General features: G+C 39.6%; 2 protein-coding genes and 3 pseudogenes across 2 annotated transcripts; 3 read left to right on the top strand and 2 right to left on the bottom strand.

The window, feature by feature from the left end:
- Nucleotides 1-107,512: 107,512 nt before the first annotated feature.
- On the top strand, nucleotides 107,513-108,037 carry LOC137208557 (mitochondrial import inner membrane translocase subunit Tim8 A pseudogene; annotated as a pseudogene).
- Nucleotides 108,038-115,284: 7,247 nt separating this feature from the next.
- Nucleotides 115,285-836,882, top strand: RYR2 (ryanodine receptor 2). Its single transcript, XM_067710999.1, has 104 exons — nucleotides 115,285-115,407; nucleotides 320,595-320,714; nucleotides 372,018-372,126; nucleotides 395,623-395,639; nucleotides 404,048-404,062; nucleotides 411,110-411,184; nucleotides 414,271-414,349; nucleotides 417,186-417,298; nucleotides 425,661-425,760; nucleotides 426,469-426,565; nucleotides 448,685-448,759; nucleotides 453,601-453,757; nucleotides 465,848-466,012; nucleotides 470,806-470,927; nucleotides 479,845-480,028; nucleotides 482,377-482,512; nucleotides 492,508-492,603; nucleotides 510,682-510,800; nucleotides 511,143-511,276; nucleotides 512,776-513,017; nucleotides 516,959-517,151; nucleotides 518,214-518,430; nucleotides 520,275-520,379; nucleotides 524,458-524,561; nucleotides 532,182-532,265; nucleotides 548,012-548,171; nucleotides 551,664-551,811; nucleotides 569,983-570,191; nucleotides 577,368-577,542; nucleotides 591,581-591,789; nucleotides 592,416-592,768; nucleotides 594,946-595,060; nucleotides 596,592-596,752; nucleotides 598,801-598,960; nucleotides 599,334-599,420; nucleotides 603,063-603,289; nucleotides 608,310-609,114; nucleotides 611,802-612,002; nucleotides 617,098-617,203; nucleotides 618,139-618,282; nucleotides 620,015-620,288; nucleotides 624,502-624,616; nucleotides 626,283-626,415; nucleotides 626,625-626,728; nucleotides 629,507-629,642; nucleotides 630,189-630,375; nucleotides 632,127-632,232; nucleotides 634,923-635,043; nucleotides 640,360-640,529; nucleotides 642,056-642,276; nucleotides 643,605-643,695; nucleotides 645,769-645,909; nucleotides 647,533-647,696; nucleotides 649,894-649,972; nucleotides 652,066-652,155; nucleotides 652,952-653,089; nucleotides 661,028-661,105; nucleotides 662,248-662,323; nucleotides 672,590-672,713; nucleotides 673,271-673,386; nucleotides 676,696-676,760; nucleotides 679,163-679,284; nucleotides 685,924-685,973; nucleotides 697,596-697,656; nucleotides 698,904-699,142; nucleotides 700,644-700,725; nucleotides 704,770-704,900; nucleotides 707,728-708,048; nucleotides 709,632-709,872; nucleotides 710,272-710,359; nucleotides 711,514-711,606; nucleotides 717,803-717,973; nucleotides 719,088-719,147; nucleotides 721,946-722,080; nucleotides 725,616-725,728; nucleotides 728,855-728,951; nucleotides 730,539-730,642; nucleotides 732,178-732,229; nucleotides 741,528-741,581; nucleotides 751,462-751,561; nucleotides 752,833-752,912; nucleotides 757,206-757,282; nucleotides 758,091-758,164; nucleotides 768,270-768,350; nucleotides 769,531-769,619; nucleotides 771,034-771,162; nucleotides 782,936-783,040; nucleotides 785,508-785,589; nucleotides 788,345-789,642; nucleotides 790,461-790,525; nucleotides 792,990-793,137; nucleotides 796,090-796,176; nucleotides 796,860-797,075; nucleotides 798,548-798,678; nucleotides 799,986-800,028; nucleotides 802,684-802,817; nucleotides 806,242-806,302; nucleotides 808,107-808,253; nucleotides 810,501-810,635; nucleotides 820,519-820,675; nucleotides 822,105-822,169; nucleotides 824,278-824,378; nucleotides 825,283-825,334; nucleotides 835,417-836,882. The coding sequence occupies exons 1-104, from the start codon at nucleotides 115,360-115,362 to the stop codon at nucleotides 835,510-835,512; spliced, it is 14,862 nt and encodes a 4,953-aa protein (XP_067567100.1). The 5' UTR covers nucleotides 115,285-115,359; the 3' UTR covers nucleotides 835,513-836,882.
- On the top strand, nucleotides 329,887-331,705 carry LOC137208554 (non-selective voltage-gated ion channel VDAC1-like; annotated as a pseudogene).
- A 65,693-nt stretch (nucleotides 836,883-902,575) lies between the features above and the next one.
- Nucleotides 902,576-910,486, bottom strand: ZP4 (zona pellucida glycoprotein 4). Its single transcript, XM_067708929.1, has 12 exons — nucleotides 910,311-910,486; nucleotides 909,908-910,029; nucleotides 909,726-909,828; nucleotides 908,011-908,163; nucleotides 907,058-907,245; nucleotides 906,420-906,517; nucleotides 905,008-905,138; nucleotides 904,637-904,826; nucleotides 904,413-904,560; nucleotides 904,039-904,114; nucleotides 902,932-903,048; nucleotides 902,576-902,717 (listed from the first exon to the last, which is right to left on the bottom strand). Exons 1-12 carry the CDS (start codon nucleotides 910,483-910,485, stop codon nucleotides 902,614-902,616), a joined length of 1,605 nt encoding a protein of 534 aa, XP_067565030.1. The 5' UTR covers nucleotide 910,486; the 3' UTR covers nucleotides 902,576-902,613.
- A 146,315-nt stretch (nucleotides 910,487-1,056,801) lies between these two features.
- Nucleotides 1,056,802-1,057,737, bottom strand: LOC137208482 (dystrobrevin beta pseudogene; annotated as a pseudogene).
- Between the last annotated feature and the right edge of the window lie 21,506 nt (nucleotides 1,057,738-1,079,243).

Here is a 1,079,243-nt window from a genome sequence, read left to right as displayed (position 1 = left end):
CTGAATACCGGCAGTTGGACACCTGACTTTGGGATTTTGGAAGAATGGCGTTAGAACTGGGAGACTTCCACGTGGAGGTGGAGGTGCAGACGAGATCGCATCTGGAGAATCTGAAAAGAAGATGGAACTTGATTCTAGGACCAGGGACCAGGGAGGTGGGGAAGCCAATGGAGGAGCCGCCGTGTGGGGTAAAGGAGACCGGGAGAGGGGGCCACGTCAGGCAAAGCAAAAGAAGAGAGAGTTGAAGGCCTGGCCACGGAGCTCTGGGAACTCGACCCCTCTCACAGGTGACCCTCGCTAGAGCAGTTTCAGGGGCATTGTGGGGACTAGCTGTGCTGGGTTGAAGACGGGGAGGAGAGGCAGGTTACTTGGTTATCTTAAGAGGGTGGGATGGGAAGGTAGAATTGAGTGGTTATTTATTTAGCTTTTATGTTTATTTATTTATTTATTTTTGGCTACGTTGGGTCTTCGTTGCTTGGAGCGGGCTTTCCCTAGTTGCGGTGAACAGGGGCTACACGTTGCGGTGGCTTCTTTTGTTGTGGCGCACGGGCAATAGGCACACAGGCTTCAGTAGTTGTGGCTCACGGGCTCTAGAGCGCAGGCTCAGTAGTTGTGGCACGCGGGCTTAGTTGCTCTATGTCATGTGGGATCTTCCTGGACCAGGGCTCGAACCCATGTCCCCTGCATTGGCTAGCAGATTCTTAAGCACTGCGCCACCAGGGAAGTCCCTTTTTAAATATTTATTTTTTTATTTATATTTTATTTTTGGCTGTGTTGGGTCTTCGTTGCTGCACACAGGCTTTCGCTAGTTGCAGCAAGTGTGGGCTACTCTTGGTTGTGGTGCGTGGGCTTCTCATTGCGGTGGCTTCTCTTGTGGAGCACGGGCTCTAGGTGCGTGGGCTTCAGTAGTTGTGGTACACGGGCTCAGTAGTTGTGGCTCATGGGCTCTAGAGCACAGGCTCAGTAGTTGTGGCACACGGGCTTTGTTGCTCTGCAGCATGTGGGATCTTCCCGGACCAGGGCTCGAACCTGAGTCCCCTGCATTGGCAGGCGGATTCTTAACCACAGTGCCACCAGGGAAGTCCCAGAAACCTGCCCATTGTTTTCAAACTTCACATCCAGTTTGTTCTCACACCCAGATAGTTTTACCCACTAAATACCCCTGCCTGGCTTAGGGTCTCATCATTTCTCCTCTGGACCCCTCTGCCACAGTCTCTGGGTTAGTTTCCCAGCCTCCTACAGCTGTAAGAGTGAGCTCTGTGATTCTTTAAGCCCACCCCAATCCTTCTGCCTAAACAAGCCCCCCTTCCTCCCATTGCCTTGGATACACCCGAAGTCCTCAGACGTGTGCAAAGCTCTCCACATTCTGACCCCGCTCCACACGCTCCAGCAGCCCTAAAATGCTGCCGTTTCCCCACATGTCCTGACAGAGGTGTCTGCTTGCCTTGTCCCCTCCACCTGAAATTACCTCACCCCAACTCCACCCTGGGGCTTCAGGAAAGCTTCCCAGCCCTCCCCTCCCCTCCCCCCCCTCAGGGCTAAGTGAAGTCACACCTCATCCTACCTCCTTAATAGCATCATGCGTATTTCACAGTGCTCTTGTCATAACAGTAATCTATCTCTCCCTTAGACTGTGATCCTGAAGGGTAGGTTTGGAACCTTGTTCATCTTTGTCGTGTCTAAAATAGCACTTGGTTCATGATAGGTGCTCAGTAAAGGTTGGCTTGAAAGAGTTGATGAGCAGATGCTTTCCTGGGAACAGTGGTTTGTAAGGAGAGCAGACTGAGAGCCCCACGAGGGCAAGGGCCGTGCTTCTCTGACTGGGCTCAGAGTCCCCAGAGCCTAACTCAGCCCCTGCCATGTAGTTCGGTACATGGGTTTTTTAAGTGAGCAGAGGGGAAGCCATGATGATTTTCTCTTGCTCAGAAAGAGGCTCTGGGGCATCAAAGCCCTAGCACCCTCCACACCCATCTTCACAATTTTTTTTTTTACTGCCCATGAAGGCAACACACTGGCAGCCCTGCAGAAAAACCACCTCACTACAATAGCTTATCAATGGCTTACTTGCTATTGATCAGCTCTGTGTATTGTCAGATTACAGAACAGAGAGTATGTTATGATTCTGTGTGTGTGTGTGTGTGTGTGTGTGTGTGTGAAGGAAATACATGCAGTGAAAATTTCTACAAAGATACACAAAATATCTTTTTTTAAAAATTTATTTATTTATTTTTGGCTGCATTGGGTCTTCGTTGCTGTGTGCTGGCTTTCTCTAGTTGCAGCAAGTGGGGGCTACTCTTCATTGCGGTGTACAGGTTTCTCATTGTGGTGGCTTCTCGTTGCGGAGCATGGGCTCTAGGCTTCAGTAGTTGTGGCACGTGGGCTCAGTAGCTGTGGCTCGTGGGCTCTAGAGCACAGGCTCAGTAGTTGTGGCACATGGGCTTAGTTGCTCCTTGGCATGTGGGATCTTTCCAGACCAGGGCTCGAACCCATGTCCCCTGCATTGGCAGGCGGATTCTTAACCACTGCACCGCCAGGGAAGCCCCACAAAATATCTTAAGTGGGAATCCCTCTGGGCAATAGGACTGGGGAACCAGGGGTGAGGGCCTCATGGTTTGGATATTTCTCACTCTTTCTGCACTGTTTTGAATTTTTACAACAAAGATATAAACATTACTGTACTTTTAAAAAGGTTAGCTCGTCAACAAATCCAACTTGAAATAGATATTATTTTGAATAATCTGAGTGAAAAGTTAGCACTTAAGTGAACTAACGCCTAAATTTGGTCACATCTCTCAACACTTGGAGTAGCTAATTCCATTTACATTCTCCCTTCTTCAAATGTAATTTTCAAAGATATCTTTTGCCTCCTCCCTTGCTTTTAAGTATTATTATAGCCTTTTGGAGACTCATAAAACAAGCAATCTCTGGAACTGTTGTCTAGGAAAGGATCTTGGATTAAATGATTTTTGAGAACCTTGAGAGCAGATATGCCATGAAATGGAAGAAACAAAAACCAGACAGACTCATGAATGATGTTTATCACAGTCTCTGCCTTCCGTAACGCAAATACATATGGCAACCTACAGAGTATGAAGCTTGCAGCAGCTGAGAAAAGAACTTTGAACTTTTTACAGTTCTGTTTGTTCTTTCACCCAGAGAGAAACCAGAATAGAGAAAAGTGACATTTCATTCCAGATTATCTGAAAGAAATTCAGTGGTTACCTGTCTTTAATCATGAGACATAATCCTCTTTGAGGAAAGAAGAGGCATTTATTTTGTGCATGTTTTCAGTGCAAATATGTGAAATCCAGTTGTCTTGGCGAATAGTGTTAAATATCATTAATTAAAAATACTTCAGGTCTCGGGAGATACAGGGACCAAGTGGCAGCGACAAAGACGTGTGAACTGCCCCTGCCGAAAATGAGCGCACGAGACAGATAATAAGTGTTTCCAAGGCTTTTGGCTACGTTTGCATCTTCTTATCTCAATTTATGCAGAATTTATGGATGATGGTGTTTGAGATGAAAGACTGAGGAAAATTCAGAAGAGACTGATGTTAACGAAGGTGAACTCTCCTCGGAGATTAAATATAAAACACCTCAACCTAGAGGATAAATATGTTTTACACAAACATTTGTTGGTGGAAGATTGGCTGGGTGGATCTTAGCAAAAGCAAAGGAAGATGATACAGATGCAGAGATTTCTATATATGACAGCCTCTCCTGGAGTATGATGAAAGGATTTCTTCCTCCCCCTAGTGTAAAGCTAGCCTCCTCAATTGTTATAACCAAGATCAGCTTCTTCTCAAGGAAGATGGCAAACAGAAGAATTGAAAGAAATCTAAGTACCTGGCAACAGAGGACCAGTATTGAAATCTAGACCAAAGCATTGTCTGCTGTATTTGAAAAACTCTTTATTTTCACTGATAAACCTTTAATAGCTCAGTAAGATACTTTTTCTGAAATTTGTATTTCATGTAATTTGGCTTATTAATATAGGTTATATTTGAATAATGAGTATAAAATCCAGATTTTCAGTTTCACTTACTTGAATGCAGAATGCATGAATACACATAAACACCCTGAGGTTCTGAGTGAAAAGCACATTAATTTAAAAATCTTATAATACATACTGTAATATATAAAATTCAGCCACCATAAAATATATAGTACACACTAAAGTCATCATCTTTAGCTGTTTCTTAGAATTACTTGCTATTGAGATACTAAACAATATATTTAGAATGAAATCATAGATATTGCTGTTAAACCAGTGACAAGATTCAAAAGCAGCAAATTTATTTTAAAAGGAAATGCATATGTAGATCAGTGTCTTTCAAGCCTGGACCCCTTTAAAAGAGTACATGTTCTCACAGACAATCCCCCCTCCCCTGCAGCATGACTTAAAATAGTTTTATTATGACATTGCTTGCATGTGTACTGTCATAAAATCAGGGATAAATTCCTCAAGCTTATTTTACCTATACTGATATAAAACCAGAATAGAGTTATACAAATACAATTACAAAACCAATAAAATTTAAACTCAGTGATCAGTGATACTCATAATGATGAGCCAAAAGTATTCCAGTATTCCCACAAGAGCCTTCATCATCCAAGACTCATGAAAATTCAGTATAGCTTCAGTATTAGGTACATTTTACCATGCGAATTACGGTATTTGAAGGCTGGCCACCCAAGGATGATAAGGGTGATTCCTTTCCTTTAACCAGAAAATAGAAAACAAATTCTTCCCCCGTTGTCAGATAACAGTGTCTTCTGCTCTCATCTGTGGCAAAAGAGCCAAGCCTGACATGGTTTAAACTAGAGAGAGAGAGAGAGAGAGGGAGAGGGAGGGATTGCTTTGGGTAGTATAGTCATTTTCACAATATTGGTTCTTCCAATCCAAGAACATGGTATATCTCTCCATCTGTTGGTATCATCTTTTTTTTTTTTTTTTTTGCAGTACACGGGTCTCTCACTGCCGTGGCCTCTCCCGCCGCGGAGCACAGGCTCCGGACGCGCAGGCTCAGCGGCCACAGCCCACGGGCGCAGCCGCTCCGCGGCATGTGGGATCCTCCCAGACTGGGGCACGAACCCGCGTCCCCTGCATTGGCAGGCGGACTCCCAACCACTGCGCCACCAGGGAAGCCCTGTTGGTATCATCTTTAATTTCTTTCATCAGTGTCTTATAGTTTTCTGCATACAGATCTTTTGTCTCCCTAGGTAGGTTTATTCCTAGGTATTTTATCCTTTTTGTTGCAATGGTACATGGGAGTGTTTCCTTAATTTCTCTTTCAGATTTTTCATCATTAGTGTATAGGAATGCAAGAGATTTCTGGGCATTAATTTTGTATCCTGCAACTTTACCAAATTCATTGATTAGCTCTAGTAGTTTTCTGGTGGCATCTTTAGGATTCTCTATGTATAGTATCATGTCATCTGCAAACAGTGACAGTTTTACTTCTTCTTTTCCAATTTGTATTCCTTTTATTTCTTTTTCTTCTCTGATTGCTGTGGCTAGGACTTCCAAAACTATGTTGAATAATAGTGGAGAGAGTGGACATCCTTGTCTTGTTCCTGATCTTAGAGGAAATGCTTCCAGTTTTTCACCATTGAGAATGATGTTTGTTGTGGGTTTGTTGTATATGGCCTTTATTATGTTGAGGTAGGTTCCCTCTATGCCCACTTTCTGGAGAGTTTTTATCATAAATGGGTGTTGAATTTTGTCAAAAACTTTTTCTGCATCTATTGAGATGATCATATGGTTTTTATTCTTCAATTTGTTAACATGGTTTATCACATTGATTGATTTATGTATATTGAAGAATCCTTGCATCCCTGGGATAAATCCTACTTGATCATGGTGTATGATCCTTTTAATGTGTTGTTGGATTCTCTTTGCTAGTATTTTGTTGAGGATATTTGCATCTACATTCATGAGTGATATTGGTCTGTAATTTTCTTTTTTTGTAGTATCTTTGTCTGATTTTGATATCAGGATGATGATGGCCTCATAGAATGAGTTTGGGAGTGTTCCTTGCTCCCCAAGTTTTTGGAAGAGTTTGAGAAGGATGGGTGTTAGCTCTTCTCTAAATGTTTGATAGAATTCACTTGTGAAGCCTTCTGGTCCTGGACTTTTGTTTGTTGGAAGATTTTTTTTTTTCAGTACGTGGGCCTCTCACTGTTGTGGCTCCTCCCGTTGCGGAGCACAGGCCCTGGATGCCGAGGCTCAGTGGCCATGTCTCACGGGCCCAGCCACTCTGCGGCGTGTGGGATCTTCCCAGACCGGGGCACGAACCCATGTCCTCTGCATCAGCAGGTGGACTCTCAACCACTGCGCCACCAGGGAAGCCCTGTTGGAAGATTTTTAATCACAGTTTCAATTTCATTACTTGTGATTGTTCTGTTCATATTTTTTGTTTCTTCCTGGTTCAGTCTTGGAAGGTTATACATCTCTAAGAGTTTGTCCATGTCTTCCAAGTTGTCCATTTAATTGGCATAGAGTTGCTTGTAGTAGTCTCTTAGGATGATTTGTATTTCTGCGGTGTTTGTTGTAACGTCTCCTTTTTCATTTCTAATTTTATTGATCTGAGTCCTCTCCCTCTTTTTCTTGATGAGTCTGGCCAGTGGTTTATCAATTTTGTTTATCTGCTCAGACGACCAGCTTTTAGTTTTGTTGATCTTTTCTATTGTTTTCTTTGTTTCTATTTCATTTATTTCTGCTCTGATCTTTATGATTTCTTTCCTTCTCGTAACTTTGGGTTTTGTTTGTTCTTCTTTCTCTGGTTCCTTTAGGTGGAACGTTAGATTGTTTATTTGAGATTTTTCTTGTTTCTTCAGGTGGGCTTGTATAGCTATAAACTTCCCTCTTAGAACTGCTTTTGCTGCATCCCATAAGTTTTGGATCGTCATGTTTTCATTGTCATTTGTCTCTAGATATTTTTTGATTTCCTCTTTGTTTTCTTCAGTGATCTCTTGGTTATTTAGTAACGTATTGTTTAGCCTCCATGTGTTTGTGTTTTTTACGTTTTTTTCTTTAATTCATTTCTAATCTCATAGGGTTTTGGTCAGAAAAGATGCTTGATATGATTTCAGTTTTCTTAAATTTACTGAGGCTTGATTTGTGACTCAAGATGTAATCTATCCTGGAGAATGTTCCGTGCGCACTTGAGAAGAAAGTGTAATCTGCTGGTTTTGGATGGAATGTCCTATAAATATCAATTAAATCTATCTGGTCTGTTGTGTCATTTAAGGCTTCCGTTTCCTTATTTATTTTCATTTTGGGTGATCTGTACGTTGGTGTAAGTGAGGTGTTTAAGTCCCCCACTATTATTGTGTTACTGTCGATTTCCTCTTTTATAGCTGTTAGCAGTTGCCTTATGTATTGAGGTGCTCCTATGTTGAGTGCATATATATTTATAATTGTTATATCTTCTTCTTGGATTGATCCCTTGATCATTGTGTAGTGTCCTTCCTTGTCTCTTATAACATTTTTTTTCTCATTCTAGTTTTTTTTTTAACATCTTTATTGGGGTATAATTGCTTTACAATGGTGTGTTAGTTTCTGCTTTATAACAAAGTGAATCAGTTATACATATATATATGTTCCCATATCTCTTCCCTCTTGTAACATTCTTTATTTTAAAGTCTGTTTTATCTGATATGAGTATTGCTACTCCAGCTTTCTTTTGATTTCCATTTGCATGGAATGTCTTTTTCCATCCCCTCACTTTCAGTCTGTTTGTGTCCCTAGGTCTGAAGTGGGTCTCTTGTAGACAGCATCTAGATGGGTCTTGTTTTTGTATCCATTCAGCAAGCCTGTGTCTTTTGGTTGGAGCATTTAATCCATATACATTTAAGGTAATTATTGATATGCATGTTCTTATGGGCATTTTCTTAATTGTTTTGGGGTTTTTTTTTTGTAGGTCCTTTTCTTCTCTTGTGTTTCCTGCCTAGGGAAGTTCCTTTAGCATTTGTTGTAGAGCTGGTTTGGTGGTGCTGAATTCTCTTAGCTTTTGCTATAACAAAATTGGTATAGAGGACACATATCTCAACGTAAGAAAAGCCATTTATGACAGAGCTGCAGCCAACATCATACTCAATGGTAAAAAACTGAAAGCTTTTCCTCTAAAACCAGGAACAAGCCAAGGATGACCACTCTTGCCATTTGTATTTAACATAGTAATGGAAGTCCTAGCCGTAACAATCAAACAAGAAAAAGAAAGAAAATGCATCCAAATAGGAACAGAAGTAAAACTATTACTATTTGCAGATACTATATACAGAAAACCCTGAAGTTTCTACCAAAAAAACTATTAGAACTAATGAATTCAGTAAAGTTGCAGGATACAAGATCAGTGTACAGAAATCTGCTGCTTTTCTATACACTAATAATGAACTTATCAGAAAGAGAAAACAATCCCATTTATAATTGCATCAAAAATAATAAAATACCTAGGAATAAAGTTAACCAAGGAAGTGAAAGACCAATATTCTGAAAACTATAAGATGCTGATGAAGGAAATTGAAGACAGTACAAATAAATGGAAAGATATCCCATGTTCATGGATTAGAGGAATTAATATTATTAAAATTTCTATACTTCCCAAAGCAATCTACAGATTTAATGCAATTCGTATCAAGGTGCCCATGACATTTTTCACAGAACTTGAACAAATAATCCTAAAATTTGTACAGACCACAGAAGACTTGAAATAACCAAAGCAATCTTGAGAAAAAGGAAGGAAGCTGGAAGTATCATAATTCCTGATTTCAATCTATACTACAAAGCTACAGTTATCAAAACAGTATGGTACTGGCACAAAAACAAATAAAAAACAAACACATAGATTAATGGAACGAAATTAATTAAAGAGCACCCAGAAATAACTTCATGTACATATGGTCAATTAATCTACAACAAAGGAGACAAAAATATACAATGGGGAAATGACAGTTTTTTCAATAAGTGGTGTTGGGAAAACTGGACAGCCACATGTAAAAGAATGAAATATGTAAATTTTCTCACATTACATACAACAATAAATTCAAAATGGACTAAATACCAAATTGTAAACCAGAAAGCCTAAAACTCCTAGAAGTAGACATGGCCAGTACAGTCTTTTACATAAGTTTTAGCAATATTTTTTTTGGCTCTGTCTCCTCAGGCAGGGGAAATGGAACCTGAAACTTAAAAGCTTTGCACAGTGTAGGAAACCATCAATAAAATGAAAGACAACATACTAAATGGGAAAAGATATTTGCAAATGATATGTCTGATAAGGGGTTAATAATATCCAAAATATATAAACAGCTCAAACAGCTCAATATCAAAAACCAAATAAACCAATTAAAAAATGGGCAGAAGACCTGAATAGACATTTTCCAAAGAAGACATACAGATGGACAATAGGCACATAAAAAGGTGCTTAACGTCATGAATCATCAGGGAAATGCAAATCAAAACCACAATGAGATATCACTTCATACCTGTCAGAATGGCTATCATCAAAAAGACAATAAATGTTGGCAAGGATGTGGTGAAAAGGGAACCCTAGTAAACTATTGGAGGGAATGTAAATTGGTAGAGCCACTGTGGAAAACAGTATGGAGGTTCCTCAAAAAGTTAAAAATAGATCTAATATGTGATCCAACAATCTCATTTCTGGGTATTTAGCCAAAGGAAATAAAATCATTATCTTGAAGAAATATCTGTACCTCCAAGTCCTTATATTCAATGTAGCATTATTTGCAATAGCTAAGGTATGGAAACAACATAAGTGTCTGTTGACAGAAGAATGAATAAAGAAAGTTTGAGATACACACACACACAGGAATTTTATTGAGTCATAAAAAAGGAAATCCTGCCATTTGCAGCAACATAGACAAAACTTGAGGGCTAAGTTAAATAAGCCAGACAGAAATAGACAAATACTGCATGGTATCACTTATTAGTGGAATCTTTAAAAAAAAAGATCAAACTTATAGAAACAGAGAGTGGAATGGTGGTTGCCAAGGGCTCAGAAGTGGGTAAATGGGGATAAAGGGTACAAACTTCCAGTTAAAAGATGAATAATGTGTGAGGATCTAATGTATAAAATGGTGACTATTGTTATAATACTATAGTGTACAACTGAAATTTGCTAAGAGAGTAGAACTTAAGTGTTCTCACACACACACAAAAAGGTAACTGTATGAGGTGATGGATGTGTTAATTAACTTGATTATGGGCATCGTTTCACAATGTATTGGCTTGGCCAAAAAGTTCGTTTGGATTTTTCAGCACAAACTTTTTGGCCAACCCAATATATGTACATCAAATTGTCACATGTAGACTTTTTATATATTACAATTTTATATGTCAATTATACTGCAATAAAGCTGAAACAAACACTACTTTCGTTAGTAAAACATATGTTTTTCACTGTTGGAGAAAACAGTTACAGGTATGGAAAGGAGGCATGACTATTGCCAAAGCTGGCACTCTCTGGTAACTCTTTTTAATCTGAATTTTTTTAAATATCCAGGAATTTAGATACACTTTTGATAAATAGGAATTTATTGTAAAATAAATCAGAATTTTGATAGTGACATCTTTTTTCACTCTTTTTTTTTTTTTTTTTTTTTTGTGGTACGCGGGCCTCTCACTGCTGTGGCCTCTCCCATTGCGGAGCACAGGCTCCGGATGTGCAGGCTCAGCGTCCATGGCTCACGGGCCCAGCCGCTCTGTGGCATGTGGGATCCTCCTGGACCGGGGCACGAACCTGCGTCCCCTGCATCAGCAGGCGGACTCTCAACCACCGCGCCATCAGGGAAGCCCTGATAGTGACATCTTTTGACATATGTTGATTCTTGCTTAGGATTATTCTAAGACCATATCCCAGGTATTTAATAGATTTTGCTTTGCTTTGGAGTTTTCAAAGAAAATACACCTTAAAAATTCTTTCTTACAGAAAGGAAAAGTGATTTTCAAAATATATGCATGGAACAAGAGGAATTTTCTGTCAGAAATAAGTAGGCATAGTCCTCGGTGAAGGCTGAATTGTCTGGTGTTTCCACTTTAAGCCTCTTAGCTACATTTCTGTTTCTGTAGAACAAGAGAAGATCCCAGAGAAGTAATTTTTCTTCCTTTGTAGAAACTTCCTTATCTGGCAGAAAATGATAACTCATCAAACCTGCAGCAGAAGGCAACTTTTCAACTCAGTCAATATGATCAACATTAAGCAACCATCAAATGAAGGATTGAGAGTGATAACCTTAAAAATCCTGCTAGGCACCTAGTTATTGATTCTCTGTTCAGCCTGATGCATGAAGGTGCAAAGGCAACGAGTGATTGGAGAAAACACAAACCTGCCTGCCTGCCTGCCTGCCTGCATCGGGCTGAGTCAGGCAGGACTTCCAGCCAGAAAGCATCATCTTTGGTTTTACCCAAAACATAGTTCTTTCATCCCAATCCATCAGAATCTGATTCTAGCAGGAGGTCTGCTCTTCCTTGCCTTTCCTTGGGATTCTCAGAAAAGCCCAAAGAACAATTTACAATAAAACTTAATTACTTTTAGCCTGGCTGTTCATATGCTTGGGACTGTTTGGAGGATGAAGCTTGTGACTTATACCAAGAAAAAAAAATTGGTGTGTTTAATAGTATGAAGGAGCTTGTAGAAAGGGCTTAAATTATTTTGGAGATTAAATTCTTTTCAGGGGCTTTAGAAGCACTGATTCATATTAAAATAATAAATGTGCTAATTATATTTTAATCATTTCACCTCATTAAGCCAATACCACAAAACCTCTCATTAGCCACACCACCACCTTCACAGGTGAGAATGATTATAGCTCTTGTGCAGAGACTCCTGGAGTCCATCAGCTGGCAACAGGCTGAGCTACCCTTGACCAGAATCAGAAAGGAAGAGATCTTCCTGGCAGCATCCTTCTCCCACTGCTACAGGTGTTCAGTGCCCTTAGGTTTTCTGCATTAACATTTCTGAAAGCTTTCCTTGCCCAGTTACCTTAAAAAGGATCAAGTAAATAAGTGATGCTTTATTATAGCCCTTGTAACTTCCTGTTACAATGACTTATTCATGTTTCTCTCCCTACTAGACTGTCACTTCTAGTCAATAAATTTTCATTGAATAAATTAATGTGTGATTGATGAAAGTTATAAATGACCGGTACTGTTTTGCCTATTTCAGAGTAATTAAAATGTAATGAACTAGACTCTAAGCCCCTGGTGGACCAAGAATAGGTCTTACTGAAGTTGCGTCCTGGAGGATAACACAATGGCTGGCACAAAATGTTTGCTCAATAAATAATAATGAAAAGATCATGACAATCTCTTAACCTCAAAGGAGCAAGCTCTAATTGGAGAATTCTGACCTTGGACGAGTACAGACTTGGATGGGCGTCTTTCGAGTTGCTCCTTGGAGTCACATGTCCCCACTGGGATCCCCAAAGGGGGAAATACCTGTGTGAATAACTGCCTTTGACTCCGACCCAGCTGAACTACAGCAAACAGCTACCCAACAGTTGTGAATTGGCTCTCACTGGACGTGTCCAGGGAGAGTCAGGATGCGTTGAAGTCATTGGACCAGAGTCCCTCCATCCAGAGGATCACATGAGCACCGAGCCTCTGTGGGTCATGTTCTAATTTACTCCGTTATTCACAGAGTGACAACAGAGGACTGTCGTTATCATCCAACGAGGGCTCTGCATTACCAAAGAAGCAATGAGAATGTCTTCCAACGCAGAGTTTGAAATGCTTGTTGCAGCTGGGTGGGATGCCCAAGCACATAAATCAATTCCCGTCTTAATTAGTCAGGGTCTGCTGAACACCTTGAAATTGGAAAGAGACATGTAACAAAAGTTACATAACAGACCTCCAGCTGCAGCCGGTCCCCTGCCAGCCCCTGAAAATCCTTTCAGTAACTCTGTTCTGATGAGCCACCTTTTCTGTCTCAGATGAAGGTAAACAATTAACAAGAAAACATCTCAAAACCTATCCTCCTGCTAGTGGATGTGATTTGGCTGAGTGTTGTGTATTTACTTGAGTTGATTTAAAGAAGGGAAAAGACACTCATCTGGTAGCAGGCAAATCTGCGAAGTGTTGAGAGGGTGTGATCATTTTACAAAACAGTCCAGCCGGTTTACACTCTTGGTTTAGAAAAAAAATATTCTTTCCTCTTCATTCCAAAGTTAAAGGTTTGTTTTGGAAATGGAAGGAAACTTCATGACTCACTCTTGTTCCTGTCGAATACTGACATGGAGATGAAGGAATAAAGAGAGAAACGAACGGGTGATGAAGGAAAATCAAAAGACTGGTGTCTTGTGGGTGGGGGAGGGAGTTAGTCCTCCCGTCTTCCCACCTGTGTAAACTTCATGCTTTGACAGTGGGCACCAAGTCTTCCTCAAAGCCTTGAGGCTTAGAAACCTGTCTGGAAGGTTTGGGGGAGGGACTTTTGCACAGGGAAGAGCAGCGTTCACATCAAGGATGTTTCAAGCTCGACCTTTTGTATTTCACCAGAGAGAGGAAATTTGCTTTAAGCGCCTGTGAAGACACCACAGAAGGCGCCCTGCGGGGTCAGATGGGGACACAGGTGTGTTCCTAGGGGAACTTGTGCCACAGGGAGACGGAGAAATGCGTGTGGGGGTAAGAGAGCGAGCACAGCAAGAGCTAGTGAAGACCGATGAAGGATGAAGGAAGAGGAACTGGTGCAGAATGGGGAGAAGAGAGGGGAGAGACACGGATATAATCCTCTCTGTCTCTCTCTGCCCTTGGATGCTCAGTGACCTTCGTTGGAGACACCACAGCCCCCCAGCCCATCCCCGCGTCAGCCAGGTACCCCTCCACACTCAGGCCCCCAATCTTGCCCCTCTCTTTCTCTCACACCCACACCCAATCCATCAGTACGTGCAGTTGCCTCTCTCAGCAAATGTACCCCCGTTGAGAAGCCCAGCTCCTTCTCATGCCCCTCTGGCTCCCTGGACCCATCTCCTGAGTCACGGCCATGGTCTCCTAATGGCACTTGTGCTCCCACTCTTGCCCCTGCATCCTGCGCTCTGCTTGGCGTTCACTACAAGCCTTGTGGCTCAAAACCCTTCCATGACTTCTCTCCCCCAGAATCAGGTCTAAACCCTGTGGGACCCAGCCCCTGGGTCTGTCCTCATCTTCCAGCGTGCTCTCAGCCCCAGCCTCCCTGGTCCTGCTCTCTCCTGCTGGAATGTTCTCCACACAGAGGGTCTCGTGGCTCCCTCCCCAGCGAGATTCAGGTCCCTGCTCAAATATCACCACTTGGAGAGATGTTACTGGCCGCCTCATAAAAGGGCAGCTCCTCTCTCCTCCACCCCATCACGGTCTAGCCTGCTGATCGACTTTCTTCTAACACACGTCGCTACTTGGTATTCTAGTCCGTGTCGGCTACTGTCTGTCTCCTATATTAGAGCATCAGCTCCACGAGGGCAAGCATACCGCTTTGTCTGCTGCTGTACCAGCACACGACCAGTGTCCAATCAATGCATGTCGAATGGACATAAGAATGAACCACTGCACCGTGCACAGCTGCTTCTCTTTTCTTCAGGTTTTGGGTCTGAACATCTGCGTGTCACCCTTCCCTCCTGTGCCCCCGCACACTGCCTCCCACTTGGGGAGACCCAAATGCCCGGAAGAAAAGCAACTGTTGTCTTGTGTGCTCCTTCTGCGTGCCAGTCACTGAGAACTGCCTTTTGGCCTGTTAGTATTTACTAGGTAACTACCTGGGCAATGACCATGTCTACTGGCTGCCTTTATTAATATGAAGTGGGACTGGGTGATGCAGCTCTGTTTAGGGCAAGGTCTCTGTTAAGAGCTGGGATTCTCAGGGCTCTTGAAGACAGCCACCCATCTGTCAGTCATGCTGTTCACTTTGGTGTCATATCTAAAAAACTGTTCTGTTTCTTTACAATGAACGTTTCATCTTCATCAAAGACTCACCTCCTCTACCTGAAAACGCCTTGGGCTAGTGGACTTCCCTCTTGGGAGGGATTTCTTCATCCCAAGCAGGAAGTGCACCGGGGCTCCCGGCTATGCCCAGATGAAAAGGGCAGCCTCCACACCTTGCACACCCCCAGCTCATGCTTCACTAGCCCTTCACAGCTCTGCCAACTTCAGTTTCGGCCCTGACAGCTTTTCACTTACAGTTCAGTACCGCTCCTGAGCGTCCAATGTGGCTGACAGACCAGGGCGTGCCTTTGTTTATTGGGGGTGTGGTGGCAGGTTAGCAGAGCTGATATTGACTTTAATTAGCACCCTGCAGGCTGTGAAACTCCACGACTTGAAGCTAGTGACACCAAAACAGTTTGAGAATCTTCGGAATCCATCCAGCCCATTCTCGAAACCACAAGAGAAGCCACTATGACCATCCCCCGGAGGGAGTTTCTAAAATTGTTTTGTTGAAATAGTGACCTTGATGTTAAATGGTCCCACTTTACTTCTCCCACTGCCCCCAAGTCCTCTGATCATGAAGCATTTTGTGTATATGCTGTAGGATTTAAACTCAGAATACAACTTGGTAGGGTGGGACCAAAAATAATTAAATGTCCATCCCAGCTTGAAGTTTAGTCTGATCTGATCATTTGGTTTTGTCCAGCGCCTGACTAAAAATGCTCCATCTCTCAGATATGTTTTCTGCACCCTTCTCTCTCTAGGATGGTATATGGAGCGGGTGAGGCTTAACACACATCTCGTGTGGCGGGGGGGATCGGGGTGCTTAGCGGTGCTCTGGTCTTTGGGGGTGATGTTTCTTGTCCATCGGGGAGCTGCTCACTTTGCTAGCATTTGCAGCTGAAACCTACAGCCACATAACTTGTGAATTGGTCTCTCTCTCCCTGGTGAGGGTCCAGCCAGGACGTAGCCCTTCTGAAGTGTATATATGTCAATGCCACTCTCTCACTTCGTCCCAGCTTACCCTTCCCCCTCCCCGTGTCCTGAAGTGCATTCTCTACGTTTGCGTCTTTATTCCTCTCCTGCCCCTAGGTTCTTCAGAACCAGTTTTTTTTTTTTTAGATTCCATATATATGTTAGCATATGGTATTTGTTTTTCTCTTTCTGACTTACTTCACTCTGTATGACAGACTCTAGGTCCAACCACCTCACTCCAAATAACTCAATTTCGTTTCTTTTTATGGCTGAGTAATATTCCATTGTATATATGTGCCACATCTTCTTTATCCATTCATCCATTGATGAACATTTAGGTTGGTTCCATGTCCTGGCTATTGTAAATAGTGCTGCAATGAACATTGTGGTACATGTCTCTTTTTGAATTATGGTTTTCTCAGGGTATATGCCCAGTAGTGGGATTGCTGGGTCATATGTTAGTTCTGTTTTTAGTTTTCTTAAGGAACCTCCATACTGTTCTCAATAGTGGCTGTATCAATTTACATCCCCACCAACACTGCAAGAGGGTTCCCTTTTCTCCACACCCTCTCCAGCATTTATTGTTTGTAGATTTTTTGATGATGGCCATTCTGACTGGTGTGAGGTGATACCTCATTGTAGTTTTGATTTGCATTTCTCTAATGATTAGTGATGTTGAGCATCCTTTCATGTGTTTGTTGGCAGTCTGTATATCTTCTTTGGAGAAATGTCTATTTAGGTCTTCTGCCCATTTTTGGATTGGATTGCTTGGTTTTTTTTGATATTGAGTTGTGTGAGCTTGTAAATTTTGGCGATTAATCCTTTGTCAGTTGCTTCGTTTGCAAATATTTTCTCCCATTCTGAGGGTTCTTTTTTGTCTTGTTTATGGTTTCCTTTGTTGTGCAAAAGCTTTTAAGTTTCATTAGGTCCCATTTGTTTATTTCTGTTTTTATTTCCATTTCTCTAGGAGGTGGGTCAAAAAGGATCTTGCTGAGATTTATGTCATAGAGTGTTCTGCCTATGTTTTCCTCTAAGAGTTTGATGGTGTCTGGCCTTACATTTAGGTCTTTAATCCATTTTGAGTTTATTTTTGTGTATGGTGTTCGGGAGTGTTCTAACTTCATTTTTTCCCATATAGCTGTCCAGTTTTCCCAGCACCACTTTTTGAAGAGGCTGTCTCTTCTCCATTGTATACTCTTGCCTCCTTTATCAAAGATAGGGTGACCATATGTGCACGGGTTTATCTTTGGGCTTTCTATCCTGTTCCATTGATCTATATTTCTGTTTTTGTGCCGGTACCATACTGTCTTGATTACTGTAGCTTTGTAGTATAATATAGTCTGAAGTCAGGGAGCCTGGTTTCTCCAGCTCCATTTTTCTTTCTCAAGACTGCTTTGGCTATTTGGGGTCTTTTGTGGTTCCATACAAATTGTGCAACTTTTTTGTTCTAGTTCTGTGAAAAATGCCATTGGTAATTTGATAGGGATTGCATTGAATCTGTATATTGCTTTGGGTAGTATAGTCATCTTCACAATGTTGATTCTTCCAATCCAAGAACATGGTATATCTCTACATATGTTTGTATCATCTATAATTTCTTTCATCAGTGTCTTATAGTTTTCTGCATACAGGTCTTTTGTCTCCTTAGGTAGGTTTATTCCTAGCTATTTTATTCTTTTTGTTGCAACGGTAAATGGGAGTGTTTCCTTAATTTCTGTTTCAGATTTTTCATCATTAGTGTATAGGAATGCAAGAGATTTCTGTGCATTAATTTTGTATCCTGCTGCTTTACCAAATTCATTGATTAGCTCTAGTAGTTTTCTGGTGGCATCTTTAGGATTCTCTATGTATAGTATCATGTCATCTGAAAACAGTGACAGATTTACTTCTTCTTTTCCAATTTGTATTCCTTTTATTTCTTTTTCTTCTCTGATTGCTGTGGCTAAAACTTCCAAAACTATGTTAAATAATAGTGGTGACAGTGGGCAACCTTGTCTTGTTCCTGATCTTAGTGGAAATGGTTTCAGTTTTTCACCATTGAGGACAATGTTGGCTGTGGGTTTGTCATATATGGCCTGTATTATGTTGAGGTAAATTCCCTCTATGCCCACTTTCTGTAGAGTTTTTATCATAAAACGGTATTGAATTTGTCAAAAGCTTTTTCTGCATGTATTGAGATGATCATATGGTTTTTATCCTTTGATTTGTTAATATGGTGTATCACATTGATTGATTTGCATATATTGAAGAATCCTTGCATTGCTGGGATAAACCCCACTTGATCGTGGTGTATGATCCTTTTAATGTGCTGTTGGATTCTGTTTGCTACTATTTTGTTGAGGATTTTTGCATCTCTGTTCATCAGTGATATTGGCCTGTAGTTTTCTTTCTTTGTGACATCTTTGTCTGGTTTTGCTATCAGGGTGATGGTGGCCTCATAGAATGAGTTTGGGAGTGCTCCTCCCTCTGCTATATTTTGGAAGAGTTTCAGAAGGATAGGTGGTAGCTCTTCTCTAAATGTTTGATAGAATTCGCCTGTGAAGCCATCTGGTCCTGGGCTTTTGTTTGTTGGAGGAGTTTTAATCACAGTTTCAATTTCAGTGCTTGTGATTGGTCTGTTTATATTTTCTATTTCTTCCTGGTTCAGTCTCGGAAGGTTGTGCATTTCTAAGAATTTGTCCATTTCTTCCAGGTTGTCCATTTTATTGGCATGTAGTTGCTTGTAGGAATGTCTCATGATCCTTTGTATTTCTGCAGTGTCAGTTGTTACTTCTTTTTCATTTCTAATTCTATTGATTTGAGTCTTCTCCCTTTTTTTCTTGATGAGTCTGGCTAATGGTTTATCAATTTTGTTTATCTTCTCAAAGAACCAGCTTTTAGTTTTATTGATCTTTGCTATTGTTTCCTTCATTTCCTTTTCATTTATTTCTGATCTGATCTTTATGATTTCCTTCCTTCTGCTAACTTTGGGGGTTTTTGTCCTTCTTTCTCTAATTGCTTTAAGTGTAAGGTTAGGTTGTTTATTCGAGATGTTTCCTGTTTCTTTTTTTTTTTTTTCCCTTTTTTTTTTTCCTGTTTCTTAAGGTAGGATTATATTGCTATAAACTTCCCTCTTAGAGCTGCTTTTGATGCATCCCATAGGTTTTGGGTTGTCGTGTTTTCATTGTCATTTGTTTCTAGGTATTTTTTGATGTCCTCTTTGATTTCTTCAGTGATCTCTTGGTTATTTAATAGCATATTGTTTAGCCTCCATGTGTTTGTATTTTTTACAGTTTTTTTCCTGTAATTGATATCTAGTCTCATAGCATTGTAGTCAGAAAAGATACCTGATATGATTTCAATTTTCTTAAATTTACCAAGCCTTCATTTGTGACCCAAGATATGGTCTATCCTGGAGAATGTTCCATGAGCACTTGAGAAGAAAGTGTATTCTGTTGTTTTGGGGTGTAATGTCCTATAAATATCAATTAAGTCCATCTTGTCTAATGTGTCATTTAAAGCTTGTGTTTCCTTATTTTCATTTTGGATGATCTGTCCATTGGTGAAAGTGTGGTGTTAACGTCCCCCACTATTATTGTGCTACTGTTCGATTTCCCCTTTTATGGCTGTTAGCATTTGCCTTATGTATTGAGGTGCTCCTATGCTGGGTGCATAAGTATTTACGATTGTTATATCTTCTTCTTGGATTGATATCTTGATCATCATGTAGTGTCCTTCTTTGTCTCTTGTAATATAGTCTTTATTTTAAAGTCTATTTTGTCCGATATGAGAATTGCTACTCCAGCTTTCTTTTGATTTCCATTTGCATGGAATATGTTTTTCCATCCCCTCACTTTCAGTCTGTATGTGTCCCTAGGTCTGAAGTGGGTCTCTTGTAGACAACGTATATACGGGTCTTGTTTTTGTATCCATTCAGCCAGTCTGTGTCTTTTGGTGGGAGCATTTAATCCATTTATATTTAAGGTAATTATCGATATGCATGTTCCTATTTCCATTTTCTTAATTGTTTTCGGTTTGTTATTGTAGGTCTTTTCCTTCTCTTGTGTTTCCTTCCTGGAGAAGTTCCTTTAGAATTTGTTTTAAAGCTGGTTTGGTGGTGCTGAATTTTCTTAGCTTTTGCTTATCTGTAAAGGTTTACATTTCTCCATCGAATCTGAATGAGATCCTCACTGGGTAGAGTAATCTTGGTTGTAGGTTTTTCTTTTTCATCACTTTAAATACATCCTGCCACTCCCTTGCAGAGTTTCTGCTGAAAGATCAGCTGTTAACCTTATGGGGATTCCCTTGTGTGTTATTTGTTGTTTTTCCCTTGCTGCTTTTAATATGCTTTCTTTGTATTTAATTTTTTTTTTTCTCTTTTGCGGTATGCGGGCCTCTCACTATTGTGGCCTCTCCCGTTGCGGAGCACAGGCTCCAGACGCGCAGGCTCAGTGGCCATGGCTCACGGGCCCAGCCGCTCCGCGGCATGTGGGATCTTCCCAGACCGGGGCACGAACCCGTGTCTGCTGCATCGACAGGCAGACTCTCAACCACTGCGCCACCAGGGAAGCCCTGTATTTAATTTTTAATAGTTTGATTAATATGTGTTTTGGCGTGTTTCTCCTTGGATTTATCCTGTATGGGACTCTCTGTGCTTCCTGGACTTGACTGACTATTTCCTTTCCCATATTAGGGAGGTTTTCAACTATAATCTCTTCAAATACTTTCTCAGTCCCTTTTTTTTTCTCTTCTTCTTCTGGGACCCCTATAGTTCGAACGTTGGTGTGTTTAATGTTGTCCCAGAGGTCTCTGAGACTGTCCTAAATTCTTTTCATTCTTTTTTCTTTATCTGCTCTGTGGTAGTTATTTCCACTATTTTATCTTCCAAGTTATTTATCTGTTCTTCTGCCTCAGTTAGTCTGCTATTGATCCCTTCTAGAGAATTTTTAATTTCATTTACTGTGTTGTTCATCATTGTTTGTTTGCTCTTTAGTTCTTCTAGGTCCTTGTTAAATGTTTCTTGTATTGTCTCCATTCTATTTCCAGTTTTTTGGATCATCTTTACTATCATTACTCTGAATTCTTTTTCAGGTAGACTGTCTATTTCCTCTTCACTTGTTTGGTCTGGTGGGTTTTTACCTTGCTCCTTCATTTGCTGCGTATTTCTCTGTCTTCTCATTTTGCTTAACTTACTGTGCTTTGGGGTCTCCTCTTCGCAGGCACTGTCTATGGTGTCTGCCCCCAGTGGGTAAGTTTGGTTCAGTGGGTTGTGTAGGCTTCCTGGTGGAGGGTACTGGTGCCTGTGTTCTGGTGGATGAGGCTGGATCTTGTCTTTCTGGTGGGCAGGGCCACTTCTGGTGGTGTGTTTTGGGGTGTCTGTGAACTTATTATGATTTTAGTCAGCCTCTCTGCTAATGGATGGGGTTGTGTTCCTGTCTTGCTAGTTGTTTGGCATAGGGTGTCCAGCACTGTAGCTTGCTGGTCGTTGAGTGGAGCTGGGTCTTAGCGTTGAGATGGAGATCTCTGGGAGAGCCATCGCCAATTGATATTTCATGGGGCCGGGACGTGTCTGGTGGTCCAATGTCCTGAACTCGGCTCTCTCACCTCAGAGGTTCAGGCCTGACACATGGCTGGAGCACCAAGACCCTGTCAGCCACGTGGCCAGGTACATGGGGATTTTTTTGTCTTTTAGGAAGTCTGAGGTCTTCTGCCAGCGTTCAGTAGGTGTTCTGTAGGAATTCTTCCACATGTAGATGTATTTGTGATGTATTTGTGGAAGAAGGTGATCTCCACGTCTCACTCCTCCGCCATCTTGAAGGTCCTCCGGGATGTTTATATTTACAAGGGAAATCTCCATTCGTAAGGTTGTACCAGGAAGAGGATAATGACTCAATCATTGGAAATGCTTATCAATGGAGAAAACAGCAAGTTAAACCTGCATAACAACCACACGCTTGTTTTCTGTGCTTTGCTTGATAACCTCCCATGACTGGCCCCCCCAACCCCCCTGCCAATATCTCCTTTTGTCTTTAGGTGGAGGTGGTATTTAAGGTGGTGGCTTGGGCCATTTCGGGGAACTATTCAGTTACGTGTTACTAAGTTTCTATTTTTCTTCTACTAATCTGTCTTTTATTATGGGGGCATCTCAGCCTAGAACCTAGAAGGTTAGAGGGAAAATTATTTTTCCTCCCCTACAATGTACTTCACTTGAACTGAGGAAAGCCCAGCCAACATGTGCCCAAGGGCTGCTCACCTGACCATCCTGTGCGGCAGGTTTGCTCTGCTGTGGTGGCATCGAGGTTGGTCCAGGGAAGCCTCCTACTGGGCCTTTTTCCAGAGCCCCAAATGAGGAGAGGGGAAGAGCGTCCTTTTGTTCTTCTTCCCATTGCCTCCCAGAGTGGAAAGCAGGGATTTTCTTTTTATCTTCCTTTGGGCACTGTATTAGTTTGCTAGGTCTGCTGTAACAAGTACCACAAACCAAGTAGCCTAAAAACAGAATATTTATTGTCTCCCAATTCTGGAGGCCAGAAGTCTGAGATCAAGGTGTTGGCAGGAGTGGTTCCTTCTGAGCGCTGTGAGGGAAGGGTCTGTCTCCAGCCTCTCTCTTGGCCTATAGATAACCATCTTCATTTTCATATGTCAGTCTCCCTGTATAGCTGTCTGTGTGCAAATTTCCCCCTATAAAAGGACACCAGTCGTGTTAGATTAGGGTCTACCCTATTACCTCATTTTAATTTGATTACTTCTGCAGTGCGTCAGTTTAAGACATGTTCTGAGTCATAAACTGGGGTTTAAGGACTTCAAAATATACATTTGGAAGGAGGACACAGTTCAACTTCTAACTATTCCGCTTCTACCGTAGAGGAACACAAGTTGTAGGGTTATCCCCACCCTCTAGTTGTTACGGACAAATGGATTTGCCTTTTCTTCATTCAATGGATGACTCCATGACCCGAGTCATCCAGACTTGATGGTTAATATTCCAGTGGAGGAGAGAAAGATATCTTAAAAATCCTCTATTAAAGCTGTAGCCTGGTTGCAACACTATTGCCTTAGTAGTTAATCCTACTTTACCTGTGGAAAGCTGAATATGAAACTAAGTCTTTCTCTCTGCACTTTTTCTGTGACATTTTTAATCTTCCCCCAAACATCCCCTTCTTCCAATTTGTGCCTGGATGCTCTGGACTGGCTGGGAGAAGGTCATGCAATTAGGAAGGTAAGAAATCAAGTATTACCAGGTTTTAAAATATTATCTCTATTGCAGTAAACTGTTGGGTGAAGGCAGTAGTCTTCGAAAAGAAGACAATCTTCTTGCTCTTTCATTTGCCAGGCTGATTTTTAACCAAGTAGTTATTAAAACCCATAGATCTTGGTTTACGCTGATATTAATTAAAGAGAGAATCTGATATTCAGGTTGGAGAGAGAGAGAGATGAAATCAGAAAAAAAAAAGTAATTCGGGGGAGGAATTGATTGAGGAAGTTAAAGAAATAAGTTCAGCTTAAGACAAAACTTTAAAAGCAAATAGAGACCAAAGATGAGGTGGTTGGACATCTTGACTTACGTTTTCTCCTCTGCCTCCCCTCCTTCCTCAGTTCTGTCTTCTCTCCCCACCCCTTCCCTCTCTTTAATTTTCCTTCTGCAGAGCCTGTCTTTAGGCCCTAGAACTGAGGACGGAAATGATTAGTACTTAGATGAACTACCTGTAAGTTAAAAGGGTTATTATGCATTGATGCACAGAGCTAACTAAAATTTGCATTGCTTTTTCTTTCCATTTGTATTTAAAAACGGCCCATCAAAAGAAAACTTTTTTTTTTCTGTTTTCTGTTTTGTTTTTTTTGGCCTCGAGGCATGTGAGAATCTTAGCTCCCTGACCAGGGATCGAACCTGCACCCCCTGCATTGGAAGGTAAAGTCTTAACCACTGCACCACCAGGGAAGTCCCCAAAGAAAAGTTTTGCTCATATTCTTACTACTTTAAAACAACTAATTTCATTTTTCTGTAACACCCTCTTGGCAAGTCCATATACAGAAAAAAAAAAAAAAATATATATATATATATATATATATATATATTTTTTTTTGCGGTGCGCGGGCCTCTCACTGTTGTGGCCTCTCCCGTTGTGGAGCACAGCCTCTGGACGCACAGGCTCAGCGGCCATGGCTAACGGGCCTAGTCGCTCCGTGGCACGTGGGATCTTCCCGGACTGGGGCACGAACCCGTGTCCCCTGCATCGGCAGGCGGACTCCCAACCACTGCGCCACCAGGGAAGCCCCCATGTACAGAAATATTGCTGTGAAATTGTGAGCTTGGGCCACATACCAGCTATATCTTCTGATTATTTCACTGAACATTATATCACAAATATTTCCCATGTGATACCATAATAATCACAATTGACATCCCATAACATCATAACAAATCATAATCATTTAAAATATTTACATGTCACAACACGCCGATTTCTCTTTTTTTCGAATTTTATTTATTTATTTATTTTTATACAGCAGGTTCTTATTAGTTCTCTATTTTATGCATATTAGTGTATACATGTCAATCCCAATTCATCCTACCACCCCCACCACCCCCTATGCTGATTTATCTTAGTTAACCATTTTTCTCTGTGGCAAATGACAGTATCTAGTTCTGCAGTTTAACAATAGGAACAGTCATTGAGCATCTGGGCTCTTTTTTCCCATTGAGTTGGTGGCCTTAGGGCACATTCCTTGCAGTGGAGTTGCAGGGTTAATGATTATAAACACTTCCTTGGCTTTTGGTATGTATTTATAGCATGTATTTAATTGTAAAATGAATGCTGAATTTTCCAAACAAACTGCCACACAAATAAAATTGTATCACATTGCTGGTTTTAAAATATAAACTGGCTCTTCTGTATTACATTCATAATATGGAAATGTATACTTCTGTTTACAGATAGGCCAACTTTATCAGTCTTCTTATGAAGAGTGTATTCTCAGCATTGGGGAGCTATAATATTATGCATGAGGGCAACATTTCTGTTCCCCCTCTGTCCCCTTCCAGCCTGCTGAGAACACTAGTAACTGCGTCTAGCTAGGTTCTGGCTGCATGACATGGAGCAGGGGAGGAGAGGTGATGTCTCAAGTGCACTAATGTCTTTTTTCAGAATATTCCTGTAGGCGGAAGGAGTGGGAAGTGTTGTCAAGGCCTGAGAAACAGGACCCAGCTGCTTCTCAGAGTTCTGTAAGGAGCGGGGAGGTTGCCTTGTGGGCTGCTGTCTTTCCTCTTTCAGGTGAAGCCACAGTTTAAATATCTCGCTAATGGAGTTCTCTGGAGGAGCAGAGATTTGATTTCCTCACTGTAGCCCTCTGCCAACTCTCAAATACTTTTAACAGCTGGCAGGGCTGCCACCGAATATGTCCAGAGATGGATTTAAAGGAGAAGGGAAATGGAAATGGCTCTTCCTTGCCTGCCTTCTTTCCTTTCTTTTTTATCTTTCTGTTTCCTTTTTGAAGCATTAAAAAATTCAGAACATTTTCCTTTCAAAGAAGAGTCAACTTTAAACAGCATGCTTCAGAACAAGACGTATAGCTTTACAGGAGCAACGGGAAAGGTCCAGGTTCCAGGCCCCTCCCCAGAGCTGCATGCTGGCAGCTACCCCCCATCCCCGCCCCCCAGCCTTTACCAGCTAAGATTCACTAACCTGGAAGCTAGCACAGGAGCCAGTGAGCCATGGAGAGAGGGGCTTGGACTCACAGGACGACACCTGCTTTCTAACCAGCTGTGGAAGGAAAATACTATTGTTCATCTTGAAGTGGTAGGTGATGAGGTTGGGCTTGGCTCTGTTAAAGAAGTGACCATGTCTTTTTTTTTTTTTTTTCCATTATGGTTTATCACAGGATATTGAATATAATTCCCTGTGCTCTACAGTAGGACATTGTTGTTTATCCATTCAATATATACTAGTTTGCATCTGCTAATCCCAAACTCCCAATCTATCCTTCCTCTTTCCCCGCTCCATCTTGGCAACCACAAATCTGTTCTCTATGTCTGTGAGTCTGTTTCTGTTTCGTAGGTAAGTTCATTTGTGTCCTAATTTAGATTCCACATGTAAGAGATAGTGTACGGTATTTGTCTTTCTCTTTCTGACTTACTTCACTTAGTATGATAATCTCTAGGTTCATTCATGTTGCTGCAAATGGCATTTTCATTCTTTTTTATGGCTGAGTAATATTCCATTGTGTATAGGTACCACATCTTCTTTATTTGTTCATCTGTCGATGGACATTTAGGTTGTTTCCATGTCTTGGCTATTGTGAATAGTGCTTCTATGAACATAGTGGTGCATGTATCTTTTTGAATTATAGTTTTATCTGGATATATGCCCAGAGGTGGCATTGCTAGATCATATAGCAACTCTATTTTTAGCTTTTTAAGGAACCTTTATACTGTTTTCCATAGTGGCTGCACCAACTTACATTACCACCAACAGTGTAGGAGGGTTCTATTTTCTCCACACGCCCTCCAGCATTTGTTATTTGTAGACTTTTTAATGATCGCCCTCTGACCTGGGTGAGGTGGTACCTCATTGTAGTTTTGATTTGCATCTCTCCAATAATTAGCGATATTGAGCATCTTTTCATGTGCCTGCTGGCCATCTGTATGTCTTCCTTGGAGAAATGGAAATGACCATGTCTTCCTCCAGAAATGGCTCCAGATTAGATGGTCATGGCTGTATCCCCCATGCAGACTATAAACCACGTTGAATGAGGCTTAGAACAGTGCACATAGGAAGCCCTGGATAAAAATGTAGCACAATGGAATCCTATTCAACAATATAAATAAAGAACTACTGATGCATGCTTACATGGATAAACCTCCAAAACATTATGCTAAGAGGAAAAAAGCCAGACACAAAAAGCCATGTGTTATATGATACCATTTATATAAAATTTCCAAAAGAGGAAAAAAAAAATACAGAGATAGGAAGTAGATCAGTGATTCCCTCAGGCTGGAGGCAATTGAAGATTGAACATAAACGCTACGGCAGAACTTGTTCAAGTGATGGGAAAGTTCTAGAACTCGACAGCAGTGATGTTGTACAACTCTGCACACTTATTAAAAATAACTGTATTGTGCACTTATAATGAATGTCTTTTTATGGAATGTAAACTATACTTCAGTAAAGCTATTACAAATGACACCTAAAAACAAATAAAATTCTCAAAGAAATAAAGGGAAGGTGTCACATCCCTAAAGCTGGTGATTATGAAATAAGAGCATGTAGCTTTGAAAAAAGACTATTTGGACATCTTGAAAACAGAAAATACAATTTTGCAAAAGCAACAGATTCTTCATTGGCAACGCTGGAAGTCAGGACATGAGGGAGGAATATCTTTAAGGTGCCGTGGGAAAAAGTGTAAACTGTGCTTCTATATCTAGGCAAATAACCATTTACAAGTGGGAGCAAAATAAAGGCATTTTAAGTTATACGAAGTGTTTAAGAAGTTACCACCCATAGATTCCACCGAAAAACTACAAGAGGTTGTGTTCCCGTTAGAAGATGCTAGAATGCAGTGGCAAGAAGGGTCATACAAGAGGTAACAATGAGAAAAAGTAAGTAAAATGTATCCTTGCTTCAAAAACAGCCATTTATTAGAAATATGGACCTAAATTTGCAGAGAATATTGAGGCAGAAGACAGATGAGCCCCAGGGCAAACGGTTTGAGTTCTTCCTTGTGGACCAATACCCTGAGAATGAGAATAACAGGACAATTGAGAGAGGAGGCTGGGCTCTGCCCAGATAGAAGATAAGAGACCACATAGTCCTCATTCTTGAAGTCAGGAGACCTCCCTGACCACACATTCGCAGAAAGGCTCCTTGGAGGTCAAAAGGGGAGTGATGCTAAGTGGCTAAGTCTACCATAGCCTCTTCGGTAGAATCCACCTTGGCTAAGAGATGCACTTGCACACATGGGAAAATCCTGAGATACACCAAATATGGACTCTGAATCAGACAAATCAAAATGATTGGTCAAAGGAAACATGGAAGAAACGCCCCATATAAGTGATTTAAATTGCCACGAGGGTGCGACCGTCTCTCTGAGCCCGCCCGTGTGTCTATCCACACGTACTGTACTCTTTTTCTCCTAATAAATACTTTACTTGTTTCACTACTTTCTGTCTTTGTGAGAATTCTTTTTCTGCAAAGCAATAGGGCCAGGGCCTTGTCACTGACCACTGGTCTAGTGGCTAGGATTCGGTGCTCTCACTGCCGCGACCTGACCTCAATCACTGGCCAGGAACCGAAACCCTGCTTCAAGCCACTGCAGGCCGAGGCCACCCGAGATTGGTATCAGTGTAAGATGTTGAGATGAAGGAAGTGGGGCTTGAAAGTCTGTGTACCTGAAGGAGATAAAACGTGTCTTATGAATCCTGCTGTATGCTGGGGGAACCTGTCAGACCACATGAAATTACATTTTTGTAAATAAAAAATGTCCCAATATTGGCAGTTTCACTTGGTTCAACTGAATCGATACTGCTTTACTCTATAGATGAGAAGAATAGAAATAGAATGGATGACTTTCAAATCAATACAGGGCGAAATGGGGTATTTCGCAGAGAAGGAAACAAAGATATTTAAGTTGCTTTGGAAGGAGCCCTGGCCCAGCTGACTTCCAGGATTCACACTCTCGCTGGGACTCAGGCCTTTGGTGCCAAGAACCACCACTCCCTGCCCCCCTCACAGTGGTCCACACGGATGCTGCAAACCCCTCCCTTGGCGACCAGACATGTATGAGTGGTACAGACTGAGAAGCTGGTCACACACCCTAACCCCTGGGGGACCTCCAGGTTCCCTCCCCTCTGCTCTCCACGGGGCAGAAGCTCAGGGAATTCCCTGGCAGTCCAGTGGTTAGGACTCTGTGCTTTCACTGCCGAGGGCCCGGGTTCCATCCCTGGTCCGGGAACTAAGATCCCACAGGCCACAGCGGCCAAGAAATAAAATAAAATAAAATATAAAAACAGGGGGGCAGAAGCTCAAATCCGCGGGAGGGGTAAAATGGAATCTTTGGTTACAAAGCACCCCCACTCCCTTCCCCCCTCATACAAAGGGGTGGAGCTTCTTGTGGCAGGAGCTGAGGGATGGTCAGCCTCGTCCTGTGCTCTCAGGTGCTCTCAACAGGCAGGGACAGGCTCTGGTTTGGGAGGAGGTGGCCCTCCAACCCCCTACCTCTCACAGGGCAAATGGAGGTCAGGGTGTGGGCCCCAAGAGGAGGGGCCTGGGTGGGGGGTGCCGAGAAGGCTTCTGCTGGAGACCTAAAGGTGCCCAAGGGGGCCCGCCCCATGTGCATCAGTCAGGGTTCTGCAGAGGAACAGAACTGGTAGGACGGAGAGAGAGCTGACTTTAAGGAACCGGCCCACAAGATTATGGAGGCTGTCAAGTCTGAAATCTTCAGGGTGGGCTGGGAAGCTGTATCAAAGGAAAAGGTAACATATGGAATTGTTAACTCAGGTGATGCAAACACCGATCTTTGGGAATGAATTAAATTTCTTTGGATATTTTCTTTCTAATAGTCTATCCCTCTTTCCATGGAAAATGTGTAACTCTGGGATGTGTATACTGGACAGCAGAAAGACTTAGAATGGAGATTCCCAGGTATATGGGCAAGCTTTGCCTGTAACCAGCAGTGTGGCCTCGGCTAAGCCCTTTCACCTTTTGGGGACATCTGTAAAGAGAGGGGCTTGGGCCATGGTCTTTAACTTCTTCTCCAGCTGTAATATCCCATGATTCTACATACAGGTGTTTGTGTACTAAGATATACAACAAAGCATGCCATTTGATAGTTGGCATCAAGCTATATTTAGGTGAGAGCTACAGTGCAATGTAACTCGGCAATGGCACTGCACAGTCTGCAGCTGGAACATTAATCATTCCTGAGAGCAGATGCCTGGTTTTTAATGAATTTTGCCTCTTAGTGCTTCTTTGGGTGTATTGGTGCCCCCCTTCTCTCCCCACCTACTTTTAGTCTGTACATAAGCAGAGTCTAAATTCTATTGACATAAAATATGTATTTTGAATTCTCCAGAAATTTCAGCTTATTTGGAAGTTCTGAATTCTACAACTTTAAAAAAATTTTATTTTATTTGTTTATTATTTTTGGTTGAGTTGGGTCTCATTGCTGCATGCAGGCTTTCTCTAGTTGCGGTGAGCGGGGGCTACTCTTCATTGCGGTGCATGGCCTTCTCATTTCAGTGGCTTCTTTTGTTGTGGAGCACGGACTCTAGGCGCATGAACTTCAGTAGTTGTGGTGCGCAGGCTTCAGTAGTTGTGGTGCGCAGGCTTCAGTAGTTGTGGCTCACAGGCTCTAGAGTGCAGGCTCAGTAGTTGTGGCACACGGGCTTAGTTTCTCCGTGGCATGTGGGATCTTCCCGGACCAGGGCTTGAACCTGTGTTCCCTGCATTGGCAGGCAGATTCTTAACCACTTCACCACCAGGGAAGTCCCATCTACAACTTTTTTTGAATATTGCAGAATAATCCCCCTTCCCATCCACCAAGAATTCTTTTCAATGTTTCCATTTCAAATTTGAAATCATAAACTCAACACTATAAAGAAGAGGCTATTCCCCCAGGGAGCATACCATGCACCTCATCTTATTTTGTAAGAGTTTAAAATTCCTGGGAATTTGTTTGAGATGTCTCTGCTTCTAAAGTAGCCCAGGACTCAGCCTTGCCATCCTGTGGTCCGGGCAGGCTCCATCTGGCAATTCCAGGTTGGGACAGATGGTCTGAGAGGAGGTTGTGCCCATGGTTTGAAGGAGCAACTCCTCCCCTAGGTCATTGCTGCTCACATGCTGTGTTTCAGAGACACAGTCCCCAGGCCACAGAATGAGGAGAATGAGCATTTAAATCCATGGGTAAATGGGCCATAGACTTACAACTGGATCTTTTCCAAACTCTAGTCTCTCCGAAAAGGAAAAGAAAAAAGAAAACACTGAACTAGTTTCCAGAACATCTGACCTCCTGCAGTTTATACCCTGCTTCTAACTAACTCTCTGGCCTTGAGTATGGCACCCAGCTTCTCTGGACATTAGTTTCCTCATGTGCAAATGAGAGCGATGGACTAAATTGGGAAAGGTAAATACACTACATGCACATTACTAACTGTCCAACCTGTGCAAGGAGCAGACATCATTAATCCATTGTAGCACTGCCAGCACTCAAGAAAGCCATTATTAATTGATTAGAGTCAGCACATAAAAGGGCATCTATTTGTTATCCTTGCATGAAATAATCTCTGAGGTCTCCTTCATTTCATTTAAAGTAAAAGAAAGTGGAATAGGTTGCCAATGGGCCAGATTCTCATCTACCCAGAAGTAGGAAAGTCCTACCTGAAGCAGGGGAATAGGTAAAATGACCTTACAATTTCTCAGCATATCTATAATCATGTAGCAATCAAACTCAACTAAGCCAACATGTACTATGGTCAAAGCTCATTATTAGCTGACCCACTAGAATGCAAAGATAAATGACAGTCCCCACACCATTGTAAAGCAATTATACTCCAATAAAGATGTTAAAAAAATAAAATAAAATACTCTTTTCTCAGCCTCACAAAAAAAAAAAATAAAAATGACAGTCCCTGGCCTCAAGAAACTAAAAATCAACTAGAGGAAGCAGATACAAAGGGAAGGCAGAATGATCTGAGGGTAAATAGCAATAAAAGCAATGTTTGGGAGCCAAGATTCTAGAAATAATTTCGTACCCAGTTTTCAATGCTTTAAGAAAAAAATCTCATTTGTACTCACTGTGACATATTCCTCTCAACATCTATGTGAGGAAGTATTTTTTATTATTGCAATTTTTCAGGATGAGGAAACTGAGACTCAGTGAGATTTTAAAAATTTCCCAGAGTCACACACCTAGTTAGTAGCAAATTAGGACTAAAACCCAGGTACTCAGGCTCCAGGAGGGAATTTCAAGGGGATTAGGGTCAATGTCACAGAGAGTAGACACCTGACTTGGAAGATGAGAATGATTTTAATAGGCAAGAAAGAGAACAGAGGGAACAGAGCCAGCATTGGACAGAGTCGCAGGAGGGCACAGGGGCTGTAGGACCAGGACAGATCACAGGCTCACATCCCATTGCCAGAGTGCCCTACCAGGTGCAGAGTTGCTGGCTTTAGCAGAGGCTCAATAAATGTTGGTTCTCAACACAGTTGGTGGGATGAATTTTAAGGTGATAAGGTTGGGGGGTAAATCTGGAGACAGATTTTGCAGGACTCAGGATGCGATGCTACTGCGTGTTGACCAGGGAACCAGTCCTGTGGGATTCGGAGGCCTGTCACATGGCTGACCTTATTTCTGGGTGATGACTCAGCATTAATATGATGAAGGAAGATAGGGCAGGAGACTGCTAGAGTTGTCTGGGGCCAGAGGAAAGGAGGAGACCCCCAAAAGGACACCTGGGGGACTGAGGGAAGGATGCAGGCTGTGGGTGTGTGTGTCCAGGCAAACTGAAGATGACCCCAGTTTGTAGTTTGGGTGACAGGGAAGATGGGGTGGGCAGGACACACACACATGCACACACACACACACACACACACACACACACGCACACACACACACACTCACTGGTCTGACACTATTCTCAAAACCGTTTAATAGCCAAATGGAATACGTTTTAAGGCAATGGGATCTGATTCCACAATATATTGCTTCATCAGATTTACAAACTAGAAAGTAGATCTAGCTAAACATAACCCTCCAGAGTTTGAGTTGTTGAAGCAGATACCATGTAACGGTGGGTAGGTCCATGCCGAGCCAGAGCCAGGGGATAATGACAACTGGGCATTCCCTTCTAGAAGATGCAGACCATTGCCTCTGATTCAATGATCTCAAGCAGCACATTTCCAAAGAGGTCAGGGAAATCTGCCTGAGCACACAGCCAAGGCCAGGAAGCAGTGACACGGTGCAGAGATAACGGTAAGATAAGCTGTCAGAATCCACGTCAGGAGCAGAGAAAACCTATGAGCTCAGCAGCTCCAGGCCCAGTTACCATGACTAGGTCTAAACGCTTGTCCTGGGAGAGCTACAACAGGGGCTTAGGAGCGGGACCTTCCTGGCACTGATTGCCTCTGAACCCACATCCTGTTGAGATGCTCAGACAGGTGTGACTTGGGCATCAAGTCCTGGCTCCCCCACTAACTAGCTGTGTGAGTTTGACAAGTCCTTCAAGCTCTCAGAGCCTCGATTTCTTCATTCATAAAACAGGGATGTTAAGGAACATTCCTACCAGGTTCTTGTGAGGATAATGCGATTGTATAGTTGGCACTGTACCTGATACCCAGTTAGCGCTCAAAACACATGAGCCGTGGTCAAATTACGAGACTCAGTCATTCACAGTTCACATGTGTCTACATTGACTACATGCTTTAGCTCTCAGACAATTTTCAGGGAGATTTTTATCAATCAGATTTTGGTTTATTTATAATAGATTCTGGCAGGAATCTTAGAGATCATGTAGTTCAGCCTCCAGAAAAAATTCAGAATATAAGGCACGTGTTTCCATTTGTATTCCTTACGCAAAGCCAAGCCGCTGCTTGAGGAGTGGATATGTGACACATATGGACGTGAAATGGTTAAATAGCAAGTCCCAACGAGGGTAAGAGGGTAAGACAGTTTTCAAGTCAGCTGCTAGAGCCATGGCCCGGTGGTTGTGGTGAGCACAGGATACTCTGTGAACACAGCCCTCGTGAGTCAGGAGATTTTCCAGTACCCTTCAGACTACTTTCATTACCAACAAGATCTGGGGCAGGGAGAGAAAGGGAGGTGGAGATAAAGAGGGAGGGGGGGGAGAGAGAGATTGATTTTACTCCCCTAGGAAGAGAAGTTTGCAATACAAACGTTGAAGATGACCATACTTTCTTAAATTCTAGGATTTTGACCAACGTTTGCAGCAAATAAGAGCAGATACTGCCAAAGCTATGGAGATGCTGTTGATAGAAATTCGAGATTTAGCATAAAGACCTTCACCTGTTGGCTGGGCTCTATCACTGGGCTTTCCCTGCATGTTTCCACTGTAACAGGTTTGAGTCCTTCCGCACTGGCCGCCAGAGGGAGCTAGTTAACCCGGGATGTTAGATCCTTGCCCGGCAGATCCTAAGGGGCCCACGAGACCCTCCCCTCTCCCTTCCTGAGTTTCCAGCTACCAGTTTTCTTACATTTCCCAGCTGGGAGGGAGTCGGGCCCCTAAACCCAACCCGGTGGTCCTGAACTCCTCGGGCAGTTTTGGGCAGCTCCTGCCCTGCAGGGTCTGTGCCCTCCTCCCAGGCGTCCTGCAGCAGTTTTGGACCGAACTTCCTGGCTTCTGACCTTGGCACTCCTGTGACGCTGAGAATCCCTGCGGCTGCCGGCCAGGTTTGTTCCCAGACCCTACTCGGGTCACGTCTCGGTGTTGACCGTGGCCTTGAGTGTGATTCCAGATTAGCTACCGCGTTGGATGCAGCGATGGCAACTACGGGCCCTGCTTGACTAGGAGGCATCTGTGTTCAGGTTAGTGCCCCCCCACCCCGAGAAATCCCCATCTGCGCTTCTGAATTACAGACCCAGAACCTGAGAATTCTCTGCAATTTACATATTAACTCTGACACAGAAAAGTGATGAGGCCTCTCTCAGAACCAGGGATGTAATTTGTGACTCCCCGTGCAAAAGGAAAGGATGGAGTCCTTGTTCAAAAATTATAAAACGTTTCAAATGGAGAGAATAGAGCATTAAACCAAGCACGGGGCCTTGGGAGCCAGTCCTGGCCTTACTGAAGGGGTGAGACACAGCCACATACAGCGACTGATTCAGAACTGGATCCAAAACCACCCTGTGGTCACCTGCTCTTTAGCGTTGCATGTTGTGTGCGTGACTATACACTTACGATAAATTTATTAAATGGTATACTAAAGGACCCTGCCTTTAGTCGGTAGCTCTGTTGCTGTCACTAGAAGCCCTGTACTGAAGAACCTCTTCAGGTATTGTTACAGTGAAGGGCCTACAAGGGGTGGCTCTGAACGCCGCTGTGGCTGAGTTTCTGTTGCAGACGGGCCGGCTTAGCAGCCACCCTAATTCTTGACTAACACAGAAGGAGACTGGCCAGCGGGGAGGCCAGGTCACTGATGATCTTCAGGCTGTAGTTTGAAGGATATTTGGAATAAGTCCTTGAATGTGCTTTGGATTAATTCAGACCTCACTTTGGCAAGAAATAAAGCGGGGTCATATTGACTCAATCAGCAGATATTCTGCTCATCTGGGGAAGGCTCTATATCAGGTGTTACAAGGACTAAAAAGAGCGTTACTGAACCGAACTTGGGTCTGCAGTAAAGACAATCTACTGACACCTGGTGGTAGTGACGGGAAGTGCAGCGTTTATTGCAGGCCCGAGCAAGGAGTCCAGATAATCTAGTGCTCAAAAGGCCCCAGTTCCCCGATGGGTTTCAGGGAAGGGTTTTTAAACGCAAGGTGAGGGAGAGGGTCTCAGGGTGTGTGATCAAGTCGTGCACAATTCTCTGATTGGCTGATGGTGAGGTAGCAGGGCCGTGTCACAGGGGTTCACATCATCAATCCTCAGGCTCCAGGAGGCCTGGGGGCTACATGCCCATGGTCATCATGTAGTTAACTTCTTCCATCTTCTGGGGGTGTTAGTATCTGTAAAACAACTCAGGAATGTGCATCACACACTTATCTATGTCCTTCAGGGAGGGACGAAAGACCTTGTGACTCTACTATATGGCTGATGTATTGTTTTACTTGTTACCAGTTCTCCTGGCCCAATGCCATCTTTTGATATTACACATTCACATTCTTCCAATCATTAAGGCTTTTGTGGCTCAGGGGAGGCCTGGGAGACAAAAGACTTTCTACAAACAAGAGGTGGGTGGAGGACATGGCGGGGGTTGGGGGGGTCCTGCTTGGTTACAGGAGGACTAAGACACAGCCCTGGCTCTGAGGGGGGCCCAGTTACGGTCAGTAGGCTGCAATGTAAACCTGATGGGTTGGAGGGTAGTTTGGCCCTTTGTTCCTGGGAAAGTGCAGATCACACAGGCCAGTGCAGGCTGCAGAGTGGGGGAGCCATAGGGTTGGTCGCAGCAAACTTGGGAAGACAAAGAGGTTTGTCTTCAGTGGGACTCGATGGTATTAGGTTTGAGTCCAAGCTCCAGGGGTGACGCTTTCTCTCTTCCTTCCAGTCCAGCACATCAGCCTCCCATGTGCTCAACTCCTTTACAATTCTTTGCAAATCTTCTCCAGACCTTCCCTTCTTGGGAAGAACCTATTTCCCATTTCTACTCCAAACCTTAATGAGTTAGCAAAGAGCAGAGGATTAGGGATTTTATAAACAATGTATTATATTGAAATATAGTTGATTTACAATGTTGTGTTAATTTCTGCTGTACAGCAAAGTGTTTCAGTTATACATATGTATATTCTTTTTCATATTCTTTTCCATTATGGTTTGTCAAAGGATATTGAATATAGTTCCCTGTGCTATACAGTCTACAGTAGGACCTTGTTGTTTATCCATCATGTATATAATAGTTTGCATCTGCTAACCCCAAACTCCCAATCCATCCCTCCCCTACCCCCTCTCCCCCTTGGCAACCACAAGTCTGTTTTCTATGCCTGCGAGTCTGTTTCTGTGGATAAACTAATTTACATTAAGGACTGTATTCATTTGCTAGGGCTGCCATAATAACATACGACAGACAGAGTGACTTAAACAACAGAAATTTATTTTCTCATAGCTCTGGGGGTGGGAAGTCCAAGATCAAGGTGCTGACAGGGTAGGTTTCCTCTGAGGACTCTCTCCTTGGCTTGCAGATGGCCGCCCACTTGCTGCTTCTTCACACGGTTTTTCCTCTGTGCACGCACATCCCTGGCATCTCTCTGTATGTCCAAATGTCCTCTTCTTATGAGGACACCAGTCAGAATGGATTAGGGCCCACCCACATGACCTCATTTGACCTTCATTACCTCTCTGAAAGCCCATTCTCGAAATACCATCACATTCTCAGATTCTGGGAGTTAGAGCTTCAATATAAGAATTTGGGGGGGGTGGGGGGACACAGTTCAGTCCAGTCCGTAACAGAGTTAATGATAAAGGATCATCTCCTTCCAAAATGCCTTGCGTTTGTAAAGGGGATGCGGGAGGAGGGAACACTGTAAAGGAGAGGATTCCTGGGTGAAGGATGGTAGATTTTAGCATCCCAGGACCAGTTGGGTGCAGGAGGGTGGAGAGTGTTGGCTGGGTATCTTCTTGGCATCCTTCACAGACCAACATATAGGCAGCCACCTGTTTCTGCCCACGAACACGGCTGGTGCTGGGTAGACAGACTGCATTTCATTTTCTTCCTGGATTCCAAAGAAATCAGCCAGTCTCACCTCCCTGCCTCTAAGGAACACCAGTATTTTTTAAATAGTTCCTCGAGTTGCAGCTGTTTCATTTCTGCCTGGAGAATTGAGCCATCGGCCTCACCAACTGTTGAGTCCTACAGGGAGAGGCATGACTTGGCCCCGAGAAGATAAGAAGTCCAGGGTGTTCGCCAGAGCAGGGCACAGTCTGAAACAGCTGCCACTCCTCAGGCAGAAGCCCATCCCTGCTCCAGCGGCGGCAAGTGTGGAGATAAATTGCTACGGCGTCTGTGTGGGCAAGAGAGACAGAAAAGGCCTTCTGAACTTTCTGTAAAAAGAGCAGGGTTCCTGCGGTGGGGCATTCAGAGACTCAGCGCTGGGATATGGAATATAGAACTGTTGGCAGGAAACAGAAAGCCGAGCCCCGTGGGGATCAGTTCCCTTCAAGGGAGGGTGTCAGGAGCTCCACCTGTCCCCCGAGGAGACTGGACTTCTTCAAACGCTATCTGTGATTCATCCTTCTGTGCCTGGAAAGGACAGAAACTTTTCATTATCCCCTTGTTGGTGGAAAATAGGTGTGTGTGTGTTGGTACCACGCAGATATTTTAGCAACTGTAAACATGTGAATTCAGAGACCCCGCTGGAACTTTTAAAAGCAAAATACTTGCAAATCTCTTGCAAGTCAGAGGGGATTTCCTCGGCCCTTGCTGATCTGAGAGGAATGCCCTTTCAAGTCTAGACACACCTACAGGCAGCTAATTGGGGGCGTCAAGAAAGAGATGAAACCTTTTGCTTCAGCCGCTGTCCTTGGTCACAGAACATGATGCTCGTCACACAACCAGGCCATCGTAAGAAGGATAGCTTTCTTCTTAGTTTTCCTACAGCTCTCAAGCTATCATCCGGAGCCTGTGGTTTGTTTGTTTACATTTGCCACATGCCAGCAGCCTGCTAGGTGATGTCCCAGAATCCATAACTGACTGCAGCCTTTGCCAGTAGGATTCACCGGCTGAATTCCCCAGGGAGATGAAACCCAGAGAAGCTTCTCTCCATCTGCTGGCTGTGGCAGTCAGAACTGTGCTGTGGAATGGTTTAAGTTCCGGGAAGGCTGGGCTTCAGACAGTCAGAGAGATGAGGGAGGTAGATTTTTCCCTGGGACACGATTTTTAGTCATTTGCGTGAGAAACTTCCACTGCTGCGTAGAGCTGCAGCTGTCTGTAACAAAGGAAGTGATACAAGGTGCATTCTTGGGAATGAAAGCGATCCCCACCTTCAGCAAAGAGGAATAGGGAATAAGAATAGACGTAGAAAAGATCCTAAGGGGAAAGCAAGATTCTGTGGTCCGAATTAAGGAAAGCAAAGGTCTCCTGGTGGCTTGGATTGAAAGAGGAGGGAAATGGTGAGAACGGGATGGAAGAGGCAAGTAAAAGGGACCTATGTCTGGATAGGCTATGTTGTACTGTGGTAACAACCCCAATGTTTCAGTGGCTTCAAACAACACAGGTTCGTTTCTTACGTGCACTAATTGTCCCTCTCAGATCGACAGGAAGCTCTGCCTCTGTGATCATCAGGAAACTGGGCTGGTGGAGGCTCCACCTTGACACTGAGGCAGGGAGACAGTAACATACCTTAAACTGTTGTTGAGAACTGGCTCTTAAAGCTTCTACACAAAATGGACACATGCGGCTGTGACATGTCATTGCCAAGGCAAGGCACCTGCTCATACCTGACTTCCAGGGGATGGGGAAGTGCAATCCTACTGTGCTTAGAAGGAGAGCCAGAAATTCTGGTGAAGAGCACTAAGGACTCCCATAGCAAACACCACAGATTGAGAGAAGGATGGGAGGGAGACAAGGGTGGGAGTGATGACCAGGCTGGAGTTGGGATAGGGGGCTAAAATCTTGAGGTCATTCTAGCCTTGCTCCTGTAGGCTGTTGCATGGCCATAAGAATTCTCTCTCTCTCTCCCATGCACACACACAGCCATGGAGTCTCATCAGCTAAGTAATATCTCCTTAATTAATATCTCCTACTTTTGCCCCATTCCCTGTCTCTTTCCCATCTGGGACACCGGCTCAACTATGTTAAAACTTTTCACAATGTCCTGGTTTTTTGTTTGTTTGTTTTTGTTTTTGTTTTGTTTTTTATTTTATGTATTCTCCATCTTTTTTGTCTCTTTCATTCTAGACGTATATTTTCCTGGCCTAGCTTTTACTTTATAAATTCTCTCTTCTGCTACGTCAAATCCAATGTTAAACCCATACAGTCTTAGTTTCAGTCATAGTAGTTTTCCATATTAGAATTTCTGTTTGGTTCATCTTTTATAGTTTTGGACCATGATTTACAGTTATTCATCAAAATTCTTAATCCTGTCTTTTATATTCTTAAACATATTTATCATGGTTATTTTAAAATCTGTGTCTGTTTTATTATCTGGACCTGTTGTGGGTCTGTTTCTATTCTCTGTTTGTTCCTTTATTTTTGGTTATGCTTTATCTGCCTACATGCCTAATTATGTATACATATGGATTTAATTGAGGTAGCGTTGGTTTATAACATTGTATAAGTTTCCCATGTACAACATTGTATTTCTACTTCTGTGTGCACTATACGGTATGCTTACCACCAAAAATTTAGTTTCCATCCATCACCATACAGTCTAATGTTTTAATAAGTGCCAGATATTATACATGAAAATCTATAGTGTTAATTTGAGGCTTTTAATGCTGTTACAGTCTTCCAGAGAGGATGCACTTCTGCTTCTGGCAGGCATCTAAATTACAAACACTCATAATTCCAGGTTGCCTTAATTCAATCAAGTATTTAAATGATTTGAAGCTGAGCTTCAGACCCTGTGAAGGCTGGTCTCTTGGTTTACACTTATTCCCAAGGTAACTGATAGCTTTCCTGAGCCCCTCCTCCTCAGCAGTCTCTGAAGCCGGTAGTTTTTCTTTCTTTAAAAAAAAAAAAACTATTCGTAAAGTAATAATGTATGTTTTTAAGGAAGAAGCATAAAAAGACTGATTTGTTGGTACATCCTGCTCATCACTGTGGATTGTTAGAAATTATGTTTTATTAAAAATTTTTTTAATAAAAATTTTTTATTTATTATTTTTTAATTGAATGAAAGAAGCCCATAGTTTCTTTTATTTATTTTTTAATTGAAGTACAGTTGATTTACAATGTTGTGTTAGTTTCACATGTACAGCAAAGTGATTCAGTTATACATACATTTTATATATATATATATTCTTATATATATATATTTATATATCTTATTATATATATTATATATATCTTTATATAATATATTATATCTTATAATATATAATATATATAAGAGATTTATATATCTTATATATCTTATATATATCTTATATATCTTATATATAATATATTATATCTTATAATATATATATATTTATATATCTTACATATATATTATATATATATCTTATATATATATTTTATATATATATATATTCACATATATATGTATATATTCTTTTTCAGATTCTCTTTCCTTATAGGTTATTACAAAATATTGAGTATAGTTCCCTGGGCTATAGAGTAGGTCCTTGTTGGTTATCTATTTTATATATAGTAGTCTGTATATGCTAATCCCAAACTCCCAATTTATCCCTCCTCCCCCTTTCCCCTTTGGTAACCATAAGTTTGTTTTCTGTCTGTGGGTCTACTTCTGTTTTGTAAATAAATTCATTTGTATCATTTTTTTAGATTCCACATATAAGTGATATCACATGATGTTTGTCTTTGTCTGGCTTACTTCACTTAGTATGGTAATCTCTAGGTGCATCCATGTTGCTGCAAATGGCATTATTTCATCCTTTTTTATGGCTGAGTAGTATTCCCTTCTTTATCCATTCATCTGTCGATGGACATTTAGGTTGCCTTCATGTCTTGACTATTCACATGGTGCTGCAGTGAACATTGGGGTGCCTGTAGAAGAATACAGTCTTAAATGATCGTTAGTTTCTCGATGTGTGGAGACCTCTGCTCAGCTCGTCAGGCTCTCAGCTTCCACCTTCAGAAATCGCCTGTGCCTCTGAGGAACAGTGGTCCCAGGGGCTAGGCTCACCTCTAGCCTGCTTTCCCTCTTAGACCTGCAGTTCTCACTGCCTTGGTAGCTGTCTGCTGCCTCCACAGAGATGCAGTTCTATCTTTACCAGTCTTCCCAGCTGCTCTCAGAGGAAGAACCATTTCCAGAAATGGGAATTCAGGAAGGGACATTGGGACTGAGACCCGAGTGGGGAAATTATCAAAGTCTGGGGAAGAATGTCCACGGCAGGGGAAGTAAAGAAAAGTGTCTTATGGTGAGTGAACATGTGGTGATGTTCAAGGAGCAGCCCGCCATGGTGGGTTGAGATGAGTGGGCAAGGAGGAGCACGGTGGGACCAGAGGGCAGCAAGGGCTCAGGGCCAGATCCGGGAGCTACTGGAGGCCATGGAAAGGAACGTGGATCTTGTCTTAAAGAAGATTCACAGGAAAGTAGACACAGTGCTCCACAAGCATTTGTTGGACCGGTCCTTGCCTTCCTGGAGCTCTCATTGTAGAGTGGCTCATGGATTGTGCTCAGGTCATAGGAACTTAAAATACAGGATCCAAAGGATCATTTCCAGATCCTGCTTGTGGATCTGAAAATGAACCAGGAGTCCTCAGTTTTTGGTGTATCCACAAGCTAGGCAGCTTACTGCATCAGTGCCCATTGATATTGCTGAGCAGCCTCAGCAAATGGGAACCAACTCAGAAATGTCGTTCATCTGTACACGGCCGCTGCCGAGGCGCTAGGAAGGTGGCCGTTGACTGGGTGCTTCTGCGCTCTCCTCTTGTCTCCTACTCCTTCCTCCTTCTTCCTCTCCACTGCCTGTTGCTTTCATGCCATCCAGTGTGCCATCCGAACTCCCCACCATATCCAGGCCTTCCAGGAAGCCCAAGCCAAGCCTCCCAGTCCCTGAGCACTATGACCCGCATTTACTTATGGATCTCTGCCTCGGAAGGTGATAAATACACAGTGAATGAATGAATGACTGAACGTCTAGGCAAAGCAATTCACAAAAAGTCTACTAGACTCTACTCTCTGGAGAGAAGGTTCTTGCCCCGATGAATTTATCAGCCCTAGATGATATGTGGGAGCTAATTTTGAGCAGGATTTTCAATTGCTTGTCTTTTTCTCAAGAAGCCTTTCAGGGAATAGAGGGCTTCCCTGGTGGCGCAGTGGTTGAGAGTCCGCCTGCCGATGCAGGGGACACAGGTTCGTGCCCCGGTCCGGGAAGATCCCACATGCTGCGGAGTGGCTGGGCCCGTGAGCCATGGCCGCTGAGCCTGCGCGTCCGGAGCCTGTGCTCCACAACGGGAGAGGCCACAGCAGTGAGAGGCCCGTGTACCGCAAAAAGAAAAAAAAAAAAAGAGAAGGAAGAAGGATTTCAGGGAATAGAAGGCCTGTCCTCAGCACAAAACCCCAAGGTTATTTTAACTGCCCCCTCACCTTTTGGAAGTGCCTCAATGGCTCCCAAAGCTTAGTAAACAGAGGTTACTGCTTCTGGGGAGAGGCTTCTGTGTGGGAAGGTAGGAACTAAGCATTCACAAGTGGAAATCATGTCTCCATGAACACAAGGGGCTCACACATTGTATTCAGTTCATAGGGACTTGAAATCAGCGATCCAGAAGTCCTACTTGTAGAGTGAAGACCTTATTCATGATTCCTGAGTTTTTGGCCTATCCACAAACAAGGCAGCTTAACTCCATCTGAACATACTGATATACAGAGCAGCAGAAGGCACACCTGTTAGGCCAGACATCCAAGAAAGAACCTGCCTGTAATCTTAAAGTTCCTGCTGATACTTATCAAGTGATGCTTAGCTGGGCTGATCTTCTTTTACATACTTGAGGATCTCCGTTTCCTACAGTCAGAGCGATGGGTCTAAATACAGGAACAAATAGCTGCAGGATTATGCCACCAAGAGATGCCTCTGAAAGAAAAACAAAAAAATAAGGAAAAAATATTTTCATTAACATTTTCCCAAATGAACTTTTCTAACGCTGGCTCCATGAGGCAAATCCCACCCATAGTGGAGATTTTCTGCGCTTGCAAATCCATTTTCTGCAGGAAATGTAACCCATCCATCTAAGGGGTCCAGCATGCCTTGTCATGCCAGCTGGGGGTTTCTTGCCTCTCCTTTCATGACAATGTGCCTTCGATGTGACCATGTGTGCCATCCACTGTCCTTTCTTGAAGTACTAACTCGTTCTCGCCCCAGAGCCCTTCATTGAAGACACGTCCACCTATTTTGTTGTTTCCTGTGACATGTTTGATGAGCCATGCAGCATCCTGACCATGTCGTTCCAAATTTACCAAGAATGTGTCTCAACACTGAGCTCTTTGACAAGGGAATTCAGCGGCAGAAATTTTCAAGGACAAACAGATCTGGGCTCTAGAAATGATGCCGTTTTCCTTCCCCGCAGCTCCAACTCAGGCAGTTGAGCTCCCAGATGGCAGCAGAACACAGGGCCCTCCTGGGAGCATTCTTAAATCTAATTCTAGATTCTAGAATAAATACAGTCATTGCACAAGAAGCACCTGCAAGCAAACATCTTGTGTCCGTGAGGCTGAGGCTCTGTTGACTGCCAGCCCTGCTTCATGGGCATGTAATCCGTCCAACTGAGGACAGGTAGGTAAGAAACATCTCATGGGAAACAAGTGGATGGTGAGAGAGGTAAAGATGAGTGACTTACTCAAGATCACTTGACAAGTCAGTCCCAAATTTTTCTGGAAGAGCCTAACTTCCTATTCCCCACGGTCAGGATACGGAAGCCTACCGTCAGCCAGCATGAGGGGGCTGATTCATCGATTAATTCAACAAGTTTTGTGTGTGCGGTGAGGGAAATTTCTCATGCCGGGCACTGAGCATACAGCTGTGAACAAGCTGATGTGGCGCCTGCTTTCACAGAACTTTCATTCTAGAGGGAGAGACGGACAATAAATAGGAAAATGAACAAGCAGCACAGGGAGCAATGCTATGAAAACACCACAAAAGATCGGGAGCTGGAGCATTTTGCAGAGTGGTCAGAGGGGCGTCTCCGGGGCAGGGCCATCCAGAACGCCAAGGTGGAAGGAAGAATGGAGCCGGCAAAGCACAGGCTGGGCAAGGGTGTGGGAGTGAGAAGGGGAAGAACACTTGGCATATTCTAGGAACAATGACAGTATCAGAGGCCTGGAGTGTGGTGAGCAAGGGGCAGAGTGGCAAAGATGAACCAGAGGCGAGGGGGACAGCCAGACAGGGCAGGACTCTGGAAAACAGGTTAGGGACTTGGCCCTTACTCTGAGCACCGAGGGAAGGTGGTGAAGCTTGAGAAGCAGAGGTGGCCACAATTTGAGTTGCACTTTTATTTATTTATTAAAAAAATTTTTTTTTTTTTTTTTTTGCGGTACGCAGGCCTCTCACTGCTGTGGCCTCTCCCGTTGCGGAGCACAGGCTCCGGACGCACAGGCTCAGTGGCCATGGCTCACGGGCCCAGCCACTCCGCGGCATGTGGGATCTTCCCGAACCGGGGTGTGAACCCGTGTCCCCTGCATTGGCAGGCAGACTCTCAACCACTGTGCCACCAGGGAAGCCCTATTTTTTAAATTTTTAAAATAAATTTTAAATTTGTTTCTTTATTGAAGTATAGTTGATTTATAATGTGTTCATTTCTGCTGTACAGCAAAGTGATTCAGTTATACATATATATATACACACACATTCTTTTTTATATTCTTTTCCATTATGGTTTAACTCAGGATACTGAACATAATTCCCTGTGCTATACAGTAGGACCTTGGTGTTTATCCATTCTATATGCAATTGTATCTACTAACCCCAAACTCCCATTCCATCCCTCCTCCAAGCCCCTTGCCCTTGGCAACCACAGGTCTGTTCTCTATGCCTGTGAGTCTGTTTCTGTTTCATATATAAGTTCATTTGTGTCCTAGTTTAGATTCCACATAGGAGTGATATCCTATGATATTTGTCTTTCTCTTTGTGACTTACTTCACTTATTATGATCATCTCTAGTTGCACCCATGTTGCTGCAAATGGCATTATTCTTTTTTTATGGCTGAGTAGTATTCCATTGTATATATGTACCACATCTTCTTTATCCATTCGTTTGTCAATGGACACTTAGGTTGTTTCCATGTCTTGGCTATTGTGAATAGTGCGAGTTGTACTCTTAAAAGATCATTTTGGATCGTATGTGGAAAACGTAGGCTTTGAGGGACAGAGTGGTGACGGGAGCTATTGCATCATTGAGGGATAATGGAGACGTGGGCAAGAGTGGGCAGAACCTCATTATATTTTGGGTATAGAATTGGCAGGACCTACAAACGGTAGGATACTGGGGTGGGCAGGATGAAAGCAGGGAGGAATCAAGAATGTAACTTGTAAAGTTCTTGGCTTTATCAACTAAGCTGAGAGAGGAATCTTGCTGAGATGGGGAAGGCAAAGGGAGGAACTGGTTTGCAGGGTAGGAAATCCAAGAGTTCTGCTTTGCATTTTCCATCCAAATAGAGAAGTAAAGAAAGCTGTCAGATACAGACATCTGGCACTTAGAGGAGCGGTCTGGGTTGGAGACAAGAATTTGGGAGTCATCAAGATATAAATGCTATTTAAGGAAACAGGAACAAACTTGACCACCAGGGAGGAAAGTGGAACTAAAAGAGTAGTGGGAAAGGAGATGTCAGCTCAGGGCTGAGCCTTGTAGCACTTAGGAATTTAAAGGTCTTACAGGGGAAGAGAAGGCCACAGAGCGACTATGTGAGTATATTGGTTTCCTATTGCACTGTAACCAATTACTATAGACACGGTGTTTACAGTAACACACAGCTATTCTCTTACAGTTCTGCAGGTCAGAAGTCCCAAATCAGTTTCACTGAGCTGAAACCACACTGTCTGCTGGATCGTACTCCTTGGATGGAGAGGCTCTATGGGAGAATCATTTCCTTGTTTTTTCTAGTTCCTAGAGCTGCACTCCTGGGCTCATCGTCCCCTTTTCCGTCTTCGAAGCCAACAGTGTAGCATCCTGCTCAGATGTGACTTTGCCTTTTTCTTCTGGAGTCATATCCTCTTTTCCCTCCCTCCCATAAGGCCTCTTGTGATTGCGTTTAGGGCTTATTCAGATAATCCAGGAAAATCCCCTTTATCACAAGATCTTTAGCATAATCACACCTGTGAAATCACTTTTGCCACATAAGGTAACATACAGACTCTGGGGATTAGGACACAGATATCTTTGGGGGACTATTTTCAGGCTACCACTTACTGTCCCCAACAAAGTATGAACCAAACAAAACAACACCCTAGGAGAACAGAACATCATAGAAGCTGAAAGGATAAGTTTTCAAGAAGGAGAAAGGGTCCTCTGAGTTTGGAGCTGCTGTGAGACTAAACAAGATGGGGGTAGAAAAGTGTTCAGTTGCTCTAGCATGAAAGAGACTGTTGGTGATTTTTGGTAAGCTCCTTGACATGGGTTTTGGCAATGATTTTTTTTGTATGTGACACCAAAGCAAAGGTAAACTAAAGCAAAAATAAACAAGTGGGACTACATCAAACTAAAAAGCTTCTGTACAGCAAAGGAAACCATCAACAAAATGGAAAGGTAACCTACTGAATGGGAGAAAATATTTGCAAACCACATATCCAATAATGGAGTAATATGCAAAATATATAAGGACACATACAACTCAATAGCAAAAAAACAAACTATCTGATTAAAAAATGGGCAGAGGAAATGAATAGACATTTTTCCAAAGAAGACATACAAATGGCCAACAGGTACATGAAAAGATGCTCAACATCACTAATCATCAGGGAAATGCAAATCAAAACCACAATGGGATAGCACCTCTCACCTATTAGAATGGCTGTCATTAAGGAGACAAGAGATGAGTGTTGGCGAGGATGTAGAGAAAAGGGACCCCCTGTGCACTGTTAGTGGGATTGTAAATGGGTGCATCCACTAGGAAAAGCAGTATAGAGGTTCCTCAAAAAATTAAAAACAGAACTGTCATATGATCCAGCAATCCCAGTTCTGGTGTATATCCAAAGGAAATGAAACCACAATGTCAAAGAGTTATCTTCACTGCCATGTTTATTGTAGCATTACTCACAATAACCAAGGTACAGAAACAACCTAAGTGTCCATCAGGGGATGAATGGATAAAGAAAACACACACACACACACACACACACACGCACACACACACACAATGGAATATTATTCAACCATTAGAAAGAAGGAAATCCCGCTGTTCACGAGAACATGGATGGGCCCTGAGGGCATTATGCTAAATGAAATAAACCAGACAAAGAAAGGCGAATACTGCATGGTAACATATAAGTGGAATCTAAAAGAAAAAAAAAAGTCGAACTCATGGTGATCTTGATAAACAGCAATTCCAGTGGAGTAGTGGTGACGGAACCGGATGAGAGTGAGTTGAAGAGTGAATGTAGACCCTTCTGGTCAAGATGGTGGTATTTCACATGTTAAACCCCTCTTCTCTGCTCCAGCTCGCAGGCATGATAGGTGGAAGTGGTAGGCAGATTCCCTCTCTTATTGCTGGGAGGCAGCTGCCCAGCCAGACTGCACTTCCCAGGCCCCTTGCTTCTAGATGGAGCCGTGTGGTTAGTTCTTGCCATTGGACTTCAGTAGCGGAGTCCATGTGCTGTAAATAGAGGAGACACAAGATGGAAGTTGCTTATATCTTCCCCAGATTACCACTAGGAGATAATTATCATTCAGGTGAGAAACGCATTTCCATCGTGTTTAAGCCTTTACATACTTTTGCATTTGTTTGTTAATAAAGTTAACTAAGACACAAAACATAAAAGCAATGTTAAAATGATATAGGTGCAGGGCTTCCCTGGTGGCGCAGTGGTTGAGAGTCCGCCTGCCGATGCTGGGGACACGGGTTCGTGCCCCGGTCCGGGAAGATCCCACATGCCGCGGAGCGGCTGGGCCCGTGAGCCATGGCCGCTGAGCTTGCACGTCCGGAGCCTGTGCTCCTCAACGGGAGAGGCCACAACAGTGAGAGGTCCGCGTACCGCAAAAAAAAAAAAAAAAAAAAAAAAAAAAGATATAAGTGCAGCCCCAAGTTGGCCAAATAGAAAATATCTTTGTGGTCTTTACACACAGACAAAGTGAGTCTAAGGCTGCAGGCTCAAGGATCCAGGCTCTGAACCCATCACTTGGCCAAGGCAGCCTCAAGTTCAATTCTTTACAGAACCAGGAGCTGCGACTTCTCCAGAGTGACTTTTCCTGTGTCAAGCTGTGTTCTGGGGACAGCAGAGGGACTTGAGACAACCAGGAGTGAGCTCCTGGGCCAATCCTCCTGCTGTTGGATCAGCAGTATCACCAAAAACAAGAGTATAGCTACCCATCTAAGGCTTGCTTTGAACTGGAGAGCCTGGTGGATTGGGTGGATGCAGTTAAAAATAACCAGGCAAGGGCCTCCCTTGTGGCACGGTGGTTAAGAATCCATCTGCCAATGCAGGGGACACCGGTTCAAGCCCTGGTCTGGGAAGATCCCACATGCCACAGAGCAACTAAGCCCATGCGCCACAGCTACTGAGCCCCTGTGCCACAACTACTGAAGCCTGCGCTCCTAGAGCCCGTGCTCTGCAACAAGAGAAGCCAGGACAATGAGAAGCCCGCACACCACACGAAGAGTAGCCCCTGCTCGCCACAACTAGAGAAAGCCCGCGTACAGCAATGAAGACCCAACACAGCCAAAAAATAAATAAAAAATTTTTAAAAATCCTCATATTTAAAAAAGAACAAAAACAGGCATGAGCACTCTATCATTCTATCTTTATCATCTCTATCTCTGTCTCTATCATCTCTGTCTTTACCTTTATCTCTATCTCCCTCTCTCTCTGTAGCTCTCTTTTTTTTCTGTAACTCTCTTTTGTTCTGTCTCTGTCTCTCTCACCCCTCCTACTGAAGATGAGTCTGTATATTAAAATTCCAGAGCACAGAAGTGAACAACATCATGAAAAAATAACCAACAAACTGAACAGATAGGAAAATTAATTCCCGAAGCACTTCAAACAGTAAAGTAACTTAAGTATATTTGTTTCCCCCAAAGAGATAAAGGAAAGAATAACACCCATAAAGCCAGCATAAGAAATTATGAATGAAAAGCAAGAGTTAAGAAGCCATCTCAGAATTCGGAGTGCTCTTCCTGACCGGAGAGTTCTCCAGGCCTGGCCCGCTTGTCCCTGATTTCTTGCTGCCCTTGGCCTGTGCTTCTCCACCAGTGGAAGTGAGGAAGGAAACCCAGAGTTGTGTGCTCCTGGCAAGACACCCACCTCTCCCTCCCAGCGTACCCCTCTAACACTCCTGTCTTTTTCAGCATTACTGAGGCTCATTATGCCTTGGGACCCTGTTGACCTCAATCCCATAATAATCCCGGGTCATATAGGTTTCTCTTTCCCTTGATGAATAAGGCAACCCCCTCACTCCCTAGCCCACTCCCCTGATTTATTTTTTCTTCATAGCACTTACCACCAACAGGTACAGTCTGTGTTTTACTTTGTTTTATTTACATATTTTACTCATTTACTCATTTTACTTCAGAGACACGTAAGCCTGTGTATTTTATTACTGCCGAGTCTGCAGAGCTCAGGATGGTGCTGGGCACACTGTAGATGCTTAAATAAATGTTCTTCAGTGAATGAATTGAAAGCAGATGGAGATTTTAAAAACTAATTTAAAAGGAGCAATTATGAATTAAGGGAAGAAAACATTGAGTCACTGAAATAATAATTAAAAATGTAGAGTGGGTAAATGCAAGACTAGATCCAACAGAAGAGAGAATTGATGAGTTGGAAGATAGTGTGAGGAAAGTGACCCAGAACATAGCTTAAAAATACAAAGACGTTGACATTACGAAAATAGATTGATAGGCTCCAAGACATGCCCAGTAGGAGTCAGAGAAGTAGAGAATGGAAGAGGCTCAGTATTCAGAGAGAATTTCCCTGATTTGCAGAAAGACATGAATCCTTAAATCTTCAGATGAAAATGCACAGTAGGTCTCTAGCAAGATAAATACAAATAAACCCATCCCTAGACACATTATAGTAGAATTGCAGAGTATCAAGGATAAAGGGAAAAATCTAAAAGGCTACCAGGGGGAAAAGAATGGCAGGCTGACAGCAGACTTCTGTGAGTAATAAAAGGTGCCAGAAATCAGGGCTGAGGTGAAATAACTCACCAAAGTGCTCAGGAAAAATAACTGCAATCTATTCACAATTAAACTTTCAAGAAAGGGGTCTATAACTAAGACACCTTCAGACATACACAGGCTAAGAGTTTATCACCCGCAAAACCTTGCCGAAAGAATTGCTACTGAATCTACTTTAGTGAGAAGAAAAGTGAACCCAGATTAGGAGTGGAGTATAGCAAGAAGGGTAAGCACCAATGTCAGTAAAATGTGCTGGTAAAACAAACTAACTGTTGACCATTTCTAACAAGAATACCTAGTATTTTGTGCGAAAACAGGAGTGAAGTGAGGAAGTGATGGCAGCATGTCAAGATAGTTCTTTGACAAATTCATGTCGTGAAGAACCCCAGAAATGGGGTCACAGTAGGACTAGATGTGGGTCATTATCACATACTTATGCATTTCACATCCCCCATTCTTTTAGAATAATCGTGATTAGATTAATGTTCAGTAGAACAATATTCTGAATGTGTGTACTGTTTAGAGCTGAAACATGCAGGAAATGTGACTGTTTTTCCTTTTCTACAAAACCTTTCCCTGCAGGTAACCCTTGTTTTGAGTACTTTTTGTTCACTTGCTTATTTTTCTAAGTATTTTTAGTAATCCAATCTCACAGTCCATGAACACTTTTCTAAATCTCCTCTTAAAACATTTACCCACATCAAAGAGTCTATCAGTTTCTCCTTCTTGAAAATGTCCCTCCTGTAGACTTCTTTCAGTTTGGGTGGGCCGCCTAGCTGCCATGCTGGGATCTCCATTTACCGTCGTTCTGAGGATCCCCGTTGGCCTTCCTCACCTTGGGTCTCCTGGTTCCTGTATCCCACGTTTGGTTTTCTCCATCCTCTTTCTTGGGCCATGCTCCTGTTTTCCTCTGTATTTCTTTGCTTTGTTTATTGCCTTGTTTTGATTGAACCTATCCTCTGAGAGTAGCTGACTGAGAAAAGCTGAATGGGAGTTTATGACATTATATATATATATTTTTAGATGTTGGGGGTAGGAGTTTATTAATTTATTTATTTTTGCTATGCTGGGTCTTCATTTCTGTGCGAGGGCTTTCTCTAGTTGTGGCAAGCGGGGGCCACTCTTCATTGCGGTGCGCGGGCCTCTCACTATCGCAGCCTCTCTTGTTGCGGAGCACAGGCTCCAGACGCGCAGGCTCAGTAGTTGTGGCTCACGGGCCTAGTCGCTCGTGGCATGTGGGATCCTCCCAGATCAGGGCTCGAACCCGTGTCCCCTGCATTAGCAGGCAGATTCTCAACCACTGCGCAATGAGGGAAGCCCTATGACATTACATTTTAATCACTGTAGTGGTATAATGTCTGGATATCTTATAGGGCGAGTCTACCAGCCCAGCCCAAACTTCCTCTTCTTCAAAGATACTATGGCCATTCCTGGCACTATATTTTCCCATAAGTTTCCATTCTTTTGCTTATTAGTCAACAAATATTTATGCAACAGCTGTTCTACAGGGACGTTTCTAGGCTCTGGGCACAGCAAAGAAGACAGACACATTTCCTTCTTTAATGGAGCTTAAGTCACATGGAGAAGACAGACAATGAACAACCACAATATATAAAAATATACCATAATGTCATTAAAAAATGAAGCAGAATTGAGGGATTCAGAGTGATAGGGATTGGAGGGGTGTTATTTTACCTAGGGAAGGCCTTTCCGTGGGGGTGATGTTTGAACAGAAACCCAAAGGAAGCAATGAGACCAGCCATGTGAAGATTGTGAGTATACCAGGTGGAAGGAACCTACATGACAAGGACTCTGAGATTTGAGAAACAGTAAGAAGGCCAGTGAATGGAGGGAGTTAGTAAGAAGGAGAGAATTAGGAGATAAGATCAAAAAGAGAGGTAGGTCAGGTCATAGAGAATCATGTAGGTACGATAAGGACTTTGGATTTTATCCAGGGTGCACTGTGCATCCAATTGGGGATCTTAGCAGTTGAAGGACACTTTTGATTTTTTAATGAAAAAAATTTTTGTTTGAAATAATTTTAGATTTACAGAAGAGTTGTATAGGTAGTAGAGAGAATTCCTGTCTACTCTTGGCCCACTCTGCTGCCCAGTTTTCCTCTCACATTTGGGTAATTCACAGGCACACAGGGGTTAATGTGTGGTTAGGACATGGTGACCTATGGAGTTCAGTGTAAGAATCTGGATTAAACACAGGTCGGGGGCTTCCCTGGTGGCGCAGTGGTTACGAATCCGCCTGCCAATGCAGGGGACACGGGTTCGAGCTCTGATCTGGGAAGATCCCACATGCTGAGGAGCAACTAAGCCCACGCGCCACAACTACTGAGCCTGCGCTCTAGAGCTTGTGAGCCACAACTACTGAGCCCACGTGCCACAACTACTGAAGCCCGCATGCCTAGAGCCTGTGCTCCACAACAAGAGAAGTCACCACAATGAGAAGCCCGTGCACCCCAACGAAGAGTAACTCCTGCTCGCCGCAACTAGAGAAAGCCTGTGCGCAGCAACAGACCCAACTCAGCCAAAAAATAAATAAACAAAATAATTAATTTAAAAAAATAGTAGGTCAGGATCTGCAGGTAGATCTCAAAGCCCTACCTACCTCTCCAGCCGATTTTTAATTTGCACACTTTCCCAACAGGAAGGGGCACATCCCTCAGCAGCATCCGCCCCATCTGCTTTGCTCAGGGGCTCTCTTCCTGCAGCCCCAGGATGTCAAGGTTTCAGAAAAAGAAAAGTTCCTCATCACAAACCATCAGGATTTTCATAATTGTAAAACTATGTTATTCTACCCTGCAGTTTTTCTCTCCGGGCTCAATGCCTCCCTAGGATTCTGGACTCACTTCCTTCCTTCTTTCCTCCCTCCCTTCTCCTCTCCCCTCCCATCCTATCTTTCTCCCTCCCTCCTTCCCTTCCCCTTTCCCTTCCTTCCTTCCTGGGATTCACATGCTCAGTGATGGATTCTCTCTGCCATCTGCTGTTGTGGGTGAGAAGGTGGGAGGGCCCCACAAGTCATTGCCAGACCAGCTGCCTCACCTCGCTGGCAAAGTGAGGCCCGTCTGTGGCACCCTGGTGAGGAGTGTTCACGGTGATGATAGGAGAAATTTCATTTTCTAGTGTCACTCCACAGCTCACAGCTCACATCAATGGAGTTCTTTGCTTTCCTGGGTTTTGTCAGTCACAAACTCTGGGGGTTCTCTTCTCCCTCGTTCTGGTAGAAGAGGGGTAGGCATCCAAAGCTGGGAGAAGGGAGCTCTGTATTCTACAAATATAAAGACATAAAAAATGCCTCTCATCAAGATGAAGTGATGAGAAAATATGCAAAACCTGGGGGCAGAATTCCTTTTCAGGGAGGAAACATTATTTAGCAAAACCGCCTGATAAACCATTTGACCTGTGAAATGATAGATCACAGAGTATGGCTTGAATAGTCTAAGAGAGAGATAAAGACACTTTGAAAGTCTCTGAATAACATACACTACTATATATAAAATAGATAAATGACAGGGACCTACTGTACAGCACAGGGAACTCTACTCAATCTTTTGTAATAACCTATAGGGGAAAAGAATCTGAAAAAGAATATTATATATATATGGAACTGAATCACTCTGCTATACACCTGAAACTAACACAACGTAAATTAACTATACCCCAATAGGAAAAAAAGAGAAATTAAAAGAAAAAAGAAAAAAAAAAGAATTTCAGAGAGCTAGTGGGAGGTATTTAAGAAGGAGATAGAGGAGGTCTGAAGAGAAAGAGGTGGTCCAGAAACATGGCAGAATGCTGGAGCCTGGGTAGAAGAGGTCACTAATGGGAAGAGCTGAAGAGCTCTGAAGAAAGGGGTCTAAAAATTCTACTCTAAATCATTAGCTAAACTGGATTACAGTGTAAACCCCTGTCCTAGCCTGCTGAATCCTCAACAAGATCTACTGTGCACCGTTATCATGTATAAATGGTATTTGTTGCCAATCAAGAAAAGGAGCTGCTTTTGCTCTCTGCTTCCTTTGCAAAGGTCTCCACGTGCAACCTTCCTGGTCACGAGGAAGACAGGGAATGGGAAGGGGCACACTGGTTTGTATCAAGCCCCATCTTCCCATCCCCATATTAATTTTTTCCATATTCGTTTTAAGAGCTTTGCATTTAGAAGGAAAATCATATCAGCTCCAGCTGCCGTTGTTTATATCACTGGGTAGGGAAGGAGTGAAAGCTCTATCAATGAGTATAAATTGATAAGATTTCTGATCCCCTAGTAGGAGCTACCAAAAAGCTCCAAAGAGAAAGAAGGGCTTAGACTTTAATGATGATTTTCCCATCAGGAAAAAGCCAGTTAGATATGAGAAATGAGGGGGCAGTCATTGGGTGCAAGGAATGAAAATGAGAAATGGATTTTGAGCTGAGTTTTATGAGGCTGCTAGCTTAGGTCTGAGCTAACTTGGCATTTTAAGAAAAATATCTGGGAAGAGGATCAGCAGCAGAGCAGACGTAGGTGGTACTAAATTCAATGGAGCTCCCATCACCGGAGAGATCAAAGACAGACTACAAAAGATTAGGGTGTATGGTGGTCATTAGGCAGGAAATAACGAGAGGAGGAAACCATAAAAACTAATCTAATTATAAACTTTGTGCAGAATACATTAGTGCTGAAAAGATCACTGGGTCGGGTTGTGGGTGGGATGGTGATAAATTAGTAAACAAGGAAGGTTTTGCGCAGACTTTGCATCATAGCACAAACACCTAAACTCCTGGATCTCTCCCTCGACCCTATTGGGTTGGAGAGGGAAGTGCTAGTGAGATTAATTTCTTGGAGAATTTAGAACCAAGATGAGATGAAGATACCTTCCTGACATGTATGCCTCCAGTGGCTCCATAGAAAAGCCTTGTCCTTCGTGGGGAGGAGCTATTCTTCTTGAGACATGGGGTCCCGTGGGAATGGGGTATGCTCCCTTACGGTTCCAGGGAAGGGGTGATTGCTCCTACTTCCATTCTCCCTGGAACTTCCTGCAGCCATAGAGACAGGGACAATGACGGGAGGGAAGGAGAAGCCTAGTGACAGGAACTTGTTTGTAGCACCCCGAGATGCAGCAGGAAAGGATTTATTCTGCAATAATTAGGTGCAAGAAAAGGCACTTAGATTTACTTTTTAAACAATTGCATTTAGGTTTAGCTCCAACTCCTATTTATCAGGATTTTGAGTAATTCAATCTCAGTCATGTATTTCGGGGGCAGGGGAGGTTGGGGGAGGCTACCACTTCCTAAAATCATTCAGGAGTTCTTGGGGGTTAAGACATATGCTTCCCAGGACGTTGGAAGGAAGGCTGTATCAGTTTCCTGCAGCTACTGTAACAAATTAACACAAACTTGGTGGCTTAAGGCAAAAGAACAGCTTTTCTCACAGCTCTCGTAGCCAGAAGTCCTAAAGCAAAGTTGTTAGCAGGGCCATGTTTCCTCTGAAGGCTGTAAGGGAGGATCCTTTCTGGCCTCTTCCAGCTTCTGGTGGCTGTTGACATTCCTTGACATCTGTTGGCTTGTAGCCACATCACTCCAGTCTCTCCCTCCATCTTTCCATCACCTTCTCCTCTGTGTCTTCTCTTTTCTGTCTTATCCCCTCTTTCTCTTATAAGCATACCTGTGATGGCATTTAGGGCTCACCAAGATAATCTAGGGTCTCAAGATCCTTAACCACATCTACAAAGATCCTTTTTCCAATTAAGGTAACATTCACAGGCTCCAGGGACTTGACATGGATATGTTTTGGGGAGCCATTTTTAAGCCTACCACAAGGACCTTCTCGTTTTCAGTCTGCTTTTGCACTATTGAGATGCAACCCTGTCCCAGAGCACATGGTCCTTTTCAAAGCTAGCACACAGAGATCTCCCAAGCCTTTGTGTTAATATCCTGTCATCCCAGGTCTCTGCTATTCAAGAAAACTCCACTCCCTCTCCCCTCTTCAGTCTCAGAGATCTTTCTCCAGGACCTTGATGTCTCATTGCAAGCCCTGTCTCCATTCTCCACTGTTTACTCCTCCAAAAGAACTAGACTCCAGAGCAGACTGACCCTTGCTGGCGGCAGAGCGCAGCCTAGAGGGCTTGTGTGGGTTACTGGGGTCAGCCAAGAAAGATGCGAGCTGAGAAGTGATAGAAAAAGACTGAGCTCTAGAAAGACTAAAAGACACGGCAGTAAGGTGCTAGCCTATTTATCCTTGAAGGTGCTGGAAAACAAGCCCGCATGGATGACAGTTGCTTAGGATGGAAGAATAGGAACAAAGACAGGAAGATGATAATAATAATAGTGATAATAAATAATCTAGTAATAATAGCAGCATCTACCAGATATTGACTATTAATTATTACTATACACTATGTTAAATACTTCTATAGACATGTCCTTAGTTCATCATCAGAACTTCCCGTTTTACAGAAGAGAAAACTAAGACTCAGACAGATTGGGTAAGTTAGTCAAGGTCTCCCAGTTAATAAGGCAGAACCAGGACTGATACTAAGATTTGTGTTTTTTCATAGGCTGTACTTCTTGGCTAATTATGAAGAATATTGCTTTCCTATGAAAGCCATTGTTTTGTTTAGCACATATAGCTAACCGATCCAAATATTTTCCTCACCGTCTTGATGGGTTCCAGGAACGTAGGAAGCCCTTTAATAATGTGATACGGGTACAACTCATCCAGTATTCCCACTGAATCTCTGAACTTACTGCTTTTGCATCCTGAGAGTTTAAGCTCCTCTAGTCAAACAATGAAATTCCACAAATCACTGAGGAAAGTAGAAGCCCACATCTACAGAGCTTCTAGAAAACACTATTGGCTCTGCAAACATCATTTTTCCTTATCAGTAAGGGAGTATAAAATTCTTCCTATGTAAGAATAAAATGATGCTGCTAAGACTAATACTAATAAAGATATACATTTATTGGGAAATTCCTCACCGGCATCCTATGGTTGAGGTTCTGGAATGTACCTTTGTGGTTTTGTTTCTAGCTCTGCCTCTGACCCGCTCATGCAAAAGGCCATATGACAGAGCTGAGCATTGGGCTCCTATTAGCTTTAGTTGTTAGAAAAGGCTTCTATTATGGAGTAAAGGGAGGAGGTGAAGAACCCAAGTGACCTCAAGTCTAAGTGCTGTGAGACTGGAGAAGTTAGGCTGTTAGGCTTTTTACAGCTTCTCAGAATATTGTTTTTTTAAAAATCCTTCCTTTATTTCTCATTTTAAAGATAAGTGCTTTTTATGTGAGTTTGTGATTTAGAGAGAAAAGGGAGAGGCCAAATTTGGGTCTGTTTTAAAACATGATTCTTGTGTCTGAAAATCACATAGTGGAAGAGTCTGAGCACCAAAGGCACTTTTGAGAGCCCTGGTCCAGTTCCCCCATCTGATGATTGAATGCCCTCCCTCCCTTTCAGGACTAAAGTGGAGAATAATGTTAATCTGTTAGATCAGTTTCATATTTTAGAGAGATCAATGAGAGTGAAATAATCTCCTAATTCATATTTGCTTTAAAAATTGTAAGAATACTTTTGGGTAGGAGACAAGTTGAAGCAAAACTGCAATGGATCGATGACAAAATAAAGATGATGTTGGGAATTTCCTGACGGTCCAGTGTTTAGGACTCCATGCTTCCACTGCAGGGGGCATGGGTTCAGTCCCTGGTCAGGGAACTAGGATCCCGAAAGCTGCATGGCGTGGCCAAAAAAAAAAAAAAAGAATCTAAATAAAGATGATGTCCCCTTGCTAAAAAGAAAAAAATTACAAAGGAGTATGATCCTAATGTCATTTTCTTTTAATGTGGTCATATATGTGAGTACATATTTGCAAAGCCTGGAGGAACCTACATTGAATGTCATTACGGCTTTACACTTGCTCAGTGGTGGGAAGATGGTTTTTTAAATTTTTCTTCTTTCTTCTTTCTCTATTTTCCAAAATTTCTTAAATAAACATAGGCACTTCTAAACGCTTCTGACATGGACATTGACAACAAGAAATACAGAAAATAAGTAAGTTGCTGTCTCCTCTGGGGTGCTTCCTGTTTCCACTCAGATGCTCTGACCCCCTCTGGGGCCTATACAGGTGGAGTTGGTTGGGGAAAACCCACTTCCTGGCTTTAGGTGTTGACTGTTTAAGTGCCAGGGACCCCAGGGGTGACCCTGTCGGTCGTAAATGGATCTCCATCTCTCAAACCTTACATCCAGCCCATTTGCAAATCCTGCATCCTCTACACTGAACAATATCCCCAGTCCTGTCTCTCCTCACCTCTCTCTACCTATAGCAATTCAGCCACCGCTTCCCTGGACTGCACAACAGCCTCCTACCCGGTCTGCCTGCTCCTCCTTTCGCCCCCTCACTTCACTGACCACATGTGTAAAGGCAGGCAAAGTGAGCCTTTAAAGATGGGAATCAGATCACTTCACTCTCTTGCTCAGAACCCTCCAGGGGTCCTCGCCAAGCCCGACAAGACCCCAGCGTTCACTCCGTCTCCTCCTCATGCCTTCCCACAACTTCCACTTCCGGCCTCCTTGTTTTCTTCAGAGCCCCAGGGATGCTCCTATCCTTGTGCTTGTCTTTTTCTACCTCGAAATATTTTCCTCCAGATACCCACCTCTTTTATCCTTTAGGTCTACATGTGCTCCAATGTCACTTCTAAGAGAAGCTGTCCCTGACCACTCCATACAAAACAGGACCTCCATCCCTGTCTCCCTTTTTCTGCTCTATTTTTCTTCAGAACACGTCTTTCTTCTGTGCCTGTAACAGTGCCTGGCACACAGCACTGAATATATCTTGTTGATTAAATAAATGAATGAATGAATAATTAATATATATTCACACTTAATGCTAAAATGGATCGAAGTTGTGCTTTTTGTTTCCTTCAGAGGAAAACCAATATGTACTTATCTTCTATCATAGAAAACAGTGAAATGAAGTAATTACTGAGTCTTTTACTCCCAGGGACAACTTTTACCTAAATGACCTAGAAAATTGAGATCAAACTATACTTTGACCCAAATATAACACGAACTGCTTCAATTTCCTTCCTCATTTTGTCCATGACAGCCACGTCCTAGTTTGCTAAGATAAATTAGATTTCAGTCATGAAATACAGTCATGGATCATCGACCTAACTAATGATAAGTAAATGGAGTTTTCATTTTATCTCTTTTTAAAATGAAACCTTAGATTTATACTCATAGCTGTTCGTGTACTTGAGACAAACATTTATACGCACCAAATTATTTAAACAGAGAGCTTTTAATTCTTAAGTAATCCTATTTATATAGTAAATGCTTTGCCTATCTATCCAAAGAGCTCCTGGTTCTTTGTTTATTCATTGTGTACATGACCGAGGTCTGCCTCTTCCCTATTATGAGGGTATTTTTCTCAATTGTGCTTAAAAACATGGAATTTGTCTCATGCCCTCACCTGAGTCACATCCTTAGTGGCTATTGCTTTTCACCTCATGCTCTATTCCTTCAGTTCAAGACAAAAATAAAAAATAAAAAATTAAATACTTAACTGGAGAGAGATTTCATGTTCATGAATCAGAAGAATCGATCTTGTGAAGACATCAGTTCTTCCACCTTGAGTTTTGGATTCCACTCAATCTTAATCTAGATCCCAGACAGTTATTTTGTGGATATTGACAAATTGATTCTAAAGTTTACATGAAAAGGCGAAAGAACAGAATAACCAACACAATCCTGAAGAAGAAGGCAAGTTGAAAGGCTGACACTATTCAAGACTTACTATAAAGCTACAGTAATTAAGACAGTGTGGTACTGGTGAAAGAATAGACAACTAGATCAATGGAACAGGATGGAGAGCCCAGAAACAGACCCACACAAATATAGTCAACTGATCTTTGACATAGGAGCAAAGGCAATACAACAGAGAAGATTTTTTTTCAACAAATGGTGTTGGAATAACTGCACGTCCATATGCAAATAACAACAACAACAGAGCAACCTAGACACAGACCATACAACTATCACACAGATTAACTCAAAATACATCTTAAACCTATGTACAAAATGCAAAACTGAGTAAGTTCAAGAAGAAAACAGGAGACAAGTCTAGTGACCTTGAATTTGGCATTGAGGTTTGTTTTGTTTTGTTTTATAACCACTGGACTCTCATCATTTATTGATCATCCAACAAATAACTAGTTGTACCAGGCCTGTATGGGAAGAATTGAGGACTCAGTGGAGATGCACAGAGCCGAAGTCCCTGCACTGGTGGATCTGCAGTGCAGAGGAGCATGTATTCTGGTGGATTTCATCTTTAGAAGGTGCTTGTTAGGAGTTTTAACCCCAAATCTCAAAGCTGGAAGAAACCTGAAGAGCTCAAGCTTAAATGACCCTCTATTTCACCTTCATCCCATTTAATGGGGGAATTCCCTCTGCAGCATCCCCTCCTCTTCCCTGGGGCCTTACAGCCTCTGTGTGGCATTGAGTTTTTAGATCCACAAAAGAAAAAACTTGATAAGTTGGACTTTATTAAAATGAAAAACTTCTGCTCTGTAAGAGATACTGCCAAGGGAATTAAAAGACAAACCACAGAGTGGGAGAAAATATTTGCAAAACTCATATCTGATAATGACTTGTACCCCAAATATACAAAGAAATCTTAAAACTCAACAATAAGACAAAGGACCCATCTTTAAAAAAAAAAAGGCAAAATATCTGAACAGATGCCTCTTCAAAGAAGACATACAGATGGCAAATAAGTATATGAAGTGATGCTCAAGATTGTCATTAGGGAATTGCAAATTAAACAATGGTGAGATACTTATTAAAATGGCCAAAATCCAAAAAAGTGATGGTAACAAATGTTGAAATCTTTCTTAACGTGCATTTAGAATATATTGCATGTATTATGTATCCTTGTGAGAGCTGAGAAAGAGGATATTTACACCACAAAAATAACTAATAAGATTACTCAAGAATGATAAAGAATTTCTACATATCAACAGGAAAAAGAAAAATAACCCAATATAGAAAAATGAGCAAAAAGTATAAAAATGTATTTCACCTAGTACAAACACAAATACATAAAAAGAGGTTAAGTGCTGGGGGATTGCATAGCATGTAAACAATTGGACACTTTTATACCAATGTGATTATAAAAATTAAGAAGTCTGACAATGCCAAGTATTAGAGGCAAAAATGGTCATTGGAATCTCCTGTATATTGCCACTGGGAAGTTAAAATAGCACAACGACTTGGAGACTAATTTGGCATTACCCTGTCCATTTGAACGTTTGCATATTTGCAATTCCACATATAGGTAAATACCCAAGAGAATCCAGCACTTGTGCATCAAGACACATACACAAGACTGTTCATAGAATTCCTGTTCTAGATAGTTAAAAAAAGAAAAGAAAAGAAAACAACTCAATGTCTTTTGACAAGACAATAGGTAAATAAATTGTGGTATAGCCACACAATGGAACATCATACCACAGAAAAAATAGCTGAACTCCAACCAAATGCCACAACTTGGGTGAATCTTAGATATGTAACATTAAATAACCAACAAAATTAAACAATCTATTGGTTAGACATACATATATATGGGATAAAACAAAATGAAAAAAGAAAAATGGGTAGGGGTTTCCCTGGCGGTGCAGTGGTTAAGAATCAGCCTGCCAGTGCAGGGGACACGGGTTCGAGCCCTGGTTGGGGAAGATCCCACATGCCGTGGAGCAACTAAGCCCGTGCACCACAACTACTGAGCCTGCACTCCAGCCCGCGAGCCACAACTACTGAAGCCTGCGAGCCACAACTACTGAAGCCCGCGTGCCTAGAGCACGTGCTCTGTAACAAGAGAAGCCACCACAGTGAGAAGCCCACGCACTGCAGCGAAGAGTAGCCCCTGCTCACCGCAACTAGAGAAAGCCCGTGCACAGCAACGAAGACCCAACACAGCCACAGAAAAAAAAGAAAGAAGAAAAAAGAAAAAAGGATATGAATGATAAACACAAATTCAAGGTATTAGCTTCCTGTAGGAGGCAAGCAGGGAAATGGGATAGTGGGTGAGCACACAGATAGGTATGTATCACTGGTAAATTTTTAACTCTTGGGTGAGATTAGCTTTGCAATGTTTGCTGTGTAATAAAAATAAATAATGCAAGTAAAACGGGCTATGTAAGGACCAATGGTGATTACATGTTGTAAGCCAAGGAGTATATGTGGTTCAGTTCTATGCACTTAAGGTGCAACATTAAACAAAACAAAAGGTTACATTGAATTTTTTATGATAATGGAGACAAAATATCCAGCCTAGTCATGGGAATAAGAGTTGCATTTGGGGAAAGCACTGAGGCATTCGCCCAGCCGGAGGTGTGGGCGACAGCATTCCAGGTGGAAGCCTTCCTCTTCCTCAGAGTTTCTCCTCAAGCCCCAGGCTCCCCTTAACTCACACCCCCGCACCCAGTGCCTGTGGGGGAAGACCTCCCGGCCCATTGCTTGTCCTCAGTGCCCACGGTTCATTCATTTCTCATATCACCATGTTAGTTCCCTGTAGCCACTTACTTCTAAGTTCATATATGATTTTGGTGTTGCCTCAGAGCTTTATTAACTATTGTAATTTTCTGAGTGACCAACAATAAAGCAAAGTGGGCAAAGGCAAGAAGGCCAGGAAGCAAACTTTCTGGCCAAGACTCGCTCACCCTGACCATGTTTCTCATCGTTGTGCCTTTCGGTAAGAGAATATCTGATTTTTTTTTTCAACAAATGGAACCTAACAGGGAATCTGGAGGCTGGCATTTCCAGGGGTGGTTAAGGCACTGGTTTCACCAAGTCAGGACCCTGGATCAGCCCCTCTGTGCTGCTCTTGGCTTTCCATTTTGGGTTCCAGAAGGTGGCTGCAGTGCCCAGCACCAGGTCCTTTGCTTGGCAACACCGGAGCAAGAAGAAGGAGGAGGGGTTTTTCTCCTAAGGCTCTCTCCTTACATCAGGGAGGAATATCCCATCAGAAAGGACGGCCACCATTCATGGCAGTGCTTCCCTTCAGGTGTCATAAGTGTGAATCAGTTCACATGCTTTTCTCAAGGCAGCAAAGAAGGGACAGGATTTCCATAACTCCTTTAGATCAGTCGTGATCACTCCTGGGTACCAGCCCAAGTCACCTGCTCCCTGACTACAACTGGGATTCAGTGAGCAAGGAAGGGGCAGGGCACGGTTGTGGGGAGAGCAAACAACAGCCTCTGCCTCCCAAGAGCTCTCTTGTGTACTTCAAGGTCGGCATCATAGTGGTAATAACAATGCTGTGTATCTCATAGCACTTCACAGTTTGCAAAGCGTTCACATACACGGTTTCATGCGATTCTGGCCCAACCAGGAGAGATGCAAGATTGTCTCTGAAAGTGATGTGACAGAAAGGGAGGCTGAGGATGGTAGGTGGTAAGTGATTCACCCGTGGTCTTGCAGCCTCTCAGAGCTGGAAATAGAACAAGCGTTCCTCACACGAATGTCCACTCTCTTTCCCACTATTTCTTCCAATGGGCCCGTTGCAGAATAACTGGCAACTCATAGATGGAGCCGGACTGTAAGTTCTCTATGAATTTCCTCTACAAGCCGATGCCCTGCGTGCTCCCAGCAAATGTAAGTGATGGGTGATTTGACTGAGCATAGGCACAGCTGCAGGGAAGGAGTGGGTGGCGAAGCAAAATTTTTACACAGACACGTCTTGTGCACAGTAAGTGATGCCCGCACAGAGGACGATATCCCGTAACAGAGGAGCAGATGGAGGTTGCAGATGTGTGAAGGCTGAGTTCAGCCCACGTGGAATCCAAGAGCTCCAAAAGGCGTCTGGGCAGTCCAACTATCTGTCAGGTTCGTCTTCTTGATGGGATCCAGCTTCTAACTTACTCTTAGTGATTTAAACCAAATAAGATAGAGGTGATGGCTTTAAGGAAGCACTTGGGAACCCACAGATAACAAGGTAAGCATTTGATGACTTTTTAAAACAGAGGACTGAAGGCCGCGAGAGCTCCCAGGATTTATAACCAGCAAATCTCTTGTCATCACTTCCCATCTGGTCCTCAGGTCTGGTCCTCACCCCTAGGGATCAGCTGGAAAACTATCTGATAACGCACCCAGGCACTGCTAGTGGCAGTCTACGCTGGAAAATTCTTTTTCATATCAAGAAGCATAAAAATGTTAAAGCCACTTCAACCATGGACCCCACTCTTAAGACTTCACATGAAGGAAATAACTAAAGTGAAAGGAAAAAGCTATAGGTCTGGTGATGGCTGGTATTTTATTATTCATGTGGGAGTTAAGAGCTGGAAGCCACCTGAACATTTGACAGCAGGAAGTAACCACGTGATCTACTCAATGAGATCTAAGCAACTGTTAAAAAAGTATAATCGTAAAGATGATGATTCATTCAAAAAATATTTATTGAATGCCTACAATATGCCAAGCACTATTTTAGACACTGAAACAGTGAACAAAAAGACCCTGCTGGGCTTCCCTGGTGGCGCAGTGGTTGGGAGTCCGCCTGCCGATGCAGGGGGCACGGGTTCGTGCCCCGGTCCGGGAAGATCCCACATGCCGCGGAGCAGCTGGGCCCGTGAGCCATGGCCGCTGAGCCTGCGCGTCCGGAGCCTGTGCTCTGCAGCGGGAGAGGCCACAACAGTGAGAGGCCCGTGTACCGCTAAAAAAAAAAAAAAAAAGAAAAGAAAAAGAGACCCTGCTTTCTCTGTTTATTCTCTAGTGTGTATGCCAAAGGGGAGCTGATGCAACAAGAAAAAAAGTGACGATTCAGAAGGAAGTGAAAAATGCAGAAGAGAAAAATTGTATGTATAATATCATTCTTCCTACTGTATAGCACAGGGAACTCTACTCAATACTCTGTAACGACCTATATGGGAACAGAATCTAAAAAAGAGTGGATATATGTATACATATAACTGATTCACTTTGCTGTACACCTGAAACTAACACAACACTGTAAATCAACTATACTCCAATAAAAAAAACATGATTCTAGCTGTGCCATGCATTCAATTCTATGAACAACGATGGAAGGAAGGAAGGAAAAAAGCTGATGGGATGATGCAATTATGAAGCATTTCTTTCCTTTATTGTTGTTCCAAATGCATTTTTTTTTTTTAAATCAAAGCGGGGACAAAAATCATCTGATTTTTTTTTTTTTTTTTTAAGCATTCACTCCTCTTTCAAGAGGTGTGTCTAACTCTGTAGAAGTCAAAGAAAAAATATAACGAAAACATGCTTGAGGAAGGAAGAAAGGAAGGAAAAAAGGGAACTGGAGGGAGGGAGAGGAGAAAGAGAGGGAGAGAGATGAACAGATGCAGGTTTTATGCTTCCTTCTGACTTTCATCAGACCCCCTTTGGTTCACCCTGTCTCTCGAGGCTCCTGGTGAAAGAAGTCAAAGATCTAAAATGTCATTCTGACTTAAATTCTGATTTGTTTGGGTTAATACGAACGCTTATGTTGTCACTACCATAGTGGACTAGTGCAATCCAGTAAAAGCAAGTTTTCCAAACAACTGCAAACTTAGCCAGCACTTGGTTATGACCTGCAACCAAATTCAGTCACAACCTTTATTTATTTTTAAAATTTAATTAATTAATGGCTGTGTTGGGTCTTCGTTGCTGTGCGCCGGCTTTCTCTAGTTGCGTCGTGCGGGGGCTACTCTTCGTTGCGGTGTGCGGCTTCTCATTGCGGTGGCTTCTCTTCTTGCAGAGCACGGGCTCTAGGCACGCAGGCTTCAGTAGTTGTGGCACGCGGGCTCAGTAGTTGTGGCACGTGGGCTCAGTAGTTGTGGTGCATAGGCTTAGCTGCTCCTCGGCACGTGGGATCTTCCCGGACCAGGACTCGAACCCATGTCCCCTGCATTAGCATGTGGATTCTTAACCACCTCACCACCAGGGAAACCCAGTCACAACCTTTAAATTGCAAGTCTAACCGTAACTGTGGAAGCTGTGTTTGTTTTCACGAATGCTCATGGTCCAAGTCTCAGCCACCAGCCACCTTGACACAGATGACCCCATGTAGATTTGACTGTTGGTATTGGATGGCTGGGATGTGTGTTTCTTTAAAATATCTTTTTTTAACTTTAAAAATTTTTATTGAAATATAGTTGATTTACAATGTTGTGTTAGTTTCAGATGTATAGCAAAGTGATTATGTATATTCATATATATACATGCAGACAATATCCTTTTTTATTTTCCATTGTAGGTTATTACAAGATGTGGAGTATAGTTCCCTGTGCTATACAGTAGGTCCTTGTTGGTTATCTAGTTTATATATACTAGTGTATATATTTTAAGAATTTGGGATTAAAATATCTTTCTGCTTGTTTTCTATATCCAGCAGTCATCTGTTCCAGGTTTTAGGCATTTCAGGTCATGAAGGAATCCAAAGCTTTTTGGGTAAAGAGTTAAGACTCTGAAGCCCCTTTCCCACTGCTCATCTTCTATCATCTGCTCCTTCTGTTCCGGCTACTTAGAATTCCTCCTGCTGCTTCACCTGCTAGGTCATTTGTCTTTAGGTCCTGCCCGAGCTCCCCTGTGGCATCGCCCTGCACTGCCGAACAGCTGCTGTTTCCGAGCTGGCTGCCTTTCTGTGAGCTACAAGATGGTCCTTGCAGGTGGCTGGTGCAGGAATTTTCAGCTTGCCAAATGCTTTGAGATAGGAAGCTAAAAATACATGTGTGCGTGTGTGTGTATATGATTATTCTCTGTGATTATGAGCAGCAAGTAAAAAGTGACAAAGGAAATGTATGCTGTTGAGGGTTGCTGCATCATTATCATCATCAAATAATATTTATTAAGCTGCTTCTCTATGGCTCGTGTTGAGGGCTTGCAGGTTCCCATGAGATGAAGACTGGGCTTCAGTTTTCTTCCTCTCCTTGCATCCAGCCTCCCACAGTGCTTCCCCCTCCACAAGCTCTTAGCTTAGGCGTTTTGTCTTGGTTTCTGTCCTGGGACTTGAACCACCAATGTTTTGAAGGAGAAAAGGAGTGCTATGGTCAGAGAGGGGTGGCTTCCCATGCAGAAGCACCCATCCTCATGAAACTGCACTCCTCCTCGGATAGGACGCGAACCCAGCTGCACCTCAGTTTGGGACTTGAGCCTACGATCCCTGACTTAGGAGGGGACTCACACCCACTGTCTTTTAATTAAAACCGCTCACCTGGTCGCAGGACTTGCTAAAGCTCTGGTTCTTTGTCTCAATGCAGAAAGAATTCAGCAAGAGGCAAAGTGATAGGCAAAGACTGAGTTTATTAGCATAGGAAGCTTGGGAGAGATACGAGTGGGCAGGCACGGGAGCATCGCCCTGAGAACGAGGGCTACATTTTTATAATCCAAGGAAAAGTGGGGAAAGGAGGAGAGCACCTGCTTCCTCATTCTTTAGTATTCATCAAGGTTTACATCATTAGTTCCTCCTTTAACCCTATATGGTCTAACCGGAATTGTCACGGTGCTATTAAAATCATATGTATATTAGCAAAAGGGTGGTAACACATACTAACATATGGTAATTCATCTCAGGTTTCAGTATACTGTTCCCTTTCACCTAGTTTCTTTCCCTTTTCATCTGTATTCCTGTCTTGGCTACATGCAGAAATGCTGTTCAAGGATTATTAACTCTCTGACTTCATGTAACAAGATTCAAACTCCATATCTGTTGTCTTGTGTTTTAACTATCAGACCTTGTGGCTTGAGTGTGCCTGGCACTGGCTTTTACCTGGTCTTCCTTCAAAGTAGAGTAGATTGTTGCTAGGTTACTGGATTCTTTTCTTACGGGATCATTAGCTTACAGTAGTCTCCCAAACTCCCTTAAAAATTCCCTTCCTGTCTTTAATCTCCTAGTGGGATTTTAAAAAATAAATTTATTTATATTTTATTTTTGGCTGCATTGGGTCTTCGTTGCTGCATGCGGGCTTTCTCTAGTCGTGGCGAGCGGGGACTACTCTTCATTGCAGTGCATAGGCTTCTCATTGCAGTGGCTTCTTTTGTTGTGGAGCACAGGCTCTAGGCACACGGGCTTCAGTACTTGCAGCATGTGGGCTTAGTAGTTGTGGCACACAGGCTTAGTTGCTCCACAGCATATGGGATCTTCCCGGACCGGGGCTCGAACCCATGTCCCCTGCATTGGCAGGCGGATTCTTTTTTTTTTTTTTTTTAACATCTTTATTGGGGTATAATTGCTTTACAATGGTGTGTTAGTTTCTGCTTTATAACAAAGTGAATCCCAAAGTGAATATGGGAACATATGTTCTCATATCTCTTCCTTCTTGCATCTCCCTCCCCCCCACCCTCCCTATCTCACCCCTCTAGGTGGTCACAAAGCACTGAACTGATCTCCCTGTGCCATGTGGCTGCTTCCCACTACCTATCTGTTTTACGTTTGGTAGTGTATATATGTCCATGCCACTCTCTCACCTTGTCACAGCTTACCATTCCCCCTCCCCATATCCTCAAGTCCATTCTCTAGTATGTCTGTGTCTTTATTCCCGTCTTACCCCTAAGTTCTTCATGACATTTTTTTTCTTAGATTCCATATATATGTGTGAGCATATGGTATTTCTCTTTCTCTTTCTGACTTACTTCACTCTGTATGACAGACTCTAGGTCCATCCACCTCAGTACAAATAACTCAATTTCATTTCTTTTTATGGCTGAGTAATATTCCATTGTATATATGTGCCACATCTTCTTTATCCATTCACCTGATGATGGACACTTAGGTTGTCTCCATCTCCAGGCTATTGTAAATAGAGCTGCAATGAACATTTTGGTACATGGCTCTTTTTTCAATTATGGTTATCTCAGGGTCTATGCCCAGTAGTGGGATTGCTGGGTCATATGGTAGTTCTATTTGTAGTTGTTTAAGGAAGCTCCATACTGTTCTCCATAGTAGCTGTACCAATTCACATTCCCACCAGCAGTGCAAGAGTGTTCCCTTTTCTCCACACCCTCTCTAGCATTTATTGTTTCTAGATTTTTTGATGATGGCCATTCTGACTGGTGTGAGATGATATCTCATTGTAGTTTTGATTTGCATTTCTCTAATGATTAATGATGTTGAGCATTCTTTCATGTGTTTGTTGGCAGTCTGTATATCTTCTTTGGAGAAATGTCTATTTAGGTCTTCTGCCCATTTTTGGATTGGGTTGTTTGCTTTTTTGTTATTGAGCTGCATGCGTTGCTTGTAAATTTTGGAGATTAATCCTTTGTCAGTTGCTTCATTTGCAAATATTTTCTCCCGTTCTGAGGGTTGTCTTTTGGTCTTGTTTATGGTTTCCTTTGCTGTGCAAAAGTTTTGAAGTTTCATTAGATCCCATTTGTTTACTTTTGTTTTTATTTCCATTACTCTAGGAGGTGGGTCAAAAAGGATCTTGCTGTGATTTATGTGATAGAGTGTTCTGCCTATGTTTTCCTCTAAGAGTTTTATAGTGTCTGGTCTTACATTTAGGTCTTTAATCCATCTGGAGTTTATTTTTGTGTATGGTATTAGGGAGTGTCCTAATTTCATTCTTTTACATGTAGCTTTCCAGTTTTCCCAGCACCACTTATTGAAGAGGCTGTCTTTTCTCCACTGTATGTTCTTGCTTCCTTTGTCATAAATTAGGTGCCCATATGTGCGTGGGTTTATCTCTGGGCATTCTATCCTGTTCCACTGATCTATATTTGTTTTTGTGCCAGTACCATACTGTCTCCATTACTGTAGCTTTGTGGTATAGTTTGAAGTCTTGGAGCCTGATTCCTCCAACTCCATTTTTCTTTCTCAAGGTTGCTTTGGCTATTCAGGGTCTTTTGTGTTTCCATATGAATTGTAAAATTTTTTGTCTAATTCTGTGAAGAACACCATTGATAGCTTGATAGGGATTCCATTGAATCTGGAGATTGCTTTGGATAGTATAGTCATTTTCACAATATTGATTTTTCCAATCCAAGAACATGGTATATTTCTGCATCTGTTTATGTCATCTTTGATTTCTTTCATCAGTGTTTTATAGTTTTCTGAGTACAAGTCTTTCACCTCCTTAGGCAGGTTTATTCCTTGGTATTTTATTCTTTTTGTTGCGAAGGAAATGGGATTGTTTCCTTAATTTCTCTTTCTGATTTTTCGTTGTTGGTGTATAGGAATGCCAGAGATTTCTGTGCATTAATTTTGTACCCTGAAACCTTACCAGATTCATTGATTAGTTCTAGTAGTTTTCTGCTGGCATCTTTAGAATTTTCTATGTAGTATCATGTCATCCACAAACAGTGACAGTTTTACTTCTTCTTTTCCAATTTGGATTCCTTTTATTTCTTTTTCTTCTCTGATTGCCATGGCTAGAACTTCCAAAACTATATTGAATAAGAGTGGTGAGAGTGGACATCCTTGTCTTTTTCCTGATCATAGTGGAAAGGCTTTCAGTTTTTCACCATTGAGTATGATGCTTGCTGTGGGTTTGTCATATATGGCCTTTATTATGTTGAGGTAGTTTCCCTCTATGCCCATTTTCCAGAAAGTTTTTATCATAAATGGTATTGAATTTTGTCAAAAGATTTTTCTGCATCTATTGAGATGATCATATGGTTTTTATTCCTTAATTTGTTAATGTGGTGTATCACATTGATTGATTTGCGTGTATTGAAGAATCCTTGCATACCTGGGATAAATCCTACTTGATCATGTTGTATGATCCTTTTAATGTTTTGTTGGATTCTGTTTGTTAGTATTTTGTTAAGGATTTTTCATCTATGTTCATCAGTAATATTGGTCTATAATTTTCTTTTTTTGTGATATCTTTTTCTGGTTTTGGTATCAGGGTGATGGTGGCTTCATAGAATGAATTTGGGAGTATTTCTCCCTCTGCAATTTTTTGGAAGAATTTGAGAAGGATTGGTATTAGCTCTTCTCTAAATGTTTGATAGAATTCACCTGTGAAACCATCTCGTCCTGGACTTTCGTTGGAAGAGTTTTAATTATGGTCTCAATTTCATTACTTGTCATAGGTCTGTTTATATTTTCTAATTCTTCTTGGTTCAGTCTTGGAAAATTGTACCTTTCCAAGAATTTATCCTTCGTGGTTGTCCCTTTTATTGGCACATAGTTGTTTGTAGGATTCTCTTATAATCCTCTGTATTTCTGCAGTGTCAGTTGTCACTTCTCCTTTTTCATTTCTAATTCTATTGATTTGAGTCTTCTTCCTTTTTTTCTTGATGAGTCTGGCTAAGGGTTTATCAATTTTGTTTATCTTCCCAAAGAAACAGCTTTTAGTTTTATTGATCTATGCTATTGTTTTCTTCGTTTGTATTTCATTTATTTCTGCTCTGATTTTTATGATTTCTTTCCTTCTAGTGACTTTTGGTTAGATTGTTTATTTGAGATTTTTCTTGTTTCTTGAGGTGAGATTGAATTGCTATGAACTTCCCTCTTAGAACTGCTTTTGCTGCATCCCATAGGTTTTGGTTCATCGTGTTTTCATTGTCATTTGTTTCTATGTATTCTTTTATTTCTTCTTTGATTTCTTCAGTGATCTCTTGGTTATTTAGTAGTGCACTGCTTAGCTTCCATGTGTTTGTGTTTTTTCCTGTAATTGATTTCCAATCTCATAGCATTGTGGTCAGAAAAGATGCTTGATATGATTTCAGTTTTCTTAAGTTTTCCACGGCTTGATTTGTGACCCAAGATGTGATCTGTCCTCGAGAATGTTCCTTGTGCACTTGAGAAGAAAGTGTATTCTGCCACTTTTGGGTGGAATGTTCTATAAGTATCAATTAACTCTATGTGGTCTGTTGTGTCATTTAAAGCTTGGGTTTCCTTATTTATTTTCATTTTGCATGATCTGTCCATTGGTGTAAGTGGCGTGTTAAAGTCCCCTGCTATTATTGTGTTACTGTCAGTTTCTCCTTTCATGGTTGTTAGCATTTGCCTTATGTGTTGAGGTGCTCTTATGTTGGGTGCATAAACATTTATAATTGTTATACCTTCTTCTTGGATTGATCCTTTGACCATTATGTAGTGTCCCTCCTCATCTCTTATAACAGTCTTTATTTTAAAGTCTATTTTATCTGATACAAGTATTGCTACTCCAGCTTTCTTTTGATTTCCATTTGCATGGAATATCTTTTTCCATCCATTCACCTTCAGTCTCTATATGCCCCTAGGTCTGAAGCAGGTCTCTTGTAGACAGCACATATATGGGTCTTGTTTTTGTAGCCATTCAGCCAGTCTGTGTCTTTTGGTTGGGGCATTTAATCCATTTACATTCAAGGTTATTATCAATATGTATGTTCCTATTACCATTTTCTTAATTGTTTTGGGTTTGTTTTTGTGGGTCTTTTTCTTCTCTTGTGTTTCCCGCCTAGAGAAGTTTCTTTAGCATTTGTTGTAAAGCTGGTTTGGTGGTGCTGAACTCTCTCAGCTTTTGCTTGTCTGTAAAGGTTTTAATTCCTCCATCAAATCTGAATCAGATCCTTGCTGGGTAGAGTAATCTTGGTTGTAGGTTTTTCTCCTTCATCACTTTAAATATGTCCTGCCAGTCCCTTCTGGCTTGAAGAGTTTCTGCTGAAAGATCAGCTGTTAACCTTATGGGGATTCCCTTGTGTGTTATTTGTTGTTTTCCCTTGCTGCTTTTAATATTTTTTTCTTTGTATTTAATTTTTGATAGTTTGATTAATATATGTCTTGGCATGCTTATCCTTGGATTTATCCTGTATGGGACTCTCTGTGCTTCCTGGACTTGGTTAACTATTTCCTTTCCCATATTAGGGAAGTTTTCAACTATAATCTCTTCAAATATTTTCTCAGTCCCTTTCTTTTTCTCTTCTTCTTCTGGGACCCCTATAATTCGAATGTTGGTGTGTTTAATATTATCCCAGAGGTCTCTAAGACTATCCTCAATTCTTTTCATTCTTTTTTCTTTATTCTCCTCTGCAGTAGTTATTTCCAGTATTTTATCTTCCAGGTCACTTATCTGTTCTTCTGCCTCAGTTAGTCTGCTATTGATCCCTTCTAGAGAATTTTTAATTTCATTTATTGTGTTGTTCATAATTGTTTGTTTGCTCTTTAGTTCTTCTAGGTCCTTGTTAAATGTTTCTTGCATTTTCTCATTCTATTTCCAAGATTTTGGATCATCTTTACTATCATTATTCTGAATTCTTTTTCAGGTAGACTGCCTATTTCCTCTTCATTTGTTAGGTCTGGTGGGTTTTTGTCTTGCTCTGCTGTGTGTTTCTCTGTCTTCTCATTTTGCTTAACTTAACTGTGTTTGGCGTCTCCTTTTCGCAGGCTGCAGGTTTGTAGTTCCCTTTGTTTTTGGTGTCTGTCCCCAGTGGCTAAGGTTAGTTCAGTGGGTTGTGTAGGCTTCCTGGTGGAGGGGACTAGTGCCTGTGTTCTGGTGGATGAGGCTGGATCTTGTCTTTCTGGTGGGTAGGTCCACGTCTGGTGGTGTGTTTTGGGGTGTTTTTGGCCTTATTATGATTTTAGGCAGCCTCTCTGCTAATGGATGGGGTTGTGTTCGTGTTTGCTAGTTGTTTGGCATAGGGTGGCCAGCACTGTAGCTTGCTGGTCGTTGAGTGGAGCTGTGTCTTGGCGTTGAGATGGAGATCTCTGGGAGATTTTTGCCATTTGATATTACGTGGAGCTGGGAGGTCTCTGGTGGACCAGTGTCCTGAACTTGGCTCTCCCACCTCAGAGGCACAGCCCTGATGCCTGGCTGGAGTACCAAGCACCTGTCATCCACACGGCTCAGAATAAAAGGGAGAAAAGAAAGAAAGAAAGAAGGAAAGAAAGAAAGGAAGGAAGGAAGGAAGGAAGAAGGTAAAATAAAATAATGTTAAATAAAATAATGAAAATAAAAAATAATTTAAAAAATTTTTAAGTAATAAAAAAAGAAAGAGAGCAACCAAACCAAAAAAGAAATCCACCAATGATAACGAGTGCTAAAAACTATACTAAAAAAACAACCAAACAAAAAAAACGGACAGACAGAACCCTAGGACAAATGGTAAAAGCAAAGCTATACAGACAAAATCACACACAGAAGCATACACATACACACTCACAAAAAGAGAAAAAGGGAAAAAAATATATATGTATCATTGCTCCCAAAGTCCACCTCCTCAGTTTGGGACGATTCGTTGTCTATTCAGGTATTCCACAGATGCAGGGCACATCAGGTTGATTGTGGAGATTTAATCTGCTGCTCCTGAGGCTGCTGGGAGAGATTTCCCTTTCTCTTCTTTGTTTTCACAGCTCCGGGGGTTCAGCTTTGCATTTGGCCCCGCCTCTGCGTGTAGGTTGCCTGAGGGCGTTTGTTCTTGGCTCAGACAGGACCGGGTTAAAGGAGCCGCTGATTGGGGGCTCTGGCTCACTCAGGCCGGGGCGGGGGGGTGGGGGGAGGGCGGGGTTAGGAGTGCAGGGCGAGCCTGCGGGGGGGGGGGGGGGGGGGCAGAGGCCGTTGTGACGTTGCAACAGCCTGAGGCGTGCCGTGTGTTCTCTCGGGGAGGTTGTCCCTGGATCCCGGGACCCTGGCAGTGGCGGGCTGCACAAGCTCCCCGGAAGGGCGGTGTGGATAGTGACCTGTGCTCGCACACAGGCTTCTTGGTGGCGGCAGCAGCAGCCTTAGCGTCTCATGCCCGTCTCTGGGGTGTGCGCTGTTAGCCGCAGCTCGCGCCCGTCGTCTCTGGAGCTCCTTTAAGCGGCGCTCTTAATCCCCTCTCCTTACACACCAGGAAACAAAGAGGGAAGAAAAAGTCTCTTGCGGGTCCAGACTTTTCCCGGACTCCCTCCCGGCTAGCTGTGGTGCACTAGCCCCTTCAGGCTGTATTCACGCCACCAACCCCAGTCCTCTCCCTGCGCTCCGACCGAAGGCCGAGCCTCAGCTCCCAGGCCCGCCCGCCCTGGCGGGTGAGCAGACAAGCCTCTTGGGCTGGTGAGTGCCGGTCGGCACCGATCCTCTGTGCGGGAATCTCTCCACTTTGCCCTCCGCACCCCTGTGGCTGCTCTCTCTTCCGTGTCTCCAAAGCTTCCCCCCCTCCGCCACCCGCAGTCTCTGCCCGCGAAGGGGCTCCTAGTGTGTGGAAACCTTTCCTCCTTCACAGCTCCCTCCCACTGGTGCAGGTCCCGTCCCTATTCTTTTGTCTCTGTTTATTCTTTTTTCTTTTGCGCTACCCAGGTACGTGGGGGAGATTCTTGCATTTTGGGAGGTCTGAGGTCTTCTGCCAGCGTTCAGTAGGTGTTCTGTAGGGGTTGTTCCACGTGTAGATGTATTTCTGATGTATTTGTGGGGAGGAAGGTGATCTCCACATCTTACTCTTCCGCCATCTTGAAGCTCCTCTCTCTTCTCCTTTCAGATATCTGGAATTGGGTTCAAAAATGCATCCTTTACTGTTTACAGTGGCTCCAGCTGACAGCAGAAAAATCTAGGCTGAGATCAAAGGGACACTGGAATTTTATGACTTTTACAAAGTTATGTTTTTCTTTTCATTATGAAAGAAAAAACAATTTCTGTCACTTTAAGCACTTAAGTATCAACTATGGAATGGAAAAAAAAAGACCCCTCTTTTTTCTGCCTCTGCATCCTAAGCCCTTATACAAACAGAACATTCTATGATGCTAAGGCAATGCCGTCCCATTCTCTCTGTTGAGAATGTCCTGCCCTAGCACTCTCTTTTACCTTTACTTTTGTTGTTATTTCATCAGATTATTTTACAACATAGTTTAAAAGCAAGCATTTTAAAAGGCTTGTTGCTAGAGGAAGAGGTCCCCTGTTCCTTCTTTCTCAGAGGACAACACTTTCAACTCTTTTAGATGATTCTTTGGATATAATACGCCTTCATATCTCTAAATAACATTTTTAGACAGACTTCTTGATTTTTCAGTTTTAGATAATATCAGTTTATAGCCCACTGTGGAGGATAAGGATGTGTTTCTCCTTCACCCTTTCCTCCACTGCAATAATCCGCCTATTTGGTCCCTCTACCCACACTTCCAAAAATATTTACTTATAACTTTGGTAAGAGTTTACTTTAACGTGACCTTTTAAATGCTATTCCAAGCTGAGCCATGGAGTAAACTGTAATTATTTAAACTTTCTTCCAAAGTATTTTGCTTTCCTTAGAGTAAATAATCGTCTTGTTTGCTTAGTTCCTATCTCTAATCCAACACTAATCACTAATTCAACCAGAAACTCTGTCAAATGTCTCAAGTTTTTCCCAACACATTCATTTTTTAATTTTATTTAATTTTAATTTTTTAAAATTTTGTTTTCTTTTCATGGCTTTATAGCTCATTTTATTTTTTTAAAAAAATTTTATTGGAGTATAGTTGATTTACAGTGTTGTGTTAGTTTCAGGTGTACCGCAAAGTGAATCAGTTATACATATACATATATCCACTCTTTTTTAGATTCTTTTCCCATATAGGCCATTACAGAGTATTGAGTAGAGTTCCGTGTGCTATACAGTAGGTCCTTATTAGTTATCTATTTTATATGTAGTAGTGAGCATATGTCAATCGCAGTCTCCCAGTTTATCCCTCCCCCCACCCCCTTACCCCCTGGTAAACATGAGTTTGTTTTCTCCATCTGTTACTCTGTTTCTGTTTACTCAATAGGTTTAGATGCAACAGGTATTCTATCAATTTCATCTTCTTTCTGAAGGTAACCAGTGACACTAGCTCCTGAGCCTTTGAAGATGCTCTGATGTAAACTGGACTGATTTTTTTTACTTTCTCCAAAACTGGTTTAAGATTCAGCTTTCTCAGGTCTTCTGGGTAGTTATCACCCTTCCAACAGCTTTCCAGTTACCTCTTTTCTCTCACCTTCTTTTTTCATGGGAGTTTTTGTCTTCAACATTTTTTTCCCCTTTATTATCATTATAGATGGCAGCAAAGTAAATGTATGGGTTCAAAGTGCCATCCTGATTTTTTACACTGTCGTAGAGTTGATTTACAGCATTGTGTTAGTATCTGCTGTACAGCAAAGTGATTCATATGTTATACATATGTATACATTCTTTTTTATATTGTTTTCCATTATGGTTTATCTCAGGGTATTGAATATAGTTCCCTGTGCTATACATTAGGACCTTGCTGTTTATCCATTCTATATATAGTAGTTTGCATCTGCTAACCCCAAACTCCCAGTCCGTCCGTTCCCCCACTTACCTCCCCCTTGGCAACCACAAGTCTGTCCTCTATGTCTGTGAGTCCATTTCTGTTTCACAGATAAGTTCATTTGTGTCCTGTTTTAGATTCCACATATAAGTGATATCATACAGTATTTGTCTTTCTCTTTCTGACTTACTTGGCTTGGTATGATAATCTCTAGTTGCACCCATGTTGCTGCAAATGGCGTTCTTTCTTTCTTTTTTGTGGCTGAGTAGTATTCCATTGTTTATATGTATCACATCTTCTCTATCCGTTCATCTGTTGATGAACACTTAGATTGTTTCCATGTCTTGGCTATTGTAAATAGTGCTACTAGGAACATAGGGGTGCATGTATCTTTTTGAATTATAGTTTTCTCCAGATATACCCAGGAGTGGGATTACTGGATCATATGGCAACTCTATTTGTAGTTTTTTGAGGAACCTCCATACTGTTCTCCATAGTGGCTGCACCAACTTACAGTCCCACCAACAGTGTAGGAGGGTCCCTTTCCTCCACACCCTCTCCAGCCTTTGTTATTTGTAGATTTTTTAATCAAACTGCCATCGTGACAGAGTCTCCAGCCACCTGTCTTTACTGGGGTGACTTCCACCAGCTCGTCCCTCGAGCCTTCTCTGATTCTTCTCCAGAAGCCCTTTCCTGCCGTTCTGGGTTATGTGCTTCCATACATCCTCCTATGACATCACTGTGAACTCTGAGGGGGGCGGGGCTGAGGGGCCTGGTGGGGTAGTACCGACGGCCTTTTTACTGGAAGGTGAGGCACATATCCAGGCTGGAGCCCAGGGTATTTGGCCATCATGGTGTCTCTGGCCTTGGTTCTCTCTTGTAGGATGAGCAAGGTCCCCAGAGCAGACATACAGGTGTTCTGGGCTCGCCAGTCTCCTCTGGAGCTGCCAGCTTCCTCAAGGTGCTCTGAGGAGAGGACACAGGGGGCGTCACCGTCGTTCATTATGATTGGCCATGAGGTCTTTGCTAGGCAGAGGTTTGGGGGTAGAATATTATGAGAAGCCCAGCGCTGAGAAAGCATCTGTGACCCACGGATGTCCTTCTGTCCTCGTGATTGTTTTTCTGGCCCATTCAGTCACACCCGTTCGGTGACCCCATGCCCAGCTTCCCTGCATGGAGATGCAGAGCTGTCAGTGTCAGGAGCGCCCAGCCCCTCGCGTGGTTGTCACCTGCTCTACGTCCTTTGTCACCCTCCCCGCTGCTGACAGGAGTGTGCTCACGAGCTTTGGCAAAGCTAACGCGGAGAGAAGAGCTTCCTGTCACTCAGCCACCTCTGTGCGGTGGCCTCTGTCTCCTCCCTGGCTTCGGCCCTTATGATATGCCAGTGTCCTCATTTCTCCCACGAACCTGAGGGTGACTGGCGTTCCGTGTCACTCGGTGACCTCACACGGCGCCAGGAGGGAAACGAGGTCCATTGTGCTGTGTTCTCTCTGACTTCGGGGCTGTCCTTTTTCCACCAGAACACTTTGGGGAAGAAAGCAGTTTTCCCCCAAACTCAGGGAAGAAAACACTGCCGGTTCAATAAAAAGCCTCAAAAAAAGCACCTTCAACAGAGCACCAGGAGTGAACCCTAACGTAAATAAACTCTGGACTCTGGGTGATGGTGATGTGTCAGTGTAGGTCCATCCACTGAACAAATGTCCCACCTGGGGGTGGTTGTTGACAGTGCAGCGGGGACTGTGCACGGGCGGGGGCAGGGGGCATATGGGAACTCTCTGTATCCTCCTCTCAATTTTGTTGTGAACCTAAAACTGTTCTAAAAAGTAAAATCTGAAGGAATTTTTAAAAGCACTGTCAATTCCCAAAGCAAGATTAAAAAAAAAAAAAAAACCGGTTTAAATTATAGGACTAAGTAAGGCTACTTGACTCCGTGCCTGGAAAACTCAACTGGCTCAGAAGAGCTCTGTCATTATTACCTCATTTGTGAGCGAATTAACCCAGACAGGCCGCAGACGTGCCCTGCTGCCCAGAACACTCACTGGGCTTAAGGCAGGCCCGGGGCGCCCTGGCTGTGCCTCGCAGGCTCTCCCGGCCACCACCCCTGAGCAGGGTTCCAGGTCTGTTGTTTCTGTTTACTCCCAAGGTGCAGAGGACACCAGTGTGCCCAGGAGTCCAGGCAGGGTCAAGGCAGTGGTGAGCCTGGATTAGCTTCTTTTCTCTCTATTCCCGCTTGGGGCTTTTCTTCGAGGGAAAAGGAGCTGAGGTTTCTTGGCCACATGTCACTCCTTGACCTGCCTCCCCATGGCTTTGTGAGGCCGATGGGCTTCCTGGTCCTGACTCTGTGTGGTCAGAGCCCATCCAGAGGGGTGGGTCTGAACCGAGAGTCTGCCACTCACTCTGCGGTGCTGGAGCCTACGTCACTGAAACTGTGAGCATCCGTTTCCCTCTCTGCACAACTGGGGGACCTTGGGGGGCCTTCCAGCTCCAAATAATCTGTAGTTCTAATGGCTCTCTGACCGTCCAGGGGTAATGCACACTTCTATCCTGCCCTTTATTGGCAGGAGCGGAGACTTTTATTGATTAGGTTTGGTCTGAGGAGAAAGGATTCTCCTCATTAATGTTTCATGTTCCTCAGGCAGCCGTCCCTCCCATGACGGGAGAGGCCGGGCAACTGACTCTCTGATGCTTCTGAGCATCAGATATCAGCAGAGCTCCCCTACCTACTGGTCACTGGGTCCCAGGGGGCATCTGGGGTGGGGACGCCGTGGTCCCTCTGTCTTCCCAGAGGCAGCGTGGCTGAGACGAATTGGGGAGGGAGACGGGGTGTCGGGGGCTGGCGAGGGGGGCAGAGAAAATGGCTGGAATCATTGAATTGCCATTGTGCTCCCTGAGGTGAAGCCCCACCTACCTCCCTAGGCCCAGAGCTTGATGATCCTTTCCCAGCAGAGAATTTCTAAAGCCCAGGGTGGCCCAAGGCTTCTTCCAGGTAACAAATGGCCCCTTTGCCACTTGGATTCCTATTGGTTCCCTTCACTGGGTAGAGCTGCCTTCTGCCACGCGGGTAAGTTTTGACCTTTCCAAATCGTCACTAGAGATATGGATGTGCGTCACCGTTTGCTATAAGCGGACTGTTTTCCCTTATCAAGAAGTCCTGTGGTCCTTGTTCCCCCGGGGCTGGGGTGCGAAGGGGCACACTCGCAATGGTGACCGCGACACCCTCTTCGTGCTTTGTCAAAGCACCTGTCACCCTGTTGCGAAAGTGCTGGTGTTAAATTCCCCGCACTGGACTGTGAGTGCTCTAAAGGGAGAAATCTGCCTCCTTTGATTCCCAGGATCACCCTCCAGAGCCTGGCACACAGGAGGTGCCCATTAAATAGTCGTCCAAAGGGTGGGAGATGAAGGGCAATAAATGTGAGCCTTGCTGGCGTCTTCACTGGGGGTCCTGAGCTCCGGCACGTAGACTGAATTGTTACAGGTCACAGGCATGGATCCTGTAGGACTGTGGCATCTGAGCACAGGGTAAAGGGGGGCGGGGCATTGGCCACATGGTGGTCCTTCCATGGGCTTCATTTGCGGCCTCTTGGATGCAGCGGGGAAAGGCCACAGTGAATTTCAAAATGATCTCCTTAGAGATCAGCTCGTACAATTCCCTCATTGTCTCAAACCAGGAGGCCCAGAAAAATAATTTATCAAGTTCCCCACTTGTAAGAGCGCCCAACAACTGCTTATGAGAAATCGTGCTTTGCAGTCCTATACCCCTTTCGCCGTGTTACCCTGACTCCCTGTTGACTTGCTTCTTTTGAGAATAGAAATGGCATAGAATTTAAAGACTAGACATTGAAAAACAAGTACAGCGAGCGGGTAGTCAGGAGACGTCTAAGGGACCTGCTTCAGAACGCGGGTACTCACCTTTGCCCCATCCACGGGCTATTCAGGTGATACAGCTGAAATTTTTCTAGGTAAAGACAAAGGAGACATAGGTCTATATTCCAGTATCTCCTCATTTCTTTCTCTTACACTTCTGATTTCCTGGTGAGTTTTTGTTTGTTTGCTTTGTTAAGTTTGCTATGTCCATTTTTTTCCAGTTTTTTAAAATTTATTTTTTATTGAAGTCTAGTTGACTTACAGTGTTGTGTTCATCTCCGCTGTACAGCAAAGTGGCTCAGTTATACACATATGTACATTCCTTTTCACATTCGTCTCCATCATGGTTTATCACAGGATATTGAGTCTAGTTCCCTGTGCTGTACAGTAGGACCTTGTTGTTTAGCCCTTCTATAGATACTGGTTTGCAACTGCTAACCCCGAATTCCCAATCCATTCCTCTCCCACCCCCCTCCCCCTTGGCAACCACAAATCTGTTCTCTCATGTTAGGTCCATTTTGAAAGAAAGTAAACTAATCCTCTCTCTCTCTCTCTTCTCCATTCTTCCCCGGGCCGGGTCTCTGCTCCCAGGGGAAGGCTGGCCCTTGAGCTGCATCCTTCCCTTCTTGCTGTGATTGCCAGTGAGGCCACTGAGGAAGGGGGAGGAGAGGGAAGATGAGGAAAAGGAGGAGAAAGAGAAGCAAACCAAGCACCATCCAGTCACCAAATGAGCGGGCCGGGCTGCCATGCTGCACAGCTCCTGGGAGCGCCATTGTCATTGTGGTGAACATGGACGGAGCCCCCTGGAGGTGTGCAGTGACAGCCACGTGCTCTGGGCAGCCCTGAGGTTAATAACATTGGAACAAAGGGCATTCTTTTCTGGTAAAGGGCCACCTTCCACAGACACCCACCAAATTGCCTTGCTTTTCCTCCTTCCATGAAGACTAGCGGGGGCCTCATCACGGACCTACATCTGGAGACAGCACCCTCAGAAGCGACTGAGTTCCTTCCTGTTCAGACATTTAGAATCTATGAGAACTTGACAGATGAACTCTCAAGGGAGTTTGGGGATCTTGACTGCCCGATACTCAGGCCCCGGGAAGGGGCCGAGGCTCCTTGTGCTTGGTATAACAATTGCCTTGTGTGGCTCTCAGCCTACAGGCAGAAGTGCTGTCAGCTGGGAATGCCTGAGGGACTCGCCTGGGACTGTGCGACCCACATTGAGCCCACAGACATTTCCAGAGCCAAGGTTGTGGCTGGACTGGCCCTTGGGGTTCTTAGTATAATTGCATGGCGTACCTCAGCAACCATCAGGGAGCTTCGAGGATCAAGATCTATAATTCACAGGTCTTGGAAGGTACACGGCACACCCAGGACCCACACAGTGAGGTCACGGGTAGAGAGAAAGAGTGTGGACCTGGGACTCTGCCTTTGTGAGGATCCAAGGGTAGTGTGTCCAGGGTTAAAGGGCTTCACTCTTTATTGGCTAACGTGAGGCCTAAGAGTGCAAATTAGGATGCAGGCAGGGAGCAGTGGTCCCTCTAATAGTTATCTGGGTTCCCAGGCTTTCTGAGAGGGGGCTTCCTGGGTGGCAGTGGCCTAACTCCCCCTCTGCTTGTTTAGCTGGTAGCTGTATCACATGGCTGGCAGGGTGTTTGTTCGAGATGGATGTCCTGGGAAAGGGATGCCTCCACAATCAGAAGCTTAATGTCAGGCACTTACACTACTGTTCAATGCTGCCTTGCACATGGGACCTGACACAAGGTAACACGTACGGTGGCTTTTTGTGATGCATAAAGAGGAAGCTTGGGAGGGGCTGCAGAGGGGGAAGCAGGGAAGTGGGGAGGGGGGCAGGGCTCTGTGAAAGCCTCCTGTCTGCCCATCTGGGGCTCTCCTCTTCCAGGGACAGACTGAGGTCCTGCAGGGAAGCCTCGGATTGCCTCTGAGCAGAACCTAAGGGGAGCGTGGAGGCAGCTCTGAGAGTTTCCCACCTGCCACCCCCCTTGGCAGGAGGGTGAATTATATTTTTTACCTACACTGGATGATTGGTCTTAGTTTCTACTGTTTAATCTCTTGATAGTTTATGAATATTCCTTTTTCTCTTGCAACTCTGAAACGACATACCATTCTTTTAAAAAATTTTTATATTGGAGGATAGTTGATGTGTAATGTTGTGATAGTTTCAGGTGTATAGCAAAGTGAATCAGTTATACATATACATGTATCCATTCTTTTTCAGATTCTTTTCCCATGTAGGTTTTTACAGACTATTGAGTAGAGTTCCTTGTGCTATACAGTAGGTTCTTATTGGTTATCTATTTTATATATAGTAGTGTATATATGTTAATCCCAATCTCCTAATTTATCCCTTCCCCCATTTCCCCTTTGGTAATTGTAAATTTGTTTTCCGTGTCTGCATCTATTTCTGTTTCGTAAATAAGTTTATTTGTATCATTTTTTAAAATTAGATTCCATGTATAAGTGATATTAGATGATATTTGTCTTTCTCTGACTTACTTCACTTAGTTTGATCATCCATGTTGCTGCAAATGGCATTATTTCATTCTTTTTAATGGCTGAGTAACACTCTATTGTATATATGTACCACATCTTTATTCATTCATGTCTTGATGGACACTTAGGTTGCTTCCACGTCCTGGCTATTGTAAATAGTGCTGCTATGAATATTGGGGTGCATGTCTTTTCAAATTATGGTTTTCTCCGGATATACGCCCAGGAGTGGGATTGCTGGGTCCTATGGTAGTTCTATTTTTAGTTTTTTAAGGAACCTCCATACTGTTCTCCATAGTGGTTATACCAACGTACATTCCCACCAACAGTGTAGGAGGGTCCCCTTTTCTCCTCACCCTCTTCAGCATTTATTGTTCATACCATTCTTCAAGGAATGTCAACTCACATTTTACCCAAAAGAGTATTTCTCACTATTTTGACACACATAAGCTCCCCTGTATCATTCTGTGGCTATGCTTTCTGACCAGATATGAGGAATATTCTGAAGTGAAGAGCATACCAGAGAGTTGTTACCATTGAGAGGCTAAATATGTATAAACACTTTTAGAATCAAGTGATTTTTGTCAGGCTTTCAGGAATTCTTGCCTCTTTCCATTACAGTGTAACTGAAGGATAAATCTGCAATTACACAAGAACGCCCCAAGGAGTGCCCTGAGTTTATTTTATCCTCGTTTTGTTTGTTTTTTTTTTTTTTTGCGGTATGCGGGCCTCTCACTGCTGTGGCCTCTCCCGTTGAGGAGCACAGGCTCCGGACGCGCAGGCTCAGCGGCCATGGCTCACGGCCCAGCTGCTTCGCAGCACGCAGGATCCTCCCAGACCGGGGCACGAACCCGCGTCCCCTGAATCGGCAGGCGGACTCCCAACCACTGCACCACCAGGGAAGCCCTATCCTCGTTTTTGAATACTGTTAAGCACTCTTATCATGTGGATTCTAATTTATTTTACAATTAAGTTTCCAGGAACCGAACATACTTAATTGTTAGTCTTTTCTTTAGTTCAAATCTTTATTTCATGTTTTTATTTTAAATACTAGAACTCTAAAATGAAACACAACACACCATATTTCACACATAGAATACTGGTTAGTTCATCTCTGAAAATGGAGTAGAATGGTATCCTGTGTACAGCTCTATCCCAGGGCCTGCTTATAAAATATATTCAGTGACTGTTGAATGATTAAATAAATAAATGAATAAGTGAATGAATACAATGATGGTGATATAAAACATTAGATAAGTCACTTAACTATGATGCTTATTCTTAACTCCCTGTCTCCCTTCACTAGGATGAGGCCAGCATTTTTGTCTGATTTGTTCAGAGGTATATGCAAATTGCCTAGCACAATGCCTGGCACACAGAAGATACAGTAAATGTTTCTTGAACGATTAATGAGTCTGAGGCTATAGACATAGATTATACTCACTCATCTCAGCCAGATGATTCTTCTTTCAAAATTTATTTTACTGAAGTATAGTTGATTTACAATGTTGTGTTAGTTTCTGGTGTACAGCAAAGTGATTCAATTATACAGATATGTAATAGTTTGCATCTGCTAATCCCAAACTCCCAATCCTTCCATTCCCGTCCCACACTCACCTCCCCCTTGGCAACCACAAGTCTGTTCTCTATGTCTGTGAGTCCGTTTCTGTTTCACAGATAAGTTCATTTGTGTCCTATTTTAGATTCCACATATGAGTGATCTCATACGGCATTTGTCTTTCTCTTTCTGACGTTCTTCACTGAGTATGATCATCTCTAGGTCCATCCATGTTGCTACAAATGGCATTATTTCATTCCTTTTTATGGCTGAGAAGTATTCCATTGTATATATGTACCACATCTTCTTTATCCATTCATCTGTTGGTGGACATTTAGGTTGCGTCCACGCACTGGCTATTGTAAATGGTTCAGCCAGATGATTCTTAAATTTGTATCTTTGGTCACAAAGGGAGTTGGGAGAAATATTTTAGATGTGTTAAAGGATGAGAACAGATTGCTAACTGTTCCTGGTCCCTTTACACAACTGCAGTCTGCCTACAAGAGCCCTCACTGGGCATGTGTGAAAAGCAGCAGCAGTCATCAGTATATGTATATACAGTTGTCAGAAACTCTTCCATATCACCTCTAACTTATTTGTTTTACAGTTTCTCACCTTGGATTTTTCACTTTTTGATTCCTCAAAACCGTGACTTCTAGTGAAAGCAGACACTTGAAGAGATATTTGCACACCCAAGTTCATAGCAGCATTATTCACAATAACCAAAAGAGAGAAGCAACCCAAGTGTCCATAGATGATGAATGGATAAACAAATGTGGTCTACATATATACAATGGAGTATTATTCAGCCTTAAAAAGGAAGGTAACTTTGACACAGGCTACAACATGGATGAAGCTTGAGAACACGATGCTAAGTGAAATAAGCCAGATACAGAGGACAAATATTGTATGATTCTACTTTTATGAGGTGCCCAGAATAATCAAATTCATCCAGACAGAACGCAGAATGGTGGTTGCCAGGGACTGGGGGAGGAGACAGAATGGGGAGTTAGTGTTTAGTGGGTAGATTCCCTAAGCTGAAAGGGTTGGGGAGATGAAAAAGTTCTGGAGCTGGATGGTGGTGATGGTTGCACAGAAATGTGAATGTGTGAGCTGCGACTGAACCCTACCCTTAAGAATGGTTTAAATGGCAAATTTTGTTATGACTATTTTACCACACTAAAAATCCACTCACTTCTATCCATTTTGGCTCTGTGGTTAAACTCATGACCTTTACCTACCTGGTTTGAGGTCCTATTTTCGATAAATCTCCAGACACGGATCTCACCCTATGATCACTTTATCTCAGGTGTGAGTGGCAGGTTCTCATGGAGTTCTGAGCTACGAAATGTCAATGGCTTAATGCACACGACAATATTATTTCTCACTCCCCAGAATCCGATGCAGTTATTCCCATTTGAGCAGCTCTTCAGGGAAACTCTTCTCCAGGTGGTGACTCAAGGTTTCTGGGTCCTTCCGTCTTTTAGCCCTATCAGTCTCTAAGGGCGTAGAGTCCTTCACTTCCAGCTGCGCAGAGGGAAGAGAAAGTTTAAGAATGGAAGACCATGAAGGATGCTTTATGGACAAGCCTAGAAATGGTAAATCACTTTCATTGGCCAGAACTCTGTCACATGGGCCCACGTAAATGCAATGGGGGAGGAGTTTGCAGCTAGAAAATGTAGTTTAGCTGTATATTCAGGAAGGAGAATAAAATATTATTCAGCCATGAGAAAGAAGGAAACCCTGCCATTTGCAACAACCTGGATGGACCTTGAGGGCATTATGCTAAGTGAAGTGTCAGAGAAAGGCAAATACTGTATGATCTCACTTGTACGTAGAATCTAAAAACATCAAATTCATAGAAACAGAAAGTAGAATAGTGATTACCAGGGTCTGAGAGGTGGGGGAAATGGGGAGATGCTGGTCAAAGGGTACAAACTTCCAGTTATAATGTAAGATGAATAAGCTCTGAGGATCTAATATTCAGCTTAGGGACTGTAGTTAATGATACTGTATTGTGTACTTGTGAAGCCATCTAATCTCAGACTCTTCTTTGTTGGGAGGTCTTTGGTTACTGATTAAATCCCCTTACTTGTTACTGGTCTGTCAAGACTTTCTATTTCTTCATGATTCAGATTTGGTAGGTTATATGTTTCTAGATATTTATCCATTTCTTCTAGGTTATCCAGTTCGTTGGCATATAATGTTTCACGGTAGTCTCATAATCCTTTGTATTTCTGTAGTATCAGTTTTCATTTCTCCTCTTTCATTTATAATGGGGGGCTAGTTACAGGTGAGCCCAGTGGTGCAGGCCAATGACAGGAGATGGGGTTGAATCCTGGCCCACACGTGCTTTCATTCGTCCTTGATGCAAGTTCTGGACTGTAGCTTCCTCTGCTTCATTTTTTTCTGTTCAAATATTCCACACATTTTCCACATTCCAGAATTCATCAACAATACTGCTTTACTGATAGCTAACTTTTTCCATTTGTTGTACTACTTTGGGTTTGTTCCATTTGTGTCTCTTTCTTTTGCTCTCACATGAGTGGGATTCTGGGAGGGAAGGGCAGTAGTCCTTCCATTCCATTTATTCTCCATCTTGAACCTAAAGCCAGGAATTCACTTTTTTTTTTTTTTTTTTTTTTTACGGAACGCGGGCCTCTCACTGTTGTGGCCTCTCCCATTGCGGAGCACAGGCTCCGGACACGCAGGCTCAGCAGCCATGGCTCACGGGCCCAGCCGCTCCGCGGCATGTGGGATCTTCCCGGACCGGGGCACGAACCCGTGTTCCCTGCATCTGCAGGCGGACTCTCAACCACTGTGCCACCACGGAAGCCCAGGAATTCACTTTTAAATGTTGTCTTGGTTTAACTCAAGGTCCAGCAATATTAGAGCTTTTTTTTTTCCTGGGTTTTGATTAACCATTCAGCATTATTCAGGTACCCACCAAGGAGAGGTTGAAAAGGTTCGTTGAAGCAGAAAACAACTAGGAACATAGATTATAATTATTGTATTATTAAGCTCTTGCTGCAAATAGGAAGGAAATAAATATTTTAACAGAATCCATATGTCTATGTACACATATACCTTTGAGCCTATGTATAAATAATTAGGTGACTTGTACATTTGCATATGTATTATCCTCTAGCATATAAATATTATGAAGGCAGGGATTTTTGTCTGTTTTGTTCATTATTCTATCCCCAGTGCCTGTTATAAACTAAGTGGTCAATCAACATTAAGTGAACGAATGAGTAAATTTTACACACACACACACACACACACACACACACACGCACGCACACAGTCTCTCTCTTTCCCTCTCTGCTCTGCTTCTGGCTTATTGCCAAAAAGTGTTCTATGCAGAGACACTCAAACCCGTTAGGACATGTAGCTTTGGACAGGCTTTTCTTCTTCTAGCCAAACCATAATTGTATCTGTTGTAAAAGGCATTTTCTCTCATTCTTTGGAAGGTTGTCTTCATTCTTAACTGTTTTATAGTCCAAGTTAATTCCCCCTTTCCATACCACGTGTAGGTTTTCAATTTTATAAGCAGGTTGAAAGATGATTTTTCAGGATGTTAATAACTCTGTGTTGAGTATATAAAGAAGGAAAGCACTAGAAATTTTCCTTGTACATTTCTTAATGCTTTAGAATCCTCCTGGCAATTTAACAACTGTTATTTAAGCAGGTAGGAAAAGTTATGTAGACTTTTTGGATGTATTTAAGACATATGTATCTCAATAATTACTGGTGTTAGTAATGCCAGTTTGTACGCAGCACCCAGTATAACATTGTGTTAGTTCACTTTAGGTCATTCCTCTCAGGAATACACGTGACCATGTATTGATGATCCTCATAACATTCTTGGGCACTAAATATTGTAGCTTGAAGGTAATAAACGTCTCATATAGTAAATGATTTGCCATAAAAGAGAAGGACTAAAAATTCAGGAAAATGGAAGATTATAGCGCAAATATTATGAATTGCTATGACAATCTTTGAATTTCCACCCCATGCATTATCTTTTCTATGATTTTAGCTCTTCTTTCAAGATGAGGTTGAGCTGGATTTTTTTTACCCCTCAAGCAGTGACTGTCAGCCTCTTTAAGACCAGGGCACCCAAACTAGGATTTAAACTCCACAGAGGTCTGGGGCTTCCTGAATGCCAAGGGAACAGAGGGAAGGGTGAGAGTGAGTTTAGTTTTTGAATTCCTGCTTGAACTCCACAGCACCAGAGGGGTCAGAGAAGTTGCCTTCTAAGGGCTTAAGCAACTGAGCGAAAGATAAAACTTAATTGGAAATGGTATGGGGAGAGAGCAGAAGTGGGATGAGCAGGAAGGCATTAGGGGGGTGCCACTGATCTCTTTGGTTTCCCTGAAACCTCTTAGCACGTTACCTTTCCATCTTCTCATTCCCTCTCTCCGTCACCTTGTTCTTTCCAGGCTCTGTGTCAGTAACAGGAAAGGAAAGTTGGGGCGGGAGAGCTGCTGAGGGTTGAAATACGAAACTAGAGGCAGGAGGGGAAGGCGTGGTTCTTACTCAATCTATTCAGTACTGTCTCTCTTTCTCTGCTCTCTTTACTCGGCTCCCCCCACCCCCCCGCATTGCCAGCCTTTGCAAGTACAACCACAGAGGCTCTTTAATATAACGTTAAAAATCCAATTACTGGGGCTTCCCTGATGGCGCAGTGGTTGAGAGTCCGCCTGCCGATGCAGGGGACACGGGTTCGTGCCCCGGTCCGGGAAGATCCCACATGCCGCGGAGCGGCTGGGCCCGTGAGCCATGGCCGCTGAGCCTGCGCGTCCGGAGCCCGTGCTCCGCAACGGGAGAGGCCACAACAGTGAGAGGCCCGCGTACTGAACAAAAAAAAAATCCAATTACTGGAAGTCAGTTTGTCTACACAAAATAATTACGCGAGGTAAACAGGACATTCAGTCTCTAACCATCTGAGGGCTATAGGCAGGGAAGGCAGAAATGCTACAGGGCCGCACTGACAACCAACGTCCATCATGTGGCTGTCCTTGTCCCACAGGTAAGCAGTAGGATTAGACTAAGCAACCTGACCTAGCTAATCGGGGCTAGAGAAGCCCCTGTTGAGATTAGGAACCCCCAGGGCAAAGCGATGAAGCTACAAATAGAAAGGTCTTCACACACAGTGACTGTGGCCACGGCTCAGAGAAGAGTCTCAGCACATAAGCAGTAGGGCTGTGACTGAAGTGTCGGCATATATTGTTCATGTTCCTAAAAAGGGTGTCATCTGGAGTCACAAAACAACTATGTATGTCTGAAATGAATAATAGAGAAACGAAGTCACAACTAAAAGGACAGCAGCCCACTAATCAGCAAACTAAGTAAAACGCTGTCTGATTCTATGTCAGATGTGTTGGGTTTTTTTTAACATCTTTATTGGAGTATAATTGCTTTACAATGGTGTGTTAGTTTCTGCTGTATAACAAAGTGAATCAGCTATACGTATACATATACCCCCATATCTCCTCGCTCTTGCGTCTCCCTCCCACCCTCCCTATCCCACTCCTCTAGGTGGTCACAAAGCACCGAGCTGATCTCCCTGTGCTATGCGGCTGCTTCCCACTAGCTATCTATTTTACATTTGGTTGTGTATGTATGTCCATGCCACTCTCTTACTTCGTCCCAGCTTCCCCTTCCCCCCCTCTGCGTGTCCTCAAGTCCATTCTCTACTTCTGTGTCTTTATTCCTGTCCTGCCTCTAGGTTCATCAGAACCTTTTTTTTTTTTTAAGATTCCATATATATGTGTTAGCATATGGTATTTGTCTTTCTCTTTCTGACTTACTTCATTCTGTATGACAGACTCTAGGTCCATCCACCTCACTACAAATGACTCAATTTCGTTTCTTTTTATGGCTGAGTAATAGTCCATTGTATATATGGGCCACATCTTCTTTATCCATTCATGTCAGATGTGTTTTAAAAAATGTTTTAAACAATTTCTCACATCATCTCAGAACACTCCTATAAAGTAGGAGGGAAATTATTCCCACCCTCATTTGTCCGGTGGATCCACTAAGGGCCCTGCCCAGGTCACCTGGCAACCACCTCCATCTTTGGGACTAAGGACCACCTGCTCACCCAGGTTGGGAACCTGCTCATTCCTGAGTCATTTAAATGTTGTGCCTCCCATTTCTCCGAATCGTCTATCAACATGGAACCTCACTGCAAACTGTCTTACTGGGCACCCCTGGACCTTTGGTTTTAATTTTGTGACACCAACTAGATGCTAAGTCACCTGAAGGAAAGGACCAACCTTCTCTTCTCCCAGACCCCTTATTTACTCGTAACTGTGCTCTGGTGAACGCTCAACACATTTTAAGTGACTTGTCCAGAGCAGGAGACTGGAACACAGGTCTCCAGTCCTCTCACCACAAAGCCACTGTTCTAGAAGTGACAGCACTTATGTCCTCATTCAACGATATTTTCTATGTTTAACCAGACAACATGACAATTCTATTAGTCAAGGAAGGTCAGAATTATGTCTTCTCACTGGAAACTCAAGGAAACTCGTTTGACTTAGTTGTTCTTATAACCAATTTGACCACATTTGGAGAAAGGGATTATTTGTATTCAAAGTCACTTCTTATACTTACAATATATTTGAGGCTTTTTTTTAAAAAAGGAGATTGACAGGGACTTCCCTGGCAACCCAGTGGTTAAGACTTCGCCTTTCAATGCAGGGGGTGCGGGTTCCATCCCTGGTCAGGGAGCTAAGACCCCACACGCCTCCAGGCCCCAAACCCAAAACATAAAACAGAAGCAATATTGTAACAAATTCAATAAAGACTTTAAAAGTGGTCCACATCAAAAAATCTTAAAAAAAGAAAAGGGATTGACAAATGGAAACATTTTTCTCTGGTTCTGACCGTGATTAAAAGCCATCTAAATGTCAATATTGTCTACTGTCTAGATACGATCATCTGAAAATTGAGGTAAGCTGGTCTGGCTTCATTTATCATTTATGTTTTCGTTTTAGTCTGTGTGGTATAACTTTGAGTACTGGTGGAGTCACACAGTTCCATACTTAGCTGTTTGGTGTATAAATAGAACACTATCTTCAAAATAATTTGAACTGGGTGACTAACCCAACAGAGAGGTGAAACAACTTCTCATTAGCCCAAGTGGATTCTGCTGTGTTACTGAGACGGTGACAAGCTTCCTCGCCTCATCTCTGGTCACCCCACTTTTCTTCTGCCCAGCTTCCTGCAGCTGGGCGCTGGACCATTCTCCTGAAGCCCCAACACACCTTCTGTTTCTCAGCTAAGCCACACCTGAGGCAGGAAGGTGTGAATAGTTCTCCTCCTCTTCTAGCAGTTTTCAGGATGAAGACAGTGAGGTGGGGTCCTGAGTGACAGCAGGGTCCCCAGGGGAAACCAACCAGCTTCCTTGGGTAGTAACTCCTCCTTGGACTCACCACTTTTCCTTGCAATGTTGGAAAATGCTCTGGAGTAGGTTTTGGCTGACCCTGCCCAGGCCCGTTCTCTGCCCTCTGGATCAGGAATTCGGTACAGTAGTTGGAACCTTAGTGAATCCCAGATGAAGTGATTGGAGCCAGGCATCCCATCGAATGGTTTCCAACTGATGACTGAATGTTTAGGCTGTTCCTGCCCTTGATGCTAAGACCACTGTGCCTCCTCTGTCCCTAGGTTCCAGTGTCCCTTGGATGCTATACCTTGCCAGGAGGGCTGGACCTTAGAAGTCACCTTCCATAGCCTCTCCATGATCCTGGCTCCTGGTTATCCCTGCCAGCTCCATATTGCTGGAAGCAGTTCACCATGCCTAGTGCCCATACACCAGTCATGACAAAGGTAAGACTGCATGTGTGAATGATAGCAGTAGTGACAATTACCATTTATTGAGGACCAGTGGTATGCCAGACATTGTACTAGTGCTTGTCATACGTTTTCTCACTTAATTCTCACAACAAACTCATGAGGTAAGAATTTCCCCTCCTTTTGACAATTGCAGAATCCAAGTCAGTAAGTATAGGTACCTGGCAAGGATCTATAACAAGTAAATAAAAGTTGGAATTCAAATCCAGGGCCAACACTCTTAACTATTAAGATGTGTTGACTTCCAACAGGATTTTTGGACTTTCTTTCCTTCCCACGACTACCTTTTTTTTTAAGACTTAGGAGTTAAAATGTGTGGGTCACATAAGTATGAGTTTATTTGCCTCATTTGCTTCATATCTTTGGCAAGGGTAGGGTAGGTCTTTTTATTTATTTATTTATTTTTAATATTTCCAAAGTCCTTGGTTCAGTGCTGTGCACAGTTGGTCCACAGTAGAGGCTGACTACATAATGATGGAGCCATGTTTCATAAACATAGAGGTAGCAGAGATAGTAGGACCCAGCTCAGACTCTGCCCCAGAATCTGGTCCCACTGGCAAAATCAAGTCCTTGACAGCACATCATTCTCTGTGGATGTGGCCATGCCTGCACCTATTGTCTACAAATAGTGGTTCAACCAACAACTGCCCTTCCTAGGCTGACATCTAGCCCTATATAAACATTTCTTTTTTAAAACCAGTTCTTAATTCCTACACCCTCTTGGTTTATTGCTAGTTCCTTGAGAAAATAATCTGTCGACATTCTCCAGTCATGGGATAATGACTCAGGCTAGGGATCCGGGCCATTTTCTGGGCAGTAGCTGGACTTCTGGCCCTGTCCTGTTAGGCCCCAAGCCAGCACGCCACAGAGAGGTGCTCCTTCTACCTCCCCACCACTGATGCCAGCCCTTCTGCTCCTTTCCTCCTGCCCACTCTTGCCTCTGCGGTTACCAGAGAAACCATAAAAATATTGCTCCACAAGCTCTAGGAACAAAATGTCAGTGCACTGTACTATTGTTTTAATTTAAAAACTTAAGTGTTTAATATAACTCCAGCCTGGAAGAAATCCCCTTACTGGCAGACAACTCCCTTGGAAAAGGAGAGCTACAAAATCAGGAAGAACTCAGGAGTAGCAGTGAAACTTAGGCTTATTAAGAGCGCCTAAACTCCCATGTCTAGCCGTGAAATTGTCTCACGTCTTCCTTGATTTTTTTTTCTAGGAGTAAAAAAATCTCAAGTTTATTTTGACCTGCAACTCTTTGAGGAACTACAAGGATGGTCATTTCATGGGTTCTCCTATTGTATATAAAAGAAAATTCCAATTTTGGCTTAAGGCAAGTCTACATAGTTATAACTTAAAAGAATAAAGTGTTAGAATTTACCAGGTTTTGTTAAATATTTTAATAATTTAAAAAATTCCATAAGTTTAAGTGATAAGTTACACTATGCTAAAGTTTTCTCTTATCCTTCTCAAAATTCAAAGATATATTTATAGTTTTAATCAGTGTACCCATTGCTGTGTTCTTGAATCCCTTGATTACTGTATTGGTTTTTCTTTCTCTCTCTTTTTTTTTTTTGCTTTTTAGCTCTACCTCCATTTTATTAGTGTTACTTTTTGTGGTTGCTCTAGGATTGAAAAGATATATCTTTAACGTATCACAGTTCAAATCTTCAAATAGAATCCTAGCATTTCATACTTAGAATAAGACCCTTGTAACGGTAACTTCCAACCCGCCTCCCCGCCATTCATAGTCTATTGTTGTCAAACATTTTATATAACATCGTAACGTTATAAACTCCACAATACCGTATTCTTAATTTTGCTTTAAACAGTCAGCTAACACTTAAAGAAATTTAAAAATGAGAAAAATAAGAAAAAATGTTTCTTATTACTCAAAAAAATCAGATCATGACACTTCCTTGCGTGAAACCTTTCAACACATTCCTGTTGCCCTTGGAATTTAATCCAAATTCAACATGCCCCGCAACTGAAATCTAATCAGGGGGAGGGAACACGTTTCAGTATCTAGTTCCATGCCCATTTCATGCAAAGTTCTCAGGAAATGGTACCTAGTTTCATCATTAACTTAATTTTTCTCTGTGTAATTTACATACCCTAAGGAGGAGTAATTAACCTAAATTGAGTGCCAAAAAACAAAATCCCTTCCTTCCTTCTTTCTTCTTTTTCCTTCTTTTCTGCTCCCCTCCCCCACCTCTTTGCTGTAGTCTTCCAGAAAACGAAACAAAACACTCTGCCACATACTCGTGTAGGATTCTTGTTAGAGAATATGACCTTTTGGACTTGGGATGTACCTCATTTGTCTTGTTTTTAATAAGGTGTTTGGGAAAAGGTAGAGATTTTCTGCAAGTCGTTTTCTATCTTTTTTTCAAAGCTACTTTCTTCACTTCAGGGCTCTGTTTTCTGGTGGGAGGGATTGGTTTGTTCCCTTCCTCAGAACACTGAATTTAATTGTCCTGTGATAGCTGTTGCACAGAACTACTCAGCACCCGCTTCTCTTACCAGTTCAGTGAACAACCCAGTATCTTTCCTTTCCTTGTGGGCTCTAAAATGACTGCTTCTAATCCCAAACCTCATCTACCTCCGCCAATCCATGTGTGGGCTGTTGAAATTCTCCCTCCCTCCGAACTCACTGACCTAGTTTGACGTTTCCCCAGGGCTGCTAACTTTCCCTGCTCTGTCTGGAGGCTGTGCTCCTGGGAGTGGCATTACCCCTTGGGGTGCTCTGTCTCTGTCCCTGTCCTTGTTTCTCTGTCCAACCTTTCCAACTATCCACTGAATTGTAAGAGCACAAACATCCTCAACCTTCATAACGTGATCCTCCTTCCAAACAGTCCCCCATACTACCCATTCCAGGAGAGTTATTCATTTCCTTAGTCACTCATTCATTCTTTCGTTCAATCAATGTCCATTGACTCCCTCCTACGTGTACCCAAAACTGGGATGCTTTGGGTACAAAGAAGTAGATCCCTCCCAAAAACCTGTTGGCCTTTCAGGGGTTATCATTGTCATTCTAACTTGGTTCTGCCTGTTCTACTTATGAGAAGTGGATAAAAAGGTTTCGGCTAGGTCCTCTCCTTTCCCTATATTGATGATACCACATGGTAAGGATGCTACCGCTCAATGGTTTCGCAACTCTCATATCAATCTGTAGATTGGTCCTGCTTGGTCTGCTTGGACCCCTGGTTTTCCCCAATACTCTCTGTCCCCTGGGACCTATGCTACTTAATCAGCACATTTCATTAAACAGCAGACACTTTCTTCTCGCAGAAGCTCAACTAGAGTCCGAACATAGAGTGGAGCAAACATTCCTCATGCCATCTCAGACTTTCTACTTAGAGGCTTCAACTCTATTATTGTTTGATAATTTGCCCCCTTTATCTTCTCTGTTCTCTCTTTTTAATCAATATTTTTTATTGAGGTATACCATGTTGTGTTTATTGAGGTTTACAATGTTGTGTTAATTTCTGCTGTACAGCAAAGTGATTCAGTTATACATATATACGTACCTATATATATATTCACTTTAATATTCTTTTCCATTATAGTTTATCATAGGCTATTGAATATAGTTCTCTGTGCTATGTAGTAGGACCTTGTTTATCTCTCTTTCTTGCCTAATCTCTTGGATTGAGCCCCCAGGTAATTCATCTTTCTCTCCTATTTTCCATCTCTTTTTGTTGTACTTCTAGGAAACCTCTTCAATTTTTCACTTACAACATTTCTATTGAAATTTTTATTTTGGTTAACATTTTGAATTTCTAAGAACTCTTACTTGTTTTCTTGTTATTCCTTTTGCAGAGGTAACTGTTTTTGTTTTAGCGGTGCAGCATCTTATCATTTCTGGGGTGATATTCATTGTTGCTGTTGTTGTCATTATTTAGCTTAATTCTGCACCCTGTATTTTCTCTCCTTCTTGAAGTCCTTTTTTTTTTCTCTGTTTGTTCTGGTTTCTCTTTTTCATGGTCGTGGCTTTCCTAAAAGTATCTGCTTATCCCTAGCTTTGAATTCTTATTTAGGAATAAGGTTAGGGTGATTTAGGGGCCAAGCTCAGACTTCTGTGACACAGAGGCCCCCAAACTTCAACTGCCTGAATAAAATAGAAGTTGATTTATCTCTCTCATAGGCAGACTGGAGGTGAATGGTTCCAGCTCTTCTCTGCAAGGGCATTAGAGTCCAGCCAGAGTCGATTGTGGCAATCAGTCAGTGCCAAGAGTTGGAGGTGGCTCAGTGGAGAGAGGAGATAGAGAATGGAGAGACCCAACACATAACAAGAAGTTCCAACAGAGGAGAGAGGAGAAAATGAGTAGGGCTGGTGGCAAATGGAAGCATAGGTAGGGAGACAGCCAGCCACACCCAGCCAGCTGGAGGCTCGGGGCAGACCTCCAGTGTTGGGGTGGAGCCTGACAAAGGAGAGGTACCATATCAGTCTAGAAAGAGACAAAGGGTCAGAACAGGACTCAGGCGCAGAGCCCAAGGTGCTGAACCCAGAATGACCTAGAACCTTAGTGACTGGAGGTTTGCTCTGTGAGGCCATAGCTGCTGAGTGCTTCTTGTCTTAGGCTCTGTGATGGACTGAATGTTTTCCTCTCAAAGTTCATATGCTGAAATCCTAACCCCCAGTGTGATGGTATTAGGAGGAGGGTCCTTTGGGAGGTGATTAGGTCATGAGGGTGGAGCCCTCTTGGATGGGATTAGTGCCCTTTACTGAGATCCACCCACAGAGCTCCGTCATTCTGTCCACCATGTGAGGACACAGTGAGAAGGCAGCCATCTGCCAATGAGGAAGAGGGCACTCAGAGATATGGGATCTGTCGGTACCTTGGTCTTGGACTTCCAGCATCCAGAACTGTGAGAAGCAAATGTTTATTGTTTAAGTACTCCAGTCCATGGTATTTCTGTGATAGCAGCCTGAACGGACTAAGACAGGCTCAGATTGATTTAGGGAAGCAGGGAAGGGACCCAGCATCTGTGAGGGGTTTAAATGACTCCTACTATGGGGCTGTGGTTCCCTAAATAATAAGCTGTTGTTGTTGTTGTTGTTGCCCATTGTTGGAAACAAGGAGGACTTTTTTTTTTCTATCTAAAGATATTTTATACTGAATAGATTAAGATTGATGAGCAAATAATTAAAATGCATTTTAAGGATACGCAAATTGGATTAGTATAAACTGAAAAAGGAATAAAAGATGGAGCTAGAGCAAGAAGACTGGACATTTTTACATATGCTTTATTAAGAACAAGATGGTAATTTCCATACATGGAAATAGAAGAATGTAAAATGAAAAACTAATTGACTAAGCAAAACACTTTCTAGGACATGGAATGTAAATGAGAATCTTGCAGGAATGAAAGTGGGGCAATTTACCAGGAGAAACATGCAGAATGCTGAAAGTTAGTAGGTAAAATGAGAAAACTAAAGCAAAGTTCCTAAAGGAAAATTGAAAGACTAAATATCTTAGTAGTGACATATATAAAGGAAAGTATTTTTACGTATTTGGTAAATTTTAAATGATGCCTATGGGACGGAGACATTAAGAAACCAATCTAGTTATCTATCCATTCATCTATGTTCTGTATTGGAACAGAGCTATGTGGTTTTACTTTGTAGGTATAAATTGAATCTAAAATAAGGAAAAAATCTGAGTCATATGTATCCAAAATTTTGGTTATTTACAGTTTAAAGTACTGAGCAAGCACTGGTTCCATTTTAGAGAATCTGTGGAGGAGAAGTTTGGACATTACCAAAAGTAATGTCACATATTTATGAAAAGAATAATCTAGATGTTTTTGGACTGATAAACACAACCTCCATATCTGGAAAGAGGCTGAAAGAAAATAATTGTGAAACTATTTTATAAATATTTTAGTAAGAGCAGTAGTAAACAGCATGGCTTTGTAAAGAACAAATCCCGTCAGACTAAAATAATCTCCTCCTGTGACAGAATGACAAGTCTTCTGGATTGAGGGGGAGGGAATAGATATTAACTATCATGACTTCAGCAAGGATTTTGATTTCTGTTTGGGAAGCAAATACATAAGATAATTTCAGGTAGTGATAACCAGTTATGAAGGAAATACAGCAGAAGAATGAGGAGAGAAGTGATGGGTGAAGGCTAGTGCCTTAGAAATGGTCATCGGGGAGGATTCTTGGAGAAGATGCTTGAGCTGAGATCCGAATAGTGATAAGTAGCCAATCATGTATCAATCCAGGGGAGAGTGCCCCATGGATGGAGCAGCTAGTGGGTGACCTTGGCCTGCCTGATGGGTGGAGAGAAGGCCAGTGGGGTTGAAATGCAGTGAAAAAAGAGGGGGGTAAACATGACAAGAGAATGAGTGACCTTGAGGGTATGTGACAAAGGATATGGATTTTCTTCAAGGGCAATGGGAAGAGGGCTGAGGGTTTTGGGCAGGGGAATGACGTGGTCCAATTTACGTTGTAAAAGGTTCCACGGCTGTGGTGCAGGGTGGAGTAGATTGAGCGAGAGGGGAAGCAGAGAGAGGATGTTGACGTAGAGGAGAGGGTCGAGGCCTGGACGAGGATGCTGCCAGTGGGCATTGTTAGGAGTGCTGGATCTGGAATATCTTTAGAGGTAGGACTTGGCATTGGATTAGATGTGGGGAATAAGGAAAGAGAGTTAACCCAAGGATGATGCCTGGGTCTTTGGTCTGATCAACTGTGCATCGTAAACTGAGATGGGAGAAGACTCAAGAAGGAGGGGTTTGGGGAAGAAATTTGGGAGTCGCCATCTCTGTGTGAGATATGTAGAATTTGACTGCCTGCTATCCATCTGTATGGAGGGATTGAGTAGGTAGTTGGATATAATTCCAGAGTTTAGGCGGAGAGGTTGGCAATTGGCGAGAAACCATTTAGAAATCACAGCATAGAGAAGATATTGAGATGACCTCATTGGGATCCTCACAATTTCTCTGTGAAGTAGTTATAAATGTAACAGTAGATGAGTGGTGGGTATGATGTGGTCCAGGTGTGACAGGCATGTGTATAGAACCCAGCATCCAGGATGGACAAGAGCAACGAGGAGAACAGGGTACATCAATAAGAGGGATCCCTTGGGGCTTCCCTGGTGGCGCAGTGGTTGAGAGTCCATCTGCCATTGCAGGGGACGCGGGTTCGTGCCCCGATCCGGGAAGATCCCACATGCCGCGGAGCGGCTGGGCCCGTGAGCCATGGCCACAGAGCCTGCGCGTCCAGAGCCTGTGCTCCGCAACGGGAGAGGCCACAGCAGTGAGAGGCCCGCATACCACACACACACACACAAAATAAATAAATAAAATAAGAGGAATCCCAGGGCCAATCTCTGTCCCATGAGCATAGCCTCACCAGATTTAGCAAATAAAAATATTGCATGGGACATAACTTATACTAAAAAAACTTATTCATTGTTTACCTAAAATTCACGTTTAACCAGAGGGCCTGTATTTTGTCTGACAACCCTACTTCAACATCTACAAAATATTGAAACCTTCCTTATATCTTCCTTTTTTTCTCCATTCCATATGTCCCACGATCGTAGCTCTAACTTTAGCCTGTTGGGTTATAATTGCTTTAAACCTCTTTCTCCTGTTGGACATTGTGTGCTTCCTGAAGGCAAGGCTGTGTGTCATGCATCTTTGTGCAACTGTTATGTTGAAAGGCCAGAGCTGACTAGGGACCCATGGAAAGCAGCTTTATTCTTTTCTCTCACTATCTCTTTAAAACCATGTGAAGGCTTGCTTTGGGCCCAGTTCCCTGAATGAAACCTCAGATCCATAATTTAGAAGACACTTGTGTCCCTTTCAGTTGCAGGATAGTCTAGGGTTAATACTAGAATGTTTCCTAAGGGTGGTGGGCCGTGAGGTTAGCTTCACTTTTTCCTACTTGGTTCCTCTCCTCCTCCGTCCTCCCCACAGGCAGCTTCTCCCCCTCCAGGTTGGAGGGTGTCGCTGAGAGTGAGGAAGAACAGAAGAAAGGATGGGGCTGAGTTACTTGCACTTGGCAAGTAACTTAATGGATGTCTCTCCTCCCCTCCCTGCTCTCCCCCCATCCCCCACCTCTTTGTGCTGGGCAGGAAGCCCCTGTTGGGCAGCCTCCTTTATTTTATTTTATTTTATTTTACTTTTATTTTTTATTTGAAGTATAGTTAATTTACAATGTCATGTTAGTTTCAGGTGTACAGCACAGTGATTCAGTAACCTATATTATAATCTATTCTTTGTTCAGATACTTTTCCCTTATAGGTTATTACAAAATACTGAGTATAGTTCTCTGTGCTACATAGTAAGTCCTTGTTGCTTATCTATTTTGTATATACTAGTATGTATATGTTAATCCCAAACTCCTAATTTATCCCTGTCCCTTTGGTAACCGTAAGTTTGTTTTCTATGTCTGTGAGTCTATTTCTGTTTTGTAAATAAGTTCATTTGTATCTTTTTTTTTTTAGATTCCACATATAAGCGATATCATATGATAGCTTTCTCTGCCAGGCTTACTTCATTTTGTGTGATAATCTCTAGGTCCATCCATGTTGTTGCAAATAACATTATTTCATTCTTTTTTATGGCTGAGTAATATTCCACTGTATATATGTGTATGTGTGTGTGTGCATATATATATATACACCACATATTCTTTATCCATTCCTCTGTTGATGGACATTTAGGTTGCTTCCATATCTTGTTTGTTGTAAATAGTGCTGCAATGAACATTTGGGTGCATGTATCTTTTCGAATTATAGTTTTCTCCAGATATATGCCCAGGAATGGGATTGCAGGATCATATGGTAGTTCTATTTTTAGTTTTTTAAGGAACCTCCATACTGTTCTCCACAGTGGCTACACCAACTTACATTCCCACCAACAGCGTAGAAGGGTTCCTTTTTCTCCACACCTTCTCCAGCATTTATTATTTGTAGTCTTTTTGATGATGGCCATTCTGACCAGGGTGGGGTGATACTACCTCATTGTAGTGTTGATTTGCATTTCTCCAGGCTCCTTTTATGAAGGATGCTAAGTTGCAGGAAGATAGACCTGTGGTCTGTGGACATGCAGTTAAGTCCTGGTGTGACTGTGTCTTCCCCGGGGAAAGCCTCTCACTATTTGCCTTTCTCAGGCAGGGATCAGACAGGAATCTCCAGGGAACCTACTTCACACTTTCTGAGCAGTGTCCTCCAGACACTCTCACTGACTTGAGGTGAGGGGGTCACCCTTGTCTTTCCTCCCCGCCTCTCCTCCCCCCAGACTGTGTGGATTTCTGGTGGTTCAGAAATATGACAGTCCTCCAGTTTTCTCCAAAGAAATTGTCTCTCTCAGCCCCTTCAACCTCTACCCTTTTATATCCTCAAGGACTAAGGGCTTCCAAATCAGTTTCCAGGGGCTTCCCTGGTGGTCCAGTGGTTAAGACTTCGCCTTCCAGTGCAGGGGGTGTGAGTTCCATCCCTGGCTGGGGAGCTAAGATCCCACATGCCTCGCGGCCAGAAAACCAAAACATAAAACAGAAGCAATATTGTAACAAATTCAATAAAGACTTTAACATTGGTCTACATCGAAAACAAAATCTTAAAAAAAAATGTTTCCAGCACCTTCCTCTGCAATTCTTACGTAGGTCTTCTAGAATTTTTTTCAGAATACGGGAGTCTTTGTCATTTCTTTTGTTGATTTTGGCTTTGGTGCCTTAGCAGAAGCTGAGGCAAAAGAGTACCATCTTACCATCTTTTGTTATATTTGTATTTTTAGCACCTAGCTCAGTGCCTGGTGTATGGCAGACTCTTGATAACTGTTTTTTGAGCAACTTAATTATTAACAAGAACATACAGTAAGGTCTTTCCTATCCTCCTTAATCACGAGGATCACTGTTCTTCCTATGCTCACCCCGCCTACAAATCTGGATGGCACCTCTTTATTATTCAGCTTACAAGTCACTTCCTCCTTATGGCCCTCATTGGCTTAACCCCCCAGTAGCCTCTGTCCTAAGTACCTGACACAGCACTGGATATCCCTGTAAGCTCCAGGAAGGCTGGCACTGCCTTGCTCACTCTGTATTCTGAGAAGAGAGCACAGTGCCAGGCAGTAAGTAATAATGAATGAATAAATGAATGGATGGATTGGCACCAGTTGTAAAGCCTCCTAGATTGGGTTTCAGGAGTGGGTCTGTTCTGGACCACTGGCTTTCAGCCCTCATTAGAGCCCACCTATATCAAGGGGAGGTGCTGGTTTGGGCAACCTCACCCTTCATGGCTGAATTAAGCTCCCATTAATTGGTCAGTACATCTGCTACCTGAAGTGTAACTATAGAATTGTGCCCAAGTACCACAGCACAGAAGTTGACAGATCACTTTGGTCATGAGGTTTCTAGCTCCTTTTCTCAAACTCACATTCTTTAGTCCATCAGCTTTAGAAATTTCACTGTGATCATGATATCCAATGACAAATTTAAAAACACTTCTGTTTGCATCATAGCGCCATATTCAGTTTGTGTCCAGTTAAGTGCTGTAGAAGTCAGTGTTAAATTTCTCCTGAATTTTATACTCTTCCAAAAGTATTACAACGTTGGATGCGTGTGTAACCCACTCTTCTCCCCAAAACCTCTACCCCAGACAAGCGGATCTCTTACAGTCAAATCAAATTGAAGCTAGAGTGTGGTATGAACTTGTGGTACAAAAAACAAATCCAATACATTATATGTAAAAGAAGTTCAGTATATGTGACAGGAAAATCTGAATAAACTGAAGATGAAAATAGGGAAAAGGCTATTTTAGTAAATTACATAACTTTTTAAAAGGCTTTTGAGAAACACTTAAAGTAATGTCTATTTGGGGATTTAAGCAAATGATGTCCTGATTTGATGACATAAAATATATTTCTTTTCTTAAGGGATTGTAGACATTCTTGAGACCACCCTCTTAACCAAAGAATTGTAAAATTATGTACATATATCATATTAAAAAACAATTGTATGGAGGTTGAGGCCAAATCTGCTGGTTGCCTACCCAATGTTCACCTTCATTTTGTTTTTTTCCTTACCAAGGAGCCCTGATTTTCTTGAGGGCTGCAATGTAACCAGCTCAAACCTGTATTTCATAGCCTCTCATATAAAGAGAGGTGACTAAATTCTGGCTAATGAAATAGAAGTGAAAGTTTTTGGTGGGGATTCCAGGAAAGCTTCTTAAATGGTGGATTAACTCATATGGCTTTTGTCCTACTCTACACCCTCATTCCCATCTGGAACTTGGACCTGATGGCTGGTACTGAGCAGCCATTTTGCAACAATGAGACTTGATTTAATGAACTAAGGATAATGGAGCTGAAAGATAGAAGGAGGATGGCACATTAATAACATCATGGAGCCACTGTGCCAGTTTTGGACTGCCTAATTTTAGACAGTGTTACACAAGAGAAATGATCCCCGTGTGTCTAAGCCCTTGCTTTTTAGGTCTTTATTACTTATAACCAAAATAATTCTAAAAGATATTGGGGAAAGTTCAGTGCATTTGTGTTCTAGATGAGAACTTCCCAAAGAAACTCTTTATATTAATAACCATCATGGAAAAATTAGAAAAACCCTTACCTCTGAAGTTGTTGCACTGAACATACCATCTGACTGATTTTATTTTAGAGAATAGAAATAATTTCAGTTTTATTTAATTAATTAATTAATTAAAATTTTTTTTATTTTTTAAATTTATTTATTTTTAATGAACTAATTAATTAATATTTGGCTGCATTGGGTCTTCGTTGCTGCATGTGGGCTTTCTCTAGTTGCAGTGAGTGGGAGCTACTCTTCGTTGCAGTGAGCAGGCCTCTCATTGTGGTGGCTTCTCTTGTTGCAGAGCATGGGCTCTAGGCACGCAGGCTTCAGTAGTCGGGGCACACGGGCTTTAGTAGTTGTGGCTTGTGCGCTCTAGAGTGCAGGCTCAGTAGTTGTGGCTCACGGGCTTAGTTGCTCTGTGGCATGTGGGATCTTCCCAGATCAGGGCTCAAACCCGTGTCCTCTGCATTGGCAGGTGAATTCTTAACCACCAGGGAAGTCCCTAATTTCAGTTTTAAATTTAGCAGTTTTAAATGTAAATTACATACACACATACTCACAGTTTAATAAGTGTGTCCATATTCCAGGCATTGTGCTCCGTAAGTTATATTCATTATCTCATGTAATGTTCATAGCAATCTTGTGAGGTATTGTTATTACCCTCATCTTCTACATGGAGAAACAGAGGTTTAGACAATCAGGTAACTTCACAGTAAATGACAAAGAAGGGATTAGAAATGAGTCTGTTTAGCTCCAAAGCCCACATTTATGATGACTACCTTGCCCTGTTTCCTGGCAGAGGACCAGATAAGCACGGGTCTGTTCGTTTTAGCCATTTACCAAGGGTGGTGTAACAAGAAATAAATATAATCCATCCAGTTGGACTTCCTAGAAAAACTCAACAGACAAAGAGAATTGATACTCATATGGAAGACTCCCAGTAGCCAGGAATTTGAAATGTACAGAGCAGGGAGATTCAGGTTAGATGTTAAAATGGGTAGCCACCTGGCCTCGTTGAAACCAGACTGAGTACACTAGATCCTTTTCCTGAAAAAAGTGATGGCTGTTCCCACTCGGAATGGGGCAGGATAGGTACTGTGTTTACTGGCCCCTTGACCTCATTGCCCACCATCCTCTCACTCCCTTGCTCTGCTCATTACGCTGCCCCTTCAATCATGCCATTGACCTCACAGATCTCGCACATACCAGTCTCTCTGCGTGAAATGCTCTTCCTCTAGATCCTATGAGGTTCATTACCTCACTTGATTAAAGTCACTGCTGCCATGGGGCTTCATCAGAGATGCCTTCCTTGACCATTTTATCTACAAAACAGTCTCTTCTATTATTCTCAGTTCCCTTATCCTGCTTTATATTTCTTCATAGCACTGAATGCTCCCGATGTATATATTTATCTGTATGTATCTACCTCCTGCCCTAGAATAAGCCCCATGGACATGGGGCCTGTGCTTTATTCACTAGGACAAGGTCTGGTACATAGTATATGCTCAATAAATATTTGCTGAATGAATGAATGAAGAGTGAGTTCTAAGAACCTGCTTCTGTCCTATGTTATTACATGAAAACCTGGAAGACACTAAATGGATTGGTCCTATTCTGGGACAGACTCTATATTCACAAAGGTTTTGGGGGTTACTTCTGCAATGTGAGCAACTAATGAATGATCTCCATGCAGGGGAAGTGATAGACAGAAGAGTGTTTTAACATGGAATCTTCTTAAAAGGAAAATGAAACTGGAGAGTCATGTGCAAAGTGGTAGCAGTGACTAGCAGCCACTTTGCACCTAAGAAGAAATTGATTCTTAATTATTACCTATGAAGAATGAACATGATAAAGGAGATACACTGTCTCTGCCTCTTGGTGGTTGTTAGTGCCTTTGTGGGTATACTATCCTTAGACACATAACTGTAATCCTGGACGATACAGGATGAAGAGTTGTGATTCCCAGGAGAGAGAATCTCTGGCAAGAGTAACCCAAATCCCAGAAGTAGGTTTTGAATTACTCTTTGGAGGGTGGAACAGATTTTGACAGGATTTTCTGGCCCTAGCCGGCAGAAGAAACAGCATAAGAAAAGGCATGGCCGATTAATGCATACATATTATCTGGGAAACAGTGATTTGCTTTGGAGCCAGAACAAGGGAGTCCTTGGAAATAAATATTGAAAAGGTTTGCAGGGGGCTCTGTCTCAGTGGGCCTCTAATGCCAGGCTGAGGGGTTTGAATGCAATATGGTAAGTGTCTGGGAACCATTCTTCAATGGCTCCAGTTCTTACCCAGCGGGGAAGTGACAAGATGGAAACATTATTATATGAGGTTATTCTGGTGGGAGTCTGGAAGATGACTCACGGTGGTAAAGAACAAAAGCCAGGAAGACTGGTTGCAAAGTTAGTGAAATAATTTGGGATGTAAAGACAAGAATCAGGAAGGCATCTTTTTACCCATAAAAAGACACTGATGTTGGGTGATGAAGGTAAGGGAATACCTTAGTCTGCTCGAGCTGCCTTAATAAAAATCCTAGAGGGCCGCGGAGACACGTGAAGGCCGGTGAGTCGGTGCAGAGTTCGTCTCGGCACGCGTGGCCGCATTGGGATGGAGTCCTCCTTGTCTTCCTCCGCAGTGGGTTTGGGCTCGGTCGACCCTCAGCTGCAGCATTTCACCGAGGTAGAGACTCAGAAGCAGCGCTTCCAGCAGCTGGTGCACCAGATGACGGAACTTTGTTGGGAAAAGTGCATGGACAAGCCTGAGCCAAAGTTGGACAGTCGGGCTGAGGCCTGTTTCGTGAACTGCGTTGAGCGCTTCATTGATACAAGCCAATTCATCTTGAATCGACTGGAACAGACCCAGAAATCCAAGGCAGTCTTCTCAGAAAGCCTTTCTGACTGACTTGAGTATGACCTCTTTGGAAAAGGAAGGTAGTTCAAGAAATGAAGAGCAGTTGATGGGATGGTTGAAGAAAAGGCTGTGGGGGGATCGGCTCCCACCTTTGTCACTCTTGGGACATCCTGTCATCTGAGAATGAACAAAGACCGATTTTTGTGGGGGGGTGGTTTGAGGGTCAAATGTGTTTGGGGTTGTGTTTTTTAATGCTAATCTTGGGAAAACAATTGACAGATGAATGGAAGACTCTACTAGATGTGTATTACTGTATGTGGGACGATGCTTTCCTCATAGTCTCATTAACTGCTCCCTACAATTTTTTTTTTTTAACATCTTTATTGGGGTATAATTGCTTTACAATGGTGTGTTAGTTTCTGCTTTATAACAAAGTGAATCAGTCATACATAAACATATGTTCCCATATGTCTTCCCTCTTGCATCTCCCTCCCTCCCACCCTCCCTATCCCACCCCTCCAGGCTGTCACAAAGCACCGAGCCAATATCCCTGTGCCATGCGGCTGCTTCCCACTAGCTATCTACCTTACTACGTTTGTTAGTGTGTATATGTCCATGACTCTCTCTCACCCTGTCACAGCTTACCCTTCCCTCTCCCCATAACCTCAAGTCCGTTCTCTAGGAGGTCTGCATCTTTATTCCTGCCTTACCCCTAGGTTCTTCATGACATTTTTTTTTCCCTTAAATTCCATATATATGTGTTAGCATACGGTATTTGTCTTTTTCTTTGTGACTTACTTCACTCTGTATGAGAGACTCTAGGTCTATCCACCTCATTACAAATAGCTCAATTTCATTTCTTTTTATGGCTGAGTAATATTCCATTGTATATATGTGCCACATCTTCTTTATCAGTTTATCTGATCATGGGCACTTAGGTTGCTTCCATGTCCTGGCTATTGTAAATAGAGCTGCAATGAACATTTTGGTACATGACTCTTTTTGAATTTTGGTTTTCTCAGGGTATATGCCCAGTAGTGGGATTGCTGGGTCATATGGTAGTTCTATTTGTAGTTTTTTAAGGAACCTGCATACTGTTCTCCATAGTGGCTGAGGCAATTCACATTCCCACCAGCAGTGCAAGAGTGTTCCCTTTTCTCCACACCCTCTCCAGCATTTATTGTTTCTAGATTTTTTGATGATGGCCATTCTGACTGGTGTGAGATGATATCTCATTGTAGTTTTGATTTGCATTAATGATTAATGCAAATCAAATTGAATGATTAATGATGTTGAGCATTCTTTCATGTGTTTGTTGGCAGTCTGTATATCTTCTTTGGAGAAATGTCTATTTAGGTCTTCTGCCCATTTTTGGCCTACAATTTTAATAGTGGAACTGCTCTATAGTTTGATAGTGGGACCACATAGGTAATAATCTGTTATTTGTTGGATTCCTTTCAGATTTCTGGAGAGATCGATAGACATCTTTGTGTCTCTCAGAAAGGGCAGCAGTGGGGGAAAGAGTAATTTGGTACTTCACTGTAGGCCTCCTTATCTGGTGTTTGATTATCAGTGCTGGAAAAAAATGTATGGATTATTCATACAGTACATTTCACCTTTCTAGGTTATCTCCCTCCCTTATACTGTGATTCACTTAAATATCTATATGTAAAGTACAGTCTTGGGCTAGTACAGGTAGCCTGAGAGTCTAGAGGCCTTTAGTTAAAGGAATCTAGCCAGCGAACATAATTCTCATACTAAACTGCCACAAGGAAGAAGTTAACTTACCCTGTATGTCAGGGTCCAAAAAGATTTAAAGATGTGCCTAAATGAAAAAATAAGTTATAAAGATTTAGGCCAGTCAAAAACTAACAGCAGTTTCAGGTAGAGGTGCATGCCTAATGTAAATCAGCATAGTTTCCATTTACTGCGTTCTTTTAATCACTGAAATAAAAGCTTCTACAAGAAAAAAAAAAAAATCCCATAGACTGGATAGTTTAAACAGTAGAAAATTATTTCTTGCAGTTCTGGAGGCTGGGAAGTCCAGGATCAAGGTGCTTGAAAAGTAGTTTCCATTCTGAGTGTACTCATCTTTTGGCTTGTAGATGGCTGCCATCTCACTGTGTAATTGCATGACCTTTTCTTTTTTCCCCCTCTTCCTTTTTTCTTTTTGTAAAAAATAAATTTATTTATTTATTTTTGGCTGCGTTGGGTCTCCTTTGCTGCACAAGGGCTTTCTCTAGTTGCAGCGAGGGAGGGCTACTCTTCGTTGTGGTGCACAGGCCTCTCACCAAGGTGGCTTCTCTTGTTGCGGAACATGGGCTCTAGGTGCGCAGGCTTCAGTAGTTGTGGCACATGGGCTCAGTAGTTGTGGCTCGAGGGCTCTACAGTGCAGGCTCAGTAGTTGTGGCACACGGGCTTAGTTGCTCCACGGCATGTGGGATCTTCCCGGACCAGGGCTTGAACCTGTGTCCCCTGCGTTGGCAGGTGGATTCTTAACCACTGCGCCACCAGGGAAGCCCCTCTTCCTTTTCTTATAAGAGCACTAATCACATCATGGGCACATGATCCATCCATCCGTCATGATCCATCTAAACTTAATTACTTCCCAAAGGCCCTACCTCCAAATATCATCATTTGGGGGTTAGGTGTCAGTGTATGAATTTTGGGGACCCACAGACATTCAGCCCATACTAGGAGGGAATCAAAGAGGATGATTAGGTTTTGGATCTGAGCTGTGGTACAATATGAATAGTCAAACCAGGAGGAGGATCTGCCTTAGGGGGTATGTGATAGTCACAGTGACCTACTTGTGAAGACACTGAGGTGATTTGGGTTAGGAATGTCTTTGGGGAGCCCACACCTCCTCAGGCACACTTCTTTCAGTAGAGAAGGTGATTAATTAGCAAACTTTTTGTTATGTAGGGTCAACGCTCTCTGTGAAGTCAAGGGCTCTGTTGACCCCCAAAGATAGATCGCCTTCACTTTTGTCATCTATATTCAGTTCAGTCCTGACCCTGGATATCAGAAGACTAATTATAGTTTGGCGCTTCATAATTTTTAGATTGTAATTTTAAGATCAATCTAGGGAATTGATGAGGTAGTGATGAATAACGTTCAAGTCTGCAAAAATGGATTTCCCCTAAGAATCCAAACTATGGAGGAGGGCATGAGTTGGATTTTAATTTTTTTTTAATTTTTAAAGCTTTTAAATGTTTTGGCCATGCCAGGCAACCTGTGGGAATCTTAGTTCGCCGACCAGGCATCAAACCCGTGCCCCCTGCATTGGAAGCGCACAGCCTTAACGACTGGACCGCCAGGGAAATCCCATGAGTTAGATTTTATTTCTGAGCTATAGTAATCCTTGTCTCCTTCTCCAGAACTCACTTGGCACTCCAAGAGCTAGCAGGACTCCTAAGGTTGGCTTGAAACCAGCAATCAATCTCCTGCGGCTGCCAGAGCCTTGTTTTTAGTTCCTGCTAGTCTAGACTCTTCTTGTGTTTTTCTTGCTGGGGTCTGGGAGGAGTAATAGCACAAAACGGTGATAAAGAGCTCAGGTTTGGCATCTTCAGACCCAGGCCTCACCACTCAGCAGCTGAGTAATCTTGTGTAAGTCTTGGTCTCTTTTTTTCTAAAATGGCATTTGCTGTGGAGATGAAAAGAAATAATAAAAATAAAGTGCCTGGAGTGCAATAAATAGTCAATGAGCCTTTATCATCATCATCATCATCATCATCATCGTGACCCTTGACGTTATTTCCAGCCCTGTTGTCCTGGGGGCCAGCTTGCGGTGAGTACCTGGGATCTACCGGTGTTTATTTTTAGTTCAGGTGTGCATTGTAACTACAGTATTTTAGAATACATACAATAAAAGATGTAAACAAGACGGCGATTTTCTGAAATTTTGGTCTGTTAAGTTCTGAAATGCAATAAGAAGAAATGCTATGAAACCTTCCCTGGAAATACTGAAACTGGAAATCTGAGTTAACGCGGAAAGGGCTTAATCTCTAGATGCGAGGGCTTCTCCAATAGTAATTTTATAATGACCCACTGACAATCCCAGAGGCTCTCACTTCCGCATTAAGGTCTTTAACTTATGTGATCTTAATGGAAAGAAGCTGAATTAAAATAACACTGAGTATTTTAGCTGACTTTCATAGAAACCTTGAAGAAGAAGTTAATTTTCTAATGCTTGTGTACATCACCGGTGAACTTAGTTAAATTGGAAGGCAAAATGAAAAATTTTACATTTGTCTCAAATTTCTTCTCCTTTAAGGATGTCTAAAGTTCTGCCAAGTGAACAGTGGGCTCTGCTGGCCCATTCTTGATTAGGTGACTGTAGAAAAAATATCTTAATTAAAAAAATTAAAAAAAATATGATTTTTTCCCCTCTCTTGCATGACATAAAATGGATCATAAAGAAAAACACTTCACAAACTTGGACTAAAAGTATGGAAATATCATCCTCTAAACTGTTTTATATTCTGATTAGTAAAGTCCTGAAATGGAGTGTTATGGGAAACACAACACCTATTCCAATAAAGCAATATTAAGATGATAAATTTCAGTAACAAAAAGCAAAGTAGACTATTATACATAATATGCATTTAGAAAAAAGAAATATTTTGTAAAAGTTACAAACCTCATAGATATCAAGTATTGGATGCTTATGAAAGTTCTAAATAAACAAAATATTTTTTCTATTTTGTGAACCAGAGTTCTGTGTCTGTGAAAATGTGTACTTGCTAATCCCTTATAATTTAAGACTATAATAAGAACTAAAGACTTGAAACAGAAACTTTAAGCTGTATCCAAATTATATTTGTTTCTCTCAATTAAAATTATATTTAAAATTGAGATTAGTTCTCATTTTATCATTCTATGATCTTTTCAGTCAAAACCAATTTTTCTTGCTACAGTTGTTCATCAGAAGAAGAGACTAGGAAATCAGACATAAATGACACCAGCCAGAACAAATCTTAAAAAATACTGTGAGTAAAAAATTTCCATAGTTTTTAATAGCTTTAGTAGTTTTCTCATAAAAATTATTTCAATTTTTATAATCATTAAATATATGAAAAAATCAGAGTACCCCCAATAATATTACACCCATATACTCACCACCAGTGTTAAACCACTTGCTATACTTGCTTTAGTTCTCCTTTTAAAAATAAATACGTATCATTCTCAAACATGTTTTTATATATTTAGTACAGATTGGAGGTCCATAAACCTCACAGTATTCTATTTTTGTGTGTTTTTATTTTTCGGTACGCGGGCCTCTCACTGTTGTGGTCTCTCCCATTGCGGAGCACAGGCTCCGGATGCGCAGGCTCAGCGGCCATGGCTCATGGGCCCAGCCGCTCCGCGGCATGTGGGATCTTCCCGGACCGGGGCACGAACCCGTGTCCCCTGCATCGGCAGGCAGACTCTCAACCACTGCGCCACCAGGGAAGACCTATTTTTGTGTTTTAAAGTCCATAAAAAGGGTATGTTTTGTAACCATCCTCTTCTCTGTTTGCTGTCGAAGACTCTATATGGTGAATAATAATCATTGGGTACTTAGGCCATTTAGAATTATATATCACTTCTGTTGAGAGAATTAATAAAATACCAAATATAGCTCTTGTTAGAAAAGTTTACAGCCTAGTTAAAATGCCAAAACGAAAATCTGGTGAGTTAGAGTTTTTATAATAGTTTACCTAACATATGTGTAGGAGGGAGTAGTTCCACATACAGTACAGATGTTTGTTTTAATTAAGAATAAAATACTTGGAAAGGGGACAATTTGATATGTCATAAATTTGGAAGATCAAATTATTTAACATAAAATGAAGAATCAATTTCAGAATAAAGCCCTTCCTCATGGGGGACTTTGAGATCCCTGATTGCTCATTTAGTGGTTCCTAGGAGTAAAAATTCATGTAAACTATGCCTTAAGAGTTGGTTAGTCATTATGGATCAATATACAAGAATATGTCAAGTACTTTGGTAAGATGATTACTATCATAAGATAGAGCAGACCATTACTAGTCTCACCAGGAGGGACAGTATTTATAGGCATATTCTTTATGTTATTCATTCGGCTGGAAATATGCAAAACTAGCTCGGTAAGTATAAAGTTCATGAAAGTTGAAAATAAGACGTTAAGGTGCATAGAACTTACAGGCAGATTTTAATAACTAATTATATGCTGCAAAATGTGCAGTGTAGGTAAATTGATGAAAAACCTTCACAGTGTCTGCATCTTCGGAGGATTGACATTTGCAACTTTTGTTTTGCATATCCTTATTTTTAAGTATCTTAAATGAACGAGTCGTGCACTAGGAGCAAGAGATAAGTGCTTTCTTATCCAAATTGTCTCAGACCCTGTATTTTCTTAGTCACAGCCGTTTGTTACACGGCAACTTGGAGGGTAACTGCACGGAGGATTGCGGGAACTAGATATTGATACCAGTGGTGAAACGCTCGAGTTTATTCAGAAATAAATGGCTTTATAGTGAGGACAGCAGATACCATAGTCCGAGTTTAGACCGCCTCAGTGATTCATACTGATATCATCCCATCCTTTATCGCAAGTCCTTGTTAAGGTTTGCATTTCTAATCTAGAGTATAAACTCCGGTCTGTTTATACTGCAGTGTCTGGCATAGGCATTCGCCATGTATTTGTTGAATGAATTTGTTAAAGTTCTGCGTACCATGCATTTTGCTTGGTTGATCTGTGAGAAGCATGGTGCACCGGCACTAGGTACTGAAGAATTCTCATGCTGATTAGGAACAGAGGTAATCCAAGTTTAAAATACCATGTGTTGTGTCACCTTTACTTGGAGGTGACTCACTCCAGGCATCCGGGTGAAAGATGATTCTTGCCTGCGATCCGAAATGCTGTGGAAGTTACCACGGTAGCCCTTTCCAGGAGAAAGGAATGCCGAGCCCAGGTTTCGAAGGTCAGAAGGGGCAGGTGCAGCAGCCCAGGGGAACAGAAGGGCGCAGGTGGAAGGCTGCCGGCTCGTCGGGTGCGCTTCGGCCGCGATACCCGGCGCGGCCAGTAAGCGGCGCTGGGCCTCGAGTTTGGAGGCCCCGAGGAGCCGGCTGCGGATTACCTGCAGCAGAGGGGAGCCGGCGAGCTCCTCCCCGCCCGCCCGCCCCCAGTCCCCGCCCCCAACGCGGCACTCAGCGCGGCTCCGCGGGCTCCACGCACTCGCTCGGAGGAGCCGGGGCAGAGCAGTCTGCCTGCTGCAGGCCGGACGCGCGAAGCAGGCGCGGCGGGGTTGCGGGGCCGCCTGCCCTCGTCCTCCGGGCCGGGTCGCTCTCCTCCCGCACAGTGCGGCGCAGGGAGGCTCCCGCCTCGGCTGCCCCCACCCGCGCCTCCTCCTCCGCTCTGCAGGCGGGGACCGCCTGGCGCTCGGCGCCCAGCAGCCGCGGCCCCCTCCCGCCCCCGGCTCCGGGCAGCAGCAGCAGCAACAGCCGCCGCCGCCGCCGCAGCAGCAGCAGCAGGAGACAGCGCGAGGGGCTGCCGCCGCCAGCGCCGCCGGGCTCCGCGGGGCTCGGGAGCCTGCCCCGGCCAGAAGGCGCGGAGCCATGGCCGATGGGGGCGAGGGAGAGGATGAGATCCAGTTCCTGCGAACTGTAAGTGCCGCGCGTCTCGGCTTCCCCGGGGATCAGGGGGAGCCAGGGCATCCACCGACTGGGTCCGGGCAGTGGGACACGCGGGCGGGCCGGCGGCTGCCCCCGGGGATACGGGAGGAGCCGGGCACCCCTCGGGGGGCGCAGGTGTGCGTGCTGGGGCGAGGGAAGGGAGGGTGCGTGTCCGTGCGCGCGTGTGTAAAGCCCGGGGACCGAGCGCGGCCGGAGCGTGGCGAGCGGGCGGGCGGCGCACGGGCTGGGTCCCGGGGCGCCTCGGAGCTGCGGGAGTCGGGGGACGCGGGGGCGGCCGGTCGGGCCTGTCCGGTCGGTGGGGCTGGGATCTTCCGGGCAGCCAGGGGCAGGGTGCAGACCCGGTGGCCCGTGGGGCGCGGGGGCCGGCGGGGACGCGGGCAGTCGCCCGGAATTCCGCCGCGGCGCGGTTTCTCGGGCTTGACCCGCGCGCCATCACGCAACCCAGGGATTCGCCTACTTGGCGTGGCCGGGGCCGGGGAGGCGGGGCAGGATGTGCCCCCAAGTCGAGGTGCTGTGCAGGGGAGGGGGAGTCGCCTCCGTGGACACCGCGGTGCCTGGGGTTGGGGCCATTGGTGGTGCTGTGATTGCTCGCAGAACGTGGAAGGGATGGGAAGCGAGTGTGTGTGTGCGTGCACGCGCGCGCGGGGGTGGCGGGGGACAACGCGAACGTGTCGTTCTCTAAATGTTGGCTTATTGAACGCTGAGTGCAGCGAAGTGTGTGCGTGTGTGTGGGTAAGGGCAGGGTGGCTGCCCGGAATTTCCACACTGGGTGGCAGCAGGGGAAGGTTGGCTCCACTCTAATACAGTTTTTTTCTCCGTAAGTACCTATTGGCACTGCTCCTTCCTGTCGCTGATTTGTTCGAACGCTGCAGGTACTTCTCAGGCTAAGGCTTTGCTCACCTCGAAGCTGGGACTGGAGAGCCCCTTGGCAAAAGAAAATGCCATAACTTCTTGTCAAGAGCACCTGGTTAGCGTTTGCAGCATCCTTTTGGTCTTTCCTTTCCTTGCACTTGTATCCTTCTCTCTGAAGGATATTCCCTTACAGGATTCCCCATCATCATCCCCCCCACCCCCAGGACTGCAGCTTCTCCTGGCTCTTCTTTCCCCAGCAGTGAAAAAGCTGCCACTGCCCAGTTACAGTTACCTCCACAATCACAGAAAGTAAGAGAGATATTTACGTTTTGAGATATTAACCAGATAGCAACTTTTAGGTGTGAAAGTAGCCTAGATGACGCATTTGGGGGCTGAACAAGTGAAAACAGTACACTTGTCCAAGAACATTTGTAAGTGGCCAGTTTTTCCATTTTGCTCTTCTAATTTTTTTTTTTTTTGGCACTCCGTTTTGCTTTGCGGGGGTAGGGCGGGGAGCCTTTCGAAAGGATAAAATCCAGGGTACGCATCAGATGGCGACTGATTTGACCTAACAGCTGGGCATCATGCACCATTACATGTGCTGTTGGTGGTACTACCGGTCCACCACCCAACTCTGAAGAGCCAGTTCACCAAAACCTTGCTCATGGGGAATATTGTAAGCCTACTAGGAATACAGTTTACTTTTTTTTTTAAGTGGAAAACTGTGTATATGGTTTTTAAATAACTAATAAAAAGCCCTATGAAAAGATGTTTCTCAGTACCATGACATTTTTTGTTTGGGTGGATAAAATATTTAGTTGCTGTGTAATTCTTAAATTCATTTTTTTTTCAAATGCCATAGGGTTAAAATTAGCTAGAAAATTTTGGAAGGCTCTGTGCACTCAAGGGCTTCCTGCAGGCTTAAATGTTAAGCCGAGCTCATGGAGGTGGTGTTATCAGAATACTTAATGGGGGCCGAGCTCATGTGCTTGCTGATGGGGTTCTGTACATATAAAGTAATGTTAAGTCTGTGCCCCTGGACAGCTGCCTGTCAGCCCCAGTGACACCTTTGATAAGTGGCTGCTGGGTAGAGATCTGGCAGCCCTGGGCTGGGATTTTTCTTTTAATAAAACATCCGTAGGTTGTTGTGCTGATGATAAATGACCTTGAAGGAAGTAGCATGGTGGAGCAGGGGAGTTTTTTTTTGGTGTGGCAAGAACATCTAAGAGGAAAACATGCCTTCCCCTCTGTATTTTACAGTTTTAGTGCAGAAATTCTCAAACCCTTTACTATTCCTCTGTCTGCTGCCTTTGCTCCTTTCCATTTTATTCTCTTAACCGGAGAATGTTGTTGGTTCAGAAATGTTAATGGAGTTAGGAATGGAGAGGATGTAGTTTTTAGCGGTAAATCCATCTGTGTTTTTTTTCCTGGAGCATTTTTTTTTCCTCTGTTGCGTCCAGTCTTGTCAGTATGAGGTTCTTCTTCTAATTCTTTTTTTTTTTTTTTTAAGTAGCCCAGGGAGTATTAACAACCTGTACCTCTACGTAAAACGGTTACAGATTATGGATAAAGCTGTTGTGCTTAAAAAAAGTGTTAGTCATTAAGAGGCCATAATGGTGAATTTCACTGGCCATTTCATATATTCTGAGTAGAGCACCTTAAGTAGTCTCTTGGATTTTTATTCAAGCATCGCAGCTCACTGAAGAATCTTTGGAATCTTTCTGTCCACAGGAAGTTTTCTTCTTCATTCTTCTGGAAGAGGTTTGTAATCACTGTCAAGGGAAGCAGAGGTGAAATCTTTAATGGACTGTGTCCGTGAGTTATGTCTGCTGCTGTGACTTAATTCTTCATTTGTGAATGAGGGTCTTTTCACTGTATTTAGCCGCTACTGGTCCCTCTCCCAGCTCTTTTCCATTATGTAATTGTGAGTTTGCTAACATTCCTTTCAAATGGTTACATAGATGAAAGATCATCTTCCATTCAGTGGCTTTTCCACCAGCTAGAAGCAGGCCCACTCTGATGTGTTTATCTTTTTTTTTTTTAATCTATCTATTTATTTATTTTGGCTGCGTTGGGCCTTCATTGCTGCGCGCAGACTTTCTCTAGTTGCGGCAAGCGGGGGCTACTCTTCGTTGCGGTGCGTGGGCTCTAGGCGTGCGGGCTTCAGTAGTTGTGGCTCGTGGGCTCTAGAGCACAGGCTCAGTAGTTGCGGTGCACAGGCTTAGTTGCTCCATGGCATGTCGGATCTTTCCGGACCAGGGCTCGAACCCGTGTCCCCTGCATTGGCAGGTGGATTCTTAACCACTGCACCACCAGGGAAGTCCCTGATGTGTTTATCTTTGAGAGAAATTAAGAATACATATGTGTAAACTCTGGACGTGCTGGGACACTTAGAAGAATCCTATCATAAAATATGTCTTCAGCCCATAACGGATTTATTCACTGTCATTTCCAAACATATCCATGATTTGGAATGTGTTGTTTATTTTATTTTAAAAAATGTCCTTAACTTACCAATATAGCAATGAACTGGAATTCCTTGACTTTAAGAAAACCATGATGTAAAATAACCTTTGTCTGGAGTTGATTTTTCTAAGTACTTTGCCTTTCTTTTGTGTAAGCACAGTGAAGTTACTCTGGCGATATACTGTGTCATGTAATTTTGCGTTTATGCATAGGTTGAGACTTCAAACTTAGTCCTGGCTGCAAAAATTATTCTGATAGGAATGCTTTGAGCTTTCCTCTGGCCTTCCTTTGCAGAGTGAGCTGTTTCACCGTACATTTCTTCCCAGTGCTTCCACATCTTGCTTGCTATTGATAGGAAGCATCTTAGAAAGGATTTAGCAGTTAATGGTAATAATCATAAAGTATAAATGCCACTGCACAACACGGTGAAATAGATCAGGCTGGAATGTGTAACCCCAGTTTGTAGAGGTCCAGGAAGGTTAATTGTACCAAGTCAGTTGCTCAGCAGTGCAGAACCAAGACTAAAACTCAGATCTTAGGATGATGTCCTTTCCAGGAGAGAAAGCCTGCTTTATCAGCTGCTGAAGCATGTTTTTGGTTCACAGGAGACAAACGGGACACAATCACAGAGTACAAACGAAAAGATTCTGGGTGAGCCCTTTCTGCTCCCCTGATACTGAAGGCATGAGGATCTTTTGATAGATAGGCACTGTGGTATTTTTTCAAGGAACTGATGGAAAGCCCACCCAGGCTTATTTTTTCATGTATTTTTCTTAATCTAGAAATTAGTGTGTACACATTGGCAGGAAGGGCAGGATCTGAAACACTTAGGGCGCTAATTTATTTGACATTCCATCTTGTTTGTCCTTTGGCTTTAGATAAGTGTTTTTATCAAGGCTGAATTACCAGAGAAAGGATTACAACTTCTGGGTGACTGTGATTCTGTAAATAGCCCTTGGGGAAGAAGAAGATGTGATGAGGCACACATTTGTCTCCTGAAACCCTGACATTATGGAGATATTTTGTTAATTTAGAAAAACATTTGTCAAACACTTTCTATGTGCATGGTGTGATAGTAGGTGTTAGGGAAGCATTCGAAATAAGGAAAAAAGTGGTCTGCAATTATAATTGCAAAGAAAAGATTTAGAGCCTGGTGTGGAACAGCTAGAAGGAAAAAGCACATGTAGAAACTCTAGGATATTTGGGTAGGAAGAGACCTTTGGAAAATGTTATCTGAGACCTTCGGAAAATGTTATCTTGTCTACTCCTGCGTCTCCCTCCCCTGTCATCTTGCAGATAAGGAAAAGCTCAGAGAGGTGAAATGATTTGGCCCAGTGTCACACTCCAGGTTAGTGGCTGTCTTGGTTTGGGCCGCTATAACAGAATACCACAGACTGGGTGGCTTAAACAGCAAACGTATATTTCTCATGGTTCTGGAGGTTGGGGAGGCCAAGATCAAGGTGTCAGCAGATCCAGTGTGTGATGAGGGCTCCTTCCTGGTTTGCAGATGGCTGTCTTCTTGTCGTATCCTCATTTGGCCAAAAGAGAAATCATCTCTCTTGTGTTTCTTCTTATAAGGGCACTAATCCCTTTCATGGGGGTCCCACTCTCATGACCTAATTACCTCCCCCACTTCCCGATACCCCACCTTGGGAGTTAGGATTTCAATATAGGAAACATGGGGGGACGCAAACATTCAGCCCATAATAGCAGCAGTAGAGTAATGCAAAGGGTGTGAAAAATCTCTGAAGAATTGCCAAAAAGCTAGTTCATCAGCACACCATTCTTCTTTGTAGAGTAGATCTAAACCCACCTGTCCCATTTCATGCTTATCGTCACCTTCACAGGGTTCACTGTCTAAATCTACCCTCTTGTCCTTCTAGCTGCTGACAAGGATGTTTTGTCCCTCCTTTCTAAAGCTGCAGTCCCTCGTGTGTCCTAGATCTCAGCACAGTACTTGCTCGCTGGTCCAGGACTGGAATCTTGCATGAATTCCATCCTTTCTCTGCCTCCTTCTCCACTTGTTCCTTCTGGTTGATCTTGAAGCATGCTAATTTCTCCCATCTTAACATTTCTTTGTTTGACTCCGAGACCATTATCTAGCTGCTCAACTCCTCCAGATGTGGTCTCCACCCACTGCTTGTCTCCAAGCTGCCTGGTAATTGTTACCTAGCTTCTCTTGTTAAAATCACTTTAGTAGGTGATATTACCAGTGATCGCCTCGCTTCTGTGCCAAATCTAAACATTCCTCTCTACCCCTATTCCTTTAGCCCTCAGAAACTCTACTAATCTTGCTCTCCTTTTTGAAGCTCCTCTGTTTGGCTTTGGAGCTAGGATATATTGAGTTATTTTTATACATTTACGATCATGCTTTTTGGGGGTTCTTTTCACTCCGTCTACTCTTAGTCTTTGGTTGTCCCAAAAAATACTGTCCTATTTCTAGTTCTTGCTCTTCTGCCTTCGTGAGCTTATCTGTGCCACAAAGTCTGGGATCCTTGGAATAACAGAGTTTGAAAAGCCTTAACAATCGCTTCATCCAGCTCTGGGAGCCAGAGGAATGCCAGGAACTTTCCCAAAGCCATTTCTTCCTGTAGAAGAAAGCCACCCAGATCTGACAGCCTTTGGGCTCTCATTTCCAGCTGCCACGGCCTCTGTGTTAACTCCCCTCCTACTTCTGGACACACTGTCCTGAGCACACATGTATTCTGTCCCCCGAGTGGCTCTTCCTCCTGGTGGCTCTGCGCTGGCCATGGCTTGGAAGCACCAGTGTGATCCACATCTCCAGAAGACCTAGGTCTGAGGCCTGAATCCACCAGGACCTAGCTTATGGACTTGAGAAAATGTTAAAAAATTCCTTAAAACCTAAAGATAATATTAGGCATCTCAGAGGGATTGTTTAAGATCATATGATAGAATTTATGTGCAAAAACCTGTTACAGAGCTCGGCTCATGGTACGTGCTCAGTGCATTTGTTTAGTTCTTTCTGATCCCTTCGTATCTAATTTGTCATCATCTCCTATCGTGATTTCCCTGGCAACCTAGCTCAGGTTTAGATTTCTTTCGTACCCCAGTACTTGTTCTAGCCTTCATCCTTCCCCTCTCCTCCAGCCACTGAAGCCTCCCTTGAATTCTCTTGCCATTTGCATCCCCCTAATACCCTTGTGTGCTCGCCACCACTCCTCAGTTCCAGGTTCCTGTCACACCCAGTCTGACTTCTCTCCCAGGTTCAGGACCTTCTATAATCTGATTCTTGACACCTTACTTGGGTTCCCCATCCTGCAAAATGTCAGCCTTGTGAGGAGATACTGAGAGGAAGGTGACTGAGACAAGTGACTAAGGCGAGAAAGAGGATAAAGGAAGGATGAAGTGAGTCTGAGTGATTGGGGCTGCCCGGGAGAGACCCTGGGTTCCTGTCAGAATCCGTACTCTTTTTCTTTTTTTTTTTCAGTTTATTTATGCTTGTGCTGGGTCTTCGTTTCTGTGCAAGGGCTTTCTCTAGTTGTGGCAAGCGGGGGCCACTCTTCATCGTGGTGCGCGGGCCTCTCACTATCGCGGCCTCTCTTGTTGCGGAGCACAGGCTCCAGACGCGCAGGCTCAGTAGTTGTGGCTCACGGGCCCAGTTGCTCCGCGGCATGTGGGATCTTCCCAGACCAGGGCTCGAACCCGTGTCCCCTGCATTGGCAGGCAGATTTTCAACCACTGTGCCACCAGGGAAGCCTATCAGAATCCGTACTCTTCACGTGAGAAGCTTCTAGGTGGTGAGGTGACTTCCAGGGCATCACAGGGGCATCCAGTGCAGTGGTTTTATCCACTTACTTTCATCTTTATTTTTTAATTTAATTTAATTTTATTATTACTTTTTTTTTTACTTTCATCTTTATTAATCATGGGAAGAACATTGGAACGGGGACTCTGCCAGTCAGTGGTTGTGTGACCTCGGGATTGGCGGGGTCCCATAAGAATCCTTTCAGGAACCGTACAGTGGGGACTTAGTTACCTCTGAGGGGCTCTCTGCCATGTTAAGAGTCCTGGGGTCAGCCGGACTCAAACTATTTAGAAGAATGAGTGTAATAAAAACCTTGCCCTGGAACTGGACATGCGTACTTTGTTTTTTTTTTGTTTTACAATATCATCCATTGTCATTTATTTGTAATAAGCAATCAAACAAATACATTAGATTCAGAATCTAGAAGCTGAAAGCTTATTTTACATATTATCTTTTTTCCCTTATTCTTTCAACACATACATATTTTGTACCTACGATGTGCTGTGCGTAACAAGAGCCTAAGCTATTACTGTGGATTAAAAAAATTACATGTAAATAATTGGCTGCTTAGAAGTTCACAGACAAATAAATGGCCCGTAGCACAGTGTAGAACATCACGTAATACATTCTGTGAACGCATGTTGGACGTGCACACTGTGAATGATGCTGGCGTCCGTGGATATTCTCATCCTGGTGGGTCACAGCATCGGCAGCTAAACTGTGATCGTCTTCCTCTCCATGGTGTCAGCTTTGAAGTGCTTCTCTGGCTTCCCGTTATTACTTGGGCCGGTGAAGACTTGACCCATATTTCTGGGGCTTCCTAAAATGTGATAGATAGTTGACCCAGATAAAAGGTGTTCTTCCTGCTTCCTGTGGCCCAGTAAAAGTCCTCTAGTGATGTTTCTGTAGTGAAGCGGAAACCTGAAGCTCTCCCTGTTGCTGACCTGGAGTGTTCAGAAGGACCGGCACGTGGTTACCTCCACGCCCGTTATCCAAACAGAGTTCTGTCCAGAGAGTGGGAGCCACTGACACGTGTGCCCAGGTGAGACCTCCACTAGGTGGCTATGCCCAGGCACCTACTGTCACCAAGCGATCATCAGTATTTGCCAGTTTCCTGAAGAAAACCTCAAATCTCGCTGGGGACCTAAGGCAGTTGCAGGGCAAAGTGAGTGGAACAGCAGAAAGTGCTGTAGGAGCTCAGAGGATGATGGAGCCTTGCTGGGTCTGGGGAGGGTGGAGGCAGGAGTTTCCTGATCAGTGCTGTGGGCGACACTTGTCCACGGGGATAAACACTTCTTAGTGTGATTGTTGAGCCAGGGACACAGGCCCACCATCGCCATCACCCTGGGAGGAAGGACGAGTCTATGTGGTCAATTTATTTTTTTCTACTACGGTAAGTACTTTTTTTTTTCCTTAAAGAAGTTTGTTATTTTAAAAGCTTTTTGGCACACTGGTTCCACTTCTAATGAAATTTTTAATTGTCTTATTTCCCTCTGAATTTAGAACCAGACTCATAAAGTTCACATGAATCTGAATTTCACTCGTATTTAATACATAACCAAAGACGTAAAGTAAAAGATACATTTTGAGAGCACAAAGAAAAAGAGATTAGAGAAAAGGAAAAATTCCAGGAAATAAATCAAATCCTTAGTGTTGAGTAAACTGGGCCCCTATTAAAATAGGTACTGAGGGCTTCCCTGGTGGCGCAGTGGTTGAGAGTCCGCCTGCCGATGCAGGAGACACGGGTTCGTGCCCCGGTAAGGGAGGATCCCACATACCGCGGAGTGGCTGGGCCCGTGAGCCATGGCCGCTGAGCCTGCGCGTCCGGAGCCTGTTCTCCGCAATGGGAGAGGCCACAACAGTGAGAGGTCCGCGTACCGCAAAAAAAAAAAAAAAAAAAATAGGTACTGAGCGTCACACTGAGCTTCTAGCCGTTAAAAGTTGTGCTCACTTATTTTCCACAGTGGGTTTATGGTGATCAGAATATGACTTCTTTTAAATTTCACTAGAGTCTGTATTTATTTCACATTAAAAGAAATTTTGGACACACACACACACAAAAGAAAGATAGTAAGATAATACTCCATATTTCTTTTTACCAAATTTTGACCGTAAAGTACTTCAGGGACACGTACAATTATGAACCCATCGGGTAGAACCCAGTTTCTTTCCCTGCCTTTCAGAGAAGAACAGCATATTGAAGGATGATTGGGGTACTTGAAACATTTAGCAGAGACACACGGTCGCCCACACTCACTGGATTGAATCCTCGGTGCTCTTCTACCTCTGGACACATCTGACATGATTTGAAATGTCCATAAAGCAGTGCCCACAGTTGGGAGTTACGATCAGCTTACAAGTTCTGGCTTATAGGTTCAGTGACACATGAGGAGAACATTTGCTCTTGAGTTACAGACAAATGAAAAAGCTGGGATGAATTGTTTCAGATTGATGGCTGTCAAAGAAGTTTAAGGCATCCAGTTCCACCGCTGTCCTCTTTGTGACAGTAAAGGGGGCCATCATTTCCTGAAGATGGGGTATTATTATTGAGTTCAAAGGTCTTGCTGCTGCTACAGAGAACAGCATCACTCAGAAAAGCCTGCAAAATCAGCCTAGCTTGAGTCCTACTCACGCAAAAGAGGACGCATGAACGAGGAAAGAAGAGGGAATTGTGGTCTCACCCCTTCCCTCTTCAGCGCCCTGTTTTCTTTCTTTTCTCCCCGTGGGACTGCTTTAGTACCTCTCTCTCTATCTATCTGATTGAGGTACAGTTCATATACACAGTTATGTTAGTTTCAGGTGTACAACATAATGATATATTTGTATTGCAAAATGATCACCACAATGTCTAGTTAACATCCATTACCACATGTGATGAGACCCTGTAAGATCTTCTCTTGTAGCAACTTTCAAATACACAATACAGTAGTGTTAACTATAGTCACCATGCTGTAAGTTACGTCCCCAGGACTTAATTTATTTTATAACTAGAGGTTCGTACCTTTTGACCCCCTTCACCCATTTCACCACACCCCCCATTGCCCCTAGTAACCACCAGTCTTTTCGCTGTGAGTGTGGTTGTTTTGTTTTTAGCTTCTATATATAAATGAGGTCATACTGTATTTGTCTTTGTCTGACTTATTTCACTTAGCATATACCCTCAAGGTCTGTCTGCGTTGTTGCAAATGACGAGATTTGATTCTTTTTATGGCAGAGTAATATTCCATTGTGTGTGTGTGTATACATATATATAATACCACATTTTCTTTATCCATTCATTCATCGATGGACACTTAGGTTGTTTCCATGTCTTGGATATTGTAGATAACGCTGCAGTGAACATGGGGGTGCAGATAACTTTTTGAGTTAGTGCTATTGTTCCATTCAGATAAATACCCAGAAGTGGGGTTTTTAGATCATATGTTAGTTCTATTTTCATTTTTTGAGGAGCCTCCATACGGTTTTCTGTAGTGGCTGCATCAGTTTACATTCACACCAGCAGTGCACAACGTTTTCTTTTCTCTGCATCCTCACCAACACTTGTTATTTCTTGTCTTTCTGATAATAGCCATTCCAACAGGTGTGACATGATATCTCAGTGTAGTTTTTTCTTGTGTGTGTGTAGTAATCTTGCTTTTATTTATTTTTTAAATGAATGGTTAATTTTATCTTTTCCAGTTTTATTGAAATATAGTTGACTTACAGTACTGTGTAAGTTCAAAGTGTACAGCATAATGATTTCACTACATACATCATGAAATGATTATCACAATAAGTTTAGTGAACATCCATCATCTTATACAGATAGAAAAATCAAAGACATAGAAAAAAAGTTTTTTACCGTGGGATGAAAACTCAGGATTTACTCTTAACAACTTTCATATATAACATACATCGCTGTAGTTTTGATCCATCATTTCTTTGGGTTCGTTTTGAAATATTCATTGACTACCTACTATGTGCCAAGCACCAGGCTGGGTGCTGGGACCCAAGTATCTCTGAGCTTGTTCCTGAGTTTCTTATGTCTCTGGTGGGTGGGATGGGGAATGTGGAGAGAGTGAACATGAGGTGGAGAACTGGTGTGGGAGAGGATGCTGAAGAGGGAGGGATCCGTGCCTGGTAATTAGGACGGTCCAAGGCTTCATGGAAGGGGGCAGCATTTACAGGTGCAGAATTTTCAGACTGTAAAGGGACTTCTGGTCTACCTCCATGATTTGTGGTGATGGAAAATGAAAGGGCCTCAGGTCTGCTGACTGTCATTTATTTGGCTCGGGATAGCCACCATGCAAATGATTCTGGGAGCAATTCATTTAGTCCATAAAGCAGTTGACTGCTGTTGTACAGACCAAGAAACTGAGCTGCAGACAGTGAAATTACTTACTCAAGGGTAGTTCGTGAGTAAGCGATGTTGGCGGTGAGCCCAAGGTCTTTCTGATGCCCAAACCCTCTTCTTCCCTTCCCTCCTTCCTTGTTTCCTTCCAGTCGTCAGGGAAAATTATGAGAGACTGAATTTGGCCAGTAGAAAAAAAGAATTGAGGGTGCCCCGTCTACCTCACTCGCTCATTTGAGTTATCTCTGCCTTGCGTTTATCTTTGAGCCGTTTTACAACTCTGTAAGTTGTAGAGAACTGATGGTAATGGTTCCTGGATGTTGGATTCTTGATCAGAGAAAATGCAGATTGTATCTGGTGGAATGCAGGTGGGGATATGGAGCAGTTTGGCACTTAGCGAGCAAATTCGTTTCAGTTTTCCTGATGGGTGCATGTATTTGTATGCTCTTTGGATTTTCCTTTGAACGTGTGGTAACATCATACTGGTTCTTGCATTTAATGATGAATTCAGTAAAATCTTAGACACGTGTTCATTTTACATTCGTTTGAGTGTTGTTTTTACCTGTAAAAAAATACCTTTAATGTCACTCATATGCCCTTTAAAGATGGATAGGATTTTGATGAATTGGGCTGAGGAGGTGGGCAGACAGGGTCCCAGGGGAGAAGGGGTGTGAGTAGAGGCATTGGGTCGGTACTCTCTGTTTTCTCATCCCTGACGCTTGTTTTCACTTGTCTCTGCCCTGCTGTGTGTCCAGCAGGCTCCTGTTTCCGCTGGGCGCTGGGAGATGTCCCCTCCCCTTGTCCCCTCAGATTGAGGGCTGGTACCAGCTTCCCACTGGGGCTGGTCACTAGGTGTCTCTCCGCCTCTGTCGGGCCCTATCACCCTCCACGCCCACTCCTTGGTCCCTGCCTTAAATGCCTTTCAAAGAAGCCCTTTGAGATTTCTGTTTCCTTTCTTGGCAAGACTCTGATGGAAACATCCAGAAACACACGGAGCCATGTTTGGGAAAGAGACTCTGAGAGTGTGTGCTGGGGTAATCCCGGGAGGGTGGGAACCTTGAGGCCACCAGGGACAGGGATTTATGCTTAATTCACAAGGTAAGAAGAGGCCTTGAAGTGATTTTTTTTTCCCCTCCTCTCTAGGGAGGGAAATGGGTCAGAGCTGTCTGTTAGGAAGATTGATGTGGTAGCAATTTATAAGATAAATTGAGATATAGAGAGATTAGAGAGAGACCGGAGCTGAGATGCCTGTTAGGGACAGTCACCGTGGAGTTGGCGCAAGATGATTCAGTCTGAGTTTGCATGGTGTTTGTGGGAATGAAAAGGAGGGGGAGGTTTAGAGATGCCATGGGGGAGGGATGTACAGGACTGACTGGTAACTGATTCGATGTGAGGAGAAGAAAAAGACAAGGATGAGCTTAGGAGACTCGAAGAAATGTGGCCCAAATGCAGGTTTTAAGGGAAGGCAGTGGGATTCGTTTGGGACATCCTGATTTTGAGGTACATTATGGACAGACGTGCATCCCCCTCCAAATGATACAGTAGGAGTCTTAACCCTCAGGACCTCAGAATGTGGTCTCCTGTGGAGACAGGGTCTTTACAGAGATAGTGAAGTTAAAATGAGGGCATAAGGGTGGGCCCTAATCCAATACGACCTGATGTCTTTATAAAAAAGGGGAAATTGGGACTCAGACACGTGAAGAGGAAAGCTGATGTGAAGACACACATGGAGCAGGCCACGTGAGGACAGATGCCTTGGAGCCGTGCATCTCCGAGTCAGGAGATGCCGACGGCCTCCAGAAGCCAAGAGGGAGGCCTGGAACAGATTCTCCCTCACAGCCTCAGAAGGAAGCAGCCCTGCTGACACCCCGATCTCACACTTCTGGCCTCCAGAGCTGGGAGGCCATGCATTTCTGTGAAGCTGTCCAGCTGTGGTGCTTTGTTAGAGCAGTCCTAGGAAACAATACAACGGGCAAAGCTGCAAACGTGGATGTCGTGTTTGTAAGAGAGGATGGGCCTCGAGAGACCTAAGCCCATCCTCTTAGGTCGCCATTGGTGTGATAGCAAAGCCACGAAAATGGGTAGGATCTCAGACAAGGAGCACGTAGAAACAGAGGTGGATGATGCAGGAGAGCTCTTTCCCCACCCACCCATCGGTGAGAAGGAGGAAGAGCAGAGGTGGTAGCTTGAGGGGGGAGCAAGGTTGACAGAAAGTTACTGATTATTTCCCTATAAAAAAATTTTTTTTAAACTTTATTTTTATTGGAATACAGTTGCTTTACAACGTTGTGTTAGTTTCTGCTGTACAGCAAAGTGAATCAGTTATAGGTATACATATATCCACTTTTTTGTTTCACGTGGGAGAGACCACAGTCTAGGTTATGGTGGAAAAGGTATAATTGTTGGAGCAAGAGCCTAGGTACAGGCCAGGCTAGAGACTGCCCCGTCCTCCACCTGCCACCATAATTGGGCACACAAATAAACAGATGCATCCCCTCTTTTAGCGGATAATTACTTACTGCTTTACCTAATCTGAGAGCACACGCTATTTTGGTTTGGTTTTCAGTTAGCTTTGCAAAATTTCATTTTCTGCTGGGGACCTTGCAGCAAGCAATCAGAATTAGAGCTTCGCTGGTTCTAAGCTGGGCGCATTCTGTTTGGTGTTGCACAGTGTCGGTGATTAAATAATCCAGCTAGCATATCTCACTAGGACGAATGGGAGAAGTTCATCTTGCTAGTGGTTTTATTTTTTTCCCGTAGCTACTGATTCGGAAAGATTGCGGGGTTTGTATACGTATTTACAAATAACTTTTAGCAAATGGAATATATGAGAACAATTTTCTGACAGCTCAATCAGGGGAACATGTCAAAATATCTTAGGAAACAAAATGATTCTGCTCATAGCAGCTGCCCTTGGCTGTCCTACTGTGATACATAGTTTAGCTGGCTAAGTAAATTTCTGTAATGTTTCAGAAAATTAAGCAATTTGCATTTTTCTGAGATATTTTAATTCCCATAAGACTTACATTTTAATGTAATTGGCAGTATAACACATATACAATTTATAGCTTGCAAAGCTCTGTTTTTTAAAAAAATTTGAACAGTACAGGTACATAGCATTTAAATGTGCAAATCCCAGTCGGTTTCTTACTTAACACCAGTGATAGAAAAGTAAAAGCTTTCAACATATCTGTGCTTAACAACAAAGAATTATCTTAATCTCTTCAGTACCTCAGTCATTGCCCACCACGCTTTATTAAAAGGAAACTCCTTTTGAGATGATGGTTATGATAGGGTCTTCTCAGCTAGCCAGACCACATGCTGACCATGCATCCGGCAGAATTAAAAGTACGTCACCTTTTGCCCCTGTCAAATTAGATACATTTTACTTTCCCTAATGTATATAGATATGTAATATATATATGTATACGACAAATGTCAATTAAATTTCTATAATCTGTAACTTTTTAAGACCTTTCTTCAATCAGTAATGTACTAGGTGAAGTGTTCAGTCATGTTCTTGGCTTCTCAGTCTCTTCTTGCCCACCTGTGCCCAGGGCTGCCAGGATTTGCTGGGCGTGAGAGGTCCTCATAGTTTGAAGGTCAAGGAGTCTACCTTTCTACTGTTCCACGTGCCAGAATTAAATTTTAGAATGGGCCCTTACTCAGACTTACCCAATCACACATATTCAGTTCTCACCCCTTTCTTAGGGAATGAAATCACTCTAGTGCAAATGTAAAAGAGGGTTTGGGAAACTAAGGGAGGGAAAAGAGGGGTGGGACCGAATAATCTGGAGGCTTCTTCCTCTCTAACCCCTGGGACTCTACCATCTTTCCACCTGGTTACACTGCTTATGGGTACTGGTCCAGAGAAGGGGAGATGAGGCAGTAACACTCAAGCACAAATTAGATGATGGGGAAATAGGTTCCCAACATTTTCATTATAGAATGATAAAGAAACGGCCCTATCTACTGTCGGTGGAACATCTTCTAGTTTTGGTCCTGCCAAGGACATTTTCTACAGAACAAAATTTTGAGAATTTCATATGATTGGCAGAACAAGAAATAGGGCATAAGTTCTAACAAACAAAAATATTGCTCTGGAAAGGCCCGAAGCAAGGCCATGTATGTCAGTAGAAAATGGTGCCAGTGATTCCGTAACGATACCAGTTTCCTGCAGTCACGCAGTGGGGATGGAGCAGAGAGATCACTTCTCCATTTCTCTCTACATGTGGGCAGACTGAAGCCCAGAGTTTTGTAGGAGGGGGTGCTATGTATATAGATAACCCAGATGACTGAGGATAAAGATACAGAAGTGGATTTTAAGATCTCAGCACTAGAGATGGTTTATGGTGTTGCCCTCTAATATGAATCATGGAGCAAACTAAAATCTGACCAAAAGAGCCTGCTAAATAAATCAAGGAGAAGGCCTTGCAAGTCTTTGTGGAAGGGAGAAAATGAGTAATGGCACCTTCTTCCGCTTGTTCAGACCATCAGGAGTCAAGAACTCTGCTTAACATAGCGGGACAGCTTCCAAGCAGGGGGGCCCAATACTGTGGCTAAATGGAGTCTTTTTTTTTTTTTTTTTGACACGGTAAGTTTGTTTGTTTATTTATTTATTTATGGCTGCGTTGGGTCTTCCTTGCTGCATGCGGGCTTTGTCTAGATGTGGCGAGCAGGGGCTACTCTTCATTGTGGTGCGTGGGCTCCTCAGTGCGGTGGCTTCTCTTGTTGTGGAGCATGGGCTCTAGGCACGCGGGTTTCAGTAGTTGCAGCACGCGGGCTCAGTAGTTGTGGCTCGCGGGCTCTAGAGCACAGGCTCAGTAGTTGTGGTGCGTGGGCTTAGTTGCTCCGTGGCATGTGGGATCCTCCTGGACCAGGGCTCGAACCCGTGTCCCCTGCATTGGCAGGGGGATTCTTAACCACTGCGCCACCAGGGAAACCCAGTGGAGTCTATTTTTAAGGTTAGATAAATTCAGCCAATTTTTATGGGCAGGGGAAAATTATTGCTCAACTGTTTTTGATAAGATTCTGTTATGCCATGAACTGAAATACTGAGAGCAGAACAGGTTTTCATATGAGTGAGGAAGAGAGAAGAAAAACTACTACAAATTATAGGAGACGGAGGCTATATTTTTGGGGGTAGGTGATGAATTAATAAGTTTTCAGGCTTTCATTTTTATTTACTTCCACAGTTGGCTTGTGGTTTCTCCAATTCATCATAAAGGCTATAAATATTGGATTGACCGTATGTTAGGCTGATGTTTTCATTGAATGATGATATTATGAAGGTACTGGATGGGACCATGATTATCTATGTATGCATATTCCTGCATTCAACAAAGATGTATTCACTACCGCCTGTGCGTCAGGTGTTTGTGGGGTGCTCTGAGCTTGTCTTTTTTTTGCGGTACGCGGGCCTCCCACCGCTGCGGCCTCTCCTGTCGCGGAGCACAGGCTCCGGACGCGCAGGCTCAGCGGCCATGGCTCACGGGCCCAGCCGCTCCGCAGCATGCGGAATCCTCCCAGACTGGGGCACGAACCCGCGTCCCCTGCATTGGCAGGCGGACTGCCAACCACTGTGCCACCAGGGAAGCCCTGAGCTTGTCTTAAAGGTTCCTTCTTTTGTATTTTAAAATAATTTCCATAGAGTCACTAATAAGTCTGCTAGACTGGAAAGAGCTGAGGCTAGAACCCAAGGGCTAACCTAAGATTTCCATCTTAGTCTCTGTCAAATAAGTTCTATGTTGTCTATAATCAGCCAGCCCACAGTTTTCCATTTTATCCAAGGGGAAATTAATGAGGATGATCAAATGCTGGCTGAAAGCTCTTGTATTTGCATCTGTAGAAATAGAATTTATACATAAATTTATGTATTATTTTTACCATGCTGATGTTCTTAGCATTTCTAAATAATGTATGTAAGGCGTTCTACTTGACTCCATGGAAATAATGAGATATATAAGACATAGTCCTTGCCTGCAAGCAACTCTTCCTAAGATTCATTTATTTGCCTTTTGCAGACTCTTTTCCTATTAATTTTTTAAGTAAATAAAAAAAACTTTTAAAATAAAAAATGTAGTATGTAGCATTCACATACAGTAAGGTACACGAATCTTAGGTATACGGCTTGATGAACTTCTGCAACGTGAACACTCGTGTGTAGCCATCACTCAGATCAGACCTAGAAGCCTCCCTCAGATCCACCCCCAGTAGTCACCTGCCTCTCCAGAGGTAGCTGGTATTCTGACTTCTAGCAAAATAGACTTGTTCTGCCTGTTTCTGCGCTTTACGTAAATGGAATAGTGTGATATGTGCTCTTTTGTGGTTTCTTCTGCTTAATGTTGTATCTGTGAGATGCATCTCACGGTGCTCATTAATGTCATTGCTCAGTGCCACACCTTGTGGGTAGACATTGAGTCGTTTCCAGTTTTCATGATTATGAATAAAGCTGGTATTGATATTCTCAAACATTAAATATTTAAGTGAATGCCTGAAATTCAGGTATGTGTACATTCTGTTGGATATGTACCCGTGAGTGGAATTGCTGACTGGAGTGTACTTAATGCTCAGTTTTTTTTAAAAACCATTTTCTTAAGTTGAAGTATAGTTAATTTACAATGTTGTGTTAGTTTCAGCTGTACAGCAAGGTGATTCAGTTATATATATATATATTCTTTTTCAGATTCTTTTCCATTATAGGTTATTACAAGATATTGAATATAGTTCCCTGTGCTATACAGTAGGTCCTTGTTGTTTATCGATTTTATGTATAGTAACGTGTATATGTTAATCCCAAATTCCTAATTTATCTCCCCTCCTCACACTATCCCCTTTGGTTACCATAAGTTTGTTTTCTGTGTCTGTGAGTCTATTTCTATTTTGTAAATAAGTTCATTTGTATCATTCTTTAAGATTCTACACATAAGTGATATCATGTGATATTTGTCTTTCTCTGACTTACTTCACTTAGTATGATAACCTCTAGGTCCATCCATATTGCTTCAAATGGCATTATTTCATTCTGTTTTATGGCTGAGTAATATTCCCTTGTATATATGTACCACATCTTCCTTATGCATTCATCTGTCACTGGACACTTAGGTTGCTTCCATGTCTTGGCTATTGTAAATAGCGCTGTTATGAACATTGGGGCACATGTACCTTTTCGAATTATAGTTTTCTCTGGATGTATGCCCAGGAATGGGATTGCAGGATCATATGGTAGGTCTATTTTTATTTTTTTAAGGAACCTCCATACTGTTCTCCATAGTGGCTGTATCGATTTACATTCCCACCAACAGTGTAGGAGGGTTCCGTTTTCTCCACACACTCTCCGGCATTTATTATTCGTAGACTTTTTAATGAACACTTAGCTTTCTAAACAGTTTTTTTTCCTACAAAGTGGTTGTACCAATTAATGCTCCCACCAGCAGTACTTAGTAAATGTTAGTTTCCAGAAAAATTAATCATTACGGTGTATTTCATTGTGGTCTTAATTTGCATTTCATGATGACTCATGATATTGAAAATGTTTTCATCTCTGTCATGGACATTTGGATGTACTCCTGCGAAGCACCCGTTCAAGTGAGAGCCTATTTTAAAAATAAAGTTGTCTTTTATTAATTTCTTGAGAGCTTTTATATATTCTACCTATGAGCCTCTGGTCATGTATGTCTCTTGCAGATATCTTGTCTGATACTGTTGCTTTTTCACTCTTTTTAGTGGTGTTGAGCTGCAGCTTTTATTTTAGTGAATTTCAGTTTATCAGTTTTTTTGTTCGTGGTTTGTGCTTTTTGTATCCTGTTTAAGAAATCTTGGCTTACCTGCCCAAAGGCCATGAGGATAGTCTCCCATGTTATCTTCTAGAGCTTTTTATTAAATCAACTTTGACATTTAAGTCTATGACCCAAATAGAATTGACTTTTTTGTTTGTGATTTGAGGTAGAGATCCCCTTGGATGTCCGACTGATCCAGCACCAGTTACTAAAAAAGACCACCGGCTTACCCACTGCATTGCAGTAGTGTGTTTGTAGTAAATTAGGCAGGACTGTCTATTTCTGCACTCCCTATTCTGCTTCACGGGTCTCTCTGGCTTTTCTTGCTCCAATGTTATAAACTTTAAAGTGTTCTGGTTTTATATTGGCTTGTTATATGTTGGTGTTGGTCCTCTAACTTTAATCCTTCAAAATTTTCTTGAATCTTTCATTTGTTTAAATTTTGGAATTACGTAGCTTGTACGTTTCCACAAAATAAACTGCTGGAATTTTTAATGAGATAGTATTGAATCTATGTATTGTTTTGGGAAGAATTGACATCTTCCCAATGTTACTTTTTTTTATTTTTATTTTTTGCGGTATGCAGGCCTCTCACTGTTGTGGCCTCTCCCGCCGCGGAGCACAGGCTCCGGACGCACAGGCTCAGCGGCCACGGCTCACGGGCCCAGCCGCTCCGCGGCATGTGGGATCCTCCCAAACCGGGACACAAACCCGCGTCCCCTGCATCGGCAGGCGGACTCTCAACCACTGCGCCACCAGGGAAGCCCCCATTGTTACTTATTATTCACAATCTATGAATATGAGTTAACCTTCTATTTATATTTATGTATTAAATTTCTCTCAGTAATTACACTTAGTTTTCTAGTGTTTTCTGTACAGTTTTGGGATCAGTTTATTCCTAGGTGTATGATGTTTATTGATGGTAATGTAAATGGTATCATTTAATAATTGTTACCTAGAATACAAAAATATACTCGACTTTATGTATTGACCTTGTATCTAGCAACTTTGCTAAGTTCATTTATTAATTCTTATAGTTTATCTGTGGATTCTTTTAGATCTTCTGTGTGTCCAGTCATGTCATCTGTGCATCATGACCATTTTATTCTTTGCTTCCCGATTTTTATTTTTTATTCTTGACTCATTGCACCGACCAGGACCTTAATAAATTTGAACTAAAAGATGTGACAGATCTTTGATCCTTTCCCTCAGATTAAGGGAAAGCTTAGAGAATTTCATCAAGTATGATGTTTGCTGTGGTTTTCTAAGAGGTTTTGTTTTGCTGCTTTAAGCATCTGAACTCTGCTTGGTTTGGGAGTCTAACCCTGTGCACATACAGCTTAAAAATATGTGGGTTTAAATCTGTCGTCTTACTGTTGTTCCATTAGTTCTTTGTACTTCTTTATTTTTTCATTTTTGAGTTCTTTTAGATTAATCATTTATTAATAAGCCTCTATTAGCTTGTGAGTTATACATTCTTTTATTATTCTTTTCGTGCTTATACTAGAGATTATAACATGTATCCTTAATTCATTAGCATCCACTTTAAATGAGTACTTTTATAGTTTTCTGGACAATGCACGGACCTCAAAGAAGTTTAATTTCATTCACCCCCCTCCTGCTTTTTGTGCTGTTGTGTTGGTGTATTTTATTTTAATTCTCTCTATATCTTTAAACTCCACAAGACATTATTATTGTTTTTAAAACAGTCATTATTCATTTAGAGTTACCAGTATGTTATACTGGCTTGTACCTTTCATTCCTTCCTGCATTACCATGCTTACATGTGAGATCATTTTTCTCCCGTCTGAAGAACTCCCTTAGGATTTCTTTTATCCTGGGTCTACTAACAATAAATCTGCTCAGTGTTTGTTTGAAAACATCTCTATTTCTCCTCATCTGAGTATAGAATTGACAGTTGCTGGTGGTTTTTCTTTCAGCCCTTCCGGCTTTCATTGTTCCTATTTGAAAGGTCAGCTGTAAGTCTTATTGTTTTTTTAATTTTTTTTTTTTTTTTTTTTGTGGTACGCGGGCCTCCCACTGCTGTGGCCTCTCCCGTTGCGGAGCACAGGCTCCGGACGCGCAGGCTCAGCGGCCATGGCTCACGGGCCCAGCCACTCCGCGGCATGTGGGATCTTCCCGGACCGGGGCACGAACCCGTGTCCCCTGCATCGGCAGGCGGACTCTCAACCACTGCGCCACCAGGGAAGCCCTTTAATTTTTAAAGGAGATATTTTCATTCTTTTTATTCTGTTTGGTATTTGTATTTGTGGCTTGATATTCTTCATTCATTTTGGAAAATTCTTGGCCAGTATTTCTTCAAACATTCCTTCTGTCTCATTCTCTCTCTCTCTTGTCCCTCTTTTTGGGACTCCAATTATACGTATTTTGCTCCTTTTCCCCATGTCTTTTTTGCATTCTCATCTGTATTTTCACTCCTTTTTCTCTTTGTACTTCAATCTGGATATTTCCTTCTCACCTTTCCACCAGTTCACAAATCTCTCTGCTTTGTCCAGTCAGCTGGTGAACCCATCTACTGAATTCTTAAATTTTTAGTTATTTTATTTTTCAGTCATAAAATTTGCATTTGATTCATTTTCTAGATTTAAATTCACTTGTGACATTCTTTCTGTTTTCGCCTGTCTTTAAAGATATTTATTATAGTATTTTTGTAATATCTATCTTGTCCCTCTCCTCTTCCCTCTCCACACTGGTATCCACTAGGTTGTTTTCTACATTGGTGAGTCTGTTTTACTACATATATTTATTTGTTTTATTTTTTATATTCCACATATAAGTGATAACGCAGTATTTGTCTTTTTCTGTCTGACTTATTTCACTAGCATAATATGCTCTAGGTCCATACACATCGTTGTAAATGGCAGAGTTTAAAAGACTACCATTCTTATACTGAATTGCTTTTGCAAAAAATTGGTTGGCCATACTTGTGTGGGACTATTTCTGGGTTCTGTAGTCTGCTCCATTCATCTATGTGTCTGTGTGTCCATCAGTACCACACAGTCTTGAATCCTGTAGCCACCTACTAAGTATTGAAATCAGGTAAAATGTTTCCTTCCACTTTATTCCTGTTTTCGAACATTGCTTTACCATTGTAGTTCCTTTGCCAATCCATGTACATTTTAGAATAGTCTTGTCTGTATCTACCAAAATATCTCACTGGGATTTTGATAAGAATTGCATTAAACCTGTATATAACTTTGGGGTGAACAGGCATCTTGACTATATTGGGTCTTCCAATCTGTGACCACTATACCAGGTGTGTGTTTTTTTTTAATTAATTAATTAATTTTTGGCTGTGTTAGGTCTTCGCTGCTGCCTGCGGGCTTTCTCTAGTTGCGGCGAGTGGGGGTGGAGCTTCTCTTGTTGCGGAGCACAGACTCTGGGTGCGTGGGCTTCAGTAGTTGTGGCACGTGGGCTCAGCAGTTGTGGCTCGAGGGCTCTAGAGCGCAGCCTCAGTAGTTGTAGAGCATGGGCTTAGTTGCTCCGCAGCATGTGGGACCTTTCCGGACCAGGGCTTGAACCCGTGTCTCCTGCATTGGCAGGAGGATTCTTAACCACTGTGCCACCCGGGAAGTCCAATACCAGGTGGTTTTGATTTGGCTTACTGTGCCATTGTGGAAGGTTCTTCCTGCCTGACTCTCTTCTGTTAACATTCCACGCTTTATTCAGTGCGTTATATTTCTTTATTTCTTTTAGCTGAGTTTTTTTTTAACGGGCAAACGTTAATTTCACATCCTTTCTCCTTGATGATGACGGTGAGCCTCCATTGCCTTGTTCTACATAGAGTTTGTGGTGTCATCAGTCACAGCATACAACTAAGTCACTAACAAATTCAGCATTCTATGCCTTAATATATCCAAAACTTTGAACTTTTTGGTTAAGAATTATATATATATTTTAAAGACCTCTTCACAGCAATCTCAGTCAGTGGCACTAGTACTTGGCTTTCTTTCTGGGGCCATTTTCCTCAGAGGAGACAAAGTTTTTCTTTTTTTAATGCTTCTTGAAAATAAGCATATAAAGTATGGTGATTACAGCAAAGCCACACTGACACACAGAGGCTGGGTGACTCACTGGGTCTGACTTACCAGTCAGCAAAATTTGTGCCTTGGCAAACATACTAGTTTTATAGGTCATGAACTGTTGACATGGCTTAAGAACAGTTGAAGTTGCTATTGTTCCATATGTGTTATTGAAATTTTATTATGACAGATAAGATTTTGTTGGCTGTCTATTGGTCCCCTGCCAATGTGGCTGTCTGTGTAAATAGATTCTCTGTTTCAGTCTGCACTTCCATGTATTGCTGGTGGTTGGATGTCCTCTATTCTTAGGGATTGAAAAAAAGACTTCCCATTTGTTAATTTGGTGTCATCTACCTTGTTTTCCTATCATGATTACATTTGCCCTGACTTTTGCAAAAGCGGTTTTGGGTATGGGAATTTCTGTAGGAAAGTTCTTCCTCCGCCATTATGATTGAAGCCAATAATTAAATGAATTCTTACTCACCAAAATCCATTTTTACTTTGAGCATAAGTGGTTTCCCTGACTGTTCTCTGGCTTTTGATGTATAAAATGAACTTTCTGTTACTGTTATTAGAATCTCCTTGTCCTGTGACCTTTAACTGACATTTTTCTTCTGACCTGCTCCTAGGTGAGGCAGTTGAGAAAAAATACATACAATGGAGACAAAATCTCTTGTGCCTCTTAGAGTTTAGCATAATTGTAGCCGCTCCAGGAGAACTATCTTTTTCTGAGAAGAGCTTATTAAAGAAAGAAAAGTTTAATGATGGATGGGGAAAGATGGCTCCTTAGGACGTTGTGGTCTTGAGCTGCGATTTTTTTTTTTAACGGAGTGTTGGTGAATGTATGCTAGGTCCTAGAAAAATCCATGCAATAAATTGCAGCCTATCCCACTTACGCATCTTTTCCTGATAACCTGGCTGTATTTTGTGATGATAAAGAGAAAGCGGGTGAAGAATAAAGAGAGCCACTCAAATGTTTAGCCATAGAATTTACAGGGAGTGATTTTATTAACAGGGCAATTTAAAAAATGTGTACATATATATAAATTTACTTCTTTAGGAATTTAATAATTTAAGAAATTATTTACGTCTATATGTGTAATACATTTCAAAATAGGCACAACAACTTGCACATTTATAGCTCGTGTGATGGGTACAGAGCGCACTTTTGTACTGGACTTAATTATTAATGTCTGTCATCCAAATGGCTAAAAGTAGTCCAAAAAAATCAGGAATGTTTATATAATACTTAAGAGTGAAATATTTCCCAAGGAAAGTCCTTGATGATGCTTTTTTTCTACAGTAACCTTTGGAAATTTTTATTATGCAGTCTTTCTTTTTTTAAAATTAATTAATTAATTTTTAAAACATCTTTATTGGGGTATAATTGCTTTACAATAGTGCGTTAGTTTCTGCTTTATAACAAAGTGAATCAGTTATACATATACATATGTTCCCGTATCTCTTCCCTCTTGTGTCTCCCTCCCTCCCTCCCACCCTCCCTATCCCACCCCTCCAGGCGGTCACAAAGCACTTAGCTGATCTCCCTGTGCTATGCGGCTGCTTCCCACTAGCTATCTACCTTACGTTGGTTAGTGTATATATGTCCATGCCTCTCTCTCGCTTTGTCACAGCTCACCCTTCCCCCTCCCCATATCCTCAAATCCGTTCTCCAGTAGGTCTGTGTCTTTATTCCTGTCTTACCCCTAGGTTCTTCATGACATTTTTTTATCAGTCAATACTTTTGCCTTTCACATTTTTTAAAAACCTAAGTGAAGTACTGAATTATCAGGACTGAATAATTTCATTTCCTTCAATGTTTTGGCAAAGTCCATTTTTTTCTTCTAACTCTTGTCAGGCAAGATTTTAGACAATGTTTATGTTTTATTTTCAAAATTATTTATTTCAGTTTATTTTATTAGGCCATTGCTCCAGGAATATGTTTTACTTTATGATTTTTCACTGTACTGGTTTCCCCTAACTTTTATTAGGGGAAGTTTTGCTTCTATTAGGAAGTTTTTCTTAAAAACTTACATTCAACATTGAAACGAACATAGAGTATGGCGTGATGTTAATAAACATTTTCCTTTGCTCGCCTCACCCTAAATTTTTAACTGTTTTGCATTGCTCATCATATTATTATAAACTTGTCACCCACAAGTAAGAAAAACGTGTTTGCCCAATGAAGTCATTCGGGGAAGACTTTACATACTCAAGTTTGTGTTTAACTTTTCACTTTTCCATGTTTTTGTGTTTCTCTCCTGCTCGCTGGGTGACCTGAAGCAGAATTGGCTGCACTTTCTGTTCATCCACCCGTCAGCAGGAAGTCACTCCGGGGAATTAGAAGCTGTAGGAGATAGAGTCCCTGCTCTTAAGGATTCTCTGTTATAGGAGCAGAGAGAAAGCTGGCCACCTAACCATGTTAAGTGGGTATAATTTATGCCAGGAGAATTATACCACTTTTAAGGTCAGGTGCAGTTTAGGAAATTCTACTTCCCACCAGTCAGGGTGGTCTTCCCGGCATCTGAGATGGGAGAGAGGGTGCGGGAGAGACAGGTGAAGGGAGTCCTGATGGAGTAGAGATAAGCAGGCATGTGGTGTGACCAGATGGCCCCGGGCAGCCAGAGATTTTGGGGAGTATTTTTATCAGTGTGCCGACCGGCAAGAGGGGAGCAAAAGCCCATGGGAGTGGTTGGAGGTTTTCTGCAGCATCAGCTTTAAAGCTGCTTGCTGTGCGCTCAGAATGTATTTGGAGACTTGTGTTTAATCTTAACAGCTGATAGGGGTCCCGCCTTCCCGGTCAGGATGTATCAGAGCATTTTAACACAAAAGTATTTGAAAATCCTCCCCAGGTAGTATAACTGGTGCTCCAGAAGACACAGCCTGTTCACTTTCTACCTTCACTGGAATTTTGGAAATGGGTGGAGGGTTTACAAAGAGGAAGGAGGGAGAGTTAAAGGCTCAACCTGAATGTCATTTTAAGGAACGTGGGTTTCGTCCTGGTGCATTTAATCGATCGACTATTTAACAAACATTTATTGAACATTTAGTTTGTGGTAGGTTTTTAATTTAATTTTATTTTATTTTTGGCTGCGTTGGGCCTTCGTTGCTGCGTGCGGGCTTTCTCTAGTTGCGGCGGGTGGGGGCTATTCTTCGTTGCGGTGCGCGGGCTTCTCATTGCGGTGGCTTCTCTTGTTGCGGAGCACGGGCTCTAGGCGCGCGGGCTTCAGTTGTGGCTCGCAGGCTCAGTAGCTGTGGCTCGCGGGCTCTAGAGCGCAGGCTTAGTAGTTGTGGCGCACGGGCTTAGTTGCTCCGCGGCATGTGGGATCTTCCCGGACCAGTGCTTGAACCTGTGTCCCCTGCATTAGCAGGCGGATTCTTGACCACTGTGCCACCGGGGAAGTCCCTGTGGTAGATGTTGACAATACAGATATGGCCCCTACTTTGGGCAAGCGAATCTGATTGTTTTGGGTAGATTAGTCCAGCTTCACTGTGGAACGTGGGTGGGGAGAGAGAGCAAGGGCCAGAGGAGAACCTCAGAGACAGAAGGGGCATATGTAGCAGGTTAGTGCTGGGGCTGTATTTTAAGTAATCATTATTTAGAGGGATTTGTGTGGTAGCCACTTGCCACACCTGGCTCTTGAACACCTGAAACACGGCTAGTGGGAAATGAGATGTGCTCTGAGTATAAAATACACAGCAGATCTCAAAGACTTTGTGTGGCCAAAAGAATGTAAAATATCTCATTAGTAGTTGTTTGATATTGATTACATGTTGAAATGATACTACTTTGGACATATTAGATGATGTCAAATATATGGTTAAAATTAATTTCCCCATTTTCCTTCTACCTTAAAATTTTTTTTTAATTGAAATATAGTTGATTTACAATGTTGTGTTAGTTTCAGGCATACAGCAAAGTGATTCAGTTAGACATATATATATTCTTTTTTAGATTCTTTTCCGTTATAGGTTATTTCGAGGTAATGAGTAGAGTTCCTTGTGCCATACAGTAGGTCCTTGTTGGTTATCTATTTTATATATAGTAGCGTGTATATGTCAGTCCGAATTTCCCAGTTGATCCTTCCCCCCCTCTCCCCTTTGGTAACGTGGGTACCAGAAGACTTAAAATTACACGTGTGGCTCGTGTTATATTTTATCAGATGGTGCTGCCCTAAACTCTGTGACAGCTGTGGGAATGGGAAGAACAGGGTGGGTCCTTGGGGAGGAAGATGTGGCCTTAGTGGGAGATGGGCAGAGGCTGCCGTAAACTGTAGAGACCTCAAGCAGGATTCACCATGACAGCATTTGCATTCATCCAAAGTCACCTGCTTCAGTCTTTTTACGTAACCTGTTTACGTGGTCTGTCCTGGCCACAATCTCTTCCTGCTCAGACAGATTTACGGTGTTAGTTATCACTGGTTTTATGAAATAGCCATGAGTCCAGTGAACGTTCTGCTGCCATCTCAGCCATGACTGTTGTTAACCCAAGGCAGCTGCCTTCTCTGCCCTTGTAGAGTCTGGCCTGTTCCTGGTTACTTGAGGGTCAGGGGAAACCAGTCCATCGGAGATGACTCAAGAAGTTTTACATTTGTGTGGCTGGAACTATGGTTGTATTAGTAACAGAGGGACGTCAGTGGGAGGAGGTGATTTGCAGGTCAGGATGATGTCGTTGATTTTGAGGCTGGTATATGTGTAAGTAGAGATACTGAACATGCAGCTGCAATTGCATGGCAGGCCCTAGACACGGGGTCAGGGCAAATGCTGCGCTGGGGAGCCGTGATTGTAGAGTGGCATGTGGGAGTCTACCCTCCCCCCTCCCCCGGCCCTGTCATCATGAGCCTAGAGACCTAGGAATCAAGCCTGCTCTGATTGAGATTTCATGCTTGGACGTCAGTGCTGTGATTTTAAAATCTGAGGCTCTAGGCAAAAGTTTGCAAAGTTTGTTTTATAATTCTGCTTATTCAGGGTTTCCCACCCTTTCTGCCCCTGTATTTTTTTTTCTACCAAGTGTGGGAAGCGAGTCTGTGGGAAAGAATGTCAGCAGAGGCTCTGAGCCATAGATGTGATGATCTACCTTTGCTTCAGTCCAGGATGCCCCACGTTTGTTGCCCCTCAGTTCCCTCATGTGGACACCCAAGGCCCACACTTCAGGGAGGGACTGCAGATTATATGTAGACCTGTGAGAGATCCCTCCCTTTATATATATGCACATGCATATACATGTATGCACACCACCCCTACACATACATATATACACACACAAATGCTTCAAGTTGCTTACTAAATAAAATTCCTCATGACAGCTTAAAAATTTCTGAATTAATTTATGTGCAAGATGTCTATTACACCCGTGTCGTGCACGTATCATATATATGTCCCACACATCTTGCATTATGGGACCCTGCCCCAATGACCCATCCAAACTGAAAGATGTTTTTACTGGCTCTTATCAGGAATCTTGTACTCCCCAGAGGCTTCTCTTATTTATGTTGCAGGAGATAGCTATCTAAGGGCTAAAGACATAAAACCTTTACTCCTGAAAAATGGGCAGCTTCTTCTCACAGAGCAGCTATTCTTCCCCTGGCTGCCGTCACTGAGCTCTTCTTTCTTTTAAAGGTAAACTCCACCAGGCACTACTTAGACATAATCCCTGGAAGGCAGGCGTTATCAGGACCTTTGGCGGAGGGGGGCAGGGGGAGGGAATTAACAGCTCTGAGATCACTGTGAATTTTTGATGAGGAGAGAGAAATGGGGGCAAAGACTTCTCTAGAGGTGAAACTTTCAGTCCTGGTCTGTGAAGTCCCCACCTGGGATCTTGGTTTGCTATGATCAAGGTGCTGATAAGCATTAATTGATTAAAATAGTAGATGGCAATATTGAGCACTTAGTAGGGGTCAGGTGGTATTGTAAAGCAGTGTTTGAGTTCCGAGTCCAAGCTCGGACTGCTTGCCACACGACAGGCCAATAAATCGGGAGGTGTTGGGACAAGGAATAGCAACTCAATTCAGAAAGCCAGCAGACCGAGAAGAAGGGGGACTAGTGTCCCCAAGAACCATCTCCCCTGAGTTAGGATTCAGGCTTCTTTTATACTGAAAGGGGAGGGGGTGTGGTTGGCTGCTGCAAACTCGTTGGTGTCAGAATCCTTTGTTCTTGCAGCTGTCCCCGTAGGTCAGGTCATCATGTTCCCGTAAACCTCCAACCACACAAAGGTTATTCTCTGTTCTGCAACTTTTTAAAAAAAATTTTATTTTATATTGGAGCATAGTTGATGAATAATGTTGTGATAGTTTCAGGTGTACAGCAAAGTGATTCAGTTATACATATACATGTATCTATTCTTTTTCAAATTCTTTTCCCTTTTAGGTTATTACAGAATATTGAGCAGCGTTCCCTGTGCTCTACAGTAGGTCCTTGTTGGTTATCCGTTTTATGTATAGCAGCGTGTACATGTCAATCCCAAGCTCTCAGTCTATCCCTGCAATTTTTAATCTCTATAAGAATGGAAAAATGTTATATCTTTAAAGGTCAGAGCCTTCAGAAATGGGCTTTCGTGTATCTTTCAGGCCATAGGCAACATTCTGAACTTGTAGGAAAAGCAATAGAATGCAAAGATTAAAGTAAAAGAAACAGATCTAATGTGGAGTCAGATCTGTTCTTCCCTGTTGCATTTGTGCATTAACTCATTTTCTCTTCACAGGACGTGTGAAGTCTATACTATTTCTATCTGCAGTTTAACTGAGGCACTGGGAGGTTAAACCGCACAGCTCTTCTCTTGGATCCAGGAATCCAACCTGCGCCAGAGCCTGTCTGTTAACAACTACACTACTCTGCTTTAAAACAAAAGTCTTTGGTAGGAGCCATCAGTGAACTATGATGCTGACTATTTCCTGTGGCCTGGAAATGAGATATTAACATTGTTATTGTCAGTGTGCCTCTGTTTTAATTTGTTGGTAGTGCTTTCATGCACTGCCCCGTTACCTTGTGGAATTAAATCCCTGGTATTGAGTTCCTTCAATTAGGGAAAAAAATTGCACAGGTATTATACCAAAGAGAGGATTGCCATTTACAGCTAGCTCTCATGCAGGCTTGTAGTGTTTCCAAGTTCTTAGTACCATAAGGTCACCACCAAGTGCTTGGGTAGGCAGATGTGTGTCAACCGCGTGCTTGCTAGTTTCTCTGTAAATTTCTTCTATATGGAAAGAGTGTCAAATTGGACCCTGCTGTTTGTTTGTTTATTTATATTTATTTATTTATTTCTAAGTTGGGTCTTCCTTGCTGTGCGTGGGCTTTCTCAAGTTGCGGTGAGCCGGGACTACTCTTCGTTGCTGTGCGTGGGCTTCTCATTGCGATGGCTTCTCTTGTTGTGGAGCACAGGCCCTAGGCACACGGGCTTCAGTAGTTGTGGCTTGCGGGCTGTAGAGCGCAGGCTCAGTAGTTGGGGTGCACGGGCTTAGTTGCTCCGTGGCACGTGGGATCCTCCCGGACCAGGGCTCGAACCCGTGTCCCCTACATTGGTAGGCGGCTTCTTAACCACGGCGCCACCAGGAAAGTCACCCCTGCTATTGTTATACTTCAGTATTTGAGGAATTTAATAGGTCAAGTTTGTGACACAATATGCATGTGAAATGTTTCCATCCACACCTGCAGTGTCAGGTAACCTTAATTCTTACATCTCCTTGCAGCAGGAGAGAAGTCACAAAAGCTTGAATAACATCTAGTTGTTTATGAAACGAAGACTGGATGTTTTAACAATTTGCCAGAGGACTTACTTTCTGTAACCACTTCCATCTTTTTTTTTTGGCCGCATGGCACGTGGGATCTTCCCCGTGCCCACCTGCAGTGGAAGCTCAGAGTCTTAACCACTGGACCGCCAGGGAAGTCCCCGCATCTTTTCTTTTTTTGTGAGTGTTTACAGTGACTTGTAGCCCATCCAGAATTATAGCCTGATGCTGGATCAAGCGTGCCGGCAGGGCCTCTTTTTTCCATTAGTCTCCATTCAGAAGTTACAGATAGCTATCAACAGTTACACTTTTCAAAGTTAATTTATTTAGGGGCTGGGGAATAAGAGAAAAAGCAGCCTGAAGGCTCTGTGGCATTTAGGTACATGCTTGAAGTTAGGTAGTAAAAAAATTTCTCACAACCGTGGAGAAATTTCTTGATGAATGTATGTTCAGTTGTCGACTGAAAAAAAATGCACAGCCTAAAAGTTGAGAGTTATGTTTTATTCAGCGGACAAAACTGAGGACTTAAGCCCGGGACACAGCATCTCAGATAACTCTGAGACACTGCCCTGAAGAGGTGAGGGAGGAGCCAGGATATAGAGGAGTTTTTGCAACAAAGACCAGGTAGTCAGAACATCAGATGATTATTGTTAATTAAAGAAAACCAGACATCTCAAGTTAAGGTATTTAGAGCTTTTCTATGTATGAGAAGATGCAAGAGTCTGAGCTCACTGAAATCATTCCTTCGATATGACCTTAGCTGTCTGGGGCCAGCGTCCTGTGCTTTCTCATCCTGAGTCTCTTCTGGGTGCACTGTTCGGGATGGCTGTGGTATCTGATGGTTTCATGGGAGAGCATCCTGTCTCCATCCTGAGTTCCCTCAGGGCTCACCGTCAGGGTGGCTGTAATGTGACGGCTTGGTGGCTGCAACATCTCTTGTTTTCTGATGTGGCAGGCAGGATTTTTTATTCACACAAGCAGTGGCCATTGCCCAGCCAACAGCCAGGTGACATGGCCTTGGAATCCCAGGATTCAGAATGTGCTCGGTGGTGCCGCCCCATGCTGTCCTCAGGCCCGGCAGCTAACCCTCTGTCGGCCCTTTCAGCCTTGTTCGTGATCTCATCCAGGATTTAAAACAAAAACCCAAACACGGAAGGCCTGAGCTCCTTTCTAGATAAATCACAGCATTCCTACCCATCCCCCTCCCTTCCCCATCTCTGCTGGTATTGGTGTGTGTGCTCTTCCCAGATGGTTCTGTGGGGATGAGAATGTGAATTTGGGAGGCCACGTGTCCCTGTCTTGCTGGAATAAAAAGGGGGCTAGCACGCTGCTTACAAACATTCACAAGTCTTCTCTTTCAGAATCAACAAAACAAAACGTCTCTTCATTCTACTGTTTCTCTGCTCAAAATGTGTCGACACAGCGATGGTTTACTTACTGTCATCGGGCTCACCGCTCTCCAACAGGGCTGTCGAGAGATCACCAGTGGGCCGTCAGATACTTTCCCATGGTGTAAGTTCTCTGAACTTCCCTAGGAGACATGGGACTTTTGTCCATTTAGGCCTCAAAATCCAGTGTGTGTTTTACTTCTTTTTTTAAAAAAAATTAATTTTATTGAAGTATAGTTGATTTACAATGTTGTGTTAGTTTCTACTGTACAGCAAAGTGATTCCGTTATACATATATATATATATATATATATATATATATATATATATATATATACACATTCTTTGTCTTATTCTTTTCCATTATGGTTTATCACAGGACATTGAATCTAGTTCCCTGTGCTATACAGTATACAGTAGGACCTTACTGTTTATCCATCCTATATATACTGGTTTGCATCTGCTAGTCCCAAGCTCCCAATGCATCCTTCCCCCACCCCCTCTCCTCCTTGGTGACCAGAAGTCTGTTCTCCACGTCTGTGAGTCTGCTTCTGTGGCATAGATAAGTTCATCTGTGTCAGGTGTGTGTTTTATACTTGGAGCACATCTCAGTGTGGACCGGCCCCAGGCGCCCAGTAGGCACACAGAACGGGCCAGAGTGGACAGCAGGCTCTAAGTGGTGGTTATTTCACTAGCCTCCCTGGTTTCCCTCTGCTTCCCACGCTTCTCCCACTGCCTGTATGTGGATGCCTGAGAGTCTGGTCCTCCATCCTCCTCATCGGCCCACACATCCTCCCCTTTGAAGATCTCGTTCACAGTCAGTCACCAGCACACTGGGCTGAGGGCTCTACCCAGCGTCCCTTCACTATTTTCACTAGATGCCCCGTTATTACCTCACCCTCAGCTTGTCCCAGGTCAGACTCATCCGCGTGAAGCTGGCTTCTCGGCTTTCGTCTGTGCTCTTTTAGTTTCCCAGCAGCTGATGTTCCTATTAATCTTATCAGTAACGGAACGATCGTGCTGTGTCAGCCAAAAGCTGTGACTACTAAGAACCCAGGAGCTGAGGGTGTGGTGGAAACTGAACGGCAGTCCCAGAGGGATGGCCAGCAGCTTTAATGATGTGCATAATTGTTCCAGGCAGCAAGGTGGCTGGGCGTATAGAGCTACTCACGAACGTGAAGGTGGTGGTTGCTTTTTATTCACCGCCAAGCCTTTCTGAGAGCCAAAAGGGAAGGGGGAGGGGGTCCTTCAAGGCCCCCATTCCTCTCCCTGAGGCCAGGAGGGGCTGTGCTCTGCTTTCATCACCTCTTAGGCCAGTTTTCTTCCCGGGAGCTGGTCTTGCAGTTTTGGGGGCCTTCACTGTGCTCAGTCTTACTGCTTGGGGACCTCGCTTATAGTCAGGCATTTCCTGAAGGTAATCAGCCCTTTTCAGTTCTCAGGAAAGAAAATTAAATTAAGCTGATTTGGGCTTATTATCAGGGGAAGTTAACTGCTGAGTTCACCTGCTGCAGCTAAGCAGGAAGCGTGAAAAGCGCCTGCCTGGAGGGGCAGGGCTGGCTGCCTCGTGACGTGTGGCCTCTGTGAGCTCGGAGCAGCCTTGTCGCCAGAGCTGTGCCCGCCAGATGCTGGAAAATGGTAGGAAACCACAGAACTCACGTTGCCTTTCTATAGTCATTAAGCTGGATTTTAAAAGTAGGTATTGCATTGGTTTATCTTTCCATAAACACTGTTCAAGGGTGTTAATTGTCATTTATGTTCATGATTTGTGAAATTTGAAATTTGAAATTTTAGTTGTTCCACAGGCTTCGATAGCAAGCAGCATCTAATGAATACCAATTTAAGATTAAATCTCTAGGGATATTAGGAGAGTGTTTACAGTGGCTTTTTTCCCCCAATAGAACTATTTTATAAAACATTTGGCCATCTTGGCTGCAGGAAAGAAACTGGCTTCGTGGGAAAGATAAGGGGTTTTTCTTTCTTTTTGCCTCGCCGTGTGGCATGTGGGATCTTAGTTCCCTGACCAGAGATCGAACTGCTGCTCTCTGTGTTAGGAGCACGGAGTCTTAACCACTGGACCACCAGGGAAGTCCCAAGGGCTTATGATTCAGAAATATCTGGGTTCAGTTTCTGGTTCTCCTCTTGGAAAAGTTACTTTAACCTCTCTGAGTCCCTTCCCTTCTGCATAAAATAAAATCTACCCAGTAAGATAAAACTCTTAATGTCAGTAAATGTTCAGTTTCTTCTCTGCTGTTCCTGGAAGCTGGAAGGGGGAGAAGGGAAGCAAAGAGAAAGAACAGTAGACTGAAGCCATAGGATGTACAATAGTTGTATCTTTGGAGTAGTGTAATTGTGTGTGTGCATTTTTAATCAGATTGCTTTCCTAGTATCTGGAGCCGGGAGCATTTGCAGTGAAATGCTCTGTTCCTTAACTTCAGTTGCAGGTCAGTATGAGGATCCTGAGCTCCTGGGGGCTTGAGGAGAGAGATCCCCAGGGGGAAGACCACTGTGTGGAAATGGATAGGAGGCAACTTCTGACATTTTACTCTTCAGGATGCTCTGCTCCTTCCTTTATTAGTTTGCTAGGGCTGCCGTAACAGAATACCTCAGGCTGGGTGTCTTAAACAACAGAGCTTTACTTTCTGGAGGTTGGAAGTCCGAGATCAAGGTGTTGGGAAGTTTGGTTTCCCCAGAGGTCTCTCTCCTTGGCTTGTAGATGGCTGTCTACTCACTGCCTCTTCACATGGTCTTTCCTCTGTGTGTGTCTACGCCCTACTTTTCTCTTCTTGTAAGGACACAAGTCAGATTGGATTAAGGGCCCACCCTCATGACCTCATTTAATCTTAATTACTTCTTTAAAGGTCCTGTTTCCAAATAAGGTCACATTTTGAAGTACTGGGGGGTTAAGGCTTCGCCATGTGAATTTTGGGGAGATAGTTCAGTCCATAACACCCATCTCAGCGACCAAGCATTTTTAACTCTTTTATTCTGGATTCTTCCTCTCCTCCATCCCCATCTGTTACCTTCCTCTTACTAAGGTATCTTGGTGGGAAAGAAAGGAGGAATGCTGACCTCAAGAGGGAGCTTAAGCATGTTGGTTAACTAATCCAAGCTAGGGCTTGCTTAGGGGAATTTTATCTCCTGCAAATCATTGGTCCCCTCTGCAGGGCAGTGATGATTGTGGGGTGGCAAGAGGTGCCGGGTAGGACCACATTGCTTCATCTTGTGATGCTGGGAGCGTCGGAGCTTTGGGAGGAGAGGTCACGGGCAGTGTTGCGGTTTGAGGGTGTAAAGATACAGGGCCTTCATTCTGCAGCTGCAGTGGAACCAGGCTGGCTGAAAGCAGTAGAATTTCTGCCGTTTTAATTAAGATAGGGTTGGTAACAATGGACAAGTTAATTCTAAAGCGAGGAGAGTATGAATTGCCTGTATTTGTGTGTAAATATACCTAGAACACTCAAATTATAGTGTCTGTGGCTTGTTGTGGCATGTGAGTTCTTTTCTTATCAGGCTGCAGAGTGTATTTTCATGGCCACCGGCCATGGAAACACTATTCTCACCTTGCACTGGAGAAAGATAGGAGGGCTGCTTTCACATTAACGCTTGGATTCCCTGCAAGAGGAATGGCTTTAGGGAAAACTTTTTGCCGGATTTCTCTTCTTCCCTGACATGTTACTGTGGCTTCCCAAACAGCAGCTGAACCAGCTGGGATAAGAGACTAATGCACTAACCAGTCTTCATTCTTTGGGCTTGATTTTTATTCAGTGTATTTATAGTAGCATCTCTGTCACCTGCTATTCTGCTTCCAGGTTCAATCCCAGGTTTAAGATCTGCTGGCTTTCCTTTGCTGAGGCTGCTTCTTTGTGAACCTGGTTACCTACCTGTGATGAATCATCTGATTTTATAGTCTAGCAGTATCAGGATAAAAAATGTAAATGTTTGGCCTTCCCTGGTGGCGCAGTGGTTGAGAGTCCGCCTGCCGATGCAGGGGACATGGGTTCGTGCCCCGGTCCGGGAAGATCCCACATGCCGCGGAGCGGCTGGGCCCGTGAGCCATGGCCGCTGAGCCTGCGCGTCCGGAGCCTGTGCTCCGCAACGGGAGAGGCCACAACAGTGGGGGGCCCACGTACCACAAAAAACAAACAAAATGTAAATGTTTTTGTTTAAATGGAGATGCACAATGTGAGAAGTGTAATGAGTGATGATTCACCCTTCAAGTACCAGTTGTGGATGTAGATTTATGCCTAATATCAGATGCGCGAGGATGCATTTGTTCTTTTCAGCCCATGAAGATGTCAGTAAAGCAGAAAACGGCGTTCACGCATTTTGTCAGAAACCCAGCGCACAGAAGGGAAACTTCCTGCGTCTCCCACATTTCTCAGATTTGAGATGTTGACAGGATTGATGCCCCTCTCTGCCTCTGGGTGGCCGTCTTGGGTTTCTCTTCTCACATTCCTTTTAACACAGTGGGCTTGGATGTGCTTTTAAAATGAGCCTCAGTGAAAATCTGAGGTTCCCACGTAGCTTTAGGGGGTTTTCATCGCAGAAATTCTTCTTATTTTTTTTAATACATTTTATTTATTTATTTAGTTTTGGCTGTGTTGGGTCTTTGTTGATGTGCGTGGGCTTTCTTTAGTTGTGGAGAGCGGGGACTACTCTTGATTGTGGTGTGTGGGCTCCTCATTGTGGTGGCTTCTCTTGTGGAGCATGGGCTCTAGGCACATGGGCTTCAGTAGTTGTGGCATGCAGGCTCAGTAGTTGTGGCTCACGGGCTCTAGAGCACAGGCTCAGTAGTTGTGGCACACGGGCATAGTTGCTCCACGGCATGTGGGATCTTCCTGGACCAGGGCTAGAACCCGTGTCCCCTGCATTGGCAGACGGATTCTTAACCACTGCGCCACCAGGGAAGCCCCAGAAATTCTTCTTATTATTTAGAATAGAGAAAGCATTCTAGACCACTTTATGTTTTGTTTTTTAAAATTTTTATTGGAGTATAGTTGATTTACAATGCTGTGTTAGTTTCTGCTGTACAGCAAAGTTAATCAGTTATACGTGTACATATATCCACTCTTTTTAAGGTTCTTTTCCCATATAGGTCGTAACAGAGTACTGAGTAGAGTTCCCTGTGCTATGCAGTAGGTCCTTATTAGTTATCTATTTTATATATAGTAGTGTGTATATGTCAATCCCAATCTCCTAATTTATCCCTCCTCCCCTTTCCCCCTTGGTAACCATCAGTTTGTTTTCTACATCTGTGACTCTATTTCTGTTTTGTAAATAAGTTCATTTGTACCATTTTTTTAGATTCCACATATAAACGATATTATACGATATTGGTCCTCCTCTGTCTGACTTACTTCATCAGTATGACAACTTCTAGGTCCATCCATGTTTAGACCACTTTAAAAGACAGTGTTCACCGCCGTTATTTCTCTGTGAATTCTGGCTGGAGTCATCTGTGTACGTCCCACCCATTTGGTATCTGTTGGCACCAGCTGAGAAGTGTGCCCCTTGACATTTAGAAACGGGACGATGGCTGCACTTGTTATTTCAGTCTTCCAGAGAGAGCTGGAAATCGATATAAAGAGATGGGAGACATGCTGCTCACTGAATTTACTCCTCGCAATCCCAAGGTGCTTGGGAGTAGCCACGTCCAACGTCATGCCTGGCATGTGTGCATTCATGAATTGGTGGCCTTTGATATTTGGGCAAAATGCAGATGGCTAGTGAGGTCCTCCTGGCCATCGCCTCACCCTTTGTGACCATCGCTTCTAAGTGTCAGTGCCTGATAAGGAGAGAAGGGAAGCAGGTACTTGTCTTGTCCCTTCCTTTTTGAACTTTCCTTGCAAGAGTGGACCCTATTCATAGGCTCCTTCAACAGATGTGTCGATGAGTATTGGATGGCTGCTGGAATAAATGCTTTTCACAACTTGTCACCCCAAGCTCCTGTGCCATAGGAGACAAAACCAAGCCAAAACCCAAACCAGGGGCATTGGTTGACTTTTCTGAGGTTGCTAATCAATGATTTCACATTCTTTCATGTTTTGGGGTTCCATTACTTGGCAAAAGATGACACTACAGCCTCACGAATTAGCCTGCATTGGTTTTATGTGGCTGTAGAAAATATTGAAGGGGTAAAGTAAGTTTTCTATCCTTCAAGTTAATTGTCTCCAGCCTTGATTCCGTGGTAGGTAGTATTTTTCCCATGGTACTTAGATGTGTTTAGATTAAGCTGTCATGTCATGGTACAAGATAGGGCTCATAAAATCTTGCCTTTGCAAGAGGTAACAGGACAGTATTCTGAGAGACAGCTTTTCATTGAATTTCATGAAAGTGTTTGTATTATTTATAAAGCCAAAATAACTCTTTCTTGACTGAATTTAGACTATAACAGGAAAAACCTTTTTTGCTCCCACCTAGCAAAACCAAACCTGTATGGATCCCACGAAGTGAACCACTCATCCTTCAGTTAACAATAGCCCCAAACTCATGGGGAGGCACCCTCTAGTTTTTTTTGCCCTTTTTACCTGCTGAGTCTTCCTTATAAGTACTTCAGACCTCTCAGGAGATCGCTGCTTATTCTGTTCATTTCATCTGCCTCCAGCTTAACCCGTTCCTAATGGGGGAGCTCTATTCCATAAAGGATCTCAGACTAATTTTTCTTAGATATAAATGAAGAAAACGAACATCTTGGTAGGCATGTTTGAAAATAAACACAGCCTTTTCCTCCCATCCCTTTAATTGTCGGATTTTTAGATCTATTTCCAAATAAGATAGCAGTGTGAAAAAGAATAACCATTTCTTTCCATATATGGTTTCATTCCCTTTGAATATATTTAAATTGGAAATAATTTTTTTTTGTACAGTCTAGTATTGGTTCAAATTTGTCACTAAGACAAGGATGTCCAGTCTCACTACTATTATTCAACGTGGTTTTGGAAGTCCTAGCCATGGCAATCAGAGAAGAAAAAGAAATAAGAGGAATACAAATTGGATAAGAAGAAGTAAAACTGTCACTGTTTGCAGATGACATGATACTATACATAGAGAATCCTAAAGATGCCACCAGAAAAACTACTAGAGCTAGTCAATGAATTTGGTAAAGTAGCAGGATACAAAATTAATGCACAGAAATCTCTTGCATTCCTATACACTAATGATGAAAAATCTGAAAGAGAAATTAAGGAAACACTCCCATTTACCATTTCAACAAAAAGAATAAAATACCTAGGAATAAACCTACCTAGGGAGACAAAAGACCTGTATGCAGGAAACTATAAGACACTGATGAAAGAAATTAAAGATGGTACCATCAGATGGAGAGATATACCATGTTCTTGGATTGGAAGAATCAATATTATGAAAATGACTATACTACCCAGAGCAATCTACAGATCCAATGTAATCCCTGTCTAATTACCAATGGCATTTTTTATGCAACTAGAACAAAAAATCTTAAAATTTGTATGGAGACACAGAAGACCCCAAATAGCCAAAGCAGTCTTGAGGGAAAAAAACGGAGCTGGAGGAATCAGACTTCCTGACTTCAGACTATACTACAAAGCTACAGTAATCAAGACAATATGGTACTGGCACAAAAACAGAAACATAGATCAGTGGAACAAGATAGAAAGCCCAGAGATAAACCCACGCACCTATGGTCAACTAATCTATGACAAAGGAGGCAAGGATATACAATGGAGAAAAGACAGTCTCTTCAATAAGTGGTGCTGGGAAAACTGGACAGCTACATGTAAAAGAATGAAATTAGAACACTCCCTACACCATACACAAAAATAAACTCAAAATGGATTCGAGACCTAAATGTAAGACCAGACACTATAAAACTCTTAGAGGAAAACATAGGAAGAACACTCTTTGACATAAATCACAGCAAGATCTTTTTTGATCCATCTCCTAGAGTAATGGAAATAAAAACAAAAATAAACAAATGGGACCTAATGAAACTTCAAAACTTTTGCACAGCAAAGGAAACCATAAGCAAGACAAAAAGACAACCCTCAGAATGGGAGAAAATATTTGCAAATGAATCAACGGACAAAGGATTAATCTCCAAAATATATAAACAGCTCATGCAGCTCAATATTAAAAAACAGCCCAATCCAAAAATGGGCAGAAGCCCTAAATAGATGTTTCTCCAAAGAAGATATACAGATGGCCAAGAAGCACATGAAAAGCTGCTCAACATCACTAATTATTAGAGAAATGCAAGTCAAAACTACAATGAGGTATCACCTCACACCAGTTAGAATGGGCATCATCAGAAAATCTACAAACAACAAATGCTGGAGAGAGTGCGGAGAAAAGGGAGCCCTCTTGCACTGTTGTTGGGAATGTAAATTGGTACAGCCACTATGGAGAACAGTATGGAGGTTCCTTAAAAAACTAAAAATAGAATTACCGTATGATCCAGCAATCCCACTACTGGGCATATACCCTGAGAAAACCGTAATTCAAAAAGACACATGCACCCCAGTGTTCATTCCAGCACTGTTTACAATAGCCAGGTCATGGAAGCAACCTAAATGCCCATCAACAGATGAATGGATAAAGAAGATGTGGTACATATATACAATGGAATATCACTCAGCTATAAAAAGGAACAAAATTGGGTCATTTGTAGAGATGTGGATGGATCTAGAGACTGTCATACAGAATGAAGTAAGTCAGAAAGAGAAAAACAAATATCGTATATTAATGCATATATGTGGAACCTAGAAAAATGGTACAGATGAACCGGTTTGCAGGGCAGAAATTGAGACACAGATGTAGAGAACAAACGTATGGACACCAAGAGGGGAAAGTGGCGGGGGTTGGGGGTGGTGTTGTGATGAATTGGTAGATTGGCACTGACATGTATACACTGATGTGTATAAAATTGATGACTAATAAGGGCCTGCTGTGTAAAAAAAATTAAATAAAATTCAAAAAAAAAAAAAAAAAGATCCACATTGATCTCTAGCAGATGTGTGGTTATAAGTCCAGTGTGAAAAATAAAGATACCTTGAAAATGATGAATTAAATTAAAAAATTATTTCATAAAAAAATTTGTTACCAAGAGGTAATGAATCAGTAAAAAGTAACAAAAAAACACATGATTTTAAAGGAATAAGCTACTGAGATTGAATTAAAATATCTCATGTCAAGTTTATATATGACCTCACTTTTTTATCACCAAAGTCCCTTAGAGGATACGGTGAAATCCACACTAGTTCTTGCAGATTATAATTGCATACTGTCTTATTAAGAAATATAAAAAGGTGACTAGTCAATAGTTTAGAAAAATAATTCACATTCCTTAACTATTCCCAGTGAATCCTACCTGATATTCAAGTACATAATGCAAATATAGGACTTCCCTGGTGGTCCAGTGGTTACGACCCTGCACTTCCAATGCTGGGTGTGCGGGTTCGATCCTGGTCAGGGAACTAAGATCCCACATGTTGTGTGGCACGGCCAAAAAAAAAAAAAAAAAACCAAATACAAATATAAAACTTCAGTTGGTGAGACTATATATAATGAATTTTTAATTAACCCATGGTACTTTAGAAGGTCGCTTTTAATTAAGTAGCGTGTAGAAATGAGTTTATAAGGTTGGTATGTTAGACAGAGTAATACTCTCCCCCCACATATCTATGTCCTAGTCTGTGGAACCTGTGAATATTACCTGATCAGCCAAAGAGATTTTGCAGATGTGATTAAGTTAAGGATTTTACAACGGGAAGATTATCCTGGATTATTTGGATGGGTTCAGTGTAATCACAAGATTCCTCGTAAGAGGGAGGCAGGAGGGTCAGAGTTAGAAAAGAAGATGTGATGAGGTGGGCAGAAGTCGGAGAGAGAGATTTGAAGATGACACACTGCTGGCTTTGAAGATGGAGGAACCAAAATCTGTTGGACCATGAGCCAACAGACGTTCCCTTGGAGTCTCGAGAAGGAACGCAGCCCTGCCAACCCATTTCAGACTTCCCACCTCCAGAGTTGTAAGATAATCCATTTTCATTGTTTTAAGTGACGACGTTTGTGGTGATTTGTTACAGTAGCAATAGGAACCTACAGTTGGGTATAGAAGTAGGATATTGTGACAGGCACAGTCAGTACAACCTGGTTGAATGGCTGAGACCCTGGGTACCTTTGGTTACACTTTCCCGTCTGATCTCCAAGTGAAGTGCAGTCTGTGATTTGCTTTTTAAGTGTGAGACATTTTCAGTTGCAGCAAGCTTACTGAGAGAGCGTGTCACTTGGCTTGGTGTTCCTAGGGGAGAGTTCAGTTTTAAGAAGGGATTGGTGGAATTGCTGGGTCAAATGATGATTCTATTTTTAGTTTTTCGAGAAACCTTCACAACATACTGATTTTAAAAGATACATGCACCCCAGTGTTCATAGTAGGATTATTTACAGTTGCCAAGACACGGAAGCAACCTAAATGTCCATCGACAAATGAATGGATAAAGACGATATTGTGTGTGTGTATATATATACACACCATATATATATATATATTTATATATATATAAAATATATACAGTGGAATATTACTCAGGCACAAAAACAAGAATGAAATTTTGCCATTTGCAGCAACATGGATGGACTTGGAGGGCATTATGTTAAGTGAAATAAGTCAGACAGAGAAAGACAAATACTGCATAATATCACTTATATGTGGAATCTAAAAAATACAGCAATCTGTAAATATAACAAAAAAGAAGCAGACTCACAGATACAAGGAACAACTAGTGGTGACCCATGGGGAGAGGGAAGAGGGAGGGGCAATATAGGGGTAGGGGATTAAGAGGCACAAATTATTAGGTATAAAATAAGCTATTGATACAAGGATATATTGTATAACACAGGGAATATAGCCAATATTATACAATAACTATAAATGGAGTATAACCTTTAAAAATTGTGAATCACTATATTGTATACCTGTAACTTATATAATATTGTTTATCAGCTATACTTCAATAAAATATAAGTAAAGCAGGGGTTGGTGATAAAACCTAAAGGGTCTAGAGCTGCGTGTCACAATGACAACTGATTTGACTTGAGAGCACATGCTGAGTTACTAGTTGAATGAAGGTTATGAACTCATGTTTGATTTTATACGTTTATTCTTAGAAAAATCTTCACATAATATTTTTTATAGAGAAAGAGTTTTGGTTGGTGAAGGAGTATTGTTCTGGAGGGAGGTATTAATAGATACGTATTGTGTTAAATGGTTACCTTTGAGAATGTGGCATGGCAAACGGAATGGAAAGAAGTCTGGGATAAACCGTCCCTGTTAACTGTTGGGGGCTCAGTGGACATCTAGACGCACCACTGGCAGCTGCTGTAGTGTGAGCTTTGCCATCAGGCAGGTTGTTTCTGGGGGCTGATTGGAGGATAGAAATGTGCTTTTGTACTCTGTAGGGTGAGCTTGGGCTCCTGTAGGAAACAGCTCACCCTAAGAAGGGTGCCCTTCCCAAATCCTCAGTGATATGGACTTGAAAATATAGACACACCAGGGAGTGTTCTTCTAAGATCTGTTCTTCAAATCCTAAACCATGGCCAAACCTGAGTTCCTACTTTCCCTACCTCTGAGCCCCACCCTAGCCCTTTAAATTCCAGACTGTGCTGCTGGATATGTTAGCTACGAGCCAGAGTGTTGCTAAATCAGACATCTTGCAAGCAGAAAGCATAGCTTTTGATGCCAGGGTTCTTGGCTAAGAGGATGGGAATATAGAGAGAGGAGCAGAGTCAACAGGGGATGGGTTAACAACGTAGGTGTGTTTTTGATATCCATATGTTCTTTTTTCTTTTTCTTTTTGTCCTGTTCTTTCCCTTGCCCTCTGTGGTCCTGATTTGGCATACGAGTACATCTAGAATGACAGCTGCATGATTAAAATGCACTGAAGCACCTTTATAATACTGATATCAGGGGAAGGGAGTCTTTATAGAAAAGATGGACCATGAGGACTTGTTGCGTAATGGGGTCTGGTCTGTCCATGTCTGGGTTGGTAATGGGTTAGTGTTTCCTGGTAGCACCATAGAGTGTTGTTAAGGTCAAATTAAGAAATGTAACAGCAGGTTGAAATATCTGTAGACAGAATCTGATTGGCTTTTTTGAAACCTTAAAAGCCCCGCAAATTGAAGAATGTTTGTTTTCTTGAGAGAGAAGGTCTGCTGACTTCTCAGGCTTTGCCTTTTCTCTTGTGTGTCTTTGCATATGAGATTGTGCCATAGAAAATGTTACCCCATTTGAAATCATGTTTTTTAAAAATATATGAAAAAAGTCCTTGTATATGCAAGTTATTCTCCAGACACAAGATAGTGTCATCATGATTTCAAAACCTAGTTCAAAACTCCCTTCATGACATTTTTTGGATAAATCCCACTGTAGCCAAATTGGACCCTGCCCTGCACGTGACTATGGCCAGAGCAGTGGTATATGGGTGTATTCCAGTGCTCTGTGATAATGGGCATGTCCTTTATCTGTACCGTCCAGTACTGTAGCCACTAGCCTCCTGTGGTATTAAGTCCTTGACATGTGGCAAATGCCACTGAGGAACTGAATTTTTAAATTTTATTTAATTTGAATCAGTTTGGAGTTAAATAGCCGCATGAGGCTAGTGGCTCCCATGTTGGACTGTCCCAGCTCTCTAAGATCATTGGAATAGAAAGAACAGCCAACAGCTGAGACTGGAGGCTCCTTAAGGAACATGTAGTGACTTTGGATCGCATGTTAGTGTTACCGCAGGCAAGTGCGTGTGCCCGACGCACAGTGAGGCCAAACAGTACGGAAATGTCAAAGTTTGGAGCAGAGAAAGGTTTATTGCAGGGTCATACAAGGAATACGGGTGGCTTGTGCCCCCCCAAACTCCCCAAAGGGTTTCAGCAGAGCAAAAAAGTCAACTTCTGAAGACAAGGTGAGGGAGAGCCATGGTTGGTTGTTCAGACTTCTTGGTGGGGGAATCCTTTGTTCTTGCAGCTGTCCACATAGGTCAGGTCGTGATGTTCCCGTAAACCTCCAACAAGACAAATGTTATTCTCTGTTCTGCACCTTTGAATCTCTATAGAATGGAAAAGTGTTATATCTGTAAAGGTCAGAGCCTTGAGAATGGGCCATCCTGTATATTTCAGGCCATAGGCAACATTCTTAACTGGAAGCAAAAGCATTAGAATACAAAGGTTAGGGACTTGCCTGGTGGCGCAGTGATTAAGAATCCACCTGCCAGTGCAGGGGACACAGGTTCAAGCCCTGGTCTGGGAAGATCCCATATGCCGTGGAGCAACTAAGCCCGTGCGCCACAACTACTGAGCCTGTGCTCTAGAGCCCGTGAGCCACAACTACTGAAGCCTGTGTGCCTAGAGCCCATGCTCCACAACAAGAGAAGCCACTGCAATGAGAAGCCCGTGCACCGCAACGAAGGGTAGCCCCCGCTTGCTGCAACTAGAGAAAGCCTGCACGCAGCAACGAAGACCCAACGCAGCCAAAAATAATAAATAAATAAATTGATAAAATAAAGGTTAAAGTAAAAGAAACAGATCCAGTAGGGAGTCAGATTTGTTTTTCTCTATTACAGTTGGAGCCCATGATGATGGTGCCCTGGGGAGAGAGCTAAGAAGAAACTGAGACTTTTAGAAAGACTTCAGAACATAAAAAGAGGGCATATGATTCATTCATGACATGGAGCTGCCTGGGCAGTCAATCAGGAAAGAGATGAAGGATATGGGAGATCAAAGGCAGCTCAGAGAGACGTGATGGAGTGGTGACCCCAGGGAGCTTTTGTAGGGAGTCTGGGCTGACACCTAGCTGCGCTCCGATGATTGGAGAGAGCAGTGTCAGCCCTGAGGACAGGGGCCATACAGAAACATCAGCTTGCTTCACCAGGACCGTGGGCTCTGGGGGAAGTGCTCAGTCTTGGACTGAGGGCGGAGGTGGAAATTAGTGTTGGGATTTGGAGCTTCCAGCGCATCCAGAGTCTTGGCAGGCAGTGGCCAAAGAGATGCTTCAGTTCTTTTGTTGAGCAAAATTGATGGTGATGACTTCTCTGTAAGTGAGATCATTTGTGTGTGGCTTGTGTTTCCTGAGATTCTCCTCACACCACAGCAGAATAGTTCACCTTAAGCAGGTGACAAAGTGTGTTGTACCCGAGTGGGGGCAGAACAGGGTGTGGACATAGAAGCAGTGGGGGAAGCAGGAGTCCTGGATATTTGGAGGATGAATCTGTGAACTCCAGGCAGTGACAGTGGTAGCGTTTTGGTCGGGAGCAGGGAGGGCAGCTAGGGAGCCTGTGTCTGGAGGGGTTTGGTGGGGCAGGGGAGCTGGGCGACCCTCTTCTGTGATTCCTCTGCTTCCACCTCTGTGCCTTTGCAGGGATATGGATACATCCGGCTTTATGGAGAGGGTGTTCCTGAAAGGGTGAATTGAATGAAAAAAGAAAATCAACATACAGCTTAAATGCACTAAGGGGGAAGCTTGCGACATACAGGCACCCGGTGGAAAGTTCTTTTGTTATTGCAAGTGATCACCACCTAATATTGGTTCTGTGGGTGCTCAGCTGTACAGTATTTGTGCTTTAACTTCCTCCCTATGTATGATCTCTAAATGCTCTTGTGCACTGTTTAAAGTGTGTTCTGTGTATCACTGACCTACTAGGTAATGAATTCCTTATGAGCAAGGAATGTAGGTAACCTTTCTTTTTTTGAGGGCAGGTCAGGGGGTGCTGTTTCTTGATACAATCCTTGAATGTAAAAATCTGTCCATTCTGGCTGCTATAACGGAATACCACTGACTGGGTGGATTATAAACAACAGAAATTTGTTTCTCACAGTTTTGGAGCCTGGGGAGTCCACAATCAAGGCTCCTGCAGGTTTGGTGTCTGGTGTAGGACCTGCTTTCTAGTTCATAGATAGCACCTAGTTGCTGTGTTGTCACAGGGGCGAGGGAGCTTCTGGGGTCTCTTTTATAAGGGCACTAATCCCATTCATAAGGGCTCCACCCTCATGACCTGATCACCTTCCAAAGGCTCCACCTCCTAATACCATCACTTTTGGGGGTTGGATTTCAGCGTATGAATTGAAGGGAACACAAACATCAGACCATAGCAGTGAAGGTGCCCAATAAATATTGGCTAACAGAGTGATTTAATTTTTATCAAATGTTTTACAAACACGTCATTTGTTTTGTCTTTGTGTATTGAGGGCTTCCTGGGTACCTTGCACTGTGCTAAGCATGTTGCAGGGTTTATGTCGCATAAACCTGGGGCAACGTCATCAGGTTAAGTGTTATCCTAGTTTTATAGGTGGGACTTCTGCTTGGGTTAAGTACCTTCTTCAGGCTCTAGTTGCAAACGAAAATGTTGGAGATACTGCCAACATTTCTTCCTTTGCTAAATACCCCCCCACCCCACATTCTAGAGAAAGGATGGGACAGGTGGAGAGTTGTAGGTTGTAAATTTCCCTTCCGGCTTGTCTTACTCCACAGCCCTTGTTTTTCCTCCCCACCTTGTGGATTCAGGGACTGGACAGGTGGTTTTAGTGGGCTGGCAGTGGAGAAAGGAAGCAGAGTGATGGTCCAGCTCTCCTTAGGTTGGAGAGCAGCAGTGCAGAGTGGGTTAGGGGCTCACCTGATGGGGGCCATCTGAGGGCATTAGATAAAGGAGGATGTGGGGGAGTAGGAGGGACCCCGCCATGAGGCTGGGGCTTAGAGAAGAAACAGAGAGGACCAGAAAGAGAACTATGTACACCAAGTCAAGATGGCGAGTTACCTGGCGTTGCCTCTAGACCATGCCTCTAGGACGTTACAGTGTTAAAAATAACACCATAAAGGTAGTGAGCTTTTTCTGCCAGTATTTTTTCCTTAATATTTTAGAGACAGGAAAGGGGATAGGGGGTATCAAGAGTATCTAAGATCAAGTTTATATATTTAATCATTTTGTCTTGTCAAGGGAAGCCTTGGCTTCAACTACGAAACTTGGGATTATGTAAGCCAGAGTTGGACACTGCCTATTTCTCTAAGTATGTACCACATACTTCCATGGCAGCTTCCGTGGAGCCATGCAGCACTCTTCCAACAGAGATACCCTAGAAGTTATGGGTCGATCTTTCTCCCATACATGTAGGAAAAGTGTGACATTTTCCTGGGACCATGCTTGAAATCACTCTGTAGCCAAAAAGTGTTATCCAAAATAAAAGGGTTATTTATCATATTATATTTTTAGCTGACAGCAGGACCACTGAAATCTCTTTCTCACTAAAGGGAAATGCCCACTAGGCAAACTGTAGTGCATCCTGCTCGCCTGGTACCTGGAGATCAAGGAGCTAGCCTTTTGTGTTCCATCTGCAGAACGCTTTGGGAAAATTTAACAACTAACCGTTGCCACACAGTGTTCCCAGCTGGGGAGACGTTACACGTCAAGGAGACCAATCAGAAACAAGATGGGCATGTAATAGGTGTGAAATAAGCTACTCATCGCATGGCTCAGCCTGGCTCAGGCAACAACTCAGGCAAAGAGGGACCAGCCACAAGAGATAAAGGTGTCAGCTAGATAGATACAGGGAAGCAGACCTGGGGCTGACCTTGAACCCTGAGCATTGCAGGCAGGAGGGACGGCATGTGCTCTGGGAAAACGAGGTTTCACTTGAATTGTTCTATTAGAATAGTTTTCCTTTTTCATGTAGAGGTCTGAGTCTTCAAATAAGTTATTGTGAAGAATGGGACTTATAAACTGTCACAGGAAAATGGTGAAGGTCATGGCTCCTGGGATCTTGAAAATTATTTTGTGTTTTCATAGACTTTCACAGTCCTGGGTTTATGGGATGGAGGAATAAAAAAAAACCAGATTGACAGTCTTCTTCCTTCAACAGAAGGGACATGCCTTTTGGTTTATGACATTAAGCAATGCCATGTTTAAATACTTTCCATTGAAGAAAAGGTGTTGTCCAATTGCCAGTCTGGGAAATCTCTTCCTGGACTTGTTTTGTTTGGGATTAAATCACATGGAACTCTTTTCTGCAGCTCTTGTCATTATACTTGAGGTACTCCTGCTTCTTCCCTGTCATTTCTAAACTGTGAACCCTTTCTTCTGTTTTTTTTTTTTTTTTAAAAAAAAACCAGAAACGAACACTTCAAGTTTATGGTTTCTATGGGAATGGATTTCTTTACAACCCCTAAAACTGAAGTATTTGGGACCACCTTGTTTTCAATTCTAATTTCCCTGAGCAGCTTTGCCTTTGGCAAGGGAAGACAGATTGGCATCTTATTTTTCTAACCCCAGTGATGGTGTCTGGGAGTAGTTTGACTTTTGTGCTAGTCGTTCTACCATCTGTAACCTGCTTCAGAAAAAAAATCGAAGATACTCAACTATAGAATAAAGGCTCTTCAAGAGTTCACCACTTGGACAGGAGATAGTTCCAGAAGGGCACAAAATGAGCTCTCCAGCCTGTTTGGAGCTTGTCTTCTGTGACCTAGCCACTAGAGGGCAGTGTCTCATGCCCCCTTTAAATCTGTGGGGTGTATTCCAGAAAGCCTTTCTCCTAAACTGTATTGAACCAGAAGTCTTCCACCCTGAAGGAGTTGGGATTGAAGGTCTGTCCTGCAGTCTGCTGTGGGGATAGAGTCCCAAGTGAAAGCTCTTCGCTCGCCCTGTGATTTTATTCTATTTTAGTCCAGCCTGTTTGTTCAAAACTTTCCTAAAATTGGGGTTGACTAATGGCCTTCTTAAAACTGGATCAATTTTAGCTTGAATATATATTTTCTTTTTTTCTCAACTTCTGGATGGCTCGTATTCCAACTCGTATGATTCAAGTATTCCAGTGCATAAAGGATCCAAACTGTGTCCCTTAGGTAGATAAATAAATAAAGTGGAATTCTTCAGAGCTGCCAGACTGCCCTTTTCCATCAGCGCTAAACTTTGAAAAATGGTGCAGGCCTTGAGTTAACTGGGGGAAGAGGCCGAGCTTTTTGAGTTACGGGATCTGGCGGAATCCATCCTGTTCGGTTCTTCATTCTGTGTCTTAATTGTTAATAAGGAAATGAACCCCAGATGACAGAACTAATGTTCTCTGATTGGGTGACTGTTGAAATCTATTCCGTTATTTAAATCAGGTTAAGTAAGAAGGAATTATGTTTTGGAAGTCTGGCCTCTGGGTCTCTGGTATATTTACATAGATTTCTACTTAATACTTACTTCTGTTTCTCAGGGATTCTCATGACACTCCACTATACAAGATCGCAAAGGATAAGACAAAAGGAAAATGTCTTTTATAATACAACTGAAGCAACTTTAATTTCTTTTGGCAAGGAGCATATGGGCTTTAAGTAAAAGACTTCAGTTTACTCCTAATGGGAATTTATTTTTTTATACCAAGTATGATAATATTCCATGTACGTATATGACCAGTAATGTTAGTAATCATTAGTGGGGCTGCAGACCTGGAGAGGGAGAAACCAAGCTTTGTATTCTGTGATCTCTTGGCTAGCGGACGCCCCCATCCTGTTGGCCTTTATGTTGCGTTGCTTTTGTTGATGCATATTTGTGTGTTAGAGAAATATCTTGGATTATGATTTGAATTTCCAGTCGACTTTCCTTTACCATTTTCTTTATTCAAATGCATGCATTACAGTTTTTGTACTTGAAGATAAAAATCGAGATTGAGTTAAGGAATCTAGGAGAGTTGATGGTCTCTTTTACTCCCAACTCATTTCCCAGGCAATGGGAAACATTCAGCTATTCATGTATGAAAGGAGTATTTAAGACCTTGAAAATGTAGAAAATTTGGAAGGGAAAGTCACTGTGCCGTCAAATTCCTGAACACAGAAGAAGGGCCAGTGACTCGGTCTTGACTGAAAGAGAAGTTCATGAGGGTTAGAGCTGCAGACCCTGATAAATACTCCACGAGGACCCAAGGCAGTCTCTCCCTGAGGCAGCCTCTCCCCAAGACACATCTCAGCCGTCTCAGCTCCCGAATATCAAGAACGTGTGCCCCGTTACATCCGATGCAGAAGGAATCCAAAAACCACCTGAGTTCTTCGTGTGCGCGGACTCTGAGTCACATAACCCCCCTGATAAATGAATGGTTCTTAACTATCATCTTTTAACAATGGGAAAATAGTGTGACCATTAAGGAAAAAGGCCCAGAAAATGCGATATGAATGTAAGTATAGTATAAAACCAGAAAATGCAATATCAATAAATGTACTATTTAGATCCATTCAGCTGAGCTGGTCAGCAGAGGTGGTGGTTCTCTTCATGTTTCAGGAGCGCAGATGGCCAGCCAGCCTCAGTAATTAGTTATAAGATGAATCCAAGGACAGGGCACAGATACATAAGGATGAGTTATAAACTAAAAATCCTACTCTATACTAGGAAATTGTTTAGTACCACGTGCCCTAGGGTGGATCAATGGAACCTTCTTTTGAAAAACACTTAGGTATTTATTTGGGAGAACAAAACAAGGAAGGAAGCGGTGGGTATTCAGTGCCAGTGTCTGTTCTAAGTACTTATTTAATTTTCCCCCAGGGGCTTCCCTGGTGGCGCAGTGGTTGAGAGTCTGCCTGCCGATGCAGGGGACGCGGGTTCGTACCCTGGTCCGGGAAGATCCCACATGCCGCGGAGCGGCTGGGCCCGTGAGCCAAAAAAAGTAATTTCCCCCCAAATATTATAAAGTAAGCACTCTTATTTTTTTCCATTTTACAAATATGGAAACTGAGGTAGAGAGGAATTTTGAAACTTCCCCAGGCCAAGCAGCCCATTACAAGAGGACCTGGGATGTGGACCCAGGCGCCCTGGCCTCAGAGCCGTGCTCAGCTCTGGGGGGCACCCGCCCCAGTTCTGCCTGCTGTCGGCCCCATGTCTGGGGTGAAGGTCACTGCCACCTCCATACCTTCCTTCCTGGGCCCTTCTGCTCTTGCTCACGATTTAGGTTAAAAATGGGTTTGTTTCCATTCTTATTGGGTCCCCATTGGGACTAGTTGGAGCTTTCCAACGAATGCTTGCGAAAGAGTAAGGGGTGGGAAGATAGCATGAAAGTAGAAAAAAGAAAGTGGAAAAGCAGAGAAGGTAGCAGATGAGGTAAAAGAGCATGAGTTTCTTTCCTTCATCCTTACATTATTCACTGAGCCTCTCCTGGCGTGTCTGGGCCTTTGAGGAGTTCCTGATCCAGAACTGAAATGGACAGTTGCTGAGTGAGCAGAAGCCGGGGCAAGAACGGCTTATGTACCTGGAATTCTTGGGGTTTTGGAGTCAGCCACTGATTCTTTTTTTTTTTTTGTATGGGATCCTCGGGGTCCCTCTGAGGTTAACCTGGCCCCTGAATACAGAGATGCACCCTCCTGTGGCCCCATCCCACCTCTTCCTTCCCTGCTGCGTGGCCCACGCAGTCCCCCCTTGCATCCCATCTGTCCAGCCCCAGAGTCCCCCCTCACCACAGTGTGATTCCGTCTGCCCTGCTTGGTCTGTCCAGAGGTGATCGTTCAGATGGCTTGTTGGCCCCCTCACTTCCTAAGCTGACATTGGGGTCTCACAAGGGCTGCATGACAGCCCTTCCTTTCAAGGTCTGGAAGCTCCCCTTTCGGTACCTGCCTATCTCCTAATGGCCCTGTTGCCTGCCTGAGGGACAGCTCCCCCATTTAGCTGGTTGGCAGAGCTGGCATGACTTGTGAGTCCCAGGCTTAATGAATAAGCATGTTTAGACACTTGGCTCTGGGCCATTTTTAAATTATTTAGTTAGTTAGTTAGTTTTAATTGGAGTATAATTGCTTTACAATGGTGTGTTAGTTTCTGATTTATAACAAAGTGAATCAGCTATACATATACATATGTCCCCATATCTCTTCCCTCTTGCGTCTCCCTCCCTCCCACCCTCCCTGTCCCACCCCTCTAGCTGGTCACAAAGCTCCGAGCTGATCTCTTCCTGTGCTATGCGGCTGCTTCCGACTAGCTATCTGTTTTACATTTGGTAGTGTATATATGTCCACACCACTCTCTCACTTTGTCCCAGCTTACCCTTCCCCTCCTCGTGTCCCCAAGTCCCTTCTCTAGTAGGTCTGCGTCTTTATTCCCGTCCTGCCCCTAGGTTCTTCATGACCACTTTTTTTTTTTTTTTTTAGAGTCCATATATATGTGTTAGCATACGGTATTTGTTTTTGTCTTTCTGACTTACTTCACTCTATGACAGACTCTAGGTCCATCCATCCAGCTCTGGCCATTTTTGTTCTCTTAGACTCATCCCTTTGATACCTCCGAGGAAATTACCTGTCAGATTCCAGCCATTACCTTTTTTTTTTTTTTTTAAAGAACTAACCATATTATTTATGTATATTTTTTGGCCGTGCTGTGCGGCATGCAGGATCTTCCCTGACCAGGGATAGAACCCGTGCCACCTGCAGTGGAAGTGGAGTTTTAACCACTGGACCGCCAGGGAAATCCCCGGCCACTACTTTTTATAAGTTAAAAAAAAATTCACAACATCTTTTTCTTTTGGTACAGATTCAATAATATGTGGTCTAACCATTAGTAAGGGAAGCTATCTCAGAGCAGTGATAGATTTTTTTAAAATTATACAGGAAGCAAACTTCATATGTATTTTATTTTTTATCCTTTTAGTTAGTCAGATAATTTTTATTTTTATTTTTTAAAATTTATTTATTTTTTGCGGTATGCGGGCCTCTCACCGTTGTGGCCTCTCCCGTTGCGGAGCACAGGCTCCGGACGCGCAGGCTCAGCGGCCATGGCTCACGGGCCCAGCCGCTCTGCGGCATGTGGTATCTTCCCGGACCGGGGCACGAACCCGTGTCCCCTGCATCGGCAGGCGGACTTTCAGCCACTGCGCCACCAGGGAAGCCCTAAAAATTTATTTTATTGAAGTATAGTTGATTTACAATGTTGGGTTAATTTCTGCTGTAAAGCAAAGTGATTCAGTAATACTTATATACACATTCTTTTTCATATTTTTTCCATTATTGTTTATCACAGGATATTTTCCCTGTGCTATACAGTAGGACCTTGCTGTTTATCCATCTATATATACTAGTTTGCATCTGCTAACCCCAAACTCCCAGTCCGTCCGTTCCCCCACTCACCTCCCCCTTGGCAACCACAAGTCTGTTCTCTATGTCTGCGAGTCCATTTCTGTTTCACAGATAAGTTCATTTGCATCCTATTTTAGATTCCACATATAAGTGATCTCATATGGTATTTGTCTTTCTCTCTCTGACTTATTTCACTTAGTGTGATCATCTCTAGGTCCATCCATGTTGCTGCGAATGACAGTATTTCTTTCTTTCGTATGGCTGAGTAATATTCCATTGTGTGTGTGGGGTGTGTATAACATATTAAAAAAATATTTATTTATTTATCTGGCTGCATTGGGTCTAAGTTGCGGCACACGGGATCTTTGTTGAGGCATGCGGTATCCTTCATTGTGGTGTGCAGGCTTCTCTCTAGTTGTGGCACATGGGCTTCTCTCCAGCTGTGGAGTGCGGGTTTTCTCTTCTCTAGCTGTGGAGTGTGGGTTTTCTCTTCTCTAGTTGTGGCACTCAGGCTCCAGGGCGCGTGGGCTCTGTAGTTGTGGGGTGTGGGCTCCAGGGTGCATGGGTTCTGTAGTTTGCAGCACGCACGTTCTCTAGTTGAGGCACGTGAGCTCAGTAGTTGTGGACTGCTGGCTTAGTTGGTCCGCGGCATGTGGGATCCTAGTTCCCCAACCAGGGATCGAACCTGTGTCGCCTGCACTGGAAGGCAGATTCTTTACCACTGGACCACCAGGGAAGTCCCTGTATATCACATCTTTAACCATTCACCTGCTGATGGACATTTAGGTTGTTTCCATGTATGGCTATCGTTAATAGTAATGTGTCGTCTTTCTAAATGAAGACGCATCCAGGAAGTTTACACTTAACTGCTCATATAGGAAAGTAGTTAAATAACAGTGAGAGGCTGACTGCCCAGCCTCTCACTGTTTTCAGACTGTGTTTGAGTACAACCAGTTAGACTCTGGCCAGGGGGTGGGTCAGAGCTAACTCAGGTATTGGTGCTGGGGTGTCCTAACTGCTCCTGTGTGGGCCTTGGCCATGGGCCTTGTTCGGGCAGCCAGCTTCTTTTGGTTCCCGTCCACTTTTCAAGACACATCCTCCCTTCTCCCTGTCGTTTCTGTGAGCACTCATCAGCATTCCAACTCAGTGGTTTTCCGTTATTTGCAAGCACGAACTTTGACTGGCTCCCTTTGGTCTGGCTGTCCCTCTGTGGTCACCCAGGTGTTTCTTGCTTCCATCATTCTGGGCTGGAGTTCCTTGAGGGGCCCTTAATCTCCTGTGGTGTAACTGCATCTTCACTGCAAACGCCTTAGGTCGGCCCCTTGGCGTGCCTCCCCTGGACCAGGAAGGGGATCTCCTCTCTCCAGTCCATCTCCCACCCTTTTTGTTTGTAGTACGACCTGGAGGGAACAACCCATTATCTGTCATCCCTGGAAGGTGCCTGCTTGTGGCTCATACCTGGGGGGATCTGGCCGAGTCCTTGCATCACGCTCGGTTTTCAGACACAGCCTCTGCAGTCACCAGCTGTCCCGGCTCTCCGGGAGCTTTGTGCCACGCTCTGGGCTGTTTTGTCCTCTTTCAGCAAACTGTACCTTTTCATCAAGGCCTCTGGCAGTGAGGTCTCTTCCCTCCAGCACCTCTGCTACCTGCCCCAAGGGCTGTCTTCCTGGAAATCTGCCCTGTTCTCATTCCCTGCCACCTCTAAGACAGAACATCATCCTAGTGTGCCCCTTTCTCCCTCCGCCTCATCTGCTCCTTGCCTGTGATACTCCCGCCCAGTGAGTTTAGCAACGCTGTTGTTTACGTGTGCTGTGCCTTTTACGGTTTTGTGGCTTTGCAGGCGCTGTTCCCTCTTCCTCTTTTCTTTGCCAGGCCATCTCTCCTCTCTGATTCTTCAGGGTGCCGTGCACACCCTCCCTGCAGCTTTGAGAACACGGCTGTCTGTGTACGCACTTGTCTCCCTGCCGAGACCCCTGCGTCCTTGATGGTGGGGATGGGGCCTCCCTCTAACTTAGCCCTGAGTTTCTAAGCACAGCGCTGGGGCATGGCAGGCCCCCTCTGTATGTTTGCTGTTGGGGGATGGCTATTTGAGTGGACTGATTCGTGCCCAGATGCTAATGGCTGTGAAGGTCTTACCACGTTCTCTCCTCCCTCGAGGCCCTCTCCTGAGGTCTGGGGATTTCAGGCACCCTGGCTGACTGTCTGGGGAGGCATTTCGGTGCAGAAGCTCCTTCCGGAACCTTGTAAATAAGATCTCGAATAAGGGTGGCTGCCGTCTGCTTACAAGTCATCCCTCCTCCAGACAGAAAATTCTCTGTTCCGGCAAACACGTTCAGGGAGGTGGGGCAGGATGCTAAGCTAGCCCAGCTGCCTTGTTCACTGCGTTCCAGGCACTGTTCCAGTATTTGGGTCGAACAGGTACTCTGACGTCATGGAGCTTAGGTTCCGGTGGGGGAGACATAATCAAAAATCAACATACTAAGTGAAATGCGTGGTAGGTGCTATGGGTAGAAAAGTGAGACGTAGAACAGGATGAGGATTCAAAGGAGGGTCAAAGGATGGACCAGGGATGATTTTAAAGACAGGCATCGGGAAGGGTCTTCTTCAGGTGATGCCATCTGAGCAGATTTGAAGGAGGCGACCAGTCCAGGGGCCTCCAGGTAGAAGGAACAGCCAGTGGGAAGACCTCGGTGGAGTGTATGCCTGGAGAATTCTGGTAGAATAGGAGGAAAGGGGTCAGGGGGGCTGCGGCAGAGGCAGCAGCGCCCTGCGGGCTGTTGAAAGGACTTGCCTTCTTGCGAAGTAGCGACCAGGGAATCGTTGCTGGGCATTGAGCAGAGGTGGTAACTTGCTCCTGTTCATTTGAAGAGGCCCACTCTGGCCGCTGTGCTGAGACCAGGCGGTGGCCAGGCAAGGAGGGAGCAGGGATACCCTCAGACAGGCTCCCCGGTGGCTTGTGCGCAGCGGCAGGACTCCACATGCATTTTGCGCCTGGAACTGGCGGGATCTCCTGGTGGTTCCCATAGGGTCGCTGAGGGCAAAGGAGTTTTCCAGGGTCGCGAGGAGCTTCTTGCAGGGGGAGGGCGTGGCTCTCAGCTGTGATGGGGGAGCTGCAGGTGGAGCAGGCGGGCAGCAGTGGGTCCAGGGGGTTGGGCTGGACACGTGGAGGTTTTCCACCTTTGCTGGAGAGTCAAGTGCAGCTGTCGGGAGGTGGTCAGGATGGGGTTCAGGAGAGAGGTCAGAACTGGAGATATAAACTCGTCCGTGGGGAAGTGGGTTTCACAGTGCGGGGGATATACAGTATCCCTTCCCCAACGTAGGAGGTTAATTTGGATTAAGAAACCTAAGACTGGGGCTTCCCTGGTGGCGCAGTGGTTAAGAATCCGCCTGCCAATCAGGGAACACGGGTTCGAGCCCTGGTCCGGGAAGATCTCACATGCCATGGAGCAGCTAAGCCTGTGCACCACAACTACTGAGCCCGTGTGCCACAACTGCTGAAGCCCACACACCTAGAGCCCGTGCTCCGCAACAAGAGAAGCCACGGCAATGAGAGGCCTGCACACCGCAACAAAGACCCAATGTAGCCATAAATAAATAAATAGGTAGATAAATTCATTCATTCATTCATTCATGCCCCACCCCCCCGCCGAAAAGAAAAAGACACATAAGACTGCATGGGAAAAATAGGGTTGGAGGACTGAAGTCAGGAGTGAACCCATGAGGTCTCATAAACGCTACCATGTTTGTGAGACTGAAACAGACCAGCACCTCACATGATGACATCCAAATGTCAGTGACAGTATACGCTTTCTGCTTCTTAGCTTACAAGCCATGGGTGCTGTACCATGAGTTCCAATTATGGTTCCTTGCTTATTAGGACACGTGACAGGATCTCATGTCTCTGCAATTTGAGTTGTTCTGAGATGCTCATCAACGTACGTTGCCCTGTCGTGGGTGACCGATGCCAAGCACTTCTGGTGGCTGGCTCAGAGCAGGTGGAGAGAAGTCGGGTAGCTGCGAGGGGAGACAGTGTGGGGAGCACCCTTCCCCGTGCACAGTGCCAAGCAGTCTTCGTTCTGCAGAGAAGCCCTTCCCACCAAAGCAGGGCGCGGCCGCCCCTCCCTCACAGTGTCAGCCCCCCCTCCTTCCCCACAGCCCCCCCACCCCGCCCGAACCCCCTACTCTCAAGGCTTTGCTTTCCCTAATCTTCCTTTATTTTTCTGGAGACATCGTTGGGAAGCCTCTACTCCTTGGCCGGGCTGCTTAACCTTCTGATAAAACGTTCCAGTCTCGAGTTCATGGTCTCTAGTTTTCCCCTGTGGGTGTGATGAGAGCGAAACTTCTAGATAGTGCTGCAAACCTCTGCAGAAACTGGCCCCCATACAGCTTAAGTTTGCATAACAGGGAACTCAGTTCTAGAAACTCTTTCAGACAGTAGTATTTCCTTCGTTTTCCAGATAACGAGGGTCTCCTGGGCTCCTCGCAGAAGCACCAGGCTCCGATTTAGCCTTGAGGAGCCAGCACCTCGGGCGGGCGTGGGCGGGGCTGGAATCTGCATAATTAAACACACCTGCGCAGGTGTCCGAGGTGCGGGTCCCAGCGGACCGCAGTCCTCGTTCCTGCCCAGGTTCTGAGCAAACCGAGAAGAAGAGCAATGACTAGGACAAAGAGGAGCTCAGAACGTCACTTATTCCCTAACAGAGGCCGGGCTGGAGGCTGTTAAGTCGGCCAGCCGGGGAGGCCTGCTCTTTGCATTCCAGGGTGGAGGCTCGTCCGCCCCGAGTCCAGAGCAGATCCCTCCCTCGGGGCCGAGCTCCCCAGGCAGCACCAGAGCCTGCAGCCTGCAGAGAAGCTCACTTCCAGAGCGAGAAGGGGGCTCCGCTGAGCCGAGCGGGGACCCCGTGATTCTCCCAGGTATGTCAGTCTGAGAAGCTGCTTCTCCCCCCAGAAGCAGAGGGAAGGGGGACACTGAGGGGGGGCACCTCCTCCTGGCGAGCATGTTCCCTTCAGTGCACCAGGTGATTTGCATGATCAAGAAGATCTGGGAAGCCAGTCTTCGAGTCCTGCAGTATTCTCTCTCGTTTCCTGTGGTTTTTCACTGGGAGGCCCCACTTCTACACTTTGAGCATCTCTGAGCTAAGTCAGCTTCTGTGTTTTGGGGTGCTGGCTCCGGAGGGCGGCTGGCGTGTGCGCCTTGATGGTGGTGACAAAGATCTGCTCACTAGTTCATCCCTGTGGTGACCACACTGACGATGCCACTGTTCTCCACAGGCCTGAGCAAGTGGGTTTAATGCTGAAATGACCCAAAATTTTAGCTCGTGGTCTCTTGCCTTTGAGGCCGATCTGCCCCAGGGTCCTGAGCCGAGCCCTCCCTCAGGGCCTGTGGCGTGTATGTGTGTGTAACAAAATAACCAGGGGAAAAACCTAACTAGCTATATTATTTTGGAATAATTATAGATTCTCAGATGTTGCAAAGAAATGTACAGGGGAGTGTCATGTGCACCTCTATGTTTTTTAAAATTAAAAGCTATCTTTTTTTTTTTTTTTTTTAAGCTGGCAAATGACGTGCAGTTAAATTCAGGCAAAGATTTGCTCGGAGAGAAAATTGCCTTGAAACGGGAGATATTTTTGCATTGATTGTTGCCTGTGGTGGTAGCTGTATGTTTTGGAAAATGGAAAAGCAGTATCTGATTATCTATGCTTTGAGACCCTAAAACCAGCAACACGCCGAGACCATGGATCGCACAGAAGGGCCTCTGTGTGGGCCTGTTGGTGGGAGGACTTGCAGCCTGCGGTGACGCGGCGTCTCTGCTCTGCAGCAGGCCTGCCGTTCGATTGATTTTGGAAATTTAAAAAATATGTGCTAAGGCAGGTGGGGGAAATAGAGTTAGATGATTGCTGGTATTTTCCAGGGAAGATTACCTCTGTGGAGGCTTTTTGCTTTAAAAAGCAAAAATCGTATCCTCTGTGCTGTGCAGTGATGTTTATTGAGCATGTGACCCAGCTCTGAGCTCCGAGAGCATTGCCCCCTATAACAGGTTCCAGAGTTTGGCCACAAGACACACACAAGGCCGACTGCACCCTCTTGTGCTAAGCTTGGAAAGCCTAATCCCCCGGCTCTGCTTTCCAAGGGTAGAAATGTTGGAATGTGCCAGGTCTTCTATCAATTTTCCTTCTAGAACTACAGAACCATAGAACTCAATGTTGTGTGCGCTTGGCTTTCTTTGCTGGCGGTTCTCAAATGTAAGCCTGCCTCAGAATCCCCTGGAAGGCTTGGGAAAACCCAGATTGCTGACCCCCTCCCCCACCAGCGTTTCTAATCAGGTGGGTCTGGGGCGGGGCCTGAGGGTTCCCTACAAGTTCCCAGCTGACGCTGATGCTACAGCTCCGGACCGCAGGTTGAAAACCGCTGCTCTCGGCAAAGCTGGCAGATTCAGTTCGTCTCAGGTTCACACCTCTGCCTTCCCAGGTAAGCTCTGCTCCTTCGTCACTCCGTGTCATCACAACTTCGTTCCTCCTTCTGGGGGCCAGTGCTCTGGAACCTCCTGTCGGGGACTCCAACTTTCGGCTTCATTAGTTGGAGCAAAGATGCCGAGTCAGCGTCCACTAACGCTCGCCTACTTTCTGCTGAGTCATTGGCTCTGCTGCAGGGTCCTTCTGTTTGTTACCTGCTTTTCACCATCCCCTGAGCTAACTTGTGTAACCTCCCTTCATGGAGACTAGGGAGTTAAATGACTTTATCGAGGCCCAACGTGATGACGGGGTCTCAAACTCTCAGCCTCGGGTGCTGGGCCCAGTCTTTTTCCCTTTGGCTGTGAAGTCCTTTGCAGGAACGTTTGCATCCTGGATGAGGAAGCTTGGAGGGTGGAGTGTGAGATGAAATAAATGAATGTCTACTTGGTGAGATTTCTGACACTGGTCAGGCTGCTAAAGGAGGGGAAAAGTCTAGTTAGAAGGACGTTTGCAGCCCTATCCTTGTTGAATTCCTTGTAGGATGGCCCATTCCAACGGTTGTATTTTGCTTTCCTTGTTTTCTCTCGAAAGTCGCAGAGGACGGAGGAGAGGTCATTCTCTTTGTTTCTGCGAGGAAATGATAGTTCTCTCTTTTCCTCTCCCGACTTCCCATGGAGCCTTCCATGTGTGACAGAGAATTTGGCGTCCAAGGCAGTAGCCCTTGCTTTGAGGGTGTGGCCTGCGGTGTAGGTCTTGAGGGAACTGAAGGTTTGCAGCCCTGGGTGTGAAGTGTGCTTTAGGGTAGGAAATGGGGACACGTGGGAACTGTCACGTGGAGGATGCTGCTATCCTTGGGGTGCTCTTTCAGATTTTGCTCATTTTTGCCCATCTTGTTGGGGACCGTTTGGGGTAGTAGAAAGCTTATGATTTTGAGGCCAGATAACCCTGCCTGTCTGCATCCTGATTCTGCTCTACACGAGCTCTAGCACTGGCTCTTGGGGGAGTTGGAGTGTTGGGTGTCTCAGAGCCTGTACAACTGGGATGACAAAATGTAATTCACCCCACAGTGAGCTCCATGAAAGCAGGCGCTGTGTCAGGAACGCTTGTGGCATCCCCGTGTCCCACCCAGCCACTGTCAGACAGACACACAGTTGGGGATTCAGTTGGGGGTGGGGCTGACTCCCAGTGGATTCTCAGGAAGCGATACACAGATGGGAGGCAGGAAGGGCCTCCTGTGAATCAGTTCTTTCCAACCTTACCACCCCCCTTATTTTTTTTTTTTTTACACTTTAATGATTCTTTTTAAAATTTACCCTTTTCCATTATTTTATTTATTTATTTTTTTTGCCCAGCCAGGGAGAACTCCAACCCACCTCTTTTTAAACTACAGCATTCAAACAAAAAAACAAATTAGCTCATGGCTCACCCCTTTCGGGCCAGTTTAGAGGATTAAGTGAGGTCAGGTTTTCTTCCTTTGATGGCAGGGCTCACCTTTCCAACCTACATTGAGTAACAATTAGTTTCACGTTTCTGGGGATCCACGTTCATTTGATTTATCTCCCTAGGAGAATGTAAGCCTCTTAGGGATGGGGGCCGTGATTCCTTCATGACCTGCAGCCGACCTTTAAAATAACAGCCGAGTTTCTGGCTCCGACTTCGTTTATGCTTCGTTGTGTAATTTGCTGTCATTCTTGTGTTTAGCTGGTTTTTCCTTAATTCCATGTCTTGGTGGTTTGCTTTTTTATCCCTAAGTGCCCAACCTCAGAGAGCCTTGGTGTTATATAAATATTTATTAAATAAGCTTTGCAAAGTCTTACTAAGGGCTGTAGTCGCATATCCCAGCAGTATGTGCTACCCCTTTCCTGGGTCCAAGACACAGTACTCTGTAGGAGTCCAGAATAAACTCCCCGCTCTTTAGGTACTAACCATTTCTGAGGTTTGGTGTTTATAAGCTTGGAAAGGGACCGTTCCCCTTCCTCCTGACCATAGGGCATTGCTGCCCGCCGCCCTCCCCCGCCCCCGGGGTATAGAACTCTGTCCCATGGTCATTTAAGGCTGTGCCCATCCTTGCAGGTCAGGAGTCATGCTGAACGAATGCATCACCCAGCACCTCACACGGTTCCTGGTTCAGAGGGCACGTCTTAAATGTTTGTGGAATGAATTGAAACTGCCATGAACTAGGGTAGAGGAGCCGTGTAGCACGCTTGTGAGAAAACAGAAGAACCAGAATTTTTCAGGCAAAGGAGTAGAGAGAGCTAGAAGGTGGAATTCAGTAGGCCAACGAGCATCTGTTGGGTGGTAGAGATGAATTTCCATCACTCGGTTTCAACATTTCTGAGGGCATTATTTTTAAAGATCATGTGAGAGTTAATACTTCTTAAAGCTATAACGTTGATATGCTAGTTAACTCTCCCTTATTGCAGTGAAATCAAAACTCAGTGTGGGCCCTCAGCTCAGCCAGAACAGGTGGCCTGGGCGTGATGCCCACTCGGGGTCTTCATTGATCCACGTATGCACACAGCTTGCATCTTCCTCTCTCACCTATTTGCCCAACTTACACACGGTTAACCAGACATTTCCTTAAAAGGGATTATTTTATTGTTATAAATGGAAGTATAGTTGATTTACAATGTTATGTTAGTTTCTGATATACAGCAAAGTGACTCATTTATATATATATAAAATATTCTTTTTTATATCCTTTCCCATTATGGATTTTTTCAACATCTTTATTGGAGTATAATTGCTTTACAGTGGTGTATTAGTTTCGGCTTTATAACAAAGTGAATCAGCTATACACATATCCCCATATCTCCTGTTTATTACAAGATATTGGATATAGTTCCCTGTGTTATACAGTAGGTCCTTGTTGATTATATGTATAGTAGTGTGTATCTGCTAATCCCATACTTCTAATTTCCACCCCACCCCGCCCCCTTTGGTAATCATAAGATTGTTTTCTATGTCTGTAAGTCTTTTCCTGTTTTGTAAATAAGTTCATTTGTATCATTTTTTAGATTCCACATATGCGTGATATCATATATTTGCCTTTCTCTGTCTGACTCACTTCACTTAGTATGATAATCTCTGGGTCCATCCATGTCGCTGCAAATGGCATTATTTCATTTTTTTTTGTGGCTAGGTAGTATTCCATTGTGTATATATACACCACATTTATTCATCTTTTGATGGACATTTAGGTTGTTTCCATGTCTTGGCTATTGTAGATAGTGCTGCAATGAACATAGGGGTGCATGTAGCTTTTCGAATGATAGTTTTCTCTGAATATATGCCCAGGAGTGGCTTTGCTGGATCATATGGTAAACAGACAGAGTATTTTACAAATGCAGATGTCCCTGGGAAAAGTAATAATCCAACTGATATCAATTCATATCAAATTTTACGGAAGTAATTCTTTTTGGTTAAACATTTTCATGGGGTGTGGAGAGAGGGGAAAGGTCAAAGGGTCAGGGACCCCCACGTCAGACCTGATCTGGTCAATATGACCAGGAATGTCCTGGATGCTAACAATTCTTTTTTCTTCATTTTGTTTAAATTTTCTTATTGATCAAAAACTCTGTTAAATTTTTATGTAAGATATCTTTTCTCCTTAGAACTTTAGCCACTACAGCTAACATTTACGTAAAAAGTCTTTGATTAACAAGATGTTCTACCACATGGAAGCTTTCAAAAATGATGAAATTGAAATGCCATCTTCAGGGACTTTCCTGGTGGTGCAGTGGTTAAGAATCCGCCTGCCGATGCAGGGGACACGAGTTCGAGCCCTGGTCCAGGAAGATCCCACATGCCGCGGAGCAACTAAGCCCGTGCGCCACAACTACTGAGCTTGCGCTCTAGGGCCCACGAGCCAGAACTGCTGAAGCCCGCACGCCTAGAGCCGGTGCTCTGCAACAAGAAAACTCACTGCAATGAGAAGCCCACGCACCACAATGAAGAGTGGCCCCTGCTCACCACAACTAGAGATAGCCCGCGTGCAGCAATGAAGACCCAACGCAGCCAAAAAGGAAGGGAGGGAGGGAGGAAGGACAGAAAGGGAGGGAGGAAGGACAGAAAGGGAGGGAGGAAGGACAGAAAGGGAGGGAGGAAGGACAGAAAGGAAGAAAGAAAGGAAGAAAGAAATGGCATCTTCACCTTTAGCAAGTGATGCTGAATTATAGAAGTTCCTATTATAGAATGTAAGAGTGTAAGACACTTCAGCTGTCAGAATTTTGTAAATATTTAGATTTAAAAGCTGCTACTCTTCCATCTACATCACTCTGGAAAATCCTCTTAGAAATCATATTCTTGAGGGAAGAAGACCGAGGATAGATAGAACGTTACTCCACTAAGAAATGTTAATTTAGGAAAATATAACAATAGGGGCGAGGGTCAGTCTAGCCTAGAGGGTGAAAACGCATGCACTGAAGCCAGACTGCCTGGCTTCCCACCCAGCCCGCCACCTTCTAACCAGCACCATGACCTTCGTTGAGTTGCGCAACCTCTCTGAGCCTTGGTAGCTTCTTACTCTGTAAAATGGGAATAGTAATAGTATTTGCTTTCAAGCGTTGTTGGGAGGACTACTTGCATTAATATAGGCAAAGGTACTTGGTAAGGAGAGTGTATCTGCATCTTACTGAGGGCTCTGTTGTCATAAAGAGGATCCAGGAAACTAAAAGAGTAAGGTCATCACCAGCAAGTGATGGGACGTGGGGAGGGTTCCCAGACATGGAGATCCAAGTTCATGGGGGAGAGAGACAAGGGAGGGCCAGGCAGCGGTCAGGAGGGAAGTGAAATGAAGACTTTGTTCCCCTCTCCTCCTCAGGGTGGGCACCAAGGCTGCCTGCTGAGGGGCTGCAGCTGGCCCCGGGTGGGGTGGTGGCCCTCTGCTTCATTGCTCGCACCGTCCATTCTTTTTTTTTTTTTTTAGTCTGTTTTATTGACGTATAGTTGATTTACAATGTTAATTTCTACTATACAGCAAAGTGACTCAGTTATACGTATATATACGTTCTGTTTCATATTATTTTCTGTTATGGTTTTTCACAGGATATTGAATACAGTTCCCTGTGCTGTACAGTAGGACCTTGTTGTTTATCCATTCTCTGTATAATGGTTTGCATCTGCTAATCCCAGACTCCCAATCCATCCCTCCCCCACTCCCCTCCCCATTGGCAACCACAGGTCTGTTCTCTGTCTGTGAGTCTGTTTCGTAGATAAGTTCATTTGTGTCCTATTTTAGATTCCACATATAAGTGATATCATATAGTATCTGTCTTTCTCTGTCTGACTTACTTCACTTAGTTTGATAATCTCTAGGTCCCTCCATGTTGCTGCAAATGGCATTATTTCATTCTTTTTTATGCCTGTTAGTAGTCTATTGTATGTGTGTATGCACACACACACGACATCTTCTTTATCCATTCATCTGGACATGTGGTTGTTTCCATGTCTTGGCTGTTGTGAATGGGCTGGCACTGTCTGTTCTGCGGGAGGCATGGTTCTTTGACGGACTTGGAGGAGAACCTCTTCCCTCCCCAGATGCCCAGGGAACAGCAGAGAGCAGCCCTTGCACCACAAGGCTATTTCTGGAAACCCTTAAGAGCCCCCAGCTCAGCTTGACTGCAACACAAAGAAGTACCCCATGTGGTTAAAAAGAAAAAAGTGTTGTGTTAATAAGCCCTTTTTATTTTTTTAAATTTTTTTTAAAGAAAGTGTGACAGAACTTTCTTGTGAGGAAGAAAGTGTTCTCCTTCTTGGAAATGAAATCAATTTTGTGGTAAATACCACCAAAAACAAATGTGCATTTAAAAAAAATTTGAAGTATAGTTGATTTACAATGTTGTGTTAGTCTGTGCGGCACAGTGATTCAGTTTTATATGTATATATGTATATAAATAAATCTGAAGAGTGTATATATATATTCTTTTCAGACTTTTTCCATTATGATTTTTTTTTTAACAGGATATTGAATATAGTTCCCTGTACTGTACAGTGGGACTTTGTTAGTTATCTATTTTATATACAGCAGTTTGTATCTGCTAATCCCGAACTCCTAATTTACCCCTCTCCTCCCCCTTTCCCCTTTGGTAGCCATACGTTTGTCATCTGTGTCTGTGTTCTCCCTTTGATTGCTCAGCTGGTAGAGTGGAGGACTGTAGTACGTCCCTGTTTCAGTCCATTTTCAACCTTAGTGGTTTTGCAGCAAACACACAAATACCTTCTCAGTTTTCAAAAGAACTTAGAGGAATATGCATGTATGTAGGTACATTTTAAATGGGAATTGATTTAAATTTATTTACTTTTTTTTTTGAGAATTAGATTTTCCCAGGTGCATCTGAAACTAGGGCTGGGAATGACCGCCATGGGGGATTGTAGTCCTTCCTTTCCACTTAACACAAAGTGTTTTCCTCCCTCCCTCCCTCCCACCCTCTTCTTTCCTTCCTTCCTTCCTTCCTTCCTTCCTTCCTTCCTTCCTTCCTTCCTCCCTCCCTCCCTCCCTCCCTCCCTCCCTTTCTTTCCTTTCCAGCTGCGAGGCATGCGGGATCTTAGTTCCCCGACCAGGGATCAAACCTGAACCCCCTGCAGTGGAAGTGCGGAGCTCCTAGTCAAAAATCCTTACTCCATAGTCAAATTTGTGTGAATGTCCTTCACATGCTGAACTGTACACTTGGAAATGGTTAAGATGGCAGATTTTATATTATGTGGATTTTATCATGGTTAGAAAAAAATACTTCGTGTGTGTGTCTTTGTGTGCATGTAACTTAATTATTTTCAGAGTATGTTTTGAATACACTGTAAATACTTCAGAAGCCCTCACTATCTTTACCTTATAGATGAGGAAACTGAGGCTCAGAGACTTGGATGCCAAGCGAAGAACACACAGCCTTTTTTCTCAAAGGAGAAAAGATTAAGATTTTTTTTCTCTTTATCAAAAAACTTTTTTAATGCTAATGCAAGCAATAAATATTTCCTAACCCTCTTTGAGATAAATTTGGCATGTATCCCTCTGCCTATGTATGAATGTTCTTTTTTTTTTTTTTTTGCGGTACGTAGGCCTCTCACTGCTGTGGCCTCTCCCGTCGCGGAGCACAGGCTCCGGACGCGCAGGCTCAGCGGCCATGGCTCACGGGCCCAGCCGCTCCGCGGCATGTGGGATCATCCCGGACCAGGGTGCAAACCCGTGTTCCCTGCATCGGCAGGCGGACTCTCAACCACTGCGCCACCAGGGAAGCCCTACTGCATGATTTTTAATGGCTGTATAAGATGCCATAACATAATTTATTTAATCAGTTCTTTAAATGTGGGGCATTTAGGATGTTTCTACATTTGCTAATATAAAGCATGATATGATGAACTTCCTTTTATATAAACGTTCAGAGTAAGGGATTACATGTTTTTAAGGATTTTTCCTTTCTTCTTGTATTTTAAAAGTGTTAATTCTCTGTTGGAGTCACTTCCACCAGATCTAAAGAGTTGCTCTATCTCTGTCACACATCTCCATTAAGAGCTCTGTGGTGAAAAGGATATGATGCTTTTACTGAACTTTCTTATCCTAGCACGTGCTTCAGTCGTTCAAGGAACTTGAAAGAATACTTTTCTTCCTTTCCCTTACTCCACCCCATCTTTACTCCCCACACTTACTGTAAAGTGGTAGTAAAATGAGAATTAAAAGTCACATAAATCCCACCAACAAAAAAACCCGAAACAAAAAAGTATTTTATCGAATTATATTTGATATACAATGTTGTGTTAATTACTGCTATACAGCAAAGTGATGCAGATATACATATTTTTCATATTCTTTTTCATTATAGGCTATTAAAATATATTTAAAATAGTTCCTTGTGCTATTCAGTAGGACCTTGTTGTTTATCCATCCTATACATAATAGTTTGTATCTGCTGATCTCAAACTCCCAATCCATCCCTTCCCCCCTCCCCCTTGGCAACCACAAGTCTGTTCTCTATGTCTTTGCGTCTGTTTCTGTTTTGTAGATAACTTCATTAGTGTCATATTTTAGATTCCACATATAAGTGGTATGACATTTGTCTTTGTCTGGCTTTCTTCACTTAGTATGATAATCTCTAGGTCCACCCATGTTGCTGCAAGTGGCATTATTAAATTTTCTACTTATTAACAATATTATTCAATTGGTTATGGTTAAGTATTTAAAGGAGCCTAAGTTTACTGCATTTTTTGGACCTAATTCATGTGAAAAAGAAAAAAATTGTAAAAATGGATTTAGAATGAAATTGTTCTGACAAGTTGAAAAGAAGTCTGTTTACAGTGTGAGTGTTACAGGCTGAATTGTGTCCCCCCAAATTCATATGTTGAAGTGCTAACCCCCAACACCTCAGAAAGGGACTGTGTTTGGAGACTGGGTCTCTAAAAGAGGCAGTTAGTTTAAAATGATATCATTAGCGTTGGCTCTGCTCCAGTCTGGCTGGTGTCCATGTAAGAAGAGGCGACTAACATACAGACAGAGAGAAGACCGTGTGAGGATGCAGGGCGAAGGGGGCCGTTGACAAGCCAGGGAGAGAGGCCTCTCACAGCCTGTGACTCCTTCTAGCCTCCAGAACTTAAATAATTGCTGTTGTGTAAGCCAGCCAGTCTGTAGTCCTCTGTTCTGGCCACCCTGGCAAACCAAGATGGGGGGTACTTGTTAAAACCACGTGTGGGCCTGCACCCTCATCTTGAGTCTCATCCCGATGCCCCCCGTGGGCATCTGGACGCTGGCGCTGGTCGGGACAGACTGGATCCAGGTGTCCAGAGGCAGACCTCCAGGTGCAGCGTCCGATGGGCCATCCCGGCTCCCTTGGGCCCCTCTCTCTCAGGGTGGTCGGTTTGGGTGACTCGCACACGTAAGACGAATGGACCGGAAGGCTGGGTCGTCCTCCGTGGGCCTGGCGCTGTTCTGCTGTTTGTGTTTTATGGGTTGAAGTCAGGGCTGGAAAGAGAATGTTCCTGCAGTGAAGCACTGCTTTCCTCCGTCTGATCACTGGGTCCCTAAGGTCTGTTTCTAGGAGCCACGTCTCCTCGCTGGATCTCATCTGTGATCACTTTCATTCATATTTTGGGCTCAGTCGACACCACATATGCTAGCAGGTGATAAGTTATTTATCATAACATGTTTTATTAAAGGACAGAGCATCACCTTCTCTCCAAGAGCACAAGTGGATGTGTTAGGCCATACGTGTTCTTAAAAGCAGAGGCCGTGCGGTGTAATGTTTATTTTTATGGTCCCTGAGTCCTGTCTCCCCAGTTTGCTTTATATCCTTCAGCAAATTTATCAGCTTCTCTGACCCTCAAGTTTCTCACCTATAAAATGGTTTAATAGTAGTTTTCTTATCACAGGGGCATTGGGAGGATTCATGAAGTAATTTCTTTATGGCCCTTGTCACACTGCCTGACACGTAGTAAGTCCTTTTATTATGTTACTTAAACATCACATCCAAAAGTACCTGAGGAAATACAGTGGTTGGGAAATGCACTTTAAATTCCAACAACCCCGAACTGTTTAGCTCCACTTAAATTTGTGTCAGAAATGGTAGCTGACTCATCTTTGAAATGCAGAGTTGTTATGAGTCTGACAAGAGGCAGTGCATGTGAAGTGTTTAACCCGTGCGTGGAATCTTGTAAGTGCTCGTGAATGGTGGCTCTAAATGTACAACGTCAAGGTGGGTCTGAGCTTGGTTTGGGTCCGGCTCCTCCACTGAGAGGCTCTGTGACCTTAGGTGAGTCTCTGAAGCTCTTAAAGCCGCCCTTTCTTCACTGGTAAAAGGTAAGCAATAGTAGAACTTACTTAGGTTTGTTGTGAAGCTAAGTGCGCTCTGTGGAGCTTTGTATCATCACTGTTGCCATTGCTGTAGTTGTTGCTTTTCCCCTGATTGGCTCTCTAGAATATATAGTGGCTAATGAGGGATGAAGGCTTTTCAGAATGGAGTTCGGAGTGGCTGTGAGAACAATCCGTGTGGTACCTATGTGGCCCCACTGATTGCCAGGCGACCTGGAGCTCTGTGTGGCTTTCTCTCCCCTCGCGCTGTGCACATCCCTCCTCATGCTGTGGGCTACAGCCAAGCAGGTGACCGTCCTAGATAGAAGGCCAGTTCGGCAGGCCAAAAGAGGAAAAAGGAGCTTCCTTTTTCCGTTAGAACCTACAACTACAGATTTAAACTGGGGTGTGTGTGTGTGCGCGCACGCGCGTGCGCTCATGTTTAGTTAGTGAGACCACTGTAACGTGTATAGGTGGTGTGTAGGAGACGTGGTACTGACTTGTAAGGGCGGCAACAGAAAGGATGAATAACCCAGAGAGGTGAGGCTCGTGCAGTTTGCAAAATGCAGACAGAGCAACAAACAGCATCTTTTGGGGGGTGTATTTAGGTCAAGGAGAAAAATGAAAAGGGATTTTTTAGCTTCTGGTGCAATAGGAAAAGGAAGAAAGCAGATGTTTTTGAGTACCAGCTTAGAGCCAGACACTGTGGCTGGCATTTTACAAAAATTCTCTCATTCAGAAATAACGCCATTTGCAGCCCCATGGGTGGACCTGGAGGTTATCATGCCACGTGAAGTAAGTCAGACGGAGAAAGACAAATACCGTATGATATCACTTATATGTGGATTCTAAAAAAAAAAAATGATACAGTTGAACTTATTTACAAAACAGAAACAGACTCACAGACTTAGAGAACAACTTACGGTTACGGGGGGAAAGGCTGAGGGGGGAAGGATAGGTTGGGAGTTTGGGATTGGCGTGCACACACTGCTGTATTTAAAATGGATAACCAACAAGGACCTACTGTAGAGCACAGGGAACTCTGATCAATAATCTGTAATAACCTAGATGGGAAAAGAATCTGAAAAAGAATAGATACATGTATATGATGACCGAATCACTTTGCTATACACCTCAAACTAACCCGACATTGTAAATCAGTTATACTCCAATATAAAATAAAAATTAAAATTCTCTCATTCAGTTTAAGAGTCACTGAAGGTGGAAAGAGAAAACACCCAACTCCTGTTTTGCTCGTGTTTTTTCTTGCTCGGAGAAGGCTGTAAAAAAGCTTACTTGTAAGAGATTTGAAGCCCAGGAAAAGTATGGAGAAAGTAAACTTTCCTGATGTGGACAAATTAATTCCTAAGATGTTTTCAGAATTTGTAGTGGAGATTGCCAAACCATTGTCCTGAGTCATTGAGGAGCTACAGCAAAAGGAGAGGTAGCAGAGGACAGAGAACTGAATCCCACAGACTTTCGATTGGGGTTTTTGATTTTAGTCTCAGATGAAATTCTGGACTGTTAATCAAATGTTTGTTCTGTGGGAAGGGGCAGCAGTAATCACCAGAGTCCAGCATGGGGTCACTGAGACAAGCGTGGCAGGAGACCTTGTTGGTTTTGTAAGCAGCATCATTACACTGGGAACATGAGCAGAATGTTGGAGCCGTGGGATAGATGGATTCAAACAGGGTGTACTTGATAAAGTCTCTTGGTTTCCTCGTGGGCAAAAAAGGAGCGAGCTATCGGGGAAAGTATAATGGATGATGGTTCATTAATATGGAGACAAAACGAGTTCAGTGGCTGTTTCCTCAAAGCACTGGTTGGTGGGTCACCCTCCAGGGGGAAGCCTGCCTTAGCCCATTTTGGGGGGGGTCAGCATTTTCATCAGAGCCCTGAATGAGGCACTGAAAAGCTGATCAGATTTGTGGAGCATTTAGGGTTCATTCATGTTAGATGCCAGAAATGGAGGGTTGCATTTGACCGTCAGGGATGCTGATGGCGATGATCCGGTCAGGAGGGAAGAAAGTGAGAGGTGAGGGTCACTTTAGCAGTGAAGTCCCTTCATGTAAACTGCTGATTTGCAGTGAACATTGGGTTTCTAAATAAGGAAAGAACAGGATTATGATCTTTCCGTTTCAAAAGATGAAAGCTAAAACGGAACATGCACAAAAATGATGGCATATGTAGGATGAATAAAGACTTATTCAGCAAATTCTATGATCCTAATTAAACGATAGGAGAAGCAGTTAGCTAAGTTTCTTTTAGGGCTGCTGCCTGATTTTTGTTAGGGATTACAGAAGTACTGATTTCTGAGATTGCAAACAGGTTTAAGCTATCTGTAAATGTGTCATCACCTTCTCGAATAATTTTTATTGAAAGTTAACAGGTTTTCTCTTCACATATTTTTTACAGTGAAAACCTTATGTATATAAGGGCTAAACTAAAATTTCTAGACTCTGAGATGAAAAGACATTTGTATCTTCCTTGAAGTTTCTTCATGAACAAGTGTCAGTGTTATAGTAGTTGTATATAACACAGTTTGTGTGTGTGCCTTTTGTATTAAACAGTGTGCTTCTATCCGCTGTAGTTCAGTGACTTTCAAACTTTTGGGGCTGTGACCCAAAGTGAGAACGACATTTTGCATGGTGATTCAGTCTGCGTGTGCATGTGCGCGCGCGCGCGCACACACACACACACACACACACACACCCCCCACACAGAACTGAAACAAAAACTTGTGAAAGAATTCTCATACTTTCTGCTGTATTTGATTCTATTCTGTTATTATTTATAAATACTGATGGAAGAAGACCCCCTCTATTGATTTTTTGTTGTTGTTGTATGCGGGCCTCTCACTGTTGCGGCCCCTCCTGCTGCGGAGCACAGGCTCTGGACGCACAGGCTCAGTGGCCATGGCTCATGGACCCAGCCACTCTGCGGCATGTGGGATCTTCCTGGACCGGGGCACGAACCCATGTCCCCTGCATCGGCAGGCGGACTCTCAACCACTGCGCCACCAGGGAAGCCCCCCTCTATTGATTTTTATCACTATTTTTAAAGCGCTGCTCTAGCAGAGCTTCAAAACATGTTTTAATGCTGTTGTTCCTTTCTTCCAAGGAGAAACTGTTTTATGTTACCGTCTCATACTGCATCATTATAAATGATGTCAAGTGAAATACTTCTAGAGAGCAAGGATTTTACAGATGGAGAGCAGTTACAGCAAGTGGTGGTGCATGGCCAGGAAACAAGCTGGAGTCTGGCCACTGGCTTATGGTTCATTTGTGATGACTTGCCCCAAAGCTGTCAGGCACCTTATGTCTGGAAATTAGGAGAAAATATTTACTTACACTGTGTTCGAGTTGGAAGGAGTTGTAGACGTCACCTGTTACAACTTCTCTTTCAGTGCAGGGTTCACTTTTGTGGTATCCTCACAATTGACTAGTCAGCTTCTGCTTGATTACCTTCAAAAATGGGGAGCTCACTGCCTTAGGTTTCTATTGCTGCTACAATGAATGACCACAAATTGAGTGGCTTAAAACAACACAAAGTTGTTACCTTACAGGTCTGTAATTCTGTAGTTTGAAATGGGTCTTACTGGGCTAAAATCAAGGTGATGGCAGGGCTGCATTCCTGAAGGCTCTAGGAGAGAATCTGTTTTCAAGCCTTGTCCAGCTTGTATAGGCTGCCTGCATTCCTTGGCCCTGGTCCATCTTCAAAGCCAGCAATGGCCAGTTGAGTCTTTTTCACATCCCGTTACTGACTCTTAAACCTTCAGCTTGCGTCTTCCTCTTCAGAAGGACCTTTGTGATTATATTTGGGTCCACTTAGATAATCCAGGATAATTTCTTTATTTTCAGGTCAGCTGATAAGCAACCTTAATTCCACCTGGAACCTTAATTCCCCCTTGCCAGGGAAAGTCACTCATTCACAGCTTCTGAGGATCAGAACGTGGGCATTTTGGGGGCCATTGCTATGCCTACCACACTCACTGTCTCCTGAGTCTAGTCCCTTCTGTTGTCTGACGGCTTTAAGTTTGGGTAACACATGTCACTCAATGACTTCTATTCATGCAGCAGGTGAGTTTTTAAAAGTCGCATAAGGAAACCTGGAGATTTTTAACTTGGCGAAAACCAGCAGTGTTGAATGCTGAGACTGAGAGAAAACTGTGGTAGAAACTAACTCATAGGAAGTAAGGTCTCTCTCTACTGGCTGTGACTTTAACATTTGTAGACAGAAGTATTTACCAGGAAGAGGAGAAACGATGAATCTTGAATAAAGAGTCCGGAGAATCTGTAAGACATTGGGCTGGTTCACATCCTAGTTGCACTGTTTGACTTGGTTGATGTGGGGAAGGTATTTTAAAGGTGGCTGCCACCAGGCCCAGAGGTTTGGTTGGTTTTGAGTACTTAGAGATTCTTGGACCATTCTGGTTATATTAGAGATTCTGCTGCTGAGCCCTGTGAGCTCAGTCTGCTGTCTGTAACTCTCAGCCACAGAGGAGAAAAGTGATGACTTAATAAAAGCTGTTTAAAAAACAGAAGACGTTGCAGGTTTTGGGATTTAAGAGATTTTCACTCTGTTAACATTGAAACTACAACAGCTGAGTAACCCTTTGAGATCATCTACTAGTATGGGAATGCCTTCATTTTTGAAAGATGAAAATTTAATTATAGACTGGAAACAGTGATATAAAAGTATTAGCAATACTGTCCCTATGCTAAATTCCTTAAGCGAATTTAGAAAAATTATCAAACTGAGTGAAAAGTCAGTTTAGACACAGGCTTTCAAATTAAGGTTTTTCACATTTGTGAGAAGGAAAATACACATATGAAAGGAATTTGACTTTTTGCTCTGCTGTCTATTTTGGTTTTAATTTAATGGGCAAGAGGAAACCTTTGTTGCTTACAAATGAAAATAGCCCTTTTAAAAATGTCACTTTCTCTAATGTACAACATAAAGTACATATTGCCCAAAAAAACCCCCAAACAAACGAGAAAAACATGTGGCCACCATGGAGGTGCCCCTCAGCTCTCCCTTCTGGAGAACCTGCTATGAGAGAGTAGTTGGTGAAAACTTCAGCTGTTGGACCTTCAGGTACGCTGTAGGGTTCATGCCATCCCACCTTGCCCTGGGCTGCTCCCATCCAGTGACTGTCTGGTGGAGGGATTAGAGCTGGGCTGTTCGAGCCTGTGCAGGACTCCTCTGATCGACAGCCTTTGCTTTCCCTTCCCCTCCCCCATCAGCCTTGCCAAGACTTGCTCTGAGGCTCCTCTTCCCTGGATCCTCCTTCCTTCCCTCCGTCTTTCACAGGTGTCAGACTTGCATTTGGGTGTGCATGTTCTCCCTGCCTACTCCTGCTTCGTTTCCCTTTCATCCTTCATGGATGTCTCCCCAGAAAACTGCGTTCATGTCTATTTCTGTCTTGGTGTCAGCTCCTTGGAGGACCTGAACTGGTATAGGTGTGAAGAATGATGGAATGAATTTTCAGATCCCTCAGGAAGTTGTTCCATTTTCCCTTGTGCTATGGTTGACCAACTTACCCAGGTCTGCCTGAGACCTTCCAGGTTTTAGCACTGAATGTTCCATGTCCCAGCACACTCAATCCTGGGCAAACCAGGACAGTTGTTCACCCTAGTTGTGGTACATCTATATGTATCTAGTAATTGACATTTCCAGTCTTTCTCCCATAGAATTTGGAGTAGCTCTCAACTGGGGACTCACATAAGTTAATGCCAATAAAATTGAATCAGAATCAAGCAAAGGAGGAAGCAAGTATGCTAACCATAAGCACTGATCTATTTGGGGGAAACATTGTTTTTCTTGGCTTTAAATTCGTGAAGGAATTTCTCATGGGACTTCGTTTAAGGACGGTGAGTAATATAAACAGTGTCCTTGGCAGGAGTTCTTCAGTTAATGCAAAAATGTTTTTCCTGTGGCCCTTTCTTTTAGAGATCTTTGATAAAAACCAAGGGTATGATATCTAGGTGTGCCTTGGCGTTGTTGATTTTATGAGGTTCTCAGTTAATGAAATACAAATATATAGTGTTCTGCTCATCAAGAGTTACCCAAGGAAAATGCTTTGAGCATCCGGAGGAGTGGATGCATATACATTCTTATCCCTTAGAAAAGCAGATCTCAGAGAAGAAGAAATAGGCTCAAAATTTGCTCCTGTTAAAGCTGTCTAATTACTTCATGCCCTTGAAATTTTCCATAAGTGACTTCATGCCCTTGAAATTTTCCAAAAGTGACAAATGTAATAGCAGAATGGTGGAAAACATACAAATATCTGTTTTTAGGTGTAAATTTTGTTGTTTTGTGTCTGTCAAACCCCAAACTTTGAGAGGATGATGTGTGGAATGCACGAGAAAAGATATGGAAGTTTAAAGACCACAGCATTCATTTATTCAACAAATATCGATTTGTTGGATTCTGGTCAGGGTGCTGGAGACAGACCAATGAATAAATTTTCTTCTCCTATGGACCCTGTATCCTGGTGGGAGGAGATAGGCATGAATAAATAAGTTAACTAGTAAAACAGATGTAAGATGGCAAAACGTGCTGTGGAGAAAAATAAGGCAAGGAGGGAAATGTTCGATAGGATCCTTGGGGAAAGGCCTCCTGAGAACGTACCTTGAACAGATGAGGGAGTAGGCCAGGTGACCATATGGGCGAAAGGCTTTCCAGGTGGAGGAATTAACTAGAGTGAGGTTCTTGAGGCAGGTGCTGGCCTGGCATGTTGGAGTGATAACAGAGAGGACAGTGAAGCTGGAACAGAGTGAATATAAGGGGGTGGGGGGGGAGTAGGAGTTGAGATCAAAGAGGGGCAACAGGGCAGACCATGTAGGACCTCCTAGGCCGTTATCTGTGAATTTGAACTATTATTCTGAGTGAGATGGGAACCATCAGAAGTCTTGAGCAGAGGAGTGATGGATCTGACTTACATTTTAGCAAGATCACTGTGGCTGCCGGAAGGGACTAGATGAGAGGGGTTGAGGGTCAGAATGGGAAGGGCCCAGGTAGAACCACAGAGGACAATTGAGAGGCTATTGCAGTAATCCAGGTGAGAATTGGTAGTGGCTTGCATCTGGGTGGTAGCAGGGGCAGTGGGAGAAGAGGTTGGATTTGGCATATATCTTGAGTATAGCGATAACAGGACTGGATGTTAGATACAAGTAAAAAGGTATTAAATACGACTTCAAGGTTCTTGGCCTAAGCAATTTGAAGGATGGAGTTACCATTTTCTGGAGTGAAGAAGAGTAAAGGAATAGTAGCTTTCAGTGGGAAAAGAAAGATTGCATTTGGACTTGTTAAGTTTGAAATATTGTTTAGACATCCAAGTGCAGATGTAGAACAGGTCATTGGATGTCTGACTACTTCTCACCTCCATTGCAACCCTTTTGGTCCAAGGCTCTGTATTCTCTCATCTGAATTACTTTGGTAGCATCCTAGCTGGTCTTCTTGCTTTTGTCCTTTCCCTGCTTTTATCTTCCACACAGAAGCCAGAGTTATTCCATTAAAACTTAAGTTAGAAAACTTTTGCTTCAGGTATTGGTAGACAAGGTAATTTGGGCCCTCTCTTCTGCTGAGAACAACCAAGGAAATCGGATGAAGTATTTAGAAAACATACTTGAAGGCATGAAATAGCTAATAAGGTGGCAAAGAAGTACTGGCCATGATTTGGGAAATCTAGAGAGATGAGCCTGACATTTGGAGCTGTATCTTCTGGGGTTGTTCACTTAGTCTAGAAAATAGTGCTGAGATACTAAGAAGCAGTTTTGAGTGATTTAACAGAGTATGAGAGAAAAGTTGGAATCCATAGCTTGCTAAAGGGATATCAGTTGTGCTTGAGGTTGGTTCCCTAGAGGACTAAGCAGGGAAAAGAATGAACTGGAAATAGACCAAATAGACTGGCTACCATAGGGTCTTAAGGGCTCACTAAAAGTCACCTCTGTACCTGATATTAGATTAAGATGATCCTGGATTATGATCAAGTATCTGCAGAAGCAGATGTTAGTCTTCTCTGGAAAAACGTAACATCATAAGCCTCAAATTTTTTATGCAAATAAATTTTTGGGTACAATTTTCCTGTCAGACAGAAATCTAAAATAGCCCAGCTTATCACTGGTAGATGGGGAAGGAAGTATTGAGAAAGCCCCACCCCTGAGACACATACACAGGGAAAAGACTGGGGCTGGAGTAGAGAAATGAATAAGTCTCTTGTTTCCACTTTGAGCTTCTACGAAGTGAAAAGCCACAGTATCATATCACTTGGGGAGAAGCAGAAGAATGGAGAAACATGGCCTCTGGCACAGCCACAAGTGAAGGTGGAGAGGTAAAACTGCGAAAAGACACTCCAGGCCTCACACTAAGCACAGGTACTAACAGCTCTCCACTGGAGGAATTTGAAGTCTGTGGAGCATTGAAGGTAACTACAGGAACAACAGAAGCCAAACCCAGTTTAACTATAGACTAGATTGACTCCCTACACTAATGGCCCTGATAGAAGAAAAGGTGTGTGCATTTCTGATGTTAATAGTATTCAGTTTGGTTCTTTTTTTTTTTTTTTTTTTTTGCGGTACGTGGGCCTCTCACTGTTGTGGCCTCTCCCCGTTGCGGAGCACAGGCTCCGGAAGCGCAGGCTCAGCGGCCATGGCTCATGGGCCCAGCCGCTCCGCGGCACGTGGGATCCTCCCAGACCGGGGCACGAATCTGTGTCCCCCGCATCGGCAGGTGGACTCTCAACCACTGTGCAACCAGGGAAGCCCCAGTTTGGTTCTTTTAAGCAGAGTGGCACTCAATAAAAAAAAAATTACAAGAGAAACAGAAGAGGCTGGGGGAGGGGAGAGGAAAAGACCCATTGTCAAGAAGTAAAACAGTCAATAGAAGCAGATAAAGAGATGGCCCAACTATAGGAACTATTGGACAGGGACTTTAAAAATAACTATGATTGGGCTTCCCTGGTGGCGCAGTGGTTGAGAGTCCACCTGCCGATGCAGGGGACACGGGTTCGTGCCCCGGTCCGGGAAGATCCCACATGCCGCGGAGCGGCTGGGCCCGTGAGCCATGGCCACTGAGCCTGCACGTCTGGAGCCTGTGCTCTGCAACGGGAGAGGCCACGGCGGTGAGAGGCCCATGTACCGCAAAACAAAAAACAAACAAAAAAACCTATGATTAATATGTTAAAGGATCTAAGTGGAAAAGGTAAATTATAGTGATGGGGAATTTTATGAGAGAGATAGAAACCTTAAGAATGAATCAACTAGAATCGCTGAAAATGCAAACATAGTATCAGAGATGAAGAATTTTTTTTTCACAGGATGGTAGGCAGCCTCCAAGGTGACCCATAATCCCTGTTTCCTAGTGTTCATACCTTTGTGTATTGTCTTTACATACTGACCAGGGATAATCTGTTACCAATGGAATGTTGTAGAAATAAGTGTGTAACTTTTGAGGTGACATCAGAAAATATATTGTGGCTTCAGCCTTGCGCTCCGCTTGGTCCCATGTTCTGGGGGAAGCCATCCCACCTTGTGATGAAGACCTATTAAAGCAATCTGTAGAAGGGCCCATGTAAAGAGGAAAGCTGGTCTTCTACCAACAACTGGTACTATGTGAGTGAGTCATCTTGGAAGCATATCTTCCAGCTCTGGCCAGTCCTTCAGATGATGACAGTCCTGGATGTCATATTGATAGCAACCTCATGAGAACTCTTGAGGCAGAATCATCACCTATGGTGTTTTTTGAATTCCTGATCCACAGAAATTGTGCATTAAGCCATTGAATTTTGGGTTGATTTATTATACAGCAATGGATAACTAATGCAGATGGGCTTATCAACAGACTGGACACTCCAGAGGACAGAAACAGTGAACTTGAAGATAGATTTGATAAAAGTCAAACTAGAGCACAAAGAATGAAAAGTATGGAAAAATGAAACAAAAGAGAACAGCACATCTGAGACAGCTGGGACAGATATCAAACATACACAGTTGAACTCATAGAGGGAAAAGAGAGATAAAGGTGCAAAAAATATGTTTAAAAATAATGGGTAAGACCTTTCCAAAATTAATGAAAGACAGCAACCTACAGATCCAAGAAGTTTGGAGAACCCCAAGCAAGATAAATACATAAGAAAATACACCTAGGCCATAATAGTGAAACTGTTGGGAATCAAAGATGAAGAGAAAATCTTGAGAGCATACAGAAAAAAAAAACTATTACAAACAGAGGAATAAAGGTAATAACATCTACCTTCTCATAAACTGTCCAAACCAGAAGACAGTGGAGTGATAACTTTAAAGTAATGAAAGAAAAAAACCCTGTCAAGCCAGATGCTTTACCTAGATAAAATGTCTTTCAAAAATGAAGATGAAATGAAGACATTTTCAGGCAAACAAAAGCTGAGGAAACTCATTACTAACAGACCAGGAGTATAAGAAATTTTAAATGAAGTTCAACAGGCAGATGGAAAATGATTAACAGATGGAAGTTTGGATTTACACGGCAGAATGAAGAGTGCTGGAAATGGTAACAATGTGGGCAAATAAAAACAGACATTTCCCTCTAATTTTTGATCTTGAAAAATAATTGGTTGTCTAAAGAAAAATAACAGTCTATTGTGGGGTTTTTAGCATATGTAGAAGTGAAGTATGTGACAGCAATAGCACAAAGGGCAGGAGGTTGCAGAGGGGAGTGTACTGTACCTTATGTGAAGCAGAATAATATAAGCATCCTCCTTTTCTAATCCATAATGTTTTCTCCATTTTGCTCACTGTCTCCCTAATTTATCCAATAGCTGCATGAAGGCAGGGTTTGTTTTTTTTTTTTTTTTTTTTAACCTCTGCTGTACCTTCAGTGCCTGTGCCTGGCCTAAAATACCTGCTTAAAAATACTATTGAATGAAAATGTAGATGAGACGAATGAATCTGGAGATCAGAGGAGCAGTCTGGGCCAGGGATGTATGGTAGGGCATTAGACTTGATGGTGAGCACCGAGGTAAAAATGATGACAGGAGGAAGGGTGGAATCCCGGAGATGAAGAGGACTCAGCAGAGGACTGGAGGAAAAGCAGGAGATTGTGGTGGTCTGAAAACCTACCGAAGAAAATCCTTCGAGGAAGATGCGACTGAAATTAGTCACATAGTTCCAGCCAGTTTTCCTAAGCCCTTTACATATAATAACGAATATCATCCTGACGACAATTTCTATGAGATACTATTATTATCACCCTCATTTTACAGATGAGACATTAACAGCTTCACCCAGGGTCACCCAAGATGTAAGTGGAAGAGCCAAGATTTGAACTCAGGTAGTGTGGCTTGAGTCTATACTCCTAGCCACTTTGTCGTGCTACCTCCCATCTAGGTTAAGTGCTGCTGCTGAAGTAACATGGCGATTGAGAATTGGGTTTATCACTGTGGAGCTTATGGGTGAGCTTGACCTAGGGTGATGGGGTGAACTTCTGATTACAGTGGTACAAAAGCAAATGGAAGGAGAAGAATTGGGTATGGACAGCTCTTAACAATTTTGGCTTTAAAGGAAAGGAGAAACATGGGATGGTAACTGGATTGGGAAGCAGGGTCAAGAGAATTTTAAGATGGGAGGAATCCAAGCATACAGGTATGCTAACGTGAAGGTTCTAATTGATAGAGGACATTTGATGATGCAGGAGAGAGAGGGGAGTAATGTCCTTGAATAGGACAAAGAAGGCATAGGTGTTTCTAGCTGAGGGTTGGCCATAGCCAGGAGCGAGGACAGTCATGCATATAAAAGGAAGGCAGAGAATATGGGCACAGATGCAGTTAGGTGAGTGAGTGTGGTGAGAGCTTGTGCACTTTTTCTGATCGCTTCTATTTTCTTAATGAAATAGTAGGCCTTGTCTTCCATTGAGAGTAAGGCTTGGGAAGATGTTGGAGTTCTAAGGAGAGAGGAAAAATGAAATAGCTTAGGATGGTGTGAGATTGAACAGGGAAAAATCCAAGGATTCCCTCTGGTCCCACTTAGTGTTCGGGTCCATTTGGGCTGTTAGCAGGGATGGTTTTGTCAGGCAGGTAGAGGGAAGGTAGGGAGGACAGGGAACTGAGGGTATATACCAGGTCGGGATGTGATCACGGCTTATGGGCTGAAGCCGGGGGATGAGGGGAGTGAGGATTTTGGAGGAGTGGGGATGGGCTTGGGACACAGTGGGCTGGTGGCAGGATCAGGGATTGTAGATTTCGGGGGTGGGACAAGTCCTGCAGACAAAGTACTAGCAGAGATGCCAGTGGGATGCTTGAAAGTGAGGTTCTGGAGGAGTTACACTTAGTAGGGTCTGAGGAGTGACCCTAGGTATGAGGGATGGAGATCTGGTGGAGAACAAGATCACTGGAAGAGAAGAAATCAAGAAAGTGATGGGCCATTTTCTCAGACGTGATAGTCTGTGATTTAGACCATTGGTTTAAAATGTGTTTGCAGACCACTTTTCTTACTTGAGATTTGATAGGAGGTAGTAAATGATTCGTCTAATCTGATAAAGACTGGAGTATTTTGCTCACGACCAGTTGAAACAGGAGGTTGGTTGAATGAACTCTCTTAGGGAATGTGAGAAGTCTTCTATTCCCACTCGGAATGCCTTTATTATAATTTAGGCGCAAGAAGAAAATGTAGATCAGTGTGTATTTGAGCCTTTTAATACTGCCTGTTCAGGGTTGGATTACCCCTCGCAGGGCAAGTAGGCATTCCCCCAGTTGTTTGTGGAATGAGTGGGGGGTGCACCTGTGTGGGTGGTGGCCATCCTTTAGTTAGGAAAGGTAAGAAAGCACACGCCCCATTGGTTGCCCACGTTTCTGTTTGCAGCTATTAAACGTGTTTTCTTGGATTTGAAGTACCGAGCTCACTAGGATGACTTCTGTGTGATTTTTTAACTGGTTTTTCTGAGATTCTCTTTAATTATCGTATGTGTAAAGATGAGCAGGATAAAATAGAATTTAATACTTCCTTTCAAAGCAAGTGGTCAAAGGAACTCTCAAAAAATTTTTAAAATAAATTTATTTTAGTTATTATTTTTGGCTGTGTCGGGTCTTCGTTGCTGCACGGGGGCTACTCTTCGTTGTGGTGCGCGGGCTTCTCATTGTGGTGGCTTGTTGCGGAGCACGGGCTCTAGGTGCATGAGCTCAGTAGTTGTGGCACGTGGGCTCAGTAGCTGTGGCATGTGGGCTCAGTAGTTGTGGCGCACGGGCTTAGTTGCTCCATGGCATGTGAGATCTTCCCGGGCCAGGGCTCAAACCCGTGTCCCCTGCATTGGCAGGTGCATTCTTAACCACTGCGCCACCAGGGAAGCCCAGAACTATCAAAGTTTTTGATTCTATAAAAATGATATGCTGATAAATAGCTGTAGAAAGTGCCAGGGACTGTCGTAAGTACTCCACATTCATTAACGTCGTCAGTCCTCAGGACACTTTGTGATGGTTTTATCATCCCTGTTCTGCAGATGGGGAAACTGAGTCATAAGGCTGGAAAGAGGCAGTCTGGGATTCAAACCCAGAGTTTGGCTCTGAACACTTTGCCCTGCTCACTGTGCTACACTGTCTCACTGTGGCAGGGAAAATGGAAATAGTGGAGCAGAGCCTGAAAAAGTGGAGGCAGAGTCCGGAAAACAGAAACCTTAGATCACTTTTCGTTGACAAGTAAGCTGTGTGCAGCATAGTTAGCATGCAAGCTCCCCGCGGTGGATGACTCATGCGCTCAATGCCTTATGTAAGGTTACTGAGTTACATTTAGTTTATTTTCAGGTATCTTCAAGAAATCTTAGCAACAGCAACCAAGGATGGCGTAGCATCACTTCTCAATTATCTTTGTGATATAATACCACGAGGCAACTAAGAAAAAAGTTCCTGTAATAGAATTTCATGGGGAACTGGGGTATCCTGTTGTTCTTCCGGCTGACACATTCCAAAGTCACACTCTTGGCCTCTCCCAGGTTCATTCTGCTGCTTGTGTTTTACATCGAGTTTGGATTTATGGCTTATGGAGGGTCCTTAATTTTGATGGATCTGTCTTTTGTACAGCCTTTGCTTTCATACCGTAGACCTGTGTGGCTCCGTCTAGAGGATCTTGCCTAAGCTGAATGCACTCTTGCGTTCAGCGTTGGCAACGTGAAGCAGACAGAGAGCAGAGCCTCTGCCCTGGAGGTGGGACCTGCAGGCGTACTGGCTTGTTACCGCCCCTCTACTTGGTCATCGGGTCCTGTGGGGGCCAGGGGAGCTGCCCTGGCCGGAGGTGGGCAGAAGCCCCACTCAGTTCATGCCGCTGTGGTCCTCCTGGTTCTTGGGAAGGAGGGATGCAAACAAGTAACTTACTAACATAACCGGAGTGGCCACGACAGACCACCGTTCTACCCCGACCCAAACCACCAGCTTTGCTGAATGAATTTAATTAATGCTCTTTGATGCAGTAATAATTAAGCAGAAGCAATACTCTGCTACGTGCCTAGAATGCAGTTGCCGTGTAAAAAAGTGATGTGGATTGTAGTATCGCTATAACACCGAGAGGTTCTTGGAAAAATATCTAGTGCTGGGCAGAGTTGTGTAAGGTGCTCAATAACCTTGGATTATCCCTGCTGTCACCTGTTTCCTGCAGGTACCTGGGCTGTGTGACAAGGGGCATGCTGGTCAGGTGGGCCTCTGTGAGCTCCAGGTGATAAAGGGCCAGATGAAACCTTTCCCTCTTTCCCTCCTCTTGCCTTTCCCTACCATATGGGTTGTCAGACTCCCAAGTAGCTTATAACGAGCACACCCTGCTTCCTCCGGCAGGTCCCGGGCAGGCTTGGCATCTTGCAGAGTGATGGTTATTTAGGATGTGTGCTCAATGCATTGGATCTTTCTAGAGCAGACTGTATGTGGGAGGAAGAAGTCCTTGGGGGGAGACAGAGGGTTTGCCTCTTCAAATATACTGCAATGTGAAAGCAAAGTTATGGTTCTCAGTGCATCAAAGGTTATAGATTGGTGGTTAAAAAAGGATGCTGCGTAGAATGTTCTAGACCTCTCTAGAATATTTTAGATCCTGGTAGCCAGTGGTCATAATCTTAATGCTTATGGTCTATACTAGGGACCTTGCAAATTTTTACTTTGCTTTGTGAATCACCAGGTAACATAATTTTGTGTGTGTTTGTGTGTGTGTGTGTGGTCTCTGTTGTAACCACTAATTTCACTTTCCTTAAAGCACGCTTCTTTGCCCATAGGAGGTAGTAGGCATCTGAGTCAGCGAGGCTGGGGAGCATTCTTTCTGCCTGCCCGTTTTCTTTAGCACTTTGTTGCCTAAGTTTGTTTTGCTAGGCTGACCTTTAGTTAGGTTCGGACTCTAAAATAATTGACTAGAGAGCAGGCTCTGGGCTGCTAAGCAGTGTAAATAGTAAGGCTTTTAGTGGCTAATGTGAGATGTCGTTTATGCTGCTAATGATTTTTCCGTGAGGAGAAAGAACAGGTGTGACCCTGGGGTTGTGCTCAGTTTAGAGTTGACAAGGATGTCAAGGAATTTATGATCTTGCAATTCATGATATTTTCAGTAAATTGGCAACAAATGATGTCTACCAAAGGGGGGTTACTTGGAAAAATGGGTTATGTTCGAAAGCAATGATCTGTTTGTACAGAATAAATTAAGATGTACAGTGTGGTCTCCATTCAGATAAGTATGGAGGATCAAAGGAAGATAATTCTCTGTCAGCTTTGAATGGATTTTAAGCGATTTCTTTTCTAAAGCAAAATCTCTTACTTAATTACCAGTAAGTTTGCATGGCTAAAAATGTAATTTTTAACTTTTTTTATTGTGAAGTATAAAGTCTATAAAACAGCTATAAACAGTTAAATAAATAAGAAGTGGTAATAAATAATAAATAGTTAAGAACTGAATGCTTGTTTAATCACTACCCAAAATAGGACATTGGCAGCACCACAGAAACTCGTGTGTGATGCCCTTCCTGGAAAAGCACTGTCCTGGCTTTTGTGATAATCATTTATTTGCTTTGCTTTCTAGTTTTACCACTTTTGTGCTATGTACGATGTACATATCCCTGAGGTGTTTTTAAATTAATTTTGTTGTTCTTATTCATCTAATTCTGCTAGAAAGGGTAGGTAGTCTGGGAGACAAGATACTATGATTATTATTATTTCTCCACCCCAATCTAGTTTTGTCATTTAGAGTCTCTGGGCTTCTTTTCTTATATGTGGAAATAAGTGATGAGAGTTTTGATTAGGTTAGTGTTTTCAATTTTTTTTAAGTTAAAATGAAGTTGTTTATGAAACACATACAAAAAATTAGTATTTATTTTGTAAGTTCAAATTTATAAAATTTACTCATTATGAAATCAAGAAATGAGAACACATTAGCACATTGGCAGTATTCGGTATGTTAAAATTCATAATCTGGAGGTTCCCTATTTTGAATGTAATTTTATTTTAAAGGTGTATAAAAATGGAATGTGAAGTAGCCAGTGAGCACATGAAAAGATACTCAACATCCTTAATTATTAAGGAAATGCACATCAAAACCACAGTGAGATACTATTTCATACCCACTAGGATGACTGGAATAAAAAAAACACATGTTGGCAAGGATGGGAAGAAACTGGAACCCTTGTACACACTGGTGACAATGTAAGGTGATGAAGCTGCTTTGGAAACAGGCTGGCAGTTCCTAAAAGGTTAAGCATAGACTTAACATATGACCCAGCAATTCCACTCCCAGTTATATACCCAAGGGAAATGAAAACCTGTATCCATACACAAACTTGTACATAAATGTTCAGAGCAGCATTATTCATAATAGCCAAAAAGTAGAAGAAGCCCAAGTATTCATCCATTAATGGACGGATAAACAAAATGTGGTATATCCACACAATGGAGTATTATTTGGTTGTAAAAAGGAATGAAGTACTGATCCATGCTACAATGCGGATGAACCTTGAAAACACAATACTCAGTGAAAGAAGCCAGACACGCAAGAACCCCGTATTGTATGATTTCATTTATATGAAATGTCTAGGCACATCTGTTGAGAGAGAAAAAGTAGATTGTGGCTGCCGGGGGCTGAGGGTGATGGGAAGATTGAAGGGTGGCAGCTAAGAGGTACAGTATTTATTTTGGGGGTGGGAAAAATCTTCTGAAATGGGAGAAAGGTGATGGTTGCACAACTCTGTGAATGTGCTACAAACCAGTCACTTGTACACTTTAAATGTGAGCTGTATGGCATATGCCTGTTGCCTGATGACCTTCTCTGTCGCACTTCTCAGTAGCTGTTGTGTTTTCAAAGTATTTCTATTTCTATTCATTTTTTATAAATGAGAGCAAAAGGTACTAACAGTTTCAAATAATTTCACAAATACTATCATACTTCGTTTGTAAGTAAGGAGGCCTTGACAGATGGACTTGCCGGCTGGCAGGTGGCGCTTGGTGATGTGATAGCTCAAAAATGTGTGTACAGAGATGCACACGAGTTCAGACTCGGGGAGAAGAAGGTGATGTTTGTGTTTTGTTAGGTTTGTTTGAAAGCTGGACATGAAAACGTTGATGACTGCTTGGGTACAACATATATTTGAATGGGTGTGTTTCTTTAATGAGTTTAATAAGTTTGAAATTTACTAGAATAAGAAATCAGAACCAAATGTTCATGGAAGCCTGAAGCACTGTTGTAGAATGTAATTTGTAAACACTGGATTAGATCATGGTTTTCATCTTTCATCTTTTATTATTTAGTGTAAAGCTACACACGAGTATGTATTTCTTTACCTCCATCCAGAAGACTTGATGGATTAATTTTTTTTTTTTTTTTTTGCGGTACGCGGGCCTCTCACTGCTGTGGCCTCTCCCGTTGCGGAGCACAGGCTCCAGATGCGCAGGCTCAGCGGCCATGGCTCACGGGCCCAGCCGCTCTGCGGCATGTGGGATCCCCCCGGACCGGGGAGTGAACCCATGTCCCCTGCATCGGCAGGCGGACCCCCAACCACTGTGCCACCAGGGAAGCCCAATGGATTGATTTTTGTGCCAACTAAGTAGAGTAGCCATTTGTGCTTGATTATTTGCATGGGACAGTTTAAATTTATCTTTAGAGGTGATGCATAGCACAGACTTTTAAAATAAGCATATGCAAATTTATTATTAAACCAATTATCACAGATTAGGTTGTGATTAATTTTTCTCCACAGTGCTCTGTGAACCTGAATTTCCTCTCAAAAAATGTACAACACTGATGTTCCATCTGAGGGTGTCTGAAACCCCACTGCAGAATCCAGTCACCCACAGGTTTATTTGTATTCTTCTTGAGGAGACAGAGGACGCTGTTGGAGATGGTCTTGTTCGAATTTCTTATTTCCAAATAAACAGTTTGAAATTAGGGCCTCGTAGTTGGAATTTCTTGGTGAAGTCTGTAGGATGATTTTATGGATTTGGATTTAAGGTATATATATGTTATACTTTATATATTTAGTTTAAATAGAAAGGCTGTGGAAACCCATAGAATTTGAGTCTAGGCCGTATTTGTTCCTATGGAAGTGGATTAATTATTATAAGGTGGCTCTGAACTGTTAGAGCTGGGCTGGCTCACTTTGGCCCATAGAACATCATCTCTGGATTATCTGCAAAACATCCTTTTTAATACCAGGACTTCACCTTTCCCAGCCTCTCAGTGTCCCCTGGATATGCGGAGCTAGGCTGAGTCTGTCTCTTCTTTCTTAGCAGCTGCATGTGGAGTGCCTGTGCTACCTTCCATTCCCTTGTGGAGATAGATTGCAAGTTTTAAATATCCTCCTGTTGATGGACATTTAGATTGTTGCCTTTTAAAAAACCTTCCTCTTAGCAAACAGTTCTGCAGTGCACAGTCTTGTTCACGTCTCCTTGTGCACAGCGTGGGAACATCTCCCAGACAGCGCTTCGGAATGGCTGAGTAATAAAGCTTGCTCATATTTTATTTCTTTTTATTGTCTGACTGTACCTTCTAGAATTTCTAGCACCATGGTGAATGAAACAGTGTTGCTGAGTACCGTTATCTTATTTTTGACTTTAAAGGGTGGCAGGTTCTGATGTTTCACCGTTAATTAAGATGTTTGTTGTTGGTTTTGGTAGAATGTTTTGGTCAGGTAAAGGAAATTCTCTTATTCCTTGTTTGGTAAGAAGTTTCTAAAACTAAGAATGGTGCTTGAATCTTGTCAAATGCCTTTTTAGCCGATTTTGTTTTAATCCAGTCCTCCGAGATGTTTAAAATGGAGGCATCCCCGAGTCCCTACTGCCTCATAGTTATGGGATGGCCTGGTGGCCTCTAGTGACTTAAGTCTAACCTTTATATCCTGGGGAGGAGTCATGTAACTTTAGCTTAACCACAGTCTCCCTGAGCACTTGTGGGATCAGATCCCTCCTTAAAGGAGGCCAATCAGATATATTCTTAACTAAGAAGCTCCTCACTGGAGACACCTTCTGACCGCCCCGCCCCCAGCATCACACTGACTGATCCTCTGAGCCCTGTCCTCCGTCTCTGGGCATGCAGGATGACTCCAGCACCCTACAGGGGGGGTGTGCACACCTGAGGGCTCCAAGCTCCCTTCTGTCTTCTGTTTCTTACACTCCTGTGTAGTCAGGCAGTTATTCCGGCACTTGTATGAAACCCTAGTGTTGGACGCTTACTCATGGACACAAAGTGGAATGCTGTATTTTTTGTACTATTTCATGTCTCAGTGTCCTGTACTCCAAAAGAAAGCACACAAAGGCTAAACAATGAATGAAGGAAATGGCCTCATGCTCCAGGTATCTCAGGTGAGTTTAAATAGTATTTCTGGGAGTGAACCCCAGGGAAGGAACCAACGTGGTAAGATAAGAGATACACTCAGTAATCTGGGGTATACCACAGAGGCATGGAGGAAAGGGGACCTTATCAGCCACACTGGTAGAGTCCCTGCTGCCCTGTGATGGCGGGTCAGCTCGGGGGAGCATGCTGATCTTTGGGGTAAAGAGGTTTCCCACGCTGCGGTCTTTGATCTCATCTGCTCTGTTGTTACAGAGTCCAGGCTTGTACTGCTTGCCACACGACAGTCCAGTAAATTGAGAGATGAGGTGTTGGGGTAAGGAATAGCGACCTGATTCAGAAAGCTGGTGGACAGAGAAGATGGGGGACTCGTGTGCCAAAGAACCATCTTGCCTGAGTTAGAATCCAAGCTTCTTTTATACTAAAAGGGGAGGGAGTAAAGTCAAACCAATTTCCTCGTTCTGATCAGCCTCTGGAGGGGATGTGTTAATTTCTTCAGTCCCTCAGTCATTCACAGGTGGGCCTGGTCAGGATGTTTCCTGTGAGCTACACAAAGGTGTTTTAGCTTTACGCCCATTACCTGGGAGGCACGGTTCCCAGAGATGGGCCATTATGTATAATTTAAGCTTACGGGCAATATCCCTTTAGTGATTAACTTGTAATAGAATACAAAGGCTCTTCCCTAATATACAACTGAGCTCAAGGTCAGACACACAGAAGAGGCTCTGATCCCCAGAGCTCCCTACTGACAGTTTATTTTATTTTATGCTCTCCCTGTTTCACTGGAAGCTGTGAATGGGGAGAGGATGTTGTAGGCATTCCACCTCTCAGTTATCTGCCACACAGATGAGGACCAGTGGTACCTTTGATTTCTGTCTGCCTCTCCCTCTCAACGGCTCCCTGCGGGTGAAGACACCCGCCAGCTCCAAGTAGATTGAGACTGTCTTCTGGATTCTTTCTTCCTTGAAGAGGGAAGGTTCTGTAGCTCCTTGGTGTGCTTAAATTGAACATTCATGGTCTGTCTCAGGTGAGTAACTCCTAGTTCTGTGACAAGACATTTGGAAATTTGCTGAGGCACGAAAGTACCCACATTTCCCTATCATTTTGTTGTTTTGATTTGATGGTTCAGAAATGGAAATCGTTATGTAAAACATAAATCAACTCATTCCTTTCAGGGTTTCCAGTGGCTTCTCACTGCATTTAGGATAAAACCCAAGCTCCCTCACATGAGCTACCATAACCTGCCCGTGTCTGTGATCTCATTCGGTTGTGCCTTGGCGCACTACGTTTCTCTAAAGCTTACCCGTCCTCAGCTCTGGGGGGCTTTTCTTTCCAGTGTGGACTCCTGCAGCTCTTCTTTGGAAGAGATTCCTTTAGCAACCATAGCGGCTTTGCCTACGCAGCCAGTGCCTGCAAGTTGAGGTCCCTGTCTGCTGCCCACAACCCCGGTAAACTGTCCAGTATGTGGGCGTGAAAGACAGCGCCCTTCTGAGGCAGAACTTACTCTCCAGAGTTCCGCTGTGGAATCAGGGACGTTGGCTGCCACGCCCCTTTGTTTGGCTTCCTCCACGCCACCCCCCATCCCTGTTTTGTTATCCACCACCTTACCTGCTTCCTGGGCATTTCCTTACTAATCCTCTTGCACGACGACTTCTCCTTCTAGGATCTGCTCCAGATTGGGTCTGCTCCAATCCGACCTAAGACCCAATTTCAATAGCCCCTTTCCAGCCACTGTCGGGGAAATAGAATGAACTCAAATCTTTCAGTGCAGAAGCCCTCTGCACAAAGGGAATAGCGAAAACAGTTCTATTATTGAATAAGCATGAAACCAGAATGTGATGAGCTTCACAGGCAATCTGCTAAGAGATTGCAAAGACAAAGAAATCTCACCCTTTTCTGTAGCCAAGTAGACACAACCCATCGCAGACATGTGCTCAAGGCAGACAGTGACTTGTCCTCTGGTAAGAAGATTTGAGGACACCATGTATTACACGTAGTTCATCCTGAGTTCACCTGGTTGTTGGGGGTGACCATCACTGTTAGTTAATTGGTTTATACACAGGAAAAATGAACTTTTTTCTGTCTTTATGATAGGAGATAGTTTTGCAACTAGGAGCCCGGTGCACCCCAGCAAAGTGTGGCTCTTACCCTCCACAGAAACTGGGAGATGTTTCCATTACAAAGAGATGGTTCTTAGGTCCTTGAGAAAGACACTCCTGGGTCATGAAGCTGGCAGAAGCCTTAGTTAGCTTTAAAATAATTTACGTATGTTTCAAAAGAGGCAAGAGAGATCCTACAATTACAAATTTTCCAAAGTAAATACTCGAAGAAAAGGGAAAGAGGACATCACTTCCCTTACTTTTAACAGTGAGAATTAAACTTATTCTTAATTTTTATTTGCCCTTAAACCACAGTTCAGTCCTAGCTGCCCTAGAGATGCCATCTTATCCCTTGTGTTATTTCCTTCATAGCTTTTTTTTTTTTTTTTTTTTTTTTTTGCTATACACGGGCCTCTCACTGTTGTGGCCTCTCCCGTTGCAGAGCACAGGCTCCGGATGCGCAGGCTCAGTGGCCATGGCTCACGGGCCCAGCTGCTCCGCGGCATGTGGGATCCTCCCGGACCGGGGCACGAACCCGTGTCTCCTGCATCGGCAGGCGGACTCTCAACCGCTGCGCCACCAGGGAAGCCCTCCTTCATAGCTTTTTGAATGTAATATTTGATACATACACAGTAATGTATGTAACACATGCCTAAGTTATAAAGTTATTAAAGTCTAGTAATAAAGTAAATACTTGTGAACCTAGAGTCCAGCTTGAGAACTAAACCTTGCGTTTCCTCTATTAAACCCCCTGACTCTATCACAGAGGAATTTTCCCTCTCACCTGAATTTTCTATTTATTACTTCCTTGCATGTACCACATATGCATGTTTTCTTAAGGAATATTTCTAAACTAAACCAGTAGTTTAGCTCTGCTTAGTTTTGGACTTAAAAAAAAAGGTGCACTCTAGTCCTTTGGGACTAGCCTTTTCCAATTAGCATTAATTTTCTTTTTTTTTTAAATTTACATCATCATTTATTTTTTTTGAATTTTTATTGAAGTGTAGTTCATTTACAATGTTGTGTTAGTTTCAAGTATACAGCAAAGTGAATCAGTTTTTTATATATATATATGTTTGCGTGTGTATATATATTCATTATTTTTCATATTCTTTTTCCATATAGGTTATTACAGAATATTGCATTCCCTGTGCTATATAGTAGGTCCTTGTTAGTTACCTATTTTATATATAGTAGTGTGTATCTGTCAATCCCAATCTCCTATTTTATCACTTACCCTCACGTTTCCCCTTTGGTAACCATAAGTTTGATTTCAAGATCTGTGAGTCTGTTTCTGTTTTGTAAATAAGTTCATTTGTATCCTTTTTTTTTAATTAGAGTGTTACATTTCTAAGACTAGCCTATTGTTGCCTGCAGCTGTACACATTGATTTTTGCCAGTAGCTAATAATCTGTTAGGTGTACCGAGAAGCATGTATTTTTTTTATGTGAGGTTCATTTTTATTGATATTTCTCTTAAAGAAAAAAAAAGTAATACACTTACCAGAAAGTAGCCAAATAATTAAGCCTAAAAAAACAGAAGGCAAATTTCTTTTTGCCATTAACAACACACACATATATATATATATATTTACATCTTTATTGGAGTATAATTGCTCTACAATGGTGTGCTAGTTTCTGCTGTATAACAAAGTGAATCAGTTATACATATACATATGTCCCCATATCTCTTCCCTCTTGTGTCTCCCTCCCTCCCACCCTCCCTATCCCACCCCTCTAGGTGGTCACAAAGCACCGAGCTGATCTCCCTGTGCTATGCGGCTGCTTCCCACTAGCTATCTGTTTTACGTTTGGTAGTGTATATATGTCCATGCCACTCTCTCGCTTTGTCCCAGCTTACCCTTCCCCCTCCACATATCCTCAAGTCCATTCTCTAGTAGGTCTGTGTCTTTATTCCTGTCTTACCCCTAGGTTCTTCATGACATTTTTTTTTTCTTAAATTCCATATATATGTGTTAGCATGCGGTATTTGTCTTTCTCTTTCCCCTGCACCCCTGTTGCTGTGCTCTCCTCTGCGGCTCTGAAGCTTCCCCCCTCCGCCACCCACAGTCTGCACCCACGAAGGGGCTCCTAGTGTGTGGAAACCTTTCCTCCTTCACGGCTCCCTCCCACTGGTGCGGGTCCCGTCCCTATTCTTTTGTCTCTGTTTATTCTTTTTTCTTTTGCCCTACCTAGGTATGTGTGGAGATTCTTGCCTTTTGGGAGGTCTGAGGTCTTCTCCCAGCGTTCAGTAGGTGTTCTGTAGGAGTTGTTCCACGTGTAGATGTATTTCTGGTGTATCTGTGGGGAGGAAGGTGGTCTCTGCGTCTTACTCTTCCGCCATCTTCCTGATTCCCCTCCTAGAAGCACGTATTTATTATCTACCCTCCTGCCTGTCGATATCCCGCCTTGTGATAATCTGTGAATATTCTGGTTCTGTCTCCTGGCGCCAAACGCAGGCATCTCTCTGGTGTGTACCAGGAGTGGAATTGCTGGGCACCATGTTTTGAGATTTTCCTTAGAGCACTTCAGTGTCTGCCAATACCTTGTTCCTCTGTGTGTTGCCTTGCTGATGGTCGGCCTCCTCCCCTCCTGCACCAGTGTGAGCTCTGCAAGCCCCGGCCCTTGGTTCCACCTGCTCTGTGTACACACTGGGTCTAGACCTGCTCCACATGTGAACAGCAGTGACCCAAATCTTGATGAGTGGTTTTTCTAAGTAGACCAGAGAACACCAGCATGCCATTCTGGTGAAGGGGAGGAAGGGAAGAACAGTACGCACTGATGGTTGCTAGGCTGAAAATAGAAGTTTTAAAGGGAGAAATTCTATGCCACGGCTGTAATTTTAAATGTAGGGGGTTTGATTGTCATGATCTGTTATTAAAGTGGAAGGGGTTTTCTCTTCCAGCTGCCACTGTGTTTGAGTAAAAAAGATCCTGTTTGAGGCTTTGAAGTCTCAGTGAACAGGGCATGTCAGCATGGATAAGAACGGGAGAGTGAAGTTTGCCCAGATCGGTTTGCTGGTAATAGATCACGACTGAAGAGGGATCAAAGATTAGCATCCATTTGGATCACAAATTTGATACGTGGTGTTGTCTCTGGTCCAGTGAAAATGCAATCAATTGTTGAATTTTTCCGAAAAAGCCATCTCTTTTAGAAGGAGTGGAAAAATATGTCAGATGACAGGGTTTGGAAATTTTAGGGAGATGTCCAAGTATGATTTAAACTCCAAGACTTCATGGATTCCACTGTTGTGAATCTCATGTGTTTATTTGGTGTGTGGTATGTAGGCTATCAGTAATCTGTCTAAAGAACACACCAATATTGATTGGAAAGGGGTACTGCTGAATTTAGTGTGTGGTTTGTGTCCTCAAGAAGGTTGTTCAGTTGACCTGGAGAGGAATGCGTGGGAAAGTTCCAAGAATCACTGACATTGTTCTCCTGGGAACCCACTTCAAATATGTAGATAACGTAGCATCTGGCATTCCTGGAGCGAACAATTCCCACTGTTTATAAGATACATTTCTTCTTACAGCAGTTTGCCGTATCGCCAGCTGTTTTCCTTGACTAGCTCGATTGAGACAGTTTAAATCCTTTTAAAATGCATTTTTTACCAGTTTGTGTCCACCAGTAAAAACACTGCTGAGCCCCACTGGAGTTGGGCTTGTCTGAATTATCACTGTGCCAATTTTTTCTTTCACTTGGAGAATATGTTATTCTATTTCCAGAATACATCTTAAGTAGTACCTTCATCTATTCCAGTAGTTTAATTTCTGAGCTTTAAATGACAGATACATGATCTTGTTAAATCTTTGAAAACAGAGACGATAGCTTGGAGACGTACCTTCTTTTGGAGTTTTTTTCCCTCTTCAAATGTAGAATAATCACCCATATACAATTTGTTTAGCATCAAACCTAATACCTTTTAAAATCTAAATTTGCCCTTCATTTTATACCAGCTTTAAATGGGGGGCTGTAAATGCCCCTTGTTCTAGGGTGGGGATGATTAATGCCTAAACAAAACTCTTAGTAAGAAGTCTTTGGGGTCAACCAGATAACTTGAAAATATACATTTGCAGTTCCAGGAAACGCTATGTACGTAAAAATATTATGTGCCAGAAAAGATCAAGGATGCCATGCTGAATTATATATTTACATAAGGGGCCTGAGAAATCTTTCTTTCTGAGAGAGAAAAAGACTTCTAGAGCATTTTAAATGTAGTGTAATAATTGAACAAACAAGTGAGCACCTTGTTGATCTTGCTAATTTTGATAAATTTCTCTGTTCCTGTTACTTTAAGAGGAAAGGGGTCTGCAGCTATTCTGGTAACATTAACAGTAACCAACCAAATACAACATTAATTACCAGGGCATGGGGGCAGGGGTGGGACAGACACACAAATCATCTGTTGTTTACGGTGTTCTTTCATCCATCTTTTCATTTGAATTTTAGCTCCTCATGAATCCATCTTCCTTTTGCTCAAACGATGACCATCTTACACCTTCAACAACTTGGATTTGTCTAGGGGCAGTCGTGCAACTTTGAGATTTCATTGGGGAATCACATTCTTACACTTCAGTGTGAGTGACTTCACTAAGAGGTTGTTGCCTCGCACATAATACATCGTGTAAAATAAGCTCCTCGATTAGAGGAGCCACTTTAAATCACTTGGACCTTGTTCTCAAGGCATATCTGGCATATAGTCCTTGTGTCCTGAATATTCGAACGTTTGGAATCCTGGAACCCTGTGGCTATCAGAGAATCAGTTTTAACTGAGTAGAGCAAAGACACGTAGGTAGCTATTGCAAAGCTTTCTTCTGTTAGGATAATCACCAAGCAAGTGATGCTGGCCAATTTTAACGATGTTTTCTTGAAAACACTTCTACTTCTCACCTTGGCTTGACCTTGGCCTTCTTATGGCACCTCTATCTGGCTTTATTCAGGACAGACTTAATTATAGTTAGCAAGCCCTGTGGTTGGGTCATCTGACAATTTGATGTAACAGGACGGTTCTCTTCTGAACTGTGCTCTACCATGTGTTGGGTCACGCGTAGATTATAGTGGAAATGACGTGGGTGTGTACGTGTGATTTGGCTGAAGTGTCTAGAGTCTAATAATAATCGGGCAGCGGGATAAGTAGATAGTTAATAAAAAGAAATTGCTTCTCCCTTCTGATTTCCCTTTTTTTGGGAGATTGGTTTTCATCGAAATATGTATACGTGGATGACTGGTATGCTTATTGCAAATGGGAGTTTATTGGAAAATGGATGGTCCATTTCTATCATGGAAGAGTGGAAAGAATATGGGTTTTGAAGCCAGCTGGGCCTGTGTTTGAAACCTGGTTCTGGCTGTGTGATCTTGGACAAGTCATTCCGGATCTCCATGTGCTCATGCAAACATGATCATTATACCTACTTTGTAGGATTGTTACAAAGATGGAAATGATGAATATAAAGAACCCAGTACACAGTAAGTATTAAATGATAGAAGTTATTTTTATTGTCATTGGAATTGCCTTACTTTTTAAGATCTAGATAAGGTTGTCTTGGACTGCCGTTTTTCAGAATTTGGAGGAATCCAGTACCCTACCCGAAATGTTATAAATTCTTCAAGTTCTTCCATTTCTGTCTACAGTTCTGGCTCCAAGCTTTAGCTTCTTCCAGATTGGCTTTTCCTTTAGAGGGAGCAAATCAAGTAGGAAGCATTGTTCAAAGCGTTGATGGGGTGTTCAGAGGGTCAAACCTACTAGGAGATAGAACCTTCTAAGACAATAATTGCTACCAGATGTGATAGAGGATCCATTTTTAGATCTGGAGAGTTTGTTGGAAACATGCCAATTATACCATTTTCTGTGCCTGTCTGTGTTCTTGAAGTATTTGAAAATTAAAAGCAAATTTTAAAGGAGCTAGAATAGGGGATGTGAGAAGTACTTGATATAGATAGTTTATGAGGATATGTTGGTGAGATTTAGCAGTTAGGGCCCCCAAACATACTTGCCAATGAAGTACCATAAAGAAAATAATAACGATTCACTTAAGATTAACCCTAGGCAGCTTTCTGACTGTGAGGGGAAGAGTACAAGACAGTAGCAGAATAATATTGTTAGATCTCATTACAAGGGAGATGAGGGACTTTTTATTCTCCTGTGAAATGGAATGAAGGTTTTCCCCACCTCAGTTGTAGGCCACCATCATATATTGAATTGGTTTAACTTTCGTTTTGGCTTCTGCAGGACCTTAATTGGAAATTCAAGCTACTTCATGGCTGGCCTTTGGTTATCATATTACCTTGTTTTCACGTAAAAGGAAGCCTGGGCTACCTCAATGGTATCTTGAAATGGTGCCCTTCAGGGAATTTTGAGGTGAGGAAGCCAGACACCAATATTTCCAGTACAAGAGATATTTGCCATTTTGATTCACACGTTGGCCTCTTTTCCACCCAAGAAAGCTCATTCGTGGGACTTTGTGTTATGTAAATATTTTGAAGGCTTGGTTTACAACAAGAACTACTACTGTTATGCTACTACCATGTCCAGAAGTAACATCTACTGAGAACTTGCGAACGCTGGGTGTGGCTTGCCCCTCAAATTAGCAATGCTTTTGATGGAGCGAGGTCATAGGATGGAAGGTTCTTGGAAAGCCAGCTTCTGCAAGGGGCTGGGACCAATCCTTTTATTTTTGTATCCTCAGTACTTACCACAATACCAGCATGTGGAAAGCCCCTGAGTATAGGTAAGGCAGGTACTTTTCTTGGATTAACAGTTGGAAGGTTTTTTTGTTCTTTTTTTTAAACAGCATAGTTTACACAACCATCTCCTTTATTCTATGAAAGAAAAACATTACCGGTAGAAAGTGGAAATATTGAACCTATGATACATTTTACAGATTTTCAATAATAGATTTGGGCAATTTAAGAATGCAGGGATGAGACTCCTGAGTCTTTCAACTGGAGGATTCTGGAAATCCTCCTGGATTTCATGTCTGAAGGAATTAATACAGAATCCCATAGATCTTGGCTTCAAAGTCTTTAATTTTGCTTTTGATTGTCAGGGGTTTACTTAACTCCATATGCTGCTGGAAGAAGAGAATTCTAATTTGCTAACATGAGGGGCAAGGGTTTAGCTCAGTGGTTTTAGTATTACTTGATCACCTCTCTTCTTTTAGAGCCGAGGGTCATGGTTTTGCAGGTGAGATTTAAAGAAATAAACAGGAATCACAGGAGAGAATAGACTGGGTTGGTTAATTTTCATCTTGATTTTTATTTCTGATTAATTTTAGATCTAGGAATAATGTGCCGTCAGGAAAATAGTTTTCACGGCTCTTGAATTTTGCATTGGGATTGTACCCCGCCTGATTTTTAATTTTAAGCTTAGTATCAAGACATTAGTATGCAGATGCAATGCTGCAGTTGCCAGAACTGTCCAGAGACCAAAGCGTGCTTCTTCTGAAAGACATTATTACTTACTTAAGAACTGGGCATATGACTGCTCCAATGATGGATATGACAGAGTGGAATAATTATCCTAAAAGAGGCAGCCACCCAGACTTTGGTGTTTTGACTCTAATGAAAATGACTTTCAGTAATGCATAAGACACCTCTCAAAATCAGCTCTTTGATTATTTCTACATGTTATTTAGAAATAGTAAATTAAATGGTTTTACAGTTATAACCAAGCTTTCAGCAGGATAACGATAGGACTGTAGAGTTCAGTTAGAAAGACCTAAATTCTAATTTTATTACTTATAGTCTCTCTGTCTCTCCTCATAAACCGCTGCTTTTCTCATCTGCTAAGTAAAGGTATATCAATAAATACTTTAAAAAATTTTCAAGATGTGTGATATTTTGTGCAACGTGTGTGATCACTATTATTATGGCTGTTGTTATTTTTGCGTGTAATAATGAGAATGACAAGGTGACTGGTGATGGAGCAGGGCAGTGCCCTTATAATCGATGCCCTTTAGGAAATGGAGGTGGGCAGGGGAGGAGGCAAAGGTTCTTAAGAAATAGCACATGACATGGCCATTGGTCCAGCAGATATTTACTAAGGACCTTTATAATGGTCATTGTGGTAGGTGCTGGATCACGTTTGCATTTCCAAAAGGTAATTTAGGGTGAATGTAGAGAGACTGGAAACAGGATGAACAATTAGGATGCTCTTACAGGAGATGAAGGTCTGGACAAAGAGTAGACATGTGAGAGACTATTGGATTGAAGAAATGTTGGGGGAGGGAAAAATGAATTGTGAATGAGATATAGGTTTCTAGCATTGGCAGTTGGGTAAATGATGACTTCGTAAGTGGGACAGGACACATAGGAGGAAAGGAACAAGTTGATAGGGGATATGAAAAGGGGCAGTGTTTTTCCTAGGAATTCTTGAATTGGAAACTACATTGTTCTGTGTTTTTTTGTTTTTTATTTTTAAATAGCTATGGGCCTTTATTGCCTATCCTTATTCTAGTAGTTCAAATTAGTTGATAATATGTACGTGAAGTAATTCTAGTGTGCCGATGCAATACATTTGAATAATGACTTAATGTTGAGTCAGCTGGCGTGGAACAGTTACAGATGGTATGAGGGGGATGTGTATGCAGAACCTTTTTTTTTTGTTTTTGGTGGTGGTGGTGGTTCTGGAAGGTTATAAACCACAACTCAATAAATATCTTTTAGTTTTTCCAATAAGTTTGCAAACAACCTGCAAAACATTTTTTAGGCTATGGGTAGAAAATGAACATCATAAATTTAGATTATGCTTCTATGAGTTGTTACTTATTTTTCATTTAAATCAGCCCAAGGCTATGTTTGTACTGGAAATATAGAAGTAGTCTTCTATAGAAATACTGTTTCACCACTGGGCAAAGAGTGTTTTTCTGAAAAAAAACAGATTAAAATAATGATGTCTTTAAAATTTTCTTGTTTGGTACTTATTGCTTTCAAAAATTTCCATTCTGCAGGACAGTAGATTTAATGCGTGGATGACCTTGGGGAGATAAACACCATTTATTTTTATTTTTTAAAAATTTATTTTTATTTATTTATTTATTTGCGGTACGCGGGCCTCTCACCGTTGTGGCCTCTCCCATTGCGGAGCACAGGCTCCGGACGTGCAGGCTCAGTGGCCATGGCTCACGGGCCCAGCCGCTCCGCGGCATGTGGGATCTTCCCGGACCGGGGCATGAACCCGTGTCCCCTGCATCGGCAGGCGGACTCTCAACCACTGCGCCACCAGGGAACACCATGTAAAAAGAGGAGGAGTAGGAATAAAAACTGCAGCCTGAGAGAGGGTCTTTAGGCTGCCTCGGCTGCTCCAAGAGAACATTGCTAGCCCCCAATTATAGCCCTGAAGGGAAACAATCACAGGAATTGTAGATTGTGAATTCTGCAGTTTTGTGTGCAAATACAAAACTTCTCCTCAATTTAGCTTTGTATTTCTGAACACTCCTAGCTGGTTTGTTGCTTCGTTGTTACTTTACAGTGATATAAATAAGAGACCTCACCCTGTGCTAAGTGAGTGATTCATTGCTTTTCTGAAGATCCATGAGTAAAGTGTTGCTGGTGGGGCAGCCTGAGATCTACTGAGACCTGCAGTGATTCGGTGATGAAGTTATCCAGCTATTCCAGGATGGATGACGTTATCCCCTGTGTGAGGTTGAAGATCTATGGGCTGAGGAAAGTTAGTTGCAGCTTTTCACTTTTTTTCCCTAGAGAAAAATAGGTAAGTTTCATTTTTGCACAAGTTTTTAGAGTGTTTAATATGCACAGCATGAATCTACAACTGGGAAATATAGTGTATGACTTTCTGTGAAGTTATTTGACTTTTTATTCTTTTTTTGGATTTAGGATTTTATTTTAATTTTTTGGTTGAGGTATAATTGACATACATTATATTAGTTTCAGGTGTCCAATATACATTATATAGTTTCAGGTGTCCAACATATGTAATTCAATGTTTATATATATTGCAAAATAATCACTACTATAAGTCTAGGTAGCATCTATCACCACACAGTTACAGGATGTTTTTTCGTGTGCTGAGAACTTTTAAGATCTACTCTCATCAACTTTCAGTTAGCAATATGGTGTTATTAACTATACTCACCATGCTGTTGCATTATAGCCTCCTGCCTCTGTTCTCTGTGTCTATGAGCTTATTTTTATTTAAAGTATTTTTTATTAAACTTTTTTAAGATTCTACATTTATTTTCAGTTTTTGATTGGCCAATGAAACGCTCCAAAACTGCTTACCCAGTTTTCTCAAAACAATGTAGAGTTCACATGAAAGAATTTAGTAATGACCTGTGTGGATCTGGACCTTCTTTCTCTGTCAAGAGGTTTTATAGACTTCAGTGTACATAACACACACGGTTTAAAGTATATTATGCTTGTATACGTTTTCCCATACTTTCTTCCTTTTGGTTTTAAGAATGAACTTGGAGTTTTTCAACATTTTTGTAAGTCCCTTAATAGCAAGCTAGCATTCTTGGCAGTAATAAAGATGAAGAATGCTCTGTTACCAAGAAGGAAAGAATAGTTCATCACTGTTCAGACTTTTCTACTGCTTTTACGAAGTCTCAGGTGTCGTGGTGGGTTGGGGAGGCAGTTGCATTTCAAGTCTCAGGGTCTTTACATCTTTTGGGATTTACTCTGGCAACTCTTGCCTCATTCTCTCAAATTAAATTCCCCAAATAAAACAGGGGAAGTGAAGGAAATGAACACATTAAAGAAACTAACACCCATTATTAGACGGTGGTATATTAAACTACAAAAAGGGACATTCGGTTTGATTTCAGAATTTTAAGGGAAAGAGTAAATGGCTTGATCTGAAACTGAAGGTAGATATTTCTAGTTTTGTATTGGAAGAAAGTTTATTAAATTTTTACTTATAATGTAAATGTTCACCTAAATGTTCCTGTGGTTCATTTCTAAATGCTTTGGTGATATATGCATGGCCAACTATTTAATGGTCTTTTATGAAGTCATAGATCTGATTGGGATGAATGCAAATGGTTGGTACTGGGGCTGTTCCTTCCCCCGAGAACAGACGTTGAATTCTCAGCCTCCAGAAGTTATAAAAGTTTACCATCACTGCAGCATTGAGGAGAGTAACACAGGCATAAAGTTGTCTTCTCCTTGGCCGATCTCCTTGTCTCCTTGACATTTAACCAGCCATTTGCTTATATGATGCTCCTCTGTCTCTGGGGGCCCATGAGTAATTTTCATAGGCCTGAGGATGCAGTGTCTCTTTCAAACTGGGCCTTTACCCTGCTGCTCACGTCTGTCATTTCTGGCTAACTCTTGCCCTGCAGGTGTCTGGTTAGACATTTAGGCCTTTCTGTGTTGGAAAGACCTGCCCTTGGGTCCTGTGTTCTCACAGCATCCTGTGTATCCCCTGCCATAGTCCTGATACCATGTCACACAGTTCTTAAAATGTATTCTTTGGGACCCCACACTGGTAGTAGTATTCTCCACAAAACATATGGTCAGAAAGTTCTGGAATGGATCGCAGTGATGGTTGTACATGGTGAGTGTACTTAAGGCCACTGAATTGTCCACTGAAAAATGGTTAGCATGGTAAATTTTATGCTAAGTATATTTTAACTACAATAAAAAAAACAAAAAAGAAGTCTGGGAAATACTCATATTCACCTCCTGGAGATCTTACATTAAAGAATCTGAGAAGCCTTAAAGACCTGTTTGACTTTCTTGACTCAGAGTTCCCCATGCTGAGGCTTTAAAAATGGCAAAATTTCCTGTTAATGTTCAGCTAATTAATATTCTCTGGGATGTTAAATTGCAAATGCCTCCTTACTTCCGCACTAAATGGTGATCTTGAAGGCATGGAAAGGACCCCTCTGTAGTCCTAGAATAGAGGTCAGAGTAAGTCTTCAGTAAATATGTGTTGAGTGAAATACTTAAATCAATATAATATATTATACTGATATAAGTATATAATGTAATACTTAAATAAGTATAATAACATGGATAGCACAATGGAGTATTGTGAAAGGGACGTGGAGCTGTAGAGACCATGGGCTGACCTTTGATTTCTTCAGGTATGTAATGGAAATAGAAAACACCCTGTGAGAATAAAAGGGTTAATGCTTTTAAAGTATCTGTCATAGAAGGTCACAAATATATAAATGATAGTTCCTTTCTCTTCCCCTAAAAAATTCAATAATCATAAAATATATGATAGAAACATAAATTTATGATAAAAAATTTATCATAAATTATGGGTGTTTAGGATGAGATTACTTCCAGCCGTGGGGATCAGGGAAGGATTTGAAGTCACATGACTTAAAAGATTGACAGGATTTGGACATGTGGGGATAAAAGAAAGGACATTAACGAGAGAGAAGGAGATGCATAAACATCTGGAGTCGAGAGAGTATTGTATACATACTCTTAAGAAAAATATCATGTTCACTTGTACAGTTTATCCTTTCCACACACTCTTTTTCCCTGACTTTGGAGGAGGAAATTGGCTATGTTTTTTCTGTAGACCTCTATCTATTAGGATCAGACAATTTTGCCTTATTTTCCCCTCCTGTTTTCTTATCTTCCTATAAATACCTCGAATTTAGCTTTCTCACTTTCAGCTTGTAGCATTTTGATATGCTGTATCTTTTCTACAAAACATGCTTATCTTTTTTTTCCTTAACATTTTTATTGGACTATAATTGCTTTACAATGATGTGTTAGTTTCTGCTTTATAACAAAGTGAATCAGCTATACATATACATATTCCCCATATCTCTTCCCTCTTGCATCTCCCTCTCTCCCACCCTCCCTATCCCACCCCTTTAGCTGGTCACAAAGCACCGAGCTGATCTCCCTGTGCTATGTGACTGCTTCCCACTAGCTATCTGTTTTACATTTGGTAGTGTATATATATCCATATATATACTACCACTCTCTCACTTTGTCCCAGCTTACACTTCCCCCTCCCTATGTCCTCAGGTCCATTCTCTAGTAGGTCTGCGTCTTTATTCCCGTCTTGCCCCTAGGTTCTTCATGATCTTTTTTGTTTCTTTTAAGATTACATATATACGTGTTAGCATACGGCATTTGTTTTTCTCTTTCTGACTTACTTCACTCTGTATGACAGACTCTAGATCCATCCACCTCACTACAAATAACTCAGTTTCATTTCTTTTTATGGCTGAGTAATATTCCATTGTATATATGTGCCACATCTTCTTTATCCATTCATCTCTTGATGGACACTTAGGTTGCTTCCATGTCCTGGCTATTGTAAATAGAGCTGCAATGAACACTTTGGTACATGACTCATTTTGAATTATGGTTTTCTCAGGGTATATGCCCAGTAGTGGGATTGCTGGGTCACATGGTAGTTCTGTTTTTAGTTTTTTTAACGAACCTCCATACTGTTCTCCATAGTGGCTGTATCAATTTACATTCCCACCAACAGTGTATGAGGGTTCCCTTTTCTCCACACCCTCTCCAGCATTTATTGTTTATAAATTTTTTGATGATGGCCTTTCTGACCAGTGTGAGATGATATCTCATTGTAATTTTGATTTGCATTTCTCTAATGATAAATGGTGTTGAGCATTCTTTCATGTGTTTGTTGGCAATCTGTATATCTTCTTTGGAGAAATGTCTATTTAGGTCTTCTGCCCATTTTTTGATTGGGTTGTTTGTTTTTTTGATATTGAGCTGCGTGAGTTGCTTGTATGTTTTCGAGATTAATCCTTTGTCAGTTGCTTCATTTGCAAATATTTTCTCCCGTTCTGAGGGTTGTCTTTTGGTCTTGTTTATGGTTTCCTTTGCTGTGCAAAAGCTTTGAAGTTTCATTAGGTCCCATCTGTTTATTTTTGTTTTTATTTCCATTTCTCTAAGAGGTGGGTCAAAAAGGATCTTGCTGTGATTTATGTCATAGAGTGTTCTGCCTATGTTTTCCTCTAAGAGTTTTATAGTGTCTGCCTTACATTTAAGTCTTTAATCCATTCTGAGTTTATTTTTGTGTATGGTGTTAGGGAGTGTTCTAATTTCATTCTTTTACATGTAGCTGTCCAGTTTTCCCAGCACGACTTATTGAAGAGGCTGTCTTTTCTCCACTGTATATTCTTGCCTCCTTTATCAAAGATAAGGTGACCATATGTGTGTGGGTTTATCTCTGGGCTTTCTATGCTGTTCCATTGGTCTGTATTTCTGTTTTTATGCCAGTACCATACTGTCTTGATTACTGTAGCTTTGTAGTATAGTTTGAAGTCAGGGTGCCTGATTCCTCCAGCTCCACTGTTCTTTCTCAAGATTGCTTTGGCTATTCAGGGTCTTTGGTGTTTCCATACAAATTGTGAAATTTTTTCTCCTAGTTCTGTGAAAAATGCCAGTGGTAGTTTGATAGGGATTATGTTAAATCTGTAGATTGCTTTGGGTAGTATAGTCATTTTCACAGTGTTGATTCTTCCAATCCAAGAACATGGTATATCTCTCCATCTAATTGTATCATCTTTAATTTCTTTCATCAGTGTCTTATAATTTTCTGCATACAGGTCTTTTGTTACCTTAGGTAGGTTTATTCCTAGGTAGTTTATCCTTTTTGTTGCAGTGGTAAATGGGAGTGTTTCCTTCACTTCACTTTCAGATTTTTCATCATTAGTGTATAGGAATGCAAAAGATTTCTGTGCATTAATTCTGTATCCTGATCCTTTACCAAATTCATTGATTAACTCTAGTAGTTTTCTCATGGCATCTTTAGGATTCTCTATGTATAGTATCATGTCATCTGCAAAAAGAGACAGCTTTACTTCTTGTTTTCTGATTTGGATTCCTTCTTTTTCTTTTTCTTCTCTGATTGCTGTGGCTAAAACTTCCAAAAATATGTTGAATAATAGTGGTGAGAGTGGGCAACCTTGTCTTGCTCCTGATCTTAGTGGAAATGGCTTCAGTTTTGCACCATTGAGGATGATGTTGCCTGTGGGATTGTCATATATGGCCTTTATTATGTTGAGGAAAGTTCCCTCTATGCCTACTTTCTGGAGGGTTTTTTTTATCATAAATGGGTGTTGAATTTTGTCGAAAGCTTTCTCTGCATCTATTGAGATGATCATATGGTTCTACTCCTTCAATTTGTTAATATGGTGTATCACGTTCATTGATTTGCATATATTGAAGAATCCTTGCATTCCTGGAATAAACCCCACTTGATCATGGTGTATGATCCTTTTCATGTGCTGTTGGATTCTGTTTGCTAGTATTTTGTTGAGGATTTTTGCATGTTTGTTCACCAATGATATTGGTCTGTAGTTTCCTTTTTTTGTGACATCTTTGTCTGATTTTGGTAACAGGGTGATGGTGGCCTCGTAGAATGAGTTTGGGAGTGTTCCTCCCTCTGCTATATTTTGGAAGAGTTTCAGAAGGATAGGTGTTAGCTCTTCTCTAAGTGTTTGATAGCATTCGCCTGTGAAGCCATCTGGTCCTGGGCTTTTGTTTTTTGGAACATTTTCAATCACAGTTTCAATTTCATTACTTGTGATTGGTTTGTTCATATTTTCTATTTCTTCCTGGTTCAGTCTCGGAAGGTTGTGCATTTCTAAGAATTCGTCCATTTCTTGCAGGTTGTCTATTTTATTGGCGTATAGTTGCTTGTTGTAATCTCTCATGATCCTTTGTATTTCTGCAGTGTTAGTTGTTACTTCTCCGTTTTCATTTTTAATTCTATTGATTTGAGCCTTCTCCCTTTTTTTCTTGATGAGTCTGGCTAATGGTTTATCAATTTTGTTTATCTTCTCAAAGAACCAGCTTTTAGTTTTATTGATCATTGCTATCATTTCCTTTATTTCTTTTTCATTTATTTCTGATCTGATCTTTATGATTTCTTTCCTTCTAACTTCGGAGTTTTTTTGGTTTTCTTTCTCTGATTGCTTTAGGTGTAAGGTTAGGTTGTTTATTTGAGATGTTTCTTGTTTCTTGAGGTTGGATTGTATTGCTATAAACTTCCCTCTTAGAACTGCTTTTGCTGCATCCCATAGGTTTTGGGTCATCGTGTTTTCCTTGTCATTTGTTTCTAGGTATTTTTTAATTTCCTCTTTGATTTCTTCAGTGATCTCTTGGTTATTAATAGTGTATTGCTTTGCCTCCATGTGTTTGTATTTTTTTTTTTACAGATTTTTTCCTGTGATTGATATCTAGTTTCATAGCGTTGTGGCCGGAAAAAATGCTTGATATGATTTCAGTTTTCTTAAATTTACCAAGGCTTCATTTGTGACCCAAGGTATGATCTATCCTGGAGAATGTTCCATGAGCACTTGAGAAGAAAGTGTATTCTGTTGTTTTTGGATGGAATGTCCTATAAATATCAATTAAGTCCATCTTGTTTAATGTATCATTTAAAGCTTGTGTTTCCGTATTTATTTTCATTTTGGATGATCTGTATATTGGTGAAAGTGGGGTGGTAACATCCCCTACTATGATTGTGTTACTGTTGATTTCCCCTTTTGTGGCTGGTAGTATTTGCCTTATGTATTGAGGTACTTCTATATTGGGTGCATAAATGTTTACAATTGTTATATCTTCTTCTTGGATTGATCCCTTGATTATTATGTAGTGTCCTTCTTTGTCTCTTGTTTTAAAGTCTATTTTGTCTTCTTTTTCTCTTTGTTTTAAAGTCTATTTTGTCTGATATGAGAATTGCTACTCCAGCTTTCTTTTGATTTCCATTGGCATAGAATATCTTTTTCCATCCTCTCACTTTCAGTCTGTATGTGTCCCTAGGTCTGAAGTGGGTCTCTTGTAGACAGCATATATATGGGTCTTGTTTTGGTATCCATTCAGCCAGTCTGTGTCTTTTGGTTGGAGCATTTAATCCATTTACATTTAAGGTAATTATCGATATGTATGTTCCTATTCCCATTTTCTTAGTTGTTTTGGGTGTGTTATTGTAGGTTTTGTCCTTATCTTGTGTTTCCTGCCTAGATAAGTTCCTTTAGCATTTGTTGTAAAGTTGGTTTGGTTGTGCTGAATTCTCTTAACTTTTGCTTGTCTGTAAAGGTTTAAATGTCTCCATCAAATCGGAATGAGATCCTTGCTGGGTAGAGTAATCTTGGTTGTAGGTTTTTCTCCTTCATCACTTTAAATCTGTCCTGCCACTCCCTTCTGGCTTGCAGAGTTTCTGCTGAAAGATCAGCTGTTAACCTTATAGGGATTTCCTTGTGTGTTATTTGTTGTTTTTCCCTTGCTGCTTTTAATATTTTTTCCTTGTATGTAATTTTTGATAGTTTGATTCATATGTGTCTTGGTGTGTTTCTCCTTGGATTTGTCCAAGGAGATACTTATTGTTATTTGTTTATTTATTATATGGGACTCTCTGTGCTTCCTGGACTTGATTAACTATTTCCTTTCCCACATTATGGAACTTTTCAACCGCAGTCTCTTCAAATATTTTCTCAGTCCCTTTCTTTTTCTCTTATTCTCCTGGGAATCCTATAATTCTAATGTTGGTGCATTTAATATTGTCCCAGACGTCTCTGAGACTGTCCTAAGTTCTTTTCATTCTTTTTTCTTTATTCTGCTCTGCAGTATTTATTTCCACTATTTTATCTTCCAGGTCACTTATCCGTTCTTCTGCATCAGTTATTCTGCTGTTGATCCCTCTGGAGAATTTTTAATTTCGTTTATTGTGTTGTTCATGATTGTTTGTTTGCTATTTCTTTCTCCTAGGTCCTTGTTAAATGTTTCTTGTGTTTTCTCCATTCTGTTTCCAAGATTTTGGATCATCTTTACTATCATTACTCTGAATTGTTTTCTAGGTAGACTGCCTATTTCCTCTTCGTTTGTTAGGTCTGGTGGGTTTTTACCTTGCTCCTTCATCTGCTGTGTCTTTCTTTTTTTTCCCATTTTGCTTAACTTACTGTGTTTGGCGTCTCCCTTTCAGAGGCTGCAGGTTCGTAGTTCCCGTTGTTTTTGGTGTCTGTCCCCAGTGGCTGAGGTTGGTTCAGTGGGTTGTGTAGGCTTCCTGGTGGAGGGGACTAGTGCCTGTGTTCTGGTGGATGAGGCTGGATCTTGTCTTTCTGGTGGGTAGGTCCACGTCTGGTGGTATGTTTTGGGGTGTCTGTGACCTTATTATGATTTTAGGCAGCCTCTGTGCTAATGGGTGGGGTTGTGTTCCTGTCTTGGTAGTTGTTTGGCATAGGGTGTCCAGCACTGTAGCTTGCTGGTCGTTGAGTGGAGCTGGGTCTTGGCGTTGAGATGGAGATCTCTGGGAGATTTTCACCGTTTGATGTTACGTGGAACTGGAAGGTCTCTGGTGGACCAATGTCTTGAACTTGGCTCTCCCACATGAGAGGCACAGCCTTGATGCCTGGCTGGAGCCACAAGAGCCTGTCATCCACATGGCTCAGAGTAAAAGGGAGAAAGAAAGAAAGAAAGAAACAGATGAACTAAACTAAGCTAAAATTAAAAAGGTATTAAAATAAAAAACAAAAAATAATTATTAAAAAAATGTTTTAAGTAATTTTAAAAAGAAAGAACAATGAAACCAAAAAACAAATCCACCAATGATAAGAAGTGCTGAAAAGTATATTAAAACAAAAAAACAAAAAATAAACGGACAGACAGAACCCTAGGACAAATGGTAAAAGCAAATCTATACTGTGACAAAATCACACAGAAGCGCATACACATACACACTCACAAAAAGAGGAAAAGGGGAAAAAATAATAAATCTTGCTACCAAAGTCCACCTCCTTAATTTGGGACGATTCGTTGTCTATTCATGCATTCCACAGATGCAGGGCACATCAGGTTGATTGTGGAGATTTAATCCGCTGCTCCTGAGGCTGCTGGGAGAAATTTCCCTTTCTTTTCTTTGTTTTCACAGCTCCTGGGGTTCAGCTTTGGATTTGGCCCTGCCTCTTCGTGTAGGTCGCCTGAAGTCGTCTGTTCTTTGCTCAGACAGGACGGGGTTAAACGAGCAGCTGATTCGGGGGCTCTGGCTCACTCAGGCCGGGGGGAGGGAGGGGTGTGGATGTGGGGCGAGCCTGCGGCGGCAGAGGCCAGCGTGACGTTGCACCAGCCTGAGGCGTGCCGTGTGTTCTCCCGGGGAGGTTGTCCCTGGATCACGGGACCCTGGCAGTGGCGGAATGCACAGGCTTCCCGGAAGGGGGGTATGGCGAGTGAGCTGTGCTCGCACACAGGCTTCCTGGTGGCGGCAGCAGCAGCCTTAGTGTCTCATGTCCACCTCTGGAGCTCCTTTAAGCAGCAGTCTTAATTCCCTCTCCTCGCGCACCAGGAAACAAACAGGGAAGAAAAAGTCTCTTGCCTCATCGGCAGGTCCAGACTTTTTTCCCGACTCCCTCCCGGCTAGCTGTGGCGCACTAGTTCCTTCATGCTGTGTTCACGCCGCCAACCCCAGTCCTGTCCCTGCGCTCCGACCGAAGCCTGAGCCTCAGCTCCCAGCCCCGCCCGCCCCGGCGGGTGAGCAGACAAGCCTCTCGGGCTGGTGAGTGCCGGTCGGCACCGATGCCCTGTGCGGGAATCTCTCCGCTTTGCCTTCCGCACCCCTGTCGCTGCGCTCTTCTCCATGGCTCTGAAGCTTCCCCCCTCCACCCACCGCAGTCTCTGCCCGCGAAGGGGCTTCTAGTGTGTGGAAACCTTTCCTCCTTCACAGTTCCCCGCCAGTGGTGCAGGTTCTGTCCCTATCTTTTGTCTGTTTTTTCATTTTTCTTTTGCCCTATCCAGGTACGTGGGGCGTTTCTTGCGTTTTGGGAGGTCTGAGGTCTTCTGCCAGCATTCAGTAGGTGTTCTGTAGGAGTTGTTCCCCATGTAGATGTGTTTCTGATGTATTTGTGGGAAGGAAGGTGATGTGCACGTCTTACTCTTCCGCCAGCTTGAAGCTCCTCTCCTTATCCTTTTGATGAACCCTTGCACTAAGAGGCCATGAGCCCTTGTGGGGCAAGAATCATACTCAGTTTTGTCCACTCAGTACTTAACATTGTGCTCAGCACACGGGAGTGATGTACTGAATGATTGCCAGCTGAATGAGGGAATGGATGGATGGATGAATGAATGAATAAAAACATAGATCTAGTGCTGTGTGTCTACGATTGAGGCCAGGGAGCTCTAATGAGTTTATGTGAAGTGCCAGGTGGTAGCCAATGTTAATACACAAGTGCTTTCCCTGAGATGTGGTGTGATCTGGTGGAGAGCAGCATCCTCACTGTATATACAGTAATCCAGGTTATCCACGGGTTGTAGAAAGGGCTGAGAAAAAGCCAGGCAGCGAAGTGGGAACTAATTTGTAGATGATCATGTTTGCTCCAGGGCAAAGTGTGGTCTGAGGGCAGTGTACCTAGGGAGAAAAGTGGGAGCCAGTGGACAGGAGAGTTCTGTTAAATGTGTGAAGATAGAGGTTCCATATCATTGCTTTGTTGGGAAGAACAGTTATATTTTCATAGCAGTTGTGATTCAGTTCATTAAATACTTAATTTGATTGTGTACTAGCAAGGGCAGGGAATTAGAGGGATGCGAAGAGCTGATAGTGTCAACAGATTGATCCTTTGGGAAATTTTCAATCTTATAGAGAAATAAAACATAGAAATCCGAGCTTTTTTTTTTTAAATCCCACATTTGTTTATTTATTTATTTTTGGCTGTGGTGGGTCTTCGTTTCTGCGCGAGGGCTTTCTCTAGTTGTGGCAAGCGTGGGCCACTCTTCATCGCGGTGTGCGGGCCTCTCACTATCGCGGCCTCTCTTGTTGTGGAACACAGGCTCCAGACGCGCAGGCTCAGTAGTTGTGGCTCACGGGCCTAGTTGCTCCATGGCATATGGGATCTTCCCAGACCAGGGCTCGAACCCGTGTCCCCTGCATTAGCAGGCAGATTCTCAACCACTGCACCACCAGGGAAGCCCTGAGCTATGTTTTAAGACCCATATCAGTCACTATCTCCTCCATGAAATCCTCCCCAGTGAAGACAGAATCCTATGAAATTATTTTTGTGCAGTTGGAAACTTAATTTTGTTTCATCTTATAGTATTTACTGATTGCTTGCTACGTGGGTATGAGTTTTATTTTCCCCTCCAGATTAAATATTTGAGGTCAGGGCCCATGCCTTACTAATGGAATGATGAATATGACAGGTTAATAGTATAATCTTACATGATTCCTGAAGTCGCTAACAATCAGTATGTGACAAAGAAATATAAACAGTGGAATCTTTGGATTACTTGTCCTAACGCTGAAGAAGTATACCTTAATACTGCTTTAAAGCAGTCCAATTTATAAGACAAGTTTATATGTATTATTCATATTAATTTCATGAGGATCTGGAGTGTACACATTAACAATATATTTTAGAAATAAAAAATTGTCCATTTTTAGAGAAATGTTTTTCAAAGGTGTCAGTCTATCTCAACAAGTTTTTTATGGTCTTCAGTTACATTTCTTCCTTATGTCTTTAATATTGTTTCTACATTCTTAAGTTCTATTTGTCAGTAATACCAAGTGATTCTCTTTTCTACTAGGTTATCCAGATTTTGCCATCCTGGAAGACATTGAAATTTAATTTTTTTTCTGTTGTCTGAGTGCTTGTTTTGGACTTGGAAGAAGTGTCTGTGGATTTTTTTTTTTTTTAATGCGGAAGGGATGTTTGAGAGTATAGTCCTGAGTATCTGGATGTACATTCATTCTGCTGTTAATTGAGTTGCTGTTCTGCTAACATCTACTGACAACCTCTCATTCATGTTTATAGTTCTCGTATAGGAAGGTGAGATGTTACAAGCTTAAGGTGATGGGCTTAAACTTGGCTTTCCTTCCCTCCTTCCCTCCTTCCCCCATAGATGGTAAAGAAAGCAAAACAAGAAACTAAGAGTTGATTCTGAAAATTGATAAAAGAATTATTCTTTGTAATTTAATTCTAAACCATTATATTAAAGCATATTGTTTATACTTTATTATTAATTGTTTGTAGATGTAGAAACATGAGGTTCTGTAAGGGCTTATCACCTTCCTGGATGTTAGACCCATGATAGGATTTTGTTTAGTTAGAGTTTTATTGTCCACAGAAGTTGTTTTCTTTAAAGCAATTTAAGAAATCATATATTTTAAACTTGCTTACTAGATAACTAAGTTATACGTTGAAGGGAGTGCTATATTAGGAGATTCTAATACTTATGGATTAGGAATCATTTGTTTGAACTGTAGGCTATGCATGCAAATATTGTGGATAAAAAGAATCATTTAAGCATTTGAAAAATTAGATGTGACCAGATGAAGTTGTGGTTATAAAGTGTATTTGACTAGGACTTGACTTTTTGTTAAAAACAGGATGAATTTGAAGCACATTTTTCTCATGATAATCCCAAATGATTTCACTGCCTTTTTAGATTTTTGTACCTTTCACAATGTGTAAGACATATCTGTCTTCCCTGTTAGTCAGCAAAATTTTTGAGGAAAAAAAAGAAAAAGAAACATTGTATACAGAGTTGATAATTAGTTTAAATATAACTACAGGAAGTACTTTATATCAGCTGGGAGTTTATGGATCAATGCAGTATTTTTAATTAAAAAAATCATGACCCCAATAATGTTGTCTACTTGAATTGAATTGGAAGCAAAATGTATAATTTGTTAGATATCTTTTCCATGTAAATATCCACCGGAATATTTTAAATTGAGAAACTGCAAATCTCTCTCTTTGCATACTAGAGGCATAGTTGTTTTGGATGACAAGAATACTCTTTTCATATGTTTAGCCCTTCACTCATTCACAGATACATGTAAATACCCTTGTTAAAGAGATGCTTTTTTTTGGTGGGGGGTGGTGGGGTGGGGGTGGGGGTGTGCCAGGCAGGTTGTGGGATCTTAGTTCCCCGACCAGGGATCGAACCCAGGCAGTGAGAGCACAGAGTCCTAACCACTGGACGCCAGGGAATTCCAGAGAGAGATTCTTTTTCTAGTGTAAACATTGACACTAGGTGCTGGTGATACAGTGATACCAAGTTTCAAATGAGAATCTGTTGGTTCCAAAAGCCACATCCTTTCACTCTCACAAGGATGGCAGATAGGTTTGTTCACTTGTGGAGCATCTATCATGTACCGAGATCTGTTTTTCTGTAGTGTCCATAGGGTAATCCCCAGTATCATGCTGAGTTTGGCTTGTATTCTGAACTGGTACAGAGCTTCCTCTGGGGAGAGGAGGTTTGGAAGCAGGTTACCAGCTTACTCTTCTTGTGGATCATGTGAGTCAGGCATTTGTAAGTTTATATAGTACGTTAATATAGAATAATCATGCCATCATGTAATCACATAATTCACCCATCAAATCTTTACTGGACTTTTGTGTGTCAGGTTAACCCCCTTCCCCACCGCCCCTGCTCAATCATCTTATCCTCTATCATCAGGGAGCTTAAAAAGGCTAAATAGAGATAATTAGGGATGTGATGACCAAAAGCCACTTTAAAGTTAACAAACGTAAATTATTTATTTATTTTTAATTTTTTTTTTTTTTTTTGTGATACGCGGGCCTCTCACTGTTGCGGCCTCTCCCATTGCAGAGCACAGGCTCCGGACGCGCAGGCTCAGCGGCCATGGCTCACGGGCCCAGCCGCTCCGCGGCATGTGGGATCTTCCCAGACCAGGGCACGAACCTGTGTCCCCCTGCATCGGCAGGCGGACTCTCAACCATTGCACCACCAGGGAAGCCCTATTTATTTATTTTTATACATCTTTATTGGAGTGTAATTGCTTCACAATGTTGTTAGTTTCTGCTGTACAATAAAGTGAATCAGCTGTACACACACACATATCCCCATATCCCCTCCCTCTTTTTTTTTCTTTAAATTTATTTTGTTTTTTTGGGTGCGTTGGGTCTTCGTTGCTGCGCAGGGACTTTCTCTAGTTGCAGCAAGTAGGGGCCACTCTTCATTGCGGTGCACAGTCTTCTCATTATGGTGGCTTCTCTTGACACGGAGCACATGCTCTAGGCGCACAGGCTTCAGTAGTTGTGGCACACACGGGCTCAGTAATTGTGGCTCGTGGGCTTTAGAGCGCAGGCTCAGTAGTTGTGGTGCACGGGCTTAGTTGCTCCACAGCATGTGGGATCTTCCCAGACCAGGGCTTGAACCTGTGTCCCCTGCATTGGCAGGCAGATTCTTAACCACTGCGTCACCAGGGAAGTCTCTCCCCTCCCTCTTGAGCCTCCTTCCCACCCTCCCTATCCCACCCCTCTAGGTGGTCACAAAGCACAGAGCTGATCTCACCATGCTGTGCAACAGCTTCCCACCAGCCATCTGTTTTACATTTTGTAGTGTATGTATGTTAATGCTACTCTCTCACTACGTCCCAGCCTCCCCTTTCCCCCTGTGTCCTCCAGTCTGTTCTCAGCATCTGCGTCTTTATTCCTGCCCTACCACTAGGTTCTTCAGTACCGTTTTTCTAGATTCCATGTGTATGCGTTAGCATATGGTATTTGTTTTTCTCTTTCTGACTTACTTCACTCTGTATGACAGATTCTAGGTCCATCCACCTCACTAGAAATAGCTCAATTTCGTTCCTTTTTATGGCTGAGTAATATTCCATTGTATATGTGCCACATCTTCTTTATTGTCTGTTGATGGACACTTAGGTTGTTTTCATGTCCTGGTTATTGTAAATAGAGCTGCAATGAACATTGTGGTACATGACTCTTTTTGAATTATGGTTTTCTCAGGGTATATGCCCAGTAGTGGGATTGCTGGGTCATATGATAGATCTATTTGTAGTTTTTTAAGGAACCTCCATACTGTTCTCCATAGTGGCTGTATCAATTTACATTCCCACCAACAGTGCAGGAGGGTTCCCTTTTCTCCACACCCTGTCCCAACATTTATTGTTTCTGGAGTTTTTGATGATGGCCATTCTAAAGCCAGCAGTTTCTGATTATAAGTGGCTATTGTTTTAATGTTTGGGTTGTATGAAAAAAACAATTTTGTGGAGTGGTAGAATTTTGATAGGAAATGAAATCACAAGTTGTAGGAACATGGCAAAATAACCATTCCCATAGCCCACAGCTCTCCTCACAAATTTTGCCTGTAAAAACTCTTCCCTGAAAACCATCGGGGAGTTTGGGCGTTTAGAGCGTGAGCTGCCCATTCTCCTTGCTTGGCCCTTGCAATAAACATTTCTGTGCTCCAAACTCCTATGTTTTGGTTTGTTTGGCCTCAGTGTGTGTTGGACACATGAACTTGAGTGTGACCACAGGGGTTGGCACATTGGTCTTTCCTTTTGAAAAGTAGAGACAAAAGGCGGAAGCTGGAAGACACAGCCGCTTTTTATTAGCTCCAGGGAGTGTTAGTGTGCCACAAAGATTTGACTCGCCTTTGAGAGGTCTAGAATTTGGCAAATGCTTCAGCCACTGGATGTAAAACACAGACAAAACAGAGGAGGGGAGCTAAGGGACAGAGGGACGGTCTCAGCCAATCTCCTGCCCCCCTAGGTTGTTGATGGAGGGAGCCAGAGGTGAAGCTGGCCTCTGTTTCTGCACCACCTGAAAAGTAATTTCATTCATGTCCTGGATTGAATCAGATTCCCTGCCTTGAGTTCAGAAAACTCACAAAACCAAGGAGTAACACCAGAGTGCTGATTTGTTAACTGATGCTGAAACACGCTGGCTCAGCTGGGCTGGAGTTTGCAGTTGCCCGGCTGTAGTCTTGGTGAGCCACGTTACTTACTCATTCATCAAACAGTATTTTTAGGCTCTTGGGGTACAGTGTGAACAGGACAAGTGTTCTAGGGTGTTCTGAGAGGGAGGCAGGGTGAGGGAGCAGAGGCAGGCAGAAATGAAGAATGGGAAGACTATCAGATAACGATGAGCGATGATGTACGGAAGGTGCCAGTGGGAAGCTGTGAGAGCGAGTGGCCGGCTTGCTGGCTTACACGGGCTGGCATCCCGAAACCTTGCCGACTGTTCAACCAAGGGGGGCTTGATGAGCTTGGAATCAAGGACCCACCCCATGACTCCCTGCCTTTTTGACAGGCATAAGCTTTTTGTAGTTATGCGTGTGAATGCGATCTGGTTCAGGCCAGAGCTCTCCAAGTTGATTTTGCTTATCTTTGTTTACAGTTTTGTTTCTGCTCCTTTCTTATTTATTTACTTTTATTATTTTATTTTTTAATTGAAGTGTTGTTGATTTACAATATCATGTTTCAGGTGTATAACACAGCAATTCAGTTATACGTATATATATTTTATATCTCTGTATATCTATTCTTCTTCAGATTCTTTTCCCTTATAGGTTATTATGAAACATTGAGTAGAGTTCCCTGTGCTATACAGTAGGTTCTTGTTGGTTATCTATTTTATATATAATAGTGTGTATATGTTATGCTAACTCTCAAAAGGCAGTCCCCTTCCTTTTTCCCAGAATCGTTGGGGCTCTCTCTAGCTCCTGTCCATACCCCATGTGCCTGCTATGATGTATTTAAAATCATGAAATAAGCCGGCCCCACGTGGGAATATATTTCAGAGAAATATTTGCAATGTTCGTGCTTTTAGGCCTCATGTTATTTATTATTCATTTTGTTTTTTACGCCTGGAAAGAGAGCGCTGATGGAGGAGGCAGGTGAAGTGGTGGATGGTTGAAAAATCAGTAACAGGAAAGAAATGAAACTGATTTTCAGGAGAAAAGCTTAAGTATTTTTGACAAATTCATGTGCAAATTTCTGCTGAACTCATAAGGGATGAAATTTCTTAAAAAGGATCATAATCTCCTTGCATTTGACTTGCTTCATCTGAAAGCACTGGAGAAACAGATGGGTGAATTACAAATTTTTGAGACTGTCAAAAATTGGGCCCTAGCTTTCGTAAGGTTGGGGTTAATTATGAACTGCCTATCCCCAGATTACATAATGTTCTTGAATTTATTTTAAATAATATTTTTTCATCTATTATTAAAACTTCAAAATAAACAGTGTGAGGGTGATCTTAGTGCTGCACCCACCACGGTGCCATGGGCATTTGGCCAAATTGAACCTGGGAATGTTGCTTTTTTTAAAAAAATAAATCTATTTTATTTATTTATTTTATTTTTGGCTGTGTTGGGTCTTCGTTGCTGCGTGCGGCCTTTCTCTAGTTCCTGTGAGCGGGGGCTACTCTTCTTGCGGTGCGCGGGCTTCTCATTGCGGTGGCTTTTCTCGCTGCAGAGCGTGGGCTCTAGGGCACGTGGGCTTCAGTAGTTGTGACGCACAGGCTTAGTTGCTCTGGAGCATGTGAGATCTTCGCGGATCAGGGCTCAAACCCGTGTCCCTTGCATTGGCAGGTGTTTTCTTAACCACTGCGCCACCAGCGAAGTCCTGGAATTTTGCTCCTTAAGGAGAGTTTCCCATCATCTGACATAGAGCACCTGGGGTTTGCCAGCTTTCCCCGCTTCTCCGATAGTATTTGTGAGCAGTATCCCGGACGTAATATTAGGCAACACCAGCAATAAAACAGATGCTTTCTGCATGAATGTTTTTGGAGGCAGAAAGATGAGCCAATTAAACATTTTGTTTCCTGATGCATATGTAACATTTGTACACATGGATGATCTTTTTGAAATTTGTGATTTGCTACTGTTGACAGTGATATTTAGACTGAAGTCTCTCGGGGCTGGAGCCCAGATATTTAAATTATTTGCAAAAAGTGTTTTAGTAAGTGAAATTAGCCCTGTATTTTAAAATGAATGAACGTAACAGATCACTGTTGGAAAGCAGGTAAAATCTACCTCATATTTTATTTATTCTTTAGACATGTTACATGATTGAGTCATGTCATGAGTATTTAAGGAAACAAAATAATTCTCTGGCACGCCTAAATTTCATGTTGGCAATTGGACACCATAGAGCATTTGCAATTCTAGTTACAAATTGTACTGCTGTCCAGAAGGTCTCGTTGAGCTCAGGGCATTTGCTGCCTCCTGTACCAGTTTTGAGGAAATAAAAACATCTGGGTGTACTTGTTAGGTTCTAGGGTTTCAGGTTCAATCTCTGTACAGCACGACCTAACAAGAAAATCAGTAGTCACCGGAGAGTATGCTTGGCATTAAATTACGCGAGGTAAATGTTTTTGTTTGGGTTTGAACAAAAACTAAAGCAACAAATACGCTAACCAACAGAACCCACGTCTTCACTGCAGATTGGCTGTTAACACTTTGCATTCTAAGATCGTCTCCCACATGCTATCACCAAAGCTGCTTTATTTGATTTCCAAAGCTGTGCTGTGTTGAATATTTGATGAAACAGACTGCAGATGTCTGCAGTGGCGTTTTTGGTGAATCCCTGCTCACAGCTGAGAAGTCTCTCCTCTTGGAGATTTCCAGGGCTTGGTTCTCAGTCTGGAGAACAGAGGAGAGAAGCATGATTATTCCTTTCAGTGGGTAGGCACGAGAATGATACGTGAACACTCAGAACTTCCTACCTTCCAATAAAAATTCCACATACAGTTAATGATCCTCACGTCAAATGGTAGTGGTCCAGCTTTTCTTAGAGGAACAAAGACTGTTCAGCAGTTTGTCTCCAGGGAGGGCAATTTTGCTGAGTAATATCTGTGGCCATGATGGTGAGGACATTCTTTTGTTTGCTGTAAATTTTCGACTGGATGAGTATGATAGTGTGAGCATTCCTGTTCATAAGGCAGAGAGTAAGCAATGCAGTCTGTCATTAGTAGTTTTCTCTAAATGAGGGAATCAGTGTGGTTCTCTGATGTCTGGTTGCATGTCAGGAGCCCATAGGTGAAAGCTGTGATTCTAAGTCTAGGCTGACTTTCTTTTTCTTAAAACAAAAAACGAAACAACAATAACAACCCCTTCTTTTCCTGGATACCCACCCAGCCAAAGGGAAACGGATTTATTGGGGTACTGATGTCAGGAGACCAGTAGTCCTGGGGGTTAGGGCAGGCTGGAACCTACAGCTGTCACAGTGTGTCTTAGAAATGGCCTGGATCTCACTCCATTCGCCTATAAATGTTCTTTGTAGATCCCACGTGGGGTTGGTAGGCTTGGCCAGCTTCCAGTAAAGAGACTGTTAGCCCCATTGCCAGTAATGGCCTTCTCTTCCTGGGCATCACTTGTTAGAAGTTTTATTAGGGACGAAGCTTTAAGAATAATGCGTTTGGGCTTCCCCGGTGGCACAGTGGTTAAGAATCTGCCTGCCAATGCAGGGGATTCGGGTTTGAGCCCTGGTCTGGGAAGATCCCACATGCTGCGGAGCAACTAAGCCCGCGCGCCACAATTACTGAGCCCACGCGCCTAGAGCCTGTGCTCCGCAGCAAAGAGAAGCCACTGCAACGAGAAGCCCGTGCACCTCAAGGAAGAAGAGTAGCCCCCTCTTGCCACAACTAGAGAAAGGCTGCGCGCAGCAACGAAGACCCAACGCAGCCAAAAATAAACAAATTTATAAAAAAGAAGAAAAGAATAATGGGTTTGATCTGTGTGCAGAGGAGAGCCTGGCTTAGGAAATTCATTGCTGCATTTTGACATCCTGTTTTTCCTGGAGGTCAGTTATTTGAGGGTTAGGAACTTTGGTGTCATCTGTCTTCTGAACGCCCTGCCTGTTAAAGGTAGGGTCTGTTATTTCTTGAGAGACGGATGATCAAGTTGATAGATTGCCAAGGCTTCTGCTCCTCTTTGCCATGTCTTCTCCAGCCCTCTCTGAGAGGATCGTCCATGCCTTTGGAGAATGGAGGTGAAAAAACATGTAGCCCATAATACTTGAATTATAGTTTGGGGGGAAATTTAAGGATGGGGGTAATTAACATGTTTGAGTTTTCAGTGATCTCTTTTTGCGAGTGTTTTTTGCCACCGCGAAGAACAGCGGTACTGTCTGCCATCAGATGTGCCCTACTTTCAGATGTTAAATGCTCTATACCAGCTATAGCTTTAATTTAGTGGTCAGGAGCAGTGTTGGCTTTTGATCTTTTAGGATGTTGATCTAAATGTGCTAGGAATATTTAAGTCTATACTCTTAATTTCATCCGCATGGGGTGTATGGCATTGGAAACAATTTGGTTATTGATTTTTTGGGTCTTGTTTTTTTCTTTGTAGCCAGCCAAAAAGAACAGAATTAAATGTTTCATTTGAGATACCTCATCCTATGACTTTTTTCCTTCATCTTTGGGTTTTCCATAATAATAGGAAACTTTGATATGCCATGGTGATTTCTTTTTTTTTTTTTTTTGCGGTATGCAGGCCTCTCACCGTTGTGGCCTCTCCCGTCGCAGAGCACAGGCTCCGGACGTGCAGGCTCAGCGGCCACGGCTCACGGGCCCAGCCGCTCCGCGGCATGTGGGATCCTCCCGGGCCGCGGCATGAACCCGTGTCCCCTGCATCGGCAGGCGGACTCTCAACCACTGCGCCACCAGGGAAGCCCTGGTGATTTCTTTTTTTCTTTTGATAGTGACCGAATGAGATGTGTGTGATTGCATCAAATATTAAATTGTTACTAAATTGTAGTTAGTGTGAACATGCATTCATCATATCTAAATGTCATCTAATTATTTAGAAATTACTTGCCCCCCCCAAACACCAAAATCTCATTTGTTGTTGTCTTCGCTTATGGTATGAATGGGCTGCTCTGTGTAATTACCTTTTTGCTAGGTGAAATATGCTTCTCATATCTTGCCCTGTTTTAAAAAAAATATGACTGAAATTTTACCTTCACATTTGTAAATGTATAACATAATTGGAATATTTTAAGCAAAACATGATAAAGCAAGCAGATCTGCTTAGAGCCCTAGAAGTAATTGTACCATTTGTACCTTAGTAGGTTTTTGTTGTATGGATAATTCATAAACTGTAGGCATGATATGTTGTTTAGTGAAAATTCTAAGAATGAGAAACACTTAAACTCCTACCTTTTATGAACTGTTAGAAAGCACATAAAAGTTCATATCTAAAAATTCCCCTCAAATTAACAGTTTAATATTGATTTAGCTATAGTTGGGACATCATCCCCCCTCTCCCCTTCATTTCATTTGTTGAGTGCTTGTTGTGTAAAGTCATTATTCTAGGTGCTGGGGATTCAGTGGTGACAAAACAAACATCCTCCTCTCGTGAAATGTACTTTGGAAGATGGAGAGATTCTGACAATAAGCAAAGTAAGCGAGGTGATGGCAGACAGGGATATTGTTCTGAAGAAGAAAACAACCGCACAGCAATGGGAAAGAGAGCAACATGGGGGTTGAGAGTAAGAGGGCATTTTAGGCAGGTTCGGTCTGATTATCCTTCTGTGGATGTGCTGCTTGGGTCGAGTCATGAATGACGAAGAGGAGCCAGCTCTGGAAAGAGCCAGAGGAAAAGCCTTCCATGCAGAGAAGGAGCCAGTGCCAGGCTCTTAGGCAGGGGAAGCTGGACAGGTTGGAGGGCATCGTGGCAGGAGTACAGCCAGCACGTAGAGCCGAGGGAGGCGGGAGACGCAGGGTTCAAATGAGGACTCGAACTCTCATAACGCCTGGAGCAGTGACTCTCTTCCGTCTCAGCCCGGTGGCCCAAGGGTGCCAGTGACTCACAGAAGCTGGCGGACTAATTATAAAGGGAGACTAAAGAGAAGCAAGATGGTAGTTAATTGAAGTGAAGGTTTCATTTCATTTCACGCGCATCACAAGCCTGTGTTTTAAATGTTTACAATAAACGTTTGTTAAGGTGCTTTGTAAGGATACAAGGAGTCATTAGCAAATAAAAGAGGTTGTTATCCTACAAATATAGAAAATCTTTCAAGAAAGCATTGAGAAAGTTACCTGTGACTTACGGTCAGATGTTGAACTACTGTGTTATAGAGCTGGATGAAGATACAGCTGATGCAAAACACAGAACCTGCCTTAAAAGTCATTCTAGGAACCAGAATAGGTGTAGGTATTACGTGCATGTGTAGGTGTAGCAGTTGGTGCAGGGGCACATGTAGAAGTAGGTACAGGTATATTTGTAGATACAGGAGCAGGTGTAGGTGTAGGCATACGTGTAGGTGTAGGAGGATGGGTATAGGAGCAGGAGTGGGGTCTGGTGGGGGAGGCAGGGGTGTTTGTGTATGCAGGACCCCTGTGGTTGTAATCTGTGTTCTAGGTAGTTCTAGGATTTCTTAGAGGTTTCTGAAGGGTATTGGTTATGGTAAAGAGAGAGAGGCCAAATGGGTGGACTTTTCTTGAAAATAGGTCCTCCCGTTAAAAATGTTTTAAAATATAGTGCTTTAAAATGTCAATTACAATATGTAATTGTATATATGGAATGAATATGTGGAATGAAGCACTTTCCAAACAAGTGAAACCCATCATCAAGTCTATGGGGGTAGAGGACTTTCCGGTTTTACCCCTTCTGGCCACGCAGTTACAACCCCCCGAGCCTGTCCCGTTGGTGACTACCTGCAGAGAAAATACAGCAGTGATATTAATATCTGGATCAGGGTGCCTGTGACTTATATTATCTCACTTCCATATACTCATTTTCTTACTAGGTTTTAGAAACCTTTGCAGCTCAGTGCATTAGGTAATCTGCCTGTTGATATATTGGCTATTAACTATTGCACTATCAAGATATTATCAGTGATTCTCTAGGGACAAGCAGAAATCTCCGAGACTCCTCTGGAAGTTGTTATTCAAAAACCTGCTTTCATCAGAGTTTCTCTAATTATGCAGTGCAGTGATGTAGAAAAAGGCTGCAATAGATTCATCTGCACTTGCCTCGTTGCTTCAGATTTCTGTGTTCACAATGAGTAATGTACTTATGCTTCCCAAACAGGTGGACGATCAGAGAGCTCTGTGCAAACACAAGTAGGTTGCTAGCTGGAATATCAACGCTTTGACTCAGGAGTTTCTCTGCTTTGCACCCAAAAGGTTAAAAGCACTTTTCATTCTTGTCCCCATCGTGTTTCCTGAAGCAGGCTCTCTTTGCCTTGACATCAGTGTCTGCTAAGCAGCAACCTGGCTTGGCTGTGCCCTTGAACGTGTGCAGACCTTTGAGAAGAGAGTAGCAAGTTCATCAGTCTGGCTTAAATGGTCTCCATTCTCACCACTGCTATTTGGGCATAATTAAATCGCTAATTCATTCTTCCCATCACAGAGCTGTTAATTCCTCTTTAACCAAGTACTTAATGTATGGTCACAGAAGATAAATTTCATCAGTAGGTCCTCTCCCTAGACTTTGAATTTTGTTTGCTCTTGGGTGGGTGAAGCTCCTTACGCTTCCCAGGTATGGATTCAGACAGACTAACTTTTTATGCATAATTTTTCATTTCCTGTGTAGGCATTAGAAAATTGGCCAGACGCATTAAGAGTTTGACCTTCCATGGTAAAAGATTAGTGTACTGAATTTTATTTAATTTAAAAGAGGTAATTCCAAGGGTGTACTTGATTGTGGTATATTCATCATTAGGAGAATTAAAAATGTTTCATTTTTCTTCATTCACTCTAGTTTAATATTTAAACAAGGTATTAAATGAGTTTAGAGAGCAGTGCATTTATAATAAATTCTGAGTGTGGCTCAGAGTTTTCCTCAAGGATTTTGAGTTTTAATCTGTTCTCAGATTAGTGGCAATGTTAAAAAAAAAATTGTAAACAACCAGTGTGTTCTTGTTACTGTCCAATTGGCCTCCCTTTTGTGAGCTGGTTTCTTGCCCAGCTCCAAGGCACCATCTTTACTTACTGTCTCCTAGTTTCCAGCAAGGGAACAACGTGCCAATTAGGTACCACCTGTGAGGAGCATTATTAAGAGGTTAGAGGTGAGATCCGGAAAATTAATGTCACCTAGTTCATCGACCAGTGTGCAGAGGAAAAAAACAGAGATGATAATTTAAAAGATATTCTTCCATCCTCGATACCTATTTTGTTTAAAGAGGAAAGCCGGTGCTCTAATGAGTACCACATCCTCATAAAGCCAGTAACAAAATAGAATACCTTCATTAGGAGGTGTAAAAATAGATGTGAAAGGCAAGAAAATATTTTGAGAAATTTACCAAATTTTCTTTTGCCCTGGGATGCTTCTGGCAAAACCAGGTTTATTGCCTGATTTTCTTTAAGTTCACTGTGCATACAGCGTTGGGATAGGAGGAACTGCTGGCATCATCTGGGTATGGTGTGACTGGGGAGCCCCAAGGAGGTTCCCGAGGACCCCAGACGTTCCCCTTTCGGGGACAGTGGTTTACCTATGCCATGCCCTATCCACAGAATGATGGGTGTTAGATCCTCGGTAAGGTTGCTTGCTGTATTTAAGTACTTGGGATATCAAATGCCAGAAGGCTGCTAGTGTGAGCTCCTGGCTGGTGTGCACCTGGGTAATCCTATCGCCCGTTTCAGCTTCATAGTAACATGTTAAGGTTATTATTATTACTATTAAGGTATTGTTTACCTGACTTTTCGGATGAGGAAAAAAGAGATGCAGAAAGATTGGAAACTAGGTGCCTTGCTGTAGCTGCTGCAGATGCAACGAATGACCCTTTCACTTAGCTTCTCAGTGTATCCAGATAGCGTTAGAGGCAGCTCTGAGAATAAAAAAAAAGGAAGCACCCACATAATTTGTGTGTGCATCTTGCTCTGTAGCTAACTGCTTCTACTGGGCTTCGGGACTGCAGACAATTCGTTTGAGGCCTGGCACTGTTGCTTATTAGCTATGTGCCTTGGGCACATTACTTAATCTGTCCAAACCTGAATCTCCTCATTTGTAAAACAGAGACAGTCATAAAATAGAACGCATCTCACTGGGTTGTGGGAGAGTTACAAGAGATATGTGTTAGTGTCGTGCCTGTCAGTTCTCCGTGACTGTTAGCTAGTGATACTCTGATGGTTCCTTCTTTGTAAAAAAATTTATTTTATTGAAGTACAGCTGATTTACAATGTTGTGTTAATTTCTGCTGTACAGCACAGTGATTCAGTCATTTATATATATATATATACACACACAACCATATATATATACACATTCTTTTTCATATTCTTTTCCATTATGGTTTATCACAGGATATTGAATATAGTTCCCTGTGCTCTACAGTAGGACCTTGTTGTTTATCCATTCTATATATAATAGTTTGCATCTGCTAATTGTGATGGTTACTTCTTGGAGAAGACACACTGACCACCAGCTCAGAAGAGCTGCAGGAGAGAGTAGTGAGGTCACGTGACAGTCTTTCACCTCAGGAGTGATTGGCCTCTTTTTCTGCATCTTAAATTTTCCACATAGACGGGCTGGGAAATCCACACGCTGTAAATATCTGTCTGTATCATGTGCAAAGGCAGTTTTTATGCATGGTTTTTCATTTCCTGTGTAGGCATTAGAAAATTGGTCAGATGCATTAAAAGAGTTTGACCTTCCATGGTAAAAGATGAGTGTACTTAATTTTATTTAATTTAAAAGAGATAATTCCAAGGGTACTTGATTATGGTTTTCAACATTAGGAGCATTAAAAATGTTTCATTTTTCTTCATTCACTCTAGTTTAATATTTAAGCCAGGTATTAAATGAGTTTAGAGAGCAGTGCATTTATAATAAATTCTGAGTGTGGCTCAGAGTTTTCCTCAAGGATTTTGAGTTTTAATCTGTCCCCAGATTAGTGGCGATGTTAAAAAAAAAAAAAATTGTAAACAACCTGTGTGTTCTTGTTACTATACACTTGGCCTCCCTTTTTTTTTTTTTTTTTTTTTTGCGGTACGCGGGCCTCTCACTGTTGTGGCCTCTCCCGCTGTGGAGCACAGGCTCCGGACGCGCAGGCTCAGCGGCCATGGCTCACGGGCCCAGCCGCTCCGCGGCATGTGGGATCCTCCCGGACCGGGGCACGAACCTGTATCCCCTGCATCGGCAGGTGGACTCTCAACCACTGCGCCGCCAGGGAAGCCTGGCCTCCCTTTTGTGATCTGGTTTCTTGCCCAGCTCCAAGGCACCATCTTTAGTTACTGTCTCCTAAACTGCGCTCCCTTAGAACTGAACTTTGACTTCAGATACTCCTACTCTCTCTAGATGATCTTTCCCATCTATGAACCTTCCCTCCTCCACTGCCCACCTGCTGCCCCCTACCCTTAACCTCAGCCTTCACTGACCCCAGTGTCCCGTTGGAGGTGCACCATCCTCCCTTGCGCTATAGCACCTTCTTGTGGTAGTGCTCAAGACAGTGACGTGCAGTTGTGTGTTTAGTTCTTTATTTTCCCCTTCGACCCTATCTGAAAATTTCCCGTCTTGTGTTCTTTCTAGTATACCTGTTGCCTTTTCAAATAACAGCGAAGTTGGGGGGGATACGTTTAAATTGTGCTAAGTATTTAGGAATAATTTCATAATGGGACTCTTTTGGACTCTGCTGTTATAAATACTCGAACAATGACCCAGGATCAGGAGTCAGTCATATTTGTAAAGCATTTCAATTACTAGTGAGGGCAAGGTGATCGATGTCACAGACTCCACATTTAAAAAAAACCAAGTCCCTGAGTTATGTAAGTTGATCAACGAAGGTTAAAAAACACTCTGTGAATAAGTTTTCTATTTGCAGCATTTCTTAACATTTTTCTCCAGATTTTAAGTGTGTTATCGTGAGTCAGCCTTTATGATTGCAAAGCCTTGGTCTTGTTAATAATGTATAACTTCCAAATGAGTCATGAGCTTATGCATAGCTTTTGAGTATGCAAATTTTATAATACTCATACTCTGAAGGCTTATATTTTTCTGTTTATTTAAAAGTGTTAGGTCTCATTTGCATTGCATTGTACAGCTATATTATGTCCTATTTATTTATTTATTTATTTATGGCTGTGTTGGGTCTTCGTTGCTGCGCGTGGGCTTTCTCTAGTTGTGGCGAGCGGGGGCTACTCTTCGTTGCGGAGCGTGGGCTTCTCATTGCAGTGGCTTCTCTTGTTGTGGAGCACGGGCGGTAGGTGCATGGGCTTCAGTAGTTGTGGCATGCGGGCTCAGTAGTTGTGGCTCACAGGCTCTAGAGCGCAGGCTCAGTAGTTGTGGCGCACGGGCTTTGTTCCTCCACAGCATGTGGGATCTTCCCAGACCAGGGCTCGAACCTGGGTCCCCTGCATTGGCAGGTGGATTCTTAACCACTGCGCCACCAGGGAAGTCCCTTATGGCCTATATAATCTCTACATGTCACATTCAATCTAGATAGTGTCCCCTGAGGGCTTTAATTATATGCTGTAGTTCTTGAATTCTTTTATGTACTTTTCAGAAATAATCTCTTCTCTTTATTTTTATTATGGTGGATCTTAAAAATGGTTGCTCTGTAACCTGGTGTCATAGACACCAGTCAGTCTTCTGGAAGAGTTTTCAGATTTATTTTCTTTTATGGCCTTTAGGACATGTTGTATTACTTTAGAGTCATGCCCATAACCCCATGTGTGATTTTTTTTCTTTCAGTGTGTGTCTCTCTATACATACCTACATACTTATATACCCATGCTTTCATGTGCGTGTGTGCGTTTGTAATATATTTGAAAATCGGTTGTGTTGTGCTTGTTTTAGTAGAGATCATTGAACCATTGATGTGGTTTATATATACCATTGTTTTGATATATAAAGCACCATTTCTTAATGCCTGTGGCCTATCTTGTATATAATTTTGAATGACTTTGAAACTACAAACATCTCTGACTGCAGTCAGCGTGCCCCAAGATAGTCCCAGCTAGCACAGCCTCTGTTGGGTCCCAGGTTCACCCTGCATTCCTCATTTACAGAAGAAGGACCTGGAAGAAGGTCCTTCCCTATATTGACAGCCGTAATTTGGGAAGCCCATAGCAGGCCTTCTCCTTTCCTACCCAGTAGCATTGGCACTGTCAGTGTTGGGCACATTGTAGATGTGATGGGTTGGAAAGTTAATTTTAAAATTATAATAATTTCCTATTAGCTCAGACAGATGGCCAGGGTTCTATTACTCACATTGCCATTGTAAAATTTTCTCATTACAGTTGACAATGATGCCTTCTTTACTGTAAAATACACTATCAAATATAAACGTCCATGGTTATGAAATCACAAAAAATGGTCGAAAGGTGATTCTGTTGGGCTCTGTCACTTAGTTGTATTGAGTATTGTTTGAAATAAGTACACCTGGTCTTGACTTGGAAATCTTGCTGGTTAAAAGAAACCCCAAACGTTAGTATCACTGGTTTTGTTAGTACTACATGAGCTTTATTATTTTTATTGGCTTTCCTGAATTTGATCAAATTGTCAGTACTTTCTGTACCTTGGGAACTATGTGTTCTTAAAAAAAGTAAAAAAATCTTTAACACTGCAGGTGTTAACATTTTGCTTGGGATCACAATGAAAATATTGACACTTTATTTGATAGAGTTGATAGAAAATCCTTCATTTGCATTTTACTACTGTGTGTCTGGTGAAGATGTTCTTTTTTTTTGCGGTATGCGGGCCTCCCACTGCTGTGGCCTCTCCCGCCACGGAGCAGAGGCTCCAGACGCGCAGGCCTAGCGGCCATGGCTCATGGGCCCAGCTGCTCCGCGGCATGTGGGATCCTCCTGGACCGGGGCACGAACCCGTGCCCCCTGCATCAGCAGGCACACTCCCAACCACTGCGCCACCAGGGAAGCCCGTGGTGAAGATGTTCTTTAACTTTGTAGGAAAGCTTATTAGAAAGTTCAGGAATACACAGTACTTCCATAAAACTGTGTACCTGAAACAAGTTAATATGGGGAACAGGTACATGTGTCAGATGTTTCATTATGGGGGAGGAAATGATATCTTGATATTTACTGAGATTACCAGTGCTTTTGCGTATAGAATAACTGATCTTTTTGTAAATAAAAAGATAGTCTTTAGTGTATGTTAGGTTGTCCTTCAAAATAGTACCTCCTTATCAGTCTCACAAAGCATGGAGATTGCCTTTGGCTTTGACTGTATTTCTCTGCTCTCTTGCTGGCAGTATCTTTGCCCAGCTCCTTCTGAATTGGTTAATACATGATAAAGTCAGCTGTCTGCTTCGGAATTGCTCTGTGATTTTAGGACATGATGCAACATACATAACAAATTTGATCTTAAAATTCTTTTCAAAGTTATTAAACTTTAGATATTTAAAATCATGTTACAGTTATGTAAATTATAAAAGCTAGGAATAAACTGAAAGTATGTGAGTACACCCCCCAGTGTAAGGAGCATTTTCAACTTCACTAGATCCCTGTGAGCATTTTCCTGATTGGAATTCCTAGTGTTAGTGAGTCCAAGGTTGTAGTGCTTGCTACACGACAGGCCAATAAATTGAGAGACAGGTTGTTGGGACAAGGAACAGTGACTTTATTTGGAAAGCTAGAAGACTGAGAAGATGGTGGACTAGTGTCCCAAAGAACCATCTTCCCTGAGTTAGAATTCAGGCTTCTTTTATATGAAAAGGGGGAGGAGATATGGTTGGTTGTTGCTCACTTCTTGGTGTCAGAATCCTTTGTTCTTGCAGCTGTCCATGTAGGTCACATCATGATGTTCCTGTAAACCTCCAACAAGACAAATGTTATTCTCTGTTTTGCAACTTTTAATCTCTGTATGAATGGAAAAGTGTTATATCTGTAAAGGTCAGAGCCTTGAGAATAGGCTATTCTGTTTATTTCAGGCTATAGGCAACATTATTAACTTGTAGCAAAAGTAATAGAATAGAAAGGTTAAAGTAAAAGAAAGATCTAATATGGAGTCAGATTTGTTCTTCTCTGTTACAGTAGTTTGCAGTCAATAATCTCTGTCTTGACTTTTGTTCTTGTTCTCTTGCTTTCTTGTTTTTAAAAGCTCCATATGACTTACTTGCTTGTTTTTGAAATTTAAAAATGATTTCACATGCTATAAGTGTAATCTATTGCAACTTGCTGTTTTCACTTAACATTATGTTTCTGATTGATCCACATTGATGCTCGTAGCTACAGATCAGTTATTTTCACAAGTGTATAGTATTCCATTTCATAAATATATATATGTATATATATGTATCACGATTTATTTATACACACTACTTGCTGATGGTGATTGGATTGCTTCTTCTTTTTTTTTTTTTAACTATAGCTGCTACAAACCATCCTGTATATGTCTTCTAATGTACAGGTGCAAGAAATTTTTAGGATTTACACCTAGAAGGGGAATTACTGGGTTGTAGGGTATGGGCATGTTTAAGTTCACAATATAAAGCCAAATTGTTTTCCAGAGTTTTCAAAGAAATATATATAATGTTTATACGTGGGAAAAAATACGTTTTCCAGGGTAACAAATGAACATTATATTATATGACAGAGCCAGATTGTTTTCCAGAGTTTTACGACATGTAGTCGCACCAGAGAAATGTAAGAATTCTGCATGTTCAACGTCCTTGCCCTACTTGATACTGTCAGACATTAATTTTTGCCAGTTAGGGTTGTAAAATAAAATCTCACTGTGGTTTTAATTAGTATTTCTCTGATTCCTGATGTGCTCATATATCTTTTCATATGGTTATTGGCTATTTTTCTTCTTCTGGAAATACTTTGTCTATTCAGTTGTCATTTTTCTTATTTTCTTTGTATTTTCAAGATGCTGCTTCTTTGTCCATGATGTGCTGCGAACATCTTTCTTCCTTCAATTATTGGCTTGCCTTTTTCACACTCTTTATAAAGCTCTATGGTAAACAGGCTTTCTTAGTTCTTATAGTAGGAGAATTTGTGTATTATTTTTCTTTATAGTTAGGACTTTTTTTTTTTTTTTTTTTTTGCGTTACGCGGGCGTCTCACTGTTGTGGCCTCTCCCGTTGCAGAGCACAGGCTCCGGACGCGCAGGCTCAGCGGCCATGGCTCACGGGCCCCGCCGCTCCGCGGCATGTGGGATCTTCCCGGACCGGGGCATGAACCCATGTCCCCTGCATCGGCAGGCGGACTCTCAACCACTGCACCATCATGGGAGCCCTAGTTAGGACTTTTTTGTGTTTGGTTTCAGAAATCCTCTCCTCCAAGGTTATAGAGATTCCGAAAAAAATTTTCTTCTCAGAATTTCAGAGTTTTACTTTCAACCTTTAGGTCCTTAATAACCATCAGTTCTACTAGTGTGTACTCTATGGTGTGAGGTAGATATCTAATATTATTTTTCCATATTATTATGCTGTTGCCCTAGTGCTATTTATTGAATTAGACCATTTTTGCTCATTGCCACCTTTGTCCCCTGTGTGTTTCTGACCTCTCTATTCTGTTAAGGTTCTCTTTTCCTGTGCTAACACTATCCTGCCTGAATTACAATAGCTACTGTGGTGTGAGATATCTTTTAGGGCGACCCTTGCTTTCCTTCAAGAGTGTCCTGATGAGCAAGTGTTATCTCTGCCATATGGCAGGTCACAGAGGAACAGAAATTGCTTTCACCCATCCTCTCGAGTATTTCAGGTAGATTCACTAAAACAACTAACCGCTGATGAGGTTAACCACATTGTATTTAACCCAGTCTTTCTCGTTGTATTTTTTATAGGCAAGTTTGAAGATTTAGCAGTAAATTTAGATGCTGGTGTTAGAGTCTATTTGTAATCTTCCAGGAAATTCTCTAAATTTAGGAGGCTAGGAATGCCTTCAGAAGCCCTTGCAATGGTCCTGCAGAAGAGGGGAGGAAGAAGCAGCAGAGAGGAAGAGGCACTATTTATCAGAACTTATGGATTCTAACTATTAAACTCTTTGTCGTGTCATTTCAGTTAACTTCTAACATCTCGGCGATAGGATTATTCCTCTTGTCCTGTAGCTGAGGAAACTGACTCGAGGGGGAGGTAACTCAGCGGAGGTCACACGGCTCCCAGGTGTCTGATCAGGGCTCCACGCCCATCTATGTCCAGAGCCCCCATGCTTCGCACTCACACCAGCTGCCCCAGCCACTGTGTCCTGTCAGATGGGCTCTGGGCTGGGCATAGAGGGAGGCACGCAGAGGTAGGGCAGCCCTTCCCATCGGTCTGGGCCTCGTGCTTCCCGTTATCCTCGCAGAGCTCCATCCTGGGCCTGAATTCTGCTTGACTGACCAAGAGGATGAACATGCCCTTTGTGAACAGGAGGACAGGGCAAGGTGCCAGAGTGGCCCTGGCTTTCTGACCACATTTCAGGTCTGTGACAGTGTTAAGCGATAAGACTTTGATTCTAGGTGGTCTGTTGATGGGGGATCTAGCTAACTGAACGGCATCTTTGTCATCCACGATGGGCCACCGTGAGATGCTAAGGGCAGTTCAAGATCCCCAGTGGTGGAGGCTGGTTGGGAGATAGAGCCTTGGATGATGGCCTGGTAAGTGAATGCTGCATTTCAGTCCCCTGGTCTAGAAAGCAAGACTCTTAGGGGGCTGAGAGGAGGGGGAAAGGGCGTGAGAACAGGGCAGGTGATGACTGACAGTGGAGGATTCCAGGCTGCCCACCCCAAGCTCTTATAGCCCTCGTCTGTTCTCCCTCCCCGAGCTGCTCTGTGTGGCCTGCGTTTCGCATTTCTCTCTCTTTTGGACCTTGGTTTCTCTTTTGATTGCTGTCTGGTAACTGACCTTGTGGCCCCTTTGTTTCTAATACATAGTTCGACTTTATGTCTTCTGAGACTTACTTGCCCAACTTTTGATCTTTTAGTGTAAGTCCTCTTTTTCTGCTCTGTCTTTCTGGTCAGCTCAGATCATCATCATCATCTGTCATCTCAGATGATGATTACAATAAATACAACAACAACAGCAATAACAATAATAGTAATTATTATTGCTGACCCTCACCGAGTAGATTGAGCTCCTGCTCTAGGTGCTTTTTCATGAATTATCTCATCTAATGCTCACCGTAGTGGAAGAGAGAGGGTCCAATGATTATTCCCACATTAAGTCCTTTACTCCAGGTCAGGCTTGTTGGTGGGCGGTGGAGGCAAGATTTGAACTCAGGCGGGGAGCTCCAGAGGACTTTCACATCCAGGCATCCCTCACCAGGGATGTCCGAGCTGCGTAGGATGTGTCAATGATTTGGTTTAGATGCTGTGGCAGAGATGGGCCTGCTGGGACTTCTGTTTGCATAGTTGGCTCTGGTTTACCTCAACTGGAAACAATGTGGTACAGAGGGTATCAAAGCAGCTAGCCCTCCAGCCTCAGTGTCCTAGAAAAACCACCACTGCACGATGGCTGCTTAAGATCATTCAGGTCTTGTATACATGCTGAACGGTTGCAAACTAGGTTCTGTATGCAAAGGCTTAAGAAAGTAGATGATACAGTTTTCAAAAAGACAAGGATTAGTGGTGACATAATTTTATTCAAATCTGTAATTCCTGTAACAGCTGACTTGTCATATAGCGGTTGATTCAGAAGGACTAGAGTCAGGATCTTGCCAGCAAAGAGCAGTGGCTTCTTGTCACCAGACCTGGTACATGGTAAGTTGTAGTTTGGTTGCAGGCAGCTGTGGCCTGGAACTGCAAACTTGGTCTTCAGTTTCTTTTTGAATTATGAAACATCTGGCACAGACAGAAGAACGCATGCTGTATACATGCAGGTCATGTGGCTTAAACATAAAAGGAAGCTCCCTGTTCTTCCTGATCCCATTCCAGGGCTCACCTCCCTTCCCTGGAAACTACCACTCTCTTGGTCTTATTTTTTCATTCTCTTGCTTTCCTTTATTTTTACTGGAAGAATCACAGATATACTTCTAAACAATATATTTTTAGAGTTTTTCACTTTTGAACTTTATAAAAATAATATTACCTACTATAATATGTATATATATATTATTTGGTGATTTGATTATATTATTACATGGTGTGAACATACAGAATTATAAAAAAATCTATTTTTTTTTGTTTTCAGAGTTTGGATTCAGGGCACTATATTTGAGGGACCCACAAAGAAGGCCAGGAAGATTTTAAAAGTAGGAAGGAGCAGAACATTTAGGCATTCCAGAGCAGCATAAGGAGGGTAGATTTTATTCCAAATCCAGTAATACTTCATCAGGGGATTCTAAATAGGGACCTGATATGGTGGAATTTATAAGCAATTACCTCATCTTTATCTTTTACAATACCCTGCTTATCTGAGGAAGCAACCATGAAAGCTGATAACTCTGGTATAGCATGATAAGTGAAAAACATTAGTGGGTCAACCAGACTGCAGGTCAATTTACTGTGCGTTGATTCAGGCAATGGCAAGTAGCTGTTCTTTGACGGAAAAATCCTGACTTTGGTCCTGAATCAATCACCACATAACAAGTTGGCTATTACAGGAATTACAGATTTGAACAAGTTATAAATCACAAAAGCCTTTTTTTTTTTTTGGCGGTACGCGGGCCTCTCACTGTTGTGGCCTCTCCCGCTGTGGAGCACAGGCTCCGGACGCGCAGGTTCAGCGGCCATAACTCACGGGCCCAGCCGCTCCGCGGCATGTGGGATCCTCCTGGACCGGGGCACGAACCCGTGTCCCCTGCATCGGCAGGCGGACTCTCAACCACTGCGCCACCAGGGAAGCCCACAAAAACCTTCTCTTTTTCAAAAATGTATCATCCCATTTTCTTAACCCTTTGCATGCAGAATCTACTTTGCATACATCTGCTCTATTTGTTAGTGAAATCCTAGACAAGCCGTAGTTAAAAGTTCGGTGGAGGAAGAGAACCTGTGAAAAAGGTCTGGAAAAGGTGAGTTAGAAGAAAAGCACTGGAACCAGGAAAGAAGAATTTAGAGGAAGGCATATTTACACTCGGTTTATTAAAAAGGTGGCGACCGGCAGGCCCAATTGAAGCCTGCTGGGTTGAGAACCACAAATAGCCCTTTGGATTTGCCAGTGGGGAGGCCATTGATGACCTTTCGAATGGCAGTTCTAGGGAAGACCGGGGGCGGGGGCGGGGAGCGGTGTGTGGAAATCACCGGGTACCTAATGAAGGAACATGTATTTAAATGTTAATATGACATATTCAGATGAGGAGAAAGAATTTCCAGAGGGTGCAGGTAAGGACTGTACATAGAAACGAGCTGAGGAGACACTGTTCAGGTAACCTTAGAAAGAAAGTAAAATGTTACAGTTGAGATTAGGGCTGATGGACAGACGGGGGATGGGCTGGGTGACCTTTCAGTGCCCTTCTCGAACTCAGATCCAGTATTATGTCTCATGCTTTGTTCCCTTTGCTAAAAGACCAGTGACATGGGACAGGGGTGGGAGAGAAGGGACGGCTTTTCTCTGTAAAAGAGGGCAGCTGGTACTGTGATTCCTTTGAGTTTATCTGACAACTGAAGGCAAAGCTTCATGCGGCATGTCAGTTTTCTGGGTGAGTCAGCAACTAGAACTGCGCAACTCCAGGTACTTAAGGAGGTTCTAAAACACTGTAGGACTGTGCCGTTAAATGGATCAGGGCTTACGATGCAATCCTTTGCACATAATTTGTTGCTTTAGGAAGCTGCCTGGGTCACTTTCCCTTTCTGGGAGTGCCTGTCCTAGTGACAATGTGGAACCTTGAAGGGGGTGTGCTGGGTGGGGTGTGGTGGGCCTTCAGGGAGGCAGCAGCAACCTGGCCTGGCACAGTGCGTGGGGCCTCTGGGAGCATCCTGCCTCCCCCGGAAAGCCTGTGTTCCAAGACTCCATGGCTGTGAAGAAGGGTATTGGGTGCAAAGGGGCAGGCGGGGCTGGAGTGAGGACTGAAGGCTGATTCCTCTTGCTGCAGTCTTGGGAGGCCACGAGGCTCCTGTTCTTTCTTTCAGTTATGAGATGGAAAGATGCCGACTCAGCTTTGTCTACTTGAGATGATGCAAGTTTTCTCAAATTATGGAATACAATTTACAAGAAAAGAACAACTTTCCAGAAACCATTAATTTCATCAAGGATGTATTTTTTTTTTTTTTCCCGGAGGCTTACGTAATTTATTTTCTGTTAAGTTATAGGCGTAATTGCAGAATAGTCTTTGATGAAAATAATACTTACGTTGTCCGCTTTTATTTAAAAATTAGGTAATGATTGACTTCAGCTATTACTGAAGTGCCATTGGGGTACGATGGTTGTCTATAAGTGATCTCTGATGTTCACAGTCTTGTTTTTGTGCATTATTATTGTTTATCATATGGTACTGCTGTTTTTCCAGAATCATACATTTCTTTGTAGCTTTTTATTTTAAAAATGTTTTGCTTAAAAGTATATAGAACCTACTGTATTCCCATCTGAAAAAGTCTTTATACAAAAAAGTTCTGACCATCACTATTTTACAGGTATAGTTGGCATAACATATTTCAATTTCAGCGTGTTTCTCCAAATTTACTTTAGTTAGGTTTTGTGCCCTGTTATGGACTGAATGTGTCCTCCTCAAAATTCATGTGTTGAAACCTTATCCCTAAGGTGATGATGTTAGGAGGTGATTAGGTCATGAGGGTGGAGACCTCATGAATGGGATTAGTGCCCTTATAAAAGAGGCTCCAGAGAGCTCCCTCTACTGTCTGCCATGTGAGGGTACAGTGAGAAGTCAGCAGTCTGTGACCTGAAGAGGGTTCTCATCAGAACCCAACTATGCTGTCACCTGACCTTGGACTTGCAGCCTTTAGAACCATGAGAAATAAATGTCTGTTGTTACAAGCCACTCAGTCTGTGGTACTTTGTTATAGTGGCCTGAATGGACTAAGACATGCTCCTTCTATCTAAAGCAGAGCTTGTTATCTTTCCTGGGAGCACTCCTTTACTCCACAGATCCCCTATCACCAGCTCCTTCACCTGTGGTTCGTCTTTAGATTGGCACCCCTTGGATTCAAAAGAAGTGTCTCAGACTCTCTCTCAGTCCAGTAACAAACAAAGAGCACACCCCTGAGTACTTACTGTGTGCCCTGGGGATGCAGCCACGCAGAAGACACAGTTACCTGCCTCCATAACTCACGGTCCATTTGGGAAGGTGAATGAAGGTTAAAGTGAGTGGACATTCTCAGGCAGTGGTCACAAGATTTGCCTTTCGGGAACAGTTAGACTTCTGTACATAACACGTGACACCAAGGATTCTAAGGAAGCATCAGCATCTGGCTCTTCTTTTGCTGCTCTGTGCATCACAGTCAGTTGCTGCAGAGCTTCTGGCAGCTGTGTCATGCAGGCTTCAGTTCACCTGAAGTTTGAACAGCTTGGAAAACAACAGTGCTTGCTCCTTAGGTGCCTGGCCAAAAGGTTTCATTGCCAGGATTGTCCTGACACGAAAGGTTTCGTTGCCAGGATTGTCCTGACATGAATCTATTTCTGGGTCTCCGGTCCTTGATTTCTTAGGTTTCAGGGGGTCTGAGGGCTATTCTCCAGAACCTCACAGGTCTGTAACCTGGGAGCTGCTTCCCCCCTGGTAATCCAAAGCCCTCTTGTGGGTAAATGATGCATCCCGTGTCATGAGAGATGAGCTCTTGTCTTATAGGACTTTATCGTTGTGAATTAGAAAAATATTTTTCTGTCTATTACATTTCTCTGTATGTAGTTTCCAGACATAATTACGACCTGTGGCAAAGTCTCCCTATTATAATGCTCGGGTAGTACGTTTAGAACTATTTTAATGCAAGCATTATGGTTATGTTTGCCTCTTTTATAACATACGGTTACATATGTAAAAACAAATACATGGTTCTATGAGATCCTTAGTATATATATGAGGGGAAATCTGGATCCCACTGTCAGACTGTTGCAGTGGTGTTGATTTCAGTTTAACTGGACCACATGAAGCACATGGCTCTGAATATTGACATTGTTTTGATTTTTTGACTTGTAAGGTGACAGTGATCCCCAGTGTTTGGTTAGATAGTTTGATTTACAGTTGTCTGATTTCAACTTTGATTACCGAATTCAAGGCTAAATTCTGGATGATTATTCTGGGCGTTTCCTCCGGTGGAACAACAGAAACAGAATAAGGTCCACTTGCATAATAGGCCTGCGTCACTGCGTCCTTTCCCATATGTCCCCAGAAATCGCATCATCTTGATTTGCTGTTGAAAACAGAGAGAAAACCCTTAAAAAAAAAAAGTAACTATTCACTTTTCCCTGTGGTTATGAGTGTCACTGAAACCCGCAGTAAGTTTTCAGACTCTGGACATACTTGTGTCAAATGACTGCAGAGCTGATAGGCTGCAGAGGACGCAGCCAGCATCTCGAGGCCCCCGCCAGCATCTCGAGGCCCCCAGAGAGCCTGGCTCTGATAGCTGCGTCTGTGCTACTGCAGCATTTTGGGTAGCTCTGGGGCCTGCACCGACCAGTGAGGGTAACCCGGGGAAAGGAGATCAGCTTTCCACCACCTCCAAAAGCCAGAGCTAGAGCTCACTGCAGCCTTGCCAAAGCCTGGCTCTGTGCTAAGTTCACAAAGTCAATCGATGGGACCCTTCAGAGCCCCATCCCCCAGTTCAGATTAGAGTTGTAATAGAAATGCAATGATGAGAATGTTACAGACTTTCATTATGAAATTGCTCCCTTGGTGCAAGGCAGACGACAAAATTGCAGAATCTCGTATGGACTGACAGATTTGGGGGATTATTTTAAGAACCCAAGGTCCTCCCCAAACTGTATCTGTGAAGGCTTGGATTTCTTAAATTTGAGTTTTCAGTTGCAATTTGCTTTTTAGTGGTTCTGTCCATGAAAAATCTTAAAGCTCTTTTCTGTCTGTCACGTTATGCATACTTTTAAAGGATCTTTTCTTTTCATACTTGGATTTAACTTCTTCTCTTTGCCCAGATCACTAAAGCCATGTGGCCGAGCCAGCAGCACCAGCCAGGTCTCAGGGTCCCCAGTCCTTAAGCAGCTAGTTTGAGATGAGAGAGCTGAAATTGATCAGGGCCCACTGACTGCTGTTCTGGTGAAGGAATGTCATGGTATATACCTGCTGTGATGTGTCTGTGAAAGGTCGCTGAATGAGTATGCTTCTGCTGTAAATATATTTCCACAAAGGTGCTTTTCTGTCATTTACTTAGAAGTTTAGGTCAACAGTGATACAAATGAACTTATTTACAAAACAGAAACAGACTCACAGACTTAGAGAAGGAACCGCGGTGGGAGTGGGAGGAAGGGTGGGAGAGAGGAATAGGTTGGGAGTTTGGGAGTGACATGTACACATTACTGTATTTAAAATAGATAACCAATAAGGACCTACTGTATAGCACAGGGAACTCTGCTCAATATTCTGTAATAACTTAAATGGGAAAAGAATTTGAAAAAGAATAGATACATGTATATAACTGAATCACTTTGCTGTACACCTGAAACTAACACAACATTGTTAATGAGCTATACTCCAGAATAAAATAAACATTTTAAAAAAAGGAAGGATAAGAGTGAGAGAATCCTCATCTGGGGTAGGTATTGTAAGCTCTCTCTATAATAAAAATGGGGAATCCACAGGGGGCACCATGCTTCAGTTTTCTAAAGCTCAGCATTGCTTTTTTGTCTGTTCATTTCTGTTTAATTAGGAAAAGATGGCATCCTTCATGGGTTTTATTCTCTGGTCTAGGTGAGTGTTCAGGGACGGTATTAGGTCATGTGACATATAACACAGCACTCAGCAGGACAGGCTGGGAGTCATGCGATTCTTATCAGAGTGTGACCTCTCTAAGCCTCAGTATTTTGTATGAAATGGAGACAGTAATTCTCATCTAACACTGTTGGGATTATTATATCAGAAAATACATGTAAAGCTCCTAGCCCGGCACCTGGTATATATGCTCACTAAGTGTTAGCACTTACCATTATGCCATTTAAAATTTATTCTTAGGTGACTTCATCTGTGGAGTCTAGTGTTGCAATGTTATTTTGTAGTCTCAATATCAACTGCCTCAGATTTTTTAACAGAGTTTTTGTTTTGCATCTTGTTTTTTTTTATTTTTTAATTATGGCAATAAACATATAACGTTAAAATTCCATCTTCATCATTTTTAAGTATACAGTTCACTAGCATTCAGTATTATTACATTGTCGTAACACATCTCCAGGACTTTTTCATCTTGCGGAACTGAAACGCTATACCCATTAAAAATGAGTTCCTTCACCTCCTCCCTGCCTTGGCAACCACCTTTCCGTTTTCAGTTTTTATGATTTTGATGACATTAGGTATATGATGGAATCACATAGTATTTACCGTCTTGGGACTGGCTTATTTTGCTTAGCATAATGTCTTCCAGGCTTACCTATGTTGTATCATGTGACAGGATTTACTTTTTTAAGGCTGCGTAATATTCCACTGTATGTATACATCACATTTTCTTTATCTGTTCATCTTTTGGTGGACCTTTGGGTTGCTTCCACCTCTTGTAGTGTGAATAGTGCTGCAATGAACATAGGTGTGCAAGTATCTCTTCAAGATCCTGCTTTGAATTGTTTTGGATAAATGCCTAGAAGGGGGATTGCTTGATCATATAGTAATTCTATTTTTAAATTTCTGAGGAACTCACATATGGTTTTTTCCATAATGGCTGCACCATTTCACATTCCTGCCAACAGCGCACAAAGGTTCTAGCTTCTCCGCGTCCTTGCCAACATCTGTTATTTTATGTTCTTTTGTTAACGGCCATCCTAAGCAGTGTGATGTGGTATCTCATTGTGGTTTTGATTTGTATTTCTTTTGCAATTAGTGACGCTGAGCATCTTCTTATATGCCTGCTGACCATTTGTATATCTTCTTTGGAGAATTGTTTATTTAAGTCCTTTGCCTATTATAAATTTTTTTTTATGTTGTTGAGTTGTAGAAATTCTTTACATATTCTGGATATTACCCCCTTAACCAATATATTATTTACACATATTTTATCCCATTGTATAGGTTGCCTTTCCACTCTGTTGATTGTTTCCTTTGATGTACAGAAGTTTTTAAGTTTGATATAGTCCAATTTATTATTTTTTCTTTCGTTGCCTGTGCTTTTGATGACATATCCAGGAACTCATTGCCAGATCCAGTGTGCTGAAACTTTCATCCTGTGTTTTCCTCTAGGACTTTTTTAGTTTTAGGTCTTAGGTCTTTAATCCATTTTAGTTTATGTATTTATTAAAAATTTTTTTAATTGAAGTATATTTGATTTACAGTATTGCATTAGTTTCAGGTGTATAGCATAGTGATTCAGTTTTTATTTTTGGCAAATTATATTCCATTATATATTATTAAAAGATGTTGGATATAATTCCCTGTGGTATACAGTAAATCCTTGTTGCTTATCTTTTTTATGTAGAGTAGTTGTATCTCTTACTCCCATACTCCTGATTTGTCCCTCCCCCCTTCCTTTTCCCCTTTGGTAACCAGAAGATCGTTTTCTATGTCTGTGAGTCTGTTTCTGTCTTGTATGTAAATTCATATATATTATTTTTTAGCTATTTGTAGTTAATTTTGTATATGGTGTAAGGTAGAGGTCCAGCTTTATTCTTTTGCATGTGGATATCCAGTTTTTCCAACACGATTTGTTGAAGAGACTGTCTTTTTCCCATTGTGTACTCTTTTAACACTCTTGTTGCAAATCATTTGACCGTATACCCAAAGGTTTTTTTCTGAACTCTGTTCTGTTTAATCACTCTGTATATCTGTCTTTATGGCAGTATCACACAGTCTTTATGACTTCTGCATTGTAGTATGTTTTGAAATCAGGAAATGTAAGGCCTCCAACTTTGTTCTTCTTTTTCAGAATTGTTTTGGCTATTCAAGGTCCCTTGAGATTCTGTATGAATTTTAGGATTTTTTTTTTCTCTTTCTGCAAAGAATACCATTGGGATTTTGACAGGGCTTGCATTGAATCTTGACTGCCTTAGATTTTATCAGACAAAACTGTTCGTCATTTTTAACAAGAAAAGTGAGCTGTTGGCTATAAAACATTTCTTTTGCTGCAGTGTGGCTTGTGTTGCCAAGTTTGTGTTCTGATCGAGGCCAGATAGAGGGCAACACAATCAAACCACGCAATGCAGTCGGTAGGCAAGTAATCTCTAGCTCTATATGATGAAAAGAAGATTTTAGCCACTTTTGATCTGATTTAATGATAGAACCACGGAGCATTTATTATTCTTGCTGACAGATATCAGTGTTGTGTGAAAAACTCTCAAATGACTATTGAAAATATCAAATGACTGATAGAAATTTTTTCCAAAGGAAGAAGTGGGTGATAGGAGTTTTCTGTTGTTGCTGCCCTTGTGATTATTACTTACTAATATCTGCTCCAGTTTTAGGTCAGGTGCCTTCAGTAAGACTAAGTGGATTTGGCGTATGCAAGTCCCTGATTACCCATGACCAGACCTTTTCGAATTTCTTCCAGGCCCTCATCGCCAAACCACAGTGACATAGTTGGGGTAGGAGTTTCTGTAGAATGCTCAGTTCCAGGAGACTAAACTCACAGGGATGGGGTGACTTGTCCAAGGCCTGGTGGCTCTGGGGGACAGAGCCAAGACTCGACGGAACAAAGTCATTTCAGATGGCATTTAATGCATTGATTAGTCGTTCCAAATTCTGTGAACTCAACTTACGTAACAGAAGCTGCACATTCAACTGCTCAGCCAGTGAATTAGCCTTTGGACGGTGCTTTGCACAGGAGTCAAAAGATCATGGGAGACAGTAAGCATCTGAAAATTCAAGAGAGGGAGGAAGGCGGAGGGCAGTTATTTTCAGCTAGAACAGAGCAATGTAAAGTACGTTAAGTATAACTTACTAAAAGCCGATTGTTTTGATTTTCTTGATTTTTTATTTTGCTCTACTTAAGTGTACTTTTTCAAGTTAAGAATAACTGTACAAAACAGAAACAGATGCACAGATTTCGAAAACAAACTTACGGTTATCAAAGGGGAGGAGGGATAAATTACGACGTTGGGATTAATATATACACACTACTGTATACAAAATAGATAATCAACAAGGACCTACTGTATAGCACAGGGACCTCTATGCAGTGCTCTGCAATAACCTTTATGGGAAAAGAATCTGAAAAAGAACAGACATATGTATATATATATAACTGAATCACTTTGCTCTGCACCTGAAACTAACACAACATTGAAAATCAACTATACTCCAATATAAAATGAAGAATAAAAAAAAAGAATAACAGAACAAATTGTCATCAAATATACATTAGCTGTGATAGTAGTATGGATATTATATGTACAATACTTAAGTTATTTGGTGTTATTTAGAACCCAAACCTAATGACATAGATGAAGCAGACATTGTTCAGTATTCTCCCAAATCCAAACATCTGTGGGTAAGATGATACCTGTTTGGAGTTTCTCTGACAATTTACCTTCCTCTGCCTTTGAAAAAGATCTTGCACATTTTTGAATAACTTCTTGTAACTTGGCACAGTGATGATGTTAATCGATTAAAATGATTAATCCTGGGGGAATCCATTGCCCTCCACAGATCAACAGCCTCACTTCCTTCAGCACTAGATGCTGAATATTGCTCTTCAGGGGAGAAGCTGTTGTAAAATTGCTGATGTATTCGGTACTTATTTTTACGTAATTCAGATTTCTTACTTTCCAGAAACTCTGAAAACCTTGAGGAAATGAAATGCTTGTTTTCTACTAATGTCAAAAGTGACAAGTACTTTTAAAAAGGCACAAATACAAAACACTGTAAAACAAAATCATAGACATTAAGACTTTGACCACATTCAAGAAGAATGTATTTATTACCTGTCACTTTTTTTCCCTCACTGCATCTCTAGTAGTTTAATAAAAAAACTCTGATGAAGAGAAGACCGTCTTTCTCTTGAGCCAAACATTGTTTCATAACTGTCGTTCCATCTTTAACTTCTCTTTTTTTCTCCAAAACTTTGAGCAAGCAGAATCCTTTTAATGTCTCTGAGCACTTGCCGTGGTTTGGAGCACTTGAAAAGAAATTTTGCCTGCAAAGTGTCTTTCTTCCGCATTCTTAGATGTGTCCTTTGCATAAGTGCATTTAGTTTCTTCTTCTCTTGCCCTTGATGGAGTTGCTGGCAGCATACAGATATGACTTCATGGTTCCTTGCATCTGCTGATTTCCCTTTCTTATCCTGGGCACTGACAGGGCGGGCTGAGAGGGACCTGGAATAGAAACCCAGAGAAGAAAAAAGGTTTGGTGGCAATGATGGTTGTCAGGCACAAAGTCAAGATGTTAATGAATTAATGATTCATAAGCCCTTTGAACCTCACTATGTACTCTACGTGAATGAGACATAGCCCTCAAGGTGCCCGTGGGCCAGTCCCTGAGATTACTGTGCAGGGCAGAGAAGTCTGGAAGCATCTGGAGTTGATGGCAAGTCCTGGAGAAGAAGGGATGGTTGGTTGAAACAGCAGGATACCGGCGGGGCCCATGACATTGGGCAGACAGGTGCTGAGGTTGGAGAGTTAAGGAAATGAATACTGACCATTCATGTAGACTCCGACCCTGACCCAGAGGCTGCCCACACTCATCTTGTATGCAGAATTAGAGAGAGTGAGCAGGGCCTACAGAACTAAGTTGTTGGAGAGAATGATGAGAGAGCATCTCTGCTACTCCTTGAGCCTGACTAGGAGAGCCAGGAGTTTGAAGCTGCTGGTTTCTAATCATCACGTTGTCCCCATTTGAAGCTTTCCTTGTTATAATTGGAGGCAGCCGAGGAGCACAGGGCTGGAATCCTACTTCCTCTGAGAATCCTCTGAACCCCAGTTTCTTCATAGGTACAGGTGTTTGCAAAGGTAGGTGCCTCACGCAGAGCCTGGCACCTATCACGTTATCCCGCACGTGTGAATTGAATCTGATCCGTGAATAGATATTTTAAAATTTCTCCAAACTCTTTGCACTCTTTTAAGTTATTACTCAAGCTGTTAAGTTCATGCATATAAACTATTTTCTTGTTATTTTTCCGATACATTTACTTTTACTATAAAAGTTGAACGTGCTCCATTGTATAAATTTTGGAAAATACAGAAAACTAAATTTAAAACTTCAATGATTAAAATTAACTTAAAATAAAAATTAGATCACTCGACATTCTGACACTTAGAAAGAACCAGTATTAGAATTCGATGTCTCCTTCAATCTTGACATTAATTGGGGAGTGCACTCTATTCTGCCTTTTATACATTTGTATTTATGTACCGAGGCACTGTGAAATAGTGGTTAAAAATACCAGATTTGGTTCCGGACGGACCTGTGTTCTGGTTCCAAATTTACTATTAGTAATTATATAATCTTCAGTTAGCTATCTGACCTCTTTATGCCTGTTTCCTCACCTGTGAAAGGACATAATATTTCCCACTTCTTTGTGTGGATGTGAGGAATAAATGAGCTAATACATGTGAAGGGCTTCGCGTAATATCCCAAAAGTGGTGAACAGTCATCACGTGTTAACTCTTCTTCTTCTTATTGAATGGTGAATATTAATGAAGAAACAAAAACAATTCTTTGGGGAAAGTTCTTTATAATTTCAGTCTTCAAATAGCTAATTATCTACTAGTGCCTCTTGTCTGGCAGGTTGTTTAAAGCATTGGGTACCTAAAGGAATGTGTTCATTTCTTTTCCAATCCCAAGGCTAACTTTTCAAGGACATCAGAGCAGTGCTTTCCTTTCTCATAAGCAAAGGTCAGGATAAGGTAAGAAATCATCAATTGCAAGTGTTAAATAAATGGCAGCTTAAGAAACAACTGAATATGTTATGATCTAAGAATACTTAGTGAAACCTACTTTTGGTAGGCTTTTAATGTTCTAATAACAAATTATTTTTGCTTGCATTTTAACTGTATTAAATATATTGATTGAGACAAGGAAAAATGAAAACAAAATTTTTTTTTAGTTGGATAACCTGGGTAGAATAATAACGCATGGAAACATACTTAGCATGTTTCCCTTCCATCCATCCATCCATACATAAGCAATATATATAGCATTCTTTTGTGTGTTTTAAAACATGATAAAGCGATACATTTTTGTATTCTTTAGTTCTTCAGCATTGTTTTGAGATGTCTCTAGATTGATCACTGATTCACTGATATGTGTCACTGTATAACAGTCCATTGTAAGCATATTGCATATACCACAGTTTATTAATTTGTTCCTGTCTTTAGGTATTTATACTGTTTTCAGGTGGTGTTGTTTGTTTGTTTCCTATTTGAGACACTGCTCTGGTGAGACACTGTCTCGTTGAGCACATGTACAGGATTCTCTAGGGCATAAACCTAGTGCAGGAATTGCTAAATCTGAGGGCTTGTTCTTTTTCAGCTTTTCCAACTATTGACAAAGTGCAATTCTGAATGATTGTGCCATTTATTCTTCCATCTATAGTGAATGAGTTCCTGACTCTCCACAGTTGGGATTTATCAGACTTTTAATTAAAAAAAATTTGAGACTTCCCTGGTGGTCCAGTGGTTAAGACTCTGTGCTTGCTTCTGCTGCAGGGGGCGCAGGTTCCATCCCTGGTCGGGGAAGTAAGATCCTACATGCTGTGAGGACAAAAAAAAAAATTTTTTTTTGCCAATCTGAAGGATGTAACAAAGTTTTAAAACTGCATTTTCCTGATGATTAGCAAGGTTGAACATCTTTTTGTGTATTTATTGGGCATTTGGGTTTCCACTTCTGTGAATTACCTATTTAAATTCTCTGTCCATTTTATCACTGAGCTGTTTTCCTTGGTTCATTTTATACTATAGATATAAGTATTATTTTTCTGTATGGTAAATATTTTCTCCCAGTCTTGGTTTGCCTTTTACCATTATGATGCCTTTTGATACACAGAATTTTAAGATTTTAATAAAGTCAGAATTTTCAGCCTTTTCTTTTTATGGGTGGTGTTCTTTTTCTCTTAATTAAGAATTTATTTTTTTATCTTAAAGTCATAAAATTTTTCTCCTGCACCATCTTTTAAGAATTTCTAGGTTTTGCTTTTCACAGTTACTTACTGAATTCACCTGGAATTTCGCTTGGAATTTTATATTTTCCGAATGAATACTGATTTATCATTGTTCATCTTTACCCCAATTATTTATATGTCAGCTCTGACATATTTCAAATTCCTAATATACTTGTGGTTCTCATTTGGTCCTTCCAAGTCTGCTCAAATTCTGTGTCATTATCATATTGTCTTAACTATGGCTTTATAGTAAGTTTTGATAATAAGTCCTCTACCTGGTCTTTATTTTAACATGTTCTTAGCTATTTTAGGCACTTTGGATTTTGATGTAGATTTAAGAGTTAGCTCATCAAGGTATATGAAGTACACTGTTGGTATTTTAATTAGAATGACATTGAATTTATGAATCGTTTTGGGGACAGTTGATATCTTTAAATATTGAGCCTTCCCATCTATGAATATGGTATCTCTTTCCATTTATTTTGCTCCGCATTAATGTATATATTTGAAGTTTTATAATTCTCTTCAGAAAGATGTAGGTATCTTTTGTTACTTAGTGCTAGGTACTTCTTATTTTTTTCTTGTTGTAGTAAATGGAATCTTTTCAAAAATTACATGCTCTGTTTGTTCTTGGTGTATATGAAGTAAATTACTTTTTTTGTAGACTGTTCTTATATCAGCCACTTTGCTGAACTCATTCACATAATTTGCCTGAAGATTCTATAGCCAATCATATTGTCTGTGAGTAATGTCTTTTGTAATCTTCATGTCTTTTATTTCTTTTTCTTGTCCCATTGCAGAAACTCAGATTTTTAGCATAAGGTTAAATAGAAGTGATATAACTGGGCATTAACTATGATGTTTGATATACTTTCTCAAATTAAGGAAGTAATTCATCTTGATTTTGCTAAGAGTTGTTTTTTTTTAATTGGTCTTGAATTTTATTATTCTTCTGCTTTTATTGCTCAACCATAGTTTTCTGTCTCTAAATCTCTTTGTATATTCCTTAATTATATAACCACCTAACAGTATTGAGGCAAAGACTATTTCAGATGAAAAGGGCTTGAATATTTTTATCGCAGTGAGGAAGATGAGCAAACATAATAAATCAAGCAAATTTCTGAAAGGTATATTTGTGAGAATGTGGAAATGTGGGCGTATTGTGGAGTTGATGAGGAGATGGGAGGTAATGTCATCTTGTGGAAATGGCAATAGTTAAGGTACTACATAGCTGAGTCTTGTGACTTTTATGCAGTAAAGCTCCATCACTTGAGTTCGGGGGTAGAGTACAAGAATTCAAGTAGCTAGATTGATCTAAGGATGTGAGTATGCAAGGTGGTTGAAGCATAAGGGTTAGGGAAGTGTGGAGTTACTGGGGGAGTTGGTTTTAAGATGTAGTTGACTTGATCAGTCGTGTATGAGTGCGATTGCTGCTTACAGGAGGAAAAGAAGTCAGGAACAGGTCTGATACACCTGGACAAATTTTTGGTGACGAGGCAATGGGAAAGAGAAGCAAGAAGGTTGTGATCCAACGCAGAAAGTAGAGTATACGATTTCAAAAGAGAATTGTCTTGGGGTAATGACAAAATCTAGGTTATGGCCACATATTTCAGAGTTTTTGATAGAGTGGTTTCCAGAAAGTACTGTAGATGAGTCATTTCTCATCAGATTGCCTGGAAATGAAATGACCCAATTGTTCCCATCTGTAATGAATACGATTTTATTCTAACAGGACTATCTAGTTGATGTGTTGAGTCTACAAAAATGTTAATCTTTTTTCTGTCATTATACAGATGTATTACCATCTGAAGTGCTGCATTTTCATGAAAAGTGGTGTGTTTAATCCTTGCATTTTAAGGGAATTAGATTTTTTTTAATACCTTTTTTTTTCTTTGGCTGCGCAACGAGGCTTGCGGGATCTTAGTTCCCTGACCAGGAATTGAACCCATGCCCCCTGCAGTGGAAGTGTGGAATTCTATCCACTGGACCGCCAGGGAATTCCCGGGAATTAGATTTTTAATGATATTTATTAAATATGTTTGAATATAGCATTGACATTTTTTTGAGGGTGGGATCTTTTTCTTAGAATTCTTTGTTCTGTGCTAGTTTCTGTCTCTTTAGCATTTATAAATAAGGAGCAGATCTGTTTTCTTAAATAGGCTTCCCTCTGAGAAGTATTGAAAAATGTGGAAAGAGTAGGTTTTCAACTTGGAGGATTGTTTTGTTTGTTCCTGGTGTTTTGGAACGGACCAGTGTTCACAGTATATTTTGTAATCCACAATTTTTAGGACCTTGGAAAACTGGAAGAAGATTCAGAAAATCACTAGAAGAAATGAGTTTTGGAAATATATTTGCTTTTTTCTTTCTTTCTGGAGAAATGGTAGTCCATGTATGACCTAAGAAAGTTTTCAACAACTTGAAGGATTATAGTATAACTAAATTGGCCAAGTTTTCTGTATTTACACTAAGAATTTAATAAACTTAATTAAATTCCAGGTCCTTGCCATAAAAATTGTCAGATTAATCCAGTTAACTTCACGAGTGCAAACTTCATGTGTACTAGTTTGCAGGGTCCTGCCGAGTATATAAGATGAAAATCTGATGTGGTCTTTGTCTTCAAGGAAATTTTACTTGCGTGATAGAGGCAAGACATTCTTGGACTGAGAAATAACAATACAGAACAGCATAGGGTCGCAACAATTCTGTGGATTCTCTCAACTCTGTAGATCATGAAAAATAATTTCATGTCTGCAGATATCTCCGATGCATGGGGAAAATGCAATATAAAATAGTTTTCTAACAAAAATTCAATGATATATCAATATCTACATTTCTAATTGAATTTAAAATTATGCTAATTTGAATTTACTCCAGAAACTTTTGTTAATGAGCTGATTTTTGTTGACTGTAATAAATATTTCTATACCACTTGCTCTATATCTGTATTAAGTATTTTGCCACTGATAACTCCTTTAACTGGTCTTAGGAACCCTATGAAATAGGCCTGTTATTATCACCTCTCTTTTAAAGATAAGGAAAACAGAGAGGTTAATTAATTTGCCCAAAGTCAAACAGCTCATGAGTGGTAGAGCTAGGATTTGAATCCTGGCAGTCCAGCTCCACTCTGCCTCTTTATTTTTGGTTTATTCTGTTTTATTCATTATCACCTATTCTCAGTGTTCCTTTATGAATGAAGTAGAAATAGATTTTCATCAGAAAGTAAGTGGAAAATTTGCACATTTTTAGGGTATTACTTTTGCCTTTCCGGGGCATATTTTAAATATTTGTCAGTATGTTGATACTTTGGGTTTATAACTGCTCCCCTCCCCTGCTCCTCTCCAAAAGAAACCAGAAATAAACTATAGAAAACAGCAAGTCCATTTTGTTATATGTTAATATAGTTTTGAGTCCTAATTTCTCTGAATTTGGTTCAAAGGAACCTCAGTTTTCCCATCAACTGCTAAAGTTCTATGCCTGCCTCTTTTAATTTTTACTTCCTGAACTAATTGCAGTTTGGAATGTGGTGATTGGGCTGGGATATCAACCATTCAGGAATCTGGCTCTATCAGTGTGTCAATCATAAAAGTAATCAATGTAGGGTTTCCAACTCTGATTCTTCTTGTGCCTTTTGCCACGCCTTCCCAGGTGGATTTTAATGATACAGGATACCATTTATGGAAAGATGGTAATTTTAATGATAAGAAATATCAGAGTAGCATTTTCTTGAGTTGTTTTTAAAATAAGCCTCTTTTAGCCAAGAATTGCAAACGACTGGACCAAGACATGTTTGACCTCTGTCTGTCATTGCGTTTGTTGCCAGGAACCAAATGAAAGAAATCAGCCTGACTGGACGCCTGTTTACTTTTGTAGTCTATTAGTGTCTCTCTGAGGTCCTGACACTGCCCTTGCTATTATTCAAGGTCTGTTTTACTGGCAGAACTTGGTCTGGACAGCCGGTTTTTTCCCTAATAGTTCTGGACAGATACGTTGATTTGTAGCTTCAGATGAGAGGCACACTTGTCAGTTTGGACAAAAATAGCTTTGTGATTCTTGCTGTGAAATCTCATTTGTGTTTTTCTGACTACTAGAGGGAAATTGCAAACAGACATCAGTAGGATGTCGTTTTCCTAAAAGCTGATGCACTAGAAATGAAATAAGGATTAGTCCATAGGTTCAGTTTTTACAATAACTTAGGCAAGTCCCTTTCCACACACAGGTATTATCAGTATCCTCCTGGTCCCTCCCTCCCCATTATCCTCACTGAGGTTTACAGGAAGGTCCAACTTTCTTTCCATGTGAAATTCTCATTGGATGACAGGCTCTGGAGGCTCTGATGTCTAAATCCTCCCTTGGCTGCATGATGACTCTGGCATTGAACTGTGGGAAAGGTTTATGACAGGCCTGTTATGTGCTAACGTTATCTGTCAGGTGATGGACAGGAAGAGAGATTATATTCAGAATTAGTGTGATAAACACCATTGGATCTATGTGAGTTATTTCATCATTATCTATTGATTTGTTGCATGAACTACCAGATGACCAAAAGATAGCTTATCACAGTTTGGCTGGATTTTCTCAAAGAAGGACGCTCTGGATGAGCTTGGGTGCAAGATATATTGATAATCGAGAGGTCGGAGAGATAAGGTTGGGGCAGACCAAAAACCTTAGTGTAAGGCCTAGAAGTTACTGTTGGCAATTGTGAATTTCATCTACGTAAGAAAAGGTTTTTGTCCTAACATCATCATAATCTTATATTTACTTATAAATTTTGAGTTAAATTTTCAGTCAAGGTAGACGTGTGTGATCTGATGGATCTATTTTTTTGTGTCTGATGATAGTGTGCTCTCATATCTTTGTCACTCATTTCTATTTGCAAAACTTTCTGCCACCTGGTTTTGCTTATAAAGTCTTCAGTATTGGGAACAGATTTGAGGATCTCTTTGTATAATCTAAATTTTCCTCTAGTCCATTTCCTTTACAAAATATACACAGAGTTTCCTTTAAAAATCTGTGTTCTTTAAAAAATAACTTGTTGACTGAAAACTTGTTCTGAACAGTACTCATTCAGAAATATTGAGGACGGCTTTCTACATCTTTTGAACGTCATTCCTACTCCAAGGTTTTCTCTCTGCTCTGATGTCTTAGCTCCTGTGATGGGGAAATGTAGAGAAGGGAGAAGGCAGGTAGGATGGCGGGTAGGCAAGGAGGGCAATATTGTGAGTGCGAAACTCTTCTAAATGAAATAGTCACTATGGGAACAACTTTATAAAACAACATAATGAATATTTTCTTAAAAGATGAAGTTTTTCGCAATCCTATCACCCTAATAGATCAACTACATTTTGCATGTGTGTTTAATTATAGCCCATGTCGATATAAATAATAATACAGACACTTGCATATGTTGACTTTATAGTTAACATTGTGTCATGTTTCATTTGTCCCATAATTTAAATCCTAGATAACACTGTGTCAAGTAAGGTACCTTATTTTATGAAATTATGCCTCTGTTGTGAGTTATTTAGGTGATGTCCATTCTTCTTCTGTTACAAATAAGGCACATTAGTTTATTTAGAAAACCTTTGAGCACCCATCAAACCACTGTTGGATGCTTTCCTGGGTATTGTATTTTCATGCATGAAGTCAAACATTTGAAAGACCAGTGGTGACGAATTCTGTGGGAATAGCTTTTATGGGAAAAGCAGTTTTTATAAAGCGTTTTATGTTATTTTACCCAACTGCATGACTGTCTTTTCAAAATTTTTCTACGATGAGCTATAGAAAAAAAAAATCCATTTATCCACTGGTAGGATTCCAGCACTCTCAATATTCCCATCCTTTTTGGCTTTGTACATAATTACAAACCTATTGTAGCATATTAATTTTTTTCTTATTTTTCACCTTGGGATCCTTGAAAATAGTTGAGGAGCATTAGGTTTTAGAAAGATACAAGGATTCAGGTTTGCTCTAAGTGAGACCCATGTGGCCTTCGCCAACTGTACCGCCCAGGATGAACTGATGTTAGGTTGACCAGTGAATGTCATGGGCAGAAGCTCACACGTTAGGGCACATAGGCACCAGTGCATGCAGCGCTAGTGCACAAAAATCATTGCGTCTTGGCAATGATTTTTGTCTTGCTGTATTGCAGTATGTGTGAAGTAGCTAATGGTGTCAAAGCTTTCGCTAGTAACCATTGAGCCGGTGACAGAAACAGGTGCCATCGTTATGGAGTTTGCTGACTCCACTGTTTGCTTTTACAATAGTGACAATTTTGAAGGTCCAAGACTATGGTAACGTGAGGAGCTGTGTGATTTCCTTCTGTAGGGGTGTCTGTGTGTTTTGTTCAATTGAAGCACACTCTCTATTCTATTACATAAAATAAGATGTGTTGAGATGCATGCGTAATGTGATTTCTTTTGAAAAATGTTTGAATAATACAGTGGTTGGACTAGAAGTGCTGAGTAGTACTTGCTTTTTGAGATGCTGCACACACACACAGACACACACACACACACAACATTTTGTTGGACGTGATTTTGGAAATATGTATATATGTTTACATATATTAAAGCTTGTTCTAATCCTCTAATTTTGCTACTTATATATTTTTTCCTTTGGGAAATATGAGTCCAAGTGAATTAAAAATGCCAGAGGGGGGAGTGTGATACACCTGAAATGTCTTTGGATTTTAGAAAGATTCTACTTCTCTTTTTCTTAATTTATAATAATTTTTATTAGAAATATAATAGTAATATATAGGAAAACTTGTAGGAAAATATAAAGAAATAAAGAAATGTAACAAAATAAAAATTACTTGTAATCCTGCTACCCAGAGCTAAGCTGCTGTTAATATTTAATATATTTTATTTTTTTCTATATATTTATGTGTATATTCTTCTTTCCTTTCATGTTTAACAATAAGTTTGGAATCATTCATATCATGCATGTCCTGTTTTTCTTTGCTTTTTATATCATTAGCATTTCTGTGCCAATAAACTCTTCGTAAAAATGATTTTATAATACCATGACTGCCCCATATTCCAGCTATATAGTATGTTTTCCTTCTGAAATGTTGGGGATTCTCTATTGCATGTCACAGAGTCTTAGGTACGATTTTTCCCTGTGTGCCCATCCTTGAAATAAAAGAGCTCATCTTTTACCAATATTCTCTTTGTTCTCAAGTGCTCCTAAAACCACCCCTCAGATCTGAAGGTGCAATTGACATGTGTAGGCCTGGCTGGTGTCTGGTGTCCAGCATGAGTGGCTGTAGCGGAGGGTGTGGGAGTTGGTGGGTGTTGACCTTGTTTGAGTCAGCATTTTCCCCTGCTCCTCTGGTGAAGGTCTTCTCCCTGTTTTTTTTCCTGTCTCCACCATACTGTGTCCTAAGGCACATCAACTCTCTCAGTCTCAGTTCCCCCTGACAGTTGGCATTCCTGGGAGCGATGGTCTTGTGAGACTCTGTGCGGAGAGGTTCTGATGCCTGCCTGGGGCTGTCGGATGGAGGAAGCTTCTCCCACCATCTCCAAAAGCAGGCTCTGGGGTCAGCAGTCCAGCCTGAGTGAGGCAGGACTAGGACCACCTGGGCCAAAGTTTGGGATAATTCCTCAGAGACTGAAAACTACGTAATTGATTTTCTGGTGCTGTTATTGTTGCAGCCTTCATGTGCTGTCATGGATATTTCTGTTGGAAAATGGTGGGAGAGCAAATGGAGTTGATTGAGTTGGTTTTCATCACACAGAGAAATCTACATGCTACTGAGGGAATGGGTCTCATGCAGTGCCATGTTCGAGTTCAGCCTTGGCCTTGGATACTACTGAGGTTATCGAATGGCATTCCTGGATGCATTTGTGCAGTTCTTCCCTGTGGAAATAGGGCATAGAAACTTTTAAACTTTATCTGGTCCAGAGATCACTGAGTTCTAGGCTCACCGTGGCCCATTTCAAGTGCAGTGTGATCCCATGGCACGGACTCAGAGAGCTGGGGCCATGCTGGCCCTCCCTCGTATTTGACTGTATGTGTACAGCTAATTAGTTTACTCTGCAGTGATGCTAGAGAGGCTAGGAATTGGTTGTGCTCTTTGAGTCAGCCCGTGTAGCCTGATAATTTTGCATTTGTACCGTGAGTAACCCTCTGACATTTTTTCAGAGTTAATTTTCAGATGAGGAAACCTTTAGCTTAGACTTGCTAGAGTTTTCATAGCTAGTAAGTGGTACAGCTGGGATGAAAATTTGGTTTCCCCTATACCAAGTCTAGGACTTTTTCTACCATTGTATCAGTTCTCAATGCAAACTCACGAATCATTTATTTTCCAGGAGGCAATTTTATTGCAGTGGATTTATTTTTTGGTTTATTTATCCATTTGACAGGTCTCTGAACCATGATTTCCCCACTTTTAAGAAATATCAACAATGCCATGCTTGATTTGCCTGAATGCCCAAGTGCTTTCCGTGTGTACTGAATAATTGCGGTGTGTGTTTAAGGATTATTCTTAGTGACTCACCCCACTTAATTTCACTCCAACTAGCATGACTTATTACTCCTGAGGATGGTTGATAAGTAGGGTATCCATCTGAGGAAAGTGTCACCTTTTATGTGGGACATACTTAAGAGAAAATTGATGATGGAAACAAATGAAGTTAATTAGTTGAGGGAAATTAAATAGATAAATAAGATATTTGAAGTCAGATTTGCACAGAGCAACAAAGATACTGGGCAGTTTTATGACAGTGCCATCTTAAATCTGTTTGGTAGATGACTAAGCATTACAAAAATTGCAGACATCTGTCCTGTTTTTGACTGTTTCTTGCAGTGTTTTTTTGTCTGGTTGTTTACAAAGGATGTTCTTTGGGGAAAAGTTCAGGAAATACTAAACACAATGCAGAAAAAAATTAGGTTCACTCTTAATCCTATAATCTGGAGACGGGTACCCCCATACTTCTTTTCTTATACTATATATTTATAAAATTCTTTTTTAATACTATAGATTTATAAAAAAGCAAGCTTTCAACCTGGATGTAACAGGTTCGTCACCTTCCTAAGGGGAGCGGGTGGGAGGTGTTGGGAGATGGCCAGGCTACCAAGACTTGGGGCTGGAAAGAGGAAACGAAAAGTGAGTCCTAAAATCTTTTAGTACTTTTGCTCTGGGCCAAACAGAGCTGCCTTTGGTGTTTTTAATGTCCCCTTAAGTTCCATTCTGCCGATAAATATGATCTGTCAATGAACTTAAAAAATTATTAATGAACATCTAAGAGGTCCCGATTTTTCAACATAATGAATAATACTACAGGGAAAATCCTTTTACATGCACCTTCGTGAACATAATAAATTCTTTTCTTAAGAAACATCCCTAGGAACAGCATTGCTGGATCAAAGACATGCATCTTTTTTTTTTTTTTTTGCGGTACGTGGGCCTCTCACTGCTGTGGCCTCTCTCGTTGCGGAGCACAGGCTCCGGACACACAGGCCCAGTGGCCATGGCTCACAGGCCCAGCCGCTCTGTGGCATGTGGGATCTTCCCGGACCGGGGCATGAACCCGTGTCTCCTGCATCGGCAGGCAGACTCTCAACCACTGCGCCACCAGGGAAGCCCCAGACATGCATCTTTTAAAGTCTTTTGAAACAAGTGTACCAAGGAGTTTGACATTAGAAATTTTACAAGGAATTGCAGTTCTTGAGCAGTAGGAAAAAAATGGTCCAAGAAGCATGTTCCACACATCAGATGCAGTCAACTCAGAGAAGGTAAGGGTATATATGGTTTAAGTTCATTCTGTTCTATAAACAAGACTGGCATCTTAGTTCTGGCACTCGTTATACTTTCACTGGGCCTGGGAATTGAGCCAGCAATACCAGGGTAAAGCAACCTTGAAAAGAATTTTTTTTTCTTCCCAGAATCATTTGAAAAACTTTCCAGGAGGAAAATCTGTAGCACTGGCAAGATTTGAGAGAAATACTTTCTCCTTGTAAAGCACAGTGCCTCTGGTTCATCAACCTTCAGTGTCTGAGATCTGATTGGTTTCCTAGGCACCTATAACTCAGTGCTTAAAAAAGAACATCACTCTTAAAGTATGACATACTGACTAACTAAAAGTAAACTAACGTCTCTAGTATGTTACCATCTTGCCAGCTCTTCCCACCGGCACTTTCTTTAACCTGTTAGGTCCTAGTGTTTGTAAGTCATTATTTAATACTATACTTATAAACACTTTACTATTTTTCAGTTGCCCTCTCTGAGCATTTAACATTTTCAGTTTTAAAATATCCTCCAGGGTTTTTTTCATTTATTTTGTAACAATTTAACTAGAAGTCAAGATTAGATGAATAGATAGCGTTTCCCACTGACATTCTTTTTCCTTTAGGATTTCCATACTGTTGCCTTTTAAAATCCTTTTCATGTGAAAATCAAAGGCTGATAGAGAAAATATACTAGATTTGAAATCTAGAAAATGAAATAGCCAGGGCTCATCTCACCTCCAAACCCACAATCATTTTTGAGAATTCATAAGCCTACAAGTCAGAAGCATATTTTGTATGGAAAACCAGTATATGTTTTAGAATATTGCAGAAGGCTGTATTTGTGAGTTCTAAGCCCCTTAAATATTGATAAATATTGATTAGCACTGGTATGACTCTCTAGGTAGTTGTCTCTGGTTTTCAGGGGCATATATTTATTATTTATCGGTCTTCTTTTCTAAAACAAATTAAGATGCTGTAAATGAAGATTCCTGTTCACTGGCACTCCTTAAATCGTATGGGGTAGTTTTTATGTATTTATGTTGCTGTGTTTCCCTTCTGTATTGGCGAGTTCTGCATCTGCAGATTCAACCAACTCAGGGTGGATCCGGGGTTGTTTGGATCTGCAGATGCAGCACCTGCGGATGCAGAACCTGCGGATACGGCGTGTGGGCTGTAAGGGACTTGAGCATCTGCAGAGTTTGGTACCTGGGAGGGGGAGGGTTCTGGAACCAATCTCTCTGTGATACCAAGGGCCGACTGTATTTTAAGTGGGCGTTTTTGATCTATAGTAATCACTGTAAACATACTCAAATACTTTTTATTATATTCATACACAAATGAAGAGGGTGTTTTCCCTCTAGGTTTTGAAGACTAGAAGATACGGGTTTCCTAGTTTTGGAACCCTGGGAAATTACTATATCCTCATCTTTAAAATGGGGGTTATACAGGATATAGATGAAAACTATTCAGCTCAGTTCTTGGGATACTGCAGGTGCATTCCATGATAATTAAAGAGCTTCTCTATTAATTCATAACAAATAGTTTGAGGGGTTAATACTGTCTACTTGCAGTCTCATGTTGCCAGAGTTTCATATTTTAATGGAGTAACATTTTATTTTATTTTTTAAAATTGAGGTATACTTTACGTCATGTTAGTTTCAAGTGTACAGCAAAGTACACATTCAGTTACACATGTATATTCTTTTTCACATTCTTTTCCATTATAGGTTATTATAAGATATTGAGTATAGTTCCCTGTGCTATGCAGTAGGTCCTTGTTGTTTACCGATTTTATATACAGTAGCATGTATATGTTAATCCCAACCTCCTAATTTATCCCCTCCCCCCTGTGCCCCCCCCACTGTCTTCTTTGGTAACCATAAGTTTGTTTTCTATGTCTGTGGGTCTATTTCTGTTTTGTAAATAAGTTCATTTGAATCATTTTTAAATATTCCACATATAAGTGATATCATATGATATTTGTCTTTGACTTACTTCACTTAGTATGGTAATCTCTAACTGAGCTAAATAGTTTACATATACATCCCGTATAAGTCCCATTTTAAAGATGTGGATATAGCAATTTCCCAGGGTTACAAAACTAGGAAACCCATATCTGCTGGTCTTCAAAACCTAGTCTGTTTTCCATGTTGCTGCAAATGGCATTACTTCATTCTTTTTTTATGGCTGAGTAATATTCTACTGTATATATATATATACCACACCTTCTTTATCCATTCATCTGTCAGTGGACATTTAGGTTACTTCCATGTCTTGGCTATTGTAAATAGTGCTGCTATGAATATTGGGGTGCATGTATCTTTTTGAGTTAAAGTTTTGTCTGGGTATATGCCCAGGAGTTGGATTGCAGGATCATACGGGAATTCTATTTTTAGTTTTTTAAGGAATCTCCAAATATGTTCCATTATATTCTAGTAATTATATTATTCAGATTGTGTTAGGTCACAACATTTAAGGAATTAAAAATATGGAACTGTCAAAGTGTTATCTCATGCCATAATAAGCCAGTATTTTAGTTTAGAAAGTATAAATTAAAAATATTTAAGGAAAGAACATGTTATATCATTCTCAGTGTAAGTCCTATAACAACATATGGGATGAAAAATATTAGTCCAGTAAGATCATGTATATATGAGGACCTCTTGCTTTCAACTTAAATTCACTTGTGATTTTTGAAGACTTTTCTGGTTCATAGATGAAATTCAGGTTCTGTATAACATCTGAATCACTATGAATTTAGTCTTTTCCACCTATATTCCTGTTTTAATAGGTATTGGTACATAATAATGCAACACTTAGCCTTGAATATTGGGCTTTAAAGCAAAAATTTCTTTGCTTTTTTCAAAAAGTCAATAAAATGATAAAATATGTTGGGGACCTACGATACAACCTAGAAAAATGACGATTCTAAGCCTTATTTTGGGGTTAAATTGATTGTAGGTTTTAAAAGCTGTAATATATTCAATGCATTATTTAAATATTGCAATTTGAAGCATTTACTATAGGGCCTGGTGTAGCCCATGCTCATTGAATGGTAGCACAATGCCTTGTGCACAGTGGGTATTTAATTAATGTTTGTCCAAGTGGAAGACTGCGCCCCACACCTCTCCTGCCCCTCCAGGGGACCTGAAATTCTAACTACTAAACAGTGTAGTATTTAGTCTCTAATAGGAAGTACGGTTCTTACACAATGGGTGCAGGGCTGGTGGGATAAAGCCTTTTGGACCTCTGCCCAAGGAGGCTGCCCACTCTGGAGGAGGCTTCCCCAATGGGCACCGTGACTGGCGGGTCACTGAGCATCCTGGGTGGAGAAGTGACCTTCAAAAGGGAAGTGATGTTGCCTCATCTTCAGTCACAGCTCTGACATGTCTTATTTACTTGATTTTCCTTTCAAAGAAATCTTTTGTGATCTTTTGCTCTCATTCTCTGCTCTGTGTGTTGCTAGTTCCCGGTGACATAATCTTGATAATAAAACCTTTTTGATGCAAACTATAATATATAGGATGGATAAACAACAAGGTCCTACTGTATAGCACAGGAAACTATGTTCAATATCCTGTGACAAACTATAATGGGAAAGAATATAAAAAAGAATGTGGACTTCCCTAGTGGTGCAGTGGTTGAGAGTCCGCCTGCCGATGCAGGGGACACGGGTTCGTGCCCCGGTCCGGGAAGATCCCACATGCCGCGGAGCGGCTGGGCCCGTGACCCATGGCGGCTGAGCCTGCGCGTCTGGAGCCTGTGCTCCGCGGCGGGAGAGGCCACAGCAGTGAGAGGCCCGTGTACCGCAAAAAAAAAAAAAAAAAGAATGTATATGTATGTATAACTGAATCACTTTGCTCTGAAGCAGAAATTAACATAACATTGTAAATCACCTATACTTCAGTAAAAACAAAAACCCAAAAAAGACCTTTTCCTTCTTGGCGACTCAGGCTTCAGGTGACTTGTTGAGCTACTTATCTTCTTGATGTTAGAGTCTAAAAGATATATTTTTTAAGACAGTGGATGGAAAGTGAGATGTACCTAAAGTGACCATGGGAGTATTTGGGAAGGTTTAGTTTGGGATACCAACTAGTTGTTACCAAGGGCTTCAGGCAGTGGTTAAAAGAAGAGGCTTTGGTGACAGTTGGCCTGGCTTTGAATGCTGGCTGCACACTACATACTAACCCTGGGCTTCTTACTTCTCTGTGCCTCTGTCTTCTCCTCTGTCAAATGGGGATAATAATAGCACCTAGCTGACAGGATTGCAAAGTACTTAAGCAATGTCTAGTGCATAGTAAAAACTAGCTCAGGAAATGTTAGTTGTGGTGATGCAAATTCCAAGGTCCAGGCACGGGAGGATGGAATTGGGAACTGTGATTATATGGGAACAGTGACTGCTGACTCCTGTTCCCCTGTGCCCACCAGAGGGGACCTCTCTTTTCTCCGAGGCACCTTGAGTACCCGCTGAGAGAGAGCAGGGATCTGTACCTCGAGTTTGTGGTCTGCCTACAGAGGCTTTGCTCTGTTGGTTGGGCTCAGAGAGCTTATTACTGTGGCATTCAGAATGTGAAATAATAGTTAATGGGGACAAGGGAATTTATGGCAAAATTTAAAATCACTTAGTGACTAATAACTTAGTGCTCTATGAAATCTGTATCTTGATATGCAGGGTGGCTGTGCTATTAACATTTCTGAGCTATTTAGAAGCTGGTTGGATGCCTTCTGTTACACATTCATTTTTCATTTTGCTCTTCCATTGAGGAAACATCAGTAGGATTTAATAATTGCCTGTCATCTCTGGAAAGATAAGTAAGATAATAGATTATTAAGGGTTATTTTTCATTTTGATGGTGGATAAACATTAAGAGGAATCCTTGCTGAATGAAAACTGTGATTTATTGATTATGATTACAGGATTAATATGAAACCACTCAAATGTTTCTCTGCTCATAGATTCTTTTCCAGTGCTACTGTAGGTACGATTCAGGAGGACTATTAGCTATGAGTATTTATTAAGTATTGAATACCTGCTGTCTCACAGGAGCTTCTCCCAGTAGGTGATTTGTAATTGAGCAAATGCAGGCTAGGGGAGGTTGAACAACTACCCAAGATGTTACAGGTTTCACCTCCTAAGCACATTGTCTTTCTCCCGTACTTTGCAAATCAAGACTTTTGATACAACTGATTGCTTCTTAAGAAAAACTTATTTTTCAGCTTTAGTAAAATCCAGCCATCTTCAGGAGGCAGTTCACTATGGTGAATTTGGCATTTGGGTCCTAGGGTCAAAGGCTGGGTTATGGGGAAGAAATTACATAATGTATATGAAGTATCTAGAAGGGACCTGTCACACAGTCAGGGCTTTCTCTTCACATGGCCTCTGGCTTTGGGTGGGGTGCCCACCGTCCAGTGAAATACAGCAATCAAGAGAACAAGCCAGGGGACTTCCCCGGCAGTCCAGTGGTTAAGATTTTGCCTTCCAGTGCAGGGGGCATGGGATCGATCCCTGGTTGGGGAACTCGGGTCACGTGTGCCATGGAGTGTGGCCAAAAAAAAAAAAAAGAACAAGCCAGGGCATCAGATATATCTGAGTCTCACTCTCTCACTTTGGGCAGGAGACCACTTGGGGTGCTTTTGGCTGCAAATAAGAGACTCTTATTTTCAAATGCCTTATACCAAAGGGAATTGCTCAGTGAAGTCTAGAGGTCGAGCCCATTGAGAGGTGGCTGATGGAGGCGATCCATCTCTCTTCTCTGTTACACTTGATGTTTGTCTGTTAACTCACAGCAAGTTGGCCACGGGACTACCGGGCATCACATCTGGACGTGACAATGACTAGAGGAAGAAAAAAGACCATTTCTTATTATGGTCCTTGACTACTAGAGAGGAACATTTTCCCAGAATCCTTTTCCCCAAGAGACTTCTCTCAGGTCTCATTAACCAGAGAATGGTCAAATGCCCACTCCTGAAATAATTACTAACAAAGTGAGAATAACCTCTGCAGCTCAGAGGGGGGTGGCCCCTTGAGGCACATGAATACCTGCACAAAACTGAGATCCTGTAGAGAGTCAGAAGGAGGGAAGGGATGTTAACTCTTCTCTCTCAGCCTTTATTTCCTCACGTATAAATGGGGGAGCACAACACTTACCTCACATGACTGTCAAATGAGACAGGCACCAAAGGCCAGCATCAGAACAAGGGCTCACCGTGAATTTGAAGGAGCATGAGACCAGGGCCACGAGTTCCGGCTTCTACTCGTGCTTAGTTACTTAAAGCTGTGCAATTTTTTTTTTTTTTTTTTTTTTGCGTTATGCGGGCCTCTCACTGTTGTGGCCTCTCCCGTTGTGGAGCACAGGCTCCGGATGCGCAGGCTTAGCAGCCATGGCTCACGGGCCCAGCCGCTCCGCGGATGTGGGATCTTCCCGGACTGGGGCACGAACCCATGTCCCCTGCATCGGCAGGCGGACTCTCAATCACTGCGCCACCAGGGAAGCCCAAAGCTGTGCAATTTTAAACAATCTCAGAATCTCCTTTTTCCACTTGCTCAACAGCTATCTTTTGAGACCTGCCATGTGGCAGGCGTTGTTCTGAGCAGCAGATACAGGACATACCTTCCCCATATGTATGTCTGTGCTAATAACTATGATTATAACGTTGCATAGCATGTATGATTGATTAGGTACTCACCGTTGAACACCTGTTGTGTCCCACACTGTAGTGTTCACTCTATGCCATTATCTTGGATGCTCACAATAGCTTCTTTGAGCAGGTATTTTGTAGTTGAGGAAATACATATAGGAATGTCAGGAGAATAATATCAAGAAGTAGTGGTTGGGGAAACCACCTCCGAGAACAAAACTATCCTCAGCGTTTGGAAGGAGTCCAGCAAGGCAAAGTCTGCTTGTCTCTTTCATTCGCTAACATTGGAGATATGCCTCCTGGCCTTGGAAGTTGCTAGCTAAAGTATCTTACACATTTATATTCTTTAAATCCATTACTTTTCTGGAAGAATGTTCATTTATTATTATTTTGATTAGTAAAAGACTTGAATGAAAGTATTGATTTGATGAAACACCAAAACAGGAGCTCACGTCTGCTTATTTAGGACATTAAATTTAGTTGATGAAATGTGCAAGAGGAAGTGTGACTTTCCTGAATAAAACTGTCAGTAGTAGAAATAATTTGATTAACTTTGTTTGGGTCACAACCATGACCTTTTTGTGGGTTTTTTTTGGTATATAGCTGTTTTTATTTAGAACTTATTTAATTTCTCTCATTATTATAATTTTTAGCATATAGATCTTATATTTATTTTATTAAAATTTCCATAATGATTTCATATGATTGGTATTTTTTAAGGCATTTTATTTTAAATATAGGAGTGTGTACATGTCAATACTTTATAGGTCTTCCAATGATAGGGAAAGATGTGATTTATTTTATCTTTTTTTAAATTTGTAATTTAATTTTTATTTTTGAGGTAATTTTAGATTCATATGTAATGTTAAGAAATAATAGAGCTCTTCTGTACTGGAAAGATGTGATTCAAAAAGAGAAGGGCATGGAAATCCTGGGAAATTTCAGGCCATCTCAGACATTTTGCTGATAACACCTATAGTGACTTAGACACGTATGCTATCAATTGTTTTAAAAGAAAAATCTTTTAGTGTTTTAGTACTTACATATTCTCAAGTAGAATTAGTAGCTGGTTTCTTACCTATTTCTTGATTTAAATGCGTATAGAGCAACTGTGTGATTTAACAAGGAAGGAGATGCTTTTATGTCTTTTTCAGGTGGCTCATTGAAGTGACCTTTTCCGGGTGGTGGTCAGCGTCAGCACAGACATGGGTAATCTTTTCCATGTCAGCAGAGCAGTGCCACAGCCCTTTCAGCCTGGACCCCGGGGGAATGATGTGTTCCATTTTGTAAATGACATCACAATCTTTCAACTGAACAATGAGTCACCCTGCTCGTGTTTTGTCTTATTATGTTTTGTTTTTTGTTAAGACAAATATTTGAAATGTAAGCAACAGCATGTTCCAGGGCAGACGGTGTGAGAAGTTTGGGAGTGACCGTTGGCAGGGACTATGGAAAGGAGAGGCTAGTGGCTACAGGAGGACCTGTGTGCCTGTTTTATCCTGGGACTGTTGCATTAGTGTAACATTTTCTATCACCTTTCGGAATGTATCAAAATGGACGTTTAGGGCCAGTGGATATGTTGGTTCAAAAATAAGCCAGAGAGAATCTCTGAATGTTACAGCTCTTCAAAGATACTCAAACCTCTTAATTTTGTTCACCCGGAGTCCTGTCTTTTGCTGCGTCTGTCGTCTTTTTCCTCACATTTTTGGTAGTACTCTGGAAAGAAATGTCTTTCTTCTTCCTTGAGGTTTTCAGTCTGCATTGAAGGTCTTGATGGTACCTGTGAGGTAGATAGAGATGCACTCTGCTTTTAGCCTTGGGGAGATTTTTCCTAATAGTCCAGTAGTAATAGCATTTTCCAACCTCAACCTTATGTTTCTTCCTCAAATTATTGTTTTCAGGATAAATATGAGGCAGGCTCGCCCTGCGTTACTTGGGGTCAGCATTTTACTTAAGATCTTCTTCCTTTTTAACAATACAAGTCGGTTTAAAATGATGCAAGTTTGGTGAGCACTAAGAAATCTATAGCCTGTAGTTGAATAATAGAAAAAAAGTTAAGACAATGAAAAGATCTATAGCATCCAGCGTTTTGCTTAATTCCCTGTTTATAGCACCTGTTTCTCTAGGTTAGAAGATGAGAATTCTAGAACCTGTGGCACCTGCCTTGTCCCACCAAGACAGAGTGGACTTACTTTTCCAGCAGTAACTTAAGGTACTCTGTGCTTTTCTAAAAACGAGGCATCTCTGTGCTGCCGGTCTGCAAGCTTCCATCTGAGCTGTGGTCCTGCATGCTTGCTGTCAGAGCAAGTTGACCCCTTAAGAAAAGACGCGTCCTCAAGAGTAGTGCTGGTGATTCATCTGAGCCTGTTAACAGGACTCTGTATGTCTCTGTGATAGGCAGAGAGGCATGTGTGTTCCTGAACAATGCTAAGTTAAGGCATAAAGTCGATTTTGGTTCCTTTAATAAGAGGAAAGGTCTCTGATAACCTAACTTTATTCCCAGAGTTGGTATTTTAGCTGTAGGCATATTTGGTCAGTTAATATGTACTCTGGTGAGTCAAATAACAGAACTTTCTTTTCTCCTCCTATTTTTTTAAGGTATGTAATACAGGGAGAGAAGTAACTTCTCTCCCTGTATTACATACCTTAAAAAAATTACATACCTGGGTCATAGAAACCCTGAGCAAAGGACGCATAACTTTTCTTCTGTCATCCAGAAAAATATTTGTCCACACCACAGGTTTGCCCTGATCAGTCTATCATCAGGCAGATTCACGCACATCACATATTTGGGGAGCAGCCGAAGAGCAAGTACTGACATGAAAAACAAGAGCCGAAACAAAAGAAAACAGAAACAGAAACAAAGAATTTTTGTGTGTGTGCCAAATGGTGTACCCTTGTATTTCCTCTTGTGTTGTAAGACAAAACTGTCTTTTCAGGTGACATCACCCATAGTGGACCAATTTGATTCATTTTCCTACAACTTTTCCATTATAGGTCATTTTTCTTGGAGTCCTACTATAGACATGAACTTATAAAATGTAATCTAACCTATCATGGACGAGTATTTCTTTTCAAGTCTTGTGATGCAAAATAGTAATAGTAATAACGGTAATAAAAAGAAATAAGAAAAATGGTAATATTAGTAATAGCTAACATTTACTTAGCTTATTATATCTAGGCGTTGTTCTATATGTTTACATATATTAATAATCGTAAGTTACTATTATTATCCCCATTTGACAGGTGAGGAAACAGAGGCCCAGAGAAATTAAGAAATTTGCCCCCAGTTTTATAGTTGGCAGAGAGGGGTTCAGATATTGCATTCCAGCTGTAGATATTTTGCCATTAACCACTATGCTGTGTTTCCAGAGGTCCTGATTATTTTAGAACATTTGTTTGTTCCCTGTTGCATCATCAGTGAGAGTTTTGCTTTTGTTTGCATCTTCTCAGGTGGTCTTGGTGTTTTGTTCTTTGAGTAGACCCAGTCAACAGCATCTCGTTTCTTGCCTAGGTTCTGAAGAATGTGCGAAATATCAATACAAGAGTAAAGCAGATGAAAGATTAGAACATCACGTTTATTACTGATGGGGGAACCTATCCTTGTGTGCAGCATGTTCCCAAGAGGAAGAAAGGGCAGAGCTGAGCCAGGCGTGCCTACTTTTCCCCAAGTTTCCCAGTCAGCTGGTTCAGGTTGGCTCCTGGGGGTGGCGAGAGTGATGGGGCAGAGGGAGGCCTGGAGTGGGTGGTCAGGGAGAATCCTTCCCAACAGAAGCCAGGAATGGTGAGCAAGGGCTGTTCTTTAATGTTAGAGATGTGAGTTGATCAAGTCTGAAATCTAGCGAAAAGTTAACATTACTGTTAGAATTAGGAAATGGGACAGGTGGCTATGATGTTTGGGAATAGTTTTGTGGTTTGGTGGGAAAATTGCGTGTTGGTATAAATATAGTTGGAATCCTGAGTTTGTATTAAATTGCTGCATGTCTCACCTCTCACCGATTTCTAGGATTTAAAAGCGTATCCCTCTGGACCTAGGTCCTGTTGTTTCCTTTCTGTGTCTTTGAAGCGTTTTGTCTTTTCCCTTATGTTTTCAATGGTGTTGCTTACGTATTTTGTTTATTACTGCCAGTGTGACCTATTCTTATGCTTTAGAAGGCATTGTTGTCTTAGGGAATGTTATATGATACGAGTAGCTATTCTGTTTATTTAGAAAAACACCTCAGATCTCAAAGCAATTTAGAGACCTCAGAATACAGCCTCTGTATAGGCGTTTTTGACAGAGAACTTAGTAGATTTAGAGAGAACTTGTTCCCTATTGTAATCACCATTTAAGAGTGTTTGAAACAGCGTTGCTACTTTTGGGGCATAGACCAGAAGTGATTATTGGTGAAATGCATTGTGCTTAAAAGTGACAAGACAGTGTAGGAGGCCAGGTTTTAATTTCTAGAGGTGTCATCTAGAATAGAGTGGGGAGGGCATTTGTGTCGCGTAGTGGTTTAATAACAATTACGTGCAAACGGTAAGGACTTGTACTGTCTAAAGCTTCCATAAAATGTTGTCTAAAACATGTTGCCAAATTCTCTTCCTTTTTCATGGTTTTGGAATGCTATTTGGTGTGTAGCTTGAATGAGAAGCCTTTGGTGACAAGAAGGCAACAGAAGAAAAATAGTGATAGCTAACGTCTATTTGCACTCAACAGTGTGCCCAGAACTGTGCCAGCCACTCTAATTCTTGCTTCTTTCAGTTCTGTGAAGTATTCTGCAGGTATGGAATCACAGGCTTTCAAGGGTGAAGTTACTCCCCCAGGGTCACGCAGCTCATTGGTGATAAAAAGCTGTAAACCCAGCTCCGCTGACATGTTATAACATGTGTCCCTGAAAGGGAGAGTGATGGGTGGTGCTTTATCTACCTGATTTTAATTTGGTTGAGAAGAGAAAGCTGGAAAATCCTTAAATATCCATATGTTAACTGAAAAATAATCTAATACTAGAAATGTAGTACTTTATGGACTTTTATGCATGTTGGAGGTGGATGGTTTTTGTTTGTTTGTTTGTTTTAACCCAAAGTGTGTTTATTGGGACGGTTTCCCATCCATCTTGATTCAGGCTGCTTCCATCTGAAGGAGCATCCTCTGCAAGCCTTGCTTTTCCTCCTGTAGGCTGGCAGAGGACAGTAGAGCAGCCAACACCCAAAACTACTGTTTGTGCACGGCTGAAGACGGTGGTGATCTCAGCATCCTGGGCATTTCACATCCATGCGATGGGAATTGGGGCTCTGCACCAGGCGCTTCTTGTGTTTCCTCTTCTCTTCTGGAGAGGGATGAAGGAGATCCTTTGCGAGAGGCATGTTCTCCTGGGGAGGTCATCACTGCCGGAAAGGGACGTGGATGGTTTGATGTTAGTGCTTTTGTTCCTTTTGAATTTCACTGTGTTTGCTGTAGTAAGATTTGTCTGTTAATACTTCCTGAATGACGGACTTTGGTTGAAGGCCTGTGTTCAAGGGCTCAATGGGCAGAGGCATCCTAGATCTCTGTCAGGGAGTTGAAGTAGCTCCTATCCTGGTGGTCCAGCCGACTGGGTGGAAAGAGGCTGGGTCGGGGCACGGAGGCGGCATTTAATGTTAGTGCAGCATTCTTAGGATTCATATGCTGAGCGGTTCTTATTCTGTCTTGAGCCACAAAACACAGTGAAATAAAAACCAGACGGCTTTGGATTGAAGCTTTTTTTCCCCCTCTCTCTCTATATTGGTTTGGCCAAAAAGTTCGTTTGGGTTTTTCCATAAGATGTTACAAAAAACCCGAACGGACTTTATGGCCAAACCACTCTTTTTCCTGAAGTATTGTTGATTTACAGTGTTGTGTTCATCTTAGATCTACAGCACAGTGATTCAGTTATATATTCTTTTTCAGATTCTTTTCCTTTTTTAGGTTCTTATAAAATATTGAGTAGAGTTCCCTGTGCTATATGTAGGTCCTTGTTGGTGATCTATTTTATATATAGTAGTGTGTATGTGTTAATCCCAAACCCCTAATTTATTCCTTCCCCTCCCCGCTTTCCCCTTTGGTAACCATAAATTCGTTTTCTATGTCTGTGGGTCTATTTCTGTCTTGCAAATAAGTTCATTTGTATCTTTTTTTAAAAAAGATTCCACATGTGAGTGATACCATATGATATTTGTCTTTCTCCGTCTGGCTTTGTTCACTTAGTATGATAATCTCTAGGTCCACCCATGTTGCTGCAAATTGTATTATTTCATTCTTTTTTATGGCTGAAGCTTATCACATAAACTGAAGTGCCTCAGTGAACCTCCATGGGCTTCAAATCTAATCACCATCCCTGTATCGCACACACTGGGCCAGCGATGAACTTGCTGGGTGTCACAGAGCATTTTCCCCAGCACCATCCTGTTTGCTCATGTATAAGAATTGTAGCCTGGCAAAATCCCCTTCCTTTTTTTTTAGAGCTCTGCCCTCTGCCTGTACAATGCAATCTAGATGCTTTCTTTAGTGTCATAATATATGTTGTTAATTTTAAAGGTGAATAAAATGTTGAAATATTACATTGCTCTAAGAAAAATAACTGAAACTAATCATGAAAAGAGACCATCTTTTATTTATGCTGGTTGACAAACTGAACTGGAAAACGTCAGACTTAAATTGTGGCTAGCATAAACAGAGAGAGGGAAAATGTAACCTTAGTGATGGGTTCAAAACCTTTTAAAATAAATATTTCCAATAATATCCCTAATACAACCTGATTTATTTAAGAGGGAGTGTTGAATTTAATCTCTCCTCTACATATCACAATTATAGTAGTTTTAGACTTGTTATCCGATCATGTAATGGCAAATAGCTTTAGAAAAAATACAGTAAACACCAAGGGGGGAAAGCGGGGGTTGGGAGGGGTGGTGGTGGGATGAATTGGGAGATTGGAATTAACATATATACATTAATATGTATAAAATAGCTAACTAATAAGAACCTGCTGTATAAAAAATAAACTAAAAATCAAATTAAAAAAAGAAAAATACAGTAAAAGCAACACCCAGCAATCACTTGAATAAGTAAGCCTCTTAAAATTATACCTTTTTTTTCCAAATGGAGGTACTTTCAAGGACTCGTCTTTGAAAGTAGAGACATACTCAGTTTTTTAAAAAAACAAGCTTATCTCTTTACCAAATGTAGGTTTAGTCCTACCCATGATAGTTGGCTTAATAGAAGTCAGTTGCACACTGGGATGTTTTTATTTTTTAAATGATACCCTAAAACTTTGACTGCTTATAATTTGGAGCATACTTGCTTTTCATTGTATACCAGTTAAATCTGTGGTAATTTTAAGATGAACGTGATTTTAGTGTGATGATTGGGGATTATGAGATTTGTTTATGTAGCTGATTGAATTGTTTTCCCTCTAAGCCGCTTTATACAAAAAAAATCAAAGAGCTGTATATTTCGCTCATTTAAAAAATCTGCTTTTCCCTGTTTATTTTTTAAGCCAGTTAAATGCCTTTCTGAACAAGAGTGGGTAAAGCAAGTGAATAAGTGCTTTTCAAAACTTCCTGAACACATTTAATTCGTATTGATGAGATGTATGTGAATCCACGATGGAGAGCCCATCATTAGGTTTAGGGGGCGGACGTGGTTAATTAATTAATATCATACCTTTTTGTTTTACCCACATAAATTCCCCCTGAGGCCGGAAGTTTGTTAATCTCTACAGAATGCAGTATATGGCGATAAATACAGAAAGTGCATTTTCGTGTTTCCCAATGAAGGGGGATTTATGTGGCATTAGAGTGGCCCTGAATGTCCTGTATGAGGCTTGTGTCCATAGCATCGTAGTCATTGCCTAAGTAAGTAGTTATGTGTTGTCAAGCCTTTCTCGCTCCCCACGCCCTCCTACCAGTCTTGTTTCACTTGGCTTTTTCAAAGGAGACACCATGAATACCTATTTCCTTTGCCATGAGTCAGGGTGGTGGTGGACCAATCTCTTAGCATCTCTGGGACTCCTGTGGGCTAATGCTGTGAGGCGATAGGAAGCCTGTTAACTCCAGGAGGTGCGAAACAAGGGGAGGTCTTTTCACTGCTGACCCAGTGTTCTGTAGCTTGTTTCTAACTAATTAATTTTAGGTAGCAACTTCTGTATTCCATATGATGTCTTAGTCCGTTTGGGCTGCCATAATGAAATAGCACACATTGGGTAGCTTATAAGTACAGAAATTTATTTCTCACAGTTTTGGAGACTGGAAGTCTGAGATCAGGGTGCCAGCATAGTTGGGTGAGGGCCCTCTTCTGGGTCACAGCTTCTCATTGTGTCCTCATATGGCAGGAGGGGCTGGCTCTGAGTTCCATGGGATCTTTTTGGATAAGGGTGCTAATTCCATTCATGAGGGCTCCACCCTCATGACCTACTCACCTCCCAAAGCCCCCACCTCCTAACACCATCACATTGGGCTTTAGGGTTCTAACATGTGAATTTGAGGGGGGACACAGACATTCAGACCATAGCATATGAAAAATTGTGAACAGAGGAGAGAAAATTTTGAATGCTAGAAATTACGCTTGAATGTGTTTCAACACTGAAGGCGTTTTTGTTTACTGCATCATCCGTAGGGTGTTTGGTATAAGCCGTGCATCACTGCTATTTTTATTAGCTTTCACAGTAGGATAGGATATTGAAGGAGAAAGCAGGAAATCTACAGGAGAAGAGTGTGAAGAGTGAAGAAACACCATCTTGCAGTAGGGCAGGTGTATGTGTTAAGAAGAAATAGCCTGAGATAATTCCTATATTTCCATGAATACTGTAAATTACTGTTTGATGAGTGTCTGTGTTCCAATTCATTTTAATACCCAAAATGTATTTAACTATATTGTAAGAACACATTGGTAGATTGGAACTTAGACTTTTTTAGAGGTTCATACATGGCTTTAATCCTTCTTGAAATTCCCCCTTGTGCGAGCATAACTCCATTGGTTGAACATAACTTATTGTTATTTTGGGGAGAGAAGTTTATGACATAAATGATCATTTTAGGTATGTAAGTAGCTTTTACTTTTTCTCATGATCTTATTCAGTAATTTGGTATTAGTTACTGATGGCTTCTTATTAGGTGACTTTCTATACCCTCCTTCCATTGGGTGAATTTCTGATGAATGTTTACTGGATTTTTATTCATATTGCATGGCTAGAACTTAGCATGTGTGTCGTGCATGAGTCAAGTGTGATGGCTTTTAGTCTCACCATTCTTAGCTTGGTAGTCTTATACTTCTTTTTAAAAAAATTTCTATAGTAAAGATATATGTATATATTTTTATTGAGGTATATAGTTAATTTACATTGTGTTAGTTTCAAGTGCACAGCAAAGTGATTCAGTTATACATATATTCTTTTTCAGATTCTTTTCCATTATAGGTTATGACAAGATACTGAGTATAGTTCTCTGTGTTATACAGTACGCCCTTGTTGTTTGCCTGTTTTATATACAATAGTGTGTATCTGTTAATCCCAAACTCCTCATTTATCCCCCACCCCACCCCATCCGCTTTAGTAACCATAAGTTTTCTGTGTCTGTGAATCTGTTTCTGTTTTGTAAATAAGTTCATTTGTATCATTTTAAAGATTCCACAAATAACTGATATTATATGGTATTTGTCTTTTTTGTCTGACTTCCCTTAGTATGATAATCTCTAGGTCTCTCCATGTTGCTGCAAATGGCATTACTTCATTCTTTTTTGTGGCAGAGTAGTATTCCATTCTCTGTCTTTATACCACATCTTCTTATTTATATATATATTTTTGGAGTGTCCCTTGGAATGATCAGTCCAAAGGAATGATATGCCCTTTTAGATATAACTTGTATAGAAATTCTGCAAATCCAAACTTTAATTTAAATGTGACTCAACCATTAACAGTGCCAACTGTAGATACGTAGGTCGATAAGCACATGAACTGCCAATCAAACAAAGCTGGAGGTTTCCCTGGTGGCGCAGTGGTTGAGAATCTGCCTGCTAATGCAGGGGACACGGGTTCAAGCCCTGGTGTAGGAAGATCCTACATGCCGCAGAGCAACTAGGCCCGTGAGCCACAACTACTGAGTCTGCGCGTCTGGAGCCTGTGCTCTGCATCAAGAGAGGCCACGACAGTGAGAGGCTCGCGCACCACGATGAAGAGTGGCCCCCGCTTGCCACAACTAGAGAAAGCCCTCGCACAGAAACGAAGACCCAACACAGCCAAAAACATAAATAAATAAATTAATTAAAAGAAGGCTCAACATTAAAAAAAAAAAAAAAAAGTTGGATTTTCAGCTCTGTCAGAGGTAACAATATTACCCTAAAGGTTCAGTAGTCCTTTGCTTTAACCCCCTACCTGGAAACCTGGATCGTACATCCTGCTTGACAGTTCTGTGTGATGTTTTGCCACTTAGATAATTACCAGCAAAGTACCAAAAACTGAGAAGCATTTTGAAGTTCTAGGTAAGCTGTCTGAAATTTGCAGGAATAATAGCTTTCTGCTCCTACCCTCAAGATCCCCAGAGCCTTCCAGCTTCTAGGAGGAAGGCGCTCTCATATTGATCCCACTGAATTTTGCAGTTCCTTCTTTTAACAAGAAAATCCACCTCCCACCATTGATGGAAGCTGATTTTATAATCTCCTGCATCTTTGCTTTCTTCAAGACAGTAAATAACCGAAGCCCTACCAGCTAGAGAAAAGAGAACACATAATTTAAATGGAAGAAAAAATGGTACCCAGTTTTTCTTGAATGATTGCAATGCATTCCACTTCAAGTCTGTGTCCTTGCCTCATTTTGTTGGGTTTTTTTTTTGTTTGCAAAAGATTTGGTGTGAATTCTGCATTTAAATTATTTTATAAATCATTTCATTTGCTGAGAATGACAGTGTCTTGAATTTAGTCAGTAAACGTTTATTGAGGACGCACAAAAGATGGGCCTACTGGTCAGTGCTGGGCATAGGTACATGAAGTCCTAAGTAGCTGACCTTCAGGGACTCATGGGGAACGCACTGAGTATGCATTTTCCTTGATTATTAGAGCTGCCAACATTTAGTTTTTAGAATATTCTGAAGTAACCTTATCCTTAGAGAAAAACCTTTATTTTTCAGCAAAAGCAAGTCTCCTTTCTGCGTCTGTGACTTTCCTGACAGACACAGATTCTTAGGTAGTAAAGTCATGGAATCATAAGTGCCAGATGGAACTTTCAAAATGGATCTTTGAATTTTCTTCTGTCGCTCACCACATCTCCTTCATCTACCCTTTGACTCTATCTGGACAGAATCCACAATACTTGGCAGAAAGCGGCAAGTATTTTATATCTGAAATATCTGTTCAGTGGGAATTGGCTTGTCATTGAATCTCAGGTGTCAAAATAATTTTTTATGTATTCTCTATTGGCATGATCTCAAAGTTCTTAACTGAGAAAATGAATTGAAATATGTAAATTGAAATGTTAATGTAAACATACTCATGATTGTAAATTACTTTTCTTTTTTCTGTGAATATTAAACAGGTTGTGGATTCAAGGGTAATATTCTAGAGACTGGAAAACATTTCCAGGTAGTCTGTAAATGCAGAAATTAAGAACACATTTTATTCAGTCGCTTTTTCATTCAGTAACAGTTAGTGATGGCTTCTCATCTCTAGACATTGCAGTGAATGTAGGGGAATCAAAGTTGGCGTACGTGGCCACTGTCATGAGGAAGCTTAGAGTTTTGTGTTTTTTTTTTTTTTGCTGTGCCATGTGGCTTGCGGGATCTTAGTTCCCCAACCAGGGATCGAACACATGTTCTTGGCAGTGAAGGCACGGAGTCATAACCACTGGACCGCCAGAAAATTCCCTTGTGTTGTGTTTTTTAATGCCCAAGAGTCTATTTAATTTTTAAAGTAGCTTATGGGTGCTGTAAAAATGTATCCTCTCTACTCTAAATGATACAGGTGGTTGAAAGCTCTAACTTACCCCTCCGTGAGATTTGGGGTCCACTTGGTATCTTCTTTGAGGGATCTTGATTCAGAAGCCCATGCATCCTCTCCACAATTCTGACTGGTTGGTAAAGGATTAGGTTTTACTGTTAGATCTCTTTCTCTCCACCCCAGTCCATATGCATTGACTTTTCCTCTTTGTATAGTGTTTGCAAAAAAAGCAGAATAAACAATTCCAGAGAGTTGTCATTTAAATAAGAGGCGCTTTCCTGCTTTTAGTCAAAGGCCCTGCCCAGTGTACGGAGGTCACTGTCTAGGCCTTCCTGATTCACCTTCTCCTGGTCATTGATAAGCAGTTGTTTCTGATCTGACATCCAGCCTCCTGAGAGCAGCCCCCAAAGAGAAATTGCGGGGTAGTCTGATAAGATCAGATGTTGGGGGGGGGGTCCATGCAATTTCTGATCTTGGCGTTAGCAGTCAGATTCTTTGTCTTGCTTGGTTTTATGGTTTCTATCCACTGTAGGGTTGCTTCTCAAAGTGGTTCCTGGATATTCACCCTGAATAATCTGAATTGGGGCACAGTTCCTTCCAAGTAGAGATTGTGGAGTGAACTACTTATTGTCTGGTTTTTCAAACAGTTGGAAAAGTTTGGGTTTGGCTACCGCAGTTGGAACACTGATGCTCTCTAAGCAGATGTGAAGATAACAGAGTTACGATTATTGATATCATCGACGTAACAAGGGGTCTAAGAGAATGATAGAGCATTGAGCTACTTCCCCTTCATCCTTTAAGGCTGAGCACCAGGTTCATTAAAATAGTCTTTAGGGCAAAAGGTAGGGTATAGATGTGCCACCACTTGAACAGGCAGGTGCTAACTTTTCGTGTGTCATGTGTATGTGTATTTGAGGTGGGAATGTGAAGTAAGCCTTGATGTTCAACACATACTTACCTTTACCCCAGTGTTCTTTTGTATTCTATGTCTAGGAATTTTCTCAACCCTCCATTCATTCCAGCATCTTCTGAGGGACTCAGATGAGCCCATGTGCAAAAAGTTCTTCCTTCTTCTCCACAGCATCCTATCCTACAACCGTTTTCAAACACAACAACAATAAAACACCTAAAACTTCATTTACGAAATGGAGAGATTTTATTTCTAAAGACAAAGGGATGGCTATTATTACCCCTGATACAAGCAGGAAAAGAAAGGATATACCTGCTGTGTTTCAGACACTTGCTAGTTGCTGTATTAGCTCACCTCACGTTTGCCAGCGGTGGTTACTGTGACAGAGTGGATCAGTGAATAGCATTGAAGTTTCCTTGTTTTGGTCTCTTTTTGCTTTATTATTATTTTTTTTCTTGGGACGTGGCAAAAAAGGTCTAGGAGTTTAGGAAAAATGCAGATGGAGCATGTATTTAAGAGGTAGAACAGAGTCTAAGGAACAATAACCAATCTAGAGTTACAAAATGAACTTTAACTTAGGAAAAGCCTTAGGAATCCACAAATTTGTCCTTATATTTTATTTTGTAGAGGAAGAAATTTAGATGTAGGAAAATTCAGTGGTTCATCCAAGGTTGCACGCGGAGTTACTGGTAGAGAAAGGAAGTCTGAGGTTCTCTTCAGTATAAAAGTAACAAAAAGTAATGAAGATGGCAGGCAGCAGATTCTTTATCCTTTGAGCAGTCAACAAGAGAGAAAGAACTTAGCTTGAGTTTAAGTAATTTAAGATAGTTTTGATGGTAGAAACTCTTAATAGTGGAATGGGGTGCTTTGAGATATTATTTTGAGGACATCTGCAATCTAAGATGTTTTTGGTTTGGTCCTTTCCTGAAAAGTGTCTGGGGAATGGTTGGAGGCCCTGTGAGTATCCTTTATTTACTATGGTATTCTGTGATGGTCCCGTAGTTCAGAGAATGGTAATGTTGGTAATGAAATAGTGATGATGTTAATCTCTCTCTTGACCCCCTGGTCTTGACCTTCTCCAGTATGAGGAGCCACGATGAGGACTGTGGAACCACCAGCTAGATGGGCTGTACTGGAATTGTGTTCTTTTGATCTGTACGTGCCCAGGATGTGCAGGTTGATAACAGACCTGCGATTCACGTATTACTATAATTGTTAAAGACCTGATAAAGTCAGCAGTTTTGTATTTATTGATGAAAACTTCTAATGTAGAAATATTATAGGATCTGTAGTAGATTTGCAGTCGACCTTTGTAGTTAATGTTCTACTTTGTTTTGAGTTGGATAATGAGACATATTCTCTAGCATATTTCCTAGCATCTGTAAGTCAATTGGGAAAAACAACAGTGAAGGAATCTAAACCAATCAGGAAGAGGGGGATCCAGGAGAACGATCATTCTACATGGGTCAACGTCAGCCTAATACACTTTTCCCAGTCAGACTTCTCGCCTCCTCTTTCAAGTAGACATATATAAATGCAAAAAAATTATGATGCAAAAGATGGGGAAACTGTTGCCGATATATGGAAATATGTATATGTTTGTTGTTATTCCTTAGAAAAATGTTTCTGAACAGACCCAGTTGGGGGTGCCCAGCCTTCAGTGATCAGGCAGCAGTGCACTTGAACAAGGCTCTTAATTTTTCTTTCTGAGCCGTTACTCCACGATGTAGGATATATACCAAGAGAACATCTCACTTTTTCATCAGCAGTATACTCTGCATGAGTGCAAGGACTCTGAGGAATAGTTAAGATTTAAATAGTCCCAGCGGGGAAGGAGGGAGTTTGGATAAAAGAATATCTTTCTCTTTCTCTCAAGATTTTATCATTAGAGAAGATCATTTGGCTTGCTCGTGAAAGCTGTCGTTAGTGCTTCAGCACAGAAGGTCGCAAGTTTTTTGCCTCATCGAGTCTGTTAATTAAGTTAACAGACTTAAATTAAAGTAACAGACTTAAAGTCTGATACTTAATTCCCTGGTATCATAAAATGAATTTGAATCCTAGATTTTTTCAGAAGTTTAGGAGTTCTCCTGCTAGTGTGAGGTCACCATTTGTCCTGTTACTCTGAAGTAAGGGATTGAGAAGATAAATACCATGAATTCTTGCAGATGAGCAGTAACCTCATGGAAATCACTTTAGCACAAGGTCCCCATGGCAATTTCCTACAGAAAATGACTTCCTTTCATTGAAAAGGCATTAGGTTTGAGGTTCCGTGAATTTCAAGTTCTAATATTGCTAATGCTCTGTTGATTTACTTAGGGTACCGGTAGAAATCTTCCGGATGTATGTGCAGAAATCCAACTCCAACTGGTTCAAGCCACAATAAAGGAGAGATGTGTTGTCTCATGTAATTGAAAGGTCCAGGGTAGGTTTAAATACAATCATGGCTCTTTCCAGGGATCCAAATGATGCCATTTAGACTGATCCCATTGTTTCTTGGCTCTGTTTTCCTCTTGGTTGGCTACATATGCAGATAGGATTTTTGCTGTGAGGTGACAAGATGGTCACCTGCAGCTCCAGGCTCACATTCTACTAGCTTTGAGACTGGCAGAAAGAGATTTCTCCTTCCTAAGAGTTCCACTGCTGGGATCGAGTCTCATTGTGCCAGCGGGGGTCATGTTGCTAGGAAGATGGAAGGTCCTGGTCATATGTGTGACCCCTGCCCCTGAGAGGGGAGGAAGGGCGGAATCACCCCTACCCAAATCACCTGGACTGAGAGTCTGGGAGGAGAAAGTCCCTCCAAAGAGGAATATCAAGATGTCTCACCAGAAGGGGCAGTGATGACTGGGCTGTCCAAACAACAGATTGCCACTCCCTTCAGCTTAAATGTTACTATCCATTTACATTCATGCACAAGGTGGTATTTAGAAATTTAGAAAAAATCGTCTTTCCGCATTTAGTGCTTCCAGTCTGATCCCACAAGTTCCAATGGAGACTCCCTTTTTCAAAGACATTTATAGCAAAGGCTTTAAAGTATGTTTCTCTCATAAAAACCAGTGGATTCATGGTTTTATTTAAAAGTTTTAAAATTTTATTTATTTTATTTAAAAATAAATGATTTTTAATCATTTATTTTTAAAAAATTTATTGAAGTATAGTTGATTTACAGTGTGCCTATTTCTGTTGTACAGCTCAGTGATTCAGCTATACATATATATATTCTTTTCCTATTATGGTTTATCACAGGATATTGAATATAGTTCCCTGTGCTGTACAGTAGGGCCTTGTTGTTTATCCATTCCATATATATAGTAGTTTGTGTCTGCTAATCCCAAACTCCCAATCCTTCCCTTGCCCGTGCCCCTCCTCCCAACCATAAGTCTGTTCTCTGTATCTGTGGATCTGTTTCTGTTGCGTAGATATGTTCATTTTTGTCGTATTTTAGATAACACAGGTAAGTGATGTCGTATGGTGTTTGTCTTTCTCTTTCTGACTTTGCTTCGTATGATAATCTCTAGGTCCTTCCGTGTTGCTGCAAATGGCATTATTTCATTCTTTTTAATGGCTAAGTAATATTCCACTGTATATGTGTACCACATCTACTTTATCCATTTATCTGTCAGTGGTCATTTAGGTTGTTTCCGTGTCTTGGCTATTGTAAATAGTGCTGCTGTGAATATTGGGGTGCGTGTATCTTTGGAGTATATGTATTGGGGTGTGAATTATAGTTTTGTCTGGGTATATGCCCAGGAGTGGGATTGCTGGATCATATAATCATTCATTGTTTCATGTTTTATCAGTTCTTGTGAAAGGTAACTTGTTTGTATTACAATTGGCCTCTTTAGAGGTTCTGTTGGTTCTGTTGGAATGCCTCTCTTTGGACTTTGGAGATTGTCAGTGCAGAGCTCACCATGCGCTGAGCAGCTGCATGAGACAATTTCTACATGAGCTTCCACAGGCAAGCATGTACCTGTTAATGTGGAAATAAAATTCAGCTCTATTTCCCTATTTGTCAGGGCCCTGGAACAGTAAGGATGTAGGGTTAGCATGTGTACGGAAAAGTTCATTTCCATTCAAACCTAAAAATAGATGGAGATCACAGAGCTGTCAAAAACAAGGCTTCTATAAATTTAGACTCAAGTTTGATGTCAGTTGAGGAGTTTTAAATAATGTATCAAAGTGGGAAGAGAAACTCAACAGAGATAATGTTGTGAAAGGGCAGCAGTGATGAGAAAATCTAGATGAATTTTAGTTTGGGAAATCTCTGTCTCTTCATAGACTCTAAACAGGTTTATCAGTCCACAGTTGTTGAACATTTCCTTTGACTGCAGAAGTGGCTTTAGTCTGAAGTCACCCTGTGCCATGAGTGCTTTAATCTGTTTTCTTTCTTTGTCCTACTGCTTTGTCACTCTAGTTGACCCCCTCTGTGCCAGCAGCATTGTAGCATTGCCAGTCCTATTCATTTTTAGGCAGGCATATTTGCTTTTTGGACAACAGCATCGTTTCTGAAATATTTGAATCCTCAAGTAACAATGATAACTTCTTACTCATTTTGAAGGTAACTGAAACTTCAATTACTTTCATATTTTTTTGACTTGGTGGTTTGCACCCTTTGTCTTCTTACTCTCTTTGATTTGGTTTTTACTCAGAAATAGGAGTACACGTGGTGATTTTTTACTTTTTAAATACTGTTTGTTTTTAACAGTTTGATGGTGATTCAGTGACCATTAGCTTAATTTATAAATTCAGCCAAGCAATGGGTAATCTAAAACATTTGGTTGTCAATTTTAATGGGAGGTGAATAAAAAGTTTTGTCCTTGTTATTACCCTATTTCTTGCGGGCCTATATATTATTGTGCAAGTGATTATTGGTACTAATTGAAAGATATCTTTTCAAATTTTGTCGAGTACTGGCACTGGTTTAATTGTTGCTCTTATCTCTTTTTTATTTCAATTTGGAAGAAAAGATCTTTCAATGATTCATAATTTATTATAAACAGTTCTACAACCATTGTCTTTCCTGATTTTTTCTGAGATTGTTTCAGAAGAAGGGAGGAGAGAAAGCCCTCAAAATGATTAAATAGCCCAGGAAGAGTAAGTATTTGAGCTCCTGAAAAAAATAATTGTTTCTGTAAAATCAGCTTTTGAGGTACAGCTCCACTTTTCTTGTCATTTCCTTTGGCTGTGGCGTTTGAAATTACACAGACTTCCATGTTCAGAGCGCCACCCTCCCTCTCTGGCCCATTCATTGCGGAAGGGCTCCTGTCAGGGGTAATTTTTAATAAAAGACATACTTATGGTAACTACAGCGTGAAGGAAACGTTAGGAAAGGACCCCACTCAGATGCCATGGAACCTTGGAGGTGCTTCTGGTAGCTTGGAAGTTTCTTTATGTTCAACAGCACAAGAGACTTTCTGGGGTTGATTCGAAAAGGAGCTCCGAACACAGTTTAATAAGCTGGCTCTTGCTGGCCGTTGTAGATGAGTCTGAAGTGCTCTGCACCCTGGGTGGAACACACAAAAGAGAGACATTCTACGGAACAATGACCCCTCCACAGGGTATTGCCATAACTGGACAAAGGTGGGTGGAACCTATGGCAGTTGTGGGGTGGGGGAATGATTGTTTTGAAAGGGAAGCTACTGCTGGTTATGCTAAAAGCAAAGATAGAAAATAGAAAGCGTCCAAGGTATCTTAGCTGAGTTTTAAAGTTGCAAGTTACACTGTAAACTAACCTATGGAAAGGCTGAGCAAAGAATTCGCAGGTTTACATAATGTTCCCCAAATCTTGACTATAATCAATGATGCTTATGGGTCTTTGCAGAATCTGATTAGAATCACACAAAGGTGATACATAGTTTGGGAAAGTCCATTTATTTCAAAAGAGAAATAACTGTTTGGGGTTGTGTTTCAGTCAGTATTTCACTAAATCATCTTTTGCCAAGATATCTTCAATATGAACTGGGGTGATATTTTCATGGTTTTTACTTCCCCTCATCAGTAATCACCCAGAGAATCCCAGGCAGGAAATTCCTTCTTTCTTTATTCATAAGAAATCTAGTTTTTGCTCGTAATACAGTCTTTTTATTCTTTTTTAAAAACATCTTTATTGGAGTATAATTGCTTTACAATGGTGTGTCAGTTTCTGCTTTATAACAAAGTGAATCAGTTACACATATACATATGTCCCCATATCTCTTCCCTCTTGTGTCTCCCTCCCTCCCTATCCCACCCCTCTAGGTGGTCACAAAGCACCTCGTTGATCTCCCTGTGCTATGCGGCTGCTTCCCACTAGCTATCTATTTTACGTTTGGTAGTGTATATATGTCCATGCCACTCTCTCACTTTGCCCCAGCTCACCCTTCCCCCTCCCCATATCCTCAAGTCCATTCTCTAGTAGGTCTGCATCTTTATTCCTGTCTTGCCCCTAGGTTCTTCTGACCATTTTTTCTTTGCTTTTTTTTTTTTTTAGATTCCATATATGTATTAGCATATGGTATTTTTCTTTCTGACTTACTTCACTCTGTATGACACACTCTAAGTCCATCCACCTCACTACAAATAACTCAGTTTCGTTCGTTTTTATGGCTGAGTAGTATTCCATTGTGTGTGTATATATATATATATATATATATACGCCACATCTTCTTTATCCATTCATCTGTTGAAGGACACTTAGGTTGCTTCCATGTCCTGGCGGTTGTAAATAGAGCTGCAATGAATATTTTGGTACATGACTCTTTCTGAATTATGGTTTTCTCAGGATATATGCCCAGTAGTGGGATTGCTGGGTCGTATTGTAGTTCTATTTTCAGTTTTTTAAGGAACCTCCATACTGTTCTCCATAGTGACTGTACCAATTCACATTCCCACCAACAGTGCAGAGGGTTCCCTTTTCTCTACACCTTCTCCAGCATTTATTGTTTGTAGATTTTTTGATGATGGCCATTCTGACAGGTGTGAGGTGATACCTCATTGGACTTCTGATTTGCATTTCTCTAACGATTAGAGATGTTGAGCATCCTTTCATGTGTTTGTTGGCAATCTGTATATCTTCTTTGGAGAAATGTCTATTGAGGTCTTCTGCCCAGTTTTGGATTGGGTTGTTTGTCTTTTTGATACTGAGCTGCATGAGTTGCTTGTATGTTTTGGAGATTAATCCTTTGTCAGTTGCTTCACTTGCAAATATTTTCTCCCATTCTCAGGGTTGTCTTTTGGTCTTGTTTATGGTTTCCTTTGCTGTGCAAAAGCTTTGAAGTTTCATTAGGTCCCATCTGTTTATTTTTGTTTTTATTTCCATTTCTCTAGGAGGTGGGTCAAAAAGTATCTTGCTGTGAGTTATGTCATAGAGTGTTCTGCCTATGTTTTCCTCTAAGAGTTTGATGGTGTCTGGCATTATATTTAGGTCTTTAATCCATTTTGAGTTTATTTTTGTGTATGGTGTTAGGGAGTGTTCTAATTTCATACTTTTACATGTATCTGTCCAGTTTTCCCAGCACCACTTATTGAAGAGGCTGTCTTTTCTCCACTGTATATTCTTGCTTCCTTTATCAAAGATAAGGTGACCATATGTGCGTGGGTTTATCTCTGGGCTTTCTATCCTGTTACATTGATCTATATTTCTGTTTTTGTGCCAGTACCATACTGTCTTGATGACTGTAGCTTTGTAGTAATATCTGAAGTCAGGGAGCCTCATTCCTCCAGCTCTGTTTTTCGTTTTCAAGATTGCTTTGGCTATTCGGGGTCTTTTGTGTTTCCATACAAATCGTGAAATTTTTTGTTCTAGTTCTGTGAAAAATGCCAGTGGTTGTTTCATAGGGATTGCATTGAATCTGTAGATTGCTTTGGGTAGTAGAGTCATTTTGACAATGTAATTCTTCCAATCCAAGAACATGGTATATCTCTCCATCTCTTTGTATCATCTTTAATTTCTTTCATCAGTGTCTTATCATTTTCTGCATAGAGGTCTTTTGTCTCCTTAGGTAGGTTTATTCCTAGGTATGTTATTTTTTTTGTTGCAGTGGTAAATGGGAGTGTTTTCTTAATTTCACTTTCAGATTTTTCATCATTAGTATATAGGAATGCAAGAGATTTCTGCACCTTAATTTTGTATCCTGCTACTTTACCAAATTCATTGATGAGCTCTAGTAGTTTTCTGGTAGCATCTTTAGGATTCTCTATGTATAGTATCATGTCATCTGCAAACAGTGACAGCTTTACTTCTTTTCCAATTTGGTTTCATTTTATTTCTTTTTCTTCTTTGATTGCTGTGGATAAAACTTCCAAAGTATGTTGAATAAGAGTGGTGAGAATGGGCAACCTTGTCTTGGTCCTGATCTTAGTGGAAATGCTTTCAGTTTTTCACCATTGAGGACGATGTTGGCTGTGGGTTTGTCATATATGGCCTTTATTATGTTGAGGAAAGTTCCCTCTATGTTACTTTCTGGAGGTTTTTTTAATCATAAATGGGTGTTGAATTTTGTCAAAAGCTGTCTCTGCATCTATTGAGATGATCATATGGTTTTCTTCCTTCAATTTGTGAATATGGTGTATCACATATATTAATTTGCATATATTGAAGAATCCTTGCATTCCTGGGGTAAATCCCACTTGATCATGGTGTATGATCCTTTTAATGTGCTATTGGATTCTGTTTGCTAGTATTTGGTTGAGGATTTTTGCATCTGTGTTCATCAGTGATATTGGCTTGTAGTTTTCATTCTTTGTGACATCTTTGTCTGGTTTTGGTATCAGAGTGATGATGGTGGCCTCGTAGAATGAATTTGGGAGTGTTCCTCCCTCTGCTATTTTTGGAAGAGTTTGAGAAGGATAGGTGTTAGCTCTTCTCTAAATGTTTGATAGCATTCACCTGTGAAGCCATCTGGTCCTGGACTTTTGTTTGTTGGAAGATTATTAATCAAAGTTTCAATTTCAGTGCTTGTGATTGGTCTGTTCATATTTTCTATTTCTTCCTGATTCAGTCTCAGAAGGTTGTGCATTTCTAAGAATTCGTCCATTTCTTCCAGGTTGTCCATTGTATTGGCATAGAGTTGCTTGTAGTAATCTCTCATGATCCTTTGTATTTCTCCAGTGTCAGTTGTTACTTCTTCTTTTTCATTTCTAATTCTATTGATTTGAGCCTTCTCCCTTTTTTTCTTGATGAGTCTGGCTAATGGTTTATCAATTTTGTTTGTCAAAGAACCAGCTTTTAGTTTTATTGATCTTTGCTATCGTTTCCTTCATTTCTTTTTCGTTTATTTGTGATCTGATCTTTATGATTTCCTTCCTTCTGCTAACTTCGGAGTTTTTTTGTTTTTCTTTCTCTGATTGCTTTAGGTGTAAGGTTAGGTTGTTTATTTGAGATGTTTCTTGTTTCTTGAGGTAGGATTGTATTGCTCTAAACTTCCCTCTTAGAACTGCTTTTGCTGCATCCCATAGGTTTTGGGTCACTGTGTTTTCATTGTCATTTGTTTCTAGGTATTTTTTGATTTCCTCTTTGATTTCTTCAGTGATCTCTTGGTTATTAAGTAGTGTGCTGTTTAGCCTCCATGTGTTTGTTATTTCTTATAGATTTTTTCCTGTGATTGATATCTAGTTTCATAGCATTGTGGTCGGAAAAAATATTTGATACGATTTCAGTTTTCTTAAATTTACCAAGGCTTGATTTGTGACCCAAGATATGATCTACCCTGGAAAATGTTCCATGAGCACTTGAGAAGAAAGTGTATTCTGTTGTTTTTGGATGGAATGTCCTATAAATATCAATTAAGTCCATTTTGTTTAATGTATCATTTAAAGCTTGTGTTTCCTTTTTAATTTTCATTTTGGATGATCTGTCCATTGGTGAAAGTGGGGTGTTAAAGTCCCCTATTATGAATGTGTTACTGTCGATTTCCCCTTTTCTGGCTGTTACTATTTGCCTTACGTATTGAGGTGCTCCTATGTTGGGTGCGTAAATATTTACAGTTGTTATATCTTCTTCTTGGATTGATCCCTTGATCATTATGTAGTGTCCTTCTTTGTCTCTTGTAATAGTCTTTGTTTTAAAGTCTATTTTGTCTGATATGAGAATTGTTACTCCAGCTTTGTTTTGATTTCCATTTGCATGGAATATCTTTTTCCATCCCCTCACTTTCAATCTGTATATGTTCCTAGGTCTGAAGTGGGTCTCTTGTAGATAGCATATATACAGGTCTTGTTTTTGTATCCACTCAGCCAGTCTGTGTGTTTTGGTTGGAGCATTTAATCCATTTACATTTAAGGTAATTATCGATATGTAAGTTCCTATTACCATTTTGTTAATTGTTTTGGGTTTGTTATTGTAGGTCTTTTCCTTGTCTTGTGTTTCCTGCCTAGAGAAGTTCCTTTAGCATTTGTTGTAAAGCTGGTTTGGTGGTGCTGAATTCTGTTAGCTTTTGCTTCTCTGTAAAGCTTTTAATTTCTCCGTGAAATCGGAATGGGATCCTTGCTGGATAGAGTAATCTTGGTTATAGGTTGTTCTCCTTCTTCACTTTAAATATGTACTGCCACTCCCTTCTGGCTTGCAGAGTTTCTGCCGCAAGATCAGCTGTTAACCTTATAGGGATTCCCTTATGTGTCATTTGTTCTTTTTCCCTTGCTGCTTTTAATATTTGTTCTTTGTATTTAATTTTTGATAGTTTGATTAATATGTGTCCTGGCGTGTTTCTCCTTGCATTTATCTTATATAGGATCCTTGGATTTATCCTGTATGGGACTCTCTGTGCTTCCTGGACTTAACTATTTCCTTTCCCATATTAGGGAAGTTTTCAACTATAGTCTCTTCAAATATTTTCTCAGTCCCTTTCTTTTTCTCTTCTTCTTGTGGGACCCCTGTAATTTGAATGTTGGTGCTTTTAATGTTGTCCCAGAGGTCTCTGAGACTGTCCTCAGTTCTTTCCATTCTTTTTTCTTTATTCTGCTCTGCAGTAGTTATTTCCACTATTTTATCTTCCAGGTCACTTATCCGTTCTTCTGCGTCAGTTATTCTGCTATTGATCCTTTCTAGAGAATTTTTAATTTCATTTATTGTTGTTCATCACTGTTTGTGTGCTCTTTGGTTCTTCTAGGTCTCTGTTAAACATTTCTTGTATTTTCTCCATTCTATTTCCAGGATTTTGGATCATCTTTAGTATCATTATTCTGAATTCTTTTTCAGGTAGACTGCCTATTTCCTCTTCATTTGTTTGGTCTAGTGGGTTTTTACCTGCTCCTTCATCTGCTGCATATTTCTGTCTTCTCATTTTGCTCAACTTACTGTGTTTGCGGTCTCCTTTTTGCAGGCTGCAGGCTCGTAGTTCCTGTTGTTTTTGGTGTCTGCCCCCAGTGGCTGAGGTTGGTTCAGTGGGTTGTGTAGACTTCCTGGTGGAGGGGACTACTGCCTGTATTCTGATGGATGAGCCCTGATCGTGTCTTTCTGGTGGGCAGGTCCACGTCTGGTGGTGTTTTTTGGTGTGTCTGTGACCTTATTATGATTTTAGGCAGCCTCCCTGCTAATGGGTGGGGTTGTGTTCCTGTCTTGCTAGTTGTTTGGCATGGGGTGTTCAGCAATGTAGCTTGCTGGTCGTTGAGTGGAGCTGGGTCTTGGCGTTGAGATGGAGATATCTGGGGGATTTTCACCGTTTGACATTACGTAGTTCTGGGAGGTCTCTTCTGGACCAGTGTCCTGAACTTGGCTCTCCCACCTCAGTGGCACAGCCCTGATGCCTGGTTGGAGCACCAAGAGCCTGTCCTCCACATGTCTCAGAATAAAATGGAGGAAAAAAAGGAAGAGAAAGTAAAATAAAATAAAGTTATTAAAATAAAAAATAATTGTTAAGAAAAAAACTTTAAAAAACCCTAAAAGAACGGATAGACAGAACCCTAGGACAAATGGTAAAAGCAAAGCTATACAGACAAAATCACACACAGAAGCATACACATACACACTCACAAAAAGAGAAAAAGGGGAAAAAAAAATATATATATATATATATTATTGCTCCGAAAGTCCACCTCTTCAATTTGGGATGATTCATTGTCTGTTCAGGTATTCCACAGATGCAGGGCACATCAAGTTGACTGTGGAGATTTAATCCGCTGCTCCTGAGGCTGCTGGGAGGGATTTCCCTTTGTCTTCTTTGTTCGCACAGCTCCTGGGGCTCAGCTTTGGATTTGGCCCCGCCTCTGCGGGTAGGTCGCCTGAAGGCGTCTGTTCTTTGCTCAGACACGACGGGGTTAAAGGAGCAGCTGATTCGGGGGCTCTGGCTCACTCAGGCCGGGGGGAGGGAGGGGTATGGATGCGAGGAGAGCCTGTGGCAGCAGAGGCCAGCGTGACGTTGCACCAGCCTGAGGCGCACCGTGTGTTCTCCGGGGAGGTTGTCCTTCGGTCACGGGACCCTGGCAGTGGCGGGATGCACAGGCTCCCCGGAAGGGAGGTGTGGACAGTGACCTGTGCTCGCACACAGGCTTCTTGGTGGCGGCAGCAGCAGCCTTAGCGTCTCATGCCCGTGTCTGGGGTCCGCGCTTTTAGCCGCGGCTGGTGCCCATCTCTGGAGCTCCTTTAAGAAGTTCTCTTAATCCCTTCTCGCGCACCAGGAAACAGAGGCAAGAAAAAGTCTCTTGCGTCTTCGGCAGCTCCCGACCTTTTCCCGGACTTCCTCCCGGCTATAGCTGTGGCGCACTCGTTCCTTCAGGCTGTGTTCATGCCGCCAGTCGTCTCCTTGGGATCTGACGGAAGCCGGAGCCTCAGCTTCCAGCCCCGCCCGCCCCAACGGGTGAGCAGACAAGCCCCTCGGGCTGGTGAGTGCCGGTTGGCACCGATCCTCTGTGCGGGAATCTCTCCACTTTGCCCTCCGCACCCCTGTGGCTGCTCTCTCTTCCGTGTCTCCAAAGCTTCCCCCCCTCCGCCACCCGCAGTCTCCGCCCGCGAAGGGGCTTCCTAGTGTGTGGAAACCTTTCCTCCTTCACAGCTCCCTCCCACTGGTGCAGGTCCCGTCCCTATTCTTTTGTCTCTGTTTATTCTTTTTTCTTTTGCGCTACCCAGGTACGTGGGGGAGAGTCTTGCGTTTTGGGAGGTCTGAGGTCTTCTGCCAGCTCCAGTAGGTGTTCTGTAGGAGTTGTTCCACGTGTAGATGTATTTCTGATGTATTTGTGGGGAGGAGGGTGATCTCTGTGTCTTACTCTTCCGCCGTCTTGAAGCTCCTTCTGTAATATAGTCTTTTCACCTTTTGATTGCTAGGAAAGGATAGAAAAGGATGTTTTTTATGTAACTGCATATTTGCCCTGAGAGGCATGTAAAGCAATAAAGGAATGAACTGAATTTTCATGATAATAAGACTTAGTAAGATTGAGTTGTGATACTATTTTAACATTGAGAGATTTCTAAAAAATCCCTTTTGGATTTTTAAAAGACATACAAAGATGGCTTGACATTGAATGTCCTCTTAGGTAATTTTTCTTTAATATGAAGATTTAAAAAGTTGTTGAATTAAACATCCTTCAAAGGGTATCAGAAACCAGTGGAATTTAAAGTGTCAGTCTGTGGACAAAATTTTTGATGGGTACTTTTGGAAGGTTAATACTTTCTTTGTCCAAATCAAATGTGTTTTATGTATTTCTCATAGTGAATACCTTTTTACAATTTGTTTTATCCTTTGTGTCGCTTAATACCAGTGTCTGTTTTTTCTGGATAATATTGACCAGTGCAAAGTTCTTACAGGTGATGAGGTCTTTCATTGGTTCTCCATGCTGCTGAAACCGGGTATGACCTTGTTCATGACCTCTGTTCCCAGTCCAAGTTACCAGTTACGTGGATGTTAGTAATAGCCAACTATTATATGGTACTTCACAGTTTGCAAAGGCCTAGATTATTTCATCTAATTAGTCTTTATAATAATAGTATGACATAGGTAAGGGTAATTTTTTAATGAATAAGATAATTGAATCTCGTTGAAGTGGATTATTCCAAGGTTAACCAGCTAAAAAGTGGGAAAGCTGCTCTTTTAACTCATGTTGGCTAGAGCTTTGTTGTTGTTTTTAAATTTGTACCTTCTAATTCATCCATTCATCTATCACACATTTATGGAGCATCTATTATATTCTGGGTATGATGGCTGTCACAAGTGCAGCAAGAATGAGACATGGTCCTTGTCTTTGAAGAATGTAATCTAGGAAAAGAAAGGTGTAAGCAGGAAGTGTGATGAATTTGTGAATCGTGGTCCCGATGAGGAATTCCATCCATCTACTTTATGATTTGCAGAGTAATTTATACTTTGACCCTGTGGAAGTACATTTTTTTTTAGGCGACTGTAACAGCCTTTCCTAATATGCCTCAAGTTGTACTGGGATAAATTGAACTGGATAGCAGACAGGGAACAGCTCTAGAGAAGTCTGTTACATTAAAAGGTAGATTTGACAGATATACACTATAATATATAAAATAGATAAACAACAAGAACCTTCTGTATAGCACAGGGAAGTATGTTCAGTATCTTGTGATAACCTATAATGGAAAAGAAATCTGAAAAAGAACATATATCTCTCTCTCTCTGTATATATATAACTGAATCACTTTGCTGTACACCTGAAACATTGTAAATAACTATACTTCAATTAAACAGTTTTTTAAAAAAAGGTAGAGAGACAAAGGCACAGCAGGAGGCCATGACAGTGCTCCCAGTGTGACTCATCCAGCCTTGTCTCTGCTCCTTTGGCATCCTGAGCTTTTTTCGGTCATGGTGCTGTAGTACACGTTTACTCTAGGACAGTCAGTTATCTACTTGTTCTTTCTTCCTGGTAGACTCTTAAGTGCTTTGAGGGTACTTGTCCAAGCATTTTCATAATACTTGACTTGCCATGTCCAGCCTGTGTCCATACTTGTAGTGCACGTTATCCTCTCAGCCATTATCTTTCTTTTCCCATTTAAAAAAAAAAATAGTATCACATGATTCCATAGTGTTTTAGAGTTTGTAGACATTCTCTCATTTAAATGTGTAGCATCTAATGTTTAGGGCTCTAACCTCAAGTGGATCCTGGCAGCCCTCCTCTGTTTCCCTAGGCAGCGTACTGTCCTGCATTCCTCAAATCCTGTCTTCCTTTCTCACTCCCAGCTGCTACTTTACTTCTTATTCCACTGAGAAAACAGAAGCCCTTGGAAGAGAACTTCTGCATCCTCCCACCACTGAATCAGTCACCTTCCAGGAACCCCACCCTTGCTCCTACCTGAGGCCACTGCCTCCACCTGTGCTCTCAACCCCGGGCGGAGATGCACTGACCCCATCTCTCCCTGCATTACAAGCCTTTTTTCTTTATTGGGTATTTTCAGGATTATTCCTATCAGTATATAAACATATGATAATATATTTCCCAAGCACATCAAGAACATCTTCTCTTAGATATCTTCATGGCTTGCCCTCTCACTTCATTCAGACAAATAGCATTTTATCAGAGAGGTCTTCCCTGTATAGCCATTTACAATATCGACTCCCATCATTTCTTCGCCCTAGCCTGCTTTCCTGAAATATTACAGAAGCCCCCAGATATTTCCTTCCTTAACTCTATGTCCCCATCCAGCTACTGTACCATTTCTCTGCTCCTCTTTTTAGCACAATTCAAGGGTTGTCTACTCCTGCTGGTCCACATCCTCTCCTCTCATTCTCTCCTAAATCCCCTCTGTTCTGGGTCTGATCCCCACTACTCCACTGAAATGAACTTTGGCAAGACCCCCAGTGAACACCACGTTGCCAACCGTGATGGTAATTCTAAGCCTTCATCTCACTCAGCTTCTGCATAGCGCTCTGCTCAGAAAACAGTTAGGAGTCTTTTTTCCTTTGTAGCTCGTTTATCTGACTTGGCTCCTGGTTTTCCTTCTCCCTTACAGCCCATTCACTATAATTCACTATAATTCTTCTTTATTGAATTCTCTCATCTGAACCTTCTGATGTCGGTGTGCACTAGGTTTAGGGTTCACTTTTAGATTCCCTAGTTGTTGTTTACCCATTCATTCCCCTCGACTAGTATCATGGTCTTTAAATACATTTTCATACTGTGGACTCCTAAGTATTTATCTTCAGCCATGGCATTTTTCCTCAATTCCAGAGTTATATATCCAGCTGCCTACTTGAGACCTCATTTGGATGAAAGTCATCACAGACCTAATATGTCCAAACTTGCCTTCACAAGCCCCTCCCCTGCTGCAAACTGTTTTCCCCCAGTGCCCCCCATTTCAGGACATGGTACCAGCATTTAACCAGGTGTTCAAGCCTGAAACCTTAACATATTCTTTTTCTTCTCTATCTCCATCCCATATACTGTAAGCTCTACTTTTAAATTATATTCAAATTCTGACCACTTCCCAACACTTCCACAGGCAACACTCTAATACAAACCACCATCTTCTTTTGCTTTGGCTACAGTGAGAACCTTTCAAATAGTGTTTGTGTTCTCAACATGGCAGACAGTGTGATTCTTTTAACATGGAAATAAGTTACCTCTCTCCTCTGCTCACAACCGTCTCTGGTTTTCATCTTTCTTACTTACTTATTATTGAACTATAGTTGATTTATAATATTGTATTAGTTTCATGTGTACAGCACAGTGATTCAGTTTTTGCTTATTATATTCCATATTGGTTATTACAAGATATTGGGTATAATTTCCTGTTCTATACAGTAAATCCTTGTTGCTTATCTATTTTGTGTATAGTAGTTGGTATCTGTTAATTCCATACTCCTAATTTGTGCCTCCCCCACTCTCTCTCCCCTTTGGTAACCATAAGTTTGCTTTCTATGTCTGTGAGTCTGTTTTTGTATATAGATTTATTTGTATTATTTTTTAGATTCCACATATAAGTGATATCATATAGTATTTGTCTTTCTCTGACTTATTTCACTAAGCATAATATTTTCTTGGTCCATCCATGTTGCTGTAAATGACAATATTTCATTCTTTTTTAAAAAATTTATTTATTTATTTTTGGCTGCATTGGGTCTTCGTTGCTGTGCATGGGCTTTATTTGTGGCGAGCGGGGGCTACTCTTTGTTGTGGTGTGCAGGCTTCTCATTGCAGTGGCTTCTCTCGTTGTGGAGCACGGGCTCTAGGCACGTGGGCTTCAGTAGTTGTGGCACACGGGCTTAGTAGTTGGGGCTCGCAGACTCTAGAGCGCAGGCTTAGTAGTTGTGGCGCACAGGCTTAGTTGCTCTGTGGCATGTGGGATCTTCCCGGACCAGGGCTTGAACCCATGTCCCTTGCATTGTCAGGCGGATGCTTAACCATTGCGCCATCAGGGAAATCCTTCATTCTTTTTTATGGCTAATATTCCAGTGTGTGTGTGTGTGTGTGTGTGCGCGCGCGCACGTACGTGTGTGTGTGTGTGTGTGTGTGTATGTGTGTATACATATTGTATGTAAATATGTGTATATATGTGTATATATATACATACACACACACACAACACCTTCTTAAGCCAGTTGTCTGTTGATGAGCGCTTGGGTTGTTTCCATGTCTTGGCTACTGTAAATACTACTGCTGTGCACATTGGGGTGCAGATATCTTTTTGAATTAGAGTTTTCATTTATTTCTTTATAGATACCCAGGAGTGGAATTGCTGGATCATATAGTAGTTCTATTTTTAGTTTTTTAAGGAACCTCCATACTGTTCTCCATAGTGCCTGTATCAAGTTACATTCTCACGAACAGTGCAAGAAGGTTCCCTTTCCTCCACACCCTCTCCAGCATTTATTTTTTGTAGACTTTTTGATGGTAGCCATTCTGACTGGTGTGTGTTGATACCTCATTGTAGTTTTTATTTGCATTATTTTCTCTAATAATTAGTGATGTTGAGCACTTTTTCATATGCGTGTTAGCTATCTGTATGTCTTCTTTGGAAAAGTTTTTTTTAGGTCTTCTGCCCATTTATGATGGGGTTGTTTGTTTCTTTGATATTGAGTTGTATAAGCTGCTTGTATATTTTGGGTAGTAACCCCTTGTAGGTCTCATCATTTGCAAATATTTTCTCCCATTCCGTAGATTGTCTTTTCATTTTGTTGATGGTTTCCTTTACTGTGGAACATCATTTAAGTTTGATTAGGTCCCATTTTTTATTTTTGCTTTTATTTCTTGAGATAGTGATCTAAGAAAATACTGCTACGATTTATATCAAAGAATTTTTTGCTTATGTTTTCTTCTAGGAGTTTTATGATGTCTTGTCTTACATTTAGATCACTAATCCATTTTGAGTTTATTTTTGTATATGGTATTAGAGAATCTTGTAATTTCATTCTTTTACATGTAGTTGTTCAGCTTTTCCAGCACCACTTGTTGAAGGCTGTCTTTTCTCCGTTGTATATTCTTGCCTCCTTTGTCTTTGAGGTTAATTGACTATAGGTGTGTGGATTTATTTCTGGGCTCTCTGTTCTGTTCCATTGACCTATTTGTCTGTTTTTGTGCCAGTACACGCTGTTTTGATTACTATAGCTTTGTAGTGTAGTCTGAAGTCTGCAAGGGTTATACTTCCAGCTTTGTTCTTTTTTCCCAGGATTGCTGTGGTAATTCTGAGTGTTTTGTGGTTCCACATAAATTCTAGGATTATTTGTTCTAGTTCTGTGAAAAATGTCATGGGTATTTTGATACGGATTGCATTAAAGCTGTAGATTGCTAGTATCATACTTGGACCAAACTCCAGAGTCCTTCCCATGACCTGCAAGCCCCTCTGGATCCAGCCCTGCTAAGTTTCTGTCATTGTTTCTTCTACTCATCCCCCCAGCCCCTCACTCACCAGACCCCTTCCTAGTGCAGGGTTGCTGTGTTTGCTGCCCTTCTCTGCCTGGAATATTCCATGTGCTCACTCCCAAATTTATTCTGATCTTTGTTCATTGTCTTCTCGTCAGAGAGACTGATTCTGACCAGCCTCTAATATAATCCCCTTCATTACTCTTGATATCTTTGACCTTGTCCTTTCGTATTCTTGGCTCTTATCACTATCTGATGCTAAATTTTATAAACTATTCATTTACTTATTATTTATCTCTTCCTTGAGTATAAGCTCCATGGGTGCAAGAACTTGTTCTGCTATGTTGGTGGTCATGACTTGAATAAGTGAATTTACTTCTTACAAAAATAGGAATGATGAAATAACAATTATTAATCATCTTTTATATTCTGGGCACCCTTTCCTGTGCACTTTGTAAATATTAGATTCTTGATTAATTTAATCCCTTGCATGCAACAACCGTGTAAAGTAGGTGTTTTCTCATTTCATAGATGAAAATACTGACAGTCATAGTGACTAGTAAAAGGAGAGCTGGAGAGCTGGGATTTAAACTCTGAGTGAGTCTGGTCCAAAAGTAATGTTTTCTACTTAATTCATATTATTTAGTATTACAAATGATTAAATAATAGTTATGTATAGTGGGCAAGTTATTATTAATTATTATATAACTTACTATATTCTTACTCTGTAACTTATTATACTAACTCTTATAAAACTTGTTATTACATAACATTATTATATAACTTCCACCTAACAGATAAAGACACTGAGTTTCTAATTGGGCTCTAGGGGACTCTTTTTGCACAAACACAAGATTTCTGTAACAGATACTTTGTGTGTCTCACTTTATCTGGGTAACTTTTGTATTTTCCATCCATTATATTTGACCCCTTGAACTGGCACTTGTGAGTTCACCAAGCTTTTCAAAAGCCGGTCCTAATATTTGTATCATGATTTTGCTTCGAGTACAAAGTAACCTTTTGCTAATCTTTATAATACTTGGCTTAAGCTGAGGGAAAACAACAGAAAGGCTGAAAATTGCTGTTTTGCTTGTGCTCACTTTCTGGAGTGCATATGTACAACCTGACTCTTATCAGAAATAGCTTAATGCTCAGGTATAGTTTGGTGGTTCGTTGATTCTTTCCCAGGTCAGAGAAAAGCCTTCAGCTGAAATATTCACAGATTGCAAGAAAAGTGAGGAAATTTATTGAAAGCCTATAAAAATATGGAGGTTCTGGTGCACTGCATGGTAACCTCCGTTTTCATTAAAGAATTACATTTATAATTAGCAAGAACAGAATTAAATATTTATAATTAGCAAGAACAGAATTTAATAAGTTTGCCAATTACAGCAGTAAATCGGAGGCCGAAATTGCAAGCTCATGTTTCCCTGTGTTTTTCAAAAGCAAGCCTCTGAATCCATAGCTAAATGTTATGTCCATACAGTTTGAGCCATGAAACCCTTGCATAAAAATGCAGGTGGGGAGGTACGTATCAAAACATATCCCAGAAACAAGAGTAAAATAGTTCCTATGAATAATATTATTTCGTGCTCTGTGTTTTTGCTAAAAACTCTTTGGTGTTTATTCTCCAGTGGGTGGTATAATATGTATATGTCCAGTTGGCTGTTATTTATTTATTTTTGTGATCAGTCTTGAAAATTTGTCCTTGTGTTGTGCGGTAACAAGAGAATTACAGTTACTGGAGGTCACAGACTTGTATATATGAGAGAGAGAGAGAGAGAGAGAGAGAGGGAGAGAGTCTGTGTATATGTAATACAAGAAAGCATAGTGTCCTCAAGAGTCAGAAATTGCCTGTCTTGAAATAAAGAGTTATTGATATATAGATTCAGATCTTGAAAATTGCCTCTAAACCTCTCCATCTTTTTTTGTCTTTTCAGCATTCTTCCTTTACATAAAATCTTTTCATTATCCTTCCTTAAAATGTTGCAATAATTTGTACACAGTTGTCTGCTCTTCAGGACTTTAATGTGGTTTATGCATTCACGTCTGGTGTGGATCTTTGAGAAGCTCTACAGCTTTCTCCCTGGGTCTCTGCCATTCTGCAGACAGGAGGAGCAGAACTTTGAATATTCTAAAATATGCATATGCAAAATCTCAAGCAATATATTATGTATAACATACACATATTTTTATAGTTAAATATGGGTCTCATCTGTTCTGCATAGCTACTAAGTATTTCAGAGTAATATGAATAAATACACTTAATTTTTCATAGAAGCATCATATGTAAGTGATACTTTGTACAATAGGTACACTCTCTGGTGTAATTGCAGAAGGACTCCTAAGGGGCCAGCCCATCCGGCACTCTCTTTTGTCTCTTAATACTTGCTTGAGCATCAACCAGGTGACAGGGAGACATTATTGAGTGATCAGTTAGTTACTCTGCTTGTCTTAGTGTGTGATGTCAATGCTTTATGTGCAAGTAAGAGCACTGATTTTCTTTACTAGCTCTTTCTGTGGGTGTATTCCATGTATAGGTGTGAGAAAGTCAGGGTAACAATCTCATACTCAGCACATATATTAAGGTGAATTTCATCTTTACATGTGAGGCAATCTTCAGTGCCAAGTAGGAAATTCAGATCATTTTCAGAGCTAGGAACACAGATTTTATGCATGCTATTTTCCAAGTGGAAAAGGGGAAAAGGTACATTTCTGTTGATGTTATTGTTGGTGACTCTGTCAACTTTAATCTATCTCACGTGAAACAAATACTGAGTTAGAATGTCTGCAATATGTTCAGTCTTTCTAGATCTGATTTTTCACTTGCATGTCAATTCTCTTATGAAAAAGGTCAACTTAAATGCTTAATTTTTGTAACTGCTTCTATTTTTATGATTATGACCTCATATGTTGTCCAAGCTATTTTAGGCTTTTTATTTTCCTGTATCTTTTAAAATTCTAATTTAAAAGTTATTTAAAATATTTCAGAAATGTACTTATTTTCAAGGATTTAAAACCTAAGAGCAGGGACTTCCCTGGTGGTCCAATGGTTAAGACTTCGCCTTCCAGTGCAGGGGTGTGTGGGTTCGATCCCTGATCAGGGAGCTAAGATCCCACATGTCTCGAAGCCAGAAAACCAAAACATAAAACTGAAGCAATATTGTAACAAGTTCAATAAAGACTTTAAAAATAGTCCACATCAAAAAAATCTTTAAAAGAGAAATTAAAAAATAAAACCTAAGAACAAAGAAATTTCCTTTACCTAGTGGTCTCTGGGAAACTTTTTTACTTCTTCCTTACTTTCTACTAAGAAATATAGTTCGCCATCACTGTCTTGGGTGATATTCATGAGGGCAGTTTCAAAGTTTTTTCACGCATTTTGAAATAAAATTTCACAAGAGAGTAGATGGGATACAACATGTCGTAATGCTGAAATGGCTTCCTCATGTGGTCTTATGGGTGCATCAGTCCTGATCTACGTCCGTTCTTCTGTAGTTGGGATCAGATTACAGGATTGTATCTTCATCTATAAATTATTTGTGCTGTTTAATGTACCAGTTGCTGTGTGTGTGTGTGTGTGTGTGTGTGTGTGTGTGCGTGTGTGTGCATGCGTGTGCGTAGCTTTCTGCTGGTGCTTTAGCAGCTCGGATATGTGGTCTATGTGAAGAGGCGGCAGGCAGCCAGGTGGGTAGAACTGTATTTTCTGACAGAGTTTAGAATCGCCTGTACATGGTGATACTGAAAATCAGGCCAGCTTTTTGTGGGCTTCATTTCAGTTTGGAAGCTCCCTGTAGAGAGTGCCACCTCCTTTGCCTGCCCTGGGGGCATCCTCTGCCATCCTGGTTCACCACCACTCCTATTTCCTAGGTTTTAGGGTAATAAGAAAAGTGGAAAAGCAGTTAATTGCAGAGGAAGATGCTCTGCTGAGTTCAGAGCCAACAACTTAATTTTATCAAGTATTTTCATGAGTTCCGAAGGATATGGAAGATGTTAATACATTCATTCTTTCTACAGTAGCCCAGAAAAATAGGTATTTTTCCATCTCTGAAATGGAAGTTAAAAAGGTCCCTTCCTCCTCTTCTGTCTGTATTGATCTCTGTCTTCTGCTTTGCCTTTCTGTCTCCTTTCCTAAAAATCCAGTAAGTAGCACTACCTTGGACAGCCGTTTCTCAGTCGAAAATTTAATCATTGACTAAATTTTAATTACCTACTAATGATAGACAACCTTTTTTGTCACCTCACCATTGCCTGCTGCTCCTTGATTCAAAGAAGTTTCCTTGTTATTTTATGTAAGTTTGTTTTTCATGTGATTTTGTTTTTCATTTGGTTTTGTTTTCAACACAGTTAAATCTGGATATAGTAACTTTATTCACTTTACCTATAGCCACATCGCTAAAACATATTTGATGAATGGAAACCAGGGGATTATACTAGGGTTAGTTTCTGGGTAGATTTCTAGCCAGACTGTTAGTGCAGTGATTTTATATCATTGTAGGAGGTAGTACAGCACAGAGGTTAGGGGTCTAGGTTATAGAGTCAGGTGGACCCAGATTTGAATCCTGTTCAACCACTTTGCTGGGTAATAGGAATTTACTCTCACAATGCCTCTTCTCATCTGTTACTACTCAAAAGCATAATAATAATACTTAACTCTTCATTTATTTATGGCATAGACTCCCTGTCCCTCAGTAAAAGCCAAAGGCTTTTGGCTTTTAGGCTGGGCTCGGGGCCTGTCTTGATCAGGCTCTGTTGTCTCTGACTTCATCTCCCACCATCCTCTTCCCCCTGGGTTAATCCACTCCAGCTGCGCTGACATCCTCCCTGTTTCTTGAACGTGCCAGATACTCTTCTGCCTGAGAGGCTTTCACTGGCCTTGCTTCTGCCTGGACTGCCCATTCTGCAGATACTCACATAGCTAATGCCCCTTCCCTGCTTCAAGTCTTTGTCTCAATGAAACCTGTTAATTTTATTCATAATTTCAATCTTCCGCACCACAGCAGCACTATGAGCCCCTTAACCTGTTCCAATTTTTTTTTAACATAGACTTTTCACCTTTAACATAATTTGAGATGAATGATGGGTTAATTAATAGGCGGGTGTTTGCGAATTGGTGTTTGGTCCATCAGTGCTCAGTATATTTCACTTTCAGTCAAAAAGGAACTCTTCATTTACTGGAATGTAAAATAGAAACAGCTCCCAGATAAACTGGAAAAAGCCTTATAAGTGTGTCAGGCTAGAATCCATCAAAGTTGGATCATAGTTGAAAGCTGTGGCCATGGCTCTCTTGTTAGTGGCGTGGCAGAGCTCCCTGAACTCGGTGCTGCTTCGTGGCCAGGCGCTTCATCACACGATGCCTAGGCACTGAATTGTAAGGAAACTGCACAAGTGAGTTGGTTTTATTAATTTAATAGAGTAGGTCAGTACATTGTTGGTTCCTTTCCCTTATATAGTTGGTTTGTGTCACATATTAATGAGCATCTCCAGAAATGTGCTCTCATTTCTGGTTCTGTCCAAAGTCCACAGACTTATTTTAATATTCATCTGTTACTGACTGCCTCCAAACTCTTATAAAAGACTTCTCACATCTTTTCTGGGATCCATATCCTTTCTGGGACCCATTCTGAATCCCCCTCGTACTTGAGCACTTGTTAGAAATGCAAAATCTACCCAAGACCTTGTATTTTAGCAAGACCTACAGGTGAAAGGATGCATGTTAAAGACTGAGAAGTACTTCTCTAGATAACAAGTGTCTTAAAAAATCAACTGAGCCTCTGGAAGCAGTGTGGGGTTGAGGACTTTTACATTCAAATAAGTTAGGTCTAATGACCAGTTCTTAGAAATAAGAATGTTCAGCCCTCTGTGAGTAACAAGTTACTTTGAGCCTTATTTTCCTCATGTGTATATCTGTGGATAATCTGTATATTACTGGGATATTGTGAGGATTAAATAAATTAATGCCAGGACTGGCATGCACTGTATTTTTGGTAAATATGGTACACCTTCTCTTCTTTCGGGCTTACTGGGCAGCACTGTTATTCTCACCTGCCTTATACCTTGCTGTATTTTCTTATTCTCATTCCTAAAACGTCTTTCATTAGTACATTACAGTAATTATTTACTAACTGTGTTTAGATAGCCTCCAGTATCCAAAGGAACCTATCTTACCCAAGAGTGTAGTTTACTCGCTAGAGTTAGTTCCATAGGGTGAGACAAGATAGCAAAAGGCTGTGGCGGTTTGGGAAGGCATTGAGCACATCAGGACAATTCAGTTCTTTGTTACTATACCACCTATTTGGAAAACATGATGTATCTTTGATCTTGCAGATTATATAAGCAACAGAGGTATTTCATTATTTTTATTATAGCCATGCTGAACATGAATTAATATTCAGATGTACTCATTATATGAAAATAGTGCTTTTTTTTTTAGCAGTTGACTTTTAAAATGTAACAATTGAATGCTCACTGGAAATCACTGAGCACTGTGGGGAGAGTTGGGAGCTAATTATTAAGAGATTGGGCTTGGCTGTGACCGGTACTATGAGCCAGCTATTAGGTATTGCTGCTACCGCGTAGGAAATAAAGCAAATTTATAGCATGATAAGGGTTTTTATTAAATTACAGCTGCACTTTTCCCGTTGATATAGCATATTCTTTAGGTTAACCAAAAAGGCTTGTTTTCTGCTTTTGAATATTTGCTGTATCTTATCACCTCCACTCTACTATTCTACCCTGGTGAGCATCTTCTAGCATGTACTCATATTCCTTTTTCGCTTTGATTTTAATTAAAAGGGTTGATGAGTATATTTGTTTTTTTTTTTTCCTCTGTTAAGTATCCTGTTTCTTTGAGGTTGAAATGTCAAAATATAAATGGCTAGACTTTTTAGGCATTTGCCACTTAGAATCTGTTAAATAATGATATCTTGCATTTCTTGTTGATTTAGGGCCTTTTGTATGTCAGTCACTGTGTAAGTTAGTTGATCTCACTTCCCTCCTCATTTTGTAGACGGCAGAACTGGGGTAAGAACCCAGCTATTGCTAATTCTAAAGCCCGTGCGTCTTGTCGTGTTCATGCTGCCTGTACTGAGTCATCGCATGGATCATCTTTCCCTTGTACAGTTTTTCCTGTAACCCTGCAATTGATTGGAAACCAAGTGTTGGATTGCAGAGGACTGAACTAGCAGATCACCTCTCTGTACATTTTTAAGCAATCCAGGATCATTTCAAAGATGAGCAAGTTGCCAATGTGTGGTTGAACTAAGATGACTTTTCACGTTGATTTGAACCCAGAAGCTCTGTTATTGACCTGTTTTCCTGTGTCAGTTTTGGAACTATGTGTGTGTGCTTGCTAGTAGAATCTGTTCCATTCTTGATAATACTTGATGTCCTAGGAATATGTCAGACCATTTTTTGATAGTTTTGATGATTTAAAGCAGTGTGTAAGAGCGCTAACATGGAAATCCTGTATTTTACTTTTCTCCATGCAGGTTGCCTTTGGGGATCAGTAATGACAGTTAAAAAAAAAAGCTGTTGATTGCCTTGAATGGCAATAACTTCTCCCGCCTCCCCCTACCCATTTATCTTTTTTTGCAAATAAAAGTACACTAGGAATTGATTCTTTGGCTTTTTTGGGGACAGTTGTTCATATATTTATTTTTCTCTGATTTTATTTTTAAAATTTGTTAAATAATTTTTTAAGATTTTATTTATTTATTTATTTTTGGCTGCATTGGGTCTTCGTTGCTGCGCGTGGGCTTTCTCTAGTTGCGGCGAGCGGGGGCTACCCTTCCTTGCGGTGTGCGGGCTTCTCATTGTGGTGGCTTCTCTTGTTGTGGAGCACGGGCTCTAGGCGTGCTGGCTTCGGTAGTTGTGGCACGTGGGCTCGGTAGTTGTGGCTCGCGGGCTCTAGAGTGAAGGCTCAGTAGTTGTGGCTCATTGGCTTAGTTGTTTCGTGGCATGAGGGATCTTCCTGGACCAGGGATTGAACCCGTGTCCTCTGCATTGGCAGGTGGATCCTTAACCACTGAGCCACCAGGGAAGTCCCTATTTTCTCTGATTTTAAAAAAGCATTAAATAATAACCTTGTGGATCTGATTTAGACTAAGTGATGCCAGATCTCACTTTTTTCTCTTCTCCTCCCCTCTGCAGGATGATGAAGTGGTTCTGCAGTGTACTGCAACCATCCACAAAGAACAGCAGAAACTGTGTTTGGCCGCAGAAGGGTTTGGCAACAGACTTTGCTTCTTGGAGTCCACTTCGAATTCCAAGGTGGGATAAAGCCTTTTCAGGCTACTCAAATGTTGGGGTTTTAATAGGGGCATTGAAGTTATTTATGGGCACTCTGCTCTTTTCTATGGAACAGAAACTAAAGGAAATTGAACAGTCTTTTCCCTATTCATTAAGCAAAGTTTCAGTTGAGCCCCTACTCTTTGCAAATAACTCAGATGCGATTGTTAACAGGAATAGCCAAAGTCCTTGCCCCGTGCTGTTTATATATAGTAGGGGAAAAGTTAACAATGTAAATAAGTGATATAATTTCAGACCCGATAAGGGCTGTGAGGAGAAGCAGAGTAGTAACAGGGTGGAGAGCGATAAGGCAAGGACTCACCCTTTCACAAAGGGTGTTTAGGGAAGGCCTTTCTGAGGCAGTGATATTTGAGCAGAATGAAGTGAGGGAGGGAGAAGTACTAAGTTCTTGACCATTCTGGAAAGAACCAGGCAATGCAAGGGCCCCTCGTTAGGAATGTGCTTGCAGAGTGTTTAAGGAAAAACAGGTAAGCCACTGCAGCTCTAGTACCACGAATGGGGCCACTGGTGAGGAGAGGTGAAGGGCCTGTCAGCCCTTGGTTAGCAATTGAGGTTCCTTCCTAATATAAAGGGAGGCCATTGGATCAGGTGAGCAATGCAATTTGATATAATATTTAAGTAAATATTTGATTTAGCTCTTCTGTGGATTAGAGGCTTTTGTGGGTTTTTTTTTTTTTTTTTTGGCTTAAACAACAGAAATTTATTGCTCACAGTTTTGGAAGATAGAAGTCCAAGATCAAGTTGCCAGCATGGTTGGGTTCTGGTGAGAGATTAGAAGCTTTTGGAAGAGTAAGATTAGAAGCAGTGAGAGCAGGTGGAAGGTGCCTGCGGAAGTCTGCAGGGCAGCTGCTGGGTCTTCACATGAGAAGCAATGGTGGTGGGAAACTTGGGGGGGTTGAGAATAGACTTGCAGGATTTAGAGGATGTGCTGATAGATGACTGTGTAGAATAAAGGAAAGAGAGGAAATGAAGATGTTTCTGGGGGTAGAAAATCAACCAGAAAACAGTCAATTTAATAATGTTTTGTGTAGCACTTTTTAGTTTACAGAGTCCTTTGACCTGCATGATTTCATGTAGTTGTCACAATAGGAGAATGTGTGCATGGTTATTGCTGTTATAGTCACTGTACACATGAGGACATGGGGGCTAGTAGAGGGCAGGTACTAGGCCAAAGGCTTCCTGTGACTCAAAGCAAGTGTCGTCAATAGCTTTTCACACTTAACACCTCGGTCTTTTGGCTTCGAGTCCCTGATTCTTCCCTTTATATCACAGTACCCCTTTCATTACTCTGTGGAATAACATTGAGCAATGTATACATATGATTTATTTATTATAGTAATTTAATGCCAAGTCACATTATTAATATTGTAATGGTGAGTGACAAAACATTATGCATTTTATAGCCCTGCCTAGATTTAGTTTTAATTTGACAAGTGTTATTGAGCATTCTCTTTGTGAAAATTACCACAATAGGTATCAGTTGTGAAAAATATTCTTCTTAAAAAGAACTTATTAAGAATTTTAATGTTTAGTATTTTCCCTGTGGTTTCTGGAATTTTGTCGTGCCTAGAACGAGGCAGCCCAATTAGTTAGCTGGGTTTTTATTTTTCACTGTACTGGCTATGGTTCTCTTGGTCCTTTAATGTAAGAGCTGGTTTCCAGTACTAAAAATGAACTCTCCTCATGCTCTAGTTAGGTATGTCATGTAGCAGTCAAGGCACTGAAATAGGCTAGGCATTCATTTAAACTGGTTAATCTTGAAATAGATCAAGATGGAGGAGTAGGAGGAGGTGGAGCTCACCTCTCCCCACAAACACATCAAAAATACATCTACATGTGCAACAGTTCTCACTGAAAACTAATTGGAGACTGGCAGAAAGACTCCTGTACAGCCAAGGCTATAGGAAAGATCCTCATGGAATCGGGTAGGAAGGGAAGAGAAGTGATCAGGTTGGGACCTTGTGCCTTTGGGAGGGGACTCAGAGGAAAAGAGAGATACACGGGTGGAGATTTGCCCTGGGGAGTCAGCTGTTCCTGTCACATATTAGATGCCCCAGCCCTGGGGTCTGACACAGGGAAAATGAGCCCCTTTGGCTGGTGGGAGGGCTGGTGGGACTCAAAAGAGGGCTATGGGAAGCCTGAATTTTGCCTGTGAGCAGTGTGCTTGTGCTGGCTTGCTCCCGAAGCAGGGTGGAGAGGGCAGGTTGAAAACTGCTGAGATGGCTGCCTGTGACTGCCCCAGTGCACGCCACAGCCTGAGCCCAGCAAACACTCCAACCCCACTTACTATATATTAACAATGGACTCTCAGAAAGAGGAAACAAAAAACAATCCTGTTTAAAATTGCATCAAAAAGAATAAAATACCCAGGAATAAACTTAACTAAGGCAGTGAAAGACCTATACTATGAAAACTATAAAACACTGTTGAAGGAAATTGAAGATGGTACAAAGAAATGGAAAGATATTCCATTCATGGATTGGAAGAAATAATATTCGTAAAATGTCTGCTACCCAAAGCAATCTACAGATTTAATTCAATCCCTATCAAAATACCCATAAGATTTTCACAGAGCTAGAGCAAATAATCCTAAAATGTATATGGAACTCAAAAAGACCTGAATTGCCAAAGCAATTTTGAAGAAAAAGAACAAAGCTGGAGGTGTCATGCTCTTTGACCTCAGACTATACTACAAAGCTACAGTAATCAAAACAGCATGGTACTGACATAAAAAGAGACACATAGATCAATGGAGCAGCATAGAGAGCCCAGAAATAAATAAACCCAGGCACCTACAGTCAATTAATCTATGACAAATGAGGCAAGAATATACAGTGGAGAAAAAACAGTCTCTTTAGTGAGTGGTGCTGGGAATACTGGACAGCTACCTATAAAAGAATGAGAGTAGAACATTTCCTCACACTGTATACAAAATAAGCTCAAAATGGATTAAAGACCTAAATGTCAGACCTTAAACCATAGAATCCTAGAAGTGAATATACGTGGAACACTCTAGTATACTCCATGTTAGTATACCTGAAACTAATATAATATTGTAAATCAACTATACTTCAGTAAAAGCTTACACAGTGATGCATGTCAATTATATCTCAAAAAAAACTGAAAAAAATTTTTGGAAAAAAAATAAACTGGTTAATTCTTCGCAGGGATACTTGGCTATCTAGCTGTGACTGTTGACATAGTGAACTGACCATTTCAACCATTTTTGTTGTTGTCATGCTCTGTTATTCTTTTTCGGCTTATCTGAAAATTTGTATTTAAGATGAGATACTGAAATTGTTTATCAAGCATAGAATAAAATAGTAACTGAAGTCCAGTAAACCAATCTGAACTTTTTTTAAAAGTTCTTACAACATAAATACTCTTTTCTTTCCCCTACTCAGATTACTTGATGATTCCCTACTGTGTCAGTTTTTTTCATATCTCCGTTTTACTTTGTTCTCCCTGACTTGTATATCCTTCCTTTACGTTTCCTGCTGGTGAAATACTGCTTGTCCTTCAAAGCCTATCTCAAATAGTCCCTCCTCTGGGCTGTTTTTCTCTCTGTTTTTCTTAAGTGATTTATTTATATTTCTATTACATTGTTAGTTGGGCTTAATTCTGTGTAACATCCACAACATCTTCTCTCCCTGAATATGTAAGTATGTATACTCCCAGGTACCATACACCAGCTTCTAAATTCCCTGAGGACCTGGGTATAGCTCATTTATTTTCTTATTTTTTAGCATGAAGCACTAGTGAGTGATTCATAAGATTTAATGGATTATTAAATTTGAAAGGCAACCACTAGTCTTAGGGCAATTTATTTTATAAAATAGACTTTTAATTTTCTGTAATAGCAAAGAGTCAAAACTGTGGATTTCAGTTGATGTTTAAACTATCTAAGCCTGGGTGCAGATGTGTTTCATGCAGATATATCTGGATTTGACATTCATTGGTAGAAAGTGAGAGATGGCCTTTTTTTTTTTAACCTCTCAAATTGGTGTCTCCTGCATTTATTATAAAGGTTGGGAGAACAGAATTATTGTTGGCATTGAGTAGTCAGTCACTGTAAATTATATACATATTCCTGGAAATGATCCCAGAAAAACCTTAAGCACAGAACCTTCTAATCAAATGCAAGAGTTACTTTTTCAGAAGACTGTTTCATTTTCCTAGGATATTTATTCAGGCTGATCTGTGCCTGAAAGAGAATGTTTCATAATTCCAGCATAGATTTTCTTGCAGAAAATGTAAGCATTAAATCTGATGATATGTTTAAATAGTTATTCATAATTCATAATTATGGATATTTACTGCACACTCCTTATATGAATGACATTTTTGTTTCTATATTTTAGAATTGAAAAGTTGGGCTTTTGTTCTTTGGACCTAGTCATTTTCAGAGATACCCACCTTGTTATTATTAAAAAGTTTATGGAGAAATGAGAAGTTATTAGGGAGGCATAGTTTTTAATCTCCTTGAATCTCCACATAAAAACAGACCTATGACGATGGCAAAACCTGAAACCCACAGACAATATAATATCTAAAGCAAACTAGGTGACAAGTTATCCCCTCCTCTGGTATCAGTAAGTGTAGGGGAGGAAGTGTAGGGGAGGTGACGTGGTTTCTGCTGTCTCTGAAAACTGGTAACAGGTACTCGCTAGAAAACATGGTGGGCCAATGTGAAACTAGAAGCTAAAACTAGGAAGGAACAAAGGAACTATGGTAAGGATGGATGTTTCTAGAGCAATCTTGGCTTATGGACTTGTGAAACTAACCAAATAAGGCTCTTTTCTTGACAAAGCCCTGCTCTGAGGGAAATTGTTGGGAATCCAGTTCAGATTGAGCAGGGTGGATAAGGGCAAAGGATAGAGAAGGACCAGGTGAAAGTGGGGCAGGGAAACAGCCAATAGATCTCATAATCACAAAGCCTGGTTTTGAACACTAGATGAAAACAGCAGAACAAGTTGCTGCAGGACCCTGAAGCTACAAAAAGTATGCTGACCCACCCTCCTTTCCCAAGCGTACAAGGAAGCTCATCTCAATTTTTATCTGTTTATTTGGTGTGCTTTTGTTGCCTGTAGACATAATTCTGCTCCTTATTTGTCTCTTTTATATAACTATATATATAATTATATATATAGTTATATGTAATTATATATAATCATATATAATTTATATATAATTGTGTATAATTTATAAATAATCACGTATAATTTATGTATACTGTATAAGTGGAGTAATTAATTTACATTTATTTATATAATTATTTACATTTTTCCATTATGTATGTAGATGTAATTTTATATGTCACAGAGAAGAAGGAGCAGAATAGTATCTATAGGTAATCCAGGCCCACCAGACTTTCAACTGCAAACCAGGAATCTAAAACAACCATGATTAATATGCTAAAGGTTCCAATGGATAAGGTAGACTGCCTGTAAGAACAGATGGGCAATGTAAGCAGAGAGGTGGAAATTCTAGGAAGGAAGGAGAAAGAAATGCTGGAGATCAAAGACACTGTAACAGAAATTAAGAATGCCTTTGATGGGCTTATTAGTAAATGGGACGTCGCTGAGCAAACAGTTTCTGAGCTTGAGAGTATCTCAAGAGCAGCCTGCAAAAGAGAAAAGCAAAGAGAAAAATGACTGAAAGAAAAACCATAACAGAATTGAGTATCTAAGAGCTGTAGGACACCTACAGAAGTTCTCTAGAATCATGATGAAAGGAATAGAAGAAATATTCGAAACAGTAAAGACTGATAATTTCTGCAAAGTAATGTCAGACACTTAACCACCGATCCAGGAAGTTCAGAGAACACCAAGCAGAATAAATGCAAAAAACCCCTACACATAGGCGTATCATTTTCAAGGTACAGAAAATTAAAAAGTCCAGAGGGAAGCCAGAGGGAAAAAACTTACCAATGGAGGAGCAAAGATAAGAAGTACATCCAATGTCTCAAAACACCACTGGAAACAAGAAGAAACTGGAGTGAAATATTTAGTGTTGAGAGAAAAAAAAAGCTCGATACCAACCCAGAATTCAATATCCTGCAAAATTACCCTTCAGAAGTGAAGAATAAAGGCTTTCTCAGACAAACAAACATTCAGGATATTTTTTGCCAGTAGACCTGCTTTGCAAGAAATGTTAAAAGAAGTTTTGCAGTAATAAGGAAAATATATAGGTCAAGAACTCTAATCTTTAGCAAGGAAGGAAGAGCATCAGAGAATGAGTGGTTAAAATAAAATTTTTTTTTCTTATTCTTAATTGACCTACCAGATTGTTGAAAGTAGTCATAGCAATACTGTATTTAAATATATATATGTATTCATTTAATAATTTTCCCAACAGAAAGCACCAGGCCCAATGGATTATTCACTTATTATTTTTTTCTCCCTTCCTTCTTTCCTTCCTTCCTTCTTTCCTTTCTTCTTTCCTTCCTTTTTCTTTCATTTATGGCTGTGTTGGGTCTTCGTTGCTGTGTGTGGGCTTTCTCTAGTTGCCGCGAGCGGGGGGCTACTCTTTGTTGCAGCACGCGGGCTTCTCATTGCAGTGGCTTCTCGTTGCAGAGCATGGGCTCTAGGTGCGTGGGCTTCAGTAGTTGTGGCATGAGGGCTCAGTAGTTGTGGCTCACGGGTTTTAGAGTACAGGCTCAGTAGTTGTGGCACGTGGGCTTAGGTGGTCCATGGCATGTGGGATCTTCCTGGACCAGGGCTCGAACCCGTATCCCCTGCATTGGCAGGTGGATTCTTAACCACTGCGCCACCGGGGGATTCCCTCACTTATTATTCTTAAGGAAGACACTATACCAATTCTTTATAATCTTTTTCAGATGATTGATGCAGAAAGAATACTTCCTAACTCATTTATGAAACCGTTACCCTTATATCAAAATATGATAATGACATTACAAGAAAAAAAAACTACAGACAATATCTCTTTATACGTAGATATAAAAATCCTCAAGAAAATATTAGTAAATAGAATGCAATAATGTATAAGAAGAATTATACACCTTGACCACATAGGATTTATTCGAGGTATACAAGTCTAGTTCAACATTCAAAAATCAATTAATGTATCCATCACATCAACAGAAAAAGAAAAATCACATGATCATATTAATAGATACAGAAATTGTGTTGGAAAAAATAACATGCATTCATGATAAAAAACCCCACAAAACTCTTAGTTCCCATGTAGTCTTAGTTTACTTTCTCAACTTGATAAAGATTATCTACAGAAAACCTACAGCTAATATACTGAATGGTGAGAATCTTGAACCTTTCTCGCAAAGATCAGGAACAAGCCAAGAACATACCCTCTCATCACTTCTTTTCAACATTGTACTGGAAGTCCTAGCTAATGCATTGAGACAAGAAAAGGGAATAAAAGGCCTACAGATGGGAAAGAGAGAAATAAAACTGTCTTTGTTCATAGATGACGTTATAAATCTATGTAGAAAATCTGAAAGAATCAACCAAAAACTCCTAAAATTAATAAGCAGTTATTGCAAGATACAAATTTAGTATACAAAAGTCAATTGCTTCCCACTATACTGACAATAAACAAGTGGAATTTGAAATTAAACACACAATACCATTTATATTAACATGCCAAAATGGAATACTTAGGTATAAATCTAATAAAATATTATAATATCTCTATGAGAAAAACTACAGAACTTTGAAAGATATCTAAGAAAAATTAAATAGGTATTTTGTGTTCATGGATAGGAAGACTCAATACTGTCAAAATGTCAGTTCTTCCTGACTTGATCTGCAGATTCAGTGCAATCCCTGTAAAAATCCCAGCAAGTTATTCTGTGAATATTGACAAGCTCATTCTAAAGTTTAGTTGGAGAGGGAAAAATAACCAGAATAGCCAGCAGTGTTGACGGAGAAGAACAAAGTTGGGGAACTGACACTATCCAACTTAAAGTCTTGCTGTAAATCTACCGTAATCAAGACAATGTGATAATGGTAAGAGATTGGACCAGTAGATCAATGGAACAGAATCGAGAGCCCAGAAATAGACCCACAGATGAAGTCAGGTGTTCTTTGACAAAGGAGCAAAGGCAGTCCAATGGAGCCAAGATAGTCTTTTTAACAAACGGTGCTGGAACCACTGGCCCCCCCCCGCCCCATGCAAACAAATGAATCTAGACACAGACCTTACACCCTTGACAAAAATTAATTCAAAATGCATCACAGACTTAAACGTAAAATGCAAAACTATAAAATCCCAGAAGATAACGTAGTTAGAAAAACCTAGATGATCTAGGGTGTGTTGATGAGTTTTTAATTACAACAGCAAAGGCATGATCTGTGAAAGAATGGATAAGCTGGACTTCATTAAAATTAAAAACTTCTGCTCTGAGAAAGACAGTGTGAAAAGAATGAGAAGATAAGTCTCAGACTGAGAGAAAATACTTGGAAAAGGCCCGTCCCAAAATATAGAAAGAACTCTTAAAACTCAGAAATAAGGAAACAACCTGATTTTAAAAAATGGGCCAGAGGCCTTAAGACACCTCATTTAAGGAGATAACAGGTTTCCCCTGCCATCTGAAAGTAGAGCATTCCTATGAAACTTTTCATATGGCAAAATGGCTTAAAGCAAACAAGCAGTTACCTTAGGACACATCTTGCTAACAGACGCACAAATTAAACTGAGATAAAGCACAGATGCTCACAGACACAGTCAGAGCTGTGGCTGCCTGATGCCGAGATGCCGAGTGTAGCTTCTGAGGAAGGACTGCGTGAAGACAGTTTGGAGGCTTCTTACAAAACTAAGCGTACTCTGACTGTATGACCCAGCCATCATGCTCCTTGGTGCCACTCTTGTTGCTGATAGTATGGGCTGGATCTGTAATGCCTTGCTGCAAGACGAAAGCTGAACGCTGTTTCTGCTTCTTGCCTTTGTTCGTAAAAGCAAAAATCCTCTTCTGATTTCTTTTGATTAGCAAACAGGTACTAATGTAGATCTTCCCTAAAAGCAAACTGGCATAAAAATAGACTTTTGAAAAGCAGGGGATACCTGTATATAGATCACAAATAAGCACATGAAAAGTTGTTCCACGTCTTACGTCATTAGAGAAGTGCAAATTAAAACAGTGAGATAGGCCCTCTGCCCCGCCGCTCGCTCTGTTCCTCATGCCGCAGCCCCCGCCGTAGCCGCTGCGGAGCCCACAGCCACTGCTTCTGAGCAGAAGATGCCTGTGCCTCCCACGTATGCTGATCTTGGCAAATCTGCCAGGGATGTCATCACCAAGGCTATGCATTTGGCTTAATAAAACTTGATTTGCAAACAAAATCTGAGAATGGACTGGAATTTACAAGCTCAAGTTCAGCCAACACTGAGACCACCAGAGTGACGGGCAGTCTGGAAACCAAGTTACAGGTGGACCGAATATGGTCTGACGTTTACGGAGAAATGGAACACTGACAGCACACTAGGCACGGAGATTACTGTGGACGATCAGCTTGCACGTGGCCTGACGCTGACCTTCGATTCATCCTTCTCACCAAACACTGGGGGAAAAAAATGCTAAAATGAAGACAGGGTACAAGCGGGAACATTATCAACCTGGGCTGTGACGTGGATTTCGACATTGCCGGGCCTTCCACCCGGGTGCTCTCGTGCTGGGTTATGAGGGCTGGCTGGCTGGCTGACTACCAGATGAATTTTGAGACCACAAAGTCTCGAGTGATCCAGAGCAACTTTGCGGTTGGCTACAAGACCAATGAATATGAATTCCAGCTTCACACTAATGTAAATGATGGGACGGAGTTTGACGGCTCCATTTATCAGAAGGTGAACAAGAAGTTGGAGACTGCTGTTAATCTGGCCTGGACAGCGGGAAACAGTAACACTCGCTTCGGAATAGCAGCCAAGTACCAGATCGACCCTGACGCCTGCTTCTCGGCTAAAGTGAACAACTCCAGCCCGATAGGGTTAGAATATACTCAGACCCTAAAGCCAGGTATCAAACTGACACTGTCAGTTCTGCTGGATGGCAGGAATGTCAGTGCTGGTGGCCACAGGCTTGGTCTAGGGCTGGAGTTCCAAGCATAAATGAATACTGTACAGTCGTTTAATTTTAAACTACTTTGCAGCATAGCTACCTTCAGAATTTAGTGTACCTTTTAATGTTGTATGTCTGGGATGCAGGTATCGCTAAATATCATGTTAGACTTCCAGGTTAAAGGTGATTCAGCTTCAGGGTGTTACCCTTTCAGAGGTACAGAAGAAACCCAATTTCATAGCAGGTCCTTTCAGCTGTAGACTAGAGGGGGAGCTTGCTGGCCCCTCTAGAGATGTCAGGTTTCTTTTTTACCTAGAAACGGCTGCAAGTGGATGTTGGTAGTTTGCAGGCACTTTGTAATTCGTAAATTCGTATTAAGTAAATGAATGAAATTGTGATTTCCTGAGAACGGAACCTTGGGCTCCTACCCTGATTGAGGAGAGGCTCTTTGCTGGTGTATACAAACTCATCTGAAAGGGACTTTTTAAGGCAGGGACTTTTCCCACCCCAATCCATCACCTCTTTTACACCAAAAGTAGTCTGCAGGGAGTGGTAGCTGTTTCTTCTGTGCCATTATGGGGTGGAGAAGGTGGATGTGATGAAGCCAATAATTCAGGACTTAATTGTGTTTTTTCTCATGTTGTGTTTTTTGGCCCTTGCACCAGAGTATGAAATAGCTTCTAAGAGCTCCAGCTGCAAGCTGGGAAGAGTCTCTGTGACTGTAATCGCATGGCGACAACACTCAGCATCTAAATTGAACTTCTCTTGTATTTTCGCCACTCAGTTTATTTTTTAGGAGTTTAATGGGTACATTTTAGAGTCTTTCATTTTGTGTGGAATTAGTTCCTCCCCTTCAAATGCTGTCATTAACATCACTTAAAATCAAACTTGAATAAAATATTGAAACCTTAAAAAACAACAACAACAACAAAACAATGAGATTCCACTGTGCCTGTTAGTGACCAAAATCCAGAACATTGACAATACCAGATGATGAAAAGGTTGTGAAGCAACAGAAATTCTTACTCGTCATTGGTGGGAATGCGTAATAGTTCAGCCACTTTGGAAGACAGTTTGGAGGCTTCTTACAAAACTAAACATACTCTGACCATATGATCCAGCCGTCATGCTCCTGGGTATTTACCCAAAGGAGTTGAAAGGTTAAATGTTCACACAAAAAGTTGCACATGGATGTTTATAGCAGCTTTATTCATAATTGTCAAAACTTGGAAGCAACCAGCATGTCCTTCAGTAGGTGAATGGATAAATAAACTGTTACATATAGATAGTGGAATATGACTCAGTACTCAAAAGAAATAAGCTATCAACCCATGAAAAGACACGGAAGAAACTTAAATGCATATTATTGAGTAAAAGAAGCCAGTTCAAAAAGGCTGCATACTGTAGGATTCCACCTATATAACATTCTGGAAAAGTCAAAACTATGAAGACAGTAAAAAGATCAGTGGTTGCCAGGCGTTAGGGAGGAGGGATGAATAAGAGGATTTTTAGGGCAGTGAAACTCTTCCGTATGATATTCTCATGATGGATACATGCCATTATACACTGGTTAAAATCCATAGAATGTACAGAACCAAGAGTGAAAACTGTGGACTTTGGGTGATTAGATATGTCAATGAAGGTTCATTTCTTATAACAAATGTACCAGCTGGTGAGGGATGTTAATAATGGCAGAGGCTTATTTAGCACGTCTGTGGGCAGAGAGTGATGGGAAAATCTTCGTGTTTTCCATTCAAATTTGCTGTGAACCTAAATATGGTATAAAATAATGCATTGAAATAAAAAGGACAACAGAAAATGTTAGGTATAAGAGAATGCACTTATAATAAATGACCCTGGGAAGAAAACCAAAGCTCGAGAACACTTGCCTGAAACCACACATTGAAAATGCATAGTGCCTACGTAGAAAATCATCTTCTTAGTTGGCCCAGACAGATAATCACAGTAAAGCTATTGGAGTTTAAAGGTAAAGAAAAAAAACCTTTTGAATCCAGGCAAAAAGACCAAGTCACTTGTAAAGGAAGGAAAGTCAGATTGTCATGATAACTTATTTTTAAGACCAACGCTTTATGCCAAATGAAAATGGAGTAACATATTAAGAAACTTAGGGAAAGAAAATATGTGTCAAAGATTCTAGCCAACCTGACTTTGCATACAAAGACCATAAACTATTAAGAAACTATTTCTATCTGAAATTTACAAAGCACACTATTAAGTAAATGTTAGGTCAAAGGAGAAGTGTCAAGTAAAATGGAAGAATTTCTTAAACGTAATGAAAATGAATACATGATGTTTTAGAATATGTGGGCATATCTAAGGAAGTTATCAGGAGAAAATTTTTAGCATTAAATGCATGTATTAATAAAAATTAAAAAGAAAATAAATGGATTAAACAAGCAGATAAAAAACTAGAAGAATAACAAAGTAAACAAAAGAAAGCAACAGGATAGAATTAATAAAGATAAAAAGGAAATTGATGAGTTAATTTAAAAATTGGTTCTTTGAAAAAATTCAACAAACTAAGAAAAAGGGATAAAGTACAAATATTCTTGTGTATGAGAAGTTACATAAAGGTACAAAAGGGAAAACAGTCACAGCACAGTAAATTAAATCCTAAGGGACCATTTGCTCAATTATATGCAGGTAGATTTGGAAATCTTCATGAAATGAATCATTCTGTAGAAAAACTAAGTATACTCCAGAAAGTCTAAACAGACTAATTGTCATAAAATAAAGTAATAAAAGAATTTTCTGACAAGAATTGTACCAGGGTCAAATAAACCCCTACTTAACTATGAAGCTTAAGTTATTCCAAAGATAGGAAAAGAAGGAAAACCTCCAAATTTGTTTCATTGAGTAAGTATAACATGGATTCCAAAATCTTAAAAAATTATTTTGGAAAATTATAGAACAATTTTACTTAGGATTATTGATACACAATTCCAAAATAAAATATGTTTTAACAGAAAACAATGTTGCATTAAAATATACCTCATGACCAAGTGGGGTTTATTCCAGGAATCCAAGAGGGGCTCAGTACCAAAAAATCCGTTAGTATAATTCTTCATATTAGTAGAGCTAAAGAGAAAAATTCTTTAGACATCCCTGAAGGTAGGGAAAAGTCTCTTGACAAAATTTAAAATCTATCTATGTTTCAAAAAATAATAAAATAAGAATTGATGGATAGCTCCTTAACATTTATTTTACAAACGCACATACGCATACACACACACACTTGCACTCTTCAGTTCAAAAGTCAGCACCTTATTTACCGGGGGTGGAACACTAGTGGTTTGTTTGTTTATTTTCACATATTGTATGGTTTTTATTTATATGAAATATCCAGCTTAGGCAAATCCATAGAGACATAAAGCGGATTAGCGGTTGCCAGGGGTTTAACGGAGGGTGATTGCTTAATGGGTCCATGATTTCCTTTCGGGATGATGAAAATTTTTTGTAGCTAGTTAGTGGTGATGGTCGCACAACATTGTGAATGTGCTGAATGTCACTGAATTACACACTTTAAAATAGTTAACATGGTGAAATTTATCTGGAGTAAACATTAATTCCTTTTACGTTTTAACTGAAGTATAGTTGATTTACAATGTTTCAGGTGTACAGCAAAATGATTCTGTTATACCTCCTATATATATGTACGTATATATGTGTGTGAATATGTATATACATATTCTTTTTCAGATTCTTTTCCATTACAGGTTATTATAAGATAGTGAATGTAGTTCTCTATGCTATATAGTAGGCCCTTGTTTTTTACCAATTTAAAATATAGTAGTATGTATCTGTATCTGTTTTTTTTTTTAAATAAATTCATTTTATTTATTTATTTTTGGCTGCGTTGGGTCTTCGTTGCTGCACTGGGCTTTCTCTAGTTGCTGCGAGTGGGGGCTACTCTTCGTCGCGGTGCGTGGGCTTCTCATTGCGGTGGCTTCTCGTTGTGGAGCATGGGCTCTAGGCGTGTGGGCTTCAGTAGTTGTGGCTCGCGGGCTCTAGAGCACAGGCTCAGTAGTTGTGGCACATGGGCTGAGTCACTTAAGGCGGATTCTTAACCACTGCGCCACCAGGGAAGCCCCAGCATGTATCTGTTAATTCCAAATTCCTAATTTATCCATCCCCCACCCTTTCGCCTTTGGTAACCATAAGTTTGTTTTCTGTGTCTTTGAGTCTGTTTCTGTTTTGAAGATACGTTTATTTGTATAATTTTTTTATTCCACATATAAGTGACATCATATGATATTTGTCTTTCTCTGTCTGACATACTTCATTTAGTATGATCATCTCTAGGTCCATCTGTGTGTTTTATTGGAGTATAATTGCTTTACAATGTTGTATTAGTTTCTGCTGTACAACAACGTGAATCAGCTATATGTATACCTATATCCCTATACGCTAGTTGCTTGAATTGGACATAAGTTAAAGATGGACGTTCAGTATCTCTGCTGTGCATGTGTGTTGGAGGGACAAGCCAGTGTTATTAGACATAGAGACTTAAGTTTGGATGTGAAGAGGTAAAGCATCTCTAGTTGCATATGATCTGATTATATGTCTAAGGCTACTAAATGAGTCAGTGGAAAAACTACCAAAAATGGACTTATGAGAGACATCTATAGAACAGTGAGTTATAAAATCAGTGTACCAACAGCCTTCATATATGCAGACCAGTTAGAATGTACACTGAAAGATACACATATATGGAATGATGCTTCTGCACACATACATACCTACACAGATACAAACTCAAGTTTACATTAAGTTCAAAAGGGGACCAATGATTGTCTTAGGCGAATCATTTATCAATAGTAATGGAGTGGTCCCTCAAAAAAGAAAATTCGTTAAAAAAAATAGGATTCTTGTTTAATGATCTTATTGCTACACATATAATTTTCTGGTACTACTCTTTCTGTGGACTCAGGACGGATATAGTAAGAGGATCTTTAAGATTTGTTTCAGCCCAACACTCCAATGATTCTATATTTCTAAGACTGGTCCATACTACCCGTACCTATAAAACAATACTATTGATTTTTATTAGGCCTCCAAAAAGGAAGTTGAGCCTTTTAGGTAGAACAATATCAAGAACTCTTTCTTCCAATTCCTATGGCATCACTTTAATTAAAAGTATATCTTCCCATAATGGAACATGATAGAGCAATCTTTTATCTTCAGTGACTTCTCATTTCAGGATATTATTCACCATCATAAATAATGCATTAGTATATTAATGATGCATAATAGTTGTGATATTCCAGATGAACTGCTGCTCTTATTCAAGTGAGAATTTTTGAATAATAAAAATGTCAGTATAAGATAAATGCTGGATGATGTAAGAAAGATTCACTTTAAAAATCAAGTTTATAAAACATTTTAAATATCAGATGCTTTCTCAGTGTTTTTCATAAAAATTAATTGAGGTAATAAAACATAATTATAGGAAAATAAATATTAACATTATTGCCATTTTGTTCTATTTATTCATTGTGACTTTCACAGAATTTTGGGCAAAAGGGAGGTAAAAGACCAATGTGTTTGGGAAAGAACATAAATTATTAATAGCATTGTTTGTTTCTCAGAATCCTTGTGTTTTAGTTATATAATTATTTTTTCCCCAATACATTAAGAGGAAAACAAAGTACGTGGTAGGTGTGGCAGAAAGGAAGTACCCTAATAATGTATGACTATCTAGTCTGTAAGGAATAAATGATTGCTTACTTAAAGTTCTGATAAAACAGAAAAGTTATAAGAAAATGTCTAACAATTTTTGGCAGATCATTCTATTGGCCAGAATGGAACTGTTTGTTAAATTATAATTTATAAGTTGTGTGGAAATAATTCTTCAGTGTTTGAAACACATATTGATGCTGCTTACTAGGAAAGGGTGGTGACTTGAAAGGATAAAGATGATGACATAATTGAAATCCCCAAAGGAGGAAGCATTTTATGGAATACTTGAATAATAACAGCATCAATAAATTGTCTTAGGAGCTAAAGACTCATTCTTGGAATATTTTAAAGATTTTAAAGAAATTCTCATTGTAGTCAAAGATGAGCTTCTGGTCAGTGTGTCTCAAAATGAAATGAAAACTTAAGAAAACGCTGAAATCTTAGACTGAAAAACAATTGAATCTAAAATCTGGGAGACATACCCACTAATTATAAGGTACATGGAACCAGTTGGAGAAAAACCTACCTGGAATTCACCTCTGATACACACAGGTTTACCTCAAACACTAAGGAAAGATTGGCAGGCACTCAGTCCGTCGAACCTCTCTGCCTCTGACCCACAGGCTGTGCTAACAAGCATAGTGTGAACAAGCAGTTCTCTGTACCCTCCACCCCTCTGTCCCTCAACTCAGATTCCCACCAAATGGCATGGGCATTGGTAGGCAGGAAGCTGGCGATGACCCAGTGCATTTTGGAAGCGTTAGTCCTCTCAAAGTAGTAAAGGCATATGCGGAGACAGGAACAGGATTGTGGAAGTATAGGCTCGGGAAGGAGAAGCTGCTAAGTCAGAAGATCAGAGCTGTATTGAGCGAGAATGCCTGTTTACAAAAAAAAAAAGGTCTTGCACACCATCTTTTTTTCTGGATCTGAGTGTATGATTTAACCATCACTGGAGTGAATACACTGCAGCAAATTGTTACCTAATACAGGGGTTGGCACACTTTTTTCTATAAATACTTTCTGCTTTGTGAATCAAATGTTTTTTTTTCTTTTTGTTAGAAGTACTCAGTTCTTGGAACATCGTGGCATGAAAACAGCCATAGGCAGTATGTAAACAAATGAGCATGGCTGTGTCACAAAAAACACCTGTATTTATAGACACTGAAATTTGAATTTCTTATGATTTTTATGTTTATAAAATATTACTTCTTGTGATTTTTTTAACCATTAAAAAGGTTAAAGGCAGTCTTAGTTCATGGGCTGTACAGAAACAGTGGACCAGATTTGGCCCATGGACTATAGAGTGTCTCTCCCTCATATAACATGTGGAAAATATTATATTCCTAAAGGAGAAGCTAGAACAAATACTATAGGAGCAATAATCAAAGATATTATAGAAGAAAAATGTTCTGCCTGCAGGTTACATGTACTCACCCTGTTCTCTAGTTGGGAAAGAATACTCTGGGTGGAGCTAATAGTGAAGTTGTAGGAATGTAGAGGCGTGGCATTTGAGTGGGACTCCTTGACAGATGGTAATTAATAAGTTAATGAATGTGTTTGACATATGAATGAATGAAAGAATAAATGAGTATAATATAAATGTAGATAAATAGAGTGTGATGTGGAAGGATGCATATCAGAAGGAGGACAAGGACAGAGGACGGAGAAGAAGAGGCATTTGTCAGTGACTGGGAATTCCCAAGTGTTCTTCTGGGTTTGGGGCAGGGCTTCAAATGCCATGCAACCAGCACAACTATATTTGAAAGATAAGGAGAGCTACTGAATGCTTTAGAATGGTGGATTGTGTTATTTCATCCTCTGTTACTACTAAAGATGAGCAAAGCCAGACACTAGTTAAAATGGTCAGGACAGATTGTAATCAGTAATATACTATTGCAGTAGAGAAGAGAGCCCAGCACGAACTGAACTCAACGTCAATTCGTACAGACTTTACTGGGTATTTTAAGAGGAGAATGAGAGAATAGGGAGGGGGGCACATGGGCACTCAGTAGGGTCAGGGAAGGGAAAAATTGCAAAGGGTTGGTCGACATAAATATTGATTAGGCCAACTGTGTCTGCTAGCTGGCAAGTATTGAAGTTTGGATTCTGTTCTCCCGGGGAGACTGGGAGACAGGGGTGCCATCCTTCCTGATGATGACATTTCAAAGGAGTAGCTTTCAGGTACTTGAGGAAGACACCCTTGAGTTGTAGGAGATATTAGTATATAGGAAAGGGACAGAGGAAGGCCTTTTAGTAAATGCTCTAAGAGAGGTTGGTGGGGCCTGTTGTCAGGTGTTTTTTGGTGGCCTTGAGCTTTCTCATGGAGGCCCTTTCATCGGGCTAGAGTCACACTAGGGTTGTGGCCTTGAGCCATTAGAAACTATGTTCGTGCTTATCTCTTAATGTGAGTTTGGCAGGGGGCGGGGTTGGACAAAATCATCTTTGTTGAGTCTTTGGTTTTTATAGGCCAAGGTTGAGGCCTAGTTGAAAAGAGGATTTAGAGGCGCCTGGGGAGAGTTTGGTCAAAGAGCGAATCTTTGTCACTTTGTACTGATCTGTACGTTTAGACACACATAAACTTCCCCGGAGGTGTAATCCGTCCAGCCTGATTCAGTTTGCTGGAGGACAGCTTGCCTTTGATTATGCTCTGTTCTCTTTCTCCCTGGAACATCCTTGAGTAATTCTTCACCTAAAGGAAGCCTGTTCATCCTTTAGGCAGCTGTCAAATTTGCCTTCCTTTGTGAAGCCCTCCTGCATTTATTTCCATCCCCTCCTCCCTGAAAAGATACTTCGTTCTTTTATCCTCCCTTCCTTTCTCTTTCCTTCCCTCCCTCCTCCTTTCTCTTCCTATCCAGCTCTCCTCTCCCCTCTCCTCCCTCCCTCTCTCTCTCATTCAGCCATAGTGAATTCCTTCTACTGTACCTCTTGCTGCAAAATCACATGACCCTTTACATTTTGAAACTATTATGAAATAATTACCAGGAAAACACCTACAGGCAGAGGCAACATCTCATTCATCTTATATCTCAAGTGCATAGTACATTTTTTTTTTTTTTTTTTTTTTTGCGGTACGCGGGTGTCTCACTGTTGTGGCCTCTCCCGTTGCAGAGCACAGGCTCCAGATGCACAGGCTCAGCGGCCATGGCTCACGGGCCCAGCTGCTCCGCGGCACGTGGGATCTTCCCGGACCGGGGCACGAACCCGTGTCCCTTGCATCGTCAGGCGGTCTCTCAACCACTGCGCCACCAGGGAAGCCCCATTTGGCTTTTTTTTTTTATATTACTGTATCTTCCAAAGAATGCACAGACATAGTCTTCCTGCTTCAAGGAAGTTAATTTAATGTTTTTCATGTTACCAGAGTAAATATTCGTATTTGTGACCGTAATGATGCTTAATCTTAACACCGATTGACAATGGAATTGGTACCATGCACTTTCATTAGTAATTTACTATTTTCTGTAAAGGATAAAGCTAATCTGAAAGGGCTGCCTACTGTAGGATTCCAACTATATGACACTCTGGAAAAGGCAAAACTATGGAGACAGTAAAAAGATCAGTGTTTGCCAGGTGTTATGGGAAGGGTGGGATGCATAGGTGGAGCACAGAGGATTTTTAGGGCAGGGAAACTGTTACAGGAAGGGGGACCCCTTCCAGGGCCCGAGAGTGGGCTCTTGTCTAACACTCAGAAATGTGTCTGAGGAGACACACATGCTGACAAAGCAAAAGACATTGTTGGAAAGGGGCACCTGGGCAGAGAGCAGGAGGGTAAAGGAACCCAGGAGAACTGCTCTGCCACGTGGCTCACAGTCTCAGGTTTTCTGGGAATAGGGTGAGTTTCCGGGTGGTTTCTGGCCAGTCCTCTTGCTTGGCCCATATTTGGTCTGACTCAGGGTCTTTCCTGGTGATGCACGCATCTCTCAGCCAACGTGGACTCCAGAGCAAAGGATTCTAGGAGGTTGGCAGGACATATTATGGGCTGGCGTCTCCTCCCTCCTTTTGGCCCCTCCTGAATTCTTCCAATTAGTTTTCGGTGGCAGCACCATGTTTCTCATTGGGACCTGCAGTTGTGAGACAACTCATGTAAGTGGGTATCATTGTGCTGGCCGAGGCGGGCAGTTTTGGTCAACAGTTCCCTAACAAAACTGTTCTGTGTGACACCATAATGGTGGATACAAATCATTGTACATTTGTCAAAACCCATAGAATGTACAGCATCAAGAGTCAACTCTAATGTGCAGACTGTGGGCTTTGGGTGATAATCTAATGTTTCAGTGTAGGTTCCCTGATTGTAACAAGTGTACTACTCTGGTCAGGGACGGCTGTGTGTGTTGGGGGGTAATATGGAAACTGTGCCTTCTCCGTTTTGCTCTCTGAACCTAAAACTGTTCTAAAAAATAAAAAACTCTCAATTTTGTCAGTAGGGAAGTTGATACTTAAACTGGGTCAATTTCAAACAAGGTAGTTATACTGCATACAGTGAAACTATAACCATACTTATCAACAAAAATAAATCCCAGGAATATAATGTTGGGCAAAAATAAAAAATTACGGATGACATATACAGTATGATACCATTTATATCATGTTACAGTATGAAAAACAGTTCTGGAATTAGTATTACAATGTAGACATCGGTAGTAAAATTCTGAAAAAATGCCCTTGAATGATAAATATTAAATTCAGCAGAATGGTTATAACTCCTTCAGGGGAACAAACAATCAAATCAGGTCTGGGTACCTGGTTCACTTCACCTGTGTGTGTAATAATTTACTTTTTAGCTGGCTGTTGAAACATGGGTGTTTATTATAATCCTTTCATACCATTTTGTATTTCTGAAGTTCTTCATTAGAAAATAGCTTATGGAAAACGATGCTTGATTCGTAGCCAGAACATTTTGAAAATGATCAGTAAACACTCAAGTAATGAATCTGGGACTTGATGTCGTGAATGATAATATTTTGTCTTGTTAGATTTACGTTCTCAAGGTTATGCCTTAAAAGCCTGCAGCAGAAATTGCTTGGCTGGAAATGATCGTAGTTCAGGGTTTAGTGTAGGGGTAAGATAGTCAACTTGGTGAACAGGAATATAGGAATGGAGAAGAGCTGAGGGTGTTTGTACTAGAGAAATATACTGCAGCTATGAGAAGTAACCAGCTGCGGTTTGGACTTACTTTTTCAAGCCACTAATAACTGAAGTTTACCACCAGTCTTTTCGTTCATAAGCCTCAATTTGCATAAAACATATGACCTAAGTCGGGGTTCACGATTCACCCAGTCTCCCACACTTATGGAGCTATTGACTGTGCATGGCATTCCTTTCTAATTTTCCCAAAGTTTCTCAATATTTTTTTCAATTCCAGGAAGCTACTACCAATCAATCTGCACCTGAAATGAAACTGATTTGCCATCCTGGGTTAGTCAGGAGAAGCTAAGTTATGCTTTTGTAAGAAAAAACTATGAACCCCGAAGTCTCAGTGATTTAATTTGTGTACATGTCACATGTCTACCACTGGTTAGGGGGTCCTACTCCAGGTGGTGACTCAGGAGCCCCAGGTAACTAACATTCCGTGTCTAGAATGACTTTAAGTACCATGGCAGGGGAAGAAAAGAGTATGGAGAACTAACTTCCTTTTCTGGGTGCTTTGTTCCCAAGGAGACACATCATCTCTGCTTACAGCTAATTGCTCAGAGCTAATGGTCTGATCTGACTGTAAGGGAGCTGGGAAATTTGAGGGATCACATGTCTGTTGAGTAAGTAGTATGTGCTTTTGCCACTTGGGCTGAAACTCTAGATTAGACTTACTGCTGTTCAGAGGATTACAGTCAAAAGGAACTGGGTTGGGTACAGGGTGGGACAGAATATAACATGGTATTCTAAGTGTATATAGTGTAATATAATTTAGGAAATTTAGAATATTGAAGGTTTTTGTTTAAAGATCTCCTGACTCAATCATTTAATTTTATAAATGAACAAAGTGAATCCTAGTGACTTGCTCTAAGTTATAGAGATAGTTCATGGCAGTATTGGGGCTCGACTGAAAAAGAAACCGACCTGTCAATATATAGAGAGAATAATATGACTGTCTACAGGGAAAATCTAAGAGAATCTGCAGATTAATTATTAGGAGTAATAAGATCATTCAGCAAAGTTTCTGGATATAGGATTGATACACACTAATATCACTATATTCTTGCAAAACCAAGTAGAAAATTTAATAGAAGAAAGTTATTCACAATAGTATCAGAAGTGATAAGACATGTGGACCAAATGTAAAATGGACGCATGAAACCTCTGGTGAAAACGTCAGTCTTATTGACAAGACATGAGGGAAGAACAGAGTAAAAAGCTTGTATTCTTTGGCCAAACACATACGTAATAATAGAAACTGTAGCAAAACTGGTTAATACATAAACATGTACAAAGATGTAGATTTGTAGAGAATGATAGCCTCCTCACTGAATATGTATTGTCAGTGTTTGGCTAATATTTTGAAAAGGGAAACAACACTTTAGGATGTGTTAACCTGAATATAATATTTTAGAACTGTGTAATTTTTATACGTACTCCCCATTTGCTAGCATTATATCTGTCAAAAAAATACCAGAGGATATTAAAGTGATAAAAAGAGTAGAAAATAGATTTTATAAATAGTTACCGTAAAAAACAGATTAAAGGTTTGTGTTTGCCTTGTTTGGCAAAGAGAATCAATTTGATAGCGTCAAAAAATGCCATAATGGTATTTATACCCACGTGACATTTATACGGGATGTGCCCATGGACCATTATTAGCATAATGCCTGTTTCTCAGTATCTTTAGCTGTCGAATGTGTGAGATAATTGTACTTACCTTATGCTGTCATTACAATGAGAGTATGAGATAAATAAAAAGTTCTTTGAACAGCGTCCATTGTAAATGCACAGTAAATGCAACCAGTGGTTTTTACTGTTTCCTATTATTATTTCTGTTATTACTAATTAGGATGCCATTCAGTTACTTTCCATCACTACAGAAAATTCAATGTGAATAGATTCTAAAACTGAGTTTGGATAGGTTTACAGAAGAGTTTCTTTCTCCTAAAATTAATTGAGTCAGCATAACCTATAAACGGTGTTGTAGATTTTATATTTTCAGAAGTAACAGAGTTTGACTCATTTTGGATATTTACTAGTTTTCAGTTAGAAAGAAGGACCACCCCCCCTCTTTCAAATTTCATGTGTTCTGTGAGTTTTTGAACAGTTTGTTAATTAATCAATTCAACAAATATTAATTGAGCATTTGGTAAGTTTTAGGCTCTTGGGAACAAGTGATGAATAATGCATGATCCCTGCTGCTGTTGAGCTTTCAACAGGTGGGTTATTTGCATTTTAATTAATTATTGAAAATGCAAGCTGGTGTGGAGATAGGAAGGCAGTCTTTATTTACATGTCATAAGCACTATTTAAGGTCCAGTACAAGATGCTGATGGAACCTACGGGAAGGTTACCTTGCTCAATCTTAGGGTTTTGGGTAAAGTGATGCCTAAGTCAGACCCTGAAGGATAAGTGTAGTTATTTTGGGGAAGAACTTAGAGATTAGTAGCCCATGGCTATACAGAAAGCATATTTATTAGAGCTACCTAGAGGGTAGTTCACCCCTTAGAAGGAAATATTACTTACATGTGTTTGAGTTATCTTTGGCTTTGTTCTTCGGACAAACACAGAACTGTTCTAATAGACTGATTTCTCATAAATACCCAGCTTACCTACAGCGTGAGATACGTTTTTAAGGTTTAAGTCAGTTTTCTAAGGATAATTGAACACATTTGGAATGGTTTTTGAATGGAACCAACTTCTGAGATACGGCTTTTAAAATATTGACACCTTCTATCCATTGACTATATTACCTTTCATTATTATTTACTCAAGGAGTTCACTGCATTGACTCTCCCATTTTTATTTCTGTTGAATAAACTGAAATAGGTAATATTGGTAAGCGATAAGTTAAATAGTTTAAAATCAAGAAGTTAAGGTAGTAAACTTACTAGTACGGTATGGTGATGGGTCTCCTTATATATCTAATCATACGAAATGATCCCTGTGTGCTAAAATTTCGTTTCAATTCATGTTTAAAAATTGTTTTGTTCAGTTTTGGTTAAGAGGTACTCTCCAGTAATTTTCCATCCGTGCTAAAGAGTGTAGTGTTAGCAACTTTCAGACCCATGAGAGTAAAGTAATAGAGGCTTTTAGGAAGAACTTTAATACTTCTTTCTTACTATTTGATGAGTAAACAGTGACTTGAATTAAAATATACATGTTATTTACCTTAGTTGGTTGCAATTGATGGCATATTAATGTTTCAGGTGTGTAGGGGCTGATCATGAGAAAAGCTTACTTTATTAAGGAGACTTATAAGGCAGTGTGTGTTGGTCTTGCTTTGGTGTAGCAGGCACACGGCTTGTCAGCAGAGTGTTTGTACTGAGTTTAATTAATGAAATAGACTAGAGGAGAACTTAAAATATGGAGCCCCCTTTAAAGTTCAAAAACCTTTCAGGACTTTAACATCATAGTAGTTGTATGTTTGGTGTCTGTTGCGAAAATGGAACATGACTAAAAATACTACTGTGAGTTCAGAAACACTATTGAATATTTAAATAAAACGTTGTCTTTGATTAATCAGATTTTAAAATAGTTTATGCAATTCATATACACACACATATAAGCATTAACTTTCAAGATGTGTAATTATTCAGTATCAGACATGCTTTAGGAATGTGTGGTGGTTTCATTTTTTTTAATCATCCCTAATTGCCTGCCCACAGATTGGCAATCACTGAATTATGTGTTGGAGATTTCAAGAAGCGTTGATTAACCTAGGGCATAACGTCTTTGTGAGAAGAGTTAGTGAAATAGAGTTAAAGTGTAGGGGTTTGGTTGTTTTTTTTTTTTTGAGGGGGACATGGAAATGACTTAAATAAAATGTTCTTTTAAAAATTGTACTTATAGTGTTTGGGATAAAGATGGAGGCAGAAAAGCCAGAAGAAGGGCAGGAGTATTGCTTTGTACAGTCATCTTAAGTGTCATGTAATGAAAAATCTAATCTGTATTGGTGCAAGAGGGATGGGGTCCAGAAAATTTGGGAAAAACCCATAGCAGATCTTGGTGGTATATTTCACACTGCCAGCAAAATTCACATAAAGTTGAGATTCAACTCCTTAAACAGAAAATGTGATGTTTTAGATAACGTGAAGAGACATTGAAGTATGGGTTATTTGCATTTTAATTAATTATTGAAAATGCAATAATTTCTCATGTATAATTACCACCATGTAGGTTTTGGAGGTACTATAATTTCTGGAGTATTCTAAACATTGTAATGTAATATTTTAACATTCTTTATTGCCTAACATTTCCATGAAAATTGTCTAAAATGAATGTTTACTTGATCTTTTAGGAAATGTGGTAACTTTCTGTAAAAAGGGAAGAAAATCAGTGCCATGAAATTCATAGAGTTTTTTTGTGTTTAAAATAAATTCTTTAACTTAATTCATTTAATAAACACTTTATTGAGTGCCTACTATGTGCTAAGCAATGTCCAAAATCATGGTGATAGACAGTGATTGAGATGGAGTTCATCATCTTGTGATCTTTCATTCTAGTGAATGAAGATAGAAGATAAATAATTTGGTTAACAATTAGTGATGCATACTGTGGAGGATAAGATGGTGGTAAATGATAGGGTGACCCCATTCGATTGCTTTGGTCATAGAAGGCTCTCTGCCAAATAACCAGAAGGAACCAGATGTTGGACGTGTAGAGGAAGGAGAATTGTAGGCAGATAAAAGAGATGGTGTGAGGACTTTAAGGTGGGAATGAGCATGGATTGTTCTGAGGACAGAAAGAGGCTAGCATGGTTGGAATCTAACAGGTGAAGTGGGTAAGTGACATGAGATGAGGTCAAAGAGATAGGCAAGGGCCAAATCATCAAGGGCTTTGCAAGCTAGGGAATGAGATTTGGGTTTTAAGTTCAGTAGAAAGCTACTGGATGGTTGTAAGCAAGTGTGTTCCATGATTTATGCTTCTAATTTTTGTACTGATTGCACGTGGAGAAAGGATTAGAGAAAACAAATGACAGAAGCTTAAGCTGGGGTGGTAAAGGCAATAGGAGTAATTGGATTCAGAATCTTTATTGCATTGGGTTTGAGAGGTAAGGGAAAAAGAGGAATCACAAGATTCTGGGATTTGAGTATATTGTTGAGATAAGAAAGATGGGTGGAAGGCATAGAGAAAGGAAGACATTAATATTGAGTCCTATCTTGACTGTGCTGGGTTTATGACATCAAGTAGAGACATCAAATAAGCAGCTTAATATCAGCCTGGAGTCCTAAGGAGAGGTCAGGTCTAACGACATAGATTTGAGAGTCATTGGGTTATATTATGGTACAGTAAGTCCCTTACGTATGAACGAACTCTGTTCCGAGAGCACGTTTGTAAGGCCAATTTGTTCGTTAAGTCCAACAAAGTTAGCCTGTATAGTACTGTACTGTAATAGGTCTATAATACTTTTCACACAGAGAATACATAATAGACAAACACAAAAAATAAGGAAAACATTTTTAATCTTACAGTATAGTACCTTGAAAAGTACGGTAGTACAGTACAACAGCTGGCACACAGGGGTTGGCATCGAGTGAACAGGCAAGAAATAAAGATACTGTTCTACTGTACTCTATTCAGTACTGTACAGTAAAGTGCACAAAAGCACAGCCACTTATAGAGTATGCGTGCGCCTGACAACGTACACCAGACATGTGAACTAACTTACCTGATTGGACCTGCAAACACAGGTTTGCATCTTTGAAAGTTCACAACTTGAAGGTCCGTACGCAGGGGATATACTGTATTCAAAACCATGGGTTCGGGTGAGAATCCTCTGGGGGAAATTTGTGAATACAGAAGAGCAGGGGGCTCAGGGCAAGTACTTCCAACATTAAGAATAGATCTGAAAAGAATGGCTCAGCAAAGGAGACAGCTTTTTGTCTTCTAAGAATACAAAAATCTTTCTTGGAATCTTTATTGTCTAAATAAACTAGGAGAATGGTCTGTGAGTTTAATAATGCACAAAGTCACAGGGGACTAAAATGTAAATGCCGTATACAGTTGACTTTTAGTGGTAGGTCTGTTTTGTTGCTGCAAAAGTTGAAAAGTGCATGATGAACACAAAACTAAAATCACGCCTTTGGAAATTAAAAAAAAGTCATATTTGGAAAAAGTAAGGAATATAAAAGGAACAAAGCAGTTGTCAAAAAATGATAAAAGATATAATTATAGTCCTATTTCCTATGTGGGAGAAGAGAGAGAAAAGAAACTAATAGAAAACTCCATCCCAGAAGTAGAAATACTTGAGAGGGGGAAGAAGATTGATGTGTAAAGAAAAGGAGGGAAACGAATAAAAGAAGACAAAGCCATGAGGCTGGTCTGTAGATTTAAATAACTGAAGGGGGGCTGGAGGTAATCTTTGTGCTCTGCCCTAACAAACTGCAGGAACAGGTAAGGCATAAAGTCTTCGGTGTGTTTTAATGCTGAGTAATGACTTCCATAGAAGTTAAAATCACCGTCCACCATTTTTGTAATAGCCTCCCCACAGAAAAGTATGATAAACATGGGTGTTAGGCTTAAAGACTTGGGTGCACTTCTAAAACCCAGGAAGAGTACGTATTTCAAACAATTCTAAAGCATTTTTAGAAGAATCACATCAACTGGGCGTATGTAGTAATGGCTTGATTCAGAATAAGTTTGAAGCACTGTAGCCACCCTGAATACCTTCAGTTTTGAAGTTTCTTAGTTTTAATAAAGGTATTCTGGAACTCATGTTGAGAATTTCACTGTGAAAGAGTATTCATCATGTATTGGAAGCACTCAAATAGAAGTTTAGTATTTGGATTCCTTTAAAAGGCCAGGCTTTTTGTTTATGTGTGTGTGTGTGCATGTGTGTATAGATGTATACACACACATATATACATATATATGTACAAATACATATACGCACACATACTTATATATATATAAACAGTGATGCTTCTGATGCATTTGAATCATTTATTCCTTCAGAAGCAAGTGCTTCATTCCCATAACCAGTCAAATTATTCCTTGTGGTCACTTGACTACGGACACACATTCTCATTCGTCAGCTCTGCTGCCTGATGGACGAAGGCGCAGTGCTGCGTGCCGGTATAGAAAGATGAAAGTGAGGTCCCTGGCCTCAGGAATACATGGTTTCCAACATCCAGGGCTGACCTGTGAGGACTCACAATCCTTGGAAGTTGTAGCCACAGTTATGAATATATCCATTTTTCAACAGGTTAACAATGAGGTCTATGACCAGGAACAAAAAAAAAAGACTAAGAACCATTGGCCTAGGCTTTGCAGATGTAATATGTGACTGGATGACACAGTGTTATTTTTAGTTTTGTTTTCAGATTCTCCTAATCTTCTTAGGGAATCAGAATTCTTAATCATGGCTTGATTGGCTTCATTCTGTTTTCGTTGGGGCTTCCATCAGCCCCAAGAGACCAGTGCCACTGCAGCAATATAACAGGGTGAATGAGGATAATTTCACATGTATGTGAAAGGAAAAAGTATTTTTGTAAGAGTCACTTTTATCTTGTTTTTGTGTCTTATATGTGTGTCTCTGATACACTATTTAGCATTTGTATGAATGTGCTGAGATACTTCTGTTGCTCAAAACCGTGAACACTTAAAGTACAGTTCTTAGAGTTTTGTTTTTTATTGCATGGATCTACATAGATTTTGCTCCAAACTCAGAGTTAGTCTTAGCTTAAATTCTTAAAATGCTATCGACTTTTCTATTTCCTCCTCTCTATTCTTCTGGTGGAATTGTTATCATTGATCAGAATGTTTTTATTCCAGTGTGGCTTTCAGAAGGTGACCTTTGACTGGAGGAAAGGAGCTGGGGATGAAACTTACCCGATTTGAGTATAGAAGAAGAAAAGTGTAAGATTTGAGTCAGGAAAGGTTAATAATAAAGAGAAAGAATGATACGAAATAACATGATGAGGTTAGGGTGGGTCTTTGAACATGCAGCTTCTTTCGGGACTCTGCAATAGAAAATTCTCAGCGCTGTAATGACACTTCTGAGCCAGGAAAGGTTTTCTGAGGCCCCCCAGATACTTTTCCCATCACTAATAGCTCAAAGTCATAAGATAGTACTGGCTGAACCTAAGTATAGTATTCCTGAGTGGTGAGTTACAACATCTGCTAATAAAAAGTTTTATACTTTGACATGTTCTGCTAAGTTTTTATTGACGGTTGTGAATATTTAATGTCCTCCTAGGAGCTTTTAGGTAAATATGTTTTCACAGCACACGTGGTGAACCAAACTAATGATTATACTGTGAACCAAACTAATGGGTTTTAATTATGCTAAGGGCTTAGAGCTGCGGACAAATTCATAATGTGTTTTAAATTGCTAGAATGGAAAGCACAAACCAAAGGTCTAACCTGGAATAATGTTTGGAAAATAATTTCCTTTGCTGAGATGCCAGCTCTCGCTTTTATTTCTCAAGTTGAAGAATACAGTTGACTTGCAGCATTCACATCTGCAAGGTGGAGGAGAGGAAGTGTTGCGCTTGACTTTGGGAGACCCAGATTTGAGGTGAGGGTTTTCACTTCCTCTCTCTTTGGATTTGAACAAGTCACCTGACAAGAAGCACTTCCTCTGCCTTGGCTGTAACATAGGGAAGTGCTATCACATAGGGGAGGCTTACTGAAGATTGCTGAGAGATTGTAACAAAATGATATATAGACAGTGGATATTTAAGAGGTTTCTTCCCTGTTGTTTCGGTTAAGGGAGGTTTGAGTCATCACTAACAGAGCCATTAGAATTTCTCTGCCTGACTGGCAATCTGGTTACCTTAGTGTTTTTCCCCTTTGATTATTGTATTCCTTTAATTTTCTGCAATCTCTTAGTCTATTAAACACGGCTGTTTGGGAAAGGGGGTCAGCTGTACTTCCTTTTATATCCCAGTTGACATGTAGGTATATTTTGCTTTTTTTTTTAAGATGTTGGGGGTAGGAGTTTATTAATTAATTAATTAATTTTGCTGTGTTGGGTCTTCATTTCTGTGCGAGGGCTTTCTCTAGTTGAGGCAAGCGGGGGCCACTCTTCGTCACGGTGCGCGGGCCTCTCACTGTTGTGGCCTCTCTTGTTGCGGAGCACAGGCTCCAGACACGCAGGCTCGGTAGTTGTGGCTCACGGGCCTAGTAGCTCCACGGCTTGTGGGATCTTCCCAGAACAGGGCTCGAACCCGTGTCCCCTGCATTAGCAGGCAGACTCTCAACCACTGCGCCACCAGGGAAGCCCAAGGTATATGTTAATTTTAGTATTTGATCTCTTATTTCTAAAAATGGGTGAGGCTTAAATGATACCCTTGTTGGTAACATATTGAGTGTAGCCCTGCTGCACTGTAAACTTCTCAGTGATCCTGACTGTTCACTGACTGTTATGAGTTATTGGCAATTCACAAAAGAAAATGAGATCTTCAGTGCTGTGTTAGACAAAGTGCTTCTCTCCTAATTTTTCAGATAATGCCCTTAACAGTTAGTCATCAGCTGGTAGTTATAGGGATGGTAGAGAATTAATTGATGACAGCAGGAATACATGTGACTTTTCCACATTTTTGATAAAATAAACACTTAACGAGCTTATTGGAGAGTTTCAGCTTTATTCTCTCAACGCTGAGGACATCATGGCACCAGTGAAATCTGTTGAGTTTTCTGCCAATCAGTCCAAGTTGTAACCAAGTCTTTATAACTGTCTTATAATAATAGAAGTAAATTTAATGGAAAACTAGAGTTCCTGGTACATAGTAATTACTCACTAAATGTTTGTGGAATTGAATTGGTAAGAACCTCTGTTCCCCCAATGGAACATGTAATGAACCTATAAATGTTACAGGGAATGAGAATGTAGCTTGTGACACATGGCTTTGATTTAAATATAAACTAACTTTGTAGTGACCACTGAATTGTCATATAGTCTTTAAACACTGATAAATTGAATTGAATAATTAATAGCGTTTTAAAATCATAATGTCATAATTAAAATTCTACTTGGAGACTGAAAAAAAAATACCTATGCTATTCTCTACCTTATATTCCCCTGAGATCTTCCTTAACTAAATACACACCTCTTATCCTTGTAAAACTCAAGGTTGCAAATATTAGAATATTTAGTTTCTTCTGTTTTCATGAGAGTTAGAAATATTGTTTGTAGCATACAAACAATATTGTACATGTTTTGTACAATTGTACAATATTTGTAGCATGTTTTTTTGCGGTACGTGGGCCTCTCACTGTTGTGACCTCTCCTGTTGCGGAGCACAGGCTCCGGATGCACAGGCTTAGTGGCCATGGCTCACGGGCCCAGCCGCTCCGCAGCATGTGGGATCTTCCCGGACTGGGGCGCGAACCTGTGTCCCCTACATCGGCAGGCGGACTCTCAACCACTGCGCCACCAGGGAAGCCCTATGAAAATGTATTTTAACAACAAAGTAAAAAGTATAGACCCTCAAAGGAAAACCTAAGTTTTATTATTCGGTTTGTTGCATACCAAAACACAAAATTTGAGACCTAGAACAGAATCCGGGATACATAGATTATTCCTATCTATGTGAATGATGACCAGAGGAAAAAAGAGATACAAGTGAACGGGCATTTCACAGAAAAGGAAATACAAATGGACCATTACAATATGAAAACATTATCAGCCCTCATTATTAATTGGGGAAATACAAATTAGAAGCACAATGAAGGATCATTTCACAGATTGGGAGTATTATTGTTGGTGAAAATCTGGAGCAATAGGAATTTCCACCCAACTCTGGTAGGAATGTATACTGGAAAACTGTGGCTATTTAATAAAATTGAAGGTGTGCGCACACTAATTTAAGATATTCACTCCTAGGTACATATCCTAGTGAGATTTTTACACATGTGCACAAGGAAACTAAATATTTAGATCATGAGGTTTGAGTTTCATGACTTGCAGTGTCCCTGAAAAATATCTAGCAGCTTCTTATTGTGTCTTCTTTAAAAGTGGAAGACAAAAAGTCACATTCTGGGGGGGGGAACACTATCTTAAAACTGGCCGAAATATCAGTAATACTAGGAAACCATGTCACACACAAAGATGCATATTTGTGCTAGGAAATATTGCTGGAAGACATATAGAAAGCATTGCTGAATAAAAAGTGAAAGAAGGGCTTCCCTGGTGGCGCAGTGGTTGGGAGTCCGCCTGCCGATGCAGGGGACATGGGTTCGTGCCCCGGTCCAGGAAGATCCCACGTGCCGCGGAGCGGCTGTGCCCGTGAGCCATGGCCGCTGAGCCTGCGCGTCCGGGGCCTGTTGCTCCGCAGCGGGAGAGGCCACAACAGTGAGAGGCCCGCGTACCGCAAAAAAAAAAAAAAAAAAAAGTGAAAGAAGTAGGACAGTTGTTATGCAGCATGGGAGATGGGCCATAGAATTGCATTGATTTTGTTTCAATAATGAAAATCCTTAAGAGCTACTTTTAAAAAACATTTTGAAATATTACGGAGAAGATTGTGTTCTCAATAGTGAAAAAGTCTCTTGCAAAAGCAAGGATTGGGGGAGGATGAGGATGGTGTTGATGAAGGAAAATGGGCAGATATAACCACTAATGGAGTGGCTGCTTGACCAGAAATAAAATGAGAATCTTGGGTAAGTTCACAGAATTAGCTCCTTACATGGAATTCACACTTTCTTTCTTAGGCAAGCTATTGAAACAAAGAAGTTGGAGCCAGAATATAAAATCTTAATAGTACTTTATTTATTTATTTTTGAATTTTATTTAATTTATTTTTTATATAGCACGTTCTTTAATAGTACTTTAAAATGAGATGTGCAGTGGCTACACCATGGACAGTCTTCTTGTAATTTTGTGGCCAAGTACTTAATTTGAAGGTTTAATTTTACAAAAATTTAACTGTTCCAGACTTGTAGTGATTGATGATTGGGAGCTTTTCATAGCATATTCCCTTGAAGATATTTCCAGGGTGAAGATGACATTTTTTACAATGAAAAAGCACCTGTTCTCCAAGTAATTTTACCATGGAGAGAACATTTTGAAAATGGATGTTTGAGTATGTTTTTTTAATTACATCGGTATATCGCTCAAAATGGTCTAAATGTGTCATGTATGTAATCTCTGACATAAGCAGACTTTAAAAAACGTGAATGTCAAATTTTCTAATTGTTTAAATAATGAGGTAAAGTGAAATTTGAATCCATTTGTTAAAAATAAAACATTGTGTGATTAGTTTAAGAACTGACTGACAACAGGCAAAATGGAGAGTTAGTAGTTGAATTTCAACAAAATCCTTTTATAATTGGTGGATTAGAATGAATCTTTTTCCATTTGGATCTGTGCGTTGTTTGTGACATTTCTTTTGCAGTTTCAAAAGCCATTAAAACAAATTTTTGAGAGACTGAACTTGAAACCAGCCTTCCTATTATTGTATCACAAAGTTTAAATCTTAAGGTTTTAAAAATAATGAAGCATATTTAGTCACATTATATTCATAACCCAAGCAAAAAATGATTATATTACAATTATAATAAAATTTATAGAAAATATTGTTTATCATTAATTTTCATTTTAAATCTTTTGTAATATATGTTAAGTACTGGCATACAGATCTGTGATGAAAATAACATTTTAATATGCTCCTTTTTGCAAATAAATGTTCAAAATATTTGCTTATAGAGTATATGGTAGGCTGAATTGCTGCCACCAATATCCAGTTCCTAGTCCCTGCAAGCTGTGAATGCGTTATATGGGAAAAGAGACTTTTCAGATGCAAGTTAAGGATCTTGACAATAGGAGATTGTCCTGGATTATGTTGGTAAATTCTAACTGTATTCACAAGTGTCCTCATAAGAGGGAGGCTCAGAGAGATTTGACTACAAAAGAGGAGAAGGGGGTGTGAAAACTGAAGCGGATATTAGAGTCACGTGCTTTGGAAATGGAGGAAGGGGCCACAAGTCGAGGAATGTAGGTGGCCGCTAGAAGCTGGAAAAGGCAGGGTACCAGATTCTCCCTTCAGAGCCTCCAGAAAGAATCATCCTTGCTCTCATCTTGAGTTTAGCCCAGTGGTTTCAGATATCTGACCTCTAGGGCTGTAAGAGAATAAATTTGTATTGCCTTAAATGTGTGGTAATTTGTTACAGCGGCATTAAGAAAGTAATATACAGTGTACAGGGAAAGAGGTTTGGAGACTACTGATATCTACTCCAGTTTCTAACTTAATGAAATGCTTCTGCTCGAGGTCCCTGAAATTAACCTTAGATGTTTCACAGCATCGTGTTTTATTTCATTTTTTTTCTTTCAGTGGCTCTCTACCATCATATTGCTGATTTCCTGATGAGTTTCTGAACCAGATCCCAACATTCCACTTTGAATAAAATTTTCAAAAATTCTTTTGAAAGATTGTATAAATAAGTTAGTGGTAAAATCAAATTTAGAAGTCAAATTCAGAAAAGCAAAAAGTATTTCGTATTTCAACATGAATTTTTAAAGGCCAGAATACATTTACATATCCCAATTAGGCATCTTTGAAGATAAAGCTTTACTTAAGAAGTTGAGTTTTTATATTGTCCTTTAAAAATGTGTTTCTAGCTAAAGGTTTAAAGTTACATAGGTAAAACGTGGTAGTAGCCTTACAGGTACTCAGACTGCTAATCTGAATTTGAGCATACTATGACAACTAAATTGCTAGTTTTATTGAGCATATATCAATTCACTGTGAACTGTTTAAGCTGGTTAGTGTTACAGGTGTAACCTGTAAAAGTGTGAGCAAGTTAATGCTTAATGATGGGAATGTTTCACTGAACAGATATGGAGGTTTTCCTGAAGTCCCTGGTACTTTATGTTGCTTGCTTTTCACTTGCCCTTCTGGCCTGGTGCTCTGTCATAAAGGAAATGAAATTGGTTTCCGCAGGAAATGAGATCAGTCTAACAAAGATGCATTTCAGCAGACACCAAAACTTAAATAACTAGGTCATTCATTCTTCAACCACTTATGGGTATAAACATAAACTGGTTAATGTGGATGAAATTAATATAAACTTGATTAGCTTGTAGAAAATAGATGGTTACTTTAATGGGTGATTTTATCATTAAATCTCTTTACTAGGATTAAACCTGGCATGAGACATTCAAGTCTATTGTGGTACTTGCCAAATAAAAGATTTAGAAGTGTGTAATTTTTTTTTTTTTTTTTTTTTTGCGGTACACGGGCCTCTCACTGCTATGGCCTCTCCCGTTGCGGAGCACAGGCTCCGGACGCGCAGGCTCAGCGGCCATGGCTCACGGGCCCAGCCGCTCCGCGGCATGTGGGATCTTCCCGGACCAGGGCACAAACCCGTGTCCCCTGCATCGGCAGGCGGACTCTCAACAACTGCGCCACCAGGGAAGCCCTAGAAGTGTGTAATTTTTATCACCAAAGAATTTATTCCTGTAAAGATCCAATGAATCTTTCAGGTTGGTAACCTACATGTGAGTGGATTGGGTGTGTATGAATCTTACTTCATTTCCTACAGTAGAGGGTCCTGAAATAATGCATTTAAATTCTGTGTATGATGATTTTGATTGCTTAATGTTCGGCCCTATGAAGATATTTTTTCCAATCAGCGTAAATTAGAAATTTTAGACCATCATCAGAATATTACAGTTAGTATTTGCATTATTTTAACATATGTTTATCTTTGACAAATCATAGCTACATTATTGAAAACTCATCAGTTAATATTTTTTAAATAACTTAAAAATATTTCTAGGGCTTATTTACAAATATTTTTTCAGTGGTCTATTTGCAATGAGACGGTACAGGTGTCATGTCACAAAAATGGTTTCTCTTTAATGGACTCTTCTATGAGGCACAGGTAGCACTATTCAACGAAGTACATAAGAAGTAAGGCATTATGGAGATAACACTGTCTCATTAGCTTACAAAGGAGTATGAAAGATACGTTGCATACAAATTGGTGTAATATGTGGCAGTTTGGGTCATCACGAGATGCTTCATGGATGTGGTTGTATTTGAGCTTGGAGTTGAAGGATGAGTAGAAATTGGACAAAGGCCAAAGATGGGAAAATGTATTTGTGAAAAGTAGAGAATTATCTAATTTAGTCTATTGTAGGAAGCATTTAACGTAGGCTGGAAAATTAGGTTGGATCCAGAATATGAATACCAGATAGTGGAGCTTGGTCTTAATTTATTAGGCAATGGGATTTCCCCCCCAGCTTTATTGAGGTTGTAATTGACAGACCAACACTGTATATGTTTAAGGTGTAAATTGTGGTGTTTTGATATATGTATACATTGTGAAATGATTATCACAATCAAGCCAATTAACATATCCATCACTTCACATGTTACAATAGTTTTTTATGTGGTGAGGGCACTTAAGATCAACTCTTTTAGCAAATTTCAAGTATGCAGTACAGTATTATGAACTGTCGTTACCATGCTGTACATTAGATCTGCAGAATTACTCATTTTGCGTAATTGAAACTTACTACTCCTTGATTAACATCTATTTCCCCCAACCCTCAACCCCTAGCAACAACCATTTTCTCTGCTTCGATGAGTTTGACCATTTTTGATTCCACATATAAGTGAGATCATGAAGTATTTGTCTTTCTGGGTCCAACTTATTTCCTTCCATGTTCATCAACGTTGTCGCAAATGTCAGAATTTCCTTCTTCTTTAAAGGCTAAATAGTATTCCGTTCTATATATTTATCACATTTTCTTTTTAAAATAAGAAGGAAATGGTTGGATTTACATTTGCCATTTTGTTTAGTTTTTATATTCCTCCTTTGTTGTTATTGTTCCTCTGTTTCTCTGTTATTTCCTTATTTTGTGTAAATGGTTAGTGTGCCATGTTGAAACCTTTTTTTTCTATATATCTTTTCAGTTGCGTTCTTAATAGTTACTCTAAGGATTATAATATGCATTATTTTATTTTGTTTTAACTCATCAATGTAACTTCACAGTCTACTTCGGATTAATACTAATTTAATTCCAGCAAAATATAGAAACTTTATTCCACATAGCTTCATTCTCTTTGTATTATTCTTATCATATATATGTATATTTATTATATATGTTTATATGATATACATATATATATGGTGTGTGTATATGTGTGTATATGTATATGGGTGGTGTATATACATTATATATACATATATACATATATAGTGCATTACATCATGTAATTACCATTCTTTTTTAATAGCAAAAACATTTAAGATCTACTCTCTTAGCAACTTTGAACTATATAATATAGTGTTATTAACTGTAACTGCTGTGCTGTAGACTGATCCTCAAAATTTACTCATCCTAAACTGGAAGTTTGTACTCTTTGACCAATATCTCCCCTTTTCCCCACCTCTCAGCCCCTGGTAACCACCGTTGTAGTCTCTGTTTCTGAGTTTGGCTTTTCAAAATTCCATATCATATAGCATTTGTCTTTCTCTGTCTGATGTCTCATTTAGCATAAGACCCTCAAGTGCCATGTTTGTTGTTGCAAATGGCAGTATTTCTTTCTTTCTCAGGGCTGAATAATTCTCCATGGTTTGTGTGTGTATAAATATATACATATATATTTATATATATATATGTTTCACATCTTCTTTTTCCACTTACCATTTATTCATTGATGGACAATTAGATTGTTCCCTTATCTTGGCTGTTTTGAAAAATGCTGCAGTGAACCTGGGAGTGCAGATATCTCCTTGAGATCCTTTGGATCTATATCCAGATAGATATAGATATAGATATAGATATGGATCATATGTTAGATTTATTTTTAATTTTTCTTTATACTGTTTTCCGTAGTGTCTGCACCAATTTAAGTTCCTACCAACAGTGTTAAAGGGTTCCCTTTTCTCCATATCTTTGCGAGTATTTGTTATTTCTTGTCTTTTTGATAATAGCCATTCTAACACGTGTGAGGTGATATCTCATCGTGATTTTGATTTGCATTTTCCTGATGATTAGTGATGTAGAACATTTTTTCTTGTACCTGTTGCCCATTTTTATGTTTTCTTTGGGAAAATGTCTATTCACTTCCTTTGCCCATTTTTAAATCGTATTGTTTGCAGTTGAGTTATATACATTCTTTATACACTTTGGATGTTAATCCCTTGTCAGAGATATGATTTGCCTTTTCATTTTGTTGATGGTCTTATTTACTGTGTAGAAGCTTTTTACTTTGATGTAATCCCACTTGTTTATTTTAACTTTTGTTGCCTTTGCTTTGGTGTCAAATTCAAAAAATTATTGCCAAGACTAATGTCAAGAAGCTTACCCCCTATGTTTTCTTCTAAGAGTATTAATGATTTCAGGTCTTACCTTCAAGTCTTAAAACCATCTCAAGTTGATTATTTTTGTGTGTGGTGTGTAAGATAGTGGTTCAGTTTCATTTTTTTTACATGTGACCATCCTGTTTTCCCAGCACCATTTATTGAAGAGATTATCCTTTCCCTATTAAATATTCTTGGCTTCATTGCTGTAGATGAATTGACTATGTATGCATGGATTTATTTCTGGGTTTCTATAATGTTCAATTAGTCTATGTGTCTTTTTATGCCAATACCATACTGTTTTGATTACTATAGCTTTGTAATGTACTTTGAAAGCAGGAATCGTGCTGCCTCCAGCTTTCTTCTTTCTCAAGATAGCTTTGGCTATTTGGGGTCTTTTGTAGTTCCATATGAGTTTTAGGATTGTTTGCTCTATTTGTATGAAAAATGAATTGGAATTTTGATAGTGATTGCATTGAATCTGTAGATCACTTTAGGTAGTGTAGATATTTCTACAATATCCTTCTTCCAGTCTTTGAGCACAGAATGTCTTTGCATTTATTTGTGTCTTCTTCAGTTTCCTTCAATAATGTTCTATAGTTTTCACTGTACAGATCTTTCACCTTCTTGGTTAAATTTATTCCTTAGTATTTTATTTTATTTTTGCTGCAGTTGTAAACTGGGATTTTTAAAAAAAATTTCTCTCTAATAGTTTGTTGTTAATATGTAGAAACACAACTGATTTTTATGTATTGAAATTGTATCCTGAAACTTTATTTATTTATTAGTTCTAATGAAATTTTGGTGGAGTCTTTAGGATTTTTGATATATAATATTAGTCATCTGCAAATAGAGAGAATTTTACTTTTCCTTTCCAATTTGGATGCCTTTTATTTCTTTTTCTGGACTAATTGCTGTGGTTAGGACTTCCAGTCCTATGATGAATAAAAGTTGTTGAGAGTGGGCATTCTTGTAAGGCAACTGTGGTAGCAATAAATTCTCCATCCTTGTTTATCTTGGAATGTATTTATTTTACATGTTTGAAAAAAAGTTTAGCTCGATATTGAATTTTTGGTTGACAGTTTTTTTCTTTCAGCTCTTTGATAAGTTGTCAACTGCCTTCTGTTCTCTCTTGATTCAGATGAGAAGTCAGCAATTAATCATGTTGTGATGAGTAAATTTTTGTCTTGCTGCTTTAAATATTTCCTCTTTTTTTTGTCTTTGACTCTCAATAGTTTGAGTATGATGTGTCTAGGTGTGAATCCCTTTGTGTTTATCCTACTTCGGTATTTTTATGCTTCTTGGATGTTTAAACTAATGTTTTTCTTTAAATTTTGGAAGTTTTTGGCCATTATTTCTTCAAATATATTTTCTGTCCTTTGTCTCCTGTTGTTCTGGGACTCCCATTACCTGTATATTATTCCACAGGTTTTTGAGGCTCATTTAATTTTTTTTTCCTGTTTTTTTTTTTCTCTGTGTATTTCTGATTGAATAATTTCTATTAAATGATCTTTGAGTTCACTGATTCTTTGTCCTTTCATTTTAAATCTGCCGTTGGACCCCTCTAGCATATTTATTATTTTAGTTATTATACTCAAATCCATTTGGTTCTCTTTGTGTAATTCCTGTATCTTTATTGAGCATTTCTATTCATTGACTAATTGTTATCATACTTTTCTTTATTTCTCTAAACATTTTTCCTGTAGTTCTTTAAATATATTTGTATGGTTTTTTTTACTTTATTTTAGGCTGCGTTGGGTCTCCGTTGCTGTGCACGGGCTTTCTTTAGTTGCGGCAAGTGGGGTCTACTCTTCGTTGCGGTGCACGGGCTTCTCACTGTGGGGGCTTCTCTTGTTGCAGAACATGGGCTCTAGGTGCGCAGGCTCAGTAGTTGTGGCACTCGGGCTTAGTTGCTCCATGGCATGTGAGATCTTCTTGGACCAGGGATCAAACCCATGTCCCCTGCATTGGCAGGTGGATTCTTAACCACTGCACCACGAAGGAAGTCCCTATTTGTATGTCTAAAGTTTTCTTTGAAGCCTTTATCTGCTAATTTCAACATCTGGGGATACTCACTGACAGTTTCTCTTGACTGTTTTTCTCTCAGTATAGGTTACACTTTCCTGTTTTTTTGTTTCTTTGCCTGTGCCACTTTTCTTTTTGTTAAAACTGGACTCTAAATTCTGGTATTTCTCCACTGAACGTTGTTGTTCTGGTTTTTGTTTGTTTTTTTGTTGTTTAGTAACTTGCCTGGGCTAAGAAAGTGGTTGTTCCTGTTTTTGTTGGTTTGTTTATTGTTTAGTAACTTGCCTGTGAGATGTCTCCCCTATGATGTGTTGTCATTGATGTCACTGCTCCATTTTATTTTTTCATTCTTTTATTTTAGCCTGGTTCTTAAAAGTTACCCTGTTTCTGCATAGCTTAGAGTTAAGGCAGTGATTGTACAGAGGTTGCACTCAGGTACTTCAAACAGTAAGAGTTCTGTTCTCTGCATATGGACCTGTGTATGGGTAGAGAAGCACATGAGAAGTTCAGGTTATGTAAAATCTGTTCCAGATTTGCTTTCTGCGAGTTCTTTGTGTCTTTCTTATGTACATGCTACTTCAGAGTTAGCCAGGAGTGTGTGAATAGTTTGGAACTACTCTGCATGCTTCAACTTCAGTCAGGAATATACTGAGTGAGGCTAGAAGAGCTGTTGAGTTTCTCTGGAAAGTGTCACTTTCACATACAATGCATTGTGCATGGCATCTGCTCCCAGTCAAGCGAGCCCCCTTTCATAAGGTGGCACAGCTTCTGGTCCTCCCAGCCTACCCCACACCACATTCCTGCAGGAGCTGCCCATCAGCTGAGCTGTGGGGAGATGGGAGCAGGCTTCAGAAATAGCACCACAGACTCTTCCTGTTCTTACCCGAAGTTCAGCAGTTTTCAAGCATAAAAGTTTGTCATATTTTTTTATGCCTCTGGTTATGTCCCACGGCTCTAAAAGGTTATTCTTGTCAGTTTTATCCAGCTTGCTTTTTAGGGGGAGGATTTGCCAACCTCCTCACTCAGCCATAAGGGGAAGTCCCCATAATTTCTTTTAAAAATGTAGCTCATTAAAGTCTTTTTATCTTTCCTGAATTGATCCTTGAACATAAATAGTGTCACACTGTGGCTTCATACATCATGTACACAGCTGCTAGAGTTATCTTCCTTAAAATACCCTTTGTGTTACTTCTTTGTGTTACAGATAGCTCCCTTCTGAACTAAATTATGTGTTAGGTGAGATGGAATTTTTGGTCACCCAAACTGTATTTGTATTCTGTTGCCTTAAGCTATATGTTTATAGATTATATGGATTAATAGGACTCTGGAGTATGTCCAGATCACCTAACATTATTTCAGGGTTAAGTCTCACAGATACAGTTCTATATAACATACCTGAAGTACCTCTCCTGACTTAGTTTTCTAATTCTACTATATACCTCTCTCGTCAAGATTCTTCAACCAGAAAATATCATATTTTCCTTTGACATGATGACTCATATCTTCAGATAACAAGGGAAAGATCCCTGTATCCAGATATACCCACAAGGCATCATCTAGGAAGGATCACTATGTTAATGCCTTATTACACTTTTGCTTTTGCTAATACATTGCCAGAGGGGCTCATACCAGGTTATGAACTTATGAGATGTCTCTCAAGCGAAAGTCATGGAGTTTGTGGTATTCATGGCTCTGATTCTATGTGTGAGTTCTTTTAGAGCATGTACACTGTCGCATTGAAGTTTAATTTATCAATAATAAAACTATTACCACAAATGTACAGGAAAACGAAAAGAAAAAAAGAACAGCTGATAATCAGGCTAATATTACCTTGAGGGGGACAAGGTGATATATGGGTTTTAGGCTCAGCAGATATGCCTCTTAATAGTTTCTGGTTTAGATCGAGTCATTTAATTTTGTCACTCACCATTTACTCATTTCTAAAGTGAAGATAATAATAATACTTCTTTTATAGAGTTGTGGTGAGAATTAAGACCTAGCACACAGAGGATGCTTTAAAAGTCATGTAGCCATTATTATTTACATAATTGTGTCTACACAGTTACTTCTTAATTCTTGAAAGTGTGTGGGAATCGCGTGTGAGCAAAATCCTAGTAAGAATTCCAAGGTGTTGACTGTCTCCATCTGAGTCTGCTTGGAGTTTCAGTTTTGAGGTTCCAAGTAATATTACTGAGTTGATTCTAGCTTAATTTGTTCAGACTGATACTGAGTAATTAATTTAGCTCTTGCCATTTTAAATTAATTTCGATGGAATTATCCAGCACACTTCCATGGAATGAGATACCCACGAAGAGCGAGATGGTTGTATGTTATGCCTGAATAAATCGGCACTGTATTACACTGTTAATTAAATTTGAAGATATCATTTTTGCCTGCATAACTGGACGTGGACGCCATAATTCTCGTTTTCTTCTGCTCCTTTTGACTTTCCGTAGTTCTCTAGGTGAGGCAGAAGCTGTTGATTGCCCGTGTCCACACGTTTGTGTGAATTGTTCCCTTTCTTTAAGCAGATTATGAGACAAGGCGGTATAGATGTTGTGACAGAGGTCCTATGTCAGATGATTAGGTTGACCTGGTTATGGTAAAAAGTATTTTTTTCCCGAATACTTCTAGGCAACGAACTTATGAATTGATTCTACCTGAATCTCCTTTACACAGAACTCCCCGAAGACACCTCTATGGTTCACTGGAAATTTTCACTGGGGGATCCACCAAGTTTGATCACTGTCTGTGGTTCACTGGGATCTTGCAGGGAGGCAAGGCTGAGATGTCACAGACTCTGATATCTGACAAATACTTGGACCATACATTATTTTTGCCAAAACTATTTTTGTGTACTCAATATCATGACACTGCCAATTGCTTACAACATATGTAATGAATATGTATATATTTTGCTAATTCTTTTTTTTTAAACTATTTATTTATTTGGCTGTGCCGGGTCTTAGCTGCGGCACGCAGGATCTTTTAGTTGAGGCATGCAGGCTCTTAGTTGTAGCATGCGGGATCTAGTTCCCAGACCAGGGATCAAACCTGGGCCCTCTGCATAGGGAGCGCAGAGTCTTAACCACTGGACCACCAGGGAAGTCCCTATTTTGCTAATACTTAGAAAAAGACCCGAGCAGAGTGAAACTTTGCTCCAAAGTAATTGGTGGGTAGTTGAACTATAGCGGTGGTTCCACTATTTCCACCGATTTATTTCTTCTTGTGGTTTGCTTATTCATGCGTTTATTCAGATGTTTACTGAGCTCTGAGCTCTGAATTTAGTGGTGAAGCGCCATAGCTTTTTTCACAGCAGGTTTCTTAATTTGAGCCCAACTTCCTGGAACATCATGGTGACATATGAATAGAAATTATGAGCTTCACATGCAAATTAGGTAAGTGGGCCATCACCTAGAGTGTGGAGGGTTGGTTTGTTAAGCTTTTATGGAGATTGTGACAGATAGATGGGTTTGACTTAGCAATGTTCAGAGGCAGGAGGCTACATCCAATGAATCATTAGTAGCACATGTGATTTTTAACATACCTGCATATCATCTTCAGGCTCAGTTCATAGCAGAAGCCTTTCCTTTGGTTGCCTTTTGAGTGTCTTGCTTTCAAAATACTAAATATGTGTGTTCTCACCAACAGTGGCTCCCAGTTAAGATACGTGTGAACAGAGTTGACCTAATACACTATTCCTGTTAGGATATTAGCAGGAGAGAGGTCATGCAGGGTGAATGTCAAACTGGTATACCTCCAGATTTGCACTGGCACATTTGAGTCAGCTGAATAGTAAAATAATTAGAAAAATAAGGCAGACTGGCATATCTACTTAATATGGTGTTTAAAGGAGATTGTATTAGAGAAGATGTATGCCAAGGAGAAACATGAACACTGAGCAAATCGTATGAAACCCTATTAATTCACTAAGGATTTTCATAATTAATTTTCATAATTAACTGCTAATTGGCAGAGCTGTGGCTCTTTGTAGCGGAGATGTACTGCTAATTACCACTGGTTTAGTGGGCTAACAGGTCCTTTCTGACTTGGACCTGTGTTGTTAAGAAAGGCACATGGGGGGCTTCTCTGGTGGCGCAGTGGTTGGGAGTCCGCCTGCCGATGCGGGGGATGTGGGTTCATGCCCCGGTCTGGGAGGATCCCGCATGCCGCGGAGCGGCTGGGCCCGTGAGCCGTGGCCGCTGAGCCTGCGCGTCCGGAGCCTGTGCTCCGCGGCAGGAGGGGCCACAACGGTGAGAGGCCCGCGTACCACAGAAAAAAAAAAAATAAAAAGAAAGGCACATGGAATGACTTGAGCTTTTCTGAAGAGATTCAAAGGCTTGAGACGTGGGGAAACCCAGGCATATCCGTTGCATCTGCTGTGATCACATTTAACTTGTCTTTCAAAAAGCTGATCTCTGAAAGAAGAAAGAATTTATCCTGTGATTGATGCAGGATACATATTTCCTTCTCTAAGACAATGTTCTGTTAATCTTTGGTGCAAAGTGGGATGAGGAGAACAAGAATATGACAAGCAACACTACCTGGAACTATGAACTCTCACAGAAAAGTGTGAAAGTCTGGCAACAACCCCATTTCCAGGCTGGGGAAATGTTATGATTGGAATTTTGAAGACGTATAAAGAGAAAAAAGTGAACTAAGATTTTCCTTTTATCCAGCTTGGTATTTCTTCTCTAAAGTAGTTCATGTAAGTCCGTGGGATACAGCCTCATAATGACATTGGAACTGTAGGACACACAAACATTTTAAAGGATGCCGCGCCCTGTATGGTAGGTGTGATTTTGCCTGTTTCATGTCTTCACTTGGCAACTTCAACAACAACAACATCTTTATTTTTTGGAGAAGTTTGATGTCTCCATAGCTCGTGGGCACGTTGACCCTCAGTGGATATGGTGTCTTGCCCAAGGCCACTCAGCAGATGGGTGGCTGAGAGAAAACAAACCTGCATCAACTTCAGACCATCTGTTCCACTCCAAAGGATCCTGTCTTCACATTTCTTGGTAGAAGACAAGCTTTTCTCTTAATTTATATCTCTGTGATTCTGGCTTTCAATGTAAGCTAGACTATTTTTTTAATTAGGCAGAGAAAATGATAGTTTGTTGGGATTTTCTAGTTTGTAATGCTTTGCTTTTCTTATTTGGACTTCAGAAATCTTCTGTGAAGTGTGACAGGTATGTTGCCACTTAATGGATGGGGAAGCTCAGACCGATTTACCTGGGATCCCTTGGCTGGTTATGCACTGACTCGGAATACCGTGTCCTTTGGTACAGTGACCTGCCCATTTGCTTATGCTGTCAAGCTATCAAGATTTAATACCTCATGAATTTTCAAAATACATTTTGAGATATCTCTGTGTTACTCTGAAGGTTATTTGGTGCACAACTGAAAGGCAGTGTAAAAAGGTAAATTACTTGTCTTCATATTAGAAACTTAGGATTGTGAAAACAAAAACCAAAGTAAAGATCCGCCGTTAGGGCTGTTACTACCGTGTCCCTATAGGCGCATTTGTTTAATCTTCCAGAAATAGGTGAAATCGTAGTTTGAGGTCAACTCTTCAAACACTGAGCACTTTCTTCTGCAAATCATCGTTTCAGACTGGTCGTGGTGGGGTGGGAGAGTGAGGGTCCACGTTGAGTAACAATGTTTCATAGTATTAAACTTGAACCAGTCTTCAGGAGGCGTATGGCTTGTCTAGATCCTTTAGCTGTCATGAAGAATGAAGTAGATAGAGATCTATTAACAGAAAATGATCTTCAATACATATTAATAAATTAAAATATGGAATATATACAAAGTGAGCCCGTTAATGGGAAAAGCCAATCTATACAAAGTGAGCCCGTTAATGGGAAAAGCCAATCTATATACTTCGATGTGAGCTTACATATGTATGCAAATGCATTAAAAAAGGCCTGGAGAGATGTACATCCGAAAGCTTATCCAGCTCCCGTGTGGTTATGCCTGGGACGGAGAGTATGTATAATTAAATTTGGAAAGAGAGAATTCAATTTTTCAGTATTGTTTGAATTTTCACCAAGGAAAATGTTTTTCTATGTGATTTTATTTATGTGTGATTTAAAAATATGAAATAGTTTTCCACTGGTGGAGACCTGGAGATGGATACGTCACGCTGAGGGAGAAAAAAGTATGAGCAAAGGCATCGAGACCTTAAAATGGAGTGGTATGTTAGTGTGCAGTTTGTACACAGTGGTAACAAGAGAGGTGGTCTGCTGTAGCGTAAATAGCCCCGATTATTGTTTGCAGTTCAGTTAAGTCAACGACATGTTTCAATAGGTTTGTAAGTGAGTTAGGCATATGCGTCTGTGTATGCCAAATGGTTCGATGGATCGCTCGGTTGGAAACCTAATCGATTTCACACAGACTCTCCAGTGCCAACAAAGCCAGAGGCTATGTTGTGGTTATTCTTGAGAATTTCTTTACCTGTAAGATGAGGTAATGTTTGTCAGGCAGGGAATAACGGGGACCAGTTTGTATTTTAAAAGAAGAGAAGACGCGCAGCCATGCTGCTTACTTAAGGTTTGTTACCTTTGCCAAAGCACACCTGTCCTTATCAAATTGGTCTTGTCTCCATATGAAAAGCATTATGAACCTCCTACCTGCCTGCTTCGGGTTCCGGGCAGCCTAGATACACATTTAGCCAGACCGAAGTGTATACTTTCTCTGGTTTAATTTTGTATGAAAACTAAGTGTAATGTTTAAGAGGCAGGTAGGTGTACAGGCTGAGCAGTAGTTCTTTGTTTCATGTTCTGATGTGGTCTATTTTGAAGCACCTGTAAGGTAAAACATATATTACATAAGGGTTTATTTCATGGTTTGGGAGCACACTCATTGTAAGGGCACGTAAAGTTCTTTCAAGTTGAAGTTCTAAAAATTAAAATTCTCAGTAATAGTACTTGAGTAAAGAAAAAGACTAAGGAAAAGATGGTAACATGCAAATGCTTGTGAATTGAAGTTCCCACTACAGCTGTATAGACTCTACCTCTTGTGCCTGGTGTTAGGGGCCATTTAGTTGATCTTTAATTAATGAATGAGACCCTTTTTTTTCCACTGACAACTTTATTTTGGGGAAGTGGGAACTAAGCCTTAACATAAATGCTGCAGTGTGGTTTAACTCTAAAAATGTGAGGGTTATTTGAAGAAATATACATCTAAATTGAGAAATACTTTTAGTAGTTTACTTTAAAAAGTGACAAGTAGTTACTTTTAAAAAGTAACAAGTTTTGGTAATGATTCTGTTGCCTAGAACAACCAGACGTTTCTCTTTCCAGTAAAAGAAACTAACAGGGCAAGGCTCTGATTTGTATTGTTTCAAGTTTTACTGGAAGGGGTAAAACATTTTTCTTTTTTTAACTGCTCAGCTTTTCTATTACATTTATGTGTGTTTTGAGGGGGGAGGGGGCAAAGAGAGAGCGATAAAGGTCCAAAAAAAGATGGGTAGGGCTTCTCTGGTGGCGCAGTGGTTGAGAGTCCGCCTGCCAATGCAGGGGACGCAGGTTCGTGCCCCGGTCCGGGAGGATCCCACGTGCCGCGGAGCGGCTGGGCCGTGAGCCATGGCCGCTGAGCTTGCGCGTCCGGAGCCTGTGCTCCGCAACGGGAGAGGACACAACAGTGAGAGGCCTGCATACTGCAAAAAAAAAAAAAAAAAAAAAAAAGATGGGTAGAGTCTCTGAGAGAGAATTGCCTTTGCTGATTGTTCATTTATTCCTGTTAAACCCCACTATCTGTAACAAGTATGTCGCTCTGTGAAAAAATGGAATTTGTTTGGCAGGATTAATTCATTTCAGATCCATGTGGTTTTCAAGGATCTTTAAAATAAATGTAAGATATTCCAGTGATTCATACTTTAACATTTTGATGAAAGTGAAGTAGGAAACAATTTAAATATACCCAGTATGTAAACTTTTCAGTATTACCAGAAAGTGCCTTTTTCTTGAAAATAACTAGAACATTTTAGATGTTATGAACAGCTGCATAGTTAATGCTTTGACTTTTCAAACGTGATTTCTGTAAAACAATCCATTTAAGAACCAATTTTAAGACATGAGTGGTGCTTCATAAATGCCATAGATGGAGAGAAATGACAATATGCAAAACTAACTAATGACATCCCTTATTTTGAATTCTTGTTATGGTCTTGACACTGTGATAAGCTCTTTACTTAGATAATCTCATTTATTTTTTCACAGCAACCCTATGAGGATGGTATAATTATTATCCCATTTTTCAGGGAAGGAAACTGAAGACTAGAAAAGTTAATAGCTTGTACGTAGTGAGGCCAGGATTCTTGCTTGCTTAGGTGATCTGTTTATAGAATCCAATCTCTTAACTATTATAATACACTGATTCTAAAGCAATTCATGAAATCAGTTCAGTGGTGTGTTGGCAATGGCTCTTAGTTTCCTGAGAGCTAATTGTTGCATATTTAGCAGTTTTGTGAGCTGATTTGTCAACTTTTACACTTTGAAACCAGCCGTCATTGGAGTATTTACACTACAGAAATGGGCAAGTCATGGCTTTTTATTTTTAGAAATTGGTTCACTAGCACACCCTTTCTTAACATAGTTCTCTACTAGTGCTATTTGTCAAAGTGTAGCTTCCAAACTCTCACAGTTTAAATGGATATGAATGGAATAAACACTTACCTTAATCAATTTTTTTCCCAGTAGCATTTGTCTTAGTGTGATAAATTGTTATTAATATAGTTAGAACTGAGAATATTAAATTTAAAAGAGCTCATCCTGAATTTCACAGTAGAAGAGAGTCCCTGTCCAAGCTTCCAGTCTTTTATCTGAGGATTTTGGAAAGAAAGCCCTTGTCTGGCTGACTGCTGTCAGTGGAAACAATCAATAAACATTCTATAATCGGAATAGAAAAGAGTTTTATTTGAGCCAGGCTGAGGACTATAGCCCAGGAGACAGATTCAAGAAACACTTGAAATGTGTTCTTCTAGACTACAGAATGGGGGGACGCTTTATATAGGCAAAATCCACAAAGTTACATAAGTGGTTTGCCAATTATAATTGGAGTTGGCAAGAAGTAAGGGCGCTTGTTAAGCCAGGATTGGTTGAGGTCCGAAATGGTTGAATAGTTACAAGGGGAGAACTTGAGACTATAAGGGTGCAGCTGGCGGCTGCTAACAGATCTTGTTTTGAGAATGGCTGGTGAAGTCTCTGAGTCTGATACAGTTCAGAAAATTCAAGTTCTCAGTAGTACAGGAATGTGTCTGAAACCACGTGCACAAGGGCTATCTGGCTCCGTTTTGAATGCCTGAACCACAGTTTTATATCTTGTGAGAACAGAAGACAAATATTAAACAGGGGTGCATCCCTTCAAGGTCTCAAAAGAGAAGGATTAGCACACACACAGCAACTCAGCATGACCCTGCTGTCTGGGAAGGGAAACTCATCTTTGAAGGAGTACTAGCATTGGCATTGTAGGGGTAACATGCCCCCATTTCCTATCTTCGAAGTGGACATTCTGAACAACCTGGTAAATGCATTTTAAAAAAATGGTCAGAGCGGATTGCATGTTTGACAGACCAATGCATGCATTGCTAACTGTTCCATTTAGCATGAAGTTCAAGCCAAATCATGTATAAGCCAGAATGACCTCCCCATACCTCAATGTGTGAAAATTCCTTGCATTACCGCAGAGTATAAAAGTAGTAGCTGCACCCAGATTTGAGAGATTCCTTTGACTACTAGCTGAGATAGTTTGAGGAGGAATGGAAAGAAATTGGGCTGGGGACCACAGAAGCCCATGATAAGAGGATAGAGGAATTCAGAAAGTGAAAGTTCATTAAAAAATAAAACAAAGCAAAGCAAAACATGGGTGCCAGGAAGGTTTGTGGGGTATGAGTAACTAGTGATTATATGCTTCTTTTATCCATAAAATAATCTTAACTTTAATTTTAGAACCCTGGTACCTAATCTTTCCTAGAAACCATAAAGCATCATTCTCTGCTGATAAGGATCTTTTCATTGGTAGTGGCTCCATTTAGTAAGTACTTTAACACTGTAAATTGTAATTCTGAGGCACTGCATCAAGTTATCAATTTATCCTTCTAATGTTCTTTTTAAGAAGACATATTCTCGCTTGTGTTTTGTGTTTAATGTATTTATAATGTTCTTCTGTTGTGAAAATGCTCCTTTGAACATCTTCCCATACCCAGCTGGATTGCCTCCTGGATCCTGCTTTATCTAAAGTAAAAGCATGCATGCACGATAATGCATTTGTTCCTAATTGGGGTAGTTCTCTGTAACTTGACAGTCGGTTCTTATCCTGTTTCCTTCACCTCCTTGGTAGTTACTTGTTGGGATTTTCAGAATTTATGGGGTTATTACTTGATTGGAATGGAAGTTGATGGGAGGAAATAGAAAGGAAAAGGAATGAGTGAGAAAATAAAGCAGTACGCGGACACCGAATAGAAGTCAAATTATCGCATCTGAAGTTCGAGGCCGGATATGATACCCAACTTGAGGAAGACAAGCTAATCGTTGTCTTTGTGGATAAGGACAAGCCTGTGTAAATCAATATTTTATACCAATCAATTTTATGTTTGCTTAACTTCACTGTTAATTTGAGTAAAGTATTCTTCTGTCCTTTTCATTTTTTATCAGCGAAGTACTTGATAGACTAGAAATGAATGCTCTAGAGTCAGAGAAGTCTGGCTTTTTAGTCCTGGCTTGAAAAATTTAGTAATTGTGACTTTGGAAAAGTAACCTAACTTCTCTATATTCTTGTCCACACAATAATAGTAATAATCCTTACCGTAGATGACCACAGGAGTTATTGATAAAGCTCCGAGTGCAGTGCCTAATCAGAGTAGGCGCTCAGTAAATGGTAGCTTATAGTTATCCGTAAATTAAAATGCGGGTTAAGTGTGAGAGGTGTAGACAATGTATTTGGATGATTTGGGAGCTCATATTAGAGAATTGACAAGTACTCTTTATTCTTTCTGTGAAAGAAACTGAAGTATAAAAAGGTAAATTAGGTCTAGATGCTTGATGATGGTGGTGGTGGTGGTGGTGATGATGATGACGACGAGGATGATGATGATGGCGGCTGTCCTTCTTTCTGCACAGAATGTCCCCCCAGACCTCTCCATCTGCACCTTTGTGCTGGAACAGTCCCTCTCTGTCCGGGCCCTGCAGGAGATGCTGGCTAACACTGTGGAGAAGTCACAAGGGGCAAGTACTTAATTTATGTTGTCTTGCAGTATTTTAATGAACTCAGCTACGCTATGAATGATTTCTTTCACAGGTTTTGGAGATTTTCTTTTGACCAAAATATGTAAATGCCTTTTAGTTGTGATTTTCTTAAGTCTGCCTTTCTGCTTCATCCAGCAGATCTGTTGACATCTTAAAGAACTTAAAAAAATCCATCCTCAGGGTGATCTGTGTCCTTGAACCTCATGCTTATGTCAATGGTTACAATAGAATCTTCTCCTTGAGCATTTGTGTTTCTAACGTTTTTGGAGCTGTTATTTTGACTCTTTCAATTAATTGCTTTATGCATGGCTGTCATTAATCTTTATTTCATTCTCAAATGCCTCTAACCATGTGACTGTGTCCTAAGCTTCTTTATGGCAAGTAAAATTTCATGGCACTCATATATTTGAAGTAACAAAATTATGGTGTTACAGCTTTAGTCAGTTGTAATTTTGCAAATAGCTAATCGTTTTCTTCTGAAAATTGAAATTTTTATTCTGTCCCCTAATGCAAACATTTTTCTTTGAAAGCTTATTTGGTAATTTAAATTATGTTCCATTCTATGCTGTGAGTGATTTCTGGGCTACTGCCCATTCTTAGCCAATTCATTAAATTTTAGAATTAAGCAGGAGGATGAATGGTCAAATTTTTGTTTCCTGTTTATTTGTTTGCTTGTTGCTATAATTACTGCAGTGTATGGTTTAATAAGCTATACTATTTCCAGGAATAAAACTGAAAATTTTTATTTGCCATTATTAGTCCATGTGTTGCTGTTTTTGTTGTTAATCATTGCTCCGGTTTGGATAAGTAAAGAGATTAAAAAATGATAATATATGGTTTAACAGAAAATGAGTGATCAATTCTGATGTAATGTATTTTCATTAGCCTTGTAGTTTTTTAAATTTTAGTGTCACACAGCTTAGGACTTTAATTGGTTTATACATTAATTTTAAATTAATTTGAAATTTTAATTCTATACGACATATGTATGTATGTATGGAGGAGAAAAGTACGTTTGTAAGTATGGAGGAGAAACTTTAGTGATCTTTATTTGATATTAGACTAACGGCTTATTTTTAAAAAGATCCAAATATGTTATGCGTGCTTTAATTTTTCAAGTTCATTTTTGGTTACAACAGTTTGAAATTAAGGTATTAAACTACATAAAGTTAAAAAAATGTTTTTTCTGGGTTTTAATGCAGTGCTTTTGGATTAGGCTTGAATCAAAGAGGAATAAAACATTTCTCAGTTTAACTAGTTTTCTTTCTACCTGGAATAACCCCTCCTGATTTTTAAACATCACATATCAACTTGGAAATTCAAATCTGTTTTTACAAAGGAAAATCCTTTTTTCTTTTGCATGAGCATCTAGAAAAGTGTGTATTGCCATTTCACTTATCTTTGTAGATACCAACTTACGATTAAGTTCCCATAAATTTAATTTTTATATTGCTAAGCTGCTTTTTCTAAATTTAAACTTCTGAGATGTTTTACCTCCCTAGAATCATGGCGTTGGATTAGGCAAACTCTCAGTTTTCTGTGTATATATGAAGTGTTGAAAATACTATTTTTGGACTTACGTTTTGAAGATACTTATTAGAATTTCTGCCTCCCCCCATATATTTATTTAGCTGAATTTTATTTTGAGTTGTACTCTATCTAGAAAGTTTCTATGAGAGGTAAAGTGGTAATTTATGTGATATGTGGAATACCATTTAAAAAGACGAGCGTAGATACCGTAAGACATTAATTAGAAAAGAAAACTTGAGAAAAACCTGCTACAGGAAAGGAACATATTTCATTGAGCCAAATCTCACTTTCAAGCTAGTAACTTTTAGGAAGACACCACTGTCAAATAGCTCCAGAGGAAACTGTTTCTGGGGGAAAGAAGGATTCTTAGACTGCAGAGGAGTTTTGATTATACCCGGTAGTGATGTTCAAAATACTTCGTAACTAGTTTGACACAGGCATCGATTACTCAGAGTGGACCTCAGTCAAAATGCTAGAGTCAAGGTCCTGGGGAGATTTGGGGGGTGGTCTGACCAGTTTGGGGGTATCGTGGAGGAGTTGTGGGCTGATCAGAGTTAGGGCTGAGGTAATTTACCAGGAGGGCTAGTTTTCCACTGTAACAACCATCTTCATCATAATAGTGCAACCCGGCTGAAGAGCACGTTTGATTACATGGGATCAGTGGATGCTGTTGGCACTTGCAGGAGTCAGTCTTTGGACTCCATAGGTATCCACATCCTCTTTACGAGCACCTCATATGTCTCCTTTGAATTCATTATGGGAATCTGTGGCAAATGTCAATACTTTTGTCAAGCAAATTGTCATCTCTAACAATAAATTATATGCAGTAGATTTGCTTAAAGAAAGATCCACTTTGGGATGAAGTGTGTCAGGAAAGGGATGCTAATTTTCTTGAAATCATTTCTTTCCCTACCAGTTAACAGCGTATCAGAAAGAACCTGTGTATTACCTGATTCTCCCACTCTCTCGTGATCAACTTTCTCTAAGAAGCCTTGTTCTTTTTTTAAAAAAATAATTCTTCTTAAACTCTTTGTGTAATTCAATACACTTAATACTGATACTATTTAATGTCCAAAATGCTGTCATAGGCATGGTAGCAATACAACAAACACACTTGATGATGATAAGGAAAAACATTTCTCATCTAGAACCATGACTTTTCTTCTTGTGGTTTTGTACCATTTTGCTTGGATTCTTGGGTCCCACAGGATAAATGCATGGTTTTATTAAAGCTGCAGGAAATCCAGCAGGAAATTCCCGACATCACTTGTGCCAAAACAAATCACGAAGATTATCGATAACAAAAGGAGATGCGTAAAATGCAACAGAAATATTACCTAATTTATGAAGTTTTGATTCCACAGCGTTGCTTATTGTGGCTGTTAGTAAAATAACTAACATATAAGTGGCACAAGAAGCCTTCTGAAAGGTTTTATTGGGAGGGATTTTTAAAAAATATCACTTTTTTATTAAGCAGATAAGACAGATCTAGATCTGATGTATATAATTCCACTAAACATCATTTAGCTTTTATTCTTAAAGCATATCAGTCATAAATAGGCCAAGACCTGTTTAGCTTTATCTGAATGGCCGTTCACAGAGCCTTTAAAATCCTGAGGGTGGAGACAGTGCACATAAAACAAGGAAAAAATGACTGCGGGAGCATTGCCCGTCCGTTTGGCCGGATTTTGCCTGGGCTTCTGTACATGCACATCCTTGCTTGTGTTAATTTTTCTCTTCTCCCTCTGGGTTTTATGTGGTTCTGGATAACTTGTCTGCTTCTGAATGCACTTCTATCTCCTCTCTCTCTTCAGATTTTTTTTTTTGGCATACCCGGTGATATAGCATAGGCCTAAGCAGGGTTTTGTAGAATTCGTGAACAGTTTTAAGAATACGAGCTGTGCCACATATTCACTCTGTGGCTTTGGAGAAGGTCAGTCTTTATCATCAGGTTGAGTAATTATTAAATGATGAGGTATGTGGAATATTCGGCATACATTTAACAGTGGCTATTTTTATTGTTTTACTTATTCTTCTTCTCATACCTGTAAGAAATGGCTGGACTGCTACAATCCCTTGCAGTTTCCTTCTCTGTGACCTTGGCTGGTCCAGAGTCCCCCTTCTCCCTCCTCCAGTATCCCAGCCAGTTGGTTCTGAGACGTAGTCGTGCCAGTTCAATGATGGCATAATTAGGTGAAAATATAGTCAGTGATAGTATTTGCTTATTTCTGTGTGTGTTCTAGTTAATAAAGTTTAATAATTTAGGTGATCCTATGCTTTTGTGTATTTGTTTCATTATACCTTAATTCAGAAACATTTTTGATGAACACTTTCTCCATTAATTTTTATTTTTGTGTTGCCTAGTTTAATTTAAGGATTGCATTTCATAGAAGCACAGATATGAAGTGAAAAGTGAGACAGTATTGTGGAAGGAGCTTTGGTTTTACAGTCTGAAATTTATTGATAATTCTTACTTTTTCAAATACTATTTTTAATAGTTATCATTTGTTGACAGGCATTGCTTTTGTTTAACCCCACGAGTATATTAAGTGGCTTATTATTTGTATTACTATTTAGGAGACTATATACAAAGATAACCTGGACTGTCCTGTCTGTCTTTTGGTTTAGCTGTTTCTGGGAGAATTGTAGAACCCTGTCCCTTTTGACTTTGGCTTGTAACCACTTGACTATCGGTGCCTTGTTGTTAGACAATTAGTAGCTTGAACCAAGAAACAAAAAGTAAAATTAAACCAATATTTGTCCCTTATATCCTGCTTTTTGGAGGAAATTCGTAATTTTGGTAATTCTGATTGGTATCATTCATTCACTTTACGTCATATATTTTCCTCATTATTATAGGTAATTGGTAGTTTTCTATAATTTCGATTACAACTGATGCTTTAAATATCTATAAAATTTACAGTGTAATATTATAAATATTACTTATTATGAACGTCAGTCAGTTGTAATCATTCATTTATTTAATGCAGACTTTGAACATTTATAAGATATACTTTATAAGTCTCTGTGGATAGAAAGATGAATAATAGGTGATTTTTGTCATCAATGCATTCACAGTCTAATGCAGGAATAGAAGGAAAATTACAGTGCAGTGTGATGTGTGTTATCATGGAAGTGTAGATATAGTGTTAGCACAAGGAAGGGACTGGGTTTGTGGAACTTGGCATTCCTTTGACTGTTCTTTGGACTTGCTACGTCATTTCTAAGACAAGAAGAAATAATATTAAAACTATTAATATAAAAATCACTTAAAATTTTTCTCCAAGGAACAACTTGGTCTCATTAGACTGTTCTTTAGAATTCTATTAGAAACTAGTACTTGCCAGGAGGACTATGCATAATATGTCCAGAGATATTCCTAATATGATTTTTATGTTTCAATTTACTGAAATGGTTTATTATTTTATAGGAAATCCTAAGAGTGTTTCATATTTCTAAATTATATACTGTCTTGTAATTACAGAATACCATTGTGACTTAATTATTAATAGAGAGGTACATCAGACTCAGACATGTTCAGTTTTTATGAAAAATGAAGTTATAGAATATAGAGTATTATTATACAGTGTACCATTCTTCTAATAAAACCTCTGCTTTTTTAAAGCATGTACTCTGAGAGTATTCAAAAATGCATCAAGAAGTAACCAGCTAAATTTACTGGTAAATGAGGTGTTTTTTTAAAAGAAAAAATACATTTTTTAAACATTGAAGCACCACAGATGAGTTTTTAAAAAATACATTTATCAAACATTGAAGTACCAATTTCAGGCAAGTAATTGCATTTAAGATCATTTTGTATAAATGCAAGAATAGAAGTCGTAGTTCAAGAAGTTGTGTGCTGTTTTCCATGGTGGTTAAGCATACAGATTCTAGAGCAAACTCCTTGAGTTAAATTCTTGGTAATCTTAGGAAAGCTGCTTAATGTTTCTGTACCTCAGTTTTCTCGTCTATAAAGTGGGGGAAAAAATAGTGTCCCCTTCATAGTGTTGTTGTGAGAATCTAATAAGTCCATATAATTAATGTGTATAGAACATTCATGGCACACAGGAAGCACTATAGCTACGCTGTTATCTTATTATCGTGTTTGCTTTGGGAATGCACATGTTTGCTCCAGACCAAATATTTGGTCCAAATATTAAAATCATATTTGGCCCAAGTATTAAAAAACATATTTGGTCCAAATATTAAAAGCAAAACAAACAAACAGCAATAAAATCCCCAGTTACCTCAAGGCTCCAGAGAGTTGACCAAAAGCAGACGTATTCTGGAGAGGAGCCAGACTTGGAAAATGGAATTGGTTCCAATGACTTTTATATTTTTTAAGGCTTTTAGCCTGGAGGCTGACAGAAGTCAGTGCTGTGTGGTAGCGAAAACTCTAAAAGAACATGCACGGTCTCTCTGAAGACAGAAAGTCAAGGAGTGATCCTGGAAAAGAGAAATCCAGAGAGAGGGAGCCCCACATTCTGTGCATACACTCAAGTGTCTGGCTGACGCTTAGCCACGTGTATGGGGGGCAGGTGTGAATTCAGTTACCACTGCTAAGGGCAGCACTGCACTGAGGTTTGCACTGCCACCAAGCATGTTGCAGTTGGTGGTTTGAGTCCCACCAAGTTGATTGCTTGTTAAAGCAAATACAATCCACGTTCTTCAGTGGTATATAGCAGAATCCAGAATCTCAACAATATAAAAGGACAGGATACAATTCACAATTGCTTAAAATATATAGAAACATGCAAATGTGACCCAATCTCAAGAGAGACGACTACCAAGAACAACCTGGATATGATCTCACCAGACAAGGATTTAAAGCAGCCATTATGGCTGTGTTCAATGAAATCAAGGAAAATATGTCTACTGTGAACAAAAAGATTAAAAAAACTCAATGTATAAAAATTATTCAAAGAAACAAAATGGAATTTCTAAGACCTGAAAACTACAGTATCTGAAAAGTTCACATAGCTAGTAAGTGGTAGAACTAGGGTACGAATTTATCTCCATTGGGCTCTGAAGTCTATGCTTTTAAGCTCTTTACTGTGGAGTATCCATGTAATAAGAGGAGAGCAGTGGGAGGGCCTAAGGGGATGTCACTAATAAAGCAGTGGGAAGAAGAGGAGGACTCCATGGGAGGCTGTGGGAAGATGCAATCGGGGAGATAAGAGGAAAACTAGCAGAAAATAGTTACAGAAGCCATGTGTATTAGTTTCTATTCTATGGCTGCTCTAATAAATTACTCCAAGCCTGATGGCTTAAAACACCATGAACTTATTATCTTAAAGTTCTTGAGGTAAGAATTCTAAAACTTGGGCTTCCCTGGTGGCGCAGTGGTTGAGAGTCCGCCTGCCGATGCAGGGGACACGGGTTCGTGCCTCCGTCCGGGAGGATCCCGCATGCTGCAGAGCGGCTGGACCCGTGAGCCATGGCCGCTGAGCCTGCGCATCCGGAGCCTGTGCTCCGCAACGGGAGAGGTCACAGCAGTGAGAGACCCGCGTACTGCAAAAAAAAAAAAAAAAAAAAAGAATTCTAAAACTTAGTCTCAATGGGCTAAAATCAGGGTTTTGGCAGGACTGCATTAATTATGGTGGCTCTAGGGAGGAATCTATTTCCTTGCCTTTTCTGGCTTATATTTTTGGCTGGTGGCCCATGTTCCATCTTCAAAGCCAGCAACATTCTATCATGTTACATATTCACAGGCTCTGTGGAATAGGATGTGGATGGTTTTGGGGTGCCACTATTTGGCCTACTACATCATGGAAGTATAGAGTTTCAATCAGATGTTGTTGACAACGTCAGATGAAAATCAGAGAAATCTAGTTGAATAAGGACTGAAAAGTGTACTTTGGTTTGACAGGAGCCTGGTTTTTCTGCAAACCAATCAATATTATTTTCAATCTATCTTATATATACATACTAATCCAGAGATTCACACATATTTTACCTTGAAAAGACTTTATTCTCTAAGGAGTTTTCGGTATTTATTCGTTACTCCAAAAGTGGTGCTCAGTATTTCTTTTATACTTATATTTAAATATATTTAATATTCTTTTATATTCTTATTCTTCTGGTATTTTGGTTCATGTTCACTACATCTAAAAGACTTATTTGTTCATGCTTTTGGGCGGATAGGCCAAGGATCGAAAATTAAGAGTGAATGTTGCATCCTCCCTGGTTGAGTTTTATTTTCATACTGATATTTTTCCATTTGCTTTCCCTTCATTAAAGTGAATTGGGGTAGTGTGGAGGAAAAAGGAAGGGTTGGCAAACCTTGCTGTGAAGCATATAATATAGGTTGTATTCTGTACATTATTAAAAATAAGTTTCTCAGATGGCTGGGCGAATGATTCACTGGGGAAAACATTGAAGCTTACTTAAACACTTGATACTGTTCATCCGTTTTCAAATATGTTACTGCTCTACGCAGTCTAAGTCTCCATTGAAATACAGAATCAAACAATTAGGATATAAAATTGTGATTACACTTTTAAATACTCTTGGGGCAGTAGATATCTGCCTCTGAAGAGACCAGGGCCAAAGACTGAATGGGGCTACTTTTTAATAAAGAAAAATAATACCACACTCACAATTTTTGTTTTTGTGTCAGCAGGATTCCTGCCTAGACTATAGTAAGGAATCAATAAATTTTATGTATTGATAATGTTAAAAGTCATTAGTGACACGTAAAGCACAAGCAACAAAATAAAAACAGGTGGGACTACAACAAACTAAACAGCTTCTGCACAGCAATAGAAACAACAAAGTGAAAAGACAACCTGTGGGATGGGAAAAATGTTTGCAAACCATATTATGTGATAAGGGGTTAATATCCCAAATATATAAAGAGCTCATGCAACTCAATAGCAAAAACCAAATCATCAGATTAAAAAGGGACTAAAGACCTGAATAGACATTTTTCCAAAGAAGATGTATGAAAGGCCAACAGGTACGTGAAAAGATGCTCAACATCACTAGTCATTAGGGAAATGCAAGTCAAAACCACAGTGAAATATCACCTCATACCTGTAATGGCCATCACCAAAAAGACAAAATATAACAAATACTGGCGAGGTTGTGGAGAAAAGGGAATCCTTGTGCACTGTTGGTGGGATTGTAAACTGTATGGGAAACAGTATGGGGAACAGTATGGGAAACAGTATGCGGATCTTCAAAAATTAAATACAGGACTACCGCATGATCCAGCAATTTCACTTCTGGGAGTATATCCAAAGGAAATGAAAACACTAACTTGAAAAGATATCTGCACCTCCATGTTCATAGCAGAATTGTGATAGCCAAGACACAGAAACTGCCTAAGTGTCCATTGATGGATGAATGGATAAAGAAATTGTGGAATATCTGTATAGTGGAATATTATACAGCCATAAAAAATGAGTAAATCCTGACATTTGTGACAACGTGGATGGACCTTGAGCATATAATGTTAGGTGAAGTAAGACAGAGAAAGACAAAAACCATATGATCTTACTTATTTGTGGAATCTAAAACAACAACAACAACAAAAACAAACTCATAGAAAAAGAGATCAGATTTGTGGTTACCAGAGGTGGAGAGAGGAGGAATTGGAGGAAAGCAGTCAGAAGGTACAGACTTCCAGTTGTAAGATAAATAAGTACTACGGATATAATATACAGTATGATGACTATAGTTAGCACTGCTGTATGATATACAGGAAAGTTGTAAAGAGAGTAGATCCTAAGAGTTCTCATCACAAAGAAAAAATGTTTTCTTTCCCCTTTTTAAAAATTAATTAATTTATTTGTTTTTATTTTTGACTGTGTTGGGTCTTCGTTGCTGTGCGTGAGCTTTCTCTAGTTGTGGCGAGCAGGGGCTACTCTTCGTTGCAGTGCGCGGGCTTCTCATTGTCATGGCTTCTCTTGTTGTGGAGCACGGGCTCTAGGTGCGCAGGCTCAGTAGTTGTGGCTCATGGGCTTAGTTGCTCCGCAGCATGTGGAATCCTCCCGGTCCAGGGCTCGAACCTGTGTCCCCTGCGTTGGCAAGCAGATTCTTAACCATTGCGCCACCAGGGAAGCCCTTTTTCCCTTTTTTTGCTTTCTCTTTTTATTTTATCTACATGAGAGGATGGATGCTAACTAAAATTATTGTGGTAATCATTTCACAATATACATACGTAAGTCAAATCATTATGCCGTACACCCTAAACTTACACCATGATATATGTCAATTATATCTCAGTAAAACTGGGAAGAAGTAATTAGGGCCTATCATGCAAGCAATATAAAAATACACTTAAATTCCCCTTGAAGTTTAAATTCCAGAACCATGTCAATCTTCTATTTTCATAACAGTAATAGAATATAAAATGAAAGTACCTTCTTCATAATCCTTTTTTTCCCCTGAAGATAACGACAGCTAAGATTGGCTTATATCCATCTAGAACATCATGTATAAAAAAATATTTTTCCATAAACAGGATCATATTACAGACTATTGTATCATCTTCTACAATTTAATCATATATGGTTAAAAAATATAAGGACACAGAAAGTCCAAAGGAAGAGAATCCAGGTTTAATTGAGCAGGGCTCCGGCTCAGCTTTTCTATAATTCTCTTGACTCTGTTCTCTCTGTTTGGTTCTTAGGCTAGTTTCCCTCATGATTACAGCAGGGCTGTATCATCATATCATTTGATGATATCCAAATTCAGTGGCATCTCTAGGCCCACAAAGCAGCTGACTTTCTTTGCTTTTGTTCATGAGCGTAAGGAGATTTTCCTAGAAACCTCCTGGTAGACTTCCCCTATGCCCACTGTCACATACTCATTGCCCAGATTATTTACCAGCAAGGGAAAATGTGGCTAACACAACTGGCTCAGAGCATGGGGAGGGAGGGAAGAAAGGCTACCTCTACAAAACTGGATTTTTGGGGGGAGAAAGAAGAGGGTTATATTTGTAAATGAACGTTGGACGATTCCTAACGTTCTTTGCTACGATATATAGCAGACGTGGAGTTGGTACCCTTAAGCCTTATTTGGAAGTATTTATTTAGATTTGAGATCCTCCAGGTTCTTAAGCCAAACTAGATCTAGCAAGTTAAATCCTTACCTAGGAATAGAAATCAAAGTCTATGCTCAGTGGTCTTTGAAGCTGGGAAATGGAAAACCCATGTCTCTTCTCCACCCAACTGATTCATGCAGTATTCATTCCACAAAAGTGTATTGAGTTGCTATTGTGAATTCTGGGCTGGTGATACAGGGATAAATAAGAAGGCATCCTTCCTCTTGAGGAATTTAGTGATCTAATAGTGGAAAGAAAAGGTAGACATATCAATGAATGTGGGTGAAGTGTGCTTTTGATAGTAAACAGTCCAGTGAGAGTACAGAGTATTTTCCTACCACTACCTCCCCTATATGAAGGCACACATCCTATCATAAATGGCTGAGGTCCTCTACAGATAAAAACAGTGGAAAGTTTAATGGATTAGTCTGTTTATATTGTAGGCGAGATTATGTTACTAGCTATTTATGTCGAAACTGAAATCCCCAATTATCTACTAATAACTTAACATTTTAGTTCAAGAGGCTGGGTGCTATTTGCCTTGCTGTTCACGAACATCCCTAGTAAAGCACAAATACTGCTTTTTGGGAATGGGGCTCTGAAGCTAATAAATTAACACATTTACTGACTGGGTGTGTTCGTTAGCCAGCATCTTGTCTAAAGCCTGTGTACATAATCACATACCTGTCTTTAGTCTGTGAAACTGGTGCAGTGATTTAGAAGGTGAATGGGATTATTATCTCCTAAAGGGCATATAGCTAAAAATATTCACTGAGCAACAACTGTTTATCTACCACTTAGGTGAATGTGGACGTTTGTCTGTGGTTGAGATATGCATCCTCTATTTGTAGACCTTTTTCTGTTTTATTGTCTTTCTCTCTAGAAAGACTACTTCCTACTCTGAAGCTAAGTATACTACATATTGCTATGTATTTGAAAGATGTGGTTTCCAGAGACACCAGCACCAAACTCAATAAGGAGGTCAATTTAATCAACATGTAATTTAATCACCATGCCACCAGCATTATGCACTGTTTTAGATTATGACTCTTGAATGTGTAGATTATTTTATTCTATTAGTATCATTCAATTTGAACATCTTCTTCAGATTTTTTGCTATTTAAAATAAAAAATATTTTTCACTTGTAAATGTTTGATAGCAAATGAGTCAGATAGTAAATTTATGTGCTAGATTGTTCCTGAATTTACCAGTGATTTAAAGATATTCGTAACCTATTGAGCCAAACAGCCTCTAATTTTTATTCTCTTAAAGTAAACTGTATTTTTTTAAAAGTCTAATTTGACAGAATACATCCTCTTTCACTACTTTTTATCAAATACCAGTTCCCCTTATTTCCTCGACCCCATCACTAGCACTGTTTCTTACCTTGCTTGAGTTCTCTCCAAAGCATTTCTTTCCTTCTGACATACTATATATTTCTGTTTTTATTTTTATTTTTAAATAAGCTGTCTATCCGCATTAGAGTGTAAATCCCATGAGTGCAAAGTTTTTGATCTGTTGTGTTCACTGGCTTTACCAGTAACACCTAGGACAAAGCATGAGATGAGCTAGATACTGAGGAAATACTTGCTGACTTGAGGGATTGCAAAATAGAATATATAAACCAAAAATTAAGGGGCTGAAAAGTGCCCCAAATTCTGTGTCTACTACTATGTTGACAGTTTTGAACCTAAGTAGAACATTGACTGTTCAGTGCAGCTGTTTTTCACCTTTCCCTTCTCTATTGCGAGAGAAAAGAAACATATTCAGAAGGGAAAATGAGAAAATAACCTTTTGGGGTTAGATAACCATGCATCCTTGTTTGTCTGGCATAGTTCAGGTTAACACCTGTCACAGCTTAATTCCTATTATCCACCTTTCACTGTCCGTAGTGCCCCAGTCTGGGTGAGAAGCTAAATGGCCATCCCCAGTCATGGTACCTTGGCGAATCATATAAAAGTTTCAGACGTGTTCCCCAGAAAAAATACAGGTAATTTCTACATGTACAAAATCTTTCATATACTTTGAGATTTGAGGCCTTAAAAGGAATTCAAGCCACTCTTTTGACTTGTAGCCATCACTCTCAGAATCTATACTTTTTTGCAACTAATCTCAGAGAAAGACGAAGTCCACTGGGATCTGTATAACTTCGAGACCAGATGGAACATTCTGACAGCGTGAGGTCAGTACTGGAGGTATGACCGGATGTGACTTCTCTGACTTCTGAGATAATGGTGATGCCATTAGCTCTAAGACCCCAACAGAGCTGTGGTCGAGTTCTTTACTGGAACAAGAAACCTTAGAACTGTCCTTAGACCACTGACAGAGTAGTACAGAGAGCACCACACCCAGGGCACACAGAATGGGCTCCATATTGTAGTGCACTGATTTCCATAGTTCTGGAGACAGTGAGCCTGGTGTGAGATAAAAAGAACCTATTGAAATGGTTACGTGATCTGACATGAGAGAAAAGTGTCCCAATGAGATTAGACAGTGCAGACAGATTGAGAGAGAGAGAGAGAGAGAGAGAGAGAGAGGAGAGAGAGAGAGAGAGAGAGAGAGAGAGAGAGAGAAGTGATAAATCACAACAGAGACAACAAAAGAAGCAACGTTAGGCCAGCAAAATTTAATACTTCATAAGCTGGAGTCACTTGCATTTGTTCACTCTACAGATGTACCATGAGTAACTTATGTTCCAACCTCTGTGTAGGAGAAATGGTGAGGGAGAGCCTGAGGGGCTAGGGATGTTTCTTCCAGGACAGGACATAAGTGGAATCTGTGCATTATAATATAAACTATAAATTTTGGGGGGAAGTGAAGGATTAAAAATAAGATTCTAGGGGCAAAGGTAAAAACTGAGATTCTCTTTATACACCCATGGACTGGAGATTTTGTTTTGTTTTCTTTCTAATGGTATTAGTGTGTATAACAGTTATGAGTAGGAAAATGGTTTGTATCATGTATTTGATCATGAGATATAGTCTCTATACTTCCAAAATGGATCTGAGGTGAATGCTACATAGTTATTTCAATTCAGTAAATTTGTAGTGAGTTTCACCATAAGGAGTTTTTGGTTCTTTGGAAAACTATTCAAGAATTGCTTAGGAAGAAATCTGTGCACCAGGGGATTCAGCCAATAATTAGATCTCGCCCTTATGGTGTTTTCTCAAGGACTGTTTTGATAATGGCTTCTTTCTAGGTTGAACTGTTGAACAACTGTTCCCTGAGCAGACTGTTCCTAATTTAATTGTTGCTAAGTGAACAATCAGTTGTCATGAAGGAATTTAAGCTTTAGTTTTTCTTCATGTCTAGCTTTAGTTAGTTTTTCATTCTGTCCATTCTCTATCCAAATTGGACTCACTCCCTGAATATGCTCTATTTTCCCCAGATACATTACTCATATTCTTAACCACACTAATTCCTCAACTTAGAATTCTGAGCCATTCAAAAGTTTACCCTTTCCTTCTATGCTTATGTCCAAGAAGGTATGCTCCTTGAATTTTTTCATAATCCTCTCTGCCAGAAATAATATTTCTACTCGTGGATCCGTATCACTGGGTTTTTAAGTTTTTCTACATTTCTCTCATTTTATAATAATTATTTGGTATGTATTATATATAATTTATTTACATTAGAATATGTTTTTTTAGAGCAGTTTGAGATTTACAGAAAACTGTCTGAAAAAGTCCCATAACCTTTCCCCTCCCCTACATCCTTTATTATTATAATACCTTGCATTAGTGTGATATATTTGTTATAATTGACATTATCACATTATATCATTATAATTGACATTATCACATTATCACATTATCACTCAGAGCTCATAGTTTACATTAGGACAGATATTGACAAATCATTATCATTCAGATTTCATAGTTTACGTTAGGGTTCACTCTTTGTGCTCTACATTCTAAAAGTTTTGACAAATACATGATGTCATGTATCCACCATTACTGGTATTGTACAGAATAGTTTCACTGCCCTAAAAGTCCCGTGTGCTTCACCTCTTCATGCCTCCCTCCCTTCTAACCACGGATCTTTTTACTGTCTCTCCATAGTTTTGCATTTTCCATAATGGCATATACTTAGAATCATACAGTATGCAGCCTTCTTATTCTGGCTTTTTTCACATAGTGATATGCATTTAAGCTTTCTCTATGCCTTTTCCTAGCTTGATAGCTTGTTTCTTTTTATTACTGAGTAATATTCCATTGCCCAGTTGTACAGCAGTTTGTTTATCCATTTACCTATTGAAGAATATCTTGGTGACTTCTAAGCTTTGGCAATTATGAATAAAGCTGTTATAAACGCACGTGCAGGTTTTCATGTAGACATAAGCTCCCAGCTCCTTTGGGTAAATACCAAGGAAAGCGATTGCTTGGTCGTATGTTAAGAGTATGTTTACTTTTGTAAGAGACTGCCAAACCGACTTTGAAAGTGTCTGTAGCATGTGGCATTCCAAGAATGAATGAGAGTTCCAGTTGCTCCACATCCTCATCAGCATTTGGTGGTGTCAGTTTTTGGATTTTAGCCATTCTCACAGTTGTGTAAATGGTAACTTACTGTTATTTTAATTTGCAATCTCCTGATGACATATGATGTAGACCATCTTTACATATGCTTATTTGCCATAGTGTCTTTTTTTGTGAGGTGTCTATTGAGATCTTTTGCCAAATTTTAAATTGCGTTGTTTATGTTCATATTGTTAAGTTTTTAAAATTGAAGTATAGCTGATTTACAATGTATTAATTTCTGCTGTACAGCAAAGTGATTCAGTTACATACATATATATATATGTATTCTTTATCATATTCTTTTCCATTATGGTTTATCTCAGGATATTGAATATAGTTTCCTGTGCTATACAGTGGCACATTGTTATTTATCCATTCTGTATATAATAGTTTGCATCTGCTCATCCCAAGCTCCCAGGTTATCCCTCCTCCATCCTCCCTCCCCCTTGGCAACCACAAGGCTGTTCTCTATGTCCGTGAGTCTGTTTAGTAGATAAGTTCATTAGTGTCATGTTTTAGGTTCCACACATAAGTGATATCATATGGTATCTGTCTTTCTCTTTCTGACTTGACTTTACTTAGTATGATATTCTCTAGGTCCATCTATGTTGTTGCAAATGGCATTAGGTCATTCTTTTTTGTGGGTGAGTAGTAGTCCGTTGTATATCATATTGTTGAGAGTTAAGAGTTCTTTGTATATTCTGACTACCAGTATTTTATCATATATGTGTTTTACAAAGATTTTCTCCCAGTTGTGGGTTGACTTTTAATTCAGCTAACAGTGTTTTTCACAGAGCAGAAGACTTAATTTTCATGAAGTTCAACTTAACAATTTTCCTTTTATGGATCATGCTTTTGGTGTTGTACCTAAAAAGTCATTGCTAAACCCAAGATCACCCAGATTTTCTCCTATGTTATCTTCTAGGAGTTTTATAGATTTGTGTGTTATATTTAGGTCTGTGATCCATTTTGAACTCATTTTTGTGGCAGGTTTAAGATCTGTCTAGATTCTTTTTTTTTTTTTTTAACATCTTTACTGAAGTATAATCGCTTTACAATGTTTTGTTAGTTTCTGCTCTGTAACAAAGTGAATCAGCTACATGTATACATATATCCCCATATCTCCTCCCTCTTGCCTCTCCCTCCCACCCTCCCTATCCGATCCCTCTAGGTGGTCACAAAGCACCGAGCTGATCTCCCTGTGTATGCAGCTGCTTCCCACTAGCTATCTATTTTACATTTGGTAGAGTATATATGTCAGTGCTACTGTCTCACTTCGTTCCAGCTTACCCATCCCCCTCCCCGTGTCCTTAAGTGCATTCTGTACATCTGCATCTTTATTCCTGTCCCATCCCTAAGTTCATTAGAACCATTTTTAAAAAATATTTTAGACTCCATATATATGTGTTGGTGTACGATATTTGTTTTTATCTTTCTGACTTCACTCTGTACGACAGACTCTAGGTCCATCCAGCTCACTACAAATAATTCAATTCCGTTACTTTTTATGGCCGAGTAATATTCCGTTGTATATATGTGCCGCATCTTCTTTATCCATTCTTCTGTCAACGGAAACCTAGGTTGCTTCCATGTCCAGGCTATTGCAAATAGCGCTGCAGTGAACTTTGTGGTACATGACTCTTTTTGAATTATGGTTTTCTCAGGGTATACGCCCAGTAGTGGGATTGCTGGGTCGTATGATAGTTCTTTTTTTAGTTTTTTAAGGAACCTCCATACTGTTCTCCATAGTGGCTGTATCAATTTACATTCCCACTAACAGTGCAAGAAGGTTCCCTTTTCTCCACACCCTCTCCAGCATTTATTGTTTCTAAATTTTTTTGATGATGGCCATTCTGACCGGTAAGTGGTGATATTTCATTGTAGTTCTGATTTGCATTTCTCTAATGCTGTTGAGCATCTTTCATGTGTTTGTTGGCAATTTGTATATCTTCTTTGGAGAAATGTCTGTTTAGGTCTTCTGGCCATTTTTGGATTGGGTTGTTTGTCTTTTTGTTATTGAGCTGCATGAGCTGCTTATAAATTTCGGAGATTAATCCTTGTAAATTTCGGACATTAAACTAAAATTGAAGTATCATATGATCCAGCAATTCCAGTTCCAGCTATTTATCCAAAGGACATGAAAGCACTAACTTGGAAAGATATATGCCCCCCCCATATTTATCACAGCATTATTTTCAGTAGTCAAGATGTGGAAGCAACCTAAGTGTATATCAGTGGATGCATGGGTAAAAAAATGTGGTATATACATACAATGGAATATTGTACAGCCGTTAAAGGAATAAATCGGGCTTCCCTGGTGGCGCAGTGGTTGAGAGTCCGCCTGCTGATGCAGAGGACATGGGTTTGTGCCCCGGTCCAGGAGGATCCCACATGCCGCGGAGTGGCTAGGCCCGTGATCTGTGGCCACTGAGCCTGTGCATCCGGAACCTGTGCTCCGCAACGGGAGAGGCCACAACAGTAAGAGGCCCGCGTACCTCAAAAATAAATAAATAAAAATAAATAAATAAATAAATAAATCTTACCATTTATGACAACATGGATGGACCTTGAAGGGATTATGCTAGGTGAGACAAGTGAAAGACAAATACTATATAATTTCACTTTTATGTGGAATCTGAAAAACAAACAAACAAACTGAACCTATAGTTACAGATAACAGATTGGTGGTTGCAGAGGCAGGGTGTAGGAGAGGCAAAACGGGTGAAGGTGGTCAAAAGATACAGTCTTCCAGTTAGGAAATTAAGAAGCCCTGGCGATATAATATACAGCATGATTACTGTAGTTAATAACACTGTATTGTATATTTGAAAGTTGCTAAGATAGTAGATCTTAAAAGTTCTCATCACAAAAAAAATTGAAAGTATGTCTGTTATGGTTGTTAACTTGACTTAATGTAATGATCATTTCACAATATATGGAAATATCAAATCATTCATCTAATATAAAGTTATATGTCAATTATATCTGTTTAAAAATATTTTAAAAAATTAAGTGCTGACTATTAAAAAAAGAAGCATTACCACAAAGAAGTACAGGCCCAGATGGCTTCTCTGGTCAATTCCAGCAAACATTTGAGAAAGCAGTAATACCAATCTTAACCTCTTACAGAATCCTTCTAAACTTATTTTATGATGTCAACATAACCATGGTCCTAAACCATTAGAAAGGCCTTGCTAGAAAAAATGTTATACACTAATATTCGTCAAGGTCATAGATGCAGAAATCCTCTACAAAATACTAGCAAACCAAATTTATGGATATATAAAATCAAGCATATTATAACTAAGCATACTATAACTATAGCATATTATAACTAAGGTGGGATTCAACAGTAGTTAATGTATTCATGAAAGTGATTAATGTCTTTCTCCATATTAAAAGACATAAAGGGAAAGATTACATATTTTAATTGATACATTTAAAACATTTAAAAAATAAATCATTTATTGTAAATTTGTAATGTAGGGAACTCTTTAATTGGATAGATGCTCTCTGTAAAATGGAAAACCAGTGAAATATTGAATTATTTTAGTGTGATGTTAAATAAAGGGGTGAAGGTGGGCACTGTTAGAATTAAAAAGTGAATTTAGGGGCTTCCCTGGTGGCGCAGTGGTTGAGAGTCCGCCTGACGATGCAGGGGACACGGGTTCGTGCCCTGGTCCGGGAAGATCCCACATGCCGCGGAGCGGCTGGGCCCATGAGCCATGGCCGCTGAGCCTGCGTGTCTGGAGCCTGTGCTCCGCAACGGGAGAGGCCACAACAGTGAGAGTCCCGTGTACCGCAAAAACAAACAAACAAACAAACAAAAAAACTAAAAAGTGAATTTAGTAAAGTTAGAACTCAGTATAAATTGTCAGTTACATTTCTATATATTAGCAAAAAGCAAACATAAAATTAAAATTTCTAAGTGAGTCTACTTATATTGGTACAATACAACATCATGTACCTAGGAATAATTGTCATGAAAGATATATAAACCTTTCCATAGAACATCGAAAAGCATTTTGAAGGAAATTAAAGGTGACCTAAAAAAAAGAGGGATATACAGTGTTGGAAGCCTGAATATTATGAAGATGGCAGCTATCTCCAAATTGATCTGTCGATCAATGCAATCTCAATCAAGATGCCAGCAGGTTTTCTTTTTGTGTGCATGAAAATTTATGTCTATTCTGAACATTATGGGAAATAGAGAGGGTCAATATTAACAAATATAATATTGAAGAAAAGAACAAAGTTGGGGCCTTTGGCTACCAGATATCAAAACTTATTTTGATGGAACAGTGGTTAGGATAGTATGTTATTAGCACAGGCGTAGAAAAATAGGCCAAAATAGAAGAGAGTTCATAAATACCTCCACATGTTAGTAACTTGATTTATGACGGAGGTGGCAATGCAGTACAGTGGAGGCAAGAATTATCTTTTTGTAAATGGTGCAAGGTCAGCTGAACAGCTGAATGAGGGGGAAAATGAATCTGAATTCCCTCCCTAGCACCATATACCCAGAAAACCAATACCAAACAGATTGAGGTCTCAGGTAAGAGTTAAGATAATACATTTTCTCAGAAATAATGTAGGAGGATCTTTTCAGGGCAAAAAGCACCAGCAATGAAGGAAAAGATGGAGAAATTGTACCAAAACTAAGAATGTCTGTCATCAGAGTTACCATTAAGAGATGGAAAAGACAGGACACAGACTGGGAGAGAATACTTGAAAAATATAAACAATTCTGGGAAATCAGTACGAACAAAAATAGACAACCTAATAGTAAAAAATGGGTAAAAGACTTGACCAAATGCTTCTTAACAGCAGATATATTCAAAATATCCAAAGCATACGGAAAAATGCTTCATCACAGTAGGCTTCAGAGAAATGCAGATGAAAACTGTGAGGAGGTATTACTACACACCCACCAGAAGATCTGAAATTTAAAAGACTAGAAGTATTGTCAAGATGTGAAGCAAGTGAAACTCCTGATGAGAGTTAAATGTGCACCACTGCTTTAGATATATTTTTCTGAATTTGTATTTATTAAACATGTGGGCCCTCCAAATCATAGTTTTACTTTTAGGAAATTGAAACGACTTCATTATGTTTTGAATCCTGGAACACAGTGTGCAGATTTTTCAAGTTTTCCCCCCTAATCTTAATAATAAACAACATGTGTGGTGGAGAATTACTTTTAGGGTAGAGTAGATTTCGTTTTTCACTTTTCTCTAATTTATTATTTTAAAAACTTAGCAGGGTAATGGATTGTAGGTATGTATTAAATATTTCAGTTACTTTTCTTATGTTATGCCTTGATATTAAAAACGTTATATTTACGTTGGATGTTTTATTGTTGTGTTGTAATTATCTAGAAATTTATCTATGTGAAAAACCAGACATGCTATTTGAATAACTGAGACTAAATAACATGTTCGATATCATAAGAATCTCTAGGTTCATTTTACATTCTCTTATCTTGATGTTAACACATTGTATTAGGTGGCACTTACCATGAGAAATAGGCTGGTGAATAATTCCAAATTAAATAGAGACTAAAAATCTGAAACAAAAGAGAAAAAAGATGACGTATCTTGTTTTTGGCATACATGGGAGAGCTTAGGAGAGTGGAGATTTCAAGTTAAAGACCCAGTTTCAAGATGAAGCTCCATCCTTTATTTCCAAGAACTTTGTTGTTGTTGTTGAGGAAAGTGTGTAACACATTTATATGTCGTTTGTTTCCTCATGTATAAAATGCAGTCAGTAAGATTACATGTAAAGTGTTCAGCTCAAAGCCTGGCACATAGTAACTTCTTACTATATGGCCTATAGGTTTAATAATAATAACATTCTTTACCTTAAACAGTAAAATAAGCAACTTGGAAGAAGCAACCAAACTCATTTTTATAGGTATGGAATAGTTCATGTTTTGTGCCCTAATTTATAACTTCTATATTAATTAAATATATTTACAATTATTAAAATATACTAATTAAATGTACATATTAAAACATGAATACAAAAATGGAGATGTCATGTCATATGATATAATTTATAATTAATTACTTTTGTATTATGTTCTTAACTTCTGTCCTCTCTGCTTAGTCAAGTTGCTATTTAAATGACTGTTTTATTTTCCTTAATGGAAATTGTGTTTTTATTTGAAAATAAATTTGCTCATTTGTTGGTCTTAAAATATTTAATGCTGTTTCCTACAGATGGTAAAATATTTATCTTCTGTAAATTAATGGAATCAGTATGTTTTTTAAAAATCCCACATACTTGGATAAAAAATTATTGGAATAAGTACTCATTTGTCTTATGCTTTATGGATTTGGTAACTGTTTAAACTGTAAAATTGGTCAAGTTCATTGTGAGCTTTATATTTCCTTTCCTTGATTAGCTTCATATAAATCATTCTCTTCTTCACTGTTTGTAGGCATTTAATTAAATAATTCTTGATAACATTCATGAGAGATGTGTCATGAAATTGCTCTGCATCGCTTATGCATAATTACAGCTTTATTGTACTTTATCAGTCTTTTAACTCTGTGGACCATTTGTCTTGTCTTCTGTGTTTAGCTGAAAATTCACTCCCAGCACATGCTGTTGCTAAGCCTTTCTTTGGGTATTTGGATACTGAATCTGTTATATTATTGCTAATTCTTGCTGCTTAAAAAAGTTTCACTTTTGTAATATAGATCATTGAAGAGCTTCTGTTACTAATACTAGGAACTATGACTCTTGATTACAATTTCTCTTTCTTCCAGGAAAATCCCACAACACTTTATCTTTGCACTGATGCAAGTATGTGTGTGTGTGTACGTGTGTGTGTGGGTATATTTAACATTTTGATGTGAAAATAATGATGGGATAATAGAATGTCTTTGTTGATCATTGAAAAAGCATGGCATATCCTGATTTCCTGATAAACATGAAAGGGAAATCATTTCACATTTCCTTAAGTTATTTTTCATGGAAGAGAATAAATATAAGAATTTGTCCTTTTAAAGGTAGAAAAGTGAATGATAATTATATTATACTGGACATGACTAAATTGTTTCCCTGTGCCCCAGGATCTAAAGAAATAGATTCATCACTTTAATAGGTTCATGCTTAAAATGAGGACTTGAGCTTTGGGTAACAGCTAAATATCTTGAAAACTTATAGTGAAAACCAGGGCTTTCCATTCATTAAAGTATTCTTTCTTAAATAACAATGTGTTTGTAAATTCAGAGGTTGGGGGTAGGCTTAGAAGAGATTTTTCTGAAGACTAAATAAATTGTTGACGAAGCCAAAATGCTCTGTTGTAAGTAATCTGTTGAATCTATTGAATCTCACTGGGCCTTCAGAACAATCCCACCTGTGTATTTAGGTTGATATTTTTATATCACTTCATAGCATTTAAAAAGTAATCACAATGTATATGCATCTTACGCACATTTCCTTCTTGAAGCTTGTTAATAAGGAGTGGAGATTCTTAGTTATGGCGAAGTAGCATGAGCTTTGGACCTGATTAATGAATTTTCTAAAGAAAAAAGAATTGCAAGTAAACGTAAATGCATGAAGAGTCTGAAGCAGACCTCAAGTTTCACTGATCCCCAATCATATGTGCTAAAGAAGGGAGGTTGATTATGGAAACTTACCTTTGAGAGAGAGTATATCCCTCAGTGTCGAGATTTTTAAATTCTGATTGATTTGCTAGGAATCTTAGGGCCTTGTAGAGGCAGTCGTTGACATATGGCTTTTTATTCTGTTTTACGCTTTGGATATAATTATATTCACTTAATTTTTAAAGAGTCGTATGAGACTAACATGCATTCATTAATAACTACATTTTAAACAATACTTGGATTCTGATGCAGTTTCAGAATTATTTGACAAAGCATGCCTTTTGTTATACTGTGAACATTTATATAATGCTAGAAAGATTGGGCTAAGAGAAATTTTACTGCTATTTCATCAGAGATTTATTCTTAGATGCTGTATTTCTAAACTGATCTTTTTTGTTAAATACATTTTTATAGTTAGAGGAGAATAGTGGTTCCTAAATCAAAGGCCTGTAGGTTTGAGAATTAGGTAAATGTTCACATTTGCTTTTGAATATACTAGATTATTGTTATTTCATGTACCTGGTACATATTCAGCCTAATGCCTTTTGAAGTTCTGATTACTAAATTAATTGAAAACGTTTGTTTGTTTGAGGAGATTAAATGTTATTACTTAAAAGCTTGGATACCGTTTCGGATCCTTCAGAATTGGAAGTAGGTTTTGGTGCAGGGACCACATTTCAGTTTATTTAAATGACAGTAATTAAAACCTTGCTAGCTACTTATTTGTGTGCCTGTTACTATTTTGACTTTTTCTTTCCACAGAAAGTTGATGTGAAAAAATGGGTATGTGTTTCCACGTATTTACAAAGGGATCGTGATATAAATGGGTGCATGTTTGCTGTTGCCTCTAATCTTTTTGTTTTGCTTCCTAGTGTGGCTGGTACTTTGAGTATTCAAAATAACTGCTCTGTTGTAGTCAACACGTATTTTACCAGTCTCCAGTTAGAACCTTTAGAAGTTTCTAGTTTTCTTCTTCTGAAATGGAATCTATTAAAATATTCTCTATCCCTGGAACATTATAGTCTCTGTGTAATCGGCTTTATCGTTATGATAGGCTTCTGGTCCATGAGAAGGCTTTTATTATTAATACTGTGTATCTTTTACCGAAAAATCTCGACTGTTTAATCTTAGAATCCTACTGCTTAGCTCTCGAATTTTCCCATGTGCTATAGAAAAAGGCTTTATACATATTCATACAATCTTAAAAAGTGAAGGTGAATGAGAAAATATCACGAAGAAAGTTAACCGCTGCAGGATTCTGGAGGCTAATTTGGAGACCAACAGTGTGACAAAGTGATATGGCCAAAGTATGTTACTATTCTTGGTCTCAGTTTCTTCAACTATTGAGGGGGGGGGGAGGGAGGGAGGGAGGGGGACAGAGGGAAAGGCAAAGATCCTTCCAATTCTGAACTCCTTTTAATGCTGAATGGAAATTAGAGTTTCACCAACATTGGTATTCCTGATCCACTTTGTGTGCAAAACAGTGAGGCCCTTCATGTTGTGTTGTTTTGTTCGTATTTGCCCTGTGACTTACTACGGTGAATCAGCTAATACTGGCTTACATGATGACTTCATTTTACTTTCATTATATTCTCTCATTCTGGGATGCAGTTACCCTGAGGCAACATCTTGAGACTTTTGCTGTCTTTTCAGTAGCCTTTCACTTGTGTTTCCCAAACAACTGCCCTGTTTCCTAAACTTCTTTCAGCCCTTTATACTTAAAGAAAGTTTTGTTTATTAAATTTACCATTTCCATTATGATGACACCCATGTATGGATTTTTTTTTTTTTTAAAGAAGATGTTGGGGGTAGGAGTTTATTAATTAATTTATTTTTGCTGTGTTGGGTCTTCGTTTCTGTGCAAGGGCTTTCTCTAGTTGTGGCAAGCAGGGACCGCTCTTCATCGCGGCGCGCGGGCCTGTCACTGTCACGGCCTCTCTTGTTGCGGAGCACAGGCTCCGGACGCGCAGGCTCAGTAGTTGTGGCTCACGGGCCTAGTTGCTCCATGGCATGTGGGATCCTCCCGGACCGGGGCCCAAACCCGTGTCCCCTGCATTGGCAGGCGGACTCTCAACCACTGCGGCACCAGGGAAGCCCCCCATGTATGGATTTTTGAGAACTACTACTTCTATGTTATAACTCTGGAAATAATTTTAATTCATCATCTGTTTCTTCATAACTAAGCTATTAATTTTGTTCAGCTCTTTCTTTTTGAAATTTCCTCTCTTCTCTGCCTCTAGTTAAAATTCTGATCCGAATTCTTGTCTTGGGGATGGAAACCTGTTTATAAGAACATGTGTTTCACCTTTTTGTGCTCCTTCCCCAAGATTAGCCATCCTCAAAGAAGTCCCTGCCTCATCTTTTTATCCCTTCACTTCCGTTCCAGTATCCCTGTGCTGTATCCAAATCAGTAGTTCTTGAGCCAGTCACTCAAGCCACTTAAATTCCTTTGGAAATAGAATATTTAAATGAATGAACCCCCTTTCTCCCGCTGTCTAGAAGTATCCCCATTCTTTCCTCTGCATTTGGTTGCTTTTTTGAAGTGCCTTGCTATGTGGATTTTCTCCCTCTCATTTTCATAGGGATTTCTCATCTCAAAATTTATTCTTAGTAGGTTTATTTGCAAACCTTTACCTTAGAGATTGCTTTCTAGTTCTGAGAAAGTATTGGCAGTAACATTGAGCTGACAGTCATGCCGTTTAGCTCTGTGACTCACTTCATAACCTATGTCAGCTATTTGTGGGCATTCGTCTCGTCTCCTTGTTTATAGGATTAGAATCTGGGCTAGCCCTTTCTGGTTCTAAAATATTACTGTTATGTTAATGATAAGACGTATCAATGCTGAAATATACCTTCATTGAGATATCATATAATGAAAATATCCAGCTGGATTTGCTCTGGGTAACTGATAATCACTGTATGTATAGGTCTCAGTAAATTTTAGATTTGAGCTGTTTCTTTCTTTGAAGACCCATATACGTCAAATCTTACGCGCTTGCCATAGGGAGCTTGAATGTCTACTGTCACAGGTAGAATTTGTTACCTTTTTCTGTTACTTGAAGGGTAACAGAAAACAGTTGAATCCCCTGCCTACCTACCTGCTCTGGGGGCTCATTCTCCTGTGTGCCCTGGGTTAAGTTAGGACAGGTTCTATGTTTTCTCATAGACAATGAGACACCCCCCCAGCCATTTCAAGTCACATAAGTCTCATTTCAGTAATTAAAATGCCCAGTCCTGTGTAGTGGAACACTCTTGATGTTAATTCTAGTTACAGCTCAGGCCTCTCCCGGCAGGAGCCTGGAGCGGGCGGGGAGTAGGGAGGAGTCTGCATCTCACTTCCCTCTGCCAGTTCCCACAAACGCCTGTGCATTGCCTGCGGCTTCTGACCCTCTCAGGGTGTCCTGGCAAGGAGAAGAGGAAAGTTGGCAGGCAGGTCTTCTTTGATGAGCCTGTCATTCATGGGGCTGGTCAGGTGTTTTCAGCTGACTTTCTCTCTGGATAGTTGGGCGGTGACCAGTGGAGATGCTGTCACCGGAAACCTCTGAGCTGGGGTTCTCTTGCTGCCTCCATGTGCCCCATCCTCTAGCTGATCAGTGGTGATGACCTCCTCATCCCTGGTCTCTTGGTGGCATTGAAGACAGTCCCAGGCTGGCTCCGTCTAGCGTGGCCCCCATTTGCTCTTGGCAGTGCGGTCACTGGCCAGTTGTAACGTGACTCTGCTGGGACACAAGTATCCCTGAAGCCACCCTCTCTAGGCTTGAGCTGAGGGCAAGCTCTGGGGAAACAGGACTCCAAGCCAATCAACACCTCTCTCTAAGAAACCATCTCTTTGCTCTCCAGCCTCTCCGGAGAGACTGGAGCTGGGGGCCAGCTTAGGGCAGCAGTTGGATTTTCAGCCACCTGCTTTGGTGTCCCTGTTTGGGTGGTATCCCAGTGTGGTTTGGAATATGAGAGTATTTGCCACTACTTTGTTCTGAAACAGGTGTCCTATTTTAAGACCCCGTTATATTTGCTTGTCTACAGAACATAGGTGACAACCCCAGATTGAGACTTTTAGAAGCCTTATAAAACTTAAATATATTGAAAATTAGACTTGCTTCTTTATAAATTTTCTCATAGCATCATTCTGGAAACTTCATCACACGTCAGTCAACCTATCTCTCTCTCCCCCCTCCTCCTCCCTTCCTTCCACCCTCTAGCTGTTTTCCCGCGTCTCTTTGAGCACCTTTGGGCATTTGTGTTTAATCAAGAGCTCATTGAGTAATCAGATGCTGCTCTTCATACTTCAAGAGGGAATAACATTTGTGAGTTCTGCATTAAAACGTGATGAATTGTTATTTCCATCTACTCCACCCTCAGCCCTCTAGCCCCCTAACCTCTAGCATTGGTTTCTAACATGGAGGCCTGGGATCGCAGTCATGGATGGAGCTGGGGACAATAAAGGGATGGAAAACATTGTCATATTGTTGTATGTGAAGCATTGTCTGTAGACCAAATGATGTCTCATACATATTAAAAAATATGTTGATGCTGTTGGAATTATTAAAATACAAAATCCTTTCAAATGTTTCTGAGAGTAGTTTTAATAATGCATTTTTTCGTGCAGCTACTATGATGTGAGGGTCTATGAAGTGCTCTCATGTTATCAAGATTCAATCATGTTTGAAATGGTTTTGAAAAAAATATACGGAATCTTCTATATCCTGATAAAGACAATTTTTTCTAGGTAGGTGGTGCTCTGAGTGTAGGGCAGGCTTTATAGGTCCTCAGGTCATTATGATCCACATACTCTCCGTAGAGATCAGTTTGTTGGGTTTTGATTGAGAGAAAGGTGGGAAAGGAAGAAGCCCTCGGGCTTCCCTGGTGGCGCAGTGGTTGAGAGTCCGCCTGTCGATGCAGGGGACACGGGTTCGTGCCCCGGTCCGGGAAGATCCCACATGCCGCGGAGTGGCTGGGCCCGTGAGCCATGGCCGCTGAGCCTGCGCGTCCGGAGCCTGTGCTCCGCAATGGCAGAGGCCACAGCAGTGAGAGGCCCACATACTGCCAAAAAAAAAAAAAAAGCCCTCAATAGCTTTTCTACTTCATATTTTAGACATTCATGCAGCTCAGTGATTTATAAATGTGTCACAGAGATAAAAGATGAGAATTTATAGTAGCTTATCAGAATTATTTTCCTTTATTCTTCTAAAGAAGAACTGGATAATTATATATACATATATATGTCAGACCCTTACACATGAGAGAAAAGACAGTCCATTTAGACACTGTCTATAAAGAGTTGTTGATAGGTTGAAACAGACAGCAGTTGCTCCCAATCTGCCCCCAAATTATACTGAATTCTTATTAAAAAATACCAGCATACACATATCACTAGCTGCCAGTGATGGTCATTAATATGAGTAATGCAAGAGCATTGCCACGGGCTGTATCATAATATGTATAATTGCTTTTTCATGGGCTAAAAGCAGAACCCTCTTTTAGACGCTTTCTGGGCCCACCATCAACATGTCTGTCAATCAGTGCAGTCTTGAGGATTTTCAGTGGGGAAGTCTTAGAAAGTTAAGCATTTACATAGGATATCTTCATCATAAGAGAAATTGTTGAGATTTTTCACAAAGATACACCCACATATGCTATTAGATAGTATATATTGATATATGTTTGGAACTTGGAATTGTTAATCTTAAATTTCTTTTGCCCTCTAAAATTCTGGGGGAGCATGGTTAATTATAAAAAAGCCACCAACAAACCCACGTCTTTAGTGGTGAAATATTTTTTCCTTTTCTCAACATAATGAAATTTACCACATGTATCCTCATTCACAGAGGAGAGAAGACCAGCTGGAGGATTATGGAGAATCCTAGCATCTTGATACAAGGAGAAAAAAGATGACAGAAGAGGCTTAAGTCTGATGGATATTTGGTGTGCAGAGTAGGACATTTCGCTGCCTCAGTGGAAACTTCATGTTAGGACTCCAGAGGCAAAATTTTGCCCTAGTCTCTCAGATTGTCCTATTTGATAAATTTTTTTTTTTTTTTTTTGCGGTACGCGGACCTCTCACTGTTGTGGCCTCTCCCATTGCGGCGCACAGGCTGCGGACGCGCAGGCTCAGCGGCCATGGCCCACGGGTGCAACCGCTCCGCGGCATGTGGGATCTTCCCGGACCGGGGCACGAACCCGTGTCCCCTGCATCGGCAGGCGGACTCCCAACCACTGCGCCACCACGGAAGCCCGATAATTCTTTTTTAGTAGCCCCAAACTGTTTATTTTGTTGCTTTGTTACTATTTCCTCATCTATATAATTTTTAAGAAGACATTTTAGCAAAGGTTCTTTTAAAACTTCTAAGAAAGGCCCGTTTATAGAGGAATTAATTTTTGTAATCAGTTGTCATTTCACAAACCTGAAATAACAGTGAAAAAAAATCCAAGTTTGAACTGAAAGGCAAAATTATGGTAGAGGAAGTTTGTACATCACCTCAATTTCTGTTTCTTTCTTTGTACCAGTAACAGATGGAATATAATTATGCAGTCTCTTGATGTCTGATGTTTGATTACAATTTTCAGACTAAAGTATTGCTATTTGATTTGTTTTTCTACTCATAATTATTTGCATATGCTAAGAAAATCCCTTAGGGTTTTTAGATCTACTAGATCAAGTGACATATAGAGCAAAGACTTCTGCTTCTTTTTATCATCCATCAGACTCCCAGGGCCATCTTTGTTTGAGTTAGAACATAAGGATTGCTGTTTCTCTTCCTGGTTTTCATGTTAGTCTAGCATAATGGGGGGGGGGTGCTTATGTCCCCAGCTCTTGGTCACATTTGAAGCTTCATCTGAGTTGTCCATTCTGAAGTAATTAAACTAAACTTGGGACACTGAATTACTGCCACTCGTAGTTTTGCCCTAAAGAACTGAAATTTCCCACTTTGTGTTTCTGTGTCAATTGATTTTCATCCCCAAATTTCTTCTAAGACAGAAAGCACCATGCCTGGACTCTGTCTTTATAATTATCCACCTCTGTATCTTGTCTAATGAAATTTTAGCTCTTAAATAATTGATTTCCGGGCTTCCCTGGTGGCGCAGTGGTTGAGAGTCCGCCTGCCAATGCAGAGGACGCGGGTTCGTGCCCCGGTCCGGGAAGATCCCACATGCCGCGGAGCGGCTGGGCCCGTGAGCCATGGCTGCTAAGCCTGCGCGTCCGGAGCCTGTGCTCCGCAACGGGAGAGGCCACAACAGTGAGAGGCCCGCGTACCGCAAAATAAATAAATAAAATAAATAATTGATTTCCTTATTAAACTTACTGTAAGCATAAAAATGATAATGCTTTACACCTAAATTGAGGCTGTTTCAATATTTATCTTCATGCATGAGTTTCTTTTCTCTTTCTATCACATCATCAACTTGTAAAGGATTTTAATTTTCATTCTTCTTCTGTTGCTCTTTACCATACTTAAGCAGTGTTTACATTGAGATTAAAATAATATGTTTTTCCTTTATATATTAATGTATTTTGACTTCTTCTTTGCCCTTGAATGATCCCTTTTGAATATCTTCTAATGTAATAAGTCAAATAGATGGACCAATAGATGATTTGCACAAAAAGTTCATGTCAGTACTGCCACAGATAATCTTTCATGTTCCTGATTGTCTTGAAAATAATGCGTGTCTGATCCATCTGCTCTTCTTTCTCGTTCTGTAGATGGCCGTCTTAGTCTTTCCTAATTTACAGCATTCATTTTATTTTATCCTGTGTCCAGATCACTCTTCTCTGTGACTTGCGCATCCTGTGTTCACACACAACTAAAAATTACGAAGAGCAGACCTCAGTACCTAGATGACTCTCTTTTCTATTTTCTACAATTCTAAAGTAGGTCCACCTGCGTAGCTGACAAAGTCAGACTGAAGACATTTCTGAACGGAAAATCTCTAAAACCTAAATGAGTTAAAAACCCAAAAATCTCATGAAGAAAGTGTCTATTATAAACCATTTTCTGTAGCAAAATTTTGGATTTTTGTTTTTCTTTGAATTAAGGCTTAAATGATTTTCCCTAATTCCTCAGTGATATCTGCATCACTGCTGATCACAGGTAGGCATGCGATTAGTCAGTATCAACGTGGAGTAAATAAAGTTCCTTGTATCATTTACCACGGATATTAGCTACAAAACTGTAACTACACAGCCTATATTTTCTAAGCTGAGAATGAAATGGTTCTTGACAATTTTTCCTTAACATTATAATATTGAAAATGAAAAAAATCAGTCATAATAGAATTGCCATTTAGTAATATACATATATGACTATGTATGTATGTTTCAGGGAAACAAGTGTGGTATTTAACATCTATGTTAGAAAACTTTCCCTTGCTGTTTTCTTTAAGACTAATGTGGATGTGTGTATTTTTTCCTCTGTAGGACTTACATGCATCTGACAGCTAAACGTAGCCCTAAGTTTGGAAACATACTATCATTTTTCCTTCTTTGCTCTTTTTCATCTGTTTACCTCTCCCAGGAGTAAGAAGTCAAAGAAACTTTATGGGTCTAAAGAAAAAGGAAGGAATATATCGATATGTACATATTATGTTTTGTAGAAGAAAAAAAGAGCTGTTATAATGTAAATCATGAGAAATGGCCGAGTCAAGAGAAAAGTTCTGTGGTTTTTCTTTGAAATTCACATATCACAATATGTAGTATCTAAAGAATTGCTTTTTGTCATTTTTGCATGAAATATGGGCAGCTCATCACAGCATATTAATTGATGGTCTACCGTACCTGTTTCTAATCCACTATTTTTACTTAAGTTACTTGGGTTGCTGTTTATATTACTGCATTTTTATGCAACAGATGAGATGAAAAATTTTTTAAAGCATTGTCAGAACATAATTTTAGGATTATACTTTTTTTTGGGTGCTTAAATATGCTGTAAATTAAATCACGCATTAAAGTCAAGTAGCATGTTTTCACAGAAAAGAAAGAACTAATGTAGAAGCATTCTAAAAAGAGTTTGGCTTGCGACACCTTTTCTCTAGCATGTAGTTGATATTAAGTTTTGTTGTGACAACACAGTGAATGTTTTTTTGTTTATTGTTCATGTAACTCCATTTAGAACAGTGGAGTCTAAAAATAAGATATTTTAAAATGTCTTTGAAATAATGTATATTTAATATTTTCTCTTTTCCTTATGCCCCTACAGAAATTCATGATGAAGGTAAGGCATTGGATCATCTGCTGTATATGTAATACTTTGTATGTTTTGTGTTTGGTTACTCATATTTAATTTTTGAATTCATGGCACTTTTCTTCACATTTTAAAGTTTTCAAAAATTAAATCAAAACTTTTAAACTTCAGTAAATACATCCCATGTTTACATTTATTGACATTTGACATCTTTGGGTCATATTGTGACATACTAAGTCTTACTTAGCCAACGTTAGGAATTTCTCCCATTGAAACAGATTTTTTTTCTGTCGTTCTCCGTCTAGAATTTTCACTGTGGGAATTATATTGGCTGTTTTGTGTTTATGCACTGTTGCATGAATACAATAGCAAATTCATACACTGGAAAATTAGAAGAGGCTAAATTAGGAGAGGCACCAAGAAGCTCCTAGTGAACTACTTACTCCAGGAGATGTGAAAATAATTTGACTTCTTTTTATTCCTCAATCAAATTAGAAAAACCAAAAGGTTTTAAGAGAGACAAACTAAAAGAGAAGAGTAATATCCATGGTCATATCATTGAAGGACACGTGTAGGGAAAAGAGAGGAACAGCAGAATGTCATTATTTGAGAGAAAAAGTAGAAATATGTTGTTTCATTTTTATATACCTGCTACATTTCTCATGTAACATTCATGAAATTTAATTTTTATCCTAAAAGCTGAGGAAAATTGTGTAGAGAAATTGATTGTGTTCAGGTAATGAAGGCTTAATATATTCAAAAATTTCACAAGATATAAACTCTGAAAAGTGTGAAATCAAAATTCTGGATGTAGATTTAAAAGGTTGCTTAGAAGAAAAGGAAGCAAAGGATTCATTTTCTGTGGAGTTACATTCTTATTTGACAAAACTCTGAACCAGGAGCGTTGTGTTGACACATGGACCTATTCGTTAACATTAAGAATTTGACAGTTTGGATAGGGTGACAGAGCAGAACACTTACTTGAAGTCCCTATCAACAAGGACCCAAAACATTTTCCAAAATTTCAAATAATTCCAGCCATTATTTTTCAGTGGAAACTATTGTTATTACCTTGGGAAGCGAGGACATGAACTGCTCAATGAGGCAGATCACGAAACAAGGGATCTGGTTGGGAAAATGTTATCAACCGCAGAAAACAAGAATATGTTCCCTCTTTGCAAATATTAATAAATAATGAAGGGGACTTCCCTGGCGGTCCAGTGGTTAAGACTCTGCCGGGGGCACAGGGGGCACACGTTCGATCCCTGGTAGGGGAACTAAGATACTGCATGCCGCGCGACAAGGCTAAATAAATAAATAATGAAATTGGGTTTGATTTTTTAAAAATTAGCAGTTTTGCTTGCTAAATCTGCATTTACTGTACTCATTTCATCATCTCACTGCTATTCAAATCCTTTGTCTATGCCGTTTCTGTGATTCCTTGGAGAACAGTAAATGGCTTAGTTCCTGAAGCATGTACCTCAAGCTCTTTCATGAGAGCTGATTCATATAAAAATCAATGCAAATAGAAAAATGACGTCCATTTGGCTGAAACCAGGTGGTGTACCTGATGTAATTTAATTAAGCTCTGACTTCTTTTAACCGCAAGGCCAGAAACCCAATGACTTATTTTCATACCTGCATTGGATCATCTGGAAAGGTTAGAATTTGACTAAGCGAGGGCCTATGCATTAAACTATAGTAATTTAAACCAATTACAAGGAAAAGGATGCTAAATTTTATGCAGCTTTTTCACTTTTCAGTCGTGACTTGCTTTGGTTTTCAGACCTGGACACACATCGTTAGAACCTCCTAGAACCAGCCAGATGCTTCCTTGTCACAGGTGCTCATTTCTGCTGGTGGCACTGAGCAGTGATCAGGTAGTCCTGTCCTAGTCCTGGTCTGTTCCCTCTGGAGACCTTTGGTTAAGACACCCTCCCTCACAAGTTAGCCATCTAATGCCAAGTGGCTGTCTCGACAGTGGTCAGCTGGTTTGTCAAACATATTTATTTTGCACTGAAGCCAGATTTCTCATTAATTATTATAATCATCCTTTGAACCTGTTATATGATTCACTACTGAAGATGGCAGGCCTGTTTGCATGGCTCCTGCTGCTGGGGACCCCAGGTGGACCAGATGCCAGGCCAGCAGTTCTGTGCTCCTCCTCTGTCTAGTGCTGTTTACATTTGCGTTGGAAAGTCACGTTCAGATGATGTGAAGGCTTACGCACAGAGATTTTTTTTTTTTTTTCTCCCTGAAACAACTCATTACCCGAGTATCACTCTTTGTATTTGAAGGTAAACTTAAAAGCTTCCCTGCTTAAATATCTGAGCACTAGGAAAGAAGTTCTCCAAGGCAAATTCCTTTTCGTTGTTGTCTATCGTTTTAAACGTTGGTTGTGTAGCTTAGTATTACCTAAGCAGTAAACTCTTTTTAAGATTTCATCGTTTTTCTTCTGAAATGGCGTGTTATAATGATCAAGGGATATAGAAAAGTTCTCCTGTAGAGTCTGATTTATTTTTTATTTATTTATTTTTTTGCGGTACGCGGGCCTCTCACTGTTGTGGCCTCTCCCGTTGCGGAACACAGGCTCCGGACGCGCAGGCTCAGCAGCGATGGCTCACGGGCCCAGCCGCTCTGTGGCATGTGGGATCTTCCCGGACCGGGGCATAAACCCGTGTCCCTTGCATCGGCAGGCGGACTCTCAACCACTGAGCCACCAGGGAAGCTCTGATTTATTTAAAAAAAAAAAAAAAAAAAAACTCTCGAATAATAAGGGCCTGGAATTATGAGAAATGTCCTACATTGATTAGCATAGCATTTTTGTACAGAAAAAATGATTAGTAAAACAGAAAACCTTATAATATTTAGGTGTTATATAGTTAATAAATTAAATGGTTTTAAATAGCAATGACACTAAAGACGCATTAAGCAAATATGTGGTACGAACATATTTTATTAAACACAGAGGAGGAAAAACACCCCAAACAACAGAAACACATAGCTAGTAATGTTTATGCATGTTTAAACCTCTTGAGTTGATCTCAGTCATTACTATTCTGGTTTTATGTACTATGCTTTTCTGCTGTTGTATTTTAAGCTTGTAACAGTGGTACCTCAAAGGTAGCTACAATGATCCAATTTTCCCCTCCCCACAGAGGAGGATAACAGATTAATAAATGATACCTTATGACTGCATCTTATTCTGAATAAATGTAAATGTAGAAGTATTTCCATCAGAGCTTCTGCTTACAATATGGGTACCCTGATTGCACATTTTGGGCCAAGATGCTGCAAAGCTCAAGGCATAGGAATACCTAATAATACCAAATTGGTATTAAAATAATCTGTGGAAAAATTGAAGTGTGGTTTGTTTAGAATACATACAGCTTTGTTGCTTAGATTTTGTTTGAACGTACTCTGAACTTTTTTTATCCACTTACAGTTCACCAGTTCAACTTTTTTACACTATCGTTTAATATTAGCCCTGTCAGTCATCTCAGGGGTCCTGGGACCAAACCGACGCACAGAACTGAAAAAACTTTTTTAACTGATATTTTCAGAAAGTTCAATTTTACCCTTTATTAAATGATTCTTGGCTCTCTGACACCAGAAATATTTAGAGGGAGGAGTTTGGAAATGGTAGTTGTTACCTTGGGTTGGTGGTGTTTTTCCCTGAAAGAACAACAGCCCCTTAGCGTAAACCCCCTTCACCTATGGGAGGCTACAGCAGTCTAGCAGAAGCCAACTTCAGGATCTGCAGAGGGGCCATAGCGGGCTGTTCACAGCTCACCAACCATACCACAGGCCCAGCCAATCACAGGGGAGAGCTGGGGTGTGAGGGACAGACCGTTGCATTTTCAGAAACAGGTAGGGCCCAAGTCACACTCGGAAATGTATGTCAAGGACGTGTAAGTTCCAGGTAATACTTTTACTAAAAAGACCTGATAATCCGACATGTAGTTGGAGGTGGTTAGAAATGCAGAGAGAATTAGTTCTTAAACTTCTGTTTTCTTTGCTGTTCGTGTGCAAGTCTTTGGTAGGGAAACGCATGGGTTCAGTTTATAGTTGTTGAATGAATGAATAATTAGAGAAAACTCGCATTTTGAAGGCAGAGGAAAACAAGCTGTGAGCCTATTATGCCTAATACCCTTGACATCAGATAGTGTACCTCTCAGATACAGTATTTGAAGATACCCGATAAATATCTTTTGAATGAATAGAAAAAAGTGTTTCTTTTGTATAATGTTTACTGGAGAATCAGTAGGACTAAAGTATAGGTGACATGAATGTGAACACAAGGTTTGTTACATAAAATTTAACTTTCTACTTTTTCTCTTAACTGGTGCAATGGAAAGCACCGCTTACTTTGCCTGTGTTTTAGAGTCCAAGGAACAGTGAACATGTTAACTTCAGAAAGCACCAAGGTATTTTTCTAAAGTGCGATTTTGAGGGGTGGGCTGGCCTTGAACTTGTTGGTCCATTAGCTTGATTGGTTCTATCTAGTTGGTCCTGGCTGGATTCCCAAAGGTTATGATGGTTATAGCACTGTGAGCTTGTAAGGTTCTGGTTTGGGTGGCCGGAGGAGAAATGGACCCCTTGTTCCAGAGTACTGAATTACTACTGCTTGTGATGTTATTAGCCAGCAGTGATGAACTTTTTCTCATGGAAATTGCCCTGGGGGATTACCCAGTCCACTTTGAGGCAGCATGCTGTAGAGTCTTGAAGGAATAACCCTGGAGGTGGCTAAGCCAGTGTAACCGGTACTTTAACAGGTGTAACCATCCTCTTAAAGTACCGGTAGTTCCCTACATCAGAGGAAGTCCATAAATATTTGTTCCCTTAAATTAAAGCAAGGACCAGGCCAAATTTACCAAGAAAATCGATATGATTGATTGACCAAATCAGAAAGCACAAATAAAGAACCAAGGTACGTCTTTGGATGCATCCCACAAACACAATTCTTTTGATAAATGTTTGTTGAATAAGTTATCCAGCCTGCCCAAGAGTGGAAATTATACATTTGATTTGTCCTGAATCACAGTAGTATTATTTAAAATGACAAGTTAGAGGAAAAGGACTGCAGACCATGTGACAGAAATTATATTCACTTGTGTTAACAGTGCTCTCTTAATTAACAAAGTTAATTTAGTGTGGATTATTTGCATACTTTTACAGGAATTGTATTAAAACTAAATTCGTGACATAAATTAGCATTTGAGTAGTGAGGAAATCTGTACTGTTAAATCCATAATAGACAACTGTGTAAAATCTTTATATATAAGATCTTTGAAAGAAAATCCAGATACTAAAATATCTCCTCTTAACCAATTTGACCATTTATGTATATATGTACATATGAACACATGAAATGCACAGGCAAAGCTTTACAGAAAAAACAGCACTCTGGTTAAATCTAAAGCTTGTTCTTCATCTAAAAACACCTTGTTTTGGTTGGTATGACTGTCTAGTGTCATTAAAGTTCAGCTGGATCTTGTAGCGTTGGCACTTATATCTGGTAGGGAAAGGTAAGCTCCTACCAAACTAGTCCCAATCAGACAAGGTAAATAAGTTGTTCTTGGCCACAGTAAATCAAATATATTATAGAAAATAAAAGTACTCTCTAAACAGGGCCTCATTCTTAGGAGGAATATAGTTTTGCAGAGTAGATTTTTCCCTTCTTCACTCTGGAGGTGAAAAAGTAGCTTTCCTTTCTTGTAAAGCAGTTTTTTCCTCATAATTTTTGTACCTTTTAATACCTCTTTTTAAATGGTTTGGAAGTCTTTTAAGCATAACATGTAAAGTTATTTTAAGAAATTATGTGGAACAGTAGGAAGGGGATATATTTTTAGTAAAAAAGCTATACTAATAATGAATATTAAAGTACTTTCTCCTGTACTTCTTAGAGTATGTATAAGTCAGTAACATCACAGTCATCCTTAAAGACCTCTTTTTCCTACAGAAAAAAAGGGCAGCCTCCTTGGCATAATGTTCTGTACCTCCCGTGATGTTACCCTGATCTACTTTTATGACTCCTGTTTAGTTTCTCTGCGACCCAGCACTGCAATCCCATGGTCCCTTCCTCTTTCTTAATACCCTGGAGTTGTTTCCTATGACACCTTTACTCACCTGGATCGGGGAACCCATCTGGCTTCTCAAATTTAGCTCAGGTTGTAGCTTCATAGAAGAGGGAGCCCTTAACCTGAGTTTAAAGCAGTCGACGAGGTGGAAAAGACTACAGAGGGAAGGAGTATTGTGTTCTAAGACAGAGCAGTAAGAAAGGTCGGGGCAGGGAAAGTGTGTCTGTCTGGAGCACAAGGGATTTGGGGGCGAGGCTAGAAAGGGCTGAGACTAAAGTCCTCTATGTGTGTACTACTCACTGTTGTCCGCAAAACAGCAGCACCTCGGTCATCTGGAAAATTTTTGAAATGAAACATCTCTGTGTTTACTCCAGACCTACTGGATCGGAATCTTGGGGGTAGGCTCAGGGTTCTGTGTTTTAACAAGCTCTCCAGGTGATTTGTAAGCCTGCTAGAATTTGAGAAGCGTTCCGCTCTCTCGTATAAAGGAATTTGGACGCTTTTTCTGTAAACAGTTGGAAGATATGAAAGGTTTTTAAGCCTGAAGATGATTTGATGAATTTTGTGTTTTAAGAAGACTCATTCACTGAAGAAGTATTTATCTAGTCCTTACTATGTGCCAGGCATTTTGGAAGGAATCTGGTATACCACGATGCCCAAAGTACCATAGCCCCTGCTCGACGCGGACCACAGTGTAATGGGAAATACAGACAACAAATAACTGGGAATCAAAAATTACAAATTATGGTATTTACTGAACTCGAGTTCATTCTTTAAGAACTAGATCAACTGCTAGCCCCCTCCCCCCACAGGAGAAGGTTTTCTTGGTAGCTTTGTCCCAATTTAAGCATTCTTTCCACAGCACTTTGCTCATCTGCAATAGCTCTTCTTTTATTTTTTCCCATTAAACTTTTCCATGAGAACAAGAGAGAATTTTTATGGACTTAGTTAAATTTACTCTTTTTTTCCTTGTCGACCCTTTCTCTGCTCTCTGCAGACCGCTCAAGGTGGTGGCCACCGAACGCTCCTCTATGGACATGCCATATTGCTGCGCCATTCCTACAGCGGCATGGTGAGTACACGTGTAGACTGCATCTCCCCTGTGGTCATGCTGATCCATTTGTGCATATGTGGTCAGGAAATATTTGGTAATCCCACTTCATTGATGGCTTTAACAAGCTTGGTTGTATGTATTTTTTAATATCTTTATATCCTGCTTAGTTTTCTCATTTATAAGATGACAGCTTAGAGGACCTTTAAGGTCCTTCAGTTCTATCATTATGTGACTTCTATTTTTTGTATCTTACTTTTGAAAGAGTAGGTTTAGGAGGAGAGAGGTGTTAAGAGTCAAGTAAGAAATAGTTCTCATTTCTGATTTTATTTCAAACCGTTTATTTATTAGAGAATTAAAGCATCCTTACTGAAAAATAGTATAAAAAACGGACTGCGAGTCCCACCTTCAACTCTCCACTAACTTCTTTTCCTTCTTAACTAGTTGTTCTCTTTGTTTTTCCATATCAGCTCCTCTTGCACCCAGTTATCCATTTATCCACTGGGTTCCTCTCAGGCACAATTTACTCATTCTCATTTATATATGCGTGTGTGTGTGTGTGTGTGTGTGTATAAAATATGTATAAAATAAAATATATAAATATTCCATTCTTTTAAAAGCTTTATTAAGTTATAAAAACACTACATATTCATTCTGTAAGATTTGGAAATTACAGAAGAAAAAAATCTTCATGATCACACCAATGAGAGAAAACTGTTGGGGACTTTTTAAAAATTTTCAATCTTTGCTGTCGTTAAAATTTTTTTAATATAATTGAGATCTTGTTATATAACCAAATTTATATCCAGATTTTTTTTTTACATATTATCACAGTATAAGTATTATCCATATTACTTAAATTTTTCATCAAGTTTATTTTAGTAACTACACAATAGTCCAATACCTGGAAGTATAAAATAATCATTTCTTTTAAGAAGGAGATAATTCCCAAAATGTGTAAACTGTTCCTGAGCAAAAGCTTAAACATAGCCTCAATATCAATACCAAAAAAAACAAAAAAAATCATCAATCTTCATCATCATGAATATTGACGTGAAAAATCTGGTTAATGGAATTGAAAATTATAGGAAGAGAAGTAGAGGAGAAGTATAGATGTGATTTTAATAATGACTTAATATCATTTATGTTAATATGCTACATCACATTAGTAGGTCAAATGAGAAAAACTGTGATCATCTTAACAGGTGCTGAAACAGGTTTTTAATAAAAATACCAATTCCTAATAAAAACTAAGCATTGATGATTATTTTCTCAATGATAAAGAAAATATTTATGTCAAATCAATGACCTCATACTTAATTGTCAAACACTGAATCCATTCTTGACAAAGCTAAAAGAAAAAAACCTCCCAAGAATATGCTAGCATCTAACATTGTTCTGGAAATCTTGGCTGACCTAGTAAGGTATGAAATAAAATAAAGGAGAACGCTTTAAGTGGCTGGATAGAAGACAAATATATAAAAACAACCTTTTTGCATATAGCACTCACACATTAGAACTTCCTGGAAGGAATTCCACTTTCAATAGCAATGAAAACACATAAAATAATACATAGGAGAGTCAGTTTTCAGAAAAATACCCTTGATACATATAGATGGGTAAGCGCCTGAACTTGCTTGGTAGATCTGTGTTCAGGCTCACTTTCCTGTATGCTGTACAGCCTTGGATACCTTGGCAAACTTCTTGAAGCCTGTAATTGCTTAAATTTTATCCATTCAGTCAATACATATTATTTAGCACCTCCTGTGTGCTAGATATAGTAGTAAATAAGACCAAGTCTTTACCCTTAACAGAATTTAATTAACATTTAGTGAAATAATTAGAGTGTGTGCCTCACAGTTGCTGTGAACGTTAGAAGAGGAGAGAATGTACGCTAACAGTTGCAGTGCCTGGTACTGTAATATTGTTGAGAAATACTGCAGAAGACTTTAATAGAGATCACTAAGTTTTTACCTGGGAAATCAGTATTATAACACTGTTACTTTTTCTCAAATAAAGGCAGATATTTAATATGCTTAGATCTAAGGTCTGTAACCCTCAGGGGCCACCATGGGCTGCCTGTCTTGAGGTCAGACTCATACTCCTGACTAGCTAGGAAAATGTCTGGGGACCCTTGAAGCCTTGTTTCTATAACTTGGGAGGTCAGTGGTTTGCAGTCAAGAGACAGAGGCTCCAGGTCAGTTGATTTTTACATCCTCACGGCACCGAATTCCATGTAACGTGCCAGCACATCTGTCCCCAATCCGTGTTTCACCTGCCTCCTTATGCTCACAGACATTCCATGAGCTGGGTGAACCCTGTTCCGTCATAGGGGTTTTCTAGGCTTCTCATTACTTGTTGCATGATTCTGGGACGTCTGTGCTTGCTCAGTCCCCAGCATTGTCCCTGAGTCCTGTTTGCAGGACTCCTGTTCTTTCCGGCACTGCACTTGGTTGGTGTAGATGGCAGTGTATCTTGAGCTCATACCACATTCATCTTTGTGTTCTCATTCTTGCAACACTTAATGAGGATTTTGAGGTTGGGGTGGGGATAGAGGAGTTGCCCTGAATAATTATCCTAAATTTTATGTCCAAGAATATATAGTTAGGAAAACTTAAGAGGGAGAGAAAAAAATCAGGAGATGGTGGTGTTGGGAGAGTTCCATTCCTCCTAGGGAAACACACATTGGTATACACGTGACAAACCCTCACTGCAGTGAAGCGACAGGCTACACACACACACCGTCTGAAATTCAATTCTGGATAAATTTCGGAGAGTTAAAATTTTTAAAATGAAAACAAAACTAGAAGCTAGAAGTGAATAGTGTTCAAATTTCTGCTTGGGAGAAAGATTTCCAACTGACAGATCAGGTTGTCCTTTTGCTTATGATTGTGAATATCAGATGAAGTGAGAGATGTACAGACATATCCCCAATTACTTGTCTTCTTTTACCGACAGGACATATTTCTGCAGTCTTTCTGTGAGGGGGAAGAAAACCACATTTCCTCTACAGCATTGTTCCTCATTTAGGCTGTGTAAGTGCTCAGAATTAGACTTGGAATGGACAATAAATGTTTAGTGACAGCTACTGATTCTGTGTCTTTTAGTATCTGTGCTGCCTGTCCACCTCTCGGTCTTCAACTGATAAACTGGCCTTTGATGTTGGCTTGCAAGAGGACACAACAGGTGAGCACCTTGGTCCGTGATGAAGCTGCGCTCAGATCATGGCAGGGATTGGATTGGGAGACGTATTGAGACACGATGGAAGATAAACTGGTTGAATATTCTGGAAGATAAACTGGTTGAATATTCTTAGGGACGAATTCAGGAAAAAAATAAATGACTAACTAGGAAAGGTTTTAATAGAAGGAGGAAATGTACATTGTTTCTACTGGTGGGTCATCCCCACATAATTAGCTTGATGTGCAAACTAGACTTCAAACCTTATTCTTTTGTTGGAGTTGGGTAGGAAAACAGTACTTATGCTCTGCTGATAGTTAACCATATTACTGTGTTCTGATTAGTTTGTAAAGTATTATTAATGCATATCTTTTCTACCTTTCAGCTTGCATCTTAAAATATTTTTAAGTGTACACATGTAACATTGTCAATGTCAACATTCAAACAAAAAAGTAGCAAATGAAAGCCTCCTTCATTCCCCTGTCCACAGGTCATCATATGCGCCATATGTATGTATTTACATATTTTTGAAACAAAAAACATATTAACACATTTATACTTTTGGAGACTCCAGATAGGAAAGTATAGGCTTTATTTGTGTTTTTATTCTCAATGCTTTGAGAACTTTACACTTTATACACCTCTGTACAATTTGATGGCTTTATCTTTTACAATGAGCATGCCCGATTTTGGAATTAAAAATAAATAAGAGACCAACTAGAAAAAAGAATGGAAGGAAATAGAAATTAAAAATAAATAAAAGACCAACTAGAAAAAAGAATGGAAGGAAATAGACTGACTCATTAAGTTGTTGCTTTTATGGGTGGGATCAAGTTCACACATGCCCTCCTTTTTAAAATACTTTCCCATACTCTAAAATTTTCACTCTTAACAAATGGATAAAAATAAATTTCTGTTTACCAACCTAATTAACTTTTTAATGGACCAACACATCACCTCGTACAAGAAATTCCAAGAATCCCAGACACCAAAAAGATAAATGTGTTCTTCTCATGTTTATTTCATTTTCTATAGGCTCCATCATTCCTCTGTATTTTGGCTAGTAGTTTTAGTTTTCTCATTGTAATTAATTTACTTCAGCACATAGTTGCATGAAAAAAAATCTTCAGTCCTCTCTCTCAAGAGGAGTAAAAGACATGCACGATCTATAACTTGTTTTCATACATTGAGATGATTATATAATAGTGAAACCCACCAAACTAGGCAGTCTTTCACCCTACACCCATATGCTGCTCTCTTTTCCCCATTGGTCTCTACTTCTTCTGAATTACTGAACTATTTACTATATTTATCATTTGTTGTGTGCCTGCCTTGATCAGAATGAAACTCACAAGGCAGATAACTTTTTCTTCCTTATTTGTTGAGGTATCCCCAGCTACTAAAGCAATGATTGACAAATAGTGTGTGCTTTATCAATATTAGAGTGAATGAATGAAAAACTCCCTACAACTCTAAAAATGTGAGTTGAGTGGATGAAGATAAGGAATTCTGCAACATGACGTTCAAGTAAGAATATGGTTTGTGTAAGAAAAGCAGCTCAGGACATAGATTACATATTGCCTGTTAAATATGCTTAAGAAGTGTTATCTGCTGACTCATTTACTCATTTATGCAAAATGAATTGTTATTGAATGCCTACAGAATGCTAGTAGGAGCTGGGGAAACCCCAGTAAACAAAACATACAAATGCCCTGCTATCATGGAGTTTACATTTTGGCATTGGGCAATTAGTAAAGAAGCAAAAAAAAAAAAAGCTTTATGGAGAAATAATAAAGCTGGGCACAGAGAATGATAATTGTTAGATGACAGATATCACTAAAACGATTCCCATTTTGCAGTAGAACTTAAAGGTTTCAAAAGGAACTGTGAACAGATTGAAAAGTTGTGTGCTTATGTTTATATCCTAGGTGATGAGACTGAAGTATGGTTATATGGTTCATGAGGCGTATGCTTGACTTGTTCTACAAGAAATTATTTGATTTTATGTATACCCAGATATTTTCATAATGTATCCCAGAAAATTCTGTAGGATTCTCTACTATTTTACTCCTAGATTAATAGAAACTACCACATTTTAAAATAACACAATATTGTAAAATAAGGCACAGGATAGTAAAGCTTAGGGGACAATATTTTGTACCTATTTTGCATCAGCATCCCCCCAAAAGTAGAGGTTTTTTAAATTGTTATAATGCAACTGTCATGTCACAAAAACCCAAATCCTTTTGAAAATCAAGTGGCAAACTAGATGTTAATAGGAGAGAGCAGTGTGAGCAGTGTAACAACATGTGACTGTGTAAGGAGCGAAGTTGGATCAGCGTGGCTGGTGAAATTGGCCTTGTCTTAGCATAAATAAACATCCTTTTAAAGCAATTCTTAGTGGGGGAAAGAGACACCAAACTTCCCCTAATGTCACAGCCCGTTTCTATGAGAATAGTCTTTTCATGTCAGTATGTCTTCCTCCCTCCCTCTCTCCCTCTTTCTTTCTTCCCCTTTTTTTCTAATTTTTATTGGGGTATAGTTGATTCACAATGTTCTGTTAGTTTCTGCTGTACAGCAAAGTGAATCAGTTATACATATACCCACTATTTTTTTAGATTCTAAGCTAATTTGGCCTAATTCTTTTTGATTTTCATGGTCTAAGAGATGAATTTGCGTTCTATTTCAAATTTCTGACGTTTGTGTGAATAGGACAGTTTCATTTTAAGAAGACTGATTTTGAGGACTTCATTTCCCTCTTGTATGTTGGAGTCTCTGGCAAAGAATATCGAGTTTGAAACTGAGGCATTTCTCTGTGTTTCACATTTCAATCATTGTGCAGGTGAAGCTTGTTGGTGGACCATCCATCCTGCCTCCAAGCAGCGCTCAGAAGGAGAAAAAGTACGGGTTGGAGATGACCTCATCTTAGTTAGTGTGTCCTCCGAAAGGTACTTGGTAAGTGTGCAAAGGCGGATCATGTAGTTGGTGATATGATAAGTGACAGGTCAATAGAATGATCTTTTTAAAGCTGAAATTGCAAATTATCTAGGAAAATTGCTTAGAAACAAGCCTGTATCTCTATTTGATGAATTATACATAACTCCCTAAGTAGAAGAATAATGTGACAGGTGTGGAAGTGTGGCTTACCAGGATTATTTAGACAGGCTTCCCTCATGCCCTTGATATGTAAGTTCGTGACATCGATAGTGCCTGTTCTTCGATTATTTTATTAACAGCATGTAAATGCAGTCCAATCAGGAATTTGAAATTCCATGGACTTTATTTTGCGCCCAATAGAAGGCTATATTAATGAGGCTGTGATTACCTATTTTGATATTTATGAAAGCAGATTATTATGTGAGGAACACTTGTCATGCTAAGAAAGGAGAAATAAAATAAAAAAATGGTTTAATTCCCTCACTGACATTGCATTGTTTCAAAGAGAAAGGGCTAGAAATGGGAGATTGAAGAAAGAAGTTTATGCTTAATCATTGAAGGTATTTTTTACTTTTGTGGTGAGGCCAATATCTAACTTCTGTAGTAAATTATATTTTTGCTAAAGAATAATCATATGCAGAATTTCGCAGAATATTGAAATCAGTGGAAGTGTGAAGGGTGTCAGTGAAAGTATTCTTTCTATTTTAAGGTTGAGAAAGCAAAGAAATATAAAATATGGTATTATAAACTTTACATGAATATCCACATTAAAAAATCCCAGACATCATAGTGGATGATGATTGAAACAAAAGTCAGAACTAGAGCATCATTGCAGTTAAGCTCATGCTAGTTTATAGAAAGTGTATTCCTACTGCCTTAAATCAACATATTGTGTGTAGTTGTTTTAGAATTAAGTAAGTAGTTGGTACCCTTGGGCTCTGTGAACGTGGAAATAAGGTGGGTCTGGGGGTGCTTTGAGTCAGTTTTTGCTTACCAACACAGTTCCAATTTTGAAACATTTCTAGGAAGAAGGGTGTGGTTTTACTTGCTTTGAGGGAAGAGGTAATGATGAAGACAGGAAAGTGGTGAAACAGGGCCTTGTGTAACTGACAGGAACTATTAAATTAAATGGAACATCTAATGGTGCAGAGCTAAAGGGAGGCTTGGAGCATCTCTCCCCTCTTGTCTCTTAAGCATTGTAGGTGGAATCAGGCACCACGCACATTTCTAGGACAATCCAAGGTGTCAGCTCATCAAATAAGCATTTATTGAGCCCTTGCTGTGTGCCTGTGCTGTATATGTGAAGGTGATGTATTTTGATCGGGAGATAAACATTTCGAGTTGTAGTTTTACTTGGAAACCAATAGCAGTAATAAAAATAATTCATGCATGCTTCTTAGTATATAAATTCTACACATATCTTATTTTGATTTGGACAGAAGTATGCATGTTTTTGCTGTATCACTTGTTCTTTCCACTACACAGCAGAGTTTATTTGACAGGATGGTATCATTATGCACAGAAGAAGGAGAAAATTCAGAATCTCACTGAGGCCAGAGCTTATAGCATCAGTTCTACCAGCAAATTCCTGAGTCACTTAATTCCCTGAATTCTGGCTTCCGCACTTGCAAAATGGTGCTGATTCTCCCTAGCACCACAGTTACCGTGATGAAGCAATGAGATGATGGATTTTAAAGATGCTTTGAATTAAAGAACACTGTACAAACATTGGCAGTAATTGTAATGCCTGAGGTGCCCCTTCTGTTACTTAGGGAAATAAGTAAACCTCATGATTAATTACATTCACAGATAATTTTCAAGCTACATTTTTTTTTTTTTTTTTTTTGCGATACATGGGCCTCTCACTGTTGTGGCCTCTCCCGTTGCAGAGCACAGGCTCCGGATGTGCAGGCTCAGCGGCCATGGCTCACGGGCCCAGCCGCTCTGCGGCATGTGGGATCTTCCCAGACCGGAGCACGAACCCGCGTCCCCTGCATCGGCAGGCGGACTCTCAACCACTGCGCCACCAGGGAAGCCCTCAAGCTACATTTTAGCCAACTTATTTAAGTTCCTTTTCTGATACCCTTTTATATAGAGCTCCAGATAGTAAGCCAACCAGATTGTTAAAATTTCACTTTTATTTGATGATGAAGTCAGTGAGTTTAGTGATCATCTGTATAGACCTAGCATATAGTAGAAACCACAGGAATGACCAAGGACAGATTACACATGGCTTCCAGCCTCAAAAAAAATAGTGGAAAAACCAAACCAAACCCATGGAACTGCAGGAGAGTATCGTGAGACAGTAACTAAGTGTTAGGGTTTAGGTTAGAGATGCTGAAGGATGTTTCTGTGGGTGTAGGGATAGTTAATTATTACCTCACATTTCCACTGTGAGTCATTAGTAGTGAGAATACAGAGTATTATGTTCACGGATTCAAGGACCTACATGGTACTTAGTGAGAAGGATCTGGAGGAAGTGAGAGGGCAAAAAGCGAGGCAGTAAAAGACATTGGACTAAACAGCAGCAGCTGGAATAATCCTCGTACTGAAGCTGAATAACTGAAAATTGGGCATATATATATATATATATATATTGTTTATTGGTACGGAGCCTGCTAAGCATGAGCCTGGGCCAATCATATAACCTCTTCAAACCCTCAGTTTCTTCATCTGCAGTATGGGGGTAATAGCCTAGTTCACAGGGATATTAAGAGGATTGAATGCTTAATCCAGACAACACTCTTAGCTCTATGAATGGCACATATAAAAATTGCTTAGTGAATTGTTATCACAATTTACCCAGGAGATTTGTGCCTCTTAAGAACTGTAGATATTTAACCAGAAGAGGAGAAAGTTGGGAAGTGAGAAGTGAAGAGACCGTTACAGTTGATTTTAAATAAAGGGCTATCATGTGAAAGCCAGATTCATATTCTGAGAAGATGCTGACATGGTTAAAAATGAGTAAGAAATACGGCTGAAAACACATCCGTTAAAACTAACTACTAAAAGTAAACACGTCCTGTCATTGACTTTGTAACTTTTCATTTGTTAGTGTCTGTTGGCCTTTGATCTAATATCTCTTCAGGAACAGTGATGGTTAAGCTACGTTTGAACTATCTAATTGTGCATTTGCTGCTCTAATCAAGCTTACAACTATTGGGATGCTAAATTGATTAAAACGGATTGAAGGATTGATTTTCACTCTGTCCTCTGCGGAGGTGTCCTGTGGACTGTGCTGGGCTCCCGGAGCCCAGGCCCCACCTAGGATGCTCTGCCTTTTTCTGCTTTATGTGATGAACCGTGTACATGATTTCTCAGGAATAAAGGGTTTTATCTCCAGAAAAGGTTGTAAGCCACTCATCCAAATAATGTCTTTTCTAATCTTGCTGTTTCATATTCTAATATGAAATGATATTCTAATCCTCTTTTCAGGAATATCTAAGAGGAAGAAAAAATCCTTTGACCCATTGGAACGACTTATTTTTTTCTTTTAAAGGAGGCTTTATCAAAGCAGCTTAAATATAAGAGAAAGATACAATTTAAAAGAGAGGAAATTTGGTCAAATAGATATTACTGTGAATCTCTTTCAGACTAAACGAAATAAGGTAAAGCACGCAAAATAATTTTTACTTGTGTTAGAAAGATATAAAAATCACCATGGTATGCACAAGAGTTTTCAACACGTGGATTGGATTTCTCTCATTTGAAACATTGATTTTTGAATAATTTTCTCTGTCACCTATAGAAACGGACAGATTTTTAAAAAAAATTTTATTGGAGTATAGTTAGTTTACAATGTTGTGTTAGTTTCAGGTGTATACCATAGTGAATCAGTTATACATATACATATATCCACTCTTTTTTAGATTCTTTTCCCATATAGGTTATTACAGAGTATTGAGTAGAGGTCCCTGTGCTATACAGTAGCAGACAGATTTTTAAAATCCATGAAAATATTACCAAACAACTGTCTAAAAGTAAATTAGGAAAAGCAAAACCCCACAATCTAAAAAGTGATGAAAAAATGCTTAAAAGAAAGCTATTCTAGGGCTCAGAAAAATTTACTTCTCTCATACCCACCTCTGAATTTCCAATAAATGCTAGGTGTTCTGATTGCATAGTAAGTTACCGAACTCCCTCAAGTTGCTTAAAAATACTGATAGCTAAAAAGACAGTGATCATAAATATTTTCAAGCTCTTCATCGTATCAACCAATTTGTTTATTTATTTAAACATCTTTATTGGAGTATAATCGCTTTACAATGGTGTGTTAGTTTCTCCTTTATAACAAAGTGAATCAGCTATACATATACATATGTTCCCATATCTCTTCCCTCTTGCGTCTCCCTCCCTCCCAGCCTCCCTATCCCACCCCTCTAGGTGGTCACAAAGCACCGAGCTGGTCTCCCTCTGCTATGCGGCTGCTTCCCACTAGCTATCTGTTTTACGTTTGGTAGTGTACATATGTCCATGCCACTCTCTCACTTTGTCACAGCTTACCCTTCCCCCTCCCCGTGTCCTCAAGTCCATGCTCTATAGTAGGTCTGTGTCTTTATTCCCGTCTTACCCCTAGGTTCTTCATGACCTTTTTCTTTTCTTTTTTTTTTTTCTCTTAGATTCCATCCAATTTATTTTTTATTTATTTACCTTGAGCCTTTTTTTTTTCCTCTCTGTGGCTCAGGTGATGGAATCATAGACTGTTCCATTTGGAAAGAACATCTTGTCCCTCGTTTCTTTCTCAGAATAAAAAAGTGAAGTCTGAGGGGTGATGTATCTTGTTTACTTGTGTTCCCTGTCACTGGAGGATCATTTTTCTCGTGTGTTGCATCACCAGGGCCAAGTGCCTGACACTTAATATAAGAGAAATAAATGAGTGAATAGATGCATCAGATAAGGGTTGAATTCGGATATTCTTAGAAATTCTTGTGCCTTGGACCTTTCGGACAGTCGGAGAAAGCTTACTGACTCTGTTTCATTATCTTTTAAAATGTATGAAATATATACACTGGATTACAAAGGAAACTAAAAGTATCAAAGTGGAGTCCAGGTTGAGAACTCCTGGGAGGTGATTTATAATAATATCTTTTCTATTCCTGAGATTTCGTACTTCTATCATATAAAGCCTTGTTACTCAAAATATGCTTCTTGGACCAGTGGCCTTGGTTGGCCCCCCTTCACACCTCCTGAATTCAAATTTGCCTTTTTTTGACAAGATCCTCAGATGATTTGTGTGTCCATGAGAACTTGAGAGTCACTAACATGAGAATCAAGGTGATAGGAGAGAGCAGATCACTCCCCAAAGTGCCTGCAGTGCTCCTGGTGGGTGTGTAAATTTTAGAGCAGTTACATATTTCAGCCTAAGGCCAGCTTTGCTTTCAACCTCTGACAACATCTGTTTGGGCTTTAAGGATAACCCATCTTAGTTAGTGTCAGTAACTGAAATTGTTACTGCATTCTGAATATTTACCATCACAAGCCTGTGTGGTTCTTACTCAGATTTCCCTTTGTTGCTTAAGTGGCAAAATTAAATAGAAGCGTCCAAAATAGTTATGCCTAGAGAATATTTTCTTGAGAAGAGTGGACATGATTTAGATAACTTTAAATGATGTAATATGATCTTAAGGACTTTTTTTTTTACTTTCTCCAACAGACTGAAATTTTCCTTTTTTTATGGTTATATTTATTGTGTACCTTTAGGCTTAGATATGATTTGAAGATTGCATTTTCGTCCTCCCCCCTCTTCCCATTGTTTTTTCACTGCAGTAGCTCCTTATTGCTTATAAGGTCCTTGATCTGACACCTGCTTTGTCTGCAGGCCTATCTTTCACTCTCTTTCTAAGTATATGCTGTAAGCCCCAAAGATGAAACTCTCTGCTGTGCTGTATGTTCCCGTATCTCTGCCCCTTTGGGTACCATTTCCCTTATTAGAGCCTACAGCACCAAAAAAGCCCAGGTCACTTACAATTACAAGGTTTCTGGTGTATTAAGAATGAAAATCTCCAAAGTACTTTAAAAAAGTTTTGGTATTTTTAAAAAAAATCTACACTTAGCGCATTAACATTATTAATACACATATGCAAATTCAGTGTATGTACAAACTTTTGGAGACAGCATCTCTAAGTATATAAATGTGACGCTCAGGCCAAATGATCCTACTGGCTCTTCAAATGCCTCGTCCCCCGTGGAACCCTGTCTCTCCTGTGGAAATAGCACCTGTCCTGAAGCCCAGGACAATGAACTGTGTTCCAGTTAGGCTGGTCCAAGTGTTCTTTTCTCTCAATTCCTGTAGCAGTTTGATTACAATTCAGCTAATATTTTCAAAACACTGACTCACAGCATTTTGTGGATATATTTTACTTACCTTTCTAGCTTACGAGCACCCTCATGGTGGGGAATGTGTTCTATTAATGTTTAGCACAATGCTTTATACGTAGTATATTCAATGAACAAGGATGAATGAACAAATCTATTTATCGTAATATGGCATGAGCTTTCACTTGAATTCAAAAGTAAAAATATAAGCATTGGTATTTTGAATCGTCTTCTGATGGTTTGATAAAATCCATATGGTTTTACAGGTTTCTTTTTTTTTTTTTGGTGTGTTTGTGCTGTTATTTTGGCTCAGGTCATTGAAATAGGAACATTTAAGGAATAACTTAAAATATTTTTTTAAAGTTTATCCTACTTTGATTTTAAAGGTTTGGTTCACTTCTGCACATACTTCTTTATTGAGTAACCTTGCTAGATGCTAGGGATACAGTTGTGAGCCTGTGTCAGCTTACAAGAGGGAGAATAAAAAATACACTAAATGATCCCATTGTGATAAGGGCTATGAAGAAAAATATATTTTTCTTGTTTGTGGAAGCAGATGGCATATGATTTATTTGTAAATAGTTAAAGAGTTTTAATATATTAGGGAAGAAATTAATTCAATAAAGACATCTTAGCCAGATTTTTGCATAAGAATGACAAGTCCAGGTAGAAAGGAGGTCGTAAAAAAGACAGACAGCTGGTTGAGATGGGAGAGGGGTAAGCAGGTTATTGCTAAACCTGAAGCATCCACTTTCAATCTTATCGATTGGAAAGTTGCTGATAAGATAATTACATATATGTCAAATGTCACAAATGTCTTGGGTTTTGTTTGTAAGAGAAAGAAAACGAAATGCCTCCCTATGCTGGTGACATGAGATTGGTATATTTAGGCAGAAGAGACCTTTGGATGTTGAAAGGCTTGTGGCATATACCAGTGTGCTTCTGCATGCCGTGACTGCTGTTTGTCTAACTAGGAAGGTCAGATATCTGGGAAAGTTCTAGTGCAATTGAAGTCTTTAAAAGCTTAGGCTGGGGCTTCCCTGGTGGCGCAGTGGTTGAGAGTCCGCCTGCCAATGCAGGGGACGCGGATTCATGCCCCGGTCCGGGAGGATCCCGCATGGCGTGGAGCAGCTGGGCCCGTGAGCCATGGCCGCTGAGCCTGCGCGTCCAGAGCCCGTGCTCCGCAATGGGAGAGGCCACAGCAGTGAGAGGCCCGCGTACCGCAAAAAAAAAAAAAAAAAAAAGCTTAGGCCGTCATCAGCGTTGGAAAGTGTTGCAGGAACATTCTAGGAATATTGGTGATGTTTACTCAGATGACTGCAAGAAAAAAGGTGGTTGTTCTTTGCATGTTTGAAATTCTAGCAGCAGCCAGGTAATGGTTAGTGAAATAAGCAAGTCATTTGTCTGTACTCATAATTTTGTTTTTCTTTACTTATCATTTCAGAACTCATCAATGATGGCTCTCAAAGGTGTGAAATATGATGTTCTTTTAATACATTTGACTTAAGAAGGAACATCTGAGATTTGTAATGTCTGAATTTTGAAGGACATGTATTGTCTTGGTTTTTGATACCTATTAGGGAATATCGCCATCTAATAGCTATTACATCAGATTGTAGATAAAAGTTCCTAAAGGACCCCATGAAACTAACACATTTGTCCAGTAGGTTTAACCTACTTCATTGTCAACACACTGTCACAGTGTGATAGGTAAAAACTTAATTATAATTTTAATGATAAGGGCCTACTATCTGTACAAATTTGCCCATCAATAAGCCTTTAAAACGAAATAGTCTGTTTTCACAAATAAATCTATTTTATTTGTGTTTTCGGATTAGTGGCTTAAGTTGTAACTCTTAGAAGGAAGCTGAAAAATACCTAAAGTCAAATATAAACTCCAATTTTTTTCCTACTAGTCTCTTCATTTTTGAGTGACGGGATTGCAATGGAGGCTCTCTGTGGACAGTCCCACGTTGGCAGCATTCAGTTTGAGTTTCCAGAAGCACTTCTGTGTTGAGACTTACCCAGAGCCTGTAGTGATGGCCTTCTTTTGCTTCTGATGCAGCACTTGTCTTATGGCAACGGCAGCCTGCACGTGGACGCCGCTTTCCAGCAGACCCTCTGGAGCGTGGCCCCAATCAGCTCAGGAAGTGAAGCAGCCCAAGGTGAGAACTCCACTTCCATTAGGGGGCTGGTCCCCCATGCAGAGTTGGCAGTCATCTTTGGGATTGTGATAATGAGTAAATTCATTAGAGCTGTTGGTGTCAAAATATTCTGTAATGCAGATACATAACATTTAAGAAACTCATTTGAATTGCTATTTAAAAGTGAAGTTTGTGTGAAGGTTTATCTCCTCTTATTTTTATGCTGCCGTCAGCTTTAGTTTATTTTTGTGTGTGTTTTACATGCTAGCTTTCTAGGGGTGATTTTCTCCAGTGTTTTGGCCTCAGGGTATTGCTTAGGCAGGCTACTGTCAAGATTTCTCATCTTCCAGGGTGTGTGACTTAGAACTGGATCACAGCAGTGCTTGTACATCAGGGCTTTCCCAGGAAATATCTGTGTGTTCTGGTTGTTCTCACTTATGTAAGTTCAAATCTGAGCCTATCCAGGCTTGCATGTTTAGTGGAGGGTTTTATGAGGCTGAGGTCATGTATAATCGTGGGAACATCACTAACTGTGGGACTTGGGAACCCAGGGCTCAGAGGTGGCAGGCAGGTGGCACCATCCGTCTCTGTGATTTTGGCCAGGTACTTAAGCCTTGCTGGACTCCTGTGTCTCTGTCTAGGAACATAGGAGATTGGAGCCAATGATCTGTTCAGCTGTCAACATCTGATGATGACAGTTCAAATGTGACTGCGTTTCAATCCTTCTAGGGTATCTGATTGGTGGTGACGTCCTCAGGTTGCTTCATGGACACATGGATGAATGCCTCACGGTCCCTTCAGGAGAACACGGTGAAGAGCAGCGAAGGTTGGTACCTGAGCCCAGCGCCTTGAGCCTTGCATTTTCTTGTTTTGATATAAGTTTTGTAAATTAAGGATTTGTCTGTTCAGGCCATTAGCGTAAGAGAAAGTGGGCCACTGTCATTCATCTGTCCACTGAAGTGATCCATTGCTGGCCTCCTCTGTAGTTTTTTTCTCATGTATGGTTTTGACTACCTATGAATAGAGTTGCAGAAAATTCTTGTATAATTAAAACATGGTGAGAAGCAGTGAATACAGTAAACTGAGTGGGAGGAATGAACACATTCACTTACTTAAACCTTTGTGAAATGTTCGTTCGTTTTGATGAATCCTCTTTCTGGAATGTTTAGTCTCCAGTTCAGTTTCAGACTTCTCAGATTGCCCAGAGGTTTAGGACCTTTTCCTGTTACCTCCCATTTACTGAGATAGATAATAAAATGGAGCACTTTCCCTAATATTTTATGTGATTTTAATCTCTCTTATGTTAATATTATTTGGCATTGGGCCAAGATGGCAGTAGCCTGGATCATGGGGAAAAGTGCACAAATAATCCAAAACCATAAAAATATTGAGGGTGATTTGAATGTTCCATTTTGCCTCACCAATTAATGGATGAATATGGTAAGTGCAATGCATAAATAAGCGATTATTGGGACAGAACGCATGACCCGGGTGATTTATTACGTGGCTTTAAGTCTTTTAGTGGAGGTTTCTCGTCATATTAGCGTATCACTTAGATAACTATTCTTGATAAATATTTATTTTTGTAGTTTAAAGAAAGATACAGAGAACATTTAGAAAGTTAGTACTTCTTTAATTAGCTGTTTAACCTTGGGAAGAGTCACTCTGAGACCTGGGTACTAGTCTTACCTCTCCCCAGGTAGACCTAGCTTATGGTGAAGCATGAAATGCAGAGCCTCAAAAAATGCCCTAAACGAAAAGTGCTGCTTTTAGTAGGTTAGGAAGAAGATGTTAATGGTGTGTTGATAGGGTTTATAGAAAAGATGAGACGGAATTCAAAAGACGGTTTATCTGAGGAATTAATTCCAAACAGAAGACTCAGAGGGATGCAGTGCATACTGGGAATTGCAGTTATTCCCCACTGATGAGGGGCAGGGTGGAGGAAGCATGGAAACTAGACATGGAAACTTGGTCAGCTTTTTTTTTTTTTTTCATCTTTATTGGAGTATAATTGCTTTACAATGGTATGTTAGTTTCTGCTTTATAACAAAGTGAATGAGTTATACATATACATATATCTCCATATCTCTTCCCTCTTGCGTCTCCCTCCCTACCTATCCCACCCCTCTAGGTGGTCACAAAGCACCGAGCTGGTCTCCCTCTGCTATGCGGCTGCTTCCCACTAGCTATCTATTTTACGTTTGGTAGTGTATATATGTCCATGCCACTCTCTCACTTTGTCACAGCTTACCCTTCCCCCTCCCCGTATCCTCAAGTCCATTCTCTAGTAGGTCTGAGTCTTTATTCCCGTCTTACCCCTAGGTTCTTCATGACATTTTTTTTCCTTAAATTCCATATATATGTGTTAGCATATGGTATTTGTCTTTCTTTTTCTGACTTACTTCACTCTGTATGACAGACTCTAGGTCCATCCACCTCACTACAAATAACTCAATTTTGTTTCTTTTTATGGCTGAGTAATATTCCATTGTATATATGTGCCACATCTTCTTTATCCATTCATCTGATGATGGATACTTAGGTTGCTTCCATGTCCTGGCTATTGTAAATAGAGCTGCAGTGAACATTTTGGTACATGACTCTTTTTGAATCATGGTTTTCTCAGGGTGTGTGCCCAGTAGCGGGATTGCTGGGTCATATGGTAGTTCTGTTTGTAGTTTCTGAAGGCTCATTAGTGCCATTCCCACGGGTTGGCTGTTACCCTGAGATGGTTGGGAAGGAGTGTGTGGGGAGGGGGTGACGTGGTCAGGTCTCTTTGAAAAGAGTGTCTCTGACGAACAAGAAGAACTTAGATCGGAGGTGGAGAGATTCTGGAGCAGGGAAGCCAACTCGGAGAAGGCCGATGAAGTCATTTATGTGAGAGCAAAGGAGAAGCTTATCCTGGAGAGTGGCCGTTAGAATAGGACAGCCTGGCCCAGAAACATTTCAGGTCAGATTGACTCGTTAAAGGATGAACTCTATGTGGTCGGTGAGAGAATGTATCAGATTTAAGGGCAAGAAACTCCCTAGAGTTTCTGACTCTAGGGAAGAGAGATGGTGTTAAAGATTGTAGGAGATGGACAGATTTGATACAAAGGACTGAGTGAGATTTTGGACACTGGTGAGTACAGAGGGTCTATGGGAAGTGAAATAAAGGGTCGATGGGAAATTGGAATTTTTGAGTCTTTAACTTACACAAAGCTTGGGTTGGATTTAAATCACAAGTGCACAGGGGGTAGTTGAAAGAAGGGGAGCCCTAGGTAGAGAGGGAGGAACAGTGACTAGAGTGTTATGTTTAGCAAGTTGGGCATTGCTTTACAGGGCTGCAAAGCCTTGGAATAGACTAACTAGAGAGGAAGCTGAGGATGGAATCCTAGATAAGGCTGATATTTAGGAAGCTGACAGGTGAAGAAAAGGCACAAGAGAGGCAGAATGGTAGTTAAGTGGAGAGCCAGGGAAGTTCGTTATGGAACCCAAAGGCTTGGGGTGTAGGTGCGTTCAGTGATATAATATCATCATCGAGACTTAGGAGCAGAACGAGGTTGTGCCATAGTCTTTTGAATCTTTAGTCTCTGACTTGTTAAACGAAACACTTGCAACGAAGTGATTCTTTGAGCCCACGTGCTCTTTCTACAGACACTGTAGAGATTTGTAATTAAGAGAATGGGCTGTAGACCTGGGTTTGGGCCTCGCCTCTGCCACTAACAGTTGTGTGACTTAATTTCTTTAAACATGATTTTTCTCCTCTGTGAAATGCAGCTTAAATGTTAGCTGTTACTTCATGGGATTGTGGTGAAGGTTCAGTAGGAAAATGCATGTAAAACCTTGATGCATATGAAGAGATCAACAAATGTATTATTGTTGTTGTTATCTTATCACTATCGTTTAGACAGAAGAGCAGCGTTTAGTCAGATATGGGAACGTTTGAGGGACCCTGGGCATGCGGGTGAAAGTATGGTAGAGCGTAGGTTTTAGGGGAAGAGACGCTAAACTGTATCAAAGAAAACCCTCTTCTGTTTTGAAATGAATGTGGTAGGTGAGAGGTGGGGAAGGGCTCCTCCTTCTTGCTAAGCTCTAGAAGCCAGGAATGGATGAGCATAGTTTTTAACAGTTGGGTTTTTTCATTTCCAAATGAGAATATTCAGCGTCGGATAGATGCCGGATTTCTTAGACTAAGCTCGCGGGCAATGACTGCAGTTTTCCACCTCTCCTGCACATTAGAGAGCCTGTATGTTAAAGACGGGTTTTATTAAAAATGGTACTTACAGAGCAGATTTCCTGCTAATTGGTTGTTTTGGGGGGATGGCTTTTATTTGTTTTATTAATTTTAATTTTATATTGGAGTATAGTTGATTTACAATGTTGTGTTAGTTTCAGGTGTACAGCAAAGTGAATCAGTTATACATATACATACATCTATTCTTTTTCAGATTCTTTTCCCATATAGGTTATTACAGGATGTTGAGTAGAGTTCCCTGTGCTATACAGTAGGCCCTTGTTGGTTATCTATGTTATATACAGTAGTGTATATATATTAAGCTTAACCTCCTAATTTATCCTTCCCTGCCGTCTTTCCCCTTTGGTAACCATAAGTTTGTTTCCTAAGTCTGTGAGTCTCTTTCTGTTTTGTAATAAGTTCATTTGTGTCATTTTTGTAGATTCCACATGTAAGTGATAGCGTACAGTATTTGCCTTTCTCTGTCTGACTTACTTCGCTTAATATGATCATCTCTCCTGCTGGTTGTTATTACATTGCTGTAATTCTTTACATTGCTGGTTATTACAGAGAAAACTAGGGGAAATGTCAAAGACAGTTTGGTATTGGTCTGGGTCCGCTTTCCCATTGCATGCATACTGAAGGCTGCCCTGTCCCGCGTCCTGTATTATTCTTGATTTAATGTTACTCATTTCTGTGTCAAATTAATCTCAATATGTATTCAGATCAACACATTGCAGCTCTTTCTAGGTAGTGATGTCAGTAAGAACACATCCTTAGTGCCCCTTGTACGGCGTGTTTACACGGGTGAAATTAGATTAAAATGGATGTCAGACTTGACATGCCTCATGACATCCCTTTCTCCCTCATGACTTGAGGGAGAAAATGAGTCAGAAATAGGCAACAGGAGCCTGAGGGATGTTGCTTAAGACTGAAAGTTATCTATGTCTTGATTACACAGTGAGATTGAACAATTTTTTGCATGTAATGATAAAAGTAATTCCTTAAATTTTACATTTATAGAGCCCTTTATTCCTTCAAGTCTTCTTAATATCAGTGTGTAGAAATTTCTTTATCTTCCCCTGTCCTCACGCTAAGTCCCTTCAGTGTCTTACAGAATGAGGGGAAGGCAAAGGACGGTACAGCCAGGAGGCAGCCTTTCTTTAATTGATGTGAATCTGTATTGGGGGAAAAACGCATAGTGATAACCTTAAAAATGTATTTTGATTCATTTTTTAAAAAGAAGTAAAAATAATTTGACTTTCTGAGAGCTGGAGAAGTTCCAGGGAAATATATAAAGATTTCTTTTAACTCATAATTCTTCACACTAATTATGATCTGGCTACACTCAATTATATTCTGTTATTAAAGCTAAATAACTAAAGTCAAATCAGGTTTGTTACAAGAAGTAGTGGAATTGATTAAGGAGATGGCCAGAAGTGACAGTTGCTTCTGAGTAATTTAGGACCATTTTGGTCGTAAATGCTGGGTTAGTAAGTGGATTTGTCAATCTGCTCATGCCTCCTTCCCATGACAGGTTTTGAATATACATAATAGAACTATAATTGTAGCAGGTGAAAATGCAGTTCAGTGATGGGTACTGTAGTTCTAGATACCGATGCAGTGATCTTCTATTAGTATTATTTTATAATCTGTTTTACGGAAGTATAGTTGATTTACAATGTTGTGTTCGTTTCTGCTGTACAGCACAGTGATTCCGTTATACATATATACACATTCCTTTTCATATTCTTTTCCATTATGGTTTATCGCAGGATATTGAATATAGTTCCCTGTGCTCTACAGTAGGACCTTGTTGTTTATCCATTGTATATGTAATAGTTTGCATCTGCTAACCCCAAACTCCCACTCCATCCCTTCCCACCATCCCCACCCACCCTTGGCAACCACAAGTCTGTTCTCTCTCTGATGAAGTGATCTTTAACTACCTCTTCACACTTAGATCTGGATATGTATGTGGTCTCCTGTGCATTGTCATGGGAGTGTTAACCAGACCCCCAGAATGAAGAGCATATATTGTCCCATTCAGTTAAGTGGAACTGAATTGGAGAATGAAGCCTACCAAAGTTAAATTAAACATATATTTTCCCCACACTTCCTGCTCATGTTGCTTTTACGGATTGAACTCTGACATGTTCGTGACGGAAAGCATCACTGTGGTTTTATTTTAAATTTCTTGAGATTTTTCCAGAAAGATGTGTGACTCTAAAATTGCCAGTATACAACTGGTCTAAACAACAATAAAAGTCGTAAAATTATCATCTATAGACGTTGTGAGCAGGCGGGGGAAAGGGAGAAATGCACGGAACGTTAACTGTAGAATTGTAATTTCTTTGTTCTTTTTCAAACTTTTCAAATAGTGAGATGGGATAAATTAAGGAGAAACAAGTTCTGCTACTTGGCAAGAGATCTGTCGGATGCCACACAGCTTTTAAATTATTGCTTTAAAAAAAGATTTCATTCTGGAGCCTTGAAATTTGATTATCAGTTTTCATTTCAAGCATGAAGTCTTTTCTGTGGGGAATGTTTTCTGTTCTAGATTCCTTAAGATTGCACCTTATTACTTCCATCCGTTTTTACGGAATACAATAAAATGTCAACAAAGGCATTTACTTTATGTGCACACACGCTTACTAATGGATTAACTATGCACTACCTGAATTAAGTATGTCATACTTTTAAATTAATAAGTTTTAAGAAAGATGAGTTAGGGGAGTGTTATTCAGAATTATTATGTGAGATCTCTGATGTGGAAACCGGTATTAGGGGAACGTTTTTTGAAAAGCATCATTTGTATGTTAAAACAGTTTTTACCACATAGCTCATAGGTAATTTTATTCATTTAATAAAAATCTGTGGAATGACCACCATGTTCTGAGTGCTGGGGTTGTTAGTATCTAAAAAGATACAAAGTCTCTTTTCTCAAGGAGTTTACATTCTAGTGGGGATATGTAACAATAAAAACTTAAATATGCTTGTTTATAAGTGCACACACATACCCATGCATGCATAGATAAAATACACCTGATGGTGTGTGTGTGTGTTTGTGTGTGCGCGTGTGTGTATGAGAGAGAGAGAGAGAGAGAGGGAGAGAGAGCGCAGGCAGGCTTGAGTGTGGATAGAGAAGTTGTCCTGTTTCCATCTTACCAGGCATTACTCTTGGCATATACTTGCTCTGTCTTGTTCCTTTCAAACTCAGGACCATTAAGTCATTGTTTCTGACAGTGTCTGGAAATAAATGCTACATTTGCTTTCCAGAATGTGACTCAGCAGGCGAAAGCCATGCCGTATGTATGCATGACGATAGTTTTGCCTTCACGCCCCTTTTAATATTATGATTCAATGAGCTTTACTTGTGAATAATTGATAAGGCATGAGATGGGTTTGATCTAATGAATTAAGTGTCTCTGTCTGGCTTAGAAGGAGAGGCGTGGTTTATGTCTACGTACACAATCGGATGACTAATACCCCGCAGGGTTTGTATGCCCTCAGTCACCTACCTCGGCGCAAGCTTCTGAGCCTGCGCTGTTTTACTCCAAAACGGTCAAGTTACCATATAAGAACTTTTCTTCCTTCTCTTCGTGTCCTGTGTATACCTCTTTAGCCTGCATCTGGGGCTAGGACAGGTTTCCCAAATAGTTTTGCTACAAGAGTAGGCACATGAAGGAGAGCTATTTTTTTCTTCTTTGCCTCTTCTCCCTGGAGAGAGATGCAGTCTTTCCCCTAAACTTAACCTCCCTGCTGATTGCAGAGAGCACCCTGGCCTTGCTTCAGCCTGTCATCATTTAGCAGCCTGACTTGGTCTAGAGCCGCTCTCTCAAGGAACGACTGGGCTAGAAGGCACTGTTTTCCAAAATACAAGCTTTGAAGGCAAAGGATTAAACATATTCACAGAAATTGGAGCCCCCGGATAAGAGTAAAAATGAAAAAAAAGCCAATTGAGGTGTTGGATGCACTGAAAATGAGTGACTGGCAAGAGACAATAGATTAAAAATCAACACTGAGAAAGAGAAATCTCCCAGTTATTTTCTCAGTGAAAATTTAAGACCGTTTTTACTGGTCCACGTTTAGTTTCTTAACTTAATCTAGGTGTAAGCAATATCTTTCAGGAAGAAAAGAAAAGCTTCCTCTTTTTTAAATTTCCAGATTCCTTTGTGGCTGTGTTATATTCCCTATGGAGTGAAAAGTAAAAGTAGCAAATGTTTGTTGTTGTTTCTCTGCTCTAGTCCTAGTTATATGACTCTTTAATATGGATTCGGAGTGTAAGGATGTTACTGTTTTTAATCCACGATTATTCGTTTATATTTTATGCAGACATGACATCTCAAAACATACTGATCTTGGGTGGCCTCGGCCTGCGAGGCTTGAAGCGGGATTTCAGTTCCCGGCCAGAGATTGAGGTTGGGCAGCGGCAGTGAGAGCGCCGAATCCTAATCTCTAGACCCCCAGGGACCAGTGGCCAGTGACAAGGCCCTGGCCCATCAGCTGCGTAGAAATGAATTTCCACATAGAGGTGGAAAGCAGGGAAGCAAGTACAGTGTTTATTAGGAGGAAAAAGAGTACAGTACGTGTGGATAGCCACACGGGTGGCTCAGAGAGAGAGAGTCGCACCCTTGTGGTAGTTTGAATCACTGTTATGGGGCATTTCTTCCGGATTTCCTTTGACCAGTCATCTTGCTTCGCCTGGTTCTGAGTCCGTATTTGGTCTACCTCAGGGTCCTCCTCTGTGTGCGTGCACATCTCTTAGCCAAGATGGATTCTAGCAAAGAGGCTTGTGGGTAGTTGGCATCACTTACTGTGGGGTGGCGCCGCCTCCGTTTTTGACCTCCAAGGAGCCTTTTTGTGCGTGTGTAGTCAGGAAGGTCTCCTTGGCTTCGAGGATGAGGAATATGTGGTCTTTTATCTGGGCAGGGCCCAGCCTCCTCTATCATCCTGCTTTTATGGAGTTTCTGCTGTTACGGAGTTTCTGTCCACAGGGGAGAAACTGCTCAGCCTGAGGCCCATCCGTGTCCTGTCTCAATACCTGTTTCCCCTTGTGCAGCAACTTGAATAGAAATATCACAGACTCAGTCCTGAGTAAATATGTGATGCTCCTCCAAGTGTTGCACAGGCATATACTTTTGATTTCTCTGATACTATGAAGAGGTTCCTGGGAGCTTGCCTGGGGCTTAGCTGCTCAGCCACTCTCTTAGGCCCTTACGTAGTAGACTGGTGTGCAAGCAGAAATCCTACTGAGAAAATGTGTAAACTGAAACACTTATAATTTCTCTCGGCAATAATCTTTTAATCCTGGGTCTATTTTTCAATTCCTTTAATGCTTATTGAGGGCTTGTATGTTCTAGGCATTTCGATGTGTGCTGGCTATAAAAAAATGAGATCGTAGAAAATGTATCTTACTATTCTACTCGTTGAGGAGGATTAGACAAGGAGGAATCTGTGCTGACCTTTGATTTTGAGGTGATACTTCCGCCAGCCTGTAAGTTAGTAGAACAAACTTCTCTTCCCCAGAATTGTTTGGAACCTGCCATTCAGTATCAACTCTCAATGGAAATGGTGTGTGAGTAATTTTTCTGTTTTTCAAAGGATTCATAGGTGAATCCTCAACATCCAGGGTCTGGTAACACATTACCACACGGAACTTAATTTGGTTGAGGACGTGTTGGTAGTAGAATTGTCTGTGTCTTTAACTGCCCCAGGGAAATGGCATATATCACATACTGCCATTTATTATCTTTACTGGTGTGTGTGTTCATCTCTTCTGTTTAGTTTTCAGCCAGGATTGTATCATTCATTTCTGTACCCCTTTCATAGAGTGACAAATATATGGGAATCTGCACACAAATGCTGATTGTTTTGTGTTTGTGAAAGAAATTAATGGAGGAAAAAAGTCATGCACTTCCTTGTAGGTTGTTTAAGGAGAGCAGTGGGATGCATGCATTGAGAACCGCTGTGGTTAATTCAGAGGGGTTTGAGGTCCCCGTTTGTAGGATTTCAGTGACTCCTAAAAGATTATTGTCTGCTTGCGATTCCAGGAGGGGCAGAAACCAGCCGACCAACCTGAATGAACAGAACACTATTTTGAGGCCTATGAGTCCCACATCCCTGGCTAAGAGCCTTCTCTATTGGAAGCATCTTGACTTCACGTCACTCCACAGGGAAGAATCCCTATTCCTACAGCAGGAGCCTGAGCCTTGAAGACAGTGATTTAAACAAACTGGTGGGGTGGTTTGTGGGTATTTTGACAGTATGATGTATGTTATGGATTTTTTCAGAGAAAACTCACATACTTGCCAACATGCCAAACTTTTGCCTGCGAGGGAATTTTTGTGATGTTAACGTATGTTTTCTCCCAGTATTTTTCCTATTATTTTTCTCCACTTAAGCAGCTAGCAGTCCCAGTGCACTTTTCTCCTCAGGGGAGGTTTGAGAGTTGGCAGAAAGCTGAACTTTTCTAGAAGGCACTTCCCTTCCTGACTTTTATTCCCTAAAGACTAAATCCAAGGAGGTTGTTATGCTTAGTGTCTTGCACACAGGGAGAGAGAGGTTCCCTCTGACAGAAAAAGAAGAGAAGAAAGGATTTTGCCACAGACTCAGAACACACTCACATGGAGCAAATGGACGCCCATACGCCAAAAATATACGAACCACAGCCCAGACCTCACACTTTACATGAAATCTAATTCAGATGGATCATGGGCTTAAATGTAAAACATAAAACTATAAAGCATTTAGGAAAAAATCTTTGAGATCATAGAGTTTATAACTTGACATCAGAAACATGTCCATGAAGGGAGAACATTAATAAATTGATCTCATCAAAATGAGAAAATTTTATTCTGTGAAAGTCCCTGTGAAGAGGATGAAAAGATAAGTTATAGACTGGCCAAAGATATTTGCAAATCATATGTCCAACTAGGGACAAATAATCTGAAAATACAGAAAGAACTCTCAAAGCTCAACAGTAGCAAACAACCTAATTAGAAAATGGGTGCAAAACATGGACGGTGGTTTCACTGAAAGGGCATACAGATTGCAAGTAAGCACAGGGAAAGATGTTCAGCGTCAATAGCGATGGTGGAAATACAAGGCCACCAGGTGCTATCACTACACACTTATCAGAATGGCTAAAACAAAACAAAATACTGATAACCAAATGTTGGTGAGGATGCAGGGAAACTGGATCGCTCATAAATTGCTTGTAAATGGTATAGCCGCTCTGGGGAACATTTTGACAGTTGCTTAAAAAACTAAACATGCACTGCCATACGACGTAGCAATTGCATTTCTGGGTGTTTATCTCAAAGAAACAAAAACTGTGTTCACAAAAATACGTCTTCACAAATACTTAGTGTAAAGCAGCTTTATTTGTAATAGCCGAAAACTGGAATCAGCCCAGGTGTCCTTCATCCAGGGAATGGTTATCCAATCTGCAGTACAACCATAGCATGGGATGCTGCTTGGCAATAGAAAGGAACGGCCTATTGATACATAACAGTTGCGATGGATCTCCCGGCGGTTATGCTGAGTGAAAATTGTCAATCCCAGAAGATCACATACTGTGTGAGTCCATGTTTATAACATTTTTGAAATGAATCTTAGAACTGGAGGACGGATTAGTGGTTATCCAGGGTGAGGGAAGCAAGAGAGGGGAGCGAGAGGGAGGTAGGTTTAGTTAGAAAAGGGCAATGTGAGGCATCCTTGTGGTGTAGGACCTTTACAATGATGGGGTTCCAGGAAGTTACCCAGTTAATAAAATGGTGTAGAATTTAACACGCACACACAGACACATACTCAAATGAATATAAGCAAAACTGGAGAAATTTAATAAGATCAGGGGATTGTATCAAAGTCAATATCTTCCTTGAAAAACCGTTTTATATATATATATTCAATTACATATGTATGTAACTTGAATATATGTGTAGTTACATATATGTGTAACTATTATACTATAGTTTTAAAATATAGTTACATATATAATAGTACATATATAGGTAACAGTTACATATATATGTAATACATAGTTACATGTATATGTAATAGTTACATTACATATATAACTATTAGTTACATATATATTACATATATAATAGTTACACGTGTAACTATTAAGGTTATGTATATATGTAACTATTATATTAGGGTTGAAAAATATTACTATTAAGGGAAACCAGACAGATGTTCAAGGGATTTTTCTATATTCTCACAACAGCATGTGAATCTATGGTTATCTTAAAAAAATTGTTTTTAAAGCATTCATAGAGACTGGGGAGGGAGCAGAGTTTTCTGAGTTCCACTTTCAGGCTGACCAGTACTCTGCTCCCTGAGAACTTGCTACTCCCCATTTCATCCTGGCTTATCAGGAGGTGGCAAGACTCAGAGGGCAGTGGCTGTGGGGTTTTTCACTTGAGCAAAATGTTCTGAGCCTCTCAAGTAAATGGAAAGCATCAGCCCTCAGACTGGACAGGAGCATGTGAGTAGAGCCCTGCGCTTAGAAGATCTAACAAATGAACTGGGCTGACTCCCCAAGGTCCGAGATTACTGTACTACTCCAGCAACAATAATAAGTGCTTGAGGGCTTCCCTGGTGGCGCAGTGGTTGAGAGTCCGCCTGCCGATGCAGGGGACATGGGTTCGTGCCCCGGTCCGGGAAGATCCCACATGCCACGGAGTGGCTAGGCCCATGAGCCATGGCCGCTGAGCCTGCGCGTCTGGAGCCTGTGCTCCGCAACGGGAGAGGCCACAACAGTGAGCGGCCTGCGTACCACAAAAACCAAACCAAAACAAAAACAAAACAAAACAAAATAAGTGCTTGAATTCCACACTAGCTTGATGGACTGAAAGTTGAAAATAATTGTATTTTAAAGAGAATTTTTTTAAGTGATGGTGATAACAATAGTAGATGAGTTATTCCAAGCCATGTTTCCCTCTGAGAAAAACCAAAAATCTGTTCAAAGATAATTGAGAGCTAAAAAAGTAGTGAAAATGTGTGGAGCCAGGTTCCCAAAATAGGAGACGGAGGAGTGAGTTCGGCATCTGAGGAAGCTGCTTCTCTCCAGGGGATTGCAGTGGCTGAGTGGCTCAGAAGTGGGGCAGAGCTGTTGGAAGCATCAGAGTGCAAGTGGATCAAAAGTGGTAGTACAAGACCCAGCAAAGAAGAGGCACTTTAGGAGGGAACTCAAAGAACTATACCCTTGAAGCAGTGAGGAACTGGAAATAGAGCAGCCCTTGCAAGTATTGAAACTCAGCCTCAAATAATATTAATTACCATTTGGATTAAGATGATGTGGGATTGCTGGTGCCCCTAGATTGCTTTACCTGCGAGAAGCAAAAGTACATCTTTGGGGGCTGGGGGACTAACACAAAGAACTCAAGTGATTTCTGTGTTTTACACATACTGTATCTAATAATCAAAATTAAACACGCTATTTTGTTTCAATCCTGACTGATGTACTGCAGCACGGTTCTGGCACCAACTCCCCAGAATTAATAGATCATACAGATTACGGGCTTTGTTCCCTACAAAACTGCCCTTATCTCAGACAACAGCCACAAGGAGAGGGGTGGTCCTCAGACCATCTGTACTGCTGTACAACTGGCTACAAATTTGGGGGTTCCCATAACCCCTTTAGATTTAAGAACTCAGGAAAGTGCTGTACTTACGATTACAATTTTATTATAAAGGATTACAAATCGGGCCAGATGTAGCTATGTATAGGGCGAGGTCTGGGAGGGTTTCAAATGTAGAGTTTCTTTTCCCTGTACCTGTGGATCAAGACCTCTTACCCTCCTGGCACATCATCGTGTCCATCATCCAGGAAGTTCAGTCAAGCTTGTGTCCTAGAGTGTTTTTCTTGGGGTTTTGTTATGTAGGAGTGTTTGAGCTCAATCATGTACTCAATTATTTAATTAATCTCTACCACACTTTCACTCCTCAGAGGTCAGGCTGGATCAAACTTCCAACCCTCTGGTCATCTGATTTGTCTTTCCAGCATGGCCAACCCTCTTACTGAAGCTATCTGGGGGCCCACGACGAGTGCCCCCATTACCGTAAATGAAGGTGTGATCTAAGAGGCTCATGAAAAACATAGTCTCTTACATCACTTGGGAAATTCAAGGGTTTAGAATCTCCCTTCTAGGAACCAGGGGCATGGGTCAGCCAGATTCTTTGTTATACAGCACAGGCATATAAGATAAGACCCACCTGAAAAGCAAAGGCAAACACACTATAGAAAAAGGCATACAGGTCATGGATACACAGATAATAGTGTTATCACAAGTAGAATTTAAAATATTTATGATTATTATCTAAGAATTAAAAGACCAGGTGAATAAATTTGGTGGAGAACTGGTAACTATAAGAAGGGGTCATACAGACATTCTAAAACTGAAAATTAAAATAACTGATATTAGAACAGATAGATTTAATATCAGCTTCGACATAGCTGAAAAGAGAATTATTGAACTGGAAATAATGTCAGAAGAAATATTCTGCCCTAATACTGAAACACTGATAGTCAAAAGATTGGGAAATATGAAAAAGAGCATACGAAATACATGGTAAGTAATGAATCGTCTATCATACATGTATTGGAGGTCCAAAATAAAAGGATAGAGAAGAGAAGGAGGCAGCAGGAGAAGGAAAGCAGGAGGGAGACAGAGAACAAGAAAAAGAGTGCTTGCAAGTACACAAGGCACAGGCAATGTTTAATACAGTTGCTTAAGAATTCTCCACAACTGACTAAGTATATCAAGCCACAGATTCAAGAACTATGAACCTTAAGTAAGACAAATGAAAAGAAACCACACTTACATCAGACTAAAAGTACTGAAAAGTAAACACAAAATTAAACACTTAAAAACGGATAGAAAAAAGACGTGATATCTTTAAGGGGACAACAGTAAGATTTACAGCTCACTTCAAGTAAGAGACAATTGGAGACATTGGATGTAAGCTTAAAAGTGCTTAAAGAAAGTAACTGCCAACCTGCCGATCTAGTAAAATGTGACATTTTTCAAAACAAAAGAAAAGCATAAAAGTGGCTAAATTTTATAATCATCCTCTTCATTTTCTTCCTAGTATATTTTCTCCTAATATATAAATATTTAAAAAAAAACATTAAATAAGTGATTTTTAAAAATTAAGACTTTTGAAATTGAAGCATAGTTGATTTATAATATTGTGTTAGTTTCAGGTGTACAACATAGTGGTTCAGTTATTTTTTTATTATGTTCCATTATAGGTTATTACAAGATATTGAATATAATTCCTTGTACTATACAGTAAATCCTTGTTGCTTATCTATTTTATGTATAATAGTTTGTATCTGTTAAATGCCATATCCCTAATTTGTCCCTCCCCACTTTTCCCTTTTGGTAACCATAAGTTTGTTTTCTGTGTCTGTGAGTCTGTTTCTGTTTTGTATATAGGTTCATTTGCATTATATTTTAGATTCCCCATAAAAGTGATAACATGTAGTATTTGTCTTTCTCTGTCTGACCTGTTTCACTAAGCATAATATTCTTTGGCCCATCCATGTTGCTGCAAATGGCAATACTTCATTCTTTTTATGGCTGAGTGGTATTCCATTGTATACATATACCACACCTTCTTAAGCCAGTCGTCTGTTGATGGGCACTTGGTTGTTTCCATGTTTTGGCTCTTGTAAATAGTGTTGCTGTGAACATTGAGGTGCATGCATCTTTTCGAATTAGAGTTTTTATTTTCTCAGGATATATACGCAGGAGTTGGATTGCTGCATCACATGTTAGCTTTATTTTTAGTTTTTTAAGGAACCTTTATACTGTTTTCCATGGTGGCTGCATCAATTTAGATTCCCACCAACAGTGTAGGAGGGTTCCCTTTTCTCCACACCCTCTCCAGCATTTATTATTTGTAGACTTTTTGATGATACCCATTCTGACACGTGTGAGTTGATATCTCATTGTGGTTTTGATTTGCATTTTTCTAATAATTACTGATGTTGAACATATTTTTATGTGCCTTTTGACCATCTATAACTCTTCTTTGGAAAAATGTCTCTTTAGGTCTTCTGCCCATTTTTTGATTGGGTTTGTTTTTTCCATATTGAGTTGTATGGAGCCCTTTGCGTATTTTGGATATTAACCCCTTGTTGGTCACATTGTTTACAAGTATTTTCTCCCATTCCGTATGTTGTCTTTTTGTTTTGTTGATGGTTTCCTTTGCTGTGCAAAAGCTTTTAAGTTTGATTAGGTCCCATTTGTTTATTTTTGTTTTTATTTCTTTTGCCTTGGGAAACTGCTGTAAGAAGACATTGGTACGATTTATGTCAGAGAATGTTGTTCCTATGTTCTCTTCTAGGAGTTTTTTGGTGTCATGTCATATATTTAGATCTTTAAACCATTTGGGGCTTATTTTTGTATATGGTGTGAGGGAGTGTTCTAATTTCTTTGATTTACATGTAGCTGTCCAGCTTTCCCAGTACCACTTGTTGAAGAGATTGTCTTTTCTCCATTGTATATTCCTGCCTCCTTTGTCATAGATTAATTGACCATAGATGCATTGGTTTATTTCTGGGCTCCCTATTCTCTTCCATTGATCTATATATCTGTTTTTGTGCTAATAACATGCTATTTTGATTACTGTGGCTTTAATAAGCATTATTTTTTAGAGGAGTTTCAGATTTACAAAGAAATTGAGCAGAAAGTACAGATACGTCCCACATAATCCCTTCCAGACCTTCCTCTGCAGTTTTCCTATTATTAAAATGTTGCTTTAGTGTGGTACTTCCTTTACAACTGATGAGTCAATATGGACACATTAGTATTAATTAAAGTCCGTTATTTACATTAGGATTCACTTTTAGTTTTGTATATTTTCTGGGTTTTGAGAAATGTATAATGACATATATCCACCCTTGTAATGCACACAGAATAGTTGCAGTGCCTTAAAAATCTCCTGTACTCTACCTATTTAAGACTATCCTTTTTTCATTGGAAGGAGTGGAGCACCTTTGTGCCTTTGTCAAAGGTCAATTGACTATATTCGTATGAGCCTATTTTAGGGATCTCTATTTTGTTCCGTTTATGTATTTGTCTGCTCTTTCACCAGGACCACACCATCTTGATTAGTGTAGCTTTATAGTAAGTCTTGAAGTTTGGTAGTGTCATTCTTCCAACTTTGTTCTCCTTTAATATTGTGTTGGGTATTCTGGGTCTTTGGCCTTTCTGTGTAAACTTTAGAATTGCTTTGAAGATAACTGATTAGTTTCCTAGGGTTATCGATTGGGTTTGAGTTGAATCTATGGATCAGGTTGAGAAGAACTGATATCTTGACCGTATTGAGTCTTCCTGTTTGTATATGTTGAATGTTTCTCCAGTTATTTACTCTTTGATTTCTTTCATCAGACTTTTGTAGTTTTTCTCATATAGATCTTGTACATATTTTGTAAGAAATATACCTTTCTTTTCCTTTTGGTGGTAATATAAATAGTATTGTGTTTTAATTTCAAAGTTTTGTTGTTCATCACTGGTATATAAGAAAGTTGAGCTTGTCCATTAATCTTTCCATTCATCTTCTATCCTGTAACCTTCCTGTAATTGCTTCTTAGTTTCAGGAGTTTTATTTTTGTTGTTGATTCTTTGGGATTTTCTACATAGACCGTCATGTCATCTGCAAAAGAAAACAGTTGTTTTTTTTTTCTCTCCTCAATTCACATACCTTTTTTTCCTTGTTTTATTGCATTAGCTAATACTTCTAGTACAATGTTGAAAAGGATTGGTGAGAGGGGAAATTCTTGCCTTTTTCTGTATCTTGGGGGAAATTATTTAGTTTCGCACTATTAAGAACGATGTTGATTGTAGATGATCTTCATGAAGTTGAGGACGTTCCCTCCTATTCCTAGTTTTCTAAGAGTTTTCACTGTGAATGGATGTGGGATTCTGAAAAATGCTTTTTGCATTTATTGATATGATAACATGGTTTTTATTCTTTAGCCTGTGCATGTGATGGATTTTATGAATGTTCAGTGATACTTTAAATTAATAAACTTATGTGTACAAAAGGAGAAAAGTAATCATTTTTGCTACATGGATTAAAGCAGCACATTTCTTTTGAGGTAAAAAGTAGTGATAGTTCCTATGGATACCAATTATGACTTTTAAAGTCTATCTCGTTAGGATTTAAAAAAACATTTTTCAAAAGAGAATTTAGTTCTCTGGTCAGTCATTCATTTATTGAACATCAAGTTTGGAAAAATGAAGAATTCTGATATTACTGCTCTTCATTGCAGTAACTAAAATACAGTGATTTGACTTTTTTGTCCCTACTGAATTCTACATAAGCATGTCAATCTTTAGAAGCCAGTAAACTACTCTTCTTTATTTTTAACTTGTGTAATTGATTCATCATCAAAATTGGATGCGACTGATTACATTTCCTTGTATTATTTTTGTTCCCTCTTTTGTTGTTCAGCGTTTGTTACACGCTCTAGCCTCTCTCTGGACAAGAAAGAAACCAGTATGTGTTCAAAAAGTAGAACACTAATGACAACATCCCTTATCCCCATTGCTTTAAGGTCATATGGTAAATGTTAAAAGAAATAGTTCACTTGAAGGAAAAAAAAAGGTGGTGTCTGTGGTACTGCAGTAATAATTGACTATGAGCTGTCCAGTGTTAAAATAATATACTAAATTTAAGGCTTCCTTATGTTGAAGAAACAAAAGTAAATTGAAAATGACCTAATTGTTATTTTTGTAATTCATGTATAAGACAATTCTTTTGCTCATGCTTCACTGATCAAACTAACGTTTTTGGGATGATCCAAGTGTTCGGAAACACTCTGAATTTATCTGTAGTTATCGTGGGGAGAAAAAAAAAGGAATCACTCACAATGTAGATATTAATTCCAGATTTAGAAATATAAATAGATAAGTTGGACTTTCTCTCAGTTATTATGGTGTTTAATTTTATGTGTCAACTTGACTGGGCCACACAGTATCCAGATATTTGATCAGATTATTTGATCAAATTATTCTAGGTGTTTCTGTGAGGGTGTTTTTAGATGGGTTTACCATTTAAATCTATAGACTGAGTAAAGCAGATTGCTCTCCCTCCTGTGGGTGGGCCTCATATAATCAGTTAAAGGCCTGAATAGAACAGAAAGGCTGACTCTTCGTGAATCAGAGGGACCTCTTTCTGCCTAACTGCCTTTGAGCTGAGACATCAATTATTTCTTACCTTTGAACTGAAACCAAAACATCAGTTCCTCTTGAATCTTGAACCTGTCAGTCTTTGGACTGGGACTATACCATTGGCTCTCCTGGTTTTCAGGTATTTCGGCTTGGACCGGAACTTGTATCATCAGCTCTCCTGGGTCTCCAGCAGATTTTGGGACTTGTCAGCCTCCATGATTGCATGAGCAGACTCCTTATAGTAAATTCTTTCTGTAAAATTATATATATATACACACACACACACACACATTCACACATATATATGAATGTATTTTTATATAACATATATTCTATATATTAAGATTTATACATATATATATCTCTCCACAACTTGGATCACAGCTTAGATGGCTACTGTTGGTATGTAGTGGGTAGAGGCCAGGGATGTGAAAAATATCCTACAGTGCACAGGACAGCCCCCCACAGCAAAGAACTACCTGGACCAAAGTGTCAGTAGTGCTACTGTTTAGAGACAGGTAGGCCATAGTTTCCTAACTTTGGCTCCCCCTTACGACCAGCTGGGGAGCTTTTAAAACACCTGACTCCAAATTTGGCTTAATTGGCCAGTGGTGAGGGCAAGGTTTCAGGATTCTAAAAGCTATCCACATGATTATATTCACAACCACCATTAAAAGCCCCTACTGAGGACCCTGGTCATTGATGTACCTAAAATTCTTAGGTTATAATGGATGGATCAGGGTGATCCTGAATCAAGTTTAATGTCAAAAGATAAACAAGTAGTCATTATTACCTCCTGATGTGATGTCATAGGAAGGCAAACACCAATTTCTGAAATGTCCTTGCCAAAGAATCACAAACTTGAACCTGAGTAAGTTTCTAGATTTCTAGATCTATCACGTAGAGGCAGATGTTAAAAAACACTGTGAGGATGTTATCAGCAAAATTCAGAATGTAGAAAATACTCCAGGACAAATGATACAGTTTTTTTGTGAACAAATGGCAAGAAGGAAAAAAGAAGAGGAAGGGAGAACTGTTCTAGAATAAAATAAAGACACCAAACCAATTTATGCATCTCATTTGGATCTTGATTTGAAAAAGCAACAGAAAGAAAAAGACATTTTTTTCTTGAAGAACAATTTATTCAGATTTTTCCCATCCTGTGACATGATGGATAAAAGTAGATTCATTATTAAAAAAGAATAAAATTTGAAAGCAAGTTAACCTGAGAATGATTACCTCATGTTTCTCGGTAGGATGCCTGATCATTCTGTTTTCTATGACTTTTGCTACATTAAAAAATTTTTTATTTTATATTGGAGTATAGTTGATTAACAATGTTGTGTTAGTTTCAGGTGTACAGCAAAGTGATTCAGTTATACATATACATGTATCTATTCTTTTTCAAATTCTTTTCCCATTTAGGTTATTACAAAGTATTGAGCAGAGTTTCCTGTGCTATACAGTAGGTCCTTGTTGGTTATTTTATTTTATTTTATTTTATTTATTTATTTTTTGCGGTACGTGGGCCTCTCACTGTCGTGGCCCCTCCCGTTGCGGAGCACAGGCTCCGGACGCGCAGGCTTAGCGGCCATGGCTCACGGGCCCAGCTGCTCCACTGCATGTGGGATCTTCCCGGACCGGGGCACGAACCCGTGTCCCCTGCATCGGCAGGCAGACTCTCAACCACTGCGCCACCAGGGAAGCCTCTGGTTATCTATTTTAAATATAGTAGTGTGTATATGTCAATCCCATACTCCCTAACTATCCCTACCCCCAGCCCTTCCCTCCTGGTAACCATAAGTTCCTTCTCCAAGTCTCTGAGTCTGTTTGTGTTGCGTAAATAAGTTCATTTGTATCTTTTTTTTTAGATTCTGCATATAAGCGATATAATGATTTTTGTCTTTCTCTGTCTGACTTACTTCACATAGTATGATAATCTCCTGGTCCATCCTTGTTGCTGCAAATGACATTAGTTCAATCTGAAAAAGACATTTTTGAGACAATTGGGAAAATTTGAACAGTGAATGGGTATTTCATAAAAACAAATTTTTTTTTTTTTTTTTTTTTTTTTGCGGTACGCGGGCCTCTCACTGTTGTGGCCTCTCCTGTTGCGGAGCACAGGCTCCGGACGCGCAGGCTCAGCGGCCATGGCTCACGGGCCCAGCCGCTCCGCGGCACGTGGGATCCTCCCGGACCGGGGCACGAACCCGTGTCCCCTGCATCGGCAGGCGGACCCTCAACCACTGCGCCACCGGGGAAGCCCAGTAAAAACAAATTTTATATATATGTATATCAAGTATAGAAAAATACTTTTGTATTATTTTATGTGGAGGTTGTATGTTGAAGGATAACTTGTGGTTATAGGTAAAACAAGGTTGGCCCTATATTGATCACTGTTGAAACTATGTGCTGGGTGTATTGGGGTTTATTATAATATTCTCTCTCCTTTTGTGTGTCTTTGAAAAGTTCCACAATAAAAATAGAATGAGAAGGAATATCTGAGTAGGTAAGAGGAATGCAGGCGAGAATGGTGTTAGGAAAACTGTCAAAGCAGTAGGGTTTTCCAAAGTGTTTAAAATAAATAAGTCCACTGGATTTGGTAACATGAAGGTCATTTGATGGCCTCAGCTAAATCTGTCTCAGTGGAGAAGTGGGTCTGCAGACAAGATTGAGTGCACTGAGGATTAAGAGGAGGTGGTAATGAGGCAGAAAAGCAAGGGAAGCAGGGGAGGAGGAAAATATGGTCACATGTTATTATGTTTGTGACTGGACAGGGTTGTGTGTGTTTGGATGATTAAGAGACCCAGTGGAGAGGGAGATGGTGAGCACTTGGGAAAGAAACAGGAAACAAGTTTTGTTTTCCTTAAACCAATCTCAAGGGGATGGTATAGAGACCAATTTGGATAATGTATACACATTACTTTGCATCACGTCTGACATATTAACAAATTGTTATTACGAGAGCTTTGGAATTTTGGTATGTGTGATGTACATCCAAAGAAATTTCTGTGTGTGTGTGAGACTTTTTTGTTGATATTTACATTTTATTGATGTTTACATTTTCCTATCTCTTATCATTTAACAGATTGTCATGGAAACATTAAAATTAATGTGTTTTCACATTTCTTTAAAATGTTTTAAATGTCTAGAAAGAATTTAGAATCGCAAATAATTATATGCATGTGTTGAAATATATTAAACTACACCTAAACTCAAACTCGTAGTGGAGTACGTTTATGGACTTAAGTTTAATGGTGAGAGTATTCACTGGGATAAAGAGAGAAAAATGGCCAGGGTGAGGGAGAGGGGATGAATGGGATGAGAGGGAGTAAAAGACGAAGGAATGTGTTTAAATCAAATGTTTGTTCAGGTCACTGTTGTTATTTTTATTTCCAGTTATATTGTCTCCTACCAAAAAGTAGCTTTTACTGTTTCTCCAAAGCCTTCCCATTTACTTTTCTCTTTGAATTGGCTCGGAAAATTGAGTCCAAGGATGCAACGTTAAAATTGGGCTCTTTATTTCTTTTAACAGAACTGTTCATTACGAAGGTGGTGCTGTATCTGTTCACGCACGTTCCCTGTGGAGACTAGAGACGCTAAGAGTTGCGTAAGTAGAACTTCTAAATACAGCCTGACGCTCCGGGTACAAAGTACCTCGAGTGCTCTTGTGCTAACAACCAGCAAGCAAATGAAACCCTGAGAAAGTGGAGAGTCTCTCCTCTTTTACCTTCCGCCTTTATTTATCTTTCACTAGCCTACATTCACCAGGTAGTAAGCACCAATTTTATACCATCTGCTTTTGCGTTTAGCCTCATTTGATTTTATAATATTGTCTTGTCCCAGTCTGTGCATCTCCTGGCAGGAAGAGTTCCCAGAGCAGAGTGATGTAAGGTTTGGAGACAGGACAAGTTGTTTGCAACCCTGTCGCACATTTCAGGTCTGGGTTTAACCTTGTAAAGTCACATGTAAAACAGTGGAAACTTGAACCTGAGTGAGATGTGACAGCCGTAACTGGCAGTCACTATCTTTACTTACAAATAGCTTGATAGCTGAGTGAGAAATGTGGATTGCAAACAAGTCACTGTGTATTCATTATAGAAACAATGACCTTTTTTTTTCTGGTGACTTCAAAAAGCTGTCCAGAGATTGACTTTTAGTTCCTTTATGTAAATGCAATACTGATGGTAAAGGTGTCATTTTGAACTATTTTAAATAGAATTTAAGTATCAGTTAAATTAAAAATAAAAGGTTGGAAGTTTTAGTCCTTTACCTAAAAATCAGTAAGTTTTCAATGTATGTTCCCTGTTATATGACACTTTAAAAAATTATTGATTTAGGGTAACAGACTTCATGGATGGCTGTAGGGAACTATCTTATTATGGAATAGCTGTCTTTGTCAACCTGATATTTTGAGATTAATGCTTATCTAATGATGATTAAAATGGTTCAGTGGTCTTCAGTTTTTTGTCTTTTTGTTTGTTTTGCTTACATATCCCATACAATGATTTCGAAAAACTTTGTATTTCTTTGATCATTGTTAGGCTTGACATAGAAATTTTTTCATTATCAGTTTAAATAGATGCATAGAATATAACTTACAGTGTATTATAAGTAGTGACATTTTAAGAAAAAATGGTTACACCACTCTTATAAAAATATCCCATTGTCTCTAAGTTCTGCTGTGATTTAATACCCATCTTTGTTTATTTAAAAATACTTGAACATGGTCTCTTTAACAGTAAAAAAATTATGTTACTCATCTTTCTCATTGAAATCATATTTCCTTTATTCTCCCATGACAGAATAGTACCCCAATTGGAATTTTTTTATGATTGAAAGACTTTTCTGCTCACTGTGTTATACTCCTGTTCAACAAAAAAAAATGCATGTAAATTAATCTTTTATATTTTCTGTGATTATAAGTCTGTGACTTTAAAAAAGTGCTTCTATATTAACCCCATTAATTCTTAATTAATTGATGATATTAAATTTCTTCTGTATAAAGTCATAGTTGATCAAATGCACTGAAATATTAAAACTTTTGATAAACATTGAACTTAAAAGTAGAATTTTATGAGAAGTGCACCTCTTAATGTGATGGACAAAGAAGAGATGACATAAAGGAAAGGGAAGACAAGTCGTAGCTTTTGTGTGCTTCATAAGTTATTCAGAGAATTTAGGGAAAAGAATTTCAAATATATACATGTATTTTTATAATTTGCCTTGTGTATTATAAAAATGACAGCTTAATCAGAGAAATGAAATAGTCCAAAAAAGTGAAATTTAGAGAAGTTTTGTTGCCTTTAAAAAACAGACTCCAGATGTGTTTTCACATTTATAGATCTACCTACCCTTCACAATTGTATGCTTAAAGAAATGATTTTTTGTTTTTTTTTTGAGGAAACCAGGACCTAAATCTGTCTCAATTTATAGGTTTAAAAAAAAAAAGGATGAGATCTCCTGAAAGCCCAACAAGAGTTCCTTTTTATTGTCAACAATGTTGTTGATGAACTGCAATTACATAAATCCCATTATTCAGCACGTGTTTCTATCCCGTGGTCTTAATTCTGTTCCCCTGCTGTTGACTAATGTTTGAAGTTTGAAAGGGGGAAGTTTGGAGTTTGTTTTAACTTTGAATTTGGTTGACTGATATATAGAAAGGGCCTGGGCCTTCTTCAAATAATGGAGATGAAAGAGGGTACTTTATCACCGTGTGTTTGTAGCTGTGCCTCTCAGAATCCAGATGACAGCAAGGGGGCTTGACAGCCAAGGCAGATCAGGGACTTTTTCAGCCATTTAAAAAATTAAAGAGAGGTGTTTTGATTCTACTCTATGACCCTTGATGTATATCTGCAGTAGGAAAGCAGGAGGTTCATATGTAAGAGATGTAATTATTTAAAAAAAAATTTTTTTTTAGATTTTGTTGCATCTTTGACCTACTTTGGCCTCACTGTAAATTTACAAATTAGATTGCATTTAATTTGCATGTGTTATTATATGCAATGGCCACATAATTAATTTTTCTTTTTACTTAGGAAGTAATAGTCAGAGATCCTGCTTATGTTCATGACAGAACTTTATTTCCAAAGGTCAATGTTTGTATTATAATTTTTGGGATACCATATGTTTTTTTTCCGTCCAATGAGGCCCCAAACTATGTATTTGTTATAATTTATGTAGTTCAGTAATTATATATTTTATATTGCTTACTTATATAACATTAGTGTTGTCAAAAGTTTTTCAGTATTATGAACATTTTAACAAGGTAAGTTTTAATTTTGGGAGTCAAATATAATAGAAAACACATTCCTGTATTGTACCCCAGTACAAAGTTGTCAGAACACTGTAAGTAGGATATATGTTCGTTTCTGTAATGGGCATGATCACTGCAATTATAAATAATGCATTTTGTATTTTAAGTAAAATTCCACTTTCTTATGTGTTACGAATTTAAAAAAAATTAACATATCATGACAGGTGACCAAATGCTCCTCATTTCTTTGAGATAATTACAAGTAAATATAGATAATACATATGGAACAGTTTTCTAATAACATGGGAAGCTGCTTTATATAACTTCTTTACTATAACTATTTTCAGTTTTTACTGAAATATTATTTTCTTGCCCTTGATTCTCCTGGGCTTTTCCTCTTTTCTTTTGGACCTGTGAGCTAAAGAAAATGTGTTTAGACTTCACAAAGTTTGGCTGACGATTGGCCAGATTCATTCCATTTCTAACAGTGGCTTGAGAGGAGTGCTTATGTGTATGAGCCCTATTAAATAGATTTGAACATGGTATCCAGAATACCGTATAGAAATTCTGGTAAAAAGTAGACACTATTACCAGACTAGAAATGCTTTAACATGCTGTTGTCGGTAAATGAACTTTAATTTCATTTTTAATTTCATTACTGTGTTATTATCAGGGTTTATTGGTACATGATTATTAATTTAGTAGGAGGACTTTTCCAAAGTAATTGTCTTTATAAACAAATCCATGTAAAAATGAACTTATTACAATATCATTCTACTGTTAATTTTCCAGGCTAATAGTTCAGGTCAAAAATCCAGGTTGGGAAAACAGCATAAAATTGACTTAGAGTTCACTAAGATTGGTGAATTCTTTTTAAAGTGTTCTTGATTTGTAGAATATAAAAGTTTAAAATGCTTCTTTATTAAAACTGGTTTATTAATTAATAAAGTCATATTGAAATCCTCCATACCTTTACTTTTTATTTATTTGATTCCTTACATAGTGGTAAAGCTTCCACTATAATTGTCTTTTAAAAAATTATCCTTGTGTTTCTTTTGTTTCATTTTCTGTTTGCCATTGACATGTGAAGCTTCGTAACATAGGACATTCTTTTTAGAGTATATCTTTCTCATTATAAAAGACCCGACAGTGTCCCCTTTATACTTTTTTGCCTTGAATTCTAATTTCTCTACTATCAACTTTACCATCACTGTTTTCTTTTGATTTTGTATGCATGGTCAATCCTTTTTATTTGTATTTTTTAAATTTGATTTTACATCATTGATAAGAGGCTGTCCTCGTTTTGCACACTAGCATGATAACTGAAAGTCACCATTATCAGAACCTTGTTTCCACTCTGTACTGTAGTAAGGGCAAGGCTCTGATAATGACAGCTTTCAGTTAACACAGTACTGTGCAAAGCAAGGATGGTCTGTATCTTAATTTTTCTTTTCTACCCTATCTGAAAGTCATTATTTTTAAAAGCAGACTTTAATGATCACAACTTTGCTTTTTATCTTTTTTCTGCAATCTTAGTTTATATTTTCTCTGTGTTGCATTCAATTTTGCTTTCCCATTTTTCCTCTTGACTGTATTAGAATTTATATTCTTGGTTTGTCTTTCTTGTTCATTGGTTTCTAATGACATAATTGTTCCACATTATTAAAATTTAAAGCATAGGAAGAGGTTTCTTTTTTCAGATAAATACATACTTCAGTTTATATATATGAGTTCCAGTTTATCATAATTAGGCATTGACTCTGATATCACTAGTTTTCAAGTCTGTGCAAATCCAAAAATAACTAGTAAATGGTAAGGTATCATTTAAACTCATAGTGTCTGTATCTGTGACTAGCGATTAGAGGTTAACCTGGAACACAAGTTCTTGGTCATCTTTGCATGGAGTAGCGTTTGGTGTGGATGGTATTACATTTAATGTCGGAAGATCTTGAGTTAAACTTCGCTTCTACTTACTGTTAGCTCTATGACATGGAATATTACCTAATCATTCTGAATAACCATTTTGTTATTTGTGATACAAAATTAATAACACCAACGTCATAAGGTTTGGGGGATCATTAAAGAAGACAGTGTATGCAGAGCACCTTTGTTCATTGTCTGACACATACATTTTAATTGCTGTTTCTCCTGTCATTGTGTTTGCTATTGGATCAAGTCTTAACTGTTTTTGCTAGGTGGAGTGGAAGCCACATAAGGTGGGGCCAGCCTTTCCGACTACGCCATGTCACAACAGGAAAATACTTGAGCCTCATGGAAGACAAAAGCCTTCTACTCATGGACAAAGAAAAAGCTGATGTCAAATCAACAGCATTTACCTTCCGATCTTCCAAGGTAAGACAGAAATGTATAATTTTCGATTTCCTTTAAGGACATCCCTACTGCATTTCCTTTGATGTTAGAAATGCAAAAAGAAATGATGTATGTTTTACATGTATTTCCAAATTCCCATTTTCTCTTCGATGCCTTCCTCTTCAGTAAAGCCTATTTCCTAAACCACTAACACCTTCCCAGGTGTTGCACCTGGCTTATAGTTCTTTGGTTATTTACGTGTAGCACATCCATCCAGCCCCTTTTAGTTTTCTTAGGTGTTGACCGTGCAGTAAGCACAGACCTTGTGCTGTTGTCGTATAGCAATGTGATGGGCACACCAGAGCGTTCACACAGATGCTCTTATATGCAGACCTTTCTTCTTACGTTCTTGAATCATTTGTAAGAACAGAACCTCTAAGAGAATACTTAATATCTTTCATGAGAATCCCTCTGAACTAGATGATGAGTAGAATAGAAAAAGAAAAAATGCACATCAAAGTCAAGTTGGAATGCTGGTGCTGTAGCACAGCTAGGCCCACGCAGTACCTCATGAAAGATTCGTAACTCACCAACCCCGCAGTGCGATGGATTGCTAACCATGCCTCAGGAAAACAGTAGATGTCCTGAATAGTGAAGTATCTCAGGGACAGTTGAAAATCACTTGTTCATTTGACACATTCCAAGCATCGATTATGTGCATTTTTGTGATAATTGTGTATTTCTGTCCTTAATTAAATGAAGAATGTGAAACTTGGGCATCATGATAGGAATGGTATTAACTTACTGGTTAGCTTTTTTTGTCTCAGAGATGCAAAACTTTACACCCCTGTTACAGATAAAGGTAAGTTTGAGCAAGACCAGAAGTAACTCTAAAAAGACAGCAGCCTCAGTTTACATCCCTAGTGCCACGCTCTCAGTTTTCTTGCTTTGGAGGACACAGAATGGTAGAAGATGCTTCTGATTTGATGTATTCTCCCGAGATCTCCTGGAAAGACAGCCAGTGTAGGTCCCCATCCTTTATGGTGAAAACAGACGAAGCTGGTCAACTCCAGTGGATAATCTGAGACAGGATTGGCATCTATAATTTGTTGTAGGGACCTATAGCGGGGCTCTGGAGAGGGTACCTGGGTGGACCTCAGGTGGACAGTTAGTTGCTCCTTGTGTCTGTAGCTGGAAAGCACAGTTGATCACACTGTGAACAAACTTGACGCTGTTGGGCTTCTTCCTCAAGACTTTAACCAGGGTGGTGGGAATTTGCTAGTTTGTCCACTGATAACACCTCAGTCCAGAAAGAAGAAAAAATTCAACCCACCAAAGACGCATCAGTTATCTGATGGTGGAAGCCCTTTTCAAGTAAAGAAGATAGCGTAAAATGACATACAGCTTAATGGTAGGAAATCGGAAAAGTGAAAAGAAATGCACGACATCCCAGCAAAATATAATCTACGAAAATAAAATCCCAAAGAAGTAGAAAAAGCTGAACAGCCATATCACAATGAAAGATGTTAGAAAAAATTTCAATATGTGGCATTTAAAAAGGAAAAATACGTCTAACAAAAACTGGAGGAGAAAGAGGAAAAATGAAAGGTGCTCTGATTGCTTCCAGTGAAGCAGTGAAAAGTCAAATAATATTTTCTTAAAACTCCAAAATCAAGTAACAAATAAGATATTTATCAGTAAAAAGCCAAACACTAAACAATATTTTTATTGTAGTAAAATTTACTAAAGTACGGTGGTGGAAGAGAAGGGAGGTTTGTGAAAGAAGGGAAGTGGACATTTATTCACCCAGGAATATTTAAGGGCTGACTTGACCTTGACTCGGAGCTGGGAACATGCTGACAGTGCGTGCCCTCCTAAAGCTTGTTGACAGCACTGGGAAGCAGGGCCCTTTCTTCCCTAATTTCTTGGCCTTTTAAAGATGATAATTGCTACCATGCTGTGTTTCTTGTAAGTCTGCCAATGAGCTGAATATTCTCCGTAACTGATCTCTCTGAGAATCAGGATCCCCATTTTACAGATGGAAAAACTAAAGGCAGGAGAGATGAGCCACTTGCCCATGTCACTTGGCTGAGCACAGAAGAAGATCCAGTGAACATGAGGTTACCTCTGCTCCAAACCACTAGCCAGGGTGGGTTTCAGTAACCAGGCCTGACTTCCAGGCCTGGAACCCTGGACTGGCTAGTCATTTATTCACCCCCAGGCTGTCAGGGCTGCCCCAGGGGCCTGGAGGTACACCAGGGCCTCATGTAGGGCCTCCCGGGCAGGTGCCTGACAACATTGTCTAACTGTAGTCTCCCTAGTTCCTGCTGTTGCTGGAGAAATCTGAATACTGAGTTCATCTTTCTCTTTTCATTATTTCTGTAACAATCATATTCCCATGGTCTCCAAAAATCCTATTTTGCTATAGAAAGATGAATACATGATCTTTCTCTTTTCATTCACTCTTTGACAATCCTTATTCTCCAGGAGGTAAATGGATGCCTCTAGCAAAATGGGCTAGATCATTCCAATGGAAATGTAAGTGCAAAAGAGACAAGTATGAACATATTTCAAAAATGTCTTTCTTGCATACATGCAGCCACTGATCTAGCAGTCTTCTATATAAATGTATTTTTAATAAGAGGAGTTTTCTTACAGAAATAAAATTAAACTGTGCACATTATCATTCTTTGTCATGGCAAAAAATTGGTAGACTCAAATGTTTAACGAATAGACTTGATAGCTAAGTGGTATTAGCTATCAGAATATATTGATCTGGAAAGATACCCATCATAATATTGTTGAGTGAAGAAAAAAAATTGTAATGCAATTTAAAAATCTTATTTTTTTACTTAAGAGAAAGATCCATGTGTGTGTGTTTATATATGATTATATATTAGATGTGGAAGAATCTACACTAATCTTTTAACTTTGGCTGCTTTAGAAAGATGAAAATGGGGGTGGGGGGTGGGAGAGGGAAGGATTGGGAGTTTGGGATTAGCAGATGCAAACTATTATATAGAGAATGGATAAACAACAAGGTCCTACTGTATAGCACAGGGAACTATATTCAATATCCTGTGATAAACCATAATGGAAAAGAACATGAAAAAGAATGTGTGTGTGTGTGTGTGTATGTATAACTGAATCATTTTGCTATACAGCAGAAATTAACAACATTGTAAATCAACTATACTTCAATAAAATATAAAAAAATAAAATAAAACTAATAAAAAGAAAGATCAAAATGGAAGGTGTATGAGTGCAAGGGGAAAGCATTTTCTTTAACTTTAAAAAAAAAATCTCTGGATTATTTTGCCTATTATTATAGCCATTTTTCCTTTGTAACAAAAAAATCAGTTAAAAAATTCATCCATTGTACTGATATACTTGGACATAAGTTTTGTGCACAGTTTATATTTATTTCTTAGGGCTAGACCTAGAAACGGAAATACTGACTCAAAAGCTATGACTATTTTCAAAATCTCTTGATAACGGTTCTTGCCCAAAGCATTAGTTTTTGAAACATTTCCCCCCAAATATCTCTGCTTATGTTCTGTCAGTATTAGAGTATAGTTTGCATTTGAAGAATTTTTACTGACCAGCTCCTTCTGTGGTCTCTGCTCAGAGGTTCTGTTTCTGGCTTTTGGTGATTGTGTAATGTCATAGGTTACACTGGAAGTACAGAGACCTAGGATTCCAACATTGCCTTTTTTAAAAAAAATAAATGTATTTATTTTTGGCTTCGTTGGGTCTTCGTTGCTGCGTTAAGTATTTCTCTAGTTGCATCGAGCAGGGCTACTCTTCGTTGTGGTGCGCGGCCTTCTCATTGCAGTGGCTTCTCGTTGCGGAGCATGGGCTCTAGGCACGAGGGCTTCAGTAGCTGTGGAGCACAGGCTCAGTAGTTGTGGTGCACGGGCTTAGTTGCTCCGTGGCATGTGGGATCTTCCGGACCAGGGCTCGAACCTGTGTCCCCTGCGTTGGCAGGAGGGTTCTTAACCACTGCGCCACCAGGGAAGCTCTCCAACATTGCCTTTTAATGAACTGTTTGGTTTCTCTAAAACTAGTCTACATGGACCTCATGTTTATGGAACCACTGTAATACACAGCTTGTTAATAACCCACTGTCAGTTACCACTGTGATAATTGTGTATAACATGGTTGAGAGTCGTGAAGGTGGAAGTGAAATCCAGGAAAACATTTTATTTTTAGTTTTTATTTTCTTTAATTTATTTTATTGAAGTATAGTTGATCCCTTCCCCATCCCCTCCCCCTTGGCAACCACAAGTCTGTTCTCTATGTCTGTAAGTCTGTTTCTGTTTCATAAATAAGTTCATTTGTGTCAGATTTTAGATTCCATATATAAGTGATATCATATGGTATTTGTCTTTCTCTTTCTGACTTACTTCACTTAGTATGATAATCTCTATGTCCATCCATGTTGCTGCAAATAGCATGTATTCTTTTTTATGGCTGAGTAGTATTCCATTGTATATATGTACCACATCCTCTTTATCCATTCATCTGTTGATGGACATTTAGGTTGTTTCCATGTCTTGACTATTTTGAATATTACTACTGTGAACATAGGGGTGCATGTATTTTTCTGAATTAGAGTTTTTTCTGGATATATGCCCAGGAGTGGGAGTGCTGGATCATGACAACTATATTTTTAGATTTTGGAGGGCATCTTAATTTTAAAATCAAAGAATTTTCATTTTAAAATCACTGACAGAGTAGGTAATAAAGTGTTTCCTATGAAGTCAAGATAGTAACTCTATACTTTCTTTCTAAAATTACTTTTTCATTATATGTAATGTATAGTCATTTTAGAGGATTTTAAAAGGGAATACTGCAAAAATGAGTTAAGGGGAAAATTAAAATCATGTACTATCCATCACTCAGAAACAACTGTATTGTGTGTGTATTTCAGTTTTTAACAAATATATACATATTTTGATACTAATAGGGCTAATTATTAAAATTAAAAATTATGAAAAGTACAATTATGTAATAAAAAAGCATTGAACTTAGAACTAACTAAACTAGAATAAAAGTGCAGTCCTTAATTATAGATGAAATTGTATGTTTTAAAAATAAAATAGTTTTTATACTGTCAACATTTTGGAGAAGATAGTATAGCTCAACAGTTTCTTTCATCCTTTTGTTAATCATCACATTTGGTCATGGCCCCTGGTCTTTGAAATAAATAATCAGATTTACATAAAGGTATATTTGATTCTTTTTTTTTTCCCCTTAGTGCCACTGACAAGTTGAAAATGCTTGCCATATCTTTATGTATCTTTGCTATACTGTTTCCAGTGAAAATAATGAGTACTTATATTTCTGGAAGGCAAAGACTTGTGTGTGTAAGATATTTCTTCAATTTTGGTATATTTTGAGTATACAATTAATAAATGACTATTGATTGACATAATTACTGTGTTGCAAATCAAGTTCTCATTACTGATGAAAAGTTTAACTTTTAAAATTGGGATTGACATATTAGTGTATAAAATGGATAACTAATAAGAACCTGCTGTATACAAAAATAAATACAAAAATAAATAAAATAAAATTCAAAAATTCAACCTAAAAAAAAGTCAAACTCAAAAAAAAAAAAGAACTCTTACATTTACAGTAGCATTCCCTTACCTATGATTGTGTGAGACTGTTTTGAAAATATATTCTTGAAACATACCTTTTTTTTTTTTTTACAAATCATTAAGATCATTCTTACTTAAAATTATGAGAATGGCTTTAAAAACCTGTTCTACTAGTTAATATAAGGAGCAATTGTTTTGATTGTCATTGGGATATCTTTGCACTAACATGAACACTCACTAGCCAATCTCATCTCAAATTCAGGATTTGCAGAATAATCAACAGCTGTTGATGACTGTATATATTCAGAATAAACAGAATAAAGTGGAAGACAGTTTATAAGATCACTGATGTTGGTCCTCTTTTTTCCCCTAGCTTTATTGTGATATAATTGACATTTAATAATGTATGAAATTAAGGTGTACTATGTGATGATTTGATGCACATATATATTGCAAAATGCTTATGCTGGTCTTTTCTTGAAAAAACATTTTGTATCATGAAGAATTCGATTCATGCAGATTTTCTTAGACCTATTCTTCACTTTCTCTACTCCTAGAATTTTTAACCATTACGTTAGTGTGTTGAAATGTCAGTTTTCATCATAAGGTAGGTCTTGCCAATCACCCACGTATTATACTACCCCCAAGATGTCATTTTTTTAAACTTAAAATGCCCTAAAAATATTCCTCTGTGGGTGACTTCCTCCAGTTTTTTCCCTCTCACGCCCCATGAATAGAAACCTTTTGCTGCTGAAATGATGGAATACCAACCTCAAATAAGACTGCCAATGAGATTACAAGGATTATGGAGCACATGGCAAAAATAGAAAGAACAAAATATTTTTAGGACATAGTTTTAGTATGTTGTTTTACTTGAGATTTTTATTCTTGGCTCAAAAAATGTTTAAGATACAAGTTAGGGAGACTAAGAGGTAAAAACTTACAGTTACAAATAAATAAGTCACGGGGATGATATGTGCAGCATGGGGAATATAGCTAATAATATTGTAGTATCTTTGGTGACAGATGGTAGCTAGACATCATGGTGACGGTTTTGTAATGTATAGCAATATTGAATCACTGTGTGGTATACCTGGACTAACATAGTGTTGTAGGCCAATTATACTTCAATTTTTTAGAAAATGGAGATACTGGGAGGAAATGCATCAAGATGCTAATGATGGGTATCTCTGGGAGGGATGGGCTATGGGTGATCATTAATTTTTACTTTATACTTTTAGGTATCTTTCGTTGTCTGCAGTGAACATGTATTGCTTGTAAAATTAGAAAGCCATGAGTGTCCTTAAAAATGAAAAAAAAAACCAACAAAAAACAAAAATGAAAAAAAGATGAGGTGTATGGGTCAGAGTTTAATGAGAGGTAGAGCCAGCATGGGATACATATACACGAAGGGATGTGTTACCTGGACCCGCTTTCTGAGATTATGAAGCTGGCTGAGTAAGCCTGGAGTCCATAGTGCAAGTGGCCTGGAAAGGAAGATTGTAAGCAGAATGGAACCCATGGGATGGACTGTTTGTAGTCGCTGAGCTCAGGGAGAGCCTAAACCCTCCTTAAAGACCTCACCTGATGAAGTATGACTCACCCAGGAGAAACTCCCATTTTATTTGCTCAAAGTCAATTGCATAGGGACCTTAATTACATCTCCAAGATCTTCTCACCTTTGCCATATAACATAACCTCATTGCAGGAGTGATGTCCCAACATATTCGTTGGCTCTGCCCACACTCCAGAGGAGGGAAGGTTAGTACAAGATATGAGAGGGCTTCACCTAAGGCTCTGTGACCTTGTTTCACTGCCCCATGGAAGCCCCTCAAAGACCCTCCATTACTGAATCAGGTCCAGCTGCTCGCTGCTTACAAAATCGATACTCACAAATGCTGATAGAAAGGAAACTTGCCTTTAATCAGAATGCTGACAGTCTGGGGAGATGGTGGACTCAGTGTCCCCCAAAAACTACCTCTGAAGATTCTGCTCAACCATGGAAGCGTTTAAAGGGAAACAGGGAAGTCATCTCAGTGAATCATTGAGATAGGGGGTCAGAGTCGTCGCCATGCCCCACTGCGTGCAGGCGTGTGTGCAGGCTTGTTGATTCCTCGTGGTCTTTCTTGGGATACTGTCTTGTTCACACAGTTTGTTGGCGAGGTTACTGACGCGGAAGCTAGGGAAGAGATCTGGTCATCTGTTAATTACTTATTCTTCATTTCTACTTCTTTGATCTATGGAAAGAACCAACGGATTAGGCAAGGTATTGTGTGGTCAAACGATGTGAAAGGGGTGCTAGGGCCGGAGATGAGTAGAGCGTGGGGGGTACCTGGTGTAAGGTTAGTGACAAGACAGAGGGGCCCCCTGTAGAGAGCTCTTTCCTGCAAAGAGCTTTTCCCTGGCAAAAGCTGCTGGCACCTTCCAATACAAGAAAAGTTTTAAAGCCCTTCTGGCCACAAACTCACCCACCAGAGTGTCTCCTCATGAGGTTTCTGAACACCAGGGCTAAAGCAAGCTGTCTGTTTTTTTTGCAGCTCTGCCCTGGATGGGCTAAGCTTGGCCTGGTCTGTCAGTCCCAGCAATTTCTCTGACCCTGTAGCATTTTTAGACTCATATTTCACAGTGACCAACTATTCTGTGCCAAAGTGTGGCCCCATAAAGAAGCAAATAAATAAAAATGTTTTGACCTTTTAACTCTCCTGACTTCAGCCATTATTTGTCTTAAGGAGAACTGGCTATTACCCAAAGAAACACTCCATCATCTAAGGATAAAGGCCTTTGTTTTCTTCCTATCAGCCACTTGACAGAACAATTTGGAGACATTGAAGGAAGATTTCAATGAATGCTAGAAGACTCTTTGAACCACCCTGTCCATATAATAAACACATAATCCTATGGGACTAGTTTAAATTTCTTCATGAGTCTACTTTATCCAACGCGTATGCATCATTTAACGAAGACAGTTGTTCAGAAGTAGTTTTGACTTAGTCACGAGCCAGTTTGGTGTACCCAATGCCAAAATATCACTTATTATTTTTCAGGCTGATCTTTTTTACTTCTGGAAGCATTTTGATGCTCGGTTGAAAATTAGATTTGCCAAGCATTCGTGAGTAGGATTGTTTGAAGGCTAGGATTGGGAGTAGTTTTGTGTTTTGTTTTGTTTTTTTCTCTGAAGAGTGACTGTGGTTTTGGCAGGCAGTAAACCTTGCTCGAGTGAGACTCTGGTTTCTTTCTCTCTTTGGCAGTAGGCTGTTGCTTGTACTACTTATTTGTACTCAGTTATTTCGGTTCCTAGCTGCTGCCATTAACTGGGCCTCCCCTGAGCATGCATAGTATAGTGGTCAGCAATTTTTTTTTTAATTTTATTTATTTTTGGCTGCATTGGATCTTCGTTGCTGCACGCAGGCTTTCTCTAGTTGCGGCGATCGGGGGCTACTCTTCTTTGTAGTGCATGGGCTTCTTGTTGCGGTGGCTTCTCATTGCGGTGGCTTCTTGTTGCGGAGCACGAGCTCTAGGCGCTCAGGCTTCAGTAGTTGCAGCACGCGGGCTCTAGAGTGCATGCTCGGTAGCTGCGGCGCACGGGCTTAGTTACTCCTCAGCATGTGGAATCTTCCCGGACCAGGGCTCGAACCCGTGTCCTGTGCATTGGCAGGCGGATTCTTAGCCACTGCGCCACCAGGGAAGTCCCTGGGGCAAATTTTATGAACAGATTTTGTGGCTACTTTTCTTATCCAGGATTTAGCTTATCTAATTTTCTGTCTGCCTGTGAGCCCCAAACTGTGTCCTCTGATGCCTCAAGTATCAAAAGGGCAGCAGCTTTTATCTGCCTGAGCTCCAGGCAGATTGGGCGGGCCATGCCCCAAGGCAAAGGCTGCTTTTTACAAATCACTTGGGTGCTCTGTCTTTGGAGAGAAGTCTGCTGTTCACTTTCTCTCTGCTTTTGGTCCCTCTTAAGTGCCTTCCAGTAGATTCTGAAAAATATTTTTTCCAAATTTTCTGTTATCTGTGGGAGGATTAGCCCAACTAAACCACGCTGTCATTTCCCAAAGCCAGAATAACTCAAAAGAAAAACAAATCTAGATGATTTATAAAATAAATCAAAGCGATGCTGAAATTAAAGGCCACTAATTTAGATATAGGGTAGCTAAGATAGGGTTTTAGAAAGATCACTATTCGCCTAAGCTGGACACTTTATTTCTAGTAATACAGACTAATTATCTGTTAGAAGCTTCTACCTGCTGTCACGTTTTCTTGACTTGGTGGTTGGTCACAGCATCTAGATGATTTTCACCTGAATTTCTCCTAAGCCTGAGCTACAGAAAATGATAGGAAATAAAAGAGGGAAAGAGCATGACTGGCCTTTATTCGTGTTTCTTCAGCAAATAATCACACTTCTTTTGTTCTTCTCTAATGTCATTTTAGCAGCTCTTCCCTGAGTTGAGGATCAGAGTAGTTATGAAAACCTGGTCATCATGAAGTTTCACAATTAAAATTTCTAATCCAGAGAGAGATGTGAACTACTTCAGTAAAAAGCAAACACAGCATACCTTTGCACTTAGTAACTGAGGCTTCTCAGAGCACAGTCCACAAGCCTATAAATAGACTACGTACTCATTTCCTGGGATAAAAGACAAACAGAAAGAATGTTTCAGGCCCCTTGTTTTATTTTGAGGAGATAATTGCATTGTTCTATATTTTCCCTAGAATTTAATTTTCCTATTTATAGGGTTGGTATAAGTAGATTAGTAGTTTGTCTGGTTTGATAGAATGAAATTGGCATGGTTTGGTATCTGTTTTATTGCAGATTCTTAGAATAGTGTTTCAAGTTATTTGCTTAATGGTCAAATCAGCTTAACTCATAATTGCATTTACTTTCTTATATGACCTTGACCCTTTTTGCATTAAGAATTGCAACTCATTTCAATTTTAATTTTCAATTGTTGGCAGAGTGTCCGTAATTATTTTGGAGTTGCAAACTATTAGTATGGTGCAATAATACCATGAGAAATAAAAAAAGCTGTTTTACTTGAATTGTTCCTTTTTGTGTAACAGACATAAAATTTATTCCAACCTAATCTTCAGAAACATTTGTGTAACTGGTACTAACTTCACACGACAGTCAAATAGCCAAAGAAATAGACAAAACTTAGTAAATTTAACAAGGAGAAGAATAAGAAACCACAAAAGGAGGTATTGTAACCAAAAGAACATTAGGGTTTTTTTTTTTTTTTTGCTGTTATTTTAAGAACTCTACAGAAATTCAAGACATAATGAGTTCTTAAAGATCAGAATGAAGCATGGAGGGAAAATTGAAGGAAGAAGCATTAAAATAAATGGGGATTTAGGGGCTTCCCTGGCGGCGCAATGGTTAAGAATCCGCCTGCCAATGCAGGCGACACGGGTTCGAGCCCTGGTCTGCGAAGACCCCACAAGCTGCAGAGCAGCTAAGCCCATGCACCACAACTACTGAGCCTGCACTCTAGAGCCTGTGAGCCACAACTACTGAGCCCACGTGCCACAACTGCTGAGACTCGTGCGCCTAGAGCCCGTGCTCTGCAACAAGAGAAGCCACCGCAATGAGAAGCCTGTGCACCGCAACGAAGAGTAGCCCCCGCTCGCCGCAACTAGAGAAAGCCCGCATGCAGCAACAAAGACCCAACACAGCCAAAAATAAATAAATAATTTTATAAAAAATAAATAGGGATTTAAAAGAAACATTTAGTTGGTATCAGAGGACTGATTGCTTCTTCATAGCATAGGGAGCTTAGCATGGCAGCCCTTTAGGAGTGAATACCTCTGTGGTCCGAGTTAGAAACTGCAAGTAGTTGAAACTGAATTATAGCCTTGATTAGTTTGCAAGAAATCATCATTATGTCTGACATCCTTATTAAGAAGGAAATCATCATCACCATTATCAATACCATTTTCATGGTCAAAATCATTAGAATTTATTGAAGTGTTTATTTTATCTCAGGCACTGTGCTGAGAACTTTGCATTCATTATCTCATGTTTTCCGATACTCTGGGGGAGAGTCTCTTGTTAGCTGTATTTACAGATGAGAAAACGGAGGCTTAAAACGTTTAATTAACTTATCCTAAGGTCACAGACGGAATAAGTGGCAGAGATTGGACTCAAAATTGACTTTTCTGTCCCTCAATCCTATGCTCTTAGTCATCAATCACAAAAATAATAATCTGGAAAGAATATGAAGCCTAAATTACTGATTTTAAGATCTCTGGTTTGGAGTTTGCCATGAAGCAATATAAAATTTTGTGTTATGGCCAAAATAATTTTCTGCCAGTATGAATAATTCAGGAATATGTTATTTATCTCTGCAATCTCCTACTTCAGTTTCCAGTAGAGGTTGAACTGCTAGCATGGAACATTTGACCATTATTATTTCAGAGGATGGCAGAGAGTTGCATTTTTCAAAGAACATTATTTACAACAAGGCAACGTTTTTTCGATATAAGCTGTATTTTTAAAATCTTTTCTTATCTTTTTTTTTTCTCTCTCTCTTAGGAAAAATTGGATGTAGGGGTGAGGAAAGAAGTTGATGGCATGGGAACCTCTGAAATAAAATATGGAGACTCAGTGTGCTATATACAGCATATCAACACGGGCTTGTGGCTAACTTACCAGTCTGTGGATGTGAAATCTGTGAGAATGGGTTCCATACAACGTAAGGTAAGAGTATTGCAAAACAGTATTTATGGCAGTCGTTATTAATGAACGAAAAACACAAATGCACGACAAAAAGAAGCAGCTAACCCTGTCTGCCACCTGCTAATGTTTGTAATTTACATGCTAGAGGTCCAGTCCCACCCTAATAAACTCTCTGGTTTTTGTAAGTGAACAGCGCTGGCTGTTATATCACTGATTTAAATACTAGGTGAAGAAATACGCTACTCTTTTCTGGATCCTAGCTTGGTCTGCCTAATTCACTGTGTCCTCTGTGATGCTGCTGGGATTGTGTGTACAGTATCTTTTTTACAATGCTCAATAATGCTCATGCGTATAAATGTTTAGTGTTTGTGAGTTTCGTTTCTTTTATTCCCCAAACTCATTTGCAGACGTGCTCATACACTCATCTCTGAGTCCTTCACTGATATCCCATCGCTTACAAGACGACAGTTAATGCCTTTTGATAGTATGTGACGCCCTCTCTGACCTGCCTCCCATCTGTCTCTGCCCCATTCTCCTATTCTTTGTCCAGTCTCTGGGTGTCTTCAGGTTCCCCAGCACACCAGCCACTTACAGCACATTCCTTCCAATGCCTCAAAGAAACGTGGCTTTTCCACATCTGCGCCTTTGCACATACCATCTCCTCTGTTTGGAATGCCCTTTTAAATTTCTTTTTTTCCTCCACCCAGTTCCTATCTATCCCCCAGGGGTTAAGTTTAAAGATGATCTTAGATGTTCTTCCTATCTAAGTTCATCTAGTACACCCTCCTTTGCGTTCTCATAATATTTGTATATTATTAAATTTTATATACACTCTCTGTGCTATTTTATTTACTAGGCTACATCTCTCTCTCCCTCTCTAATTTGTGAGCTTCTTTATGGCAAGTACATAGCATTGATACTAGATTGTTCACATTTCATGTTTTTACACCGCCATGTAACAGTACACAGAATCAGATAATGGGATAACTGTTATTTCTATAATAGACCTTGGAAGGGAAGTAGTGGGGAAGAAATGTTTATTTTCAGTAGATTTCCTCATCGTAACGTATACACATTCCAGTATGGATTGTTCAAGGTTATTGCTATCTTTTTAGAGTGACCAGTGCTGATATTAGTGGAGTGGGAAGCTAATCCTGCTTTGATGGAGTTGGGCTTAAGTGCATCCCTGTACCACCTTCCTCAGAGCTTCGGATGGAGAGCCTGGGACAACTCTGCCACAGACCCTTATAATCGTTATAATATGATTGCTTGTCTTTGGGGTCTTTGATCTAGGCTCATAAATTTAAATGTGTTTGTATTCAGTATTTGTATAGCGTTCATTCTGTCCCACGACTGAGCCTCGCTGTTTTTAACTTTTTATCATGGAAATTCAAATATATGCAAAAAGGGTACAATGGACCCTGTGTATCCATCCATCGGTCACCTTCAACATTTTCAGTGCTCTCCACTCATTTCATTTATCCCTCACCCTGTTGTCATTATTATTACTCCACTCTCTTATTCCTTAACCATGGATTAAAGTCAGAGTGGGACTTACATTCTGCATCATAGGCTAACAAAGAGCTTGCTTTATAGAAGAATTTGACAGGGGTGTTGAGAAGCTAACCAGTCTTATTTCCATTAGTAAAGTAACATGTGAAACAGACTTTATAGGCCATAGAAGAGATAATCTAACACAATCTCTACTGTAAATGTATTACTACTTCTAGAACCATCTGTTATATTAAATCTTTATCGAGAGACCTCAGTGTGGTCATGACAGGTGAGGACTTCTCAGTCTAGATCTCCTAATGTTTATACACTTCCCAGTTAGCTAGTATCTTCAAATCATTTTATTTTTCGAGAAAAGCATGTGTGGTATATTCGCCAAATCGTTACATATTTGAAACTGACTTTCTGTTGTTGTTTCATATGAGTAAAACCTTGGTTAGCTAAAAAAATGTCTGAATCACTTTTCATAGGTTTTATGTATCCTGCTTAGTGTGGGTATTCATGTTTTGCTGCAGAAATATAAATTCATTGATTATGCAATGATGCACGTACCATACTGGGTGTTCCACATGTACAGTTTATACATTGTATTACATTAAAAAAAAACCCTGAAAACTCTGAATTATGAAATGCATCTGTCACCTAGGATTTTCTAAAATTTATTTTATTGAAGTATAGTTGATTTACAATTTTGTGTTTGTTTCTGGTGTACAGCCAAGTGATTCAGTTATACATATACATACATTTTTCTTTAAGGTTATTGAATATAGTTCCCTGTGCTCAACAGTAGGACCTTGTTGTTTATCCATTCTCTGTATAGTAGTTTGCATCTGCTAACCCCAAACTCCCAATCAATCCCTTCCCCACCCCCTCTCCCCCTTGGCAACCACAAGTCTGTTCTCTATGTCTGTGTCACCAAGGATTTTTAATCAGCACACGTAGGTCTTTTAAAACTGACAGGAGAATTGTGCAGCGTATCTTTGGCCTCCTTTTCTTACAGTTGTAATTTCTTTCTCAGGAGCACAGCTAGTCTGTCTCCTCCAGGTCAGCTGTCTTCCCCTTTGGCATTCCTGTTGTTCTTACCCAGTCTCTGCATTTTGCTTCTCAAATGTGTCCCCCAAATCACTCACTTTGTTTTCTTTGATGCGGTTCTGTTCCTTAATGTCTTTCCATGTCTTTGAAATTTTAGTTTTCTTGTCTTTTTCGTTATCTCACCCAGGTCACTTTTTATCTCAGCTTGCTGTCTTTTCATCTATTCTGGTTGTTCATCCCAGTATGACTTCTTATTGCGAATTTTCACAGAAGTTATGCCTTCTTGCATCCTGTGGACAATTGAAATAGTTTATATATTTAAATAATATCCTGCTATTTCTATTTTATCTGACTTTTTAAAAAATTAGCAATGATTGCTAAATTTTATCCGTTGAAGAGAGAAAAAAATCATGTTTTAGTGTCTTTTACTTTGTTGATAAATAGGTTAATAGACATCATGATATTGAAGAATCCTTACATTCCTAGACTAAACCCAGTTTGACCTAGTTTATTATTCTTTTGAAATCTTATTAGATTCTATTTATGTTTCATTTAGAATTTATCTAGAATTATCATATATATTCACTTTATATATGAAATTTATATATTAATTTTTCTTTGTTTATGGGTACTGAAATTTGAATTTCATACAGTTTTCAGGTTTCATGAAATATTCTTTTCTTGGTCTTTTTTCAGCCATTAAAATTGTAGACCATTCATAGCTCACAGGCTATATAAAAATAGGCAGTGGTCGTAGTTCACTGACTAGTCTACCATGAAGAGTATCATTTCTTTGAAGGTTCATTAGAGCTCACTTGTAAAACTGTCTAGTCCTATAATCTTTTAAAAATTGGATCTTAAATTTCCTTTCCAATCTCTGTTTAATAAATTGGTATCCTCAAATTTTCTACTTCGTTGGGCGGATTGCTTTCGATGATTTTTAACTTGCTGGGAAGCCATCCTTGTCCTCTGGAGTAGTCAGTTTTGTTCTTAAATTAAAAAAATTTTTGGCCATTAAGTTCCATATAGCATTGTCTTATTATCATTTTATAATTTTAATGTCTTCTTTTGTATCTTACATTCTTTTCTCCCTGTTTTTTTCTTTCCATTTTATCCTTAGCCTGGTTTGTGAGAGGTTTAACTATTTTATTTATCTTCTCAAAAAATAAACATTTCGTGTTTATTCATCCTTTTCTCATATTTTATTTGATTTCTAGTTCATTAAATTCTCTTTTTATCTTCATTAATTCCCCTTTTCTATTCAATTTGTTTTTCTTTTTTAGAGTCTTAAAGTGAGTAATACGTTCCTTCACTTTAGTCATTTTTTTCTTTGTCAATGAAGGCATTTAAGGCTACAAAATTGACTTTGAATACAGACGTATCTGTCTCATTGATTTTGGTATTAGGAGTTCCTCTTTACATTGCTTTCTAGGTAGTTTATGATTTTAGTTCTAGTTGCTAATTTTAGTTCAGTATACCTGATTAAATGTCCTAGAAACATCTTGCTGTTCGTGTTGAGTGAAGGAAGTTAGGCACAAATGGTTCCATTTACATATAGTACACAAGTGACCTTTGCTGTTGAAAGTCATGAAGATGGGGAACATTGTGGTGGATGGGGCAGGAAGGGAGCTCCAGGGCAGGTTTTAAGGTGCCATATTATTCTTTCTTGATCTGGGTGTTAGTTACGTGGTTTGTTCACTTTGTGAAATTGATTCCGCTGTTCACTTAATATTTTGCACTTATCTCTTCATGTTGTTCTTTCTTAGAATGTTCAAAAAGATAAAGCTAACAAAAGAACTCATAAAATAAAAACACATTTTTTTTTAAAGAACTGAGGTGCCTTAGAAGCATTGCTCAGTACTTATTAATGAACCCAGCTATGTTCAGAACTACCGAATAACTGGTATCCCATGTAATGTTTTCCTTTGCTTCTTTGTTCAGAGTTTGCTTAGACTGTGGATGAATCATTGAACACAGATAGGTGAAAACATTCTAGTGATTGTTTTTCAAATCAATATATTTATTGATTGGTTCTTTAAAACAACAACTGATTCATCTTTCAAACAATAGCTGAATAAATATATTGAATGACTAATTTGTACAGGGACCTGTGCATATTATTTCACCTGAATCTGACAGCTTACAGTTCCCTTCACCTGTCTTTTGACTCTGTTTACTGTCATGGCTCACCTTTTTGAGTTGCCTACTTCTTAACACCCATCTGAAAAGGAGGTATTGGCGGTAATGGTGTTATTTCTGCTTTCGTGCAGGCTATTATGCATCATGAAGGTCACATGGATGACGGCCTGAATTTGTCCAGATCTCAGCATGAAGAATCACGGACAGCACGTGTCATCCGGAGCACAGTCTTCCTTTTCAATAGATTTATTAGGTACATTGTCCTTTGTTGTGGTGGTGGTTTAATATTTTATTTTAATTTTCTTATCAGATTTACAAGTAAACAATTCTAAAATATACTGTGGTGGTAAATCTCATACAATTTGGCAGTTCTGCAGAGCCCGTTAGAAAATGCTAGTTAGATGATTTTATGTCTTTCTTTGAAATGAATTTTTTAAAAAAGACTGGTTTTAAAAATTATATGCGTAACTTATAATTGATAGCTGTATGTCAGAATTATTCTGTAACATATCCCTATGCTAGCCCTTTCACACTGGAGGTAGTACAGCCTACCTACTTCGTGAGTTTTGAACTCAAAAAAATGATTCTTGCAATAAGTAACCTTTCCCACCTTAATAATGGAAACAATTGCATATCTACAAAACTAAATCAAACTTGTGTCCATTGTGTTCTCTGGGAACATATACCAATATATACTCTGGTTGGTGATAGGTATTTTGTATCTCTTTAAGCTTACCAATTTGATGGGAAAAAGTGATGTATATGTGTATATGTATTTATTTATAGTAGGTACATATTTACATATAATTATTTAAAAAATTTGTATTTATGTGAGAGTTGTGAAAAATGGGTGTTGACCAATTTTCTTCATTTATTTTTTTCTTTGTGATTTACCGTATTATTTGATAATATTTCTATTAGGCTGTTACGAGCTTTTGTTATGTTAGCGATACTAATTTCCTATAATCATATATAAATTGCAAATATTTTCTCAACTTACTGGTTTGGAAAGATTTTAAAGTGTTTTTTCATCATAGTTTGCTCTATAAATCAGCATATGAAAGACCTTTGCCACCCAAGATTATATAAATATTCACTTAATTATTCTCTGCTTCTTTTATAAACCATCCCACTGTGTGTGTGTGCATTTGTGTGCATGCTTTCATGAAATCAAAGAATGTGCACAGCATTCGGCTTCATCATATCTTTAGTATTCATCTCACCTCTCTGCCTCATCTAAACCCTAACCCTTTTTAGAGGGAGTAAGGCTTAGAGATGGGGTAAGCATCAGATTCTTATCATTTTTTATGGTACTTCTTGTAATAAATAAATTTTTGACTTTGAAATTATAACTTATTTTAGGATCAGTTCAACTTAGATTTTTTTCCATCTTGTTCTTTCCATGGTTCTTTCTGACTACAGCCTAATCAGTTCTATAAGGATTGAGGAAAATAGTCATAAATCCTTAAAATAGTCTGTTTTCTATGTAATTATATACATCAGTACTGACTTCTTCAACTACAAAAAGACAAATTTTTATTACATTGTGACTTGTGTGGTATTTTCAGAGGCACTATGGAGATTCCATTTGGCAAGCAAGAGCTAAATTAATACTAGAGAAAAAACGGATTATTTGTTTTAAAATATATTTTGTCAGAAAGATACTATATCCGTGTTTAGACTTAATGTAGTGGCGGTATGTCTTAAATGGCATTTTGTATGTTGGTCGAGATACGATAATTCATCATGGATGTGATTTGCTTTTGCACATTTGTTCTTTGCTCGAGACCAATCATATTTTTTTTTAAAAAAAGTAATGTCTGTGATTTGGAAGCTTAATTTTAGAATCTAACACTTGCTTAATTGATTAGATAGAGAACCAAACATGGGAAATTTGGATTCTGTGGTAAAAGTACTTTCTGAATTATATATTTGCTGCTTCATATTGAAATTCAGTTTTTGTTTGGGTTATTTGAATGCAATTCATTTATTATACTTATCTTGATAAAACAGGTTAGTTCTATAACCTATATTTAGCTATAGTTAGCTCTCTGTATCCAAGGAGTTTGCATCTGTGGCTTCAACCAACCATGGATCAAAAATATTAGGAAAGAAATTCCAGAATGTTTCAAAAAGCAAAACTTGAATTTGAACCATGATGACAACTATTTACATAGCATTTACATTGTATTATGTAGGTTAGCGAGAGATGATATAAAGTATACAGGAGAGTATGTGTAGGTTATATGTAAATACTACATCATTTTATATAAGGGACTTGAGCATCCACAGATTTTGATATCTGAGAGAGGTCCTGGAGCCAACCCCCAGTAGATACTGAGGGAGGGATGATCATTTAAAAAGATTATCTGATTCCCATTCTGATCTTTAATCTTTTTTTCTGTTTGCCTTGGGTCTAAATTTACTCTTCTTTTTTTTGGTTTCAGAGGATGAAGGCTGACATCTCATTGATTTGAGACCTTTCTTATGTCACTTAGTGCTAAAATATCTGTCCTTAGTGGCATCTCTCACTCTTTGTTGTGCTGTGTTTCAGTTTCCCTTTTAATTGCTTCTTTGACCAATAGGTTGTTCAGTTTCCAAATATTTGGGGTTCTCCAAGGATCTTTCTGTTACTGATTTCTAATTTAATATCACTGTGGTCAGAGAATATACTTTGTAAAACTGAATGCTTTTAAATTTATTGAGACATGTTTTATGGCCCAGGAAGATCCAAAAAGCAAAACCTGAATTTGCTGCATTCTGGGAACTGTTTATATACATAACATTTCCATTGTATTTACCACTATTTACATAGTATTTACATTGTATTGTGTCCTATAAGTAATCTAGAGATGGTTTAAGGTGCACAGGAGGAGGTATGTAGGTTGCATGGAGAGACAGGCATGGCTACTCAGAGGCAGCCTGAACAAATTATAGCCCTTACTCTGTCGCTGAACCAGGAACAGTGTTACAACTCAGTCTAAGCACCGGTCCCTTTTCTGTTACCTTCATAGCCAAGGTCATACTAATCAACTCAATTACAAGTCCTCTCAGACATTTTCATAATGTTTTCTGTTAGTTGCTCTACCAGAATATGTTCTATCTTGGTAAATGTTCTGTGTGCACTGGAAAATAAATGTTCCATGTGCCCATTCTCCTTTCATTGGGTGGAGTGCTAAAGAATGTCAATTTGATCTAGACGGGTGATAGTGTTGTTTAGATCTTCTGCTTCCTTACTGATTTTCAGTCCGTATGTTTTATTCATTATTGAGAGAAGGGTATTGAAATCTGACTATAATTGGATTTTTCTGTTTCTCCTTGGCAGTTCTGTCATTTTTTTCTTCATGTATTTTGAAGCTCTGTTATTAGATTCATCAAAAAATTTAGGATATAATAAACTGACCCCTTTATTATGAAATCGCCTGTTTAAAATCCCTAGTGATATTCGCTATGACATCAACTTTGTATGATGTTAATACAGCATTTCTGCTCTCTTGTTTTCCTTGGTGTTAGCATTGTATATTAAAAAAAAACTTTTACTTTTGACTTACTATTGTCTTTAGAGTCAAAGAGCATTTCTTTTAGGCAGTATGTACTTGGGTTTTGATTTTTTATCCAATTTGGCAATCACCACCTTTTAATTGTGAAGTTTAGTCCATTTATATTCATATGATTATTGATATATAAGTTTGCCTGCCATCTTATTATTTGTTCAGTATTTGTCCCTTCTCATCTTTGTCCCTTTTCCTACTTTTTCTACCTTCTTTTGGGTTGAGAATTTTCTGCAATTCCATCTTCTTTTTTTGTTGGCTTGTTAGTTATAATTCCTTTTTTGGTTATTTTAGTTGTTGCTTAAGATGTTTAGCATACAACTTTAACTTACCACAGCCTACTTTCAGGTCAGTCTTTGTGATTTTTTGTCATACGTTTTGCTTTTATAGATGTTATAAACCCCACAGTACATTTTTATCATTTTTATTTAAGGTCAATTAGATTTCAAAGAGATTTAAATAATAACAAATGCACCTAATATTTTGTGCATATATTTACCATTTCAGGTGTTTTAATCTTTATTATTTTTTTGAGGATTTGCATTTCCTGTGGGTAGTTTATCTTTATTCCCAAAGTGCTTCTTTTAACATTTCTTATGGTGTAGGTCTCCTGGAGATGGAAACTTTGGCGACTGTATATCTGAAAATGTCCTATTTTACCTTCATTTTAAGTGATTTTTTTTCTGGGTTTAACATTCTAAGCTGACTTTTTTTTTTCTTTTGGTTCATTGATTTTTCTTCTTATTGATGATTATATTTTATTCTTCTTTACCTATCTGGTCATTTTTGTTTAGTTGTCAGACATTGTAAATTTGTTGGGTACTGGATATTTTTGTCTTCCTGTCAATATTTTTGAGTTTTTCTGGGAGGCGGTTAAGTTACTTGGTTAAGTTTGATTCTTCTGGAATTTGCTTTTAGGATTTTTGGGGTGGGTGCAGATCCGTGTTAAATCTAGGGGTAATTATTCCCCACTCTTGAGGCAAGACCATCTGGTTACTCAACGTGATGCCCCATGAATTACAAGGGTTCCCAATCTGACTGATGGGAAGAGGCACCATTTCACATCCCGTGTGAGTATTGGTTACTATTTTCTCTAATTATTTCAGAAGGCTTTGTTCCCTGCCCTGGGTAGTTTTCTCACGTGTATGTGTTGATCAACCTTCTGCTGAATATTTGAGGGGGACCCTCTGTATTTCTCTAGAGTCCACTCCTGTGTAGCGGTCTCCTCTCTGGTACTGTGTCCTGCAAACTCTAGCAACCTTGGTCTCCCAGACTCTCAGCAATGTCTCCTCAACTCAGGGAGTCTTCTTTGCCTCGCCTGGGTTCCCATACCTGTGTCATAGCCTAGAAATTCTCCTAAAGCAAAGTGGAGCCATTGTAGGACTCACCTTGGTTGTTACCATATCTGTCCTTTATCTCTTGATGTCCAGTGTCTTGAAATGTGTTCTTCTCCAAATATTTTGTCTTGTGTTTTTTTTGGAGGGGGAGGAGGGTTGTTTCACTTTATCTTGGCTGAAAGCAACTCAGATGTAGTTGACACATGAAATTCGTATTTTGAGATGCGATTCCATGTTTCCCCTGGCAAATGTAGTCTAATCTTTGCTAGTTCTATTTTGGTATTTTTTTTCTCCTTCAGATTTCTAATCACAAGCCCATCATCAAACTACCATCTTTTCCTGGTTATCCAGCATCTCCTTTTAAAAGTGTGTCTCTTTCCTGTGATCATGTAACAGATGCTATGGATGAAGATAATGAGTCTGTTTCTCTTTTTTACATTTAACTGACCTTAGTTATGTATTAGTTTTTCAAAAATTAAATTTTAATTTAGCTTTATTTTTTTCTCTTTTCTTTCTAGAATACTCACCCGCTGGTTATATTATTTAATTCATCATTTTTATATATATATTTCTATATATATGGATTTTACTTATGTGCTTGTTAATATTACTGAATTATTTGAATTCCTGAATTTATATAGCTTTAATATAGCTTAATGTAATTTAATCTAGCTTCTTTAATATAGCTTAGAAACTTTGAAAAGTTTTACATAATTACAGAACATTGTAAAGGGTATGTTATTTTAAGTAACATAGTTTGATCCTTCTATCACATTCATAAAAGCACTAAAAGTATTTAAAACCTCAATATCTTTATAATATTTTAAAATATCCATATATTCTTCAAAGTAAAATTTTTTAGGTATTCATTTTATTAATGTAGATTTATATACTATTAAGAGACTCATTTAAAAAATGTAAACTCAGACCTTTCTTTTCTACTTCTTAGAGTGGAAGTTGAGATCGGTTTTGTTTTTGTTCGTTTGTATTTTTCTTACGCAGTTTATTTTCTGTGACCCTTCTGGTCTCTCTCCCCAAGGTTAGGGTAGTGGTGGTGGTGGGGTGTGTGTGAGGGTGTGTGTGTGTTTGCATTTGTTTTCATGTATAGGGGAAAGGGTTCTATTTTTCTGCACTGTTAAAAAAAAAAAAAGGTCTAGCTTTTTTTCCTCCAGGTATATTAATAAATGTATTCTTTAAAAAAATTTTTTTTAGTTTTTGAATTTATTTTTTATACAGCAGGTTCTTATTAGTTATCCATTTTATACACATTAGTGAATAAATGTATTCTTGAAGTAAATGGGATAAGGGAGGAATGTATGTTTGTAATGTGATTTAATCTTCAGATTATAAAATGTAGAGCTGGAATTCATGGCTTTAAGTTTTGTTGTGACATAGCACGCTTCTACCACCTTTGATTTCCCCTAATTATTTTTTTTCATTTTTTTGTCCTTGATAAATTAAGATGAAAAATGTCTCTTTATTGGAGAGTCCTAAAACTTAGAATCATTAACATTTTTTTAAACTTTTTATTTTATATTGGAATATAGCCAATTAACAATGTTGTGATAGTTTCAGGTGCACAGCAAAGTGACCCAACCACACATATACATGTATCCATTCTCCCTCAATCTCCCCTCCCATCCAGGCTGCCACATAACATTGAGCAGAGTTCCCTGTGCTGTACAGTAGGTCCTTGCTGGTTTTCCGTTTTAAATATAGCAGTGTGTACATGTCAATCCCAAACTCCCTAACTATCCCTTCCCCTCTGGTAACCATAAGTTCGTTCTCTAAGTCTGTGAATCTGTTTCTGTTTTGTAAATAAGTTCATCTGTATCATTTCTTTTTTAGATTCCACATATAAGGGATATCATATATTTCTCTTTCTCTGTCTTATTTCACTCAGTATGACAATCTCTAGGTCTATCCATGTTGCTGGAAATGACATTATTTCATTCTTTTTAATGGCTGAGTAATATTCCATTGCATATATGTACCACATCTTCTTTATCCATTCCTCTGTCGATGGACATTTAGGTTGCCTCCATGTCTTGGCTATTGTAAACTGTGCTGCAATGAACACTGGGGTGCATGTATCCTTTTGGACCATGTTTTTCTCTAGATATATGCCCAGGAGTGGGATTGCAGGGTCATATGGTAGTTCTACTTTTAGATTTTTAAGGAACCTCCATACTGTTCTCCATAGTGGCTGTACCAATTTACATTCCCACCAACAGTGTAGGAGGGTGCCCTTCTCTCCACACCCTTTCCAGCATTCATTGTGTGTGGATTTTTTCATGATAGCCATTTTGGCCGGTGTGAGGTGATATCTCATTGTAGTTTTGACTTGCATTTCTCTAATAATTAGCAATATTGAACATCTTTTCAGTATGCCTCTTGGCCATCTGTATGTCTTCTTTGGAGAAATATCTATTTCGGTCTTCTGCCCATTTTTTGATTGGGTTGTTTGTTTTGACGATATTAAGTCTCATGAGCTGTTGGTAAATTTTGGAGACTAATCCCTTGTCGGTCATATCATTTACAAATATTTTCTCCCAATCTGTGGGTTGTCTTTTCATTTTGCTTATGATTTCCTTAGCTGTGCAAAAGGTTTTGAGTTTAATTAGGTCCCATTTGTTTATTTTTTAAAATTTCCATTATGCTGGGAGACGGATTGAAAAAGATATGGCTGCAATATCATTAACATTTTTAAGAGTCTTGGATAGCATTTTTCTGACAAGAGGCTTCTCCTGGAAAGCAATTGAATGGTTACATTTCTGATAGCAGATATATTCAACCTAATAACCTAAAAACTGACATTTGCTATTATTTCTCTTTAGGTTTGAAAATGTAGATACTATATTTGAATTACTTTTGAATTTTATTTACTTTTGCATGATGGGATTTGAATTTGACTTTGTTATATTTATTATTCAACTAGAATTAATGGGTTAAAATGTTTAGAACAGCAATGTTACATTGCATATGAGTATTCATTTTAGAAAGGGAGAAATAATTTTCTTCTGACAAGTCCTTTCTGTTGCTTTTTGGGCATAGAAGGCCTTGTAGAGATGGCAAGACAAGGTAATCGATGAATTTCATTGATGTACTTGATTTGGAATTACAGGTAGAAACTTTAAGATAGTCATGCAGTTTTACTATTTGAACAGTTTATAAAGCTGAAGTATAATATTCCAAAATTATTAGTAATATTTATGTAAATGATATATTTTAATAGCATCATAAAGTTCAAAGATAAGCTAATTTTTCATTTATAAGGTTTTTATTGTTTTTTAAAATAAAAATCGTAATGCAGTCAGATAACTAGAAAGAAATATTTCCTTGGAATAAAATATTGCCATATAACTTTGCCAATGCAGAGGGCAGAAAAGGAAGTATAATATTTATGCATCAAATTTTGTCATGACTAATAGGAATGTTACTATATCAACTATAGTATAGGCATTTTCCCATTCTTTTATGGTATCTGTTGGGTAGTTTTTTACTGAGCTTTTTATTTTGGAATAATTTTGATTTACAAACATTATGCTTTAAAGTGTTTTTTTCCAGATACATACAAAGCTATGAGTTTTAAAATTCAGAGTCTCAGAAGACCAACAAATTAACACATTTACATGCCAGTCATATGCTTTTCTTTAAAGGTTAGAAAATGCAACTCGATGCTGTTTCTTAATCTACTTCTTAAATACATCTCTTTCAGACAATGGAAAAACATGTTAATATATTGTTTTCTGATTAATAAGTGAATTTTCTAAATTATTATCATTGGGATATATCTTTAAATTGGCAGGAATTAGGCAGGATGGCAGTGAGTGTCAGTGATAGCATAGCAGTTAACGGTGTTTATGCCAAAAACAAAACAAAACAGAACAAGTAAATGTCAGAATTATGAGCCTGGGAAATTGCATCTCAAATGGTGAAGTATATAGTGTTTTATAGTAAAATGAAAATCAGTTGGTTTCTAAATATTTAGACCATTGGTTTTGTAGGCATTGGTTCTCCAGATCCTTTAGATTTTCTTCTAGATGAGTTTCTCTTGATACTGGTGTTTTAAATATAGAATTATATATACTTAACAGAATAGAACATTTCTCATTTGAATATATTCATTGTTTTTGTTTGAGGAAAATTAGGGCCTTTCTTATATGTTCCTTTTACAGGCATATAGGGAGAGAGAGTAAAGCGTTCTATCATCTATAGACTAAAAAAGAATAAACAAAATTGTGAATCACTGATGTGGAGAAACATTTGTTATTTATTTTAGGGGCCTTGATGCTCTCAGCAAAAAAGCAAAGGCTTCCACTGTAGACTTACCGATAGAGTCTGTAAGTCTAAGTCTGCAGGACCTGATTGGCTACTTCCACCCACCAGATGAGCACTTAGAGCATGAAGATAAGCAGAACAGATTACGAGCTCTAAAAAATCGGCAGAATCTCTTCCAGGAAGAGGTGAGTTTCTACCAATGATCATTTCTTTTCTGTCGTTGTCTTGGGGAAACAACTTCTTGGTGGGGAAGATTCTCTATCTATTTGACATCTGCATTTTGAGATATACATGAGCAGGTGTACTACTGTACAAGGGAACGAGGGAACCAGGCCTTGGGGGAATCCTGCAACGGTTTTTATTTCTCTCTCAGTAAGTATTAATTTTAAAAGATGACACTCTTTGCTTCTCTGGCAAAAGACGTTTTATTTTACTCTCTGCTCAGCTTCCACTCTGATCATTGTTGCACAGTAGTTTGCTTCATGCTCGTTATATAAAAACAGACTCTCAAAAGCGTCTAAATGGATACAGGCTTTGGAAAGTACAAGGGTTTTCGAAGTGTTCAGCAGGTTCCTTGGGGCTCCTTGGAAATGCTTCAGGATACACTGGAGCTTTGGGTTGGGGATGGAAGTTGCCTGGGAGAGGGCCACCTGGGAGGCAGGCTGCAGACTCCCTGCTTGGACAGAGCACCCTCATTTTTTCTTTTTGCATATGTTAAGATTCTGTGTATGATTTTATTTTCCGGAAGTTCCCCTGCTAAAAAGAGCTCAAGTGCATATTTTATAGGCAGAATAACAGAAGGACCAAGTGACACATCTAATGGTCCTGATGCTAGTGTCCAAACTAGTACCATGTATTCAAGAATTTCCGTGGGAGGATGTCAGAGTTGAGCTGGCACATCAGGCCAGATCAGCAAGTCTTCCCATTCTTCTCAGTGCCCCCTGTATGTGGCTTAATGCATTTTTCTGAGTGAAAGTATCTTTGTAAAAAGTATTTAAGAAAATAGGTTAGTGGACATGGTTGAGTTCCCATAGTTCCTAAATCTATGTTCTTCTAGTTTTAAAACTGTTTCCTAATTTTCCATCAAAAGCTGTTGAAACGTACATTAATTTTTGAGGATTTTTTTTCACTGTGTAGAAAAGAAATGACCTCTCTAGAGCTCACAATGGCATGAAAGCACAGGAAATGTCAACGTAAACCTATAATAGCAACATGGAATCGTTTATTGGGATCATTTCTTTTTTGTACATGCCAAACTGTTAGGTATACTACACTTATTTAATATCTAGAAAAATAAAATGAAATATCGGGCTGTGAAATTTTGAAATATTGACTTGGATTAGTGTTTTTCTCAATTTCTCATATAAGACAATCTGAATGGGAACCTAGAAATGTTCTTCGGGTCATAATGCCTCTTACATTCTTTGTGTGAATAAGTTAATTTGTCAACTCTTTATAGCTCTTCCTTTCATGGGCTTTGCCTCATTTTGACAACCTTGATCTAGAAAGCATAATTTGAAAAGTAAAAGCATAATTAAAAGCATAATTTGAAAAGTAGACAGCTTCTTACAAAGTTCTATAATGAATTTTTGATTTGCTTTGAAGATACGTTTTCTTGAGCTTTTCTTTATTAATTTAGTATATCTTCAGTTTACTGTTAAAAAGGAATGATTGATGATGATGATGATGGTGTCCTCCCTAAAAGTAAGGATCTGCTCTTACGCTTTTGCAGGGTAGGGGAAAAAATCATTTTCCTCTACTCAGGTTCATTGGTTGGGGCCCTGCAGTTTAGACCGACCAAAGACAGATGTACAAGAGAACAACAAATAGATTATTAATGTGTGCACCGTGTGTGTACATGGGAGTACTCAGTGATGGGTAACTCCAAGAAGTGGTTAGAACTCAGGTTTACATAGCATCTTAACACAAAGAATAATACATTTGTAGGGAAGTGATAAGACGAAAGGAATTTTCAGCTTGGAGGGGCAACACATTGTGGGAAGGAGATATATGGGAGAAACTAGTGGACAGTAAGGGCTAGTTTGATGTGTAGATCAAACATCGTCTCAAGCATCCTCCTGCCCTTCCTGGTGGAACAGAGAAGGGTAGGGAATTTTTCATGTCCGCTTTTTCTCAGCTGCCTTCAGCCCAAAATAATCCTTGTGCCAAAGTGGCATATTTTGGGGTGGCACACTCTGAACCCTTTCACTTACGGTAGAATACTGTTATGATGGATTCATCATTCTACTATTAAGCCTGGCAAATGTAAGTATGAAGTACATATTTTTATATTGTTCTGCTTCTATTTGAGAATAGCACTCAGGATTTAAAAACCACTCGAATCATTTCAAGAACATTTTATTTCACATGCAAGTGTGTTTCTTCCTGTCCTTTGAGTAAATGAGCTCAATGTTCTTTATGATTAACAGACTGACTTTGTGCCAGGCTTTTTTAAAAAAAAAAACAACTTAGCATTTTTTTTTCCCTGTGAGCAGAATCGCAGTTTCTGATGGGGACTTTTCTACCCTTCCAGGGAATGATCAACCTTGTGCTCGAGTGTATAGACAGGCTGCACGTGTACAGCAGCGCTGCACACTTTGCGGATGTCGCTGGGAGAGAAGCAGGGGAATCTTGGAAATCGATTCTGAATTCTCTGTATGAGTTGCTGGGTAAGAAGTATGATTGGGCTTTCAAGGCACCCGACTTATGTCTATTTAACATGATCGTGTAACAGTTACAGCAGCTTTATAACATGCTTCTTAATTGAGGCTTTCAAGTTTTACTTTAGTTGCACTGAAGTCAATGATGTTTAGTATTTAAACCCATCTCTGAGCGTGACAGGTGACCAGAGCAGTAGTTTTGCCTTTGGTTAAAGGGGGCGAGTCATCTAGGGTGGAGATCTGTATCTGCAACTTCTAGGTAACTTGGCATATGCTCAGCAAAAATTGCAGTGGTATGATGCATTCCTGTTCACGCTTTGCAGACATTCATAAGGTTGTTGGATGGCTTCAGTGTGATGATGTACGTCAGAGGCTTAACATTAGCATATTATTGTTCTTCTTATCATATATGCCCACTTCTTTTGGATACTTACGTTGTCATCTTCTCCCTCGTTAATACAGTCATGCTTTCTTCTTCCACTTCTGTTTTTGTTCTTGTTGTTTCTGCCTTTTAAATATGTCTTAGAAAAGGAACTTTAGTTGGAACTGTTGGATATAGGAAGGAAAGTTCTGGATGAGCTGATAGAAGGCCGTAGCATCATGATTATTGCAGATACACCCTCCTCTTGGTTTCCTCATCAGGAAATGGAGGAACAAAGTTTCTTTCGTAGTTGCCTCCGGGCTGAAATGCTACATTCTGTTACTTCACCCATTCTTTGAACCCAGCATCACACACCTCATACATTGGTAGCCTCCATCTCTGGTGCATAGACGGTGCTCAGCAGATGTTTGAGATGTAAACACCTGAGACCGTGTTGCTAGCTGGCTATTGTGAGGTTTCTGGTTAATCTCTGTGCTTCCACTTCTTTTCTCCACCAATCTTTATTTTAGACTCTGGGAAGCCCTCACACACTTCCTCATGCACTTTCATTGACTCTCTGATACTTGGTGTATAACTTGTTCTAGTCTTCGGAGTAGTCAAGCCCCACGGCTGGTCTGTCCCTTCTTTTTCACCTGTGACTTCAGCCAATTTATCTCTAGTCATTCGGCATTATGTCCTGCCTGTCCTTACCTCCAATCCAGTACTTTCCCTCCAGACTGTCTAGAATTACTTTATATCAGAGACTTGATATACAGAAAATACATATTTCTATTGAAAATATATATTCTATATTAAGTATGTATGTATGTATACAGCATATATTTCTTAAGTATATGCATTTATTGCCTTAATTCTTTACATCCCATTTGATTAAGGAAGGATTTAAGGGAGCTATTACTTAAAATTGACATAATTAGGACCCCCTAGAACTCACACCATAATGGAAGATAGCATAATAACCATATATGTCACTAAGAGAGCACACAGTGATTTCAGGCAATGAATGCTTTGTGGCTTTTAAACTAATTTTTTCATGCAACGAAAGACATAAATTCTGAATGTACTTTCCACATGTATACACACACACACACACACGCTTAACCTTAACTTCTATAGTTTCACACTGCTATTCCTCAGAGGGTTTTTGTTAATCCTCTATCCCCGTGTATGTGTGTGTGCATGCGAGTATGTATGTGTGTGTTTATATATGTATTATATATATATATATATGAGGCAAAACACTTGAGATATATATATACATACATATATATATATATCTCTTCAGAAAAGCTTCCTTTTCTCTTTTATCTGTTTTCTCAAATATCTTTCCTCTTAATTGCTTGTATAGTCTCCTGAAGGGGCATCCTTGGTAACAGAGACTGCTTGGAGTCCAATGGACCTGGGTTTTGATAGAAACTTTATCCATTCATCAAAGATTAATTGAGTGTCTGCTAGGGGATATGCCGTAATCTGGGCAATGAGGTGCAGTTGTTAGCAGGATGTAGTCCCTGCTCTCATGAAGCTTATGGTTGAGTAAGAAAGACAGGTGGTGTAAATAGCAAAGCTAGCCACAGTGCTGTACAGTTATTGCCTCAACCATCTCAGTACATGTTACTGTTAAATCATGTTAGTAAGTGATTAGTAAAAGACTGATAAATTTGACTACATGAAAATTAAAACTTTTAGGATAAATAATATCATTATAAAATAAAAAGCAGATGGGAATTTTGTAAAATATTCAATCTATATGAAAGACAAAGGCCTAGTTTGTGTAATATACAGAGTTTTCATAAATGTATAAGAAAAGGGAATATCGCCTAATAGAAAAACAGACAACAGATGGCAATGGGTAGTTCACAGAACAATTAATAAAATAATAAAAGATTCTCAACATGGCAAATAAAGAAATGGAAATTAAACTAATAAGTAGAGATCATATTTCACTTATTAGATTGGCACAGACAAAAAAATGGTAATACCCATCATTGGTGAAAACGTTGCGAAGCATCTTCTTGGTGGGAGTATAAACTGATGAAATTCAAGAAAACCAAACAAACCTTGGTCAACAATACACGTAAAACTTTAAATGTATATATCCTTTTACTCTCAGAATTTCTACTTTAAGAAGTGTATTCTAGGGATATATTTGTGCAACTGTGGAAAGGATGTCCACTGAAAAATTGTTTATAAGTAGCATAAAATTGAAAACAATTTTTCTGTCAACAGGGGATTGGTTACATAAGTAATAGTATACCTATAGAGTGTAAAACTGTGTTTTTGAAAATTGAGATAAGTATACCATTGGAAAACTGTATGAAACAGGCTCGGTTTCTGGTCTTTTTAGTATGACAATCTAGGATATGGGGTTAAGGGGAAAAAAAAAAGCAAGATGCTTACTGTATGCATAGATAGATTCCAGCTGCATAAAATTAAAAGTATTCAGAGACATATACATTCTTGTATATATACTGGACATTTCTGAAAGGATGCACAGAAAGCTGTTAGGTGGCTGCTTCTTGGGGGAGAGATCTTTTATTTTTCTGTGTGTTCTAATGAACATTTACTCTTAACCTATTTACATGTATTACTTTTAGAATTAAAAAAATAGGTAACAGAAATGTGTAATGCTAGATAATTGATAATGAAAGGAAAAGTTAATATAGTCATTCCAGTTGAGTTAAAAAATAGAAAGTGTCAGCACATATAAAGAGAATCTTTTTCAATATATACATGGTAGTTTTAATAATGGTTGTTTCAGGTGAATAGAATTATGAGAGATTTTGTGGCTGAAATGTTCCTTTGACCACTCTTGATAATCTGTTTTTATTGTAGTGAGCACTGATTTCATGCTCAGGAAAAAAACAGAGAATAAAATCTTATGTTGACTGAAGAACCATTTAACACCAGTAGTTTTTATTGAAGTGGGTGTAATCATAAGATAGGTAGGCATGTATACGTAAGTGTATATTTCACCTTGGCTGGAGAAGTCTCAGATCGGCAGTACTTGGAGTTCAATGTGATATTTATATCTCATTGTCCCTCTTTACTCACCTATCAGAAAGTTTGCTCCAAGTATCATTAACTTCAAATTTATTAAGCCTCCTCCCGATTCTTGCAAAAAGGTAGACAGTAGGTTCTTTCATGAGGTTATGTGTGAAATAAACCTTCTTCTTTTGCTTCAGCAGGTTTATTTAGCATGGAGAGAAAAGGGAGAAGGTGGGAATGATAATCTGTAACAATTTAAAAATTTGACATGGATATAGTTAATATGTGTTTAAGTGGAGAATGACAAAGGCAGACTTACGAGCCTGCCATCTGGAAGACCTAAGGATCTCATAGACACCGATGTTCATAGTTTGAAACGCATCGCTGAGGCATGCTTTCATACATCTTTTCTGACAGCCACACAATTAATCTACAGGAGGCTTGCGAGCCAGGATGATTTTCTAAAGATGTCCCGAGAAATGCTCTTTGGCAAATTCTCCCTATGATTACTCATGTTGTGAAAATTCGAAGTATGAAACAAACAGGATAGACCGCTACTCTTTTAGGATGGGAGAAGTTACCAGTTTCTGAGTCCTTAATAGAATTGGCACGAGACAGATTAACAGGAGAAAAAGAAATAGATTTTAATTCATGCCCGTGGAGGTCATAGAAATGAGACCTAAGAAGTGGCCAGAGCAGGCAGCTTCTATACCTTTTAGACAAAGAAACAATAAATTTGTGAGGAATTGACAGGACAAAGAAACTTGGGTTTTGAGTGCCCAACTAATGAAGAATCTAAGCAGAGTTTGGGCTTTGGGTTGTCAATTAGAGAAGTAACAGGGTTTGTTTACAAAGGTTTCTTGACCCAGACTCCCTGTTTCTGGTGGTAAACTTGTCCTTATACCTCCAGATGCAGGAAGTGTAAATGAATCTTTCATGTGAGAGATTTATTTCCTGCTTTCAGGGAGACAGAAAGGAGGGTCAGAGTGTCCCTCTTGCTTTGGCCATTTCTTAAGTAGCTTTAATTCAAAATACTCGATATGCTATAGAGGCACATTTTGGGGCAGCCTACTCTGGGAACCCACAGACTACACTCTTAAATTCTTCAACAACATTCTGAGGGTTTTTTTTTTGTTTTTGTTTTTTATGGTTTTCAAGATTTAGAAGTGTTCACTTGTCCATCTGAATATTATAAATACCTTTCTGGATTATAGTTCTGTTGCCTCCTCATTTGTCTGTGCTGTTTAAGGCCTATTCACTTAGTATCTCTAGGCTTTGAAAGTAAACTCCAACAAGAAACATAGTTTTATTTCCTGTGTGTCTCCAGCACCTAGAACAGTGCCTGATACAAAGCAGGTAATCAGTATTTGTTGAATAAATTTTAAAAGTGAGCGTTATCTTGGAAGTCCTTCTATCTCAGTCCATCTGTAATTTTCTGATTCTGGTAGTATTTTGAGAAATTTTGAGTCAGAGTTTAAAAGACAAAAGCATGAAGACATGGGGATGTTATACTAGTAAGAAATACAGAATAGACAATTTTTAACAGTAATGATTTTTCAATTAAGTGCCTATATTACTTGCATTTCGTATTCTGATAGATAAAAGTTTAAGGATTTAATGAGTTACTCAACACCAAAAGAAGTTTGGTTCACTGAACTAGCACTTCCATCATATATGCGCTTAGTTCAAAATTTGTTTATAGTATTTAAATTGGGACTTGCCTGGTGGTGCAGTGGTTAAGAATCCGCCTGCCAACGCAGGAGACACGGGTTCGAGTCCTGGTCCGGGAAGATCCCACATGCTGTAGAGCAACTAAGCCTGTGCGCGACAACCACGGAGCCTGTGCTCTAGAGCCTGCGAGCCACAACTACTGAGCCCACGCACCACAACTACTGAAGCCCATGCGCCTAGAACCTGTGCTCCACAACAAGAGAAGCCACCGCAACGAGAAGACCGCGCACCACATTGAAGAGTAGCCCCTGCTCACCACAACTAAAGAAAGCCCTGCATGCAGCAGTGAAGACCCAATGCGGCCATAAATAAATAAGTTTATTTAAAAAGTATATAAATAAATTTTGCACTTAAGACCGATGTTATTCCGTAAGAGACTGGATACTATTTATTAAGAAATAACATACCTTCTAAGTTTCAGGCAATGTGCAAAAGTGTAATAAGACAGAGCGTCAGTTCTAAAGGAGCTTAGAATATGCTAGAAAAAGACCTGCAAACCATTGTGTTATATTCACACTTTATTCAAGCTTATATTTGCAGGGCCAACCATAGTGCCTGATGCATTAACGTTAATATTTCTTAAATAAATGAGGAAAAATAGTATGGCGGGTGAAAGGTCTTAACTTTCTTCCAGGCCAATTAGGCAGCAATAACAGAGTATTTTAAGGTATAGCATGCATGAAACAACATTGGTCTTGAGTTTGTTTCTGTACATTGAGGTACAATGTAAAGTTGCCATTGTTCTTTGGCCATGAGAGTGGCGCTCCGAGCCATCTGATAGCTACTACCACTGTCAGTATTAATGGCATTGTTTTCCTTTCTCTTTTTAAAAAGAAAGTAACTTTATTGTGTCCTTTAACTTAAAAATGAATACATCTTCATGATAAAAAAAACTTAGATAATTGACCCAAAAAAGAAGGTAGAAACGACTTTTAAATGTAACCACCCATTTTGGTGTATAACCTTTAAAAAATATTTCTTTGACTCTAAATATAACATTAAGTACACGTAAAACATTTCACACACCCATGTACATACATAAACAATAGCAAATCCCTGCTAGTGGACATTAGCTGTGGCCTGATCCCCTGAAGGTTTGGTTGACTTTGGTCCACGTTCCAGTTTCATGGACTGGGGCGGACTTAAGATTTCCCTTTGATGTCTGTACACTTAGGGGCATTATTTGGTTACACTGTCTCCCACTTGCATGCTTCTTCCTTATTATCTGATGTTTCTCTGAGGTTACATAATATCTTGCTGCAGACCGTCACCTCCTCACTGGTTCGTGCAAACTTCCATTCTTATCCAGACTTTGTGAGTTATTTGTTTGCTTGTTTATTTATTTTACAGAATTTATTGTGGCTTCAGAGGGTCCCTGTGCAGAATCGTATCACAGAGGGTTACCCTTTTTCCTCCCAGCTCCATTCATTCCTTCCCCCCACCCCCCATTTTAGAATAAGAAAATTTCCCCTTTTGACCTGGGGAGAGCTCTCCCACCCTTATCAATGTTCCTCAAGGTCTGTTTCTATCCCAGCAACTTATCATGATCTATTTCTCAAAAAGTCAGCTCTCATTCTCTAAGAAATATTCTGAAAAACTCAACTTCTCCATTCTGTGCACATGCATGTCGAGTATATCCATTTACTTCACCAAAATGGGATCGCAGTCTCAGTATTCTTTTATAGCATTTGTTTCCACTGACTTCTGTACTGTGGACATCTTTCCTCGGCAGTGACTGTAAACCTTCATCAGGCTTTAGTGGATGTACTCCACCCTACTGAAGGGATGTGGCATCATTTATTTAGCCCACACTCAAGCTGTTTCCAGTGCTTTGCTATTATAAATAGTGTTAGAATGAGCTTTCTTGTGTTTCTCTGTATATTTTTCCATTACTTTAGAAACTCAGCTGATTTTTTCATGGGTAACTTGCTGAATTATAATAAGTCACACACTCTGTTTATTTGGGAAACATACTCTGCACGTGCACACACATGCGCACACATATTCATAATGCTCAGGAGGCATTCTGTTTGACTGAGTTCAATTTTCTTTTGATTAGAAGTACATACAGAGTCTATTGAGATCATCTGTTTCATGTGACTTATGAACAGATTTCCTAATACACTTCTGTCTCACTGGAGTATTGAAGCCCCACTTGAGTTAATGCCAATGCACTGCTGAATATGGTTTATAAATACCATCCTTGTTTAAGACTTTGGGATCTGCTTTCATAGGTAAGAAAGAGTTCCCTCTAGTTTTCCTTTTGTTAAAAATTTTTTATTGGAGTCTCGTTGATTTCAAATGTTGTGTTAGTTTCTGCTGTACAGCAAAGTGAATCAGTTATACATATACGTATATCCCCTCTTTTTAAGAGTCTTTTCCCATTCCCTCTAGTTTTCTTATATGCATACTGTCTTTGGTAGGCACTGATATCAAAGTTATACTGTCTTTGTAAAAAAGTAGGGAGGTTTTCTTTCTTTACTTTGGAACAGTTTATTATAGAAATGACTTAATTCTTGAATGTCAAAAAAAAGTTTTTGGTCTTTGACATACTTCTCAATATTACTGGTGGTTTGTTACTCTGTTTAGATTTTCTTCTTTGGTCAATTCTGGAGAAAAAAGATATATTTGGAGGCCATCCTCTTTCCTAAATGTTCAAAAATTCCAGTACAGAGATATATAAAGTGGCTGTGTTTATAATTCCTTTTTCTTCTTAACTTTGTTCTTTTTCTCTTTTCTTCTTGATTAATGTCGTTGGTATTTAGCTTATATTTAAAAAAAGAATCCTTGACCATATTGATCAATCATATTTCAATTTATTACATAGATCACTTCTACTATTTCTAACATATTAATTTCTGCTTTTATTTCTCTCTGTTTTTCCTATTCTAATATTTTTGATATTCTTTTTGTATATTTTGAAAGGAGTGTTCAGTTAACATTTTTCACCCTGTTACTTAGTGATTAAAGTGTTTAGTTTATTTTTCCTTAAGTACAGTTTTGACCATCGACCATTGATTGTATAAGGTAGCATTGCTATTTTTGATGTTTACTAGATATTCTAAAATTGTGGTATTGATATCCTCATTGACTAAAAAATTATTTAGGAGAGAGTTTAAATTCTTATGTAGGTTTTATTTTTGTTTCTGCTTTTCTTACTAATTTCATATTTCGTTACATTGTTGTCAGAGAACATAGTCTGTACACCATTTCTGTTTGTAGTAAGTTTAATGAAGTTTTCTTTGTGGCTTACTGTATGATTTTCTTAAACGTTCCATGGTTTATTAAAAGGGTTTATTTGTGTGTTATTAGTTTCTTCAAGAATTACCTTATCTCTAACATTTGACCTCTAGAAAATAGTTAATATCTTTAATTTTAAAAACCAGAAGTCAAAATTAAAGGAGTGGGTTAAATTTTAAGCAAATGAAACTCTACAAAGGTTCAAAAACTTCACCGTATACTTTCCCCCAGTTGCTGCTTGTTCTACAGATGTTCCTACAGGTTAAAATTAGAAGTCCCACTGAGCATATAGGACTCCTCATTCCTTTACTACACCTCATCCTTGACACACTTGTCCCTCTCTCTGTGTGTGTGTGTGTGTGTGTGTGTGTGTGTGTAGCTGGTTCTTCTTGGTCCCAGAGCTGGAAGAGAGCCTAAGTAATTGAATACATCACGTTGTAATATTTGTACAAATGTTATGGGGGCTCCATTCACAAAAGAGCTTTTCTTATGCAGTTGCAAGAACTGAAGCCTTCCTGTCTTTTCTGTCATTATTTCTTTTCTTACTTTCAGGCCAGGTAACAACTTTTTGGGGGAGGAAAGAGGAAATGTGAAGGAAGTCTTTAAGTTTAATTGAACTCTGTTGCTACAGGGTCTCCTTTGTTTTGCTCTTAACAAGGAGATGAACAGGTGGTATTCTCAAACTTCAGTCCTTCAGACTGTTTCCTAGCACTACCAGATTTTAAATAGTGATTTTTCTTATAGCAACATCTTTTTCACATTAAACATATATTTTATATAAAAATCTCATCAGCCCTTTATAAACAGTTATACAGTTTCTGAACAATCTTATGGGTATAAGAGTAGAATTTACATAAAATATTTACCACATTTGCTTTGAAAGAAGTGAATGATTTAGAAACAATAAAAGTTTTAAATTGAGTATATCAGTTGGGTTGAAAGAGATCCTAAGGGTCACATAGGAATTTCATGTAAGATGGGTTATTTGGTCAAAGAAGTGTAGAAAAACACTAGGTCGAGCAAAGTTAGAATAGATGACTTTATTGCAGGGGTTAGTTCTTAGAGTCTTTAATGTGCATTGTGAATCTCTAAATGGAAAGAAGAGATACAGGGGGAAAAATGGTTTTCAAACTTACTAGCCCTCTGCCCTCCCACCCTCTTTTTCCTGTAACATTTAATGATATCTCTTTGCATGTCTGTTATAGTTACCAGTTCTATCTCCTAGTATTTTGTGCCACATTTTCTGGTAAACTGATGTTATCTTAACTTCTTCATTATATAGGTGAGAAAATTGAGCTCTAGGGAAATTAAATAATTTAGTCTTACAGCTAATTAAAAGAAAGGAGTATTAGAATCCAAGTGAGGAAACTCCCAGGACACTGGTTTTTCCATTACCCTTCATTATGACTTTCCAATATGAAATGTTACTTTCTCAAAATATAGTCCTTCTAATAAGCAGTGTTTTTTTCAGTCTCCATGAATAAATATCGATTCTTTTTTTAATGTCTCAATTTTTGTGTATGTATATATGTGTGTATTTGTATGCGTTTTAGGTATAAAATAAAGGTATTTTGTCTTCGAGCCAACATTTTATGACTACTATTAGCTTACTTTGGTTTTGAACTAGAAAATCACGTAACTGTGAAATCTGCTTTCTGTTTTGCAGCGGCTCTAATTAGAGGAAATCGTAAAAACTGTGCTCAATTTTCTGGCTCCCTCGACTGGTTAATCAGCCGATTGGAAAGACTGGAAGCTTCTTCTGGTATGTTTTCCACTATCTCCTTTTTATGATATATTTTTCCTGGTTTTTTTTTTCTATTTTATGTCCCTTAAGACAATAAAAACTGAGATTCAGTGCAATGTAAACGTTTTCCTTTTACTAGGTTAGAAAGTTTTCTGATTGCTAAAATCATTGGTATTTTCATTAGTTATTTCTGAAAAGCAGTCTAACCGTATCTTCATTTACATTTAAAAAAGAATGAAGTTCGGAAAGCCACTGAAGAGCCAGAATTCCCATTACTTTTCAAATCAGTCATTCCTGATGTACTAATACATTAGTACATTACAGTACCACACAGGTAAAAGGATTGGTTTGGGTGAATTGTTTTTGTTCTTTAAGTGAATTGAATTTGAAAAAAAAGGATTGGCTTGGAATTCACATTTTTAACTTGTCTTCAAATGATTATGTGGACAGGTTTGGAAAACAAATTAGTTTTCCAAATCATGGAGCACAATAGTTTATTTTAAAGGGATTTAATAAATACCAATAAACAGTCTGCATCATTGTAAAATAGCTAAAGGCAATAAATCTGATACGTCTGTCTCTAACAAGTATGTTACTTCTACGTCGTTGTGGAGATGTACCTGTGCTTACCAGGCCTGCCTGAACTCCAGCACCGCAGATTGCCTCAGGGACACCCCAAACTGAATCTGTTGCTCCTCCATCTGTTTGCCTAGTGTTCCGTTAGCTGCCCTTCTTTAGCACTACTGCCCATTTCTGTTATTTATTTTTCCTCTCCGTCTCCTACCTTAGTAGTGAACTCCTTGAAGGTAGGGCCTCGGTTTTATTGATCTTTGTATTCTCTGGACCTGCCATACCATCTGGCAGTTAGTAGGGGCTTAATAGTATTTGTTGATGGAATGAATGACAGTTTGAATTCACTTAATTATATACCTGTCAAGACAGAAATAATGCCATGACTTTTCATGATGAAGACCCATTCAGGGACAGGTTTGTTGGAATTAAATGGATAGAGAGGTAGAAGAACAGATAGCTATGGTCAAAGGAGGTTACTTTTAAGTCACAGAGTGAAATTTCAAAGTTTAAGATTCAGGAACTTAAATCTAGGTTAAGAGAAATTTGAGTAACAATGAGTTCTGAGGCATTCCTGGATTGTTGGGTGGCAAAAATAGAAAAGGAGATGGTTGAGGTAAAAAAGGTGCAAGAATTATGAGACAAGGGTTTTCAGGGTATCACAGCACGAATGAGGTGACTGTGAGTCAATATGGAATATATTCAGTAAGGAAAAACTGAATGGCTACTAGGAGGAAGTGATCAAATAGTAGTAAGATGATGGCGGGGATTGCAAAATGGATAAATTCTTGGTTCAAAGCATCTAGAATTGTTGGAAGGCTCCAGCAGATACAAAAAGTATGCTGGTCTCTTTCCCTGGCCCAGGGAGTATCTGGAAAGAGAAAGGAACAGAGCAACCTTCAGGATGCAATATGAATTCTGGACAAATCAGCTGCTTCACTTTTTAAAAAATGCACAGCAAAAAAAGCTCAAAGGAAAAGAGGAGAGAGAGAGAAGGAAAGAACAGAGCAGAGCATCCTTTAAGCTTGTTACAGGACCAAACTTGGGTTCGTTCACTGGGGTGCAGTAAAGCCAGTCTACCGACACTGGGCTGTGGTGAAGGAAAGTGCGGCGTTTATTGCAGGACACCAAGCCAGGAGAACGGGCAGCTCACTCTCAAAAGACCCAAGCTTCCCAGTGGCTTTCAGGGAAGGCATTGTGAGGGAGAGGGCTGCAGGGTGTGTGATCAGCTCATGCACGGGTCTCGGATTGGTTGGCATCAAGGTGAAGTTTCAAGCATCATCAGCCTTCTGGTTTCAAACACTGTTGAGTGTATGCACTTGCGGTCAGCAATGTTCATCTAGTTGGGGTCCGCTTCCTATAAAAACAATCTAGGAATGTGTGTTGGGCCTTTATCTGTATCTTTCAGGGAACTGGGAGTTCTGTGATTCTGTGTGGCAGATTTATAGTCTACATTGTTACTAGTTTCTGGGCCCAAGGCTGTTCTTTGTTTCTGCATCTTCACATTTCCTAATCTTGAACTCTTGAGCCAGCCTTTTGAGACTTAAGGGAGGCCTGGGAGACTAAAGCAAAAGGCTTTCACTTCAGAGGACAGGGACACAGAGGCTTGCATATGGTTTCAGGCTCAGCCACACAGAGTCCAATGTTCACAGTCTTCAGTTCAGTCAGTTATACGCACAGTTCCAGTGGCTACACATCGCTACTTGCTATGATCGTTTCCCAATCCAGGTGTTGGTCGCAGGCATTTCTACTTAAAATAGAGAACTTGTGCTCTGAGAGAGCAGGGTGAAAGTCAAGAGTAGGAAGGACCCTTAGAGAATGCTTCACCTAACATTCTCACTTTGGAGGAAGAAAATCGAGGCATAGAACCTTGAAACGACTGCTTTGAGATGCTAGAATTAATTTTTACAGCCAAGATGAAAACCAACTCTCTCACAGTCAGGCTTGAAATATGTTCACTATACCTTGTAGCCTCCTAGCTTTTAAGTATCTAAAATTTTTTTCACTGAACAGGTTTCTCTGCTGTAGCTACATTCTTTTAGTGACCTGCGTTTTTTCCCTAGAGGAAATAGAATGTTGCTTAGTTTTTAAAAGAGACAGTAACAATAAGGACATGCATATATATGTATATGCACACACAGAAATAATATATATGTATTTCAATCATGCTGTATTGTTTACTGAGTGCTTCCGTATGCAGCATCTTCGTTTCTCTCTATCTGGGATTGCTGAATACACACTCTCCTCTGCTTGTCAATCTCCCAGCTGTACGAGTACCTTCTGTGTCTGTATGTGAGCAGCAGAGCAGAGCTGGGGGTCTACGAGCTCTCAGTTGCCTTCAGAAAAGGGCAATGGACAAAACTCAAAATAAACTGGTGCAAACTTAAGTAGAAATCTGATGAAGACATGAAAAGAGTCAGCAAAAAGATGTGTTAGGGAAAAAGCTTACCTTAGTTTGGGTTCCACCAGAAGTAGAGCTTGAGACAAGGGTCGAAGGGCAAGTTTATCTGGGGCGTGAGTGGACATGAGCCAAGGTAGAGAAGGGGCCAGAGAGGGTGCGTTGATAAGCAGGTTACCGCCGTGGGAATCTGGCGCTACTTGGGGGCGGGGTGATTCTGCGGACCCGTGCCTTAGAGCTATCCCACCTGAGCGGCGAGGGGGGTGGAGTGTTAATAACCAGCTTCTCATTGGTTGGTGCTGCCCTCTGGAGGCGTTAGTTCTGGGGCTCCTCCGGCTACCACTGTGGTCACAACAAATCTCGAAGCAAGGAAATGCAGATGCTGGCAGCTGGAAATCAGGCAGTGTTCACTGAATGGAGAGGATGAGAGTCTGACCAGGGCCCCGGCAGCATCTGCTACCCAGCCAACTGCTCTTTCACTATATGATATAAAGAGGCAGCTGAGTTTTTGGTTCACATTTTGCATTATCTAAAGTTGACCAGTATCGCTGCTGCATAAAGCCTTCTTAGAATATCTGATCAGTTTTTAAGAACAGCCACTATGAATTTCTTGCGGGGCAGGGGAGATAAATCGGACATTGGCCCAGACTTCATGTGTGACTGTGTCTCTGGGCCAAATTTAATTGAAAAGACAAAAGACTTGTATGAGCAAGTACACTGATTGAGTTGATGTATTTCTGAAGGCTGGGTGTTTCTTTAGGATGTTCTTAACCCTTGAAATACTTTTCGAGCATTTCAAGACATGGCTAAGAACAGTCCGCTGGTCAGGAGGCTGCGTATTTTTTCTAAGTCTTATTTTTTACACAGTCTATTCCCCTGGATAGTTTTGCAGGGATCAAAATGGCCTTCTTAGGGATTCCTGCCAATTCCTCCCACTCTTAGCCAGTGCCATGAATGAAGTCCCTCTGGGGCTAAGCAGGATGAGGGGCTTTGAGTGGTCGTGAGTTGCCAGAGCTTTGCGCTCATGTCCAATCCAGCTTTTGCTACCTGGAAACATGATAGTTTAAAGCTTCCAAAGATGGCACAGCTATTTCTTGCAAAGCATCAGGTCATCATTTTTCAAAGGGAAAAATTTGTAACCAGTGGAATAATTGGTCCCAGAATCTTGTGTGTAGGAAACTCTTCCACCTTAGTATCTACTTAGGTGTGAGCAGTTGAGTTAGAAAGAATATGAGTTCACAGGATATTATATGCGATCCACTGTTAGGGATGCAGAAATCACAGCTAACCTTTTTAAGTGATACCAGCAATTCGTACAACACTAATGCTAACGGAGAAAGGGACAGTGTTCTAGGAGATAGCCATGGAGAAGGCAACTTTAGCTCTTGATTGAAAGCTTTTGATTTTGCAGAATGTCAGCTATGTTAAGCCCAGGAGTTTATGTACCTGAACCTTGTAAGAAGCACTCAATCAGAATCGTGATGATACTGGAGACCTTTTAAAGAAAATCTTTTATGATAGCTGTTGGGATCAATGTGTGTTTGACTCTGTAACCCCACACCATAACCATCCATTTGCATCCAGAGATTCACCTAGAGCACATTACAGTGATGGGTGTTTTTAATAATGATCTTGGGTCGTCAGGATATATAAATTATGTTTAATGCTGCTGGGTCACTTAAGACAGGGAAGCAGAGAATACATTTTTCAAAGATATCCCCTCTAAATGTTTGAAATCATGTATTAGAAATTAAAGGTTACTAATTTAATAGTTAGCTAAGGGGCTTCCCTGGTGGCACAGTGGTTAAGAATCCACCTGCCAATATAGGGATCATGGGTCCAGCGCTGGTCCGGGGAGATCCCACATGCCGCAGAGCAACTAAGCCCGTGCACCACAACTACTGAGCCTGCTCTCTAGAGCCCGCGAGCCACAACTACTGAGCCCGCATGCCACAACTACTGAAGCCCACGCGCCTAGAGCCCGTGCTCCGCAACAAGAGAAGCCACTGCAACGAGGAGCCCGCACACAGCAACAGAGAGTAGCCCCCGCTCGCGGCAACTGGAGAAAGCCCGCGCACTGCGATGAAGACCCAGTGCAACCAAAAAAAAAAAAAAGAATAAAATAAATTAAAAAAAATAATAGTTAGCTACGACCCTTGTCAAAATTACTCACTTTTGAATGATGCTAGAAAACTTAGTATACAGCCATACTTCTTCCTTTCTCAGTAAAGTTTTAAGTTGTAGTTGGAAAGAAAAAAGAGGGGACAGAGGTCCGGATTTGGAGGGCTTCCTGTATTTTGAAATATCTCACCAGCAATGTGAAAAATGAAGAAAGAATTCCCCCAAGGTAAAGTCCAAATAAATGAGAACATTCTTTTCTGAATGCAAACATGATCCAAGTCACTAGGTTATCCAAAATCTGTGTCCTTTTCAGAATGCTTTTCTAAAAATCCGTGTGTGGGATTGATGGCAAATTACATTTCTAGAAAATGGTTCTTGAAAAAAATCTTCGACTGTCTCATATTTGAGAAAAAAAATTTAGTGCTTTGCAACATAGAATTGATTTTATAATCATTTTCCACAGTTACCATTTAACCACGTTACTAATTTCTAGCAGTAGACATTAAAGTGTGAAGGCTACCGGAAGTGACCAGGCTGAGAGCATCCCTGGCTTTTATAGAGAGATGGCTTTGTAGGCCAGGGCTTTAAACCCCAGAAAGGAGCATGATATACAGAGGTGGTCTCCCTAGGCTTTAACTAACCAGCCACCTGAATATTTAGATGAGAAACATGCGAAAGGTTGATTGCCCAAGGGCAGGGGTCAGTTGGCACCTGTTTTGGTCACTTCCCTGACCTTGGAGGGCTGTAGTGCTCTCCTGACATTACTCCACACTGGCCCCAGCGGCCTGGGCTGCTGCTGCCGGTTTTGCAGCCAAGGGCAAGCCCTTGTTTTATGGCAGCCTTACTCTTGTCTCGCCTGTCCTGGGTGCCTGGTCTCCATCCATGCTGCAGTTGCCACCTCCCACCAATTGAAGAGAGCCTTTGTCTCCCAGGGGTTTTCTTGGGTGGTTCCTGGAATTCACGTTTCCATCCTGCTTCCTTAGACTCTCCACGGTTGGTTTGGAGATGAGAGTGTTCCCCACTTTTACTTATTGTATTTTTCTCAGCGCACGGCCCTTTAGGGTGGCAGTCTACAAAATCCTGGTTAGCGAGAGGAATAAGAGAGGAAGTCTTGTCTCAGAGAAACTATATTATCCAGGGAGGGCTCACTTGAGAAAAACTGCTTATTAAAAACAAAACCACAACCACAGTGATCTCTGCATTTCACCTGGTCGGTTTCTAGTCCTCTTCAGATACTGAACTTGTGTCTCATTGTCATGGACAGAACTGACGTTTCAGTGCTTTTTCGTTTTTTTCAAAAATTTTATCGGAGTATAATTGATTTTCATCAGCTCTTCTGCTTTGCTGCTGATAGATGACTGTTTAATGCCAGTGTCTCGTCTGTTTGAGTTTTGCTCATGCCATTCTGGTTATTAAATATTCTTTAGCGTCATCTTTGGTGAAATAATTACACTGTGTCGCTTGCAGTATGGCTCTATTTCATGCTCTTTCCCTTCATGATAGATGCCCCTCTGGTGGGGGGAAGCAAATGATTATGTGCAATTGTATTCTTCTAATACCATGAGAGGGAATAATAACCCTTTCATATAAATAGACCAGCTCAGTTGACAGAGATTCGTAGAATTTCTGAGGTGGAAGTGATTTTGGGGGGTATCTTAAGCCGGCTAGCCTTCTTGGGCATCACTGCACTGTGTCCCCTCTTTCTTTGGCTCTCTTGAATCACATTACAAAATGAAGTTTAGAAGTGAATGATCTAAAATACTACTCTCCATCATGTGACTATTTTGAAGGTCTCTGCCAGTACTTTCTGCTATTCTCTGGTCGGAAGCACTTGCTCACCCTCCTAAAACTATATCCACTTTTAAATGCATTTTTAAGCTGTTCTTTGCTCCGTGCATATTGATATATCTCAGGACTGCATACCATTCTGCACTTAACACCGTATCTGAAATTGTGGTTTTTCATTAAATAATGTATCGTGTAGCTTTTCTCCTTCCCCTTTTTTCACACTTGCCAAGTAGCAGAATTAGTTTATTCTATCCCTTTGTATTGGTTTCTTTTGTGCTTATCGGAAAGAATGCCCCTGACTTGTCCTCATGCTGCAAGAGAACTTTCAAAATTGACATGAAGCTCAGGCAGATGCTATGATCATTTTACATTTCTGCCCAAAATAATTTTCTCAATAAATATTTGCTGCTTTGAGGCAAGCATCTTTTTGAAGAGTTGATTAATCTGTATTTCTCTTGTCCTGGAGAAATCCATCTTGAAGATGCCAAAATGTGTGTAGATGTTCTAAATATTTATTTAAAAGGCATTAGAGCACTTAACTGCATCTGCCAGAATTTCTATAGATACTCATGTTTCACAGAGAGACACAGTTGTTGGATTTGTATACATTTTAATGACTGTATCGTGTGGCCAAGGAAATCTTAATTTAGGGCACTGTGCTGAGAACGTCGTATGTATTATTTCACTGGATTCCCCCAGTAACCCTATAAGGTATGTTCCATTATAATTTCCATTTTATAAATGAAGAATCTGAGGATAAGAAGCTCAGAGGTAATTTTTTTAAGATCAAAGAAAGTAATGGAGTTAGAATTGAACTTGCATGGTCTGTAAACTTGACAAGAGCAGGGCTTGTATCAATTTTTGCTCTGCACTTTACTCATACCCAGGACCTAACACTGAGAATGGCCCATTTTATGTACTCAGTGATAAATGAACAAATAAATGAAAAAAAATAAATAGCAAGGTAAGATTGCCTTAAGGTATTGATGGTGTCTTGTCTGGTACTCAGCACTTCATAGGCCTTGAGACATGACAATTCATACAAACATATTTATATAGCATAAAATTTCTAACATTATTATTTAACTCTGTTGTATCATAAACTGCCTTTAATTGACATTTTCTTTTCTTCTTTTGGCTGTCCTTTAACTTCTCTAGTTTGTCTATCTTTTATAAATCATTGCTCCCTAAACGGAAGGCAGCAAACCATCAGAGGCCTAACTAAGGCAGGAAGGTACATTATAATTACATTACTCATTTTATGTGTTTTATTTCAGCTTTTTTACCATGGGAAACTTTGGATTCATGTTCATCTTATCTTCCAAGAGAATGCCCTAGGTCCAACTTTTTTGTTTTTCTTGCTAAGGCATTGCTAATATTCTACCTTTCTGTATATGAATAACAGTGCAACAATACCTTTACCTTGACTAACTTCCAGTTTTATTAATTTTCCTCTCATTTTCCTATTTTTGTCAAGTTCTGTTATATTTTAATCTCATTCCTGTCACTTTTCTCTCCCTCTCAGCTTTATGTTAGCTCAGGATTTAATGAGACCATTTTCTTCTCTAGCTTCAAAACCATTATTATAAATTATAAGTATATGCCATTATGTGTTTTCCCAATTTGGCTTGTGACCATAACTCTTAAGATCATTATTTTTAAGCCTTTATATATTTTAATACTGATGTCAATTTAAATCATTTTTCTTTCTCTATTTGAGTGAGATACAGAAACTCTATTTAGGGTGACTTCTTTTTATTTCACAAGTTAGCCCTCTGTTACGGAAAGAAAGCAAAATTTGTATTACTTTTTTTTTTTTCTTTTCTCCCTCTCTATTTGTTTTAAAAAGTGAAAAAAATAAATTTAGCAGTTCATCTCACACTGAAACTGAAATGGTTCCTTGAATTCAAATTTATACCCATAAAACGGTAAAATAACAAGTTATTCCTTTCTCAGCGCTTCAATCTGTAACCTGCAAAATTCACTGTAAATGTTAAAAAAGATGTGTTGTAATTATGCTAAATACTGGTTCATTATTCAACTCCTTCTGTTTGTTCTGGGTGAGGGCCAACTGAGCTCCCAACCAGTTCAAACTAGAATCTTCTGCCATTTCTAGTTCCATGTTCGTGCCCACCCATGAAAGAAGGATGGCTTGGATGGGATATGTGAGTTGTGACTCATTGGCAGTTTAGTTTAAATTAGTGGAACAAAACAACAGATGTGTGTCTCTACAGAGCCCTCTCACATGCACAGGCCCAGGTACAAATGCATCCCTTTACACCTGTCATATTCTTTCTTTCATGGCTTCACATTTGGTGTGTACCCCCAAAACCTCCCAGACTCCTCGGACGTTTAGTCAACATGGCGCTAGCTGGACTTGTCTTCTGCTCTCTCTAACCAGTGATTATTTGCATATTTTTCTTTTCTCATAATGGTAATAATATCATGAGAAGGGATTCCTGTCCACCAGGAGTGCTTTATGTCTTATTTTAGCATTCGTAAGGTTGTAAGGCTACTTGGTTAACCTTCCACGGTATTTTTGGCCCAACAGTCCTGCTGTCTCAAGAAAGAAAAATTTTCTGCCGTTGAGTCTACTTGCCCTTCTTGCTCTCTTACCGCAGTCCCAGATATACTACCTTAACTAATTTTATTTTAATAACTAACCTTTATTTCATTTCTTCCTGCTGATCAATAAATATTTTCCCTGAATTTTTCTTCTAATCAGTGTTGTCCATTCGGCATTTCCCTACCTTTTCCTATTTTTTAATTTTTAGCCTCTGTTTGAAAAGAAGCATATTTATAATGTTTCCCTGTTGATCCTTTTTATTTCACTTTATTTGTCTTTTGTGTTATTTTGTTACAACCATAAAATAATAGCAGGTGATCATATAGCACTGCTCGGATCCGGGCCCTGTTCTAAATGCTTTCCACATATTCTCACAACAGACCCCCAGGGTGGGCACCATTATTGTGCCCGTGTTAGAGACGAGGACACCGGAGCATAGAGAGGTTAAGTAATGAGCCTAAAATCTGCCAGGACTAAAATCTGGGCACGTTGGCTTTAGACTGTGTTTGTAACCAGTACATAAAACAGCAGAATACTAACGGTATCTCATTATTATATTTCCTCATGAAGCCTTGTAAATATTGAGTAGACCAGTCCCTCTGTTAAAAGCATGACAGTCTTACTGCATCCGGAAACAATCTCCCATAACCTCTATAGATAGCTTTGGTCTGCTTGCTTCACATTTGTGCGTTTTCATGTTTTTTTTTCCTGTCATTTCCCAGTGTCTTTCCCCCAATCTTTTTACTTGTTGTGTCACTTTGTTTAAATTTCATTACCCAGGGCGAAAATAGAAATTTCCTTATTTCCTTTTGCCTTCAGTGAGCCCTGGGGACACTAATAATAAGATCTGACCAAAACGTTGCAAAAAATCTTAACTCCTAGAAAGGGAGAAAAGAAAAAAGCAGGCTGTGGTTGGAATAATTTGGAATTCATGGTTTCTCTCATTATAACTGTCACCGATCCTGCAGTGGATACCACCCTTCTGTGTGTTTTGCATGTGCCCTGTCCCCAGTGTTTCCTTAACTAGGGAGCAGTGTGATTCACACCAGTTAGCGCCCAGGTTGAAGCCTCCCTGTTTGCTCACCACTAGCTTAGCCCAAGGGGTTTCCATGCTGAAATCTTCAGCTGAGGCCATGGACTCCTTCTGGAGTTGCTTGCAGTAGAGATGTGAGTGATAATTCCTTTCTCTCAAATCTGAATCACACCCATGTTACCCCTAATGCGTTGAGAACTAGGTTCCATGTAAACCTACATCTACCTCGGTGTTCTGGGATTATTTTAATTTTGTTTTATTTTGCAAAACTCTTGTGACCATAGGTGAGAAAATAATGTCCTGGGGGGATTGACGTTGTGCTTTCCAGGTCAATTGGTTCTCCTTGTTGTCCTGTGACGACACTGGGAGCACAGGTACCATGGCTTTGCTCTAGCTTCTCATTGGCCTTCTATGCTGGAGTGGGTCCAAGTCTGATTCTATTCACTCCTTCTCTCAAGTGGACAAGGTTCACCAGGGAGCTTGTGCCTACTTGGTCTGAGGTGAAATCCCCAGACTAGATTCCTCCTGGTAGGTAAAGTCAGACCAAATACAGCACTTCTGCTCTGTGGCTTGTTTCCAGTTTTTCCATACAGACCCTCGACAAATTTTGTCCAACCATGGACAGCCCTGGGCATGACCCGTGAATAGAAAATAGCACAGTCAACTTTGACCCCAGATGGAGAGCTTCTCCAGTTTGGGAAGCCAGGTAACAAACGTGTAAGTCTATCGATAAAAAGCAAACTGGGCCATTGTACTTCGATTACAGAAAACAAGGTGAGGAACATTCTCTGCCATCCCAGCACTTGGGTGCTCCCATTACCTACCATTAAGTTCTTTCCAGCCATTTTGTTATATCCTCAGAGATTTTTCTTGCTCATGAGAATATAAATGATTCAGAAAGTTACAGCCATAAAAGTTTTAAGATAAATAGCTGAATGTTGCTTGTATTATACGTATAATGCCTTGCCCCGCAGTTCTGCATTAGGCACAGTTAAACCAGTCCCTGCCCTTAAGGGCTCATTGTCTCATGGGAGATTGAAATGAAAGTAAATAATTTTAATAAAACGTGATCAATACTGCAAAGAAGGAATAATTCATCCCCGGACGTTAGTAACGACTCACCAAGTGAGGTGACTTTTTGCCTTTGCAAGGTGGTTCAGATTTTGCAGTCTCAGAAAAGGAAAGTGTGTTGAAATCTGAGATTAATATGCACGAAGGGGGGCTTCCCTGGTGGCGCGGTGGTTGAGAGTCCGCCTGACGATGCAGGGGACACGGGTTCGTGCCCCGGTCCGGGAAGATCCCACATGCCGCGGAGCGGCTGAGCCCGTGAGCCATGGCCGCTGAGCCTGCGCGTCCGGAGCCTGTGCTCCACAATGGGAGAGGCCACGACAGTGAGAGGCCTGCGTACCACAAAAATATATATATATATATGCGTGAAGGGTTGAAGGTGAGAAAGATCCTACAAGCTCCACCAGGGTTTTGCAGGCCTTGTTTACTGCTCATCCCCGTTGCTTGAAACAGTGCCTGGTAGGTACTTAATAAATATTTATGATTAATATTTAAGTAAAAGTATGTATTAATCATTCTTTGTAGGAGGAAGTGGTGGGAATTGAGGCAATAAAGGAAGGTTAAACCATCTAGAAGAGGGACTGACATGCTTTTAATGTATGGTTGAATTTGTTTCGGTTATATTTTGTTGAGGATTTTTACATCTGTGTTCATCAGGGATATTGACCTGCAATTTTCTTTTCATGTGGTGTCCTTGTCTGTTTTTGGTATCATAGTAATGCTGTCCTTCTAAAATGAGTTCGGAAGTGTTCCCTTCTCTTCTGTTTTTTGGAAGAGATTGAGAAGGATTATATTAATTCTTCTTTAAATGTTAAGTAGAATTCATCAATGAAACCAACTGGTCCTGGACTTGTGTTTGTTGGGAGGTGTTTGGTTACTAATTCAATCTTCTTACTATTAATCAGTCTACTCACAATTTCTGTTTCTTCGTAATTCAGTTTTGGTGTACTTTATGTTTCTAAGAATTCATTTTTTTAACATATTTCCCAATTTGTTTCTGTGGTATCAGTTGTACATCTCCTCTTTCATTTATTTGTTTGAGTCCCTTCTCTTTTGTCTTGGTGAGTCTAGCTAAAGGTTTGTCTGTTTTGTTCATCTTTTCCAAAAGCCAGCTTTTAGTTAAATTGACCTTCTCTGTTGTCTTTTAGTCTCTATTTCATTGATTTCCACTTTGATCTTTGTTATTTTCTTCCTTGTACTGACTTGGGCTTTGTTTCTTCTTTTTCTAGTTTGTTGAAGTGTAAAGTTAAGTGGTTTATTTGAGAATTTTCTCATTATAGGCATTTATCACTGTGAAATTCTCTCTTAGAACTGCCTTTGCTGCGTCCCATAAGTTTTGGTATGTTGTATTTCCATTTTCATTTGCTGCTCTGTTTTTTGCTTTTTCTTTTGATTTCCTCTTTGACCCACTGGTTGTTGAGTAACCTGTTGTTTGGTCTCCACATATTTGTGACTATCCCAGTTTTCTTCTTGTAACTAATTTCTAATTTCATACCATTGTGGTCAGAAATGATGCTTGATGTGATTTTAATCTTCTTAAATTTATTAAGACTTGTTTTGTGGCCCAGCATATTATCTATCCTGGAGAATGCTCCACGTGTGCTTGAGAAGAATGTGTTTTCTGTTTCTTTTTGTTGGAATGTTCTGTATATGTTAGTTCAGTTCATCTGGTCTAGTGTGTCATTTAAGGGCAATTTTCCTTACTGCTTTTCTGTCTGGATGATCTATCCATTGATGAAATTGGGCCATTGAAGTCTCCTACTATTATTATACTACTATCTGTTTCTCCCTTTAGGTCTTTTTATATTTGCTTTATATATTCCGTTGCTTCTATGTTGGGTGCATAAATATGTACAAACATTATATCCTCTTGTTGGATTGACCCCTTTATCATTATATAATGACCTTCTTTGTCTCTTATTACAGTCTTTGTCTGAAAGTGTATTTTGTCTGATACAGGTGTAGCTATCCCAGCTTTCTTTGGTTTCCGTTTGTCTGAAATTTCTTTTTCCATCTGTTCTCTTTCAGTCTGTGTGTGTCCTTACATGTGAAGTGAGTCTCTTGTAGGCAGCATATAGATAGGTTGGTTTCTTTATTTTTAGAGAGTATGCCAAGACCTGTCAGCATCTAAAAGAGGAGGATCTCAGAACCTAGATTCAGGCTGATTGAAAGCCAGACCCTCAGGCAGCAACCTTTAAAATATGCAAATATACCTCATTCAGGGGAAGACTGGGAGATGGGCATTTCTGTCTGCTCTCTGTGCCAAATCCTGGGGTGATAGCTAGGTAAGAACTGTTTTTTTCTTTGCTACTGTCCCATTGAAGCCTTGAACATAAGCCCCACTGGCACCAGAGCCAAGCTGTCAAGGGATGTGTCCTTTGGTTCACAGCCATAAGAGCCGGTGCGTCAGACATGTACACAAGCTCCTTTCTCAGAGACACTGATGATCTGGGGTCTCGAGATGTGTGGGCCAGACCAGAAACCTTCCTCTCCAGCCAAAGCTCCAAGACAGCAAATAAGCCTTTTTACAGAAAATTGGGGGTGGGTTTCAGTTGGCTCTGTTTGTTCTGTGCCCGGGGTAGGGTGTTATGCTTTCGTGGAACACACGAGCACAGGCCCTGCTGGCCATCACAGCCAGGTGATGAAGGGGCGTCCCTGTGCATCAGGGCACTAGGTGTAAAAAACTGGGGCACCAGTCATGCACAGAAGCTCCCTCCAGGACATACCCACGAGCTGAAGCAAGTCAGTTGGGGAGCACAAAGGTGGTGCCCGCCAACCTCCATCTCTGGAGAGAATTTCAGTTGGTCCCCAGATTTGTGTTAAATTAGATGCCTGCCCCTCAGGCCAAAGCTTTCAGGTAAGCAAATAAGCCTTTTACAGAAAGACTGGGTACTTTTGGCTGCCTCTGTGCTGGGCCCTGGGGTAGGTGAGTTCCTGCTGCCCCTTTAGGGACTTTTTCTCAATTTGCTATAGCTTCATGGGTCTTGTGGACACAAGCCCCATTGGCTTTCAAAGCTAGATGTTTTGGGCGCTTGCTCTCAGGTGCAGGTCTTAAAGTAGGGGTGCCAGATATGGGGTTCCAAGCCCTTTGCTACTCAGGGAGAAGCTTGGGGTTGTGAGTTACTTGCCGATTGTGGGTTGCTGCTTGGGAGTGGGGTTTATAGCGAGATTGTGTCTCAGCCTCTCCTACCTGATTCAATGTGGGGTTTTTTGTTGTGTTTGCCTGATGTATAGGATTCACTCAGTAAAGTTTTGAGTTTCTTTCAGAGGAAATTGTTCCATATATAAATGTAGATGTGATGTATTCTTGGGAGGAGTTGAGTTTAGAATCCTCCGATGTCACTACCTTGAACCAGGACCTAGAAATGTTTCTTACTTTAAGAGTTAGGTGTGCTCTTATCATAGAGTGTGTGTAGTAGTGTAATAGAAGTACAGTTGACCCTTGAACAACACGGGGTTTGGGGGTGCCGACTCTCTGGGCTGTTGAAAATCCATGTATATCTTTACAGTTGGCTCTGTATCCACAGTTGCACATCCACGGATTGAACAACTGTGGATCACGTAGCACTCTGGTGTGTATTTAGTGAAAAGAAAAATCCGTGCGTACGTGGACTTGTGCAGTTCAAACCCATGTTGTTCAAGGGTCTCCCTCATAGTCGAGCAATAACTAGCACTGACATTCTGAGATAATAACTTCTGGTGTTTTTATTAGTACTGCAACTATGTTAATAAGTATACTTTACATAGTTGCAGTCCTAATATATATCCAATTTTGTATTTACTCTTAAAAGTTTACATTATACGTTATGCATTTCTGTGTTATTAAAATTTCATGAATCATTTCTATAAGTTTATTAAACTTATCAAAATGTTTTGTCTTACTAGTTTGGGTGGGTTTTTATTTTACACTTTGTAGCATGTTCATAATTCTTTCATTCCGGTAATTCTGTTATGATCTACCAAGTTATACAATTTTTCTTTGAGACTCTGACCATAAGTGTTCTGTACTGTTGCCATTCCTGGGTCTCACTCAGTGAATTTAAATTTTAAATGTCAAATCATCTTTAGTCAACTATTGCCACTTAATATCAAGCACTGTTTCTCTGTCTCATTTTTTTTACCTAAGTGTTTGAGGCATATATCAGTATGATTTAAATATATACATAAAGCAGTCTAGCTAGTTTTTATTTTTGAAAATGCCTCTTTTGGTGTTTCCAATTGTTTTCCTTTAGGAATTTCTTGCTATAAAAAGTAAAAGCAGTTTATTTGCAGTTTATTCCAACAGTTAAAATTAAAAATAGTTTTCTCTGACTTTTTATTGTCGGCATTAGAGGCAGTAGTCTTTTCATCCAGGTGTTTACTTGTTGGCTCTGACCTGGTCCCACTGAAAAAAAAAATTAATGTCAAACCCAAAACTCTGAAACCCTTCCATTAGAATAGGCTGAATATGAGAAAAATCAGAGATTTATTTTCACATTGCCATTCTTGCATTTTGTGATACGTGCTGTTATTTCCAAAAATCTAGTCTTTAATCTTTTCTGATATATTTAGGTTTATGAATGCTGTGGGCTTTCGTGAATGTTTATTTACATGAAAGATTTATTTTTCTTGATCTTCTACTTGTTTTTTTCTTAATGATTATGTTTTATAGCAGAGATTGGCGCACTCTTTCTGTAAAAGGCCAGATAGTAAATATTTTAGGTTGTGGGACTATAGGACTTTGTTGTTGCAGCCACTCAGCTCTGCCTTTTTAATGCGAGATCACCATTTGTATTATTTTGTATATTTCTCTTGTTTTGGAGACTAAGAAACATTTTCTACTATAAACCTCCAGGAAAGTGAAATGAGCTCTATTAGTTAGAATGCACTGCTGCAGGGTCATACTTTTAGTTCCAAGAAGATATGTGAACAAACGTGCGTGTAAACACGGTACAACTTTATTTATAAACATAGGCAGCCACGTGCTCTATAGTAATAAGTAATAGGGAGAAAACAAAAAACCAAAAACATCAGGATGACATATGACGAATCTATTAAAATGCTTTTCCCAGGACTTCCCTGGCGGTCCAATGGTTAAGACTGCTCTTCCACTACAGGGAGCGTGGGTTCCACCCCTGGTCAGGGAACTAAGATCCCACATGCTGCACGGTACAGCCAAAAAAAAAAAAAAAAAAAAAAATGCTGTTCCCTTTCTGTTATTTTAATTTCTTATAGCTTGGAATGATGGGGTTTATTTTATTGCTTACCTTTTTAATAATAGCAGAAATAGTTTCCATACCCTTATATAAAAATCTTCTTTAACTTATCCATCAGCCTGTTGTATTATTATTTTCTGCTCTCGTTGATTTTTAACAGGCACGGATTGTTGGAATACAGCAACAGATTTTGAACCACACCAAAAATTAACTTACCTTTTGGGGTATTTTTTCATTGAATGTGCATTTATATTTCAAAACATTAAGTCATTGGTGAAGAAACTAGTATTAACAGCCCTTGTCCTGGTTTGAATCAAGTGTCAACTGTGACAGTAATAGTGAATTACTTCTGTACCTTACCATGTGTAAACCTGAGCACTTTACATTTCTTTTCCAAGAAAGTGATCTCCATTTGAAATGAATAAACCTTTCTACAAGGTTCCTCTGGGACCCTTCTCAATACGCTAAGAGATGTCAGACAGTAGCTCTCAGACAGAGATCACACTTTCTAAGTGTTATGTCTAATTGCTACTAATGAACTACATTCTCATTGTTGACAAGGCAGGCTTGCTCTGAAAAAATAAATATACGTGTACCCATTCAGCTTTCCAGGTTCACACTAAAAATTCTGATAATGAGACTTATTTTCTAATTTCTGTTTTAGACTTTAAGAAAAGATGTATTCCATTTTATCTTCTCTGATAGCTAATACCTAAAAATATTACCCTTCTTTTTCAGGTTTTGTATATTGTATATTTCTGTTTATTTTTGTGTTAACTTGTATATTTCTCTTGTTGTGCAAACCAAGAAACATTTTCTGCTATAAACCTCTAGGAGAATGTAATGATCTCCATGGGTTAGGATGCATTATTGCAGGGTTATGCTTCCAGTGTCTAGAAGCTTCGTAAGCTGGCCCTAACCTACCTGTCCCATCCCCTATTGGCTTTGTACCCCAGGTGCATGAGGTATGCCCCCCATTCAAGACTTCATTCAGCACTTTACCGCCATCTTTTCCTGTCTGGAAAATGGCCATGAATGAGTTCTCTGTGGCCCCACTTAAATGTTGCTTTCTTTCATTTCTCTGCAGGCAGAATTACCTGCTTACTCAGCTGAACACTGTATCTTTGCCTTGTCCTCACTCGACATCATCTTTGGTTATCGGCCCTGTGTTCCAGACACCACCTGTCCCCTATCACAGGTGCCCTGTGATATTATGCATGATGCCCAAATGCATTGAGCACATAATAATTATATTGTATTCAGTCAACACCTGAATAAACACATAGAGAAGAGGAAAGCCACTGATCATTGTAGATTGGTTAATCATATTTCCCCCCTTTCTTTGTTTTCTCTTTAGGTATTCTTGAAGTTTTACACTGTGTGTTAGTAGAAAGTCCAGAAGCTCTAAATATTATTAAAGAAGGCCATATTAAATCCATTATCTCACTTTTAGACAAGCATGGAAGAAATCACAAGGTAAGTGAACCATTTTATTGCCAGAAATAAATTCTGGAATAACTTTAAAACTATTTTTTTAAAAGATAGTTTTTAAAAGGTGTGTCAAATTTTTCGTGAGTGTTTTTCACCTTTTCATTCCAATCAGGTAATATTGCTTAGTGCTTATGCATAGCCTCAATGGGAGGTTGGAGCAGTTCTCAATTTGTGTATGAAGGAAAGTTGGAAAATAAGTGGACACATGGCTGTAATGTTTAAAGTGACTGGGTCAGAGGTAACTGGAGGAAGTGTGTTTGTGGAAATTGCTGCTGACACTTGAACCTGAGAAGGGAATGAGAGTCTGAAGGTGGCTTCTCTTTTCAGGTTCTGGACGTCTTATGCTCCCTGTGTGTTTGCCATGGGGTAGCAGTCCGTTCTAACCAGCATCTCATCTGTGACAATCTTCTGCCAGGAAGAGACCTGTTACTGCAGACACGCCTTGTGAACCACGTCAGCAGGTAGGTTCAGCGAGCCCGCGTCACCAGATTGGTAGCATAACAAAAAATGCACGTTCTAGCTTTGTCGCTAAAACATCGTATAGTCTGTTTGTTTGATTCGAATCTTTTACATATTTCCCCAGGGAAGAGTGTAGGAATTTTTTCTACCCATCAGATGAGATAACAACAATAGATGACCCAAGCAAAATACACATTTATTACAAAAAAAAGTATAAGAGCTCTCATTCACGTTCATATGTAGCCGAATTGTCATTGTCATCCTCAGGAGCAGGCTGACAATGATACAGGGATATAATTATATACAATTATGTTTTACATCTTCTTAGAACATAACTAAAAACACTGTATCCTTCACTACCAATGGTGAAGTGCCTGCTGTGTATAATAAAGACATTGAATTCAAATGTCCAAAATATAATAAATTCTACAAATAAGCAATAAAACTACATTTTCAGTTAGGTGTACCTTCCAAGGTATCAGACATCCATTGGGTACTTTTCCCAGCCACAGTGCCAGGTGCTTCACAAGTATTCTACGCTGCTTGTGTTTGCACAAAGTGTTATTGTTATCTACATTTTATAGATTAAATCGTTGGAACTGGAAATGGAACTCAGGTCTAACTCCAGAGACTGAGCTCTTCACCACCATGTCATAGTGCCTTCCATATACAAAATAATAATAATAATTACAACAACAATAATAAATACAGCTTATAATTAAGGAAATGTTATATGTGATAGTGATAACTTCAATACACTGTGTTTAGCAGCTGTCCAGGAAATACTTGCTACTTCACTCTGGTTCAAACAAAAATGTAGGGTTTAGTGTATATTTCTACGTTGTGATGTTTTAAAAAAGATTGATTTAAGACTTCCTTTGTGGTTCTTTATGTAATAGACCTGTCGTTAATGAGCAGTGTTTTCTGAGACTTTCACTAATCCCTAGTATTAACTTAGGGTAAAAGTTCTTCCGTAAAACGCAATTAAATACAACTAACTGGAAATTATTCTTCTCACAGCAAAGCATAGAGAACAACAAAGATGATTCATCACCTTGGTTCCTTCACTAACACTATGACTTGCTTCAGCCTCAAACTCTGTATGACACAAAGCTTAGCTTAGGAAAGTGTCTCTATGTCCTGGATTAATAGTAACTCCATTAGGTCCGAGGGCCTGCTGTGCTATCCTGAGTGCCTCCCCTTCAATATGATTAATGATATAAAACATGCTGAAGAGCAATTAAGAAAAAACAATAGACCCTTAAGTGACCTTGCCAAGTTATCCCAGAAGCAAACATCAGTGTCTGACTGTTAACTGTAAGGTTGGCGGTCACTGCAGACTTCAGTGATTGCTTCAATAATTTGTTGTACTTAAGGAAACATATTTAATATGTAATATATGTCTTTGAGAAGCAGGACTAATTCAAAATAGCACGATGTAAGTTAAGACAACGAAAGGTTTATTCAGATTTTCTCACATGCTATTCCTCTCTCTTTAAAGCATGAGACCCAATATTTTTCTGGGTGTCAGCGAAGGGTCTGCGCAATATCGGAAATGGTACTATGAGTTGATGGTGGACCACACCGAGCCATTTGTGACCGCCGAAGCCACTCACCTGCGAGTGGGCTGGGCTTCAACGGAGGGGTACTCTCCCTACCCTGGAGGGGGCGAGGAGTGGGGTGGAAATGGTGTCGGAGATGACCTCTTCTCCTATGGATTTGATGGCCTTCACCTGTGGTCAGGTACGTAGTATCCATTTTCTTTCACAGTGTTTTTGAAGGAAATCTTTTGCCCTCACTGGACATTTCTAAAAGCTATTGGTATTGGTGCTGTTCATATCAGGTACATTTATTTCAGAAATGTAACACTGAAATGATAAGAGTGTTAAGTAAAAAGCAGAATTTCACTAGTGGAAAAAGAAAACTCTTACAGTTATGGTACCTCTCCAAAAAACTTCTTTGCCTTTGAACGGTATACTTCAGAAGTGGCTTTCTGATTCATGAATCAAGTGCAAAAACTTAAACGTTTCCTACCTGTTTTAATTGGTATGTGTGAAGCTTTAGCTTCCAATATAAAAAAGAACCAAAACCAAATCCTGGAAAATAATTGGAATAAGTAGACTAAGTTCCATCTTCTGGTGGGTAATGTAATGTCAGGAATTGGTAATTTGTCAAGTGTATTGTGAGGAGTCAGCTCATAATAAAATGATGCTTTGTTTCAGAAGTGTGGAATGGTTTAAAAATGAATGAATAGTTCATTTCACTAGCTACCACCGCTAAACTTTGATGGTTGAAAGTATATTAAACATGAGTAATATATAAAAATAGTACTCTTTTTTCAGATTTATTAAAACATGTATTTTGATTGGCTCTATTTAAAAGTTTACTTTTTGATTATGTAGATATTGGAATTCATTTGGATTCTGCAGACATACGCTTGTATTCATAAAGCGGCATTTAGAATGAACCTGATATATTTTATAGCACATTTAACATACAGAAAATAGAGAGAGGCTCCTTACATTACAGAAAGCCGCACTTTGCCTCTCATGGGCAAATCAAGCGGTATTCATTTATTAATGCTTTATAGGCTTCATAAATTATGAAGAGAACATTTTAAATTCAATTTAATTAAACCTAAGAGTTTATGGTAAGGAATTTATAAAGAAAAGCACTCCATGTGGTTGTATCGAACAATAATACTTACTAAATTTTTCCTTTATTCGGTGCCAATAGCTCAGTAGCCTGGAGGAGATGAAGCTGTATGTTGGATATTTCATCTAACCTGTGGGGCACTGGTTGGGACCCAGGCTGTAGTGTGGTGTGTCTTATACACAGGTGTACGGTGCTGGTCAGAAGAGAGTCACAATGTTTGTTCCAGAATTTTTCTACCCACCAAACAAAGGCAAAGAGCCCTGCCTTCAGAAGACCTGACAAAGATGAAATAGGGTTAATGTCTGTTTGATAAAACATAATATATAATATAACTATTATCTTCAGATATTATCCCCTCTCTCTACCTTTGAGTATCACTCCACACAACATGGGTCCTCAGGTGAATGAATGAAGCGTGTTCACTTGTTTTCCCATTACACAGAGATTAGGGGAAAAACGAAACAAAACATTACACTGGTAAAAAAAAAAAAATGCTGAATTGCATCTCATTATTTTAGCCATATAACGCCACTTCACCATTTTCATGTTTGCATTTAGTTTGAAGCTTTTTCTGTCAACACAGAGGAAGAACCCAGAGCTCCTGGAGTTGAAAGTGTATGCAGTATGCCTTTCATGGGAAAGTATCTTTAAAACAGAGTGATAAGAGCAACAAAAATATTGAGTGAATCTATGCAGGTATTACAGAAAAGAGGTTACTTGTGGAATTTCAAGAGAAATTCATCTTGAAACTTTGTATCAGGAGAAAATATTTGACTGTTTTTTCAAATGGCAAGAAAATACGCACTCTACCATGCCTTAGTTGAAAGCTATGTTCTCTCAAGCCCTGGGATCTATTGCTAATTTTAGATTCAGGATCAACAAAGATAAATCTAAACTAATTGGCTTCTGACTGAGTTATGTGGTTAAATCCACTGTAATTCACATAATCTTCTTGGGTTCACTCTCCTATTCCTTTTCTTTTTAAGAGTTGAAGTAGGATTTAAAGTATCAACTATCTGTGATTTCTGAGAGAGAACACTTAACTTTTTGTGATCGGAGGGTGGAGATATTCCTTGTAACCAGAATTTGCCTTATCAGCAAAAGTTTTGAGCTCTGTCTTCATTTCTTCTTCCCAACTTAAACTTTGCATAGCATTGCTATGTTCCCCTTGTGCGAATGAGAATTGGATTGGGGCAGCAGTCCCCAGCCTTTTTGGCACCAGGGACCAGTTTCGTGGAATACAGTTTTTCCGCAGACGGGGCTGGGGGGTGGGAGATGGTTCAGGCGGTAATGGGAGCGATGGGAAGCTATGGGGAGCGGCAGATGAAGCTTCGCTGGCTCGCGCACTGCTTACCTCCTGCTGTGCGGCCCGATGCCGGCCCGGGGGTTGGGGACCCCTCGATTGGGGCATCCACATCCTGTGTTTGTAAGGACCCAAAGTGTGAAAAAACTTGGTGCTTTTGGAGAATTTAAGTATAAAAGTATGGAGGAATGTCATAGAACAGTATGTGAAAGATGGGTAAGGACTCTTCTACAGGACCTATGAATCAGACCACTGCTATCTTCTTTTCTGGCTAAGGCAGTGAACAGGAATATAGTTCTCATATGGATTTGATCTGAGTTTATGTAAATGCAAGCTTAAAATGCTTCCTAGTGGATTCAGCAGTGTGAGTGCCATTGAAACTGTGGACTTAGGCTGGTCACTAGTGACCTTATCTCTCTTACCTGTTTCTTTCAGGCATTGCAAAACAGTTAACCATGGTCATTAGTATTAGCGTTATAGTATCCCTCAGATTGAGCAATATATTTGGATTATAGTAAATATGTTTAATAACATTATCAGCTACAGATCTTGAATACAAACAGGGATATAGACCTTTATCTGTGAGTTCTGTTGCTTTTGTATGACTTTTATTTAACAAGCGGCCTTTATTATATCCAGGGAATTCTAGAGGGACCACCTGATAACGAATGTATTGCTTGCAGATTTGAATATTGGTAAAATTTTTAAAAAGTACACAGTTTAAAATGTAGATATGCTCTACTACTGGCATTTCAGATATGCTGTTGGTAGAAATCTTGGCATGCTAGAAATTTTAAAAAGGTGTTCTAAAAAATGCAAATGTTGCATCATCAAATCTATTTTTGTCTTTGCTCAAATGGAGAAATTTTGTATGTTTGCATTTGTGAGCATGTGTGTCTGGGAGGACCTTACCTTCCTGTGTTCCATTGTGCCCATGGGACTAATCGGCCAAGGAGTTATGACACAGTCAAGAATGGACATAGGTTATAGGCTGGCTACGGCAAGAAATGACATTTATCAAATATCATTTTCATGCCTCAACTTGTATCCTGTGTCCTACTTAAGAAGCTAACCAAGACCTTGTATGAAATAAGTTATAGAACAACAAACCAGTTGACACGTATTGTCTCTCAATAAACAATGCACAAATGAGCACATTTTCTGCTTTCATTATCCCTTTATATTTTTATGTTATAAAACAAAATGGATTTAATCTTTGAGAAGGGGACTGCAATAAATACCTGCTGTGTCTGAGACTGTTCCTATAAACCATTAATTTAATCATCATAACAACTCTACAAGGTGATGGAATTTGGTTTACAAGAAATCAAGGTTTATAGAGCTTAAGTAATGTGCTGATGGTCATACGAGTAGTAGGTGATAAAGTAGCAATTTGACTTCAAGCCTTTCCCTAGAGATTTTTCCTGACATCATTATATTATCAGCTGTAAGATGATATCAGCATCAAATACCATCCATCTGCATGCAAAAATTTCTGCATGTCAGAAGGACCATTTTCCAATAAAGATAGCAGCATGGCTCCTGAGAAAAGCAACAAATTTTTTTGGTAAAGGATTTGACATATAACATTAATATGCATTCAAGATTTAGTCTCGTCCAGTACCTTTTGGTGATTGTCACTGCCTATTCAGATCTTTGACTCAGGTTCTGAAGATGATTCTCTGAGATAAAGATGCATTACCCTCCTTAATGTGTTTCCCCGTAGGTTGTATTGCCCGTACTGTCAGCTCACCAAACCAGCATCTGTTGAGAACTGATGATGTCATCAGTTGCTGTTTAGATCTAAGTGCCCCAAGCATCTCCTTCCGAATTAACGGACAACCTGTTCAAGGCATGTTTGAGAATTTCAACATTGATGGCCTCTTCTTTCCAGTTGTCAGTTTCTCTGCAGGAATCAAGTTAGTATTTCTATGTTTTTTGCTCTCTCTGCCTTCTCACTTCTCATTCTTTCATGGAAGACTCTGCACTGCCATCACGCTTGCTTTGCTAACCTTCTCTCTCTCACTCCTGGGCGTCTAGACGTCCACAGGGCATTTTGCCCCTTCCTTGAAGGGTGAAGATAAGATTCACCTAAGAGGAGAATCTCAGGAGGCTGAATCCTTTGTTCATATATCCAACCATTTAGATATGCAGTCTGCCGACTATCCTTCTATCCAGTGTTCCTGAAATATTTCAAGTCCATTTAAGTTCACTCTTTTATTTAATAAGGGTAAATAAACGATGTTGCATTAAAAATACCATTTATTTTCTCATATTTATTTTCATTAATTTTTCTTTTCATTACATTCTTCCACCCTACTCCAAACCCCCTCATTTCTACAGAAACCATATGTTTTTTGGTTGATCAGGTCAAGATGACTCCTTTCCATGTCACCCTCTACCTGCTATACTTGTAAATTATCTGCGTATGGTCAGCTGGGTCAAGGTAGTTTCCTCTAACCCTTTGCTTTTTTGCTACTACCAGATGGAAGAGAAATTAAAGTGATAATTTAGTATGTAGAAGTATCATTTGAGTCTCCTTTAAGGAATTTCACAGGGAAATCGGACTGTGACTATTTTTTCTTTTTATCAGATCTCATCCAGCCCTGCAATTTTAAGTATACAGATATTTAGAAAGTCTGTTCTTTCTCTGTTGATTATTTGGGCACCTTGAGACATTAAGTGACCAAATACTATGAACAGGTATTTCATTCACATAGGAATAGAGTGCATATGCTTTTATTATTTCTCCAGAGAGTGATAAGTTTTTGCTGAGCCATTAACATAATTTAATCAGGTTTTACTTTTATGATTAGAGGCTCTTAATCTCTAATGTACTGACATTATGGTGGTACTTAGAAAAGAAATGTGGCTTCTGACAAAGCTAAGTTTGTACTCATAATTTATTCCTCTATTCTGTTGATTAGGAAACTTTTCTGTATGTCAGAGATATAACCGACCCCGACATGCATCCTTTTCAGGGTACGCTTTCTGCTTGGGGGGAGACATGGAGAATTTAAGTTCCTTCCTCCGCCCGGGTATGCTCCTTGTTATGAAGCTGTTCTGCCAAAAGAAAAGTTGAAAGTGGAACACAGCCGAGAGTACAAGCAAGAAAGGACATATACACGGGACCTCCTGGGTCCCACAGTTTCCCTGACACAAGCCGCCTTCACACCGATCCCCGTGGATACCAGCCAGGTACCCAGATCTTCAGCTGTGATGGCAACGTTTGAATTGCAGTCATTCCCATATGTAGTGGCTTTCAAACTTTTGCCTGCAACCCATACAAATGCATTTTACAGTAATACAATTTATATGTATAATTGGTTTCATGAACTAATGCTTAGCCTTACTATGTCCCCTTAGCCATTTGCCTAGTCTATTCTATTTTGTTTTTTAAGGGCGGTTTCAAGCCAGTAAATTGACTATAATGTACTATTATAGTATTATAGTATATAATAGTATAATATAGTATTATACTATATACTATATAGAGTATAGTATAGTATTATAGTATTATAGTATAATGTACTAATGGGCCACAACCTGAGGTAATGCATACTAATTTTAGAGTGGTGTTTACTTACCCAGGGTAGTGGTGGAGTTTTCAATTTCTTCCCCCATCTAGATACACTTGGTATTTTGAAGTGATTTAACTGACTTTTATCTTGGGTAGAGATTGAGATCATGAGCTCTAGGATTATGATCAAAATGCCTGGGATCGAATGTATGCTCTGGGACTTGAGAAAATTACTCATCACATTCATTGGGATGTTCAGAGTATGTTTGATATAGTTAATAAATAACACATTGGCACAGTACTTTGCGAATAGCACCCAAGCAATGTTAGCACCCAAGCAATGTTAGCAGTTACTCTTGCTTTTCTCTTTCATAGACTTGAAAGTATCCTGACATTGACAATGAATTAAGTATTACTCTATTTTAATGGTGAAGTAACTTCATTCCGGTTGGTTAGATATTCATAGTTTGTTCATGAGCTTTTGAAGATGAGAGAAATGTCTGAAGTCTGAAATAGAATTAATAGCAGGCCTCAGAAGCTTCCATTGTTTGGTTCCTCGAACCATATTTCTTGTCTCTCCCTGCTGGCTTTGTATATGATGCAGTAACATAAACAAACAAGCTTTGTTCATGGCTCAAATTCAGTTTGTGTTGCCGTCGCTGGAACGTGCCAGGGTGTGTATGGCGCTACCAGAGTTGAGCGGGAAGCACGATTGGAGGATGGAAATGGACTGGAATGGACAGTGGGATTCTGTGCTGTCACTAGCACATTTAGGATTTCCTGAGCCCTGGATAACCTCTACTGTTTGGAGGGAAGGAGACAGGGATGGCCTGCCCCCTGTGGAAACTCTGCCGCATCCACGGGCATGGTGGGCAGTTGCCTGCTCTCTGTGTTGAGGGACTGCTTGTGGGGCACATACCAGTGCATCGCCAGGTGTGCACAGCCAACCCGTCACCTGGAAAACCATTTTGTGTTATGAAGAGGCCGTTAAACTTCCCCTTTATAATGGGAACAGGTTCACATTTTTTCACCTGAGGTTTACATTTGGAAACCACTAAAAGTAACAGAGTTAGGGAAAACATAAATCACTGCCAACAGATATTTCTAGACGCAGAGAGTGAGCGGATTATCTTTTGGACACTGAATTGCCTTCATTCTAGCCGGTGGGTGCTGGCCAGGTTGGTTTAAGAACTCTGGGATGATTTCTCTTTTTAAATAATGCATATTCTGGTGGTTATACCAAATCCATTAGGACTTTTTTCTTAATGATGGCTGTCCTCAGCAATACTCTGTTTTCTTTCTTTCTAACTTTCATTCATAATTTCCCCAAATTTACCTATTAATTGCTTAGATACCTAGTTATACAAATTTAGATTAGATGGTTTGGAAACTTGTTATATGATTATATTTTAATGGTTGATGAGACTGTTTTATTTGGTTCAACTCACAGTGAGGACGATTAACACTGCATTTTCTTGCATTTCTTTCTGATGTGTTTTCTTTTTCTTTTTTTCAATTTTAGATTGTGTTGCCTCCCCACCTGGAGAGGATAAGAGAAAAGCTGGCAGAGAATATCCATGAACTCTGGGTTATGAATAAAATTGAACTTGGCTGGCAGTATGGTCCGGTACATAATTTTGTAAATTATTTTTAGATTCTGTTAATACATCTTTCTGAAAACATAACTTCTTTTCACTCATCCTGCTACGTGGTGACATGAGTCGATCCGATTGATTTTTTTTCCCCTACACTTTAGTTTTTGGGCATTTTTTCTTTATGAGAATGAATGACATTAGTGGTGCGTTCATTGAAGGATGGCTTACTTGCCTAGACAGTTGAAAAGTTATCAGTCTTCAGGCTGAAAGTTACATTTTTAAATCAAGGTTAACATATACAGACAATAAGCATTGATTTCTAAGGAACTCAGGAAAAAAACTGAAATTGAAAGTGAAAACTGAAAATGGAAAGAAGTCAGTTTACTCTCCTCCTCCGATGTTTCACTTCTTTTAGTCCCCATTGTACGTAGCAGTGTAAGTGCTCTTGGCAAAGATTCAAGTTGGTTTCATAAGTGGAAGAGAGGCTGAGAAATAATGACTGCATGCGTTTCCAAATGATTATTTTTCAGAGAACTTAGTTTACAGTTTATCAATAAAATTTAGATGAAATAAAACCAAAACAACTTCCCGTGTAATCCCAGTGTAGCATATATCGTTTTTTAACAGGACTGTGGCAACACTTTCATTTTTATGATATTAATAGCCTAAGTATCCCAAAGGTTGTAACACTTCCTTATATTTGACTGAATATAGAAATGAGTGTATTCAGCCAGTCATACTTATTACATTGAGCTTTGAATAATGACATTTAGTATTAGTATTAGTGATAATACCATATGATACTTTATACTAATTAGTATGTTTGTTTATTTAGAGCTTTGCCTTTTTACATATACTCCCAATTACAAGTAATAGGTTAATTTTTCTAACGGCACACTGGGCTGTGTGTTATTATTTCAGTTTGACCAGTGATGTCACAGCTGGGGATTCTCATAGAGCTGTCAAATGCCCTGACAGCTAGTTAGTAGCTGTGCTAAGACTAGGATGTATGTTCTCTAGCTTCTAGTCCAGAATTGTTTTTCACTATTAAGACTTACTGATGCATGATCAGAAAATGGGATCCTTTCATTAACTGAGTAATGGTTAGACAGTTGTCAAATCAGCAAGCACTTACAAAGTTACCTTGTTAAGTTTATAGTTTTGTGCTATAGTCATGGACTTTTAAAAATAGAGGAAATGAGTAAATGCTAGATAAGATATTTACCGTCAGTTAAAGTCAGTAAAAGGAGAGATATCATGAAGGTGTACCTAGCGAATTGCCAGAAGAGTTACTGACAGAATTTACCACAAGGTTCAAGATGAGGCAGAGATTTGAGTTATGGACAAAATTTGGAGAAAGATAATTACAGGCTAGGATTTAAAAACATCTCATAACAACTCCCCTCCAAAAAAAAAAAAACCCGTACAGTAACAGGAACTGTTTAACAGGCTTATGCTCAAGAAAGATGATTTCTATCGCAAGCTTCTAAAGGTTGCCTAAATGATTACGTTCTACAGTGAACTTACTTATGTTTCTTTTAAAAAAAGAGGAAATATAAGGTCTCGTTATTATCTATTTTTGCAGTTAAATCCAGTTCATTTCAATACCATACCTTCTAATGCTGCCAGTCTGTAGATGAGACTGAAAGAGAATACGGTGCCTCTGAGCCATCCTGGTTGCGGCCAGTTATCCTTCACCTGGTCCTGGCTGGTTAAAGCAACCTTGGGCTTTATGTTTATTGGGCCTCCAGGGTGGAGATTAAGCACTTAATCTGTTGCTGTAGTGCTGGCACCTGGCACCTTTCCTGGGACAAGGAACATACTCAAATACTTGCTGGTAGCACGAAACGGTTGTTTTCTTAGGGCTCCTTCTGGGCAGGCACAGCTCCAGGTATCATGTCAGAGGGTCAGCAATTTGGGAGAGTCTCAAACTGACACGTGAGGAGATTTCACATTGTTCTACCGTGTAATAATTGACCTTGTGTCCTGCTTCTTTGACAAGGGCTTTCCTAAAACTCCTTTCAGATAAGTGGCCACCATCCCTGACTTTATGATGTCTGTTAGTCTAGACTTAGGTACATCCCTGTTTTTGAGACTAATTCCATAAATTCTTTGACATTTTAAATGAAGTGTTCAACTGTGTTTTACTTTAGAGCAGTTTGAACTGTTGAATAAGTTGGGGTTTTTTGTTTGTTTTTACTTTTTGGAAAGAACTTAGTTTCTTTAAATGTCTTTGCGATGTGTTTCACAGGAGCATCATGTAAGAGCTCTATTTTACGGAATAACATCAGGCCTGTCCATTCAGGCATTTGTGTGTCCCTTTTGCCTAGTATTCACCTCATGTGCTTGGTACTGGGGTCACCAAATTGAAAAGACCTTGTTTTAGTCAGTTTGCCTTTTTTAAGAGCTTCTGGTTTAGCTGAGTGATAGGTACACAAACAATTACAAGCTAAGTACTGTAATGGAGATACTAACTGTGAGGGAGGAATATTTACAGCTTTTCTGGTGAAATCAGGGAGGGCTTCCAGGAGGTGGTAAATATTTGCTCTGCTGTTTTTGTGGAAGAGCAGTGAGCCTGGAGGCAGGAAAAGGGGTCAGGGAGAGGACTCAGGTGGCCCAGGTGAGAGGTTGTGAGTTTCCCAACTGTGTGCCGGCAGTGGGGCCGGAGAGACATGACTGCAGATGTTTTGAAGTTCCACTATGGGATGAGAATAAGAGAGGGAAGGAAATCTGGGTAGATTTCTGGTTTTAGCTTGGACACCCGAGAGGATGATGGGGTCAGTTACTCTCTGGCGTAGAGAATAGAGGGGAGGTGGAAATTACACGAACACAGATTAAATTATCTCCGGAATTGGGCATGTTCATTTTTACCTTTATGTTTAGAATTTAGTGTTACATTTTGTAACTCTAGATTTCATTTCCAAAGTTACACACTTGAATAAGTAAATAAACTATATGCTTTTGTGTAAGTCCTGTTCATTTGCAATGATCACTGGAAAGAAAGGAATAACTATCTTGTTTTTAACTTGGCGACTCCTGAAAACTTAAAAAAAAATTCTTACTCGTGTTTACCTACATTTTATGTGGCATTTATAAAGCCTGGTAATTATTACCATGGAGTAATTTGTTCCCTGGCAGCATATGGCTGTGATCGTGGTGTCACCATGGCAGTAATGCCTGTGTAATTTAGGTCTCTAAGAAGATAAAAACCTAATTACTAATGCAAGGGTACAGAACATCTTTCTCATTAATTTATCCCTAAAATCTTGAATTTAGTTTATTCTGATTGCTAATCCACGTTTTCAAGGATTAATATGAAAAATGGCTGTGGGATGTTAACTGACTTCGGTAAAGCACTGGAGTGACTTGTGAGAGCAGAAGTAGCTTACATGGGGTGAAATGAACAGCTGGAACCACCTCCAAGAGTTTGTATCAATCAGTCATGATGTTCATTGATGTCTCTAATCTGTTTGGCTCTAAACACGTAAAACTTCCTGCACATCAAAACTAAGTGATTACTACACCTTCTTACCTAGAATTCATTTCAGTTTACAAAATATTTGTTCCGTGCCTGCCATGTACCTGGCATGTTCTAGGTGTTGGGAACACATTGTCAAAAAGCAAAAGAGATCAAATTCCTGTTCCTTGGTCATACATTCTAGTGGCAGGGAGATAGACAGTAATGCAATAAATAAAGACCTAGTCTGTTCGCAGGTGGTAACTGTTATGGGAAAAAAAAAGTAGGGTGGGTGGGCAGATTGGCATATTAGGAAGGCGGACAGAATGAGCCTCGTTGAGGAAGTAAGATTGAAGCAAATGCTGGAAGTTGCTGGGAGAGTGGGCATGGGGGATTCAGGGTAGAGCAGGCATGGACACTGGGGCCAGGAACGGTGCCAAATGGAAGACATCAGGAAGCCCAGACAATGCCAGGCTTGACCACTGACCTCGAATATTAGCCGTGCCTGGGAGATGACAGAGGCAGCTTAGCTGGGGTGATGGTCTGGGTTTCCCTTCTTGCTTCGCCCTTTGCTTTCCTCCATGCAATTAGATTGCCATTGCTAGTATCTGACCTTAGAAACTATTATATGTCGATATCCTGTTCTGTTTCAGGTTAGAGATGACAATAAGAGACAGCACCCGTGTCTGGTGGAGTTCTGCAAGCTGCCTGAACAGGAACGCAATTACAACTTACAGATGTCGCTTGAGACCCTGAAGTGAGTGTCTTAAATTTCCTATCTTCCTATCTGTATTACACGAAAGAAACCGAGTGTTGATATTATGCTTTCATTCATTTTAATTCCGGTTAGAAATTTCCATAATGGATTGGTAGATTGGATCAATATTTGTTTGGAATAGACTTTGAGCATATTAACTTTATGTCTTTGTGCTCTATGTAAGTATCTCCCAAAGAGTATTCTACAGATGTTTATGGGTATTTCGGAATACAAGGATTTTGGCATTGGATGCAGTGCTCCTCAGAATGTCAGTCATAAGTTGTTACCGGTGTGTGACTAAGTAAATGAAGGTTTGAACAAGTGTTTAGAAATTTTTATACCAATTTAAGGTATTGCATTGAGCTTTGAATAATGGCATTTATTATTAGTGTTAGTGGTAATACCATATGATACCTTATACTAATTAGTATGTTTATTTATTTAGAGCTTTGCCTTTTCACATACACTCTCACTTACAGGTATTGGGTTAATCTTCCTAGCAGCACACTGGGCTGTGAGTGTTATTATTTCAGATTTACCAGTGATGTCACAGCTGGGGATTCTCATAGAGCTGTCAAGTGCCCTGACAGCTAGTTAGTAGCTGTGCTGGGACTGGATCCAGCTTCTCTAGCTTCTAGTCTAGAACAGTTTTTCGCTGTAAGACTTGGTGATGCATGATCAGAAAATAGGGTCCTTTCATTAACTCAGTAATGGTTAGACAACTGTCAAATCAGCAAGTACTTAGGAAGTACCTTATTAAGTATATGGTTTTGCACTTTTCCATCCTTGATGGCCTCGAAGAACTGGATTTGTTCCAATAGGTCACTTATCTCAAAACCTGCTTATATTAGGAATAAACCAATACTTTTGTCCTTTTTCTGTTTTGTTTCAGTTTTGTTAAGTGCAAAGAGCGAGTTCTATTGAAGTTATTTTACCAAAGACCCAGAGCATAAAACTTAGACACTGTTTCAAATTCTAGGATTTGGGTCCAGGTATATATCTTCAAAGATCTGGTAGTGACTTTCCTTATGAAAATTAACAAATTGGGCCTAGAATGAGTTTAGGTTCTACTAGTAACTTAAAAGGAAAAGGAGTATATACAAATCGAGTGAATTGAGAAACCACTACAGGTAAAAAATGACCAAGCTTGCCTGTAATGAGGAACGCAGAGCACATCACTGTGACCGCCTCTTCAGGGTCTCCTGTCTTCCTTTGTGGTCTTGATGTGAAGCTTGTATATTTAGCTTGCTAACTCACGGCAGCCCATTATTTGCCCATCTTTTACAACAAAATGTTTTTATTGAAAGTTCATGGCCTAAGATATTTTAGTTAAATTTGTAGTACATTCCCTGTCATTTTAGCAATTGACAGCTAAGCTAGCTAGGCAAATCCTGGGAAGCCTGGAATGTAGAGATCTCCATACCAGTCTCCTTGGTATGTTGAGCCGTTGACTGCTACGCATAACCTAATCTCATTCCTAACAGCTACTGGTGGCTGGTTTGATTAATCATCAGACTGCACGTATCATGGTGCTGTTGCCTGTGGCGAATGCTAATAACCCTTTTCATATTTGTTAATATTTATATGGTTTTATGATGAACTAATTTCACTTGTTCCTTTAAAATTTAAATTAGGGAGAAAAGAGCTCCTGTTTCTCTAAAATTCACACTATGCCCAATTCCAGTAGTTAAAGAAAGTACAGTACTTTATGTATTTCCCTTATTCACTTGGTTAGTTGATAGGCACTAGAGCAGAGTGGGTAAGAACACAGAGCCTAGATGGTTGGATGGTCTAGATTTAAGGACTTGCTCCTACAAAGGGAATCTTAGATTCTCTGAACCTTAGGTTCTTTAGCATCAGTTTAAAATGGGGATCATAGTGTATCTACTTTATGGAATTGTAGTGGGGACTAAATGATACAATACTGATAAAGCCTCTAGCACCGTAATGCCTAACAGAAGAAGCACTCTATAAAGTTCAGTTTTTTTAAAAAATATATATATACTGTGGGTGGGATTAGCAACTTTACTCATTTAAATTCTCAGGAGTGCCAAGTGACGAATAAGCAAACGATTATTTCAGAATATTCCTTATTTGGATGTTGGGTGATTTCGTGTGAATATGAATTTTTGTTGCTCTTTCTGTGATTTTTTTTTATCACCTAAATTGTTGAAAAAGACAGCTTACTTCCGATTTGAATGATCATCTGTGTGCTGTACAGCACTGCAGAAATTCTGACACCCTCTTCCAGAACAGCACTGTACCACCCTAGCCTAAGCTACCATTTTTTTAAGTTGAAGTATAGTTGATTTACAATGTTGTGTTAGTTTCAGGTGTACAGCACAGTGATTCAGTTATGCATATATATATATGTATGTGTATGTATATTCTTTTTCAGATTCTTTCCCATTATAGTTTATTACAGGATACTGAATATAGTTCCCTGGGCTGTACAGTAGGTCCTTGTTGGTTATCTGTTTTATATATAGTAACATGTATAAATCCCAACCTCCTAATTTATCCCTCCCCTCCCTTTCCCCTTTGGTAACCGTAAGTTTGTTTTGTATGACTGTGGGTCTGTTTCTGTTCTGTAAATAACAGAACTGTTTTGTGTCTGTTCTGTATCTTTCTTTCTTTTTTTTTTAGACTTCACATATAAGTCAAATGCTATGATATGTGTCTTCCTCTGTCTGGCTTACTTCACTTAGTATGATCATCTCTAGGTCCATCCATGTTGCTGCAAATGGCATTATTTCATTCTTTTTTATGGCTGAGTAATATTACATTGTGAATATGTACCACATCTTCTTTATCCATTCACCTATTGAGGGACATTTAGGTTGCTTCCATGTCTTTAGCCTAAGCTACCATTATTCCCCACCTGAAACTATAAAACTGTCCCGACAGATCCAGTTGAAATATTAAGCTAGCTCTTCTCTTACCCATTCTGTACTCTGATCTTTTTCAAGTATTTAGTGTCATTTCTCCCTATTTGAATTCTTTTAATGGCTTCCCATTGCTCTTAAGATAAAGGCAGTACCTTAATTTGCCCAGTGGTCCTGCAAGGTCTTGCTTCCCTTCTCACCACCATCATCACGTAGGAGGCTGCTCTTCTTTTTCCTTGCTTGCCATCACACTAGACTTTGTTTTGCACACCTGTTTGCACGTTCCTTTCCCCTTCTTTACGTCCACTTCCTGGAATGCTCCCCTCCATACCCTGTTCTCATCCTTTACATCTCGGGTCACTTCTTCGGGAAACATTTGCTGAGCTCCTTGATTCAATAAAGCCCCCTTTCATAGGCACTCAGCCTATTTGTATCTCTCAGCATAGAAACTGTCCAGCTATGTATAACCACAGGATGGCCTCTCTACTCCACCAGACCTAAGTTTCTTGAGGGCAGGCATCTGATTTTGATTTTATTCACCATCTTCTGAACTTTACACAGAGCTCAGTAAATATCTCTCGAATGAATGAACCCACGAACAAGCAATAAAGCTCAGTCTCTAGCCAGGCTTTTCTATACCAGATGGTTATCACGGACAGGGTGCCTCCTGTTCTCTCTGTGGCTTTGTGCCAGTCTGTTTCCTCTTCTTGTCGGTGGTCGTATACTTGAAGTGCTAAATTGCAGCACGAACCAATTATTGCCACTTAATCTTGTAGCAAATATGTGCTGAATGCATATGCAGGTTACTGTCGGAAGCACAGGAATCAGATGGAGAGCCCACCTCCAGCTCGTCATTTTCCACTTCCCATACTCTGTTCCTCTCTGCTAACCTCTGCACAAGCTCCACAGCTCACGCTGCTCTCTCCCCACCCTCTGCAGACTTTAAAACCATTTTAAATGGGTGAGTTGAACGGTGTTAAGTCAAATAAAATGGTTTTAATAAAGATAATATAAAGACCAAAGAGTTCTTACTCAGAGAACTTGGTGTGGTTGATAGCATTGAATAGATTTTTTAAATGGTCTGTTGTTCTCATTTAAAAGTCTCTTTGGGTTAGACATAGAGTTCTTAGATATGATGCCCAAAATGCGATCCATGAAAGAAAACAAAATCAATACACTGGATCTCATTGAAAGTAAAACCTTTTGTCATACAAAAGAAACCACATAGCAGATGGAGACTCAGGCCACAGATTGGGAGAAAATATTTATAAATCATGTAAGTTTACATTTATAGGGTTTGTAGTAAATCATACAAGTCCTGATAAAGAACTTGTATACAGAATATATAGGTAACTCTTACAACTCTGTAATAAGAATACATACAGCCCAATTAAAAACCAGGGAAAACGCTTGAGTATATATTTTAATAAAGAAGATATGTGAATGGCTAATAAGCACATGAAAAGATGCTCAACATCATTAGTCATTAGGAAAATGCAAACTAAATCACAGTGAGATACTACCGCACACATGCTGGAATAGCCATAAGCAAAATGACAGATACACTCAGTGTTGGTGCAGATATAGAAAACAACTGAAATCTACATGTATTACTGATGGGAATGTAAAATGGCCCTGCCACTTGGTGGTTTCTTAGAACGTTAAACATAAATTTATGATACAACCTAGCGATTCTACTCCTACGTACCTACCCAAGAGAAATGAAAGACTATGTTGACACAAAGACATGCTCATAGAAGCATTATACATAACATCCCCAAACTGGAAAAACTGCAGACATCCATCAGCTGATGAATGGATACACAAACTGTAATAGAGCCAATGCAATACTATTTAGCAATAAAAGGAAATAACCTACTAATGTGCATTACAGCACGGATCAACCTAAAGAACGTGGTAAGTCAAAGAAGCCTGACATGAAAGATTCAATACTGTATGATTCTATTTAGGTGAAATGTCCAGAAAAGGCAATTCTTTTTTTTTTTTTTTTTTTTTTTTTTTGTGGTATGCGGGCCTCTCACTGTTGTGGCCTCTCCCGTCGTGGAGCACAGGCTCCGGACGCGCAGGCTCAGCGGCCATGGCTCACGGGCCCAGCCGCTCCGCGGCATGTGGGATATTACCGGGCCGGGGCACGAACCCGTGTCCCCTGCATCGGCAGGCAGACTCTCAACCACTGCGCCACCGGGGAAGCCCAGAAAAGGCAATTCTTTAGAGACAGAAAGCACATTTATGATTGCTTGAGGGTGGGGATGATCAGTGACTGCAGACAGGCATGGAGCATCTGATGGGGTGATGGAAATATTCTAAAACTGGATTGTAGCGATGGTCATACAGTGCTAGCCATTATCGTCACTTAATGTATTAGGCAGGGTTCTCCATATGTTATAATCAGATTGCTTGGTAGGCACGCACTCAGAAGTTTAACTACCTGGATTTAAGATAAATCAGATAAATCCCAATGTTATTGTCACCCTTGAGTTCCCTTAGAGCTGGGTTTGGGATCCTACTTGACCCTTTCATAGCCCTGTACGTATGTCACTGCATGCAAGACTCTATGTTATAGTTAATTTTTGTCTTAGTCCTCACCGGCCTGTAAGCTTATCCCCAGAACTTAGCACAGGACCTGGCTTTCAAAAGATACTTACTGAATAGATAAATGAATGGAGGATGATGGCAGGAAACTTCCTGTTCCTTGGACAGTGTTTGAGTAAGCATAGCCTGTGTTTGTTCTGTGAGTCAATTTTTGATTCTTCTGTTGCCAGTCAATCTCATCTGAAGTGGCACATTCTTTAGATAATTTCATAGCTTCAGTTAGCTCTTGCTCTATCCATATTTTTGCAGTTTCACACTCCAAAGGTAATTTCACGGGCTCATCTCAATTTTGCCCTATATAACCTAAAATTTAACTTGATAGCAGTGTGTGTGTGTGTGTGTATCTATATCTGTCTCCATACTGTCATTTTTTAAATGTGATGGAGGGTAAGTATAGATGGATTTTAGATACTTGCTACCTTCCTTTTGCAACTGACCACACCTTAGAAATTCTGTCATCCACAAAGTTTATGCTGTTGCACCTTATTCTATCGAGATAGGTGGAACCACTCATTGTCATGAATAGTAAAGGGTGTTGTTCTACCTAAGTCTGGGGACTTATAAGGTTGAGTTCTAAATGTGAACGGTGAGGATCTTTCTTGGGAAAATCAGCAAAAGCTTATTCATTAAAGGGAGTAAAAAAAATACAATGTATCTAAACACTGGATAAACTGTTTCTGGCCAATTGGAACCCCCATGTGTCATGTGAAAGGGAGATTTTTCTAGAGTAGGAAGTCCAGAAAAGGATTTAAAAACATATGGGGACTTCAGTGTATCATAAAAGTAGCATTTCACGTAAGTGGTAAAAATGGATTATTCAGTAAATATTTTGTGGAGAACTGGGTATCCATCTGGAAAATAAAGTTAAACCTCTACCTTAAGACATATAGCTTCCCCTGCCCCACCCCTTCCCCGTCAAAAAAGCAAGGACAGTTCCTTCAAGTGATTTAACAGTTGGGAAATCTCTTTCTAAGTATCACATAAAACTCAGAAGCCATTTTTGAAAGATAGAAAAATTCAGTTATATAAAAACAAGTTTAAAGCTCTACATAGAAAGAACAGCATAAAGAAAGTAAAAAGACAACCAACTGGAGAAAATATTTGTAACTCGTATCTCATATATTTGAAGGGCTTCTGAACTGCCACAACAAAACCCAAATCTAACAGAAAAGTGAACAAGGAATGTTTTCACAGAAAAAAGTACAGATATCGCCAAAGCATACGAAAAAGGTGCTCAAGTGCACTTATATGAAGAAAAATGCCAATTAAAACTGTAAATGAGACATCTCATTAGCATATTAATTGATAACTCTGTGTTGGGCCAGGTATGGGAAATAGGCAGGCAGTGTCATACCTTGCTGGTGGAAATATAAATGATGACCAGCTCTATAGACATTTGGCAATATTTGTCAAACTCTGAAACGTACCACCCCTGTGACCCAGTCATTGCATGTCTAGGAATTTATCCTACAGATGAAGGATATAGTACATGTATTAAATGTATAAGGTTATTCATTGCAGCATTGTTTGTAATAACAAAAGATAGTGAACAGAGAATTGGGTAAGACATGATGACACACTCAGTGAATGGAACACTTCAGACCTATTGAAAAATAAACCAGCTTTATATGAAGGACAGTAAGTCAAAGTCATATATCAAAGTTATATTGTAAAGTCAAGATAGCAAATTGTGGAGAACTCTTACACATAACCAATGCGTAAAAGGAAAGCAGAAACAATGACACACACACACACACACACACACACACACACACAGCTGCTTTAGAATATGCATAGATTGTAGCAGGACATTCAGGAATTAGTAGCAATCAGTGCCTTTAGGGAAAGAAACAGGAATAGAAGGAAGGGATTGTAGAGAGACTTACTTTTCAATATGTTCCTTTTTGTGTTTGAATTGAAACATTTAATTTTCAAATGTCCTACTCATGACTCAACAGTAAATAATTTACAACTAAGTAAGCTTTCCTTTTGCTTTAAAACAAAATACTTCTCTCTGCATTCGAGGTGGACTGTTATACCTCATGCCCAGCTGCTGTTATGTTGGGTCGTTCTGGACATAGGGAAGGAATTGTTGCAGCTTATGTCTGGTTTTCTTTTCCAGGACTTTGTTGGCATTAGGATGTCATGTGGGTATATCAGATGAACACACCGAAGAAAAGGTGAAAAAAATGAAGCTGCCGAAGAAGTAAGTTGAATGTCTAAGCAATATTAAATAGTCTGTGCCTTACTTTATTTAGTGTTACTGCACCCAAAAAACTCTTGATGGAATCCTAGATGCCTTGCTTACGCGTAAGCTATAAAATTCAGATTCAAAATTTAAGCTTGCTGTATTACACTAGAGGCTGCAGCAAGGCCATGGTGGGGTGAGAGTCCGTCACAGTGCCCAGAGGGGAAACAAGCTCACAAAATATTTGGTAGTGTGTTACGAGTGTGTTATTTTCGTTTTGTGTATGTGTGTGTGAACACGCATGCCCACATCCTAACTGATTGGATATGGTTTCCCACTTTCCACCAGAAGATGTATAATTTTATATATTTTTACAAAGAAAATGTATTTTAGGAGTAGTTATGCAGTCAGTGTTATCATTTCCACTTTAAGATGAGATAACTGAGGCACTAGATGCTCTCGGAGTTATTTTGCCTGCTATGCTACAATCTCTGTGACCTTGTTTAACTTCTTAAAACTTCAGCTTTCTCATCTGCTAACAGGTATGAATACGGGAAGTTGTAGGGATTAAATGAGTATAAGTGCTTAATAAATGATAACTGTTACATATTATTACTTTTTCTTTATTTAGTTTAGTTTAAGTGTTCAAGCCACTCTTCCGAGGCCTGCATGTTGTAAATAGCAGTCCTGGACATGTGCTAAGTAATATCATGGAGATAAAAACAAAGTAGCCACTCCGTAATTTCTATCCGCCACCCCAGATAAACATAAAATTAAAATAGAAACCATGTGCTTGCTATGCGAGCGCAAATTCTAGCAGGTCCTTTAGGCCACCGAACCTTTTTACTCAGGCCTTCCATTAAAAAATATGTATAACAGCATATCCTACAAGGTTATATATATAAAGTATAGGGCTAAAACCCTATGTGCATATATGCTAAAAACCATATATGCATAAAACATGTACATATTTTTAGGGATATGTGCTTATCTGATAAGACTATTTTTCTAAAGCAGTGGCGTCATAATTCTGGATAGGAACTACCTTTGTTGGAGTATAGGCAGGGGTGTTGAAAGGGGAGGAGCACACAGATAAATACAAGGTGTCGGTAATGTTCTAATTTTACCATGGTGGTGGGTTAATGGAGTTCATTTCATTAGAATGCTTTAAAGTATATTCTCTTGTGTGTATCCAAAAATAGTTACTTTTAAAAATAAAAATATGACAGGTATACATCCAAATATCTCATTAATCTCAATAAATGGAAATCAGTGAAATTCTCCAGGTAAGATATAGTGATTGTCAGATTAGATTCAGAAAGATAACTCACGTTGTATACACCTCACAAAAATAACACCCAGCTAAAGGAGACACATCAAGAAATTCAGAATGTGAAAAGTTGAAAAAACATGAGAACATGATGTTCCAAGTAATATTGTTCAAAAGGGAACTGCAGTTTCCTTTTTGTCAGTTGCCTCATGTAAGACAAAATAGCTCTGAAAGCAAAATTAAGAAAAGAAGGATATGTATAAGGATCCAAAAAATAAGCATTATGCTAATACTCCTCACGTATGCACCAAGTCAAATGGCTTCGAAAAATCAAGAAAGCAAAATATTAATAGATTTTCCAAAATAAATAAATGAAAAATCATAGTGATAATTCCTAACACAACTCCCAGAAACTAGTATGTGTAACAGATAAATATTAATGAGGAATAATAACAATTTAACCCCCTATAAATTAAAAGCTTGACATATATAGAACACTGAACGCATGGAACATTTATAAAACTCAACATCCTTTACAACATGAGGACATTGATATTGTAAATATCATATTTATTGAATCACAGGAGGTGACAATCAAAAAATCATGTAAAGTCATGACATATTTAAAACTTTTAAAACATAGTTCTAAGTAGCTTATAGATCAAACATATCATTGTGAAAATTTAAAATACAAGAATGGCAAAGGCAAAGACGTCATATCAAAACATAAGAGTTGCATATTTAAAGCAATATTTGGAGAAAGCATGTTTTAGAAACCTAATAAGCAGGAAGAAAAATCTCTGAAAAGATTGATAAAAGAAAAAAGAAATATTTCTTTGAGCAATTACAGGGATATTTTCAAGAGGGACCGCAAACTGTAACAAATTTATATAATTAACAAATTAGTTTCTAAGTTAAATGATATTGACAGTTGTATATAATATTATCAAAACTGACCCATGAAGAAAGAAAATGTTAATAGAGCTACAGCTATTAAAGGAATTGAATTAATAGTTTAAAATACACACACACATCCCAAACCACTTTTCTATTGATTTCCAGCAAATATTTAAGAATGGGTAATCTCAAATGAAAAAGAAGCAGCACTTTACAACTCATTATCTGAGAATAAAATAAATAATAAAATAAAGCCCAGATGAGGGTAGTGTGAGGAAGGGAAGTTGTAATCCAGCTTCACTTATGGGCATAGATACAAAAAAATGCTAAGTAAAATATTAGCAAACTTAGCAGTATATTATGGCCCAGCTAAATTTATTCCAGTAATAAAAAGATGGATTAATGTTAGAAAATATATTTATTCACACTAGAGTGAGGAAGAAAATTCATATGATCCTACCAATATATTTAGTAATAAATATTTCATAAAATGTTTTACTTATAAGCATATGAACTCTTAGCAAGCAATGATCTGAGAGAACCTTCTTAACCTGACAAAAGGCCAATAGCAACCAATGATCTATAAGGTAAAACCCCAAAGTTTTTCCCTTAGGATTCAGGAATAAGACGTATAAACTACTATTACCTGATGTATTCAATATAGCCAATGCAATGAGACAAGAAAAAAATTATGAGTTTTGGAAAGGAAGAAAACATACAGTTGTCAATAGCAGGTAATGTTATTTCATTGAAAACTCAGGAGGATCTACAGTATTATTTGTTGACAATAAGTACAGCAGTATTGCTAGATCAATACCTTTAAAATCTCATTTAGAAGTGCAAGAAAAAAAAAACAAAAGAAAGAAAAATAAAGAAATCCCTAAGGTAGATGAGAAATCTAACCAAAGAGGTGCGAGACCTCTGTAGACTAAATGTTAAAATCGGATTTAAAGTCTTTAAAGACTATCTAAATAAATAGAAATAGATCATGATCATGGATGGTACAACAAATATATCAGTTCTCCCCCAATTAATCTTAGAATCAATACTATTCCAGTCATTCCGCCAACAGAGGTTTTTAAGCAGCTTGCTAAGCTATTCTAAAATATATGTGGAATTTCAAAGGTTCAAGAATATCTAGAAGTCTTCTACAAAAGAAGATAAACTTGCTCTGCTAGATATCAAGACTTATGATAAAACTATGGTAATGAAGGAAGTGTTACAATGGTATTGGGATAGACAAATTGAGACAGAGTTCCCAAATATATACATGCATATATACAAATTTGACCTATGCCAAAGGTCTTGTTATAGATAAGTGGGGAAATGAAAACTGTTCCATCAGTGGTATTCATATAATTGACTAGCAAAATAGAAAAAAGTTAGGTCTCTACCTTATGCTATACACAAACATTTGCAGGTTAATTCAAGACCCAATTGCACAAAACAAAAATACTTTTTGAAGACAAGTGGAATATCTTCATGACCATGAGGTGAAGAAGGACTTTTTAAATCAGAAAAAAACACAAAACACAAAAGAACACTCACTTCATTTAAGTCTTTGCTTAAATAAAAACTCCTCTGAGAGGTCTTCCTTAAGCATTCTATCTATAATGCTCTGATCGTTAACCTGCTTTATTTTTTCACTTGCACTTCTACAGCTGACGTTATTTATTCGTTTAGCTTTTGGGGCGCCTAAACTGAAATATGCACTCAATAAGAGGCCGGGGCTTTGTTTACTGCAAGGCCCCCAGTTTCTAGAATACCTAGTATAGGAGTGATGTCTGTAACACGACAACATAAGATGTTCCTCCTTTTCATCCGCCTTTTATAAATGAGTGAATTAGATATCCGTACATGAATAAGAGTCCCTTTGTGGGGTTTCTGCAGTTTGCAGCTGTAGCTCTCAGGGACCCAGGAGGAATCTTGCGCACCAGTGCATCTGGTAGGAGATAGAGAAACCTCCCTATAAGCTGCAGAACTAATGAAGCCAGTAAGGCTGCCTGGGCCCCTTTCCTGGCTGTGGGACCAGAATCCGGTGAGTGTGAATCAGGCAGGTACGCGCCCATGACAGACAACTTGCAGAAGTCCAGCCCTCCCAAAGAGAGATGCCAACACACCATTAGAGAAAAAAAGAACAAAGAAAACAAACAAACGAAAAAAGAAACAGGAGTTTGGTCACAGCGGAAGCAGTAGGAGAAACTTTTCCCAGCACCACCCCACCTCCAAGAAGGTGGTTATCAGGCTGATTTATGTGGCAGAGATATCTCTTCCTTGGAGAAAGAGGAGCATGAGAGCGCCCTACTGCCTTCGCTGGGTGGGACTTGGCTGGAGAAACCCATTTCTCTCCACTGGCACCTGGAGTACTAAGGTGGGAGCTTGCAGCTAGGGGCTGGGAGGACTTTGAAATAGAAGTAGATAAGAATTTCAAATGGCCTTAAAGGGACTGCACTCAGCAGAAAGTCTGCCCACATGCCTTTGGGAGTGCCACTCCCGAGATCTCCCTACTAGGACTGTGGGCACCCCTAACTCACCAAGTGCCAAACCCACACCTCCCTCCCACTCTGCTGCCAGCTCCCTGTGCACACTTCTGGTCAAGGAGAGTGAGCTCTAGTAGACAGACCATGTGGATGGGCAAGGGAGAAACCACAAGCTTGAGCTATAGCGTCGCCTTCTGGAAAACAAAAGAGAGGCTTCTGATAGCCAGCCTGGTGAGTTATAAGAACCAGAAAAGACATGAAAGCTCAGTTAAGGTGCTTTCTGCTACTTCAAATGCAAAAAGCAGAAACACGTGACTACAACCAATATGGAAAAGTCAAGGGAATATGGCATCACAAAAAGACGATGGTAATTCTCCAGCAGCTGAGCTCAATGGCGCGGAATATTGCGATCTAACTGATAAAGAATTCAAAATAGTATTAAGAAATTCAGCGAGCCACAGGAAAACTCAGAAAGGCAATTTAGTGAAATCATAAATAAAATTAATGAATGGAAGGAGTACTCTAACAAAGAGAATGAAATTATAAAAAGAGCCAAACAGAAATACTGGAACTAAAGTATTCAACGAATGAGATGAGGAGTGTAACACAGAACATGTGTAGCAGAGCAGACCATGTAGAAGAAAGAGTAAATGACTTGGAGGATAGGAATCTAGAAATAATACAATTAGAAGAGGACGTGAAACTAAGATTTAAAAGAGTGATGAAAGCCTATAAGAGCTAGCAGATTCTATCACAAAAACAAATATCTGAATAATTGGGCTACAGAAGGAGAGGAGAGGGAGAAGGGGTCAGGGACTTTGTTTAAAGAAATAATAGTTGAGAACTTCCCAGGCCTGGGGACAGACTTAGACGTACGACTCCATAAAGCTAAAAGAACACCTATTATCTCAATGTAAAAGGACTTCCTCCAAGACACATTGTAATGAAACTGTCAAAAATCAGTGATAGGGCTGCTCTGGTGGCACAGTGGTTGGGAACCCGCCTGCCAATGCAGGGGACACGGGTTCGAGCCCTGGTCTGGGAAGATCCCACGTGCCGCGGAGCAACTAAGCCTGGGCGCCACAACTACTGAGCCTTCGAGCCACAACTACTGGGCCTGCGTGCCTAGAGCCCGTGCTCTGCGACAGGAGAGGCCACCGCAGTGAGAAGCCCACACACTGCAACGAAGAGCAGCCCCCGCTCGACGCAACTAAAGAAAGCCCGTGTGCAGCAACGAAGACCCAGTGCAGCCCTAAATAAATAAATACATAAATAAATTAATTTTAAAAAATCAGTGATAAAGAAATTATCTTAAAGCACATCAGGGGAAAAAAGAAAGTAAGGCACAGAGGAACCCCATTAGGCTGTCAGCTGATTTCTCAGCAGAAACTCTACAGGCCAGGAGAGGGTAGAATGACATATTCAAAGTGTTGAAAGATTAAAATTGCCAGCCAAGAATAGTGTATGCAACAAAGTTACCTTTCAGATAAGAAGGAGAAATAAAGGCTTTCCCAGACAAAAGGTGAGGGAGTTCACCGCAGGTAGACCTGCCTTGCAAGAAATGCTGAAAGGAGTTCTTCCAGCTGGAATGAAAAGATACTGCTCAGCAACAGGACAACATACGAAAGTATACAATACACTGGAGATGGAGAAACACAGGCAGTTTGATCCAGAGAGTTGTAACTCCATGTTAGGGGGGATGTGTTACCCACTCAACTATAGTGTAAAAGTTAAAGGCAAAGAGTAGTAAAAAGAACTATAGCTACTATAAATCATTAATGAATATACAACATAAAAAGAGGTAAGTTGTAACATCAGTAACATCAGTTGTAATATCAGTAATATGAGTAATATAAGATGGAGGAGTAAAAGATGGAGCCTTCACAGGCTTTCACGGATGAGTTGCGACAGCTGGTAAGCCTAAAATGGATTGTTTCATCTATACGATTTTTAATGTAATTTACAAAGTTACCACGAAACAAAAGTCTGTATAGAATGGATTCACAAAGACAGAGAAAGGGAAAACAACACACCAACATGGAAAATAATCAATTTACGGAAGTAGACGTAGAAGGAGAAAGAAACAATGGAAATACAAAGCAACCAGAGAGCCATTAATAAGATGGCATTAGTGTGCCCTTACATATCAATAATTACTCTAAATGTAAATGGATTGAATTCGCCATTCTAAAGGTATGGAGTGGTTAGGTGGATTAAAACACAAGACCCAACTGTATGCTGCCTACAAGAGACCCATTTCAGATTTAAGGATACGTGTAGACTCCAACTGTAATTAGAATGATGTGCTACATTCCCTATTTGAAAATAGGCAATCTGAGTTAGGTGTTTTTTTTTTTTTTTTTTCCTGATAATACAGATCATTTCACTTAAAATCCTTAAAGACTTTTAAAAAATATGTGATTGATTGTAGCTCAGTTCTCCCTTTCTCCCTCTTCCTCCTCTAAACAAACCAGCAGGCAGCTGAATGGTACAGCACATAACTGTCTGTTCTTAAATTCATAAACCTTCCCACACTTGTAAAATTAAGCTCTTGACCCACTGCAGAGTTTGATGAGCAGAGGCCAGTTGCTACGGGAATAAAGAAAAATGCAACTGAAAAAGAATCCAGTCCCAGAGCTTGTGGTTCCTAGTATCTCATATCCCTGAGTAGCTGAGATTTTTTTTTAAATGTAAAGGTTTAAATGAAAGTAAAATTCTTGTCTGAATACCAATGCCTTTTATTCAGACTTTCTGTTAGCACTTCTCTGCTGTTAAACCAAAACATAGGTCAGGAACTGGTTGCTTGTGTGTATCGCTGGGAAGTAGGAGGTAGTGTTGAATTGTGGAAGAGCATGTTCGAATCCTTTGAGAGGTATTTAAGCCTAGTGCTAAATTCCCTCGCTCCTGCACCACTTCCTTCCCCCTCAAGCTGTGTAGCCACTGTAGTGATGGGAAGTGGTATCTCTCAAGCATATTGGGGCAGATAGAAGGTTGAGAATGATATTCTCAATGCTTATATGTATATGTGAATTTAAAATGGCTTTCGGAAATGAATGCTTAGAGGGATACCAAATACGCAGACCCATATTTATACTGTGCACATAGACACAAACACACGCACAAAATTCAGTATATGTAAATGTTTACCTAAATGAAAAATAGTGTTACAAATGCAGCTGGATTTTTTCCTGTGAGGATGAACACTGTGATTGTGAAGAAAAAAATATGTATATACGCTTTTTATGTGTAGCGAGTAAATTCCACAGACCACAAATTTTAAAATGTGCTCATATGTAATGTTCTTCATTTGCTCTCGTTGGACTTAATTTCATATTTAAACCCAATGGGCCTTGCAGCCAGAATACGGCTTGATAGTGGAAACCTAATCCCTGTCTGTTCAGTACAAACTCCATTAAAATCGCTGTTTTCTGTGTTTATTCTCACCTTTAAGTTTTGATTCAAAGGTCATCTTCTCCAAGCTGTCTTTCTCTACCTCTTTAAAATTGCACCCTATTTTAAATTGTACTTCCTCTCATGCTTCCTTTTCTACTTAATTTTTCCTCACGACACTTATATCCTCTGACATACTATTATTTTATGTTTATTTTGTTTATTGCCTGATTCCTCATCTAAACGTAATTTCTATAAAGATACAGATTGTTTGTCCATGTTATTCAGTGCTATTAGTTCCTAGAACAGGGCCTGAAATATTCGACTACAGAATGAATATTTGTTAAGTTTGAATTCAAGGTGTACCCCCCCATCTTACTCCCAGGGCTATACGTCTGTTTTGGACACTCACCTGATGGGGAGGGGACATTGGATCGTTGGGCATTCTGTTTTGAGTTTGCTCTCAGGGGCTGAATTATATCAAAGAAAACTAGAGCCAGACAGAAGTTAAAGCCATAAACGCAAATTTTATTCCAGAACTGTTGCAATAGGGGAAGAGAGACCTCAGTATTCGCATATAGCAAGAACAAGCGGGGATTTGTAGCTCAGGACCAGAGTGGGGGACAGTGGATGGAAAATTACTACGCGGAAGCATTAAGGAAAAGGGGGATTCTGGTAAAACCAACTTGATAGGGTTCTTGCTGAAGGCAGACCAGAGTGATAGGATATCAAAGGCGGGGGATGAAGAGTGGGGTCAGAGGTCACAGGTGGGGGATTTCCATTAACTTGACCTAGCAGGATTCTTGCTGAAACTGGACGAAGCGGAACAAGGACAGAGCCCAAGGTCAGAGGCCAGAAAGAGGGCTCAGAGGAGCCTGACTCAAGTTTGGCCAAAGGGAAGTCTTTGTTAGTTGTCTTCATTCGTCTCTGCTGGCATCTTGCGGATCTCGGGTGGCCTCAGCCTGCAGCAGCTCGAAGCAGGATTTCGATTCCTGGCCAGAGACTGAAGTCGGGCTGTGGCAGTGAGCGCTGAATCCTAACCACTAGACCAGCGGTCAGTGACAAGGCCCCTGGCCCATCAGCTTTGTAGAAATGAATTCCCTCAAAGAGATGGAAAGTAGTGAAACAGGTAAAATGTTTATTAGGAGGAAAAAGGGTACGTGTGAATAGACTCCCACGGGCAGACGCAGAGAAAGAGTCGTGCCCCCGTGGTAGTTTGAATCACTTATATGGGACATTTCTTCCGGGTTTGCTGTGGCCAATCATCTTGCTTTGCCTGGTTCTGAGTCTGTATTTGGTTCAACTCAGGGTCCTCCCCTGTGTGTGTGCGTGCGTCTCTTAGCCAACATGGATTCTAGCGAAGAGGCCTATGGGTATGTTGACATCACCTACCATGGGGTGGCGCGCCCTCCCTTTTTGATCTCTGAGGAGCCTTGCCGTGCATGTGTAGTTGAGAAGGCCTCCTTGGCTTCGAGAATGAGGAAAATGTGGTCTCTCTACGTTTTTATCTGGGCAGGGCTCAGGTCCCCTGACTATCCTCCTTCTCTTGTCTTCATCTTGGAGTACCTGTCCACAGGGGACAGATTCCAGCTGCTCGGCCTGGGGCCCATCTATCTCCTGCCTCATTATGGGATGCGTGTTTTCCTGCCTGATCTTTGGACCACACGCTGGGACCCTCCGCATCTCTTTTTGAGTCCTCCAGGTCCTTGCTCTGCTTTTAGCTTCACTCATGCCTCTTTAAGAGGAGGCTGGAAACCTGGGAATGCTCCCTCTGGCAACTTGGGGACTGCAGTGTCTTGGTGGAGGGAGGAGGGAAGGTTGCCTGACAGCCTACACTTGGTTTGTTGCCAAATCTGTTTTCCTGAAACTGTGCTGCACAAGGGTTGAGGTGTGGGAGATTCTGGAACCTGGCCATTCTCCTGGGTCCAATCTGGTAAGCAAGACAGAAGTTCCCCTCAGCTCTGGATCTGTCTGGTCTCCATCTGGGCAGGGGGGGAGAGCCCTGGCTTCCCTCCAGCTCTCCTCTCCTCCAGGCTCTGGAACATTCAGCCTGTCTGGGGCTGGACAGACTGGACTCTTTATCTGGTCTCCTTTTATGTTCCGACACATCAGGGCCTTGCGCTTTTGGTATCCATAAGTAGAGCTTTTAATATCAGAAGGCCTTTCTCTAAAGACTGTTGTCTCTGCAGTGAATTTTCAAAGCCTATTTTAAAAATCCAAAAGCCAAGAATGGCTTTTTTTTTTGTCTCTCTTGAAATGATCCTCTCTTGGTTTTGTTTCAAACAGGCTGTGAGGTACAGGAAGGCCTTGGGTTAAACAAGGAATTAGTGGTGGGGGACACACAGGGCATATCATCATATTACACATTTATTTAAAAACAAAACCAAGAAATGTAGTAGAAGAAATAGATCCCTGCCCTTTTCCCTTCTAATTTCCACACTGAAATTATTCTCCTGTATTTGTTTTCTGGAGAAGAGTTTTTGAATATTCCCTATCTCCTTTCTGTGAGAATGTCAGCGCAGTATTCATTTTTGATAGATGTGCTTCCAGCAAAACTTGTTCTTAATGTCTCTGGTGTGCAGTCATCTGAGATTTTCCCCATTTGTTCCAAGGTACTTGAAGCGCTGATTTGGTTTTGAAATTTACAGCTAACATCCACTGAACTTGGACATAATCTTTTCATGTTTACCGTGCATCTTTCACAACGTAATGACTTCCAAGCTTCATTTAACCTGATTCATACTCAACAAGTAAGCTCGAGAGGTGAGAGAGGCTGGAAAAAAAGAAAAGGCTCGTTCCTTAGTGTTTTGGGTATTCTGCCACATTTTTGTTGCACCACTTAAATTGGCCCTTAAGTGATATTCTACCGAACACCTTTTTCAAAGGCTCATTTAGAATTCCTGCTTAGAAAAAAATGTGGGTCAGGTGGGAATGAAGCACAAAACTGAATTGCTGCTTCACATGGCAGTTCCTCAGTAGGGCCAAGGATTATCAACTTTTTGTTTACAGCTTTGGTAATTGGATGCAAACGAAACTGGCAGTTTGCCAGGAGGGCTTTCTTTTTTTTTCAGGCAAAGACTATTTAAAAAGAAATTTTACTGTAAGAAAACTGACGCCCAGAGAGTTTATGTCATTTGTTAATCTCACTTTTAAAATATTATTGCATTATTGGGCTTCCCTGGTGGCGCAGTGGTTGAGAGTCTGCCTGCCGACGCAGGGGACACGGGTTCGTGCCCCGGTCCGGGAGGATCCCACATGACGCGGAGCGGCTGGGCCCGTGAGCTATGGCCGCTGAGCCTGCACGTCCCGAGCCTGTGCTCCGCAACGGGAGAGGCCACAACAGTGAGAGGCCTGCGTACCGCAAAAAAAAAAAAAAAAAAAATTATTGCATTATATACCACATCAAAATAAAACTAAGAGCTAATAACTACAAAAGAACGTTGATGTTTTGGAAATGAACGTATTGAATGTGTTTGTTTAATACCATATATATTCCTCATAACCTAAATTTACAAAATGATTGTTAGCACTGCAACTTTGCATATTAAAGTAAGGGAAGTAAAAAACTACACCTACTAGGGAAATAGATGGCAGAAGAAAGAGATCTATTAGCTGATTGTGGCAGAATTTTCCCAGAAAGCTTGAGAAGGTAGACTGTAATACATAGATGTCTTTAATATGAGCTATATATATTTTGTATTAATGTAATTACTAATGACATACCTTTTCTCTATTATTTGGCCTACAGAATTCTACTTCCCAAGAATTGTTGTAGCAGTCTTTCCTTTATTACTTTTAAATCTCTGGAAATCAATCTGAAGCTTTACTTGGAACCATTTAGCTTCCAAGATTCACATCAGTCACATTTTATTCAAAAGCTTTGTTCTTTGTTCATTTTCAATCACAAAAAGAAAATAATTTATATTAGTAGTTAGTTGATCTTTATGTACCTAATTAACTTGTATTAATAAGATGAAATGGACATTATTTGCTGAAGTACATTTATGCGCTTTTTAAAAATCTCATTTTGGTATAATGATTTGATACTTTGTCATGTCTCACATAAAGAAAAATGGTCTTGTAAATCCTCATTGATGCCACTGGTTAAAGCATTCATGATGTCATCATTTTTATCAACCTACTGAGGTTGAAGTCTATTAATTTCAAAGATATTTGTGTTTTTACTATAGAATATGAAGTGAAACAGTGTGGAAATAAGGTTCAGGTGAAATGGGAATTAGTAACTTTAATTTGGATGGGACTATTGACCATTTAAAAGAACCACTTTAAATTCTTTCTTGCACAGGACTATGAAGAAAAGCAAGTAAACTGAATCGTAGTCTACATCTGAAAATGAGTGTGAACTAATTATTGTGTTATTTCAAATCAATAGATGCAAATGTGTCTCCGTAGATTTTCCTTGTGATCACAAATTGAAGCAACATTAGTAGATATTCTGTATAGGAAGAGGAAAATTTAGAAAATAAAGAGAAATGCTTATGCCAATATTATCATATATACATATATATATACTATAGACATATAGTAGAATGTGTAGTTCTACTATAGATTAGTAAAACTTATCTATAATTTTTTATAGAAAATAACCCTCAAAAATTCCTCCCCATGCCATGTAAGACATGGCTGGCAAGTCTACCATTAGAATGGGTTGCAGGGGAAGGATCTTTCCTCTTTTAGAGGGCATATATCCCTCACTGAGGTAGCATAGGCTCTAGTCAACTATTCATAGATTAGCTTCCAAACTTGACCGTATGTGTATCCTCTGCGACAGGTAGGAGGAATTAGGACCACTGGAAAACGAGAGAAAAAAGAGAATTGTGTACTGTTATGCTACCGTGTGCTGGGTTATTGTGGGGAAAGTCAAGAGGAAGGTGAGAAATAGAGGTGGGAAGATGGGAGAGTACAAAAGACCAAGTTGTTTTTTTTTTTCCCCAATTGAAGTGTAGTTGATTTACAGTGTCCTGCCAGTCTCTGCTGTACAGCAAAGTGACTCAGTTATACACATATATACATTCTTTTTTTGTATTTTTTTCCATTATGGTTTATCACAGGATATTGCGTGTAGTTCTCTGTGCTGTACAGTAGGACCTTGTTTATCTATTCTGTATATAATTGTTTACATCTATTAACCAAAAACTCCCAACCCTCCCTCTCCCTCCCCCCTCCCCCTTGGCAACCACAGTCTGTTCTCTGTGTCCACGATTCTGTTTCTGTTTTCGTAGATAGGTTCATTTGTGCCATATTTTAGATTCCACATATAAGTGATATCATATGGTATTGGTCTTTCTCTTTCTGACTTACTTCACTTAGTATGATAATCTCTAGTTGCATCCATGTTGCTGCAGATGGCATTATTTCATTTTTTTATGGCTGAGTAGTATTCCATTGTATATATGTACCACATCTTCTTTATCCATTCATCTGTCGATGGACACTTAGGTTGTCTCCATGTTTTGGCTATTGTGAACAGTGCTGCTATGAACAAAGGGTTGCATGTATCTTTTTGAATTACAGTTTTGTCCAGGTATATGCCTGGAGTGGGATTGCTGGATCATATGGTAATTCTGTTTTTAGTTTTCTGAGGAACCTCCAGACTGTTTTCCATAGTGAGTGTACCAATTTATATTCCCACCAACAATATATAGGAGGGTTCCCTTTTCTCCACATTCTCTCCAACATTTGTTATTTGTAGACTTTTTAATGATGGCCATTCTGACCGGTATGAGGTGTAGTTTTGATTTGCATTTCTCTAATACTTAATGATGTTGAGCATCTTTTCATTTGCTTACTGGCCAGCTGTATGCAAAAGACCAAATTCTTTATCATTACCCCCAACCCTGCTTCTAGCAAATAATGTTAAACTTGGAAATTAGACGATGATGGCTTGATCACCTCTTGGTGCATTTGAAATGCATTGAGAGCTCTTTCTTGAAGAAATTATTTTCTGAGTGAGAACTTGTATAGAGGCTGTGCTTACAGTTGACAGATTTGTCCATTTAAACATCAGAATCCTATAAAATACAGTGATTTGTGTGAGTGATTACAGAAATCCCATGTGGCTTCTTTATAGAAAAACAAAGAAAAAATATTGTTAATTACCCAAACATACAGAGTTCTGATTTAAAACAGAACAAAATTTCGTCAATAAATTTAGCTCGTGGATGTAAATGAAGTGACATAAGGTGGTAATTAGCCATAATTTTTGCACTTGCCGGGCCAATCTGATCTATTTAAACCAAACAAAATGTTCTCTAAAACTTTTGCCTGTAGATAAATCATTTATAAAATAGAAGATGCCTTATAATGAAGAAGGAGTATTTAAGGTAAAGTCAACTTTACTCAACCTTAAATTATTTATTGCTGTCATACATGGATTCCTTTAACAAATTTTTATTGAATATCTACCACGTATCAGGCACTATTCTAGGAGCAAAGCAGTTCAGCTCCCTGCTGTTAAGGAGCTTACCTTGTAATCAGGCTAGCCATAGCCCAGAATAATTAGAAGAAGAAAGATTATATATAGTTTCTTAAAGACCATTTTCTCATGCTCTGATAATTTCTTAAACTTAGCTTAATTATCTGGTGAATTTTCTTTACTTTGTTTGCACCAAAGGAGAATCTTTGAGATGAAGATGGATATCTCTTTATATTAATGCTGTAAATAAAGTTAATTCTTTCAAAAACTGTAGACTGAAAGGCTGCTCTCTGCCAGGTACTCTTTTAAGTATAATGACAATTAGAAAAATGGATCAGAAGCAGATCCTGACCTCAAAACATAGTTGATTGTAGGGGACACAACAATGACAGAGAATGAAAGAGAAGCAACTGTACAACAGACTTTGTGCCAGTCTCTCTAGTTAAATAGATGAGACAGCTCTGTGTGTGTGTGTGTGTGTGTGTGTGTGTGTGTGTGTGTGTGTGTGTGTGTGTTTGTAGCAGAGCAGTCCTATTGCCCTAATACATGTTTGTTGAAAACCTTTTATTTTCAATTTGCTATTTCTCCCAAAAGGTTAAAACTTACACTTATTTTAATACTTTTCCTCTCCGGCTCAGAGTGTGGAGATAGTCTCTGGTATGAGTTCCCTAAAATCCAGGCCTTAATCACATTTTATTTTATTTTTTTTGTGTGATTACATGCCTGGTATTTCCTAGTGTCTGTCTTATCATGAGGCTTCCTAAATTATGTAACTAGGAATAGCAGTAGGGAAATAATGTATAAATGCATTAAACTTCCCCTGTAGAATAATGAATAGCTAGTATCTGAAAGCATATGCAGATTGATGAAATAAATATTACTTTAATATGACATGTAAATGTTGAAGAAAAATGAGGACTTAACAGGAAGAGAAATTTATCAGATGTTTTAATTACCGATACTTTGATTTATCCTGTAAAAAAAGCATCAGCTGTTTGGAACACAAACAAAGATAAGTCCTTCTCAACTTTGAGAGACAGGTGTTGCCTCGTTTCTGTTTTATTGGTGTGAAAATGAAAACATAAAGTTCGTGTGGCCTTTGCACCAGATGAGTTTTTAGCTTAAGTGCAAGGGGCTCAGGCTTGCTGGACACATTACCACTGGTCACCCCTGTGGTTTATGGAACAATAAGAATTAGGAACAATTGGACTTAACAGGCTGTTATAGGGATTTTTCAACCTTGACTTTTCTGGACAGGCCCATTATATATTTCTTTGGCTCTGCTTTGTAGTTACCAGCTGACAAGTGGATACAAGCCTGCCCCGATGGACCTGAGCTTTATCAAGCTCACCCCATCTCAGGAAGCGATGGTGGACAAGTTGGCGGAAAATGCTCATAACGTGTGGGCCCGGGATCGAATCCGGCAGGGCTGGACCTATGGCATCCAACAGGTACGTGGGAATTTAGCTCTACAGCACGTACTCTGAGATTGATTTAAGTGGGAATTAGTATAATTTGTAACAGGAGAGATTAAGTAATGACCATTGTAAAACTCACATCATATAGATATCTTTAATGTACATATGCACAGGAACGCCTGATTCAAGAAGTCAGGCCACCCCAAGTCTTGTTGTTATCATGAGGGGCACAGTGAATATTACCAGACCAGTGATTTATAACGTGGTTTTGTGGCATTTCTCTCTCTGAGATTGTATTTTAGGAGAAGCTTTTGAAATACGAGAAGTTCGAGATAAACTAATAATAGAAGAGGTCCACAATTCCTTATTTGTTTGTGTATTTATTTATTTTTGGCTGCGTTGGGTCTTTGTTGCTGCGCGCGGGCTTTCTCTAGTTGCAGCGAGCGGGGTCTACTCTTTGTTGCGGTGCACGGGCTTCTCATTGCAGTGGCTTCTCTTGTTGCGGAGCATGGGCTCTAGGCCCATGGGCTTCAGTAGTTGTTACACGCGGGCTCAGTAGTTGTGGCTCACAGGCTCTAGAGCGCAGGCTCGGTAGTTGCGGCACACGGGCTTAGTTGCTCCGCAGCATGTGGGATCTTCCCGGACCAGGGCTCGAACCCGTGTCCCCTGCATTGGCAGGCGGATTCTTAACCACTGCGCCACTAGGGAAGTCCCACAATTCCTTATTTAACACCCTTGGGACCAGATGAATTTCAGAATCCAGCTATTTCTTGGTTTTCAGAATGGTGATACATTGATCATGTTACACAGTGCCCTCAGCAGGGCAGCAGACTATATATAAATTATTCTTTGTTCAGCAATGTAGGCTGATGATACCAAGAGGGGTAAGTAAAGATTATCCACCGCCTTGCATCAATTCAGATCATTTTTGTCACCAACAGAGTTTTTGTTAAACTTAGTATAAAACCGACTTTTCTGAGTTTTCTGGATTTCAGAATCATGAATTTCTATTAATGGTTGCACTCACAGGAAGAACTAGCAGTCATTGGGTCTGTATTGAGATGGCAAAGCAGAGCAAATTTAGCCTTGCCTCTTAGTGACTGTGTGACCTTGGGAACGCTACTTCAATTAATTTTCTCCGTGCCACTGTTTTCCTCCTCGCTGAATTTTTAAACTTCATTATGTAACTTATGTATAAGAAAGGCTACAGCAGTGCTTTTCACCTAACAAATCATATAGAATAGTTTGCTGTTATTGTAAGATGCCAGAGTCACTATGCCTCGAGTTTTACATCTATTTTCTTCTTTAACTCTTGCGACAGTTCCATGAAGGATGAACAGTTTTTATTGCCAATTCACATATGATGTACAGGGAGCTTGAGAACAATTTGTCCAGCACTCCCAGATGGCAGAACCAGGTTGGAATCAAGCCTTTTGACTCCAGAGCCCAAATTCTTCTCTTGCTTATCACAGTGATCCTTGCCAGCTCATGGTGGGCAGTGCCTTTACTTAAACATTTTTAGGAATAAACTGGATTATTACTTATAAGCTTAGGCCATGGTTCAGGATAAAGTCTACCTGTTGGTTTGAAAAATATGTTTCCAAAATTCTTCTTAACCGGTGACTTTTGTCATTTGCAAGGCTAAAGAAAACTCAGATAGCCTTGATTTACTTCATAAAATAAGCTATTTTTATATTGAATTAAACTGGTTGTAACTGATGAGATTGTCAGTACTCAGTCCACTTGAGCATAGTGTGTGTGTGTGTGCGTGTGCGTGTGCGTGTGTGCGTGTGTGTGTGTATGAACCTGAACCATATACCACGGGGGGATAAGGGGTCACATTTGCTCTCTGCCAAAGGAGCGCTCACTTGCCTTGCGGCCCGCATGACTCTGTGGGACAAACCAGAACCCCCGCTGTCTGCCTCTGCCTTGTGCATGAGGGTCCTCCTCATAAAAACACAGGGCTCTGTCTGATCTGGCCAGAGCTGTCCTTGGAACTGTTTCCCGTCCCCTCCCCCAGTTCCCACTCCATCCCTCCACCCCCTTCCCCACTGACAGAGCACACATTTGCTGGGTTGTCTGAAGGAGCGGTGTCTTTAATTTTTCATCACCCTCTCCTTAACATAGTCTGGTTCACAACTAGGTCGTAAACTCCTTGCCAGCAGGCATTTGCTTGAGGTCCCTCTTCTCTGCCTCTCCAGCACACCTGATTTCAAGCACTTGTGTACGTGGAAACCCCAGGGCAGCTCCTTTTCACAATCACATTCCCAGGACACCGTTTCCAGAGAGTGTGGTTCATCGGAGGCCTCTTAATTTCTCTACACGAAAAGTTGTGGGGCAGCAGCCAGTGTTGAAAGGGAGGGGTGCTGGGTAATGTGTCTTGAAGCTGCACTGGCAGTGCAGGCACTCTGTTTACGCTGCTTGTGTGTTTGGGGGTGGCTTCGGTGTGGGGTTCCCCATCAAGCAACCCAGATGATTTGGACACCAGGTGTCAGTAGATGGTCGTGTAGTCAGGATGAGGTATTTACTACAGATTTGCTAGAGAGGGGGAAGAAGAAATTAGGAAACAGTTTTCTTTGCTCTTCCCCGGCGAGAACAAACCCTGTCCACCACATACCATTTTTTTTTTTTTTTTTGGAGAAGGTTTGGGAATATCCACAGCCTCTTAGTTCTTCATGCTAAGGTAAATTGAGAATCGAGTATGCCTCCTAAAATACGGAAAGTTGGAGAAAACCTGCAGCAGTGAGTGAGTGGAAAGAAGTAACTTCTTAAATGTTAGAGCCCTAAAGACTCGCAGCCCATGGGAGGCATCTCCACCTCCCATGAGATTAAGTTTTGTACTTACTCGCACATTAGGTATCCTTTTCCAAGGTCGTAAGGTAGCCTGTCTTCTTGCTTGGTCAACACCATTTTAATCACGTTTTAAACTTGGGGCCTCTTTTGTAAAATACGAATTGTGAGGTTTGTAGCTATTTCAGTGTTCCTGGCATTACCTGCTTTCCCCAGTTGATGGAATCAACTTACATTTTTCCAAGCTATTTGAGGTCATGGGATGGCCGCCCATGCACTGAGTTTTCTCTGAAGAAGGCACAGCAGCCTGGTGTTGTCCTTTGGCTCAAAAATCAGGTGTCCGGTAATAATTAGGCTCTTCTTGTAACAAAGACCTGTCAGTCAACTTGGCAAGGAAGTGGTAGGTTCTCTTAAGTTAGCCCATTGCCTTGTGACCAGGGCAGATGGAAGATGATTACTGAGATCCTTCAAGTTGGCTTTTGTTACTGCTGTTATTTTTACGTTTTCTTCTCATGGAGAGGGCCCATTTAAATTGATGCAGTTACTCACTTGATTAAATCTTTCATACTGATAGTATTGCAGTAACTCCTGCAGCCTGGGAAGACAAAGGGAAGGTAGAAGGCACAGTATCTACCTTCGTATGCTTTATATTTCAATGTATTTGGTGGCTGTCTCATTGCCAAATGCTGTTGGTCACTCTTTGATGATCATGCACCTTTTTTTGCCTTCCTGTAGGATGTAAAGAACAGAAGAAACCCTCGCCTGGTTCCCTATGCCCTTCTAGATGACCGGACTAAGAAATCCAACAAGGACAGCCTCCGTGAGGCCGTGCGCACACTGCTGGGGTATGGCTACACCCTGGAGGCGCCCGATCAAGATCATGGTATTTTCATTTCGCTTTCTTCTCCTCTTGTTGCAAAATCACATAGTAAGTCCTTTAGAGCCAAATGCATGAATAAAAAGGGGGCGTGCAAGATAGACTCCTTCAGTCGAAGTATGTAATTTAGGCCAGGAGTTGAGAGCATTTTTTGTCTTGAAGGACACTTGGAGGATTAGCTCATCTTTCAGCAGAGTGGCTCCGGGCCGCACTGATTCCGCAGGGGGAAGAAGTGGGTTTACCTTCCCGAAGAGTCTGAGGGAGCAGTTAACTCCGTGATTCTGATACTGCCCCTCACTCCCACCTACCCCACCAGCTCTGCTTCAGAAGAGCTAGTTTTAGTTGTTTATGGGAGTAAACGTATAGTGGGAGCTAGTGTTTTCTAAACCTTCATTGTTTAGACTCTTACATATAGGCCATAGTAATTAATTAGTGCAATATTTTGCTTTAAGGAAAACACTCTAGAATAGGCACTCAATAAATATGTGTTGAATAAATGGATTTTTAAAGGGTCTATGAAGAACGTATTTCCTTTGAATAATACCTTTTAAGAATATGGTTTAAAATGGTTAACTCCTTAATCCTTTGCCTCCTGTACTTTGAGTTGGTGTTAATATCCATATTTTAAAGTTGCCAAAAATGACATGAGCGCTGCATGTTTCATTGTAGTGCCTGTATTTTTTGATAGAAAGTTTTAAAAATCTATGTCAGATATTCTCTAATGACTAATATTTTCAGTGTAGTATCTGTGTATAGGAATTCAATCTTAAATAGTAATGATAGGTAATATTTATATAGTGCTTATCATGTGTAACAAGTGTTTAGAAGACCTTTGCAATTATTGTTTAATCCTCACAGTAACTCTGTGAGGATGGTCTGTGTACTATGCTCATTTTACAGTTAAGGAAACAAATTCAGATACTTCCGTGTCTTCCCATTTACTAAATGGTAGAGGCAGGATCCCAGCCCCAGATGTCAGTCCTTTGAGTTGAGTCAGTATGTAGTTAGCATCTGGACAGTTCACTGTAGTTACTGAATCCTTACATTTGCTACAAATAAAATTAGATACCCATTTAATAACAATAATGTTCATAATCCTAATGTAACTTCTTACAATGTAACGTATCTTGAAGTCCGCTTTACAGCAACAAGTACTTGGTAGATCTTATTAGGAAGCAGATACTGCTAGATATGCAAGATACAGAAAATACCCCTGCCTTAAAGGGTGTGCAGTCCGCACGGCCCCTGGGATGGGTAAACAATAAAACCCTGCCAAGTCAAGACACAACAACTGGGAAGAGTTCTACAGCTGTCTGGTACAGAATAAGCCCTCAACGCGAATGGTTCTTTTTAAAATATTTTTAAAATGAGGTATAATATTTATATAATAGAATGCACAGATCTTCAGTTCAATTTGGTAAATTTTGACAGTTGTATACACGAGAGAAACCACCACCCAAACGAACATGGGGACCATTTTCTTCATCACAGAAAGTTCCCTCTGCCCCCGAAAAGTAACCACTTTCTAAATTCTATCATCACAGATTAATTTTGCCTCTTCTTATACTCTGCATAAATGTAATCACTATATATATATTTTTTATTTTTATTTTTTTTTGCGGTACGCGGGCCTCTTACTGCTGTGGCCTCTCCCGTTGCGGAGCACAGGCTCCGGACGCGCAGGCCCAGCGCCATGGCTCACGGGCCCAGACGCTCCGCGGCATGTGGGATTCTCCCGGACCGGGGCACGAACCCGCGTCCCCTGCATCGGCAGGCGGACTCCCAACCACTGCGCCACCAGGGAAGCCCCACTATATATTTAAAAAAAATCTTTATTGGAGTATAATTGCTTTACAATGTTGTGTTAGTTTCTCCTGTACAACAAAGTGAATCAGCTATATGTATACACATGTCCACTCCTTCTAGAGCCTCCCTCCCACCCTCCCTATCCCACCCCTCTAGGTGGTCACAAAGCACCAAGCTGATCTCCCTGTGCTATGCAGCTGCTTCCCACTAGCTATCTATTTTACACTTGGTAGTGTATATATGTCAATGCTACTCTCTCACTTCGTCTCAGCTTCCGCTTCCCCTCCCCCACCCACCATGTCCACAAGTATGTTCTCTTCGTCTGAGTCTTTTATTCCTGCCCTGTCACTTGGTTCATCAGTACCATTTTTCTAGATTCCGTATATATGCATTAATATACGGTATTTGTTTTTCTCTTTCTGACTGACTTCACTCTGTATGACAGACTCTAGGTTCACCCACATCACTACAAATGACTCAATTTCATTCCTTTTTATGGCTGAGTAATATTCCATTGTATGTATATGTACCACATCTTCTTTAGCCATTCATCTGTCGATGGACATTTAGGTTGCTTCTGTGTCCTGGCTATTGTAAATAGTGCTGCAGTGAACATTGGGGTACATGTATCTTTTTGAATTATGGTTTTCTCAGGGTATATGCCCAGTAGTGGGATTGCTGGGTCATATGGTAGTTCTGTTGTTAGTTTTCTAAGGAACCTCCATAGTGTTCTTCATAGTGGCTGTATCAGTTTACATTCCCACCAACAGTAATGACTATATTTTTTATCTAACTTCTTTTGCTCAACATACTGTTTTTGTTTGTTATTTTATTTTATGTATTTATTTATTTATTTTGGTTGTGTCGGGTCTTAGTTGCGGAACGTGCGATCTTTCATTGCAGCGTGGGCTCTTCATTGCGGCGTGCAGGCTTCTCCCTGGTTGCGGTGCGCAGGCATCTCTCTCATTGTGGCATGTGGGTTTTTCTCTCTCTAGTTGTGGTGGGCGGGCTCCAGAGCACATGGGCTCTGTAGTTTGCAGCATGCCGTCTCTCTAGTTGAGGTGCATGGGCTCAGTAGTTGTGGCACGTGGGCTTAGTTGCCCCGAGGCATGTGGGATCTTAGTTCCCCAACCAGGGATCAAACCTGCGTCCCCTGCATTGGAAGGTGGAACACCAGGAAAGTCCCCCAGTGTACTGTTTTTGTGATCACCCGTGTTTTTACAAGTATCACAAAATTAATTGCTGAGTAGCATTCCATTTGAATAATAAACCACAATTTTTTTAATCCATTCTCCTGTTGATATAGATTTGGGTTGTTTCCAGTTTTTGACTGTTATGAATAAGACTGCGATGAACATTTGTAGACAAGTCTTTGTGCAGATTCATACTTTCACTTCTTTTAGGGTAAATAGAAGTGAAATTGCTGTGTCATAGGACAAACGTACATTTCACTTTACAAGAAACTTCCAAGCAGTTCTGCAAATATGCTCCCATAACCAATATGTGAAGGTATAGTTTTGCTCCCACATCGTGGCCAAGAATTGGTAATCTTTCCGATTTTAGCCCTTACAGTAGGTGTGAAATGGTATCTTATTGTAGTTTTAATTTGCATTTTCCTTAAGAATAATAATGTTGGCATCTTTTCTTATACTCATTAGCCATCGGTATATCTTTTTTTATGAAGTGTTTGTTCACATCTTTTATCCATTAAAAAACCTGGGTTGTTTTGTCTTCTTTTTATTAAACTGTGAAAATGTATATATTTACATATATAAACATATATGTATGTTTTTCTGGGTATAAGAACTATGTCAGATATTGGAAATATTTCCTCCCAGTTTGTGGATTGCTTTTTCATTATTTAAATGAGATCTTCCATGGAGTAGACGTTGTTAATTTTGAAGACTTGTAAATCTTTTAAAGAGTTAATTGATCTTTTTTTTTTTTGGTTAAACTTTCAGACATTTGTTTCTCTCCCCACATCATCAATTGTGGATTATTATTAGTAAACTATCATAATTATGAGTGGCTGTGTCTAATATCTCCTTAGTGATTGTGGCATTCTATGGAGAACTTCAATCATTAGTCATAGTGACTCCTAGTTTCACAAAGCCACAATCTCTTTTTGTAATTACCTATTAAATGTACTCCTTAATGAACAATTGGATATATCAGGCATACAAATGTTTATTAATAATACCTTAGGATAGTATAGCATTTTCCAGTGTTTTTGCGTACTTTTATTTTTTTAAATTATTTTTTATTAATTTATTTATTTGTTTTTATTTTTGGCTGTGTTGGGTCTTCGTTGCTGCGTGAGGGCTTTCTCTGGTTGCGGCGAGTGGGGTCTACTCTTCGTTGTAGTGCGTGGGCTTCTCATTGTCGTGGCTTCTCGTTGCAGAGCACAGGCTCTAGGTGTGCAGGCTTCAGTAGTTGCGGCACGTGGGCTCAGTAGTTGTGGCTCACGAGCTCTAGAGTGCAGCCTCAGTAGTTGTGGCACACTGGCTTAGTGGCTCCGCGGCATGTGGGATCTTCCCCGGCCAGGGATTGAACCAGTGTCCCCTGCATTGGCAGGCAGATTCTTAACCACTGTGCCACCAGGGAAGCCCTGCATACTTTTAAAATATTTGATTCAACTACTCTATTAGGTATATACCTAATATAAGTACAGTAAATACCTAACAAGGGTACAGTCCTCATAGAAGTTTTTGAGCTTCTTTCTAACTTTGTGTCTCCCTAGAGAGTATTAGATAAGAGAGATGACAGTCTATATCTTTTCTGTTGGAAGATGTTATAATGATAATAATAAAAGGTTTGGGGAAAAATCAACCATGCTTTTAAAGTCTGACATATCAACCATTTGATATCCCCAATTTTATTTTCATTCCTTCCCACATGAATATTTATATTTTGGGTGTCTAGAGTCTTACCTACATTTATAGGTCTTTCCTCCACCATTGCTTTTCTGATACTCGTTGAAAATTACATAGAAAGAGTGCTGCCCAAGTCAGGCTGACTCAGTTCTAAAGCTATAGATGACAGCCAGTGAATTAAGGAGAAAACAGGAAAGAAACAAGCCCACTGTATAGCTCAGAGAAATGATTAATCATGGCTCTAACAATAACCTTAAGTCTTCAAGGAAATAGTTAATTGTGGTCAGTATTCAAGGAGGAGAATACATTTAGCCCTGTACAAAGAAATAAGCAGTGTATGCCAGAGAAAAATAATGATGATTATATTTAAAAACATTATCAATTATGGGCATAAACTGTGTCAGATCTGATATATTCACTTATAGTGAGAACTGCATTCAGGAGGATACTGGGTAAGATGTTATTCTGATGACATACAGTGTTTTATATTATGTACAACCATAATAAAATTTCATCTTCTTAACACCTCTGTGAGGCAATGTATTACTACCTTATGGTTACCTACTTTCTTGTGACTTATATGAATTTCAAGAAGGAAGAAAAGGAGCTTATATTTACTAAATCCATCTTTGGGTTTCATTTTACTTCCATATTTCAAATCATCCTCATTTTCATTTGATTTTAATACATAGTTATTGAACATCTCCCATGCTTAGTTCTGGGGATTCAACAATGAGTAAGACAGTTTTGCCCACAGGTAGCTTTCAGGATAGGCAGGGAAAGTAGACTAAATTGTCAGTGCTTCCATACAGTGTAAACGTTAATGCCCAAGTGTCACAGCAGAGAGGATTTAACTGATCTTGATGGTGTCAGAGAAACCTTCATAAAGGAGGTGTATTAGTTATCTACTGCTGTGTAACAAATACCTCCCTCCCTAAATTTTAATGGCTTAAACCAACAAATGTTTGTTATCTGAAAATTTCTGTGGTTAGGGATTTGAGTGGATTAGTTAGGTCCCTCTGAATCATGGCCTCTCTTGAGGTTGGTATCCAGTCGGCTAGGGCTGAAGTCATCTGAAGACTTCAGTGGGGCTGGAGGATTTGCTTCTAAGACAGTTCACTTGCATAGTTGTTGGTTAAAGGGCTCAGTTTGTCTCTGGATATTGGCAAGAGACCTAAGTTCCTTGTCATGTAGACCTCCTCAGAGAGATGCTTCAGTGCCTTCATATGGCAGCTGGCTTCTCCCAGAGTTAGTAACCTAAGAGATAGTGCGAGGAGGAAGCCTCAATGCCTGTTACAATTACTTCTGCCGTATTCTGTTTGTTGGAAGTGAGTCACTAAATGCTTTGCACCCTTAAGCCCACACTTTGTGAAGGGAAGTGTGACAAAATATTTGGAGACATGTTTTAAAACCATCAAAGCTAGGGTGAAATTTAGAGGAATGAGTAGGAATCAGTGAGGTGCATGTGTCCCAGACAGAGAGGACAGTTTGTGTCAGGGCTTGGAGTGACAAGGGAGGGTTGCACGTGGGAATCAGATAGCTTTACGTGGCCCAATATGGAGTGAAGTTTGAGAAGCAGGGGAAGATGAAGGAGAGAAGACAGAGACTGAAACGAGGGTTTTCTGTTTAAAAGAATTACTCCAGTGGCTCTTTGGAGAATGGGCTGAAGGTGAACAAAATTAGAGGCGAGGACAGCAGTTTGGTGGCTCTAAAAGAAGTATAGATGAGGAGTGTTGAAGGCCTGATCTTAGCCAATACTGTGAATAGAGAGAATTCACAGAATTCACAGGACAGAATTGTTTGGCATTTAGAAATAGAATCAGTGGAAGGACGAAGGAGTGTCTGGGATGGCTTCTGGGTTAGTAGCTGGTGAGTACCGTCACATTGACTGGGAGCACAGGAATTGGAGCAGATAGAGATGGGAAATGGGAGATTCTGAGTTTGATTTTAAACATGTTGAGTTTGAGATGCATGTGAGACAACTAGACAGAGCCACCAAGGCTCAATACATATGTATATATGTGTACACACACACACTCACACACACATATATGAAGCTGAGACTATTGCTAGAGAGAAAAAGAGGGTTAAAATTTTCATTTTTTTAAATAGGAGAATTTTGGACATTTTTAAATGCTAAGGAAAAGAATCAGAGGAAAGGAGAGTTGAAAGGAAAGGAGAGGAACTTGATGAAGTATGATCTGAGGATGGTTGGGGGTGGGGGGATGAAATTCACAACATGGGTAAAGGGTTTGGCCTCGTACAAAAGGGAGAACTAACATTTTTGTCTAATAAGTCCAGTATCTGGGCTTCCTCAGTGACAATTTCTATTGACTTTTTTCCCCTGTATATAAGATGTACTTTCTTGTCTCTTTGCTTGTCTCACTATTTTTGTTGAAAACTGGACATTTGAAGTAGTATAATATGTCAACTCTGGAATCTCCCTTCAGGGTTTGTTATTGTGCTTGTTGTAATTGCCGTTACTTATTTGTTTAATGAATTTTCTTAGCTAGTTCTGTAGGGTATGTTCTGTCTGTCACGTGTGGCTGCTGAAATCTCTATTTCATCAGCTTAGTGGTCAGCTTGTGACTAGACAGAGACTTCCGTAAATGGGACCTGTAAATCTCCCAGCTTTTGTCAAGGAAGGGACTCTGTGTGCATGTTGGGAGATGCCTTGGACACACAGCCAGCCAGTCCCCACCTTAGCCTTCACTTACGGCTTTTGCAGAACCTCAGGGTCTTCCAGACGTGAGAACTTAGGGCCTTCTCAGGTCTTTTCCTGAACCCAGAACCCTGGGCATGAGCATGGCTTACTAGATCACCAGGATTATGTTGAAACTTTTCACAGCCTATTGTAGATATCTCATTCCCCAGCTTTTCTTTTCAAATATTTCGGACAGCTTGTTGTTTGCCTCAGCTGTTATTGCCACCTCAAGCAGCTGCAGTGTTAAACAATGGCCTCTGGGGGCTTCCCTGGTGGCGCAGTGGTTGAGAGTCCGCCTGCCGATGCAGGGGACACGGGTTCGTGCCCCGGTCCGGGAGGATCCCACATGCCATGGAGAGGCTGGGCCCGTGAGCCATGGCCGCTGAGCCTGCGCGTCCGGAGCCTGTGCTCCGCAACGGGAGAGGCCACAGCAGTGAGAGGCCCGCGTACCGCAAAAAAAGAAGGCCTCTGATTTTCAACAAATGACCCTGGGGAAAAGATTGTTTGCATTGAGCAAACTCTAAATCAGGTCAAAGAAAGGTAAGTATTGCCAGTGGAACTTTCCAAGGAACTACCAGAAAGGTGAAATAATGACAGTTATCCGTGAATGGGGCTTTGAGGAGCTCCACTCTGCTCTGTCCCCTCCAGAGGCTTCTAGGTTGCCGATTTTCACTTTAATTGAAGGCCTATTGGTTTTCATTGTACTGTGCATCTAGGAAGAAAGGAATAGCCCTAAGTCAAGTTAAAGCACCACTAAGCTTGCTGTCCTTACAACTATTGAGCCATTTTTTAATTGAATAAACACTCCCCAGATTGCTGCCAGCCTTTAATTAATTTTTAGAGCTCTGAAACATTTGATTTTGACCATTTTTTCCATTCTCATTGCTTTTACAGAGAAGAGTAGTTTTGGAGGTCCATACTCTGCTATTCCTTCTGATGTCACTCAGCAGTAAAGTTTAGAGAGAGGTGTTTGTGGGATGGGACAGAGAGCAGGTTTCAGAGAGATAAAAAGCAGAGAAACATTAATGGTCCAATTGAGGTTAGAGACTGTGAGTTAGTAACGGTGCCAGTCTGTTGTGTGCATGTGTTTCCCAGCAAGCTCAGCAGAGCGAGTATAGATGGTGAGAATGAGACAGTAAAATTCGACAAAGATGGGGGTTAACAGAGCAAGTGAGGAGAAGAGTAATAGGGCAGGAAGGTACTGAAAGCTGTATAGATAAGGAAGGGAAGCCACAGAGGAAATTAATGAGTTTGAAGAGTGAATGTGTTTGAATAAGGAAATGAGAAAACTGGGAGGAAAAATGGTGATCAGAGGATGGCATGGTTTCTGCATTTTAAGAATTTAAAGATAGAACCATTGATAGCTGATTTACAAGGTTCAGTCTTACTGAAGTTATGTGATTAACGAACAGAGAGGCTCATGTAAAGTATTTCACAATGGAGGCTGAGATCCTGTATTTTTTCTTTCTTTTTTTGGGCTGTGCTGCGTGGCTTGTGGGACCTTAGTTCCCAGACCAGGGATTGAACCTGGGGCCATGGCAATGAAAGCACCAAGTGCTAACCACTGGACTGCCAGGGAATTCCCTGAGATCCTGTTTTTCATTCACCAGTGTGATCTGGAATCCAAGAGCCTGCCTACCTCTTAGTAGGGATTAAATTGATGTATCTGGAAAATACGTAAGAAAGATTCATTTTCCAATTGGAGGAATCAGTAAGGGGAAAAAATGGCATCTGAGTTAGCTGTTGAAGAGATGAAAATAGCAACGAGAAGAGGTTGGTGGGAGAAAGGACATTCCTGACAGAGGGAAAGTATATCTGATGTCATTAAATTTAGAAAGAGTTGAGGGGAAATTGATTGTCTAGTTAGGCTAAATTATAGGGTATAAGTGCGGAAAGAACAGTACTAAATGGAGGTAGAATGATTAGGCTAAGACATGGAATATTTTGAAAACCCAGTTGAGAAATACGGTAAAGTAGTAAAGGAGTTCTAGCGCCAGGAAGTTTTAAAGCAAAAGCTTGATTTGTGATCAGAGTTTAGAACAACAAAATAACTGTGGCGACAGTGGGAAGGAACAGATTGGAGGGGAGAGCGCTTGGACAGAGAGACCAGTTGGGAGGCTTTCGGAATATTGTGACCTTCAGGACAAGGATGGTGAAAAATGGAAATTAATAGATAGATGTGAGATTTTATGGAATAAAGCAAAATGGTGATCACTAAGATAAGATTTAAAACATTAATTTGCAATTGACTCTACTGCTTTTGCTGACATTACAAAAGTTAAGGGGGCTTCCCTGGTGGCGCAGTGGTTGAGAGTACGCCTGCCGATGCGGGGGACACGGGTTCGTGCCCTGGTCCAGGAAGATCCCACATGCCGTGGAGCGGCTGGGCCCGTGAGCTATGGCCGCTGAGCCTGCACGTCTGGAGCCTGTGCTCCGCAACGGGAGAGGCCACAACAGTGAGAGGCCCACGTACCGCCAAAAAAAAAAAGAAAAAAGTAAAGGACGTAAAATGTTTGATAAAACTGAATCTAACCTTATGTAATTGGTCAGGGCTATCATTTATTTTCTGTTAGTCAGCAGAATGATGATTTGTGTATTCCAGAATAAATATGAACTCAATGTTTGAATTATACTATTTTTGGAGAATTGTTCTAAATAATATTTTAAAACATTTGAAAAAGTCATTTATTTTTATTCGTTACAAAGTTTGATTGAGATTTGAATTGCTTACTTAGAAATTATACCAGGTTAAAAAGATAACTGGTTAATATCAATGATTTTTTAAGGTTATTATACAGATACACCTAAAGGAATCAAGATACGTATACAATTTTCAAGAGACTAGCCTGCCTTCCTTCATAGCTTATTATAAAAAACTTGTTATTTTAATACATGCTTAGATCTTGACTGCCCTCTAGTGGTAATTGTCTTTTAAATGTATGGTTTGGAATGCAGCGTGTATAGATATTTTACATCCTATTTGAATGGTCATTGGTGTTTGCCCTCTCTGTGCTAGGATCTGTGAGGTACTAGGAACACAGTATATTATCAGATCTTGCCCTTAAAGTGGTTTGTTAAAGGCATAAATCCCGAATTTCTTCTTTGAGTAGCTTTGATAAGTGTGAAAGAAATATATCTGCTAACTGTTCATTTTTTTTAAATGTCAATTAGCGTTATATTCATTATAACAATTTAAAAACCGTTTATGTAACATACTTACATGAGCTAGAATTGTATGAGTGTAGAGTGTTTAAAATCAAGCAAAGGGGGACTTCCCTGGTGGTGCAGTGGTTAAGAATACACCTGCCAATGCAGCGGACACAGGTTTGATCCCTGGTCCGGGAAGATCCCCCATGCCACAGAACAACTAAGCCTGTGAGCCACAACTACTGAGCCCAGTTGCCACAACTACTGAAGCCCATGTGCCTAGAGCCCGTGCTTTGCAACAAGAGAAGCCACTGCAATGAGAAGCCCGCAACGAACAGTAGGCCCCTCTCGATGCAGCTAGAGAAAGCCTGCGCGCAGAGACCCAACACAACCAGAAATAAGTAAATAAATAAAAAGTAAAATAAAATTTTTAAAAAAGTCAAGCAAAGGATGAGAATTGCATGTTTGCGGGCGAGAGTTCTGTACCTTTGACGGTGGTACTGCTGATTAGCTATTTACTTGGGCTTCTGTGTCCAGGGATCAGGAGACTCTTTGTTCCTAGACTCAGTCCAGCAGGTGTTTATAGGGCACCTACTTTGTGTTCAACCACTTGATGCTACAGGGTATGCAACAAAAATTTGTTTCAGGTTGCCTGCGTAATCTGTGTTTAAACGTCTGTGGATCCAGATTTCCATTTAGTTATTTGTATTTTATCCAAAAACAGAAATGCTGAACTGTTGCTTCTTTAAACTATGGTTGCAAGCTACCCTAAGCTAATGCAAGAAATATCGAATATAAACTATGAGCCACATGGACATTTGGAGGAAGATCCATGGTGCTTACAAGTCCTTGGCATGATGATATCTATGAATAGCATGTTAATTTCAAGTTCAGTTGAATGCCATCAATGAGGGTAAGAATAATGTAGCAGTTATGACCCAGCACTTCCACCCCTGGGTGTATATCTGAAAGAAACAAAAACACTAATTTGAAAAGATACAAGTACCCCAGTGTTCATAACGGCATTATTTACAATAGCCAAGATATGGAAGCCACCTAAGTGTCCATCAACAAATGAATGGATATAGAAGATGTGTATATATACACAATGGAGAACTACTCAACCGTAGTAAAGAAGGAAATTTTGTTATTTGCACAAACATGGATGGACTTGGAGGGTATTATGCTAAGTGAAATAAGTCAGACAGAGAAAGACAAATAGTGTATGATATCACTAATATGTGGAATCTGAAAATACAGCAAACTAGTGAATATAACAAATACAAAAGAAACAGACTCATAGATACAGAGGACAAATCAGAGGTTAACAGTGTGGGGAGAGGGAAGGGGGAGAGGTAATATACGGAGAGGGAATTAAGAGGTACAAACGATTATGTGTAAAATAAGCTACAAGGATATATTGTATAACACAAGGAATATAGCCAGTATTCTATAATGACTGAAAACGAAGTATAACCTTTAAAAATTGTGAATCACTATATTGTACACATATAACATATAATATTTTACATCAACTACAGTTCAATTAAAACAATAGAATAGTGCAACAGCTTAAGGTCAGGGAAAAAAATGCCAGGACTAAGAAATTCTTCATCATTACCTCTTATTGACCCAAATTTTCTATATACTACCCCTGTTTTTATTACCTCTATTAGCAGAAAAGATTAGTGGTAAATATTAATACCAAGAAAAATTTGTAGTGAGCTTTTTTTTAAACATCTTTATTGGAGTATAATTGCTTTACACTGTTGCATTAGTTGCTGCTGTATAACAAAGTGAATCAGCTATACGTATACATATATCCCCATATCTCCTCCCTCTTGCGTCTCCCTCCCTCCCTATCCCACCCCTCTAGGTGGTCACAAAGCACCGAGCTGATCTCCCTGTGCTATGCGGCTGCTTCCCTTTAGCTATCTATTTTACATTTGGTGGTGTATATATGTCAGTGCCACTCTCTCACTTTGTCCCAGCTTACCCTTCCCCCTCCCCATGTCCTCACGTCCATTCTCAACATATGTGTCTTTATTCCTGTCCTGCCCCTAGGTTTTCAGAACCATATATATATTTTTAGAGTCCATATATATGTGTTAGCATATGGTATTTGTTTTTCTTTTTCTGACTGACTTCACTCTGTATGACAGTCTCTCGGTCCATCCACCTCACTACAAATGACTCAATTTTGTTTCTTTTTATGGATGAGTAATATTCCATTGTATATATGTGCCACATCTTCTATATCGATTCATCTGTTGATGGACACTTAGCTTGCTTGCATGTCCTGGCTATTGTAAATAGTGCTGCAATGAACATTTTGGTACATGACTCTTTTTGAATTATGGTATTCTCAGGATATATGCCCAGTAGTGGGATTGCTGGGTCATATGGTAGTTCTAGTTTCAGTTTTTTAAGGAACCTCCATACTGTTCTCCATAGTGGCTGTATCAATTTACATTCCCACCAACTCTGCAAGGGGGTTCCGTTTTCTCCACACCCTCTCCAGCATTTGTTGTTTCTAGATTTTTTGATGATGGCCACTCTGACTGGTGTGAGATACCTCATTGTAGTTTTGATTTGCATTTCTCTAATGATTAATGATGTTGAGCATTCTTTCATGTGTTTGTTGGCAATCTGTATATCTTCTTTGGAGAAATGTCTATTTAGGTCTTCTGCCCATTTTTGAATAGGGTTGTTTGTTTTCTTGATATTGAGCTGCATGAACTGCTTGTGTTTTTGGAGATTAATCCTTTGCTGATACGTTTGCAAATATTTTCTCCCATTCTGAGGATTGTCTTTTCATCTTGTTTATGGTTTCCTTTGCTGTGAAAAAGTTTTAAAGTTTCATTAGGTCCCATTTGTTTATTTTTATTTACATTTCTCTAGGAGGTGGGTCAAAAAGGATCTTGCTGTGATTTATGTCATAGCGTTCTGCCTATGTTTTCCTCTAAGAGTTTTCATAGTTTCTGGCCTTACGTTTAGGTCTTTAATCCATTTTGAGTTTGTGTATAGTGTTAGGGAGTGTTCTAATTTCATTCTTTTTTTTGCCGTACACGGGCCTCTCACTGTTGTGGCCTCTCCCGTTGTGGAGCACAGGCTCCGGACGCGCAGGCTCAGCGGCCATGGCTCACGGGCCCAGCTGCTCCGCAGCATGTGGGATATTCCCAGACCAGGGCACGAACCTGTGTCCCCTGCATCGGCAGGCGGACTCTCAACCACTGTGCCACCAGGGAAGCCCTGTATTTAATTTTTGATAGTTTGATTAATTTGTGTCTTGGTGTGGTTCTCCTTGGATTTATCCCACATGGGACTCTCTGTGCTTCCTGGACTTGATTGACTATTTCCTTTCCCATATTAGGGAATTTTTCAGCTATAATCTCTTCAAATATTTTCCCAGTCCCTTTCTTTCTCTCTTCTTCTTCTGGGATCCGTATAATTTGAATGTTGGTGTGTTTAATGTTGTTCCAGAGGTCTCTAGACTGTCCTCAATTCTTTTCATTCTTTGTTCTTTATTGTGCTTTGCAGTAGTTATTTCCAGTATTTTGTCTTCCAGGTCACTTATATGTTCTTCTGGCTCAGTTATTCTGCTATTGATTTCTTCTAGAGAATTTTTTTTAACATCTTTATTGGAGTATAATTGCTTTACAATGGTTTGTTAGTTTCTGCTTTATAACAAAGTGAATCAGCTATACGTATACATATATCCCCATATCCCCTCCCTCTTGCGTCTCCCTCCCACCCTCCCTATCCCACCCCTCTAGGTGGTCACAAAGCACCGAGCTGATCTCCCTGTGCTATGTGGCTGCTTCCCACTAGCTATCTATTTTACGTTTGGTAGTGTATATATGTCCATGCCACTCTCTTGCTTTGTCACAGCTTACCCTTCCCCCTCCCCATATCCTCAAGTCCATTCTCTAGTAGGTCTGTGTCTTTATTCCCGTCTTACCCTGGAGAATTTTTAATTTCATTTTTATGTTGTTCATCATTGTTTTTGTGCTCCTTAGTTCTTCTTGGTCCTTGTTAAATGTTTCTTGTATTTTCTCTATTCTATTTCCAAGATTTTGGGTCATCTTTACTGTCATTACTCTGAATTCTTTTTCAGGTAGACTGCCTATTTCCTCTTCATTTGTTAGGTCTGGTGGCTTTTTACCTTACTCCTTCATCTGCTGTGTGTTTCTCTGCCTTCTCATTTTGCTTAACTTACTGTGTTTGGGGTCTCCTTTTCACAGGCTGCAGGTTCGTAGTTCCCGTTGTTTTTGGTGTCTGCCCCCAGTGAGTAAAGTTGGTTCAGTGTTTTATGTAGGCTTTCTGGTTGAGGGGACTGGTGCCTGAGTTCTGATGGGTCGGGCTGGATCTTGTCTTTCTATTGGGCAGGGTGGTATCCGGTGGTGTGTTTTGGGGTGTCTCTGAACTTAGTATGATTTTAGGCAGCCTCTCTGCTAATGGGTGGGGTTGTGTTCCTGTCTTGCTGTTGTTTGGCATGGGGCGTCCCACAGTGGTGCTTGCTGACCGTTGGGTGGATCTGGATCATCGCGTTGAGACAGAGATCTCTGGGGGATCTCTTGCTGATTGATATTACATGAAGCCAGGAGGTCTCTGGTGGTGCAGTGTCCTGAACTCGGCTCTCCCACCTCAGAGGCTCAGGCCTGACACCCAGCCATAGCACCAAGACCCTGTCAGCCACATGGCTCAGAAGTAAAGGGAGAAAAATAAGAAAGAAAGAAAAAATAAAATAAAGTTATTAAAATAAAATTTAAAAAATATTATTAAAATAAAACAAGTAATAAAAAAATAAGAAGAGAACAACTAAACCAATACCAATTTATGTTTGAAACACTCAGTATCTGAGTCACCTTTATGCAAACAATTGCTTGTAGGAATGCTCAAAGAAAATGTAATTTTGGAGATAACTTATACTTCACTCCAACTCGCAAGAGTTTCATGTTATCTCTCCAGCGGCAACATTTTCTCTTGGGAAAATGACTCTCTTGGTACCTTTGTGTCTTTTCTAGTTTATGGCATTTTTCCACTGTGGAAAATCAGAACTCTTACTATTTTTATACCTTTAGATTGTTCTTTTCTAAAAACGTGCTGCTTAGAAGTTAACCCTTTGGCTTTAGGTAGAACTTCCAAATCTGGACAGGTGGCTGGGGGAGTTGCTCTCTCCTCTGTCATCACTTTATCTTCCTGCTCCAATTTGGAGATCAGACTGATCAGATTATCAATTTGATTTCCTGGTCACATAGAAAACCACAGATCACCGAGGACAGGTAGAACTTGAGGCTGTTTTCAAAACAAACTTGAGCTCCAGTGATGCTTTTCTTGTCGAGTTCTGCCTGCCATGCGGGGTTTCGCCAGGACACCCCGATGAGAGTGGACCAGCTGCCCTGGGCGAGACTCCAGGCTCTGTAGTGAGCTTTTAAAGAAATTAAATAAATAGTGGTTATATTTTTATACCACATTTTCCAATGTATTTGATTTAAGCTAATATTAACATTTATTTATAAGCATTTCTTGAGCACACTGTGCATTTCGTGGAGTCCAAAGTCCTGGAAACATAAAACAGGAAAAAGGACATGTGAGTTTTTCAGCAGTTTAGTTTTCTAAAAAACTGAGTGTTTCATACTCAGGAAATTGGGATTGAATTTGTTAGTACATGCTAGAATGTAAGTATGACTGTATTTGCACATGTCGACATCACTAAAAATAAGGATAATATGTGAGAGCGTTTTATTTTCCTGAAAAGGAATCTCCCAATGTTTGTGTAGTTCAAAGCTCGTTTTCTGTACCTCTTAGATTAGTTTAGGGAAGATTGCAACCATGATTTAAAGAAGCGGTGGATCAGTGTGCTGTTCTTGAGAAAATACTGACTCTGGAAATGTGACTTTTCCTATTTTTTTTAATATTATGGCATTTAGAACTATCTCCTTAATGGTTAATTTTCTTGTCCTCAAAAAAGTAGTTTACTATTCTACCTTTCAAAAATCATTCGGTTATTAAGTAACAGATGTGAGAATATTGTACCCTTCATCACGGAGATGTTTCTCTCATTTAAGCCCCTTTCCACTCCCACCTTGGATGTATCGAAAGCAAACTTTCTCTCTTCAGAGAATTTTGTACGTGCTGTCTGCTGCATAGAGTAGTATAAATGTCTCATTTTTAAACTGTATTACTGCATTCATGTTTTCAGTAAGGTGTTTGAATGTATTGTATGATATGAGTGTGTGACATTTGAGGCTGTCACTGCTGGACACAGGAGATTTGCTTGGATCAGACTAAGTCGTTAGGTGTGAGCATGTGTGTATATGTGGGGAAAGGTGAAAAAACAAAATGTTGCTTATTCAGAAATTTAACCCAGGTTTTGAAAGGTTTATCAGCAGATGCAGTTCATCTACATGCCCTAAAATCACCATAAAGTCATCAAAAAGTAATAATTGATCATTTCATTAAATCAGCTCCTATTATGTGCTGGGACCTCTTAGTCCATTTTTCTTTTCTTCAATCTAACCTTAAATTGTTAAAGATGATCTGTGTGTTTATCGTCAACCTTTAGAGCATATCGTGACTATTTTTATTTATTTGGTCACATCAGTAGTTTAGCTTTTAATAAACTTTTATTATTTATCAGGTCTTCCCTAACTCCTGAGAACAGATGAGCACTAATATTTAACTGGTACCTGCTAATTCTGTGTGAGCTCCTGAAGGTAGAGTGGAGAGAACACAGGTTGTAGCGTTTGGCAGCTCCCGAATTCTGCCATTAGTCGTGTGACTTCATTAAGTCACTTAAATTTGCTTCTCTGTATCTAACTCCAAACTTCATGGAGCTGACCATATCCTTTGATATCAGTTCAGTGGACCCTTGTCCCCATGCGCTGTGATTTCCCAGGAGGTGACGTTCTCCAAGTCATTCTAGCTCCAGGTCCCCTGGTCTGAGGTTTTGTACCACTGGCACACTCCATCTCTGGTGCACCTCACGTCCTACAGATATTTTTTCCCCGTCTCACCACACGGATCCTGAGGTTGGACCTGACCCTTTTATTTTTTCCTCAAGTCACTTAAACACAGCATTTGTGTGTATAGTGCATTACAGTGAAGAGGTGGGGTAGCAGAAGACTTATGCCCCTAGCCATTCTGTCTGGGAAACTTACCAATGGTTCCCATTCTCTGCTAATGTATAGCTCTCTCTTGTTTTCTTTCTCTCCTCCTCACTTCCTGGGTGCTTCTTCTCTCTTCTCTCCTGCCCATAAATGTCTATTTATTTCCTATGCAGAACAGTTTAAACCTGTTTTATTGTCTTCTTCCCATTCTTGCCCTCAAGTTCATCTCATCTTCCACTACCAAACCGCCAAGTGGCTGTTAGGCTTTTCTCTACAGGAAAGAAAATTTTTTTTTTTTTACATCATCTGCCCAACAGCATTAGTGAAAGTTAACAACCAGCATCTCCCAAGGAAGGCCATGTACTTTCCACTTCACCCAGCTGCTTCCATCTGATATGAAAACACTTTGTAACAACATATGAACCAAGATAAGAATAGAAGGTATCTTTAGCATCATCTCTGTAGGTTAAGTGGTATCTGCCCTCCTCTTTCAATTCCCCATGCAACGATCACCAGAATCCCTTTCCATTCACAGCTGCCAGAGCTGAAGTGTGCAGCGGCACAGGAGAAAGGTTCCGAATCTTCCGCGCTGAGAAAACTTACGCTGTGAAGGCAGGAAGGTGGTATTTTGAATTTGAGGCTGTCACTGCTGGAGACATGAGAGTTGGCTGGAGCAGACCAGGCTGTCAACCCGATCAGGAGCTTGGCTCGGATGAACGTGCCTTTGCTTTCGATGGCTTCAAGGTGAGTGTGCTTTGCTGGGCACCGGGCACTGGAGTTTGTAGGCTCCTGGTTTTGTAGGCTGCTGTGCACCAGGCATCCACACGCTGTGGGCTCCCACGCTGCCTGGCTTGATTTCCTCTGGTATTCCTTTTGGTGGTACAGTAATATTAGTACTTTCCTGAGCTCAACCTTGAGAAAATAGTTCCTAGGAAAACTTTTGTTCTTGTAGCCTCAAAACGTTTTCCCTCACCCTGTGAATAGTCAAGATTATTCAAAATTCACGAAGTAAAATATTGATTCTCTATCATATCAAAAAGATGAATCATCCTTGTCTATCAAAAATGTTTAAAATCCATATGCTAATTTAAAATATATTCATTTTGACAGAGGAATTCCATAGAAGGAATTTATCCTCAAGCAATAATTAATGATAGGTATAAACATTTAATAGACATAAGAATGCTATTTGTTGTTTGCAATCACCAAGAGTTTTCATTTTCAACATTATTGGTAATTTTTATGTTTTAAGTTTGGTGGAAGCTGGTCAGTTGCTTTTTTTTTTTTTTTTTAAATTTGGCCAGGCCTTGTGGCTTGTGGGATCCTAGTTCCCCAACCAGGGATTGAACTGGGCCCATGGCAGTGAAAGTGCAGAGTCCAAACCACTGGACCGCCAGGGACTTCCCCTCAATTGCTTCTTTTATTGTTTATTTATACATTATATAAGTGTTTAATGATAATTTTAGCTGCATAACAACACCCAGCTCTACCCACCACCAGTCCCTCCCATCAGAAAACTTGTGCAAACATCTTAGATAGCCTCATCCACCAGAGGGCAGACAGCAGAAGCAAGAAGAACTACAGTCCTGCAGCCTGTGGAACAAAAACCACATTCACAGAAAGATAGACAAGATGGAAACGCAGTGGACTATGTAGTAGATGAAGGAACAAGATAAAACCCCAGAAAAACAACTAAATGAAGTGGAGATAGGCAACCTTCCAGAAAAATAATTCAGAATAATGATAGTGAAGATGATCCAGGACCTAGGAAAAAGAATAGAGGCAAAGATCGAGAAGATGCAAGAAATGTTTAACAAAGACCTAGAAGAATTAAAGAACAAACACCTAGAAGAATTAAAGAACAAACAGAGATGAACAATACAATAACTGAAATGAAAAATACCCTAGAAGGAAGCAGTAGCAGAAAAACTGAGACCGAAGAACGGATAAGCAACCTGGAAGACAGAATGGTGGAATTCACTGCCATGGAACAGAATAAAGAAAAAAGAATGAAAAGAAATGAAGACAGCCTAAGAGACCTTTGGGACAACATTAAACGCAACAACATTTGCATTATAGGGGTCCCAGAAGGAGAAGAGACAGAGAAAAAGACAAATATTTGATGAGATTATAGTCAAAAACTTCCCTAACATGGAAGAGGAAATAGCCACCCAAGTCCAGGAAGCACAGAGAGTCCCATACAGGATAAACCCAAGGAGAAACATGCCAAGACACATAGTAATCAAATTGACAAAAATTAAAGACAAAGAAAAATTATTGAAGGAAACAAGGGAAAAACGACAAATAACATACAAGGGAACTCCCATAAGGTTAACAGCTGATTCCTCAGCAGAAACTCTACAAGCCAGAAGGGAGTGGCATGATACATTTAAAGTGATGGAATGGAAAAGCCTACAACCAAGATTACTCTACCCAGAAAGGATCTCATTCATATTCGATGGAGAAATCAAAAGCTTTACAGACAAGCAAAAGCTAAGAGAATTCAGCACCACTAAACCAGCTCTACAACAAATGCTAAAGGAACTTCTCTAAGTGGGAAACACAAGAGAAGAAAAGGACCTACAAAAACAAACCCATAACAATTAAGAAGATGGTAATAGGAACATACATATTGATAATTACCTTAAACATGAATGGATTAAGTTCTCTAACCAAAAGACACAGGCTCAGTGAATTGATACAAAAACAGGACCCATATATATGCTGTCTACAAGAGACCAACTTCAGACCTAGGGACACATACAAACTGAAAGGGAGGGTATGGAAAAAGATATTCCATGCAAATGGAAATCAAAAGAAAGCTGGAGTAGCAATACTCATATCGGATAAAATAGACTTTAAGATAAAGAATGTTACAAGAGACAAAGAAGGACACTACATAATAATCAAGGGATCGATCCAAGACTATATAACAATTTTAAATATATATGCACACAACATAGGAGCACCTCAATACATAAGGCAACTGCTAACAGCTATAAAAGAGGAAATCAACAGTCACACAATAATAGTGGGGGACTTTAACACCTCACTTACACCAATGGACAGATCTTACAAACAGAAAATTAATAAGGAAACACAAGCTTTATTGACACAATAGACCAGATAGACTTAATTGATATTTATAGGCCATTCCATTCAAAAACAGCAGATTACACTTTCCTCTCTAGTGCACACGGAACATTCTCTAGGTTAGATCACATCTTGGGTCACAAATCAAGCCACAGTAAATTTAAGAAAATTGAAATCATATTAAGCATCTTTTCTGACCACAATGATATGAGATTAGAAATGAATTACAGGAGAAAAAAACGTAAAAAACACAAAGTACATGGAGGCTAAATAATATGTTACTAAATATCCAAGAGATCACTGAAGAAATTAAAGAGGAAATCAGAAAATACCTAGAGACAAATTACAGTGAAAAAACAATGATCCAAAACCTATGGGATGCAGCAAAAGCAGTTCTAAGAAGGAAGTTTATAGCAATATAAGCCTACCTCAAGAAACAAGAAAAATTTCAAATAAACAATCTAACCTTAACCTAAAGGAACTAGAGAAAGAAGGACAAACAAAATGCCAAGTTAGTAGAAGGAAAGAAATCATAAAGATCAGAGCAGAAATAAATGAAATAGAAACAAAGAAAACAATAGCAAAGATCAATAAAACTAAAAGCTGGTTCTTTGAGAAGATAAACAATATTGATAAACCATTATCCAGACTCATCAAGAAAAAGAGGGAGAGGACTCAAATCAATAAAATTAGAAATGAGAAAGAAGTTACAACATACACCGCAGAAATTCAAAGCATCCTAAGAGACTACTACAAGCAAACTCTATGCCAATAAAATAGACAACCTGGAAGAAATGGACAGATTCTTAGAAATGTATAACCTTCCAAGACTGAACCAGGAAGAAATAGAAAGTATGAAGAGACCAATCACAAGTACTGAAGTTGAAACTGTGATTTAAAATCTTCCAAGAAACAAACAAGCTCAGAACCAGATGGCTTCACAGGCGAATTCTATCAGACATTTAGGAAAGAGCTAACACCTGTCCTTCTCAAACTCTTCCAAAAAATCGCAGAGGAAGGAATACTCCCAAACTCATTTTGTGAGCTAACCACCCTGATACCAAAACCAGACAAAGATACTACAGAAAAAGAAATTACAGACCAATATCACTGATGAATATAGATGCAAAATTCCTCAACAAAATTCTAGCGAACAGAATCCAACAGCACACTAAAAGGATCATACACCTTGAGCAAGTGAGATTTATCCCAGGGATGCAAGGATTCTTCAATATATGCAAATCAATTAATGTGATACACCATATTAACAAACTGAAGAATAAAACCCATATGATCATCTCAAGAGATGCAGAAAAAGCTTTTGACAAAATTCAACACCAATTCATGATAAAAACTCTCCAGAAAGTGGGCATAGAGGGAACCTACCTCAACATAGTAAAGGCCATATATGACAAACCCACAGCAAACATCATTCTCAATGGTGAAAAACTGAAAGCAATTCCACTAAGATCAGGAACAAGATGAGGATGTCCAGTCTGGCCACTATTAGTCAACAGAGTTTTGCAAGTCCTAGCCACGGCAATCAGAGAAGAAAAAGAAATAAAAGGAATACAAATTGGAAAAGAAGAAGTAAAACTGTCACTGTTTGCAGATGACATGATATTATACATAGAGAATCCTAAAGATTCCACCAGAAATCTACTAAAGCTAATCAATGAATTTGGGAAAGTTGCAGGATACAAAATTAATGCACAGAAATCTCTTGCATTCCTATACACTAATGATGAAAAATCTGAAAGAGAAATTAAGGAAACATTACCATTTACCACTGCAACAAAAAGAATAAAATACCTAGGAATAAACCTACCTAGGGAAACAAAAACCTGTATGCAGAAAACTATAAGACACTGATGAAAGAAATTAAAGATGATACCATCAGATGGAGAGATATACCATGTTCTTGGATTGGAAGAATCAATATTGTGAAAATGACTATACTACCCAAAGCAATCTACAGATTCAATGCAATCCCTATCAAATTACCAATGGCATTTTTTACAGAACTAGAACAAAAAATTTAAAAATTTCTTTGGAGACACAAAAGACCCCAAATAGCCAAAGCAGTCTTGAGGGGAAAAAATGGAGCTGGAGGAATCAGACTCTCTGACTTCAGACTATACTATAAAGCTACAGTAATCAAGACAATATGGTACTGGCACAAAAACAGAAATATAGATCAATGGAACAGGTTAGAAAGCCCAGAGGTAAACCCTTGCACCTATGGTCCACTAATCTATGACAAAGGAGGCAAGGATATACAATGGAGAAAAGACAGTCTCTTCAGTAGGTGGTGCTGGGAAAACCAGATGGCTACATATAAAAGAATGAAATTAGAACACTTCCTAACACCATACACAAAAATAAACTCAGAATGGATTAGAGACCTAAATGTAAGACCGGACACTATAAAACTCTTAGAGGAAAGCGTAGAAGAAAAGTCTTTGATGTAAATCACAGCAAGATCTTTTTTGATCCACCTCCTACAGTAATGGAAATAAAAACAAAAATAAACAAATGGGACCTAATGAAACGTCAAAGCTTTTGCACAGCAAAGGAAACCGTAAACAAGACGAAAAGACAACCCTCAGAATGGGAGAAAATATTTGCAAACAAATCAGTGAACAAAGGATTAATTTCCAAAATATATAAACAGCTCATGCAGCTCAATATTAAAAAAACAACCCAACAAAAACTAGACAGAAGACCTAAATAGACATTTCTCCAAAGAAGACATACAGATGGCCAAGAAGCACATGAAAAGCTGCTCAACATCACTCATTATTAGAGAAATGCAAATCAAAACTACAATGAGGTATCACCTCACACCAGTTAGAATGGGCATCATCAGAAAATGTACAAACAACAAATGCTGGAGAGGGTGTGGAGAAAAGGGAACCCTCTTGCAGTGTTGGTGGGAATGTGAATTGATACAGCCACTATGAAGAACAGTATGGAGGTTCCTTAAAAAACTAATTATTACCATATGATCCAGCAATCCCACTACTGGGCATATACCCAGAGAAAACCATCATTCCAAATGACACATGCACCCCAATGTTCATTGCAGCACTGTTTACAATAGCCAGGTCATGGAAGCAACCTAAATGCCCATCGACAGATGAATGGATAAAGAAGATGTGGCACATATATACAATGGAATATTACTCAGCCATAGAAAGGAAAGAAATTGGGTCATTTGTAGAGACGTGGGTGGATTTAGAGACTGTCATACAGAGTGAAGTAAGTCAGAAAGAGAAAAACAAATATCGTATATTAACGCATATATGTGGACCTAGAAAAATGGTACAGATGAACCCGTTTTCAGGGCAGAAATAGAGACACAGATGTAGGGAACAAACGTATGGACACCAAGGCGGGTACATAGCGGGAGGTGGTGGTGGTGTGTTGAATTGGGAGATTGGGATTGACATATATACACTAATATGTATAAAATGGATGACTAATAAGAACCTGTATATAAAAATAAATAAAATCAAATTCAAAAATTATAAAAAAGAAACACATTAGTAGGAATATCAAGACAAAAACTTTAAAAATAATAAAAAAATAAAGTATATGTATATATGACACAGCCATAATAGAATAATAATAGTCTTTTTGGGGGGATGAAATTATTGACATTTTATTTTTTTATCCTATTTTTATTTCCTAATTTTCTTCAGTGAATTTGTATTCCTTTTGAAGGAAAAAAGTATTTTCTAGTTAAAAAAAAGAAAATTAGAATAAATAAGCAATCATGAAGAGATTTGATGCCTGGGTGCCCAGGTGTGTGTGTGGGAAAGCATTTCTAGGCTATAAATCAGTGTTGAGGCTTCTAGGCCAACTGACCCACTGTGTTCTGAAATATTACAATTCTTGAATCCTGTTTTTTATTTCAGATGGAAAAATTTAACACCTTTTGATACCTAATTTAGTTAAAATTTTAAAAAAGTACAATGTGTTATGCTTTAGAAGAATCAAATCATTGCTTTGCATTGGTGACTACATCCCGTTATATGTCAGTTCACAGTGAAGGTGATACTTTAGGGAAAAATTTAAAGATTTATCTGACACAATATTTAATATAACTAATTTTGTATCTGTAAATCAGTGGAACATACTTATAGATTAAAAAGTGACATTTATCCTATGTTTCACAGGTATTTATGAGATTTCATGTGTATTATATAAGGCAGTGTTGACATATATATTCAATTTTTGGCTTACTATTTCAGTAAATATCTTGAGAATATATTTATTTGATTTGAACCTTTTTGGATTTTAGTATGTACTGAAATGCTTCTAGATTTCTATTTTGCTGAAGTGCGAGTGCCTTTGCGTCCAAGGAATGGGATTTTATTTTGAAATAGATGAAAACTAGAATGTCATTTTCTCTGATCAGTTCCCAGTTGAGTCTCTGCTCATACTTCTCTGTATTTGGGGGAGTAGACAAAAGCAACCCATATCCTGGGAAGCATTCATTGTAGTGAGAAAAATAAATTTCTAAAGAGACAGTTTTTCTTTTAATAGAAAAGATGTGGGGTTCGATTTTTTAAATATTAGACTCTGGAAATCATGAAATAGCATTTGGGTTTTTCTCAACATTCAATAACATACAATGTTAGTATCAGGGGTTCAGCATCCCCGGGCACCTCCACATTGCTTTGTGCATTTCTGTAGACAGATGTGCTGACTATACTCCTTCCTCCCGCTGCGTTAATACAAAGGCTACTGTGTGAGCCGATTAGGGGTGGGTGGGTGCTGTTCTGCTGGCTTTCTCTGTGACAATGACTCTTCTGTCCCTAGGCCCAGCGGTGGCACCAGGGCAGTGAGCACTATGGGCGCTCTTGGCAAGCAGGCGATGTTGTGGGGTGTATGGTTGACATGACAGAACATACCATGATGTTCACACTGAACGGCGAAATCCTTCTGGATGATTCGGGTTCAGAATTGGCTTTCAAGGACTTTGATGTTGGTGATGGTAAGTGTACTGCATCTCGTGTCGTTTTCAGGTTTCGGGCACAGTAAAGCTCTTTGTTCTGATGCCTCCTGACCAGCCATCTTGGTTTGAGGGTAAGCCAGCAGATGAGTTGCAGCTGTAGATCACAGGGTTGCCATGTGGCTTATTTGGTTCAATACCCTTGAAATTACTTTAGCAGAAACTCTCTCTCTCTGCTACTTAGCTAGGATTCCCATAAGGCAGAAATGGCTTTTATGAGTGTGAATAAGAAAAGAAATGGCAGGCAAAAGGACGGTTTTCCACAAATATTAAATATTCGTTTAGAACTTCCCTGTTTAATCAACTGCTTATGGCTTCTATGTGTTCATTCATTTCAAAAAAAAAAATGTAATGAGAACCTACCAAGTATCAGGACTTCTGCTGGATGCTGAGATGACAAAGCTGTCCTATCTTTAGGCAGATGATAGAATACCAGGGGAAGTTCTCACTTGTATAATTTCTATTCAGTGAATAAGTTCTAAAATAAAGAAATGCAGAAAGTTCTATGGAAGCACAATGCAGGGAAAAAATACCTCTGCCTGTGGGGCTCTGAGATGACCTTGAACAGGGTTTTAAGAAAAGGACAAAAGCCCTTTATGAAGCAAATGAGAAGGTAGGTGTTCTTTAGAGCTGTACTCCCAGTAGACTGGCCACGTGGGGTTACTTGAATTTACATTAATTTAAGTGAAATAGATTAAAAAATTGAGTTTCTTAGTGGCACTTGCTACATTTCAAGTGCTCAGTAGGGTCCTATGGCTAATGGTGCCCTATTTGACAGCAGAGATAGAGAACATTTACATCATCACTGAAAGTGGTAATCTAGAGCATATAAACAAGATAATATCTAACAAAATATTTTATAAATATCTCATTTCAAAATGAGCAAACAGTTCTTTTCAAAATGGCTTTGAATATATCCTATTACTTGAATATATATAGTCTTGGATTTTAAGATATACCCCAATAAATACTTTTAATACTCTGTAAACTTGTTGCCAATCTTCAAAAAGTTAGCCAGCTCATTATTTGCATTAAGTTCTATAGTTATTCATTCAACAAGCTTTTGAGCAGGTATGACCATCATTTCTCAAACACAGGTTTGTGAAAATAATAGGAATTTTGCATTTTTATAACTTAATTTCTGTTTTGCGTACCTGTATCGCTGGGTGGCGGGTGAAACTGATGCTGAGAACGCAGCCTCTGTGTACCGGTGCCAAATCAAATCTCAGAGCAGAGTTTTGGGGTGAAGTAGAAAAGAATAGCTTTAGTGCTTTGCCAGGCAAAGGGGGACACAGTGGGCTCCTGCCCTCGAAAACTGTGTGCCCCAACCCGGGGGGATTTGGTGAGGAGTTTTATAGCATTGGTTCAAGGACGGGGTTGCTGATAAGATTAGGGTGTGTGCAGGGCCTGCAGTCCTTTAATCTGGTCTGAGGTAATCTGATGATTTTCTGTGGTTCCTTTAATCTGACCTGAGGTGGTCTTCTTGAAGAGCTTCTCTGGTTCCTTTAATCTGGAATGAAGAATGCTGACATCTTCCATTTGTTGAGGGTTTAGTTCTATAAAGAGTTTAAAGATATTGTTATATGTATCCCTTGAGGCAGAGCCAGGACCCTGCCTCAGGGCTGCACTATTGTTACTGGGCTGTTCCTCCCTTGTTTCTGCATCCCCTCCCTTCCCTGATTAGCAACTGTTCAAATCTGCCCTTTGGAACTCAAGGAAGGTTGTGGAGGCTGGAGTCTGTTCCCTACAAACAAGAAACGGAAGACACAGAAAGGCTTTTGGCCCCAGGAGCCCCAAGGGTCCTGCTCGGTTTCAAAACTGGCCCTCTAACCTTCCATCACCTATCTCCCCTCCTGTAGTATTGCTTTTAGCAGTGTCAGCATATCACAGGGAAGGTGGGAGAAGGACTTTTTTCTGTTATCTGTCTATACTGTCCACTACTATGGATATGACCTGAGATTTTTTTTTAATTGGTTGTTATTTTAAAATGCTTGCATGTGATACGTTTCTTCTCATGAAGTTAAATTCTTGAAATGCCTATGTGAGTTTTACTTGTTTGATTTATATGACGTAGATTCACAGAATGATGTTAGAATTATAAACAATGCAGAATGCCCGTTCATACTATTTAAGCACATAATGTTCGTGCTACAGCCCTGTCACAGAGACCAGTTACCATTGTAGCGATGAGCTAACTAGGCTCTGAGGTGAGTCTGAGTGGCGCAGTCATACAAACAACTTTGTTTTTTGACTTTACACGTCACGTAATTTTGAAAATTTTTAAAATGACTTGAAACTTATCCTGATAACTCAGTTATCGAGTTAATACAGCATTCTGATGAACTGTCTGAAAATTTTATGGTCCATCAGTTGGATTATTGTTGGATGTGTTGGGATGTATCCTTTTGGTCTCTGAGGCAGATGATAAATTTTATTTAGCCATGACCATTAACTATTAATTTTTTAGGGGTTAATCATAATTCCACATTTTCTGCCATAAGAAGGACTACAGAGTTTATCCATGCCTGTGACTTCCAAACGCTTTTTGGGAGTGGAATTTTTCCTGTTCCTCCCTATTAACTTTACATAGCTTCTTAAAAAATACAGTGGAACTGCTCTGGGTAAAACTACAGTGTGAGGCCCTGAGTTGAGCTCCCTAACTCACCCACCACCACTGAAAGTGAGCCCTGGGGATATCTATGACTCAAAGGAGCATGTTCGAGAAACCATTCATTTAGGAATATACTGTTGTTGCTGAAGTACTAAAGAGGTTTCATAAGTGCTCTATTTTCAAATTGTTCTTACACCTAGCTTGTCTTTATGTCTGTGCCATGCTTGATTTGGTATTTTTTTAACATCTTCATAATTTCCTTTTGTTGCTGCAGAGGTAGCTCAGTCATAAGTAAAGCAATCGAAAGAACTGTGTGGTAAGACGGATAGAAAATTTTCTCTATATAAAATATATACATATGCATGCACGCACACTCTGCAGATCCTATCTGATCAGCTTGGTAGACAACATGGCTAAACATATTTTGATGTCTCTGCCTTTTGTACAGCTCACACAACTGAAATGATGTCTTGACCAGTATAAGTTGTTTCTAGATAACATCAAAAGGAAAAGCACAGAAATCTTTGAAAGACTGATGGGGTCATCCAGTTAAATCCAGGTCGAGATACAGCCGTACAGTTAGTTCCGGCGAGGATCTGGTTATTCCATAAAGATGCAGGCAGGGCTCTTCTAAAAAGCTACAGATCTCTTTCCCGTATAGGGACTGCACTTTCCCTCAGTGACCACAGACTTGACCTTAAAGCTCATATGTGAACTGGACAAAGAGAAAATTGCGGAGGTACACTGGTCTCTGGTAGGAGAACAAGCTCTGCTAGCCTCTCATCTCCCCTCAAAGGACCAGAACTTACATGGTCGAGGTCAAGAGCATTGTGTAGTGCTGGAGTGGAGTTCTCAGACTTTAAAAGCTATTTCGTCGATGTGGCAGGTTCTCTTTTAGGATTCTCCCTTCTGTTTGATTTTTTAAAAAAAATCTCTTCAGAATATCTCTAAGTAAAACAAACAAATTAATTGAATCTTCATTTTTCAAAGAGTCCTCTGGCTGTAATGTCAACAAAGGAATAGTGCTGACAAGTGCAGATGCCGTCCCTGGTAAGGTTTTCTGTGAATTTTTCCTCATCTCTTCCTACCATTGTACTGACAAACATTCAGGATCGAGAACGGGGAGAGCCCAAGGAAAGAGCTGGCAGTACCCTCTGTTGTAGGCAGAATTTTAAGACTGCAACCTCTAGGAGTCCTGATCCCTGGTGGACATGACATGTATAACCCTCTCTTCTTGAGTGTGGGCAGAATCTGAGTATGATGGGGTATAGCTCTCATGATTAGGTTACTAACCAGTTGACTTTGAGTTAATCAAGTGGAGATTAACCATATGGGCCTGACCTAATCAGGTGAAGCTCTTAAAAGAGATTGGTTCCTTCTTGAAGTCCCAGAGATCCAAAGTGTGAGATAAAATCTTCTCCTGGACTGGAAGGAACAAACTGTTGTGGTGTGAGAGGGCCACATGGTGGAAATCTGAGAACAGCCCCTGGTTGATAGCTGGCGAGAAAAAGGAGACCTCGGTCCTACAACCACAAAGAACTGAATTCATTTAACAACCAAGGAGCTGCAAAGAGGATTCCGAGCCTCAGGTGAGAACACAGTCCAGCCAGTACCTTGATTTCATTCTCCGCTAAGCAGAGAACCCCAGTCATGCCATACCTGGACTTCTGACCTATAGAACTAGGAGATAATAAATGGGCATTATTTTAAACTGATAAGTTTGTGGTAGTTTGTTCAACAGCAATGGAAAACAAATAAATTGACCAATACATTTTTAGTTTCAACTGAATCTGCAGACTAGCAAAACTATCAAAGGGTATCCTTAGTGCCTGTCTACTCAGAAAGGTAGAGAAGAGGAATTAATGCTTGCGAACTGGTCTACCTCAAGCATTTCTCTTCATCAGGAATCTTTAGATGTATTCCCCCAGTCCATACACAGTTAACTAATCAGGAGTTAATTTTATCACAAATCAAGTTGCCCGTAACATAGAAGATACTCTAACTTTTACCCACAGAGACCTGTTAGCCAATTGAGATATGATGCCCTATAGCAAGAACCTGAAAGGGGTTCTTCTCATTCATCCAGAGTCTAGTTCATCTTATCAAAGCCAGAGATTATTCCATATCAAATTTGAGACTAAAGCTTTTTTTTAAATGATAATTTTTATATGGAGCATGCCTTGATATACTTCCTTGGGAGCCCAGTGGAGATGATTCTTACCATGTTAGGTGGGGGACAAGAACAGGGCTAGTAGAGAATAAATATATTTTTGTATATTTTACCACATTGTTCTTTTGATTGCTTTACTAGCCAATATATTTATGTCTAAGCTGACGTTCTCTGTAGCAATAAGAAGAAATGATGAAGGTGGTAAAAATCCTAAATCAAGCATGGCACAGATATAAAGACAGGTAGATGTGAGAGGAATTTAAATATAGAGCATTTATAAACTCTTTGAGTACTTTAGTTTATTCTTGTGCTACAAAGGCTCTAGTCCTAAATTGATTTTCAAACTCGTAATAGACAAGAAAAAGAAATTGGAAATGTTAAGAATTGGAATAAGAGGAAAAGCAATCTATAATTATTTGCAGATAATTTAATCACTTGCAGAGAAAACCCTATAGAACCTACAGACATTACTAGGAATAACTGGAGCATTTAGCAAGGTAGCATTTCTATACTAACAGAAAACCTAGAAAACTAAATTAAATAGAAGATACCATTTACAGTCACGTCAGGTGTTTTCAGTAATCACTAGTTATCACTTTAACAGAAGGTGTACAATACTTTTACAGAGACAATCACTGAACTTTATTGAGAGGTAAGCTTCACTATGAAATTTATCATATATACTGATCTTTGACAAGCATAACAAAAATGCATAGTGAGGATAGTGTCATCTCTTTCATAACTGGCATTGGGATAATAGGATATTCATATGCAAAGAATGAAATTGGACCCTTATCTAATTTTGAACCACACAGAAAATGTTTTTGTGACTGTGCACAACATGATTTTGGACTATACACAAAAATCAACTCAAAATGGATTAAAAACTTAAACATTAGACTTGAAACTGTAAAACCCGAAGGAGAAAATATAGGGGAGAAGCTATTTGACGATGACCTTGGCAGTGATTTTTTCAACCACAAGAAAAGTCAACGGAAGGAAAAATGGACACGTGGAATTAAACTAAAACCTTTCTGCACAACAAAGGAAACCATGAACACAACGAAAAGGCAACCTATGGCATGGGAGAAAATATTTGCAAATCATATATCTCATAAAGGGTAATCCAAAATATATAAGGAACCCCTGCAACTCTGTAGCACAAACCAAAACCAAAACCAAACAAACAAAAAACAAACAACCCATTTTAAAAATGGTCAAAGAAACTGAACAGATATGTAAAGTGCTCTCCATCACTAATCACCGGGGAAGGGCAAGTCAGAAACACGAGATATCATCTCACACCTGTAAGAACATTTCTAGTCAAAAAAACCTGAAGGTAACAAATGTTGGTGAGGGTGTGGAGAAAAGGGAACGCTGGTGCACTGTTGGTGGGAATGTAACTTGGTGCAGCCACTGTGGAAACCAGTAGGGAGGTTCCTCAAAAAATTAAAACTGTAACTACCATATGCTCCAGCAAAACCACTTCTGACTATAGATCTGAAGGAATAGAAATTAGGATCTCAAGGAGAGCTCTGCACTCCCATGTTCATTGCAGGATTACTCACAATAGCCAAGATATGGAAACAACCTAAGTGTCTGTGGATAGATGAATGAATAAAGAAAATGTCTGTGGTATTTTGCTATGGCAACCCGAGGAAACTAATACACGACCCCTCTGCGCTTATACCCCATACTCACCTAGAACCATTTTCAATTTACTCTTATGTAAGAGCTTAGTGTTACCAGTAAGTTGAAGAACTAATCATATCCTTTATTTAAAGCAAGGCAGAGAGTCATTTAACATCTTGCCAGATGGTGAAAGAATAGTTATTTTGTCTGGAGGTTACCTGTGTTTTACAGAGTAGGCTCTGGGATGTATCTTGCGTTGTGTAAATGTCTCATTACACTGGAGGTTTTTCAAGCTTGTCAGCTCTTCTGCAAGTAAAGATGATCTCAGGGCCCTCGGGTTCTACACCCGTAATGATTATGATCAAATCCAGAAAGGATGCTTTTGATTCTGTATCTGCCACTTGAAAGGACAGTGAGCAAAACTGAATTCCTGGTGCTGAGACTGCATGGACTTCCTTTCCTTGGCAGAAAACCAGAAGAATATTTTTGTAATTGAAATAGCTGCATAGCTTTAGGCAGAAAAGACCTCTAAGGAAAAAGAGAGGGATAACTTTCCATTATTGATTTTATTTTGCTGCCTTTAAAAAAAGAAAGAAAAAACCAGAATATAGAACCGTCAGTCTCGACTTACAATACAATATTCTTTTTACCCTCAGTTGAAATATGCACTATTTGGCAGACGTGTATGGCTCATCCAGAAGAGTAGCTGTCAACACGGTGTGAAATCAGGTGGGGTCTGTACTGTCCCAAATACCTACCTTCCTGGCTCCATCATATAACAGCTGTCCCTTCTGTCACTAGTGACATTCTGTACAACTTGCTGTTGGTACAGACCTGGGACCCAGGTTTGTATCAGACCCGGGACCCAGGTTTGTATCAGACCCGGGAAAGTAACGTTATTGGGAATCGCCCTAATTAAAAATAAACTATTGTTGAAGGAAGGAAGAAGTTAGGATTATGACTCACTGCAGTGGAGCAATTCAAACAGTCAGGGAATTGGGTTGGGACACTACATATTTTGAGTGAAGATAAAGACAGTTACAAAGCGGTAGACAAATTCTAAAGAGTAGGAAGATGATGGAAACCAGCATAATCAGTCTCATAGTTTTCTCTGGAATCAGAAAGGGAAGCTGTCCTAGAAACGCTCTGGGTATTTGCAGGAATGAAACTTAAATATGTACTACATTCATGGAATACTTCAAGCAGTGAGGAGATTTTTCATATTTAGTGTTAAATTTCAGATTATTGTTATTTAATATATAGCTTTTGAGCTTATGTGTGTGTAATCTAAACAACATGTTGTTTGGGGAAATTCATTGGGAAATGATTGGGGAATTCAGTGAAATTCAAACTGCTTAGCCTAAACTGATCCGTTAATTGCCAGTTAAATTTTATACATTGATGAACAGAGGAAATTTGTACCTTACAGACCATTTTGAGAATGAATAAAGTTTGTAGGCGGTTAATGAGGTAATTTGTGTATATACTAGCCTATCCGCAAATTGGCAGTTTTGCGTATAGTGAATGAACGTTTCAGGTACTAGGGGTAATACAGATGTACAACACCAATGGCTTATTTACAACACCAATGGCTTATTACTTATGAATGCTATAGAGCCAAACAGCAAGATTTAATGTTTAAATTATACTGAAAAGATTAAGGAATCAGAATAAAGGATGTCAGAACCCTGTGTATATTAAGCGTTCTTTTTTCTGGATTTGGACTGATGGAGAGAATGTGATGGCTTTAAAATGATATTCAAGGTCAAACATAAAAGTTCTACTGCTTTGCTTATCTGAAATAAACCAAGAGCCAGGAAGAAAGTTTGGGAATGTCCCTATTGTGCCAGCATTGATGTTACAGAGTCCATGCACTAAACATGCATTTCCATCATGGAAAGTTCTCTAAGACCTCACTTAGCATAATTCCTTAATTCATTTTCGAAGCCAACATGAAACAGAAGCAACAAATATCATGTCTGAAGTCCTGGGTTCTAGACCGTATTCTGAAAATCATTCTTCCCATATGATCTTGGGCAGATGGCCAGCCCCTCTGTTTTCATATCCTTAAAATAAAAAACACTAATTGGAAATGGTCTTTTCATGCCCCTTGCAAGTCTAAAGAGCCCAGAAATCTAAGGCAAGTGTGTTTTGTTTTTGTTTTTCCCTCCTTCTCTGCATTCTTGATTCAACTTTTAGCATCCCATTTAACTAGCTGTAGGACCTTCGACAAGATGATTTAACATCTTAGTTGTTTCCTCATCTTGAAAAGTGGGGTTAATATTTAATAATAAGTGGGAGGTCTTCTCTGGCAGTCCAGTGGTCAAGACTCCGTGCTTCCGCCACAAGGGGCATGGGTTCAATCCCTGATGGGGGAACTAAGATCCTGCATGCCGCACAATGTGGCCAAATTAAAAAAAAAAAGCATAATAATAATAATGAATGGGAAAGTGCTTATATATTATCTGGCACCTAGTACGCCACCAGTAAATGTTACCCTTCCTTCTGATCAAATTACTCAAATTTACATGTTAGTATAATATCGGCCATTTTTGTCTGCTCTGGGCCATTTGGTTTGGCTTATAAATGTTGATTCCTAGCTGTATTTTAGAAAATTTGAAATCTGAAATCGTATATTCTTAGGAAAAGCTGGTATGCTTGTGATCTGCCTTATCTTCTTTTCACGCCGGCCTCTCAGCGCCACATCCTGTGACTGCCAGTTCTTTTTGCTGGACTTGCATGCTCCCAGCACACCCCTCTCTGCCCAGGAGCGAAGAGTCTTCTCAACAGAGAAAGTTAAAATTTGCTGTAGCCATCTGTCTTTTGTTGGAGGAAGCAGTTTAACCATAAGCTGTAGCTGCTGTTTTAACAGATTTACAAATAGCTAGGGCGGGTCTGGCACAGGCCCAAGTAACCAATTGGACTCCTGTGTCCTAATTTAAGACCCACTGCCAGGAAGAAAACTTCCCTTAGATACATCAGACTTTGTTATTTGCAGGGTGTCAGTTAAGGCATTTGGAATAGAAGATCGAGAACACAAAGGACAGGAAGGTAGGACCAACATTTCACCTGTGCCGGGGTGTGTGTGTGAATTTGTGGAAGTCTGTTTCATTGGGTTGGAATACTTTTGCGTTCAGCATACCTCAAGCTAATAAAGAATTGAACCTCAGTTATCATGTTTTGCTGTAGGAAATGATTAAGAGTGAGGTCATTTATCAACTTGTCTTGTGTATTCATGGCAAAACATTCCGTCAGTCCTGATAGCATTTATGATTTCCTGACATTGTGTTATGTATATTGGTAACTATTTATTTATTCTTTATCTGCCTTCTGTACATAAAGATAAGCTCCGGAAAGGTAGGGACTCCTTTTTGTTCTGTTCACAGCTGTATTTCCAGTGCCTAGAGTAGCGGTTGGTACCTGGTCGGTGTTCTTTAGATATTTGCCAAATGGAGGGACCTGATACACAATGTTTGAATATTGAAAACTTAGAGCAGGGGTTGGCAAACTAAGGTCTGAGGGCCACATCCAGCCTGCCACCAGTTTTTGTGAGTAAAGTTTTATTGGAACACTGCCATGCTCCTTTGTTTACATACTATCTGTGGCTGCTTTTGCGCTGTAACACAGGCTTGAGTAGTTTTCACCGAGACCATATGGTCCAGGAAACCTAAAATCTCTACTCTTTGGTGATTGCAGGCCTGAATTAAAGCACGGAGCTTGAGATCTGGCAGACCTGGGTTTATTTTCTGGCCACTTAGCTGTGATTTAAGCCAAGATTGGACTTAAATCACTGGAAAAAGACAATAATGATTCCTGTCTCAATGAATGGTCGTTAAGGGTCACTGAGATGAACACTCAGGGAATTAGCTGCTGTTAGGGAGCCTTGTGTGTTAAGCATTTCATCTGTTGTCAGCACATTTATTTGCAGGGCATTGGCCAAATGGAAGTGACTGAGGCCTGGCCCTTTCCCATGTGGCCACTGAAAAGTACCTGGAGTTTTTCCTCCACTCTCTATCTGCTTTGATACCATTGCCATGTAGTTGTTCCTGCTGTGATATGCTAATTTTAAAAATGTAGTTGTTAGAAATATCTGTTGTTTTATTATCATAACAGCTATTAAAACTGCATCTTCTGAAGTCAGAATACAATTTAATTTTTATTAAGTTCTACTTCATTTAAATTACAAAGAGAAAAAAGCATAATTTCTACTTATGGATGTACTTTCACAGATAAATTCCTTTAAAGGAGACCAAAACGCTTAAAGCAGTGAAAAAACCATCTACTGCTATAAGCTAATGAAAAAGTGTATCTATTTGTCTTTCATAAAATTAATATATTCTTTTTGAGCATTTGGAAAATACAAAGGAGTATAAGAAAATGGTTAAAAATTATGTTCCCACTACCCAGAGAGAAATTTGACTTTTAATGTGTTTTTCTCCCATTTAAAGGTTTGAGATGTAAAAATAATTTTTTGCCACCTTTTTTAAACTTAATATTATATATAATATGTTGTCCTAAGGCATAAAAGTATTTTAAGCATAACTTGTGGTAGTTTTACCAATATCATATTTTGAGAAATGTCAGCCTTTTAGAAAAGTGCAAGAATAGTGCAGTGTACACCCGTGTACGCTTCACCTGGAATCGCCAGTTTTTAAATGTTGCCATGTTTTACCTCCCTGTATAGTTTTATTTTGGTGAGCCCTGAACATGATTTTTAATGACTACACCTATTTAATCTTGTGTATGTATCATAATTAACCATTCTCTTACTACACCTATTAGTTTCCTTTACCTTTTTTTTTCCCATTTAAAATTGAGTTTAGTGAGCGTATATATTAAGCACTATACATACAGGATCTTGTTTTTAAAACCATAACCCTCGTGGGTAGATATTACAGAAGAAAGGATTAAAGCTTAGGGAATTTAAGTAACTTGCCAAGAAGTGGTGGAGCTGAAACTTGAATCCAGGTCTCTTGGATTCCAAAGTCCCTGTTCTTAGTCATTTCCCAGGACTGCCTGTCTGCCCTCTACTTAGATGGTGACTCTTCTGCAAAATCTTCCCGACTTCATCTCTCTACTCTTCCTCAGCTCTTAGCACTCCCTCTTTTTAGATGGGTCAGTAGGTTATTTTATTACTTCTTCACTTGTCTCCCCACCGTATTAGACTATGAGAACATTTAGCTGGGTCTGTGTTAGTGACCTAGTATTCCTTGTTTCTGGCACACAGTAGCTGCTCAATAAACATCTGTTGGATAAAGAAATGAATAGGTAAAAGTGTCTTAATGCATACTGCTAAATCACTTTTCAGCACTCCTGTACTAGTGTAATTTTATTAGCAAGATTTCTGGTACCAAGCTCACTGCACACTCGAGACTAGCAATGAGAACTTGAACTTCAGCAACTTGAAGAACATGTTGTTTGGACCATTTTATATCCACATCATTCTTCCACCTTTCTATACGAGAAAGATGTAGGTATATCCCATTTCCTTAAATGAATATTTTATTTTTACGAAGGCTGTCGTTTGTTGTCATCATAAAATACATATTCATTGAAAAAAATTATTAAATTGAGAGACATAAAAAGAGGGAAAAAGCATTAAAAATCCCACCATTCTGAAACTTTTTTGATTTAAAAAAACCCCTTCTGGTGTTTTTGCATCTTTAAAAATAAGCCATATGTTCCATCTTTCTTTCTCGAAATAATACCTACTGTGAATATTTTCCTATATATTAACGATCTTTTGAAAACCAGATTTTCAAAAGCTAAGTAGTATACCATCTCCAGGAAAAGAAAAACACATATTTATTGTCCAAACAGTATTCTATGATTGTGTACATAGCCATAGTGAACAGTTTAGACACAAATCTTTGCGCACAACACTAAATACTTGATTTTTTAGATGAAAATATATCAGACATACAGAAAAGTTCAGATATTAATATAACAAACACCCAAAGATCTACTCTACAGATATTTTAAGGTATCCAGTAACTTCACTTTTAGTGTAGGAACTCCAACTACATATAAAGTGGTTAGAAAGAAAAACATGTAGCATCAGCAGAGATGTTTCTGCCTCGGTATCCCCTAGTTTATGTCAAATGAATGTTAGGTTTTCCCGTTTGTGCAAATGTAGTTCAAGCTGTCTCAGATCTATTGCATTTATCCAGTCCTTTTCTTTGATTCCTTTGGGAGCACGTATTTAAGACAACTTTCCTTGACTACTGCATCAAGAGCTGGCACAGCTGCAGACACAGCTGTGGCTTTTTTAGTTTTAGCTAGAAACTCATCATTCACACTTCCTTGAACCCAGCTGGATGTGTTCTTGCTTCCCGGTTGGTAATGCTATGATTCAACCGTTTATTTAAATATATATTGATGATACAAACTGGATGAAATCATTATGAATTATCAGATGTAATTTCTATTGTCTTGTGCTGTCTTGAGAGTTATACATTGCTTTCACTGCCACTAATTTCAACAAGGAAAGAAATGGACATCATAATGGTAGAAATCTGTCAGCTCATTCTGAGGATCCCCTGCTTTTTTGATCTGCAAGTTAGATCCTCTAATTTGTAGTCTGCATCCCAATACTGACCTTGTTTATTGTGCTGACTACTTGAACTTTCATGTAAAATATTACAAAAAGATATGAAGAGTACGTAAATGCCCCCTCCACTGAAAAGTATCATCTCATCCCCTTGCCAGACAGTTGATTCCAAAGAACTCAGAAAATTAACATAATTAATGTAGTTTCCCCTTTTTATTTAGTAGTGGAAAGATTAACCATCCCTGCCACACATTGAAATATTTTGTTTTTTTCTTCATTGCTCATTGCTGTTGCTTTAGTTTCTTGTTAACTTTTAACTTTTTGATTTCTTATTTAGCTATTTATGTTAATTTTGCATTACCCTGCTTAATCTATACCAACAGTGACATTGAAGGGAAAGGGACAGATGGAGGAGTTTCAGTAGGATTTTAGCAGCTACTTCCAAATTCTTATTTATATGTATATTTTCTATGCTTAGATCTAGGGTACCCTAGGGGGAAAAAAAGAGGCAAAATTCTCTTCAAAGATCAAAAGCAGCTATAAGTGAATGAACACCTTTAAAAATGTGGCCTCCAATCCTTTTTTTGTTTCTTCTTTGAGTTACATGTAAAGCTCAGCTGTGTTTGATGTTTGCACATTTCAGGCTCTTTGGCGATGCGCTTTGGCACTTAACTTTCTTTCTCATTTTCCCTCTGCAAGAGAGTCACCTGCACTTCGGGGCTGGGAGGCTGTGGGGAGGGGGTTGTGGTCCCCAGGATTTCCAGAGGACTCGGGGCCGCTTAGTAGTCACCTCATTTTACAGAAGTCCAGGGTGGAAGAAGGGACTTAGCTCGGGCCCACATTTAAGGAATTACGATGCCAAGAGCAAATACTGGTCTTCTGATACTCACATTTAATAGTTAGTGTCCGTGGTCTCTTTACTCCACTATTGTTTTCACCTCAGGGCAACGGTTCTCACAAAGCTAAGAGTTTTAGAGCAATACTTTTGGTGATTCCATGCTAAAAGGATCTTATACGAATGATACTGAAGATTTTGATGTATTTTTTTTCTTCCCAGGATTCATACCTGTATGTAGCCTTGGAGTGGCTCAAGTGGGCAGGATGAACTTTGGAAAGGATGTCAGCACCTTGAAATATTTCACCATCTGTGGCTTACAAGAGGGCTATGAACCATTTGCCGTTAACACGAACAGGGATATTACCATGTGGCTAAGCAAGAGGCTTCCTCAGTTTCTCCAAGTTCCATCAAACCATGAACATATTGAGGTTTGCTTTTCCTTTGAAAATCAGACCATTGCCAAAAACCAGGAGCGGGTGTTCCTACTTGGACAGTTACTGTCATTTACTTAAAATGATGGCTCTGATGTGTTCCACTGTAGGGGAATCTAAGGACAGGATTACCCTCTGATTTTAGGTACTTATGAGAGGCTGATTAGACTGATTACCTACAGTTAATCCTCGAACAACTTCGGGGTTAATCTGCATATAATTTATAGTCGGCCCTCTGTATCCACGGATGCAGCCAGCCGCAGATTATGTGGTGCTATAGTATTTACTATTGAAACATACCCACATATAAGTGGATCCAAGCAGTTCACACCTGCGGTGTCCAAGGGTCAACTGTATATAATTCTTTTTTTATGGAGGCAATGTCAGGCTCCATCTGAATATATACAGTTTTAACATGAATTTCCCAAATCATCTTCTGAGTTAGAAACAGAACTGTGAGTATGTCTGTAACACAGCAGTCCCTCTATTTAATGATCTCATTTATAAAATTATGCCATGGGCGGGCCATGTTTTGGGTTGTAAAGGTGTGATGCACGTTAGGGTTTTAGAATCAGGAAACGGACGGTGATGAGCATTTGAACAATCACGTCTTCATTTGTTAGGTGACCAGAATTGACGGCACCATCGACAGTTCCCCGTGTTTAAAGGTCACTCAGAAGTCCTTTGGCTCTCAGAACAGCAGCACGGATCTCATGTTTTATCGTCTGAGCATGCCCATCGAGTGCGCGGAGGTCTTCTCCAAGACTGCGACTGGAGGGATCCCTGGTGCCGGTCTCTTTGGGCCCAAGAATGATTTGGAGGATTATGATGTGGATTCGGACTTTGAGGTTCTCATGAAGACAGCTCATGGCCATCTGGTGCCAGATCGAGTGGACAAAGACAAAGAAGTTACAAAACCAGAGTTTAACAACCACAAAGATTATGCTCAGGAAAAGCCCTCTCGTCTGAAACAAAGGTCATTGATACATGCAAAATGATTTAAAAAATTTTTTTTAATTTAAATTTTTAAATGATTTTAAATATGTAGTTATTATGTTAGGGGATCACTGGAGAGGGTAATAGTGGGTAAGGGATTTCCAAAGTCAATTTTTTCTTCCTCTTCCTCCTTCTTTATGTACCAAGGATTCTACAGAAGAAAAAGCAGCCTGTTGGCCAGCTAATTTGTTACCACTAACAATCTATCTCAAGAGTTACTTTTTCTATGATTTTTTTTTTTTTTTTTTTTTTTTTTTTGCGGTACGCGGGCCTCTCACTGCTCTGGCCTCTCCCGTTGCGGAGCACAGGCTCCAGACGCGCAGGCTCAGAGGCCGTGGCTCACGGGCCCAGCCGCTCCGCGGCATGTGGGATCTTCCCGGACCAGGGCACGAACCCGTGTCCCCTGCATCGGCAGGCGGACTCTCAACCACTGCGCCACCAGGGAAGCCCTATGAATTTTTTTTTTGTGGTAAAAATAAAAGTTAGCATCTTAAACATTTTTAAGTATACAGTTCAGTAGTGCTAAGTATATTCACATTGTTGTGAAACAGATCTCGGGACTTTTTTAGTTTGCAAAACTCTGAAACTCCACACCCATGAAATAACGTGCCTTTTCCAACCTCCCCCAGCCCCTGGTCATCGCCATTTTACTCTTTGTTTCTATGAATTTGACTGCTTTAGATACCTCATATAAACGAAATCGTACAGGATTTGTCTTTTTGTGACTGACTTATCTCATGTAGCTTAATGTCCTCAGAGTTCATATGTGTTGTGACATATGTCAGAATTCCCTTCCTTTTTAAGGCTGAATGATATTCCAGTGTGTGTGTATATACACCACATTTTGTTTATCCATTCATCCAATGATGGACATTTAGGGTGATTCCACCTCTTGGCTATTGTGAATCATGCTGTTAAGAACTTGGGTGTGCAAATATCTTTTCACAACCCTACTTTCAGTTCTTTTGGATATATACCCAGAACTGGGATGCCTGGTACTTCAGTATTTAAATTTTTTTAAAAAATAAATTTATTTATTTTATTTATTTGTTTTTTTGGCTGCATCGGGTCTTCGTTGCTGCGTGTGAGCTTTTCTCTAGTTGTGGTGAGCAGGGGCCACTCTTTGGTTCGGTGCGCAGACTTCTCATTGCGGTGGCTTCTCTTGTTGCGGAGCACAGGCTCTAGGCACACAGGCTTCAGTAGTTGTGACTCGGGGGCTCTAGGGCGCAGACTCAGTAGTTGTGGTGCACGGACTTAGTTGCTCCACGGCATGTGGGATCTTCCCGGACCAGGGCTCAAACCCACGTCCCCTGCATTGGCAGGTGGGTTCTTAACCACTGCGCCACCAGGGAAGCCCTATATTTAAATTTTTGAGGAAAAAAATTTATATTGTATTCCGTAGCAGTTGTACCATTTTACAATCCCATCAGCACTGCACGAGGGTTCCAATTTCTCCAAGTCCTTGTCAACCCTTGTTACTTTCTGGTTATTTGATAGTAGCCATCCTAATGGGTGTGAAATGATATCACATTGTAGTTTTGATTTCCATTTCCCTGATGATTAGTGATGTTGAGCATCTTTTCATATGTTTATTGGTCATTTGTATAACGTGTTTGGAGAAATGTCTATTCAAGTTCTTGGCCCATTTGTTGATTGGGTCATTTGCATTTTTGTTGCTGAGTTGTAGGAATTCTTTGTATATTCTAGATATTAACCTTATCAGATATATGATTTGTATTTTCTCCCAAGAGTTAGTTTTTAAGATGTTTATATTTACATTACTGGTTGAACCTTAGAGTATTCTCTCTAAATAGTACTTTTTGATGGATAAGGAGGTAGATTGTTTTAGCACCCTTTCTTACACTGAATATGAAACTCTCAACCTCAACACTATTGCCACTCTGGGTTAGATAATTATTTATTGTAAGAGTCTGCCTTGTGCATTGTAAGATGGTTAGCAGGATCCCTCCACCAGTAGTGGCCCCCCTCCCCCACCAAGTTGTGACAACCAAAAATATCTCCAGATATTGCCAGATGTCCTCTTGGGAGCTAATCATCCTGGCTGACAACCACTCCACTAAGTTAATTATATGTTTGTGTTTGAGATAGGCAGAACATTTTAATGTTGCTTATTCCTAGTCCTCTACTACATTCCAGATTTTTGCTCAGAAGGACAAAGCCAGATTACAGCACCAGCCACTCTGCAAGACTCACAGAAGACGTCCTGGCAGATGAGAGGGACGACTATGATTACTTGATGCAAACGTCCACGGTATGAGGTTGCAGCTTTTGTCATTTATCTCCATTTGTCAGTGAGCATGCTTTGCATTTCAAATAGTTAACATTGATTCGTACTGTTTAGCAAGCTTACTTTAAAAATAATTATTCACTTATATCTTGGGGACTGAGAAGTTGAAAGATGTATGTGTATTCTAATGGATATTATGCAATAAGAGAGCTATTTTAGGAAGAATAATCCTTAATGGCACCCTCAGTCCTGGTTTTGTTATCCTCTTTCTTGACAGCATTTTATTTGCCACTTAAGTTTTCCAAGTACATTTTGCAGTTTCTTTTGTCTCAGTGATATGTCTGCAAGATCATTTATCATACTTTGTTAGAGGTCAAGGTGTGCTGTCTGCCATTTTGAATTTTTAAAGCACTTCTCATAAAACGCCAAATGGAAAAAATATATAGCTGTGTCCCTTTTAGAATGTCCCCCTATTTGAACTTGACTTTCACATATCAGATCTGAACTATTTCAGAGTGATTTTAAGGGTTCCAAATATTATGTTAGTGATAGCATATTCAAGGTATAAAACAGGCAGAAAAGCTATAGCGTAGATTATTGTTCTTGTGTCCGCTTGAAGAATTCAAAGCTTACCTGTGTAATGGATTGATGATTTTATCACATAAACATACTATATATGTACTCCCCCATCCATTCATACTTGGAAGTATAAAAGGCTTCAGATCATCTTTTGCTCAGATAGTCTTTTCTCTTTTTCCCATTATTTCTGAAATAATTCAGGATCTCTGTTTTAAGACTTTTCCTTCGCCACATCAGTCCTTTGTGCCTATAACATTTTGCTTAGGCCAAAGGATTTTTTTTTTTTTTTGCTGCTTTAAGCTTTGGGTTTTGTTGTTGTTATAGCCTAATTGAATATACTATTATTAGTATTGAATATACTATTATTTTCTTTTTTATTGAAGTATAGTTGATTAACAATGTTGTGTTAGTTTCAGGTATACAGCAAAGTGATTCAGTTATACATTTGTGTATATTGGGTTGGCAAAAAGTTTGTTCGGGTTTTTCCATAAGATGTTACGGAAAAACCCAAATGAACTTTTTGGCCAAGCCAATATTGTTTTCAGATTCTTTTCCATTATATCCATTACAGGATATTGAATATAGTTCCCTATACTGTGCTATACAGTAGGACCTTCTTGTTTATCCTTTCTACATATACCAGTTTGTATCTGCTAATTCCAAACTCTCAGTCCTTCCCTCTCCCACCCCCCTCCCCTTGGCAATCCCCAGTCTGTTCTCTATGTCCATGATTCTGTTTCCGTTCCATAGATAGGTTCATTTGTGTCATATTTCAGATTCCACACATAAGTGATATCATATGGTGTTTGTCTTTCTCTTTCTGACTTACTGCATTTAGTATGATAATCTCTAGTTGCATCCATGTTGCTGCAGATATGCCAAATGATTTTCAACCAAGACATATCTTCTTAGACATCGCAAGTCAAAGTTTTGTTTCATTTTACTTCACCAATACTTGGTGTTGCTGTCTCGACAGTACTATTACTCAGTGAGAATCTTTCCTGGACAAGAACCTGCCAACGTCTGGGTGGGCTGGATCACATCCGATTTCCAACAGTATGATACAGGCTTTGACCTGGACAGAGTTCGTACAGTGACCGTGACTCTAGGAGATGAAAAAGGAAAGGTGCACGAAAGGTTGGTTTTCCTCGATTTCTTACATGAATGACATTTGATAAACATGTTGATAAACCTAGGCATTTTTTTTCTCTTGGATTTTCTGTCCAAGATAATATTCTGTTTCTAGGAACAGTGTAATCAGACCGTTAATGTCCATGTCCTTTTTGTTACTCATACAAGCCGGTAAGGAATCTGAATATATTAAAAGTGCAAAATCTTATAAAGTAAGAGCAGTGCATCTTTTGGGGGTAATAATCATATATTCCTTCAGGTGACATCGCACACGACTGATGACTTGGGTTACCGTGACTTAGCCATTGTTTGAGGATGAGAGACAGGTGACTGTGAGGCATTTAGCCTGTGGTCTGATCTGTACCTTGGGAGCTGGTTAGGAGGTGGGGAGAAAAAGGTGAAGACAGTGTGGGCTAGTGGTTTAGACCAGGTGGACGCATTTGAACTCAGACTGAGGAGCCGTGGGTTCTTTCCTCAGCTTTGCCATTGACTCGCTGTGTGGCTTTGGGTAAGTCGGTTACAGTTTCTGTGCCATCCTTTTTCATTTATAAAACAAACCAAACTCAAACCAAACCTTCAAAAAAGTGAAGAAGGCTATCTTCCTTGCAGATAAGACAAGAGAAGATCTGGTCATTTGCATCTACCTTGTGTGCCCGTGCATCCTCTCTGATCTGCTGTGATGGGTCTCATAGAAAGAGCCCCCCCATAACGTTGCTTTTCTTTTATACCTGCACCATCATTTTTGGTGACCGGAAGCTCTCTCCCCTGCCTTCAGGTTGTAACACTTGAACCGCAGTGAACTTAGCACTTGAGACAGTGAGCCTAGCAAAAATTCTCCAATGAACAGTGCTTTACGTCAGTATGGGGGGGCCCCAAACCACCTGTTTCCAGGAATATTCTTAGGGATATATTTGATTTTCAGAGATGGGGACAGTGAAAGGAGATAATATAGGGATATGATATCTGATTGATGGTTTCAGTGAAGGAAATACAGGCTAGGGAAGGTTGTTGAATCTTACATAAATAGAGCATAGAAACACAGCCAACTTTTGACTCTTCGGAAACTGACTTTATCTCCGCCTTCTTGCTGTTTTCCTCCTACTTGCCTGTGTTTGCCCTTTTTGCCAGCCCCATTCATACATGCACTGCACAGTAGTAGAGAAAGGGAAGGAGGTGAAACTCAAATCACTTAAGTTTGCTACCATCTCTGGTAAAGGTTTTGTTGAGGGTGAAACTCAGATGGGGTTTGTTGTTAATATCACAGATCTTGTGCACTTCCCAGCTAAGTCTGTCTCTCATAGCAGATCACCAGGAATTGTCCAGAAAGGGGCTTCATTTTAGCCAAATTTTATATCTATCGAATCACTGACAGCTCATGTAGAATTGGCCTAAAGACTTCGATAGTGTTCAGAAACAGGTGCTTCTCATCTCAGAACAAGTGGTTTTTTCAAAAAAAACCAAAACCCATGAGATTTGTGACCACCTACAGGGGTGGGATAGGGAGGGTGGGAGGGAGACGTAAGAGGGAGGAGATATAGAGTTGTATGTATATGTATAGCTGATTCACTTTGTTATAAAGCAGAAACTAACACACCATTGTAAAGCAATTATACTCCAATAAAGATGTTTAAAAAAAACCCATGAGAATGAAAATTACCAATTTGGATGATTATTACATAGTTAAACTTTTTGTGTGTGTATGTGTGTTAGTTTCTGCTTTATCATAGTTAAACTTTTTTGAACCTCAGAAAAAGGTCCAGTTTGGTTTGAGTTTTTGGAGGGAAGGTGCAGGTCAGTTCTCATCCTTGGTTCCAACTGGTTGACCCGTCTTCATTAGGTGTGAAATTGAGAGATTGGAAGACCTGACTCAGAATGTCCACTGAAGTCAATGGAGTTTTGCTCAGAATCACAGAATCGGGCCCACTGTACACCTGTCCCATTTCAGCATGAGCTTGTTGCTTGCACAGCATAACTTAGGTTTAGTTTGCCAGACGTCCATGCTTTCCATGCTACCTGTCCTTGTTCAAAGATAAACATGTTTTTTTGCAATTCAGCATCAAACGCAGCAACTGCTATATGGTGTGTGCGGGTGAGAGCCTGAGCCCCGGGCAAGGACGCAACAACAACGGCCTGGAGATTGGCTGCGTGGTGGACACTGCCAGTGGGCTGCTCACCTTCACGGCCAACGGCAAGGAGCTGAGCACATACTATCAGGTATGTGGTCAGGGATGGCCTTGCGCTTCCAGGGAGGAAGCCTTTATCCCCGTTAGAGTGGAGAACACATTTTGTAAATTATAGTAAATTATAAGCTAGAAGGAAATGAAACACAAATGAGTCAATTCTGTATTTTTACTTCTGTTTGAGTAATAACAGTGCCATAAGCCCTTCAGAGTAAACAGTACATTCCTCCAAAAATGTTCATAGTCCTGAAATGAAATATTCCAAATAATTATTGAAAGAGACTATCTGCATGAGAGGAAGAAAAAGTCTTTTTCTGTAAAGTGTTTCTTAGGTGTTAGGAAGAAAATGTATTTTTTTGTGTGTTCCTTCCTTTACTAATATTATTCAATTCATTTGATCATTTAAGGTGGAACCAAGTACAAAATTATTTCCTGCAGTTTTTGCTCAAGCTACAAGTCCCAACGTTTTTCAGTTTGAGTTGGGAAGAATAAAGGTAAGAAAGACTCATTCCTGGTATTATATTCGGGTTGTTTTTTGTTAGGAAATAGCATTTACTTCTTCTTCAATTAATTCCATACTTTATTAGTACTGATATTAATCACATAAATCATTCTTTAAAAGTTTCTGTATTTGAAAATTCTGTAATCTCGTTAAGGTCACTAGGGTAACATAAGTAATTGGAAAGGGTTTTCTTTGGTTATCATGAGTATATTATTCAATAAAACTAGGCTTGTACAGAGCACAAATGCCAAATTACATACAGCTCAGTAATCGCTGAACTCACAGGTAAGCTAGTGAACGGGCTTGCAGAGCTGAAAGTATGCTACGTTGTGGTAAATGCAAGAGTGACAGGTATTGAGTACTCTGGGAACATAAATGAAAGGACAACTAAGTAGGATGGGGTAGATCAGGTAAAGCTGAAAGAGGAGATGACATTTAGGTTGATTCTTAACTGTTGAATGACAGATCTCAGGGTACATTTGCTAGGAGAGGGCATTCTAGACAGAGGGTGAGAGAAAGTGAAAATACATAGGCATGAAAGTGCTGAAGGTTAAGGAATTCAGTGTGACTGTAACAAAGGATGCTTCTGGGATGTGGCTAGAGATGAATATGGATGGAAGGTAGTCCAAGTTGAAAAGGCCTTAAATGCCATAGTAAGAAGTGTACACCTATTCCCTAGGCAGTGGTGCCTTACTGGAAATTTGAAGCAGGGGACTGAGTATAATCAAACCTGTTTTGGGAAAATATGTTGGTAGTAATGTGGAGAAATATCTGCCCTCAAAAGAATGAGAGCAGGCAGTAATAATTATCTATCAACAATCCCTTACTGTCCACACGGGAGAAGACGATGAGATTCATGGAAGTCATCGTAAAGAGAGAGTGAAACGTAAGATGTTTTAGGGGAGAGATTAACAGAATTTGTCAATGAATTGGATTAATAGGATTTGTTGAAATTGGATTTGGTGCTCAAGGAGAATGAAGAATCAAAGATTAATTTCTTTTTTCTTACTTTTTTTGGGGGTGGACAGTATAGTTGATTTACAATGTCGTGTTAGTTTCAGGTGTACAGCATGGTGATTCAGTTATGTGTGTGTGTGTGTGTGTGTGTGTGTGTGTGTGTGTGTGTGTACTCCTTCAGATTCTCTTCCCTTATAGGATATTACAAAATATTGGGTATAGTTCCCTGTGCTATACAGTAGGTCATTGTTGGTTATCTATTTTGTGTATAGTAGTGTGTATATGTTAATCCGAAAAGGATTAATTTGAATAATTTTCGTTTGGCCAGCCAAGGGATATTAATACAACAAGAAGCAGAAGAGCCTGTTGAAATTCAGGAAAAGGAATTGAAATTCGCAATTGTAAACAGTGAGGTGCTGGGCACCCCTCAGGGTGAATTTGGTAGACAGTTTTACCATGCTGGCTCAGCGACCTTGCACATATTTCTTAAACCATGTGAGCTCAGTTTCTGCCTTTGCAAAACGAGATTCCAGCCGCCACAGAAGAGCCAATACAATATGGACTAAAGGAATCTGTGATTTTTGTTAAGTAGGAGGGCTTTAGTGACCTTTCCAGAAAAATTTCAGTAAAATGATGGAAGAAGCCATAGTATTTTGTTCAAGATCATTCAATTCATATTATTATTTGAGATTGAACGTGAGGGAAAGGAGGCAGCAGGTTTGGATGACTGAACAGAGACATCAGCTCGGTGGTTTCTGACCACCTAGAGTGGTGGGATAGGGAGGGTGGGAGGGAGGGAGACGCAAGAGGGAAGAGATATGGGGACATATGTGTATGTATAACTGATTCACTTTGTTATAAAGCAGAAACTAACACACCATTGTAAGGCAATTATACCCCAATAAAGATGTTAAAACAAAAAAGTTAAAATTTGACAAAAAAGTGGTAGTTTCTCAGAACCCAGACTCTGCTGTTGGTCTATTTGACATTTATGTTTCGTGTTTCATAGATATTGCAAATTGGATTATGTCCGAAACTGGACTGCTGACCATCACTCCCCCCTCCTCCTGACTTGCCTGATCGAGTCTTCTTGATCTGTCAGTTAATAACTCAGACCCCAAACCTTGGAGTCATCCTTGGCTTCCCTCCTTTACATTCCGCATCCCAGTTCCACCCCCCGGCAAATCCTCCACCTTCTGTCCTCTCCCACCACCCCTCCTGCTGATCTGCCCTCCATCACCATCATTTCCCATCTGTATTTTTCGCCACTAGCCTCTAATTCATCCTCACCCTTCTGTTTATCATAGAACAATCCGAGTGACTGTCGTTATTTTAAAATAAAAATCAGACCATGTCACTCACTTCACTGCTCGAAACCCTAGAAACCCTGTTTCCCTGAGAGTAAAAATCAGAGGTCTGATGATGGTTCTCAAGTTCTAAACCAGCTGACCTCCTCTAACCCCTCTGACTTCACCTCCTCCTGATGTCCCCTCCTTCACTCCACTGCAGCCACCCTGGCCGCCAGCTCTTCCTCAGACTTGCCAGGCAAACTCCCTCCTTGGGGTCTTTGTATTCACAGTACCCTCTGCATGGAAATTTCTTCCCCTGCATATCCACATGGTTCTTCTCTTTGGATCGTTCTGTAAATGTCATCTTCTCAGTGACACCATTCTGACCACCCTGTTTATTATTACTGTCCTGCATTCTGATTCCCCCATCCTGTTTTTTTTCCTCTCCATGACCCCTTTTCTAATAACTATTTAATTACTGATTTTGTTTATGTCTAATGAAAAAGAAATGGAAGCTGTATGAGGGTAGGGATTTTGTCTGTTTAGTTTCACTGATACATTCTCAGTGCCTGATACAAGTGCCTGGGTTTTTTGTTCCCATTAGCAAAAGAGAATAGGAAAGTCGCTTGAGGATGAGCAAGTCTAAATAATGCAGTAGAGAAGGTTCTAGAGGAGAGGAAGAAACCGAAGGTAATGCGGAAAGATGAGATAATTGTTTTATTGGCCCAGAAGAGGCAGGCAGGGGTGGTATCACGATCATAAATGAATGAATAAGCTTTGGTAAAGTAGAGACTTTTCTTTTCCTGAGGCCAGACTGCAGGAATTGGAATGGTTGAAGATACATATTAGAGGTGGAGGAAGGTGGAGGAGAAAGAAATTGTGTTTCTTGTTTAACAGTCAGGTTTATCTGTTGAGCTGTCTCTGGTCTATTGCTGGCTTCTCAAACCTGAGAAACCTGATAATGAGTGAGGGTATGAGTAGTTTAAGGATGGATGAAGTGGGTGACAAAGGACAGACAATAAGAAAGAGAGAAAGCCAAGTGGATGTGACCAGTCTTTCGGGATGTTTGGATGAAGGCAGCTAAAGACATGCCCAGCGTCCCTGAGGACCCAGCTTGGTAAAGGAATAGGAAAGATACATGGTTATACTCTCTTGCTCTCGCATTCTCAGTGTGCCATTGAGTATATGGGAAGGAAACATCCCCAAATTTTCTCCACTTGTCCTTTCAGAAACAGCTCAACCCAATTTCTATTAGTTTTTGTATTGACTCTGCTCAACACGTATCGTATCTGTCATTATCTCTTTCCTGTACAGAACTCTAGTCGTCACTTTATTGATCCCCCAGGAGTGTCATCCATTCATTCTTTTTCTGCTTCCCCATCTCCTAGAATGTGATGCCTCTCTCAGCGGGATTATTCAAGAGCGAGCACAAAAACCCCGTGCCGCAGTGTCCCCCTCGTCTCCATGTGCAGTTCCTCTCACATGTCCTCTGGAGCAGAATGCCCAACCAGTTCTTGAAGGTAGACGTGTCTCGAATAAGTGAACGCCAAGGCTGGCTGGTGCAGTGTGTGGAACCTCTGCAGTTCATGTCTCTCCATATCCCAGAGGAGAACAGGTCAGGCCTGGGCATCCTTTACTGTCTGATGGGGACCCATCAAATTAGATGCCTACCCCAGGGTTCAGGGGTGGTGCTGGGGAAACAAAATGGGGTTTAAAAACTACTGATTTCTTGGGGCCATGCAGACGTTATTTTGTACATCCCAAGTTTAAGTCTATGTCTCAACTCCTTGGTTACGGAAACAGAATTATTATAAGTGAAGAGGTGATTTGATAGTGTATGATTTCTTTCCTCATTCTTGTTTTGCTTATGAGAATAACAGTAAGTACAAGTTCAGGCAAGTACAGCTGCCATCTGACTTAAGGCAGCCGAGTAAGAGAGTATCACAGAACTATAAGACGGTAAAGAGGGAGTCAGAAAAATCACTTAGTTCAGTCCTTTGTTGGACAGATGGGAAAAACTGAGACCAAGAGATGTCAGTGAAAGAGCATTGTGAAAATACCTTGAGGGCTTTGGAAACAAGTTCATATGCATTCTAGACAGTTATAGTAATAATATGAAGTACACTTAATGTTCAGAGGTGGCTTTGTTTATGATTCTCAGTTTTTCCATGTGACAGCCAATTAAATTGCAGAGATTTCATTTTAGCAGCCTCATTATCAGTAAGTTTGGGACCAAGATTTCCCCCCCAAAATATCATTAAAAAGTTAAGTCACAAACTGAGTGAAAACATTTCATGAAAACAATGCAAAGACACACATATTTGTTTTTTTTCTTATATTTTAAAACTCTACTCTTAAAAAGCTGTAGGAGCTATGTTCATTTTTATATATTTAGACATGCTTGGCACTTTTATTTCTTTTTAATACTTTTAAAATTTAACCTGTGTTTCGGAAAACAATTGGTCAGTTCCTCAACAGGTTAAATACAGAGTTACCGTAAGAGCCTTCAATTCCACTCCTAGGTATATACCCAAGGGAAATGAAAACATGTCCACACAAAAACCTGTACACGAATTTCAGAGCAGCATTATTCACAGTAGCCAAAAAGTGGGAACAACCCAAATGCCCACCAACTAATTCGTGGATAAATAAAGTGTGGTGAATCCGTACTGTAAATCTATTTGGCAATACAAAGGAATGAAGTACTTACATGTGCTACAAAATGGATGAAGCTTTAGAACATTATACTGAGTTTTTAACTCGTTATACTACTACCACATGTGATAGGGTTCCATTTACAGGAAAAGTCCGTAATAGGCAAATCTTTAGGGAGAGAAAGTAGAATAATGTGTACTTAGGGGAGGCAAGGGCAGTGGACCTGAGGAATGGCTGCCGCTGGGTACTACTGGGTTTCTTTTGGGGTGAGGAAAATGTTCTAAGCTTAGGTCAAGGTCATGGTTGCCCAGTTCCATTCATATACTAAAGCCATTGAATTATTTATTTTAAGTAGGTAAATTGTATAGTATGTAAATGATATCTCAATAAAGCTGTTTTCAAACAGAAGAAAGCCAAAGAAAAATTAATCTGGCCAGGTGAATTGTTTTTAATCCATTAAGTATTTGTATATTTTTAGGTGGAATAATTAGAGAGATACAGCATTCATAATGTACTCTTTAGAGGATTCAATTTAATTTCATACTTTTTATTTTATGTGAGAAACGTTTTATTGGAATTTTGCAGCTAATGTTTTACAAAAATTACTCTGCAACCAAAAGAAACATCACATTTGGGAACGAATTTTTCTTTATAAGGGAAAATATTCTCTCTCTATTAAGCAGAGAGTTTTAAGGTTGTGATTTAATATGTTGGCACGTTATGGAAACCCAACATACACTCCTGCCATCGTAATGTATCATTTATGTTAATTACCTGTGATAAATTATATGCAAATGAATGGATAATTTAAATTCTTACTATAGGCTGTAAAGAATTTGAGTCAATTTCCCAAAATATATGAAATGCAAATTTGTAAAAAAAAGTGTCATTGGAATCAGGTTGCAGAGAAGGTAAGGATAGGAAAATAGCAAAGCCAGGACTGGTCCACAGTCATTCACATCACACCATGATATGCCTGCACATTGGTTTCACACTTCGTAGAAGCCAAAGAAAAATCTGATGAGTTTCAAAATTCAGATTCCAAAATGGAAATGCCGACTAGTATTCAAGTAGAATCTGTTCCTCATGCCCCAATAATATGACAATTAACTAATATTTTAAAAATTGAGGGCTTCCCTGGTGGCGCAGTGGTTGAGAGTCCGCCTGCCGATGCAGGGGACACGGGTTCATGCCCTGGTCTGGGAAGATCCCACATGCCGCAGAGTGGCTGGGCCGGTGGGCCATGGCCAATGAGCCTGCGCGTCCGGAGCCTGTGCTCCGCAACGGGAGAGACCACAGCAGTGAGAGGCTCGCGTACCGCAAAAAAAAAAAAAAAAAAAATTGAATGGTAGTAGATGTATGTCAGTCCTCTGTTTCTTTCATGAGATATCTCACTCATGGTTCGTAATTTAATTTACTTATTTTTGGGGTTGTTTCCCTCTTTAACTAGGCAGTAAGCTGCCTTAGGGCAGGAATCTTGTCTGTATTGTTCACCATCATTTCACCAGTGCACAGTGATCCGTACATAATAGGTACTCTGTAATATTTGATGAATTAAAGAATGATATTGAGTCATGAAGGAAATTTCTCCCCTGGAGACTTTTAAAGGCTATAATGAGTTGTATTAGTCAGATTTTACTGTAATGGCAGCCCCCAAGTTTCGGTGGCTTGCAAAGAAACCTGTATTTCTTGCTCATGTTACAGGAGGTCGTGGGTCCCCTGCAGCCCTGCTCCAGGCTGGGGGGATGGTCTGCAGATGTGGTTCATGTACCTTCTTGCCCAGCTGATGGGGCAGCCCTGATCTGGGACGTATAGCTTCCATGGTCAAGGGTAGATACGAAGGAGGGCTAACAGACCTCTAAGAGTTTTCTTTTCCCTTGTGGCAGATGTTCTATCCAGTTACATTTTATTGACCAAGGCCAGTCAGGTATAGTCAAGCCCAAAGTAAGTAGGGTCGATAAGATGACTCCATCTACAGGGAAGAAGGGGGAAGGAGAATATTTACTGACAACAGTGCAATTTACAGCACGTGCTAAAGATGTGCTAGATGATATATTTGGCGTTGTGCTTATAACAGATGAAACAGTGAGTTATTTCTTTTGCTCTCCTCCAGTTAAAGCCATTGTTCATTAATGTATGAATATTGCTACAATGGGTTGGTGTGGAAAGACAGACTAAATTAGTTGTGGTATATCTTTTGGTTTGTCTTGACCTAAGTCAGGTTATGAGAAGTAGACTACAACTCCTTCCGATTTCTCCCATTCATTCATTCCACAAACATGTATTAGTGCCCACTGTATTCCTGGCACTGGATAGAAAAATAGTGAGCAAAACAGACATGACCCTTACCTTAAAAGACTGGTCTGGTAGGGAGGAGGGGTGCTTTATAGGAAAGAACATGGCATCATAAAATGAATCATGGGGGTAAATTGGGAGTGGCAGCAGCAACGTAGATTGTAGAGTCCTTATATATTGTTTCTAGAAACTGACATTTTGAGATTGATCAGACAGTAGACTGAATTGCGTTCTTCAGTAAGGACCTAGAGTGCAGATATTCTGTGTTGCTACGATAAATGGGTTTATATATTTTGGCCATTAGCCAGGCTGAGGGATGGGTAACAGTCTTCTTGGGAGATTGAAGAGCCCAGTTGAGATATGGGAATCCTCCACTGCACCTTGAGGTGGCGGGGGCTTACTCAGTTATACCTTTCCAAGAACTGGGCCCAGCAGATGTGTGGTTTCCTGGAAGTCTAGGTGATACACAGGTGGGTAATTATTTGCTAGGCATTTTATAATGCATGAATCTTTTGACTCTGAGAGTCAGAAGGTGGAGTCTGGAATCAGTCTGCACCATCAAGCCACAGTGGGTTTTAGCAGAATGCCTGTGACCTGAGAAGCACAGGTACAATGGATAGGTGGTGTGGACAGGATGACAGGATATCTAAGGATAGTGACAAAGCTTAACAATAAATGATCACAGATAATTATTCAGTACCCATTGTGTGCTAGGCTAGGTGCTGGATGAATGCTAATAACCACAGTATATAATAGCCCCTGTCCTCATGAGCTTATATTACCGTCTCACCAAGGATACATTGCAAGATGAATGAGTGGTTCCCTTGATTATCAATATATCAAGTTTCTACCTTTAATACTATAGTGTTGCCCATGAACAATCTATGTAATTTAAAGAGTTTAGAAAAATTAGCGCATCGAAAGGAATTATGTGCTCTTAAAATAGATTTTCTTTTAAAAGGAATGACTTGACTTTAGGTACATTCTGGACATACGCTTAAGGTTTAATTGCGTTGAAAGGTCATGATGTGTGGTAGGAGCAAAATGATCTGATATAAACTCAGATTCCCAACAGAAACTTTGCTGAGTGAAAATGTCCCTAATAGTGTTTGTTTCATGAGTGGCACATACCTGGTGGAAACAGGCTGGCATTGGCATATGTTTGGGTCCGTGAGGGACGTGTAAGTAGGTAAATTATGTCAAAGGAATTATCCCTCTGTTTACCTACGGACTGGTTATACTCAGAGCTCATCCTAAAGTCGGAGACAAAGCAACATAGCCTAAGGCTAAGTTTTCTGGCTTCTTGAAGCAGGTTAGCCAAATTGGAAAAGGAGATTCAGGATTTTTCGAAGAGTGCTCAAATTCTGAAAGGAGGGGAGTCCCCGGGGTCAGCTTGAGACCCAAATATCTAAAAGAGATGTTCAGAATCCTGAGGTGATGAAGAATGAAGACAGCTCCAAGCACTAGTGACTGGAAGTTTTCAACATCAAATTCTATCTGGAAGAAAACTTAAAAACATCTAGAACTGATGTTTTTAAATCTATGCTATCATCAAACATGTCGCAGAAAACTAATTTAAAAAATAGTGTCTGTTTCCATAACTTGTGACATCAACGACGTATGTAGATTTCTCCTCTGATGGAGAATCCTTTTCAATGTCCATGTTTAACTTCTCTTGTCCCCAGATCTGTGGACATCCTGGAACTGACCGAGCAGGAAGAACTGCTGAAGTTCCACTACCATACTCTCCGGCTCTACTCGGCCGTCTGCGCGCTTGGGAATCACCGGGTGGCCCACGCCTTGTGCAGCCACGTGGACGAACCGCAGCTGCTCTACGCCATCGAGAACAAGTACATGCCCGGCTTGCTGCGCGCCGGCTACTACGACCTGCTGATTGACATCCACCTCAGCTCCTACGCCACCGCCAGGCTCATGATGAACAATGAGTTCATCGTCCCCATGACGGAGGAGACAAAGAGCATCACCCTCTTCCCCGATGAGAACAAAAAGCACGGCCTCCCGGGCATTGGCCTCAGCACCTCCCTCAGGCCGCGGATGCAGTTTTCCTCCCCGAGTTTTGTCAGCATTAACAACGAGGGTTACCAGTACAGCCCTGAGTTCCCGCTGGACATCCTGAAGGCCAAGACCATACAGATGCTGACGGAGGCCGTGAAAGAGGGCAGCCTTCACGCCCGGGACCCCGTCGGGGGGACCACGGAGTTCCTCTTCGTCCCTCTCATCAAGTTGTTCTATACCCTGCTCATCATGGGCATCTTCCACAACGAGGACTTGAAACACATCTTGCAGTTGATTGAGCCCAGCGTGTTCAAGGAAGCTGCCGGTCCCGAGGAAGAGGGAGAGTCGCCAGAGAAGGAGCCCTGCGCGGAAGACTCCAAGCTGGAAGGAGCCGCTGAGGAAGAAAACAAAGGCGGTAAGAGGTCCAAGGAAGGCCTGCTCCAAATGAAACTGCCCGAGCCAGTTAAATTGCAGGTAATCAGAGAAAAAGATTGCAGTGAATTTCGCAACCTATTAACACTGACCTTTGTCTCTTTTTCTGTGTGTGTGTGTGTGTATTTGTATTCCTGGGTAAAGATAGTTCTTCATAAAATTAACCAACTTCCTGTTACGCCTGGGGACATGCCCATCTAGTTTTCTTGCATTTGGAATGAAGTTCATGTATTTTCCAATTGAGTCAGTTGGCATATTTTTTTGTATTTTTGTCAAGGTGGTTTCCTTGGTCAAGTACGTGTCCGCCCGTCATACACGTCTGTGTGTGGCATGTCGCTATTTCTCTGTGTGTACGGGTGGCTGTGCATAATTGTGCATGTGCGTGTGTGTATGTCTGTCTGAAAGGAGCATAGGAGATGGGTTTTTGTCCTGCCAGTGTTACCGAGTCCAAGCTCATATCGCTCGCCGCACTGTCCAGTAAATCGAGAGACGAGGTATTGGGGCAAGGAATAGTGACTTTATTCAGAAAGCCAGCAGACCGAGAAGATGGGGGACTGGTGTCCCAAAGAACCATCTTGCCTGGGCTGGGATGCTGGTTTCTTTGATAGAGCAAAGAGGGAGAGGTGTGGAAGTAAAGTTAAAACAAACAAACAAAAAAAAAAAAGGGCAAGAAGTTATTGCAGATATTTCTTGGTTCTGGCCAGATTCAGGAGGGGATATCTTAATTTCTTCTTCCTGCAGCCATTCACAGGGGGCCTGGTCGATGTTTCCTGTGAGCTTAAACAAAGGTATTTTAGCTTAATATTCAGGCATGGGAGGCAGGGTCCCTGGAGACGGACCATTATGTATACTTTAAGCAACATCCCTTTAGTGATCAACTTGTAGCAAAAGCAATAGAATATAAAGGTTAAAGTAACGGAAACGAATCCAATATGGAGTCAAATTTGTTCTTCCCTGTTACGCTTCTTCTCCCTCTTATTCATTCGCAGCTTCCTTGCGTCTCCTTGTTTCCGTGGGAGCGTCTCACTGACATTTTGTTGGAATGCCTGAAACGCAAGGCTTTCACTGCCTGTTCCCAACCCCACCTCTACCCTTCCAACCTTAGGGCGCTTGCTCACCAGCAGGTGCGTCCATTCTCACACGCGAGAGTTTACTTCCTGCCTGTGTTTCTAGAGAATCAAAGACCCTGCCTGTCTTTGTGCTCATCCAGGTGTCCCAAGGACCCTTTCCTAACAACCCTTTCGTTCATTAGCATCAGTTTGTTGCTTGCATCCTTGACACCCTTTTTTTGCTCTTCCTTCCTTCGTCAGCCCTGATCGAGGTCTTCCTCTGAGCCAGGCACTGGGTGCTGGCTGAAGGAAGCTCACTGTCTCTGGGGGAAATATACACTTCTTTATATGTATTTCTGTTAGAATATCTTATTGTTCATCGCATTAAATGCTCAGAAGGAAAAGAATGGATTTCTAGAAGAAAGAAAATTTCAACTGGAATACTGTGAGTAGGGTGAGGGAAGGCCTTTCTGAAAGGGTAACTTTTTAGCTGGGGTCAGGTATTGAGTAGCGGGAGCTCAGTACTTGTGAAGAGGGAGGGGAAGAGTGTTCTAGAAGCTTTTCACATGGAGCACGGAACATGACAAAGGCTCTGACTCGGGAAGAGACCAGACCAGCGTCTGCGGGGAAGGAGGGTGAGATAGTAGGCAGAAGGCAGTTCATACGGAGTCTTGCTGTTTGCTAAAACCAGCCATACGATGGATTTGAATTTTATTCTAATTTCAATTAAAACCTCTGAAGAATTTTAGCAGGATAATTTTATTCTGAACATCTCAGTAGAGCTCTCTGTGAGGGGAGTAAGAGAGGGTGGTCATCCAGAGGCCACTTAGTAGCACGCTGTCATGCTGGTTGAGACCCAAGGGGGACAGTGCTTACACTGGGGTGGGACAAAGCCAAAGTGGATGGAGAGAGGGACATAGACACCTAGGGCTGTCTCAGACAGAAATGGCCATGTTGTGGATGGTGATGACAGGGTTTTAAAGTCCTCTTTAACACTGCTGTGTATTTATATCACAATTGGTATAAAGTGCATTTAAATGTTTCCCTAAACTTGGGCAGAACATTCTCTGGAAGGCATGTTTCAACTGATGCGCCGTATCAGTTAAAAATCCTTTGGGCTTCTGGTAAAAGAATACCCAGCTGACCATTTAATGAGTAAGCAATAAAACCACTTAGTTAACTTAAAGTCTGGAGGTAGACAGTTCTAGAATGGATGTAGGAGCTCAGTGGTGCCATCAGGAACCCAGACCTTACTATCTTCCTGCAGTCCTCAGTTTATGGTTTTTATCCTAAAGTGTGTCACCTCCTTCTTCCTCCAGTGATCATGTCATTAGCCAGTTTTTGAAAAGAGGATATTCTAGCCTGTTATGAATGGTGAAAAATCTTTCCCAGACGACCCCTTGCAAACTTCTCTTCATGACCTCATTTGCCTCTAGCTGCAGACGAGGCTGGGACAGTAAGTGTTCATCAGAGGGACATCAGAGGGTATTTGCCATTTGGGCTTAGACGAATTACGTTTCATCCCCTGGGACCGAGCACATTGCTGTCTACATAAAATCAGGATTCTCTTAATAAAGGAGAAGAGTTGACAACGAAGCGTGTCTGCCACAAATTTTGATTTGATATACATTAACTAAGTTGCAGAAATTAAATTTGGTGTCTTTTTAATCGTCTCTTTAGATGTGCCTGCTACTTCAGTACCTCTGTGACTGCCAGGTCAGGCACCGGATAGAAGCCATTGTGGCCTTTTCAGATGACTTTGTGGCCAAGCTCCAAGACAATCAACGATTCCGCTATAACGAAGTTATGCAAGCCTTAAACATGTCGGCTGCACTCACAGCCAGGAAAACCAAGGAATTCAGGTCACCGCCTCAAGAGCAGGTATGAGAATGAACTGAAAGGTCTTCCTTTTACTTTGGGTTTTAATTCATTCAGGTTCCACACATTGCAGAATGATACCGGACGTTGCGAGCGTATTTTTCTCCTGTTCTCTTTAAACCGGCTACGTTCGTTTAGTCAGTATTCATAGGTCTCACCAAAATTGCCTACTTATTTGGTCTCACCAAAATTATCTAATTATCTGTTAGTTTAAACAGATGAGAGACTTATTAAAAGGTATCAGGTGTATTACGGACTCTGTGGAAACGACTGTGCAGATTCTGAGGTTCTTCAAATGGGAATAATATCCAAGCACAGGTGGGTCTTCATTGGCTGGCACAGCACCGCCCCAGCTAATAGGCACCCTTGACTCCTAGGACTTAATACTTTGCATTTTGTGTCTCCTAGAAGAACCCAGTGTCACTGCCGCCAGTCTTGCAGGAATAGTGATCACCTCTTTTGTGGTTCTTCCTCCGGTTGCTCACCTCCAAACCCAGGTCTCCCTTGGGTGCAGCAAAACCAAAAGCCTATGCCTAAACCCAAGAGTGAGCTAGTGTAGGATTGTGCATTTTCTGGCCTCCACCTCAGGATGGGTCTCATAGTGTGAGATATTACCAAAACGTAGCTATGGTGGTCACAGGGTATAACTGACAGATCGCGTCTTCAGTATCTTACCTTGCCATTTCCCTCTATGTCCAAGATACCTCTGAATGAAAGTGTTTAGGGACTAATTGCAGAATTTATCTTTTTCTCACCAGAATGTAATTTCTTTGAGGGAAGGGACAATGGAATCTTGTTTATTGCTGTAAACAACACTTACTGAGGCAGAGAACAAGTCCAACCTCTCCCAGAGTAATTCCATTTGTTAAACTACTATTGGGAGAATTGTGCTTCTGGAAAGATGGAGTACATGTGCCTTTCCCTATTCTTCCTTCTAAGTACAACTGTAACCCTGGACATTACATAAAAGACAACATAAGAAGACTCTGAAAGATAGCAGAAAGAGTGCCTACGGAAGTTGGGAGCTGAGGAATGACGTGGTGGTGAGTTCCCTGGGTTTTCTTTTTGCCTCACCTATCCCAGACTTGGAGCTAAAGAAGCCGCCAACGCAGAAACGCCAGCGGGCATAGACAAGAAAAGCCCCAACAAGTGCCTTCTCTGTCTAGCCAAAGGACCAGAAAAACTTTTTTCTAGCAAGACAGAAAACTTTTAGGTAATGACCATGCTACTCCAGCCAAACACCACAGTAAACCCTGTGCCCCACCCCCTACCCAAACCAGCAGACACTGAGTGGAGAGCTTAGACTTCCACTCTCACCAGGCTGTACACAGGTGCTCCAACTGGGACGGTGGGGAGCTGGGACTTATTCCCCGCTGAGTGGTGATGAGACCTACCCCTTCCTGAGTGTCAGTAGAGGCCAGGGAGGGAGATATACCAAGGCACTCTTACCCTTTCCAGCCAGGGTTGTGTGAGTTCAGGTCCACTGGGGACCTGGATCTCCCAGCCTCACACAGCAGAAACAAGGTCTCCTCTCTCCTTCATGGAGGTCAAGTGGAGAAATGAACTTTCCACTCCACCTGGCAGTTATGAGGTGCCCCAGCCTCTCCTGCTGGATAGTGTCAGAAGAAGCCAGAAGTTTAAATAAGAACCAAAGTCTCATAATGTAATACCAGGAGTATCCAGGTTTCAATTACAAATCACTCATCACACCAAGAACCAGCAAAAACTTGAATGAAAAATGACAATCAATAGATACAAACTCCGAGATGACAAAACTAAAAAAAGAAAGTTGCAGCAAAAAAAAAAAAAAAATAGAAGATACAAAGAAGAGCCAACTGGAAATTTTAGAGCTCAAAAATACAGTATCTGAATTTTTAAAAACCTTCAGTGGATGGACTTAACATCAGAATGGAGGAAAAAGAGAAAAGAATCATTGAACTGAAGGGAGAACAATAGAAATTACCTAGCCTGAAAAACCAGAAAATAGAGTAAAAAAAAAAAAATAGAGCTTCAGGGACGAGTGCAAATATAGCAAAAGGTATCATATTTGTGGCATTAGATTTCCAGAGGGATAAGAGAAAGAGAGTGAACTGAAAAAATACTTGAAAAAATAATGGTTGAAAACTTTTCAAATTTGGCAAAAGGTACAAAGATAAGAGATTCAAGAAACTGAGTAAATCCCAAATGAGATACCCCCCAAATCTAAACCAAGACATATCATTGTCTTTAGTTTTCAGAAGTTTGACTAAGAAAAATCTTGAAAGCCCTGAGAAACAAAAGACACTCATAGGGGAAAGACAATTCAAATGACAACGGATTTCTCATCAGAAAATATGGAGGACAGAAGGAAGTGGCACAGCATTTTTCAAGTGCTGAAAGCAAAGATCTGTCAACCAGAATTCTATCTGCAATGAAAATATCCTTCAGGAATGAAGGGGAAATCAAGACTTTCTCAAATGAAGGAAAACGACCAGAATTTGATTACTCTGAAGGAAAGCCTTCTTTAAACAGAAGGGAAATGATGAAAGAAGAAAATGTGAAAAATCAGGAAGGAAGACAAAACAACACAAGGTGTTAAGGGTAAATACAATTTCCTTCTCCTCCTGAGTCTTCTAAATTATGTTTGATGGACAAAGCAAAAATGGTAACTGTCTGATGTGTTCTAAATGTATGCATAAGAAATATCTAAGGCAATTTTATTTTCAGTGGAGAGAATAAGGGACATAAAGGAAGATAAGGTTTCTATACTTCAATTAAACTGGTAAAATATTGATACCAGTAGACTGAGATAAATTATGTATATATTAATATAATATCCAGTGCAACCACTAAAAATTCTGTGCAAAGAGATGCACTAAAAACTACCATGGATAATTCAAAATGGGATCCTAAAAAGAGTTCAAGGAACTCAAAGCATGTTGGGAAAAATAAATCAGAGAGAACAAACAGAAACATATCAGTAAATTCATGAATATGAATAATCTAAATACACCAAGTAAAAGACAGAGATTGACAGAGTGAATTTGAAAAACTTGGCCTAACTACATGCTGTCTATAAGAAACTCACTTAAAATATAATAATATAGATATGTTTAAGGTAAAAGGATAAAAAAGGTATGTCATGAAAAATTAAATTAAAAAATGAATCAAAAGAAGGTAAGAGCAAAGAAAATTATCGTAGACTGACAGGAACATTACAAAAGGATAAAAGATCAATCCACCAGGAAGACAAATGTGTATGCACTAAACAAAAGAACTGCAAAATATGTGAAGTGAACACATACAGAACTGAAAGGAGAAATACACAATTGTGGTTGGAGACTTCAACACCCCTCACTCAATATTTGAAGGAAAAGCTCGATGGAAAATCAGCAAGAATGTAGGAGAATACAACACTGTCATCAACTAGCAGGATTTTTGGAGATTTGTGGAGCACTCCACCCAATAACAGAACACACATTTTTTTTTCAAGTGCCCATGAGACATTTGCAAAGATGGACTGTATCCTGAGCCATGAAACAACCTCAACAAATGTAAAAGAATTGAATTTTTTTATACAGAATGTTTTTTTGACCACAGTGGAGTCAAATTAGAAATCAGTAACAGAAAGGTAACAGCTAAATCTCTAAACACTTGGAAACTAAACAACACACTTCTCAATAATCCATAGTTTGAGAATCAAGTCTCAAGAGAAGTTAAAAACTACGTTGAACTGAAAGAAAATGAAAATATCACATATCAAAATTTGTGGAAACAGCCAAAACTGTGTGAGAGGGAAATGTATTGCATTAAATACTTAACATTTAAAAAGAGAAAAGCACTCAAAGCAATAATCTAAACTGCCATCACAAGAATTGAGAAAAAGAGCAACATAAACCCAAAACAAGTAATACAGAACAGATGAGAAATGAATGCAAACTGAAAACAGGACAGTTACAAAAATCCGTGAATCCAAAAGCTGGTTATTTAAAAATATTTGTAAAGTCAAGAAAACTCTAGAGAGACTGACAGAGGAAGAAAGAGAAGATACAAATTATCAAATCAGGAATGAAACAAGATATTACTACAGACCCTACAGTTGTCAAAAGGATCATATGGGAATACATATATCATACTGTATGATTCTACTTGTATAACGTTCTTAAAATGCCAATAGTATAGAAATGGAGAACAGATTAGTGGTTGACAGGAATTAGGGATGAAGAGCAAGCAAGATGGAAGTGGGTGTGGTTATAAAAGGGTAACAGGAGGGATCCTGAAATGATGGAATTGTTCTCTCTTTTGACTCTATCAGTGTCGGTATCCTGGTTGTGATTCTGTACTACTGTTTTGAAAGATGTCACCATAGAGGGTAACAGGGTAAAGGGTACACAGGATCTCTTTGTATTACTTCTTACAATAGCATGTGAATCTACAATTTTCTCAAAATAATAGTTTAACAAAAAATTCAAATACAAAGCTCTAAAAAGAAAACTTACAATTGTTTCCTAAAGGAAAATTATGGAACAGACTTTTCTTCATTTATGAATTTAATACTATTCTTCATTTATGAATTTGATACTATTGTATCTAAAACTAAAACAAATGGAAGAAAGTTTCTTGCAGTCTGTTTAATTGAACGATTAATGTTAGAAAAAAGCATCGTTATCCATTATGTTACTCTTCAATTATGTTTGGTTTTTCTTCTTCTTTACTGTATCCTTCTAAAAATAGTTCTTGAAAATATTCAATAAAGCATGGAAATTAACTAGGAAGAAAAGAAAATTTAGGAGAAGCATAATAAAAAAATTTAAAAACCAACACTTAGATCTTAATTGATTGAAGAACGTCAAGTATACAAAGGTCTAATATTGTGGAATTGAGAAAGAGAAAGCAAAAGACATGACTGTTTTTCAGGATGCTAAGATTTGAATGATTTATTTGTGGTGTTTGTTGGGTTGAGTGATAGATAATGATTTTTCATCTGTTGGGCAACCAGCTATGAATACTGAAAAACAGATTTTGAACATCTTTGGTTTTTATGATCTTTGCTGTGTCATTCCTGAATTCACTTTTCTTTTACTGTAGTTCTTCCTCTTTTGTTTTTCCAAACTTTCAGATCAATATGCTTCTCAATTTTAAGGATGACAAAAGCGAATGTCCATGTCCCGAAGAAATCCAAGACCAACTCTTGGATTTTCATGAAGATTTGATGACACATTGTGGTAAGGTCTTCTTGACCTGTAGGCATTAAATTATATGTCAGTAGCCCAAATCTATTAAGGGGATTCTCCCTTATTTTTATTCTAAGAACTTTAAAAATGGAATTGATTCGATGTTCTGAATGTGTGGTTCTTTCTCCCTTTATGCGGTGGTGTGTATAAGTCTGCGTCTGCGTCTCAGTGAAAGAAAAGGAATTAGCCATTTCTTAAGTGGTATATATATAGCGCCAGTAATATTATTTTTATCTTATTTTAATGAAGAGAGTAAAATTATATTAATTCAGCTTATGAATGAAGAACGACTGAATGACTGCCGGAAAGTTATACTATACACACACACACACACACACACACACACACACACACACACACACATTTATATATATACTATAAATAAAGGAGTGCTCTAAAATGGTAGAATTATTGCTTCAGACATAAAGTATTCCTTAGTTTAGGATATCTAATATCTGCTCTCTCTGTCCCTCGACTTATTAAAATATCACTGATATTTTTGGAAGCAAGTAAGAAGGATAAAAGACTAGGGAGGTTTTTAGGCAGGGCAGAACCGTAGGTCTAAACAGTGCCCAAGGTCAAGAGATGCCTGAGGGTTAGCCCAAGTAGCACAATTGATTTTGACTCCTAAGAGGGTCTTTTCCCTCTCTGCTTGGTTTTATATTTTGTACTGGCTGCCGATAGCTCTGATATCACAAGAGCAGGGGAAAAAGAGAAAGAAGGAAGAGAGAGCAATGAGTGACTCTTACCTATGAGTGCTAGTGGGCAAGATTGCTTAACTCAGTGTCATCAGCTGTTTCAGACATGGCAGCATTGCTTTAAGCTATGAATGGAAAAACCTGCAAAACCTGAGAATTATTTATCCTAAATGTTTTTTTTAATATTATTTTTTCTCTTCTTCTTTCTCTTTGTTTTCTTCCTACTAGGAATTGAGCTGGATGAAGATGGGTCTCTGGATGGAAACAGTGATTTAACAATTAGAGGACGCCTGCTGTCCTTGGTAGAAAAGGTGACATACCTAAAGAAGAAGCAAGCTGAAAAGCCCGTTGAGAGTGACTCCAAGAAGTCGTGTAAGTTATGAAAGGGCACTGCCACAATGACTCAACTACGGCATTTACTCATCACTTAAATATTATACTAGATGAACCAGTGAGAAAATTGAGTTTGCGGCTTCCAAGAATCAGATTCTTAAGTAGATGCCTGTAGCTGCCAGAAGTAGACAGCAGCCTCAGGCCATATTTGTAGGAACAGATTGAGAGATGGCAGCTTTGAAAGGGTGGATGGGCTCCCTAGAGAACTAAACATTTAGGGATTGGATCAGTCTTATCAAGAGAAGGTATAAAGCATGTAATTTAGCCTTCATATCTAAATATTATGCTATTGACTTTCAAATATTCTTGCATCAAGTTAAACCTTTTCTTAAAGTTTAAATAGATATTGTCTGTAACTATATTTTGGTTCTGAAATATTTTCTAAAGTTTTATGCATTTCTGATTCATCCATATAATATTTAACTGAAAAGTCACAACTGATACTCTGAAACCAAATAAGCACACTGAGGCAATTGGTCCTTGAGACACTGCACGCTCATCCAAAAGGGTTTCATGAAGTAGGTCTGTGAGATCCTCTGACTTCCTGTCTCACTGCTGAGACTACATTCATTTAAGATGCAGTGTTGGTTTATTAATGGCTTTTATGGAAAGAAAAAAAAAACTCATGAAAATTTTGTGTTTTTTTCACACTAACTTACAAGGGAAATCTTTTATCCATACAATTACTTCTAAATTTATTCTTCAGTATCACAACCAAATTTGAGCCAGGTCTTCTTCAAAATCAGAGTTCAGAGTTTCTTATGAATCACTTTTTATTATTATCAATTTTGACCTATTAAAACAACATGGTTGTTTGACCTAAAAAGACAACATGGTTTTGAGATACGTGGAAGTGTACTGGCATTTTATCTAACTTTTGTATTTGGTTAAAATTGGTAGTTTGTTTTTTCTTTGTTGTTGTTGTTTTAGTATGGTATAGATTAAAACAGGTTAAACAGCTTCTTTTGGAAATCAAACAGTGTACTGATGATAGGAACTAAGTACCTATGTATGAATTAGTCACATCAACCCTACTTAGCTTTGATAATTTTACTATATGTTTTAAGAGGTTTGGAAGTTCTGTTGCTTTTAAGTGTGCTATATTGCTTGTCACATTGCAAGTAATCTATGTATGGGGTAACTTTTCAACTTAATACAGTTTCACAATCAAATCTTTTTGAAGACATTTTAAGTGACAATTAGGGATACAAGTTGAAGTAGAAATATAATTTCATGAGGTTGCTACTACAAAGGACTCAAATGAGGAGACAGTTGGATAAAAAGAAAGCTCCTTGAATGCCCATGGTTGACCTTTATAAGGATATATGATGTCAGATCTTCTGGGAGGAAAAGAATGGAACAAAGAAAATAAAAGTAATAGGACCACTCATTGATTGCCCTATGGATTGCCAATAGTAGTTTTGAAAAAGTGGCTACAATTTTGAAACAGCTTAAATACCTTAGTTTTACAAATAGTTTTTAAAGAAAATACTGTGTATTTTTATCCTTGCATGTCTGTAACTCATCGGTATTGACATGTTGACATTGAAGAATATTTAAATGAAGTTTATTTTTTTCAAAAAAGGTATTTTTGAAATTCTGGCACAAATATTGATACCAGTTTGGCTTGTCTGAGATGTGCATTTGAAATGCCCATCTAATGTGTCTTCTTATTCTCCTTTCTAAAGAAGTATCCATAATTACTTTGCAGCCACTCTTCAGCAGTTGATTTCTGAGACCATGGTCCGATGGGCCCAAGAGTCTGTTATTGAAGACCCTGAGTTGGTGAGGGCCATGTTCGTGTTGCTCCATCGACAGTACGATGGCATTGGGGGTCTGGTCCGGGCTCTGCCAAAGACCTACACTATCAATGGTATTTCCGTGGAGGATACCATCAACCTGCTGGCATCTCTTGGTCAGATTCGTTCTCTGCTGAGTGTGAGAATGGGCAAAGAAGAAGAGAAACTTATGATTCGTGGATTAGGGTAGGTTATTTACTATTACAACCTTTGTCTTATAAATGTCTTCTTTCTAGTTGTTTATCCCAATAGTAGTACAGTAGGTGCATTAGTATAAATACACTGTCTAGATTTTATGATCATTAAATTAGATTGTCATTTTTCTAGAGATTATGTTTTAAAGCTAAATAGGAAAATTGCTCAATTACAAAACATGACTAATTTTACAACTAGATGCTAAGGTGGCTATGATATACAACAAATATCTTAGATTTTATTAATTTCTCAGTAATGTACAATCACATATAAAAAATACAGATTAATAAAAACACAGTAAAATCCACAGGGGGACAAACAGTCACGAGCAGGAAATAACAAGGAAGTTTGCCTATGCCTATTGGGCCTTGAGCAAAGAATGGGGGATAAAACAACTGTTCTTAGAATCCAACATCATAGGTTGTACTTTATGTGGGTTTCGGGGTTAACATTTTTTTATTGAGTTATAGTTGATTTGCAATGTTGTGTTAGCTTTTGGTGTATAGCAAAGTGATTCAATTTTATATATATATATATATATATATATATATATATACATTCTTTTTCATATTCTTTTCCATTGTGGTTTATTACAGGATATTGAATATAGTTCCCTGTGGCATACAATAGAACCTTGTTGTTTATCCATTCTATATATAATAGTTTGTATACACTAGTCTTAAATAGGGTTAACATTTATACCTCATATGTTGTCTAAGGATCCCCAAGCTGAGAACTTAACATATAATTTGGCCCAGAGGTGTGCTTTCTCAACTCAATTCACTGTGAATTCTTGCAGGAAAATCCTACATACTACTAAAGATTAGCCCACAATCAAAACTTGCAAAACACCTAAGGAAACAATCCACCATAGGCAAGGGTCTGCAGATACAATAAAGAGTGGAGTTAGAACACCTCCCACAAGAATTTCAGATCGTAGAATGCCAGAAAGAGAACGTAAAGTTACTGTATTTAAAATGTTTAAAAATAAGAAAGAATAGGGGCTTCCCTGGTGGCGCAGTGGTTGAGAGTCCGCCTGCCGATGCAGGGGACACGGGTTCGTGCCCCGGTCCGGGAAGATCCCACATGCCGCGGAGCGGCTGGGCCCGTGAGCCATGGCCGCTGAGCCTGCGCGTCCGGAGCCTGTGCTCCGCAACGGGAGAGGCCACAACGGTGAGAGGCCCGCGTACTGCAAAAAAAAAGACACACACAAAAAAAGGGTCCATGAAAATTTGAAAAATATCCAAATAGACGTTCTAGAAATGAAAAATATAATAATTGAAATTAAGAGTAGTGATTAATAAAAGTATAGATAAATAAAGCTGAAGAGAATTAATAAATTGAATCATAGATCTGAGGAAATTAGTAATGCAACACTGAAAGAGAAGTTAAGAGACATAGGGGATAGTATAAGGAGGTCCAGCGTATGCTGAATAGGAATTATAGAAAAGACAGAATAGGTGAGCTATATGTAGAATGGGAACTTTGATGAGCTATTGGCTTGATGAAAAATATGAATTCACAGATTCCTAGAGTACAAATCATTCCACATCTACAGCTGGACAGACTATAGTGAAACAGCATAAAACCAGTGATAAATAGAATATTTTGAAAGCAAATAGAAAAAGCCAGGACACTTGAAAAGAAACAATATTTAGAATTCTCAGTTGTAAAACTAGAGATCATAACTCAACGAAATATCACAAAGTTCCAACAGAAGATAGCCATCAATTTACAATGTGTTACTCAACTAAGATTTCACCATCATGAGTTTGTGCTTCATGTGGATTTGGATACTGGAGTTTATATTCCATATTTAAGAGTGAGGGCAAAACAAAGATATTTCAGAATGTTTACTTAAAGTCCCTCATTGAAAGACCTTCTGAAGGCTGTGTATTCTGGAAAAGAAAATGGAATTCAGAAGAATGGGAGGTAATCAATTTCAGAGAGTATATTACTGGTGCATATATGCATATATCTAAGCAATCATTAACAAGCTTGCATGATTTGGGGATAAGAAAATATGAGAGAATTAAAATACCAGAGAAAAATAGAAGCTTAAATTAAGCTGTATGATATTCATAAGAGAAAATACCTAAATGTTAGGCTGTAAAAATCTGGAATGTAGAATGTTGAAAAGTGATGTAAAAGACAAATATTTAGCACCCCCAACCAAAAAAAGCTAATCTGGTTCTCTAAATAACAGATAACAGAGGAGATAATGGTGACTAGTGACATAGGTAAAATAAAACACAAATAATAAAAAGGATTAAAAAAACTCAGCGTTGGCTCTTTGAAAAACAACTAAGGAAATAGAATAACCGATGTTTTCTTTGGCTAGAAAAATAATTCTGAGGGGAAACGAAAGTATGGAAAGACTCAGATTATGTGATATTTATGTACATTTTAAATTCAGAACACGATACTATATATTTCCTGTGGGACTATTAAGTATTTGAAATCATAAAACTGGGAGATTATATTCCGAAAATCATAATGATTGCACACTAAAAAAGTCAGTATACTAATGAGACAAAGAGGGAAAACAGAAAAACCTGAACAACACAAGCTAATGTTCTTTATTTATAATTGTCTGTGCATAAGCCTTTTTTTTTTTTTTGGAATATTAGTACTTAAATCTAACCTGAGGGGGCCTCTCCTGAGAAGTGATCTTAATTAAATGAGAAAGAAAGCCTTCCAGGAAATGTAGAGCACTTGCTTTCTTAAATGACCATGTAACAAGTAAGATGTACTATTAACGTATAAATCACTCAATAGGGATAAAACTCAAAATGATTATGAAACAAGATAAAATGTTACTTTTTTGTGGTATTAGGAAGATCCTAAAATGACACATTTAATAAGTGACAACCTGCCTACTGGTGGTAGAATTAAAAATCCGTTTAATTTACCTAGAACTAAAGGCAAATGAGATTTTTCAATTAGATACCTTCCAAAGTTAGGTCATGCAAAAGGATTTGAATTAACAGGAGAACAGATCTCATGATTACATCTGTGGTTTGAGAGTTGAAGGTTCTCTTGATAATTATGCTGCTATCTGATGTGAAGGAAAGGATGTCTTTGTTTACCTTATTCATCCTTGCATTAAATAGATCAGACCTGTATTAGCCCTGGACCCCCAAGTCATTTTTCTGAGTTGTGCTACCTAAAAACTGTCTTCATTAGCACAGACCTAAACAAAGCTAAATTAAAAGTGAAAAACTAAAAAAAAATAAAGAAAAGAAAAGACTCACACTATTCCACTTTCTTGATGTAGCCAGAATAACTAAAAGTTAGCATATGACTAAATGAATAGATGACTGACTCAATTAAGGTAACGTGATTCAAAGGGAAAGTTTCAGGTTTCTCGTTGATTGTACATTATTTTCTTGCTCTGGCTCCGACAAGAAAGTGTTTTATAGAAAAGACTCTTGCGTGATTTGCTATATGTTAAAATAAAAATCAACAGAGCTGTTTATTTGCAAGGACTGCTAAACATTAAGATCTTTAAAAGTGCCTTTGCATAAGTATTGTAATAATGTGTAATGCAATAATAATAGTACAAAACATTCTAGGTATCGTCTGCTGCTGTTTCTTTAAATTAAGTGTCCCTTTTAATGAGTTGGATTACTCGTACCTGGACTTCATGTGTATTCAGTGTCTCTGGGAGAATATGTATCCTTTAAAAGCATTTCGCCAGAATGGTAACATAAATGTGGCAGGAAATAACACTACTGTTATTAAACATACAAATAATGAATATAGTACTAAAAAAGCATATATGAAAAGCAGAGATGCTTACACAACAATTATTTATATAGAAATTTTCATAAGAACATGGTATAACACTGCTTCATATTTCTGTACAAAATAAGGTTAAACAAAATAAGATTGAATTTAGATATTCATAAAACTAGGAATAAGTGTCACAAAGTCTGTTTCATGTAAATGAATGTTTACCTATTTAGTACATTTCTTATGATCGAGAGGAGTAGAAGACTTGCATGCTGTTTTTGGTAGGCTGTCAGTATTTTTGAGGAAGACCCAATTGCACTTATGAACTTCTATGGCTTGATGATTGCTCTTACTTTTCCATACATGCCAGTAATTATTTCCAGAAGATTTATCATGATCTCAGATACGTTTTTATTTAAATTTTGCTCTGACTTCTGTGTTTCCCTTGTACCTGTGTTGTCCTTTCTAGGGATATCATGAATAACAAAGTGTTTTACCAGCACCCTAATCTCATGAGGGCACTTGGGATGCACGAGACAGTGATGGAGGTCATGGTGAATGTCCTTGGAGGTGGGGAGTCCAAGGTAAAGGAAACCCTTTGATTCTTGGGATGCCATTTATTGTAACCTCCTAGAATATGTACATGGCATATTCTTAATGAGAACTTCTATAAATTCTATTAGGACTGTTTTTTAAAGAACACTTTTTGAAAAAAATTGGACAAAACTGTACAGACTGAGAGTTGGATATGCTTCTACAGTCATCCCCCAGTATCCACAAGGGATTGGTTGCAGGACCTTCCTGCAGATACCAAAATCCACAGATGCTCGAGTCTCTTAGGTAAAATGGTGTAGTTTTCGTGTATAACTGAATGCACATCCTCTCATATACTTTAACTCACGTCTAGATCATTTATAATACCTCATACAATGTAAATGCTATGAAAATAGATGCTGTCATGTAGCAAATCCAAGTTTTGCTTTTTAGAACTTTCGGCATTTTTTGCGTTTTGGTTGAATCTGCAGATGTAGAACCTACAAATATAGAGGTCTGACTGTAGTTTTTTCTTTGATATTGATAACAATTTTTTTATGCCATGTAATTTGCTATCTCCTAGATTATCCTCACTTCGGGGATATTTAGAAACCTTAAAAGTTAATACTATGCTAATTTTGTAAGATTTTGAATTATGAATCCATTCCCATCACATTAGAAGTCCATAACACAAGCATGCTCTTCAGACCCACCCGTTCCCTTGATTCAGACAACAGTTGGTCCCACTAAATTCCTGATCCAGACCAAGATTTGAAGATGATGCTCTATAGCATTTGTTGTAAGACACTAAGGTGCATTTTTAAATGATTAAAATTTAAAACCAAACAAATAGAATAATATAATATATAACTCCATATAAAGCAGTACAATTTCATGACCTCTGATTTGCAAAATGTTTCAGGTCTTTTTTGAAATTTTAGAATGTATTTTTCAAAATATAGACGTGAGTCCATATTTCTCATGTTCCGACTACCAATTAGACAGACCTGTAAAGATATTTATAAAATACTCTGTTTAAGAAGGACTTGGAGTCTTTAGGGATTATCTGTGGCATACTAGAATAAGAGCTAGGTCTCAGGGGAGATGTGTTTGCTGGGACCCAGCAGGCAGACCTTCCAGGAAGGGTGTTCATCATAGGAGATGAGTCATGTGCCAGTCAGGGAAGATGTGAGTTCCCGGAATTTTAATAATAATACAACAGCGACACAGATGATAAGAACATCCTATTATGTGGTTCCAAATATTAAACTGGGTATTTTTCACAATATGTCTCATTGAACTCTCCCTCCTTTGCCTCAAGTAAATATTATCACCCATCTTATTACAATTTTACAGAAGAGAACCAGTGAGATTGCATAATTCCCCAAGGAAGCACAGCTAATAATGCGAATCAGGAATCACAGCTGAGCCTGCTTGGTTCCTGAACCAGGCCCATGCCACCTTTAGGGTTAGGGCTGTAGATTAATTCCAGATCAACCCATTGATGGCAGTGAGGCTTCAAATTAGTGCCAGGCTTGATCTTTGGTGGCTCTAGGACTAGATGAGTCCAAGTCTGGACATAAGAAGGTCTTCTGTACCTGAGGCTTGGCAGACGTGGGCACACACGGATGGGCAATCTGATTGAGACCTCAGCTTCAGAACTCAGTTTTATAAAGATCCTTTGCTTTCCCAGCTAACTAAATGCTCTCTATGTAGGAAATCACTTTTCCCAAGATGGTGGCCAACTGTTGCCGTTTTCTCTGTTACTTCTGTCGTATAAGTAGGCAGAATCAGAAAGCAATGTTCGATCATCTCAGTTATTTACTGGAAAACAGCAGTGTTGGTCTTGGTAAGTAAATTATGACTTTCATTTAATCTCTAAGGTGAAAGGGATTTACATATTGGATTTTAAAATTAAGCTTTAATGTAAATTAAGTTGGATTAGTGCGATACGTATTGCATTTAGAAATTGAATTCTAAGTGAAAGTTGTTTTTTTACATGGAATTCATAGTTGCAGCGCAGTTCAGGTTTTGTTTCATCTTTGTTTCAATTAACAGCCTCACCAGCTATGAGAGGTTCAACGCCACTGGACGTGGCAGCAGCCTCGGTGATGGATAATAATGAACTAGCCTTAGCTTTGCGGGAGCCAGATCTGGAAAAGGTAAACAGCATCCCTGCCCCGTGTGTCTGTGTGAATTACACTTGTTCATAGTGTTTCTCAAGATATTTAAATGTAATTATACTATAGTTATAATTATTATAATTATAATATACTATGTATTATAAATATGTTACACTTACATGTAATATTATAAATTATAAAGAACAAGAAATTTGAGATAAGGTATTTTCTCTGATCACGTGCATTTTTCTTTGGAAAGAGAATCAACTTACTCTATATTCTTTTGTGTTTTTGTCCTTTCCCGGTAATCTGCTGTCACTTTTGCTTGAATCATATAGTTTAGATTTCTCAAAAGAAATTGCTTTAACATCTTATATATACAATTTATATCACAGAAGTTTGCATATTACAGTGCAAGATATCATTGATATACTGAAGGCCATGCACTCTAAGCATATTAGGCCACATATATGTTTACCAAAATATGGATAAATTTCCCACGTTTTAATTGCAGTTGCATTCTAAGTGGTCTTCCTGATCCCTCCCTTGCAGCCAGAGTGAGTCTCTTGAAAGGATCATATTAATCCTCTGCCCAGAACTCTCGAAAGACTTCCTATCTCACTTTGAGCATACACTTAGAGGCATTGCAATAGCTCCATCCAATCAGTCTCAGTTCATTTCCTGCAATTCTCCGGGTCTCTCTTTTTGCTCCAGCCACGCTGGACCCCTTGCTGTCACTGGAACTTGCTAGGTGTGCTCCTGCCCTAGGGCCTTTGCCCTTGCTGTTCCCTCCGTCTGCAATATTCTTCTGCCAGACGTCCTCATGGCTCTTTTCCAGACATCCTTTCAGTCATTGCTCCAAAGCCACCTTCTTTTCAGTTCTTCCATGTCCGTGCTATAGTTTAAATATTTATGGTTTAAAATTACATTTTACTATAAATATATTTTACTAAAATCTGTATATTTATGTATTTATCAAAATCTACTCCTTACCATCATGTAAGGCCAGTGAGTACAGGGCATTTATTTCTCGGCTGCTCATTGCTTTTTCCCAGTCTTAGCATTGGCACTGGGTAGATGCTCAACGCATAGTTGTTGAAAGCGTGAAAAAGTGAACTCTTCCCCAAACCCTCTGACGTTGACAGTCAACTGTCATGAAGCTTTGCATCTCTAAATAACCTCTGAAGAATTTTCTCCCATATATAATTTGAAATGTTTTTATCTACACACTGATAAAATAGCTAGTATTTTTAAAAAGTAGACAATGCTGAACACTGAGTAGGCTTTGGAGCAACTGGAACGCTCATCTACTGCTGTTGGGATGAAAAATGGTTAAGTCAGTTGGAAAGCAGTTTGGCATTATTTTTAATAAGTTAAATATACCTAACATAAATATGCCCCTAGCCTTTCCACTCCTAGGTAGTTACTCAATAGTAATACAAATATATGTCCACATAGAGATGTGTACATGGATGTTGATAATGGCTTTATTCATCTGAGCCCCAAATTGGAGACAGCTCACCAGACAACTGGTGAATGGATAAACAACACTGGGATATTTCCATAAGTAGTGAGATGCCATGATTAGGCTCTAAAAAGGAATGAGGGACTGACATGTACTCCAGCATGAAAGGATCTCAAAATCGTTATTCTGAGTGAAATAAACCAGGCTCAGAAAAGCCATAATGGATGACTGCATGTATCAGTGTCCTAGAACATGTAAGCTAGTTTGTAGTGGCAGAAAGCAGATTGTCAGGACCAAGGTTTGTAGGGACGGATGGTCTGCAAAAGACACGGGGACCTGAGGAGCAATGGAAAATGCTCTACATCTTGGTTGTGGGTTCTTATAGATGGATAAATCTCTCAAAGATCATTGAATTTATACTTTAAATAGATGAATTTATTATACATAAATTATACCTCAATAAGGATGATGTAAAATATTTTTAGCTTTATTATTTATTTATTTTTAAACCTGGCTTAGCTTGTGACTGAGCTGGGTGTAGCTTATTTTGTTTGATAAGTTGCTCCTCCAACCATCTGCTACCATTGATAGTGACTTCTTTTGGGATTCCTTTTTTTTTAGGGATTTCTTTTAAAACTGGTTCTGTTATGAAATCTTATATAGAGAACCAACATTCACAATAAGACAGAATATTTTAAAAGGCCAAGCTAAGCAGAAATTTTAATGTGTTAAGTTTAACAAAGCAGAAAGGTTGGTAGTATTCTCCCAAACTTAATAGACAGTGAAACCGTGGTTCAAGATGATACACTAAGTTCTAATGCAGGTCAGATTTGAACCCAACGATATTTGACTCTGAGCTTAGTTTTCTCCACTTCTCTAGGTGTCCTCTCACACACACCCCTTGCCCCATTACACTGATATTTTATTTTGGAAATAAATTCACTTCTTTAAAATACCATCGTATCTCAGATGGATCTTTCACTATCTCAGATGGATTCAGGTTTTACCCTGGGCCAGAGGCCATTAGGCATTTTTGAAGTTTATCAAATATTATGACTCTTGTAGGTAAAAGTCTCAAATGATACGAAATTTAGCAGTATTTTTCTTTCATAGAGTTCATTCATAAACATTTTTACTATGATAGCACTTTGTTACAGTTTGTCAGTATTTCTTAATTCTAAGGTTTTACTAAAGGGGGTTCATATAGACGGTCATGAGATTAAAAAGAACTTGCAAAAATGCATTCATTTTAAACAATCCCTTGATAATAACATTTACCATGTCTAGTGCAAGTTTCTAATGAGTATCTCACCCAAGGGATAACGTTTTTGTTTATCACCTTGTTTTTGCAGGTAGTGCGATATTTGGCTGGTTGTGGACTGCAAAGTTGTCAGATGCTGGTGTCGAAGGGTTATCCAGACATTGGGTGGAATCCAGTTGAAGGAGAGAGATATCTTGACTTTCTCAGATTCGCTGTCTTCTGTAATGGTAGGATGAATCGCTTAGGGTCTTTTATGGTCATTATTAAAACTGCCAAAAAAATAGATGTATAAAATAATGAGGCATCGCAGCATTTTCATGAAGGAAGTAGATAGTAGTAAAGAAATTGAATATTTTATAATCAGTAGGCTTTTTCACAGTAATAATTTATTTTGTAATATTTATTTTGATCGTGATGCTGGGCTTTCATTATTAAATAAAAATTTGTAGGCACTTACATTCTTGCTGTTTTAATAATTAGACTCTAATAATAGCTAGGATCAAGACTTCACTTCCCATAACAAATTAACAAAAATGAATAGTTTATACCTCCATCATGCTTTTCTTTACTTGGAAAATTTTAAGGGCAAGAAAAGATGTTTACTGAGTCTTCTGGACAGAACACTAGTAATTTGGATTCAACTTTGGCTTTACTACTACCTTATTAGGTTTTAGTTATTTTTCTTTAAATATAAGCAGATTAGTATAACATTGTTTGCTCAGAACTTCCATGTAGTCAACGTTTGCTTACTCCTGTTCCCCGTTTGATCTTAGGGGAAAGCGTGGAGGAGAATGCAAATGTCGTGGTGAGATTGCTCATCCGGAGGCCTGAGTGTTTCGGTCCTGCCTTGAGGGGGGAAGGTGGGAATGGTCTGCTCGCAGCCATGGAAGAAGCCATAAAAATATCTGAGGATCCTTCTCGAGATGGTCCCTCACCAACTAGTGGATCCAGCAAAACCCCGTAGGTCGAATATACACACTCTTAAGATTAAATGATAACCACTTGACTTTTAATTTTACAAAATATAATTTGCGTTCTCTTAATTGCAGTATAATTCTCTGGTACTCCGGATTTCTTCCCTTGAAAATGAAATGTGTTTTGAGAGAAGGGATGGAATTTGCTGCTGGAATAGGGTGAATGAGCAAAGAGGGACCTCAGGAAGATGGTATGGATTTAGTCGAAAAAAACTTAGGTTGTAGGAGGAGATGTATTTTGTGAATTTTCTCAGGGCTCTAGGGAGCAGTGAGTTCTTACAAATGATGGGAGGTGAGCCTTTGAAATTAGAATAGAGTTTACTGGGAGGCTAGCTGGAACGAGTTTTCACGATAATAGTAAGAGAAAGAGACCTTTAGCAAGAGGATGGGGACTTAACTAAACTGGTGTGTTGGCAGAGAAAAGGGGATGTTGTCACCTTGGGGAGTAAAATGCTTTATTAAGGTCTTGGTGACCAGGGAGGCAGCGACTACCTTACATTTCGCCATAGTCTTTGTTGTTAATACTTGATTCCAGCAATAAATTCATCCAGGCGTGTTGCTTCCTTTTTTTTCTTTTTTGGCCACATCACGTGGCATGCAGGATCTAGTTCCATGACCAGGGATCGAACCCATGTTCTCTGCAGTGGAAGCATGGAGTCTTAACCACTGGACCTCCAGGGAAGTCCCAGCTTCCTATTTTTTTAATCTATGGAGCTGAGTGTCCTGCTAGGGGCCCATGCAACCACACTGCTAGCACCACTGGTAAAGATATAACATAGGGCTTATTGGAGGCAATTTTCCAAGCAAAGAGGTAGTCCTGCAAACCCTGGTTCTCCCACTTAGAGACCTGGCGTAAATGTTCCATCGACAGCAAGGCCAGGGTTCCAGGCTGGGAGCGCTCCAAGAGCAAGTTACATATTTATCAGTTAGCTGTTGAGGAACTAGGAATCCCTTAGTTTTTCTAACAAATAGAAAATATACCAAGAGATTGCTGGTCGAGTACCACCTGAGTGGGTGTGCAGCTGAGGACCTTGGGAACAGCATTGCTTGCAAGGAACGATATTGTCAACAGGCCTTGCTGTTACTCTGCAGACTGCTGAGTCCAGCTGAGGCAGCTGTCGGCCAGGCCACTAAACAAGGAATGACACGATCTTCCAGGGCCATCCACATTTGTCTCTCATCAACGAGATAATGAAATATTTATATTTTTCATGTTGTATTACTTGGGAGTGAGTGGGTGGGGCAGAGTAAAGAGAGGTGAGTAAATGAAATCACGTTTATGAAGTACTCTGGGCAAATCACCTTACTGGGTGCCTTGTATATGTCATCTTATAGGACAGATCTTTGTCACCCTTTCTCTAAATGTATGCTGTTGACAAAAGTAAACTTACCAAGTTCTTCAGTCAGTTATTTTCTGTTAATATCTTGTCTGCCAGTAGAAATAAGCAGAACCCATCAAATTCATAATTCCTCTTTTTTTTCCGTTTTGAAGGAATCTTAATATTCCCACAGATGCCTTCTTGGTGATAGAATCTCAAATCTTGTCTTTAACCCATTTTTATTTTCCTTTTTGAAATGTCAAGCTGTATATTAAACACATATGTGAAAAGTGTCAGAAGAAGCAGAATTAATTACCGTACTGGTCCCTTTCCTCTGAGAAGTATTTAATAAATCTGAAACGTCATTTTATTATCTCGTTTGCTTTTCTTTCTGTTTCTTTTGAAAAATCCACGAAAGTGATACAGAAGAGGAGGAAGATGATACCATCCACATGGGGAATGCCATCATGACTTTTTATGCAGCTTTGATTGACCTGTTAGGACGCTGTGCTCCCGAAATGCATGTAAGTGCCGTGGGGTCCAAGAACAAAAATCCTGGCTTATTCCTCTTTGTTAAGACATCCGTCACTTGCAAAAACCACAAAAGTATCCAAAACCATCAATCTTCATGCTCCATTAAAAATAATTGCTGCAGCCTCATTGCTGAACAAGTGTTTGTTTAGTTGGAAATATCTTCTTGGTTACAAAAATTAGTGATGAGATTTCGTTATGAGTCATTAATAGACTAGTCAGTTACTAATATATCTCTAAAACTCATATAAGCCTCCCCACACTTTAAGAAGGAAATAACTTATTTTTCCTATACAGTGTCCTTTCCTGTTTTAGTGCATGCAGAAAGCACCACTCCTACCAAGGGTTGTTTCCTTGCTATATAATATTTAGTCCTTTTGAAGGAGCTGCTACATGCTGGCCACTGGTTTAAGGGAAAGTGGGGCTGGGAGCAGGTCATGGGAAAGGAAAGAGCTATGTAGACCCTATTGATTAGAGTTTTCATAAACTTTTTGACCAAAAGGTAATTGAAGTTCATGGAACGATATTTACTTTTACTCTGTAATACATTCTGCTATTTTCTACTTTATTCTAATCTATTCTGCTTTCTTCCATTATATTAATTTAAAAAATGCTAGCCAGGGTCCATAAAATTAGCTTCATGATCTGTTGATGGGAAACAGCCAGAGTCTGAAGCACATTGACCAGTCCTGGGGAAGAAAGCAAATACACTTCTAACTGCTCTGAGCATGAAGCCAAAGTGACTGTTAGTTACAACACATCACCTTTCTCCCTACCCTTCGAATCTATGTCTTTTTTTTGGGGGGGGGGGTAGGAGGAGCGGGGTTTGCTTGTTTGTTTTTGTCTCTTTCTCTCACACCCATAGGTTAAAACTTCCTTGCTTTCTGGATGTAATCTTTTGTTGTGAACAGAGAGGAATCGCAGGATGGAGAAATATTAGAATGTTAGAAAACCTGGAGTTTGAGTTTTGGTAACGACTTAACTTGCTATCAGTGAGATTTTCATTATAGTAAATGGGAATAGACTATCAAAAATTTGTGTGCTGGAAGGTCATTGCAGAGAAAAAACTTTATGCCCACAATATTCATTCTTTTCCTGTTAAAGTGGAAAATCAAAGGAACCGTGAGAGAAATTATGCTAATAAATAGAAGATTTCTGTTCTATTATATTAAAGGGAAAAACAACCAAGTGACTTAATAAGGGACTAACCTTGGCACTTCAGAAATGTATTCACCTTCAACAACTATTAATTGAGGACTTCCTAGGTGTCAGAAATTGTGCTTCTGTTTCACACTCTGTGGTGAAGGAACAGATGCGTTCCCTGGCATTGGAAGCTTCCAGTCTGTTGCAGAGATGGGCTGAGATCCTTGACTATGTCAGGTCCACGATCTTCATAGATACTTCATTAGCCAGTGAAGGTCTAAAACACCTGTTAGGATCCGTGTTCACCATTTTCCCCAACATTATAAACCCATCCCTGGGAGAAATCAGGGTAGAATATAGGTGGATATACAATGACATTTTTATCACAAAACAAAAAAGGCTAAACCAGCCTAAATATTAGTGTATGTTCAGAACCTAAAGATAATAATTTTTCCATTAGTATTATTGCTCATGTTATGGATAGATATTTATATGTAATTTGGGGGGTTAAGCATTCACAGACTTATCAGTCTTAAAATACTTTAATACCCCAGAGAGGATAAAAACTATTATTCTGATGAATATACCTGTTGGCCTAGACTGCAGCATGTGACTCAGTGTGTGCTGAAGTCAATGAAAATTGTGTGGCAAGTAAATATCTGTCTGTAAGCCTGAAACAGCACTTTCTGAGAGAGTTTCAACTTTATTATTTATTTTTAATTAAAAAAATTTTTAATTAAAGTATAATTGATTTACAATATTATATTAGTTTCAGGTGTACAACATAGTAATTCAGTATTGTCATAGGTTATACTCTATTTAAAGTTATTATAAAATATTGGCTGTGTTCCCTGTGCTGTACAATATAACCTTGTATCTTATTTATTTATACATAATAGCTTATATCTCTTCATTCCCTACCCCTGTCTTGCCCCTCCCCCCTTCCCTCTCCCCACTGGTATCCACTAGTTTGTTTTCTGTAACTGTGGGTCTGTTTCTGTTTTGTTATATTTGTTCATTTGTTTTATCTTTCAGATTCCACATACAGTGATCATGTACAGTATTTGTATTTCTCTGTCGGACTTATTTCACTAAGGATAATGCCCTCCAGTTCTACCCATTCTGTTGCAAATGGCAACATTTCATTCTTTTTTATGGCTGAGTAGTATTCTGTTGTGTGTGTGTCTGTCTATCTATATATCTATATAGATATAGATAGATATAGAAAGATAGACGCATACACCACATCTTTATCCATTCTTCTGTTGATGGACACTTAGGGTGCTATATCTAGGCAATTCTGCTATGAACATTTGGGTACCTATATGTTTTTGAATTTGTGTTTCTGTTTTCTTTGGATATATACCCAGGATTGGAATTGCTGCATCATAGAGTGGTTCTATTATTAAAGAGGTCTAACTTTATATAATAAACAGAAAATTATTTTAGACTTGGATTCCCATTCTTCCAATTTTCTAGATAGAATTAGAACATTGATTTCACACAGTTATTCTTTGTTCCTTTATTTTTCTGCCTGTAGTTGATTCATGCTGCTAAGGGAGAAGCCATCAGAATCAGGTCTATTTTGAGATCCCTGATTCCACTGGGAGATTTGGTGGGAGTAATCAGCATTGCTTTTCAGATGCCAACGATAGCCAAAGGTAAGGTGAATTTCCATTCTTTGTAATTCAGTAGGTCGTGGATGGTGTGATGTTTTCAATAAGATCATCAGTACCCACGGTTTCTTTCCCTGCAGCATAGTTACACTACATAAGTTTCTTTTAAAAAATGAACTACATCTGTATCATTCTTCTAGATTCCACACATATGTGTTAATATACAATATTTGTTTTTCTCTTTCCGACCTCACTCTGTACGACAGACTCTAGATCCATCCACATCTCTACAAATGACCCAATTTCATTCCTTTTTATGGCTGAGTAATATTCCACTGTATGTATGTTAACACATATATGTGAAATCTAGAAAAATGATACAGATGAACCAATTGGCAGGGCAGGAATAGAGAGGCAGATGTAGAAGACGGATGTGTGAACATAGAGGGATGAATTGGGAGATTAGGATTGACATATATGCCCTACCATGTGTAAAAAAGATAGCTAGTGGCAACCTGCTGTATAGCACCGGGAGCTCAGCTTGGTGCTCTGTGGTGACCTAGAGCGGTGGGGTGGAGGGTGGTGTGAGGGAGGTCCAAGAGGGAGGGAATATATGTATACATATAGGTGATTCACTTCATCATACAGCAGAAACTAACACAACATTGTAAAGCAACTATACCCCAATTTAAAAAATATATTTTTTATAAAATATTTTCTACATGCATTGTTTTTAACCAAGCTCTGTTTCCAAAGAGATTTTAAGTCTTCTTCAGGTGACATTTCAGTTTCCAGAAAAGGGAAATAAGCATCTCAGCTGTTTTATCTAATGTCTCTCCTAGAGTTCTTTGGTCCCCTGTTCTTCTCTTTCTTGACAGCAACACCTTAATTCACTCTTTTTGATAGTTTTCTTGGTCACTTTCTTATAATGCTTTTTTTCTAAAACAATGGTCATAGGTTTTGACTTAGTGACTTAAAAATTGCCAGTGTGTTGAAAGAAGTGCCCTTTTCAAGACTGAGGAGAACATTTTGGAAAGATTTGTTTCTCCCCATTTTAACTCAACGTTTATCGTTCTTTTACAACGTGCCATCTTTGGTTTAGAACTGCTTGTGATTAATTTTCCAATGTTAACTCAAAAGCATGTAAAATAAAGTCAACAGACTCTCCATATAAACGCCCAGAAGCTGTGATTCCTTACAGCCCTGCTTGTGTTAGGTTGGGAGGAGATGGGAGGGCCCAGCTCAGGAAGGATGGAGTGAGGAGCTGATGCTTTACTGTGGAGGTGGTGATAGGGCCCCGATTCTCCCCCATGCTGAGCCCCTGCACTAGCCCAGACTACAACAGAAATGGCACATGGCCTGGGCCCAAGGCCTAATTCCCTGTTGGTAATTCACTCTCTGCCTCCCATAAAAAAATTTAAGCAGTTACTGAAGGCACCTAAAAGATACGTTAGGTCCCAAATTATACTTTATTCTCCCTTTTTTCCAATGGCAGTTTTGCTCTGTTTTCCAGACTTCATTGGATATTGTTACATATATCATTTTTATACAAACTTCTGATTTGAGAACGAAAACACATTTAGATAGGAAGTACACGTGATGACCCTTTTCTTTCATGAATTATGCCCAGAGAAGATTAGCTGTCAGTACCTCAAGTCAAGAATGAGGGGACCACTGTGTAATGGCAAGCAGTCTACCCTACTTGCCGGCCGTATTGTTAGGAAGTAAAGTTTCGTGTTGGCTAACCTTACACACCCACATCTTCAGGTGACACAAACAGCCATGATAACTGAATACCCATTCTAAATTTAGGGAAAGCTGGACCTTAAAAATTGTCCCCTAGCTTTTTGTCTTGCTCATTTTAGGCAGTTTCTTTTTCTTGTGTATAAACAGACTCTCCTCATTTACCTTCTTTCCCCTTACTTCTAACTCGCATTCATTTACTTAACTAAAATATCTTGTCTTTCCCCTACATTCTGAGCCACAAAATTGACACTCTCAGGAAAAAAGATAAGAATAATACCAGTGCCATATGGATTAGGGAATAAAAAAAATGCTAGCCTTTATGGTTAAAATCAGTAATAACAAAGAACCGAAAACAAGGACTGTAAGAGTGTCCAGATGTCCCTTTCAGAATTGCCCCAAAAGTCTCAATATACCTCCTTTTCTTCCAGTTATCTGTCTTTACTAGCCTTAAAGATTTTCCAAGTTAGTTTCTTTCCTGTCCTATTTAGTTGAGTTATAGTAACGTTATGACTTTTTTGTCATAAATATGCAGTATATTGTCTACCTGAGGATTTAAAGGATTTTTTGTGAACTATCACAGTCACACTGAAAGCTAATTTTTAAAACACCATCTACTGGTCATTGTTAAATTGATGCTTTTTTTAAAAAAATCTTCTTTCTTTTTATGGAGAATGTAGACAGAAACTGGTATGTTTTTATTTTGCTGTGGTATGCATTAAATCAACTTTTAAAACTTAAACCATCAATATTTCTTCTTAGGTTTCAATGACAAGTCAGTTGTTTCTTTAAGCATCACCAGCTATTGCTGATAATTCCTATTATATGTTCTGTATTTAGTATGTGAAGTTTGCCTCTAAACATTAGTACCCTGCCCCTCAGTATTAGCTAAGGACTTTCTCATACATTTTTTTCCTAGGCCGTGAGTTTTATTTTTAATTTTTATTTTATATTGGAGTATAGTTGATTTATAATGTTGTGTTAGTTTCAGGTGTACAGCAAAGTGAATCAGTTATACATATACATATATCTATTCTTTTTGAGATTCTTTTCCCATATAGGCCATTACAGAGTATTGAGTAGAGTTCTCTGTGCTATACAGTAGGTCCTTGTTGATTATCTATTTTATATATAGTAGTGTGTATATGTCAATCCCAACCTCCTAATTTATCCCTCCCCCCCACCTACCTTTCCCCTTTGGTAACCATAAGTTTGTTTTCTAAGTCTGTGAGTCTGTTTTCTGTTTTGTAGATAAGTTCATTTGTATCATTTTTTAGAATCCTCATATAAGTGATATCATATGATATTTGTCTGGCTTACTTCACTTAGTATGATCATCTCTGGGTGCATCCATGTTGCTGCAAATGGCATTATTTCATTCTTTTTTATGGCTGAGTAATATTCCATTGTATATATGTAGCACATCTTTTTTATCCATTCCTCTGTTGATGGACATTTAGTTTGCTTCCATGTCTTGGCTATTGTAAATAGTGCTGCAGTGAACACAGGGGTGCATGTATCTTTTCGAATTATGGTTTTCTCTGGATATATGCCCAGGAGGGGGATTGCTGGATCATATGATAGCTCTATTTTTAGTTTTTTAAGGAACCTCTATACTGTTCTCCATAGTGGCTACACCAATTTCACATTCCCACCAACAGTGTAGCAGGGTTCCCTTTTCTCCACACCCTTTCCAGCATTTGTTGTTTCTAGACTTTTTGCTGAGGGCCATTCTGATGGGTCTCATACATTTTTATTATAATTATCCTAGCACTAGAGGGTAGCCCAAAATGATAATGAAAGAAGGAGGAGTTTAGAAAAAATAAGAGGCAAGTGTCTAATCTCAAAAGTAGATACTCTTTTCCTGCAGCTCTTGGTCCAGACAGGTTTGGGCAGATTGTGTGAGGTAGTCATTTTAGGTGGATGAATAATGCAGGCAGCACAGGGTAAAGCCAGTGCAGCTGGCCCTCCTTGGGCCAGTTCATTTTCCAGGAGTCTGAGAGGAGGCAGTTCATCAGCTGTACTGTCCCCAGTGTGTCTGAGGAGGTGGAGAGCATAAAGCAGCAGCCCATCCATGAGTCTTCATTCCCAGGCAGCTGGAGTTGCAGCATTCCTTAAAATGAATGTCCACCTGAATGAGTGTTTAAAAAACAAATCTTATTTCAGGATCAATGAGTTGCTTATCATTTCCTTAGGCACAGCATTCTGTTAGAAGAATAGAATCCTATAAATTACCTATAATGTGATTTTTTAGGAGAATGGAACTGGAGTTTCATGTAGATTTTTAATCAAAAATTAGAGCATGCTGATTTAACATAAGGATTAAATTACCTCGGGTTGGATTTTAAATCCAATTTTACTTAGTTTAAATCTAACTTTGCCAATGACTAGATGTGCCATTTTGGACAAGTTATTTAACTTCCCTAAAAGTCGCTTTTTATCTTGTGTTAAAGGAAGATAATAAGACCACCTTCATAGTGCACGTGTGAAAATTGTATGGAAGTGTGTCTGGAACATTCCTAACATAATACCTGACAACAGCACAAATGACAAGCATTGTTATTCATATTATTGTAATTACAGGAAGGAAGGTATTAGGTGTATTAGTTATTATTAATTATAAGGAATGGAAGTGATTTCGTATTAGTCTTCAGTCTAATTTCCTTTAAAACATTGTTATTTGTTCATTTTCATGATTCAAATATCAAATTCATTCATCGACTGTGAATGAAAACAAAAGCGTTGTGACTGTATTCTTTCAGGATGGGTATGGTCATGTATCATCTTTCTTTCCCTGGGTCCTTCTTTCTCCAACATTGCATCAGTAATAAAGATTCTGTGATAGTATTTGCAGAGTCTTAGAGTGTGTGGTCAGCAGCAGTGTGGCATAATTATCACGTGGTCAAACAGAAAACAAGTTTGTTCTCCAGTATTTTCAATGGGCACATAATTCCCTAATTCTTCATATCAGTGATGCCTTCTACGAATCTACAGAGCTATACTAAGGAATTCACTCCTCTGTATAGGCATCAAGCCTTGACTGTTGATAGAGAAGATAACATGTCTCTCAAATATGTTTTAAATGTTATTAAATGCTATTATGATGAATGAAACATCTTTCATTTGAAAGTCAGACTGGTTCCTGGAGTTTTGTTCATTATCCTGTAATTGTCTGAGCCATAAATATGTAAATGATGTAAATGTACCATGTTTATCACATAGGGTACATGAACTTTATTAATGTTTTATTAAGTTTTCAAGAGGTTCTTGTATTGAAAAGAATGCAAACCTTGCTTTACATTTTAGCTTTATGATATTTACTCTTAGTTTTACAGTTTGGATTTTGGGTGCCGTTTTGTTTCCTTCTCGGTATCTGGCATAATGCTGTGTCCTAATCTTATACACAGTTAACAAATGGATGCCCAAATAACATTTAAATGACCATGGATTTACACTGCACTGCCCTGTTGCCTCAGCTAAGTCCCAGCCTTTGCTTGAGGGTAGTAGAGGGACAGAAAACCATTCACCGGATAACTTTATTTAAAACACGAGAAGGCTGGAAAGTAGCCATTTGTAATCTATTTCATTAACAACGATGTGTCACCTTCTCTTTTTTAGATGGGAATGTGGTGGAGCCTGACATGTCTGCGGGGTTCTGCCCAGATCACAAGGCAGCCATGGTTTTGTTCCTTGACAGGGTCTATGGAATTGAGGTTCAAGATTTCCTCCTCCATCTTCTCGAGGTTGGCTTTCTGCCAGATCTGCGGGCTGCTGCTTCTTTAGATACGGTAATGATCTGAACAAATGACTTCTGCAACTTTTAACTCTTCAACCTCTGCCATATGATATTTTTTCATAGATATGTTCATTCATTCATTGTCACCAAATGGTTATTGAGTGCCTATTATATTTTTAGGCAAACATAGGGTAAACAGAAAGCAAAATAGACTATATCCTCAAGGAACTCACTGAATAGTGGAGAAAATGGACAACCTGAAGAGTAAGATAAGAATTCTGATCAGGTGCAATGGAAGACAATAGAAAGTTGATATAACCCTAATTTGGGAGGTCACAGTGGCTCCTGTTCACTTCGAAGTCAACATAAATAATTATGCATCTCAACAAAAGCAGTTAAAGTATTGAGCAGGTTTAGTGGACATTGTTGAGTCATGCCAATCACAGTATCCTCCCGGTGCCTTCATTTATTAATGTACATATAGCCACAAATCTGTCCTGTGAATCCAGTGGCCAGTATTGAGAATCTGCCATTATCAGTGTAAGTGTTCTACTATTTGAAACATTGTAAAATAAGCTGAAACTCTAAATGTTATTCTAGTAGCTATAATAATACCTCTTTTTATTCTCAATTAAATGAGTCTTTTTGATATCAGAGGAAATCAGACCTTGAGTTGTCAGTAGTGAAAGCTGTGAGAGGAGAATCACAAAAATGAAACTGAATTTTTTTGTTTTTTTGGTTGTGTTCATGTGAAATTCTGAACCTGAGTAGTATAGTTGATAACATGGTAGGACAATCAGCCTTTGGTTATTGATGCTGGTGGACATGAACAGAAATATAATTAATACTCATACATAGAATTCAGAAAGAATTTATGTATTTGAGATCTACTGTGAGAATAAACTCCTTTCTCTTACCTCTCCTAGTAAAGGGAAGCACTCACATTCTTTGATATCATTAGTGTCTTTATCTTTCATCTATCCTACCCTTGATATTTTATTTTATTAAAATTTTTTTTTAATTTATTTAATTAATTTATTTTTGGCTGCATTGGGTCTTCGTTGCTGTGCGCAGGCTTTCTCTAGTTGTGGCTAGCAGGGGCGACTCTTCGTTGTGGTGCGCGGGCTTCTCATTGTGGTGTCTTCTCTTGTTGCAGAGCACAGGCTACAGGCTCAGGGGCTTCACTAGTTGTGGTGCACAGGCTTAGTTGCTCTGGAGAATGTGGGATCTTCCCGGACCAGGGCTCGAACCCGTTTTCCCCTGCATTGGCAGGCGTATTCTTAACCACTGCGCCACCAGGGAAACCCCCAATATTTTATTTTAGAACATGAACCTCTGGGGCTCTTTGAAGAGATAGATATTACTTCATTAATTTTTATCTATTTACGAGCAATTGAAAATTGATTGTCTTTAGTGATAAAAAAGCATATGAACCACAGGTAAATCTGTAACAGAGGAATCCGTTTCCGTACTTTTGTCGTTTTCTAGGTAATGAAAGTACACGTCAACTTGTGGATCCCTTTGAAAATTGTCTCCTGCCCAACACAAATGACTGTCTCCTCTCCAATTCCTTTCTAGGCTGCTTTGAGCGCTACAGACATGGCCCTGGCCCTCAATCGGTACCTTTGCACGGCCGTGTTGCCTTTGTTAACAAGATGTGCTCCTCTTTTTGCCGGCACTGAGCACCATGCTTCCCTCATTGACTCATTACTTCACACTGTGTACAGACTTTCTAAGGGCTGCTCACTTACCAAAGCGCAACGAGATTCCATAGAAGTGTGTTTACTCTCCATTTGTGGGTAAGTGGGCAATGAAGTCTATACCAAGTTTCTTCTTCTTTAAGAAAGAGAATTTAGTCTCTGGCCCTTGACAAATTGTTTTGAATGTTGTCAACAATTTCTGGACCATAAAATTAATTCATTTTATGTGCTGGGGTATGAGTCTTACCAGAGTGCCCTTGCTCCTGATCAAGTTCAGGAGTGTTCCTCCAAGACTCTCTCGGTATCTAGCCATTGGATACAGTGTTGGACCAATGATGCTATTCTGGATGTTGGCATGTGAGCTGTCGCCGGCCACGTTAGTGTAATATTAATAGATTCTCCCCTTTGCACTGTGTGATGGTTTTAACTCCTCTTCCAGAAGAGAAGAGAAAACAGAGACTTATTAAAGATAAAAAATATATGTAGTATAATATTAAAGTATGACCTATTGTGACAGTGATGAAGACAGACTATTTCCTCCAGCCTGGAAAGCCGCTTCCTATAGATAGAAGTGTTTGAAGGTCTTACTCTGAAAACCAGAAGCATATCTTCTCCTTTTGAGGTTCTGACAGTCAAAGTGACAATTTCTCAGGCCTCTAGCTAGGATTATGGTTTCTTTCTGATGGACAGGAGCTCTTGGAGGTGAAAGCTTGCAGCCTGCCCAGCACATTGGTAAAGGAAAGGTTTTCACTCATAGTGGAATGAGTGTATGGGTGTAGGAGCCAGATGGGACTGAGGGAGGTTAAAAAAAAGAAGAAAAAAAAAAAAGGTTAGTTCATAATCTAATTTTAGTTCCCTGACCCCAAAATTCTGTGAAATGGAATCAAAATATCTGTCTCACTGACTTTTTCTAAATATTAAATGAGATGAAGCAGTCAGGATTGCCGACACAGTAAATGGTCACTGTGTGTTAGTTTTCTTTCCCTTTCTCCTCTGGCAAAATTTCGGTCTCAGTCTTTTTCTCTTCCTCTTGTTCCTACACTCCCTCCTCTTTCTGCTTCTGATCTGGGCATTGAAGACCCTTCCCACTCACTGGAGTGAGGGAAGAAGCATTTACTAAATTAGTAGCGACAGTGGGGTCTGCAGTTGTGAGTGGTAGCAAGGGAAAGAGCAGAAGAGGAACATCTCCTGTAGCAAATAAGGGTTGGTCCTCAGATCAGGGAGCTAGAGATGAGTTGGAAATGTAGCTTTTTACAAAAGTATGTAACTATTGGTTAATCTCTGGATTAGGAACACCTAAAATTAACATCATCTGAAGAGAGGTGTAGGTACAGTTTCTTGGCATGTATAATCTAGTCTAGTGAATTATTCTACTTAGTTTAGACATTATTAAATGTTCATTATTAAAATTAGCTTTGTTCCACCAGCCAATTGAGACCTTCTATGATGCAGCACTTACTCAGAAGATTAGTATTTGATGTCCCATTATTAAATGAACATGCAAAGATGCCTCTTAAGGTAAGTACAGGAAGTGTTTGTAGTCATTTGATTACTGGGTCCTCTGGCTTTGTTTCCTGTTACAATATGTATATCTCTCAGATACATCATGTTTGATCTTTGATGCTGGAAAATTTCTTCCAGTTATTGAAATGGGCATGTAAGTTATAGCTATGTGTACCTCAACCTAAAATAAACAAGTAATAAAAGACCAGAGAAATCCTAAGATTGGTTTACTGTAAATCAGTGGAAATAGAAATCAATGGAAAGAAAATGGTCCACAAGAAAAAGATGAACCAAGATACTTTTAGGCTGGAAAACACAGTAATAGGCCTGGCCTAAAGTATTAGCAACCTCAAGGCATAAAAAATAGGTTTGAAAAACAACATTTTCTAAGTTGGTAATCAAATGACAGTTTCCAAATATCATTTCATAAGGATCAAATATGATCTTTATGTATACGCAGTTACATTTTGTCACAGAGTAAAGTCCCTGACATTTTTGCTTCCCAGCTTTACTATTCTGTTCGTGAATGATCAAGTCTCATTCTGTCTTATTGACTTGGGAATATTTTCCTGTCATGTAATTTTTTCCTGTCATGTAATATACCAATCCTGGCTCACGATTTTAAGGTATTAGGTGTGTACCAATGTGTCATCTAGTGACATGGTCTGTGCATGGAGGTCATTGTCCTGTAGTGGACTTTTTATAGGTGACCACTCTGCTCTGCCACCTGGTAAGCATCATTTCTTCCTCATGGCCACCCAGTAATTGTGCCATGAAAAGAGGTTTAAGATAAAAATAAGCTGCTATTTTTTTTCAGCTGCTCTTACACTAAGCACACCTAGATACTTAACATAAACAATCTTTCTCTACAAAAAAAGTGATTTTGGTTTAATAAATCTAGAGAAATTGATGAATTATGTAAAGTAAGTTATATCCTTGCTGAAAATCCTGGTTTTTTTACAGTTATTATCATTTGCTTGTCATGCAAAATTTTCTTAATACAAATGAGCTGGAAAATACCTGAAAAAAGATACAGTATCACTTTATGTGGTAAAACTCTTTTGCATTATAGATATTTGCCTGTTACTCTAAGCAAATTAGATCTCAATATTTCATCATTTGAGATTCCTAAATTGTGTGTGTGTGTGTGTGTGTGAGTGTGTGATTCGTAAGTGTGAGGGAGACCAAACGAGAAGAAATATTTATACAGTAAGAGACCTAGTTAGCTTTAATAAGAGTAACACTCAATTTATTTTCCTCCTTAGCTATAGGAAAGAGGGTCCAAAAATTTACAGTTTATTCAAAAAATAATTTTATTTTAATTATTATTAATAATAATTTTATTAATTTGGCAAATAGTTGTGAATATTTTTCAGTTTATATGCCCAGAATAAATGATCCAAAGAGCTACCGAATAATTGAAAAATTCCATCCATGTCTTTGAACTTCTAGTTTAGTCCCACAAAATATTTGTAGGTTAAAAACTTAAGAAGCAACATAGACCCTCAGTAAGAAAATAAATTACATCCAAAACCACCAAAGAGCTACAGATAAAGAAATTATGGAAGTAGGGCAGTTTAGGGAGTTTGTTTAGAGATGTCTGTTCTGAAGCAAATCGTAAAGTGTAATGATTCAGGGTAGGTAGAGAAGAAGCACAAATACTCAGAGGTATTGTCCCTTGAGAATGCACATTTTAGGTGCTGTATCCTCTGGGTCAGTGTGACATCAATCCCTCTGTTACATGCATGGATTCCACAGGATAACAAGTCATAAAATTGTAAGTAAATGATAGCAGCTAAAGTAGAACTCAGGGGTACACAGATAACCAAACAACCTCCTAAAGAATTCTGTTCAAGATAATTTGTGAAATTGGTCATTTGGTCTTCATCTTGTGCTCAGCATTCAATTTAAGGAGACATCCTATATAAGATCTTAGTATTCTCCAAAAGAATTCATATGGGGTCGAGCAGTTCCATATCAGTTGGCCTTATCACGTGGCATTGGCATTAGAATGCCATGTGGGAGGAAATGGAAAATCTATACCATGTGTCTTTAGCTCAGTGCTCTTAGAATTGTTTTCCCACCTAGCTGCTGACAAATCATTATGAAAGATGCTGGAAATACTACTGCCTGCCTGGAGGGTGGGGAAACTTCGGAGCTGCCTCAGAAGAAGAACTTCATTTATCAAGAAAGTTGTTCTGGGGCATTTTTGATGCCCTGTCTCAAAAGGTAATTGTGGTTTTATTCGTATGATAAAACAACTGAAAAGCCATAGGGTCTTGGTAAGATAGTATTCCTAGTGGAATAGTGGAATGCTGTCTTTGCTCATCGAGACTTGACATAGTTTTATTTTTTCTCTTCATTTATAACAAATGTTGAGAATGCAATTTATATTAACTTTTCGTAGTCATGATGGTAACATGTTCCTTGTGATCATAACATTTTCTGACTTTAAAATGGCTAAGCATTTTAGGAAATTATGCACATGGGTTGATCAGTTTCTGGTGCATTTGGACTTCTTTGGACTCAAACCCTCCCTAGTCAGTCACCTCCCCAATCTTAGAAAGCCTGAAGAAATCCTGTCAAATATAAAAATATAAAATATTAAATCTCATAAAATTATAATATTCCAGTGGCCTTACTGACTTTTCCCACTTTGCTGCTACGGAGATTTAAGTACTCAGTGCTTTATGTATGTGACATTCCCTTATAGTTGCCATATTTATAATGAATAGTTCATATACTTTCAGAAGACTGGAGTGTATTATGTTAGAGAAAATCAGAACAACATGCTTCGTATGCTTATGCTTAAATTATTCATCAAAATCAGTTTGAATTCCCAAAGGCGTTATCAGATGCCTGGAATAGTATAACCAAGAGTTTACTGCATAATAAGGGACGTTTATCTGTGATTACATTTGGTGGCTACAACTCAATGCTTTTTCTTGCTGAATTGCCTTGGGTAAACCCGGAGCCTTTTTGAAATAATATGTAGAAGGTATTTTGAGAAGAATTTACAGCTTTAATTTAAAATTGAACATTTAAAGTGAGATAACTTTTAAAATGGATAAACAACAATGTCCTACTGTATAGCCCAGGGAACGGTATTCAATCTCCTGGGATAAAGCAAAATGGAAAAGAATATTTTTTTAAAAAAAGAACATCTAGATGTATATAACGGAGTCACTTTGCTGTACAGCAGAGATTAATACAACATTATAAATCAGCTACACTTGAATTAAAAACTTTTTAATAATAAAGGAATTATTATTTTTGATTTTTAAAAAATCTACAAATACAAATTTAACTAATTATGTAATTAATATACAAATACCTCTCCCCAGAAATTTTGATTATGCATAGTATCTCCTGTAGAATTTCTTTCTCAGTACAGAATTTTATTTTTCATACCTTTGTAATGCAATACAGACCAGTTAAAATTCCTTACTCTCTGGAATGTTATACTTTGGGTATTTTTCATGTCTAGTCTTATAATGTGGTGCAGCAATAGTCCTCATTGACTGAAATTATATTTATGTTGTACAGACACGTTATACATGTAGAATATTTAGGTTCACTTCATTTCCCATTATTGGAGAATAAACGTTTAGAGAAGCAAAGATTTTATTCCTTTTATGCTGCAACTGCAGTACAAAGCTTCACTCATGTCATCTTATGGGATGTCAGGCTATAGTTTCCATTTTCTAGAGAAAGAATCCTTCGGGGAGTTGAGCCAGCCCAAGGTAATTCAGATTTTCTCTTACAGCATCGTGTCAGCTGCAGTGATCATGTTGACAGCCTTTGCTCAGTAGTAATGGAGTATTTATTTTTTGGTCCTCCATCTCTTCCCAGAAATATGAACAAGAACTTTTCAAACTGGCACTGCCTTGCCTGAGTGCAGTTGCGGGAGCTTTGCCTCCAGACTACATGGAGTCAAATTATGTCAGTATGATGGAAAAACAGTCATCAATGGATTCTGAAGGGAACTTTAACCCACAACCTGTTGATACCTCAAAGTATGGACTCTTTCTATTGCAGCAGATTTTTATTGTAAATGATGTGTGAAGTCTGAAATTGAATAAGGTACTAAAGTGAACTTTCTCTCATCCATGCCCCCCTTGAATTGGTATCCTTTTACTAGGGGTCCCTCTACTTGATGAAATGATAGTAGTAATAATAATGGTTCTACAAATATCAGAAGTAGATAAGATGTACCTTCTAAGAGATATACTCTTAATATCGTCAGGATTCTCTGTAAATAACCACATGGCAATACCTATAATAATGAGAATCAAGAAAGTATATCAGTTCTATTTTTTAGTTGAAATTCTACCCTAAATGTTTATTAATAATTGAAGCCAACTTCTGTGCAGAGTCTTTGATTCAGGGTGCTCCCAGCATGCAGTGCAAAGCTCTTTCTGTGAGCTACGGGGCATCACTTCATCATCACTACATCTCAGCCAGGCCTAGGGTTAGCAGCTTATGTTCAGCCTCAGAAAGCACAGCGTGAGAGTGAAGGGAATGTCAAATGAGAATATTTCTGGAAAATTTAGCATGGATTGAGAATGCGGTGTGACAACCTTAACCACAGATAATATATTACTTATCATTATGAAAGCTCTTCCATGTACCTACTTGCGTAAATTGCTCTACAGATAGGATGTTTGGGTACATCAGGTGTCTCAGCATTTTTGTTGTTGTTACTGTCTTTAAGTAGGACCATGGTTTTCCATTTGCAAGAAGGCTGCTCTCCATGCCACATTATCTTACCCATTCCGTGGTGGCTCAGCAAGATCAGTATTAGCAAGGTAGTCACTTGGTAGTTACCATCCACAGCATCTGAATTTGCTTGGGAGTTCAACTTTCAGGTCTCTGGGTGGCCCCTCAGCTGGTTTAGCTTCCATAACCAGATCCCAATTTCAAGCCAGGTGGTATGCCATTAGTTTGATAATGCCTTAAATTTGCATGTTTGGTATTTGATAACAGTCCTGTGAGAAAAGACTCTACCCCCCCAGTATTTGGCTTATGTGATTGGTCCTTTGTATCTCTTCTAAAGTAAGTAAACCAAAATACCACATGTTCACATTCCTACTTGGGTAAGTTTGTGGTTTGTTAACATACAATGTAATCTAGGATTTTAAAATAACATTAGAACAATGTTATGGCTTTGATTAATTAAATCCAATTAATGAATAAGTGTTGGGCATGTATATTAATTTACCTCGGCTAGCCCCTTTGGGGACCTCTTAACAGACTAGGTTTGCATAGTGATATCAATAATTTCTACATCTTTGTGATTTTTTACCATACTGTTTCTTAAGTATGTGAATATCATAAAGTTCAATTACTAACTGAAAACATTGCTAGAAAAGAACAGTAAACCATCTCATTATACTAGGTTTTACTTATAATTCTATTCTCAAAGTTAATTGCATTAGTAAGTTATTTTTTCCATTCATAGGTATATTTGATAGTCCCAAGTCTTACATTTACCATCAGACTTGGTTTTCAATTGCACGGACTCCATGTCTGTTCGAGGGATTAAATATTTATTTAAGCATGAAAGACATCAAGAAGAAATGTTATCAAAACCATAAAGAATGAATTGGTTAATTACTTTTCCCTATAGTTCATATTAGTAACATCTAGAATTTATATATAGACCATTAACATTTAAAATTATTAACATATCACTAGTTGTATGCAATTAACTTAAAATTAATTTTAGTACATTTGAAATGGAACAGGTCAGATTTCAGCAGTCTTTTACCCATTTATAGTTGTTGCCTAAGAGACTTAAGTCAAAAGGAGGAATAACTTCAAAGAACGTATGTGGGAGAAAAGTATGTCTTTAAGCTTGTTGAATTTAACTATATCTTCATTCAGGTTTAAAGAAAAAATCGGTGTTATCTGTTGTCCTCTTTTTTGAATACATTTTAATTATTTTTATTTATACTATGTATAATTTTTATTGTATATAACTTACATTAAGACATAAAGTGTGAGTCATTATAAGATGAGTGGGTAGAACCTTATCTGCTTGACTTTTCTTATATTGTTCCTACCATATGGAAAAGTAGTACCTTGTTAAACCAATTTTTTAACAGTTATGCATCGAATGGGGTATAAGCAGTCATAAGCTGTGAGTAAATTATTAATATGATTCCCTGTAAGTGCTGAAAATCAAACCTTTTTTCTTTATTTTTCTCATAGTATTACAATTCCTGAGAAGTTGGAATACTTCATTAACAAATATGCAGAACATTCCCATGACAAGTGGTCAATGGACAAGGTAAAAGTCAGAATATCACATTCTAATTCAGTACTGAACGTACCTAATGAATGATCATGGCTCAGATATTTCTGACCATGACAATTTTCTACTTTCAAGTGAGAGCTTTAGATTAGGAAAGAACATTTAATTATGATTTGCTGACATAATAGTTAGTCTAATAAAATACTTAGTTCTGCCACTGATGTACATATAATGCACATAAGAATATTTGTGTTCATAAAAAGCACAGTGTTAAAAATTCAAAAAATCTATTAATTAAATCAAATATAGTTTCTAAACATACATTTTTGTGAGAGTAAAAAGTAGTAATAAGATGCAAAATATTATATGTAGGATGGATAAACAACAAAGTCCTATTGTATAGCACAGGGAACTATATTCAATATCCTGTGATAAACCATAATGGAAAAGAATGTGAAAAAGAATATATATATATATGTATAACTGAATCACTCTGCTGTGCAGCAGAAATTAACACAACTGTACTTCAAAAAAAATTTTTTTTAAACTATCATTAGGGTCTTCAGTAAGAAATACTGGCTCTAGGTCCAGACATCTTTTAAGGGAACATTAGCTTTATGTATAATTTTATATTAGATAAAATCTTGAAAATGATTCATCAGAATTTAGTGATTATTTACACCTTCTACTCTTCTGTTGTATTTCTTATCTCTAAGTAGATCTGCAGTTCACTTGCGAGGCAAGATGGCATGTTTTATTTGCATTGTCGAGAAAAGATAACTTGAATGGGATAACTAAAGCAGTTGCAATCCGTGATATAAGTCCTACATATATATTATGAGATTCTTCTGGAGGAAAAATGTGGTCACATTTAAGTTAAGCCTACTTAAACTTAGAGAAGATGGTTAAAATAGGGTTGTCAGAGAAATGAAGTTGAGATGAAGCAGGAATCTAAAATAAGCGTGTACTGATTTGGCGCAGTGAAAATCAAAGAGCGAAGGTTCCAAGGGTTGCTTGTGTTATGTGGCAACTCAGTATCACCCTATTAAACTTTTTTTTCTTTTCTTAAAATTTATTTATTTTTATTTATTTATTTTTGGCTGTGTTGGGTCTTTGTTGCTGCATGCAGGCTTCTCATTGCGGTGGCTTCTCTTGTTGTGGAGCACAGGTTCTAGGCACACAGGCTTCAGTAGTTGTGGCTCGCGGGCTCTAGAGCGCAGGTTCAGTAGTTGTGGCGCACGGGCTTTGTTGCTCTGTAGCATGTGGGATCTTCCCGGACCAGGGCTCGAACCCGTGTCTCCTGCATTGGCAGGCGGGTTCTTCACCACTGCGCCACCAGGGAAGCCCCACCCTATTAAACTTGATGTTAAGTTTCAGTCTTTGCCTCAGCCAACCAGTCCCTCTTTCCAAGAAACCCCCTTTTTGTTTTGTTAAGCGTATGGCTCTTTCTTTGTTCAGTAACTTAATCGATTTACTAGGTAAGTCAGTAAGAGTGAAGTATCTGTCCTCTATAAAGACTGAGCTGGTGGGGTGGTGATGGAGAGGAGATTTACAGGAAGGCAGTCCTGAGCTATTTCAGCCTAGTTACCCGGATCCCATAGACATACATGAAATGATATAGGGAAACGGTGAATGCACCAAATTATATGGGCAAAATCACGTGGAACAAGTGTGTTGAGAGGTCATTGGACAAAGGGGTGGGCAAAACAAGTAGCATTATTCCGGGAGGCTTCCAAATAAGCCAGCTGCTCCAGTTTTCCTGTTCAAAATGAGTGTTTCCCACTTACTCGTCACACAGGTTGGGGTCCCAAGATGGGCCAAAATGAATATCATAGGGGTCGTGCAGCCTTTAGCCTCCTCCTAGGGGAGGGCTATTGACATAATCACAGACCTGTCTAAGGAAGACTGGATGCATTTAATCTCTGGATAAAAAGATTTGTTCCAAGTGGTTACTCAAAATAACATTGATTATGATGAAATTCTTTCTATTGACTTAGGCTGGATAAAGTTCAAACCTTAATCCTTATCTTGGTTCATTTTAGATTTACTTTATCAAGTACACACTTAAACACATGTACACCTACACTCTAAAATTAAAGCATGTAAAACAATTTTGATTTTTTTTTTAGTTGGCAAACGGTTGGATTTATGGAGAAATATATTCAGACTCGTCTAAAGTTCAACCATTAATGAAGCCATATAAACTATTATCTGAAAAGGTGACGTGTTTATTTTTTGAGTTTATATGGTTTTAATTTGGGGGGGGAAGTTTTTTCTTTGTTATGTAAATTTCTTATTAACACGTCTATTTTACATATACTATTTTACCTTTTCTCAAAGGTCCCATTTTTTATGTATTGTTTTTTTCTCTGTAGTACCATTTTCTGTCAGTATTTAATTGGTTATTCTCTTCTCTACTTAATACTTTTCTGTTTCTTTTTTATTTTTATTCCTCTCCTGTATTTTTAAGAACTTTACAAAATATTCTTTTCATTCTTAAGAGTTTTTTGATAAGGGATAATGAAGTAATATATTGTAATATGCTTATTATTTATGTTTTCATATATTTTACTTCTTTGAGTCCCCACTTTTCAAGCAGTATCTGGAAAAGTGAAGTGAAAAGGATTTTCTAGGTTGGTGCTTACAGAGGAAGTTACTTCTCTGCTTCAAGAGAAGCAGATAAACGGCTTCAAGCACATGGCATATAATCTGGGACTTCTTCCTAACTGTGTTTCTCCTTCCTAGTTTCTGTCTGAAGTATCAGAATCTGGGAAACTAAAGGAAATTAGCCTCATGCTGTATAATAAGATAGGATCCCTCTTAGCAGCATTAGTCAAACGAGGTCTCAGCTCACGCTCTGCTCTTCAGAATTTTTACTCTCCTTTTTTATTTTTAAATAAACAATGCTAATCAAAAAATTTTAGGTGAAGACAGAGTATTTCAGAACAAAGCATTAAATATTTAAAATTTTTGTTTAGGTTCATAATACCCCACCCTTTTCTGATTTTTTTCTAGGAGAAAGAAATTTATCGCTGGCCAATCAAAGAATCTTTAAAAACTATGCTGGCCTGGGGGTGGAGAATTGAAAGGACACGGGAGGGAGACAGCATGGCCCTTTATAACCGGACTCGTCGTATTTCCCAGACAAGCCAGGTAAGAATCACAGTGATGAATCCACTGTTTATGTTATTTTAAAATAATTTGAATATTTCATTTAATTATTGTGTTTTCCAAAACAACTAACTTGAAAATTCTGAAGACTAACATAAAGTTCAGAAGGGGGAAAACTCTGTTCCTTTTAATTTAAGTGAGTTTAGGTCTTGGTTAAAGTACTGGAGTTGATGTACCACGTTGTGCTTCTGACAGTATATAAAGGAGTACTCGATGATAAAGTCTTAAAGTTATGCTGATGAAGGATGTAAAATATGTTCCTTTATCCACGAAAAGGTTGTCTACAGAGCTTTTGTCTCCTTACCAGTAAGAACTGAAGGTTGGTTCTTAGGAGCTAGAGAGGCGGTCAGATAGTAGTGATCCAGATCTAAAACCCCCACGTCTGCTCCATACAAGTGGGCTTGAGCACCTGTCCACGTGCGAAGGGAAGATATGAACCAGACAGGCAGCGCAGGAATCGAAGAGCACGCCGCTAGTGGATCAGGTCAAGGGTCAACTTAACAAGGCTTGGCTGTGGGGCTTCTGTGTTCAAGATGGCAGAATAAGGACAGCCTTGACCTTGAGAACCTAGGGTTCAAGGAGGGGACCAGATACCACCTGGCCCTTTCATTTCTCCTGGGAGCTAAACCTGTCGTCGTCCCTTTCCAGCCTGCTTGGGCCACTGCCTTTGGTTTAACCAAACTATTGTGTTTATTATTGCCATTTATGCAGATGACATTTTGGAAAAAAAGAAAATGAAGGTACTCAAAGCGTGTGCTTCCCACGCTTCCTACTTGAAATATAGTACTGTTAAATACATTAAGTTCTGATCTGGGCGTGTTTTACATCATATTCTCTTAAGTACCCTGGAGATAGAAGCTGTAAAAGCATATTGTACAGTGTTACCATGTATGTGCACAGTTCTAACTAAATCACATTTTGTTTTAATCTGTTTGAACAAATATTGAGCACAAACTGAGGACTAGGTGATAGGAATACAAAGATAATAAGATCCAATTCTACTCCTGAAGACTCACAATTTGGTGTTAGAGACAGTCTTGTTAAACCTACCACAACAGTAAGATTTAGGCTAGTGGTACGTACAAGATGCTCAGAGTGCAGAGAATGGAATGATGTCTTTTTTTTTTCCTGTAAGTTGTATAGGAGATAAGGAAATTATTACATAATGGAAGTGGCTTTAAGCTCTGCCAGGAAAAATAAAATAGATTCTCCCACTGCCCTTCATAGCAAAAATTATGTCTAATCTAAAATTGTATATGTTGAATGAGAACATGCCCTTTGAAACAATAACGGTGCCGATTCTGTGGGCCAGCAATAAAGGGTAGAAATGGTAGGAGGCAGACAAGAAAAAAAGACCTGTCTATTAGCCAGAAAACCTGGGCCTATATAACATGCTGGAGCACAGCCCAGAGAGGGCAAGGGAAGGGCTGCAACAGAAAGGGGTACTCCGTTCTCTTGTTGCTGTCTTTGCCATACCTTTTCCTGCCACTGCTGTCAGAGCAAGTAGGGCAGACTGCTGAGTATGCCTCTGCCTGTCTTATCTATAGAATTTTTCAAAAATACCAGAAAAGGGAGAGAAGCAAAGGTTCATCCCACAGTTTTAGCCACGCTCACCAGAAGACTAAAATAACTTATAGATTTAATACTTTTGCGAGCATCTCTGAAAAAAAAAAACCAGTAACCAATGATGAAACATAACAAACTCCAAAATGGTACTGGATCATGTCAGATATAAAATGTTAACGCGAAATTTAAGAAACTGATTCTAAAACATCGGAAGTGATTACAGACTCTGTAAATTAAAATGCACAAGCTATAACCAATCCATCTTCAGAAAAGGATTACCTTGTTTTAACCCCAGGAAAATCATAATTATGTTTTTCTGAATTTCAATAAACTTTTCTCAAGATGGCTAAAAAATAATTGTGGAGGATGTGTATATTTCTGCTCTTCCTTACACCCTGCTTAGCTCCTCGTGCAGTTTTCAGTTCCCATTAAGCCCTCAATAGATACTATTAATTGATACCCATATAATCATCTCTTAAGTCTTAATGATTTTCAGAGTGACATGTGTGACATATGACATATATTGTTAAATCTCCTACGTCATTTCAAAATATTAGGAGGTGCTTATGCCAGATGTACAGATTAAGAGGGACAGCTCTGGAGGTAGACCACTGGGGCTTCAATCCTGGGACCACCACTTTCTAGATATAAACTGCTGGGCACGTTACTCAATCTGTTTACCTCAGTAAATGGTAACTCTTATTATTACCATTATTGTTTATATATTTTTAATGCCAGGGAACATTTCTTCAAAGGTAAATAAAAGAGGGTGTTTGAGTTTGTAGTACTTTGACCTTTCAGTAGTTTAAAAAAAAAGAAAGCATATTTCTGTATTTCTATCAGTATCAGAAACAGAGAGCAACAAATGCCACAAATATATTTTCAATCCTTACCATTATTTTCACACAAACATTCTTTAAGCATGATCCAACATTATTTGAAATGTTAAAATAGCTTGCCATTTCTTAATTACTAACCTAACAGTATTATCATCTTTTTCAGTTATCATCTTGCCAAACTTCTTAATGTCTTTTCTTCTCTCCATTACTGATTCCCCATGTGACTATAAAGATGTTTTCTATTATATAATAGATACACTCTTGAATAAATTAAGGAACACTTTTGGTGGCATCACTTTATAGTAAGGACTGCAGTTGGGTGAATTGAGATCACTTGTTGACATGATTCTGGAGCTATTCTTAGCTTCCTTCCACTGGGGCTCAGCACTCCATCTGCGAGGCAGAAGTGGCCTGTGTTTAACTCAGCCGGATCTGGCCCAGCCTGTCTGGGTTGAAATCCTGGCCTCACCATGGAGTAGATAGCTTTTTTGTGAGCTCAGGCAAACTGCTTAACCTCTCTGTGCTGCAGTTTTCTCCTTTTTAAAATGAAACAGAAGAGAGCATCTAATTTAAAAGATTATTGTGAGAATTACATGTTGTGATGCTTATAAATCACTTAAAGGAGTGACAGGCGTATATTTCAATGTTAGACCTAATTATGATCATTATTATTTTTACGTGGATCAATAACATTGTTAATGTCTTTTGTTTACCATGAACACCACATGAATCATGATTTCAGGAAATTTGCCACTCAATTAGGGTTTTGTAATGTGCATATTAAGGTAATATATGGACAATGACAAAGCCAATAACTTGATAGGATATAGAATAGAGTGTATACTTATATGTAGAATCTGATATATGACACAAATAGACTTATCTACGAAACAGAAACAGATGCACAGACATAGAGAACAGACTTGTTGCCGTCGGGGAGGGATTGATTGGGAGTTTGGGATTAGCAGATGCAAACTGTTACATATAGGATGGATCGGTGACAAGGTCCTACTGTAGAGCTCAGGGAACCATATTCAATATCCTGTGATAAACCATAATGGAGAAGAGTATGAAAAATAATATATATATATATATGTATATAACTGAATCACTTTGCTGTATAGCAGAAATTAACACAACATTGTAAATCAACTGTACTTCAATAAAATAAAAAAAAGAATAGGGTGTATAGATGCTGATATAATTATCATTGAGGAGATGCTGAGTAGAGCAGTAAATTGGTGGATTTTGACTTCTTGGTCATCACTCAATTCAGCAGAAAAGGAGGACATTTCTGACAATTTCAGTCCTATTCCACAGGTTTTCAGTAATTCCTTATTTACCTCCCAATTTTAATTTCTTATATCTGGTTTTTATTACACATGTAAGGTATAAATTATTTAAACAAATTTAAAAAATAAGCTTATAACCTGAGAAGGAGAGGAAGATGGGAATGAAATTTGGCAAGTGTTACCTATCTTGAACTAAAACACAGGCTAGGGTAGAGGGATGATTCGTTCATTCTTTTAATAGTTATTTACTGAGCACCTGCTGTGTTCCATGTACTAGCCTAAGCTTTTCAAATAGGTCTATGAACAAAATAGACAAAAACCTCTGCTCTCATGGAGCTTACACGTTAACGGGGAAAGTAAATAATAGATGTAAGTAAACTACATACTACATCAAAATGTGATAAATATTATGGAAAGAGAAGACGTAGCATGGAAAGGCAGATTCCGAGTGCAGAGCATGGGAGTTGGTTAGCCTTTGGGGATGAGTTGCAGTATGATACAGGGTTATCAGAGCAGATTGCATGGAGAAGATAAATTGAAATGAAGGGAGGGAGTTGGACCTATTTGGGGGAAGGATGTTGCAAGTCGTGCACATGCTCTGAGATGAGAGTGTGGCCTGGCGTGTGTGAGGGAAAGCGAGGAATCCAGTGAGATTGGAGCTCATGAGTAGCAAGGGGATGGGAAGAAAGGTCTCAGGGGCCAAATCAGGCCAGAACATTGGGGGCCGTCTTAAGAAAGTTGACAAGTGCTTTGGAGTCAGACAGAATTACTTTAAAAACTTGATTCTGCTGTTTACGATTTACATGATATAATGACTTAAAAGTCACAAAATTCTGTCTCTTCTACTACAAAACATCTCTGGGATACATCCGCTTCCCTCCATGTCCACTGTCTTTGCTCTAATTCAGATATTTAATGTTTTGTTTTGTTTCATGCATCGCATTCAATATCCTCCTATGGAGTTTGTCTTTCTGCCTTCAATCTCCCCCTAATCAGAGGGGGTTGCCATGGGTCTGTACTGGCCTACCAGGTGGGTAGCGTATGTGAGGTGAGGTTAGTGCTGGGGGGTGGGTGGCAAGGAGGGAATATGCTTTTGATTTTAGATGTCGTGTTAGGCAGAATTCTGGCTCCAAAGATGATCCCCAATCACTGTTGTCTGTAGAAAGGTTGATTTCCTGGGGCTTTGCCAATGCGATTACGTTTGCCCATGTGATCAAGGTTAATGACCTTGAGATGGGGGAGAGTCTACTGAATTACTGGTGGGTCCAGCGTAATCACAAGGATCCTTAAAAGTGGATACGCTTTCCTGGCTTTGGACAAAGGAGACGTGACTACAGAAGGAAGGTCAGAGAGATGTAGTATAGCTGACTTGAAGATGGAGGAACGGGCCATGAGTCAAAAATGCGGGTGGCCTTTAGAAGCTGGGAAAGACAGGGAAAAGGTGCTTTGATAAAACCTGTAGAAAGGAACACAGCCCTGTGGACACCTTGAATTTAGCGAATTGAGACCTGTTTCAGATTTCTCATAACTTTGTGATGTTTTAAGGCACTACATTTCTGGCAGTCGCTTATCATGGCAGCAGTAGAAAATGAATACACATATAGAATCCCAAATGGAGATGGTAATGGATAGTTGAAAATGTAAGTCTAGAGCAGAGGAGCAATGCTAGGCTGGATCAACTCATTTTTGGTTTAATAAAACATGGTTGATAAATGAAATATTTAAAGTAGATGTGAATAGGGACACCTAAAGAAAGCATTTAGAATAAAGAAAGAAACAATTGAAGAGGGAACCCAGAAAGCCACAAATATTTCGAGGTCATTTATGGAAAAGGAGCCAGAGAAGGAGGCAAAGGGATCGGAGAGGGAAGTGGAGAGCCAGGTGGGTGGTTTCGTGAAACGAGGGGGCTGGTTGAGTGGTGGTTAGTCATGTCCAGCGTAGAAGGACCAGTTTGATGGTAGCTGCAAAGAGGACTTTGAATTTGGCAACTTGGAAACTGATTTCATTAGAGAGGGCAGGGGTAGTATTGTGCTGGGGAAAGAAATATACTGCGATATGTTGAAGGAAAGAGGTGACAGTGAGAGAGAAGTGGGCCTGGAGTCAGAGAGCCTGAGTTGGAATCCTGCCTGCTCAGAATTTTAGCTCTGTGACCTTGGGCGAGTCACTTAAGTTCTCTAAGTCTCAATTTCCTTTCATGGGTATTTAAGGGAGAAAAAACTGTGATTTTTATTCCACATTATCTTATGGATGGTACCCAGCAGAGGCTCAGTACTGACACAGAAGCCAAGATTCAGTTAAAACTGACCAGTGAGTTGAGTGTAGCCCATGAGAACATGATTAATGGTAGCATATGATAGCCTCCCTTTGGTTCACGGGCACAGATCTGAGGTGTATTGTACCTTTTATTTAGCTTTTTGTTTATCCATGTCTGACAAGAGAATATACACAGTTATGAAATATATCAAACATAATTTCAGATTTATAAGCATGAACCAGAGTTCGTTTCTGTGGCATACTTTCCCGTAATATGCCATTGGGTGGAATGAGGTAAGAGCTCCTGACAGTAAGTGAAACCCTCTTGCAGTTGATGGGAAGATAGGTTTCATTCTTGTCTTTTTAAATGAAGTATAGTTGATTTATGTTGTGTTAATTTCTGCTGTACAGCAAAGTGATTCAGTTATACGTATATATACATTCTTTTTATATGCTTTTCCATTATGGTTTATCACAGGATACAGTTCCCTGTGCTATACAGTAGGACCTTGTTGTTTATCCATTCTGTATATGATAGTTTGCAACTGCTAATCCCAAACTCCCACTCCATCCAACCCCCTCCCGCTTGGCAACCACAAGTCTGTTCTCTATGTCTGTGAGTGTGTTTGTTTCCTAGATAGGTTCATTTGTGTCATATTTTAGATTCCACATATGAGTGATATCATATGGTATTTGTTTTTCTCTTTCTGAATTACTTTACTTAGTATGATCATCTCTAAGTCCATCCATGTTGCTGCAAATGGTATTCATTCTTTTTCATGGCTGAGTAGTGTTCCATTGTATATATGTACCACATCTTCTTTATCCATTCATCTGTCGATGGACACTTAGGTTGTTTGCATGTCTTGGCTAATGTGAATAGTGCTGCAGTGAACATAAGAGTGCATGTGTCTTTTTGAATCATAGTTTTGTTTGGGTATATGCCCAGGAGTGGGATTGCTGGATCATATGGCAACTCTATTTTTAGTTTTTTGAGGAATCTCCATCCTGTTTTCCATAGGGGCTGTACCAACTTACATTCCCACCAACAGTGTCAGAGGGTTGGTTCCCTTTTCTCCAGACTCTCTCCAGTATTTGTTATTTGTAGACTTTTTAATGATGGCCATTCTGACCAGTGAGAGGTGGTACCTCATTGTAGTTTTGATTTGCATTCCTCTAATAATTAGAGATGTTGAGCATCTTTTCATGTGCCAGTTGGCCATCTGTATGTGTCTTCTTTGGAGAAATGTCTATTTACGTCTTCTGCCCATTATTTGATTGGGGTGTTTGTTGGTTTTTTTTGATACTGAGCTGTATGAGCTGTTTTTATATTTTGGAAATTAATCCCTTGTCAGTCACATCATTTGCAAATATTTTCTCCCATTCTGTAGACTGTCTTTTTGTTTTGTAGATTTCATCCTTAAAATGTCAAAATTTAGATATTAAGGAAACCCTCTGGTGATTGAGGATGTCGTTACAAATCACTGAGTACTATATGATGCGCTTTTAAAATTAAAAAGTTGCCTTTATTTTACCTATTTGGCCCATAAAGACATTTATAAATACTGACCTCTTTGATTAACTACCGTTTGTGTGAGGAAAAGAAAATTTCATTGCAGCCAATTAGAATTTGTAAGAAACTCAAGAATTCAGTTATCCTTTGATTCCGGTAATATTTCAGAATCTTGCACTCACTACATAATTTGTTGAATCCTGATCGTTAGCTTTACAGATTGGCAATCCCTAAGATATTGGGATGTATTATTCAATCATAAATACTTGTCAGACACCCAAATATAATTTAATCTGCTAGATATGTTTGCAAAATCAATTTTTGTAGCTACTTGCCAGTTTTATCTGAGGAAACGTTACATTTGGAATTTTGTTTGCCTTATATTTCCAAAGTGTCTCTTAAATCTCTCTCTACTGGGTTTTTTAATGAGAGGCTATTTTTTTTGCAAATTATCTAGGTTTCTGTAGATGCCGCCCATGGTTATAGCCCCCGAGCCATTGACATGAGCAATGTTACACTATCCAGAGATCTGCATGTAAGTACTTTAAAAAATTTTCTGCAAATTTCATTTTTAAAAAGCATACTGTAACACTTCCTGCATATATTTTACAACATGAATTATTTGAATGTAGTGATCATATAGAAGGTCCATGGAATTTATAGATTATGTACCCTAAGCTTTTAATGCTGTAGAAGTTGATAGAACTTTTTCTAGGATAATATATTTTCTTTAAAGATCACATCTATGTAAAAGCCCTAATATAATTAAATAGCTGCATGTGAGAAGAGACTAAATCAGTAGTTTATAATGCTCTGCTCAAGGATCACTTTAATTACTCATGAAAGAATATATATTAAATGTTGTTTATCCAGGGAAACCGATGGCATTTCGCTTTCTCCATCCTAGTTCTATCTGTCTCCTTTGTCACTAAGGAACCTACTTTGAATTGCCTGATTTGTTTCCATGGAACATAAGTTAACAGGTCAATATAATGATCAGACAATGATATTGGCATTGTTGGTATTATTCCAAGAGATATAAGTATATAAAGATAAAAAAATCTATGGATTGTTAAATTGTTTGGCTTGCCCTTTGTCATTGCTCTGGTACGAATGTGTTAACATGACATAGTAAACTTGAAAATCAAAAATGAAAGGAATCTTGGAGGTAGTCTTGTCAAAACCCAAAGGCCACAGAGGCCAAGGCTCGTCCAAGACCTCAGACTGACCTAGATTGGGACAGACATGGATCTAGACTGCTTGTCTGATGCTCTTGGCATTCAATGTTCATTCAGTAAGGTTTACATCATCTTTTAAAACTTTAGAAATTAAAATAAGAACTTGTAAATAAACATATTTTTAAATTCCATAGCTAGTTTGAAGTTTCATTATTAAATTAACAAAACATGTATCTTTAAACATTATAAAGAACAATGACCATTCCCATCACATCACCTCTGCTGGTTTGTAAATTCACAGATCATTAGAATCCTCTGAAATTCAGATGCTAAATAACAAAGCTGTGCTCAATTATCTTTTACATGTGTTTTAGCACTAACACACTACGATTTATTAATTTAAAGTATGTTTTGATATTACATATTGGAAGGCAAAGCTATCTTTTTCTACTATCCTTTTAGAGTATAACTTAGTTGCTAAATATTTTGTTCATTTAAGGCTATGGCAGAAATGATGGCTGAAAACTACCATAATATATGGGCAAAGAAAAAGAAACTGGAACTGGAGTCCAAAGGTAATATTTTCTAAAAATCCTTATAAAAAAACAATCAGAGTTTGAGTACATGAACGTATGATAAGGATAAAATAGTCTTTTCAGCATAAGAGCTCATTACAGCTTTATTTTATTAGAATGGTTCAAATATGGCTGTAATAGTTTCAAGGTGGAAATGTTATTTCCTAATTTTCTGATTGCTAGTGTATATTTCCTCATGTCTCAGAATTTTGATGGCTCTCTCTTGCCCATTTTAGGATGTAGATAACTATATTTCTTATCCTAATACCCAAGGTGTTCTATTAGTTACATAGACCTCCCTCACTGACTTCTATCCCCAACTTAAATATTTCTCTTATTTCATTCTATCTCCCATCCTCAGCCTCTTTGGTTTGTTCAGTCCAGTTATGTTATTGTCTCTTACATTCTTTTTTTCTAACATCTTTATTGGAGTATAATTGCTTTACATTTTTGTGTTAGTTTCTGCTGTATAACAAAGTGAATCAGCTGTATGTATACATACATCCCCATATCCTCTCCGTCTTGCATCTCCCTCCCACCCTCGTTATCCCACCCCTCTAGGTGGTCGCAAAGCACCGAGCTGATCTCCCTGTGCCATGCAGCTGCTTCCCACTAGCTGTCTATTTTACATTTGGTAGTGTGTATATGTCAGTGCTACTCTCTCAACTCGTCCCAGCTTACCCTTCCCCCTCCCCATGTCCTCAAGTCCATTCTCTACAGATTGCATATATATGTGTTAGCATATGGCATTTGTTTTTCTCTTTCTGTCTTTTCATCTTGTTTATCGTTTCCTTTGCTGTGCAAAAGCTTTTAAGTTTCATTAGGTCCCATTTGTTTATTTTTGTTTTTATTTCCATTTCTGTAGGAGGCGAGTCAAAAAGGATCTTGCTGTGATTTATGTCATAGAGTGTTCTGCTCTGTTTTCCTCTAAGAGTTTCATACTGCCTGGCCTTACATTTAGGTCTTTAATCCATTCTGAGTTTATTTTTGTGTATGGTATTAGGGAGTGTTCTAATTTCATTCTTTTACATGTAGCTGTCCAGTTTTCCCAGCACCATTTATTGAAGAGGCTGTCTTTTCTCCATTGTATGCTCTTGCCTCTGTTATCAAAGATAAGGTGACCATATGTGTGTGGGTTTATCTCTGGGTTTTCTATCCTGTTCCATTGATCTATATTTCTATTTTTGTGCCAGTACCATACTGTCCTGATGACTGTAGCTTTGTAATATAGTCTGAAATCAGGGAGCCTGATTCCTCCAGCTCCATTTTTTTTTTCTCAAGATTGCTTTGGCTGTTCAGGGTCTTTTGTGTTTCCATACAAATTGTGAAAATTTTTGTTCTAGTTGTGTGGAAGATGCCAGTGGTAGTTTGATAGGGATTGCATTGAATCTGTAGATTGCTTTGGGTAGTATAGTCATTTTCACATTGTTTATTCTTCGAATCCAGGAACATGGTATATCTCTCCATCTATTTGTATCATCTTTAATTTCTTTCATCATTGTCTTACAGTTTTCTGCGTACAGGTCTTTTGTCTCTTAAGGTAGGATTATTCCTAGGTATTTTATTCTTTTTGTTGCAGTGGTAAATGGGAGTGTTTCCTTAATTTCTCTTTCAAATTTTTCATCATTAGCGTATAGGAATGCAAGAGATTTCTGTGCATTAATTTTGTATCCTGCTACTCTGCATATTCATTGATTAGCTCCAGTAGTTTTCTGGTAGCATCTTTAGAATTCTCTATGTATAGTATCATGTCATCTGCAAACAGTGACAGTTTTACTACTTATTTTCCAATTTGGACTCCTTTTTATTTCTTTTTCTACCTTGATTGCTGTGGCTAAAACTTCCAAAACTATGTTGAATGAGAGTGGTGAGAGTGGGCAACCTTGTCTTGTTCTGATCTTAGAGGAAATGGTTTCAGTTTTTCACCATTGAGAATGATATTGGCTGTGGGTTTGTCATATATGGCCTTTATTATATTGAGGTAGGTTCCCTCTATGCCTACTTCCTGGAGAGTTTTTATCATAAATAGGTGTTGAATTTTGTCAAAAGCTTTTTGTGCATCTATTGAGATTATTATATGGTTTTTATCCTTCAGTTTGTTAATACGGTGTATCACATTGATTGATTTGCGTATAGTGAAGAATCCTTGCATTCCTGGAATAAACCCCACTTGATCATGGTGTATGATCCTTTTAATGTGATGTTGAATTCTCTTTGCTAGTATTTTGTTGAGGATTTTTACATCTGTGTTCATCAGAGCTATTGGCCTGTCGTTCTCTTATTTTGTGACATCTTTGCCTGGTTTTGGTGTCAGGGTGATGGTGGCCTTGTAGAATGAATTTGGGAGTGTTTCTCCCTCTGCTATATTTTGGAAGAGTTTGAGAAGGATAGATGTTAGCTCTTCTCTAAATGTTTGATAGAATTCGCCTGTGAAGCCATCTTGCCCTGGGCTTTTGTTTTTTGGAAGATTTTTAATCACAGTTTCAATTTCAGTGCTTGTGATTGGTCTGTTTATATTTTCTATTTCTTCCCGGTTCAGTCTCAGAAGGTTGTGCTTTCCTAAGAATTTGTCCATTTCTTCCAGGTTGTCCATTTTACTGGCATAGAGTTGCTTGTAGTAGTCTCTTAGGATGCTTTGTATTTCTGTGGTGTCTGTTGTAACTTCTCCTTTTTCATTTCTAATTCTCTTGATTTGAGTCTTCTCCCTTTTTTTCTTGGTGGGTCTGACTAATGGTTTATCAATTTTGTTTATCTTCTCATAGAACCAGCTTTCAGTTTTATTGATCTTTGCTATTGTTTCCTTCATTTCTTTTTCATTTATTTCTGATCTGATCTTTATGACTTCTTTCCTTCTGCTAACTTTGGGGTTTTTTTGTTTTTCTTTCTCTAACTGCTTTAGGGGTAAGGTTAGGTTGTTTATTAGAGACTTTTCTTGTATCTTGAGGTAGGATTGTATTGCTGTAAACTTCCCTCTTAGAACTGCTCTTGCTGCATCCCAAAGGTTTTGGGTCATCTTGTTTTCATTGTCATTTGTTTATAGGTATTTTTTGATTTCCTCTTTGATTTCTTCAGTGATCTCTTGATTTTTTAGTAGTGTATTGTTTAGCTCCCATGTGTTTGTTTTTTTACAGTTTTTTTCCTATAATTGATATTTAGTCTCATAGCGTTGTGGTTGGAAAAGATACTTGATACGATTTCAATTTTCTTAAATTTACCAAGGCTTGATTTGTGACCCAAGATGTGATATATCCCGTAGAAAGTTCCATGAGCCCTTGAAAAGAAAGTGTATTCTGTTGTTTTTGGATGGAATGTCCTATAAATATCAGTTAAGTCCATCTTGTTTCATGTATCATTTAAAGCTTGTGTTTCCTTATTTATTTTCATTTTGGATGATCTGTCCATTGGTGAAGGTGGGGTGTTAAAGTCCCCGTCTATGATTGTGTTACTGTCGATTTCCCCTTTTATGGCTGTTAGCATTTGCCTTATGTATTGAAGTGCTCCTATGTTGGGTGCATAAATATTTACAATTGTTATATCTTCTTCTTGGATCGATCCCTTGATCATTACGTAGTGTCCTTCTTTGTCTCTTGTAATAGTCTTTATTTTAAAGTCTATTTTGTCTGATATGAGAACTGCTACTCCAGCTTTCTTTTGATTTCCATTTGCATGGAATATCTTTTTCCATTCCCTCCCTTTCAGCCTGTATGTGTCCCTAGGTCTGAAATGGGTCTCTTTTAAACAGCATATGTACAGGTCTTTTTTTTTTTTATCCATTCAGCCAGTCTTTGTCTTTTGGCTGGAGCATTTAATCCATTTACATTTAAGGTAATTATTGATATGTATGTTTGTATTACCATATTCTTAATTGTTTGGGGTTTGTTATTGTAGGTCTTTTCCTTCTCTTCTGTTTCCTGCCTAGAGAAGTTCCTTTAGCATTTGTTGTAAAGCTGGTTTGGTGGTGCTGAATTCTCTTAACTTTTGCTTATCTGTAAAGGTTTTAATTTCTCCGTTGAGTCTGAATGAGATCCTTGCTGGGTAGAGTAATCTTGGTTGTAGGTTTTTCCCTTTCCTCACTTTAAATATGTCCTCCCACTCCCTTCTGACTTGCAGGGTTTCTGTTGAAAGATCAGCCGTTAACCTTATGGGGATTCCCTTGTATGTTATTTGTTGCTTTTCCCTTGCTGCCTTTAGTATGTTTTCTTTGTATTTAATTTTTGATAGTTCGATTAATATGTGTCTCAGCATGTTTCTCTTTGGGTTTATCCTGTATGGGACTCTCTGTGCTTCCTGGACTTGATTGACTATTTCCTTTCCCATGTTAGGGAAGTTTTTGACTATAATCTCTTCAAATATTTTCTCAGACCGTTTCTTTTTCTCTTCTTCTCCTGGGACCCCTATAATTTGAATGTTGGTGCATTTAATGTTGTTCCAGAGGTCTTTGAGACTGTCCTCAATTCTTTTCATTCTTTTTCTTTATTCTGTTCCCCGGCAGTTATTTCCACCATTTTATCTTCCAGCTCACTTATCCGTTCTTCTGCCTCGGCTATTCTGTTATTGATTCCTTCTAGAGTATTTTTAACTTCAGTAATTTGTTGTTCATCACCGTTTGTTTGCTCTTTAGTTCTTCTAGATCCTGTTAAATGTTTCTTGTATTTTCTCCATTCTATTTCCGAGTTTTGGGATCATCTTTCCTATCATTACTCTGAATTCTTTTCTAGGTAGGTTGCCTATTTTGTCTTCATTTATTTGGTCTTGTAGGTTTTTACTTTGCTCCTTCGTCTGTAACATATTTTTCTTTTCATTTCCTTTTTTTTTGATGGGTGGGGCTGTATTCCTGTCTTACTGGCTGTTTGGCCTGAGGCGTCCAGCACTGGAATTTGCAGGCATTTAGATAGAGCCAGGTCTTGGTGCTGAGATGAGGACCTCCAGGAGGCCCCACTCTGATTGATATTCCCTGGAGTCTGGGGTTCTCTGTTAGTCCAGTGGTTTGGACTCGGAGTTCCCACCACAGGAGTTTGGACCCGACCTCCGGCCTGGGAACCAAAATCCCACAAGCTTCGTGGTGCAGTAAAAAAAAAAAAAAAAAAAAAAAAAACAGAAAAGGAAGAAAGGAAGAAGAAAAGGAACAGTAAAATATCAAAGAATAAAAAACAAAATAAAATTAGGAAGATAAAAAGCATATTAGGAAAAATAAAACTATAATCGAAACAACTGCAGCCAGGTAAAATAAAACCAGAACAGAAAAAAAAACAGGTGGGGGGGTGGCAACACACCAAAAGGAGAGATCACTAACAAAGTATAAAGAATAAAATAAAATTAGAAAAATAAAAGATTTATTGGGAAAAAAAATATAAAAGAATCAACAACAGTGGATCAACCAGGTAAAGCAGAACCCCAATCTGAAAGAGGAAAAAAACAAAAAAGCCTTGGCTATAGCGATGGGGTTTAGGCAGTGGGTGGAACTTAGGCAGGGGCGGGGTTTCGGGTGGGCCGGGGCCTCTGCTTAGGACCTGCGCAGAAGTGGAGAGGCAGCATGTGGAAAGGAGGGTCTCTGGAGTGTGCAGTTCTGGAGTTTGGAGGTAGGGCCCTGAGTTGAGGGTGTGTGGGTGGAGTTTAGGGCCAGCACGTTGGAGGGGGTCTCTGAGTGCAGAGGTGGGGCCCTGGGTGGCAGTGTAGGGGCGGGGCTTGGGCTCTGAGCAGCAGGAGGGAGGCTCCGAGGGCAGAGGATTAGGTCCCAGCAGCCTCTCGGGTGCCTAAGTGGACAGGGAAAGCACTGGCCCCGTTCCCCTCCGTTCCTTCGTGCCCCTCCCCCACTGTCTCCCCCAGGGTCTTCCCCGTAGCCACTGGGGTGCCAGCCACCCTTCAGGGGTGCCGGCCCTGGAGGTCTGGGCTTTACTTTTGCTCCCCCTTCCCCACCTCCCACTCCCTCAGGACCCACGCGGCTGCAGGGGGCCTCGGTGGGCAGAGGATCAGGCCCGGGGATCTCAGCAGGTTCCTGAGGGGTCCAAGTGGGCAGGGGAAACCTGGCCACGCTCCCTTTTGATCCTCTGCCCTCCCAGTGGTTCCCCAATTTCCCCCTTCGGGCCTGGGATCCCTTCCCCTCAGGGACGCTAGTCCCGTCCCGCCGCCACTTCTCCTCCCCCTTCACTCCCCCGCACCCCGCGTCCTACCCGGTCGCTGGGGGTTCCTCCCGTCCCCTCAGGTGACCGTGGTCCCCCACTGGGGCCTGGTGGATGCCCTAGTTGTGCGGAGACGCGAATTCTGCGTCCTCCTAGGATGCCGTCTTGACTCCGCCCCTCTTATATTCTTTTGCTTGCTCTTTTCTGTTTTTATTAAATACTAAAACAACCTAGTATTCTCTCAGTCATTTCTCAAATCTTTTCTTAGTTTATTGAGAAAATTATATTTCTTAATATAAATATATGATATTTACATAAATATTTTCTTCAGTTTAATGCATCTGATGATCTCTTTCATTGTTATTTATTCAGTATTAGCTGAATAAATCAGCAGCATTAGCTTTAGATTATACACATATTGTTTATAATGTGTGTGTGTGTGTTTTCTTTAGTTACTTCCTATGTGGGTCTCTTTCCCCCAATGAGAATATAGTTCAGGTTCAGGGCCACAATTTTGATGACTTTTGTCATCCTTATTGTACAGCTCTGGACACCAGGAAACTCTCTATTTCTTATTTATTGATACAGGTAAGAATAGAGAAGGAGATCATTTTGGGAGGTGGAGATATTTCATAATGAAAGGAATAGCTGTGATATTGGAGGGCAGTACCAGGCACCAAGCACTAGGAAACCGAGTAAAACAAATTAGAATTGGGCATAGAAACGAACAAAAAGGATTCCATATACCAAAATTGCCTATTCAAGAATTTGGCTCAGGGCTAGACCTGTTTTTCTAGAAACATTCCATCAGTGTTTGTAAAATGAATGATCAGTTGTTTGATTGGCTGATGGATGGATGGAAGGATGGATGGGTAACTGAGTTACAGAGTTATAGAATTTTCACTTAGGTTATTGAAGGAGCATTGTCCACATAACTAGTTAACAAAATTACTATTTGTTCCATGAGCAGATTACATGAAAAAAATTCAGTTTTGTTTTCTAAGTGTGTTTCAATCACTATGGTTTGGTTACAACTAAAAGTAATAAGCGGCTATCTTAGTACTCACTTCTAATAAGTATGCTAGAAAATCATCATCCTTTAATTTCTGGGCCAGCCATTGGGTGTCCTACAGTCAGTGTTTTCTTTGAAGCACATCACTCATAAATGAGGCATCTGTACCTCTGCATCCAGCTTGTACTGGTCCAAATTCATACTGTGTAGGGGGGAGACAAGCATAGTTGGAGCAAAGGCTGAAAGGTGAGGTGGTGAAATTAGTATTCTTACCCCATGAAGGCTACCCTTTCAAAGGAGAAAGGGAATTGTTTGGCACTAAAACAGCAGGCCAATAGGAAAGGTTTTGAAATATATAGCACTGGATCTTTAAGTTATTGGGGCTAAAGGAAGGAGAAATGATTCTTGGAACCAGAAAGGCTTGAGACTGTGGACAGTTTTAGGACAGAAGCTGCAGGTGTCTTTTCTCCAACTTGCTCCCTCTCCTGGAGACTTTGACAGCCAACTTGTGTCCTGACAACTCTGCGGGTGGGAGTGTGGGAGAGGCCTGTCACCTACTGCATGTCTTAGTACCTATGGGGTGTGTGTGTGTGTGTGTGTGTGTGTGTGTGTGTGTGTGTGTGTGTGTGTGTGTGTTTGAGAGAGAGAGACATTGAAAAACAATAGGAAAGAGACAGAAACAGCAGGAGAGAAGAGAGAAGCCAGGAAGTCAGGAATAAGGAAATGACTTGAAATAGCCATTTAGTCATTTAGACACTTGGACAACTAAGAGAGTCAGTGCCAAACCTGCCCACTTTTGTTTCAGCCCCATCCAGGGCTCAGGGCTCTTTTATCATCCCTACATCTATGTGCAGAAGATGAATCTGCTTTAGAAAAACCGGGAGAAAATTTCCTCTCTTGCTCACCCAGGTTGTCTGTTCCTCAGTGCCTTCCCAATCTACTTTAAGAAGCTAGCAGAGTTTGGGGGAAATCAGGCAGTTTAAGGAGTATGTCATGAATAGAAAAAAGGAGTGAGAGTCCAAGAAATATTATCCATGTTCCCCAATTAGTGAAAAATGTAAAGAACTAGCATTTCTTTTTCTTCTTCTTTCCCCACTACCACATATTTTGGGCTGCAATGATCTGTCACTAAGGACAGTGCTGGTGTCAACACAATTTTGACCCTTTAGCGTGCATGAGTACACAAGCCAGGCGGTATGTCTGAGGCAGAGTCCTAGGAATTCCTGCGTATTTATTCACCTCTCAGGTTTAGCTCGTTTCTTTATCTCCCTTCCACATAGTATCTATACTCATGTTGTAAATAGGCAAGATCAAGGTAGTCACACTGCCATTAGCTGAGTGGCACAGCAAAGGACATCATTTCCAGTCTGTTGGCTGACTTCAAAGAACCCACCCTATCTAGTGCTGAAGGGTTTTAGAGTCAGAGCGTACTTTGCGTTCTTAGGATTTTTAAAGTTTAGGCTTTATTCATTCTCTCTCTCTCTTTCTCTCTTTCCCTCTTCCCCACCCCCCCCCCTTGCCCCTCACCCTTCCCAAAGTAACCTATTAGTGTCTGACCTCCCCCCGCAGATCATTGTGGATTACAAATTAAGTTGCCAGTTTCTCTAGGAATAAAGAACTACATGCAATAGTGGAATTTCTAAATAGGGTATGACCGCAGCATGATTAAATGTTTGCTTCATAAATTTTTTCATAAAATATGCTTTTAAATTCTATCTGTGATTATGATAGAAGTCAAATTTGTTCTCAGTGGGCTTAGGAGTTGATTCTATATCCTTCTTGCTGTCCACAAAATGTTTCTTAGTATCACATGAGAATTGTATTCTACTGACAAGTGTATTATATTACATTAATAATTGTATCATACTGTAAAATTACTGATGACTTCTTAATATGCTTCGTGTTAACCTGGTAGTTCCCGACTCTCCCTCTGCATTTGTGGTGTATAGTGTCACCTAATGGTCAGAAGGTTCAGTGCGTGATTGCATTTCTGTAGATGGCGCTCTCAGTCAAAGCAAGCTCTAGGAGAGCATGGCATTTTCTCCTTTGTCTTTTTGTCTGCTTATTTCTTGTGTGGGACCGATTCAATATTTATGATTGTTTGGGGAGCTCCTGGCTTAACCCCATCGGACAGGGATTTAATAGTCTCTATGTTGTCATCATAATTCAAACAAAATAGTTGTTTTTTTCTGGTGTTCCCTTAGCAGTTGTATTTCAAGGAATTTCAGCATCCCGCATAAAATATATCCTATATGTGTTTTGTAAACTTTAAATTTGGGACATACTACGCTATGCATGTTGCTGCTGCTTTAATAGCCTTCGCTGTATCAAATCTTAACATCTGGAATTACCAGTGCATTTTTTGAAATTTTTATAATTTTTACAAAAACTTTTATAAAATTTATAATTTTATAAATTGTTTTCTTTTTATCCGTTTTTTTAAGTTTAAATGCTTCCCAGAATTTTCAAATCTCAAAGAATGCTTTTAGTATTTCTTACCAGAAGAGGTATAGTAGAAACCTAGGTTCTTGCCAAAATTCTGAATCAAGTACATATGTTACTTTTATTAGATATTTAAGAGCAATCAACTTGTACCTGCAGTCTAAGTTTGGGTTTTGTATATTTAGAAAGATGTGACCATAAAGTACTCTCTGATCTGGGAGGCATAGTAAAAATTCCATATTTAAGACATTTTTTTCTCTTCTCTCTGTGTGGTGGCAAATGAAGCATATTGCTTGAAACATGCCTTGTAATTTCACTGGATCCAGCTGTGCATGTTCTGGTGCATAAATACACTCTGCATTTGGAGTTCCAGTGGAGAGGAGAACACAGCTTCTTTTCCTTTCTTGTGTGACTGCAGATGTCATTGGCATTTGAAATTACAGATGCCTGTATGTTCATGTTTTAATTGCCTCTTAGAAGGCATAAACACAGTCTTTTTTGAACAGGTTTCCTAAATTAATTGGAGCATTAAAGGCACGAGAGAGGGAAGTCTTATATGAGTCCTATATATCCTGTGTATAAGTGGAGGACACCAGAAGTTCTGTAGTGCAGTCCTATTATACATGCAGCCGTATCTCATTTCACATTATTTTCTAATTACTATGCTGTGTTCCTGTCTTGACATCCTCTTAGGAGGTGGAAACCATCCCCTGCTGGTACCCTATGATACACTGACGGCCAAAGAGAAAGCCAAGGATAGGGAAAAAGCACAGGACATCCTCAAGTTCCTGCAGATCAATGGCTATGCTGTATCCAGGTAAAAGTACACCTACTCCAGTTACACATTCTCGTTATAAGACTGAATATTTAAATATCCCTGTCAGATTTAAGGCTGAAAATGAACTCAGTGATCTCTTTAAATCTTAGAGCTACTGTTTAGTATGTTCAAAATATACGTGTCAGAAACATTAATGCCCTTAGCTGTTGTGCCACATAACTGAGTTCCTTACACTTCTTATGTTAAGTCCCCATCCATCATTTAGGCAAAATCCCTAGGCAAAAATGACACTCTATTTTTCTAAATGCAACATTTTATTACATAGTAATAGTTATTTAGTACAGTTTTATATCAGGTGCAAAGTATTTTTTATAAATTAAATCTTTTTTGTTTTTACCTACAAGAATATTAGCTAACCTTGCAAATTTATCCGTATCTGTGTGTGTGTATCTATACCCATCTATATATTGCTATATGTAAAATGTTAAATATACTTCTCTCTATATAGGTATTTAACAAAATGTATTTCGTTTTTACCTTACCTTCTAACAGTCTTTGTAGATGTTGGTTTCCATTTTTCCTTTTTGCTTTTCTAGAGGATTCAAGGACCTGGAATTGGACACTCCTTCTATTGAGAAACGATTTGCCTATAGTTTCCTTCAGCAACTCATTCGCTATGTGGACGAAGCCCACCAGTATATCCTGGAGTTTGGTAGGTACCATAGTCCTATTACTAACCGCCCAGTTTTTGTTATTCTTAACATTTACAACATCAGGAGATAGAACAGCATAGACTACTGGGATGCTTGTGGTCTGCTCCCGGATGGTATAAACACTTTCTATCCATCATAATACTAATTTGAGTCTAAAAGTCAATAGGCAAACTCATTTTTAAGGATGGGTAAATTTTGAGAACTTAAAAAAAATCTAACATAATACTTTTCTCCTTAAAATGTTTATTGGCATTGATTTTTCATTTTGAAAGATACATTGGATGGACATCAGATTTTAAGGTACACTTAAATCTTTCCTTATGAAATTAATTTCTCTGCTCTTAAAAAAAAACTAAACTAAAGCTCTATGGATTCTCCAAATTTCTAGACAATGTAAAGGCCTTGAGTTTAGCCTGTGCAGCGTTACACATTTATATTAGAGTATCTGCAATACAGAATACTTGATTATTCTCTTAGAGTAAAAGGAAAGACCTCTTCCCCATCTGGCTCAGTGCCATTTAAGTACAAAAAGAACTCCTTATTTTAAATCTAAGATTCAGAACAGATCATCAAGACAGCCTCCTCTCACTTCTCTTATTTTGTGTTTATCCTCAGCATTGTTGAATTAAAATTCAAGTTGTCAGTTACTCACCTTTGTGTCAGATCCCCTTCCAGCCACTGGTTGGTATTAGGATATAAATGAGTAGAGTTTGGTCCTTTTTGAAAGGCAGTGTGCTCTGCTGGTGGTGCATCTTCTTGTTTTCTTTTCCAGTTTTAAGGTTCTCTTTCTGTTTTTGTTTTGGTTTTTTAACCCTCATTCTTTCTGTTTTCAGCCCCTTTCCTTGAGGCCCATAGTCCTAGATCCCTTAGTGATACATCAGCAACAAACCCCTCCTAACCAAGGGCTTTTTTTGCTGCTGTTTTCTTAGGATTTATATTAGTTTTCAGCACAGCATCAGATTAAAGTTTATAGAAATTCGAGCTCTGGTATTTTCTTGTTCCTGGCCCCTGGATCCCCAATATGATTAGATCCCCAATATGATTTTCTACTTGAGCATCGTCCTCTTAAAGAACCTCCCTCTTTTTCCACCTGCCTCTTTAGCTACAGTACAAATGCTATATTTTTCCTCTCTTAACCATCTTTATCATAAAGGCCAGTTATACAAACTAATCTATAATATGCAGTCTCTTTGTAACTCATCCAACAATATATTTTTTTAAATATGATAGTCACCTTGACTAGTAGCCAAATTAGTCTGAATGAAATTTGACCAAAGAACAAGCATGAGGCCATGGTGAACTTTTGAAGCTTTTATGCACAAAGTTAAGTGTTGACATTTCTAATCCACATTTAAAAGTATCTGTATGAGTAGCAGCTCTGGGATCCAGCGGTTTTTTTTTTGATGAGAGAGGAGAAGAGGGAATAAAGAGTGATCGTTTGGAAAGGGAATAAACAAAGTTTGTGCTTATGTATGGGTAGCAGAAACAGAACTTTGAAGGGTAAAATGTGTTTAGGCTTTGCTTTATTCACATTATATTCAAGTTTCTGAATAAACCTCCTAGGACAGCGTTTGTGTGTAAGGAGTGGTGAGAAGCTAACTACAGGGCAGATTCACCCACTTCACACATTTCTTTCTTTCTATAGGATAGAGAAGGTATTATGAACAGAATTCTGTGGAGAAATAAGGTTAGATTAATATAGAGCCCAACAAAATTAGTTTTTTTTTTTTTTACAATTGCTGATGTTACCTGTTCCATTTTCAGGTGGCTTTGGCAGGGCAAATTATGTACAAGAATTCTGTCAAGAGGAGAAGCAGAGTTGAGATTGTCTACACGATCATTTGTTTTCATTTTCATTTTTCATTATTACTAAAAACCAAAATTTCTGTAATACCGTCTTCTTTTATCTTACACTTTATTGCCTTTGCAGCACATCTTTAATATATTCATTCTTAAACATAGACGCATGGTGATGGTAAGAATATGCCTGTGCCTTTTTTGAAGTTTTGTATTACATCACAGATCATACTCTCTCCAAATCTTTTCACATTTTCTACAGAGGCATTTTTGTTAAAATATATAATGAAAGGACAGATATTTCCTATTTAGTTCTTTGAAATATTAGCAGATTTAGATAGGTACAAATTTCTGTCTCAATAACGTTTATATGAGAAGGTCCCTTAGGTGGATCCAGCCATTCTGCATAATATGCTTGAGAGAGTTTTAGCGCAAAAGTGATTTAGAAGAAATTGAAATTCGCAAGCATTGAAAAGCCATTATTTTCTTTTACTTATTCATGGGAAGAGCACTGTCTGATTTTACAAAGTATTACCTAAGTTCTCTAAAAGTTATCCTGAATTTATGCTTAAGATTTAATAAAGTGTATTTCAAATTGTTTATATTTCTATGTGCCAAAGAACTTTTTCAAGCAAAAGTCAGTTTGATTCTTATAAAATATGGAAGCTCTGCTTACAGATTTTACTGAAACCTTATATCCAGTTCTGAAATTCTTAGCTCTCCAATCTATTCTGCATAGCATCGTGGTTATTATAGTTTATTGCTACCTCTTTTATATGTATGAAACCTCCTTTATATGCATGAGGGAGGTAGGAAAGGCCACCTTCTAAGCTAAACGCATTCAGTCAATCAGTTCTTAACCTTGAACTCATTTTCTACACCATGGGGAAAATCCAGGGCTTTTTGCTTTGCTTATGGAAATTATCTTTTGACACCGGTGAACTTTTTTATTCTTTAGCAGAATGTTCATTTTCCAACCTAGTATTACAGCTGTGGTCCTCCCCGTCATCACAGGCACTGGCTTCCTGAAATTTTTCCATTGGTATATTAATATTAAAGGCTGTAACTTGCAGTCACACCAAGAAGTCACTATCTTTATTTAGAGGTCCGTGTTAAAATCTAACAAATTACGTTTACTTATTTTCCACTCACTTTTCTCACCCCCGGGAGCTTCTTTCTTACTGAAAGAGAATGTGGGATTTTCCTGCTAAAAATGTGGGATTTTTACTTTATTCCAGTTTCCTCCCTACTTGTCAATCAGATCTCAAAGCTACACCAGTATGTTTGTGCTTGTAACCACATGTATGGGCTGTCTCAAGAGCTCTTTAATTTTGATTTGGGTATGTTTTTAATCTTTTTTTAAATTACACAACTGAAGTTAGCCTTTATATTTTTGTGTTCAGTTTAGTGGGGTAACGCATTTAGCTATGTGTTCTAAACTTAGCATTTGGGGTGAATATCTTGCAGTGTTTGAAGTGCAACATGTACCTAAAAACTCTTCATGTCTACAGATGGTGGCAGCAGAAGCAAAGGAGAACACTTCCCTTATGAACAAGAAATCAAGTTCTTTGCTAAAGTACAGTATACAGTCCATCCTGTATTTCCTTCAATATGTTTGTTTACCAGATATACTCTTTAGATCGTTGCCTCTTTATGGAATGCACTTGTCTCCAAATGTGAATTCTACTCTAACTAAATATTCTGTGGCATGAAAATAACTGCATGGATCACGTGGGATAAATGTGCTCCGAGCACCTTTGGTCGTGCTTTAACTCGCTCTGCTCTCCGTACCGTATTTCTCAAATGACTTTATCCTCTGTGAAGTCTGACTCAGAGTTCTCTCACCTTTGTGTCAGGCAAACACCTTTGTGTTTGCCTTTATCCTATGACATAAAGGAGAAACATCTATTTCCTAACATTTGAATATTGTTCTGATTTAAAATTTTTAGATGAATATTTCTTTGTTATAGAGGAAAAGCATGAGTTAATTTATCAGTGGGTATAAGAACCTATACTATAGAATCCTTGTGGGACCTGAATCCTACTCAGAAGAGGAAAACTGAGGCTCAGAGAGGATCAATTGTTCATATTTAGAGTATATCCCATGATTTTTATTTATTCCGTTTAATACGAATTTATCAAGAATTTGCTTTGTGCACACTCCAGCCAGTACGGGAAGGAGATGAAGAGTTGCAGAGTGTCCACATTGGGTCCATTCACGTACTCAGTGTTTACTCTGAGCCTAGTCTGTGCCATGCATGGAATTATGTCCTGGAGATTCACTATCACAAAGACAGAATGCCCTTGGGAAGCTTTCCTATTTACAATATGTTTTAGTTAACCTGAAGACCTAATGATTTCCGTCCATTTCCTCTCAAAGTACTTGCATTTGGTGGTTATAGGTCATTGACAAAATGACATATTATTTTGACTGATTAATATTTGGTTTCTATTATATGTTTTCAGAGTTGTACCCTTTACTGTAAGGGAGATTTCTCTTGTCTTTTCTTTCCACCCAGTCTTGCACCCCAAATCTGTATCCGTCCTCTGAAGTCTGTCTTGGGCTGCACATTGCTGGTTATCTGTTCTGCTAGGATGTAATCGCCCTTGAGAACCCGTGATCAGAAGTGCTGTATTCATGGCCTCTAATCACACGTTTAAAATACATTCTTGTATTTCATTGCCTGTGCACTCAGCGCCCCTAGTGATTTTGTTTGCAGATGCATGCCTAATGTGGCTTGATTTCTACTAAGTCTGTGATTCATTCATTCACATATTTATTGAGTACCTATTATATGTCAATCACTAAGTTCAGGCAGTGTCACCACTTCCTAGGAAGATCACTAAAAGCTTTTGTATTCCTATTATTAAAAAATATACCTACCTTGTAGGGGAAAAATGTATTTAGACAGGCTTGAGTCTAAATACTGGTAATGCCAGTTATTATTACTTTTTTCATTTATTTATTCAACAAATATTTATCTAGCGCTTGCTACAGGCTTGCAACAAGGTCCTGAGCGCTGGTGCATCAGTGGTAAATGAAACAGAACAAGCAGTAGTCATAGAGGCCAGGAGAGGGCTTTAATGGGAAACAAACCCAGAAATGTTTCTTTCTCTTGTGTGCCTTAGAGACCCTTAGGGAGAGAGACTAACCCCAAAAATCATACATAAAAAATATAAAATTGCAAATGATGTTCAAAGACCAGAGGATACAGGGAGTTTATCTAGTTGACAGGCCAGCAAAGGCTTATCTGATGAAGTACCACTGCACTGAGGCCTGCAGGAGGAGTGAAGTGAGTAGGTTATGGGGTGTGGGGAGAGCGTCTCAGACAGAGTGAATGGCAGGCACAAAGCCTGTGGACGGAGGAGGGGGAGGAATTGACCAACAGCCATCAGGATTAGAGGGCAGAATCGGGAGGTGGGCTTTGACAGAGGCCAGGTAAGAGCTTTGTGCAGGTAGGTAAGCGGCAATGTGACTGAGTAAATCATTCACTTTCTACATCTCAATTTAATACCTAGAAATCAGGGATGATGGCCGCTACCGTACAGAGTGGTTACTGGGATACATGAAATGATAGCATGTCAGTTACAATCCTCAGACATGCTAGAGACTCAGTAGAAGGTCATCACTGATTATTTCTGAACCTTTCAGGCACGGAACTACATGATGTGAAAATATTAAGACTGTTTCATTTTGAGAAAATATTGAGGCTAATTTCAAACCATTGAAAATCTGATGTGTTTTTTTTTATAATTACACACATGCGCACACACACACACAGACATACATATAGGGACTGGAGACAGCAGAGTGAGACTTAGGAGAGGCGTACTTTGAAATGGTGCTGACTGGCATGGCTGTGGATATGGGGGACTTATTGCATGTGGACAGAACTCTGGCTGCTCTAAAAACTCAGCACTCATTCATCCCCCAGAAGAGTCCACTGTGTAGATCTGTTTTCTTTTCCTTTCTTTCAGGTTGTTCTTCCTTTAATTGATCAGTATTTCAAAAACCATCGTTTATACTTCTTATCTGCAGCCAGCAGACCTCTGTGTTCTGGAGGACATGCATCAAACAAAGAGAAAGAAATGGTGACTAGGTAAATAGCTATGAAAAATAAAGACCGTTGTTTAAGTGCATTTCCTTTTGAGAACGAGCATCTCAGGTTCTTGAAGCAGGATCACGCAAAGAGTTCCCACCCATGTTCCCCGGCCCCTGGCCCCTTGGAATCAAACACTATGAGAAGGATGGTTTTGGCAAGTTAATACATGTGTTCTAGATGTTGAGTTTTCTTATATTTTACTGCTAAATGTAACGCTGAGTAGAAGGAACAAAATACCCAATACAGAATCCACAAGTAGAGGCTGGAGAGGCATCAGTGCATTCGTAGTTTTTGTTAAATGATACTTTTTAACATTGGATTCCTGAAAATGTATTCAAATCGAATGTTTTTGCCAGCCTGTATTTTTCAGCAGAATCTCATTTTCAGAAATTATAACTTCAAATTTTAAAAAATTATGAGCCACCTTGGGATAAAATGAAGTAAACATATACACTTTTTAAAGTTTTCTGCTCACACCAGTCAAGCCAGCATCCTAGCAGTGCTTTCCTATTTCTCTTTAAACCCAAGTATTCTTTGGAGATCTATTTGTGATTCTGCTGAGGATTTCAAGTTTGAGTCCTCAAAATTCTGCCAGCACTTAGTATACATGAGAATCAATTCCTGAGAAAGCCTTCTGTATTACATTGCACAGGAGTCCAAACCAACTTTTAGATTGTATTTGAAAAACATTTCTATAAAAATGAGTACCCTGTATAAAGTAGAATACAGGCTTTCCTTGGTCTTGACATTTTTTAGTTATCTATTGCTGTTTAGCCGTATTATCACAAGTTTAACATCTTAAAAGAATATGCATTTATCCTTTCACAGTATCTGTGGATCTGTCATCAGAGGCTTGCCTGGGAAACAAACCTCTTTTTTATTTTCTAAAGACTTTTTTTAGAGTAATTTTAGATTCATAGCATAGACTTGACTTTAATGATATGTTGAATGGCAGTGCAGTATCAGCCTATTGGACAGGGTGAGATGACATTGAATGTAGACTGTTCCCAGAGGGTTAAGAGGAAGTAAGATTCCTGCGGGGCATAGCACTGGGGGTGGGATCTTAAGCTCATCTCTTTACTCAAATTTATTGTCTAATTGGTTGTCTACCAACAGGTAGATAGCCAATCATGTGATGTAAGATTGCAGCAGCATTAAAAATGTTTCCAAACTTCTTCAAATAATAAAGCTTCCTGTGAATTTGATAAAATGGATGACAGTTAAAATAACAGAGAATCCATTCCAGTAACTCACTTTGTTTCCACCAACTGTGTTACCAGAAGGAAAGGGAAGGAAGAGCTACTTTCCAAGATGCAGATAACCCCCTCCCCTTCCCCACTATGGCGTGGCCCTCCTTCCGCCTTCCCTAGGGGAGAGAGAGACCCATCTCTCCTCGTTTCACACGCGCACTCATCCACACCACTGGCCCCGTTGTTCCCCTGTGGGTGGTGAGTGCTCACAGTAGCTGGAAAACGCCGCAACACCAAGTTATCATTAAACGCTGTGGAACCAAGGCTACTGCAAAGTCTCCTAGTCTTTCCTGGCCAGTTAACCTTTTGTAACAGAAACTTTGTTCCTAGAGGGCGTTGTTAATTTAATCACATTCATTAACATAAATCAAAATACAGTTGGAGAATACAGGGGAAAAAATGAAAAAAAATTATGCAAGCTCTGCTCTTTCCCTCCCCCTTTTATTGTGTCTTGTTTTCGCCATTCATTTTTCAGTTTTACTCTAAGAACTGTTCACTAACTACAGAAGTAACTAATTCTCCTTTACCAACTATATCCCTCATAGAAGAAATCAGAAGAACATCACGATTCTGTGCTAGCCTCCGTTGATGTAGTTTTGGGGCCTTTAATAACACTGCCCCAGTTTTTAATGATTTCATCTTCAATTTTTTTCTTCACTTCTTGGAAAGAGGGTTGGTAAGTTTTACTTCTCCCACTAGCACTTCCGCAAAAGGGAATGTATGCCATTAAAATTTAATGTATGCCATTAACATTCCAACACACAGGAATGAGAGACATAACAACAGAAGTAACTGATTTCTTCACAGTACTTTAATGCCAAACATAGCTAGAATTTATCCTCAGAAAAAAATCAGAGTTGAAAAATGAATAAAGTGATGGTAAATAAGTTATGGTACATGTTGTCCAGTCATTAAAATGGTGATGGGTACAAATACATGATAACTTAGGAAAATTATCACTTAAAAAATAAAACATCTGTTCAAATAGTATTGATTTGGATTTTTTAAAAGAACGTAAATTTTTATGTATAGAAAAGTACTGGTAAGGAATAAATTTAATGTTAATGGTGGTTTTCTTTAGGTAGTGCATTGTAGATTTTATATTACTATTTTTATGTGTTTTCCAAGTTTTTAAAATGAAAAAATCTTACTTTAATAATCATAAAGATATGTTTTAAAACAACCACCATCACTATCACATTAACAAAGACAAATTAAATAATTTGTTTGGCATGTTGAAACGGAATCACTGAAATTTGTAAATCTCTGATTTCTTACTACTTCAGTTAAATATTACTTCAATGAGTAAAATACGTAACAAATACGATAAAACAGGTTTAAAAAAAGAACTGGCCCTGCTACTGTGAATAAACAAACATACCTGTATACACGTGATGAGCATTGCCATGATCGTTTTAATTTGTATTTAACAGTTGGGTGTAGCAGTAGTTATGTGGATCTAAATTAATTTCTCCACAGTTAAAACCAGGTTGTTCCCATTAGTTGTTTAGAGACCTCCTGGTACTAGAAATTAGGTATCGAGCATTTCCTGTCTACAGTCAATATTCTCCTGTCCACAGAGGTGAGTGAGATGGGGCATCTGCACTCCAGGAGTATACGTGACAGTGGCTAAGTATATGGGAATAAATATTGTTCCAGCAGCAGAAAGCTGAGCGGTGCTCTAGGAGTCAAAGTAAAGTAAGAACCCCTTAGATGGGTATGGGTGGGCTGGAGATATATGGAAGTCATGACATTCAAAGCTGATCTTAAAAAATACGTAGGTCAGAGATCAAGAAAAAGGTATATTTTTTAGGTAACAACGTACAGCGTAGAAGCTGGTCATTTAGGAGAAATATAGGTTATGTAGATTCATGATGGAACACTGTAATTGAGAGTAACTGTCAAAATATCTTTATTCTTTTTACTTAATTCATTAGCACTAAGAAGCCATTGACGCTTTTTAAATAGAAGAATGAGGACAGTCTGGGAGCATAAGTAGGATTGATAAGAGTAGCATGGCTGGGAAGCCATGGCAGGCGTTAGGAGCTATGGCAGGGATGCAAGCTGTTGTAACAGAAGTGCTGCTTCCAGTAGGTGGTGCTACCCGTGGGTTTGTTCAGCAAGTATTCTGAATGCCCCGTGGGTACAAGGTGCTGTCCTAGGTCTGAGGATAAACACACAGATACAACAGCACAGTTCCCAACTTTAATGGACTTAAAAGGATAGCTGAGGAGACACATACATATAGAGCTAACCATGAACTACGTTGTGATGAGTGTAAATGGGCCATATATAAAGTGCTGGGAGTGCACAGGAGATGTAAATGCAGAGAGGGGCTGCGTCTGAGAAACACGGAAGAGGGAAGGTAAGCATGCCTCGGGAATGAGTCCTATCTCAAGTAGAAAGGAGGAGGCCAACCTGGGGCTGAAGTTTCAGTGTTGAGTGGTTGGAACAATATTGATCTCACTAGCAAAAACAAGAAACTTCAGAAGAACTAGTTTTGAGAAGAAGAGTTTAAATTTGGTTAAAGTGGTACCATATGGAAGGATAAAGTACCAACAGGTCATTCAGCTGGAGCTATCCAGCAGAAAGTGGGAAGTAGGTGTTTGGTGTTGGAGAGATCAGGGCAAGAAATGACATATTTGGGGATAATCTATACCCATCTCCTGCTCGAAGCTCTGAAAGCAGATGAAACTAAGGGAGAATCGGGGAGAAGCTGAAAGGTCTGAACCAAAACTTGGAGAATTATTACATTTCCAGGGTTTTCAGAAGTGGATCTTTGAAGAATAGAGAGAACAATTAATTAGAGAGGAGGTGGGAAGTAATACTGTAAAACAGAAACCAGAGTTTCACAGATTTAAGTAGTTAATGATGCCAAGTACTGTGGAGAGCTAGCTCTCCAGGATGGAGACGGAAAAGGAGGTTATTAGATTTGCTACTTAGAGGGTACTGAGAACTTCAAAAGAGTGTTTTTCAGGAGAGCGATGAGGTGGAAAGCAAACTCACAAGGCAATGAGTCAGGGAGGAAACTGCAGAATGAATTCTTAAGAATGTTAATAATGAAGGAATATAGAGAAAGGGGATAACGGGATTATGGAAATTGTCTTTAGAAAAACTACAGGCCAAAGTTTATAATAATCAAACCTTAGAGTCTGCACAGAAGCTACACCCTGAAAGGGGGTGGCACTGGAAGGGAGAGAGATACGATTTGTCTCTTCTTAGGACCTAGCTTTCTATATATCTGTATGTCTCTCTGGTGGCACATCTGTTACTAATTAGGAACACCTAGAGTTGGGAAGCAGCTGATATCACAAGAAGTCATTTTTTTCGGAGAGATTCTCAACATAAATGTGCTCAGGATACAGAGCAATTCTGTTTCCTATCACCGCAAAGCGCCCCGGGTCTAGATTAAAACATAATTCTAGTATTATAAATTCATAATTCAAATTCATAGGTTAAAAACGTAATCCTAGTATTATAAATTCAACGTCGCAGAATGTTTCACTCTGGATACTAGAGAGTGTCAGCGAGTAAGAGGTAAAAGATGTCGCTTAAAATAGACTAGATTCCAAGAATCCAAAGTGTGTACAATTCTAAGATGTAATCACTCTTTACATGGAGACAGATCCCTGTTAACACACAGAAAGCTCAGTGAATGAGGGCACCTGGAGAAAGTTGCTTTTGTTTTATTGTCTTTGTTCATTTCAATTATAGCCTAAAGATAAATAATGCTGCTCTGGGGTGGGGGGGGGGGCTAAAGTCTAATCTTACCTCTAACATCTACTTGAATAGATCATTGTTTGAAAAATATTTAGCACTGATAAGAGATTTCCCAAGACCTCGAAGTCACTTAAGCACTTGCAGATGAATGTCTTCTTGGAAAAGCTACCCCATGCCCTGTATAATTAATTTTCACCAATACGTTATTTCACATTGTTACCGAAGTGAGAGATGATGGCCAAAGCCTACTGTAATAAAAGTGGTCCACAAAAGTGGTCCACTGTAATGAAAGTGATCCTGACTCCTTTCTCCCATTCTGCCGTGAGCAGTTGCCACCATTGATTCTATGGCATAGAGCCTGTCTCCCCAGTCCTGACGAGTGTACATCTGCACACTGCTGGTGATGGGAAAGCTTTGCAAGAGAGGATGGGGCAGTGAGGACATAGCTGTCATCATGATTGGGAAAATCAAGCTGAGTGTGGGGGGTTGCTGTACAAATGGATTTTCAAGGTTAGGGCTTTGGTAAGTTCTGGCTGTGGACCACCGGTGCTCTCTGAGGGTTCAGAAGACTGTTGGATAGAAGTGAAAAGAGTGTCAGTTGTAATACGGGAGGTTAAGTGTCCTGGTAGATATTTGCAGATGGCCCCTGACTGGGAGGGGACTTCTTTGAGCTTGGGTTGGGAGTGGTGAAGGAACACGTGGTGTTAGAAAAGGCTTCTTGGAGTAAACATGTCTGAGCTGAATCCTGAGGGATGTTTAGAAGAGATTATAGCATGAAACTGAGTGTTCCTAAAAATAGGGCCCAGCAAGAAAGCCACCAGACTGCCTGGTGACAGACGTGACAGGACAAGAACGGGTATTGTCCAGGCTCTGGGCTGTGATCCAAGCATTAGTGCGTACCAATGCCATCATGTTGAGTGCTGGGCCCCCTTATGTGGAATCTCCCGTTGGTGACCACCAGGAAGGACATGAAGACCCAGGAACTTAGTCTAGAGGAAATAAATGTTCAAGTCATGAATTAGCATTAGAAGCCCTTTAAGTTATCACATATGTATCGTTTTTCTCTGAGGGATTATCAGTTGTTTAAATTCTCTCTCTAGTTCATTGTGTTCAGATTCACTGGATGCTTTGGTATATGTGTAAGGGGTGTGGTCAAGGTCAGGGAGAAGGAAAGGCCAAATGATAAAACATACTAAAAGTAAACATTTTATGCCCAAAGCACCATACTTCCATTGTTAAATGATATCCATAACAACAAATTTCTAGAACCTCAGTAGTACTTCGGGGCAGATAAAATTAAAGTTTTCTCCTTGTGGTTTTCTAGTAGTTATGTTCTTACGGGGTTCATATAGATTGCTTTTATATTAATTAGCTTTGCTTTCAATTTTTTTTTGGTTCCTTATAATATGTGCTTTTTTAACCATGTTTGTTAAAGATATGCACTCAAAGACTCTTTCTTTAATATCTTTACTCCACATTCTGCTCAGATAATTGATTCTTTCTGCGTGACATCATGTTGCTTTTTTCCGGCTCATATATCAGCTGTTTATTTTTCTTTTTTTCTTCTTCTTCTTTTTTTTGTTTTATTTTAATTTAATTTCTCCCTGTCTTTTCTACCTTCCCTTCCCCTTTTCCCTTTTCTCTTTTGTTTTTCTTTTGTCTTCAGCCTATTCTGCAAACTTGGAGTTCTTGTCAGGCATAGGATTTCACTATTTGGTAAGGAGACCCTTGAACAAATACTAGCATGGCCATCACTTGGTTTTCTTTGCCATTTTTGCACTGTGTTGTGTGCTGCTATGTTGCATGAATGCATGTTTGCATGGCTGGATGCATGGTCGTCATAGGCCAAGGTAAGGTCCTCAAGGTTGTTTATAAGTAGCGTTACCTATGGTGAAACTGAAGACTGTAACTTTATATACTAGTCCAAAGCACACTTGAAAATCAAAAGGTTATATTATTAAAGGCCAAATGAATGAAAATGGCAGCTTCTGCCGTATTTTATTTCAGAGGGGTGAAGCCAAACTGGGCCTCTGAATTTGTGTTTGGTTATCTCTTATAGATAAAGTAATGAGCTGTTATACACCAACAATTTTTAACTGCACTCTTTTAATGCTCTTGACTGCAGATTTGCATGTCGACTGTATTCCAGACACTGGAGCTTCGTAGTAGAGACAGTGAGGCCTGGATTTGGCAAAAGCGACTTTTCTAGCACCCCTCACCCCATGGTAGTCAGTTTTTGTTCATTTCTGAGAATTCACGTAGCTGAAAGTCATGTTCCCAAACACTTGCTTTCAAAGAGCCTTGCAGGGCGGTCACTCACTTTCCACAGACTCTCCTTGCCGTGGGGCTTTAAGACTTCATAGCAGTCGGCAGAGTTTATGTCTTACGCTTTCCTGCATCCGGCTTCGTAACTGCCAAGGCAAATTTTAGCTCAATGCTCTATAGGTTTTGAGACAGCGTCGGGGTGACTTCAGTAAGAAAACATTGAGTGTACTGATAGAGATGTTATAAGTCCCATTCCATTCACAGGAAAACCTAAGGATTAAGTCATTTCTATAAAAGCCACAGTGGATAAGCTGAGAACTAGGTACATGTACGTGTGTGTATGTGTATATATATGCAAATAACTTTTACATTCTTTACAATTTTTGAGAAATGATAGTTTCTGGATATGACTACTTAATGCTGTATTTGCTTTCTAATATTGTTCTATCCAGTATTTGGGTGTTTTTAAGATATATTTCTCATAAATTGCCTGAGTTCTTGCATTATTGTTTCAGTTATCCAAAATTAACGGGGAAATTGTCTTCAGAAAGCTCTCCTAAGTTGGCTGGCTTTTGTTTGACTTCTCTTCCTCGTAGAAAAACTTCTATGAAAATTGTTCAGACAGAGCTTTTGTATACTCCTTAACCTTCTCATGATGGAGGAAGGCTCTGATGGGGACCCCATAAAAATACTTGCTGTTGTGCTCTCTCTAGCTTCTTACCTGTTTTAACTTCTTGGTTTCCCATGTTTTGCTATAATTTTATTTTTAAAGTTTTTGAGGCATTCCATGCATACGACAGAGTACACAGATCTTGAGAACAGCTTGATGACATAGCTTGATGAGATTTTACATGTATCTGCCCGTTTTCTCAGGTCGAGACACAGAACATTTTCAGCATCCCAGAAGCCTGCCTTGTGCCATTTTGCGATTTATAACCCTCTGCAGAGGAACTATATGTAAACTAATCTACTGGTCTACTGATGTAGACTTCCATTACCATGTATTAATTGTACCTGTTGTTTAATCTCTCTTTTCCCTTTGAGTATATTAAGGGTTCAGTAGTTGAAGATAAATGCATAATATAACTTGTCATACCAGTCAGAGGAGAAGAACTGGATTTTAACATTCATTCCGTCTCTCTGTGATTCTTGTATTTCATTTAGGAATCATTGCATGTTAAATCCCTTTGCCTTTAAATACTATTATTTTTAACAGGAATTTATTGGAGAGCTACTGTGTATCTTTATCTCAAAAGCATATTTTAATGCAGTCTTTATATTATTCTAGTGTCTTATTATTGTTTCAAATTTGCTTAGGCATTTGCCTGTAAAACAATACAGACTTCAAGAAGCTTTTATTAATCAAACATACTCTAATACAGACTTGTCAAAGTGTTAGCATGTTAAGTCTTAGACACGTAAACTTTACATGTTACAGTTACAGCGTGGTTTTAGATGTTAACATGATGTCCTGGAGAGAATAATGGGCTTTGAATCAGAAAACCTGTATGTAAGTCCTCTATTTGCAACTAAACCAGCTGAATGATTTGGACAAGGGACTTAACTTCTCTGAACCTTTGTTTTTTGGTTTGTTTGGTTTTTTTTCATTTTTAAACTAGATTAAAATAACTACTAACTTTAGAGATCTATTGCATGTATAAAATCTCATATGACATGATGAATGTTGAAGTGCTATGTAAACTGTAACAGTACAGCTTTCAAATCTAAGGTATTCTTAGTCTTATTTCTACAGCTTTTATTTAGATAAATCAAATTACATACGCACTAAACTAGGGAACTTGGTTATTTAAAATACATGCGCCATGAAGCCTTTATAATCTAGCCATTTCCAGATCGAAGCAGAAGTTGTATAATCCAAGTATTTACTTTTTGATATATCAGTTATACCGTTGTGGATTTTCCTGAAGAGAGAGAGACCTAACAGCATATGTACAGTGGTCTTTTGTAAATACATAGACATATTAATCTCTTTTATTTTTTCTTTCGCCCTGCCTTTACATTATTTTTTTTTTTTCTGTATTCTGGCAGACATTAACTGATGATCAAAATGTTTTTCCTGTGCTTAGTTCAGAAAATTGTTTCATGACCTAGCCTAAGAATAAAGTAAGGCAGAAGTGAAAGTTGAGGTTAACAAAGAAATACTTGGGCTTCGTGTCAAGGAGCAAAAATACAGAAAGAGATACATTAACCAGAAACATGTCAGCAAGGTGGGATTGGAGACAAGAGGGAAGCATTAAAATAAACTAGATGAGCTTCTCTGGTGGCGCAGTGGTTGAGAGTCCGCCTGCCGATGCAGGGGACACGGGTTCGTGCCCTGGTCTGGGAAGATCCCACATGCCGTGGAGCGGCTGGGCCCGTGAGCCATGGCTGCTGAGCCTGCCCGTCCGGAGCCTGTGCTCCACAACGGGAGAGGCCACAACAGTGAGAGGCCCGCGTACCGCAAAAAACACACAAAAAACAAAAGTCAAAATTCTTGTCCTGGTGGTGGTCGTTGTGGGGAGCTGAGTATGATCAGTAATGGAATATTTATTCCAAGGTGTCTGCCAGATTGTAGCTGTTCAGAAATTTTTCTGATATGTAAAGTGAGGATTCCCCAAACTTGAACTTCTATATTTATGTATATCTTTTATCTACTTTAAAATATTTTCTCTATGTTGAAGCACACGAAGAATTAAAGAGAGATGAGTCATGTTTTTATTCCTCATATATTCTTTTGAAGGTGTGTAAACCATTTCCTTTTATCTTAGAAAAATGTAGGGTTTTAAAAAAGGGGAACAAGCCATATTCCCTACAGAACAGTAGTTCTGGGGTATCTATTAAAATACTTTATAGAAAAAATTAGTAAGGAAGATAACATCTATTTTATATTAGGCTTCCCTTTTGACTTCTGAAATGCTTGTGATTGCAAGTTGGTGCACGCTTGTATTTTGGAGAATCAGGGTGGGGTAAGACGCAGGCAGGTTGACAAGGAATAAGGATCCCATTTGCCGTTTTCAAGGACACATTATTGACTAACGAAATATTGCTTTTAATCCTACCATTTTCGCCCACTTATGCTAAGTGAAAATTCTGTCTTTCTAACTGCCTAATTTTAAAGCATTTAGAGGATACTTAAGTCCTACTATTATAGCCTATTTTTAGACTTTCAGTCATTTGCAGGGGAAAGAGAATCTGCTAACCAGAGCTGCAGCAGGGATAGTGATGGTGGCACAGGTGGGTGTGTATCAAGACTTCTTAACGGCTTTCTTTTTACATGTGAAAATGAATCGAATGCCTTAATGACATTCATTTTGTGCATTCTTTCAGCAACCAGTTTTGTGTCTGCTGTGTGTGAACATTCTCTTAGCCTGTGAGGATAGAAAAGTGCAGATTTCTTTCCCTCTCTGCTGCTACCACCCCATGCCAATCTACAGGTGTCTCTTACCTGTATGCCTCCATGAACGTACTCACCCTTCTCTTAGAATTCCCTCTTGCCCTTCTAAACTGTGCCCCAAAGCAATCATATCTCTCCCCCTCCCCAACCAAAAACCAAAACAGAACAACAAAATGGTCTCATCACTGAATACACTCCTGTGGAGCCAGTGGCTTCCCATTTCTCTGTAGTAAAGATCAGAATTCTTCATCTGGCCACAGAGTGTTTGATAGTCTGTCCCCTGTGTACCCTGCATCCTCATTTCCCAGCATGCTCTGACTTCCTCATGATGCCTCAGCTTAAGCAGCCTTCTCTCTGCTTCATGAAAATGTATTCCTTTCTGCCCAGGGCCTTTGCACATGCTGTAATAACTGACGGAGATGGGATCCCATACACCACATGCCCCTCTCCAGTCCCTCACACCCACAATGGGGTTAACTACTAATCCTTCACATTTCAACCCAAATAGTATTCTCTCAGGAAAACCATCCCCAACCTCCCTGATTATACTCTCTCCTTCTACTATTATAACTTTCTCATAACTCTGCATACTTTTCCTTCATCTCACTGATGATGTTACAAGGTTAACTTCTTTCTCTGGCCCAAAACTCAGCCCTTCAAGGGCTTATATTTGTATCCTCAGAGCCCAGCAGGAAGTCTGGTGCGTAGTGGCTCTTTTATAAATATCTGATGACTGAATTAATCAACCAACCAGGTCCTACCTTTAAGAAGTCTACAGTCTAACAGAGAAGATAGATAAGTCAGCAGATGCTTACTACAATGAGACGAGTGCTATCAATTTGGAATTTTCTTACATTCATGAATAACCCAGACTTTACATTTTTTTCCTTGAGAATATTAGGAAAAATATAATATCCACTTATGTCATAGTTTATGAGAATCACATTTTTAAAAAATTCCTTAAGTGGTCCATGAAAACACTTAGGGCACTTACATTGAAAAGGAAGTAACACATGATTAATGACTTTTCAAACAATCATTAAACTCTACCAGCAATGATACTTTCAGTTCGAGGAACTATTTGAGAAGGCTGGCACAAAATAGTTATCATTTAGAGGCCTTTTCTACTTATCTGTTTTCTGGTGAGTTTTTTTTTTTTTTTCAATTTTTAAATTTTTAAAAAATTTTTATTTTTTTAGCATCTTTATTGGAGTATAATTGCTTTACAATGGTGTGTTAGTTTCTGCTTTATAAGTGAATCAGTTATACATATACATATGTCCCCATATCTCTTCCCTCTTGCATCTCCCTGCCTCCCACCCTCCCGATCCTACCCCTCTAGGTAGTCACAAAGCACCGAGCTGATCTCCCTATGCTATGCAGCTACTTCCCACTAGCTATCTATTTTACGTTTGGTAGTGTATATATGTCCTTGCCACTCTCTCACTTTGTCCCAGCTTACCCTTCCCCCTCCCCGTATCCTCAAGTCCATTCTCTAGTAGGTCTGCATCTTTATTCCCATCTTGCCCCTAGGTTCTTCATGACCTTTTTTTTTTTTTTACATTCCATATATGTGTGTGAGCATACGGTATTTGTTTTTCTCTTTCTGACTTACTTCACTCTGTATGACAGTCTCTAGGTCCATCCACCTCACTACAAATAACTCAGTTTCGTTCCTTTTTATGGCTGCGTAATATTCCATTGTATATATGTGCCACATCTTCTTTATCCATTCATCTCTTGATGGACACTTAGGTTGCTTCCATGTCCTGGTTATTGTAAACAGAGCTGCAATGAACATTTTGGTAGAGGCCTTTTCTACTTTCCTGTTTTCTGGTGAGTTTTTAACATAGCAAGACAGTTAATTGTCTAGAGACACCCAGATTTACTGGAGAATTTCCAAATTTGATGACAGACAGATTCCTAGGAATGCCTGGAATAAAGGAAGCATTTTGCAACATTATGAGTATCAAACTCCAGCATTCCTTCTGGTTGACCTCAGTGACCTTAGAACATCATTAATACAGCTCCCACATTAGCCTCAGGAATACTGGACAAGTGTTATCATGTGCTTAAATGAAACAATAGCTCTTGTTAAAGTATTTGTTTTTTCCTCTAGACGAGTATGAATGATTAAACTGGTACCTAAATCTTAATGTTAATTTTAAGAGTTTTAATAGTAAATAAAGTAATATAGTGAATTCTATCAATTGGTATCTCTCCCTGATTAAAAAATTAGTGGAATAAGTTTATGTTGACTCTTCTGTTATCCCCGACCCCAAACCCTCTTCATGTGTTTAAATGAGGGGCTATCTTGTATCAGGAGACATTAGAAAATTAGTACAGTCATCCCTCCTTATCCACAGGCCCTGCAACCATGGATTCAACCAATCGGGGATCAAAAATATTTTTTAAAAAATTCCAGAAAGTTCCAAAAAACAACACTTGAAATCGCCATCCTTCAAAAATACCTGCATAGCATTTACTTTGTATTATGTATTTTAAGTAATCTAGAGATAATTTAAAGTATAAAGGAGGATGTGTGTAGTTTATATGCAAATACTATGCCATTTTATACAAGGGACCTGAGCATCCTTGGATTCTTGGTGTTGGGGGAGAGTCTTGGAATCAATCCCCTGCGGATACTGAGGAATGACTGTATGTGTTTGTATTATCCCTAAAAAGGTTCACGTTGTGCTCGTGTTGTTTAATAGGACACGTATAATGAAAGGAAAGTCATTTAAAGCACTAAGAATCTCTGAGGATAGTGCATATGTGAGAACTGAACGTGTCACTATTTTGAGAATGTCATGGTTTAAATTTAAAAAGCACAATCTGTTAGAAAATTATATATAACTTTATGTCAGTAAGCCTGAAGGTTAAATAAAATGGATGATAGTCAAGGAAAATAGGAGAAATAAGTAGCACAATCTGCTACTTTAAAAAAATTTTTATTTTATATTGGAGTATAGTTGATTAACAATGTTGTGTTAGTTTCAGGTGCACAGCAAAGTGATTCAGTTATATATATACATGTATCTATTCTTTTTCAAATTCTTTTCTCATTTAGGTTATTACAGAATGTTGAGCAGAGTTCCCTGTGCTATACAGTACGTCCTTGTTGGTTGTCTATTTTGAGTATGGTATTCATCACTAGAGGATCCTTAAGGTCTTACCTAACTTAAAGATTCTGTAGTTTTATGACAGTGTGTATGATAAAGGCAAGAGTTTCCTGGATTAGAGTTGCTATAAACTAATTCTTATCAGACTCAGAATGAAAATAATATATAATATTATTTGAAAATAATAATGAAAATAATATCAGAAGATCGTATTAGAGAGATAGATACTTCTTTCATTTCAACGTATTACTCTGAGAGAATTTCCTGACTTTGAGACAAATGAATAGAATATGTAATATATATTCTAAGTTTAACTGAAACTTCTCACCAAGTTAGGGACTCAGTAATTTTATTCTTTTCAATATCACTGACTTCAGAAGTAATAAAATCTTTGACAGCCTTCAATTTCTGTCTCTTCATAATTTTGAGAGAAATTTGCATCTTCTAGCATAATTTTATTTCACGTTATTAATAAGGATTTTTCCAAGATTAATCATTTCTTCAAAGAAGAAAATATATAATGAGATATTGTGTCAAGAGCCATGCTAGAAAAAGTAAAGAAGAAGAATAAAAATTAGAATGACTGTTACTGTTTTCCCAGAAGAGAGAAAGTCAACATTCTGAGAATTCTCAATAAATCAGATTATAAAACAAGTGGTACGTGATATATCAAATTTTGGATGACATTGAAAACTCCTGAATTATAGAAATCTTATATTAACCACAAAACGGTTTGGGATTAAGATACAAGAAGGATATTTTGGCTCTTAACAGCGTTAGCTTTGTTATTTTTATTATTTAGAGAGTTGTATTATTTTGTGAGAATTGGTAACAATGTTTTTAAAAACCCAGTGCTTGCTGTATGTTGTTATTAGATTCAGGTATGAGCTGTGATTTTAATTTTGTACCTTTTATGCTTACACACACACACACACACACACACACTGATGCAAACATACAATCTTAAAGATAAATAGGCAATCCGTAAGTGGTTCCCTAAGTGTTTAGAGGTGATGAGAGTTATATTTGAAGACAAAGAAAGTAGCTTGAACCTTGGAAAAAAATGTGAGTTGAAGGTATCAAACTTTTGGTTTTTATACTGCTCAGAGCAGTTAAGAAATTATATATAGTTAAGAACGTGAAAAAATACAGTCATCACCTTAAAATGTTACCATCTTACTAGGCTTTGTCTAGCCCTTCCTGTGCGTGACTGACATTCCTGATTATGGCGATCTGGAGAGCCTTTCGAAGGACCATATCCAGGTTGCTATTTTATTTAAAAGCCTTACTACCTACTTTCTCTCTTCAAGACTAACCATTAGTTTAGGCATTTATACATGCCCATAAAATTGATACTTTTGCTGGTCCATACATTCAAATGCTGAAGGTTCAGTTAATACTGTTACTGCATTCCTTAGGGTCCTTTCTCCACCATTTTTTACAATGAGATGTTTCCACTTAAAGTTGTACTATATCTGCTCTGGAGTGTACCAAAGTGTGTCAACTGATACAGCTTACAGTGTTGTGACTGACAATCACAGGAATCTCATATTCACCACACACATTTTCATTTGACCCACAGAACTTGTCTGGCCACTGGTGCCCTTTCCTACTGCTTTTACTCATACTCCAGTCACTCCACAAGTATTTAATTGAGCTCCTGCTCTAAATCAGGCACTATTCTAGGTGCGGAGCTGCATCAGGGAACAAAGGAAACAAAAATCACACCTCACTGATTCACTTTGTTATACAGCAGAAACTAACACACCATTGGAAAGCAATTATACTCCAATAAAGATGTAAAAAAAAAAAAATCACACCTCATGAGCTTATACAAAAGGAAGTTTAAAGAACCCCAGACCTCCTTTTGGAAAAAGGCATGGATAAGCTCAGTACAAAGTACAAACACTGGTAATCTGTATGAAGAGACAGTATGACTGTGAGTTTTAGGAAGAGAGTGAGGGACCAGCCTGTCTGATTTGGTGCTGAATTTGGTGGCATGAGACGCATAGGCATCACTTTGTATCCCCTCTCCCTCCTGGGCCTTCCCTCTGTCATTTTCTGTGCTGCACCCTTCTTATCTTTTTTTTTACCTCCAAACATTGGAGGCTCTGCGACCTTTATGCTTCTGTATTTATGTTCATGCTGGCTAATTTCATTCAGGCGCATGATTTAAAAAATTCTCCATATGCTTATGAGGCCCAAGTTTACAGCTCTAACTCAGATCTCATCTCTGCACTCCAGGTTTTTGTATCAGTTGCCTACATCTCTACCGGAGATGAATTGGCCCATCACACTTGACCTGTCAGAAGCAGAACGCCCAACCCTCCCCTCTCCCCTCCCCACACATTTTGCTCCTGCCTTGGGCTCTCCCCACGTGCTGGAATCCTACCACTATTCACCCAACTGCTCACACAGTTGCTCACCCAAATGATCATGGAGTCATCCTTGTCTCCTTTCCCCGTCACCAACATGCAACCCATAAAGCAAAACCTTAACATACATTATTATTTTTTTAATAAATTATTTATTTATTTTATTTATTTTGGGCCACGTTGGGTCTTCGTTGCTGCACGTGGGCTTTCTCTAGTTGCGGCGAGCGGGGGCCACTCTTCGTTGCGGTACACGGGCTTCTCATTGCAGTGGCTTCTCGTTGGGGAGCACGGTCTCTAGCCGCCCGGGCTTCAGTAGTTGTGGCACGTGGGCTCAGTAGTTGTGGCATGTGGGCTCTAGAGCACCGGCTCAGTAGTTGTGGCTCACAGGCTTAGTTGCTCCATGGCAAGTGAGATCCTCCCGGACCAGGGCTCGAACCCACGTCCCCTGCCTTGGCAGGTGGATTCTTAACCACTGAAGCACAATCCAAAGTGCTTGCTCTTGTTGCAAGGCTCTAGAACCTGTTTCACTCCTCTCCACCTTACATTCTCCTTCTTTCCCCTGAATTTACCCACATCAGTCATCTTGACTTCCTTGCCTGGACCACCAGGTTCATTTTCTGCCCCGGAAACATGCTGTTTCCACCGCCTGGGCCCTTCTCCCAGTTATATGCATGGTTTGTTCCTTCGCTTCATTCAAATCTCTGCTCAGGTGCCACCTTCTTGGGGAGGCTCTGGTGACCACTCACCCTATTAATTCTATCCTGTTGCTCTAATCCCTATTTCCTGCTTTATATATTTTTACTGCGGCCTGACATTATGTTACATACTGATTTATTTTTTGCTTAATAGTTCATTGTCTGTGTCCCCCATTAAAATGCAAGTACCATGAGAACTCCATTTTGCTTATTATTGGAAGTTTAAGAGTACTTGGTATTTAACATGTATTTATTGAGTGAATGAATAATTAAATGAGTAATACTTCTAAGGGCTGTAGTATTGTAGAAGCCCTAGCACTGCCACCAGTCAGTAGACAGGAGCATGACAAATTCTGCCCTTCTGCTGATTTTGTCTTCATTATCACCTGGAAGTTCTGAGATTCAAAGCACGAGATGAATGGAACATTTTCTGAAGCGTCTCAGCAATGAATACCTTATTATTTTTTTTCTTATTTGCATCATATCACTAACCTGGTATGCCCACATTCTGAGACAGTTATTTCCATGTATACTTCATTTGTTCCTTTTAGGGTCCTTTTGTGTATAAAGAATATAACATGCTCAAATGTTTTAAAAACTCACATTCAATTAGGAGTTTTTAACCTAAGGACCAGGGAATGACTGTATATATTATAAATAGGAAAGTATGGAATGAGGAAGTGATGAGTGTCAGACTGTATTGTGAGCGGTCAAATCAATTTGTTACTTTGGATTCATATTTTCTTTTTTGTATCCTTATCACGAAGTAAAATACGTGTACTCATTATGTGATTCATATTTCTGTACTTTGTGATGAAATATGCCAATCAGAATGGCTGAGTTTCATCTTATTTTCAAGAAGGGTCACCCCCGTTTCAAATATCTCATGAGTAATGTTTAACTTATTCAGCCTCTGATGCTTTTTTGCATGATAGTTTGGTACCACTTTTTCACCGAAGACGAACAACATTCAGGCAGATTAGTTCATGTCAATGCAGTTGAATTCAGGCAAATTAATTCATCTCAATGCAGTTGAATGCAATAAGAAAGCAGATATACTTGGGGTAATTAAAAGGGAATTAAATTTATTAGACTTTTAGCCCAACTCATTTCACAAAGGATATCAGCTGACTTAAAAAGTTGGCATACAATATGATTTAAAAATAAGGTGAGCTAGTATGGGGAGGAGGATATATTTGAGGAATCTAGTTAAAATTCTTTAGCCTGAGGCAGTGCTTTGAATGCTTCTTGAGTATGTCAGCTGTTTGATGAGACGTGCTTTATTGCTTTCCTACTTACATTCACATAACCACTTTTAAGCAGAAAAACTGCATGATTTTAAACTTGATTATCAAAAACTCTTTTGAATTGAGTTATCCTTACTGAACTGTGCCCTTGACTAATTTTTGGAACACGGACATTAACAGAAAAGAAGAGCATTGAGAAATTCTCTGGGCAATTTATGCAGCTTTTTGTTTCCTCTTTAGGGAATGATGCAACATCAATTGTCAACTGTCTTCATATTTTGGGTCAGACTTTGGATGCAAGGTAAATGGATACATTTTGATTTAAATCAATGAGTGTAATAATGATATACAGGAATAAGAAGAAGAACCTAGTGTCTTTATTCTTTGGAATTGCAATAAAGACTTTAATGTAGGTGAAAAGAATATCTTTTGTAAATTAGTAAAACAACGGCCTTTTATTATTTTTACGATCATATATATATTGTTATTTAAATTTTAAGTAATTTCTGTAGCAGCTAGGTATGTAATTGAGGGTTGAATTGGGACTGTATTATGTGAGGTAAAAATGATGAGCTACAACTCGAGAGGTTTTATTAGCCTTAAGGCAGGATAGTTGTTCTCCATATTTCTAATAACATTTACCTTTATAGGAAATATGAAGGTTTTATTCTCATTTTATAGATGAGTAAAGTGAAGCTTAAGATTGCATAGTAAGTGTGGAAATATACCAGTTTCCAAGTCTATGCACTTTCTACTCTGCACTACTATTAAAATGACCAGAAATCCAAATACAAAACCAGTTTGGTTAGCATGATTGATTCAGCCTTTAAGCCGTACAATTAATTTACTTATTATCCAGGATACATCTAAATAAAAGTTCCTAAAAGTCTTCTACAGAGAATATGCGGTGATACTCTTGAATTATCCATTTTTGTGTTTAAAAGTTTATTTGAGGTGTTTTGTATAATAAATGAAGAAAGGAGATGCTACCATTCACCTTCATTTTCTACAAGAAATGGCGGCTTTAGAATGTCACTTCTCTACAAAGTTCAGCCTTCAGAGCTTATTTAGAAAAGATTGATTATTACCCTTAAGGTAAAAAAAAAAAAAAAATCCGTATCATTCTGTAACGTGGTTTAGCTGGCATTAACTGTTTCTTTCACACCCATAGCTTCAGAAAACATTCTAGTTTTGTTGGATTTGGGATGAACTAAACTGACTCAGGAGCTGGGTTTCTTAGTTATCAAGTAAATATTCTCAATATTTGAGACCACAGGTGGAAAACATAAAGCATTAGAACTGCCGTTTGCTCCGAGGTCCTAATTAAGTTGACTACAAAGGCATTTAGGAAACGTTATGCATTTATGGAGTGCTCTTGCTGTAACTTCAAGTATATAGGAAAGAATTATTTCAAAGTGGTTTTAAAAAATTGAGTTGACTGAGTGAATGTCGTCATGGACAAAAATAAACACGATGTAGAAGCATGTTTTATTTGCATTTCACGTGTTCCTCTCACAAGATACAAGGTGTCTCGTCTTTACTCCCTAGGACTGTGATGAAGACTGGCCTGGAAAGTGTTAAAAGTGCACTCAGAGCTTTCCTGGACAATGCCGCAGAGGATCTGGAGAAGACGATGGAAAATCTTAAGCAGGGCCAGTTCACCCACACCCGAAACCAACCCAAAGGTGTTACTCAGATTATCAATTATACCACGGTGGCACTGTTGCCAATGCTGTCATCATTATTTGAGCATATTGGCCAGCATCAGTTCGGAGAAGACCTAATATGTATGTAAATCTATTACTTAGAGTTTCATTATCTACGTAGTACAATCCGAAATTAACAGCCACATCATCGAGGTTATTCAAACACTGCTTATACGTTAAAATGTTTTTGTTTTGTTTTGTTTTTTTAAGAACACTTTAGGTTGACATTTGAATTACAAAACCAAAACCACTCTTAATAGAGATAGATCTCTGAATCACATGGATTTGCAGAAGGGACCAGTAAGGTACTGGTTATGGACAGTCACGCCCACATTGTTGACATCCAAGTTCCAAATTTTACACTTTCTGTGGTGTCTCTTTCCATGGAAATTTTCTAATGCAGTTTCACCGAAGGACATGCAGCATTAAATGTTTTCAGATTATTTCTGAGTCGATGCAGACTGTTTCTGCAAGCTATCCTACCAGTAAATTTGAAGACTGCTGAGACAAATTCTGTGCCTAAATAACTGACCTACTAGGGTGGTTCAAATATCTTTTGTTTATAGGTTTCATTCTCTTTTCATAGGGGATTTCATCAGCCGTTCCTGGCTGGAATTCTGTGGTTATTAAAAATATCCACAGAATGCCCAAGGTTGCATGAAAAAGGAACTACGTGACCTAAGTTCCTGCTCTCCTGCCTGTATGAACATGACAGATGATATGAGCCCTTGTCTACCAGTCGAGTGTGTCTTGCTTGCAGACCCACCCACTCAGACTCTCAGTGTTGTAGGTCTCCCCGGTGAAGTACAGCTCTGTGTAAAAACCACCTTTGCTCATCAGTGAATGACATAACCACTAGTTTCAAAACATTGACATTGACACTGCTTGAACCAATGGGAGCATTACTTACAGCCCCATGTGGACACAGAAACAAATATGGGGGATGAGGAGGGTTTCTCCATTCATGTCATGGTGTGTCCTCCGGGAAATGGTAGCAGAGTTGGCATTAGAAATCCAAGATTCTTAGTTTTCTTTGCCTGTTGAACATGTTTATTGGATCAGAGGTCATCTAAGAGGTTTTATTTGATTTTCTAGCTTTAAAAGCTCCAAGAGTGACTTACTTATGCCTTGAATTTCAGGTCATTTCAGAAATAAATGATACACCCCGTTCTCTAGCATTCTTACTCTTGTTCATTTGAGAGTTAAAATAAAAGGTACAGTCTTTATATACCTCTGGAACAGGAGTCAAAATGGACCTGTCCTCCCAGATATCCTTGTGCTTAGTTTTATTCTTGAAGAAATCCTTTATTATACCTAAAGCGATTGTTCCTGATAATATTCTGTCTGTATAATCAGAGCATAATTCTTTAGAAAGCTTTCAGCTCCTTCCAGAAAAGAATTTTGTTTGAGGAAAAGGTCTTAAATTTCATTTTATTTGTGTGTGTTCTTGTATTGCTTTTTTTCAAATATTAAAGTGTTAGTATGCCTTTAATATGGAATTTTGTTGTTAGCCTAAACTTTCTCAGGACAATGTATTGATAACAAGTGTTTTTTTTTAAAGTGAGATTCTCTTTTTCCTTAGTGGAAGATGTACAGGTATCATGTTATAGAATTCTGACTAGCTTGTATGCATTGGGGACCAGCAAGAGTATTTATGTGGAAAGGTAAGATTTTAAAAGTTTAACTTTGTATTAATAGTTTTTTCAAGTGTTACGATTATTTATTTCAAGGGTCTTCACTTTATAACTTTTTTCCTTAGTTATAAACTAAACAATCAGATTGACATATTGAATTCCTTGGGAGTAATTAGACAATCTTTAAGCTAAATTTGAATTGATATAATAAAAGACAGTTGCAAATTATGAACAAAAAATGTAAAGCCATAGTGGTAAAGCCTATATTTAATATAAAGTTTAAACTTAGAGCGTTAATGAGTCTTACGAAGGAATCTGCTAGTACAGTTTCTAATTCTATATTGGAAATACAAAATAAGAATGAATATAGGCAGTTAATTTTTTCATGTTCTCAAGTTCAAGAGGAGAAGATTAGCAGAGTCAGATGTTCTGGACAGGTCAAGTAAGATAAGGTGTCCCCACTGAACTGAACAAGAGAGATCACATGGGCAACTTCTGTAAGATTTCTGTGGAAGAGAGAAGAGAAAGAGGGCTTTTTTAAACGTTAGAAGAAATAAAAAGACATTCTAATAGAAGACCAATAAATGAAATAAATAAGTCAAAGGATATTCTGAGAGAAGAATATTGAATAGATGTAAATTCTCCCCAAATTAATCTTAATTATAAAGAATTTCAAGTAGAAATTTGTGTTTTGTTGAACTTGAAAAATTTAAAAGTTTATTTGAAAGAATCAATGCACGAGACTAGCCAATAAAATTTTGAGAGAGAAACTTAGAGTAATAAGGGTATTCACACGGCCTACCAAACATTAAAACTTAAAAAGCAACAATAATTAAAATAAGGTGACAATTACAAAGAGAAAGGAAAGTAGATCAATGGAAAAAGATAATTGAGTTTACTCTGAATATTTTTAAAGTTTCACCTGCATTTTAAGTTAAACTATCAATAGTTTCATATGATTTTTATGGCTATAAAATATTTTATCCTAAGGAAGTGTTATACTTCATTGAAATGTTCCTTTATTTTTGACATGTAGGCTCTTTTCTCTTTTTCACGTACGTAAATAATGCTAGATCTATGTTCATAGTTTTCTGTGTATATTTATTTTATTTCCTTTATCAGAATTTGGAGATCTAGGTTAAAGAGTAAGGGTTTGTGATGCACAGTTTACTATCTTTAAAAACAATTGATTCAATTCATACTTTAAAGTTTTACAAGAGAATTCTCATTTCCTCACATTTCTCATTTCCGATTATTACCCTTTTTTACTATTTATAAATTTATTAGTTGAAAATGGGATCCTATTTTTATTTTCAAATGCATTTTCCTCATTACCAGTTACTAGCTATTTGTGTGTGTGTGTTTACCTTACCATTTGTACTTTTTTAATAAATTGCCTTTTCTTATTTTTTGTCCGTTTTTCTATTAATGTATTCTCTTACTGATCAGTAATAACCATTGTATTTGTTAACTATTACCTTCTTGCCTGTTATTTCTCCTGCTTTTATGACTTTTAGCATTTTTTTACCTTTATAGTGCTTATATACAAATCATTATGTGCAGATAGTTTTTTATGACATGAGAATTTTGGATTTTTATATAATCAGATCTAGCAATTATACCGTACATGTTTCATCTCCTTAGTTTCATGATTTTAAGAAGTTTATACTATACCCTTAATAGCTAGAAATTCAAATATTTATTCTCCTAGGTTTTTCATGCTTTCAGTTGTTTAGATTTACTTTTTAATCCTTTTGTTCATTCTGTAAATACTGATCAAACGTCAGGTTCTGGGAAACAACAGTGAACAAATAGATCCCTGCTCTCAGAGAGCTTATATCAAGGGAGAGAAACAAAACAAGGAAACTGTTGAACGTAACAGGGGCAAGTTATTGTGTGTGAGTTGGCACACAGTACAGAGGATGACACGGGGTGATCAGGAATGCATCTTGGAGAACAGGGCTTTTTAGACTCAGAACTTTCTCTACGCAACAGGAAACAGTAGAAGATAAGTCAGGTGTAAATGGTCTGTGTGTAATAGCCTTCATTGTCTCAGTGAAGTCTGAGTTGAGTCTTCAGCCAGATGACAGTTGAAGAAACAAGTGTGAGAAGCTTGAGGGAGGCATAGAATGTCTGAAATGATTGTCTCTGGAGTATGAAGGGATTTACTGGAAATGAGCCTGTTTCCTGTTTCTCTTTGGTGTTATGTAGAATTCAATTTTTTAAATTGTCCACCACGTCTCTAATATAATGATTTATTAAATATTTCTCTTATTTACTGATTTAAAACAAACTCTTCATCATATACTAAGTATATTTGCTAGGTTATATTTCTAGAATTTCTATTCTGTTCTAAATTATTTGATTTTTAAATGATTAGAGCAATACCATCTAGGCTGAATTGTTACTATTTTCTAATACATTTTAATATCTGGTAGTCCAAATTCTCTCATACCTCAGCAGTTACTGTTATTGTTGTTACTACTCTTGCCTGGGTATTTTTCTTGATAGAATTTGGGATCTTTCTGCTAGATTCTTTAAAAAGATATATATTTTTTCAGTTAACTTTGCAATTACAAAGTGAATTTGGGAGAATATAAAAATAAAAATTTGAAGGTGAGTAAAAGGTATTTTGAAAAAAATGACACTATACTAAAAAGAAAAGTAGTTATTTTAATATAACTCACCTAAAAGAAAAATTGCTATTTCCAGAATAGCAACAGAAATGATCAGAGTTGATCTGAGAGTTACTAATTGAATTTATATCTTAAAGTGAATTATTAAATAATTCAGATGAATTATTAATGAAATAAAAGGACTAGCCCAGTCAGATGTCTGGAAATAGATGATCTACTTTGGGGTCATATATGAAACATTTTAGGCTATTAAATTCTTAAATAAAGTATTTCTCATTCTTTTAAAACATCTATTGAACCCATATTGTGTGCCAGAAATTTTGCAATTCTGTATCCCTGTTTTTAGGTAAGGAAAGAAAAACTTGAAAAGGGTAAGTAATTTTCCTATTGTGAGTGACACAGTGTTAGGAGTAAGATCAGGACTTGGGTCTGTCTGAATCAAAGCCCATGCTCTTTGTAATTTCTTGATGTCCTAAATTATCTTTAGTAATGAAATGTTATGAAATGTTTGAATTGAACTTTATCTTATTCAGTGTCATTCTATGAAGGGATATTTTCTCCTAGCTGAATATATATCTAGTCATTTTTAATTAAAATATTAGATAATCAGACTTAATTTTAAGTATTTTTTTTAGTGAGAAATTTAAAACTGTCTAAGAGAATTATGTAACCTTTTCTTAATTTGATCCATTTTATTGACTTTTAAATAAAATACATATTCAAAGTCATTTAAGGAGTTCATAATTTGCTGAAATAACTCTCACATTATTCTATATTTAATAAACACTTAACATGCCAGTAGAGCCTTGGATTCAGTAGGTAACTGAGGGAGAGAGAATTTATATCAGTGGCAAGGGAAGCCTTGACTAAATTGATCACAGTCTGATTCCCTTCCTTCCCTTGAAAATGATAAATTAATTTTAAGTGTTATCAATAGTTTTTAGCATCTAATATGTCCTTATATTTCATAGCTACCCTGAAATTACTTATACATGGTAAATTTTCAGAAAGTTTTATTTGTGTCTTGTATTAGTACTTGATTTTTAAAATTTTTATCAAAATCCATTTATTCACGTGGCAAGAATTGTTCCTTAGGTCATCATGTTAAAAGAAAGAAAGAAAAAAAGGAAAATGTCCAAACTTATGAGGGAATTTACAGGGCTTGGGTTTTTTTTTCTTGTTGTTATTTTTGTCTGTACTGTTTTTAACTTCTTTTTAGCTGACAGATGATTTAGGTGTGTTTTTTTTTTAATGGCAGGGAGTTTGCTGTTGAAAGCACATGATGTTTTGCAGTATAGAAATTGGGTTTGAGGGTTAGTTTTTATCAGTAGCAGTAGCACTATGATTGTCCTTTTAGGTTTACCTTTCCAATTTTAATATAACTTCTTCAGTTTTTCACTTAGAAGACTTAAAAAATATAAGCGTTTTCCACTTACAGGCAACGTTCTGCATTAGGAGAGTGTCTGGCTGCCTTTGCTGGTGCCTTTCCTGTAGCATTTTTGGAAACTCATCTCGACAAACACAACATTTACTCCATCTACAATACTAAGTCTTCTCGAGAGAGAGCAGGTAACACAGAAGCATGTGCACTACTTGATATTTGAAGCTAAAGCTTAATGACATTTGTTGTGTTTTCTGACCATGATTTTTTAATGGGCTATTTTAATTTATTATCTCCATGCCATTTGTTCTTAGGTGTTATTATTTGGAATTTTTTGGAATGCTGTATACTATTTCCTTAGTGTTTCTGAAAGAAAATTAGTTTAATTTCTTCTAAGTCAATGAGCCACAGACAAATTAACCCTCTTAATAATAAAACAGAATAATCAGCAGATATGGAAAAATAGGTCATTCAATTACCTCTTATAGGTAGTCAGTAAGTGTATGGTATTCTTATTTGTTACAGTTATACCTTTCATTTCTCTTGGTTCACCGGGTATGTCTATCTTATTGGAACAGTTTTATTTCATGTGATGTTTTTCTGATAGTTTGATCCTCTAAGTCTGATAAAGTATATTTTATTTTAATCATTTTCCAAAAGCCCTCAAGAGTTCCCCCAACTTGAACAAGAATTATTAGCTGTTCACAAATGCATACCTCTCTGTTGATGAGATCATTTCTCTGTGTAATTCATGTCTATATGGGAGCTACTGGTTACACTGATTTTATAGTGAATTTTTCAAGTAAAGAACCTTCTAAAAACTTGAATAATCGTTATTTAATTTGCCTAATTTATGATTCGAATTTCATATCACAGAGGAAGTTAAAGAAAAATATGTTGAATATAACTTAGCAGTATTTTCTACATAAATTGCACAATATATTTGTAAACAATAAAACACAGTTGAGTTTGGATTGTTAATTATGTGTATAAGCATGTCTTATAAAGTTGTCTTATTAAAGGTTTTTGATTCATTAATATTTTTGTAATGAATCAAGAATGAAGCAGATTGTTATTTTGTTACAGATAAGGAAATACACAGAGCAGATAATTTCCCCACTTATTTTCTATAATACGCCGTTTGCATAACAAAGGAAAGGAATTGCATTTAATGATTCTCCTTCATTCATTTTCTTAGTCAAGTCATTCAACAAATGATTATTGGTAGATGGAGAAGATGGTGTATACAAAGATAAATAAGATTTGATTTTTTTCTTCAGGGAGTTTTTAGTTGCAGTAGAGGTAGAGAGACTGGTGAATGTACGTGATAGAATTCAGAATAAAGAACACTGGGGACACAAAAAAGCAGTTTGAGCTGAGAGCACCTGGGAAGACTTAGCAGAGTTTGTACAGATGAGCCTTGAAATTAGGAACACTGAAAGTCTGGTACGTTAGGGGAAACTTCAAGTACTTTGAGGTGGCAGTAGATTTCAGGGAAGAAAGAGAAAAGATGAGGCAAGAATGGAAAGCCAAAAAGAGGCGAGGTAGGCTTCCTGTGTCAGGTAAGGAGTGGGGACTGTACCAGGGCAAAAAGGATCCTTTTATTGGCTTTAAAAAGGGGAGTAACATGAGTAGCTTTGCATTTTAGAACTCCATCATGGCAGAAATAAGGAAGACGAATGAGTGTGCATCACCAGTTAGAAAATGATTGTGGTAATGCAGAAGAAATCTAATTGGGCAAGACCCCTTGGATGGAGTCTATAGTGAAGAGGTTATGAGAAATCCTAGAGGTAGAATCATCTCCTGTAGGAGATGAAGGAGCATCACAGCCTAGAATTTCTCCCAGGTTTCTAGCCTGGGTGACTCATTGGATAATGTTGTTCTCACCAGATAGTAGTGCAGGCTCAAGGCGTAGATTGGAGAGGAAAGGTCAAGTTTAAATTTAGACCCGTTATATTTTAGTTGCTTTTGACACATTCCTTATGAGACACACAAAAAAACTTTAGGAAATGTGGCTATGAGAGTTATTCTCTTACAGCAGAAGCCCGTAGGAATGGCAAGAATTGCCTAGGCAAACATATAATCTGAAAAAGAGAAGTGAGTTCAAGATAAATCCCTAAAGAAAACCCATATTTAAAACTTCAGCAAGGAGAAAAGAGTTAGCAAAAGGAGACTGACAAAATTCAGAAGAGAGTCAAGAAACACTGAATGCATTGAAGTTAAGGAGAAGGGGGATTTTAGGAAAAGGAACTTTGGTCAGTGATGTGAAATGCCCTTGAAACACTTAGTAAGATAAGGATTGTAAGAGAATAAATTCGTTCAGTGGTGAAAAGCAGAAGCCTTCAATTCTGTGGCTAGGAGAGCACCTGGAAAGGTGTAAACAGTCTAGGAGAGAGCTGAGCACGTGTATAGATAGGTTTGCTGCGGAAGAGGCCGTAGAGAAGAAGGAGCTGAAAATACAGTCCTGAGCAAGGTGCCTGCTGGAGGATAGACAGCATCAGAACACAGGTGAACCATGAATGGGGACCTCAGAACTCCTGCTGAAAAGGGGAACAGACGTGAATGTGAGACCAGACGCAGAAATGATGAGAGCAGGCAGCTGGAAGAAGAGACATCTGATATTCCTACTTGTTCTGAAGTAGAAGGATCGGTCATTTGGTGATCTTCAGGTGGTTGGGTAGGGACTCGGGGAAAAAGAAAGTTTGAAATACCTGCCACGGGAAAAGGGAGAGGCACAGGGAACTTTATTCAATATCCTGTGATAAACCATAATGGAAAAGAATATAAAAAATGAATGTCTATATGTGTACAACTGAGTCACTTTGCTGTACAGCAGAGAGAGGCACAACATTGTAAATCAACTACATTTCAGTTTAAAAAAAAAAAAAGAGGAATCCAGCTGAAGGCATGCCAGGTCTGGCCGAGTTTTGAAGCCCAGTGTGAAATGGTTGCTTGTGTCTGTTTCGGGTCACTTCCTTCACTGAATCCATGTCATTTGTACGTGTGCTTCTCTAGCTCTTAATTTGCCAACTAATGTCGAAGATGTTTGTCCAAATATACCATCTTTGGAGAAACTCATGGAAGAAATTGTGGACTTAGCTGAGTCCGGTATTCGCTACACACAAATGCCACATGTGATGGAAGTTATCCTGCCCATGCTGTGTAGCTACATGTCTCATTGGTGGGAGCACGGACCTGAGAATAATCCAGGGAGGGCTGAGATGTGCTGCACGGCTCTGAACTCAGAGCACATGAACACGCTGCTGGGAAATATCCTGAAAATCATATATAATAACTTGGGAATTGATGAGGGAGCCTGGATGAAAAGGTTAGCAGGTAAGACTGGGAAGGAATGTGCCACTTCCATTTGTTTATTTCCAAAAAGATTTGAAATACAGAAGACTAAAATTTTTCTATCTCAATCTTTGTGAATATTTGCTCTGTGCTCAAAAACTATTCTGGATTACTTCTGTCATGCTGTTCTAAAAAAAAAAAAGTAGATTTAATCAGACATTGGGTAACTTTCCATATAGTTACTACTTTTAAGTGAGTAAACATTTTCTAGATTTGACTAATCTCGCTAAGATTAATCAGTGAACACAGCAGTAAAAATTAATGATTCTGCAGACAGAGACAAAAATAAAACTGGATATTGAAGCCACCCAGGTTTAGTCATCTCTCTTAGCGGGAATGGGGGAGGATCATCAAAAGATACAAATATTTACATTTAAGCTTCTCTGTCATTGCACTATTTATATTGAGTAACTGGAAGCAATTTGAATGCCCAGCCACAAGAGTATGGTTAAATAGGTTGTGCACATCCATATTACCAGAATATTATGCTTTTTTTCAAACATTAAGATTTCAACAGTATTTTATGATGTGGAAAATATTCAGAATATCATGGAGGGTTAAAAGAAGAACTTTAAAAATTTGAATTCAGAAGTTTACGTATGATATTACTTATTGGGAAAATTTCCAAAAAAAAATACACCAATGTCTTACTAATTTGGATAGGGTAATTATGGTTGATTTTTAACATTTCTCTTTTATACACTTCCCCAGTATGTGTATGTTACTCTTAGGGAGAAAAAAATTCCTTTTAAAATGGCCTAAAAAACAAACTTATGGTTACCAAAGGGGACAGGTGAGGGGGAGGGACTAATATATACACACTACTATATATAAAATAGGTAATGAACAAGGATGTACTCTATAGCACAGGAAACTCTGCTCAATATTTTGTAATAACCTATATGGGAAAAGAACCTGAGAAAGAATGGATATATGTTTATGTATAACTGAATCACTTTGCCGTCTACCTGAAACGAACACAGCATTGTAAATCCGATATAAAGTAAAAATTAAATTGAAAAAAATGGCCTAATCAAGTTTAGACCTGTTGCTAACAACTACAACTATTATTAAATAAAAGAGCAGTATTATATGTAATCTAACTCTTCCACTGGGACAAGGATGGGGACAGTTACAATGAGATGGCGTAGTAGTTAAGTAGGTAGTGGTCTCATAGAAGTATTCAGTGGTGTGTATCTCTTCTAAAAAATGGGCCGGGGGAACTTTTCCATTTGGGGACTTTTCTTCTTTGTGTGAAAATAATTGATTTCCAAAGTGAATGAATGTCTTTTTTAAACTTCTAAATTAGCTGCCAATTTCTTTCTTTCCTTCTTTTTTGAAAACAAGGAAGCACATCAGTTTCAATTCAGTAATCATTTTTGAACAGCAGCTATGTAATTAGGTTTGGGACTAGAAAAAGGACTGAGCATGGGCTGAATTCTAAAGGAAGGCATGTGCTAGAGGAGAGGGAGGCTTAATCGTGCTGTACAGTTGTGATGACCATCTAATCCTCATTTTAATGAATGTTTATGCAGAGTGGAATATTAATGTCTGTCTTCAAACAGTATTTTCCCAGCCTATTATAAATAAAGTGAAACCTCAGCTCTTGAAAACTCATTTCTTGCCATTAATGGAGAAACTCAAGAAAAAGGCAGCTATGGTGGTATCAGAGGAAGACCATCTGAAATCCGAGGTCAGGGGGGATATGTCCGAGGCTGAACTTCTCATTCTAGACGAGTTCACCACGCTGGCCAGAGATCTCTATGCCTTCTACCCGCTCTTGATTAGATTTGTGGACTATAACAGGTAGAATGTTCAAAAGTGATTTAATTTCTCTAATTCAGTCGTAACCTTACTGTGTTCATACGTCCCAGTGGAATTGCTTCATTCACTACTTAGCAATGAGTTTGTTCACAGTGATGACAGTATCAGATGTGACTTTCACCAAACATCTTAAAATTACAATTGGAAATCCCATTGTGGAACAGTCTGCCTTGTGGGTGTAAAAACTAGCACTTTGACAGTTACATGTTTAAATTATTTAAAATGTTACAGCTGTACACTGAAGTCATTTATGAGCTCTGTGGACAAGCATGCTCACCCTCAGTTTACTTGGTTTCACATTTAACTTTAGGAGTGTGATTTTTTTTTTTAATTAACTTTAGGGAGTAACTGAGACACTACTTTATTTATTATGTGATCTAGGGCAAAGTGGCTAAAAGAGCCTAACCCAGAAGCAGAAGACCTTTTCCGCATGGTTGCAGAGGTGTTTATCTACTGGTCAAAATCCCACGTAAGTAGGAAAATACTGACAGTGCTTACTCTCTGGAATATGTCCAGGACTTGCAAAATTTAATGAATTTTCCGATTCCCTTAGTAAATACCTATCAGAGTGTTTCTCAAGGTCATCTCCTTAGTATCACTTAACTGGCCAGGAGAGAGACTAGGCTTCCCTGGGGAGTTTGATGCACTATAAGCCTTCTTTTGAGTTTTGTAATTTATCTTCAAACAATCACAGAGATTTTTAATTGTGCTGAGTATTTATCATAATCAGTAGGTTTTTAGATGAATGCCTAGTGTTAGTTTCAAGAATAAGAAAAAGAATCTGAATACGTGCTTTTGAATCTCATGGACATATTTTAAACACAAATCTGTTAATATATGTTACGTACGTTCTAACCCAAATTTTTAAAGGTGAAACTATGTGAATAGTTATAATATTATTAACAGTAAAATTAGAATGTTAATATGAGCTGAATGAAAATTGAGGCTTAGTCTATTCACTGTCCTTCATACAAAATCTTTTATTACTCATCAATTATTAACATAGTTAGATGCTTACTACGGAATTATTTTGCTTGGGTTATGCTCCTTTAAAAAAGAAACACGTGTAATTAGATTGTTAACCTCTCTTTTAAAGCTCTGTGATTATTTCTGCTTTTATTCTGTATTTGCTTTCACTAATACCACTGCTTCAACACTTGACTTTGCCAGTGTTTTTATGTTCCTAAATTAAAAATGAATAAAATAATTTTAGGGTATATGAAAAAGTAGATAAAATATCTGACAGAATGGAAAGTTGCGTTATAGTTGTGCATGCCCTTAGGAAATCTGTGTTTATCCCAAAAGGCAGTATATGCTTTCCACCAGGTAGCTGGTGTTTGAGTATTCATTCTACCCCTTGGTAGGTGTGTGACTTGGTTACCTAAATTTTCTGAACCTTAGTATTCCCATCTTTGAAACAGACATATTTCTATCTAGTTCCCAGAATTGTTGCCCCCAGCCAAGCACCCTCATTTGATAGTCAACTATTTGTTTCCTTTCTTTATAAGTCTTATATATCAAATTACTACTTACCTTTGTAGAAAGTTTGGGTTCCTTTGTAACCTCTATTACATGAACTACTTATCTGTGGTTTTAATTGAAACTTCCTTTGGGACTTCTCAGAATTTCAAAAGAGAAGAGCAGAACTTCGTGGTACAAAATGAAATCAACAATATGTCTTTCCTTATTACGGACACCAAGTCAAAGATGTCCAAGGTATTACTATAATCTGTTTTACTTTCTAGAAAACGTGTGAATATAACTTATGTTCATTAGTTGAATTGGTTGATATTTTTTAGATCTTTTGAAGGTTTGTAACTGGAATTTGATGGATTTGATAATATGTTTACTGATTAAACACACATACACACATAGTTTTAAGGGTACCTGGGACTTATTGTAATCAGGTGTGGCAAGACATGTAGACATGGAAATGACTGTCATGGAGGAAGAAGATTTTACTCATAGTTCCCTGGAAACAGAAGGCACAGCGTAGAGTGAGGACACATGGGGAAGCACCAGGGTCAGCCACGAGGCGGAGGGAGCAAGGGGAAGATGTGGGCAAGAGCCTTTATTATGGTTTCTGTGGAAAGGAGCAGACGAGGTAGGGTAAGCAGGTTTAGCACTGGCTAGCTTGAGTCATTTCAGTGGGCTCTGGGGTGTAGGGACTGTCCCTAGTTGTCTGGTACCTGACCCTGGGTGATGAGGGCAGGTGGATTGAGATTCAGGTAAAGGAGGTGATTGGAGGACAAGGACTCTGAATTGATTGGTTTGTATATGAAAGGCGTGCTTGCAGGCAAGTAATTTTCTACCTCTAGGAATTGACTAACTCTGGGAGGGGCACTCAGAGATCAGCAGGGCCCATGATGTCAAGGCATCACAATAAAAAGACATGCTTAGGGCTTCCCTGGTGGCGCAGTGGTTGAGAGTCTGCCTGCCGATGCAGGGGACACAGGTTCGTGTCCCGGTCTGGGAGGATCCCACATGCCGGGGAGCGGCTGGGCCCGTGAGCCATGGCCGCTGGGCCTGCGCGTCTGCACATCCGGAGCCTGTGCTCCGCAATGGGAGAGGCCACAACAGTGAGAGGCCCACATAACGCAAAAAAAAAAAAAAAAAAAAAAAGATATGCTTAATATACACACACACTCACAAAATTGCCAATCAGTATAATATAGATATAATTAGTCAATAATATGTATTCATCAGAGGAAATGTATGTACATTTATGTGTGTCAAATAAATACACCGCCAAATAATTAGCTGCATTGTTTAAGAACCACATGGATGAATTCTAAGTTCTCACATATGAAATAGAAATTTTTGTTTTCTCCATCACTCATGTTGGGGACTGGAGGACCTTTCAAAACACTGAAAAATATGTGCCTTTATCTTTTGAATTACCACTAAATAGGAAAATGAATATATTAGATGGGGTAACACACAAAATATGCTCCCAAATGGCCAAAGATGCAAAATAGTGTGGCACTGTGGCCACGGAAATCAGTCTCGACCAACTCAATAAATTACGGGAAGAGAGATGAACCCCAAGAGCCCATCTGACTTGTTTCATTGGCAACCACCAGGACAAAAAAAGTAGCATCACTCAGTACTCTAGTCTTATTCAGAGATGTGGTTGCCATGCATCTGATACTATTACACATGAACTCAAAGCTAATGTGCTGGCTGAAGCTTTGCATACTAGAACACTTGTCCGACTGCTACAGGCTATTACTCTGTGCATCTGTGCTCTTGAAACACTCATAAAAGATGATAAATTTTCTTTCCTCTGGGCAGACAGTAAGCCTAAAGAGTGAGGAACTGCTCCTTCAGAAGATGCTATATACTAAGAGTATATATGTCACAGGGATGTTCTGAACTGAAAACTGTTAGTGAATTACCCTGCTTTGTCAGTATATTGTCAACGTAGGCCAGTGTTAACAAAGGCATAGAGAGAAGACATAAGAGGTCAGTGTTTTCTTTTGGAGGATGACAATGACTCCAGTGTATTATCAAACTCAAGATAAATTAAAGGTCTTCAGAGCAGAGGTCTGCATACCTCTCTACAGACATCCTCTTCCCTCTTTTCCATCATTCTAGTCCAGTGATTCTCCAAGCATACACTCAAAGCATTGTACATCCTGTAACCTAAACTGAGGCATCTACAACCATTGACATTTACTCCTATTTTCAGGAAAAAAATCAAAAGTAATGGATAGGAGCATCTCAAACTTAATGTCGTCCCCGCCCAAATTTTGTTAACCTTTTTAGTCTTTTTACCTATGACTGCTAACACTCTGAGACGAGATAGCTCGCAAATAACAGTAACATTGATGAAAAATTTAGAAATCAGCGACTATGCTTTGCTTAAAAAAATTTTTTTTGCCTGCATATGTGCTTGACATTTTATATTGTGTAAGTACAATAAACTTTTTTCCTAGAAAAAATGTTTCTAGTTCAAACAATGGAGTCAAATATACTCACATGTTACCTATATTGTTTTACTGAAGTAATCATGATACGCATGTGTCAACATTTGGACAGATTTGAGAGTCACTGGTTGGTCATAGCAGTGTCATAACGGCAGTTGTTATCAGTATCATTGAGGTTCTCAGCTGACCACGGATGGCAAGAAGGATTCAGAAGTGGAAGGTAGTCAGGGGCTGAGTAAGTTCTCTCCCAAAAAGCTGTATCATTTGGGTCTGGTGTCAAGAATGGATACCAGTAGTGTGGCCAGAGGTCTTACATCTGAAACTGAAATGAACAGAGAGGTGTTCCCTCCTGAAATGCTGAGAGCAGAGAGATGCAGAAAGCTTCAGGGATTTCTGCGACAAGACCTTAAACCGTCTGTCTAAGGTGTCACAGCAGCCGATAGAGCCACCCTCCCAGAGTCCTGCAGGAAAAACGAACTCCTTTTGGCCAGAGATTGAGACCAAATGCAAACACCAGCCAAAGGACATATTGTCACACATCAGTCTTCAGCCAGTCGCTTGAGCAGGGATAATAATCACTATTTGTATGGAGTGCCATTTCTCAAATTAGAAGAGTATATATAAGTTGGCCAGCAGACCAATTTGGAATAGGAAATCTGGGATAGGGAAGCTCATTTTGACTTAAAGCAAAATATATGTAGCTCAGAGAGAGGCCAGTGCATGTATAATTGGCCATAATACTCTGGGAGTTCTATTTTTCTTATTTTTTGAGGAACCTCCATGCAGTTCCACAGTGGCCGAACCAGTTTGCACTCCCACCAGCAGTGCACAAGGGTTCCCTTTCCTCCACATTCTCACCAAAACTTGTGATCTCTTGTCTTTTTGATGAATAAGCTCACTTTTATCCTTCATATGTCTAAATTTTCATAAATCATTTATGATTTTATGTCTATTTGGGGAGGGGTGTAGGCCATTTTCTTGTAGGAATATTAGAAAATTCTTCCCTTTTTCTTGGTCCTCTATTAAATTTTAGGTTATTTTAGGTGAAATTGTTGGAGCTATATTTGTGGTGCGTGCATGTGTCTGTGTGTATGTGAGACAGACAGACAGACACACACACACATACAGATTGATTTAAGAGAGAGGGCATTTATCCGACTCTCCTCCTTAAATATGCTGTTGACAGAAATAATAAACAATCTGTAATAGGAATAGAAAAGAGTTTTATTTGAGCCAAACTGAGGGCTATAACCCGGGAGACACAGATTCAAGAAGCAGTTGAATTATGTTCCACCGTACTAAGAAATGGGGGAGACTTACAGAGGCAAACACCGCAAAATTACATAAGTTATTTGTCAAAAATTATGACTGGACCTGGCAAGAAGTAAGTGTGCTTGTTAAGTAAGGATTGGTCGGGGTCCGAAAGAGTTGCATAGTTACCAAGGAGGTCTTGAGACTACAGTGCTGCAGCTGGCAGCTGCTAGCAGATGTTTTGAGAATGGCTGGTGGTGTCCTTGAGACTGGTACAGTTCAGAAAATTCAAGTTCTCTGTGATTCAGGATCGTGTCTCAGACCTTCACAGTGGCCACTGAGCTCCATTTTGGATGTCTGAGCCACACTCTATTTTAATTTTTTAAATGCATTTGTTTCTTCAGTGGTTAAAGCAGATGCACAATGCATGTTTGATGGGTCACAAAACAGGCTGTTCTAATTAGCGTAAAGTTTAAGTTAAATCATGTGTAAGCCAGAATGACTTTCCCAGATCTCCATATGTGAACATTTCTTCCCTCAGTGCCTACATATTGACCATGTTATTGTGTCTTCATATCTGATTCAAATGTTAGGATTGAAAATGAACTGTGCAAATTCAGTAGTTTCAGCAGTTCTGTTCAAATTATTGAACAGCTCCTATGAGTAAGGCACAGTGCTTGGTTCTGCATATAAGAAAGGAACAAAATAGGTTTGGCCACTTCCCTAATGGAGCTCCATAGTCTGGGGAGGAAATTGACACTGAACAAGGAAAAAACAGCCCTTATAGACGTACATGAGGATATTTGACTGCTCGTATATTTAATTTCTTCCTACCAACAGTGAACTTTATCACTCATAAAAGTTCAAAGATTTATTGACTGTTCTTTTCAGTTTACAGATTTCCTATGGTATAGAAAGCAAGATGATATTTTGAGCATAAGTAGGAATTAATTTATCTAGTACTTCTCAAAACTGAGCAGTGTAGAGTTGCCTTCAGTGTTGATTTAAATTATTTTTATTATAAGGTTGCTTAAATATTTATAAATATCAAGCCAGGTATAAGCTCCTTCTACTTTTACAACAGTAAAACCAAAAGACCTTTACAAGTTAAAATCAAAGAAAACTTCAGCACCAGTAAAATTTAGACTTTCATGTATTGAGTAATATTGTTTTGCAAACACTAAATTACCAGTATTGGGTAGAAATATGTTTGCATAACTTATATCAATTTCCTTAATTTTTAGGATGGTGGTTCCTCATTTGGGTAATTATTTTTATCAGTGTGGTTAGGTTTCCTTTTAGCAGAGAGCTCATGTAAAACCACTGATTCATTATTTTTATGGGTTAATCAATTTAATAGTACAAATAATTATTCACTGTGCTTTTTCTACTAAACTTACCGACAGTACTCTCTTACAAATTGGTACAGATAAAAGCGGGATCCACACGATAAGTACATCTCTTTGGAAAGTGAATATGATTCTTATTACTGTGGTTCAGATATTGTAGGTTTGATATAGCAATATATACTATATATGTAATAATATAATACATTATATAATATATAGTATTAACATATCAGCTACCATTACCATCTGATTTCAGATGTTTCAGTACTTTCACTTTGCAAAAAACTTCTTTCATTATCACGTTGTGATGTATTTTGCCTTCTTTTGGGGAAAGCAAATCATTTGTATATTAAATGATCTTCTGAATTTCTCAGCCCCAAACTATTACAGTATATCATTATCATAAAACTATCTTCAATGTTTGATTTATCATTACAAAGAAATTTAACATGCACGAAGAAGTGGATATGGGACAGCTATTTTCATTTTAACATTAGAACATGTCCTCTTAATAGAAAGAAGAATACTCACTACCCAGTGAAAATTAGACTCCGTCATTGGAGGTGACCCTGGCACAAGCATAGTTTTCAACAAAATCACTAGAGAACCCTGAAGTATCATGGCTGTTCTCAGTTGTAAACAGGTTATCCAGAGATAATCCTGAATATTTATGTAACACTGATTAGTATATTACGTCTAGATTAAGGCCCTGGGGAGACGAGTGTTCAGCCTGTATAAAAGGCAAATATATGAGAGTTTTACATATGCTGTGTGTGTGTGTGTGTGTGTGTGTGTGTGTGTGTGTGTGTGTGTATGTTGCAAAGCAAGCATTTGTCAAAGCAAAAACCATTTATTCTTAATCTTTTCTTTCCTGTTAGCCACCAAAAATCATAAATCATGCAGTATATGGAATTACCATGGATTTTTCATGCATCCACATGCCCCTCTACAATTACAATGTGCATTTTCCTTCTAAAATTATATAGAGGGAATTCCCTGGCAGTCCAGTGGTTAGGATTCAGCGCTTCCCCTGCCGGGGACCTGGGTTCAATCCATGGTTAGGAAACATGATGTGGCCAGATAAACAACAACAAAAAAAAGAAACAAAAAAATAAATAAACCTTTTTTCTTAAAAAAAAAAAAAAAAAGATTATCTAGAAATGCCTACCAGTAAATTCTAGTGATTTGGGAATCTGAGAGCAGGACTTAAAATCAGCAAGAGATGCTGAGAAGGAAAGAGAAAGGGTGTCCTCAGTGGGATTCCTAAGCCATAGGGACCAGCAGAAAACGAGGAAAAGGAAACTACAGGCAAGTTAGAAAAGGCTCATAGTCCTATGAGGCAAGAAGTCATTGCAGATTCCAACACTTACCTTTGTTCTGTAGGCAGCTGTTTCTGATCAGGAAAGGAAGAAAATGAAGCGCAAAGGAGACCGGTATTCCATGCAGACCTCTCTTATCGTGGCAGCCCTGAAGCGATTACTGCCCATTGGCTTGAACATCTGTGCCCCTGGGGACCAGGAGCTCATTGCTCTGGCCAAAAATCGATTTAGTCTGGTAAGGCTCCTGTTCCTACCAGTGGGAATGATCATTCAACCTCCAGATGCTCATGTGTTTGGATTCCTTCGTCTCACTGCTCTATGTCAGTATTTCATTTGCATTGAATGCTTTATTAAGCAATTTTTCTGCACAGGCCCTAGGACTCAGACACAAAGACTGCCTAATATTTTTTTTGGAGGCTGTTTTTATTTCTAAATTACGTTAATCACCCCCAGGGCATATTCAGAAACCAAAGAGAAAAGATGGCAACAAGTCACTGGTAGTGGAAAAAAATGGATTTCATATGAACTATATCAAATTTGTGATGAGAGGTATCTGCAGACTTACGAAGAGTGATTTTGAATGTTAGATGCATAATGTATTGTGCTGATTGTTGTTAGATACGAATTTGACTTTTGAATCAGCAGCTTTTCTCCTTTGTGAACATCAAGATTGAAGTTCTCAAGATTTCTTGATGGTCTCTGGTTTTCCTCTTCGTGGTTACACAGAGAGGATGCAAGTTTTCAAAAATATACATTGGGGTTGCTGTCTTTTATTCATGTAAGTTGGAGGACATGTTCTCCCTCCCGTGTTCCCACACTGAAGCAACTCTCTTCATATCCAGAGTTTGAGACCCTACCATGAGCAAATTGAAGGGAGATTGTAGGAAAGGGAGCTGCAGAGATTCAGGCCCATTGGCTTTTGTCTCATATTTGCTTCTCAGGATATGCTCCTCAGTATTACTGGATCCTTGGGGATGTTATTGGGTGCTAACATGACTTCGTGGAGATTTCAGAGAATGCTGGAGACATGCTTCTGTTTGAACCCAAGGGAACATGCTTCTGCCCTACTTCTTGTGAACTGGAAATCCAGTTGTCTTGAATCTAGGGCACTTTCACTGGAGTTAAATTAGGTGGTTGTCTTGTTTCAAGTCACAGCAATATCAAAAAATTATCTGAGCGATAAGCCCCAGATATTAATTATCTGAGCGATTTAATACATTTGTTGCATGTATTAAATCCTATAAAGATGTTTATTCAAATATATACTATTTCAAGAGGTTTATTTCTAATGACTTGTGACAGTCGCTGCATTATAAGACTTCATTTAGGTAACATTTATTTCTTGACAGAAAGACACTGAGGATGAAGTTCGAGATATAATCCGCAGTAATATTCACTTACAAGGCAAGGTAAGCCCAATATTATTAGAAAGCACACTTAGCACCTATAAACTAGTTAATCTCTCTTTAGAAGAGTACTACAAATAATGTTACTTTAACAAGTAAGGTAGTGAAAATATATCATCTTAATCAGTCATTATCCTGCTTGCAGATCCTTTTGTATTAATGATTCTCAAGATAACAAATGATGTATTTTTAAAGTAGATCATCGGAGATTGTCAAACTTTGAAAAAAGATGTCGCCAGTTGAAATAGAGGTTGGGAATTTCCTTCATATAGCTGAGTTTGAGGACCTTTGGGACATGGAGACAGGTGTCTATGAAAATTTGATATTTTACACCTAGTGCTCAGAAACTAAATAAGTGTATTTGAGTCAGTACACACGAGATAGCAAGAATTAATGTAATAGCAAAGCCAGTGTACATTTAGAAGAGAAACATGAATGGAAACCAAGATAACACATACTTTCTAATGGTGGGTAAAAAATTTGCTCAAAGTAGTTTTTGTAGTCCAAGCATTTACCATTATTTGGAAATGCTTTCATAGTAGTGGATAAACTCTTCATTTGTTTACAGGACCTGTTATGTAATATGAGAGGTCTAGCAATTTATTATTTTGACTCAACTCTTTGCTTCTATTCAGATGTCCCTTCTGAGGATTTTTTTTTTAATTGTGAAAATGTCCAAATGTCAAAAACTAGTGGCTATAGTATAATGTATCCCTTACTGGGTATTAAAATGTTTCTTTCCAAAGATCCAAACCATATTCATTTTCTTTTAACACTTTGGAATACAATATGATAAAGGTGTGACATGCTTTTACAGTACTCACAATGCACAAGTATTATTTAGAGCAAATTTCATGTGTACTTTGTTGTGTACTCAATTATCCATTTAATTTTAACTTGAACAGAGTAGGAGATTAATTCCTATAAGAGCACGATCTCTTTGCAGATAGCAAAAAGATTTTTAACATTATTCAAAATGTTCATAAAGGCTTCAGCTGAACCTCAATTTTATACTACATGCATGGGCACTTGAGCCAATCACGTGCCCCTGAAAAGATCTCGGAAGCCCCAGGGAATTCGAGACCACACTTTGAGAACCATGGTCCCACATAGAGACAGAAAGTATTTACTACCTCTTAAGAAGGGGTTTATTACCACTCCCAGGAAACAGTCAAATAAAAGTTATATCTTGGGGCTTCCCTGGTGGTGCAGTGGTTGAGAGTCCGCCTGCTGATGCAGGGGACCTAGGTTCGTGCCCCGGTCCGGGAAGATCCCACATGCCGCGGAGTGGCTGGGCCCGTGAGCCATGGCCGCTGAGCCTGCGCGTCCGGAGCCTGAACGGGAGAGGCCGCAACGGTGACAGGCCCGCGTATTGCAAAAAAAAAAAAAAAAAAAAAGTTATGTGTTGGATAAGCAGGAGGAAATTCTTCCATTATATTCTAGAGGTTACTTGTAGGGATGCTTTGGACAATGTATGCTGTGTATTGAGGAGTCAGGAGGAACAAAAAAGCTGAAAAGGATGCATATTTATAACCAATATTTCACCTCCAAACGAATGAAACCTGAAAATAAAGACATAATGAATACTTATTCTTTGTGACATTTCATTCTATATTTTTTAAGCTAGGCGTAAAACTAGGCCCCAAGGCCCCCATGTATATAAAAATAGGCCCCACGGCCCTCATGTATATACAGACTTGCAAGCAATGAGTTCTTTTGTTCCCAGCTCTTTCTTGACTACATTGTCTTGAAATTGTAAGACTGGTAATCCTGAGGACAAGAGGGAGTGATTGTGTATTGGAAGGAATAATATCTAGAGGTACCAGAGTCCTCAGATGAAAAAAGTATATGGAGGAAAACATTTTGTTTTATCAAAAGACAAATGGTGTTGACAAGTCGTTCAGTGCACAGAGCTCTATCTCTGTTTGCCTGTAAGATGAAAGTTAGTTTTAACATTTCAAACTACACTTTCTCAGGCTAGGAGTTGTGAAGTTTTAGATGTTGTTCGTTTACTTCTGCTTCATTGCCCTCCGTCTCCCATTTTTAAAGGAAATATTTAATGGGTGGAGAAACATACGAGTAGTGCTGTGCCCGTTTTTAATGACATAGTTAATCTAAATTATTTCTTTGAAGTGCTGTATCCCTGGAAAGATGCTTGTCTTTGTCAGTTTCTATGGTTTAAAATAATATTTCTTAAAAACATTCAGAATTCCGTTGTATCTTTCACTCGGGAAGTTTAACAGTATTAAAAAATAGAGTCTGTGGATTGGTTTATTGCAAGAATGTGGTTTTGTAGGCCTTCGTTGCTTTATATTAATTGATATCTTTGTTTCAGTGAGCCTGAGCTCTGTTGTAGCATCCTTGTATTTATAGATAAATGTGATCCTATATCATGGTCTCTGAAGTAAATATGTGAATCTCTCAGTGTTTGACTGTGAAAGGAAAAGAGAAAGATAAAAGATTGCTTTCCCTGACCATCTCCAGCTCATCCTTAAATCCTAGTTGAAACTTCACTTGTTTAGGGAAATCTTCCCAACCACCGACAGGTTAGGTTAAATCTCCAGGTACCTTATATTTCTTTCTAGTAGCCCTTGTCGCAACTGTAAATGTTTGTTTGATGTCTTCCTTCCTCACCAGATGATAAATTTCATGAGTACAAGGTACTTACTTCTCTGTCTTGATCTCTGCGTCATGTTTTCACCCCGTGCTATGCTCAGTAAATAGCTATAGATTGACTCTTCAGAAGTGTGTCTTCCCCTCTTTACACTGTATTTTTTGAACGTTTTTCTTTTTTTCTGCAGGTGGAGGATCCTGCTATTAGATGGCAGATGGCTCTTTACAAAGATCTACCCAACAGGACAGAAGACACTTCAGATCCTGAGAAGACAGTGGAAAGGGTCTTGGATATAGCAAATGTGCTTTTTCATCTTGAACAGGTTAGATTGTGTGTTGATTCAATCACATTTGCCTTAACCATAAAAAATATTTTTTTAAAGGATGTGTGTTAACTTGTTAACTGTGGGCCAGAAAACATGTATATCCAGCATGTTCATTACAAAGAATCTATGACTTGGGAGTCCTTAGTATCTAATCAGCAGCATTTCCAAAGTTGTAATTTTTGTAACCATGGATAAATAATGTATTTGGGGAGATCAAGGCCTCTGTTTTATAGTCTTTTTCAAAATATTTCTAAAATTAAACAGATAACTAAAATTATATAATTAATTTTAAGCCATTCTAACAAAAATTTGAGGAGTTATGCCTGATTTCAAATGTTTTATAACTGTATTATTTTTCTATTGATGCTCATCAAAACATGTTTGAGATACTATCTTTCCCTGGTCTAATATTTGAATTTTGGATTTAAGGTCACTTATTTCACCTTTCCTTTGAATATTTTTGAGCTAATTTTTCTCAAGTTCAGCAATATGTTACATTTAGAGAAGAGCAGTGCATTGGTATTAGAGCCATGTGAAAATAATGTTTTGATATCATTTTTCAGTTGTATTCTATTTTAAGCTACAAAGCTTACTGTGTATTTGATCTTCTTATTTATTACCTTTGCTCAAGAATTCCCAAACCAGTAATATCTGAAACGTCATCCATCAGTGGATCGTAGTTTTGTATAAGGGATCTTCTGGCTTAGGTAAAAATATCTGCAACACAGAGACAGTCTCTGTTTCTCACGAGGTCCACTCAGCAAAATAACACCAGACTGAGGGTGCTCAGTGTAAACCCGAGAGTGTGCTCTGTCACCGGGTCTCCATGACAATACCTACCTGACACGGAGGGGCGGTTATTTTACACTGAACATAAAATAATGAAATGCCCCATGTCACCTCAGGATGTTACTAGCATAGCAATAGCAATAATAAACGTGTTTCTTTGATTCCTATTTTATATTATCTGATGACCTCCTATCACCGCCCTGGCCAGTTAAATAACCGAAGGGTATATCTAGTGTAGCATCCTCTTACTCAGATGCCCCCCAAGTGCTAGTAACTTCTCCAGCGCCATGCAATTTATCACTACACCTGATGAGATTAAGCTAGGATACTCTTACACCATATGGCCATCGATATGTGTTTACATTATGTAACGCCATAATATTAATAATATAATATGATAATAAAATATTATTTAGGCAACTTAATGGTTCCCTAAATATTTTCATGAAATATTAAATAAATATAAATGATCATCCATCAGCAGATGAAAAGATTTGAGGTAATGAAATGTTAAGTGATATATAAAGTCATGGAGTTGTGTTTCCAGAAGTATATACATATTTAGGAAGATTACTCAGTGATAATTAAATGGCTCCTAGAGGACCATTTCTGACAGCATTACTCTACCATGAGTTTTTAATTCTTCCTGGGTTTCATGCACATATCTGGATTTGCTTGAATGACTTTTAGATACATTAAATGAAGTTTATTGAACCCTGTTTTATTATAGTCCTATGTTATGTACTCATAAATACATGTGATCATAATGAATGATGTTATTTGTAAAGTGGTGAGATTCATTTTACTGAGCAGCTGTTTATCCCGTGAACATTTATTGCATGCACTACTGAATGGCAGCATTGTACTCTGCTGGGGACTGAATTCTGTCCCTCTACTCAAGTGGCTTGTGCTCTAGTGGCGTATATGGCCACATAGATAAATATGTAGTGGTTTAGATGTGCCAGGATACAAAATGTACTGAAGAGAGAATAAGAGGAACCCAAACTTACTCTAGCCATGATGAGGGTGATCCCTGTGTAAACCTTAAAGAAGTAAGAATTATCTAGGAAAAGGTAAGAGGGTCAGATTTTCATGGCCAACTATTCTTCAAAATGTTAAGAATATGAGTAAAAAGAACTCATCAGTTATCAAAAGATAGAAAAGAGTGCAAGATATCTGTGTGCAGAATTCATGCCTTTAATACCTCTATTCTAATGTTAATTTGTGAGTCATAGAATAGTTTGCAAAGAATATTTTCATTTGCCACACTCGGTGCAAAAACAGTGGGTGCAGAGGAAAGACTTCATCTGGCTCAAGGGTCAGCGACCTTTGCAATGGAACATTTTGTACTGTACATCTGGTCATTTTTCTTAGGACAGTAAGCTGTCTCCTTGGAATTTTCTAATACTCAAACTCCAGACAGGCTAACACAGCAGCAAACCCAGGTGTTCAGTTACAAGACACATCTTGATGTTCACCCTTGGATCACAGATCTTAACAACATCTATTTACTTGATTTATAGGAAAATTCACTATTTAAGGTCTTTCCTTGTTAATTATGTTTGTTGACTATCACCCATGTCGATCAGAATGCCATATTCTAGGTGAATAATACTACCCTTGATTGTTTTCACCTGCAGTGTCTCAACAATGTTTTGTTTTGCTTAATAGAACCAAGAAGAAAATTGAACTGGATAATTATCAAAAAGTGTTTATTGATCCTATAGAAGGAAGAAGATCACAGAAATAAGTGCTTTCAAATTATACAAATTGTTTTGTTAAAATTTCCAAACCACTGTAATCCAAACATTCTCAATGTTTTCTTCAGGCATTATTACATTCATATGTTGACCCTTTACTGCAAAGGATAATAAATTTAGTTTTGCTTTTTTAGCTAATGTAACGTTTTTATTTCTTCCAGAAATCTACATGTATGCGCCGGAGATATTACAGTCCGGGAAGTACAGTGTTCAATTGCCTAGAAATTACTAATTAATTTAGAATTCTATGCTGGGATTTTTTTCTCTCTAATACTTACAATTAATCTCTTTTTCTTCTTGAAATTCCAAACACCATTAGCTAAACACATAGCTTGCTTGCCTCATTTACTGCAACTTTTGAATTCTCATTTGTCCCTCTCTAACAAAGTAATTATATATTTTAACATTTTTGCAAAATTAAATTCTTTTACTCACTTCTACTAATGTGTTCAAAAAGACTTGTCATCTCTCCATCCTGTTATATTAAGGAACAGTGGACTTTTCGTTAGAATTTTCTTTAAGGAACAGTGGACTTTTCCTTAGAATTTTCTTTAACTGCCTCTGTTTATGTTTACTTTTGTAGCTCTTATGATAAAATTAGTGGAAACAGATAAATAAATAAGAATAGGTTCATTGTTTTGCATAGGCAAAAACTATGTTTTGGCACCATAACCGAATTCTGAAAAGGATACAAAATTGTTTTATATAGAATAGTTTTATATTTCTTTGATTTTTAAAGATGACATAGTTTCTAAAGTACACAGTGTTGGGAAAATATTATATTTTTACTAAGGAAAATATGTAACATTTGAAACTATTTCAAATTTAGCATTGGGTAACTTTGAGGACATGGGTTTTCCCATAATAATTGGGAGGTACTTTTGGGATTGAAATTCTAAAAGTTTTTAGCTAAAAGATGCAGCTGTATTTTTGAGGGCCTTTGGGGGGTTAAATACATATGTCTTTGTGTCATTCTACCTCAGGTCGAGCATCCTCAGAGATCGAAAAAGGCCGTGTGGCACAAACTGCTGTCTAAGCAGAGGAAACGGGCAGTGGTTGCCTGCTTTCGGATGGCTCCTTTGTATAATCTGCCAAGGTCAGAATTTCTTTAACGTTTATAATGGATTCAAGTTATTCTTCCCCTAACAAGTGATAGGAGGCATCCACCTTAACACGAGAACAATAGTCCAAAGAGAAGGATGGACGAGATTTATTGGCTCTTCTGTGTAATTCTTGACTTTGTTTTCCTTTGTCGGGTATTCTCATTGGTCTGTAATGTCGTTATTAAATGACTTTTATTTTTTATTGAAGTATAGTTGTGTTAGTTTCAGGTGTTTCAAGTGATTCAGTTATACATTTATAAAAATCTATTCTTTTTCAGATTCTTTTATAGGTTATTACCAAATATTGAATATAGTTAGTTCCCTGTGCTATACAGTAAGTCTTTGTTGTTTATTTTATGTATAGTAGTGTGTGTATGTTAATCCCACACTCCTAATTTATCCCTCCCCGCCCTTTACCCTTTGGTAACCATAAGTTTGTTTTCTATTACTTTTAAATACTCAGGAGGATCTGCTCACATATGTGAGGCAGGAGAGAGTAATTAGGAACTCAGTCTTGGGGGTCAGACTGCCTTGATTTGAATCCTGACCTCTCAGCTTATGGATGCATGACCTTGGTCAAGGTTCTTACCTGACTTTGTACCGTAAAATTTGCCTCATAGACTTGTTCAGGTTATTTAATGGGTCGAAGTATACACAGTGCTTAGAACTGAACATAACACAAGCAGTGTTAATTGTTGTTTATTATTTTTGTGATGATTTAGCCTTTGGGGAAAAGAACTGATATGGAACTAACTTATGGGAATAACGTAAACATGTTTGACAGACCCATCAACCTTCTCCTAGAGATACAGGAGATATACTTGTTAAAAGAAAAGTAACCCGTGGCATTGAAGTCTAGCCCAGGGTACCATTTCCACCTTCTTGTGATTCTCCTAAGAAACTGTGCTGTTTCCCACTCTGAGCTTTATACAAGTGGCATCTTCCCCATGTCTGTTAAACAAGGCTCAGCTCAACTGCATCCCTTTTTTGGACCATCTCTGACCAAGCCACGCCCTCTACCTCTTCCAAGTTGAAAATGCTTCCTCCTGTTTGTTTCTAGGAAACTTTTAAATACCTCTAGTTGTGGACACTTTCCTATAGTATTGGGGCTGTTTGTCTCTCTGATTCAGACTTTGAGATCCTTTAGAGCTATGTTCAATTGCATATCTTCAGCACCTAGAGCACTGACTTTCAGTAAGTGTTTGAATGAATGAAAAACGTAAGTTTGGGAGTAAAAAAAAAAAAAAAACAAGACAAAAACATAACTCCTCCCTGCCCCCGGCCACTAACAAAGCAAAACAAACAAAACTTTTCGATTTCACTAAGGCCGGTAAATTCCTTGCCATCTCGTCACTCACTAAGTATAAAATGTATTTGAGTTCCTTCTCAAACCACGTGCTGCTTCTGAATTCTCTGGCTCAATTATGGTGTCACAGTTTAGTCAAATAGAACATTGACCTTGAATTCATATTCTTATTTCTTTTCTGGTTCCTCCTATACAGACATTTTCCAAGTTTCATCAAGTTTTTCTTTTCTTTTCTTTTTTTTTTTTTTTACAACTCTTTTGGATTATAATTGCTTTACAATGTTGTATTAGTTTCTGCTGTGCAACAAAGTGAATCAGCTATGTGTATACATATATCCCCATATCCTCTCCCTCTTGCATCTCCCTCCCACCCTCCCTATCCCACCCCTCTAGGTGGACACAAAGCACCGAGCTGATCTCCATGTGCTACGTGGCTGCTTCCCACTAGCTATCTGTTTTACATTTGGTAGTGTGTATATGTCAGTGCCACTCTCTCACTTCTTCCCAGCTTACCCTTCCCCCTCCCCATGTCCTCAAGTCCATTCTCTACGTCTGCGTCTTTATTCCTGCCCTGACACTAGGTTGATCAGTACCGTTTTTTTAGATTCTATGTATATGTGTTAGCATACGGTGTTCAACTTTTCCTTTGAACCGTTTCACATCACCATCCTTCCCTTCAAGGTCACCTCTTCAACTCCCTTTATTGACTCACATCATGTTGATGACAGCAGATTCCGAGCTAGTTTCTACGATGTCACGGAGTCTGCCGTTCCACTGTCTCGGATGTAACGTATTCAAAATTGTACCCCTTATTCCAGTGGGAATATTCTCAGACCTGGTGCTTTTAGGAAATACACTCAGATTTGCTTGAGAAATAGCCAAGGCTCAACCTGTTGAATCAGAATATCCGAGGGCTTAGCATGTGTACTGTTTAAAGGCTCCACAGGGGATTCTGATGTACCAGTAAGGTTGAGCCGCTCTCGTGCAAGGATTTATGGCGAGTTCTGGCCGTTCCATCTGTGTTGACGGTTCTTCTCCCTGGATTTCAAGGCCCTTCATAAACCTGTCTACCTTTATGTCTCATGATTCCTTAGCCCGCCTTTGATACTGTTAAGCTCAGCGTTCCATCCTTCAATGGCGCCGGCTCATTTTAACACGTCTGGTATTGTCTTATGATGTTCCCTCATTGACATGATTTTCTTAGAGTGGAACCTTAGCCATAAATCTCATCAATTTCACGATGAGTTTTACTTATGGTTTTAGTCTTCACTGGTCTTCTTTAATTCGTAGGCAACCACTTATCATCAGTATTCTAGGATTTAATCTTTGGATATACACTCCCATAACGTTCCCTTAATACATTTAGTTTTGTGATCCTCAGGGTCTGTATCTAATGCTAACAGGAGCATTGGATAATTCCATAACATCGTTTATCCAGAGCCACTTTATGTCATAAGAGCTACCATGTAATGAGCATCTATCCAATGTGCTTTACATTCTTTATCTCAGTTTGAGTCTCACAAAACTGACACGTAGATGGGGTTATCCTAGTTTTATAAATGAGAGAAGTGAAAGTTGACAAAGTCGGATAACTTGACCAACGTTACAAAACCTAGAAATAACTAAATCCATGTCAGTGTGTGATCTGAGAAACCTTTCTCTGTCCTCCGTGATATCTTGCTCTCCAGTTGAGAGTGGGAATTTTATTTTTATTTTATTCTTTGAGTGCACAGATAATCCAGTGATAAAGTGCTACTGAATACCTTTTCACTTTAATTAAAAATAACTGTTTGAAATTGTGCTTACCTTTTAGGCATCGGGCTGTCAATCTCTTTCTTCAGGGATATGAAAAATCTTGGATTGAGACGGAAGAACATTACTTTGAAGATAAACTGATAGAAGATTTAGCGGTACATTTTTAATGGGGTTAAAAGATGAAAGAAAGTCTGGGCTTGGTGGGATAACATTGGTGTGAGCCATTTACCTTATAACATTGAAGAGAAAACATCATTGCAGTGTGTGGGCCTTAGGAAACTTTCTTCTCGATTGTTATTGCATGCAGTGTTTAGGGAAAAATTCACTCTTCTTATTTCAAAGAGATCTCATCAGCATCCAGCAATTCAGAATTTAACTAAACTTTGACTCTATTATTCTTTTAAATTCTTCCTCAAAGCACCTTCAGACACCTCCGAACCAGGATATTACTATAAAAGCTGAACCATAAAGAATTATTCACCAAAACTAGATCGAAGGTTGACAAAAGCCAATGAAAAGTAGCTGGTTGTTAAACATAGACAGGGCAGAGAATGATAGATTGGGTACAGGATGAGCAGGAAGTCATGGTAAATATAGTATAAACGGCAAGTAGAATGTTTCAGTCCAACCATGCTGATAAGGAGGCTTGTGTTACTGAGAGTGCTTCACTCGGGAGCCATTGTCTTAATTTTTTATGAGCTGTGGACCTATTTAAAAATCTGACCAAGGGCCATCTTAGGAAAATTTATAAGCATATAGTCCTGCAGAATTTTGCAGACTAGTCAGAGGCGTTATGATTCCCAAGTTAAAGACCTCTTGTCTAACAGTTTGTTTTGTTTTGTTTAACTCACAACTTATTAGGGAACATAAAGGATAAACTAATCCAGTTCATAAAACCTTAACCCTGATTACCCCCTTATATTTTAAATGAATTTCATTTCTTTTTAAAATCAAAACCTGTGTAATATTAGAATATTCAACCTTGTAGAAATTTACACAGTACCTGCAACATTAAGCCTTAAATCCAAGAAAGAACATATTTAGGTAGAGAGAATCTCAGTCTGAATGGGTAATTCTTATAGAGATATAAAATGCATTAAATCGTTCAACAAATGGGATTAATTAATTCTACAGTCAGTAAAAATGCTTCATAATTTTCCTCATGGTACATGTTCTATCCAATAGAATGAAATCACTTTTTTAAGTTTTAAAAGTAACTGAAAATGAGAAAAAATAATGTGTAAGTGATTCAGACATTAACTCATTCAGCATTCTTTGCCTTTCTCTGTCTGTGTAGGCAACAAAAATGTTTCATTTGATAATCAGTTTGCCTTGCTACATGAACATTTTTATACTTGGAGTGATGTAGCATTTTATTGCAATTCTTTGTAAATTGAGCCCTCCCTAAAGCTGAAATCCATGTAGCAGATACACTTTTCAGTTAGTTATGAATCTGCTTATAAGAATGGCATTCAGAATTTTTAAATGATGTAAGTCATCTTTGCCCATAGTGTTTTTTGGTCCCATTATTAAATAGCTTTTTTTTTTTTTTAAAGCTGCATACTTTTGCGTCGGTAACATAACACACACACGTGCATACACGTGCAGGTACAATGCATATAACACAGACACACTCACGCACCACAATAGGATGAAAAAGGCTTTCTTTTTATTTGTTGTTCCTGGGTCTGGGTGAACATTTCACCTAAATGTGAAATTTTATAAATTTGACTTTTGTATAGAAACCTGGAGCAGAACCTCCGGAAGAAGATGAAGGAACTAAGCGGGTTGATCCTCTCCATCAGCTGATACTTCTGTTCAGTCGAACGGCTTTAACGGAGAAATGGTATGGTTGGGAGGATTCACACGAGACGTAGGAAGAACAGATAGAAACCCGTGTCTGAGTGTTCTGTCCATCACATGTTCCTGTTTCAGTTTCATCTTGTTCTTGGGAGGAGAGAGAAGTGTTCAAAGATAGGACCAGTCTGGCATACACTACGAACCAACGCTCACACAACTTCAGGCTTTAATAGTTACCTACCAAATATTTACCTAGCTCTCATTTTTCTTAACAACATTGTAATTAGCTGGTTGACTTGATTCTGAATCTTCCTGTTGATCACAAACAAGCTTTAGAAAATAAAAGAGCCCAAAGCAAATTTCAGTACCAAAAATGTTTGGAGACCACTGGTGACCCCAAATTTCCTGGGTGGATTCTGTCTCCATTCAGCAGTAAGTCTTAGGAAACTTGAGGAGGTGGGTGCGCCATCCTTTCAGTGGAAGGTTTCTTTGAGATCTATTTTATGGGCATTCTCCATTTTACTTGGTTCCTACAGTCTTGGTCATATGAATTCACTGAAACCACAAAGGGCAAACCTCTATGGAATTAAATAAGAAATGCACTCATAAGCCCAGTAATCAAAATGTGCTCAGTATCTGCTCATTACAGGGGCACCGCACAGGCTGATTCTGTAGATGAGCCATGGTGGAGGTTTTAAAACCTTTACCTGCTTCCCTGCCATGGGGGAGAAAGCCTACTTTGCCCCAGGCCTCCCTCATCCTCTGCAGAGAATTTAATTATCAATCCATATCCACCTGAGTCTTAAAGAGTTCATCTGACCTCTATGCATGTCGTAATAATGTACATTTCTCCCTCTTAGCTAATGTGATCCATCCTTCTCTCACGATTTCTCTCTCTTTCTCTTATTATTTCCTAACTAACAAAATCATCTCATCCCTAAGCATAGAGCAGCTCCCTGTCTGGCATTGTCAGGTAATGAGGTATTTCTCATAAGTGGATTTTTCTGATGGCTATAAGTTTAAAACTGCTAAAATAACTTTGCAAAACGTCAGGTATTTTTTGATGGAAGCCTTTCTTCAGTGAATTAGTGGTTTCCATAATTTTTCAAAAGAGGATAGTAAACAGATTTTAACCTATCTTAATTTTTAAGAATCATTATGACCATCATATTTTTAAACTACGTAGTAGCATAATAATTGGGGAAGTCTTTCCAACAAATGTCAGATATCACGTCTGCTGTCAAAAGCCCTGACATCATGTAAATTTGCTTGGTTCAACTTTTGTAGTTTTACGAGAATACTAATGTTATTACATTTGTGTGTAAATCAATAGATCATTTATTTTGTGAGACTTGAAGGTCTCTTCCGTAAGGTAGGATGGGGCCACTGTTTAGGAAGTCTAAGATCTTTGCTCTCTGATTCTACAATATTTCTGAATAATCGCTTTGCCTGAGTTTTGTGTTTGTTTCTTTTTAAAAAGACATACTTGTTGAAAGATAAAAGTTATTTTATACAGTGATGGTGATTTTGCATGTAACTAACCTTCTACTTAAAAACTGATTTTTTCCTTGTTTTTCATAGCAAACTGGAGGAAGATTTTTTATATATGGCTTATGCAGATATTATGGCAAAGGTAAATAAATGTCTTGATTTTAATGGCAAAATATAAGAATCTGTGTGTTTCTAGATTAAAATAAAATATCGTTAAATTTTAGAACCCTACAGGGCATTAATCTCAACTTTCCACTTGTTGCCTGAATATCTCGTCTAACGTTTTTGACAGGTAATCATTGTTTCTTCCTTTAACATTTTATTTATGGAGAGCTCACTAATTTTCCAAAAATTCATTCATTCAACAAATATTCACTCAACATGAAGGTATTGGAGATAATGTGGTGAACCAGAAAGTAACACACACACCCTGCCTTCTTGGAGTTTATCATCTGATGGAGGAGACAAAATTTGAACAAATGATTACAAAAAAACTCTGACAAGTTTAATGGTAGAGAAACAATTAAGAGTAGTGGGAGGGCTACCCTGGTGGCGCAGTGGTTGAGAGTCCGCCTGCTGATGCAGGGGACAGGGGTTCGTGCCCCGGTCCGGGTAGATCCCACGTGCCACGGAGCGGCTGGGCCCGTGAGCCATGGCCGCTGAGCCTGTGCGTCCGGAGCCTGTGCTCCGCAATGGGAGAGACCACAACAGTGAGAGGCCCGCGTACTGCAAAAAATAAAAAATAAAAAAATAAGAGTAGTGGGAGTAGTTTATGTAGCGTTAGTTTGAGCTTCAAGGAAGTCCCTAACTGTTGAATGATGAATTGACCATGAAAAGATAGTAATAGCTAGTATTTACTGGGTGCTTATTTTGTTTAATCTCATAACCTGAGAATGAATGAGGGGAAGAGGAGTCAGGTTTCGCTGAGGCTTCTGACTTGGGCAGCTGAGTAGATGGCAGAACCATATTCTAAGGTGGGGATCACCAGAATCATTGCAGGCCTAGAGTGAAGAGGAAAGATGGCAAATTAAATTTTGGACATGTTAGTTAAAAATACCTGTGAGACAGCTAAGTGCAGATGTCTAACATGCAATAAGATAGTCATGTCTGACATTCCACATCTCACAGACGGCTTAAAATTACAGATTTGGGGGAATTTCCCTGGTGGCACAGTGGCTAAGAATCCGCCTGCCAGTGCAGGGGACATGGGTTTGATCCCTGGTCCAGGAAGATCCCACATGCCACGGAGCATCTAAGCCCATGTGCCACAACTACTGAGCCTGTGCTCTAGCCCTGCGAGCCACAACTGCTGAGCCCACGTGCCGCAACTACTGAAGCCCGCTTGCCTAGAGCCCGAGCTCCACAGAAAGAGAAGCCACCACAATGAGAGGCCCGCGCACCACAACGAAGAGTAGCCCCTGCTCGCCGCAACTAGAGAAAGCCTGCACGCAGCAGCAAAGACCCAACGCAGCCAAAAATAAAATAAATAAAATAAATAAAATAAATAAATTTATTTTTAAAATAAAATAAAATTACAGTTTCGGGAATTGTCAGCATTAGAAGGTAATTGAAGCCACAGTAGTAGATGATCTTTCCCAGGCAGAGAAGGAAGCATGAGAAGAACAGGTGGCTAGGACCAAGCCTCTAAAGACATGGATGCTTAAGAGATGGTTAGAAAAAAAGGAGCTTCCCTGCCCCCCCCCCAAAAAAATAGGAGAGAATCTTACGTGTGAGATATATAGTAACTGTTGGAGTGTGTGATCAACAAAATCTTACTCTGCTGAGGGATTGAACCTTATTCAAGGTAAGGATTGAAAATTCTCCAGGATTTATTACATGGACATCATGTGACCATGGTGAGAACAGTTGCAGAGGGTTGTGAGATGGCGCACTGTGGTCCAAGTGTGTATTGTGGGGAAGTAAGTAAGAATCTCATGTGTGAGTAGATGTGGCATAGACATCTCTTTACTGAGAAGACTGAGAAGGAGGAGAAAGGTAGAGGGTGATAAATATCTATATAGAATTGTGAGGTTGAAGGGGGATTATTTTTGCCTATTTGCCTTTTTTTTAACTTTTTAAAAATAGATTTGAACATGCTTCTGTTCTGGTGGGAAGGACCCAGAAGAGTAGACAAGGGAATAATTTGTGGAGTGAGGCTTTGAGTAGGTGGGAGCAGGGCAGCAGGACAGCTTACAGAGCATAAGAGAAAAGTCGTGGCTTTCCAGCTTTCTTTTAAACCGTAACCCACGGTCAGAAATGCATTTACCAAGTCTATTTATAGAAACATAAAAACAGATACCTTGAAAGAAAATCATCATGAAATTATACTTGTACTGTGAGCAGTGCAGTCTGATATTTTCTATTCTATTTAAATAAAAATTGTTTGAGATCATGATTCACTAAATAGATTTCACGTCCAGTTAATGGGTTGAAATCCACAGTTTAAAAAACATGAAAACAACCTAAATATCTGTCGACAGATACATGGTTAAAGAATATAAATTCTATATATATGCAATGGAAAACTACTCGGCCATGAAAAAGAATGAAATCAGGCCATTTGTAGCAACATGGACGGACCTAGAAATTATCGTACTGAGTGAAGTAAGTCAGAAAGAGAGAAATACCATATGGTATTGCTTACATGTGGAATCTAAAATATGACACAAAGAACTTATCTAGAAAACAAACATGGACAACAGACTCGTGGTTGCCAAGGGGGTGGGAGGGGATGGATTTGGAGGTTGGGATTAGAAGATGCAAACTATTATATGTATGTATACCTGAATCACTTTGCTGTACACCATAAACTAACACAACATTGTAAATCAGCTATACTTCATTAAAATAGATATTAAAAAAACACTAGGTTAAAAGATTAAAGAGGAAGGATATTTCCTTCTGTGGAAATTAGGACTGAGTATTGACTGGAAACTAAAATAGAATTCCCAGGCAGTGTGGAAAGCCTGATCGATGTCGTTTTTCATGAATTTGGACAGTACCAGTCTTCTGGTTGTGTGGCTTTTCTCTAGCAGTTCCCAGAACCAAGTGCAGATTCAGAGAAGGTAGGAAGTTAGATTTGTCAAGGATAAGGATTTTTGCCAGACTGTTGTTGAAGGACAGGGGATCACAGGGGTTTTGTGTATCGCTCTGAGAGTGGCTGAGGCATTGGATCTTGGATTCTAACTAGAATAAATAAGGAAATGAGGAAAGAAGGAGCTGATAAGTAAGGAGATTGTAAAGGAGTCCGTGGACTGTTGTCCTCGCAGTTGAAGAAGCAGTGACCGAGTGGGCTAAAAAGGGAGAAGCTCCTGTTTTGAGAGTAGGAGATTCCCGATGGTTCAGGTTCTTCCTTGTGACTGGAGCAGAAGCAGCCTCTGCATTTGTCCTGGTTGAATCCTGAAGTTTAATCTCTTTTGATAAGTGATCAAATATTTGATGATGCTTTTTCTCAAGATTCTCCCTTCATAATTAAATAATCTTGTTCCTTTTATTGTTTAATGTGTCCCAGGAATGCTAAGCTTCCATTACTCAGTTCATTCTTCTCTCGATCATCTAGCAATATGTGCCCCCCAGAAATTACTTGAACACAGTGTGCTGGCTGTGAGTTCACCTGTGTAGTGCACACTGGGACTTGATCCTCGCTTATTCTGCCTTGGAATTCTATATATTTACAATAAATTGTAAGAATTCACTGGTTTTTTGGCAGCCAGATTGCGTTTTTGTCAAGAACTTGCATGTTCACCTAAATTCCATGTCATTTATGAATTTCTTCTGAGGTTTACCTCACATACCTGTATTTTGGCAGTTGATATACTCTTTAGTTAAGTATAAGTCATCGTTTCTCTAATTAGAGTTACACCATTATCCAAGGCCAAAAAAATTTTCTTTAATAAATTTATTTATTTTTGGCTTTGTTGGGTCTTCGTTGCCGCGCACAGGCTTCCTCTCTAGTGGTGAGCGGGGGCTACTCTTCGTTGCGGTGCATGGGCTTCTCACTGCGGTGGCTTCTCTTGTGGAGCTCGGGCTCTAGGCATGTGGGCTTCGGTAGTTGTGGCACGCGGGCTCGGTTGTTGTGGCTCACGGGCTCTAGTGCGCAGGCTCAGTAGTTGTGGCACACGGGCTTAGCTGCTCCACGGAATGTGCGATCTTCCTGGACCAGGGATCAAACCCATGTCCCCTAAACTAGCAGGCAGATTCTTTTTTTTTTTTTTTTTTTTTGCCTACCGTAATCGGGCCTCTCACTGTTGTGACCTCTCCCATTGCGGAACACAGGCTCCGGACGCGCAGGCTCAGCGGCCATGGCTCATGGGCCCAGCCGCTCCGCGGCATGTGGGATCCTCCCGGACCGGGGCACGAACCCATGTACCCTGCATCGGCAGGCGGACTCTTAACCACTGCGCCACCAGGGAAGTCCCAAGGCCAAAATAGTTCTAAAGTTCATTTCTCTCATCCAGTGTTAAATATTTCTTTCCATTTATGTTAACCACAAACCCGTAAGTGTGCTTTCCCTGTGTTTATCTAAGTTGCTAGTTTTGATGATTGATACCAAACGTTTTAGTAAGTAGTTTTGGGAGGCTGCCTTTCTTCACTTTGACAGTCTGCATCCCAGGAGTCTGAAGCTTTCCCTTGGTCTTCATGGTTTCTCAGAGTTTACCAGTGGTCATTTTACATTCACATATGATTATTTTTGCCCTGAATCTTGACACTTGAACTCTGTTCAAGAGACTTATGTCTTCCTTTTCCATTTGCAGGACTTTATGAAGGCAACATTTACGTATTAGTTGGTTTTTGTTTTCAGTTTTCATTTTCCATAGGAGCCCAGAATTGGGTTAATCAGAGCTCTGGATTCATGATACACTCTCATCATTGGTCCATTACATTATGGGCTACTTTTATTCAAAGTAGTTACTTAGTAGTTTCTAATAATATAGTAACTGCTCATAAACTCACCACTCACAAGAAAAGCTAAGACCTTGATAATAAGCCTACCTGTAATCATACGGTCCTCTCCATTAACCCATACGCTGCCTCCCCACACAAGGAAATCATCCTCCTGTAGCCCACGTTCAGGATAACCTTGCTTTCCTTTTATATAGTATACATTAGTTATATGAATTTATTAATACATATATTACATATATACATGTGTGTTACGTATATAATTACATATTTTTGAGATTATAGTTGTTTTAACTTTTAAAAGGGCAGTATGCTATATGTAATCTTTTGGTACTTACTTGTTTTACTTACTATTGTTTTCTAAGATTCATTTCTACTCTTGTGTGTGCTGGAGATCATTTGATTTGACTATTACATTCCATTGTGCAACTACACCATAGCTTATCCATTTACTTTTTTGTTGGTAGCCTTTTGCATTGAATCTATGTTTTTGCTGACGTGAAAAAAGGGTTTGAAATGCCTATTCTTATTCATGTCCAAAAGTCAAGGGTCATAGGGTATATGAATATTCAGCTTGAGGAGAAGATGCCAAACTGTTTTCCAAAGTCATTGCATTAAATGACATTCCTCCCTGCAATGTTTAAGAGAGATTCTGATGATCTACATCTTCTCCAGTATTTGATATTTTATGTTTTATTAATTTTTGTCAACCAGGTGGGGGTAATATAGCATTTCATTGGGGTCTTAATGTTCATTTCTCTTGGCGAGGTAACTTTCATATTTAAAAATCACTTCTCTTTGGTGGTTAAGTCTGAAGCAAACGGCTGATGAGTAGTTCTGCCTTTTCTCTCTATTATTATTGTTACAGTTTCTGCTGTAAATCATGTAGTTTCTGTTCCTTGTTCTCCTTGCTTTGTGTTTGGCTGTATGTTAAAAAATCATTTTACATCTTTTTTTTTTTTTTTTTGCATTACACGGCCCTCTCCCTGTTGTGGCCTCTCCCGTTGCGGAGCACAGGCTCCGGACGCACAGGCTCAGCGGCCATGGCTCACGGGCCCAGCCGCTCCGCGGCATGTGGGATCTTCCTGGACCGGGGCATGAACCCGTGTCCCCTGCATCGGCAGGCGGACTCTCAACCACTGCGCCGCCAGGGAAGCCCACATCTTTGTATTTTTTGAGCCCCACTTTATTTTAACCCTTAGGTTAATTGTTTTCCTGCTTATCTTTCCAACCCCTTCCTTACATCATATATATCTCCTCTTTTGAACATCTTAGAGAATTTGCAGTGCATCCACATTGGTTTGCTGTTGCCCCTTCCTTTTGTCCTCATTGTGGTCACTCATGCTTGATTCTCAGAATATCTCTGTACTCATCATCCCTTCTGGGCTGTCTGAAGCTGTTCTGTTCTAAGGGAATGGTTTTACCAATTTAAATAAGATAACCATGTGGAAGTATCTAGAATGATACTGTCATAAATTAAACACTCAATAATGTTTTCAGTCTTTTGAGTTTCTGGCTAAGGAAGGAAAATGTTTCCTCTTCTTTCTCTTACAACTTACTGAAAGGTACACATTAAGTTATACCTAGTGTTTCGTTCTTTGCTGGTTAAAATGATAAAATGCCAGGATCACTTTCTTATGAGATTTCTCTTTTCTATCTCACCCAAAACTTAGTTTTAAATCCATCCTGAAAGTTTCTTTTTGCTTCCTCTGTCTTCTGAGGAGTGACTGCAATCAGAAAGGCAACTGAAGAACGTACGACATACACTTGTTTTGCAGAATGAAATTTCCAGCGGATAGTGGTGAGGTGAAGTGCCCCAGTTACTGCTTTATGAATTCTCGTTGCCAGTTTTGAGTTTTGATCCAGATATCTGAATGTCTGAAGTATCGTCTGTTTCGGTCTTCTCTAATTTTTTCCTTCTAAATTCTCTATTTCATGCTTCTGCCCCTTTATGTATGGGTTTTATTCACTTTTTTCCTTCCTGGAGTACGATATCACTCTTCCTTGCCTAGAATTGATCCTTTTGATCCAGAAAGTTAAGTCCTGTGTTGCAGGACCATCTAATAGAACCTACTGTTTACTTAGCATTATCATACAAATTGCGTGGATGCAGTTTGCTATTGAAAAACGTTGTGTTGTCCTATGCCTGTAAATCCCTCTGTTTCTGGTCAGCACATTAAAAAGTACTAGACATCCTCTATAGTTTTCTTGTGGTCCCAGCATGCCCCATGGCAATCAGGACAAGTTTAAAGTGGTTTATGGGTTTATTGAATTTTGTCAGATAGGTCTCCAAATAGATTCAGGTTTAATAGGTTTTTTTAAAAATCAAAATTTTAACTTCATTAGAAGAGAATCTCACTAAATTTTCTTAGGAAAGTTTTAGAAAACAGTTTAAGGTATTTTGTTTCGAAATAATTCTTTGTAAAAAATATCTGTCAGAGACTTCCTAGGTGGTCCAGTGGTTAAGACTGTACTTCCACTGCAGGAGGTACGGGTTTGATCTGTGGTCACGGAACTAAGATTCCACGTGCCACGCGGCCAAAAAAAATATGTGTGTATATATATATATATATATATATATATATATATGTGTGTCAGCTAGAGCTGTAAATTCCTTTACATAAAAGCAAACATATCATATGAATTTTATAGCTTAAAAGCATATCATTATAACTCAAAATGCCAGTTTTTCTAAATGTATTCTTCAACTCAAACCTTGTTCCCAGTATTTCTGAAGGTAATGAAATTTGTATAGGAGATGATGTGTTTCAGAAAATGTGTAACTTTATATTCTTAAGAGACATTTTGTATTGGTATTCTAATTTGATTAGATAGTTATCATGTTTGTTACTTGATAAAATCCCTGTTTCACTCCTAATTTATAATGCATGTGAAGGAAGCATTATGTAGATAATCTAAAAGGAGAAGCTCAGCCAGAATTCCTCTGCATTCAACATTATACATACAATATTTATGGAGGGTTACAGATTTGCCTTCCAGATATGTTTTGCTAAACTTCTCATGTGTATTTATTTTCAAAATCCTGGTTAACTGTTGACACAGGAGTCAAGGTGACATTAACATATAGTCAAAAAGTTCCTGCACTCTGAATGAATAATTAACATCTTGGATTTTGTGGTGAAACATACTATTTAGCAACTGTTCCATGTAGTGAAATTGTCACAGGTCTGTGTCCCCTTATTTTCTCCTTTGCAAACCATGTCCACATTCTCATGAAATGGAGAGGGCGATGCTCAGTACATGTTTGTTGAATGAATGAAAGAATGTAACAAACCTTTTAGCATTTATCACTGAGTCTGGTAGAAGGATCACATTTTGTACCCTGGCTCCCATTTCTACTTCACGTATGTACTCAAAGTACTGTGAATCATTGAGTTAAAAGTATTTTTCTGATTTGTAAGTTATACTTAACCACTTCTTCCATGAACTTCATGGATACACTGAGTGTTTACCAACCATAAAAAAAATCCTTAGAAGGGTTGCAGTAATCAAACTTAGAAGAACGTTAGGTTCTTCCTAGCACAGGTATTGGCTGATGACCTGCTTCCTTGGGTCAACACGATACTCCTAGTACCAAACCATGATAATAATAGCAATTGAGATTTATTAAAAGCTTATTGTTTTTCAGGTACTTGTTCCTAAGTGGCAAACAATTTCCATATATTAATTCATGTGATTCTCTCAGGAACACGGTTACTTTTTTTATTATTTCCACTTTAAATATGAGGAAGCGGAGACCAGAGAGGGAAAGGAACTTGCCCTAGACTAAACAGCTCATACATGCAGCATCAGGATTTGAACCAGGCACTCTGTATCCTCAGGCCATGTTCCTAACCACCAAACAGCTCTGCTTCCTTAGCAAGCAAAATTTTCAGCTGTGGAAATTAGATAAGAATACATACACAGCTCCTTTATCATTTCTGGGAAAATAACTCAAAATAATGAAATTGCCTGTTTTATTATTTTTCTGTGAAAGAATAATCTTGGTAGCAGTTGGAATTTTACTTTCCTCCTTTGGACCAAATACAATAAAAAATGAACTTAACAACAACAAGAAAAAGATGACAAGATTCACTTTAAGTAATGGACACTGCTTTCTTTTAATTTTAGTTCATAGTTATTAAATGTATCTGTATTAACACATTGTAATGGAAGGACAAAAAAGGAGAAAACAGTGATCCTTGTTTTTAGGGCTTGTAACTTGATTTGCACAAGGAAAATGCATGAATAAGTAGTATGTGTAGTGTGATACAGACCTCATAAATATCTCCATGGTATATATAAAATTGGTAATTTAGCATTTTAATTTTGTATATGCACAGTATAATTTTCTTTTAGGCCACAGATTCATTGATCATGTCATCTAAGCTTATTATATATAATGTACATATTTAAACAATATTGATGATAAACTAACACAAATGATTCAGTATTCTGTGCTAAATGCTTTTATATTTTCTGCCTCATCATATTCTTATCCTGTTGACCTTTTCAAAACATTTTTTTACATGTATCAGAGTTGTCATGACGAGGAAGACGATGATGGGGAAGAGGAAGTGAAGAGTTTTGAAGTAAGATGAATCTTTCTATATTTGTTTTTTGTCTACGTTGAAACATTGTTTCATAGCTTATAACTGACATTTATGTTTCTTGCTTCATGGCTTATTGCAGCTTATTGTGTCAAGGAACTGCATGTCAGAAGCTGGATGGACAAATTTGAGTCCTAACATTTGCTGAAGTTAAGACCAAGGAACATAGACTAGTTAAAGAATCAAATAAAACCCATATGTTCAGAATGAGTGTTCCTGAGAGCCCTCAGAGATGAGGTTGCTTTAAATTGTTCTCATCTCAGTGAATGATGTGATCTGAAATTTCCGACAGACGTGGCAGAAAAATGTTTATGGAAGAGCAACATGACATCAAGTTTCTCATTAAACCCTTGGTTTGATTTTTTTTTTTTCTAAATCGAAGAAGCCTTAAAGATTTAGCCTCTTTTGACTTCTGCCCAATTAGGTCACTCATTCCCTGTACATATGTAGGTGGTGGCACACAGTGCAGTTTGCTTGCATGAGGCAGGATTGCATATATTCCTAGGGCTATGTTCTATTTTATGATTATTTCCTCAAACCTTCTCAGATCTTACATTTCCGTATAATTCGAAATACTGCTCAATATTCATTAGCCAAAGGGAAGGTAAATATTATTTTCCCCCTTTGCTTAGGCTGCACTTTTGCTTTTTATAAGAAAGACCAGCTGTTGCTAACTACCCTCTCCTTATTTATTGGTTCTTTTTTTTTGGAATTTTCAAAAAGAAATTAAATGGAAGGAAATGGATTAGACTTTTTTTTTTTTTTTTTTTGCTGCTATTAATTTACATGTCTGCTTTGAGCTAGAAGTCTGGAAATATATTAGTAGCCAGCTGTTAAGTCTTTAATTAAAGTGGACCCACAAAAAAGTGGTAGGTGAGGAGTAGATATTGAGTAGTGCCCCTTTCAGGAATAATTGGATGTGAGCATCTCTGCAGCATTGCATTGAAGTCATTGTGTAAAAAAATACCAAATCAAACTAATTTGGGAATGACCCATGACTATTGCTGGCTGAGAAAAATGCCTTAAGGTTAATTTCCTGGATGACACTATAATCTTTTCTAATGTATGTGTATTTCTAGTCTCAAATCCATCTTCATTGATAAGAAACTGAGCTAAATTAGAATGAGCTGTGCGCAGCAGATAATACTATTTTTCTGACGTGCACACCATTTATGGTCTGTCGGTTGTCTTCCGAGCAATTGTTTATTGCTATTTTGCTTCTTGTCTTCATCCTTCCTTAAGGTCACAGGATCCCAACGCAGCAAGGTAAAACTATATATATATATGTGTATTTGTCTGGGTCTGAGTTTCAGTTTCTTGTGACATTTACCTTTGTTAGACCCAACATCTTGGATTCTTTTTTGTAAAAAAGAAAAAAAAAAAAAGTCTTGCAATCTTTCTACCAAGTTTGTAGCTCCAACGCAGTTTGTCTCTTCAGTATCCCTTCCTTGACGTCAACTAGGTTTATTCTTCTTGCAATTTAAATGACTCCTAATTTGAAATTTTATCCTCTGTGTTGACTTTGAGCTGTGTACTATGCTGAGATGAAAGAGTCCACCCTTTCGGTGATTAAATTTTAGCTGGTGACTTTTCAGTGCAACATGTCATGCCTCATCTCTCTTGAGGATTTTTATACCAGTCTTATTACTAGAAAAGAGATACGATATATGGCATTGCTGGTGGGATTGGAAATAATCTTCTTTTCCGTTGTGCTAGTAATTGGAGAGAATATTCCATGATTTCAGTGTTAATTTAGCATTTCCTTATAGTGAAGAACTAGATGACTCTTTCTGTCTCTGAGTATTCTGAAGAGCTAAGCACCTGGAAAATTTGCTAAGAGAAAACATTTTGGTCTAGAATCACAAAAATTTTCCTTTCATATGAACCCTGTTAAGCTTACATTTTATTTTCATGAGACTATTTAGTTGGAAAATTGATCATAAACATCCCAGGAAAAAAAATACCTATAATGACTTTATTTAAAGAAAAGAGAAAGCTTTTCTGTTTTTAAGTGTAAAGTGTTCTTTTTTGCCTTCTACTTTAAAAAGTGAAATATTTTCTGTTAAGATGAATTTAGAATGTCATAAAAAATCTACTTAGAAGGAACAAATTATAATGTTTTTAACTCACTATTATATTTGGAGGACTATATTGTTCTCATATCATTTTAAAATTTGAGTTCATGCAGATGTGATCAGGTTTAGCTCTAACCAGATGGATATAATTTAATGGCATATAATAGGCATAACAGTTAATTATAGATTATGGGTTTAAATCAGTAGTTATAATGGGCGTGATCCTAATTTGCTGGATTTTTATAGTTTTATCACTAATCATCTCAGATAGAATTCCTGTGACTTGTTGAGGTTTGAAAGCATAAAGGGACTTCCTAACATCCACCAAGATTTGATTTCACGGATAGCACTGAAATTCATTCCCAAGAATATTGATTTAGACGGAGACATTAGAAAGGTTCCCTATTCAGAAAAGAAGTCTGGGAGTACCTAGTAGTGGAATCTTAGCCTGTACAGTGTAGGATTCAGGTCATACTGAGAACAAGAAATCGGGAGACGTACGGCGCCCCGCCTGGGAGAATGGGCTACATGCCTTGGATTTAGGATGGTGGGAGAGAAGTTCACCTAATGGTGAAACCTGGTAATTAATCCCCACAAAAAGGAGGTAGAGACCGGCTGGTGTGACTGTCCCAGAAAGAGACAGGATTTTAGAGTTGCCAGTGGTGCCACACACTCGTACGCATAACACAATAGAAGAGATTTGGGACTTTTCACTTCTTAGCCAGTGTTTGACTGACTCGCCGTGTGATTTCTATACTATAACTCATCACTTATGCCTAATCTGTGGAATAGTCCATTTGCAAAATACACACTCTGTGAGTAAACAATATGAACTCTGCCCAAGCCGAAGAATGAGGCTGTGTTTTTAGAGCTGACAGAGAACCAATCACCTGCAGAGAGGGTTTTGTCTGAGGTTGGCCCTGTGATGACAGCAACACCACTGAAAAATTGGACTAGACAACTGGATTATTGCTTTCTCTTTATAAATTTAGTAATGGACCAGACTTTTTACATTGAGATGTCTGGTTGTTTAACGTTATTTAGTATAGTCTAAATAGTGGAATTTTTCATCTAAGTTATAATGAATTTGAAAGGTCGCTTGGCAGTTTCAATAATTCTTAAAACAAATTATGTTAAATAAAGTTTGGAATAACATAGTGCGCTGATTGAATTTTATCCCTATAACTGGCTGATTATTAATATTTGCTGTACTTTCCACTTAAATTATCTATAAGAATATTGAGAAGAAGAAAGAAGTAGATATAAAAAGGTAGCATTATAAAGAAAATTTCCATGAGGAGTAACATAAATAAAGCTCAAAAAACATGGAAAACAGGGAGTGGAGGCTAAAATGCCTAGTAGTTACCAGCTCTTCTTCCATCACGTGTATGTTTTACTGACATGATCGTGTTAAAACTTGCCTGATTTAAGTTGATAATTTAATTCCCAGCTTCATCTATTTATATGTATATTTACCTACAACTACTTATTTGTAAATTTAATTGCATATTTAGTTAGTAATTATATATAACTCTTTTTAGACTTGAGACTACTTCAATATTAAAACTATGAAAACGGACAGTTAAATATTATAAAGAGGCCAATATTAATTGAAAGGGAAGAAACATTTTAGCAATTACCCAAAATGTTAATTACTACAGTGGATTACTTTATTCGGCTTTGAGCTTTTCATAAGCCAAAACAAATAATAACAAAGTAATATTTCAAGTTGAATGACTTTTCTGAGCACGATCTCACGTAGAACAAGAAAGACCTTTGGTACCACAGTAGACCACATTTTAAAATGATGATTTTGCAAGACATATAGCAACATTCTTCTGATGGTTGCTTCTCCTACTGCCATTCTTCCAAATCTGAGGGTGCAACGTTCAATGATAATATTCCACACAAAAACTTTCATTGAATTAAGTACTTTAATATAGATTTACTACTTATGGAAAAACCTAAATTAATGACGGTGAAGCTTAAGTAAATCTAGAGGAATGGACCGTTAACTCGCCTTCTAGACCATCTTTCTCAACTATTAAGCAAGTTGCATCATCCTTTGGCAAATGCCCAGTTTCTACTTCACAGATGAATTCTCTGGTGAGTCCCTGAGGTGCTATCATTCTGTCCTACTGATTAAAGAGAACTTCTTGTGTCTTAAATGCCAAATATGCCTGTGAAAGAGTTGATATTTTGTTATAAAAATTTAGGAGACTAACCTATGACATCATACCCACTAAGTACTCAGGCCAATACCCAGCTCATATTCCAAAGTATGTACCATGAGGTGTGAAAGAATTCATTTAGGTCTAAAATGTCTTAAAAGACTGATGTTACATAGCTCTACACACTGATAAAAGCACTTTTGTCTGGCCCCTCCAATGATCTAAATTTTTTTTTTTTTTTGCGGTACGCGGGCCTCTCACTGTTGTGGCCTCTCCCGTTGCGGAGCACAGGCTCCGGACGCCCAGGCTCAGCGGCCGTGGCTCACAGGCCCAGCCGCTCCGCGGCCTGTGGGATCTTCCCGGACCGGGGCACGAACCCGTGTCCCCTGCATCGGCAGGCGGACTCTCAACCACTGCACCACCAGGGAAGCCCCCAATGATCTAAATTTGAATATATTCAATTTTTTGTAATTCTACAAGAATGAATTGGCTATAAGATGTTCCCTCTCCGATAGCTACATAATTTGATCTTTGAATGGGCTTATTTACTTGTGTTCATAGGAACACACCAATTTAGATTAGCAGGGCTTCCTGAATCTTACCAAAGAGAACGATTAAATATGAAAAAATTGAAGATAAAGCTACGGATATAAAACATTGAAACAATTATCTCTTTTATCAAGAAAATTTACACTTCTTTAGTTTCTACTGTGGAAGCTCTATGGTGTCAAAATATGGACCCTAGAGTGTTGAGCTGCTTGTCATACTGTTGAATCATAGAGGGGAGAGGGGGAAGGAATTTTCATGGACAGTGTTCTCCAATACTCATGCTTATTGCTGCAATCTGCCAACTGCATTTTTATATACTGAAATTGTTGATCTGCAGTAATACCCTCCTGTCTTAGCCCACGTTCCCTAGAAAACAGAGCAAAGAGGTTATTTGCTAACACTCTACTGGGGTTGGAGGTGTTACAATCTCAGGGGAGTAAGAGTGAGGGAGAACGAGAACTGATACAGGGAAGCAGAGAGAATGCAGTAATGCATTCTTGAGCTGACCAGCTAACCACAACTAACCAGCCATACAGCTAGTTGCTAGATTGTGTTGGATGCCCCTGGAGAGGCTATATGCATCCTGGAACAGCACCTCCTGGGGAGCAACGAGGAACACTTTATCTGCTGGTTTCCTCCCACCTCCTATCTCTTATTGGTTACAGGGTGTTAATTTCTTCATACTTCCTGCTGATATTAACCAGCTCTTCCAGGTGACCCCTGGGGAAGCCAGAGCCAGCTTGGGTCCAGCCTGCCGAGTGTCCAGGCACTGCAGTCTCTCCATTTGCATCAGCATGTGGTTTCCTTAGACAGTGGTAGTGGTGATAAGAGCCAGCTTTCGTAAGCACAGTAATGGTGCAAAAGCCATTTCTGGGGCCACTGTACTTAAGAAGCAAGGCAAGTCGCTAAGACTTGGAGAGAAGGGGGTTCAGTGTGGGCTGGAGTACTGGTCCTGATACAAGGAAAATTCCCCAAAGCACAGACCTCTGTATTGTGTATGGTAATTTATGCATATGAATGTGTAGACCTAAATAGCATGTGAGTATGTAGACAACACATATTTAAACATATAATGGTGCATTTTTGACATGCACAGTAATTTGACTGCATGTGCTATTGTTTGTAAAAATAATCCCAGTGGAGATTGACATATACACACTGCTATATTTAAAATAGATAACCAGCAAGGACGTACTGTATAGCACAGGGAGCTCTGCTCAATAATCTGTGATAACCTAAATGGGAAAAGAATTTGTAAAAGAATAGATACATGTATGTGTATAACTGAATCTCTTAGCTGTACACCTAAAACCAACACAACATTGTTAATCAACTATACTCCAACATAAAATAAAAATTAAGAAAAATAATCCCAGTTGAAGCTTATGCTTGGCCACATTATTTACAGAAAATGGGATCCAGCAGAGTCAGTAAGAGCACAGACACTCAATTAGACCAGCTGTGTTTGCATCCCAGCTCCACCATATGGCTGTATGATCTTAAGCCTCAATTCTCCTATCTATAAAATGGGACTAATTAAGGTCTCTATTGCATAGGATTGTGATGAGGATTAAATTAGTTAATGTATATAATCCACTCAGAACATTGCCTATCACATAACAAACTCTGTAAGTATTTGCTATTATCATTACATTTAATCAATTTCACTTCCTTACTGAAATCAAGTCAGAGAAGCCCAATGAGAGGAAATCTTTTATCATAATGAGCACAGAACCTCCCAAGGCAGGACACCTGAGTTCTCATCTGGGTGCTAACCAGGTGACCTTCAGCAGGTCACATTTAATTACCCTGTACCTCAGCCTTTTCATCTTTGAACTGAAAGCTTTGAACTGGATGTTCTCAGGGGGTAATATCCACCTTTAAACCTGTCTGATTTGCTGTTTTTGAGTAAGTTCATTTTTCAGGGCAATTTCATAACTCTTCTAAGTGCATAAGTACCGATCAGAAGCTTGCAAATGTTCGTTACTTCTGATCTTTTGTGAAGGGGTGAAAAAGAAAATAAACTCCATGCTTTTTTAGTATAGGAATGTCACAATGAAAATGATTTGTAGAAAATAATGTCTAGCTTCTGCCCATGTATCTCTACCTTTTCCTCATTTGGTATTTAAAATATCACACAATCATACATAATACAGTTAGATGAAGAAAAAAAAGTGTTGAGGGATGAAAAGCATTTAGGGACACAAAGTAGAGCCTTCCAAGAATGTGCTTAATCCAGAAACCCATGCCACAGAGTCTTGCTAATTTGCTGCAGGTTGTCAGTACTAGTGATTCCGAGGTTTCTAGGAGTCTACATAAAATCGTATACATGTAAAAGTTTCCTATATCAATAGAATACTGAGACAGTCTTCTTGTTTGGGAGAAACAACAATTCCTGAAGCATTTTTCCCTTTGTAACCTTGGAATAATTTAAAGACTAAACTACAGGTTGAAGGTATAGTGTTATATTTAAGAACCTTCAGCAATTCAAGCGGAATTTGGAGTGCGGCAGGGCGAGGAACACTGCTTTTAAAAAGGTCCTTTAAAAAGTACTTTCAAGGTGCTATTTCCCTGAATAAGATACTTTTAAAAAGATCTATCTCCAATTTGCTTACAAAAGCTAATCTGCAGTATATTTGAAATGAAAGAATTTTTTTCTTTCCACATAATCCATCATTTTATTGCCTGAAAACTTTCTAGTTTCACTTTTAAAGTTTTACTTTTTTATGTCGTGATAAACTTTCCAAGGAAAGATTAAATTATATACCCAGAAGCAGTTTTCAAAGGGGACAACAAAGTACAAAAAGAAATAACATTAAAGATGTTCTGAAGAGAGGGCTTCCAACAAAGAAGTTCAAAAGAGTGGTCAACCTGATCCCTCTTTATGAAATACGATTTTCCTGCCTCTAGATCAGAGTGTGTTTTTTTGCTCACTATTTTTTCTTCAAATGTTTCATATCATCTCCCCCAAAATATTATTATTGAAATTTAGATGTTACATAAGGAAAATTAGCGTGATCTTTGCTCAGGGAGTTTACTTTGTAAAGAAGGCAATTTGATATCCTGTGTTTCTTGGTCCTCCTGAGGTCTGTCCATCATGAGTGATTTCAGTTACTGAAGAGGATACTGGGACCTTGGAATCTATCGTGCAGGTTGTTCTGTCAGATCTTTGCACTGGTCTCCCTACTTTTGGAGCACAAATGGCGAAGGGTTTCTGTATTTGTTTTTCCTCAAGAATATATGGCATGCTGCCATCTTCCATCTTCTTTGGACTTCCTGATGACTATCTTTCTATGTTGTATTGCGTCAATAGAAGAATCATTCTTTCTAACTCCTTTGCCTCTTTAGTTAATGAAAATAATAGCACAGTTCCTTAAGACAGTAATTTCTTATCAGTTTTACTGGACAGCTCTTTCACGAAGGGAGTTGGTTAAGCTAGGAAGTAAAAGTTCCAGAAATAGCTCCGGCAACGGGAGGAAAGTCAAAGATTGTTGGGTCTAAAAGGAAGAATCAAATGTTGCTCCCTAATTTTAAACAGCACCTGAAGAGCAGACGAAAGGGTCTTCTTTCAGTTTTCCTGAAACTCTGTTGTAATGACAATATAGTTTTGTGTGTCTGTGTGGTTTTGTTTTCGTTCTGTTTTTGACTTCACAGGAAGAGGTTTAAACATGAAGGCAAACCTTTTAGATGTTAGCATGGCTATGTATAAAGCAAAGCTGCCTTTTTTTTTTTTTTCTTTTTTCTGCTTCCATTTAGGCCTATCACATAATTTAAGAAAAAATAAAAATTTAACCACAGGAGCTCTAACTATAGTGTGAAAAAAAACCCTGATCAATTTTGTTTTCGCAGCACGATATTATCAAAGATTTAAGAGACAAATTTGCCAGCCTCGGCGAGAACTCTCTGGTAACAGCATAAATGTCTGTGTTGGTTGCTTTTGATTTAAAGGTTTCTTTTTTCATTTGTTTGAGCCCATTTCTTTTACCCCCTCCTTTTAGTTTATGTTCTTTTTCATATTCTGTAACTAGCAAGCCTTCATTTTTTAAACCTCTTCCATCTTCCAGTGTCTATTTTCCGTACTTTGGATGGAAAGTTTATGGCAGCAAAGCTGTCACTCTGGCTACCTCTGCTGCAGCTCTTCCTGCTCTTAGGTCATATATGTTTTGGCCGTTGTGTTTATGGACATGATACTAATTGACTGTTTCATGTCCCATTGACTAAGCTTCTCTACCACGCCATTTGATGGACGCGCTGTCATAGTGCTCTATGCAACTTTCATTCTGCAACTTATACTGCTTGGTTCCGTCTCAATTCTCCAGCGAACTGGATAGCTCAAGTGAATGATCCTACCAGTCTTGAACTTGCTGTGCCTTTATATTTTATTTTGATTTCCTTCTGTATGTGTTCAGTGGTAGTTTAAGTGGAAAAGAACAAACTCTAGCCATTGCTCTAGCAGTACCATGCAGTATCGTTTATTACCACCAGAGAATACAAAATATAAAGGCACATTGCTTCTTTTATTCTTTGGGAGGGGACTGGGGAGATCTGTTATCATATGTCCACTACTTAGTTGAAGCCTACCTTTTTATCCATATCAGCTTTCAATTTTGCTTAAACTCCAACACGTCCTCAGTTAATGTTTTTCTGTCATTCAGTGATGACTTACAACTCGAGCCATTTGCTGAGCAGTATCAAGTTATGACCATGACTTGGGAGATGATTAAACACGTGACAAACTGATGCACGAATGTATCATTCAGAAAGTGCAAGTTTCAGTGATGAAGTACAGTACTTCAAAAGTATGATACAGGCTTTGGACTAATCCAGTCATGACAATTGAGAAAATTCATCCTGATAAATCAGTACCAAAAGTCTATCACAAGAAATATAAAGGGAAAAACCAAGAGTTGACTATGTTAACATCTGTTGGATAGCATTGTTGGTGTTGAAATGGTCCATAATGTTGTCATAGAGCCCATACATGAAGAGATGACTGAAAATGTGGTTTATAGAAAGCTGCTCTGCTTAGTGATAGCTGCAACATAAATGGTTGGGATTTGTGTTCAGGAAAAAGAAATGGAAAAGCAAAAGCTTCTGTACCAACAAGCCAGGCTCCACGACCGCGGTGCAGCTGAGATGGTGCTGCAGACCATCAGTGCCAGCAAAGGTGAGGCTCCTGGCTCTACCTCGGAAGGGCCGATCCTGTAGATTTCCCCTTTACTCCTAGGAGCGCTCTTACGTAAAGTCTACCGATTTATTTAGTCCCTGAATTTCTTGTTCATGACTAGGTCAGGTGACTTGACAAATGCCGCCTCTCTTACAAAGTTCAATGTTGATTTTTCTTTTTAAATCAGAATCTTACTAAAAGATTTTTTATTTCTGTTCGTTAAGTTTTGGAAATTATATTGGGACACAACTCTACCAAACTGATTATGTGAATCAGAGGTGGGCAAATGTTTTCTGATAGAGGCCAGATAGTAAATATGTTCGGCTTTGTCAGCCACTGGGGCCTCTGTGGCATCTCTTCAACTCCGCCAGAGTGGCATGAAAGTAGCTAGAGACAATACGTGAATAAATGGTGTGGCCATGTTCCAATAAAACTTTATTTACGAAAACAGGTGCCAAGCTGGACTCGGCCCTCGGGGCCCTTGATATAAATGTTTAGATTTTTTAAGTGAGTCATTTTTAGTAATTCAAGTACTGTTGCATTTTTCAGTAGCCAGCCAGTGCAAGCTGATTTTTCTTACATTGGTAATACCTTCTTTGTGAAAACTAGTTACTGTAATTTTAATGGAATGAAAAAGTAATGGTGGTTATTAAGCACCCCTCTCCAAATATAGGGATTATTTCATTTCTAAGAAAAGTGGAGGCGACTAATGTAAAAATAAAACATAATATGCTAAATTATAGACAACTGGTTGGATTTGAAATTTTGTTATTATTATTCAAATAACTTAAAATTGTGACTAGTCACCCTAATAAAGCAAGGCTATAAACGTATTAAGATAAAAGTGATGAAATGGAGATTTTAAAAGTTGTTCAAACATACTGTTCTTGAGGGAGGAGGGAGAATATTTTAAGTAGCTCATATTCATTTCAGTATTATTTTAATACACATGATTTGTTTTGAATTTTAATAATTTTAGGTGTCAGTATTTCAAAATCAATTGTTTCTTCCTGTTCGTTTTCTCTGTGTTCTCATATAGTTTCAATCATAGACATATTACACAGAACTTAGTAAAAACATTGATGGCAAAATATGCATTATGACTCTTAATTTTTTTGTTGTTGTTGTTATTTGAGTCAGTCTGTCCCTCTCCACCATGACATAGGTTTGTAGGAGGTGAATAATGACTTCAAAAATGCACATTTTGAGATAGAATTGGTTAATGTAGCAGGTGAAGTGATAGAAGGATCACAATAGTTTGTATTTTTAAGGTGAAACTGGACCCATGGTGGCTGCTACTTTGAAACTCGGAATTGCTATCTTAAATGGCGGGAACTCTACAGTACAGCAGGTATGTCATTGAGCCTTTCACATAATGTGCTTTTCGAAGAGATGGACCGTATAGTCATCCTGTTGAACTATTTTAGTCATCCTAAAAGAACTATTAGTTGTACATTAGCTGTACTTTTTTGTTTTCATTTTCTATGTAAAGTATGCCTTTATTTTATGGTCATCTTGTCCCAGTGTCCAAATATCTCCCAGGCAGCACAATGAGCACCCCTTCTAGGTAGCACAACAAATAACAACGCTGGTTAGAAGTCTGAAGTCATGTCATACGGTGTCATCATTTGCAGTGCTGCATTTCATGTGAATAAGTTGGCGTAAAGCAGCTCGTTTGTTTTAATAGTGAAAAATAAATACCCTTACCTAGGGAGCCTAGTTTGGTAACATGTTTTATAGTGTTATATCTCCTAAAAATTGACTCTTAAGATTTTGTTGTATATTTGGTACAAAGCTGGCTTCTAGGTTAATGTGTAAACAGAATGCATTGTTAAGAATTTTTCTAGTTGTAATTCTTTCTATTCTCCTAAGATATGAGAAAATCACTTCCCAACCAAGTTCTGTGATGATGTTCTGTTTAAAAGTTAGACATTATCTGGACGGGGATTTTGCTAACTTCAACCAGTTATGACAAAGGATGCAATCTCCATATCCAACTGAAGGCCAAGGTCTGTTGAGCTTGTTAGAATAAGAGTATTTGAGTGACTTTCTGCAGATCACAAATGCTGGAGAGGGTGTGGAGAAAAGGGAACCCTCCTATACTGGTGGTGGGAATGTAAGTTGGCATAACCACTATGGAGAACAGAATGGAGGTTCCTCAGAAAACTAAAAATAGAACTACCATATGACCCAGCAATCCCACTCCAGGGGCATATACCCAGACAAAACTATAATTCAAAAAGATACATGCATCCCTGTGTTCATAGCACCACTATTCACAATAGCCAAGACATGGAAGCAACCTAAATGTCCATCAACAGATGAATGGATAACGAAGATGTGGCACATATATAAAATGGAATATTACTCAGCCATAAAAAAGAATGAAATAATGCCATTTGCAGCAACATGGATGGACTTAGAGATTATCATACTGAGTGAAGTAAGTCAGAAAGAGAAAGACAAATACCATATGGTATCACTTATATTTGGAATCTAAAATAGGACACAAATAAACCTATCTATCAAACAGAAACAGACTCATAGACATGGAGAATAGACTTGTGGTTGCCAAGGGGGAAGAGGTGGGTGGGGAAGGGAAGGACTGGGAGCTGGGGGTTAGCAGATGCAAACTATTATCTATAGACGGATAAGCAACAAGGTCCTACTGTACAGCACAGGGAACTATATTCAGTATCCTGTGATAATGGAAAAGAATATGAAAAAAGAATATATATATATATATATATACACACACACACACACACACACATATACTGAGTCCCTTTGCTGTATAGCAGAAATTAACACAACATTGTAAAGCAACTATACTTCACTAAAGAAAAAAAGAGTATTTGAGTGACTTAAAAAAGGACTGTCACAGGTGTGTACTGCATACCTCTGGGGATAACATTCACATGGCCAACAGTGTGGCTCTGAGCTCAGAAAAAATCCTTATGCTCATTGGAGAACAACAAACCACAACATAATATAAGCATCAGGTTGTGTTATTCTAAAACTATAATGTCTCTTATTTTTGTATCTTGGCTTCTGTATGAGAAAGCACGGTTGAACAGGGAACTAGTAACTGTTTATTTCTTGGGTAAGTTTTAGTCAAGCAGGTAAAGGGCTACCCTCATTGAAGGAAAGGAAGGCAAATGAGAACTTTAGAATGTTTGACTTCAAGTTGCTGTGAACCTCAGAATCACTACAGTGGCACAAAGCTAGGAATAGGCTCCTAGAAAACTTTGAGTCTAAGAAAAGAAAAGCAGAGAAAATTTGAAGGTTTCTTTTGGGTTAGTAAAGGTTGTTGCGGAGCACAGGCTCTGGACGCGCAGCCTCAGCAGCCATGGCTCACGGGCCCAGCCACTCCGCGGCACGTGGGATCTTCCCGGACCGGGGCACGAACCCGTGTCCCCTGCATCGGCAGGCGGACTTTCAACCACTGCGCCACCAGGGAAGCCCCATCAAATTGTATATTTTTTTCTGTAAATATAATCACTACATGTTAGTACTGGAAGAGAACGTAGACATAACCTAAGCAAGGGTTGTTAGCTTTTTATTGCCTCTGACAGTTCGTTGAAATCTCTAGCCTCCTCTCGGTGTAATGTTTATAAGTGCACAAATTAAAATTACATAGATTGAAAAGGAAACCAAGTATATTGAAATGTGTTTATCAAAATATTATAAAATAGGTTTTCGATAAAGTAATATGTTTCTTTATGAACTCATTAAATAAAAGATCTAGTAGTTGGTCTAATAATTTTTGAGAAGAAAAGACGTGTCTAAATATTTTTAAATATCTACAACAGCTGTAATGTGATATGAAAATATCTGAAATCTTTATTGGTGACAAAATCGTAGCTACTACTAATCCTCCTAGTGTTTGTTGCTTAGATTACTGGTTGAAAGGAATGCTAAATTTCAGTTAGAAGTTAGTAAAAATAAAGGTGAATTTTCTCCCATCCAATTTACAGATTTTCTTTTTTGATTTCCATAGTAAATGACTACATGACTTGTTTTAAAAAAGGAAAAATAAAGAAAACCAACCTAATCTCGCCACAATACTTATAAATAAATAATTTCCCTTGACTTATGTATTGCTTCAAAAGACCTTAATCGTATAGTATATATATTCAGAAATCCATGGAGACAAAAGGAACCTTGAGAGACCATGTAATAAATGTACTCATCGTCTGTACAGATCTTTTCTTTTTTCTTTAAACCTTCAGATATATACTCCACCACTCCCCTTTGACCCTGTAACCCACATTCATTTTGTTTTAAAAGACCAATGATTAATAAGCACTTCATGTTTTATTAGACCAATAAGTTATCACACACCCACCCCAAAATGGCTGTGCGTGTTTGTGTGTCTGTGTGTGTCTGTGCATGTGTAGGTGTATGCATATATGTGTGTATATATATATACACACACAAATATATATACACTGTGTATGTGTATACAGCCTTCACATATTTAGTTTTATATTACCTTTAACTCTCTGATTTCTGGAAAAAGAGTACTACCAATATTTTGACTGCTTAGCTGAGCCCTATCTAGATAGCTCTGATAGTAGGAATTAATCCCTTCTATTTAAGATTCAGAGAAGAACAGTATCTTTATTTTCTTAAAACCTTTGGTGTGCCTGTCATCTTATCATCTTGTATGTACTTTTTTTTTTTAATTGGGGTATCGTTGCTTTACAATGTTGTGTTAGTTTCTGCTGTACCATGAAATGAATCAACTATATGTATACATAGATCCCCTCCCTCTTGGACCTCCCCACCCCCCATCCCACCCCCTAGGTCACACCGAGCTGAGCTCCCGGTGCTATATAGCAGGTTTCCACCAGCTGTCCATTTTACAAATGGCAGTGCTCGTACGTCAATCCCAATCTCCCGGTTCTCCCTCCCGCCCCGCCTCGTGTCCACATGTCCATTCTCTACATCTTCCTCTCTATTCCTGCCCTGCACATAGTACTTCTTATTTGAAACCTCCAGCACACTGTATCTGCATTCAAAGTAGCAAGTGGGAGCCATGCATTGCTTTAGCATTTTTTACATTTGTGTTTAACCAAAATGTTGACCACAGAATCTGGACATCATTCTGAGAAAAGAGGAGAAAAATTAATAGTCACATGATTCCCACCAGTCCTTGGGTTTAGAGACCATGGTAATGGAAACTGAATTTCTGTCTGTAACATTAGCATATGGTAATCAGAGCTCTCGGATTGGAATGCTGTTTAAGGAAGTCACTTTTGTAATGAAACCTGTGAATAGCAGACAGGTGGGCCTTCTTCCCGGTAAACTTGAACTAAGTTTCTGAATCTCCAGATACTTACAGAGTGACATGAAGAGAATTAAGAGTATGATTTCCCCCTGATATTCCTGCTGCCTATGGTGTTTTATAAAGCAGCTCCCTTGTTCCAAGCCATGTGTATGTCCTGCTGCACTTAGAAATGTGCAAGTCTCTTGCTGTGACATGCTTATCACTATTTCATGGTCAAGGTGACGTTCGTCATGTTTGTATGCACTGGATATTTTTTATCTTTATTTCAGAATCAAAGGATGTTTTTATTTCTTATTTAACAAAACACGAGATTTGTGTTCAGTGACCCTGTGGTTTCTCTATCTACCGTAGAAAATGCTTGACTATCTCAAGGAGAAAAAGGATGTGGGGTTCTTTCAGAGCCTTGCTGGCCTGATGCAGTCATGCAGGTAAGCACGTGCTTTTCTTGCTTTGGTTCCACTCAGTGGTTGTACCTTTTAAAGTACGTGTTACTTTGTAAGTACATTACTGACAGCACATACACAGAAGAATTTTTAATGATCAAGCACACTTTTAAGTGGGACAAAAGTGTGGAAGTGTCTTATGTTCTATCTTGCTGTTAGGTGTTAGTAATGTTTTAATTACTAATTGTTCCACATTAATAATGTCTTAATATAGTCTACCCTGCGCTTAAATAGGAACCTTGGAGAATTAATGTGTATTCTGCTTACTTGGAAATGAGTAGTGTATGATTTTTAAAAGACAAAAAACAAAATTCTTTTTCATTTTATCTGGGAGCCGGTAGACCAGTTCTCATCTGCCCTAAATGAATGAGCCTTAACCATGATCATCATGACCATGTTCATCATTTTCTGTTTTTTACAGTCTTTGAAATCATTCAGACAGCATTTGACTGAGGAACCTGCCACATACTTAATGTTATTATTCCAACTGGAAAAACATGATCATTCTAATTATATTTCAGTATGTCTGCTAACTTTGTAATGTTCTCCCAAAGTTGAAACCCATCAATGCCATATGCTTGACTTTCACATGGATCATTTCAGTGTGGACCCTGGAGAGAAACTAGTCTGGTACTAGGAAAATATGGTTGGTAGGCATTGAGTCAGTGTATGTTTTCAGTATCTGATAACATTTGGTTCACGTTTCACGATACACAGTTTTTAGACATTTGCTCTCCTGAAGAAAGAAAACGTTCTGTTAGGCCTCTAAATGTTTTCTTCCCTGTTATTGCAGTGTCCTTGACCTAAACGCATTTGAGCGACAAAACAAAGCTGAAGGACTTGGGATGGTGACCGAGGAAGGATCAGGTATTGATCGCTTAAATTAAAAGCATCATGTGTCCCCCACTTCTTCCCTGAAATTACAGAGAGATACAAGGTTATCTTTAAATAGACACAATGCTTATGTGACTCATTTAAAAGTTCATAGTTAGACACCCATGCAGGTCACACCCAAAACCCAATCTTCCATGTTGGTCATTGATTCCTTTTTATTCCAGATCTACTGTCAGTCGTCTTTCCCCTCGTTGGGTAGTAAATAAATATCCCTTATTAGAGAATTATCTATAAAATTCTAAACCACATGGATGAGCCACATTAGAAAATGTTTGACTTTCTTTGGCCACTTTAGCAAACTGTCAGGCTTTCAAGTTCTTCTATCTCCTTAGGACAGTGATGCTTTCAGATCCTTCAGTCCACCACTAGTCTTACTATCTCCTCCCTTTTAGCCCAGTTATCCTTCTATCTCATATACCCATGTCTTTGCAAGTCCAAATTGTTTAATGAAATAAAGAGTAATTTTTGTGTTTAAATAACTCTGATCACTTAATTTACATGTGCATGAAAATAATGACTCACCGATTCTTAGAGCTTTTCTCTCTATAAATAGATGTATGAACTAGAAAATTTAGCACACAGTGCATTTAAAGCAGAAATAACTATTGTTGCACATCCGTTTTGGTATTTATTAAGAAGAAAGTATCTTCACTATTTTTGGTTTTGACTTGTTTTTATTCTTTTGTGTTTGATTTTTAAATTAATTTAGTTTGAGTAAGGCCCTGTGTGTTTTTGTTTGTTTGGTCTGGTTTGGAGTTGTCATCTTATCAATGTATTAGTTTTGGAACATTGGGTCTTCTATAAAACTAATCTTATTGCAAAAAATAAATTTTCTCCCCTCTGCCATTTGTAGTCTGCTTGCCTTTCTGAAATACTTTAGAATTAACTAATCTCTCTAATTATCTCTGTATATTTTTGTTCTCACAATAGGAAAAAAATTAGCTGCATTTTTCTTCCGGTATTTTAAAGATTATCATTTATACATATGCTAACACTGCTGCTTCTGTATATATCACCTGTGTAATTTTATTTTCTGCTTGGCATTTGAATGTATAGGTTCAGTAATCAAGTATTCGTCACACGGTTATTTAATTGGGTTAGCTACCTTCAAGAAAAATCACCAGCAGAATTCTGAACTTACTTAGGTTTTTTGAAAATGGACATCAAGCCAAATGTCTTCATTACTAACCTTTGTGTCGACAGTTAACAACACCTGGCCTTGAGGGGCCCATCTGGAGAACTCAGAGCCATGACAAATCCCAGCTCCCATTAACTGCATGCCTCTAATGTCTCACAGAAGTCCTGGGCATTTTCCGGCTGGAAAGTGCCTAAAAATGAGTCAGTTCTCTATCCAAAGTCTGACTTCCCTGTCATGGAATTAGAAATCAATTTCATTTTCCCCTGCAGTTTTTAGCTAATGTACCAGAGGCTCTGAACACAATTCCATTCATCATTCTGAATCACTCTTTACCTCAGCTCCCCACAAAGAAATAGTGACCACCCAGGTTTATTTTACTGGGCCTCCTAGCCACTGTCAACCAGATATAGATGAGAATAACATTTGTGGGTCCCAAATCAGAAATCACTGATGAGAGTGACCATCCTAATGTGAGAATTAGTTCTGTCTCTCAATATGAGGTTGGTTTGATTAGTTTACTCTTTTTAAAGACACACACAAAAATAATTGCCCAACTTGATTAACACGTTTTCTATTTTATTTCCTTACAAACAGCAAAGCAAAAACAAACTCTCAACTTCTTTCTTTTTCCCCATTTCCTTTTCTTTCGACTACCGTCAATGTACTATTCTCCCTTCCTCAGTCATCACTCATGAGCGTGGTAATTATTAAAAATGAACTGCCTTTTCTTCATTTGCTCCTTTATTTGTTGTTAGCTGTGTGTACAGTCTTGATAGTGACAGTTTTTGTGCATTTTTTCCTTTTATAGACCCTTTTAACAAGTAGATTGTTTACTTCCCATCATTATGCATCCTTTTCCTTTTAAAACTTATATATCAGCTTTCCTTTTTTTTTTTTCCTCATCCTATGAGGATGTGCAGCTATTAACATATTAGACCTGAAGGGGCAACAAGCATTTAAATGATGGTTTTAGATTTGTTTGGTTCTGTTCTTTCATTTAAAAAAAGTTCTGGTGGACCCAGTGTTTGCAGCTGTTGTGTAAATGAATGAATGTGTGCAAGAGTCTCCCTGTGGCATTTCTGTCTTGGACATACTGTGGCTTTATGGCTGTACCAAGTGGTGCACGGGAAAATCAGTGCCGATCCAGTGTGTGCTATGAACGGCTGAGTCTCATCTTAGCCATTGGGCTCTGCTACTTCCCTTCCAAGTATTGAGAGATCTGTAGAGTTTTTCTCTATTCTTTGAAAATATCACACATTAAAAACCTTCTACCATAAAAACAAATTTTCATTCTTGAGACCGAATTTAAAGAACTGTAGAAACAGTAGCCAATGTTCACCCTTCAAGCTAGGATAATAACAAAGATGGCACTGGTGCTGCAAAGTAGTCTCTAAAAGACGTGACATACGATGGTGATAAAGAAGGGGTGAGGTTTTTGAATGGTACCTAGTATGTCAACAGGGCTTCAGAGATTAAGTTGTGCTCTCTGAATACACACCGTTGCCTTCACCAAAATATCTTTCAGGAGAATATGCAGTGACCACTCATTCGCTGTAATGAATGGTACAACATTTCCCAGATTGAGAACACCTATACTGACTCTTTCTTTTGGCATACTTTTAAAATGTCTGTTACACGACCGTTCTTTTAAGCTTCTGCAACTATTAAGAGTTTGTACTCTCAAAGGAGAAAGGACATGGGGCATCCCTGCTGAAAAACAGAAAAGGCTGAAAAATCTAAATCTGTTAGTGATATCCTTGCTTCAGAGCTTAAGGCTTGTGCAGTATAGGCTCAGGACTGAGAAAATAATCTGATAGATATAAATCTGCATCCTAACCAATTATCTTTATTAAGCTCAGTCTCTTCCCGATGATGATAACAGGACCATAAATTATATTGCCATGGAAAATGTATAACTTGAATACATGAACTTTTTCATACCCACAACTTTCCCATGAGGTATTTTTCCTATTTTATAAAGAAGGAGAGTGAGGGAGAGAAAGATAACATGGCTTGTCCAGGGTCACACAGCGAAGTGGCAGGGTCAAGGCTGAGATGCAGGCATTCTTCCTGCCTTTAATTTGCCCATTCCACATGCCTACTCCCTTCCCCCCATCCTTCAGTAGTCTTTGGGGGGCTTATTTTGTGTCCAGCATGTTGGCTTAGGTAGAATTGTTGGTCCCTTAATGTAATGTCTCCTTTCAAAGACACCCATCTATTGCCGATTTTTGCATCCACCATTGAAGTTTTAATATCACTTTTAAGCTTTTTATGGTTACACATGACATTCTTCATCTGGTATTGAGATACCATTAGGGAATATGTGCTTCTTTAAGCTTTGTATACAGCTGTCCCTCTGTATCCATGAGGGGTTGGTTCCAGGACCCTCCCCTTCCTCCCCCCTCCCCCAGCAGATATCATAATCCACAGATGCTCAAGGCCCTGATACAAAGTGGCATAGCACGGCCATACCTCTGTATCTGCAGATACAGAAGGACCACTGTATCTGGATCTCAGACTAATTGTTTATATTCTTTTCTCTACACTGGTACTGTCCTGTAGCCCTATCCCACCTTACTAAATTTCCCGCATTTCTACAAAAGCCTGGACCCTCCCCCTTGTTTGTTTGGTTTTTTTAGAAAAAAGGTTCTTAAGCAAATGTGTTTAGATTTGTCACGTGCTCAGTGTTGTCCTCTCTGTATATTTTTTAGTCCTATGTGTTTTCTTTTAACATAGAGTGAAGTTCAAAACCAAAAACCTATATAAATCTTTGAAATTTCATTCCATCCTTGGATTTCTAATTTGTTTTTCCTCAGTACCGTTTAACCTCATTAGTGATTCATGATGAGCTTGAAAGTGCAATTTTCCTTCTTTCAAACGTCTTCTTGGAATATAGTCGAAGATACTGCATTTGATTTTTGATCATTTTGCAGGGATCCTTGACTTCGTAAGCAAGATGAAATTGCGAAGCTGATCTGATTCCTCAGAAATTGTTTGATTTTCTAAACTGTTATATACAACATTAATACAAGTTAAGCTTCTCAAATTTCTACCTGTAACTGATAACGTGTTGCACTGAGGTTCTTGCCGATATATTTATAGTGACCTCATGAAGTTTATGTGAAGTTGAAGATAAAAGGATTCCTTTTAATTAATTAATGAAAGGGATAATTAAAGCAATCTTTAAATATCGGCTACCCTAATTTTTCGTTAGTGTTTTTAGTGCTTAATTATTTTTTGGCTTTCTCCTGCCCCAGATTTTCAAAGTACTTTCCCAGGTATAATCCAGTGCTAACATCTGGGTTCTGACTATATTTCTCTGCAGTTCCTATGGGTAAACTTTCTCTTCAAGAAAAAGCCTGTAGTTCCTGGCACTAAATAGATTGTTTTTTAACATCCTTGCAGTTTTTAAACTTTGAAGCAGTCATTTAAATTTGAGTGGCTATTACGTGCTAGACACTGTCCTAGGCACTGGCGTTCTATAGGAGTCCAGTATCGTGTAGACAGACTTGTAAACAAGCAACTTCAGAACAATGCCCTCTGTGTAAGAGAGAACTGAGTTGATACTTTGCCAGGGATGGGGAAGTGTCACCATAGACATAACACGTAGCCTGAAGTAGAAGTTTATCTGGTAGATAAGGAAGGCAAAGAAAGGCATTCCAGTGGAAGGAATTAGCATCAGCGTATGCAAAGTTTAAGGTACAAAACATATCAGAGGACAGTAACCACAACCTGGTGCAGTTGAAGAGAAATGAACCCCCTAGAAGATGGAAAGATCGCTTGTGAGAGGTGCTGAAGGACCTTCCTTGCTCTTTCCAGGCATTTGTACTTTCTTTCTGAGACCCTGGAGAGCCATTAAAGAAATAACACTTAAGTGATACATTATGTATCACTTAGTGATATCATTATGTAACACTTAAGTGATACATTATGTTTTGTGTGATGATCCGCCTGGAATTAAATTCCTACATTCACTGTTCAAAATGCTTCCAGTAGAACCTAATCACCCTAAAAGGCACAGATCTCTCCTTTCTCAGTAATGCTAGCGTATTAAATAGGCATGGAGTTCTCCGAAGGTAGTGGTCACCACCATTTCCTTCACGGCAGCTGGGGAACTCTGCTTAACGGTAGATTGCAGGGAATTCTTCAGAGTATGCTTTCCATAATTACTGTTACAGGAGTCAGTCTGTTTGTCAGGAAGAGTGTTATAATTGGATTGCCTATAGCTGTTGTTGTCAGCACCAGGGTGTAAGATGGGTGTCCCATGTGAAGACACGGAGATCAGTTAGGATGCTGGTGGATGGAATGGGTGAAGGACATAAAGGATTTCAGTTAGAGTAATGACAACTGAAAGGCACTAAGAGAAGGCTACAAGAAGATGCACACTATTGAATATTAGATATAGGATGGATAAACAACAAGGTTCTACTGTATAGCACAGGGAACTATATTCAATACCCTGTGATAAACCATAATAGAAAAGAATGTATATATATATATATATATATATATATATATATATATATATATATCTGAGTCTCTTTGCTGTACAACAGAAATTAATACAACATTGTAAATCAACTATACTTCAGTAAAAAAAAGAAAGAAAAAAAAGAGACGGCTATAAGAGAAACAATCTGCAAATCATGTTTGAAAGCAAAAGATTTCTTCCCCTACAGCTAACCTATAACTTTAATTCTGTTTTCCATCGGTCACACCTAACTTTTTCCACACACAGTGGTCATTGGTATTATCTAGGAATGCATTTTATACACTGGTGTCAGGTTGTTACCTTAAATACATGCACTTAATGGAATTATGAATGATTTATCATATTCACAACCCCCCAGTATTCTATATTTTAGAAATCTGAAGGTGGTTTTTTAATGACTGCATGCCATTAAAACTTCACATTTATTCCTACTGTGTTTTGCATATTTCAAAGCAACTGTACTTGTTTGGACCAATTTGATTCTCCCAGCAGCCCTGTGAATTCAGGAAGTCAGGAGACTGTTAATTTCCATATCAAAATGATGAAACAGAGACTCAGAAAGGTGAATTGACTTTTCTAAAGCCATGTGTCTAGAATATGGTTTTCCTTGGGTTCTAAAATTCATAAAAACAAGTTAGGAGTTCACAATTTAAATAATGTACAATAAGTGTAATGATTGTTAGTCAGAGATTGATTGCTGATGTGAGCTCTGTGAAGTGTAGAAACTATTGCACACTGGATTCAGAAGGACCATACAATATCGAAATTACCTGTTTATTGCCTGACTGTGACCTTCTTAAGGTTAGGGATTGTGTCCAGTGGTCTTTTTTGTCCCTAGCACCTCACAAGGTGCCTAGCATATAGGAGACTGTGAATGTTTGCTGAAGTTTACTGAATTCAAGTCCTTTACTTGTTAACAGCTGTAGGACAGTAGTCAAGTTACTTAATTTCTCGGTTGTTTACCAAACCACAAAATGGGATCGTATCACCTCATTTGTAGGATTTTTGTAAACCTGAAATGAAATGTGAGAAAATATATCTAGCACAATGCCTAGCACACCGTAGTCACTAACTAAATGTGAATCGTAAATCCATTTCAGATTTTTTATTCTTCGTTAGTTGAGCTGTAATGTTATTCAAGCAGCCATATTTAGAACATTTAAACAATGGTATTACAACTACCCACATGGAATCAAATACCTGACTTTTCACTATTTAAAAATATTTTTAACCTTTATCCTTCAGTGTTTTCGTATACAAAATAAATATTTAAGTCCTCTAAAGATTAGTAAGTAATCAGAATTATTTCCTCCATGGCAATGGGGGGCCCTTGAGAGCTGTTTAACAATAGATTACAGGGAATTATTTGATGCAGCCAGTGTCATGTTTCATGCTACTCACCCTTTTATCTCTGCATCATTAGAGATGCTGACCCTACAACGATGGCGATCTTAGTCTTCTGGAGTCAATTGTTTATATATATATTAGTCTTTTTATTTATTTCATTAATTTTAGAACAGTTATTGATAATTAATTATTAACAGTTAAATCAAGCTTTGCCTGGAGATAAGTCTGCAGACTTTGAGCTATATCCATGGATATTCTAAGTAAAAATTCTAAGTAAGAACAACTGTTTTTATTGAACTTAAACACTTGTGTACTTTTCTATTAGTTGGATAAACCGATTGTGAGTAGAAAAGCCTTTAAAAGTGTGTTGACTTTATTAGATCTCTAAATGAGGAATTACTTTTTACTGGTAGCTTGAACAAATAAGGTCTACCTAATATTATTTCCAGGTGAAAACTTACATTTTTGAAAATATTTGGTCCATTAAAATTAAGGTGGCTTTTTGAAAATATAAACACATTTAATACCTATGTTCACATAACTATATTTATCGTGTAGGCATGTTGTTCCCATCTTTAGTGTCATTACCACTGCTACTAATAATATTAACCTCTCCACAATTGATAAAAAATGGTCATATAGATTGTGCAGAGCCAGTGAGGTAGACGGTGTACGCTTTACATTCATTTTATAGGTGAGAAAACTGAGGCACAAAGAACAAACTCATCATCACAACAGTATTGAAATAACTCTCCCTTTATTACAGTGTTAGAAACTATAATCCCCTTATAATTAAAAATAAAACCAAAGGAATGCCCTTCATACTATCTACGTTTGGCCATCATGCAGCTATTGCAAATAATATTTTTAAAATGTAAGAGCACTTTCAACTACATTTTACTCCATTTTGTTATTTATTATCAACCTTAGTTTCCATCTTACAATGGAATTTCTTTTGCATACATCACAAAATAGACTGTTGCTCGTGTACCTTCTGCAGACATAAAGCCATCATCCATCTCTGTTCCTGCACTGCCTACATGCAGCATGGGCGATGGCAGCATTTTAATCAGATAGTAATGTGTTCATTAAGCAATAGCACCTTAGTGGATACAATAACCTGGTGTCAGCTGATGGTAAATGAAGTCTTGACCTGCCCCTCCCCCCCTCCCCGACTTTCCCTCTTGTTCTGCTGTGTGCAGCGTGTCCTATGTAAGACGTTACTCGTATGTGTTTCGGTGTACAGTCCGGAAAATACTGTGCATGCCAACAGAAAACAAACCTTATGTTATAAATCAATGTGCATCGTACAGAGCATTTTCAGGCACACTGGTAGACTACATGTTAATTTATTTGTGTTAACTTTTCTGAATACTTTCTACCAAGGGTTACTTACTCCATATTGAATATGTGAACATTGGGAGTATGTCCGTGGTTTTATTGATTCAATTTTCTGAAAAACGGCAAAACCAAAACAAAACATTTTAGATGGGTTCACAAGGAGTCAATAAGTCTGTGTAACTAACTCATAACAGTTTGATTGAAATAGCATTTTAAAGTATCTTCATGAAATGATACTAAGTGTAATCAATGAAGAGTTTAGCTTATTAGCCGAGGCTGTTTCCTTTTTTCCTATCCTGTCATGAACGTGAACATGGAGGAATGGGCTTATCAGCCATGTATTGAGATTCAAACCAATGTGCATTTAACACATTAAACTTGCCACATCGCATTTGTAGACGTGGTGATCTTAATTTGGTCACCAAATATAATATCTTGCAGGCCAACAGGGAAACCAGTACAGTGATTTTATGTACTTTTTTTAATGTTTATATTAGTTTTCAAAATGGTTTTGCTTCCTAACCCTCCCATTATATGAAGCCTCTCACTTTGAAAGTCACAGACTGCAGACTGGTAAGTCCATCAACTCTCTGTCATTATGATCATTCATAATTTTAGTTCCAGCAAACACATCATTGCATAGTTTTCTTTCTTAGCCCAAAGTATTTCCAGTCTGAAAAGTTATTATTATTTTTTTAAATACATGAGTATATTCATTCACTTGCCAAACAACATTTTTTTTTTTTTTTTTGGTCATTTTGCTTTCTAAACAAATTGAGATTCCAGAGCATACACTCATAATGTTGACAGTGTTTTTTTCACGGACACTCTATGCTTTTAAAATCAGCTTTCATTCGTGTGGTGCCTGTTTTTTGTTTGTTTCCTTCTTTGTGTTTTTGCTTTCAAAGTAACTTGTGATCAAGATACATTTAAATGGAAATGTAGATGAAAGATCGGAACCCTTTTCTGAGGCTTCGTCCTTGCCCCACATATATAGTTAGTGTTGAAATGATGCAGAGCTCCTCCTATGGCACTGAGATGCCCTCCGTTTCACATTTCTTTGTTAGATTTAGCTCTCCTAGCAGGAGCCAGCGAAGTTTATCCTTTGGTTTGGTATTTAGAATTAGGTCCGCTTGTCAGTTCTTCCTCCTCTGGAAGGAATGCTCCAACCAATGAGCTCTCTATTTAGACAAGCTCATGAGAGAGTTAAGTGAAATGAGTTAAAAAACATTTTCCAGTCATCCAGAGTTTTCACAAAAGTCCTTTAATTAATATTTGAATAAAAGAAACTCTTGGTCCTGTTTCATGTATGTACTGAATACTTCTGCATTGAATTATTTGGTCAGACTCTGGGAACAAAGCAGACTTAATTTCCACATTTGTAAGAGACGCAGAGATCATTCCTACACAAATCTTACCAAAAAGGAAAAAAAGAAAGATAGAAAGAAAGAAAAAAAAAGTTTAAGTCTCTAATCTCTTCAGGTTGTTTCTAAAATGTTGCCAAACCCATGCTGCTACTTTTAACAGAGAGATATCTGAGTTTTTAAGATCCAAGTGTTCTTTTCTTAGCAAGAAAAAGTGCATCTATCTGTCAAGCGCATGATCTTATGAGCTTCAGATAGAAAAGTGGCTATGATTTGTGACTGTTTTGGGTTCAGAACGATGCTACATCAACATGCAAGTTTGATGGAGGTGGGGATAGAAAGGGAGGGCGAGGCTAAGGTAGTTGATAACATTGGGTTCCTCTGGACTTCCTGCAGGAGAAAAGGTTCTGCAGGATGACGAATTCACCTGTGACCTCTTCCGCTTCTTGCAACTGCTTTGTGAGGGACACAACTCAGGTTTGTGAGACCCCAGACCATCAGTGGTACCCAGAAATAAGCATTTTGAAGCAATAATACGAGTCTGTTAGTTCCAATTATGCTTCTTCCCTTGGGTCAAGAAACAGTTCTTGAACATTACCTGCTGCGTAGGCGCTGGAAAATTTTCTGTATCGCATTGCCTCTTTCAAAGTCCTTTGCTAGCCCTTTCATTTAATTTTTTTTCTTTAATTAATTTATTTATTTATTTATTTACTTTTGGCTGCACTGGGTCTTCGTTGCCGCGCACGGGCTTTCTCTGGTTGCGGCAAGCGGGGGCTACTCTTTGTCGCGGTGCACAGGCGTCTCATTGTGGTGGCTTCTCTTGTTGCAGGACACAGGCTCTGGGGTGCGTGGGCTTCAGTAGTTGTGGCTCGTGGGCTCTAGTGCACAGGCTCAGTAGTTGTGGCACGCGAGCTCAGTAGTTCTGGCGCACAGGCTAAGTTGCTCTGCAGCATGTGGGATCTTCCCAGACTGGGGCTCGAACCCGTGTCCCCTGCATTGGCAGGCGGATTCCTAGCCACTGCGCCACCAGGGAAGTCCCTCACTTAATTCTTATTAGTTGTTCTCATGCTAGAGAAGACAGCTGATAGGTGAAGAAAGTTGTAGATCAGATAGATAGCTATAGAGACGTACGTAGCTCTGTTTCTTTTTTTACCACGTATCTTACTGGGGGAATCTACTTCATTGTGTAACTTTGCATGATGTATTTACATTCATTGTTTATATATCTGGTTCTCCACCAAGCTTGTGTATCCGTGAAGGCAGGAACTTGATCTTGATTTTTGCTTCCCCAGCACTTAACACAGTACTAAGGAATAAGGGATTATGGAATAAATCATTTAATTACTCTGTCCTACAGGATGGAAGTTGTTTTCAGTCATTCACATGCCCAGAACCCTAGAGCTAGGAATCAAGAAACAGGTGTTAGCAACCTCTTAGATGAAATTTGAATATTGATATTCTGTGAAGCACCTAGATTTGTTTTTGAGGTACTCACTTTGTATGGAAAGTATAAATTATTCAATATTAAAACTAGCAGATTAACAGTGTACGTAGCCATGGTGATTTTCCTGGAGACGTCATTTGCTTTTGGAGTTATTCAAAGGACTCATTTTACATTTTTGAATGCGCTTTAATAACATCTTTTGATCTTATGTAGATTTTCAAAATTATCTGAGAACTCAGACTGGCAATAATACGACTGTCAACATAATCATCTCTACCGTAGACTACCTACTGAGAGTTCAGGTACGTTGCTTTACGTTAGTAACAAATTAAGGGGTTGGTTGGTTGGCAAGATATGGTGGAGTTGTGAAACTGCCATGTTGAAATGTGTTTTGATTTATGAGGTCAGAATTTGTAGAGATATTTTGGCTTTGATCACAGGCTTTCCCCCAAGTCTTAGGTTGAAACTGCCACTATTGTCTTGGCCTCTGATCCTGGCTCTCACTTGGCTTATTTTCTTTCTATAAGTGGGAATATTTTTTTCCTACAGTTTTTAGCTTGATGGCATTTGAAATTCCTTTTCAATTTGTAAAGCATGAACATGCTCTGTTCCTTCCTCTACGGTTGATAGATAAATAGGAGAAGGATATTTGAAACGTTACTAAAAATGGGAAAGAAAGGCTTTCAAACTACTTACCATACACTTAAATTTAATAACATAAGGTTAGTTCTTTTCAGCTCTTGAAATATTTGCATTAATTTAAAAATTCAGCTTAACACGTCATCACTTAAAAGTATCTTTGATAGTGTGGTAATGGTTTACACATTACTAGAACCGAATCTGAAGGTGTAGGCCTCTTAAGTAATAAGATTTTATATAACTTTTATTTCCCTCCCTTTATTTATAAGGAAATCAGGTATAGTACTTTTAAAAACTGCAAATTCAAACTCTCTTTCTCCCTTAATCTTTGCATATGTAAAAGCACAACACTCTTACGTAAAGCTTAATGAGAAAAAAGTCCATTTTTGAAGCAAATATATCAAGAAGCATTGCTGAAAATATATTTGTGATTTTCAAAATCATGTCTCAGAACCTAAATGGTAGCCCAAATTGTATTACTCATTTAGGCAACTAAAGTTCCTTCACAATATAAGTTATTGTTGAGTATATCCTGTTTGGAAAGATTGATCTTATTTAGATGTTTGTTTACAGTTGTTGTCAGTATTTATAAGGAGTCCAACTAGTTTCTTCAGGGGCAGTTACACAGGCCAGGAACATCCTGGAATTCTCATCAAAGAAATGTTATTGGCTTTGTTGGAGAAAAAGGAGACCAAATGTCTGGAACCCAGAAATATTGTTCTATGATTTGTCTAATTTCTGTGCTCACATAGTAAACACCTAACTGCTCTATGGATAAATATGCATTAATGTTATGAATCCTTATGTTTGTGAAGTTCAAGGTCATCAGAGACAGAAAGTCATTTTAAAAGCTAAGTTTTCTACTTCTAATCTTCTCTCCAGTTGTTATTTATATCTAGGGAGGATGTCCCCATATTTTATGTTTAGGAAAATCATTGACAATAGTACTTACCTTGCAGATATTTTTGTTTGCTTCCAATGTGTTATTTAAAATGATTTCCTATTACTGAGTCCAGAACTGGACAGGTCTTTGGTAGCTTCAGATGGTGCCTTAATCCTCTCATGTCTCTTTTCCAGGAATCAATCAGTGACTTCTATTGGTATTACTCTGGGAAAGATGTCATTGATGAACAAGGACAAAGGAATTTCTCCAAAGCGATTCAAGTAGCAAAACAAGTCTTTAACACGCTTACAGAGTATATTCAGGTAAACCTTTAAACGTTTCTGTTATTTGAAGAAGGAAAGAAAGAGAGAAAAGAGAGTCAACTGGTTAGCATTGAATTCCTTGGAAAAATGCAATATGCCTAAAGTATTTTCCTGCTCTCATCCACATTCTTACTGACCCCTTCCATAGATTCTTAGCCAATTGGCCATTTAAAATACTCACTTGAGATGTGAATTTATATGGAATGAACCTGCTTTACCACTTGGTAGGTTGGGATGTCATGAACTCCTTCAAGACATGAACCATGATGTTGACTGTGTCATACTCCCAGGGTCTGGTATATATATATTAAGCACTCAATAAATATTAAGGAAGGAGGGGAGAGAAGAAGTGAAGGAGAGAGGGCAGAGTTGTAAACCACTCTTTATAGTATTCCAGTGAAAATAAGGAAGAAGTTTCATAGAAACTTTATGAAAAAGAAAAGAGCATTTAAAAACTTCATTTTAATACATGTATGTGTGTATTGTTGACTGAAAAAAATGGGCAACCTAGGAGTTGAGAATTATGTTTTATCTAGAGGACTTACTGAGGACTTAAGCCTGGGATGCAGCCTCTCAGATAGCTTTGAGGGACTGCTCTGAAAAGGTAAGGGAGGCTATATAGGATATATAGGGTTTTTTGGTGAAAACAAACAAACAACAACAACAAAAAAAAAAACAGGGAATCCGAACGTCAAAAGATTACTGTTAATTAAAGAAAATCAAACATCTTAAGTTAATGAATTTAGTGCTTTTCTGTGTATGGGAAGACGCAAGAATCTTGGCTCATTGAAAACATTCCTTTGATGGGAATCTTAAATACCTAGGGCCAGTATCCTGCATTTCTCCATCCTGAATGCCCTCAGGGTGCACAGTCAGGGGGCAGCTGCAATAGCTGATGTCTTGGTGGCGGCAACGTCCTTTGTTTACTGAAAGGGCAGGCAACATTCTTTGTCCAGAGGATATTTACACACATATCTGTGTATGTGTATATATAAAATTATAAAACATGATAATGTATATAATATAGGTAAAATTCCAAATTCCATGAATAATATACCTTTTTTTTTTTCACCTTGATTTGCTTTCTATTCTTCTTGGGGTAGACTTCTAGTCTTTTTTTTTTCTTTTTTTTTTTTTATACATCTTTATTGGAATATAATTGCTTTACAATGATGTGCTAGTTTCTGGTTTATAACAAAGTGAATCAGTTATACATATGTTCCCATATATCTTCCCTCTTGCATCCCCCTCCCTCCCACCCTCCCTATCCCACCCCTCTAGGTGGTCACAAAGCACCAAGCTGATCTCCCTGTGCTATGTGGCTGATTCCCACTAGCTATCTATTTTACGTTTGGTAGTGTGTATATGTCCATGCCACTCTCTCACTTTGTCACAGCTTACCCTTCCCTCTCCCCGTATCCTCAAGTCCATTCTCTAGTAGGTCTGTGTCTTTATTCCTGTCTTACCCCTAGGCTCTTCATGACATTTTTTTTCCCTTAAATTCCATGTATATGCGTTAGCATACGGTATTTGTCTTTCTCTATCTGACTTACTTCACTATGACAGACTCTAGGTCCATCCACCTCATTACAAATAGCTCAATTTCGTTTCTTTTTATGGCGAGTAATATTCCATTGTATGTATGTGCCACATCTTCTTTATCCATTCATCCGATGATGGACACTTAGGTTGTTTCCATCTCCTGGCTATTGTAAATAGAGCTGCAATGAACATTTTGGTAATGACTCTTTTTGAATTATGGTTTTCTCAGGGTATATGCCCAGTAGTGGGATTGCTGGGTCATATGGTAAGTTTTTTAAGGAACCTCCATACTGTTCTCCATAGTGGCTGAACCAATTCACATTCCCACCAGCAGTGCAAGAGGGTTCCCTTTTCTCCACACCCTCTCCAGCATTTATTGTTTCTAGATTTTTTGATGATGGCCATTCTGACTGGTGGGAGATGATATCTCACTGTAGTTTTGATTTGCATTTCTCTAATGATTAGTGATGTTGAGCATCTTTCATGTGTTTGTTGGCAATCTGTATATCTTCTTTGGAGAAATGTCTATTTAGGTCTTCTGCCCATTTTTGGATGGGGTTGTTTGTTTTTTTGTTATTGAGCTGCATGAGCTGCTTGTAAATTTTGGAGATTAATCCTTTGTCAGTTGCTTCATTTGCAAATATTTTCTCCCATTCTGAGGGTTGTCTTTTGGTCTTGTTTATGGTTTCCTTTGCTGTGCAAAAGCTTTGAAGTTTCATTAGGTCCCATTTGTTTATTTTTGTTTTTATTTCCATTTCTCTGGGAGGTAGGTCAAAAAGGATCTTGTTTTGATTTATGTCATAGAGTGTTCTGCCTATGTTTTCCTCTAAGAGTTTTATAGTGTCTGGCCTTACATTTAGGTCTTTAATCCATTTTGAGCTTATTTTTGTGTATGGTGTTAGGGAGTGATCTAATCTCATATTTTACATGTACCTGTCCAGTTTTCCCAGCACCACTTATTAAAGAGGCTGTCCTTTCTCCACTGTACATTCCTGCCTCCTTTATCAAAAATAAGGTGACCATATGTGCGTGGGTTTATCTCTGGGCTTTCTATCCTGTTCCATTGATCTATATTTCTGTTTTTGTGCCAGTACCATACTGTCTTGATTACTGTAGCTTTGTAGTATAGTCTGAAGTCAGGGAGCCTGATTCCTCCAGCTCCGTTTTTCATTCTCAAGATTGCTTTGGCTATTCAGGGTCTTTTGAGTTTCCATACAAATTGTGAAATTTTTTGTTCTAGTTCTGTGAAAAATGCCAGTGGTAGTTTGATAGGGGTTGCATTGAATCTGTAGATTGCTTTGGGTAGTAGAGTCATTTTCACAATGTTGATTCTTCCAATCCAAGAACATGTTATATCTCTCCATCTATTTCTAACATCTTTAATTTCTTTCATCAGTGTCTTATAATTTTCTGCATACAGGTCTTTTGTCTCCTTAGGTAGGTTTATTCCTAGATATGTTATTCTTTTTGTTGCAGTGGTAAATGGGAGTGTTTTCTTGATTTCACTTTCAGATTTTTCACCATTAGTGTATAGGAATGCCAGAGATTTCTCTGCATTAATTTTGTATCCTGCTACTTTACCAAATTCATTCACTAGCTCTAGTAGTTTTCTGGTAGCATCTTTAGGATTCTCTGTGTATAGTATCATGTCATCTGCAAACAGTGACAGCTTTACTTCTTCTTTTCCAATTTGGATTCCTTTTATTTCCTTTTCTTCTCTGATTGCTGTGGCTAAAACTTCCAAAACTATGTTGAATAAGAGTGGTGAGAGTGGGCAACCTTGTCTTGTTCCTGATCTTAGAGGAAATGCTTTCAGTTTTTCACCATTGAGGACGATGTTGGTTGTGGGTTTGTCATATATGGCCTTTATTATGTTGAGGCAAGTTCCCTCTATGCCTACTTTCTGGAGAGTTTTTATCATAAATGGGTGTTGAATTTTGTCAAAAGATTTCTCTGCATCTATTGAGATGATCATATGGTTTTTCTCCTCCAGTTTGTTAATATGGTGTATCACATTGATTGATTTGCGTATATTGAAGAATCCTTGCATTCCTAGAATAAACCCCACTTGATCATGGTGTGTGATCCTTTTAATGTGCTGTTGGATTCTGTTTGCTAGTATTTTGTTGAGGATTTTTGCATCTATATTCTTCAGTGATATCAGCCTGTAGTTTTCTTTCTTTGTGACATCCTTGTCTGGTTTTGGTATCAGGGTGACGGTGGCCTTGTAGAAGGAGTTTGGGAGTGTTCCTCCCTCTGCTATATTTTGGAAAAGTTTGAGAAGGATAGGTGTTAGCTCTTCTCTAAATGTCTGATAGAATTCGCCTGTGAAGCCCTCTGGTCCTGGACTTTTGTTTGTTGGAAGATTTTTAATAATAGTTTCAATTTCAGTGCTTGTGATTGGTCTGTTTATATTTTCTGTTTCTTCCTGGTTCAGTCTCGGAAGGTTGTGCTTTTCTAAGAATTTGTCCATTTCTTCCAGGTTGTCCATTTTATTGGCATAGAGTTGCTTGTAGTAATCTCTCATGATCTTTTGTATTTCTCCAGTGTCAGTTGTTACTTCTCCTTTTTCATTTCTAATTCTCTTGATTTGAGTCTTCTCCCTTTTTTTCTTGATGAGTCTGGCTAATGGTTTATCAATGTTGTTTATCTTCTCAAAGAACCAGCTTTTAGTTTTATTGATCTTTGCTATCGTTTCCTTCATTTATTTTTCATTTATTTCTGATCTGATCTTTATGATTTCTTTCCTTCTGCTAACTTTGGGCTTTTTTTGTTCTTCTTTCTCTAATTGCTTTAGGTGTAAGGCTAGGTTGTTTATTCGAGATGTTTCCTGTTTCTTAAGGTAGGATTATATTGCTATAAACTTCCCTCTTAGAACTGCTTTTGCTTGCATCCCATAGGTTTTGGGTCATCGTGTCTCCATTGTCATTTGTTTCTAGGTATTTTTTTGATTTCCTCTTTGATTTCTGCAGTGATCACTTCGTTTTTAAGTAGTGTGTTGTTTAGCCTACATGTGTTTGTATTTTATACAGATCTTTTCTTGTAATTGATATCTAGTCTCATAGCGTTGTGGTCGGAAAAGATACTTGATACAATTTCAGTTTTCTTAAATTTACCAAGGCTTGATTTGTGACCCAAGATATGATCTATCCTGGAGCATGTTCCATGAGCACTTGAGAAAAATGTGTATTCTGTTGTTTTTGGATGGAATGTCCTATAAATATCAATTAAGTCCATCTTGTTTAATGTATCATTTAAAGCTTGTGTTTCCTTATTTATTTTCATTTTGGATGATCTGTCCATGGATGAAAGTGGGGTGTTAAAGTCCCCTACTATGGTTGTGTTACTGTCAATTTCCCCTTTTATGGCTGTTAGCATTTGCCTTATGTGTTGAGGTGCTCCTATGTTGGGTGCATAAATATTTACAATTGTTATACTTCTTCTTGGATTGATCCCTTGATCATTATGTAGTGTCCTTCTTTGTCTCTTCTAATAGTCTTTATTAGAACACTCCCTAACACCATACACAAAAATAAGCTCAAAATGGATTAAAGACCTAAATGTAAGGCCAGAAACTATCAAACTCTTAGAGGAAAACACAGGCAGAACACTCTATGACATAAATCACAGCAAGATCCTTTTTGACCCACCTCCTAGAGAAATGGAAATAAAAATTAACAAATGGGACTTAATGAAACTTCAGATCTTTTGCACAGCAAAGGAAACCATAAACAAGACCAAAAGACAACCCTCAGAATGGGAGAAAATATTTGCAAATGAAGCAACTGACGAAGGTTTAATCTCCGAAATTTACAAGCATCTCATGCAGCTAATTGGAAAAAACAAACAACCCCATCCAAAAATGGGCAGAAGACCTAAATAGACATTTCTCCAAAGAAGATATACAGACTGGCAACAAACACATGAAAGAATGCTCAACATCATTAATCATTAGAGAAATGCAAATCAAAACTACAATGAGCTATCATCTCCCACCAGTCAGAATGGCCATCATCAAAAAATCTAGAAACAACAAATGCTGGAGAGCGTGTGGAGAAAAGGGAACCCTCTTGCACTGCTGGTGGGAATGTGAATTGGTTCAGCCACTATGGAGAACAGTATGGAGGTTCCCTAAAAAACTACAAATAGAACTACCATATGACCCAGCAATCCCACTACTGGGCATATACCCTGAGAAAACCATAATTCAAAAAGAGTCATGTACCAAAATGTTCATTGCAGCTCTATTTACAATAGCCAGGAGATGGAAACAACCTAAGTGTCCATCATCGGATGAATGGATAAAGAAGATGTGGCACATACATACAATGGAATATTACTCAGCCATAAAAAGAAACGAAATTGAGCTATTTGTAATGAGGTGGATGGGCCTAGAGTCTGTCATACAGAGTGAAGTAAGTCAGAAAGGGAAAGACAAATACCATATGCTAACACATATATATGGAATCTAAAAAAAATGGTCAGAAGAACCTAGGGGCAAGAGGGGAATAAAGACGCAGACCTACTAGAGAATGGACTTGAGGATATGAGGAGGGGGAAGGGTAAGCTGTGACAAAGTGAGCGAATGGCATGGACATATATACACTACCAAACGTAAAATAGATAGCTAGTGGGAATCAGCCACATAGCACAGGGAGATCAGCTCGGTGCTTTGTGACCACCTAGAGGGGTGGGATAGGGAGGGTGGGAGGGAGACGCAAGAGGGAGGAGATATGGGGATATATGTATATGTATAACTGATTCACTTTGTTATAAAGCAGAAAATAACACATCATTGTAAAGCAATTATACTCCAGTAAAGATGTAAAAAATAGATAAATAAATAAAATTTCTGCCTTTTTCAGAAAGCAAAACATTGCCATTTTCTAGAAGACTAGTCAGTCATCTTCCCTTTCTGTCTTCTGTGTCCATGGCCAATATTACTCTGACTCAGTCACTGTGATTGAAGTGCCGTGTGCAAGGATAAAACAGGACGAAGAAACGTACAGTTTGCTTTGTTAGACTAAACATAATCTGTGGGGGAAAGAGTTAAGTAAAAATAACAGATTGTATCCCCAGAGCCTCGCATTCTTACAGGTGTTTGTAGAATGACTGTGTGAGTGAACTATTCATGGCCAAGTGAAGCCGCCAAGGCTGAGTGGCGCAGAGGAAAGATGGCAGAATGGCCATTCCTCACCTCCTCCAGGCTCACTCTCTCCTCTGTTTTCGTAGCTTGGAAGGATCTCACTTTTTCTCTTGTCTCCATGGGCAGGGCAGAGGATCCTTATTTCAGTATTTAAAAATGGAAAAGCCACACTTGATAATGCTAATAACTTTAATTCAGATACAAGCAAAGTTTTAAATACAGTCCAGTCCACTCATGTTCCTTTTTCCTTATCTTCCTTGGCTTCCATTATTACCTTAATATACTCATCGGTGTCTAGAAAGAGAGCAATACAAAGTTTGGTGTGAACTGTCCTGATTAAGTAATAAGATTGATTGATGACATTAGCAAGCCAGTGAATTTTATAGAAACAGGAAAATGGCTTCTATATAACAAATAAAAGGTAAATTCCTTTCAGCCAAGAGTAGACATTTCTTGGTTCCTAAAGTAAGTGAGAGTCCTAAATTTATGTAAAACTAGAAGCATCCATTGACCTTTCACTATGTGCAAAATCATTTATTCTAACTTGTTTATATAACACAGAACATTCTAAATGAACATTCAAGGAATAATAGGTAAAGAAGGAAGGCTTATTATGGCCTGTTCATGTTTTAACTTCTCAATACTCCTTGTTTATTTGACATTTTTATATAATTTAATCAACTCTCAAATTTTATATATATATATATATATATATATATATATTTTTTTTTTTTTTTTTGGCCACACTGCACGGCTTGTGGGATCTTGGTCGAACCCCGGCCCTCAGCAGTGAAGGTGCCGAGTCCTAACCACTGGACCACCAGGGAATTCCCTAAAAATATATTTTAATAAAAATTTATTTTGGAATAATTTTAGATATACAGAAAAATTGCAAAGACAGTACAGAGAGTTTCCATATATGATTCACCCAGCTTTCCCAGCTTCTGGCATTTTAAGTAACCGTGATACATTTGTCAAAACTAAGAAATTAACATCAGCCCCATTCTATAACCTAAATTACAGACTTTATTCCGACTTTACCAGTTTTTTCTTTAATGTCCTTGTTCTGTTCCAGGAGCCAACCCAGGGCACCCCATTGCCTTTAGTGAAACGTATTTTGAAGATATTTGCCTTAGCATTGTGTTTATTGATTATTGTTGATACTGTGAATAAAAGCTCATCGTTCGCTTCATACTTACTTTGGGCCGGCTTTTAGTAGCCAGCACTGCATGTTGCTTTTGGACTCCAATTTTTGCTAACTGTAGAAAATTATACAAGGAGGGGAAATCCAAAACCATCAAAATAAACGTAATCTTCTGTAAGGCTTCAACTCCAGTTTTCATAAGGGGGGAAGGAGAACTGCCTGAGAAGAAGGACATTATATTGTCCAAATGCCTGGAGTTAAGACCACAGGATGAGTCGTGAGAAGAGAGGACGCTGTACTTGTCGTTCCACGAGAAGGTCAACCTGAAAGTAACTGCCTTCTGGCAGTTAGCCAGGGTGTCTGTTTGTTTTTTAATTTATTTTATGGAAGTATAATTGACGTACAATGTCGTGTTAATTTCTGCTGTACAACACAGTGATTCAGTTATACGTATATACATGTTCTTTTTCAGATTCTGTTCCATTATGGTTTATCACAGGTTATTGAATATAGGTCCCTGTGATAGACAGTAGGACCTTGATGTCCATCCATTCTCTGTATAATAGTAGCAAGGGTTTTATATGTTATAGACACTGAATAGATCAGGAGAAATAGGCCTGTGAGGTGGCAGGCAAGACAGATGTTCCATTCAGGTAGTGAACAGTTCTCAGAAGTTGATGGTCTGAGGCTGAGCGAGTCCTGGAAAATACCTTCTGTGTGTTTCAGGTTTACAAGGAAAAGTAGGAACTTGGGCCTCTGGTTTGCACCTCTGTCGCATAAGGTTTGCAAAACAACTCTTGGTCACCTGGGGTTTCAGAAGATCTTAGTCGTTTCTAATATAATATTTTAACATTTGGTTAAAACCTTAAACACCACATGAAGAAAATGTTCATTTCTTCCGGAAAAATCAAGTTTATTTCCTTCGAAATGGCCTTCTAGTGTCCACCTAATGCCCTCCAGCACTTTCCACCCTCCCTAGTGTCAGCACACGAGGCACATTGCCGAGGCTGGACCACAGTGGAATCCTGAAGATCCGTTGCTTTGACCCAGAGTTATTTTAACAGCCAGACAGGACTAACGTACACTGTAAAATCAGTTTGGCCTGGTGCGTTGAATGGGCTCAATGTATTAACCTCTAAGTTAAAATAACTGACTCCTCCCCACTGTCTCTTCAGACTTGCTCTGTGACCTGCTTTTTTTTTTTGTGGTACGCGGGCCTCTCACTGTTGTGGCCTCTCCCGTTGCGGAGCACAGGCTCCGGACGCACAGGCTCAGCGGCCATGGCTCACGGGCCCAGCCGCTCCGCGCCATGTGGGATCTTCCCGGACCGGGGCACGAACCCGTGTCCCCTGCATCGGCAGGCGGACTCTCAACCACTGCGCCACCAGGGAAGCCCTGTGGCCTGCTTCTTTATCCCTCTTTGAATGGATCTTGTGCGCTGGCCACTCACAGATAAATAAAATTCCTTCAGTCACTTTGTCACCAGGATTGTCTCACTGCAGTCATCGTATGGTAGCACCATCACTTAACTCTTATCCAATTTAAAAATCCCCCTCACCCTTGGGCCTGATTTTGTGCCGGAAAGGCCTTGGGGTAGAGGGCAAGAAGTAGGATCTGGGTTTCTCCACCGTCTCTCCACAGGGTCGTCTGCTTTTCCTCCTTCCCCTCCTGCCAGTCTCAGGCTTCCTCAGCGTTGGAATTGTGCTCATGAGGAAGGATTAGGGAGAGGAGGTCTCCCTCAGGCACGTGGAATTCAGGGCTGCACTGTGGAGCCTGCCCTCGGGAGTGGCATGTTGTATCCTTTCTCTAATGAGGGGGCTTGGCCCTCTTACTGCTTCCAATGCCTGGAAATACCTCTTTTCCCACCCAGCCTCCACAGACCCTGTGCATCTTGGGGTCCCTGTCCACCTTGGAATCACATTACCCTTTCAGACAGTTTTGTCGGCAAGATTTCAAAGTGCTGCTGGACAAGATAGCTCCCTCCCCAGTACCCAGCTTAAGAAATCTTCTGTTGTCACTTTTCATCTTCACAGTCCCTACTGCAGGACTGTATGCTGTGCAAGCTCGGGATGCAGGAGCCGAGTGCTTCTGACGGCTCTCTTGACCCCTCTTCTCTCCATGGTGTAAAGGGAAGCGGGCCATCTCCTCTCCTGCGGCAGCAGGGGTGGAGGCTGGGAGGCCCGGCACCTGCAGAGCTCTTTCCAAAGTCTTTCCCTTTTCGGCTTCAGCGCCTTTATATCTTTGAGGTAGAAAGACCTACTTAGTTTCCTTTCGCAGGTACTGAATCTAGCACCTTGCTTTTGGAATACTGAGATACCTGGCACTTACTGTCTTTGTTACTGAGCTAAACTTAGGTCTGCCCACCCTCGCGCAGTAAAGTCAATCTGCTGACACCCGGTGGTGGTGAAGAGAAGTGCAGTGTTTACTGTAGGCGCCAAGCAAGGAGTCCAGGGAGCCTAGTGCTTAAAAGGCCCGAACTCCCTGAAGGCTTTCAGGGGAAGGTTTATAAAGACGGGGAGGGACAGGGCTTGTGGGGTGTGTGATCAGCTCGTGGACATTTTTCTGACTGGTTGGTGGTGAGGTAATTGGAAGTCAGCATCATCGACCTTCTGATTCCAGCCAGTCTGGGGTCTCCGTGCTTGTGGGCAGACTGCAGTTCACTTCTTCCACCTGGTGGGCGTTTCCGTATCTGCCATACAGCTCAAAGGACATGGCTCAGAATATTATCTATAGACCTTGAGAAGAAACTAAAGGTCCTTGACTTGGTTTAATGGCTAAAGTATTATTTTGTCTTGCTTGACTGTTTTCCTTTCTTTCTGCATTTGTTCACTTCTTTCATTAAATGTAGTCTTTGACTAAAGGTTTTCTACAGTCAAAAGGAAGGCAGAAGACATGGGTGGGCGTCTATTCTGGGAAGGAAGGCCTCATAGGGTCCCACTTGGTTACATCTTTTATCCTCAGCTGTAGGGCCTCAAGTGTAGCTTGATAAAGGACAGAGTTTCATGTCAACATCTTTTCAGGATCTTCAATGCAGTCCTCTCTTCCAGTCACTTGTCTCCAGTCTAAAACCTGAAACATTTTAATGTGCTCTCCAACTTAAACTTATACTGAGCCATTTGTCTAATGAGTGAATGAGGTTTTTTTCTTTTGAAATATAATCCCTAGTATTTCTTTTCCTGGTTGATGTGGGTGTGTTTTCAAAACTTAGCGATTGTAGAATTTCTCCTTGGGAAGTAAGACTAGAAGTTGACTCCACCCAAACAGTCTCTGTTACAACTCTCACTCTAGTGTCACATAAAGATCACTGCTGGAGTGAAAGCTAAGAGAGCAAAGCTAGGTTCTAATTGTCTTGGATTCTGGGTTCCTAAAGTTAATGACTAAGTATTAATCTTTAAAAATCTCAATGGTTGTATGATTGGTAACCAGGATACGGCTGTACAATGAAGCGCTGAAGAGAATATTTTGTCCTCTCTATGAATGCTTTATCCAGGTTACTATTTAACAATAAGAAGTAAGTACCTCTCATATAAAGCATAATCTCAAATTCTTTTCACACAGGTAGTCACTTCTGATGATCTGACTTAGCTAAAATAACTTAGCTAAGATTTCCTCTAAAGAGAAGAAACCAAAGTCAGACAAAAATGAAATAATTCACCATTTTTTCCCCAGTGTTTTAGTATTCATACAGAAACAGAACATGAAAATCCTTGAGAAACTGTTTTGGGGATTTAAACATTTCAAGGAAGAATATGTTTTGTCTCCTAAGAGTGCTATACCATTACAATCACTGTATATCTTTTGTTTGGGGTTCCTGTCTTTTCAGATAACATGCTGGTGATAAGATATGTCAGCACTAAGTCAACTTTGTCCCTATTATTGTAAAGTTTATTTTGGCAATTAAATTATCAAGAATGATTGTTGTTTGTCTGTTTCTGCCCCAGGGTCCTTGCACTGGCAACCAGCAGAGTTTGGCTCATAGCAGGCTCTGGGATGCGGTGGTGGGTTTTCTTCATGTGTTTGCCCACATGCAGATGAAGCTGTCTCAGGTAAAGTCACTGTCCTCCAACCATCCTAAATGACACACTGGACACTGTGATCACTGGCAAATTAAGCATGCTTTCCTTTGTCTGAATATTCTCTTTCTTAGATGACTTCTTTATACAACTTTTACTCTACATTAAAAAAAACCTTTTTTTTTTAAATAAAAGAATTTTATGCAAAGCTGAGAATAGGTGGAAGCCGTTATTCAATTTTGAAAACAAAAGGGATTGAGGAACTGACTCTAATGGAGAAATAAAACATAGTCTCCAAACACTGTACATTTTACAGTGCTTTGTAGACCTACTTCTCCATGATTACTCACCGGAATTTTCCTCCTCCCTACAGATAATTGGAAGAGGATTTGTCATCTGTTCCAAATCCCTCGTTAAGGGGAGACAGTTTTCTTATAGGGTCATAAACAAGCAGCTGTTCTCTAAAGATGACACTCGCCCATTAACAGGACATTTTACTTTGTGAAAGTCAAAGAGAAAAAAAAATAGCCATGCAGACAGGCAAACAAAGAAGAAACAGATTTTCCACCATGCTTTAATGTTAATTCGGGAGCATATCTTGAAAACATCAGAATGCCGTTTTCTCACTCGTGTATTGCATTTGGAGCTCAGAGTTACACAAACAGAAAAACTCTTAATATAAATCTTGAGTAAATATGTCCCTGTGATGCAGTGAATTTTGATGGGCTCTCCTGAGGCTGACATGTCTGTCAGGGTGTGGGTTTGTATCTTCCAGGTGTCAGGTAGAGGAGAGAATGCTAGATTCAAAGTCAAACGACTCCAGTCCAACTCCCACGATTTCATTCACGTGTCCCATCTCTCTTCCTTGAGTCTCCTTTCCTCCAGCAAAGTGAGGATACTCAATCTGCCCTCTGGCCTACAAGCAGGAAGATATCTTGGTCAAAGATAAAGCCAGGCACTGGTTAAAGTGGCAAGGACCGATTTAGTCAGTGATAACTGTTACTGTAGGGAAAACAACCTAGTGTGAGCTGAAGTCAACTTGTACAGAGGTGATAAGTGTTTTAAAGAGAGAAGGAGGGGGATTAGCAGGGTTCAGTAGAGTCAGGGAAGAGGAAAATTACAAAGCGTTGTTCAGTGTAAATGTGAATGGGCCAGCTGAATATTAAAGTCAGAATTCTACCCTCCCACAGAGCCTGGGAGACAGGTTCTACTATCGTCAGGTGTTGGCTGGAACACACAGAAAATGTTTCTGGCAGTCTTGAGTTTTCTCAGGCAGGCACTCTAAGGGGGGCTGGGGTCATCCTAGGGATGCAGCCTTGAGCTGTTAGAAACTATGGTGGTGTTTTGTTCAAGTCTTTATAGACCAAGATTAAAGCCTAGTTGGGAAGAGGGCCCAGAGGAGCTGGCTAGTTTGGTCAAGGAGAGAATCTTTGTCTGTATCTAGTTATTGGTAATCAACCAAGTAAAGAAATACCATGATGCTTTCAACTAATCGCTAATGACATTTTAGTAAGTAAAGGAAATCAACATGAACCAAATTTATACATTCACAGGAGAGTTCCGATTCAGATGTACTGCCATCATTTTATGAACATCTGGTGGTGCTACCTAGCAGTTGTTCAGTTTGTAGACCTAGTCAAGGTAACAACTATTTAGGAAGAAAAAGCCTCATCCTTCCAGCAGTGTTGAAATTTGGCTTCCTATGTAGGAAAATTCATATGAATAATATGATACCTTGTATTTTTTTTAAAAAAAGAAAGAGGGGTATAGTTTAAAATAAGAAAATCTGATGATTCATGAGGTCATAATGTAAATATAATTACATTCCATATTTCCAGGCCCTGAATCTAAGCATAGTGATGTTTGGACACAACATATCTTTGTAAAATAATTTTTTTTCACGGTGAAAAATGAAAAACAAAACAAAATTTTAACGAGAGAAATATCTGAGAGCTTGATAAAATTGGTAAATAAGATATTTTGTGCATTATTAATACAGGTAACACTTTTGTACATTTTTGCCTAGATTTATGTCGGATAAGTGTATCTCTTATCACTGTTATGCCTGTGTCTTCCAGAATATGTTGATTTTTACAAACTATATAGCATCTTGGTGTAGTAAGTTAGAAAGAAGAAAAGACAAGTCCAGTCTTTACTCAAGTAGAAGAAAGATACCCAATGTGCAGAAGCACCTGAGTCTGCCTCCCTGGCCCCAGGGGTTCCACCACTGCTTTAGTTCTTCTGTCCTCTTGTTAGATTTATTCATTGTCCTTACAAATACTTCAGTAAACATGAGTTGGAATCAACAGTCAACACTCTTTAATTCTTGCGTGTGTATTTTTAATAAGCTGCAGACTTACATTCGGCCTCCCTTTAGCTCTATGTTACTGTAAAGTGTCTGCTCTCGGTAGACCCATACTCTTTTTGTGAGAATAAGGATGACGTTCTTGCTGCACAGGTTTCCCGTATTATCTCAGACGCAGTGTGTTAATTCTTTCAGGATTCCAGTCAAATCGAGCTGCTGAAAGAATTGATGGATCTGCAGAAGGACATGGTGGTCATGTTGCTGTCCATGTTGGAAGGTAGTTTTGATTTATATCTTCAAGTCCCCTTTAATCTTTTATTTTAAGGATTCCATACACGCTTGCTTTGGGTGTCAGCATGCTGCAAAGGATAAAATATCAATGCTGAGGTGGGACAGATACCTCAGATTTATTGCTGGCTTGATTACTCTTTTTCCAAGTTTGCTTTTTAAGAAAGAGAAATCCTGCCTATCTCAGTTTACAAAACTATGGAATGAAATCACTAGTACTTCATTCGTAGTGATATTTTTCATTTCATAGTGATACCCCAGAGAGTATGCTCTTCAGACAGAATACCTAAAGAAGGTTTTATTTGTTTATCATTTTGTTCGTTTGTAACCAGTGGGGATTACAGACGTTTGGATACAGTCCAACTGTGTAAATTGCTGCTTTGAGCTGACTGCCTTGTGACTCCTATGGGTTCTTAAAATTCTGCAGGAGGGGGCTTCCCTGGTGGCGCAGTGGTTGAGAGTCCGCCTGCTGATGCAGGGGACACGGGTTCGTGCCCCTGTCCGGGAAGATCCCGCATGCCGTGGAGCAGCTGGGCCCGTGAGCCATGGCTGCTGAGCCTGCGCGTCCGGAGCCTGTGCTCCGCAGCGGGAGAGGCCACAACAGTGAGAGGCCCGCGTACCGCAAAAAAAAAAAAAAGAAAGAAAAAATTCTGCAGGAGGAGAAGGCTCGGGAGAGCACCCTAGCCCACCAAGTCTAGTGGCGGCCTAGTCTTCCCACCACATGCCTCTCTGTCGGGTTTTCATTCTCTGGCTTTTCTCTTTTCAACCTACTTTCCTTTGCTACTGCACTTCTTTTCTGTCTCAGACAGTAAACGTAGTAGGTAAGAGCTTGGGTTCTGAGATCTGCCACCAATGCCCCATCCCACTTTGCCACGCAGGCAGTGTGACCCTGACACAAGTTACGTCTCTCCATTTTTCACTTTCCTCCTCTGTGAAAGGGGGCTTATGATAGGCTGATGCAAGCATTTAGTGAAATCATGTGAATACGACCAAAGCAAATAAAAAATGTTTGCTGTTATTAGTTCCCTGTCCTTTTTTTTCTTAAATCCGTCCTAATCCCTCTCTCTGTTTCTCAGTCCGCCCTGCACTGCACAGCTGTACTCTGACTAATTAAGGCAGTAGGCACACCTTGCACGAGGACTTCAGCGACGCAGCATTTGCTTGAAGCCCTTAGTTGGCAGCCGCTTTATACCCTTTGAGCACAGGATCCTTTTCCCATGACCTCAATTCAAGTTTTAGTCTAAATAATAATAACACCACAACCGTAATAACTGCGACAGGAACTGCAGGAATGACAACTTAAAATTAACCTCGTTTACTATGCCAGCTGCTGGTTTAAGTACTTTTTCATCCTAACATCAGGTTTATGAATTGCATAGTAATATTACCACTGTTTTGCAAATGAGGAAACTGAGTGCAGAGAGGCTAAGAAGTCTGCCCAGGGAGCTCAGCTAACAGATGGTGGGACCTGGATTCAAATCCCAGTAGCATGGCTCCTGAGCCTATGGTCTTTTTTTTTTTTTGCAGTACGCGGGCCTCTCACTGCTGTGGCCTCTCCCATTGTGGAGCACAGGCTCCGGACGCGCAGGCTCAGCGACCATGGCTCACGGGCCCAGCCGCTCCGCGGCATGTGGGATCTTCCCAGACCGGGGCACGAACCCGTGTCCCCTGCATCGGCAGGCGGACTCTCAACCACTGCGCCACCAGGGAAGCCCCTGAGCCTATGCTCTTAACGCTGGTGTTTAATGCTTCACAAATGCACTCAGCAGACCCCTCACCATGCATCTTTTTCCTGATGCGTGTCTTCGTGTTACATATCAAGCTCTGTTCATGGAATAAAAGCATTCGATGACTACACCTTAGGATAACATCTCATTTCCTCAAGCTTATCCATAATCTGCCATTTTCTAATTATAAACGTTCTGGACCATGAAGAAATGCAGGGAGATCTTTTACATTTTAAATCAGAAAGAGCATCTAATTTGCTCTCAGAAGATCTGTTTCAAATCCAGGCCTTAGCCCTCAATAATCATGTCACGGTCAGCACATTAATTTAACCTTGCCAAACCTCAGTTTTCTCAATAGTAAAATCAGAATTAATAAAAAGTACCTGCCTCACAGACATATGAATGTGAAATCAGGTAACGTTTATGAGCAGTGACATGTCAACCCAAAAGGTCTGTGCAAACACTCATTTTTATTATTAATATGAGACTGCATTTCAGTTTCTGGCTTTAGGATAATATAAATGTTTGCCCCATTTTTTTTTTAATCCTAAAACACGTTGCTTTTTTTTTAATCCTAAAACACAATTAGAGGGAAAAAATGTCAGCTTTTCTTCACATATTGTTTTATGTGCGTTAATTACTTTGTAAATATGCTTTTGCTTGTGTTCATGTAATCACTCTTTGAAACTAGAGTTTACAAGTAATTACTCATCTTTTCCTTCGTACGTTGGAAGATAAACAAGGAGCTATCTTTGATTCAGATGTCCTATAAGATTTATATTATATATTATATATATATTATATATTATAATTATATATTATTATATATCTGTAGACACTGGGGATTTTTTAGACATTTTAAGATATTTAATATTTACCTGTACCAATTAGCGACAACTTACACAACTGGACCAGTTTCCAATTAATTCACAGTAACGTACACTAGCTTCTACCCGGCTTAGACACTGGTTTTATCAGGAGTGTTCATTTTGAGCCAATGCAGTTCTTTACCCCTAGGCAATGTCGTTAATGGCACGATCGGCAAACAGATGGTTGATATGCTCGTGGAATCTTCCAACAACGTGGAGATGATTCTCAAATTTTTTGACATGTTCTTAAAACTCAAGGACTTGACATCTTCTGATACCTTTAAAGAGTATGACCCAGACGGTAAGGGAGTCATTTCCAAGAGGGACTTCCACAAAGCGATGGAGAGCCATAAGCACTACACCCAGTCCGAGACTGAATTTCTGCTGTCCTGCACAGAGACGGATGAAAACGAAACTCTGGACTACGAGGGATTTGTCAAGCGGTTCCACGAGCCTGCCAAGGACATCGGCTTCAACGTGGCAGTGCTTCTGACAAACCTTTCTGAACACATGCCCAACGACACCCGGCTGCAGACCTTCCTGGAATTGGCCGAGAGCGTCCTGAATTACTTCCAGCCCTTTCTGGGCCGCATCGAGATCATGGGCAGTGCCAAGCGCATCGAGAGGGTTTACTTTGAAATCAGTGAGTCCAGCCGAACCCAGTGGGAGAAGCCTCAGGTCAAGGAGTCCAAAAGGCAATTTATATTTGATGTGGTCAACGAAGGGGGAGAAAAAGAGAAGATGGAGCTCTTCGTGAACTTCTGTGAGGACACCATATTTGAGATGCAGCTCGCAGCTCAGATCTCAGAGTCGGACTTGAACGAGAGGTCAGCGAATAAAGAGGAGAGCGGGAAGGAGAAGCCAGAGGAGCAGGGGCCGAGGACGGGTTTCTTTTCCATCGTGACGGTCACGTCGGCCCTGTTTGCCCTCAGGTATAATATCTTGACCCTTATGCGGATGCTCACCTTAAAGAGCCTGAAGAAGCAGATGAAGAAGGTGAAGAAGATGACGGTGAAGGACATGGTCACGGCCTTCTTTACGTCCTACTGGGGGTTTTTTATGAGCCTCCTGCACTTCGTAGCGAGCGTTTTCAGAGGCTTCTCCCGCATCGTCGGCAGCCTCCTGCTGGGAGGAAGCCTGGTGGAAGGTGCAAAGAAGATCAAGGTGGCGGAGCTCTTGGCCAACATGCCGGACCCCACGCAGGATGAGGTTCGAGGAGACGGGGAGGACGCAGAGAGGAAAGCCATGGAAGGCGCCCTGCCCAGCGAAGATCTGACGGACTTAAAGGAACTGACGGAGGAGAGTGACCTGCTTTCCGACATCTTCGGCCTGGACCTGAAGCGAGAAGGCGGGCAGTACAAACTGATTCCTCATAATCCCAATGCTGGCCTGAGCGACCTCATGAGCAACCCCGTCCCTATCCCCGAGGTGCCAGAAAAGTTCCAGGTAACTTACCTCCAGTCACAGCGGCTCTCTGGACTTCAGGTGGGCACGCTAAGTGAACTTGACATCAGCCGCCTTGCTAGTGCCAGGGCGGTTTTCGGTGCGTGACTTGCCTTGCCAAAGAGGAATGGCTTTTTAGTCAGGTGGAGCTAGCCTTTTGTGAAGGTTCCTTATAAAATTGTTAAGTTAAACTATGAAAGTACGAGCTGAAGTATTCCCCCTCCTGACATTAGGCAATTGAACGATAATCATTCCATCCACAAATATGTTATGAGGATTGGCCGGGTGTCTGACACCACTGGGTATCATAGCGAATTAAAAGAGATGTAAGATGTGCTCACTGCTTTCAAGTTGCCTTAAAGAGTTTACTAGAAAGATAAAAGACTCACGAAAAAGTTAGAAAATTATTAAGTGGTACGTAGCATAGGCAGCAGACAGTAGAGGTTACCTGTGTTGAGAAAATGGAAACCTCAGTATAGCTTGGAGTAGTTAGATGAGACTTAAGCAGTGGGACTTAAGTTGGTGTTGGAAGATGAGGAGGATTTGAGTAGGTGACTGAGGGAAAGAAGGTAGTTGTGAAATAAGAAAAGTGGGAAGGAGCTCAGAAAGTTGGTACCTACTGCCGGCCTGGTAGGTAAGTGCGGGGAGGGGGGAGATGCGTCGACCAGTAGGAGAAAGGGCACACATGAAAGTTTTATCTCAGTGGAGACAGGAGGGTATCATTTATAGGTTACAGTTTGACACAGGGTCACGGGGCTCCCTAAACTCATTCAAAAGTGACGTGTAATCCTGCTTCTCTTTTCCCCATTGACTCACCCAAGGAACAGAAGGCAAAAGAAGAAAAGGAAGAAAAAGAAGAAAGCAAATCCGAACCTGAGAAAGCCGAGTAGGTGTAGTTGCTGTATCCCTTCCTTTGTTTTAGTGTCTTTCCCTCATCCTCTCTCTTCAGGGGATGCAGTGGAGACTCTCAGGCTGCAGGATGACATCTGTCATCGTAGTGGAGAGCCTCAGCCCATGGGCAGGGACAAGCGTAGACCACACACCCGCCCTGGGGGCCACTCCCACCTCTTTCTTGTGCCATGAGGATTCTGTTTGTGTGTTTCTCTCTCAGCAGAAAAGACTTCAGTGATTCCATGTGATGCTGTCTGCAAGATGACTGAGTGCTGTAGTTCTCTGTTTAAAATCGAGCATCTATTCTGTTCTTGTAAAGAAGGGAGAGGACAAACGTTCTGAATGCCGTGGCACAGAATTCTCGGGGCATGGTGGTCCTCAACGCACAGTCCTGGGGCCACCTGCGTAAAAACCACCTGGAGAGTCTGTTAAAGACACAGATTCCTAGGTCCCAGCACAGATTTTGAATCAGCAGGTCTGGGACCCAGGAAACTTCATTTTCAGTAATATTCCTGGTGCTCTGGAGCACAGTTATAAATGCAACGATGAGAAATAAAGAGCTGCCTATGAAGCAATGAAAATGTATAATTTCCTCGTAACACTGGCTTTCTGTTAATAATTGACACCTACATCTTTCCCCAAGTTTACATAGTTTTATATGCACATTTTTAACAACTGGGGAAATCAAATTAAGTGCCTGTAGCATTCTCATGTAGCATTTTATTTTTCTCCTCTATTCTGTTACTTCCTTTGGCCTGTTTTCATTGTCTGTTCTGTTTCTTCTTCTTTTTTTTTTTTAGAATAGCAAATGTTTATTTAGAATTAAGTTAATTTAGTTATAGCTGTAAAATTAAAACATTAAATGATAGAACTCAAAAATAGTTCTTATTTCTAATGTTATATTTCATGGAAAACAGTTTTATTCAACTTTTTCACATGCCTACTTGACATCACTTGAGTCACCTTTTGAATAACTTAATACTTTTTTCAGGGAAAATCATTTTTATTTCCAAATTATTTGAGATAGAAAATTTTAAAGAGTTTTGTTATTAGAAATTATCAAACACACACAAAAGAGAGAATGTTATAATGCACCCCATATACCCATCACCAAGTTTTACTAATTTTTAACATTTTGCTAATTTTGTTTCATCTAGGTTTTCTCCTGCCTACCCTCCCTACCATAGACACACACACATATTTTGGGGCCTCCTGTACGACAAGTTGTTTTAAAGAAAATACTAGACACCATGTCATTTCACCCATAAATATCTTGTATACATTTCTTATTGCTAAGGACTTTAAAAAAAACATAATTATCATGCCATTATTTATACCGAACAAAATTTGCAATTATTCTTTAGTACCGTCTAATACCCACTAAATATTTAAGCTTCTTTAGTTGTCTGAAAAGTGTATTTTTACAGTTGGTTTGTTTGAATTAGGCTTCAAACAAGGGCCACTGTTGTCTCTTTTGTGCAGTCAGCACTATTCATTGTCATAGACCTTGAACTGTTGAATCAGTTGTAAAAATGGCCACATAAGTGACTATCATAGTGAAATGCAGACCAATGTACCAGGGCATGACAGTCATTTCGATGGCAACTCTTTAACGTTAAAATAATGTTTGACCTCATATGAGTTAAGTATGGGTTATGTTATATGGGTTACATATATGTGACTACACATATACATAAATATACTTCCATGAAGCCTTGGTATTTTGCACCTAGAGGGGTTTAGGTGTCAAATTTCAGTGCTTCTAATTTCATTATTGTCTGCAAAATTAATGTATTGACATCGTTTATACACGTGAACAACCAAATGTGTACGCCTCTGATTTTAAATCCTAGTAGCCTGAACATTGAAATAAGAATTTAAAAATAAGGTATGTTAGGGCTTCCCTGGTGGCGCAGTGGTTGAGAGTCCACCTGCCGATGTGGGTTCGTGCCCCGGTCCGGGAAGATCCCACATGCCGCGGAGCGGCTGGGCCCATGAGCCGTGGCCGCTGGGCCTGCGCGTCCGGAGCCTGTGCACCGCAACGGGAGAGGCCACAACAGTGAGAGGCCCGCGTACTGCAAAAATAATAATAATAATAATAATAAGGTATGTTAAAAAGTAGCAGCCAAAAAAACTCTCCATTGTTATTCTTTCATTTAAATATTTTACTCTACACTTGGAAAGGAATATGCTAGGTATAATACAAAGATACTTGAAGCCCGTAAAATGTCCTATAGATTTGAACTTCACAGAAATTATCCATCTATAGGGGGCTATGATAAGCAAGAAGTCCTACCCCTAATTCTAAAGTTCTGAATATCATAATTCATTGGAAGAGATATCCGTTATTAAAACAGATACCATGATTTAAATATTTGTTCGTTTGTATACTTCGGCACAAAACCTGTTTAGTTCTTTAGTTTATGGATGGCTTATTTTTCATTCATTTGTGTTCGTAGGGGAGAAGATGGAGAAAAAGAAGAAAAAGCCAAAGAAGATAAGGGTAAACAAAAATTGAGGCAGCTCCACACACACAGATATGGAGAGCCAGAAGTTCCCGAGTCAGCATTCTGGAAGAAAATCATAGCCTATCAACAGAAGCTTCTAGTAAGATGTTTTAAAATGAACGTTGTTACTGATATACTGTGAGATCATAATCGTTCGGGTGCAGTAAATACACATTGACCTTCACTTGGGTCAGCCCTGCACGTATGTTGTATTTGCCCATCTTAGTGTTTATGTGTTCAAATGAATGCCTTGGTCCACGGCTCCCTGTCGTCAAACACATAACCTCTGCACACATTCCCATGAGGGTCCACTTGATTTAGTGACTGCCAGTGTCTTCCTACAAGGACTTTAGGGCAAGTCAATAAACATAACCCCGGGGCTCCCTCTTTGCAGAACACTGTGGAAGGCTCTGCCATGCATTACAACAAAGAATACCTTCTAGGGGACAAGTAATTCATATTGATGTTCCAGAGTGGGGTTAGTCAGTCGTTCTAGAACATCGCCCTTTTATTAAAATTCCAGTTATAAAAATATTAATGCAGTGAGCCAACTCTCCATTGATAATAAGAAGGTCTATTCCAAATTATTCTTTAAGTGGAAATAAGTAAATCAATGAAAGAACAAAGAGGGAGAAGACAGTTCTTTATGTAGGGTCTTAAACATTTTGTGGAAATGCTCTCCCAATTAATAAAATATATACTTGTATGTAGAAAACAAAGAAAGGAGATGTAGTTCTCTCTTCCTATTCAATTGTTAAAAATTTTGTTTGAAAGGCCTCTTATATGTACATAAATATTATATATAATTTTTTCAAGCAGGAAAAGACTGGGAGCTGAATGTCTAGAATAAACCTGTAAGAGGTACTGACCAATAATGTCAGACCTAGAAACTATGAGCAATACTCCATAACACGGCCAGTTTGAAAGGCAAAATCATACTTAGCCTTTGAGAAAAGAATAGACAAGAAACTCATGTAGTATAGAACTTCACCTGTAAGGGAAATGAACTGTTCTCAGTGGTGATATGTTCTAACTGCTTATGCATAAATGTATATATGACACATTTTTAAAAATGTATACCAATAGATATTTTAATTAATAGTTTGACCTATATTTTCTTAAACTACCTTGTATGTTACTATATTATTTAATGCAGAGTACACAGAACACAGATGTTTCTGAGGCAACTCTGGATAACCACTGGTTTGATGTGTTGTCACAGTGGACGTGGCTGCAGGTGTGGTCTGGGCGTGGTGTAGGGTGTGAAGCTGCACAGGCCCTGTAATAAGCTGCAGCAGTCCCCATGGGTTCCTGAAGAGTATGTGTAACTGCAGTTGAGTAAAGCACATAATTGAGATTTCCTTCCATCCTTCTGTCTCAGAGGTCACAGTTCCTACTTTCCTGCTTCTCTTGCAATATGACTTTCTCTGTTCACCTGTTTGCATGCACCAGCCTAATCATGACCACACCAGGTGCCACAGGCCCCTCGTGACCCGAGTCGTTGTGACCTCCCAGCTCAGATAACCAGAGTACCTAACTGTGACCTATGACCCAGTCCCACCTTCCACGGAAAACCAATGTGACTGACCCGGTTTGGATATGGTGGCCAACTTTGGTCCTATAAACGGCGGCAGAAAAGTCAGGGTCGTGTGTGGGGAGATGACACCATCAAAATGGGCTGTGTCCACAGGGAAGGATAACTAAGGAGATGCCATTTTGCTATGGCCTTATGATGCTAAAGCCCCTGGGATATCCGGGTAGATAACTTTATAGTCATCTCCCACTTAATATTAAAACAAATTCTTGGTATGTCCCATAACCTTTTTCCTTAAACCCACTTCTCCTCTAAGTGTTTTGTATGTTTTTCCCTCATAGCTCAAAAAATAGAACCAACCATTTACTTGGTTGCTCAGACCCCCAAATCCAGAATTATCATCTCTGAGTCCTCTCTTTCTTTCCTACCTCAGATACAACCCAACAATAATTCTTCTCGGCTCTCTCCTCCAGATGTACCCAGAGTCTGCCCAGTACTTACCACCTCCACAGTCACCACCTGGTCCAAGCCACCACCAGCAACATCATCTCTTCCTGCATCCTGCAGTCACTTTCTAACTCGTCTCCTGCCTTCCATGCTTGCCTCCAATCTATTTTATACTCAGTAGCTGGAATCGTCTTTCAAATCATCTGATTGCATCAGCCCTCTTCAGCTCCTCCAAGAGCTTGCCATCCCATTTAGAATAAAGTACTAATTCCAATGATATTAACAAGATTAATGACTAACTTCCCCTATAGTAACTTACCTAATCCTCATAGCAAACTTATGAGACAGGTTTTGTTGTTATCCCCACTTTACAGGTGAGAAAAGTGATGCTACAAGAGTGATTAAGTCTCTTGTCCACATCGCACAGTGAGTCAGTGGTGAGGTCAGGCTTTATGCCCAAGCAGTGTGGTCCCAGCGATCAGACACTGAACCACTGCACTATAAGGGGCAACAGACTTTTTATCAGAGGGCTACAGAACCCTGTCCCCCGCTCACCTCTCTGACCTCATTCCCTCCCACTCTCCCCTCCTCTCACTGCGCTACCTCCTCACTATCCGTCAAACACACCAGCATCACCTGGAGCTCAGGACCTTTGCCCTCCAAGCTCTTTCTCTGACATTCCCGTCCCCAACTGTTCACTTGATTGCCGTCCAGTGGCACCCAGGCCTCAGCTCAAATGTCACCTCCTTAGACAGATCTTCTCTGACCACCTGTCTGAATAGCGCCCCTGTTCCCTAAGTCCTTAACCTGATGGATTTTTCTTCATAACATTTAACATTACCTGAAATTACGCTTTTTATCTGTGAATGTGCTTCTTTATTATGTTTCCTCCGTGGTGGTTTACGTCATAAAGCTTGGTGCTTTACGTCGATAGCACCAAGCATGGGACTTGAAACCCAGTGGGCCCTCAACAAATAGTTTTGGGTAAATGCATGAATGCTTTATTTCAATTGTCTGCAAATTTCAAGTCTCTCGATTCAATGACCTTTTAATAATTTTTTTCACCTTCAGAACTATTTTGCTCGCAACTTTTACAACATGAGAATGTTAGCCTTATTTGTCGCGTTTGCAATCAATTTCATCTTGCTCTTTTATAAGGTATGTACATCTTAGTCTTTTAATAACCAATATGAAAGACTGAATTGAATGTAAAGATTTCAGAGATCCACTAGTGAGCACATCAAAACCGATGCTGAAATGTATTTGATGAAAATGAAAACCTGAATCTCAGGCACATTGCTGACTGTCTAGTACAGCAGGGATAGATTTGCTCCTTCACACTAGGTGAGAAATGCCCCCACTGAAGAATGTTGGATTTGCAGAGGATTTACCCACAGTGCTCAGAGTCTAATTTGGCTGAATATCTCACTTGTTACTGTATCTGGGTGTGGCATATCTGTACTGTATTAAATTCTTTTGATCACTGAGAAGGCAGCTTAGCCATCTAATTATTTCCTGCATGTACTGGAATCCTCATATCTGGGTTTAGTTTCAGTCATATAACAAAATGACTCAGTTATATATATATTTCAGTTATATTTATATATATTTTATCTCTATGTATATATATATATGTATCATATGTTCTTTTTCAGATTCTTTTCCATTATAGGTTATTACAAGATACTGAAAAAGCTATCTTTTTTAGCCTTTGCTTTTAGTCTTTTCATCGTGCATTGGTTTCACATCCAGCTATTGGCTAAGACTGGGTTTCCACTGTTTCTTGTTTACCCTGATGTCAGAGGAAATGAACTGACTGTCCTTTAAATGATTTGAATCAGGTCTCCACTTCTTCTGTGGTTGAAGGAAAGGAGCTCCCCACTCGCAGTTCAAGTGAAAATGCCAAAGTTAGCAGCCTGGACAGCTCGCCTAGAATCATTGCAGTTCACTATGTGCTGGAGGAGAGCAGCGGCTACATGGAGCCCACGCTGCGTATCTTAGCCATTTTGCACACGGTTATCTCTTTCTTCTGCATCATTGGATACTACTGCTTGAAAGTAAGATAGTGAGGCACCAAGGAACCTGTGTGTGTCCGCGTGTGTGTGTGTGTCTGTTGCACGCTGGACTTCTGGGGAAGCAGATTCTGAGATGGAAATGACATACACATAGTTTATTAGGGAATGTTCCATAAACACCTGCGGGGCAAGGGGAGGAAGCAGCATGGAGAAGAGGGAAAAGCGGGGCTGCAGTACAGACCCAACAGGGCACATCACAGGTCTCTGTTCTGAAGTTGAGACGCCCCCTTCGGGGTAGCCCTGGGCTGGGGCATTGGAGCTGGGCCTTTAGAGCTCCCTGGTGACGAGTCACTGCATGCAGGCTGCCCTGGGAAGGGGATGTGGCTGTCACATTGTAGTTTTCTCGCACGGCAGTAATTATTCACATATAGCCAATTTCACCTATAATTTGACCCCACAGAAGTCCACCCACTATGTCTCCTAGCAGTGCTCAGTGTAGTAGAAATTCTAGAAATACATCACATTGGACCTCTGAGAGTCATTTTGATTGTTTTGTTATTAGGTATGTATCTCTCGTTATCCCTGGCAGAAATGCTTCACTGTTTGTCACGTCACCCATCCCTAGAGCCTTACCAAGGGAACACTGTAGTTTGGTGAATAGAACTCAAGATAGTCTCTCTGAGTGCTCAGGGCTGCCCATCACCTTTGCAAACCTCTTTATCTTTTCCTAGCATGACACCTTTTTACTGCAGGGCTTTTATTTCACTGTGCCCTGCTTCTGATTGGGAAACTTCTAGAAGACTTTTGAAAAACCAGGGTCCAGGGTAAAAGACTAGAATGTAAAGTTTTTTTCAGAAACTCCTCTCCCTCCCTCTGCTTCCCTTGTTTTATTGGGGGGGAGAAGGGATATTCTTGGATAATTCCAGAATGTCTGCATCTTCTTTGCATCTGTGCCTTGTGTAAACTCTGTCCATATGAAAAGGGAATCAGTAAATTCTGGAGACATTCTGGCAAACTGACAAAGATTTTTGCTGATGTTGAAATTAAAATTTATTTCAAAATAGCATATGGGCATGCTGAGCATGGAATTATCAAAGAGATTTCTAAAATAAAACTAAAAATTTTTTAGAAGTATGCATTTTGGAACATTAGTGCTATGTTTTATTGCATCCATATATATTATATATATGTATATATGTAATATGCAAAAGAAAAGCAATTTTGTATAATATTTTTAATATTTAAAATTGATTTCATTAGTGCAATTATCAATGAACCTCTATGTGTTTAAAAACATATGCATATATATAATATCTATACTGTCTTTTGTTTTTCGAAAACCTCTAGATGCCTCCTTCTGCCTAAATATAGCTGATTGATTTTCACTCAATTTTTACCCTCCTGGAAGTAATATGGGAAATATTTCTTTCCAAAAGCTGTTTTGTAAAGATAGTGACCACAAGAGATGCAAGTAAATCTAAACTAATTTTAACATGTTTATTTTTCAAATGTAGGTCCCACTGGTTATTTTTAAGCGAGAAAAAGAAGTAGCTCGAAAATTGGAATTTGATGGGCTTTATATTACAGAACAGCCTTCAGAAGATGATATTAAAGGCCAGTGGGATAGACTCGTAATCAACACACAGTGAGTAAAGAATGAGATGAGACATTTCTGTGCTCAAAAATTTCAAGGCATAAAATACTTTGCCGGAGTTCTTGCAGATTTATCAAAAGTTTAGCAGAGGTGAATAACAGTTATATATTCAGCCAAGAAAATCAAAAGACTAATAAGCTCCATCAGTCTCTTAATGGATGCCATCAATTTTTGCCCTCTGTGTTCTGAATTCCTCCATCAAAAATGGCTTTGAGTCCATTTCCACAGCACTGATGGCACATAACATCCATTACTCAGTGTTCAGGGAAGTGTGTAGCTGGAGGTACAGAACCTGCAGTGTGGGGTTATCTCATCTGAAAGCATAGAGGAAGCCAAAATTATTCATTAAGGAAGGAGTTGTAGCATTAAAGGCAAAAATATTGAATGTCACACTTTTAATCTAAGTTGGAAATTTTCAGTTGGTATCATCCAGAGGCGAAGCATATAACTAGCTGAACATTATGACATGTAAAATATAAGACAGAAAAGCAAATACTTTTCTTTATGCTAATTATTTTGCCTGTGAGGTCTAGATCCAAACTACTAGCTGCTGCTGCAGATAAAAATCCATCACAAAAGTCTAATTTTACACTATTCGAGGTATTGGTGATACAATATTTTTCTGTAGTTTGTAATACTCAAGCGTGAAATAGCTTCCTTTTATTGTGATTAGTTTTGCTAATTCTTAAAGAGTTACGATTTCTAACAAGTTCTGGGTTTCCAAATGGGGATGATTTGTTTGTGTGTTATAAATGTTTACTCTAAATGCTCAATATTTTGTTTAGCAACTCTAACTCGAATCAAGTCTGTCCCCTTAGGTGAACTCTATATTAGTTAAGATGCTGGAGTCATGTGATGGTGTTATGCTCAGTTTCCTTAAGGATAACTAGTGGGAATGAGATTTTTTTTTACTTCCTAGGAAAAACAATGACAGTTTTAGATACTTTAATTTTTATAGACAATTGACAAAGAAATGTATACATTAACACATTATACATAAAGAAAAAATATAACCAGACTGCTTATTAAATATGCTCATATTCATCTCCATTAAAATATTAGCCCATAGTCTCTTCTGTGATTTACATGTATATATTAACACTTAAAATAATATTTAATATACTTATGATAGAAAAACTATGGGATAAGATGGGGAAAAGTCATTGTAATTTTTGTGAATGGAAGAATATATGTTCACATATTATTTTAAGTATTTCATTTATTCAAAAAAATATATTGTTATTTATCATTTTTTTAAAAATGATACTATTTTACTTCTATGCTTTTATATCTTTTAGGTCATTTCCCAACAACTACTGGGACAAATTTGTTAAAAGAAAGGTGGGCTTAAATTTTCTATTTTTTTCCTAAAGTGCAATTCAGATTTGAATCTGCTGTGGCTCATACGTAGGCTGAGATACTGAGGCGTGCTTTGTCTGTTAATGTCATTTCAAAATGGAAATGGGATTCAATATGAATTTCAAAAATTTCATAAGAGGTCCATGCTCTGCAGCTAAAAAATAAATAAGCATTGCTCACCCACCTGTCATCTGACTCAGGTGACTAAACAGTGCTCAGTCTGTACGTTAACAAGAATTGGTAAGAATTTTCTCTGAGATTGTTCGGGTAACTGAGGTTGACGGAAGGCTCTTTTTCTGATAAGACAGCTTAAGTCACCAGGGCTGGGATCCTCCCTTACAATAAAAAAGTAAAGTTGTTGTATACCAACAAAGGACTGAATTTTATTTACTTTTATATAAACTTCAAAGACCTTCGTATTTTGATAAAGTTTTATTCTTCTGATGCGCACTGCATCAGAGCATGATAGAACACAAGTAGGAGTTCAGCTACGGACTCTGGCACCTATGTCGGCTCTGGTTACGAGAGACAAGGATTATCTCTGCTCTTCCTACCACACGGGATTTAACGTAGGTCACTTTTTTTAAAAAAATAATGCATGTACCAGTACTTGTACACTGTAAAATACAGTAATCATTACTTTGTAGCTCCTTCTTATTCCTTGAACCCTCCAACTGCCAGACTGAATCACTTCATGCCACGTACCATAATGAGCCATGGCTCCAGTGTATGCGGTCTGGGGCGAATGGCCACAGATGTCTGCCGAACGAAGTGGTCTTTTTCCCTTTGATTCCACCAGTTGAGAACTACTCATAGGGGGGCCGGTGATTGGCAACTGCAGATTTTTTGTTACCAGTCTGAGGGGAGATAGAGAGTTTGCCAAGAATTTAAATCAAGTACATTATTTAAAATGAAGCACATTTTAAAAAACAGAAACAAAACAAAACAAACCCCCCCCCCCCAAGACTTCCTAGTTGGAAGAAGCAGTGTGTTTGTTGATTTTCATTTTGGTGCAAGTTTTTGTCCCCTTGTGACCACACAGTAGTAGCACTGCACGAATGCAGATGAGTGCATCCTAATTAGACCAGAGCTCTGAAAGAATAATTTTTAAGTAACGTAAAATAGATAATTTGAATATTTTATTCTTAGTAATTATTTAACAGTATAAAGAAGCAGTTTCTAAGTTATTAAAGCAAGAGTTTCTCTGAAGGACACGATATATCTAGAGTCAAATAAATAGACAGATTGTAATTGCAGCTGAGACAGTCCATAGCGTTCCTGCTCTGAGGTCCAGTTTGTTCTCCTGGGTGAGAATACAACCCCTAAAGAACTCCCACTCAGATCAGCCCAGCCCATTTTCAGTGCTGTGAGAATAATGGAAAACAAATTGTTTTAATGAACCTAAATAGTGTACGTTCATAGGCTTTTTCACTACCGTTGCTCTTTTATGTTTTCTTTTAATTTACCTGATTGTATACATTCAGAAAAAGCTCATTTTTATTTCTGCTAATCCTTTCTTTCTTTCTATTTATCCACTTTCTTTCTATTCATCCACTCTAATATTTTACTTTAACGTTCCCCCTCCTCTTTCGCTGGTTCTCAGTTCCTTTGTTTCTCCTATATTCCTGTTCCTTGCTTTCCTTTTCCTCTCTTGCTGCCCGTTCTCTCTCCTCCTGCGTTTCTTTCATTACTTTTCCTGTTGCCTCCATTTTCAATGATGTACGGGATCCTCATGGTATATAAACTGTAGGCCAAGAGTCGCTATATCAGAGACAGAGGTACTGAGCTCACAGGTGATCTGTTAGCCCACATCTAAGCCCTGATCTAAAAACCCAACATCTGGGCAAAGCCCAGACAAACGTGACAGAAGAGAGAGGGGCAAGGAAGCCAAGGGGGGTTGCAAAGAAGTGATTCTAACGATGGACAAGGAATCCATTCTAGGTAAGAATTAAACTGAGGACCTGTGGATGGTGACAAGGCTGCAGGTTCAGGTGTTGTTGAAGAATGGCTGGAGTCAGGATACTATGGGGGGAGTTGAATGTTTGCTCTGGAGACCACAGAGGGGATACCAGCATGTCATGGGCAAACCCAGTGGCATGCCGTGCTCTACGCAGAAGATCTTTGCTGGGAGTCAGCCTTGCCTGGATGTGTCCTCACCCCATCTCTTGCCAAGCTGAGACTGGGCATGTTACATTCTCCAAGATCAATTTCTTTATCTGCAGAGTAGGATGCTAACAACAGGAAACTTAACATATTATGACAGTCCCATGAGGGAAAAGCAAGTTGGACCTCTTAGCATAATTCCTGACACGGGATGAATTTGGTAGCAGTTACTTTATTCCATTTTCTCCCACCTCTTTACCCATTTGCTTGAGCCTGTCCTCTTTTGTGCCTGCCTTTCTCTCTTGCATAAGAAATCTTGTTCTTCAGCTAGGCATTATTTAAAACGCTATAAGTTCACTAAGACCGTAAGCAGTGTGATCACAGAACATGAGCCGTTAAGTTAGATGTTTAAGTGAACTTGAAAGTAAGACCGATATATACTATGTATAAAAATAATTAGATGTTTGTATGTGCACATACAGATGAGATTACTTACTGGTGGAGGCCAGTAAAATGCTTCTTTTCTTGCCCCAGGTTATGGATAAATATGGAGAGTTCTATGGCCGAGACAGAATCAGCGAGTTACTTGGCATGGACAAAGCTGCCCTGGACTTCAGCGATGCCCGGGAAAAGAAGAAGCCAAAGAAAGACAGCTCCCTGTCGGCCGTGTGAGTGTTCATTCTGCTCTATCCGAGGTCTAGGTGGAAAGGAGGAAAAAGTAATACACTTCTGAACTTGCTAGTGCACTGATTTCCTTTCCTTCAGCGTCAGAGGAATAGAGACGAGAGAAACAGAGAATATATAAAGTCTGCTTTTGTACTTCCGGGTATTTTTGCACTATGGAATCAGCAGATGTAATCTATTAATTTTTCAAGGTGACTTTTTCATTATTTACATAAAGCAAGAAGAAAAGATTTGTTTTATCGATGTGCCTCTTTATCCCTAAATGCCACTTAAGTTGAAGTCAAAGATGCAAAAGCATAATATTTGACTCGTTAATGCTTCCTGTTTGCCAAGAAGTTAGTTTTCTTAATTTTGGAAAAGGGAGCTATGTAGACCTTTTATTAGAAATAAGTTCATATTCTTTTAATTGTTGTGTTTTATTTAAATAGCAAAGACTTGGTATACTTAGTATACTATTACTTGGAAAGTTCATTTTAAAATGAGGCACTCTTATACAGTGCTCGCATGGAATAATATGATATAATTAGAAGGATGTAAACCAGTTGAACTGAATTCACCTGAGATTGAATTTCACATGCACGTGTAGTGTTAGTATACATATATATATATATATATATATATATATACACATCTGTATCTGTCTTGCAAATTTAATCAACTATAATTCTAGAATTACAGTTGTAAAGCCTACATGCTTTTTAAAATGTAATTTCTTATTGTAGCCACTTAACGATTTTAGAAAAAAACGTAATCGTTACCTTCCCTTATCTGTGTATTTAAGGTATCAGTCAATTAGGTATGTGACGATTTCTCTGAAAACATAAATATTTAAGGTTCTGTAGAGCAATGTTAGTTTGTCTTAGATAACTATTTTAGCTAGCATTAAAAAACAACATGTTGGCTGATCTCTTTTATACTTTTTATCTCTCTGAAACCTTGTTAGAGCTAGTTGGGTCTTTAAAGATAATGTGAACCCAGTTCAAAAGTAGTTAGATAAGCAAATATATAGCAAGTTATGAATTTAAATTTAAAATATTACCTGAGTACTTTAAGAAAACAAATGTGGTTCTTAAAGGAATGTGGTCACTCTACGTAAGATGAAACACAGTTGGCAGCCCTTAGGCATTCAGGCCCTTATGTTAGAATATCACGTAAGGACTGTGGTGAGAGGGGGGCTGCTGAGTTTCTTACTAGCATTTTCAGATCCCTGATAACCAATGTAGAATTAAATAGTTTTACTGAATTATGCATTTTCCATGGTCATATTTGTGACTCTAGAAAATGTCTGATAAAATAGAAGGAAAGTTTAGACTGTTTTTTTACTATGAACAGTTTTAAATTAGTGGAATTTTCCACTGTTTTACATAGTAAATGTTTGCAGGTTTGACCCCTGGCAAAGTACCAAGAAATTAATGTGGCTTTTATTAATACCTTTAAATATGGATAATAAAATTAGAAGAATAAAGATCTAGTAAATAACACACATTCCTAGGAAAAGATTTACATGTAGTGTTCCTTTATTAAAGTGTTTAGAAGGATTGAGTTTTCAAAGATTATCTGTTTTCTATATGAATAGTATCTTAATGTGAACATTTGCATATAAGGATGATTCATGTATCTATGTGTGCATGTATTTATCTATCAATCAGATATATAGGGCTTGGTATGTGCATATTTAAACAAGTGGCCAGTTCACCTCCTGGGGATAGAATGGCTGCCAGCAGCCAGAAAGCCTGCATGCTTCTTCATGTGTGTCTTTATGGAGTGAGAGGAGAGCTTATAATCTCAAAACCATCTAGCAAAACTCCTCAGCTTCTGGCTTCTAGTTTACCCCTGAACCAAGCCCTGTGGCCAGGTTAATGCCATGCCCTGATTGGCCTAGATCAGCTGTGCTCCATCCCTGGGGGTGGAGCCAGCTCCACCCAAACAGCATCACTGCCACTACTGGTGAGAAAAGAGTATTGTATACTACAAAATACTCTTAATGCTGTTGGTAGGAAACTTGCTACCCTAATGCATGACAGGGATGGAAAACAACTAATCATAAGAACAAACTTCTAAATAAGTTAGAAACGACCATGGGAAGTTCAGACATCCTGATAAAAACCCTTATTTTGTTTTGGATTGCTTTCATGGGAAATAATCATGCTCTCATGCAAATTATCCAATGGGTTTATTTTTTTTTCATCTCTCTCTTTTTTTAAGAAAAAGTATTCTTATATTGAAACCCACTGTAAATATTCATGAAATTTTAAAAAATATTATTTAATAATAAAATTAATTATAACTCAAAGACTGCTTTAGTTCCTTAAAAAAATTAAACCTTAACTCTAAGGGGAAAAGTCTCCTAAGAAGTCAGCTTAGATTATCAACTGTTTATCATTGCACTTGTAATTTAAGATTGACCTAATTAAAAGAAATGATTAAAGAAGTAAAGACTAAAACAGTAAGTCTAGAGAAGCCTTTTTGAAAATAACACTAAAATTATATTATTATCATATCAATTCACTGGAATGTTGCAAAGGCTAACAAAATTATAATTTCTAGCCCCATAAACCGGTGACAAGTTCTGGAAAAAAACGAAAATTAAAAATTAGTATATTTTAATACATGTATATTTTAATCTGCAAAGATCATGACTATTTATGTTGATTCACTCATTCAACATTATTGAGAGACGTTCAATGTATGATATAACATGCTTGGTGCTGGGGATTTCACAGACTGGTGAGGAAGGCATCAATACACATACATACACACACACTTATGCCTGCAAAACAACATGGGAAACGATTATAAAGGGAGGTGTCTACAAAGCACTATGGGAACCAAGGGGAAGGGTTAAATTCCTTCTTGGATAGAGAAGGAAGTAGAGAAGGGGCATTTCTGAAAACGATAGGAAAAAACAAAATGAATAAGCCCTTTTATTGGCAAAATCAGTACAGTTGTCAAACAAGTGTGGACATTTATGCAAGTTTTTATTAGTTGAACTAAAAATTATTCTGTTGGGATGCAATTATGAATATATAATGAAAGTTAGGGAGGAAACTTTCGATATACCTATGTTAATTTAGTAGTTTCTAGGAATAATTGTCACATAGAAAGTGTTTATTTTATATTTAATATAGGAAAAGAAAAGGTCAAAAAGAAAAGACTATTTTTAAGTAATAGAGACATAGTGATGCTTTGTTTTGTTTTCCAAGATTCCTCTTTAAAAAAAAAAAAAATCACAAAACTCTGGTGCACATTTTCCAACAGAGCTCTCAGCTGGGCTCCTGAACTAGAACTCATCTCCTGAGATGGTTGCCAGCTCTGCCCCATGGAGAGTGAATGACAGCAGGCTTTTGCAAGCCTGTGAGTCTCTGCTTCATGTACATATCTACAAATTCTTCTTTTTTGTCTTTCCAGGCTGAACTCTATTGATGTGAAGTATCAGATGTGGAAACTAGGAGTCGTTTTCACTGACAATGTAAGCCAACTTCATTACCACAAAGTAAAACGCACTCTGATTAGATGAGTTTGTTGGGCTTCAGTGGCTGAAAAGATGGCTATTTAAGAAAGCTACTTAAGGGCTTCCCTGGTGGCGCAGTGGTTGAGAGTCCGCCTGCCGATGCAGGGGACGCGGGTTCGTGCCCCGGTCTGGGAAGATCCCACATGCTGTGGAGCGGCTGGGCCTGTGAGCCATGGCCGCTGAGCCTGCGCTCCGCAACGGGAGAGGCCACAGCAGTGAGAGGCCTGCGTACTGCAAAAAAAAAAAAAAAAAAAAAGAAAGCTACTTAAATATCAGTTCGTTTAATACTGACCACATCTGAGAAAGACCCAGAGAAATATATGATTAATCAGCCCATATCTCATTCCATTTCTTTCAGTAGCTGAAAAATTAAAATATATTTACACGAGAAAATGAAATGGAGATGCAAATTCGTGTGTATTTTCATTCAGATTTTAGTTGAGCAGTCGCATTCTTCAAAATTTTTAAAGATGTTAGAAAGTTCTAAATAAATTTTTTCAAGTTCTTTTTTAAGATTAATTGCAATCCATTTGTTTCTGCCAAGTAAAGTACATTAAATTACTGTGCTCTTTTTCTTGATGGATCCCTCTTTTATCAAAGAGCATAAGAGCTTCTGAGTTAGGCATAGGACCCACGTATATATCCAAATATTATGGAAAAAATCGCCCATGACTAAAAGCCACCAGCTGTCAAGGCAGAGAATCACATACTACCTCATTGGCTCAATAGCATGACATTTTTGATTCTTAGAAATTCCAGTTTAAATAACTGTTACTGTCAGTTGTTTTTGTGCTACCATTTGCTGGCTATGGGAAGTTGCTAGAGAGAATCATGAAACATGGCTGAATCGATGGACTACAATTTTTGCTGTTAGACCTCAGCCCATCCCCTCATTACTGCTTCTTAATTCTTCTACCGTCTTCTCACTCCTCCTACAGAAAGGCTCGTAAAAACCTCCCCTAAGGCCTTCTGCTGTTCTTGCTGCCGTGCTTTCTTCCTTGGATATCTCATTGAGTCTGAAAATCTCGCTCTTATCTTAGCACTTTTATAGTGAAACTTAGTTCCATTCTCCTAAAGACCTGTGACCCCCATCCCCCCAGTACTCCTGCCTCTGTCCCCACCCTGCCTCACCCAGCCGTGGGCCCAGAACTCTGGGTACCTTAGAGAACCCTCTGATATTCAAAATCAAGTCTTGAGTTACCTTTTAGGACTGTCAACTGTTAGTAAGGTGTCTTGCAGCTCACTTCTCATCTAACAATAGAAGCAACTCCCCTGAATAAAAAGGAGGCCACCCCAACTCAGCCACATGTGGCAACATCTGGAGACATTCTTGGTTGTCATGACTGGAGAGGGGGAGTTCTACTACCGGCAGCTAGTGAGTAGAGACCAGGGATGCTGCTAGCTAACCATCCTACTATGCACAGGATGGCATCCACAACCAAGGATTATCCAGCCCAAACTATCAATAGTGGACATTAGTAAGTTGCTGTTGAGTAGTAAGTCAATACATTTTTCTCTGTGGGAGGATAAATAAAAAGAGACACTCTGATATAAAGGAGAGAATGGCATTGAACCTTGCAGAACAGCTACATCAAAATAAAATACACAAACAAACTGATATAACTGATTGGAATTATATAAATCTTTAGTCTAAGAAGATAAAGTTAGTGGAGTGGTTATCATAGAATGAGAGCAGAGTAGTTTTTGACAATAGTATGTATTCTATTTTCTGAGATGATTTTCTCTCATTTTGTCTTAATAGTCCTTCCTCTACCTTGCCTGGTATATGGCCATGTCCGTTCTCGGACACTATAACAACTTTTTTTTTGCTGCTCATCTTCTTGACATTGCTATGGGATTCAAGACGTTAAGAACCATCTTGTCATCAGTAACACACAATGGCAAACAGGTAAAAGTTTTATGTTTTCCTCCCCCTGCAAAAACTGAAAAAGCAACAGATATTCTAACAGAAGTAACACCAAACCTCAAATGACAGTGTACAGTTTTAAAGACTTTTGCGAATAGAGGATCCATACTTTTTCTCCTATAAACCGTGCAGATTCGTAATTTGAGAGCCCCCGAGACCTACATTCACGTCTTGGCTTGATGGGTGAGCTGTGTGACCTTGGATAAATTACTTAGCATTCTTTTAAATCTCAACTCCCTCATTTTGTAAAATGAGTACAATAAAAGTACCTACCTTATAGGGGTTTTGTGAAAATTAAATAAAAACAGAAATGTGGAGGTGTTAGCACAGGCTCAAGCACATTAAACACTCAGGAAGGTAGTTATTATTTTGTTCCTAACATGATATTTGCTGTATCTGATACTGTGGCTAAACCAAAATATGTTGCAACATCCTAACACACTAGTTATATCAGTAATAAAACCTGAGATGCTACATTCTTAATTTAATATAGTATTTTAAAACTGGATATTCATGGGCTCTTTTCTCCACTTTTAAATTGGGCAAAAGGAATAATATGTTTCACACGTGACAAGGTCATGCTTACTTGGAGAAAAGCTGGCTTAATTCCAGATAGTCAGCTTATGTTCTAATACAACCCATTTGTAATGTTAAAACTTTCATTAATAAACTTCTCAATTCATTCTCTATTTATCAAGTGTCCAGTGGGAGGTAACACATTCTGTTAGTTATTTAGAATGAGAGTCCTTATTTTCCAGAATTTTATAATCCAGCGTATTTTAAAATCAGTGCCCTTCCCAAAACCTTGAACTGTGTCCACGGTTAAGTTCGCATTATCATGACCTTCACTTTTCTAAACTTCAGCACAATGTTCTTATATATGTCACTCTAGTTTCTGAATATGAGTATGATATGCATGGCACATCATGAGTCCGGTGACAAAAAGTGTACTATGCATATTCATCGGTCAATTAGTAAATTGGTTTTGAGCTCCCAGTATGTTCGAAGAACTGGAGATGCTAAATCTGTGGAGTATTTGCACACAAAACATCTGGCACTACTCTCAATTTCTAAACTTTTATTTCTAAACTTTATTCCTTCTCTTTTTGAGGTATCAAATTTTCATTTGCAAAGATATATAGAGCTTAAATAGCCCTTATAGGTAAAACACACAGAAATTTACAGTGGCCTTATACTTAATTTATAGAAGTGAGTTAAGCCCTCTATTAAGACAACATGTTTTTTCCAGATAATTATGAAGTGATTTTTAAAAGACTTAGTATATGCTGCCACGGTTAAGAACACCAGGGGTATGTTGTAATCAGAGGAAGTAGACATAAAAAATAATGCATTTTAGTGTGTTTAGAACTTCTGGGATAGAACCAGAAATATATTTTTACCACCTTGGTGAACGTCATATTTTAAAAATATACATATTCATATACAAATTCTATGTATATTCACATATATATTCTATAAAATATATGTTTATATATACATACATATATATGCATATATATACATTATGTAAAGTATAGTTTGGAATTTAAAAAAGATTACATAGAGCTGAAAAAAGACCTTTCAAACTGTGACTTTTATTTATACGTTGAGAAAATTTGCCTTCAAAATAGTGTTATTTATTAGTTATTAAAGTGTCTTTCCCTTTGATCATTGGTTTATGTTAACAAAGCCAGACTTCTTAGTTTTAGTTTTTTAAATATTTATGATACATATTATTAACAGTCGTGCATTTCCAGATGTTAGAAACAATTCCTATTTCGTTTTAGGATATGATTGAAAGAAAACGTGATTTACAACCCCTCTTACTATCATAACAAAAATGAGAGAGTTTTTGTTAGGAATGTAAATTATTTAAAGGGAATAGAACTTATAAAAAGAGAGAATGTGTTTAATGTAGTATCTACTACCAAATACTTAGATGATAGAAACATGAACATATTAAGCTGCTTATTAATATTATTAATATCAATTTGGATATGAAACTAAATCAGAGTTTTATTCATGTTATTGTATGCATTTATTAGCCAATTAAGTAGTCAAGTTTTACATAAAATAAACTGGCAACTTTATAAAATATAGCAACTATGAAAATAGATTTCCCCACTGGGGGTATAAGAAAGGTATGAGGTGTGGATTCCATTAGCTTTTAGTCAGTAAATCCACTGACTTATATTTCTAATACATGTTCAATGTCACATTGCTTTCCAGCTTGTATTAACCGTTGGCTTATTAGCTGTTGTCGTATACCTATATACTGTCGTGGCATTCAATTTTTTCCGAAAATTCTACAATAAAAGTGAAGATGGCGATACACCAGACATGAAATGTGATGACATGCTAACGGTAAGTTCATACACTTTGATCTCCTATGAATGAAAAAACTTCTCCTGCTTCTTCAACCCAAGGAATTGTGTAGTCATTCTTTAACAGTGAAAAAATAGAAAATAGTGTACACAGCAGAAAGTTGTGTGGCTTTTTAAAGAATTGACGATTTTCATTTTTTGTGGAACATGAAGGACTGTTTCTGCCAATTTTGCACATCTACTGCATCAGCCTGATAATTAGTAGAATCCTGAGTAAAGTCCTTAGAACTGGAAGGATTAATGTAAACACTTTAGCCTGTTGTTCATATATTCTAGGAGAGCAGGTAAAATTATTTCCTTGTAGAAGGTTTAGGTATTTGTTCACCTTAGTGACTTGAACTGAAATTACTGAAATCCAAAAATATCTCTTTTATATTGAGTATCCTGGGTTAAATTACCCTTTTAGTCTTGGTTTTAAAATCAACAGATGTTAAAGATTTCATATTGCTTTATCACTCTTCTATAACCTGCATCTCTAATATGACAAATCAGAAATTACCATATATGAGATGCTAGACTGTGAAGGGGAAAATTAGACAAAATATTTAACCTCTAGCTGGAAAGAGATGAATCCTTCAGTGAGCTCCAAATTGAGATACCTATACAGTTGGGGCTGGTGTAAAAAGAGATGGACATAATGATGCTAAAATTGCTCTAGAAAAAATAAACATCTCAAAGGAGTAGTGACAAAGACCTACTAATATTACAAAGACTAGTAATTAAGACAGTTTTTGTACTAGAGAATGACAGATCAATGGAATACAGTCTAGAAAGAGATTCAGATACACATGGAAATTAAAAGTATGATAAAAGTGGCCTTAGAAATTATGAAATGAAAAATAATTCAATAAGTGGTATTGGTACCATGAACATGCTGTTAGGAGGAAACTGCTAAAAGTGGATGCCAACCAAGTTCTTTACATCAAAATAAATTCCAAATGAAATAAATCTTTCAGTGAAAAAAGAAAGAGAAAAATGAAAGTTAGGATTTGACTTGTGAAATAATAACATTATTTATTTATTTATTTATTGCTTGCTTGCTGTGTCGGGTCTTCGATGCTGCCCGCGGGCTTTCTTTAGTTGCAGCAAGCGGGGGCTGCTCTTCGTTGCGGTGCGTGGGCATCTCATTGCCGTGGCCTCTCGTTGCGGAGCATGGGCTCTAGGAGCGCGGGCTTCAGTAGTTGTGGCGCGTGGGCTCTAGAGCACAGGCTAAGTAGTTGTGGCACATGGGCTTAGTTGCTCCGCGGCATGTGGGATCTTCCCGGACCAGGGCTCGAACCCGTGTCCCCTCCATTGGCAGGCAGATTCTTAACCACTGCACCACCAGGGAAGCCCCATAACAACAATTTTTTAATGGGGAGAGGTCTTTCTGAATATGACATAAAACCTAGGATCCATGTAAGCGTAAAAAATTACTTTAAAAAGGAATAACTATAAGGAAAATCTTAAATGCAGATGACAAGCTAGCAAAAATATACTGAACACTATAACAAAGGGCCAGTTTCTTTAATTTACAAAGTCTTTGTCACAACTGAGAGAAGAAATAACAAGCCAATAGAAAAATAAGCAAATTATATGACTAGACAGTTCACTATAAAATAAGTTGAATCAGCTTATAAATATGGAAAGATGCTCAGCCTCTATCATATTGATACTTTAAAAAGGGCAAACCAAAGCCATCAGTTGCCACCTTTACCTATCAGGTTTGCAAAATCTTAGTTTGTTAATACCCAGAGTTACTGAATTGATTGAAAAGCTGGCACCTTCATGAACACTGTTGGGAATTTAAAATAACACAACAATTTGAGAGAAATTTTATAATAGCTATTGAATTTTTAAGTGTACTTACCCTTTGACTTGTCAGTTCCATTGCTAGTAACTGACCTGTTTATTCACAAATATGCCTCGCTATATTCAAGGACATTAGCTGCTATAACAAATTGAAAATAATATAAATTATCATCTATAGAGTCTTGATTAAATAAATTATGGTAAATCCATATAATGGAAAATATGTAGCTTTTTAAAATAGTAGAGAAATCTGTATGTGCTGATATGGAAAGACATACAAATTATACTTAAGTGGGAAAAATAAAGATCAAAAGGATCCTAACTGTACAAGAAGATACACACACATATGCTAGAATGTATATAATAGATATGCTAGAATACACATACTATTTTTCTGGAAGAATACATAAGAAACTTTTAACAAGAGTTCATACAGGAAGTAGGACCACAAGTCAAGGAGAGAGAAAACTTGTGCGCCGGGAGACTGACCGGTCACTAGTAGTAACCTCCACCAGAGTCACTAACAGGGGACACTTTGCCACCCCCTCGCTGCTTCCCCACATCCATACCCTACCATTCTAGGCCCAGTGAGGAAGGTACTTTAGAGATCCTTCATCTCCTCTTCTGTGTGCTGCCTTTAATACCACCTTGTCTCTCTGTCCCATGACCCTGAAGACTTGGGGGAGTGGCTGGCCGGATGCAGAGAGGGGAGCAGAGGGCTGGAGGAGGCAACAAGGCGCAAAGGAGGGTCAGTAAGGGCTAACGGTAGGCACTTGTGCCTACACTGACTCCGGGGAGATTCATTTATATTCCAGGAGAATCACCCCAATGGGTCTAAATCTCAAAATTCACCAGCCTCAGGTCAGAAAGTTGTCCTGTTCATTCCCAGAGGGTGTGATGCTCAGTGAACCGCTCAAGATTGGTGGAAAGTAGGGAGGGTTTCAGATGGTGACATGCAGTGGCCTGGGTTACACGCTGGGAACAATGTGTGACTTGGATTCACCTCTCCTACCACAGTATGACCCCCCAAAATATCCTGATCTCTCACTCTCACATCATGAGTCGTATCTGACCCTGTTCAATTTGCCCTAATAGTGTTCTTATATGACTACATGTTGCATCTTGCTCTCAGGATGCTTCCACTGCTCTTGTTAATTTTGTCAGTGGATTTATTAGGAGAAGAATCCATGCATTATTTGAACACGAGGTGGGTTAGGAAGTCCACTGCCTTTACCTGGTTGATTTTACCCAATGACAGGGAAATGTATAAAGAAGGTAGAGAAGCTTGCCTCACTTTAGGATGAGGAAATTGGCTTCTTGATGTTTTCATCTGTGGGCTTGGGACTGAGCTACAGCCAGGATTTTGTTCAGTTTCAGGAATTTCTGTCTATATGGGTGAGACTACCTCTGACCAGCTCTGTTGTAGGTATTTCTGTCTCTACAAATAACAATGAACAGATCTTGCCTTTGGCTGAGGTGAGGTTGGAGGCATCATAAGTTTGCATCTTACGTGTTTCTTTCTTGAAAAAGAAAAGTCAGTTCCAGGATGCAGACTACACCTCGGCTCCTACCTCTTTCATAATTATGTACTGCTGTCAATCAGTCGAACCAGACAGGAGTCTGTGTACTTTGCACAGTCCATTTCCAGCTGATTGTTGTTAACAACTGTTGTGTCAGAGGCCACATTACCTAGGTTAACCTTTCAATTTTAGATGTAAAAACCCCTTTTAATTGCCTCTTACTAATGCTTGTGTAGGGAGGTTTTGAAGAAGCCACAGCCACTTAAAATGTAAGTAATCACTGACAGTAATGCTCATTAAAAGCGGAGGCTTAGTAAAACCAAACAGCTAGCAAGACAGAATTATGGAGTAGCAGGTGGTCAGATTTCATTGTTTTAATTCCCCAAAGACAATCCTTTTTTTTTTTTTTTTTGCGGTACGCAGGCCTCTCACTGCTGTGGCCTCTCCTGTTGCGGCGCACAGGCTCCGGACGCACAGGCTCAGCGGCCATGGCTTACGGGCCCAGCCGCTCCGTGGCATGTGGGATCTTCCCGGACCGGGGCATGAACCCGTGTCCCCTGCATCGGCAGGCGGACTCTCAACCACTGCGCCACCAGGGAAGCCTGAGAATCCTTTCTTTATGCCAGTCTCCTTAGCATTTCTTTTTCAAAGAGTGAAGTCTAGTATTCTCATCTGAGATAGGTTTTCCTCACTCACGTCGTATTTTATTGCTGTCATCCTGAGTTCCCATCGCATTTACTGTTTCAGGTTGTTTCTTCAGGTCTCAGAGAACATTGTAGGTTTTCTGGGGGACGTAATTCACTGCCAGTGTTTCATAACTTACAGCAGGTGGCACTGTAGCTGCAGTTTTGCAGAGTCAGTGATGATTCATACTTAAATTTCTTTTCTTCTTTCTTTACTTACTTATTTATTTGGAATCACGGTGTTTTGAGCCAGAGAATCTAATTAATCCAGCCATAACCTGATAGAATTTGAACCTCTTCACCAAGAATGTAGGAGAAGAAATTGAAAAGTAATCTAAAGTTTTCAAGTCCAGGGTAAAAAGCTGATTGCAGCTAGAGAGCCAGGGAGACTGACGTGGCATATATAAGAGCATCCATCTCAAAAGGAGTGGTTTTCAGCCTCAAATGCCCAGAGGAATCACCAGGAAAACTCTGTAAATCCACAGCTCTTCAAGACCAACCCCAGATCCCTTGAGTCAGAAACTGTAGGAAAGGTATCAAGACCTGTGTATTTTGGAAAAAGCTTTCCAGGTGGTTGAGCTAAAAAGTGTGCTCCTAGGGAAGTAACCTGCTTAAGTAGTTGTTCTAAAGTACTTACTTTACCCCATCTTCTCAATGAATAATCTGTTTCTCTCTAGTTCAACCTCTATCTCTTTTTCTCTCCCTGTGTCTGTTTCTCTCCCCACACCCGCCTTTTTTTTTTTTTTTTGGCCAAGGTAAAGATCTTATAAGGATCTTCACCAGTCCCTAGAAACTGTTACTCTTCAGTGTCCCCTAAAGGCAGCATAAACAATGATTAACCCCGGAATGTATGTTTAGGAGGTGGATGGGGGGAATGTCACAGAACGTTAAATCTTGAGAATTAGCAAGTGCCCTGTCCCCGTTTCTGTAGCACCAGGCACCTTCCTCCCTCATTACTCAGGTTCTCGGAAGAAAGCGGTGTCACTTTTTGCTGCCCAGCATCGCTCCTCCAGCTCTTATGATCAGGTTGAGTCTGATTCTCTGAAAAGGAAGGTAGATGAAAGGACTTCCCTTTTCAGGCGCAGAATGGTAATCTGACAGGCTGCCGCCTCCTGTGAGTGGCTGGTCACCCCATTTCCTCCTACTCCACCACAGCAGCCATGGCCCTGCTACCTCTGGTGAGAACTTCTGATAATGAAGGAGAAGGTTGGGAAAATCAACATCAGAATCCCACTGGTGAACTGTGCATTGTATTCTTTTTCACTTTGGTATCTTATTAAGCCTAACTAAGCACATCCACAAAACTCTACCTCTCTTTTCACAGCATGACCATGTTTCATTTTAATGAAATATGGTGGAATCCCCTCCTCAAAATTCTTAGTGCTATCATAGAATGAAGGTGAGCATTGAGATGCACATATTGCCAAGAGAGGCCAAGTGGCTGACGAGAGATCTAAAAAGAAGGAGACATTTACTTTGGTAATTTAGCTTCATTCCATGGTCTTGTTTTCAACTTTACAGTCTAGAAAGTAAAAGTGAATCATTTGCCTGAGGACAGACTCACATTAACCAGACTCCTAAGAGTCAGATGTATCAGTCAGAGTACCAACTTTCTACTCATTAAAAGTTCAAGCAACAAGTTGATAGTCTCTTCTCTATAGAAAAACTCTATGTGGGGAGCCAAATTATAATCCAAAAGTCTTGGTCAGCAGGAATTAGCAAGAGGAATTAGCTAGACCATCTTAGTCACATACATGTCAAATAAGCGGGCTTGGAGAGCTAGGGCATTCCAGGACCTGAACAGGGAACTGCAGTGATCCACTGTTGGCCCACTATGGCTATTAGTGTGGGGAGTCAAAGGGCCAGAATTTGACATGGAGAAATGCCAGACCACAGCCAGGTAGATTGTCCAAATTAAGTCGCCAGCCAAAGGGGGCAGGGGGAGTTTTACAAACAAAGCTAAGAATGGGAAAGCTAGGAAAGGATGGCCTATGTTAGTTCACTAAGTAAAGAGTAGGCAGCTGCAATAATAATTCTATTTCCTGTAGCCACAGTTAATCACATGTGTGGACAGATTTAGAGAAAAACATATAACCCCCAATTTTTCTTAATAAAAATAAGAAATGCATGTGGTAAAAACTAATTCCAACAGTATGCAAGAATATACAGGGAAAATAAAACTTTCTCTACCCACAGATCCACCATTTACAGTTTCAAGCACTGTTTTAGACAAACAGTTCTAAGAAAGTAATGCCATGTCCTGAGGGCTTTTTTAAAATGTCTTCAAATTTTTATTTCTAAAGATTGATTCAGTACGTGGTACCAGGAATCCAGAATGTTTAAGCCTCCAGGAGATGTGGATGCAGGATTAAGTTTAGGCACCATTGGTCTCATCAGGCTGTCTGTAAAATAGGACTATCCTGGCCTCTCTGTAAGAGAGACCCCTCCCCTGGGCTGCAGAACAGTTCTGGGGTGATGCTCTTTGCTTATTGCATCCCAGACTGACCAACCTCTTTTCTGAGTGACCCAATCTTTTTTTTTTTAATTTTATTGAAGTATAGTTGATTCACAATGTTGCATTAATTTTTGCTGTACAGCACAGTGATTCCGTTATACACATGTATATATTCTTTTTGTATTTTTTTCCATTACGGTTTATCACAGGATATTGAATATAGTTCCCTGTGCTATACAGTAGGACCTTGTTGTTTATCCATCCTATATATATAATAGTTTGCATCTGCTAATCCCAAACTCCCAATCCATCCCTCCTCCAACTCCCCCAGCCTTGGCAACCACAAGTCTGTTCTCTATGTCTGTGAGTCTGTTTCTGTTTTGTAGATATGTTCATTTGTGTCATATTTTAGATTCCACATATAAGTGATATCATGTGGTATTTGTCTTTCTTTTTCTGACTTATTTAGCTTAGTATGACAATCTCTAGTTGCATCCATATTGCTGCAGATGGCATTATTTCATTCTTTTTATGGCTGAGTAATATTCCAGTGTGTGTGTGTGTGTGTGTGTGTGTGTGTGTGTGTGTGTGTGTGTATACCACATCTTCTTTATCCATCCGTCAATGGACTTTTAGGTTATTTCCATGTCTTGGCTATTGTAAATAGTGCTGCAGTGAACATGGGGATGCATGTATCTGTATGAATTACAGTTTTGTCTGGGTATATGCTCAGGAGTGGAATTGCTGGATCATATGGCAACTCTATTTTTATTTTTTAAGGAACCTTCATACTGTTTTCCATAATGGTTGTACAAATTTACATTCCCACCAACAGTGTAGGAGGGTTCCCTTTTCTCCACACCCTCTCCAGCATTTGTTATTTGTATGGATAAGATTTTTTTAATGATGGCTATTCTGACCAGTGTGAGGCGGTACCCCACTGTAGTCTTGATATGCATTTCTCTAATAATTAGTGATAATGAGCATCTTTTCGTGTGCCTTTTGGCCAGCTGTATGTTGTCTTTGGAGAAATGTCTATTTAGGTCTTCTGCCCATTATTCGATTGGGTGGTTTGTTTTTTTCTTATTGAATTGTATGAGCTGTTTGTATATTTTGGAACTTAAGCCCTTATCAGTCACATGATTTGCACATATTTTCTGCCAGTCCATGTTTTGCTTATGGTTTCCTTTTTGTTTTGCTTCTGGTTTCCTTTGTTGCGCAAAAGCTTATAAGTTTGATTAGATGCCATTCGTTTATTTTTGCTTTCACTGCTATTGCCTAAGTGACCCAACCTTTATTTAATTCTGTTCATTAAATTCCAGGCGTCTGACTTAGATGCAGAATACAAGAAGTTTCCTATCAGCAATTGGCTGTTGAACTATGAGCATTTTGGTATCATCTTGCTGCCTATTCTTTGCCTGAACTTTATGTTCTTTAAAATGACCTGAGAATCTGAGGTCTATTTGAGCCATTCTCCATGAGAACAGCTGACCAGTCATAACTTTTCACTCCTCAGTCATCCCATCCCACAAGTGATTTTTGAGTACCTATCATGTGCTGGACATTATTTAGGCACTGATGATAGAGTAGTAACCCAAGTAATTCTTCTTATAATGGGACTAATTCTAGTGGAGTGAGATAGATCATAAAACATCAAATGAAAAAATAAGTTGGAGATACAAGTCTGGAATTCAGGAAAGAGACCCAAGATGTAAATAGAATTTTTTTGAAGTAATTAGCACAGATGATATTTAAGCATGAAACTGGAAAAGTTCCCCAAGGGAGTGTCCTAAAAGAAACAAAAAGTCAGAGAACCCAATCCTGGGCATTAGCTCATGAAGAGATAGGGAGATGAGGAAGAACCAGCCAAGGGGGCTGAGAAGGAATGACCAGAAATGTAGGAGAGAACCAGAGGAGTGCGGTGTCTCACTGCGTGAAGATGCTGTTTCGAGGTCTTTGCCCCGTTCGTTAGGGTTACGGCAGACAGTGAGTTTTTTGTTTTGCATTGATGGGTGACATCAGTTGGGTAAATGAGAGTTTCTCGAACAGTCTGAGGAGGGCTCATGGAAGAAAGATTATTCATTGAGGTTCTGAAGGATGAGTAGGTTCTAATGGGATACAAATGGGAAAGAATATTGCAAGATGAGGAGAATATGCAGGCAAAGATCTAGAATCAGGAATACTGTATTTGGAGGAGGCATGGGTAGAGGAGAGGGCGGTGCTTGGGAGAGGGGAACTTAGAGAGGGGAAGTAGGGCTAAATCAGAGGGCCTGGAATGGAGAGTGTGGACTTATCCTAAATAAAGATAAAACCCTAGATGCTTAATCCAGTGGTCCTGATGTTGCCCCCCCCCCAGAGGACACTTGGCAATGTCTGCAGACATTTTTGATTGTCTGTGGAGTGGGGCGCTACTGGCATCTAGTGAGTAGAGGCCAGAGATCCTTCTAACATATGCTACAGTGCATAAGACAGACCTCACAACAAAGAATTATCTGGCCTAAAATGTTAATGATTTTGAGGCTGAGAAACCCTACCCCAAAGCGCTTTACTGCACCCCTCTTTTTTGGCAATGGACACTTGCAGCTGTACATGTTGTCGGTTGCTTTAAAGTTTAAACAATGAGCTGCTAGTTCTTCCCTGCCTCTCTCATTTTTCTTTATTCTAGACATTAAAGTTAAAAATTTTTCGCATTATATTCCAATGTGATAAATTAGAGGATGGTAAGTGTTAAGTCTGGTTTTTTCCTCACTTAATTTCTAACATTCCATCCAGTTATACAATGGACTTTTACTTCCCCATTCCTTTGTCTGTTATGCTCACAAAAAAACTGAACAGTGCAATTAAATATAGTTTTGTGGCCCTTACTGTGATCCTAATGGGATAACCTTATGCCTGATGCTAGTGAGGTATTTTTCATTTCCCACAAAGTATGACAGCAGGCGCTAAGCAGAGTATGCAGCACAGAGTTTTGTTTAAAAGACAGCAGAGGGCTTCCCTGGTGGCGCAGTGGTTGAGAGTCTGCCTGCCGATGCAGGGGACACGGGTTCGTGCCCCGGTCTGGGAAGATCCCACATGCCACGGAGTGGCTGGGCCCGTGAGCCATGGCCGCTGAGCCTGCGCGTCCGGAGCCTGTGCTCCACAGCGGGAGAGGCTACAACAGTGAGAGGCCCGTGTACTGCAAAAAAAACCAAAAAACAAAAAACAAAAAAATAACTATAAAAGACAGCAGAATGTAAGAGCCAAGTGTTTGCATCACAATTACAAATACTGAAACAAAAAGAGGTGATGTAGAAGGCAAAGATGCTCATTATTTCCACAGTGAAGATTAGGAACAAGAGAGACAATCTTAGGTGTGTTGAGTATAAAAATGGGCAGAGGTCCTCCAGGAAGTGAAGCCATTCCTCTCTTTTCCAGTGCTATATGTTCCACATGTATGTCGGGGTACGTGCCGGAGGGGGTATCGGTGATGAAATCGAAGACCCAGCCGGCGATGAGTATGAGATCTATCGAATCATCTTTGATATCACCTTCTTCTTCTTTGTAATTGTCATTCTCTTGGCCATAATACAAGGTAAGCATCATCCTCAAGAAGATCTAGAATTTGACCTACATATTGTTGAAGCTAACATTAAAGACGGGTAAGAATGTCAGGTGTTTCTTAGAAAAGCCAAATGGAACTCTTCCGTTCAGTGTTTCTTCATTGGAAATCTGTAGAGGGAAAAACAAAGAAGCAAGGGACCCTGCTCTGGCCGGGAGATGGCTACAGGTTTCTCTGGCCTCCTTTCAAAGAACAGAATGGAAAGAGCACTTTCCTGGGTCTGATTTCCTGCCCTGCCGCTGATGACCTTTACAACTGGTGGTGGGTGAGCCATTTAGCCTCTTTGGGTCTATCACATGGAAATTATATAAAGCTCTAAGCCACGGGTTATTGAAAAGATTTCTTTAAAAATGATGTCTGTTCCGTGTGCCCTGGGAGCAGAATGCTGTTCTTCACATCTGACGAAACTGAGCCATAGTAAGTCTAAGAAACTTGGCTGAAGTGTACAGCTGAAAAGTGTCAGGGCTGGAATCCAAAGGCACAGGGTCTGGACCCAGAGCCGTCACGTGCAACCACCGTGCCACGTTGACCCATTCGATCTTCCTTTTACTCCAAGGGAACTTGGAGCGGGTAGTTTTTTCCTCTCCTTTTATTCCAAGGTAACTTTTTTTCCCTCAGAAAAATCACTCATGTTGTCTTTTTCTGCTTACACATTTATCCTAGCTTGAATTAAATGTCTATAAATGGGACATTATCCTCTAAATTCCACAGGCAAGAAAATGATACCCTTTTATCAGTAAAGTACAGGAACACGTTTAAAGGATTCATAACCCTTCCTTTATGTCTTTATTGAGTGTAACAATAATGTGTTTACAAGAGGGCAAAGTCATATAAAGCACTTGGAAAAAAACATACAGCCCGGCAAGTCACAGGAGAAATGGGAACAAGGCAGCAGGAAGCCGTTAGTTGCTGACTGCTGCAGTTAATAATGCTAGGGAAAGTTTATTGATGATGAACTTGCGAAAAAAATGATTTGAGAAAAATTCCTCACAGTTAATATGGGCATGTTTGATTTGCAAATTAGCACTTGACAATCTTATTAGTGGCATTTTCTGTACTTTATGACCATCAGTCGCCATTGCTCCTTCTTGGCGTGAAGCAGGTAGTAACATACCATTTCTTGATGCCAAGGTAACCCAAGGTTATTCCTGCTGTCACATCATTTTTAAACCCCTTTTCAGGCAGTATGTATGTGCCCTGGGAACTGCATGTATGTCTGCCCCCCAAAGAGAGAACGCTGCTGCCCTCGTAGGAGTATCTGGTGTGCGCTCACATCTTCTGCCAAGCTCTGAGCATCTCTCAGTGTCATGGTCCCTTTCCTTGGGAGGCTTAGCCAAGGGGCTGTGAATTTCATTATCCTTCTCTGGTTGATAGATTAAATCCCGTCTTTACTGAACACTAGGTTTAATTATCGATGCTTTTGGGGAACTAAGAGACCAACAGGAACAGGTCAAAGAAGACATGGAGGTGAGTCTCTCCGTTTCTGACTCTGCATTTTTGTTGTTGTGGACACTGCCTGTCCCCAGTGTCTTTTATCACAGAATGACGACTGTGGGAGAAGGGGGAGGGACATGAACAATGCATGGCTTCATTGGCCTGTTTTTGATTCAGGCAATACACGTAGTTGGGCACGGCTGCTAGGCTGTGTGGTGGGCTCCAGGGACATACAAACAGTAGTGTGGCGTCATCTGCCCCTCCAGGAGGGGGAGACCATTCATTCAAAATGGTGGATCCGCCGACAAATAAGTAAACAGGACATTGTGAGCAGTGTGACGAGCCCTTTATAGGAGGAAACCCTGCGTACCGGGGTCTCTGGGGCTGGTGTCTAGTTGCCTCTTGTATGATCAGGGGCGTACTTAAAAGAAGGGATGCCCAAGCTGAGGCCTGAGGATCGCAGAGGTGTGGATTTGAGAGAGGGAGCGAGAGAGCGTGCTCAGGCCAGTTTTAGGCCACCTCCCCACTCCGACGTGCCCCACCATGCCCATCACCAGGGGTACCATTCACATTGGATTCTGTGAAAACGTCACCGCCTGACATTCTATATACCAAGACTCTGATCTCAGGGAATTTGATACGCAGATTTTTTTCTTGGAAGCATAACTGGTTCGGGATGAAGCATTACTTTCTAGTAAAGGGGCTGGAGAAGAAGGCCAGCTAATTAAGAGCCTAATCATGCATTTGAGAGATTTACAGTGTGACTGACAGGCTGGGAAGCAAGAAAAGCGTCTTAAGTGGGGCAGTGAGGTGATCAGATTTCACATTTTAAAAAGATAACTATGGATTAAAATAGGGGGAGTGAGCTCGACACTGGCACACCCAGGGACAGGGAAGCAGCTGTCAGCATTTTCTAGGCAGGAGATGATGAGGCTTTTGCTAGAGACGTGCCACTGAGGATGCAGGAGGCAGTACTTTGGCATGAAAAGAACTTGGTGATTGGCCAGATGCAGAGGATGAAGCGTTTGGAGCAAGCGGGGATGTTGCTGAGGTTCCGTCCAGCATGAGCCTCTAGAGAGAAGCCGGGTGGCTCAGTTACACACAGAGTGACCGAGAGCGGTAACAAAGAGGAAGGGCAGTTTCCTGGGGAAAGCTGTTACGTGGGAACCTGTTTAGTTAAGAGACACTGAATGGTGTACAAGACTGGACTGCTGAATGGAGCCTTTCTGCTGTCAGCAGCTGTTGATCAGTAAGGCAGGGAGAATTATAAATTACCTTAATCATCTTGATTCTAGGCTCTCGCATCTAGGGCATCATAAACATGCCTCTAACGGTATGAAACAGCTTCTAATTTGCAGGGAAGATGGGCATCTGGAGCCACATGAGGACAATAACTATTGAATTCATTTGAGTTGATACACAGGAGATGCTAATGATAAAACGGAAGGCCTGCTTCTCCCTGGGTTTTGGGTAGCAGGCCTGCAGATGGCAGACCTAGAGGGTGAAGAGAGATGGACGGGATGGGAGGGAAGCGGAGAGAGCAGCGGTCCTGTTTCTAGAGTGGACTGCCATCCCAGTACATGTATATCGGCTGTGTGCCTAGCACGATGCCTGGCATGTGGCGGACCTTCTCTGAATCGTTGATTCAACACCTCACGGCTTGGTATTTGGTTTGGTCCTCCCCAGATGGAAGGAATTTGTGCCTCCCCCGCTCCACCAGCTTGGTCATCAGACTTGGCTAGGATAGATACCAAGTTTGTGGTTTCAGCTGAGGACACATTCAGTCCTACCTAGATAACTTGAGCCAGTGTAATGAACAAGAGTGACCACCGAGCCTGGGCGTGTTCACTTAGGCTGGAGGAAAGAAGAAGACATTGCTTTGCTTTTCGGCCATCATCATCTTGTTCTCTTCTTTCTGCCTCTGTTACTTCTTGCTGTTGGTTCCTATGTCATTTAAACCCCACGGCAAGATGTAGTGGTGGCAACAGTTAAACTGATACTCAGGTGCTTGGCACGGTCTTCTGGGATGATCTTTTACGTAGACCGAATCAACCCAGTAGCTGCCCCTGAGTGGTGAGCTGTGTTTCCCTTTTGATTTGCTTTCTGAACTCTGACCTTTGCATACCGCCTTTGTCTTCTAGACCAAGTGCTTCATCTGTGGGATAGGCAATGATTACTTCGACACCGTGCCCCATGGCTTTGAAACCCACACTTTACAGGAACACAACTTGGCCAATTACCTGTGAGTGTGCCTCACTCGGACTCCCCTACCTCTCCTGATACCCCGGCATCCCCCACCTCAGGAAGCTGGAGAAACAGGACAGAGAGCACCTCTCGGAGGGAAAGACCCACAGCTAGTGGTTCTTTGGACTTAGGAAATGAAGTTGCAGCCCTCCACGTGAACAGTACCTTCTAGAACATGAAATGAAAAGGTGGCCAGGATGAGAACATGTACCAAGCCTCTCAGAGAGCTTGGGCCGTGTTTTCCATTTCGAACAGGAATGCTCCAGCTGCTCCCTAGAGATATGTGAATCTTCACGTTTCTTTACTGAAGAATCACTTTAGGCACCGCTGCAAACAGTTAAATGTTGTATTTTGTTTTTAATACATAGAAATCTATTACTTGAGACTAGCCAAAACAGTACTTACTTCAGTCCAATATTATTTCTTAATCCGTTTCTAACCTGATTTTAATATCTAACAGAAAAGATCTAGAAAAAAAAAGATATAGCATTGTAGCAATTAAAAAAAAAGTGGGTTTTGGAATTCACAAGTGTGCAATATTAGACAAGTTATTGAACCTTTTTAATTATTGGTTTATCCAAATGAGGATTTCAATTCCTGCTCCATGAGTGAATGTGGAAACAGTTGCAGGCAGGGTCTGGCACTGAGCCTGATATAAAGCAGCTCCCAAGAGGTATAACGTAATCTGTGAACACATTATAGCTCCTTTGAAAAAAATATTTTAAAAGCTGATTAAGCTTTTGGTCCCCATGGCATTTTTTTTTTTTTTTTGGCCCTGCAGGTTTTGACCCAGTTATTTTCTCTGCCGTGAAGAGCTATTAGTCCATGGCAGGATCAGAAGTATCTGTTTATGCTGATACTTCCATACAATCCATTTCTGATTACTCTCTCTGTATCTGTAGGTTTTTTCTGATGTATCTCATAAACAAAGATGAAACAGAGCACACAGGACAGGTAGGTAAAGAGTGGCCATACGTCATCTAAAAGAAATGACGATAAAAGAATCTCTGCATTTTGGAATGTGTACATTAAACATTAACTTTGGAATTACTTTCAGATATTAGTCATGGTATCTTAGTATAACATTCCTGTTATCCTGGATGTGTATGCAAAGATTGCTGTAGTAGAAAAAGTAAAATTAGAATTGCACATTTATTAGCTGAAAATGCTGAGTTTGGGTTTTGATAATTATAATATACTTGATTGCTTAATCAGATAGCAGATGATTTCAAATGAACTTCATTCAATAGTATTACAGTCATTTAAAAATAATTGCATATCCTGGGACAAGATGGCAGAGTAGAAGGACCCTGAGCTCACCTCCTCTCAGGAGCACACCAAAATCACAACTGAATGCTAAACAACCATTGGTAAAAAAGACTAGAACCTACCAAAAAAGATATTCTACATCCAAAGACAAAGAAGAAACCACAACGAGACAGTATAAGGGGTGCACTTGCAATATAATTAAATCCTATACCCACCCCAGATGGGTGACCCACACACTGGAGAATAATTATATTGCAGAACTTCTCCCACAGGAGTGAGAATTCTGAGCCCTATGTCACGCTCCCCAGCCTTGGGGTCTGGCATCAGGAGGAGGACCCCCACCCCCACCCCAGAGCACTTGACTTCGAAGCCAGCAGGACTTGAGTGCAGGAGCTCCAAAGAACTGTGCAAAACAGAGATGATACCACTCTTGGAGGGCACACACAAGGTCTTTGTGCCCCAGGACCCAGGGCAAGAGCAGTGACTTCATAGGAGCCTGGGCCAGACTTACCTGCTGGTCTTGGAGAGTCTCCTGGGGAAGCAGGTATAGCTCACTATGGGGACAAGGACACCAGTGGATTCACTGGCCTGAGCTCTCCCAGAGGCCGCCATTTTGGCACCAAGACCTGGCTCCACCCAACACCCAAACCACCAACAGGGTGAGAACGCAGACCCACCCATCAGCAGACAGGCTGTCTAAAGGCTTCCTGAGTCCACAGCCACCTCCAGACACGCCCCTTACATGGCCAGCCCACCAGAGGGCCAAGACCCAGCTCCATCCACCAGTGGGGAGGCACCAGTTCCTCCCACCAGGAAGCCTGCACAAGCCTCACCCACTAGGGGGCAGACACCAGAAGGAAGAAAACTACAATCGCCTCCACACTGTGGAACTGAGTCTGCAAACACAGGTCAGAAACTACCCTGATGAGAGGGTGATGAGAGGGGAGTGTACTGCTGGGACACATAGGACATCCCCTACAGAGGGCCACTTCTCCAAGGTCAAGAGACATAACTGACCTTCCACATACATAAAAATACAAATAGAAATTCAGACAAATGAGATGGCGGAGGAATATGTTCCAGACGAAGGAACAAAACCCCAGAAGAACAACTAAGGGACGTGGAGATAGGCAACCTACCTGAGAAAGAGTTGAGAGCAATGATCATAAAGATGCAAGAACTCAGGAAAAGAATGGATGCACAGAGTGAGAAGGAACAGGAGGTTTTTAACAAAGAGTTAGAAAATATAAGTAACAACCAAACAACTGAACAATACAATAAGTGAAATGAAAAATACAGTAGAAGGAATTGATAGCAGAATAAATGAGGCAGAAGAACGGATAAGTGAGCTGGAAGATAGAGTGGTGGAAATCACTGTTTCAGAACTGGATAAAGAATCAAAAAAAATGAGGACAGTTTAAGCAGCCTCTGGGACAATGTCAAAGGCACCAACATTCACATTATAGGGGTCCCAGAAGGGAGAGAGAGAGAAAGGGCCTGAGAAGATATTTGAAGAGATAGATAATAGCTGAAAAATTCCCTACCATGGGAAAGGAAACAGTCACCTAAGTCCAAGAAATATAGAGTCTCAGGCAGGATTAACCCAAGGGGGAACACACCAAGACACACAATAATAAAACTGACAAAAATTAAAGAAAAATATTAAAAGCCACAATGGGAAAGCAACAAATAACATACAAAGGATTCCCCATAATACTATCAGTTAATTTCTCAGCAGAAACTCTGCAGGCCAGAAGGGAGTGGCATAATATATTTAAAGTGATGAAAGGGAAAAACCTACAACCATGAATGCTCTACACAGCAAGGCTCTCATGCAGAGTTGATGGAGAAATCAAAAGCTTTACAGACAAGCAAAAGTTAAGAGAATTCAGCACCACCAAATCAGCTTTATAGCAAGTGCTAAAGGAACTTCTCTAGGCAGAAAGGAAAAGGCAACAACTAGAAAAAAAATTACAAAATGGGAAAGCTCACCTGTAAGGCAAATATACAGTAAAGGTAGGAAATCCTTCATACACAAATAGGATAACTAAACCAGTAATCATGAGAGGAGAGTACAAATGTAGGATATTTGAAATGCATTTGAAATTAGGAGATCAGCAACTTAATCAAGTATATATATAGACTGCTATATCAAAACCTCATGGTAATCACAAATCAAAAATCTATAATTGATATACACACATTAAAAAAAGGAATTCAAACACAACACTAAAGATGGTCATCAAATCACAAGACAGGAGAACAAAATAGGAAAGGAAGAAAAGACCAACAAAAGCAAATCCAAAACAATTAACAAAATGGCAATAAAAATATACCTATTGATAATTTCCATAAATGTAAATGGATTAAATGCTCCAACCAAAGGACACAGACTGGGTGAATGGATACAAAAACAGGACCCATATAAATTCTGTGTACAAGAGACCCACTTCAGATCTAGGGACACATACAGACTGAAAGTGAGGGGATGGAAAAAGGTATTCCATGTAAATGGAAATCAAGAGTAGCAATACTCAGATTAGACAAAATAGAGTTTAAAATAAAGACTGCTATGAAAGACAAAGAGTGACACAAAATAGTAATCAAGGGAATAAATCCAAGAAGAAGATACAACCATTGTAAATATATATGCACCCAACATAGGAGCACCTCAATGTAGAAGGAAATGTTAACAGACATAAAAGGAGTAATTGACACTAGCGCAATATTAATGGGTGATTTTAACACCCCACTTACATCAATGGACAGATCATCCAGACAGAAAATCAATAAGGAAACACAGGCCTTAAATGACACATAAGACCAGATGGACTTCATTGATATTTATAGAGCATTCCATCTGAAAGCAGCAGAATACACATTCTTTACAAGTGCACATGTAACATTCTCTAGGATAGATCTCATGCTGGGCTAAAAAGCAAGCCTCAGTAAATGTAAGAAAACTGAAATCATATCAAGCATCCTTTGTGACCACAATGCTATGAGATTAGAAATCAATTATAGGAATAAAACTGTAAAACACACACAAACACATGGAGGCTAAGCAATATGTTACTAAACAACCAATGGATCACTGAAGAAATCAAAGAGGAAAATTTAAAAAAATACCTAGAAACAAATGGCAACGAAAACTTGACAACCCAAAAACTATGGGATGCAGCAAAAGCAGTTCTAAGAAGGAAGTTTATAGCAATACAGTCTAACCTCAGGAAACAAGAAAACTCTCAAACATCCTAACCTTACACCTAAAGCAACCAGAGAAAGAAGAACAAACAAAACCCAAATTTAGTAGGACAGAAATCAAGATCAGAGCAGAAATAAATGAAATAGACACAAAGGAAACAATAGCAAAGATCAATGAAACTAAAAGCTGGTTCTCTGAGAAGATAAAATTGATAAACCTTTACCCAGATTCATCAAGAAAAAAAGGGAGAGACCTCAAATCAGAGGTCAGAATGGACACCACAGAAATACAAAGGATCATAAGAGACTAGTATAAGCAACTATATGCCAATAAAAGGGAGAACCGGGAAGAAATGGACAAATTCTTAGAAAGGTACAACATTGCACCAGCAAGAAATAGAACATACGAACAGATCAGTCACAAGTAGTGATATTGAAACTATGCTACCACCAACCGATGGATCACTGAAGAAATCAAAGGGGAAATTAAAAAATACCTAGAGACAAATGACAATGAAAACACGAGGTTCCAAAACCTATGGGATGCAGCAAAAACAGTTCTAAGAGAGAAGTGTATAGCCATGTAAACTTTATAGTTACAGCCATATAGGCTCAAGAACCAAAAAAAAAACTCAAACAACCCAACCTTACACCTAAATCAACTCGAGAAAGAACAAACAAACCTCAAAGTTAGTAGAAGGAAAACAATCATAAAGATCAGAGCAGAAATAAATGAAATAGAGATGAAGGAAACAATAGAAAAGATCAATGAAACTAAAAGCTGGTTCCTTGAAAAGATAAACAAAACTGAATAAATCTTTAGCCAGATTCATCAAGAAAAAAAGGGAGGGCACCCAAATCAATAAAACTAGAAATGAAAAGGGAGATGTTACGTAGGAAACCACAGGAACACAAGGGACCATAAGAGACTAATACAAGAACTATATGCTAATAAATGGACAACCTAGAAGAAATGGACAACTTCTTAGAAAGGTACAAGGAATAAACAGAAATAGGAACAGACCAATTACAAGTACTAGAATTGAACCTGTGATTTAAAAACTCCCAAAAAACAGAAGTCCAGGACCAGATGGCTTCACAGCAGAATTCTACCAAACATTTAGAGAAGAGTTAACACCTATACTGAAACTAATCCAAAAAACTGCAGAGGAAGAAACAGTTTCAAACTCATTCTATGAGGCCACCATCACCCTGATACCAAAACCAGACAAAGATACCACAAAAAAAATTACAGGCCAATGTTACTGATGAACATAGACACGAAAATCCTCAACAAAACACTAGCAAACCAAATCCAACAATACATTAAAAGGATCATACACCATGATTGAGTGGGATTTATCCCAGGGATGTAAGGGTTTTTCAATATTCCCAAATCAATCAGTGTAATACACCATATTAACCAATTAAAGGATAGAGACCATATGATCATCTCAATAGATGCAGAAAAAGCTTTTGATAAAAGTCAACATCCACTTATGACAAAAACTCTGCAGAAAGTAGGCATAGAGGGAACCTACCTCAACATAATAAAGCCCACATATGACACATCCACAGCTAACATCACACTCAATGGTGAAAACCTAAAAGCATTTACTCTAAGATCAGGAACAAGACAAGGATGTCCACTGTCACCCCTTTTACTCCATGTTGTTTTGGAAGTCCTAACCCCAGCAATCAGAGAAGAAAAAGCAATAAAAGGAATTCAAATTGGAAAAAAAGTAAAACTGTCACTGTTTGTAAATGATGTGATATACTACACATAAAAAATCCTAACGATGCTACCAGAAAACTACTAGAGTTCATCAAGGAATTCAGTAAAGTTGCAGGATACAAAATTAACACACAGAAATCTGTTGCATTTCTACACACTAACAACAAATAATCAGAAAGAGAAATTAGGAAACAATCCCATTACCTAAATGTCCATTGACAAAGGAATGGGTAAAGAAGATGTGGTACACACATACAGTGGAATATTACTCAGCCATAAAAAAGAATGGAATAATGCTATTTGCAGCAACATGCACGGACCTAGAGATTGTCATACTGAGTGAAGTAAGACAGCGAAAGACAAATATCATATGATATCGCATATATATGTGGAATCTAAGAAAATGGGTCAAATGAACTTATTTACAAAACAGAAATAGAGTCACAGATGTAAAAAACAAATTTATGGTTACCAGGGGGGAAGGGGAGAGGGATAAATTGGGAGATTGGGATTGACATGTACACACTACTATATGTAAAATAGATAATCAACAAGGACTTGCTGTATAGCACAGGGAACTCTACTCAATACTCTGTAGTGACCTATATGGGAAAAGAATCTAAAAAAGAGTGGATACGTGTATATGTATAATTGATTCACTTGAGGAAACACAATATTGTAAATCAACTACACTCTAATAAAAAGTTAAAAATAAAAGAATTTCATAAGGACAAAAACAAACAAAGGAAACAATCCCATTTACCATCGCATCAAAAAGAATAAAATACCTAGGAATAAACCTACCTAAGGAGACAAAGACCTGTACTTCGAAAACTATAAGATGCTGATGAAAGAAACCAAGATGACACAAAATGATGGAAAAATATACCATGTTCTTGGGTTGGAAGAATCAATATTGTCAGAATGAATAAACCAAGCGTCCCTAGTGGTGCAGTGGTTAGGAGTCCACCTGCCAGCACAGGGGACATGGGTTTGAGCCCTGGTCCAGGAAGATCCCACATACCGCAATGCAACTAGGCCCGTGCACCACAACTACTGAGCCTGTGCTCTGGAGCCTGCGAGCCACAACTACTTAAGCCAGTGCGCCTAGAGCCTGTGCTCTGCAACAGGAGAGACCACCGCAATAAGAGGCCCATGCGCCACAATGAAGAGCAGCCCCTGCTCACCGCAACTAGAGAAAGCCTGCGTGAATCAGTGAAGACCCAGCACAGCCAAAAATAAATAAATTTTTTGAAAAATGAATAAACTACCCAAGGCAATCTAGAGATTCAGTGTAATCCCTATCAAATTACCAATGGCATTTTCAAAGAACTAGAACAAAATTATTTTTAATTTGTATGCAGACACAAAAGACCCCAAATAGTCAAAGCACTCTTGAGAAAGAAAGATGGAACTGGAGGAATCAGGCTCCCTGACTTCAGTCTACACTACAAAGCTACAGTAATCAAGACAGTACTGGCACAAAAACAGAAATATAGATCAATGGAACAGGACAGAAAGCCCAGAGATAAACCCACACACCTATGGTCAACTAATCGATGATTAAGGAGGCAAGAATATGCAATGGAGAAAAGACAGTCTCTTCAACAAGTGGTGCTGGGAAAACTGGACAGCTACATGTAAAAGAATGAAATTAGAACACTCCCTAACACCATACACAAAAATAAACTGAAAATAGATTAAAGACCTAATTGTAAGGCCGGATACTATGCAATTCCTAGAGGAAAACAGAGGCAGAACACTCTTTGACATAAATCACAGCAAGATCTTTTTAGATAACACCTCCTAGAGTAATGAAAATAAAAACAAAAATAAACAAATGGGACCTAATTAAATTTAAAAGCTTTTTCACAGCAAAGGAAACCATAAACAAAATGAAAAGGCAACCCTCAGAATGGGAGAAAATATTTGTAACCGACAAGGGATTAATCTCCAAAATATACAAACAGCTCATGCAGCTCAATATCAATAAAACAAACAACCCAATCAAAAAATGGGTGGAAGACCTAAATAGACATTTCTCCAAAGACATACAGATGGCCTAGAGGCACATGAAAAGATGCTCAACATCACTAATTATTAGAGAAATGCAAATCAAAACTACAGTGAGGTATCATCTCACAACGGTCAGAATGGCCATAATCAAAAAACTCTATAAACAATAAATGCTGGAGAGGATGTAGAGAAAAGGGGACCCTCCTACACTGTTGGTGCGAATGTTAATTGGTACAGCCACTATGGAGAATGGTATGGAGGTCCACCAAAAAACTAAAAATTGAACTACCATATGACCCAGCAATCCCACTACTGGGCATATACCCTGAGAAAACCATAATTCAAAAAGATACATGCACCCCAATATTCATTGCAGCACTATTTACAATAGCCAGGACATGGAAGCAACCTAAATGTCCATCAGCAGAGGAATGGATAAAGATGTGGAACATATATACAATGGAATATTACTCAGCCATAAAAAGGAACGAAATAGTGCCATTTGCAGAGACGTGGACAAACCTAGAGACTGTGGTACAGAGTGAAGTAAATCAGAGAAAGAAAAAATATCATGGAATATCACTTATACATGGAATCTAGAAACATGGTACAGATGAACTTATTTGCAAAGCAGAAATAGAGACACAGATGTAGGGAACAAACTTATGGATATCAAGGGGGAAGGGGGGTGGGATGAACTGAGATTAGGATTGACACATATACACTACTACGTATATAATAGATAACTAATGAGAACCTACTATGTAACACAGGGAACTCTACTCTATGCTCCATGGTGACCTAAATGGGAAGGAAATCTAAAAAAGAGGGGAATTATTTCATTTATATATATATATATATATAAATTCACTTTTCTGTACAGCAGAAACTAACACAACATTGTAAACCAATTATATACTCCAATAACAATTAAAAAAAAAAGAAATCCCAGAAATAAACCAACGCACCTTTGGTCAATTAGTTTACAACAAAGGAGGTACAATATACAATGGAGAAAAGATGGTCTCTTCAATAAGTGGTGCTGGGAAAACTGGACAGCTACATGTAAAAGAATGAAATTAGAACACTCCCTAACACCACACACGAAAATAAACTCAAAATGGATTAAAGACCTAAATGTAAGCCTGGATACTGTGTAACTCCTAGAAGAAAACATAGGCAGAACACTCTTTGCCATAAATCACAGCAGTATCTTTTTGGATCTGTCTCCTAGTGTAATGGAAATAAAAACCAAAATAAACAAGTGGGACCTAACAACTTAACATCTTTTGAATAGCAAAGGAAGCCATAAACAAAATGGAAAGAAAACCTACGGACTGGGAGTAAATATTTGCAAATGATGCAACTGACAAAGGATATACAAAATATATCCAAAATATACAAACAGCTCCTACACCTTAATATCAAAAAAACCACCAACCCAATCAAAAATGGGCAGAAACGCCTAAATAGGCGTTTCTCTAAAGAAGACATACAGATAGCCAAAAAGCACATGAAAAGATGCTCAGCATTGCTAATTATTAGAGAACTGTAAATCAAAACTACAATGAGGTATCACTTCACACCGGTCAGAATGGCTGTCATCAAGAAGTCTACAAATAATAAATACTGAGAGGGTGTGGAGAAAAAGAAACCCTCCTACACTGTTGGTGGGATTGTAAATGGGTACAGCCACTATGGAGAACAGTATGGAGGTTCCTTAAAATACTAACAATAGAGCTACCATATGATCCTGCAATTCCACTCCTGGGTATATATCTGGAGAAAACGATTAATTTGAAAAGATATGTACCCCAATGTTTACTACAGCACTATTTACAATAGCCAAGACATTGAAACAACCTAAATGTCCACTGACAAATGAGTGGATACAGAAGATGTGATACACACACACACACACACACACAATGGAATATTACTTGGGCATAAAAAATTATGAAATAATGCTTTTTGCAGCAACATGAATGGACCTAGAGATTATGATACTAAGTTAAGTAAGTCAGACAAAGACAAAAGTCATATGATATTTCTTGTATGTGGAACCAAAAATAAAATGATACAAATAAATTTATATACAAAACAGAAATAGAGCCACAGACATAGAAAACATCTATGGTTACCAAAGAGGAAAGGAGTGGAAGGGATAAATTAGGAGTTTGTGATTAACATATACACACTACTATATATAAAATAGATAGCAACAAATACCTACTGTATAGCACAGGGAACTATTCTCAATATTCTGTAATAACCTATAAGTGAAAATAATCTGAGAAAAAAATATATGTATGTGTATAACTGAATCACTTAGCTGTACACCTGAAACTAACAACACTGTAAATCAACTATACTTCAATTTTAAAAATTAAAATAAATAAATAATTGCATATTAAATGTTTAAGGTTCTGCCCGAGCTATTTGAAATTCTCCCTCCACAAATTCACCTGCCATTGTTAATAGTTTGAATTTGAATGGTACAATTAAACAAAAACAATAGTTTTAAGGAACCCTCAAAATCATATATCACAAATAGGTTTTTATCATTATTATATTACAGTCAGGATGAAGATTGATTATTTATTAGTAGAAATAAATAAGACCTGGTATAATTAGGAACTACCTAAATGAATTTGGGATTATAACTATGTGTAATACACCATTATATGTATGTGACATATATATATATGTATGTAAAATAACAAATTTGAGTCTCTTTCTATCTTATATTTTGTGGTAACACAGAGATCCTAGGGAAAGACATGTTCTTAACACATTGCCTTTACTTTTACAGGAATCTTATGTTTGGAAGATGTATCAAGAAAGGTGCTGGGAATTCTTCCCCGCTGGGGATTGTTTCCGGAAACAGTACGAAGACCAGCTAAATTAATCTCAGTCCCAGATCACCTCCGAAAACAAACACACACACACACACACACACACACAGACACGCTCTCTCTGTCTTTGTCTCTGTTCTTCTGTTTCTAGACTCTCTCTCTCTCTCTCTCTCTCTGTTCCCTTGGAAACATCTGCTGATTTTCTGAATTGCCAGCATTATATGCTTTCTCAGAGCAGTGAAGCTGTGTTTCTCAAGACTTGACTGTGCTTTTTCCCCCACCTAGTGTATTTTCTTTGAGAATAATGACTGAAGAATAATCTAAATTCATACAAGGACAAAATAGGAACTTTGGAAAGAAAACCATTCTGGAGACTCTCAATTGTTACACACACAGATTTCCTTCTGAGACTCCTGGAAATCAGCTTGCACTATGGGGCTTTCACAGAGAAGCGTGGCAGCCACACTCATCCGGCCTCTTTATTTCACCATCCAGAAAGGAACTCTCTAATGGTCACAGAGCACTGTAGCACTTACCAGATTGCCGTGGACACCAGTTACGAAGGGAAATAGTGCCTTACTATATGTGGGTTGAGCTATGCAGAAGATATGTGCATGAAAAAACATCTTTATTTTCCTTATGTCGACTTTTTTTCTTAGTTAGATTGATTTTTGTGAGGGTTTTTTTTTTTCTTTCATGCTTTTCTTTGGTGGGGGAGGGTAAGAAAAGCAGTTTGCGTGCACCTTTTAAAAAAGACGGGTGGCCTGTCTCAGGATGAGAGGAGGTTCTTCTCATTCATCCAGATTCCCATTTCCCCTCCCCCTGTGCTCTTATTCTGGTAATGCTCTGATGCAATATTGCAACTTTATGAAATCTTTGTATGAAAACAAAAAGACTGCAAAAAATATACTTTCAAAAGAAATAATTCATTGCATGTTTATTATGCAAGTTTAAATGAACCAAGAAAACCTTCAGAAGCAAGTTGATCCACGTGAAAGAACTTTCATGATAATTATATCCATAGTAATAAAGTGTCGTGGGCTTAATTGTATATTTGGAGCCAGTGTCATCCACCAACAATGTGATACATTATGAACTTGACAGTAGTTTTGGGTTTTTCTCTTTCTTTCGGCCACCTGTGATCAGTTGTGGATTAAGGACTTCTTGTAGGGCCATTTTTTTAATATCAAAGCTGAAGCAATATCCATTCAGGGATTTCATCAGTTGCATCAAAAAACACGGATAATAATATATCAGTCACTCCATTTTGAGTCCTTTTAAATGTAATGCGAATCTTTACAAATAAAAAAGAGATTCAGAATGGAAGCAAGGTCATTTTGCAAATATTGGAGCTCTTTTATTACAACGTCTGCTTGTTAATTTTAGAATTGTAAAACTGCTCTGATTAAACTATTTAACTTTCTCACCCTCTTTCTCCATTTCACTTATAACTGGGATGCATCAGAAAGCCTTGAGCTTTTAAGTTGTGTGTGTCTAGCGCAATCCAAAACACTACCTTAAGGCCTGTCATACGTCCCTGCAGCTAGCAAGTTTTCTGCTTTTATGATTACGGAACCTCAGAGCTGTGGAGCATTTTGAATCACCTAGCTCCACCCCTGTCATTTCCTTGTCTTGGGGTCATCCAGATTTCTTGGAAACCACCAATAACAGAAAAATCAGTCTCCCGAATCATTTTAATTTTTAATCAGCTTTCATTTTAAGAACTCTTCCTTATTCAGGGCAAATTCATTTCCATGCAACAATAGGGATTCATTTTCTGTCTTAATCTGGAAGAGGACTGGCACACCAGTAAGTGATATATGAAACGTTCCAATGCTAATTGAACAGGTACTGTGTACCAAGGGCAGTGCTGGGTATCTACTGTCATTTTTCAGCCCATTGGCACATCACAGCTGTGGTACTTAGATTTTGCATTTGTCTTGAAAAACTTTGCCCTTCTTCCTTTCTAGGTTCTTTGGCAGGTTAAATGGACATAAGACAGGTTCACAGGAGAAAAACAATTTTTTTATGTACGTGAGCCCCACAAAGACATGAGAGGCTCCCAACAGTGAGGCAACTGAGGCTTATGTGCCATCCTGAGCTCCGGAGAAGAGAGTGGGGTCTGGGCCTTCAAAGGGAAGGAAGACAATTCACAGGACGGTGGCAAGAGCAAATATTTGGTAAACAAGTTTTTGCCGTGCCAGGTAGAACAAACAGGCCCTGCTGGGCTCCCCCCAGCCTCCCACACCAGCCCACACTCTCTATAGTTATCCCTGGTGATGGTTCTCTTCCTGGACCAGGTCTTCTATCTGAATTCTTTTAGACACTTAAGGAGGAGGTAAAAAGCTCTTCCTGAGTCTTCTGAGGCTTGATTGACTTCAGCTCAAAGTAATCCACATGCCAGAGTGGCACATTCTGGAGAGGCTCATACTTAAACCTCTCAGTAACATTTTTATTTGGATGAAAGAGTCAATTTGTCCGTGCTGTGGGAATCCTCAGTCCTGCTCAAGGAGGTGACCTCATGTTCTGAGGAGTCTGGATAAAAGAAATGAGGTCAGCTCCACAAAATATCCAAGACTACGTTCCCCTTTGCCACAAAACACTTCAGAGGAAGCACGCAACGGAGAGGAATAAATGTTATTCTGGGACATAAAGTCTGACAAATTCAGGTCTTCTGTTCATAATGCCAAAGTCAGAGTTGACATGAAACAACAGTACAAGTGAGAGGTGAGCGAACAAATTCCTAGTTGTCCCCTGGATTCTGCAGATTCTTGTAGACTCTCCTGATTGATGGCTCCCGGCTTTAGAGCCCTGGTCGGTGACAGACAAGTGCTCAGGGAGAAGCAGAGAAAGGCTGAATTCAGGAAAGGAAGCTTCCTTCCACTCGTGGCCTTTGGCCATCAGTGTTGGAGGAAGACTAAAGGCGCAGAGCTGGTCACTTTAGAAACTGTCACTGGTGCTGTCAGTGGCCGACAGAGGAGTAGGGTTCCTCTTTGTTTCCGTCTCAAGGCCTCAAAGGGGAAGGGGCAGATTTTCTGCATTGGCGTTATTATTAAATCTCCCAGGAAATGTTGCACGAATTACAAACACACTGGGACTCTCTACTTCTATGATTAAGCTCAGGGCTGCCTAACTCACACTGAAGAAATGTAATCCCCTCAGAAATTTTCAAGTATTCAGACAATCACAAAGAGTATCATAATATCCTATCTTCATGTCTCTGCTTCCACTCTCTCAGCCATTTTTCTCCCTTTCTTATTTCATCTATTCCTACCCCACTTCTTTTCTATGGAAACATCTCTTCATCCTACTCCATAAGATAAACAGCTAAAGCAGGCAGTTAGCTAGATAGGAGCAGAGCAAGGTGGGCAATGGCCTAATGGCAGGAACAACACACCTAACAGCCGAGGTCCTTGGGTAGACAAAAGTAGGAACTTCCAGACCGACAGGAAACCACACATTTTGGGGTGACAAGTGTCCTGAAGGCAGACAAAGAAAGGTGGGAAAAGGCGGGAATCTCTGGTGTCCATTGTAACCTTTTGGTCACTATGCCCTCATTACAATAAAATTAGCCTTGCATATAAGAAGTTCTTATCGTGCACCGATGCCACGATACTTCCAATCAAGGCTAAATAAGGACAAAAATCCTTCCTCCCCTCAGGAAGGTGGGGCTGATGAAAATCAGGGAAAAGAACCCCCAAACCTCTCCCTCCCAAATGAATATTCCACCTCTTCTTTTCTACATCCACATAAGAAGTTTCCCAAAGAAACTCAGGGCAGCTACTCACCGGAGCCTGGCTGCTCTCCCCTAGGGAGCATACAATCGCTTAAATAAACCCTTGCTTTACTTTCCTGACCTCCCGCCTTGTCCCTGAATTCCTTCTGCGACGAGACAAGAAATTAGCTGCCAGTATCATCTTTGGCGAGGCAGCCAGGGGAGTTCGGTAAGCCTCAGCCTCTCGCCTCCCTTACGCTTGAGAGGCGCTGCCTTGCTTCCTGCCATTCATTTCTCCCCCCTCCATTCCCTCCCTCTCTCTCCCTGATTGTCTGTCCCATTTTCGGACCTGCTGTTGCAAAGATGTGAGCAGGAGTCGAGCATCTAAAAGCCGCTAGGGCACTCGCCACTGGAAGACTCTCCTCCGGATGACAATAGGTCTGTCCGCCCACCTCAAGGCAATTTCCGGGCAACGTTTTTAGGCACACAGTTAAAAGCATACCACCACCCACTCCCTGCAGCTACCCTTATAGGCTTATTATTGGTCCACCTATGCCTGACTATCCTTGTCTCTCTCTGTATCCCCATCTTTTACTTTCCTTTCTTTTTTCATGCCTTACTCTGCTGGAAATGGGAAAAGTGAATCTGCCAGGCGTTTTCCAACCTTGCCGTTAGGTCTTATACCTCTCATTACTCGCAAGGCACGTCAGGAGAAGCTTCCAAGCATTCTCACAGGCGGCTAGGGACCCAAACCATAGGAGCTTTGCCCTCTGGGTTTGCCTTATCCACCATTTAATTAGCTGTCCTCGGGTTCAATTGTGTGGAAGTATAAAATGCAGCCTTACTCAGACTGTAAGAGAGTTCACACCGTGCCCATGGCTGTTACGGTCCCTTCGGGAGCTCCCTTGTGCCGTGGGTGGTCTGTGTACATAACCCCTGGTGTTGGGAAGGGGGACAGTCCTGCCCCGTGCGGTTGGAACCAGCGGCGGTGGCGCTGCATCTGGGCTGCCATTCTTCTCCACTCGCCTCTGCACGGCACCCTGCATTCGGCCAGGTCTCTCCACGGTCCGTCACACAAGCGGGATCCATCCCCGCCCCCAACTCACACTGTGGGCACGGGGCAGTTCATGCTGGGGGCTAGACGCACACATGGCCACGCCCCAGGAACACATGACCCCAGTTTGCCATGCTTGCCTCCCCTGGGTTGCGTGATTGGGAGTGTTCTCACAGGGCTGTCGGGCCCTCCATCCCACCAAGTGCAGACAGAGTGCCTCCACCTTGGGCCACCATATCCCCCCCCACCCCCGGCTGGTGGCGCTGCCCGCTGCATGGAGCATTCTGGGGGCGGGGGCAGGGTAGCACCCAGGCCAGGGGGTGCTGCCCACAAAAGGGAAGGGAAAAGAGAAGATTTTTCACAAACCACCTCCCTTCATGGCCAGTGCCTGTTTCCAGAAATATACCATCCTCTTAGGGAAAAAAAGCTGTAACCTAAATAGGTCCTGGAACTATGAGGATGTCTGTTCTAGAAGTACATACCCCAGAACACAGAGATTAATCGTTGGCCACAGAATCTATAGAGAAACCTTCAGGACGGCCACTCATCCTGGGTACTGCAGACACCACGATAGGACACAGGCCCCAGGATGCTGGGGCCAGCAGCATCGCCGTATGGGGGAGTAGCTAACCCCCATTGTGACTAGTATGGAAGGGACTAGGTGGACAGGGACACCTGGAACAAGTCCTGTCCTAGGGAACTGCCACGGGACCTCCTAACGCCAGTGCACCTCTCTGTTACGGGAGCACCATCTCCCTGAAGGAATGATAGGAAACACCTCTTCCATCCCCAAGGACTGACCCCTCAGGTGCATTCTGATTCCCTAGGACAAGTTTCCTCTAGATTGTTTAAAGTGAAAAAAACGTGCTTTCTTTTGTAACACAGCCTGGCCCCAGTATAAACTTGAGGACGATGAGGCCTGACCAGAAAATAGAAGCCTCAACTATAATGCCTAACATCCTACAGTTAGACATCTAAATGAACGGAAGTTCCTTATGTTCAGGCTTCTGAGGCCCTAAGAGAGAACCTAGAGCTACGCAAGTCCTATGTTAGGGAACCCTGCTGGCTGGGACCCATTCAGGCTACACCAAAGCCCGCTCTAGTGGCATCTGTGGAGGAACACAAGCTCCAGACAGAAGCCCCAAGCCCCACACTCTTTCACCATCTTCAGCTCCTCCCCTGCCCTATAAGCCTCTTTACCCTTCCATACCAGCAGTGCAGCCAGAGCTTCCCAGCCCCCTTCAGGAAGTAGTCAGTGGGCCTCAGGGAGTTACTGGAGTCCACACCCCTTTTTCTTTTTTTTTTTTTGGTACGCGGGCCTCTCACTGTTGTCTCTCCCATTGCGGAGCACAGGCTCCGGATGCGCAGGCTCAGCGGCCATGGCTCATGGGCCCAGCCGCTCCACGGACCAGGGCACGAACCCGTGTCCCCTGCATCGGCAGGCGGACTCTCAACCACTGCACCACCAGGGAAGCCCCACACCCCTTTGTCTTTGTCCAACCCACTGCTGCACTCCCTTAGGCTGATTCTCCGAGGACCCCCGCTGGCTCACTGAAGAATTCCCGGGACTAACTCTATCCTTTGACCTTACCTGGAAGGACCTAAATATTGTTCTTTCCCACTGCTGCACCACTGAGGAAAGACCCATATTTGGGCACAGGCTCAAACATATGCCGATGGATTACATGTCACCCAACCTCACCAATGCCCTGTGGACATGACAGCAGCGCCTCTAATGGATCCCAGTCGAGACTACTGGCCAGGCCAGCCTGGTATCACTAGAAGGGATCACATGATCCTCTGCCTTACTGAAGGGATGAAACAATGCATAATGAACCCTGTTAACTATGATATGGTTAAAGAGATCACCCAAGGCCAAGATGAAATCCAATCCTACTTCAAGACCGATTGGCATCAATAGGTACTCTCAGAAAGTATATGAATGTAGATGCAGACACTTTTGAGGGACACATAGTATTTGCAACCCACTTCATTAGCCAATCAGCCCCTGACACTCATAGAAAGCTTCAAAAGTTTGCCATGGAGCCCCAAACACCTCTCAACCTTTTTATTGATAACGGCCTTCAGAGTCTTTAGCAATAGAGACCAGGCTGAGGAGGAAAGGAAGGAACAGTGTGACTTAAGAAAGGAACGACTGCAGGCTAGGCTTTTGGCAGCCATCACGACAAGACCTAACCCACCACCTGGTCACCCCAAAAGTACTCCCAGAAGACCCCTGCCAGGAAAGGGAAATTTTTTTAGCTGTGGGAGCCCCAAACACTAGAGGAAGGAATGCCCAGGAAACAGGTCCCAGCTACACCCAGGATGCCATGCCCACACTGTAAGAAGGTACACCACTGGAGGAGGGCATGCCCCCAGCTCCGAAGCAAGTGAGGTAATTCCCCCATGCCAGTCACGGCAGTGTTTGACTGACAGGACCCAGGACCTCCCAGGGCTCCTGAGACCGTCATCATCACACAGGAAGAACTGCAGAAGACGTGACAGGTAAACTTCTCCAGTTTCTAGTGGACACGGGAGCCACTTACTTTGTCCTGACTTCTCACACTGGGCCCCTTGCCCCCGAAACCTGCTCTATTATTGGAGTAGAAGGAAGACCAAAGCTAAAACATTTCACCACCCCTCTACCTTGCACCTGGGGAAAGATACTTATAACTCAGAAGTTTCTTGTCATGCCTGAATGCTCTAGACCATTACTTGGAAGGGACTTTCTCTCAGCCTTGGGGGTGACTCTTACTCTCCCTGAAAACCAAAAGCAAGGAATATTTTTGGCTGGACTATGTATTATACGAGACATGGACAGTACAGCCCAAAATATTCCCCCAGAAAAACTTATAGATCTACTGGGATCAGGTAATCCCAGGGAAGGCAAAGTTTGTCACGCCTATAAAAATCACCCTAAAAGAAACTAAGAACTTCCTTTCCAGGCAGCAACACCCCATAAAACCAGAGACTCCAACCCCTAATCTCAAAATTTATCAAATATAGGCTTTTGGGCTTCCCTGGTGGCGCAGTGGTTGAGAGTCCTCCTGCCAATGCAGGGGACACGGGTTCATGCCCCGGTCCGGGAAGATCCCACGTGCCGCGGAGTGGCTGGGCCCGTGAGCCATGGCCGCTGAGCCTGCACGTCTGGAGCCTATGCTCCGCAACGGGAGAGGCCACAACAGTGAGAGGCCCGCGTACCGTAAAAAAAAAAAAAAAAAAAAAAAATATATATATATATATATATATATATATATATATATATAGGCTTTTGGTGCCATGTCAATCTCCCTGTAATACTCTAATCCTACCTGTCCTCACACCTAGTAGGGAATATAGAATGGTCCAAGATCTCTGAATCTTAAGTGAAGCTGTGATTCCTCTTCATCCAATTGTTCCCAGCCCATACACAATCCTTACTTGGTCCCAAAGGATACACCTGGTTTACAGTCCTTGATCTTAAAACGTCTTCTTCTGTATACCTGTTCGCCCTGATTCTCGATACATTTTTGCTCTTGAATGGACTGACCCAGACACTAATGAGACCCAGTAATATACCTGGACTGTCCTTCCTCAGGGATTCCAGGACAGCCCAAACCTGTTTGGCAAGGCGTTGGAACTAAGGAAACTAAAGTTAGATATGAGGGCATTATTACAATATGCAGATGACTCCTTATCTGCAGCCCTTCAAAGGAAGCTTCAGACCAAAACACTGTACAGATCTTCAGGTTCCTGGCCTCCAGGGGTATAAAGTATCCCCCCAGAAAGCCCAAATTTCCTCCCAGAGGGTCACCTACCTGGGACATGTTCTGAGCCAAGAGAAGCGCACCCTTACGACCCAGCATAAGGAAGCAATCCTGCATTTACGATGACCACACACAAAGAAACAGCTCAGAACCTTCTCAGGAAGGGCTGGGCTTTACAGGATTTGGATCCCCAGGGTTGGTCTCATGGCAAAACCATTGTATAAGGCCTTGAAGGGAATGGACACACAACCTCTATATTGGACAGGGAATTTACAAAAAGCATTTGATTAGATAAAGACAGCCCTGACTAGTGCCCGAGCCCTACAGGGATCCCAGATCGTAACAAGCCCTTTACTCTATTCACCTCAGAGAAACGGAATAGCCCTGGGAGTTCTCACCCAAAAAGTAGGGCCAGTTCCATGGCTAGTGGTATATCTCTCCGAGCAATTGGACCCAGTGGCCTCAGGATGGCCACGCTGTCTGACAGCCATAGCAGCCAGCCCTGCTAGTCGAAGAGGCCACAAAACTCACCACGGATCAACCCGTGGAAGTATTGACCCCACACCAGGTACAGGGAGTATCAGAAATTAAAGGACAACAATGGCTGACTGGAGGCTGCCTCACAAAATATCAGGCCATCCTTCTTGACACTCCTGAAGTGACCCTTAAAGTATGTCAGGCCTTAAATCCAGCTACCTGTATGCCAAGAGAAAGCCCAGGGGAGTTGTCTCATTCTTGTACTGAGACCATCAAACAGGTGTATTCCAGCAGACCTGACCTTAGGGACCAGCCCCTCGAGGACCCTGCTGCTGCCTGGTTTACTGATGGAAGTAGCTACATGTGATGGCGTCCAGAAAGCAGCATATGCCATCGTAGATTCACATGAGCCCGCAGAGGCTGATGCCCTGCCACCCCAAACCTTGGCACCAGAAGCCAAGCTTCTAGCCTTAGCTCGAGCTCTAAGGCTAGGAAAAGACAAGAGGATCTATATCTATATGGATTCTAAGTATGCACTTTTGGTGTTACATGCACATGCTGCCTTCTTGAAACACAGGGGACTCCTGACTGCATGGGGCTCCCCAATCCAGCACTGCCAGGAGATCTTGGAACTCCTACAGGCAGTACAAGACCCTAAGGAAATGGCAGTTATCCACTCTAAGAGATACCAGAAGGGAAATTCACACTAGTAAAAGCAAATAACCTGGCTGACAAGACAGCAAAGAGTGCAGCTCTTAAAACCCCTTCAACTCAGGTTACCTTACTCCCTCCATGTACCAACCCCCAGCCTGCTTTTGCCACCCAGTATATAAATAAGGAAATAAAGTAGGCTAGAACTAGGGGATATCAAAAGGGCCCCGAGGGATGGTGGATTAAGGAACATACAATAATGCTGCCCAGAGCATTACAATGGAAAATTTTAAAGGCACTCCATGATTCCTCTCATCTGGGGAGGGAGGCTTTGACTAGCCTGGCGGAAAAAGCTTTTTCTGGCATAGGCCTTTCTCAGACTATCTTAGAAATCACAAAGGCCTGTAACATATGCTACCGTAACAGCCCAGAGGGAAAACAGGCCCCCACCCCTCCTCCAGCCCATCCAAAGAAGAGGAACTTATCTGGAAGAAGACTTTACCCAGATGCCATCCTCCCAGGGAGATAAATACCTCCTAATTTTTATTGGCACTTTCACTGGGTGGAAGGATGCCTTTCCAACAAGGACCAGAGAGCTTAGGAAGGTAACGAAGGCATTATGAAAGAAAATAATTCCTTGGTTCACACTTCAACGGTCTTTACAAAGTGATAATGGCCCCTCTTTTGTGGCTAAGATTACACAACAAATCTCTACTGCCCTAGGCATTTGCTACCACCTCCATGCTGGCTGGAGGCCTCAATCATCAGGGAAAATAGAAAGGGCAATCAACTTTAAAAAAGAAGCCTGCCTGTGTTTTCCTCTAGGAGTTTTATAATATCTGGTCTTAAATTAGGTCTTTAATCCATTTTGAGTTTACTTTTGTGTGTGGTATTAGAGAATGTTCTAATTTCATTCTTTTCATGTAGCTTTCAAGTTTTCCCAGCACGATTTATTGAAGATACTTCTTTTCTCCATCGTATATTCTTGCCTCCTTTGTCATAGATTAATTGACCATAGGTGTGTGGGTTTATTTCTGGACTTTCTATCCTGTTCCATTGATCTATATGTCTGTTTTTTGTGCCAGTACCATACTGTTTTGATTACTGTAGTTCTGTAGTATAGTCTGAAATCAGGGAGCCTGATTCCTCCAGGTCTGCTTCTCTTTCTCAAGATTGCTTTGGCTATACAGGGTCTTTTGTGTTTCCATACAAATTTAAAAATATTTTGTTCTAGTTCTGTGAAAAAAGCCATTGGTAATTTGATAGGAATTGTACTGAACCTGTAGATTGCCTTGGGTAGTTTAGTCATTTTGACAATATTGATTCTTCCAATCCAAGAACAGGGTATATCTTTCCATCTTTTTCTGTCATCTTCAATTTCTTTCGAAAAATAAACAAGTGGGACCTAATTAAACTTAAAAGCTTTTGCACAGTGAAAGAAACCATAAACAAAACTAAAAGACAACCTACACAATGGAAGAAAATATTTGAAAATGATGTGACCTACAAGGGCTTAATTTCCAAAATACACAAACAGCTCATTCAGCTCAATATCAAAATAAAGCAAACAATTTAAAGACCCAAATAGACATTTCTCCAAAGAAGATATACAAATGGCCAAAGGACACATGAAAAGATGCTCAGCATCACTAATTATTAGAGAAATTAAAATCAAAACTACAATGAGGTATCACCTCACACTGGTCAGAATGGCCATCATTAAAAAGGCTACCAATAAATTCTGGAGAGGATGTAGAGAAAAAGGAAACCTCCTATACTCTTGGTGGGAATGCAAGTTGGTACAGTCACTATGGAGAAAAGTATGGAGGTTCTGTAAAAAACCAAAATATAGCTACCAGATGATCCTGCAATCCCACTCCTGGTCATATATCTGGAGAAAACCCTAATTCCAAAAGATACCTGCATCCCAATGTTCACTGAACCATGACTGACAATAGCCAAGACATGGAAGTAACCTAAATGTCTATCAACAGATGAATGGATAAGGAAGACGTAGTACAGATATACAATGGAAAACTATTCAGCCATCAAAGGAATGAAATAATACAATTTGCAGCAACATGGATGGACCTAGATTACCATAATAACTGAAGTAAGCCAGATAGAGAAAGACAAATATGATATGACATCGCTTATATGTGGAATCTTAGAAAAAGTATACAAATGAACTTTTATACAAAACAGAAATAGACCCACAGACATAGAAAACACACTTATGGTTATCAAAGGGGAAAGCTGGGGTGGCAGGGGAGGAGGGATAAATAGTAGTTTGGGACTAATGAAAAAACACTACTATATATAAAATAGATAACAACAAATACCTACTATATACTCAATATTTTGTAATAAACTATAAGGGAAAATAATCTGAAAAAAATACACATATATGTATATATAACTGAATCACTTTGCTGTACACCTGAAACTAACACAACATTGTAAATCAACTACATTTCAATGAAAAAAAAGAAATAGAAAAAAGAATGCTGGCTAAGCTTTGTCAAGAGACATGAGAACCTTGGACAAAGCTTTTACCCATAGCCCTCCTGAGAACCAGGGTCACACCTAAAACAGGGCTAAGGCTCAGCCCCTTTGAAATGACTTAAGCCCCTTTTATCCTCTGATATCTTGGTAGACACCAAAACCAGTGACTTCATTAGGTAACTAATTAATCTCCAGCAAGTCCAAATGACGATTTCAGAATATGGAAATCAGGTTTTGCCAGCCCCCAGCCAGGAAACAGGCTCCATGCAGGTTCAGCCAGGAGATTCTGTCTTCCTAAAAACATGGAGAGAAGGGTCCCCCTCTCACCAATTACTGCCCGACTGGAAAGGGCCTTACTATGTCCTTCTCAGCACTCCTACTGTAGTAAAACTACAGGGGTCACTAGTTGGGCACACCCTCCTAGAATTAAACCTACCCTTCCCCCTGAGTCTTCACAGGACATGGAGGACCTTGGATGGCCAAAAGAGTCCAGGTGGATGCGAGAGCCTCTTCAGGACCTGAAGCTCTTACTCAGGAAGGACAAAGAAACGTCACAGATCCAAGGCTGATTACCCAGAGCCACTATTTTCTTTTTTGCCCTCTGATACCCCAGTCCACCCACAAAATAACCAAAATACTGTGGAGGATTTGCATACTTGTTGTCCTCCTCGATCTCCTCCTCGCTCTTGGAATCTTTTATGAGTATTGCTTTAGCTCTGCACCTATACCCAAGAGGGAAGTCCCCTGTCCAGGCTGGGTTTGATAAGACCTGCCAAAGACCCAAAGGTGGCCCGCAGCCTTTTTTTCTCCTTCTGAAAGATGCTAGGGACCCTACCCCCGCTCTTACTTGTTCTCTTCTTACCTATCCAATCTCTTTGGTCCCAAGACTTAACATGGAAAGATAACAGAATAGTCAATAACTCCTGGGTTATTGCGAAAGGGTCAAATCTCAATCTCTCTTGGGTTTGCCATCCCCAACCCACCCCAGGAGACGTTAGTTCCAGCCTCAAGGCCTACGCAGTCAACAGCCATACTGTATTCTCAGCTTTTAACCAATCTTCTTTTAATTACCCCAGGCAAGATTTTTCCTTAATCGTTACATGGGAAAGGCCACCTCCGCTCTGTTACCGCATGACACCTCCCTATTCAAGGGCTATAAATATCACCAAAACCTCCCTAATCTGCGATCAAACCTTAGGATGCACACCTTGTCACAGCAATACTCAGAGGAGACACACAGACCCCTCTTCAGCCCTTAAGCCTCTAACACATGCCTAAGCCTGTCGTTGCATAACTTTAAGCCTATAAATTGGAGCGATATAGTGCGCCAGCCTCTTTACATTTCATCTGCACCCCTAACAAAACCCATGTATGCATGACAGCTCACTAACTAATGCCAACGGAACTGCTTGTGCTAGCTATTATATCAGACACTCCCTTACCATGACTATCCCTGAATACAGACCTCACCCTGGACACTCCAAACCAGGGACCAAATCCAAAAGATGCAGATGGGACCTCTCCACAACTGTCTCCCGCCTCCCAGAACTTTTCTCCAGCTGTATAAGCAAACCAATGATGCTGCTTTACCAGCACCGCCTGGATTATTACGCCTATGTGGGACCTCACCATAACCAAGGCCACTGCTCTCTCACATCTAGACGCCACACTTCACTATGGGGACTACACCTTGGGAACGATGGCTCCAGCCCAAATAACCATCCTCAGTGTGACCCATGTGAGACAAAAAAGGGCCTTTGGTTTGGTGCTAGCAGGAAATATGGGGACCCGAGGTGAAGCTGCCCTTTGGGGAAAATTTACCTACAATGAGGCAACCCTGACGTATCTAACCTCCTCCCTGGACAGCACACTAAAGAGAACTGGAGACTCTCTCACACTCTTAGAAAAATCCCTAGATTCCCTGGCAGAGGTGGCCTTCAACAACCATCGAGCCCTAGACTATCTCCTAGCAAGCCAAGGAGGGGGTTGTGCTATCATAAATAAAACATGCTACATATATATTAATGTCACAGGAGAAGTAAAAGTAAATGTTCAAGAAATCTATGACCAAGGAAAGCAGGTATAATCAAGGGAAGCAGGAATGGACTGAGACCCTAAAGGGATGGTTTCCAGGACATACTTGGCTTCTTCCATTTCTAGGCCCATCTATGTTTCTCATCTTTGTCCTTGGTCCTTATATTTTTAACCACCTAGATAAACATCTATCCTCTAGGATACAACAACTCCAACTTCAAATGATGCTATGCCAGGAATTTCAACCCATCCCACCTGAAGATAGGGACCATCAACACCCACTGGGTAAGGCTGCTGCCTCCTTCTACTCCCCACTCTCCATCTCTACCACTCTAAACAACCCAAGACCCCTATCTCTGATAGATAAGCAAGGAGATCTAGACCCACAGGTAGGGAAAACACCCATGCTCAGCTTGAAGCAGTTACAAAAGACAGACCATCGACCCGTGCCCCTTAAAAGATTTTAAGGGTCCAGACTCCTTGAGGGGGGAATGTTAGAGCAGGCAGTTAGCTAGATATGAGCAGAGAAAGGGGGACACAGGCCAGATGGCAGGAAACCACACATCTTGTAAACAACAGGGGTCCTTGAGCAGACAAAGAAAAGCAGTGACTTCCAGACTGACAGGAAAGCACACATTTTGGGGTGATAAGTGTGAGGTGAGGATCTCTGACACCCAAATGTAACCTTTTGCTCATATGGCCTCATTACAATAAAATTAGTCTTGCAGATAGGAAGTTCCTTAAGTGCCTGGCGGAAAAGCACACGTGGCCATAGCTCCTTGCTCGGGATGAGAAAATTATGGCTCAGAAAGGCACAACTTGTCTGAATTAACACAGCTAGGGGGACAGATCGGCTTGGACTTGGTTTTTGTCATCGAAGTCAGTTTTCTTTAAGTGTATATAGAATTTTAAGTCATATGATAATAATTGATTATAAAAGCTGACATGATATCCTCAAGATGGCAGAGGAGGAGGACGTGAAATTCATCTCTCCCCACAAATGCATCAAGAATACAGCTACGAGTGGAACTATTCTCACAGAGCACCGATGAACACTAGCAGAGGACCTTGGACACCTCAAAGGACAAGAAAGATCCTCACGCAACTGGGTAGGACAGAAGAAAGAAGGGGAAAGGAAGAGGAGAGGAAGCAGGATGCAACCTGTGCCCCTGGAAGACAGCTGAAGGTGAGGAGAGGGCCCCACATCTGGGGAAGCCCCCTCACCTGTGGGGAGATCAACGGGGACAGAAAGGGAGATCCAGGGGCTTGGAGGAGAGAGCAGCAACTGGTCTGTGGCAGGCAGGACAGAGTGAGGCCCATAAAGGTGGTCCGTGCCACAGCCCTGTGTGGCCCAGCCTGAGAAAGGCGTCTGCTAGTGCACATGGGGGCTGGGGGCTGAAACACAGGGTTTAGAGAGCAGACCCGGGGAGGGGACTGCTGTTGGCTGTGAGGAGACAGACTGAGAGGATGCGAGTGAGAAGCTCTGCAACCAGAAATGCTCGTGGAGGAAGCCTGGACTGACAAAGAAGCGAAGCGCCACTGTTGAGTGATGTGCAAAGGGTGGGGCCGCCACTGCAGCCTCTCTCTTCGGGCACCAGCCCCTGTCTCCATGGGCACTAGGGAGGGCTCCTGCTGGAGCCGGCTCACACGCCCCCATCACTGCCTCCTCGGCCCCTCGCTCCCACCTGGGTGACCTGCTCCCCCAATCGCTGCCTCAGCTCCCTCCCAGCTGGGAGGCCCGCTTGCCCTGATCACTGCTTTAGCCCCCTCCCACCTGACAGCAACATACAGAGCAGACTCTGGTGGGAGGAACACACACAGAGGTGGGGCTGAAACCACAGCTGAGCCCCAGGGGCCATGTGACTAAGGAAGAAGAGCTGAAATCTCTCCTCGTGGCTGCACGAACCACAGAGTTACACCTCTGCTGACAGCCTCCTAAATTCAGCACCTATGGAACATCTGAACGGACAACAAGTGCTCCTGCAGCTGAGGTGAGTCTGGCTTTAGCAGATGTGGGCTTTTTGGGCACCTACACAGGGAGGTTGGGCCAGGCCAGAGTCTGAGCTGCCCCCATAGCTCCCACGATGGATCCAGGTGCACGACTACTGCAGTCCTGGGAACTGACCTTGGTGAATCTATGCTGGTGGCCTGGGAAAAAAAAATGCCTGAGAGTTACCAGGGCCAACTGCCAGCATACCCAGAGTTAAGGTGGGACTGAGAGCAGTGCCAACAACAGTGTACTTTGTGAGCCTGCACAATGGACGAAAGGGGACACAACAAAGCACATTCACAGGTGAACAGCTCCAGAGGAGGAACACTCAGTGGCTTCTCTCCTTCAGTGGGAGTGATCCAATCCTGCCTATCTAGCACCAGAAATCAGAAATACAGCTAAGAAACAGAACTGGGGGCCTTTACTCCAACAACTAGGAAGCAGACCCTGCCCCTGACACGTCAGTAACAACGACAGCACAAAGGGGAGGCCCCACTCTATATCCAGGGCAAGCTCTGGTCATCACAACACCAGTCAACTGTCCCCACCCCCAACAAGGGGATAATGGCACAAGCCCCTGGACCAACCTCACCCACCAGGGAGCAGACACCAGAAGCAAGAGGAACTACGATCCTGCAGCCTGTGGAAAAAGAGGCCACAAACACAGTAAGTTAGACAAAATGAGAAAAAAAAGAAATATGTTGTGATGAAGGCGCAAGACAAAAACCTACAAGAACAACAAAATGAGACAACAGAGAAATATACTGCAGAAGAAGGAGCAAGATAAAACCTACAAGAACAAGTAAATGAAGAGGAGATAGGCAATCTACCTGCAAAAGAATCCAGAGTAATGATAGTAAGATGATCCAAGATCTCGAAAAAAGAATGGAGGCCCTGATCGAGAAGATAAAAGAAATGTTTAACAAAGACCTAGAAGAACTAAAGAACAAACAAACAGAGATCAACAATAAAATGACTGAAATGAAAAATACACCAGAAGGAATCAATAGCAGAATAACTGAGGAGGAAGAACGGATAAGTGAGCTGGAAGACAAAACGGTGGAAATCACTGCTGCAGAACAGAATAAAGAAAAAAGAATGTAAAGAAATGAGGACAGTCTCAGAGACCTCTGGGGCAACATTAAACATACCAACATTCGAATTATAGGGGGCCCAGAAGAAGAAGAGAAAGAGAAAGGGCCTGAGAAAATATTTAAAGAGATTATAGTTGAAAACTTCCCTAACATGGTAAAGTAAATAGTCACCCAAGTACAGGAACCACAGAGAGTCCCATACAGGATAAATCCAATAAGGAACACACTGAGACACACATTAATCAAACTAACAAAAATTAAATACAAAGAAAAATATTGAAAGCAACAAGGGAAAAGCAACATATAACATACAAGGGAATTTCCCCTCAGGTTATCAGCTGATTTTTCAGCAGAAACTCTGCAGGCAGAAGGGAGTGGCATGATACATTTAAAGTGATGAAAGGGAAAAGTCTACAACCAAGAATACTCTACCCAGCAAAGATCTCATTCAGATTCAATGGAGAAATCAGACGCTTTACAGAAAAGGAAAAGCTAAGAGAATTCAGCACCACCAAACCAGCTTTACAAGAAATGCTAAAGGAAATTCTCTAGGCAGGGGAAAAAAAAAAAAAAAAAAGAGGCCACAACTAGAAATAAGACAATAACAAATGGGAAAGCTCATTGGCAAAGGCAAACATACAGTAAAATCAGGAAATCATCTATACACAAATATGATATCGAAATTAGCAACTGTAAGAAGAGGCGAGTACAAATGCAGGAAATAGGAATTGCATTTGAAATTAAGAGACCAGCAACTTAAAACAAGACCAGCAACTTAAAGACTTTAAGACCAGCAACTTAAAACTTTAAGACCAGCAAATTAAAACAACCATGTATATATATATAGGTTTCCCAAAACCTCATGGGAAACGCAAACCAAAAAACTACAAGAGATACACATACAAAAGAAAAAGCAACCCAAACACAACACTAAAGATGATCATCAAACTACAAGAAAAGAAAGGGAAGAAAAAAGAACTACAAAAACAAACCCAAAACAATGAAGAAAATGGCAATAGGAACATATATATCGATAATTACCTTAAATGTAAATGGATTAAATGCTCCAACCAAAAGAAACAGACTGGCTGGATGGATACAAAAACAAGACAGGCATACATGTTGTCTACAAGAGACATACTTCAGACCTAGGGACACATACAGACTGAAAGTGAGGGGGTGGAAAAACAGATTCCACGCAAATGGAAATCAAAAGAAAGCTGGAGTAGCAATTCTCCTATAAGACAAAATAGACTTTAAAATATAGACTGTTACAAGTGAAAAGGAAGGACACAACATAACGATCATGCGATCAATCCAAGAAGAAGATATAACAAAATTGTAAATATATACGCACCCAACATAGGAGCACCTCAATATATAATGCAAAGGCTAATAACAGCCATAGAAAGGGAGACAGACAGTAACACAATAATAGTGGGTGATTTTAACACCCCACTTACACCAATGGACAGATCATCAAGACAGAAAATCAATAAGGAAACAAAAGCCATAAATGACACATTAGATCAGTTAGACTTAAGTGATACTTATAGGATACTCCATCCGAAAGAAGCAGAATAAACATTCTTTTCAAGTGCACACGAAATATCCTCAAGGACAGATCACACCTTGGGTCACAAATAAAGCCTCAGTAAATTTAAGAAAACTGAAATCATATCAAGCATCTTTTCCAACCACAACTCTATGATATTAGAAATCAATTACAGGAAAAAAGGCAAAAAACACAAACCCATGATGCCTAAACAATATGTCACTAAACAACCAATGGATCACTGAAGAAATAAAAGAGGAAATCAAAAAATACCTAGATAAATATGACAACGAAAACATGACAATCCAAAACCTATGCGATGCAGCAAACACAGTTCTAAGCGGGAAGTTTATAGCAATAAAATCTTACCTCAAGAAACAAGAAGACTCTCAAATAAACAACCTAACGGTTCACCTAAAGCAACTAGAGAAAGAACAAATAAATCCCAAAGTTAGTAGAAGGAAAGAAATCATAAAGATGGGAGCAGAAATAAATGAAACAGAGACCAAGAAAACAATAGCGAAGATCAATGAAACTAAAAGCCGGTTCTTTGAGAAGATAAACAACATTGATAAACCTTTAGCCAGGCTCAACAAGAAAAAAAGGGAGAGAACTCAAATCAATAAAATTAGAAATGAAAAAGGAGAAGTTACAAAGAACACCACAGAAATACAGAGGATCATGAGAGACTACTACAAGCAATTATATGCCAATAAAATGGATGACCTAGAACAAATTCTTAGAAAGGTACAACCTTCCAAGACTAAACCAGGAAGAAACAGAAAATATGAACAGACCAATCACAAGGACTGAATTTGATTAAAAAATCACTGAACTGTGATTAAAAATCTTCTAACAAACAAAAGTCCAGGACTAGACTAGTCACAGGTGACTTCTATCAAACCCTTAGAGAGGAGTTAATGCCTACCCTTCTCAAACTATTCCAAAATATGTCAGAGGAAGGAACACTCCCAAGCTCGTTCTATGAGGCCACCAACAACCTGATACCAAAACCAGACAAAGGTATCACATAAAAAGAAAATTACAGGGCAATATCACTGATGAACACAGATGCAAAAATACGAAACAAAATACCAGCAAACTGAATCCAACAATATATTAAAAGGATCATACACCCTGATCAAGTGGGATTTATCCCAGGGAGGCAAGGATTCTTCAATATATGCAAATCAGTCAATGTGATACACCATAATAACAAATTGAAGAATAAAAACCATATGATCATCTCCATAGATGCAGAAAAAGCTTTTGACAGAATTCAACACCCATTTATGATAAAAATTCTCCATAAAGTGAGCATAGAGGGAACCTACCATAACATAATAAAGGTCATATATGACAAACTCACAGCAAACATCATTCTCAGTGGTGGAAAACTGAAAGCATCTACTCAAAGATTAGGAACACTTCAAGGATGTCAACTTTCGCCACTTTTATTCAACATACTTTTCAAAGTCTTAACCACAGAAATCAGAGAAGAAAAGGAAATAAAAGGAATCCAAATTGGAAAAGAAGTAGTAAAACTGTCAGTGTTTGCAGATGACATGATACTATACTTACAAAATTCTAAAGATGCTACCAGAAAACTACTAGAGCTCATCAATGAATTTGGTAAAGGTGCAGGATACAAAATTAATACACAGAAATCTCTTGCATTCCTATACACTAACAACAAAAGATTAGAAAAAGAAAGTGAGGAAATAATTGCTTTTACCATCACATCGAAAAGAATAAAAAACCTAGGAATAAACCTACTTAAGGCAGAAAAAGACCAGTACTCAGAAAACAGTAAGATACTGATGAAAGAAATCAAAGATGACACAAACAGATGGAAAGATATACCATCTTCATGGATTGGAAGAATCAATATTGTAAAAATGACATTACTACCCAAAGCAATCTACAGATTCAGTGTAATTCCTATCAAATTACTAATGACATTTCTCACAGAATTAGAACAAAACATTTTTACAATTTGTATAGAAACACAAAATACCCTGAATAGCCAAAGCAATCTTGAGAAAGAAAAACAGAGCTGGAGAAATCAGGCTCTATGACTTCAGACTATACTACAAAGCTACACTTATCACAACACTATGTTACTGGCACAAAAAGAGAAATATAGATGAATGGAACAGGATAGAAAGCCCAGAGATAAAACCATGCACTTATGATCACCTAACCTATGACAAAAGAGGCAAGCATATACAATGGAGAAAAGACAGTCTCTTCAATAAGTGGTGCTGGGAAAATTGGACAGCTATATGTAAATGAATGAAGTTATTAGAACATTCCCAAACACCATACACACACCAAAAAAAAGAACTCAAAATGGATTAAAGACAAACATAAGACTGGATATTATACAACTCTTAGAGGAAAACATAGAACACTCCAACATAAATTGCAGCAATAGCTTTTTTGGATCCATCTCCTAGAGTAATGAAAATAAAAACCAAAATAAAGAAATGGGACCTAATTAAACTTAAAAGATTTTGCACAGCAAAGTAAACCATAAAATGCAAATCAAGCCTACAATGAGTACAAGCAACGGAGGCTGAGCAGCAGGTGAGGCAAGGCCCCCACTGGCCTTCAGAGCAGGTGCAATCTGTGCTCTCCAGTTGGGAACCAGAAGGAAGTTAATGCAAGTGGAAGTTAGAGGAGACACAAGGGGAGGAGGCGGGCCAGGGTGGACAAGTCTTGGTCATCCAGCCAGGTGTGAGGACTGAGCCTCTGACGTGCCAGAGACAAGTTCAGGACACTGGACCACCAGAGACCTCCCGGCGCCACGTAATATCAATTGGCGAGAGCTCTCCAAGAGATCTCAATCTCAACGCTAATACCCAGCTCCACCCAAAGACCAGCAAGCTACAGTGCAGGACACCCCATGCCAAACAATTAGCAAGACAGGAAAATGACCCCACCCATTAGCAGAGAGGCTGCCTAAAATCATAATAAGTTCACAGACACCCAAAAACACACCACTGGACGCGGTCCTGCCACAAGAAAGACAAGATCCAGCTTCATCCACCAGAACACAGGCACCAGTCCCCTCCACCAGGAAGCCTACACAACCCACTGAACCAAGCTTACCCACTGGGGGCAGACACCAAAAACAATGGGAACTACGAACCTGCAGCCTGCGAAAAGGAGATCCCAAACACAGTAAGTTAAGCAAAATGAGAAGACAGAGAAATACACAGCAGATGGAGGAGGAAAGTAAAAACCTACCATACCAAACAAATGAAGAGGAAACAGGCAGTCTGCCTGAAAAAGAATTCAGAGTAATGATAGTAAAGGTGATCCAACATCTTGGAAATAGAATGGAGAAAATACAAGAAAAGTTTAACACGGACCTAAAGAACTAAAGAGCAAACAAACACTGATGAACAACACAATAAATGAAATTAAAAATTCTCTAGAAGGAATCAATAGCAGAATAACTGAGGCAAAAGAACAGATAAGTGACCTGGAAGATAAAATAGTGGAAATAACTACCACAGAGAAGAATAAAGAATGAAAAGAATTGAGGACAGTCTCAGAGACCTCTGGGACAACATTAAACACAACAACATTCAAATTATAGGGGTCCTAGAGGAAGAGAAAAAGAAAGGGACTGGGAAAATATGTGAAGAGATTATAGATGAAAACTTCCCTAATATGGAAAAATAAATAGTCAATCAAGTCCAGGAAGCACAGAAAGTCCCATACAGGATAAATCCAAGGAGAAACATGCCAATACACATATTAACCAAATAATAAAAAGTTAAATACAATGAAAAATATTAAAAGCAGCAAGGAAAAGCAACAAATAACACACAAGGGAATCACCATAAGGTTAACAGCTGATCTTTCAGCAGAAATTCTACAAGTCAGAAGGGAGTGGCAGGACACATTTAAAGTGCTGAAAGGGAAAAACCTACAACCAAGATTACTCTACCCAGCAAGGATCTCATTAAGATTTGACAGAGAAATTAAAACCTTTACAGACAAGCAAAAGCTAAGAGAATTCAGCACCACCAAACCAGCTCTACAACAAATGGTAAAGGAAGTTTTCTAAGTGGGAAACACAAGAGAAGAAAAGGACCTACAAAAACAAACCCAAAACAATTAAGGAAATGGTAATAGGAACATACATATCGATAATTACCTTAAACGTGAATGGATTAAATGCTCCAACCAAAAGACAAAGGCTCCGTGAAAGGATACAAAAACAAGACCCATATATATGCTGTCTACAAGAGACCTACTTCAGACCTAGGGACACATACATACTTAAAGTGAGGGGAGGGAAAAAGATATTCTATGCAAATGGAAATCAAAAGAAAGCTGTAGTAGCAATACTCCGATAAATACTCAGATAAATACTCAAATAAATACTCAGATAAATACTCAGATAAAATAGACTTTAAAATTAAAAATGTTATGAGAGACAAGGAAGGACACTACATAATGATCAAGGGATCAATCCAAGAAGAAGATATAACAATTATGAATACATATATGCACCCAACATAGGAGCACCTCAATACATAAGGCAACTGCTAACAGCTATAAAAGAGGAAATCGACAGTAACGCAACAACAGTGGGGGGCTTTAACACCTCACTTAAACCAATGGACAGATCATCCAAACAGAAAATTAATAAGGAAACACAAGCTTTAAATGACACAACAGACCAGACAGATTTAATTGATACTTATAGGAAATCCCATCTAAAAGCAGGAGATTACACTTTCTTCACAAGTGCTCACAGAACAGTCTCCAGAATAGATCACATCTTGGGTCACAAAACATAACTTGGTAAATTTTAGAAAACTTAAATCGTATCAAGTATCTTTTCCGACCACAACACTATGAGACTACATATTAATTACAGGAAAAAAAACTGTAAAAAAAAAAAACAAACACATGGAGGCTAAACAATACACTATTAAATAACCAAGAGATCACTGAAAAAATCAAAGAGAAATCAAAAAATACCTAGAAACAAATGAGAATGAAAACATGACAACCCAAAACCTATGGGATGAACCAAAAGCAGTTCTAAGATGGAAGTTTACAGCAATACAATCCTACCTCAAGAAACAGGAAACATCTCAAATAAACAACCTAACTTTACACCTAAAGCAATTAGAGAAAGAAGAACAAAAAAACCCCAACGTTAGCAGAAGGAAAGAAATCATAAAGATCAGATCAGAAATAAATGAAAAAGAAATAAAGGAAATGATAGCAAAGGTCAATAAAATTAAAAGCTGGTTCTTTGAGAAGATAAACAAAATTGATAAACCATTAGCCAGACTCATCAAGAAAAAAAGGGAGAAGACTCAAATCAACAGAATTACAAGTGAAAAACGAGAAGAAACAACTGACACTGCAGAAATACAAAGGATTATGAGAGATTACTATAAGCAACCCTATGCCAATAAAAAGAAAAGCACAATCTTCCGAGACTGAACCAGGAAGAAACAGAAAATATAAACAGACCAATCACAAGCACTGAAATTGAAACTATGATTAAAAATCTTCCAACAAACAAAAGTCCAGGACAGATGGCTTCACAGGCGAATTCTATCAAACATTTAGAGAACAGCTAACATCTATCCTCTCAAACTCCTCCAAAATATAGCAAAGGGAGGAACACTCCCAAACTCATTCTATAAGGCTACCATCACTCTGATACCAAAACCAGACAAAGATGTCACAAAGAAAGAAAACTACAGGACAATATCACTGATGAACATAGATGCAAAAATCCTCAACAAAATACTAGCAAACAGACTCCAACAGCACCTTAAAAGGATCATACACCATGATCAACTGGGGCTTATCCCAGGAATGCAAAGATTCTTCAATATAAGCAAATCAATCAATGTGATACACCATATTAACAAATTGAAGGATAAAAACCATATGATTCTCTCAATAGATGCAGAAAGGGCTTTCGACAAAATTCAACACCAATTTATGATAAAAAACCCTCTAGAAAGTAGGCATAGAGGGAACTTGCCTCAACACAATAAAGGCCATATATGACAAACCCACAGCCAACATCGTCCTCAATGGTGAAAAACTGAAACCATTTCCACTAAGATCAGGAACAAGACAAGGTTGCCCACTCTCACCACTCTTATTCAACATAGTTTTGGAAGTTTTAGCCACAGCAATCAGAGAAGAAAAAGAAATAAAAGGAATTCATACATGGAGAATCCTAAAGATGCTACCAGAAAACTACTAGAGCTAATCAATGAATTTGGTAAAGTAGCAGGATACAAAATTAATGCACAGAAATCTCTTGCATTCCTATATACTAATGATGAAAAATCTCAAAAAGCAATTAAGGAAACACTCCCATTTACCATTGTAACAAAAAGAATAAAATACCTAGGATTAAACCTACCTAAGGAGATGAAAGACCTGTACGCAGAAAACTATAAGACACTGATGAAAGAAATTAAAGATTATACAAACAGAAGGAGAGATATACCATGTTCTTGGATTGGAAGAATCAACATTGTGAAAATGACTATACTACCCAAAGCAATCTACAGATTCAGTGCAATCCCTATCAAACTAACAATGGCATTCTTCACAGAACTAGAACAAAAAGTTTCACAATTTGTATGGAAACACAAAAGACCCCAAATAGTCAAATCAATCTTGAGAACGAAAAACGGAGCTGGAGGAATCACGCTCCCTGACTTCAGACTATACTACAAAGCTAGAGTAATCAAGACAATATGGTACTGGCACAAAAACAGAAACATAGATGAATGGAACAGGATAGAAAGCCCAGAGATAAACCCACGCATATATGGTCACCTTATCTTTGATAAAGGAGGCAAGAATATAGAGTGGAGAAAAGACAGCCTCTTCAATAAATGGTGCTGGGAAAACTGGACAGCTACTGGACAGGTAAAAGAATGAAATTAGAACACTCCCTAACACCATACACAAAAATACACTCAAAATGGATTAAAGACCTAAATGTAAGGCCAGACACTATAAAACTCTTAGAGGAAAACATAGGCAGAACACTCTATGACATAAATCACAGCAAGATCCTTTTTGACACACCTCCTAGAGAAAGGGAAATAAAAACAAAAATAAACAAATGGGACCTAATGAAACTTCAAAGCTTTTGCACAGCAAAGGTAACCATAAACAAAATGAAAAGACAACCATCAGAATGTGAGAAAATATGTGCAAACAAAGCAATTGACAGACGATTTATCTCCAAAATATACAAGCAGTTCATGCAGCTCAATATCAAAAAAACAAACAATCTGGGCTTCCCTGGTGGTGCAGTGGTTGGGAGTCCACCTGCCGATGCAGGGGACGCGGGTTCGTGCCCGGGTCCGGGAAGATTCCACATGCTGAGGAGCGGCTGGGCCCGTGAGCCATGGCCGCTGAGCCCGCGCATCCAGAACCTGTGCTCCGCAACAGGAGAGACCACAACAGCGAGAGGCCCGCGTACCGCAGAAAAAGGAAAACAAAAAAACATACAAACAATCCAATCCAAAAATGGGCAGTAGAACTAAATAGACATTTCTCCAAAGAAGATGTACAGATTGCCAACAAACACATGAAAGGATGCTCAACATCACTAATCATTAGAGAAATACAAATCAAAACTACAATGAGGTATCACCTCACACCAGTCAGAACGGCCATCATCCAAAAATCTACAAAGAAGAAATGCTGCAGAGGGTGTGGAGAAAAGGGAACCCTCTTGCACTGTTGGTGGGAATGTAAATTGATACAGCCACTATGGAGAACAGTATGGAGGTTCCTTAAAAAACTAAAAGTAGAACTACCATACAACCCAGGAATCCCAGTAGTGGGCAAATACCCTGAGAAAACCATGATTCAAAAAGAGTCATGTACCACAATGTTCACTGCAGCTCTATTTACAATAGCCAGGACATGGAAGCAACCTAGGTGTCCATCAACAGATGAATGAATAAAGAAGATGCAGCACATATATACAATGGAATACTACTCAGCCATAAAAAGAAACGAAATTGAGTTATTTGTAGTGAGGTGGATGGACCTAGAGACTGTCATACAGAGTGAAGTAAGTCAGAAAGAGAAAAACAAATACCGTACGCTAACACATATATATGGAATCTAAAAAAAAAAACTGGTTCTGAAGAACCTAGGGGCAGGAGAGGAATAAAGACGCAGACGTAGAGAATGGCCTTGAGGACACAGGGAGGGGGAAGGGTAAGCTGGGATGAAGTGAGAGAGTGGCATTGACATATATATACACTACCAAATGTAAAATAGATAGCTAGTGGGAACCAGCTGCATCGCACGGGGAGATCAGCTCAGTGCTTTGTGACCACCTAGAGGGGTGGGATAGGGAGGGTGGGAGGGAGGGAGACGCAAGAGGGAGGGGATATGGGGATATCTATATACGTATAGCTGATTCACTTTGTTATACAGCAGAAACTAACACACCATTGTAAAGCAATTATACTCCAATAAAGATGTTGAAAAAGAAATTAATTAAAATTAAAATTAAAAAAAAAACTACAATGAGGTATCACCTCACGCCAGTCTAAATGGCCATGATCAAAGTCTACAAATGATGAACACTGAAGAGGGTGTAAAGAAAAGGGAACCCTCCTGCACTGTTGGTGGGAATGTAAATTGATACAGCCATTATGGAGAACAGTATGGAGGTTCCTTAAAAACCTAAAAATAGAGCTACCATATTATGCTGCAATCCCACTCCTATGCATATATCTGGAGAAAACCATACTTCAAAAAAATACATGCACCCCAATGTTCATTGCTACAGTATTTACAATAGGCAGGACATGGAAGCTACCTAAATGTCCATCAAGAGAGGAATTGATAAAGAAGATGTAGTACATATATACAATGGAATATTAGCCATAAAAGAGAACAAAATAATGCCATTTGCAGTAACATGGATGGACCTAGAGATTGTCATACTGAGTGAGGTAAGTCAGACAGAGAAAGACAAATATAATATGGTATTGCTTATATGTGGAATCTAAAGAAAGGGTACAAATGAACTCATCTATGAAACAGAAATAGAGTTACAGATGTAGAAAACAAACTTAGGGTTACCAGGGGTCGGGGGGAGGGATAAATTGGGAGATGGGATTGACATATACACACTAGTGCATATAAAACAGATAACTAATAATGACCTACTGTATAGCACAGGGATCTCTACTCAATACTCTGAAATGGCCTATATGGGAAAAGACTCTAAAAAAAAGAGTGGGTATATGTATATGTATAACTGATTCACTTTAAAACACTGTAAATCAACTATACTCTAATAAAAATCTTTTTAGAAAACTGACATGAGAAGTTATAAAAAAGAAACGAAAAACCAAAAAAAAAAAAAAAGGAAAGAAAAATCAAAGAATTTCCCATCATGCACCAATGCCATGACACTTCCAATCAAGATTAAATAAGGACAAAAACCCCTGCTCCCCTCAGGAAGGTGTAGCTGGGAGGGAATACAATCCCCAAACCCCTCCCTTATCAATGAATATCCATCCCTTCATTTCTATGCCTCCACATAACCAGCTTGCCAAAGGAACTCAGGGCAGCTACTCATCTGAGTCTGTCTGCTGTCACCTTGAGAGCATACTATCACTTAATTAAATCCTTGCTTTACTTTCTTGACCTGCCTGTCTCGCCTCTGAATTTTTTCTGTGACAAGAAAACAACCTAGCCACCGGCATCAGTAGCTGAATTTGAATTTTTCCAAATGCACTAAAGGGTACTTAGACTGATGGTCATTATTTTTTATACACAGGAGACATTTCTTAGCCACACAGAAACTCAGTTAAAAGTCATATTGTAATGAAAATACTTGTTTTCTGATGGGAAAAGCATACCTATGAAAATTGTACATTTTTTTCACTATCTTGCTTTTCTAGGGAAGTGTTCCTATTTCTTAAGCTCCAGTTTTCTGGGTGACTATATCAATATGCACCTCCTTTCCCTCATTGCTGGAAAGGTCTTTGGGTGGCCAGCCATTAGTGTGGTCACTGCCTCATTTTCTCTGGACACAGTAAAAGAGAACTTTTCAGTATGTGTTATATTTATTAGATTTACTGAAGCATGGAATTCATGTAAAACTGACATGGAAATGGCGTGGGCAGTTAGACATTTCCCAAATTATTTCATAAATATCTATTGTGTTGTGAAGAGGATGACCTCCCTGTCATCTTACTGATAACACCTCGGCCCATCACTCTGAAATTCCTGACAGAAGCTGGGGAAGGAGCATCTTGATCTTGATACAAGTTCATGGATGGCCTAGGTTTTTTAATAGCCATAAATATTAATAGCACACATTTATTAATAGGACAAGGTCAGAACCTACCACATTATCTAGAATTATGTCATAATATATAATTGTGTGGCTAATGTATTAAACAAGCAGCTTAATAAATCCTTACTGTTTCATGTTCCCCAAATCAGAGTATATATAATATCTCAATTCAGTACAGAAACAATCAGCAGTGGTAACAGTTTCCTCTTAGAGATAACATTTCAGGCCTTCTAGAACATTAGAGCTGGAAGGGATTTAAACAACTGTGTTTCAGATGATGCAATCTCGGCAAGTTAAATGGCTTGGCAGGAATCAAAATGCTTTATTGTTTAATGGGGGAGCTGGAGCTTATTCTAAGAAGTCACGTTTCTTTTTAATCTTTTTCCTACTATGGCCAGACTGGGTTGAAAAATAATAATTCCTTATGACATAGCAAAAATGAAACAGGAAAGCAAATAGCTACAAACATTTTGATGAAATATCTGTGATGACCAATATTCTACTTCTGTAAGTAAGGGGAGCTCTGGAAATGATTATCAAATGAATAACTGGCTTCAAAACTGCACCACTGAACACTGCTATTTCAGAGTAAAGGAACCAACTGGCAACTTTAGTCCAAGACAGTAGGAAAAGTTTCATCTTGCTATTTTGTTTCAGTGTCTACCTTATTTCTTTATGGAGTTCTATAGACTGTTTCATTGGTTTTAATAACTGTCCATAAGTTACTTTATTGTGGCTAAGAGATCCAGTTCCAGTTGTAACATTCATCATGATTAAAATAATCTGAGTTCACAAAATGACTTAAAGACTTAAATATACAACATGACACCATAAAACTCCTAGAAGAGAGCACAGGCAAAACATTCTCTACCATAAATCATACCAATGTTTTTTCTTAGGTCAGTCTACCAAGGCAACAGAAATAAAAACAAAAATAAACAAATGGGACCTAATCCAACTTAAAAGCTTTTGCACAGCAAAGGAAACTATAAAAAAAACGAAAAGACAAGCTACAGACTGGGAGAAAATATTTGCAAATGATTCAATCGACAGGGGCTTAATTTCCAAAATATACAAACAGCACATTAAACTCAATAACATAAAAACAACTCAATCAAAACATGGGCAGAAGACCTAAACAGACATTTCTCCAGAGAAACATACACATGGCCAGTAGGCACATGAAAAGATGCTCAACACCACTAATTATTAGAGAAATGCAAATCAATACTACAATGAGGTATCACCTCACACCAGTCAGAATGGCTATCATTAAAAAAATCTATAAGTAACAAATGCTGGAGAGGGTATGGAGAAAAGGGAGCCCTCCTTCACTGTTGGTGGGAATGTAAATTGGTGCAGCCATTATGGACAACAGAATGGAGGTTCCTCAAAAGACTAAAAATAGAGTTGCATATGATCCTACAATCCCACTCCTGGGTATATATCCAGATAAACTATAATTTGAAAAAATACACGCACCCCTATGTTCATAGAAGAATTATTTAAAATAGCCAAGACATGGAAACAATCTAAATGTGCACTGACATGTAAATGGGTAAAGAAGGTTTGGTATATATATATGATGGAATATTAGCCATAAAAAAGAATGAAATGATGCCATTTGCAGCAACATGGATGAACCTAGAGATCATCATAATAAGCAAAGTAAGTTAGAAAGATAAATACCATATCTCCTATATGTGGAATCTAAAATATGACACAAATGAACTTATCTACAAAACAGAAACAGACTCACAGACATAAAGAACAGACTTGTGGTTGCTGGGGGGTGGGGTGGAGGGGAGGGAGGGATAGATTGGGAGTTTGGGGTTAGAAGATACAAATTATTATATATAGAACAGATAAACAACAAGGTCCAATTGTACAGCACAGGGAACTCTATTCAATATCCTGAATAAGCCATAATGGAAAAGAATATGAAAAAGAAAAATATAATAATTTGAGTTTATATTTTCTTCTTACAGATTTCACGTACCATCAGTTGAGGAAAAGTTCTAGGGGATCAAAGAATACTACACATCATTGTGCCAGAGGTGTTTCAATGGCAAAGAAGTATCGAATTTGCCTTTTTTGCTCACCAACCCTCACACACCCAGGACGGGTTCTAACTCCTTCCATACGGCACATAATTTATGTTTCTTCTAAGAAATCTATGACCTTGATATACACATACTCCATTTGCATTAAGCATTGCTCTATGGGCCTTAGGATTTTTGTTTTTTAAAAAAGAATTTACTTTTTATAGACCTGGTAATACAACTAAGTATTACAAAGTGTAATGCTTCTAACAGGAACAATAGTATATTAACATAAGCAGGAACTGTAGAGTGAATTTTTTTTTTTAAAGACCACCAATTCTGAAAGTTACTGCACACTGTAATTTGAATTACCTGCAGTTTTGTACCTAATATTCAAAAATGTATTAGAATTAGGAAGACCTAGTGTTTCATATGTAAATTCAGAAATACATAGACAGATGTAATGTTAAGAATAAAAGTAACAGGTGGGCATAAGATGATTACACTCTTTATTGGCAGAAAGTGAAACTGGAGATGTGTATTGATATTTAAGCTTTTAACAATAGGACAAAGCTAAGGGTCTTCCTCCTACATAAAATAAAGATGAATGGAGAGGCTCGAATCAAGATGGCAGAATAGAAGGACGTGGAGCTCACCTCCTCCCACAGATAAATCAAAACACATTTACACGTGGAACAGTCCTCACAGAATACCTACTGAATGCTGGCAGCAGATCTCAGACACTAAAAATGCAAGAAATATCTCCATGTAACTGGGTAGGATGAAACCAAAAAAAGGAAGTGGGACAGGACCTGTGACACTGGGAGGAAGCTGTGAAAAAGGAAAGGTTCTCTCACTCTGGGAAGCCCCTTCTCCGGTGGGGTGATCAGCTGGGAAAGGAGCTTCAGAAGCTTGGAGGAAAGCACAGCAGATGGTCTGTGACAGGCAGAACAGAGAGAAACCTGCACAGATGGTCCATGTCACTGCCCTGGACTCCCAGCCTAAGATGAGCATCTGCTGGTATGGGCAGAGGTCTGGTGCTGAAACTCGGGCATTAGAGGACAGACCTGGGGAGAGGACTGGGGTTGGCTGTGCAGACAGCCTGAAAGGGCTGGAGTGTGGGAGAGCAGCAGCTGGGGGGTGTATGCAGAAGAAGCCCAAGCCCACACAGAAGGGAAGCACTGTTGTTAAGAGGAATGGAAAGGGAGCCTCTTTCTCTGTGCTCTCTGCTGCCTCACACCACGTCTACGAGCTCTGGGAGTGCGCCAGTGCCAGTGGGTTACCCACAAGAGGAGGTGGGGCTAAAATCAAAGCTGATCCCCAGGGGCCATGTGACTTAGGAAGCAGGGCAGAAACCTGAGCTCTCTTCCCACAGCTGTGTGATTTGTGGATTTACGCCACTGCAGGCTTTGTAAACTCAGCGCCTGGAGGACATGACAGTGGACAATGGGTGTTCCCGTGGCTGGGATGGTCCGCCCTTAGCAGCTCTGGGTCTGTGGGTGCATGTACACAGAGGCTGGGCCATGTCTGGGCTGCTTCCATAGCTCCCACAGTGGGTCCTGGTACCTGACTTCAGCGGATCTGTGCTGGTGGCTTGGTTAACAGCACCTGAGGGACACCAGCGCCTATTGCCTCCACTCCCACAGCTGAGGCAAGGCCAAGGGCAGTGCCAACAACATTGGACTTCGTGAGCACGCACAAGAGGTTTCAGGTGACACCACAGAGCACACTCCCCGGTGGATAGCTCCAGCAAAGGGATATTCAATGGCTCCTCTCCCAGAAGGAGCACTTCTATCCCTCCTACCTCACACCACAGCTCAGAAACAGAACTGGGAGCTTCTGCACCAACAACAGGGAGCAGACTCTGCCCCTGACAGCACTGTGACAACCACAGAGCCAAGTGGAAGCCCTGCTCAACATCCGGGGCTCTGTTTACCACATGAATCACACCTCCTATCAAGGGGATAACAGCCAGCACACACTGAGGAAAGAGGCGGCAGGCAACCATACAAAACACAGCCCTAATAGCAAAAATATTAAACCCACACAGGCTACACAGGAAAGCTCCCATATAAAAAGATCCTTCTAAGACCACAGTAGATCGTTGTTTCTCCTAAACACATACAGTAAGAGAAATATAAGTAAAATGAAGAAGCTGAGGAACCACCCCCAATTAAAAGATCAAGAAAATTCCCTGAAAGAACAAACAACGAAACAGACCTCTTCAGTCTAATAGATACAGATTTCAAAAAGGAGATAATAAAAATACTGAAGGAATTAAGAAAGGCTATCAATAGAAATGCAGATTACTGTAAAAATGAACTAGATACTATAAAGAGGAGCCAAGAAAAATTAGAAAACTCATTTGTCAAGATGAAAGTTGAGCTTAAGGCGATAAATACCAGATTGAGTAATGCAGAAGAATGAATAAGTGATCTGGAAGATAGAATAATGGAAATCACCAAATCAGAACAGTAGATGGAAAGCCAAATGGAAAAAAAATGAAATCAACATAACAGACCTATGGGATAATATAAGGCATGCCAATCTATGCATTAATAGGGATCCCAGAAGGAGAAAAAAGACAAAGGGGTCGAAAATGTATTTGAAGGAATTATGGCTGAAAACTTCCCTAACCTAAAGAAGGAAACAGATATCCAGGTACAGGAAGCACAATGGGTCCCAAACAAGATGAACCCAAGAAAACCTACACCAAGACATATTAAAATTAAGATGGCAAAGATTAAGAGAGTATTCAAAAGGCAGCAAGAAAAAAACAAAGAGTTAATTACAAGGGAACCACCACAAGGCTATCAGCTGATTTCTCTACAGAAATGTTGCAGGCCAGAAGGGAGTGGCAAGGTATATTCAAAATCCTGAAAGGGAAAAATTTGCAACCTAGAATACTCCACCCAACAAGTTTATTTGTTAAAATAGAAGGAGAGATACAGAATTTCTCTGACATGCAAAAACTAAAAGAATACAGCAATACTAAACCTACCCTTAAAGAAATATTGAAAGGTCTTCTTCAAATAGAAAATAAGCAAGAACGTATAGGAAACAGAAAATCATAATGGGAAAGTAAATCACTTAAATAAGCTCTATACAAAGTAAAAAATTAAAATTAAAAAAAATTGTGAAAGTGATGATAACCAGAATGAACAGCAAAAGGATAAGCATGAAGATGTAAAGGAAGACATGAAAAGCATAAAATGTGGGGGAGGAGAGTAAGAAAATGTAGATTTTTTTTAGAATTTGTTTGAGCCTATATGACTATCAGCCTAAAGCAAGTAGATATAGTAATGGGTTAACATACTTGAAAAACAGGGTAACCACAAATCAACAACATACAACAGATTCACAAAAACCAAAAAGAAGAGAACAGAAGCATAATATAAAAGAAAATCATCAAACCACAAAAGGAAAAACAAAAAGAAAGGAACAAAGAAGAAATACAAAATTAACAGGAAAACAAGTTTTCAAGATGGCAATAAATACATATCTATCAATAATTACCTTAAATGTCAATGGACTAAATGCTCCAATTAAAAGACACAAAGTGGCAGACTGGATTAAAAAAAAACAAGAGCCTACAATATGCTACCCACAAGAGACCCACTTAGGGCAAAGGACACATATAAACTGAAGGTGAGCAGATGAAAAAAGATATTTCATATAAACGGAAATGACAGGAAAGTGGGGGTCACAATACTCATATCAGACAAAATAAACTTTAAAACACAGGCCATAAGAAAAACATAATAGAGGACACTATATAATGTTAAAAGGCTCAATACAAGAAGAGGATATTACACTTGTCAACATATATGCACCCAAATACATAAAACAAATACTAACAGATATAAAGGGAGAAACTGATGGAATACAATAACAGTAGGAGATTTTAACACCCCACTCACATCAATGAACAGATCTTCTAGAGAGCAAATCAATAAGGCAACAGAGATCCTAAATGATACAACAGAACAGTTAGACTTAATTGGTATTTTCAGGGCATTACATCCAAAACAAAACAAAACAAAAGAAACAAAACCTAGAATACACATTCTTTTCAATTGCACCATGGAACGTTCTCTAGGACTGACCGCATATTAGGGCACAAAACAAGCCTTAACAAATTTAAGACTATAGAAATTACTTCAAGCATCTTTTCTGACCACAATGGCATGAAACTAGATATCAACCACAGAAAAAGAAATGAGGAAAAAATGACTACATGGAGACTAAACAACATGCTACAAAAAAAAACCAATGGGTCAACAATAAAATCAAAGAGGAAATTTAAAAATACCTTGAGAGAAGTGACAATGAAAACACAACCATACAAAATCTATGGGATGCAGCAAAAGCAGTTCTTAGAGGGAAGTACATAGCAATACAGGCCTTCTTCAAGAAACAAAAAAAAATCTCAAACAACCTAACATACCACCTAAAAGAATTAGAAAAAGAAGAACAAAAGTCAGAAGGAAGGAAATAATAAAGATCAGAGAGGAAATAAATAAAATACAGATTAAAAAACAATAGAAAAAAATTGATAAAACTAAGAGCTAGTTCTATGAAAGGGTAAACAAAATTGACAAACCTCTGGCCAGACTCACCGAGAAGAGAGAGGACCCAAATAAACAAAATAAGAAATGAAGACAGAAACAATGACCAATATTGCAGAAATACAAAAAACCATAAAAGAATACTATAAACAATTATATACCAACAAATTGGACAAGCTAGAAGAAGTGGACAAGTTTCTAGAAACATACAGCCCACCAAAACTGAATCAAGAAGAAAGAGATGATTTGAACAGACCAATCACTAGCAGTGAAATAAAATCTGTAATTTAAAAAAAACACAAAAAAACTCCCTACAAACAAAAGTCCAGGACCAGATGGCTTCACAGGCTACATACATACAGTAAGAAATTATACCCATCCTTCTCAAACTCTACCAAGACTGAAGAGGAAGGAACACCCAAAGACATTCTATAAAGCTACCATCACCCTGATACAAAAACCAGACAAAGACACTACCAAAAAAGAAAATTACAGGCAAATATCTTTGGTGAATATAGACGCAAAAATTCTCAACAAAATATTAGCAAATTGAATCCAACGACACATAAAAACGGTCATACACCACAACCAAGTTGGATCCATTCCAGAGTCACAAAGATGGTTCAACATACGCAAATCAATCAACGTGATACACCACATCAATGAAAGGACAAAAACCACATCATCATCTCCATAGATGCAGAAAAAGCATTTGATAAAATTCAACATCCATTCATGACAAAAACCCTTACAAAAATGGGTATAGAGGGAAAATACCTCAACATAATAAAAGATTTATGACAAACTCACAGCCAATAATATACTCAATGGTGAAAAACTGAAAGCCTTCCCACTAAAATCTGGAACAAGACAGGAATGCCCACTCTCACCACTTCTCTTCAACATAATATTGGAAATCCTAGCCACAACAATCAGACAAGAAAAAGAAAATGTATTCAAATGGGTAGGGAAGAGGTAAAATTGTCATTATATGCAGATGACATAATAATATATATAGAAAACCCTAAAGACTCCACAAAAAAATTACTAGAACTGATAAACTAATTCAGCAAGGCAGCAGGATACAAGACTAACATACAGAAATCGGATGCATTTCTTTACACTGAAAATAAAATATCAGACAGGGAATATAAACAATACCTTTTAAAATCGCATCAAAAAAATACTTAGGATAAAACCTCACCAAGGCAGTGAAAGATTTATATGCTGAGAACTATAAAACATTAATAAAGGAAATTAAAGATGATTCAAAGAAATTGAAAGATATCTCATGCTCTTAGATTGGAAGAATTAATATTGTTAAAATGGCAATACTATCCAAAGCAATCTACAGATTTATGCAATCCCTATCAAATTACCCATGACATTTTTCAAAGAACTAGAACAAATAATCCTAAAATTTATACAGAACCATTAAAGACCCAGAATTGACAAAGCAATCCTGAGGGGGAAAAAAAAAAAAAAAAAAGCAGGAGGCATAACCCTCCCAGACTTCAGATAATACTACAAAGCTACAGTAATCAAAACAGTGGTACTGGCACAAAAACAGAAATATAGATCTATGTAACAGAATAGAGAGCCAAGAAAAAAACCCATACACCTATGGTCAATTAATCTTTGACAAAGGTGGCAAGAATATAAAATGAGAAAAAGTCTCTTCAGCAAGTGGTGCTGGGAAAGTTGGACAGCTGCATGTAAATCAATGAAGTTAGAACACACCCTCACACCATGCACAAAAATAAACTCAAAATGGCTTGAAGATTTAAACATAAGATATGATACCATAAAACTCCTAGAAGAGATCATAGGCAAAACATTCTCTGACATAAATCATACTAATGTTTTCTGAGGTCAGTCTACAAAGGCAACAGAAATAAAAGCAAAAATAAACAAATGGGACCCAATCAAACTTACAAGCTTTTGCACAGCAAAGGAAACCATAAACAAAACAAAAAGGCAACCTACAAAATGGGAGAAAATATTGGCAAACGATGCAACCAAAAAGGACTTAATTTCCAAAGCAAACAAACAGCTCATACAACTCAACAACAGAAAAACAAACAACCCAACTGAAAAATGGGCAGAAGACCGAAATAGACATTTCTCCAAAGAAGACATATAGATGGCCAACAGGCAAATGAAAACATGCTTAACATTGCTAATTATTAGAGAAATGAAAATCAAAACTAAAATGAGGTACTTCCTCACACTGGTCCAAATGGCCGTCATAGAAAAGTCTACAAATAACAAATGCTGGAGCTGGTGTGGAGAAAAGAGAACCCTCACACACTGTTGGTGGGAATGTAAATTGGAGAACAGTATGGAGGTTCCTTAAAAAACTAAATATAGCATTGCCATATGATCTAGCAATCCCACTCCTAGGCATATATCCAGAGAACACCATAATTCACGAAGATACATGCACCTCAATGTTCACTGCAGGACGATTTACAATAGCCAAGACATGGAAGCGACCTAAATGTCCACTGACAGATGAATGGATAAAAAAGATGTGGTACATATACAATGGAATACTACTCAGCCATAAAAAAGAATAAAATAGTGCCATTTGCAGCAACATGGATTGACCTAGAGATTATTATGTTAACTGAAGTAAGTCAGAAAGAGAAAGACAAATGTCATATATCACTTACATGTGGAATCTAAAATATGGCACAACTGAACTTATCTATGAAACAGAAACAGACTCACAGACATCGAGAACAGACTTGTGGTTGGGGGAGGATGGGTGGGAGAGGGATGGATTGGGAGTTGGGGATTAGCAGGTGAAAACTATTATATATTGAATTGATAAACAAAGTCCTACTGTATAGCACTGGGGACTATATTCCATATCCTGTGATAAACCATAATGGATAAGAATATGAAAAAGAACATATATATAACTGAATCACTTGCTGTACAGTAGAAATTAATACATTGTAAATCAACTATATTTCAATAAAATTTAAAAAATGAATGGAGCAGAAGGCTTGGCAAGATATTACATTATAAAGTAACAAAAATTTATAGCCAGCTGACTGTCAGTTTATTCATCTTTTATTACATACAGAAGAAATACAATTATCAAGCAGTTTTCTCACCAGTGAGATAAATGATAGAAGCTCTTATCATTTTGTTTAAAAAGTATAAATAATGAAATGACTGCCTACATGCGAAAATATCATGAAAGCTCAGTTTAGAATGAGCAGAGGCAAAATGCTATAAACACAAAAATAAATAATTTATCATTAATATAAAGCATAATAGCAAGAAAGGAACTATTCCCTGTTTATCTTGGCTAGTGCCTCCATGGTATTATCTTAGCCTTGGTGCTCCAGAATGTAACCTGAGACAAGGATAGAAGCGATCATGCTTTATTGGGGCAGCCGAGCAGTAAGGGTGAGTCAAGGAAGGCTGTGCAGCAATGCAAACTAATCCACACATGCACTGACTCCACTCCGCCAGGAATCAGGAAGAGCAAGAGAGCTGCTGGGCAGGTGTGTGCAGTTGGCCCACCAGGACTTCACAAGACATTCTGTAAAGGACACTGTGCCTTGGAATAGCCCACGAGAGAAGATAGGACAGGCAGTGAATCTGTCACTTCTCTTCCATCTCTGGTCCCCCTTGAGCAGAGTTCACCCTGAGGCATAACAAGTCCCCCCTCCATCTCCTCCATTGAATCACTTGGGTTCCTCTAGGATCCCACTCTGGATACCAGATCCATATCCTGAGTGGGTGGGTGGATCCAAGTCTGGAAGTAGGAAAAGGAGCCAACATTCCCTGGCGGTTGCCAGTCAGATTGGCTGCACAAGGCGGGGCGCCACAGGAAGGGCCCAACATGCCAATGGTAAGAGACTGGTCAGCCCTAGGCAGCAGAAGCACGAGGGTATAAACAAAGTTGTCTGGTGCGGGAGGCTGAGGAAGAGCCAGGAAGTAGGTGGCATGGAGGAAATCTAAGGAAGCAAATGAGGTTTGGGTCTGATACAAGCATCCATCCTATAATTTCTTTGAATTTTATACATTTGAAATATATAATCATCAAAAATGAATTATGAGGAAAAAAATAGATTCAAATCTTAGGGAAATGTGGCATAATGCTAAGAGGTCACAGAAAGAGAACAAAATTTTTCTTAACATTTAATTTACTTCCATTTTCTTCAAAAGGAGAAGGGTATGATCGATTACTTGAATGAAAACATAGAGGGTCTGCTTACTGAATTTGAAAAATACAAGTTCTGGGGAAAAAAAAGAAAAAATATATCCTGTTTTGTTTCAAGTTAGAACCAATTGTTAAAAGTAATAAAAAGAAGGACTTTGTTCAACTTTCCAATGGCCTTTTAATGCTTCTGCCCAACAGTGGGCTAGTCTAGTTTGAGAAATAGTGTTTCCTGTGAGAAGTATTTAAGTAGAGACTAATTTTTCAGTATTTCTAGAAAAGATATGCTCAATATAGCTGCATAACAATCACTTGAGAATTTATAAGTTATTCAGATTCCTCAGCCATACCCCCAAATATTCTGATTTGGAAGGTCTGATAAGGCCAGGGAATCTGCATTTTAAACCAGCAGCCATTCTCTGCCAATGCACAGTGTTTTGATACAAGTGGTTCACAGACTACAGTTTAAGGAAAAATTACGTGAATGATCTTGAAACCCCTAAGAGCCTATGACTACGTGATGATGGCGGGATGCATTGGTCTTCAAGTAGGATTTGAAGAACACTAGCTTTAAGTGCCAGGTGACTTGGATTCCAGCCCCAGCTCTAGTACTTGCCAGCGATACACATTCTGTAAATTTATTTAACCTGCATTGATGAACTCATTTAAACTGGCTAAGACTCGATTACTTTATCTGATACTTAATGACAGAATTCTGAGACTCAAAGTTAATGCAAATGTTAAGAACTGAAAAACACAATTCAAAACAAGGGACTTTATAGTATAAACTTTCCCGAAGTAACAAAATGAGATTTTGCAGGAGATAATCAGCACTCCTAAAACTAGAGATTTTCTGCGAGCAAGAAGAAATTTTTAATCAGTTCAGTGCATTCATAAAAGTAAACTTCAGTGCCTTAACTTCTGAATAATTAAGTAAATCTAAAATGGTGTATTTTTTCTGTAATTCTGATAGGTTAGTTTGTTTCTATTTTATTCTCTGTGGTTGTAAAAGAGAACATTTAGATTTTATGTTTACTATTTCATGTAAATTTCATGCTTGGTTTTTTTTGTAGAGCTCTTATTGCTCCTCTGAGAGAGAACCAGAAAGAGTAAGGGGTATTAGCTTCCAAGGTCAACTGAGGCCATCTAGGTTCAAGGTTCAGAGGAAATCAATCAGTGACCATTTGCTTTGAATGTCAGCTTTGGCTGTAATACTGAATAGAGGGAACATTGTGGAAAAAGGAATCAGCAAGATCTTGGTCTAAGCTCGGAGGAAGGTAAGGAGACGGGATTGATGACCTCCTTTCTTTCCAACCCTAAAATAAAAATCAAAGGCCAAAAGCTAGTTAGGAACTAGCGACCCGGGACCACAATTATAAGGACTTTGCCATTTTCTCTTATTTGTTTTTAGCCCTGCCCCCATTTTTAGTCCTGCCCCCTTTGTTTTTTTTTTTTTGCGGTACGCGGGCCTCTCACTGTTGTGGCCTCTCCCATGGTGGAGCAAGGCTCCGGATGCGCAGGCGGCCATGGCTCACGTACCCAGCCGCTCCGCGGCATGTGGGATCTTCCCGGACCGGGGCATGAACCTGTGTCCCCTGCATCGGCAGGCGGACTCTTAACCACTGAGCCACCAGGGAAGCCCACTGCCCCCTTTTTTAACAGCTGAAATTAAAACTCTTAAAAGAAGGGCTTCCCTGGTGGTGCAGTGGTTAAGAATCTGCCTGCCAATGAAGGGGACATGGGTTCGAGCGCTGGTTCGGGAAGATCCCACATGCCACGGAGCAACTAAGCCCGTGCGCTGCAACTACTGAGCCTGTTCTCTAGAGCCTGCAAGCCACAACTTTTGAGCCCGTGAGCTACAACTACTGAAGCCCGCGTGCCTAGAGCTCGTGCTCTGCAACAAGCGAAACCACTGCGATGAGAAGCCCGCGCAACGCAATGAAGAGTAACCCCCACTCGCCGCAACTAGAGAAAGCCCGTGTGCAGCAACAAAGACCCAATGCAGCCAAAAATAAATAAATAAAATTATTTTAAGTCTTAAAAGGAAAAAAAATTTAAAAATATTTCAAAAAGGATGATAATTAAAGTTGAACATAACAAAATTTATAGGATGTAGCAAAATGTATAGCTTAAAATGCTTTTATTAGTAAAAAGGTTTAAAATCAATTGTGTAGGTTTCTATATTTGGAAGAGAGAATTTAAAAAGAGAATTAAGCCCAAAGTAAGTAAAATGAAATAAGATGTGAGCTAAAATCAATAAAATGAAAACAAACAAAAAACATAAAAGACTAATGAAGCCAAAATTGGTTCTTGGAAGGAATAAAAAAGTTGATAAATCCATAGCAGTACTATTTGAGCATGAAAAGAAGAAAGCACAACTTACTAATTTCAGGAATAAAAGAGAAGATATCATTACAGATACTACAGATATTAAAAGTATAATAAATATTATGAACTATATGGCAATAAATTTGAAAATTTAGACTTTTTCTAAAATGAAATGGACAAATTCCTGAAAAACACCGTACCACATTGACAAGATGAATTAAAAATGTAAGTCCTTAATCTACTGAAGTAATTGAATTTATCAAAAACATTCCTTCAAAGGTGATTTCACTAGTGAATTCTAACAAACTTTGTTTCTTCCCTACTACTTCAAGTGTCCTTTTGTTCTGATTCCAATTATCCTTGCAGAGAAAGAGCTTTTTAATATAGTTCAAAGAGAGTCATCAATGAAGTAATCATATCATTGGCCTTGTGACTGTTACAGGGGTAGGTAGTTGACTTAAGATGGTTCATCAGAAGTAAGCTTGGGACTTTTTGTTTTGATGCTTATGGTACATGATGTGATATATCCCCTTGGATATGAATCTATCTATCCTATTGGATCTGCATGACAAGCATTAAGTTTTAGCAAGTCAGACATTCATTTTGCTATTGCAGAGAGATAGTCTGAGGATAATGCTGACAGACAGAGAAAGGCAGAAGGGAGGACCATAGGGAAACAGAGCTGTAATCCTGATGTCATCATGAGCTACTAAATTAAACCATCACAGGAAGCCTGCCATACATCTTTTCATTTATATAAAACAATGGCATTTTCATTACTGTTGAAGCTAATTTGAACTAGTTTTCTGTTATTGGCAATAAGAAGCATTTGAACAAATCCTACATTAGGACCATATTTTAATTACTAAAACTTTAAAATGTGTTTTAATATATAAGAAAGTAAGCCCTCCATCATCATTTATTATGCCTCCCCAAGCTCTCTACATTTCTAATGCTTTAGTTCTTTTCAGATAATGCTTTAAATCATTTTCTCAAGTTCCAAAAAATTCCCATTGGGGTTTTGGTTATAATTTTGTTAAATTATTACTTTATAGAAAATGGACATCTGTATAGTTTGTTGATTTAGAAACATGCTGAATGCCTAGTTTATTCATATTATTTTCTCTTACAAAGTACCACAAACTGAGGGCTTAAACAGAAATTTATTGTCTCAGTTCCAGAGGACAGAAGTATGAAATCTCACCTCTCCTTGAAGCTGTAAAGGATGATCTGTCCCATGCCTTTCCCCTAGCATCTGGTGGTTTGCCAGCAACCTTTGGAGATCCTTCACTGTGGCAGTGTAACTCTAACCTTTATGTGGCATTCTCCCTGGGTGTGTGTCCTTGGCCATATTTTCCCTTTTTATAAGGGAATCAGTCATATTGGCTTAGGGCCCACCCTGATGGCCTTGGTTTAACTTGATTATCACTGTAAAGACCCTCTCCAGCTAAGACCACATTCTGAGGTACTGGGGGCTAGGGCACCAACATATCTTTTGTGGGAAAGTTACAACTCAATCCATAACAGTCCTGAAGTAATGATTTTGAATTTCTCCCTAGAGATCAGCATTTCTCAAACTGGTGTTCAAGGATATAATCTTTGGTGTCAGTGAATTATCTATAAGAATTTAAGTTTTTAGACAAGAGACAAGATGGCAGAGGAGAAGGACTTGAGCACACCTCCTCTCATGAAAACACCAAAATCACAACTAACTGATGAACAACCATTGACAAAAAGAATTGAACCTACCAAAAAAGATATTCTACACCCAAAGACAAAGAAGAAGCCATACAAGACAGTAGGAGGGGTGCTTCTGTGATATAATCAAATCCCATACTTAACGGGTGGGTGACCCACAAACTGGAAAATACTTATATCGCATAGGTTCTCCCACAGGAGTGAGAGCTCTGAGCCCCACGTCAGCCTCCCCAACCTGGAGGTCTGGCATCGGAGGAGGAGCCCCCAGAGCATTTGACTTTGAAGGCCAGGGGGCTTGAGTGCAGGAGCTCCACAAAACTGAGGGAAACAGAGACTCCACACTTGGAGGGTGCACACAAGGTTTCACATGCACTGGGACCCAGGGCAAAGCAGTGACTCCATAAGAACCTGGATCAGACCTACCTGCTGGTCTTGGAGGGTCTTCTGGGGAGGCGGGGGTAGGCTGTGGCTTGATATCAAAAAGAACAAATGACCCAATCAAAAAATGGGCATAAGGGACTTACCTGGTGGTCCAGTGGTAAAGAATCCGCCTTCCAATGCAGGGGATGTGGGTTCGATCCCTGGCCGGGGAACTAAGATCCCACATGCCGCAGGGCAACTAAGCCCACGTGCTGCAACTACTAAGCCCGCGCATCTCAACTAGAGAGCCCCTGTGCTGCAAACTACAGAACCTGTGCGCTCTGGAGCCTGCATGCCATAACTAGAGAGCCCACACACTGCAACTAGAGAGAAGCCCATGCGCTGCAATGAAAGATCCCGCATGCCACAACAAAGATCCCGTGAGCCACACCTAAGGCCCAACACAGCCAAAAAATAAACAAGTAAATAAATTAATTAAATTAAATTATTTTAAAAAATGGGCATAAGACCTAAATAGACATTTCTCCAAAGGAGACATACAGATGGCCAAAAGGTACATGAACAGACGCTCAACATCACTTATTAATAGAGAAATGCAAATCAAAACTACAATGAGGTATCACCTCACACCAGTCTGAATGCCCATTATCAAAAAGTCTATAAATAATGAATGCTGGAGAGGGTGTAGAGATAAAGGAACCCTCCTACACTACTGGTGAGAACGTAAATAGGTACAGCCACTATGGAGAACAGTATGGATGTTCTTTAAAAAACTAAAATTATAGCTACCATATGATCCTGCAATCCCACTCCTGGGCATATATCCAGAGAACATCATAAGTCAGAGAACATCATAAGTCAAAAAGATACATGCACTCCAATGTTCATTGCACCATGATTTACAATAGCCAAGACATGGAAGCAACCTAAATGTCCATCGACAGATGAATGGATAAAGATGATGTGGTACATATATACAGTGGAATATTATTCAGCCATAAAAAGAATGAAATAATGCCATTTGCAGCAACATGGATGGACCTAGAGATTACCGTAATAACTGAAGTAAGCCAGATAGAGAAAGACAAATATCATATGATATTGCTTATATGTGGAATCTTAAAAAAATTATACAAATGAACTTTCATACAAAACAGAAATAGACCCACAGACATAGAAGACAAATTTATGGTTACCAAAGGGGAAAGTGGCAGGGGGAAGGGATAAATAGTAGTTTGGGATTAACATAAATAAATACAGTACTATATATAAAATAGATAACAACCAATATCTACTGAATAGTACAGGGAACTATACTCAATATTTTGTAATAACCTATAAGGGAAAAGAATCTGAAAAAGAATAGATATATATGTATGTATAACTGAATCACTTTGCTGTACACCTGAAACTAACATAGCATTGTAAATCAAATATACTTCAAGTAAAAAATAAAGTGAAACAAGACACCCACCGCCCCTGAAAAAAAATCACATCCACAGGGCTTCCCTGGGGGAAGAGTCCACCTGCCAATGCAGGGGACACAGGTTCATGCCCCAGTCCGGGAGGATCCCACATGCCACGGAGCGGCTGGGCCCGTGAGCCATGGCCGCTAAGCCTGCGCATCCGGAGCCTGTGCTCCACAACGCGAGAGGCCACAGCAATGAGAGGCCCGCGTACCCCCCCCCCAAAAAAAATCACATCTACAATGTCTACCTAGTTTTACCTTGGATGTCTGAACCACAGCTACTCCATTTTGACTTTCAAATGCATTCCCTCCCTCAGTGGACAAAGCACATGTACAGTGCATGTCTAAGAGTACACCAAACACGTTGCTCTGGTCAGTGAAATTTAAGGTAAAGAATGTATAAGACTTCTGACTTCCCCATACCTCAACATGTGCAGATTTTCCCATCATTTTCCCCTTTTGATTCCAAACATTTAATAGAAAGCACTGATGATCAAAATATTTGTCCCTAGAAGCTGGGGTAGTTCAGTTGCCTGCCCTGGGTGTAGATCATGGCTCTTGGTACTAGGCCTCCTTTATATTGACCTAGTCATCCACAATGGGGGAAAACTAATCAGATACGGTGAGCAGGCTCAGAGGTATGTAAATGGGGAAACACTTTACAGGCCATACATTTTATCACTTATAGCCAACTGTCACACAAGCATTGCACATGTGCTTTTAGCAGCAGACTAAAAGCTAGCTGTGTCACAGATCATGAGTAGTTACACTCTGTGACAACTATACTAGATAATTTTTTCCCTCCTGATCATCAGGGCAAAAGTATGGCCAATGCAGTAACTTCCATAAATACAGACCTCAGTCAGCAGAACTAGAATTTAATATCCACTGAAACATAATATTTTTCTAAAACTACGCTCTTCTCCACCAAACACAGCCAAATTAAGGCTAATGTGTACAAACAAGCCTGATCAATTGACCACATAGGCTCCTCCAAACTGGCTGTGGAGGAACTCCTCAGAGGTCTCAGACTGAATTCCCAAAAGGCCTCTCAAGGCCAGGAAAGCCATGCCAAAGGCCTGGCTCCACCTTGGTGGATTTTTCTCTTCTAGAGGTCCCCAGAATATTGAGATTCCTGCACATGTCAGGAGACAGTCTTTCCCATTCACCTGCTAAGGCACTCAGAACTCAAGAGTCTCCAATGTCTGGAGCGACCAGGCAGAGAGAAAAGAAAAATGTTTCAATTCTACCCACAGGTGTAGTTTACCAAATTGCCGTTAAGTCATAACTAACTTGAGGGGAAGGACTTTCTTATACAGGAAAACACAGACCAAAACCAGTAACATTCCAGACTAAAACCATAAAAATTATAACCATATTCACCAGTTCACTCAGTAACCAATCTTTCTGTTAACATTTTATGAAGCCATCAGATTTTCCATTAGGATTTTTGAATGTTTTACCCAGTTCAGAGGTATAATCTGAAATTTATCAGAGGCCTGTACTTGTGAAAGGTCCTTCCTACGAATCTTCTTGAAGATGAAGCACTTTTGCAAAAGCATCAGAGTTAAATACCTGATTACAATGTAATGGATGAAGAAACTTGGTTACAATAACTAGAATTATGACTGATAATAATCATAACCCTTAAAAACCTTAATCTCTGGCAAAAACCAAGAAGCAAATAATTGTGGACCGTTTGTCATACCAGCATTTCCTGATTGGAAAACTTACGCTTTAGTCTTCCTCTCCTAAAAAGGTAAGGTAGGTAAACTAAGACCCCCACAGCAATTAATGTTCCAATATTTTATCCTATTTGAAATGACCCAGAGAGTCAATGAATTCTCTTCACTTCACTTAGTTTCATTTCAAGATACCAAAATCTGGAGAGATTATTTTTGATAGACATTCCCCCAAATATAATCATCCCTATAGAGTTTACATAAAAGCTCTTTTTTCCCTTCACTCTTAGAGATCACACTTGATTAAAGTTTCTGAGAGCCCAGGTTGATCATTTATGTCTCAAAGGCACAAGAATAGAAACACCAATTCCTTCTCGAAAGCTAAGCTCACCAACGACAAAAGGCTCACTTTGACACAACAGCAGAGCCATCAGGGGACCACTGTTCTTTAATCTCTTGGTAGCCCCCCCCTTATCGAGGACAGCCACCACAGGGCCCCCCATACTAGTGGACAGCTACCCCAGGATTACCCCTGCACCTTTGGGGATCACCCCTGGAACTTTCAGGCCCCACGTTAGTGGACGGCCACCCTGGGATTACGCCTGCAACTTTGGCGCCCCAGACGTTAGTGGACAGACACCCCGGGATCACCCCTCCAACTTTTCATTCCTCGTCCTCATTTCCCGACATCTTGGCGGCGTTCACGGGAGCTTCCTCAATCTCCTGGCTGCTCTACCAATTGTTGGGCTGCACCCCGCAGGCCCACAAGGCCGGTGCCTGCCCAACTTCAAGACCAAAGAGCGAGCCCCGAGTCAGCGACAGAGACATCAGTGGTTTAATGGTTGGGGGAAACTTACCCGTCTGAAGCAAGGTCCTGGAGAAACACCTCACTGCGCGGCAGACGGTAGGCAGGATGCGGCAGCAGTCTTCACTCTCGGAGGGAAAGGGAGAGTCCCACTTATTTGGGGAATTGATGTCAGGTTGGCTCTTCAGTTACCAGGGAAACTAACAGAGTAGCACGCCCTTCAAGGCCCCTCCGCCCCTTTGATAAGAACAATCACCAGCTGGGGCAAGTACGTAGGCATTTACTAATTAGGAAGGCCAGTCATGTGAGTAGGTGTAGGTGAAGTGGGCCCTGGTCAGGCAGGGGATGTACAGAGGGCAAGAGGACAGCCACCCTGAGTGGCTTGACCATACAGTAGGAAAGTGTCCTTCAACAATTCAGTAAACAAGTAAATTCTACATTGATGTGCCATATTTATGTGATGAAATACTATACCCCAACGAAAACGAATAAGCTATTACACGTGCAACAATATGGATGAATCTCACAGTTGAGTGAAAGAAGTCAGATCCCAAACCAATAAACATGGCGTGATAACAAACTGGCAAAAGCAAACCATGGCTTTAAAGTCAACTTGAGGGAAGAGGAGGGGGTTTGTGGCTGAGAAAGGGCATAAGCTGGCTTTTGAAATGCACCTAGGGTTACATTGGAGATCTGGGCGGTTGCTATGTTTCTTTGTGCTAATTCAGCTATGCAGTCACTGGCACATTTTTCTCTATGCATGTTGTACTTTAATAAAAATGTTTATTTAAACCAAAGATGGTTTTTCTATCTCATTTAGTATTTTTATTTGTTTTCCAGTGGGGAAGATGATCAGGACAGCCAGACTCCAAGAATCAAAGTCCGTCCTCACTGTACTTTGTATGGATTTTTAAATATCGTTTGACTGAGACATTTTTTAAAAAGCAAATCTCTTTTGTTTTATTAGATGGTGAACTCTTGAAGGGCAGCGTTGCTGCCTTATTCTGCTCTCATTCAGCAGTGCCTAGAATAATTTTCCGAAGTTAGAGTTGTTCGGTAAATGTTACATGAATGAACACATGACTTTTGGCACTTGATTTGGTGCTGTGAGCGGAATTTTAGGCTCCACCTTTATAAAAATACTTTTTGATTGACTTTGGTCTTCTGACTTTCTTGCATTAGCACTCAAATGAATCGGCCTAGGTTTAATCTCACGGAGGCTTTGCATTTGGGACAATCCAAATCCAAAAGACAACTTTTCATACTGAGTCAGGGTTCTGGTGGAACTCTTCATCACACGGAAATAGTTTCAGCCGTGGCAGTGCAACTTTGCAAACTAATTAACGCCACCGGAGAAGGAAAGGCTTAATCAGAGCCAGGAAAAGGCAATTGAACCAAGCTAAAGATGCAGTTTCTATATTATCACCGAGTTTTGGGCTGGAGGTCTCCAGGGGATTATTACAGAGGAAATAAGGGAGGAGCAGTGGTAAAGCACTCTCGCAAGGCGTGTTTGATGCCGCCGCTAGTTTGCATCAGCACAGTGTGTTCTGCTCCTAATATAATTATTGTACAACCATGTTGCATCAAGTTGAGACAACTTGACTACTTAATTGAAGGAGATTCATAAACGAATGTGGGACAGGGTTTCTCCTTGCTGTGGTGAATATGGCACAGATCACCTATGTTGCACAATTTTGATTTTATTCTTTCTCTGTTCATATTTTGAAACTTCTCTGAAGGGGCGCCACTTTTGTCTCCTGTAAGCATGATTTCTTTCTTCCTTTCCTTCTTTCTTCCTGTCCTTTCTCTCTCTCTTTCTTGGCTCTTAAAAGAACACTGTGGGGGCTTCCCTGGTGGCGCAGTGGTTGGGAGTCTGCCTGCCGATGCAGGGGACACGAGTTCGTGCCCCGGTCCGGGAAGATCCCACATGCTGCGGAGCGGCTGGGCCCGTGAGCCATGGCCGCTGAGCCTGCACGTCCGGAGCCTGTGCCCCGCAACGGGAGAGGCCACAACAGTGAGAGGCCCGCGTACCGCAAAGAAAAAAAAAACACAAAAAAATAACCCTCTCATTTCAAACTGCATTTCACTGTCCTATCAGTAATAAGCGACAGAGCAGAGCCCTTAAAGATTTGGTATTGGGCAGTCCAGGATGTGAGTCTAGGTATCACCACTTCGTTTTTTCATTCATTTACTCGTCATTCATTCAGTAGATAATTACTAAAGGCCTTTCTTTGCCAGCCACTAGGCTAGGAGGAACTATGAATACAGGGGTGAAAAAAACCAGTATGGCACATTTTCTAACCCTTTTAAATCTGTTTTTTCCTTTGTAGAATGAAGATAACAGTATCATACCTCACAGCATTGTCAGGAGAATCAAATGAGATAGAGCACCCAACATCCCTGTGTGTCTGAACAATGCCCGGTAAGTATTAGTCTTCGCCACGTTCGTTAATATTCTGTACCCATGCTTCAAGGATGTGGTAAAACAAAGGCCCTGAATTCCCCTTAGGGTTTTTAGTTATTTCAGTAGTTAAAACACTGCAGAATTTAACTGTGGCAAGGATTTCTGATTGCATTATAGCAATCTTCACAATGGGATTGTAATAAATTGGGTAAGCCTCAAGATGACACTTTCCTTTGGCATTTAAGAGAAAGTTTATGGTCTTTCCTGTTCATTTATCATTTTGTTTGCTTACTGGAAGCTTATCACCTCTAAAAGTTTCTCTTGTGTTCTTTAACTGGAATGTGTCTTTTAACGGATTTGCATTTGCCTTCTGCCTAATTTTCCCAAGTCAATTATAAAGCATTTTATGTACAGAAAAAAAATTTTAATCCCCTTGATGAGAATTTAGAGAAGGAAGCTGATCACATTTATAATCATGTTGGCAGGCTCCTTTCATGTGGATGCCTTCCAAAGCATTGCTCTCTCTCTCTCCCCCTCTCTCTTTCCCCAACCTCTTTGTGTTATTGTCAAGCTCAGCCTGAACTTTTGCTGTGTCTTCAATTCCAGAACTGCAAAGGTTAAACTTTTCAGACATTATTGGAGCAGAAGAGTCAAATCGTGGCTTTCTTTTCTTATGCTTAATCATTTTCATTGAGTTGCAGCCAAATATACCCATAGCTTGCAGTTAAATCCCTCACTCCTACCAACGTGCCTTTAGCATAACCTCAATATATTGCTTGCAGACTCTAAAATCAACTTCATAAACTGCCTTTGTTTCTTAATGCCTCGACCTTGTCTGTCCCTCTCGCAATACGCTGTCTTCTGCCTTTGCTTCCCACACAGTCTAAAAATGACTGGTCTCACAAACGGTCCTTTCTAGCTTCTGTCCTGGCTCCAACATTGTCTTTAACCTACACCCACCTTCTTCACTGGAACATCCTCTCGGTGATACCCCTTCTGCCCTTCTTTCTCATGCCTCTACTGATACTCCAGAGTCGTATCTGGGGTATCGACTTTGCCCAAATTCCCATTGTTTTGGATAAGAAATAGCATAGACAAATACCATAAGGCCTAGTCTCCAGAAATTATAACACACTTGAAATTTTTTTTTTTAAGGCTTTAGACCCACTCTTCAGGCAAATATCCTGCCATGTTGTCCTAATGACATGCTTTCTTCCTGAAAACATCCTCAGAAGGAGAAATCACAGTTGAAAACTACAGCCATGTGTATATGGTTTATACAGCAAATAGCTCACCTTTCTACAGGCTAGGGGACTGGTGTTTGTTTCTCCTCAGGTCACTGCACAGTGTTCTTTCCTTAACTTAGATGCTGAAGGTCATGGTTTCTGTACAGATCTGAATAGAAACCTCCTCCTGTCAGTTACCATGGGTGTGATTTTGAACCAGAGTCAAGTAATTGATTTCTGAAGACTCCCTGGCCTTTACATCCTTGTCTGTCTTAACATAATGCCTCCTGCCCTTCAAATACACAATTAGTCACAATGTGATATGTATGTAAATCAACTCCCTGCCCTCCAGGACTTTGCACATTTAAATTTAGACTCTAAATTACTTTTGTTATACTGAAAAGATATAAAAATGCTCCATTGGAATCACATTCGAGCCACTTCCAGGTCAGACAATGGTTTCCTCTATTATCGGAGGAAGTTACTTCCCCAAATACACCCTGTACTGTAAGGTGGCATTTATTCCCTCTGCCCCTCCACTGTTGAGGACTTGAAGTCACTCAGCTCCAAGGTTCAGTGTCAAGATGGGTGTTGTGCTTTCAGCTCTCTTGACACTTTATGAGCAGGGACATCTCATCACTGCTCGACTTAACGATATGCATCCCTCACCACCTCAGTACTCCTCTGAAATATGTTCTACGGTATTTTAATACACAGATTCAAATTATTTTGGAGAATTTTACAGTGTGCTTTGGAATAAGTGACAGCACCCAGAGTGTCATTAAACAGTGCTGGGAATCACTTTTAATTTGCCTTCTAACCTTCGGTTGGAAATCAGCAGCATCGCATAGAAGGCTTGAGAATGGGTTGTGCCATTTATGAAATGAGATTGGAAGTAGAAAATTAAAAGCAACTGATGGTATGAAGACCAATTTTACCTCTAGTGCACTATTCTGATCCTTGTCCTTCCACACAGCTGTTTGGCTGGCTCTGGACCGCTGCCCCCGAAAGTGCTGTGCACCCCTTGCCTCCTGCCTGGGCTTCTCTGGTGCTGCAGCGCGACATGCCCCAGGTTTCCCATAACCTATGAGGTCACTCATGCACCTGCTGCCCAAAAGTGCAACTCGAGGGGTTTCGCCCTATGAGGCACCCCCCCTTGACTGATAGGGGATCAGAGCCAATGTATAAATGCTGTCCCCTACTTCCCCCTGGGAGGACAACTCGGAGTCACATGTCAGAAAGCTCCCCAGAAAATGCCAGGGGATGGAGGCCCTGTCTGTCGGAAAAGTCACTACCATGGCAACAGCCTCCTGCATCGCCTCTTGCTCCTTCCCTGTTTCTCTACTCTTGGTCCCTTGTTCCTCTTCCTGATCTACATGCCCTGCCAACAAGCAAACTACCAGCCCAGAAGATGTTGTCTCAGTCTTTGCTTTCAGGAGAACCCAGGCCACGACACCAATTGCTTATCCAGTTCAAAAACTGCTCATTTAGACCAACTATAGTTGCACCCCCTCTCACTACTTGCTTGCTCAAGGGCGCTCTCTCCAAACATCCACTCTCATGGGGGCTGCTGATCCCTGAGAACCAGCATGACGGTGGAGAGTAGTTGAGGGGGCAAGCCTCGAGCGCGCCCAGGTGCTTCCTAAGAAGGAACAGGCATGCTCTGAGCCACAGATGGGCAAACCCTGGTGCTTCCCTTCACCTCCCATGAACTCATGGGTTTTTCAGGTATAGACAACATTACTGCATCGTGCAGACCTCAAATTTCTGATGAGACTGGTTGACACTGGGTCCAACCCATGAAGGCCGGGAAGAGGCGGCAGGCATTTGCAATTCTCTCCTTTGGAGGGAAAGAGGAAGAGGCACACAACCATTGTGCAGGCACGGAATTCCCAGGGTCCCCCAGCTACACAGACACATTAGCAGAACAAAAGATTTGCAAAGGAATCATACTCTAATGAAGGAAAGCAAATCAGTAATTAGGATAAAATCTCTAGGGAGGGTCAGGGGAGAAGGGAAATGACTTTAGCAAATGCATATTTAATGACTTAACAAGATCAGATAATTAGGCATCCTCTACGGAACTGTGGGTGGGAGGGAGGGTGGAGAGACTGTCACAACTGAGGGATCAAAGCTCATTTATAAAGTAATTAAATTTCAAGTGATATTATGGCTCAAAGGAATTTTTTAAATTTTCATCTTTGACTCAACTTTTGAGAATTGGTTATGTCTAAGCCTTAAGGCAAGTCTGCTGTGAATGAGGCAGAGGTGTACTTGGAAATACAGTTGGACTGGGGAGTGGGTTCTTAGCAGCAAGAGCTGTGTTTGCATCCTCAGGACCTTCCTGCCCTGGCAAATCAGGTGGACAAGAAAAATAAAGGGAACTTGCGGTGGGCTCTCTGCTCGATGCTTCTCCTTTAACTCCACAACAACCCTTAGAAGTAGGTATCCCTTAAAAAACTAAAAATAGAGCTACCATATGATCCTGCAGTCCCACTCCTGGGCATATATCCAGAGAAAACTCTAATTCGAAAAGATACATGCACCCCAGTGTTCATAGCAGCACTATTTACAATAGCCAAGATATGGAAACAACCTAAATGTTCATTGACAGAGGAGTGGATAAAGAATATATGGTACATATATACAACGGAATATTACTCAGCCATAAAAAAGAATGAACTAATGCCATTTGCAGCAACATGGATGGATCTAGAGATTGTCATACTGAGTGAAGTAAGACAGAGAAACAAATATGATATTGCTTATACGGGGACTTAAAAAAAAAGATACAAATGAACTTATTGACAAAACAGAATAGACACACAGACATAGAAAACAAATTTAAAGTTACCAAAGGGAAAAGCAGGGGGAGGGATAAACTAGGAGGTTGGGATTAACATATACACACAACTATATATAAAATATAACTGACAAGGACCTATAGCATAGGGAACTGTACTCAATATAATAACTTACAAGGGAAAAGAATCTGAAAATATATATATATATATAACTGAATCACTGTGCTGAACACCTAAAACTAACATGACATTGTAAATTAACTATACTTCAATTTAAAAAATCAAAATTAAAAAATTTAAAAAGAAAAAGTAGGTATCCTTAACCCCATTTCACAAACAAAAGATGAGGGGCAGTTGGATTTTTTGAACTCAGACATGTTGCACTTTGAGACTTGGTCTCCCAGGTTGCCCAGAACACACTGACTACAGCTCAACTTTAGTTGCTCTTTGCTGAAAGAGGAGGACATAAAGGGAATGCTGACATTGTCTACATCCCTTATACAAATGGCACAGGTTATATATAAATTTGGAGAAATGTCTTTAAACTCACAGACCAAGGTATGATAATGATATCGAGTTTTCCTACAGGGAGAAAATAAATGCACTTGTTGGGGTTCTCCAACCATCCTCTTTTCATTGGCAACTGCAGATTTCATGAAAAATGAAAGTTACCATTCTAGTTTACTCACCAGAGCCTTTTAAGTTTGTTGCGTTTGAGTTTGTCAATTCCTGAAAGATGAATCGAGTCAGTAGAACTAGAAATGAAGTTTCTGGATCTACAAAGTTTGTGGACCTGAAAGAGGCAAATGCCTCCCATTCTCTCAACTCTTCCAGGCCTCATCAGCTGGCCCTCCCCTATCATGCCCTCATCACAGAACCAGCTTAACAGAGGCTCAAGTCTCACTAAAATAGCTGGGCAATAGTATGAAAAAGAAAACAAAACAAATAATAGATGTTGAGTCTGACACAGTTATTATTATTTTAAATTATAAGCCATATTCAGTCATACATCAACCAATGGGATGAGGAAATTATTTACTAAGTGGCATTTACTAAGTGGCTCATTGCTGTGGATATAGTTATGAGTGTTAATAATAAAAAAGAATAATAGCTAAAATTTATATAGTGTATACTGTGTGCCAGGTACTATTCTAAACATATATTCTAAAAAATATATATGATATATATTATATATATATAATGTATTTAATTCTCACAATTTTTATTTTACAGACAAGGAAACTGAGGTAAAGAAAGATTAAGTAATTCAGTAGAGAGTAAGACATCCTGAAAGAGTTCACTTGGTAAGGAACAGAGAGACAAAGAAACTACTCAATAATGTGATAATAGAAGGTATTACAGAAGCACTTAAGAAATGTGGTAGGTAGAGAGAATGCTGTGATTTGTACTGTCCTGGGGAGTTGGGAAATCTTCAGCAGGCAGGTGACATCTGAGTGGCTCCTGAAATGAAAAGCAGCTTTCCAAATAGGACAGGCAGCCATAACAGAAAATGGTCTTTATCATCTATAGCAACTTTATTCATAACTGGAAGCAACTAAGATGTCCTTCAGTAGGTGAATGAATAGACAAACTGTGGTTCATCCAGACAATAGAATATTATTCAGTGATTTAAAAAAGAGCTGTCAAGCCATGAGAAGACACAGGGGAAACTTTAAGGCATCTTACTAAGTGAAAGAAGCCAATGTGAAAACTCTGTATATTGCATGATTTCAACTATATGACACTCTGGAAAAGGCAAAACTATGGAGACAGTAAAAAGATCGGTGGTTACTAGGGGCTGGGGGAAGAGAGGAATGACTAACTGGAGCACAGGGGATTTTTAGGGCAGGAAACTATTTTGTGTGATACTATAATGGTGTATACACAGCATTATGCATTTGTCAAAATCCAGAACATTAAGAGTGAACCACAGTGTCAACTATGGACTTTGGTTAATAATAATGTATCAGTATTAGCTCACCAATTGTAATAAATGTCCCACACTAATGCAAGGTGTTAATAACGGGGGAATAGTCGGGGAGGGAGGAAGGGGGTATAAGGGTACTCTCTAGACTTGCTGCTCAATTTTTCTATAAACCTAAAACTGCTCTAAAAAATTAACTCTGTTAATAAAAAAGAGTATGAGGAAAAGAAAAAAAAGCAGATAATACAGAGTTCTACGGAAAGAGGGAATCAACTCTTCAGTGTCCTTTCAAATTGACCTTTTTAGTGAGTAGATGAGACACTGAGCCATGAGTAACTTACAATTTAGGATAAATTACATTACCAGCTAATTTTCTTCCCTGTCCTTACAGTGTTTGGCTTCAGGATGTGGAGAAAATGAAGATTCTTTTGGCTGCAAGTGAACTAACCTAACTTAGACTCCTTCCAGCAAACGGAAGTTTATTCACTGTTTCCAAGGCTGGCACTCCCTGCGCAAGTGAATCCAGAAGTACAAACAAAGTCACTTGAAAGCTTCGCTCTTCTCACTTCCTCCTTCTCTCCTGCCCCGCCTCTTCTGCCTCCTTCCTCCTGTGGCCCTTCCTCTCTCCCCCTCTCCCCCTTTCTCTCCTAGCCTGGGATTTGATGCAGTTCTCTGTCAGGTTCTCTCCACTTGGCTGTAGTGATGGCCTCTAGCGGGTCTAGGCTAGTAAGATTCTCTGTGCTTCAGCTCTCTGAAGGCAAAATCTCTCTTCTCTCTGTGTGTACCTACGTCAGTCACGGAAGAATGACCCTTCTGGATGGAGTCAGATGACGACCCCAAACCGATCCATGTTCAGGAGACTGAGATCATTTCTCTTAGCTGAGGCTGCACGCCCAGCCTAATGGTGGGGGGGAGGCGGGCTTTGTGCATCAGAAATGTGGCTATTGTAAATGAGGAACTGGATTTTACATTTTATTTCAATTAATTTGAATTTAAATTCTCCATGTATCTGGTGGCTTACACAACAGCCCAGGCTTACACGATCTCATGCTAACCCATGCTAAAGGAATCTGCCTACCTACAGTTAAGTGGCCTTGGTTTGTATCACATGACCTTACTTATGCAACAGCTGATTGGACCAGGCATGGTTACGTGCCCCAAGGACGACCAATCATAGGCTGCTAGTGACCCATGATTTGTGAAGCCTGACTTCAAAGAAGAGCTGCTTCAATTATACTTTCTCCCTGGAGTCTGGAACTGGGATATAGAAAGGGGATGGGATATGGGAACACAGCATAAAATTCGGGAAGGCGACTCAGGGTCCAGGTGGCCATTATAAGCCATGAGGAAACTGGAATCCTGGTGTGGGTTAGCAAGGAGAGCAGGCTGTGGGAAAGACGGGAAAATGGGTCAGACAGGCTCAGAAGAGCATAGCCATGAGGAGTAGTCATGGCCCATGAAAGAGAGAGAGACAGAGATGGGGAACAGCGTTACCTCCTGCCTTCCAGGGGAAACTGCAGACAGCTGTGGAACAGAAATAAGCCATCTCTGCCATTCTGCCATGCTCTTGTCTGAACTCCTGACCTACAGTGGTATACAGAGTGGGAAGTGAAATTCCTCATCATGTCTGCAATGATTAGAAATGCTGCCTTTTTTGTATATTAAATTCATTGATATAAATGATTTTGTTTCAACTCTCTGCCTTGTTCTGTTGATGTGTTTATCCATTCCAGACAATTTTTGCAGTGTTTACAGACTGACAGCTTTACCATATGCTTTGGCATCTGCTGGACACATCAGGCTGTTTGTCATCTCTCTGGCTTTGTTCACGCTTTTTCTTCTGCTTGGAATGTTCTCCTTTCTCTCTCTCCAAGCCCTGAAACTCTCTCTGCCGTTCCCATCCCAACCATTCATCAGTCTAATCCCCAACTTCCTAAACCCTCACTTCACACTCAGGTCCCTGTATGTGGCCATAGACAATACCCTTTCTTGTCTCTATCTTTGTATCACAATTACCTTAATAAGTTTTTATTCTCTAGACTGAGTTCTGATCCTAGTACCTCCCTCACACAGTGCCCCGCATAGAAGGAATGTTTAAGAAAACATTGTTGAGCAAAGAATTTTACTTTTGGTTTCACAAGTGAGTGTGTCCCTCATTCTTGCCAAGGGAAGCACCAGATGGATGGGAAACCAAAACAATCTTTGTCAACCTCCCATGATAAATTCAAAAGAGACCTTTGGGTAGATAAGAGTTTTTCTCTTCTGTAGAATGTAGCATACTATAAACAGTAATTTTTGCTATTTTTGTCCCTGTGTCTATATATTTAACAACTGTGATATCACAAATGACATCAATATGTAGAAGAGAGTTATGAGAATTAAATACGGTATATTTAATGAGCTTAGCACAGTGCACATAAAATGCACACAAAAATGGTAGAGATTCTCAACATTAACATTATCGCTATTATTACCACAGTCATCACCATTTATTAAACATATGCTTATTTGGCATCGTGACCATTAAGTAAAATAATCCATGGAAATTGCTTACATAGCGTCTGGCATGTTATATATGCTAAAAAATGGTAATTATTATTTTATGCTCCCTAAACACCTATTTCAGAGGTTAAAATGCACAAATTAATCTTTTCCTCTCAACACCATGTTTCATAGAATAACCTTTCACTTAGATAAGTTCAACAGGGTAGACTCATGATTAATTCTGCGTCTCATTTTGTTTTTAATTTTACCCAGTGCATCATTAACATGAAATATTTATTACAATCCTAATATTTAAATACCACTGCTTTTGTGCTCTGTATACTTTTCCATTAATACATTCTGCTAAACTTTTTCATCAGACCTCAGCTGGGGAAGTACTTTCATCGTGCTACCCTATTTCAATGGTTAAAGTTTCCATATTTTATCCAAAAGAAGATGGTTCTTGAGATACCAGAGAGTTAAAAAAGGCTAAAATAACTGTGTAGGGAATCTTATAACGTAGACAGTGGGGTAAAATGAGGGAAAGTTCATTCCCAGGAAATACAGAATATTAAGTTAACTGATCCCAAACCAAGGGCATCGAGTCATCCCGGAGGTGTCTAAGGGTTTCTGTGTCATCTTACGGAGGCCACTCCAATAGACTATTAAGCTTTTCTGCGTGCTAACTGCAGAAAGGGTTGACTCATTGAATTTAAATGTGACTTTGACAGAAGGTTTCCTCCCCGGCCGTCATTATGAATGGACTTATTTATGAATGCTCTCCCATCACCTGTCCCTGTAGCTTCCTGGGCAACAGCAAATGCCAGAAACAGCATGCTTGCAGGTAGAATCCCTTTGAAGGAGACAAGGAAGACAGCAAATAATGCAAATATGCATTTGCAGATAATGCAAAGCATTATCAAGAGCGTGGAGCTTGATCTAATGGCCTATTGCAGAGTATGATGCAAGCACATAAAAGCGCCGTTGACCCCGGGCTCAGCCTTCCCCACCGCCCGGGCTTTACTTTGGGAAGCTCAGCAAAAAAAGCCAACACACACACTAGGGTCTTCTTCCTGTCCCGGTCAAATAAAAAGCCATCTTGTAAAACTGGTTTTTCCTGTATACAGAATACTTTGCTAAGCCCACGGGAAGACACAAAGGCAAAAGGTGCCCTCCAGGACTCCTGATGGGTATCTGGTCATCCTTATTCTTTGGAGGCTACTGGCCTTCTGAACAAGAGACAGATGACATACACATAGAGAAAAATAAGTGACACCATATACAGGTATATACCTGTATGCCAAATTGATACCACACAACAGGTATACCATATACACATGAGGCTTGCTTCTGGCCTGACATACTCTTGAGGAGAGTTATTTTCAGGAAGAGTGACAGGGAGTGGGGAATGGTAGTTCTTTATATGTGTGCTTTTCTATATGACTTGCATTTTTTTCTAATTTGGTCACACACGAGTATTTTTATTGGTAGGATTATGGGTCTTCTTATTGTCTTTATGCTTTTTCTTGTTTAAAAATCATTTACAGGTCCATCCACATCACTACAAATGACCCAATTTCGTTCCTTTTTATGGCTGAGTAATATTCCATTGTATATATGTATCACATCTTCTTTATCCATTCATCTGTCAATATACATTTAGGTTGCTCAACAGACGAATGGATAAAGAAGATGTGGCACATATATACAATGGAATATTACTCAGCCATAAAAAGGAACAAAATTGGGTCATTTGTAGTGATATGGATGAAACTAGAGTCTGTCACAGGGTGAAGTAAGTCAGAAAGAGAAAAACAAATATTGTATATCACATATATGGAATCTAGAAAAATGGTACTGATGAACCTATTTTCAGGGCAGGAAGAGAGACGCAGACGTAGAGAACGGACTTGCGGACACAGGTGGCGAAGGGGCGGGTGGGACGAACTGAGAGAATAACATTGACATAGAGACAGTAACACTGACATATATACACTACCATGTGTAAAATAGCTAGCTAGTGGGAAGCTGCTGTATAGCACAGAGAGCTCAGCTCAGTGTTCTGTGGTGACCTAGGGGGTGGGATCTGGGTGGGGGGGTGGGGAGGGAGGCTTAAGAGGGAGGGGATATACGTATAAACTAACACAACGCTGTAAATCAATTATACTCCAATAAAAAAAGAATCATTTATAAATGTTACTTTGCAGTATGAGATAATAAATGTTGGTGAGGATGTGGAGAAATTGGGACCCTCATACATTGTTGGCGGGAATGTAAAATGGTGGAACCACTTTGGAAAACAGTTAAGTTTCTCAAAACGTTAAACATGGAGTTACCAGATGACCCAGAAATTCTATTCCTAGGTATATAACTTAGAGAAAAATATATGTCCATACAAGAACTTGTACACAAATTCATGGCAGCATTATTCTTAATAGCCAAAGGTGGAAACAACCCAAATGCCCATCAACTGATAAATGGATACACAAAATGTAACAATGGAATGTCATCCAGTCCTAAAAAGGACTGAAGTACAGACACATGATATGGCATAAATGAACCTTGAAAACATTATGCAATGAAAGAAGCCAGTCACAAAAGGCCCCATGTTATATGATTTCATTTATGTGAGCTGCTGCAGATCAGACAATTCTATAGAGACAGACAGTAGATTAGTGAATGTCAGGGGTGGGGGAGTGGTGGGAATCAGGAGTGGCTGCTAATGGGGTTTCTTTGAGGATGATGAAAACGTTCTAAAATTTAGTGATGGTTGCACACCTCTGAATATACTAAACCACTGCTGAATTGTACAAATTAAATGGGTAACTGTATGGAATGTGAGTTAGATGTCAATAAGGATGTTAAACTATGAGAACCAAAGGCTAGGCTTCTGAAGAGAAAAGCACACTACAGTTGCTACTGGATTTGTGATTTTTCTTTGTGGCAGTTTTATTCCTTGCTTAAGTACTTTTCCTCAGGGGAGAAACAAGTTGTAGGTGTTTTAATGGGAAATTTGAAATCTGTGGCTTTCCTCATTGTCAAAAGATAAAGATGTAAGTTTGCACAAAGGGACAGTCCGTATTTATCATGAAGTTTTTGTCATTCCTGTGAACCACGAGGGGCTGCCAACAGAGGCAGACAGTCTGCATGCCCTAAAAGCCCTGCCTGGTCAGGAGTTCCTATACTAGGGGATGAGTGTGTTCTGGTTAAAATCCGGCCATCCATTCTCTGGGAATTTTCTAGGCTCCTTTAAATCTGGTTAAATTATGTCATAGTTTGGTGTGATTCACTCAGCAAATGTTCCCTGAGCTCCTGGTCTGTGCCAGGCTCTTTGTCCTGGACAAGGACGAGGGAATTTTTAGGATGAAAGTCTGACTTCGATGAGATCTGGGTAGCACGAGCAGCCATGAAGGCCACTGGGAACAGGAACCTGACCTCCAAACAAGCACCTCCTCAGCCTCAGGGCTGCCTCTCTGGTATGCCTCTGCCATGGTGAGGAATCACTCTGTCTGGTGGACATGTGGGTCTCTCTCCCGAGGCTGGCCCTTTTCCCCTCTCCCTGATCTCCACCTGCTCCCCAGCCCCCAGTCCCTAACATTTACCCCACAGAGGACAAGGCTAACTCTCGGGGTAAGAAAGCAGATGCCTTATCTAAAAACTGACCTCATAGGTATTTTTGACACATGTAAACCGAATTCAACCTTTTGAGACAGCAGTGCTTCTACGCCGATGAGGGGACAATTAACTGCCCAGGCACATAACAAGAACACCTGGTAAACTTGAAGTAGCTATTACGATCCAACCCTTTATTCCCATATTGAGATAAGACAAAATTCTGTTGGTATAACAAATTTTATCCAATATCACTGAAACCTATTCTTTATTTTACAACCATAAATCTTTGTGTAGTCAGCCCTTTCTTCTCTGCTCCCTCCATTCCCAGCCACTCTGCTTGAAATGAGAGCCTTCATTTGATTTGGCCATTTCTCATCACCTGACTGGGCTACTTAGGAGTGTTGGGAAGGTGATTTATTTCTCTGTGGCAGTGTCCTCAGTCTCATATCAAAGCAATACTTCTTGGAAAAAGTGAGAAGTTGGTAAGTGGCAGAACTACCTAAATTTCTGCTACCTCTGGCCTATGGCTACTTCAGTAAGGCTTGCTCAGACTTTTATTAAATGAAAGCTAGGCTTTAGCTTTCAGACGGCAGAGTATGCTGTGGTGTAAGACACAAAAGCACATCACCAGCTCACAGCGTGAAAATTCTGAGCAAGGAATCAGGGAAGTACAATTTCCAAGGGAGAGCTAGGAAGCAGGACAAATGGAAAATAACTGAAGGAGATTACATTTTTCGTTCTTAGATTATTCTTAAAGACAGAAAGAAATAATTTAGTCCTTACTTCAGGAGTGAGAAGGTTGAGTCTGTAGAGATTAAATGTCTGGCCAACAGTCATGCCATATCCTGGTCTGAATATTCTGGGTAGCAGGAGGTTGATATTCTCTATTAAAAATCACAGGATTCCACCTGAATGGCTACTGTGATATCAGGTTCAACTTCTGGTTTCCTATTGTTTCTCTTGTTCCCAGACCACTAAAGTTAAGTTTCTTGTTGGTTGCTGAAATAGAGTCCTCTACTGTCTATCCCTAGTATGAAAGAGAGTTATTTCATTGAACATGAAGATCCAATAAAATAATGTTTCAGTATATGGGGCTGATGTCAAGATGCTGTTTGCAGTCTTCTCCCAGCTGCTTTGGGTTTTCTTAGATTTGCCCTAAGATAAAATTGTTTCCCTGGAAAAATGAAGGAAACTTAATACTTCTTAGGTCCCTACATGGTTGGTGACCAGCACATCTTTATTCTCATTGACTCTGAAGATGTTAATTTTGTCTCAGCCTTACCATTTTTGTGAATTCTAGTATATTTCATTGGCTTAAAGCTCCCTTGCTTGTCGGCAGATTAGACACAGACAGCAACCACGCCCCAGCTTGCTAACACTGAGGAGGAAACAGTCCTAACAAAATTTGCAGTTACGAACTTGCAGTGTCAGAAACAAGAGCAATGATACAGATGGTTACAAAGCACATGAAAGGATGCTCAACATCACTAATTATTAGAGAAATGCAAATCAAAACTACAACGAGGTATCACCTCACACTCGTCAGAATGGCCCTCATCAAAAAATCTACAAACAATAAATGGTGGAGAGAGTGTGGAGAAAAGGGAACCCTGCTACGCTGATGGTGGGAATGTAAACTGGTAGAGCCACTATGGAGAACAGTATAGAGGTTCCTTAAAAAACTAAAAATATAGTTACCACATAATCCTGCAATTCCACTCCTGGGCATACATCTGGAGAAAACTATAAATCTAAAAGATACATGCACCCCAATGTTCATTGTAGCACTATTTACAATAGCCAGGACCTGGAAGCAACCTAAATGTCCATCAACAGATGAATGGATAAAGATGTGCTACATACATACAAGGGAACATTACTCAGCCACGAAAAAGGACAAAATAATGCCATTTGCAGCAACACAGATGAAACTAAAGATTATCATACTAAATGAAGTCAGACAAAGACAAATATATGATATCACTTATGGGGAATCTACAAAAGGCTACAAATGAACTTATCTACAAAATAGAAGTAGACTTACAGATATAGAAAATAAGGGACTTCCCTGGCAGTTCAGTGGTTACTAGGACTTCACCTTCAATATAGGGGTTGCGGGTTCAATCCTTGGTTGGGGAGCTAAGATCCCACATGCCTTGCGGCCAAAACACCAAAATATAAAACAGAAGCAATATTGTAACAAATTCAATAAAGACTTTAAAAATGGTCCATCAAAAAAATCTTAAACAAAAAGGGAACTTATGATAATGGGGTGGTTAACAGTGGGAGAGAGATAAATTGGAAGATCAGGATTGACACACATATACACTACTATATATAAAATAGGTACCTAATAAGGGCCTACTGTATAGCACAGGGAACTCTACTCAATACTCTAACGGCTCATATGGGAAAAGAATCTAAAAAAGTGGATACATGTATAACAGATTCATTTTGCTGTACAATACAACATTGTAAATCAACTATACCAATAAAAATTATATAAAAAAGAGTGATGACAGAGGGGACAGGAGACAGCTGTGGGCCCCCATAGGCTGGACTAGGCATAAGCTAAGGAGGAGGAGTCAACACTAGACTATAACACAAACTATCGACTGTTTACCTCCCCAAAACAGACGCCTATCCTTACGGGATTTAGAGCAACTTAAACTCTTTACAAAGCTAGTATGAGTGTTATTAGAAATACTTTGGAAAATGTTTTAACTTCATAAGCAACGGCCAAACCATACACTTTGTGCAGTTCTACTCCTCGATATCCAAGATAAGGCATCTTCACAAAGAAGTTTAAGGACTGTTTGGCTCAGTTATCTATTGTGCCTTAAAAAAAAAATAGTCACCCCAAACTGTGGTAGCTTCTATTCATCATTTCTCATAGCTGTGGTGGAGCAGGTATTTGGAAGTGGCTCAGCTGGGTGGCTCTGGTGCAGGCTTTCAGGAGGTTTTGGTTAGATGTGGACTAGGGCTAGAGGATCAGCTTCCAAGGAGGCGCATTCACACAGCTCTTGGCTGGGGGGCCTCAGTCCTTCTCCACAGGGCTGCTTCAGCATCCTCATTGCGGCATAACAGCCAGCTTCTCCAGAGCCAATGATCCAAGGCAGAAGCCGTGCTGTCTCTTATAACCTAGTGCCAGTAACACCAGCATGTTCGCCATGTTCTACTGTCACACAGCCATTTTGACCCCAAGGAGGAGACTGCACAAGGCTGCTGTATACAGGAAGGAGCTTTTTTACTAATCACTCCAAGCTAGAAACAACTTTACACCTCAAAGTGACCTGGAAGTTGCTCCGTGAAGATGAATGGTCTTAATCTTATTTAACCAGGCATACTTTCATAGCTCCCCCACTGGGGACAGAGGAGATCCACAGAGGTTGGCTAACAGTGTTAGTTACCAGAGTTCTTTGAGTAGGACATTCACCTTGAGAAGTCAGGATAATTCATTCTTCTCCTGTTTTTTCTACTAATCTTAAGAGCTACTAAACTGTGAAATTACTTGCTGGTTCTGGGGCAAAACACAGCCTCTTCTGATCAAGCTACTCCCAGTTGATCAATTCATGATCAGATACTTTTGTAGGCATTAGTTTTCCAAGCGTAATGCTTGGAATAGAAAGATCAGGATCACCTGGGGAATGGTGATAACTACGAGTTCAAAAGCCTCAGCCCAGACCTACTGAATCAAAATCTGGGGGTGGGGGCAGCAACTGTTTCCATCAGCCCTCCTTTGATCCTGAGGCACACCAAAGTTGGAGAACCAATGGTCTGGAACAGCGGTCCCCAACCTTTTTTGGCACCAGGGACCGGTTTCATGGAAGACAATTTTTCCACAGACGGGGGTGGTGGAGGGGTGGTTCAGATGGTAACGCCAGCAGTGGGGAGCGATGGGGGAGCGACGGGGGAGCGGCAGATGAAGCTTCACTCGCTTGCCCACTGCTCATCTCCTGCTGTGAGGCCCAGTTCCTAACAGGCCGAGGACCGGTACGGGTCCATGGCCCAGGGGTTGGGGGCCCCTGAGCTAGAAGATTCTTGACTAGCTCTAGACTAGTTCTACCTAAGTTTGATCAACTGTGTGGAAGAGTTTTGTTCCACACCCTCATAAACCTGTACAAGATCTGCTAAGCCTGAGATACTAAGTTCTTGTAGATTCTGCTTGAGTTGTCAACCAACTATGAAATTCTACTGAAATGTTCTCTTCAGAAGATAGGAGGGCTGCAGAAGAAAAAACTACCCCAAGCTGGAAAGAGGTGATGCTAACAGTAGATGAGCTAGTGTAAAGAAATTACTTTTTACCTTTCAAATGAGAAGCTGAGCACGGGCTAGCAGTGCAATCTGGTTTTATTAACACATTTGGTCTGAGTAGCTCATCTCCGTTTCCTGATGGCCAGGTAAGACACTAACAAGGCTCCAATGATTAAGGTTCCAGAAAGGCCAGCCACCCACAGAGCTTGGGAGTCTACAGGAGACCCTGGAGGATGGAAAGGCAGATTAATGCATGAGGAAAATCAAGCGATTCTACATCCCAATAAAGACTGCCAGTCTTGAGCTACAGGAAAAAAGCTAGACAATTCCTTCTGAGGTTCACATTGACCAAAGCAGTAAGGGAAGCAGGGGTGAGCAAGCAGCTTTGGATTGACCAATGGTTCAGATACGGGACCTCCTGGGGGTCTCCTTCCACTCACTTGAGTATTTACGGAGCTTTTCTGAAGAGTCCTGAGTGGCTTGGAGTAAAATCATGGGACCCTGGCTAGAAATGCTAGCAGTGCTGTTCTGAAAATGCACGTCAGAGCTTCTTCTTCCTGTTGGAGAGATGAGTTAGGGATTTGTTAGTACATGTGGTGCGAGTGGTTAAGGAGTCTAAAATAGTGCCAGGTCGCTTGGTATGGATAGCTCTGCTCCGTGGGCCTCAAGAAAATCCTCAATGTGTTCAATACAAAGTCTCAGACTTGCTCATTTGTATTAACACTTCCAGAGAAATGATGACTTTGGACTATCCCCAAACTGTCATTCTTCTTACGTAGAGATGCTTAAACAGTTGTACCTTAGTACTGAGACCCTATGATATAAAGGTACCTGGTAAGACACTAATAGCAGAGCTCTGTTTGAATCCTATTTCTACTGCCAGCTGTAGATCTCTGAACTTTCAAAGTTTTACTTTTTATAGACATATATGTATACAAGTGTATGTATCATTGCAGTTGGATGTTGAATATTTCATCTATTAGATGATAGTTATGAAAAATACTATGAGGTGTTTTTTTTTTTGCCATAAGGGACTTAAAGCTTCAGGGGTCATGAATCCCAATTGATTCAGGAGCCAGGTAAGATCTGTGGGATCGGGTGGAGTATACAACTGTATGAGCATTGGGCCTGATCATTAGAGCACATAACTCTAAGTCTGCAATCCTATTCCACCTGTAAGCCTTCAGGCCTTGTTGCCAGACCTGCCTTCAAGCAAGTATAGAGGTCTACATTTATATCTGGATAGACCAGAAATGTTTTATTAGATTATAGGCTGTGAACCCATTTGACTCCTGGCTAAGTCAAGATTTATATGGAGAAAAGCTAAAGCTGAGAGTTTTCGGGATTTATAGCTTATATTTAGAAGGCCTGGAACTCTAGGATTTCTGTTCTACTGCATCGTGCAAGTACTTAAGGAAGCTTCGTTAATAAGATGAATCTTTGGTTTGACTCATTTGCCACAGGCTAAAGAAGGTTTGATCTGAAATACAAATGAAATACAAATACACTGAAATCTGTCCTCTGGTGTAGACAGCTTGGAAACTTACGTCTGGCAGGACAGGTTGTCACACAGGATGGTGTCCCAGCAGGCTGGCAGACTGATGCACTGCAGTGCAGATACACCTGGGAGCCAAAAGAATTGGGATCGTGGTATAACACATCATGATAAGTCTTCAAACCTGCTTTGTCTCCCCCAGGAAGAAATCAAGAAGTTTCAGAAAATCCTGAAAAACCAAGCTGACATCACAGAATCACTAAAATACTCGATTCTAGTTGACGTGTCACACATGCCATTGGCATCCCTTGATTGCTCCAAAGCAGTACCAACAACCAATGTTTAAGGGCCACTTCGGCTGAAGAGTGAGACAGTGAGCTGGGGGGTTTAGAGCCCTGCTGAAGAACACAGAAGGTGGCATCATACCGGTCCCTTGAGTGCCTGCTTTGCCACTGAGTCCACGAAACTGAAGGTGGAAATGCTGAAGCGCTGGTAGTGAGAAGGAAATGGCAGGTCCAAGGCTCTCTGGACAGGGATCAGTTTGGTCTGATAGTTGTCTCCAGTGTAGGGGCATCTAAGCAAGGATATCTGGCAGTCAAGATGGGCTCCGTGGAGGGTGTTTAATGCAGGTGCAGGAAAAAGCCACTTACCCATTTACCAGCATGGGCCACTGGGGCTGGAGCAGGGCGTTTGTGCTGGGTGTGGCCCAACACTGGTGTAGGCGCAGCTCTAGACTGGGGTCTGTTCTGTGTTGGATGGAGACTTCCACGTAGATGGGATCCCGCAGCAACTTCACCACTGGGTAGTCACTAGCAGTGTAGTAGGAGCTATAGTGTTTGTCTGCAAGAGGCCAAAACAAATTGAAGTAGTAAAAAGCTTGGAACCTCCGGTGGCTTGAGATAGACCATCACCCACATAAACACCTCTGGCACGTATCTTGTTACCAAGGTAGGGTCTTGACGCCCAGAGAAGTGACAAGGCTTGGACTAGAGGCCAGATTCTCCACGAAAGAGGGGCTTACCTTTGGCAATCTGAAGTTCCAGAGTGAGGTGTCCAGGCTGGGTCTCAGGAAGGGGTGGCGGGACAGTAAACACCTGGACATTCACTGGAAGAGCATTGCTGCTTACAGAGTAGCTACAGCTGATTCGAAGCCTGCAGAAAAATAAGATTTTAGCTACTATCTTGGGTGGGTGGGCCATGTCACCTCTTTAAGGTTTGAGGAATCGTTAAGTGATAGGTGTTAGAACAAGTTTATAAACGTGTTGTGTGATTCTGGCCTTGTGAGAGCTATCATTGGGGAGACTGATATGTCAACAAGATCAGTGTTTGAGAGTTTGATATAAAAACCATACAAGAAACAGATATGGTCAACAGATGAATGGATAAAGATGTGGTAGATACAATGGAACCCTACTCAGCCATAAAAAAGAATGAAATGATGCCAGTTACAGCAACATGGATGGACCCACAGATGGTCATACTAAGTGAAATCAGACACAAAGACAAATATCAAATGATATCACTTACATGTGGAATCTAAAATAGGACACAAATGAACTTATCTATGAAACAGAGACAAACTCACAGACAGAACAGACTTGTGGTTGCCAAGGGGGAGAGGGCATGGGGGAGGGATGGATTGGGAGTTTGGGATTAGCAGATGCTAACTATTACATAGAGACTGGATAAATAAGGTCCTACTGTACAGCACAGGGAACTATATTCCATATCCTGTAGCAAACCATAATGGAAAATATGAAAACAATATATAACCGAATCACTTTGCTGTACAGCAGAAATTAAAACATTGTAAATCAACTATACTTCAATTAAGAAATAGATATGGTACTATGAGAAAAACGTACCTTCTGAGGAGGGGGTAGTCAGGGAAGATGTTGCAGGGGATTTGATAAAAGTAACAGAGATAGATGAGAGTAAAGTGTGGAGGCAAGAAGTCTGAGGGCCACTGAATACTCTAGAAGCACTGTCTGGGGTTAGGGAATAGTGAGGGAAGGACTGAGAAAGGTTAGGCTGGAGAAGTAGGGCCCTGCAAGCTATGCTCATGACGTTAAGCTTCAGCTCTAGGAAGACCAAGAGAAAGCTTTAAGTATGCTAAGGTTTTAAAGGGATTCATTTTGCTACAGCTTAAACAGTGGGGGGTAGAAGGAAGAGACCAGAGTGAGAAACAAAAGACCCGGTGAAAGGAATTAGAAGTCAGGTAAGTTTGAGGCTTAGATCAAGTTGGTGGCAGTAATGCAGGGCTGCTGGATCAAATAACGGTCAGTGAGATTGGACAAGCAAGGCAGCTGAGATTCTCCTGTCATGAGGAGATGGTCATTTCTGGATTCATGTTTATTCTAGAACTCCTGCTTTATGCGAGAAGGGAAGTCAGGCATTCTGGTCAAGCAAGGTCAGGTTAACTAAGACCCTTACCTGAAGATACTGTCTCGGGTGATAGAACCATGGCTCCAAGTTCTCACATCCCGAGTTGCAACCAGCTCGTTTTCATATACTGCCTGGGTTCCAGTGATCTACAAGGGCAGGTAAAGAAGTCTTGTCACTCCTGCAAGCCAGATGCTGCTTCACTCATAACTTGCTTTGGTTCAGTGCTCAGCAAGGCTGCCCCATCATAGGTTGCATTTTTCACAACATGAGTGGAGGCAAGAGCAGGTGGCATTGACTAGATGGCAACTTATCATTTCACCTTACTTTCAGGACAAAGGGACAGGAAGAGGCTTATGAGTACTCAGATGAGGCAGCCACAAATACTACCGATCTCAGCTGACCTCCCTGCTCGTTTCCCAGGGCAGTGCAGTGGGAAGAACCTGTTATTGGTTCTTCTACAGTGTGGTAAGGGGTGCTAGCCCCTCGCTGGAGTGCAGGTGGGATGACTTAGCCGAGTGCCCTGGGGAGGTTTCGGCTTTCTCAGTGATGAAGCCCTCTCTGTCCTAGAGGCCATCCTACACACCAAGCAGTAGTCACGGCTAAGCTATTCCAGTTCTCCCCCCGTCACTAGGGCATTCCTACCCAACTTCAAGTCAGGAACAGAGCCCAAGGTCAGCTCTTCTCACCCATTTTGTAGTACCACAGGCAGTAAACGGAAACTGGAACAGGACAAAGGTGTGTGTTGCCATCACAGGTTTACATTCACTGTCATTCCTGAAGGCCAAGTGCACAGAATTCAGCAGCAGTGGGGGTGAGGTCACATTCCGAGACACAGCGATGGAGAAGTGGCCGTCCTGGGTACAGCGTGCGGTCACTGAAACACCAGAGCAACTGTGCTGAAGGCAGGTCATCTCGCTTGTTACTGAGCCAGCCAGACAAGAGTCTAATTTAGTTTAGTCCTTTTAAATTCCCCGCCCTCCTCTCCCCCGCCTCCTAGAAAAGCTGCATTCCCAGCTAGTGACCTTGATGCAGGTTCAGCCATCCAGAGCTTCATCAAGGCTCTGGATGGCCACTTGGGTTTGAATCTTGCCTCCACCACTTACGGTGTGGCCTCAAGCAGAGTGTTTAACCTCCTTGCATCAACTTGATCTGTAGAATGGGGATAGCCGTACCTGCTTTGTTTTACTGATCAGCTAGAATTCAGAGCATAGAATTGAGTGTGGCATCTAGGTGTTTAATGAGGGTCTCTTTTTTTTTTAATGGGAAAAACTTGGAGCATGGTTTGGGACAAATAATCATCTTTTGAAATAAAGCTCTCTAGACAATCAGCCACCAGCGGCTATTTCTTGGGAATTGGTTAAGTTTCTGTCAATTAGCATCTTGCACACAGACTTAGCTTCTTGAGTTCATTGAGAGTTACTTGCTTTACATTGGATTCTAGGAGAACAGACAATGGAAGGCTGTAGAAAGCTCTGTCACTTACAGTCAAGTGTTCTAGGTGTTGCTTATACATCAACCTCTGGTCATCTTTAGTATTTGCCTTCTGGATGGGGGTGGGGGAGAAAACCCTCCTCTGGGTTTAGTTAGTGGTAATTGCAGGCACTTTTCTTCAGCTGATTTCAAAGACATAGTGACTCACCTGTGTTTCCGTAGTAACAGGAATTGGCCTCTTCAGAATCGTAGCAGCAGCCTAGCTGCTTGCAGTCTCCTTGAGTGATGGGTGAAGGAGCACATGGCAGTCTGTCCCACACTGGGACAGGGTCGCAAAGGCCAGCATTTGGGATGTCTAGGGCTAGATTTTGCAGAGAAGAGCAACACTAAGTAACAAAGTTTGGTCTTTAAGAAGAGGCCATATTCATTACAAAGCATTAACTTTCAATTCCCATAGACATCTACGTGATTGAAAGATATGTACATAATAGAGATTATATCTGAGTTAGAAAATTAACTATTAGATCACCTTATAGGAGTCCCCTAAAAGGAGTCCTCTTTGGAAGAAGAAATACCAATAAGATTGGAAGAAGCAGTGAGACTCAACTTTTTTATTCAAGTAAAGAATTCTTATGGCTCTGATGAACCTAGGGGCAGGACAGGAATAAAGATGCAGACGTAGGGAATGGACTATGAGGACACGGGGGGGGAAGGGTAAGCTGGGATGAGGTGAGAGGGTAACACTGACATATATACACTACCAAATGTAAAACAGACAGCTAGTGGGAAGCAGCCGCATCGCACAGGGAGATCAGCTCCGTGCTTTGTGACCACCTAGAGGGGTGGGGTAGGGAAGGTGGGAGGGAGATGCAAGAGGGATGAGATATGGGGATATGTATAGCTGATTCACTTTGTTATAAAGCAGAAGCTAACACACCATTGTAAAGCAATTATACTCCAATAAAGATGTTAAAAATAAAGAATTCTTAATTTTTTTTTTTTTTTTTTTTTTGGCGGTACATGGGCCTCTTACTGTTGTGGCCTCTCCCATTGCGGAGCACAGGCTCCAGACGCGCAGGCCCAGCGGCCATGGCTCATAGGCCCAGCCACTCTGCGGCATGTGGGATCCTCCCGGACCAGGGCACGAACCCATGTCCCCTGCATCGGCAGGCGGACTCTCAACCGCTGCACCACCAGGGAAGCCCCTTAATTCTGTTCTTTAAAAGGCACTTCTCAATCAGTGTACTTTAAATTACCATCATTTTGAAATGCAGTTCTGATTTAGTAGGTAGGGAGTGGGGCCTATAATCCTGTATTTTATCAGTATTACCCCAGTGGCTATAGCCTAATAAGGCAGGTGTGAAGAATTACAAGTTCGCCTCTTATGACTGAGGTAGGGCTCTCAGGTGGCAAGGCAAGATTTGCTGGAGTTGAGTTGGTGTCATACTCCCTATTAATTACCCAGTTAAGTAATCGAGTAGCGCCCCTAGCTGAAGAGGCTGAGCCCCATTCTCAGCGCAGTCTGCTTCTAGAAGGCATTTGCCGAGTCTCCTTGATAACTTCAGCTTCCTTCCCTACCCTTCAAGGCGCGGGGAGCTCTGGTCCTGGGATAACTCTTGGTTGAATCCCAGCTCTGCCACCTGCCAGTGACGGGCACTTGGTAAGCTCCCTGCTGGGGGCCATCAATAGGGCTCACAGCGCTGGGCTGGGATTACAGGTGACACGTGCAGCACCACCCACAGTGCCTGGGCCCCAAGTCATCGCTCAGGTGGTGGTTAGCCTAAGGTCTCCTGTGGAGAGGAGAGTTAGAAGACAGTCCTCCACGGGTGCCTGGGGGCACTGCACACAGCAGGTAGAAGACGCCTGAGGGCATCTTCCAGGCAGCTCCATACCACCCAGAACCTGGAAGTTTCCAGCCCTTACCTGGGAGATCCACAGGACACCTGAACAGCTTTGTCTCTGTAACCGTCCTGCGTCCACCCGCATCTGCTCCTTCAACTCCAACGGGCATGATGTAGTGGGAGTCCTGGAGAGACAGGCCCCGGGAGTCAGCCTGGATGCTGGCACAGGCGTCTCAGCGTTCCTGAGGGCCGGGTCGTACTCACCCACTCAGTGACATAGCAGCCGCTGTAGGACACGTCTACCACCAGGGAGCTGCCAGGGCCCTCGCTGACCCGGGTGCCACACTCAGAGTCATTCTGCAGCCTGTGCGGCAGCCCGCGGTTATCTGGGGGCGGGGAAGGGGGGAAAGCACAGATGGTCAGTCACCACCGTCACCAGTGCCGAGAAAGGACTGCCAGCTTTGCCTTAGACCCCAGGGATAGCTGCCAAGAAAAGAGGAACAAAAGGGGAATCGGATTCAGAAGCAAAGCTACATTTTAAAAGATTCGTTCTAGAGAGAGAAGCGGCAGAGTTTAACAAAGGGGGGAAGCATGAGGACAGGAAGCAGAGGGCAGTTCTAGGCAGTAGAGGAGACACGCCATTGCCTGGCTCAGCCTTCAAACCTACCCCAAGCTATTAGTGCAGGAGGGGTTGCTGTCTCCTGGCTGAGGTTTATGGTGAACTGAAAGCTCCTTAGCCCACAGAGGAGTCCACCGGGATAACCTGGTGCCTTGGGCTCATGCTGGCCACTCAGAGCAACAGACAGCGGAAACCAGAGCCAGAGGGATTGCAGCAGCCACATAGCAGCGTCACTGGGAGCCCGACTGACCACGCTTCCTGTCCTGCACTTCCTCTCCCAAGAGCCCGCGCGCCCCATGCCCTTTATATACAGAGGGAAAGCTCGTTTCAGGTGCACATCTATGTAGCATGCAGGTGGGACTCCTTTGGAAAGGGTGATTCCTCCAGCTTCATTCACTTTAGACCACAGTCTGCAGCTGCAGTGCTTTAAACATCGAAATCAGGCGGTCTTCAGAGCCCAGGAACAATGTGGTGCCTTTTAGCTGAGAGAGGCTTTCTCCCAGTTGCTCAGTGTAGCACTTAATTTACTAGCTTATTGACCTTCCTTTAGAAGCTTGCATATTTGGGTGTAAATCCTAGCTCTGCCACTTAGGAGCTGTATGAACTGGGTAAGTTACTACCTCTCAGAATCTCAGTATTCTCATCTGTAAACTGGGAATATCTCCCGGCAGCTGTGTTCTTTTGATTGTATTTAGCCTAATATTTATGATAGGAACAATTTTCCCAAGTTGACTAAGAATCTTTGTCAGAGCACTGAGAACATGTAACCAGGTATCTATAATTCTCTTCAACTAATAAAAGCGAATAAGCATGTGTCTTCCCCGGGGAAATTGCACAACTCATTTAACCATGTGGTGACAAACAACACTGAGGAAATGCTGGACTCTGCCCTCGGGGATGGGATGTGGCTTTCCAACACCTCTGTCTGGTTTGGGTTTGGCCACTAGCCCATCACATCCCATTTACTTACTCACAGGACTTACCACATTGGATTTTAATGGCCTCTTATTTACTCAGTGTCCCTACTAGAAGCACTTGAGGGCAGGGACCGATGTTTTTTCATTGCATCCTGAAAGCCTTAGAAAGTGTGTCCTCAGTGTTTACTGGGGAAAGAATGAATCAATGAATGTACTTTCATTAGTGGCCATGTCCTAAGGCTAACCCCCTTGAAAATGTGGTTTCCCAACCTCACTGGTACAGATTCATTTCCTTTGTGATGAGCTCAAACTCATAATATGTAGGTGTTTTTTCTTCAAGTCATTATACATGTGAATAAGTATAAGAATGAAGAGGAATATAACAAACTAGTGAATAAAACAAAAAAGAAACAGACTCACAGATATAGAGAACAAACGAGTGGTTACCAGTGGGGAGGGGGAAGGAGGGAGGGGCAAGATAGGGGTAGGGGGAAAAAGTTATTATGAGATTATATGAAATCATCTGTGTGAAACTTTTGAAAACTGTAAAGCACTATAGAATTTCAAGAATCTTTCATTCAATAAAAAAAAAAGGATGAGGGTTGGACTTGTGTGTGATGTCTCAGGAGCTGAACGGCCAGTCTCCCCACTGGACTTATGAATGTTGCTCCCTAAAGTACTGAAAAATCAAGGAAAGTTTACCTATTTTGCTAAAACTTGGAGGCAGTATAGAATATGGTTATATGGATTTTGGCAACGGGTGAATCTGGGTATAAATTCTGAGTCATTACTTACTAGCTCAGTGACCTCTGTCAATGAGTTACAATTTTTACATCTGGAAAATGGGGATAATAACACCTACCTCACAGGGGAGGTATTATTATAACGAACAGGTTTTTGTTCGATTAAATTATGTATGGGTAGTGCTTATTATACAAACCTTGCTGCATAATCGTGACTTGTTAAATTGTCGCTAACATTAACAAGACAAGTCTATGTGCTTGGGAAACAAAGGTGAGATGGGAGGTGAAAAGAAAGCAAGTGCCAAGCAATGGCCTCCTTTGCTCAGTGCCGAGTCTGAAGAGCAGCCTGTACTTCTGGGGTTGCATTCCCTTGTGAGGGTATGTGTTTATACAGCTGAGAAGCAAACATGAAAGTCTGCAACTATGTTGTGATATCTGGAAGTCCACCCAGGCTCACACCAGTCACGCTGATGTAGAGGGTCAAGGGTGAATCCCAAGATACACCAGCAGGGCTGAGATGAGGTGAGTTCACACTTCTGCACTAAATCCTCTGAGGACATCTTTATTCAACGACACGACTTGGTTTCGGGAGAGAAAATGCACTGATAATATGTGGTCCACCTCAAGGAGCCCCGATTATCTCAAAAGTAACCCTCTGCCCTTTGAATCTGGAAGGGCAAATGCTGCTCTTAGTATTCTCTTATATTAAAACCATCTGCTCGTTTAAAAAACAATTCTAATGGGGGACTTCCCTGGTGGTCCAGTGGTTAAGAATCGGTCTTGCAATGCAGGGGAAGCCAGTTCAATTCCTTGTCAGGGGAATAAGATGCCACATGCCGCAGGGCAACGAAGCCCGTGTGCCACAACTACTGAGCCCTCACGCCACAACTACAGAGCTCACGTGCTCTGGAGCATGCATGCCACAACTAGAGAGAAGCCCATGCACCACAACGAAGAGCCTGTGTGCCACAATGAAAGATCCCAGGTGCCGCAACTAAGATCCGATGCAGCCAAAAATAAATAAATAAATATTAAGGAAAAAATAAAAAAAGTAAAAAATAATAATTTTAGTGGGATTACAGGTAGAATACAAATCACATAAATTGTAGACTTATCAAAAGCCCTGTCATCACTGCAGTGTTCATTTGACTCACGTTTTATAGGCATATTTAAGGATACACTTTGTGTCACCTACCAAAGGACTATATTATAACCCTGGCTTTCCAGGGTCCCCAGCTTGTAGACAGCAGATGGTGGGACTTCTCAGCCTCCATAAACATGTGAGCAAATTCCTCATAATAAATATATATCTATACACTGTAAGGCCAACTGGCCCGAGGCAGGGGAACACAATCAGATTCACAGGTTGCATCAGACCAAAATTCTCCAGACCACCCAGTTCCAGAAACTGCCCTGGAGATATTCCGGACCACCCAGTTCCAGGAACTGACCTGGGGACTTTGAACCCAGCCCAGCCTTTCCGCCTTTCGAGGGGCGGGACTAACGGTCCCCCAAGATACCCGAAAAGACCACCAAATAAGAAATACCCTGCGCCCTCCCAGATTCACCACACCCCTTTCCCTTCTTCCCGTATAAAGTCTTGCCCAACCCTCGCCCGGGCGCGACTTCTCTGGCCCCCTTTCTCTCGGACCAGTGAACCTCGCCCGGGAGCGCTCCCTAATAAAGCTCACTTGAAGCTTTCCTCTGTTTCGTGGTGCCGTTTGTTAAGATCCGACCTTACATACACCTCTATCCCCTACTTGTTCTGTTTCTCTGGAGAACCCTGACCCACACACTGCTTATTCCTTATTCACTGGACTGGCCCCCGAGGGTCCCCGAGACATGGGAGGGCAAGGAGAGCCTGTGCTACTGGGGAAAGGCAAAGTCTGATTTCTGAAAACCTTGCTCACTCTGGGCATACCTTCTTTGAGTTACATTTGAATGTTTCGATTTAAACTAAAGAACAAGGGTATAGCTATGCCAGGTTTACTAACGCTCCCTTTATTGGAAATGGGCTCACGTGGCGATTTCTTTAGAGACTGGCTGCGTTTTGGTAGATACCAGGGTTGTTACTGCTTTCTGGCCATTGGACACATGTTCCTTGAGACCTGGTGTGGACAGCGGTTCCCTTGCTGTGACTGGAGTGTGCCCTCCTGACTGGAAGGTGGGGTATCACATAAACAAAGCCCCAGGAAACTCTCATCAAGTGTGAAAAAGCAATAATCAAAATTACCCCTCAAATATGGAGGACCGATTAGACCATTGTGTGTGCTAATCAGTAATTAGGGGGCACCCAGCTGTTCTCGGCAAGTGGTGGAAATAGGACACTTCTCTTCTGAAGGAAGACATCCAACACTGCACTGCAATACTTACATGGCTTTCCTTCTCAGCAAGCAAGAACCAAGTGCCAGCCTGAGTCAGCTGTGAGGTGATGAGCCCTAGCCCCAGGTCTTCTCTCGACGTCCTCCTTCCCGCCTGGGCCAGGCAACCCTCTGCCCTGGCTGCCCAGCCCCGACTTGCTCTCATTTTGTCTTGCCTCTCCTGCTGTCACCATGACCACTGCCAGTAGGGGAAACGAGCCTTCCTTCTTCCTCAGGCAGGAGGGGCCCCAGCTGAATGGGCTTTTGGACTTTGAGAGGAATGGCAAGGTACTGGCTACCTCTCTCTTGAAGTGGAAGAGTAGTTAGGTGATTAAGAAAGAGGTAGCAAACTGCTAAAGAAAGAAAAAGAACTAAAATTAAGGACTTTGGGGTGGGGATTGTACAGCTGGTGTGAGATTTCTGGCCTGTACAGTGTCTACTGAAATGCATGCCCCCCTCCTGAATTAGGCTCAAAGGGACGCCAGTCATGTTGGATGAGAGTCCACACTAATTACCCCATTTTAACTTGATTACCTCCATAAACACCCCATTTCCAAACAAGGTCACATCTGGTTAGGGGGTTCCCAGAGAAAGAGAACCAGGAATGGCTTTCTTGAAATGCGAAGCCCTTTTGGCCTAAGCCCTTTTGTGTTCTAAGCCTGGCCGCCTGCCCTTGAACAGGTCTCAGTAATCAAAGATCTTAAGGAACAAAGGAATGCAGGAACAGAGAAAAGGCAGTCAAACCAGAGTGCAATGATGGAAGCAGAGGCCTAGCTCCTCCTCAAGGGATATACATAACAATCTGACACTTGTCTCTGAGTTCTGCAGAAACTAAGGCCCCCAACCAGGTGGAGGACGGAATGGTGATGTCCACCCTCCTGACTTCAATCAACTGAAGTTTGGACTCTGTCAACCTCTGCCTCAATTTTATGCTGAGTTCTCCTCTGCTCAATCCCCTTCATGAATATGCATGCGCCCTTAGCTTAACTTCCCCAGTTTGGCTGTTCAGGGAGACACTGCTTTGGGAAGGATGCCTGGTGTTCTCTATTGCTGCAAGTAATAATAAATCCTTCCTTCTCTCCATCTCTGGCTTGGCTGTGTCTTTTGGTTCAACACCCACCAAGAGGCGAACCCAGTCACACTCACTGGGCTAGGACTTCAATGTATCTTTAGGCACAATTCAACTCAAAACACCTTGCAAACCATGTAAAACTGCATCAGCCAAATTAATCTTTGTTTGGGGCTTTTTTCCTTTTTTTTTTAAAATGACATGAGAACTCAATGTACGCGAATGCCTCTGTTTCTTTACTTTTATAATTTTTCTTTCCTTGTTAAAAGTCCTTTTAAACATTCCAATCTTGCTTTGGCTAAACTAAAGGGATTTTTAAATTCCTTTTTGTTTAGATGAAAAGGATTGGTAATGCATACAATGGCTGAGTTGACTGGTGCTAATGGCTGTTTCAGTTCAGAGCAGGGCAAACCAGGTGAGCCAGGACAGTTGAAGGATAGACTTGGCCATTGCCTTATGCTTGGTAACTGTTCTAGCACAATTGCTCTCAGCTGACTGGAGTTGATTGGGTAATTAACTTACCAAGTTGATGTGCATGATGGTATCTTGTATACTCATAGGTCTTATATTCTACCCCAACTTGACTGTAATCAGGACATAGCCTTGCTTTTCTAGCCACATGCCTTTACATACACGGTTTCCTCTTCATGGGATGCCCACAGCCTCATCTCTATTTGAGCAGTCCGTAACTGTCACGTAGGGCGAAGAGTCTCCAAAGCCTTGTCCCTGGACCAGCCGCATCAGCATCACCTGGGGACTTATGACAGCTGTCTGTCAATTTGGTGGCCTCACTCCTGATCTAGTGAATCAGAAACTCTGGGTGGGGGACCCATCATGGTTAAGCCTTCCGGGTGATTCTGACACACACTCAGGCTTGAGAACCACCACCTTAAGGTAGAACCTCCAAGTCCTCTTCTCCATGAAGTATTTCCTGATCGCCCAGCCGGAGGGAATTCCTTCTTAGTTCGGAAAACCAACACTCTTTATTTGTATTCCTCTTGTGACAACAGCAATTCAGGACTCTACTTTCCCTTCCTGGATTGAATGTCCTTGAAGCATGTGTCTTACTCATCCATAGTACTTTCCCAAGTGCTCAGACCATATTTTTGAGATGAATGAACTCTGATCTTGTAAGTGGTCTGCATCCATGCTTTAGAAGGAGCCAGTTTTGCAGGACCTGCTTCCTATTTGCCACCAGCCTGTGTTTTTGTGCTAACTCAGCATGTGAGGGAAACTTCCTGTTATCTCCAGGAGAAGACCCAGTCTCCTTAGCATGGCCCCCCAAGCCCTCCCTAATCTTGTCTCTGCCCATGTGTCCCAGTGGCCCCCTTCTTCCCAGTGGCTGGTCATATAACTCTGAAGTTTCCCAAACCTGCTCTGACTCCACCAGCCCCCCTCCCTGGGCTGTGGTCTGTGCTCTTTTCTATTCTGGGATGCCCTGTGGATCCTGCCATATCAGTCAACAAAGGATGTTGTGGCCATCAAGCCGCCAGCCACTGCAGTTGCCCCTGACTGTGCACCCTGAGGGGATTCAGGGTGGAGAAAGCAGGACACTGGCCCCAGATAGTTAAGGTGCACATGGAAGGAATGATTTCAGTGAGCCCAGACTTGCATCTTCCCCATACATAGGAAAGCACGTAATTCATTAACTTGAGGTGTCTGGTTTTCTTTAATTAACAGTAATCTTTTGATATTCTACCTGCTTTCTGGTTTGTCTGCAAAAGCTCCCATACATCCTGGTTCCTCCCTTACCTCTTCCGAGCAGTCCTTCAGAACTATGACAAAACTATGACAAAACCCTCCTCATTCCCTTACCTCCACTCCCAGTGATACCTGCAAAGTTTTACTACATAAAATTCTCCAGAACTGACGGAAATGGTTGCAAGGACAAATTGAGGTAACAGCTGGAGAAAGACTGCTTATGAACTGGAGATGCAAACTGGCCACGGCACTGGGTAATGAACGACTCCAATCTGGGTAAGAGACTGGGGTCATGCTTATTACAGCCCCACACGCAGACACTGGGGAGAGTGAGACTTTGGCAGGGATTCATCACACAGTATATTCAAACTGTCATTAGTGAAAAATTAATATTACAAAACATTTTAGAGGGGCAGAAACAATCATCTCAGTTTAATAACAGAGGACAGTTCTCATAAATACCCTTTATTTTTTCCTCAAGCAGAAAATGAGGAACAGGCCAGGATTATCAGATCTCACCCTCCTCCTTCCAAACTGCAAACTGCAACTGTTGATCGTTTCATTTCTTTCTTCTTAAATTGGGTCGCGTTGTCAGCTTGTGTGACAGGTCGTGCCTTTCCCTTTATTTAAAAAGACAGAAGAATCCTGGCCTTTGGAGGTAAAGGAATTGCTTCTCATTCGTTGAAAATTATAAGCTTTGAAGATAGATTTTTAGGAAGGCTTTTGCTTCCAATAAACACTGAGTTGTGTTTCCACATCCTTTCCCATGCTTTGAAGGAGAAAAAAGACTTCTGATGCTCACAGCATAATAGGAAAGGCCTTAGGAGTTGAGGAACACTTCCAAAGTCACCTCAATTTAGCCCTTGGAATTCTTGCACTTCCACAGAGTAGCCAGGGAAATGATCTCACTGACTCTGTTTAAACTTCCTCCTTGATTAAGCATCTAGGATTGTGCTAGGAAGTGAAAGGAGTAATAATGATGATAACATGAAAGAACAAATCTGAAATATTAAATGGTAAATAAAGTCTTAGACTTGCAGACTATTAGAGCTGAAATCAATTTTAAGGATCTCTTACTTTTTATATAAGAAAATGGAAGATCACTCGTCTTGCTCAGAGTCATTGGGAGTAGAGACTTGGGACAAGAAACTAGGACTTGATTATTTAGAGAAGGGGTTGGAGACTCAGATGGGAGTCAAGGGAAACAGAGGGAAGCCATTAATAAATAACACAAAGAAATCTAAAACAATAATATGAGACATTATATAACCAAGTGGAAGAATATGTGATACAAGTAAAAGAGCTGGAACTTCAGAGCAGGGTGAGAACTGGCGACATTGAAACTGAAGCTCCGCAGAAGTGGAATTTGAGTTTCGGTTGAGGATGGTTAGGGTGGGATAAGACAGACGGTAAGGAAGGAGGCTAGTCTAGATTTGATGAATGAAGGATTAGTCAAAATCAAATGACCATAGACACAGAAAAACACTTAGAATAGGAATCAACAGAATATAGGTGGGAGATAGTAAAGGGTCATGCCCAGTGGAGAAGGGGATCTCTGTTGGGAGACAAATTTGATAGATGATGTAGCTTTCACTCCTCTCTTGTGCCAGGCCCTGGGAGCGAAAGTACAGGGATGAGTATTTGAGTTCCTGAAGCATTAACATTCAAATGTCAGACGTGCAACCAGAACCCAGCTCTCCTAAATCCTCGCTTAAGAACTTTCCAAAGAAGCAAATAGCTTCTTGCAACTGTCCCCTCTGGTGGTGAGTGTATGTGGATTTTCCACTGCATAGTTTAAACATAGATTCATGCTCACTAACATAGATAAAGCATGTCTCAGTATGGGAAACCATCAATCAATTGTAAAAATATATTAAAAAAAGGAAACACCAAGATGACAGTGATGGTGGTGGTGGTCTGGATAGCCCAAGGGGAGAGATGAGAAGTAAATGCAATTGAAATAAAAACTGAGAACATTTGGGAGGTGGAGGCGGTTCCTCAGGCCTCATGTTTTATCTGCATGCTAATACCGTTCCCTAAAATCACAAGGAATTCACTTTGGTCAGAAATTCCAAGTTTTTTTCCCAAGTGAGCAGGCTCATTGCCCCTGCTTCCCCTCTCCCATCTATAGCTTTCTTCTCTGCTGCTAAATGATGTGGCAAATGGACATCTCTGCAATAGCACAGGAAAGGAAAAAACTTACTCGTTTGTGATTTACGCATTGCATCTTCATGCTCCGAGGCACAGATAATTTGGGAGTGGCTTGAAATGAAAAAGAAAGAATTTAAAGTCATGCAGGGATTGGATAAACCATTGGATTCAAAGTTGTATGTGTGACCTTGGAAATAATTAATTTCCCAAATCCTTATTTTCAAACAGAGGTCATTAGTCTAGTGGTGTGTAAGTGACCCCTTGATGGTCAGTGAAGCTCTCAGGGTGTGGGACATTGGGTGGGCAACGAGGCATTACATGACCTTTCGCTTCAATGTCCAAAGGGAGCAGAGGCCATTCTAAGAGCCTTCCTTCCAGGGAAGGAAAGAACTTTGTCCTGGGAGTGAGAAGCCCTGGGTCCTAATTCCAGTGCAGTCTTCCATGTACAACGATTCATCCTTGGACTTCCCACCCTAGGGCTGGCGTGTAAGATGTGTCAACTAATGTGTGACTGACGGGATAACAAGTGGAACTTTGTGCATGTGCCTCTCTGGGTCTCAGTTTTCTCTGCTGGAAAATGAAATCATCCTTGTTGGTTATCTTTACTGCACTAAAATCCTATGACTTAAGCTTTGTGAAATTTGAGCTTATTTTATTGAATTATCATTTTGACTCACTCTGATAAAAATGTTACTTGTGGCCTGTGATGTATAAATTGAAAAAGCTGTCTACTGGTTTGTTCATGATGAAAATTCTGATTAGAGCAACCTCTATTTTTAAAAGATCATATATATGAGATTATCGTATTAACTGAAGTAAGTCAGAGAGAGAAAGACAAGTATCATATGGTGTCACTTATTTGTGGAATCTAAAAAAATTGTACAAATGAACCTTTTACAAAAACAGAAATAGACTCACAGACATAGAAAAAAAACTTATGGTTACCAAAGGGGACAGTTTGGGGGCGCAGGCGTGGAGAGATAAATTAGGAGTTTTGGATTAACATATATACACTACTATATGCAAAATAGGTAAACAACAAGGACCTACTATATAGCACAGGGAACTATACTCAATATCTTGTAATAACCTATAATGGAAAAGAATCTGAAAAAGAATATATATATATGTATGTGTATACATGTATATTCAGGTCCCCATGAATGGACTCTCCCAGGATTCTTTCTTTGACCTACTTCCCTTCCCATTCTAGCAGAGCTCATCCACTCCCATGGTTTTAACTGATTAATCACAAATCTGACATCTCCAATTCAGACATTCATCCAATAAATGTGTGAGGAACACCTAAGATGTGTAAGCAAACTGCTTGGGGATAAATTATTGAGCAAAATATACATGATTTGGGCCCTGATTTTGAAAAGAGTCTTTTGGAGAAGACAGGTAATCAAGTACTCAAGAAACAGTTAGATAAAAATTACAGTAAGAGCAATGAAGAAAAAATAGAGAAGAAACGTTAGTTTTTCTGAATTAAATAAAGCAGGAATTATATCAGAATGGTTTTTTCCTCCTCATTTAACAATTTGCCATTCATGCAGAATATATATATATACATATATATGTGTGTGTATATATATATATATATATATATATATATATATATATATATATATATATGTAAAGTTTAAAGGTACTATTTCCTATTTGTCTTAATGCAAATGCTCTGAAGTTAAACTGGTGACTTAAAAAGTCTTTTGTTAACCTTGTCCAAACTCATGTCAATACAGAATTACTGTTTGGCCAATGAAACAATTCTATAAAGACTTTTTCAGCTAGTTTGCTGAGATCTGAGAGCCAATTTTTTCCTTCAGCCTTCTGATGTCTCTCTCTCTCTCCCTCTTTTTTTTTTTGAGGCTTCTATTAGGGGTTGTTGGTCATATGTGTAAGTGAACTTGTGTTAATCATGCCACTGGAGGCTCTTTTTACTGAGGAGGAACAAGTATGCCTCTTTGCAATTTGGACCACATCAAACAAGATGATGGTGTTAGAAAGATGCTGAAAATGAGTAACACTGTCATATATACTGAACCATGCAGGACCCCACTAGAATGCAGGAGTTTTAGCTGCATGTGGTCACTAAGATTCATCAAGTATTTATTGAGGACGTACTAAATTCTGGTACTATACTGGGGGCTAGGGAGAAAAAGATGAACACATATTTTGTCCTTACAAAGCTAGAATAAACAATAGATGGCTTGTAAGAACAGACAGATCATCAAATCCTGATCATTTGTGAAGACACAGGGGAAAGTGATGTTAGCCCAACGGTCAGTTAACACCCAGTGTGAGAAACTTGAGAAATTCAGTCCTCTGTCCCTTCACAGGGAGACATGGAAACTTTCTTCTGTTTATTGTCAAAAGTTGCCCAATCCTCTTCCTCATCTTTGGGGTCTCCCTTCATTCTTTTCTCTTCATGAGGTCTTCCCTGACTGGCTGGATGAAGTACCAGCTCCATATAGATCTTTCACACCAGCCCACACGCAACTTTCACCCTTCCTTCCTCCCTTCCTTCCTTCCTCAGTCACATTTCTTCTTCAGATTGATTAGCTTGTCCAATCCTTTGTTCAATTCCTATCTTTCATCAGTGGTTAGTTAGCTTCACTTTGTTTTTTTTTTTGAACTTTAGAGCTGCACTGAAAGTTTCCGACTCCAAGAAACCTGAGTGTGAAAGGTATGCCTGTGTTTGGTTTGTATTGCATCCAGCATGTTATTATACGAGACAAACAAATCATAGTTGATACTTAATATTGATACTATTATGCTCACATTCAGAATAAGGCTCAGAATAGTAATCATGATCTATCACTTGCAACCATGTACTATGTTTTAGACCATGTGCTAAGTGATTTTTATATTTGATCTCATTTAAATATTCTGACAACCCTATGAGGGAATTATCTCCATTTTACAGATGATAACAAAGTATCTACTACAAAATACCTCACAGGGTTATTTCATTTTGCAGAGCAAAATGATTACATACACACATATATATATATATATATATATATATATATATATATGGACACACGCACACACATATACGGTTTTGAAAAAACAGATGTTAATTATTAATTCGTAGGGGAAAATTTGATGTCTCACGTTGTTAACTTTTTTGGGTTTAAGAGTTAAAAGCTAACTTCCAAATGTAAATGTTAACTTGTGAAAACCTTAGGCCCTATACACTTACTCAGTTAGCCTCTGCAGCGTTCTGTCAGAAGGCACCAGGCCCACTGAGCGTCAGTGGAGGTAGGTGTGGGGGAAAGAGGTTTTGGACCTTGAATGTAGGGATTGAGAGGGCACTGAGCAACCATTTGTGGACTTCAGAGAAGTGGACCCAAGCACCCGCTTCACCACCCTGTCTTAGCTTAGCGCTGGAGGCAGACAGCCCTTACCCAAGTTCATAGTTTAAAAATCAATGGAGTAGCAGCTTTTTCTGCTTACCATGCTTCTGTTTCATTCCACACTTTCCTGTTTATTTAATTTCATTGGCTTTTGGTCAGAAATTGACTGTGTAAAATATTTGGAATAGAAAGTAAAGCGGAACACTGAAAATGCAAGGGGACGGGATATAAACAGTGAACATAATATCCTTGGCCAGTGACTTCTTGTCTCCTCTGTTTCCTTCGCAGTGACGCAGATTCTCAGCACACTCTCAGAGGCCTGAGCAAGCCCTGCTTACAAAAGTCATATAGTCCTCCATTTGCAGGATCCTCGTTTCCAGGGAAATGGAAATTGGGCCAAAAATAGAAATGATGCCCATTTGCAGAATCCTAAAGGAAACAGAGAAACTGGCAACAATGGACAAGCCACTCTCATGGGCTCTTTTTTTCCAGATAAACATGCCTTAATTTAAGAATCATCCTTGTTACAATATTAATTGCTTCAATACAATTTTCAAACTTACATATTACTTTCAAGTGATTGGGCAAGGCTTAGAAGAAACAATTTTTTTCCATTTAATTAAATAACAAAAATGCCAGACCAATTATTAAACAAATTAATGGAAAGGTCAGAGGATTTATACTGCAAATTTAACACATTTGAATATCTCCCCTCTAAAAGCTCGTTGTTGGGATGATTTTGTACAAACATCCATAAAATGTTTTCCTTTACAGAAATGCTTTCCCTTCCTATCCGTGGAATGTGTTGTTCCAAGTCTGGTGGGAAGGTCCCAGGAAGCAAGAGTTACCGAGAGACTGCCCAGTTCCTTACTTTCCAGCTTGTTGGGGAATGTTGGCAAGTGGTCTTCTTAACATAGGATAAGTCTAAGCCTTTGGTAGGCAAACAAGGAAGAAAAGTGGGATTAGAAAGAGAAAAAATGAAAAAAGAAATGAGGCACTTCAGGTGCCCAGGTGAAGTGTTGTGTTTTTACTGTCAACACCTTACAACTCTCCCTCAGTGTTGGAAAGGAAATTTCCAATGACTACTTTGAAATGACCCAAAAAACGTTTTTCACCACCAGGAAGTCTAAATTTTGTTATGTCAATATGACAAGATGACTTAGCACAACACAACAACACACAACAACACAGAATTAACTACTTCTTCGATTGTAGAGCACATACTTCAGCCTAAAATGCACACTGAATCCATGAAGTCACTTGAGAACAGCAGGGAGACTGCATGCCCGGCTAAACCATACCCCCAAAACAATGGTGAGTCAGTTCTTCAAAATGGAATTGATCTGATCATTATGCTGCTAGCAATTCTGTGGTGATGTCAAGGCAGAAAAGGAAACACACACACAGAAAAGGAAACACACACACACACACACACACACTAAGAAAACAAAACAGTATTTTGTGTTAAATAAGTAATGGCTGTTTACATAAAAAGTAGTTGGCTGGAGCAGTGGAGTGTCGTGGGACTTCTTTTCAGACCTGGAGGACGTTTCAGGGAGCAGAGAAAGGGCATTTACTGGGAACTGTTCACTATCCATCCTGATACAGGCACCAAATCCTGTTCCAATGGCAGAACTGGTGGGCGATATGGTGAGATGCGCATGTGCCCGAGTCCTGTGGTGAGACAACTGGGATTGGGTCCTCTGGCCAACTCTGTGGCCTTGGACTGATTACTTAACCTGTCTGAATCTCAGTTTTCTCATCTTTAAAATGGAGATAACAGTACACACTTAATAGGTTGTATGTATGAAACAATGTGTGCTTAAAACATTCAGAACGCTGATATGTATAGTGATAACGATACTAGTTGTTACAATAATTATTTTATCTTTTCATCTGATGATTGGCTAGAGACTCTTTCCATGTGAGTGCCAAGGAATAAGAGTGGATAATATTAATATGGCAGCTCATTCCAGATAACGAGTGTGTGAGTATCAAATCATTGCAGTCTAGTATTTTTTGCCACAAGTTTCTGGACAAATATCATGAAGCATTATCCTAAAGCTGGTTGTAATTTCCCATAGGAATATTACTATAATTTAATTCCACAAATGTGAATTGAATACCATTATGTCACAGGCATTGCACCAGGGGCTGGCAAGGTACAAGGAGGAATAAGATGATGCTTTTCTACCCCAATTCCCACCCACAGCCACTAGATTCACAATCAAATGAGAAGAGCAGGGCCAGAAACTAGTAACCTTAATACAAGTAGGATTCTTGCCAGTGGGATCAAGAGCCCATGGCTGGTTCTAGAGTCAGTCTGCCTGGGTTTGAATCCCAGCTTTATTTCTTAAGACATGCATCTTCTGCATTTCTGCATCTTGTTTTCCTCTGTAAAACTGGGATTAATAAAACCTTCGTTATGAGGAATATTGGGAGGATTAAATGAGGGGATCAATCGTAGTGTTTAGCATTAGGGCTCGTCACATAGTAAACCCCCAACACATTAGATTTACCATTTCAATTCAGTTGGAGCACAGAGAAAATACCAATACATTATGATGGAGGGAATAGGGAAGGTTCTTTAGATGTTGTTACTGTTGTTGTTTTTTAAGTTAGATATGGTAGGATTTTGATTAATGGAGGAAGAGAGACCAAAGGAGTGAGAGAAAGTGAGAGACAGACAGAGACAGAGAGAGAGACAGAAAAGAGAAGATAATGAAAGGGACTCCCAGGCAGAGGGACTGTCCCAGAATGGAGAGCGTACTGCCTAGTGAGGGAATAGAAAATATTTGGGAAGCTGGACCGGCCAGGAGGGGCAGCAGGTAGTTTGGGTCAGAACACAGAAACCTCCTTCAGTGTACACACTAAGGTTGCTTTCCTGTCCAAAGATTCAGCTTTAATAAACGAGAGCTTTGTGCTAGACAAAGGAAAGATAATACAACTATAAACCTATAATTATTTAAAATACCAAAACATACTGCCAAGTATATATTTACACCCATGTTATCTAAAACTATACCAATGATTAAATAAGAAGACACAGGGGACTTTCCTGGTGGCGCAGTGGTTAAGAATCCGCCTGCCAACGCAAGGGACACAGGTTCGAGCCCTGGTCCGGGAAGATCCCACATGCCACGGAGCAACAAAGCCCGTGCGCCACAACTACTGAGCCTGTGCTCTAGAGCCCACGAGCCACAACCACTGAGTCAGCGTGCCTAGAGTCCGTGCTTCACAACAAGAGAAGCCACTGCAATGAGAAACCCGTGCACCACAACAAAGAGGAGCCCCCGCTCGCCGCAACTAGGGAAACCCACGCGCAGCAATGAAGACCCAACGCAGCCAAAAATAAATTAATTAATTAAAAAAAAAAAAAAAAAGAAAGGCTTCCCTGGTGGTGCAGTGGTTGAGAGTCCGCCTGCTAATGCAGGGGACACGGGTTCGTGCCCCGGTCTGGGAAGATCCCACATGCTGCGGAGCGGCCGGGCCCGTGAGTCATGGCCGCTGAGCCTGCGCGTCCGGAGCCTGTGCTCCGCAACGGGAGAGGCCACAACAGTGAGAGGCCCGCGTACCACAAAAAAAAAAAAAAGAAAAAAGAAGACAGAGAATATTATGATCTACTGAATAGGTAAAACAATACCAACAATGAATAGAACTAATCCTAGTGCTAATATTAAGAAGGATTTAATTAGAGTTTGCCTCTGTAGAATTTAAAAGGACTTTGCCAGGTATGATTTGCACATTGTGTAAAAGTGGCCTGTGACATTTTAATGGCAGAATTCGTAATCATTCATTTGATTTGAGACATATCCTCAAAGATGGGATCTCAAATCACTTGCTTCAAAGTAGCCAGTAAAGAGTGAAATTGCTGGGTCATAGGAGCATTCTATGTTTCAAGGAATTGTCTATTTCCTAAAGCGGCTGCACCATTTGACAACCCCACTAGCAATGTATGAGGGTTCCACTTTCCCTACATCCTCACCCACATTAGTAGTTGTCCATCTTTTTTTAGTATAGCTATCCTTTAAAATAGTATCTCATTATGGTTCTAATTTGTATATTCCTAATAGCCAATGATGTTGAACATCTTTTCACGTGCTTATTGGTCATTTCTATATCTTCTTTAGAGGAATGTCTATACAAATTTGCCCATTTAAAAACTGGGCTATCTGTCTTTTTACGGTTGAGTTGTAAGGCTTTTAAAAGAATGCATTGTGGATATAAATCCCTTATCTGGCATACGATTTGAAAACATTTTCTCCAATTCTGTGCATTCTTTTCACTTTCTTAATAATTTAAAACAAAATTTTGATGATTTCAATTTATCTGTTTTGTTTGGTCACTTGTGCTTCTGATGTCATATCTAGAAAAATCACTGCCTAATACACAGTCATGGAGATTTATGCTTATGCTTCTTTTCTAAGGGTTTTATAGTTCTAGATCTTACAGTTAGGTCTACACATTTTGAGTTAATTTTTGTACAGGATACAAAGCAGGAGTCCAACTTCTTTTGCAGGTGAATATTCAGCTGTCCCAGCATCACTTGTTGAAAAATCTTTTCTTGGTACCCTTGTCAAAAGTCAATTGACGATATATGAATGGGAGGTTTTATTTCCGGTTTCTTTATTCTTTTTCATACACACACACACACACACACACACACACACACACACACACACAACACACACACACATACACACACCCTACTATGCCAGTACCATGTGGTCTTTTTTTTTGGCTGCTTCGGGTCTTTGTTGCTGTGCACAGGCTTTTTCTAGTTGTGGCAAGGGGGGCTACTCTTCGTTGCGGTGTGCGGGCCTCTCACTGCAGTGGCTTCTCTTGTTGTGGAGCACGGGCTCCAGGCACGCGGGCCTCAGCAGTTGTAGCATGTGGACTCAGTAGTTGTAGCTCACAGAATCTAGAGCACAGGCTCAGATGTTGTGGCACACGGTCTTAGTTGCTCCGCGGCATGTGTGATCCTCCCGGACTAGGGCTTGAATCCGTGTCCCCTGCATTGGCAGATAGATTCTTAACCACGGTGCCACCAGGGAAGCCCAAAGCAGCTAGCTTAATGTTAAATCGTTGTTCTTTAAAGGAGCAAAAAGGATTTTCTTAGAGAAACAGAGTAACCACACTTGGTATTCTTTAAATGTAAAAATTCAGTGTTAATTCTACTTTGGAAATTAAGTTTAGTCTTCATATTAATATCACCTAAATTTGTACTTTGTCATTATACATTTGTAATTCCATGTGCTTTCACATTGACTCGGGTATCTTCACAAACATCCAAAGAAGCATCATTTTTAAAAAATTATGAACATTTTATTTTTTAAAATTTCCCTTTAGGTCTGCAAAGAAATAATACTGCCTCATTTGTTGTTTCTAGATTTTCTGATGATGCCCATTCTAACTGGTGTGAGGTGATACCTCATTGTAGTTTTGATTTGCATTTCTCTAATAATTAGTGATGTTGAGCAGCTTTTCATGTGCTTCTTGGCCATCTGTATGTCTTCTTTAGAGAAATGTCTATTTAGGTCTTCTGTCCATTTTTGGATTGGGTTGTTTGGTTTTTTAATATTGAGCTGCATGAGCTGCTTATAAATTTTGGAGATTAATCCTTTGTCTGTTGCTTTGTTTGCAAATATTTTCTCCCATTCTGAGGGTTGTCTTTTGGTCTTGTTTATGGTTTCCTTTGCTTTGCAAAAGCTTTTAAGTTTCATTAGGTCCCATTTATTTTTGTTTTTTTTTCCCTTACTCTAGGAGGTGGGTCAAAAAGGATCTTGCTGTGATTTATGTCAAAGAGTGTTCTTCCTATGTTTTCCTCTAAGAGTTTTACAGTGTCTGGCCTTACATTTAGGTCTTTAATCCATTTTCTCTTTATTTTTGTGTATGGTGTTAGGAAGTGTTCTAATTTCATTCTTTTACATGTAGCTGTCCAGTTTTCCCAGCACCACTTACTGAAGGGCTGTCTTTTCTCCATTGTATATTTTTGCCATCTTTATCAAAGACAAGGTGACCATATGTGCGTGGGTTTATCTCTGGGCTTTCTATCCCGTTCCATTGATCTATTTTTCTGTTTTTGTGCCAGTACCATACTGTCTTGATTAACGTAGCTCTGTAATATAATCTGAAGTCAGGGAGCCTGATTCCTCCAGCTCCATTTTCCTTTCTCAAGATTGCTTTGGTTATTTGGGGTCTTTTATGTTTCCATACAAATTGTGAAACTTTTTGTTCTAGTTCTCTGAAAAATACCATTGGTAGTTTGATAGGGATTGCATTGAATCTGTAGATTGCTTTGGGTAGTATAGTCATTTTCACAATATTGATTCTTCCAATCCAAGAACATGGTATATCTCTCCATCTGTCAGTGTCATCTTTAATTTCTTTCATCAGTATCTTATAGTTTTCTGCATACAGGTCTTTTGTTTCCCTAGGTAGGTTTATTCCTAGGTATTTTATTCTTTTTGTTGCAATGGTAAATGGGAGTGTTTCCTTAATTTCTCCTTCAGATTTTTCATCATTAGTGTATAGGAATGCAAGAGATTTCTGGGCATTAATTTTGTAACGTGCAACTTTACCAAATTCATTGATTAGCTCTAGTAGTTTTCTGGTGGCATCTTTAGGATTCTCTATGTATAGTATCATGTCATCTGCAAACAGTGACAGTTTCACTTCTTCTTTTTCAATTTGAATTCCTTTTATTTCTTTTTCTTCTCTGATTGCCATGGCTAGGACTTCCAAAACTATGTTGAATAATAGTGGTGAGAGTGGACATCCTTGTCTTGACCCAGATCTTAGAGGAAATGCTTTCAGTTTTTCACCATTAAGAATGATGTTTGCTGTGGGTTTGTTGTATATGGCCTTTATTATGTTGAGGTAGTTTCCCTCTATGCCCACTTTCTGGAGAGTTTTTTTGTTTGTTTGTTTGTTTGTTTTTTGTGGTATGCGGGCCTCTCACTGTCATGGCCTCTTCCGTTGCAGAGCACAGGCTCCGGACACGCAGGCTCAGGGGCCATGGCTCACGGGCCCAGCCGCTCCGCGGCATGTGGGATCCTCCTGGACCGGGGCACGAACCCGTGTCCCCTGCATCGGCAGGCGGACTCTCAAACACTGCGCCACCAGGGAAGCCCTCTGGAGAGTTTTTATCATAAATGCATGTTGAATTTTGTCAAAAGGTATTTCTGCATCTATTGAGATGATCATATGGTTTTCTTTCTTCAATTTGTTAATATGGTGTATCACATTGATTGATTTGTGTATATTGAAGAATCCTTGCATCCCTCAGATAAATCCCACTTGATCATGGTGTATGATCCTTTTAATGTGTTGTTGGATTGTGTTTGCTAGTATTTTGTTGAGGATTTTTGCATCTATATTCATCAGTGATATTGGTCTATAATTTTCTTTTTTTGTAGTATCTGTGTCTGGTTTTGGTATCAGGGTGATGGTGGCCTCATAGAATGAGTGTTGGGAGTGTTCCTTCCTGCAATTTTTTGGAAGAGTCTGAGAAGGATGGGTGTTGCCTCTTCTCTAAATGTTTGATAGAATTCACCTGTGAAGCCATTTGGTCCTGGACTTTTGTTTGTTGGAAGGTTTTTAATCACAGTTTCAATTTCATTACTTGTGATTGGCCTGTTCATATTTTCTATTTCTTCCCGGTTCAGTCTTGGAAGGTTATACCTCTCTACGAATTTGTCCATTTCTTCCAGGTTGCCCATTTTATTGGCATAGAGTTGCTTGTAGTAGTCTGTTAGGACGCTTTGTATTTCTGCGGTGTCTGTTGGACCTTCTCCTTTTTCGTTTCTAATTTTATTGATTTGAGTCCTCTCCCTCTTTTTCTTGATGAGTTTGGCTAATGGTTTATCACTTTTGTTTATCTTCTCAAACAACCAGCTTTTAGTTTTATTGATCTTTGCTATTGTTTTCTTTGTTTCTATTTCATTTATTTCTGCTCTGATCTTTATGATTTCTTTCCTTCCGCTAATTTTAGGTTTTGTTTGTTCTTCTTTCTCTAGTTCCTTTAGGTGTAAGGTTAGATTGTTTATTTGAGATTTTTCTTGTTTCTTGAGGTAGGCTTGTATCGCTATAAATTTCCCTCTTAGAACTGCTTTTGCTGCATCCCATAGGTTTTGGCTTGTCATGTTTTCACTGTCATTTGTCTCTAGGTATTTTTTGATTTCCTCTTTGATTTCTTCAGTGATCTCTTGGTTATTTAATAACCACTTGTTTATGGCATCTGTTGTACTTTATGAGATGAATAAATAAATAAATGGTACTTTATTCACAAATTATCAGCCTTGTTAAAGAATACCCAGTGAAACATAGGTAACAAGTTTCTGAAAACCCTCACTAACCCCAACAGACCACAGGTTGACTAACTTATATGTATGTTGGTGCCAATTCCTAGACCTCATGTTATACTGGTGGGACCAGAAGTATTGGTTTCTAGAGATTTACACTTTATAAAGTGTTATATGGCAAGTTGTTATACTGTTTACATGTGGTTGTGAATACTGGGAAAGTGTAATTACTTGTTTTCCAAATTCCTACTACGTTTTCCGTACAGTTTCCTTTCTTTATTTACTTTCCTGTAGGTGAAACCAGATACCAAGACAGGTGTGTTTCTGAGAGTTCCATTGAAGGTTGATACCTGACACCTGATGGTGAACTATGTTGTTGACATCTGGACAATCACTTCCTTACCTCATTACAGAACAGCAGCATGGCTCTGAGCACAGAGTCTGATGACAGACAGCCAGGTCCAGTCCCAGCTGTGCTCCCTACTGGTCGTGTAATTGCAAGCAAGTCATTTAACCTTTCTGCTCCTTGGTTTCCTCACCTGTAAATGGAGATGACAGTATTACCTACATCTGACACCTAGGAAATATTCAATAAAGAGTAATATTCAAGTAACATCAGTACTTATTCTCAACATGTCAGTAGAACTTACTTTATGTTCCTGCTCCAGCTGATAGAAAATTTTGTTTCTCTAGGAGCACACAGTAAGGTGGGATCATGGCTGTGACTTACTCTATAAATATTTGTAAAGCTAATTCACTGAAATGCTTTTGTATTTACGTATTTAAAGGAAGTCATGAAAAGTCTGGTATTTAGAAAATTAGTTTCATGTTGTACTTGATTCAGGAAAATAAAATATTTTCAGAACCAATGGTAAATTTAAAAAGACACTCAATATTGGGCTTTTTGAAAACCAAAACCATACCTTTGAAACACTTGGCAATTTTTTCTCCATTCACTCAGGAAGAAATGTGCCAAGCTCAATTATTTCCAGGCAGGTAATTTAAGCTAAGGGAGTGTGATTCCTCCAAAGGAATTGTGGTCAGAACAAATAATCTGTACTTGTACAAAAAGTGCCAGAGGATCCATTTTGGATATTAATTCTCAGAAGCTGAGTGAAGTGAGTTTAGGAGAGTATGAAGTGTGGTTCTGAACTTCATGGTCCAATACCAAATCTGCTAAGTGGCTGCATAAGCACAAACTAGGAAAGCATCATTATCCATTCAAGTGAATGTTTAACCATAGATGCATCTAAAGTAAACTTCTCTCTAGTTCCCCTTGCTCTGATTTATCTAGTTGGTGTTTCCAAAAGCATCAGCTTAAAATCTCTCTTCCACAAAAGTAGCTTATAGAGCTGCTGGCTTCAAGTGTAATGTCTGCTCTTCTTGCTTCAAGAGTCATTTCTGGATAAAGCATTACAGTCGAGATTTACATGCATCAGAAGATTTAGGAAAGCACTTTGATGATTTTCCTAGCTATAAAAAATTCTGTGCTTCATGTGAGACTTCATTTTCTGCTTTGGCATGAGAAAGAGTGAAATAGTATGGGAATAAACATTAAAAATATGGGGATAGACTAAAAATTTGGCTACCCCATATCACCCAGAAAAGGGTAACAACAGCTTTTTGTGCCTTGTAACATTTTGGGGAGAATAGAATAACATCTTAAATAAAGGTTAAGGTCATACAAAGTAAGACTCAGTAAACAGGCAAAGAACACTTCTGGCCTGCGTTTATGTGAGTCTACAGTTCTTTAGAGCTGCTGGAGGGATTTCTGGAAAGTCCTCAGTTTCAGGAAGTGTTTCTCAGCCCTTCACATCTGCTATGACGTTACAGACTATTCAACATGGGTAGGTTTTGATGTAATGAACTGATATTTTTGTTGTGACAAATTACCAAATTGGAAATGGGAGAGCACATTCCATGAGCGGGGTAACCAGGCAACAGCTAAGTGATGGAGGATTCCCTAAGGGGAACACAGTGGCGCCTTCCAATGCTCGCTAATTGAGCGGCAATCGAATCCCTGGCATTTCGTGTTTTCCTGTTACAACCAAACATGTACAGCTGGCTTCTCACACACATTGAAAATGCTGCTTCTGGATATGGAAGTCTTTCCTTTGGCAAATTTGGGAATATCAGCGTACAAACAGGGAAGCAAACTATTTCTGTTTCCAGAATGACTTCAACTTGGTTCTCCGCTTTCTATAAACCAATCAATGAAAACAATTTTTTTAACTTTGAAACAGATAAAATTTTAAATGTTTTATGATTCGTGCTGTGCTTAAAAAGTAAGCTGGCTGCCAAAAAGCTACAGGTTTTAAATCCTCGCCCCACTCACCTCACCTCCTTAGGGATAAGAGATGGGGAGGAGATTGTGCAAACGTTTCAAGCCTCTGCAGCCAGGAGTCTGGCAGTGAAATATATTGAAATGAGAATTGGAATTAAGATGTTTCCTTGGTCACACATTGTAAAAAATTCATGATTATTCTGTCAGAAGCAGACATTTAAAATTCTTTTATGTATAATAAATGCCTGTCATGAAGTGTGAAGAACTACAGGGAGTGTAAACAAGTCAGTATTTCACAGAGATGATTATTAATGCTGGATACAATCCTTGTTTACGTGTGTCATCCAAATATGAGATTCTTGACTTGCTATTAGCTTAGCTTATGTGGAAAGTGATTAGTGGTTCTTTCTCTCTATTTAAATAAATGGTCTTTGGCTTCATTTGGCTGTTGATGGAGGCATCCAAGGGCCACAGTGATAAAAGAGCATTATTTGGGGCTGATTTAGACTTTGTTGCATGCTGCTCCCTTTCTGTGTGGTAGCACATTCTTCTGCCTTAGAAAGATTTTGCAAATTCCCTATACGTCAGGAGTCAAAGCAAATTTCTGATTTTCTTCTTTTCTTGGCATGTTTGGCTGGAGCCAGGAAAAAGGGTATGGGGAGGGGCAGCCACCTCACAGACCTTGGACATATAGGACGGAGTGGGCTTTAGATATCTAGACACTTCACAGAACTAGTGCAAGTCTAGGTTACAAAGTGGGCTGGCAGATTTATTTTCAAACTTGTTTTTCTCCTCTCTTAGTTTTTGGTATATTTGAGAAGAATGTTCCATTTGGTACCTGATTAAACATAAAATTGCTATCTTCTTAGATTGCCTATTATCAAGGGTAGGTATTAAGCTAGCTGTTAAGTGCTATTCAAGTTGTATAAGCACTGTAGTTTCGTGAATATTCATGGTTCTTAGAATTAGAAGACATGAAGGGGCTCATTCTTGTGAAGACTGGAACAGAACTGAGATAAGGGAACTATTGGTTATTCACAGACAAAATTTTTTAATGACTGTGTGTGTGTATATATATATATATATATATGAAAAAATAACCTTTTAAATTAAAAATTAAATTTTTATAGTTAAATTATACATTCAAAATCATATTGAATATACAGGCATATCTCCTTTTACTGCACTTTGTTTTATTGCGCTTTGCAGGTATTGCCTTTTACAAGTTGAAAGTTTGTTGACCTTGAAACCTGAAACTTGGTCAACCCTGCGCTGAGCAAGTCTATTGGTGCCATTTTTCCAACAGCATTTGCTCACTACATGTCTCTGTGTCACATTTTGGTAATTCTCACAATACTTCAAACTTTTTCATTATTATTATATTTGTTATGGTGATCTGTGGTCAGTGATCTTTGATGTTAGTACTACAACTCACTGAAGGTTCAGGTGATTAGCATTTTTCAGCAATAAAATATTTTTAAATTAAGGTATGTAATTTTTTTGACATAATGCTATTGCACATTTAACAGACTACGGTACAGTGTAAACATAACTTTTATACGTACTGAGAAACAAAAAATTCATGAGACTCACTTTATCGCGATATGTGCTTTGCTGCTGGGGTCTGGAACTGAACCCTCAGTATCTGAGGGATGTGCGTATTAATTTTACTCTCAGCAGTTAGCTCCTGTTTCCTCATTTGGAGACTTTTGGTCATAACATACACATTATATGATTTTCTGCCGAACAGTATAAAACACATTTGTGAAAATTGTTCCAAAGTACATGAGACGCACTGAGAAGGAAGGGTTTCTACAGCTTGTGAAGTTTGGGAAAGGCTGTGTTTTGTGCTCTCCCTTTGAAATTTACAAAGTAACTTCTCAGAGAGGTCTTTTAGTAAACAAAGATATTTAACTGGGATTTCCCAAGCATGAACCCTTTTCTAAATAGCATTTATTAACATCTCACAGAACTCTTTGGGAAGTGATGGTGGAAAATGTGGTAATCTGATCCATTGTGTTGGGGCATCATGTAAAGGTTAAACTGCCAGCCAAGCCATCTTGGTGGTGAGTCCATTCTGATGTTGGAATTCTAATGTTCCAGTAGCTAAACTGTTTTCTGTTGTTGTTTTCCAGTTTTTTACATTCTACAGACTAGGTCACTATTGGCTGCTCTGTAATAAAAGCCCTGACCAATACTGTAAGTCCTCTTAGGAATGTGATTATTTCTCTGGAACTATTGTGCTCTTGGGACCAGGTCTCCAAGGGGGGCCACTTGGCATGCTAACAGATTGCTTGCCCATACACGCCTACTCATAAGTTGCTACTTAGACCAGTAGTAACAGCCTGGATTCTTTCTCTTTGCATCAAATCCTGGATATTGATGTTATTCATTTAACACATGTTTGCTGGCTCCCTACTCTATGCCAGACATTCTTCCAGATGCTGGCTACAACAGTGAACATATCAGATAGCTTCTTTGCTCTAATGGAGCTGATATGGGGGTCAATAGGCAACAAACAAGCACATAAACAAACAATCATGTCTGCTGTGAACAGAAATAAAGCAGGGCAAGAGGGGTGAAAGTCTAAAGTGACAGAACCCATGGCTATTTTAGATGGTGTGCGTTAACCAAATCTCCTGCTTCATGAGAACCTGGGCTTTAGTCCAACTGTCTAGTGCTGCTTCTCTGGTGATCTGATTTGGGTAAAAATGCCAACTATGTTATTAAGCAACCTTGCTTATGATAAAAATGATGCCATATTGGTAAACTGCATCTGAAATAGGAGGTACTGCAAACAACCTCTAAGTATCTGACGGAGGTCCAAGCTTTCTGGGCTTCTCTGAGTCCATGAGTCTTATAACTGGCATGTTGGTTTGGGGGATGCTGTAAGATATGCCCATAAATGGACTGCAAGAGTTACTGGCTCTTGTGGAGCAGGAGCCTTTTGAGCCTGGCATTTCCTGATAAGGGTCTTTCCTCCTTGCCCTAGTGTGGATGTTGGCACCTGAGTTACTGCAAGTTCACCCGCTGCTGAAAAGGAACACCTGAGGCTATGGTTTAGGAGGCTCAATTTTGTCCTCGAGAGCCACCTCAGGACACTGGTGTCACGTGGGGCCTGAGGTAGTCTTCTGAGACTACATGTTTCGTTCAACCTCAGAAGGTCTCTTGGTGGGCATAGCAGAAGGGATGGTGCTGATGAGCAGAAGAGAAATGAGGCAGTGAACCAGGGGAAGAGTGTTTCAGGCAAGGGGAAAAACAAGTGCAGAGGCTCTGAAGCAGGAACCAGTGTAACATGACTGAAGAAAAACAAGAAGGCTAGTGTCACCTTGGCAAAGGTTCTAGAGATTTTTTATATCCACACTTGCATTTGTGTGACTACATTTCTGGAGAAGCTGGTTGTGGTCATGAGTGTGCCTTCTAAAGGCAGTGTTCTCAGAGTCACTTTCTCTTTCCATTTCAAAAATATTCATTCATGATAAAAAAATTGCATTTTTATATTATTTTGAAGTAGATTGTGATTTATATTTTACAGTATACACAGGTGCTTTCATGTGCTTTTCTGGTCAAGATCACATTCCCTATAGCTACACATTTTCCCCCAGTCTGAGATTTGGGGGAGAGACTGTTGCCCCTCTGTTACCCTCTCCTCCTGCGACGTTCCCGCTCCCCCATATGTTTTATATAATTGACACAATGCCCAGATAAGAGAAGTGTTATTGTCTATAGTTTTCAGATGCAAAAGTTAAATGATACAACTGGAAGTGTAATTAGATGGTAGGGCTGAGACATCAACTCAGATCTTTTAACAATTTTTTCTACTGCCCCCTGGTGGTTGGATCTTTGCTTCATGAGATTTGCTCTTTTTCTACACAGGTGAATTTCTTGGCTTTGAACCTTCCCGTCATTCCCCTCTGCCTTACATAGAAACAGTTCCTGCTCCAAATCTCATGTTTGGACCCCTAATAGACATCTGACTTGCTCTGGATGTTTCCAGTTGTGAGCTCACTACCACTACTGGAAACAGTACTACCACTGCCCATTCTGTGAAGACCACTGATAAGCTATTATCAGCGTGGATCACCTACTCCTCATGCTTTATCAATCAGCCACTGGTGGACTACTTTGAGCTGGTTGAATGCCCTGCAAAAGAAGGTATACTCCAAGTGAAAGGGGGAAGAGCTTGACTGTCTTCTCACTTCCCTGTTTCAAATCTGATCTCTTCCTATGTATCTCTGAAAGATTTTACAAGAAACTAGGGGTGCTGGAGTTTGATGGGGTTTGGCTAGAAGAACTGAAATGCAGCTCAAAGAGTTCACAGGTTTCCTGGCAACAACAGTGGACAGCAGAGAGCTGTTGCAGAGGGAGGCTACCATGGACTGAGGGAAGATGGAATAGCTGTCCCATCACATGGAAGTCAGACACAAGGCTGCAGCCAAGAGCCAACAACTTAGGAAGATGGAGGACCATGCAGCCTTGAAAATGGAACAGGAGGCCACACACAAGCAAGGAAAACGGAAGAATCAAAGATGGAAGATGAAAGCCTTTAGGACAGTGCTATCCAACAGAAATATAAATGCAAGCCACAAATATGAGCCACGTTTGTTTGCATTTTCTAGTAGCCACAATAAAGAAAATAAAAGGAAACAGATGAAACTAATTTTAACTATATTTTCCCTAACTCGATTATATTCAAATATTATTATAATGTCAACATGGGATCAACATAAAAATTACTGAGATAGTTTACCTTCTCTTTTTCATACCAGCCTTCAAAATCTAGAGTATTTCATTCTGATGGCACACTTCAGTTGGAACTATCTACAATTTCGTGTGCTCAAAACCCACATGTAGATAGAACTACCGTGTTAGACAGGGACGATCTAAGATAATGCCAGAACAGAGACAGGGAAGCAGAGATGGTTGGGGAAAGGTAAGTCAGAGAGGGAGGCATAGGGAGTCCAGAGCAGCAGTTGGTCTCTTGATAAGGTGACAGCTTTAAGCTTCATTTTTCAACTAAGATTTCACCTTTTCTAATTTACTACAATACAATTTATAATAAAAACTCTATTTTATTTATTTAAAATTTTTATTCTAAAAATTTATCATTATAATAAAACTCTTTAAAGGATGTAGGTAGGAAGTATAGGATATCAGAGTTGGAAAGTTTCTTGGAGACTATATACTGAATTTCAAATTTGCAATTTATTTTCAAGTCCTGAATGAACTGCAATCAATTGACTGAAGCTGCCCAGAACACTGTGTTGAGCAGGATTCTGAGGTTACATATTGGTTCAGTAGGAAAGAACACTATGATTCCTTGCCAGGGATGTGGCACATATTTGCCATCCCTGATGTAGTAGATCTCCAGGTTCTGGAGACCTAGGGGGATGCTTTGTGAATTGTTAAACATTACTGAGCTCAGTTTCTTCAAATGTAAAATAGAAATAACTGTCCATGCTATTCAGGATACCTTGGGACTCAAATGACATAATGCACATCAAGGGCCTGGCACACAGTTATTCAATAAATGGTGGTTTCCTTCTTGTTTTCTGTTTTACTGTATAATCAATATTTGTTGAGGGACCAATTTGTGCTCAGTATTTTCCTATATAATCTGAGGATTATGATATGCAAAATACTCCTCACCCATAAGAAGCCAGGTTTAAAAAGCCACATATTAAATAGTGAATAGTCCAGTGTAATATACATTTATTTGCATGCTGCCTGATGGCTCAGAATATGTGTTATTACTGCTAAAGGAAAGACAAGGGAGTCAGGGAAGGATTTGTAGTCAGGGAAGGATTTGCAAAGGTTGTAGATCTCGAGTTAAACAGATACATAAAATTATTCATGCTATTCACAAGAAATAGACCATTTTAAAGGATACAGACTTAGAACTCTCAAATTTGCCCTCAAAGTGAACTCTTCAGCCTATCAATTCAATCCCAATCGATGTCCACATCTTTTGAGCTGTGGTTTATGTTAATGAGCTAGCGGGATTAATATATCTTACCATCAGCTATGGATATCACTGCGTCTGGTTTCAAAAAGTCTTTAACTGTCAAAAGTCAAAACTGAAACTTCTTACCATGTCCTAAATTTACACATGCAGTGCAAGGGATGAGTAATGGTTTCAATAAAAATTGTCTCCTCTGATAATCGCCTCCTGTTGAGATTCCTTCGAAGGTGGGAGATGAGCACGAGAGCAGTAGTTTAAGCCGTTTCAACATTTCACCCACTTCACTTCCTTCATCTTTAATTTTGAATCATTTTATTTCTTTCCGGAAGCCAAAACGAGTCTTTGAACCTGGCAGTCTTTAATCAGAAGATTCATTAATCTAGAAACATGCCTAGTTTTATGATTAAAATAAGTCAGGCTGCACACATTTTATTTTTTCCTGTAAGGCTTAGAAGCAGGAGTAAGAAACTGTTAAAAGTTTGCTTCTTTTAACAAATATGGAGGCCAGCTACTGTGAGCCCTGAAGCTGTCAGAAGAATTCCAGAATAAATGGATTTATTCATTAAACTTTCTTTTCTTTTTCTTTTTTTTTTTTTCCCTTTGGTGCAGAAGGATTCTAGGGGAATTTTGGAATTCTACTGTTCTAAAGGCTTCTCTCTCTAGATTCACTGTTATTTCCAAGTTTTAAAATTTGTGCCCATATAGCAGAGGGAGGAACACTCCCAAATTCATTCTATGAGGCCACCATCACCCTGATACCAAAACCAGACAAAGATGTCACAAAGAAAGAAAACTACAGGCCAATATAACTGATGAACATAGATTCAAAAATCCTCAACAAAATACTAGCAAACAGAATTCAACAGCACATTAAAAGGATCACACACCATGATCAAGTGGGGTTTATCCCAGGAATGCAAGGATTCTTCAATATAGGCAAATCAATCAATGTGATACACCATATTAACAAACTGAAGGATAAAAACCATATGATGATCTCAATAGATGCAGAAATACCTTTTGACAAAATTCAACACCCATTTATGATAAAAACCCTCCAGAAAAGAGGCACAGAGGGAACTTTCCTGAACATAATAAAGGCCATATATGACAAATCCACAGCCAACATCGTCCTCAATGGTGAAAAACTGAAACTGTTTCCACTAAGATGAGGAACAAGACAAGGTTGCCCACTCTCACCACTATTATTCAACATAGTTTTGATAGTTTTAGCCACAGCAATCAGAGAAGAAAAAGAAATAAAAGGAATCCAAATCGGAAAAGAAGAAGTAAAGCTGTCACTGTTTGCAGATGACATGATACTATAGAGAATCCTAAAGATGCTACCAGAAAACTACTAGAGGTAATCAATGAATTTGGTAAAGTAGCAGGATACAAAATTAACACACAGAAATCTCTTGCATTCCTATACACTAATGATGAACAATCTCAAAAAGAAATTAAGGAAACACTCCCATTTACCACTGTAACAAAAAGAATAAAATACCTAGGAATAAACCTACCTAAGGAGACAAAAGACCTGTATGCAGAAAATTGTAAGACACTGAGGAAAGAAATTAAAGATGATACAAATAGATGGAGAGATATACCATGTTCTTGGATTGGAAGAATCAACATTGTGAAAATGACTATAATACCCAAAGCAATCTACAGATTCAATACAATCCCTATCAAACTACCAATAGCATTTTTCACAAAACTAGAGCAAAAAGTTTCACAATTTGTATGGAAACACAACAGACCCCAAATAACCAAAGCAACCTTGAGAAAGGAAAACGAAGCTGGAGGAATCAGGCTCCCTGACTTCAGACTATACTACAAAGCTACAGTAATCAAGACAGTACGGTACTGGCACAAAAACAGAAATATAGATGAATGGAACAGGAAAGAAAGCTCAGAGATAAACCCACGCACATATGGTCACCTTATCTTTGATAAAGGAGGCAAGAATATACAATGGAGAAAAGACAGCCTCTTCAATAAGTGGTGCTGGGAAAACTGGACAGGTACATGTAAGAGTATGAAATTAGAACACTCCCTAACACCACACACAAAAATAAACTGAAAATGGATTAAAGACCTAAATGTAAGGCCAGAAATTATGAAACTCTTAGAGGAAAAATACACAGAACACTCTATGACATAAATCACAGCAAGATCCTTTTTGACCCACCTCCTAGAGTAAGGGAAATAAAAACAAAAATAAACAAATGGGACCTAATGAAACTTCAAAGCTTTTGCACAGCAAAGGAAACCATAAACAAGACAAAAAGACAACCCTTAGAATGGGAGAAAATATTTGCAAATGAAGGAACTGACACAGGATTAATCTCCAAAATTTACAAGCAGCTCATGCAGCTCAATATCAAAAAAACGAACAACCCAATCCAAAAATGAGCAGAAGACCTAAATAGATATTTCCACAAAGAAGATATACAGATTGCCAACAAACACATGAAAGAATGCCCAACATCATTAATCATTAGAGAAATGCAAATCAAAACTACAATGAGGTATCATCTCACACCGGTCAGAATGGCCATCATCAAAAAATCTAGAAACAATAAATGCTGGTGAGGGTGTGGAGAAAAGGGAACCCTCTTGCACTGTTGGTGGGAATGTAAAATGATACAGCTACTATGGAGAACAGTATGGAGGTTTCTTAAAAAACTAAAAATCAAACTACAATACGACCCAGCAATCCCACTACTGGGCATATACCCTGAGAAAACCATAATTCAAAAAGAGTCATGTACCAAAATGTTCATTGCAGCTCTATTTACAACAGCCAGGACATGGAAGCAACCTATGTGTCCATCAACAGATGAATAGATAAAGAAAATGTGGCACATATATACAATGGAATATTACTCAGCCATAAAAAGAAATGAAAATGAGTTATTTGTAGTGAGGTGGGTGGACCTAGAGTCTGTCATACAGAGTGAAGTAAGTCAGAAAGACAAAAACAAATACCGTATGCTAACATGTATATATGGAATCTGAAAAAAAAAAAAAAGTCATGAAGAATCTAGGGGCAAGATGGGAATAAAGATACAGACCTACTAGAGAATGGACTTGAGGATATGGGGAGGGGAAAGGGTAAGCTGGGACAAAGTGAGAGAGTGGCATGGACACATATACACTACCAAACGTAAAACAGATAGCTAGTGGGAAGCAGCCGCATAGCACAGGGAGATCAGCTCGGTGCTTTCTGTCCACCTAGAGGGGTGGGATAGGGAGCGTGGGAGGGAGAGAGATGCAAGCGGGAAGAGATATGCGGACATATGTATATGTAAAACTGATTCACTTTGTTATAAAGCAGAAACTAATACACCATTGTAAAGCAATTATACTCCAATAAAGATGTTAAAAAAAAATTCGTGTCCATTTTACCTTGTGACCTAAGCAAACACACAACCATATAACTAGAGTCTCATTATCGAACATCTGCATTTCCTTCATGTAATATACGTACTCATTATTTTTCTGTTCCTTTCTCTTCTAATAGGCTCATTTAAAGAACGAAATTGAGTTCACAGTACACTAAATGGTGGTGGCCTAGAATCTGAAGATGCTGCCTTAGACAAGTCCTCAGGTTCCCATCTCAATGTAATGTTTTTTGAAGTATATGTAGTCACTGTACTTAGCAGAAACCTAGGCCAAAAGTTGAAACTGACACTATTTGGCAGTGAAGGAGCATCATGGCTTCCCACCATTAGAGGAAGGGGTTTGGACATGCTATAGGAGGGAGAGTGAAAATAGGGATGTTGCCTGATCCAAATCCTCAAACCTTTGGCAGTGCTACAGATTTTACGTTTCCAAAGGTGAAGAGGAATTTCCAGTGAAGATATGTTTCAGATCATTTTGTGCAACATATTACTAAGCATATTTAGAAAATTCTATTTCTTAAATTAGCTGATTTTTCTGACATATCACTAAGGGAAAAAAAGTCACATAACAAAATAGTATATGTAGTGTGATCCTGTTTTGTAGGATCCTGTTTTGTAGGGAAGCCCTAATCTTCATTCTTGCTTATTCAGTGTTAGAATCTGGGAAGGTTGTACAGGGGGATAATTTCAATTAAAAATACCAAGGGGTGGGCTTCCCTGGTGGCGCGGTGGTTGAGGGTCCGCCTGCCGATGCAGCGGACGCGGATTCGTGTCCCGGTCCGGGAGGATCCCGCGTGCCGCGGAGCGGCTGGGCCCATGAGCCGTGGCCGCTGGGCCTGCGCGTCCGGAGCCTGTGCTCCACAGTGGGAGAGGCTGCAGCAGTGAAAGGCCCGCGTACCGCAAAAAAAAAAAAAAAAAAGAAAAAGAAAAAAAGAAAAAGTACCAAGGGTTTTGACAAGGTTATTATAATCCACAAACTAGGCGTAGTTGAATTTTAACAAACCTAATCTATTTTCCCTCTAGTTTTTCTATGCAACATCTTATAACATTAGCTTTGGATGATTGACAGGGCAAGCAGCTGTTAATATATTCTCATCATGTCCCTATCTATTTAGGGAGTCTTTAACATACAGCTGTTTGACACAATACTAGTTAATGTCTCTGCTAAAACTATTAGACTGTGACTTAACAGAATGTCTCCAGGGAATCTTCTACGCTGTGCTCTTGATGTAATGCGCCATATTGGCTCCCTGGGTGTACTTAGAGTTTGCTATGTCAATTTGTATATAGGAATCACAAAACATACTGGTTCATGTGAGCACAGTAGTAAGAGGTACTAATGATTCCCAGGGACTCTGCTGGGTGTGAGTGCTTGAATAGGATGCACTTTAGGAAAGTGGCAGTGTGTGAAACTGAAATGACCTTTATCTCTTCCCCAGCTGCCTTATGACAACAGGGTGTCTGCACCTCTCAGCTCTGTGTTACTGAGGTGCTATATACCTCCATATAGTGCTATTGCATGTCATTGCTCTCCTCAAGTTTATACTAAGATGGTAAGTGCTTCCTCAACAGCAATGACACTGGTGCCTTTAAGGCAGTGCCTGGTAGCATGCCTTGCACAAACCTGAACTTCCATTAAGAAGCTGTTGGCATTTCTCCTTGTCCTCTGTGTGAGGCCCTTCTCTGGAGAGAAAGTATGAGCTCTGAGTTGACTCCTCTTGCCAGCACCCACTGGCAGGCTCCCCTTCAGCCACTGGCAGTGTCATTACTGCTTTGACTTAAACACATATTGATTTATTTGTTTAAGTTCTCATGTTTGGGGTTTATAGCAAAAATCATAAAATACAAATTAGAATACAAATTATCATCAGAGAAATGAGATAAGATAAAGTAGAAATTTAAAACCATGAAGAGTATTTTCATGGTTTTATCCAATCATAAAATATAAATGAGAATACCAATTAGGAGCAGAGAAATAAGAAAAAGTAGAAATTTAAAACTATAAGGAGTATTTTCTCTCCCCAAAATCTTTAACCTTTTTGGTTTTGAACCACTTTTAGAATCTAATAATAGCTAGAAAACTTCTTGCCAAAAAAAAAAATGCACACACACAGCAACTGTTCTCTCCAATTTTAGGTCATCTTGGATTCTCTGAAATCCAAGCTCAAAACAATAAGTGTACTGGACTCACATTAATACCCTTGCTTAATCAAAACTACAACGAGGTATTTACCTGACACCAGTCAGAATGGTCGTGATTTTTTTAAAATAAATATTTTATTTTATTTTTTGGCTGCATTGGGTCATCGTTGCTGCATGCAAGCTTTTCTCTGGTTGCGGAGAGCGGGGCTACTCTTCGTTGTGGTGCATGGGCTTCTCATTGCATTGGCTTCTCTTGTTGTGGACCATGGGCTTTAGGCATGTGGGCTTCAGTAGTTGTGGCACACAGGCTCAGTAGTTGTGGCTCACGGGCTCTAGAGGACAGGCTCCATAGCTGTGGTACATGGGCTTAGTTGCTCCACGACATGTGGGATCTTCCCAGACCAGGGCTCGAACCCGTGTCCCCTGCATTGGCAGGCAGATTCTTACCACTGCACTACCAGGGGAGCCCCAGAGTGGCCGTGATTAAAAAGTCACAAATAATAAATGCTGGAGAGGGTGTGGAGAAAAGGGAACCCTCCTACACTGTTGGTGGAAATGTAAGTTGGTGTATCCACTATGGAAAACAGTACGGAGGTTCCTCAAAAAACTAAAAATAAAGTTGCCATATGATCCAGCAATCCCACTCCTGGGCATATATTTGGACAAAATTCAAGGAGATACATGCACCCCTATGTTCCTAGCAGCACGATTCACAATAGCCAATGCATGGAAACAACCTAAATGTCAATCAACAGAGGAATGGATAAAGAAGATGTGGTACATATATACAATGGAATACTAATCAGCCATAAAAAAGAATGTAATAATGCCACTTGCAGCAACATGGATGAACCTAGAGATTATCACAGTAAGTGAAATAAGTCGGAAAGAGAAAGACAAATACCATATGATAACACACGTGAAATCTAAAATATGACACAAAAGAACTAATCTACCAAACAGAAACAGACTCAGACATTGAGAACAGACTTGTGGTTGCCAAGGGGGAGGAGAGGCTGGGGGAGGGAAGGATGGGGAGTTTGGGGTTAGCAGATGCAAACTATTATATATAAGATGCATAGACAACAAGGTCCTACTGTATAGCACAGGGAACTACATTCAGTATCCTGTGATAAACTATAATGGAAAAGAATATGAAAAAGAATGTGTGTGTGTGTGTATGTATGTGTATATATATATATATATATATACACACACACATATATATATATGCATAACTGAATCACTGTGCTGTACAGCAGAAATTAACACAACATTGTAAATCAACTATACTTCAATAAAAAAAAAAGACCCTTGCTTAAGACTTGCTTTTGTTTGCAGGATATTAGCTGAGATAAGCAGGAGATGTCATACAAAGTACATGTCCTGCAGGAACATTCCTCAGGATGTGGGCTTACCGATGCTAAAGAGGACTGAACTTTCATACTAAGAAATACTTGCAGTGACCCGGACCCTGATTCAAGGTGAATATATGTTATTTCCTGATTTGGGGCAAACAGCTATTGGCCTTGGTGATTTATTTGCTGAATTGCAGCAGTGGTGCTTCACAATACGGGTGATGAACGGCTGTAAAGACTGAAAACTTACAGAATATTGTAACTTTTCTCCCCTTGGTCCCTTAACACACAGCAGATCCAGTCTTTTCTTCCTCCATGATTGCTGGTTTCCCTAAATTAGACTTAAAGATGTTTTCATGTCCTCCAAGATGCAACCTCCCAAATTTAGGATGAGAGAAAAGCCTTCGTTAGGTGGAGAAAAGAGAAACTTTCACTTCCTATTCTCTCCTAACCCCCACATATTATAGAGCAGGAAGGAGAATAAGAGATATTGGGATGGTAAGAAGATCATAGGCTATTAACGCCAGACAGAGTTAGTTTTAAATCCCAACCTCACCATGTACTGGCTGTGTGAGTACATGGAACATCTCTGAACCTTATGAAATAATACATGTGAATGAGCATATAGAGTCCAATATATGATACTTCCCAGCTTTCCTATTCTTTCTTATCCCATCCCCTTTCACTGATGTCAAGGGAAAAGAATTGATTGACTGATTCATTCATTCATTCATTCATCTGTTTATTCATCTGTTTATTCAATTCTGTAAACAGGCTTTGCATGCTTACATGCATTAGGTGCTAAACAGAAGTGAATAAGTCATGGTCCCTGTTCTCAAAGGAATTACTTATAGCTTGGGGACAGGTAACTAACTCTAGTTACGATGTGATACTTCCCTCAGTTCCCAGAGTTGGATCTGCTAACTAAGCTTTTTCCCTTCTGTGAGGTCCTTCCCACATTTTTATAGCTAGGGTTTAAGGAAGAAAGGAACAAGGGAACTTTCAAATTGTATCTCAGTCCTATCATGTGGAACAGGAAAAGGCGTTGACAAATCCATAGCGACCAGATTGGAAGGCTTGAGGTGAGACGATGGCTGCATCATGCCAAATCATCTGTTCAATAATAAAACAACCAGCTAATAAATAAAAAGTCAAATGACTGGTTTAGCTTAATCACTTATGGATCTAAATAATGCCTAAGTTGACTGTGTTATTTAGTGTTAAAGACAACTTAATATCATAAAAATGCAAACCTGTGGTGAGAAATATGAAATACGAATATAGTAACTGTTAGCGACTTTGGTTCTCAAGAATTCTTTCAGTTTAAAAAGACACGCCAGGGGGCTTCCCTGGTGGTGCAGTGGTTGAGAATCTGCCTGCTAATGCAGGGGACACGGGTTCGAGCCCTGGTCTGGGAAGATCCCACATGCCGCGAAGCAAGTAGGCCCGTGAACCACAACTACTAAGCCTGCACGTCTAGGGCCTGTGCTCCACAACAAGAGAGGCCACGATAGTGAGAGGCCCGCGCACTGCGATGAAGAGTGGCCCCCGCTCACCGCAACTAGAGAAAGCCCTCGCACAGAAACGAAGACCCAACACAGCCAAAAATAAATAAATAAACTAAAAAAAAAAAAAAAAAAAGACATGCCAGAACTTCCCTGGTGGTCCAGTGGTTAAGACTTCATGCTCCCAAATGCAGAGGGCCTGAGTTCGATCCCTGGTCGGGAAACTAGATCCTGCATGCCGCAACTAAGAGCCCACATGATGAAACTAAGACTTGGTGCAGCCAAATAAATAAATACTTTAAAAAATAAAATAAAAAGACATGACTGTTATTCAAACGGCTCCCTGGTAAGCATTTATATACAAATGGAAGAACATTAATTTAGACCTTAGGGTTTCCCTTTAGTATATGTTAATTTCTTTAGGCACCTAACTTCAAAGAAATTATATATGTTCCAGGGAGAATACATTATTTCCAAGACTTTAGTTGCCACTATGTATACATTTTTTTCTTAAAAAGGACTCATGAGTAACATTTTTCTATTTTTAAATGTTAATAAACTTCATTCATAGAGCTTGCATTTGAAATGAGAAAATTATTAAAACCCTCAAGGGTTGCTCCAGAGAACACAGGGTTTAAAATGTCAATGAAATCAATCGAGATGGTTTGATTTTTAATTGTGGTAAAGCAAAAACAGCTGGTATCTCCACACACACACACAAAAAAAACCTTAAAGAGAAAAAGCCCTCTAGATTTTGGAGTTCAGAAATTGTGAATGTTAAAAATAGTTTTGCTGGGCTTCCCTGGTGGCTCAGTGGTTGAGAATCTGCCTGCCAATGAAGGGGACACGGGTTCGAGACCTGGTCTGGGAAGATCCCACATGCCACGGGGCAACTGGGCCCGTGAGCCACAACTACTGAGCCTGCGCATCTGGAGCCTGTGCTCCGCAACAAGAGAGGCCGCGACAGTGAGAGGCCCACGCACCGCAACTAGAGAAAGCCTTCGCACAGAAACGAAGACCCAACACAGCCAAAAATAAATAAATAAAAATAAAATAAATTAAAAGTTTTGCTAATTCTATTGAAACTTTCTGAAATAGAGTACAAGAATCAATTTATTTTTCTAAAACGTTCTACCCATGAAGAGGAAGCTTCTAACGTCAACACAATCTGTTCCTGTTGAGCATAACATGGCTGTAACCCATCATCAGATTTTTGTCATTAAATGCAGTAGGAAGGCAATAAGAGAGAAAATTACATGTCTAAGCATTTGTGACCATTTTTGAGCTCTAGAAAAAAAATGTTTACCAGTTCCTAGCTTCTAGTTTAGTACTTTTTGCCACCAGAATATACTGTTTCTTCAATAGCTTTTTTTAGGGCAAAGTCTCAAATCTCATTTATGGGAACTCTTTTCTCACTAATGCCTGATGGAGTTCTTGCTCTGCTCCTCTCCAGGACATCCTTTCCCCTTCAGATAATAGAATGCTTTGCAATCTAGGAAAACACATCAATTTTGTTGAGAAAAGGACAGAACTCCTATACTTGGCAAGAGAAGGCAACTTAAAATTCCAAGATGATTTTTCCTGATGAGGCCCATTTGAAGGGAGGGCATTTATACTAAAAGCAAACAGTTATCATTGCTAGTAAACATGACATCTCTTTGATTGTCATGCTCTGATTGCTGCTGCTGCTGTTTGAATAAGAGCTATTCTGGTCACTATCCATCTTCCTGTTTAGCAAGAAAGATCCAATACCAACATAGTAAAATTTGAAGTGTCCCACTAGAGAAAGTAATTTTGTGCTAAGGAACTTTGGCCCCATGGGGAGGCTGATTCATAGTAACTCCAACCAAAAGTGCTCCTACGAGGTTAAAAGATTTTCATAAATATATTTAATATTGAAACACAAATACCTAATGCAGCAAAGTATATGGCTCCTTCCAGTCAACTTCCTACAGCCAATTAAAATTGTCCTCTATTTACCCCCAGAAGCTGTCACAACTACTTTCTACCTTTCCAGTTTTAGCGCATTCCATTACTCGTTCACCATTCCCTGTTTTCCATCCAAACGGGAGAACTACAAAAAAAATGATGCAAGGTTTTCCTGTTTTTCTATTTCTCTTCATATCGTCTCATGCCAACATTTTGTCAGTTCTTTAAGATCTAGGATTCATATGGTACATTGTAATAGAAACAATTAGGGTGACCCGAGATTTAACACACTTTCTCTTTTCTAGAAAGAGAAGGAGGTCACTGGCTATGCTGGTGCTATGGGACTCTTCCGTTTGGACATGGCCAAGTGCTCTAAGGTGGACACTGGTCCCCAAAGGGGCCAATCAGATCCTTTGAATGAGGTACTGAAACTGGAACAGAAAGACCCAGGATTCTCTGATCTAGAGCTGTTGGCATGTTCTTTACTATGTATACACATGTTCCTTCCTGAGTTTAGTACCTGAATCAATGAAATGATGGTCCCTGGATGATCTCTACTGAATGTTTTTAGACACCATGAGAAATTCCTCACTTTTGATTTCTCCCACCAGCTCACCTTCTGTATCATCCATGGTTCCTTTCCTAGGCTCTCTTCCCTCGGCTGACATCTTCTCTTTGCAAATTAAAGCCCACTGTCCCTGTTTCCTCTGGAAGAGTCAGATCTTAAAACTCACATCTGTTAATAAAGTCATCAAGCCATTTACAGAACGTTCTTACTGATGCAGCATGATTTCATCAAGAGGAAAGATTCTGAGCTTAAGAACCAAAAGTTCTCCATTCCATCCTGTCCAGGTTGAACACGAACCAACCCCGGGACCTTGGGCAAGTCACACAGCCTGACTGAACCTCAGTACTCCTCTATAACTTGAAGCCAATAATTACACCTCCCTGACTCCTCCCTCACAGAATCTTGTGAAGAGCAAATAAGACAAAGGTTGTAAAAGGTGTTTGGAACCTATAAAGTACTTTGTAAACCAAAAAGTTCATAAAAATGTTAATTGATTTACTTCTCTTTTAAGGCTGAATCATATTTTATTGAATATATATATATATATATCACATTTTCTTCACCTATGGATGAACATATAGGTTGTTTCAATATCTTGGCTATTACGAATAATGCTGCAATAAACATGGGAGTACGTATAACTCTTCGTAGATCCTAATTTCAATTCTGTTGGGTATATGCCCAGAAATGGGATTGCTGGATCATATGATAGTTCTATTTCTAATTTTTTTAGGAAACTTTATACTGTTCTCCATAGTGGCTGCATCAATTTACATTCTCCCCAACAGTGTACAATGGTTTTAGTTTCTCCACATCCTTTCCAATACTTATCTTTTAAAAAAAATCAGAGTCATGCTAACAGGTCTGAGGTGATATCTCATTGTAGTTCTGATTTGCATTTCCCTGATAATTCTGCCATTTGTAACAACAAGGATGATCCTGGAGGACCTTACGCTAAGTGAAATCAGCCAGCCACAGAAGGATAAACACTGTGTGATTCCACTTATGTGAGTATGTGAAATGGTCAAACCATCAGGAATAGAGAATACAATAGTGTTGCCAGGGGTTGGGGAAAATGGGGAGTCATTATTCAATAGGTCTAAAATTTCAGTTATGCTAGATGAATAGTTCTAGAGATTTCCTCTACAACACAGTGCCTGTAGTTAACAACATAGTAGTGTGCACTTAAAATTTTGTTAAGAGGGTGGATCTCATGTTAAGTGTTCTTATCACAAAACAAACAAACAGAAACAAAGGAACACAAGGAAACTTTGGGAGGTGATGGATACATCTATTACCTTGATTGTGGTAATGATCACATTTTTTTTTGCATATGTCCAAACTCATCAACTTGTACACATTAAATATGTACAGTTATTTATATATCAATTATACCTCAATAAAGCTATTAACAATGTTCATTGAGGAGAAATACTAGTATTACTACTAATAGCAGCAGCAGCAGTAGTAAAAAGGAGAAAATCTAGAATATAAATGGAATTTCAACACTCTCCAAAGATGAAAGAAATATAGATATATATATAGATATATATACATATATATAAAAGTCAATAGGATAAAGAAAAAATTTCACCAGTATACATTTTAGGGAAGGAAGTACATGTGTATAAAATCTCCCTGCTGAGTACTTGGGGTAAAAGAGGAGACACCCAGGTGTGTGTACAGTTGACCAGCACATAGTAATGGGAGTCTGCTCTTCAGCTGTTTCAGGAAGGAAGGATGGGTAATGAGAGAGAAAGAGAAAGTTGGTGGATATGGAGCCAGAACAATGGCTGATTTCAAGCCATCCTTGAAACCCACATCATCAGTATTTTTTATGGAGCTGGTGAAGGCAAGCACAAACGCCCAACTCTGTGGCACAGAAGGGGCAGGGAAGACAGAAGCATGTGTAACTGAGCCAGAGAAACTGGTGGAAATGGTGGGGGGCTGTGGACAGTCACTCGCCATGGACTTGAATTCAGGTCAGCTCTTAGCAATTTTCTTAAGGGCAACTAACTTCTGGCTTATACTACAAACCAAACTCGCCATCTTCCCACCAATACTGGCTCCCACTTCCACTAGTAGCACTACAGTATTTAATTTTTTTTTTTTTTTCCTTCTCTTGCCTCATATCCAGCTAGTGCCCAAGCCCTGGCAAATTTTTTATTCAACTGTCAGCTGAAGTTATGCGTGATATGCACAAATTAGTCATTTCTAACCCTGACATTATTTTCCTTGCCAATTTAAGTTGGTTTCAGGGGTGCCTGGATTACATCTAACATTTAGAGTTATTAAATACAGCCCCATAATGATCATACTCGCACCCCAGCTGTTTCTGAAATATCACTGTTATTTCCTGCAGAATTATAGATACCCTGGGTCCACTGTTGGTTTATGACAAACAGTCTCATGTTAATGGGGAGCCATTAGTTTTGCCTTCAGGGAAGGTTTTGTTTTATTTACACAGGCTACTAGGAGAAAAATGAGGTTGTGCACAGTGAGGGTGATTGATGGTGGAGTTTCCAGGGCACAGGGATCCGCAGCAGAACAGTCCAAGTTCTGCACAGGGGTTCAATGTCCCTTCAAAGTTGCTGGTAGGCTAAGCAACAATGCCAGTTTTCATCAGTTGTTGGATCTTTTTATTGTTGTTGTTCGCTTGCCCCAGTAGGAGATACTCAGCTTGTTGCCTGGGCTTTGTTTCCTGCCTTTGTTTTAATCAGGCTGCCCAGAGGAAGGGAAGAATTAGACCTGAGATTCTGAGGCAGTGAGTTAACAACTCCTCATTCCAAAGTTTCACCACTAAGGCAAAAGGTAGCAGGAACATGGAACCAGATTCCAGGCTCTTCCCACCTACTAGTTATCCTTTAAAATATTTCCAAAGGAATGACCCATTGAGATGACTCTCCCACATCAACCTTCTTGCTATTAAGAATCTTTTAAAATGTTCTCTTATTAATTAAAATTATTTGTCCTCTTATAAACAACAGTCTAAGGAGTGATTTTGATCAATATAGGCTGAATAAGTTATTCTGTCCTGATTCACACTGGGTTTACATTTTCTAGTTTGGGCATTTACAATAATCAAATTAGTTATGAGATAGGTAGGGGTGTTTAAAGCAGGGGAAAGCAGTGGAATGGAGTGGAGAACATAGTAAGAAGAGGATAAACTGTCGAGAGCACTGAATAGGTTGGTGATGGAAAGTCCAAAACCCATGTTGACACGTACCACTAAGAGGAGATCTGGTGGAACAGGACCGAGTTACCAGTGAACAATGTCATCAGATACCCAGATAGACATATGGGACTGGGGTCATACCACAGAGCAGGGGCAGGGATGGGATCAGGGGGTGGTTGATGGGGATGTGAATCCAGAGGTAGGTCTGAGATAAACAGATACACCTTGAGGAGGGGAGTGGATGTGCTAATTACCTTAGCCAAAGGACTACAACAAACTCAGACCTCAGGCCTCTATATAAGCAGGGACAAAGGGGAGGTTTGTGACTCTAAAGATTCAAAGAGCGAGCAGCTGGTGGAGGTTCAAGCAGGCAGATCAGCAGCTTGAATAAGTCAAACTGCAGTCCCACCGAAAGTATAGCCTGGTTTGCTGAGATGCCGGGCAGTCTCAGCAACCAGGCAAACGCGTGTTAGTGAAGAACTGAGGTTCCAATTAAATACTGCCTTCTACTAGGCGATACTTTCTCGGTTTACTTGTCTCCACTGCACAATGTACCTTCTCAAGAGCAAGGCTATGTCCTAATCCCCTCTGTCTCTACCCCTTGGGCACAGCTCTTGGCACAGGTAGGTATTTAGGAAATTAAATTAAATAGATTCAATTGTGGAGCAATTCCAGGGCACAAACCAGGAGCTTGAAGAAGCAGAGGCCCTGAATGAGGGAAGACCAGTGTTAAGTCTGACTCAATGCTGGCCATGTGTATAATTGTTCTAGGGCTTATGCTATCCTTTAGGGTCGGAACTGGGCCTAGAGTCCTGGGTAGGCTCTACTTAACAAATGTGTGGGGAAGAAACTCTTAATATGGAGTTTGAAGAGTGGGAGTAAAACAGTGGGAATCTCATGATTCATTATACTGATTTTTTTTGAGTGACTATATCAGAGGGGATAAAAAGCAGGAAAGATGTTTGTATCAGTTAACTTTCGTTGCATTACAACCCATCCCAAAACTTAGTGGCTTAAAAGAACACTTATCATTTCCCATGATCTGTGGATTTGCCTACTCTAGGCTGGTGCAGCTGAGGCTGGACGGTCCACAATGGCCTCACCCACATGTGTGGTGTGTGGCAGACTGGTTCATCTGGGAGAGGGGAGTCTCAGCTGCAACAGTTTGTCTTTGCCCTGCCTGGTGTCTTATCTCTCAGCGGGCTAGTTGGGACTTTTCACATGGCAACCTCAAAGTTCCAAGGCTCTGCTTGCATTTGCTACTGTCCCATTGGCCAAGACAGATCATGGCCAAGTCTAGACTCAAGGGAAAGAGAAACGGGGTCTAACCCTTGATGGGGGAAACTGCAAAAGCCACACTGCAAAGAAATGAGCATACAGGAGTGGGAAGCATATGGGGCCATCTTCTGCAGTGGAGCATAATAATGTTCTGGAGTCTGTTTATGTTTCAGTTCTACACGTTTTGGGGAGCAGAAGAAAAAGGAGAGCAAATAAATGGAGACATTAAAGCACAGAAAATAATTGTTTTGTAGGAGGCAAATTAATAATCTAAAAAAAAATGTTTCCTTTAGAGACAGGTGTGGTTTTTGAATCTCTGCTTTGCTAAGTATCAGATCTGTGTTAATCTGTTAGTTATTTTTGTAACTTTGGACTAATTACCTATTGGCTGCCAGGCTTCTAAACTACATGGTAGAATTACTTTTTCCCTTTCCATACTCTATTCTTTGGAATTGAGTCACTAAGTCCTGCTCACACTTAAGAGGATGGGAATTAAGCTCTGCCTTTTTTTCCTGATACTGGGGTCAGTATCTGCATATGTCATATGGAATTCCTCTGTAAGAAGAGCTGTCTCCTTTTCTTATTTTTAAAATGTCTCTGGGGTGTTAGTAATGTCCCCCTTTTTATTCCAGGTGTTGGTTATTTGTGCTTTTTCTTGCTCTTAATTAGTTCTGTTTGGGTTTATAAATTTTATAAATATTTTCTAAGAAACTACTTTTAGTTTTAAGGAAACTACATTTAGATTTTACTCTGTTGTCTGTTTCTTTTCTATTTCTATTTATTTTCCTTTCGTTTTCTAAATCCTACATTCTTTGATTTTAACTTGTTATTTTGTAGCCTTTTGAGTTGGATTATTAATGTATTGCTTTTTTCAGTCTTTCTTTTTTGCTAATATATTTATGCAAGGTTACAGCTTTTCCATAAGCATGGATTTAGGGGCAACTCACAGTTTGGTGTGTCATATTTATGTTAGCATTTAGTTCAAAATATTTTCTAATTTTCACTGTGATTTTTCCTTGAACCATGAGTTAATATTGTTAGTTTTTTCCCCTATTTCTTTATTTATATTACTATGCCTAAGTTACATGGAAAATACAACGAAGCAGTTGTATCTTCATAAATTAATCCCTTCATAAAGAAATTTTACACTGATTCCAGCCAAGTTCTAAGAGGAGTTAAAAGAGGAGGAAAACACAAGTAATTAATTTCAACGTTAACAATGCAAAAATAGCACACTGTTTTAAACACCAAGAAAATAAAAAACAATCCTCATTGAACTTGGCTCACCACTGAAATCTTCATCACATTGGAACAATAAACATAAAATCTCTTAATGACAGTACAGAGTAAGAAAAAAAACAGTAAGTTGTTCTTTCTAATTTGCACTGAATACAGAAGAATAGTGTGACAAGAAACAATAACACTGGCAAAAATAACCTATTAGCCAACCTTTTTTTTCAATTTTCAAACTTAAGATGCTGTTAAATTTAATTCATAAATAATTGTAACTATTAAATGTGTCTAAAGGCAAGGAAGTTACCTTAAACTTGGCCAAAACTACTAAGGAGAAAGGAAAGAAACTAATGTTCATTTTGTTTCTTTTGTATGCCAGGCTTTTTAACCTTAGCTGTTCCACTTAGTTTTTGCAATAATTCTGTGAAGGACACATTCTGATCACTATCACACATACGAGGAAACTAAACCTCAATTAGAGAAATGTACCAAATTCACATAGATGGTAAGCAGAGGGGGTTGGTATTAGAACTACGGTTTCTCAGGCTTTGTAGCCCTGTGTGGTGTTTGGGTGTTTCCCATCCTGAAGGGAATATTAATGGGTAATTCAAATAAATTTACAAGGTGACCTTGCTGGTTTGCAAACTGGCATCTGTACATAGAGGGCAAAGAGAGATGGAAGAGAGATGCAGACCACTCCAGATTGGCAGGTGTAGGTGGCAGATGTAATAAGCAAGGGAACTTACACATATGATGCTTATCTTGGCCAGCCGCAAGATGAGGAGATCTCTGCACTTGCCTGCCAGAATCTTAAAAGTTTACAGTGGCCTTAACTGGGTTCAGTCACAGTCCAGATGGTTCAACATACCTTACTCTATCAAGGCTACATCCTTGAAACAGCTCCAGCTAGGAGTATCAGAACGTACTGATACTCCTATCAGTAGAACGTACATTCCAAGCACAAGGGAGGGGGTGAGGAGCCTCTGGTGGCTGGGGTCCAGGTTGTGGGTCAACTGGTAGTGATGTCCTCTCAAGGACCTCCTCCAATAGACGTGAATTCTGTTAGGCTAATGCAAATGCATAATCCAAGAAATCAGAGGCAAACCAGAGCATTTTGGAGGTTTTCCTTCCCTAAGGTAATTAAGCAGTTGATTCTAGGTGCAGTCCCAGATTCCAGAACATGAATAAGGCACAGTGATCACTCTCTCATTGGCTAGAGACAGCAAGCTAGCAATTCCTCACAAGTTACACAAGTAGGGAAGGTCACAGACAATGGGTTACAACCTCCAAAAAGGCAGCTCTATCTGTCAAACTGGTGAAAACTTCCAAACTGAGTTCCCATCTGTATTAGGGTTCTCCAGGGAAAAAGAACCCATAGGATATGTATATGATTTATCATAAGGAATTGGCTCATGTGATTATGAAGGCTGAAAAGTCCCAAGAGCTACAGGGCGAGATGGCAAGCTGGAGACCCAGGAGAGCCAATGGTATACGATCTAGTCGAAGGCTAGAAGCTTGAGAACTAGGAGTCAATAGTGTAGTTCAAAGCCAAAGGCCAGCAAAGAGACACAGGAAGAGGTGAAGTTTCAGTTGAGTTAAAAGAAAGGAAAAAACCCAATGACCCAGCTCAAAAACAGTCAGGTAGGAGGAATTTCCCCTTATTTGGGGGAAAGTCAGCCTTTATGGTCTATGCAGGTCTTCGCTTATCTGAATGGGGTCCACCCACATTAGGGTGAGCAATTTGCTTTACTCTAGTCCATTTAAATGTTAAATTCATCCAAAAACACCCACACAGACACACCCAGGAAAATGTCTGACCAACATAATAAAAGTCATATATATCAAACCCATAGCAAACATCTTTCTCAATGGTGAAAAACTGAAAGCATTTCCTCTAAGATTGGGAATAAGACAAGGATGTCCACTCTCACCACTTTTATTCAACATAGTTTTGGAAGTCATAGCCACAGCAATCAGAGAATAAAAAGAAATAAAAGGAATCCAAATTGGAAAAGAAGAAGTAAAACTGTCACTGTTTGCAGAAGATATACTATACATAGAAAATCCTAAAGATGCTACCAGAAACCTACTAGAGCTCATCAATGAAGTTCGTAAAGTTGCAGGATACAAAATTAATACACAGAAATCTCTTGCATTCCTATATACTAACAACAAAAGATCAGAAAGAGAAATTAAAGAAACAATCCCATTTACCATCACATCAAAGAGAATAAAATACCTAGGAATAAACCTACCTAAGGAGGCAAAAGACCTGCACTCAGAAAACTATAAGAAAATGATGAAAGAAATCGAATATGACAAACAGATGGAGAGATATACCATGTTGTTGGACCAGAAGAATCAATATTGTCCAAATTGACTGTACTACCCAAAACAATCTGCAGATTCAATACAATCCCTACCAAATTACCAATGGCACTTTTCAAAGAATTAGAACAAAAAATTTTAAAATTTGTATGGAAACATAAAAGACCCAGAATAGCCAAAGCAATCTTGAGAAAGAAAAACAGAGCTGGAGGAATCAGGCTCCCTGACTTCAGATTCTACTATAAAGCTACAGTAATCAAAAGAGTATGGTACTGGCACGAAAACAGAAATATAGATCAATGGAACAGGATAGAAAAGTTCAGAGATACACCCACGTACCTATGGTCACCTAATCTATGACAAAGGAGGCAAGAATACAGAATAAAGACAGACTTCTCAATAAGTGGTGCTGGGAAAACTGGACAGCTACATGTAAAAGAATTAAATTAGAACACTCCCTAACACCATACACAAAAGTAAACTCAAAATGGATTAAAGTCCTAAATGTAAAGCTGTATATTATAAAACTTTTAGAGGAAAACATAGGCAGAACACTCTATGACACAAATCACAGCAATATCTTTTTGGATCCACCTCCTGGAGTAATGAAAATAAAAACAAAAATAAACAAATGGGACCTAATTAAACTCGAAAGCTTTTGCACAGCAAAGGAAACCATAAACAAAACGAAAAGACAACACTCAGAATGGGAGAAAATATTTGCAAATGAAGCGACTGACAAGGTATTAATCTCCAAAATATACAAACAGCTATTGCAGCTCAATTAAAAAAAAAAAAACCCGATCAAAAAATGAGTGGAGGGGCTTCCCTGGTGGCGCAGTGGTTGAGAGTCCACCTGCCGATGCAGGGGACATGGGTTCGTGCCCTGGTCCGGGAAGATACCACATGCCGCAGAGCGGCTAGGCCCGTGAGCCATGGCCGCTGAGCCTGTGCGTCCGGAGCCTGTGCTCTGCAATGGGAGAGGTCACAACAGTGAGAGGCCCGCTTACCGGAAAAAAAAAAAAAAACAGTGGAAGATCTAAATAGACATTTTTCCAAAGAGACATACAGATGGCCAAAAAGCACATGAAAAGATGATCAACATCACTAATTATTAGAGAAATGTAAATCAAAACTACAATGAGGCATCACCTCACACCAGTCGGAATGGCTATCATCAAAAAATCTACAAACAGTAAATGCTGGAGAGGGTGTGGAGAAAAGGGAACCCTCCTACACTGTTGGTGGGAATGTAAACTGGTTCAGCCACGCTGGAGAACAGTATGGAGGTTTCTTAAAAAACTAAAAATAGAGCTACCATATGATCCAGCAATCCCACTCCTGGACATATATCCAGAGAAAACCATAATATGAAAAGACACATGCACCCCAATGTTCATTGTGGCACTATTTACAATAGCCAGGACATGTAAGCAACCTAAATGTCCATCAACAGAGAAAGAAGATGTGGTAAATAATACAATGGAATACTACCCAGCCATAAAAAAGAATGAAATTGGGTCATTTGTAGAGACATGGATGGACATGAGACTGTCATACAGAGTGAAGTAAGTCAGAAAGAGAAAAATGAGTATCGTATATTAACACATAGAATCTGAAAAAATCGGTATAGACGATCTTATTTACAAAGCAGAAATAGAGACACAGACATAGAGAACAAATGTATGGATACCAAGGCGGGTGGATAGGATGAGTTTGGGAGTTTGGGATTGACGTATATACACTATTGATACTATGTACTATGTATAAAATAGATAACTAATAAGAACCTACTGTATAGCACAGGGAACTCTACTCAGTACTCTGTGGTGACCTAAATGAGAAGGAAATCCAAAAAAGAGGGGATATACGTATATGAACGTATAGCTGATTCACTGCTGTACAGTGTAAACTAACACAATATTGTAAAGCAACTTCCCTAGTGGTGCAGTGATTAGGAATCCACCTGCCAAAGCAGAGGACATGGGTTCCAGCCCTGGTCCGGGAAGATCCCACATGCAGCGGAACAAGTAAGCCCGTGCACCACAACTATTGAGCCTGCGCGCTAGAGCCCGTGAGCCTCAACTACTGAAGCCCGTGCACCTAGAGCCCATGCTCTGCAACGAGAGGCCACTGCAATAAGAAGCCCGTGCACCTCAACGAAGAGTAGCCCCTGCTCGCCGCAACTAGAGAAAGCCCCCGTGCAGTAACGAAGACCCAATGCAGCCAAACATAAAATAAATAAATAAATATTTTTAATAAAGAAAATGTTTTAAAAAAAAAGAAAGCAAACATGGTTACCAGGGGGAAAGGGAGCGAGGAGGGATAAATTAGGAGATTGTGATTTACATATATACACTACTACATAAAAAAAACATATAATCAACAAGGACCTACTGTATAGCACAGGGAACACTATTCAATACTCTCTAATGACTTATATGGGGAAAGAATCTAAAAAAGAATGGATTTATGTACATGTATAACTGATTCACTTTGCTGTATACCTGAAACTAACACAACATTGTAAATCAACTATACTTCAATAAAAATTTAAATATATTTGTGAATATATATATTATATATATAAATTTAGGTTGAGGAGAATTAATACTAGACAGGGCACAAGAAGGTCAAGCTTTGAGTTTATCTCCACTGTTTAACAGCCATGGGTTTTGGCCAATTTATTTTCTAATGAGGACATTAAAGCATGAGTTTAAAATGAGACTATGTATAGAAGTGATTTACTAAGCTATAAAACACTAAACCAAAAAAAAAAAAGATTCTGGTATTATAATCAGGATGGTAGTATAGTCTGGAAGCACCAACTTCTATTAAGATTGGATGATTAGTAATTTGTAACCCTAATTGTGATAGCAGCCTCACTGGGGCTGTTGAAGAAGCCCTTGTCTCACAGATAACATTAAATCACTTTCAGAGTGTCCCCTCAGGGCATCCCATGAGCATCACTGAAGGGAGAATAGCAGAGAAAAATAACTGCTTTGCATCTGTCAAGTCTTCCATTTCTTGACTGATGAGCAGAGGAGGCAACGAAGCTGGGAATAAAAAGGCATCATTACCAGGAGATCCAGGCAGAGCGCTTGTTTTACGCTGTCTTGTAGGAAATTTCTTGGCTTCCAGATCATTTTAAGAGGCAGAGAAAATAGAAATTCTGTTCACAGGAGGCAGCATGTGGAACGATTAGGTTTTGGAAATGAGAGGTCCAGCCAATAGTGCTTTGCTGGCCATGGAATTTTTCTTGTAGTTCTTGCATGCATCAAATAAGCTGAAGTTAAATGTGAACTTAATCACTTTTTGGTTGTTGTCAGGAGGGATTTTTTTTGATAGGTACTGATTTTTTTTAGGTCTAATCTGAAATCAGACTTAATTTCAGCAGACATATTCTCCCTTTGAAGGGAGAAGTTAAGGCTCCTTTTATCTAGGTAAAACAAAAAAAAACCACTCAGGCTATTAAAATATATGTTTGCAGAGTCAAGTTGACAGGTGGATGCTATTTGTTAAGTGCAAATAATACATTCTACTAAGTCTAAAAACGCAGGAATTCTTTTAGACACATTCAACATTCAACTTGGGTTTTATTTTGAGGCCCCCATTTGGCCAAGATGGCTGACTGTAATCTCAGTAGATTTGGGTTCTAAGTTGAGTTTTAAGTTTCAGGGGGCTTGTGTTTTGCCAGGTAAGGGCTAGGTTTTGGAGGTGGTGGTGAGGTGGGGTGAGAGGAGGAGGTGGATTTGGTCCTTGATACATCTGGCCAATTAGGTATCAGCTGGGATGATCATCTTCTTGTCTAAGACCTAAGTCCCTTTCAGTTGAGCATCTTCCTCTTCTCAGCCACTCCCGGGCACTCAGAATCTGGGCTGAGTCTGTTTTCAAGTAAGACCACAGATATCTCCCAAATTAGCTACCTATCCTTGCCTAGATAGTCCGTACGGCCATTTAATTTTATAACCGTGCCTGATCCTGGGTTCTAGTAGGGAAATGGACATAATTTGCTTCTGTTCTTCGATCTGACAAGTCTATTTCAAAGATATTTTTTAAAACTTTTTATCTGGAAATAATTTTAAACTTCCAGAAAAAAACCAAGAATGGTACAAAGTACCCTGTATATTCTTTATCCAATTTCACTAATTTTTAATATGTTGCTTGCTCTAATATGTTGCACTTGCTTTATCATTCTCCCTCTCTAGATACATATTTTAATTTTTTCAACAATTTGAGGTAAGTTGCATGAATCATCCCGCTTTACCCCGTAATATTTTAGTGTGTATTTCCTCATAACAAAAAAAATGTTCTCATATAGTCAGAGTTCAGTTAGTAAACTCAGGACATTTAACCCTGGTACAATACTTTCATGTCATCTACAGTTCATATTCCAACTTGTCAGTGTTTTAGTTTCATCAGTTGTCCCAATTATGTCGTTTCTGCACCTTTTTCTAGTCTAGAGTCAAGTGTTGCATTTAGGTGTCATTTCTGTTTAACACCATTTAATGTAGAACAAGTCATCAGTTTTTCTTTGTCTCTCATGTTATGGATATTTGTGAAGAATTCCATAAAATAACATATCTCCATTTCAGATTCTCCAAAGTTTCCTCAAGATCTGTGTTTGATTAGAACACTGCGTGAGTGACATTATGCCCTCCTCAAGTGTCCCATCTAGAGGTTCATGGTTTCTGTGTGGCCCTTATTGGAGATGGTACCTTTGAGCATTCAGTTAAGATTTTGTCCCATTTCTCTACTACGTAATTTTTTTTCCTGTCAGTAATAAGTATATTGGAAGGAAATATTTTGCAATTATATAATATTCTGTTTCTTATCAAAATTGCCCCCCCAACTAATGATGACGCTTGCTTAAATCAGTTTTTACCATGACAGAATGGTGATTTTCTGATCCATCATTCTTTTATAAGTTGATACACTAGAGTAAAAAAGAGCTTTCTTTTTCATCTATCCATTATCTTCATATCTATCTAATCATCTATTTATGTATTGTCTATCTATATATCTGTTCTATCAGTTCTATCATCAGTATAGACTCATGGGTCCTTACAATGATCCTATACAATGACTTATAAGCTCTTAGTGTCCTCACTTATTTTGATGATCAAATTGCCCTGCGTTTGGCCAGTGAGAGCCCCAGTCTTACTCCTGTGTCTCTCTGACATGCTCCTTTCCATTGGGAAGCACCTACTTAAGTTGTGGCACAAGATGTTCTATTCTTATCTTATCCTCTTCTTGCGCCAGCCCCACAATCAGTCATCTTTCCAAGGATACTTACTCTTTTTCATTAGGAATGATATTTAGAAACCAATTTCTGGGCCCTAGGTGTACTCTTTGCTTCTAGGCTCTTTCGTGTGAGTTAGAAACACACACAAAATTGTGAATCCCATAGTGTTCTTGCTTGTCTAACTCATTGCATAATTGTAGCTGCTTTTCTTCCACAGTGAGACCTTGACTGCCAACAACATCCATGTATCTATTTACTCAATCCTACAATACACACAAAATAGTTTCAGAATTTGTCATTCCTGTATTACTCCACAATATAAACAAACAGATCAAGATTGATTTGCAGCTCTTTATCCCTCTTCAGATGAGAGCAGATACAGCCAAACTACAATATGCAATTTTACTTGGATTAGATTTATTGTTTTTCCCTGAATGTACTTACTTATTCACTTGAAATAATGCTTCAGTTCTAGGGTTCCATCCATTCTTGTTGATTCAATGTTATTTTTTTAATACACTGAACATTAATATGAATCAAAAAAGCAAAACGATACAAAAAATATACTCAGACAAGGGTCCCTCCCTTTTCCATACTTCATAATTCTTTCACTATATTCTCAATCCCTTGGAATTAACCAGTTTACTTACTTTCTGGTTTATTCTACCTGTATTTATTTTTGAAAAATTAAAAAGACCATGTATGCTTTCTTGGTTCCCCTTTGATTTTAATATATATATTAAAATCTTCAGGCTGTGAATCATACTTAGTAAGAGCCCCCAGCAAAGAGCACTTTGCTCTTGTCACTTCAGTTATATCCTGTTTATCCTGGAAATCACTCATCATTTCATAGAGATATTTTTTATTCTTTTTTACAGATGCAGTTTTCTAACACTTCTCTTATGTTTGCCCATTTAGATAGCTTCCAGTATTTTATAATTACAAATAATGCTGCAACAAAATGACCTTCTGCAGAGGAATTTTTGTATTGTTGGAGGTATAATCTCAGTGCAAATTCTCAGAGGAAGAACCAGGTCTCCTTGGGGAAATGCCTGACTCTGGGCTTGGAGCAGGGCCGGTCTGAAATAATTTGAATATCTTGTGACAGAAAGTAAGACAGTGCTCTGAAAGTGACAGAGGCATGTCAAAAAGACCCAGGGGCAAGCTTGAATGTGTTCTCACAGGCCAAATCTGGAACAATTTGAGCATCAAGATAAATGAGGGTCCTATGGTGACTGTGAATGTAGGTTTTTGGACAAATCTGTTGACAAATTCCCCTCCACAGAAGTCGTGTTTTTTGGTAGTCCCCTTCAGCAGTGCGTGGAGTGCCTTGTTCTCCACTCTGACAACAGAATTCAAGACTGTGAATTCTTGCCAATCTGCTGATGAGAAACGATATATCAGTATGGTTTTAATTTGCATTTCTCTAACTATGAATGAGTTGGAACACCTTTTCATATGTTCAAGTGTCATTTTTGCATAGTTTTTGTTAATTCTCAGTTCCAGTCTGTTTCCCAGTTTTCTCTAGAATTTGTGGTCTTTGTTTCCTTAATTTTTAAATGTCCTTATCTGTACAGTAGGGATACTAGTCTGTCATATATGTTGCAAATATTTGCTTCTGATTTGTCATTTGTCTTTGCTTATTTTTTTTCAATTCAGAATAAAGTACTTAAAAACTTTTTATATAGTCAATTTCTCAACCTGTGTGTGTGTGTGTGTGTGTGTGTGTGTGTGTGTGTCTGAATTTTCTGTTACAATTAGAAAACCTTCCCTTACTCTCAGGTTACAGAGAAATTCACCCATGTTTTCTTCTAACACTTAAGTAATTGCATTTATTACATTTAGATTGCTGAGTCACTGGGGACTTAGAATGAGATTTCTTTTTTCTCTATTGCATTTCACTGTTTTGGTCTAACATTCCTCTCCCATTTTGCTTTCTAACATCTTGCATTCTTGGTAACATTGTTCATTTCCATTTTACCCTAGCATGCTTTTAGGTTCCATTTTGTGCTGAGGATGGGGCCTGGTTTATAGAAAGAGCTTCAAGTGTTCACCTTACCATTTTGCTGTTTAGGATCTAGAGCACTGTGGTTGGTAGAAACCAACAGAAATATATGTGAGCCATGTATGTATTTTTAATTTTTTTTACTAGTCACATTAAAAAAGTCAAAATAAACAGGAGAAATTAATTTTAATAATATTTTTAATTTAATCCACACATCCAAAGATAACCATTTCAACATGTAATTAGCGTAAAATATTTTATGAAATTTTTTTTCCTTATTAAATCTTCAAAATCTGTTGTGTATTTTATACTTAACAACCACCTCAATTTGAACTCGCCACATTCAAGTGCCCAAAAGCCACATGTAGCCAATTGCTACCATACTGCAAGGCACAGATCTAGATAATTCTGTTTATTCTCATGGACAATACTGTGGCTCAGAGCAGTATATCTAGCATCAAGAATTTGGGAGACTTGATCCAGAAAGAAGAGGGTGGAGTTAAGTTTAAAGCAATCCCTAAGATTTTAGAGAGATGACTGGGTACCACTTTCCACATGGGTCAATATTATATCATCTATTTCTTCAAAAATGGTGACCAGTCATTCTTAAATGAAATAACAAGGTACTAGAATGAAGTTTATTTTGCTTGCACTGAGTAACATCTATTGTAGGACCACTCTATCATCCAAGACACATTTGGAAAATGGACCATGGGTTATAAAACTGCTGCAGTACAGTATATCACAAATCAGAGGGGAGAAGAAACACTGTAAAGACCTGTTGATAAAAATCTCTAAAAGATGTTCTAAGTCTGGCAGAGTATTCTTAATTCTCTATCCAAAATCTTTTGAGAATTGAAAAAAGCTAAGGACCTTGAAAAACCTGCACATAAGCAAATACACATAGTATCTGCTTGCAATTTCAGGGCTCATTAAAGACTAAGTGTTCACAAACCTCATAATGGCAGTTGGCAGGGAGCTGATCCAACAGGTCATTCTTATCTAGAGGAAAATGTAGTCACTTTGTAGCCTACTGGGATAAGAGTTAGAGACAGAGGCAACACATTTCTATGGTCAGAAAGAAACAACAGTCTTTATTTGTGGCTTTAAGGAACTAAAGATCAGAATCTTCAGGCTATGAGTCATTTTTACTTATTTAGAGTCCCTAGTGCCCAACGCTATGAGGAGAAGGCTGTAAAAGAAGAGTCATAAATACTCTTTTATGCTCAAGAAAGGAAACAGAGAATATGATTACATACTCAGATGTGAAGTCCTATAATGTAGATTTACCAAACACAGACCAGATTGCAAAATCATTTATAAATACTAAGGAAATATATATTACACAGAATATATTGACAGGACTTACATGATCTTACTTCTGATCTTCCATAAATAAATTCATGATCAGGGATCAGAAATTCACTATGACATTTTGCTAAAGGAACCATCGTTTAAGCTTACTGGCCTAGTTCCTTCTTGCTTTTGCAGAAAAGTTGCTTTATAGTCAGGAAGGAGCAGCTGCTGGCAAGCAGTCAAGCAGACAAGTTTCTGAGCCTGTCTCAGAAAGGATGCTATGTCTCTGGGCTAAGATATTCTGGGAATAAAAAGCCTACTGACTTTGGCTGAACCCTGTGAAACAATATCACTGCTGACTATAGCATCTACTCCTCAGAACATCTAAAGTAAGTACTTGTGCTGCATAGAAAGGCATTTTGGTTAGTTTTCTGACAGCTATGGATCCCAGAGAGGTGGTCTCCTGGGTCGTTCTTGCTGAGTACATACAGAGTGAAAGCATTTTCTATTTCCTGCTGGAGCTTTAAACAAAAATAAAAACAGGATCTGTATAATGTTTGGGACCCTGACACAGACTTACAAACTAGAATCTCAGACAACCCAAACCGCCAGCTGAGTAACCTGGCTTTGTGTTTTCTAACAATGGCCACATCCCAGTCGGGACCTGGAACACACACGCCTTTTATCAGGGTACATATTCCGAAAAACTCTTTGTGAAGAGAAGGTGTTGTTTGGTAACATGAGGAACCAGCCAGAACAAATAGACAGAATTGAATCCAACTCCACCAGCGACTGGCTATGAGGCTGTGGACCAGTCTTTCATTCTTGAATGCACAGGTTTAGTGTGAAGGTGAATGGGCAAATGGACATAAAGGAGGTTTGAAAACTGACTAACTCAAAGTTAATATTAGCTGAATTAGGATATTTCCGGGAATTCCTCTTTTTTATTCTATTGAATGATTAGAATAGAAAAGTCTCAATATAGAAAGAAAAGACAGTGCAATAGGACCATAGTTGTTTAGAGCCTGGGACTGATATGGTGGAGGCAAACCACTGAGGGTTTTTCCAGGCTCTTTACTTCCCAGCCTTGTGCTTCTCCTCCCAGAGGGGTTGCATTTGCCAGGGTAGCAGCACCCATCGGCAGCTCAGAAACAAGCCACGGTGACACTCAGGCTAGAAGTGCTAGGGTTACATGGCAGAGCTGCATGGGGCCTGATGTTGAGGGTCTGCCTAGGAAAGAGACGAAGGGGACAGGCTGGGGCTCAGGCAGGAATAAGGAGAGGGTTTAAGAAGAGTGAAATGAGACAGAAGGCAGAAGCCAAGTAGCCTATTCTTTGAGTTCCTGTCTCAAATGGACAACTGATTTGAGACCTAAGTGGCTGGGGTGGGACTCTGGGTAAGATTCTCCTGCAGTGACGCTAGAAGTTTTGCAAGTCTGGAGTGACATTTGTGATTCTTTTTAATGAAAGTGAACATGCTTGCTTCTTCAGGCTGCAGTGGAAGAAGACAGGTGTGGCTGGAGAGCCTTAGTATCCCTACTACACTGTATCACCGGACCACTGTATTACTGCACTAGTTTACTCTGGGAGGACACGATGACCTACTGCTTGGTAGGTGCTTGGCTGCTTCTGCAATGAAGCCTGGGTTAGAGAGATTTTAGTGATGTTGGGAGGAACAGATACTGTCGTGTTAATCACAGCCTTTTTTCTTTTCTGCTTTACTTTCGATCCCCTTTTCTTCTTGCTCTTAAAACTTCATATTTTTAGATAAACTATTACCAGGTAAAACCATAACCCCTGTCAATGGCCTACTCATTAAAAAGAAACTCTAAATATGTTTGTATCTTTTAAGAGTTTTTCTTGAGCACTTACCCAATATCAGGCGCTACAGTAAGTCCATTATTTACATTAAGTATGTCATTTACTGCATGCAGAACCCTACTGTTAATATGCTATTATCCTGGAGACGTCTATAAATGAGGAAAATGATGGATTAAGTGTGACACAGTCCATGAGAAACAGAGCTGGGATGTGAAACTCAGGCTGCCTGTGCAGCTCCACATTCAACCTATTACATTGCATCCAGTGGCTTCCTGTGGTCTCCTACATCAGCAAACCAAATGAAGCAAAACCATTTTCGAGCTAATTAGCTAAGGCCCAGGCTAGTAGCAGGTAGCAGATTTCAGGAACCACCTTGCTTCCCCATCACTTTTTTTTTTTTTAAACATCTTTATTGGAGTATAATTGCTTTACAATGGTGTGTTAGTTTCTGCTTTATAACAAAGTGAATCAGCTATACATATACATATATCCCCGCATCTCTTCCCTCTTGCATCTCCCTCCCTCCCACCCTCCCTATCCCACCCCTCTAGGTGGTCACAAAGCACCGAGCTGGTCTCCCTCTGCTATGCGGCTGCTTCCCACTAGCTATCTATTTTACGTTTGGTAGTGTATATATGTCCATGCCACTCTCTCACTTTGTCCCAGCTTACCCTTCCCCCTCCCCGTGCCCTCAAGTCCATTCTCTAGTAGGTCTGCGTCTTTATTCCCCCCCATCACTTTCAATCTCACTCCCTGAATGCATCACGCATCCTTGCCTCTCACCTGTTTGCTGTTCCATTTCTTGCACCTTCAGTGTATAAATTCTGGCAGTGCTCTCTTCCCCATGCAGGCTTCGGGCTCTCTTTTAGGTTCTTTTTCCAGGACTCTGGAAGGAGGCAGAAAAAAATTCTACCAGACAGGGATCCTGTGAAGATAAAATTAGGTATATAAGGTATAAGTCATCAACAAACAGTAACTGCTGTCACCATTAATATTATATTACAGAACTCTGGCTTTACCCAACTTTTTTTTATAAGCAGCAATTTCCCAGTCTCAACCACCCCAATCCATTACAAACACATAATAAAGACCCGACTTGCACATGACCCTTTTCAGGAAATGGTGACTGTTAAGCTGAATTTCAATTTTCAGCATAAAATGTACAAGTCATTTGGACCCTAACACTGAGGAAGGTTTAAAAAAAAGTGTGTAAACTTTCCACCTTATGTCAGAATCTTTCCATGGAAGTTATAAAATTTCATTTTCTTCTATTGTGTGGGTTTATATGAGTGGGAGATGAATGTTTTCAAAAGTCTGTCACCTCAATCAGTTTATGAAGAATATTTTCAAAAAAATAAATCTTCAAAGATTCTAGGCTAGCATATAGCTTGAGTTAAAATTTTAAGAAAGGGGACAGAAAGACATGGAAAATGGACCGTGCTGATTTTAAGTAACATTTATTCTGCTCTTTCTTTGAATGTTTTTTTGAACAATGCTTACTTTTTAGATGAAAGAAATAAACTCAAGAACACTTAGATGTGATTCTTAGGATAGATACTTTATAAATGGAGATACACAGATAGATAGATAGATACCCTGTAAGATAGAACCCTATAGTAACATCCTGAGTATATTAGATGCTATTCTATTTGATTCATTATTATTACATTTGACTCTGTGATGCTTATTTAATCATCTTCCTGACTTTGAAGGTTCTTCCTTATCCTTTGTACTGCAGGGAATACATAATGTAATGAAAATAAAAGAGGCTAAAATACTCTATTTTTACTGGTAGCACAACACTAATTTAACGCATACCTGTGTACATGTTATTTAAACTCTTCAGTTCATTGTTTTGAATGGGAATAGTAATGCCTACATATTTCTGCTTTGCAGAGTTAGCTACTAACTGATCAACTGTGAAAAAACTTGATAAATTGAATCACTTTGACAACTATATGTCTTACCTTCTGGAACCAGTCTTTTTTATCCTTTCTCTCCTTTGCTATCCCAGCCATGTTACACTTTTCTTGCCCCCATGGCTTCAGTTTTTTCCCTTTTTCTGGAATGCCTTTCAATCTCCTGTGCATTTATCCAAATCTCTTTCTTCTTTCAAGACTCAGTTCAAATCCTGGCTCTACAATAATGCCATTATCTCCACAACTCAAAAATCCTATAGCATTTAATACCTGAACCATACAATTGACTTCAATTTTTTTTTCACGAGCCCATGCTCATCATTTGCTCTAAAATTCTTGCTTGATTAACCCTATATTAGGCATTATGCCTCCCATTGGTGAGTATATGGTGAACTTCCAATGATTATTTTGCATGTATAAGAACAATGTTTAATCTGTCCAACTAGATTATCATCTACTCAAGAGTAGCAATGCTGGGGCTTCCCTGGTGGCGCAGTGGTTGAGAGTCCGCCTGCCAATGCAGGGGACATGGGTTCGAGCCCTGGTCCGGGAAGATCCCACATGCCGCAGAGCAACTAAACTCGCATGCCACAACTACTGAGTCTGCGCTCTTAAGCCCGTGAGCCACAACTACTGAAGTCCATGTGCCACAACTACTGAAGCCTGCGTGCCTAGAGCCTGTGCTCCACAACAAGAGAAGCCACCGCAATTCCATAGTGGCTGTATCAATTTACATTCCCACCAACAGTACAAGAGGGTTCCCTTTTACCCACAGCCTCTCCAGCATTTATTGTTTGTAGATTTTTTGATGATGGCCATTCTGACTGGTGTGAGGTGATACCTCATTGTAGTTTTGATTCGCATTTCTCTAATGATTAGTGATGTTGAGCATCCTTTCATGTATTTGTTGGCAATCTGTATATCTTCTTTGGAGAAATATGTATTCAGGTCTTCTGCCCATTTTTGGATTGGGTTGTTTGTTTTCTTTGATAATGAGCTACTTGTAAATTTTGGAGATTAATCCTTTGTTGGTTGCTTCGTTTGCAAATATTTTCTCCCATTCTGAGGGTTGTCATTCCGTCTTGTTTATGGTTTCCTTTGCTGTACAAAAGCTTTGAAGTTTCATTAGGTCCCATTTGTTTATTTTTGTTTTTATTTCCATTTCTCTACAAGGTGGGTCAAAAAGGATATTGCTGTGATTTATATCAAACAGTGTTCTACCTATGTTTTCCTCTAAGAGTTTTATAGTGTCTGCCCTTATACTTATGTCTTTAATCCATTTTGAGTTTAATTTTGGGTATGGTGTTAGGGAGTGTTCTAATTTCATTCTTTTACATGAGCTGTCCAGTTTTCCCAGCACCACTTACTGAAGTGGCTGTCTTTTCTCCATTAAATATTCTTGCCTCCTCTATCAAAAATAAGGTGACCATATGAGAGTGGGTTAATCTCTGGGCTTTCTATCCTGTTCTTTTGATCTATATTTCTGTTTTTGTGCCAGTACCATATTGTCTTGATTACTGTAGCTTTGTAGTATAGCCTGATGTCCAGGAGTCTGATTCCTGCAGCTTCATTTTTCTGTCTCAAGATTGCTTTTGCTATTCAGGGTGTTTTGTGTTTCCATACAAATTGTATAACTTTTTGTTCTAGTTCTGTGAAAAATTCCATTGGTAATCTGATAGGGATTACATTGAATCCGTAGATTGCTTTGGGTTGTAATTTTCACAATGTTGATTTTTCCAATCCAAGAACATGGTATATCTCTGCATCTGTTTGTATCATCTTTAATTTCCTTCATCACTGTGCTATAGTTTTCTGCATACAAGTCTTTTGTCTCCTTAGGTAGGTTTATTCCTAGGTATTTTGTTCTTTTTGTTGCAGTGGTAAATGGGAGTGTTTCCTTAATTTCTCTTTCAGATTTTTTATCATTGGTGTATAGGAATGCAAGAGATTTCTATGCATTAATTTTGTATCCTGCAACTTTACCAGATTCATTGATTAGCTCTAGTAGTTTTCTGGTAGCATCTTTAGGATTCTGTTTATAGTATCATGTCATCTGCAAACAGTGACAGCTTTACTTCTTCTTTTTCAATTCGGATTCCTTTTATTTCTTTTTCTTCTCTGATTCCTGTAGCTAAAACTTCCAAAACTATGTTGAATAATATTGGTGAGTGTGGGCAACCTTGTCTTGCTCCTGATCTTAGAGGTAATGGTTTCAGTTTTTCACCATTGAGAACAGTGCTGGCTGTGGGTTTGCTGTATATGGCCTTTATTATGTTGAGGAAAGTTCCCTCTATGCCTACTTTCTGGAGGGTTTTTATCATAAATGGGTGTTGAATTTTGTTGAAAGCTTTTTTTGCATCTATTGCATCTATTTTCTCCTTCCATTTGTTAACACGGTGTATCATTTTGATTGATTTGACTATACTGAAGAATCCTTGCATTCCTGGAATAAACCCCACTTGATCATGGTGTATGATCCTTTTAAGGTGCTGTTGGATTCTGTTTGCTAGTATTTTGTTGAGGATTTTTGCATCTATGTTCATCAGAGATATTGGCCTGTAGTTTTCTTTTTTTTGACATCTTTGTCTGGTTTTGGTGTCAGGGTAATGGTGGCCTTGTAGAATCAATTTGGGAGTGTTCCTCCCTCTGTTACATTTTGGAAGAGTTTGAGAAGGATATGTGTTAGAGCTTCTCTAAATGTTTGATAGAATTCGCCTGTGAAGCCATCTGGTCCTGGGCCTTTGTTTGTTGGAAGATTTTTAATCATAGTTTCAATTTCAGTGCTTCTGATTGGTCTGTTTATATTTTCCAGTTTTTCCTGGTTCAGTCTCGAAAGGTTGTGCTTTTCTAAGAATTTGTCCATTTCTTCTAGGTTGTTCATTTTATTGGCATAAATTTGCTTGCAGTAATCTCTCATGATGCTTTGTATTTCTGCAGGGTCAGTTGTTACTTCTCCTTTTTCATCTAATTCTATTGATTTGAGTCTTCTCCCTTTTTTTCTTGATGAGTCTGGCTAATGGCTTATCAATTGTTTATCTTCTCAAAGAACCAGCTTTTAGTTTTACTGATCTTTGCTATCATTTCCTTCATTTCTTTTTCTTTTATTTCTGATCTGATCTTTATGATTTCTTTCCTTCTGCTAACTTTGGGGTTTTTTTGTTCTTCTTTCTCTAGTTGCTTTGTGTGTAAGGTTAGGTTGTTTATTTGAGATGTCTGTTTCTTGAGGTAGGACTGTATTGCTGTAAACGTCACTATTATAACTCCTTTTGCTGTATCTCATAGGTTTTGCATCATCCTCTTTTCATTGTCATTTGTTTCTAGGTATTTTTTTTATTTCCTCTTTGATTTCTTCAGTGATCTCTTGGTTACTTATTAGTGTATTGTTTAGCCTCCACGTGTTTGTATTTTTTACAGATTTTTTCCCTGTAATTGATAGCGTCTTATAGCGTTGTGGTCAGAACAGATACCTGATATGATTTAAATTTTCTTAAATTTACCTGGGCTTGATTTGTGACCCAAGATATAATCTATCCTGGAGAATGTTCCATGAGCACTTGAGAAGAAAGTGTATTCTGTTGTTGTTGGATGGAATGTCCTATAAATATCAATTAAGTCCATTTTGTTTAATGTATCATTTAAAGCTTGTGTTTCCTTATTTATTTTCATTTTGGATGATCTGTCCATTGGTGAAAGTGGGGTGTTAAAATCTCCTACTATAACTGATTTCCCCTTTTATGGCTGTCAGCATTTGCCTTATGTATTGAGGTGCTCCTATGTTGGGTGCATAAATATTCACAATTGTTATCTCTTCTTCTTGGATTGATCCCTTGATCATTATGTAGTGTCCTTCCTTGTCTCCTGTAATAGTCTTTATTTTAAAGTCTATTTTGTCTGATATGAGAAATGCTACTCCAGCTTTCTTTTGATTTCCATTTGCATGGAATATCTTTTTCCATCCCCTCACTTTCAATCTGAATGTGTCCCTAGGTCTGAAGTGGGTCTCTTGTAGACAGCATATATACAGTTCATGTTTTATATCCACTCAGCCAGTCTGTGTGTTTTGGTTGGAGCATTTAATCCATTTACATTTAAGTTTGTTATCGACACATATGTTCCTATCACCATTTTCTTAATTGTTTTTGGTTTGTTATTGTAGGTCTTTTCTTTCTCTTATGCTTCCTGCCTAGAGAAGTTCCTTTAGCATTTGTTGTAAAGCTGGTTTGGTGGTGCTGAATTCTCTTAACTTTTGCTTGTCTGTAAAGTTTTTAATTTCTCCATGAAATCTGAATGAGATCCTTGCTGGGTAGAGTAATCTTGGTTGTAGGTTCTTCCCTTTCATCAGTTTAAATATGTCCTGCCACTCCCTTCTGGCTTGCAGAGTTTCTGCTGAAAGATCAGCTGTTAACCTTATGGGGATTCCCTTGTGTGTTATTTGTTGCTTTTCCCTTGCTGCTTTTAATATTTTTTCTTTGTATTTAATTTTTGATAGTTTGATTAATTTGTGTCTTGGCATGTTTCTCCTTGGCTTTATTCTGTATGGGACTCTCTGCGCTTCCTGGACTTGACTATTTCCTTTCCCATATTAGGGAAGTTTTCAATTATAATCTCCTCAAATATTTTCTCAGTCCCTTTTGTTTTCTCTTCTTTTCTGGGACCCCTATAATTCGAATTTTGGTGTGTTTAATGTTGTCCCAGATGTCTCTGAGACTGTCCTCAATTCTCTTCATTCTTTTTTCTTTATTCTGCTCTGTGGTAGTTATTTCCACTATTTTATCTTCCAGGTCACTTATCCATTCTTCTGCCTCAGTTATTCTGCAATTGATTCCTTCTAGAGAATTTTTAGTTTCATTTATTGTGCTGTTCATCATTGTTTTTTTGCTCTTTAGCTCTTTAGGTCCTTGTTAAACTTTTCTTGTATTTTCTCCATTCTATTTCCAAGATGCTGGATCATCTTTACTATCATTACTCTGAATTCTTTTTCAGGCAGATTGCCTATTTCCTCTTCATTTGCTTGGTATGGTGGGTTTTTACTTTCTTCCTTCATCTGCTGCGTATTTCTCTGTCTTCTCATTTTGCTTAACTTACTGTGTTTGGGATCTCCTTTTCGCAGGCTGCAGGTCCGTAGTTCCGTTGTTTTTGGTGTCTGCCCCCAGTGGGTAAGCTTGGTTCAGTGGGTTCCAACAGAGTCACAATATGGAGGGTATGGGGACCGCTTTAGGTAAGATGGTCAGGGAAGGCCTATCGAAGAAGGCAGCATTTGGGACGAGCCCAGAAGGAAGGGAAGGAGTGACTACACGAAGTTCTGAGGAAATACTTTCAGGCGGCATTACCAAGTGCGGAGGTGCTGTCCAGAGAGGATTCCCAAAGTCAATGTGGCTGGAATACAATGAATGAAGGAGAACTGGCAAGAAATGATGCCAGATAGGGAGCCAGGTAATACAGGGCTTATAAGCTTCAGTAGGAGTTTAATGGAAATACAGTAGAGGACTTTAAGCAGGAGAGCAAAATGATTTGACTCATGTTGTGCAAAAATTCCTTTGGCTGCTTTGGTGAGGCGCCGACTGCAGGAAGATCAGAGGGGGAGCAGGGAGGCTGTTTAAGGGGTTATTGTAGAGATGAGTGTGGTTTGGGCCAGGCGCTGGGAAATGTAACATTTAGAATATATTTTGAAAAGGGAGCTGACAGAACTGCTTGGTGAATTGGACATTGGGGAGATGGGAGCAGCAAGAGGAAAGGAGCTGAGCGAAATCAAGGTTTGGCTCTTAGATTTTTGACCCAAGCAACTGTGTGAATGGTAGTGCCATTCACTGAGTCAAGAAAATAGTTTGGGGGGAGAAAATCAAGAATTCTCTTTTGCCTGTTAGACATCTTAAGGGCAGCAGATTACACCACCCCAAAATATACCATGTTGGCATAAGAATTACTTTGAGCTGAAGGTAACTGAAAAGAAGCAGTTACAAGAAAAGCTCTCTGCCTTCCCCTATTTGCCTAAAAATGGGACATACTTTTATAAAGGTGTTCCTTCTCCCCTCCCTACCAAGAAGGACAGAAGCTAGTCACTGGATACAGTGCCAGACCCTTAACCTGGAGAAGTCACCTGAGAAATCTGTATAAAAGAACTTTACTAACTAGGCTTCGTCTCCTCCCTTGGAAGCCTAGACCTGCTTTCCTTAGTCCTGTCCTTTCTCTACAAACTTACTGCCCTTTGTTGAAGATGCTATATAAACTGGAATTCTAAGCCCCCAGGGGAGTTACTCGTCTCCCCCCCCCCACACACACATCTCCCATGTTTACATGAAGTATACAGTTTGTTTTTCTCTTGTTAATCTGTCTTTTATCAAAAGGGTTTCAGCAAGAACTCAGAAGGGTGGAGAGAAAGCTATTTCCTCCTCTACACATATAAGCACTAATCAGTTGGATATACTGTCTGGTGCTTATGAGAGAGGTGTAGGCTGGGGAAATATTTATGTAAGTCATCGGAATATAGTTAAAATTTCAAGTCCAGGAGGTGGATAAGTCCTGAATTTAGATACAAAGAGCACGGCCTACATTGACCCATGGACTCCAGCATTTAGAAGTCAAGAAAAGGAGGGAGGGCCTGCATGGAGCATAAAAAGAAAGTAGCCAGAGAGGTAGTTTCTGAGAGCTGAATAAGAGGAAATAAGGAAATTCAGCTAAGAGAATAATGGTTAAATCTCACACTAGTGTTACCAAACAAAAGTTCATATGCCCAATGTACAACGAGGCCAAACAAACTGAAACATCGGAGTTTGGAGCAGAGAAAGGTTTATTGTAGGGCCAAGCAAGGGGAACACGTGGCTTGTGCTCAAAAACCCCGAACTCCCCCACGGTTTTGAGGGAGAAGTTTTCATAGGCAAAATTTGGGGTGAGGGCTGCAGGGTGTGTGACTTTCTTCTGATTGGTTGGTGGTGAGCTAACAGGGCAGTGCTCCAGGCATCTTGTGCTCAGCCTGAATCTGCCATCCTGCACCTTGCTGGAGGCCTTACTTTCCTGCAGAAGAACTCAAAGATATTGTTATGTGTATCCCTGAGGAGGAACCAGGACCTGCCCCAAGGCTGCACTGTTGTTTCTTGACTGCTCCTCCCTTGTTTCTGCATCCCTTCCCTTCCCTGACTAGCAACTGTTTGAATCTGCCTTTGGAACTCAGGGAAGGTCAAAGAAGCTGAATGAAGCCTATTTCCTACAAATGATAGGGACAGAGTAGAATAATTAAATAGTTAGTTTAGAACTCCCACTAGGGGATTAAAGACGGGGAATTTTAAGGGAGTTTGGGAGACTACTGTAAGCTAACCACCACTTGGGAAAAGAATCCAGTAACCGAGCAACAATCTACACTACATTGAAGGAAGACCAGGTGCATCCAAGTACCATGTACACTCAAGCCACAAACCCTGGTAGTTAAAACACAAGACAATAGATACAGGGTCTGAATCTTTAAACATGAAGTCAGGGAGTTAATGCTCCTTGAAGAGAACCCTTAAGAGCATTTAAGTTAAGGTCCTTGAAGAGCACTTCTGCATGTAGCCAAGACAGAAATATAGGTGAAAGGGGAAAGAACTAGGTGAAAGGGGACATTATACTGGAACCTGAGATTAATTACCATATTTTAGTATATGTCACCACCCTTTTGCTGATACACATATGATTTAAATAGTGCCATGACAGTCCCAGTTGGACCATATAGGGTCAAAGGAGGAACTACTGATGTAAGTTTTGACATCTGGCCAAGAATGAGGAAGAAGGTGGTCTTCTCCCCCTCCCCACTTTTCTTTTGTTTATAAAAACAAAGTCCTCTCAGTCCTTAGGGCAGAGCCTTCTTGCCCGCCCACTTGTATTTCTCACAAGTGTCCTATGCTAATAAACTCACTCTTTGCCTGCCTCTTTGCCTCTTGCTGAATTCTTTCTGCACCGAGACAAAAGAACCTGAGCTTCAGTAAGTCCTGATGCCAGGTGAGCGGTTTCAATTAAAAGACAGTGGGTTCAAGTCCCAATCTGTGTTTTGGCTGGGTTTGCATCCCACCCGAAAAGGAGTGTGGTTTCGCAAACAAGAAATGGGGGACACAGAAAGGACTTGCACCAGGGAGGGCCCCACAGGGTCCTGCTCTGTTTCACTAGGTTCAAAGCATTTGTTGACAACAACCTAATGGTATGATATCCACAGCATAATACTGCACAGTTACTACAGCATAATAATACTTGTGCTATGAACTGCCCATGGTCTCACAGTGGGTGTTGTGGCAGCTACCAAGTCACACCAAAAAGGCAGTGGCTTCCCCACTTTCTACAGCACTGCTCTATTTCATATACAGACTGTAGCTTCCTGGTGTGATCAATGAGATCTAGGCTCTCCACTGCCTCACAACGGGATTCTCCAGCAAGCAAGGGAAAGAGAAAAGAGGGAAGAAACTTATTTATTGGGGGCCAACCACTTGCCAGGCATTCTGCTATGTACTTTTATATTTTTTCTCATTTTTACCCTCTAACAATCCCATGCAGGAGGTTACTAACCTATTTCTATAGATTAGGAACTGTGCTGAAAGAAGCTGAGGGAATTATCCAAGGTTAGAAACTTACCAGTGGCAGAGCTAGCACTGATATCCATCGCTCTGGCTCTTCGGCCACTTTTATTTCCACCATATCACGTTACCTTTTAAATGTACTTATCTCATAAGACCCATTTTCTAATAATTTCACCTTGGTGTAAGAGAGAGAGAAAAATCTTTCATTTATTAGCAATGTGGTGCAGAGTTTTGTTTTCCCATCCAAATCATACCACAGGAGGCATTCACTACCCTAGAATAGGGCCTGTGGGACTGGGATAATTTAGTGAGTGAGTTATATAAAAAATATGCCTAGATTAGAGTAGGCTTGAGTCTCAATTTAATTATTTCAGCTAAAACACTGAAGAACTGTAGAGCTGTCACTATAAAATACACTCTTTCTCATTTCAGTGCTATTCCTCGCCTCTCACTACTGCCATTTTGACAGGAGTAGGTCTATTTTAAAGCAACCAACCTAAAATTTGAACAAAGCCACAGTGTTCTAAGGGAAATTGTTAATTTGAATACAGTTCATCTTGAAAACCTCTGCAAGATACTTCATAATAATTTCTCATGAAACAAAAACTGGAAGCCTCTTAAGGGAACTATGAAATGAGATTTCCTTCTGCAACAAAGTGAGTGCCACACAGTATCAAAGATTATGTTACACTGCACTGCTGATGCTAGAGAAATAATATCTCTGCTCATAATAAAAATGTGGGGACTCATGAGCGTGTTAATTAAATTCATTTATGTACCTCTTTGAAATTCAGAAAGGCTAGAACGGAGGCAACACATCATCTAAGAGAGCTGTTCCAACTTAGAAATCATCTAAGCAAGCAGAAGGTGGTTGTTTCCCTGGGTCATGGGAATCCTAGAGGGAGAAATGAACGGAAGGAGATGAATCAGAAGCCACACTTTGATAAGATGGTATACTTGACTCCAAGATGAAAGAGACCATATCTGATCTTCTCACTGCCTTATGGTCCTCGCAAATAGCAGGGATTCAATGCACAGTTGTTGAATGAATGAGGGAAGGCAGTTTTTTTGAGTAAATACAGGAATATGTCTGAAAATAGATCCAATGCAGAGACAGAAATGTGACCTTTTCAAAACAAGAGAAGCATTTTCACTCTCAATAAATGATAAAATTAGAGTTTCAAATGCTTTATCATGTGGCATAGCTGTTTAAGGACCTCAAGTGAATGAGGGCACCAAACCATCTAGTTTAGTTTCCTGCTCATGGGCATGTGGTGAATATGAGGATAAGGAAGGAAAAATGGGGAAAACAAAATAGAGAGAGAGAGGCATTTCCAAGTTCTGAATGCAAACGGGGCAAATGACCTGAAGAGAACATGGGTCATATAACCTCACCTTTTATTCCATAACCAAAATGTAATTAGCAGAGATATTAATCTACTAAAATCACCTCTAGAAATATTACAAAATAAAGTAAAAATCTATTGAATATTCAAGACTTTAAGTAATGCCTTTTTACATTTAAAAATCAAGTTATTTCCAGTCCAGTTAAACATCCCTTCTTAAGATTTTCAAAAATCACTTCCAAAATTAAACAGGATGTAGGGGTAAAAAAAAAGTTCTCTCTTCCTTTCTAGGCTCTTTGGCTGGTCTGATAATCAAACTGACATAAGACAGATTAAGAGGAGAAAAACAAATTTAATTTTGTATATACGGCAGCCCCATAAAAACATGAGGCTCAAAGAAGCTACCAAAGCAGAAATCTTTTAGACAAGGAAACAATAAATTTGTGAAGAACTGACAAGATCAAGGGGTTTGGGCATGGGGTAGTAAATCAGTGAGAAGTAACAAGCTTTGTTTATGTATGCCTTCTTGGCCTTAAATTCCCTGTCTCTGATGATAAGGATGCCTTCCACCCTCCTGGTACAGGGAAGGTATCTTTCACATGGGGGATTTATTTTCTGCTTTCAGGGGACCAAAGGTGGGTAAAGTGTCCTTCTTGAACAGGCTGTTTCTCATATAACTTCAATTCAAAAGAATTAGTATACCAAAGTGAAATATTTGGGGATAGTATACTCTGCTCCCCTTCAGAAAATAATTCTAAATTTATACTTAACCACCTCTTGTTTGCTGCTTCTGCAAAGACCTAGGCATGAATAACAGAAATGATACTATTAAGCATTTCAAATTATTCTTTTGAATAAGATCATTTAATTTTGCATTTTTCCCCCTAAGGACTGGGTGTTAGCAGTTGCCATCTCACTGTTTCGATGTTTCTACTTCATTTTTCTTCATGACTTAAAAAATACTGGGAGATAATATTTAAAAATCGATGGCTATTTGTCTACTCTATTGTTGAAAATCATGCACTAAATATGTACTGAATCACTATTCCAACGATGCTGCAGATAAATGTCAAGATCTGCTTTCACTGGAGGAGGTGATGGAGAGGACCTGAGCACCAGCTGACCCGTGAGCTGGACCCAGGCAATCAGAGGCTCCTCGTTTCTTCTGCATCCTTGGAATAAATGTTCTGACCACCGTTCTCATAGCCAGAGCTGTTTCAAGGATGCAGGCTTGAGAGAGTGAGGTGTTAACAGCCATCTGGATGGTATACGTGACTCAATTCAGTTAAGGCCAGTTATATACACTTTTAAGATTCTGATGGATGGGGTGTGGACATCTACGCAACTGTGGCCATACAAGACAAGCCTCGTATGTAAGTTCTCTTGCTTGTTAACCTGCCACCTACGCATCTGGAGTGGTCTGCCTCTTTCTTCTGTCTCTCTTTGCCCTCCATGTGTGGGACCAGTTCGCAAACCAACAGCTTTATGCACAACAACGAAGAAGGTTGCTTTGATGCTGGTGCACTTTCTACATTAGTTTTCTATTTCACTTCTGAACGACCTTTCAGGCTCCCTGACTTCCTAAGACCAGTTTTCCTGGGTTCCACTTCTATACATCTTATTCTTTCCTAGATAAGAACAATCCTAGAAGAGTTATGAAATAGAATTAGTAGAAATAGTTTGCCCAAATGGAAAAAATCATTTAAGCAAGGTTCTTTCAAAACCAAGGCAAAATAACTGAATGGTGTTATTTCAGGGACTATGTAAGCTGCTCTCTTTTCTGTCACTCTTTAAAATTCTGTCACGGTATGAACAAAACCCCTATGCTATGGGCTTCCTTTAACAGCAGAAAAATGGACTAGCATTGTTTTTATGAAAAAATAATGAAGGTTGATGATGGACAAGTATAGAATTGGGGGAGATATTTTTGAGCAGGAAGGCTTACCCAGAACTTCACGGGCAGCTTTTTGGCAAAGAAATCCATAAAGACGGATGTGAAAGCGAGTGAATAAATCTATACTTCGATTTTAAAGTTCACTTCACATACTGGTGACAAAAGATGACAGATTGGGGCCCTGGAAGAAAATTCATCAACAGCATCAACTCGCTGTATTTAACCAACACAGCACATTTGTTGGTCTGCTCTTAGAAGGGAAAATACTGAAATTGATGATTCTTTGAAGCCAGACATTTTAAATTAATGTGTTTCAGGAAAAGAACTGCCAATTCCTGGCCAAGGTTTGACTCTCTGATAATGCAATGAGGTATCAGGACTTTCACTGCCTTAGTCAGAGTGACTCTCTGAAACACTAGATTTCAGATGATTCCCTCAAATATCACTCAGGAGAGAGTGTTTTACTCCTTCATATATGGTCTCTAGATGGACTCAACTTTGACCAGTATTTCGAGACCTGCTCTTCTATTTCTTTTTCTAGTGCCAACTCCCCATAGCTGAACCTTAAAACACATGCCACTAGGAACCCCGGAAAGCTGGCTAGCTTTCCTGGACTTGATATAACAGGTAAGGTATTCCTATATAGGGAGATATTAGTCAAAGGATACAAACTTTCAGTTAGATGAATAAGTTCTGGGGGTCTAATGTACACCATGGTGATTATAGTTAATAATACTGTATTATATACTTAAAAGTTGCTAAGAGAGATCTTAAATGTTCTCACCACAAAAAGAAATGGTAATTATGTGAAGTGATCGAGGTATTAACTAATGCTATGACGTTAATCATTTTGCAAAATAGTGTGTCAAATCCACACTTTGCGCACCTTAAACTTACACAATGTTATATGCCAATTATATCTCAGTAAAACTGTAAAAAAAGTAAAGTGTTCTTAAAAGATTCTCTTGGTCAGTTACATTTCTATTTCTCAATCATATGCTATAGTTCGTAAACTCTTAGGCAGACATTTTTACATTTTAAAGATTTGTATCCTCTCTGGAAAAAAAATGTTTTTAACAAACAATGGTATCTGAAAGTTGATGGCATGTGATGTCTCATTTAATAAATGTTATGTATGTTCTATTTCTAGGTTTACAATGTTAAACTCTTAACTTCATGTTTTTGAATATAGAATTCTATTAGTTGTTTCAATCCCTGACTGCATACTTATTGTCTCCTATTAATAAAGATGAACTGTGTTAATTTTTAAAGCAATCTGCTTAAAAAATTACAACTTTATTGTTCTGTTATGTTTTCTGCATTCATGAAGGAAGTGAATTTGGTGCTTTTGAGTCCTAGTCACATTCCTCCTGTCTCAATTCCCAAATATAGAAATCCCTTGATTAAATAAATATCCAATTATGGTTAAAGATAGATGTGCACACCTGAACAACATCTAGGGACCGGTGTCACCTAGATATGTATTTTATAGTGTGGGTTATATGCACAAAATTAAGATAATCCTATATATACAAAGACTGCCCATTAATAAATGTAAGTATACATATAGATATATCTAGGTATATCTAGGATCTCCCGATTAATGGGTGCATTTCTAGGTAATGCTTTTAGCAAAACAGCTAACATTCTAAATGGAGACATTCTTAAAGCAGGGAGAAAACCAGGCTGCATTGAAGAGTCTCATTTTTTTTAAAAGAGAAATACCATATGATATCACTTATATGTTGAATCTAAAATATGACACAAATGAACCTATCTATGAAACAGAAACAGAATCACAGACACAGAGAACAGACTGGTGGTTCCCAAGGAAGAGGGGGTTGGGGGAGGGATGGAGTGGGAGGCTGGGGTTAGCAGATGTAAGCTTTTATATACAGAACGGGAAAACAACAAGATGCTACTGTATAGCACAGAAAGCTACCATATGCAATATCCTATGATAAACCATAATGGAAAAGAATATATGAAAAAGAATGTAGGGCTTCCCTGGTGGCGCAGTGGTTTAGAGTCCGCCTGCCGATGCAGGGGACGCGGGTTCGTGCCCCGGTCTGGGAAGATCCCACATGCCGCGGAGCAGCTGGGCCCGTGAGCCATGGCCGCTGAGCCTGCATGTCCGGAGCCTGTGCTCCGCAACGGGAGAGGCCACAACAGTGAGAGGCCTGCGTACAGAAAAAAAAAAAAAAAAAAAAAAAAAAAAAGCAGCAGAAATTAACACATTGTAAATAAACTATACTTCAGTAAAGAAAATATTGATTTAAAAAAAGTTTCATTTTTTTTTGTGAAGAGTGTGGTTTATCCCTGTCAAAGTGCTCTCACATTCAGCTCATTTTACCTTTAGCCATTACATTGAGAGGCATGTCCCAGGTCATGGATGACCCCCAGGGGCCACACTGCTCAGATGCTCCAGATATGGGTTGTGCCAGACAGGGCTCTCAGAGTTTACAAAAGTGACCAAAGAGGGCATCAACCTACCCAAGCACAGACATTTTTCCTTTTTTAAAAAAGTCCCATTAATTTAATTAGTTAGTACACTGGATGCCAATGGATGGTGCTTTACTATTTCAGACCAAAAAGCGTACAGATATGAAGTCACTATTTCAGTCTGGAAGGAAATACATTTATTCAAGTCTACCTTAGACTTCCTATCATTGCGTTGGGCCCTTCCGTTCCTCATTCAAATTGAAATTGAGTTGATTTTTAAAAATTGAGTATGTGCTCCCAAGTGTGTTTCTCATCATCCCTGTTGGGGCCATCACAACAGCCCATAGCTGTGCTGTGTAAAAGGAGGAAATAGAAAGGGACTATCATGCAGTTATGATTCCTTGCTTCCTGAACAGTTTAGGATTATGACAAATACAAACAATGCTGGGTTTGCTTGTTGGAAAAAAAAAAGATAAAATAAGCAAACTAATATTTATCAGAGAAGATTTCTTCCATTTGGAGAATTCAACAGTTTTGACCTCCTGAGTAATCTGTTTATAACATCAATTTTAGTGAAATGGAGCAAAGAAAACGTGTGTTACTTATCTTATTTACTTACTCATGCTGAAGTATTATGACCTACTGTGTGTTATTTACGTAGGTGACTCTTTACTGATAACACTCTCTTTTTACTAGTAAAATAGTCCTCTAAAATATCACAGCATGTTTGTTTAACAGAAGCTTTTCCCATACATACCGAATGTGCTCAGCTTTGCAACAGCTAATGAATGACAGTGGCAAGTACAGTCAGTGAATTACTCAGCCCCTCAGTCTCTTCTTGGGAGCCCCTCAGCTGGTTTTTGAGTGCTTTGCCATGATACTTTGTGCTCTGCTCCTGTCATCAGGGAGATGTGCCTTGGGAAGGGAACTCACATTTTTTGAGATAGCATGTGAATTTGAGAAGTGATGTGAACTCAGACTGCTGATCAGATCAAAGGGTATTAAAGTACTTCACAGTCTTAAAATTAAGGGTGAATGAACAAAATAAACTACAGGCCTTAGAATTTCCGACTCTTAACATTAGTTACTAAATCTACGGTCTCTATAGATTCTTTGCCCCTGGTCGTATTTCATCCTTCTCAACATTATCTGTAATGGTTTAAAAAATATAGTGTTAAAATATCACATTCTTTACATTCTTTAGTTCTAGGTTGCAAACAGGTATTACGTATATAGAATGCCCAGATCTCAGTGGAATCCTAAAGGATTTAGATACAAAACAATTTAAAATTTCAACAGATTAATCTAGCAAAAAGATACTAATTCTCCTTTTTTTAAAAAAAATTTGTTAATGAGGACTTTTCTTATACCACCCAGGACAATCAGATGTTTGTCAAAGGGTTACAGCTAACTACTAGGGTAAAAATAGCTAAGGAGAGTAAGGTAGAGAAAAAAGAAATCACATAATAACTGAATTTAAGAACTATGGCTTTATAGGGAAGATTCTAACCAAACACTAATATTTAAATTGGAAAATAGGGCTTCTCAGTCTTTTTATTTTTATGCAGTAATAAAAGACTTGCCAATGGCGAGATTACGTGCACAATGAGCATGAGTAACTTCTATTAATATCAAGGGCTAATATCTACCCTCCATTAACATGTGTAATTCCCTCAGGAAGTAATGTGTAATCTTTTCCCTCAGATAATCAGGTCAATTTTGTGAATGAATATCTAAGGACAACATTTGAACCCTTATTTAAACTTTAATTGGAAAGATATAATATGAAAAAATGAAAAAGGAGTTAAGAAAGGTGTTTAAAAATAGAAAGGTTCAGCCTTTGCTGAAAGAATTTTGATTGTAGAGCTATTGAATTAATTATATTTACATTATATGCTAATTATATGCTAAAATATTATATATATTTACATTATATGCTAATATATCAACTTGAAATGCTAAGCTGTAAATTCATGAAGATAGAATAATTACCTCCACTGAACCCTCCCTAAAACACCATTCCCCAAATATCTCAGCATTGTCAATATCTTGAAAAGATACTGTTGCAGTGTAGTGATTAGGAAGTGGAAATGGAATGAGGCCAGGTGCAAGGTGTAAATTTAAATACGAAATCAACCTCAATTGCTCATGTTGATATGAAACCTTCTAGAAAATGTATTTGTCCTTGTAAAAATAGTTTATATAGATGGCTGGGACTGAAAAATTCTATGTCTCTTTCAACTATGCCTTAGTTTAAAATAGTCTTTGAATATCTGAGTTTTCTGGTATAAATTATTCAAGGTAAAATACTAATTTATCATGTCATTAAGTGTTACTCTAAATTAAGAAATATATTATTTTATCAGAATATTGCTTACAGTTGAAGAGCTAAAAGATGACAGTGACACGCTATGTTAGAATTAGAACATCCACATGAAAATTCAGTTTTCTAATTACGTTGTCTACATGGCAACACCGAACAACAAATAAGAAACCATTAGATAATGACTGACGCTTAAATTCTCATCTTGGCATTATTTATCTTTAAATAGTTTTTTTTATTATATTCATTCTATATGTACATCCTTTTGATCAACAGACATTATCTCTAACATTTGCTTATTCTAATTTTCTCTTTCTGTAGGAATAATCAGATCTTTTCATGAAATAAGATTTTTTCTTTTATCTTTTCTGCTAAAAGTTTCTTGAAATGGGACTTTCAGAAAAAAATTTTTTTCTGAATATTTAAAAGTATATTATTTAAAATTAAATATAAACAACAATGTAGTATAAATACTGTGGTATGATTTTTACATTACAATATATCTTTTATTAGAGAAAAGTGATCAGGTATTTGTAAAAACTCACGTAAGGAGAAAACCATCCAATAGGTCTGAAGTAGGAAACGACATAGAAAAATCGATGTTCTATTAATCAGAAGGCTTATCCAATTTTACCAGGGACAAGTCACATCATTAAATGATCCAGATACCTGTGTCAGCAAAAGGTGCTCCATGAGCGGTACTGAGGTGGCTCTTTCTTATTTCCATCCCATAAACCTAATCTTCTGGGGATGAGAAGAAATCCTAGGATGGTCCATCAGCCATGGTCTAATCCAGTCATTACACACAGTGTCCTGGGAGAACTTTTGTTCAGTTCCTATTTATGATCTTAATGTTTTTCACGCAAGAGATCTTCCCCACCTCGTTTCTGTGGGCAGAAAACAAATGACACTAGTAAATTGTTACTGCTGTCTATTGTTCTTAAATAATTCACACTAAGATCTATTTGTAGCTTTTACAGAAAAATACGTACATTTATTAGAACAAAGGGAACAGAAAATACTTGTTTGTTGTTTAAGATTCTGAACACTGACTAATTTCTGACTACTTTCTATCTTAGTGCAGGTGGGCCAAGCGCATTGGTCCAATTTTGGTCCTGACAGGGGTCAGTCCATCTAGTGGCACAGCATGAAGAAACTGTAAAAAAGATTTACTTTATATTTATTCTGAGTAATTTGAAAACTATTATTGTAAAGGCTGTAAGGCAACAACACAATTTGGAAAAATAAAATTAAAATTTCCCGTAATACCTATATACCTTTTTTAAAAATTTTGCATGCTGCTCTTGCATGTTTCCACTTGCATAGTCCCATGGTTTAAATAAAAGTTAAGTTGCAATTTATAGGCAAATACTAAATAATACTTTAATGTTTTCCCTGTTGTTTTAAGAAACTATTTTCTTGTATTTGCTGACACATATTAAACTTTAACGATGAATAACTGCTGAATGAAAACTAAAAGCTTCAGGGAAATGACTAACTCAGTTACTGTTTTGGCAACTTAATCACACTCAGGCCAATCTTCCACTATGCAAGTGATTTATATTCAAGACTTCTGACTTCACCACCCATGTAGGAGGTCCACTCTTTAAGCCTCCAGATCCTCTTGATAGCTAAATTTTACTCTCCTATTTTAAAATTTTATCTTAAATGGCACATTGGAACTGCCGTATCTCCTTTTTAAGGGGTCGGGGTTCCAAATTCATTGATGGTCTTTCATCATAGTGCACACTTCTGGTCTTCAAACTTTACTCAGTATCCACTCTGTGCCAAGCACTCTGCCAGCTTATTACTGGCCTAAATTTTATAATACCACAATGTGCCTTTCATCTCTCTCACCCTTCCTTTATAATCATGGCTAGGTGTAAAGCATCTGCCAGCTGTCTGTAATGACCTGTCAGCCTGCAATTGCTTTGTCTGATCTGTCAAGTTGCACTGTGACTGTCAGTAGAGCAAGGGAACTTGATTGAGCCTAGGAAAGAGTTCTTGAAAACACACAGGAACAGATAAAGCGGGACAGAGATGGAAACAGGACTGGGAGGCATTCTCTAGAGTGCATCTGATTTTATGGTTACAGACACAGAGAAGCAAATAAGTTAAGGGGCTTGTGAGAGGCACTGTAGCTTACTGGTTAAGTATGAATCCTGGCTCAACCATGAATTATTACTAGTAGTAACTAGCAAGTTATTGAACTTCTCTGTGTTTTAAGACTTCCCATCCATAGTACGGGGCTAATAAGGAGCATGCACTTTAGAGATGTATGAAGACTAAATGAGTTAAATACCTGTGAAGTATTTAGATCAGTAACTGGGACACAGTAAGTACCTCATGTGTGTTTTAATTAGGTCAACTCAGTTAGTGACTGAGCCAAGACAAGAACCATGGTCCCAGAAAGTTTCTAGACTGTCTTCTCCTTATTACTACAACTTGTGAATGAAATGGAAGTCAGAGAAGCAACAGAAACCAATAGCCCAGAAATCCCAAATGGTGAGAAGAGGTGAGTGGAAGAAGGAGGTCACTGTCAGCATAAATGAGAACTAATGGAGGGACAAGTAAGCTGTCCCAGATGCTACAGAGGCAGATCAAGCCCCCCTCCCTGTCCTCTGGACCCAGTGCTATCTATAGTGGTCTGGTCATCTTCCACTCTCTCTCAGCAGCTGAGCCTCCTACCCTCAAAACACCCTGGGAGGCAAAGCATATGACCAGTTCACATCACCAGGCCCCGCATCAGCTGTAAAGAGCTAGAGAAAAGCGAGGCCGATATCAACAAGGTCAACGAAAGCACTTAGCATGTGGGGGAGGGTACATGATGTGTAAACCCACTGAAAGGTTGGGATATAAGTAAAACAGGATGCTTATTTCAAGAACTTCTCAGAGCTTTTAATGTACTAACATACATTCCAATCCCTAAGAGATGGATATAGTAAATAACGTTTTTCAAACATATCTGACCACAAAACCCTTTTCAAATGGTGTATCTTGTGGTATAGGAAACATATTTTAGATATGCCACCATAATCCATACATCCTTTATAAATATAATTTATTGTCGAATCTATAAAAATCTCTTAAGACATGACTTGAATCAAATGTGGATTACATTGCCACAATTAAGTAATAAAGGTTAATGTAAAATAATTTATTAATAAATAGAGCCTCCATTATTAAAACAAGAGTCACACTGTGGAAGATTTTCTCTTACCTACCACATTTTAACAGACTTTATGAACTTTACATGCCAAGACACTGTCAGTAAGACTAAGTAAATACCAATTTTCTTCACAAAGTTATACATTGTCTCATTTATCTGTGCCGGTCTATAAGCTTATCATGTTCTAAATAATATACCTTTTAGCAGTAAAAATCTAAGAGTCTGATTGATGTTGTAACAGTACACTTTACAAACTTCCATCTTGTGAACAACTGTGTTTTCAGTTGTGATTCACTGAAAGCAGGTCTATTTGACATGATCCTGAAGGAGAACTGATGTTACTCATAGAAAAGTGAATTACACAGATGCAAATTACTGTTACAATGATGCAAATCACTGCAAAATTGTATTTTTTAATATAGCTTTTCTCTTCAGTTTAACTCAACTTTGTTATCCTGTAAAGCATCAACTCAAGGCACAGTGGCCAAGATGGCAGAGCAGGAAGACCCCGAACCCACCTCCTCCCACGGGCACACAAAATTACAACTATTTACAGAGCAAGTATCCAAGAGAACAACCTGAAGAGTAGCAGAAATGATTTCTCACAACTAAACATATAAAGAAGGAACCACAATGAGACAAACAGTAGGGGCAGAGACATGGTAGAGTCAAGACTCAACCCCTGGGTAGGTGACCCACAAGTGGGAGGCTAATCACAACTGCAGACGTTCTCCCTAAGGAGCAAGGAGTCTGAGCCCCACACTGGGCTCCTGCAGTGTGAAGACAAGCAGCCAGAATGTCTGGCTGTGAAGGCCAGTGGAGCTTGTGTACAGAAGAGCCCGAGGGCTGTAGGAAACAGAGACTATGCTATTCAAGGGCTCATGCAAAATCTCACATGTTCTGAGACCTAACACAGAGGCAGTAATTTGAAAGGAGCCTGGGTCACACCCACTTGCTCATCTTGGAGAGCCTCCCGGAGAGGCAGTAGGCAACTGGGACACCTCCCTGGGGATACAGATGCTGGCAGCAGCCATTTTTGGAAGCTCATCCTACCACGAGGTTGGCAAGCACCATTTTGGAGTCCTCCCTCTAGCCTATTAGCCCCAGAGGCTTACCTTCCCACCAGCTGGGGTGCACTGCTCCTGGGACCTTCTAGGCCAAGCAACCAGCTGCTTAGGGACCCAGCCCTGCCTACCAATGAGCCAGCAGCCTCTGCATGAGGCAGGACCTGGCAGCCAAACAGGCGTCAAATACTTTTTTTTTTCCAATTGAAGTATAGTTGATTTACAACGTAAATACTTTTATTTGAAGTATAAAGGCATCTCCTACATAAGGAGATCTCCTACATAAGGCCACATCTCCAAGATCGGGAAATGTAACTGACTTACCTAAAAGTTTGAAGGAAACACAGACAGTTAGGCAAAATGAGGGAACAGAGGAATATGTTCCAAATGAAGGAACAAGATAAAACTCCAGAGAAAGGACTAAGCTAAGTGCAGATAAGCTACCTGTCAATAAAGAGTTCAAATAATGATCATAAAGATGCTCAGCAACTCAGGAGAAGAATGAATGAACACAGTGAGAAGTTTAACGAAGAAAGAATGCCTGTTATTGACTTCTTATTTCTGTTGTCACTGAAAACATACTTTACATAATTTTAATTTTTTGAAAGTTATTGAAACTTGTTTATGGCCTAGCATATGGCCTATTCTAGAGAATGCTTTGTGTGTACTTGAAAATAATTTTTATTCTATAGTCACTGAATTAAGTATTCTATATTTGTCAGTTGTGTTGTTTAAGTTATCTATATCTTTTGCTGATTTTCTGTCAAGTTCTTTTTATTTTTAAGCCTGACCCCTTAGGGGTTGCCCCTACGCCTGCAAAGCTGGATGTCTGCCAATAATTTGACAGAGGTTGTGCTCAAAGGCCTCAAGCCAGTAAGGCTTCTTACCTACTCACCAATGGAACTATGTGTGGGCCAGGGAGCACGTACAAACTTTAGTCTGTTTTCAAGCATGCCCAGCTTTTACTTTCCCTTGGGCTCTTTTCTGTCTCCTCTGTGCATCTGTATAGTCTTAGGGGAAGCAGACATATGTGGACAGCTTGGTCCTTCTTTAGTCTCCACTGTGTAGGCAGTTTTATCTAGGAATAGGCTTGCCCCAACTAGGACGAAGACATCAGGATAACAGAGCCATTGACCCTTTTTGCTTACCCACTGTCAAGATTATCACTTTCACTGACAACAGCAGTGAGCATAGGTATCTTCCACCACTGTCAACTGAGTGAGCCCCTTTTGACCACTGCAGCAAAAATGCTGGTCTAATGGCCTACTCTGCTCTGGCAGAACCTCCATGCTGACTGAGCTGCAGGGGAAAGGAGGAGGACAGGACAAGCTCTAGCCACGGACTCCCACTATTCTCACCTGAAGTTCAGCAACTCCTCAAGCATAAGCTCTTTTCAGATTGCTGCACATCTTTGGTCTATTTTTATGGCATTGAAATGGTTATATTTTGTTAATTTTTCTCAACTTCAGAGTTGCTCTTTGGGGAAAGGATTTGCTAACCTCCTTCTTCAGCTATGGCCAGAAGTCAGAAGAGTGTTCTTTCTTTTGGAACATAAAACATGAATAAGGAAAGGGTCAGATTTCCTCTCCCTCTGACTGCTTAGGGCTGTGGCAAGAGGTGGTGGGGCTATACTGCAAACAGTGTTCACCAGAAACGAGGGGGAGTACAGAGGGAAAATGCAAAGTGATGGATTCAAGACCACATACCCCTTGAAGTGTACGTGCATGAAGGGTACACAGAGATTATACTGATGTATGTATAATTCATGGATCTCTACGTAAATGGCTATGCAGAAGAGTTCGAAAAGAGAGGGAAGGGATATTTGCAAATAACAGTGTTCCTGAGCTGTCACTTGCATGACTAGTTCTTGTCAATTGGGGAAAAGAAAACATCCCAAATGCTTGACTCTTAAAGGTTTTATATTCCAGGCACAGAAGCTTGTGACCTTGGACTCCCTGTTACACCTTCTGTCTGACTCTTTCTACATCTTTCCAACAGAGATATGATAATATTAATAGAGTCTGGCTGAGTAAAGTTAATGATGGTAAAGCATTTTTAAGACTCTGGAAAAATAGGTCTCAGGGTACATACTTCAGAGGATGTGTTATTTAAGCTGGCAGTTTTAGATGCATTCAGCTTCTAATAATGTGGATTTCTTTCAATATCTTAAGTAAATGTCTCAAATGCTTACCACTACTTTTGTCAAAAAAAAAAAAAGAAATACTATCTAGTATAATTAAAATGTAATGCCACAATTACAGTTAGTGTAAAGACACACATTTGTATTTGTTTATCACTTACAAGCATTTTTAGAAACTGAAACATAAGAAGAGGGACCAAAATAAATGGGGTAGCATCTGGAAGTGGGGCTCTGGGGATGGGAATGATGAAAGGTAAAGCGAGGCTCTAAGCTGTGCTTATTGCATCCCCCCCAGCCCTCACCAAAAGGAACCAGGTCTATTCATGATGTTTCATGAGTTCCAAAGTGTACCTCAGACCCGCAACAAAACTTTAAGTTTTCTCTCTAAGGTTACTCTCTTCCCAGATGAGATGAAAAATATAATGACTTACAGGTAGGGTTCTCTTGAGGGTGTGGCTTTGGGTGAAGGAAAAATGAGAAGGGCAGGTTCCCTTCCAGGAGAGAGGGCATTAAAAAATTGCATATATATATAAATATAAACATATATGTATATATATATTACACATATTTACTATAAGGAATTGGCCCATGTGATTATGGAGGCTGAGAAGTTCAACATCTGCAGTAGGCAAACTGGAGACTCAGGAGAGCCAATGGTATTAGTTCTAGTCCAAGTCTGAATTCAAAATCAGGAGTAGACTGATGTTCCAGTTCAAAGACAGTCAAGTAGAGAGAAAGAATCCTTTCTGACTTAGTCTTTTATTCAAGTCTTCAATGGATTGGATGAGGCCTATCCATATTGTGGAGGACAATCTGCTTTATTTAGTCCAACGATTCCAATATTAATGTCATCCAGAAACATCCTCACAGACCCACCGAGGAATAATATTTAACCAAATATGTGGGCACCCTGTGACAGCCTAACTGACATATAAAATTTACCACCACACTATTTCCTGAGTGTTAAGGGATCGCTGCCAGAGACAATCAAGGCCAGAAAATTGTCTGACACTTCCAGTTTCGAATCTCTCATAGGTTCCAGACTGTGGGCACCCACTTTCCACAGGGATTCTATTATCTAGTGCTGTGTACCAAATTACCAAAAACTTAGAGGCTTAAAACAGCACATATTTATTGTCTCATAGTTTCTGTGCATCAGGAGTCCAAGCCTGCCTTAACTAGGTCCTCTGCTTCTGGGTCTCTCAGAAGGCTGCAATCAAGATGTCAATACCTGGGGTGTCACCTGAAGAGTCAGTTAAGGAAAGATCTGCTTCCAAACTCACTTGGTTGTTGGGAGGTTGGGTTGTTCTCAGGCCGTTGCCCTGAGGGCCTCAGTTCCTTGCTGCTTGTGGGCAATAGGTCACCAACAATTTCTTGGCCACACAGTCTTTCCAACATGACCACTTGCTTTATTAAACCATGCAAACCAAGAAGGCAATAGGGACGAGAGTCTGGTAGTAAGACAGAAATCACAATCTTATGTAACCTAATCATGGAAGTGACATCCATCACCTTTGCCGTATTCCATGGGTTAGAAGAAAATCACAAGTCCCACCCAGAATCAAGGACAAGAAATAAGGCAAGGACACGAATACCAGGAGGTGGGGCCACTGGGGAACATCTTAGAGTCTGACCCTGAGATACTGTGATTTCCTAAATGATGAGACATAAAGGTGTCTTTTGTTATTCATAACCAATCTTTTTCAACAACACCTGCATTTATGTTAATGAGATGACTTTTGGAAAACCTCTGAAGATGGGGGTTGGTTGCCAGGGGGAACCAACCAGATGATTAGATGAACTTTTAGTCCCCAAACTCCTGGTACGGGAGAGGAGTTGGAGATTGAGTTCAATCATCAATAGCCATTGATTTAATCAATCATGCCTTTGTAACGACGCCTTCGTAAATATCCCTTAAGTATGGGATTCAGAGAGCTTCTGGGTTGATGAACACATTGAGGTGCTGGGAGGGTGGCGCACCCAGAAACAGCATGGAAGCTTCGTACCCCTTCCCCACATCTTGCTCTATGCATGTCTTCCATCTGGCTATTCCTGAGTTATAACCTTTTGTAATAAATTGGCAATAGTAAGTAAACTGAGTTTTTTGAGTCGTTCTGCAAAAGACTGAAACTGAGGAGGAGGTTTGGGGAACCTCCGATTTACAGCAGGTCTGTCAGAGCACAGGTGACAACTTGGCCTTGTAATTAGTGTCTGAAGGTGGGCAGTCTTATGGGGCTGAGGACTTAATCCATGGGTTCTGTGCTAACTCCAGGTAGGTAGTGTCAGAATTAAGTTAAATCTGTTGGACACCTAGTCAGTGTCTGCTGAAGAGTGGGAGAGTTCCTCGGTGTGGAAATTCCTTATTCAGTTGGCAAGCAAAAGTGTGGAGCGCTGTAGTAGAGGAGAGAAGAAACACAGAGAGCTTCCCTTTCTGACCCCCACAGCTGGGCAGGAAGGACTATGGGTGATCATCAGCTCTGTCTCCACCCTGTGTCTCTGCTACTTGTAAAGTGTGCTCTTGGAGATTTCTGGCCTCTTCTCCCATAGGCTACAGGCTGAAAAGCTTCACATTCTGGCTGGCTCCTCCTGACCTCATCGTCTTGCTCTGCTGCTCCCTTATACTTCTGTCACTTAGCACACTCCCTCATTGCAAACCAACCCCCTGCTCAGATTTTAAATGATTTTTCTGCTTTGCACAAAGAGGCAAATTAACTTCAATTCCAAAAGAGCTTCAATGTTCTGAGCTCACAGGTGGAGTGATGAGGCTGTTTTGTGCCTGTTCCGACCTCAGGGCTCCCTCTTCTTAGATACAGGAATAAAGCTGAATTGTCAGCATTTCTCCTCTCACATTCTCAGGATACCACCTGGAAAAGGGAGCTGAGATTTCTTTCACACGTCCATATTAATAACTAGTCTTCTGCACTCCTGCATGTACTGCTTGGAGAACTTGATCATCCAACTATACTTATGAATCCCCTCCAGGGGCGCATCTCTCTTGTTGCACAGCAGCTGGATGTCATCCCCTTTGGTGGCGTTTATGGGTACTCTGCTGAACACGAGGCTCCCATGGCCCTGACTTTCACAAATATCCCCAATCCCTGTTATGGGCTTCTCAGAGAATTTTGTTAATAGCCTCCTGTCAATAGGTCCTGACTACTCCAATCCTTAGCATCTTACCAAGACATTCATTCATGTATTAGGTATGCACTGACACTCTGAGGACTTTCAAGCCATTGAGGTGAAGAAATTAATACCTGTTACCAGTACATTAGACAAAAAGCATGGCACTAACAATGAGATCCTCTCTCGTGCCTCTAGGACACACTTTAGTATGCATTAATTTGTGCATTGAGGACATATTTGGTTCAATCTATTTAACCTTTGCACTGGCAGAGGAAACAGGTACTTTCCTAAATAGTTACAATCACTCTTAAAAACTCCATTCAACACCTAAATTTTCAAAACAAAAATAGATCATTCACTAAATACAAAGCACTGTGTCAACTGATGGGGGCCACACAAAGAGACCGTAGCTATGGTCTTGTCGTTTAAGAAGGCACAATTAGGGCTTCCCTGGTGGTGCAGTGGTTAAGAATCCACCTGCCAATGCAAGGGACACGGGTTCGAGCCCTGGTCCAGGAAGATCCCACACACCGTGGAGCAACTAAGCCCGTGCGCCACAACTACTGAGCCTGTGCTCTAGAGCCCACGAGCCACAACTACTGAGCCCACGTGCCACGACTACTGAAGCCCGCACGCCTAGAGCCCATGCTCCACAACAAGAGAAGCCATGACAATGAGAAGCCCGTGCACTGCAACAAAGAGTAGCCCCCGCTCGCCGAAACTAGAGAAAGCCCACGCGCAGCAACGAAGACCCAACACAGCCAAAAAAAAAAGGCACAATTAGTTGTATGGTGAAAGCCTACACTCGTATTAAAAAAGTTCACTCTGCAGTTAAGTTTGGCCGGCTCAGTCCTCCACACCTGCTGTGCCAACCTGTTTCCCCATTAGGGTTGAAGCTCCTTGAACATGGACTGTATATGTTCTCTCTTTATCCTTCAAGTTGAGTCTTGAGTTCAAGATTCCTTTTAGAAAACAGATGAATATTTTTCGGTGTAAATTACTAGACTGAGAATATTAGCAGAGAAAAAAATAAAGACCAAGGTTATGAAGAAGGGCCAGTGTGCCTCTTCCCCTCTCCAACATTCTCTCCCAGCCCAACAAATACTAAAGCAATCTGTTCTGGAACTAGCTTCTTTGGTATTACGGTTGGTGGACATTGCCACATTGCCCCCTTTGCAAAAGGAAGCTCAATTACTATCTCCATTCACAAAAATCACATATAGGATGCATATTACTAAAAATTCAAAATGGGACTCAGATAAATGACAGTCTCTCCACTCATGCTTGTGGGTCACCTTGGTCTTTCTTTGTCTTCCTGAAGGCAACACTCTTTTCATTAGAAGCTATCAGGCGTGTCATCATTTCCAGTACCCTGTCCCATTCCCTTGCGCCGTTCAGTCTGAAGTTGTCTCATGGCCAAATTTAAGATTCTTTGGAGGAGCTGAATCATTTCTCCACCAGTTCTGTAGCGATTATCCTTGTCTTATGAAGTCTGCTGATATCTGTAGAGTCAGAGCCAAAAGCAGCCTTGGGGAGATGTCCTTAAGCCCAAATAGCGTGTATGCAGATGTGTCACAGGGAGACATTATCTAGACATTGTCTCCTCTTACCTTTGGAGAACCCATATAATGCTTTCCTGAGCTGGAAAGGGAGAACAGGACTGATTTTTGCTCATGAAAAGCTGTGAAATAATGGAGGCAAGTGCCTTCTGGTGTATCCTTATAAGAGAAACATTTGGAAGGGTAAAGAGATTAAAGAAGGAAAACAGCAACATTTAATGGAGAGAAGCTATTTCAGGCATAATGTCATGTGGGTTTTCCCATCTCCAGTGTTCTCTTTAGAGACTGGAATTCCCTGGTGAGGGATTATATCCCTTTTGGGGGACAAGGAATCAGGCATTTCAAAAGGAAAAATCAAATGGCTTTTCATCTCTCAGTTGAAAGTCCTTTATTAGGAAACAGGACCTTTAAATGTGCCTTTCTCTGAATTAATTTTCATTTTCCAAAAACATGTGCAGGTGTCTGAATCAGACAGAGTGAAAGCAGGTATGGGGAAAAATAATTACCTGGTGCCTATACACACTTAATCTCATCTCAGAAGGATACCTGCAAAGCCATTTGGTAAAATTGTTTCTCAGGTCCAAAATGAAAAGGTTATGAGAGGTGAAAATCCATGATTTGATTTTTGTGGTCTTATCGCTCTTCTTTTTTCCCCAACGACAGAACTTCAGTTATCAAAGGCTTGCAATTGTGAAAAGACAACTGCTTTGTAAAAGCAAAACTTCAGCTACTGCAAGTAAGCATTAAAATGCAAAGCATCAACTGCTGCTTGCCAGAGGGAATAAATATTGCAATAGCTTTCTTCAGAATGCTTGTTAGAATGCCGGCCTGGATAACCCCTGAGGTGGGTGACATTAGAGATAATCAATTTAACGCATATGTTTAAACTCTGTTCAATAAGGGCAAAACAGACCCCCCCCCCAACCCAATCATATTTGGGATATATCGCTACATGATAAACTGAAGGCAGTTAGACAATCTAGGATACCAATACTAAGAACAAGTTATGTGATTAGCAAAGCCTTATGGGGTTTAATTTTACTATGGGGTTTAATTGTATTATTTTATATAATCTCACCAGGCACATTTCCACTAATATGTTTATTGCTGTTTTTCAGTGGCTTGATACATCCTTGTGTTGATTAAATACAGATCAAAAGATTCTTGATCATGGAACCAGTGTTCATTTCTGGTTTTGATTTAAGAAGATTAGTAACTGATAATGATATCGGCTTCCCTCTTTGTGACTTAGTACTTCCTATTAGTGAATCATTCAATTATGACTGAATTGCAGGGATAGTGCAAGAATTTACAAACACTTTATTGCAGATGTTTTATTGCAGATGAGCTAAGCATTCTAATTTGGTAATGACACCTTTTAAAAAAATGTAATGAGGCAATGTTCAAACTCCTTAGCTTCTAGCTTCATCTCTGGTGCCATAACTTATATTCAACAGCAAACTACAGTGGTTCCCCATGTACCATATTGATTTTCCTTCTTGGGCATTTGCTGGTGTGGTCCCCCTTTGCTCGGAATGCCCCAAGCAGTACACATATTCTCCAAGATTAATTGTTTAAGGCTTACAATTTGTATTAACTCTTTCAGAAAGCAACCCCTGTCTTTTTACACCTGGGCTTTATGCTTCGACCCTGTCCCTTAGCATCTTGTAATTATTACAATTAGAACTCTAACGCAGCTCTTTCACTCTGTTTCCCCCACTACAAAGTTGTTCTTTTGAAGAACAGCAAACATGCTTTATTCATCTTTTTTCTTCTGTGGTCTAGCACCTAACACATAATAAGTACTCAGTAAATATTTGTTAGAGGAAAGACTGAATGACTGACTGAATGGATGAACGAAGCTTTGAGCTCCTTAAAACTCAGCTGTAGGGGATAGGGCAAATATCAGTTAAGTTTCCTTCGTTGAAATAACAAAAACTGCCTCTGACAAGCCTGAGCAGAAAGACAGAGACTATTTGGAAAGCTACTAAGATAGCTCAAGAATAAGAAAAAGGGATGAACAAACAAGCTTTGTGATGACAGTGCTGAGCACAGTTCTGAGTATTCAACCAAGGCAAGTTCATAAAACTTCTAAGGTGCTGCCATCAGGTGGGAAGTTCCAACTACCTCCTGTCCCTGTGTGTTCAATGCCAAGAGAGAGGAGCTGACTGGCCCAGAGAATCTCAAGTGCTCACCACTTAAGATCAGAGGGTTAGGACCTATTATAAGTGCTTGTGCTAGGCAAGTGTCTGTGCAGACATTAGTACTAGCTGCCAGAAGACCTAGTCCTCAAAGCCTATGGTACAGACGGGCTGGAGGGAGAGACTGAATGTAGACACCTTTTCTATTACGTTTGAAGATCTGTGCATTTTTGAAAAGTGAGTACAGGGGATGGCTTTCAGAAGTTTCAATACTTCCATGGCTTTTGAACAACTGCTTCCTCTAGATTTCTTTCTGCTTTCCTACAATGCTTCATCTATTTTGGTGTGAGCAGAATTATTATGGGGGTTTGGAATAAAAGTACTGAAACATGGTCTACTCACATTTATTTTAGCTCATACTTTTTAATGCCCATTTTTTGGCATAATGTTTTAATTTATAATAATTACATATGTGTATAAGATACGAACACTTACACATAAAGAGGCATTTAATTACTTTTTTACATCAAAGCTGTGTGATCAAAATATTTGGAGAAAACTGTTCTGAAGAAGTTAAAGTCTATTAAATTTGAAAGTTATTAAAAAACTATCATTGGAAAGCTATTACAACATAGATATTGATAACAATAATAAAATTTTGTAACATGGCAAACTATTTATTGAAAAATAATATAATATATAAAATATTTTGATATATAAATGTTAATATTTTTATTATAAAATAAAATAGTTTTATTTTTCTGTCTTAGGGACTTGATGAGGTTTCATTGTGATGGTATTCTGTTAAGGTATAGGCTGCTTAATTTTTTTTTTTTTTTTTTTGCGGTATGCGGGCCTTTCACTGTTGTGGCCTCTCCCGTTGCGGAGCACAGGCTCCGGATGTGCAGGCTCAGCGGCCATGGCTCACGGGCCCAGCCTCTCCGCGGCATGTGGGATCCTCCCGGACCGGGGCACGAACCCGTGTCCCCTGCATCAGCAAGTGGACTCTCAACCACTGCGCCACCAGGGAAGCCCCTAGGCTGCTTAATTTTTATTTAATCTAACATTTTTCTCTTTTCCTCCTGAAAAAAAAATCGCAAATATTTCCTGTGATTGTAATAGCAACACCTAATATACAGTAGCTTTCTTCAAGCAAATACATAAAAAATAAATTCTTCAAATGATTTCATCAAGTAAGGAGTATTATATGAAACTTATGGGGAGAAGTGACTTGTTTGCTTGGCATATATCCCAAACTTGATGTTCTAGTTCAATAACCACAGACTTGAAGAATTTAAAAGAAAAAGTGATGCTATTTCTAGATGCACAATTGTCTATTTTGTGATCAAAGATATTAAAATACAAAGTGAAATCTTTCAAGTGAAGTTGTTTCTGTTGGAAAAGCCAAATGTATGGCACCTTTCTAAGAAATAAGAAAACAGAAAAGCAAATAAGACTGTGTTTACTTGATCAAAGTCAGTAAACAATTCATCTGAGTGTGAGAGATTCTGTCAGTCAGCAGTGTTATTTTTTACTGCACAAAATACTGATTTTACCTCTACTCTTTCATTTCATTTTATTTTGAATTGGATTGGGTAGGTTGGTGGTGTCAAGCATACACACGTTAGGGAGCTCATCCCTTCTCCCAGCATCAGGCATTTTGTGGAATAGCTTCAGTGACAGTGACACACCTTTTTTTTTTCTTTCTGTTCCTTACTCATTTGGGGACAGAATGGGCAGGTTCAGCTCTGTTCTTTCCTTCTTTTATTAGATCTGCCTGCCTGTAAAGAGGGTTCAGTCTGATGGTGTTGAATTGATTATAGAATTGACCAATTCTCCACTTTTTCCTGTATCTGTGCCCCTGCAATGTAATTTTTCATTCCTCCCATCAAGAGGTGGAGTCTATTTCCCCACCCCTGGCTGTACACTGGTTTTGTGACTTGCCTAGGTTAGCAGAATGCAGTAGAAATGACAGTGCCTTTGTGCTATCCTGGCTCCCTTTGAATCCACATGTGCCATAAGAACAAGCCCCGACTAGCCTGCTGGAGGAAGAGACATCACTTGAAGCAGAAGAAATTGTTCCAACTGAGGGCACCCCAAGCCAGCCAGCGTCCACTCAGCTGACCTGCCAGCTAGCCTTGGATCCAGCTAAGATCAGCAGGACCTTTGGGCCAACTCATAGACTTGTGAGCACAGATAAATGTTTCTTATGTAGACCACTATGATTTGGCAGTTGTTTGTATAAATCATTAATGAGACAGTGGAAAACTGATACATTTGATTTTCCTATGCAGTAAACTTACTAGGACAGGCTCTGCTCCTCTAGAGGAGAAACGTCCTTGCCCAGAACTATGACTTTCTAACACCATTTTGACTGTAGATCTAAAGCCATACTTTCTTTTTTTTTTTAATTTTATTTTTAAATTATTTTTTAAACATCTTTATTGGAGTATAATTGCTTTACAATGTCGTGTTAGTTCCTGCTGTATAACAAAGTGAATCAGCTATACGTATACATATATCCCCATATCCCCTCCCTCTTGTGTCTCCCCTCCCACCCTTTCTATCCCACCTCTCTAGGTGGTCACAAAGCACCGAGCTGATCTCCCCATGCGACTAGCTATCTATTTTACATTTGGTAGTGTACATATGTCAATGTAAAGCCATACTTTCTAATCAGCTGATTAGAACTGAGGTTGATATTTTGGTCTCCACTTATGCATTTCCTGTGTCTTTTCGCAGCTGACTCCAAACTCAGGGATAGCAGAAATGTTGTGATGAATTGATGCCCTAAAACTAATGTCCAGCTAAATACTGTTGTGGAAAAAGAATTTTACATAGAGTATATAGAATTTATATAATGTGTATTTGTGTGATTGCATTAAAAAATAGTATAATTATTATTGTAAGTTATTACAATTGGTTACCATTACTAAAATATGTTTACCTGGCCCAGTTGTATGCTAAAATGAAAAATAATCTGCCATTAGACAGCAGAATTCTTAATGAATAATTGACCAAGTTATATGTTATCAGTTTTGTGTTTGTAAGGGCTGTTGAACTCACCATAAGGAGAGCAACTCTTCCGAATTACGTATATATCCCTGGCAATCTATAAGACTTGGACACATTTCAGGGAATAAGAAATATGGTGAGTCACACATTTGTTCATGTTTATTTTTTAGGCCAATTTATAGTATATGAAGGGAATTTTCAGAGACATGTACCTCAAAATCATTCAGTTATTCAATCATTCAACAAACATTTCTTAAGCAGTTGCCATGGAGGCAGGCCACCAGTATTGCTGTCAGTGCAAGCTATACAACAGTCAACGGGGTAGACAAAGTCATGGTCTTATGGAGCTTACATTGTAGTGCAGTATATAGACAATAAACAAGTCAATCTATAAATAATCTGTATTACCATGTTGGTATAAATGATATGAAGGAAGTAAATGAACAGGGTAAAGGGAGAGAGTATAATAGAGAGGGCTGCCTACTTTAGATAGAGTGGTCAGGGAAGGCCTCTGTGAGGAACCCATATGAGAGCAGATGCCAGACTGAAGTGAGAATGTGAGCCATAGAAATATCTGTGGGAGATATACCTCAAACAGAGCGGACTACAAGTGTAAGGAAAGTAATGAGTGTGAAAACAAAGAACATATGCAGAGGCAGTTTTCTTCTTACAACCTCTAATTAATTGTATCTCCCATGGTATATATGACTCTTTGAAAGGAGTGAGAAGAGGTTAGAAGCAAAATGGTAGCATGAGAAAGAAGAGGTGAAACTAAGAAGGGACAACTGGGTACTCATTCAGAAAAGGGTGTATCTAATCATCACAGAAGAAAATGGTTATCTATAGATATGCTTATTTGCAATCATGGTAAAAAATATTTTTTACTTCGAGCAGAACTGTGATTGAGTGGTTATATATAATGGAATAACAACTGCCTATTGATTGTAAGTCAACCCTATGCACACATCCGTCTGATAGTGCTGAGCTATCATTAAGACTATATTTGGCTATTCTATAGACCAATATTATCTACCAAGTACCTTCAATTCAGATATATTCTCTGTATTAATGAACAAACTCATTACTAGTAAGTTAATAAATAAAATATTTCATGAATAATCCTTTGTTGACATTAAAATGATGATACTAACCTGAATGCACTAACCTTCTCTTTACCTGGTATGCTGGGTTGAATAGGTGTCCCCCCAATATCCACATCCAATAAGAACCTGTGAATAAGACCTTATTGAAAATAAGGCCTTTGCAGATGTAATCAACTTAAGATGAGGTCCTACTGGTCTAGGGTAGGCCCTTAAACCCATGGCACAGATTGTCCTTCTCCAGAGGGAGCATGGCCTGCTAAAACCTTGACTTTGAACTCTGAGCATCCAGAATTGTGAGAAATAAATTTCTGTTGTTTTAAGCCACCAGGTTTGTAGATAATCTGTTACAGTCTTCCTAGGAAAATAATGCACCTGGAATGAGATCAGAGGGGTACACAGTCTTCTGGCTGAGAGTGAACATACTTGGTTGATGGTTTTCAGAGGATTAAAATATGATAAAATACATTCAAAATTAGTTATTTTGATATACAAACAGCTCATACAATTCAATAACCAAACAAACAACCCGATGGAAAAATGGGCAGAAGACCTAAATAGATACTTCTCCAAAGAACACATATAGATTGCCAATGGGCACATGAAAAGATGCTCATCATTGCTAATTATTAGAGAAATGCAAATCAAAACTACAGTGAGGTACCACCTCATACCAGTCAGAATGGCCATCATTAAAAAGTCTACAAATAATAAATGCTGGAAAGGGTGTGGAGAAAAGGGAACTCTCTTTCACTGTTGGTGGGAACGTAAACTGGCACAGCCACTATGGAAAAAAGTATGGAGATTCCTCAAAAAACTAAAAATAGAGTTGCCATATGATACTGCAATCCCACTCCTGGGTGTATACCCAGACAAAACTATTATTTGAAAAGATACATGCACCCCTATGTTCACAGCAGCACTATTTACAACAGCTAAGACATGGAAACAACCTACATGTCCATCAACAGATGAATGGATAAAGATGTGGATACACACACACACACAAAATGGAATATCACCCAGCCATAAAAAATAATACCATTTGCAGCAACATGGATGGACCTAGAGATTATCATACGAAGTGAAGTAAGTCAGAAAGAGAAAGAAAAATACCATATGATATCACTTATATGTGGAATCTAAAATATGACACAAATGAACTTATCTACGAAACAAAAACACACTCACAGATGTAGAGATCAGACTTGTGGTTGCCAAGGGGCAGGGGAGTAGGGGAGGAAAGATTGGGAGTTTGGGATTAGCAGATGTAAACTATTATATACAGGATGGATAAACATCAAGGTCCTACTGTACAGCACAGGTAACTATAGCCAGTATCTTGTGATGAACCATACTTGAAAAGAATATGAAAAAGAATATATATATGTACAACTGCATCACTTTTCTGTATGGCAGAAATTAACACAATGTTGTAAATCAACTATACTTCAAGAAATTTTTTTTAAAAAGCTAGTTATTTTGAGTAAAATATAATATTTCTTGAAAGAATCAGAAAACATTTCAGGACTTCTTAGGGTCACCATGAAGATGATGTAAATTTTCTCAACTTGTATTGTTTCACTGTAAATAACTTGAAAAAGTAAAATAAAATTAAAATATCCTTCTACAGAGCAATAAAGAGGCTTGTTTAGTTAACAAAAGCTTACGGAGTGTCAAGCACAGTACTAAGTGTTGAGATAAACAGATAAATATTTTTGAGTTCGATCCTTATATCAAAATTGAGAAATTTTGATATAATTTGAGAATTCCCTTAAAAATAATTTTTAGTTGTTTAGATCAGTGAAAGTTCGTATATTTCATAATATACTGCCTCTCCACTTGTCTTTTCCCCATTCTCCATGGGTAATTAAGGAATGAAATGGAACGCTAATGACTATGTTTCCTCAAGAATGTCAAGACTAATTTTATCCTCATTGTTATGACCCATATGTCAAAAGAATCTTAAGAGTGGGGTAGAAAGTAAAATTTTAGGCAAAGCCAAAGGGTAATTAATGCTGCGGTATATGTCAGACCATGCCTGGTGAGGATATTAAAGTGCTTCAGTCAAGTCGAAGTTTTGACTTATGTTCAGAGCTTTCCTGTTGACTTTATAGCCTGAATTAACAATATAGACCATTTGTTATTGTCAATGCCTGAGGCTGCATCTGAAAATGTCAATGGGAACAGCAATGATTCTGTGAATAAAATGTTACGTTTTCTAGCGATAATTTCAAAGTCTACATTCTCAGTTCCCCATTCTCAGCCCCTTCTCTCTGAATATTTTTCAGAATACTTCAGCTGCAGAGAGTGTATGTAGTATGTACCAGGTTTAGAGGAGGGTTTAAATTCTACTAGAATTTAGGAAGTTTTTCTCTGTTTTGCTGTAAAATGTGGGACGCTAGAGGGAACGATTAAGAGCTCTCAGGCATTCAATATAACTCAGCATTACTACTCAATCATACAGACATTCAGTAATTATTGAATAAATGCACAAGAAGCTGCAGACACCATAACAATTTAGAAATGGTAAAGGACCTAGGATTGTTCAACTTCGATCCTTGAAGCTAAGGATCATGCATTACTAATCTCTTTATACCATAGAGCAGTTAGTTCAATGCTTGACACACAATGGGAATTTAATATGCGTTCGTTGAATTAAAATTCAGTATGTTGAAGAAAACTTAAGCAGTTGATCTAAGAAATGGAAAATTGTATTCAAGCCAAATTTGAGGATTATAACCAAGGAAGAGTATCTCAGAAAGCTCTGAGAACTGTTCTGCCCTTTACAAGTCAAGGAACGGTTATGTAAGTGTTTTGAGACAGAGGGCTGTGTATCAAATGATGTATTACTGAAAGTTTACATAATTCAGATCTAAGCTTCACTGTGGCCCCTTATGAGATCAAGAAGGAATGTCATCTTTAAGGAGCTGTCTTATTGCTGCTAGGAGAATGTTGCTGTTTACGGTTGAACAGGTATTTCTGCCGATGGGTAAGGTTTGGTCCACACATAATGTAGACACGTGATGCACTGTGGGGGGAGAGAGGAGGCCAAAAGGCACAGAAGATTCTTGGGTTTATATTTTTCTTGTCTTGAATGAATAAAATATGAATTTTTTAAAAAATATGAATTGTATTTCACTAATATATATGATTTGTTTAGATAGAAAAGAAACATTTTTTTAAATTGGATATGTTCTGCTAATTTCTGGACCAATGAAGAGAAAGAGTAGAATCTTCTTTTTAGGCTTTTAGAAATAGTAGATTCTAGTGTGTTTGAATGCTTAGGTATAGTTTAACCTCCCCACCACGTAAGGAAGCATATCTGCCATAAGATTCTATGTGATCAAGGGCCGGGGGCTGGGTGGGGGGACAGCCACTTGACTATGTCCGCAGGAATAGAAGGTAAAGACCTGCTACTCAAGGTGGCAACTGATGCACCTCTAGTGTCTGCATATCTATTTTGCTTTTTTTTTTTTAAAGAAAAAAAGATTTGCAAGAGTGATTGCTTACCTAAGAAGTTGAAAAAAGAAAAAAAAAAAAACAGACTTAGGTAGAAGAAATGGGAACATAGAGAGGTTTAGTATTCCTACTTGTTTATGTTAGTGCATTCTGAATCAAAAACTCTCAAGTCCTCAAAACTATGGGAAGGAGGGCTGTGACTGGCACTCCTTTTCCTATTCAAGGGAATTAGGGCCCAAACAAATCAATGTACTCTGTGTGTAGGCCCACTCTGAATGTGGCTTTCTTCTCCCTATACGTAAATGGAGTTTAGAGGATTTAGAAATTGGACCTCCTCAACTTTTACCAGGCTGCAGCTATTATTTCAAGTTTTAGGGACATTCAGACCCATGCCCTTGGGTCTAAAATCATAAGTAAAATGGTGTCTCCAATTATTAACTCTGTAGCAATATAGATAATAATTAACTCACTGAAAATGTGTTTAATGGACTTATTCTCATGTCTTTTAAGTAAGTTTTTCCCAAAGTTCTGGCTTATTCCTCCCGATACCTAAAAGAACACCACATAGAAGATAGCAAAGATAAGCTTTCTTTCCCTGGCAACCATTTCCTCACTGACTGGAGTCCTACCTTTGTTCATGCCAGCAGCTGAGCCATGACTGTTTTGTTTTCTAATTCTGTATGTTTGCAAGCTCTTGAAGAACTTTTTATTCTGTTTACCTCTTTGATTGCTCTGAACTAGATAAAATGGATTCTGTTGAATGCTGACATTGTGTGATTCAATTTACATTGCTATAATCCTCCCACCCACACCCCCCTTTTTTCACTTTTGCTGATAATCATTCCTCTTAACTAAACATTATAATTAGTATTTTGTGTTTCTTAACAGCCATTTTCCCTCTGGTCATTTTAAAAATCATAAGAGAAAATTTGTGTTTTTCAAGTCATTTTTGTCTTCAGATTTCTAGTTTTAATTGTTTTTCTCATCTGCTGTTCTTCAGAAATAATTAATTTTTCATGTAATGCAATTTTAAATAGGTTTTGTACAAAAATATTTCTTGAGTATTTGTTTTCCTTCCAGTTTTTTGATCTTTTATTTCAGTACATGAAAAAAAAATCTGGAAGATATTCATTAAACAAATGAGTCCCATGATTTATTTTCTAAGATTTGTAATCTCTTTATTAAGGCATGAGATACCCGAAGTCTAAGCCTAAAAATAATTTGAGAACATATATATCTAACTTGAGAATGTTAAATTATGAGGCATATAGATGAATCATATACGTAACATGATTCTTTATAAAGATCATTCCATAAATACCTTTAAACAATGTCTGTCTGGCATATATAATAGACTCCTAGAATTTTAGAGTAGAAAAACGTTAGAAATATGACTCATAAAAATTAGAATAGAAAGATGTTAGAAATATGATTTCCAAAAATTGAAACTATTAATGTTTTTGTGCAACATACTTATTCATAGAAATTTAGGTAAAGCAGAATCAATTAAGAGTCTTTGCAATAAGATGTGATGCAGTAAAAATTAAGTTCAGATGAATCTCTAATGGTAAGGTATTCCAAAGCAGTGAGAGATCTATTTTAAGCAGACATCTGATTTCATGCTTAAAGAAATTCGTTTTACTTGGGTTTACTTTGAGAAATGTTACCGATCAATGATTAACACTATTCCTTAGCTTTTCCAACTTTGCAATAGTGTTCATGAATATTAATCACTTAATTTCCTCTTTGCCTGATAATATAAGTTACCAAAGGTCAGGAGTGCAGAAGGTACACCAGTGTCTAATGGAATGTGGAAACCACCATTTAACAATCCACAAGACCAACCTTTAGCCTGGAAAAATAATGCTCTCTGAACTGTGCCTAGATTGGACATTCTGGATTTGCCCTTGGGCTATATGATCATTTACAGAGGTGTATTTTTTTTTGCCCTTCTTCAGCAGCCACCAGCCACTTGAATTATTTTTACTTTCTAAGAAGCTTGTATATCTCATATGTGATCAAAAAGTATTTGTGAATTTGGTGAAAGAATGCAAGGGCAGTAAAATTAATCAGAGAAAAGCTATAACAAATATCCCATTAGGTAACAAATACTAAAATTAACAATTACGTGCATAATAAGCGCAGTTTCATGCTATGGGACTCAGCTTAAACACTATTTTTTATTGTTATTTTGTCAGCTTATATTAAACTCTATAAACAATATTTAAAATATTTAAGAACTGTTGTGAAAAATCCATGTTTATAAAATGGCAAATACATAAGGCAAATCTCTGATTTAGAAAGTTGGTAAAAGCATTGGGAAAAAAACAAAACAAAACCTAAGCAACCATCTATCTCCAGTCTTTTCTATATTATTTTCCAGGAAATATTTTCCAGTCTCTGATGTAAGATCCATCTAGTATACTGTCATTTAAATTACCACCTTAATAAAAGTACTCCCCTGACCATCCCTTTAAAAGCAGATTAAAATAGGGAAAAAAATGCAAGGAGAAAAATAAATGAAATAAATCTTATAGAAGATCCATATGGACCTAGAGATTACTTGTATATGTTATGATGCACTATGCGTTTCTTCATAATTGATACAGAAAGGTGAGGTAATATATATAGCCTGAGTTGACTATCCTACAAGTTCTAAAGACAAAGATATAAACATTTTCTATATAATTTAAAATGGAAGGGATACACTCATATCGACCATTTGTGATTTTGCCAAAGTTCATTTTTGAGGAATCACATGGTGTAGTTAAGAGAAAAGTATATCCAGAGGTGGAGCCGGAGTGCCCAGGCTTGAGTGCCCTTCATACTTGGCAAGCTGCCTGACCTTCTCTGGCCTCAGTCTACTCAGTATAAAATGGGCATAATAGTAGCACTATACTAAATACTCCGTAGGGTTGTTTTTAAGTATCAAATGATAGATAAATAGATCAAGAGCATTCTGAATACTGTAAGACTACTGTTACTATGCAAATATTTTGTTAGTATTCTACACACTAAAATGAGCTAAAAAAGGCAATGCACCAGCAACCTCAAGAAGAAACTATCAGAGAAATTATCATACTGATATCCACCCTACTTCCCTTTTTTTTTTTAAGGAATCAGAGGGCTTCCCTGGTGGTGCAGTGGTTGGGAATCCGCCTGCCAATGCAGGGGACACGGGTTTGAGCCCTGGTCCGGGAGGACCCCACATGCAGCAGAGCAACTAAGCCCGTGAGCCATAGCTGCTGAGCCTGCGCTCTGGAGCCCGTGAGCCACAGCTACCGAAGCACGTGCCTAGAGCCCGTGCTCCGCAACAAGTGAAGTCACCCCAATGACAAGTCTGTGCACCGCAACAAAGAGTGGCCCCCACTTGCTGCAACTAAAGAAAGCCCACATGCAGAAACAAAGACCCAACTCAGCCAAAAATAAATTAAAAAAAAAAAAAGGAATCAGAATTGTATAGTTGATGAGACAAAATAATTAAGCAATTTGCCTTTGAGTGTACTGCCAGTTAGTGGCAGAACCATGACTGTTTTCCTTGTATATATCATGAAAGAGCTTAGTTATCAGGAAGTGATCATATGATACAAAAAGAAAATATAAAAATCTTAAAAATCTGGAACTAAATGAAACCAAAGTATCGCCCAGATACTAAAACAACAACAAAAATGTAAAAGAGGATGATCTCTCGACATCTGTACATTTTTATTAATTCATTTATTCATTATTTAATGACAACTTATATACAGCTCTGTGCTAGAGAATCAAATGTTAATAGGACACAATTCTTGCCTTAAGGCACTCACTGTGACTTGACATGCTTTCTCTTTTACATCTAAAGATTTGACAGTGAAAGACTTTTAAAAAAAGTCTCTGAGACATTCTATATTCATGCGGTCCAATACTGACTGACTGCAAAGGATCTCTGAGACAAGACAGACCAATAAGTCAAGGGCCCTACCTGCAAGGAGCGTGCAAACTAGGGGCACAATAAGTTTTATATTTTTGTTCATATATTTTAGGCAGATTTTTTCCAGTGGAATCAGGAACGTTATGAATAAACCAATGCTACTGGAATAATATGCTTCCCTTAATATGCTGGCTAAAGTTTTACTGTAATTTCTATCAAGTTCATGTAAATACCACCACATTCCTGAATCATATTATTTCATTTACCTTTGTTTCCCAATAGAAATGGAATAATTTTTACAAGTAGACTCATATAGTTTACTTTATGTGAATATTAATTGTACTCCAGGCAGGATGGGTAATTAGGCATGGCTTACTTCTGTCCCTCAACCTAAATAAAGGAGCATTGATTGGATCTCTTTTAGGAATGAGCTTTTAGAATATTTACATTGAGGATAGAGACCACTGCTTAAAAATGTCAATACCACTGCTTTTAATCAGTCTAGTTTCTAAATGTAGGGCAATGGGCGAGTGTTGTTAAGTAAATAAACAAGGAGGACATTAGACTGAGATGGCCCTAATGCTTCGTAGACTATGTAAGCTAACCAAAACCTATGCCAGAGTCAATGCACTTAAATCCAAGAAAATGAAACTTCAGAATGACCAATCACAGACAGGCTACTAGACCCTCCTAAATAAGGCAACTGCTAAAGTTATAGCCAATCAAATAATTTCCTTGCTTTGCTTCTGTCTCTTCTCTGTAAAAATCTCTCCCCTATCTCCTGTCAGGGAGTTCTCTTAACCATTTTAGGTCTGGTACTGACCAATTTGAATAGATGTTTATTCAAATAAACTCTTGAAAATTTTAATGTGCAAAGGTGTAACAATATGGCAAAGACAATAAATATAACCATACAAGACATCTTATTTAGAATGATTTTAGTTATCTTGTCAAATAAGTGAAGTATTACTTTTATGTTTTAGCGGTGTACATACACGAATATACAGATGAATGACTCCTTCGAATGAACGGTCCTGATTTTTCTAGACGTCTGGTGTCAAAATACTGTAGTAGTGTGGGCTGGTGTAACATTCTTCAAGAATTACATCAAGTGTGACCTTATGCAGTTAAGCCTTCTCCAGCTCCCACAGGCGATTTGGTGGGTTTCTGACATGTGGTCAGTTATAGTACTTAAATGATCGGGTTGAAATGATATATATCTTTCTTTTATAGGACTGTAATTTGTATAGATATGGACCAGAAGTTTTCTAAACATTTTAAATCAAGCATTCTAAAATATTGGCCAATACTTGTCACATCAAACTCTCATCAAATATTCATCCACAGTAACAAATGACACTTTCTTTTTTATTTTTTACATCTTTATTGGAGTAAAATTGCTTTACAATGTTGTGTTAGTTTCTGTCGTACATCAAAATGAATCAGCTATATGCACACACATATCCCCATATCCCCTCCGCTTGAGCCTCCCCTCCCACCCTCCCTATCCCACCCCTCTAGGTTGTCACAAAGATGAAGCTGATCTCCCCGTGCTATGCAGCAGCTTCCCACCAACCATCCATTTTACACTTGGTAGTATATATATGTCAATGCTACTCTCTCACTATGTCTCAGCCTCCCCTTCCCCCCCCGGGTCCTCAAGTCCATTCTCAACGTCTGTATCTTTATTCCTGCCCTCCCACTAGGTTCTTCAGTACCATTTTTCTTAGATTCCATATATATGTGTTAGCATACAGTATTTGTTTTTCTCTTTCTGACTTACTTCACTCTGTATGACAGACTCTAGGTCCATCCACCTCACTACAAATAACTCAATTTCATTCCTTTTTATGACTGAGTAATATTCCATTGTATATATGTGCCACATCTTCTTTATCCATTCATCTGTCGATGAACATTTAGGTTGTTTCCATGTCCTGGCTATTGTAAATAGTGCTGCAATGAACACTGTGGTATATGTATGTTTTTGAATTATGTTTTTCTCACAAATGACACTTTCGCTTTGAAGCTTCTGAAGTTGTCATCAATGACTTAGATGTATGTAGTGATGTGAACAGCATCTGGTCTCATGATGTGGCAAAACATATTATCAAACATAGGAGAACAGGTTGCTAATAGCCGGAAGTGACGGAGGTTGGCATATTATTTTTTTTTAATGTCAGGATAAGAATAAATGTTAATGTTATCTTTTCAAAACAATAATCAATTAAGCAAAAATGTCATTTTTATCCCTGAAAAGTATGAGCAGCGTTAAGAAAATGAGTTTATCGAAACAAACCATGGAGATGAGCTCATTTGTCAAATTGCCCAGTTTGGGATATTTTCTGATTCTTTTTTCTCCCTATATGTATATTGTCTGTTCTATTTATGTTCATGTTTTTCCTCTTCCTTTGAAATTTAATTTCTATGAAGACAGAATTTGCATCTTCTCCAATTTCGCGCCCCGCTCCCCAAACTTGTATACATAGCAAACCACATCTAATTCTGAATGAATGTTTAAAGAACAAGTCTGAAACAATCTTACAACCTTGATTGCTCTGTCAGTAATTATCATTATGACTAACTGACCAATTTCTACACATGGGTTTTTTGTTATGTCCATCCCTGTATCTTAAAAAAAGACCTAGCAGCTTACTAAACATTTAGATTGTTTACATAATCATCAACACTCCCCATTCCTTCTACTTCTTCTCACTTCCTTTTATTATCAATTTTTTTCTAAACAGTATGTGCACACTGTCCTAACTTTCTCATGCCCATCCACACATTCTTCAATCCACTTCTCTCTTGCCTCCCCACCCCAGCAAAATTGTCTTGTCAAGGTCTCCAAATTATTTCGATATTGTCACAGCATGTGGTCATATGACAAGATGATATTTTGAAATATTAGGGTTTTGTTGTTGGTGTGTGTGTGTTTGGCATTATTTCCTATTAGCTCTGCCTTTCCCTAGTTTAAGTGTAGCAAGATGTCCTGTACTTAAATAATGCAAAAGGACCTGAAAGAACATAATGTGAATTCAGAGAGGGTAATACAGTAAGATTATTACCAGAAGATAGTGGGTAGATATCTGGATGAGTCAGAAAGGAATCAAATAAAAAAGGAAAAGAAATGTTATAAAAGAATGAATAAAATGATCACACTTTGTTGACAGAATGGTTGTATCTTTAAAAATCCAGGAGACAGTATTAAAAATCTACTAGATTAGTAAAGGAATTTGACAACATATCTGGATACAAGATAAGTACACAAATCACAAAACTCTTCTCTATTAATTCTATTCTCTAGAATATTATTATTAATTCACCTAGAAATAAAATTGTAAAAATATTTCCATAGTAATAACAATCATAATATAATTAAAAATGAATTTAATAAAAATATAAAAGCCTCAATGAAGAAACATGTAGGATACAAAACATACAAAAATTATAAGGACATGTTTATGTTCTTACTGAGGAATATAAAAAAGGATCAGAACAAGTGAAAATATATGTCATGTTCATGCATGAGAAGACTGTATAAGAAAATGTCAATTGCTCCTAAAAGTGACATAAAAACTTAATACAATTATGATTTGTATTCATTTCTACTGCTATATCACAAATGACCTTGAATTTAGCAGTTTCAAACACACACGCAACTCAGATAAGCACTCACATTTTTTGGAAATCAATATTTAAATATAGACAATGCCTACTGAATTCGTTGACACGTAAGTGATAGAGCCTTGATGGCTTAATTATTAACATCTTTTGAGTTTTTGCTATTTATTAGTTATGCTTTCATTTTATAATAAAATTAATTCTAGTTAAGCTCTAATCTCTATATAATATTGTAAAACTCCAGTGAAATTGTTTCACACTTCAAACATGCTATTTGTGGAAAGTAGCTAATGTCTTTAAAAAATTAAATATCAAGGAAAATCATCACGTTCACTTTCATATTTTAAACAGGTCCACCAAAAATGTATGTCTAGAAAAATTCACGAAAGAATGTACTTATTCAGATTGCTTGCCAAGTTTACAAGCATAGATTTCTTAGTTGTAAATTTTTCTATATTCCCCTCATTCCACAGTTGAAATTGATATGGAGAATCAATAAAATAGTAATAGTAATTTTATTTCCTATTGGAAGTCAGACTATATATATTTAGAAGTGTTAGATGGTGCTTTTAATGGATAATAATACATTAAATGTTATCAATTTGTCTATACCATTTCCAAACTAATTACCTAGTATTTCATCTAAACTTCCTGTTCCTGTTCATTATCTGTATTGCTTTTAAAACTCTCTCCCTGGGCTTCCCTGGTGGCGCAGTGGTTGAGAGTCCACCTGCCGATGCAGGGGACACGGGTTCGTGCCCCGGTCCGGGAGGATCCCGCATGCTGCGGAGCGGCTGGGCCCGTGGGCCATGGCCGCTGAGCCTGTGCGTCCGGAGCCTGTTGCTCCGCGGCGGGAGTGGCCACAACAGTAAGAGGCCCGCGTACCGCAAACAAACAAACAAACAAAAACTCTTTCCTTCTCTTTCCAGTAAACAGAGAAAAATAGAGAAATATACAAATGAATTACATCAAAACAATGTGTATCCTGTTTCAGGAAAGACTAGTGATTTTTAAATGTAATTACATTAGTTGTCCTATATAACTGCAGACTAAAAACTGTCAACTCCAGGAGTACAATTTGCTCTTACTTACAGACACTTAAGTGTATATGAGGAACTGGATCTTGAACATCTATATAATCTGGCTCTACATACTGTGTTGTGCCCTGAAACAAGTGGGTAAGTATTTCTTTTTTTTATATTGTCTGGAAGAAAGTTTTTTTTTTTTTTTTGCGGTACGCGGGCCTCTCACTGTTGTGGCCTCTCCCGTTGCGGAGCACAGGCTCCAGACGCGCAGGCTCAGCGGCTATGGCTCACGGGCCCAGCCGCTCCGCGGCATGTGGGATCTTCCCAGACAGGGGCACAAACCCGTGTCCCCTCCATTGGCAGGCGGACTCTCAACCACTGTGCCACCAGGAAAGCCCTGGAAGAAATTTTTTAAGATTGGTAAAGACCTAGTGAAGCCATCTGGGTCTGGATTTTTCTCTTTGAGAAGGTTTTTAATTACATATCCATTTAATTGACAGATACACATGTATTTACATTGTTTATTCCCCTGGTGTCAGATTTGTTAAGTTTCATTTATTATTTCAAATTTTAAATTTATTTGGGTTAAGTACTTTCATAACAACCTGTATTCTTTTATTGTCTGTATGGTGCATAGTGATGTCTGGTTTTTTTATTTCTGATGTGGTGATCTGTGTTTTCTCATGTTTTTCTTGCCAGGGGCTTATCTAAATTTTTTGTCTTTTCAAAAAACCATCTTTAGGTTGTACTGATTTTCTCCATTGGTTTTCTGCATCATTGATATCTGCTCTTATCTTTGTTATTTTTTTGTCATCCAGTAGATTCTCGCTGTTCTTTTTCTAGCTTCTTGAAATGCATACTTAAATCATTAATTATAATTCCTTTTGTGTTTCTATTATATACATTTCAAGATATAAATGGTCTCTTTATAGAAATACTAAGCTGCATCATACAAGTTTTGGCATGTTGTTCCAATATCATTCAGTTCAAAATATTTTATCAATTTCAATGATAAGTCACTCAATGATTTACCTTTTGCTCATGAGATATATAAAAGTATATGCTTAATTTCCAAACATCAGGAATTTCTCATAATCTGTGGTTGCCTATTTCTGGTTTATTATATATAACTGAAACTATATTTTGTTTGACTGAAATAATAGAGAATTATTTATAGTCCAGCAAATGATAAATTTTGGTAAATGTTTTATGTGTACTTGAAAATATTATGTATTTTTTCATTCTTGGGTGTGATGTTCTATTTTTGTTAAATAGGTCAAATTTGTTAATAATGTTACTAATAACTTGGATATTACAAGTATTTTTTCTGATTGTTTTATTAGTTACTGAAAGGCATTTATTAAAGTCTCAAGTATGATTTTAGATTTATCTATTTCTCCTTTTAGGTTTGACAATACATGCTTTAAATATCTTAAGGTTATGTTATTAGAAGCATATACATTTGTCATTATTATAACTCCTTGTACTTTGACCTATTTATCATCATGAAATATCCTTCATTATTTTGAATCTTCTTGTTTTAAAGTCTAGATTTCCTGATATTGGTATATCATATGTCTTCTGGTATTTACATAATATATATTTATATATTTTATATTGTACATGTTTTTATCTTTTTGTTCTGCCATTTTTTCCCATGCTTCAGTATGGATATTTTCAATGAACAATCATCCTACTCACTCATTTTCTCTTTTGTTGTTTCTCATCCAGCAGAACAGGATGATTGTTCAGCTGTTAAACCTATATTAAATTCTAAATTTCAGTTATTGTGTTTTAGTTCTGAAATACCCACTTGACTATTTGATTCATTTTATTAAAGATTCCAGGCTTGTGTTGAATTTCCCCACCTTTTCAATTATTTTTTAAGCACAAGAAATTAATTTATCTTAAAAGATGTGTATGACAACTCCAATATGTGTATAACCTACGGATCTGTTGCTTTTGTTGTCCTCAGTCATTTTATTGTATCTTCTGGCACTCTTGTATATTTTTTAATGCTTTTCTGATACTGTATATAAAAATTATAGGGATAACTTGAGACTTTAGATGATATTATACTCTTTTAGATGATTATTTTTTAAAAATTTCTGGCAGTCAAATAGGGTAAGGGAAGACTAACAAACATGCAGATTGAGCTGTTTGATGCTGGGTATCAATTTTTTTGAAGGCTTATCTATTTCAAATTAATTATTCATCTAAAATACAGCCCTATCAGAGTTCCTAACTGGAATTGTTTGTTTGTTTGCTTGTTTGTTTTTTGTCTTCTCTCAAGAGTCATAAGAAATTACTAAATGCTGTGCTCAATTTCCTACCCTCTTAGCTGAAACTTCTTTTCAGCCTCATAGATTCTTGGCCTTAAGCCACAACTATCTCAGGAAGAAAAGCAGCATGGACTGTTGGGTTTATCTCAATGCTCTTCTGATATCTCTGGGATCTAATTTTACCAAATTTAAAATTTGTTGATTCCACAGACATGTGGGACTGCCAAAACCTCAGCTCAGGATACTATCCTCTTAGTTACCACTTTCTGCTTGGCTTCTTAGACACTATTTACAAATCAGCAGGTAACTCTTATTGTAGGAAAAGAATTGGAAAATTTCAACACATACTTTTTTGTGGGCCATGCCATGCGGCATGCAGGATCTTAGTTCCCCAACCAAGGATTGAACCCGTGCCCCCTGCTTTGGGAGTGTGGAGTCTTAACCACTGGACCACCAGGGAAGTCCCTCAACACATACTTTTGATTAAACAAAAACCTCTTGGCAATCCTGGTTTATAAAAGAACTTCCCTGACCTGGTTAATGTTATGTACCAAAAACCTACTTCAAATATTAATGGAAATTAGTTAAAATCTTAATGGAAAACATATTTAGCTAGATCCATTCCCTTTCAGATTGGGAATAATATTAGGATGCCCACTATTTTTCCCACTATTAAACATTCTCCAAGTAATCTTAGACACTGGTAGTAAGAAGAAAAATAGATATATTTATATTTGATAGGACTATAAATAGAAAAGAAAATAACTGAATCAACAATTAAAGCAAAAGAACCAACTAATGAGTTTGGTCAGAGAGGTTGCCGGATTTGAATCTATCAATAATTCCCTACATTGACAAAAACCAACTAAAAATTCTAATAAAATAAAGTCATTTTTCACAGTAGTAACAAGCAATAAAAAGTGCCTAGGAATTGACACACTGCATGGTGAATAGGACCTCTGCGAACAAAATGTTAACCCCCTAAAAAGGCACATAGTGGATAATCTGAAAAAATAGGAAAACTGTTTATTTTATTGGATGAGATAGCATAATATAAAATACCCAGTTCTCTCAAATAAATCTAAAAATGTACTTCAACCCCACATCAAATTTCAGTTATATTTTTTGCAGAGTTTTATAAATTTACTTTAAAACTTCTATTGAAGAATGATTCCAGGAATAACTCAATGCATCTTAAAAAAAAGGAGAGTAAGAAAGGGAACCAGCCCTACCAGATATTAAGTAATTCTATAATGCAAATCAAGTACAACAGTGTAGAGCTGGTGTAAGAACAGACAAATGGACAAAATTGAAGAAGCTGATAGCTTACAGATACAGTCATTTGTTATTTGGGACTAAATGTAAAATAAACATTGCATCTTCCTCAAATCAATAAAAAATGACAGTAGGTGAATGGGTAAATAAACTGTGGTACATCCAGACAATGGAATATTATTCAATGCTAAAAAGAAATGAGCTCTCATGCTATTAAAAGACATGGAAGAATCTTAAAAACATATTATTAACTGAAAGAAGCCAATCTGAAAAGCTTACAAACTATATAATTCAAACTATATGACATTTTGGAATTGGTAAAACTATGGAGACAGTACCAAGATCAGTGGTTGCCAGGGGCTAGGGGTGGAAAAGGGGTTGTATCTACAGGTGGATCATAAACAATTTTTAGGTCAGTGAAAATATTCTTTATGATACATCATAATCTATACGTGTTATTATATATTTGTCCAAATACACAGAATATACAACACCAAGAATGAACTATAATGTAAATTATGGACTTTGGATAATTATGATGTTTCAATGCAGGTTCATCAGTTGTAACTGATGCACCACTCTGGCGAGTCACATTGCTAATGGCGGAAGTTGTGTGTGTGGGGTCAAGGAGCATGTGGGGCAATCTCTGCACCTTCTCCTCAGTTTTGCTGTAGACCTAAAACTGTTCTACAAAAGTAGTCGTCAAATAAAATAAATAAAATAAAACAAAATATTGCCACCAATTGCAAATGAGCAGCACTAGTAAATTGTATGGCACCACTCAGGTATAATTACTATGACTATTTTAGCATATCTTCTGACAGATTTTTCTCTACACGTAAATATTTTACACACACAAATGCATAAAACTTCAAAAGTTCAAGCAAAAAAGTAAAAAGTTGATTACCACAAAATTAGGATTTATATTAAACAAAAGTCTGTGAACAAAGTTATTTTTAGAATTAGAGAAAATATTTTCAATGTCTAAATTAGACAAGACAATCGTATCTACAATTTTCAAGGCACTTCTGCAAATTGCAAGAAAAAGACAGCAACAGGACAGGAACAGACAATTTATAGGAGGAAAATTCAAGGTTATTAAGCACATGTTCTAATTCATTAGTAATTAGAGAAATTAAAAATAAAACAATATAAAATACACTGTACCTTTTATGCTGGAAAAATTAGTAAGCTCTGTGTTGGCAGCTGTGTGGGGTATAGGATGTCTCCTGCCTGCCCTTTTGATTATGACCCATGCACTCCTCTTCTGGAAAAGTACAGTCTGGCCAGAGCGCTACTGTGTTCATTACATATGCACACATGTCATTCAGCAATTCTGCTTGAGAAAATTTTACATTTGTCCACAAAGGACATGCACAAGGAAGTGTCCATAAAAGACACTTGATGGGAAATGGGTGGCAATCTAGGAATCTTTCATTGAGAGGGTGCAGAGGAAGATATGGTAGCTGCATACTGGAATATTATGCAGAGATGTGTGATTTGGCTACCTGTTTTGTAAATAAAGTCTTACTGCAACACAGCCATGCCCATTTGTTTATGTACTGTCGATGACTGCTTTTGTCTACAAGACAGAGTTAAGTAGTGAGACCACAGGATGCACAGAACCTAAAATATTTACTATCTGGCTCTTTCAGCCAATCCCTTTATCCCCATTAACACTGCTGGTTATTTACTTAGAGTTGACATAAATTATTGCGGATCATTCTCCTGCTTTACACAGTGGAGTAAAAGTAAGAAGTAAAAGCTAACATGTTTTGAACACTTATAGTATGTTGGCATTGTACTAAGAGCCTTATAATTTTTACTCAACTGAGTAAAACATGTACTCCATGTTACATATGAAGAAACGGAAACACAACAAAGTACAGTACACTGCCCAATATTAAACAGTTAATGCAGTGGAAACAGGATTAGAACTGAAGTCCTTTGAGAAACCATACTCAACTCCTGAACTATAAGGTGATATATTTTCCTTAGAGGGGAAAATAAATGGTGAATAAGAACATATAGCAACAGATTAAATAACTGTCAGTATCATCACGACACAGTCAGGCTATGTTCTGTTTGGGGCCTCCAAAACAATTTTAACAAAGGGCACTGAAAGTAACTTCTTCAAAATGTGCCTCAGTAGAAGCTACCCCTGGAAAAATCAAATGATCCTCCTATTCAAGTTTACAATACTAGACTCCACCTTGGCAGGAATGAATACACTGTAATTCCCAAGTTTGGAGCAGGAATATACTGAAACAAAGGCGCTACTACTGTGATCCACTATTGTGTAACAATAGCATGAAGGTTATATGTGCTGAAAGGGACGTGAGTTATTGCTCAGTCCAAATCCTTCACTTACTAGATGAGGAAACTGAAGTCCCAAGAGGTTAAGAGAATCACTCAAATTTCACTTCCACAGTGCAAAAGCTGGGACTAGGAAAAGGTATCCTAATGTTCATTTTATTGATGGAATCATAAGGGAGTGAAGATTGGGAACATTATATATATATAAAACAAATACCAAATATAATCACTGGCACAGAACATATTAGACACTCAACAACAAATGCCTCTCTCCCTCTCTTTTTTTTTTTTTTTTTTTGATTCTCCTTTTCTGTCCAACATGGCACTTCAGTTACTCCCTACTGTGAAAAGATAAAAGTCACTTACCACCATTTTGGACTTTATGATATGTTTCTTTGGTAATATACCAGTTCATTGGAGTGGCCTGAAACCATAAATAATTTGATATTCAATGAAATATATCCAAAATATAAAATAAATCCTATAGAATTCACAAAGTAGCTATAGGTCATATATAATTAGAAATAGATACAGAGCCCGAGTTTTTAATGCTCTGCCACAAACCAGATTTAAAATGGCTTTTCTTTATAATCCTTGCATAGTTATATAAACAGAAAATTTGGCACATCATTCATTTATTTATTTTCCAAGGTCATGCTGATAATTTCAGTTTGTTTTAACTGCTGAGTTTAATTGATCAGTGTTTCTGGTGCTTGAATAGGTTGCTAGCATGTAAACACTGGGTAAGGAGATAAACTGTATGCAATGGTTTGTTGTATTTGATATCTACTTAATTTTCTCTTATACTTCTCAAGAAAGCCCTCACAGGTAATACTTCTCTCCAAATTTCTGTGCAGATAAATTATTACCATGGAATAATGTATTTAATTCCATAAGAGCGTAAGAAAATGATTTTAAAGGCTATTTCAACAGAATAAAATAACCCATCCAGGTAATATTTTAAATTTTAATATTTATTTTAAAAAAATTTAAAGTTAATTGGCACTTTATCTACAATATTTAATGTTATTTTAAAGTTTAGGCTTATTAAAGAGGTAACTGTGGTCTAGTGACAAAACATTGTTTCTTGTGGTAGCAGCTTCCTCTAAATTCTTTTCTCTGTGCTTATCTTCTCTGTCAACATTGCCCCAGATATTTGAAGTGAATTCTAGGGGAAAGTTATTATCTAGAATTTTCTATATTAGGGATGGTTAATCATTTAAAATAGTACATTGCAATTCTGTGACACAATAAAGGAAATGGTCATAGTAATAGGTCTAAAAGATCAGGACACTAAAAAGGAGACAAAAGGAAAAAACTGGAGAAATTCTGCAAGCTAACTATGTGACCACGGCAATAATCTTATCCCTTATGGATATCTTTTTTCATCTATAAAGTAAAGGAATTAAAATTGACAAACTCAGGGACCCCTTTTGGCTCTAATAGTCTATGATTCTCAACTGAAAAAAAAAAAGCCAACCGTTATTAGATTATATAGATTGTAGCAGGTGAATCAGTCCCGAGAGCATATGTTTTACTGTTGTTAATCAGTCCTTTAATCAGGTCCTCAAGTCTTCTGAGTAAATGTTCAAGTAAAACTAAGTTAAATATTCACCGTTAAGTTGGTTCTATATGCAATTCTTACTATTTTCTATTTTTTTTCATTTTTATGACGTATAAGCAAAAAAAAGAAAAGACAGATGGCTCGCTTGCTCTTTATCCAGTCTCTGGGGAGAAATTAAAGTGGGTACATGGGAGACATTTTAATTAGCAAGCAAAGCCCATACCTAACATTCCAACTGGTCTACTCCCAGGCCCATTGTTCAAGTTTCTCTGAAATAATAAGCCAACATTGGGTATGTATGTATAGTAGACTGAAAAATGGCACTCCCGAAGATATTAGGTCCTAATCCCTGGGAACTACATGTCACCTTATTTGGGAAAAAAAGAGTCTTTCCAGACGTGATTAAGTTAAAGATCCTGAGATGGGGAGAGCATCTTGGATGATCTGGATGGGCCCTAAATGCCATCACAAGTGTCCTTAATAAGGGAGAAGTAGTCTAGATTTTACAGGCAAAAGAGGAGAAGGCAATGTGAAGACAGAGGCAGAAACTGGAGTAATGTGACGGAAGACAAGCAATGCTGACAGCCACCAAAAGCTGGCAGAGGCAAAGAATGGATTTTCCCCTAGATCCTCCAAACGGAGTGTGATTTTGTCAAAACCTTCATTTCAGCTCAGTGATACTTACTTTGGACTTCTGGCCTGCAAAACTACAAGGAAAAAAAAAATCTGTTGTTATAAGCCACTAAGTTTGTGGTAATTTCTTATACAGCATGGGAAACTAAAATAGATTTTGGTACTGGGAAGTGAGATGCTACTGTATCAAATACCTAAAAATGTAGAAGAAGCTTCAGAATTACTTAGTGGACAGATGATAAAAATGATAGACAAAACAACAGAAATGATGGACCTGACTGAAAAATCTAGATGTTTAACATCTTTATTGGAGTTTAACTGCTTTACAATGTTGTGTTAATTTCTGCTGTATAATAAAGTGAATCAGCTATATGTACACATATATCACCATAGCCCCCCCCTCTTGCATCTCCCTACCACCCTCCCTATTCCACCCCTCTAGGTGGTCACAAAGCACCGAGCTGATGCTTTGTGGTCTAGTGACAAAACATTATGCTGCTGCTTCCCACTAGCTACCTATTTTATTTGGTAGTGTATATATGCCAATGCCACTCTCCCACTTCGTCCCAGCCTACCCTTCCCCCTCCCCGTGTCCTCAAGTTCATTCTCTACGTCTGCATCTTTATTCATGTCCTGCCCCTAGGTTCATCAGAACCTCTTTTTTTTTGATACCATATATGTATGTTAGCATACAGTATTTGTTTTTCTCTTTCTGACTTACTTAACTCTGTATAACAGTCTCTAGGTCCATCCACCTCCCTAAAAATAACTCAATTTCATTACTTTTTATGGCTGAGTAATATTCCACTGTATACATGTGCATCTTCTTTATCCATTCAACTGTGGATAGACACGTTGCTTCCATGTCCTGGCTATTGTAAACAGTGCTGCAATGAACACTGTGGTACCTGACTCTTTTTGAATTATGGTTTTCTCAGGGATTCCTGGGTCATATGGTAGTTCTATTTTTCGTTTTTTAAGGAACATCCATACTGTTCTCCATAGTGGCTGTATCAATTTACATTCCCACCAACAGTGTATGAAGGTTCCCTTTTCTCCACACCCTCTCCAGCATTTATTGTTTCTAGATTTTTTGATGATGGCCATTCTGACCAGTGTGAGATGATACCTCATTGTAGTTTTGATTTGCATTTCTCTAATGATTAATGATGTTGAGCAGTCTTTCATGTGTCTGTTGGCAATCTGTATGTCTTCTTTGGAGAAATGTCTATTTAGGTCTTCTGCCCATTTTTGGATTGGGTTGTTTGTTTTTATGATATTGAGCTACTTGTAAATAGGGAGATTAATCTTTTGTCAGTTGCTTCATTTGCAAATATTTTCTCCCATTCTGAGGGTTGTCTTTTCGTCTTGTTTATGGTTTCCTTTGCTGTGCAGAAGCGTTTAAGTTTCATTAGGTCCCATTTTTGTTTTTATTTCCATTTCTCTAGGAGGTGGATCAAAAAGGATCTTGCTGTGATTTATTTCATAAAGTGTTCTGCCTATGTTTTCCTCTAAGCGTTTGATAGTGTCTGGATTTACATTTAGCTCTTTAATCCATTTTGAGTTTATTTTTGTATATGGTGTTAGGGAGTTCATTCTTTTACATGTAGCTGTCCAGTTTTCCCAGCACCACTTATTGAAGAGGCTGCCTTTTGTCCATTGTATTTTCTTGCCTCCTTTACCAAAGATAAGGTGACCATATGTGCGTGGGTTTATCTCCTGGCTTACTATCCTGTTCCATTGATCTATATTTCTGTTTTTGTGCCAGTACCACACTGTCTTGATTACTGTAGCTTTGTAGTATAGTCCAAAGTCCGGGAGACTGATTCCTTCACCTCCGTTTTTCTTTCTCAAGATTGCTTTGGCTATTCGGGGTCTTTTGTGTTTCCATACATATTGTGAAATTTTTTGTTCTAGTTCTGTGAAAAATGCCATTGGTAGTTTGATAGGGATTGTATTGAATCTGTAGATTGCTTTGGGTAGTATACTCATTTTCACAATGTTGATTCTTCCAATCCAAGAACATGGTATATCTCTCCTTCCGTTGTATCATCTTTAATTTCTTCATCAGTGTCTTAAGTTTTCTGCATACAGGTCTTTTGTCTCCTTAGGTAGGTTTATTCCTAGGTATTTTATTCTTTTTGTTGCAATGGTAAATGGGAGTGTTTCCTTAATTTCTCTTTCAGACTTCTGTCATTAGTGTATAGGAATGCAAGACATTTCTGTGCATTAATTTTGTATCCTGTTACTTTACCAAATTCATTGATTAGCTCTAGTAGTTTTCTGGTAGCATCTTTAGGATTCTCTATGTATAGTATCATGTCATCTGCAAACAGTGACAGTTTAACTTCTTTTCTGATTTGGATTCCTTTTGTTTCTTTTTCTTCTCTGATTGCCATGGCTATGACTTCCAAAACTATGTTCAATAATAGTGGTGAGAGTGCCCAACCTTGTCTTGTTCCTGATCTTGGAGGAAATGTTTTCAGTTTTTCATCAGTGGGAACGATGCTGGCTGTTGGTTTGATGTATATGGCCTTTATTATGTTGAGGTAGGTTCCCCCTATGCCCACTTTCTGGAAAGTTTATATCATAAACAGGTGTTGAATTTTGTCAAAAGATTTTTCTGCGTCTATTGAGATGGTTATCATATGGTTTTTATCCTTCAGTTTGTTAATATGGTGTATCACATTGATTTGTGTATACTGAAGAATTCTTGCATTCCTGGGATAAATCCCACTTGATCATTGTGCATGATACTTTCAATGTGCTGTTGGATTCTGTTTGCTAGTATTTTGTTGAGGATTTTTGCATCTATGTTCATCAGTGATATTGGCCTGTAGTTTTCTTTTTTTGTGACATCCTTGTCTGCTTTTGGTATCAGGGTGATGGTGGCCTCATAGGATGAGTTTGGGAGTGTTCCTCCTTTTGCTATATTTTGGAAGAGTTTGAGAAGGACAGGTGTTAGATCTTCTCTAAATATTTGATAGAATTCACCTGTGAAGCCATCTGAACCTGGGCTTTTGTTTGTTGGAAAATTTTTAATCACAGTTTCAATTGCAGTGCTTGTGATTAGTCTGTTCATATTTTCTATTTTTTCCTGGTTCAGTCTTGGAAGGTTGTGCTTTTCTAAGAATTTGTCCATTTCTTCCAGGTTGTCCATTTTATTGGCATATAGTTGCTTGTAGTAGTGTCGCATCATCCTTTGTATTTCTGCAGTGTCAGTTGTTACTTCTTTTTCATTTCTAATTCTGTTGTTTTGAGTCTTCTTTTTTTCTTGATGAGTATTGGCTAATGTTTTATCAATTTTGTTTATCGTCTCAAAGAACCAGCTTTTAGCTTTATTGTTCGTTGCTGTTGCTTCCTTCATTTCTTTTTCATTCATCTCTCATGTGATCTTTATGATTTCTTTCCTTCTGCTAACTTTCTGGGTTTTTTTGTTCTTCTTTCTCTAACTGTCTTAGGTGTAAGGTTAGGTTGTTTGAGATTTTTCTTGTTTCTTGAGGTAGGATTGTATTGCTATAAACTTCCCTCTTAGAACTGCTTTTGCTGCATCCCATAGGTTTTGCGTCATCCTGTTCTCATTGTCATTTGTTTCTAGGTGTTTTTTGATTTCCTCTTTGATTTCTTCTGTGATCTCTTGGTTATTTAGTAGTGTATTGTTTACCCTTCATGTGTCTGCGTTTTTTACAGTACTTTTTTCCTGTAATTGATATCAAGTCTCCTAGTGTTGTGGTCGGAAACAATACTTGATATGGTTTCAACTTTCTTAAATTTACCGAGGCTTGATTTGTGACAAAAGGTATGATCTATCCCCGAGAATGTTCCATGAGCACTTGAGAAGAAAGTGTATTCTGTTGTTTTTGGATGGAATGTTCTATAAATATCAATTAAGTCTATCTTGTGTAATGTGTCATTTAAAGCTTGTGTTTCCTTATTTATTTTCATTTTGGATGATGTGTCCATTGGTGAAAGTGGGGTGTTAAAGTCCCCTACTATGATTGTGTTACTGTCGATTTCCCTTTTATGGCTGTTAGCATTTGCCTTATGTATTCTGGTGCTTCTATGTTGCATGCCTAAATATTAACAATTGTTATATCTTCTTCATATATTGATCCCTTGATTATTATGTAGAGTCCTTCTTTGTCTGCTGTAATAGCCTTTATTTTAAAGTCTATTTTGTCTGATACGAGTATTGCTACTCCAGCTTTCTTTTGATTTCCATTTGCATGGAATATCTCTTTCTGTCCCCTCACTTTCAGTCTGCATGTGTCCCTAGGTCTGAAGTGGGTCTCTTGTAGACAGCATATATACAGTTCTTATTTTTGTATCCATTCAGCCATTCTGTGTCTTTTGGTTGGAGCATTTAATGCATTTACATTTAAGGTAGTTATCGATACATATGTTCCTATTACCATTTTCTTAATTGTTTGGGGTTTATTTATTTATTCATTTTTTTGTGGTACGCGGGCCTCTCACTGTTGTGGCCTCTCCCGTTGCAGAGCACAGGCTCCGGACGTGCAGGCTCAGCGGCCATGGCTCACAGGCCCAGCCGCTCCGCGGCATGTGGGATCTTCCCAGACTGGGGCACGAACCCGTATCCCCTGCATCGGCAGGCGGACTCTCAACCACTGCGCCACCAGGGAAGCACTTGGGTTTATTTCTGTAGGTCTTTTCCTTCCCTTGTGTTTCTTACCTAGAGAATTTCCTTTATCATTTGTTGTAAAGCTGGTTTGGTGGTGCTGAATTCTCTTAACTTTTGTTTTTCTGTAAAGGTTTTAATTTTTCCATCAAATCTGAATGAGATCCTTGCTGGGTAGAGTAATGTTGGTTGTAGGTTTTTCCCTTTTATCACTTTAAATTTGTCCCGCCCCTCCTTACTGGCGTGCAGAGTTTCTGCTGAAAGATCAGCTGTTAACCTTATGGGGATTCCTTTGTATGTTATTTGTTGTTTTTCCCTTGTTGTTTTTAATATTTTTTCTTTGTATTTAACTTTTGATAGTTTGGTTAATATGTGTATTGGCGTGTTTCTCCTTGGATTTATCCTGTATGGGACTCTGGGCTCTTCCTGGACTTGATTGACTGTTTCTTTTCCCATGTTAGGGAAGTTTTCAACTATAATCTCTTCAAATATTTTCTTAGCCCCTTTTTTTTCTCTTCCTCTTCTGGGACCCCTATAATTCGAATGTTGCTGTGTTTAATGTTGTCCCAGAGTCTCTGAGACTATCCTCAATTCTTTTCATTGCTTTTTCTTTATTTTGCTCTGTGGCAGTTATTTCCAGTATTTTATCTTCCAGGTCACTTATCCGTCCTTCTGCTTCAGTTATTCTGCAACTGATTCCTTCTAGAGTATTTTTAATTTCATTTATGGTGTTGTTCGTCATTGTTTGCTCTTTAGTTCTTCTAGGTCCTTGTTAAAATTTCTTGTACTTTCTCCATTCTCCTTCTGAGATTTTGGATCATCTTTGCTATCATTACTCTGAACTCTTTTTCAGGTAGACTGCATTTCCTCTTCATTTGTTTGTTTTGGTGGGCTTTTACCTTTCTGCTTCATCTACTGCATACTTCTGTCTTCTCATTTTGTCTACCTTACTGTTTTTGGGGTCTCCTTTTTGCAGGCTGCAGGTTCATAGTTCCCGTTATTTTTGGTGCCTGCTCCCAGTGGGTGAGGTTGGTTCAGTGGCTTGTGTAGGCTTCATGGTGTAGGACACTGGTGCCTGTGCTCTGGTGGTTGGGGCTGGTTCTTGTTTTCTGGTCACCAGGGCCATGTTCGGTGGTCAGTTTTGGGGTGTCTGTGAACTTAGTATGACTTTAGGCAGCCTCTCTGCTAATGGGTGGGGTTGTGTTCCTTTCTTGCTAGTTGTTTGGCATGGGGCGTCCAGCACTGGAGCTTGTCCGTTGGGTGGAGCTGGGTCTTAGTGTTGAGATGGTGATCTCTGGGAGCGCTCTCTCTGATTGATATCATGCGGGGCCGGCATGTTTCTGGTGGTCCAATGTCCTAGGCTTGTCTCTCTCACATCGGAGGCTCAAGCCCGACACCCGGCTGAAGCACCAAAACTCTGCTAGCCACACAGCTTGGAAGAAAAGGAAGGAAAAAAAAAATACCGAACAGATAGAACCCCAAACCAAATGGTAAAAGCAAAACTAAACAGAAAAAATCCAAAAAGAAACATACACACACACTCATAAAAAGGAAAAAACAAACAAAAAAGAACAGACGGAACCCTAGAACAAATGGTAAAACTAAACCTAAACTGACAAAATCACACAAAGAAAGATATACATACACACAAAAAGAGAAAAAAGGAAAAAAAAATTTTTTTAAAGTTAAAAGAAAAAGGAAGAGAGCAACCAATCCAATAAACAAATCCACCAATGATAACAAGCACTAAAAACTAAATTAAGATAAGCAGAAAACCAAAAACAAATCAGATGGAGAAAGCAAACCCCAGGTCTACAGTTGCTCCCGACCTCCACCGCCTTAATTTTTGGACCACTCTTTGTCTATTCAGGTATTCCACACATGCAGGGTTTATCAAGCCAATTGCAGGGATTTCATCTGCTGCTCCTGAGGCTGCATGGAGAAATTTCCCTTCCTCTTCTCTGTTCGCACAGCTCCTGGGGTTCAGCTTTGGTTTTGGCCCCACCTCTGCATGTAGGCCTCCCTCAGGCATCTGTTCCCCATCCAGACAGGAGGGGTTTAAAACAGCGGCTGGTTAGGACTCTCTTGCTCACTCAGGCTGGGGAGAGGGAGGGTTACGGTGGTCATACTGTAATGCAGGCTGAGCCTGCGGTGGCAGAGGCCAGCATGACGTTGCAACAGCCTGAAGTGCACCCTGTGTTCTCCCAGGGAAGTTGTCCCTGGGTCACGGGACCCTGGCAGTGGCATGCTGCACAGGATCCCAGGGGGGTGTGGGTAGTGACCTGCACTTGCAAACAGGATTCTTGGTGGCAGCGGTGGCAGCGTTAGCAGTTCATGCTCAACCCTGGGGTCCGAGCTGATAGTCATGGCTCACACCTGTCTCTGAAGCTCACTTAGGCGGTGCTCTGCGTTCTATGGGCACACAGAGCAGGAATCCCCTCTCCTCGCATAACCCCAAAGAGTGGTTTCTTGCCTCTCTGGCAGGTCCAGACTTTTTCCAGAACTCCCTCCTGGCTAGCTGTGGTGCACTAGCTGCCTTCAGACTGTCTTCACACAGCCAAGTCCAGTCCCCTCCCTGCCTAAATAGACTATTGATAATCTATTAGATTATCAATTAACATCTATCAGATGTTAAAGACTCTGCCAGTGAGGGCTCAGGAGGAAGTGAAGAACACAGTAGAGAAAGACTCTATCATCTGAGAGAATACACATGTCATAATAGAATGTTGGTAGAAATATGAACATTAAAGGTGTTGTCATTGAAGGCTCAGAAGGAAATAAGGAAAATGTTATTGGAAACTGGAGTAAAAAGAGACCTTTTTTATATTGTGGCCAAAAAAGTCTGACTGAATTGTGTCCTACAGTTGCTGAAAAGCAGAATTTGTAAGTAATAAACTTGGATATTTAGCTGAAGAGATTTTTAAGCAAAGTGTTGAATATGCATTCTTGCTTCTTCTTGCTGCTCATGGTAAAACGTGAGAGGAAAAAGATAAGTTGAGGAAAGGACTATTGGGGAAAAAGTAACCATCGCTTGCTGATACTGAAAGTGCTGAACCTAACAGACTGCAGAAGATGCTAAAATTAGGACATTCACTTTTAGGGAAGCATGTTCTGGAGGGAAGGCCAACCTTTTGCTAGTGGTGAAGAAATTAGGCATGGACCCACTCAGCCATCTCAACAAAAACCAGGAATAGAGATGTGATTATCTAGGAAAGATCTGTGGTCAACCCTCTTGTCTAATGCTGTTAATTCTCATAACATACACAGGAGACTTTTAGGTTTTGGGGAATGTCATATCAGCAGAAATATTACCAGTTTAACCTGATCAGGGCAGAGACAATATGAAGTGAAAAAAAACTGTCAGAATTCTAAAATTCTACAGGCATGAAACAGGTTTATAAAACCAATCTGCTGCAAACACGTGCTACACTTCAAGAAAATGAAAGAATGACTCTGAGGGCAAACACCTGAGCTGTTGGTACAGAGGGCAGAACTGTAAGCCACAGAGGATTAATTTCTAGGCCTTGAAACCTAATGGAATTTTCCCGATTGGATTTTAAAATTGCTTGAAACTGATGACATCTTTCTTTTTTTTTTTTTTAATTTTCTCCCTTTTAGAATGGGAATGGCTATAACTGCTGTACTATACATGCCCCACTATTGTATTTTGGGAATAGATAACTTGTTTTCTAGCTTCAGAGGTCTGCAGTTGGGGAAGAATTTTACCCCGTAATGAATCATACCCAGAGTCTCACCCATACTTGACTGAATTATTTAGATGATGTTTGAGACATTAGAGCTAATGAAAATTAGACAGGACTTTAGACTTGAGTTGATACTATAATGGGTTGAGATTTGGGGGGAAGTTGGTATGGAATGAAAGCATTTTGCAAGAGGGACAGATGTGACTCATTGGAAAGGAGATAATAAACTGTGAAAGGCTAAAAAAATGGTCTCCTCAACATACTGGGTCCTAATCTCTGGAACCTGTTTAAGTGTTACCATATTTGGGAAAAAGTCTGTGTAGATGTAATTAAAATAGGGCTCTTGAGATGGGAAGATTATCCTGGATTAGCTGGGTGGGCCCTAAATGCAATAGTAAGTATCCATATAACAGAGAAGCAAAGAGATTTCACTGCACACAGTGAATTAGATGATGTGAAGACAGAGCAGAGAGGTTTAAAAATTGGAATGATGTGGCAAAAGACAAGGAATGCTGGAAGTCACTAGAACTGGAAGAAATAAGGAACAGATTATCTTCTAGAGCTTCTGGAGAGAGTACAGCACTGCCAACACTTTGATTTCAGCACAGTGATACTTAATTCAAACTCCTGGCCTCCAAAACTGTGAGAGAGAGGATACATTTCTATTGTTTTAAGCCACCAAGTTTGTGACAATCTGTTACAATAGGCATAAGAAACTAACAGAATGTATAAAGAATCAAGTGATTCAATAAGGTTAGACAGAGAATAAATGCTGAAATGTGATGGTACCCCCAAGCACATTTCCAATCCCTAAATCTATATTTGCACCTCCAGAACACCTGGGACTAACTCAAAGGAGAAGGTAAGGAGCTAGGTAGGCTGGAATAGACTGGAATAGACTTTCTAATTAGACCCACGTTGTTAATTTTGTTTCCGAGTGATTCTGGTAATTTAGAGAATCTCTGTCCTGCAACAGACTTCAGGAGGTCATTCTGTGAGTAGCAATTCATAGTGTGAGCTTACGGCATTTGTGGGACTTCAGGGAAGAATGTTTCTGGAGACCAGACTGGAAAGTTTTTTTTTTTTTTTCCTTACCTTTTTAGAAACCAGAGTCTGACCCAACTTCTCAAAACAATTATCAGAATAGATTTGTTAAATTTCTTTATGTGTCTAGGACTATATGAAATATATTACAGATAGATTTACATGAACTGAAAAAAGTTTCTATTTATTTACAAGCTACAAGAAATAACCTAAATGAAGACATATAATCATTTGATGATATGAGAGAGACTGTTAGCTGTTTACCAAAAAAAAAAAAAAGCCAAATCTATTTCTTCTTCCTCTGCATATGCCTAGATTACATTTGCCTGATTTAATTGAAATTAGATATGCCATTAACTCATGACACCAAGTTCTACCCAGTTTAATGTGAGTGGAAATGATATGCATTTTTTTTTCTGTTCTTCCCTTGTTCTCTTCTTCTACTGGTTGGATGCAGATCAGGATGAGAACTTTAAGGATGCTGGAGGCACAAGGTGGACAGAACCTAGGTCTCTAAATCCCTGTGTGGAGGAAAACCACTGATGACCGGGAACATCTGCATCAGACTATCATAAAGCAATACACTTCTATTGTAATGAGCCGCACACATATTTTTGGTCTATTTGCTGCTGCAGTCTCGCTTACTCTATTTAAGATAGAAATAGGCATCTTGAAGTGAGATGCTGCTCTAATAATAGAGATATAAGACACTGGCGTACTGCTGGATGACTGGAACTGTTGAAATGGATAGCATACTCTGAAATTTAACAAAGCTTGGTCTTGCATTAGGTGCAACAGTCACCTGTACTAACTTTACCAACTTACGTGGCAGATCATGTGACTGCTTGCAGCTCTAGAAAAAGTGGCTGGGAATGTGTAGCATTGACTTTGGCTTCCTGCTTTTAGTTAAGATATTCCATGTAAGGTGAACTCAAGCAAAAATTTGCAGGTTTGAGGGCATATACAGAAGGGAAAATGGAAAGTTGGGGTATTTCCTTGCACAGCTGGAGAACCAAATGCTCCTAATTCCCAAACAGTGGGAGCTAAGGCTGTTTCCTCTCCTTCCCAGCCTATGTTTCAGATGGTTTTGAGACAAGAGCTAGAGAGGCAGAGATAGGGCAAGGAATCAGAAAAATAATGGAGACACAATATCTATTTCTAGAAAGGTAATTTGACGATGGAGAATAGCACATGGAACTGACTGGAAGTACTAGTTATGAAATGTACTACACTTTAGAAGGAATTACATTGCCAAAGAGACCACAAGCCTGGCTTTACAATCTTTTGACAGCTCAAGCCTCCATACTTGCACAAACTCACCTGGACAGCTCATGAACATGCAGATTCCTGGGTTCTACCACTAAGGATTCTAAGTGGCAGGCAGAATAATGCCCCTACCTCCACCTCAAAGATATCCAAGTCTTAATCCTTGAAACTGTGATTTTGCATCGCAAAAGGGCTTTACAAAGGTGATTAATTTAAGGATCCTGAGATGGGAAGATAATCTTGGATGATTCAAGCAGGTACCATGCAATCAAAAGAGTCCTCATAGGTGGAAGAGGGTGACAGGAGGGTTAGAGAGAGCTTTGAAGATGCCACTTTGCTGCCTTCAAAGGTGGAGGAAGGGGCATGTACCAAGAATGTGTGTAGCCTCCAGAAGCTGAAAAGGCAAGGAAATGTATTCTCACTGAAAACCTCCAAAAGGAATGTGGTCCTGATAACACGTTGGCACTTTGGTCCTACTTTAGCTCTTACTGTGCTTCTCATACTCTACAGGATTGGCTCAGGAAGACTGGCCCAAAAGTACAAAAAGAGCTCAACAGTAGATTCAGAAGCAGCATGATAAGGAAGGAAAATAAAGGGAAAGTAAGACAAGGGCCACCTGTGAAATGGGGTGGGCTCTGAGAACACTGCCTCTGGGCCTCTCTGGTTTTAGGATCCTTTTAAGTGGTTTACCCCTTGAAAAGGTGTAAAACATGCATCTGTAAAATAATTCCCACTTGGGCTTTTTGGGGATTTCCATGGAGGAATGGTGAGACACATATAAAACAATAGATAAGTTTCAGTACATTAGATTCAATATTGATAATTTCAAAGTGAAGGTAAAAATTGTTAAAAGAAGCACATCAAGAGGAAACTATGAGTTTTCATCCATAAAACAGGTATTGAGCACTTCCTAACAATTTTTAATAAAACAAAAGTGACCCCTAAGTAAAGAGAATTTCCATCCTTCCGTCCAGAACTTCCCTCTTTTCTCTATAACTGTTTTCCTTTTGATTTCCCTATCCTACAATATTTGTTAATGACATTACTATAGTCTAAGTTGCCCAAGCATGATGCTTAGAAGTAATTTATTATTGACTTCTCCTAAACCTGTACTATCAAAAAAAACCCCAATCTGCTCCTTATGTCTGTAACAGCAACCCCATGCCAAAAGCATGCATGTTTGTACTCACAGACACATGCATGCTGCCTCTCCTTTACATTTCCACACTATCATCATCCAACCCTTTATTATCACTTTCATGTGGACCCAGACACAAGCCTACTGCTTGATGGCTTCTCCTTATAATAATCTATTGTTTATGCCACCGTTAGTCTAAGTCCACAAAGCCAGGTATGTTCGTTTTACTCAGTGATCTGAAGACTCCAATAACTCCCTTCTGCTTATAAATTGAAGATTAAACCCTTTTGCCATACATTTAAGATCCTCTACCATCTGAACCTAATTGCCTCTTCTAACTTCATCTCTCATAATAGTTCCTAAAATATAGGTAACATTGTACCAAATTTGATGACACTTAAGTTCAACCAAAATTTCTTTCCTATCTCTTTGCATTTTCTTAAGTCACTGATTAAATGTCCCAATCTTCTCCTTTAACCTTTAGAACTGTCCTCATTGTTTAACATACCTTAGGTGTCACCTCCTCCATGAAAATTTTCCAATTTCCATTTATGTGAAAGAATAGTACTCCATTGGCACCAATCAGATGGTTCTTAATTATTCTTGCTTCCATAATAGTTGCTTGTATAGTTGTCTTATATCCTTTAATGGATTGTAACCTCTTTTTGGACAAGCACCAGTCTTAATCACTTTAAAATCCATCAATGAGCTTAACGGCTTGCACAAAAAGCTTAATAAATATTTGTTGAGTAAGTTAGTTGTCGGATAAGTAAATGAGTAAATGTTTGAGTGAATTTAATGAAGGCTGGAATTTTGTATCAGCAGCCAGTGTTTAGGCATTATAATCATAAGTATGTAGGCATGTGGATACATTATATATAGCGTGCATATATATCCACACACATACACATATGTATTTGGATATACACATATATCTCCACACACATATTTCTATATATTAATATATACATACATGCATGCACACACATACATACATATATAATTTTTTTTTTTTTTTTTTTTTTTGCAGTACGCGGGCCTCTCACTGTTGTGGCCTCTCCCGTGGCGGAGCACAAGCTCCGGACGCGCAGGCTCAGCGGCCATGGCTCACGGGCCCAGCCACTCCGCGGCAGGTGGGATCTTCCCGGACCGGAGCGCGAACCCGCGTCCCCTGCATCGGCAGGCGGACTCTCAACCACCGCGCCACCAGGGAAGCCCATACATATATAATTTTAAGGTCACATGCACTGAAGAAGATCAGATTTTTTAGAAGTTATAGAACTTATATTTTAAAAATAACATGCATTTTATATAGGTAATGTTAAATTTTTAATAAATTGATTTTGATAATAGTCTGAAAATACATACACATTTTAAATAGTTTATTCCCTTTTGGATGGTGTCTTTTAAACACACGCAAAGAATCACACCAAAGACACTGGAATTGAGAACACATTGCTCTCTGTCCCTGCATTCTCACTTGCTCTTGATTAGGGATGGAGCTCACGTATTAATCACTTTTTTTCCCTCTCCTTGTGGAAAGCGCAGCAGTCGTAGCAAATAATGATGTATCACTGAGGTAAGTGAAGTTGAAGCAAATGTATAGCCCATTATGACAGTAATAGTCCAGAGGGATAATGCAGTTTTGATATAATAAATATCAAGAGATTATTGTTGTTCTGTGTCACAGCAAAGGTAAAGTCCCCATTCTAAAGCTGGGCTTATAGCCTTGTTTATTACCTCCTTTGCCATTTTGGCATTCAGTTTACTATGTAGTGATTGTCTAATACAATGAGAAACAGAAAATCTTCCACTGAGCAATGTCATGCTGTCACCTAGCTCTTTCCAGGGAGAAATTAGGATCTGATGAAGTTATTAAAATGAAGTAGCATTGTTACATATTAGAATATAGTGAATATATAGAATTTTTCTCAGCTCTGTTGCATGAGTAGCAGGACAAAATCTCAGACTTTGCCCCTAGAAGAACGATTTACATATACGACTCAGTTTTCTGAATGTTGTATCCTACCTCCTCTTACCTACTTCAAAATAGACGACCTAAAACAACAAAACAGGATATGAGAGAGAATACGTGTCTTAATTAAGTAAAGCAAGAAACACTGAAATAGAAAACAGATCAAGTTTACCCTTACTTTGAATTGCTATTTCACAGAGATGCAAAACAATTTTACATTCTTTATTATGGAGATGGACTGTAAACTGTTCACTCCTTTAGACCAAATCTCCTAGGGTCTCTGGAATTTTGTAACCATAAGGCGTTTACATGCTCTGCCAGTCCAATCTGAAACTGAGGCTTCAACCCCTCAGGAAGCATTCATTAGCATTATAAATTAGCCAGGGTCTAAAACATTCTCTGACATAAATCGTACCAATGTTTTCTTAGGTCAGTCTTCCAAGGCAACAGAAATAAAAACAAAAATAAACAAATGGGAGATAATCAAACACACAAGCTTTTGCACAGAAAAGGAAACCATAAAAAAACAAACCAAAACAAAACAAAAAGACAGCCTATGGCATGGGAGAAAATATTTGCAAATGATGTGACCCACAAGGACTTAATCTCCAAAATATACAAATAGCTGATACATTTGACAACAGAAAAACCCAATGGAAAAATGGGCAGAAGACCTTAAGAGACATTCCTCCAAAGAAGACATACAGATGGCGAGTAGGCAAATGAAAAGATGCTTAACATCACTAATTATTGGAGATATGCAAATCAAAACTATAGTGAGGTACCACTTCACACCGGCCAGAATGGCCATCATTAAAATGTCTACAAATAACAAATGCTGGAGAGAGTGTGGAGAAAAGGGAACACTCCTACACTGTTGGTGGGAATGTAAATTGGTGTAGCCACTAAGGAAAACAGTATGAAGGTTCCTCAGAAAACTAAAAATAGAGTTACCATATGATCCAGCAATCCTACTACTGGGCATATACCCAGACAAAACCATAATTCCTAAAGATACGTGCACCCCTATGTTCACAGCAGCACTATTTACAACAGCCAAGACATGGAAACAATCTAAATGTCCACCGACAGAGGAATGGATAAAGAAGATGTGGTACACATATATATATATTATATATATATAATATATATATATAATGGAATACTACTCAGCCATAAAAAAGAACAAATTAATGCCATTTGCAGCAACATGGATGCAACTAGATATTATCATACTAAGTGCAGTAAGTCAGAAAGAGAAAGACAAATACCGTATGATATGACTTATATGTGGAATCTAAAATATGACACAAATGCACTTACCTACAAAACAGAAACAGACTCACAGACATTAAAAACAGACTTCTGGTTACCAAGGGGGAGGGGGGAGAGAGAGGGATGGACTGGGAGTTTGGCCTTAGTAGATGCAAACTATTACATTTAGAATGGATAAACAACAAGGTCCTACTGTATAGCACAGGGAACTATATCCAATCTCTTAGGATAAACCATAATGGAGAAGAATATTAAAAAAAGAATGTGTATTTGTGTATAACTGAGCCACTTTGCTACACAGTGGAAAATAGTACAACATTGTAAATCAACTGTACTTCAATTGGAAAAAAAAAAAGGATAAAAAAATATAGGGATCCTCTGGTGGCCTAGTGGTTAGGATTCCAGGCTTTCACTGCTGTGGCCTGGTTTCAATCCCTGGTCAGGGAACTGAGATTCCACAAGCCATGCACGGAGGCCAACAACAACAAAAAAGGGTTTAAAAAAAAACTTTAGTCAGGCTCTCAATTTTTGTGTCAATTTACTTGTATTTTAGTCTCTCTTTACTTGAGAAGTAACTTGAAACATTTTATAATATAAACACACACATGAAAGTTGAAAATAAAGACTGAAGTCAAGAAAATATTGAAGGAAAAAATGTAATAAAAGAAATATCAGAACATCCAAAGTTTCACCAGGCAATGAAGAATACATGTGACAGATCATCTTTTCCCTTGTGGAAGAGGATGCAGAATGAGGGGGAGTTCAGAGATGTTGGTAGCAAATAGATTTTAGCAGAATCTGAAACAGGCAAGTTGTAAGACAAAATGCTACTAATGTTTACACCAATTCTTTATTTTCTCTTTATTATCTCTCAGTATTTGGTTACCTCTTTTAATGGAAACATCCTGCTTGCCTAGGTTCAGGCATGGTGAACCAAGGGTATAGCAGTAGTGACAGGATAAAGTCTGAAATATCTAGTCATTTCTCTCTTCCTATGTCCAGGGCCTGTTTTCAGATTTAACGAGAGGGTCTGAATGTCCTTGTGTTGTTGAAGGTCACATTCCCCCAGAGGGAGAAACACTACCACAAAGAGATTGATAACAGAAAGTTATTACCTCTGAATTTCCTGGCAACCAACACAGAGAAACATGACTTGCTGAAGAGTTATTTAATCCGATACAATGCACGAAACTACTTTAGAAGGGGCAAATCTTTACTGCACTATACTCTAAAAGGATTTACTTTCTATTTTATTTAATTATAAGAAGGATTCTAAATATCAAAATTGGCAATATATCCAAAGGCAGGTGTGCAGAAGATGCAAACATCTTGTCTGATTTTTGTTTTAAAGAAAATTAAGTCTAGAGTCATAATGTTAAATTATGATTGCCTAACCTTCTTCTTATCTGTGATTATTGGATACATCTTAGAACACCCTTTCTTCCAGGCATGTGTTTACCAGGTACTTTAAATGGTCTTTCTCAAATATTAATTATCCCCACTCTACTTTGAGATAACCTGTTTATAAGATGCAAAAGAAATTAATTGAGAAATAAACATTCCTTAATTATAAAAATGAATACACATAAAAATATTAGAGAAAATGGGAGAAAAAGAAACAGATGGGAAGCAGTCCTAATAATAATTACACTTAAACTTTTTGTTGTCACACGATATTCCTTTCTCCAAGTCTGCTATTTTTCTCTTAGAAATCTTCCTGGTACAGCATACTCTAAGGAATAATAATAGTTCCAAAGAGCTATGGACAATATGTATTTTGGATGTGTTGGTTATTTCTGAGAGGGTACTTCCTTATTACACTGGCTCTTAGCATCACTATTATCTGAAGCCCATTTAGATGAATATTCTTTCTTTGGATTCCTCAGAATCCTACATTAGGATGGATCCTTAGAAGCTGCATTAAAATGTAACAGCTCCCCAGCCCTTTATCTAGAGTCTCCACACATGAACATAAATAAAGTCAGTTTAAAAGGTCATCAATACAATGTCACATCTAAAACTTTCCTTTGTGTCAAGGTATTATTTCTTAAAGACCATAAATATTGGGGTGACCACACAGTAACAATTATTTGGTAAGGGCTGTATTATGCTTTTGACATAGCACGGGGTTAATGACATTATTATGCCAAAGGTATCTAAAAAGAAAACCAAAATTTTTGTCAGAGTAGATTCTCTCATCAACAGATTTCCTAATAAATTTAGTTTTCCCTCAAGATAGTGAGCAGTGGGATACTGATTTCATGCTAATTTTGACTTTGATTCCTCTATGCCATTAATTTATTCATCAGCAGTGACATGCCCTGAACTTCACAGTAAAGCCAAAGGTCTCGAGAGATTGAGTTAATTAGGTCAATGGGAAGGAGAGTATATAAAGCTCAGTGTGCCAGCTCCTTTAAAATAGTGAAGAGCCCATAACTAACCCCACTTATTTTAAAGATAATTATGAGTTTTTCTTAGTGTTTACTTTCTGGGATTGATTGTGTGATATATTATTGAAAAAAGTTGGAATAGCTGCTGTTTCTTTGCAAAATCCTCCCAGTAAAGGGGAGTATTTACAGAAGTTGTTATTGGTGGTCACAATAAATATCATTTTTCTTTTGTTCCATTTTTCCCTCCAGTGGACAATATATTACTTATGAATGGGTTTCAAGTGTGAAAGATTTGGGTATAGTCTGTGTGTGTGTGTGTGTGTGTGTGTGTGCGTACAGTAAAGAATTTAACCTTGTCCATGGAGAGCTCTGGTCTTTGGCCTTGGCCTTTGGGAGGTAATCTCTGAACCCTTGGAACGTCATTCCTGATATGAATGTAACAATATGATTTAGGGTAGGAGCTGGCCACCCATACCAGATAGTCTAACAGTATGATTTAGGGTGGGAACTTTGGGCCACACAATATCAGCTCAACCTTTAGGGGCTGGATTCAGAGATGACCACGTGGGTGGTCAACTATGCCTAAGTGATGGAACCCCAGTAAAGCCTGGGCACCAGGGCTTGTGTGAGCTTCCCTAATTGGCATCACTCAGTACTTATTTTCACACAATGATGCCAGGAAAATGATGCTGACCCCTGACTCCACTCTTAGAGGACAACTTGACCTTGAAGCTTAAATTTGGGAAGATTGCTCAAAGGAACTTTAGTGGCAAAAGTACTTGTAAGTTTTGCTGTGCAGGAAAAAACTGCAAAGTAAACAGTTTGACCTTGGTATCAATCTGCATCCCACTTGTATTCTCATTCCTACTTCCTGTTATCCAACTCAGGGGTCTATGCATGCATGTGGCTCATGGGACACTGCATGCCAGACCTGTCACCACAGCATCATTCCATATCATGAAAATAATTCCCATATATATTCAAAGCATATTGTAGCTTATCAGGTAATTTAAACCTAATTGTTAATTAGATGACAGGTGAGTGTGCTATTCTCTCATGGCAATTTATACTTATGGAACAATAATGCCTTCAGTTGAAGAAATGAACATTGAGATTCCAGACACCATAATTTCAGGCAGATGGGAAGAGATGCTTCTGATGTTTGTTCTTCGTTCGTCAAATATTCTCAGTTCTTCTTCTGGGCATGTTGTAGGTTCGCTTTTCTATACCTATTGGGGCTGAGCGGGGCCATGTAACATGTTGGACTTGCACATTTTAGAGCCACGCATCGCTTTTCTGCTGGAGCACTGAAATACCAGTGTAACACTGCAGAAATCTCTCTCCCTCTCAGGTGTTGGCTGCCTCTTCAGAGTGAGTTCCTGAGGGACTATAATAAACAGCACACCACTTCTCACCTACAATAAACTGGAAATGGGAACTAGAAATAAAACTGTTTTTTCAAGGCACCAAGTTTTTTGGTCTGTTTGCTTGCTCAGCGTAATCTAGCCTGTCCTGAATAAGAGTGTGCGTGGGTACGTGATGTATGGGAGCGGGGGCAGTATTTAACCTTCCAGAAAGTCAGCTTCCTCACCCATGAAAGGGTGGTGATGACAGTTATCTGGCTCATGGGGCTGTTGAAAGAATCATCACAATATGTACAAAGTGGTTAACCTGGATTTCAACACGCAGTAAGTATCCGACAGCTATTAGTCATTAATATGGCGCCATCTGATATTACAGCAACTCTTTACGGATAAGCTATAACAGAAAGTTTATACCACACATCTAATCATGCATGAATCCATCATTTCTAACATCAAATCATTAATACATATAAAAATACTAATATCGGGCTAAGATAGCAGTGCTAAGTAAGGAGATGTATTGATAAACCTCAGATTTTTCTGAGCTTTATGGATAGACTGACCCTTTGAATCATCCACACCCATTCTGTTCTCATTAAGAAGCAGCGCCACAAAGTGAGAAGCTTTAGAAGCAGGTATTCAAAAGCAGCTCCCTGAATTAACAGTTTTGTGATGCTGGGAGTTACTTAAATTCTCTGACAATTAGATTCCTCATTTTCAAGTTCCAGCGGACTCACAATCTGTCTGACAATCCATATCTAACGATCTATCTATTTATCTCTCTAATACTAACCTGTTTAATTTGCCCAGAAGATCTCCTTTCTCCTGAAAACAACCCCCACGTTATTTTCTTGGAACTATTCCTCTCCTGAGTCCAAACAGATGATTCCAGTGGGCCCCCACCAATCACAGAAGCCATCTTCCATTCTACTTCTCCCCTGCCATCCTGGCCACGCAGATGGCATACTCCCCAGGATGAATCAGTCTTTGACCTAGATTTTTCATATTAGAATTAATAATGGAAGAAAGTCTCTTCATACCTGATGAGAGTTAGAAAGATGAGCCCAGAGTTGCCAGCAGCCAAGGGCCCCAACTTCACGGGAAGAGCTGCTCAGAAAATAAAGCCTTTCCCACAAGGCTAGATGAGAGTTGGAGAGTAGCCTGATGCTGTGTGTTTCTCCATTTTCAATTATTCTTGAGCTCCTGGGACTCCCCTAACTTGACCTCAGGATGTTTATGTGAGCCAGTACAGTCCCTTTTTGCCTCAGCTAATTTGTTAGAGTTCTATTTTTATTTGTCTAATTGTTTTAATTTTTTAAAAATAATTGTTTTAATTATTTTTAACCAAATGAATTCTGACTACTGTTCTTTAGTCCCTAATTTATAGTGACTGCTCAATGAATTTTACTTTTCTCCGATGTTTCCTTTCCTCTAGCTATTTCATAATTTTATGTAGAACAGCAGTTTCTAAAGAATGGTATACTTTCAGGGGGCCTCCAAGGTCAAAACTGGGAATTATTTGCTCTTTTTATTGTGCTGGATTTACACTGATGGTTCAGAAACAGTAGTGGTGAAAACTGGTGGTGCGTAAGCACAAATCAGGACAGTGGCACCAGACCGTATAAGCAGCCATTGTATATTTTCCTCCACACACTCGCAGGAAAAAAAGAAGAAAAAAAAAGCTAGTTAGCTAGTTTCATGTAAGAATGTCCTTGATGAGGCAGTAGAAATTACTAATTTTATTATATTTTGATCCTTGAGTCATACTTTTTTAATATTGACTACATGCTTTTTTTTTTTAATGTTCTAGATGATAAAATGGGAAGTTTACATTAAGTACTTCTGCTGCGTACCCAAGTACAATGGTTTTCTTAAGGAAGAGCACTTATAAGACTGAGCTGCAAGCTGCACTTGCCACTGTATTTCCTGAAACACCGTTTTTCTTGAAAGAACAACTGATAGACAAACTATAGGTATTCAGATTTGGCTTGTTGCTTTAAGGAAAAAACTGATAAAATTCAATCTTAACAGCAAAAAATGGAATTCTGGAAGACTGTATCTGCCACTGTGAACTCAACAGCTTCTCAATAAATACTAGTGACTTTCTGATGAGATCAGTGGTAATATTAACAAATGTAATTTTTGTTATTGAATAAGGAAATGTGTCAACATGTAGAAGATCTGCATAACACAAGTAAGCCAATATTTCCAAATGGCCAATCTGTGATTTTACAAAATGATTCATGGGTACGAGTTCTATTCACAGTGCAAGACAGATCAATGGATTTTAAGGTAACTGACTATGAAAAGTTTATTAGTATAATTTTAGGTTTGTCATTGCAACAGACCTTTAAACCTGCCACCTGTAGAATTTTTATGTAGAATTAAAGAAGAATAACCACAATTATCTGTAAAGGCCATTAAAAAGCTCCTCTTCGTTCCAGTTACCCATCTGTGCCAAGGCCAGATTTTTTTCCATATATTTCAGGCAAAAAACATAGTGCAACTGCTTGCATATAGAAGCAGATATAAGAATGTAGTTGTGTTCTATTAACCAAGAAATAAAAAATTTTCAGAAATATAAAGTAATGCCACTCTTCCTATTATTTTTTCTTGTTTAATAAACATAATTATTTCATAAAATGTTATTTACATTACTATGTTATGTGTGTATCTTTTAAATGAATTAAGACTAGTATTTTAAAAATATCTCAGTTTAAATTTAAAATATGGTAAATACTGACAGATAAAACCTATGTAAAATAAGCTCTATGGGATTCCCAAGAATATCTGAGTGTAAAGGTGTTCTGAGGCCACAAAGTTTGTGAAACACAGACCTGGAATGTTCTTTGTCTGTCTGTTCATTCATCTGATGCATTTCTAATGGTCAGAAGTACATTCTTTTTTTTATTTATTATTTTTTTTAATTTTTGGCTGTGTTGGGTCTTCGTTGCTGCATGCCGGCTTTCTCTAGTTGTGGCGAGCGGGGGGTACTCTTTGTTGAGGTACACCGGCTTCTCACTGCGGGGGCTTCTCTTGTTGCAGAGCGTGGGCTCTAGGTGCGTGGGCTTCAGTAGTTGCGGCACACAGGCTCTAGAGCACAGGCTCAGTAGTTGTGGCGCACGGGCTTAAGTTGGCTCCACGGCATGTGGGATCTTCCCGGACCAGGGCTGTGTGGGATCTTCCTGGACCAGGGCTCAAACCTGTGTCCCCTGCATTGGCAGGCGATTCTTAACCACTACACCACCAGGGAAGTCCCAAAAGTACATTCTTATACCTGTATACATTTGTTCCTGCCTGGAATAATGTTCCCTTCACTTTTGTACCTTAATGAATTCTTCTGATTATTAAAGACTCAAATAGAAGTTTATTTTCCCAGATTCTCCCCTTTATTTTCATAATTATTTTTACAAATTTCTATTATAAAATTGCTGCATTCAATTTTTTTTTTCCATGTCTGAGGCCTTACTAGTCTGTGAGATCTTGAAGAGCAGACACTCTCTTTTAATGTATCAGTACCTAGAAAAAGGTTCAGACCATCGTAAGTACTCCATGCAAACTTCCTTCTAGAAGGACTGAATTTTTAGGCTCTTTTAAAAGAACTTCATGCTCTTTTACTCCCCTGCCATAGATGATCATGACATTGGCAAAGTCAAGTACTTCTACCAGCAAGCTAGATGCAAGGAATTGAGGTTTATGGCCAGGCTTCAAAGGGAAACCAATCACAGAAGGAGAGATACTATATTGTGGCTTGAGGGAATCTGGAGATCTCTAAAGATTTCCAATATTTTTTAGGTGCCTATAAGAGGCAATATCCACTTTCCACTGACCATCTTTACCCGTGAATTTACAACACACTGAAATAATCCTCAAAGACTCAGTTCAGTTAATGAAAAGAAAACTGCCAGCTGGCATTATCTGCTGAAAGCAACAGAGACACATGGCATGAGGGCTTTTCCAAAATTTTTCTAATTGGATAAAAGTGGGAACATTTCTCAAGATTAATAAGGGTGTCAAATCATGTCCAGCTGGCAACCCCAAGATCTCACCAAGTGTTTAATCATACAACATGTGAGCATCAAAACAATGTTACGTAGTGTCCTGGAGACTCTGCTTCATGGAAGGTAGTTCGTCTCCTGGGCTACCAAGCCTACTTTTACCTGTGATTGGTGACCATTGCCTAAGCTAAAAATGAGAGCCTGTTCAGTATAAAGGCTTATCCAAAAGAAGCAAATATTACTTATAACCACAAGCCAACCTGACATCTTCCATGCTGTTCCCATCTGCTTCAGATATTCATATTGGACAGTTTTCAAATGACAGCAGATGTCCCAGCTACAAAAAAAATTAATCAGCTGAAAAGTATGCCACTACCTAACGAATTTTATAGTTCCAGAAGTCAGAAACTGGTTTTGGCCATCACCCTGATTCCTCAATTGAAAACCAGCTCTCTTGTAAAACGAATAGTGTTTGCTTAGCTATACAGAGTTTGTAACATGAAACATCTTTAAACACAGTATCTAGGTGAGGAAGTTACATTGATTTTTTTGGCATTTATTTATTTATTTAGGCTGTGCCAGGCTACTTGTGGGATCTTAGTTGCCCAACCAGGGATTGAACCCAGGCCCCAGCAGTGAAAGTGCCGAGTCCTAGCCACTGGACTGTCAGGGAATTCCCTTTTGGTCTTTAAATAAGCTTCTAATTCTTCAGATGCATAAAAATCCTCTACAAAGACAAAAAAAAAAAAAAAAAGAAAAGGAAAGAAAAAGCAACACAGTGTCAAATGCAAAAGATTTCAACTTCATTTTCTTTAGCAGGATTCATGCCTAGTGATCAACTGTAGAAAGCATGCACTTTCTGTTTAATTATGTTCATTCACCCCTAGTCAACTGTATTCTATATAAAATAAAATGGAACATCAGTGGGCAGAGATAGAGATCCCTGTACATCTACATATATATCTATGTCTGTCTGTCTATCTACCTGTCTATCTATCCAGAAAGAAACGTGAAACAGCAAAGTGGTGGAGAACAAAGGAGGCCATGGAAAGCATGGGAAAAAATCAATCCTAGAACCAGTCCTGCTAGATTTCAGTGATAACTTGGTAACCTTCCTTGTAATCAATGCAGTTTTGCTGTTGGAAATGCACATTCATTACTTTCATTTTATCTATAATATTTTATTCAAAGTGCATTTATTGAATGCACACTAACAGCCAGTCCCTCTGTTAAATTCATGGTTTCTATCCAAATGTAACTTTCATCTAAGAAAGGATATAATGCAAATCACATAATCATGCAGGCAAAGATAAAATTGCAATTGTGACATGTACTATATTGAGGGTCACATGGAGCTATTTAAACTTATATCGGGTGATTTGAATAAGTGAGAAATTATGAAAGTATTTCTAGAGGAAGAGACACTTGAAGTGAGAGGAACTCAAAAGGCTGAGTAGGTGTTATCTAAGTCAAGAGAGGAGGTATTAACATTACAGAGAGGATAGTACAGGCAATGATTTTGTAGGGAGAAGGAGTGTGGCAAGAAAGAAGAGATGACCAAAGAAATCAGTATGGTTGGTTAAGAGAGAACAAAGTTGTGTGGTTTCAGGCAAAGCTGGCAAAGAAAGTAGAGGTTAGCTCATAAGGAATCTCACAGGTAAAGTTAAGACATTTCTATTTGCCAAAGTGCAATGCAAAGTCATTGATCGATTTGAAGAGAGATGTATCATGGTCAGATTTATGTTTTTAAAAGATGGATCTGGTTGTAATGAGATAAACAATTTGGAAGGATTCAGACTGGTTGTGTGTAGATGGTAAAGAAGCTCTCTATCAACAGTTAGTTGAAGCTAGGGAAGAGAGAAGTTTAGACCAGGTGGTGTGCAAATGGAAAAAACTGCACGGATGCTAAAGGCACATCAGAGGTAAAAGCAATAGAGATTGGTGGGGAACTGCATGCTGATGTGAGTTTCTGGCTTACACAAAGGATGTTTTTTTACTGACATAGTAAATCTGGAAGAAATCCATATTTAGAGTGAGGACCGTTGATGGATCTAGTTTTGGACATGCTGAATTTGAGGTGCTCCTGTAATTTCAAATGCAGTTATATATGTGTCTGATGATCAAAAGAAAGGTCTGGGCTTGGAATAAAGATAAACAGAAGTCATTTGTGTAGCGGTGGTAATTGCAGCTACAGGTAAGATAAGAACATCTAGGGAAAACATTTAGAGTGAGATAAAAGGTGATTATGGGATCTAGACTTGAGGATCTTTAACATCTGATGGCCAGCTAGAGAAGTATGAGCCTGCAAAAGAGACAAAGAAGAAATAACAATAGAAGTTGAAATAAAATAAGATGAACATGTTACCAGAAGCCAAAGAGAAGTGTTTTAGGATTCAAGTAATGCTCAACAGAGTTGAATAGTGACAAAAAGTAAAGTCAGATCATAATAGCTAATATTTTTGTGTATTTACTGTGTGCCAGGTACTGTTTTAAGAGTTTCATTTTCATTAACTCTTTTCATCCTCACAAATCTTCCACAGGCAGTAGTCTAAATTTAGTCAATCCATTTAGTCTTCAATTTAGTAGTCTTCAATTTAGTCATTACACTAAAACATTGCCTGTTGTTCTTAGTGTCATGTAGTCATTGGTGATCTTTGCTAGAACTGTTTTAGTGAGGTGATGGATTTTAAGAAACAATTTAGAAGGGTTAAAAAGTGAGCAAGAGGTGAGAAAAAATACAGGCAAGTAATAGACAACTCTTGTAAAGACCAACTGTAAAAGGGTGGAGGGAAATAAGTCATAGCTGAAAGGATACAGGGAGTTATTTGCCAGTTTTTAAACTATGAGTTGCCAAGTCTGTTTAGCCAGTGGGCCCTGACCAAGGTGCTGAATTTGTGTGCTGGCTGTCTCCTCTTCGCAAGATTTACTGAGGAACTAGAAAGAGAGATGGAGAAGAGTGGGGGCGGGGGGAGGGGGGAGAGAGAGAGATATTTGCAGGGCAGTGTCAGGAGTCAACCCAGCACAGCAGTGGTAAAATAGGAGAACTGCTGAAAGCATTTGTTTTGCCTCTGACCCTGCCCTGTTGGCCTCCACATTTGCCCTGAGCAAGAACTCTGGTCCAGGTGTTCTTCGGAATACATAAAGTCAACACAGTGCAGAAGCCCTCATTTTCTTATTGAGAGGAAATGAGAAAAAAAAAAAAAAAAAAAAACAGAAAACCAGTAGGCAATAATGGCTTTAGGGCAGTTGCTTTCTGATTCTCTCCTCTAAACTGGGGAATTTTAATCTAGCCCAGCCACTTGAAGTGACGTCTAGGACCAACAGCATAATGATCACTTTGGAAATTGTGAGAAATGCAGAATCTCGGGCCCCACCCAGACCTCCTGAAGTAAAAATCTGAATTTTATCATGGTGTTCTAGGAGAAGGGTGAAAATCAGACCTAAGAGTTGTTTTTAGGAAGGTGAGTAATTGACTATAGTTCTCTGATAGATAGGACTTATCTGTTCTTAGGGCTGTGCATAGGTACAGGGCCACTCTTGGGCTTATCTGTTCTCTGTCCACTGAGCATGGGTCCAAGTTCACCCCATGCAAAATGCTTCAGACAGTAGTTAGGCTGTTCTATGCTCTTGTTTCAAATTCCCTTATCTCTTTTCATATGTTTAAGGTCATTTAAAATTGCTGGTCCCTTTGCTGCAGAGATTCAAGTTATAAAAAGGCAGAGTAAATTACTCTCTATCCCACAGACACACTTCTCCTCCTAGGGTAAAATGAACTCACGAAGACACTGGAGGGGCACAATCATTTAAAAAAAAAAATCTGCAAGGTAACAGATTTGAACAGAAGCAGAAATATTAGAACAGATGGACCATGTGTTTAAAATAGAATTAAAATAACGTACAAGAGATTTATGTATTTAACAGTGAAATAATACACATTTAATTTTAAGCAAATATGAAGCATTTAAAAAACTGACTAGGTATTAGGAAATAAAAAAACTTTCAATATATTAAAAAATAGATGTAATACAGACCAAGATCTTTGATAACAAAATAATTACTTTAGAATTAAATAATAAAGAGTAAACTAAAAAAAAGAAATCCCTAAATATTTGGAAACAAAGATAGCCTCCTAAGTAATGCATGGGTTTAAGAAGAAATCATAATGAAAATTTAAACAATATTTGGAATTGAAAGGCTATGAAAACTGTATGTATCAAAGTTGGGGAGGGCTGTAAAATGGTATGAAGCTAGAAAGTTAAAGCCCTAGATACTTTATAAAGTAATGAAGAGAGCCAAAATTAATGAATTGTGTCTATATTTAAGTTTACACTGAAAACCCCAAAGAATACATGGATAAGTTATTTAAGACAATAAGAGAGTATGCATTATAAGCTGGGTATAAACTTAATGTAGAAACTATAATGCATTTCTGTATATCAGCAGTAAATAACTAGAAAATGTAATAAAGGAAGTATGCCATTTATGAGACTAAGAGATAATATGAAATAATCAGGAATTAATCTAACAAAAATATGTTTAAGAACTTTCCTGGGGAAATTATAAAAACTTTATTGAGAAATACTGAAGAAGACTAAATAGATGAACAGGTAAACTATGTTCATATAAGAAGTATATTATAAAGATATCATTTCTCTCTAATCCTTAGATTCAATGCAATTTCCAATAGGATATGTCAGAGAACTTGAGACAATTCTAAAATGTCCAAGAATTGTGTGTGTGTGTGTGTGTGTGTGTGTGCACCTGTGCATGCAAGCATGTGTGTGTAAAGGCAGAACAATTACTATGATTCTTTATGAAATGGCAAATACGACAGGGTGGTTTTTGTGTACAAGAAGCAAATTAACCAGTTGATCAATCAGAAATTGACTGACCCATGTAGGCATAGATATTAGACATAGGCCAGAGGTGGTATGACAAATGAGTAGGAATGAAGAGATGGTTCGATAAATTGAGTTGGAAAAATAATTTATACAGAAAAATGTTAATGCTGGATTCCTACCTCACACCATTTAAAACTATCATTTCCATATGGATTTAGGACTAAATCTAAAAAAAGATAACATTTGAACACTGAAAAAAATTATAAGTGAATATTTTTATAGTTCAGCATACATGTGGTGTCTTAAATAATGCATGAAAACAATTTTCTATAAAAGAGAAGATTACTAAACTTAAAATAGTAAGGTTAATCACTTTTATTCATCAAAGATTAATTTTTAAATTAAAAACATTTCAAAACTAAGTTACAAACTGGAAAAAGACATTCACCATACACACAACTAGATCAATATCAAGAAGAATATATAAGCACAAATATCGCAAAAGAAAAATTGCCAAAGGAATAAACAGAGAAGTTCAAGATTACTGGTCTTCAGGGAAAGGCAAATAAAGACCACACTTAAATAGCATTTTATAAGCATTCTACTGGCAAAATGAGAAATTCTGTTCAAAGTGTAGGAGAGATGTGGGTCAACAGAATCTGCTATACATTGCTAGTAGTAAATAGAAGTTTGAAACCACTATGCAGCCACTATGAAACCATTCTGACATTTCCTCCTGAAGTCGAACACTCATATATGCTATGGTCTAGCTATTCAACATCTAGATACGTATCTAAGAGAAACTCTTGAATATTAATAGGAGACATATGTAAGAATATTCATAGAAATGCTGTTCTCATAATAGCAAAAAAACCTCATTTCTTCTAAATGGGAAAATGAAAGAATAAACTGTGCTATATTCCCACAATGGAATATTTTACAGGTAGTCAATATGAATAAGCTACAGTGAAATATCATATATAGTAAATCTTAGTGCCACTATAGTCAGTGGGTAGAGTCCAAAAGGACTGAATAAAGAGTGATACCTCTTTTACAAAGTTAAAACATAAAAAAATATATTTTTGCCTATATATATACGTAGATGTGCACAAATTATATACTTGGGAAATAATGAAATGATAAACATAAAATTCAGAATGTTCGTACATCACATAAGAAGACTAAATATTTAGATGTAGGTCAAGATCCTGGCATTGTGTTTTGATTGGAGGGTTTAGGCATTTTGTTACATTATTTAAAATAACTTGGTAAATAGCTATTTGCATATAGGTTGAAGAGCTTAAAAATAAGATACTGAATGTCCTTTTACATACTGAAAGGTGAATAGCAAAGTTCAGGCCATATGATTTTTACTTTCAAACTTTTATAAGTGTTTACATATTAATGAGAAACTGCTATGTATAAAACTAAGAAGTTTAAAAAGGTTAAATTATTCTCAATCAATATTCTCAGAATCATTAAGCATTTAAATAAGACATGCAGATTAAAATGAGGGAGAATTAAGATTTTTTCAAAATAATTTTAAAGAAGGCAAAGCCTTATCTACATATAAGATATCTTGGTGCTTATTTCCAAAAATTCCAACAGAGAATATGACAAGTTTACTTAATGTTATTAAAACATGTTATTAAAAAATGTTTTCTCAAGATATAACAAATTCTTTATTATTTTGGGATACTTTGTTTAGAATGATAAAATGTCATTTTGGACTTAGGTTAGGAGAACTCTATTCCTAGCCATCTATGAGGTTCATTATAACTAGGTCTAGTCAAAGTTATCCTACTGTTGGTGGCAGGGGAGGAACCCTACTGAAAAACATGTAGGCCAAGGGTTGGCAAACGATATCCTAATGGTAAAATCCAGCCTGCCACCTCTTTTTGTACAGCCCACTATTTAAAAATGGTTTTACATTTTTTAATTATTGAAAAAAAATCAAAATAAGAATAATTTTTTGTGATGCTGTAGGATATTTAAATTTCAGGGTCTGTAAATAAATTTTTGTTGGCTCATAGCCATCTCTGTTCATTTACCAATTTTTTATGGCTGCTTTTCTGCTGTTATGGAGTAGCTGTGACAGAGACAGTATGGCCTGCAAAGCCCAAAATCTTTACTCTCTGACTCTTTACAGAAAAAGTTTGTCTATTCCTGATCTAGAGGATTCACGTTTTAGATACTGTGCATAGAAAATGTTAATTTTTTTTTTTTTTTGGCCATGCCCCACAGCTTGTGGGATCTTAGTTCCCCAACTAGGGACTGAACCCGGGCACCAGCAGTGAAAGCGCCAAGTCCTAACCACTGGACTTCCAGGGAATGACCAGAAAATGTTAATTTTTAATTGAGCGTTTCTAGGATAAAACAGATGTCATTGAAAAGAATAAAGTTACCCTATTATTTGTTTGTGGAATGCCATTTTATTCCTTAAATTGCTGAGCTTCTATATCAGGGCCTCTTAGCCACCATCATGCTTCATGCTTTACAACTACGATGAGGGCTTCTTCCTAGGATTCTTTTGTTTTGTTTTTTTAACAGTATCGTGTGGCTTTTTTTTTTTCTATAATAAAGGCAAATGAATGGATCAATGACTAGAAGAATAAGAAATTATACTGCTAGTTACTTAGATAAAATATTAAAGAAAACTTTCTGAAAAATCAAAACAAACTTCCAAACACCAACACTAGACATATCAAATCTACAATGTAAATTCATATAGAAGCTGGTTAAATGCACGCTAAATTCATCTGTTGTGAACACAGAGAAACATTCATTCAAAATATCAGTACAGATACAGTGGACAATCTTCAAAGAAATTACTACTTAACTGATTACACATCTTTTTGTTAAGTGGAAACTTCTTTACTCACGTCAGCCTCAAAATTCACTGATATCTTCCTCAAAGAACAAGGGTGTTGCACATAGTCCTAATCTTGAAAACAAGTTATACTCACAACACACACACACACGTATATTGCTAAAAGGCCTTACCAGTATGCATCTACTACATAATGTATATACTCGTCAAAATTCAAAACTGATACATTTATGATACCAGCTTCAAAATTATGCATGCTGATAATACTTGATTTTTCCCAAAATCTTAAGTCACTATAACCAAAATGAACTAATAAACTAGAAAAAAATAAAGCTGAAATAAAAATAACAATGAATAGAAATAAGACTTACTTCACAAGAGTGTTGTGAAGTTTAAACAGAAATATAAGAATTCACTTGTGATTTCTGTACTTCAATTTATGTATGTTACAGAGCAATGGAAAAATTCAACAGAGTTTTTCACGTGAAAAACTGCTCTGTAAATCAGAAAGCAATATTCAAACAGTCATTTATCTTTAAATAAACGTAAAATTCCCGTTTCTATAAGGGTTATAAATTAGCTAAAGGAGCAAGTTCAAACTAAAGTGAAAAACAAGTTCATCTCCTAGCCCCAATATCTAGGATGAGGATTTTCAGTAGATACATTCCAGAGAATCCAATCATTATGAAAGGTAATAGGCAGCAACTAACACAACAATGTAAAGCAATCATACTCCAATAAAGATGTTAAAAAAAAATAAAAAATAAATAAGTAAATAAATTTTTAAAAAGGTAATAGGGCAAAGAGCTACCTCAGTGTAAAGAGTTAGACTCTAACCAAAAACAGTTGAAAATGTTAACAAGTCAATTAACACAGTGGGATACTTGTACTTTAAGAAAAAGTAACTATTTGAAAATCTATAAATTCTCCCGAGTCAATGAAAAAGAGAAGAAACTACTAAGTGTTATTTTTTTTCCCTTTGCTTGTTTAAAAAATGTAAAATAATGACACCTCAACCAAAAACAAAATACTGGAATTTACAAAACAACAATACCCAGGATAGGATGTTCAGTTTAACAAAATTATATGGTTTAACCGTAACTGAAAAGCTATCTGATAAAAAAATTATATCTAAGACATTGTCAGAAATGTAGGAAGTAAAGTATACACTTGATTAAAGTTTGGTTTTTGTTTTTAACTAATCCCTGATACGAACTTACTTGCTTTCTTCTTGATTGACTTTTAAGAAGGTTAACTAGGAAAACGAAAAAAAAAAGAGAGGAAAAACCCCCGCTTATCAAAGCTTTCTAGTACTTAAACTCCAGTAGGATGAACAGGCCTGAGAACTTAGATCCTGAATTATACTTATGACTCTATATTTTTCTACCTTCCAGTAAACTAACCAACAAAAACTAAAGTAAAAGGTTTTAAAACAAGGCTCTAGAAACTTCTGGAAATAAAAGTATGACATTTTTAAAACTCTGGAAATAAACTGAGAGAAGGGAAGGAAAAATGATTGGTGCTGAACTTATCACATGATTTATAAACACCACAGAAAAATCAGACATTAAGCTCCACCCAAATGTTGTTATTTAAAAGACTATTTTAGAAAGTAAAGACATCCACGTGACAATTGTAAAATACAGTATTTCCCCAACTTGAGAGGCAAAAATTTAACTTCATTTCATGCAGCTTTCTTTGCAACATTTATACCCTATAAGCACGAAGTAAACTTGCTTGAAAAAAAGAACTTTAAATCTTCCTTAAAGCTCAGAGAGTTAAGTCTTTTGGGGTGGGGGTGGTACCCCTTGTACAAATTTTAAAACAAGAAGACACCTTTCACTTGGAAAGCGAGCACTGTCACATTCCGATTTACTGAATAAAAGGGACCTTGTCAAATGTCATCGTAACTCCATCTCCCCATACTTTAAAAACTCTGCTTTTCAAATCAAGTGATGAAACACAACATATCTGCAAGCCCCGTCATAAATGTAAGTGTTAATATTTCATGACACTACACCCTTACTTACGGTAGGCATCTATGAGGAAAGTGGCCCTAGTGTTGTTACTGATGAAACAGACAAACTGTTGGGGACACAGACTGAGACACAAAGCAGTTACCCAGGAGGGATGCTCCTTCACCTGGTGTTGGTTGCCGTGAGGGACACTGGCAAGGCCACACAAAGAGCAATTTTGGCAGAGCTGGGGGTGTGGCAACTGCCGGGTACCAGAAACCCATCCCATGCTCAAAGCAGGAACAGGAACACTCCGCCTCACACCGGAAACTCGAGCACTCAACGGGATGGCAGACCGCCTCCATGTGGGCGAGCCTGTGCTTGAGAGGTAGCCAGACAAGGCCCCGGGGAGGAGGATCAGCCATTGCTGTGTCTAAAGGCATACTCAGCATTCTCTTTTTCGGCTGTGGAAAACAGGTGCAGGCTGAGTGCTCTGTGTAACCAAAAGATGGCCCTTCAAAGACTGCTGCTGGCAACTTTAGAACTTCCTTCAGAAACGGGTCAGACCTGCTAAATAGCATTAAGCCACTGGAATCCGACATCTGGGAGAAAACATATCTCAGCTTGTCCAGCATTTTCCCACCACACATGCTAACACAGCTTTAACAGAAAATACCATCAACTTGCCTCGGGCCTCACTGTCACAGCGGCAATCACGAAGTCGAGGAGGAGCTGAGGCGCTGGTCCACGCCGACTCATGAGAAGGAAGGCACGTGCTCCGCTGGCAGTAGATGGATGAGGGTCGGTCCCGAGGCGGGACACACTGATCTCAGGGCATGAGTCCAGTGTATCAAGGCCGTCGTCTCGAAAGGCTTCCAGCATGTTCCAGAGACCAGCAAAATGGAGGCTGCATCGTTTTTTGTACAAATCGTGCTTTGCAATCTGTCAATTCATAGTCATAGGACATCAAAATTCTGAGCACGCATTTCTACGAACAGCTGCCTCTTCTCTGCCATGTTACGCTTGCTCCCAGTTTCCTCAATCATCTTCCGGGCCGGAGCTGGCGGCGCCCAGGTCTCTGAGACGCAGCCGCCTTCGCCTTCTCCGGCCTGGCCCTTGCTGAGCTGCACTAGCGGCGAACGTTCTCCAGTGCCTGGCTCTCAGCGCTTCCCGCCCAGCGCGACGGCGCCGGGAGCGCGACAGCATGAAGGGAGCGAGGGGCGCGAGGTCATGATGGCGTGAGGGGCGTGAGGTCGCGAGGGCGCGAGGGCGCGAGGGACGTGAGGGGCGCGACGGGCGTGACGGGCGTGACGGGCGCGGCATCGTGAAGGGCGTGGGGCGGGGTGGGGCGTGAGGTTGCGAAGGCGTGAGGGACGTGAGGGGCGGGACGGGCACAGGGCGGGTACGCACCACCTCCGTAGGATTCTGTGTAACGACTTCCGGAGTCAATTTCTCCAGCCCAAATGTTTGTATCAGTTTTTAACTACCTCCCCACCACTCAGGTCGCTGCACAATAAATTTTTCCTTTTTTGGCTATAAAATTACTATCCGACTGTGACCCCATCTCACAATGCAAATCTCTTGTAATCAACTGGCGTTTCCTAGCTCCTCAATGAGAATCTTTATTCAACAACTAACTCCGTACCTACCTTCAGAAACACACAAATTTTCCTTTTTTCACATCCTTTTACAAAGAATTTATACAATCTAAAAAGTAGGGCTAAAATTATTATCACACTTTTCTTATGGGGTCTTTAACATATGTATGATATCATTTGCTGATTTTACTCTAAAGATGCCCTAAAGACATTGTTCAGTACACTACAGTTTTCTTTTAATGAAAAACTCCTAAATATTTTACTTCATACTGGAAATAGTTGAGTTTCTACTTAGCACTTCCTCTGCTCATGCACACTGTGAAATAAATACCCAATTTTACTGCATTTTGCTTTGACTGCTAGAATGTGTATGGATTCATCTTACCTCTCTTCTGTTAGAAAACGTCTATCATATCTTCTTCCACTTTTTATTTTTATATATTTTATGTATATTTATAAACTACCATGTACATTGCTGGAACAGTCTATATTATACATAAGCAATTTATAACATATGAAAAAATAACACATTTACTGTGTGCCAGTAATGTGCTAGGAATTTTCTATAGGTTGTATAAATTTTCTTTTTCGAATACTACTACTACTTATCATATATTCATGGACAAAGCCAAGTTTTGTGAGGCCTAAAGCTCATTTAGGGGACCCTTTCTTATAAAAATAATATAAAATATATGTTACTTTTGCAAACATTACAAAAAGCCAGATCACGTTAACCGATGAGTAGAGCCCCATACAAGGCTTTGGAAGGGGCACATGCAAGTAAGAGGCCCTGACTTAAGCTATGATAGCTTCAAGGTCAATTTACCTCTGCATATTTTGACTGCTTGTGCTCTGTGAGTCACTTTTCACACACTGCACCATGTAAGGCCAGAACAAGCTTACAGGAAAATTAACTGAGAGAATGTGATGGTTAACTTTATGCATCAGCTTGATGGACAAAGGGATGTCCAAACAGCTGGTAAAACATGATTTCTGGGTGTGTCTGTAAGGGTGTCGCCTGAAAAGATTAATATTTGAAACGGTAGACAACAGAGTAAAGAAGATGGCCCTCACCAGTGCAAGTGGTCATCATCCAATCTGTTGAGGGCCTGAATAGAACAAAAAGAAGAAGGAAGGGCAAATTTGCTCTCTCTGCTTGAGCTGGAACAGCTGTCTTCTTCTGCCCTTGGAAATCAGTGCTCCTGGTTTGGGGGCCTTCAGACTCAGACTGGGACTTACACCATTGGCTCCCCTGGTTCTCAGGCCTGTCAGTTTGGACTGGAACCACACTGCCAGCTTTCCTGGGCCTCCAGCTTGCAGATGGCAGATTGTGGGACTTCTCAGCCTTCATAATTGCTGAGCCAATGCCTCATAATCTCATTCTATATATCTGAATATATTCTATTAGCTTTGTTTCTCTAGAGAACCCTGGCTAAAACAGAGAGGTTACAATTATTTTTCAAGGTCAAAGGATTGCTGTGTGGTAGATGTGTATTTGAACACTGTTCTGTTTGAATCTCAAACCCATTTATTGAGTAGCTTATATACCAGGCACTGTGCTAAATGTGGGCATGCTGTGACAAACCAGACATCTGTCCTGTTCTTATGAAGTGTCTTATGTAATTATTTGTATTACAGGAGTTGGTCATTCAACTCCTTATTTATTCTTTAACCCTCATGTTAAAAAAAAAAAAAAGAACAGTTTGACATATATTTTAAAGGTTTCTGTTCACTTAAAAATTAGTGTACAGTTTAAATCTACTGGCTTTGGCTGGAATAGCTGAAACTCTCATTTCCTTTTGTTAATTAATTACAACACAGATCGACATTTTATGGAACTTACTTTGATCATTAAAAATATATAGATAATGGTTCATGAAAGGAAACTATTTTGTTTTCTAAATATATCAACTTCTCAGTTTGATTCAGAAACTGATGACTAGGTTGATCTTTCTTATACAGTTAACCATTTTTTACAGTCTTGGTCTGAGCACTGCAGAAAGCAGGATTAAAGATCTTTAAACATCAAACCTCACATCCTAAATCCTAGTTTTTAGTTTCACGTCAATGGAGCTCTTACCCCAAATTCCTTGTAAGACAGTAGGACTAAACCTGGAAAGCTAGGAAAGTCAGATTCCTGGATCCACATCCCTTATCACTGACTCAGATTTCTGGAGTAGAGTTGAATTTTAAACCACACTCCTAGGTGATTTTGATGCATGTGGACCACACTTCACCATCTGAAGAGCATAGCTCAAAGATACTAATGAGATCACAATTATTTTGATATTTCAAAATAAAGAACAAAAAATTATTTAAATGTAAAATTATTGAATAGTTGATCTTATAAGGAGGTTGTGGAAACTTTTCATTTCTCTCTTTCTTTCTGTATATTTCTTCTCTTTTCACGTCCATGTCACCTCTCTTTCCTGGATACCTCTCCTCTGTATATTCTTCTCTCTATAGTCATTCATTTAATATATCACTGTACCTTGGAATCCATCCGGGATTCTTATATTTCATAACTATTTTTGGACAATCCCATCACTTCTGTGTCTTCAACCACTGCTCATAGGCTAGATCCAAATTTTTATCATATACAGATTTTTTCTGAATTTTGGACTCCCAGCTCTATTCAGTTCTCTAATGGTAATGACTAAATGACTCCAAAGACCTCAAATTCAACATGTCCAAAGTTGAAATTAATGTTGGCCCTCCAACCAGAAAATCTGTCCGTTCCTTCTTCTGAGATTTCTCTTTCAGCTTTAATTTATACACTACAATGCAGCCATTCACCCAAACCAGATTCCAGGAAGTCATCTTTTTCTCTTCATATCCTCTCACCCATTATGTCAAGTCAATCAAAAAATCCTCTCGATTCTTGTTCTTAAAAAAAAGACAAAAAACCCAAAACACTCATTGTTTCCATATCTCTCTCACACCTTTGTCCAAGGCCTCATAATTTCTCACTGATGTTACTGTAATGGTTTCTTATTTGGGCAAACTTTTTCTGGTGCTGATTTTCCTCAAAACCATTCTCCACACTGCTTCCAGGTGGATCTTTCTAAAATACAATTCTGATCACTTACTCCCTCGCTTAACATTCCTTAACAGACCTCCATTGCTGCCAGGATAAATACAAACCTCTTGGCATGACATGCTCTATCTGCTGTGTACCTGTCTAATCTCATTTCTCACATTCTGCTTTTGACACTCCAATCACACTGAATTCCTGAAAGTTCATATCCAGAATGTACTACATTTCAGAACTTTGTACATTCTGTCCCCATGACTGTGATTGCCTTTATCCCCTTCTTTGTCCTCTCAGCTTTCCTATATTCTTCTCTCTCACTGAATCTGGATTATGTGCTTAGGCAGTGTTTGAGGATTTCAGGGATAAGCAGGAAAACAGATATGACCTGGCAGTAGTACTCATAATCTTTATTTTGATGGAATGCATGCAGAGGAGGTACTTTCCAGCATCAGAAGTCTGGAGGCTTAAGGGGTGGGAGCCACCGTCTAGAAGGGGAGGGGGCGAGACCTCGAGGGCAAGGGGCTCAGAGAGAGCCTTCTACCTCTAGAGGATGTGCTCAGCAGCCTGGCAAAGACTCTCGAGGCAGACGGCTCCCAAGGGAAATAGTGGCTTTGTGTTTTTTGTTGTCTTGTGGTTTTATCTTATCTTTGGCTAGCAGGCATTAGGTGCAGTTTTGTGGGATATGAAAGCAGAGAGACTCTAAAAGGCTAAAAATCTGCTTAATTTAGTGATGTTTAACAAGCTAACAATTGGATGGGTAAAAATTTGAGTTTGTCACTGTTGAGCTTTCAGGGAATACATCTCAGTCTGATCTAAAGAAATAAACAAAGGCCAATATATAGGAACCGTCTTTGGCTCATTTGTATGACTGGTGTCTCTATGATGGTGACGCTTTTATCCCACTGCACTATTATTTGTTGTTTGTATATGAGTTCCTTGAGAGCAGACATGAGTTTTTATAATTCCTAATATGGACTTCATAGGATCTAGAGTAGTGTGTGCTACAAGGTGGAACACTAATAAATGTCTGTTTCATGAATAATTATTCATATCATATCCATGTATTTTTTAATTCATCCAGAAGTGTTCCTCCAACTGGATGCTGTAAGAAAGTCTCATCTACCTGGAGACACAATATTTAAGCTAGATTTGTGTTCATGCAGGACTTAGGCAGTCATTTAATTTCAATAACCAAAATCTTCAAACTTGAAGAGAAAGTAATTCATTTCTAAAATATAACTTGCTTATAGAAACATCACATTAAACTCAGAATATATGCCGATAGGCCAAGGACATCCAGTTTTCAACCCTGCTGTAGTCTAGGAAAGAAGTTTTAGTAATTTATAGCTATTTCCCTCAAAGCCTACCGGTGTCAGAGAATATGGGTTCCTGATGCCAGAGTGATTCCACGAAAATTGGTCTGCGCTGTTGATTCATGGAGGGTATTAAGACACATAGCTGAGCAGTTCCCTGTGGTAGGAGGTCAGGGAGATGGAAAGAATGGGTGAGGCTAGAAAAGAAATCCATTGTCTGCCCAGGATAGCAGAGCCAATGAAGGGGACAAACAGTCTCCATATGTATAAAAATCTAAACAAAGAGGATTCCGTCATGGATAGACAGAAGAAATTTTAATTAGAAAACTGAACTCAACTGGATTAAATGATTCACAGAAATGACAGGCTCAGCTAAGAAGCCAGCAACTGAAAAGGGTGAAAATAGTGCAAATTTCAGGTGTGATCTGATTCAGGTTCCAGCTTTTACCTCTGATTCATTCAGCTCCTCTCTTGTTCTTGTGTCATCCTCCTTCCCTATGTGTAATAAAATAGTTTTAGCAGTTCCTGTCTTCACTACCATATATCACGCCATTCATAAGGAGAGTGAGCATGTTGGTCCCCAATTTTTCAGAAAAAAAAGCCTCAAAATTCCGTCCTTGGATCAGTTTAAGTCATAATGCCAACTCTTAACTAATTTTATTTTTTGTCAAGGGGAGTGAAATGTTCTATTTGGCCTCACCTAGTTCATGGGTTCCACATCAGGAAAATCTATATTTCTCCTTTACATTATGAAATCCTCTACAGAAACCTGGGGCTGTCAAGATGGTCTGGGGGAAAGGCTGAGGGAAGACAACCAGTGGTCCCTACAGAAGATTAGATGAGGAGTGGTCGGGTGGCAGCTCAAGCAAACTAGCCCAAACCTGGCATAGGAAATATTTGTAGTTAGCCTTTGATGTATTTGCCTAGTTTTTATCAGTATTTTAAATAAGACTGCTCCTCAAAGCAACTTATACTTTTTATCTTTTATCTTGTTTATCATATTCATTTCCTAATCCCCCTTTTTTGCGGGTAAACTCCACTTCAAGTCCAGTCTCAGCTCAGATTCAAAATTTGAGTTCTCTGACAAACAAGATCTGGCTTAATTTGGCATGCTAGATATATAATAGATACAATAATACACAAGGAAGAACGCATAAGGTATAAAATTTGAACTGTCATCCAAATAGTGGGAATGGCTAGCTCATTTCCAAATTTGAGTTTTCAGTTCTTTATTAACGTTCATATCACTTACTAATCCTTTTTCTCTAAATCTGTAGCTGTTGATCTGTGATTGCTCCCTCCGTCCCTCCCTCTCTCCCTTCCTTCTTCCCCTCCCTCACTCTCCTATTAGAATGTAGTTTCCATCTGTCTCATCCATGGGCACATTTCCAGCACTCAGCAAAGTGCCCATTTCAGAGGAGACACTCATTCATATTTGCTAAGCAAGCCCACTGCATTACCTTTCACACTTTATTATGTTGTGTGTCCTACTTGAACATGGCTATGTACATAGTGGACCAAGATACATTGTACAGGCTATAGTTACGCAACAGAGGAAAGCTCACGTGATGCACAGGGCTGAGACCCATGAGCGTCCTGCTCTTTGCATTTTGTTTTAAACAACTGTCAAGCTTCACTGACATTTATAACTCTCAGATCTGAATAATGCAAATAAGTTCTTCCAGGGAGGGAAATCTTTTGTGAAATGGAAAGCATAATGAAGCTTACCTTAAGTGTTAACAATATAATGAAAATAAATTATCTCAGAAATTGGAAATTTGCATTTGAATTATCAGAAACATTTACTGAGCTAAATGTCAAGGAAAAAAAAATCCCACAATTATTTTATATTCTGAAGCTAGGAAATATAGCCAAGATTTGATAATCACACTCTACTTGATTTTTCTATTCTGTCTTTATCAGTCACGTCACATTTTGTTTCACCATTTTACTGGAACAAATATACGTGAAATCACTATCAATATCTTCCTGACCTTGTTCAGCAGATGAGTACCAAGGAAAAATGGGACCCTGGCTTTCTACATGAAATGAGCTGATTGTAGCTACTTCTATTATGGCAGTTCTTTTTAAGAGGATGTTTCACCAAGTAAAGTCTTGGTAAATTTAAAACAATTGAAATCGTATCAAGTATCTTTTCTGACCACAACGCTATGAGACTAGATATCAATTACCGGAAAAACTCTGTAAAAATTACAAACACATGGAGGCTAAACAATACACTACTTAATAACCAAGAGATCACTGAAGAAATCAAAGAGGAAATTAAAAAATACCTAGAAACAAATGACAATGAAAACACAACAACCCAAAACCTATGGGATGCAGCAAAAGCAGTTCTAAGAGGGAACTTTATAGCAATACAATCCTACCTTAAGAAACAAGAAACATCTCAAATAAATAACCTAACCTTACACCTAAAGCAATTAGACAAAGAACAAAAAAACCCAAAATTAGCAGAAGGAAAGAAATCATAAAGATCAGATCAGAAATAAATGAAAAAGAAATGAAGGAAATGATAGCAGAGAGCAAAAGAACTAAAAGCTGGTTCTTTGAGAAGATAAACAAAATTGATAAACCATTAGCCAGACTAATCAAGGAAAAAAGGAGGAAGACTGAAATCAACAGAATTAGAAATGAAAAAGAAGAAGAAACAACTGACACTGCAGAAATACAAAGGATCACGAGAGATTACTATACGCAACTCTATGCCAATAAAATGGACAACCTGGAAGAAATGGACAAATCCTTAGAAAAGCAAAACCTTCCAAGACTGAACCAGGAAGAAATAGAAAATATTAACAGACCAATCACAAGCACTGAAATTGAAACTATGATTAAAAATCTTCCAACAAACAAAAGTCCAGGACCAGATGGCTTCACAGGAGAATTCTATCAAACATTTAGAGAAGAGCTAACACCTATCCTTCTCAAACTCTTCCAAAATATAGCAGAGGGAGGAACACTTCCAAACTCATTCTATGAGGCCACCATCACCCTGACACCAAAACCAGACAAAGATGTCACAAAAAAGGAAAACTACAGACCAATATCACTGATGAACATAGATGCAAAAATCCTCAACAAAATACTAGCAAACAGAATCCAACAGCTCCTTAAAAGGATCATACACCATGATCAAGTGGGGTTTATCTCAGGAATGCAAGGAATGTTTCATATAGGCAAATCAATCAATGTGATACACCATATTAACAAATTGAAGGAGAAAAACCATATGATCCTCTCAACAGATGCAGAGAAAGCTTTTGACAAAATTCAACACCCATTTACGATAAAAACCCTCCAGAAAATAGGCATAGAGGGAACTTACCACAACATAATAAAGGCCATATAAGACAAATGCACAGCCAACATCATCCTCAATGGTGAAAAACTGAAATTATTTCCACTAAGATCAGGAATAAGACAAGGTTGTCCACTCTCACCACTATTATTCAAAATAGTTTTGGAAGTTTTAGCCACAGCAATCAGAGAAGAAAAAGAAATAAAAGGAATCCAAATCAGAAAAGAAGAAGTAAAGCTGTCACTGTTTGCAGATGACATGATACTATAGAGAATCCTAAAGATGCTACCAGAAAACTACTAGAGCTAATCAATGAATTTGGTAAAGTAGCAGTATACAAAATTAATGCACAGATCTCTTGCATTCCTATACACTAATGATGAAAAACCTGAAAGTGAAAGTAAGAAAACACGCCCATTTGCCATTGCAACAAAAATAATAAAATACCTAGGAATAAACCTACCTAAGGAGACAAAAGACCTGTATGCGAAAAATTATAACACACTGATGAAAGAAATTAAAGATAATGCAAATAGATGGAGAGATATACCATGTTCTTGGATTGGAAGACTCAACATTGTGAAAATGACTCTACAACCCAAAGCAATCTACAGATTCAACGCAATCCCTATCAAACTACCACTGGCATTTTTCACAGAACTAGAACAAAAAAATTCACAATTTGTATGGAAACACAAAGACTCCAAAGAGCCAAAGCAGTCTTGAGAAAGAAAAATGGTGCCGGAGGAATCAGGCTCCCTGACTTCAGACTATACTACAAAGCTATTGTCATCTGGACAGTATGGTACTGGGACAAAAACAGAAATATAGACGAATGGAACAGGATAGAAAGCCCAGAGATAAACCCATGCACATATGGTCACCTTATCTTTGATAAAGGAGGCAAGAATATACAATGGAGAAAAGACAGCCTCTTCAATAAGTGGTGCTGGGAAAACTGGGCAGCTACATGTAAAAGAATGAAATTAGAACACTCCCTAACACCATACACAAAAATAAACTCAAAATGGATTAAAGACCTACATGTAAATCCAGACACTATAAAACGCTTAGAGGAAAACATAGGCAGAACATTTTATGACATAAATCACAGCAAGATCCTTTCTGACACTTCTAGAGAAATAAAAATAAAAACAAAAATAAACAAATGGAACCTAATGAAACTTCAAAGCTTTTGCACAGCAAAGGAAACCACAAACAAGACAAAAAGACAACACTCAGAATGGGAGAAAATATTTGCAAATGAAGCAACTGACAAAGGATTAATCTCTAAAATTTACAAGCAGCTCATTTTCAAAAAAATAAACAACCCAGGGCTTCCCTGGTGGCGCAGTGGTTGAGAGTCTGCCTGCCGATGCAGGGGACGCGGGTTCATGCCCCGGTCCGGGAAGATCCCACATGCCGCAGAGCGGCTGGGCCCATGAGCCATGGCCGCTGAACCTGCGCGTCCGGAGCCTGTGCTCTACAATGGGAGAGGCCACAGCAGTGAGAGGATCGCGTACCACAAAAAAAAAATAAGAAGAAGAAAATAAACAACCCAATCCAAAAATGGGCAGAAGACCTAAATAGACATTCCTCCAAAGAACATATACAGATTGCCAACAAACACATGAAAGAATGCTCAACATCATTAATCATTAGAGAAATGCAAATCAAAACTGCAATGAGATGTCATCTCACACCAGTCAGAATGGCCATCATCAAAACTTCTACAAACAGTAAATGCTGGAGGGGGTGTGGAGAAAAGGGAACTCTCATACACTGTTGGTGGGAATGTAAATTGATACAGCCACTATGGAGAACAGTATGGAGGTTCCTTATAAAACTAAAAATAGAACTACCATACGACCCAGCCATCCCACTACTGGGCATATACCCTGAGAAAACCATAATTCAAAAAGAGTCATGTAGCACAATGTTCATTGCAGCTCTATTTACAATAGGCAGGACATGGAAGCAACCTAAGTGTCCATCAACAGATGAATGGATAAAGAAGATGTGGCACATATATACAATGGAATATTACTCAGCCATAAAAAGAAACGAAATTGAGTTATTTGTAGTGAGGTGGATGGATGTAGAGTCTGTCATACAGAGTGAAGTAAGTCAGAAAGAGAATAACAAATACCATAAGCTAACACATATATATGGAATCTAAAAAAAAAAAAAAAAAAAAGGTCCTGATGAACCTAGGGGCAGGTCCTGATGAACCTAGGGGCAAGACCGGAATAAAGACGCAGACCTGCTAGAGAATGGATCTAAGGACACGGGGAGGAGGAAGGGTAAACTGGGACAAAGTGAGAGAGTGGTAGTATATATACGGACACATATACACTACGAAATGTAAAATAGACAGCTAGTGGGAAGCAGTTGCATAGCACAGGGAGATCAACTTGGTGTTTTGTGACAGCGAGAAGGGTGGGATAGGGAGGTTGGGAGGGAGGGAGATGCAAGAGGGAAGAGATATGGGGATATATGTATATGTATAACTGATTTACTTTGTTATAAAGCAGAAACTAACACACCATTGTAAAGCAATTATACTCCAATAAAAATGTTAAAAAAAAGAGGATGTGTTACTCTTTACTGAGTGATAATGAGCTTCATGAATAATGTTCAAATTCATAAAAGATTAATGTCAATAGAGGCAGCTTGATTATATATACCTTTTCCCCATATTTTTGAGATTTCTTGGGATAGTGGAAAATCAAATTTTCTTTTATGAAATATCTCTTTTTTATAATAGAGGAAAACTAAATTCCTCATATAGAATAATATAAATTTGAACGAAGTAAAATATTTCGGTTGGCTGGTAGACAAGCCAATGATAAGGTATTTTAGATATTCCGCCTGAAAGAACTAAGATTGTGAAATAAAAATTCTACCCACATAATAAATTAAGAGAACAAAAGGAAGAATTTTCCCTAATAATTCTAACATGAGCCAAATAAGCTAGTTTGAACCTGAATATATAATTACATTGACTAATGAAAAAGCCACATTATAAATCCCTTTTACCTTTACTGTCTTGTATGCTTAGAATTTAGTCTCGATAATACCATCAGCCATGGAATAAGAATAACAACTGGTATTTGTATAATAATCACATGGATTACAGTTCTTATCTTATTTCGTCCTCCCGGCCCTTGGCAATGCAGATAATATTATCCTTTTATTACTTACAAAGTGATGGATGATCAGAGACAGTAAAAGACAAGCCTAAAATGACACCAGCATGAATCTGGGAGTCCTGACCATCAGGTATAGGGTTTTTTTTCCCCCCATCGCCCAAAGGACTGCTTTCCCCTCTGGGTGAAGTCGTATGCATCAGAAACAACCTGGGAGGCCCTGATTCCCCAGTATCACACTGCCTGCTGTGGACACCTTTGTTATGGCTTTATGTTTTATTCCAGTTTGTCTATCCTTTCTTCCATTGTCCATTGCTTCATATTCTTGGACACCATTTCCTGGCCATCTGGCTGGATGTCCTCCAATGGCCATAGCTGAGCCCCCATGTCACTTGCTACACACCTTATTTTCTTTCTTTCTGTACTTACCAGTACAAGTAATCCTTTCATGTTTGTCCTTGACAAAAAAATATGGGGTCTACATGATTTATATTCAAGGAATACAGTAGATTGTATCACAACACACATAAGGAAAAGACTTTATTCTATTATAAGTAGAATTGTTAAAGAAAATACAGGTTACCCAGGTAAATTTGAATTTCAGGTAAACAGATTTGTATAAGTGTACCCTAAATATTGCATAGGGCATACGTATCCTGAAAAAAATATTTATTGTTTATTTGATATTCAAATTTAACTGCTTATTCCATATTTTTTATTTGCTAAATCTAACAACCCTAACTGTAAAAGAAATATGACTCTTTTTCAAGTCACCTCAGATCTCGTTTAATAGTTTAAGTACAGGAGGATTCTACAGTTAGGATTGGAATATGTGAGGAATCCACAAATGAATATTCACAAGAAGCATTTTACATGTCAAAAAAAAAATATTTGCTTCCAATCCAGCAACTCACTCTTTCAGAAATCACCAAGATCACACGTTGAGGCAGAATGCTGCATGACAGATGGGACATTAGCCTGCTTTACATTAGGAAACTGGGAAGTGAGTGTTCTATGTAGTTGAAAATGTCTGCAATAAAATTATGCTTCTGCATCTCAGTAGATTTCAAATTATAAAATTCATGCTATGCTTCCTGACAGCTTTCCTGTTAACATATTAATTTCAAAAATTATTGGACGTGCTTAATATCAACTTCAGACTTTTAATTAAGAAAACCTAAATATTATTGGTTGAGTTTCAGACTACGCTATACTAACCCAATACATTTGCCTCTCATGTGTATGACCTGGGTAAATCTTGTGGTGGATGCAAGGCTGGCGTTTGTTATGGAGGAGTTTAAATTTAGATGGGACACATAACCAGAAAGTACGGGGTCTTTAATTAAGATGTCAATAAAATACCTGAGTAGATTAGTACGTCTTTGCATATTTTCTCCTTTGCTTTTCACTTTTTTGCACCTTCAGTTTTGTGTATATGAGATCTCCATTTCTGTCTCCCAGAGCTATAATTTTCATTCTAATACTAAAGAAGTTTCTTCATTTCTAGATTAAGCTACTTGCTTTTCAGTTCTATTCTGCATATCCCTCACTGTGCTTCTAGTGGTGTCTGTTCTTTGTGCTTACACTTGTGGCTTTTTTCCACTTATTCAATCATGAGAAGTCCTCGTGAAAGTGAGTACTAACTTAGCAAGACTTACTTAGTAAGACTTTACTTACTGAGAAAGTAAAATACACTTATTTGGCATATCTGTTGTTATGCTTAATAGATATTTTTATCCATCAAAGATCTTAAGTACTGTACTTGTGTCTGTAATATATAAGTAATCTTATGATTATCACCAAGATCACTGCCTAGTATTTCCTTGAGGGAGTCTGTAGGTGTGAGTTAGCAAGTTCTTGTTCCAAAATGTGGGAATATGATAATTTTACTTATTTATTAATATTTATGTTGTTTCCTTAAAGGAATATTTAACAGACTGAAAAAAAGAGCCACTTTTACCTTGGCAGTTTTAGAATTAATTGTCATCAAATCCCAGACTTAGGAGGAATCTTAATAGAAATTTGGGTCCACAAAAACAAAAGTCAGAGAGTCTACTCATGACATTATCAGTTTTATCAGGGATAAATTATTAGCACCACTACAATAGCACTACATTAGTCAGGGTTCTCCCAAGAAACAGAACCAATATGATATAAATATAATATATATAATATATATATTATATATTTACAAATATTATATATTTATATTTAATATAATATATAATATATATATTTATGTTTATATATAATAAAAGTAAATTTATTATATGAAATTGATTCCTTTGACTATGGAGGCTGGTAAGCCTCAAGATCTCTAAGGCAAGCTGGAGACCCAAGGAACCAATGTTTTAGTTCATAAGCCATCAGCCAAGAAGAATGCTCTCTTACTTGGGGAATGGTCAGGCTTTTTGTTCTATTCAGGCCTTCCACTGATTGGGTGAGGCCCACCCACATTAGGGAGGGCAAATCTGCTTTACTCAGTCTATCTATTTAAATGTTAAACTCATCAAAAAACGCCCTCACAGACATACCCAGGATAATATTTGACCAAATACCTGGTCATCCTGTGGCCCAGTCAACCTGACACATAAAATTAACCCATCAGAGGTTCTAAAATCATTCAGAAATTCAGTAAAAAATGGTCACTTGGAACCTTTTAACAATTATCTTTGGAGAGATTCCTTTTGCTATTTGACTGCAGGAACTACAGTGTATTGGAAACGTTCAGGTTAACTTTGTGGAATTATACTTTAAAAATAAGAGCTAAAATCAAAGGAGACTGTGGAAGTCTTGCCAAATGAATCAACTAAAATGCCAAGAGAATGGGCTGTTTGTTTGTTTTCCTCATTTGTGGGTAGAAAAGGCTACAAATTAGAATAATACTGGGGTGAAATTACCCCTTCAATCACCTTAAAAATAGAGCCTAAACTGTGTCTAACCAGTGCAGTCTAATTGTCTATATAACACAGTGATACAAAAAATACAAGGCATCTTTATAAAAATCATGTTTTTTATTTTTTGGTATTTTATGATTCCTTGACATCTGGGGCCTGGGAGATTGCATCTCCCATGGCTCACTAATTCCTAGAGGTAGCAAACTACTTCCCTGTGAGTGCAACTTTCATATGCAGACCAAACAATCCAAAGCCCATGTCCCCCAACTACCTCCTTTATTGGGTTCTCACAAGGCTCCTACATTCTGTACCCTGCCTGATCTCTCAGGGCCAGTGCCAGACAATTCAGTGCAGCCCCTATACCTGAGAGCCACTGAATTCATTCAAACTAGCTGATTCTAAGCCTGCTTTCACTTACATGTTTCTTCCCACATAAACCATAATAAATGTCCTTGTCATGGTTTCCTCCTGCTCCCCTCTGCCTCCTGATTGAGCCTGGTACTTCCTCCCGTGCCCCCTGCCCACCCATGGCATGGCATGCCCTCCCACTGGGAACTGCAATTAACAAACCATCTTTTCAATGGCAGTTGTCTCCTAGTCTGTTGGTCTCATCACCTCTGAATAATAATAAAACCTACATTTTAAAACAATAAATTATGTATATGCAAAAGTGTGTATGTATATTTGTAGCACATTTTAACATAAATGTCTCCAATTGGGAAACAAGTGTAAATAACTTACTCGCTCAAGGTCACCCAGTATGTCTTCAAATCTGCCTTTAGAATCCATATGGGTAACCACACGACTAGGCTGTTTTTCTTCAATCTACATGTCAGGATTGCTAAACTGAGTCAATGCTGCTCTTGAGTATTGTCAGGCCAGGATGCACCCATCCAAGCTTGAGGTGTGAGGGAAGCAGCAGTTTCTCCTCGGACCTGTGATGAGTTTTCAAATCACATCTCAATAGACTCTCTACTGGGTTCTCAGGCACTGTCACAGCAATAAACTCAGTGGTCACTTTGTGTTTATGGTGCTTGGGTCTGCGTTTATTTATTATTGGCTGTGATGGGTCTTTGTTGCTGTGCGCGGTCTTTTCTCTAGTTGCGGCGAGCGGGGGCTACTCTTCGTTGTGGTGTGCGGGCTTCTCATTGCAGTGGCTTCTCTTGTTGCGGACTTTAGGCACAAGGGCTTCAGTAGTTGTGGCTCGAAGGCTCAGTAGTTGTGGCTCACGGGCTCTAGAGCACAGGTTCAGTAGTTGTGGTGCACGGGCTTAGTTGTTCCACAGCATGTGGGATCTTCCCGGACCAGGGCTCGAACCCGTGTCCCCTGCATTGGCAGGTGGATTCTTAACCATTGCGCCACGAAGGAAGCCCAGTTGACTATTTCTTTGCTCTACATAATAACCAATGATTCCATTTTTTAAATTTCAAAATAAAAATTTAAATAAAAATGTGAAAGGGAAATAAAATACTTTCAATACTTTTTTTCCATTTTGAAAATATCTCTACCTTTGTTTGATACAGATTTATTACAGGTTTCTTTCATATTTCTGCATTCTATAAAAACAATATTTTCACCTGTGACATTTTAATAAAATACTTATGATGGAAATAACCAGTACCTTCCCAACTTTCCAGTTTACAAACTTATGCCTTGAGTGACAGAAAAACCAACATTACTTCTAAAATGAGGAATTCTCATGAAAATATGGTAGGTTTGTGTGTTTCTGCAACTGTAATAATTGTGACTGTTAATAAAAAAGACAATGGTCTGTGTTCTCTCCCCTTAAAAATAATATTTTAGAATGAATTGGAAGATACACATTTTCTATATGACAAAACCTCAGAACATTAGAGGAAATTATCATCCCAATCGATGGATAATCATCTTGTCATTGTAAGAATCTGGATGGCACTCTTTATAGCTGGTAAAGAACAAAACTCTGCCTAATATTTTCTCATAACATAAAACTGTCATTTCAAAATATAAAAGAGGTGGCAAACTTTGTTTTTCCTGTGCAGCTTATTGATGTGTTTTCTCTCTTGTCAATAGACTTGTGGGCAGCTCAGGAGATCTGTCAGTAAGTTGGTCCTCTGCGGGTGCCATATGCCCATGAAGAGAACTGAACACGATGAAGTCTCCAGTTTCCCAACCATCCATCCAGGGAGAGGAAATCAACATTGTCTATAACAGAATCCTTCTAAGCAGGGCAGGTCAGCTTCAATGGGTATATTTTAACTCCAACTCTACCAAAAAGCACCGTCAAGCTGGAAAACCATTCTTTGCTTGTGTTACTGTATGTTGCTTTCTATCTGACTAATGCACACAAGTGGAAAACTTATGACCTTCACTACTGCCACATTCTTTTTCGAATAGCTGTGATCATAGCAACAAAAATTTCTGATTCAAGGGAAAGGCATAGACTGATGAATTACACACTATCTTCTCTTTGAGAGCCACAAATAACTGCTCTGTAAATCTTGATGTTAGCAGTACTGGCTACTATTGGCTAACAGGTAGGGCTCCTGAGCTATGGAGACACGGCTCAGGAATTATCAGGGTGCTGATCTACGCTGGAGTGTGGACTGCTGGTCATAGTTCATTAATGGTGTCAAATTTTAGTTTGCAATTTCCTTGAAAAACAGCGAAATGGGCATAGACAGAATGCACTTTGATTGTGATACTGTAAATTAGAATATTTTGGCATCAGCAATCCATACCTGTGCATTCTTTTCTTTATTTAGAATTATGCTCCCATTTTACCACTTGACTGTTAAAAGGTTTATTAGACACAAGAGGATGAAGCTGAACACAAGATAGGGTAAGTAAAGGCTTTAGACATAGCCAAACCTGTACTCATTCATATTCATTTATTCATTAAACAAATATTTATGGTCATCTTACCATGTGAAAGCATTATTTAATGCATGGGATAGAGCAGAGGGAAAAACAAAGTCTTACTGTATGTATAATTTTGGGAAAATCATCTTTAACTTTTATGAACCTCAATTCTATCATAGATATCAGGTTATAATAACATCTAAGCACTGGGGGGGGGTAATATCAATAATAAATGTATTGGTTCCAGCTTATAGTAGGTAAGAAAAATTTAGGAAAATATTATTATTTGAATTATACTAGACACTATTTTTTTAGACACTATTTTTATTACTATTTCTAATGTACTAGAAATGACACAAGGGGAGAGAAAAATGTAAAAACAAATTATTTACATAAAAGATGGTATCAATAATTTGTCTATTTGCTTACGAGATAAAGTTGGCACAAGTTTAGAAAAACTCATTTAGGATTACTTAATGTCACTTTAAAAGGAGGTTCTTTGTATTTCAAATGAAGGGGAAAATGTTGTAGTTTGAATTTTGGGGATGAGGGTTCGTTTCCAGCCAACACAGGTTATAGTAATGTTATAGTAAGTATGTTAAGATGTACCTTGTGTTTTTATAAACTTCTGCAAAAATCCTGTGTTGATATTGATGTTCAGTTATAATAGTTGTGTAAGAGACCAGGTGAATTCAAGAACTTGCAAAAGTCCTGATTCTGCTGATTTCTACATTTGGGTTGAAACATTGATATTCAGTCAAAATGCTTTTTTGGATATCGATAGAGTCTGAATAACTACAGGAAACTGACATAATGGATTAGATCGCAGACTCAGAGAAATGGTAAAAATCCACAGATTGTACCAATGCTTCAGGGGTTGCATCTGGCTCTATTAAAGTATAGATCTTCACAAGCTTAGGGCCTAGCTTTATTTACTCTCATCCAATCCACTGCTCTGAAGTTGGGAAATCAGAGAAAAACTGAACACAGCAAATTATTTCATTAAGATTGAAGTGAGAGACTGTTTCTTGCTAATGGAAGTTTTATGGTCACACAAAAAAGTTAGTCTAAACTGGGCTATTGGTTTTTTTGTTTTCTGGTCTTTTTTTTTTTTTTTTTTTTTGCCACACTGTGTGGCATGCAGGAGGATCTTAGCTCCCCAACCAGGGATCACACCCATGCCCCCTGCATTGGGAGTGTGGAGTCTTACCCACTGGACCGCCAAAAAGTCCCTGAACTGGGCTATTGTTGAGGCAGGAAGATAAATAGTATGAGTTCAGTAGAAATATGGTGGCAAGTGTGGGTGAGTAGAAAGGGGGAGGAGGAGGGTCAGTGGGGGTAGAGATGTTATAATGGACCAAAAGAGAGGTGACCTGGACTAGCCTCAGAGCTGAAAGCTGTCTCGTGTAGCAGTGTGCCTACCTTGGGGTGAGTAGGGAATCTGCTTGGCTCAAGCAAATATGTAAACTGATCACATAAGTCAGTATGTTGAGAATGACAATAAGTATTTACAAGTAAGGCTGAAAAGAATGATGAGGTGATGGATTGAAATTGGATGCATATATCAGTGTGAACTCATGCTTAAAATATATCTATATCCATAACTATATCTATGTCCAGAGATACAGACTCAGAGATATACGTGTGTACATGTATGTATGTGTGTGCATGCATGTATATACACATGACCTGGCTCTGTCCACCAAGAAGGCCTAGAAGCACTGACACTTGGGCAGCAATGAGCACAATAAACACCTAGTCCTTGGTTTCTAAATACAAACCCTACATTGACAGAACCAAGATTCTTTGGAGAAATTGTTGACTCTGGGTTAGGGCACTGGAAGTCCAACTTTTCTTGGAACACCTTGTGACAGAAAGTAAGAAAATGCTCAAAGAATGATAGGAACATGCCACAATATCACTTTCAGAATTCTCACTGGCCAAAATTTAGGAAAACTGGATAATGGTAGGGATAGAATATAACCCACTGAATAAAAACATAAATATGTCTACACCGATATAACTAAATGAACTGAAATGAATGAATCAAAATAATTGGGGAAAATGAAAAGCTTTTCTGTACAGTAGAAAGTTAATATTAAATGTTTTATAGAAAAAAACGATAGACTACAAAGATACCACAGGCTTACTATCATCGTGGTAATTGATTCAGAAGAGAGTTGTCAATGGAGGCTGAGCTGATGGGTGGCGGTTGATGGGAAATAGGATACTAATATAACCTTGGACTATCACCCCCTAAATTGAATATATCAGTTACAAAGGTGGGGGAGGATGGTGATTATATGGAGAAAGCTGGTTAAAAGAACATGACCAGGTTTTAAAGTTTAACCTTCCCACTGGTCGGCAGCATCAACATTGTGGGCCCCTTATGCGAAGCACAGAAAAAAGTGCACGATTTCTGTAGTTTCCCTGCCAAGAAAGCACATCTTGAGTCTAGTAATGAGGAAACCTTGGGTGGACCCAGATTCAGGGCCATCTGACAATAATTACGATTTACATTTTTAAAGCTGTGAGGCTCAAGAACACAGAAGACAGAGGAAGTCTTCCAGTTGGGAGAAAACAAAAGAAGAATGACAACTAAATGCAATATGTACCTCTGAATGGAATTCTGAACCAGGGAAAAAAGAGATTTCACTGGCATAGTCGGTGAAATTTGAATGGTATCTGAGGATTGGAAGATTATGTCACATCAGTGATGATTTCCTAAGTTGGAGGGTTATATAGTGAGGGTGATGAGGCATCCCATCTATAACTTGTTCATATGGCTCAGAAAAAGGCTGCAAACAATGGACATACATACACATATAGTATATGTGAGATTGAAGAGAGTTAACAGCTGGGGAATTCTTTGTATAATCTATTTAAAATACAGTGGTGTTGACTAAGATCTATAGGTGCAATTGTGACTTGAAAATCTAACTCAGGATCAATAGTCATTATCACATTTCAGCACAAGGCGTATTTTTGTTACAGTTGGCACCGATCTCTGGAATGCCTTTCCTTATTTCTGACTTGGCTTTTAAATTGGACCTGAAGTCTTCTTGACAATGTGACTATATCTCTCAGACTTGTGATCCATCAGCCAATGGCCTTTCCCAGCCACACACAGTCAGGCCACTTCATTCTGTGGACCTGTAACAGTATATTCTTGACTTCACTGCTATGATAGCTACGCTACAGCCCTAAGAGAATTGTTAGGGGTGAAAGAGCATGTTCGAGCTGAAAAGGAGCTTGTGAGATGATGCAGTCCAGCCCCTTCATTTCATAACTGAGTAAACTGGGCCCCAGAGAGCCCAAGTAATTATCCTAATATCAGCTGTGTAATTAATGGCAAAATCATTATGAGGACCCTGGTCTTTGACTCCCAGCCACTGCAACTCAACAGCTGCTGTGTAGGAATCCTGCTTTTGGTTTGTAGAGCCTCATAAGTGTAGCTGTCTATTTGATGGGAAGGTCAGCACACAGTGGGACACACTTATACTCACTTTGCTGATCAATCGATCAGTCCTGTAGACTATCAAGAGCCCAAGCATTGCACGTTCCATACCTTTATGCCACCACACCCACCTCTTTGTTGTTCCTCTTACACACCATGCATACTCCAGCCTAAAGTCTTGTCCTAGTCAGTTCAGGCTGCTATAACAAGATACCATAGACTGGGTGGCTTAAATAACAAACATTTACTTTCCAGTTCTGGAGACTGAAAATTCTGAGATCAGGGTGTCAGTATGGTTGAGCTCTGGTGAGGGCTCTCTTCCTGACTGGCAGGCAACCACCTTCTTGCTGGGTCCTCAAATGGTGGAGAGAGAAAGGGCTCCAGTCTCTTCACCTTCTTAGTATAAGGATACTAATCCCATCATGGGGGCTTCACTCTCCTGACCTCATCTAAACCCAATGACCTTCCCAAAGCCCCACTTCCAAATGCCATCACATTGGGAGTTAGGGTTTAGACATATGGATTCTGTGGGGGCACAAACATTCAGCCCATAGCAGGGTCTTTGCTCTAGCCATTCCCTCTGCGTGGCATGCTCCTCCCCAGATAACCTCTTGCTGAATTTCCTCTGCTCCTTCAGGCCATGTCTCACCCTTTCAATATGGCAGACAGTGACTACCACATTCAATTCCATAAACTACACCACCTGCTTCTCCACCATCCGTGATCCAGGTAAGAGTACTTGGTTCTACTTTTTCTTTTTTCCATTATCTTAAATTTTTATTTATTATGTTTATTATTCATTGTCTATTTCCCCTATCATAACATAAGATCCACCAGAGTGAGGATCATTGTTTCACTGACTGATGCATCGTAAGTGCACAGGGCAACGTCTGGTACATAATATGTGCACAGTAAATAGTTACTGAGTGACTCCATCAGAG

This window comes from Pseudorca crassidens, chromosome 16 (assembly GCF_039906515.1).
Source record: "Pseudorca crassidens isolate mPseCra1 chromosome 16, mPseCra1.hap1, whole genome shotgun sequence".
Lineage (NCBI taxonomy): Eukaryota > Metazoa > Chordata > Mammalia > Artiodactyla > Delphinidae > Pseudorca > Pseudorca crassidens.
Note: the sequence above shows the minus strand (reverse complement) of the source record. Positions and strands in the feature narration are given on the sequence as shown.

What these genes read in the sequence shown, in the direction of transcription:
- RYR2 (XM_067710999.1), top strand. Translation starts at nt 115,360, where the DNA reads ATGGCCGATGGGGGCGAGGGAGAGGATGAGATCCAGTTCCTGCGAACT. An exon ending in TGTCCTCCGAAAGGTACTTG is followed by an intron (nt 417,299 to 425,660) that starts GTAAGTGTGCAA and finishes CTTCTGATGCAG; the next exon opens with CACTTGTCTTATGGCAACGG. An exon ending in TGCTTTTTCATCTTGAACAG is followed by an intron (nt 722,081 to 725,615) that starts GTTAGATTGTGT and finishes ATTCTACCTCAG; the next exon opens with GTCGAGCATCCTCAGAGATC.
- ZP4 (XM_067708929.1), bottom strand. Translation starts at nt 910,485, where the DNA reads ATGTGGCTGCTGCAATCCCTCTGGCTCTGGTTTCCGCTGTCTGTTGCT. An exon ending in TGGCCCATGCTGGTAAATGG is followed by an intron (nt 904,561 to 904,636) that starts GTAAGTGGCTTT and finishes ATCCTTGCTTAG; the next exon opens with ATGCCCCTACACTGGAGACA. An exon ending in GACAACCTGTCCTGCCAGAC is followed by an intron (nt 903,049 to 904,038) that starts GTAAGTTTCCAA and finishes TCTCTCCAACAG; the next exon opens with GAAGAAGAAGCTCTGACGTG.